The sequence below is a fragment of the Python bivittatus genome, unplaced genomic scaffold, assembly GCF_059951505.1.
Source record: "Python bivittatus isolate LINGU-HERP-01145 unplaced genomic scaffold, Pbiv_v1 ctg000480_np1212, whole genome shotgun sequence".
In the NCBI taxonomy this organism is placed as follows: domain Eukaryota; kingdom Metazoa; phylum Chordata; class Lepidosauria; order Squamata; family Pythonidae; genus Python; species Python bivittatus.
The window spans coordinates 2,110,416-3,105,359 of record NW_028277075.1 but is presented as its reverse complement, the minus strand read 5'-3'; the positions used below and the strand labels follow the sequence as shown (position 1 = coordinate 3,105,359).

Below are 994,944 nucleotides of genomic sequence, written 5' to 3'. Positions count from 1 at the left end.
ATTTTCCTGATTAACAGCTACATTTTTTTTAAATAGAAACAAGCATATTTTACACCAGTTTTATCTAATTATCAGGCATGTTTCACTTTGCCAGTTGTTTAACAATGTCTTCTTCCTTTTTGCAGTGCTTTGTATTGCTTGACAGTTTTATTCGGCTCACCCACTCTTATGCTTGGCCTGATTTTTAAAAACAGGTCAGTAACTATAGTTGATGAATTTAGTTCACTCTGTTTGTCAAAGATTGTGCAAGGTTGCTTGCTGTATGGTTAATCATTCATTCATTCATTCATTCATTCATTCATTCATTCATTCATTTATTTATCAGGCTTCTATCCTGCTGCAATCACAGGATTCTGTGGCTCACAAAATAAGAATGTACAATAAAGTATAAAACATAAACATAGAACAAATAAAACTGCAACAACGTTGCATGTTCTCAAGTCTTCCATGAAAGCTGAATTAGTTTAAGGAAATAGGGTCCACTTATTTCTACATTATATAATTTTGGACAAACAGTAAATGCTATCAAATGTAAGAAAACAATAAGCAATAGGTCTTAAAACAGTGCCCCTCACGATGTATTTATTTAATTCCATACACAGAGCAAAGAGTCAGTTCAACCTTAAAGTACACGTTAAAAGTTACCGCCTATTGGATACAATTCCAAGTTGAGATTCTGTATGGAAGATGTAATCAGTGAGTAAATAAACTTTGCATTTAACCCACTGATAGTTCTGTTTCGATTGCTGCAGCTGCTCCACGATTCAAAGGATGACAGCATAATGGAACATTTGCAATAAAATGAAAAATATCTTGTAAGTGTGGAGAGCACTGATAGCACCAAGATTTTTCAAAATACACTAAGAATTTGTGCAATATTTCACGCATACAGAGATTGTTTTAAAAAATGGCCCACAGACTTCTTAGCATATTCAGCAATATTCATGGCCAGGTTGAATCCACTCTGAAGCTTTGGAACTAAAATGATGCTTCTTAAGAAAGTTGAATGCTATGCTTGAAGTATTTTTATATTACCAAAAGACATTCTGAAACATGCTTATATTGCACTTTATACTGCCTTTTGAGCAATTTTAATGGGTTATGCATTTTAAAAAAATTAAAGGATGACTCATTACCATTAATTCTAATTTATATGAATTCTTAAAGAATGGTCTCCCTACAGCAACAGCTTTCCATTAGTGGCAAAAGTATGATACTTTCTTAGTGATTATAAACATTCCAAATCTTGTACAACTAGAACACATTGTAGGGTTGGAAGGTGCTATTCAGGCCCACTAAGTCCAACCTCCTGTTCAGTACTGGAATCCAAATTGAAGCATCCCTGACAAATGGCTAATCGTGACATGAATACATCCTGGTAGATGGGAGTCTATCATATGTCTGTAATTGTTTCTACTTCAGACTGTTCTCGTGCTTAGAAAGTTTGTCCTAACATTCCACTGGAATTTGCCTTCGTGTAATTTGAATTTTTTATTTCATCTCCTCCATTCTGGAACAATAAAGAATAAGTCTTGGCTTATCGTGAATGACATCTTTCAGGTGTTTGAAGAATGTTATATATTCTCCCTCGGTCTTGTTTTCTCAAGGCTAAACATTCCTGTAATCAATTACTATTCCAATATCTTTTTCACAACTGTTGCCAAATCAGGAATTCCCCAATCTAGTATAGATTTTGTTTTTTATCTCTTTTTGATGGTTATTTTCAGCTAAATGATCAAGATCATGTTGAATTATTCTTCTTAGAGGGAATTAGCTATCTCTAAATTTGTATCATCTACAAATGTGATAAGTATTCCTACCATCTCTTCCTCCAAGACATTAGTAAAAATGCTGAAGAACACAGGACCCTGGACTGAATCTTGTGATATTCCTCTTGAAATTTCACTCCAGTTTGATGAGGAACCATTGATCAGCACTCTCTGAGAGCAATTTTCAAGCCACTTATGTATCCACTCAATTGTTATGTTATCTATCCCACACGTAACTAGCTTGCTAATCAACATCTCATGGGATACTTTGTCAAAAGGTTTAATGAGATCAAAATACATTACATTGGCAGCATGCCCATAACATCTGAAAGAACTTAATCAAAAAAATGGGACAAGGTCAGTCTGAAAACAATTGTTAATGACAAATTCATGCTGATTATAAATTACTACACTTTTCAGGATATTTTCAAATCGGTCTCTAGAATCTATTCTAGAATCTCCCAAGGTGTTAATGCCAGACTGATTTTTAGTACCCTGCATCCTCCCTCCCTCCGCCCCCCCCCCCATATACCAGCTTTTGAAGATAGGGATAGAAATTGGCCTCCTCCAGTTGTCTGTTACTCCTGCTCTCCAGGATTTGTCAAAGATTATAACATCAAAACATCAACAAGCTCCTTCACTACCATGGGATCTAATTTATCTGGCCCTAGAGCTTTATGTTCATTCTGAGTATATTCCCTGTCCATGTTTCTATTAGTTCCAAAATTTTAATTCTGTTCGTTCATTCTGCACTTTGCAATTGTCTGGTGAAACACATACCCTCTGATTGGAAAAGACTAAGCCTAAGTAGCTTTGCTTTTGGCCATCTCCACTGAGCAATTTGTATATTGATTCTTTTCTCTTACATCTGGAACATACCTGAAGAAGTGATTTTTGTTGTTCTTGGCATATTTCATTAACCTAAGCTCAGATACTGAGTAATTAAGGTCCACATAATTAAAGTCCCCATCATTACTACTTTAACTTGCAATTTGAAAGATGTGCCATTTGCTTTTGGAAAGCATTATCTACCTCTTGGTTGGGTAGGCAGTAAGAGACACCATAAATTCTTCCACATAACTTTAACCCTGATAATCTCTATAGTAATGCTAAATTCATTTACTTGGATTTTGGAGCAGGTGTACTTATTTATAATATACAGTGTGACTTCCCTTTCTATTGCTTCTGAACATATTGTATCCTTCAGTTGTTTTTAGGAATATAAAATCAGTATCCCCAAAGGTGCATAAATAGTTGCTAGGGAATTCATAAACTCTGGGCAGGGAGCTGACTAACAAGGGATAAGCTGTTTATCTGCAAAACAGAAGGCTGTGGTGCAGCCAAGCCTTTATTCAGGATTGGAGATCACTTTCTAGCAAGCATCAGTTGTTTTCCTGTGGCTCCTTAATTATTCTTTTTTTCCCTTTCTTTATACATTTCTCTTCCTACATGGATTTTACACCTATTTCTATTAAGAAACACTTGATCACAGATCTTGAATAGATAATTATGGACAGATGAACAGCCTATTTACCACTACAAATGGGAGACTCAAAACTTTGTTTCTGGGATGTTCGCATGATAGAAAATAGAATGGTTAAATGATAAATGAATACAGTGGTACCTTGGGATATGAACGCCTCTACTAACAAACTTTTCAGGTTACGATCAGCTCCGGCCGCCAAAATTTACCTCGATGTGCGAACTCCGCCTCGGGGTACGGTCATTTTTCTGCCCTGACACGTGGTCCGTGGCCATTTTTCCGCCCCTGACACGTGGTCTGCGGCCATTTTTCCGCCACCCGGCCATTTTTGCGGCCGGCTGTTTTCGCGCCGTGCCGCGCCACGCCGTTTTCGTGCCGCGCCCGGCCGTTTTTGCGCCACGCCGCGCCCGGCTGTTGCCGCGCTGCGCCCGGCCGTTTTCCCACCCCTGACGCGTGGTCCGCGGACGCCAGAATGGATTAACGGTAATTACATTGAACCTTATGGGAAAATTTGCTTCGGGGTGCGACCAAATTCGGAGGGCGGAACGGATTAACCGGATTTACATTGAACCCTATGGGGAAATTTCCTTTGGGTTACAACCAACTCGGGATATGCCCAGAGTCACGGAACGGATTAAGTTCGTATCCCGAGGTACCACTGTATTATGCTTGTCTGGCAGTAAACTATTTATGATCTAGTACTTCTTCTCATATCAATATAAAATTTTGACCCATATTTATAGTTTGTAATTTGCTTGGCTTATAGAATGCGGACCCTAGCCACAGCAATTGTCTTCACATTTCGCAGATGTTGTTAGCAAAAAGTAGTAGTCAACATTTACTATATTCAAGATATACAGGTGCATGTGTAATGACTTGGACAGGATTTTTCAACTTGCTTTTTATATGCCATAGACCAGTGTAACCACCAAAAAGTTTATTATAATTATTAAGAACTTTTCTCACTAGCAACAGTTTTTCAACCATATAGGGGAACACCTCCCTTACTGTTACAAAGAAAGAATTTAGATAAACTGATAAAATCTTTCCATCTCATGTTATATTCAACTCAACCACAAATGAGCATAGGTTTATTCAAAGCTGTTATATGAGTGCCTAGGGTAATCAAAGAAATGTAGTTTCACAGCCAAGAAATACATCTTAAAATAATCCATTGGCATAGTTCAACATATTGAATGGGACTGTCATCTTTTCCCTCTGGAATGACAGTCCTCTACTGCTCATGTGAAGCTGGTTTTAAAACCAAAGCAAAATTCTAAACCAGGTTGTAATATGGCATAAGCCCCACCCCCACCCCACCCTAAAACTTACAGAGTTCATCATAATATAGATTCCTTAGTGTTATTTCTATGTAATAATATATGCAGAAATTTGAAAATTACATAATAAACATCACATTGCATTCTTTCTTAATGCAGCATTCTCCTTTTACTACAGAGTAGCAATAATTTCCTCTTAGAGAAGAAGGAAATACCCAACTTATAGCACCTGTTAAACATGTCAGGAAAACAGTGGGAAGGTTATATATGCATTAGCCAAGAAAGCATGCAAATTAGTCCTAACTGAACCATTAAAGCATGCTTCTTGGTTTATCCTCTAGTATTTTTTAGTATTAAAAATATACATTTCAAAACCAAGGTTTACATCTAGGACTCAAAAAAATAAGAACACTTGGATTTGGTTTGCTCATTTCACAGTGACTTGATGAACAAAGACAGGAGGAAGCAAAGCTTAGAATAAGAAACATTTACACAATGAATCCCCTACCATTTTCAGGATTCTATATTTAGGCTGAAGTTCATAAGTTCAGGTATCCATTACACTTTTTTTTACTATTGCAGAACATTTTCGAGTCAAAATTCACAAGCAAAAGCATCACTAGAAATTGAGTTTTGTTGCAATGATCCTACTGTTAAGATTGGAAGTTGTCATATTTTAAGAATTTAGGGCTTTTTATGGCTTTGGTGTATCTTATAAATTTGAATAAATAAATAAATAAAACCTTAAGTAATTTAAATTGCATGAATATGTTTGGGAAAGGTAAATATTTCTTATACATGGTTATACAGTAATCAAGATAAGAACCTTTAAGTATATGGGGAATGCTAGTGAAGAGGGGGAAAGGGGAGTGAATGAATTTATGGTTTGTTCATAAAGAGGATACATTTGAAGTCTCTTTAAACTGTAACACAAAAAGAATATGCTTTTTCACCAAATTCCTTTCAGTAAAATAATTTGTATTTTGGGGGCAATGGTTGGGTAAAATAACACAGTCTAAAGGGCCAATGGCTGCTCTTCTCCCAAAGGGTAAGAACAGACACATAATCCTAAGTCACAACAGCTGTCAACAACTAGAATCATATTGTTGTTTTTCCTCTATCCATGGATCCCCTCTCCCTGAAAGCATGTTTCAAGAGATGCACTAGCAAATTGAGTTTCCACCCAGCATGTTCATGAACTCACTTGGACTATGGTAATGCACTCTACATGGGGCTGCCCTTGAAAACCACTTGGAAGCTACAGCTTCCAGAATGCAGTGGCACAGGACGTGATAGGCGTGTCATGGTATGCACATATGGCCCCACTACTTTGTGAGCTACACTGGTTGCCAGTTGGCTTCTGGGTGCAATTCAAGGTGCTGGTTACAAAGCCCTTCATGGCATGGGGCCTGGCTACACAAGGAAGTTCCTGTCTCCGCATGTTTTTGCCCATCCACTGAGGCCAGCTAGAGCTGGCACACTCTGAATCCCATTGATGAAGCAGTATCACCTAGTGGGAAACATGCTTCCTCATTAATGGTTGGTGCCCTGGGAAATGATTTCCCCCAGAGATCCATACTGCTCCCACCCTTTTGAATGTCCACAAACTGTTAAAGTCCTGGTTGTTCTCCCAGGTTAGGATGGTGCTTGAGCCCCTTTGGTTTTTTGGTTTTGTCTTCCAGTCAGCTGTATACTCTTTCTTTGATATATGCTGCTTTATCTTAATCTTTAAAACTGTAAGCTGGCCAGAACTGCTGTGGAATTGGGGGGCCTAAAAAATGAAATAATAAATAATAAATAGTCCAAACTGCCCAACATCAAATTCTTTGGTCTGTTCTTAGCAAGGGAAAGTTTCTTGGGATATCTTCTGTGCTTGAGAAAGGTTTTATTTTATGTAACTTAAATTAGCTTTAGTGAACTCAGGCTGTAATGTAATTTAATCTTAAATTAGATTGTAGTAAGTTTATTATTTTTGAATGTTGCATTTTATTATTTTGCAATATGCCTAGTTATTTTGAACATGCAAACAAATAAATAAATAAATACCAGCTGGGGAAAATTAAAGTACTTTTCTGTTCAAACATTGTTTTGTTCAAACATTGTCAATGCTTTCAGTGTAGAACCTATACGAGACGTGCAAGAAATGAGGTCTCTGGGCTGTACGCCACACACAGCCCAGTTGGGAGAGGTTAGGTTGCAGCCCCCCTTAAAGCTCCCAAAGCCTTGGAGACTCCCTCTTTGATTGGCTCTTCACACTATTAAAAGAAAACGGCTGTGAATGTTATTTTTCATCAGTGGAGAGAAAGGGATTGCTGAAAAACTCATAAAGGGAAAAGGCCTGCAGTTTACCTGAGTGCATGACAATTTTACTATTATCAAAAAGCCCATTCAAATAAGAAATAACAACATGCAGTTTTGTTTTGTTTTGTTTTGTGACTTCGAGTCAGTGTTGACTCCTGGTGACTGCCTGGACAAGTCCCTGCAGTTTTCTTGGGAAGATTTTCAGAAGTGGTTTGCCATGGCCTCCTTCCTAGGGCTGAGAGAGAGAGACTGGCCCAAAGTCACCCAGCTGGCTTTTTGTGCTTAAGGAGGGACAAGAACTCACGGTCTCCCGGTTTCTAGTCTGGTGCCTTAACCACTACACCAACCTTGCTCCCATTTAGGGAAAAAATAAAAAGTGGGCTAGGAACCCTTGGCATGCCATGGAAAGCTGGTACAGTGCTTGAGCTGGCTGAAGTTATGCAACCCCAACCTATATCTTATTATCTGTAATGTGAGGGTATATATTGAAAAGATGCCTTAGTAGGTACCTATGTCTGCCACTCTTCTCAATGATATTATTATATATGCTGTCAAGTATTCAAAGATGGGAAGAGCTATGGCTCTTATGTGAGTAGCCAGGTTCATTTTGATGCCATGTTCTCTGGGATGCTTCTGTACTGAACATCAAACATAAAAGGAGACTCTTTGGAATCCCAGATTACCTAACATAGATTAAACACGTCTAAATAGGCTGTTAGGTGTCTTTTAAAAATGTATCTTTTTATGATGGCATTCCTGGGTCATTAACTCACCCTAATATTTGTCTTTTTAGTGGTCTGAAGGTGTGCTTTGGTTCCGAAATCTTGGTAATACAGTTTTCATTTCTTTGTCAATGACTTTGGGTTTTTTACAATGAGAAATGGTATGCAGGGTTTTTTTTTTTATTATTATTATTATTATTATTATTATTATTATTATTATTTTAAAAAATAAGATTTGTGGAGGGGAGGTACAGAAACTTTGTTTCCTGTTTTCTGGATAAAACACTAACTGACCCCTCTACAAGGTAACAGTGCTTCCGGTTTTACTTCCTAAAATGAGTACCACTGTTTTCAAGGACATATGATAAAGGTCTACTTTACAATGGCATCCATTTTTACTGAGGAGACTTATTTCTCCCCTGGTAGCAAGGATTTAGTGTTACAGAAATGTTTTGGTTGTCATTTGCCACTGTTTTCAGCATACATGATTATGCTAAAGTTATATTTTGATGCCAAACCATAAGTCATCAAAATCCCTTAATTGGCTACTCTGTAACTTTTCTATGTGTAGGTACATTTTCATACAGGCTGCTTTGAAACAAATAATCACAAATGTTTGTTCTGAGGTTAAAAATAATGGGAGCCTGAATGTATGAACTGATTCTAAGATGACGAAGAAATTTAACCATTCTTATTTCTTCTATTAAAAAAAACACTGTAAAATACATCTGAATTATCGATTTCACTTTGAATTTACAAAGTTTTAATCCAGAAATGCAAAGAATACGGAAGAAATAATTCCTATTGCTATAATTTTTTTTGCAACTGTTGACAATCTATACCTTCCATACACCTGAACACTAAAATGAACTCAAACCCCTTTCGTTTAGCATTGCTCTGCAAATAAGCATAGCACTTTCTCATTAATTGATAACATATTCACAAGGCAAAAAACAGAGTTAGATCTTTCAGGTTTGGGGCAAGGCACTCAAAATGTGAGCAAATGTGATTCTGCTCACAGAATTTATTTAATGCTCAAATGATACAAAAACACTACATTTGCCTTGAAGAATGGGCTCCTGCATGTCTAACAGCATTCACCAGATAGGATTAAAACTCAGGCCTTAAAATCACTATAATTATGCAGGTTCTAGAAGCAAACAATTGGGGGGGGGCGGTTAATTGGTTGGATGGTTGGGTGAACTAAGCAAATCTTTTGGAGGTCCGCTCATTTTTTTCAATTTTATTTTCACCTTAAAAAAAAAGTTTTAAGACCAGCACAGTAGTTTTCTTTTCAGTAATAAAATAAGGATTCTTCTGTTGAGTATGAGTACCCAGTATTTAAACATCCATGACGAAAGTAAACGCATCAATATACTGTACAGAATTAGATCAGTAATAATATATCTTGAGTATAAGCCACAATGTTATTGGGGCACTGAAGATTGAGCCCAAACTCCTTCTTTATCGAAGTATTTCAGTATCTGGCAGTGAGTGGGAAAGAGATATAGGCTATCTGATATGCTAGAAATAGGATTAATTTCAAAATATTTGCAGTAGTTCATTCTTCTGATAGACTCTAGTCAGACAGACAGATTGCTACCTGTCTTTATCAGCACCATATCTTGAAGCATGAGGGGCACTGGAGAACTCTTTTTGCAACAGCAGAGCACTAATAACTCTTCCTTCACGTCACGTCCTCTGTGGAAGATCTCCATGGCTCTTAATGAGGCATATGGACACATTTCCAGACAAATATGCTGTGTTTTCAAACAGAAGGGAAGGAAAAAGAATAAGACATGTTAAAGGTTAATGAATTTTAAAAGGGAAAACATTATTTTCAAAATACTTTAAGCATACTGCAGACCAGCAATTATTCCATGGGTTTCTGCTAGTTCAACAATTACTTATTTGAGTGCAGTTCCAGAAAGAACAGAAGAAAAGGTGTGTCGATAGTTTGTCTCTTTCTTGTATTCTGAAGACTGACGTACCTGCTGTCATCTCCACCAGCACTGACAACGTATCTGTCTCCACTTGTAAAGCGAATATTAGTCACGTGAGCTGAGTGACCTAAAAATCGTTTATGTTTTGCCTTAGACAAACAAAAATCTCCATGTTAGTTTAACATTTTCTAAAGATCACCTTGACTTTATTGAAACCATTATTAATGTGGACTCATTACTGAATTCCTTCTCTTTCTATTGCTCTCCTGCTGCAAAACTATCCCTGCCACCACTTTAAATATAGCATCATCTGCTGGATAGATACATTCAACACAATTCTATAGCAGCTGTATATGCTTTTTTCCTTTGCTCCTTTGCACTGCTTTATACGAGTTTTCTTGGGTTGCTTTGGCAGAAAAAGAAGGCAAAGATGGGCTGTTGCTCAATTCTTCACCAAGGGACAAAAACAACTGTTCCAGATGAGTGGTAAATTATTTGACTAAACTTAACTGTAATGACATTTGTACCTTTCTGGCATGTCCACCGGTATGGTTAAAAAAAAAAGTCAAGGTGGTAGCCATGATGGTGCAATCGAAGCTCTGCCTGCAACACGCATTAAAAAACAGGCAGAGCTTCAACTGCAACATCGTGATCACTGTCTTAGTATTTCTGAGCACACCATGCGGACACCCCTGGTAGCTTTCAAATTCAGCCATCAGAAGACCTAGTGATTGAATGAAAGAAAAAGCTCTTACAAACTTCTCTGGACAAGGGAAGTCGAACAACTTGACCATGCCAAAATCATCGCCTGTTACAAGGCTAATTCCCGAGTGAGAAACACAGGCACAATTTACATCTGCTTTCTCAGCATGCCGGGACCAGATTCCAACAACCTCATCTCCTAAAATGCTGAAATAGAGGGAAGAGAAAGGAACTAAGAGGACATATTCTGATGTAGTGGAGGAAATAAAGAACAAGGTACACTATATTGTCAGAGGCAAATCATTATATCATTATTTATTATTATCATTATCATTATTTCATAACCTTATACAGGTAGTCTTTGCTTACTGACCACTCATTCAGTGACCGTACAAAGTTACAACTCCTTGAAAAAGGAGATTTGCAACCAATCCTTGAAGTTGCAGCTGTTGCAGCATCCTGCGGTCATGTGATTGTCATTTGCACCTTCACAGCCAGCTTCAAACAAGCAAAGTCAGTTGGGAAGCTGGCAGCAAGTTACATGTCATGGTCAAGTGTCGTCAGACTTAACAACCCATGGTGATTCGCTTAAGGAGTGCAGCCAGAACTGACAAATTGATGTCGTAAGTTGGGTGCAGTCATGTGACATTTCACTTTATGATCATGTCACTTAGCGATGGAGTTGCTGGTCCCAGTTTGAGTCGGTAAGTGAGGACTGTCTGTATTGGTTATCTGCCTAAATATTCCCAAATAATTTACTAGACATTCATGAAAATGGTGGAATGTTTGTTTCTTTGTTTTTAAAAACTTAATTACACACATTGTTTCCAAAGTAATAATTAATGGTATGACAGATAGATAGACAGACTGATGTTTTCTAAAAGAAAATCTCTTTGAATGTGGGTTACACAATTATAACTTAAACATTATGCAGTTTGCCCACTGAAAAAATAACATACTTGCGGCTGTAGGCCCATGAAGCTGAGAAAACGCAGGGAGTTGAAACAGAGAAGCATTTGCTTCAGATAGCTGCTATTTCAATAGAAATATATAGCTATCCTGGAATTTGCACCAAGTGTTTGATTTCAATCTGTTCGTGGTATGTATGGCTACCAAAACCACCCAAACAGACTTAAGTTGTTCTTTGGAGCATCATCCATAGCATAGAGATAACTTTATTTTATTTATTTCAAGAGCTTATGTGGCCACCTATCTTATACAGTGATCCTGGGCAACTCACAGCAACCAGTAAAAACAACAGCATAAAACACCTCATACCCTTCCCACCAACCCATACCCATACCCCCCAATTCAACCCCATTCTAATCCAGTGCTTGGGGAAAGAGCCAGGTCTTTACAGTCCTCTGGAAAGCTAAAAGCATAGGGCTCCCCTGAATCTCAGGTGGGAGGTTATTCCAAAGGGTAGAGGTGCTTAAACAGAAGGCACCCCTTTGAAGTCCCAGTATGTGACAACATTTGAGGGAAGGGACTTGGAGCATGCCCACCCTATCTAACCTAGTGAGCTAGGCAGATACCCTCAGGGAGAAGCGGTCCCGCAAATAACCTGGCCCTATGCCACGTAGGGCTTTAAAGGTGATAACCAGCACCTTGAATTGTACCTGGAAAGGAACTGGCAGCCAGTGCAGCTTGTGCAACAACGGTATAACTCAGGTGAACTGCCAGATACCCAGAACTGCACCCACCACTGCATGCTGGATTAGTTGAAGCTTCCAGATATTAATCTTTTGCTAAGAGGTATGTATTTCTTGCCCTTCCTTTATTTGGGGAAATTCAATGTGCCAAAAAGCTGAACTGCAGAACTCCAAAATGTTTCTAAACTGCCCCATCCAGAATGACTAATGGTGATGGATGCTGTAGTTCTGAAACATCAATTCTCTTGTCATAATGTACAGGTAGATCTCGATTAGTGTGGTTAATGAATCCCATGAAATGGTCGCATCACAGTATACGAATTCACAGTATCTGAAGTGATTTTTCTATGGAAAATAGGGTAATTGGTTCCAGCTCAATGGAAACAGGCAATTAAAATTTTTAAACATAAATTTTTATACATTTATTATGAAATACTTTACAACAGTAAAAGAGGACAAACCCATATCCAAAGCATACCTACTATTTCCTGTATTCTGCTGTAGTTGTTCTTTTTTTCAGCTTTCCTTGAACGGAACCTTCCTTTTCTCCATTTTGCACACATGATGATTAGCATCTAAAACCCCAATGGCAACTGTGCATGCACTAGCCTTAACTCCACGTGCACTAACCCCACACTAACTGAATTTTGGCTCACATTAAATGCGACCTGGCATCAATTTATAATTTGCACTAAGTTGAATATTGCACTATTTGAACTTGCACTAATCGTGACCTACCTGTATGCAGAAAGTGTATAAATTTATGTTCTTTTCAGTGGGAAATGATGTGCCATATTTTTAGACAGTGAAATGTTCATCTACCTGGTCCAAGTGGCCCATGTTATTCTATCAATCACAGTTTGATCCAGAAGTTGTTTTCCTGAAGGCACTTCATAAACTTGCCTTTTGTAAGACCCAGTAGATACCTTTAAGAATACATATAGGGAGATATAGATTTAATTATAAGTGTTCTAATGTATTTAATACAAATTGTGTAGTCCATAAGAAAGACTCTGCATTCTTAAGTTGCAACATCAACATGGTACAAAAACTGAAGGTCCAGAACTATATCCAGAGAAGCCTTATCTAAACTACCACAGATAGTCCTTGGATTACAACAGCAATTGGGACCAGGATTGCTGTCACTAAGCAATGCGGTCTTAAAGCATGGTGTCATGTGACACCATCGCTTAGCAACAGCAATCCAGGCAACCCCAGTTGCCGTTGTAACCCCAAGACACGCGGGTCATTAAGTGGGAAGCCGCAGGAGTAAGGAGGCTACAGAATAATGCATGGGTCCACAGGAGGGTGAGGAGGCTCAGTGGAGATCACGTGTGAGTTGGGGAGGGGGTGCTGCATTGCAGCATGAGTGCAGGGAGAGTGGGGGAAGGAGGCCACGGCCCAGTGCAAGTGCAAGGAGGCCACAGCTCAGCACAAACCCAAGGAGGTGGAGGGGGACTTACCAGAGCAATTGGCGACCTTCCCTGCCAGCTTCCCCATTGGCTTTGCTTGTGGGAAGCTGGCAGGGAAGGTTGCAAATAGCGATCACATGAGCACAGGATGTTGCAACTGTCGTTAAGTGCAAGGTAGTTGCCAACTACCCGAATCGTGATCATGTGACTCCTGGAACTTCAAGGACCTGTCATAAGTACCACTTGTTCAGCACTGTCACAACTTTAAACAGTCGCTGAACAAATGGTCAGTAAGCAAGGACACTGGATGCTCTGGGGTGCTACCTTCAAAACTATACAATAGCCTTGGAACTAAGTATCATTATTACTATTATCACTGCCTCAAATAAGGAAGTTGATGGGAGTAACCCCAAAGAATTCTAAAATAAGATATTTTCAAGGAGTAGTATTTATTACTTTTGTATACCTCTGAAATCTCTAAAAGCTCCCCAAAGTTATTAACTACTACAACAACAAACATTCTAAAGTTCTGCTATAGTTTCTTCTTGGGCTGTTGAAGCTCTGGTTGAAAACAACAGGAAACTGCCTGTCTCAAGACCAGGCTCTTATAGATTCATACTGGAGTCAAAGATTCCAAGATGGAACCTTAAAAAAGAATGTTCATGATATAAATGAAAAAAACTGCATAACAAAAAACCCACATTATCACACTTACCTGAAGATAACAGCTATCTGCGGAAAAGTCCATTTGAATAACAAAGCTTGGGATGTCTTTGCAGTAGCTGGCTCGGTTAAGAGGAGGCCCCAGTGTCAAGTCATAAAAATCTACTGCATTTTCACTTGAACCCACTGCTAAGTAATGGGAATCTGGGCTGAACCTATGTAGATAAAAAGTTTTAAATTCATTTTAATTTACACAAATAACTCATCAAAAAACTCAAGATATTAAACTGCTGTTTGAAACTTTTCGGCTGCGTGCTGAAAATTATTCTACTTCCCCCTATTCTATGGCATTTTCATACGTCAGGATCTTTTATTTTCTTCTGGCACCTTTCCTACAGACTATTACTGTTGTTGATTGTGTGACTCAGATGGGATTCAGTTCAGTTCCTTCCCCTTGAAAACGCTGAATGCTAGTGCTAGAATTCCGCATCTGTCAAGCCATTCACAGATGAGCGCACTGCAATAGCGCCATATCTGCATAAGCATCATATCCAGTAATATAACCCGTGGGCAGATGTCACATTTGTTCCTGGAGCAAATGAGAGATATATGATTTCTCACCTGATGTCTTGGATAGCAGATCGTCTGTCTCTTTTCTTCCCCCATATCTTCAGTGAGTTCACTAACAAGATAATAAATTCTCCATTTTTCATGCCAATAGCCACCATGTCACCCTCTGGGCTATATGACACAGTGAGTGCTGCATGGCCCAAATTGACTTTGTTCACCATCTTCTGCAATAGTTTTAAAAAAGGAACATTAAAATTAGAATAGCATATTAAGTTACACACTGCTTTCTTTTTTTATATACTGTAGATACTTGCTTAACTCCTGGTAATACCTTAAAAAAATGGGTTGAAAAATGTATAATTTATTTCAATTACTCTAACTTCTTAAATACAATTTTTACACCTACTTTGTCAGCAATATCCCAAAGTCTGACTGTTCCATCTTCTGCTGCAGAAAGAAAAACATCACGAGACGGATGCGTTGCCAATCCCCAGATAGGCCCATCCATGTGCCCGTTAATCAGAATGTTACAGGCAGCATTTTTCTCTCCAACTTCTATGATTTCAGCATTCCGTGTCCCAACAAGAATTTTTCCCTAGAACAACAGTGAGTTAATGGAGATTATATAATTTAATAATATTATATATATAATAAACAGAGAACCAGTTTGGTGTAGTGGTTAAGGCACCAGGCTAGAAACCAGGAGACCATGAGAGTTTGAATCCTGCCTTAGGCACAAAGCCAGCTGGGTGGCCTTGGGCCAGTCACTCTCTCTCAGCCCTAGGAAGCAGGCAATGGCAAACCACTTCTGAAATCTTGCCAAGAAAAATACAGGGACTTGTCCAGTCATGTACATATTTCTCCAAAAGTGCATGTATGAAGAATGAAAGGAAAAGAAAAAATGAAAGGAATTATAAGTAAATTGACTGAAAGTTTGGAGACTGATTTTATTTATTTATTCAATTTCATTTTTCACTCACTGCCATAAAAGGTTTCTTGGTGGGTTTACAATTATAACAATAAAATGTTCACAGTACAACTACATAATAGTAAGTAATACACAGTCCCCCCAAAATTAAATCACACAAAAAGTCATAAACTACAAAGCAGTAAAAACAGGTGGCAGCATTTATAAATCAAAGGCTCTCTTAAATCCTCCTGTTTTTAATATTTTCTGAAGTCCAACAGGATCAGATTCCAGGGGGCCAGGATGTTCTATAACCTCAGTGCTGTCATAGAGAAATATTTTAAAATACTATGGAGAAAAAGAGGGAGAGACCGAGCAAGCAATCTGTGCTCCTTTTCCTCCTGTGCAGGATTGATATCGGCAGAGGCATTGGCCCTTCGTTCATAATCTGCTCTGGCAAACTGTAAGGGCGGTTTAATAGAGGTAGAAGGGAAAGTGGAGGAAGTAAATGGCTGAGCAGTTTCATCAGTCGATAAGAAAGAGGGACAAGGAAGGAACTTCTGATGGCATCAGCTACGGATGCATCACAGCACAAAGAAGCTAGAAAAAGGAGTATCTCAGCATCTCTAGTTACTGGTTTATTTCTGGTGAATACACACACAGTCAATCTGTAGATCTACACAGCTATTTAAAAATAAGATACTTCTATTGCACTGTAATATCTCATCTTTAGCACTATTGTTGGCATTTATTTTTGCTATTTATGTAGTCAACAATAATATACCAAAGCAGGGGTATACATGATTGTGGTTAAAAAAAAATGTTAAAACGGTGGCCACAACAGTGCAGTTGAAGTTCTGCCTGTTTTTTATGTGCCATGCATGACACCACAGCAGCTTCGATTGGACGGTCATGGTCACTATCTTGACTTTACCAACTATCAAAGTTTAGGATTATAACAGATTAATGATGCTAGGCTCTTGGTATGATTTAACCCTTATTCAAAAGTTCCTCCAAAAGAGGAAAGAAGATATTTCCTGACACTTTAGGGCAAAAGGAAGCTGCATTTAATCATTGAGAGGTATGTGCCATGGGTTATCCTAGGGCTACTGTACGGGGGCTGCAAAAATCTGGATGCTTACTAGACAGCAAAGAAATACTGCAAAGAAACTCTAATTCTTTGCTGCCATCTTGTGGTTGTCATGAATGCCGCAGCCCAAGTATGGTGTCTCAAAGTGGTTAGGATAAAGTAAATATATTTGACTTCTTTTAACGTAAGTTTAAACTTAATTTAATTAGGGAAGACAAAATAATTGCTTTCAAGATATGTAGTAATTTCCCACTTTTGACACACTGAAAATGAAACTTCAATGGTAATTTCTGGAAGATTGAGCCACCACTTGGCAACAAATAGGCAAATCCAACAGGTACAATTTAAAAGGTAGGCAAAGAAAAAACTCCCATAAGCCTATAAATACATTTGCTAGCTCACCTAAAAGCTTTTGTAAAGAACTACCTGAAATTCACAGAACACAAAAAACATTGCATGAAAATCCCCACCTGCCTCTTATGTGACATCATGGACATTGGCCCACCAAGTGTTGTCTGTTCCTGGATTTAGAGTCTAGTTTTCCAATGCGGCATCCGTAAACACCAGGCGCTCTCCAAAATTTCCCATAGCACCTGCCAAGCTCCCTCCCCATGATTGCTTTTATTCTTTTAATTAAAGATTAAGTAAATGGGCAGCTGGCATGCTGTAAAGCACCAACCTTAACCCTCATTTATATTTCTAACAATATACCCAGCCCCCTCATAAACTCAGTCAGCCTTCTTAATAAATAAAATAATAGGCAGCTACAGACCAATGCCTTATTTGACAATGCAACTCACTTGCAGTGAAGATAGGTAAACTTCCTCCTTGGAATCTAGGAGGATGATAAGCTTTTGGGTCATTGCAAAGTGTTGTACATGGGGCTACCCTTGAAGGTACCTTGGAAGCTACAGCTGGTCCAGAATAGAGTGGCTCAGGCAGCGTTGGGCATGTCTCATTATGCCCATGTGATACCACTGCTCTGCAAATTGCATTAGTTGCCAGTGGGCTTCCAGGTCCAATTCAAGGTGCTGCTTATCATCTATAAAGCCCTTCATGGCATAGGACCACATTATTTGAGGAATCGCCTATCTCCCATGGTAAGACTGGGCAGAAATTGTAAGCTTTGGATCCCCTTGATTAAAGAACGCCATCTATCAGGACCCAGGAAGTATGCCTTCTCTGTCACAGAGCCTGCCCTCTGGAATGACACTCCCCCAGAGATGTGTGTGGCTGCCATACCTACTCTGACCCACCTATCACAGCTTTCTCATAAATAGATCTTTTGCGATTGGAAATATTCACAATGGCAGCCATTTGGGGGCAGTACCTATAACATGGTTTCAAAATTCTGTGTTCATCTTCCCAAACTGCTATGAAGCAATAGGAATTAACATGATTTGTTAATATTGTTTAAATATATGTTTTAATTAAATCTATTTAATAATAAAACATGGAAGCTGACACAGTGCCAGTTATTGGTATGTCTACCTTTGGCACACTGTACCATATTGCATTATTGAAACCATCACTTACTTTGCCTCTGCACACAGAACGGACACAGTCAATTAATTGTCCTGTCTCTAATCTAAAGGCTCGACATCTTCTAAGTTCCTGATCCCATAGCTTAACTGCGCCTCCTTCTTTTGATCTAGCCAAAATAAGAAAGAGCCTTTTCAGAGAAAATAGATGAAAGTGCTTAAAACCAAGTATATGTATAACTTTTCATTAACTACTAGACAATTCAACAGAAGTTTAAATCCAATATTTGAAAAATTATAATGCCTCAGTTTGTGCTCTCCATAATCCATTATGGTATTTAAGCCAATTTCATAACTCCAAAATTATTTTTGCATGGCTATTAAGCAGGTAGCATCTGATTTTGTAGGAGTTTGTATTTAATGATCTCAGGACATTATTAAAATTAAGGCTGCTATATGAGTACCTGAGAACAAGATGATTCAATTATACATTTCTTTGACTTGGTACAAAGATTCCGTAAACTTTTAATACAATCTAGAATTTCTCAGCCTTGACAGCCTGAAGATGTGTGGACTTCAAACTCCCAGAAAAGTTGAAGTCCACATATCTTCAAGCTGCCAAGATTGAGAAACTTTAAGCACACAATTTAGAATCTTTAAGCACACAATTAAGTATTTCCTTTGCAAGAGAAAATTATTTACCATATTCCACAATTTGTAAAACATTTGACTCTACTAGATACATAGGAGAATAGGAAAAGAGATGCAAGATTATTTCTGAAAGTCACATGGCAATTACTACTTTTTCTATAAGCAGTATTTGTTTTACTTGACTAGAAGCTTACAAGTAGTCATGCAGAACCACTGAGGGGGTGAAATCAGCAGCTCCAAATGCACCTATCAGGTGGAAAAGAAAGACTGCAGTCCCTCTTTTTGATTTACTCAGAATAAACACCATTTTTTCCCTGAAACTAACTAGAAACGGCCATGGCTGAATCTACTGCTTGCTCTACTACTGATTAGTCATATCTGTCAATGTACAAATATAGATGCATAATCCATTTTAAATACTTTACAAGTAGAATTACTACAATAGAATTTACTATAATACGTTTTTGTAGCCATTAGTAATTCTGTAAAATGTATTCATATAAGAAAACAGGACTCACGGCCTCTCTTTGCCTCCAGTTACAATTAAGCCATCACGGAGTGTTGTATACATTGCAAATATAGGACCATTATGAGCTTTGCCCACAATTCGATTCAAGATATGATCCTTCCAAACACACACATCTCCACTGATGGTACCTGTAAATGTCAAATTATTCTGAAAAGGGGGAAAAATATGTCCATCATCTGATTTCAAAAAGGAATAAATGCAAGTATTTGCTATGAAAGGACAATCTGTACAGAACACAGTGCCTAATCCACAATCCCAACCTGACTTTAGTTCTGGGTTCTAGAAAAAAACTTTAGTCATTTTGGAACTGATGACAATTGCAAAAATCTAGTAGTTCTCCACTTCTTACTGGCTTTTAATAGCACTGATCATGTATTATTCTTCAGAAACTGGTCTGAGATTTTACCTACACTTTTGCTCACAGGGATTCCTAGGCACTACTATCACTTCTTAAGTGATTCTTCTTTGCCGCTAATGGAATTGGTTGAAAGAACATTTGGTACTATACAGGCACTTATGTGAGAACAATCTAGCAACACTGTGCTTTTTGGAAGGGCACCTGTATGTTATAGTTAAAACTATAACCATTTCCTGACAAATGACACGTACTGTATTCATAGCATCACTCAGCCATTGCTCAAGCAATATACAGCCTACCCTAGACTTTTTGCAGAAGCCTGGTTGGATGACTTTAGAAGACTGCAAGTCATGAGTGGGAAAATACGCCAAGCAGCAAAGTACAAAGAGTAGTTTTAAAGATGATCAATATAATAAAGTATTATTTTAAATTACGTACAGCTCCAAATGCCACGGAGAGCATGGTCTGCATTCGTGCATCTTCTATTGAACTTGTCTGTCCTTTCTTACTAAGAAGCGCTCGTCCAGCAAGGGTCCAAAATCTCACATGTTTTACTCCTACTGAAACAAACTGAGTGTCGGAATCAGGCCTGAATTCTGCTACAAAAATACGCTGGTTGTGACCGGCTCTACTGGCAATTTTGGCACCTAGTGGGAAGAGTTAATGATACTTAACATTCAGATATACATAACTGTATCAAGAAATAGTGTAAACAAATGCTGTCTTAAACAATATTCTTTCAGTTACAGTTGTGGCATCATTGCTTTCTACCATTAAAGCCACATCTTCCTAAAACCAACCAACCCCAGGAAATAAAAGAAAAATGAATTTAAACATTTGGCCATTTTCTTTATTGGTGCTGTTAACAACAACAACATTATTGTTAATAGTAACATTTTTATTTTTACCTTTACAATAGTATCCTGCAAAGATACAGAGGTGTCACAATATCAAAAGGAAGAGCCCAAAGATTAAATATGTTGCAGTTGTTCTTACTTGTAAATGAGAAACAGCCAGTTGTGGCCAAGATGAGGAACCCTCATTCATGAACACTAGTGAATCCAATATGAAGGAGGCCATCAAGACTGAGAATATCGGTATTACCTCTGTAGTGTCACAATCAAGTTGAAGGAAACGAATAGCATGGGTGGGGGCAGTGATCAGTCATGGCTTATAAAGCACTAAGCACAGGGAGTAGCAGAATATGGTTCTGTATCTCTTTCTCTGAAATAAAGTCATCAAATTGGCTGCTCTTTGCAGTTGGATTCTCTTCTAGTATCAGAAGAGATGCTAACAGCAGCAGGAAAGATAAGACCTATATCATAGCCAGCGTTAGCTTTGTTGGTATCAATGGGTCTAAGGCTGGTGGCATTAAAATTCCATTTGGAACCCATCACAGAGTCATCTTCTTATGTGCCATTATATCAGAATGATATTTGTGCTCTGGGTTCAATTACTTCCCTGAGGTTGAAGGCTTAATTTCAACCAACTTTGCAAGGTGTGGTAGTGTTGCAGGTAATGGAGCTGTTACCTTCCTAGGTAATTCTTTACCACAGTGGGAAGTAGCAGAATGATAGGAAAAAGCCAAAAACAGCAATGGATGGACCTTGTTTGCAGCCAGCCTAGTAATGAAATTTCGTGGCCCTGAGTCCTGTTCCCAAAGGTTTGTGACACAAAGAGTAATTCTGATGGCCCTGTTTATTAGAAGTCTGACAGTGTGGGCACGAATCCACCCCCTCATCCACGCAAATGAGGCATAATTAGTATCTATAGAGGACAGTAATTTATTGAACACACTATCTAAAGAGTGTGCCAAGGGCTATTGCAATCCTAAAATTCTCAGCAGAGACAGAGGGATTGTTGCATGTTTGAGTAGGGCTCCAGCCAAAACCTTAGGCTTTTTGAATTCTGTTAGGCACAAAACCCATAAGTGTAAAAGATATACAGTTGATTTGGTACTGTTCACGCACATGCTTAGTTTGCTAATTAGACCATTTAATTTTACTTTTCTAGGGGATGTTTCTTGTCAATACATGAAGATGTGTTTTACAAAACAAAATATTTTCCTACCTTCCTGCCATTTCCAAATGGTAATGGTATGTTCAGGATCCAAACCAACAGACAGAAGAAGCTTGCCAGTGGCACTAAATCCAACTGAACAAACTCCTTTTGAATGGTAGCATCGTAGCACAGACAGCGTCTGTTTGTTCACTGCATCCCACACATGAATACAAGGAGCTGTTGCTGAACAAATACAAGAACAGCAATAATTAATTTTGTTAGTGAAAGCTTGCAGGATGTTTAATATTGAAAGCATTCAAATTTGTTTTAAAAACCTTTCAATTTTTTAGCATTTACATTTGTTTTTTTTAAAATTTACATTTATTAAACATAACCACATTCCTACTAAGATCTCTCTTGCAATGCTACTCTCATTTTAAATCTGAAAGAAAGAATGCAAGAAAGCACATATAGGAGCAAGTGTTTTAATCAAGAATACTTTATGCCAAATGCCAATTCATGATTTTAAAGTTCAGTTTTCTAGAAATGTTTCACTAGTTTTTAGTTGTGGGCCATAATGCCCTTAAATTGATCTCCAGAGACTCCAGATATCCAGGCTCTGGATAGGAAGGTAAAGGAACTGGAAGATCAAACTGTATTTTCAACATCCTGCCGGCTGACTGTCACTGCATAGGAGAGAACAGGATCCTGGAAGCGAAGAATTGCCTACGCAGATGGTGCCGCTAAGAGGGGTTTGGATTCCTCAACCATAGACTGCTCTACCTACATGAAGGAATCTCGGCAAGAGATGGATGGCATCTTCCACAGACTGGGAAGGATGTGGTTGGCAAGTGCCTCATGAATCACATTATGATCATGAGAGCTGATTCTCATATTGATCAAGTAGCCATTTGACAATCATCTGGCACAGTCTGCTCCTCCCTTACAAAAGAAGCAAACTTCTACTTTATTCAGAAAGCATTTGGGAAAGAGAAGCAAACCCTTCCTGCCTTAATTTGCTTATATACAGGTTTTTCATTTGAAAGTAAAGTGCTTGCCAGAAATCTTATGTTGCTACTTTAATCTTCTCCTTAATAAATCTTATTAATCAGAACTCAGAGACTTGTTCTCATCTAACCTAGGCTGCTCCCAGAAGCCTAACAAGAAGGACAAATATGATGCTACAGGTGCCACTGAAACCTGATGGGATGACATACATGTTTGGAACATAGACTTGGAAGGCTACAACTTATTCAAAAGGAAAAGGCTCAACCAAAATGTAGTTCAGACATGGTTTATTACTAACAATACCATTATAATTACTAAGAATGGATATTTTTATTTCAACTAAGGGAAATCTTGAACATTTAAAAATTGTTAAATTTTATGTTTTGTACTAAAGAACCAGTGATATGTTTTAATATCATGTAAATATAATCAGTTATTTACAACACACTAAGTAACTGAAAATGCCTAGTTATACTTGAAGATATTAAAATTTAGTTTTTCTTACTTGACATGTCTGCTGAGTCTCCTGTAATGGAAAATCAGTAGAAAAATCATTACAAACAAAAAAGATAATAATTTATGTATGTGTGGTATAAAGTGTATATTTTCAATTTATTTTCAAAAATAAATCTAAACTTAAACTATCTCTATATAGATAGCTGCTGTTCCCAAGCACAGGATATACTGTTCAGACCAAACATAGAGATTCTTTTACATCAGTCTTGTTACAGATTATTCACATCTAAATTATATGGAATTCTCAGCAGTGCAGAGAAATGTTACATGTCTAAAGACAGATCAAATCATCTTGTTCTTTCTGAAGCAACCCACAGAAGTGAAGTAAATTTATCATCTTAGCTACTTTGAGGCAGTTCACAAGTTATGCCAAACAGTGAAATGCAATATTATATGAATGAAAAACTGCTCTTGTATTAGAATTTCTCTTCTTCTGATTCCACGCAATTCCACAGGTGTTCCCAAATTGTAATTTCCTCAAAATTAGGAATGTGCACAATGTTTTTATCCAACCTGACTGAAGATAGGTTCTAATTACTGGGTGGGGGGGGGGGGTGGGGGGGTGCAGGGTTATTTACAGTAATTGCTTTTCAAGTATTTCATTTTTTTTTAGTTTTATTTGGAATTATCCTTACTCCTCCTAACATAGCCTAGGATGGGTGAGGTCCCAGCAAGTTCCTTTAATTATCTTCAGGGAATCATATTAGGATGAAAGAAGACTAGTACAGTGAAATCTTATTTAACAAACTAATTAGAGAAGGGTGACTGTTATTCCCCAAAGTTCAGTAAACTGAAGAGAATGCCATCGTAGCAACACAAATTATGCCATTTGGGTCATTTAGATTATGATGTCATAATACTGATGATGTAAATTAATGTAAACTATATAATGTGTGATTTGCACAATTATGTTACCATGCACATAACACAAATTACATCATTTGTGTCATTGAACAAATGATATAGATTGTATATTTGTGTCATTTGTATCCTGATATCTTAACACAAATGACATAAATCACAGCAGAATTTTGTGCATTGTGTGCACTGAAATTTGAGATCTAATTGTACTATTAGATTTACTGAGCATGTAGTTATATATAATTTGTTTATTTACAAGCTATAGAACCCTGCTCTGCATCCAGTATACCTTGAAATCTTTTCTTCATTCCATAGCTATGACTATTTTATTAGTTAAAATAGTTTGTAAATAGCAGGCTTAATACTGTTATGTTCTTGACTGTAGAATAAAAACAATTTATGCTTAAATGCTCAACAAATTTAATAATCATTTTGATAAATGCTGCAATGAAAATATCATTAGCACTGTAAAAACAGGAATACATTTATGAATAATTCTCAGTGATAATAGGAATAAATTTAACTGGCTCCAGTAACTCAGTAAAAAGAAGCAGCGTTAAGTAAATGTTTTCTTCTATGAATTCACCTGGCTAATTGCTCATAGTTATATATTTTTTTTCTTAAAAAATTCAAACATACCTACTTGGCCAGTTGCCACAAGGTTGACAAATTTGGGATGCTGATTTATAGTGAGGCACAAAATATCATCATTATGTTCCTGATAAAAAGATTGAGAACCTAAAAGAGAAAAATATATATGTACTATTTCAAGCACAGTATCACATCTGGAGGGGGGGGGGAAAGAAAAACATTATCACTATAGAAGGGAACATGAATAATAGTTTTTCATGCTATGTTCTTTCATAGATACACAGTTTTCCTACCTGTGGCCACATTGTACAGAATCCCAACTGATGCTGTATGATAAATTATGTCAGCACCATCATTCAAATAGTGCACATTGTTTCTGCCATCTCTACCACGATATCCAAATACCAGTTCAAGCACTAAATCCTAAGAAAACAGATTTAGGATCACTGGATTCATATGAAAAAAAAGATTTTAAGCATGTGTATTAAACAACTTTTAATAAGCTCCGCAAACATTGAGAAGAACTTACATTACCACATATATAATTGGCAACAAACAGGAGATATGTCCTCTAAACATCCTACTTTTAGGATAGCTCACCCTGTTCCTCCGTTTTAACCCTGTAGTACTCTTTGTTTTAATTATTGGAAGATTTAAGTAGATATAGAATAAAATCTCAAAATATCATGTGTTACAATTTATTCCCTCCACTGGCCAAATATAGCTTCTGACACTTGTCTAACATTTTTTAATGAGATAGATCCCTACACAGTTTTCAGAATTATATCTTAAATAATATGTTTTAAAAACCAGTAACTTTTCTTACCTCTATAGGTCTCTTCTTTTTCCCAACATTATTTGTCTGGAGTTTTTCAGGCTGAGGCAGTGCCCTACTAACTGGTGGTCTGAAACAAAGAACTGAGAATAAGAAAGGTTTGTCTGTCACCTATTCAGTATAAAACAGTATCTTTTGAACTGTCACCTGGACAATAAAAACTGTTAGCATACCTGGTTAATATCCTAGGAATCATTTTATATATAAAAGTTTCTTATTTAATTGTGCATATATTATTATTTTTGTTAATCATTTGCCTTCTATGTGTTAAGACTGAGGCAGTTTAAAAACTGTATAAATGAATCAAATAAAAATTAAATATATTTTGTCATCACATGGACAATATTAATTCAGTCTTGAGATAAAGGAATTAATTTAGTCTAGATTTTTTTTTCTTTGCTTATTAGTGTTTTTATTAGCCACAGAAATGTAAACTTTCTTGGCAGAATTTGCCTTCCCACTTTCTAGATCTTTATCAGTTTCCTAATACTGTCTTTATTCTGCTCATATCTAGGTAATGTATTATAAAGTCTTGTTTGAATGAATAAGTAGAGCTGAATTAGCATAGTAATCCAGGGTAGTATTTTATAGTATACACTTACTCATACACAACATGTACCATCTAATTTTAAAATATCTCAAGATGTTCCCATCAGTGTCCAAAACATAGAATGAATATACATTGGCAAATACAACAGGTCATGTATCCTAGATAGAGAGAATGTTTTTCAATCCTTACTATACTGCCTACTGATTTCTGAGACTGGTGGCAACATATAAGAATGAAATATGGTTGGCTCCTTAGTATCAGATGACAAAGGCATAGGCTATACATGAAAAAAATGACATCCTGAATGCTATCACTAGACGTACAGCGATGGAGCAAAGTCCTTGAAGGCTTCTCAGATCCCTCTGTACATTATTCTACAATGACGTGACACAAGCAGCAAAAGGATACGGTGGAGAGGAAGAAAGCATGATGCTCAAGTAACCACAACAGAATACAGCAGATGAAATCTGAGTTTGTTAAAGATGCTTAGGTTTAAGTATACAACAAATTAGTTGATTGGATCAACCTAGAGCACATATTGGCAAACTAGTAAGCGGATTTAGGACTGGACATTCTATCTATGGTCATGCCCTTATAGTTCAACTTCTGGCTGAAAAATACATATCTAGAACAGACTCAGCATTATATGTTGCATTTATCGATTTTAGATGCACATTCTATCTAGTTCCCAAAGCAAAGTTATGAACTAAGGTTATAAACCCCTCTATAGACAGACAGCTATTGTCGCTAATGCACTATCTCTTTAAGAACTCCAGAATCAAAGCCACCACACTAATGAGATTCCAACTTACAGAGGAGCAAGACAAGTAAAATCCTTTAAATACCTGGGCATGGTTTTCCAGAGTTCCACCAAACGCAGTGCATACCAACATTATGTGATGCAAAATGCTCAAAAAACAGTGGCTGCAATTCAATCCTTTCATTTTACCAGAGGAGTGACTGAACACTGAAGCTATGTTCAGCTAAGTGCAACTACTGTTCAGTGCCCAGCTGGGATCTTACACTTCCTTCACTCCTTTTGAAAGGACCCAATCTAAATTGCTAAGGGCTATATTCTAGATAGCCCCTTATGTTCCAAACATAGTGTTAAGGAGGGAAGCAGGGCTGACTAAAATCGAAACAGGTGCATGGATCTACATCATAGCACACTGGCTTGAAGATACTGTTTTTCCCCACAGGTTTGCATTTTTTCCTTATCGAGGACAGCTACAAATCAATATGGACCAGGACAATTTCATAAAATCTACAACATCTCAGCTTTTCCAGGGAGATGTTCTAAATGATGGGTTATGAGCACGCACTTAGTACATTTAACCAATGTATTAAAGACCTGGAAGCCCAAAAGGATTGGTCTGCTCTACCCAAAATATTTTTCTGAGCAGTTAAGCCCTCTTTTTCAAACCAGCAAGATATTTACATCATATAGCCATCCCCAAATTCCGAAGAGACCACCACACTTCAACGTTCTTCCCACAAGAGTTTTGAAGGGCCAATGTAAAAAAGGTCCTTATGAGCTAAGACTGTACTCCCGTGGACAAAAGGCTATTAAAAATTATAGCTCATGTCCTGATATACTGTACCCTCTAAAAGGATCCTAGGACCTGCCTTAAACAGTGGTACCTCGGGTTACGAACGCCTCTGTTAACGAATTTTTCGGGTTCCGACCAGCTCCGGCCCCAAAAATTTACCTCGGGTTGCGAACTCCACCTTGAGTTACGAACCGGATACGCGGCCATTTTCCCTGCTGCCACGCGGTCGCGGCTTCCTGTGGGCGAGATTGCGGTAGCAAGGAGACTTTTGGTGAGGCTTGTGGTGTGTTTTGTGGCGTTTTGGAAGGTTTTTGGTGTGCTTGTCAGCATGGCTCCAAAGAAAATGCAGAGCAGGCTTGGCAAGAATAAGGCTTTGAAGAAAAAAGTGACGATCGAACTGAAGAAGGACATTATAGAAAAGCATGATCGTGGTATTCATGTGACTGATCTGGCCTCGGAGTACAAGATGGTGAAGTCGACCATCTCAACTATTTTGAAGAATAAAGATGCCATCAGAGGAGCTGATGTGGCAAAAGGAGTAACGATCTTAATGAGGCAGAGGACACAAGTGCTGGAAGAGGTGGAAAAGCTGTTGTTAGTGTGGCTGAATGAGAAACAGCTGGCAGGTGATAGCGTGAGTGAAGCTATCATCTGTAAAAAAGCCAGGAAACTGCACAGTGATTTACTGTGGACAAACCCCTCTGCCAGCGCAGCAAGTGAGGAATTTAAAGCCAGCAGAGGCTGGTTTGAGAAATTCCGCAAGAGAAGTGGCATCCACAGTGTGGCAAGACATGGTGAGGCTTCCAGTTCTGACAAGGCTGCCGCAGAAGCCTACAAGAAAGACTTTGAGGACTTCATGAAGGTGGAAGGATACGTCACTTAGCAAGTGTTCAACTGCGATGAGACAGGGCTCTTCTGGAAGAAGATGCCAAACAGAACCTACATCACGCGGGAAGAAAAGGCACTGGCAGGGCACAAGCCCATGAAGGACAGATTGACCCTTTTGCTGTGTGCGAACGCAAGCGGCAACCTGAAGATTAAGCCGCTGCTCATGTACCATTCCCAGACCCCTCATGCGTTCAGGGACCACAATGTGAACAAGGGCAGACTGCCTGTCATGTGGAGGGCCAATGTGACAGCGTGAGTCACAAGGCAGTTGTTCATGGAATGGCTGCACGAGGTGTTCGCACCCAGCGTTAAAAAATACCTGTCTGAGAACCAGCTGCCTGAAAGGTGCCTTCTCCTGATGGACAATGCCCCGGCACACCCTCCAGCCTTGGTGGATGATATGGACGCTGAGTATGACTTTATAAAGGTCACGTTCCTCCCCCCAACACGACACCTCTTCTGCAGCCCATGGACCAGCAAGTGAGCTGCAACTTTAAGAAGCTCTACACAAAGGCGCTGTTCACCAGGTGTTTCAATGTCACTGAGGAAACATCCTTGACTCTGAAAGAGTTTTGGAAGAAACATTTCAATGTCCCCCACTGCATCAGCCTCATCGACAAAGCCTGGGAAGATGTCACCTGCTGGACCTTAAACTCAGCCTGGAGGAAACTGTGGCCAGAATGTGTCGCTGAACGTGACTTTGAAGGGTCTGATGCAGAGGTAGTGGAGGAGACTGTGTCCATGGGCAAGAGCATGGGTCTGGTTGTGGATGATGCGGACATAGAGGAGCTTGTTGAGGACCATAAGGAGGAGCTGACCACAGAAGAACTTGCTCAGCTCCAGAGTGAGCAACAGAAAGCGCTTGGCGAGGAGTATTCCACTGAGGAAGAGGAGGAGGGGGAGGAGGTGAGCAGTGATGCGATAAAATCCATCATGCAGAAATGGAATGAGTGCCAGGATTTCATTGAGAAGCACCACCCCAACAGAACTGTGACAACCAGAGCGTTGAACATGATGAACGACAACGTGTTCTCTCATTTCCGGAGAGTTATGCTGCGCAGGAAAAAACAACAGACTTTAGACAGGTTTTTCCCCAGAACTGAGCCTGCAGCTAAGAGGCAAAGAAGAGAGGAAACCCCTGAAGGAGATGTCCTTTTGGAGGGGGACTCTCCCTCCAAACAATAATTGCCTCCCCACCCCATTCTCCCTCTTCATACTGTGCTGTACTGTACTTTTTTTCATGTTTTTGTGGTTTAAAAATAAAATGCATGTTTCAGAACTGTTTAACCGTATTTACATTGAACCTTATAGGGGAAATTTGCCTCGGGTTGCGACCAAATTCAGAGGGCGGATTAACCGTATTTACACTGAACCTTATGGGGAAATTTGCCTCAGGGTGCGACCAAATTCGGAGGGTGGAACGGATTAACCATATTTACATTGAACCTTATGGGAAAATTTGCCTCGGGTTGCGACCAATTCGAGTTGCGACCAGAGTCATGGAACGGATTAAGTTTGTAACCCAAGGTACCACTGTATATTATATATACCTGGTGAAACACACAGGAAATCCTGATCTTTTTTATGGACAGTTGTTATCAGATCAGTATGATTATTTTTCTTGAACGTAGCCAAATTCTGTTATTCTGCCTGTGAAATTAGACATACTTTGCCCACTGATGAGTCCACCACTAACTAAAAGTTCTTATCCTGTTTTGTTTTTATTTTATTTTTAATGTATTTTATTTGTAACTTTGTTCTGTGACAATACTACTACTCTGTCCATCTATCTCTTAATTCCTAATTATGAGGCAGGGACAGTCTGCAAGATTGCCAGTTCTTCCCCCCATGTAGCCAGCATAGGAATCAGGTTGCAAGATGATTCTGTCTTCTACTGATGGAAAGAATAATTGCCAAATGTTCTTTCTCTATCAGAGAAAGAAATGCCATTAAATACTTCTTTAAAAAGTCCACGGAGAACCAGTTTCTTGCATATTTTTTGATTTAGCTATTACCTGTTTTATCCTCAGTCAGAAGTTTCACTCACCTCTTAAAAATAAATGTGAAGTAGGGAGTTATATTAACTAGCACCATATATGAAATTTCCAATAAAACATACTATGTGATCATGTCTTTGATAATGGACTGAATTTCATACTCTAGTTTTATTTTATGTATGTTCACATAAATAATAACATTTAATTTGCAGAGATTTACTTATGTATGCAAGTAACATAGCATGATAATTGTTGGTAAGTGCAGGTATAAATGAATAATGACACTACTTTACCACAGAGCTTTGTGGGGCAATGAAAGATGAAATGGAAATATGGAGTAGATGGATCAAAGAGAAAGTATTACCTGGAACCTCTTTTCAGCAGCAGATAGGAAAAAGAAAATGATTACTTATTCTAATCTAATCTCAAAGTTGTGCAATAAAATGTGTGTGTTTGTTTTTTTAAATCAATCTTTTTTTCCCCATAATAGAAAAGGTTTTATTCAGAATTCTTTTTATTTTTTCTTCAACACAATGCCTGAATCTAAAAGATTTTTTGAGGAATTATCACTACCAAGTGGCAAAAGGCTGAAGGAAGAGTCTTGAATGCCTGTAGAACCCTTTGCACAACCAAGGATCCACTTCTAAACTGCCTAGAGTTGCTGGGAGTGGGCAGCATATACATTTAATATATTATGATTGGTCACAAAGTCAGCCAGATGTTTAGACTGGATTTGGCATTTTTATCCACCTATCCAGTCCCTCCCAAGGACCTGGGAAAGGCAGTTGTTGTTGTTTGATGGTGTTAAAGGTCACAGGATGTAAGCTGTTCCAAGTAAAGCTGCCTTTTGCAATTGACTGATGGTGATTTTGTCAATGCTGATGGTCTTCAAGGGGTGCTCCAGGTGTTTTGGGATTGCACCCAAGACACCTATTACTATTGGTACTATCTTTGCTTTCTTTTGCCATAGTTGTCCTACTTCTATTTGCAGATCTTTATATTTTGTGATTTTCTCCAGTTCTTTCTCTTCTATTATTATGGTTGGTTGCACAGTCAGCCAGATGTTTACACTCGATTTGACATTTTTATCCACCTATAGAGTCCTTCCCAAGGATCTGGGATAGGCAGTTGTCTATTATTATTATTATTATTATTATTATTATTATTATTATTATTATTATTTATTGGTATCCCCAATGTTGAACAGCTTTAGTCAAGTTCAAGCTACTGTGAGTAACACCTGTTCAGATATTACCACTGGATACATCAAGAAAGATACCAGGAAAGGGGGGTGACCTGTGGAGCTCCATGCCTCTTACCATCACCAAAAAATATTCAGAACCTCTGAACAGAACTGCAGTGTCAGCCATACAGAGCAGTTCCATATGAGCCTATATGCGGTCACCCTGCTTCATATACAGAAATTCATGAGGAATAGCCATCTTCCACTGGTAACTTTCCCATGCTTTCCCCATCACTTCTTTAATGTTTTTCTCCACACAATAAAATTGGTATGAAAGAAAATAAGAACAGCTACATAATGTCATTTGATTAATAGCACTAGCAGCAATCCTTTTGGAAGCAACCCTACAGATGCAATTTTTGATGCACCTATTTGCAATTTGCCATCCTTTTTTACAACACTATACAATTAATCTAATTTGTATATCATCCAAATTATAATATACAAACTGCATTATATAAATTTCCAATCAGTTCCATCTACTACTTAATCTCCTCATAGGAATACTCCTGGTTCGGTATCATTTTCATTTCACTTGTTAAATACTTTCCTAAAATTCTCCTGCCACCATAGGGGCTAGTTTCATCAAATAAACAATTGCACCAGGGATGGGTAATTTGAAGGCAGTACTATACCCTCTAGATTCTAAAACTTGCATAATTTAAAGAGACTGCTTGATATTAGATCTTTAGTTATAGTAACAAATATATAACTTTGTGGTCTGATATAGCCCTACTTCCTTGAAACATTCATTTGAAAACAGATGATCTGTACATATAGCAAAGAACAAATCTGACCAAACACATGTAACCCTATTTTCCGGATTACATTGTGGTGATATGGGTGGCAAAATGTGATTATTTCTCCACCCTTATTATTATGTCCACAAATATCCATCCAGTGGCCTTGTTTAGGGTGACTTGTTCCTTCCTGGGGAGGAACAAGCAACAGGATCACCTGCAAGGTTGCTGTGAAGAATATTCTAACTATCTGGTGAATAAATTCATTCAGATCTGATCAAAGTTTTATTTTGATTGGACAAGTTCAACTGGGATATTTGAGGCATGATCTTGTAGGTTTACCTGGGCTCAGTTTGAGCCTGTCACTCCTAATGAAGTAGACAGGATCCTTAAAACAGTGAGCTCAGCCACCTATTCAGATCTTTCTGTGTTGTTAAAGCAGCCTGGGAGGTGACATGTGGTTGGGTCCATGCAGCAGTAACAGCTTCTTTGAGGGAAAGGATGGTTCCTCCAGCTTTAAAAGAAGCAGTGATGCAAGAAGCCAGCCTGGGACCCAACAATTCTGGACAATTTTCATCCAGTCTCCAACCTACCCTTTTTATGGAAGGTTGTTGAAAAGGTGGTCCAGCAGCAGCTCCAGGGGATCCTGGAGGAAACAGGTTATCTGGACCTGTTTCAGTCAACTTTCAGACTAGGACATAGTACAGAGACAGCATTGATCATGCTTGTCAATGATCTTTGGTGGAGCCAGGATGGGGGTGATGTGGCCATCCTAGTTTTCCTTGATCTCTTAGTGGCTTTTGATACAATTGATCATGTCAACCTTCTGAACCAACTGTGGGGATTGGGACTGCAGGACACCATGTTGCAGTGGTTCTCCTGCTCTCCCTGTGGTCAGTTCCAGCCAGTGCTAACAGGTGGGAGAGATCAAGCCGCAGTCCTTCACTATGCTTTTACAGTCTTATTGTTTTTCTGCTTTTAACCCTGTAAATCACCCAGAGTCTTGTGGAGTTGGGAAGCCTCTAAATTCCATAGATAGATAGATAGATAGATAGATAGATAGATAGATAGATAGATAGATAGATAGATAGATACATACATACATACATACATACATACATACATACATACATACATGTGTTTTTCATTTGAAAAAATAAATCCTGCTGCAATTGTTATCTGCTCTGTGTGGAAACTGTTAGGAGAACCTGGTTGACCACAGTGTCTTCCTTACCCTTTGTAATAGTGTGGTCAATATTCATAACCAAAGAGGAAATATGATTATAAATCCACCTCCTTGTGCTCCCCTCCCAGACAACTCTACTCTTCAGATGTGTTTTTTAAAGAAGTAAAGTTACAGTATGCAAGGCAGTAATTTATTCAACATAACATCTGATTTTTCCTAAAATAAGCTTCTTTCCCAACTCTCCCTGGTAATATTCCACAGCCAATTCAATTGGCAATCTGAAGAATGAGAGACGACTCTTGGTTTATAGAACAGCCATGCTTGTTTAGTCCACATAAATTGAAATAATTATTGGTACATCGCCTATCTTATGCTGACCCTCACACTATAACAAAACATGAACACACAGATTGTGCAAAGCATTCTGCCAATCCCTTCCTGAAGCCATCAAAGAACCCCGCCCAAGCTGCTGCTCAAAGCACTGAGGCAACATAGCCTCTTAAAAGTTTGGTGTACTTCCTCACACTGTCTGACCATGCATGGACAGAAGACACTTCTATTAGATTGTCACTGAAGCAAAGCTGCCCAACCCTTATATATGGTAGATAGGTGTGTGAGGCCTAGGATCTAGTAGATCCAGTAATCATCCAGCCTCACATCTCCTTTTGAATTTTCCAAGATGGTGATTTCCTGACTGCAGAAACAGCTGGCCTGGAGATCTTGTATAAAATTTTCCCTATGAATATCAAAATCCTACCTCACCCTCAGAGGGAAGAAACTCATACATCCAATAGCCTCTGGCATACATAATGATTGGTGCCCCAGCAATCACAGGATTACTCTATTAATGATTAAAACCTGGTAATCTACATTCAATAGAAGAGAATATATGTAGCTCAGGGTTGAACTGTGGAGTCCTTGGTGCTCTCTGAGTCTGGTTGTTTGATTGCAGACATTTCATTACCCAACTAGGCAATATCATCAGTGCTAGTGAGTGTGGGGTTTACTCCCAGTTTATATACAGTAGCTTGCCCCAGTTCCTTGAATAATACCTAATCCTTGAATAATATCTAATACCTAAAAACAATACCCTAATCAAGGAACTACCAAGAAGAAAACCACACCCCCACCAACACTGGTAGGGCAAGCTACTGTATATAAACACGGAGCAAACCCCACACTCACTAGCACTGATTATGTTACCTAATTGGGTAATGAAAGATCTGCAATCAAACAACCAAGCTCAGAGAGCACCAAGGACTCCACAATCTCACATTCAAATCATTCTGTAAACATAGCCAAAGAAAACAATATCTTTTCAACATAGTATTCCTTAGAATCCTGTTTGACAAATAATGTCACTTCTCTAAATTTAAACCTCATTTTTTTCTAATGAGATCTGACTTGAAATGTACTTTATAGTGATTTTATAAAGAGTTACTTACCTTACAACTCCTTGCCTTTACAGCAAGCATAAAAAATTAAACAGGAAAATTAAAATACAAACAATGTACATTATAAATGTACTGTAAAGAGAACTGAAATTAATTAAGAGGACAAGATAGTTGCCTCAACTTACATTATTATTGAAACAGTGTGATTCCTAATATTTAAAAATTTCAGTGAATAGTATTCTGTAGAGGATATATTTAACGAGATATTAACGTAACTACATGTAAGTTTCACACTCTGTTATTAGTAAGTCTGTGTCTGGACTGATTCCCAAGATAATTTTGAACAAAGATAGGGATACTAAATACAAAATGCATCTGTAAAGCATAATGGACAACAGGATGTACAATGTATCGTGTGCTTCAGTAAATCACTTAGAAATAAAGAATTATTTTCCCTAGTGCCACTTGAAAGTGTTTTAAATGTATTAGATTTTTCACTCATGCACTGTTCAAGGATACTGTGGTCTCTGAGTGAATCTACCTCTGCACTCATCCTTCCTTTACTAGAGTTATTTAGTTTATGTTCTCTTTCAGCCTTCCTATAAAAATGTCCTACAAATCTCGAAATGTTTTGCTCCCAGCTGTGCTAGAACTGACACTTTCAAATGTCTGCCTGAATAATGCATGAACAACGAAGTTATTATTAGACTTGGTAGGAGAAATATTATCACAAACATTCCTATCTTAAGGTTAGTGTTACTGTGGAGTTTTTGTTTGGCACTGGTCATCCTATCTAAAGATGCACGCAGAACTTTAAGGCTAAAGTTCATGGCTAAATCCAGGGTTGCATTCTGATGAATTTTCAGGAGAACTGCAAATATGAAATGTGGCAGGACTCAATTACCACATTTTGAAGTATGTGAAGTAATGCAAATTATTTCTGAAAAAATGGCGGCCCTATTAGGCCATTAACTAAACCACTAACCCTAAATCCAAGCAGTTTATTACTATTTATTGTTACATGTGACAGTCTCTAATGAAAACTAACTTTCTTAGTCCATGCACATTAAACAAAACATTACAAGGATGAAGCCAAATAAGCAACAGACCCCTTTATTTATGTTATGCACAATTCTTTTTATTATGCTATCCCACAGAATTAGACATTTATATATGAATTAGGTTTTGTACATTGGTTGGTTTTTGTTGTTATTTGGTGCAATGTTTTTATATGTTGTTAGCTGCCCAGAGTTGCTATTGCAAGATGGTGGCCATATAGTTAGTAAATAAATAAGTAAATAAATAAATAGGGTGTTGTGTTTTTTTGCAAAGTTAGAAGTACCTTTCATCAGCTGAAGGCTCTTTTTGCTGCAGATGAGGCTTGATTCCAAACATAGGTCGTATGTTGGTTGATAAGGCTTTAATGGTGTAATTAATTTCATTTTCTCTTGTGACATCACTGTCATATCCTAATAAAACATTCACAATCCTAATAGTTATTGGAGCAAAGAAATAGGCAAGTTATTATTTTTATATTATTTTATTTAGGTAAGGGTTCTTCTTCCAGACTATCAAAGACAATAAAGTCAGTAGTTTGGTTCTAATATAGTCTTTCAAAGAACAGAAAGAAACTTTCTCTTCCTAAAAGATCCCCTTGAGTCTAAAAAAGAGTTTTTAAATATAACAGAAGTTTCTGCTCAGAGAAAGGAAAGCAAGTTTCCCTAATGTTTAACCCCACCCACACATACACACTTTACACAGCTATAAAGAATCCTTTATTTTCAAAAGTAGATTTTAAGGGACACAAAGCATTTGCAAAGAGTTAGTAAGATAGAACTTTGGATCCAAGCCGTTACAGATAAAATTACAAGTTTATGTTTATTTTATGTTACTTTATGTTATTTAAGCAAGTATTCACAATGCTAAACAAGAAAATGTTCTAGGTACAAACGACAAACAAAAAAACAAAAGGATTATTTATAGTATACTCCCCACCCCAGGAACAGTCCAATCACAATAAAAATTAACCAATGGAACCTAAACAGATATTGCTATTTCATACTGCAGATTTCATGAAAATAAATAAATCTACTGTTTAAAATTGGTATGGTTACTTACCCCCATCTTCCTCAGAATCTAGATCAGATTCTTCACTATCACACTGCCTACTTTCTCGATGACCCTCCATCTCATGGGTCCACAGCATTAGCGACATATCTCCACCTCCGATACTGACTAATAAACTGTCATCATGAGTCCAGCGAACATTTGTCACATGTGTACTATGAGCCACATACCTCTTAAATTTGCTATACTTTCCCTAAATATGAAATATATAAGTAATGAATAATGTTTAATTCAAAATTAAATAAAAATAATTATCTTAAAAAATCACATTAAAATGTCAGTGATTTTTGCTTTTTGTTTCATTTTGCTTTATCTGCAGATTCTGAACACTGATTTATGCAGTCAAAGCTAGTGTTAGGATTCTTACTAGAGCAGATATAAAGACAAATGTGGTATTAAATTAAAATCTAAATTTGCAGATATCTGGCAAAATAATCCTGTGATGGGCACAAGCTTTAGTCTTTGGACATTCTATAATGCGTAAGTGTAAGAGTTCAGATTTAACATCAGAACGATTCCTAATCATTAACACAGTTACAGAGCTTGATTGAAATGTTTCTGAATATTCCAGAATATGCATGAACTCCTCCTTGTTTAAAATTATTATAGGGAAAAAAAAGAAAAAAGAAAGAAAAAAATCACACACAAAAAGCATGTTACATACAACTGGTAAGATTCAGCCTAATTTTTAAATAAATCATTAAATTGTCACCACACAAAATAATTAATATGTCTTTCCGGCATGTTGATAGAAACCCAGTTCATAAATGCAAAGTGAGCATGTATTTACCATCCAAGATTGTAAGTCTGGAGTAATTTTATCTTTCCAATGTTGAAAACATTGCTCCTTCTCCATGCACAATAAATCCTTATCTTCATATAATGATGAATTAACTTTTGCTATAAATCAGAAGGAGCCTAGTAGTATCTTTTCAAACTAACACATTTTATTAAAAGTTTTTGTGAACCGCAGCTTACTTCATTAAATGCATGGAATAGTTCAACTGATGTATGATTTAAATTGGGGTGGGAGGGGAAGGGAGAATGGTTACACAAATGCAGGTTACATATGAGATAGGTAATAAGTATAATTAACAACTGTAACATGTTGAAAACTGTAATGTTTGTTGAGACGTGAGTTTTTAACACATTAAAATTATTAATTGATAAGGTATTTGTAATCTGTCTCATAAAAACTGGAAGTAAATTGTCAAAAAGTTTGTATATTCTACTTTCTAATTTGGCAAATGCATGCATCTGCTAATATTTTAATAAAATGAACATTTGCAGTTTGAAACAGACCTGGTTTAACAAAAGAAGTAAAATGAAACTTAAGATAACTAGGAGTTTATCCATATATCTATATCTATATCATTTACTTATATATATGGATATATAACTTGGTAATGTGATATAGGATAACCTGTAGCTAATACATGTGCTGCTTTGATTTGAAAGTATTCATTTGAGAAAATGTAACATGATGAAAGCTAAGTCTGCAATCTGCAGGGAATCTTATTCACTTATATATATCTTACTAGATCTTGCAATCATGGATAACATAAAAATAGGGTTTCCTCCCAATTAGTGCACTGCTAAATGTAAAAACTATAGGATTGTATTGTTTTATCGTGCAAGCATTACATATTTACTTACTTTGGCAGGGAAGCGGAAAAGTTTTACAAATCCAAAATCATCTCCTGTCGCCAAGACTGTACTATCACTGCTGAGGCACGAAGCAGTTACATCCGTGACTTCTCCAATTATTGGCCATATTCCTTCACAACACGAACCTAAAACACTTGTCCAGGATGCCCAAGAAATCTTTTCCGCCTACAAAGATAGTAACCTGATCACAAAGATCACTCTGGTTTAGAAGCATTCTTGTCAATCACTGAAATCAAATATTCTTTCCCTCCTTATGATACGTGACAAAGAGTCATCTCTTTTTTTGGCTGCAGCTTCTGTAGTCCTTTCCTTTCTGGCGCCCAAGTTCCAGAGAAACAGATAAGGACTGGAGTTTCCTTGAGGCTCAAAAGCAGAAACTTGGTTTAGATCCTTCAACTCCACCTTGAGGAAATGAACATCTATTCTGAATTAACCCACTTTTTCCAGGGATCGAGATTTGGTCAAATCTGATGCATATCCCTAATTACTACCCAGTATATTAGTTTAAACTGAATTTATTTCACTTCAAAATACCAAAATATCACAAAAGAGATCTTACCTTTACATGCCTGACCATTAATTTGCTCATTAATACTATTTTAACTTTAGCATAAAATACTGGAATGGAATCTTTCAACTGTAATACTTTACAGAGACGTAATGTTATCATGTTTATTGTAACTATTATTCTGACTAAGTGAAGGCTTATAGCTGACATGTAAACACAGTGGGTTCAACTACAAAATTGTTATGGTTAACTATACATAAAGGGTCCATTGCCATTATGTCCAACAATGAACACTTGCTGCTTACGTGAATGGCTTGAATGACAGAGGGTAAACTGCAGGGAAAACACTTCTGCAGTCGTTATAGCACAGTCCAGTAAATGTTCTTGGAAATAAGCCCTACTCAGTTAACCAGAGCTTACTTTTATATAATGTACATAGGATTGCAACCTCAGTGAATTTTATGTTCTTGTTATCCATTTGTATGAAAGTTTTGGGAAGAACTTCTTTATATGGAAATCATAAAGATTCCCTGGACATACCTTGACTTCCTGTGTCTTGCTGGTGATTAGTGTAAATCATACTTGTAGCATTTGAACTGAATTCATAGAGATGAGTTTCTTAGTCTCCCTGAAAGGGCAACACAGCAATACTCACTATGCTATTCTATGCTGTTCTATTAAATTTCTTTAATTGCTTATTTGTAGTTTCTAGTGGCTTGTTTCCAGTGACTATTGTGCCATTTCAGTGATGCAAACCATAATATTAAGCAGGGATGCTAGCTTTCTGGGAAGAAATAATACTAACACTTTTCACAATCAAAATTTGTTAATTAAGCATGGAAAGAAAAGTTATTTAGTAAGAGAAAGCAATTTCAGGATTTAAATGGAAAATAGACAATCTTTTTTACTGGGTATGAGACTGTACTCTGGATATGCTCAAGAAATGGCTACCAGGGAGGGAAAACACATTATTAATTGTGGCTGCCAGTAAGAGTAAGGCCAGTCAAAACTATATCCCACCTCCTTTTCTACATCCCCAGTAACCTATAAGCTCAGATAACTTCTCCTTTTGGGGGGGGCAGAGGGGTACATTTCCAAACAAAAGACTGGGCTATATCCATCCACCATTTTTATTTCTTAAGAATAAAAAGGGGCCCACGTAAAACCAGAGATATTCTTATAAATACAGATGACAGTAGAAATTTATGTTTAGCTTTTCATTAACAAAAATTAAGCATTTTTTTAAAAAATAAAAACATAAGAGACAGGGAACCTGGAGGACATCAAGGAATTTAATTGGTGCATGCTGCCCAGAGTCACCTTGTGTGAGATGGGCAGCTATATAAATATGATAAATAAATTAAAAAATAATAAAAATTTCCAGGAGCACACTGCTCCTCATTGTCACTATTCTGCCTATATCTCTTCTAGTTTCAATGGCATTTAAGGGAGCTTCAGTGCAGCAGATTACCCAAAAAATTCAAGTTCCAGTAAAATTTAACCAGTATGTTACGTAATCAAGTTAAATTTTGGACAACTTGAAAAGAGAAACTATAGCTTTGTTTTAAGCATCAAAGGCTTTGCCTTATTGAAAAAAATATGTATTTCATAAAAATCCTCAAATTTCTTTTTCATATAATCCTTGCAATGAGCTACTTTCTTTATCATTTATCATTCTTTATATGAAGACATGACCTAACAGATTCTATCTTTATAAAGAGATATAACCTGATTCCACTTAAGTTGTGGCCTCAATATGAATTAAGAGAAGAGACTTAGCATCATATTCTACTTCATTTTAATACTGAGAAGTGTCATTCAAAACACAAAGGTTTATGTTAGGTATGCTTAAAACCCCATTTTCTGCTAGATTATAATAAAAAGTCAACTTCCATTCTTCTTTTTATTTGAAATTGAATTGTCCAGAAAAAAAACCCAATAATCATGTAAATAACCAAATGAAACATAGCTAAACGAAATGATGAGTATCATTTTACCTGCGCAGTAGAAATTATCTGCTTTTTCCCTCGTGGAGCTTCAAAAAATAACTGTTCTTTAGCACCAGTGTTGACTTGTAGAAGCTTGCCTGAAAAAACAAACAAAAAATACACAGTTCACTGATTGTCTTACTAAAGGCTTGACTGTCCACAGAATATTTATTATGACACTTACTCAGGGGATTTGAGAGATATTTATGACTACTATTTGGAAATTATTCAGGAATCCTTCAGAATTACCAGGCAATTACCCTGTATAGCTTTATACTTTCTAAACTGTAGAACCAGGGACAATTGCTTGGAATCAGGGGGACAGAGATTTCCTTCAACAGCTGTGACCCCTGCAATTTCCCAGGCCGCAGCAGTATTCAGCAGTATCAAGCAGACTGTATGAACACCGCTGCTGTTTTGTATCTGTCACACATTTACCAAACAAATTGGCAGCAGTGAGGTCAGATGTTGGTATGAAGCTGCTCCATTTCACCACACTTGACTCCCAAAGCCAGTAAGGAGGAAGGCAGCTCCTTGCCAAATCACAAAGGCTGCCTACAGAGTAATCAGCAGTTCAGCATTTGGGAAACCACCCAGGTCACCAAGATTCTATACACTGCAGGGGCTAAGGAGCAGAGCAGAGAATCGTCTTAACGTCCCAGGGAATGTTCATTTTGCTCCAATCACAAATGGCTTCAAACATCTTTCCAGTCTATTTATTTGACTAAATTCTTCAGCCAAAAGAGGCTCCCCAAGAGATATAAAACATCAATGATAAAAGTCCCCACCCTGAGGCTTCCTTCATAGAAAACCACATCAGACTAGGAAAAATAGTGGGGATGAAAGAGGAGGAAAGGCTTTATTGGCAAGCTTCACTACAGAATCTTTACAGAATATGCTTCAGAAAGTTGGAGAGTCAGTTTAATTGTACTTAAGTATCCTTAGCATTTTTCATGAGAAGAAGATGGCAGACAATTATATCTAAATAGCTCCATTCATTACATAGCTTGGCTCTGCCAGTGGCTGGTTGCCATTTACCCCACCAGCAGCCACTGAGAATAATCATTTTACAGTAATTGCATTTCCTTACCTCTTACGTCCCAATCCATGTGGGCTATATAACTGGAGGCTCCCTTGCAGATTCCAACTCTTTTACTGCTCATTACATTGTAGATATCTACAAAAGTATCATATGATGCTACAGCTAAGTATTTTCCAGCACCTGCAATACAATTATAAGGAGATAAATACTTTCGCATCATTTTCAGTATTCTACAGTTAAGTGCACTCAGCAGATGCCAACATCTGGATCACCTCTTTAGGTTCAAATGTTAAGCAGAGCTGGGCCTGCTTAGTACTTGGATGAGACACTACTGGGAATACCAGAGCTGCCGGCTTGAAAATGACAAATCACATCTGTTGCCAAGAATGGATGTGTTCATGAAGAAGTCACTGATTCAAGATTGACTCAAAAGAGACTATTTTTTTTACTGTAAACTTATTTTTTTCCCCAGAACATTATAATCTATGCTTGGCTAATTTCTTCTTTCATGAATTCAGTTGGGGAGGGTATTTCTGCAAAATCTGGATTACCTCACATTTTAATAAATATTTTTCTTTTATAAATTTAAGTGGATTTTCCATACGATTACCTCACAGTTAATGGTGACTTTATCAGTGCATGGATTCACAACTGCAATGTTACTGAGAATGTCATAATTCTAGGAGATGTACACTGATAATATGCAAAGAATTACCACTGAAAGAAGAGTGAACAAAGTAAGATTAAATGTGATAAAGACTGCAGATATGTTTAATTAGTCTTCAGTATCTCTCTTCAGTGATAATTTACCACCTAACTCACAGAACCAAAAAAAGTTCCCTTTGAGTTTTGAAAGTACCTTAATAATATTTAATAAGTATTTCATGAAAAAAGGTGTCCTCAGCTCTTGGTGACTTCATGGACATGCCCTGCAAGGTCCCCCCCCACTTTTTTTCTTTTGGCAACTAAAATATTTAGCTTTAAGTACAGATAATTATGTGACTCATTTAATGAAATTAACACAAAATGTCCTTTCACCTCATTAATTGCTGAGCATCTCTGTTTTCCCTAATTAATCACTATTACTTCCAGAATATCACAACTAAATCCAATAAGAGAGATCTCTGTATAAATGATTTCCATTCTACAATCATTTCAAAGGCTAAAAATTGTAAGAATGTAATAAATTCAATCTAGGGTACAGTGAATTAACTGATCGATGAAAAATAATTAAAATTGATTAAAATGTCATTTCAATTGTATTATGGATAGAAAATTAATGTGTAGTGATGCCCATTATTTCACTGGTCCCACCCACTTTTCAATGCAGTTCTTCACATACCAAACAAAAGTCAATGTAATCCTTGGTTGAAAAAAAGGGCCGCTCACAACTGGCATAGACACAATACTGAGTTAAATGGACCAGTAATCTGTTTTAACATGCTCCAGTGGGTATGCAAAGCTAACAGTATGGGCTGATCTAAGATGCTTCCTCCTAAAGGAGTGAATCTTGATGTTTCCAAGGTTTTTGACTGTGTACGCATAGATCCTCATGTATACAGAATGGAGCCTGTCACTGTAGTGAAATACACTCTCTCTCATAAACATTCGTTTTAATTCTTCTGAACGTAAAGCACTATTATCATCAGATGTCACCTTATCTGAAGCCAATTACTTACCAGGAGAAAATCGTATTTCTGAAATAGCATCCTTCCTGTGATGAAAAGAAACAAGATCCTCCAGAGTGTCTGAATTTACCATTAAGAAACTGCCATCATTAAGACCTACTGCCAATGCCTTTCCATCAGGTGAAAAACAGCAACATCTTCCCCCTGCCGAATACAAAAAGACATACTTAGTTCTAATAATTTTGCTGGTAAAGACAAATGTTAAGCATTTAGCAAGTTTTCAGTATTTTATTCAGAAAGAGTCCAGCAGCACCTTTTGTATTGTATTGAAGACATGAGCTGAAGCTTACTTCATCAGAAGCATCAAACTTAAACCCCAGATGCCTTCAACATGTTTTCAAGGAGCTATTATGAACAAATGCCTAATCAATTATATGTACTAGCATTTGATATCTGTATAGTAGATATGGAGGCTGCAGTAAGTATTATGATTAATTGCACAACAGACTTTAGTAGGTAGATCTATGAAAGTTAGCAACATATTTCATTCTAGCATTCTGATTCCATTTTTTAAAATTTAAATTCATTCTGTTTTTTAACTCTTGATAAATTGTCATATGTCATTTATTTGGAATCTAGGTAAAGTACAAAGATGTAGATCTTACCCTTCTTCAGTTTTCGAACAGCTAGCATGCAGTGGCTTGGTGAAAGATCCCATATTCTTAAGGTTTTATCTTCACTTACAGTGGCACAAATAGGTAAATGAGGGTGAGAAGCTAAACCCCAAACATCTCCTTCCATATGACCCTGTAAAAACAAAATTTGTTCTGCAAGTCAACAGCTGATAATGATGTAATTATAACATGGGCCTTTGGAAAAGAGCATTGAACATCTTTGGAATATTTAAGCATGTTATGGGCATTCTCACAAAATGGCTACCATAGTTAGGGCGGCCAATCACAAAGCATCCATTTAGTAAAAGGAAAACTAGTAAGATTCCTCCTTTCTATCCCCTTCTATTTCCCAAAATGTTCTCAATCTTTTTTGGAATCAGAAATGGGTTAAGGTTGGAGCTTAGCTTTGTAACATATGATTTATTTTTATTAAATTAACATGAAAAAAAAATTGACATCTGTCATCAGGAACATTTGTGCCCACAAATGCCATGCTTGGGGTACAGGATTTAAGACGTCACAATCCCACTTCCTTTCCATCCTCAATATACAAATGTTCTTTCTTTTGCTAAGGTTATGCATGAAGGGAAAAGCAAGACATGGATGATCCTGTCAATGTAATTTTTCAATGTGATTTTTTAGTATGGCTGCTGTTATATGGATTTGGGCACGATTAGGTTCTTATTGTATTATCTGGTTATTTGGGGGTTTGGGGGTTGCGGGGTTGTTTGATCTTATGTTTGCTGCCAAGAGTCACAACTGGCAAAATGGGGGGATATACAAATTGATTGAATAAATAAATAAACAAGACCAAGTCTTCATCTGAAATTCCATGGGATGATCTTTGATGGGACAGGGGCAAAGGGAACACAGCCCTATTATTCAGGTTCTCTCAGAGGTTTTCAGTGCCATCAACAGTGGCATATGTTTGAAATGATTATTTGAAGTATTTAGGGTTTACAGTAATTCCACTCAGTACCAGATAGCCATTTCCAGAAAGTGGTGTTGGAGGATTTCTGTTCAACTTCATGACATTTACTCTGTGGAGTCTGTAAAGCTCCATTTTATTTCTCATGCTGATTAGCATCTACATGAAGCTATTATATGAGATCATTAAGACACTTAAGTGCCAGCAGTGCTGATGATATGCAGCACTACAGCTTTATCTCCTATAGACATATATATCACGGTTATATATTCAGCAGTGGAAATCCTGAGTCAGTGCCTGGCCATGGTAACAGACTGGATGAGGGCCATAAAGCCAAAGCTTAATATACCTAGAAGTGTTATTAGTGGCTGCTTTATCTGTCCAACTGAATGATGTTCAGCCTGTTCTAGTTGGATTACCTTCTCCCCAAAACATTAAGTTTGTGCTTGGAGATGTGCTAGATCCAGCATTATCATGAAAGACCCAAATGTTCTACATGACACAAAAGATGCTTTACCAACCTAGGTTGGCAAACTAGTTACATCTCTACTTGAATGGAGATAGCCCTTCTATTGTAATGTATTCCTTGGGTACTATTTGTTTAGATCACAGTGATGATACACAAGGTTGCCATTGAAAGTCTAAAACTCTTTCAGTTAAATACTGCAACAGGAGTGTAGCATTCACAGAAATTCAGTGTTATAAATATATTACTGTACTGTACTGCCTTGTATGATCTAGAATGGGTCGTAGTTTATTGCTGGTCCCAAGTTACAGTTTAATATGCTGGTATTAAACTATACCAACTTATTTCTGAAGGAATTTGTTTTTATATGTGTTTCTACCTGTACCCTGTGCTCATCTTCAAAGACTTTGCCTGAATGTCTGAACAGAATTGGTGAACACTGAATTGTTTACCATCACAAAAGGAGTAAAAAGGAGTAGCATTCTATTACTATACCTGTTCAACCTACACATTGAATTTATCTTATGGGCCACAGATCTGGCAGAACTAAAGGTTAGAGTCAAAATTGGTGGAAGGAATCTCAATAACCAGAAATATGCGGACAACACTACCTTGGTTGCAGAAACTGAAGAAGACCTAGGAGCAATCGTTCTAAAAGTAAAACAGGGCATTCAAACTGCCAGGCTTTCTTTGAACATCAAAACAATTAAGATTATGTCAACATAAAAACTAGAAGAATTTAAGATAAATAATGAGATGATAGAAATAGTTGACGGTTCCAATCTTCTAGACTCCAGAATTGATAAAGATGGTAAATGTGCAAAAATGATTCAAGAAAGAATGACAATGGGTATAAAGGCATTGAAGGGATCTCGACAAACTCATAAAAGACTAAGACATTTCAGTCAAAACAAAACTTAGAATGGTGTCAACTCAGTGATATTCCTGTTATGACGTACAAATGCAAGAGATCAATTCTGCGCAAGAGTGAGAGAAAGAAGATTGACTCCTCTGAGCCATAGTCCTGGAAAAGACTGCTTTGTATTCCTTGTACAGCTAAGAGAACCAACCATTCCATACTAGAGCAAAATAAGTCAGAATACTCATTAGAAGCAAGGATCATGAAACAAATTATCATATTGTAGACACACCATGGGACTGATATACCCACGATAAGGAAGAGAAGAAGACACCAACAAGTACATAGACAAGAGTACCGGAAGCCACAGAAATGCACTTGCAAGATTGCATAATGTGGTGAGAGATAGATGGCTTGGATAACTTTTATCTGTAGAGTCACCAAGGAGTTGGCTACAACTCAACAAAGCATAACAACTGTCAGGTTCGGTCAGCACGAGGCTTCAGGGAAGCACGGGGTTGCAGGGAAGCTCGCAACCAGACCACGCGGAATCCACCGGCGGTAGCTAGCGGGGAAAAGAGGAACCGAAAGCGCCGCTAATTAACGAGCCACCTGCGGCCAGCTAAACAGGAAAACCGCAGCGGAAGCTTTTAATTATGAACTGATAACGGCGCGAGCAAGCAAGGAACGGGGCCGCAGGGCAGCGAAACAAGATCGCAACGCAGCACAGAACCCGCGGGTCTGCACGTAGCAGGGAGGGGCCAACCCAGCCGGAGGGGGACTGGCAATCAAGGACAATGGACTCTGACCGACCCTGCCATCATGAACGATCAGGGGGGACATTGGGGGCCTAATAGCCCACAGCCGCAACGCGATCACGAGGCGGGAAAAAGCGCGGGAACGGGGGAATATAACAAGTGATGCAATTGTACCAAGCCAGTCCTGGCTTTGCTTGTGACTACTACGTTACGCATGAGTAAACCTTCTTTGTGAACCACACGTGTCACGAGAGTTTCTCTGTCGAACGGGGCAAATCTCACATAAAGCCAGGACTCACCGTCAGCGCTACCCGGTACCACCGAGGAGCGTTTTCTTTCTCATTACAGGCATGACCAGCGACGAGGAATCCGTGGGTCAGCTGGAGCGCGAGGGATCCAGGCTCGCGGAAGGGCGGTCGGAGCCGCCCGGGAGCGACGGGGCAGCGGCCAGGGCCGGGCGCACTCCATCCGAGCGGTGGTCGATGGGCGTGAACCAAGGACCAGACGATTCGGGCGTTACGATGACCCGGGGTTCGGGGTTCCGGAACCGTGAGTGGAGCGAGAAATTCGCCCGACTAGAGGAGAGAGTCGAGCGACGCCTAGACGCCGTGGAGGCGATGCTCCAGACCCTACTACAGAGAGTGGGGCCACCGGCGGTGAACGAGGAGGCGAGCGACAGGGGGCGGTCCGACACCCCCGCCGGCACCACCCACGGCGCCCCGGTCGGAGGACCAACGGGCGGCAGACGCCCTGAGACTTCGAGGTATCACTGGGAAGTTCTCAGGGGACCCCGAACAGCTGCCGCACTTTTTGACGCACGTCAGGGGGTTCATGCAGAGGGGTGGTCACCTATTCGCTAGAGACGAGGACAGGGTATCCTACGTGGCCGAGCTGCTAGATGGCCAAGCCGCCAGCTGGGTGATCGGGCTGTACGATGCCAACGCGGCGGAACTACGGAGTTTCCCGGACTTCATGCAGGCGCTCCGGGACAGATTCGAGGACACATTGAGCGCCAAGCGGGCGGAGGACGACATCCTACAATTCAGACAGCGGGGCAAATCGGTATCGGAATATGCCCTGGAGTTCCGGAGGTTGGCCGAGAAGCTCGCGGACTGGCCGGAGTCCCTGAAGGTGAAGTATTTTAAGAGGGGACTCAACCCAGAGATCCTGGAACGGGCACTGGGGCGGGACGACCCGGCCACAGTGAAGGATTGGATCTGGCTGGCCGGAACGGCGGAATCGGCGTGGCGGCAGATCCAACAGAGCACAAGACGACGGGACCAGACGAGGGACCGGCCGAGGGAGAGGACCCCCGAGGAGAGACGGAGCGGTCGACGGCAGTCCACCGGGAGGCGAGAGGCGACCAGAGCCCCGAATCTGTGCTTCCGATGCGGAGGCAGAGGCCACCGAGCGGCGCAGTGCCCGACGGAGCGGGAAGGCGCCCCACCACGGCCCGAAGTCAAAACCCCGCGTGCGAACGGGAAAAGGACCGGTGACCGACCGCGGGAGGGGGCAGTGGCGGCGGTGACCGAGAAAGGACGCGGGGGGTGGTCGACCCCGGAGACAGCATCCTCCGGAGAGGACTCGGAGCCGGCGGGAAACGAGGCGCGCTCGCACTGAACGGCGTCCCAGTGCGAGCAGGGGAGTCGAGGCGCGCGGACCCAATAGGAGACGAGGACTGCCCACCGTTCCGGGTGAGGATACACGTCCGGGGGTGAGATCCGGAGGAGGCGCAGCTACGGGCGCTACTGGACTCGGGCTGCACCCACTGCTTGATGCACCCAGCAGTGGTCTCGGGGCTCGGGCTACAGCTGAGGCGCCTCCGGGAGCCCATTTCATTCAGCCAGTTAGATGGCACGCTGGCAGGGGGGGGGCCAGCTCAGTATTACACCGAGCCGGTCCAGATGACGATCGGGAGTCACCGGGAAGAACTGAGGTTCGTGGTGGTCCCGGTGGCCGACTACGCGGTGGTACTCGGCTTGGCGTGGCTGCGGCGGCGGAACCCACGAGTCGACTGGACGGCGGAGGCAGTGCGGTTCGGGGTCGACAGACCGGCGAGGCCCGAGAGCAGAGGGGACCGAGCCGTGGAGACGGAGGCAGCCGCAACCACCGGCGGACAAGCGGAGGGTCCGGGACACCGGGAGACGGGGCGAGAGCAGATGGGGCCCGAGACCCGGGCAGCAACAGCAACAGCAGCAGCAGCAGCGCCGGGACCCCGGAGACCCGCCACGATCCCGAGGCGAGGGGAGGCAGCGGCGACTGGCGAGGCGACCGCAAAGCGAGGGGCCGGACCCGGGGAACCCCCGACGGGCGGCGGAATCCCGAGGCAGTATCGAGACCTGGCGGCAGCGTTCGGGGAGAAGGAGTCTGACCAGCTCCCACCACACCGGCCCAGTGATTGCGCCATCGAGCTAGAGCCAGGAGCGACCCTGCCTAAGCCAAAAATGTACTCCCTGTCGAGGAGGGAGATGGGAGCCCTGCGCGAGTTCATAGACAAGAACCTAGCACGGGGATTCATCCAACCCGCGAAGTCACCATTAGCGGCCCCGGTGTTATTCCGGGAGAAGAAGGACGGCTCGCTCCGTATGTGCGTAGACTACCGGGGGCTGAACGCAATCAGCACGGAGTACAAATACCCCCTCCCCTGATGAAGGACTTGATGTCGCATCTGTCGAAGGGGAGGGTGTTCACAAAACTGGACTTGCGCGAAGCCTACTTCAGAGTTAGGATCCGCGCAAAAGATGAGTGGAAGACGGCGTTCAACACCCCGCTCGGAAGCTACCAGTTTTCCGTGATGCCGTTCGGATTAAAAGGGGCCCCGGGGTATTTATGCAGCTAATTAATGAGGTGCTGCACGACCTACTCTACCGGGGCGTCCTGGTCTACCTGGACGACATCCTCATCTACACCGAGACCCTGGCGGAGCACGTGAGCCTGGTGCGCACGGTGCTCCAGAGACTGCTGAAGGCACAGCTGTACGCAAAGCTCTCGAAATGCGAGTTCCATCGAGAGCAACTAGACTACCTCGGCTACCGAATATCCAGCCGGGGAATTGAGATGGACCCGGCGAAAGTAAGGGATGTCCTGGGCTGGGAAGCGCCGCGAACCCGGAGGCAACTCCAAAGCTTCCTAGGGTTTGCGAACTTCTATCGTCAGTTCATCCCGAACTTCGCCCAAATCGCCCTTCCCCTAACCGACCTGCTAAAAACCAAGGGCACTGGGAAACCCCCAAGCCCAGCATGGCACTCGCGTGGACTGCAGAATGCCAGGGGGCGTTTGAGGAACTAAAACAGCGGTTCACCGCGGAGCCGATCCTGCGCCATCCCGACCCAGACCGGCGGTTTATAATCCAAGTGGATGCATCAGACGTGGCAACGGGAGCAGTCCTGCTCCAACCCAGCCCGGAGGGGCCATCCACCCGTGCGCCTACGCCTCCCGCAAATTCACCGAGACGGAGAGGAGGTGGATGGTGTGGGAGAAAGAGGCGTACGCGGTCAAGTGGGCGCTGGCCACGTGGAGGCATCTACTGGAGGGGGCAACTGAACCGTTCGAGGTGTGGACGGACCATAAGAACTTCGAGGCCCTGAAGACCCCGCGTAAGCTATCCCCCAAACAGGCACGGTGGTCCCAATACTTCGGGAGGTTCAGGTTCACACTGAAACACATCCCCGGGAAGCGCAACTTCTTAGCGGATGGACTGTCTCGCATGCCCCAACACGCCAGCCTACGGGAGGAGATCGTGGACTCCGTCATCCCCGCCAGCAGGCTGGCTGCAAAGGCGGTGACCCGAAGCCAGACCAAGGGGGAGCGACGGGACGCGGCGTCTGAAGTAAGGCAAGGGTTCGCGGAGGCAGCGGAGCGGGACGGTTGGCTCAAGCAGAACCGAGAGGCGCTAACCGGCCAAGAGGGGTTGTGGTGGCACGAAGGAAAGCTGTACATGCCCGAGGGTTGCCGACGGGAGGTCATGGAGAGAGCCCACGACAGCCGGAGCGCGGGGCATTACGGCTTCGTAAAGACACTCCACTTAATCCGGCGGCAGTTTTGGTGGCCCACGCTCCGGAAGGACGTGGAGGCGTACTCGGGGGGTTGCCCGGTGTGCGCAACAGCGAAAGGAGCCAAAGGCAAACCTAGAGGCCTACTCCAGCCGGTAGCGGAACCCGACGGCCCTTGGCAAGAGGTCGCCATGGACTTCATAGTGGAGCTCCCGGAGAGTAAGGGGAAGACCGCCATTTGGGTGGTCACGGACTTATTCTCCAAACAAGCGCACTTTGTAGCGTGCCGGCGAGTCCCCACGGCCGAGGGGCTGGCGAAACTGTTCGTGCAACATGTCTACCGACTCCACGGCGCACCTCGACGTATCGTCAGCGATCGGGGCGGCAACTTCATCGTGCGGTTCTGGCGGGAGTTCCTGAAGCGGGTGGGGACGAAACAAGCCCTATCCTCCGCGGCGCACCCGCAGACGGACGGAGCCACGGAACGCCTGAACGGGGGCTCGAACAGTACCTGCGCTGCTACGTGGGGCACCAACAGGACGATTGGGCGGAGCTACTACCATTCGCGGAGGTGGCATACAACAACGCCGTCCACAAGAGCACCGGGTTCTCTCCGTTCAAAGTAGCCACCGGGAGAGATTTCGTCCCCATGCCGGAGTTGCCTCAGCCGGAATCCCAGATCAACTCCCTGGACGCCTGGTTCGCCCAAATCGACGAGACCCGGCGAGCGGCGCACGCGGCATTGCAAAGAGCCAAAGCCGACTACAAGAAGCACGCGGACCGCAAGAGGCTCCCCGAGGAAAAGTGGAAAGTGGGGGACCAGGTGTATCTGTCAACCAAAAACCTAAAGACGCACCAGGCATCGAAATAACTCAGCCCGAGGTTTGTGGGGCCGTTCCCCATTTCGGAGATCATCAATCCGGTGACCGTCAGGCTGACGCTCCCGAAAAGCCTCGGGAAGATCCACCCGGTGTTCCATTGCAGCCTGCTAAAGTTGCACCAGCCGGGGAACGCCTGGCACAAGGCGGAGGGAGTACCACCACCCATCATGGTCGGGGGGGAGCAGCATTTCGAAATCAACCGGATACTGGACGCCCGGAGGCACAAGGGGCAGACCCAGCTCCTAGTGCAATGGAAACATTTTCCCAAGTCCCACAGCGAATGGGTGAGTAAAACCCACATAAGGGCGCCGGACCTAGTGCGGGACTTTTACAGTAAATACCCCGGGAAGCCGAAATAGGACCGAGGGGGGGGAGTTGTCGTCAGGGGGGCGGCATGTCAGGTTCGGTCAGCACGAGGCTTCAGGGAAGCACGGGGTTGCAGGGAAGCTCGCAACCAGACCACGCGGAATCCACCGGCGGTAGCTAGCGGGGAAAAGAGGAACCGAAAGCGCCGCTAATTAACGAGCCACCTGCGGCCAGCTAAACAGGAAAACCGCAGCGGAAGCTTTTAATTATGAACTGATAACGGCGCGAGCAAGCAAGGAACGGGGCCGCAGGGCAGCGAAACAAGATCGCAACGCAGCACAGAACCCGCGGGTCTGCACGTAGCAGGGAGGGGCCAACCCAGCCGGAGGGGGACTGGCAATCAAGGACAATGGACTCTGACCGACCCTGCCATCATGAACGATCAGGGGGGACATTGGGGGGCCTAATAGCCCACAGCCGCAACGCGATCACGAGGCGGGAAAAAGCGCGGGAAGGGGGGAATATAACAAGTGATGCAATTGTACCAAGCCAGTCCTGGCTTTGCTTGTGACTACTACGTTACGCATGAGTAAACCTTCTTTGTGAACCACACGTGTCACGAGAGTTTCTCTGTCGAACGGGGCAAATCTCACAACAACAACATAGCAATAGTTGGTTGTAAGTTATCATCAGGTTTTGAAGGGCAACGTACAATTTTTTATTTGCTTATATTTATTTAAAAACAGTAGTTAGTTTAATACTGAAGGGAGAAGCAAACAGTAAGAACAAAAAGTGAGTTCCATGAGGTATCTTTATATACAACCACACAGTTATCAAGTTAATTCTAATTCACTACAATTTTACTTCACTATTTTAACATTTCAAAACTTATACTATTAAAAAGGAGAATCTGTTTGTTAATATTTACCTGAACTAGTAAGGTTATTGGCCCACTTTTATCAACTTCCAATATTTCACCATTTTTTGTGCCAACTAAAATATGACCATGTCCTAATGATATGGCACGGATAGAAGGATTATCTTCTAAAAGGAGACCTAAATGGGAAAAAGAAAATAAAGAATTCCATTTGAACAACCATGATATAAATAAAACCAATTTATTATTGGAACATTATATTCTGTTTCTTAATTTTTGATATAATCCTGGCTTGAAAAAATACAATGTTTTCTTATTTATCTTTGATAATCCAATGCCTATTTACTGCGAACTGGTCTAACTGAACTCACTGGGATATATTTCTGCAGACATGCATAGCATAATGGCATAATTGTTTCTGCCCACCCCATCAGATCTAACAAGGAGGGCATGCTCTGGGTCCATTCCATCAAACAATGCAATCTTGTTCAAATCGTGCCCTCTCAGTGGCTGCACCTATCTTGTGGAACAGCATTCCACCAGTGATCCGAACAGCGCTGACCCTGTTAGGCTTTCCTAAAATTCTGGAGAACAGGCTGTTCCCCCGGGCATTTGGGCCAGGCGGTTAGGTGAGTTCTGCTGGTGATGTGGCTTTTTGTTTGCGGGGGGTGGGTGGGTGTTGTTCTAGTTATGTTATATACTGTTATATATTGTTTTGGTGGCTTTAATTTTGGTATGCTGCCCAGAATCACTTCTGTAAGATGGGTGGCTCTAATTATATAAATAAATAAATAAATAAATACATACATACATACATACATACATACATACATACATACATACATAAATAACTTTTAAAGATCTATTTACTACTGGATTAAAAGTCTAATAAACTGCTATTTATGAAAATGTCTACACTGAAATTGAGAACATTTATAGCACTACTGTACACATTTCAGAGCTCAACAAATTCAGCATTATTTAAAACAAATAGCACTTTATATAATTTATTTGTGAATGATTGAATATTTAATATCAAAAAAACATCCTCTATCTTTTCCTAAAAATTATGATTTTACCACCTTATATTGCAATGTTTTTGTGTTACTTTTCAATATCTGTATAAAATGTTCAGGCAGCATACGAAAATGGGAACACACTGAATAAAGCAACAAATATTTGAATACAACTGATTCTTCTAATCTTTTAGTTACTGTAGGATAGGGGTTGGCAACCCACGACCCATGAACCAGATGTGACCTGCCACCCAAAATCATCTGGTCTATAGCTCCAAAAAGAAAGATATCCACCTGACCCACAAGAGAGAGGGAGAGAGCGACCATCTGTTTGGCTGCTCTTATGAGTGCTCACCACCTCCTCGGGTAGCCATTTTGGCACTGAGTTCACCAGCTGCCTCAGCATGGGTGGAGCAACAAGTCCCCCTCTTGGTGCTGCCGAGAGCAAGCCAGGAGAAGGAGAAGGTGAAGGTGAAGGAAATGGCAGCGAGGGCATGGTCTCTGACCCCTATGCAGCAGAAGGGCAGAAGGTTGCTGTAGAGGAATTCAGAGATAACTTTGAAGAAAGAATGCAAGAACTGTTATGAGAAAGTAAATGACAATTCAGTCTTGAGAATGGAGAGGGCATGAGAAAGAAACTCAGAATAAACTCATCTTGCTTCTGCTTGGTAGAAGAGGGGACAGAGGGAAACTCTGGCAGGCTTTCAAGATTCTGCTATTATACCCTATAACAATAGAGTTCCAACTAGTCTTTGAGCTGTCTGATTCAGGACCTGGCTTACTCAAAGTTACATAGTAAAATTCAGTTCCAGTATGACTCCTTTCACTGCATGAAAGCAGATATAGCACATTATGGGAATTAAGTGACAAGCTCTCAACTACTCAGAAGTCCCATCTGTTGTTCCTTCCTGCTTTCACACTTCAAAAATGTCCAGCTGAATCAGATCACAAAAGTCATTATTTTAAAACAGTAGAAACAGTTTGTATTATAATAATCTATAAAAACTTCAAATTACCTTTGGAGCCTGGGGCTAATGCAGTTCGCTTAATGGCATATGTTTTCAGACACCGTTCAAAGCTGTCATCCCAAAGAGCCACAATTCCATCTTTCGCCCCAGTTACAAATCCCTAAAGAGAATGAGAAATAGAATATAAAACATATTCTATACGTCTTGATTCTAAACAACATTAGGATATTATTTACATATTATACTTGTTCATGTTTTATTCCATTGCCACAAGCCTGAGTAATATTTCTATAGCTGTCTTTTTAAATAATACTTTTATTAAAAGTTTTAACTACAATAATAAAAGATAATACAAACTAAAAAGAGAAAGAGAAAGAGAATAAAAGGATCAAGAAAGAAAAAAAAAAGAAAAAAAAGAAAAAAACCTAAGAAAGTGACTTGCCACCCTTATCACCACAAGTATAAACAACTTCACTATCTCTTCACCTCCTCTTAGTTAACAGATATAACACTCTTCATCCCATAACTCTAATGGTATGTGGGAATGACCTTGTTGAGATGGAGCCCAGAGACAGTGCCTAAGGAACAGCCAAATAAGGGACAGCATAGCCAGCAGCTGGATAGTGAGTGGGGCAAGTGGCTCAGAAGAGACCCTCCCTAATTTTTTTGAGGTGTAAAGGAGATGGGGAGAAAATTGTACTTTCAGACTTGCAAGATTCTGTTAATGTAGCCTTACAATAAAGTAGAATTAGCTCACTGGTCATGTTTCCTGGCTGGTCTACCTGGTAAGGCTGACAATAACTCAACTCTTAACTATAGGCAAATCCAGTAAACAATGTCTTTTCCAATCCAGGTGTCAGCAAAAAGTCCAAACAGAGCCCTAAAATAATCACAGTAATTAACAATATAAAAATCATCATTTAGCAATAATCATGCCTTGGATAAACCTCATTGGCTACGATACTGCCATTGCACAAAGCTGTATGTTTACAATGGCTTTTTATTTTATTCCTTTATACTTGAAATGGTCAATAGACTAAATCAATAAAGTTGATTGATTGATTGATAAAACTCATTCCATATCTCAACTCTTAACTGCAAGCACATCCAATACATAACATCATTTCCAGTCCAAATGTCAGTAAGTCCAGAAAGAACCCCCCAAAATAACAACATATCCCATTTTAACCCTGATCAAATAAGCCAACTTTATGTTCCTTCTTTTTACATAAAACAATCTTGCTCTTTAATCCATTCAAATGATCATTATCACTTGTCTCAAATGTCTTCAAAGCTTTAACAGGCCTTTTCGTAAGTCTGGCAGGAAGAAATTATTCCAATTACTCTCTTGAATTAGCATTTTTATTTCCTTCTTAATTTTTAAAGCCTCATCTGATTTCTTTTTGTATATCCAGTGATAAATTCTTGTTCACATTCAAGTCAGATAAGTTTTGTTCCAAATCTTTTTCTGTAAACAGCTTCTTCTGGGAACAGGGTGTTCATAAAAACAGTCACCACAGCTGACATTCCTCAACAATATCTCTGAGTGCCATTATAAGTTGCTTATCTTGTTATATCTCCAATATCAAAAATAATTTTTCTTCCACAAGAAAATACACTTATTCTTTAAAATTAATTTCAAAGCCTTAATATTCAAAATCAAATATTCCAACTTTTCTGAGCCCTTAATCCATTTAAAACTTTCTATGGCCAAAACCTTGTCTTGCTTTTTGCTGTTTATTTTGAATTCTTAAAGCTTATAGAGTTTAATTTTCTTATATTAAGCATTGAAGGCACTCACCCAGTGTTTCCAGCCTTGTCATTTGGAAGGTGTCCAACTTCTTTAAAGCAGTTAATAGGCAATTTCCAAAGGTGATTAGCAAAGGAAGTGCAAACTTAGTGTTCTTTGAAAGCTCCAACCGCGGCTGGAGCAAGAATGGCAAATTCCCTTGTCTCCCAGTTCTCCCACCCTCCAGAGACCACTGTCTTGCAGCCTCCTCATGAGGAGAAACTGTATGAAGCACAATATGGGCAATCTTGCATCCTCTCTTTCTCCAGAGAGGGTTCAACGGAGCTGATCTATTCACTGGCTCCTTATTCTTAGCCACAATCATTGGCTCCGCTTTTTGTGCAGCTGACTTCAGTCTACCATTCTTCCCTGGAAGTCCCTCTCTTGCTGTCTTTATTAACTATACAGTCAGGTCTCCATATTCATGGGATCTATATTCACAGATTTGTGTTTTTGTGGTGCTGATCACAAAATTTATCATATTAAAATTTGGCATGCGATGGTGGCTCAGTCTCACAGTAAGCATCATCCAAGTAGGATGGCTTGTAACCTTTGTGTGTTGTGTGTGTGTGCCCTAGGCTATTTGTGCTTAAAATATTACTGTGCTTATATTGAATACCCATGAGTTCCAAACAAAGTGCATCTAGTGATGGAAAAAAGCCTAAAAGGGCCAAGAAAGTGATTACTTTGAATGAGAAAGGGTGGATTCTAAAGAGATCACTTGTTCATTTGCTTTTTCTTTTTTTCCCTCCTTGAAAAGTGGAGAGATTGCTTAAACAAAGGGGGGGGGGGAGAAAAAAAGAAAAAAAACAAGCAATCTCTTTATGCAATTTCTCCCGTGCCTGATCCTTTTTCCACCACCACCCCTTGCAGAGTGGAAAGATTGGAGATGAAGGGATTACGAGACAGTAAGCAAAAATACAGTAGGAAATACACCGGCTGTTTGCATACTGCACTTGTTGCTCCCAGTCCTGAGCATGCTCAGGGCAGCTGGTGCTACCGCATTCCTTTCAATGCGTATTCCCCATTGTGTGCCTGCTTACTCTCTTGTAATCCCTTCCTCTCCAATGAATGTAAATATTCCCGTCTTGCTAATTATCCCAGCACCAGGGTGAGCATTCCAAAGGGTGGGGGAGTGGGGGAAAGGAAAGCAGTTGCAGTCATGTGATTTCCCATTTAGCAACTGCTTCACTTAATGACAGAGCTGCCGGGTCCAACTATGGTCACTAAATGAGGACTACCTTTATTACAATGTTTCCTCTATACTATATACTGTTATAATTATCTATATACTATGCTCTGTACTATTATTATTTTATTCATTTATTCATTTATTTGTTAAATTTATATGGCCGCCCATCTCACTTGCGTGTGACTCTGAGTGATGTATACTCAGCTAAAACACAGATAACAATCATAGCCTTCCACCATTAAAACCAATTAAAAACCAATTAAGAACCAGTTAAAAACAATTATGCTTCAATGTTTCCTTCTTATGGAGCCTGTTCTGTCTTTTTTTCCTCTCTCTGGGATTTCTTTTACTTTTTTCTTCCCTGTTAATGGCCAGCATATATTGCTCTTGCACCTTTCCACGCTGTGCTTTGCCTTGCTAGGGCTCTATACTTCTTTTTTCTCTGGACTGTCCACTCCCTCTGAAGGAAAAATGCATTAATTCTTTTGGCTGCTGCACTCCTCTGTTTGCTGGTGGCTGCAGAGTTCCAAAAACACGCATCTCCTGTGTAAAGGTTGCTACTTTATGGCAACTCTGCCATGCTGAGGCTGGGGGAAAGGCTCACATGGGAGGGAAAGAAGGCAGCACAGGTGCCTGCCATTTTGCCAAGCAGCCTGCTCTTCCACAGGCTCCCACAAATATGGAGACCCCTCTGTACCTGAAAGTTAGCCACTAAACACTCACAGAATTCACATCAGACAGAACGTCATTTATTATGTTTTGTTGATAGGCAGCATTTTAGAGAAAGGCCTCCCAAGACTGTATAGAACAAAATTTGAAACCACAAAGTAAAATAAGGCAATGATAAATCATTTAAAAACATGATAAAATCAAAATACTTTTGTAAGTCCAAATTTCAAAAAGTGAGATGCAATCTCTCTCAGAAAAGACAACAGAAAACTATGTTTTAATTTATCTGTGTTTAAGCATTCAAATGCTAATTTCACCATTCTAAAAATATAATTCATATCAAACCCTGAAATTCTGCTTGGAATTCAAAGACTAAAATATAATTCCAGATGACCAATCCCATATTTGTGAAACTAAAAAGCCTTATGATATACCATAAGAAATAAAATACTTTGACTACTATTGAGCATAAAACTTTTTCCAAGAAAAAAATAAGGAGAAATATTTGACTGAAATCTCCTCTTTTCCAATAAAGCAATGTATCTTAATAGCATACCAGCAATAGCTTGTCCTTCATTTGCATTCATTATTTAAGGCTCTGCTACAATTCCTGGTGATCAAGAAGAAGAGGCTGGTAGTTATTTGAAACATGGATCCTTAGGAAACACAATCTGGATTTGGAACTATTCATTTGGGAGTTGCTTTAAACAGTATCATTCTGCTTTCTTCTTTTCTCAAGGATAAACATTCCCTATTCTTTTAGCCTCTCTTCAAAGGAATTTGTTTGTAATCTCATAATCTTCCTCATTAAAGTGTGGTACCCAGAACTGGACACAATGTAGAATAAAGTGAAACTATTACTTATCACGATTAGAACATTATATTCGCTGATGTGATCTAAAGCTAAATTGACTTTTTTTGCAAATTCACCACTGACTCATACTGATGCAAAGGTTTTATGATTTTTTTTTTTTCAGTTTATTACAGTGCCCTTGATTTATACCTTTTGAGGATGAGTTAAGGGGAAAAAAAGATGAGAAACAGTGGGCTTGCCAAATCCTTTAGGCATGCATAATCTAACTTCTGGGCTTGAATGCAATAAAATCAATGTACAGTCAATAATAATTTACTTACTTTTTCTAATGCATGCATACTGAACAATGGGCCATCATGTGCTTTTACTGTTTTGATGAGGAAAATATCTCTCCATATACACACATCTCCAGTTGAAGTTCCAGAGAATGCCGTTTCTTCTGTCCAGCCATAAACTGCACACATCATTGTATCAATTTTCCCCACTGGACCCACATAACCTTTTTTTCCAATTAGTCCACCTCCTGAAATTCAAATAAAACCAAATTATTATATTTGACCTTGAACATTTTTTATAGAAACACAGAAAGTATTTTAAAGTAAAACACAACAGTGACTTTAATTTTTTTCCTTACTTTTATTAATTACAATGAATAATTTGCACTTTCTTCAATTGCAAAATCTTGGACAGAATACATATAAGGATTTATTATTAAACCATGAAACATATACAACATCAAAAGAATTTTGGCTGTAATGATAAACACACTAGAGAAAAAACAAAATACAGTTAGAAGGATTTATTGGTAAAATTAGAATTTTAGTGCTAATATCTGTTTCAAGAGAGACATGGAAGAGAGATCGTTCAGATCTATAAATATCTACAAGTCCTCTATCAACTATATTGAATGTTGTTTTTAAAATGTACACTGGGCAGAGTTGGTATAAGTTAGGCAGAGTCATTATATGTTGGGCAGCCTATAAATGTGATTTATAGATTGCCCAACTTATAATGACTCTGCCTAACATTTTATTTATAAACATTTATTTATAAACACTCTGCCTAAACATTTATTTATAAACATTTATAACATTTATATGTTTTATTTATACTTATTTTATAAATAAGTATAAATCATAAATAATTTGTTTATAAATCACATTTATAGGCCACACAACTTATAATACCTCTGACCAGCACACACTGTAAAAACAACATTCAATACAGTAAAAAGCCAAAAGAAAGAGAAAACCTGGGGGCTGAAACACTCATGCATTAATAACATTCTTCCCATGGCACATAATGCCTAATCCTGTATCTGCGTAAAGAACCAGGTCTTCAAGTCCCGTTTATAGTTGCAGGGTAGGGACAATTCAAACCTCTGGGGGAATGTTATTCCAAAGGGTAGGCATTGTGAAAGAGAAGGCACACTGATTGGGTCCCATCAGATGACACTGTTTTAAAGATGAGACCTGGAGCATGCCCAGTCTGTCAGATCTTACCAGATGGGTAGAAACAATAACAGAAAGGTGGTCCCTTAAATAGCCACAGCTTATGCTATAAAGGGCTTTATAGATCACAACCAGCACCTAGAATGTACCTAGAAGTTTACTGATAAGCAATTCAATTTGTGCAGCAGAGATTAAATTTTTTTTAATGCAATGCAATGTCCATTTCTTGTTTCCCAAAGAAATCCAGTCAGAAACTAAATACTAACTGGTGTTTATTGATAAAAATGCAAAATTCCATAAAATGCAAATATCATACAAAATATAAAGAACAACACATCTTCTCATCTAATTTAGCATCCACGACTTATTAGCAACACAAGCTTAACAAAATCTCTAGCTACAAACTCTTAGAGAAGAGGTACGCTACTTGGTACTTTGTTACAACTACGTAGCCCATAAAACCTACATAGTGGCTAACACTAAAACAACTAACAACTACTCAGAGAAACTGCACATTTTCCTCTCCTTGTATTATAGCTCTGTGCCACCCCCACTGGGTACCTAGCATACACACGCCAATAGGTGGCAGTAAATAGCACAATACACAACACACAATAACAGGTGTTTTTCACATGATCTCTGTAGTCAAAATATTATTTGTTATTGTTGTAAAGATAACGGGATGAATCCTTTCCCATGAGAAAGAAAATCCTGACAGTTATATGGGTATACCATAATTGCCCACGCCACTACACTCTGGACCAGCTGCAATTTCCAACTGGTCATCAAGTTCAGCACCATGTAGAATGTGTTGCAACTGTCCACATACAAGATGGTTTAAGCAGGAGCTGTGAGTCCAGGAGGACACCCAAATTGTGCACCAGTTCTATATAGGGGAGTGCCACCTCATTCAGAAGTAAAGATAGAAAATCTTTACTTCTGAAATGGAATGGAATCAGGAGAAGCAAAAACACACAGCCATTCAGCCTTGTCAGGTTTAAGCTTCAGCCTATTCTTCCCTATTCAGACCCCAACAGCCTTCAGGCATTGAGACAAGACCTTGACAGCATCACTTGGCTGGCCCAAGATTGAGATGTATAACTGGGTATCAACAGCATATTGACAATACCCACCCTCATGCTGATGGATGACCACATCCAAGGGCTTCATATAGATGTTACACAGTAGGGACAACAGGGTTGAATTCTGTGACTGCCCTTGTCAGGGGCCTCCAGCTTGACACCCCCCCCCCCCAGTTCTCTGGAAATAGCGCAGAAAAAGGAGAAGAACCACTGTGCCTCACATTCCAAATCCCTGCAAACAGTCCAGAAGGATACCATGCTCTACGGTACTGAAAGCTGCTGAGAAATCAAAGAGAACTAGACAGTTGCATCACTCTTCTGGTTTTACCATAGGCCAATGACATCTCTGTACTATGTCCTGGCCTGAAACTTGACTGAAAGGGTCCAGATAATCTGCTTCATCTAGGGCCTTCTGAAGTTCCAACCTAACTATCTTTTCAACAACCTTCCCTAAAAGGAGAGTTGGAGATTGGACGAAAATTGTCCAGTATCATTTGGTCTAGCAATGGTTTCTAAAAAAGGGTGTGTTCCACTACCTACTTCAAAGGTGTTTTGGTCTGTGTCTGGAATAAAACAGGATTGTTTTGTTGTAGGCAGAAGTGATTTGGAGTAATGGAGAAATAGCCAAGGACATCAGCAACTGAAGGTAGAGAGGACAACATTGTGGCATTAAGGAGGCAGGTGGGATATGTCATGTTCAAACAACGAGGGAGGGAAGGAATGTACTTCTAAGATTGAGAGGGTAGAATTTCAATATTATAGTTACACCGAATAGACAAACACACACACACACACACACATATACTCATGGTTGCATTCACACACATCAGCAATGCACCAGCAATTTCTCAAAGAAAGATGCCACAACCAACCACTTGACAAGTCTGTCATAAACAGTGAAAGTTCTCTGGGCCAAATATCTTATATCTTCAGTACATAAAATCCAGCACATAAAAATTTCTAGCCAAAGAACTTTCTCCTCAAAAGAGGATTTATGACAACAGGAAATCCTAACTGAACCCAACCAGTCAGAACCATGGTTACATTTTCTCACAAAATAGCTTCAGCCTGGGAATGAGAAAAGACTGCCCTTGGTGGCTCCATAACAGCTGGTGAAACAAACTCAATGAAGACGAATGCCTCGCTACAGCTTTGGGAGATAATACGTTCACCTATAGATGGAATATGCCCCTGGTCCAGGGTGCTTCCTAAGCCCCGGACAGACATAATACAATTCCACATCTCTTAGCCTCCTTTGCCATATGTGGCTGCATTTAATATAGTTACAAGTCTATGCATATCATAACATAAATTTTCATCATTGGGTCAGTTTCATCTGTCTCAAAAGCAAATTATGTTAAACAGCCAAATAGGCAGCTTGTTACGAGGTTTAGCTTCATTCAACCCCCAAGTGAATGACAGTGTCATATACAAGGAGAAATTAAAATGTGATTGGTACAACGTGATAATTATTCAAAGCAATTTAAATAATTTTAAAAATATTTTAAAATGCTTTAAAATATTGTCCTTACCTGCTCTTCGCCAGAATTTTATGTGTTTAATTCCAGCTGTAATTAGTTTATCAGGCATAAAGGGGTTAATCTTAACAACAAAGATCTTGTCTTTACTCCCCCTAAAATAAATGTTAAAATATTTTCACTTTCATATGGGTAAATATTTTCTCCATGCAATAAATTTTAGACAAAACAACATATTCAAAAAGTATTTATATTAAAATAGCAATATAAAAATCCCAAATATTGTATTAAGATCAATAGATGAATTATTTGTTTATCTTTCAAATTTACAATTTGACATTCTCCATTTTACTTTCTGCAAAGACAAAATAGAAAAATACAGATTTTTGTATAATTATTTCAACATAAAATTCTTCTTGTCCTGTTATAATATACCTTTTTTCACATTTCTTTATTGAATGATGTCAGCTCCCCATCATTCTAATCCTTCTGGATGTTTCCTGATATACTGGTCGTAAGGTTTGTTAAAGAGATGAAGGCAATTATCTCATTTTGAATTTCTGATCATAATATTGTAGGAGCCAAAATAGCTATTCTCTCTTGAATTTATGCCATGATGTAACCAACCATAATTACTCTAATGTACCTGATTATTTAGCAAATTATATACGTAGTTTTCTACTTCTTTTTCTTGCATTACCAGTGCTATTAGGGATGGTAACAGAACACTCTATCAGTCCAGTGCTAAGAGTATTGTTAATCTTGAAAAAAAACTAGGCAAGATCAAGCTTGGTTAGCACTTACTGGGAGATTACCTGAAAATTCCAGGGTTATAGCTAAACTAAGAAGTTTACACATGTATGAGTAACAGGACGGAAACTTGCATTTCCCTCCCGTTCCCCTTCTATTTCTGTACTTGAAGGATGGATACTTATAACAAGACAGGGGTTCTTCTTCCAGGCTTATTGAGAAAGTGAAAGAATAGCTCTCTCCTCATTAGAGAGCTACTAAAGTATTGACCTTGCCTGCTTTTCTCAGTGTTTGGAATGCCCTTTGTGGTCAAAGAAAAGCCCTAATTTTTTTCTCTGTCTTTCAAATACATATGGTTAGATGCATACATTTCATATACATTTAATGAAAGATTTAGACAACAAATTTAGTTAAAGAGCACTGCCTAACAACCAGTTACTTCCAATGGGATAATGAGTTCTATGAACAGATGGACGGCGTCGCCATGGGAAGCCCCCTGAGCCCAGTCGTAGCAAATTTTTACATGGAACACTTTGAAAAACGGGCTTTAGAAACCGCACCCGTTACCCCAACAGTCTGGTTCCGGTTTGTGGATAACACCTTCGCAATTTGGAGTCAGGATGAAGACGAACTAGAGAAGTTCCTGAACCACCTAAACAGCATCCACCCCAATATACAATTCACCATGGAAAAAGAAATGGACGGCAAACTTCCATTTCTAGACATGTTGGTCATACGCAAACCAGACCTCAAATTAGGACACAAAATTTACAGAAAACCCACCCACACAGACCGGTACCTTCACAAAAACTCGAACCACCACCGACGTCAGAAAAGAGGCATTATCAAAACCCTGATGAATCGGGCCAATCGGATCTGCGAAACCCAATTCCTAAACTCTGAACTTAAACACCTTAATTGGGTCCTACAAGTGAATGGCTACTCCAAGAATGAAATAAAAAGAGCCATCAAACCAAAAAAACAACATGCGACTGAAGAAGAAAAACAGCCACCCACCAACAAAGTATTTCTGCCCTACACCAAAGGGATCACAGACCGCATGGGAAAACTGATGGAAAAACACATTTCCAAACAATCTTCAGACTCACCAGAAAAATACAAGTGCTAAAATCAGCAAAAGACAAAAGGGATCCCCTCACCACCACAGGAGTATACCGCATACCATGCAGCTGCGGGCAAGTATACATCGGGACCACAAAACGCAGCATCCAGACCAGGATAGAAGAACACGAAAGACACTGCAGACTACAGCAACCAGAAAAATCTGCAGTAGCTGAACATGCTCTCAAGCACACTGGACACAAAATCCTATTTGAAAACACAGAGATACTGGACAACACCAACAGCCACTATACCAGGCTATTGAGATTCACAAACCCCAGCACAGCTTCAATAAAAAAGAGGAGAGTCTAAAAATCAACAAAACCTGGCTACCAATCCTGAAAAATACAGCCTGCAAAAGGTCAACGAACTCAGCTCAACCACCAGGACATGTGAACAGTTCACACAATGAACATACTAATAACCCCCAGCAGCCACTCGTTAACAACTTAATAGAAGAAAAAACCCTGCCTAATCCCCAGGAAGATACACACAGATGCTGACACCAAAACAAGCAGCCACTCATTAACCCAAACCCCACACACCCCCACACACCCCCTAACCCCCCACCACACACCCCCAATCCCCCCTTCAGATCTCTATAAATACCCACAAAAGGTTCACATCATCCTGGGCACAGAGAGAACTGCTCCTGTCTGTGCTCCTGCTCTCTGAAGATGCCGGTCACAGATGCTGGCGAAACATTAGGAAACAAAACTTCCAGAACACGGCCACACAGCCCAGAAGACCCACACCACCCATTAGTTAAAGAGCCTTTTCATCTGCAAGAGGCAGATTCTGAATCCAGACATTAAAATTCCTTGTTAACATTCTGAGTTTTTTTTTACATCAGCATGCATCTATATGCACAATAATGTATTTTTAAAAAGTCTGAAAACATCTTCCATCTGTTTAAAAAAACTTGACTGCAGTAAAATATGACTTATGCACCTTAATCAGTAAATGAAAAATTACTGATCTTTAAAAATTCTGACCATCATACTGATGGTTAATCATAATGGGTTGTACTATCTTCATTTTATCTTGCTGAATGTTTATAAGTGCATATGTAAGGCCTAGGAATATAAACACAATAAAGCAGATTGGATATGGTTTGTATAATTCACCAACATACATGATGAGAAGAAATTTACCATCCATTGTGCATTAGGAGATAATAAACACTAGGCCAGAAATTTCCTGCTTCCTGCTTTTTATTACGATTTCAGTATAACTGTAATACATGATTATAGTAAAATAATTGAGCTAATTTTTTTACCTTACTGCTGAAAGCTTCTCTCCTTTCCTCCAGTCCCAAAGAATAACAGTGTGATTGTCATCTATTCCAACTGAAGCTAACCGTTTGCCATCAGCTATAAAACAGAATAAGTAGAAATCATTGCTTTATAAACAGCAAAATACTTAGCAAATTATGACAATAAATATGGGGACATTCTGAATGTCTGAACTCTCACTGTCACATATTTCTATGTCTAAGCAGTAACTCTGTTCATTGTTGTTTGAAAAAATAAAAGTGCATATTTAATCATTCTCCTTAATTTCAAGGCCTAAGAGTTGCATATGGGCTGCTTAATTTTCTAGATCTACTTCTCTACACTTTCAGTAAACGGATTAATAATCATTGCCTACTATTAAAAGCATATACTGTATTTCTCAGGCAAACCTAGCTTATTTACCAAATTTCCTAATAAGCTACTTAGACATTCCAATAGTAAAATACTTCAAGGATGGCTAATACAAATTGCTATATACAAAAATGCAACTTAAACTCAGTAAAACAATGCCACCTTTATACTGTCTCCAGTTTCACAAAAATATGGTAATCATACATACCTGAAAAGTCAACAGCACAAACGCCATACTGGTGATAGCCCTTTAATACTGACAGTGGTTTGATTGTCTCTGTATCCCAAACATGGGTTGAGCAATCCCGGCCAACCTTATATAAGAGATTGAGCACCTGAATATGATATATGCTTACACATGCAATTATAAGGTTAACTTCAAAAACCCAAAGTATATAACAGAAACCATGCTAACATTTCTAATTTTTCTATTATACCCAATTCCTAACCATGCCACCCATTCACATTACAGTATTTTAACTCAAATAATTAAATAAAATTTTGTTCTGTCATAGTTGATAAACCAAAATTAACTTTTAATTTAATTTAATTTAATTCAATTTTTAAGAAATTCTCACTGTATTTTCATCATCAAATTGTCTTCATATATAAGCCATTGGACTTAACAGCTTCCGGGCAGATGCCAACAACTTGTAGCCTTATCTTCTTTTCTTGACCTGTTGGCAACTTTTCACTCTATGATAGCTTCAGGGTAGCCTGATAGGAACTGGCCTTGGGATGACTGTACCTCAGTGAATCTTGTCCTTTCCATCATCTTATGTCCAGAAGATGGTACTTAGGGACTAGTTATTTAAAGAATTTATCAGACTCTTCAGCCCAAAATACTCTCAGAGCAGCTTGTATGCAACCAACAGGGGAAAATCCCTTTCTTTGGATTGTTAGTTGAAACGACAGGAGACAAATGGAAAGGAACTGGAATTTAGAGCAATTACAGCTTTCCAGATGGATGGGGATTTTATTGAGGTTATATTTAACTTCTTCTCTTTCTGAACTGGATAGTTGTCTGCTGCCCTGTTTCTCTTCCACTGTTTCTCTGCATATTAAATGTACTCAGGTTCTTCTCAACAATACTCAGTTTTAAAATGATGATAATGATGATAAAGTTGTTTTATATGATTGTATTATTTCTATTTATCCCAGGATTTAGTGCTTTTCCTCATCTATTTAATATCTACATGAAACTGCTGGGAAAGGTTAACTGTTGGTTCAGGAGACAGTATCATCAATATGCAGATGATACTCAGTTACATATCTCAACCCTGGGATCAGTGGGAAGTGCAGTAGAAGTTTTGGTCTGGTACATGAAGGCTGTCAGGGCCTGAATGAACAGAAACAGGCTCAAATTCAACCCAAGCAAGAGCCTGTTAATTCAGAAACCATCTCATTGCAGGACAGTTCCAACTTTAATTTTCAATGGGGTTGTGTTCCCCCAAAGAGAGGTGGCTCACAATTTAGGGATCCTCCTGGATTCATAGCATCTGCTAGAAGAACAGGTAGAATTGATGCCTGGAAAGGTTCTTCCCAGCTTCAGCTGGCTATGCTAGTTGTAGCCTTATTTGACAGAGACTCACTGAAGGCAGTCACTCATGTCTTTGTCTTCTCTTGGTTGGACTACTGTAATTTACTGTACATGGGTCTACCCTTGAAGACCACCTGGAAACTTGAGTTATACTATCATATTACACCAGTGCTGAGGGAGCTCCATTAGTTGCTGGTTTGTTTCTGGGGGTAATTCAAGGTGCTGATTGCTACTTTTAATAGCCCTATATGGCTATGTGCCTGGGTATCTAAAAGACTGCTTTTTCCAGACTGACTCTGCCCACCCAATCTGGGTGGCTGGAGAATGCCCGCTGAAATTCTCTTCCTACCAGGAGGTGGGGTGCGTGGGTGCAGCGCAGCAGCCATTCTCTGTGTGAACTCCCCTCTTTTGAAGTTAGAGTTTGTTCCCCCTGAGGCAAGGATGACTCCTACTTTCATGTCCTTCTAAAAGCTTGCAAAAACTTGGCTGCTCAAGAAGGCCTTTTGAGTTTGATTAACATGGAGCCATCAGCCTAGCATTAATTCTTACATTCTATATTATTGTGATTATTATTTTTACTTTATAGTGTGTCTTAATTTGTTAGTACCTGTACATTCTCTAGAGTCTATTTGGATTGAGGCAATAGATAAATTGTGCAAATAGGTAAGTAAATGTTACCTTAGTATACAGAGCATTGTTCTTCTTGGGATGATACTGTCTGCCATTCTAATTAGTGTTGGAATTTTTTTGAAAATAAACTTTGGTATATTATGTTACTGGAAACAACCACTAGGTCAACAATTTCTAATAACTGTTTAGAAAACAGACATTACTCCATTTGATCATAGGCATCCATAGCAAACCAAGATGTTATCAAAATAACGATGCTTTCACGGCATAATCATGCAAATGGCACTTTATATAAGGACATAATGTCATGTGATACCAGTACATAATTCACATCATTTGTATCAGACCATCAAGATGTATCTTTTGCCTCCCTTGACATCTATGCAATGGATTCAACCCACTGGTTCTAATCAAGCACGGGTGCATCAATGTATTTCATAAAGTTCTGTGTCTGGCTGCTTTAGTGTTTTTCAGTGGAAAGCATGCAGTGGAAAAGCTCCTACAGCTCCACAGAACATTTCCCTTTGCAGGAAGAAATATGCTTCTGATTTCCAGCCACTCCTATCCCTATATAGCCCAAGAATAATCTAAGAAAGCTATGTTTATTACTTTGAAGGTGCCATACAACTTTTTCTCATGCAGCATAACTAACCCAAATACATTTTCTATAGCAGGGGAACGTTTTGTTTTTCATAGATGTAGATGCATATAATACAGATATATTAAATATTCCTTTATAGACTTACTGCACTGAAATAACATTAGATCTCTAGTTCTCCTATGCATCCTACCTGGCCTGTAGCCACATAGTCCTTTAGGGGGTGAATAGCAAGGCATAGGATATCATCATCATGACCCAAATAAAAGCGCTGTGTGTTTTGCTGCCGATTGTATACTATTCCAACTGCTGCAACATGGTACACAATTTCTCCAGTCTGAGTGTAAAATAAATTACTCCGACAGTCATAGCCTCTGTAACTAATAAAACAACATGGAATTAAAGAAGCATGTTTCTTTACATAATACATATATACATGCATACATGCTATTCCTCTTCAACATAAGCCACATTGTACAAAATGCAGAAAAAAGAATGAGAAGCAGGAAAGAAGTGAGAAAAAAAGGAAATCTAACTAAATTTAGTTTACACCAATACTATTCACCATACCTTTCTATCCTTATTTCACTAGGTTCATACCTTGCCTTTTGTTCTCTAAGCTTCTCCCCTCTCTCTTTTTGAATATCTCATCAACTTCATCCAAACACAGCTTTCTCAGTCGTCCTCTTCCTCTCAAACTGTTCTTTCTTATTCATAACAGTCATTTATTTTTGTATGCAGTCCATATTCATTTATCACCCATTCATTCTTGACCATATTTCTTTCTGTTTTACCACACATTTAAGGGCCACCATTCCCACTGTGTTTAAATTCCTTTTTGGCTTCTCCTGGTATATCCAATTCTCACTTCCATGTAACAAAGTGGGTGGAAACACACTCCTATATATAGCCCTAACCAAATTAGGTACGTATCGTAGAATACAAATCAAACTAAGTTATATCAATAATTTTCTTTTGAACTGTTTGCCCTGTTTAAAAGGTGCTGTCAACTTAGGCCTACTTCCTGATGACTGTTGGGACAACACTCACTATCTTAAACTGTTTTTAACAATAACTAGTAAATTTAAAACAGAAAAGCTACTAATAGAAGAGAATATATGTAGCTCAGGGTTGAACTGTGGAGTCCTTGGAGTTCTCTGAGTTTGACTGCTTTTTTGCAAATGTTTTGTTACCCAGCTAGGTAACATCTTCAGTGCATTGAAGATGTTACCTAGTGGGTAATGTTTGCAAGAAAACAACCAAGCTCAGAGAACCCCAAGGACTCCACAGAAAAGCTACTTTTTGTAGAAGAAATAATGCAAGCATAGTACACTTGCTTAATGTGATTCATGTCAGCTTCCTTCTTCAAATTGTTATATTATGTGTGTGTAGGAAGAAAACTACAGAAGAAATCTGAATGTGGGAAAAATAATACTTTCCCCCAGTAGTATAGTCCCATTCAAAATAAACCTATGAGGCTGCTTTTAATTTAAAAAAAAATAAAGCAGGACAGCCAGTCATAGAATTTATCTTTGAGGGTCCAAATCTGAGTAAGTAAATAATAGGTATTGTTTCTCTTTAGGAAATAAATGAATGAATGAATGAATGAATGAATGAATGAATGAATGAATGTGATTTACATACCCATGAACAAAATGCAATCTTATACTATTGATTGGAGCCCTCTCTCTTCTTTTTGAGGCTGCAGTTTTTCGTTTTTCTTTGCATTGCTCTTTAAGCTGAGGTAGATCTTCTTTGTAAACCTTAGCAGAGAATAAAAAGGTTTTCTGTAATTGTGCATATTTGAAAAACAGATCTCTCTGAGGAATAGAAACTATGGCCAGTTTCTTACTGTCTGTATGAACAGCATATTCGATATAGTTGCAACACTATTAGAAAGATATGAATACTTTACTTTAATGGCCAAGTGTAAAATATATACAAGGAATTTATCTTTGGTGAAAAAACAAAAAGCAAGAGCAACAGTGCATTTGGATAACAATAGAAAGAGGAATGATAATAAGCAGTAACGCTACACAGTAGAATAACACTACCACCATGGACCAACACCTGTTCATTTTCAAAAGGAGAAGCCACTGTCCAGCACATATCTTATCAGGTAGTGCTTAGCAGAGCAATGGCACAAGGAAAAAAACTGTTCCAGTGTCTAGATGTTTTAACATATGGTGCTCTATAGTGCCGTCCTGAAGGAAGAAGTTGAAATATTTTATGTCCAGGATGTGAAGAGTCTGCAGATATCTTCGCCACCCTCCTTTTGACCCTCACAGTATACACTTCTTCTATAGAAGGCAGGTAGATTGCAATTATCTTTTCTGCAGACTTAACTATCCGTTGGAGTCTGAGCCTGTCCTGTTTGGTTGCGGAATCAAACCAGACAGTTACAGAGGAACAGATAACAGACTCAATGATTCCCCTGTAAAACTGTACCAAGAGCTCCTGAGATAATTTAAACTTCCTAAGTTGACGCAGGAAGAACATTCTTTGTTGTGCCTTTTTGATGATGGCTGTGATGTTAAGTGTTCATTTCAGGTCTTGGGAAATTATAGAAACCAGGAACTTGAAGGACTCTACTACTGATACAGGGCTGTCGAGTATGGTAAGGGGAGGGGTATTAGAAGGGTTCTTCCTAAAATCCACAATCATCTCCACAGTTTTAGTGTATTCAGTTCCACGTTATTGCAATAATATAAATTATAAGAATAAAGAATTATGAGTATTTTATAAAGGACTGATTTTTCTGTTAGTATATGTACTGTGATAGCTGAAAATGCAAATGGTTTGCAGGCTCTAGTACTGAAAGTCAAGAGCACAGTAAAAAAATGAGACTAAGATTTAATATAAAGAGAACCAAACCAATGACAACAGGTACAATCTGCCTCAAAATTGAAAACAAAGATACTGAACTGGTAGAAAGTTTCTACATTTTAGGATTGACTGTCAAAAATGAAGGAACCAGCAGTTAAGAAATATGCCTCGGACTAACTCTTGGTGGGGTAGCAATGAAGACCTTGGAAAAGATATTCAGAAGCCACAGTGTGTCTATACCTACAATAAAAAATCATGCACACAATGATTTTCCCTGTGACACTCTCTGGAAATAAAAGCTGGAGTTTGAAGAAGCAGGATAGAAAGAATATTGATCCTTGTTAACTTTGGTGTTGGAGAAGACTGCTGAGAATACCATGGATAGCCAAGAAAACAAACAAATGGATCATAAAACAAATCAACCCAGAGTTCTTGCTCAACTGACAAGTCTCCAATTACCATACTTCAGACACATTGTGCACAGATGTAGCTCTCTGGAGAAATCTATTAATGCTGGGAAAGGGGAAGGAAAAAAAAGAGGATGACCAGCAGCAAAGTGCACAGACTTGATTACAAAGGTGATGTTCAGAGATCTTAATAGCCAAGTTGGGGACAGATTGTCCTGGAGATAGTCTATCTATGTAGTTGCTAAGTTGACACTGACTTGATAGTACATAATCAACGAATAAGCATTTTGAGTAACATTTCCTACTAAATTCAAATCTTTGCGCTAAAGGGATAGAATCCACTGAGAACTAGGACACTGCATAATTAAGGAACTGTGCAACAATTGCCATTACTAGCAGGTTATTACACTACACATTTTGAGACAGCCAGGAGTCATAAGGATCCATCGCTATCCTTTTATACTGCTAGAATCTTTATCTGTGTAAACTTGTTTTTAACTTATTCATTGTAAATAAAGAGTTATGTAGGTAGAATTAAGAAAAATGAAGTATGGCTTGCAGTTTTAAGCAGAAATAAAGGATAAATGAATTTCAAAATGACAAAAAGAAAAAGCAATAGTAAATATTTAGCAGAGAGACAGTTTGGTGTGATAGTTAGAGGCACCAGGCTAGAAATTGGGAAACTATGAGTTCTAGTCCTGTCTTAGACGTGAAGCCAGCTGGGTGGCTTTGGGCCAGTCACTTTCTCTCAATCCTAAGAAAAAGGCAATGGCAAACCACTTCCAAAAATGTAATGGTATGTGGGAATTATCTTGGGAGACAGGAGGGAGAGCCGCAGACTGGTATGTAAAATGTCTCAGCCCTCAGAAGGAGGGAGGTTTGGGAAATGTTTCAGAAAGGATCTTCCCTAGTTTTCCAGAGAGTAAAACGAAAGGAGTGGAGTGGAGAAATAATTTCAGTCTTGCAAGATTCTATTAATATAAACTTACAATAAAGATAGAGCTAGTGTTCCTGGGTGTGCTTCTTGTCTAGACTACCTCGCAGGACTAACAAAAAACATCACCAAGAAATCTGCATGTACTTGACATATCAGGATTCAAAACTGACTCAAAGGGACACATGCATTCACACACACACACACACACACATTATCATCATCAACAGCCATGATGTCTGATATAAATTCTATTTTTTAAAAAAAGGTGTTGTATGAAGTCTTTTAGTGGCAGGCAGTAATTTGATCTGAAGCATACAAGGGTATTTAAGATCCAGCATGGACATAACTACCCCTTAAAGAAACCAACCTTATTCTGGTCTTGTTGGGTTTGTTTCTATGGCTTCTTCAAAGTACAGCCAACAGATAGAGAAAAGGTGTTCAGCTCAGATCTGAAGCACCACTGACTGCTTCGTATCTGAATACTGCACATCTCTATTTTTTCTTATTAGAATTACAATGTATAAGGTACAAACTCTATCATAACATATGAAGTGACTAATTATGGGTGCTACATAACAATCATAACATAGGAAGTGAGTAATTATAGGTGCTATATAATGACTTACTTTCTGTTGTCATGTCAAATGTTAACATTAAGTATTTGGGGCAAGAGCTGAAATTGCTTTTAAAAGCCAATAAAAGGGATGTGGTTAAAGAATAACCTAGCTATATAGAGCAAGCACATTTCTGCATTTTTAAAAACCAGTTTTTGAGGATAGCAAAAAATTTATCCAATGATACAATGCTTCAGGGGACATAATTTCAGGGACCTACCTTTAACTGTCTTGAATTTGGAAGAAGCTCCATAGACACTCAATATGACATGGCTAGATAAGAACCTTTATTGCATACTAGAACAAAACCACTTAAAGCAGTTGATTAACCTCTGCCAATATGAGAGTGCTGCCCCTTCTTATACCCTCTATAGTTTAAACAGGGCACTTCTTGTCTTTTCCATGGCTTAGCAGAATCTTGCTTTGTGCTTCTCATGCTTGCTGCTAGGTGGCATTTGGTCATTAACATATGGTACTGGGAAAGTCTAGCACCCAACATCTCCAGAACCAACTTCTTTTCCATATTCCATCCCCTCCCTCCTCTTGATTCTGAGCAGCAGACTATACAGAAATAACAGGCAGACAGTTATTTCTATGGCATAAAAGTGACTCAAATATAATTGTGATATGAATATTTTAGATGTATCCGGAGTTATTAGGACAAACAGAATCAATCTAGGGGGCTTCTAGCCCATTCTTTAATGGCATGGATTAATACCTGTCGTCGATAAGTGATCTGAGTCTCTTGTTCAATTTCAGAGTCCAGCTCTGGAACATCAGATTGATCAGAATCCGATTCTTCACTATTGGAGTCAACCAGGCTTTCTATAATAAAAATAAAATGTAGAGAAAATACTGAAAAAGTAAAATCAGATTCAAGTCAAGAAGCAGAGCAATCTTATACATACCCCCCACAGAAGCAAATTCTGTGGAGGACCTTCAAGTTATGAATGTAAGGGTTCTCACATCAGAAAAATGGTCAGGTAACAGAAACCTGAAAGATTGGGAAACAAGCAGCTACAGTACATGGCTGTTGACTCAAAAAAGACAGAAGAAGATGCCTAGGATTCCAGAGTGCTGTTTTGTGGAGACCTTCTTCAAACTATAAGGCTCCCCAATTCTCTGCAGTAAATTTATTTCTGTCTGCTTGGGAATATGGAGCAGGGAGAGAGTTTAAATGTTATAAATGATACCTAGCCCTGAGATCTTGTTTTCCCTCTTACTACTCCTAACATTACAGGAGGACAGCCTACTTTTGAGATTAACCAATATCTATATATGCTTGGGCAATGCTGTTGACCACGAATGAGGTCACCAAAGTTTTCCTTCACCAAGTTACCAAGTTACAACCCAGATGGGCCAATTACAGATAGTCCAAGAGTTACCATGGCAATTGAGACCGGAATTAACATCGCTAAGCTTTACAAGGTCATAAAGCTCAATATCACATGACCGCATTCTTAGTGATAGCAATCCAGGCACTCCCTGTTGCCATCATTAACTGAATCCCACCAGTCATTAGCTGAGGACCCACCCTGGTCCAAGCCATTCCCGGCTTGGTCCCTCCCAGCCCTGAGCCTCAGTTCTTCCAAGATAAGGGACTGCCTCCTTTTCAACTCCCCCCAACTGTCTATTCCCCTCCCATCACTGCCTTTTTGGTCACCCTGCACCCTGCCTTGCAGGGTGGCAAGCAGGCCCAGAACCTTGTGGCTCTGGGGCTGCTTGCCGTGCTACAGCTCAGGGGCTTCTTGCCACACCGTGGGTCTGAGGCTGCAAGAAGCCCCTGAGCCACAGTGCAATGTGAAGCCACAGCTGTCCAGGAAGCCACAACTGTCCCAGCACAGCCCACCACTGCAGCGCAAAGCTGTAGCTGCCCCAGCCCAGCACAATGGCATGAAGCCCAAGCCAGCCCAGCCTGGGGCTGCAGCACAGTGTGAAGCTGCAGCCACCCCAGAAAGCCCCAGCCAACTCAGTCCAGCACCACAGCACAAAGTCCCAGCTGCCCCAGCCCAGCAGCACAGTGCAAAGCCCCAGCTGCAGCCCCCCTTGCCCCCCAGCACTCCACTATCCCAGCTGAACTTCACTGTCTTCTTGCTCCCGCTACTGACAAGCCGTGCCCAGCCTGGCCCTTTGCAAAGCAGCTGCTAGCCATGCAATGCCTTTTTCCCCAGGTCTCCTGAGGTAACTGCTGTCTGCGACCTCGAGAATAAAGCCTCACACAGCCAGCAGCTGCCTAGCAAAGGGGCAGGCTGGGTGTGCTTGGTTAGCATTTGAAGCAAGAAGATGGTGAAAGTCAGCTGGAGGTACAGAGTGACAGGGGCTGCAGAGTGCAGGGGGCCAAAAGGGCAAAGATGGGGGGAGATAGGCAGGTGGGGGGAGTTGAAGTGCCCCTGCAGTTGTAAGTACAGGTGGGCTGCCAAGCGCCCAAATTTTAATCATGTCACTACAGGGGGCACTGCAATGGCCATAACTTTGGGGACCAGGCATAAGTACCATTCATTCAGTGCCACCGTAACTTCAAACGGTTGCTGAACGAATGGTTGTAACTTGAGGACTACCTGTAACCCAGATTATGAACCAGCTAGCTCAGGACAGTAGGACAGTATTTGCAAGAAGCAGCCGTTCTGGTACCACTCTTGGCTGAAGACCTTGCAGACCTTGCTGCTGTAGTGGCCATCCAATATTAAGCACTTGCTTTCCTGTCTAACAAGGGTGACTGGAATCCTGGCAGATTTGTTACTTTTCTCAGTGTGAATTATATATATAATATCCCAAAGACCTGAACATTTTCTCACTGATTGATTTCATGTAGGATTTATATTTACTCTGATTATCAAGGAAGCTGCAAAATGGACATTCCCTTGTTCTGAAATAAAAGAGCCTGGACCTGGGCAACTACAGCAATTTGTGACTCTTCTGAAAGTTATATTCAACAATCCCCTCAAACAGATAGAAGACTGCCACCTACAAAATCCATTGCCTGTGACAAGGTAAGTGCTCTGCATGATAATATACCACTGATGAATTATTATCTCAGGATGTAGACTGGAATGATAGAGGCTTAATCAACTAGTTTAAAAAGAGACTATGAGATGAAATACTGAACCGCCTTAAAAAGGGTCATTGGAGTTCAGTGGCTAATAAATTAGAATAAACAAACAAACAAACAAACAAACAGGCTTTATTAGCCTATGTTATACCTCTACAAGTGCTCCTGCCATTTTTGATAAGAAGGATGGTTTCCTCTGCCCAGGATTACTTGCTCCTAAACTTTAACCAATTAGGGATTACTCTCTTCTTCCTCTCAATTCTGAACTCTTGGAATGTTTACAGAATCCATACATTTTTATCAAGTTAGATTTCAGAGAAGCCTATAAACTAATTTTCCTGAAGGAGCAGCATATTTAACTTGAACATTTAACTGTCTTTGATATCATCATGGAAAGTTTGTATAAATCCTAATACTTTTAGCATATTATGTTATTCTTGAAATCATGTTAACTTGTATATGCTCACTCACCTTGTGGTGCTATGTGAAGAGCATCTTTCAGCTTTCTTTCAGGAATAAATTTCCACTGGAAAACAGAGTGGTCTGCTCCACCAATAGAAATAACCCACTGATAATCATGTGACCACCTGACATTTGTCACGTGTGCTGAATGACCAAGGTATTTCTTAAACTTTGCTCCTATTAAAAAATATAGGTCCATTACATTTCAAAGTATAGTTCACACAATTGATCTAATGCAGTTTGTGTTTCTCAAACTTCGCAAGGATGTATGGACCAACTCCCATTAAAGTTGCCAAGTTTGAGAAACACTGATCTAATGTATGATATACTGCATAAGCAGAAAGGAACCTATAACTACCAAATTCTGCAAACTATCTGCCACTTGTAATCTGCTAAGTCCCCAATAAATATAGATTAAGAAAGTTCCCAGACATTTTGAATTTCACAGAGAAATGGAGAAGATATGGATAAAATAAAAGACACAATGCACAAAGAAACTTGCTGGAATCTAGCACATTAATTTTTATTACCAACTTAGTCAATTTAAACCTTAAGTACTAGATTTCACTGAAACGTCAGTCTAACCTTACAATTTCTTTTGTCTAAAACATAAGCCAAGATCACAAATATCTACAGTCATTTGAGTGGCAATAAGGTTGAAACATAATATTGTAAAGCTTTTCTTTACTTAAAAAGCAAACTTTTTATCATGTCCAGAAACAAATTGGAAATGAATATAATGCTTTTAGCACAAGTGTAATACTGAGTTCTTCCAAAGACCATAGCCTAGCTGCTGAGTTCTTAGATTAACTAAAATTTCTGGGTAAGACATAAAGTAAGCTACGTGTAAGACACATTACAGTACTCAAGACAGTTCCCTAAAATTGCTCCCCTCCATCACAATAAAGATACTGTCTTGTCTTCATTCAGCTTCAATTTATTACCCAACCCATTATCAACCATGTGCAATATTCAGAGCAGTCATAACAATACCTGGAGATGTTACAGAGAAATCAATTTGGGTGTCATTATTATTATTTATTCATTTAATACATATTTAATAAATAATAGTAACAACACTGAAATCAATTTATGTTAATACATAAATAAAGTAGTAGTATACAATACTACTGAGTAGCTTACAATATCCTCTCAAATAAGATGATTAAAACAATAGATCCAAACATATTGCAAAAGCAAAAACAAAATTACAATAAAATCTACACCAAAAGAATAATCAAACACATACCATAGCAAAGAGTTTCATCATTCACAGTTTTAATGACTTTCCAAAAAGTTAACAGGGAAGGCTAATCTTTGGGGGAATGCTGTTACAAAGAAAGGAAGGCAGAACTGAGAAGGTTCATCCCTGAAGTCCCTGCAGTGATTCTCCCTAAAGAGAAGGACCTAGAAAGAGCCCATTCTCCCAGACTTTATTGGACAGGCTGAAAACACTGGGAGTTGTTGGTTCTGAAGATACCCAGGTCCAAAGCTATATAGAGCTTTATAAGTGATGACATATATAGTAACCACCCCAATCTTTTGGATGATCTCCTCAACAGCTTAATCTAGATATTGGAAAAAGAGCAGAGGAGGAACACCATATAATAATTCTACTTCCTAGAGCAACAGTCTTCATCTGATGCCAAATGAAATATCCTGGAAAGATAGGAACAGAAATACTCCAAAGCAATGCTCCTATTCCCATTATCTTCCAGATGATCCATAACAATGCCATGGATTGTAAAGCAGTTGGTAGTACATAAAACTTCTTTTTTTGTTAATATAATTTTTATTAAAGGAATTTTTAACAAGATAAAAACAATACATTACAAAAGAAACAAAAAAATAAGGAATAATAGTGAATAAGAAAGAAAGTAGAAATAGAAAAGATCATAAAAAACCGGCTTCCAATCTTCTTGACAGCAGTTATAAATGCATTTACATTTTACCTTCTCTCTCTAAGGTTACATCATAATTTCCTTTTTTCCATAAGCTACCCTTTCTAATTTCAAACCCATAAACCACAAGTTCATTTTTCTCTTTTTTCAGTAAAAAGTTCATAAGGGGTTTCCAGTCACTGATAAATGTAGTTGTTGATCTTTCTCTTATCAAACAAGTTAATTTTGCCATCTCTGCTAGTTCTGTCATCTTCACCAACTATTCCTGAAAAATTTCAGAACTTCTGACAGAGTCACACTAATATTGTGGATTCCAAATGACCAAACAAAAAAGATTTGACCTGGTAGTGCTCCCTAAAATCATTTTTCATGATACCTGCTTCTTGCAGCAGCCAATCATTAACTAGCTAAGATGGCCAAAGCTAGCCAGGCCTGTTACTATTGATATGGATAAACCTTCCTTAGAAATGATTTAAGACTTAATTTTTAGTTAAAGTAAACCCAAGAATTATAACAACCCAAAATGACTTAATATAATTAATAAGTGGAAAAACAGTATATCTCTGTGTGTGTGTGTGTGTGTGTGTGTGTGTGTGTGTGTGTAGGCCCATTCAAAAGAAGATTCATCCAGGAATTAGAATCTTTTACCCCTTCAGAGTTTCATTTTGGTTCCAACTTTAACATATTTATAAACTTTTAATACTAATGCCAGTAGCTTTAAAACTATATAAATTCCTTTAAGCAGAGAACCAGGTGGATGGTTCTGGTATCTGAATGACACTTTTGTCATCTGGAGTCATGGTGAAGAAGAATTTGAGAAATTCCTGGAACTTCTGAATATCATCCACCCTCATATTCAGTTTATGATGGAAAAGGAGTAGGATGGCATACTTGGATTCTTGAACATTCTGATTATTCAGAAATGAAATCAACAGCTAGGACATACAGTATGTCGAAAGCTCTCAGATTGCTATCTACATAAAAGTTCTAACCATCACTCCCACCAGAAGAGAAGCATCATTAAAACTCTCAGTGACTGTGCCAGACGCATCTGTGAGCCCAAAAGATTAGCAAATGAGATATCTTGATAATGCTCTACAAGCTAAAGGTATTTTGCTGATGAGATCAAGTGGGCAATGCAATCTAACAACTATAAAGATACATCCAAAGACAAAACATTTCCATTAGGAAATATCTTTCTCCGCTATATTGAGAAAATCACAGAATGTATTAGAAAACTATTAGAGAAACACAATTAAATCCCTCCTTGTGGAACATTCTCCCTCCTGAAGTTAGGCTCACCCGTTCCCTGCTATCATTTAGGAAGTCCCTCAAGACCTGGTTATGTCATCAGGCCTGGGGGTCTTTGGGAACCGGAGACATTCTTAGATGACTCCACTATCATTGATATTCTGCTCTTTCCTTGGGATCTGTATATTTTAAAATTTTTGATAATATTCTTATTTTGATAATCACGCTTTATCTTTTTATACTGATTGTTTTTTAATCTATTTGTTGTTTTATTTAATTGTTGTACACTGCCCAGAGTCACTTTGTATGAGATGGACGGCTATATAAATGTGACTAATAAATTTATAAATTAAAAACAATCTACAAGGCAACAATCAAGGAAGATTTAGGACATCATTCAATCTCCCAAGGATGGCAGAAATCCACTTTCATCATCAGAGGTCCACCACATTTTTGCATTTGTGGACAGGTGTATGTTAGAACCACAAAACACAGTACCGGTAGTTACTTAATGATCACAATTGGGACTGGCAAACTAAACTCTGGCCATTTAGCCCAAAAGCTCATCACTGTGTGATAAGAATTGCTAGTCTCTGTATCAGGAACACATTTTTCTGCTTTATGAAGTTTTATTATTGTTGTATGACCTATAACTGAATTATTACTATTAAACTTACTTTTAATCTCTTTATATTTGAATAAAATCAGTCTTTTTTCTTTCTTTCATGTTAAGCATGGATAGTGCTTATATAGTCCACTGGAGTCCACTGGAGTTGGGTGACCAATTAATTTAAATAAATAAATAATAATATAGGATCCCAAGAGATACTGAAGCCTAAAAATGGTGCAACCTATTACCAGAGAGATTTGTATCTGTCCCATCAATCTGTGGCTAGACACCAGTGGCACACAATTACATTCTTTAGTAAATGACCCACAAAGGTTACATTAGGTTGACTGAATCTGTGCTGAATCCAAACCTCTCTGAACTTTGTAAGGGAATTTATTTTGAGTTCCAATTGGATCCAGCGTGTTCAAAAATTGTTTAGGGGTATCAGCCTGATCTAACATGTTGTGAAACTTGTAGGTTTTATAGATAAGTGTGTTTCAGCTGGCAGAAGTGACAAGTGCCTTATACTAACTCTTTTCCCACCAGCACATATTTCTTTTAGTTAGGACTGATCCCTTGAAAGGACATTTCTTTGGTTTACTACTTTGTAAAACTTATTTTCATTAAAAGTACCATACAAAAAATTTTACCTTTTCTTATACAGGGATACCGAAAGAGTTTTACTGTTCCATAATCATCAGCTGTAACAAGAACCTGGCCCATGAAATTTGCATCAACAGAATTGATATCATTGATCTCTGAATATTTAGGCCATATTCCATTAACTTCAAGGCCTGAAACTGAAGTCCATGAAGCCCACTGGATGCCCTTTAACTCTTCTTTATTTGTCACTTCTTTTCCACCTAAATAGAAAAAGATACCTGCTTGATGACTCATGTCAATTATAAAAAATATTAATTGCTTTAAGTAAATTCTGAACCTAAAAGTTGGTTTATTTCACATGGAGCCTTGCTGTTTTAACCAGGCTGAGAACAGGATCTCCTTTCTCTATATAAGGCCCACTGAAAAGAACAACAGTTAACAGCACATTTGTCAAAGATACTAGAAATGTTAAAAACATTGTTATACAGGAGGAAAGAACACCTAAATCTGTCTAATAGCATAATATTACTTGAATTGGAAGTAAATGCCAATATAGCTTACTCCCAAGAAATACTGATGCAGTTTTGTAGCCTAAGGAATCCCATAAATTATGCTACCACCAGCCTATATGGGTTTCAGTTTAAGCCCAGGAATTTTGTTTTGTTAACACATGTTTAAAGTTTAGCATACTTTTCTGAACATAGCTATTTTGTTATGAATCATAAAGTTAACCAATGAACTGAGTGATTTACCCTTTCATGCATGCTATTCTCAAATAGGATTAAGCTTGGTAAGAGTTGTTAGAGGAATAACAGTTTCAGTTCCTAAGGATATTCTACTAAGAATGTGGCATATTAGGCAACCCAACACATAATTCAGTTCTTTTTCTCTTGGATTATATAACAGTAGTAAAATATCTCACCAGGCATCCTATAAAAAAGACGTTTTCCACTACCATCATTGGTTTGCAAATATTTACTGTCTAAAGACCAGTCCATATGGGTTATAAAACTTGAGGATCCAACACATTCCCCAACCTTTTTATATCGTTGAATAACACCATAAATATCAACAGAGCTGTCATTGGAGCCAACTGCAAGGAAATTTCCATCTGGTGAATATTTTAATTCATGAATAGCTTCTTTCCTATCCTTAATATGAACAACTTCTGTCATATCTCTGTAATACAGAAAATGAATAATATTAAGTGATTAATACTACATTTAAAAAGGTTAATCTCTTTCAAATCAAGCTAAACTCCTCATCACTTCATGGATATATCTATGTACTGCAACATTATGGAAGTAGCTTGCCATTGCCTTCTGGGATATTTTTGTTTTGTTTTACTTCCCTTTTTAGACTATGCCCCTGGTACTTCTCAGCCTCTTGTTCTAATGCTAATTGGGTTCAACCCTGCTTAAATTCATAGTAAGTCTACTAGATACTACCACCTACCTGGGAAGTGGTACATTTAAAAATACATACTTTCATAGTATATTATAACTGAGCTCTGTTAAAATCTGTGTGAAATTTGTTGCTAGCAGTTGTGATAATGGTAGACAATCTGAATGGTTTCAAAATGGGATTGGTCAACTTTTCAGATAAGACTGTAATACTAATATTCATAGCTTTTTGTTATTTCCTAAATCATAGGCAGAATGCCCTAAATATTAGCTTTCATGAAGTGACAATGAGAGGAGCTATCACCATTCAATTCAGGCTTATGAGCTTCCTTGCACTTCTAGTTGGCCTCTGTATAACACAGAAAGTTGGCTGAAAAAGTTGCACATAATCCAGCAGGGCACTTCTTATGTTCCTTATTCTCCATATATACTCTCATTAAACTTTGCTTCCACCCAAGTTGAGAAATATTTTTACTCCTAAAAACCTGCCATGGAATTTTAAGCAGATATACATACTGATCTGAGTATTTATGGAATGCCTTTCCCAGAAAGGTCTGACTGATGCTGACATTGGCATCATTTCAGTGCCAAGTGAAGACCTTTTTATTTTGCCAGGCATTTTAATGGTATTTTAATCATATTCTAATTGCATATTCATATTGTCTTAAGATACTAATTACAATCTTGCTGCTGCCTAGTTTGTATGGTGTCTTTATTTTGTATTTTATTCTATTTTATTGGATATCTTTTGTTGAACTGGATTACTTCTTCACGTGTGAGTGTGCACACGTGCTTACTGTACTGTAAATCAAACAGCTTGATTGGATAGTTTAAAAATAAAATAAATGAAATAATCAGATTAAAGCAGAAAAGTGATTATCTTGCAGAAAAATATGATTTTTTTCTTGCTGATCAAGGCAAAAAAGCAGCCTTCTGCAAAAATATACTTTTTACATTCCACAGCGACACACGTGAGCATCCGTAAGCAACTACATTAAAAATGAATCCAAATGGAAAAATGGATTTAGTACTTATGTCATGCAGCTGGCCAGCAGGGGGTAAGAAAATTACTATTCATTGGAGAAAGCAAAGTTTATTTTAAGATAAAATCTCCAAAAGCATAACCTACCTAACCCGAAGTACTGTAAAAGAACCATCTTTCATTCCAAGAGCAAGATGAATTCCATCCGTGCTAACAGCTGCACAACGAATTGGTTCTTCCATATTACATCGTGCAATTAGTGCATGATCTATAAGGCTCCATATTCTATAAGAAAAGTATTTAGTGCAAGCAATATAATATTATTATTGCCTATGCAGCAGAAAATATAAGTGATTTCCCTTTACAAGCAGACAATTTTTCTTCTTTGTATTCTAAATCAGACTGATATTGAGAGTTAATTCACATCATCTCAAAATATACCTGAGTACTATAGTGCATAGTTCTCTGGCTGTATGGCAAAGTTATTATCTAATTGCTTTGTCTGACTACAGATCAATTTCCATTCAGTTCAAAATTAGGTATGCTATTATTACCACATACTGAAAATCAAGCTGCCATGTCATATAGCAATTAGATAATTATTCCATTTACTATTCAGCCAGCTGTATAACACACATTCAAGTAATGCACAACTAGGTACAATCCTTGCATAGGTACAATTAACCTGATAAGGAATAGACGTAGGTGAGGCACTGGGAAGAAGGGGGAGAAATAAACGTCTTTATCTGATTCAGTCTGTTAAACATATGCAATATAGAAACTTTTATATAAATTTCACATAATTTTATGAGCATCCTATTCCAAATGTTTTAATCATGATAGTCATGCTGTAGCATCAAAAGCTGCTTGTACAATAAAGCAATACTTTTACAATAATTTGTGTAATAAGACGCAAATATAATCAGTTTGTATTTTAGAATTCAAATAACACTTTATAGAATCACATATCTTTTTAGAAATCCACAGAGCTAACCTAACTGATCGATCGTCACTTCCAGTCACGGCTAATGGTTTTGTGGGATGAACTGCCAGGGCCCAAAGCTCCCCTTCACAGTGTCCTTGCATAATAAGAAAAGGCTTATTGCGTTCATGCACCACAATTTCAAAAATTTCACTGTCCTGTGTTCCAACTAGGATGTGATCTCCTCGCCAGCAAACACTCCTCACTGACAGACCTGTGGAAAAAGTAAAATACTTGCTCAAGCCTATGTTTCATACTCAATGTAATTACTATTAGACACTCAAAATTGCTATTCAAGATAGAAGAAAATTAATTAAATCACATATAGTGATTAACTCTAACCCCAAAGAGAGGTTTTATCTGCAACAAATATAGGCTGCAGCCAATATTTTTGATAGCATATCACAAATATATTAGCACTGTGCATGCTTCAAAGAGAATTCAGAAAAAGTGTCTCAAAACTTGCTTTTCAGCAAAGCCTTTTCTAAGGCTGCCATAACCCTGAAGAAAACTGGTACTGCTTTAAGGAATGTACTCAGTAAAGTTAATGCAACTTTTTAAGCTGTGGCACTTTTTTTTCAAATTAACACCAAAAGCTTTAATGAAGAGCCAAGAACGTTTGTGCTTGTGCAGGGTCTGTAACACTTCTTCCAAATCATTTTTGAAATGGGTACAGTCCTAATACCCATACCCACCTTATTTGGTAAGATGTTATGTATATACACATAATTTAGAGGCCACTCAACTCCTACCAAGTTCAACAGGAATCATTCCTGAGAACCGTACATATGACTGTAACCTAAGAAGCCTTGTTTTAGCTAAACTCCCAAATATTTGGAGAATGAATCTGCTCATTGTACAGTATGTCCAAAGTGATTGGTTCAGGTATTCCCATTTCCAAGGCTCCAAACTGGACTCTAGAATCTGTCTGCAAGATGCTCCAATAATCAACGGAAGAAAACTGATTATTTAAATCATACTGGAAGTTAAAGATGCAACAAAATATAGTAGCATCAATTGGTACAAAGAAGGTGGTCTAAGTTGAACTAGAGGATGTAGACCGGCATCCAGCTTGGGTTATTAAATGACTTGCTCTGCAGGAGAAATTAACATTTTTTTTTGCTTGTGAATTATGCTCAAAATGATTGAAACCAAAGTTGCATTAATTTGTTTTTACACTAAGTAGCTCCTTAAATTCTAAGAGGATGTGTATTTGATTATTGTTTAAACCCAAATTTCAACAGATAAATGCCAAGTGTACATTATCACAACTTCCTGTCAAAAGGCTAACTTTTGTAGAAATATTTTGGCAGAATTCTAATGAGAAGTTCTATTGAGGATTTGCCTTATGTTATTAGCTTAATTCTACCAAAGTCATAATCCATCAAACTGAATGTTCCCTTCATGATTTTCTTCACATGCCAATTATCATACCTCCACATTGTCTTAGTGATTAAATGCATTAGTAAACATGTTACGTTATGACTCAGTAACAGCAGTATTTCAGTATAATAATTTTAAGGAACATGAGAGAAGAAAGATAAGAGGAGGCAGGACTGACAGACTGAAAACATGAGCAAAGCTATAATTACACTGATTTAAACCCAAGCTGCAAAACCACCATGCATGGAATTTATCACATTCTCATTATTACTCCAGATGCATTCCCAGCTTGGCAGAGCACAGCTTAAATCTGAATTATACATGGGTTTTAATTGTTCCACACTCACATTCAGCACTGACTGTGATAAGAGCTGGGAACCATTCCTCTATCACAAACAAGGTGCAAAGAACAACTAGCAGAACTACCTATTGATGAAAAAGTACCACTACTCTGCTGCCCACCCCCAGCTTCGAAAGCTACTCATTTGGAACACAATCCTCCTATAGGAACATTTTTTTTCCACTTCACACTTGAAAAAAATTATCTCTTAGGTAAAGTAATTAAAATAATCAGGGTTTTTTTTACCTTTATACCCCTGGTCTGTTTCCCTGAGATCAATCGCAGTAATGGGCTTAAAATTTAAATCCCAAAGGCGAATACAGCCATCCCTGCCACCAGTGGCAAAGCCTTCTTCACATGCATTCATGCTGAAAATTCCTGCCTAGCAGAGAAAAAAGCACATATTTAATTAGAGATAGATTCTAAAAGGTAGAGTCTCCTTCAAGGCAAGCACCATAATTATTCATATGAATTAAAATGTTTTTTGTTTATAATGCTTCAGGATAATTACACAAATAAGAGATTTTGTATCTTAAAACAGAAAATAACTCTATGCATTTCTGTATTTCTAGGAAACCCTTCCTTGAATGCAACTGCATTACACAATTGCAAAACATCACTGACAGCTTTCCGTGATTTTTGATTAACCTGCAAACTGAAATAAGAATATGCAAAATCTGTCTTTCTAATAGTACTTTCGATTACCATATGTGTTTCATTTAAGTCAATTGTTCTAGCATCAATGTACCTCAAATATTTTTTTAATTTCTGTAATTACAATAACTAGACAGAGAAATTAATTACAGATCAGCTAATTATAACTACATGAGTTCTTTACATGCAGAGAGTAGACACTTTATGTACTAGTAACATAGATATTCCTAAGTGAAAACTAGTATAATCAAATTATCTCTCATACAGTATATACAAATACTGTTAGAGGACAGTCCTTTTCTGCAAACTTGTTCAGAAGCTGACCAACAAATGTCCTTATTGAGAACTGCACAGCACATCAGGGCTAATTTGACAATCAAGGAACTGTCCCAATGGGTTCTATCCTATGCAAGTAACATATCAAATGCATGACAACTCAGAAACCAGTTCACTGCAATCCTGAGAGAAAAACAAACTGCAGAAAGTACTACTGTACCATATCCACAAGAAAATTAGAATGATTTCAAATCTAAACAATCCACACTTTACAACCCATACAATCCACAATTATGACAACCCATACATCCAAAAAGAAATGTAAGAAGTATAATATAATATCAAACTCTCTTGGAATGTGTACTAGAGTATGTTAAATTATTAATTTAACAATTAACTGATCATTTATTAGTTAAAAAGGTGCACTTGATCGCTCAAAAGTTTATTTCCTACTGAAAAGCATTTGTTCTTATACCATGTTTAACATTCCAGCCTCCGTATCATAATTCCTTAAATATATTTGCATGTCCTCTCAGTTTCCTTTGGCAAAAATGAACGGGATTACATTTTGAACTTTCAAATCAAATCAAACCAAATAAAAAATGTATTACGGTCATAGACAAGGAAGGTGGGGTATAGTCATTAAACAAGCATAAAAGATACAAGAGTAAAAATAAAAATCTAAAAAAACTATTAAAAACTAGAAGATATAAAAGATATACAAATTAAAAATTGAACATATATATAAAAAGTGAGACTCTAAAAGAAGGGGCAGGAACATTAGATGGGTGCAGAGGAGCATGAAAGGTTAGTATGGGGAAGATTATATCTATCAAGTTACAGAGCACTCTAATATGGTGAACTAGGTGCTCATTAAATCTAGTTTATAGCACAGGTCATCTGATGAATTTTGAACACTGCTGCACAGAACCTGGCAACATTTTATGTTATAGCAGGGTTGATATCTGAAAGAAAGGGTGGTGTAAACTGTCCTGTGCACCCTGGATATTTATGCAGTAATGGTAAGATGAGGCTAGTACGAATGTCTCAGTAGTACAGGCACTGGAGAAGCACATGTTCTGTTGTTTCTGTGTGCCCAGAGTCACAGGGGCATTGTCTCTGCGGGTAAGGAATCTTCCTGTATCAACCTTCAAAGACAGCTGAGGGGAAGGCATGACATCATGCTACAGTAAAGGCTCTTCTGTGTTTAGGTACTTCAGGTTTAGGTACTTCTGCCATAGGGGAGGCAGAGTATCTGTTGGATTCACTGGCAATGAACTTTGAGGTCCTGGCTATATCCAACTGGCGCTCTGTGTCTACTACATGCTGGGAACACATAAGCATTTATTACCAACAGAGCACAATGTTGAACTGGATTAACACTGCCATGGTATATGACTTGAATGAGGGGAGGGGCCTTGATGCAGCACATAGAGTAGTGGAGACTAGGCCCCCTTTTGCTCTTCTGTGCTTTACCCCTGGTTCTGATGCAACTGAAAATGAATGAAATCCATTAAGGTGCAGTTTGTCAGCGGTCCATGTTTCTTGAATCAATACGTCATGGTAGGAGAAGAAGTCAGTAAAACAAGGATCTCTGGTGGATGCAAACCAGCAAGCCAGGTTTGGTGGGTGACCTTATGCTGGTCACTTGGATGTCAAGCTGTTGTACTGTGAAACAGAGCTGGATGAATAATTTGTGCAAAGGTGGTAGCTTCACATTAGCTGATGATGGGATGGTTGTAATTATGTCTCCCTTTGTGGAGAGGAAGATGGGATACCATCAAGTTCCTGCTCTCCCTTCTCTGCCATCTGTTTGGCCATCAAGCCTCTCTTCTCTTCATGAGGGGGCAGGGGAGCTTGTAGTTCTGACAAGGAGACTGGAAGAATCAGTGCAGCATGGGCTGCAAAATGGGGATCACTGGCAAGCAGAGGTCCCATCTCTTTAGCAGGAGGAACATCCTCTGGCTTGTCCAGTGCAAGAAGAGGGGAGGGAAACTGTTTCTCCTGTGAATCAGGTTTTGAACCTTGTCCATAGTCATATTCTCCTTTTCATGGATCATGTTACTTTTTCTTTGTACTGTATGTTAAATTTGCAGATGAAATATTCATCCAGCTTTATTATAATTATGTGTGCAAGAGATTTTACATAAGGAGTCAACAGAAGCAAAAATGCTGTTATTTAATTCTAAATGATTAAAAAAAAATCCAAATCCACATGAGAGGTAAAATGCTTCTTTAAGTCTATGTACAGTATTTATTTATTCAATTTATATGGCCACTCACTTGCCAAGCAGCTCTGGGTTGTTAACAAGTTAAAAGGATTTAAAAAAGGCAACTTTTATGAACTCTTTCAATGTAGATATTCATGTTTGTTTGTTTTTACCTACTTGAAAACACAAACTTTTTAAATATAGTGCTCTACATATTGTAGGATGCCAAACTAATATGTAAACACCGAGCACATATGTAGTTATTATCCAACTATAAGGGAATGAAAAGTGGAAACAATTTCCCTTGGGTGCTACAGCAGGTGATATACAAAGGAATACTTTCTTTATGGGTCAAAGTAATTAAAGGAATCAAATGTCTTTCTTACAGACTCACAAGCCTCCTTAGGCTAAAGGTTAATTGACAGTGTGGTGAAAAGCCAAATGATATTCATTTCCTAATCAATGAACCACCTTTAGGCTTTTGGAACCCAATGTAAAAACAGTAGATAAAATTTATCTTATATTGGAGGAAAGAACGCAGCATAGGGAAACATTTGCCAGTATGTGAAAGGACTATTAAGAGCCAGGTATTGGTGGTGAATTATTATTCTGTCAAATAGTAAATCTGGAAAAAAATCCTAAAGTACAAAGGAAGAAGATTGGAAAACATCAGTACAACCATGAAAAGAGTCTGTTGGTTTGGGAGGCTAAAGTATGTGATCACATTCTAAGATCGTACTTCTGCAACTGTACTGCATTCTAATTAGAAATAATGCAAGCCTCTTTACTGATGCAGATTTTTTGTATTCTATCATACCTCCTCCATGTTTTAAAAACTTTTTGACACCCTACAAATGTGATTCATAATGGGGTATCTCTTATAGAAAGGAAGAAGAATTCTGCATCTCCCCAAATAGCCAGCAGCCATTTCATTTGTTGATGGAACTATTTTAATTTCAGGTAATCATAAGAACTATAAGTTTAAGAACTGGTGCTGAACTTGCTTCTTTCATCCTCTTCCCTCCCTCCATTTTTTATTTTTGATCTATATGTTGTATTTTTCAATTTATACCCCTGAGAACAGAAACTGGTTAGTTATCAATATTTGTAAGCAGTTATTGGCTAATTGGAAAATACATTAAATCAATTACATTCATTAAAAATGCATATTTACTCTGCAGACTGAGGAGTGGAATAGTGAGCTGGCACTCAGAATAATGCAGTTAAATTTCTTCTTATCTGTCTATCTTTTCTCTACTGAGAAACTCAGAACATAACTTGGAGCAACTCAAAATACTTTTTTTTAGCCCCAGTGCAATTAGTGCCATCAACTCCAGACAAATAGCCACTGAATATTAAACTGAAAAGCCAACTGAAAACTTGTCATAATTTCATCGATTTCATAAGACTGAACAAATGAAGCTTCAACTTTTAATTCAAAATTTATTAAAAATCCTGGAGTCTTGTAATTATTAATTTCATTGCAATTCATTTACAAATCTGTGTTTGTCCCACCTGTTTTAAAAAATCTTTTAAAAAATAATAAGTTGTCATATCAAAATAATACTTACAGCATGTGCCCCTTGTATGTTTCGTATAAGGTTGATTCCTTTCCATACATAAATATCTCCATTAAGTGCACCAGAATATGTTATTTCATCTCTTGCACAGGCGAGGCACAAAATAGTTTGGAGATCACCAGTCTTACCAAATACACCACGCTTTGGTGTCAATGAATTTCCACAGAGACTCCAGAACTGCAGCATAAAAATTATTTGCTTTAGTAACATTATTCATGTTGGATATTTTAAGCCACTAAGACACAAACTTTTGAGATGGATGGCTGCCAAGACAAAGCTCCAAATTCTGATTTCTTTTTCTTCCACTCTGTCATATATTTAAGTAACTAAAAGCTCACAATATGATGCCATTGCACTTCAATGTCATTTTTTTTCTATATATGGAGACAGGGAAATATGGAAGTATGATGATGTTATGACATATTATATAATATGTCATAACATCATATTATTATATGATTAGTATTATTAATACTATTATTAGTATATACTATTATTAGTATACTATATAATAATACTAATTAGTATTAGTAATAGTATTAGTAATATAGTATTATATTATTACAGGAGAGAGATGAAATCAGGAAACACAGTTGTATCACAATAGCTACACATTTCTAGTAAAACGGCATTCACATTTTTTATTTTCCATTTGCTCAGACCACATAAAAGGATATGCAGGACTTAATCTTATGCCTATTTCTCTGAAAGAGAATACTGCCGAATTCACTATTATTTATTCTTCATTCAGTACGGTAAATCCAGACTTACACATACTTCAGGATGAGCCACTGAAATAATGGGATTAAAAATTCCACTGGTATCAGTGGATCTCCTCAAATCTAAATCATTCTAGCAAGAAGCATACCATGTATAACTGAAAGTACAGAGCAAATCATACTGATAGACAAAGTACAAAATATTTAGGCTCTTGGAGCAAATAATTCAAAATTAATATAAGTAACATTAATACAGCCTTTACATAGTTTCTGCTTCCAGAACAACTTTTATACTAGAGACATTGTTACTCATCTGCAGGTATGTTTCTTAAAAGTCAAGAATGAATCACTCTACATGCTGCAGCCCATCTTCCCTTAGAAACAAATAGGGGCTTAGGAAATGTAAGCCCAGCTTCAGTCCATATTTTGAAATTGGAAGGAGCTTCCCCAGACCATGACAAATGAAGGAGCAGTGCCCTTCAAGTAAAGAGTTTCTTTTGAAAGGGTTAATAACTAGCACCTGGACCACAGGTGAGCTCCAAGCCACTCTAATAAATAAATCTCAGTGGCCCGTACAGGAAATAGTATCTCATGAACTTCTGATTGTGCTACATTTTTGACTTAACCTTGTTCACTAATATCCTAGTTCCTTGACTGAGCCTTTTTAACTCTGAAGCTGCTTGATATCTCATCTGCTTGAACCTCATATATGAATATTGGCCTGATTTTTTATGTGAGTTACTAGCTTTTTGATCTAGAGTATTTATTGATTTATTTACAGTATTTGAATGCTGCTGCTGGTGATTTATCAGGTTGCTTGTTCAACAGCTTTGCCATGCAATATGTAAAAAGTTGACATGAGCTGGAGAATATCTGATTCAGACAAAAATAGCCAAAGGACAGAACAGAAAGAATTATAAGCATACAATAAAACAAGAGAACTAATCAAAAAGCCCAAAAGGCCACAGAAAAAGGTACATGTACGCTAGAACATCTGAAGAATATGTTTTGCTATGGAAATGCTAAACATCTCCACATCATATTAGAAGGAAGTCTGAAATACTTCATTTTAAAGAAGGACATCAACTTGTTTATTTATTATTCAAATGTATATATGCCACCCATCTCACTATACAAGTATCAATATAATGGAAACTTGATGAAAGGAAGAAAATAAATGAAATCTGGTCCTTTCTGGACATACATTCTATATGGGAAGGACAGAGAAGGATATAGTTTTGCTCTGTATATCAAAGAGGGCATAGAAGCTTCTTTAAAGCTATTGAATAAGGGCATCAGGGGTTTCAAACTGGGGGCTGCCAATATCACCTGATACGGTACAGATATTGGACAGGTCTTTAAAAACTGCAATGGGCTGCATGAAAGCCAATAAATGAATAATTCAGAGGAACTGTGGATTGGCATCTCATGGATTCAGAAATTGGGTAGATCTACTAGTCTGGATGGAATTGAATCCTTGAAGGAGCAGATGTGTAGCCTTGATGTAATCTTGGACTTAGCTCTGTGACTTGAGGCTTAGGTGCACTGATGAGTTTCCATATATTCCTTTCTTTCTTTTCTCCCTTCTCTGTCTCATGGTCCTCAGCTGGGAGATGAAAAGTTTAATACCAGCTGCTGTCTGTCTGGCTGTTAGCATTTCTGCATGTCCTCCCTCCACTCAAGTTTCAGAAGCCTGTGCAGCTGATCAACCTTGTTGAGGCATGGTATGTAAGAGTGAATGGGAATGGATTATTAAAACTGTTTAAATCAACCAATTCCTTATATTACTTAGGTTTATGACTATGAACTCATATCTACAATTGTGTAAGATCCAAATGACTTTGGTCCATGATTGCTTCCACCCCTATGTCTCAAAGTAGAAAGGAATGATGTTCAGGTTAGATTCAAGAATTTTTTTTAACAGAACATTTTAAAAAAAAAGTTATACCTAAAATTAATACATTTTATAAAATGAATAGGCTTTGACAGAACTCTGAGCACAGAAACAGTATTTTTATATATTTATATGAATGAAAGAGTGATAGCAATTAAGCTAATTGTATACAATTAAGCAAAATTATATACTTCATCCTACTATCCACATATTTAAATAACAAAATGAGATAGAAAACATATACTTAGCCTTCTCAGTGTAGCGAGACATAACAAATTGTCCTGTTTTTCATTTTACTTTCAGAAACTCAGTACAGCTAAAAAGGTTAAGGAAATTAATTTAAAAATTGCACAAGCCTACAATAAAGTTTATCATAGGCAAAGTGCTCTCTAAAACTTTGTTAGCAGTAACATTTTATCAGAAACCTTTATAAGACTGACATTACAATCTTATGCAAGAGCAAAAGTAAACCCACTGAACCCAGTTGAGTTAATTATCCAATTAATGGGAACAGAATGGCAGAGTAAACTGCAAGTGTTTGTCTTAATAAAAAGGTTTGAATCTGGCCTTTAAAATAATATACAGCTGCATTATGAAATGACTCCTTTGGACTAAGCAAAGGCTGAGTGCTCCATTCACTTCTATGATCTGAAGGAAATAAAAAATGATTTTTCAAAAGAAATTGATATAAAATAACATTTTAAAAGTTTTTAATTAGACCTTTTTAAAAAATTGAGATACTAAGCTTCTATTAAAAATATTAAATGATTTTAATAAATTTTGTAATATGTTCTAAAATAAATTAAAATACAATAAAACTAAGGCCTAAAATTACAACTTTCATATGTAGTGTCAATAATAATCAGATGCCTATGGACACATTCCAAAGCTTCCAGTGAAGGTTGCTGAAAAGCTACTGGTTGCATCTTTGCCTACGGAAAGGGAAATGCATAGATAGAAAAGAAAATTAATAGAAAGAAGTTTGTATAAGTAGTATGACTATTATCTGAAAGTCAGCTGCCTGCCTTTTTTCTGATGATATTCATGGAAATGAAGTGAGTAGCAGATCACTCCAACTAGGAGGAAAATATAATCCATATTCCCATTGCAAGGTGCTTAAGATCTGACATGGCAAGTACTTCCTTTCCTTCCCATACACAATGACATTTTCCAAATCATGCAGTGGTCTGTTTCAGTAAGGGAGAGGACAGGAAACACCACCCACAATAAATCTCTATGACCACAGCTTGTCTTTGATATAAAAGAATAGCTAAGGCTGCATCCTTATTAACTCTAGCCTACAACATTAACCACTCATTACTACTTGGTATCTTGATTGCCACCATTAGGAAGAACCAAAGAGAGTTAATGATCAGAAGTAACTAACTAAGTGGAATATATTTATGGCTGACTACAATTCAGACCTGGTCAATGATCCTTCCTAACCTCAATTATAGCCTTTAGTGCTTAGTTTTCAAGACAAGTTATGTAACTGAACTGTTGCTTCCCTGCTTCTAGATATCCTGCTCATCTAACATGCTATGTTTGATTACATACCCTGAAAAGAATTTTTGCCCAAATGATACACATCTTAAATATTCCAACAGCTGTTAAGTTAATTCTCCCTTGCATTTCTAGGAAAGTGAAGCATTTGAAAACATTTTTCAGGCCACCAGGTAAAACTTCATTGCTTTTTCTTCTTGACCAACTTCCTGGTATTGCAGCATTTTCTTAACTCTCATAGTACAAAGACTGATGACTCACACGTGAAACCTGGAAAATATTTCTGCAATAGTATGTTTGGAACTTTTCCAAACTCAGTTCTTGGAAGTGAAAGTACTTTTATTACCTAGATAACATTTTCCATAACATAGACATGAGGACTTCATTGATTTTTCTTGGGCTTTCCATATCATCAGCCATAGTATGCTTCTCAGCTACCTTACTGGAGTATCACTAAAGGAAAAAAATTGAAATGGCTCCTTCCCCATCTGGAACTTAAAATAAGGATCAAGGTAATGAAAGTACTATTATTTGGGTGTTCTGATACACTTGAATCAAGCATTCACCTTGCTCTGAATGGATTGTAATATATTTGCAGTTTGGAAGTATTTCTAGGATTTGATGACAATGATATATTTTATTAACTCTTTCAGGTCTGGTAACTGAGTCCTTTCCTAAAGAATTCAAACCTAGTCATGAAAGCTCAAGCGCTTATCATTTCCTTGTTAGATGTTCTTTCTTTTCTTATAAGACTTATTTCCCATATTAAACTAAGCCAATGATTACTTTAGCATACTTTGTTGAATAAACCACAGTTGGCTAAGTTTACACTATAAGTGGATTATTAGGTTACACTGGTGAGAGGTGAAGAGTCCAGAAACCAAGCTCTATGAATAATAGTTAAAGAATCTGAGTATGTTTAGCCTATCTAAGAGACAACTAAAGGGAGATGTGATAGCAGTCTTTAAACAAATTAAGGGCTGTTACATAAAAGAGGGAAAGGACTCTCTCTTACTCCAGAGAGCACTATCAGAATGAATGAGTTAAAACTTCAAGGAGGTAGGTTCTGGCAAGATGCTAGAAGGAACTTCCTGACTGTACAAGTTGTCACCCAGTAGAACAGGCTGCCACCTGAAGTTCTCCTTATTTGGAGGTCTTCAAACAAAGGTTGGATGGGCATCTGTCAGAAATACTCTATAGAATTCTTCACTGAGCAGTAGGTTGGACTAGATGACCTCTAAGATCCCTTCTGATTCTATAATATGCCGAGGCACAAACATATAAAGTATGTTTCAGTTTAGCATGATGTGTGAACTTAGGCAATGTGAAAGTTTCAACAGGTCCACAAGTAGTTCTGACAGAAATTGCCAATTTAGATCATATTTTTTCTATCTGTTGTTTTTAATTGACTACTTTTAAACTCAATTGAAAGTAAAATTTGAGTAGGAAGTAGCCACTGAAATCAAAAGACTATGAAAACAACATTTCACTAAATGGGACCAAGAAGTACCCATTATTCTTTGGAGGATATCCACTTGGATGGGTAATCCTAGAACATTTTTTTCCAGTTGTGATATCCAAAATTTGAAATGGCTTCTTGAAGCCCTAATACTAGGCTCAATCATTGCTTGATTTTGGATGGATAGCAAAGATTACTTTATTCAGAAAAACTTTGATTCTGTTGTGATTTCTGCTGTATTAAGTACTGTGTTGAATCTGAGGATTGAATTGCATTTTCTATATAATGTTATGAATAGTTATATATTTATTCATTTGACCAGTAATCATTATAATCTGGTAGGACTCCAGGTCATTAACAAACAAATGTTCATAACAAAAAATGTCCAGAATAAATATTAATAGTGTACCGATAAATAAATAATGATCATTCAACGAAAACCAAAGACCAACAACAATACAAAAAACCTTGATGACAGCTGCTCAGTTCACAAAAGCTTTTTGGAAGAGCTCCATCTTCTGAAATGAACACACAGAGAGAGCCCTCCTGATCGCGGCTGGAAGGCTGTTCCAAACCGCAGGCACTGCCACATAAAAAAATTACCTCTGCATTTCACCCTCTCTCACTTCATAGAAATGAGATACTACCAACAGCTTCTTCTGGGACAATCAAGTTAATTGGGTTGATTCCAGCTGGCAGCAGTTGTATAACCCAGTTAAAGAAAGAACAGTTGTACATAAATAACTTAGCTTTTATCAATTAATTTTATTTTGTTTTGCCAAGAGTAGAACTGCTTGCACTGTCCAATAAGACTTCAGATTAAATAATATTGTGCCAAATACTGTACCCATGGAGATGGCAAGTCCAGCGACTGGGAAAGGACATTTCCACAGCAGACCTGCTGGGCCAACTGGAGTTAAAGCATATCACTGACTCTGATTGCATCATCCCCAGGTTCATCCCTGAGGTGTCCTACATTATCCACATAAAAAAAGTTTCTTTTATTTATTTTTTATTATTATATGTGGAGACCATTCAACTCCTAGAAGACTCTGGGCAGCTTACAGTACAACTCAAAACACCAAACAATAAAAAATCAAGTGCATCTAGAAAAGTAAAAGATGTAAAATGTGTCAGGATAAAATGGAAAAGTCCACTTACACATCAGAATATCTAAAATCAATTTCAGATTGCCTCAGCAGGCTGGGGTTGAAACGGTGGTAACACTGTGAGGACATGTCCCTCAAAAATGTAAGGCATCCATGCATCTCTGCAAGCAGAACTGAAATGTATGTTTTCTTACCTTAATATGTTTTACACCACAGCTAACAAGTTTGTTTGGTTGGTACAAATCCCAAGAAATATCAAATATCTGGATAGGGGACAGAGGAAAAAAAAGTTGGTCTCGAAAATGACTTTTTAATTATAATGAAAAGTAGATATATTTACAGAAATATATCCACATCTCCTAACCTAAACTTTACAGAATGGTTTACTGGAAATATTTTTGTCCAATAAAGTTTTCTTAAACTTCATAAATATTTGTAGATTTATAATACAAACAGATAAGCTTGTTAATTTAAGTGACCATGAAAGCCAACCAAGGCTCTTTGCAAAAAACATGAGACATAAATCTAATAGTAACCACCTCATTTAATTCGTTGTAATTTTCTCCTAAGCAAATATGTGTAAAAGCCTCATACAGAATCAGAAGTATAAAGGTATGTATTGTCACTTATTTATGGTGCTGCCAGAAATGGTTATATCTAACTTACCAGACACAGAAAAAGGTTCTTAAAATATACACAGAAATTGAATAAAATTATACCTACTCTGTCAGTATGACCAGGAGCCATGGACAACATTCTTCCTTTTCTCCAATCCCAGACACAGATTGTATTTTTTGAATCCAAACCAACTGAAAGCAAGCGCTAAAAATTCCCAAAACGTCAAAGGAGAATAAAATAAAATATTAATACTCAAATGATAATACATTCTGAGTGTTTCAGATAAGGGAAAAGAATAGATATATTGAGGATACAGCATTTAAAAAAGTAAATAATATATTACAGTGTTCCTGAAGAGAGAGAGTGAAATCCAAAGTATCACATGGAGAAGCTTTATTAAAATTATATTGCTTCTGTTCCCTTCAGAATCATCTGCCCTGTTTTCTAATGGGGAGACTGATGAATAGCCTTCAGCACTGCACAAAGGGAAAGGAAGGGGAAAAAAGGAAGTTGTACTATAAGGTTCAATGCAGTTATAAGGCAATACTTCTAATAATGGTTAGTGATAAATCAGGTTCCCTCTTTTGCAGCTTTTGAAAACACGCTTTGTAGAAAGTTTTCAACTAGAGGTACGCTTTGGATTCAACTAAATCCTGACCCAAATCCAGTTGATTTAAATAGATTCAAGAGGTACCCAAATCAAAAGCAGAATTCTTCTGAAATCCAGTCTGATTTGAATCTTGCCAAACTGTCAAAAAAACTGAATTTTTTAGGAACAAACTTTGTTTGTAAAAACTGATATATTTTTCTTCAAACTCTCCTTATATAAGAAAAACTCCAGGTCGAGAAAGGTGTAGTTTTAGCATTGATCCTTCCAGCTTGAATGGTTTAACCCAAGATGTGCTATCATAAAGTTCAAGGAGAGGAATGTTGATATAGGATTGTTCTAGAATTCAGTGCTCTTTACCAGCTTTTCTTTAGAAATAACAATATTAAAAGAGTTTTGGTAGATTGTCTTGGGGGGCAGAGGGTTGCAGCATAGTGTGTCAACATGGAAAATGCTGAATCTTCAACTTCTGCTTTTCTGTTTGCTACACGTGCATCTTCACTAAATGCCCTATTAAACATTCTATGATTTTGGTACCAATTTAGCATGTCATGGGAGTCTCTTAAATATTTTTCATTAATTATACCTCCCAAATAGATTTAATTATAAAATGAAATTAATTGGAGGTTTAATTAATGAAAATTACATGTCTCTGATTTATACTACTTAGATGCAAATTGCCACCTCTAAAATAAATAAATAAACAACTAACTATGGGAGAAGGAAGAAGCAAATCATCTACACTCTACTCCCAAAGCTGAAGATTTCATACTTCTACCAGAAGGATACCACTACTACTATCTTTCTGAACTTTTAGATATGTATTCATAAAGGACATCTTTATCCTGTATGTCACTTTCATAAATGCTGCTGACAAAAAAAGCAAAACAGATATAAATGCCCTTTATTAGAAACAAAGACAGTCATGGGGGAGTCAAAAAGGTATGACATCCATTTAAAAAAGGGTGGGAATTTGATAATGCGGGCACACCCACCACCTTGGCTTTTTGGACTCCCAGCTCATAAGCAACCCTGACTGGAAATCCTCAGAATAAAACTAATCTTTTAAATTCTTGCACATTTCTCCTTTCAGCTTATTAACATTAACTTTGCAAAGCTGGATCCTACGAGAAGGGATAATCTTGTATAAACATTTTATATAATTTCACCAAGAAATAAAAATGTTACCTTTTTATATAAAAAAGCAAAACGTAAAGATACAGTACCTAGAACATAAACCTCTGCTTCTATATGTTTAGAATTTGGCAGACTTCCTTTTCTAATCTTATTCCTATTAATATCATTCAATTTGTGATGAACTGAAAAAAAGTGGAAGCCCTTGAATAATTTCTATTAGTGATCAATGATGGATATACTTTCAAAGTGAGTTTCTCATCTTAGTTCACAATCATATCAGGGGACCTCTAACAGTCTAAAACGAGCTGGGATGTAATCTAATCAGACCAGTGGTTAATCCATGATTCATATTTTAAATATGAATTTGAAATAAAATAAAATTCATATTTATTTTAAACACAATAAAAAGTAGAACCATCCTGGGGGAGGGGTCAACAAAATGGTGAGTACAGTTGGGTGATCAAAGCCCCACCTCTTTTTATTTGGTTATTAAGCATATTTTTATGCCATCACATAGAAAACAATGTGGGATGCCTGTTAAAAAACAGCAGAGCCTTGTTTGCCATCACACCCACATTTTGACATTATTGACCTTCCTTGTGGACGTGCTGGTTAAAAGGCAATGAAACAGTTTACACCAGAGAAGAAAGGACAGTAAAAGTAAAATGCATTATAAAAAGAGGAGCCTATTGGGAAATCTAAAGAAAGTAAAAAAAGCAAAGAAGAAAACTGTGAATGGGTAATCTCTCAAGAAGATAGATAAAAATACGTCTCAACAAAACTGTTTTGTTCTGGAATAGTAATTTTAATGAATAATATGTGTTCCTTTAGACATATTTTACTTGTTCAAATAGCTGACAATAGCTGACTGAAAAATTAAAAACCATAAACTAATAAGTTCAGAATTTAGCCATAAAATTACCACAATAGAAAAGTTTTGGGGAAGTTTCAATGCCTCTTATTATATCCACATCTTACAATGTAAACAGTACCATCGTGACTAATGACAGAAATGATGGAGTCTGTGATGGAACGGTTTGGTGAAGGCCGCGCTCAGGGAAATAAGCATTTCCTTACCCCCCAGAGTGAGCGTGGGAAGGTGAAGAGGATGAGACTGGCACCACCCTATGGAATTTGCAATGTTTGCTTGCTGGCTTGGGAAGTTTAGATTCAGTCTGGTGAGATTCTGTCTTGTAGGTCAAAGCTAATAAATGCAATAGAACTGTATCTGTACTGTCTTGTGGAGTTCTTTGGGCTGAACCTGTGATGGAATGGAATTATGAAGGCCAGACTCAGGGAGGAAAACATTTTCTTTCATCTCCTGAGGCGTGAGGGAGAGATAAGAGGATGAGACTGGCAACTCCCTGAGGAATTCACAATGTGGTGGCTGGCATTACTTGGGAACTGGGGTTTCAGTCTGGAAAGATTCTTGCTAGAGATTGTAGCTAACAAACATTGCTGGACTGAATTTACATGGTCTCTTGGAGTTCCTTGGGCTAGGCCTGACAGAACCTGACAGAGTCATAGAACCCCCTTTGCTTTAGCATTTTAAGTGTCCTAACCTTGTTCTTCAATTTTACATTTAAAGGAATGTGATGAAATTCATAGAATTTCAGAGTAAAGCCAGTAGATAGACATGTCTTCTGCAGAGCTGTATGTAATATATTTAATATAGGAAATAACTGGTAGTTGTCCTCATATCTACTGCCATGTGGGAGTGACAGAAATTGTAGATGAAAAACTATGTATGTTTCAACAATTTGTTTAAAATAAACATTGCCTTTTAAAAGTAACATTTTGAAACTACAGTATAGACTATATTGGTGGAGAATCATGATGTTTGCCTAAACTGAATCCAGATGGCCAAACAGGAAAATATATTTCAAATCAAATGTTATTTTCTTAAATCTGTTATGGACCACAAATAACTATGCATGGTATACAGACAAATAAAAATATTTGTATGTGGCTTTTGGGAGGGAAAAGTGAGAGTTTGGTTTGATTTATTAATAAGGACATCCTGTGAAACAAGGTATCACGTACATATGAACGAGTGCAGGATTTGCAGTCCAAAAAATAAGTTTCTTTTACAGTTAGATTGCATTGACTAGAGACTGTCATGATCTGTCTTCCTTTAGAAGCCTCAGGACAACTTTAGGTGCTTAGATTTTTCTATAGAATTATGAAGCTGATTGTGAAATTCAGAATTTCACTCTTACACAAAAGCTAAATTTACACAGCAAAGTGCTACATAATGCTGTCCAATTATTAGAATGATAGACCAGTTTTAACTATGTAAATGTGCCTTAATTTTCTCAGCATGTTTACCAATGTTTCTATATATTTATTTAAAAAATTAAATATCTCAATTTATCATCCAAAGCTAGTCTATACAGTAGAATTTACAACAAATTATGCAGAAATTAAACAGAATATTTAATAAATATACATACCTGACCATCTACATCAAATGCCAAGCAAGCTATACCATGTGTATGAGCATCTTTCATTACCGATACTGTCTGAACAGTGTAGGTGTCCCAAACACAGATATATGGTTCTTTCCCAACTTGACCTGTTGCTACTAACACTCGTTCAGGATGTAAAGCAAGGCTTGAAAAAAAGAAGCACAGGCAAAAGTTAGTAACTTCTGGAACAGGTCATCTGTGGTCTGAATTTCACTGCATGTCTTAAACATACCTGAAATTATAATTATTTTGAACCTTCAGTGTAACATGCTGCTATGAACCTTGTTACGAACAACATTCTAGCTGCAGTGTCTCAAAGGAATTACTTTTAAGAATACTTTTCAAATGGTAAATTGGCACAAGACAGAAGCATGGAAGAAAGAAAGCCATTACTTGGAAATTAATATTTTAAAAAACCAATATTTTTCATAATCCATATAATCCAAGGAGAACAAATAACCCATTTCAAGGGTGCATGGATTTATTAACACTTGGGCTTCTAGACATGTCACATGAGGTTCTATAATATGGTTTTCTAACATCTTCAGTGCTACTACTTGTTATTCTTAATTATCCAGAGACTCAGGACATATAGAAACAAATTTGGATTTACAACTTTTATTATTTACTTTCAGAGCTAGAAGCTTCACTCATTCACCATGGGAATGGGCATGTTTGAAGAAACTGCTGCCACGTGTGCTCTAAATATGTTTTTTCATTTCAAAGTACTACATAGCATATGTGCGTGAGACTCAAACAGTTATGTATGTTCAGTTCATAATAACACTGGTAACAATATGATTACAGATCTGCCAGATATCTGGAAGTCCCATCCAAATTATCCACATGAGATGCTGAAAGACTGACATGTCACTGTGGACCTCTGCCAAAAGAAGAATGTTCTCAAGAACTTTCTATTTCCTAGAATAGATCTTGGTGTCAGAGTCTAGAGAACAGCCTTAAATGCAGCCAATCAAGTAATGAAAGATATACTGAAAAAGAGGCATGGCTTCCCCAGTCAAGTTTCCCATACCACAATAATATGAGGCTGCCCTTGAAAACCACTCTGAAACTTGTTGAGAATGTAGCAGCATTGCCAATATGAGAAGCCAATATGACCTGCTGATCCCACTGGAGAGCTGGTAACAGTCCACTTCCCTGACACTGAGAGGAACAGTCTACTTTGAAAAATGACTGATCTTCTCTTCAGAGAAAGGGAGCCATTTAAAGGCTTCCCCGCTATATCCAGAAGAGGCAAGCCATAACCTGCTCTCACATACTAAAAAGGGAGTCTTAATTTGCCAACTGACCACCTAAACAAAGTGGTATTGGAAGCAGTCCCATATCATAGATAAATCAAGCAAGCTTCTGTCCTCCCTCTCCTCTGAGCACCACTAGGTTTTGGAGGTATTTTGGGGGAATGATATTTTTCAATGCTTTACTAAATCAAGAAAGTAGTTTGAAAGCTCTGACTAACCTCAGTTTCTTGAGAAAGGGATATGTTTGTGACTAGGGAGGACTTCATGACCATTATACAGATGGTATCCATGACAGTTTCTCAAATTTTGAAATGTGTTCAAGAACCAAAAAGGTTGAGAACTCCTGGTGAAATTAGTTTTTAAGGATCAGAAACCAATGGTGTGATCAGCTGAAGCCAGCTTTCTTTTTCCCTATTATGCATTCACATTGTACCATCTGTAAAAATGTGTTACTGCTAATTTAGGAAGATGCAGTAGTCTGTTTCATTTAATAAATATCAAGCTGCAAAATGTGTTGTATTGACCTCAGTGTATTTATTCTAAGTGTCACTGTGTCTGGAGCCCATTGATTGTTTAGCAGCAAAAATATGGTTGATTTTCAAAATAAGGTGAATAATTTGCTGTAACTTAATTATCCCATTAATTTAGCTACATGTAAAGTATAAAGGCTAAATTATTATTTTCTGCCAACTTCAGCTCTTCAACCTGTTGTTTTGGCATAGTACTCTAAACAGGTTACATATTTTAAAGCTTTTTTTATTTTAATTCATTGTGAATATTTTAAAATAAAAGAATTTGATATAAAATAAAACAATCACATCATTTTCAACAGGAAATAGAGGAAACAGGATGCCCTGTTTTCAGCAGCAATTTCATAGTAGAGTACATACAAAGAAATCTGGTTCAATCTCAGCATCTCCAAATAAGCCTGGGAGAGAACTTGGAGAGAAATCTTGAACAGCTAATGCCAGACAGCATTGACTATGGTGACCTAATAAATCAGTGGCCTTATTCTGTATAAGGCAGCTTCCTACAATCCCATCTGAAGAGAAAAGTATCTATACACACATGCTTTACTGTAGCTGAGCAAATAAACTGAGAAAATTTTACAGAGAAAAATCCAGGAAATCAGATACAGACAAAAATGGGTACTACAGAATTATATTGATGTTTTAAACTAGTTATCTCAAAGCTCCATGTATTCTTTAATTCATTTTCACATGCTAACTAACAAAGATTTCCAGAGAGCTAGAAGTTACAAGACATGTTTCTACTAGAACCTAGAATCTTTCAACTACATTCCAGACTTGAATGACTATGAATAATTATCCATTCATCATTTATTCTTTTTCTATCATAAATATCAGGAAAAAAACAATGTATAGTGAGCTAAAAATTATTGATCTTTGATTTTTTAAAATCTAATTCCTGACAAATTACTTTACATTACAAATAATGTAAAATGTATAGTATATAATTTGTAAATTACAAAATTAAATTTTGTAACTACACAAAAATAATGTACAGTAACGTAATATTGTGGTATTAGAATACTGTAGAGGCAAGTAAATATTGTAATGATACAAAATAATCTAGTGGCCTATTACTGTTTTCAGCATTTTTCCACCCTAACATTGATGTTTTAGTGATATAAGATATGCCTTAGGATTTTCATTTTAAATATTCGCCAAGCGCCGAAGAATTGATGCCTTTGAACTGTGGTGCTGGAGAAGACTCTTGAGAGTCCCCTGGACTGCTAGGAGGTCAAACCAGTCAATCTTAAAGGAAATCAACCCTGATTGCTCATTGGAAGGATCGATAATGAAGCTCAAGCTCAGATACTTTGGCCACCTAATGCGAAGAGAGATCTCTTTGGAGAAGACCCTGATGCTGGGAAAGATTGAAGGCAAAAGGAGAAGAGGACGGCAGAGGATGAGATGGTTAGATAGCATCACTGAAGCAATGAGCATGAAACTGAGCAAACTCAGGGAGGCAGTGAAGGACAGGAAGGCCTGGCGCAATATGGTTCATGGGGTCACGAAGAGTCGGACACGACTTAACGACTAAACAACAACAATACATGCTGCTGTTGCTATTTGCTAAGGAAAGCAAATCTGGAGGACTCTCTGCAGAGGCCTGATCATGAAACTTTCTGAATCCAACCATAAGTTATAACTGTGATAATTCTTCTCACCTACCTCTCCACCCAATATCTAAAAAAAAGGCTGGACAGCTCCCATGTTGATAGGAACTCTGACTTGCTTTTCTTCTACACTGGATAGTATCATTTTATGCTGGACAGCTCCTCTGCTGTCCATGGAATTTGCTTCTGTTCCTTCAGCAAGGTGAGTGCCTGGGCCATGCAGCTGCAACAAGGCTGAAATCTCAGCTACTGAACAGAACACATTTGTTTATAAAGAAATGCTTTTTTCAGTACGTGAAGCTAAGGAGGATACTCAGATCCCACCACTGAACATCTTCCTGAGTCCTTCCCTGGCTTATGAGGTTTCACTAGACATGTTGATTACAAATGTGTCTTTATAGCCTTATGAGATAGAAAGGTGTGTTTGTTTTTAAATAAATTTGACATTACCTAGCTGCTGGATTATTTTCTTACTCTATAGAAAGTCACAGAGACCCACAATATGTGCTTACTGATTTGTGCACATGAGAGAAATATCAGGCTTAAAAACAGGGTAGAAGTTCAAGGAAATACATATTAATGCTGGAATATATGAGCAACTAATTCCATGATATGTGCTTAGTATGAAAAACAACACTACAGTTATGTTTATAGCAATAAATGTATAGTATATAATACTATAGAGAATATTTTGTTGAAAATACAGCAATAATATCTGTTTTGACACTGATGCTTCAGTTAATGGTACACTCCAGTGAAAATATACTGTTGATTTATATGGAAATAGGAACTAAAATATGAGTGAACACAATAAAAATGAAATATTTGTTTGAAATCATACCTCAGAATTAACACCCTTAAAATATTCCCTATTCTTACTGATAGTTCTCAGAAAGTTTATGAAGAGTTTAAAGCATTTATTCTGAGCTTTAATAAAGCACGTGTCAGACATTGGAAGCTTAATGTTTAAGGGGAAATATAAGACCATCAGAAATTCAGAATCCTGTAAGAAGTAATATTTAATTTCTACTTGGGAAGTTGTACGTATATATTCAAATGTAATACACAGTTTCATTAAATCCTAAGTGAAAACAGATTCCAAACACAATGTTTTTAATTTTATTTTCCAAGACTCTGCCAATGTTATGCTACTACTGCCAATATTAGTTATATAAAAGTGTAATTCTATTCATTCATATAATACAACACTAATGGCACAAGACAATATTCAAAAGCTTGAAAAAATGGGTCACAGTTACATAATACATCAACAGTAAACTTCTGCAAGTTTACTGATTTGAATTAATGTGAGGAATCACAAAAATTCATTGCCCAGGATAGAGAAAAAAAAAATTAGTGGTACATGTCTGTCACATTTGTTTATTAATCAATGAAAGGGAATAAAACTAGAAAGATATTATTTGAACTGAAACAGCATACTCGGCAGGAATAGAAAAATACACATGTTCAGGACAAGGTAAATACTATCTCCAGTCAGACAGTCATAAGGATTACAATGCTTCAAAACTTACACTGCTGAAACTGCTCAATTGGAGACAATTTCATAAGACAGCGGAAGGAAAACAAGCAGCACTCTAAGAATGTCTTTCAAGCTGTCTTTGACAATATTCAAGAAGCAAGAAAACAACATGTTGGTACATTAGAAGAGCACCTTCGGTTGATCTTAACAAGTGCAACATACAGATCACTGATGACTGGCATGTTTTTTAAAAAAGAAATTGAAGACCTTTCCCCACTTGAACCTGGCCGTGGCATCAACACACCCTGTCAACTTTTTTCTTCTGCCATGTCCGCATGACATAGATCTTATCTTGTCCCAAGCCAAGAGAGATGGGTTTAAATCATTCTCAGCCATACCAGTGTTAAAGTAGTACTTATTCCAATACCATCCAAGGGCAGGCTCATGCTGCGTAAAATCTGTTAGGCTTATAACCCTGTACCTTGGAGGAAAGTCAATTATTGTTACTGACTGGAAACACAGGCAGTAGAGGCAGGATAACAACTGACAAAGGAAACTGTGGATTTCATGCAAGAATACTGTAGTTGTCTCCTAATTCAAAGCAGTTAAACTCAACAGAGGGAAAAGGCTAAAAAGGGGTGGAATATGAATTGAAATAAGTGATGCAGTATACATTATGTAAATTCTGGTTGTATGCATTATACCAGCCAAAAGTAAGTGGATTCAAACCTCTACCGTATTCTCAAGAAAAGGAGATCACATCTGCTAACAGTTTAATTATAAATAAACTGAAGATTTTTCCACCAGATTATTTCAGTAGATCTGAGAAAAAGAGAGGAACTGCAATGAACAAATGCTAAATGTTAATATTTGGAATTATGATAACAAATAAACAGATAAACAGAAGTCCCATAAAAGAAGGAGAGGAGAGAGATAATATTGCCACGGAGAATCCCAGCTAATGCAGCGCTTCCAGGGAAAGAAATCAAACGGGGACTCAGTGCCCTACGGAGGGCGCCCGCTGATTGTCCTGTAGTAATTCCTGCAAGGACGGCTCTTAAGGAAGGGTTGGAACAGAAACAAGGGAGTAGGCTAGGGAGGAGAAGGGGCATCCTACCTGATGATGTCGTCCTGGTGCCCCAGGTAGAATTTCTGCCGGTGCTCCCGGGGACTATAGACCACTCCAACCCCCGCCACAAAATAAACGATTTCTTTGGCGGCCGTGTAGTAAAGGTTGTTGCGGCATTGGTGACCTCGGTAGCCATAAACCCATTCCAGCCTCAAGTGGCAATTCGGGGGGCTTCGGTCAGCCATGCCGCTCCGTTCCCCACTGGAGATCGGATCCTTCCCGCCGGTGCCCCAAGGGATGGAGGGAGGGTTGGAGAGTTCAGTCGGCCCTCTGCGCCAGGATTCGGGTCTTCCTCCGCTTAATCCTGAGCCGCCAACATGGAATCGTCTCATGCGGCCGCCGCCACCGCCGCCAATCCGTCCGCCTCACAGAAAGCGTCGCGCACCGCGCTGAGCCGCGCTCCTCCCGGCAGCGCCTCTGCTGTTGTCGCCGCTAGACATGGCTGCGCGGCGGCAGTACGGCCCCCACCGTCCGACTACTGTATTAGCCACCTGCTGGGCTCGACAGCCACCCCGGCGCGACGGAGGCAGAACTGCAGGACAAGCTAGGCGAAATCCCCGCCCGTCCTCGCCGCGGAGCTGCGCGCGGCGACTTCGCTGCGTCTTCGTCCTCCCGAACCCCGCGGGCGCTTCTCCCGCAACGTCAATCCTTCCCCCTTCTCCCCACCGCGGCTGCGCAGTCCCTTCACCTTGGCGCCTGCCCGCGCTCGCCTTCTAGTTCTCCCGAAGGCTGCCAGGACGTCAGCGGGATGGGTCTTGCTCCTTCCTTGAGGGGACTTCGGTCAACGGCTAGCCTGTTTTCCTTTTTTTTTTTTTTTAATTTTGAGCAGGCAGCCCTTCAAAACCAAGTTTTCCCCGGGCAGTCCTGGTCAGTCCTTTCGTCTCCTTCGAGCCACTTGAAGAGAAAAAAAGGGGGAAAGAGAAGCGAGGCTGCCTGCGAGAGTAAGCTGTTTTGCAAATGGGAGTAGGAGGAACGCGATTCTACAGCAAAGATTTTCCTAAGAATGTAAATTAAAAACAACAAAACACCCTTCCAAGTAAGAAACCAGACTGCGATTGCAAACCTGGCAGAATCTCTTTTTCCCATAGTAAAATGTCTATAAACGTAGATTTCAGATTTCGTTGTCCTGAGATGCCATTTGATTTTGAAAAGCTTCTGCAAAGTTTCATCCTAAGTATGGATAAACATTCAAACTGTAAAACAGCATAGCCTGTAGCTATGTGTATCTTAAAGTTTTCCAGCTAATGCATTTTAAAATACAGCACTTAAGTGCAGCTGAAGCCTTGTTTCCTGAACTACCTAAAAGCAAACATGTCAAAATCACACAGAAATTTGCTGTGAAAGGTACTTTTGTTATTTTCCCTTCTTTAAGCCATCTAGAAACACTTTCCATTAATCATTCACTCTCAAAGTGCAGCATGGTGCAATATTCTGTGCTCTCCTTGATGCTTCTCAATTCATTTACAAATGGTTTTTATCTTGATATGGAGCCAATTATGTTAAAGTGCCAGAGAGATACTGTTTGTGGTTCAGTGAATAAATAGCTAACTCCAGATGCTAGACTTGAATACATATACAAATGCACATTATTTATATCAAGACTTTCAGGATACACATCCTATCCTATCAATTTTTAAAAAACAATGAGTAACATTTTAAAATAGAAAGAAAACTAAATTCTGGATTTTTCCTACAGAGCATTTGATAATGATGATGAAAATCTGAGCCTAGTTAGGGTAGGCTACTGGATGGTCTTTGCTTGAGTCTGTACTCAATTGTCAAGATCTTATGCTATTTGCTCACTTATTTGGGAATAATTTCATGTGATTTCATTTGCAGACTATCTGGAGGTTGAGTCATGGCAACTGGACTTTTCTTTTGGTTTGATATGTTTCGCTGCTTGTCCAAGCAGCTTCTTCAGTCTAGAAAGTTGGCTGGGGGGACCCCATAAATGTCTTCCAGGGTGACTGCGTTTCTCACTAACATGATGGGCTTATTGAAGGGACAATAGGAGATGTGATTAGTAGAGTCTTTGGGATGTGGATGTCTTACTCCTAATCCCTCACTCATCCACACCTATATTTGGGATACTGTTGTGAAGTAGTATAAACAAAGAATAAATACCATACACTACGACTAAAAAAAAATCAGGTCCAAGCATTGACAAATCACTGGTAGAAAAAAATTCCATAGTTTAATGTCTTGCTACATCTCATCACCATCTAAGCCTTGCATACATACTTTATTTAGAGAAGGCAGAAGAAGATAAAAATGGATCCATTACCTTGGATCAAATACTTACCAACAGGAAGAAACAGCTTGAAGAAGTGAAGGTGACCAGAACCTTGTGAGAAAGTAAGCATGTAATCCTTGTATTCATGATATCATAGCAGCATGGATGAAAGAGTCAGACATGCATACTGGAAGAAAAGTGGATTATGATTAACTCAAAAAGAAGCTAGATCAAATCCAATGGCTTGATATCCTGAAGGAGGGCAGTGCCCAGGAAAGAAGGAAAATCCTTGAAACAATATACTGAAAATGCAATTGCAAAAGATACCTACTAGAAGGAAAAATGGGAGGCCTCTTCAGAGGCCTGTGTGAGTATATATAGAACTTTCTAAAATGATTTTTTAAAAGAAGAAAAAAGGGGGAGGAGCGACAATGGAGAAAGGTGCATATAACCAAAGAAGGATATAAGGCAATTGCCAGAAACTAAACATTGTGTCAGAAAGGCTAAAGGTCAGAGTGACCTCAGGTTTGCAGTAAATGGCCCAAATAACAAAACAGCATTTTCAGGTATATCAGAAACAAAAAGAAAGCCGAAGAGAGTATAGATCTACTGCAAGAAAAAAGGAGTGAATTGTTCATGGGTGATGGTGAGAAGGCAGATTTTTTAAAATGGTATTTTACGCCTATCTTCACTCAGGCAACAAAGCTCTAGCTGGCCATTGAAGAAAGAAGCTGCAGCTTAGAATAGACAAGGAGGAGGCAAAAGAACACTTAGCTAATTTAAATTAGCCAGATGAATTACATCCTAGGGTAATGAAGGAACTAACAAAGGTAAACACAAAACAACTAAATAATCTTTGAGAATTCCTGAGAACCATCAGGGTCACAAAAAACTGGAGAAATGCAAATGTCCCTATCTTCAAAAAAGGGAACAAGGATGATCTGAGAAGTTACAGACCTAGGCAAAATCCTCAAGCAGATTATTAAACAGCATATTTATTAGCACTTTCAATGCAACAGTTAACAAGAGCCAATTAACCTGATCTCCTTTTTCAACAGAGTTACTAGCTTAACAAATCAAGGGAATGCTGTGGACATAGTATATTTGATTTCAGCAAAGCATTCAACAAAGTCTCTCTAGATGCTGCTGCTGTTAGATGGGTACATAACTGGCTGAATGAAGACATCCAGAAAGTATTCTTAAATAGCTCCACATGAGCTTGGGGAACAGTATCAAGTGGAGTACCACAAGTTCCTGTCTTGGGACTTCAATTGTTCAATATTTTTCTTACTAATGGATGAAGGGGTTGAGGGTTTGATTATATCTGCAGATGACACAAAATAGGAGGAGTGGCTAATATTTTAGAAAAGAAAGAGGAGATTTAAAAAGATAAAAACAGGTCCGAACAATAGGCTGCAATGAACAGGAAGTATAGTCCTGCATCTCGGGAGAAAATATGAAAGGCACAAGTATAGAATAGGGGAGACCTGGCTTGGCAGTACTACACATGAAAAGGATCTGGATAACATAGCATATCATAAGTTGAACATGATGCAGCTGCTAAAAAGGCAAATGTCATTTTGAGATGTACAGTATTTACAGGAACATAGAGTCCAGATCATGGTAAGCAATTGTCCCCTCAACAAATTAGAGTTCTGAAGAGAGCTACCAAGATAATGAGGGGACAGGAAATCAAGTCCTGCAAGGGGTGATTAAAGAAAATGGGTATGTGTAGTTTGATGAGGCACTGCCATATAGAAGAGGAAGTGAATGAATCAGATTCCAAATAAGAGTAGACACCAACCTATTACCTAGCTCTATAAATGATTGCACTGAACTGTGGAATAGCAAATTGAACTGGGCCACCAGAATAATGGTTCCTATTGTGTTGCTGGCAACACTTTTTCCCAGTTTACAGAAAAACTGAAATAAAGAGAATGGCTAGACTACAGATAGGCTCAGCTTGCATTAAAATTAGCTGATTGAGATGCATTGTACACAATGGAACTGCTCTAGGTGGTTAATGGTGCAGTAAACCCAGGCTATCTGCACACAAAATCTATCTTGCATTATTCCTGACAGAATTAATTCTCCATCTGCTTTGCAGCTGAGAATCATGAAAAGATTAACAAGCTTTTTACATATGCATAGAGAGCATATGAATATATCAAGCTTCTATATGGAAAGATCTTTGGAATATACAGCCAGCTAAGTATATTTTATTTACCAGTAAATGGCAAAATTCCTGAGTTATTTTATTTTATTTACTTTATTTGTATGTTATGCATTCGCAAAGAAGAGATCTATCTATTTCTAATATAACTGCTTTCCATATTTTACATTATGTGTTATTATATTGGAATTCATTAACTATTTGTCGATGTAAATTGCTTTTTGTTGGCAAACAGGAATTGGAGAAATTATTTCTGGCATAAATATGTTATATAGTTGCAAAGTTCAAAACTAAGGAATCCCTAATGTATCAGACAATTTCTAAGATCCCAACTAATAGTTAATATACTACAATTGCATTAGGGAATAAGTCACAATAAAGCTCTGAGTAAATATCTAATGTTGCAGAATTTATATATAAGCATACAGACTTAATATTTCTAAAAGCCAATGAAAATGTGTCCTGAATGATAAAATATCATTTTTCATTTTAATGTTTTAATCCACTAGTATTAAATGCCCCAATCTTTCCCTTAAATAAGATGATCAAACATCATAAACTAATTCAGAGTATTGACTGAAGAGATTAATCTTAATTCTTTTTCTAAAGGCAGATGAAGTAGACCAAATTACTAACACCCAGCAGTGATTTTTAAAAAAATGTAGCTATTTTACATTTCCCCCCTCAGCACTATCCTTCAAATCATTAGGTACAAAAAGCATTGTGAAAAACATTCAGCACACTTGCATAACATGGCTATTTTTTATGAATAGGCGTACGACATCTACTAGATGCAAATGTTTATATTAAACACCAACAACATATATCGCATATGAAAACCTCAACATAGTTTCAAATGACAAATAAATAAATAAAATAATGCCAGATTCAGTTAATTATGCTGCTTTTCCTATGAATGTTTTTTCATGGAAAATCTGATTTCCATCTCTCAGCCAAATCTGATTTGAACTGACAACATAATTAGATACAGAACTCTTCTAAATTCTGGTTTCTGATTGCAATAGAAGATAAAGCACATCGTGGTTTAAGATTTTGTAAACCAAAACAACATTTAAACAATACTTTAATTATTAATTTCCCCCTTTTTAGATGTTATTGAATAAGAATAATAGCACATACTGAATAAAACGAAATTCTAAAGTGTTTCAATTAAGAACGTATTGATTCATATAAATGTTCCACTGAACACTTAATACAGTTAAAAATAGAGTACCATGGAGGAATTGTTTAACAGAGATCTTGAAATAAAACATAAAAATACCATATGGGGTTAATGCACTGTGTGATATGGATGGGCAGATTCTAGTGGGACTGTCTTAAGTAAATGGGGAACCACTGCAATGGGAAACAAACTATTTAGAAATTCAGTAAATATAACAAATGAATTAATAATACTTGCGTACAGGATTTAAATAGATCCATAATAATTAAAAGAGGTTTGCTAAATTCACTGCCAAGTTATCATCATAAGGTACTTTTAAGCATCTCATTTGTCCTCACTGAGAAAGGATAATGTAGCAGAATTGGTTCAGCCCATATAGTAGAAGGCTGGAGGTCTCCAACTTCCTCTCTCAGGAGCCCTGTGGATCTCCACATCCTGGCCCCACCTCCTGTTTGGGATAGTGGCTAGGTAGTTCCTGCTGCCACCACCTATCTTCCAGGTGACATTTTAGTGGCATCCTCCTCCTAATAATAGTTAATTGAATATGATTGTTGGTTAACCTTATTTAAATCTGCTTTGTTTGGCCATTTTCCGTGTGATAAATACTTTTCTAAATACATAGCCAGCTGTAAATAATGTACAAAAATGCAATATGTCAACAATAACTAACTTCATCTTCAGACAAGTATAAACAAGAGTCAATGAACTTGTAAATGGGTCATGTTATCACTCCTTTACTGAGGTGCAACATGACTAACAATAACAATAAGGAATTCTGCATTCTATGTCCTTCCAAGTTCAGTGATCTTAACTCTACTGAGAAAAAAAGTAACTGACAGAAATTCTGGCTAGAACATATACCTCTGTGTATACAAATAATCAATTTTCTTGAAGTAAAGGCCCCTGTTTCCTTTTACCTAATCATCTCTTTTTCCTGAAATTCCAACTTTAATCTGAGGTTCTGGGAATGATGTTAGTCTCCTCTTTTTTTCAATCATAGCCCAGTATCAACTTATTGGTTTTAAAAGGATAACCACTTTCCTATACCTCGAGAAGGCAGAGGCTGTGATAATCTGTGTGTACATGACAAAGAAGATCCTCCCTTGTGGATATGGGGATATCTAAGTCTGTGAATGTCTGTTACTGGCAAGGAAGGTGCATTCACAACAGATGGCAGTAGAGACAAACAATTATTGGAACAAGATAGTTTAGGAAAATTTGAAAACCAAATTAAATTATGGGGGGTGAATTTTTCAAAGAAGAAACAATTTTGTAGGATATTAAATATCTACAAAGATCAGAATCATGCAAGCCATAGTATTCCCTGTGATACTCTATGGAAGCAAAAGTTGGACTTTGAGGAAGCAGGATAGGAAGAGTATTGACGCTTTTGAACTTTGGTATTGGAGAAGACTCCTGAGAATACCATGGACAGCCAAGAAAACAACCAAATGGATCATCAAACAAATCAATCCAGAGTTCTCACTTGAGGCACAAATGACCAGGCCCAAATTATCCTACTATGCACTATGTGAAGACCTAGCTCTCTGGAGTAAGCTCTAAAGCTGGGAAAGGTGGAAGGAAAGAGAAGACCAACCAGTTGCAAGGTAGATACTCAGTTTGGAAGACCTGAAAGACCAGGTTAGGGACAGATTGTCATGGAGAAAACCTATCTATAGATTGCTAAGAGGCAATGATTTGGTGGCCCATAATTAATTAATTAATTGGTACAATAAGACAAGGATAAATCAATGACTTAAACAGATGAAATATCAGAATGGCACTATAAAGTTATAACTCAGTCATAACAATCAGTTGGATTATTACAATGTGTTTTACATGAGCCTGTCTTTGAAGAGTATTCATAAGCTTCAGCTAGTTCAGAATGCTGTGATTATGAGCATACCTTAGTAACTCATGTAACAGTCTGCTTCAAATACTGCAGTGGTTACCAGTTGGCTTCTGAGCGCAAGATGCTATTTTAAAGCGCTTCAAGTGCTGAACATCTTTGAGACTACCTTCTTTTAGTAACAACTATCTACCCATAAGATCAAGTAGGATGGGCACATTCTAGGTCTCTTCCCTCAGGGATAGCCATCTAAAGGGAACTTGGAAGAGTGCCTTTTCAATTATGACCACACTTTTGTGGAATAGCTTGCCCCTGCTTGTCTAAATGGCCCTTTGCCTTCTGATTTTTAGAAAGTCAATAAAAACATGGATGTTTTATCAGGCCTTGAGGACTGGAATGTTGTGACTGGTCCTTCTGGCAAAGAATGGTGTTTCTAACATTGGGCTGTTGTTAGTTGCATATTCCCAGTTTTTACATACTGTTTGTTCTATGGACATGTTACATTGTTATTATGTTCATTTGTTAATTATTTTGATCTGAATATACAAAGATGGGAGTCAGTCAGTTTTAACTGAAACAGGTTTTTAGCTTTATAAAATTTATAAATAGTTAAATAGGTAAGATTTCAGGACTCACTTGAAGACCTGTAATGACCCATCTTGGTTGACATTCATTGGAACTGGGGGGGGGAGGGGGACACTACTAAAAGAGTTCTATACCTCATGACCACCAGCCCAATGGGCTTGACAAATAGACAAGCAGGGAAGGACCTCCAATGTTGATCTACATACGTACAAATAGCATACAAATTTAATAAATAAATAAATCTCAGAAGGGTGGGGGATTAAATCCAAATCCAAATGTTGTTTGTCAGGCTCTTTGAACTCCTCACCTCATTTTGGTTTCTTGAATAGACCACAGTTAAGGAAATTGCACTTTACCTTGATGTGTGAAACATCACTAAATCAGATTATTAGTTTAAGTAGGCTTTAGGATTCAGGCAGGGGTGAAGGACAGTTCCCTCCCTGTTCCCATCGCCATTTTATCCTTAATAATAATAACAACCCTTTGAAGTAGATTAAGCAGAGACAAATTGTCCCCAGATTTTCCAGAGTTAACCTAATTTGAGATTTTGCATAACATACTGAACTATAAATTAACCACACAGTACATTCTCACATCAAGCAATAAATTAGCCTCTCAAGTTTTAATTTAGCTAAAAATCACGAAATGCATTTATCTTCTTGTGACTAATCAAAGATAATTCTTTAATAGCTATTGAAATAAAATTGTTTTAACTCTATTTCCCCAAGTAGTTTCCTCTGCAAAGTTCATAAAGTTCAAATCATAAACCATCAACACATGAAAAATGTTGCACGCTACAAAAAGCTGCCACTTTAGCATTTCTCGTGCCACGTAACGAGAGGAAACCTGTCAGAAACCCCTAATGTTCCCGTGGGGGAAATCAAGCATAAAGGCAGAGAAATAGGACACGGCCCGCAACCCCGAAAAATTTCAGCAGCCATTGCTGGCGTTGAAAGAAGCCCTTCAACTTCCCTGCCTCCCCGCCTCCCCCCCCCCTAAAGACAAGAGGGAAGAGCCGATCAACACAAGCTCGCGCTCCCAGTCTCTGGCTCTTCAGGCAGTTACTTAGTCGCCTTTGCTTCTCCAAGGCCCCTGGTTAGCGTTGCTGGGCAAAGCGAAGCTGCGACGCCGGGCCTAGGCAGGAGGGAAGGGTAGCGTGGCTTTGTTGTTAGCCGTTTGCCGTGTGACCCGCTCATGGGGCTGGAAATGGACCCGTTGCTGCACGCCTTGAGTTACTTCAGGCGGAGGAAATTCCAGCTCTGCTCGGATCTGTGCTCCCAGTTGCTGGAAAAGGAACCCGGCGACCAGGTAATGGGGAGAGGCAGGGCAGGAGCTGGAAGCATGGATGTGATATCGAACCGAGTTCGGGAAAAATGTAAAGCCGGGCCTTGGGTGGATGCCTTGATTCAGTAACCATTGTCTTTTTTATACCTACAGGTCTTTTTATTTATCTTGCTTGCGCAAGCGTTTTGTAAAGATCGCGTAACGGTGCCTTTCCTGCATTTCACAGCTTTTCGTCTTGCCCGCGCGGGCACGCAGATATCCCGAATGAAGATGATTCGTTTTGCATTTATGAAAATGTGTTGTAGTTCCTTAAAAGGTATCAGTTCTAGGTAGGAAACTGAAACAATATTCCGTAAGAAGGTAGTCACAGACCACTTCTGTATCATGAGAGGAAAGCCTCGTGGGTGCATCCTTAAGAGTCAAGCTGGACTAGGAGGCGGCTTTATCCTTAAAACCCTCAGAATAGCTGTTACTAATGTGTAAGAAAATACGGTTACAATAAAGAGGAGCTTTGTAATGGAGATAGGTAGTCTTCTGTCCTGACAGGATTTCATATTATCAACATGTTCTAAAATTACAGTACTAAGTGTCTCTGGTTTAATTTTGTAGTAATTTGCAAATTCCTTTGTAACAGCTGTCTTTGTATCTTCTGTGTATCTCATATAGAGTATCCAAATGTTTTGGAATAATTGAGAATGGAAAAGATGACGAAAGCCTGACACAACTCCTTAGCTTGTCTTTAAAATGAAGATTCTAAAATAATTGAAGCACATACAAGAAAACAAGAAGAATGCTAATATTTTGATTGCCTTGAGAGCAAAGCATACTCAACTTGTCTAGTTTTCTTCTTTGATAAAACAAAATGATTAGTAATATATGAGAAAAAACACATTACCAAACTTATACCCTACAGGTATTGTGGGCTACAACTCCTATAAACCCCCAAAACCCCAGGTAAATAGAATACCCAGATGGCATGATGGTATCATGTAACCAACCAATATATAATAATTAATTGTAATATTATATTGGGTGAAATGAACATTTCATGCTCTAACAGCTGGTTTCATATATTATACCAAGCCGTGCTTTCAGAATTATAGTTTGTTTACTCTGTCATAATGTCCAAGTTCAAATATAAATGCTAAGCCATAAAAATTACTTGAGTTCTGTTGTGGTTTTTAAACTGTGATTTACATCTTGGTTTAACAAAGTGTATAGAAAAATTCCTTGCAGTATTCAAAATAGGGCTTTAACCTGTTGTAGGGAAAAACAAGTTCAGAAATCATTTGAATGAAGTCAGAGAGTTCATGTTATATTATAAATTGGGAGAATTTTGTGAGGATTTTAAAGAGCAAGTGGCTGTGATCATACAATACACTCAGTTGTAAAACTCAGTTTCCAAGCACATATTGTTATGTTAAGCCCCCCCCCATCCCCATGCATAGTCTTGTGTAGCTAATTAGCTGGAATAAGATAACCCAGAGAGTTTTAACTCCAACTGTGCTCATAACTGGAATCCCTACTTCCCAGTATGTCTATTCATAATGGAAGAATAGTTCTAATTTATTTAATTTTGTTTAAAATACTTATGGCTTATTATCTAGATAATCTTGGGATAGGTTACAATCCAATTAATAATTGACATGATCTCAAATACAGGTGGTCCTCATTTAATGATTACTCATTCAGCGACCATTCAAACTTGCGACAGTGATGAACAAATGGTACTTAACACCAGTCCTCAAAGTTCCAGCTGTTGCAGTGTCCCACGATCACATGGTTGCCATTTGCGACCTTCTTTGCTGGCTTCCTTCAAGCAAAGTCAGTGGGGAAGCTGGCAGGAGGTTGCAGTGGTGACCGCATAATGTCCTCATTTAATAATGGTGCAGGATTTGCTTAAGGACGGCAACCGGAAGTCATTGCTTAGTCATCGCTAAGCAATGCAGTTGTAAAACACAACGTCACATTGCACTTTACAACTATACTGCTTAGTGATGGCAATTCCTGTCCCAATTGGTATTGTTAACTGAGGACTACCTGTAGTAAGGTTAAAAAAGGAATTCTAATTGGGATCATAACAGATGTAAATTGTTAAGCCCTCTTTTCCTTTTTCCTCAATCTCACAATTCGGATTTGGTTCAATTCTCACTGGCTAATTGTATAAGAAAAATCAGCTATTCAGGTTCAAACTATAAGACAAGTATTGTTTGCAAAATCTTTATTGCTTTTCTTATTAGTAATATCATTTCATGTGATACAGTGTGGGCTGTTTTGTGATTTATAGCTGGAGAAATTTATTGACAAGATACTAACATGAATTTAAAGAAATAAGTAAAAGTTAATTGTTTGTCACTGTGATAGCAGAATAATTTATTTGTGAATTGCAGGTCTCAAGATCAGGCCATATAGCATGTAAGGTGGGTGCCAAGTCTTGCCTCACTTATTGTATCACAAGATGTTTGTTTGGCCCAGAGAAATTAATGAATCAGCTTGGCCTTTATTAAGGCTGTCAGATCTAGGCTGCAAAAATCCAGATGATCATAGGTGGGAGCAAAGCTTTACAGAAAACTCTTAGCTGCCCTCTAGTTTCATTTGGATTGTTGTAGTCCAGGTCTAGTAGCTGTATCCGTATTCTGTTGACCTCAGTAACCTAGCTTGTACATTATTTTATTTATTTTACAATTTTATAACCTACCCCAATCAAAAGTCTCTGGGTGGGTTACAACACATTATTTTTTTTAAAATAATAATACAGGTAGTCCTCGTTTAACTATGCTAACTGAGACCAGAAACTCCATCGTTAAACAACATGGTCATAAGTGGAAAAACCATGTGACTGCACTGCTTAGCAACAGCAGTTCCAGCAGTCCCTGTTGCCATCATTAAACAAGGATTGTGTGGGCCATTAAGTGAGGCCTTGTGGCCATGACTTCCGACTTCCTGCTGGCTTCCCCATTGACTTTGCTTGTGGGAAGCCAGTAGGGAAGGTTGCAAATTGCAATCGTGACCTTGAGATGCTGCAACATTGTAATCGCGATCCAGGCACTGAGTATCTGGATCGCGATCACGTGACTGTGGGGATGCTGTGATGGCCATAAGTACAAAGTCCGGTCATAACTACCAGTTGTCTAGCACCATTGTAAGTTCGAACTGTCGCTATACAGGTGGTTGTTAAATGAGGACCACCTGTATACCGATTCTTCTCCAAGATGGATGCCAGTAACATTTAACTAGGGTTGAACAAAATAAAATAATTGTGTGTTCTTTGTAAATGGCATGAAAGACGGGGCATTACAAACTTCTGGTGGCAGGGTGTTCAGAGTCTGAGAATAGACACAGGAAAGACCTCTCATTTGATCCATGTCCCTCTAACTTCAAATAAAGGGGTACTCTTAACAGGCCTTCCCAATGGGCAAATTGAATTCTGACAAGGCAGTGCCTAATATGATGCTGTGCTATATATAGCATAAAAAACTTTGTAGGTTATTACCAGCACTTTGAATTGGGCCTGGAAACCTACTGGTAGCCTATACAGCAACTTCAGGAGAGGTGTTACCCTGCAATGGTGCTAAACTGTGGTTTGCTTAACCATAGTTTTAACCATAGTAGTCTGATATACACATGTTAAGCCATTAACTATGGCTTACAAATCACAGTTGCTGTATGTTACCTTACTCTATGTCAAAACCAGACCAACCACATTATGCCTGAGCTTGATGTGTGAACCCAGCAAATACATAATTATCTCTCATGATGTCATTAAAGCTAAAATTTATATAGAGTGAAAGCTTCAGGTCTCTGCACATCTACAACAAACCATGAAACTGATGAAGCCAAAATAGCGACATATTTGTGATGATGCTGTCATTTTCCATTGCCTGCAGATGCTCATTAGTTTGCTTAACTGAAATGCAGAACCATATTAAAAAGACTTATAGTGCTATTAAAATCTAAAACTATAATAACCTCAAATAAATATTACATTTTCTCATAATGGATGAGCATGGATTTTCTCAAAATGGATGAGCATGGATTCTTGAATGTTTAGAGTGAAAACTGGTATTCAAATTGTTTTAAATGATAAGCTGCAATTCTTTATAACTTCAGTTTATAATGATTGAATAAATATTCTGGTGCATAGTATCTGAACATTCCTATTTGCTTCTTTCCACCAGCAGGAGTAGCTAAAGAAGCCAAGAAGCAGTATCCATAATTTAGGTTTCTATAGTTTAAAACTTTGGGTTGGGGGCTGAACGTGTTTATTTTTTTAAAACTTGTGAACTGTGCAGTTGTTGGGAGTCAGGTTGTATATAAATTTAATTAATAAATAAACATGTTAGGGGTCCTAGCTTCTACATGTAGCTAAATAACCCTGGACAGAGCTTCCTAGTTTATTTAGCTTCCACTTTCCCTCCACCCCTACATTGATAGGAGCAATCAAGCAGGAGTGATCAAGGACCATATATGCTATGTATGTGAGGGATTATCATTATTTCATACTGTCCCACTATGTTTTTAAAATATTCTGCTGAAAGGGCTAAAAGCAATTTGCTGCAGAATCTGGAACTGCGCTGTAATGTGCTTCTAGACATATATTAGAAAAGAAACAAAATAAGAATAGTGAATAAGTAAGAAAGAAAATAGAAAAAAAAAAAGAAAAAAGATTATAAAGAAGCGGCTTCCGATCACTTTTGACAGCAGTTATAAATGCATTTACATTTTACTTTCTTTCTCTAAGGTTACATCATAATTTTCTTCTTTCTATAAGCTACCCTTTCTAATCTTCAAACCCATAAATCACACGTTCATTTTTCTCTTTTTTCAGCAAAAGTCCATAAGGGATTTCCAGTCACTGATAAATGCAGTTGTTGATCTTTCTCTGATCAAACAAGTTAATTTTGCCATCTCTGCTAGTTCTGTCATCATCACCAACCATTCCTTCATCGTGGCTATTTCAGAATCTTTCCATTTTTGCACATATAATAGTCTGGCAGGCTTCTCTCTCCTTTTTGCGAGGGAGCAGGGTTCGCTTTCTTTATACCCTAAAGGTTTTAGTCCATTCTGTCTTTCTGTAGTTTTAATGACACTGTCAGTCTCCTGTTATGCTTATCTCCTTGTTTTGTAAATTCCACCAATTATTTTTTCCCCTTGATGTCAGACAATCAACATTCCCAGGAAGGTCTGGTCTGTTTATTTAATAAATTCCACATAATACCGAAAGCACTTTTGCCAAAATCTTTATCTTTCAAATTAATACCGTCCCCTTTATCCATTTATAACTTTCTTAGTCAAAATCTTGATTAAGCTCTTTGCTGTTGTTTTAAAGTCTTTTAAAGGATTTTTTTCCTCTTTTATTTTCTGTAATTCGGAAGGAAAGCTGACTCACCCAGAAGTAGCCATATATATCCATTCTTAACCATGATGATGCCAAAATGGCAAAATGTGCATTGTGACATCAATTAAAACTGTATTCCTAATGCTTATTAGAGCATTATTTTTTTCCATTTTATTTTCTGTAATTCGGAAGGAAGGCTGACTCACCCAGAAGTAGCCATATATATCCATTCTTAACCATGATGATGCCAAAATGGCAAAATGTGCATTGTGACATCAATTAAAACTGTATTCCTAATGCTTATTAGAGAGTAAGATTCAGGAAATGTAGTAGGAGTTCCTTGTAAATGAACATATCTTATTTAAAATTAATTTTTGAAAGAGGGTCTAAATCAGCTATTACTACCAGAAATAATCTTTCATTAACCTTATTAAACTCACTGCAGCTTCTTTGTTTATAACCATACCATGACCTAAAAGGAATGTGCTTCTGTCCTAGTATCTTGGTTGATCATCCTGATCACCTGCCTAATCTGATTATTGTTCTTTATGTTCCATATGTCAATTTAAAGATCAGGAAACAGTACTGATTTATAGTACTGAAGTACACAAGAAAAATAGATGACAGCTTATGCTGAATTGCATAATTCTGTGCTTTTTTTAGCAAATATATATAATATTTCGGCTTTCAGATTTTGATCTTAGAGAAACTTTCTTACCTCTGCCTGATACTGTATTTCACTGCTGATTTCACTTTCATGCCTTCTGAATATGTGATTAGTAATAACGTATAAGGAAAAGGTGGGGAGGCATAATATAGAATATTAAACATTAGAAAAGAAGTGTGTAAATTCATAATAGTTGATAAGAAGAAAAATCTTCATTCTGTCACTATCCTATGAATTAATTAGGTGACCTTGGGCAGGGCCTCTGCTTTCATGCCCCCTTCTAGTTCCAGGAAAGCATATTTGAGCTTAACTTTTCACACTCAGTTTATTTTTATTGTATTAACTATAGTTTACTACTGTTTAATTCTTTTTTTTTTAAAGAAGTTAAGTAGTTTCAAATCTTTGTATTTAAAATTAAGAATATTGCATTATACATATCATGTTTCACTGAAAAGTTGATTGCGGTGTTGTTTTGGGGAAAAATACCAATCCAAAATAAAAACTCTGCTATTTATCTTTTTCCCCCAAAATGTAAATTGCATAACATCTTCCATTAAAGTTATAATAACATCTTAAATTTAGGTAACTTAATTCTAATAGCAGGTGGACTAGGAAGGAGTTTGGAAGATTATATAATAATGATCATGGCACCCCAGCCTTATATGAAGGATATTTTAAATGGGAGTTTAATAGGAGTTCATTTTGGAACTTGCTTATATTAAGAGGTTTTTTTTTTTACTCTGAAGCCATAACAGTGATATATTTGGATGAAAATATAAAATTCCATTAAAATTAGTATTGTGATGGCTGAAACTAGCAAGAGCATTTTCAGTAGTTATCAGTATTGCAGACTTTCATGAGTGAAGCTAATGAATTGGTCATATTCATTTTCTGCTATAACAATTTCTAATGGTGTAAATGTAGTCATAGCATAAAAGACTGTGTTAAATATTTTACTAGGTGCAATATATATGGTTAAATATTCATGTTTTTTCTAATATTTTATTTCTTTATCAAAAGCTGATTTATTCTTTATAAGTCATAGATTTGGAGTTCACCATAGATTCCAGAGCATGTCACAAAAATGGAAAGATCGTTTTGATATTTGTTTGTTTCTCCTTACGAACCAGTATTTTAAGAGGTTACATAATAATTGAGGCCTCTGATAGGACTTATGTCTTCATTTTCTAATAAGTGCTGGAAAATTATAAGAGATTAAGTACTTCATTTATTATATTTTATTGATTTAAAATAAATGTGTTTAAAGTTGTTTACTGCTTTCAAATATATCAATTTGGATCTGCATTATATCTATGTTTATGTTTTGCCAAACCATAATGTGGTTTGTTTGATTTTGATTTAGTACATTACATGAATCCAGCTTTTGTGGTCAATTAGCTATGATTTATGACTTAATATGTTGTGTTTTATTCAATAAATCATTTTCTGGGAAACCTGGATTAACATGTATGAGCCCTGACTATATGTTTAATCTCTGAATCAGTCACTGTTATTTAGTCAGTGGCTAAGTTTATATATAAGAAGAAGAAACAGTAGCCTAGTTTGCACACAATACTAAATAAATCATATTATGGCTTAGGACTGAGGTCAGAAATAACAGGCATATCATCAAGCCACCTCTTTCTTCTCCAAGAGAAAGGAAGGCCTTATTTTTTATTTATATTAAGTCAGGTATACTTTTGTTTAAAAAAGAAGTAAGATTCACTAAGCATTAAGTGGAAACAGAGTTTTCAGCTGTCATTATGTAGTCTTGTAATATTTATTGGGACTTTCTGTTAAAATCCTCCTCTCAGCTTTGCTGTCATATTAAAACGACTTCATACAATTAGAATCATGCTATGAAGTAAACAACATATAGGCTCAGGTTAAGTTTACTTTGGTACCAAAATTGTACAGTATTTTAAAAAGTAGCAAAATGAATCAGTAGCATAAAGCAGACCTGTAACAGTCTTTGCCACCCTAGTACTTTATTAAACTTGTTATTTGTTCTTAAAGCAGATAAACCTCCACCTGCCATCAAGATAAATTAATGAGAGAGATCAGCATATTATTCCTAGATTGAGGTGTTGTTTCTGAAGATGTCTGGAAAGAATGGGGGAGAAGGTGACTCGCGGTCTTGGCTGTCTTTATCTCTTCAGAATCTGGCAGCTGTGAAAAAGCTTTCTAGGAACTTTCATGATACCTCATGAAACAGCAGCATACAACAGAGTCAAACTTATTTGTATTGAGTTCTAAAATGCACAATTCCTTTTGTTTATTTCCCTATTACAATTTAATAATCAGTAGGTGTCACCTCTTTGTGCACAGTTTTTAGTAGGAATTAAATGAAGGTGTAGAATCAAATCTTTCAAGCATCTTAGTCCTCCTATTAAATGCTGTAGGTTTTAAAAATATGGCAGAATTGGTTACATGATGTTTTTTTCTTCTAGCCACTAAATTGTCTTAAATGTCCCTTTTTTCTTTTTTACTATTCGTGTAAGCCTTTACTCCTGGATTTAATATTCTGCATGTAGCATTTGTGTGAGGAATTAACCTGTATTAAAAAGAAACAAGTATGTGAAATACTGTGGCTTTCCATAATTCAGAAGCTTTCCTTTGATACTTTCTAAGGTTTGAAATGTTTGATTTGCATTACTTTTAGCATACTTCTGTAGTGAATAAAGTTATTTTGATTATCTTGGTTTTCTGCAAAAACACAAGGGCCTGTTCTTTATTTTAGCAATTCCACTTTACTATGCTATTGATTTCTCTGAGCTCCTTAGTTTTTTATTAAGGTATCAAGAGAACATGTGGAAAGGCACTCTTTTTTTCAAGAGTTTTTCAGCTAAAAGTGAAAGCTATTTTTGGTCTTATTTCATAAACAGACTGGTTTGTACTAAATACTTTCGGATTATCAGTAAACATATAACTAGTATCAGTACTTGACTATCCCAGAGCCAATTTGTGAGTTGATGGATATGTATAGTGGATCTGCACTGGTTTGGATATTTTTACAAATATGTCTGTCTCCTGGAGCCACAAGATTTTATAATAATTTAATCTGGATCTAATCCAGAAAGTGCATGGGATGCAACTTCCCCTGCAACCCATTTCTTTGAATTTCCTTTGTAGGTTTTGACACAGTTCTACCTCTCAAAACTATTTTTTAAAAACATTTCCAAACATGCACAAAGTAGGGAATTACCATAAGAATCTTTTAAAGCAGTTCTATACATATACCAACATTACCCTTGTTTTACTTAATATAAATTGCTCATCTGGGTTGTAGTTTGTGAGATTTTTTTAATAATATGAATTACAAGGAACACATTTATTAATAAATCAGTACTATGCTTTGAAATATCTCTTGGTCACACATTAATTCTTTGATTTATCAACCTTCTGTCTGTTTTAGTAGAAGGAAGTTCTCCACTAATACTCTTAAGGGTGCGGCACTTCATTGCAGAGTGACAGTAAAGAAAACAACATAGAATCATAGAACTGTGAAGGAAGATCATCTAGTCTAGCCATTTGCAATATGCAGGAAACATCAATTAAACCATCCATAAGATGTGACTCTCCAACCTCTTTTAAACATTCCCTGTTAAAGGGAAGAAATACAGAGTTCCCTTGATAAAGCAGCTGCTCCCAGATGAGTTAAAAAGAAGAAAAGACCAAAATAAGATACAGTACTCTGATCAGACTATATAATGGCTAGTTACAAAGTCTTCGCAAAGAGACCTAAGGTTTTTAAAAAAATTATTATTATTACTATTATGGAAGTCAGAAAGATTCTAAAGCAAACATGCTATATTCACAGCGAGCCTGCAGCATGAAAAAAGATAACATTAAATGCCCAAATGCCTAATAAAACTATGAAGTCTCACTTAACATCACACACTAAAATAAATCAAGAACTTAATAAAAGAAAAAGGTTTAGCCAGGAATTCTGTGTTAATTCCTGGCTAAACTTTTTTATTTCATTCTCAAAGTTAGCTGTTCTTTCCTCTCTGTAGTCCTGGACTTCCTGCTTCTTGGAGATTCCTGTAAGTTAATTCTAAGGCTTCTGAGGAGATTGAAACCAATCATTTTACCAATCTTGGTTCTCAGGTTCTGCCTAATATTAAATGAACATTTTTTCTATAGGCTCATAGGTGAGGGAGGTAGTAGAGGAATCTGCCTCAGTCTACATGACAGAGAACATCTCTCCCTTGTAATGTTCATTGGGGATGTCTGAGCATTTATGAATGTCTGAGGCTGTCAGTTGGCAAGGAAGATACATTCACAACAGCATGAATATATTCTCTGCATTCTTCTTTGAGGTTCTCCTCGCATATTCTTCTCAGATAATGTTTTCTACATCTAATGCTTGCATTGAAGGTTATAATCCAGCCAACACTTACTGGATCTCAGTATCCCATAGTCCATTTTCTTTTTTCCCACAGGTGCCAAGTAATCTATTGCTGGGCTGCCTTATCTGTGTTCTATTCAATTTGATTTTTAAAATATTGAATGTATTTTGTAGATGTTTTAAATTACTGGGCTTTTTTCCTCTCTGTCTTAGGCTGCTTGGTGTTTGAAAATGCGAGCATTAACTGAAATGGTTTATGTGGATGAAATTGATGTGGATCAGGAAGGCATAGCTGAAATGATGCTGGATGAAAATGCAATTGCACAAGTTGCACGTAAGCTGCATTTCTATATGGTCCAAAATGTATTGGCAGAAGCAGCTCATGGAATGAGTGATTGCTACCAGTTAAACTGTTATCTTGTCTTTCTCTTTAAAATTATTATCCTCAGTTTTGATAAAGTGATACATTTTTATGTCAATTAATATTGCAGTTTTCAAATTCAACATTGCATTTCTTGTTAGAATGTTCATATGTCTATAAAATATCACTTGCCTTTAGTGAGTAAATAATCTTCATCTACACCTTGTATTCAATCCATACTGCAACCAGCTAGGAAGTTGATTTTCAAGAAAAATCTCCAGGGCACTAAAGTTCATGTATTTTAATTATTTTATTGTGAACGTACATCCAGTGCTACACAGGTGGCATTTTGTTTCCAGAAGGGAATTATCTTCTCTTTACAGTTTTGACTGATACTGAGTCTACTCATGATGTTGTGGTTAAATGAAACAGTGCATTTTTAAACAAATGCATATAACATTAGATTTTATTTGTGCCACCTCACTAAAAATAAAGTCATCTGTGATTTGAATCTTCCCTCTTTTAAAAAAAAAAAAACTTGGGAGAGGGGACCAAAAGATAAATGGCAAAAGAAATATGTATAGGAAAGTATCTATAAAACATAAACATCATGATTTTTTTGTTTTGTTTTGTTTATTTGTTTCTTTGATAGGACCTGGTACTTCACTTAAAGCTCCTGGAACTGGTCAGGGGGCTGGGCCTAGCCAGGCCATCAGGTATTCAGTTTCTCAGTTGGGCTAACTGATCTGGGTATCTGTTCTTTGTAGTTAAGTGATAATCATTACACAGAATGTATAACAGAGATAAGAAATAGAGGTATTTTATTGTCTTTGTTTTGAGACTACCTAATTGTCACCCAGCTGGCAGCTACCATTTATGTACCTGAACTCTTTTCATTTGAACTGGTCAAGATAAGCTTTAAGGGTTGGTGTGTTTTTTCCTTCTCTCTCTTCAGCTGTTTTCATTTTGCATTATATTTTGTAGATTGTAAGCCTGAGAACTGACCAGAGCTATCTAATTAACCATATTTGTATGTTACTTTAGAAGTCTTTTTGCTAAAGAATGGAATTATAATTTTTTTTAAGTCTTTCTAAATATACTTCAGGAATCATGGCAATTCTTCACAGTTCTTTTGTGGTTGTTCGTATGTTGTTCTTCAGAAATTGTCTGTTCTTAAGTTATAACTATGGACTGAACTATGGGTCAAGAAATTATTCAGCTGTGTTTTCTTACATAGACATGTAAAAATATATTGTTAATTTTTTTAATGAAAAAAAAATGTAACAGATATCTAGTTTGAAATCAGTTTTCCAGACTACATTCTGTGAAACACCAGAGTTCCTCAGGGACTTAATAAAGTTCTGTGAAAAAACCGTCATTGATTGCCTTGTTACCTGGCAATTTTGAGTGGACAACTAGCTGACACAGAGCTTAAGTCTGTTTGTTATTTTCTTTCTTTAATGTGTTTTCCTTGCTCTAATAGGCTACAAACTTAAATTGATTTTTATTTCTCTATAGTGGGACAGAAAGTGCTGGGATGTCTTCCTATCTCATTATGGATGACAAATCCACAATTTTGTTGTAGTCCTTAATGAGACAAGAAGCTACTCTAGGATTAGTAGGTATGCATTTTGTCAAAATATTCACAGCCCAAAATGTTCCATAGCCAAATAAATTTGGGAAACCATTTCAAGCAGTAAAAGCATAAACAAAAATAGCAATATGAAAATGAAGTAGCACATTGTAAAGGATATCACAGGTAATCTCCCTGAAAATTATAAGAGACATTATGCTATTGTAAGAAAATTTAATGGGGTAGTAGTTTTCATGTAAACCCTATAGGAGTGTGCACTTAATAATGATAAATGTAATACATTGTTGCATATATAGGAAATCAAGTTAATGCACATGTATCTTTCTTAATAGTTCCATATGCCAATCTGTACACTTTTTGTTTTTACAAATAGCAATAAAAACTGCTGTTTTATCATTTTATCATGATGTTTTTCCATCTTTGGATCATTTCAGACCACTGACTCAAACAGGGAGACCCCTGACAGGTTTTGTGCGGCCTAGCACACAGGCTGGGAGACCAGGTAGCATTGAACAGGCCATAAAAACTCCAAGAACTGCTCACACTGCCCGTCCAATGACTAGTGCTTCAGGGAGATATGTCAGGCTTGGAACAGTAAGGATCCTATGTTTGTATTCTTGGAAATTGGAAGTACATGTACATACAAGGACTAGATAGGGCTTTTTTTTCTCAAGTTCTTACTTTTTTTCTCTCTGCTATACTAATAACTGTTATTAATAATAGCATCTTTATGTCTGTTTAGATTATCACACTTCTGAAAAATATGTGTGTTCTATATAATACTAGTAGACTTTGCTCATTATTGCTTAAACCAATGAAGATCAAATGTTCCACAAAATAGACAAAAATACATTGTCTATGCATAGTAATGAGAAAAAAATACAGTTTGGTAGTATAGTCCTGTGAGTTACTCAGATGTAAGCCCCACTGAATTTTACAACACTTCATATTACACTTTCACAGTTGTCTTTCATTGGATTTTCAGGAAATTACAGGCTTTAGTTGATCTTTCAGCTCCAGGCCAAAATATTCATCTTCTTTCATGCGTTCTTACAGTTTTGTACCTGCTCTGCACTGTGATCAGTAACAAATATTATGTTTTACTTTTTCTTGTGCTGTTTATTATTTTCATTTTATTGTCCTCATCGTTCTGTTGATTTACTGGTGTTTTTAATGTTCTCAATAACTTTTTAAAAATTAAATAACTTTTCATTCCACCCAGGGAACTGTTACTGGGTAGCTTAGATATGTTAATAATTAATAGAAGAAAATTTTGAAGTGAATAAGTATTTTTTCAGAAAGGGAAAGATTACTATTAATTGCACTTTACTGGGGCCTTTTCAAGCTATATGGGCCTGGTTGGATGCTGGAGAGTTAGTGTACTGTTAAGCTCTGTTGCTGCTGTTGCTGCTGAGGAGTGGGTGAGAGTCTAATTGACTTAACTGAAGGAGCAGTGGCAAGAGTTGGGAGTTGTGCAAGTGTCAGAATTTATTCTCATGTATTACTTTTTATAGGCATCATATTGGTTTCCTCAGAATTTTATATTGTATTGCCTAGTAGTAATTCAAACATGGCATGTCAATTAGTTTGATGCTTTTTCCCACTACAGGCCTCCATGCTCACTAATCCTGATGGTCCTTTCATAAATGTATCTAAACTGAACTTAAATAATTATGCTCAAAAACCAAAGTTGGCGAAGGTATGTGCTTGTTTAATATAACATTCTTGATTTGCTTATTTTAAATTCTTATTTGTTAATTTAAAGCAGATATTAATAAATATTCTGTAGCTTTTGGTTTTTTACTGATTTTTTTTCTAAGAGAGATGCACAGATTCAGTATAGTGCAATTTTTTAGCCAGGATAGAGCAATCAGGAACAGATTAAAAGGACTGCCTCCATTCTCCAGGCTCAACTCATATCTTCATAAGGAAGAGTTGCACTGGAGCACATTTAATATTAATTAAGATTAAACCAAGATTTCAAGGAATCCTGGTTACTCATGATCATGTCAGCAGTGGAATTAATGAGCACATGTAGGGATAACTCTGTTTCAACAACATATTCAAATTATGATCCAGAGCTTCCTATCTGAATGTGAAAGGGAAGTGAAAAGTATTTAAGTCAATAGCATCCGGCATTCATTATCCTACTGCCAAATCTAGCGTAGTATTAAGGTTCCAGTGCTTCACAGTTTGAGCATGAAACTGAGCAAACTCAGGGAGGCAGTGAAGGACAGGAAGGCCTGGTGCAGTATGGTTCATGGGGCCACGAAGAGTCGGACACGACTGAACAACAACGAAGCTTCACAACTAGTAGTGGGAATTTATGTCAGTACACTGTATTATTCCTCTCTGAGTTGGACAACAGTGTGTTGGCTTGCAAGATAGTTTTTAGAACAGATTCAAACAGTATGAGCATCCTTGTTGTAAAACTGGGCTTTGGTTGCACTTGTGACATACTGGCTAAAATGTATCAAAAGTAATTACTGTAGCCCTTACCATTAGTGAGGAATGCTGCACGTGGCACAGATACAGCTATGACTGATAACCTAGCCTGTACATTCTGTATAAACTAGTTTATAAGCCTACCAACAAGAGGCATATACAGTGTACATTCCTTTTTTTTTTTAATCCTGATTGTGTCCTTTTTTGGAGTGTGGCTTCTGGTAAGTATACCTGCCAGAAGCCACATTTCAAACAGCGCATGCAGGGGGGGCAGGCTATTTAAGTGAATTAATAACTACTAATTAAAATTAAGGTACCATATATATAACTGTCCAGAGTCTCTCTGCAGTGAGATGGGTGCCGACAAATTTGAAATATAAATAAATAAATATAAATAAATATAATGTAAAATCAAGTACCCATTTATAAAATTAATGGATTCCTTTTTGTACAATAATTGTACATATAAACACACTTTCTGACACACAGTTCATTTTGACACACAGAAATACACACATATATTACTTGTCATCCTTCTAGCAGATCAGTGAAAAGAAAAGAAAAATAATATGGAGATGGGGTAAAGGGAAAGGATTGTTTCATTGGGAAGGAAAGAAGAGAGGAAGCTTTGTTTAAGCCATACAGAAGAGTCACATTTACAATGTAAGCAGTCTTTCCCAAGCAAAGGCTGATCTTCCAAGATAATTTTCAGAGCATCCAACTTTTTAGCAGTGACCCCCGCTTCCCCCTCTGTTAAGTTCAGTAAGTGTAGCATATTATAAAAGATACCCCATTTCCCCTGGCTTTCTCCCAGGCTTTGGAGCAGAATGATGGTAAAGCCTCTGTTGGATTGTTGATTTTTGGTTTACATGTTTTCCTTTGGGCTGCTTATGATATTTTTGTTTTTATATTTCTATTTTTTTTCCCTTACTTTTAATTGTAAATTGCCCAGAGTCATTGGGAGTCAGGTGGCCTATAAATTGTGCATATGTATGTATAAATAAATAAATTTCAGGTGTAAGATTAAGTCTTGCCTAATACGGCAGTAACATTATACAAATTTTTGTGATGTGAATTCTTTATTGCATTCAATACTTTATGTGAAATCTGCTTGTGATTTTAAATGAATTCATAAAGTGCTTATTTCTAATTAAATGTAAATAGATCTTGTTTATCTCCAGTTTGACAACATATTTTGAGTTTGTTTTCTTAATAGACTTTGTTTGAATACATTTTTCATCATGAGAGTGATGTTAAGAATGTAAGTATACTTATTTTTAAAATGTTAATGTTTTTCTGCTGTTTTTATTTTGAGTGTGAGATAAATATTTAACAGTTAAAGAAAAGTAGCTCCATGTGGGACAGGTTTATGTCTTTCATCAGAATAATGATACTGCATTTTCTTACTTCAGAAAAATATAAAATGTATTGCCTTTGCTTGAATTCAGATATTTCATGTTACATAGTTTAAACTAGTTCCTTAATCATTTCTTTTTCAAATAATTTTGGTTTTCAAAAAAACCCATATGTGGTCAGTTGAAATCAACAGATGGTATATGGTTTCTGAAAACAGTTGCCATTTCTTGTTAAAGAAATACTGATTGATTGATTGCCATCAAGCCAGTGTCAATTCTTAGCAACCACATAAGTAGATTTCCTTCAGTCCTTAACCTGATACTTCAGCTTAAAGAAATATATTAATGTCTGAAAGAGGTTTTAGGGAAAACCATCTCTGTGAAGTATTAAAATGAAAGAAGGAATATCAAATTATTATTAGTTCCAAACAGGAAGAAATTATATGAACGTATAGCTCACTGCATATAGAAACATATCCTTTTGTTTTGCTAAGGGAGGCATAGCAGTATATAGAAACTTTATATGTGCAAAAAAAGGTAGAGGATAATAGAAGCTGTATTAATGAACAAGGCTCCAAGATGAGGTTGTAATGTACAACCTGCAAATTTTCACATTTTTCTGAAGTATCACAATAGGATATCTTGGACTCTTACAATAGATTCTGCAGTAAGTAGTTCAGTTAAGCAAGAAAACTACTCTGAAGTAATACCAGCATACCATTCTTGGTTTTCCTTCCTAGTGCATGTCTGCGGAAGATTGGGTATCAGATTTAGGCAGCAATGAGATGTTGATGCATCCCATACAATCCTATAAATATCCCCTCTCCATTGCAGTGCACTAGAGTTCCAGAGTAGGAACTGGAAATCATTTGTATCTTGAAAATCTTTGGAGTTTACTGAGTTCAAGGGTAAATTAAATCTGACAGTCTATTTTTGCCTATAAATATGGTAAAACATTTCCTGACTCTAAAATGAATATATATTGACTTTCAGCAGTTGTAACCAATATTACAAATGAATAGTGACTTAAAATCTTGATCACAGAGAAGAATTAGAATTATTACACCTTTGTCCTGTGAAGGAGTTGATAGTGTTGCCCTCATTGCTGTGATGAAGAGACCTTTTTTTTTTCTTGACAATTGCCAAGAAATACAGGTGGCTTTCATCTGCAGTTGAGACAAGGCTGATTTAAACGTTTTTCCACATCTGCAGTGTTTTTTGCTGCTTTATGGATGTCAAAACAATGGATGATCATTACTCATGCAGAAAATACGTTTTTTAAGGGTTAGATTGTCTGTACAGTATAGTTTTATTTGTTCATATCAGCTGCATTCAAGCTCCTGCTCTCTCCCTCCTGGCTTATTTTATGATGAAAATTAATTCTGCACTACTATCTTTTAGTTTCTATATAATTGTTAACAGAAATAATGTGCATGTCTACATGCTGGGAACTGGCATTCATTCTTCACTTCCTGGTACCTAATCATCTAGAAATAATCTAATTGCTAAAATTTCCAAAGATGACACTGAAAAGTATATTGATATCTGGTGTGATCAAATGCTGCTTAAGTCATTATTAGTGACTTCAGAGCCAAAACAGATACAGTATATTGCTTTTTTTACTTTATCAGTATATAAAACACATGAGCAGTTAGATATTAGTCCCTCCCTTCTTCCCCAATTGCCATCTAGGATTTTAATTCATAGCACCATTCATGTTTCTTGATGCTTTTCTCAAAACAAATTATTAACAAAAGTGGCGTTTATATCTAAACCCATTGTAGGTTTGCTTTTCAGTAAGAGTATGCTTAGTCCTCATATCAGTAGAGGAAGCTATTTTGAATTTGGGATGTGATATGTACCTTCGTGCAGAATTGGAGCATATGAGGGATTAGGGAAGTATTTATACCTTTGCACAAAATGCTGAACTTGCAATTAACTGCACAGAATTTGTATAACCTTTTTCAGTATTCATTTATGCATGTATTAAATGGTTGGAATGATCTAATTTAAGAGGAATCCAACCCTAACAGGAATTAATACTAAAAATGGAGAAGATAATTTGTTATATGAGTTATATTTGTTATATGATATAGATACCTATATCACCAACTATATAGGTGATAGAAGGGCTTGAGTATTTTTTAAAATGCATTTATCAAGAAAGCTGTCAGTTCTGAATGGCTTAAAATTATGCCATCAAGGATTCCTTTGCCATTTCAACTCATGAGGCAAAATAGAAAAAAAAGGGAAAATCTAGTATATTTCTCCATTTTAATCTTATAATTTTTTTACATCCTGCTAAACATTGACTGCATATGTTTTTTCTCTCAGAATTGAAGATGACCTTTATAAATTTGCTTCCCTTTCAAGGCTTTAGATTTGGCAGCATATGCCACACAGCATGCCCAATTCAAGGACTGGTGGTGGAAAGTGCAAATTGGGAAATGTTATTACAGGTAAACTGTCCATTTTAAAATCTGAACTTCAAGCTTGCATTTTTGGTGGCAGTCTCATGTAATGAATAACATATACTTCCAGTTTGAGAGAGATTTCTAGGCAGATCTTCAAAACATATATTTAAATTGGGAAATTAGCTCAATAGGACTAGGCACAGTCTTCAAAACCAAAAAAAAAAAGAGGAAGCAAATCAATATTTGCTTCAATTAAAATACAGTGTTTCATCTAACAATCCCTTTCCTGTGCCAAAATTAAAAACAAACAGTGAAATTTTTATCCCACCCTGAGCCACTACTTTTATGTTTATAGCTGTTTTTTCTGAGGCTTGAAATATCAAATTCATAACAGTTAAATCTTGAATTAAACATGAGTATGATAGCAGAGGACTTAAAAAAGCAGTCGTTAATTTAAAAATGTAATGAAAAGGGAAGAAAAGTATTACCAGCTGAACTTGACTAAAAAAAACATTTGGTATCACATTGATGTTTTTGAAGAAAACACATTTCAAAATGGCAAACTCCTTGCAAAATCATTGCCACAAATAAGCCAAATTTATGGTGGAATATTATACTTGCATCATTGGCATAAGTATATTAAACTACTAATATACTACATCCTGTCTGCCATCTATAATTTTTTAAAGTTGTAAATAATGCAGAAATGAAAGACACATAGGAGTTAAAAGATAAGCTGCTAATTTTAGTTCTTGTGCTACTACAATAGGTATACTCCATTACCTCTGTTATTTTTTTAATCTTTATATGTGAAGAGTTTTCTGATAGAAGTCGCCAAATTTAGGTATTGGAAAGGTACTGCTCATTTTCTACAAACTTAGTTTTAAATGCTGGAGCAAACTTAAGAGGCAAGGAATCATGTTTAGCATAATCTGAAGTTATCACATCGATGTATATTCCTTTGCTACTGCATCAGTGAATTAATAGGTTTATCCAACAAGGAGAATGTTGAGCAATCCTTACTCATTTCATTAAAAATATCAATATGCCTTGCCCAATTTGGGAAAAATGAAACATTTAATTTTGCATGCTGATGATGACTCAGCATGCTAATTTTGCTTGTTGAGTCAGGTTGCAGTATATTTTATAGAATAAAAAACTTGCAGAGTTGGAAGAGGCCGTTGAGTGCAATCCTTTTTTCCAAATGAAAGCATCTATAGCAAATTGCTGTTCATCCTCTGTTTGAATATATCCAGTGAAGAGAAACATTTTTCTGAGTAGCTGGTTCTACTGTTGAATGGCTTTTACAGTTAGGAAATACATTAAATCAGAATCTCCCTTCCTGTAAGTTAAATCAATTATTGTGTATCCTTCTGAGGAGTAGAGTCTTGACCTTCTTCTGTGTGACATACTTTCAGATATCTGAATAGTGCTGTTGTATCCCTGCTTGTTGCTGTTCTCTGAATCCAATTCAGTTTGTCTAAATCCTTCTAAATGTAGTGCTCAGAACTGGACACAGTGTTCAAGATGGTGTCTCGACAACCCAGAACAGAGTAGAATGCTAATTTCCTGTTATTTAGAAACTAGTCTGTTGACAGTATAAAACTTCATTCCCCATATTTATTACTACATCACATTTTATTCAGATTGCAATCAAGTACTGTTCTAACATCTTTTTCATGTGCATTCTGAAAAGCCAGATGTCCCTTATTTGATATCTATTTCCTAAGTGAAACCTTTGCCTTTGTTTCTAATAAATGTAATTATGTTATTTTCAACCTGTTTTCAATTTTACTTTGAATATCATTTCTATCTTTTAAGATCATGGCAGGTGGCAGTACTAAGCTGTTCTCAAAAAAAAAAAATTAAACAAAGTCAGATATGGTTAATATTTGGATGGTAGAGTACCAGAGTTCCTGGGACTAGGAAGTTAAAAAAAAAAACTCTTGATACAAGGCAATGGGAAATATCTTTGTATTTGTACCAGGAACCAAGCTTGTCTATCTTTTTATCCCACCCAATTTTATGTCATCGATGAGTTTGATAAATGTTCTCTCCACCTCTCATCTAAATCATTAATAAAAGTGTTTGAAGAATACAGAATCCAAGATTGAACCATGTGGTACTCACTTTATATTTCCTCATAATTTGATGAGGAATCATTAATGAGCACTATTTGAGTGGGATTTTCAAGCAAATCCACTTAATTATCACTCCATCCAGCCCATAGTTTGCTAACTTGCTAATTAGGCTGCCTTGCAGTACTTAGGTAAGTACTTTGCTGAAGGCTGACTATTCTGTAGTTTCCTAAATTCTTTTCCCATCCTTTTTGAAGTTAGGGACAATATTTGCCACCTCAGTTATCTAGCACTTCACCCATTTCCTAGAATTTCTCAATACATAAAGTTCAGCCAGACCATCAGCAAGTTTTTTCAATATCTTATGATTCAAAAGAATAAGATTTTAACTCATTCAAGTGCTGTAATTTAATTTTTTTAAATATATATTTTTCTGTCAATTGCATTTTTCTATCCTGCTCTTTCATTTTACTCTTCATAATTGTTTGATGTAACGTCTGTCCTCTTTTTAGAAAAGACTGAGCTAAAATAGGAGTTCTGTCATTCTGCCTTGTCTTCATTGAGTAGCTACTTTTATTTTATCTGGAACATAAACAAACACATTTTAGTTATTAGGATCATTTGCCAACCTCACCTCATTCAGATCTTTAGCCTTTCTAATTTCATTTCTACAAGTCAGCTAAACTGTAGAATGTAAATTCTCTAATATTTTTAATGGTCATAATATTGAATTATTGTAAAATATAATCAATTTTCTACTGGTTTGTTAGCTTTAACATACTTTTCATTATATATTTGTCCAGACTAGGATTATATCGTGAAGCAGAAACGCAGTTTAAGTCAGCTCTCAGACAACAGGATATGGTAGATACAATACTGTATTTGGCAAAAGTAAGTTAGCATTTGTAATTAAAAATTCATCATTTTAGACAAATAGTTTGGAACTCTTGGATTATAATTTCTTAAGCCTTTGCAGCTAGTTAAAATAATTAGTTGTTCAGTTGCTGATACTGTTTTTTTAAAAAGATATCCTATAGAAAGGGGTAATTTGGAAGCTTTTTCCACAGCTGTTTGCAACCCTTGCGGTAAATTCAGTTTCAGAATGTCATTGCATTGCCTGTCACTGGGTGCAATTGAAAAGTTTCGGTATAATTTCCCCCCTTGTGTATGCATTGACCAATATGCTAGGTATCTGAGATCATTCTCCTAGAGAATGATTTTAAAATCATTAAAATTTTAAAACAATCCTTTCCAAATTCTAAGCTTGAACAAATAAAAAAACAGCTGATAGACTACCTTGTAATCTTTCTTTAGAGGTGATTGTAGAAATCAGTTAAAAGACAATATAAATATTGGGGTAGTACCCAGCCTTATGTTTAGTAACCAGCATTTTTTAGCTGGCGTCATTAGGTACCTTTGACAAGGTTGTACCGCTGTCCTATCACTCTTGAAAGTTCACTGCCTGCCTTGTCCTGCTGAAGGCCACATAGAGAGGCATCCTATCCTAGAAAAAACGTAACAGATGGTTCTCATGTGCTGGACTGAATGAACTAATTGTGCAGAAGGACACAAAACAGTTGCATTAAATATTTTAGAGGAGTGAAAGGAATGATGCTGTTTTTTAAAACCATGTTGTTATGGTGTTCTGGCATTATCTGAATTTTGTCCTGAAAGATATGTAGAGGCAGTGCCAGAATGTGGAGAGTAGTTTTCTAGCTTTATATGTAGCTGCATGCATAGACTATATACAGTATATGTATGTATATACATATGTATATATGTGTGTGTGTGTATGTCTGTGTATATCTGTGTGTGTGTGCACGTGCATGATTTAATTGGCAGCTTATTTTCACATCTATAGCCATTGTAAAAATCTTAGCATTGATAGAGCTACATCCATTTATTTGCCCAGGTATATTCCCGCTTGGATCAGCCTTTGACAGCTTTAAATGTTTTCAAACAAGGTTTAGAACAATTTCCTGGAGAAGTTTCCCTTCTTTGTGGTATGGCCAGGATTCATGAGGTATGCAAATCAAGTTTTTGTCATGCATAAGGAGCATAATTGATGAGTACACCCTCAAACAGTTTCTGCTTTACATTTCAGTACTTAGATGTGCAAATGAATTAATGCTAAGGAGGCAGAATGGGGAAAGTTAACAACTCTAAGACTGGTTTGTGGCTTCTTTGTTCTAAAATATAAGAATATGGAGAGCTGACCTTTGCAATCAGTAGCTCACTAGTGTTTTCAAAAGAGTTGTAGTGGCTCTGGACTTCAGAATCTAGGTATCAGGGATTGAAATCTGGTATCTTTTAGTTTATCACTGAGTTACAGCTCTTTTAGTTTCCACTGAAGTAGCTCTTTATAGTTCAGTTTCAGAGACACATCTATGCTTGGACAATGGAGTCATTACCAGATCTTTTTCTAGTATTCATTGTTTGTTTCAAACAATAAAGACATATAGAACTTGTCAGCTAGCTGAATTCTTTGCAACTTAGTACTGATTTCATGAGTATTGGGAGAATGTAGGAATGCATGTACATTAGTAAGAATTACCGCACAGTACAATTACTTCAAAAATTACAAAATGGTTAAGAGAATCATTGTGGTGTGGGGCATAAGATGTTGGATTGGCACCAGGAAGCTTCGGGTACTAGTCTGTCCTCAGCCATTGAAGCTCCCTGGTGACTTTCTCTTTTAGCCCAAATTATTTCACAGAGCTATTGTTGTGAGGGAAAATAGGAGGAGGAATATAACAAATAATTTTTTTTAGAGAAGCACTTCTTTCAAAATTTGCTGAAATTAAGGATCAATTTTAAATATGATAAATAGCATAAGCAAAGCATATCTTAAAGTTGAATACTGTTTATTAATGCAGTTAGAGTTATAATGGGAATTTAGATGCCTTTGAATGTTTTTCAATTAAAGTTTTTTAACCCGGAACATTTGCCTTCCTTTGAGCATGGACATATATGAACTTCACTTTTGTAAGCACTATTTTCTCTTTATTAGAGGCCCCCAGTCTTTGGGGACTGGGAAACATTTGGATTTTTCAGAGAATATTATGAGTGCTTATAAAGTGAATGCTTGGGAAGGAGCACATCCATTCACAAGTGGCTGCCCAATGGGCATGGTCAGTCACAAAATACCTGTTTCCCAGTAGTCTAAAAGAAATGTAACTTCCCCAAGAATTCAAATAGTAGTCTAAGCTCTCAAATCAAGTATAGTAGCTTAAGCTCCCAAATCATCATAAAGAGCAAACTGGTAATGCTGAGAAAGATATGCGTTCAGATACAGTACACTTTTGTGTGATTGGAAGTCTGTTCATGCATTATTGATGTTCTCTTACCTGAGCTAAGTGAGGATAGGATTGCATCTTTAGAGAGTAGAGGCCTGCTATGCCTTCCACCGTGGGAAATAAATCTTTTTAAAATCTTTTGATAATGACTGACAGAGAAAGTTATACAAACAAACAGAAAAGCCTGTTTCTTTGCTGAAGAAAACTGATGCTGTTATGTAGTAGTGGTTTATCCAACAGTAGTCTATAAATAGGAGGAGGAAAGAACCCAAAACATATGGCTACTTACTGTGAGTAGGCTAGAACAAAACAGTGGTTAACATAAAATGACATTTTATAATTATATGTGATTAATGCATGTATGCACATCTTTTCAAATATATTTGTTCTTTGGCAGTAAAGTGTACATAAGATATATTTTCATCCATCCTAATTACTTTTGAAGGATAATGTTTTCAAATCCAGAGATGATAAATTCCAAAGATAATTTCAAGTTGCCATTCTCAGTTACATTGTAATTCATACAGTACAGCTTCAAAATTTCACCCAGATATGCTTGGTGCAGCAGATATTTGAGAATTATAATAAAAGCTGCAAAGCTTTGCAGACCAGCATCTCTGTACAATGCTATCTGAGGACTGTAGGCAAGCATTGGATATATTCAGTCTGAGTAGAACAGCTAATTTAAAACTTAAATCATCAGTGGAAAACTGCTCTGAAAACTTTATCCCTAGAGCTCTGGGGATCCCATCCAGCCATTGGTCTCCTTGTTCTGCTTGAGCATCCCAGGTGCTACTGCAGAAGGTGAGATATTTCTTCCACCTATTCTGGGACTGTCAATCTTCCTTTTGAAAAGAATTAATAATAAGCATAAATACGATGTTACACAAATCAATTATTTTCTCCAGACTATTATACTCTGGAGGGCATATATCTTCCAAATGGAACATACACGAAAAACCGAGGGCCTAATTTTTATAGAACAACATTCACTGGCAAGTATATCGCCAAAGAGTTAGAAAGTCATCAAACTGATTGATGTTCCTTGCAGCTCATTTAGAAAAAAGTGAGAAGGAAGATCCATTTTTAAGTGTCTGGCTAAATAAGGCATGGAAGACCTGCTGCTCTATCTTTATTAGGCACTCCTTTGCACCACCAATACGGTCTTATTTTATCTTCAAATGTACTCTTTCTAATCCCCTTTTTCACTAGACTTACTTAAGATGCAGAAGGATTTTAAATAAAAGGCAAATCAACAGAAGTAAAGTTGACACTGGTATAGACAATACCAAGGATGGAGAGAGAAGGAGGTATTATTTTGTATCATTAACTGTGTATTTGATGACAGGGATATTTTAATGTAAAAACAGTAATCATAACCAAAGAATGACAAAATAAGTATATGATAAGAGAAGCATTTACAAAATAATATGCAAGCCTGTAGTACTACATAACTACTAATAAAATTCTAGAATTAAAGGTTTTATTCTATATTTTGTATAATCTCAGATCATTATTCATCTAATTACTATAGTATTCCTTGGTGTTTAAGGAATCACAACACTTTCTTTGTTTTTATTAATCATATATAATTTAAACTTTTTGTATTTATTCATCTCTTTATAGGAAATGAACAACATTTCTGCCGCTGCAGAATGCTATAAAGATGTCTTAAAACAAGATAATACCCATGTGGAAGCCATTGCATGCATTGCAAGTAATCATTTTTACTCTGACCAGCCAGAGATAGCTTTACGTTTTTACAGGTAAGAAGGTAGTGAATCTACATTATTTTTTGAAATAGTGAAATAATAGAATAGAAACCCCAGTATGGATGAATATGTGAAAAAAGTGATAAATTGTAGACTAATTCAGTGAGTCATTTGTCAGACTTAAGAATTATAGCCCTGACAGGAACCTAGAAAGAAACTACAGCCTAATTTTTGTACTAAGACATCTATAAAAAGTGTTTGTAGAAATCTTTAAAATACACGAAGGAATCTCAAGATGCTTCTACATATCAGCTGGTTCTATTCCACAGTCTCAAGGGAGCCTAAAACAGATTCATGATCACCTTCATTGCCACCAACCTTGAAACACTGGGAACACATGAATTGATTGGTGGTCTCTCCCCAACTGATTAATCAGACAATATAAAAATGGCATTCACCTATATTTTTACTTTGTGTACATTTGCCTGGAGATTTTTCCCACCAAAATAAACAATTGTTGGAAGGTCTACAGAGCCATTAGGGCACTATTCTTCTCTTGCATTTGAAATAATAACATATTAGGAAGACCTAAGAGATGCTGAACTTCTGTGGGAAAGAGGGAAAGGCTGAGTTCAAGAGTTCAGCATCTCAAGAAACTGCAGTCTGGAATGTCCTGCAACTAAGCCTGAAATAAATTGGCTCAGATGCTGATTTATTGTTCCAGTGTGGAACTGATTTGGGAGAGGTAAAAATGCCTTATATGGAATGCCCCTGCTATCTGTTATTGTTCTTCTCTTACTGTTTCTATCTTCATATAGTTTATATTACATTGCTTCATGTATTCCTGATAATATCTCCAGAGAATGTGGCAAACATGTTTTCTGTTATATTTTCTCAAAATTATATATATATTTTTCTTGTTCAGAGTATATATTTGTTGTCTAAATAATGTACTTCATTTACATCTAGATGGAGAGCTTCTCTGTATTTATTTCTCAGTAACACAAGGTGGCTATTTGCAACAATATCCCTGACTTTACAGAATAATCAGTCAGACTAGCTCTACTGTTTGATAGGATGGGAGCACAGCCTGAGAAGAAAATTAAAAAGAAAAGCTTTTTATTTTTATTATACCTGTCAGATAGTCAGAAGGCTATGAAAACCTAATGATATAATAAATGTGTTAGACTTTAAGGTACTACACAGTGTTTTGAACAGCAATTTCCTTTACAGCAGGGGTGCTTTTTTAGAAGGCAAAGTTTGACAGTTCTAGTCAACAAGGCTTCATTCGAGGGAGGGGGAGGGGGGAGAAAGAGAAAATGCTGATCATATTAAAAATGAGGGTATAAGAGCTATTGCACCCTGGTTTATTCTTACATTCAGTGAGAAATACAGATAGCATTATCCTCTGAATTTCCCTAGTGACATTTTTGTAGAAAGACTCGCTGTATAGATTCTTCCCATGGATTGTAATTTGTGATATTACCATGAGATGGGGCTGCTGCAACAACTATATGTCATGAGATATACTACATAGAACTCCCTTTTTTGTAGGTTGCCTCAACAGGCAGCAGCACCTGACTGCTCTTCTTTGAACTCGGATGCTAAGAACAGTCAGACCTTGGGAGTACTTTGATAAGGGACTACCAAGGAATGCTACAGTTGTATGTCAGCCCTGTAAGGCAGATCAGTCTAAGAAACCAATGCCATATAGGTCAGGGCTACTTTTATAATAACGGAATCTTCAAGTCTGAATGTGCTTCCCCCCCTCACTTTATCTTAGTGTAAACTAGGGAGCGGCCTGTCTGAGATGTTTACTCAAACTACTTTCTTGGAATGGGCTCAAACCATGCTTGTCCTATCATTGCTTTGGTAGTAGCTCTTCCTCCTTTTCTTTCAAGGCCATTCCCTACACTCTCTATAGTAGGCTAGACTGGGAAATCAAGAGTATCGTTGAGGAGGCAAGACTGTACTGTTTCCAAGAAAACTTCATGGATGTCTCAGTGAAGTTGGCAGGAATCAAGCTGCTGAAGGAGGAGAAATGAGCTTGTTTATATGTATAAGGATTTTGCATGTAGCACAAGAAGCTTTCAAGAAGCATGCTACGAAAGTCCTAGTTACTTTATTTACTTTTTATGTTGAACTAGGCGGCTCCTGCAGATGGGCATTTATAACAGCCAACTCTTTAACAATCTGGGCCTCTGCTGCTTCTATGCCCAGCAATATGACATGATTCTCAGTTCATTTGAACGTGCACTATCTCTAGCAGAAAGTGAGGAGGAAGCTGCAGATGTGTGGTACAACTTGGGACATGTAGCTGTGGTAAGAGCAATGTTTGTTAAGAATACTTCATTGAAATATTTATGCAGAAATGATAAGATTTTAGCCCAGAAAGCTTTGGTGGCCTATAATCTGCTTATCAGCTATCAAAAAGATGCAAGAATAAATGTTTTTGCACACTGCATATCACAATACATTTATATCATCTTGAAGGAGATAGAAAAATCTCAATAGGATGTTGTTGCTATAAGGGAGAGTGATGTACAGTAGCCTGCCTGAACATTTTCCAAACAAAACTTCACAGCATTTACTTTTCTAGGGCAAGACCTCTCATTGAGAAGCAGCCTTTGAGATGAAGTCTTGGTTCTGCTAACTCTAGGATGAAGTGACTTCTGAACACTTTCTTGTAAAAAATATACCTCATTTCTGTGTATTGATAATTGAAGTGTTAATAATCAGATTGAAAAATGAAAGTAGGCTAACATAGGGGTTTTAGTACTGATCCAGTAAATGTTCATTATAATTTGCTGAATTCACTTTACTAATTGAAACATTAGTAAAGATTTGAACATTTTTCTCAGGGATGAGTAATCTGCAGTTTTAGAGACTCTTTTTATTGCAGTACCCAAAACTTCCCAAGAGGGCAAGAAATGTTGGCCCTGCTCCTTTAAAGACACCCTAGTATCCCCTGCAACCCTCCAAGATGCATGATGACAATACCACAAGAGGGAAAGAAATATGGGAATCTGTATGTAAATAAATATAATGCAGCCCCCAACCAAGAGAATGATGTCCATTCCAAATTTACATGAATTAGCATATTTCTCTGCATGCCTAGTTCTAGTGGTTTAATTTCCCAGTTCAAATATACATTCATATCCTATAGCTACAAATGATTTCTGGCAGAAAGTGCTTGATCATAATACTTGGTAATTTTGTCAAACTCCTTTCATTTAAACTGAAATATTGTAGGATATCACCTCCTTTTTTATGCTTTCAAGAAATTTAACAGGAGTTCTGCTGAATCCAATCAAAATTCCAGGTAGTACAACATCCTGTTTTCCACAATGACCAAATGGAAGAATTTCAAAGGCTCTGTTCCCACTTTTTTTTTTTCAGAAAAGGTCTAAATGGAAGCCCTAACCTAGTACTTCTAAATGTTGTTAAAAGCCCCCATGTGATCACAAATCCTGCCTAAAGTATGCTCCCACTTTATGGAACATCTTTACATTCTCTTGAGATACTCCAATCCAGGAAGGTCAGGACTAGAGGAGGCAAGAGTGGCACGTATACCCATATCTCCTTTCCAGAGTTCTAGTAACTGAATAGGGGCAATTAGTTTATATATAGAAACTATGATATATTCTGTGCTTTTACTTCTCAGGGAATAGGTGATACAAACTTGGCTTACCAGTGTTTCAAACTGACTTTGGCCAACAACAATGACCATGCAGAATCCTATAATAACTTGGCTGTGTTGGAAATGCAAAAAGGTCATATTGAACAGGTTAGTATCAAATCTAAAAGAAGGTGGGGATCTTAAGTTTTTATAGCTAATGTATTTTAGGAATTCTGTTTTTTGAGGTTAATGAGAACCATGGTAATGAAGTCCTAACCTGAAGCATGGGCTGTATCAATGGTAGGAAAATGCTTTTAACCAGTCCACAGTGGGGCAGGAAAAGGTTTGTTTTAACTAGGTATGTGCAGAACCTAATGTTGTAGGAGCACATCTTTCCAGAGAGTTCCAAAATGTTCCAATTCTCCTATGGACTGTACCAATCCAGCCATTATGGGTGTTTCCAGATGTTTATCATCTGAACCAGAAATATTTTGTGGTATTCTGAGATTGGTCTGCCCTAGAAGTAGACTGTTTTGTCTGAAATACCACAAATGCTTTGCAATTTGGAGAATTAAATTCTGGAAAACCAGAATGGCCAGCTCAACATAATCTGGAGGAGGAACCAATAGGTTTTCCACCAACGTAGTTTTAATCTAAAACAGCCATAAGCCTATTTTAATTTAAGCTGTCATCCAGTCGATTATGTTGTACAAACACAGTAACTCAGCAAAAAATGTGGTAGTTGTAAAGCCCCACGTAATCAGTTCTCCAAGAAAAAGAGTTGCATATAGAATGCAGTGCAAAGTAAGCCCACTGGCAGAGTCCTGGCAGCCATAAAACTTGTGTTTGTAGCATTAGCTGCCATGTCCAGGCCAAAACCACTGTTGAAAAATTGAAGCCTGTATAATTATATGCAAATTTCTCTATGTACTGCTAACATGTATAGAGTTTCAGATTTGCTGTTTGGATGACTGTGAACACATTAATTGTTTAGTGCAGGGTTTCTCAACCTTGGCAACTTTAAGATGTGTGGACTTCAACTCCCAGACTTCCCCAGTCAGCATGCTTTAGTTTAGCAGATGAACCTCAGCATAACCTAAGTTTCAAAAACATACCTTACTTAAAGCTCTATTCATAAGTAGCAAATTCCTTTCAGGCCTACTGCTTCAGTATTCTAGCAGTTACTGTGGAAAGTATCAAATATACATCTGCATAATCCTTTGCTCTTATAGATGAAGATCAGTTTATTTATACAATGATGTCTAACTGGCACTGTAGTGTATATATGTATAACATACTATCTTTCTTTTTAAATATTTTCCTTCAGTTCGTTTACAGTTTCTTTTGCCGTTACTGTAAGGCTTGTAGGCTGTCATCTACAGCTTAGTTTAGTGACCATCTTTCTCACCCATCCCATATCTACTCACCTGCTTTGCATTTGATCAGACATGTACTTTTCTGGCATTGGATAGTGCATATCCAAATTGATGGTAGGCATGCAGTTCAAAATCTTCATGTAATTCATATCCATGCAATTGCACAAGATGCAGAGACCATCTTTGGATTTGGGGGATGAGAGGAAATTGCCAGTGATTTATCCAAACTGCTGGTTCAAATTCTGTATTTTTATACAGAATAGTGTTGAAATGAGTAATTGATAACTATCTGTATCTTCCCGAATAATGTATTTGATTTCAGACATAGCACTAAAACAGAGATAGACAAATGGCCATCTGTGGGCCATCTGTGACCCTTTTTTCTGGCCCCTAGAGATCTCCCTTCAGTTATACTGCCAGATTTCAGCAAGAAATGCAGCAGTTTCTAATTGTTTTTGGTGAAAATAAGAAAAAGTGGTATATGACCATACAAGTTTAACACACCAAATGTCAAAACTATCATTTGAACCATTGAAGAAATGACTCTCTTACAAAGTCCCAACCCTATTAACTGCAGTGACATCACTACAACATTACTTGTTCAGTGTGGCTCTTGGCCACCATTTATTTTTACTGCAGCCCCCAGCTAATTTTTAATTTAATGATGGTTTTAAAATTCTAGCCTTCTTCATGCACTGGATAAATGAGCATTATCTGGATTGAGTGTAAAGCTGAATATGAATACATCTTTCAGATATTTCTGAAAGATGTATTCATATTGGTGTCATTGGTGGTGGTGGTGGGGTTGAGCACCGAGATAAGGATTTGCCCTCCCAGCTCTTTATGGAATAAAGCACTTGTCACAAGAATAAAGCTGTGGGGTGGACACCCAAGGGAATGGCTTTGTAATAGGTGTACTTCTGTTTGCATCTTTTCCAGCACAGGGTTTTGGACTAATGCTAAAAACAGCTTCTCAGTTTCAGAGTATGTTCTACTGCTTAAGTGTGAATGTGTATAATTTTGCATAATTGCATGTTGTTAACTATTTGTAAACTGTCCAGTTGCTAGATGTTGAACAGCAGATGAATTTAAAGAATAAGAATAAGAATAATAACATTACATAATGTGTAGGAAATATTGAAGTTAATAAAGAAAGAAAGTATACTGCTTCTGCTTGAGAAAGTGTGAGGGGAGGACAGAAAGTTCAGTTCAATTAAATCAATAAAACACAGATAATATGAGTGTTCCCCATGTATTTAAATTATTCCATGATGTGTTGTATATTGAGCTAAATAGGCTGACCTATTGACCTAGTGATCTGACTTGGTATAAGATAAGTTCCTATATTAAAATAACATGGGAGAACCCAAGATGGAGAGGGGATGTAATGGTGTTGGGTGTCTTGACCTGTACAAATATGTAGGTGAACACTGTTTCTGTGTTTTAGGCAAGAGTGTTTCTGCAGACTGCTTCATCAATAGCACCTCATATGTATGAGCCACATTTCAATTTTGCTGTGTTGTCTGAAAAGGTAATGTCATTACCCTTTATTTTTTTGTTTACTTATTTTATTTATTTATCATATTTGTTTAGCTGCCCATCTCACAAAAAAGTGCCTCTGGGTGGCGCACAACACTCAATTAAAAAGAAAACCAATAAATACATATAAAACAGTCATTATTAAAACCATGAAAACTATGAAAAAGTACACAGAACAAGAGAGGATGTTAATATATATGATGTTTCATATATATCTATTTGTTAGTTTGTGTATCTGAAGTATTTTTGCCCCATACTTTGCCTAAAAAGAAGTCCCTAGATCAATTTTCAAATAATGATAAGGCATATTCCTGTCCTCAGGTGTATTACTTAGAAGATTTGACAAAAAGGAAAAGAGGTTGGAGATAGAAAAGCAATAAACTCATGAATTAGTTTTTAACTGCAGAGGTCCTCTATAATTTGCCCATCTGATATATTAGTTCTAGTCCAATCTAAGCAGCCATTATATCTGAGCTGTGTTCAATGACAGCCCCGTGTAGAATGCCTTAAAGTAATCTCACTCAAAGTGAGTAGGACATGAACTTTTTAAAGCCAAATTAGGGTTGTGCCTACTATATATGTTAGAATATAAACATTTTAAAAGTGAATCACTGGATAAAATCTAGCATGTAAGGCTGTTAGTAACATTTCTATGTCATTTGGTCTCATGCCTTTCTGCAGGTTGGAGATCTCCAAAGAAGCTATATAGCAGCTCAGAAGTCCAAAGAAACTTTTCCAGAGCATGTGGATACTCAGCAACTTATTAAGCAGTTAAAACAGCACTTTGCCAGAGTCTGATGTACCTCCCATCAATGAAAATATTTAATTAGTTTTCTTCAGAATTGCAGACTTGTGCAAAATTACAAAGGAGAGGGTTAATGTTACTTTCAGAATATTTTTACATTTATATTCTGAGAATTCTATTCAGACTGGGTGCAAACTGAACCTTGTTACTGTCTTCAGATGGTTAAAAGCTGCTTAGCAGAGTCTTGTTTTTTAAAAATAATCCCTGTCTAGGGGCAACATTCATTTTAGGTATATTAAGTGGAGCAAGGCAAGTTTCATAATGAGTAATGGGAATATTTCCATATAAGAACTGCTTAAAAAAGAAATGTAACCTTGTTTGAGGATGTATACATGTTTATTCCTTTTTCAAGGAAGCATTTTCTTCTTTATTTACTACCTAATTATAGTGTTTTTATGAACAATCTTGTCACAGTAAGTGAGCTCAAGTGACAGATACAAAATTGTTTAACTTTTTGTTGCACCAGAGCAGGTTTAGAATGTAACTTTTATTTAGGAAGATCATATATTATTATATATATTATACGAGAGGCATAACTCTTAGTGATGAACTAAGGAATGTACACGTATCTCTGTATTATTAATACCCAAAGTCTGGTATGTGCTGGCTCCAGGTGTCAGTTCATGGCACTCTTTTGTTCATGGTTGCAGGATCAGTGAAGGCTGTATAACAAAAGTAGTGGTTGGCATTTGCAAAGAAGAGCTTGTTTTCTCTTCCTTTCACTGTCTAAATGGGTATTAATGAAGAAAGAGAGACAGAAAGAGAGCTTCAGTTGGATCTATACCTTCAAAGCAATGAAACCTGGAGTGTGTACAAATCTGAATATCTGAGCCCAATGGGATAGGTTCCCTCGAGAAAGAAAGGCAAAAGTATGAAGTATTTACCCTCCTTAGTTTTCCTTCATTTCTGAATCCAAGTTGAATTCTGGATTTTCATTTGCAGTGAGAGCTTTGAGAACTGTGCACATCTGCAATAAATGAACTTCCATCTTATATGATGGATATTTTTGACAACTGATGCATTTTCTGTTATTTTTCCTAATGTTGCTTTTAGTGAAGGATCATTTGTTTGTTATAATTCTAAGGGCAGTTGATCCTTAATACATAGATAAAATGAACATCTTAACTTTATGTTATATAACTTCCCTGTGTCTTTTTATTGTTACAGATTATAAATGCCATGTACCATTGCATTGTATGTACTTCCATAAGAGGTCAATCAAGTTGGTTAAAATTAAACAGTCTCTCTTTTCCTATATTGCCTTCTCAGACCAAGAAGCTGTTATATAATGCATATAATGGAGCCAGTTTGGTCTAGTGGTTAAGGCACCAGGCTGGAAACCAGGAGACTGGGAGTTCTAGTCCTGCCTTAGGCATGAAAGCCAGCTGGCTGACTTGGGGCCAGTCACTCTCTCTGAGCCCAACTCACCTCTCTGGGTTGTTATGAGGAAAATAGGAGGAGGAAGAAGTATTCGGTATGTTTGTCACCCTGAGTTATTTACAAAAATAATAAAGATGGGATAAAAAAAAATCTAAATCTAAAATCTATCAGTTATAGAGATTTCCAGCATATCTGGCTGAAGTTAAAAAAAACTGTGTTAAGTAATCATTCAATTTAAAAATTCTTAGGTTTAAAAAGAACAACAGAACATAGCTGTAGGCCACTCTCCATACCGATTTCCAGTTGCAATTTCTCCTATAGGTTATTGTGCAACTGGTATTACCAGTTTGCCAAAAACAAATTCCTCCATTTCTTTGAAAGGGGATATTCCTACCGCTCAATCTCTATATTGTTTCTTACTGGAGTTTAGTTACTCATTCTCCTGCTCTATTTGCTAAAACAAACAAAATTTCAATATTTCTGGCTCAGATCAGATGAAGGAAAGAAAGGATAAAAAATTAAGAGATTTTTCTAAATTTGCAGAAATTTAGCCCTATTCCCATCAGGTTAATTTGCGTGGAAATAGATCTTGCATTTATGTTTTTGATTTTACTGTACTCAGCATTGATTTAAATTACTGAAGGCATCTTAAATAATTCCATATGCCTAAATTTTCATATGTAGTTATCTATATTTTTAAACTTTGTTTATAACAAAATAAATTATAATTTATAATTAGTTGAATCTTTTTTTAATAGATCACAAATTGTGAAAATTCTGGAAGAAAAATATTGGAGCCATTATCATGTCTTCAAATCCCAGTAATTTTTATTTATTTACTTATTTTTCAAATTTATATATGCTGCCCATCTCACCATACAAGTGATTCTAGGCAGCAGTAATAATGGAATTATCGGTAAATGGATTCAATGTTATGATTATTGGTCCCAGTCTCTAACATTGCTCTGTGGCACCTTGCTATCTATCATGAGCAATTTTGTTGTAAATATACATATGTATGCGCAAACACATTTAATTTTTACACATGTTTAGAAACATACTGTTCATTTTAAAACAAATATTGTAATGGGTGATTTTTGATTGATTTGGAAGTGAAAATTAAAATTCTGTACTGAGATCTCCCCCAAATGCAGAACAGAAAAAGCAAAGGAATAACTATTTTAAAATGACTGATAAAAAAATGGAGTTTTGATTTGTTTTTGGTGCAATTGTAATGGCATTATGGAATGAGTCCCTAAGAAAACATTAGGCAAGTGCATCTATTCTTCTTGGATGATAGAAATATCAACTACTTGAGCACGAATTTCAAGCTGCGATCCCTTAATGTGTTTGCCACACTGCATGCAGAATTTGTTTAATGCAGTAAAGTACTTGCTCTTTTTACCCTCTCTGTAAGCCAGTATATTTGAATATTTGTAGATAGCTACTTGGATACATAATATATTACTATGTTCTCATTATATTAGATTAACAAGAACAGCAGATCAATAAGCCAGGCTTTCATCATGGAGGGCTGTCAGTTTTTAAAGTAAGCACCAATGAACAGGCGAATCGGCTAGTCCTGAAGCAATCCACCTTTAGTTCATTTAGTATGACATGGCATAACGTGATGAGATGATTCCGAAACCATCCATCACTGTGGGAAAATTCTATTAGGGCAAGTTAAACACTTCATATAGTGGCAGTCTTCCTGAAACATAGCAGCAGGCGTGTGACTTGTAGCACGGGGTCAGTGTTGTTTAATCAGCATCCTTTACTGATAACATCTGATTATCTTTGCCAATGGGGAAATGACACTAAGTTACATGGAATTAAAAGGAAAAGTTCTGGTTTGGACTGCTTTATTCTGTAGGAAGAAGAATGCATTTTAAAATATTTCTTTATATCAAAACTGCTGCAACTATAATCTAGTACATCAGAAGAATTGTTCTGAAGCTCCCTGTTTTTCTACATTTCTACATATAAGTAATTGTTTTACATAAGGTAACATTAAAAATGTGACTATCGTTGTAATCTTGCTCAGTCCACTGTACGTCCTCTTCATGTATAGAGACCCAGGCTTTGTAGAATTACCATGTGTGACAGGACCCCATCAGGTTGTATTTATACTGGAAGACCTCTTGCAGAAAAGCTGCTTCCTGTGGTTTGTAAATTACTTGCAACATCCTCAGTTTTACAGGAGAAGAGCACTGAGGCTCTTATGTAAACATATCTTCTATTCCTTGAAAAGAATGTGCTGACATGAGAGGGTGCCACAATCTAGAGATCTCCCACTTGACCCTGAGTTCTTCATTTGCAAGAGATGAGAAGGAGACTATAGCTCCATCACTGTTCCCCTAGGTAACTAAAATACAGCTGAGCAAGGCTTTAGTAGCCTGTAGATTATTTCCTAATTAAGTTCCATTTGCACTGAAGTCTGTGTGAAGGACTGTAATCTGTGATGTAATTTTACTCCCTTCAAAATCATTCCAAAAGTAGAAGCACAACCATAAATATCTACAACTATTTCAAGGGCAGTCTTTCTTACATCAGAGAAGCTTGTAAAGTTATTTAAAAAAAGAAACACCAGTTAAAGATAATATAGAAGGGACAATATTGGATGATGCTGATTTAAAACCTTTGTAATTTATCTTCATGTCCATTTTGAGATAGAAAAGGGCTTAGTCACTTTGCTGGATGATTTATGATTTGAACTGAATTTATGAGAAAGTAAACTTACAGGATTCCTCTCAGCAGATGGTGCCCATGTACTAGTGCTGAAACCACCATGATCATTAGCTAATGAGATGCTCTAAGGTTCATTTTGTCATCTGTTATTTGCACTGTTTAACAACTTGGAGAAATCATCTGGAGGCTTGGTTGAGATGCCATATCTGAGCACAATGCCATATCTGATAACATATCTCTACAAATGACATTTGTCATATCCTCTATGTCCAGTTTCAGAATAGTCTGCAGTAAACATGCTGCTATTAATGTAAAATGGTGATAGACTGTTCTACTGGCTGTTCCCCCAGACAATGTTGCACTTCTCCCAAAGGACCAAATATGCAGTGTAGAAAGTTTAATGTACTGGGGCTAATCGAAGAAGCACTTGCAAGAATGATCAAAAGCATTTTATACTACTTTAGGCTGTTAACAATAATCTATGCCCTAGTTGCATCAAGGCTTATTGTAACAGCATATTCGCTTGAAAAATGGTTTGAAAATCCCAAGTGGCACAAAATGCAGTGCATAAATTACTGGTGAATGATACTTGTGTCAGCTCATGTGATAACTATGTTATGCCAGCAGGAGTGACTCCCTGTGCATAATTTAAATTGTTGGTGTTGAAAGCGTTAAATGGTTTGAATCAAGGATATTTAAATGGCCATTTCCAACTGAGTAAGGATTTCTACTGGTGACATTGGCCCTTAACTGGATCAAGGGCAGGATTAGTATGTCATGCAAACTCAAAAAGCCTGTCAGCAAGCTAGATTTAACCCAAAGCAGGGCTGAGCTGAATTAAAATAACCTCTTGTGGTCATCTGTGTTGTGGAAACACACAAGGCTAACGTAAATTAACCCTCTCTTCCTGTTGCTGCACACAGCTATGGGAACCTAAACTTGTCCCCTAAAAGCAGAGCTTCTTGAGCATTCAGTCTCTACTATTTGGGGGGTCCTCCTCTCTGCAGGTCCACAGAGGGATAAAAGGATGAGGAAGAAAGTTAAATCACCCACCACCACCACTAGTGGTGGCATGAAGATCAATTGGCACCCTACAGATTTTTATGTATTTGCTTATAAGTAAACAAAAAGTTGCCCAGCCCCCAAAAAGAAACTGATCCATCAGCCAAAATAGATGTTCCCCATATAATAAGGAGCCATTTGGGATTCAGCTGATCTGTTCCTGCTTCATCAGGTAAGTCATTTACTCTAGAGCAACAAAAGATGGATCAATTGTGTTACGTGAACACAGCTGATGTATAATTGGTGCTTTCTGGTTCAGACTACTGATTTTGATTTTATTATTCTTTCTGGTGTTTGTATTTTATTTTGGTTTTAAGTTTGTTATTTAACAGCATGAGAAGGGATATCCCAAAAGGCAAATTATGAATCTTTTAAGTATGAGAGTATTATGTAAAATCATTATCTTCATCATCTTCTACATGCTTATAGAAATAGAGTCTCCCCAAATGAGCAGAGATACCCCTTAAAACAAAAACCTTCATGTAGCCATTCATCATGACCTGAACATATATTATCAAAGCAACAGTCTGGATTATGAAATGGGAAGCAAAACTGCTTTTCAAGCAGGTGGTCAGAGTAAAAAGCCAACTGGGCCTACTTAGCCTGCTACTTGACATTTTTATTAAACTGCAGGAGTTTTCCCCATGCTATGGATTCCCTGCAGCCAATTTCTTCTGTTGTTCAGTTTTGCATCTTCTAATATGGAGAGGAGCATTTTACTCCAGCTCATTAGTAGAACTTAACTCTGCATGTATGTTTGTATGTGGTGAGAGAGAGAATGAATGAGAAAAGCTATTATTTCCTTGTTCTGGGTCGAGCTGGGTAATTTTTTGCAGTCTCCGTTCACTGTTGTGTAATTATGCACTCACTGCCCATCCAAAATGCTTACCACCAGAAAAAATGAGAAGAGGCTGTTTTTCTTCTCCATTCCTTTGTACTACTTTATTTTACTAGTATTTTTCAGATTTGAATTCTTATATATTATTTCCCCTTAAATTTCTCATTTAAGGATAATCTCCTTTATTACTAAAATTGCATCTACATTTGTTTTTCTTTTGGAACAATACTTTGGCCATCATCATCCAATACCAGAGATTTCAACTTACCAAAAAAGTAAGTGTATTTCTCTCTGGTGCTTAACTCTTTAACCAGCTTAGCTACCTCTGAGGAATCCTCAGCCTATGAAAACCAGAATGTCTATGCTGATCACTGTGTTGATTTCCCTACTGGGAAAGGCAGATGAAGGAAGTTAAATTCTCCTTGTTCTCACAAGTGGCTGCAAATGTGATGACAGTGGCAGCCTTAGCAATTACAAAATAACAGACTGCAAGCGGGGAGGGCTAGTTAGTAGGTGGGAATTAGTGATGAACACAGAGACGGATGAAGTGAATATGGTGGCCAAAGCAATCATTACCAAAAACTGGAAGTGGCAATTGGCAGTGACATTTGCTGGCAGGAAGAAGGAAAAGCTGTGGAGGACGTCAGTGTCCAATACTTGAATTTGATATTCAGTTTGAAGATGTTGTTTTCATAATACCATCCTTTAATGCTTAAATGTTTACAGTGTTTTGACATTTCTATTTATATTTTAGAGAATGGGATTCCACCTTTTGTCTGAAGGGAGGGGTGCCTAATATTGAGGGAGGGAGACTGTTAATGGGAGGGTGAGCTATTACCAACTGTGGTGGATTGAGGTAACCAATTTGGTGAGAACACCCATTTCTTACATGACAGCTTCAGTTCTACGTGCTGGGGGTTGGATCGCTGGTTGCATGGTGATCTGGATATGGAGGGCTTACCCTTAGCTCTTTACCATGGTCGAGGTCCTAAAAATAAATGTGGGTGAGGATGTCACATAGCAAGGGTGGCTCAGACAGTTTTCAAGAAAAAGAATGAAGGTATCAATTTAAAAAATCAGACAAAATGATTTAAATAAGTATAAGCAACAATCTCCAATATTCAAAAGTACAAATACTTAAGTAGTGATTAGTGGCTAGGGACAACAGAAAGGAAGGGAAAACTGTTATTGAAAGTTCGTCCTTGGGATGTTTTACATGTTTTATTTAAATGTTTTATTTTTATTTTATTTCATCATCTCACAGTTGTCAGGTTCGGTCAGCACGAGGCTTCAGGGAAGCACGGGGCTGCAGGGAAGCTCGCAACCAGACCACGCGGAATCCACCGGCGGTAGCTAGCGGGGAAAAGAGGAACCGAAAGCGCCGCTAATTAACGAGCCACCTGCGGCCAGCTAAACAGGAAAACCGCAGCGGAAGCTTTTAACTATAAACTGATAACGGCGCGAGCCAGCAATGAACGGGGCCGCAGGCAGCGAAACAAGATCACAACGCAGCACAGAACCCGCGGGTCTGCACGTAGCAGGGAGGGACCAACCCAGCCGGAGGGGGACTGGCAATCAAGGACAATGGATTCTGACCGACCCTGCCATCATGAACGATCAGGGGGGACATTGGGGGGCCTAATAGCCCACAGCCGCAACGCGATCACGAGGCGGGAAAAAGCGCGGGAAGGGGGGAATATAACAAGTGATGCAATTGTACCAAGCCAGTCCTGGCTTTGCTTGTGACTACTACGTTACGCATGAGTAAACCTTCTTTGTGAACCACACGTGTCACGAGAGTTTCTCTGTCGAACGGGGCAAATCTCACAACAGTTACATCTACCCAGCCCACCAGAGAGGGGAGGTTGGGTATGTTGCCAGTCCCATCCTTGAGGGAAGTACATATGATGGAACCATGAAGAAGAGTCTTCTCTGTGGTAGCCCCCTCCCTGTGGAATGTTATTCCCCCTGAGTTAAGATTTGGCCCCCACCTTGATGTTGTTCTGGAAGGCCCTGAAGACATAGTTTTGCCAGCGGGCCTGGGGACCCCAAGTTGGAAAGGAGCCAATCAAGTGGTTGTTTTGATTGTGAGGTTTGCCCCGTTCGACAGAGAAACTCTCGTGACACGTGTGGTTCACAAAGAAGGTTTACTCATGCGTAACGTAGTAGTCACAAGCAAAGCCAGGACTGGCTTGGTACAATTGCATCACTTGTTATATTCCCCCCTTCCCGCGCTTTTTTCCCGCCCCGCAATCACGTTGCAGCTGCGGATTATTGGCCCCCAATAATCCCCCTTGATTGTTCATGATGGCAGGATCGGTCAGGGTCCATTGTCCTTGATTGCCAGTCCCCCTCCGGCTGGGTTGGTTCCTCCCCGTTACGTGCAAGCCCGCGGGTTCTGTGCTGCGTTGCGATCTTGTTTCGCTGCCTGCGGCCCCGTTCATTGCTGGCTCGCGCCGTTATCAGTTTATAGTTAAAAGCTTCCGCTGCGGTTTTCCTGTTTGGCTGGGCGCAGGTGGCCCGTTAATTAGCGGCGCTTTCAGTTCCTCTTTTCCCTGCTAGCTACCGCCGGTGGATTCCGCGTGGTCTGGCTGCGAGCTTCCCTGAAGCCCCGTGCTTCCCTGAAGCCCCGTGCTTCCCTGAAGCCCCGTGCTGACCGAACCTGACATACCGCCCCCCTGAAGACAATTCCCCCCCCCGGCTCTATTTTGGCTTCCCGGGGTATTTTTTGTAAAAGTCCCGCACTAGGTCCGGTGCCCTTATGTGGGTTTTACTCACCCATTCGCTGTGGGACTTGGGAAAATGTCTCCATTGCACTAGGAGCTGGGTCTGCCCCTTGTGCCTCCGGGCGTCCAGTATCTGGTTGATCTCGAAATGCTGCTCCCCCCCGACCATGATGGGTGGTGGCACTCCCTCTGTCTTGTGCCAGGCGTTCCCCGGCTGGTGCAGCTTTAGCAGGCTGCAGTGGAACACCGGGTGGATCTTCCTGAGGCTTTTCGGGAGCGTCAGCCTGACGGTTACTGGATTGATGACCTCTGCAATGGGGAACGGCCCCACAAACCTCGGGCTGAGTTTTTTCGATGCCTGGTGCGTCTTTAGGTTTTTGGTTGACAGATACACCTGGTCCCCCACTTTCCACTGCTCCTCGGGGAGCCTCTTGCGGTCCGCGTGTTTCTTGTAGTCGGCTTTGGCTCTTTGCAATGCCGCGTGCGCCGCTCGCCGGGTCGCGTCGATTTGGGCGAACCAGGCGTCCAGGGAGTTGATCTGGGATTCCGGCTGAGGCAACTCCGGCATGGGGACGAAGTCTCTCCCGGTGGCTACTTTGAACGGAGAGAACCCGGTACTCTTGTGGACGGCATTGTTGTATGCCACTTCCGCGAATGGTAGTAGCTCCGCCCAATCGTCCTGTTGGTGCCCCACGTAGCAGCGCAGGTACTGTTCGAGCCCCCCGTTCAGGCGTTCCGTGGCTCCGTCCATCTGCGGATGCGCCGCGGAAGAAAGGGCTTGTTTCGTCCCCACCCGCTTCAGGAACTCCCTCCAGAACCGCGTGATGAAGTTGCCGCCCCGATCGCTGACGACCCGTCGGGGCGCGCCGTGGAGCCGGTAAACAAGTTGCACGAACAGTCTCGCCAACCCCTCTGCTGTGGGGACTCGCCGGCACGCTACAAAGTGCGCTTGTTTAGAGAATAAGTCCGTAACCACCCAAATGGCGGTCTTCCCCTTACTCTCCGGGAGCTCTACTATGAAGTCCATGGCGACCTCTTGCCATGGGCCGTCGGGTTCCGCTACCGACTGGAGTAGCCCTCTAGGTTTGCCTTTGGCCCCTTTCGCCGTCGCGCACACCGGGCAACCCCCCGAGTACGCCTCCACGTCCTTACGGAGCGTGGGCCACCAAAACTGCCGCCGGATTAAGTGGAGCGTCTTTACGAAGCCGTAATGCCCCGCGCTCCGGCTGTCGTGGGCTCTTTCCATGACCTCCCGTCGGCAACCCTCGGGCACGTACAGCTTTCCTTCGTGCCACCACAACCCCTCTTGGCTGGTTAGCGCCTCTCGGTTCTGCTTGAGCCAAGCGTCCCGCTCCACCGCCTCCGCGAACCCTTGCCTTACTTCAGGCGCCGCGTCCCGTCGCTCCCCCTTGGTCTGGCTTCGGGTCACCGCCTTTGCAGCCAGTCTGCTGGCAGGGATGATGGAGTCCACGATCTCCTCCCGTAGGCTGGCGTGCTGGGGCATGCGAGACAGTCCATCTGCTAGGAAGTTGCGCTTCCCGGGGATGTGTTTTAGTGTGAACCTGAACCTCCCGAAGTATTGGGACCACCGCGCCTGTTTGGGGGATAGCTTACGCGGGGTCTTCAGGGCCTCGAGGTTCTTATGGTCCGTCCACACCTCGAACAGTTCAGCTGCCCCCTCCAGTAGATGCCTCCACGTGGCCAGTGCCCACTTGACTGCGTACGCCTCTTTCTCCCACACCATCCACCTCCTCTCCGTCTCAGTGAATTTGCGGGAGGCGTAGACGCATGGGTGGATGGCCCCCTCCGGGCTGGGCTGGAGCAGGACTGCCCCCGTTGCCACGTCTGACGCATCTACTTGGATTATAAACCGCCGATCTGGGTCGGGATGGCGCAGGATCGGCTCCGCTGTGAACCGCCGTTTTAGCTCCTCAAACGCCCCCTGGCATTCTGCAGTCCACGCAAGTGCCATGCTGGGCTTGGGGGGTTTCCCAGTGCCCTTGGTCTTTAGCAGGTCGGTTAGGGGAAGGGCGATTTGGGCGAAGTTCGGGATAAACTGTCTATAGAAGTTCGCAAACCCTAGGAAGCTTTGGAGTTGCCTCCGGGTTCGCGGCGCTTCCCAGCCCAGGACATCCTTTACTTTCGCCAGGTCCATCTCAATTCCCCGGCTGGATATTCGGTAGCCGAGGTAGTCTAGTTGCTCTCGATGGAACTCGCATTTCGATAGCTTCGCGTACAGCTGTGCCTTCAGCAGTCTCTGGAGCACCGTGCGCACCAGGCTCACGTGCTCTGCCAGGGTTTTGGTGTAGATGAGGATGTCGTCCAGGTAGACCAGGACGCCCCAGTAGAGTAGGTCGTGCAGCACCTCATTTATTAGCTGCATAAATACCCCCGGGGCCCCTTTTAATCCGAACGGCATCACAGAAAACTGGTAGCTTCCGAGCGGCGTGTTGAACGCCGTCTTCCACTCATCTTTTGCGCGGATCCTGACTCTGAAGTAAGCTTCGCGCAAGTCCAGTTTTGTGAACACCCTCCCCTTAGACAGATGCGACATCAAGTCCTTCATCAGGGGGAGGGGGTATTTGTACTCCGTGCTGATTGCGTTCAGCCCCCGGTAGTCCACGCACATTCGGAGTGAGCCATCCTTCTTCTCCCGGAATAGTACTGGGGCCGCTAATGGTGACTTCGCGGGTTGGATGAATCCCCGCGCTAGGTTCTTGTCTATGAACTCCCGCAGAGCCCCCATCTCTCTCCTTGACAGGGAGTACATTTTCGGCTTAGGCAGGGTCGCCCCTGGCTCTAACTCGATGGCGCAATCACTGGGCCGGTGTGGTGGGAGCTGGTCGGACTCCTTCTCCCCGAACGCTGCCGCCAGGTCTCGATACTGCCTCGGGATTCCGCCGCCCGTCGTGGGTTCCCCGGGCCCAGCCTCTCTCTTTGCGGTTGTCTCGCCAGTCGCCGCTGCCTCCCCACGCCTCGGGATCGTTGCGGGTCTCCGGGGTCCCGGCGCTGCTGCTGCTGCTGTTGCCGGCCGGGTCTCAGGCTCCGTCTGCTCTCGCCCCGTCTCCCGGTGTCCCGGACCCTCCACTTGCCCGTCTGTGGTTGCGGCCGCACCCGTCTCCATGGCTCGGTCCCCTCTGCTCTCACACTTCGCCGGTCCGTCGACCCCGAACCGCACTGCCTCCGCCGTCCAGTCGACCCGTGGGTTCCGTCGCCGCAGCCACGCCAAGCCAAGTACCACCGCATAGTCGGCCACCGGGACCACCACAAATCTCAGTCCTTCCCGGTGACTCCCGATCGTCATCTGGACCGGCTCGGTGTAATACTGAGCTGGCCCCCCCCCGCCAGCGTGCCGTCTAGCTGGCTGAATGCAATGGGCTCCCGGAGGCGCCTCAGCTGTAGTCCGAGCCCCGAGACCACAGCTGGGTGCATCAAGCAGTGGGTGCAGCCTGAATCCAGTAGCGCCCGCAGCTGTGCCTCCCCTCCGGATCTCACCCCCCGGATGTGTATTCTCACCCGGAACGGAGGGCAGTCCTCATCTCCTATTGGGTCCGCGCGCCTCGACTCCCCTGCTCGCACTGGGACGCCGTTCAGTGCGAGCGCGCCTCGTTTCCCGCCGGCTCCGAGTCCTCTCCGGAGGACGCCGTCTCCGGGGTCGACCACCCCCCGCGTCCTTTCTCGGTCACCGCCGCCACTGCCCCCTTCCGCGGTCGGTCGCCGGCCCTTTTCCCGGTCGCACGCGGGGGCTTGACTTCAGGCCGTGGTGAGGCTCCTTCCCGCTCCATCGGGCACTGCGCCGCTCGGTGGCCTCTGCCTCCGCACCGGAAGCACAGGTTCGGGGCTCTGGTCGCCTCTCGCACCCCGGTGGACTGCCGCCAACTGCTCCGCCTTTCCTCGGGGGTTCTCTCCCTCGGCTGGTCCCTCGTCTGGTCCCGTCGCCTTGCGCTCTGTTGGATCTGCCGCCATGCCGATTCCGCCGTTCCGGCCAGCCAGATCCAATCTTTCACTGTGGACGGGTCGTCCCGCCCCAGTGCCCGCTCCAGGATCTCTGGATTGAGCCCCCTCTTAAAATACTTCACCCTCAGGGACTCCGGCCAGTCCGTGAGCTTCTCTGCCAACCTCCGGAACTCCAGGGCGTACTCTGATACCGACTTGCCCCGCTGTCTGAACTGCAGGATGTCGTCCTCCGCCCGCTTGGCGCTCAATGTGTCCTCGAATCTGTCCCGGAGCGCTTGCATGAAGTCCGGGAAACTCCGTAGTTCCGCCGCGTTGGCATCGTATGGTCCGATCACCCAGCTAGCTGCTTGACCATCTAGCAGCTCGGCCACGTAGGATACTCTATCCTCGTCCCTAGTGAATAGGTGACCACCCTTCTGCATGAACCCCCTAACGTGCGTCAAAAAGTGCGGCAGCTGTTCAGGGTCCCCTGAGAACTTCCCAGTGATACCTCAAAGTCTCAGGGCTTCTGCCGCCCGTCGGTCCACCGACCGGGGCATCGTGGGCGGTGCCGGCTGAGGTGCCGGACCGCCACCCCTGTTGCTCGCCCCCTCGCTCACCGCCGGTGGTCCCACTCTCTGTAGCAGGGTCTGGAGCATTGCCTCCATGGCGTCTAGGCGCCGCTCGACTCTCTCCTCTAGTCGGGCGAACTTCTCGTCCCACTCGCGGTTCCGGGACCCTGAACCTCGGGTCATCGTGACGCCTGAACCGTCTGGCCCTTGGTTCACGCCCATCGACCACCGCTCGGCTGGAGGGCGCCCGGTCCTGGCTGCTGTCCCGTCGCTCCCGGGTGGCTCTGACCGTCCCTCCTCGAGCCTGGGTTCCTCGTGCTCCAGCTGACCCACGGATTCCTCGTCGCTGGTCATGCCTGTATTGGAAAAGGAAACGCTCCTCGGTGGTACCGGGTAGCGCTAACGGTGAGTCCTGGCTTTATGTGAGGTTTGCCCCGTTCGACAGAGAAACTCTCGTGACACGTGTGGTTCACAAAGAAGGTTTACTCATGCGTAACGTAGTAGTCACAAGGAAAGCCAGGACTGGCTTGGTACAATTGCATCACTTGTTATATTCCCCCCTTCCCGCGCTTTTTTCCCGCCCCGCGATCACGTTGCAGCTGCGGATTATTGGCCCCCAATAATCCCCCTTGATTGTTCATGATGGCAGGATCGGTCAGGGTCCATTGTCCTTGATTGCCAGTCCCCCTCCAGCTGGGTTGGTTCCTCCCCGTTACGTGCAAGCCCGCGGGTTCTGTGCTGCGTTGCGATCTTGTTTCGCTGCCTGCGGCCCCGTTCATTGCTGGCTCGCGCCGTTATCAGTTTATAGTTAAAAGCTTCCGCTGCGATTTTCCTGTTTGGCTGGGCGCAGGTGGCCCGTTAATTAGCGGCACTTTCAGTTCCTCTTTTCCCCGCTAGCTACCGCCGGTGGATTCCGCGTGGTCTGGCTGCGAGCTTCCCTGAAGCCCCATGCTTCCCTGAAGCCCTGTGCTTCCCTGAAGCCCCGTGCTGACCGAACCTGACATTGATTATGCTTTTGGCCACTGTGGGGGTGGGTGTTGATGGGTTGTTGTACTGGGGATTTTACTTTGTAAGCTGCCCAGAGTCACTGTGTGAGTTGGGCGGCCATATGAATTCATTAAATAAATTAAATGAATGAATGAATGAATGAATTCAGGCCTGGCCATAGGTTGAAAATGGCATTACTTATGTAAGGATATGTTTGTCAGGGACTAGGTGGGGGAAGTGCACACCTGATTTTGCTGGGCCTCTGTGGGAAGGGAGTCTCTGCCTGTCTCTCACCAAGTTCATTAGCTATCTGGTAGCATCTCCCACAGAAGTGCATGTTCTGTGGGAGGGCTTCTGGGGAAGAAATGGTGAACTGAAAACAGCTCCACTAAAAACGGAGCTAATGACTGCAGCAGAATGAAGAACCAGAGAGTAGACCTGCTCTTCATAATTCCTCCCAGACAAGGAGAGGACTTGAGAATCACTTTTGGAAATTGCTTGTTAACTGCTTTTCAGCTATTAGGAACCTTTGGATTGACAGGTTTTACAGCACCTGGTGAGTTTTCTTCAATCCTTAGCAAAATAAGTTTTAAATACAAGTTTAAGGACTTATTTTTTTCTTCTTCTTTTGGAATAAACAGCAAAAGGGTGATTATAACTTTGATTTTGGAAAGTTACAAATGGACTAAGGTCCAGATAGATTTGAAATAAGATTTTGGAATTAATTATAAGAATCCTTCCTGTGGGAAAATGCTTTTCTTTTGAATTCTCTTTTAAAAAATGATAGGATGAGATTTTGAAGGTGGGACATTAGAGGGAACCAGAAGGAACTAAAGATTACAATTAAAGGAGAAGAACACTTAAATTTAATACAGAATGAAGCAAATTATTTTAACACTGGACATATTGAAGGATATTTTTGAACAATGGATCCAGAAGTTAATTTTAATAGTGTCTGCCTCTATAGATAGACTGTGTTTCAAAGATGTTATGAAAGAGGAACAAGTTTTACCTGACAAGATTGAGACTGATCTGAAAGTAGATTTAAAAATGACAGGCTACAAGAAAGATATGGAACAAAATGCTACACTGGACATACAAAAGAAACTGGCTGATGTCTTAATAATTAAAAGGGATATACAAATAACAAACCAAGAGAGTGACCTGGATAATTTTCCTATATTGGATTTACAAAAGAGACTTGATAAAGCTTTGAAGAATTTTGTGAGAAAGGGACAAAGAAAAAAGGGGCTAAAGATCAAGATTGTTAGAAGTAAAAGGAAGAAATATAAGGATGGTTTATCTGAACAAGGTTAAAATAGATATGTTGTTATACCTTTTTAAATATTTTTTTATTAAATATTTTTTTAAAAAGGAAGATAAAAACTAATACAAACTGATATAAAGTAAGAAAAAGAAAAGAAAAAGAAATCAAAGAGAAAGCTAAAAATGCAAGAAAAGGAAAAAAGTAAAAGAAAAATAGAAAAGAAAAAAGATACAAAGAAGCAACTTCCGATCTTTACAGAAGTTATAAGTACAATTATAAATTTACCTCTTACTCTATGGTTACAACATAACTCTCTTCTTTCTATAAACTAAAATTTGGAAAATGAAATAATTAAAGTCCAGGAGCTAAGCTGTAAAGCAATCAAAGAGTCAAGAAAGTGTTAACAGAGATAAATAAGCAGGAAGGAGTGAAAACAAGAGGGGGGCGAAAAACTTAATGTTTCGGTGGAGAAAGGAAGCTTCAAGGTTAACAACTCTATAGAACATAAAGTTAAAACGCGATAGAAAAAAAACATTCATCTCGAAATGTAGAGGTAGAAGGTTTAACAGGGACACAAATAAGAAATCTTGGTATTTTTTATGTAATTGTATAATAAAGCACCTTTTGAAATAAAAGCCTGATCTCCTGTGTGATTGCTAGCATCTCTTTTGAAATAACCCACAACAACCTCTCAGTGACAGATTATAGAGTATTGCAGTCAACACTCAGCTGCACAGCCATTCACAATAGATTTCAAAGCAGGAACATACAAATAATCACTTGAAAAGGAAAAAAGTTGTAATAAAAGAGAGATGAAGAATCAGCTAGAAAATAAATGTAAACCAATAAAGAAGAGGAAATTGTAAATACTGTATTTGCTCCAAGATTTGTAATTACAAGATCTTGCTTTCTTTCTAGAATAACTTAAAAAAAAAACTTTTTTTTTTAATTCTAAACCCCCCCCCCCTACTTCTGTGGGCAATTCATTATTTCTGTCAACTCAGTCTGTAATACAAGAATATTAATACAAGGTCAGGTTTAAGATTGGCTGTGATGGTGCTGGCCCACACAGAACAGTATGTCCCAACTTTTATAAAATGATGTACTGTTGGTATATGACATCAGAGAAATTATCTAATATGTATAAAGGTACTTCTAACCAATGTTGGAAATGAAGCATACATACACACATACATACAACCCCCCACCCCCCCACACAGGCTTCATTTCCAACATTGGAGAAATATCACAATTACACATGATGATGCAAAGAATGTTGAAGATATAATATTCAGATGAAACAAAACTTTTTTTTTAATTGGGACTTATGAATAGCCAATTAGAAAAGACTTATGGAAGATTGGGTTTGTATATGGTAACTGCAGCAAGATTACTATATGCACAAAGACAGAAAAACACTGAAACACCCACAATGGAGGTGTGGATTGTGAAAATGGTGGAACTTGCAGAAAAGGCAAAATGGATCTGTTCGATCAGGGATAAAACAATAAGTACTGTCCTGAAAGACTGGAAACCTCTTATGGACTTTCTGCTGAAAATGTAAAAAGAAATGAATTGGTGATTTATGGATTTGCTGATTAAAAAGGGTTGAATATGGGAAGAAGGGAACCATGTAATGTAATGTTAAAGAGGGAGGAGAGATAAGAAGTTTCTTTGTAATTGCTGTAAAGAAGATTGGAAGTCACTTTTTTATATATCTTTTCCTTTTTTTTTTTTATCTGTACTGTGTCCTGCACTTTTTCTTTTTTCTTTTTCTTAATTTTTCTTCATATGTTTTCTTGTTTATCTTTTACCTATGTAAGCATCCCTAATAAAAACTAGATTAGAGAAGGTGGAAACAGAGGTCAGGACAAGTCAGTTGTAAACAAATCCACAGTTCATCTCCCTTTCTGCAGACTTGCAAAAAACCAGATGAGCTGTGGATTTGTTCAGTGAAAGGAACCAAGATGAGAAAGGATGTTAATGCCAGCTGATAGGCAGAATGATCCAGTGGAATAGAATCACTGGCTGACTTGGGTGAACAGAGGATGGATTTGAAAAGGCTGGGCTAGTTACTAAAAAACTGACTGTTTTGCTTAGGCTGAGAAAGATCTGCCAGACAGCAATTAATGAAAGCTGAGAGAACTCTGAGGGACCTATGACACCACCAGTTTTTTACTTCTCAGGTTTTCAAAAGCAGTTTGACTACCCATAATTTTATTGTACTGTTCTTATAAAGCTGAGTATGAAGAACAAACAATCACCACCCTGCTCGAATGAGCACAAGTCCTGCAAAAAGAGACCTTCCCTTACCTCCACCCCATACAAGAAGAAAATAAATTGAATTGCTTACATCTGCTGTGGTGAAATCATGTTTATTTGGTCAGAAGTGGCAGAATTTCCTCTATGTTTATTTTGGGGGCAAATAAATATAGTTTACAATCTCACTGTCACCAACCCAATAAAATACCTCTCTTAGAATTTGTCTCTTCTCTTTTTGGTTCTTCTCTTAAAAATGTTAGCACCTTAAAAATAGGGAGGGAGGGTAGTATATTTTGTCATTCACCCCAGAGGATGAATTGTTCATAAACTATGACAAATTTATTTAAAAATAACATTATATGAACAATTAATCTGGATATAAGTTGCTTCTGTTTAGAAATACAGAACAAAACTATGCTTATTTATACACTCATAGTTTATTATAAGGGCCACAAGTGTCCTGTCTTTTATAAATGCTAGTTGTCTCTTTTTCTTTTTCTTCTTCCCCTTATAGTCTATCAGCTCTTCTCTAACCTTCTCCAAGTTGCTTAGCTTTCTGCTCTGACTTCCTTTTAAGAAAGGGTCCAGTTAACCCTTTACTAGCATTATACAAAATCTGCCATTCCATCCCACCTTTGAACTACCATCCATATTCCTGTTTCACATTGTATACGTTTGATTTTGTACTATATAAAATCAGAGCATGCCCTCTGATTTCTCCTTGAACGACCTGTTAGAGCAGCTGAAGCCCAGGAGGCAGACAAAGGCAGGTGTTCCTACAAATCGTGAAACATGCCACCCACAAGCTCCACAGAACTGCAGCATTTTTAAAGTTTTGCTTTGTGGTGGTTTCAGGTATACATTATACCAGAGCTGACCCAGAAATAAATCATTACCGGTCTCACATGTTGCCAGTGCATTGGAGTTCTTGAGCTGCTTTCAAAGTGGTACAGAATTCTTGTATGACAGTATCCTAAATTCAGTTGAACAGTTGTTGTATTTGTCCAATGGTAACTTTGCATTTATAGAGCTCTCATGGTGCTCTATATAAAAGCCTAATCAAATATTCCTTTAAGGGAAAATTAATGTCTACTCAGTAAAAATTATGAGTTAAATTCTCAGACAAGTAGGTATAGGATTGCAATTTAAGGGGAAGCAACAGGGAATCTTCTACTGAAATTGAGGAGCAGGGACAATGAATAAAATTTCTGAAAAGATGAATGCACCAGACCAATAACATATTCTGGGGAAACTGAATTCCAGATCACTTTCTGCAATGTGGTATCCTCCAAATACATGGGGCTTCAAACTTAAGAAATGATAGTAGATTATCAACATGATGGTTAATGTCAAAATGCAAATAGCCAATCATCAGGTTGAAATTTCAGATTTTCAGTTTAGGCAGTGTCGAAACTGTCTGCCTTTCCCAAAAGCGTTCTGTCTGACTCTGATACAGATAAGCATAACTAAATCTGCTTACATACACAGACTTCTGCTGACAATACTCTCTTGGACAGTGTTTCTCAACCTTGGGATGTGTGGACATCTTCTTGGGAAGATGTCTTGGGAATTCTGGGAGTTGAAGTCCACACATCTTAAACTTCTCAAGGTTGATAAGCACTGTGCTCGGACAATGGGAGACCATGAACCATGCCGCATTTGACCTTGTGCTGCCTTCTGCTTCTGCTTCAGCAGCTGTCTTCTTTGCTGATGTTTTGTCTCTTGCCTCCATTTGTCTTTATGCAGTTGTTTGTCTATCTAAACAGAACATTGTTAGAAGTTTTCTATTCCTTCTTCCTCTTGTCTATTTTTCTTGCTGCCCCAATAATTACTTAACTGATGGGCATTGGCATTTACTTGATTGATTTTTTATAATATTTAATTAAAGTTTTACATAGATAAAAACTAATACAGAACTAAAAAAGATATACAAACAAAAATGAAAAAAGAGAGAAAGAGAGAAAGAGAGAAAAGAAAGAGAAAGGAAGACATATAAAAGGTGACTCCCCCTCTCTCCAAACAAGTATAAACATTTGCAGTAACTTAAGACCTTCTCTAGTATTATAGGGAAAAAAAACCACTCTTTTTCCCATTCATCCCTTAATAATAACCAAATGATAAAAAATTCATCAATCTTACACAGCAAAAGCATTAAGAGTACCACTAATAATAATCCATATATTTTAACCTTAGATAAATAAATCCATTTGTCTCTAATAAGTAAAACATAAAATATTTATCCCCATAGGGATAAAAATACCAACAACAGTACCATATACATCTTAAATTAAATCAAATAAGTCCCTTTTACATTCAAACCTATAACTTTCTCTAACAAATAGGACATAGAAAGTTTATCCCTCTGAAAAAACTTTAAATCCTCATCTTACAGTCCTGGTCATAAGAAAAGATTCCAATAGTAACCCAGAATCACAATTTTTTACAGTTTAACTCTGATCAAATAAGTCCACTTTGAATTCCTGTTTCTTCTTTTTAAGAGGCTTGATCTTCAGTCACTTCTTCAAATAAAGTCCCACATGATAATTTCTTATCATGTTCTCCCTGTTTTCATACTTCCCTTCTGTGGATCCAGAATAAGATAGCTCTCAGAGTCACTCTTCTGATTTATAATCTGAATATCCCCTTTAATAATTAAAACATTATCTAGCATAATTTGTAGGTCCAATGCAGCTTCTTTCATTTCTTCTCTCATAATCAGTCATTCAGTCTATTCGAATGGAGAAAAGTATTCATTGAGGTGTTTTGTGTCATTGTGTGCAGCACAGTGAACATGGACAAGAGAAAGAAAAGCAGAGAGTTGTCTGAGGAGGAAAGGAAGTAGGTAATAGCCAAGCATGGTGGAGGTAAAGGCTACAAAGCCATCTCCAAAGCACTTCATGTTCCTGTGACAACTTCTTGCTAATATTATCAAGAAGTTTAAGGTCCATGGGACTGTAGCCAACCTCCCTGGATGTGGCTGCAAGAGGAAAATTGACCCCAGATTGAACAGAAGGATAGTTCGAATGGTGGAAAGAGAAACAAGGAGAACTTCAAAACAGATCCTGGCTGACCTCTAAGATCAAGATACAACAATATCAAGTTGCACTATCCATTGCTGTCTGACCAAAAGTGGCTTCCATGGTAGAAGACCTAGGAAGACCCACTTCTGAAAGGCAGACACAAAAAAGCCAGACTGGAGGTTGCTAAAATGCATGTTGACAAGCCACAGTCCTTCTGAGCGAATATCTTTTGGACAGATGAAACAAAATTAGAGCTTTTTGGTAAGTCACGGTGGCTATGTTCACAGAAGAAAAAACAATGCTTTTAAAGAAAAAAACACCATCCTTACATGGAGGAGGCTCCATAATGTTATGGGGTTGCTTTGTTCCCTCCAGCACTGGATGCTTTGAATCTGTGAAGGGCACAATGAAATCAGATTATCAAGGCATTCTGGAGTGAAACATAATGCTCAGTGTTAGAAACTCTGTCTCAGTTGCAGCTCATGGGTCCTCCAGCAGGATAATGACCCCAAACATACAGCCCATCTAAGAGAATCCAAATATGGTTGAAAAACAAACATTGGACTCTTCTGAAGAGGCCTGCTATGAGTCCTAATCTGAATCCAATAGAACAACTATGGAAAGTTGGGAGAAGGAACCCATCAAACCTAAGACACTTGGAGCAGTTTGCTCAAGAAGAGTGGGGCAAATTGACAGTTGAGAAGTGAAAAAGTCTTATTCAAAGCTATAGAAAGCACTTCTGCAGTTATTGATTTAAAAGGGTGTGCTACAAAATATTAGGTTGGGGCACCAATAACTATGTGCATGCCATTTTCATTTGTTTTATTTTGATGTATGGCTTAATATGTTAAGTTATACATCAAAAGCAAAATGTCTGTTCTATGGACTATGGAATAAAGAATGGTGGATGCCATTTACTTGTCAGTTTCAACTTATTTCACGGCAAATTGGGATTCTTTGGGAAAAAGTGGAGGGGCAGCAATACTTTTGTTCACATCTATAGCTACTCTCCCCCACCCCCAAATGTATAAAATAACACTTTTCTTATCCACAGCCCAAACAGTTCTAGATAAGCCTTGTCAAAGTAGGTTTCTCACAGAGAATATGTGCAAGCCATGTGTCATTAAGCAAGGAAAAAAGAGGAAAGCAGAACAGACCATTTTTCAGCTGCTATACTAAATTACAAACAGAAGATGTTTTTGTAGCTCTTTGCTCTGGCCTGAGCTTATCTATTTTTTTTCCTACTATCAGAAAGTACTATTCTTAATCAACATGATTTTAAGATAAGATGAACACTTTATCCAAATCTTGTCCTTGAAAAAGACAGGACAATTGTATGGGTAAAAGAAGCCTCCTATGTGTTCTTTAATTATTGGAGGCTCTTGATTTAACTGTGCCTTTCTTCTGGATGGACAGGAGAAGAGGTAGTTTTCTCTTTCTTCTTCTCTGGAACAGAGGAGATGCTGCATTAAGGACTGCATAGAGAGAATAATTTGTGAAAATGCCCTCTCCATTTATTCCTGATAGGATCATACTACAGTAAGTAGAATAAAACTCTGGCTCCAGCCCAAAGCTTTGAAGAAACAAAACAGAGAGCAAGTTGCTAATTAGACTTATATGTTGGAAATTAATGACAGATGCTGGGATTGTGGTTTACCAACATCTGGAAGGCTACCAACAATTGTGCTTACAAGTTTCTGCTTATCAATTAATGGACAAATATTTTTGTAAGACACATGCTCAGCACACACACACAATGATCAAAGACATATAAATGAGTGCCTGGAATAATTTATTTCCTTAGACAGGCAAATAAATTGACTTAAGACTTTGTAATGATTATTTTTACTCTTAGAATCTTTGTATTGGACAAGGCAGCCAAGATGGAAAGAGGAGAAAAGGTAGAGAAACAGAAATGGCCTAATTCAGAAGAACAGTAAAGACCCTGAGTTACCAGCAGCTCTGAGTAGAACCATCACAGGTCTGTGGAAAAGAAATATGGAAGGAAAAAAGAAAAGACTTGGAAGAGAAGGGAATTGGGCAAAGAAATTCACTCAGCTAGAATATAGAATACAGAATATAGAATCACAGTGGGGTGGAGGAACAAAGCCATGCTTCTGAAGCTTCACCGTAGAGCATCCTGAAGTGGCAACTACAGGGGAAATGTGTGGACACAATAATTGAGGCTTTACGAAGGATGGAACTTCAGGCAGAGGGATCCCAAAGCATTGATGCCATCTGATCATGGGGAAATGTTAAGTTTGCCTTGCAATATCTATGGGTAGTTTTGTGACATCTGGTTTAAAATTTATCTGCTTTGTCATGCTTTAGGAAATAACTTGGACTGCTGCATTCTTCATTTTTACTACTGTTTTATAGCTTATATTTTATTGTGGAGATGTAATGGATTTTATTGCTTAATATATTTTGCATATTGCAGCCATCATTTTGCTAATTGAAAAGTAAAAATAAATCTCTCCAAATATATCAGCAAAAACCTATCAACTGCAATGAGGTAATGATTCACCCCTGCTTTGCCAGAGACTGATTTTAGCAGCTAATACCCTTTTATGAGACAGAGGTGCTTTTAAGGCTGATTGGCCATAATACACTCCAAGTCTCTGCTGCATTTAATATTCATCAACCAAACAAGTGCACAGATGAATAGTAATCATGCAAATGCATAGAAATTACTGGAATAGCACACTAAGACTGTTGTGTAGTTTCAGCCTAGTCAGTGCAGAAAACTTTAATCATATTTGAAATAGCAACATGGAAATTTGAAATGCATAGAAGCAGAAGGCGATTACTAGTTTCTTTTGTGGTAGCATTTGTGTAGAAGAGTTCCTTATGTTCTCATCTTCCCCATGCATACAAATATTCTGTTGGAGACAGCTGGCTGAGCAAAAACAGGAAAGGGAAGCGGATGAGGGAATACAAGTTATTAACAGAAATAGCTTAAGGCTCATTTATTCCATTTCTCATGGTCACAGGCTAAACTAGGAACAGTCTTTATTGACAAAATATAGTCATCAACTCCTGAATCAACCCCGAATACACTTTTCCACTTGCATTCCACAGAATGTCCTCTCCTAACTCAACTTGGGTTTTGTGGCAAGGGACCTGCAGCATGATCATTCACTGGTTCAAGAAGAAGCCACTTCAACAGCTCTCATGCAGCTATTCAGTGATCTGCTCCTTCCCATGATTTTTACCTTTTGTGGGTCTTGGCTTGTGGAAGCTCCATTCAAGAACTGGAAAATACTCCAAAAGTGTATTTACATCATGACATTTGACAAAATAATGAATCGGGCCCCTAATCAGATCTATTGAGTTAACCATGACTCTTTGATGGTGTCTTACTCTTCAACCTCTCAATAGTTTAGGCCAGTCAAAGTATTCAAATATTCTAACTGGAAAGGAATTCTTCAAGTCACCCTAGAGTGTATTTTCAAGTACATCTATTAAGAGAGATTGTAGAAAGGACTGCTGCTAACTTTACATGTTCTAGAACTCAGACTTAGGTGCTGAAAATTACTCTGATGAGTTCTGGTTCAAATTATGCTTTGAATTGTCTGCCAGATAATTTCTATAGGAACTAAATTATATATGAAACTTGATGTACTTTCATCAATAAAGGAGTTGTTTGATTCTTGCTTTAATGTAATATTGCATTTGGACCAAGTATACATACAAAGCAGTGTCCTTAAATAAACTATAGCAAATCTCTTGACAAATCTTAGGAGGGGGCAAAACGTGATTGAATTTTGTTCTTGGTAACAAATAAAAATCTTCTAAAACAGATACCAGAGTTCTATTCAAATCTGCATCTTGGTCTTATCAGTTTGTGTGTGTGTGTGTGTGGGGGGGCTTTTTACATGAGTAAGCAAGTTCAATACTGTATCAGTTGCAATTTGGAATGATATGTTCTAGAAACAGCATTTTTATTATATTGAACTGTAATGCATGATGCATTAAGCTTAGGAAAAAAAACTTTGAGAGATTTAAAAATTTTTGCTTTTTTATAGAACAATATAAAGATGTATTGCAAATAGACAACCAATCAGTTTAACTCCTATATTTGTCACCTCAGGTTTAGTGCAGTTACAAACCTGATAAATATCAGTTGGAGAGTTTTGCTCTATTCCAACTGCATCTTAATTAGAATGTAGGAGCCATCCTTGTTTTCAGGCTTTGCAGAAATAAAGCTGAGCTTGTTTATATCAATGGGATTTCCCCCTTTTCTGCTTTCACTAAGATGCTGAAACTGTAGATGCAGTGCAGACCCTTTCTGCTAGTGCTAGGTAGGCTAGCAAATCAAAGTGGATTTATTAGCTCACCTAGTAAAACTTACAGTGCAAAAATATGAACCAAAGAGAAATTTTAAAAACAAATGCCTCAAAATTGCAGTTCAATAAGATATGGAATTTATAAGAACACCAAGGAATAGAGAGAAACACTGAAATTTGACCAGCTTCTATGCACTGCTGAGTGCAATATTTTTGAAGTTCCAATACAATTAGTTTCATTTGCAGGATAAAGCTAGAGAGAAAGCTCCATGCTACTTAAAACAAGAAAAATCAAGTCACAGAGTTTTTTACTGCACTGTGAAACTGCTGGCTAGAAAGGATTGAAACTAACTAGAAAGGATACTGGCTATAAGTGATTAAGATCAAGTTGTAGAATTAAGTAAATAGGAGACAATGTGCCAAAGGACAGAAGTAGGAAATTTATTCTTCAGTCTCTATTTCTTCCAAGAAACTGGGAACATTTGATTTATTTTGTGTTTTTTTAAACTACATCCAATATGTAGGAACAAAAGTACTATGTTTTGAAGGTCTGAAAATGTGCCAACAGAAAACTGGGTTTTAAAAATGTGAACATACATGGGATCTACTGAACCTGTCGCTGCAGTGTTATTGGACACCATAAATACATGGCCATCTCCTGCTTTTCCCACAATAATGCTCATATTATAAACACAGTGGTTATTTTTTGTTTGTGCCTATGAGCATGTTGTGTTCTGGAAAACTCCATCCGCCATAATCCCTCAACAAGGAAGAGGCTCTTTCTGCATTTATACTGCTTGAATATACTATATTGCATTTGAACATTCTTAGTTCATGTTCAAGAAATGACAAAGTAAGGCAAGCCAAAAGTATTGTGCACCCTGGCCAAAAGACATTACACCTGAAGCTGAAGTGTAGCCACAAGGTATTAAGCCAGTGGGAGCTAAAAGACAATCCAGGATGAAGGATTAAGGACTATAATCAGGATGACATGTGACCCTACCATAATTTAGGAAGACATTGTTGATCAAGCAAAATTTAGCTAGAAGATAGAGTTGTCTTACCTTTCCTGGGTGACATTTACTAAATTGCTTATTACTTAGTGGCTCACCAGATGCATCAGCCACATTTAGACCTAGAGGTTTTTGGTTTGAGCCACCGACAATGGCTTTCAATAATAACTGAAAAGCCTTCCTATATTTAATCACAACACTGAGAAATTTCCTTTTGTAAAAAAAATGTTGATTTAAAAAAAAAACCTCTCCTGGAATCAGACAGAGTTGACTGTCACATCCTATAATCCCTTTAGGTAAGTAAGTACATATAAAGTAATATTATCAGTTCTAACTATAAAGAAATATTAACAGTACAGTTTGCAAAAGCTGCATTTGCCACTTGCAATTTTCTATCATTCTTTTTTATTATTCCCTTTCATGTATAACATTGCTGTACTACAAACAAAATCTTGACATTCCATACTTCACTTCAGGGTATGAGCCCAGATCTTTTAGGCCACTGTGCTATAACTTTGTTAAACCCAAAGCTGGAGGTGAATGTTATATTTTAAGTAAGTGCACCCTCAGCATATGCTGACTACACCTATAAGAACTTTCTAAATGGAAAAATCCATTATCTGCACTCTTGGAAAAAATGGATCAATATTAAGGACTATGCAAGGCTATACAAATATTCCAGTGTATTGTATTTGTATTTTGAATTTCTACAGTGTTATACAAAACCCAGAAGCAAAGGCAAATCTTTTCTCTAAATAAGACAGTCTCAAATCAGTCTTAGCCAGCAGGAACAATGTTGTGGATGTGAACTGCTGGGAGTTATAGTTCTGCAATAGCTGGAGGGCCATTGATTGTCCATACCTATTAGAAATCTTATAGGTAGTTATGAAGCCTCCTTTGTTGCTGAGGCTTATATGTTAAGTATAGAAGGGAAAAAAAACATACTTCCATTTTTCCTACTGAGTGAAAGCTTTAATGTGGCTCATCACTGCATGATCATATAAACCTTAACCCAAGGAAGACCACTGGATACTGTAGCTCTGTCTTGGTCACAGTAGGGATAGGTAACTGTGTTTCTCAGTTGTTTTGGGCTATGGTTCTAATACCCACTTGCCACTGATCATACCAGCTGGAACTGATGGAAGTTGAAAGCCAATACCTGGAGTGTTGCAGGGCTCTGTGTGTGTGTGTGTGTGTGTGTGTGGCAGAACATAGGCCCTTCCTAACCAGCCTATGAACTCAGCTCCTTAGCCTGCCTCTCTGCGCAAATATTTAAACTTTATAAAACTTCTAGTGGAAGATTGAGTTGGTGAGAGAGATTTTTTAAAACATGCATTGAAGCTGGAAAGAGAAGATAGCCTTCCCTATTTGTTTTAACTTCCCCCACCCCCAAAAATTATAGGCTTGGGAAGAAATACTTCTCATTAACATTAATTATCACAAGTAATTTTCACAGGGAGACTGCAGTACATATAAAGGGTTAATTGTCCCCTCTTCAGCTACCACTCATCAAAACTGATCTCCTATATAATCATTAGTTTTAAAGAAACATCAGTGTTTTTCTCAAGTCTAATTACTGTGGCAGGGGATGACAGTTGTTCATATGTAAGTTCGTTAATGAATGTCTGCTGTGTGCGTATGCCTGTAAACATGGGTGCAAAAATACACATTATTATGTCTGAGAATGTATGAATGGGCATATGTGCTTATGTACATAAAAGCGTAAGCAAAGAAAACAGGTGTATAAAAGAGAATATGGATTTTGATTCACTTCAAACATAGAATGGATCCACTGACCTGAAATCCCGAAAAGGTATCCAGGAAAGTGGGAGATTCTACAGAATACTGAAGGTATAATTGCAAACAATCACCACAGGAAGGGAAAGAGGGAGAAATCTAAAGAATCTGGCATGGTTACATGCAGAGCTCTCTTAAAATGTTGAAGAAAAAAGAGACATGTATAGAAAGTGGAAGAAGAGGCACATAATTGAAGAAAAATACAGGAAAGTCTCCCAAAACTGTAAGCATTGTATCAAAAGGCTAATGCTTAGAATGAGTTGAGGCTTGCAAGAGATGCCAAAAGCAACAAAAATTAATTATTGGAGTATGTTAGAAATAAAAGGAAAGTCAATGAGAGTGTAAGTCCACGGCAAAGAGGAAGTAGTAATGTGTGATGGTGAGAAGGAAGAACCTCTTAACTTCTACTTTGTGCCTCTCTTCTCTCAGAAGGGAAGTGGAGTCTAGCTAATCATGGTTATGCTACTGAGGGAAGGAGGGAACCGCAGTTGGGGAGGAGAGGGTAAGAGACAACTTTTTTTGCTGCCTTTGAGTCTGTCTGGACAAATCCATGACGTTTTCTTGACAACATTTTCAGAAGTGGTTTCCACTGCCTTCATCCCACAGCTAGAGAGTGTGACTGGCCCAAAGTCACCCAACTTTCATGCCTTTAACCACTATACCAAACTGTTCTCAAGTTAACTCTTGAGATAACTTAGTTAATTAGTTAAAGCCTCTAGAACCAGATGGATTAAATTGCAGTGTGCTGAAGGAACTAGAGGAGGTGATGCAGATCCACTCTCAGCAATCTTTGAGAATTCCTTAGAAGACTGGTAAAATTCCCAAAGACTGGAGAGGAGCAAATGTCATCTCCATCTTCAAAGAAATGCAGAATCAGGACTTAGGAAACCACAGATCTGTCAGGTTGACATCTATACTAGGCAAGATCTTCCAATGGATTATCAAGCAACATGTTAATCAACACTTGTATAGGCAATTAAGAGAAACCGGTACGGGTTTGCTGTAACCAGTAACCAGATCATGCCAGGCTAACTGTACGTGTAGTAGATGAGGGGGATGCTATAGATATAGCATAGTTGGGCCTCAGCAAAGCCTTTGACAAAATGCCTTATGATACTCTCCTTCACAAAATGATAATGAAAATAATACTGCTAGATGGACTCATAGATGGCTGAATGACTACACTCAAAGAGTGTTCATTAAAGAGTATCCATCTTCAGTCTGCAGGGAAGTATTGAGTAGACTGCCACAGAGCTCTGTCCTGGGCCATGTACTATTCAATATTTTTATCAATGACTTGGATGAAAGAGTTGACAAGATATTTGTTTGGTCTGCAGATGACACATAACTGTGATGGATGGATAATACTTTAAATGAAAGAAGAAGATTCAAAAAGATATAAAAGCTTGAGCAGTGGACTGAAATAAACAGAATGGAACTTTACACAGAGAACTGTAAAGTTCTATATCTGTGTAGGAAAAATGAAAGGCATAAGTATATGATAGACTACTGGTCTGGAAGTTAAACATGAGCCAGCAGTGTTATGCAGCTGATTTAAAAATGGTATCTTGGGATGCATACACAGAAGCATAGAGTCCAGATCACAGGTAATATCATTGGGCACTTTACTCTGCCATGGTCAGGTCCCACAGTGTCCATTTCTGGGCACCACAGTTCAAAAAAAACCAACCAGTGATAAATTACAACTAGTTTAGAGGAGAGCAACCAAGGGTCTGGAAACCAAGCTCTGCAAGGAAGATTAAAGGGTACAATTATGTTACAGAAAAAATGATGAAGGGGAGATATGACTGTCATCTTCAAATATTTGAAGGATTGTGTGGCAAGAGAAGCTACCATGATTGAGACTGTGTTGTATTTTGTCTCAAGGTTGGATTTTTGCATTTTTGCCAAATGCTTGAAAAGTGTTAAAGAGGCAACTAGCAGTTTCTTAGTTTAATTGGGATACTTCTGAGCAGGTATGTTGACCTGGGCTAATATTTATAGGGAGCAGATGTGTCAGGCAAAGGAGTTTTTTGTCTTTGCTCTGTATTTCTCTGTGGACTGGAGATAGTAAACTACAAACAAGGAAGTTTGGGCTAGACATCAGGAGGACATCCTAACTCGATGAGCTGTCAGCAAGAGGAAAAGGCTGCCACATGATATGGTGGGTTCTCCTTTGCTAAAGGCCTTCAGCTAGAGACTGTATCTGTCACCTGTCAGAGATGCAGTAGTGGATCATGCATGGAGCAGGAAGCTGGATTAGAGAACCTCTATGGTCCTTTCTAATTCTATGATTTTATGGGATAGCCTTGCCAACGTGTTACTTCAGCCTCATAACTGCAGCTATGCAGCCTGCAGAAAGACAGCCATGAGCAAATATGATCCTAGAAAATAAAAGGGGTTTTCCTGTACATGTTAACTAGAAGAACTTTCCAAGATTTCAGATGAGTCTTTCCCCATTTCTTTTTTGAGGCACACTATGCATCTTTCTGGATGGATTATAGATCTTTTCCAATATAAACAGGACAAAACAAATATTTGTATATCTGTGTCCACTATATGGATCAAATCCATAGCTTCAGCATTAGGAATATGATCAATTGAACTACCTGAGCATTTGGGATCTTATTAGCAGCACTCCAAAATCTCAGATAGAGATCTTTGCTCATAGTGACCACCAACTGGAGATGCTTAAGAGATCTGTCATGCACCACATGGTGCTCAACTACTTTGCTATAGCTCCTTTGGGTTTCTTTCTGATGGTTCAGAATAAATTCAGTTGTTTTATGTTATTATTCTGACTCATCAACCTGAAGTAATGAGTCCTGTCTCTATATGGCACTATAGGTTTCTTGGATGCTTTTGCTGATGACTATTAGTAAATAAAGAATATGTAGCCATCCCCGATTGATGCTGAATGCACCTATCAGGGTCAAAGGCTGCTTATAGATTTGATCCTCTCACAAACGCAGGAAATTAATTATTTCAAACTTAGAGCTAGTGAACAGAAAAACAGATTTTTCACCTAGAAATGTGTGACGCATACTGCTTTGCAGCTCATTTTCTTGTTTACATAGCACTCTGGATGCCTCATAATTATCTTACACTCTGGCACATTATTTGCTTAATTTCATTGATTGTAAAAGGCAATTAGGTACTAAACTGCTATGCTTTCCTGTGTGTACCTCTCGATACTAAACAGTATGACACGTTTTTGCTCACCAAACAAGTGCCGGTTATCAGCTAGTAAGCTGATGCAAAATACTCAGGGTGGAAGGGGAAGAATTGGGCCTTATGCCCATTTTGTTCCTTGATCAGAACAAGAGTTTATAGAGCTCACTACTGAATTACAGGTATTTGGTTTAGGAAACTGCCTTAAATATTCAGACCTCAGACTCTAGCCTTACACCAGTCTGGCTCAAATTTCTACTTGTGTTGGGGGAGCAACATCCAGAACTCCTACCTCACCTGGTCAAGTTTCTAACATCTGGATTGGAGAGTAGAGCACTACACAGTATTGGAGGAGGCTGGTCTAATTTGGTGGAAACAGCTGCCCAAGATTTTATGCAGAAGCCTTGCTATCTGGAAATTGTATTTTGAATGTTAGGGTACAAAAGCATGCTTTCTAGCATTAAGCTAGGTCCCCTCACAGAAGTATGCTAACTTGTGAATAGTTGTGGACATCAGAACGTAACTTAAATGTATGCAAGATGAAACACATTCAAACACAGCTTGTTTTTAGTGAGCACAAATATAGTTTAAGACTAGGAATCTTTTCAAATATATAGCTAATATTTTCCTCCTTTATAACTGATTCTGCTGGTAATCTTTCTGAACTATAATGTTAATTTAATATAAGCTATGATTTTTATATACTTAAGGAAGTGTTAATAACAATTTGGATCAAGAGTACCTCTTTTGCATAGAGAGAAACAGAAAATGGGCTGGCAATCCAACACTTATTTTCATTCATGAAAGAAGAAAAAAGGCTATTTTTGTTGACCCTCCTTCCCTGTACGTGAATAAATATGAAACAAGATTTATGGCCTAGAGATTGGAAAAGATTGCTGTATAAAGATATAGTGAAAAAGGGAGATGCAGTAGAATCCATTACATCAATTCCTCATGCTAACAAACTTTTCCTTAAAATCATACAAAAAAACAATAAAACCATAGATGGAGAGCAGAGTGCAGGGTAATTTAAGTGCATGATCCTGGATTCCAGTAGCTTCACACATGGATTTTATTGCAAAGGGACTGAAGCATTAACATTTAGTGTATGTGTTTCCTAAACTATTTTCCTGTAAAGCAACCAGAATGGTTTACAAATTTTGCAAGCAGCTGTAGCAGAATGGCTTAACCTGTAGGATACAAAGCTGAAAGTCTCCTCCTCTCCCATCAGCCTTATGGCTCTTTACACCCTGGCCTCACCTCCTGCTTTGAAGCAGCAGTTTCGGCTGCTACCACCTATCTTCCAGGGGTGCCTCACTTAGCAACATCCACCTAACCCTGACATGTGAAAGAGAGAGAGCTTTCACAACTCTGCTGCCTTTTTGATGATTGAAATATAAATAAGAGTAAGAATAATTTTCAGCCCTATCCCCATATCATGGGAGATAAACCAAACTCACACAGGATTAAAAATGCCTTTATTGGAAAAGGAAAACTATAAACTCCCCCCTTTCCTCATGTTTAACTTCAGATATTGAAAATACAAACATTAGATGCTGGCAGAGAAAAATAATGCTTGGTTAAAAAATAATGCAAAAGGAAATGTAATGCTCCCAGCACACCACACAATGGTGCTGGTTTACCACAAATAAGAATTTCTCAGGCAGAATCTGAAAAAATGCTGCAGAGATTTTTAAATTATTACAGATCATAAGATTATAAATACAAGTGATATCTTCATGCTCATTCTGAAGAATGAATAAAGGCTGACATTAGACAAAATTCATTAGCTTGTACAGGGAAAATAAATAAATATTTAATTTAGTACCACACAGCAAAGGACTATAAAGGGAAAAAAAATCTATTGCATTTCCTGACTAGAATGTATACCTATTTCTCCTGAGGTAGAATCCTCTTGAAACAAATTTTTCTCTGCTTTAATCTTTGTGGACCTTCTTTTCTCCTGGAAATACCTAATTTTAATCTAGGACTTCCAGGGAAGAAATGGTGGATGTGGAGCCAATGACCGTGGTGGAATGAAGAGCTGGTGAGTAGACAAGGAGAGGACTTGCTCCGCAAGTGCTCCAGGCAGATTTTACTTTTTGTGGATGCCTAAACTTCTACTTTAAAGCATTTAAAAATGTTGGACAATTTCTCTTGGGCTGAAAAAGACATTCATCCTCTTAGGTATTGAATAAAATATATAAATAGAGGAGTGGGCAAAATTTGTAGGAACAGTGCTACTGATTTTTATAGTAAGGATTATGGCTTTAATATAGCTTTATTAAAATGTGCATATCCCATTTACTTTGCACTTTCTGTAATGTTATTATATTGAAAAAGCTTTGCTGTAATTTGACCTAGGTGACTATTTTTATTAAAGCAAAACAATTTGGATTGAAGCAAAAAGGCTTAAATATGATGGCTGAAAGGCACTCTCTAATTCATTAAGAAGCATGTCAAAGTTGTAACTGGATCCTGCTCTGATGTACTTCTGTCTTCATTGCTGCATTTTCCAGCTTTCTCCATTGACAGAATTGTTTTATGTTCCAACTGTAGGGCCAAAAGATGGCTCAGGGTGATGCTAACAAAAGTGCTCTGTAAGAGAATTTATTTGGAGATGGGTTCAAAGTAGAATAAATTGCTACAAAATACAAGCACTCTTAAGGAATGTGGCAAATCAGACTTCCGGGGAAGGTATGGCAAACCGGTTCCTTGGAACTTCTCTGGATAAGGAGAGGACAGGAGATCACCCACATGTGCTCCAGCAGCTGCTCTTCACGAGACCACAAGACAGCATTTTCTGCAGGTTTGAGTGTTGGGAGATGATGGGATCAGCCATCTTGCTCGCAACCACAGTGGAGCCTTTTAAAGGACACTAAGTACGCAAACCTCACTTTCTAATTATTTTTGGAAATTGCCTATTAAATATCTTAAAAATAGGAAATTGCCTATTAAGTATCTTAAAGCCTATTAAATATCTTATTAGAGACCTTTGGAATGACAAGTTTGAAAAGTCTTCAGGTGAGTTTATTTTCAATTCTGAACAAAATAAAAATTAATTACAGGCTTAAGAACTTAAAGAATTTAAAATAAACAGCAAAAAGCTAAATAAAATTTTGATCTAAGAAAGCTATAAATGGATTAAGGTCCAGATAAATTTGGAATATTGACTTTTACTATAAGATTTTGGAATTAATTGTAAAAAAATAAATAACTCTCATGGGGAACAGACTTATTTTGGTTAACCTGGTTATTGCAAGTCATAATAAAAGATAAGTGATGATTTTAGAAACTGGACACTAGAAGGGACTAAAGATTTTAAGCAGAAGGGGAAAAAAATACAAGTCTGTTTTTGATGTCAGTTAATACTGTGACTTACAAAATGACACAAAACATTATACCATTGGAAATATAAAAGGAGATCTTTGAAGAATTGAGCCAAAAGTTAGTAACTATAATATCAACAGTGTCAGTAATGATGTCTGGTTCTATGGATAGACTATGTCTAAAAGATATTAATGAAGGAATGACAGATGTAGAACAAATTTTATCTGACAAGATAGAGAATGTACAGAATGTGGAACTACAAATGACAGGCCAAGAGAATGACCTGGAAAATGTTTTCTTATTGAATGTACAAAAGAGGCTTGTTAAAGCCTTGAAGAAATCTCTGCAATGGGATAAAGAAGAATTGAAGAGTAATAAAATCCTATGATAATATTTGATTGAATTAAAGATTAAGACTGTTAGAAGTAAAAGGAAAGAATATAAAGTTGGTTTATTTGATCAAGACATTTTTTGCAATGTCTTGGAAACCTTTTATGGACTTTTTGCTGACACCAGGATTGAAAAGTTGATGTTTTATGGATTTGCTTATAGATAAGGGATGGGATATGGGATGAAGAGATATCCGTTTAACCCTATAGGGGATGAAGAGTTATTAAATTTGTTTATACTTGTGATGAAGGTTAGAAGTCACTTCTTTATATTTCTTTTTCTTTATTATGTTCATTCTTTTCTTTTTCTCTTCTCCTTCTCTTTTTTCCTGCACTTTTTATTCTTTCTTTCCATTATATTTCCTTTCTCTAAGTTTAGTTTGACTTAGTTTTTACTATTGTAATTAAAAGTCTTAATAAAAATTACATTTAAAAAAAGGAGTGCAGGAAATCTGAAGTAATGGGTTATTTTAGTTGCAGTGATCATTCCTAACAAATACACATCTCCTGCATGAAGAGAGAAATATTATATCAGCCTTCATTCTCTCCTATTATCCCATGCAGTGGCTACTGGCCTATCCTAATATCACCACATGGCAAAATGGTTCCAAGTCACCAGAATAAAATTGACTTTTGTTTTTTTACTAACAGGGGGAGCTTTTACTGAATTTTTTATACTTCTGTCCTCAGAACTAAATCAAACTGTGTTCAATAGGGGTTACTTCCAGGTCAGTGGATTTAGGATTGTACCTTTAGAGCTTGGATTGGTGCCAGGTTGTAAAGCATAAAATTGTGCAGGAATTCCAAAATGTGTGCCAGCTTTTATCTATTTAATATAAAACATTCTATCCCACTGTTCTAATGCCGATGCTCCATCTCCCTGATGGGGGTTGTTTGGTGTGATATTGCCGCTTTCTTTTCAAATCTATTGTTAACCTTTTAAAGCTGTTCCCTGCAGAGAGAAATCCATTGGTGGAATGGAAAAAATGAGCAAGGGATGAGAAATGCTTCTGAGAGGAATAGAACATTTGGGTAGTATAGAAGAATTCACAGGGAAAAACCAAAGAACGATAACCTAGATCAAACTTTTTCAGGGTGTGGAGCCTGTTAGTTTAAAAAAAATAATTCCTGGAACCCTGATCAGTAGATAAGCTTTTGTTCAACTCAAAACCATGCCATCTCCAGTTATATTTTACTGTTAACTCAATAGCAGTATACACTATAATTGCTGGAAGGGAAGTTGGGAATCAGGAAACAAAGAGGCTCCAGGTCTACCTGCAACTGAAAATTCTGCAAGAGGATGCTAGGAAAGTAACTCACGTTTCTCTTCAAAGGATAGAAGAAACACAAGATTGGAGAAGTGACAGCCATTCAGCACTTCCTTTGGGGTTTTCAGGAGAGTCAGTGTGCTTAACAGCAAAGCCACAAGGCACTCACATTTGTTTACTAGACTTGGGAGAAGAAGTTTCTTAATTCACATTTGAACATGAACTTACATATTATTATACATTTTAAATTAACCCATGAATTGAAGCTCAGTTATCCTGCATCATTCACAGCGTCACAAATGGCTCTGAGTTCTATAAAGAAATGTGGAAGAGATCCTTCTAGGCCTTCCTGGGGAATCCTGGCAGTTGAGGTCCACACATCTTACAGTTGCCAAGCTTGAGAAACACTGTTATAGGCAAAGGGTTGACATTTTTCCTCTTTACTGTTGAAAAAAACCAATACTTTATTAAGGCAGCTGAAGATGCGCAAAAGGTACTCTGACTATACTGTCTGTAAATAAGCATTTTGCCTTTGTTTATATTTTATCTATTGACAAGTAATTTTGATTCGGGATGGGGGCAATGTTGTCTTTGTTAGCATTTGTGGATGTGTTTTAATTATTTCTATGGTTTCTTACATATTTCATAAACCATGTCCAATGACCATTTGCTTCAACAGAGAAAAAGGAAGGCATACTTTTCTTAATAAATTAACACACTTTTCTTGTTTTTTCTTTTTGCTAATTAGTCCAAATATTGTTGGAGGTTGAAGCGTTCTCTGTGAGCATGAGTTGGAGCAGGAATCTCACCTGAATAAAGACACTGAAGGGGTTTTTATAACTATAAGAGAAAGGAGATACAGTGCCTATCCCTATCATGTATTTCCAGTCAAAGCTGAGCAAAACATGGCACATGTTGCCTTAGGTGTGAGTTAGCTCCATCTTACCAGGAGGAGAGTCCAAGAGCATGTGCTCCACGCATGTGTGGCCAGGAAGAAAGGCAGAAGGGAGCGATCTCAAATTAGCAATATCATATGCAAAGAACAGGCAGAGCAATAGACAAAGAGTGGACACAAAGGAAATCCTTAATTATCTACCTACATCCTACTGTCCCCTTGTGGTCAGGAGGGCATGAGGTGCTGAAGAGCCAGTAGCACTAGATTTGGACCTCCAGAATATACAAGACCTGCAGGACTGAAGGGAGCCTATGTGGCCAAGATAGGGGCAGCCAAACATGTATAGCAGAGCCCCACATTTCTTAAACATTGGTTTGTTTGCCTCAAAGGGCTACAGAGGAGTGGTGGTAATGTCACTGAAGGAACAAAGACAATTTTTCAGTCAACTTGTTTCTTATTTGGCCCTCTTGGGGGTTGAGAGGTTGAATAAAATGCTTGTGTTTAGACAATTGGAGACACAGTGTGCTACTTTTATTATATATTTGTAAAATTTCCCTCATGTGCCCATCAGATCATATCACTGCAATCCCTGAATTTCAGTGGCCCAACCTTGGGGGTGCTGCGGTACATAAAAACCAAGTTTGCTCTACCCCTGTGCTAAAGAGAGCAGAAAGCATCAGATGGGCTGGCTGAGGGCCAGTGGGTTGAATGGCATTGAGATCCAAAAAGTAATATTCCAAAATACAGAAATAAACCAAACAGCTTCTACCCAGCTTTGTACTTTCCAAAGCAGCACTTTTAGCCCCTTAATTCAAAGAGTTAGCTGCAGCTGTCTAGATATGATGAATAGCTCACTGACTCAGCAGATCTTGAGTGAAATCATTTGCTTCAGTGGCAGCTGGTTCTCTAAAGAACAGAGCCTCCTTTTGCAATATGCCATTCCTGGGTTAGCTTCTAGAGCTCATATTCTGGCATTCACACAACATCCTCCTGTTGTATGTTTATTACCACAATTCCCCCTGCTATATACATCTGCACATCCTGTGAATGATGATACTTAGAATTTGGCTCAGTTGTTCCATTGAGCTCAACTTCTTCCAGGAATATTGATGCAGGCCATTATGCTAAACAGGTGCAAACTAAGGGATAACTTCTTCTTAGCAGCCTATGTCTGTCTGTCTATCACAACAGGTTTCACCCATTTTTAAAAAATTACATTACACTACACTACATTGCACTATACTATACCCAACATCATCTACATTCTTATAGTAGACCATTTACATTTTCATACATCCTGATGGGTATTCATTTTCTCATTTATAAAACAGAAAAAATCCTGCCAATCCCAATAAAATAATGTTTTCCCACTTTGTTTTTTAAGCAAGTGAATTTTACCAGAGATCTTCATCCCATTTGAAGACCTAATTCAACAGTTCTGTATTCACATTGCCTGACAATTAAGAGGAGCCAAGGAAATTTGATTTTTTTAAAAAAAATCTAGATTTCTTTATACAATACGTATTACTTTTGTTTTACAATAAGCCTATTATGATCTACCTTCTGTGCTACTTTTTATTGATGGAACCTGTTTTACTTCTGAACAGGAAGTAAAACTAAAATGTACCTAGTTCCACCCTAACTCAATGGAATCCATTTGCTTGTTCAGAGTATCTGTCCTCTGCCACTATATGAGGGGTTGACTTTGGGAATTGGTACAGACCATAGAGAAATGAAGTTTTCCCTTCCTTTGTTGCAGGAGAGGATATATTTCCAGGGAGCTTCTATAAATTTCTAAGCTCTTACACATACTTCTATATTCTCTTTCTATTGCTATTTTTGTCTTCCGTCTTCTATATTTTTCTAAATCATATTTCTATCTTATTTCTTGATACTAGGTGGGTTTCTATGTCTATATATTGCTTATATAGTATAATGTCTTTTCCTCCTCTCTCCCTTTTCTTTTACAGGCAGGTTACGTTTGTGTCAACGTGCCCTATGTGTGTTAGAGCTGTGCTTGGCTGCTCCCCCAGCTGTGGAAAGCAGAGAAACTAAGGTAATTTACTCCTTGGCCTGATCCTAGCCAGCCTTTAGCTGTGCCAGGTTTGGATTTCTTGGTTGCTGGCTACTATTTTGCAGACTTTTCCACCTGGCACCTAGCCTTGGGCGTGAGCTGCTGTTCTGGGACTTTTGTATTAATTTCTTGCTGGGGTTGCTGGCTGGCTGCTGGTATTGAAGCTGGAGTTCTGCAGCTTTCTGAGAGCTTTGGGCTCTCAGCTCTCCTGCTGCTCGCAGTCCTAGGCTGCTTGTGCTTCTGAAACAACTCTTGGATCCCTCCAGTGAACCGTCCACACACTGATGCTGCTCCCCATGTACCCATCAACCCAGCTTTGTCCTGGGCACCTTCTGTCAATTCTAGAGTTGTTGCATACTATCCTGTCTTCTTCCCTGGCATATTAACACAATGCCTTCTCCCAACATATCCACAGTCACTTGTTCAGAAGTCTTCATTTTTATGGCTGGTGGGATCATAGCAGCTTTATCTTTGACTGAACCAAAGACTCGGAATTTAAGAGAGGAGAAGGAGGGGCTTATGTTTAATGTGAGGCTCTCCTTCCACACATCATTCACAATCCAACCCTTAGAGCCAGCTTAACAGATGACTTTAGAATGCAGAAAGCCCCACATGAGTCAAACAGTATTCTTTCCAGCTGGCCAGTGGGACAGTACACAAGCAGGGTATCCAACTAGCATCCATCCACAAAACATGCAGTGTTCATTTGCATGGTGCTTTGTAAAAATAATTGCAGTCATTAACATGGTAGAAATCTGCCATATCACCTTTCCTATATTCGCAATGTAAAAGAACATGAATGGTAAAATAATAATAACATCTTTCCTTGATACCACTCCAGCTGAACCTCTTCATGAGGTGGTGGAGCATGGAAGTTGGACATTCTTGCCCATGAGAAGGTAACTGGTCACCAAATTCCATGGAGATCTAGCATTTCAATTGGAACACTAGACTTGTAGCATTTTTGGTTGCACCCCAACTACACCAGAAAAAAGCCAGCTCAGATGATATCATAGGATCACAAAGTCATGGAGCCAATCATGTGGGCACAAATACCACATGTAGGAATGTTAACATTTCTGTCTCTCTTCCCTTCACAAGAAATATAAACTATTTTAGTAACTTATCACCTTCTCTTAAAATATAACAAATGCTCTCTTCTCATATCTCATCTCTTATCTATAAACAAATCCTTAAAGCCTCATTGTTCAGTCCTGGTCAGCAAAAGCCCATTAAGGGTTACCAGAGATAACAACATATCTATTTTAACCTCGATCAAATAATGTCTTAGAGCTTGATTTCTTTTCATTTTTTCTTTGTCCCTTCTCACAAAATCCTTCAAAATTTTAATAAATCTCTTTTGTAAATCCAATATAGGAAACTTATCCAGGTCTGTCTTTTGGTTTGTTATTTGCATATCCCTTTTAATTATTAAGACATCAGCCAGTTTCATTTGTATTTCCAGTGTAGCATCTTTTTCCATATCATTCTTGTAGCCTGTCATTTCAAAATCCACTTTCAGCCAAGTCTCAGTCTTGTGCAGTAAGACTTGTTTCTCTTCCATAGCATCTTTTAAACACAGTCTATCTATAATGGCAGACGCTCTTAAACTTAACTTCTGGGTCCATTGTTCAAAAATATCCTTCAATAAGTCCAATCTTAAAACATTTTGCTCCATTCTGTATTAGTAAGTCCAATTTAAGTGTTCTTCTCCTTTAATTGTAACCTTTACTTCCTTCTGGTTCCCTCTAGTGTCCAACCTACAAAGTCCCATCCTATCATTTTTTTTTAAGAATTCAAAACAACTGCATTTTCCCACAGGAAGGATTCTTATAATTAATTCCAAAATCTTATTTCAAATCCATCTGGACCCTTAGTCCATTTGTAACTTTCCAGAATCAATGTTTTAATCACCCTTTTGCTGTTTATTCCACAAACAGATTTTTTCAAGTCCCTAAACTTGTATTTAAAACTCTTTCATTAAAGATTGAAGGAAACTCACATGGTGCTATAAAACTTGTTGATCCAAAGGTTCCTAATAGCTGAAAAGCAGTTAAGAAGCAATTTCCAAAAGTAATTAAAAAATTAGGCTCTCCGGACCTTATGTCTATATAGGCTGTGTTACGGCTGCGAACTCGATTGAAACCCCTCATTTCCCAGCCTTGACTGAAATCCTCCAACTCCAACCCCCAGCTCATGAGCTAACCACAAAAACCTCAGTTCCTGCAGTCTACTCATGAGAAGCAGCTGTCTGGAGTACAAGTGGGTGATCTCACAATCTCTCCTTTTTCCAGAGAGACTTTGCTGGCCATAATTTGCTGTCTGGCCACCGATTTCTGCTGCAATACTATCCCCGCTCCTTCAGAGACATCTAATTCACCATGAATCCTCACTGGAAGTCCCAATCATAGCCACCATCTTGACTTTCTTTGACTCTTCCCCACTTATTCCCCAAAACAGATTTTGTCTTCATTTCCCAGCAGAATCTTTTATTTCATGTTTGTGTCTGGAGCTTAGCATTAACACATTACGGTGAATAATACAACACACTTAAACCAGGTCGTCCTGCAGAAGCGTCAGTGTTCACAGAGCAAACATTGCAAAAATGAATGAAAGACATAAGGTTGAAGACATTCCCCTCTAAATTCCACTGATCAACTCCCAAGATCTTGGCAGGACTATCTGGAAATATTAAGTACGTCATTAATTGTTGGGTCATGCATTGGTACCAATATCACACTTCAGTTTAGACTTATTGCTTTCTGGGCATTCCTAAGTCTTTTCATTATAGAAGTGAGAAATCTGAAGGCTCATGCTAAAAAGCTAAAATTCATGGCTACATGCAAAATAATGGCTCAGGCAGAAGAAAACACACTACAAATTATTGCCAGGCTGTCTCTGGATAGCCTAGATGAAGGTAATCTTTCTTCTATCAAGGATCACATTTTCAAAGTGTAACCAGACAGGAATTTCATGGAGCATATTGATGAAGCAAGCAATGGATGGGATCAAAATTAGAAATGAGGGAGAATCCATTCCTTTCTTTTCTGTCATCTTCTTCTCTCTTTCTCTTCCTTGCAGCCCGTGTGAGAAGGACAGTTCTTACTAGTGATCTGCAGTGATCACTTGCATGGCATTTCTTAAATTAGGCAGAAGCTACTTGAAATTATGACAAATGAAGCCCAGGAATGTGTGGTCATTACTATAATGGCCATCTTTCACTCGAGCTTTCCCTTAAATATTATTTACGCTGGGTGTGATATAGGAGAGTGAAAATACCTCATTTCATCAATTGCTTTGAAACTACTCATAGAAAGAAATGCCAAAGAACTCCCCCCATATTTAAAGTACAACTTCAAAACTGCAGGTAAATCTTGAATCCCGTCTTCACAAGTACTTCCTTCCATTTCACCATAGCTCAAATTGAAAGGGTGGCACCAGCAGGAAAGGGCAGAAGGTAACACCAGATTTAATCACTGAGTCACTTCCAAGCAGTTGGTATTCATACTATAGCACTGTTTGTATAGGAAACTGTTGTTATGGCTTATTAAAAAAAAAAAAACTTTGAGCAGAGATACATACATGTATACATCTCCACCATACTCTTTCCTTTCAGAATAAATAATGTTATTCCAGCAGAAAAAAAGGAATAGGAAGTAGAAAGTCAAATAAATTATGGAATGATATAAGAAAAGAAAATGGAAATGGATGCATTCTGGAAAATGAAGATAGAGCGAAACCTGTTGAGTGGGCTTTCTCCCCAGATGCTCTCGTAAGAGAGACACTGAAACAGAGGCTTCCTGATAAGGATATGCAGAACGTTTGAGGTAGAATCTCTGCAAGTACAATCTGGTTCCATAATCCGCAGGCAGCGCAATATCTCAAACAGCTTACTGTCCCAAAGGATTACAGAGTATTCCTCTCAGCAAATGTTAATTAATTTCTTCAGCAATTCTCAGGTGTAGCTATAAGAACACTCCATTCAGATCAATAGAAACACTGGCCTGGGTTTTTCTGTAGGGACAACCATAATACCATGATAGCCCCCTGAATACAAACATTTCCAGGTGCCCCAGATTATTTTTCTGTAAGTTATTAACATGCAGACAAAAATGCTAAAATCACATGGCAAGTAGCAAAATTTGGCTTGGCAGCCTGGCAAGTATAGTGCTGTTGCACGGAAGAGCAGAAAGATAGGAAGAAATAGTTTCCCTTTTATTATTGCAAAGTACTGCATTTTACATTATTTTTTTTCAACCTACATGTGATGGCAGGACTGAGCCCCTAGGGCAGTGTTTCTTAACCTTAGCAACTTTAAGATGTGTGGACTTCAAGTCCCAGAATTCTCCAGCCAGCATGGAGTCCCAGAATACTACTACCACCACCTGTCTTCCTCCCCCTTTCCCCTGGCATGTAAAACAGAGAAGGATCTCACAACCTGTAACTTTATTGGCAAATAACAGAAAAATAACATGCATAAAGATAATATAGCACCACCTCTTGCATCTGTACCATGTATGATTAGGGAAATCAGCAGCCTCTCCATCCTTTGGAGTCAGATCAATCTCACTAGGAATGTGATTATTGAAGCAGAAAAAAAAAATAAGGGAAACAATCAGGGTTGAAAGAAATAAAGTTAGTGCCACTAAAATCATAGATACTTTCTTAACAGAATATCCCATAGAATGTTACAAAGGAAATTCTAAATTTGGGCAGATTGCAGGATGGGGAAGATCTGCTAATGAGTCTCTGCTCTACAGAGACCTCAAGATGCATCGAATGTACAAAAATGGAACCTGCATAAATAAAATAAACATCAGAAACAATACAAAAGCTTAATTAGTACATAGAAAATATAGAATAACTTTAGCATAAGGTTAACCAGACATTTACTAATGTCTATCAACATAAGAGTTCCTTTGCAATTTTGCTTGTATAGTACTTATTTTTGGGTTGTCTGAAATTCCAGGCTTGCATCTGAGGTTGGAAAAGAATGTTATTTCTCTCTTTCTCCTGCACACTTCAGCATGCTTTCTTCTTCCTGTTTGGACAGAGGTGTTTCTCTGTGCAGAAGAGGAGGGGCGAAGGAATCTGACTCTGTACACGTCCCAGAACATGCCTCTCTGTCTCCTGGGTTTCTATACTGTACTGAGAATGTCTGCCCAAAACAAGTTGAGTACGCTGCATCTGGATTTGCAGTTGACAGTCTGCATGAAGGGAAATAACAGGAGGCATTCACCACAGTACGTGTCTTATTTTGTTGTTATAACTTGAAGCAATGTAACAAATCCCTGATGCTCATCTGAAACTTGATTGATTGATTACCATGAGCACTCCTGTGTCAGGGCAACTAAGAGTGAATAATTTTTTGATCTTGCTTTGTGGTAGATTTGATCACTAAAATAGCAGACTAGGTAGGATTCTCCATCTATGATTCCTGCTATCCTTACTGGAGAGGATTACTTGAAACACAGAGGAAACTAACTATGGAGCAGCAAGCAGCAAAGTTGAAGCACTGGGTGCCTGACTGGTTGTACTGACTAATAAGATTGGTGTAACACATCACTGTAATATCAGTAATTTCTCCTTCCAGGAGGAGGTGAGTTCTAATGTCACCTTAGGCACAAAGCCAGCTGGGTGACCTTGGGCCAGTCACTCTCTTTCAGCCCCAAGAAGGAAGCAATGGCAGATCACTTCTGAAATCTTGCCAAGAAAACGGCAGGGACTTGTCCAGGCACTGGCCAGGAGTCAACCCTGACTTGAAGGCATCAAAACCACTCCCCATATTATATATCCTAAATATTAATGGCAAACTCCTCTTCCAGATTTTGATACACATGTAGCTAAAACAGAGCCGTTCATTTCCAGGATGGAGATGTCAGCCTGGGGATGTAATGGACACAGAATCCCAAACAATGGACTGAGGATGCAAAGGTTTGTGGGAGAGCAGAAAACTAGAAGAGAGAGGAGAATGGGATGACATTTCTAGGGAAAAAGCATAATTAGCTGGCCTAAACCCTCACTAAAATTACCACAGTAAAGTAGGTCTCCACGCAGCAGATTTTCTTGCCTGTTCCACTTATTATGAGGAACATTATTGATCCCCACCTCGTAAACTCCACAAATATATATTTCTGCAAGCTGAAGCAAACACATCCTTTATATTAGTTATATCCTGCTGTTCTATATAAAGCAGCCTCCAAGGCAAATCAGACAATACAATGGAATTACTGCTTAAAGCACAAATAAAGATCTCTACCTACATATGTAAAAGCATTCTTTCATCTACTGTCTTCCAGATGGGGTGGAGTACAAGTCCCATCATATTTGGTGCCAGCACAATTGCAGCTTCTCTAATGTAAAGGATCAAGACTATTCTGACATTGTGTACAATGACTTCTGCTGACAGCTTTTCTGAAGCAGCCCAATCCAGATGAAGCCCCGTGACTTTGGAGCAGGAAGCTGTGCCAGCCTAACGTACCAGTGAAGCAAATTCTTAAGCAGCTTATAACAGAAGTCATTTTTTTCCTCTGAGCAAAAAAGAAAATTAAATAAAAATGGGAACCTTTTCAGAAATTGATGAATTAAAAAGAAAGAGCAGCAAATTATTCTGAAGCAAAATCAGAGAATTCAACTATCTTTGTTGCTAAACCACATCCAATCCAAATAAATTTTGCCACCTGTGAAAAATCTGAAACTGAGATGTGACATTTATTTATACATACATACATACATACATACATACATACATACATACACACATTCATTCATACATACATACATACATACCTTTGGATACATTTAAAAAATAAAATCCAGTTTGCAGTATTCTAGCTTTCCATAGCATATTTCACCCAATGCCAAAAAGCAGAAAATGGATTACATTTCACTGTGTAGGCCCTTGAAAGGATTTAAAATATTCTTATTGAGGTTAATATGTTTATTGCGGTCTACAGCAAGAGAAAGACAGACTGTGCATAATTATATATTTGTAAGATCTTTATGAATTACTTGACTGATGCATCTGTTTCTCCACGCTATTCTTAAGCATCTAAACCATCAGAAAGATCCTGCCAGATCAGGTGCCCATCTGGTCAGCATCTAATGGGCAAACAGTTGCATTTGGGAAGCCCAAAAGAAAAATGTGAATGTAGTAGTTCTTTACAGCCATATGTGATTGTCAGAGCTACATTATCTTAAAAAATTATCCATTCTTTATAGATTTCTTAATGATGGATACCGACAGTTAATATAATTAACTGGCATCTTCTGATGCATTCATTTGTATATGGGTTTAATTTTGTTTTAATCCTCTGATTTCAATATTAATGGGTTGGGAAGATGATTGTATCCTATTAACTCCATTCCTTTTGGGATATGCCAGAAACCACTGCATCTGTCTTGCAGTGGTTGATTTTGCCTTAATGCTCCTGTGTCCTAGAATCCAGATAAACAAATACTGTACATAAGGTGTACAATACATCAGACTGTATTATGTGATACCTTGCAGTCCTGTACAATCCCGCATAATTCTCCAGATAAGACACTGTTAGTGAATTTCAAAGAAAACCCTTTGGAAAAGTAGTCTGCACCTCCATAATCCATCTTGGCAGTAATAAGAACGCCACAAGGAACACTGACAAATGGTTTAAGAAGCTCTTCTAAGCCTCCTTAATCCTGAATTGCAGAATATTAAAGCTCTGCAGAAAGTGTGATAGGTAATGGATGGAACCCTCAACAAAGCACTCACATATGCCCCAAACTACCCTGTATGACAATCTGATGACCGACCACTGCTGAAGACCCTACATCAATTGAGATCCAGTGCATCCAGAAGTAAAAAAACTGGGAGAGTACGTGGATAACTAGTTTTACTGCCAATTGCAAGTTATATGGAAGAGGTGGAAGATGTTGCTTGCAGAATTCTGGACTACAGAGCAGGTTCCACCCCTTTGAAAGGTAGCCCAGATTTCTTTTTTTTAAACCCTCCCTAAATGTAGTATAGTAGCAGATCACCGGGTGGGCTTAATTAAACTTTTATTCCTGAAGTGATAGATTTTTAAATGCAAGAGAATTTGGACCCATAGCCTAAAGTTATAAAGATCAGCGGGATTGTACATTATATCTGATAGTATCAAAGCACTGGAGCTTGCATCATTCTCAAAAGTTTGGTATTATATAAGCAGCCTTGAGAATTTTTGAGAGGCCATTGCATCTCCTTCTTATGTCAGCTTTATCCATCCTGGAAGCAAAAGCAATGTTAGAGAGAGAAGAACCACAGTTTTGCTTATCTAATGTGGCCCTGTAGTTTTGACATGATGCCAGTAACACAGCTGACCTGGAAAAAAAACCCCCACTACATTATGGAAGGAGCTAGCTTTCTGGAGAAGGCTGGAATGCTGGGAAAGATGGAAGGAAAGAGAAGAGGGCGAACAAGCAGCATGGTGGATGGACTTAGTTACAGTGGCAATGGGTGCACTGTTGGAAGACCTGAAAGACCAGATTAGGGATAGACTGTCATGGAGAAAATCTATGTGGGTGCTAGAAGTTGTAGCATATAATCAATCAATCAATCAATCAATCAATCAATTTATTGATATAAGGAGCTCTTAAAGCAGTCCATAAAGCAGCCCAGGGAGCGTTGTGTGAGTGGGTTCTAGCGATGGTTAATGCATCTTTGAGTGAGGGGGTTGTTCCCTCACCTCTTAAGGAGGCCTTGATTTGCCTCCTCCTCAAGAGGCCATTTCTAGACCCCACTATACGGGACAATTTTCATCCAGTATCTAACCTCCCCTTTTGGGGGAAGGTGATTGAGAAGGTGGTTGCGCAACAGCTTCAGAGGGCCTTGGATGAAGCAGATTATCTGGATCCCTTTCAGTCGGGATTCAGGCCTCGGTATGGGACAGAAACAGCATTGGTTGGATGATCTCTGGTGAGGGCGGGATGGGGGTTGTGCATCCATCCTTGCCCTACTTGACCTCTCTGAGGCTTTTGATACCATTGACCATGGTATCCTTCTGGATTGGCTCAGAGGATTGGGGGTGGGCAGCACTGGGTTGTTAAGAGAAGTGTTAAGCACAAGGGAGTAATCCTAATAATTGAACGTAATTATATTCTAATAATTCAATTTTTGTACCAACATTTTAGGGTACAACTCCAACCCACTATGGAAACAACAAATATAGCTTTTGACATTCCTCACACCCTTTTCCTAAAGCAGTGAAGAATAGCAATATATTTTGACATTGTGGGTTTGTTCCATTCGCCCCTTCAAGAACATTTTTCAATAAAGAATACCAGAAATTTGCATCATTTCCAGAAATTGTAGTCTCTGCACACTTGAATTGTTCTTCAAAGCATTCATATATGTTCTTGGTGCCACGCCTTCCTATACAAATCACATTTCTTAACCACACATTTAGGAGCACTGTACCATATCAAAAGCAGCAGGATTCTTATTTGACCTAAAAAGCCACCAACAATAATGCAGTACATGATATGTATTTTCATCCCATTTGCCACTTCTATCCTACAGTCTTTTTCTTACAGTGTAATTACTATATTTACTTATTTCTGCTGTGCGTGTTACAAGTACAGAAAAGAGCCAAATTAAATGCATCATACAACTAGTGGCAGAATAATTTTGTTTCATATTCTATCCTTGAAGGATCAGGGAAAAAATAGTTTCCATATTTGATCAAGCACACATTTCCTATGGTTCAAAACAATGAAGTAGAATGAACAGATTAGCACAAACTGAAAAGGGACTTTTTAAGAGATATAACCCCTGCTCTGCATGTTTATTCAAAAGTAAAATCTACAGACCCAGTTGAGACCTTTGTCCCTATAAATCTTGATATAACTGCATCTTTGTGCAGCTCTTTTGGATAGCCTGATTTCTAACAAAGTGGCTAGTCCCAAACTCCAGAATCTGGTCCTAAGGGAAATGCCCAGATGTTGGGTCACTGTTAGTTTCTTATCTCCTTCCTACCCAAAACCTCTCAACCCAGTCTGCTCCTAAGTCTCCAACCGGCAAATAGTTCTAGGTGCCCCTCCCCATGATCCAATAAAACCCAAGATCATGCTGGCTGGGGAATTCTGGGAGTTGAAGTCCACACATCTTAAAGTTGCTAAGGTTGAGAAACACTGTCCTAGCCATCTCTCTCAGCCTTGGTCAAGCCTGAACACATCAGAGTCCCTGGGTCTACTCCTTGCCCTTTTCATAAGAGAACATCAAAATCCTGAGAGATTTCACATGAGATTTTAGTGCTGCTGCATAAGATTTCTCACAGAATATCTTATGCAATTTGCTGAACTCATGAAGTGTTGTCCATTTTAATGTTCAAAAATTAAATTCTTGTATTTTAAGATCTGTCTTACAGATTGGAAAACTGAAGATGATAAAGAATGCCTTTCTTATGACCATCCAAAATTCTTAGCTTGACAGGCATATACACATGCCAATGGTCCAACTAAATTCAAATTGTTGGCTCAGACAGATCTAAAGCTTAGATATTTCTGACCAATTTGATACTATGTAGAATAAAACATTAATAGATGGATCTGTTCTCTATGTTTAGGTAAAGATTCAAACATCTTTAGGTATCAAACATTTATTTAAAAGTTTTAAATTATAGGGTAAAATTAGTAAGCAACAGAATCATGAGACAATGTCTAATTTCAACAATATACCAAAAAAGCAAACACACAAAACCATTTCTTATATTCTTGCCACTTCTGTACATCCTGTTTTCAAAATGCAGAGTGGAAATGCAGCAGCAACAGCCCTGAACACTGATTCATAAAACATTCCAGACCAAATAGTGGCATAAACATTTCTGTAGGGGAAACAGAGAATGGCCTTGAAGGATAGGAGGAAGAGCCACTACCAAGGCAACAGTCAGATAAGTGGGGCTTGAGCCCAGGCCAAGAAAATAACTTGAGAAAAGTGAGGGAGGGGGGAAGCACATCCAGACTGGCAAGATTCTGTTACTATAGCTTTACAATAAACGTATTCCTGACCAATTGGCATTGGTTTCTTAGTCTGGTCTACCTTGTGGGACTATTTCAGAATACTGTTGAAGTGTAATAGTGTTCATAGAGATTGTCTCTCTTCTATCTTGTTGGAAGCCTGGAGAGAAGTGAGTGTTAAATATAGGGAGTGTGTGTGTGACAGATACAAAAGGAAACAGTACTAATAGGATAACAGTGGGAGAGAAATGGCTGCAGTAAAGCCTTGCTAGTGACGAGAGTGCAAGGAACCTGTGAACTCCTCCCCACAATCCCACAACACGGCTCTCATCACACACCTTATAATGGATTCACTGGCCTCACCTCAAACATAATAGGTTACAAGGCACTGCACATTTTGCACATCTTGAAGCTGTGGCAGACAGTGTTAACTTTAAGGAGGAAATTGCTACTTTAAATTCATATACTTAATAACCACTAAAGGTTCTTTCACTCTGTGGCTGAGGCCAAGATAAAAGCAACATCATGAAGCCATGGAGGAAGTTTGGTGTTGCCACAGTATAATTTTACCAAGTTAAACTACAACAGAGACAGGTGCACCTCACAAAACAAACTCAGTCACTTGTACCCATTCAACATAATACACAGTAGCAGTGTTGATGTGTTGGGTTGTCTATTCACTTAGAAGCTGCAGCCAATCCTGACTTTCTGATTGTTGCTCACCGAAAAGCCACTTTCTCCTGCTACAAAGGATGCTAAAACACACATCTCCAAAGTGAGAAAAAAAAATCTTCATAAGTATAGCCAAATTTGTGGTGGAAATGAAATCTTGAACGAGTGATTAATTTTGGGGAGAGATGAGAGAAAGAGAAGGTTCCCCAGAATTTTTCCACAATGAAGATGCCAGAATGTTTAGCTAGAGGGAGAAACATAATCATCCACTGCTTTTCTGACATCTTTTTAGCATATCATTAGTTAACAATATTTTTGCGGAATGTTTAATATACTGTGCTGTTTTTCTTTTTGCTGTTTCCTGCCACTGGTGCATACTTTATACCAGCTCTTCTCACAGTGCCTTAGCTCAGAGACGCGGCTGCTTCCCTCGCTTTTAGGCTGATCCAAAAATGAACTGGGACTAACGGCTTTGTTTCCTTGCAGACACAGTTACGTATGGAGTAGCATGAGACAGTAGTAAAATCTAAAGGAAGAAGAACGGACAGTCATTTTGGTCCCCCACATCAATAATCATATGCAGATAATATGATTTTATTTTAGTTGCTAATTGTATTTTTCTTGTTTAAAGAGACAACAAATGTCTTATATAACTTTCTGACCCATTCCATAAAAAGCAATGTACAGTAGTAGCTGTGCTGGCCATGAAAAAGTAAATCCAGGGGGATTGCTTAAAGGAACCCTTTTATTTATTTTCTCAACTTGTATGGCGGCCCATCTCAAATTCATGACTCTATGGGCAGCCAACAGTAATTAAAACAGCATAAAAAGCAACAGAAACATGCCAGATATTTAAATTAGAGGACACACTCTGATTATGAAGCAAAGCATTGGTCTGATTGGTCTGTTATATACTATTACTTGATTACTTTTGAGTCTCAGACTGCATTCTGTTGAGTAAAATCCCTTTTTAAAAACTAACTCTGTTGCACCACCTAGAGCCTCAGTCTAATATTGGTAAACATTAGAATATCCAAAATCTGCGTTCGATTAACTCAGCGTTATGAAATAAAGCAGGAGAGGAAGAAATGCAGCTGCCACTGAACCTATGGCTGCATCGTTACTGTCTTGGCTATGACAAATTTTCTATTTTGACAAATGGTACAGCTATTGCAAACTTTTAATTCTGTTACAACCCATACTTCACATACCAGAATAAAGAGACACATACTAAAGCTCTAACCTGAAAGTTTACTTAGTAGGTTGAAAATGTTTGTGGAATAACGCAGTGCTTTGCTTTGCACTGCAAAATGCTAGCATATCATTCATACCATTTAGTTAAAGAAACTATAACAATAAAATGTGGTAGGAAAGGGAATTTAGCCAGCTCCAGGCCCATTATCACCATGGGCACCACACTGAAGACCCCAAAGTTAGCTGATCATGGCTGAGTTTTCACATTGCACTAAGCCATAATGTGGTTGGATGAGTTTTGATTTAGCATGATTTGTAAATCATAGTTTTTGGCTCAATGAAATGTGTAAATCCAGCTATGGTTTTAATGGAGAACAACACATGATTTACTGTTGGCACATAATAGCACTCTCTAACTCATCCATCAAACACAATAAATCCATTGGGGGAAACATTGTGTGGCTTTCAAATCCAAAAAAAGTGATGATATAATCATTTTATAATTTAGGTCTGGCTCCAAGGTTGCCTCCTGGGCATATCTAAGGTGGTGGAATAGGTTGAAAATGCAAACATTTTGCCAGTCAATATTCATGCCATTGAGTTGAGCTGGACTTCTGGTGAAAACACAGAAACACCTAAGTTGTTTTTTTGGCAATTATACAGATCTGATTTGCCACTATTTAACAATCTTTCTTCAAGTTCCCAGTTTAGTCTATAGTTCTGGAGTTACCCTGTGGCCTCCTATCCAAAGACTAACCATGGTTGACCCTGTTTAGCTCCTGAGCCTAAACAAGGTCAGCCAGGTGCTCCCACCTGCTGAGTTTCACAACAGTTTTCAGAATTTTCAGGAACATTCATTCATTAAAAGCATGGTCTTGTAGGAGTAATATCAGCCCTGGAGACATCAACCAAAGAAAGAAGACAGATGTTTGGAGACAGTTCCACGATACCATGCATTACAAGAAGAGACAATCTCTCAATCCTGGATGGAAGAAAGGTTGGCTGTGAGGTGATGATCAGCAAGTAGAAACTCTAGTACCTAATGGATGGGACGTGAGCAGGTGAGGGGCCAGGAAAAACAACTGGACTTGGCAAGATGAAGGGAAGGAGAAGAGAGAAAGAATGGAGAAAATCAGTTGGCAAGCTCATAGAGATTTCTGCAATGTCCCTGGAAGGGCTGCCAGTTAGTAGTAAGGAAAGGTCAAGGCAGTAAGCATGTCTTAATATACACTCAGCAGGAATCTTACAGTGGCGATGAGTGCACTGTTGGAAGACCTGAAAGACCAGGTCTTAGGGCAGATCAGAATGGAGAAACTCTATCTATGTGGTGGCTAGGAGTTGAAAACAACTTGATGGCACATAATCGATCAATCAATCAATCAATCAATCACCAGGAGTCAAAGTCAGTGGATCTAAGCAACATTATACCCAGTTGTTACATATTATTCTTGTTGGCTGGGCACGTTAGAAAATTTATACTCATAAGACTGTGTTTCTCAATCTGAGCCATTTTAAGATATGGAATTCTGAGAGTTGAAGTCCACACATCTTAAAGTGGCTCAGATTGATTAAATGGATTAAATCAAGCCATATCTAGTTCAGCCAGAAATGCCCACAGGAAGATGTGGCACAATCCTCTTCTCATATATGAAGTGAATAATAGCTGCTATTATTACCATTATCGCTATTATTATTTCAGTCTGTGTGTCAATCTGAATTTTGAAGGCATCTAAGCAGATGGACATCATTTGCATCTTGTAGCAGCAGATTCCAAAGTTTAACCCAAATCTCTTGCCAGTCAGCCCCACTGAAAAACGCAAATTCTCCTATCACGAAAGGAGAAAACACCACTATGCAAATTATCCTCATTTTGTCTAATTTTGCCTCTCTTAACATGTGTATCCATCCTTTTTATACCACCCCTCTCAAATAAGTGGGGGTCCCCCTTCAGCACTTGGTCTTGCAAAGGTGGCTACCACATCACTCAGTCTGTTTCTCCTCTGTTCTTATTCTACTGCGAAAGTGGCCCTGGAGCCTGAAATCTTTCGCTGCTTCCTTTTTATCATTGCAGCAACGAGCTGTCATTCAAGACAAACCTGGAAGGCCACGTGGGGATCGAACTCATGACACCTGGTTTACAGGACCCATGCTCTAACCACTAACCCAGGGTTCCTCAACCTCAGCAACTTTAAGATGGGTGGACTTCAACTCCCAGAATTCCCCAGCCAGCTGGCTGGGGAATTCTGGGAGTTGAAGTCCACCCATCTTAAAGTTGCTGAGGTTGAGGAATCCTGCACTAACCTATGGAGCCACCACCTCTCCCCTTCTCAGACATTTTCAAGTCTGCTTTGCGCCACAAACACAATCTTCCCACCTTTCCTTTTTCTTCCAGGCCAGCCAATGCCCAGAGGGATTTGCCCGCTGCAATAAAAAAAGCCTCTGGCGACCTGCAGAGGGGAAAACATAAAGTTAAACTTGCAGGCCTCGTCGCTTTTGCGTTTGCGAATGGGCGCGCATGCAATTCTGGAATGCGAATGGGGCAGGAACGACTTCGGCCACCCAACCATCGAGGGATCCGCCGCGAGGATCCCGACTCCTCCCCCGCCCCGGCCTAGTTTCTGCATAGATCACCCTCACAAAGGCGTTTCAACTTTCCGCAGACGCGCCCTTACAGCGGCCTTTCTCTTTGCCGCCCTCGAGGAACGGCGTGACGTTCCACCGTTTGCGAGGAGTCCCGGGCTTCTCGATCTGGAGGCGGCGGCGTGCTGCACCGACCGCGCGGGACCACCGGAGGGCGCCGCTGTACTACTTCAAAGGAGCGAGATAGGGCAACCTGAGAAACCGGGAGCGATGGAATTCTGCCATAAATCCTGAGGAATCTGCCGTCGGAATCCGGGAAGGAGCCTTCTGCTAAAGAGGTCGTGGGAGCTGCCGGGAAGGCGGTAGCGCTAGGCCTCGGAGTCGTCAGGAGTCAGACAAACCTGGCTGCCGGCTCGCAGCCTTGTGTGGAATTACAGAAAGCGAAGCACCTCATCACGACAAGCAGGAGAAGGGTCGCCTAAATTCATTAGATCCAGGGTTCAAAGTGATCTTCCAGCGCTGCTGCCTTTTGGTTCTTAGGAAAACTGGCCTTTTCAGGTTCAAGGATATTTTAACCAGAAGTCGGCAATTGTGGAGGGGGGTCCTTGAGTCTTAACTGCAATAAATCTACTTTAGGGCTTACACTACAGTTTTCACTGATTTCTTACCTTCAGTAATAGGAAACAGTGCCCTCGGTAACAGACAAAGGGGATTCCGGGGGCCATAAAGTGTGGGGTTTCTTGTGCTCTGCGACCTGTGGTTTTCCACAGAGAGAGACTGTACTGGTGATGCTGTCCCTATAAAACATGGATTTTTGTTCCTTTTTTTGCCAGCCAAAAAGGTTTTGCCTGGCAGTGAGTTTCACGCACCAATCCATTATGTCCACTAGTTTTGGCTGTCTCGTGCTTTTTTTTCCTGCAAAATTGGTTAGGGTTAGGTTTATTGATCGATGGTTGACAGTTACGTCTGCCAATTTATGTACCACAGTGTAATCATATGGACATTGCACCAATCAATTATGTCTACAGTAGGCAAAAACTTTTTGGACATGAGATTTTAACACTAACAGCAAGCAAAAAATGAACAAGAGCCAAAACGTGAAATCTATCCCTAAGGGTTGGCAAGATGGAGATGGGTAAATGGATGGGGAACCTCATCTTATGGGGAACCCTCAAACCTCATTGTGTGACTAGCCCAGAGCCTAAAAGATCAGCAGAACCTGGAAGCCCTTAGCAAAAAAACCCCATTCTTGGCTTCTTTGGTATCCCAGTGCTATATTAACAAGGCAGGTCTCTCAAATGTGTTTTAATTCTTCTTGGGCAGTGAAATATCTCTGAACGTTCACCACGTTTATTTTCACCTGTTCAAGATACTTGATGGTCTTAGATGCAAGAATTTAAAAGGTGATTTCCCCCCTCTCTATTAGGGGATGAGTCTCCAAAATATTAATGCTTTGGTTATTAATAGCCCAGCTGGCTGGAAGAATAATGTGCCTCTGTGCACGTGCTGAGCAAAGACTGTAATAAAGTAGCTTGACAGATCAGAAGCTAAGCCAAAATCGTGGCGTCTCTTTTGCAACTGATGATTTATCAGTCAGTGTTGACCTTTCATGCTGCTGCATTAAAATGGACATTGTGCAGACTGCTTAAATATTTAGGCCAAAGTTATCAAACCATCTGCCTCAGAAGTTCATGTCAGTATTTGCACATGTGCAAAATGTTAAGAAGTTCATTCAGCTCATTTCCTATGGCCACTCAGTTTTCTCATTGTCCATGTCTGCACCTTAGGAAATGTCACCCCCCGAAGTACCCTGTGATGAGTAGCTAAGTCCAGAGTAAGCTGCACATAAGCTATACTTGCCAACTGTCCCGGATAATAAAGTCCTTGGTTTTGGGATACAATGTCTTTGGGGGATGTTTGGTTACAACAACTTGCAAAAATTTTCTCCATTTTTGGGATTTAGCTCCCTGGCATCCCCTGCTGTCAAATTTATTATCTGTAAGGGAAATAGATACGCCTGTTGAATGTTTCCAAATTAGTTTTTTACTGTGCAATTTCTGTAGCTTGTTCATGGAACTTTACAGAGGAAGTTTCAGGCATCATCCCTGAACTGTAATCATCCTGCTTTTTCATTGCTTCCCTACTTTTTTCTTTCCACAAAAAACTGGTGAGAAAGCTAATTGACCGCATAGAAAGGAATACCTTAATACCTTGAATAGAGATCCTGTGATTATAATGGCATTGTAAGCATGTGGGTATTTTCATCTGGTAAATGTTGGAATATCTGGCATTACCTTGCCAGTTGGGGATTTCCAATTTACCAGTTTTCAGACGCTTTGTGTTGTGAAAGTGTGTTTTATTTTTACCTGCTGGTTAAGCCTTTTCTGCTTTCCCCCACTTTTAGCCATTCACTCTCATCTTACTAATGGAATTGTCTCTCCAGTAGGTGAATTATATGCCTGCTCCGAGGCCTGGGATTTGCAACTGAAGGAAAAGGCTTAGAGTCACCACCGCTGCCACCACCACTAGGGGGTTCTGCAGGAGAAGATCAGAAGAGTCAAAATGGCGGCTGTTACCATGTAATTGAAGCCCTGTACTTTTTGACATGCACTGTGCATATGATGCAGGTAAAAAAAGGGGTGGGGTTTCAGTTGCATGGTCATGGCTGCCGCCTTGACTTTTTTTTTACCCTCTCCTCCAGGCACCCCTGACCACCTACCCAATACATCCTGGAGGAGAATCCTGAAGGTTGCACCCATCTGAAGGGCTAAATTAAAAGATGTCTTTCATGGGTTGGGTCTAATTTCCTCTCAATTTCGATATACTTGGCTTTTAAAAAAGACTCTGTTTCCTAATACTATATAATATGCTACAGTGAACTTATCTTCTTCTTGTGGTAGATATTTTTTTCCCCAAAGGAAAATAATATTTGCCCACTTCTGCTTTCCTTTAGAAAGCCATTTCCTCACTTGATCATGCTTTCTATATTGTCTTTCACTGAAGGTTTATACTTTCATTAGAGAATAGTGAGTAGGGCACAGCCCAGTGGGTACTCATGTGGTGTGCATGAAATAATATCCTCTCAAATGAAAATGCCAAAATCAGTTGTTGTTTATGAGTATGCTGATAGGAATTGAGTCTCCTGTGGGACAGCTTCATCCAAATAAGATTTTCCACACCACTTCATAGCTACCAGTTAAGAATGGGAATTGTGCTTCAGCTAAGGGTCAACAGGTAATTTTCTTTGACATGGAGCACCTCAGCCAAATGTGTCAAAGGTAACATACTGAGTGCTCACACTGATTTGCCACCTCCTCTTTGCCATAACACTTGTCTTTTCAGGAGGAGAAGCTCTCTTGGAGCAAAAGTCACTAGATGCATTAGAAGGTCCAATCTAGAAGGTCCAATCTTTGCCATAGGTGTCCAGGGAGGCAAGTGATGTCACGTGTCTTGATGTTTTCATGCAAGCGCTACCTCTGGCTTTTGCAAAGTAGTAGCAAAACAAAGAAGAACCCCTTCTGATTCTAACAAAGAGCTTGGCTTCCAGGGTTTTTTTTTTTTTTTAATTATTATGTTGCTTCTCTATGTATCCAAGGTATTTCATAACTTTATTTATTTACTTATTTATTTAATAAGGCTACCCAATTCCACCAAAAACATATGCTGCAAAAGTTTACGAAAATCAGTACATGTCAGTAACAAAAATAATAGCGATAAATCCATCCCTGCCAGGGCTCACCCTTTTCTGCCAAACATCTATCTGAAGTAGGTTTGCTTTTCAGAGCAATTGGTTTTTTCCCACTTCTCTTCAGGGGCCACTGGTGCTCACGGGTAGAGAGTGCTAAAACAAAAAAAGACTTTTGGTTTTGTTTAGTTTTTTTCCAAAGTCTGTTGCCATCAGGAACTTTTTTGGTCAGGAATGGCAGCTTCATCTTATAATACTATATAAGTTGTGGAGTCCTTGGTGCTCTCTGTTGTTTGCTTGCGGACGTTTCATAACCTGACTAGGTAACATGGCAGCTTCATCTTATAATACTATGAAACAAAGCAGATCCTGTACTGAGAATCCACCTGGAGAGGCCTAACTTTCTTCAGGGGTTGGAGGAAAAATGAATCCGCGGAAGAGACTCTGCCTCCGTTGCTTTCAGTTCAGAACTTAAATGTTGTCAGGAAAGATTCAAATTCAGGATGAAACCATGTCCTTCTCCATAAAGTTGCAGGCCTCTTCACAACCTTGGAGGTTTACTGTACAGAGCTACCATCCCATATAGATGATTTCATTTGAAAATGGTTACAGCTTCATTGTTGACAAGGATGGGAAAATCTAGGGACCTTAGAAGTTGTGGAGTCCTTGGTGCTCTCTATTGTTTGCTTGCGGACATTTCATAACCTGACTAGGTAACATCATCAGTGCTGTTCCCTGTTTATATACAGTAGCTTGCACTGCCAGTATTGGTGGGGGTGTGGTTTTCTTCTTGGTAATTCCTTGGTTTGGGCATTGTTTCCTGCTTAATTGTTTGTCTGGTGTTAATCCCTGCTTATCTGGGTATTGGCTGCTGGAGAGGTTGTGTTCTGTTTTTTTTGCTTCCTTCTTAGCTTTTTATTGTCTGTTTTGAGTAGTGTGTACATGTGGTTTATTTCTATGTGTCTATTGATGGCTGATTTGTCTGAGTGCCAAGCTTCCAGGAATCCCTAGCATTTTTGGATTTAGCTTGGCCTAGGATGGTCTGACTCCACAGTTCAACCCTGAGCTACATATATTCTCCTCTATTGGAACTTTAGAAGTTGCTGTTGTACAGCTCCCAGGAACTTCAGCTAAGAATCCCCAAAGTTCTTGAGAGTTGTAATTTGGCCATTTTTGAAGACCAAACAATAGTTCTCCTATCCCATTCCTGTTCTTGACTTTCACCAGGATGAAGTCAAGGATGAGAAGGACAAAGCCAAAAGGTGCAGCCTTCTTTCCCTTCCGTGTGCCCTTTTTTCTGAAGAGAATTCTAATTCTCTTGTAATAAACATTCTAATGTTTCACAGAGCAGGTGCTCTATTTGAAGGATTGCCTAGTTCAAGTGTGGCTTCAAATACTAATATTTGCAAGGAAAATGCTCAAAACCAGATGGCTTATCAGTTCATGAATAATATAAGGCTCTTGTATCATGAGGGGAAAACCCTAATATTGTACAGTATCTGTAATCCATATTTGCCTTTAAAATCCTATCTATCATACTGTTATGTTATTGTTACTAATTTATGAATTGATAGGAATGAATTGGCAAGTAATCTATTAAAAACATTCTTTAGTTTTGTGAGTCACTTTGACACATTTGAGCAGCAAAGGCTTAGCAGATTGTGAGATGGGAACACAAATGGAAACATTGGCTGGTGCTAAGAATGCAAACTAGCTCGTGTGTCCTTCATAAAGTTTATGGAAAATAGCATAGCTCTTATATCTTGCTTCTATCTCTCACTGAAAAGAATATTCTGATAGTATTCTTGAGACCAAATGTGGTGCTTTTTAAATTTTGCATGTCACAATGCCTTTACATAATTCAGATTTCTATAGCCCTTTATGATTCATATTACAAAATGTCTTTAGTCCTTCCCCAGTGTTCCACATGGAACATTGTGCTTTACTTCTGGAAAGCTCATTTTCACATTACGTATTTCTATATCCTCTCCACTACTGTTGATGTTCTTGGTTCTTATTTCACTTTTTTCATTAGGTCATAAAACAAAATAGTGGATTAATTCAGCACACATTTATTATGACTAAATATTTCTTTCTGTGGGAGAACAAAAGTGCCATCATCAAAAGGTTCTGATTTGGCTTGAGTCCAACAACAATAAAGTAAACTCTGCAATGAACACAAACAGAGAAGTACCATTATTGTTGAGATCAAAATGCCAGCAAAAAATGCAAGACCTTGGAACCTGGCAAAATAGGCGAGAGATACACGCTGCTTAGCAAAGGCAAAAACAAAGAAGAGCAAGCTGAAGCTGACAGAATCTGCTCTGGCTTTTACTGGAACACTGAGGAATGCTGCTGAACAGGATGTTTTAGATAGCTAAGTAGGTGCCATTGAGTCAAATCTGACTTCTGGCAGTTGAATAGACAAATGCCCACTATCTCAACCTGTCTCTGGCAATAATCTGAAGCTCTTTCAAGGACATTCAGGTGTCAGTGAAGCAAAGGTAAACTTGGTAAACTTCTTATATTGTCTTGCTTTCTCATTATTTACTCTATGTTATCTATTTGAAGTCAAGTCCCTCTACCTTTTCAGAAACCTACCTGTTCATTTGACATTTCTTTCTCCATGTATGACTAATTTTCTCTGCAAACGTGACTTTGCTAGTGTGAGGTATTAGTTAAATGATTTGAAAAATTGCACAGTCACTTGCATCTCCCTTTCTATACACAAACCAATCCTTTCCAGCCTCTAGGTTGTACATTCTAGTTCCTTATTTTTTGACATAGAACTATTCGCATTTTGACTGCCTCTTCTCCCGCAGATTAAACAGATCAGTGAGTATTTCATTTGAGCTTGATGTTTTCCTATTGACAGATGGTCTGTTGCATCTCATTCCTAACTTTCTAGTAGAGCCAGTTCCTCAGTATACTGGTTCTTTCTGTCATGCTATCAGCCCATGCTACTACAGGGCTTTTCTATAGTATTCCACATTTTTGGAAATGCATTTGCTCATATTAGATCTTTTCCATGGTCACTCTTGAGCATTCTTAATTTGGCTGTAAATTTCCCCATGATTTTAAAATATCTCTTCTTTTTCTTGTACTTTCCCTCTTTATTCATTGACATTCTTTACAGAGGCATCTTACCCTGTCTTTTCTTGATGTTGAACATCTGCATTCAGTCATCATGCATCTTTCTTGTCCAAATCTTTCATCTTCCATCTTTCCTTCACTATCATAATAGCTTGTTCTAAAAGTTTACTGGATCTTTTCCTGTTTAAAATCTTGGGAACGTTTTCCCACCTTGGTTTTCACAGTGTCTCTTAACACTTCCAATGGCTTTCAGTTTCCATTTTGGTTAAGTATATTGAATTTGTTCCTTAAACTGATCATATATCCTGACTGTATGTCCTCTAGGTCACACCTATCTCTTCACATTTCCGAGCTAACCAGTAGATTTGACAGTAATAATTCATGATCTGTTCCATAATCTGTATCTGGAAATATCCTGGCTGACTGGATTGTTGTTCCCCATTTTCTGTTCCCTATTATGTAGTCAATGTTATTCCAGTGTTGTCCACCCAGTGATGTCCAGGAGTAGGGTCTGCATTTATGTCATTGAAGTAGATGTTAGCGATGAACAGAGAATTTCCTTCATAAAATTTGGTTAACTTTTGTCCTACAGTATTACATTTATGCATTCACCTCTTTCTAATTCCAGGTTTCTCCTTTTCTCCAACTTTTGCATTCTAAATATCAATTGTATTAGTAATTACTAATTATCAAAGCAATTCCAAATGTATTAATAATACAATGTGTTTCTAGGTATTGTTTTTTGTACCTCTTGAATTTTACCATGGTATTTTAACTTTTTTCTACCATTGAATCAAAAGAAGGGGCATACACTCACATAGCACTTACATGCATAGGGTTAATTCTAATATGATCCTTTTATTTATTGGGTTATATAAATACAGTATACTGTATATGTAGTGAGCATAATTGTCACTCCATTCCTTTGTAGGGATTCATAAGCTGACAGCCTATGATGTAGTCATCTGACTTCAAGGGGCCCATTCTGATCTACTTAAGCTTATTAATATAGTATGCTTTCTTTCCACTGACATTTTCAAGGTTGGCTCATGTTTTCCACATCCCATGTTCTATTTGGATGCATCCTTGTAAAATGCAGAATTCCTCTTTCAGTACTGGTACTGTCAGTGACCAGACTTCTCTGCAGCTTTGGGGTAGCCAAGCCATCACCTCCAAATATACTCATGAAAGTTCATAAATAAACAGTAAATAGAGGTGTGCCTACTGACAGCACTTAAATTTGTTTAAAAGTTTCAGCCAAGTTGTTTCTTTGAAAACAATATAGGAGTGATTTGCTATTAACATCTCCTGGGTTTGATTTTATGATTTCTTGACCTAAGTAGATTGGCTTTCTTCATGCCTGCAGAGCCTAATTTATGGATCCCCCAGTGATTATATTTAATTCAAGTTCACACTGGTGACTTTTAGACCATCCAGGTGCCTGTAATTCTCTCCCTGGGTGCTTCCCAGGTTCCATGTGCCACTTGATTGATTGATTTGTGTGTTTCTTTGTTTTTGTGACTGCCCATGCCACCAAGACAGCCATTTTGTGAATGGGCAAGACCCATAGCAGTCAGAATGCTCATAAGATGCTTGCAATGTTCCAAATGTGCCCACTGGGAAAAAAGTTTGGAGACCCTCAGGGCAGCTAAGGAACCTGATGTGTCATTTGCCCCAATTAAATTCCTCTACTCCATCACCCCAAAAAAAGTATGTACAGTATCATAAATGTTAAATAAAAATTCAACCGTTAAAAGAAAGCTCAGTAACGTTGGTAGCAGTCCTGTTTGTCTACAGTAGTTTTGCCTAACCATTTTTCCTAAAAATCAAGAACTTGAGGCTTGAGATGTAGCAGGGAAAGCTCTGTTGCGTACAACGTATTTTGTCATTCAATTTCTCCTAGTAAGTATTGAAGAGTAAAGATCCTTTAACAAATAATTATGACTTGCCATGCATAGTGGATAAGCTTGGCCTCATGCAGCTTTCTGCATCAATCATATCACGCTCCCTCTTTGCCATCAGGTCATCATCTTTCCCAAATCATTAATCATGTTACCCCCAAAATTCTTGGGCAATTATTTAAACAACTGCGTTATCAGCAGTCCATTCTGCGTCCTGCCACCTTGACTGTATGGGTGCTCACGCTCCTTTGATCTAGGGGCTATTCAATCCGATCAACCAAACAGAGGCTGGGAATGGGGATGGGGTGTGGGAAAGGAGGAGAAAGAGAAAGTGGCATCTGGCTTCACACAGGAGCAAGGCATTATTTTCAATCTGAGATTGCCCATTCAACTTTGAAGCTAAACGTTTATTTCTTTTCCCAGAAAGGAGTTGCTGGTAAAGGGCTCAGCCAACTGCAAAGATGCAGTGCTGTGTATATGTCATGTGTTTGCAATGAGAGGAATGCAGGCGAGCAGGAGATGAAAAATAACAGCTGGGGCAAGAGAGGGAGCCAGCTTCACTTAATTCATAGCTGCCAAGTTGCAGTGATTGTGTAGGGTGTTTTATGTAAATGATATAATTAGCTAATTTGCATGTTTGAAAATTATTTGCATATACAGTAAAAACACCCTGTGTTTTTAGAATTTGATAATATCGCTCTGGCAAGCCATATTCTTTTTTTGGGTGGGGATTTCTGTTTCAAAGCAGCAGCAAGGCACAATTCATAGATGATTTGTGTAATGGCTCTTGTTTCCCAAACAATGTGAGTATGCAAACATCCCAGAATCATGTTAGTCTTTGGAGCCATTTTTGGCACCAAACTTTAATTATATATTTACTAACAGAGCCAATAAGCAGCTGTACCAGTAAAACCCTTCTACATCAACCCCTTTTTCTACCTTCACACATCCTACCTTTCCTTCAAGGAATGTGAGGGCAGATTGTCATCCTCATTTGATTGTCATAATAGGCTCCAAAGTAGGAGAGATTGACATGCCACCCTGCAGATTTTGTAGCTAAGCAAGGATCTTTTGATTGCTCACCTCCAAATTAATAATCTAAGTCATAATAGACAATCTAGAACTAATGTGCCCACAAATACCTTCCTTCATGATTGCCAGTTTCTCTACTCATCCACCCTTTTTTTAGTTCTTTAAATTACTCACTGTCACAGCTGTCTTGTGATGGTACTCATAACTTACTCTCAAAATCCTGAACATGCTCCAAGACCAAAAAGTTACTGTACAGTACTTGATTTAGTTCCTGGACTGATACAGGTGTAACTCAATCCACATTCATGCTTTGCTAATTCCCAGGCTCGCTTGATGCCAAGTGTTAAACTTGGAACTGGTTTTTTTGTTTGTTTAAGAGCTATCAGATCTGGGTTGCAGAGGTCTGAATGACCACTAGGCAGCAGCAAAGACAACGTTTCTATATCTCTGTGCTGCCATCTAGTGCTTATTTGGATTTCGCAGCCCAGATCCAATAGCCCTAGTTCAGTAGAGCTCTTGGAAATTAAATCTGGCCATATTGGACTGATGTCTCCCAGACCTAGAAGCAACATGCAACATCTTTGGGTAGCTTCAGCATCACCTACGCTTTCATGGGCTGTTCTAAGCAGCTAAATCTAGGAGCAGCCACCCATTATTTTGCTTTTCCAATCAGAAGCAAAAGCCAGTATTTTTGGAAGAAAAATGATTTTGGTTTCAGTTCCAAAGACATTGAGAACAGTCACTAATGGAAATGATGTATCAACTGTCTGATTTCAGACCCTTCTTGATTTGCCAAAATCTTGGCTCTTGGTCTTTTATCCAACTCTGGATTTTGTCTTTGGACAATAGACTAACTAATACCTGTTTCTTATCCTGGCTTTGAACCCTACTTTTCTCCTGATATTGTTAATAGCTTGGCTGTTCTAATATCTGGCTATGTCTCAGACAAAGCCTTAGTGTTCCTCTGTGAATTCCCAACTCTGAATCCTTGGCTTACTCCTGTTCCCTGATTCCTTGGCTTCTAGCTCACATTTGACAACCATCTATAGTAAAACACTACCAAGCAAACCTGATGTGATTTCATGCTTATGACGACATCAAATTTCTTTTTATGTGGTGTTAATGTTAATTATTCTCTTCAGAAGCTTATAATGCTGGGAAAGGTGGAAGGAAAGAGAAGACGACGACGACCAGCAGTAAGGTGGAGGTGGACTCAGTTATAGTGGTTATAGATGTACTGTTGGAAGACTTGAAGGACCAGATTGGGCACAGAATGTCCTGGAGAAAATCTGTGTGATTGCTAAGAGTGAACACTGACCCAGTGGCAAATAATTGATGTCAATTCTTGGGAACACTTGTGTAGACATTGCACAAATAGAAACTTAATTTAATGATACATAAGCTCCTTCCCCTAGTAATTCAGTGGAACTCCCTGGGGCTGTACTGATATTGTGTTCAGTCTTGTTTTTTTCAGAAAAGGCGTTAAAAACCTGTGTATTTAAGGTGTTTTTCAACTGTTGAATTCTTACTGAATTATATTTTAACATACTTGGTTAAAATATTTTTGCCCATATTTTAATTTTAGCAATTTTAAATATGTTGCTCTTGGGCTTTGTTTTTTGCAAAAATAGATGTTCAATTGCACATTGGGAATTCTCTCTACCCTTCTTCTCCTGGACATCCTGTGTGCCCCTCCAAAATTTGTCCCCTGAATCCTCCAGAGCAGATTTGGAGTGTAGTGGGAAGAGAGTCAGAAGCCACCTGACAGGTAGAAATTGCTCTATCAGCAGACAGGCACACTGGATGCAATGCACTGACATATGTTTATATGGTTTGCTGCCCTGGGTAGGCTTTGACAAGAGGGACTACCTATAAATATTTGAAATAAATAAAATTAAACACATGTTTGCAGTGGTTTATTAATATGCCTATTCATCAGGAGGCAGGGAAAGCAATGGAGAGCACCCTTCCGTTCTAGAATTAACTTGATGAATTATCTTGTTAAAGTAGAGTTCAGAAAGCATAGAATACCTGGCAGAATAAATCCATGAAACTGTAAAGGAACATCACACAGGAAATCAAACTAACCTTGATGCTAATTCACTAGCACATGGTTCGAGATAGCCTGTCACCACTTAATGAGTCAAACACAAAGCAAGCTGGATTTTGTCCAAGAATAAAGCAACGTGTTATTGAAAATGCCTTTCCAAAGGTGACTGATAAATGGGCACTGTAATTATTAATTTCTCAGTTGCTCTGAAATACCTGTCAACAGCTCAAGGTTCCTTCCTTCTGAAGGAAGGCTAGATGCCTAAAGATTAACACTTGATTTGACAAATGTGGTTTTGCTTAAAACATTTTTTCTTTGTCAAGTTAAGTAGTAAAAGGTGCCAATATTAGAAAATAAAACAGAGTACCAACACTTTCCTTGGTAGTCTCCATTTCCTGAAGAAAAAATAACACTAAACATTTATGTTGATTTAAGGCCCCTTTAATATTGCATTTTTCTTAAAATTGAAAAGAAAGATTTGTGCATTTTATAACATTATAGTTAGTGTAAGTATAAAACTTACTATGCATTTTATTTTATTATTTATGATTTTACTATGCAGACTATCATTTTTATATTGCAAGTTGGTCTTCCATCCATAGTAGTAAGAAAGAAACACCAAGAGAAACAATAAAATTATGTGTTGCTTACACATATATTTTGCCCTGTGTGCCTTCAATATGCATATTGGTGAAACCATGAATTTCTTAAGATATTGAAGCACAAAGTTAGTTCATACCTTGAACTGAGGTTAGATAGCTCCTGGAGATCAGCAAAGACCCTAAACCACCATTATCTAACTTGAAGCCTTCCAGATGTGTTGCACAAGATAATTCCTGGGCAGAAAATCCAAAACTTTTCTAAGCACTGGAATTCTCTGCCTATGAATTGTTACCCATCAGAGGTAGGTGCCCATATTCTGCAGTTATAGGTGAAGATCCCAATTAGTTAACAAGTACTATACAGTAGATGAGTTTAAAGTTACAAAGGTATGAATAACTTTACCCAAAATAAGTGGGCAGAATTTTAACTTAGCAGAATTGGTATTCTTACCAATAGAAAACCTTCCTCTGAAAGTTATAAGAGCATAAAGCAACCTGCACTCCTGGGGGCCACTTGCAATGCTGAGTGATGAGTTAGACATCCTATTATGGCAGAAGGATGCAACTTTGTCCTTCTGAACACTTTGACTTCAACCCCAATCAGCTGCAGCCAACAGAGTCAATGGTAAGACACTGTGAAAATTATAGACTCAAACATTAAGAGGGCACAAAATGTCTTTTTCCACACAGTGGCATAGATGAGCTTCTAAGTATAATAAAGACCCATTTTTGCACTGTTGAAGGCCACTCCAAACATATAGCCACTTGAGGGAAAGAACAAGATGGCACTACATCCTTCTTCCAATTCTCTGTGCAGAAAGAAATGGGCCTGGCAGCTGAATTTTATTTGAATACACTGGGAAAAAGGATGTCCATTGTCATACAGACAGGCATCAAGAAGCTGGTAGACAAGTTGTGTAGCATACATAGCTTTCTTCTCCAAATGGAGGGAACTATATCCATTTTCACTTGAGCAGAAGCTGGATAGCCATTTGTCCAAAATGGCTTGGCACCAGGACTGCGTTTACCTGCTATAATCAGCTTGACTATGCGAGCTTGCCAGGAGAAACTACTGATAATTCCTCACTTTGGGAGGTGTGAGGAGCCAAGACATAGAGGCATTCTTTTTTTGGGTAGCAGTGCCCCCTGGAATGGGCTCCCACTAGAGGCTGGATTAGCCTTCACTTAGCCACATTCTGGAAGGAGTTAAGACAAAGCTCTTCCAGTGTGTGCCTTGACAGTTGTTTTTCTGGATTGCCTTTCTGAATTGTTCTTGAATTTTTTGATTTGTGTGTCCTATGGCTGATGCTATTAAATTGTAGAAGTTTTTAATGTCTGCATTCTTGTGAGTCCTCCAAGAGTCCTGTGGGATTGCAATGGGGTATAAATGCAAGCAATCAAACAATAAATCAATAGCTTTAGCCGGTTCTTCGCTGATTAGGGAATTGGACTCAACATCTCAGGTCACTTCCAGCTCCATGATTCTATGCTCTACTTTCTACAACTGCTTTAACACTGCCTAATGGTAGAACCAGTCCTGGAAAAGCTTTTACGTCATTTGTAGGTAGTCATATTACTATGCTTATATTTCTTGCTGTAGCAACATGACAAAAACACACATGTAACATGTAATTTGTATCCTTTTTCTACATGAAAGTGCTTTCTGTGTGGAAGAATTGTTATTTCTGTAGCTCAATATGTGAAGCATAACTCCTTTGAAAAGGCAGCAGTATTGTTATCTAGAGAGTTTGATCCAGTTCCCATGAAGCAGTTAACTTTTCCTGGGTTTCTTTTTGGGGGTATCATGGTGGGTCGTGGAAGTGAATCTGCATGCCTTCTCTGGCTGCTCAAGTGCTGCTTCTTCTGTGCCTCTTCTACATTGTGTGCGTGTGTGCACACATACCTGCACACACCTGTGTTGGTGATGTGGCTGTCACTTGGCTAGTTGGCAGGCATGATGAAATATCATTGGAACTGATATTGCCTCTTCAATTGGCTATTAATATTCCAGTGTCTGGAATCCACTAAAAAAGTGTATTGCAGGTTAATCTCCAGAAAATGTCCGTGGTGTTCATTTAAGAGATACAGGCAGGAAGGCATAGCTGTGTCTGTATGCATTGGATCCATACTCATTTCATAAAAGGGCAGAACAGGTTTGGCTGATAGGTGTTAACTTCACACATAATGTATTGCTGGACCTTTTAAATTTTGATGCCAACTGCCCTCATGTCATCAATAAAATACCAAGGTATCTCTTATCTTTTCAAATCACACTCAATGCAATCTGTACTCCTTATTGTAAATAACTGTGACCATAATTTTCCTTTCTAGCCTCTGCTCTGATTATGTAATGCAAGTAATTTATTTTTCCATTTACTGCTCATCCTTCCTACTCTGATCTTGAAAAAGAGCTGCATTTGAACCACTTCTCATTTATTTATTTATTTATTTATTTATTTATTCAATTTATATAGCCAACTTCTCTATATACTTCTCATACAGTTGGATTTCCAATAGATATTGCTTAAAGAAGGGATCCTTTTATTCAAAGATGAGAGAGTAAATGACAAAGGAGGCTACTCCAGTAGTTCTTCTCAACAGAAGAACTACTGGAGAAAGATGGCACAAAGAAGAGATGCTGCATATATACCAAAGAAGCATGCAAGAAAAATTTCCAAATTGATAATATGGATAAAGGCTTGATCACTGAACTACAGCCATACTATCTATCATCTGTCTCTGTCTCCGTTTCTCTCATTTTCCACATTTCTGTCTGGCCACAATTCAGAGACTCATAGTGACTTACGTAGAATATAAAATATACATACTGGAAAGTAAAGTTAAATGGGCCCTAGAAACTATTGCTAACAATAAAGCTAGGAGTTGATGAAATGCCAGCAAAACTCTTTAAAATCTTACAAGATTATGCTACGTGAGCAGGTATGAAAAACATCACAGGTGCCAAGGGACTGGAATAGTCATTTTATATTCCAATATAAAAAAGGGTGACACTAAAGCATGCTCAAACTACTAAACAATTGCATTTATCTCATGCTAGTGAGATAATGCTTAAGGTTTGCATTCCAAATCAGCAATACAGTAAATAGAATGAGAACTGTAAGTTGAACAAACTGGATTCAGAAGATACAGAAGCCCCAGAGATCACTTTGCTAACATATGATGAATGATGAGGCAAAAGAGTTTTAAAAAGATGACTGTTTTTGCTTTATTGACTTTAGAGTGGCTTTTGACTATGTAGACTACAACAAATTGCGGAAAGCCAGTAAAAAGAGAGTATATCAGGCCACTTTATTTAATACTTTATTTAATACTTTATTTGTATTATGACTAGGAAGCAACAAAATAAAACACGAAGCCCCTAAATAGTTCAAACTGTGAAAGGAGTGCACCAAGGCTGTATACATTCACCTTATTTATTTTATTTATATAAAAAATAATGAAGAATGCTGGACAAGAAGAAATAGAAATAAGAATTAAAATCCTGGGAGAAAGATCAACATCTTCAAATACACTGATGATATTACTTGAATGGGTGAAACTGAGGAAGGCTTAAGGGATTTTTTTTCTTTTTTGGGGGGGGTATAAATTTTATAGAGAACATAAAAACTAACACAAACTAATACAGAATAAAAAGAACAGAGAACAAGAGAGAAAAAAAAGTGCAGAAAAAAGATAAAAAGAGAAAGAGGCTTCCAATTTCCTTTGCAGCAAATACAAATAGGATTACAAAGTTATCTCTTACTCTGTGATCACAAAAAAGCTCACTTTTTTAATAATATCCATTTTTTAAAATCATCGAAAGTGATTAAATCACAAATCATAAGTGCGTTTTTTTCTGTTTCATGCAAAAAGTCTATAAGGGGTTTTCAGTCAGCCATAAATATAGATATGGTCTTTTCCTTAATCAAAGAAGCCAATTTAGCCATCTCTGCAAGTTTCATCATCTTCACCAACCATTCCTTCATCGTGGGTAATGTCAAACCTTTCCACTTTCAAGCATATAATAATCTCACTGCAATTGTCATATACAAAAGCAAAGTTCTATGACTTTTTTCTAGTTACCTGACCATTACTCCCAAAAGAAAAGCCTCTGGTTTCAACTGTACTTTAATCTTTAAAATCTTCTGAATTAAACTTAAGGGATTTCTTGTTGAAGGTGAAAGAAGTGAGTGTAAAAGCCTGTCTGCTGCTCAGTATCAGGAGGAGGAGGAGGAGGAGGAGGAGGAGGAGGAGGAGGAGACGACAGTGATCACACTCTGGATTTGGTGTTCCTGTCGGAGCAATGGTTATGTGATGTGAAATTGGGGGAGCTTTTGGTGTGTCCCTTGTCTGTGATTGTCAGATCACACCCTGATTTCCATGGGAGTCTCTAGCGCCACTACACACTGCAGGGAGGCTGGACCCTTTACATTGGTCCTCCCCTGGTGACTAATGGACCTGGATGGGTTTCAGAGGGAGCTGGGGGTTCCTTCTGCTGGTCTGCTGCACAGTCAATCCAAAACCTCAGTTGCCACTTGGAATAAGGGGGCAGTTGAGGCCTTGGATCGGATTGCACCTATGTGACCTCTCCCCTTCCATGGATTCTGTCACTCCCCATGGTTTACAGAAGAGCTGAGGGAGATGAAACAAGAGAAGAGATGTCTAGACAGTTGCTGGCACTCAGCCAAGGATGAGCTTGACCAGACATGGGTTAGAGCTCTATGAAGACCTACCTTGTGGCGGTAAGAGTGGCGAAGCGACAGTACTTCTCCACCCTTTCTGCTTCTGCGGATTGCTGGCCTACCGCCCTATTTCGGATGACATGAGCCCTCTTGGGTAATGGGGGCCTGGAGCATCTTTTACATGGATGTGTGGAGGAATTTGCTCAGCATCTATCAGATAAAATTCACTCGCAGTTGGACACAAGTTTTGTTGCAGGTCCAGAGGAGTTGCCTGGGATGCAGTCTTGCCCAGTTATCTGGGAATAGTTTGAACCTATTGGATCCAAGGAAGTGTACAGGGTCTTTCAAGCTATAAGCTCAGCCACCTGCTGCTTAGATCCATGACCTTCCTGGATTGTGAAAGCGGCCCAGGGGGTGTTGTGTGAGTGGGTTCTAGTATTGGTTAATTCTTCTTTGAGGAAGGGAGTTGTTCCTTTACCTATTAAAGAGGCCTTGATGTGCCCCCTCCTCAAGAAGCCATTATACTGGATCCCACCATGCTGGACAACTTTTGTCCAGTATCTAAACTCCTTTTTCTGGGTAAGGTGGTTGAGCAACAGCTTCAGAGGGCCTTGGATGAAGCAGATTATCTGGATCCTTTTCAGTCCAGATTCAGATCTCGGTATTGGGCAGAAACAGCATTGGCTGCACTTTTGGATGATCTCTGGCATGGGTGGGATGGAAGCTGTGCATCCATCGTTGTCCTACTTGACCTCTCGGCACTTTCAATACCATCAACCATGGTATCCTTCTGGATTTGCTCAGGGGACTAGGGGTGGGCGGCATGGTGCTGTGCTGGTTTGCCTCCTTTCTCCAGGTTCAATTCCAGTTGGTGATGATTGGGGAGAGAGGTCCCACCCTGAGCTACTACTGTGGGGGGTGCCGCAGGATTTGGTGCTCTCCTCTCTCCTATTTAATATCTACATGAGACTGCTGGGTGAGCTCATCCATCATGATGAGGTGAGATATCAGTATGCTGATGATACCCAACTATACATCTCTGCCTCTGGTGAATTAAGTGATGCTGTGGTTGCCTTATCCTCGTGTCTGGAGGCTGTCAGGGTCTGGATGGGGAACAACAGGCTTCAGCTGAACCCTGGCAAGACTGAGTGGCTTTGGGTTCGGGGTTCTGCCAGTTTGGGGACTATACCCTCTTTGGTGCTTGATGGGGTGGCACTGCCTTGGACAGTCCCGGTGCACAATTTGGGGGTATATTCCAGAGGATGGGAGACATGGCAGAAAAGGCTCTCCTCCTGGACCCTGCCAGTTGAAACTTTCTAGGTGACAGGGTCCGTAACGTACCCTTCCCGCCAGACCGTGTGGGACGGGTTGATGTAATGGGGACGAGATGGTTCCCAAAATAGTGCCAGATGTTGGGCCCCTCAGGTTGGATGGTACCCAACATGTTACTGAGAAATTGCTGGGGATTTTTCAGGGCACTGATTTTTTATTGATGTGGCTAGATTAAAACCTTTGGGATATCTACAGCTATGTTTGTAAAGAACACCCAAACTGCAAAGGCAGAATTACAGTGGGAACCTGGAATGTAACAAGCATGAAGATGGGAAAGTTCAATACAGTGAAAAATGAAATAAGCATCAGTGAATTGAAATGGAATTGGGCACTTTCAGTCAGAAGATCATACTATTTACTACTCAGGACATGAAAACAAAGGAACACCCTTGCTTTCATAATCAGGAAGGGTACAGCAAGGACAGTACTTAAGTACAATGAAATCAGTGACCAAATAATATCAGTTAGATTTTGCAGACAATCCTTTAATATGATTATCCAAGTTTACACTCCAACCATTGCTGTAGAATAAGAGGAAGTTGATGAGTTTTGTGGTCAAGTACCTCCCCTTATTTATTCAATCTATATGCTGAATTGAGGGAAGCTGGATTGGAAGAATATGAGTGTGCTTTTAAAATTGGAGAAAGAAACATCAACAATTTGCACTACACTGATGACACTACTCTGATAGCTGAAAATGAAAATGATCTGAAATTCTAGTAATGAAAGTCAAGGAGAACAGTGAAAAAATTCAGCTAAGATTAAATATAAAGAAGACCAAACTAATGACAACAGGTAAAACCAGCCTTAGAACTGACAATGCCAATATTGAAATTGTTAATAATTTCTGCCTTTTAGGATTGACTATTACCAGCAGTTAAGAAATACGACACACACACTAGCACTTGGTAGACCAGACATTAAGACCTTGGAAAAGTTGTTGTGACTACTAAGGTCAGAATGGCGCAAGCAATGGTTTTCCCTGTGAAACTCTATGGAAATGAAAATTTGACTTTGAAGAAGGATAGAAAGAGCATTGGTATTTTTGAACATTGGTGTTGGAGAAGACTCCTGAGAATACCATGCATAGCCAATAAAACAAGACATGGATCACTGAACAAATCAACCCAGAGTTCTCATCAGGCTCAGATCAATGGATTTTGGACAGATTATGCCAAGACCTAGCTCTTTAGAGAAGCCTGTAATCTGGGAAAGATAGAGGGAAAGAGAAAAAGAGGATGATAGCAGAACGGTGAATGGATTCAGTTACAGCAGCAATGGATGCACCATGGGGAGATCTGAAGGGACAGGTTGTCCTAGAGAAAATCTATCTATGTGATCACAAACAGTCAACACCAACTTAATAGCATGTAATTAATCTGTCAGTCAGTCAATCAAGGAGCTGTAAGAATAGAATTGTGAATATGGCTGAAAAAATTATTTGACCTCATAACATATGGTTTACAAAAACAGCTGTGCTTGGCACCATATATGTATTATGGTGTATTTGGACAATTCTTTGGCATAAAGGTTGAATTGACCCTAATTTATCATCATGTGGTCAGCATTCTTCAGAAGAGAATAGATACAATAATATATTAGCCATAAGATATTTATAGCCTGTTTATGTATATAGTTGCATAAATATCCTAAAGTGAAACTTAATCTTTGTCATTTGTACATACTGTACCCAGGAACACGCTTACAGTCTAAATGTCTACTTATAAAGTATTTTTGAAAATACATTTAGAATACAGGAAATACTAGAAGGAGACCACGAACAGGACTCATATTTGCTTGGCACATCACTAAGAAAAAAATATTCAAGAAGAAAGTGACCAAGGTAAAAGATTTGAGTGATGAATAAATCTGGAAATTCTGTGAAAAAACAGTTCATGTGTTTGATTTGTTGTTTGCATTTTAATAAGTATGAATAAGATCTGTTTTCCTGACACCAGCTCTTTCTTTTTTAGAATGTTAAGCTTGCTTTCATTTCTTCAAAGCTCTGATTTCTGAGAGAGTGTTAATTTTCACATTTCATCTGATGTGTTTGGCATCCCACTGAGTTGTGACTTTTCAGATTTCATCAAGTCACATTAATTTACATTTGCTCAGGCACTTTGGGTAGAATGCACACTCTGGGTCAGTTTCCTATTAGGACTCTGGTAATGCTGAATTGGGAGTATTTGAGGTCCTGTGAAGTGACCACCACACACTCCATATTTGAAATTCAGTAGCAATCGTTTCTCTTGTAAAATTTCTCTTCGGAAATCTGCAGAGTAATGAACATCAAGAAAAAAGCAAACAAAATTACCTCACAGTCTGAAATATGGCAGTTTTTATCATGCAGGGAGTTGGCTCTGTTAGAAAACCTGTACTAAACTGAATTCATACGGGCATGCTGAAACAGCTACAGTGAGGTGAGTTGTCGGCTCTCTGGCTGACAGCCCCATGTCTTCTCTCGGCTTCCTGGCAACCCTTGTTCCTTTTCCTGGGCCAAGTGCTATCCTAGGGTGTTCTCCTGGTACAGCAGTTTCATTTTGGCTGAGGGTTTTCTCCTGTCCGTGCAAAGCAGGCAAACTCTTGCCTTTTCATTTTCAGGTGAGGACTATGCTTGAAAAAAATTGATCCAGGAGATTCATCTACCCAGGGACGTAGTACTCAGTGGCCAGTAGACTGATCAGTCTGCTGCACTAATATCTTAATGTAGGCAGAGGCAAACTTAAAGAATGAACCAAAATGCAACAAAGCCCAAATGTGTCTGCCTGTACCCTGGTGCTGCTTTAGTATTAATGTCCCTGACCCCCTCCCTCCTTTCATCTTCTACTAAAAATCTCAATTACCAACTCTATTTTCTCCTCCTCCTTTCCTTCCACTCGAAGTAATGTTCCTGTTTAATTCTTTGCATTTAGAGTCTGCCCATTTTCTGAAAGCCTCTAATCAAAATCAGTTTTGTAAAAACTGCACATTTTTAAAAAAACAGTATTTCCCAAAAGTGAAATCTTTAGAGTCAAACTAATATAGTCAAGATTTAAAGCTTAACCCTATTATTCTACTTTCAGAGACCTGGCTGAGTTCTCATTTGACAGGACAGGTCTTGGCTCCCATTTAGCTTTCAAAGTTTATTATGCTTAGCAAAATATGAGGCTCTCCCCATGCTTGTTAATACCTCCCTCTTCTTCATGGATGGTAGAGTTCTGGCTACCTAAGAATTGATGCTCAGTAACTGAATGCTGCTATTAGCATAGAACAACATTATTCAACCTAATGCCCCCCAAATGCTTTCATGTGTTAGGCTGATAACCATATTGACTGGGGAAGATGAAAATTATAGTCTAATGCTCCTGGAGAATATCATGTAGGAGAAAAAATAATACTAAATATCTTTTTGTCTTGCCATACTCAATTTCTAGCACGCTTGGGGCAGTCAATCTAAAAAATAAAATTTGGCATAAACACCTCACCATTGCGATCACTTTCAACATTAACAGCAACAGACTAGATCTGTTTATGCTTTAGATTTGCATAAGTTACTGTCCACATTCCTGAACGTTGGATGTATATAAGAGTAAGCACATGAATAGGTAAGTAAATAAAGAAGTGGCTACATGAAAGCCTACTTGGGAATTCTTTAGAATACATGGGCTGGCAAATCTCCTAGTGACACATGTTCTGCAAGCCAGAGATCAGTCGTCAGAAGAGACAGTAAACAACAATTTGTTACCCACAGTGCTCCTGAGACAGTGGTGACAGGATGGAATGTGATCCACATTCTCATACCTAGAGATTAAGACGACTGGCTAGAACAGAACATTCTGTTCTGAGATGGAAAATAGAAATAACTGATTATATAAAAGGCCGCTCACCTTGGCCCGCATGGTTCTGAAAATAATCAATACGTGATGTATTGAGAGCTGACCTAGTCATGTAGCGATTAGGCATGTGAGACAGAAAACAGAAGCTGCAGTTGCAGATCTAACTATAACAATGAACTCATTTGGTAGCTTTAAGAAAGGTTCTTCTCTTAGCCTTGTAATTAGAATAATTAATGCTGTAATTAATGCACATGGTAAGACTATCATTTGTGAGCTGCAAAAATCCAGAGAATTATTGGATGGCAGCAAGGAGTTACTTCTCTTTTTGTCTTTTCTGCCATCTAATGGTGGTGTAGATGTTTGCAGCCCTAGCACGCAGGCTACGTAGATCCCACTGACTTCAAACCAGGAAGTCAGTGGGATGTATGCATATTCCCATACAAACTTGCTGAGCTTAAGCTTAGCCAGAGAGACACGGCATCAGGACCCTCTTTTCCCCCCAGCAGGTACATAATGTTAATGCTGCCTGGAACATGGAGGGATGCGAACTGCAACCTGTTTAACTCCACCTTGGCCCCAACTAATAGGCTAAATTGGTCAGGATGGGATTAACTTCCAGGGCCAGTTTGATCTAGTGGTTAAGGCACCAGGCTAGAAAGCAGCGGACTGTGAGTTCTAGTCCCGCTTTAGGCATGAAAGCCGGCTGGGTGGCTTTGGGCCAGTCACTCTCTCTTAGCCCAGCTCACCTCACAGGGTGGTGGTTGTGGGGAAAATAGGAGGAGAAAGGAGTATTAGGTATGTTCACTATCTTGAGTTATTTATCAAAATAATAAAGGCGGGATAAAAAAAATCTAAAAAAGCCCCTATATGGTTAAGAAAGGTGATCAAAGCCTCCTTTGAATTTCTGCTTACCTAAGAAGGCAGGTAGATCTCACTGAAGAAGCTCTCCCTTGACCCAGGAGATTTGAGTAATTATAGGCCAGTTGCAAACATAACATTCTATTTTGGGGAAAGATGATTGAGAACGTAGTAGCCTTGCAACTGCAGATGTGTATGAATGAAACCAATTGTGACCTATTTCAATTGAGTTTTCAGCCGGGATTTGGTACTGAAATTGCTTTGGTCACCTTGGCAGATGGCCATCTTGGAAGGTAGCTGGGATCTGCTGCTTGTTCTCCTGGACCTTGAAGTAACTTTGATGCCAACAATGGAATCCTTTTGGATCTCCTTTAGGGCTGGGGATTAGGGGCATTGTTTGAAGTGGCTCCAGCTGATATTGCTAGGAGAGCAGAGGTCAAGTCCTGGTATACTTCAGTGTGGGGATGCTGTATGCCTATGTGATTGTGAATGGATTGATACTACCAAGACATCCATTCTCTATCAAATATACAAGCTCTGAAGAATTCACTTTTCTCCATATTTGAACAAGCCCTTTTTGGAGGAATATACAGAAATATGGAGTTCATAGCCTTGCTTAGTTTCTTTTCTTCCTATTTTAAATAAATGGACTTAAATGTTAGCAATCTAACTGTATAGCATATGTATGGAGGGCTAGTTTTTTCTTTGGTATGTTTGGTTTTATGAGGTTCCCCCTTTTTTTTTTTTGTATATCATCTTTTTAAAAGTATTTATCATGCCAAAATATGAAATCACACCATTCAAAGCACAGTATGTTGTTGGGGGCAGCCTACAGATTTGATATATTTTGAACACCTTTTCTGTTGGAGACCCACCTGAGTTCACAGCCCAGATTGGTTGGGTGACTTTGGGCCAGTCACTCTTACAGCCCAACGCACCTCACAGGGTTGTTGTTGTGGGGAACATAGGAGGCAGAAGTATTAGGTATATTAACCTCTTGAGTTATATATAAAAAAGGCAGGATAAAAATCTAATAATGATAATGTGGCTTGTCATCCATGTAAAAAGCCAAATTTAATATGGGATTGCTACAAATTTTGCCTTTTGTTAGCCATTTTACTGACTCTATCAAGGAAAGCATTGTTTTACTGATGCAGAAGTAATAATGTATATTCCAGAATCAATGCTAAAAAGGTGATTACAGTATTAGTATAGACTTTGTACACTTACCCAATATCATAGATAGGACAGCGTTATGGCTTCCACCAACTGGGAACATCCATAGGGAATATCTGGATGTCTCATAGGTCTTTGCAATAGTAGAGAGGCATCTTAAGTGTTGCACAGGTTCAGACCTACTGACGATGACTTCAACAACTCATTAGACTCAGTATAAATAAGTAGACAGGACTGCAAATATGCTGAATTTGAGAAAAATGGTAAATCACTGCTTTTTGTGCACTGAAGATTCCTTATTTCTATCTCTGACATCTTTAATTAAAGGTTAATGTGATAAGAGCCACTGCCCAGAGTAAAGAATGGTGCCCCCCACTGCAAAAAAGCTGGAGGAACAGTCTTACCTGAAAGAAGACAGCTTCTTATTAAAATGCAATTTTACAATTTATCTTTTCATATGCAGGCTATATATACAATGAAAATTATTTTAGAAAACGGCTTTATCTCATTGCTACATGCTGTTCTTTGCATGTAGAAGATCTAAGTTTGTATTCCTGGCATGCACAGTTTAGTTTAGGAAAAGCTTAAAATATTAGAGAGGCACTACTAGTAATGTGAAGCAGGAATAGGAAATTTCCCCAGGTTGGAGGTCATATTCAGCTTCTCAAATAGCCAGTGGATAGCAGGAAATATTCCAGTGATGTGGTGATGTCACTAAAGGGGTAACATCATCAGCCCATGTTTTCTTCATAATTTGGGGGTACACTATTCCTACACTTATTTTCACATTTTAAATCTGAAAGTCATACTGCCAAAATATGGCCATTTTGCTGCCTAACACGAGATAGTGTACTCACAGATGGAGTGCTGGGAATCACAAGGCTGTTGGTTTCCCACCCCTGATATAGACAATGCTGACTTAGACCAGTTTGTTCTTTCAGTATTTGGAGCTTCCAAATGGGAGAAAAATATCTGACTTCCTCTCTCCCCTCCTCCAAGTTCCAGTCTTCTGACCCACACAGAATCTTGGTCTCCCAATCCCCTTTCTAGTTTTTCTTTAGGCAGGACTGCTGAGAAAAGAAAAGAGGAAAGATGATCCTCTAAAGTCCTTCTTGAAAAAAGAGAAGAAATCTGGATTTGACCTTTCTATTCAAGTCCTCCATGTCTGAGTTATTTATTTAAAGTAGACTGGGGTAATTTAAAAATGAATATGTTAGTCAATAGCCATAGTATTATTCTTCCTCCAATTCTCCTCTTCTGATTGCATAGTTTTAGTATATAATGTTATTACTTTTTATTATTCCTTAATTCCTGATGCTACGCAAACACACTGAGAGTTTTTTGCACCGGTCAAATTCCTTGTATGTCTTCTACTTGGCCAAAAAAGTATTTTCTTCCTTTCTTCCTTTTCTCTTTTTGTCTGTCTGTCTGTCTGTCTGTCTGTCTGTCTCTATCTATATTAAGATACTTGCTTCAGTAGTATTGCATGGTACAGCTTTAAATAAATAACAGCCAACACTGATAACTGCAGTTATTGAACTGATGCAACTCGGTAATTTTTATTGCAACTGGAAGACAATACATCACAGAAACTTTATGGTAGGTTTTGGGAGAGTGTTATTTACAATAATAACTGATGAAAGAGTTTGTCTTTGGCAATATGATTACACATCAAGAAACATAAAATGCAAGTATGCCTCTAGATCAACATTTTCCCATATTTCTGGCTGATTGCACTTGCCTTTTGACTGCTCATTTAGGTAAACACAAATACAACTTAACATTACTGTTTATGTCCCCCATCACAGTTCTCATTTATGTTAAAGAAACTGGCAGTTCCATTCAACTAGTACAGCATTTTAGGGGAAAATAGGAATAAAAACCAGAAAAGGAAAAAGAAAAAGAAAAAGAAAAAAAAATTGGCTTATTGCTGTACTAAATTAACCTATTGGCCAGTGAAGGTCTCATGACCCCTAAAGCATTGATATTGTATTTATTGGTCTTTTGATTGCTTCATCACTTTTTTTTTCTGCAGAACAAAAATATTTCAAAAATATTACAGAAGAGTATAAAAATGTACAAATCCATAATGCTTTTTCATACACACAGAAATCATTCCCTACCCCATCCCTTCCAACATTTGACACCAAGGCAGACTGAAGTAGTGAGTGTGTATAATACAAAAGTGAAACCAGGGTAATTGATCAATTTCAAAATTAGTTAATGAAAGTATTAAAACAGAAGTCCAAACACCAACATTTTCATCTTAATAATAGTATTGAAGGGAAAACCAAATCAGGTTCAAGCCAGGTAACAAAAAATCCAAACCTGTAAGATATATTCAGTCATTGGATCTTATGCTCAGAAACATGTATTAGTATAGAACAATCCAAATGGCCCTTTTTAGCTTCTGCACACAAACCTAGTAGGAAAATGTGTGTGCAAACTCACAACTCTAATTCCTAATTTAATTTCTATCAGTTGTCTTTTGGGTGGGAGGCTGGATTGAGCTGCTCTTCCACAATCAAAAGGCTGTTTGGTGGATTTCTGACTTGACTTCTCTTTTTTTAAAGCTTAAACCTGGGTATTTGGTGTGTACTTTGTTGGAACTGGGTGGTAGGTAGGTAGGTAGTTCTTCAGAATTGTAAAAACCGAGGCATTCCCCCATACTCATTGGCAAATAGGTTCACAAAAATAAATTTTGTTTTAGGTAAATATAGTTTCAAATGCTAGTATTGAAAAAAATTGGCATGAGAAGCTGTATGAAAACATTGGTTTTAAAACATTTATTTTTAAATTTTGAATATTGATTAGCAAAATACAGCACCAGAGATTGAATTCAGAGATTTTTTTTGGTTAGTGAAGCAGTGTTGGCATGCTGAGTTGTGGAAGAATTGCACAGACACAGCTGACTTTGTAAAACCTTCATATCTATAATTTTGCCCTTTGATTCAAGGAAGAGTTTGAAAAAAAAAATGATCCCTGGCTTATCAAAGTCTCTCCACCCAATTTTCCAGTTAGGATTACAGTCAGAAGGGAAGTTTGTATAAAGAAACATGAAAAAGAGTATGAAATGTTCATATATATGATAGCATAGAATATTTAGTAAATACTTATAAAATTCAACTTAAAAAAAATCCTACACCAAGACTATAGATTCATAGGAAAAGTAAAATACATGTGGTTAGCTATGTTTTTAAATTCCTGATAGTAGAAAAAACAGAGTTTGTGCATGGTTCTTTCCATACTGAAGTATTAACATATATTACATATTAAATAATAATAAAGTTATTTAAATTAGATCACAGTGCTGCATTTATGTGCATAACAGTGTTTTATATATTGCAGGCAGTGTCATGAACTTCACTCACAAACTTAATTACTACACAACCAAAAGAAAGAATGACTCTGGTTGGTGGATGGAACATTTACCAAGCCTGAAAATAATTTAGTAGCCAGGACACTGAATTCCACCATGCTAATTTTCTTATTGAAGCCAACTACCTCTGTAGTTTTTGCCTTTCTGCAGGTGGTAGAGAGTCTAGCAAGAACCTGCTTGTATTAAGAAGTAGCACACCATTTCTATTAAAAGAAATACTTTCATTTGCCACAGAAAGTGATTTGGCTTTCAAATCACTTCTGTTCTCCAGTCCAAGACAGATGATCTGAACTGAATGGCAACAACTGCGGACAGGTCTATACAGTTGAAACTGATTCTCTTCTGTGACATAAGACACTGATCGCCACCCATGAAATTTTGCCCATGAAAATTTTGAAAATTTTCAAACAGTTGCCATCTATCCAAAGCTATACAGAAATACAGTGATGGGGACAAATCCTTGTATAACTTCTACGAACATTTTTGCAACCAGCGCAATCTGAACAGCTGATCTAAAGTTCAGAAGGTTTGTTCCAGTATATTACTATTTTCACATTATTTCTGCATCATTTGGAGAAGTCTTTTTTTTTTTTTCAGGGAGAGACATACAGATATGCCCACATCAAGCCTCAATTAAGTTTCATTGTGGAGATGGACCTCCAATCAAGCAGAACTATGCTCAACCACTTTTATGTTGAAAGTTACAACACAGATATACAACAGATACACTTTTAGTCACCAAGGAAATGAATGGAACTCAAAGTATGACCACTACATACTTTGGAGGGTTCAGAATTAAAGCATTGCCTATAAAAGTTCATCAATAAAAAGATTTAATGGCAAACCTAGGTTGCTGACAAGAAAACCTGCAACAGTCCGCTTACGACAAAATATTACTGAGAATTAAATCACAATCCAAGCTGACTCTGGCTTGAATCCAAATTTTATTCCTGCCAATGGGTCCCATCCTCTGACAACTGTTCAGGACATGCTCCTGTTACCATGTTTGGGGAACAGAAATAAATTTCTCCCACACTAGAGATGCAGCCCCTGAAAGTTGGAGGACTTTTCAGCATAATATGGGAGATGATATTTGGGGCTACACAGCGCCTGAATAGTTAACAGTTGTTTCTTCCCTTCTGTTAGTAGAATCATCTACTGTATTTGAACAAAAGCTTTTGGTGGACAGAGAAAGCCCTTTCATTTATGGAAGGAGAAATATGGAGTAAACATTTTACTATTTTTATAGGAAAAAAATCTTACACATTATTTTGATAATCCAGAGTTCCTGCAAAAATGATTTACAGAACATAAAGAGCTGCCACAATTACCCAAATACATTAAGAATGATGTAGGAACAAGATAGATGCATATGCTACAGTGAGTGCATATACAGAGTCTCCTTGCCATTGTGCCACTATGCATACAGCACAGGACTTCCTGAATTCTGCCCATGGCCTTCTGAGATACTCTCAGATTTTGCCATCTTAAAGACCTTCATAGAAGAAGAATGCAACTGTGGGATCTACAGCTTCTGAGGTGGAAGCTAAATGCTTGAAGTGCCTTAAAGTCAATGAGAGTCAACTTACTGGATTAATTTCAGTACTTTATGAGGGAGCAGAGAAAGACCAAATAGATGTTTTGCTTACTGTTGCTTATATCTTCTAGTTATGAATATTCCCCTCTCTTGTTATTTCAAAATGGTTGAAGTGTAGGAATAAAGACAGGCTCATTGTATAGAGGATGCATTTTACCATGAATAGAAGTAACATCTGATATGTTTAACTTGGGCCCATCTACTTTATTTTCAGTTTGGCACTAAAGGTAAGAAGTTGGCACAACAGAATAATGTTGTGGGGCTTGCTTAGATTAAATTATTGATTGTGGCTGCATGATAGAGAAGATAAACTCTTAACAAATTGCCATAACTTCTAATAAGTTCCAGGTACTTAATTTATAACTTGCATACTGCTTACCTCAAATGAATTTTGCCTTATTTTGTAAAAATACCAATTGTGATCACTTTTTGTGCAGTGATAGCTAAAATTATCTTCAGCACATTACTTTTTATTTAAGACATTATAGCTTATGGATGTTCAGTCAATGGGATACAGTCCAGTTGGAAGCATGTTGTATATTACTGTGGGCTTTAGTGGATAAATCAATGAGACAAATTGCTTAACTTTGGATGGATAGCATTCCATCTATATCATGATCATTCATTTCTGAAGGCACTGCCAAATATCAGAACTACTGTTTTTCGTTTACAAAATACTATAGTTGAGACTTTAGACTGAAATGGTATAATCATTGTGCATGCATGTGAGCATGTGTGTAGGGCTTCATATTTGGGGTATAGGAATAAAACCCTGGATGCATTTAGTTATATATCACCAGTACAAAACTCAAAGCCCAAGTTCTGATTCTATCTCAGAAATTATTGTATATATTATCCAAACTATGAGCCTTCAGTATTGGATTTTATTTTTAAATAATGATTTCTAAGAAAGAACATTAAATTTAGATTTTAAAATGGTTTTCTGGGCAAAAATAAAGATTGTAACAGTCAGAATGCTAGTGTAAAAGAATTTGAATTTGTGAGTATAAAGCATATACAATGGCCAAAATATAAGTCAAGAAGTTTGAAGTAAGTTTACTAGGAATGTAACTGCACTACAGACTAAAACATATGCATGTTATTGTATCTAATCAAAGGGATGCAGAAGAGCTATTTCAGCCTTCCTCCAGATGTGTTGAGACTACCACAATTCCAAGTAAGCATGCTCAAATATTTGCTGGGAATCCAACACATCACAAAGCAACAGACTGAAAAAAAAGTTGTAATTGGTGGGATATATCTATGCATTCAATGTGCTCAAGTACATGAGCAGAGGAGACGTCTTTCAATTAACTTTATTATCCTGTCAAAATCTTAGTGAAAGGGATGGCAGTCTGATATAGGCTTGCAACTGCTAATTAATTTTCATGGAGTATGCAGAAAAGTGTTTCAAGAGAATTATCCCCTTGATGTACCAATAGGGAAACAGCAGGCACAGAGGCATTTGAATCTGTAATTCAATTTGGATTGCACCTATTGAATGTCAATTGTATACATGTATATTTACTGCAGGATGAAAACCCAAAACAGGACATGCATGGGATGGTAGTAAAAAAAAAGTCAAGATGGTGAATGCAACTGTACAACTGAAGCCTACCTCTTTTGTACATGTGTCATCACACACAAAAGGATGGGACTCTGATCATGCAGCTGTGATCACCACTTTGACTTTTCTGACACCTCTGTATAAATGCTGCTGAATCAAGCTACAGCATTTTATCACTAATCCATAGTCACAATTTAAATTTCTTGCCATATTGGCAAATATCAGAAATTTAGCAAAGATTCTCTTAATCAAGAGCTGACTCAGTAGAAAATGATACAGTTTCTAGAATGCCATTCTATTCTCCAGTTGGGGTGGGGAAGGAACTGTGGGGCATCATATAACTTCAACATTATAATATATTCCCTCAGTTCTCTCTTTGTTATGGTACTTTCTAAATGTCAGAACTTTGGCCTAAGCAATAAAAATTAAAATTCAGAACCCTTCCAGTTTACAACTTAAACAGCTTCACTGTGAAACAATTATTTCATTCGAATAAATAGCAACCATATATTTTACATTTCATCAGAACTCCATGGCAATCTCAAGATGCATATGGCACTCTTCTATGAAGAGAAAACTCTTAATTCACTAACATGGTTTTTTTTCACTAACTCTTAAAATTATTGTTGCTTTTTAGGCAAATATTATCAATTCTTTCTGGAAGGGGGCAGACCACAGAATTCTGATTTTTGAATTCACAAAAAATGTGTGTTGAAGGCAATGCAGAGTTTGAACTTGCTCTCAAACCTTTGTTAGCTCAAGCTTGATTTGGCACAGTTTATTTTAAAGATCTGTTGGTACGAGTTTTTAATGGATACCATATATACTTCCTAGAATATAATTCAATGATGGCTAAAGGATATTTCCAATTCTTTTTCAATTTCTTGCCACTGACCACTCCCAATCCACCTTAACCTCTAAACCTTAGGACCTCATCAGTAGCATCACTACTTCCATTACTATAAAGCTATATTTATTTACATGAAGCAGCTAAAAGAGCTGCCTTACCTAATGCTATTCTTGGGAGGGCTTCCTAGTATTTTCATGTCTGCAGCTCCCCCATTTTTTAGGGATGTTTTATAAACTGCAGTAGAAACATGGTGCTTGAAAAAATCATGCAGAAGTCCTTTGGAACACAATCTACAAGCCTTATAAGTCATTTGAAGATTATGGCTGTCTATACTAGTATTTCCTGGGTGGTGGTGTGGGATGTTGGCCTTATTAAAAACTCTACAGTCCATTTATGGGACTACCACTGCAAAACAGGTATGGCCACAATCAAGTTGTTTCTCTATCATGTATCTCCAGTCAAATCATGAACACAAATGAAAGTCATTTCAAAACTCATTCCTTCTTGAGAGATCAATGTATCTCATTGATTACAATCTCACGGAATCCAAATTGTCCATTGTTTCCTCTCTCCCATCCATACAGTAAGTTCAGAGTCTTTTCCTGGAGTCTTAATCATACACACTCACTACTTGCTGTGCCCTCAAAATTATTGCGTAATGTTAATACATGTATAGACAAAGAAAGGACAAACATGTTCAAAAACAGAGAAGTAGGGGAAGGGGGCTGAATGTGCAGACAAGGCAATATAATTCAACCATCCAAGCCCTACCCGAGCATGAAGTTTTATTTTTTAATATTGCAGAATAAGTTCCCCAACAGTCAGTATTTGTCCCTGAAAAAGGTTAAACCTTAAAACACCTGCTTCCCAAACAAAATAAAAACAAAAACAAAACCAAACCAAAAATCAAAAACCAAAAACCAAAACTAAGCCTATTGGCTTAAAAATTAGAGGCATAGCCTTTTCTCTATTTTTCTCTATTTATATGAAAATAATTCATGCTTCATGCTAAATACATTATTTACCTTACAAGAACTTTTGTTATCTTTGAATTAAAAAGGGGGGTTTTATTTTGTACTCCTGAGCCCCTCCCAGAAAGGTATCCATGCAATTTGAATCAGAATTTTCTGCTGGCTACAGTGGTTATAACTGGAAATATATTGTTATTTTTGCACAAATGTATCCTGGCTATTTAACAGGTACAGCATTTTGAGGAGTACTGTACAGAGTTCTAGTTAAGATTAGGATTTATTGTCCAACCAAATATATTTGTTTTTTTATGTAATATAATACTAATGGCAGGTTTTGTAGCATATGTATTTTGCTTTTCTCATGAGATCCATTTTTTTATCCTATCAAAAAGATTTCCTCATTTTGATCCTCTTTAAATATCTACTCATAATTTTTATTTTTATTTTAAGATTTGATTGCTTTTCACTCAGGCAGTTAAGAACTCATAGCTTGTTTTCCCATAATATTTTTGCAGGCAGTGCCAATCTTCAGGCTTATGGCTTTTTAAAAAACATTCTTTTAATTTAAATATAGAAGACAATTAATTGATTAAAGAATATCACTAATCCCCCCAACCCCCTCCACCCTTTTCTCCTTATATTATTGAAACTCATTGCATACACAGTTCAGTTTCCATAATTTAAAAAGTATTAAGTCTTCACATTATGAGCCATATACAGTACATGAAGCTTAAGTAATTCATTACTGTATGAGCAGCTGTCTTTAGTGGGTATTCCAAGATTTCTATGGCACAAATGCAAGCAAATGCCACTGTCTTATTCTTGATTCTGAAGATGGGCCTCTGACTTCCCTCAAATTTCTGGTTTATACATACGTACATACGTACATACACACACACACACACACACACACTCTCTCTCTCTCTCTCTCTCTCGTTTAATTATAAGGCTTTTAAATTATTTTACTAAGAGCCTGGCCTGAATCTACCATATTATTCAATTTTTCACTATATAATGTACTTTCAAGTGCCAAATTTTATTCCTCTCACATTAACTGGTGGTATCACAGCGTATTCAACCATGCATTTCTGACAAAACTGCAGAAAGCAATGGCAATTTTGGCTTTTACTTTTTTTGTCTTCATGTAATGAAAAGCTTTTGTAAAATTAGATGAGTATCAGTATGAGTTCTATGGCTTCAATCTCCTTTAAAAAAAACACACAAATATTTTGGGTTCAAAAAAGGGGAAAAAAAGAAAAAGAAAAAGAAAAAAAGAAAAAAAGGGGGAAGAAAAAACTGAAGAAAATATTTTCTGATATTGCCACAAATCATTAGAATTCACCTGACGTGCTGAAACAAAATTGTTTTATAAGTTCAGTCAATGGATTTGTTCTCATTTTTTGTCATGTCCTTTTGCTCTTTCTGCCCCTTTGCCGTCCGATTGGTGATGTTGTTCAAACAAGATCGAATTCCTGCCAAATGCAGGAGCGATCCAGCAGCTTCTTTCATCTCTTCATCATCACTCTCTGGTGGCTTCTCTGTGCGTCTCTTTTTAAGAGGCAGTGTGTCACTTGGTACTTTTTTTGCCTTCAATAAATGCTGACGTTTCTTGTGCTGAGAGGTGAATCCACCATCAGCTACAGAATCCTTGGTCTCTCTTCGGTTTTGCCGTTTGCTCTCATCCTCTGCCTCACTATGGCTCTCGTGGCTATGGAAGTTGACCTCGCTGCCCTCACTACTGTCCCGGTTGCCTTTTGTGACAAATTCGTAATGATCATCAGCAGAAGAAGAGGAAACAGAATCACTAGTGGGTGATGTGCTCCTATGGTTGGAAGATTTGGCACTGCTATAGTTATGATCCTCCTTTGGGTCACCACTCACCAATGGAGAACCACACGACTGCTCGCTATCTGTTCTCATTCGGCAATTTGCTATTCCATTCCTGGGAAAGGAGAACAAAAATAAAAGCATAGTCAAACTCCTTTGAAAAGCTGTATTTTTTTGTATCAACAAGAAAGCAAGCAAGCAAGTCACACATCAAAATGCTGGAAGGAGATGGGTAAAATAGTCACCCTCCTTAGTATTTGCTTGGAATCTTAAAACTGTAAGGAGAGCAGAGTCATTAACTCTGCCAGCAGCAGTGAGCTATTAATTCTGGCTGGCCTGCTGGGGGCAAAATAGATAATTATTATCATTAGGAACGTGAGATTTAATCTGCTTTTTAAAAAAATCAGATCGTTTGAAGGTTTATAGATTTAACTGAGCAGACTAAGAACAAAGACATTTTTAAATTCATTTTGATTCTTGTGTATAATGAAGTAATGAATGGGAGAAAAAGAATAATTTTATGAACCTGTTTGGCTGTTAGGATGTGTAGGAGAAGCTCACTTGTTTACTTATTTAGCTGCCTATCTCAAATATATGACTCTGGGCTTCTAATAATACTTAAAAGCAAGATAAAAACTGTATAACAAAATTATAAATAACATATATAACATCTGAGAAAATTCAACCAACAACAACAATTGACATAGCCATATCGGCTCAGCCACACATCCAGGCCCCAGGCTCAATGAGAAAACCAGGTTTTCAAGGCCTTATGAAAGGCCAGCAGAGTTGGCGCAAGTCTTAGCCACCAGGGGAATGTTGTTCCAGAGGGCAGGTGCCATGATAGAAAAATCTCTTTTCCTGGGTCCCAGCAGATGACACGCCTTAAAAAATGGGCCCAGAGCAAGCCTTTCCTGGTGGATCTAACAGGATGGGTAGATACAACAAGGGAGAGTTGGCCTCGCAAGTAACCTGGTCCCAAGCCATGGACGGTTTTAAAGGTAACTACCAGCACCTTATATTGAACCTGGAAATATACCGGCAACCAGTGCAGCTTGTGAAGCAGAGGTGTTGCATGTGCTGAATGACTGGCACTCATAACTGGCCATGCCAACGCATCTGTATTAGCTGAAGCTTCCAAATATTCCCATGTAGAGCACCTTGCAGTAGTCCCTTTGAAGATGCTGCCATTGTCGGGCCTGTTTTTTTGACATGTGGAAGAGACTAGAACAACCTAGATTCTCTCAGTGATTAGAAAATTGTCAAAACATACATCCTTTTTCCAAGCTTTTAATTATTAAATGAATTTAGTTTCTATTTCAGTGTTCATTTGTTGGTTTCAGACTGTCCCTGTTTTTAAATTCTGCTAGCTACTACAGTATTGTGAGACTAGGCTGAAGCGGCCATAACTAAAGATGAAACAGGCACATAAGCAGAGAGGACAAAAAGCCAGAAATTTTGTCTAAAAGATCCTTCTGGGGAGGTAGGTAAGAAGGAAAAAAGTCATTAAGGAAAGGAAAAAATGTCACTTGAACCAGGCAAAGGAAGTTGGGCCTGAGCACATGGAACCCCTCCCCCATCCTATTAACAGTTACCAGACTTGTAAATTAACAAGGCAAGAGTAGCTGCCAGTCTTGTGAATCAACAAAGCAAGGACTTTTGGGAATAAAAGGGGTTCCTGAAGCCCACCCACTCCTTGAGTTGTCTTTGGATCCAAACTTGGCACCTTCTGTCCCTCTAGCTAGTGCCTGGCAGCCTAGTTGAGAAGGATGTGGGTAAGTGTGATGTGTGTGTGTGTGTGCACGTGTGAGAAAGAGTAAATGTACATTGTAACCAGTGAAGTTTTGCTGTTACTTTAAATTCACTGGGTGTATTCCAAAGAACCTGTTGTGCCTCAGTGTTCCGTTGAAAGTAATTTGTGTGTGTCCCTAACTATTTCCCGGCTGTTGCCCAGGACTGTGTGTCTTGTCTGCTCTAGCTGCATCTGTGTGAAAAACCAGCTAGAAAGCAAGGGGGTCTTACAAGATCTGCGTGCCTCCACAGGCTGTGAGTGAATGAGTAAGTGACCATAAGCTGAACCTGGAAGCACCTGTAACAGTATATGTATTTGCAGAGTAGAATGAACAAGATATGTAAATAAAATAAATAAATGAACAACCGTATCTCTTTATCACAAGTATTGTTTTTGGTTATTGGTTATTCTATTTCAAATTTTCATACTTAATGGTCTTGAGGAAAAAAAAACTCGCTACACTGAAGTTTTGGTAATATGCAACTTTACTTACATTGGGTTGAACACGAGAACAGTGCTGATTTCTGGGTAGTCTTAGGTACAGATTGGTAACTTGCTTGTTCAAATAACTCAAAGTCCTTATAAACATCTTTAAAATAATCTACCATTTAAAACTGCTAGCAACTGTAAACTAATTAAGGTATTTATTATTAGCAACAATAATAAATTTATTATTATGTTAATTCTCCATCACCTGTTCCTTTATGAACTCACATGTAGAAGGTTCTCACTCTTCTTTATAACAATATTTTGAGGCATGTTAGGCAAAGAATACGAGCTGAAATTCTGATATTCCAAACACTACACCACAATGATTTATTTAGATTTGCTTGTCCAAGCAAGATTTGTTTGAATGTGTGCTGAAGTCAGTGTAAGCCCGAGAATTGCTGCTAGATTATGAGATCAAATTTTAAGTACATTTTCAAACCTAATTTGTAATCAGAAGTTACACTTTCCATGGTCAGAAAAAAAAAAGCCTCAAAAGGGAAGAACTGCTTGGGACACAATACAGGGCTACAGCACAAAATGTGCCAATCCTGTAGCATCACAGATACATTATAAAAGGAAAACCACATATTAGCCCTAAGACCAGTTTGAGTACACAGAAACAATATCTGAATCATAAAGCTTACCATAATACATTTTAAAAATTGTTCAGGCAAAAGACTTGAAAATTCACTCATAATCAAAACCAATTATGTGCAATCATGAACACTGTGTGAATTCAAATATTCTGAATAATTGCATGGGATTTATTTTGTACATAAAAGAAGGGAAGCCCTTGGACTAAAGAAACGTATTTTCCAAGTGTTAATATCTCATGCTGTGCCTAGATATTTTATCAGAGTCTGAGTTTATTAGATTTTAAAAACAAAAATTCATTTAAAACATTTTATAAACTAAGAAGATAATTTTTACAAAATGCTGAAGATGTAAGGTGTACTTTTACAAAATGCTGAAGACAAGATGTAAAGTCTGTTTGCACTGTGGGTGAGGGAACCATGGAAGCTGTTTAGTTTCTCAGACAACACTGAGACAATCAACATATGTATCATTTACTTTACTACAGAGATATTTATTAATATCAGGACTATTTTCCCTTTAAAGATTGAAATGGATAAATATGCCTCTTTGACTTGTGCCATGTTTATAGATTTTCATCTATGACATATTTTCATATGAATCTGCCATTAAAAAAATCCTTTAAAACTATATACTTCTATTAAAAATATGTATCCATCTCTATCTTCCAGTGTATCATGATAATGTCAAGGACAGCACTGTTAACTTACATTCCTATAAGTCTGATGTTTGGTATAATTCTGATCCACACCTTAAAATGATATGAAGTTTCATACAAAATTTGCAAAAGCATAACTCCTCAAATTTCATTATTGACTGATACAGTATTAATGACAGGATCTCTACACAAAACTGGTTTTCCATTGCTGAATGCACTATTATACAAAATGATAATTAAAAATGCAAAATATTTCATTCTGAGAATTTCATTTTAACTCAGAAGAAAGCTGCCGTAACGTATGGGGGAAAATAATATTCTTGTTATGCCACTTTAATAATGTGATGCCTATGACTTACAGGTGCCCTTAATTCTGCTGAGATTCTCAGTGCTGAGTAGATTATATAGGTAATCACTGGAGAGCTAAAAATACAAGGTATTTCAATGATATTTCATTGAAGAGGAGTTACTTTAAGCTTTATTATTACGGTGAGTGCTGCTTAAGGCTATTAGAATAGCTGCAGTTGGGCAGTTCACAGCTGTATCTACCCCTATATCAGCTATTGCTATAACCTGTAGGACAAGGCTGGACAAATGTTAGACTGGCAGGTTCAATCCTGTTGTCATATTCTACCATTCAAAACCTAGTACATTAGCCCATGTAGAATTAACAATCTAGAAATCCAAGCATTTATTCTAAGATAGATGTATATGGCCCAAGTAACAGGGTGGCATATAGTCCCCCAAAGCTTTAGATATGGTCTTCAGAGGTCATCCAAAAGTTGCTAGGAACTTCTGATTTTTAATATGACAGAAAGGCAAAATTATTAAACATGCATATTTAATTTAGTTTCAATTACTAAATTAATTACTAATTAACTTCACTTAAATCCTGTACTACTCAACTTTTGAGATCAAGCCTCTGGCATACCATTCAAAGGACAAATGTGACTCTTGAGCCAGAAAATATTGAATAGCAGTGTTTGAAGTGCTGAATAAAGTTATCCAAAAAAATGGATTCCTATCAGTATCTCCCATCTTACTGGCTTAATGTTATTGTAGAACAATTGTTAGAAATCTTTTGCTACATTTTGACTATCCCTGTCACAGGAACAAGAATGCAAAAATCCAAGGTTATACAAACCATTTTATTTTATTCATTTATTTATTAAATCTATATAGCTGCCCATTTCACGAGAAGTGACTCTGGGTGGTGAACAATAATCAAATAAAAAACAATACATATATAAAAACAAGCATTTAAAAATATAGAAAGTCAACATTAACAGTAGAAAGCCATACTATACTTTGCATTTTACTCTCTACCAGAGTGTGTGAGGAACCATAATGATGAAGTAGTATTTCTTGAATCACCTTTCTTAATAAATAGTGCTAAATTTGTTCTTAATATAATCACAGAGAAAAAAATCCTTAGAAGTAGAATAAGGAAGATAGGACTAAAAACAAAAGTATTCTGTAAAAGGTGAAGAAATGGTACTGTCTTGAGTAGTACAGAAGGAAAACAAAAAAAAAGTAGGGATCACCTATTTTTGTTCTACTCCATTATCATCTTTTCCACTTCTGCTAATTTTTTGTACCTAGTATTCTTAACAAGGAATTGTTAGGCAATGAAAACTGCACAATTCACTAGAAATGTAAAGAAAAAAAATCTATCTTAAAAACAACTAAAACAGATGGATGGATTCCAAACAAACTAGAATAATCTAATTTTGCATTAGAAAAAAATCCATTCTTTATGATGTATTTATATATCACATTAACATATATGCCACTCCACTGCTGAAGACTACAACTATCTTCTACTGTAATTCTATCAAGGCGATGGTTGAATGTCACCAGAACAACTTTACCAATATGGTAAAAAAGTTCACCTTTGAAATTCCTAGTTGTCTATTAATTTGTAGATCTGTCTGTCTTTGGAAATATGTAAAGCAGGGGATTTGATCACTTCATTAAAATGAAATGGAAAACAGTACCAGGCAAAGGAGCTCCATGGTCTAAACAGCTTACACACAAAATATCATAATAATCAGTCATAGGTTAAAACCACAGCTACTTCAAATATTGTTCTCTTTATTGTCCCGATGCAATTTGAGAAAACCCTCCTTCTCAATTAGAAATTGCTAATCTCTAAAATGTTATGTAAAGCTTCCCTAAACAGCTAACCTCCTGGTTTATACAAAGGAAACCTAGAATCTATGGATGATAAACTATGTAGATCTCAGCTTGGGAAAAAAGACAAAAGCAAATCTCCTTCAGTTATTAATAGCTAAATGCAATGTCATTCATGATTGTGCAGGAAGTCAAATAAGTCAGCCATATTTACATTCAAAACAATGTTGTAGTGAATTTTATTTGCACTTCTTTAAAACCATTCACCAAGGGGAAAGCAAATTAAAGAGAGAGATTTTTAAAATTTTAAGTTAAAACATTTATATTTTAAGGAAAATAATAAAAGGTTACCACAATTTATAAAAAAAAAAATTGGTCCTTTGTTTCTTTAGTTTTGGCATAAAGATTGGTTCAGTCAACAGCATATGTACCTGAGACTTTGCATGATATTAGCGGTAATGGTTTTGCTCCAAAGAGAAAGGCAACAACTAAAGAGGCAAGGGACAAGGAGCAAAAAATTGCACAGCATGGCAAGTATTTTTATTTTGACAAACCTCTTTAAATGAATATTCTTAAAATACCTCCTCAAATGCAAATTGTTACCTTTTTTTGAACAGGTGGTCAAGGATCAAGCATTTTAATATAAAAAAATAAGGACAGCAAATGGAAGAAGACAACCCTTTATGCAAGGATCTGGAAGAATAAATGATAGATCCCGAATTAAAAGCAAAATAGATTTGGAGCACGCATGGGCATGCACGTATCACCTGTTGGGAATACCTTAAAGCAGCTATGTGCAGCTGCTGCTGCAAGATCTCAGAAAAAGACAGAGTTTAAGGTCTTCCCAAATAGATGCTATGTGGACACCCATGCAGGCTCTGAATCCAGATCTTTGCACAGCCCTGAAAATCAGCAAGAAGTTGCTTGCCTTTTTAGTGAGTGTCCAGAAGCCTCCCCAACCCTCATGGCCAAGTACTCACTGTGTTCAACAGATGAGATGCACTTACAGGAAAAGCTGCCTAAAAGCATTCCAATGTGAGGCTACTCTGAACTGCAAATGCTGTGCTTGTGGGAACCAATATGCCCAACAGAACCTCCTCTTGTACCTGCCAGCCTTCTTACCCCCATGAATCTTATTACATTTTTAGAAAAACTATTTAATAAAAAATGGGAAGGTAGTATACCGTAAAGCCAAGTGCCAGCTTAATTGTTATTTTGAAGAATGCCTTTGGACCCAACAGTCCCCTTAAGCTTTTAAAGAATAAAAATGGTGGGCTGTTACATCCCAGAACTGTGTTTGGAAGCATGCCCACTTGGCTTGAAACAAGCACAAAAATGAACCAGTATATTAAAAAAAATATTTCAAGAGAACTGAGAGATATGCATTCAAGTAACTCAGTTGTGCAATTACTTACGTTCCTCCATGGCAGCCAGTTTGCAATGGCATATGCAATATTTATTTATTACATATATCTACATATTACCCAGCTCCCAAGGCTACAGGTAGTCTACAACAGAGTTAAATGCATGATCACAATGAAATAAAAGTCATATCCATCAGTAACCACAATAACATCACATAAAATTAACCTCCAAATATGTTCACAAAAGTCCAGAAATGCTCGGCCACTCAAAAAGATGCTGTATGCGGTACTCAAAGTTACAAAAATACAAAACCATCCATGCCTGATAATTGGGGAATGCAAGGAACAAAAAAGGAAGGGCTGAGATGTTTGAGGGAGTGGAGAGGGGGAAAGAAGGCTAAGTAATTGAGGGGACTGGGTAATGGAGTATATGGGGCTCCTTCTGGAAGCTGCCTTGCCCAGGTATCCTCCAATTCTCAGTTCTACTTGCTAGCAGTGATTTGCCAAGATCTCAGACAGAGATCTTCACCACATCTATCAGACCCTTTTATCTGAAACTGCTGGTCAATGAATCCTGATTTTCTGAATGTAAAGCATATGATCTACGTATGACTGAATAGTAGTACCTGTGATGGACTGGAATTGTGGGGGCCAGAATCGGGGAGTAAAGAATGCTCTTTCATCTCCAGAAGGGGGAAGAGATAAGCGGATGAGGCTGGCACCTCCCTGAGGAATTCACTCTGTTTTGACTGGCTGACTTTGGGAACTGAAGTTTCAGTCTGGGAAGATTCTTGATAGAGGTTGCAGCTAATAAACCTTGTTGGATTGAATCTGCATGGTCTCCTGGAGTTCCCTGGGCTAAACCTGACATCAATCTTCCCAGACTCTTTTTACCTTCCAGTAGAAGGAGTTACATCATGGCTACAGATCCACAGGGAGCTAATTTGACACCACAGTTGTTGGCTGCTGCACTAATACAACATCAGCAACAAGTGGATGCACAGATTAACCACCTGCAAGCAGCTATGGGACAACTAATACAGCAACTCGGACCGGGAGTCCAGCCACCACCTCCCCTGCCACCAGTGTTACTGCGTTCGCCTGGTAGCATGCCTGAGAAGTATGGAGGTGAGGTGGAACAGATGAGAACCTTCCTGGCACAATGTGAGTTGTTCATGGATGGCAGGCCAGGAGAATTTCCTACAGATCAAACAAGAGTGGCTTTTGTAATGAGTTTATTGAAGGGCTCTGTGGCCAAGTGGGCTACTCCCCTCATAGAGACAAGGGATCCAATGCTTAACAACTACCAGAATTTTGTTACAGCATTCAGGGGGCACTTTGGAGACCCAGTGAGACGGTTAACTGCCTGTCAGGACATTCGTAAACTCAGGCAAGGTGACAAACCGGTAAGATTGTTTATTGCAGATTTCAAGTTACTAGTGGGAGATGTTGAGTGGAATGAAATAGCTCTTATAGACCAATTTAGAGAGGGGTTGGATCCTGAACTTCGGTCGGAAATGGTGAAACAAGGCATTCCAAATACTCTGGATGACCTGTACCAGCTTTGTATAATGGTTGAAGCCAGGCTCATGGAGTTGAAACAGTATGATCCGTCTACTCCCCTAGTTACTCCTCAGCCTCCATTGGTCACAATTCCCTCCCCCCGTGCAGTAACAACAGAATTTACAGCGGGGGAGCCGATGGAATTGGGAGCTGCTCGGAGAACCGTGTCAGGAGAGGAAAGGCAGAGGAGAAGGGATCTTAACTTGTGTTTCTATTGTGGAGCCCCAGGGCATATGGTGAGTTTGCCCAGTGAGAGGTATGCTAGCGGGAGCCAAACGCACACAGCAGGCAACTCTCAAGAAAGCAGTTTCTGTCCCAGCACAGCAGCAGGGAAACTGGCAAAGCCCCCCTCCTCAGAGCTCGCGGGGGGGGGCTATCAAGCAATTAAGGAGAGCTCACAATGGAGATGGCAATCAGGCCTTCATGTTAGTGCCTCTCACAGTGACATTGCCTTCTGGCTCCAAAATTAAATTGGAGGCTCTCATAGATTCAGGCGCTACCACGAGTTTCACAGATGTTCAGACTGTACAGAAATGGCAGTTACCTACGGTGGATTTGGAGAAACCCATGAATGTAGAGACTATAGATTCTCAACCATTGAGGGCAGGTCCGGTGCTGCAATCCACAGTTCCTCTACAGCTGACCATTAACGATCACATGGAGTTGTTACCCCTGTACGTGACAGCATCTTTACATGTGGTCTTGGGTACTTCGTGGCTTAGGTTGCACAACGCTGACATTGACTGGTCAGCGGGGACCCTCTCATTTTCAGCTCCAGATTGTCAACACCACAAAGTACAGGGAGCTATCCTCACCAATTCTCTAGCAGGCATCCAGGATGTGGAAAGGGGTTTGCCCAAGTATGCAGACTTTGCAGATGTTTTCGGGGAGGAAGAGTCTACGGCCTTACCCCCACATAGAGACTGTGATTGCACGATTGATTTGAAGCCAGGTGCTAAAATCCCAGCCAGACGGCAATATCCCATGTCTGCAAAAGAGTTAGCTATTCTCAAGGATTACATAGAAGTAAATTTGAAGAAGGGATTTATCAGGCCATCAAAGTCTCCAGCCTCAGCTCCTACATTTTTTGTACCAAAGAAGCCAGACCCAGAGACGTTCGGAACCGCCACCAGCGGGACTGTTCCAATGCACATGGTGCATGATTACAAAGAGTTGAACAAAGTAACCATTAGAGATCATTATCCACTCCCACTGATTTCAGATCTTTTAGACCAGCTACAAAAAGCTCGGGGATGCGGTGGTGCAGCGGCTTAATGACGCTGAAAGTTGCCAGCCAGAAATGGTCAACACTTCAGCGGTTCGAGCCCAGCTCCGCGCAGCAGAGCGAGCTCCTGCTTCCTCCCCAGCTCCTGCCAACCCAGCAGCTCGAAAACTTACGTGAGTAGATAAATGGGGACTCTCACCCCGGTGGGAGGAAAAATGCTGGCGCCTTGCAAAGGAGACGGGACCAGTTGCCGGTAATGCAGAAGCCGCGCATGCCCGAAAAAGGCGCGAAGCAACAGAAACCCCGCCTCCTGCGCTCACCAGCTGGGCTCTGCTCTAGGAAGGAGGCCATGGCAAACCACTTCCGAAACACCTTGCCTTGAAAACTGCAGGGACTCGTCCAGGCAGTCGCTGCAGAATCGGTCACGATGGAGTGCAGATAAAAAAAACAAAACAAAAAAAAACAAAAAGCTCGCATTTTCACAAAGCTAGATTTGAGAAATGCCTACAACCTTATTCGTGTGAAGGAAGGGCATGAATTTCTTACTGCCTTTGATACTAGATATGGCAAATATGAGTACACCGTGATGCCGTTCAGGCTTTCCAATTGTGGAGTGGTATTTTCTAGATTTATGAATCAGATTTTCTCTGACATAATTGATTCCTATGTGGTGATTTATTTGGATGACATCTTAATATACAGTGGTACCTCTAGTTACGAACTTAATCCGTTCCGTGACTCTGGTTGCAACTTGAGTTGGTCTCAAGTCAAGGTAAAGTTTCCCATAAGGTTCAATGTAAATACGGTTAATCCGAATTCAATATTTGATTCACTGGAAGGGTTACCCCAAAGCAGACCGTTCTTGGGAGAATGCAAAGAACATTCATGCCCTGGAGCTAGTCATTGACTTCCATAGGCATTTCCCTAGCAAGCCGAAGCCTCCAGTGCTGCCCGGAACATCAGCAGTTAATCAGCAAGAAGAAGGAGGGGACAGCGCGCTGGAGGAAGGTTTGGTGGGGAATGTGAGGAGCAGACTCGAGCTGGCAGCCCACAGCCTTCTACTTCAGGTTTGCAGATGGTAGGAGGGAGGGGGGCTGATTCTGTTAATGTTGTAGCTGTTTTTCAGGAACCAGCGGAAGACTATATGGAGGAGGCAGGAGGTGCTGAGAGACCATCATCACCTAACATGTCATCCCTCCTGCATTTGCCAAGTTCTGCTGAGATCTCCGAGGGGGAGGATGGAGATGGAAGGAGGGGTGATGTGATGGACTGGAACTGTGGGGGCCAGAATCGGGGAGTAAAGAATGCTCTTTCATCTCCCGAAGCGTGGGGAAGAGATAAGCGGATGAGGCTGGCACCTCCCTGAGGAATTCACTCTGTTTTGACTGGCTGACTTTGGGAACTGAGGTTTCAGTCTGGGAAGATTCTTGATAGAGGTTGCAGCTAATAAAACTTGTTGGATTGAATCTGCATGGTCTCCTGGAGTTCCCTGGGCTAAACCTGGCAGTACCTTACTGAATCTAAGGTAACACATTTTTTCAAATAGTTTCCCATAATGAAAAACAAAAACTTTAAAACAATTCTGTAAGAAGACTTCAAGAATAAACCAGAAAATTCTGTTATGTACACTGGTGCCATGTGATGAACTATCAAAGTTTCAGCTTGGAACATGTTCTTGATAATGAATTAGTCTCAAGCTTGGAACTGGCTCCACCCATTCGGGCTGGTCATTGAGTTCTCTTTAATAAGTTACACATAAATGACCTTCCATTTGGGCTGGAGACTTAAGCAAGCAATGAGGTACAGCGGTACCTCGGGATACGAACGCCTCTACTAACGAACCTTTCGGGTTACGACCAGCTCCGGCCGCAAAAATTTACCTCAATGTGCGAACTCCGCCTCGAGGTACGGTCATTTTTCCGCCCTGACACGTGGTCCGTGGCCATTTTTCCGCCCCTGACATGTGGTCCGCGGCCGTTCTCCCGCCATGCCGCACAGCGCCCGGCCGTTCTCCCACCGCGCCGCACAGCGCCTGGCCGTTCTCCCGCCGCACCGCGCCCGGCCTTTTTCCCGCCGCGCCTGGCCTTTTTCCCGCCGCGCCGTGCCCGTTCTCCCACCCCTGACGCGTGGTCTGCGGACGCCAGAACGGATTAACGATAATTACATTGAACCTTATGAGAAAATTTGCTTCGGGGTGCGACCAAATTCGGAGGGCGGAACGGATTAACCGGATTTACATTGAACCCTATGGGGAAATTTGCGTCGGGTTACGATCAACTCAGGATACGCCCAGAGTCACGGAACGCATTAAGTTCGTATCCCAAGGTACCACTGTATTCCTTAGTTTGCTACAATTATTCCTCGTCTCTGGCTTAACTCCCTACTCTTGGCTTGAAGTTTCTTCTAAGAGTAACTATGCTTTTTCCCTGACATCTTCAAGACTGCTTAACAAAGCAGGAGTAGAGAAGAGTTGTGTGTGAAAAATGGTTCCTCTCTATAGAATTCAGTAAGACTCAAGTGTTCTGTTGCAGAGCAAACATGATTATTATAAATAATTATGATGAGATTTCAGCTTTCATCTGCCAGTGTATTTGGAAGATGCGAGCTTTATACTTGGTGTTTCTGCTCAAATATTTCTGTACAGAGATGTGGACTTTTCCTTTCACAGTAGCTGAAATTTTTCAGAGGCACCTCTGCTAGTAGCAGACTAAGCAATATTCCCTCAAAAAGTCAGTTCTTCTCCCAGAAGATCGCAGAGTACAAATCAAGGCAAATAAGTCCATGTTAATATTGGCAGAAAAACTTTCAGAGGCAATTTCACAATAAAAAATGCATAGGCAAAGACCACTGCAAACACAGGCTGCATAATTATCTGCTACTGTAGCTGTACTTTATCTATGATCACAACAAATATAGCATTAATGCAAAGATATGAGCTGTTGATGAGAAAAGTTATGCTCTGAGAAACCTGTGTTAGCATGTTTACTTCCTACATATTTCCAAATTTGGAGTTCCTAATAACATTGTTTTGAACAATATTTTATCTAAAGGTACCTTTCTTAGCTCCAACTAGGTACTCTGTAACAGTTAATTTTACATGGTTTTCTAAAAATTCATTTTAATTTGCATAAAGAAAAAGGAAGTTGGAATATTGAAAGGAAATTCCTTTATGCTATAAAGCAAATCCCAAAGCCTTCAACATCATATTTATTTCCAAGAATGCCTCTGGGCACCAAATTGTCCCTTTTATTTTCCTAAAAAATAAGAATGTTCCATAGTTATGCCTCAGTGCTTTGTTTCCAGAAATGTGTCCTCTTACATTGAGAAAAGGCAATGGCAAGCAAAGGTAGTAGGAAGGATTTGAGGAATGGGGTGGGGAAACAGCATTAGTGACCATACTGCCCATTTCACATATTTTCCAAGAATGTCTACAACATCCTCTTAAAACTCCATATATACCAACCAGCAAGCCCTTTACTAAGGTAAGCCCTATATTTTAATGTAAATATGTTCATCCACACAGTTCTTTTAATTACACAGAGTAGTTACCTCAATTGATCAAAGTTATGATGGGCGGCAGGTGTCAACATCAATATCACCATTTGAGTGATAACTACAACATATGGAAGGCTATGGCTTGGAATGTTAAAGGAATAAATGGTATTGGTAAATTATAAACTGTGTTAACTATGACATGAAAATATAAATTGTATATTTGTGAAACTAAGAAAAAAGTAAGGATGTAATAGTTCTGAATGGTGACCTGATCCTGTAGAGTAGAGTTGAATACATGCAAAGAAGATGCCAGTTTAATTATGAGTAAAAGGGCTAAAATGTATGTCAGAAACTATTCACTGCTATCATCTACATTGCTGTGGATGTATATGGAAGTAGCAATCAATAGGTTGGTGATAGCTGCATGTGAACAGTAATTATGGAAGAATCAGAGATGAGTTGGGAGGGGGAAATGTGCAACATTCTGACAGAATGGAAAAAATTATTCCATTAGGTGATATGAATGATGGGTGGGAACAAGATGACACAACACAGAAAACTGATTGGGCCATTCAGATCCAAGAATGAATGAGAATAGTGATGGTTGAGTATCTGCTTAGAAAATGCCAACTTGAATGTGATATGCAGTTTAAGAATAAGTTTATTAATATGTATACATGGCAAAAGAAAGAATGCAAATTTAACAGCATGACTGATTTTATTAGTGGAGGATACACTGAATGTTTGGTATATGTGTTATTTGGTAGTATCACAACAGATCTTGGAAAGAAATGGATGTAGAGAAAAGGAAGTAAAAGAAATGAGTGAAAATAGAATGGCAGGAAGCATATGAGAACGAGTATATGCATATCAGAAAAATGAATATAAAAGAATTTGCTGCAAAAATGAAGAGCAAAAGATGTATAATCTGTATATAATGAAAAAGTAAGTGCAAAGAATGTAGATAGAGAGGAAAGAGCAGATAAGGTTAAAGGATGCAGAAAAAAAAGCAGAGCATCTTGAGGAAATTTTTTAAAAAATGAAGCTGTCAGTGAAGAGGGATAAAACAAGGAACCCCAAACAGTGAATGAATTTAAAAATAAGTGACAAAAAATTGGGATGAACCTGGCAAGAAGAGTTTAGAGATACATTTATTTATCACATTTGTAGGGCTGCCTAACTTCATAGAAGGATGCTATGAAGTTGGGCATAGTATTGTGACAGAGAAGGCTTGCTTTCTGGGTCTTATCAAGTGGCACTGTTTAATCAATGGGATTCAAAGCATGCCAACTGTATCAGATCAAATACAACAGACAGATACTACAGAAAACAGACAGTCCCTCAAATAGGCAGGTCCTGTGCCATGAAGAACATCACAGATAACCTCCAGCACGTTAAAATCCACTCAGAAGCCTACTGGTAACAAGTGCAGCTCACAGAACAGAGGTGTTACATGGGAATACCATGGCATGCCCATGACTACCTATGTTCTACATTCTACAGCTTCCTAGTGATCTTCAACAACAGTACCATGTAGAACACACTGCACACTCCCCACATAAGGTGACTAAAGCATGAGTGACTGTCCAGAGGACATCCCAGCCTAGAAATGGGTGCAACTGGTGCACAAGATGAATATGGTTGAAGGCCTCCTTGCTCTTCTAGCAGGAGCTGAGAGTCCAGGAAAATCCCCAAATTGCATACCAGTCCTGAATAGGGAAGTACAATCCCATTCAGGACTAAATATAAAAAGTCTCCACAGCCACTTGTTCTTGCTGTGGTTGAACTTGAGTCTGTTCCTCCCCATCCAGACCACTCCCAAACACTGAACAAGAGCTCAAGAGCATCACTTGGTTGGCTTAGGGTTGAGATGTACAACTGGGTATCATCAGCATACTCCAGTTGTCAGGTGATACCTGACCCCACTCCATCAGTTTGGGGTCAGGTATCACCAGTATGCTGATGATGCTGATGATACTGGTGATACGTGACCCCAGACTGATGGAGTTCCTCACCCAGTGGCCTCATATAGATAAACTGGAGAGAGGAGAGCAATGAGCCCTGTGGCATCCCACACAACAGGACCTTCATGTTCAATCTCTCCCCCCACCAACACTGACTGGAACTGGCCAACAGAGAAAGAACTGCCACAACATGGTGGCCTCAACTCTTAATCCTGTAGGCAGTCCAGAAAGACACTATGATTGATGGTATCAAAAGCCACTGAGAGATCAGAGTCATAGCACCCCTGTCCCTGTTCCACCAGAGGTCATCCACAAATATAATCAACGCCATCTCCATACTACTTTATGTCCTAGTCTGAATCTTGATTGAAAGTAGTCCAGTTTCACTAGGAGTTGAAAACGAGTTGATGGCACATAATCAATCAAGAATGATTATATGGTCCTATTTAGTAAAGCTCATGCTGGGAAATATTCCTATTGGAAAAACTGATAAAGGCTACATATCAGCAGTGGTTTTTCTTTACCTATTTACTAGCTGCTGGGCAATGGAAGGATAATTTATAAATGTTTGCCTTATTTATTCTACTTTATGTGCATTCAGTTTTGCTCCTTTATTTTCCCTCCTTCCTTATCTTTTAGCTTCTTCCCTATGATCTCCAATATACATGAGACTAAGCCTGATTGTTCATTTCAAGCAGAAAGGCAGTATATACATAAAAACGCAAATATTGACAAAATATGGTTTCCAAATCACATGAAATAGAAATTGCATTTTATTCTGCTTTGGACAGACCCTCTTTTATGTACTATATCCAGTTCTGCCCCCACACTTTAAGAAGGAATTAGAGAAATTGGAACAGATTTAGAAAATTGCAACAAGGATAATCAGGGACTGGAAACTAAGTCCTTTGAAGAGAATTTCAAGAAACAGGGGGGAATGGTTAGCCTTCAGAAGGAAGATTGAGGGGAGATATAACAGCATTCTTCAAATAACTGAAGGAAGTCACACACAAAAAGGGCAAGTTCTATTCTCTCTTTTTCTATAGTACAGGACACAAATTAATGGATTTAAGTTATAAAAAGGCAGATTCCAACTGATTTTTTTTTCCAAAATATCCTAACAATAAGAGCTATTTGATAGGGGAACTAACTGTCCATACAGCTGATCTCAGCCTTCTGAGGTAGGCCAATCAAGAAATCAACACTGCAGGGATTCCAGGAATGCAATGTATTGTTGTAGGTTATGGTAACAGAATCTTGAAGGCATGTCTGTTTCTCTCTCTCCCATTTTATAATAAACAAAATCTAGGTGGGGTTATTTTGAGTTTCTTTCTTCAATCTCTGGACTGTGTAATCTTTTCTGTAAGTCACAACTTAACATTCCTTTCATACCTTCTCCAAGATCATCTCTAATTTCCTTTACAGGTGGTAGGCTCCCCTTTAACTGTACATGTTCAAGCACAGGCTAGGCAGCCATCTTTCAAAAATGCTTTGATACCTCCACCGAGTAGGGAATCTGACTCAATAAACTAAACTGCCCCTTCCAACTTTATGATTCAAAATAGGCTGAGGGATCCATGTGATAGCAATGGAGGCAAATATGTGTAGCTCAGCGAAAGAATCCATATCAGCTGTACTACACAAAACACCTGACTTAACCAAATACACCCAGATCGAAACACCCAGAATCATGGACCTCATCAACCTCTGCCTCACCACCTATTTTCAGTTTGATGGACAAATATACCAACAAATCAGAGGCACACCCATGGGATCACCACTGTCAGGACTCATAGCAGAGATTGTAATGCAACGCCTAGAAGTTATAGCACTGCCACACATATAACCTAAAATAAGGACCTGGTATATAGATGACACATTTGTTATAATAAAAAAGAAACAACTAGAGAAGACACATGAAACCATTAACAACATCTTCAAAGGAATGAAATTCACCAGAGAAGAAGAAAACAACACCACACTACCCTTCCTGGATATCCTCATCAGCAGAAGAAACAACAGGAAATTAGAAACCCAAGTTTATCGGAAGACAACCCACATCAATCAAGTACTCCACTACCAAAGCAACAACCTGACCTCCCACAAGAGGAGCTGTATAAGAACGTTATTCAAGCAAGCTCAAACGCATTGCAGCAACCCAGAACAGCAGAAAAAGGAAAAAGACCACCTATACAACACCTTCCAACAAAATGGATACCCATGTAACTTTATCAAAAAGTGCCTGACCACTCAACCTACTACAACACAACCCACACAAGCCATGAAAAGGATCACACTGCCATACGTCAGAAACATCTCAGAAACCACCAACAGATTATTACAACCATATGGCATCTCTGTAGCACACAAACCAACAAAATCACTCCAAAATATCCTAAGTAAACCAAAAGACGCAGTTGCCTAAGAAGAAAAAACAGGAGTCATCTACAACATACAGTGTAAGGACTGTAACAAACACTACGTAGGACAAACAGGCAGAAGACTAGCAGAACGCATCCATGAGCACCAACTAGCAGTCAAAAGACATGATGAAAATTCCTTAATTGCACAACACATGGACAGACTCAACCACAGTTTTAACTGGGAAACTGTCAGCATTTTAGACCAAGCCAAATCCAAATATGCAAGAGATTCTTGGAAGCCTGGTATTCAGACAAGGCAGCAATTAACAGATACATAGAGATTAACAGCATCTACATGCTATTCAAAAGAGACAAAAGACCAGATCGCCTCACCAGCATTCAATCTCCAGCAATCATCACCCAAATAAGCAAAGGTCACCACCAGGCACACAATCAAGCAGTCAACATACGCTAATCAATGAACTACCAGAAGAGCAAAACAGAACCCCCACCCCCACTGGCAAGGCAGGCCATAGCAGATAAATAGAGAGCAAACCTCATCCCATTTTAGCATTGAAGATGTTACCTAGCTGGGTAATGAAACATTTGCAAGAAAAGAACCAAGCTCAGAGAACCCCAAGGACTCCACGGATCCATGTGACTCTTCAGTTGCAGGTTGCCCGACTTTGTTTTAAAGCAACAGCAGACGACATTTTGGTTGTGATGGGTCATTATAATTACATTTGAGATGGTGGGGCTGAGAACTGCAGAGTAAGAGGGGAAACATTATATATGCAACTGGGTCAGGATTGGGAGGAGTTGGGGAGGATTCTGTAATGTTTAACTGTGATATGCTTATTTTAGGGCTTATAACACAATTTCCAGGTGTTTCCTAATTCAGAATAACATGAATCTGTGCTGTATGTTTTCAAAAATCATGGTCAGAGAAGAAGTTCAGATGGTCAAAAAGAGGAGACTTAGGGATGTCATAAAGTCTTGGGGCTGCAGGATACCAACCCTGCTTTGAAGTCATTCTTAGCATTGATTTACTGGTTAAGAAATGAATTTGTTTTCTAAAAAAGAAGCTGAAGAAAAAAGAGAAAGAAAAGGTTGGTAGCAAATGATAAAAAGAAGTGTGAATAAAACTAAGAGCTACTATCAAAGTACCATGTTCTGTTGGCTAGCTTCAGTGCCAGATGATGATGATTCACACACTAAAAATAGTGTATTTCCATTTACAGATTAGTCTGTAACAAAAGATCTATTTATGTAGTTAAGCTTAAAAGACAACAGGAACATAATGGCATAATCTCCAATGTCTAAGCGTTATTCATGTCAAGTGATGAATTTCTCCTGGTTTTAGTACTTTTGAACAATGCATGTTATCAAAACAATTCTCACTCTATTGTACCTTGATTTGGACATCCAAAAGTAAAATGATTGCACAAGATAGCTTACTAATTGGTTCAAGGCCCAGCAGCCAACACAGCTTGTATAAAAACTGGCTAACTATGCAATTCATTCATTCAATTACTGTGTGCAAAAGAAACAGACTATAAATGTCTTAAGCAGGTTACAACTGCAAAATGCAGTGCATTAAAAATACATATATCCTGGGAGAATTTCAATATTAGCTAAAATATAAAATCTGCATTATTCACATGTTGCAACCAAAGAAGTAGTACATAAATAATTTTGTAATCACACAGATCATGGGGTGGCTATATTCTTCATTAGAACATTTCACTGCTGGTACTGAAACAGTGAAATAGGCAAATAGGAACCAAACATAAGACAGGAGTTACAATCCAATAAAACTTTTAAAAATTTAAAATACAGACTTCCATTTAAACTTTTGCCAAAGTTGCAATTACTAATGGGAGAGTAACATCTTATATATGCTATGACAAATATAAACAGGCTGAATTTGTTCATTTGTAGATAAATACTGTGTATGAATCCGAATGTTGATTCATACGTCAGGAGCTTAAAGTCACAGAGAAATGTCTTCTCATGGTCTCTCTTGAAAACAAATTGAAGGGTGTAAGTCATGTTTATACAGTGCATTCAGAAAGTATTCAGACCTCCTTCACTTTTTTCAATTTTGTTATGTTGCAGCCTGATACTACAATTGTTCAAATTCATTTTTTTTCTCATTCATCTACACACAGTACCCCATAATGACAAAGTGAAAACAGAATTTTAGAAATGTCTATAAATGTATTAAAAAGGAAAAACTGAAATATCACATTGGCATAAGTATTCAGATCCTTTACTCAGTACTTTGTTGAAGCAATTGAAGCACTTTGGCAGCAATTACAGCCTTGAGTCTTTTTCGGTATGACGCGACAAGCTTCGCATACCTGGATTGGGGGATTTTCTGCCATTCTTCTTTGTAAATCTTCTCAAGCTCAATCAGGTTGGATGGGGACCATCAGTGGACAGCCATTTTCAGGTCTCTCCAGAGATGTTCAATAGGGTTCAAATCAGGGCTCTGGCTGGGCCACTCTAGGACATTCAGAGTTGTCCCTAAGCCATTCCCTGTGTTGTCTTGGCTGTGTGCTTAGGATCGTTGTCATGTTGGAAGGTGAACCTTCAGCCCAGTCTGAGGTCCTGAGCGCTGTGGAACAGGTTTTCATTGAGGATATCTCTGTACTTTGCTCCATTCAGCTTTCCCTCAACTCTGACCAGTCTCCCAGTCCCTGCTGCTGAAAAACACCCCCACAGCATGATGCTGCCACCACCATGCCTCACTGTTGGGATGGTATTGGGCAGGTGATGAGTGGTGCCTGGTTTCCTCTGGGCATAACATTTAGAATTGAAGCCAAACAGTTCAATCTTGGTTTCATCAGACCAGAGAATCTTGTTCCTCACAGTCTGAGAGTCCTTCAGGTGCTTTTTTGCAAACTCCAAGCGGGCTTTCATGTGTTTTGCACTGAGGAGAGACTTCCATCTAGCCACTCTTCCATAAAGCCCAGATCGGTGGAGGGCTGCAGTGATGGTTGTCCTTCTGGAACTTTGTCCCATCTCCACACAGGATCTCTGGAGCTCAGTCAGAGTGACCATTGGGTTCTTGGTCACCTCCCTTACTGAGGCTCTTCTCCCCTGATTGTTCAGTTTGGCCAGGCGACCAGCTCTTGGAAGAGTCCTGGTTGTGCCAAACTTCTTCCATTTGAGAATTATGGAGGCCACTGTGCTCTTGAGAACCTTCAGTGCAGCAGAAATATTTTTGTAGCCTTCCCCAGATCTATGCCTTGCAATAATCCTGTCTCTGAGTCTGCAGGCAGTTCCTTTGACCTCATGGCTTTTGCTCTGATACAGTATGCATTGTCAGCTGTGAGGCCTTCTATAGAGAGGTGTGTGCCTTTCCAAATCATGTCCAATCAATTTAATTTACCACAGGTGGACTCCAATCAAGGTGTAGAAACAGCTCAGCAATGATGAAGAGGCACCTGAGCTAAATTTCAAGAGTTGCTGAAAAGGGTCTGAATACTTATGCCAATGTGATATTTCAATTTTTCCTTTTTAATAAATTTACAGATATTTCTAAAATTCTGTTTTCACTTTGTCATTATGGGGTACTGTGTGTAGATGAATGAGAAAAAAAATAAATTTGAACAATTGTAGTATCAAGCTGCAACACAACAAAATTGAAAAAAGTGAAGGGGGTTTGAATACTTTCTGAATGCACTGTATGTCTCCAAATTTACTAAATCAATTGTAAACACATTAGAGCCCTTTTAGAGTTTTTATTTGAAGATTCTTGGTTTTCTTGGCTATCACAGAGGGCATAATCCTGGGGTTAACAGAAATTACAGTGGAGATCCAACTGAATGCAGTGCTACTGATCTTGCACTTCAGCACCCTTACCTTACTGCTGCAGCCATATTTCCAATAGGGTTTATTGGCAGTGGTCTAACTCCTGGGAAAATTCCTCTACTCAGAATGCGAGCTCCATTTTGTATCACTCCAGGTGGAACTGAGAACAAATGGAAAGGGTAGAAGGAAAAGAAAGTACAATTAAAACTTAAAATGGAATAGTTTGTTGACTATCAAGTTTTACATTAAAAAGAGTCACCAGTTTTCTAACTTCATATAAGGGGGCAGATACAGATTCAGATTATACATATCATGCACAAAGTATAGCCACAAACATTGTGAAAGGCTACTGAAAAATGTTGAATAAGAGCAGAAGTAGAAAAGTTCTTGGTCCAAATCTCATTTCAGCAACATACTTACCAAGTGGTCTAAGGTAAGACTTTGTTGGTAGAAGTCATGATACAGTGGGATAGAAAACATACATTCCACGGTTAAAGTTCAAGATATAATTTATCCCAAAAAAGTAATTTTTGCAGAAAAGGGGAAGACTCTTGCATGACATCTCAGAAAGAATCACCAGCCAGAACTGATATTACTAAACTAGTTAGAAAAAACAATCTGGTTCAGAAGCTGGATTTTGCATATTCATTCAGGTCAAGCATATATATTCCCTTAGACCCCCTTCTTTCTTCAAATGGGGACTAAAAATAATGGTCTATCTTATAGGTATGTTTTGAAGGGTGCTGCAATGGGGATGGATTCAGAATCAACCTTCCATGACAGGAAAGATACTAAAGGAGATGTAAATTCCAGTGAATGTCCCTTTGTGCCTCCTCTAGTTCTAAGGATGACCATTTATACAATTCCAGTGAATTCTGCAATCTCTGGAGCAACCTTTTCAAAGACCACAAAAGGAAAGAGTAATCAGCATTCTCTTCTTCTACTAGCAGAAATCGATCCATAGAGTATGCAGTTTCTTGAATTTTAAAATGCCAATTTTGCTAAAATTTTTGAAATTTTAATCTTTTAAAATGTATAATACATTATTAGGATGCAAAGGATTTTTTAATTTTACGTTAATGCTTTTTCCATTGTTTCATCCTTTAAAAAACTTGTCCTAATATTTAGATAACAACTTTCAAAAGAGTGAGAAGCACATCGATCCATAGCATGCTGTTCAGCAACAAGTCTACCTCACCAGTTGCTGGTGTGCACATGCAGGATGGTCCTACTGCCCTCATTCAATGTGAAACTAAATAGACCTTTGATCTGATCCAGCAGAGTTCTTATTTTGTACGGTTCTACATATTTAACAACTATATGAAGGATACTCCTAGGAGGAAGATCTAGCAGGCATTTCCTACCTCAGGACTGCAGTTGCTAATATTCTATTTTCAGATTATAAATGTTTAGCTTTTATTATGGGACTACACTAACAAAAAGTACATTTGCATGCTCAAATGGCACGCCCAACATAAGCTGATCCCTGTTCTAGAGGGTCCCACAACTTGAAAAAACAGCTCACTCTTTCACTTTATATGCTCACATGAAAAAAACGATGGGTTGACAATAATCTAGCGTGTTGGTGATTAGAAATGCTTCCTGCTATAGTAAGGATACTTTTTGATCCAACATCTCCAATTAAGAAAAAAGTGCTAAAGATTTTACAAACTCGCTCACTCATCCACAGCAAGCCAGGATATAAATCTAATTAATTATTTAAATTTTATGTTAAGTTTCCTGCCTTTAATAACTATGTCCATAAGCTTAGTGACACCACACACTCTATTTTAAACTTATGTGTAACTTTAGTGTCCATGAACCCAGACTTTTTTCTTGGTCTTTTATCTTAGTTTTCTTTATTTGCAAGTTGGTAGAATAGTTAAGCCTGCTTCATCTCTTTTTGCATGACATTAATTTGATTTCATAATGCCTAGGAATTTAAAACAAAATACAATTATGATGTACTAGAAAAGATACATGTCTAGGGAATGTACCCATGATGAACAGCTTTAGAAAGTTTAAAGACAATGAAGAGACAATCACACGACGTTATTTTTTTAAAAGTGAAATGTATTATATCAACAGCAATCACATAAGTATGGAGGACTCTAGAATGAGTTTTCTCCTTTTCCAAAGAGCATTAACTCCCAATTGCCATTTAACACATAAAAGCAAGACATCAGAAGTAAAGGCTCAAGTATTGGCTCACCATACTTTACTTCTTTTCTAAATAGGCTGATAAGCAATGCATTTGGTCAAGGGTAGCAAGAAGCGATTGCCTGGCCCTCTTTTTGGGCTCAGAGTTCCCTCTGACCATGACTGTTGAAATGGAGGACGTTTTGAAATGATAAAGACAAGAAATTGTAGTGCAACCCCTAAAATACCTACATCACAGTTTAGAGACTACCTCAAAAAAACTCCTCTCAATCTAGCCCCACTCAAAGTATAATATTTATTTATTACATTTGTATGCTGCCCATCTCCCCCAACGGGTGACTCTGGCGGCTCACAATTAAAACCCACAAACAACTAAAAAAATAAATACACATTAATTAATTAAAATTGATTAATCAATTAAAAGGTCAAGCTATAAAGCAAACCCTATACATAAAAAAACATTCAAGATGACGGGGGGGGGCAGAATCAATTACCCTACAAGCCATTTCCACCAATGTGAGCCCCCATCCGGCCCCCAGGCCATCTGGCATAGCCAGGATTTCAGGCTCTTCCTGAAGGCCATGAAAGTGGGGACACATTGCACCTCAGGAGGTAGGTTGTTACATAGAGCAGGGGCCACAGCAGAAAAGGCCCTCTTCCTAGATCCCACCAGTCAAAATTCCTTGACTGGTGAGGTCTGCAGCATGCCCCTTCTGCCGGACCGAGTGGGGTGGGCTGATATAACAGGGGCGAGATGGCTCCTCAGATAACCTGGTTCTGTGCCATGAAGGGCTTTAAAGGTGATAACCAACACCTTGAATTGGACCTGGAAGCAAACTGGCAACCAATGCAGCTCGCATAACAGCGGTGTTATGTGTGTCCCCTGGGGGCATTCAGAACTGTCCATGCCGCTGCATTCTGCGCCAGCTGTAGCTTCCGGTTACTCTTCAGGAGTAGCCCCATGTAGAGCGCATTGCAGTAATCCAACCAGGAGGTGACCAGGGCATGAGTGACCATGCGGAAGGCCTCCCGATCGAGGAAGGCGTGTAACTGCTGCACAACACGAAGTTGTGCAAAGGCCCTCCTAGCCACGACTGCCACCTGCTCTTTGAACAGGAGCTGTGAGTCCAAGAAGACCCCCAGATTATGCACCGGGCCTGTCTGGGGTAGTGTGACCCTGTCAAGAACCTAAGATGATAAGCTCCTAGATCTTGAGGCTCCCTGTACCCACAGCCATTCCATCTTGCCAGGGTTCAGTTGAAGCCTGTTGTACCCCATCCAGGCCCCTACACCCTCCAGGCACCGTGAAAGGGTAGCCACAGCATCGCTTATGTCACCCAGGATGGAGATATATAATTGAGTATCATCAGCATACTGATGCCTTGTATCATGTTTATATATCCTATTTTATAGTACCAATATCTTTTGAAACAGTAAGATATTCTCACCTGGGGCAGAATTTTTTTCACAGATTAGGCTATACGCCACCCATCCATACAGATGGAGCAGCAGCAGCAGCACAAAACTCAGCCTTTCATGTGAACTTCTCATCATCACACATTTTTATCTGTAGTATCAGCTTAGTTATTGAGATTAATACTACTCATCCAGTGAATAAAATAATAGTGTTTTGAATAGAAATGTGGGGTATGAAAATATGTACAAGTTAGAAAGTATTGATAAGACTAGGGAGTACTCTGGACAGTGGAGCCCTTCTGTAGTCACATGGAATGGAACTGTGAAAAAATGTCTGCAATATAGCAGGTGAGAGAAGGAAGCTTTAAAGAACAAAATATGAAAATCAATTTTCAAGAAATGTAGAAATCTGTAATTTCTTGTTTGTGTAGCGATTATTTCTGCATAATTAAATATCCAATAAAATGGAGAAATATCCTGAAAGATATTTTATTTAATCAACAACAGGAACACACCAGCAAATGCAAATGCTAGGAAGAGAAAAATGGAGATCAATTTAGCTAAACTAAGTATATATGTTTCATACAATTGTGCCAGGCAAGTAAGAATTCACATTTTGCCTTCAATGTATCTTAGAAGGTATGTTTCAAAATTAATCTAAACCATCCATACAACTAGTAGAATAAAGAATAACTAAAATATTATAACAGATACATAAAAAAGACAGTTACTCTACCAACATATTCACTAAAAATCCCATTTGAAGTAATCCTTAATTTAAAAGAGAATGTAAATTGTTACAGGGTATTTGAAAGAAAAGGTGTTCTTCTGTTTTCATAGATGCCAAGCTTTTCATCATAGTTTAATCCCTTCAGCCACTTTGAATTACTAGACACAATAACAATATACAATGTCCATTAATAAATGTCAGTCTAATCAAATGGACAGCAGGACACACAGATGCTGCCAAACTGTATCAACCCCCTTCCACGCTTTTTTCCAGAATTTCATAACAAAATAGATGCATATATTCACTTTATTAAGCCTAGTTGCAGGGAAGACATGTCAACAGGAGCCTCACACCCACTGCAAAACTGGTGCTATGACTTTTCCAGAAAATTTTGAATTGGGAAATTTCTAGGAAAAGGAATACTTAGAAAATGATAATTTACATTAGATACATTTGTGTCTGTGCTGTACATTTTCCAGTAGAAACTACCCTAATTTGGTGGGAAAATTTCCATGGAAAAATAAGTCACACATTTTCTGTAAAAATTGGCTATAACATCTAATTAGCCATCACAATCATCTTCTAGTTACTATTGTGATTACATCAATAATGTGTAAAACATTATACATTATAAGCAAAAAGTTGCAAAACAATTCTATTGTACAAATACATTTACATTTCAGGGCTTTTATTAGTAGAAGAGTTACACTGCAAGGATATATATGATAACAGAATATGGGGGACAGATAGAAAGACAGAAAAAAAGCTTGATCAATCTATTCAAAATGAAATGGAAACTCATTATTACCTAGTCTCAATTTGTTAATAATATTTGACTAGAGTTAAGAAGGCTGAATTAATAGAAATGTTATATCTTCTTTAGCCAAAGATTGTCCTTTGCTACTCAGTTTATATGCCAATGAAATATGGGATAAAAACTTAATAGTTAAATTTATGTCCCAGATCTGAACTGTCTCAACTTGAAATTTTCCTTTTAAAACTTAATTGTCCCTATTGCAGACTGACTCCCATACTAATATTCTTTGTTTTTGTTATTAAATCTCTTCACAAACATACATCTTCCTCAAATACTGTTTTTTAATTTAAAATGTGGTTTGCAACCCCAAGAAACTTTGCATCAGCAACATGTCTGAATATCTATACCATGTATCTACATTTCATATTTGTTTGCAAAAGAGGATATCAGATCACAATATACTATCTTGCCCTTAACACTGCACATATAGGGCTAACTTTAAAATAAACAAAAATGTGTTTTGTATTTTAGCAAGGCTTTGCATACCATTTAATACTTGGCATATCATAAAACATGAGACAGTAGCTCCCCACAGTGGATTAAAGAGCAAGTAGCATAGACATCATGTTTCTATGGAGACAGTCGTTTCATTGAAAATTAGGACCATCATCCACAGAGACAAAGCAACAGATCTGTGTAGCAAACACTTTTAGCACTCCCAGTAGTAGCAGTTCTCTCACACATTTTAAGTTACTTTATCCATTTCATGGCAGTTGCTTAGAAGATAATGCCTGATACGTATGTGAAAGCTTACACATGTTGGGAAGAGATTAGATGACTCTATTTAACTTAACCACTTATTCAACTGAGCTAGTAGAATTGTATTTTGTAATTACACTGAAGCAATTCTAGATTGGGGCTGGACAACCCCATGTCTTCTGTCAACTTCCATAGTCCACTTCTATTGGACAAATTGGTTAAGGTGAATAGAAATGGAAATCCTAATCATCTAAACATCTCCAGGTTGACTAACCCTGCTTTAAAAAGAACTTGATCTTGTGTCATTTGTGGGTCATTATATTTCCATAGAACAGAAATGAAAGAGAACCTAGCCCCAATCAGCGTACCATGAAGTCAAGTAAAAGGGGAGTTGTAGTGCAAAATATCTGGAAAGACCTGGGTTTGGAAAAGTCTCTGGCCTAGCTTCATAGCACAACATTTCTCAAATATTTTGAATTCAGGGCTTGCCTATAAACCTACTATGCTTTTTTAGTCAGCTGGAATCCCTTTGGCAAGGAAAGCGTTATGTATTCAAATATCGGCAACTGGGAGGTGCACAGATCAGGGAACCTCCTAAATCCAGCTAATGGTTAAGGCAGGAACTCTATCTCTATTTGTATTTGCTTATCCTCATTTCTTTTCATTCCTTGGCACTCAATTCCATATCATTCCTGCTACCTCTGTTGTCCTTCCCATCAACTCTGGGAAAGAGTTGTGGGCCTACTGGAGCATCCTGCCTCAGTTGCTTCTGTCATTCTGTATGCACCAATGATATCAAATCTGAGAACACGACATATAATATAAAGACCTGCCCACTATAACTTTTATCCGGTAACAGAGCATTATGAATTATGACTTATTTACAATAGATGTGCTGCAACTGTGTGCTCTCCCTGCCCCAAGTTTAATTCTTGCTTGGGATAAATGCTTCAAACTTGGTCCCCACATATGGGAAGGATGGTCAGGATACAAAAGCCTTGCTTTGCAAGCATAAGTATTCCACTCTGATTCTGCACAAGGAGTCCCACTGCAGAATTAACCACGATGATTGAAAGAGGTTCTTCTTTTACCTTTACCTTCTGTAACCATCATTTATAAAAGGGATAGTGATGTAATCTGTACTAAGCAATAATTTAATGTGTACTAAAAAAAAATCAGGTCAGACCACTCACTTTTATCTGAATATTATCACACAACTTTAGAATATATTGAAGTGAATATACATGCATGCTTGTATCTGTCCTTGCAAAAATTACCAATGGGCAAACCTAAAGTCCAGTAGAGAAAATATTGTGTATGTTCACTTTAAAGAATATCAAAGCAAAAACACTGGCATATCTTTTTCCCTTACTTCCACTGACTTTAGGCACAAAAGTGCCAATGATTTGGAACTCAAATATATGAATGGTATCTGCCCAAATGTTAAGATTTGCATCAAAGGCTTTTCTCTTGATGCCCTGTAATCCAATAAGAAGAGTCCATTGAGTAAAATTAAGGCCTTTTTAATGGTGTCACTCTTCATTCTTTATTTTTTATTAACTATTAACCATTATATTAATGATAGAGAATATTATGTTCATGTTAAATAATTCTGATAGCTAATGTTAAAAAGTGAAGTAAACAAATTGCCATTTTTCAAAAGGTTCCTATTTTACAGATTTACTGGTCTTGCTATCAAATTAAACAAAAAAACAGAAGTGGGCAACTTCTGCAAAACTCTTGCATTTGAACTGCTCCATGTACATCTCACAGTAAAGTCTGGCCCAATAAAAATGGAAGAATAATGGTCCCATTAGGTGCCACAGAAATTTAACTCCCCCAGAATTTCATTTGGATACAAGACACTACTAAACGTGGTGCCTTCATATGAACAACAGCCAATGTAGGTAGGAAAATAAATATAGAATCGGGAATGTGCCTATCTAAGATTTGGACTAAGTCACATCTATACCTCCAGGAATCCCTCTATGAGACTGTGTGCAATCATAACCTGGCTCAATAGTTGGTTTAGATGCAGAATATTATTATACATGGAAACATCAATAGGTAATGTATGGGGAAATATAAGGAAGTGGAAGTGTTTCTCCATAGTAAGCAATAGGTCAATCACAATCATATAGAGATCAGAAAAGCCAAATGCAAACTTTGAAAGATGAGCCTTATAATACTTAGCCTCTCCAAAACCAAGATTTCTGTTCCCAAATTGCTTATAGCATACACCAGAATACCCTATCATATGTAATAAGGACAACAGCAGCAGCATGGAATTCTAATCCCCCGGTACTGGAATCCATTCTACTGTTTGATCAAATGGTATTATGAAAGGGATGTGATACTGGAAGATGTACTTGTTGCATCTGCTATATGCAGAGCTTAGTGGAGTTGATTCTAAAACTGAGAGAAATCAAGCCTCTATACAGGGAAAGTTAAGTTTGATGACAATAATGTCTCTTATACTAGTCACTACCCAGACACGATTTTAAATCACCATAATAAACAACTAATGCTTATTTGTAGATTTGTATGGAATGCCATACTGTGTTTCTATTTAAAATACTGAAAAATATGAATATAGTCCTTTCGACAAACTTCAACAGAGCATTCCCATGAAATTTACATCCCTGTTCAGGCAGCTAATGCATATCTGCTGTATGAGATTTTTTATCAGTTGGATAATTACTTGTTGAGATACAGAAAAAAAAATCCTAAATGAACTCAATTACCCTATTGTCAGTTGTGGTTCTGCAATGAAAAACATACTGATATTGCAGAAATTTGGTTCATTCTTGATTTATTTTGGATGGACACACAAATGCAGTGATTATATTCTTTGACACTTTCAAACATAAAAATAGTAAAGCCATTCATTACTTTCAGAACAATCTCCTATTCAATGAGACGTTAATAGTTTAATGTAACATTTTATAGCACTGAAATTATTCGGTTGCTTCCACCATCAAACGTTTTTGTGGTGTTTTATTATTGATACTGTTATTCTCTGATATGTCCTTTGTGAGTTGATTAAAGCAATATTCAACTTAATTTCTGTACTACTGATATTTATCATTTACCATTCTGAAAATCTGTTTATAGATTTAAGAATAAGTGAAAGGTAGTCATGATGGACTAGAAGAGGAAATATAGCTCATTGGATGACTTTGGATCAGGCGCTATTCTTTGCCCAACCAATTTCACAGGATTTTTTAATGTGAGAAAATTGAAGGAGGCATTATTACATGTGCTGCCTTGAGTTTCTAGAGGAGATTGGATTAGAAATCCAATGAATAACGAATGTATGCAGGATACATTTATCTTTTTTAGTTTTGAGGTGTAACTGTGAGGACAATGGTTTGGATTTTGACTGCCATTTGTGGAATGGCTCTTTCCATTTTTCCCAGTTCACATTATAAATCAGGACTTGGTAAACCACCATTATAATTCTAATGGTGAATGAAAGAAGTTAAAATCAAAAAATATTTGGAGGTGTCATGTTGCCCATGTCTGCCACAGATCCTTGATACTCTGAAAGCTGCTCTTGAAATTTGGGAGACTCTTCAAAATGGTATGGCATATGTGCAAATGGGTGCAGCTGAGGAAAAGGGGCATCAGCAGATATTAGGGCATTGAAGATTGAGCAAACTGCCTTCTGCTTGGATTCCACTGGATCCCTGCCATTTTCCCTCAGGCTTAGTTACTTGGTAAATGAAGCCTCAAATGATGTTTTAGAAAAGAGAATTAACCTGCACACCAGCCCATTTGTTACAACACACATTACAAATTCACTTTATCCAATTATGACACTCCTTGATAGTTAATAATTATTATTTGGGGGGATCTAGTAAAGTTAATGAAAGACCCAAGAATACAGTTTAAAAATCAAAGTGAGGAATATTGTCAGTGGAAAGTATTGGACCAGGTTTCAGCTGGCTACCTATTATATAAGTATCTTACTTCCATGTCAGTGGATGTCTCCTCCAATTTATTACTGTGAGAGGAAGTGTAGGCCAGCTCATCAAGATGTCCAAACATTAGTAGTATATCCTTAAAGTGTGTTGGTGGTGGCCACATCATAATTGCCCACAAAGCTACTATGAGGCACTGTGGCAGATGATGAACCACTAAGAACCTAAACACACACACACACACACACACAGTTTCCCTCTCTTTCTCTCTCTAATTTTACAGGCTGCTTTTCCCCAAATGTATTTTTTAAATTATCACAATCACAGGAATCACACCTGAGTCTAGTTCATGTATTATTTTTTCACATAGACTTAGAGACAGTTGGATCTGATTATATGTAGAAGAAAATGTATTCTGAGGTTTTGCTTTCTGTTTTTGTTTTTTGGTCTTCAAGTTAGACTTGATTCCTGGCAGCTACATGGATAAATCCATTCAGTTTCCTAGGTAGTATTTTTGAAAGTGGTTTGCCATTGCCTTCTTCCAAGGGCTCAGAGGGAGAGAGTGGTCCAAGTCAGCCAGCTGGCTTTTGTGACTAAGGCAGTGCCTTTAACCCTTCACCAAACTGGCTTTATATTGCAAGAATAGGTACCAATCATTAAAAATGGGTAAAAATGAAGTTCTAATCTGATAAAAAGCCTTATACATAAAATACTTTCCAGAAAGAGAATGAATAACTGGCTTAGGAAACTACAGCTTTGCTTGTTTTATTTGAAAAAAAAGTCTGCTTAGCTCTCCTTATGATAAATCCACTTTTCTACTTTTTAAATAGACTTAACAATGCAAATGTAACACCTGAATACTAGATATAATTTTACTTTTTTCTGCTTCAAATTTTGATTCCTAAAAACATCTGATGCTTATATAGGCACCCCTGCAAATAAGTTCAAACCAAAATCAAAGCATTTTTGTTGGCTCTAGAAATAATCTTATCTGCCCTATAGAAGAAAAATGCTTATCATGTTATTATTATATGAATTACAGTTGCATATATCTAATAGATTCAGTTATTTCTGTGAATTAAATATATACAACTGTGTCTACTCAGCATTCACAGACTGTTATCTACCTGAACACCTACCCAGAATAATACTATGTAAAAGAGTTAGTAAGGATCTAGCTGAGAAATCTGATTTCTCCATCTATTTTTGTTTTTAAATCTGATAGGCTGTGTACTAATGAAAGAGAGAGTTAGGCTTACATATCTATGGTGCTATAGGCTATAGAAATATCTACTCACAACCTGCTTGTATCTCAGGGGGAGTATTCAAAAGCATCATGGCAGTGGCAGCATCAATGTCAGGATCTGGAAAAATCAACCAATAAATACATTACTTTACAAGTGGGCCAATTCCCATCCCCATGACTTGACAGAATGAACTGAATCTCTCTAGTAAAATAAGATTAAATCAAGAAACAAACCAAAAAAAAAAAACTGAGAAAAGGAAAGTCCTAATACCTACATACAAAACAAATGGGCATATTGTCACAATACTGCTTATTAATAAGTCTATGCTGCAGTTTCTTTCCATTCTTGCAGAGAGATGGCCATGCTTTACTGCCTTCACATTCAAAGTGTCTTAGGGTACTTTAAAGCTGATGCTTTTAAGACTTTAAATTGCCACAAGACTCTCTGCAATGTGTCTTAATCTTCTCAAATATGTAGGTAAGTTTTTTTTAACAGTTGGGATCTAATTTGATTCCTCTCTCCAATAACACTGGCCTGCTTCACACACTGTGCTAAGCCATAAAATGATTCAGTTTTGGTATTATGTGTGAATATACATATTAATCTTAATGTTAAGCCATGATATATACCTTATCTTATTAATTCATCTAATTGTATCAGAAAGTCTATGTGCATCATTAATATCTCCAACCGCCCTACCTTTTGCCTGGATGCAAGTTAAAAAAGCTGCACTATGCCGTACCGCAGTTCATTAGTGTACAAAGCTAAATTGATTGCTGTCTTATCAAGCCATATTTATTAGAGAATCTCCTGGGTGACAAAGGTGGAGTATAAGGCAAATAGTTTAAATGATTATATGCAGGCTACTATTGTCAAAAACTGCACTTATGCGCGTCTGAATACACCAGAAGTTGATCTTGACTTGAAGGAGGCTTTACCGCTTGGCATACGAATTCTGGGACCTTTTCCCCCCTGTGTCAACAAGGGTTAAAAAAGGAAAAACCTGCATCAGTATAGGGAGCTCAAAAATATGTACATAAAAAAACAGAGCCGCCCCCTCCCAGAAGGCAACAAAGGTATTTGCATAAGGCCCACTTTTACTTTAATAAATGATCACTGAAGGCCCACCATTATCCTTAATCAGTTTCTGAATCCATCACATGCAGTTAGTTGACAGATGGTAAGTAAGAGACACAGAGCAAAATATGATTCTTTTATAACTATATTCCTTAGTCTCTGAGAGGAGGCCACATGGCTGCTATGGAAATAGAGGTTGTCATGACAACAGTAAACAACCAAGAACGGCCAGTGAATAAGCTGAAAAGAACATCTGCCCCGGCAAAGCGTCCCAGCTGCCCTGGGGCGAAACTCACTAATAGTGTAGTGATGCTGCATGACAGAGAAAGCCGCCTGTGCCATGTTCAAATAAATGAAGTGTGCAATTGAAGGAGACACAGAATGCACACCCTTGCTGACTGCTGCCTCTGTGCTGCTAAACTGAATGACTAATGGGTTTCTTTCTTTCCTTTCTTTCTTGAGGTGGGGGGAGAGAAGGAGAAAAATACTTGTCACTACTTATACTAAATTACATACCACAAGATTCAATTTGCTGTTAATAGCTTCTTGGCACTTTATTTTGGATATTATGTTGGAAAATTACATTTTAGTGTTAAAAATACATATTTCATATGTTATAAATGCACTGCAATTTCAAGGGCAATAATGTAATAAAATATAAAACCCTACAATCTGCTCATAAGTACAATGTAAGAGGTTGTAATGGTTACTTTCCTCTCTCTCTCTCTCTCTCTCTCTCTCTCTCTCTCTCAGAGACATCCCCCCACCTTACTTTTTATGGATGCATTTCTCTGATGGTCATGTTACCCTCATTTATAGATTATGCCTTTTTAAATAATAAACTTATGCCGCATGATAACAGAAATTGAGCCAAAGCAAAGGTATTGAAAAATGAGGAGGAAAATATTAATATGCTTGGGGAATTCCTTGAGGCTAACAGAACTTCAAAAACAAATTGTTCTAGATGGAAATACATAACAGAAAATTTAAGGGGAGGAAAGAGGAGCAGTTTATTTGCTCAGAGTATTCCAGAATAAGGCATGATTGGTTTGCTGGCTGCAGCCTGAACAAGGACACTATTAGGTGAAAAAATCTCTCTCTCTCTCTCTCTCTCTCTCTCCCTCTCTCTCTCTCTCTGTGTGTGTGTGTGTGTTTATGTCTCTGTGTTTGTGTATATATCTATATTATCTTCAGCTATACAGCTCTGATTGTAATGTCACATGCTCCTGAATATATTGATCAATATAAAAGAGCAATTCCCATGCTGGTGCCAATCAAACATGTGACAGCTCACTGAAAGATATAGTCCCAACAAACCTGGAGTGTACCCATCTGGAGCAGCTTGATATGGAATTGTTCAAAATCTCCCCAAGAAGTGCAGAACTTTCTGCATGGTGGTAGTTGAAGATCTTTATTTGTTTCCAAGACAGAATTGGAATTCAAACTATTTTTACTGAATCACTGAATGAAATTAGGAAGTTTGATAAATATAAGCCATATAAATGAAGTCATATGTGTAATATTTTCAAACAGCTAGATACTAGGCATTTTTTTTCCAAATAACTTAATCAAATAGCAAAGTATATATTCAATTATATGCAGAATTTTTAGTGGATATTATTGCAAAATCAATCTTTTAAAGAAGAAAAACTTAACATACAAGATACAAGTAAAAATATACCTACTGTAACATAAGGCAGTATTCTTTTCAGTTGTTATTGCTTCCAAGAGGAAAAAACTTTCTATGATCTACAGCACAATACCAACTAGATGACTTATATGAGAAGTATATAAAACAAGTTACTGTGCTGGGAAGACACCAAATTTATAAGCTATTAATCCTTTCTTGGAAAGCAACTCCCAGGTCCAAATGAGCCAGTGTTAATGTTTTTAGAATGGTTTTCATAAAAGTTCATCATTAAATAATACATAGGTCTGATTAAAAATAAAACAAAACAAAACTTGAGGAAAGTTTTTTGTAACGTTAATAAGAATTAATGCCAAATTACATTTAGTATGAATTATGACATTTATTATTGAATTATGACATTGTAAAACCTAATGCTAACTGTAGCAAATGGCTTTGTTCCTTCAGCCTCTATTCTTTGTGCTTTTGCAACATAAAGTTTTCCATGAATCTAAAACTACCACAACTAGCCCCTCAATTATCTGAAATTATAGCAGAGGTACACTGAAATAAGTGTGTAAGAAGAGAAATATAAATGTTTTTTCCTTAATTTTTTCCTATTTCTATCTTTTTAATATATAATGGGGTAATATCTAGTTTATTACTTCAACAATGGCTGAATAGTGCATCACTTCGTATTTTAGTAAAGAGGCCAATAATGTTTCATTGTTCCAAGATCTAAGAGACCATCTCTTTATATAAAATATCTACTATTATACCTTTAATGAGCTAGAAAAAGTAACTATGGAAGACCTTACCTTGCACATATATAAAAATGAGGCACTCGGTAAGCTATAAATCTCAGAACACCTGAAAGGTGTTGCTTGTTGTGGCTTATTGCTTTAATTCTTATTAGGATCCCCAAAATACCTTGAAACCACAGTCTAGACTGTGAAACTTCCCCAAAGATGCAAATAAGGAAACATAATGATTCCTGCTAATCACCTTGCAAGTTAACAGCTGAGGAAACTGCCTTGACCTTCCAATCAAATCAAACCTTTATTATGGCCAGCAGTCATATACAAGTAAAACAGGCAAAAATGGAAATGTATAAGGCTAAAAAGAAAAGAAATTAGTATAAATTTTGAGACCAAAGGAGAGGCAGATGGTGTGTATAGAGGCATGGAATTGGACAACCCAGAAAGATATATCTAAACAATAGTCTGAAAGGAGGTGTGACAGAAGTCAAGCTCTTGGCCAGTGAATTTCTTCAGGACAGGGCAGCTAAAAGTTGTCTGGGATTCCCTAGAGAGAGAGAGTAATGAAGGAGCATATGGCCCAAAGACTGTAGTGAGCTGTCCCCATAAGGACATATACATTGAAATAAGGGACTATTTTTATAGTACAAGTCAATGCATCCAACCTGGCTGGGCCTTGCCTTGTCAAGATTATTTGAAATTAGAACTTTCAAGAATGGAGAAATCCAATCCAACCCAACTCAACCTAACCCCCTACTAATGAATGGATAGCTAAAACCTGAGGTGGCTACTGAATTTAGAGATCATGAGACTCACCACCCAAATTTCTGGCTGTAAACAAATTTGTTAATTCCCCATTCTTACCCAAATCCACTATGTCTTGCAGGAAGCCAGATGACATCTGCCAACAGAGACTTGGTTCCATGAACTCTGGCTGAAAATGACATGTGTCCTTTCTGTTGCCTAGTCATCCTTTCTGATATTCTTTTTTTTCCCCTCTTGGGTAAGAGAAGAAACTATAAAGTATAATGGGGGACTGGAAGTATTGAAAGACTGGAAACTGAGCTATTTGAATTTGAAGTAAAAAAAGCTAACTGAATATGGGACAGAATCCTCCAAGACATTATCTTCTTGAAAGATTCATTTAAGAAAACAAGAAGTGTTCAAATGCAATTCTCATGCATGGCTATAGCAAACATCTTCAGAACATCTAGGATATAATTAAAAGGCTCCTGAAAATGATTGAATTAAAAACACGTGCCAAGTAGTTTAGAATTAATAATATAATTGCTCAGGGATTGAGCAGAAAGTCCCTGGTTCAAATCTTATCTTTGCATAAATTCACTCAGGGGTGTTAATTAAGTCACCTTTCTCTGTAATCCAGAAGGAATAGTTACGATTGTTATAAAGATTATAATAAGAATATGAATGTAGTTTTTAACATATTAAAACAATTTTTATTTTATTTCATCTGATTGAAATAATAGATGATGATGATGATATATTAGATTTATATCTTTAATAAGATTATAAGATTTAATAGATTTATTTATAGCCCGACTCACAGCAACTTGTGTTGTTGGGCTTAAATAGTTTCATGAATTGTGAAACCACTAACTTTGCTTGTGGGAAGCCAGCAGGGAAGGTCAAAATCACAATCACGTGACCATGGGACTCTGCAACAGTAGTAACTACCACTTGTTCAGTGCCGTCATAAGTTTGAATGGTCACTAAACAAGTGGTCATTAAACAAGGACCACTTGTATGATAATCCAGCAAATGCATAAGGGAAGCTTCTCTGATTATCCCTTCTCTAATTATGAGTATCAAATGTAGGTGAGTAATTAAAACTTACAATGTTGTACTCTTTTAAAAAATTCCTTCTTGAGATTGAGCTAGAAAGCACTGAACTGTTAAATGATTTGTTAATATGATTTTTTTTTAAGTTATAATTTCTCAATAGCTTTCTGTATAATAAGGCAGGGCGGTGGACACTTAGTTTTTAATCCTGTGATACAGTAAACTGACTCCAGTAAATACCAATAGGGTGAAATACAGAATCTTACAGATTCTGATGGAGATTAAAGCCCATTTCTAAATGGAGCACTTCAACTCTTTCTTTTGTATGGCTGCTTAACTATTGAAGCCTGAGGACAAGAGCTATGGGCTTATGCATATGAACATTTTTAGAGGGTTGAGTATTTTCCACAAAAAAATAATGTTGAATGGGCTGGAGTAATTGTTTTTTAATCCTCTGAAGCAGATTAGCAAACAATCATCTCATAAAATTAACAAAGGGTACCCCTGCATCAATTAAATGAAGGTTGAGACAGACTCTTCCAATATTTCCTTTGTCTTCTCCAAAAATTATTTGAACCAGGAAAAAATTGGTAATAAATATATTGTCCTGAAACATTAACGGCTATCAAGCCAATTCAAACCTTCTATATACAAGAAGGGATTTTAAAAACTTACATGGAAATCCTTTTAGACAGTGGCAATCCAATACATCTTAGAGATACTATAAATTTGTTTCTATGTTGCTTGAACTGCCTTGGTTTCAATTCTAGAAATAGATTGCTCACCAGAGCTAGTAAATTTTTCATAAGGATTTTTATAAAGCCAGATTAGAAAGCTTTCTTCTTTTCTTCTGCAGTTCTCTAGTGTAGCTCTTAATTTCCCACACGGACATCTCCAGAATTTACAGTGTTAGGAAGAAATGTCAATAATTTCTCTGTGGATTTAAGTAAAGATGTAGAGCAGAAAAAAGCACAAACACACATGCATGCACATACACATTAATAAAAATAATTTTTAAAAAGTCTAAATCTGACAAATAGCCTTTTTAAGCAGGAAGAAAAACTCTGGATTAAAATGAAATTTACATTTTTATTCATATATGATTAAGACAATATAAACAACAAAAAGATAGCTATTAAATCATACTTGTTTATTATCAATCCCTTTTAATAAAATGTATTAAAACAAAATGTTAACATTACTCTCTAATTCAACCTTTTATGAATGCTAATCTTTAACAATCTTCTCTAGAGACAAATAAAATATATTGAGAGGACATCTGCACAAGGGAATACTCCACTATTCTGGTGACTCTTTTTAGGCTCTAAAAAATTGCAAACACTTACATTACTTTATCTAATAGAAGAAGACAACTGCCATTCTAGAAAATACAACTGACCTGCTTTTCTATGTGTCCAGTAGGGGGTAGAAAAATCTAGTGTAAAAAATAACTGAAATATTTACTTCCAACAACTTTTTTTTGGAATGTGCTAATTTAGGTTTTGTTTTGTTTTTCTTTCATACAAAAGCAATCTAACCTGTTAGCTGATACTCTGGATCAGGAAGATGCTTAGATCAGATCATCAGGGACATTATGCAATTTTCTGGGCATTCTTTCAATACATCAGAATAATTTTCACTAGCCCAACAATGTTAGTAGCTAGCTTTGTACTGGCTGTATGAAAAGATAGTACATCCAAAGCCTGACTTTCGTTTGCATTAATTAGTAAAACATTGCTGATACATTACCAAAATACTTCATTTTTAAAACCAAACAGGAAACCAGCATGAAATGTTTTAAGTCAGGAAGGTACTGATCTAGAACCAGGAGTATGTGAGTTCTAGTCTTGTATTGGGCACGAACCAAGCTGGGTGATTTTGGGTTGGTCACTCTGTCCTAGGAAGAAGGCAAACCACTTCTGAAAAATGGTATCAAAAAAACTGCATGGATTTCTCCAGACAATCATCAGAAGTCAAGACTAACTTAAAGGCACCCCCTCTCCCCAAAAAAGGTCAGGTGAAGTCATTGGAGGACTGGAGGTACGAAAAGACTTAGAGACCAACATGCTGCCTGGTGCCTGCCTTTATTCTTTTTCTGTTATGGTGTATTTCAGAAATGTGTCTTGTAGACTAACTACTCTTTCTAAGTATAATGACAAAAATAAACTTCTGCTATCAACTTCTGGTATATTTAACGATGTTATTTTAAAATTGCTGGTGATGGTTCTGCACGAGTACTGGGAACCATGTGGGAAGCTGTATCATATATACAGCTTGCCACTGAAAGTCTTTTTAACATAGCTGCTTCTTCAGATAATTTTATGTTAAAAAGCTCTATGTTAAATCATTTCCAGTATTATTGGATAGTTACACCCCAAGCAATTTATCAAGTAATTTATCAGGAAGGCAACGACTATTCACCATGTATGGCCTTAGTATTTTTTTATGGACTGCTGTCTTCCTCTGTCTAATCAAATTTCAATAGATGGCACGCATGGGGAAATAAAGCATGCATAAAGGTTAAGATCAAAAGATGAAGAGAATATGAAAAACTGATCCAAAAAATGTTAAGTGCAATCAGAAAATTGCTCATCCCAGTAGTACAGGAATGCTCAGGTGCAGACAAAATGCCCCTAACTCCCTTTCCCCTCAAATCTTTTTGCCTCACAAATCTGAGGTTAGAAAATTAAATTGAAAAAAAAAATCAGCAGAAAATGCTGGATCATTCAGTAAGGACAGAAGTCTTCCTTACAATCTTATCTTCCTAATGCCCACAGAATGAAGCCAGGTTCAACCTGGTCTTGCCAATTGTGTCTAGTGTCACCAGGTAAAATGTTATGTTTTATAAAGCAAGCTTAAAGAAAACAAATACTGTTGCTATGTGATTCAAATAAAAGGCATAGCAACACACAGTTGGGCATGGGAGATAATATGAACTATAGGCCCTAATTTCACCAACAGGTTGAATGGGATGCAGAACGTTAAAGCCAAGAGGTACTTAAAACACTGCATTTACCTTAGATGTTATCTCATCTTTTTAAATCTCATTAACTGTTTGTGGCTTGGCTTGCTTTTTTTTTTGGTATAATCAAAATAATACTTATTTTAGTGCTTGTTATGCTGGAAAGGGAAACCTTCCCCTCGCATACACACTTGTTGAGAAGCAATTAACAAAACACATTAGGTTGTTTGAAATAAATTTGAAGAATGTTTCTCCAATCACTCATTAAATGTATTTACTTATTAATTCATTAATTCATCATTATTTATTTATTTATCACATTTATATGGCTGCCCATCTCACACAAGGCGACTTTGGATGGCATACAACAATTTTATAAAACAGCAAATAGAAAAAAAACATTATAAAAGGATAAAAAGTAATTATTAAAATAAGTATTATAAAAAAAATTTAAAATATACAAGCCCCACAGAGAGGGCAAGAATATCAATCACAGTGGAGCCATCTAAGAATGTCTCCAGTTCACAAAGACCCCCCGGCCTGATAATATAACCAAGTCTTGAGGGACTTCTTAAATGACAGTAGGGAAGGAGTGAACCTAACTTCTGAGGGGACAATGTTCCACAAGGAGAGCACCATGGCAGAGAAGGCCCGCCTCCTGGGACCCATTAAATGCAAGTCCCTGGCCAATGGAACCTGTAACACGCCTTCCCTGCCAGATCTAATAGGACGGGCTGATGTAATCAGGAAGATACGGTCCCTCAGATAAATTTATGCCCTGCCTTCTCTTCTGATAGGCTTTCAAAGTAGCTTAAACAATAGTAAAAATGGACTACATCAACCAGCAATAGCAAAAGAACAAGCAGTCAAGAAATATGCCACAGTTAAGCATTTGGTAGAGCAGCCATAAAGGCTTGGAGAGATGCCATGATGTGTCTATACCTACAAAGGTCAGAATCGTGCAAGCCATGGTATTCTCTGTAACATTCTATGAAAGCGGAAGTTGGACGCTGAAGAAGCAGAATAGGAAGAGTACTGACACTGTTGAATGTATTTTTTTATTTATATATTTATACATCACATTTATATAGCCACCCATCTCACAAAGTGACTCTTTAAAGAGACAATTAAAATAAAATAACAAGTGAATAAAAACAGGTGCTATAAAAAGATAAAAAGTTATTATTAGAATAAAAACATTATCACTAATTTTAAAAAAGATTTTTTTAAAAAAAAGATGTTAAAATATACAAACCCCATGGAGAGAGCAGAATATCAATTACAGTGGAGCCATCTAAGAATGTCTCCGGTTCCCAAAGACCCCCAGGCCCGATGGCACAACTAGGTCTTGAGGGACATCCTAAACAACAGCAGGGAAGGGGTGAGCCTCACTTCAGGGGGGAGAATGTTCCACAAGGAGGGAGCCATGGCACAGAAGGCCCGCCTCCTGGCACCCACCAAATGCAAGTCCCTGGCTGATGGAACGTGTAGCATACCTTCCCTGCCAGATCTAATGGGATAGGCTGATATAATCAGGGAGAGGCAGTCCCTCAGATAACCCGGCCCCATCCCATGAAGGGCTTTAAAAGTCAAAACCAGCACCTTAAATTGGACCCGGAAGCAAACCAGCAGCCAATGCAATTCATGAAGCAGAGGTGTAACATGTGCTCTTCTAGGAGCACATGTAACTGCCCATGCTGCTGCATTCTGCACCAATTGAAGCTTCTGGATATTTTTCAAGGGCAGCCCCATGTAGAACGCATTACAGTAGTCCAATCTGGAGATGATTAGGGCATAAATGACTGAGCAGAGCCTCCTGATCCAGGAAAGGGCACAATTGGCGCACAACATGAAGTTGTGTGACGGCCTTCCTAGCCAAGACTGCCACCTGCTCTTCAAGCAGGAATTGCAAGTCTAGGAGGACCCCCAAATTGCGCACTGGGTCTGTCCAGGGCAGTGCCACCCCATTGAGCACTGGATGGTATAGTCCCAGAACCAGCAGAACCCCAAACCCAAAGCTACTCAATCTTGCCAGGGTTCAGCTGAAGCCTGTTGTTCCCCATCCAGAACCTCACAGCCTCCAGACACTGGGATAAGGTGTCCACAGCATCACTTACTTTCCCAGGGGCAGAGATGTATAGCTGGGTATCATCACCCAGCAGCCTCATGTAGATATTAAATAGGAGTGGGGAGAGTACTGAACCTTGCACTACCCCACATAACAGGGGCCAAGGGTGAGATCTCTCCTCCCCAACTACCATCTACTGGAATTTCATTCAAGGTGCAAATGACCAGGTTCAAATTCTTTTACTTTGGACATATTACGTGAAGATCTAACTCTCTGGAGAAGGCTCTAATGCTGGGAAAGGTGAATGGAAAGAGAAGAAGAGGATGACCAGCAGCAGGGTGAATGGACTCAGTTACTGTGGCAATGAATGCACCATTGGAAGACCTGAAAAACCAGGTTAGGGACAGATCGTCATGGAGAAAATCTATCTATATAGTCACTAAGAGTCAACAACAACTTGATGGTACATAATCAAAATCAATGTGACCCCAAGCTTATACTCTAAAGAGCTAAGACACAGAAGGAATAAAAAGGTTAAGAAGGAAAAAGAAAATCAAGGCAACTCTATCACTAATTCTTAATGTTTCACCATTCTTATAATAGATAGTTGCAAAGGAATTGGGTTATTCAGAGAGGCTAACATGACATGGCTACTTTCAAAATAGATAACCCTGCTATTATCCCTCTCTAGGCAGTTAAGATTTGATGGACTCCTGCCAACTGGACACAGTGACAGTGAGGAAGAATAGCAGTTCTTCTTTGGATGTTGTTTTTTTTTTTTCCTTATTGTTCTATATTTCAGCTTGCTGAAGCTGAAGAAAAATCCTAGCTTAACCAGAATCTAAAAGAGCCTGCTATGATCCTATTTCTCACAGAAGAGAGCTCTCACTAGCAAATATATCTCTTCCTCCAAAACCTTATCAAAAAAACCATTGGGAGACACTATAGTACTTTCAGTGCCTTGGAAGGTGGTTTCTAGATTATAGATCCTAGCTTGCATAGTATAAGATGCTTGGGTAAAAAGTAGCTTTCACTTACACTTGTGGCATGTTGACCAAGCTATGTTAAAATACAAATGGTGAAAAACTAGAGCAAGAAGCTCAATTTTGTACCTTAACAGAATGAGTAATTAATACGGTATAAAGAAATTTTAAGTCGTTCAAATGCGGGTAGAAAAGTAGTCAGTAGTATGTGGACAGTGCAAGGAATGAACATTTGTTGAAAAAACATGGTGGGGTGTAAGAGTATGCTTCTGTTCACATTGTTATATGGAAATGAGATTTGGATATGCCAAAAAAAAAAAAAAACCATAAAAGAAAATAGAAGGAACCAGGAATGCGGCATTTAATAAGTGAGCACGGTAGAACAATAAGAGATCAGAATGAATGGGTGCTCAATAAATGTGGATTGAACAGAAAAATGAGTGACCAGTCTGAAAGAAGTATTTGGCGTGATTTGGTCATATAGGGAAAATGAATAAGGATGAATTGCAAAATAAATATACAAAGGAAGTGGCTTGAGAGGAAGGGAAAGACAGAAAGTCATGGTGGATGGAGTTGAGATTCTCAAAAAGAGAAAGGTGAAAAGTTTACAAAAAGCAATGTATGAAGCAGTATACAGATGTGATGAAAGCAAGGTTAATTTGCAAAGACAGAAAGATATGGAGAGGTATAGTGAGTGGTGTTAACTAGATTGTCAACAAGATGTTTTCTCCCCCACCCCACTGCCCCTTATCTCATGCATTTAAATTCTTTGGTATACTGCTTCTTACTTTTTTTCAGTGTTCTCCATAGTACTGTTTATCCCAGAAGTGAATATTATGGCTATGTTTATGAGATTATCAATAAGGAGAAATTAAGGACAGTCCTTTTCCTGACACATTGCTTCAGCTCAACTTTGACAACTGAACGTCTTATTATTAACTTCATAAATCTTGTTCATAAGAACACTGCCCTCCCCAATAATTTCTCCAAAGTATGAAAAAGCTAGTAAAACCTTATCTACCGCTTGTGTTTTAAATGTCTCCTTGCCACCTAGCCCCAACAATATCCATGGTTAACACAGCAAAAACTGAGAAATGGGTGTTTATATGCAGGTGTACGTAATACCTCGGTTCACGAACACTTCTGTTCATGAACACTTCTGTTCGCAAATAGCAGCGTTTGCAAAATTTTGCTTCCGTTCGCGAACTCCGCATCAGGTGACGAACACGACCCACGGCCATCTTCCCTGCTCTGACACGTGGTCATGGCTTCCTCTAGGCGAGATCGTGGTCGCAGACAGACACTTGCTGTGAAGCTTTTTGGTGTCACCTCAAGCAAGATTAGTGTTCTCTCTCTTTATACTGTACTGTACTTTGTTTCATATTTTTGTGGTTAAAAAAAAATTCATACGGTTCAGAACGGATTAACCTTATTTACATTGAACGTTATGGGAAATTTGATTCAGTTGGTGACCAATTCGGTTCTTGATCAGAATCGTGGAACGAATTAAGTTCGTGAACCAAGGTACCACTGTATTTGGTTAGTTCCCCTTGCGTGAAGAAGTTGAGAGAAAGGCTTGGAGAGTCACAGATATTGAGGATAGGGGCTGGGATGATCCTGGCTTCCACACCATTCACTGGGAAAACATATGGGGTTTCTTGTTTTCATTATCTGCATAATAATCAAATATTAATCGAGTTTACAAAGCACATGCTGTCTTTTCATAGGCAAATTGATTGGATTACTTATATATTTATAATTTCAATTTCTAAAGCCACTAATTTGCCAATGACTCTGGGCATCTTAGAGAGAATTAAAAATAGCTAATAAAAATACAAATAGCAACAGTATATTATAATTAATGTATCTCAATTTGTTGACAGTTTTGCTTCCCACTGCTGTGAAATCAGTGTCTTTCGAGGCTATTTGCCAGCACATTTAAGATAAGCTCTCTAAACTTGCCGTGTGTGTGGAGATGTCACTGAGTTGCTTGTAGAAGGGTCTGCAGCTAGGATGTACAAGATGATGTTTCACACCTCCCAGCATAATTCTCAACTGTACCACCCAGAACCCTTTTGGAAGGTTTTACCAAACTAAAAATTTTAGCATGACAGAAAGGACAAATTATTAAATACATGGAAATTCTGAAATTAATTAAAATAAAGTTTTTGTAGCAGTCCTTCCATTTATTTATCCTGCCTTTCTGGAACCTGACATTGGCATTTTTATTAAAAGAAATTGGCCCAGGACTTCTGGGGAGGTAAGGTGAACTGGAGATGGCTCTGTGAAAGCAGAGCTGACAACTGCAGTGAAGAACAAGGAATCAGTCAGTAGACTGGTTCCTTGGAACCTCTCCGGATAAGGAGAGGACAGGAGATTTCCCACATGTGCTCCAGATGGCTGCTCCTTGTGAGAAGACTGCAGAACAGTGGTTTTCCACAGGTTTGAGCACTGGGAGACAACAGGATCAGCCATCTTTCTCGCAACCACGATGAAGTCTTTTAAAGGACACTAAGTTTGCAAATCTCACTTTCTAATAACTTTTGGAAATTGCCAATTAACTATTTTAAAGCTATTAGAGACCTCTGGAACAACAAGTATGAAAAGTCTTCATTGGGTGAGTTTATCTTCAACTCTGAACAAAAGAAAAATTAATTACAAGCTTAAAAAGAATTTGAAATAAACAGCAAAAAGCTAAATAAGATTTTGATCTAAGGAAGTTATAAATGGATTAAGGGTCCATATAAATTTGGAATATTGACTTTTACTATAAGATTTTGGAATTAACTATAAAAAATAAACAACTTCTCATGGGAAACAGACTTATTTTGGTTATCCTGGCAATTCCAAGTCATAACAAAAGATAAGTGATGATTTTAGAAAGTGGACACTGGAGAGGACTAAATATTTTAAGCAGAAGGGGAAAAAAAATACAAGCTTGATGTCAGTTAACACTGGGACTTACGAAATGACACAGAACATTATAACATAGGAAATATAAAAGGAGATCTTTGAAGAATGGAGCCATACGTTAGTAACTACAATATCAATGCTGCCAGTAATAATGCCTGCTTTATGGATAGACTATGTCTAAAAGATGTTAATGAAGGAATGACAGATGTGGAACAAGTTTTATCTGACAAGTTAGAGAATGTACAGAATGTGGAACTACAAATGACAGGCCAAGAGAATGATTTGGAAAAGGATACTTTACTGGCTATACAAAGGAAACTGGCTGAAGTTTTAAAAATTAAAAGGCAAATACAAATGATAAACCAAGAGAATGACCTGGAAAATGTTTTCTTATTGGATCTACAAAAGAGACTTGAAGAAATCTCCATGATGGGATAAAGGAGAATGGAAGGGAAATCAAATCCTATGACAATATTTGATTGAATTAAAGATTAAGACTGTTAGGAGTAAAAGGAAAGAATATAAAGTTGGTTTATTTGATCAAGACATTTTTTTTTTTTGCAATGTCCTGGCAATGTTTTATGGACTTTTTGCTGACATCAGGATCAAAAAGTTGATGTTTTATGGATTTGCTTATAGATAAGGGATGGGACATGGGATGAAGAAATACCTGTTTAATCTTATAGGGGATAAAGAGTTATTAAATTTGTTTATAATTGTGATGAAGGTTGGAAATCACTTCTTTATATTTTTTTCTTTTATTATATTCTCTCTTTTCTTTTTCTTTTCTTTTTTCCTGCACTTTTTATTTTTTCTTTCTCTCTCTCTCTCTCTCTCTCTTTCCATTCTCTTCTCTTTCTCTAAGTTTAGTTTGAATTAGTTTTTACTACTGTAATTAAAATTAAAATTCTTAATAAAAATTATATTTTAAAAAAAAAGCAAAAGAAATTGGTCCAGAAAATGTGGATTGCTGGACACAACCTTTTTTCTTTAAAATGGCATTGTAATCAGAGAGTTTAGGGAAAGTGTGAAAGTAAGGTGGTGCCAGAATGTGTTGGAGGGTACAGAGAGTGGCAGCCCCCACACCCTCCAGTTTGAGGGTTTGGAGCACTTGTGAATGACTCCTTTGGAGTGCTGGTCTACTGAGAGGCAGCAATGTGGTTAGAAAGCAACGTGCAGGGCACTGGAGAAGAACTGTAGAGGCCTCTATCAGCTATTTGGTGGGGAAGGAATGCAGTGCAGCAGCCCAAGTTATACCCCAAGATCATACCCCAACCTCAGCATTTTATCCAGGGGCCCAGAGAGCTAGTTAGTCTGTGGTGCCAGAGTTTCTGGCCAATTTAGTGTGGCAGTCACCATTTTGGCAACTTCCCTGTCTATCTTGAGTGTATCAGCAGTGGAAGCGGACAGGATCTCTGACAAATGTTCTGTGCAGATTGTTGGAATTGCAGATTCTGGGTTGGTGTCTGGTGGTACAGGCGTGGCTTTAAATCATGAGCCCTCCAATCAGACTTTGCTGAGGGGACACTTTGTTTCACCTGGATCATCCTGGAAGCTAGAGGAACAAATAGTTTGCTCTCCTATTAACTGAGACTAGAACATGACCTGGGAGAGTTTGGTTGCTGGATTACATCAGTGCTAATCCTCTAGGAGCTGCTACCCACGAGAGAGTTCAGAGATGTCATCGAGTTTGGACTCTGAGGGGAAGCCTGGGCTGGACTTCAGGTTTCCCAGTTTTCTGAGGCCACCTTGTCTGTGGTGAGAGTGGGGGTGGGGAGAGAGGGAGGCAGGCAGATGTGAAGGTGGCTAGGTGTGTGGTATGGGTGGTGCCTCACAGATCACACCTCTCTCCGCTCCTTTTTAACACCTGCATAAAACTGCTGGGCAGGTCATCTGTTGGTAAAGGGTCTGGTGTAATCAATATGCTGATGATACCTAACTATATATTTGTTCCCTGGCCCAAACAGGTGATATAGTAGAAATGCTGACCCTTCCTAGAGAATTTCAAGCTCTGGATGGGGAGGAAAAGATTCTGACTGAATCCCTCCAAGATGGAATGGCTTTGGGTTTGTGGAGCCAACAATTCCAGAGAAATTCCATCTTTGATGCTTAATGGATTTGTACTTCCTTGCTCAAAGGTGGTTTGCAATTTGAGGCTGTCTTCTCCTGTATTCATCTGCCCCAGCAATCAGATCAAATTTAGTCAACCCTCTTTCCCGATTGCTACCTGATGGGACCTAAGAAGCAATAGCTGCCCTCAGCAGGTACCCAATCAGATTCGCCTTTCTTGGGCTTTAGGAAAATGGTGAAGACCTGTTTCATCTTTCATAGGAGGGGTGTGTGCTATAATTGAAGGTGGGCTTTGTGAGCACAAGGTATTTGCATTTTCTGTTTATCTTCTTTATTTTTATTTGTTATTTTTATATGTGCTTGGGGTTTGAGGATTATTGTATTTTATGTTGACACAAGTTATCCCTTGAGAGCCCCTGGAAATGGGTGGCATACAAGCAAAGTAAATAAACAAATAATAAAGTATATGTAATGCAGTATGAATAAATAAATAAAATCTTCACATATATATAAAATGCCACAGTGGAGTCTATGGTATTTGCACTTAAGATGTCCTTTCAGCAAGCCTGGGAAGAATCTCCTAAACTGAATTATTCCTAGGCAGTGGTGCCTGTACTTGGCATAATATACACATGTTCTTTCACCCTATCAGCACACCTACACACATATGGACTGCCATTCAGAAGGCAGAGAAGAATACTTTAAGAAAGTGACCATTCCCAACATGTTATAGCATTAGTTACAATGTAACAGGACTTGCACAGCTGTGTACTAGTTTCAGCTCATGAACTTCAAATTAACAAACACCAGGCAATTTAGGTTTGTTGTTTTACTATGTCGGGAGTTTATTTTGATTAGAATATTCAGAGCTTCACTGAAAACTTTCAATGAATATGGAAACATGGATAAATATTAAATCCCTTAAGAGGTGCTGAAAATTACAGCTTAGGTTTAAAAATAATGACTCAAACACACATTTCAAGACTGAGAATGATTCTATTTTGGGTAACTGTATTCATTTTTTTAATTGCCACAGGAGCGCACTGCATATCTAAATATAGCACAACAGAGAGAAGATGCTACTTCCAGACCACTTCATTTCCACCCAACTGTGAAAATCACCGCAGTATATATCTACCCTGCTATGTGTCATCCGGAATGCAATAACAAATAGCATTATTGTGCAGAGTGACTGATTCCCCGCCCCCCATTACTGGGCCCTTAAGGCCCTTAACTTTGAAATTTAAACAACTCCCTGAGTAAAACAATTCAAAATTTGAAACATTATGAATAAAAACCTTAACAAATGATAGCCAATTCTTCCAAGGGATTTGGAAATGCTCTAGTATTAAAAGCAGGCTGCCAGTTTTTAGCACAGGGCAAAACACTGGAAGTCTTGTGTTCAATAAGCATCACAGGCAATCCTCATAAACAATCCTCATCAAGTAATCTCCTTCAGAAGGAAAACTTCCATATTTTCCTTTGTATGGTAGTTGCTGCAAAGTGGGATATAGATCTTTATGAAAATACATGGACCACGTCTGCCTTAAGCCAGGTGAATGAATCAGGTTGGGGATTCTGGTGGTATACTGTATCTGTGAAGTAGGTTGGACTAAAGAGTGTGACTAACCCAAAGTCATCTAGTTGGCCTGTGTACCTAACAAGAGGGCTAGAATTTACAGCCTCCTTGTTTCTAGTCCAGCATGGTAACTGCTACATCAAAATGACAGTATCTACTGTCAGATTAACAATATTGGCAACAGTCAGAGAGGTTGTTGGATTAGTTTCAGTTTGTTTTCCTTGTGAACAGGGTTCTTGGATAAATTTGAGCCACCATGTGTCCTACTCCTTTTTGGCTAGTACTGGCTAGGAGGGATCAGCTGAGGGAGATGTTGTATTTAATATTAATAACTTCCTCAGCAGGGGAAAGGTATCAGTTATAAAAGAGACAGTGGTATGTTGCCTCTTGAAAAAACTAACATTAGATTGCACCCTTTTTAATGCTTTCAGGCCACTTTTGAATATTCCATTCATGGCCAAAATGACTAAGAAGGTGTTGGTGGAACAACGTCAAATGCTCCTGGATGAAGCTGTATTTTTAGATCCATTTCAGGCCAGTTTCAACTTGGGGCATGGCATGCAACTAGTTTCTGTTCTACTCTGAAGTCTTTAAGTTATATGATGGCGCAGGATTGTGGGACTGGGTGCTACCTTTATGAAGATGACACTTAAGTCCAACTTTTCCAACTTCATCAGATGTCATGAGTTCCTGATTGGCTCTTGCCTGGATTAGATTAGATTGCAGTCTGGATGTAATCACATAATCTTGCTAAAATAAGTGCAAAAAAGCACAAGAAAATGATGTGTTTGCGTGTCCAAATAATTCCCCTAAAGAAAGAAGATCAGTACTGATAGATAGAGCTGAGATACATAAAATCATGCATGGTGTATAAAAGGTGCATAAAGGAAAGTTCCTTTTACGATATCAATAACAAGATCATCCACTAAAACGTAATGTGGGTTCAAGAGTGACAAAAGGAATTATTCTTTTATGCAACTGATGTTTGCTAATTTAGATGGTTTTAAAAGGAATTGGACAAATTCATTGAGAACAGGGATACAGTATAAATAGCTTCTAGTCTCAATCACTAATTTATCAATGGTTATCTGCAAAAACAAAAGCAGCATTTCTTAAATAATCAGCTGCCAGAGAGAAACAGTACAAGAGCCTATCATCTTTGTGTCCATGCCTGTATATTTCCTGAATGCATCTGACTGATTACTAAGTAGCACAGAATGCTGGACTAGATAGGACTTTGGTCTTTTGTTTGGCTAAATTCTTTACAGCCTTTGGTCCTGCTGCCACAACAACTAAACAGCAAATAAGTGACTAGAGTTCATTTAACAGAGTCCAAACAGAGAGGCTGCCTGCTCCTTTTGCGGGAAGGAGCAAATAGCTTCTTTGATGGGGAGAGGTTTCTGGCATGAACAGGCCATGTCGTGCCTCAGAAAAATAAACTGTTCAACATCATTTTTGCACTCTAGCTTGTCAAAAGTCAATTTTTACTTTTTTAAAAAGGCTTCCCCCCCACTACTTGCTTCACTGCACATAATGTAAACATTGTGAATAGTAAGCTTCCCAAATGGCCTGATCCAGCAAGGCTCTTCCTATGTTCTTAGAGCATCTACAGTCAATTTGGGCATTTTTCCCCTATTAAGTATGTAGAAACTGGGAGTAGGGCCATACCTCCTAATCCTGGCCTGGCCTATACATTATGTAGTCCAATACAGTGATACCTCGGGATACGAACGCCTCTGCTTGCGAATTTTTCGGGTTACGACCAGCTCTGGCCCCAAAATTTTACCTCGGTTTGCGAACTCCGCCTCGGGGTACGAGCCATTTTCCGCCCGTGCCACGTGGTCCGCGGCCATTTTCTGCCCGTGCCACGTGGTCCGCGGCCATTTTTCCGTCCGTGCCACGTGGTCCGCGGCTGTTTTTCCGGCCCTGCCGCGTGGTCCGCGGCCGTTTTCGCGCCGCGCTGGGCTGTTTTCGCGCCGCGCCGTTTTCGCGCCGGGCCGCGCCGGGCCGTTTTCGCGCCGCGCCGGGCCGTTTTCACGCCGCGCCGCGCTGCACCCGGCCATTTTCGCGCCGCACCACGCCGCGCCCGGCCGCTTTCCGTGTGGTCCGTGGACGCCAGAACGGATTAACAGTAATTACATTGAACCTTATGGGAAATTGCCTCGGGTTGCGACCAAATTCGGGCGGAGGGCGGAACGGATTAACCGGATTTACATTGAACCCTATGGGGAAATTTGCCTCGGGGTGCGACCAAATTCAGAGGGCGGAACGGATTAACCGGATTTACATTGAACCCTATGGGGAAATTTCCTTCGGGTTACGACCAACTCGGGATACGCCCAGAGTCACGGAACGGATTAAGTTCGTATCCCGAGGTACCACTGTACTAATAATTCCATGTTCAGCATATCTAAAACAGTAGTTACATTAGAGCCAGGCAACCTGGGATCCTCCAGATGTTTTGGGCTATAATAACATAAAATTCCACTAACATGGCCACTGATCAGGAATCACGGGATCTATAATCCAAAAGTATTAGAGCATAATACCAGTTGGTTCCTGTTTTCAGACACAGATGGATGCACTTATATTGGAGAGTGTGCCTACCATGAGCAATTCCCTTTCCCTTTCCATAGCTTTGATATACGTATGGAGCTAAACATCTAAAGCATTTCTACTATGTAACATTTGGCTACATTATTATTGTAGATACTACAAACTAATCTGTTGGGTTTTCTTTCCCAGACTTTCTAAGCCACAAATACACCAGGAAAAAAAGTCTACTTTGCCAGCCAATGCTAAGTGCTCTTTGGAAATTACACTTTTCACATAACTGCCAGAAGCCTTTTTTGTCCTTACTTTATGCAGGAGACTAAACCAATAATAGCTTGTTAGCATCTTCATTTCACTGTCTTTTCTTCTGCTGATCTCAATTCATCCATAACATTATTCCGCTTAAATATAAATCTGCAATATAATGGTGCTATATGAATTCACAGGTGACCAGGGATTATTACATTTGAAATTCTATAAAATAACTGCAAAGTAAAAATAAGATACCATTTATTGGATAGGAAACAAGAAAAACCTAAAGTTTAAAAATATGATTGACAGTTATCTGAATCTAACCAGGATCAGGCCAATCATAAAGTGCATAAGTTCAATACAGAACTAGCTATTATGTATAACCCAGTGATACCAGTATCTCTCCAATAGGTTAAAAGCTACTCAACTTTTGTGGCTGAGTTCATACTTACATTAAGCCATAGTGTGGCTTGATTCTGATTTAATGTGAAGCACACATGGGTTAGTAAATAAGCTGTAGTTAGTTTTAGAGCAGCTAGCCACTGCTTGAAATTGTAACTCACTAGTTTAACGTGATGTTCAACTGGGAATATATTGTATCCAATCTAATAAATCCACAGTAGTTCAAGAAAGAGCAATGAACTATGGTAAGACAAAGAAGGGTTTAGCATGATATATAGACACTGCATGGTCTATTATCCTAAGCAGGGTCAGAATTGGTTAATACTTGAATGAAAGACCTTCATGAAATAACAGGGCTATAGATTAGACTGAGAAGTTGAAAAAACATTCTTGGAAAAGCTAATAGCAAACCACATCCATATTGTTGCCAAGAAAACTACACAGAGTCACCGTGGAAATTGAGCTTGATTCATGGTGACTTTATTATTCTTTTTATTGTCATTCAAGTTGAAATAGCTGAAGTAGTAATGAAAGGGTCATTATTTCTGCAAAAAGTATGAAGAAACAATAGCCACCCAGAAGCGCCCCCCCCCTCAATGGCCATTATTTGACAACCTCAAATGCTATTTCTGAATGAAATGACTGACACAGGGTTTTGGTTTCATTTGGCTATTTTTGTTTTAACATCATTTGGTCTCACTGCCACAACAACTAAACAGGAAATAAGTGACTAGAGCTCATTTAACAGGCTTCAAATTGTGAGGTCACCTATTCCTTTTGCAAGAAGGCAATGGAGGGCAAAAAAGGGAGCAAACTGCTTTTTGGATGGAGAAGTTTCTGACACAAGCAGGCCAAGTCTCGGCTGAGAAAAGATACTTTTCAATTTAGTTCTTGTAATCAAACTTGTCTCAAGTTGATTGTTAAAGTTAACTAAAGACTGGCTTCTTTTTGTCCTTTTTTTTCATCCACTTTATTGCACATAATGGTCTATGTTTTGAATATAAATAGGAAGGTCATTTAAAAAATCTTTTCTAGCTTGAAATATGACTCAAATACTATACATTAATAATTATAAAGAAGCAGCTGTAAAATGTTATCAACCCATGGCTGCATCAATAAGAAACATTTCAGTTCTGTGATTACAGACACTGTAGGTCACTCTTCCACAATGCAGAAGTAGCCAGTTGTGTTACACTTCAACAGTCTGAGGTTAGAGATGACTATCAACAATGAAATCACTCAAAACGATTTTCTAATATTTTAGAATGGAATGGTAAAGACACACACACACACAAATACACACAGAGAAACATATATAACCCCACATTTGCAATATATAGCGTTTGTCTTAACTTGGGCAACAGGATATGCAAAGTTATTGTACTCTTTGTTAAAGCTTCTCTCTCTCCCTCTCTCCCCCCCTTTCTCTCCAATCTATATAGCATTTCTATATTATGATTCCACACCTTATGAAAGTAGCTGGCCACTGCTACTGGAAAAATATACATTAGTAATTCATTCATTTAATTATACACCTTTGTTTAGCATAGACATCACTCATTTCCCCTGTGTCTGAGAATTATTTGCATATATGCAGATGAAGGTTTAATTAATTTAATTTAGGGGTATTTTAAATGGTTAATCATTCATCAATTCCAATTAATATTGATCCATATTTTGTCTTGTCTGTCCTTTTTTAGTGTGTGACATACACAAAAGTGTCATATGCACATATTTGTTGAGAGAAAAAAAAATCACCAGGATTAGTTTCAGTGGGAGATGGCAACCCGAGCTGATAAGACAGGGAAACTCAGCAGAGTCCAGATTTTTATGTTTGTCTGTAACATTCTTTCTGTCTAGTCTTCTTTGAGAGAGGATAGTTTTAAATTCAGGATTGTCTTCCTTCCAGGTAAATACTAGTCTTCCCATGCTTAATACATCCTGATCATATGTGATGACACTAGGAACATTTTGCTCATCCACTTCCACATCTGCAACAGTTCAAAAGTGCTTTAGTTCAAATGACTGTTTTGTTTTTGTATGAAACATTTATTTTACAAGACTTGCATTAATGAAGCTAATCTTTGTATTTACATGGGATCATAACCTGAATTGTCATATTGAGGCATTAAATTTATTTCGGGCATTATATTCTTAGATGCTCATTCAACCTTTTGTGTACGTAAAGCATCCCCCTAGTCTCCAATGTCTATGCATTAAGCTCTTGAAACCCAGGCTGTCTATTAACCTTTCTTTTTAAGGAAAAAGAAAAGCCTAAAAGCATGCTGTCAGATAATCCAACACATTAATTGGCAAAAAGTCTGCATAATATTACGTGAAGAACCACCTACCCTTTAAAAATTGCTGGTGTTAGTGGAACTTTCACCATTCTATTGATTTTAAACACTAAAAACAATTTTATACATCATAACTAGAATCTGTTATCTTTGAAAAGAAGGAAAAACCTTGCAAACTTGTATCTTGTCTAGCTGGGTAAAGAAATTAGTCCCAAATGATACGTCCTATACTGCAAAAAAGGCTATATAAATATCATTTTAATTTAAAAGATGCCTAGGTAGAAGAAACTGTTCCCTACCTGATTGTATTTTTTCTAGATAGGAATATAGACAATAATTTTTAAAAGAAAAGTAATTTTTAAGTTGAATTATAACATGTTTTCAGCAGCTCTTCAAACTGATCCATTATGAAACTTTTTGAAACCATTATGAAACCATTATGGAACTTTAATAATAATAATATTGTTGGTCACACAGTCAGTCAGATGTTTAGACTGAAATTGCCATTTTTATCTACCTACTGAGTCCTTCCCAAGGATCTGGGATAGGCAGATGTTGCTGTTTGATGGTGTTAAAGGTACTGTTGTAGGATATAAGCTGTTCCAAGTAAAGATGCCTTTTGCAATTGACTGATGGTGATTTTGTCAATGCCAATGGTCTTCAAGTGATGCTCCAGATGTTTTGGGACTGCACATAAGGCGCCAGTAACTACTGGTACTATCTTTGCTTTCTTTTGCCATAGTCACTCTACTTCTATTTACAGGTCTTTATACTCTGTGATTTTTGCCAGTTCTTTCTCTTCTATTCTGCTGTCTCCAGGTATTGCGATGTCCACTATCCAGACTTTTTTGTCTTTTTTGTATCATCATCATCATCATCATCTTTTTAATCCCACCTTTTTTGGGCGGGGTCAACTCAAGTCAGTGAACATACTTAATACTGCTGCCTCCTATTTTCTGCATAAACACCCTGTAAGGTGGGTTGGGCTGAGAGAGAGTGACTGGCCCAAAGTCACTCAGCTCACTTTCATGCCTAAGGGAGACCTAGAACTCACAGTTTCCTGGTTTCTAAGCCAGTACCTTAACCACTACACCAAAATGGCTCTAATATCAAAGCATGTGATCCAAACAATAGTTATCTCTGATTTTTAAGAGCTGCATAATTATTGATTGAAATATGTCTTAAAATATTTTAACTTGAGCTGAACTAAAAATATACACTAGAAAATAGGAAAATGTCTTCAAAGAGGCTGATTATCTGTCAGAGATGCTCTAGTGAATTATTCTCTGAACAGAGGGCGGCATTAGATGGCCTCTACTATAACTTCTATCTCTATGGTTCTATGAAATATAATTCTGATATAGCCAAATATGCCAATCTCCATTACCATCAAAACAACAGGGCCTTGTGAAAAATAAGGATCCACCATCACAACCTCATCACAGATATAGCAGAAGACCTTATTTGAACAGCAGGCTTTTAATCTTGGGAAAAAATAATTTAACATAAAGAATCCTTTTTGATGAAGAAACAGACGTCAATGTTACACTGATAGTGTAAATTTGGTTTACCAGGATTTTATGTAGAAAACTCATCTGTACCATATTCATGAAGTATATAAAGAACTCTCCCCCACCTGCAAAACTTTTTCATATTACGAATAGACTTGCGAAGAAGGCTCCCAAATCTGTAGATCTCCTCAAAGATATGTCCCTCTCATAAATGTCATTAGCTCTTAAAGTGTAGATTAAATATTCTCTACAAACCTTTAATCTTAGACTTTGATATAAAGCTCTTTCAAACGTTTTTTGTGGAATTAAAATGTTGAAACAGTCAACAAAATAAAAGCACAAACAATGCCAGATGTTGTTACCTACTTGGGTAATGAAATGTCTGCAAACAAACAACCAAGCTCAGAGAGCACCAAGGACTCCACAGTTCAACCCTGAGCAAGCTACATACATACATATTTAGATTTTTTTAATCCCATCTTTATTATTTTTTATAAATAACTCAAGGTGGTGAACATACCTAATACTCCTTCCTCCTCCTATTTTCCTCACAACAAGAACCCTGTGAAGTGAGTTGGGCTGAGAGAGAGTGACTGGCCCAGAGTCACCCAGCCAGCTTTTAGGACTAAGGCAGGACTAGAACTCAGTCTCCTGCTTTCTAGCCTGATGCCTTAACCACTAGACCAAACTGGCTCTCTTCTCTTGATTCTTTTCTACTGAAAACAATGTCAGATTTAGGTAACTTTCTGTATTTTGAATGCATTTGCTATCTTTACATACAATTACTGCATAGTTTGTTCTAAATGACCTATACTGTGCCGAAGTAAAATTTCCTTTTCCAGTACAGACATGTTTAAAACTCTATTAGATGATCATGTTTTCATCTTGTTCAGTCGTTTCCCCAAGGTGTTTATGTAAAGCAGTTGGGCACAAGGAATGTAACATCTGTATTTATTTGCAAATGAGCAATCATCATTTCTACATTGCTCCAACCAGGGATTTTTTTGCTTTGAATACTAATAGCATTTTATGCTTTTTTTGTTATCCCATAATTAACCAAATTCATGGGCTATTGACATTATTGCCATATTTCACTTTATCTTTATTTTAACAAAATAAGAATTAATGTAAAATCAAACCTAGATGTCATAGACAAACAGAAACACATACATATAGATAAACTAATTAAAATGTGCTCCTCTAATATAATCCTCTCTAATGAATTTCAAGAGAGAATAATTTCACAGGCCAATCTTCCCTTTGTATTTCATGTCTTGTCCAGAATGAGCCAGCAGGGCTTTGGGAGTGCTCAATAATCAGTCACATCCAAGTTAAGCTTGTTCAGTGTCACAGATGTGATAGTAGCTTTTTCCTTAAAGGAAATGTATTTTCCTTGACTCAGAAGCAGCCTTGGAGGTTTTGAGCATAGACCCACAGAAGTTCCCAAAGTGTGCCTCAACAATACATAAAGTATGCAAACACATGGTATAATGGGCTTCATTTCTAATTTATTTCTCAATAATTTTGTATCTTTATAAATGTCAGTGTCAAGGAATCATTCTGTAGATGAGGAGGAAAAAAAACAAGAAAATAGCTTGAATGAGTAGCACTGGCCAATTGATAAGATATACCTAACATCTGTGCAAGTACACACAATTTCATTGGAAAGTTTTTCAGTGGCTGGCATCAGTTTGTCATGTGTTGTGATGAGGGTGCATGCATTCTAACCCAAAGGAAGTAGCATCCAATTTTGTTTCTACTAATTTTTTTCTCTAGCACATCCTAAATTTAAAATCTAGTTTTGCATCAATCACAAATGAAAAGTGAATAATTACTTGTTTTAATGTTTGAGCAAAGCTAATCCAATTGTATAGTCTTTTCTCTTCCTGAATTCTACCCTATATTGTTACAAACTGCATTCTTTAGGGTCATTATTATGTTCCCCTACATTTTTGTTTATAGTGAGCATTAGGCTGCATAATGTGAAAAAATTATTCATAACAATGTAGACAGTTGGTTATTTCTACTGTGGTTCTGATTTTTTTAATGGTGAGTTTTAATTTTTTTTTATATTTGAAGGAACAACAACTATAAAAAAGCAAAACTGTTATTAATGTCTATTATTGCCATCTAAACAAAAAGATGTTGATGATACCTTCCAAAAAGCAAACTGCAGAATTTAAGAAAGAATGAATTTGTAATGAGAGGGATTTTAATCACCCAAACAACTGCTGGAACATTGCCATATATGGATCTTCCAAGAAATGTGTGATTTGTTTGGCTGATAACATTCAAAGCAAAACAGAATCAGCTATCCTTGACTTGATTCTAACCAATAAAGAAGACTTAGTTGAGAAACTTAAAGTAACATGAACACTGGGGGGAAGTGACCTGAATCTGTAGCATGCAGATGAACAGCATCCTAGGTTAGCTGATGGTCTGGTTGAACACTTGTATTTGAGAAATCCTGAAGGATTGATAAAGTGTCAGATTATTGGAGCTAATACTGTCCATAACTTCAAAAAGAGAAAGGGAAAAATAAGGCAAACAACAGAACAGTCCTATCTGGGAAGATGTGAAAGAAGATTATAAAGAGGTCAGTCTGTCAGTTCTTGAAAACAAGGCAGTATTTACTAGGAGTCAACACAGCTTCTCAAGAATGTATCTTACCAGACTAATCATATCTCATTTTTTGATCTGTAACTTCCTCTTTTATGGGGATGATTAGACATGAAATACCTTAATTTTTACAAACCATTTTACAAAATAACCTATTTTGTGCTGGTTAACTAGCAAATTACATGTGAGCTGTTATGGCACAACAATTAAATGGATACACAGTTGACTCAAAAATTGTACTCAGAGGGTACATATCAATGGTTCCTCATCAAACTGGAGAAAGTTATTACAGTGGGGCAAAAAAGTATTTAGTCAGCCACCAATTGTGCAAGTTCTCCCACTTAAAAAGATGAGAGAGGCCTGTAATTTTCATCATAGATATACCTCAACTATGAGAGACAAAATGGGAAAAAAAATCCAGAAAATCACATTGTCTGATTTTTAAAGAATTTATTTGCAAATCATGGTGGAAAATAAGTATTTGGTCAATATCAAAAGTTCATCTCAATACTTGTTATATATCCTTTGTTGGCAATGACAGAGGTCAAACGTTTTCTGTAAGTCTTCACAAGGTTTTCACACACTGTTGCTGGTATTTTGGCCCATTCCTCCATGCAGATCTCCTCTAGAGCAGTGATGTTTTGGGGCTGTCACTGGGCAACACAGACTTTCAACTCCCTCCAAAGCTTTTCCATGGGGTTGAGATCTGGAGACTGGCTAGGCCACTCCAAGACCTTGAAATGCTTCTTATGAAGCCACTCCTTCGTTGCCTGGGCGGTGTGTTTGGGATCATTGTCCTGCTGAAAGACCCAGCCACGTTTCATCTTCAATGCCCTTGCTGATGGAAGGAGGTGTTCACTCAAAATCTCATGATACATGGCCCCATTCATTCTTTCCTTTACACGGATCAGTCGTCCTGGTCCCTTTGCAGAAAAACAGCCCCAAAGCATGATGTTTCCACCCCCATGCTTCACAGTAGGTATGGTGTTCTTTGGATTCAACTCAGCATTCTCTCTCCTCCAAACACGACAAGTTGAGTTTAGACCAAAACGTTCTACTTTGGTTTCATCTGACCATATGACATTCTCCCAATCCTCTTCTGGATCATCCAAATGCTCTCTAGCAAACTTCAGACGGGCCCAGACATGTACTGGCTTAAGCAGGGGCACTTAAGCATCTGGCACTGCAGGATTTGAGTCCCTGGTGGCATAGTGTGTTACTGATGGTAGCCTTTGTTACTTTGGTCCCAGCTCTCTGCAGGTCATTCACTAGGTCCCCCCATGTGGTTCTGGGATTTTTGCTCACCATTCTTGTGATCATTTTGACCCCACAGGGTGAGATCTTGCATGGAGCCCCAGATCAAGGGAGATTATCAGTGGTCTTGTATGTCTTCCATTTTCTAATTATTGCTCCCACAGTTGATTTCTTCACACCAAGCTGCTTGCCTATTGCAGATTCAGTCTTCCCAGCCTGGTGCAGGTCTACAATTTTGTTTCTGGTGTCCTTCAACAGCTCTTTGGTCTTGGCCATAGTGGAGTTTGGAGTGTGACTGTTTGAGGTTGTGGACAGGTGTCTTTTGTACTGATAACAAGGTCAAACAGGTGCCATTACTACAGGTAACGAGTGGAGGACAGAGGAGCCTCTTAAAGAAGTAGTTACAGGTCTGTGAGAGCCAGACATCTTGGTTGTTTGTAGGTGACCAAATACTTATTTTCCACTATGATTTGCAAATAAATTCTTTAAAAATCAGACAATGTGATTTTCTGGATTTTTCCCCTCATTTTGTCTCTCATAGTTGAGGTATACCTATGATGAAAATTACAGGCCTCTCTCATCTTTTTAAGTGGGAGAACTTGCACAATTGGTGGCTGACTAAATACTTTTTTGCCCCACTGTATGTGGGGTGCTACCAAGTATGATGTCATTCTCTTTTTTTGCTTTGGTCAAACTCCATCTCTAGTACTGTGTCTAGTTCTAGATAGCACATTTTAAGATGGATCCAGAGAAATTGCAACAGGTTCAGAGAAGTGAAACTAAGTCCTCTAAAGGAGGTAGAGATATATCCAACTGTGAAAAAAGACACTGAAGGATATGATAGAACTCTTCTAATAATTTAAAAGAAGTGATATATAAGAAAGACAAGGTACTGTTCTTTCTCATTCCAAAGTGCAGGATGCAGAATAATGGATTTAAGTTATAGGAAGGCAGATTCCAACTGAATATTCCTAAGTGCAATTTGATAATGGAACTAGTTACTGAGATAGATGGTGGGCTCCTTTTTTTGGAATTATTCAAGCAGAGGCTATTCAGTTAGATGCTTGCACTGACTTGGTGAGGGATTGTGGGGTGGTTTGGGCTTGATGGCCTAAATGGTCCTTGCCAATTCTATGACTGTATGTCTGTAGCTCTCGGTCAAAATGATGTTTATGGATCTCATTAAACTAAAGGGATAACATATTTAACATGTATACAAATATTCATAATTAAAACCATCCGCTATAAAATATTTTAAAAAGAAAAAGATTCATAGGTAACATTCAAAAGGAAAGCCCTTATGAAGAGTTAGATCTTAAGAGGGCCGAAAGTGTCCCCAAAAAGGGGAGAAAAGGAGAAAGCATTTCAGAAGTAAAGGGAAAAACAAAACAAAACAAAAAACAAACAAACCAGGATTCATTTTGAGCAAGATCTGTTCAAAATCATCTTAAAAGAGATTTCTGATTTTAATCTTGGAAACAAACTTCTGGAAATTAAATACAGAAAACACAATATTAGTCTTAGACACTTTTGCACGTTACCTGCCATACATAGCTTTTGCAATATTGTTTTGCATCTGAATAATAACATGACAACACTGTCTACTGAAAATTCAATTTCATCTCAGCAAAAATGGAGAACTGTAATCTTCAAGCTGCATAGTTCTTCACAACCTAAAAATAGACCACTACTGTACTAGTTGCCAGACTCACACATTAAAATGGGCTCACTGTGTGTGTTGGGCTGATTCTCCAAAGGACTTTCTACAGCCCGGTAATACAATGCCTTGCCGTTTCCCAGTTCAAGACTTTCTGACGTATCATTTCCTTCCTCAGTATAGGTCAGCTATCTATTGCCATGGCAACGGGTAACATTTCACATACCACAAGCACTGTATCATATAAAACCCAGGCTGAACAGGAAATGCCACAATATACTTTAGAAAGCCACCTTAATTTAAAGGAGGGGAAAAAAGGAAGAAAATACCTGTATACATTAGGCATTTAGAGTAAAATACTATTCTTTATGTACAATCTGCTTGCTCATGTATTTACAATTAACATTTTATTTGCAGAACCCAAAATGTGTTTTAATCTCTCCAACATATGGGCTTTGCAAAAACAAAACAAAACAAAACAGTTATTTTGCCTTACTTCCCACACAGGAGTTGCCTCAAAGTCTTATTCAAAAAAAATTTACTTGCCTTTCCTAATTACAAGTAGTAATTGAACAGTAAAAGAGAGAAAACTCATGTTTCTGTTTGCAAAACTGCCTAGAGATAGATTGAAATTCCTCACCCAAACTCAAAACGCAACAGATTCTTCAGATCAGATCACAACCCAATGTCAGCCCCACGAAGTAGACCAGATCAAGAAACTGACTCCATAGGAAGAGAAGAACTATACTTTATTGAGACAGGCTAATAAAAGAATCTTGCAAGCCTGACTGTGCTTTTCCTCCCTTCCCTCTTATACCCCAGTGAGTTGGCCTAAGTTTCTTCTTAATACTATCTTGCTTCCTATGAATGAAACATTAAGGAATGTTTCAGCCTTCTCTGCTTATGTTACCATTCTTGCCTATTTCCCTCAATGTCATCTCCCTGACCCTCTACACCAATGACCAGCTGCATCTTCTCCTTCATGATACAATGACGATAAACTTCAGAAGCTGTCCTAACATGCAAGTTTGGGTTCCTACTATCCTACTTTTGTTAACATGCTTAGGCTCCATGCAAAGTAAAAGTGTTCTCCTCTTTCCTTGCAAGACAGTGTATTTAACAATCACTTCGTCCATTTAAACAGAAATAAATAGGAAATCCTCATCCAATCTCACCACCGTGACACTTTTCATGCTTCATTAGAGAATTATATCTGGAAGTGCCACCTTGTTGACAAAATGGATATATTTTCTTTGTGTGGTAACAAGAAAAAATGCACAGTATCTTGAATCTAGCAATTGAAGCTGAAGGGAGGTAGCCAATAAACTGATTATGTTATATCTTACAGAGTCCTGCAAATAAATAATTTTGTTAACCTTCTTCTGATAGCATTTTTTATACAAAGAGAAATTGGAGATAGCCTCATAAAATCAGTGAGAATTTTGACTCCTTTGTTTTGAATTGCAGCATATGCTTAACACATAGTACAGCTCAAAAAGTAAATTTGTTCTGTATCTTCTCCTATATCAGAGCATCGTATCAGTCAGGTCATCTTCTGACACTCCTATAGATATTCCCACCCTCTGAGGTACAATGCGGAGCAAATGGAGAATGTAGTGTTCTGTTTTTGGAATACCCTTCCAAGGAAATATAGTAATTTATTTGAATTTTTTATTGTCAGGCTTTTGAGATATTTACTGTGAAGTTTTTATTTCTTCCATTAATTTTAGCCATATATTACTCACATGAGTAAGCTAAGTCTTTTGCCCTAAACCCAATTCACACCACTCCTATCTTGCTTTCGCTGTGTTCAGCATAACTTTTACAACAGTTATATAGTCTTCTCATGCACCTCAAGCCCTGATTACAAATACTTTCTTACCTACAAGGGAGGATTCTCTTCCTATTGTCCCCCAAAATTTAAACTGCACAGTGACAATGTAAAGAGCAGAAGGAGCTGCTCCTTTCATCATACATATGTTACGATTTAGATATTTATTGGAATCTTGGGGCATCAAGGTATCTGAAAACATCTCCCTTTTGGCTCACAAGGATCCTTAATACACTTCAATCGTTTTGACCATTTTAAAGAAAATAAACTGGATTTCTACATAGCAAAGCACCATCTTCCATCTCTATTTTCAAACAAGGCTCTAGGCCTCAACGGATCCTGATGCTTCTTTTGGAAGTTTGGCTACTTTATCCCACCTCCCCCCAAAAGACAAAAGCAAGCAGATGTAAAAGGGAGAATTTTGGCGGGAGGTAGAGCGGGGGGCAGGTAGCATTCTGGTATATTGGTGTTTTGTGTACCTTTAACAGCAACCATTTTGTGAGTAAATATTCCACTGGCATCCACTTTGTAAGGGTACCCACAACACTGTCTCAAAATTTCAAACATCCCTTCCAGCTCAAAAAGGCTGGAGACTTCGTTATTACCAAGTAATGTGCCGTTTGTCCTTTATTTGCAAAATTTTATTTTAAGCCACATGGAAAAGATTATCCAAACCTCTGTGATATTACTGCCCTGAATGAGGGAGTACCTATTGTAGGGAATTTTCAATGACCACAGAAGCAAATTTTTCTTAAGGAAACCATTAGCACACTAGCTGATTTACTCAAGAGAAGTTGTATAATCTTGTAGTTTCTGAATAACTAAACCAGAAGCAATTAGACAACAAATGTACCAATAGTAAATTTAATAAATTAATAATTAATTAATACATTTAAATAGTAAATATTAAAATTTAGTAAAATGTAATTAAAAAAAGGAAAATATATGTGTTGTTTTGGGTTTTACTGAGATCTTTGTCATTTTGAAACTTTGGGAAAATGAATTAAGAATAATTTCCTAGTATTTTAAAAATTACACATATACAAAATAGTTAAGGAAAGTGTTTATATTATTATCCTGCCTTCATTCCTTAAAATTATTTTTTAAAAAGTATGTAATAGGAACAGTTAAATCTACGCTTACAATTCCTGTACATAGAGGAGAAATTGTACAATATAACTCCTAAAGGCAAAGACAAGAATGCATTTCTTCTTCCAGGAAACACTGACATTTTTTAAAATAAGAAAATAATATACTTTGTTGTTCTTTCCTTGTATCTTCTTATTTCCTCTAGACTTTTGATCTAGAGGTTGGTGGGTGTATTCCTGCCTTCCATTAGACCTTAAAATGCTGGGAGTAGACATTGGCAGCAGCAGCAATTTATTTATATATATTTATGAAAGGCAGCAACAGAATATCTCATTTATCTGAAAAAAAGACATCAAATTTTAGATAATCCTCTGCAAAGGAAAATTACTCCTGCCCCCATTGCCATATTCTCAGTGAATCAAAGACACTGATGCTCAAAATATGGTTCACAAAGATCCACAAGGTGGTTCATTACAGCTTCCCTACATTCATAGATTAAAGCCTGCTTGCCACCACAGATCCAGCTTTCTTTTATGCCCTGGGACATATACACAAGCAATAAAACAAGTAGCAGAGTAATAAAATTTAGAAAACTCACAACAGCAAACAGTACCCAAGATATTTCTATTAAAGAACATTCTTGACCAGCAAGTTTGTGCTAGGTACTGATGATATAGGCATAGGGTATACCAATAATTCAAGGTGTAAATAAATACTTAATTTTGTATTCATTGGGGAGGGGTTACAAAATTTAGTTTTAAAAGGGCTTTAAGTATGAAGGGGATAAGAAGGCAAAAGAAGGCATAATCATCTTATTTGTCCAACAATGTGAATTACCATGCTCTTAAACATGACAAGGTAGGTGGGGCCATTTAGTTTAAATGGGGGAGGGGTGTCTCTGTATTTTTCAAATGCTTATTAATGGTCCACAAATGCAAGAAGATTAAGAAACACTCAACCCATCCATTTCAAAGACAAATTATTTTGAGAAAAACTGTCTTCCCCCCCCAACAAATACAGTAGGAATTTCATACATTTCAATTTCCCCCAAGTATTGGGGCTTTTTAACTGCTGAAATTACATGAAATTTTAAAGGGACCATTGGCTCAATATGACACCAAAATAGATTAGCAAAGAACATTAATACAGGTGGGAGAAACATAAACCTGTCAAATAAAAGAAACAAAAGATAACAAGAAACAAAAATAACAGAATGAGTATGGAAAGAAGCATGCATAGGAGGAACATATACATCTCTTCAATAAATAAATAATATATTCATGATCCACTTTAGTGAAAGTTATAGTAGAAATAAAAAATGCACTGAGAGTTTCTGAAATAATAGTAAAAGTCAGTAAGATCTGAACTAACCTCTACAGACTGATTTTTACCAGGAATGTGCAGGTTATACATGAAAGATAACAAACTATGAAAAAAATTAGGTACTATGTGATTTCTACAAGTACATTAGAAGAGGGATGCTTAGAGATTGTTAACAGATATATGCATGCCCATCATGCCATTCCTTTTTTTCTCCAATGACAATACTTGAAAACAGTAAAAGAAACAACACCCCCCCCCAAAAACATATCTAGGGCTTATTTTGTAGAAATATCACTGTATTTGGTACAATGAGTTTATAAAACTGCAGTACCAACTACAGCCATGTCAAAAGAGCAGAATGCTGATGACTTGTGACAGGAGACATTTCTAACTAAGATTTAAAAAAATAGTACAACATGTCTTTGTGTGAGAAGGAGGTGAGAAGTAATAAAAAAACCCCTCTCTCTTCTGAATGTGCTGCCAAGCAAAAAGATGTAAGAACATACTTTCTATTCTTTTATTGAAGGAAACTACATTAAGAAAAATCTAGCACAAAAGATGTTTGGGCACCAACTGGATCTTTTTATATTATGTTGCACAAAACACTCAGAGATACATATGGTCTACAAATTCACTTCTTAATATATTTAATTTTTATGCAATTAAAAAAAAGTACTCTGTATTGCCCGATGTGACTCTAAAAAGTTTGCCATACATACTTGCAGAGATGCACAATTTATTGCAAGAACCATCCTAAAAAATACCCAGCTTGTACCAAAGTAAATTCCTAGCTTAAAGTATTATTAGGCTGTAGGCTAGGCAACTTTTTTGTTTGCCATTTGGAAGAAAATTTGGAGTTAGATCAGGGATAAGTAACAAAAGTGAAGGGATTTGAGGGGTTGCAATCCAGGACCAACTGGAGTGTTATATTGCCCATTTTCATCACTGTCAATAACAATTAGGAAAAACCTCCATTTGTAAATAAACAATTTAACATCCTGCAATCACCAGCCCCAGAATAATGCCCTGTTAAATTGATATTTTGCTAACAAAGATGACTTTGGCTTGGGCTTTAAATTTAGTATCTAGCTATTCAATGACCTGCAATGTTAAGAAGAAATTCCTATGCAAGAAGTGAACTGCAACACCTAGAGAATTCAGTACATAGAATGTTAGCATCATTTCCCAAGACTGCCCCTAACCATAAAGAGGAAATAAACATACTCATTGGGTATGGCAGTGAACTGGGCCTATGCCCTCCACTGCTGCCTTCCTGAGATGTGTTTCATTATGCTTAAAGCATATTATTTGCCATTCCAACCCCCTCCATGTATTGTACTGCAGAGTTCCCTGGAATGACATACTGTGGGTGACTGTGGTTTTTGCCTACTACTATGACCACCTCACAATGTAGCACCCTAATAATCCATTTAAAATATTTATATGGAAAACCAGAGGTCTTCCTCCTTCTTTAACTGGCAAGTCCTCTTGTGCCATCCCTGTACCTGCCAAATGAGCACAATTAGGTAATTATGTAGTATCATTAAGTATATATTCAGTTAACTAGCAGCATATATAGGTAATGAATCTTATACTTTTCAGATAAGTGCAAGGTAAAAGCTGCACAAATAACTTTCCAAGAAATGACACAGAGCCATGAATTTAGACTTTTTCCTCAGCTAGCATTTGATCACTGTTTGCTTCTCTGGATAAGCATGGACTGGATAAAATTTATCACAGTATTTACTATCAGAGGTAGACTTTGTACCATTGTGGACAGGGTCATTACTATTCACACTGTTCTTAGCTGCATATGCTTGACAATTCTGGGAATTCTAGTTGAAACACAGCTGGAAGTCACCAATGGGGAAAGTTGGTCCACAAAGACTGGCATCAGATCACTAACCTTCCATCTTGTTAATGCAAACCCTTGGCAGTCTGGGCTGATTATTTTCCAGCAACTGGCTGGTGGTTTTAGTCTAATTAATTGTTATTTTCTCTGTTCCCCTGGTAGTTATGATGCTATGTTTGCTTTTCTATTATGCTTTATTGTTTCCACATTTAAGCTCATAGCATACACAGAAAGGCAAAAAGGGAAATTACATAAATATGTTTTATGTAGTTTTTATATCACTCATACCCTAAAAATGCTGACAATCCTTTGTAGATTTCCTTCCTACTGGCTTTTCTAAAACTTCTCCTTAGACTAAAACTACACAATTTAGAGAATATATTTTTAACCTGTATTTTGCAGCAAAGAAATATCAGGAGGTAATTCCACATGAACACCATCTCCGTTTTTAGCCTTTCAGTAACTTCTCTGCCATTCACTACAAACATATGCACAGAATCATACTATCGTATTATGGCATTGCTTTCCTTTCACCAGAGAGCAACCCAAGCCCCAAGTATCTTAGTAATGCTGGATAAACGTAATAGTCTATTTCATTTCCCACTGTTGTGCAGGTCACTTTGACATAGACAGATCAATCCTGCAGCCAAGTCACTAAAATTTAATTTGGAAAGACAGTGTAGCAGGTGGAAGGGGAAAGAGGCAAAAAGTATGGGGCAGGGGGACAAAATTCATACACTCTAATTAGTAAGTGAAGCTGAACACAGGGGTAAACACAAACAGGCAAAATCATACATTACTAGAATGGGGTTGACTTCTGCGACAGATGTTGTAATTAAATTAAAAAGGTTTCAAAGCTACTCTTCATGTCCAGCTCAAACATTAATTGTTAGGCTGTATTTAATTATCAGTTTATTAGATAAGCATCCAGCCTTTGATGCTGTAATAATCCTAATGTATTCATCATTACATAAAATGTACAGCATAATCTATCAATCTCGCTCCTAGCTGAAAGAACTCAGCAAATCCAGTAAATGCAATTCTGCTGCCTTCCTAATAAAAGGGAAACCCTTTACGGCAATATGCTGGTATGTAAAAGAAGGTTTGATATCCCAGACTTAGCCATGATCCCAGGTCTAAGTCTACTTTAAACTATCTTTATTGATTCTATTCCTATACATTTTCACTTTCTGACAAAAATATACTCCCTACAGGTATATGCAGGACGCTTATCATTCATAAATATAAATATAAAATACAGATTATAAAATACATAAATTGAAATACAGTTTACAGATTTTTATCCTGCCTTTATTATTTTTTATAAATAACTCAAGGCGGTGAACATACATAATACTCCATCCTCCTCCTTTTTACCCCACAACAACAACCCTGTGAGATGGGCTGGACTGAGAGAGAGTGACTGGCCCAGAGTCACCCAGCCGGCTTTCATGCCTAAGGGAGGCCTAGAACTCCCAGTCTCCTGGATTCTAGGCCAGCACCTTAACCATTACACCAAACTGGCTCTCTCTCAGTTCAATTTTAGAGGCCTTACAGCTGTTGGTTTTAAAGCCCAGGAACTAGAAATCCTGCAGTAATCTCTCTCTTTGAACAACTAACCCAATTTAAAAATTAAACTTACATAGATGATGCATGAATACAGTATTATTCTTTCATGTGATTATCACACATGAATTGTTTTAAAAAATCATGTAAATAATTTGAAATCAATGTTTCCAAATCAGCCAGGCTGCAAAAAATCAAAAACAAAAAAACACTTGGCTTCACTTTGATAGTTACAGCAGTAATCTGAATGACTGCAAAGGATGAGTAAGAACAATAAACTTACCATTGCATTTACAGACTTTGTAGGGTACATCTCTTAAATTGCCCCCCACTATATTACAATATACCTGACTTAAAATTTCAGAGTCCATAAGATATCTGTGTGGTATTCTTGTAAATTATTTAATTTCATTTGATTAATTTGATCTGATTATTTAATGTTGAATAAAAGTAACTAAGAAAGCATGCATAAAAACGTTTCTCTCCTACACTCCCATCTGAGAATGCACAGAATAAAATCTAAACTCCCTGGCTGAGGTTTATGGCTTCTGACTTTGAGGCCACCCTGTATATCTGGGAGATTGTCCACCTGGCTTATTTTTGCTGTGAGATGATGGGGCTTGCCTTATGGGTGAGACATGGGGCAAGAGAGGTAGACTATCCTGAAGTGAAAGTACAGGCAAAGGGATCCACCCTCATTGCCTGGAGCTCTAGTGGGAGAAAGACTTCAGGGAAGGGAGCAACTGCAGAGTGAGTTATTGGGATGGTAGATCTAGAGATGTATAGGGGGACTGTGTACAGTTGACGGGAATTGAAATAATGAAATAATGAGGTCCTTTTAGACCTCAGGCAACATTTGATACACTCAACCATAGTTTCTTCTGGGCTCCCTGCAGGAGTGTGGATTAGAGAGACTGTTCTGCAGTAGTGCTACTCCTTCCTAAATCGGCAGTTTCAGTTTCTGTACATTGGGGAGGAGTGACAACAAGCTGGTAGTTGCTCCAATAACGTCCTCAGGTCTCAGTCCTCTCTCCCATGCTATTCAGTGTGAGCATGAAACTGCTGGGAGAAGTCAGCTATCACTTTGAATGAACTATGTTGATGATACAGTTATCACTGACACCCCAATCCAAGCTGAGTATGCTGTGGAAGTTCTGACTTGGTTTCTAGAGATGTGAGGGCTTAGATGGGTAAAAAAAAAAAAAGCTCAGATTAAACCCCTGCAAGATACAGTTACTGCCTGTTGGTGATAGGTCTGACTCTATCACAGTTTTAGCTCTAGATGGAGTTCTGTTTCCCCTAAAATAGGTCTGAATTTGGGGTGGATTCAGAGCTCCTAGTAGAAACAGGTGAAAGCCATGAATGCGGGGAGGGGACTTTGCCTAATTTTGGCTAGTTTGTCAACTGCAAACCTATCTGGATGTCTTGCTAGAGTGGCATGTGCCCTCATTACCTTTTAGTTAAACAATTGCAAAATGTATTCTATATGAGGCTGCGTTTAAGACAACTTGAAAGCTTCAGGCAACCCAAAACGCAATAGCATGTTTACTAATCAGTGAAAGAAGATTCAGCCACAGAATACCAATGCTGCAGATGCTGCATTGAATATTTATTATTTATTTGAGAGGGCTCCTGGTTACTTCATTAATTGATTAGAGGTCATCTGACTTTAAATGATTGTGGGCAGCTTACACTTTAAAAGCAGGAACAATAAAAGATTAAGAAACAGATCATAGACAGAAGAATAAAACCAAACATAACAACAAAAAAACAATCTTCAGGGGCTCAGCCGCTACCTAACTCCAAGGCCTAAGAGAACTTTTGGAATATCATTAGGGTAGGAGTTTTATGGTTCTCTGGGGGGATACTATTCCAGAGGGCAGGTGCCACAACAGAGAAGGCACACTTGTCTGGAACATGTTTACTGTGCCCAATCTTACTTCCAGATCCAATTCAAAGGACATGTCATTATCTGCCTGATGGCATACCTTCTCTGTGATTGTCTCATCTTGTTCCCCAAGATATGGAATGACCTGAACCTCCCAGCATTTAGGAAGCTACTCAGGACCTGGCTGTTCTGTACTATGCCTGGGTGCCTAGTAGTTATTTAGTTAACTGTCGCTCCTTGTCTTTTTTTAAAAATTAAGTCATATTTTCTTTGTAGTCATTAAGTTGTTTGTAAACTGCCACAAGCCTACAAATTTATCTATAAAATAAATAACAAAATGTACAATCATATAAAAATTTTGGTGCTTTACCTTAACAGTATCATAGTGTACATTCCAGCATACCAATTCCTATAAGTGAAAAGACAACAGAAGAATCTTGTCTCCCCCAACAATCTCATCTGCTGATCTGTCTTTCATATTTATCCCATGCATAAACACCTTGTTACCCAACTCTATTCTGATTCCTCTATTGTATGGATTCCCCATATCATATTGGTCTCCTCTCAATCCTAAAAAAGCAACAGTCAACAACATGTGAGCTACATTTGTAGTTTTTCCTTAAATCCCTAAAGAGCTGAAAATGTATGAAAGGAGCATTCTCATAAGCAGTTTTGACTTGGAAAGTATAGGATTCACAAATAATGGTTTATTATTACAAACACAAGCCTCAGGCCCATATACTCTTCCATTCACTTTCCTTGCTCAAGGTGAATGTAGGAAAAATTGACTTCTGTTTATACAACGTTACATCCAAGCAATAAGCTTCCAATTATTAATGTTTATTGAAATAAGTCCACTTCATAAACCAAGGTGTGAAGCTGACTTCTTTCAATAAACTACAATTAAGACAAAAACTCTTTAACACAGAGAACATGGAGAAAATCTGGCCACTAAAATCAACAACTTGATAGCATGTAATCAATCAATCTTTAACATATCACCCTAAATGATAGATGGTTAAAAATGGAAATAAAAGCTTCTGATATTTCCCTAAAGATATTCATTTTTGGAGGGGAAGGTAGAAAATACAGAGAATGATTTTTTTTTTTGCACACCACCACTACTTCTCTCTTTCATCTCTCATTCTCTTGTTTTTTTCCTACTTTGTCATGGAAAGACTTCATCACAATTTTCACAGCAAAGCATAAATCATATTTCTAATGCAGAAGCAGACATATCTGGGTGCAAAATATAGCATTCCCGCAGCCCTTCCACAAGGAAAAACAATGTTGTCAAGAAGACTAGTACTTCAGGGGTGCAAAGCGATGTATTTGTTTTGCAACGTTTACAAAGATTTCTAGCTCACTATTATGTTACTATAAAAATGGCATGCTTCAACATGTTTATAGACATTGCATGACTTTTAAGTCACAGAACCTGAAAAAAACTCAGAGAAACGTAGTCAAGATTGTGGATCAGAGAAAGGGGGGGAAGGAAGGAAGGAAGGAAGGAAGGAAGGAAGGAAGGAAGGAAGGAAGGAAGGAAGGAAGGAAGGAAGGAAGGAAGGAAGGAAGGAAGGAAGGAAGGAAGGAAGGCAGGCAGGCAGGCAGGCAGGCAGGCAGGCAGGCAGGCAGGCAGGCAGGCAGGCAGGCAGGCAGGCAGGCAGAAAGACAGAGCGAGCAAGCAAGCCGGCAGAAAGACAGAGCGAGCAACCAACCCACCTCCCAAACTTAGATTAAGAATTAATGGGAATTTTATTTTATCACACTGCATCCTTTCACTTTATGGTAGCAAATTCAACATTTGGATACTGTTGATCTATAGCTTGATTCTTTCTAGGAAAATAACTACTATTCTACCCAGACTTTATCAACCTTAGCTGGTAAGAAGAAGAGCATAGGTAACAAGCTACTGAGAGGCAAAGATAGCATCTTTTCTAACAGAGCAAGTGCTAAAGCATTAGAAAGGCATCCATGAAAACTTCTCTCTGTGGGATTTTAGCCATTTCAGTTTCCAAGATGTATCACATTACCAGTGTATACCAAGCTACTTTTTCCCCTCAGGATCCCCTGGGCACTTGTAATTTTGAAAGATGGTTGTAGATCTGTAACAGAGTTCTTGGCATCCTCATTAGAACCCAATTCCAGGATTTTTGGGAAGAAGCCATAACAATTAAAACTAGTATAAAAACAAATTTAGGATTGTAATAAAGGTTATGTTTGCAAAGGGAATAATAGGGTAACTGTATTCCATTTCAAATATAAATTCCAATCATTGACTCTATTTTCATTTTGGAAATCATGTTGTACTACAAGATTTAGCTGCCTCAAAGTGCACATGATAGTGTGTAGCCATGAGATCAACTTTATAAAAGACAGTCCTCCCCCACCTTTGTAGGGCTGCCGCAGGGCAATTCTCTATTTGAAGGTGACTTCTATATGAAGGATTGTCAAACTGAAGTTAGTTTAAAGGTAAAGAACGTTAAGAAAAGAGAGCAAAAGCTAAAAGCTTTGTTAACATTTACACAGCATACTAAGGAGGCAAAGGAATACTTGGCCACAATCTTCTCCACTGTGGTGAAATGTATAGCATTTCTAATTAAATATCAGTAATTAATTCTGTATGTATATGTAAATATTATGCAAGCTTCCACCCTCTTTCTGAATGATTCCTTTCTCTGTTTGAGATGATACATAAATGTAATGGGTGAACCCAGTCAATGTTGATTAATGGAGTGTAATTTATTACTTAGTATATCTCAATTATGTATTTCCCCCATTATAGAACTCAAAGTGTTGTACATTTGTCAGGTGATCTCCCATTTAAACACTAATCAGTAGTATACCTGTTAATCTTCATCAAACCAGCTGCATTTTTGTCCCTCAAGCCATGCACAGGGGCATTTAATATCAAAATATAATAATAGCCCCCAGCTCAGAAGCCTGGATATTATCTTTCTGAGAAAAGGAAAATATTGAGATATATCCTAGGAGGAATTGAGTGTTATCACTGTAAAAGAAATCCCTTTTATCTGGTAGTCTGCTAGAATAGCAGTATTTCTCCATATAGGTAGTCCTCACTTAACAACTGCAACTGGGACCAGCAACTCTGTCGCTGAGCGATGCGGTCTCCCCCCCCTTCTTTTTCTGCCTGGAATCTTTAGTCCCCTCTAGTATCAAACCAGTGGGAGACCACTGTCCTGCGTTCTCCAGAAGAGCAGCCGTCTGGAGCACATGTGGGTAATCTCTCATCCTCTCCTTATCCAGAGAAGTTCTGTAGAACCTGTCTACTCACCAGTTCTTCAGTCTTTGCCACGGTCATCATCTTTTGGAAATGTGCCAGTTCACCATACCTCCCCCAGAAGTCTCACCAAGTGACAGAGTTAAGTGAAACATCATGTGACTGTGCCCAACTTATTGACATCAGTTCCACTGTGATCATTAAGAGAATCACCCACAATTGTTGACATCACATGACTGTGACTTGTGACTTACTGCCAGCTTCTCCATTGACTTTGCTTGTCGGAAGCTGACTGTGAAGCTTGCAAATGGTGATCATGTGACTGTGGTACACTGCGTCCATTGTAAATGCATGCTGACTGTGAAGCATACAAAATGTGATCATGTGACCATGGGGACACTGCAACTGTAAGTTCAAGGATGGTCATAAAGCTACCTTTTCAGCACCATCGTAAATTCAAACAGTCACTAAACAGGGCAGTTGTTAACTGAGGACTACCTGTACATAATTAAAGTTTTAATTATGAATTGTTACAAGTAATTGAAGTGATAATCTGAAGAGGAGGGTGGAGTGGGTTAACAAAGTGGGGAAGAAGGGCATTTCATAGAGGTTTCTGTCAGTTTTTTATGGGAGTTGGGGTGGGCCTATCTTTTTGGGTGTGGATTTCTTTAATTTCAGGTTATCTTGCTTCTAAGTAAAAACTGCAATAATAGCCAAGCCAACATTCTGAAGCTTTTTCAAAGTCAGTATTAAATGGTTGGGTTTCTGATACATGTCAGGCAATCACAAATGCCATAATATGCACACATGTAAATGCACATGCATACAATTGCTTTAGCTTGTAATTACAGCACATCTACCAAACAAGTAAGACCTTAAAATATTAGCAAGCTATTAAAATGTAGTCCTCATTTATGTTTTCTTTTCCAACAGCAGTCTTTCAATTGTCTATTATTTCTTTTCAAGTTGCATCCCTCATGCGTGGCAGAAGCTGCCTGGCTGAATTCTTAATAATCTAAAACAGTCTTTCCCAACCAAAATGAGAGGTGGGAGCACTGTGTATAGTGGTGCTTAAAGGTTTGTGAACCTGTTTGAATTTTCAATAATTCTGCATAAATATAACCTAAAATGACATCTGTTCTCCACCCAAGTCTTAAAACTAGATAAAGAAACAAATGAGTTAAAAGCACTATACTTGTTCATTTTACTTATTGAGGAAAATGATCCAAAGCTACATATTTGTGTGTAGTAAAAGTATGTGAACATTTACTTTCAGTAAGTGCTCCCTCTTGGGCAACAATAACTGCAACTGAACGTTCCCGTCACTTTTAAGTTCATATTTATGCATAAATATCGAAAATTCAAACAGGTCGCAAACTATTAAGTACCACTGTATGCCACCCTGTGTTCCTGAACAATGTAATAACTCTAATTAATGATAAACCTGGCATTCCCAATGTGTTGGACTAAAATCCCATAATCCTTAGTTGAGGATACAAGCCCAACATACTTAAAAAAAATGAGCTTGGGCAAAGATGATCTAAATATATACTGCATGCACAATTATTAGGCAAGTTGTATTTTTGAGGATGAATTTCATTATTGAACAACTACAGTGCTCTCAGTCAATCCAAAACGTTAAAACAGCTCAAACCTGAATATTTAAGAAAGTAAAAGTGAGGTTTTGGCTTTCTTAGGAGCATATCTATGTGTGCACAATTATTGGGCAACTATTAGTGTGCAGAATTATTATGCAACTAAATGAAAAACGAAAATTCCCCCATCTCACTCATTTATTTTCATCTGTTAAAGTAAGAATAATGAACAAACAACTCAAAATTTACAAATAAACATTTCTGACATTTCAAACAAAAAATCAGTGACCAATATAGCCACCCTTCTTTGCAATAACAGTCATAAGCCTTCCATTCATGGAATCTGTCAGTTTTTTGATCTGTTGACGATCAACTTTTTGTGCAGCAGCAACCACAGCCTCCCAGACACTGTTCAGAGAGGTGTACTGTTTTCCTTCACTGTAAATCTCCCGTTTGAGAAGGGCCCACAAGTTCTCAATAGGGTTTAGGTCAGGTGAGGAAGGGGGCCATGTCATTATTCTTTCATCTTTGAGGCCTTTACTGTGTGGAGTACTTCGATGCATGTGATGGAGCATTGTCCTGCATAAACATTATGGTCTTCTTGAAAGATGCAGACTTTTTCCTGTACCACTGCTTGAAAAAAGTGTCTTCTAAAAACTGGCAGTAGGATTGGGAGTTGATTTTGAGTCCATCTTCAACCTGAAAAGGTCCAACTAGCTCATCTGTAATAATACCAGCCCATACCAGTACCCCACCTCCACCTTGCTGGCGTCTGAGTCGAAGTGGAGCTCTGTGCACGTTACTGATCCAGCCAGGGGCCCATCCATCTGGTCCATCAAGAGTCACTCTCATCTGATCAGTCCATAAAACCTTTGAAAATCTGTCTTCAGATATTTCTTGGCCCAGTCTTGCCGTTTCAACTTATGTGTCTTGTTCAGTGGTAGTCGAGTTTCAGCCTTCCTTACCTTGGCCATGTCTCTGAGCACTGAACACCTTGTACTTTTCGGCACCCCAGGTAGGTTGCAGTTCTGGAATATGATAGCACTGGAGGATAATGGGTTCCTGGTAGCTTCACGTTTGATTCTTCTCAAATCTTTGGCAGTTAATTTGCGTCTTTTTTTCTCAACACATTTCTTGCGACCCTGTTGACTATTTGCAACAAAACGTTTGATGGTTCTGTGGTCACGCCCAATATCTTAGCAATTTCAAGAGTGCTGCATCCCTCTGAAAGACTTTTTACAATTTTTGACTTTTTAGAGTCAGTTAAATCTCTTTTTTGGCCCATTTTGCCTGAGGAAAAGAAGCTGCCTAATAATTATGCACACCTTGATATAGGGTGTTGATCTCCTTAGGCCACACCCTCCCTCATTACACAAATACACATCACCTGATATGCTTATATCCAATAAGCATTCAGGTTTATACAGTTTGGAGGTGGAAAATATGCACAAAAATGATGATATGGTCAAAATACATGCCTAATAATTGTGCACACGGTGTACACTCTGTTACTAAGAAATTACTATTCTAAAATATACAAATGCAAAATAATACTTCCTTTAATGAAAAATTATCACAAGTTCAGTTTATACTAATTGGTTTGATAGTTCTGGTGTGTGAACAAATGTAGATAAATGAGAAGACAGAAAAGATTGCTTACCCAGAAGGAAATGCTGCTTTTTTGGAGGGGGGGCTCCGGGCCTCACAAAAAATACTTAACAAATCTGATTTGTTATAAAGGAAATAGTGCCACTGTTAAATTTCCAACAAATTATCCATCTTGGTGAATTCATAGAGGACTTCAATATCTTATATTCTTGTCCAAGGTTTCAAATACAGGTATAACATATATGGGCTTTCATTTTTTAAAAAAATCAACAAGCATCAAATACAATACTGTATTGTTTTCTTAGATGTTTTACAAATGGAACATAGAATAGTTTGATGCAACTAAGATCAAATGTACCAAATCATAATATTATATGATATTTCAGTTACTTCTGCCAGCAAAATGTTTAGGATGAGGAATGCCAGATTTTTCAACTTGCAACTTGATGAATAAAGGGGGGCTGAGTTCCTAAATGTCCTTAGACCAGTGTTTTTATAGGTCTAATTTGTCTGGCTCTCTATATTCAATGGCAAGATTTGCAAGTAATGCTAAACCATAATTAAACATTATGAACATGAATCTTCAACTCTTGAACTTTCCTGTCTCTCCTTTTTTGGAACAGCAGCAAAGAAAAACCTATAAGTAATTTCAACTAACAGCATTTTGGCTGGTGTGGGTCTTCCGGGCTGTGTGGCCGTGTTCTGGAAGTTTTGTTTCCTAATGTTTCGCCAGCACCTGTGACCGGCATCTTCAGAGTGCAGGAGCACAGACAGGAGCAGTTCTCTCTGTGCCCAGGGTGATGTGACCCTTTTGTGGGTATTTATAGAGATCTGGGGGGGGAAGGGGGGGATTGGGGGGGTTGGGTTACTGAGTGGCTGCTTGTTTTGGTGTCAGAATACGTGTGTATCTTCCTGGGGATTAGGCAGGGTTTTTTCTTCTACTGAATTGTTAACGAGGGGCTGCTGGGGGTGATTAGCAAGTTCATTGTGTGAACTGATCACATGTCCTGGTGGTTGAGCTGAGTTCGTTGATCTTTTGCAGGCTGTATTTTTCAGGATTGGTAGCCAGGTTGATTTTTAGACTCTCCTCTTTTTTATTGAAACTGTGCTGGTGTTAGTGAATCTCAATGGCTTCCCGGTATAGCCTGGTATAGTGGCTGTTGGTGTTGTCCAGTATCTCTGTGTTTTCAAAAGGGATTTTGTGTCCAGTGTGCTTGAGAGCATGTTCAGCTACTGCAGATTTTTCTGGTTGCTGTAGTCTGCAGTGTCTTTCGTGTTCTTTTATCCTGGTATGGATGCTGCGTTTTGTGGTCCTGATGTATACTTGCCCGCAACTGCATGGTATGCGGTATACTCCTGCGGCGGTGAGGGGATCCCTTTTGTCTTTTGCTGATTTTAGCACTTCTTGTACTTTTCTGGTGGGTCTGAAGATTGGGTTAGGAAACAAAACTTCCAGAACACGGCCACACAGCCCGGAAGATCCACACCAGCCATTGTATGCCGGCCATGAAAGCCTTCGACAATACATTAACAGCATTTTGTTTTGTCAAAAGTGGAAGCTGCAGCTGGTGTTAACAATTTACCAAAACAAGACAAAGTTAACACAAAAACAGTTCAACTATAGTGAAGTTAATATCAAAATCAAATTCAATCCTAAGTGTCTGAAAAGTTGGCCCATACAAGCTCTGGAGAGTTAGAAAAAGGTGAGAGAGTAGCCCCTTTGGTTCTCAGCACCTTAATGGGTACAACTGCAAAAGAAGACAGCACAGTCAAAAACATCATGGAACCCTGTAGTCATGACTCCCCCATGGCTACAACGAGAGCACTTGGAATGACTGCTAATGAAAAATGAACCTGCTCCAAGGGAAACAGGAAGGATGAACACATGAGAAATAGGGGTGCTCCTCTGACTGGGGACTTGTGTCTTCTGGACTGCTGCTGGTGATAGGCTTCTGTGGTTTTTAATGTTCTACATTGTTAATTTTACTTGACTGAATTAGTTATATATGGTTACTAGTTTAGTAGTCAGGCCTAGTTTGTTTATTCTTTTTATGGTAAAGTGATTACTTGTTGGGCATTCCACTGTTCCCTTAAAGTTAGAGCTGACTAGGTTTTTTGCCTACTTTGTATTCTTATATATTTTAATTCAATTGCTATTCCCTTATTTCTGTTCTGCACTTAGTTTCTAAGTGTAACAACAACCCCACATTAAAGTGGAATTGTTTAGTTACAACAGTTTAACAACACATAGGCCACCGTGTGGGAGCGGAGATAGCTGGGTCAAAACACCATAGTTTCAATAGACAACACTATATCTCCACTTTTCCATGATCTAACTTTTTTTTTTTTTTAATTAGCTGTCTCATGTCCCCTTTAGATTACTACATCCTAGAAGATGGGCATGTAGAGGATGAGAGAGCACTGTCGTCAGCAAAATTTACTCTTCAAGGTACACTTCAGGAAAACAAATGTTTTTCTGCTGAACGCTTCATACAGGAACTCAGTTTACTGTAGCACAAACACACCCAGCCTAACATTCGTAGTGCACTCTGACCTACCCTGAGGTACTGTACCACTCCCATCAGTTGTCAAGGCTAAGTAAACAAATGGTAAACTTTGCCCTGAGGAATTTAGCAGTGAATATGCTATTCATCTGATACACAAACAAAACTAGCTAAATTTCTGAAACATACTAAAAATATTTTTTCCATACTCAAAGTAGCTACGCTATCAATTCAAAAAGTGGCAACTTCTGAAATGTTGCAAATTCAATACATGCCAGCATTACAGGCTGCCTTAATACACTGCATTCTTCTGGTTTTCAGCATGAAAAGAGACAATCAGAGTCCATGTTCTTATGGCAGTCCATTCTTTTGTCTCACCTTTCCAGGGAGCTGAAAATGCTGCTGCTACAAACCACCCCAGTCACCTATCACTGTTTTCACCTTTGCTTTCTAGGGTTAATATGGACTGAAAAAAGACACCTACAGCACTGCTGGAGGAAGACAAAGAGTGAAGTTGACTGAACACAGATAAGAACCTATATTAGGACTTACTTTGTGGCGATAAGGGTGGCAAAGTGTACTTATTTTTCTGCCCTTATTGCATCTGCAGACAGCTGCCCAGCAGCCTTGTTTTGGCTGATGAAGGTGCTGGCCTAGAACCCAGGAGACTATGAGTTCATGAGTTAGGCATGAAAGCTGGCTGGGTGACTTTGGGCCAGTCACTTTCTCTCAGCCCAATCCCCCTCACAGGGTGGTGGCTGTAGGAGGCAAAAGTATTTGGTATGTTCGCCACCTTGAGTTATATATGAAAAGGGGGGGATAAAAATAGAATAATCGTAATCATAATAATCTGTCAAAGTCACTTGACTTGTCTCAGAGTTGGACCCTGGCTGGGCAGACCCATTGAAAGTGACTGAGACATGTCTGAGCCCTGTTTTCTGGGAGGAGTTTGAACCAGTTGATCCTGAAGAAATGAGCTCAGCCGCTGTGTTCTAGTCCCATGCCCCTCCTGGTTGGTTAAGGCCTCCCGGGAGGTGGCATGTGATTGGGTCCAAGAGGTGCTTAATGCCTCTTTACCTTGAAGGAGGCACTGGTGTGCCCCCTTCTCAAGAGGCCACCTTTGGACCCAACCTGTTAGACAACTTTTGTATAGTCTCCAACCTCCCTTTTTTGGAGAAGGCTGTTAAGAGGGTGGTTGGTGCTCTGCTTCAGAGGACTCTGGATGTAGTGGATTATCTGGACCCTTTTCAGTCCAGATGGTATCACTGGCCTATCTGAGATTGCTGATGTCTTTCCCAGCAATTTCAATTCCATTTTCTATTTTTTATAGTTCAGCATTTCTCATGAGGTAATCTGCATGTAAGTGTGACAGTAAAGAAAACTCTATGGACTTGTTGCCAAGTGTCCAGCACCTGATTCATAGGCACACACACAATCCCTCCTAACCACCTTGGCACACCCTTTTTCCAATTTTCAACTAATTAGTTGCCCCATATTGTATTCTAACTATTGCATCCTAGACTCCATACAAATTCTTCAAAAGGCAAATGAGGTAATCCAGTATACCCATATTTTTAAGGATTATCCAGAGTTTATTGTAGTCTACACAGTTAAAAGCCTTAGTGTAAGCAAAAATAGAAATCTTTTTGGAACTCCTTGGCCTTTTCTACAAACTATCAGATCTTAGCAATTTGATCCTGACTGCCTTTTTCTCTTCTGAATCTAGCTTATATAACTGGAAGTTCTCATTCCTTGTATTGCTGAAGTCAGGATTGCAAAATCTTGAGCATTTAGTCAATGTAGTGATACTATGTTTTGATTTTAAAAATCACCTTTTGTTATATTTAGCAAATAACATCCTGACAATACTAAAATATTACATTCCAGAAATTAAAAGTTTTCAGCTACATAGAAAAATTAGCATTATTTAGGTTGTAATCATTCAAGGGATACTAGGACTGTATGTAGAGTTTCAATGATATTCCACCTTGAGCATGTTTGCACAATTAATAATTTATTATTAACAAATTAAAGCAATCTGCATCTGCTATAAAAACAGGAATGAAAGACATTTCTATGAGTTTGTTTACATAGAGTTGGATGGGAAAAAAAACTAGAAGGCAACCAGTTATGCAACCAAAGGTTTTTGTTGAAAAGTCTCAATAAAAATGAGAATTATAGGACCATAGGTTTTAAGATACACTGTATCCAAATAAACATTTATTATTACTTTCACATATAATAACAGCACAAGTCAATCATAAAAAGCTAATCGCATATACAGTAGAGTTGCTAAATCAAATTGGTGAAGCTATAGATTATTTGGAGCAGTCAAAATCAATTAAAAAAGGAACCAGTTGAATAAGCATTTTGTGATGTTATAATGAAAATGCTATGTATTATTATTATCATGTATTATTTATGCATTATAACCTGTTTTGTTCATTAAAATCCTCATATTTGATGGCAGCTATGTAATCAGCATGGAAACACCATTACATTTCTATTCTACTATCTTTATTGACAATCTGAATATTCTGTGCACATTATCCTCTTAGTTACAATCAACCTGGGTAAAGCACAATGAAATAAATACATGTAGTCAATTGAGATGGACTGATCAAGCTATGTCTACAATTTGTGAATTGTCTATGTTTTGTTCATTTTTTGCAATGACATGATTTTTTGTGCATACAAAGATATATCTTAAAATTTGCATGTGAACACATTCAGTAGCTCAAATAAAAAACAATATTAACTGTAATTTGTAAAACAGTCTGAGTTACCCCAAAACAATATTGCTATTTCTTACTTGCATAGCTGTTTAGATAAGAACTATTCATGGATTAAGCTCGCAAAGAACAGTCAGTCAACTAGCAACGCTTTACTATTCAAATATAGGTAAATAAGGAAGAAATGGATCAAAGACACTTTTATTTATGTCTAGTCATAAAAATACGAATGCCTCCATTGCTGAATTTAAAATTCTGACTTATTAAAATCCAGGTCCTAAAACGTTGTATAAAAAGTTGTATAATTAGATACTATTTTATATATTTTAGCTTTTTCTCTTGTTTTTACATACAGGCTCTTTCCACACTGTTCTACATTCACTGAAGCCTATGTCCTACAAAATTTCACAAGAAATACCTTTTATCATACATATTTTCCTAATAATCAGAAACAGGCAGCACCAACAGCACTATTTAATTCACTTTTCTATCTTGCCATGCTGTGACATCCTTTCCTCTACATAGAGCTATTTTCTACCTATTCAGATCATAACTTTATTGGATAAGAAATACATCGTTAATATTTTATAGCTCCCTTTTAAATGAAAATTCTAGATGAAAAGCATGAATGATAACGCGCAGACACATGAACAAATACACACATAAATCATAATCATATCCATACTTCCTCTGGTTTAAGTTAACATATTCCCAAATAAGCATGTAGAGGATTGCAGTCCTAGTAAACCTAAAAAGTTTCAAGTATAACATGTCCTTCTGTGCCAAGACCTGGATAGCAGAATCCTTAATATGTCTTCAAATAGTAACAGTATTTTTCAATAGATATTAACAATAATAATTACTAAAATATTTAGGGTCTCTTTTTTTTCTGTTTTGAACATTGCTTAAATAAGTGGTAGTGCCATCAATTTTTAGTTTGGTATTAGTGTGGTTCTCATGATATATTCTGTCATCTAAAGTTACAAAACTCTAAAAATGACACACAGTGACATTTTTAACCAACATGGTCAAAGCAGAAATTAAACATGTATTCAAGAATGTAGAAAATTATCCTTAATCTATGTTCTGAACTTGAATGAAGCAGTAGCAACTGGATGAGAGATTTTGGATACTCACTACCTCCCCAAGAATGATCAACAGACAGATTTCCTCTTAATTAATGCATTCAAATTATACAGAATAATATCCATTTTCATCACTGACAAATTCAAATCACATAACCCTCAAAGGTTCAAAACTGGCATGCAACAATAACAAAATTAATTCTTTCATGTTATATCATATCTAATTTCCAAGTTACAGTTCCATAATAACTAGTTAATATCATCTCAAGCAGAAAATTGAAGATTGACAAATATAAGAACTATCATCGCTAGCAAGCATTCCTTAACTATTGAACAACTTTACTCTTGTCTTCAGTACTGAACTGGAGAAAAATATTCAAAATTATAATAGAAAAAGTAATTGTGTCTTGCATATTGACCATTTTACATTGGCCTCTGAGATACAGCTGTCACACAACTACTGCAAGAAGTATTTTTCCACTAATACATGTAGAAGCAAAACTATATTATTCATCAACACAAGTTGAAAGGTACCATGCTGTGTGAGGCATGGAGGAAGAGAGCTGCATTCATAGCATATTAAATTATTTTATGATAAAGCAAGCTGAGCTCATGGGTATACTATAAATGAATTTAGATATTGGAAAACAATAACATATTTAAATAAGCACTGATTTAAACTTTTCTCCTGAGATGTGAAAATTATGACAATTATCATGACAATGAATCTATGACCTACCTTGCAGAAGAGCTCCATTTCTCTTGATAAAGGTGTTTCCTGGCCAAATGGGTGGACTCGATGTGCTAAAGTTAAAAAAAGGGTGTAAAAAACCATTATTTATATTTGGTGATTTGCAAATTGCCTAATCATATACTGTATTTTATACATTTTATAAATTGTGGCATAAATTTTGCTTAATCAAGAAAACATTTACATTTTGAACAGTGGAATTATCTCTTTATAAAAAAATCATATCATATTAATCATATTCTATTTGCAAAAGAAAAACAACAACAGAACCCAATATCTAGCCATGCACATTTAAAAAAGGGAAACTAGAAACAAAATATTTAACCTATGTACTATTTCTTAAATAACATTCATAACACAGTAAAACATGCATTAAGTTTAATTTTAAAAAGCCATTTTACATTCTTATATGCTTTAAGACAATTTTAAAGAGGACTGAATAAGCTACTGATCTGGCTCTGAACCAGATACCATTTTATTTTACTCTAGGACAACTACTACTCTTAAAAACAGCAGATAGGCTGTTCTAATCTTTATGAAGTTTAAACACGCATGTAGAATATCAATATGTAACTAAATGCAAGTGTCCAGTCCAAGCAAACTAACAATAAGCTAATTTCTGTGTGTGTAGTCAGATCAGATATATAAATCATTTAAAGACTTATGAGTAGTGGAACAGGCTATGCTCTTGATGGATATATGACATCAGAAACATTTTGCCAGAACAGGAACATTTTGGGATGGAAGTATAATTTTAACATAAGTTTACACTTTGGGATATTTCTGGTCTGAAAATTGTAGATAAAATAAAACCAGAGTAAAACATAAAAGCCAATAAAATACAAGCACCATAAAGTGGTAAATGTAATGGGCTCTCTCAAACATCTCTATCTTTAAAAGCTTCTGGAAGGCCAACAATAAGAGCACCAGTCTTATCTCAAGGGGAAAAGCATTCTTTAATATTGCTTTGCAGGCCCCGGTCCCCTTCACCTCCTCTACATAGGGCCCATTAAAAGATGTTGATGGGAGGTCCGCAATGGATAAAGTGAATAAGCCACTGCGATGCAGAGAAAGCAATCCTATAAATATGTTGGTACCATGGCATAGAGGTTTATAGGTCAAAAACAGCACTCTCAGTCGCATCCATTAACTTATCAATAACCAATACATTGTTCAAGTGTTTAGCTATGAAGTAGAGTCAAGGAGATAACCTTGAGGAAAACAGGCAAGAACCATTATATAAACAAACAGGGCTGAAACATTCCTTAAGTCCTGGGAAACAAGGTAATACATATTCGGAAGTGGCAGGCTCTTCCCTGATTCACTGGAATATAAAGAGGGAAGGGAGGTAATCAGACTTTCAAGATTCTCAATAAAGTATAGTTCTAGTCTTCCGGTGAACAGTAATCTGTTTCCTGATCTTGCCTACCTTGGAAGGGCTGACATATAAGTTAAAAGAATTGCTTTGCGGAGTTCTGTCCATACCACTACAGCTGCTACTAGAAAGTAGTATTCACAGACTTCTACTTGAGCCCTCCCCAAGGGATTGTAGTTAATATCTCTAAATGTATATATGAAGCCTGTGGACAAGATGATTTGCAAATTTAAAGCTAGTTATTGCCAATACACTAAGGGTACTTAGCTATATATATTTTTTGCGAGCTAAGGCTGGACATCTCCAAGGCCATAAAAAACTAGAAGTGGGGAAATAAGCCAAAATTAAACACAGATAAGAAGATATGATTCCAGGTGTTGGACTTCAGGAGATATGCCTCTTCTGGATAGGGTTACATTCCCTCTTAAGGATCAGATTTGCATTCTGGGTGGTATCATTCTGAATTCAGCAAATAGGTGGAGGCCCTGATGCAGATTTTACTGTATAAGTAGGCGGCTTATTAAGTTATGCCTTGGCATAGCAGCTGGTAAAATCAGGTGTAACTTTTGCTTAATTCAAAATGTATTTATTTATTTATTAAACTTATATGGCCACCTATTTTAAATACAATACCCTTAGGTGGCTCACAACAAAACCCATAAAAACAACAATAATCATGTCACCCATACATGAAGTAGCATAATTACCCCTCCCCATTGTGCTCCAATTGATAATTGCAATCAATATTTTGCAAGCATTTAAAATTGTTTCTTTTTTGGGGGGGATTAGATATTGTAATGAAAGAAGAATTAAAAGAGAAAGAGAAAGACATAATACAAAAAGCATTTAGATAAACCCCTCTCTTTCATTTTCCCCCATTCTTTCCTTCTTCTCTGGATGTATTCTGAACTTACATAAACTTTAAATATTATTAATTTAAAAATTGAACGTTTTATAAAATTTACAATGATCATGGACCATGTGCAGCCCAAAACTCAACAGATATTAATTAAACCTTTTTTGGTGGGAGGTGGGAAATGAAACTCTTTATGAAAGGAAGAGAGAAATTAATTAAACTGTTTTTGGAGGGACGAAGGAAAATAAACCTTTTTTGGGGGGGAGCAGGGAAATGAATTGAACCTTTTTTGGAGAGAAGATGGAAATTACAGTAAACCATTTTTGGACAGATGAGGGAAATTAAACCTTTTTTGGAGGGAGATGAATTAAAACTTTTTTGGAGGAGGTGCTCCTTTGTGTGCAGGAGGCTCAGGGGCCTGGAGTAGGTCAGCTACAACTGCAAGATTGGGAAAGGACTGACTACCTGTTGCCCCAGGCAAAATACACAAGCTCGCCGCCTCAGCTTGACTGCAACAGCGAGGGTTGCTTGGCAATGCCACAGTGTAGACTAAGCAGGAACTCCTGTCACTGAGTTGCTGCAGTTAAGCTGAGGTGGCGAGCTTGTGTAGGACTCCTCACGAGTCATGAGCCCATAGCTTTACAGTGACTGAATTTATTATTATTTAAACTTAATTTTGTGTGTGCTTGAATGTTTACATGTGCACGGATTTCATGAGTAGTGTGCAGGCACATGTGTACACCTTAGAGAACACAGCTTCTCACTTGATGTCCCAAATGGATAAGCTCTGCCTAGAGGTGATAAATGTGGTCTGGGAAAACAGCAGGAAGAGAAACAGATAAGGCTTTCATAAGTGCACACATACACAATCTCTCATGGAGAGGGGGATGAAACTAAAATGGACTAAAGAAACTATCAATGGGGAATTGTTGAAGTTGGAGAGACAGAGAAGAAGATGGCTAACAAACCAAGTGGATTCAGGCAGGTTTAACTGCTGGAGAAATGCAAGTTCCAGGGCAGATCTAAGTTCATCCAAAAAGGGCTTTGAAGGAAAGTAAGATCAGCAAAGATAGAGAATCAGGCTTCGGAGGAACAGTCCTATGCAGAATTCCTTTTCTTTTTAATAACTTTATTACTTTTTTAAAAACAGAACAGTAAAAACTAACCAGAACTAATATTAAGAAAAAGAATGAGAAGAAAAGAGAAATTAGAAAAAAAGGATAGTAAAGATCAAGAGTGCAGAAAAAAAGAAAGGGAGACAAAAGAAAAAAGAATTGATTTACAACTCTCCTTGCAACAGATATAAGTAACAATATACATCAAACTCTTGCTCTAAATATACAACATAACTTCCATTATTTCTATTAATCCATATTATTTCTAATCATCATATCCATACAACATAATTTCATTTTTTTCCTGTTTCCTGCAAAAAGTCCAAAAAAGGTTTCCAGTTACCATTAAAATTACACAATGTCTTATCTCGAATCAAAGCCATCAATTTTGCCATCTCAGCTGACTCCATCAGCTTCACCATCCATTCTTCCATTGTAGATAATATCTTATCTTTCTACCTCTCTACATATAAAAGACTTGCTGCTGTTATCATATATAAGAACAAAGTTTCATAGGTTCTTTCCAACTGTTTATCCATCAAGCCCAAAAGGAAAGTCTCTGGTTTTGATTGAATATTAATCTTTAAAATCTTCTGTATGAAAATATGTAATTCAATTTTTCCCCTTTTTTACAAGTCCACCAGAGATGATAAATGTCCCTTCTTGTTGTTCACATTTCCAACATACATTCAAAGTACCTTTGCACATTTTAGATAATTTTTCTGGTGACAAGTACCAATGATACATCACTTCATAAAAGTTCTCTTTAAGGTTATAACACAATATGAATTTCATTCCTTTCCGCCACATATTTTCCCATTGTTCTACCTGAATATTATCATACAGCCAACTTGTTCATCTTCTGTCTCTAGTTTGAATAAAAGTTTGTACGTCTTTGCAATAACATGTTCATCATTAGTACATAATTCTGTTTCAGATTCAGTTCTTACCATATTCAAAACCGTAAGTCCTTTTATCTATTTTAAATCTTTCTTGTAATTGTACATAGGAAAACCATTGACCCATGTATCCTTCTGATATCAATTCATCTCTTGTCTTTAATTTAAAGTCTTTGAGAAAATTCCAATACATCACCATAAGTTAACCATTTATGTTCAGTTACCATTTCTCTTCTATAAAAAGCTTTTTGTGGTGACAACCATAAAGGAACCTTCAGAGACAACCTAAATTTATATCTGTTCCATATTCTCAATATGGCACACCTAATAAAATGATGTTCAAATCTACATTATCATACCATAAATACCCATGTCACCCAAATCTTAGGTCAAGCCCCTCTGGTTCCAATAACCTCCTATTTCTCAAAGCCACCCACTCTTTCATCCAAACCAAACAACAAGCTGCAAAATACAGCTTCAAATCCGGGAGACCTAAACCTCCTCTTTCTTTAGCATCTTGTAAAACTTTATACTTAATTTGTGTTTTTTTGCCTTGCCGCACAAATTTAGATATGTTTTATGCCATTGTTTAAATAGAACGTAAGTTGTCATAACAGGTATTGTTTGAAACAAAAATAACATTCTAGGTAAAACATTCATCTTAATTACAGAAATTCTTCCCAACAATGACAATTGTAATTTTTCCCATCTTAACATCATTTTTAAATTCATTCTAAGTCTTAACACAATTATTTTGAAACAACATACAATCAGTATTTGTCAAATTCAACCCCAAATATTTAACTTTTTTTTCAATCTTAAAGCCTGTTTTATTCATCAATTCTTTGTGTTCTTGTATCCTCATATTTTTGTTAACATGTTAGCCTTTTATTAATTTTAAAACCAGCCAAAACACCAAATTTTTTCAATCTTTCATTAAAGCTTTGATCCCCTTCAAGGGAATCCTCCAGCACCAACACCAACACCAAATCATCTGCAAAGGCTCTCAACTTATGTCTCTTTCTTAATTTTTATGCCCGTTATCTTCTCATCTCTCCCTATATCTCTATTCAAAACTTCCAAAACTAAACAACTTGTGTATTTCACAAGATTTGGTTAAGTCTCCATTTACAATAATTTGCGCTTTCTGTGATATATAAATCAATTTCACTCCTTTTATAAAGTTCTCTCCAAAATTCATATCTTCCAAAACTTTAAACATAAAAGGCCAATTCAAATTGTCAAAAGCTTTCTTTTAAAAAAAATCAATGCAGCTTGTATTTCATTGTGCTGTTCCAAATATTCTATAATGTCCAACACCGTTCTAACATTGTCTTTTAATTGTTTTTTAGGTAAAAATCCACATTGATCTTCATGAATAAATTCTTGTAATATAACTTTCAGTCTATCTGTTAAAACTGTTGTGAACAACTTATAATCATTATTCAATAATGATACTGGTCTATAATTTTTAGTTAGATTCAATTCTTGTCCTTCTTTAGGTAATAATGCCTCCTTCCAAGACTCTGGAATCCCACCTTCTGCCAATACAGAGTTCATCACAGATTGGAAGTCCTATGTAGAATTCCTGAGAGACAGGAGTATCTGAACTTCAGTATTATGCTAGCCATGAGAGATTGCCAGCTAAGTTTTATCTGAAGCCCTTGATTAACTCTAAGGGGAATTTAGTATAGCTACACACATAACAGCTTAGGCACACTAATTTAAGAAGTGTTACTTTGCAAGCAAAGTAGTTGTTGGCAAATTGGCAGAGCAATTATACAGTGATTTAGTGCTTTTATTGCTTTCTACCTCTTTTACAGCAGTTACACCAGGAAAAAGGATCGGGATTGCGGCTTACAGAGTTATCTAGCGCTAAAAGTCAAACTTCCAAAAAATCCAATGTTTTTCTACCTTGCATTGTTATGAATAAAGAAAAAAATCTGAACTAGTTAACAAGGAGTACCTTTGTTCTCCATTTTGTGTGTTCAATCCTAAGGACTCCTGCACACCTCCAACTTAGTAACCTTCCCTCAAATGTTTTAGATGAAAACTGTATTTACACACACTATGATCAATAAATGTGGGAGATGTCATCTAATTATTGCAGATTTAAGATGCAAACAGTATATTCATTGATAAAAGTGATACTAATATAGTAATATATACCACAAGATCATAATTAGCCTTATTTAATATTACAGATAGATACTTGAAAATCGACAGATTGGCAAGGAAAGTCAGGGAGGATTCTTTGTTATTTAGATGGGGAAAGTATTTTAGAGCTAGAAGAAAAATCTTTACTGTTGGGAAATGAGTTTGGTTTTGGGGGTTCTTGAGGTTCCAGTCTGTTGTCAGAGAGCTTATCTTGAAGAAAAACTAATTCATAGACTTTGCTACATATAACTTCATGTTTCTTGTGTCTATGGATTCCAATTAACAAACAGTTTTGGTTTTTTAACTGTATCTCAGCTATTTCATAACAAACAGGGGTATCATGCAGTCCCAGATTCTACACAACGTAATATGTGGGATAGTTTAATGGGAAACTGTCCTAAATAGGCAAAGTTAAGCTTCTCTTTCCCTAAATGCCTCTCCTACGCAATATACTGGGGGAAAGTAAAGCTAGCTTTGTGTCAAAGCTAGCTAGCTAGCTAGCTAGCTAGCTTGCTTGCTTGCTTTTTCTTTCTTTCTTTCTTTCTTTCTTTCTTTCTTTCTTTCTTTCTTTCTTTCTTTCTTTCTTTCTTTCTTTCTTTCTTTCTTTCTAGGGCAGCTATTGTGATAATAGAAGTTCTTGGATCTGCCTGGAAATGCAAGTTTCAGCAAGATCTTGTTGGCAGTGGAACGCGAGGGATAGAAAAAGAGATAAGATGAAAGGAATTCAGTTTGGAGCATGTTTGAGAGAAAGACAACTGAAAAAATGAGGAAGAGAAATACATTGATAAGGCAGATTCAGCCATTGTTTCTAGTAAAGAAAATTAAAGTAGTGTTGTTGTCGTCTCCAAGACTATACAAGCAGACAAATTTTATCTAACACAAGCTACAGGTTGTTTAAAGAAGAGGCCAAAGTATTTTAAACACAAACTGCTAAAGTTCTTTTCTGGCTTTCTTTTGCAGGTGCAAGTAATACTAGCACCAAGGAAATTATGGTAAATGAACCAGACCGCAGGACGCAACAGCTAAGGGCTGTTCAAAAACCTCTTCAGTCTATTTTATTTTTAGAAATCTCCAAAAAAAACAAGACTTTAAGGGAAAACAGCAGATACAGAAGCATTGTTTTGAAAATTAAGATATTTCAAAATGGATAGAGGATATACTCTTATTACCTATGGGGGGGAGGGTAAGAATAAAAATCTAATTTTTCTTCACTCAAAGGAGAAGCAAAAGGACTGAAATCACTAGTCTTTGACTAATTATGCTAGAAAAGATGCACACGCCTTGCTTTGCAACTGGGGGTCCTGCAGCATTCTAGGGATCAACTAATTTAAAGCTAATATTTAGAGAACAGAGTTCTCATGTATATAAGCTTCAATTTAGCCTTGCCATTGTTATTTGTTTCTATTTGGGATTTAATATCAATTTTTATGTTCAGACAACTGTGAACTGGCCAAAGAAAAAACTTTAAATGGTTTTAATTCACCAAAAAAGAGGCCTCACAATTTGATCTGTGTCTATCAAGATTTTTAAAATATTTCATACTCTGCAAAATTAGCTGAGAAGACATATTTAATTGTGCTATCCACTGGAAATAAACCACATTATTTACTAAAGCCTAAGGATGGTCTTAATAACCAGAACATGATTTTCAACTGTTACTATTCAGAGAGTTGAAAATGCTAAACGCAATGCTTAATTCACATAATTCTCTAATTTTTCATTTGAAGGCAGCCAGCACATTCACTCTGGGAAAAAAATGTGAATACAGCTCTTTGTGAGTCAAAGGGGTGGCATAATTGACTCAGGCCATCCAAAAATGATAAGAGTAACTACTATATTGACAGCACATGTATATAACAGGTCTTTATTTGGCTCAGAGAAAGAATGAGCTACCAGGAACAACTAACCCCTTTCTAAGAAGGTTAAACTCTGTCCCTCTTCACCTGGAGATCTTCAAATTCTTTCCACAGTGGTGAAATTTCTAATGCTTCACAGTTATGAGGACAAGCAAGCCACAAGCTGGCATTTAGCAAGCCTATTGAATAAAGCAATTCTTATCAGATCCTAACAGCACATCCAAATAACTTTTTAATACTAATATCACAGGAAGTGCAACTTCACAAAGTATCACATTTACAAAACAAACTGAGAAGATCTAAGAATGCTGAAAACAAACATGTTTCGTTTCTCCTGCAAACACAAGCAGATAAATAACTAGATACTTCTCAGAACAGGTAAGTTTATTATTACACCAGAATGTAGTTTCCTAGTTTGTGCCTCCTTTAACAAGCTATAGTCTGATACTGTGATCTAAAACCTACTTAGGAATGAAGACTTGTTCTGGTATATATTACTGAGATATGAGTGAGAGGAATTTGACCTTGCTCTGTGCATCTGGTTTCTCAATGCAATATCAGCCCAAAATATTTGGGGGGGGGATTCATTATGATCTACTGAAACACTACCCCAAGCTGAGACAGTGTGTATGAGGGCCTCTACCTGATTGAGTAGAGGTTTTGGGATACTGTTGTTATACTATCCAACAGCTTCTCTGGCCAAAGATCCAAAGAGTAAAAAAACACCTTAGAGTGTTTATTACTATCCTTTGTTTCCCAATTTTATTCCTTGAAAATATGTTCCTAGAAATTGGAAGATCTTCTCAAGTGACATCAAGTGGCATAAAAGAAAGAAAAACTGCCCCAGTTACACCTACATCCTGTATGTAAAAGTGCTTCTTGAATATTTACAGGGCTGTTATGATTTCTGGGAAGAGCAGTTACCATTCCAAAGCCATTCAAGTGTGGGTGGAATGGATTGTTCATGATCATGCTGGCAAGTGGCAATCAGAAATAATATAACTACATTTGATAAATGCTATTTTTACATTATGTTTATATATATATATTTATGCATGATTAATCATTATGGGTATCAAAAGATGCAGTAAAAAGTTGCTAATATTTAAGACAAGAGAGAGCTCTTTAGCAGAATTTCTAAAAAAAAAGTCTAATAGCAAGCAACCTATATTGCAACATAATTTTAAAATTAAAATGGAATATTTATGTATTGCAATCACTTTAGTAATTTTTATTAAAAAGATAAAAGAATTTACTATTCCTTCTGACAGCTGTTGGCAGTTAATATCACAATTAGGTGTTACCTAGCAACAGCTAGCAGTATTCTTTACAAGTCAAGGAACAGAAGAAATAGAAAAATAACTGGACTAATTAAATTGTATTTTAATATTTTACTGCACTTACACCAAGACATTCAGGGAAGGAACAAAATCTATATTTTCAATGGGATAGATTAAAGCACACACTTGGTGTCAACAGTATTTAAAAGGACTTAAATGAATTTGGATTAGAATGTGTTGTTACTATTTTAATAAATTGTTTAAGAAAAAAACAATTTCTTAGTATGCTAAAGATACCTCCCACCCTTTTTTTGGGGACAGGGGGAGGGCATAAACTGGGTAGAACAAAAGGATGCCAGGCCTTGGAAAGTGCTCCTAACCCAACATAAATTCTTTCCATGTAAAGTTAACCATGTATCTTCTATTTTACTTTTAGTTTTCTTCCTAAAATAATTGTCAAAAAAGTTGACAAATGATTTAAAAATCTTAGTTACCCTTGAGTTGCTAAAATATCTAATGCTGTTTTTGAGAAATCCAGGTGCACAGATTTTCACAAACACACACATTGCTGCATTTCACTCATCAAGATAAACCTCATTTATTAGGATATTGATGAGCTGCACAAAATATTGTGCTTATACACTGCTCTCCTTCATTCCTCCCTCACAGCTCAGAAACTTAGTTAACTGTAGTTTGCCAAGTCATGTATACCTGGAAAACTGACTATTTAGGGTAAAAAGATAGATTCAAAAAAGATAGTTTATTTATTTGATTTATATCCTGTCTTTCCTCCAGGAGCAAAAGATGGCATGCCCAGCATCCCAGTTTGTCCCACAAAAATGCTGTGAGATACCTTGGGATAAGGTAGCTCATATATATTATTTTTACACAACATGTAATTAAACTTTGGAATTTGCTACCATGAGAAGTGGTGCTAGCTACCAGCTTGTCTGGCTTCAAAAAAGGGGTAGACCCATTCATGGAAGTCATGGGGATCAATAGCTATTAGCCTTGATGGCACTGTGATTGTCTCTGAAGGCCACTTGCTGGAAGACTAGTGGGCTTCCTTGTGCAGTTGGATCACACTGTGAGAACAGGCTGCTGGATTGGATAGGCCAGGGTTTTGATCCAGCACAGCCCTGTTTATGTTCTTATGACTGCCCCAAAGTCACCCACTGAGCTTCTATGGCTGAGATTAGACTTGAGCCTGGGTCTCTTAGTTCTAGTCCAACAGTTTAACCAATATACTGCAATCATGTGGATTGCTGATGACTTGTTTGAAACTGACCTTTAACCACAAGTTTTGTGCTATGTAATGTGATAGACTGCAGTCAACTGAAATGAAAGTAAGCATTTTAAAAAAAATATTTAATTTTAAATATGTACATGGCTGCCCATCTTAAACCAAATTCTGGGCGGCTCACAACCCAAGGCTAACTTCTGACATTCTCCAAAGTGAAGCAGAGGAAGCATATGAACTTCAGGCTTTCTACACCTCATGAAAGCCATACTAAATCATGCAACTATTTAGTCAGTTTTTCTTAATATCACATTATTTTTTAAAAACTGATAAGCTTTTTAGCTACCTATTTTTGACAATCTGGCACTATTCCATATGCACACAAATTTAGCCATGACCTAAACAATATTAAACTGCCTTTATTACTTTTTTTTTTAAAAGATAGCTGCCCTATATGTAAAACAACCTGCAGCAAAGTTTAGAGGTAGTCTTTTTTCTCTTCCATGCTCAGATTTTTCTAGCTTCCCAACTGCTCACTGGACAAAACAGATTGTGCTCTGTTTATATTTCACAGACACATGCTTCGCATCGTATTACAGGAATGGTATGCATAACCATGGTGATGGCAATGTATGGCAAGTGCAACTGATCCATATTCTTTCTTCCTCCAGAAAAGCAATGGGGGTGGGAGAGAAATACCAGAGCTCTGCTATCTACAAATTATCAGATGGCTATTCATAAAAATAAAAACCCAAGCATCCCCCAAAGACTTTTTAAAAACTTACACAAAAACTGGGCAGCTAGACAATCTAACCTGTGTTTGCATTTTAAACAGAACAAGATGGCTCATAAGCAAGGAAGAAATAGCTATATGAAGGCCAATGTCTCAAATCCAAATAATTAGTTAGTTTCATGAGGTCCAAACTGCATGAAAAACTGGGGGTGGAAAGTGTGGTATCACTGATAGGTTTAAAAAAATAATCTAGAACAAACCTAGGGGATGGGAAGCTTTAAGCTTTGATTCTCTCTTCATCCTCATTCCACCCAGCAATTCACTTTGCAAAATAAAATATATAGTTGGGATCCATAAATTGCTGGCATGCAGATAAGGATGGCAGCAGGCAAAGGCTCAAGTATCCCATAGCAGGATCCATACCCATCAAGTCCTCCAGGCTTATAATTACCATCATCATAGTATAATACAATTCTTGTCTTTGTTCTATTGGTGGTTGCAGCAGTGGACTGCAGCACATTACTTGAAACAACATTCTTAAAACAGACAGCAAAGTCAGATGAAAGATGGAAACTGCCATCTCTGTATCACTTAAGCATATACTTTTTCAGTCCAAATGGCCATCCTATGTTTCTGAATGGTAAACAGCCATATCCACCAAATTAGCTTTGGGTTAGGACAAAAAAGTAGGCAATTTAAATTTGATTTAATATAATTTACATGTAATTAATAAATTAAATTAAATACAACTGATATAATTACTCTCCATGTATGTAATGATTTCCCCCCATCTACCACAGAATAAAAATTACATTTCAATGGGATCTTGAGGAAAGCTTCAATGGGTCATAACCCAAGATATTTGGGGGTCACATGTAATTTCAGAAACAAATCACATACCAATGCATTATGGGCTAGAAGCTATTTGTTAGCTATGTATATGTCCAACATACCTGGAAGACATCAGACTAGGCAAGCATAAAATGAATCAGCTGCAGTTTCAAAATACTCTTCAAAAAGCAAGCCCATGCAGAGCATTTTAATCTAATCTGGATGTTCCTAAGGCATGAATGACCAAATCATTCCTCTCCAGCAATGAATGCAGCTTGCAAACTTTTCTAAATTGGTGGAGGATGGGTATATGTGGAATCACACGCCCACTGCAACTTACTATCTGTGAATCAAGCAGCAATTCTATGTAAAAACTGTGTATAGTCAGACACCATATACATCAACTGAAGAGAGATGAGAAGAATGTACTATTTATTTATTTACTGGAAAATTTGCAGAGTTATGTGAAGAGTCTTGTGTGCTTTTCACAGCAGAGGATAGTATGGATGCCAATATTTTTGCAGCAATATTTGGAAATATGTGGAACATATTCATTCAAGTCCCTGTTTAATTTTAATGTTTCTCAGTTTATTCAATAAACTTATGGAATCCACTAGGATGACTTGGGCCATGGTAAATTACTGACACAAACTAGGCTCTCACCAGATCAAAAGCTATCTTATCTAGGGATTAAAAGCTGTAAAATATGAATGTTATTATTTTATTCCTTTTTGCTCTGTAGTTTAGAAAATTGGCATACATACTTTATTTCTGAAACTACATGTTTCATTTCAGATGAGATTATTTATCAGCCAATTCAGATCTTCTATGTGAATTCTTTTTCAATGTGAATTTACTGGTGAATGGAATACGTTACATGCAGGAAATGAGATTAAGAATAAGAATAGAAGAAACAATCTGAATGCATACACTCTTTGGAATCCCCTGAGTTGTATATTTAACATTGCTGGTTTAAAATATTTTCTGCTTAAGCAGGTGTTTATAGACTGTTTTTAATTAATGAATTTTATCCAAGTTCCATTTTTAGAAAAATTCCAGCTTAGAAATACAGCACATACATTTTCTAAATATATAAACAAACATCAGCTTCTATCCAAAACCAAAGTGGTTTTATACTCATATTTTGTCTTATAGATCTATTGATCTGCTGTAAATCTGCTCTATAAAGTTTGGGGTTGTTTCTAAGAAATAAGAAACTCTGTGCTAAAATGAAAATGAATGCTACACACACAGAAACCAGTTCTGATGTAGAGATGGAAAAGAAATGAGTAAACTATTTTCCATACTAGTAATATTTAAAATCATGCTTTCTTAATCTTTGCCCTCCAGGTTTTAGAGTCCAACTTCCAGAATTCCTAGGCAAAAGTCTGCAATTTGAAATTCTGCAAACTTGAGTGGTAAAGGCCAAATTAAATAAATGCAGCATGTATCTCACTACAAGGGAAGAACATCCAGTCTTCATCTACAAAGAGATTTAGTTTTATTTATTCTAATACTCAATCCTGCTGTCACTCTGCTGAGAATGTTAAAAGTCTATTTCCTTACTAAATTCAAGGCAAGGCACTGTATAGTTTTTTCCAAGACAAATGACACTAATTACAAAGGTAATACAGTAATTCATTAAGCAGCAGTGACCTTTCCATAATGAATGCAAAAGAGGTCAACTTTCTCTGTTGCTTGAAATTCTTCAGATGACTGACTAGTAAAATACCAAAAAGGAAAAGGGGATCACATTGCATAGCATGCAAGCATCTTGACTAATCTACTTCTCCTTCCCCCAACTACTAATCTACTTCTCCTTCCCCCAGCTACTATTATGCATGGTAATAGTAGTTGGGGGAAGTAATCTACTGAAAATTTCTTCTACATCTATGCACAAACTTTACTGTCTACTAGTAGCACTAGATCCCACTACCCTCAATTTAATTTTTATCATCAAATTTTTTATTTGTGAATTTTCCCTTTGCTATAATTGAAAAAACAAAGTGGGAAGGTATCAGCCCAAGCAAAGAACAAGTGAACAGCAGGGCTGCATATATGGTTCAGTCCCATTTGGCATGACAATAGGAGACAATTATTTCTGTGGAACTGATTTTATTTCATTTATAAATAAAAATTCTAGCATTGTAAGCTGCCCTGAATTTTTTATAATAGCACAAAGCTAGGGCATAATTTTAATAATAAGAATAAATAGTCCTTATGATTATCAACATATGCCTGGAAGCATCAATGTCTTTAGTAATCAGAGAACTGCCTAAAATAAATTTTCAATGTTTTCAGGAAAGGATCCTATATTATTGTATTTCTTTGCCATTCTCTATAGTTAGGAAATAGTACCAATTATACAAACTACTAAAAACTGCTAAGCCAATTTAAGAAACTCTACTTATTTATAAAGTTTGTGTGAAATCTGAACTATTTACATATAATTATGCCCAAAGGACAGAGCATCAAAACTCAGATTGAGCCATACCATCAGGAAAAAAGATTATATTCACAAACTCTCCAATTCTAAATCAATTTAATTTCACTGTTGGAAGTAATTCACTGGTGCTGTAACTTTCATTTCCCATGATTCGACTTCTTTGAAAATACTTTTTCAGTCCTCATCCCAATTTCAACTATATTTCTATTTCAGGAAAAAGTCTAACCCATGATAAGATGAATACAAGTTATCCTTTCACACACTGAAGAGGTAATTAATTTTTTGTTCACTCATTTATTAAAGCTAATTGTGTTGAAAATTTTACTTTGAATGTTAACAAAGCTACATATGAAATTGGAAAGGGGAACGGAAGGGGAACTGTAAACAAAATAATCCTTTGCAAAAGCTCAGACATGGAATTCTGTCTGGTATATGCATAGGTCATATGGAAAGGCATGACATTGTTGACCTAATCTATACATGAGGTGTAAACCTCTATAAGGCAAAATTTCTATAAACCTCTATATGCATAAATTGCTATGAATGGAGCCTTCTGGGGCCCTGACCATTTGCAAGATTCCAGACTGAACAGAAGCATTTGTACAATCAGCTGTACATATGAAAGACATTTGTGTAAGTCATCCTTCCCCACTGGATGACCTCCAGAAATTTTTAATTATAGCAGGGATGGGCAACCAGATTTGGAGTACCGGTCTTATTCTGCTACCTGACCTGAACTTGAAGGATATCATGTGACAGGTGAAACTCTACTCCATTATGTCATTCTTTCCTTCTCGATTTCCTCCCATTGCTCCCTATATTCTCAGGCACTGAGAGAAGAGCAGTGTCTGATGGGCATCTTCCCTCAGTGACACGATATACACTGGATGAAGCAGGAACATGTAGGGAAGCTCTTAATTGTTCTGTTACTTTTACTCATGCTCCACCATTCTCTTAGAAGAGGGAATGACGTGATAGGTGAAGTAGAACCAATCCTTCTTGCAGTCCTTCAGGTGTGCTGACTAGATAAGTGCCCAGTCAGTTTTATCTGTCCCATTCTTTCTCTGCAATGGGGAAAGGCAGAGACAAAGATGACCTGATTTTGTCAGCACTCCTTTGCTTTACACGTTATATCCTCAAATAGAATGGACAAGATATAGGCAAAGCAGAACAGTTATGGAGGGTGGGACTTGGGTAGAGGTTCCTCACTAGAAGTATCACAGACCAAATGGGCCAGCCTTGTAGCTAGGATTAGATCTTCAGACAAAGATTTTCATTCCTGGAATACAGCTTCCATGCATCATCCCTGAATACTGCTTTAAAAGACTTGGGCAAAACTGTGGGAGAAACTGTCATACACAAGGTTGCTCTAGCTGACACACACACACACACACACACACACACACACACACAGAACTGGGAATCATCACAGTGTCACCCAAGCTGTATGGGCAGGAGTGTTTCATAGAAAACACTGTAAACCGCCCAGAGTCATTTTTTTTTTAATGAGATGGGCGGTGACAAATTTGATATATAAATTTTAAAAAATACACTTAGCACTTTAAAGGTATCATATGCACCTCCAAATTCACAGGACAATTATCTCACAAGGTTTCCAAACTGGATTGTCTCATTAGTTTGAATAAAACTGTTGAATTATTCCTTAACACAAGAAAGGCCCTTTCTAAGATTCATAGCAACTTTTCAAGAACTTCTGTCCCACTCCCTACTCTTTTTTGGCCTTGAAACTGCAATCCACTTTAAGTAATCTCAAAACTAATTGGTGCCAGAACTGCTCTGTTTTGCCATTTGTATCCTTCTCCACCTTCTTTTTCAATGTTGTTGAATCCCCAGAGAAGAGTAGGATCTATAACACCTCTCTTCTCTGCGGGTGTAATTTAATAATCAGCAGAAAGTATCTTTTTTTTTTTTTAGTTTCACAGATTCAGCACCAAGATTTTACAGAGATACACTTCACTGTCAATTAAGGACTTGAAGAGGGGAAGAATGTTTTGGCTATTTGCATTCTCAGCACACAGGCCAATGGAAAAAGACTGTGTTTGCTGCCACACACACACACTATATATCAGATGCTCAATTTTATTAACAGGTCAAACATTTGCTTTTCCACCTCTTGCTTTTCCAAAGATAAAACAGTAACAGCATCTAGCAAATGGTTTTGGAAAATGCAATGTAGAAAACCTAAGTAGACGTGGATGTGTGGGGCTGGGACAAAGTAGATATCTTACACTGATGAGAAGAAGAAAAAATGATGAAATAACTTCCTACTCCTCAGGGTTTGTTTGTTTTTTTAACTTTTAAGTTTTGGGTATCTTCTTTGGCTTTTAACTTTTTGTTATGCTTATAGCAGAATGTTCCTTCAAAAAGTCATTCCTCTCCATTTCTATTCTGGTAACGATCTCAGAATAGATTATGTTATAAAAAGGCAACTGGCACCATTCTGCTCAGTGAGCTTCATGGCAAAATGGGGATCTTAATCAGGATCACACAAAACCCTAAATTGCTAAATTTACACAATATATAAGGAATGAGAGAGCCAAAATGGATCACAAAATCTGGCTAAGGGTGGGATCAATACCCTGTTTAAAGAAGTTATGAACACTTCATTGAAAGAGATTAAAATCTATTCAAAAAGTAATCTCTGCTTCACAGTTGCAGCTGATTGAGGAGACGCTGAAATTGAATCTCTGGTATTAAGTTCAATTAGGTCTTTGACTATAATTTTATCAGCCTCTCCATGAGGGAAGAGTCATGCATGCTGCCCTGAGCTGCACAGATTTAAATGCAATGAACTGCTTACTAACAGAGTGGAGTAACATCAGTCATTATGTAACCTGCCCTTTTTTATTCTGCCATGGTGACACAGCTGGTAGTATCCGTGTTTCTGGATAAAATTAATGACCTTACTGTTCTAGGCCAGGGTCTGGAACAAAATTACACTTTGGTTGCCCTACTGCGGTGATTTTCAACCATTGTGCCATGCCACATTGGTATGCCACAAAAGGTCCATAGGTGTGCCACATTAGCCAGAACCCCACCTCCGTGACATCACTAGGGGTGGACTGTCTCCATTTCTCCTCCCAAGTCCCAGTAACCTGTGATGTTATGGGACTTCTGGTTTTGAGACCCAGAAGTCCCACCTATGAGATTTGTGCTGTGAGATGAAAAAAGTTGAAAACCTCTGCCCTAGTGTAAAGATAGGCAACTTGCAGCTCTGCAGATGTTTTGGATTACAATTCCCCTAATCCAGTGTTGTCCAAACTTGGCCACCTTAAGATGAGTGGACTTCAACTCCCAGAATTCTGGGAGTTCAAGTCCACTCATCTTAAAGTAGCCAAGTTTGGACAACACTGCCCTAATCCCTGATTGGCTATGTGGACTAGTTACCTATACATGCCCTAAAATATGAGCTTTAGTGAAGCGTAGATGGGAGAATTTTTGCTGATTTTTTAGACATGAAAAGCTACTGTTGACTAACCACAATCATATTTTGGTTATGCTGGGAATTAGATATATTTTACTGATTTAACTCCTACCTTTTTAATGAAAAAAGTTGCTGGGATTCTACTGCTGGACTTTACCAGACTTATTCTGGTTTCCAATCTTTTCATAAAGTTTCACAGGGGGCTTATTTCACAATTTGGGGTGAGGGACCATCAGTATGCAGACACCCAATTTGTATATTAATTTTCCATACAACTCTTTGAACAAACAGAATTTCTTAAGTATCCAAGGGAAGTGGTCAATAAAAACATTACATTAGGTCACTTAATGATAATGAAAAACAAGAAATGTAAGCATACAAATTAGTATCGGCTAGCCATATTTTTTTATTAATCCTCCAAATAAGATGCCTGGACCTACGTGGCTATGCTGGAAGTGTGTAGAATATAAGTGAATAAATAAATATATAAATAAAATGCTAATTATGTGACATGACATAGGATATACACAGGATTAGGAATTTTTTTAAAGTAAATGGCCATTTTCTTTTTTTCTTCTTTTTGAATATAACAACATGAAAATACATTAAAATAATTAAAACTGAAGAAAAGAGGCAGCACATTGGTGCTTCCTCTTTTCTTCAGTTTTAATTATTTTAATGTATTTTCATGTTATCATATGCAAAAAGAAGAAGCCATTAATATATAAAGATAGAGATATCACTAATAAGTAGTTGTGTGGTAGAATATAAATAAATAAAGTTCATGGTTTTCTTTCTTATACTACTAGGATTTTGGAGGAAGAACTGCTTGTTTCTTCAAAACATGCATGTTACTATAGAGATGATCTTGGGGATCATTCTAAGAATATCAGCTCCACTGTAATAGTTCAAAAAAGGTAATGTCACAAATAAAACCCACTAACTTTATTGAAGTCTTCAAAGTAATTTATTTTTTTACTGATCCCTTTCATTTAAAGTGAAAATAAATGTTTTAAGGCTGTGGATAAAACTTGTAGCTACTTGCAAATTATGTCCAAGTACAGAGACTATATTATTTTCTTCAATTCTTCAGAGTATACAGTTCAGGAGCCTATGGTTGCTATACAACTATAGAAATAAGGTACTGTCGATCCTCATTATTCATGGATTCCATATTTGCAAATTTGCCTATTCGCTAAAATTTATTTGTAAGCCCAAAATCTATACAAAATACAATATAAAATCAATACAAAATCAAAGTAATACCAAAATCAATGAGAGTCAGTTTGGTCTAGTGGTTAATTCACCAGCCCAGAAACCAGGGACTGTGAGTTCTAGTCACGCCTTAGATATGAAAGCCGGCTGGGTGACTTTGGGCCGATCACCCTCTCTCAGCCCAACTCACCTCACAGGGTTGTTGTGGGGAAAATAGGAGGGGGAAGAAGTATTAGGTATATAGGTATATTATAAATAACTTGAGTTATTTATAAAAATAATAAAGGCAGGATAAAAAAATCTTTAAAAAAATACACAGAGCACTTTCATGGTCATTTGCGGACACATGCAGAGTGGCAAAAAATCTGGATCGTCTGACACGCATGTTCCCAGCTGAGATTCTGACACGCATGTTCCCAGCTGAGATTCAGTATTTGCTAATTTAGTGTTTGCGGAGATTTTATAGAACGTAACTACCACAAATAATGAGAATTGACTGTATTTCAAACTGTTGAGAACTTATTAGAAATCACCTTCTCCTTTCCAATGCTATCAAAAACAAAGTCTGCTCAAATGTTGTCTTATGCCGTCTCCTATTTAACTGCCATTATTGTTAATGGATGTTTCAGAAGCACAAAATACATACCAAAGCAAAGAAAAACCTAGTAAGATGTGAGTTTCTTTTAACCTAAAATCTGTTTTCATCATAAGTGCATTGTTTCTTTGTAGGAAAATTATTTTAGGTGAACTGGTTTTGATATAGAGCAACATAGTTAAGAAAACCTTGGGAAAAGTTTTGAAAATATGTGCTCTGAATGTATAAAACATGATCTACATGAAAGAATAAAGTCCTGCTAGATCAGCTTAGCTTCCTAGATACATCTATGGGAAGCTCACTATCACAACATGGAGGCAATTGCCCTCTCCCACTGCTTTTTAGATGTATGCTGTGACTCAAAAATAGTTTTGCTCTCATAATTAAAAATTAAAAACACCAAAATGTTTGTCTTCCATATATTTACTTAACACTTCTTTAAAGCTATTTGAACAGCATAGCCATGACCATATCTTGTGGCAGGAAATTCCATTAGTTTATTACATGTAATGTGAAGAGTTACTTTCCTGGTCTCACACCAAGAGTTTCACAGATAATCCTAGGTTTCTTCTGATATTAAAAAAACATTAATCTGGCATGGAAATGAAATGCACACTCCGCTCCTGTCCCTTGGTTTGTAACTTTATGTTCACAGAAAGTTCTATGAGCAAATTCTAACTGCATTCAGCTGAATGTGGCTGCAATGATTTGTACAACTAGCAGACTGGACCACATTAAGATTGCAATTCACTTTAAATGTACAGGTAGTCCTCGCTTAACAACTGTTTAACAACAGTGTGAAATTACAATAGCCTCGAAAAGGGTGCTTTATGCCCATAAAGGACTTCCAGCCATCGTAAAATGTCACACCACCCCTCCCCGTAGTCACATGGCTGCATTTCGGGGGCTTGGCATTTGGCTCGCATTTACCCACTCTCAGCAGTGGGTAGGAACGGAGCTCAAATCCTGAAGATTCAGTCACTGACCAAACTAGTCACGTGGGCGTCTTGCTTAACAATTGCTTTGCTCAATGACTGAGATTCCAGTCTCAATTGTGGTCGTTACCTGTATTCAGCTGAACATATCAATATTTATCATACAGATCTTCCTGTGAAAATGGAAATGTTGGGGGTAGTGGGAATGAGGCTGAAGTGCATATTCCAGGTTCTCTTGTGTTATTTATGAACATCTGAAAAGCTCTAGATGGCCCCAAGGTTCAGATTTGACAGAAAGGTATCACATTCCAGATTTCAGCAAGAACATGGAAAACTGAGTTCTCATTCTGTAAGGTCTAAAAGATCTAGCTGCACTACAGCCAAGTCTTGAAAGTCACACTGTAAGGCTATTTTTTAGAGATCCACTTGAAGAGTACTTTTAAAACATAAGCAATCTATATATCATGACTAGGGCTGGGAAAGGGACTGTTACCTCATATTAGCCCTTGTAATGGAATGTGAGAGTTACCCTGAGGAACAGGAGGAACAGCTGCAACCAAGGCAACGGTCAGATAAGAGAAATTTGAGTGCAAAACAAAAATGCAATTTGCAAAAATGTCTCAGACTTGATCCTCCCTAGTTCTCTTGTAGATAGGCAGGGAGAGGGGAGATGCTTTCAGATTTGCAAAATTGTTGTCAGCCCTCCAAAGTAGACCAGACTTGGAAACCAAAGTTATGAATACTAAAACAACTTTTATTATGGGGTCACAGTAACAGAATCTTGCAAGTCTGAAAACACCTCAGATTTCTCTTATCTGACCATTGTCTTGGTTGCAACTCTTCCTCCTGTTCCTCAAGGTTATTTTCACAGCTCATTACAGCCCTCTGAGCTAGTGATCAGATCAGGAAGCAGACACAAGAATTACTGGAACCACACTTTATTGTGGTAAGGTATAGTTACAGAATCTTGAAAGTTTGACAGTTTCCCTCTGCCTTTTCATATACCAAAGAGAGTTAAGGCAGGGTTATCTTGAGTTTCTTTCTCACTCTCTTTTATTTGCCAGGGCTAAATTGATGTTTATTTAACCATTCTTGCACTCCTTCTTCAAGCTTGTCTCTGCACTCCTCTATACCTTATATGTAAGAACCAGAACACTTTTCCCTTTTCCTCCTCCATTCCAATCTTGTTATTTTCATTTGCGCCATGCTTTTTAAACTATAAAAATGCTTTAAATAAATAAGGTTGGTACCATTTTAGAGAAAAGGAAAACATTGCTGCATTTTTCAGAAAAGATAAGAAGAATGGAAGCAGTTTGCAACCTTGTACAAAGCTCAATGTTTGAGATGTAGGCTATCAACTTACTTTGGATTTTCTGAATTTTGGCATATCTTTGTCACTGAACAGAGTTTCATGTGGGTCTTTACATGTAAAGCATGTATGAATGAACAAACAGCACCAAAATTGGTTCTTGTTTCATTTATTTCATAAGTAAAGCCATACAGCAGGTGATATTGCAGTGTGAAAAAGTATTAATTGCTTTATTCCTTCAATCAATTCAATTAAAGATGTAAGTTACCATAAGTATAACTAGCTGTAGAACTAACTGTGTGAGAACTTCATTAAACCATGAAGGCTGAATTGAGCCAACCCTGCTTTATATCAGTCTAACAAACTTTAGCTCCCTTCATCACAGTGAAATTCTTACAATACACATTCTAGATGCATGTCATATGCACTCAAAATAAATTCTTGAAAACCTCAGTAAAAAATAATAATTAATGCCTTTTAGTCTGGAAAAGGTTAGAAAATTATTTCTAAAGTTCTGAGGCTCTACCAATCCAGTCTTATAATATATCCATAAAATACATTTGGTATAAGTGACCAAGTGTCTCTTGACTGCAGTGGGTAGAAATTCAACAAATAAATAGTCTGAAATGAGGACAAATTGGGGCCATAGTATATCTTTTCACGACTGGCAGTCATAACAAATTCACTACAAAAGCACAGCTTAGAATTGTCCAGGCAGTCCAAAGAATTCAAGAAATCTACATAGCTATAGGATTTTCACGTCTCAGCTAAAATTGGTGTTCATGACTCTGCCATGAAAAAAGTACAGGTAGACTTCACTTAACTACTGCCCTGTTTAGCGACCATTTGAAATTACAATGGTGCTGAAAAAGTAACTTTACGACCAGTTCTTGCATTTACAACTGCTGCAGCATCCCTGTCATCACATGATCAAGATTAGGGCACTTCGCAAGTAGCAGGTGTTTACCACTGTGGCAGTGTCTCATGGTTACATGATCACCACCTGTGTGCTTCACAGCTGGCTTCTGACAAAGAGAGTCAATGGACAAGGTAGCAATAAAATTGCAAAGTGGGGTCAACCATGAGTGTTAACTCATATATAAGTCACTAAGAATAATGTTGATGCTTGTCTCAGATTTGCCAAAAAACATCTGAATAACCCCCCAGTCTGAAGGAATATTTTATGGACAAGTTAGTGCAAAATGGAACTTTTCAGGGTACTTGAGTATTGTTAAGTCTGGCAGAAGCTAAACACTGAATGTCATAGTTTGGGGATGTTTTCCTGTCCCCTTTACTGCAAATGATTTGCCATCACTGAAGGAAGCATGAATTCTACTTTGTATAAGAGAATTCTACAGAAGAATATCAGACTATTTGTCCATCACCTGAAGCTGAAGCTGAAGCACAGGTGGGTCATGCAGCAGGATAGTGATCCAGAACATACAAGCATGTCTACAAGAGAATGGATGAAGAACAAATTTAATGTTTTGATATGGCCAAGTCAAACTCCAGACCAAAACCCCATAGAAACATCATGGCAGTTGATCTTAGGAAACCCTCAAATGTTACCGAGTTGAAGCAGTTTGCTATAGATGAACTGGCCAGTATATCTACAAAGAGATATGAGAGACTGATCAACAATTACAGGAAATATTTGGTTGCAGTTAGTGCTGCTAAAGGGGGTACAACCAATTACTGAATCTACAGGGATGATTACTTTTTCACACTGGCATACTACATTTGGATTACTTTGTAAAGAAATAAACGAAACCACTAAACACTGGCTTGTTTTTTCCTAAGATTTTCTTTAGATATGAACAGGACCCACATGAAGCTCTGATAACATTAAGTGGCAAAGTTATGCAAAAATTCAGAAAATCCAAAAGGGGTGAATACTTTTTCCCTGAATCATATATACGAACAACCATAAACTGGCATTTTGTTCTTCTGATTTTTTTTCTTATTATGTGTTGTTGTTGTTGTTGTTGTTGTTTTATGTCTTCAAGTCACTGCTGACTCCAGGCAACTGCCTGGACAAGTCCCCGCAGTTTTATTGGTAAACTTTGGGAGCAGTTTGCCATTGCCTCCTTCCTAGGGCTGAGAGAGAATGACTGGCCCAAAGTCACCCAGCTGGCTTCATGTCTAAGGTGGGACTAGAACTCACAGTCTGGTGATTTCATGTACAAATCCATGTAGTTTTCTTGACAACAATAGGAAGCTGATTTGCCACTGCCTTCTTTCAGGATTTTTTTAAACTTCCCAATCTAGCCCTTAGCCCTAGGATTTCCCATCACGTACTAACCAGTCCTGCTTAGCTCTTTGAAGAATCACACAGTATTCTACTTAAAGAAAAGGAAGAAAAGGAAAAAATGCCCTACAGGAAATATCTTCTGCTTCTGTATTTTTTATTGATTTTATATATGAAAGATACTTTTTCTGAAGAAAGAAAACTCATGTTGAATCAGCAAAGTAACACAAAAAAAAAAGTTGGCCAAAGTTGGCATGTCCTGGTAGGACTGGGAATCTTATATAAAATACTGGGGAGCCACTGCAATCAATGCATAAACAACACTGTGTTAGAGTACTATATTAAATCACATGAGACTTGCAATGTTCTGGTCATACTGCCAGATCCCAGAGAACTCTAAAAGAATATATACACCACAACTATAGCACTGAGTAGAATAAGCTCCAAAACATTGTGTGTCAAACTTTGGCAAATGCATTTCTTTCCAAGGTTTAAAAAACATGAACAGTGCGTCACTTTCCCTCTGCGGGTTCCTGCCAGACAAGCTGTATAAATCTTGTAATTCCTTCTCTTAATCCAAACCCCAAGAGACTTTTTACTACTGGAAGAGTTAAAGCCATTCTGCATGTTTATTAATTTCACTTTGAACTATACAGCAAGACCCAGCATTTGGGGGAATGCACTGGAATGCTGTCATTTAATTTCTCTTTGAAGATAGCATCTGCTCACCTAAAATCACAGTCTTATTACAAAATGCTGACTTGCAAGAGAGAATCTGCTTCTCTTTTGGAGATTTCAATCATTTCCGAAAACTAGTTCTGCAGGTCTCCAACAACAGAGAATCTGAACAGAAGGAATGCTTCAGGTACATAAAGTTACACATATATGCAAAACCATTATTTAAGAAATTACAGGCAGCATTTCATGAGATACTTCCAACTTCAAACAGTGCCTTGTAATGACCGCTCAATAGAAGTTTATATAACAGGAACAGATTCAGCAATGTGTATTTTTGCATTCATGAGCTAATCTAATACCTCAAATACTTCACTGGTATTTTAAATAAGAACTGGTTAACCTTCCCAAGTGAGAGAAGAAAAAACACTTTCATTTTTAAAACTTTTTTCCCCAATTTATCTGCCACAAAACACACCCAACAAAGTTGAATACAGTTAATACAATAGTACAATATTAACCAGCAAGGACTAAGACTTTTGTGTTTTCAGAACTGGAAAGGTCAGCCATTTTTTCCCCCAACTGCTAGCTGTCACCCCAAATCCTCGCTCTTCTTGGGATAGTGGATACATTTGGAACATTTATGGCATTCTCACAAATGACTAATACAAGAGGCATGGCCAATCACAAAGCACCCATTTATTAGAAGGCAAACAGATGAGGATGCTCCCCACCAGCAATTTTAGCTCCTGCTGTAACTCCTCAGCTAAACTTTGTATTTTATTGAGAGTCTGGCATATTTCCAAACAAAGCACAGTGTTACAGTCTTATGACAACTAGACAAACTTATAAATGCAGATTCGCATTACTACTGTTATTATTTCTATTTAAAAATAAACAAAAATAAAATGAGGTAGGACAGGGAACCTGGTGGGTACCAAGGAACTTTTCTTATGTAAACACTGGCACTCTGGTTATAATCTAACACTAACAAAATTTACCACTAACTAAAACGTACTGTCTACAATCTCCATCTTGAGGCATACTTTAAATTACACACCTTGTTTAATTTATAGATTTTCTTCTTCATCCCTATCTCTTGCATTTTGCAATAACTTGTCTGATGAGGAAGACTGTTGTGACATTCTGGTTAGTTCTAAGACAGGTACTGCCCTACTATGGGTATTGGATTTTTCCTTATAGACCAACATGACTATTGTTGGTTTTAATAAACAAAAAAGCATACTGCACAGTCCCAAAGCTAGCAGGAGCTACACAAAGTCAGAGAAACTTAAATTATTGCTTTTAATGTATTGCATACAAAGGATGAGTTGCAACAGTTGATTCTTGTCAATTTCAGAGAATACCTATATTCCATCTGACAGCCCTAAAGGCAGATTGCTTTTTTTTTTTTTTTTTTACAACTAGACAACTTTATCATAAAAAGTCAAAGGTACTGTAGTATCGTAAGGAACAAATGAAAATAATTTCCATCTAGATAAAAAAATCTCCAAAATTATTCTTTTTTTTATAGAAAAAAATCACTTCAATTATTTAATAAACTATTGTTGCAACTCTTTAAAGGCTAATCGTTTTTCTAGAAATTTAAACATCAAAGTGGAGTGCCATCTCTATTAGTTTAATATATATTCACTGCAGCAAGTATCAGCTAAAAGTTAGGCAATATTTTCTATATAATTAGCACTCCAAATTTCACTACATTCATACAAGTAAAAAGATTTATGACACAGAATCGCTGTTGACACAGAATTGACACAGAATTGCTGTTGATGACACAGAATTGCTGTTATTTATACCAATCTCAATTTTCAAATATTGTATTGTCGAAGGCTTTCACGGCCGGCATACGATGGCTGGTGTGGGTCTTCCGGGCTGTGTGGCCATGTTCTTGAAGGAGCTCCTGTCTGTGCTCCTGCACTCTGAAGATGCTGGTCACAGGTGCTGGCGAAACGTTAGGAAACAAAACTTCAAGAACACGGCCACACAGCCCGGAAGACCCACACCTTTCAAATACTGGTTTTTAGATATGCAAAATGGCACAATTCAATTAGTTAATTTGGAGGAGCCCCAAGATTTGCTGAGGTAGGAGAAATTCTCTAATGGGGTACCCCAAAATCAGTGAATCTATTTAATTGTTAAATTGGGAAGTTATGAAGGAGCCATAAAATAGAATATCCAGGAAGAAGGCAGGGTTCCAGCCTGGAATAAGTTCCTTCCCCTATGTTCTTGCTTGTAAGGTTGCCACAGGCTCCTGAGAAAAATTTGATGGTGGATCACATTAGCATCTGCAGTGATATAGGCTCTTCTTATACTCTCAATCACTGGTCTTTATGAGCAAAACATTTTCTGTTCATTAGACCTTCAAACAGCCAAACGATGCAGTCTTTCTATGTATTACACAGAGGGAGCTTTGCACTGATCAGATAAGAACCGTTCTACTGCTATGCGGCCTTGTGAGATATGAATAGGGACTTCACCCAGATTTGATATATTTCACTTGTACAGATCTGCCTGGCCAAGAAACTTCTAGCACAGGCGAAACTGGGTGAAAACTGATAAAAGCCAAAGTTTAAGGGCTAAACTATTATACCAAGCAAAAGAGAAGTAATGTTTTGATTAATGCATCAGGAAATAACTCTTAACTGAATTGATTTTAACCACATTGTTTTGTGTTGCTTCTTCTCTAAGAATGTAAATATCTCCATGCATAAGCTCGTTTGTACCACAGGAAAACTTTTAAATAAAACTCTATTTGCTTCGATATAAAATACATTATATCAAAACTTAGAGCTTTATTATTTCAATGACAATATTCTGAAATACACTGAAATGTTGCTTTGAAACATATTGTCAAATCTAGACAAATACACATAGAAAATCTCATGGACTCACTGCTTGAATTCTCTTCTTTTCCCATACTAAAAGGTGGAAGGCAAACGGCAACATTCAGAGCTAGTAGGATGATGAGGGGATACACTCTCAGCTAGAGTAACTAGCTGTTTCTAAACCATTACTGCTATGCTACCGCGTCCAAGGAATGCGACAGAACCAAGCAAGGACAAAATGGTCTTCACTGTGGACTACCTTAAGCTTTCTTGCACATCCAATTCTATTCTGCCCTTGCTGAAAAAAAGACAGTTCCCAAATAAAAATCTGAACGGCACATATAACAGAGCCTTGCAAGAAAAGGGTTATTGCTGCTGAAGCATATAATGTCTCCTGCTATGTCTGCAAGCCAAGTTACAAAATACTTAGCTAGCTCAGCCTTCCTCCAATCTGGTGCCCTCCAAAGGCAGCAGCTCATAATTCCCAGGCTTTGGACTGAGTTGAATTATTCGAGTTGTATTCCAGCACATTTGGAGATTGAATCTGGCTCCTAATTCATGCATGAATACAGAATGGAGCATAAACCTTTTTCTTATAGAACTGACTGAGTGCGAAGATAATGCAGATTATAACTTTTAATGTTTAAGTTATCAATTCTTAAGATACTACAGCTACCAACAACTTTTGATTGTTGTTCTTTATTCTCTTTTCATTATTCTACTTCAGCAAAACATATTTACTACACTTTCTAACTTCAGATGACCCTGCATAAAGAGTTCTTAAAATGAAATTAAAAATAAGGAAAAGAAGATGAAATGTCCCCCCCCTTTTTTTTTAATCAGGATAATAAAATGTTCAAACCCACTGTAGTTTCTATGTAAGGTTATCTGTTACCAAGGCAACAGTGCATGTCTTAGTACTAATGGCCTGTCCTTTTGCCAGGCAACAAACAGCCTTGTGATGTAACTGCACCTGTCTCAGCTATGCGTTGCTATGGAGGCCTTCTAGTTACTATGGTAACCATCACGCTAATCGCCTAGCAAGGGCAGACATACAGCCGTTGCCTGCAAAAGCCCAGCTGTTCTTCCCAATCTCTGCCTGAAGATTGATTGTTTGGGCCATGTGATGGAATGCACGGCTCAGCAGAGATGCTCAGGCACTTTATTAGAGTTACCAGAATGAAATTACATTGCATGTTGCCACTTCTTAAAGGAGTATTATAACTGAAGGGTGCGGAAGTGCAACTGAACTCCCAAATCTCAATTCTAATAAACATTTAAAAATTGCTATCAGACAATAGTTCTTGTAACCAATGTCTGTAGTCAAGGAAAAAAAATGCATGCATGGCTCTATTTTATACAAATTTCACAAAACATGTATTATTTATAACTACCTAACATCATGGTAAGTACTGCAGGGATTATGGACTCCAAACTTCCTGTACCAAACCATGTATTTTCAAGCAGCTTTGGCATATGGCACGTTTTACATCCAATATATATATACCATACCTTTTTTCCACCTGAGTAGGACAAAAAGACAAACTTATCCATTAGGGTTTTTTTCCCCCTGCCATTTTAAAAATACCAGACCTGACTGGCCCTTTTACCAAACAGAACAGCACTATGACAACTAGTATAATTGTTTACACTTGCCTTGCAGAGCAGGTAACCACAACAGCAGCAGTTGAAAAAAAAACAAAACGATACTTTCATCACCTGGAAGCCAAGTTTATATAAGGCAATCGTCCAAACACAGTGTTAGAGAAAAAGATTTGGCAGCAATCTATCTACTCATGAAAGAGTAAAATGAAAAGCTAGAATCTTTTCTTGTACTTCATAGACTTAACAGCTTCTAACACAAGTACATGGATTTTTGGTAATAATTACAGAAAAGGTGCAACGCAGAGCAATTAATTGCAGCGGGCATGTGGCTTTCATCAAAACTGGTAAGAAATTCTGTAGATCAAACTAGGGCTTTAAGAACGCATATGGTCTGACAACAGGGTGGGGACCTACCAAGTTTTTTTTATAACTAATATAACCATTCCTGACTGGGATTGGCAGATTCTAGTATTTTTGTTGACTATCAGATTATTCTGAGAGGACCACTCAGTATAATCAGTGTACTCTCAAAAAAAAATGCTGGGTGAGCCTTATTCTGAACAGCAATGAGTGGGAACAACCTTTCTATAACTGAGCCCCAACATTTCATTTCATTTTATTTTGTCTCAGAGGTTGCCCTAAACAGGGCAATCCTTTCCTAGTTCTTTTTTCCTTATTTTTGTATGGGGGTATCTCAGAACTGTGGGGCTAAGAGTTATTTTACTGTTTTAAATATATTCTAAGGCCTATATATTAAAGTAACCCTTAAATGTAAGTATATATGTATGTATATATGTATATGTATATATGTGGATCTGGTTCTTGATTTTTGCAGTAGTGGACTCTGAAGGGGGGGTGGGGGGAAACAATCTGACCATTACATGCAGTTCACTGGATGCAGTTTGATCACTCCTAGTTAGGCCACTTATCATATATTAGTTATATTTTACTAATTTAAAAACTGCATGTATACATTCCTGCTTCTAAATTTAACATATTTAAACAGATGAATCCACTCGCAAACCTGAAGTCAGTACACAGCTGATTTACAGACTCTGCCATGGTTATATAAAGGTATAGTCAAGTTTTCTTACCTTTGATATGCCTGAGGAGATGCTGGAGGTGTGCTGAACACATGGGAATATGGGTGATAGGGTGTCTTTTTCAAAGCCTGGATAAGATTTTGTCTATATTCTGGGTCTATACACCACAAAGACCCCTTCCCAATACTCTGCAGAGGATGATAAAAAAAATCATAATTTTAAAATAATGTTATTTTGCACATTTCTCAGAACACTGAGAATATTTCTTCCTGTTCATAAAGGAAAGCAGATCTCATTTCTTTGACATAAATTTCAGAGAAAATTCTGCTGCACTTCAGTGTTAATGTTTAGGAGACATCAGGGCTATCTGATATTATATGAAAACTGTGAAAATAGCTGTTGTTATACTTACTTAAGTAATTTTAGAGGAAATTCTTTTTCCCCACCATAAACACATGTTCAACTGAAAAAAAAATTTTTTTCCACAGCCCAGTTTGACAATGAATAAGCCTCTGAGACAGAACTTCTATCATGTGGATATTCTAAAAGAAAATTGAAGATGGTGGTTTTGAACTCAACCATCAATGAAATAAATTAAATAAAGTAGTTCTAATTGTATAGCCAGAAGGCATTAATGCCACTTTTTACCATTATCATTAAGACATTATCAACTTTTTGCCCTGTCTGATTAATACCTTCAGCTCCAAAAAGTAATAACTAAAACAAACCTGGGTAAACATATTTAGAACTGTTAGCAGTCTAGGTGGTCTGCAATATTAATGTTTTGGCAAAGACTAATTATTTTCCAGTTTAGAAAATTTTAGCTGTATTGCACTAATACACTGAGTGGTCAAGACAACTATGTTTCAGGACCAGATCCCTGAATTACTAACCTGGGGCCCGATCCACCAGAGGCAGGCAGCAAACATCAACAGCCCTGATTCTGGCCTTGGCAAAAACATGACTAGAGTTGGAAAATACCCGACCGATTGCTAAAACTGACAAAAGCAATGACAACAAATCCTGAGAAAAAAGTACCTGTCCTTAGTATGCTATTTTCTTCTTGTAAATTGTTCTGTGAAGTTTAGTAAGTTATTGCTCCGCTAGCAAGATGATGCAGTCTTTTGACCTCAAGGGTATTTATGGCTTACCCTAGGCCTGTTACCCACTGATATGAGGGAGGGAAAACATTGCACCAAAGCAGCCAAACATGTTATTTATGGATGACCCTTTTATTGTGGATACCAACTCTCTCCTTTTTCCCTCGTTATGTCAGCTGCTTTTAAAACATCAGAAAGTATGCTGGATTCCATCTGGACTACAGCTTACATCACTGCAACGTACAAAGAGCATTATTTACAATATTATATAATAGTGCAGAAAAAGTACATAAAGTATGCATCTTTACCTTAAGCCTGTCTGATTGGCTGCATTTAGACTTAATGCTAAGCCAGGATTTTAAAAACCACTGTTTGTTGAACAAACCATTGGTGCACACATGTTAAAAGTAAACAAGCCACAATATATCAGAATTAAGCTCAACTGTTTATGCTGCTCTTCATATCTAGATATTCCCATGACAACCTACACCACAAAAAGATCAAAATAAAAATTCAGATTAATTAAAATGAATAATAAAACACATTATACATAATAAAATCAATAAAAGCATCTGCTAGAGTATTTGTAATGTTTCTATATATTTATTTAAAAATTAGCACATTACATTGATTACTTGTTTTCAAATTGATTGGTTTTGGATATATTTCTGTGAGCCCCCCAGAGAGACATTAATTTTGCAAATTTATTTAATTTACATGGTCACCCATATTGCAGTACTGACTCTGGGTGGCTAACATAACTGTAAGGCCTGCTTCTGGGTAGCCAGTTTCTGTACCTAAGCATGAAATGGTACTCAAAACCATGACTCTAAAAATAATCTTAGGATATGGAATGCCCAAAGTTGCTCTTGAGTGAGATGGGCAGTGACTAAATTTGAAATATAAATAAAATAAATAAATGAAAATATAGAAGAAGCATTCCTTCAGGCACTAGGGTTCCCATTCATGATGGCCTTTACAGTTTACTACCTGTACCTTGATGTGAGACTGGAAACAAAGAGCCGGTGAGATTTGAATAAAGCAGATATAATATGTTCATAATGAGAACCAGTTTGGTGTAGCGGTTAAGACATCAGGCTAGAAACCAGGAGTTCTAGTCCAACCTTAGGCACGAAGCCATCTGGGTGATCTTGGGCCATTCACTCACTCTCAGCCCTAGAAAGAAGGCAGTGGCAAACCACTTCCAAAAATCCTTGCCAAGACTTCCCATGCAGACATGGTGGCTTAGCCATCTGTGACCAGGGAGATGGCACCACAGCTGATTGGCAGCTAGCAGTAAGCGCTAGCCAACCAACTTGCTCTGGATTAAGGAGGAAGGGAAAAAATCGATCCTTGCGGTCTCTGGACAGCCATTCCTCGAACGCTAATCATGAAGACAGCAGCTTCTGCGAATGGCTTTCGAGTCAAGTGCCTGGGAGGTGGGGAATCCATCTTATTCAAAGCTGTGGTGCAGCCTTTCATGGACAGTAGAGCTGACCGAACCTCATTTCTTAAGCACTCTGGATTATGACTATTTTTTAACTTAAGACAGACCTTCCTTGCAACAGATAAGTAATTCTCTTGGGGTTTATCCTTATTTTTGAGTTTATATATTTAAAAGACGAAATAGTTTTAATTTTAATCTGATTAATTTGCAAAAAGCTGGATGAAAAGTGGAATTTAAAAGGAACTTAAAATCCATTTATAGCAAAAAGGGAGAAGATCTATTTGTTAAAAGTTTATTTTTATGAAACTCCATCTGCATTAATTGGATTTGATTTTTCTATGGTAATTTTTGTTTTGTTTTGTTTTTCTGCAATATGTTTCCTGATTGGCTGGACTTTTAAAACAGAAGATAGTAATTTGAGCCCTCTGTATATGTTTGGCTGGAACGTTTGTGCAATTACAGGGTGAAAGGCACTAGAGGGCATGAACTGTTTGCTACTTTCATTTATACTTCCTACGGTTGTTTGCCTAGGGGAAGAGAAAAAATAATAATAAGAAAAAGGCTAGAAGAGGCTCTTTGGAGCAGCCGTCAGAGGATAAAATTACTTCTATAAGGTTAATCCTTCTAATACTCCTCCCCTTACTGTACTCGACAGCCCAGTATCAGTGGTAGAGTCCTTCAAGTTCCTGGGTTCTATACTTTCCCAAGACCTGAAATGGACGCTTAACATTACAGCCATCATTAAAAAGGCACAGCAAAGGATGTTCTTCCTGCGGCAACTTAGGAAGTTTAAATTATCTCAGGAGCTCTTGGTACAGTTTTACAGGGGAACCATTGAGTCTGTTATCTGTTCCTCTATAACTGTCTGGTTTGATTCTGCAACCAAACAGGACAAACTCAGACTCCAACGGACAGTTAAGTCTGCAGAAAGGATAATTGCGACCCGCCTGCCTTCTATAGAAGAACTATATACTGTGAGGGTCAAAAGGAGGGCAGAGAGGATATCTGCAGACTCTTCCCATCCTGGGTATAAACTGTTTCAACTTCTTCCTCCAGGACGGCGCTACAGAGCACCATATGTTAAAACATCTAGATATTGGAATAGTTTTTTCCCTTGTGCCATTGCTCTGTTAAATACTACATGACTCGATATGTGCTGGACAGTGGCTTCTCTCTTTGAAAAAGTTATTTTACTGTGTAGTGTTATTGTTACTGTTTATTATTTTTCTGTTGCTATCCAAACGCACTGTTGATCTTGCTGTTAGTCACCAAAGACAAATTCCTTGTATATATTTTATACTTGGTCATTAAAGTATTTTGTATTTGTTGTATTACTCCAATCAATGTTTGACGACTTAGGAGCTAAGATTCAAGTTCCTTGAAAAAAAGAAACAGGAAAAGGTGAATAAGATGGTTAATTCTGAAATTCAAGTGGAGATTGCCTTGAAAGGGAATTTGGAGTTCCAAAAAATCCAGGATATTGAAGGCGGCATGAGTAACGATGTTGTGGATTTAAAAATGCCAGAGCATAAGAGTGATATGGAAAAGGAAGCCAGAATGGATCTACAAGTGAAACCAACTAATCACAATGATTAAAGGGGACATACAAATAATGGAAGAGTGACCTGGAAAGACTTTTTAGTTTGGATTTGCAAGAGGAGTGTGCTGAACTGGTGAGGCTATTCTGGAGAAGAGATAAAGAGAACTTACTGTGGCCGTTTTTGGGAGAAGGACAGAAAGAGGGGGAATCAACTTGTGAGACATCATTTGAAAGGATGGAAGATTAAGCTTTTCAAAAGTAAGGAGGTTTACAAAGTGAACTTATTTGATGATGGTCAATATATAGATTGAGATTCTGGGAAGTTATTAATGGGATTTCTTTTTTGGACCAGGATTGAATGACGAGGTTTTAAGGATTTGTGTATAATGATTAAAGTTAAAATATATTTGTTACTAAATTTATGAATTTTTGTTTTTATATATGGCAACATGGTGAAGTTGATAGAGTTGGTTGAGATGGAGAAATTGATGGTTTTGATTCAAGGTAAGACATTGTGTAATTTTAATGCTAATTGGAAATGTTTTTGGACTCTGCGGAAAACAGAAAAAAATGAAAATATGTTGTATGGATTTGATAATTAGAAATAATATGGGTTAATAGAAATAATGGAAGTTATGTTGTAACCTTAGAGTAAGAATTTGATGTATATTGTTACTTATATCTGTTGTAAGGAGGGTTGGAAGTCAATTCTTTTTTTTCCCTTTTTTCACACTTTTAATCTTGATTATTTCTCTTTTCTAATTTTTCTTTCTCTTTCTTCTTTCTTAATAATACAAAAAACTTTGCCAAACTGCAGGGACTTCTCCAGGTAGCCGCCAGGAGTCAAAAACTGACTCGAAGGCACACACACATGTTCGTAATAGCTAAACCTTGATTTGGCAATTGTGAATATACTCTCTGATCTTATGTTGCCTCTGGCATGCATACTCTAATTCTCTTCTGGTTTTGAACAAAATCAGAATAGTTTTTTCTGTATTATACAATTAGAAAGCATAGTTTGGAGGCAAACTACAGTAATTTTCAACCATTATTTTCAATTCTGAAAGCAAACTATGGTCTCCTCAAATCCAAAATGAAACTGGAATCTAGAAATACAGATGACAGGAACTGGCTTATCTTCAAGGAAAAGAGACACAGTGTTAAGCAGCCTGCATTTTAACTAACTCAACTACACATATACTGTACAAAGATATATCATCGTATCACTGGGCTAAAAGTTATATATAATATGCATAAACAAATAGCTCCTATCTCATCACTATATAGTACATTGCATTCCTGAAAAATGTCATTACTGAATGCCTGCTGGGTAAGAAGGTGGGGTATAAATTATTATTACGTAACTTTCTTGTAAATAATAAAACAAATGAAAATGGCATGGACCTAATTATTGGTTACTCTAATCTAATAGTTTGCAGTGCACCCTTTTGAAGCAATAACTGCAATCAAGTGCCTTAGGAAGCTCTAAAGAAGATTTCTTCACTTCTCAACTGGCAATTTGTCCCACTCTTCTTGAGCAAATTGCTCCAGGTGTCTTAAGTTTGATGGGTTCCTTCTCCCAACTTTCCATAGTTGTTCTATTGGATTCAGATCAGGACTCATGGCAGGTCCTTTCAGAATAGTCCAATGTTTGTTTTTCAACCATACTTGGATTCTCTTACATGTGCTATATGTTTTGGGTCATTATCCTGCAGGAGGACCCATGACCTATAACTGAGACAGAGTTTCTAACACCGGGCATTATGTTTCACTGCAAAATGCCTTGATAATCTGATTTCATTGTGCCCTTCACAGATTCAAAGCACCCAGTGCCAGAGGCAACAAAGCAACCCCATAACATTATGGAGCCTCCTTCATGTTTCACTAAGGATGGTGTCCTTTTCTTTAAAAGCATTGCTTTTTTCTTCTGTGAACATAGCTGCTGTGATTTACCAAAAAGCTCTAATTTTGTTTCACCTGTCCAAAAGATATTCTCTCAGAAGGACTGTGGCTTGTCAACATGCATTTTAGCAACATCCAGTCTGGCTCCTTTGTGCCTGTCTTGGGGTCTACCATGAAGGCCACTTTCAGTCAGATAGCAACTGAGAGTGCAACTTTATATTGTTGTACCTTGATTTTGGCAGTCAGTCAGGATCTGTTTTGATCTTGTTTCTTTCTCCACCATTCAAACATATTCAATTCTATTCAATCTTGAGTCAATCTTTTTCTTGTGGCCATGTCCACCAAGGAGGTTGGCTTCTATGGACCTTAAACTTCTTAATATTAACAAGAAGTAGTCACAGGAACATGAAGCACTTTGGAGATGGCTTTGTAGCCTTTACCTTCACCATGCTTGATTACCTTCTTCCTTTCCTCCTCAGACAACTCTGCTTTTCTTTCTCTTGTCCATGTTCACTGCACTATACACAATGACACAAAATGCCTCAATGAATATTTTTCTCCAAATAGGTTGAATGACTGAGTATGAAACTGAAAACACCTATGATACTAATTAAGGTAAATAGTTTATTTGAGAGATCACTAAAATCCAATAATCTCTTTTAACTTCTAAAGAGTACCAATCATTATGTCCATGCCATTTCCATTTGTTTTATTATTTACAAGAATATGTTAAGCATACATCAAAAGCAAAGTGTCTACTCTATGGACTATGGAACAGAGAATGGTGAATGACATTTACCTGTGTAAGTTTCAACTTACTTCACAGCAAATTGGGATTCTTTGGGAAAAAATCAAGGGGTACTAATACCTTTGGCCACAACTGTTATACAGTATGTCTCAGAAATTCATGAACATTTTAAGAGGTCACAGCACCACAGATTTTGGTCAACTCTGTTGTAGAAATTAAGATACTTTAGATAATTTACCTAGCCGGAAGGTCTGTATTACATGAGCATTGTTAATGTTTATCTCCCTCCTTATAAGCTGTTCTACTTAACCAATGCCCTCTGGGATAAACTGGAAAACTACAGCTTTAAACCCACTTGGGAACACTCAAATTCAGCCCTAATAGTGGCAGGTGATTTTAATGCCAGGATCGGCCCCAATGATGTGGCGCCAGTATCTCTCCTTCTCTGAGGGATATCTTGATAATAAGGAGCAACATTCCAAGGACTTGGGAATCAACATAGCAGGCTGGCACTTGGGGCCTTCAGCTCTGCATATTAAATGGTGTAGTGAATGGTGATATAGAGGAAGAACTCACAAATTGGGGGACCTGGGAGTTGAGCATGGTCGACTATATGCTGACCTCGTGGGATTTATTTAACCTTAAGGTGCTTACATTCAAAGTTGGACTCAGGCCAGACACTGACTACCTCCATTTATTGCTCCACCTTGACAGTAACTACCATCTACCACATTCAGTTAATGTTGGGAGCCAAGAGGGTATCAACGGTGTTCAAATCAGCTACATAATCAAATCAACCACAAAATAGGTACAGCAGGTACAATCTTCGCTAACCAACTATAAGTTCTCCAAACTCTAGGAGCATCTGCTATCAACTGTAGATCCGACAGAGGCCCTAACTGTATGTCAAGAGCTTATAAGCGCCATCCAGTCACTCCTAAAATCTCCCCCTCCAGGCTAGGAGAAGACCCATTGGTATCCCTTGGAAACCATGGTTTGACCAGGTGTGCATTTCTGTTAGGGCAGAATTACAAAAACCTTTAAGGCTGATAATCAAACAACTGTCCACAACCAAAATCCAGTTCATTGATCAGAAAAGGCATTATAAAAATTAACTGAAATTAAAAAGTAGGCAAATTGGGAGCAACTTTTTCAAGCTGCAAGGAAGAAGAACGCCTCCCTATCCTGAAGGTTAATTATCCATTCATCACAAAAGGAGAGCCAACAACTGGAGGCTAGGAATCCAGCTGCCAAATTAGCACATTTTATAGCTCTTGTCTCCCCATCCACCAGCCTCTGAATGAGACTAGACATAGCATTCCCCCATGGCCCTCAGTCTCCCACTCAGAGATACTGAAACTAATAAATCAATCGAAATTGGGAAAGCCCCTGGCAGTGACCAAATATCACCTGAGTTCCTGAAGGGAAGTGTTGACTGGTGGGCTCCTGCCCTGGCCTCCCTTTTTATCCACATCAAAAACACACTGTGAATGCCAGGTGACTGGAACTGGTCTATAACTATTTCTATCCCCAAGGCAGATAATAGTACAGATCCCCTACATTACCATCCAATCCATCTATTGAGTGTACCCAACAAGCTATATGGTTGCTTTTTGTACTACAAGCTGGTGGACAGGCTGGAACAGGAGAAATTCCTGGCAGATGAGCAAGCATGATTTATAGAGGATGGACCCTACAATGGAACAGTGCGCCATTGGTCTTGCAATTTTTAACAGAAAAATACACTCACGGACAGCAAAGCCCTTCATTCATCACTGTTATCAGTCTAAAATCAACTTTCAATTCCATCCCAAGACTCTGGTAGAAGCTTTCCCTTACATCCATCGACCAATGGGACTTTCACTAATCAGGATCCTCTACGCATACATAGTCACTCAGGTTAGGTATAACAAAGCTGACTATCTTACTGTAGATATTACAATCTGCCAAGGAGTGAACAAGGATGCATTTCAGCTCCCCTACTGTTACATCAACATTAATGGAATTTATTTCCAAATAAAAGCATTCACCCTAGGATATGTTATTCTTTCAGGCAGCCTTTCCCAATCTGGTTCCCTCCAGATGTGTTAGCTACTTTGATTCTCCATATTAATATTAATAAAGAGTATATTCCAGAATTTTCAACCCATATACAATCTGTCTGGGAAAGACAATTTCATGTATCTCCTAATTATGGTTTTATAGAAAACTGTGTATGTCCATGGGAAACATTTATAATATGATTCTTAGTGATACTAAGGGAACAGGCCACCCTCTACGTATACAGGCTGACCAGCCTCAGGTTGCAGTTCATGTTCTCTGGCTCTTTTTCACAAGATAATCAACTTCTATTAAGGCAGGGTTCTACACTACACTACCTCTTTGCTTCTTGAAATTTAGAACTGGCAACTGTAATGATCTGGCATCTGATTTAAATTTCACTTGCCAGTTTACATATGCTTGCAGAAATATTACAAATGTGAAATGCCCAGATGGTGCTTTTGAAAGAAAAAAAAAATCTGTTTTACATCAATAATGCATCTCTTTTACTACATTCCTCTTCATTACACTACTTCCAAGCTTTAAAAAACGTTATGCCATTAGGTAGCTGAAATCACTTTCATGACCTAAAAAGCTGTTTCTCATACAAGTTGTTAAAAATGAATGCAAATTGTAGAGCTGTGTGCTGTGTATACTGCAGTGCTATGCAATGGGAAGCAAGAACCCAAATGTGTCTCCCTGTGCAAAGTTTCTAAATAGAGAATTCTACTGAGAGAGAGGGAGGTGTTCCAGGACATCCTTCACCCTTTTCAGGCTGGGGTATGCATCTAATCCCTATCTTCAACATGAGTCTCACTTTATTGTTATTAATGTACATATATACATTTAAAACAGTGAAGTGAGTCTCATGTTGAAGACTGTCAGGTATGATAGTCAAAAAGTTAGTAGTATAAAACATAGTATTAAAAAGGTCAGGAAGAAAATCAGAAAACAAAAGAACTCAAATTCCAAAACAAAATCAAAACAAAACAAAACAAAAACAATTCCTAAATGTCTCCCTAAATCCCTGAAATGGAACCCCCTCAAGAACACAACCCCCAAAACAACAAAGCCAAAACCAATGCAAAACAAAGCAAGAGTAATAATCTCATCAGTGAAAAAAAAATCTGCAGCAGAAATCTGTTTTTACACATCTTCAGTTCATTTATTTGTACTGTATGTTTTTTCCTCTTTCCCCATCTGTTTCTTTTCTTTAAGGCCAAAAAAGGAGAGAGAGTATTCTGGTGATCCCTGACCCAGATTGAGATTTCAGCACATCCTATGCAAGACCAAAGATTAAAACCACTGAAGCTAAACTCTTCACCATTACTGTTGTAGGAAAAAGGGCCCTCTGTCTCACAAACCTTCAGAGCAATGGTGTTTTTCCTGGTTGCTGTGGGCAATTACATGTAAGGCTTAAATACTACATACTAGATTTCCACCCATACTAAAAGCTAAACACTATTTTCAAGTCTTTAAAAATAGGTGTAATAAAAAAATACTGGTGAACTGTCAGACTGTCCTCCTGACTATTCTAAACCAATTCCTAGACATTTTCTGGAGTGAGATCTTTGAAAAAAATCAACCGAAAACCTGTAGCGGCCCAATGAAGATTGGTTCCATAATGCATGGGGTATGGAAAGGCTAATCAAATTCATATGTACTCACAATGTTGAAAAGCATAACAGGAATAGCCAAGAAACTGGGTTTCTACATTCCAGATACTTTCCAGGTACTTCTGCACCCCATGTCAATTTTCTGGAGGACACATGGCAGTTTAAACATAAATTAATCCAGACCTGAACAACACTTAAACACAGATTCTGCTTTAAAAAAAACTTAATCTAAAACAAGTTATGATTATTGGTTGTGATTAAGGCACTCCTTATGACCCATGAAATGGGTCTGGATGTAAGTCAAATAACAATACAGTTTAGCATACTGTAAACTGGAAATTTAACTGTACAAAAAACCCTACTGGCATGAAAGAAATTATGCTGATCTGAACTGACTTTAATTCATAAAACATGCGAATATTGTAATGAATACATTACAAAGGCTGAATCCGCACACTGAACTAAGACATAAACCATGGTTTCTAAACTACAGTAGCTGGATTAATACAACATAGTAAACCAAGCATTGTATGACTTAGATGTAATGTGTGTACAAAACCCAGTTTTAGTTACAGAATTAGACATATCAACCCTTGAGACAAGTAAAGCAGAATATTTTATCAGCAAATCTCTTCCCCATTTTTAATGCTCCAGGTAGGTGAATTTCAGATTACATGAACAGTACAGAAATAATCCCATATGCCATTGTGATAAGCAAACCCATAGTATGCCTTCTGACTGACATTCTGGAAATTGAGCATACAAAATGTTCATATTGGGTGTCTTCAAAACTGAAATACACATTTAATCATCAAAACAGAGGAGCCAGATGGATTATTCAGAGATGCTAACCACTTCAACTTCCCCTTGAATCAAGCATTCAGCTGTGAAAATGTTGGCCATGCTTCTAGTGATAGGAACACAATAAAAGCAGAATTTATATCAATCAGCAAAGCTTATTCTCCCTTCTGGGATTAAAAAAGAGTTTGTGTCTCCTTGTCTTGATTGTATTGACTCAGTTGCAAGTATAATAAACACACACACACACACCAACCTTTTTGATACAAAAAGTCCCCAAAACCAAACAGGTAGGGGTTGTGAGTTCTTAACCGGGCAGAAGCCAGCATTAAATTATAAAATTATAAACCTTCATAAAAATGTTCTTTTTGTATAAAATTAGTCTTCCTAGATAATGTAACTTGAAAGAGACTCTTTAATATCTAAAGCAGGGTTTCTCAACCAGGGTTCTCTGGAACCCTAGGGTTCCACGAGAGGTCACTAGGGGTTCCCTGAGAGATCATGATTTATTTAAAAAATTATTTCAAATTTGGGCAATGTGTCTTGCAGTGATGAGCAGAGACCGAACAAAAATCTAGTTACAACTCTTTCTGAGCTCTCTGGTAGTGCACTGTAAGACTATTTTATTTGGTTGAATCCAGTCTTAATTTTTGACATGATATAGGGGAGACTGTTGATAACTGGTAAACGCTATATCGCAGGAGGGGAGGAATATATTGAAGAAAGGGGAGGGTGAAGTGCATTTTTCAAGGAATTAACGGACTCGTCCAACTTAGTCTGTGATGTCAGTCTCTCCCTCCCGCATCTTTTCACTGCACTTTTCCTGTCGTTATTTTATCCCATTATTTTAAATAAATTTTGTACATGTTTATTCAGTCATGTCTGATGGTTCAATGTGGTGATTTTTGAAGCTCATGTCCTGCTATACTGTACCTTCTATGAGGACTCATGGATCCATTTAATAACTCCTTATTTGGTAAAAGAGCCAGGAAATTCTGATCTTTTTTATGTATAGTTGTTGCTATCTGATCAGTATGATTCAGTTTCTTTGAACATAGCTAAATTTTGTTATACTGTCTGTTAAATTAGGCAGGCTTTGATTGCCGACTAATGATCCCACCATTAACTGTAATATATTATCATATTTCATTTTATTTCATTTTAATGCATTTTTATTTGTAATTCTGGTCTATGACCGTAATAAAATATTGATTGATCTTTGAAGAGGAGGTGTGAGAGAGAAGAGGAGGATTCTAGAACTGACAATACCAATAAGTTTAATGATGATAATAATGAAGAATTTAAATTTTCTCAGGCATTTCCCTGTGCTGGTACATTAACGGACTCAAAAAAAAACACAAGTCTTTACAATGAAAGCTATTTATCAATGGGTTTTACATGAGCTGGTGATCCAAGCTGTCCTATTCCATTGTGCCTCCTCTGTGGCAAACAACTTACAAATGCAGCAATGGCTCCAGCAAAATTAAAAAGTCACTTAACTACCAATCACAGCCATATGGCAAGTAAATGTTCTAATTATATTAAATGGCTCTTGTAATCACAGAACAGAGTAAATCTTTTGTTAATAAAATGACAGTCACTAAAAAAGCCCAAGAAGCAAGTTATTTAATAGCAGAACTTATTACACAGCAAAGGAAAAATCATGCTTTGGGTGAGAAAGTAATCATGCCAGCATGTAAAATAATAGCAGGAAAAAAAATGCTAGGACCAGACACAGTACAAGAAATTGAAAAGGTTCCACTGTCAAACATTACAATAAGTCAGCGCATTGATGACATGTCACATGATGCTGAAGAGGTTTTGTGTGATAAACTGAAGGACAGCAGCTTTTCTATCCAAGCTGATGAGTCAACAGATTTCACCAATAGGTGTCATGTCGAAGCATTTGAAAGATTTGTAAATGATGGTGAAATTCAAGAAAACTTTTTCTGCTGCAAAGAAATACACGAAACATGCAAAAGCCAAGATGTATTTAATGTTTTGTCTTTATATCTGGAAACAAAAAGTCTGTATTGGAGGAACTGTGTTGGCATCTGTACTGAGGGTCCTTCATCAATGATTGACTGAGAAGTTTCGTTTCTCTTGTAAGAAAAGAAAATCCTGATGTTGTCACAACACACTGCTTTCTTCTCAGAGATATGTTGATGTCAAAAACTTGGAGATGAAATGAAAAAAGTTCTGAATGATGCTACAAAAATGGTTAACTTTATTAAACAAAGACCACTCAAGAATGTTTTAAAAACTGTGTGAAACCTGGACAAAGAGCACGTAAGTCTCATGCTACACACAGAAATATGGTTCTGAACCATATTCTCAACAGGGCGTTTGAGCTGAAAGCAGAATTGCAAGAGTATTTTTGAGAAAATAGTATTCCACATTTTGCTGAGTGCTTTGAAGATGGAGAACGGTTACAGAAACTAGCATACTTAGCAGACATCTTTCATCAGAACCAGCTGAACAAGTGTCTGCAAGGCACTGGAGAAAATGTTTTGACTTCAAGTGACAAGATTATTGGATTTAAAAGACTGTTTGATAAATCATGTTGCAAAAGGAAATATTGAAATGTTTCCATTGCTGCTTGGGCTTGAAAGTGAGGAAGGATACCAAAAAATCTCAAATCTAATTGAAAACCACCTGGAAGTATTGTAGAACAAAATTGATCAACACTTTCCCTCCCTTTCAACACAAATGTATGACTGGGTGAGGGATCCTTACTCTGTATCTTCTTCTCAGCCTGAGAACTTCACTTTGAAGGAAGAGGAAGAACTTTGTGAGCTGCAGTCTGATCGTACACTCAAGATAAGATTCATTGATCTGCCTATGGACAAGTTCTGAATTTCTGTGAAAGAAGAGTATCCTGCCATTCATAGGAAGGCACTGAATATTTTGCAGTTTTCAACTTCTTACATGTGCGAGCAAGCTTTTTCTTATTTAACAAGCATCAAAAGCAAAGACAGAAATGGTCTTATTTCAGTCGAAGATGAAATCTCTGTGTGCTTATCTCCAGTTTGGCCCAGAATTGAGTATTTGTGCAGCAAAAATAAGCTCAGGTTTCATATTAAAGAGGTAACTTTCATTCTTTGTTTTTAGTTTAACACTGTTAATGCATATATACAGGCCTACACATGGAACAAATATAATAAATTTGTAACTTCTGGCCTATATTGGAGCCTGAATGTGCAGGGCCTGAAAAATATTTCAAGGGTTCCCCAAGGCCTGAAAAATATTTCAAGGGTTCCTCCAGAGTCAAAAGGTTGAGAAAGGATGATCTAAAGAAATGTTGCACTGAGCTTTCTAGCACACCTTCAGCATGTAATAATCTCTTAGAAATGTACTTTGGGGGGAAAAAACCCTAGCTTAAATATTGGATTTCCTTTAACTAAACCAAAGGATATGAAAAAATAAATATAATGGGTTTTCCAACAGCATGGATTTAAGCTTCATCCATAAACATGATTTACAATTCATGGAAACATCAGTAGTTGCTAAAATAAACAGTGCCATTAAGCAGGAATTCAAAACGTAAATAAATAAACCTATAAGACCACTGTTGAATCAACAACCCAGGTCCAGTGGCCCAGAAGTTTCAGAGAGCATAGCCATCTATAACAAGCCACAATGATATCAAGTTGACATGTGCATCATGACACTGCACAACTGATGAAATTATGTCATTTGTGTCACTTGCGTGATTATGGCTAATGCAAATAATATAACTCATGTACTTGCATGATGATGTTATGATACATATATCTTCATTTGTCCTCCCTGTGGATGCCCATGAAAGAGACTGTGCAACATACAACCAGGAACTCGTGCAGTGATGAACTTCTCTAATGTTAGTTCTATCCTGTGCTGAAAGAGACAGGGAAAGCCAGCAACTTTTTTTTTTTTATTCTAGCTATCTCTACCTTATTTCAGTCCCATTAGCTCTAGAATACTGTACAGTTTCTGGATGAAGGGGAGTTAGGAGACAAACTAGCATATCTCCCATAAAGGATGCAATTATTTGCTACTGGATATGAGTATATATCACTGGTTATTCATGATAACTACACAAGAATTGGAAAAAAATTAAAAACCTGACCTTCTCACCACTTACAACCAATATGAGGATGTACCAATAGAAGACAACATATGTAGCTCAGGGTTGGACTGTGGAGTCCTTGGGGTTCTCTGAGTTTGGTTATTTTCTTGCAAACGGTGACAGGGCAAGCCACTGTATATAAACAGAGAGCAAATCCCATTGCATTCTAGCACTGAAGATGTTACCTAGCCAGGTAACGAAACATTTGCAAGAAAACAACCAAGCTCAGAGAACTCCAAGGACTCCATATGAGGATGTTTCCAGTAAGCATTAGAGTACTGTAACAATTCTTTAACTTTTAAAATTGAAATTTAAAAATTGATTTTTTTAAAATTCAAAGTGTTACTAAGATAAATTTCTAATACTATAAAATTTTATTTGGCAAACTTGCAGTAGCAGCATAATAAGATCTCAGAGATCTCAGCCGCACAATCTCCTTAAAGCAGTAAATCTGCAGCCATTATAATACTTATCCCTAAGTAGTCCCTCTATCCAGGTAACAGTGCAGCTTGACAGTTGTAGTCTATCTTACCTCCAATTGCAATCTTGAGAACATTTAACTGGAACTAAGGCACACCAAAATCATTTGAATCTATTTCCCAATTGAGTTCAGTGCTTTGTATTCTATAAATAATGATTATAGGACAACTGCTGTAGCATTTCATTGATAAAAATATGTATTCATTTGCACTCAGAAATTAAGTAACCTGACAATTTTCTAAAGCTTGAACAAATGCAATTGCTGAGGAAACCTTAAAGAAAAACAAATGTTACTGACATACTACTTCAATGCACTGTACTCTAACATTCAGCGAAATATAAACAATTGCCTTTGTACCCAGTATAATTTCTGCAGACCTTCAGACCATTCTTGACAATAATATCACACATATTTTAGAAAAGTGATATAACTTTTCAGAAAATCTAGATAATTTTTATAAACTAAATCCCACAAAGTTATTACAGTGGCCCAGTACAAATTATAACTCAGTGTTTCTCAACCTCAGCCGCTTTAAGATGTGTGGACTTCAACTCCCAGAATTCCCCAGCCAGCATGTTAAAGTCCACACATCTTAAAGCGGCTGAGGTTGCGAAACACTTTTGTAACTTATGAAAAACACTGGAGGATTTTCTTCCAACACTAACCAACATTTGTGTAATTACCTCTACCCATGAGATAGCACCCTGTGCGTTAGCTGTGTTCATCAGCCAACTCACAAGTTACTCAGTCTGAAAGGAGCCAAGCAATAAAATTTCCAACATAGGAATAGGAACCCTGTAACACACCTTCCTCTCCTCATGGAGAAACCCTACAAACTCAATGACTTTTTTAATTAGGTTTTTTTTTTTAAGTACAGAGAAGAATAAATGAACATTTGGCATAAATGTCAACATATTAGGGTTACAGTTCATAAGAATCAGGATGGTTCATAAGAACCTGTAGAAATGAGATGGGCAAAGATAAAACAAACACATCTCAAAGACAGGAATAAATCTAAGATTAAGCATACCAACTTTTAGTTGTTCAGGATCTTCGTCTGCAGGGACAAATAACAATAACTGAAGAGAAGACTGGTCAAGCTGGGAAATGCAAATACAAAGAAACACTGAGACAGATGGGTGAGGAGGGTTATAATAAAAAGACAGAAAGAGAATGATGTACAGGTAGTCCTTGACTTATGACCACAATAGGGACCAGAAAATTCATTGTTAAGCAATGTAGCCATTAAGCGAGGCATCACATGACCGCACCAGATTTTATGACTTTTTTGTGGCAGTTAAGTGAATCATGTGATTCCCCACTGATTTTGCTTGTCAGAAGCTGGCCGGGAAGGTTGTAAATAGTGATCACATGACCACAGGACACCGCAACCATTGTAAGTACATGCTGGTTACCAAGTGCTCAAATTTTGATCACGTGACCACAGGGATGCTGCGATGGTCATAAGTGCGAGGACCAGTCGTAAGTCACTTTTTTCAGTGCTGTCATAACTTGTTTAGTGTCATAACAGTCACTAAACAAATGGTTGTAAGTCAAGGACTACCTGTATGTAAGAGTTGTGTGAACACTTGAGAATAAAAGAACATTCCCAAGAATTTGTGATTGGTAGCACTAACTAGAATAATCTTATTTTGATGGTGTCCAGAATACTTTCAAGAATATTGTGCCCATGGCTTCTGCTGTAAGATTCTGGAATTTCCCCTGTTTCAGAGTTGATTTCTAAAACCCAGCGCTGAATATCTTTGACGATATTTGTAACTGTGTGACTGTAGTTAAAAGCAGGCGTTAACTTCATGGGTGGCTTTGGACTAGGGCTATACAAAGTAATACTTCCATTCAACAAATTTTCAGTTCAATCATCCCATCAGAACAGATTTGCAAACCAAAGCAGGGATCTGTTTCAAAGTAGCAAATCAAAAGAGGTGGCTTTGAAGTGCTTCATAGCATTTTGAAATGCTTCACAGCATTTCTGTGCACTTCCCAGATCCAGTGGACTGAGTGGGGGGAGGGTTGCTTGCTGCTTGTGTGGTTGTTACAGAGAATATCACTGCAACGTCACTTCTATATAAAGATAATAAGGAGAAAGACTGAGTGATGTGACAGGCTCTATGACACTGATGTGAATAACTAGCAAATGAGTTATAACACCTCTTTTGGGGTGGCAAGGAAAACACTGGTTTGGGATGCATTCCCTTTTTCAGCTCTCAACCTCTTTAACGTGGCCTCCAACAAGTTTTAACATTTGTGCTGGTCCTGTCAACACCAGAGTGATGAGAGCCGAGTTGAATTTTACTTCAACTCATCCCTCAGCATTGTTAATATGGGCTCAAGGCTGAACAATCCAGTATGCATTCTTCGGTCAAACCTTACTTTCAAATTCAGCATAACAGATTTAAATCACTCAGAAATGATGAATGGGTGCCAGGTTTTATAGATGTTGGCCTACACATTTACTGCTTTTAACAATAGGAGTGGCAAGTTTATAAATGTGACTTGTTCTCTTCCTACATCTGTGACATTGTATCTCAATATGCCATCTTGCTTCTGTTGATTAACTACCCCAAGCCACAATTTTGACATTACGAGTCCTGTCATTGATGAGGGCGGCCTTCACAGGAAGAGACAAACTTCTCAACTAGCTATACCAACCTCACCCCTTAAGGCAAGTCAATAGTCATTCTTCTGAGTTCTGCCCAGATTAGTTCAAGCTAATGAACTAATGTCAAGCCTAACCCATATGTCAAGCCTAACCTGGCACCCACCAAACCCAGTGAGGTCCTTCCTAGAAGAGGTTAAACTTACCACTTTCCTCACATCACAGAATACCCTGTTGTCCAAGGCAGCAAGGCCAATTTAAAGGCTGCTGTGCTGTCTTTTCCTCAAGCTTATCTCTGCTTAAAAGAGGTACAAGGAAGATATTGCAAAAATGTATTATGTGAAACCCTGGAAGACATTCAGCCAAAACTAAGCAAGATTCCCATATAAAAAGTCTTCCAACCCTTCCCATTTCCATCAAAAAATGATATAGCTGTAAGTGTTTTGAAGCCTTCCAATCATAGGCTATGAACAAATCTTTCTATTCCTTCCGACCTAAGTAATGTTGAAAAGAAATTACATAAAAGGCCTGAAATTGCCCAGATGTCTATCCATCTTCAGCAAGATAATTCTCTGAATACAGAACACAACTAGAGTCAATTTTGGTGAGGCCAAAGAGGCCAGCAAAAGAAGGTTGAAGTTTCAAAATAAGCCAGATCAGACAGGGGGCTCTGGAGAAAAAGGTTCTCAAAAAAATTCAGGAGTGGCTCAGAATGTTGTAGGCTGCTCCATTTGAAGCCCCCTCCCTTGCCATCAGGTACCCAGTGCTGAATGTATGCAATACTTCCTAGTGCACACACATACACAAGCATATGGCCAATGCTGGTAAAACTACTGAAAAAATTCCAGAAGCCATGCCCTACAAGCTTTCCCTACCTTGTTTTAAATCAGACCTTCTATGGGTTATAATTTTGACATTTCTATGCACTGTTATTTGTTGACTGAGTCAGAACAGGATAGTGACAGAAATTCATATAGACAAACTGTTACAAACTCACAGGAGCATACAATAAGATAATGAATTAGAAACAAGTATAAACCAACCAAGACAAACCTGGAGTTTATTACCCTAAGTTACATTGTGTACACACTGGGATTTCTGCTCTACACATCTGGCAAGCGATTCATATGTTCTATGTAAATAATGGTCCTAATGCCAGTAGGGAAACAGGAGGCTCATTTTTACTCAACTGCTGCCAATTCTGCAATACTGCAAATCATATTGCTATCATCAGAATTTCAGCTATTCCATCACTAATCAACAGTAGCCCATTGTCAGTTCTCTTTAAGTAATCCATATGATATATACTAATATTAAACTGTTATTACCATTTTTAAAAGAATCAAGCAAGAATTTTCTGGAGAAAAGACAGTTACTGTTGCCAGATTCTGGAATTTCCACACAACCAGTAGTAAAGAAATGCCTCATTGGGATGTGCCATAGTTTCTATTGGGACACAGCATAACTTAGTGGCAAAGTACATGTCTTGCATGAAACAATCCTACCTTTATGACCTAGTATCTTTTGGTAAGACTGAGAAAGATCCTTGTCTAAAACCTTGGAGATCTGTTGTCAGTAAACAAATATTGTAGACAATACTTAGCTAGATGGTTCAACAATCTGACTCAGTATAAAAGCAGCTTCTTACATTTCTAATTTCCTCAAAGCAATTTACTCATTTTTCATTCCACTATTTTAAAAAGAAACATAAACAACAAACAAATATACCTAGACATTTCCTTTGCCAAAATCCAAAGATACTTAAAATTACTATTATGGTCATTTTAGGCCATACTGCTAGACTCAGAAGTACCACTAATTACAGCAGTCTGGTCTGAAGTGGCTATAATCCTATACCTATTTATTCAAAAGTAAAATTCCACTGAGTTCAATAGGACTTACTTTCCAAACAGTAGGAGAAGAAGAAATTTATTTAATTCATATTTTAAAGCAAAATTAATTTTGCATTTTCAAAAGAATACATGAAGCAAAACATATCATTTGAAATTCATTTCTCTCTGAATTTTGCAATGCAATTAGCCAATAATACAATGAAAATATAGTCAGAATAAATCTATCCAAAACATCATATAGTGGAGCTCAAAAGTTTGTGAACCCTTTTGAATTTTCAACATTTCTACATAAACACGACCTAAAACATGATCTATTCTCCATATAAGTCCTAAACCTAGATAAAGAGAACCAATTACACAAATGAGTCAAAAACATTACACTTGTTCATTTATTTATTGAGAATGATCCAAAGCTACATATGTGTGTGTGAGACAAAAGTATGTGAACCTTTGCTTTCAGCAAGTGCCCACCCCCACCCCCTGGCAGCAATAACTGCAACTCAACATTTCCAATAACTCTCGATCAGTCCTGCACATCAGCTTGGAGGAATTTGAGCCCATTCCTCCTTACAAAACAGCTTCAACTCAGGGAAGTTGGTGGGCTTCTTCACATGAACTGCCTGCTGCAGGTCCTTCCACAACATTTCTATGGGATTAAGGTCAGGACCATTGCAAAACATTAACTCTCTTCTGCTCTATCCGTTCTTTGGTCACCTGACTTGTATGTTTTGGGTCACTGCCCTGTTGTATGACCCACTTTCTCTTGAACTTCAGTTCATGGACAATACCCTGACATTTTCCTGTAGAATTTGTAGGTACAATTTAGAATACATAGTTCCATCAATAATGGCAAGCCGTCCTGCTCTAGAGGCAGCAAAGCAGGCCCAAACTAAGATACAGCCACCACCAGAACCTGGAATGCAGTGTCTGCCTTCCACCAAATATAAAGCCAAAACGTTCTATTCTGACCCTTTTCCGCTGCCAGCACAATCGCATTGCTCTCAATGTGTAGAAGAGCAAACAGCTTATTCTCTTGAAATCTCTCTCCATTCTCTCTGCTCTGCAGGTGGGGGGGGGATGGTCACGCAAAGGAGAGATTGCCTACAGAAATCACTTGCTCCCCCCCCCCCAACACAGCAGAGAGATTGGAGAGAAAGAGATTTCAAGAGAGTACTATAAACTGTTTGTGTAGCACACCTGCGGCTCCCTGTCCCAGGTTGCCAGCGCAATCGTATTGCTTTTCAGGTGCAGAAGAGCAAACAGCTTTCTTTCTTGCAATCCCTCTCTCCAATCTCTCTGCTCTGCAAAACCACAGGCCAGGAATAGGACAATGCGTACTGACTGTAATGGCAATCACATGACTGAGGGACACTGCGAAAGTTGTACATGATCCAGAACAGAATCAACAGAACAAATGGTTGGTAAGCAAGGACTACTTATAAAAAGTAATATTACTTTAGGGAAAACTTTTCTGAAAAAACTGCATACATTTAATATGTTGCAAACAAAAATATACATGCATGTGAAATGTGCGTGAAAATGCATTAAAAATTAGCATCATGTTTCTAAAATATACTCAATTTGACAAAGCAAAACCAAAATTGAAAAATGCATAAAAAATAAACTTGACATATTTGCAAAAATGAGTAACTGAGAATAACTCGTGTTGATAGATCTGCTCATCTGTATCAGTAAGTATGGGGTTTTTTGCTGCCTAATGAAGTACAGGTCAGAATTTGGATAAATACAAGTTGATAAGACAGAAAACATCACAAATAGCATAAGAAAGGAAGCCACAATTATAAGCACTTTGCTATTCAAGGCATAACCTTATATAGATCACAATTAACAAAACCTTCAGTCATTTTATGACAGTAACTTCCATTAACTCCTGATACTACTAAAATACAAGCAGAGCTGCAGGGCATTATTTTGCATAAAATATGATTGCAGAGCAGAAAATTAGCTTCATACTGCCTTCTCCCACTTTTTCTCAGAGGAACTCACAACGCATTGGAAGGCAGACAAAATCACACTAAGAGGCCCTCTAAAGAGTAGTGAGTAAAGTTTATAGCTAAATGAAGATTCACTTTCAGTTCTCCCTGATCAAATTCCAGCACTACGTGCATATGTATGCACAAACAGCACTTCTGCTAAAACCACAAGTGAAGCAACTTGGCTATGCATGCACATGGATATGCAAACAGCTAGGGACGGACATCAAAGTAGCCATGCACGAGTACCACTACTTTAACTTTTCAAAGAGAGATGCTTAATTTGTGAAACACCTCTTTCGAATACTATATATTGTAATATATACTAATATTTCAAAAAACACCCAATTTATTAGTGGATTCATAAGCAGCGCAGTTAAAATCCCTTAGCCCAACAATGCTGTATATTTCACTGTATGAAAACAGAAATGAGTCCTACCCATATGGGCCCTGCTGCACCTCCTATTACTAAGCTGCCCACATCCTTTCTGTTGGGCACTAGCTACCATAGAGAAAATCTGCCAGCAGGACAGAATGTAGCATGCCAGCAAGAATCATGATGGACACTGCCCATGCCCTCCCCTCCCAAATTCTTGCCTTTACAAGTTACTCCAATGTTGTAAGAGATCCCGTAGTACAATTTCTTCTTTTGCATTGTACAATATTAAAGTTCCCAGGCTATGAACAAGGAACCCAATTCTGCTGCAAATTCCAACACCAGCATCAACCTTCCAGAAATTTCTCGGAATGTGAACCAAGGTTTCCCAGGCAATACCGCTACAGCATTTCTTATACTGCATCAGGTCAGGTAGAGCCTTATAGCAAAATTCCAGTAGGGAGGTCAACATGTATGCAACCCTCTTGGATCAGTTCACTGCAAGTGACTCTCCAGATGTTGCCGAAGTCCAGCTCCCATTAGATCTAGCCAATATGCTCAACAGTGAGGGATGGTGGAGCTATAATCCAACAATATTCAGAGGAGCATGCATTGATCATTCTTGTTCCATGCTATCAGGAAAATTATTATCAAAATAGTTCTGTATTAAGCTGAAACATGCTAATCTGCAATACTCTAGTGGTGTTCAGAGGTGCTGCTCCAAAGATAAATGTATGTGAGAACCTATTTATATAGTTGGGCTCTAAGGCTCAGTTGGGCTTGCTGCTACTGTACCAGCCTCCCTGCTACGTAGCAACCTATCTGCCAGAGCTCCTTGACTTTTTGGCTGGATTAGGGGTAGAGTACCCCAGGTTTATAGATTTAGGGGAGTTCAACCTGCCTTCTCTGGGGGTGAAGTCAGAGGTCGCTCATGAATTCATGGTCATCATGACAGCCATGGACCTGATTTAGATCACTGAGGACTCAACACATAACAGTGGTCACACACTGGATTTAGTTTTCTTGTCAGGACAGCCACAACATGATCTGGATTTCAGGAAGATCATCATCACTTGCCTATCATGGTCAGATCACATTATGATTGCCTTGGAATGTTCTGGGGCTGCTCCCTGCCACAGGGAGGCAGGACCAATATGATTGGTCCATTACAGGCACCTGATGGACCCTACTGTATTTCAGAGGGAGCTGAAGGTTTAGTACACGGTCCAGCTGAAACACCTTAGTCATTGCTTGGAATGAGAAAGCAAGTGGGGCCTTGGATTAGATCATACCTACACAGTCTCTCTCTCCTCATAGTTCCCAGGGTGCCCCTTGGTTTACTAAGGAATTGAGGGAGGTGAAATAAGAGAAGAGATGCTAGAATGGAGGGCAAACAGGGGTAAATCTGATCAAGCATGAGCTGCAGCCACTATTAAGACCTACCTCAGAGTGGTAATGAGCAGTAAAATGTCAGTATTTCTCCACCCTTATCACATCCATAGATAGCCATCCAGCAGCCCTGTTTAGAGTGACCCGGTCTCATAGGAAATGCTGAGCTGCAGGTTCACCTGCAGGGCCACCGAGAGGTATATGGTAGATATCTGTTGGATAAAGTCATTCAGAGGCACTCCAAGTTGGATTCTGACCATGAGGCAGGTTCCATGGAGATGACTGAGGCCTACTTACAGTATTTGGTTGTCTGGGATGGGTTATCTGGATTATATAATACATACAGTGGGGCAAAAAAGTATTTAGTCAGCCACCAATTGTGCAAGTTCTCCCACTTAAAAAGATGAGAGAGGCCTGTAATTTTCATCATAGGTATACCTCAACTATGAGAGACAAAATGGGGGAAAAAGTCCAGAAAATCACATTGTCTGATTTTTAAAGAATTTATTTGCAAATCATGGTGGAAAATAAGTATTTGGTCAATATCAAAAGTTCATCTCAATACTTTGTTATATATCCTTTGTTGGCAATGACAGAGGTCAAACGTGTTCTGTAAGTCTTCACAAGGTTTTCACACACTGTTGCTGGTATTTTGGCCCATTCCTCCATGCAGATCTCCTCTAGAGCAGTGATGTTTTGGGGCTGTCGCTGGGCAACACGGACTTTCAACTCCCTCCAAAGCTTTTCCATGGGGTTGAGATCTGGAGATTGGCTAGGCCACTCCAGGACCTTGAAATGCTTCTTACGAAGCCACTCCTTCGTTGCCTGGGTGGTGTGTTTGGGATCATTGTCATGCTGAAAGACCCAGCCACGTTTCATCTTCAATGCCCTTGCTGATGGAAGGAGGTGTTCACTCAATACATGGCCCCATTCATTCTTTCCTTTACACGGATCAGTCATCCTGGTCCCTTTGCAGAAAAACAGCCCCAAAGCATGATGTTTCCACCCCCATGCTTCACAGTAGGTATGGTGTTCTTTGGATGCAACTCAGCATTCTCTCTCCTCCAAACATGACGAGTTGAGTTTAGACCAAAACGTTCTACTTTGGCTTCATCTGACCATATGACATTCTCCCAATCCTCTTCTGGATCATCCAAATGCTCTCTAGCAAACTTCAGACGGGCCCAGACATGTACTGGCTTAAGCAGGGGGACACATCTGACACTGCAGGATTTGAGTCCCTGGCAGCGTAGTGTGTTACTGATGGTAGCCTTTGTTACTTTAGTCCCAGCTCTCTGCAGGTCATTCACTAGGTCCCCCGTGTGGTTCTGGGATTTTTGCTCACCGTTCTTGTGATCATTTTGACCCCACGGGGTGAGATCTTGCATGGAGCCCCAGATCGAGGGAGATTATCAGTGGTCTTGTATGTCTTCCATTTTCTAATTATTGCTCCCACAGTTGATTTCTTCACACCAAGCTGCTTGCCTATTGCAGATTCAGTCTTCCCAGCCTGGTGCAGGTCTACAATTTTGTTTCTGGTGTCCTTCAACAGCTCTTTGGTCTTGGCCATAGTGGAGTTTGGAGTGTGACTGTTTGAGGTTGTGGACAGGTGTCTTTTGTACTGATAACAAGGTCAAACAGGTGCCATTACTACAGGTAACGAGTGGAGGACAGAGGAGCCTCTTAAAGAAGTAGTTACAGGTCTGTGAGAGCCAGACATCTTGCTTGTTTGTAGGTGACCAAATACTTATTTTCCACCATGATTTGCAAATAAATTCTTTAAAAATCAGACAATGTGATTTTCTGGATTTTTTTTCTCATTTTGTCTCTCATAGTTGAGGTATACCTATGATGAAAATTACAGGCCTCTCTCATCTTTTTAAGTGAGAACTTGCACAATTGGTGGCTGACTAAATACTTTTTTGCCCCACTGTATATGTCAAATACTATTTGAGAGGTTAGGCTATGAAACCTGCATATTCCATTTATTTTTTTTCTCTCCTTGATGTAATCTGTTTAAGACTAACAGAACATTTTTAAAAAGTTGAGTATTAATACCCAGCAAACAAAAACATTTAGAAATGAGAAATATTCAAATGTGTATGACTTTTATTCCCACAGGCTGCCCCACAGCACAGGCACAGGAACTCCTAGCTTACTTGAAAACAGAAACTAAGATTCACATTGTCTTATTTAGTTCTTTTAAGAAGAGCCAATGAACTGCTGTGATTAGTGTAGCTAAGCTTAGGGAGACTCAGGTTTAAACCCCCACTCAACCAGGGACCTCACTTGGATGACCCTTGTGCCAGCCAAACTCACAGAAGTGATGGAGAGTTTATGTAGCTAGCTTTGATCTCCCTCCAGGAAAAATGGGAAATAAATATCTGACGTTAAAAAATACACTTTGGGATTTCTTATACCCAGACTGCAATTGGTTCTCCTTATAAATAAAGCCTAAAATTAAGTACTCAACTATAGCTTGAAGACAAACATACTGCTTAAACATCAGTAGCTGGAGGCAAAATTTCCTTGGTAGCCAGGAGCAAGGTTTCTAAACTGACAGGCAATAGGAGACCTGTTTTTCTGAAGTAGGAAAAATGTAGTTTTACCACTGAGTTTTAGATGTCTGATTGAAAACTAGCACCTAGGGCTAGTGATACACTAGTCAGCACTAATGGGCAGTGCCCCTCTATGCTATAAGCCTAAGGAGAGATGGTTGCAACTAAAATTCTTGGAGCAAAATCAAATCCCTACAATGCCAGCTTTCTGCATCTGACCCCAGAAGAAAGAGACATAAAGAAAAGGATTGATAGCTAGAGTATTGGGAAAAGCTCACAGGCCTTATTGAGTGATAGACTATCCAACTGTTCCTCCATGTCCTCTAAAGGTCATTTGCTAATCAGAGATATAGTACAATGACAACCATGTTTTTAACCTTTCTGTTAGAGAACAAAGGGAAAAATTTTACAAATCCACATCTACATTTCACATAACAACTTGGCAGACAAATAGCCAGGACACATGGATTAACAACCATTGCTAAATGGCACAGAATGTGTTTTATAAGTAAAGGGCTGCAGGTTCAATCCCTGGCACATGGCACCTCCGTTTCAAAAGAATAAAAACCAAAAATAAAGAGTGTGGGCATAATCTGGCAAACAAAAAAAGAGATTGTCTTCAAAGGTGCCTTGATAAAAAATTTAACTTTAGCTGCCTTATATATTCTGGATACACAACCTTTTTAAAGAACAGAGGGTTTGAGAGTTACAAACTGCCTTCTAAAATGAGGAAAGAGTTTATGCTCTTGAAAAAGAATAAAGACTTTGCTAATGGGAAAGAGCTTTCTTGGAGACTTAAGAACCACTGTTCTCAATCACCATAGATAGTAATGGGCTAGACAAATACTCTAGCCTGTTATACAGTACAACAGTTTCCTATAATCCTGCAACTCAAAGTGGAAACATCACAACTGCAACCCATATTATTCTGTTCAATCATCCTAAATTACATGTCTGCATTTAAAAAAGATGAAGTTCAGTACTGATAATGTGGTGTTTGCCCATTTAAAATCAAACCCATCCCTATCAAACTGAATATACACAGTTTGTATCAACTTTTCCAACAGGTAAAACAATTATTAATAGAAATAAATTGTTGTATGATTGTGGGTCAGTATGTATGTCTTTTAAATGTGCATCACAAGCAGTAACACTTCACAAATATAGGCAGGGGACTCATCTAGCATCAATTGCCCTTGCACTAATTTTAGTTTCAAAGAGAACTAAATAAAATTTAAATGAGATAAAAGACCTGATGAAGCTAACTTAGGAATAAAATTCTAAAACAGCTAACATTGCATGCAATATCACAACCACAAATTAATGAAAAAACAAACTACTCCCTTATGTAACTCTTTAAAAGTATTGCAGATAACTCTAACAGCTTCTCTCTTTTGGAGTAGATTGCCCCTTGAACCAAGGATGGCCCCAACCTCATGGCCTCCCAGAAGCAGGTGAACCTGGTTCTTCTCAAACATTTTTGGAGATTAATTATAAGTGTCGCCAAGCCAAACAAATTTTAGCTCATTAATTGTAGGGGAATTAAATTTTGGATTTTACTTTTTAAATTAATTATAATATTGATTTTGTACAGTGTTTTATTTTGCAAGTTCTGTAAGCCACCTGGAATCCCTTAGGATTCGGGCGGTGAATAAATCTCACTAATAAATACTCATCAATTAGTAAATTAAAACCAATGTGCAATTTAGTTCCATAGTTTTTTAGTTTCAACTAGGAAGAAAAGATATCCTTGCAACAACAACATTCTAAGGAAAATAATTCAACAGACTTATTGAAATCTGGTAGATGATATATACAGAGAATTATGCTCCCTTCTGTAAGAATGCCAGATCAAGATTACTATTACATAGTTCTTTCATATCAGCTGTCATTTTTCTTGCAAAACTGTTTAACAAGTAAACAATAATGCAACAATCACAGCTATTAAATCTACACACAACTGGGTTTACTGCTTAACAAATGAATTACACAAAAATAAATTTAAAACAAAATTTAAGAAATATATTTGCATAGCATCATCCAACAAAGTATCAAATTTTAAACTTCACAAAATGAAATCTCACACCCAAAAGATTAATATCACAATCACGCCTTTGCAAGGCAGATATATATTTGAACTAAAGGATAAATTAGTGATTTTCACAGAATGCCTCTTTTTTTTTTTTTTTTGCAAAAAAAGAGTCTCTTTTTTAAAAAGCTATGATGGCAGTTGAGTAATAAAAAATAGAATGATAAAAACCATTCAGCTTTTGACTTTGGATAATATACTTAATGATTCACACTTACTACTTTCAGTTGGAAAGAAGAATCTATTTTTAGTGTGCACACAGACACGCACAAACCTGAGAAAGGCATGAAAATAGCAAAAATGAGTATGGTGTGTAAAAATACTGCCTGGAGTGGAAAACCAAAATTAGTCAGAACAAGACTGCTGAGTTTCTACTTCTTTTGTTTTCATTATAGACACTGAAGCTTCATCCTGCTTTAAGGCTGAGACATAAAATATTCCAGGTTTTGTTCCACTTCATAAAATGCTTAGTTTTAATTGAAGTTTAAGTGTGTTTTCCTTTTCACCACATACAAAGGAAGTAACAGACAATAAGAGGGATATTCTACACTCCTGTGAAGCTTAATTCTCTTATGTACCTTAAGTGACCCTTCTGAAGATAAAAGCACCAGTTTTGCACACATCCTAGGACTTATTTAATAAACCTAGACAAGTTCTGAATAAATTCATTTAGGATTGCTTAGTACCCTCTGAAAGATCTCTCTCCAGTTAGATCAATTTAGGAGTATTTCATGAAAACAAAGCAACCTGAAAGAACCAGAATATATCAAGTATTGATCACCTTAGTTGTACAGTCATCACTGAGATCATATATTGCATTCTATGCCTTGGGAAAGGAAATCTAATTAATTTAAATTGTACAGTGCAATCTAATATTTACTGCTTACTAGAAGATTCTAGAAAACTATTCATGTTCTGGATACCTGAAAATGGTCACAGAATAATGGCTACTATTTTATTCCTTAATTTTTTGGATACCTGTTCCAAAATAAATAGATGACATCCTTATCCTTTCCTGTTTTGTTTCTATGAAATTTAAAATATGTTCCTTCTATCTGTAGGAATTATACAGTTTCCATTCCACAATAACAATCCTTTCTGCCATACTTTCCATCAGACATGAAGACCCAGATCTTGGAAAGGGAAGAGAAAAATGATTGGAATATGACCTAAACTAGTTGTGGATTCCTATATAATTAAGATTTACTACAATATATCTAAGCCTTGGTGGTCCTCAACCATATTGGAGTTATAACTCCCAGAGATTGGAGGGCATCAAAGTGGGGAACACTAGCCTCTTCCAATTACACTCACAACTAACTATCATGCAAGCGACTTGTTACAGCTGCATCAGGTCATGAGCAGTCATGGGCAAATTGTCTCAGAAGGAGGCCTGTTGTTGCTATTGAACATAGTAAGTCATTTCACATAAATCAACTCATTCAGTGGATAGGCAGCCCCTAACTGTGCCACCATTATCTGTGGTTTTATCTCTGTATCACCACCAAGGACAATGCAAATCCATGTGATGAACCTGTATTACAAAGAAAAATTATAGCAATACAGAATGACTAGTACAAGTTCTCAGATCTTCTTGTCAGCTTTGGGGCATATCTACAGTAGGAAATAATCCCATCAACCTTATAAGTCACGTTTCAGTGAATTTGGAATTACCATATGTGAATACTTTGAAGTAGAAATGCACAGCATAGATAATACTACAGTTATCCTGGACTTCCAGAGCTGAAGAGGAATGCTCTATAGCCTTTTCCACCAGTCAGGGGATTATGGCCACTGAGGAGCTGTACATTCTTGCTTCCCATTAATAAGAGTATCATGGCAAGGGGAAGCTTAGCAAGAAAAAAAAGTTTCTGCAAAATGCTGGAGCTTGCTTTCCTTCATCTTCCCTCTAATTGCCATTGCTCTGAGACTGCAGAAAAGGAGGAAAGCCAATTTCCAAGCCATGCACCAGCTACAGAACTGACTGTGCACCATGCCTATGTATGTCAATTTTATGGAACCTGAATAACAACAATCTCTCATAATCTACTTTAAGAATCATTCAGTTGGAAAATGGATTATATGTAGGAGAAGCACAACTATTTGATGGCCAGGGACTGCACCTAACATTGAAGGGGCACAAAAGCTTCGGTGGGCAAGGTTTTTATTAGAGTTTAGGGAAGGAGGTCAGTGTTTCCTTTTTACAAACTATTTCATACAATTTATATTACAGTTTTCATAGGTCTTCTCCTTTACAATGCCACTGATTTTCAAGACAACTGTAATCAGATGTGGCTGTAGGGTACACACACACACACACACACAAACACACAACGTTCAAGGGCCATGTGTAGTCCTGGAACTTCACAGGTTAAAACTAACACTTCAATAGGTGTAAAAAAAAATCTATATAATAAGAAGCAGTCCTTTGTAGGAGCAGTTAGAATTTGATACTGGGGCAATAGACTTGCTTAATTTAAAAAATATATATATTAAAATTATATTACTGTAGTTTGTCCTCATGAATAAAGACAAACTTATTTCCCAAAATGAGCTTATGTCATTGCCTTTCTATGTTGGGGGTGACAGAACAATTTGACCATCTTGAGAACTAGATTTTTTATGTCCTGCCTTTCAGATCCTGTGATCCTAGTTCCAATATGCAAATTTCCCAACACACCCAATTATAAAGAATTGTCTCTACTAAAACACAAACAAAAATAAACAATTAAGGAGAAAAAACTCAGATTAATCTGAAAGCAAAACATATTGTCAAGTTAACAGGGTCATCAGCTTTTGCTTAGAGATGCTGCAGTTTTTGAGGTTTCAAAAATACTTTTGTGAAAGTATTTCCTTTCCTTGCAAAAAAAGGGTGATCCCAACATTATGTTTTAATTCAACTCATTCTCCTTTAAAAGTTTAATAGCTCTAGCTGTGGGCTTTAATTTCCCCTTGATCTGGAATTCTATAGCATTTAGCAGGGAATTCCCCCACTTCGCAGTAGTTTAAACCCCCCACCCAGACATCATAGAGAAGAAGAGTAGAGAATGCCACCTGAGAGGCAAAGACTCCTCAAAGCCCAGAGAAGTCATAGGAAGAACAGTTGGGAGGAATATGGAGGCAGCCAGAAATGGCACTATAAATATATGGTTGGCAGCCTCTGCATCAACAGAGTCAGAAGGACTCCCATCTATAAAGCCAAGGGCTGAGAAGAAACATGCTTGCTATAAACTTAATTCGAATTTTATACAAATTCACCCAAGTCATATAGTTGGCAGCAAATCCTTCCTATCTAAAGGTCTCCTAGGAAAAAAACCTTTCAGCCTGCTGCTCTTCCCTGAAAATTAGGTCTGCAACCAAGATGCTTGCAGACTTCTTACCTGCAACAGCACTAGTGGTCACAACCATATTACAGCAGACCCGCATAATGCATTTGAACTAACAAGATCTTTTGCCTGCAAGCAGAGGAACTGCCACATCAGTAACTCTGTTGCTAAGGCAACTGCTTACTTTCCATATCAACTGCCTACTCGTTGCTACAGAGTCACATATACAAGAAAAATTCCTCTCTATAGCCAAGGACCAGATGGTAGTAAAGCTAGGAAAGGCACAGGCTAAAGGGATTGTACTAAATGGATCACATACTAGTGCATTCAAATGATGGAAACAAAGCAAATGGATATGAAATTCTACTAGTAAGAGGAGAAATAAAAGGAAAAAACCTCCCATGTTACACTTACAATGCTAAGTGTACAATGCTACATTAAGACTTCAGGCTTGTACATACAAGCTGATTTTACTGACAAAGATCTTTATGTCGCTAACGTTTTTCAGTAGCCATCCCATCCATGCCCCACTTCTATCTAAAACAAATTTAACATATGCCTTGTTAGTATAGAACTGTCAATAGTGTACTTCCCCAAATGGAGAAAACTTGAAGATGCTCTTTGAAGAAGTTTTTCAATAAAAATCCAGTGAACATAGCTTAAATCTAACATCATCTAACCAACATCAGAGAGAGATGTTCTGCCTTCCAGAGAAATCCCAGTATTTAAACCTTTTTTACAGTGACTATACAATGTTTGCTAGCTCCTAGTCTATTCCATAAAACAGAAGAAAATGTTAGCAACATTGCTCTTAGGATCACAGCATGATTTCCCTAGAAGCTCCTTTGAAAACAATGGGATTTAGAAAATAAAGGACAAAATATATTGCACTTCTTGACTCTTTCAATAATTGGTGAAACATTAGTTTGTTTTCTTGCTTTATTTTATTTCATGTTAGATCCATAGCAATAGCTATCACAATTATTATTTGAGGATATTTTATGTTTTGAAACTTGTTATAAGGATATGTTTTTATCTTCTATATGACTCCATGAGCTGTTTTACATTTATTTTATGGGGAAAACAAAAAACAAAGACAGGATATACATTTTTATAAACATTAATAAAGCATTTAAATTCTTACTATACAGAAACAGCTTCTGTTAATTTTAAGCGGTACTTAACTATTGGATTTAGAATTAGACTGTAATATACACACATTTAAAACAGATCAGTATAAAACAGTATAAAATAAATGTACTTACTTACATAAGTCCCCCAGTAACATGTTCTGGGGACAGCTTCACAAGAAATAAAAGAGAGAGAGAGAGAGAGAGAGAGAGAGAGAGAGAGAGAGAGAGAGAGAGAGAGAGAGAGAGATAAAAGTAGCATAAAAAAAGAGATAAAACCAGTCTAGCAACAAAAGTAGGCAATGACTTAAACATCAATCATTAAAGGAGCAGTCCTATGCTCCATCAAAAACTGGCTGTTGCTGGATATGAAAACTGAAAACAGAGGACTTTGGGTACAATCAAAGGTGAGTTATATGCAGTGGAGGATCTCTAGCATTCTAGAGTTGTATTATTCCAATCATCCTGAAAACATAAAGAGAACTTATGCCAGCTCAGGAGCTAGAATACTTAATTTCCTCCTACTGGAAACAAAGAATGGAGACCAAACTCAATAAGGCTTCGGAAAGTAAGGAAAACATATTTCTCCCACAAGCATGGCAGGATTGTTCTATAGACAAAAGACCCTGTTCAATCTAACCTCTCCTATGATTAGGAGTGCAAGAAAGACCTCACACTGTGATGAGTTCACTCACAGAAAAAACATGCTTGCAAGACCTAGTTGGAAGAACCAAATCTTCCATTCAAATTATAGGCATGCAAATGTCATTTCTGTAAGTTGACATAGCTTTGTAAGAAGTTTAATTTTGGAAGTTACACTCTATCAGCAAGATCTGGGAATTCAATGACCAACCTAAATATTCTTGACCAAACACAAACAAAAAGTTGTCTCCAATTATCTTTTCTGCCATCTGCATTTGTTAACATTTCAAGCATTCTTCTCTCACTACCATCAAAGAAAGACCTGAGGCTGCAAAAATTACACACATAAGAAGGCATCTATACTTCAATTGCATTTATCTTCACATTTTGAAAAAGTAAGGAGGAAAAAAGCCGACATGAGTATGCTTGTCTGCGCACACAGAGATAATAATTTATAGATAAAAGTGAGAACGGACACCAAATGGTCATGTAGCCCTTTTATACAGTGTTCCAGCCAAACAACTTCCTTCAGGATTCTCAATTTCACTTCCTTGATTTTCATTATCTTACTCATAGTGTACATGCATTTGTGTTTTAAGAGTTTTATATTTATTTTGGGCTTCTGTAAACCTGGGTGTCTTCCCAGCGTACTGCTACCCTTCTCTTGTTCAAGGATAGAACGGATTTGACAACATAAAAATCCATATTTGTAGGATGAGAATGAATTACAATATGGGAATAGTAAATTGTTAAAAGCATAACCTAAAAGCATATACAGTGGTACCTCGGGTCACGAACGCTTCTGTTCACGAACAATTCAGTTCACGAACAGCACTGTTCACAAAATTTTGCTTCCGTTCGCGAACTCCGCATCGGGTGACGAACATGACCCGCGGCCATTTTCCCTGCTGTGACACATGGTCATGGCTTCCTGCAGGGAGGGGGACTCTCCCCCCAAACAATAACCGCCTCCCCACCCGCCTTCCTGTCCTCCATGCCAGAAGTTGCCTCAAGCAAGGTTAGTGTTCTCTCTCTTCATACTGTACTGTACTTTGTTTCTTATTTTTGTGGTTTAAAAAAAAAATACATATGGTGCAGAATGGGTTAACCATATTTACATTGAACCTTATGGGAAAATTTGATTCGGGTCGCAACCAAAATCGGTTGGCGACCAAATTCGTAGGGGTCAGAATGGATTAACCGTATTTACATTGAACCTTATGGGAAAATTTGATTCGGGTTGCGACCAATTCGGGTCGCGACCAGAGTCACAGAACGAATTAAGTTCGTGACCCGAGGTACCACTGTATAGGCAGTCCTTGTTTAACATCCACTTGTTCAGCAACTATTCAAAGTTACAAGGGGGTACTTACGATGGCTCCTCATAGTTGTGGTCATCACACTGTACCTGTGGTCACATGACTGTGATTTGGGTGTTTGAAAACCAGGCACTTGGCCATCACAGCATCCCGCAGTCACATGATTGCCATTTGTGACTTCACTGCCAGCTTCCGACAAGCAAAGTCAATGGGGAAGCTGGCAGGAGGTCACAAATGATGACTGCACAGGATTTGCCTAATGATGTCAACTGATCATCATAAGTTGGTTACGTGATATTGTGCCTTACAACTGCATTGCTTAGCAATGGAGTTCCCAGTTCCAATTACAGTTGGTAGGCAAGGACTACCTATCTATGGATATTTTAAAATGGAACACTTAGCTGTAAGTCTTAGACATTAAATTGCCATATGAAATACCAATATATGGCAATACGGTCCATCCCCCTTTCCCAAGCTCGTGCCCTCTTAAGGTATTGCAAATTTCAACTTCAACAATTCCCAACTTCAACAATTCCCAGGACGAACCATGCTGCCTGGAAGTTCTGGGAGCTATAGCCCTAATACCGCAAAGAAACAGAGGAAGCATGATTTCCAATGTAATATCACAAAACCACTCAAAACTGTTCTAAATATGAAGAATACTGAAGGAAAGGAGGCACAATATCTTTTGGCCAACTGATACTGTAAAATCAGTCCCTTATATCCAATTTACCATGCTTTCATTCTTGAAGTTACAAGTGACTGGACCAAACATGTACGCTCAAATTATTATATGAATGATAGCACCCACACCTTGGCAGTTTTAGGCTAGGATTTTTCAATAACACCAAGAATGTTTAATTGTATCTTAGCTACAGTGTAAACTACTAAAAGTTATATTTCAGCACCTATTTACTCCAGTTCTTGCATTTTTGCCATGTTTGTTATCCTCCACGGGAACACAGCACCCAACACATTAGATGCTTACGCAACTTTTGGGATTCATATCTCTGATCTCAGAGATGTTAAAAACAATATCACATCTCTATATCCATGCTACAGTTTACAAGTTCAGCGAGTGTTCCCCACGGCCTTGTACTTAAATACTAGACTGGTAGCCACAGGCAACCAGAAATTGCATCTAAGCATACAGCACGCTAGCCAGGCAAGGAGGAATACCATATCCCTTTTCGCCAGATAGATACTAAATTGGATGCTCCCTTCTTCATGCTTAGCACAAAAATGCAGTTGTTTTTGTTTCTCTTTGTTAGGCCCAGGAGGCTGGTCAATTTTTGTAGGCTAGTAATATATGCAAGGCCATCTCTGGGGGAGATGGGTGGCATATAAATTTAATAAATAAATAAATAATAGAGCTCATAGCATATAGAACTTTGCTTGGAAAACACAATAATTCCCATGCACTATTTTAAGGAAAGTGATTCCACCAGATAGCACAGTTAAAGAGGAGAGGCTGGGCAATTCCACTGATAATTAAAGAGAGCTCGGCCATTCAAGAACTGTTACCTAATGGCAACCTTTCATAATGCCACCTGAATTGTCTCTATCCCAGCTCATACTTATATCACGTGGGAAGAGAGTGCTGGAGTGGATAAGCCTTTGATCTGATCTGGATGGGCTCTACTTATGTTTTAATATTAGGAAATACTGCTCGAGCTTCAATTTTCTTTATTCTACTATCCACTCCCAATCTTGCTCTCAAAGTGTCTTTTTAAGTTTATTTTTGAGGACTAGGACCGTCATGCTATTGGTCTCTGTAATTCATTTTTTTTTAAACTGAAAAGTAGAGTAAAAGTTATTTAAATAAATACCACACATTTTAAAATGTGAGCTTTTAAATACAGGGGATCCTTTAAAATCTTATAATTTAAACTTTTCCAAACTATGTCTTCCAAATAAATAATTCTGTGAGTTCCATTACAGTGGAAACTTTAGTCCTAAAAATATAGGCATTAAGCTAGGGAAGCTGCAGCTACTATGTTAGAAAGAGAAGCCTTCCAACACCTGAATGCAGATTTTAAACCCAGTGAAAGATTTTGCATGAGATTAGTTGGATTCATATAATGCACCAAGTGTTAATGCACCATGCAGTGTAAGTTTTGATCTAGCATGTTGTGTAACCTTATGGTTTATGACTTAGCACAGTGCATACCTCTAACCAATGTTGCTTTATTCAACAAATAATAGTTCAAAAATTGTGTTCTACCACTGAATCTAAAAATCATCGACAAAACGTTCCAAACCCAAGAAGTAAACATTTCTTTTACATACTATTATAAAAGCAAAAATTATGTCCATAATGGGAAAAAAGCTGTAAGAATCAACATCAGTTTACAAATGCCCACAAATTCCCAGAACTGATAGGATTTTAAAGTGTAATTTTGCAAGTATGTCATTTGCTGAGCATCCTTCTTTTGGACAGTAATAAAAACTACAGATAAAAACCAACTTTCAAACAGGAACACTGAAAGAATTTAGAGCCATGCTGCTCATTTAATGAAACTGTCCAACATGAAACCCAAAATATTGTTATTATTCACAATTACACCAAACCTGTTTATTGGCAAGAGACTACCAGTTATGAAATCATATGATATATTTCAAGTGCATGCTTTTATTTATGTTTGAACCCCACCGGAGTGAGAGGAGTAAGCAACACTCAAAACAGCGACTTTCCTTTCTTTAAAGTAGCTATCAGAAAGGTGTAAGACTATAGCCATCTAACAGTGGTTTCACCTCAGAAACACCCTATGTGGCTTAATTCACAGTTGACCAAACTTATTCATATACCTATCCACCTACCTTTCTTTTGTAACTTTTGCTATTCGTAATCCAATCTGTTCTTCCCTTCCAGATAGGTTCTATAAGATTTTCTTCTTGCTGTTTAACCAGGGACTGAATCTATATTCAATTTAACAACTCTCCTAGCATGCTCACTTAAACAATGCTCCTGCTATCCCTGTCTAGCTAAACCTTACGTTTAATATAACATGCTGCACTCAAATATATCAAAACTGCAAACCAATATTCTTAGACTTCCTTAAGTCATTTGAATCAAAAAACAGGATTGATAAAGGATAAAGGATGCTTGAACAAGGGAAGTGGGTTGCTCTTGATTTCTCCCTTTCTGCTGTAGCAGAGCTTCCACCTCTGTTCAATTGGAAAGTACCCCTAAACTCCCCAGAACAGATTTGTAAGGGTAACATGAAAATGGCAAGCAGAAATATTCTTTTCTCTGAAAATCAAGGCTAATACAAACCATTTTCTAGAGTTTGATTTTAAAAAGAAACTAGACAACCTGTGACCCGTTGGGTCATCATTTCAGAGATATTTCCTTACCAAAACAGAGAAACAGAATGACCAAGGGCAAAAAAGCAGTGGGAGTGTGAGCAACTTGAGACTTGCTGTCAGCTTCCCCATTGACTTTACTTGTGGGAAGCTGGCAGGAAGCATCAGGAACCTACCTACCTACCTACCTTCCTTCCTTCCCTCCCTCCCTCCGTTCTAGGTTTTCACCATTTGCCCTCCCCCCACAACCCTCAGCACAGTCCCTGTGAAGCCTCCTCCTCCTCCTCAACTGACCTGCGGAACTGTCTGCCGCTTTGCTAGGGGGAGATGAAACAAAGGGAGTCATGGACCATGAGGAAAACTGCACCCCTGCTCCCCATTCCAGTGTGTACCCATGGGCATCCTCCCTCGACGGAGCAAGAGGGCTCACCCGTTGATCACCACGGCTCCCAGCCAGCCCTACCTCGCCAGCAGGCATCCAAGTCGTTCCCTGCAACGTCCACAGCCATTAAGAGATTTTAAATTTCTGCTTCGTTTCCGAAGCAGCCACTCGACCATCAGGCCTTGCTGCCAGCCGATTAGGCACAGGAGACAGAGGGAGGTGGGAAAGGGGTTGGGGATATGCCTATGACGATCACGTGACCTGGGCTCACTACAGCAGTGCAACAGCACAGCAGTGCTGAAACAGCCACAAATAACCCAAATTTCAATCCCACGAGAGTAATGGGTCCCAGATTTTGGACAGATTCTGTAAATTAGCCCATTTGACGTACCTTGGTTCAAAAGTTGTTGCCCTATGATGCACTATTTTGCCCAGTTGAAGGTTACAGACAGGAGAGTTTTAGTAGTGTATAGATTCCTCACTGCACCAGGATTTGTAGCATCCCAGATGTTTTATAGCCACCAAAGCACATACATATATACACATTCTGTGTAATACTGTAAGACAATTTATAAAGAGAGGTCTAAATTAAATGAGTATTTGTTTTCCATTTAATTGTTGTGCACCTCAATTTGCTTCCTCTGTGAAACAGAAAATGCAGCCATGTGTGTGACAAAGTTCTAATGAATTTCAACAGAACATTAAATTGCTGAAAAGTTTCAGCTGAATAAAACTGATTCTGAACTGCCAAAAGAATAAAAAGCTTGAGAGAGAAAAAGAAAAGAGAAAAAACATTATTTCAAACCCTAAAGAGATTTTGAGGGTTATGTATAACTTAGTCCTGGCTAGGTTTTACTTCTTTTTGTTATTTTGGAAAAGTTTTGAACTGCCTGTTGAATAAATTTTCAGGCATGCTAAAATCAAATTATAACTTCTATCTTAGGAATTACATGGCTCAAATTCTGAATAAAGATTTTTTTACTTTTTAAAATACAATTACACTTTGCAACAAAAATAAAACAAAGCAGGTAGAGATATAACAACTTTGGATAAAAAGATTTTTAACCATTCTATCACTACAAATGTTAATAAAAGTCAAGAAGTATAGAAAGAAATAAGGAAAATCCAATGTAAAAAAAAAAATTGAACCAAGGTACACTGAAACACACACACACACACTCCAGTTAGACACAGTGGTATCTGTTGCTTCTATGTAATGTAAACTTTACTCATATGGAAGGCAAAGATTTCATAGAACTGTTACTCAAACTTATATTTTTATTTTTTCCTCAATCATTATATTTCACACAAATCACTAACAAAAATATAAATATAGTATGGTATTCCATATTATACATTTTCAAAACATGGTTTCAAACTCATATAAAATCAATTTATTTACAATATTTCTATTCTGCCTAACCTCTGCAGAGTTAAGCAAACATGATTAAGCATAGTTCTAGATAAATATAGTAAAGCAATGCTTAATCATCTCTTCAAATGGAGTCCATGAACCAACCTCAAAAGAATTTTGATATTTTCATAAGAAAATAAAGTGCAGTAAAAATTATCAGATTTGTAAACTTACACATTAAATACAAGAGTACCTGCACTCTTTTTTTTTGTTTAAGTATTGAAAAGTATTTTTCAAGGCTTGGTAACAAGGAGAAACGCATTGGCAATGCATCAGGTTCCAAGCTCTGATCCAAAAAATACAATGCATATGTCACTGAGGTCATGCATATTTATTTTATGCATGCCAGTTAGCTGAGCTCTGAATTTGTTCAATCTTCAAATTATGACCAGAGATTATTAGCATCATAGCTCTAACTAATAGCTTCAAGAAAGAAAATCCAGATGCTTGGCCTAAAAATGAACACATTCTTTGTTGGTATAACATGAGTGTAAAATAATGCTCCCAAGCCAGCCCTACATTTGAGTTTAACTACAGATCCTCAAACTCGTATCCCATCTAACATAGACAATGCTGGCTGAGAATTGTAGGACTTGAGGTCCAACCATCCCCATCCCCTGGAGAAACAAAACTGTTTCATGCCCTAGATAACACTGTATGTATGTGGAATGTGTTGCATGTATTTTTATCATAGAGGATATGTTTGTATAATATATTTTTATGTATTGTTAACCTAACCATGGTTTATGCAATTCAGTTTTCTAAGATTTGACAACACACTGAAATACAGATCACATGAATTTGGCCTGTTTTTGGATATCAGGCTAAAATATGGCTGATTAGGTTTTGGTTCAGTGTGCTTCAGTGTATCATATGAACATATCCAGAGTATGTCTTTTATTTGGATGTAAATAAATACTCTTGCCTGGCGCGATATGGTTCATGGGGTCACGAAGAGTTGGACACGACTTAACGACTGAACAACAAAATACATACTCAAAATAGAGGTAACAACTGTGATGTATCTTTCAAAAGAAATATTGAAAGTGCAAACTATAAACTTGATTTAAAGTTTTTTTTTCCTAACAAATTATGACTGAATCACTTTGATTTTTAAGTCAATACACCCTGCTCTACTTACAACTTAATATCACATTTTAAAGACCTTCATCAGACTCTCAGTAGGAGACAACAAACAGCTGGAAAAGATGTTAACACTACAAAAGTAAAAGTAAGACTGGTTCCATGATACCAAGGGAAAGTGGGAGAAGAAGACAGAAAGGCAACAGCAGAATGGTTGAAGGAAAAACATCTGAAAAATAAGGTGTTATACTTGCATTATTCCTTTCTCCTAATATGTATACATAACCAAAAGAACCCAGCACCAAAGAATGCACAAAATAATCTACATTTGTTTCAGCTTGTTGAATACCAAATATCTTTTCCTGAAACAGGGGTTACGAAAAACTCATAAGTTATTTACATTTACTAGCATTCTGGAGAAAGAAAAACTTGCACAAACATAAATAAATGCATAACTTTTTAAAATCAAAAACTGCTGTTAATTCAAGTGTTACTGATCTTAGTTCCATGCAGTTTAATACTTTTAACTGCTGTGTATCACACAAAGAAAAAGTCTAAAATGTATTAGATTTAATAGACATGAGCCATCAATCAATAACACCATGCATATTTCACAAATATCACGTATGTGTTGCTTTCTAACACAGCAATGCAAGATACAAACATTCCTCAAATCACCTCCTACTAATCTCAGCTTTCATATTTTACCAAAAAGAGATCCCATCTAGCAGAAATACTGTTTTGTCTCAGAAGGAGCTAGAAGAAGATTTAGATCATAACAGAGGGTTCAATAAAAGGCTGGATGATATAATTCAACAACTAAAGCTATGGCAAGAGACCATTCTCCATTCACAGAGCACAAGTTTGGTATAAAGAGTGGTCCAACATTCAATTCTTGGCATCTCTAGTGCAAACAATTAGGCAGCAGGTGCTTAAGCCTGCAGAGCTGCTGCCAGTGACAGAAGTTAATACTGACCAAAAAGACTAAGTACATGGAATCACCTTCTGAAAAGTTAAGAAGATCTCCAGTCCTGAATGGAATATCAGTATATATGTTATCCTAAGCTATTTATCTCTATGCATAGTGCTTTTCCTTTTTGCAAATCTTCGCCCCAATTCAAATACTTTATCTGAACTCAAGCAAGCAGAAACCCAAGCCAAGATCATATTCTTTGATTCCAAAGTTTCTTCCATGGGTCAACTGGGAATTTTACTGAACTTAAGATAAAGACCTCATCAGCTCCTTGCACAGAAACAACCAAAAAACAATGTAACAGCAGATGGTTATAAATGAAATATTATATATAAAAAACTATCTAGCAATAAGCAGAAAACTGCAAGGCTGCAAGGGTATATGCATGCAACACTAGACATAAGGAATCTGTAAGAATTTGAAAATCTGTCTCAAGCTACATTCAATTAAAGTAGAAGAGAAGCAAAAAATTGCACAGAAGTATATAAAGTCAAGCATAGTATTCAACCTATTCTGTGCGTTCACATGCACCTGGTATGTCTCAAAATCATCAGCAAAACATAATATCCTCTACTGATATTATATAGAGAGATACAAGATGGAATTTAAAAATGTACACTACATTTATACAAACAACAGTATCTTACAGCTGTCTAGACAAAAATTTCAATGTTTTATGAATGAACCACTTGAGAGCAAATACTATTTCTCCAAACACATGAAGTAATACTGGGAGAGAGGGAAGAGGAGATGCAGGACTGCTTGATCCATTTTAACTAGAACAAAAAAAAACCCCAAAGGAGTAATAAAGATTAGAAAACTAAATGGATTTTACAGACATTATTCCAGCCTCACCTGACTTCTGTCTTTGTCCACTTTCTTAAAACATTTATTCAGTGACAGATTATGCCTCACAGAGTTTTTCCATCCAGTAGGAGCATTTGCAAAATAAGGAAAGTGTTCCAAAATCCAGTTGTATATATCCTTCACAGGAAGCCGCTTGTTTGGAGAGTCCTCAATGGCCATAAATATGAGGCAGCTAAATGAATAGGGTGGTTTACAGTTAGGGTTCTGCTTGGCATCGTAGGGCATGTCAGCATGAGCAGGAGATGGAGGGGTATCATCATCGAGGTCTTGAACTGGGCTAACACTTCTTAAGACTGAGTCCCCAAAACTTTTCAGCAAATTCTTACTCTCATGTAACCAGTTCAAATTGGTAAGTTCTTCATCTTCTATAGGACCTTTTTCCAATCGAAGGGTAGGTAAAGAAAAGTCTAAGTCCTCCTCATCCTGTAGAGTCTTTGATAGGTCACCATCTGTGTAACACTGGCTCAGTCCACTGGAAATGGTAATTCCCGAGCCCTCTGGCTTCTTACTGGGAGGCATAACTGGACCCATTTAGTCTGAAGCTCCTAATAAAATAAATCCAAATTTTACAAAAAGAGGTTAGGCTGATAAAAAAAAATATTCTAACAGCTTTTCTTAGTTTGCAGTAGGGGCTTTTATGAGGCCACACACACACACACACACACACACACACCCAACACATATCCACACTGATACAAAGGAACATTCAGAAAATAGAAAAACAATGGAATTTTAATCTTTGCAATAAAGATTACTGCATTTTTGAAATACTTTGATTCTTCTGCCTATAAACAAAACAAATAGATGTAGTTTTACACTAAGGCTGCCATCCTTTATCCATTCAACTTGAGTAATAAGCTAATACTATAAGTTGTACTTTCTTCTGAACACGCATACAAGTATGGACTCCAAATATCACTGGTCATATAGCTGTTACTGTTTGTAATAAGCACACAAAATTGAGAGCTTAAGACCAGTTGCTTCACATAAATTTCAACTGTTTCACTTCTAGTGTGAACACAGCCACATTATAACTATAGCCTCTCCAACTTTGGCTAAACACACAAACTGGCAAAAGTCCATGTTTACATACACACACATACACACCACATTTACAACCAAGCATTCACTCAGCTTCCCAAAGAAACTACCATAGAATTTGTGTTTTGCATTCAGAATTAAGATTTAGGGATCTAAATTCAAGTTAGAGAAGCAGAGAAAGGATGCATATACAGAAAAAGAATTCACTCCCACGATGACAAATTTAGCTGAAATTACAGTGAACAATGAATGTGACACGCGTGACTTAGAAGAAAGCATGAACACTGATGTCATACACCAATCAGTAGACACTGTTGTTGCTATACTGAGCCCAGAGAATAGTATGCAAAAATAGATCAGGCTATATTACATTTTAAAAATCAAAAGACACCAAAGCTAGAAAAAGTTTACAAAGAAACAGCTGTACGTCTGTCTATCTGATATTTGTTAGGGAAATATTTGTGAACGTATTGCAAACTTATTAATTAAACCTGAATTCCACTATCAAGATTAAACAGTGAAAGCCATATCTTAAGCTGTTTACCCTTTATCTGAAACAAGGTGATTAACAAAGATTCATTATTTTATCTATTTTCAATCAGTATTCCATATGTCATTGTCATCCCCAAGATACTGATCTCCACTCCTCATCGTGGTTTTGGTCCATCAAGGCTTTTACATACTACCTTTTAGTAAGGTAGAGAAGGTGTAGGCTAAGTTACCCACCTTAGCTGTACCTGTGCCACATGTAGCATTCCATGCTAACTATAAGGATAATACTGGTCAATTTTGGTACATTGACAAATATGCCACAAATACAAAGTTCAAGCATGTTCACACTTCACTATATACTCAAGATCTCTAAATTAAAACTAAAACAAATAATGTAATTCTTTACAGAGGTACTCAATATTTGTTTAGTTACCCTTTTTAGCCATTTGACAGAAAAGGGAAACACCTTGCTGACCTTGTGGAAATCAAAAATTTAAACAGTATGTACCCTGATTAGTACTCAGACAGGAGACCAACTAGAAAACTCAAAGCTGTATGTTAAATCTGGACACTGAAAAAAACAATCTAGAGAAGGCAATGTCAAAACACTTCTGTATTATTGCCAAAATAACTACTATATTTGAGCTTCATTCAAGGAAGGCTTCACCTTTAAACATTTGTGCAACTTTTGTAGAATATGTTTTCCTTTACTTATATCTACTACAGTTATGATCAGCATGTTGTATTAGTACTAATACGATGTTAGTGCATTGCATAAAATTTAAACAGGAAGTATCTACAGTATATGGTGCAACATTTTAATATAAACTTATCAAACATATACCCAGGCTTCTTCAACCTAATGCCCTCTAGAAGTACAACTCCAAAACTCCTTAGGAGCATAACCTCTGGGGAAGACTTTGAGCTTAAAGAACACTGAACAGTTGAATTTATTTTTTAAATAAAAAGCAAAATTGCATCAGTATTAGAAGCACCTCAAATTTAAAAAATGCAGAGTATTTTAATAACACATGACATATCAAAAAATCCTATGTAAAAGACTTGATGCTGTCAACATGCTTCAAAACATGAGAAAACTGTAATTACATAAGAGTTCATTAAAGTGAGTTGAGTAAAAAAATACAAAAAGAAAAAAACAAGACTCCTGGAGATAAAGGTTGAACAAAAATGAAGATTAAACTGGAGGAAAATATTAAAATATTTGATACGGCATAGTGCAGTTAGTTCATATCCATGCTAATAATGTGAAAATGTATTGATAACTCTTAAAAACAAAGTTCAGCAATTAAAAACAAAAAATGTGACTAAGAAGTTCTTTAAAATTTCAAAAGTTGGAAGCTACATATCCCTGTACTCTTCCTCTTGTTTGAAAGAAGAGGGGGTAGTGAAAGCACCCGGAAACATTGCTCAAGAAGCGTTTCCAATGCTGTTTTTACAAAATACAGTTTAAATATTTGAACAGTGTGAAGAGATGCTTCCCTGTGAAGACACTATTAGTACACTGAAACATGGAAGCACTGGAGGAGTAAAGGAGATTACTGCAATGTGTATCCCTAAAACATTTATCTCCCTGCCTTTAGTTGAAAGCAATGTAGCCAAATGCATTCAGTACGCAGAACTTATATCCCATGAGCAAGCTTTTAAATAGGAAAATTATATCATGGCTGACAACATAATTTAATTGCTCTGTTGCTATGACAACATGCTGCTCTCTTTCAGTTTAATTTGCTTACTTGCCAGCATTCTCCCAAAGGACTATATAATACCATCAATTTTCACACAAAAACTAGTGACTTCTTTTTAAGAGCTTATGGTAAACTGTGGCAACTCTTTACAATTTTACAGATTCAGGCTCAACTTCATGTTTCCAATGTGGCTCAAGTTAATTAAAATTATAACCCACCAAACAATTTATGTTTGGATTAACAGCCACAGCCACTTTACTACATGATTTAAGCATGTGATTTTATTTATATTTATGTAGAGTAAATGCCACTGAACACCACAGGGCAGGCTTTGGATCATGCTGTAAATGTCTCATGGATTCTAATAATAATCTTTGAAAAGTATGAATAACTTAATGAGAAATGCTAAGAAAGGTTTTATTGAAATGTACATTATAGCATGTATGTTTCAACATCAACAGCTTGGAAACTCTGTAAGAAGTGCCCCTTTTGCATGCACAAGGACAGCAACTTCCAGAAGTAATGCAAAAGATAGCATGTTTTCATCCACTCTAGAAGCTTAAGCATCTCTAGTGGGGGAGGTCTATCTGTACAGTTTGGAGAACAAAATTGGCAGCATTTCAGTTGAAAGGACAGCAATTTCATAGCTTAAGCTGCATTATGGAAAAGATAAATTCCAGTTTAGATTTACATGGAGGAAAAAAGTACACAGCAAGAGAAGTTTTAGAAACACAGCTGAGTTTTCCACAGCTCTAAAGGAATCTCTTTCCTGCAATTCCTATATAATGAAATACATGGGGGCTGAAGAATTCTAACTGAAGAATTACACAGAGATTACCAAAAAAATATTTTGTAAAGAGGTAACTCTATCAGATGTCCCCAGAATTTGATACCAGTATGTGTGTAAAACAAACGTTACTGCTGCTTGAGAGAGTTACAATCTTTAATATTTAGAGTTGTACAACTGGCACAACATACAAAAAGGGGGAAGGAGAAAGACAATTACTAGTTAATACTGTTTCTCAAAATAACTTACATCTATGTACTGACATATATTTGAAGACTACATCTGAATAAATATATATTTTAAAGAAATAATAAAAGAAGCACCAGACCAACATTTTAAGAGAAAAAGAGAGCAGTCAGGCAGGCTGCACTTTGCTTACACTCCCTACTGTACTTGTCAAAAACATTTGAAGGGGAGAAGGAGGCCGCTCATTGGTTGGGATTCAAATCAATCAATAGCGTTGCTAGGCGACTGGAAAACTGCACTTATGTCTATACAGTGCCATTTGCAGCAAACATACCTTCAATGCTGGTCAGATATCTTAAACCTTGCATTGGCCTATCTTCTTCTAGATCACGCCATCATATACGCCTCCCCCCAAAAAAGCTAACGAACATATTTCTCTAAAAATCATTTCAAAATTTTGCCGTTTTAATGCTAAGGTTCATTCTACTAGTCAAAAAACAACGATGGGATTTTAAAACTTAAGAGAAAAAGATAAATGCTCCCCCAAAACTACAGGAAGCAATTGGAAGCAATCACTGTCGCAAAAAAATGAATAATTATTAGAAATGTTGTAAAGATTGGAGCCGTCCTCATACCCCACCCCCCACTTCAAAACACAATATCAACTCTATTTTAGTTAGAACTAAAGCAGTAATAACAGAATTACACGTTCGGGTCGCGCCTGCAAACTCTCAGCTCGATCCGTTTCACCTGACAATACCGAGACAATTTACATCCCCTTATTTTAAGGACGAACAGGAAGTTGTTTTTAGACATTCCAAACTGATTTTACTGCGTCTTGCGCCCATTCACCTTTTCTTGTCTCTCGGTGCCTTCCCCTTCTTCTTTCGATTCCAATGCAGAGGATCTTACGCAATCTTTCCAGCAAAGGAATTACAGTTGAAAGAAAAGAAAATCCACACAGAAAGCAGAAAGGGACAAAACGCCCCACCATACATTAAACACAAATACACGCATACACACACACGTATGTTAAAAATCTAAACTTACCTGTCTTGGGCGAGTTCTAGATTTTCCCTGCTGCCTTTCCCGTGATCATTATGCAAACTTTTCATCCGATTGAACAAGGCATTGCTTCCTCCCCCAGCCTGAAGCCAACAATGTGGCCGAAGGGAAAGAGCGAGGGACGCGAGGGGAGCCCGGAGCCGAAAAGGAAATCCGAGGCGAGCATGGGACCCTGCTGCAGTTTCGCCCCCCTTGCTTCGCCTCACGCTCCAGCCGTCTCCCCTTCTTTTCCTCTCCCCCGCCTGAGTGAGTAGCGGTTCGGGTCGGAGGTGCTAGAAGAAGGCGAAATTGTTTCCACTGCAAACAACAAAAAAAAGGCAACACATGACCGCGGGGGGGGGGAGGGAGGGAAAGAGGGAAACGTGGGCAGGGCCAGCAGAGACTAGTCGCCACAGCGGGAAGGAGAAGGCTGGGCTAGCGGAGGTGGTGGGTGGGAACGGGGGGGGGGTAGAAGAAAAGAGGGGGGGCCTTATTGCACCGCGATCCTAATTGCAAGACAAGCGCAGGGGTAGGTCGGTGTTTGTACCCGCGCGCTCCGCGGCGGCGGCGCCCGCCCCGCTCCCTTCTTTCCGCCTGAGGCCTGTGAGCCCTCAGAAATTCTCAGGCTGCCGCCTCCTTCGGCCTCTCCTTCCACCACTTGGAGAGTCCCAAACGTTGCACATGCCCTCCTCCTCCGGTTGTTCTGACTGGCTTCTCCCTCTTTCTTTCCCCTCCCCACCAGCCTACGTGTTATGTGAGTGAGCCTGAAAGTCACTTCAGGATGTGAGTGAGAGCGCGCGCGCCACCCTTCCGCGTAAAAAAAAAAAAAAAATTGACAGTTTTGCCTTCCAAAACTGCAACTACAAGATAACACCTGCTCGCCTGTGCTTAACGGAAAAGACCCACAAGAGGGAGAGAGTTGGGGGGCATCTTAAAGACAGAGCACTTCTATGCGTGTCAATTCTGAAGTAAGCCCCACTGAATTCACTGGAACTCACTCCTAAATAAATGCAGCTAATAGGATACAGGCAATAATTCTAGGAATTGGACTAGAACCAAGCTGTCTCTGAACATAGTTGCTCTTCCATCTAAGTCTTACCTGTGGCTAATATAACAATTGTTTACTTAAGTTGGGTTTTCTGGGATTGCTTGACCTAGAGAATCATAAACTAACCCCATGAACTAAGTTTGCACAATATGCCAGAGTAAAATGTGGCTGCTAGTTGGTTCCATGTGCCCTGCAAACAGAGCCAGTGAGATACTGTGACAGAAACTTATTTAACTGCTTTTCTTCATCAGATGTATCAAGTGTGATCAGTTGGAAGATCAAAATGTTAGAGACAGAGACACAATCTTACCAAACTATACTATGGTTTGCTTGGTTTGGGTTTAGCACAATTTATGAACTCAGATGTCACCATAAACCAGGAATAGTCACATGGTTCACACTGTTTTGGTCTACAGTTTTCAGAATCCCTGATCACTGAAATGAAAGTCTCAAAATCAAGGAGGCCACCAGGTTGGCTTCATGTAAACGCAAGGCCAAATAGCTGTATTATATCAGAGATCTTGTGATAGTTGTTGGCCAAAGTCATTGAAAAAAAATTTTTTTTTCAGCTGAATGCTATCCAGAGTTCCATTCTAAAGTATGTCAGCAAAATACTACTTTTTCTTTCTGTTCCCCCCCCCCGCCCCCATTTGATGTGATCCATGGGGGAAATTTCACCTTTTTCCCCAAACTAAGAATGAATTTTCAAATTGGAAAAAGGATAGTTTTTACAGGTTATGGCAAATAGTTCAAGAAGGTTTCCCAAATCCATAGGAAATAAGGAACACAATATACCGTATTTTTCCGTCTATAAGACGATACTTTTTTTTTTAATCGTTACACTAAAAATTGAAGGGCATCTTATGCAAGGAAGTAAGCCGAGGAGAGAACCACGCGGTTGTGAAACTGCCCATACTTTGTCTCTGCAAACAGGCTTCTTCCAATCACGAGCCTTATGTAACTGACATCAGCTGATGCTGAACAAACCAATTGGAACACATCCCGTTGGAGGTGGACAGTGTGTAGGCAATGTGCAGATGCGACAGGGACCGATAATGTCAGAGCATTCTGAGCCCATAAAGATGTCGGAAAATAAAAAAATAAATAAGCGAATGTCTTACTCTGCAAAATTCAAACTGAATGTAATCAGTTATGCAAAAGAGCATAGAAATAGAGCTGCAGAGAGACAGTTTGGACCTCCTCCCACTGAGTGTAGGTAAATGTTACCTAATTACTAAATAAAAATGTGTTCTTTATCTTTAAAATATTGATTTCTTAATTTTGGGATGGAAAAGAGGGGGTTATCTTATACATGGGGGCATCTTATTAATGGAAAAATACGGTAATTATACTGAAATTTAACAAAATAAGGTATGCAGCCCTGTTGTATGGATGCTTATTCCAATATGTCTACTTAGTTCAAAAGTTCTTAACCTGAATTAGGCACACACAATGTAAATGTTTCTGTGTTCACACATTGCTCCAAGTTGTACTTCGTCTGGTCATGTTTTATTGACTAAATTAGAACTAGCTGGTTCTCACACTATGTTATAAGCCATGTTTTATAAACCACTAGACTTCCTTTCTTCCCTCCCACCCACATATAATATAGGCTTGCACCATTTGCCCTCCCCTCACGACCCTCAGGAGAGCCTGGTGAAGCTTCCTCCGACTCCTCCTCGGCTGACCCATGGAATGCCCGCTACTTTGCTGGGGAGAGGTGGAACAAAGAGAGCTGTGGACCATGGGGAAAACTGCACTCCCACTCCCCATTCTGGCATGTCCCCAAGGGCACTCTCCCTCGAGGAAGGAAGAGGGCTCACCTGTCAACCACCGGCCTCCCCTGCCAGCCCTACCTCGCTAGCAGGCATCCAGGTGACTCCCTCCTCCTCCTCCCTTCAATGCTTACCACCTTTAAGAGATTTCAAATTTCTGCCTCATTTTCAAAGCAGCCAATCGCCACTCACCTGTTGGGCCTTGCCACCAGCCAATTGGGTGTAAGGGACAGAGGGAGGTGGGAAAGAGGTTGGGGATATGCCCATGACGATCGCGTGACCTGGGCTGGCTACAGCAGTGCTGAAGCGGCCACAAATTTCCCAAATTTCAATCCCATGGGTGTCATGGGTCCCAGATTTTGGATGCATTCTGTAAGTTAACCAATTTGAGGTACCTTGGTTCAAAAATTGTTACCTTATGATGCACCATTTTGCCCAGTTGATGTTCCAGACACGAGAGTTTTAGTAGAATATAGATAATATCTGTGTTCATCCAATACATTTAGGCAAAAGCAGGCAAACGCTATAATGCCTTATCAACTTGTCCATATTTCTGGGATGACATCTGAGAAAGCATTCAAAACTCTCCTAGTAGAGTAAATATTTTTTTTCTTTGATAAAATAAAAATATGTGAAAAATAGACATTGAAAAGAAAAATAAATTAATGGCAAAACCAGTAACAACTGAAAGAAAAAAGAAAATAAAACTTGGACTTATACATATGTGTCTGCACACATAATATATACATAGATGTGTATGTACATGTCCAAGTTTCATTTTCTTTTTTGTGTGTGTTTCATTTTTGAACATAAGTTTAAGTATTCTTATTCAATATTTCTCAGCAATATATTTTGATGTCTGAAGGACACAATTCAAATAGTGTCTATTATGTAGCAAAAGTACAATAGACAACATTGATAATTGTTGCATTTTTTAAGTCACTGCCTAAAATCTGTTATCAGCTTTGTTCCATACAGTGTACCTCAAACAACAAACTAGTCAATCACTGGTCAGCATTATTTTGGGGCAAAATCAACCTAATGTCTCTTCTCGAAGACAAAGAAAACACTTATATACAATTACAAGTTGGAATTCTTATTCACATATATTCATAACTTGCTGACAAGCAATTTGGTCTGTAAGCCCATACTCGCTGAAGCTGTGGGTGTAACACTTTTGATTTGAAGATAAAAAGGTGTTTTAGAGTACAGGGGGTACTCACATGGCACCTGTCCACAATTCCTCAAAGCAGCTGCATTTTTTTCCCTGGGATCGTGTGTCTGCTCTCTGTAGCTGCAGCATGATTCAAGAAAAAAAAAGGGGGGGGGATTGCAAACAGATGCTATCTGTGCATCACTGCATGCTCCAGAGCATCTCTTTACCTTTCAGTCTGTAGCTCTATACAACCTTAATACTCATCTGAGAGTAAAAAGCACTGGATGCAGTGGGACTAATTCCCAGGTAAATGTATTTTAATAGTATAATTAAGCCTAAATATGAATTGTGCCATGTAAGTAATCTAAGAAAAAAAGAAGGACATACTCAATTGGCTCTAAAAGCATTAGACAAATTTATAAATGATAAGGCTATCATCAACTATCAGTCATGAGAACTGTGTTTAGCCCTTCAGTATTGGAGCAGTGGCAAGGTTCAACAGCACACTAAGCCATAGTTCATTTAACTATACTTTATTGAACAAACTACACATGAAAATGAGTTCCACAACAAGACCTGTTGTAAGATACATTTTTTAAAATACAGTGGCTCAGTTCTGATAACACATTGCCAAAATTAAATAAGCCATAGAATAGCTTATGTGGTATAAGAATCAGATGAGTTTATCGATACCATTAGTTTGGGAAACAAAGCAGGACAGTGTTGATCATCATGTCCTATATAGGGGCTTTCAGGAGGCATCTGGCTGGCCCTTGCGTAACAGAATGCTGCATTAGCTAGGCTATCAGTGTGATCCATGCATTTTTCCTTTCTTCATAGAAACATAAGAAACTTTCATAAGAACATGCTTCTCCAAATCATTATTTTTCAGAGCCTCTTGTATAAATGAATGTAAGCAGTCCAATTCATTGTTAAAATGAATCACCACATTTAAAATCATTGCAGGATTTAAGTTTCAGAATTACCTAAATAAATAGTAACATGCTCATACAATCTCAGTAATTCAGAGATACTGTCTTCCTTTTGGAACCCTTTTTAGACAACAAGGCTGAATAGATCTGTGAGTGAATCATTTGCTTTTCTTCTCATTGTATAACTAATACTAAGATGTTAGACCCCATGAATCACATGGTTTACTATCTTATAGGTCCAGAACAGTGGCTGAATCTAATTGTTGATACTATAAGAACTACCCAAAGCCATAGCCAGTCGTGTAACCTACTTGTGACAGGAATGAGTAATTAAAGCAATGGCCCTTATAGAGCAAAATGCTATTGTTCCTTTATCCTTGCTTGCCCTGCAAGCATGCCTGTTTATCTAAAACTAAAGCAGACCTTGAATTATTAAGTCAAACAACTCTTATCTCATGGCCGTTTTGTTGTTTTTAAAATACAACCCAAGTTACCAAATGCTAACTCAACCCACAGAAATGCACACACTCAAAGCATTCTGAGAGGTCTTTCAGAATGCGATAAGTAGGTAAATCAACAAGAGAGGAGACATTCTCCCTCTATTTGCCACTGATGTCAAAAGTCAAGTGTCTAAAACACACACATACATGTAGGTCAATTTAATAACCACTGTTTTCAGTGGCAATAAACAGGAACTCTTCAGGGATGTTTGGATGTTTGTTTGTTTTTTAATATGTTTAGCTAGAAGAGTTAAGAGTGGAATGTTCCTGTGTAAATAGGGTCTTATGCCATTTGATGTTCAAGGCAAAACTGATATTTGATTTTAATGAGATCAGTGGAAAGTTCTAAAAGCTAAATGAAACAGCAACAGGAAGAGAGCTACATGAGTTACGAGTCAGACTGATCTCAGAATGATTACTTGGAAGCTATGTCACAGTAAATGATTTTGCATATCACACAAAACCATATTGTGGTTTCTTTGGTTTTCCTTCAACTTGTTGATAACCCAGCCAATTCTGGATTATTCAATAAATGATTAAACACACCATAGCTTAAAACTGTGTGTGAACTAGGTGGTTGTGTTCAGTGAGGCTAATGTGGTAAATTGTGATTAAGAATGTCACCTTAGTACTGCAAATGCTGATATTAAACCATGCTCAGCTTCATAATTGATTGTCTAAAGCAATTGTCTTCAGATAACATACCTGATTTCATCCTGTCCTTTCAGCCCATATCAAGCTTTCTTCACGCGTATGAATAGACATCTTTTCCTGAAGACATACTACATATTTTTACGCAACTTACTCCACTAGGACATTCACTGACATAACTTTGCCAAGGGATTCTTTCAGTTAAAATACTTAGATAGGCATTTGTGCCTTTTCATGCCATTTGTATCACTTGTTGACACAGGACAGTAACTGAAAGATAATTTGATTGTAAAAGCTACCTTAACTAGAATATGCAATTGCATTACTGAAAGCAGCAATATGAAACACGTATTTACCTTACACTCTTCCTTTCTCACATCAGATTAAAGTTAGATCAGTAGTCTGGTCATTCCTATAGCCTTCCAAGTTGGAAGGCTATAGGAACTGATGGAATACCCACTGAAATAAGGTAAGCAATAGAAGAAACAGTAAAGGTTCTAACCAAGCTATGCCAGCAAATCTCATTGTCTTCATAAGAAACTTAAATACAGGTCAGGAAGCCACAGTACAGATAGAACATGGTGAAACAGATTGGCTCCAGGTTGGCAAAGGAGTGTGACAAGGCTGCATACTCTCCCCTTTTTTATTCAGCCTATATTCTGAATATATATTAAGGGAAGTTGGATTGGAAGAAGAGCATGATTTTAAAATTGGAGGAAGAAACATTAATAACCTATGCTTTACCCTGATAGCCGAAAATGCAGAGGATGTGCAAGCCCTAGTACTAAAAGTCAAAGAACACAGTGAAAAAATGGGACTAAAATTAAATATAAAGAAGACCAAACTAATGACAACAGGTAGAACAACCAGCCTTAGAACTGACAATGAAGATATCAAAGTGGTGGATAGCTTCTGCCTTTTAGGATCAACCAACAACAGAAAAGGAAGAAGCAGTCAAGAAATATGCTGCAGACTAGCACTTAGTAGAGCAGCCACAAAGGCCTTGGGAAAGATATCCAAATGCTGTGGTGTGTCTGTATCTGCAAAGATCAGAACTGTGCAAGCCATAGTATTCCCTGTGACAATCTATGGAAGTGGAAGTTGGACTTTGAAGAAGCAGAATGGGAAGAGTATTGATACTTTTGAATGTTGGTATTGGAGAACACTCCTGAGAGTACCATGATCAGCCAAGAAAACAAACAAATGGATCATTGAACAAATCAACCCAGAGTTCTCACTCAATAACCAGGCTCAAATTATCCTACTTCAGGCACATTATGCAAAGATCTAGCTCTTTGGAAAAGGCTGTAATGCTGGGAAAAGTGGAAGGAAAGAGAAGAAGAGGATGATGAGCAGCAAGGTGGATGGACTCAGATACAGTGGAGGTGAGTGCACCGTTAGAAGACCTGAAAGACCAGGTTAGGGATAGATTGTCATGGAGAAAATCTATGTGGTCACTAGGAGTTGAAAATGATGATGGAGCATAATCATTCAAGGTAATGGCAGCAATTATTTATTAAATATCCCTGATTTTTTGTAATAAATGCAGTATTACTACGAGGTTTTTGTTCTTGCTGTGGGATGATTGCACTTTTGCCATACTGGAAATTTTTCTTCAGTGGGAGAAAGGGAAGTTATAGATACGAAGGAGGAAAAGATTATAATTGTTTCAACAAAGTTCAATTTTCAGATTGTTTCAGGGAAAGCATTACAGTTAAAGTGTAACTGTCAAATGTAGAAAGATTTTTTTAAAAAAAGAATGTAATGTCAATTTCTTATTAGTATAGCAGAATTGAAATTGATGCAGTTCTCTACTGACCACTCTCACTCACACTACTAAACATACTAGCATATACTGCAGAACATAAATCAGTGAGCAAGTATGGATAACGTATATAGATGTGTGGGTATGCACATACTTTATGACAAAAGGGACAAATAGCATTCATTTTATTTGCAGCTTGCTGTGGTCTAATCTTGTTTAAAACCCAGGAATCACAGGTGAAATTTTATTTCAAGCAGTGGGAACCGCTTATAACAAATGAGTAGAAAGAGAATCATGCACTGTCCAAAGAGTTGCTCCTTCTGCCTATATTGTATTTTCATACCTTACACGTCACTAGGGGGAAGAATATTACTCTATTCTGAACCTCTTTATACGTTAGTAATCAGTATAGTGGTGTGGGGGGGGAAATGCTATTCCAGCTAAGATTTCACCTTATCCAGTAGTGTGAAATGTATTGGCTGGGTTCACTTATTACACTAATAGGTATATGGCTTGATCAAGGCAGACTAGGCCATAAAACATGGATTTCGTCCAAAGCGCCAGGCCAAATCTAAACAAAAAATGTGGCTTAGTGCAACATATGAATTCAGTGCCATTTTCTATTCCTCCATAATTTTACTCTTTTACCTCTAGTTGTTTTAATTCATTTTATTCTGATTTGTATTCTCTTTTTACTATGTAAATTCTGTAAGCCACCTAGGGTCCAGTTAGTTTCAGGCAGTTAGATAAATTTCCTAAATAAATAAATAAATACAATGGGTCAATGCTTTGGAAGCAATTCCAATTTCTTTGGAAGAAAGTCATTGAAATATTTTTATATATATATATACATACATACATACACACACACACACACATATATATATATAAAAAATATATATATACAGCTGAGCATAAGTGGAGGCCCAATTTAACTACTCCAACAGATTGCCTATTACTTTCATATCAGATCTGACAGATGGACAGCATTTTTTTAAAAAAAATTATTAAACATTTTAAACCACCCAATAGCTGAAGCTCTGGGTGGTTTACAATGAAACACACTAAAAATATAATTTGAATAAAAACATATACAATAAAATCAAATGAAATGCAAAATAAAACACTATATAAACCAAGCAGCTGCAAGGCAGTCATTCAAAATCTAAAGCAATATGATTTCAAATAGAATTAAAAGCCAATTTAAAAGCCTGAAAAACAAAAAAGAAAAGTCTTTACCTGATGCTAAAATGATGCTAATGTAGGCACTACTGGAGGCTCTCTGGGGAGGAAATTCCACAGATGGGGTATCACCACAGAAAAAGCTCTCTTCCTTGAGGAGCCCCATCACCCCTCTGTCCGTGGGGAAACCTGGATGGTGAAATACTGGCATAATGTGTTTGTATCAGTCCTAGTGACCTGTCTAACCACTCTGTGTTGAACTGAAGTTTCCTGACTGTTTTCGCAAGTAGCCCCACATACAATGCATTGCAGTCATCCAACCAGGAAATTACCAGAGCTTGAATAACTGTTGCAAAGCTGTCTCTATCCCAGTAAGGTTGCAATTTATCAGCCAAAGCTGATAAAAAGCAACTTGTGCCACTGAGACCACCCGGGCCTCTAGTGACAATGATGAGTCTAGGAGCACCCCCAAACTGCAAACCTATTCTTTTAGGGTGAGTGTGGTTCCCTCCAGGACAGGCAGGTAGACAGATGCATCACCCACAAATAGTATCACTGTCTTGTCTGGATTGAGTTCCATTTTAAGATAGGCACCAGTCCCAACTTAGTCCTTGATCATTGTCATTTTTCATGTACAACTTATCAATTGTAGCTTAGCATTCTTTGCAAACCAGGCCAGTCTAACTTGTTCAACAATGAACACTTAAAAATTCTGGCTATGTGTTAAGGTCAATGCAGCATCTGTTTGTTTGTTTGTTAGTTTGTTTTGTTTGTTTTTCTCTCTGTCTTCCCCTGATTCATCAAGATGAAATGTATTAAGATGAAACCTGTAGCTGTATTCCCATCTGATGTACTGTACAGTATAGTAGATCACCAAGATTATACAACCACCTTAATGCTTTCATTAAAGGTTCATTTGAGTTATCATTTACACAAGATATTGTAAAGCTAAATTTACAAAGACTTAAATTTATGGAAAAAATATCATAGCAGATCCGTAGCTAACATACACGAGGTTACCAACTATCAGAAAAAAACAAATTATATGTCTGCAGTTTGTACATTATAAAAATGATTTTCATGCAGTAAAAGAAGCTGTGAAGTGTTTTCTATAATGGTCTCCTACAACCTACTTAGATGAATATTACTGTTCTAGTTACATGTCTTCCCACTTAGAATGAAAAGCTGTACACTTTGCCCTAAAATTACACACTTCTGGCAGACTGTCAGTAAACATTACAGACCTAATCAAGAATATATTGACTCATGAATGATGGGGAAAATACACACAAATAGTAGCAAAGTGGAAAAGGCAAAACAGCAACAACAATAACAGCCAAATCACACAGATTTATGACACAACATTTGCCTACATGGAGATTTTGCCAAGAACTCAATTATGAACAAGTTCTCGCTTTGTCATTTCTCCTAAAGCATATGGGATATCAGCCACCTGATTCAGGTAAACCGATAAACAAACTAGGTTGAATTTTGACAAATTATTCTGCATTGAGAAATGTCTCTTTTCTTAATACAAACAGATAGCCATATTATTCCACTATAGCAAACACATGCAAAAAAAAACCAAACCCTTGCATCTTAAAGATGAACAGGACAAACATATCCTCAATGCAATCATAGCTTATTCCAGAATTTTTCTGGAATTCACTGTCTTCCCAAGAGCCCTGGTAAAGTGGACCCTGACCTTTTTCTGGACATATGGGCACATTTCCAAATGTTTGTTTATTGATTAGTCTAATGACCATATCAAATAAAATAAGATAAAATAATACAGCATATTGAGATATAAAAAAATATTCAGTGAAATAATCAGGTAAGATCATCCCCTTAGCAGTTGACCCCAATCTGATCTAGATAGGAAGCTCTCAGTTGAATGGAAATTTGGCGGTCTTTCTTACTGTCCATGTGTAGCTTATTGATGGGGTCACATTTCCAAATGTAGGTGTTGGGCTGCAGTCACTCATCACTTCCATTGTCTCACAAAGCTTATGGGCCATATTTAATCTCCTGAGGCATTCTTGGAAGTAAAGATGATGGGGGAGGCCATTCCTTTGTTTTACAGAATGTCAGCTTTCTGTCTTTTTAGTTATATAGTTTTAATAAAACAGTAAAAAGACAGGTGGGGAGGGAACCAGCTGGATACTAAGGAGACCCCCAGGAGCATATTGGCACTCCCATGAGTACTATATTGGGGGCCCCAATGCTACAGTGCAAACGAACCTCTACTCACCTAAAGAGACTTTTTCATCTCTCCCCTCTAACATTGTTTTGGGAGACATGAATAGTACAGAAGAGAGGAAGTAGCCTCTTCTGCCAGCAGAATCTATTTCACTAGCGAATGAACCCAACTGGATGCAACCTTGAATATTTAAGGAGCCACAGTGAGGATTCATATTGTTGGGCTGGAATAAATGCATGCATACAGGAACGTGCAGTCAAAAATTAATCTGTTTCCTAAGCCCACATATGAAATATTTTGTTTGTTTTTTATTAATAAAAATTAGAATTTAATCTTTTGTTCACAGGGTCCATGAAGCAAAAGTACTATGACTAGCACTTAAACATTGTATATTTTGTTCCAATCCTGGAATAAGTCTTACATTAGCCCATCATACTTATTTATGATGTCCTGCTAAAATATATATAATGCTTTTTGCATAAGCAAAAGGTACAGATCTAGGTCAGAACTAGGCAAACATTTTACACAGCACCATGACATCTATCTCACTCTGGAGTCACATGATACTCATTCTAACCTGTCATTTCATTCTGGTGCTATTTTCCCCCAGCTGTTTATTTTTATGACAATTATTTGAGACAATCAAGGCTTTACTACACTGCTGGTAAAACTTGCTCTATTTAAATTTCCTGATAAGAGTGGTTTCTATCACATAGATCAGGAGGGACAAAAGGTGTCTGCAGCTGGCCATGATGGGGAAGGAGCACCTTCCCAGAAGGCAGTATTGAGACAGAACAAAAAAAATACTCAGTGTGAACTAGGACAGGAAGAAGTTAATTACTTAGCTCTTTAGAAGGAAAGAGATTAACAGGCAGGAAATGCTTGACTTCCAATATACTTCCTCTATCACATGAGGATTATTTACCTTTTTAATAACTGGTGCATACTCTCAGATAAATACTGGATTATAAACAAATAGACAATGCTGTGGCAACTGGAACAGGCAATGACAATGCTGTAAATCTTTCTAGCACCTCCTCTTTTCCTCAGAATTATGGCACTTGGTATATTTTCTGTTCCAGTATGAATACTGCATGCTGTAATTTTCTCATGTCTCTGAGTAACAACTGCATTTTGGAAAAATATCACCATCATGATTCCTAATATATGAAAGGCAGCCTAAAGAAAATGTAAGATGCAATAATGAAATGGGAGTGATCCAGTATAATTTCCGGTCAAATTGACCTGACCTGAAATGAAGGTTAGTTAGTCAAATTTGGAAGACAATTCCTTCAGCTTTGTTACAGCTGTCACCAATGACTAAGATGACCATTTAGCTATGCTGCATCCTAGGTATTTGTGTTAAAGACCATCCCAAGACTGAATAACCCTTTTTCTGTCTAGTGCTATGTTCCCTCAGGGGTAATCTATTTGGGTTCCCTTATGGATAAAGCTAATGCAAGTGAGGCTGAAGATTACCTTGCAGATCTTTTCCAGACTGGATTTAGTCCCATTTGATCGCAAACTTAGTCACTCCAATGGATAATCTGTATCAGGAGAGAGAGAGAATGGGTGCCCTGTTCATACTCCTGAATCTCAGCAATTTTTGTTACAGATGATTACAGTATTCTTTGGAAATATTTGAGAGAGCTACAGGAGGACTATAGAAAAAAAACTTGGTACTGGAAATGACATTGGACGCCTCCTTGTTACAGTTGGGGAGAGGGCTAAACTATTAACATTTTAGGACTTTAGGCAGATTTTGCTTTTATTGTATTTTAATATTTGCAAGCCATTTAGAGATACAAATGGGTGTTGCTTGCATAATGCCAAAGTTGGTAGGACCCCCTCCCCCTTTTTCCCCCTCTCTCTGGATTGAAGAGAGATAAAATCCTACAACAATATTTGAATGAACTAAAGATTAAGATTTTCAGAGGTTAAAGGAAAGAATATAAAGGATGGTTTATTTGATTAAGGTTAAAATAAGATATATTTTTATGAAATTCTGGCAACCCTTTACAGATACCAGGATTGAAAAGTTGAAGACTTATGGATTTGCTTATAGATAAGGGATGGGTTACAGGAAGAAGAGATATCTGTTTGTAACCTTATAGGAGGTGAAGAGCTACCAAACTTGTTTATACTTGTTGCGATGAAGATTGGAAATAACTTCTTTATATATTTCTTTTTATTTCACTCTTTCTTCTTTTTTTACTTTTTCTTTCTTTTTACTCTCTCTTTTTAGTTTCTTTTCTCTGTCTGAGTTTAGTCTGTATTAGTTTTTATTACTGTAATTAAAGTCTTAAATAAAATATATATAAAAAGAAGTGAGGTACAATTGGGTTCATCAATATATTGATGATACTGCCACCTAAACCAATGGATGACCTCTCCCAGTGGCTTCATGCAGATATTAAAAAGCAGAGGGAGAGAAACAAGCCCTGTGGTACGTCACATGTGAAAGACTACCTCCAATATTGATTGGAACCACCCACTGGAGCATAATGGCCAAATCTCCAACCCCCACGGATGGTCCAAAAGAATGTCATGTTGGATGATACTGTCAGAAAACGACAGACACGGGTTCGGTTGTCCAGTAGACAGAAGTTTTTATTGGGCACGTTTGCAAAGGTGGGTCCCTCCCGCAGCAATGGAGGAACCCCGAAGCAAAGTCTGACAGGTTTTTATACCCCCTATCTGTCCTCCCCCTCCTACGAGGGCTTGGCTCACAATCTCACCTTTTTTTACCGCCCCGGAGCGCCGCTAATTAACCGCAAAACCGCAGACATTCCACTTTCCGAATCCAATCAGCGCAATACACATTCCAATCCCCACTTGACCCGACAGCCGCCCCCTGCCGTTTCTCTTCACTCTGGTGCGAACGTGCCTTTTGCCTGCAGTCTTTCCTCCCTCCTGCCGTCCCTCTCCACTCTGGTGTGAGTGTGCCTTCTGCCCATCCTCCCTCCTGCCACCCCCCCAAGGCTGCCCCATGGTGCACAGCACTCTCCCCTAGCAAACATGGTTCGTTTGAGGCCCTCACTTCTCCCTGCCTTCTCACAATCCCCCCTTTTTCCTTTCACGCCTCTGTTGGGCCTCAAACCTGGCTAACAGGATTGCTCCCTCGTCCCGGACCCGGAGCTTCACACACTGGGACAGGTAATTCCCACAAGCAGGGAGGCATTGCATTAAGCAACATACTAGGACCAGTAAGGCAATGAAGCCAATAGCTAGTACAGAAAGTTGTTTTAACCAAGCAAAGTTAGGTAACCAACTAGTGAGCCACGACCAATTCCATCCCTCTGGATCCTCGGATATGCGAGAGGCTAAGGTCTTCAACTTGGCTAGTTTTGCTTCAATATAATTCTCATTGTTGGTTAGGTTAAAGCAACAAAGACCTTGAAAAGATTCACAGCCTTGTCCTGCCCTTAATAGGAGATAGTCTATAGCTATCCGATTTTGAATGACCGCCCTCCTGATCTCAGTGACTTCTTCAGTGAGGGCTGCAATGAGAGAGGATGTAAGGTTGACACTTTTAGCCAGGAGGCAGGCCACCTTCCTTAGGTCCAGGTAAGCTCTTCCGCTTAGTGCAGGAACCCCTACTAAGGAGAGGGCCAGAGCCATGGCTTCTGTTTCGGACAAGAGTGTCACATCACTCTCACAATCAGATGGCAGCTCCCTTTTTCTTTTTTCTTTTGATGGGTGCGCTTGTATTGGAGGCAGGGCATATAGAGAGGTCAGGCGCCCTATGGCACAAGGGCCCCCTGAACTATAGGCTGAAACATAGGTGTAAGCTTCATGTCCACATAACAAAAAGAAACCTTTAGGTAGGTATAGAGGGGTTGAAGCGTAAGGGATATTATAGATCCCTCCACAAGTGAAAGCAGGACTTTTTGAGGGCAGTGGGTGGGTACGGTTCTGGGTATTGTTGAAATATACACATTGAGTTGCATTGGTTATCCCCAAGAGATTTAGAGCCATTTGCCTTTGATTAGTCCAGGGTCTTGGTGTGGGAGAAGACCCAAAATGATAGAACATCCCCCCCCATGGGGGATCATCCCCAGTGATATCAATATTCGCTATCTGAGTAACATTCTTCAATGCTTCCAAGCTGATGGGCATTCCAAAGAAACAGGTGGAGGTGACACCATTCACAGTCAAGAGTTGCCCCACACAAAAAGTTGTGCTGTTCAAAGCTGTCTGTGCCAATTCTACAAAAAAATTGTTGTTAGAGCTGTGCTGTAGAGCATCTAAGCAGTGACATAACAGAATAACCTGGATGCAAGCCTTTATGTTGGTCATCTCCTCCCCTGCCTTAGTTCAGTTCCTTTTAAGTTTTACTTTGAGTCCATCTCCCGGTTGGGCAGTCCACGGTCGGGGGTCGGGAGCTCGCTTAACCCGATGGTAGTGGGTCCAACCCCCCTGTCGGGTCCGAACCGCTGATTCAGTTGTCAGGAGAACTTGGTATGGTCCCTCCCAAGACGGCTTCAGCTTCTCATCCTTCCACGTCTTTATCAGGACCCAATCCCCTGGCTTGTGGGAGTGTTGGTCTTCCAGCAAGGGGGGCCGCTGAGCGAGGAGTCCCTGTTTTCTTAAAGATAAGAGAGATTGTGACAGTACCAGGAGATACTTTCTCAGGAAGGCATCCTTTAGCTCGGGGATAGGCTCTCCCATTGGAGCCAGGAAAGGTCTTCCCATCATCAGCTCGAATGGGGAGACCCCCACATCCTTGCGAGGGGCTGTCCGCATTCGAAGCAGGGCAACCGGAAGTGTCTTTGTCCAAGGTAGCCCTGTTTCCAATCCCAGTTTGGTGAGATGTTGCTTCAATACCCCGTTAGCTCTTTCCACTTTCCCACTGGATTCAGGATGCCAAGGGGTGTGGAGTTCCCATCGAACCCCCAGGCTTTGCATGACCTCCTGCAGCACCTTGTGGGTGAAGTGGGTCCCCCTGTCAGAATCCAGACTCTCTACTATCCCATACCGGGGGACGATCTGTTCCAGGAGAACTTTTGCTACTACCTGTGCAGTCGCCCTCTGGCTGGGCACCGCTTCCACCCAGCCAGTGAGGTGATCTTTGAGTACCAACAGGTACTTCAACCCAGCCACAGGAGGGAGTTCCGTAAAGTCCACCTGGACTCGCTGAAAGGGCCACACTGCCAAGGGCCTTCCTCCCCTCTCCCTTCTCCTCATGGCTTTGCGATTGGTTTTCTGACAAATCAGGCATTTCCAGCACACAGCCTGCACCTCTGTCCACATCCCCAGGCTCCAGTACCACGGCTTTACAGTGTCTATCAAAGCCTGCACCCCCCAGTGAGACCCTTCGTGCAGTTTCTCCAACATCCCCCTCATGTCAGCACGACTCACTACTGGGATCCCCTCAATTGTAACCCAACGACCTGCTTCCTCCCTGCAACCTTCCCTTTCCAGCAGCACCTCGTCCAACTTCCCCGGCGTCCAAGCTGGAGGTTCTTCTATCTGGGGGATTGCAATCATGATGGCAATGGGGACACCCTCCGCTGCCTCCTTTGCTACTCGATCAGCAAGTCGGTTCCCTCTTGCCTCCATCGAGTCCCCCTTCTGATGTCCCATTATATGCACCACTGCAATCCTGTCGGGTTCTTGAAGAGCTTCCATCATCCCCTCTATCAGTTGCCGAGCTTTCACCTCCTTCCCAGCAGTTGTGAGTAAACCCCGTTCCAGCCAAATTTTCCCGAAAGTGTGCACTACTTCCCAGGCGTATCGCGAGTCTGTGTAGACGGTGAGGGACACTCCCTTTCCCAACTCTAGTGCCCGTTTCAAAGCGTGCACTTCACACAGCTGAGCCGACCAGTCCGCTGGTAGTGCCCCCTTCTCTATTGTCTCTCCCTCCGCCGTCACTATCGCGTACCCTGACTTCCTTTGTCCCTGCTCTACTCGGCTAGACCCATCCACAAACCAGACCTCACCCTCCTCCAGCGGGACCTCCTGGAGGTCCTCCCGGGTCTTTGTTTGCAGCTGCAACAGGGTGGAGCACTCGTGCTCCGCCGGCTCCCATTCTTTCCACTCCCCCGCAAGAAACTCCGCTGGGTTCAAATTCCTGTCTGTTCCTACCACCACATCAGGACTTATCCGGAGAACTGTCTCATATTTCAACATCCTCCCTTCTGTCATCCAAGCAGCCGCCTGCTGACTAAGCACACTTAAGATCTGATGGGGTGAATGGACAATCATGGGGCTCCCAAAAGTGAGTTTTTTCCCTTCTGTCACTAGCACAGCAGCGGCAGCCACTGCCTGCACACAAGTCGGCCATCCCCTCACCACTGGTTCTAGGGCTTTGCTCAGGAAGGCCACTGGTTGATATTTCCCAGCCCGTCTCTGAGTCAGCACTCCAATGGCGGTTCCCCCATGGGCTGTAACGTATAGGTGAAAGGGGAGGGCCAAGTTCGGTAGAGCCAGAGCCGGGGCCGTCACCAGGCTCCTTCGTAATTCTCCCCACTTCTCTGTGTCCCTGTCTGTCCATTCTACCCTGTCAGATGATCCTTTCAACTTCTCATACAGAAACTGAGCCTTGCTCATGTACTCATCTATCCATAGCCGGCAATATCCTACTAGACCCAGAAACCGCCGCACCTCTGTTTTAGTATGAGGGGGCTTCAACTGCATTATCCCCTGTATCCGAGAAGGATCAATCAACTTCTCGCCCTTCCGGAGTACATGTCCTAAATACTTGACCTCCCTTTCCACAAATTGGACCTTCCCTTTTGACACCTTCAATCCTTCCTCAGCCAACCAGTTCAATAAAGCCACTGAGTCTTCTCTCACCTTTACTTCCTTCTCTCCAGACACCAACAAATCATCCACATACTGCAGCACCCGAGAACCCCCAGGGGCCCAGAACCCCTGGAGTTTCTCTTCCAATGCCTGTCCAAACAAGAGGGGGCTCTCGGTGTACCCCTGGGGCAGCACCGTCCATCTCAGTTGTTGCTTCCTCCCAGTCTCCGGATCTTCCCACTCAAAAGCGAACAGATCCCTACTTTCCTCTGCCAGAGGGCATGACCAAAAAGCATCCTTCAAGTCTATCACCGTGAACCACCGATCCCCGGGAGGGATCTTCCCCATCAAAGTGTAGGGGTCAGGCACTACCGGGGTCCGGGCCAAGACCAAATGGTTGACCCTCCTCAGATCCTGCACCAGCCTGTAACTATTGTCCTTCTTCTTCACAGCTAAGATAGGGGAGTTGAAGGGGGACATAGCCGGTTCCAACAGCCCTTGCCGCCTCAGCCCATCTATGATGGGCTTCAGCCCATGCCTCCCATCCCGGGACAGCGGGTATTGGGCTTGCCGCAAACCCGTCACCCCCGGTTTCAAGGGGATGCTAATTGGAGCAATGCGAAACCGACCCGCCCCCCCTTCTCCTGCCCATACCTCAGGGTTCACAACCTCCACGTCCGCCTCCCGCAACAAACACATCCTTTCTGCCTGTTCCACATTCCACAACTCCACTCCTAGACTACCCATTAGATCCCTTCCCAGCAAGTTCACTCCTGCCTGTGGGATCAGTAACACATCTGCAGTTACCTCCTTCCCATTCCACTCCAGTCTTACTCCCTCCAGTACGTCTGCCTTGACCGGAGAGCCTCCCACCCCCATCACCGATACCGACGCGCCCCGGGATTTCGCAATCCCTGGGATCGGTTGGCACAACGATGTTCGAGAGGCTCCGGTATCCACGAGGAACTGCCGTTCCTCGCCGGTGGGACCCACCGTGATGTTTACCAAGGGTTCCCCGTGGGTCCCGGTTGGGGAACCATGACCCCCCTAGTTGTACAGGGGGAAACTCCTCTCACCCGTGGGGCGATCCACCTGGCAGTCCCGAGCAAAGTGTCCTACTCGCCCGCAGCAGAAACAACCTTGCCTATCCCCAGTCCACCTCTCCCTTCTGGGGTCGACGCCACCTCTCCGGGGCCAAGGTCCCCGGACCAGATGGGGAGAAGGTCGCGCCTCCCTCAGTCCCTCCCCTTCGTCTCATTCTTGGCCGCCGCCTGAACGGCTGCCATCATCATTTGAGTTTTCTGCCTGGTCTTCGCCTCCTCCCTCCCCACATAGGTCTGTTGAGCAATCCTTAGGAGTTCCCCTATCCCCTGTTCAGTCCAACCTTCCTGTTTTTGTATCTTCTTCTGAATGTCTGGCCATGCTTTGGTGATGAACTGCATTTTTAACAAGGTCTCAAAGGCTGGGGTGTCCGGAGTCACGCCCGAGAATTTGGTCAGGCCAACCCGGATCCTCTCACAAAAATCTCCGGGCGATTCATCCTTCCCCTGGGTTACCTCAAAAGCCTTGGTCAAATTCTTCCCCTGGGGCACTGCTGTTCGGATGCCCTCCAAAATCATCTCTTTCATGTCTCTCATGTTCTGCCGGTGTGCGGCATTATTGGGATCCCAATTTGGGTCTGCCAGAGGGAATTTAGTATCTGCGGCCGGGGCATTTGGGACATTTGCATTCCTTTGCTCCCAAGCCCCGAGCGCAGCTCGCCGAATCTGGCCCCTCTCTTCTGGCGTATAGAGGTGGGCTAAAATGTAATTCAGTTCCCCCAGGAGTATTCCACCGGGCCGAGAAAAAGTTCCAATTGTTCGGCGGCGGTATGGGCGTTCTCTTGCATACGAGGGAGGGTCTTTTTTAATTCCCTCAACTCACTGGGTTTGATGGGAACTGTTACGTAACTGGTGACGGTCACCCCCTGTGCGTTCGTTCCGTTCGGGACTTCCCGGACAGGGAAGGCACTGGCCGACCTTAGAATAAAGGGCAAGTTCTGAATGTCTTGGTTCAGCTGGTCCAGCTCTTTCCGCAGCCCGGGATAGGGTGGGGGCGCCGGAGGGGGAGCGGTAGGAAGAGGAGGAGGAGGAGGAGGTGGCGGCCCCCATTGAGGTCCAGTCAGCCAGAGGTCCTCCTCATCCTCCTGTTCTTTTTGGACAAAAATTTTGGCTAACTTGGGTCGAGGCCCCTCCCAATGAACATGGAACCAGACTTCCACATAGGGTTCCTGTGTTAACATTTTATGTTCCACAATGTAGTTTTTTAGTTGGGTCACCCAGTAATTACTGGGGATTCCAAGAGTATCCCAATGGTAGGGGAATTCGGGGTCCACTAGTGGATATTTTGGCCATTCTTTAGTGCACAAAGTTATCATGGTTGGTTTTTCCAGACCCCTGGTGAATGGACACAACCAGGGTGTCTCCCATTGTTGCAACAATTGTCCTAATGGAGAATCCGTGGGGATTCCCCTACTGCGTTTTTCCCACTGGCCCCTGGCCTTACACTCTTACTCTGCGCCTTACCCATCCTTCCTGACTACGTTTCCCACCTTACAGAAGGTCCCGGACTCTTCTGTCCCCTTGCGGCGTCCAACGCCTCATAACCATGCTAATCTCCCCGAGATTATGGGTAGGCTGTACTCACCAGACCTCCCGGAGGTCCCCTCGTCGGCCGACTTCCTCTTTACTTCTGTCTGACTGACGATTGGAGTCCCGTCCCGGACCCGACTCCGGGGAAAACGGGAGACACCTCAACGGGGTGTTACGGCCGATTACTCACCGGTTCCCCACAGTCCGGTCCACGTCGAGGACTCCTGCCTGGCTCGCCAATTTTGTCAGAAAACGACAGACATGGGTTCGGTTGTCCAGTAGACAGAAGTTTTTATTGGGCACGTTTGCAAAGGTGGGTCCCTCCCGCAGCAATGGAGGAACCCCGAAGCAAGGTCTGACAGGTTTTTATACCCCCTATCTGTCCTCCCCCTCCTACGAGGGCTTGGCTCACAATCTCACCTTTTTTTACCGCCCCGGAGCACCGCTAATTAACCGCAAAACCGCAGACATTCCACTTTCCGAATCCAATCAGCGCAATACACATTCCAATCCCCACTTGACCCGACAGCCGCCCCCTGCCGTTTCTCTTCACTCTGGTGCGAACGTGCCTTTTGCCTGCAGTCTTTCCTCCCTCCTGCCGTCCCTCTCCACTCTGGTGCGAGTGTGCCTTCTGCCCATCCTCCCTCCTGCCACCCCCCCAAGGCTGCCCCATGGTGCACAGCGCTCTCCCCTAGCAAACATGGTTCGTTTGAGGCCCTCACTTCTCCCTGCCTTCTCACAATACTGAAGGCAGCTAAGAGCTCCAATAGGTCCTAAGTAGAATGCTCCCAACAAAGGAGTAAAGGGCTGACAAAATGTCATCAACAAACATGACCAATGCAGTTTCTGTCCCAGGGCAAGACTTGAATCCTGACTAAAAAAGGTCCAGATAATGCATTTCTTCTAGGGTGTTCTTAAATTGCCTGGTTTCCATGGTCTCAACAACTTTCACTGGAGATAGGGCAATAGTTGTCTAATACAGCTGGATCAAGGGAGGACCTCTTAAGGAGGGGACACTCCAGTCTCTTTCAAAGCTGCAGGAAATATGCCCTCCTGCAACAATATATTAATCTTGTGGATGCAGCTGATCATTTCCTCTTCCTTCCTCCTCGAGAGCCAAGAAGAGCATGGATCTAACTACAAAGTGGCAGAGGACATACTAATAAGCAACCTATCTTTAGAATCCACAAGCCCAAAGAAGTCCCTGTTAACGTGGCCAGAGGTTGCTCCAGTCACCATCTTTGATCCCATCTATGTAGAGGGAAGTCTGATAAATTTGAATGACTTTATCAGTAAAGCACTGTGCAAAACAGTCATAGTTGTCAGGCAGGAAATTTCCCAATAGGCAGTTTGCTATCCTAAACAAGGCAGCCTGCTAAGGCAGTAAGTAGAAGTAGAGGAGAAGTGAAGATGCCTCACCTCACATGTTCCTATGGTGTTAGCTCAAACATGAGCTTGCAGCCATGCTTGGCTAGGTTCACTTCTAAATTTTCCACTGGCATTCCATACATCACTTTTGCTGTTTCATCTCATGGAGGTCTTTGGTAAACCAAGGAGATAACCAGCATCAGCAAAGAAAGAGAGGTCACTCAGGAGCAATCGCACCGAGAACCTAAGCCACCTTCTGTTATCAGAGGCTAAATGGGCAATTGCTGGAAATGCCATCCAGATTCTTGGGAAATTCTTCAGGTGCCTGCCAGAATCCTTCTGAATCCATAAGGAGTCTGGGGCTGACCATTCTAATTGTCTCATTTGGACCAGGAAGTGATCTGACCACATCAAAGGGCTAGATGTTATGCCCTCCATATTATCATCATGGTTGTCACCTTTAAAGCATTTTTTTGGCTCACAACCTGGATATTTATGGAACTCCTTGCTCCTAATGGTTTATGCCCATCCAATTAGTCCAGGAAGAGTGGGTTCCATTCAGGTTCCCCCCCTAAAGAATGACATTTACAAAATTCTTCTATGGAGAAGTAGCCTTCTCTATTGCTGCCCCCGTTCTCTGAAACAGCATTGTGATGCTGGCCTACCAGGAGAAGTAGTGTTGGCTACCAGCTTGGCTGGCTTCAAAAAAGGGTTGGACTAATTCATGCAAGTCATGGGGATCTATGGCTATTAGCCTTGATGTCAGTGTGACTGCCTCTGAAGGCCATCTGCTGGTAGACTAGTGGGCTTTATTGTGCAGTTGGTTGGCCATGGTGAGAACTGACTCTAGAGTAGGTGGGCCATGGGTCTGATCCAGCAGGGCACTGCTTATGTTTTTATTCCCTTGGAGTATTCAACTTGCTCCAACATTACTGAAATGGAATGGAAGCAATTGAAAAGTAACTCAATAAGGCTTTGAAGAGTAATTTTTGAGACATTCCTCCTAAATAAGAATATACAACTATATGAGCATGATTTCTTGGCACAGTAATGTTTTAGTATGTAATTGTTTATTGTTGGGTATTTTTGTTACCATATCTAATCTTGTTTCCATATGGTAGGATTGTAAACCTCTAAGGGTTGATTGACTATTGGAATGGCATATAAGCCTAGTTAAATAAATAAACAAATAGGTGTGTTTCTTAGGTTATTTTCTCCACTGAGGTTGTTTACATTAATTCATATTAACTATGAGTACCATTACTAGGAAAAAAAATCTGTCTTCCCTGAGGAAGAGAGGGGAAAAAAGTGAACTGAATTTAAATCTAAAAAGAACTTTAATCCAAATCAAGAATATTTATAGCAACTTTTTCTTAATCAACTTGTATTTAATGTGTACTCTTAACCCTAATGGAAGCCTTTGCTTAGTTACAGATAATATGCATATATATTCATCAGTAACAAAAGCAAAGTATTATCATTTTCTCATCCTTTCTCCAGTTTCAATTTTTAAGTTGTAACATTTTGGCATAGATGTCCACAGGAGCAGGGTGAGACAAGTAATGATATATAATGTCACCACACAACTACAAAAAGGCAGAGCTTGCATCATGATATCATAGTGGACATTTCATCATTTTGGCATCCTTGTGGTTAGGATCAGAGCTTGAGTGGTGGAATGCTGAATTCATCCACAACATGCTATAAGAGGTTAAGTGCATATTCTGGCTTTGATTCAGTGGGGTCAGTCTACTGAATAGAAACTTTTCTACTTTTTAATATCCTCCATGCACTCCCAGTATTTGTTCCAGGCTTGGAGAAATCCCCCAGGCAGAATGGTTGCACACATAGCAATCAGGAGGAAACCTCTGTACAGATTGTTCACTTAATGGTGGACGTAGGCCGATATTCTCTTATTCTGTAATGGTATGTCTTGCACTGTGTTATAAAGTAGGTTGGTGATAATTTTTATGGTATGCCACCAAGTTGGTATCAACTTTTTAGCTACCACATAGAAACATCTTCTTGAGGATTATTGTAGATTCATAGAATATAAGGGTTGGAAAGGACTTTGTTCAGGATCTTGGTCAGCAAACAGTGTCCTTTTGTATGAGATTCTACCCATTCCCTCAGGTGTCTTGAACCCATTTAAAAGTTAACCATTACTCCTTGCTCCAAAAATACATTTATCTCCAGTAGGCTATCTGGGGGGAATGAAGGTCATCCACATAAAGATTTTTTCTAAAGTGTTTCTATACTTTTATATTTCTGCATATCTTTGAGTGCATCTGAGCTGCCTCCATCTTGTTCAGGGATAATTCTTTTACGTATGTAAAGAAACATCAAGAGAATTGAGTTTGCTCTTCCTAATTCCTTGGCTGTTTTTCATGCTAGATATATGAAAATGAGGGATATTCTAGAAGGAGAAAAGAAGAGTTTCATGGTGGAAAAGAGGTCTCAGGATCCACATAATGTAAGCAATAGGTACCAGCTCTTTGCTAATAAACCTTAAAAAGCATGAGAATTACTGGACCAGTATTGGATGAGACAGGGTGGGGGTGGGGGCTGAATGTAACATGAAAGCAAAGGCAGCTGTAAAAAGGGACAACCTACTCTACTACAAGCAAGCTAACTGCCAAACTGTCACTTTGCCATGCGGCTGAACAGACGGCCCATGTAATGACAAGCACCAAATTCATTTAAACTCTGAAAAGGTGACTAATGAGCTCATTCATGCTGCCTATAAATTATTCACTACAACGCTGACCCCAATGAAGACAAACAGCAAAGTAAACTTTAAACTCAGAAATCTGGGGGTGGAGTAGGCTCTGAGGAGCTGAAGTTAGGCTTGCAAAACAGTTTTCAATAAAACAAATTCTAAGCTTGCTTCTGCTCCTTTGTCTGGAGTCATTCTTATGTTTGCACTTTTTTTAGTGTCTTTAATTAAGTTAAAGTAGGCCCAGCTGTTACACATTTATTCCTCTGTTAAAGAAAGGTGGATCTTCTCCCTCCTCTTAGTATTAGGCAACCATAAAACTCTATAAAAAGCATTAAATTATGTTCTCCACAAAAGGATGGGTGACCTTAAAATGAAACCTTGCTCAATACACAAAACTACCATATATGCACACCTGATTAATGAGAAGCACCACAAGTAGGAGGAAAAGGTCTAAAGCGACAGTCGCTTTTAATTATTTCAGCTGTTGATTACCCCATTTTACATTTGCTTCAGCTCAGCTTGAAATATGTGATACACAATACACAAATTATGTGGTACACAGTACTCAAATGCCATCCTAGCTGGCTTAGTGGTAGGTTTTTCACAATAGCTTACATAAATGAAAAAAGGAAAAATATTAAAAATAAATGAGAATATCCCCACATTCAGCTTTATTATCAAGGCTAAAAAAATGCAGCAACATCCGGTTTCACCAGAACCACCACTTCTAAATTCTTTATTACAAACAGGTATTTTCATCCCTTTGTTAATCTCAAAGGAAGTGCTCATGTGCTTAAATGATGTTATTAATTAATTAATGATGTGATTAATTAATATGTTATTAATATATGATATTAAATAATTTATTGTAACATACCTGTTTGCTTGAATGGGGCTTTGTATAACTCCATACCACATCAGTTCCAAGTTCTTTTTGCTAACTTATGCAAACAATTTCTGTGGGTTTAGAAATTACTATTGAAACCTTGTGTTAGTTAATGTTGAATAGAAGGTGAAAGTGAAAAATGAACTAGTAGGCCAAAATCCATCCTCAAATGCCTCATCTGCCATTCCACAAAGCTATGGCACTTGAAGTGTGTTCAGCATCATGTGATACTCAAAAGATAAGAAGTAATTATCAAACGTAAAAGACCAGGAAGGATCGAGGGCAGAGAAGCATGACAGGATTTCTAGACTGCAGAATCCTATACATAGTACATGCATGGACTCAGGTATATGCACAAAAAAAAAAAAAAAAGGAACTCAACAGTTTAATACTTATGTAGCATTCTGATTTCACTGTAATAAAAGCACGCATCCTATAATGTTCCTCTGAATAGAAATGTAGTACATAAATTAAGTACACTTGAAATTTAAAGACATGGTTCACCAACCATGACCTGAGTTTGCAACACAATTTCATCCATCCAGTTTTTGAATGGACACAATAACAACACTTTGAAATTCTTGTTCTTGCAATTTGTAAAAAGGGAGAAAAGCTGGGATGAAGACAATAGCAGCCAATTTTTGTGCAACCTGTGAATATATCCACAAGTCTTAACTCATCAAAAGCTTTCCATCTGATGAGTCATGTATCTGGTGTTGAAGGGTATTGGCAAAATACTGCTCTGAAACTGAATCACATGTTCTCTCTCAATAACCTGTTTGACTGGCAGAGTTCACTTCCCAGTTCATTGATGAGAAATAGAAGAGCAGCCTCTTGCCCTCCTCTTTCCACAGCTGCTTCTTGATTTACCTAATGCAAATGATGTCACTTCTGCCTTTGGTCATGAGATAGATAAAAATGTGTACAAAATAATTAGTAAAACAGGGGGAGTAGGATGCCCAAAGAAAACCGAAACAAAAACTTACATTCTGCTAAATATAATATGGGAAGGGAAATCACACTACACAGAGAACTGGAAGAAATGGTAGTATGTCATAGCCTCAGGGTCCTTCAGAAGTTTGGGACTTCGGTTCCTGTCAGCCCCAGCCAGCATTGCCAATGACAAGGGACTGTGGAAGTTGCCTGCCCTATATAGACCCCAAGTTGTCTACCCTATATAGCCATAACATAATTATTAAAGACAAAAATGGAATCAAATCTAGATTTATACTAAGGCTGCAATCCTATACACACTTACCTGGGAGTAAGCACCATTTAACATAGTGGGACTTACTTCTGAGCAGACATGCATAGGATTGTGCTGCATACCTTTAAAAGAAAAGAAAAGAAAAGTTCACTACAGGAAAGCATTACTTCCCCAGAGCAAGGCACCACATTTCTCTTCCTTTTTATTATTGTGTTGTCAGTCTCTACTGATTCTGGTCCTGTGCATCTAACAGCAGTCTGTTTCACTGAAGAGAGATTATAATTTTTTACACTAGCTGTGTTTTGCCCAACAAAGCACAAATTAGCAACGATATTTTAGCCTAGTGTTTTGCATGACCAAGCTTGTCTACTTAATTGATGGTTCAGTGTGTTGAGTAAATCCAGAAAATTTGGTTAACTAAGCATACTGAGTTGGTGATGAATATGGGTATCACGTAAATACAGCCATTTAATTAAAGGTGGTTTGAGAGAGACATCACTGTTTGTGGTATATAAATTCTTTCACCTTTGCTAAATAGATTTTATACGATTTTGCACCATTGTAAAAACAACAAATCCTGTAACCTCTACCACGAATGATTTAGTTGTTGATTTATGATTATAAACCACTGGAAGACTTCAGTTCTATATCTAGAAAAGATTTAGTTCTTTGTTTTCTGTATCTGATTTCTATATCTTATTTGCTCATTCAGTTTTTTATACTCCACCACAACTCTCACTTTTTCAGAATGTCAGCTTTATGAGTCTACCATCTACGGAACATTATGCAACTGGGAAGGGTAACCAAACACTGTTGTAAAGCAAATCAAAACATTAAACTGAAATTTACTGCCATCAGATGTGGTGATGGCCACCCATTTAGACAGTTTTATCGGTAGCCAGGCTATCAGTGGCTATTCATCTTAATGACTGTATACTACTCTGTGTGTCACAGGCAGCACTCTTTAATTATCAGATGCTGGGGAATGACAATGTAAGAAGGCTGTACCTTCTGTCTCTACTGACTGGCCTACTGTACAGGACTTATATGTTTATATTCTGACATGGAGCTTTAATATGTTGTCTATCTTGATCTGCCAATTCCCCCCCCCCAATCTGTATTTTTAAGACAAGCACAGATTGGTGAAGTTATGGAGAAAACCTCTGCTCCTGGGTTTATGCCTGTTGGGACAGCTATTGAAGTGGGAAAGTACGTATCAAAAAATGGCAACATTATATAGACGATGGTCAGAAAAGTATTACATTACAGATGAATCAAGTTTGATAAGATGATTAAGGGGTTGGTAGCTTCTCACTGCAGGCTGTACTGGAGGACGCAGATTATCCTGACAATCTTCAAACTGGATTCAGAGCAGGCTATCAGATTTAGCCTGTCTTGGTTAGCCTGATGTTGGAAACTAACAGAGGGAATGTTAATGTTATTCTACTCTATTCTTTCATTCAATTTATCTAGCTGCCAATCTCACACAGAACACTGGGTGGCTTACAGTGGATTAAAAGCAATACAAACATAGTATAAAGTACAACAACACATGCAGCAGCCAAGAGACCAAACCAATCTAAACAAGACTTTCAGTAGACTCTAACCTCCATGCCCAGGGACAAAACCATGTCTTAAGGACCATCCAAAGCACTAGACAGGGTGGGGCCAATTTAATCTAAGGGGGAACAGCATTCCATAAGGCAATGGCACCAACTGAAAAGACCCGCTCCCTGGATTCTGCAAGATGATATTCTTTAATCAAGGGGACCCGCAACATGCCTCTCCTGCTGGATCTAATAAGATTGGAAAAACAACTGGGAAAAGGCAGTCCAGCAAATAACTTGCCACTATACCACGAAAGGTCTTATAGGTGACAACCAGCACCTTGAATTGCACCCAGAAGCACACCAGCAACCAATGCAGCTCGCAGAGCACAGGATGAACATTTGTACACTGAGGTACGTTCATAACTGCCTGTGCTGCTACATTCTGCACCAGCTGTAGCTTATGGATGCTCTTCAAGGGCAGTCCCATGTACAGCACATTGCAGTAATCCACTTAGGTGGTGACTAAGGCATAAGCGACCATGAGCAGAGCCTCCAGGTCCAGGAAAGGGCACAACTGATGCACAAGGCGAAGTTGTGTGAAAGCCCTCCTGGCCACAGCTGGCAGTTGTTCCTCACACAGGAGCTGTAAGTGGAAGACCCAACCTCCAAGTTGTTTACCCCATCCAGAACAAGAGATGGCAAATCCTGGGATCCAGGGGGCCCCAAACCCCAGAGCCATTCAGTCTTACTAGGGTTGAGCTGAAGTCAGTTCCTGCCTCCCATAGCCTCTAGACACTGAGACAGAACCTCCACATGGTCAGCCAGGGCAGAGATGTAAAGCATACTGATGATACTTCACCTCATGCCTGTACATGACCTCACCCAGAGTCTTCATATATATGATAAACAGAAATTGGGGGACACTGAGCTCTGAAGGAAGCAGGGGCTATAGACTAGATCTCTTCCCCTTATCAACACCCACTAGAACTGATCCTGGAGAAACTGGTATTAGATACCAAAAAGAGTTCACAGGAACATGAATGTAACCCATGTTTTTAAGCCAGCCATGTCTTTTCCCAGTATTTTTTTTAAACTAAGCTATTTAGAAAGAGCTTAAAACACTTCCCTCTTGACATATTTTAATGTTTAACCACTTTCATTCATTTTAGCCTTTTTGGTTTTATCTTTTAATTATAAGCAACTAAGAGATTTTGGTAGTCCACATTATATAAAGTCAAATAAATATTAATTAATAATATATAATAATTGATATAAATTAAAAGTCAAATAAAAATGCAGATATAAAAGCACTAATACAATACAAATGCATATATAATAGCAAACTAATCCATGGGGCTGATTCAACAATGGAAAGTGCCTTTTCCAGAATGTTAGTTCTCAGTTGGATAATTGCTCTGGGTTGGCATGAGATTGTTACTTTCTGTACTCCCCAAAGATCTGGGGAAAGGCTGTAGCTCATAGGTAGAGCATTGCCTGCCAAATGTCTCCAGTTCAATCCCTGCATCTACATTTAGGACTAAGAAAGATTCATTCTGAAAACCTGAATAGCTGCTGCCAGTCAGAGTAGATAATACAAAGCTAAATGCACCAGCAGCCTGATTGAAAATTAGGTCACTTTTGCTGGTTTTATGTTGACATTCTTCACTTTACTTCAAACTCTTTTCTGTTTTTCAGCTGTCCATTTTGGTCCCTCTTGACTACTAAGCTTTGAGTTACTCAAATCAGTCACTACTCTTGTTGCTCTCTCTATCATATGAAGGCCTTCTTTTAAATGTTTACATTGACTTTCTGTCTATTTCTGGAGCAGTACAAGCTCAAATGTGATACATTTGTACTCTCACTATACAGTCAGTATGATGGATAGAGCATTGGCAATGAAGGGGAGAGATCTAAATGCAATCTCTCAACCTTACAGTTAACAAGCACTGCTCCTGTTTCCATAACAGTCACATTCCAGTTACCTACTGTAGTCTTTCTGGCAGCACACAATCAAACTATGTGAGCAAAAGTCACAACTTCATGAATACAGAATCTTGCCCACTTTCTCCAGGAAATGTCTGTTGCCCTATCATCAGCCCTTGCACAAGAAGAGGCTGGTATGGTTTTATTACTTCACTAAGTCTATCCCCATTGGCCACCAAATGCAATCAGTGTTTGTGAGATTTGTTCTGTGCTGCAAAGAATGTTGTAATGGAGGAACTTGCTTTTTCAGTTCTTTCTCTCCGCTTGATTTCCCTGGAGGGTAAGGTAAGAAAATTGACAGGATTTTGGTATTTTGACGACATAACTGATTAGATTGAGTAGGTTACACCTTATGTAGAACTGGGTTTGTTTGAGGCTAAATTTAGTTTGAGGCTAAATCTAACCTCTCCCCCACTGACCCTATTAAGCATGCTTTAAGAACAGGGTCATTATCTACCACTCTGATTCAGCCTTCCTCAATTTGGTGTCTTCTAGATATGTTGGATTACACTTCCCATCCGTATCAGACTTCAGGACTGTATTGTAATGCTACATATAGTATAGCACTATGAGAATGACTGAGTAAGCACAGGGTGATGCATCCTCCATCCTTTCCATTTCCAGATAACTAGTTTGATTAAACTGGGAATTATGGTTAGTGTTAATATAGTTATTGTGGCTTGTTTAGAGAACTTAAAGGACCAAGCCAAGTTAATTAGCTACAGTTTGGAGGTGTCTTGTTTTTATGTCAAAATCCTGGTTAATAACAACTATGTTTGGTCCACATTTGGACACAGTAAAAAATTATGATTGGGAAATAATAGAAATGTCTGTTCTCATAATTCTGACCAGAAGAAGGAAGGGAAGAACACATTAGCTCAAACTTCTACATGTAACCAAGTGATTGATAATTTTGGATCCCTAACGGTTGCACTATGATACAACTCAACTCATCCCTGGCCACTACCCTAACCCTAAACTTGCTGATTGGGAATTATGGGGGTTGCTATCTAAAACATCTGGAGACCAAAGGGTAATGATTTTTGCAGTATTTACCAGGTAATAAGTTTTGCATTTTCATTTTTTAAAACATTATATAAAAACAAACAGCAATTCAAGTCCCAATTGATTTATCCTATATTCAATCCTTTGTTAATTGTCTGTATTGGACAAAAATACAAATCTGATTTATTTCAGTACCCTCAGGAAAAGAACATAATGCAGAGAATATAGGGAGGTGAAACATCACTACCAAAGAACCAAATGAACAAAGAATGCTGTAGCACCTTGGGAAAGTATGCCAGCCTAGTTAATTTAGGATTTAGCAGAGGCTGGTGGAACAGGAAGGACCATGGCAGATATTCCACGTACTATACCTGAAATAAATGAAATGAGCAGTCATGGGTGACACAAAGGAGAAGGAACATGCACACTATCCTAAGCCCTATGCCAGAGGAGAGCAACCCATAGCTCCAGAGGTGCATATAGTCACAACCTTCTGGCAGGGTCCCAGATGCCTCTCTGATTGAACCCTGAGGCAGCAAACACAGGACAGTTGAAGTGTAAATTTAATACAAACTTAACACAATTAAGCTTGGTGCCTGTTGAAATACCTTCTCCTAATTTTCAGTTCAGTATGGGGTTATTTTCATGTAAACCTACTCCAGTTGTTGCCACTAATAGCTAAATATTGTTTAATACATTTATTATAACATATGTATAAAACACTGTTTAATACATTTAATACTTTTGCTCTGCAGGATCACCTGCCCAGGCACATGGTGCAGAAGCATCTGACTGGTCATTCTGGGAAGAAAGATGATGTTCTAGGTAGACCAGCAGCCTGATTTAAAAATTAATAACCTATTAAGTCAATGCTAATATTATACAAAGCCCATTATCAATGATAGTTGATAAAGGATCTTTATAAGCTATTTAGAACTTCAATATCTAGAAATATAAGTTCAGAATCAATCCTTCCAATGCTATATATCTATATCTCTATATATTTCTGACACACAACAAGAAATCTCTTCCCTCTTCTATATATTCCACATTGCTCCTCTAAAGTAGATATGGGGTCATGCTGGGGGATGCAGCAAGGATAATGAATCTGTTCCACTGCTGGATGCATTTCACAAGAATGTAGATACAATTGGGGTGAGGCGTATCTTCAGTCTGTATGGTTAGTTTATGGTTCATTGGATTGTACCAACCAAGAAAATTGGCTCAAGTAAATCATGCTTAATTTAACCATGAATAATCATGTTATGCAAAACAACCTGTATATTACATATTCCGTGACCAAATAAAACAAAACAAAAAATTTAGTGCTAAACAGATATATGTATTCAATATTTTAAAATCAGGACTATTTCTACAGGACACTATGGATAAATGTGTGTGCAGGTGTGTATATATGGATTGTATTCTTATACATTTCAAGAAAGTCAACAGAACATGAGTGAGGAAAAAAGAAATCAATAAGAGGTAGAACCCTTCTATTTTCCTGATGAAGATGTCACCGGATACACAACTCAACATGCTGTGCAAAAGCCTAAAAGCTCAGAATACAAACAAAGCACCTGAGACAGATGAGCCAACGCTAGAATCACTGCACTCTGAAGTCATTTGCTTACATCAAATATTTTTTCTGAAAATCTGGAGGAAGAAATAAAATGAGAGACGTGAAATATGTCGTGACTTTCTTTCAGATAAAAGTAATAAAATCGAATTAGTTGACCAGTGAGTGATAAGCATTCTGGGAAGGGAAATACACAATTCTCTGTTACACAAAGTAAGCAGTATTTTCTGATGAAGCCATTGAGAGGAAGGGGGGGGGGGAATCAGTGCCTGCCCTCAAGCTACTGGAGTAACAAAAATCTCCCACTACAACCAAAAGAGAAAGAAGAAAACATCTAGGCAGCCCAGAACTTAGCAGGTGGCTTGTACCTATTAAACAAAAGGAGAAAACTCACAGAATTTTTGTCAGTTTCACTCTGTTTACTTCAGCTGGGCCACTGATGGGGAAATACAGATGTTTCAAGCTAGCATTCACCTTACAAAAATTACTAGGGTAGTTAAAGTCTAAAAGTTGCATGAAGAAATGAAGTAATCAGGAAATAGCCTCTGCCCATGCGCTACCAACTTCCAACATTTCTGTCTGAAAACCAACTTCATAGCTCAGCTGAGCTGGAAGTAAATTCACCCAGCTGCCAAGATAGACCATTACGTCACAAGGCTGCATAGCCAATCTATGACCTGTGCAACCCCCTTGTGAAAGTTTCCTTATTCTTGTTTAAGTAAGTGTAAGGATTGCACTTTCTGAATAGACACGTGTTGGATGCTGCTATTAGTCTGAAGGTTGATCATTTTTATTTTGAACATGTACCTCTAAAGTGCTTAAAATATATTTAAAAAAAAAAATTAAATATATTTTGTGATTAAAATATACTCAATGTTTGTTGCATTTATATTTATCTGAATACATATTTTTAAATGGGACAAGTATTTTAAAGGCTTTCTTCTGGTTAGTAAATGCCAGATATCACTTACTGAAAGCTAATTAACAAAACTTTAGGGCTATATGGCAGGTAAAATCTATATCAAGATAAGTTGAAGTCCTGATGACATCACAGGTACGCATCCACATACTTTCTAATCAGTAGTATGAAAGTAATTTAATTTTGCCTTCTTTCAGGATTCTTTAACTTCCTAGGCTAGTCTACATCTTTGGGATTCCATGGTGGTCTCCCATCAAAGTACTAACTAACTAACACTGCTTAGCTTTTCAAGATCCATAATGGTCAATTAGATGCTGCCACCTCTTCTGAGTTTTAGGGCTATAAGCTTCTAAAATAATCTCTCAAAAACAATACACAGGTTCAATAAAGAACAGGGATATTACATATGTCTGTCTGTCTGTCTATCTATCTATCTTAAAGATATACTGTGTAAGTTCCATTGGCATAGTGATGTTATCTAAATAGTTTCAGTCCCTCCCCTCATTTTGTGGGCCATCCCTAGTCCAAGGAGCTCTCTAGATACATTGAGATACCAACAAGAATACCAGCAAGGCTGGGAATTCTGCAAGTTGCAGTCACAGCATAACTATAGACCCAAGTCAGATAAGACTTTACTATGACATCAAGAGAAAACATAATGACTAATGAAAGGGGCTGTACTTCTTCTGATAATTTCAATTATAAATTTTCAAAGAATTTCAATAGTCAATTGCCATGGATAACAACATTTTCTCCCCAGATTTATTGATGTAAATGAAGCATGTGAAATTTAAACTGGAAGGTATAGCTTAGATCTCTAACCAGAAATTGCTTTGATCTTTTGGAACTAATTGCTCTCTGAAATGTTGTAGGACAAAAGTGTAAAACCTTCTCAAGGTTGAGAATTCCATTGCTCTACACCAGGAGCTACATTCCAAAAAGTAATGAGTAGGGTCAGGATAAAAACTAAATTTGATTTGATTTGATTTTCATTTAATTGAAAGTTAAATATAGTTAATTTGATTACAATTCATATCCTGAGAGTGATTAATGTCTCTAATCTAGTCTTATCTAGATATCCTAGTTTGCATAGAATACCATAAGCATTCTTGGGGTAAAACTTATCTTTGAATGTGCTTAATGCACCCTAGCTGAGATGTAGCAAAGGTGACTGGTATTGTTCTTACACTTAGCGGTGAATGCTGTATGTGGTGTGGGCATCCCTAAGGCTAGTAACCTAGGCCACACCATCTCTATTTTACCAAAAAGTGTTATATGAAAGCCTGACTTGACCAAAACCATGATGGACAGCAAAATCTATTTCCTGATGGCCATAGCATATAGTGGATTGCAGCGTGGATTATAGGTGGAATAGCCTGTAAAGTATTTAAATTAACAAAGGAAATTAATGAAAGAAAAACTGATACGTTGTGTATATAAAATAGGAGGAGGAGGAGTATTAAGTATGTTTGCTGCCTTGAGTTACTTACAAAGTAATAAAGGTGGAATAAAATATCTTAAAAAAATGTGAAAATGGGAAAGAATGTATAGAAGTTAAATAAAATGGTCTGATCTTATGGAGGGGGGTTGATGAACCTATGCAGTGAAGTGAAGGTATAGATTTAATTATGAATCAAAGGACTAAAAAAGTATGTTGGAAAGTATTAATTAGTGTCATCTAGGTTGTGGATTTGTATGAAATTAAGAGTCATAGGCTGGTCATAGTTGCATTTTACACTCCAGTGAACTGTGATAATGGAACAACCAGAGATGAATTTTGTGGGAAAAATGTAACATTCTAAATGAATGCAATTCAGAGGAGAAAATTACTCTGTCAGGTGACATGAATAGCTGGTAGGGATAAGGTGACAGAGAAGAGAAACAGCTATTGGTCCATTCAGAAACCCAAGAATGAATGAGAATGGTGACTGTTGAGTATCTGCTTAGAAAAAGTTCTACCTGGTTAAGGTATAAATATATTCATATGTGCATATGGCAAAGGAATGAATATGAATCAAATATAAATTATGAAAGATTTATAATTTAGTGAAGGATATAAGGATGATTTTGAATGTGGGGCAAACCATTTTTTGGTAGAGTCAAGAGTAAATGTATTGTCGAAGGCTTTCACAGTCAGCATACGATGGCTGGTGTGGGTCTTCCGGGCTGTGTGGCCGTGGTCTTGAAGTTTTGTTTCCTAACGTTTCGCCAGCATCTGTGACCGGCATCTTCAGAGTGCAGGAGCACAGACAGGAGCAGTTCTCTCTGTGCCCAGGATGATGTGACCCTTCTGTGGGTATTTATAGAGATCTGGGGGGAAGGGGGTTGGGGGGTTGGGTTACTGAGTGGCTGCCCCCAAGTAAATCTTGGGGAAAACAGATATGGAAGAAAAGCAAACTGAAATGAGAATGAAAATACAACAACTGCAGGAAGAAAAAGAACAAATCATACAGTATGAAAAAGCATGAAATCATATGAAAAAGAACAAATATATGAAAAAGCATATGACAATAGATTAATCTTCCAACTGAATGAACAGAATGTGAGCAAAAGGAAAGAAAATGTAGAAGCTGCTTGGAACAGAATGAAAAGAATTGTGTTGCAGTGTGACACAGAAGTATGTGGAGTTCCACTAAAGGGAATTATGAAAAAGAATGCTTGGCAAGAGTTGGGAAAATGGATGGAGAAATTTTGAGAAGTGCAGGTGCTGGTAGAAACATAGGGGGTACATGTGGACTGTTATGGGAAGTGAATTTTTGTCAAAAGAATGAAAAATAGCTGCATTTCCGGACATGCTTCTGCCCACTTTATTACATGGAAGTGAGATTTGGATATGTTGGGAGAAACCTAAAATGCACTGGCAATGGGGCATTTAACTGTGTGGTCAAACAAGAACAGCTAAAGTTAAGAATGAATGGTAATGAATTAATGTGAACTGAATACAAAATGAGAGTTACAAAAGAAGAATGCTGAGGTGGTTTGGTCTCATAGAATGAATGAATATTGATTTGCAAAACAAATCTATAAAGGAAGAGTGAATGGGTCAAGAAGAAGGGTAGAACTGAAAAAAACACAATTGCATGGAATTGATGAGATTCTGAGAAAGAAAGGTGAAAAGTTTAAAGAAACAAGGCAATATATTAAACAGTATATGGATATAATAAAGCAAGGACAGTTTGCAAGGACAGAAATTTATAGAGAAGTATAGTGAATGGTGTCAGTTTAAATTAGATTTAGATTTGTTTCCTTTTTTCTCTTTATCACCTTTCATTTCCTTGGTTTACTATTTTTTTCACATGGCATAACATTATTTACCCTGAAAAGATATAGCATGGTGAGTGTATATCCATAATGATTACACTCCAGTCATGGATTCTGCCAAATTAAAAATGACACTTGGTGGCAGTTTGTGGACCTCTGGCTTTCAGGGGCCACAGCTAACCCCAGAACCTCAGACATCTTGGGTTATATACCTGGGTTATAGACAGAAACATCTGGTTTTGGTATTATTTGTTGGAGTGGGGTTATAAGGGAGATGGTAAGATGTTGGTATATATTTATTCCAAGTACTTCTATACTGTTTCTCATTAAAAAATCATAAAGTGGTTTACAACAGTATGACCACATTGATAATAAGAATTAAAACCAAAACCAAAACTAAAAGTATTAGGAAGTGTTACTAGAGAGAGAAGGCCAACATAGGTGAGCATTTTTAAAAATGCCTAAAACATGTCAGTACTGGGGATTTTTGTACCCCAGAAGGGAGAACATTCAGCAGCACAGGTGCCATCCCACAAAAGTTCACCTCTGGATCATCACTGTGGAATCTCTAAATAACATAATATTTCACTTTTAGAAATCGTTCAAGTAACAGTGTCTTGGATGAAAGTGTTTTCTCTGGAGTTGTTGCTGTATGTATCTATGTACAGATAGTCCTCATTCAGTGACCACTCATTCAGTGACATTCGAAGTTACAATGGTGCTGAACAAGGAGACTTATGACTGGTCCTCGTAGTTGTGGCCGCTGCAGCATCCCCATGGTCACGTGATTGCAGTTTTGGCACTTGGCAACCAGCTCGCAATTATGATGGTTGCAGCATCCTGTGGTCACATGATCACCATGAGACCTTTATTGCCAGCTTCTGGCAAACTAAGTCAATGGGGAAGCCAGCAGGAGGTCGCAAATGGCGATTTTGTGATCTCACGTCTAATGACCACACGGAATTTGCCTAACGACAGCAACCAGAACTGCCACAACTGCCAGTGTAAGTCAGCACGCTCACATGATGTCGCTCTTTACAACCGTGTTATTTAGGGACAGAGTTGCCAGTCCCAATTACCATTGTTATATGAGGATTGCTTGTATGTACATATGTATTACATTTATAGACATCCAACTCCATCACAACTTTGGGCAGCATACAATATAAAGCAATTTAAAACAATACAATCCTTGATGTGTAAGTAACTCCAAGTCCAGCCATGCTGATGCCACAAGACCATCACAGAAGATAGCTTAGGGTCAAAAGTCCTGTTCAGGTGGTACCTTCATGCAGCAGCATTTACAGGAGAGGTGGGGATGGGTTATCGAGCCAGGCAATCTGATGACAGTAGTTTCACCCCATTGTGATACAAGTGCTACTGCTTTTGTATGTTCATCCTCATGTGTACAAGGATACAGCCTGCAACACAACACTATTTTTGACATTTTTACAAAAACCACCAGAGCTGTGGACACCCATGTCTTCACATGTAGAGATCATCTAGCAAGTGCCATTATGCATCTGTCCCTTAACTTAGTCAGGGTGGTAGAGTAAGTGAAAAGCATACTTACAGCATTGTTCAGTGCAACGGGGGGATGTCCTGCCATGCTGCAAGGAAGTATTTACCTGTGCATCAAATCTCCCAGTTGCAGACAACTGCACTGTAAGCACAGAGGCATCTCTTTATTTACATAACCAGTGGAACTGGGAAAGTGGTAGGTGCTGCTCATTGTACGTGATGGTATGTGGGAATGACCTTGGGAGACAGGGAAACGAGATGCAGCCAAGGGAACAATCAGATAAAAAGCAACTTAGCCGGCAGCAGCAAGCAGCTCAGAAGAGACCCTCCCTAGTTTTTTGGGTTGTAAAGGGAATAGGGGGGAGAAATGTACTTGCAACATTCTATTAATGTGAACTTATAATAAAGTAGAATTAGTTCATCTGGCTGTGCTTTCTGTCTGGTCTAGCTCACAAGGCTGTCACTGGCCTACATGTGATCTACATGTGAAGTAATCACCTGAACAGAACTAAGCAGTTGTGATGTCAATGATCTGTAAGCAGCTTTCGAATCGGATGAATGCAGCAATGAAGCCTGGAAGTACAGATGGATTTCAAAAAAGGACATAAGAGGAAAAGGAGACTTCCCCACTTGTATGCTGAACTATAATTCCAATTACTCCTATCTACCCATACTTTCTCAAAATGTTGGGAGTTGTAGTCATGCAGATGGAAAAGACAGGTATAAGACAAGTACAAAATTAATCTCCTCCTTCCCCATGACTTCTTTTAGCAAAGAAGTCACAGGCTACCTCATCTGATACCTCTATGCAGAGGGGCAGGGCATTACTGCTGGTCCTGTGATGATGATTCTTTTACCCCACCATTTCAGGAATTGCACTGAGTTTCTTTCTTTGAAGAAATGAAGGCAAGTAGGCCAAAAGGCACATCCTGAAGATTATAAACATGGTTTTTTTTATATAGGGATGGAAGGCCCAAAGGCAATCAAACAGATGCATAAAATCATAATTACTTCAGGGAAAAGCAAAAGGTTCTGGACATGCTTTTTATTCTTTAAACAGTAATGAAAATGTGTGATGCCATTTGGAAATGATACACTTAAAACAAACAAAAGGCATGCATTTATTAAGAATACTTTTTTCTAAAAATAATGTACCACCAATGCACAGTTCATGTATGATATATGAAAGACATGGAGGGAAGAAGATTTTAAAATTTCCCAGTGGAAACCAACAAGTAAGCACTACTCATTCCTTATTTGCTAATAGCAATTCATTTTAAATGTATGCCACTAAACATCATTACTTCCCTAGCACAAACAACAAATTAAGGAATTACAGTAGCAGCTTCTCCAATCCACCCATCAAACCCAATCCAAGTAATAGAAAAGAAATAAAACATTTATTACTCTTCAGTCCAATGGAATATGCAAGTAGCTTGCCAAGAGAAACAGGTCTTCAGAGATCCAAAAGAGAAATCACCTTTTTCCAAAAGGTGTCCACTTTAGTCCTTCTTTCCCTGTTCGAGGCTCTACACATACTTCCCTGCAAGCAAGCGTAGCTGCTCAACCCACATTCATGTGCAATCATACTCTCCCCTGGTGCAAAGACAGGGTACCTGACAACCTCCAGATCTTCTGGACAACAGCTCCCATAATCCCTGATCGCCCACCATATTGTATCAGTCTTATGGATGTTGAAGTCTCAGACATCTGGATGGTGCCAACCCTATTACTCCTAGTTCAGGAGAGAGATTGGCAATAGGCATGTAGAGACAAGGAATGGCTATTTAAAGAAACCAAAGGGGAACAAATGGTGGAACAGTGAAAAGTAATGAGTTTTGGGTTAGCTCTTGATAAAAAGTGTATAGAAAAAATAGATCACAGTGTTAACCTGGGGTCAGAATTTAATCTGGTCCTCTCTCTATTTTCTCTAGGGCAGACTTCCTCAACTTGAAACCTTTCAGGAGGGTAACTGGGAATTTGTGATGTTGCAGTCAAACCCATTTGGAGGGTGCCACTTTTAGAAAAACTGCCTTAGGCATCATGTGAAGACTGTCCTGTAACAAACTTTTAATGGTGTATAATGTTGTTTTACATCATTCTTTATAATCATGATCTAGTTTTACCAAAGTGAATGCTTTTATTCTTGGATTTAATCATTGGGATTTTGACACAGAAGAACAATGTTTTGGTTTTTGTTTTCCATTTACTTAGTTTGACTTAGTTTTTAACTGTATTTTTATTGCTTATTGTTCTGGACGTCTTATTGCCATTGGGTGTGATTCACAATTTTATTAAATAATATTGCTAAAATGCTAGAAAGCTACCTTTTGTTATCAAGATTGCAACAAAAGTAAACAAATGATATTTTTGATATTCCATATGGAAGATATGAGTATAGTAGATAACATGATTACATATGAATAGAATAGCCATATGGGAAAGACATGGCTTCAGACCCTTTAAACTGCTTAAAGGCAGGCTGCTAGTAGGATGAATTAATGATGGGCCAATGCCTCACCACTGGCTAACCTAGCTAGGATTGATGGGAATTGGAGTTCAATATCCTGGCGGGCTATGCACTGCCACTTCTGATATGTAAAGGAATATAGTTCTGTAACTGTGTGAACAAAGAATGAAGCCACAAAACAAAGCAATGGATAGAAATAATGGAAATAAAATTAATCTGAGTCCTAGATCCTAAACTGCATCTTCTTACTCAAACTTTCTCTAATGCATCTAGCCCAAAAGCATTATTTCTGAGCAGTCCTATTCACATATTCTCAGAGGAAAGTATCTGTAAAATCAGTGGGGGCTTACTAGGAATATGCGTAATATTTGACATTTTCTTTTTTCAAATTTTGCCCAGCCTAACCAATACAGTAGCAAGGACCAGTCCAGTAGCAAGGACCAGCTGCTATTGGTTGAGATTGGGTGAGGGAGTACAGGATTAGAGAAAAGCAGCAGTTCCTTACATGGCCCGGCTGGAGATCGCTTGCACCTTCCCACCAAGCAGCCTGCTTAGTAAGTGAGCCAGTGTCACAACAAGATAAAAGGGAGGGAAAATGCGAAGGTGAGAGAAGAGATCCATATTTATAACAATGTGGGGGCAGACCTTGTCGACCCGTGTACACATTCCAAAGCTTTGTGGAGAAAAATGTAACCAGGATCTCTTCAGCTTGCCATCTTTTTCCACTGTCATGCAAATCACATAGGCACTTCATATCAATGTTTTTTTTTTCTAAAACAAATGAAGAATGTTATGGTTTTACAATCTGAACTGCCGCCCAACAATCATCTTCTTGCCCTCTTCCCTGTAAGATTTTGTGCGTCCTTATCTCTAATCAAAGTGCCAAGGTCCCACACAGGAGCTACAAATGACTTGGACTGAGTGGGAATTTTCCATCACTGCCATTTGTTTCAAACTACTGGGTTTGCTTTGAGTATTCTGGATTTAGCAGTTCTTTTAACTGAGCAGGGTCAGATTAGGAGGACTAGCACAGAAACCAATGAAATAAGTATATTAATGAAATATAGATTTATTTCAGTACATTGGTCACAATAAGTAAATTATTAGAATAAGTTTCTGAAAAGCAGCTACATAGAAGTATTAATAGATTTTCAGAGGATAGTCACTCTAGGAAAAATAGGGCTTGTTGTAACACTAGACAGAATGAGGAAACAGCCTAAGGTTTCAGCTGCTAAAAAAGAACAGTGAACATTTTCTTGGGTGTATTTCCTGAGTTCGCCCAGAGTTGCTGGATAATGGAGCAAGGGATGCCACATAATCATGGTTGAGCCCGCAACCTAGTCTACTGCTTCAGGTGTAGTAGAGGATTCCATCTCACCAGATGCCAATCAGCTTTTGTGCATGAAAAGGGGAGGATGCTCCACCAATTCTTTTGTCTCAAGTAGCAAAAATGTTTTGAGCCAACCTCGGGGAGGGGGAAGGATGGGAGATGAGGGTTTCTTCAAGTGAGAACATGAAAGTAGTATGAAAGGGTAAAGTGCATATTCAACTATGAATGATTGGCTAGTTGTCCAGCATAGTTCCCAGTGTTTGGAGATACTGAGTTTCTCATTCATTTTTGCAAGTTCTCTTTAGGAAACACTGGGTTATACTTCAGGAAGCCCATATATACCATCAAATAAGGAATAATTGCACCTTTAACCAGAGTGAGCTACCATCCTTCTAATGTTTATTGTCATTTTCCCCAATATATTGTTGCACTTCAACCCTCTTAATCCTCAACTCACTTGGGGACGAAGGCACGTTTATAATATAACCTTTATACCAACCTGACTTGCATACAAAAAAGCAATCCTCTATATGTAATTTTTCAGATGGAAAGTCCAAATGAAGAAAATCCAGGAATTTCTGTCAAGCACATAACTACAGTATGTGGCAAATCTATGTGATCCATATACTTTGAAAGGGCAAAAAGAAAATTGAAAAAGAAAGATTATTTAAGTCTCTTCTAAAAGGAACTCAACTTTGGTCCTGTTTTATAATTTCTGCATTTCACATATACACCCACCCAGTGACCCACCTCCTCTTTTCTCCTCTACTCTCCTTGCCTTGCCTCTCCCTCAGGATTTTTCACTTCTCTTCTGAAGAAAAATGTTCTGCCCAGACACTTCCTATTAAAATATTGCTCAATATTAATATTGCTCAATATTTAATATTCAATATTAAATAGATCATGCTTAATCAGTCCAGATAGTCAGATTTCAGAACAAGATAAGCAACCAGCAACTGCGAGGAATGCCTATCTATCTAATTTGCTTGATGCATAGTGTATATACTTTATGCATCTAAAGTGCAAGAGAGGTCTATGTGTGAATAATATGAATATCCACCTATACTGCATCATTCATCCAGACCATGATCACTTATTGAGTACATCTGTTGATATGCCTAAGTTTCTGCATTCCCATCTAGACCCCTATCTACACACAACACTCTTCACAGGAGCTTTATTCAGATCATACTAATTAGGTCAGAGATTGCAACCTCATTTGGCTACATTTTTCTCTAGAACAGTGGTTCTTAAACCATTTGATCCCACTATTCTTTTTCCTGGTCTCAAGTACTGTCATCACTCCCACAAAAAAGTAACAGACTCTGTTGTTTTACATAAGCATCATGGCAGTGGCAGTCCCAACCTGGATCCTTGACTGACAAACAAACAATTATAAATTGCTTCATAACCCCCAGGATATGCCCAAATTACCTTGGGGGGTCATTACCCCCAGTTTAAGAACCACTGCTCTGGAATATGAGCCAAGGATCAGGAGCAGCCACATCCCATTGTTTAGGGTAAGAAAGATGAAGGTTGACTGAAAGTGACAAAGGAGACACCACAGCTATCAGCATACTATCCAGTATGGTGGCAAAGGTGAGAAGACCATTCAGAGAAGACTCAGTAGCATGAGCACTGATTTTTGCCATTCTGCTGTAGCACCAAGATAAAATATCAGTAATGACCAGAAATATATTTTGCTGCCCAGTTTGAGCTGGTGTTGGTTAAGGACTGTGATAAAAACTGATTTCCTTTTATTTAGCGAGCTGATTTAATTCATTAGACTAATTATTTATTAGATGTTTTTCTTTTCTTTGAGGGGCTCAAGGCAATGTTTGTGTTCCATTTTTCTTCCCACAACAAGAACACTCAGGTAAGTTGGGCTAAGTGTGTGACTGGCCCAAAGTCATCCAGTGAACTTCAGCAGCTGACAGTTGGCTTGAAAACCAGGTCCCCTCAGTCCTGGTCCAACACCTTAATCACCTTGTATATAAAACCTATTACCTTTTTTTGCCAAAGAAGTCTAACCACATGAAGAGGCTCCTACACATATACAGTTGATACTTTAGCATCTTAACCAAAGTTCAGGAGCTGGCAAAAGCCAAGCAAATTCACGAAAAGCAGAGAGCAGGGAGTGACATCTATAAATTTCCTCCTTTCATGCATGAAAATCCAGTAAAAAAGGAAAGAGTTGTCTGATGCTCCAGATGGGAATATGCAAAAAACAAACAAACAAACAAACATGTTTTTGTGGGGAACTGTGCCATTGTTTTTGGGCAGGGGTAAGGGGAGAAATGTACTATCACTCTCTTCTTGGGACTCACCATAACTTGAACATTTAAGGACATATTGCATGACTTTTAGGCACCTGTCCTTTAAGTAAAAATTTTCACAACTCTTATTCTATACATCACTTTAAAATGAATGAATGTGTTAGTACCAAAGCCTCTGGCTTTATGACAGTTTCCAGATAGTCAGGTAGAACACCTCTGAGTTGAAATGCAAAATCCAGTATAAATGACGCACATTGGCGTATACTGCAAAAGCCTATTCCTAAAAGATAAATGTAAATCTCCTCAGCAAATCACAACATTATTAGTTGCAAATGTATAGTGATGGCAACAAATAATTATGAATAAGGCAACTTTTTAAATTATTTCTAAATGTACAATTTTATTGATTTTTCACCAGAAATACTTACAAATAAGAATGGAACATTATAACAATGTTAATAATGTTTATCAATCACAGTGATAATATGACTGTGTTGCTCAGTTCTGTTTCTTAAGACTTATGTGTTAGATAATTTAATCTACTCCACCATGAATAGCTTAATAACATGTTCAATATGATAAGTGACTTGTATTTCACAACCTTGGGCCAGTTCTCTTTATCAGTTTCCTAACTCAGACAAAAAGCCAGTTTTCAAGATTTTTTTTCTTCCGAAGTTGTAGGAGCTTTCATATAACATCTGTTATCTTATATAAGGCTACAGTGCCACAGCCAACACTCTCCTTGAGAATGGCAGGGACCCAAGGGAAGGGAGAATTGAGAGCAACTGTTCAGATATCGGGTTGGCACTGGGAATGGGAAAACTCAGGTTCAAGTCCAACCTAACCCATGGAAGTTCACGAGGTGAGTTTGACGCAGTCAATTTCTCTCTCAGCCCAAACTACTTCACAGATTTGTGGGAGGAAAAAATGGGAGGAGGAAGTGCTGTACAGAGCCTCTCTCTCTCTCTCTCTCTCTCTCACACACACACACAGAGGCTGTAGACATGTTGTACTTCATAAGGGGAGGGTTAGGCACACAACAATAGCATGGATAATGTATCTCCTGATGCCTTTGGCTATTATTTAACAAGTGCAAATTAACTTCAGTTATCCATGATGCTCCTTTGTACAAACCATCATTTGGTTTAGCATATCCTAAAAAAGTGATATGTTTTACTTCTGTAAGTAATATGATCAATCATAAATATTTCTCAGTTAGCACATTCAGCTTACTGTCTTTACAGTAAGAGTGTCCTTATTTTGGATTACAGCCCTAGTATTTCCTACTTCAGTATGTAAATCCCTTCCTGGAGTCCATAGCATTCAATCTCTTAACTGGGTACAAATAGATTATGTCTGTTTTATATGTTACTGTAATATTAACATATAAAAAAATCTTAATTAGTATGCCAATGCACAAGATGTTATGTATAAATTGCAACTGTAGTGGTATCTCATGTAGATCTAATTAGATCTTTAACCTGAGTTAAATCTCCCCCCTGAATTTAGCCCAAAATCACCCAGTAAACTTCTGAGATTGACCACCACCACAGTGATCAGCCATGGCCCTTCTCAATGGCCCAAGAGATGCTATGTCATTCCATAATGTTTCACTTGGAAAGATACCATATGGTGAATTTGTAACCCTCCTTATAATCCTAAATTATAATTCCCAGCAATCTAGCCACCAAGGCCTATTGTGAGAGATATTGAAGGTTGAAGGGCCATATATTCTATACATCTGTGAAATAGCATACAGTGTAATTCCAACAGAGGACAAAACAGCAGGTGTTTCTGCTACTTCTATGGTGGTCAAATTATATTTTTAAAAGAGACCTAGAATTGAAGGCACATGTTTCAGATTAATACAATAATCTCTGAGTGCTTAGGAAGAACCTGTCTCACAATTCTAGTAATCAAAATAAAGTGATTCCCCACCACCACCACCTTAACATGGGATCAGAGAATGAAAAAAATCACAATCATGATAAATGCTGGAGGATAATTGCTGAATTCCATTAAAAGAAAGGTTATCATGCTGACCAAAGGAGAAAAAAATAGCAAAAATATATTTGGGCATCACTTTTACTAGATCAACTCAACTAAGGTGCAGGTATGAAAGTCCTCCAGAATTCTTCATCAGGCCCTATGAAGGTAAATATAGTCAAATAGAAGTGCTGCAGGTGATGCTGACATTTAAGCCCATACTCCATTACCACTGTAAACTAACCATAGATATTCAAGTTAGGCTGAATTAAGCACTGAGCTGGTTTTGTGTTGTATCTAGAACTCTGCCAAGGACTCCTGGGATGACCCACCTTTTTGAAAAAAATATAAATTCCATCTGCTAATGGCAGTATTTTTGTTGCATAAATGAAAAACTTTTGTAAAATTCCTAAACCCTGACTAACAGTACTGTCAGACAAGCATACTTTTTTCCTCCCTGGTGAATTGTAGGCAGGGTGGTTTCGTTTAGTCATGCAACCTGTTTCCACAGATTTCTGATGAATAAGCAAGTAGCACATCCCCAAGCAATGAAATCTCACTTACAATTCTTGTGAACTGTAAAGGTAGAGAAAAACTTATTTAACTTCACTGGGCAGCTCTGTGTAAACATGGCAAGATGCTGATATCAACCATATCACAGAACAACTTGCTTGGGAAACATGAAATAAAGTTTAGCACTTATCCTAAATCAATTCTAATACACACACACACACACTTACACATATACATATGCATGATTTAGGTTAAGTGCTAAACTTTATTTCATGTTTCCCAAACATTCTGTGATATGGTTGATATCATACGTACTGTATAATCCTCCTCCCTTTAATGAAAACAAAGAATAACACTCACTCCTGCTTTGGCTGTTCTGCATTTCAAGCTTAGATACCACTGGCTGTGTTTAATAGACATCATTCTTGGAAAAGGTCAAAACAAAAAAACAAGACTCAAAGCCATCCTTGATCCAAACCACTCAAAGTCAGGTGCAGTTGTACCAACAACATATCTGGCCTAAAATGTTTACATTGAGGTAAATGGGGGGGGATTATTTGCTATATCAACGTTACTTTTTCAGTTCATCTGTCCTGGAATGCTCTGTATGTCTGAAGTTAATCAATATGAATAGTATTAGCAAAAGTTACAGCAGAAAAGAGCATAACCAGAAAGTTGTGGTTTTCTATATCTTTTGAAACAGGAAAATTTACTAACAGAAAATATTTCTACAGAGTTCGTATCAGCCTATGAATAATAGCAAATATGGACAAGACATAATTAAGTATCTACAGATAACTTGGCTGAAATTTTAAATAACAAACAAGGTGTCTTTCTCATAGTCCAAGAAAGTACCGGCTTTGTCTACTTGCATGCATAACCTTTCTGATTTTGCATCATTGCCCCCCCCTCCACACACTCAATTTTCAGCCCTCCAAAACTTTTAAAATACAATTCTCAGCCCCAAAAGTTTACTTACCCTTGGCCTATGGTAATGTAGGTGTGGGGAAGCTTTCCCTGGTCAGCTTTTTTAAACCTAATACTATTCATTTTGTTTTTAATTTTATTTTCCATTATCTCTCAGCTTTTGGAGTATTTGATTTTTTACCATCTTGTTGATTGTGTTTTATTCCAAGTGAACGGAGAAATGATGAAGCAGTGCACCCCTGGACTTAAAGAAAAATAACTGAATTTAATTAAAAAAAAAATCTGCCAGGGTTCAAACTAGTAACATATTATATGATAGGCAAAAGTCATAGCTACTACTATGCTATTTCAACATTGCTGTTAAAAGGAAAGTCTAATAGATATTAGAAATCAGGCCAACTATTTATTCAGTTAAGGGAAGTTCCCTCTTCTGTGAAGTAGCCAATGAACTGCTGGAGTTAACCTATAAGGAACTAAAGTGCTCCAGCCAAAATTGACAGGAGTACTCAATGTGACATAAGGGGGAAATGGTATTTTAATAACCACAATAGGAAAACGGACCTAATGGTCACTTCCATGGTAAGTAGAGGGTGAATGCAAGGTGACATCTTTTTCTATCCAGAATGGTTGCTGGCCTACTTTGGCAATGGGGCAACAGGGCAGTATGTACAAGCCCTAAGTCACTAATTCCATTTTCTGTGATCATTCATTCATTCATTCATTCATTCATCAAATTTATATGGCCACCCATTTCATGAAAAAGTGACTCTGGGCAGTGTAAAATTAAACTATAAAACAGTAATACGTAAAAAAACCATTATCGTGCAGAAAAAAATTAGAACATTGTGATTAAAGGCTAAGAGAGGGAAGTAGATGTCAACAACAGTGGAGCCACTTAGTACCTCACCAGTCCCCTGGGCCCCCAGGCCTGATGGCATAACCAGGTTTTGAGGGACTTCCAGAAAATCAACAGGGATGGAGCCAGCCTCACTTGCGGGGGAGGGGGGGGCTACGATGTTCCATTAGTTGGGCACCACAGCAAAAAAGGCCAAGTGAAGACAGGACCCATAGCATGCCTCTTCTGCTGGATCTGATGAGACAGGCAGATGATCCTTACCATCATCCATGAATTGAATAGCAACCGTATGCAGCACAGAATTTGCTCAATGTGTATCTGTCCAATCTACTACCCTGATTTTCCACCTATCTATATGAATACAACAGTCTTCCTACTGCATAGACACCAACAACTTTGGGGTGGGGGCAGTGAGGATGTGGTGCACTTGTCCCCAGTTTCCTTTATATAATTCTAATTAATCAAGGAAATTAAAGATCTAATAACACCAGTGACAGTCCAAGTTATGAGGTGTGGAACTAGCCTTGGTACCTGTACCTGCTTTTCCAATTTTTCTAATGTCTAAATTGAGATGACTAAGAATAAGAAAAGGGACCTCTGACATAGTGAGCTATGGATGACTATTACTTCTCACTTAGCAAGTGCAAGTCACAGTACATCTATGTTGATCTTCCGTCTTGGAAGTTAGATGAATCAAGATATTTTCCTCTCACTTTACAGAGGTGGAGTCCTCAACTGGAAGCCCTAATATCTCTTATTAAATTTTGCTTTTGTTTTTTAAAGCCCTTAACTCTACAAGGCTATCAGAGAGACAGAGTGCAAGTCTAATGGAACAAGCTAATCTCAAGGAAGGTCTATTACATTCAAATTTGTCAGGTTTCATTACTTCCAGTACTTATCATCAATGACAGTAATTTCCAAGATCATTTTATTATTCACTATATTACAATGCTGCACCGCTGATGACCCTGTTTCTTCAACAACAAAGATCACATTTTGCTGAACTCATAATTGGCTTGAAATCCTAACAACTGTTGCTCCTCCAGCCTAGTTCCAAATGGAAAAATTAGCAATGTGAACTGATGCAGGGTTTAGAGATCTGAAAGAGCAACTCATCCTCCATCTTCTCTGTGCCATGCTCACTACTATGCTAATGTCTGGGGAGAAGGAGCATTAATGGATTTGTATGCTGCTCTTCTGTGGAATCAGCTACAGGGTGATAGATGGAGCACTCCGGGCTTCTGCCCTTCCAAACTAGCTTTTATGCCCCATTTGGGAATAACTGCAGAAGACTTTGGGTTTCTCTGGGATTTTGCTCAAGCAAATCGCTGAGTTGGTTGGTAGAATTAAACATGATGATCACGGGTCTTGCCAAAAAAATCAAAAGAAAAGAAAAACATCAACCCATCCATAAAAAAGGACACAGATTTGTCCAATATTGGAATGAATTCATTTGCCAATACTAATTTGCATAGGTTCATTAAAGGTAAATTTGGAAAAAGTACTAGACACGCAAAATGCCTTTCCAATACATGAAGAGATGTCACAGGGAAGAAGGTGTGGATTTATTACCCAAAGCACCCAAAGGTAAGATAAAAACCAGTGGAGGAAAGCTTTACAGTCAGAGATCCAAACTTAAAATAAGGAGGAATTTCCTGACTGTGAGGGCTAATAAGCAATGGAACTCCCTGCCTTCTGAAGTCACGGATGCTCCATTGTTGAAAGTTTTCAAGAAGATATTGGGCAGCCATTTATCCGGGATGGTCTGAGGGTCCCTGTGCTGAGCAGGGAGTTGGACCAGAAGACCTCCAAGGTCCCTCCCAGCAAATGATTCTTTAATTCCTGAAGAAGGCTATGACTGGACAGACAACCTGCTCAGCCTGTGTCCAGAGGGTATGATAACTAAACGAGCTACCTTAAGACTCTTGCTCTCTCCCCAATGATTATTTCTCTAGTTTATTTGGATGAGAGAGCCCTTCAAAGACAGTATCCCTTTCAGTCAGCATGGTCAAATTGCTGGGAACAATGGGCTTTGTAGTCCAAACACAAGGCTGGGGGAAAGTTTAAATTGAGAATGCCTTTCAATAGAGGACTGTCTTTCAACCAAAAAGTAGAGCACACATTTCCTATCTCTTGCATATTTACTTATATTAATTGCAGATGCAGGGGGTCCCCTTTAGGGGGATTAAACTCTTTTCTCTCACCATATTTTACTTTTACCCAGGCTGTCTTCATCTCTGCAGCAATTTAGTAAACAAAAAAGCCAAACATTTAAGGGCCCATCATGTACAGCCTGCCACTCTCAGTGATTTGCAGCTCTGAGTTTTGGCAAGAGCAAGGTTTAAAATAGTATTTTCTTGTGTTCACCACATTAACATTTGGAAATAACAGCTATCTGCTTCTCAGAAAATAATATTTGCACACACTAAGGTACTAAATAAGCACACACAAACAAAAGGTCTGGGTTGTAAGATGAACCTTTACCATCTTTCTTTAATTGTTTGTGAGAAATTCTTATAGTCATTCATCAGTGATGTAAAATCTGAGAAAATGAGAGCCCTGGACAAAGGAAGAATGGCAGAATACATGTTCTTATTGCTCAGTTGTCCTTGTTATACCACTTAGACCTAATAACATGAGGATGAATACGCTATCTTTGAAACATACATTAGTAATAATAGACAAAAATAATGGACCAAGCAGGATACATATAATTTCATTATATTTTTGGAATTAGAATTTGGGTGCTATTTCTCATATCTGCAATGCAAAATCTTGCAACCTGCTAGTGACAGGTCATCAGCTTAGCAAGCTGCTAGGAGCCAGAGGCCTTAACAGCCTGGCAGGGTCCAAGAATGGATTAATACTTGTCCTGTAACTCTTATCAGGAGTCTGAATTCAGGAATAACCATTTAAATGCACCATAATGTCATTATCATGGGCCTCCAAGCTATTTTGGACTATAGAACTTCTACCAAATATACTGCCATGGCCTAGCATGGTAGTGGTGGTCAGAACTAGAATATATTTTGGTGAGATGATCTAAAAACTAAAGTCAAGTTTTCTCTTTCCTTTCTGCTATCGAAAAAGCACCAATATATGCACGCATTTTTCTTCAGAGGAAATGTTTCTGGAATGATTTCTGTGTATGTATGTATGTATACATATGTGTGTCTGTGTGTCTATGTGTGTGTATTTATACATACACACACAAATATCTATATCCCTACTAACATACTCAGAATATACCTTGGATGTTTGCTTTATTTTGACACTTGGTGCCCCTACAATACTGTCTTCTTATTTAAAAAAAACAACAACCTGTCTTCTATAGAAGCAGTGCTAAAGTGACACCTAGTGACAGAAAAGAAGCATTAACGTAGCAACTGCTGCATCCCAGACAAGGAAGGGGAGATGTTTGATTCTCAAGTTTGATTCTCAAGAGCTGGCTGGGGAATTCTGGGAGTTGACGTCCACACACCTTAAAGTTGCCCAAGTTGAGAAACCCTGCTCAAGAGGCTGACCCATTCTAATTGGAAGTAGCATGCCTGTTTCATTTGACCAAACACAAAGTCAGACTCCTGTACTTGTCATATTAATTATCCCTTAGAAAGTATTTTATTTCACTTCTGTTTGAATTAACTGCTGTTTATCACCTTAAGGTGTTTCTGCACAGAAATGGAACCATATAAATTGTATGGCTTTCATGTGGCTTTCATAGACTCATCTGGTTGAAAAGGACCCCTGTCTTTAAACAGATTGCATGAGTAACCACAGTAAACCAATTTAAGAGACTAAATCAAAATAAAACATGCTATAAATATTTTGAAAAGAACCAAAATTGAGGCTCATTTGCCATCAGATGCTGAGCAATCTGTTAAATTGGCTTTCACATAGCACTGAAGTTCATTTTTTACTCTGGAATGATGCAGGCTTAGGCTCTCCAAGCAGCTCCCAAAAATACAAATCATAAATGCCTTTTGCATAGTCCAACTTTCTAAGAAAACTGCAGAGGCACCATAACTCTCCATATATAAATATCCATAGCTTATCTGTTCACTGGGCAAGTTTATTTTCCTCCCAGATTATAACTTCAATAAATACTTGAATGCTGGATATTGAAACAGTTCTTCTTGAACAATTTATTGGATGGGACTGGACATTTCCAATAAAAAATGGAAATTCTTTTATTTGCCCCCTTGTACCTTTGGGAAAACACACATGTGGTTTTCATCAACACAGCCTTTTCTTAAAGCAGGAGAAACAATCAGGCTCAGATGAGGCTACCATTCAGTGGCCAATTTGCCATTTATTTACTTGACATTATGGTCCAGGCATTTGTTACCAAAAGTTTAGCAGCTTGTTGATGGTCTAAATGTGTAATCCTATGGACATCCATTCAAAAGTAAGTCCTGTTATGTCCAATAGAAGTTACTCCATAAATGGAAATAGACTGCAGCCTGAAAGAAAAATTCTGAGTAAAACTACAGAAACAAATCTGTGCGTACTTATATGTATACCAATGTTGCAATACTTAAAAAGCAGAAGTCTTTTAACTAAAATATGTTCAAACCTAATTCTGCTGCGTACAAAAATAAAAATATGCATATTCTATTTGTGGGTACAGTTAATTAATTTGTTTGAATGGACTTCTGTCTGTGCAAAGAAGTACACAACCCGCCCCCCCCCCAGATCAGTTTCAGACTATGGTGACTTTATGATGGTGGTCAATGATGCTAATTATGAGTTCAGTAAATGAAATATATTTCTTCAAAGATGACTGCAGGATTTTAATTTTAAGTGCCATTGCAGGTAAACAGGGTTTAATTGATAGGCAGTGATGTGGTAAAATAATGATATTAGTATGTGTCAATGGGTGGGAGAAGGCAATCCAGGTGGCTGCTAAAAATGACTGAAGGAATTGCTCCAATGGAAAGGAACAAGAGCAATTTCCCAGCCCCACAAACAACTTACTCAGCAGAAAACCTTGATATACCACTGAGAGGTTACTGTATACTCAGAGTTGTAGGTAGCTTCTGCAGTGTGAGAATGCACATACACACCATCTCCTTTCATTTTATCCACACAAGAGCAACCCTGTAAGGTAGGCTGAACTGAGAGAGACTGACTAGTCCAAAGTCATCCATCTTAATCCAACACTTTTACTGTACTACTACATCAAACTGGCTCACTAGCTAATTCAAATAACATGCGTGAAAAAAGGGATTCCAGAGACTTAGATGTACATGCACATTCAGCTAACTTAGGAAATAGGCTCTGAGTTAAAAACACAGACTGTTTTTATCAAGTTTCCCATGAGCATAAAACTCTGTGCATGGAAGCCTTTCACAGGTTATGATTAATGCATGTGAGTGAGGGGATGATGTAAGGGAGAGACCAATTGATGTGAATCCCATATGCTTGCTCCATGTATAAAGTAAATATATGATGTGTGTGTATAGTTGGGTAATTATATAGCCATATGGCAACTATACAGTTAGAACATACACTAAGTATTTGCTTGAAATTGAAGTAGATACTACAGTAGTAAATAGGTAAACATGTAACATTTTCTTTCTCAGAAATTAATGATGTAATTAATAAAGCCTTGCTGCCCAGAAGTGTTTGGCCCACAATTTCTAGAATTCTCAGCCTTCATATTTATCATTTCATCCTTCCACCTTCCTATAGCCCTACCGTTCTGGGCAGCCTGCCTTACCATCTTCTATGATGCTTCCCTTATTCTAAGCCAAGGAATTGTTCCTTGACAGGATGTTGGACATGGCTGGGAATTCTGGGAAGACATCTGGAGCTCATCAAGTCATGGAAGGCTGAGTGCCTAACTGACTTGTCATAACAAGCTCTTCTGTGATGATCACTCATCAAGCATCACATTGATATTTAGGGCAGAAAACAGAAGCCACCTTGTGTTAGTTTCTCACCAGGGTTTGGACAGTATTATTACCAGTCCTAGCCCTAGCCCTGTACAGGAGAAGGTCATCTGTTGAGCACGGGAAAGAGCCCACTGCTTCAACTCTTTCATTGGCTCAGTAGTCTGCTTTGCTTGGATTCTGCTTGTGAGTCTTCAACTATCTGAATGCAATCTGAATATTCCTGGGATGCTTGTGTGCAGTTGGAGAGGAGGCTTGTCACTCTGCTTGATGTCAGGCACCCCTTCCTCCCAAATTTGAAAATCCAAGCATATTTTTAATTAAATGGCAACTAGAAAATCTACCCCAAAATGACATTAGATCTTGGAAGGCCAACACTAAAAAAACCCCCAAAAGTGTGTACAATGAGCACAAAACCTGAATGCGTGCTTCAATAGCTTTGTATTGGTACATGGGTGCATGCACACGATATAGATAGAGTGGCAATGAAGAGGATTTTCAAGCAATTTGCTGAAATTTCTTTGAGTTTTGTCTGTGATTATATATTTCCATGCAGTACCTAATCATCTTGGCTGATCTTTGACAAGGTTCAGCAGACTCTGACTTGGTTAGAGACCTCCAGGAAATTGTAGGACTGTTGCATGGAGTACAATGTTGGTTGGGTTTTTTTTAATCCATGAAGAAAGACAAGCCAAACCATCTCTAAACTGTTACTGAGAAAACTAAATAGATATGTTCATGAAATTACTGGGAGATAATTTTTCTCTTATTAAACGTGTGTTCATGTTATATTTTCAGTCATAAGCTTGTCTATTTAGATAACACGGTGTGGTATTTCTTTTTTAAAACTTAGTTTAATTAAAGCAGAAAAAGCCTATACAAATCTTATAAAAATAAGGCTCAGAATCTCTTAGAAACTGCTTGCACCACTTCAAATGCTACTTTAATTCCAGAACCATGATGATTTCCTATTATCAACCTTTGCAATGAGAACAGAGAAACCACTGAAGCTTCAGTAATATAGCCATGGAAGAGGGCAATAATTTATCATCGCTGTAGTAGTTCAGTCCCAGATGAACCATTTGCTAATTTATTTCCATATGTAGCAAGCAGACAGATTAATCAGGCATCCCGCTCTAAAACCTGGATTGTAGTTTACCCTTTTATCAAAGAGGAGCATAAGGATATACAGCAAAACAACAATTCCAGTTGAAAGGTATTCTGTCAAGTTTAATGTTTGCTTAAAATAAATGATTTTAGGGGAAAAAAATTGTGGAGCAAAACCAGACCTCAATAGAAATATTTGAACTATAATCACAGAAAACCAAACCAATTTTTTAGAGAAGAATGAGCTACTGCTTAACAACTCCTAATTTGAGTGCCCCAGTCCACTTGTTTGTTGTCCATTAATCTGTTCCATTAAATAAGTAGATTAAATACAGAAATGTCATCAATAGATTACTGGCAATATTATTGTGAACATCCTGTTACTGTTTCTGCTAGTGGGTTTTCAGGTTATAGTTGTACGGCCATTGTTGATTTTAATTCAGAAGCAGCATTATCAAACTGTGATATGTGAATTATTCAAAACTTCCAGTGAAAAAAGACCTGACTTGCTATGTGGCAACATCACTGCTTCTAGGAGGAAATATGATTTCAAGTACAACAGTGGTGCTAAAACCGGAGCTGATGTGGATGGAGAAGAGACCATTAGAGAGGGAACGCCATGTCCCAGGGATAACTTTTGTTCAATACTTTTCCATGCCCCTTAAAAATTGTCAGAAAGGATTGAGGCATTTACAGGGGAAGAAACAGTTTACTCATTACACCTTCCTTTTTCAGTTCACCCTTACATCCAGTATATTATTTTATATATAATACAGTGACACTCAAAGAGAAGTAAGAAGACTAAGGATTATTAGAAGATGTCTTATGATAAAGCAGACTATTTGTCTATCTAAGCCAGAGTTGTCTGTGCAAGCTAGAAGATACCATTTTCCAATACTCATCTGTTCAACTAATCAAGCTGGGAAGAGAACTAGGAATATTCTGCATGCAACATATGTGCTTGTTAAATAAGCAGTAATAACAGTGATAACATAATAAGAGTGCAAATAGAAATACAAAAATTAAATTCTTAAACTGATATTATAAGTGGATTTCAAATGTTAATTGATAATTTAGGTTATATAGATTGCCACTAACTGCATGTGCCCGATCAGTGAACTATAGTCCTTTAAGCAAAGGATTAAAATGAAATGAGGTCAAACTCCTGAAAAGTAGTGTATTGATTCAGCTGAAGTACAAAAGCTGCTCAGGTGAGGTCCAATAAATAGGCATCCATCGGTCTGGGGCCAATAATATTTTGCATCCATAAATGGCTGCTTGAACATCTTGTGTATTTGCAAAACACTTGCTAGCTCTAGTATTCCATGCAATTTTTCCATAAGCGATTCTGTGAATAGATGGTACACAAGAAGTGAACCTTAGTTCATAGGATAATTGGAAAGCGTTACACAAGTAAGTAATTCTACTGTCATTCTGTATGTCTCTAAAAGGGAAAGTTATTTTTAGACAACTTATATGTGGTCCTTCAGAATTACACTTCTCAGGAACCCCAGCCAGCATGATCAGTGTTCTGCCAGGTTGAATACTGAAATTCTGAAGGGCCACTTGTTCTCCTTCTTTGCCCTAAAGTATACTGTCAGTTGATATAGAGAAACAGCAAATGAGAACATGTAAATATGGGCCAAAAATACAGAGGATGAGAAGGACTGAATTTAGGAACAACCCAGGAAAAAAGCTTCAGGAGTTCACTGAGAGAACATCCTAGTCCTTAATAACTCATGAAAGGCAAAAGAGTTTGGGCGATCCAAATCTCCAGGGGGATGCTATTCCATAGGGAAGGCACTGTAACAGATTCCTCAAATAGTCCTCACAGTGGCCCTGCAAGTATTCCCCTGACCCCTTCTTATCCAGGATGGGTTGGGTCACCTTAAGTGGCTCTCTGCAGACACAATATGGACAGAAAAATAACTGTATTTTGCTAGCCTCATTGCCACAAGGTAACAACCTAAGAAAGGCTCTTACCTGTGCTTGGTCTCTTCATTCTTTGTTTTTTTCTTGTGGTGCTCTAGCTGTCTCTTATACTGCTTTATCACCCAGAGTTCCTCTGAAAACCAGGGAGCTCTCCCTGATCCACATGCAAAGAGGGTCCACACAGGTGCAATCTAGTCTAAAGCCTCCATCGCTCTCATAATTAAAATGGCAGTTAAGGCCTTGATCGAACCATATGCCAGAGCTGCAGGAACAACCTATCTACCAATAGAGATCTACTAATACAGCCCAATCTACTTTCCATCTACTCCAGAAGTAAACTTTATTTTGGTATTCTTCTATAGATATGAGTCTGGAACAGGATAATGTTTCAGAAAACATGCAGGGATGATGTGGCAGATGTTCCAACAACTTCTTGACAGACAAGTTGATGTGGACAGTGTTCGTAGAACGTCAAAAGTTTCAAAACTGATTTAGCAGAATTTAAATGGCCAGTGAGAGAACAATTTAGAGAGTAAGAAAGATAACCTTGATAGAGATAGGTCAGACCTGTTACCAAAGCAATGAGGAGAAAAATGTAGTTTAAGTAAAAACAAGCAGAAAGTATGCAGAAATGATGGCTGGTGTGGGTCTTCTGGGCTGTGTGGCCATGTTCTGGAAGTTTTGTTTCCTAATGTTTCGCCAGCATCTGTGACCGGCATCTTCAGAGAGCAGGAGCACAGACAGAAGCAGTTCTCTCTGTGCCCAGGATGAAGTGACCCTTTTGTGGGTATTTATAGAGATCTGGGGGTGGGGGGATTGGGGGTGTGTGGTGGGGGATTGGGGGTGTGTGGGGGTGTGTGGGCTTTGGGTTAATGAGTGGCTGCTTGTTTTGGTGTCAGAATACGTGTGTATCTTCCTGGGGATTAGGCAGGGTTTTTTTCTTCTTAGGAAAGGAAACAAAACTGCCAGAACACGGCCACACAGCCCGGAAGACCCACACCAGGCATCATATTCCGGCCGTGAAAGCCTTCAACTATGCAGAAATGGTTCGGGTAGATACCTCCCTAATTCACATGCATATAAGGAGAGGAGGTATAGCACAATCCTGCTTGCAAGATTCTGTTGTTATAACCACTCTCAATAAAAGTAGTTTTAGTTTTCCTGTGGAATTGATTCCTGGTCTGGTGTATCTGGTGGGGCTGACATCCATTAACTTTTAAACCAGGGATGGGGAATCTGTTACTGAACTCAATTACTGATAAAATTTGCTGAGGCTACTGGAAGTTGTTCCCCACTTCTGCAGTGAAGAGTGTAATGCCTCTGTATGAGAAAATGTATTTTAAGCTTCCCATCCACAATGGTTAGACAGTAATCAAGTCTTTAAAAAGAAGAATATTCTTTTTTAATTAAATTACATTCTGAAATTGCAACATTTGTTTCAAATATTTTGACTGATGTTCTCGAATGCTATTGTAAGATTAAATAAGTAAAATGTTTATATCATTTATGTTTTAATAAATGCTCTGGTTATAGGCAGATAACAGTAATTAAAATATCAAAAAATGTTTGTGCTTGTATATTCGGTTTGTTTCTCAAATTTGTTTGGGTTTAATTAATGAAATGTAATAACCCTTCAACAAAAAGTTTTCATCCATATATCTTTTTTTTTTTGATGTTGCAATATTTGGAATCCATATTTTGATGGAAGTTTGTAAATCAGAAGTTACGTTTCAGTATATCTGATTCCTACACTCTTTTACTCTTTACTTGTCTCAGCAAGTCCATAAAATTGGGTTGAATCAAAGGCTGTTTGGCCAAGGCAAAACAGAATCCACTGATGAGATGAATTCTCCCTCTCCAACAGCCACCACATGAATGTCATAAATTAGTTCTTGAAGTTTGGAGGCATTCAAAAAAGGTTTGACGGATGTCATATTCATATGGAATTGAGTGTAACCCACTGAAAAGTACCTAAGCTGAATGACTGGGCATGGGCAATTTGTAGTCTGCACAGATGATACTTCATACTGAGTATTAACTCTATGCTAAACTACTCCATGGTGCATGGAATTTTCATTACAAACCTTATCTTGTAAAGGAAAAAAAAAGTCTAAACCTAAAATGTCTGAAATTAATATGGAAAATGGCACTAAATTTGCTTCATGATGACTTGTCTTTTAATAGATATGTGAAATATATTCTTAGAATAACTACAACAGGAAAAGATAAAAAGAAATATACGTGTGTCTGTGTCTGTATAAAACATTAAATACTATATATAGTATTTTGTGATTATAGTAATATCTGAAACCTGAATATAATCAAAGCATAAAAATATTTGGATGTGTAGATGGCAAGCAAGTAACAACAGATGTGGTAAATGAAATGATTCAGGTGTTGGCATGTTTTTCTCTTGTTCATTTCCTTATAAAGGATGCATCTACCCCAGAATTCATATTTAACTAATGGATTGCAGTCTAATGTAAGGCAAGCCATTAGGCTTGTCACCAGAAAGGCAAGCAATGACTACATCAATTATTCAAATAAATAGTAGAGCTGAATTATTTTTCTTTGTACAGTCTACACTGGGATTGAAAAGAGACAAAATGAAAAGCTGGATCAGAATTTCAAAGGGCAGGAGGCAGTTATCTTAGAATTTATGGTCAACACAAATCATTTACATAATGTGAACATAATGCAGATAGCTGTGATGAGCACAGAACACAAGTCTTAAATCCAAAGCAAAACAGGCAACATGTTAAAGTTTTAGGCAATATGCAAAGCTTAGGCATTCCAAACTCCATATAAAGTCCATTCTGGACTTTACTTCTGGACTTAACAGCACAGCTTTTAAGGGCTCTTTCAGATGCAGTCCAAAATCAGATGTGGGATAGAGTCACAATCTTAGAACCCCAAAATGGAAACATCATCACTGGAGGAATAGATCAGAATCTCATGCTTCTCACAGGGAATTTTTCACATAAAGAAGAGAAGGTTATAGAGAATCTTGTTCAGGAGGAACCTACAGGTTCACAAATTCTAGAAAGAGAGGATGCCAGGATAAGTAGTGCTGAAGAAAATAGCAGTAATTGATTCAGATGAACTAGTTGAACACATCCTCCGCTGGGTCTTAAAGAAAGAAGGTGCTTGAAGGTAAAAACTACAAGATCCAGCATCCACTTGAGACCAAATTTGCAGGATCAGAAATTGCTCCACATCATTAGCTGGGCTGGTAAGGAAATGCCTGAGTCTCAGCATCTAAGTGGTCTTCAGTTCTCAACTATGGGGAACTGGCACCTTTATTCTGTTGTCCAACTGCTACCTTGTTAAGAGCCCTTGTTAAGAGTACCTTGGCTCTCGGTAATTTCTTGATTTGACCAACTGAACTACTGCTTGATATCTCTCGTAAAACCCCTATACCTGAAAATAAAACATGATAGCTTTCTTGGCTTTTGATTCCTAGGCTTTTGATTCTGCTTTTTGCCTTGTTGTCCTTAACACCTTGGACAGATGAATGACTTCTGCAATTAATTTTGCATGGATGCTTTGCTGCCAGATTTGGTCTATAAATAGGATTCAGGATCAACATGGTCTCATGATTCTCCTACTTTCAAGATGCTGAGAGATAAGAACTCCGAAAAGGACAGAGACAGAACATGTTTAAAGTTAGTTCCAATTTTTTTAAAAAAATCTTTTTTGCTTTTTTATTACCATAACCTATCTTGCTCCTAACTTGTTTGCACTCTTCCTATATCACCTTGATAGTTTTCAGTCAGTCTTAAGATATCTTAAATGTAGTATTAGTAGTTATCACAGGATATCACAGGCATCACTGACATATGGTAGGATGACACACATGATTAGAACATAGACTTGGACACCTACAATTTATTCAAAAGGAACAGACTCAAAAGAAAGGGAGGGGATGTTGCACTGTACTTAAACAAAGCACATGCATGCACAGAAATTCATGAACTGGAACATAAAAATCCTGTTGAAAGCATTTTGGTAAAAATAAAAGAGATTGTTATGGGAGTTTACTATAGATTGCTTAGGCAGAAGATATACTGCCTTTCTGGGTCAAATGATCAAACTTTCAATATTGTAATAACAATGGTCGATTTCAACTACTCTGATATCTGCTGGAAATCAAACTCTGCAAAAGTCAAAGATCCAACAATTTCCTGTCTTCTCTTGATGACAAGTGAAAAAAGTAACAAAGAGATTGATATCCTGGACCTAATCTTTAACAACAGGGAGGAATTGGTTGCAGAAGTGAAGGTGATTGGGAACTTGAGAGAAAGTGACCATGTTATCCTTGAGTTCAAGAGGAGGAAGAATACAGAAGAGTCAGATTATGGGATTTTGGAAGAGTAGTTCTTGATAAACTCAGTACCAGGAGAAAAGTGTCCACAAAAATTGTGAAATCCTGTAAATGAGAAACTGAAGGTGTAATTGCAAATAATATTTACTAGAAGGAAAAATGGGAGATGTGTGGATACACAATTGATTGATTGATTGATTATGTACCATCAAGTCATTGTCAACTCTTAGTAACCACATAGATATATTTTTTTCCATGACAATCTGTCCCTAACCTGGTCTTTCTGGCTTTCCAATGGTGCACTCATTGCCACTGTAAGTGAGTCCATCCACCTTGCTAGGGGTCATCCTCTTCTTCTCTTTCCTTCCACTTTTCCCATTAGAGCTTTTTCCAGAGAGCTAGATCTTTGCATAATGTGCCTGAAGTAGGGTAATTTGAGCCTGGTCATTTGTGCGAGTGAGAACTCTGGGTTGATTTGTTCAATGATCCGTTTGTTTGTTTTCTTGGCTGTCCACAGTACTCTCAGGAGTCTTCTCCAACCCCAGCATTCAAAAGTGTCAATACCCTTCCCATCCTGCCTCTTCAAAATCCAACTTTTACTTCCATAGATTGTCACAGGGAATACCATGGCTTGTATGATTCTGATCTTTGCAGGTATAGACACATTATGGCACTTAAGTAGCTTTTCCAAGGCCTTCATGGCTGGTTTACCAAGTGCTAGTCTGCAGCATATTTCTTGACTACTTCTTCCTTTACTGTTGATGGTTGATTCCAAAAGGCAGAAGCTATCCACCACTTTGATATCTTCATTGTCAGTTCTAAGGCTGGTTGTTCTACCTGTTGTCATTAGTTTGGTCTTCTTTATATTTAATTTTAGTCCCATTTTTTTCACTGTGCTCTTTGACTTTTAGTTCTAGAGCCTGCACATCCTTTGCATTTTCAGCAATCAGGGTAGTATCATCAGCACAGTGCAGATTATTGATGTTTCTTCCTCTAGTTTTAAAACCATGCTCATGTTCTTCCAATCCAGCTTCCCTTCATATATATTCAGCATATAGATTGAATAAATAAGGGGAGAGTATTCAGCCTTGTTGCACACTTTTGCCAACTTGAAGCCAGTCTGCTTCACCACGTCCTCTCCATACTGTGACATCCTGACCTGTATATAAGTTTCTCATGAAGACAATGAGATGTTCTGGGATTCCCATTTTTCTGAGCACATTCTACAGCTTGACGTGATTGACATAATCAAAGGCCTTTCTGTAATCAATGGAGGACATAGTGACTTCTTTTTGGTATTCTTTGGCTTTTTCAATTATCCAGCATGCATCAGCAATAACGTCTCATGTTCCTTGGCCTTTTCTAAAGCCAGCTAGACATCTGGCATCTCCTTTTCCATGTATGTCTCTGAGTTGGATGAACCTAAACATTATTTTGCTAGAATGTGAAATTAAGTATATTGTACTCTAGTTTGCACACTCTCCTTTTTTTGGTATTGGTATGTAGACTGACCTCTAACAATCTGTTGGCCACTGTGTCATTCTCCAGATCTCCATTCTCCAGATTGACACAATAAGCTGAGGCCTGAGAAAAATACCTTGAGTGGCCAATACTTCAGAAGAGAAGGAGAAAATTCAAAAGCTCTAAGGAGGCCTGAACAATGGGATGAAATTACCAGGAAGAAACCTAAAGAGAGAAATGTAAAGTCCTGAATCTGGAAGAAAAAAATTAAAGGTACAGCTATAGGATGAGGGAGGTCTGGCTTCATAGTAAAATATGTAAAATGGATACAGGTGTTCTAGTAGATCACAAGTGAAGCATGAGCTAGCAGTGTGATGCAACTGCTAAAAAGGAAAATGTTGTTTTGGAGTGTATTAATAGGACCATAGAACTGAGATCACAGGAAGTAAGTGTTGCCCTCTGGTTGGACTCCACTTGGAATGCTGTGCTAAACTCTAAAAAGGAACTAAACTCTAAAAAGGGCAGTAACAAAAATGAGCAAATTCAGAGGAGAGCTGCCAAAGGGTGAAGGGACTGGAAACCAAGTGCTATGCAGAATGGATAAAGGAACTTGGGACATTTTGCCTGGAGATGAGGAGGTTGATGGGAGATGATATGTGAGAGCAGTCTTCAGATATCTAAAAGGCTGTAATATAGAGAAGGGGGTGGACTTGTTCTCTGCCACCTCAGAGGACAGGCCCAGAACGAATGGGTTGAAATTACAGGGAAGTAGATTCCAGTTAGATATTAAGAGGAATTTCCTGACAGTAATAATTGTCATCCAGTGGAATAGGATACCTCATGAAGTGGTAAGTTTCTTTTCTCTGAAATATTCAAATGCTGGATTGCTACCTTTCTGAAATGTTTTAGAAAATCTTATACTGAGTGGAGGATTGGACACCTGCTGTCCCTTCTAAATCTATGATTCTACAATAAACTTTATTTATTTATTTATCAAATTTATACCCTGCCCATCTCATTTAGTTTATTATGATTCAGGTTTTCGACTAGCTCTTCATGATGGTGCTCCAGATATGTTGGACTTCGTTCCTGTTAACTGATCATGCTTGCTGGGAATTACAGATATTAGTTCTGCTAGTATATCTGTTCTCTCCATTAGCAAAAATATTACTCTGTGTTAGTGCTCCTAGATAGGCCAGTTTAGGAACAAAGAACATTACGGCATTTCTGACCAATGTAGCAAATTCTTAATGTATCAGCACAATTCTTGATGTACTATTACAGAATCCTGCAGCAGGAAAATTCACTGAAATAAGACATGCTATTTATTAGATAGTGTTAGGAAGATGACTGAATATAATGTTTGTCCCAGTAAGGGTGCTATCTAATTATGAGTAGTTTAGAATGTAATTTTGGCAGAGAGAGCAATATTCAGGGCATTAAAAATCTGGACAGTTTTCTCTCAGTTCTCAGAAAAGAGAGCAGCAATATTATCTTTCACCATCCCAGCAAAAAACATAAAACACACACAACAAAAATTAATTCTGCGACCATCATCCATCATTACGTTTTTTTCTGCTCTATTCAAATTAAAAATTTTGTACACTCACATTTTTTCTTGTATACTGAACTCTGAATGGTCATGTTGATTGCAATGTTATATTCTCATTCTCATCTTCAATGTATGTCCATCTTTAAAGCTAGTTTTCTTTATTTAGTCCAATATTTCCCAACTTGGTGGGAAATAAATGTTCTGAAAGACCAGTGCTCCCAAAACTCCCAGCCAGCATGGGAGGAAGGCTGTTTTAGTCCTTACTAGCCAGTGATAATGACCTAATGTATAATTCCATGAATACAGGACATAATCATTCAGTTTACTACCTAAATGCCAGTGGAAAAGCAAGGAAAGAGAATTAAGGATTCTATCAGCTTGAAGACTGGACAGTGGGGCTCTCCAAATATCTGTGAGACCTTGGCAGTTGCTAACTTTTTCAGGTTCTGGTACTAACCACAAATGTGGAAGATTCACAGATTGAATTTGGTAAATTAATGCAATGTTACTATTATCTAGAGATGATGCTAATAGTAAATTAGGTAGTTTGTTAGGTTAGAATTTTAGGAAAAAATGTTACAAATGTTTAAAAGTCTAAAGCACATCACTTGTCTTTCTAATGCAACAGGCAAATTAGAGCGAGATTGTCCAAATTATTTTTAATACCAATTATTATTAACAGGGATAATAAGGAATCATATGTTATGATGAATATCCATTAAGTTGGTGAATGTTGGCATTCATATTTGATTGCTTACAACTGCATTTTCTTTTGAACTCTTGAAAACAGACATTTCTCTATTTTTCCAATATAAGTATATATGCTGACAATTAAGTGACTATCCCCATCAGTGTATATCCATGTTACTGAACATTCCCAATATTGGGGAGAGGGGGTGTTCAACATTCATATGCTAACTCAAGACACAATCTAGCTTCTGCTCTGAGTGAACCAGTAAAAGGGAATTCCCATTTGTGAAGCAGCATATACATAGGATAGGTAAAGAAGGAAGCAAAGGCAGATATCAGATTTTGCTGGTTAATATCAGATATTAAGCAGCAAAATTAAAAGCCTTGTTCTGCTTTTACAACAGTGATGTTGTATTCTGTGGCTGAAAAAATCAGTGCAAATGGAACACCAACACCCTGCATTTCATAGACTGTACTACTACTAAAATCTGTGCAGCTAAAACTTACTCTAATGTTCATTTATGTCTATGTATTCCCCTAAGATTCAGAAACAATTAGAAGATAAGTACAATACCTACTTGGAGGGCGCATATGTTGAGATAAATATAATTGTCAAAATATCAGGATATTCTTATTTTTGTCATAATAACAATGTAGATGAAAAGAAGAGGAGGAGGAGGAGGAGGAGGAGGAGGAGGAAGAAGAAGAAGGAGAAGGAGGAGCAGGAGGAGGAGGAGGAGGCAAAGAAACAGATATTTTTAAAAAGTAACAATAAAATGTCAAAGACAAATCAGGGTCATTAAATGTTATGTTTTGACACAGATCTGCTACTTACAACACCACTAAAGAATGACATAAGAGACTGAAATCTTCCCAAATTAAGCAGGTGCTCAGCTACAACTCAATCATTCTCATCTGGAATCAGCTTTGCAATTCAAGAAATCCCAACACAGTAACTGTGAAGTCTAAAGTCTTCCCAGATTCAACACTCAAATTCTGTTGTGCTAAGACAAATCTGCAAGCTCTGTCTACACATGGATTAAGAAGAAGAAAAGAAAAAAGAACAGAACAGAACAGAAAAAAGAACAGAACAGAACAGAACATCCTTCACCATCTTGCCACAATTACTTACTCCTCAAAATTTCATTCAAAATCTACCGCCCACATTTTCAACCAGCCACATTCACTCACATTTGATTGTTTTGCCCAAATCAACGCAGACCGCTTGAACAGCTTCCTGCAACTTTCAACTTTGACCATGGCATCCCGGGTAGAGTGGCACATAAGGTCCAGCCCTTTCTTTAAGTTAGCTCATGCCAGATGCATCTTAAAATATCTGAATCCAGGGGCTTAGACTGGTAAAATTCTTCTGCACTTACTTAAGACAGTGTATGTGCTGCTGGCCCACTGATGCGATATCAGAAACCTGCAAGCTACTATTTCTGCAACTGTGTCACTGTAGATACTATGAAACATGTACGTAGCTGTTGCCATGGAAACAAACACAGCTAGGTTAGAGTGCCAAGCTGTGTTAATTCCTTCAACCATGAACCCCAGGGGAAAACTAGCATTCATCTTCTGTCTCCTTTTGTCTCTGACTGCTTTCATTTTCTTCCCTGTATTATCAAATGTACTGTATAGATGGACGTGTTCCTAGCAATACCTGAAAATATACCCACTGACTGAAAAATGTAAACCCCATGTGTTAAACCAACAGCAGAAGTCCTATTTTCTTATACCTTGCCAACACTTGGGAGAGCATGAAGGAAAAAAACTTCACTTTGAAGGGTAAAGAATATATACGTATGTATGTATGTATGTATATTTAAATACACAAGAGCAATTTCCTGCAAAACAGGGGGCATGTATGGAAGACATAAGAATGGACAGAGACCAACAGCAGGGTTGAAGCATATTTTTCACATGCTGAATATCCCAAGTTCAGTTTCTGATATTTTTGCCTAAAATATATCTCCTTATGACATATATAATCTATCTTTTCTCCAAGTGTTCAGATAGATGGTTCTCCATTCCTGACAGATGGTGTGTGTGTGAGAGAGAGACAGACAGACAGACAGACAATCTTCAAGTCAGTCTTGAGGATCTTCAAGACATGTCCCTGGCAAGATTTTGGAAGTGGCTTGCCCTTGCCTTCTTCCTAGGGTTGAGAGCGAGGGACCTTTGTGCCCAAGGCAGCACTAGAACTCATGGACTCCAGGTTTCTAGCCTGGTGCCTTAATCACTACACCAAACTGGCTCTCTGACTGATTTTTACAACAATGTAATGAGGGAGTTTAGTGGGCAGATAGTGACTGGTCCATTAAGAACACTGAGCTTCAGGGCTGAAGAGGGATTTGAACCTGGGTTTCCCCAATCCAAGTGCAACATTCTAACCACTATACCATACTGGATCTCTGTAAAAAAACCTGACTCAAGAGAGACTTTTATCAGGACTCTGGAGAACTACTACCTGTTAGAGTCTAAAATACTGTGTTCAGTGATTTAGTGTTCAGGAAATTTATATGTTTATTGCAACATTTGTCTGGAGATGGAAGGATTCAAAATTATTTCAGGGGAATCTACTCTTCCATTTCCTCTACTTTCCCCATGACTGAAAAGGGAAACAGAAACAAAAAGAAAAATGAAATAGGGCAATTTTACCAGTGCTGACCTCACAGAATGAAAATTCTCACTGAAGTGATAATATATATTACTGTTGAATCAACCAGATTTTTTATTATTTTCTTTTAGTCCTATTTAATACATCAGTCTAAAATTAATAAGAAGTTGAAAGCATACAGGTTCCCTAAATTTTTCACAGGTTGCATCAGTGCAATAGAATTCAATTTAAACCTTGTGCCTTAATGTGAAGATCAGGATAAAAGAATAGGAATGCCACTGGAAGAATTCTATGCTTGCGTGGAAATGGAGGAAGTAGTGAAAGTCCAGATTGTGTGCACCACAATACATTTAGAAAATCAAAACAGTGAGCGAGTGAGTGACTATGTTCTGAGAATGTGACATTATTCAAAAACAAAACACAGTAGTTCCTGCTGCTCATATTTGCAAATCGTGTTCTAGTATTACCAGGACAGGAAGAGTTATGCAATCTAGGTGCAAGCAGAATGCACAGATATAAAATGGTACCATAGGGTAGGGGTTATACTGAAATGAGCCTAGTTGCCCTAGGCCTCAAACATGAAGTAGTCATATCCACACTGACAAAGAATATTGCGTTTTTATGTCTGAAATGGTCAGATCCTGAACTAGCAAACCATGCTTAACACATAACAGAAATATTCATTCAGAAATATTTTTACCTGCCTTCCAGTCCAGATGGTTCCCCAAGGTAGCATACAACACAAAAATAAAACAGTAATGAAAATGCCAGGCTGGAAGAATCACAAGCTGGAATTAAGACTGCAGGGAGAAACATCAACAACCTCAGATATGCAGATGATACCACCCTAATGGCAGAAAGTGAAGAAGAACTAAAGAGCCTCTTGATGAGGGTGAAAGAGGAGAGTGTGAAAACTGGCTTGAAACTCAACATTAAAAAAACTAAGATCATGGCATCTGGACCCATCAATTCCTGGCAAATAGAAGGGGTAGAAATGGAAGCAGTAACAGACTTCATTTATTTGGGCTCCAAGATCACCGCAGATGGAGACTGCAGCCATGAAATTAAAAGACGCTTGCTCCTTGGGAGGAAAGCTATGGCAGACCTAGATAGCATATTAAAAAGCAGAGACATCACCTTGCCGACAAAAATCCACATAGTCAAAGCTATGGTTTTTCCAGTAGTAATGTATGGCTGTGAGAGCTGGACCATAAAGAAGGCTGAGCGCCGAAGAATTGATGCCTTTGAACTGTGGTGCTGGAGAAGACTCTTGAGAGTCCCCTGGACTGCTAGGAGGTCAAACCAGTCAATCTTAAAGGAAATCAACCCTGATTGCTCATTGGAAGGATTGATAATGAAGCTCAAGCTCAGATACTTTGGTCACCTAATGCGAAGAGAGGACTCTTTGGAAAAGACCCTGATGCTGGGAAAGATTGAAGGCAAAAGGAGAAGAGGACGGCAGAGGATGAGATGGTTAGTTAGCATCACTGAAGCAATGAGCATGAAACTGAGCAAACTCAGGGAGGCAGTGAAGGACAGGAAGGCCTGGCGCAATATGGTTCATGGGGTCACGAAGAGTTGGACACAACTTAACGACTGAACAACAACAAATGAAAATCTGAAAGCCAAACATTATTTACAAAGCTGGCAGCAAAGCCTCTTCAAAGAGGGACAGTAAAAATTATATCAGCTCCTAGTATTGATGAAATAAAAATGTCTTAACAATTCATTAGAATAAAGATTAAGAAGGAATAAGGAATGTCAAGAAAACAATAGGTTCTGTTTACAGAATGATTTCCATTCCCTGTATAGCAAAAAATTCCACCGTGTTAGTAGACATCTGCTTACATGATAATGTAGTGTATTCTATCCTAAATGATCTAAGCTATAAGTATTTAAAATTACTTTCTCAAGTTGGAAGTCACTCTTCCTGTCTTAGATTACTAAGACAGTGTTGCCGTAATGAACACATTTCATCTCAATCTTTGTTATGTTTTGTCAAAAGAAACAGCTCATCCACTTATAAATATCTAGTCACAGAATTCAGTATATATGTGAGAACAAACCAAGTTTCATTAGAAGCATCAAAGACTTGAGTAAGATTTGCATCAGACTGAAGAAACCCAATTGTAGCTATGCTCACCATAGCTTGATGTGCTCTTGAATTTACCTTTATTCCACCTTAGTTTCTATAAGGTTCTTGTCATGATTCTAAAACCCTTCCATCTTCAAGACCTAGACTGAAACAAGACACTTTGGGCAAATTTCAAGATGCAGCTATAGAAGTCAAAAATCAAAGCTGTATTCATGAGACAACTGAGAGGTCAAGTGTGGTCAGAAGAATAGAGACCAGGCAGTCAGAATTGGAATCTGGATCATAGCACCAAAGAAATTCTGTGGCACTTAAAAATGGATATATGGTTAAAGTAGAACAAGACACTCTTAACCATTTAAGTTAACAGAATAAAAAGGATATTTCTCTGAAAGCCAACAATAACATTGTTAAGGATTGACACATCTGTTACAAAACACATAAAACAGGCTTCTGCAAAATCTAACCCTTAGTCACTTGGGTGGAGAAATCATATTGATAGGGAGAAAAATGTGATGTCCTTCATATTAATATGGCCTAGCTAGAAAAGCCAGTGCTATGTGGGTAGTTGCTACATCATCCATACCATCCGCATATTCTTCTGATCAAATCATAGCAAAATATCAACACGCTGAAATTCTGAAAACCAACTCCCTCATCTACATAAACACTGAGTAAAGGGTAAGGGCAAGGAACAGATTTGAAAACACCAAAATATTTAGTGTTTCATATAGTATTTGAATATTTTATTATTTTAATTATTACTTACTAAGATAATTTTGAGAGCCAGTGCAGGGTAGTGGTTAAAGTGCCAGGGTAGAAACCAAGAGACTGGGAGTTCTAGTCCTACCTTAGGCATGAAGCCAGCTGGGTGACCTTGGGCCAGTCACTCTCTCTCAGCCATAGGAAAAAGGAGGCACTGGCAAGCCACTTCTGAAAATCTTACAGGGGCTAATTCAGGCAGTTACCAGAGGTCAACACTGATTCAGAGGCGCAAACAAGAGAGAGGGAGAGGGAAGGAGAGAGATTTGTACCCAGCATCTTATCTTTTATGCAGCCTGAACATTTACAATGGTAGAAGGAAGACAGGTCAATATTTTCTGATAGAGTACATGTTTTCCATGCACAAAAATCTCAGGCTTAATCCAGTGTCTCCAGGTGGGGCTGGCAAAACCTTACCCACAGGCCAAAATACTGTTGTTAGTTAACCTAGGAATCAATAGAAGAGAATATATGTAGCTCAGGGTTGAACTGTGGAGTCCTTGGTGCTCTCTGAGCTTGGTTGTTTGCTTGCAGATGTTTCATTACCTGACTAGGTAACATCATCAGTGCTAGTGAGTGTGGGGTTTGCTCCCTGTTTATATACAGTACCTTGCCCTGCCAGTGTTTGTGTGGTTGTGGTTTTCTCCTTGGTAGTCCCTTGATTGGGGAGAACATATGTGCACATATGTTTTCTGCTTGATTGTTTGTCTCCTTAGTTCCTTGATTAGGGTATTGTTTTCTGCTTGATTGTTTGTCTGGTGTTAATCCCTGCTAATCTGGGTATTGGCTGCTGGAGATGGGTTGGCTGCTGGAAATGAGAAAATGATCTAATGAAATGTAAGGCAAATTCTTATGTTTCTGTGACATCTTTCGGAACATCTATTTGAGAGAAACATTGGGCTTGAGTCCTGATTTCTTTCCTATAGAATGGAGTACCTATTTCATCCATAAATGGTGGACCACAGCCTACAGCTTTCTGAACCAGTACCATTTGGGATGGGCACAGCTGTATATTTCTAAGGTTATCACTTGCATGTATGTTATCCATAAAATCATACTATGCTTTCCTGCATGCATGTCTGTTTTATACACACATAAAATGCTCATTCAAATACTTTCTTTTCACTTATGTTCTCCCCAAATATGAATTTCTAAATATATTTTCTCCCAAAATATATATTTCTAAACTTATTCTCCATTTCTTTCTTTCTTTCTTCCTCTCTTCAAGTATGCATATCTAAATTTGTCTTGACACTTTTTTTTGAGCTAAGAACATTTGGGGAGTGTGAAAGATAATGGATACCTTAACTCCAACCTGTCTGCTAGTCTAGAAAGTGCAGCTCATACCAGAATTCACAAGGATTGCCATTTTGCTAGCATCCCTAACTCTCAGCTAGTTTTTCAAAGGTAGCATTTAACTCTATCAATGTACCTATCCTGAAAGGCTCCTCCAGTCAATCAGATAACGTGGACTGCAACAGCTACCTTTTTTAAAAATATTTTTTATCCCACCTTTCTTACTTGTATAAATAATTCAAGGTGGTGAACATATCTAATACTCCTTCCTCCTCCTATTTTCCCCACAACAACAACCCTGTGAGGTGAGTTGGGCTGAGAAAGAATGATTGGCCCAAAGTCACCCAGCCAGCTTTCATGCCTAAGGCAGGACTAGAACTCATAGTCTCCTGGTTTCTCATTTTCCAGCATTTCTAGTTTTATTGCAATAATAATGGCGCTTCATTTGACTCTAATTAACTTCCTAGGATGATTACTATTTAACTCTGGTTCATTATCATCACACATTCACCACGACCTTTCAGTGGACTTAAATTGCTGGAGTTCCATCCACAGACTTCACAATGTTCTTCCTACATTCCTGCTGCACTAAGGAACACAGAGAGAAAACTCTCCCAGGATTTTTTTTTTTTTTTTACTGCATCAGAAAATAATTCAGAATCTTTCAAAATATTTAGCAACAAGAAGGAAAAGGAAAATCTGCTTCCAGTTTAATAGTCAACTGGCAGATGAAAATTTGCTACCAACAAAGGAAAATATCTGGTATTAGATAGGGTTTTTGTTCAGCTAAATGCAAAGCACTTTCCACTATCTTCTACCTTGCTATTTATAGAGCTTAAAATTTCTACGCTCTCGGAGATTTTGTAGATTAAAATAAATAGGAACACTCTTTTTTACTTACTACACTTCAGTATTATCATAACAGTGATAAAAATAAAAGGAGCTCCCACCATTTCCTCCTGTGGTTCCTCAGTGACCAGCATTCAGAGCCCTTTAAACTTGGCGGTAGATGCTAGAGACAAGCTATGGTTGCTTATTGTCCATGGGATTTGTCTAATCCTTCATCAAAGCCTTTCAAACTGGTGGCTATCGCCTTCATCTTATGGTATCAAATTATGTATTTTCGTTTATGGGGAGCAGATGTCCTCTTATAGTTGGAAAATCTGGCATTTCCAGTACTCTCTATGACACACATTTGCCTTCCCTATTTGTCCAGCAGCAGCCCTATGCTCAGTATATTAGTTCCAATGAAACGAGGTCCAACTGGGGAAGGGGGAAAGGCAGGGAAGGAGGAGGAGATGCAGCAAAGGATGCTACACAGAGATAGAGAGGAATAGTAGAAGGGAGAGAGGACGTCTGTACATTTAAACTGCTCCTGTCTTGAATTCATGGCAGCTTAAGTCTAAACCAATTTAAGAAAAGCATATTTAGACCAAGACATTTTGGCAACATCTTACATGGAGCTGCAGCCTACCTATGTTCTACTGCTGGACAATTCCCCTTCTGCTGGGCCGCCCCCCTTTCTGCTTCAGCAAAGCAACAGCCCAATTTTTTCCTTCCTGTGGGTGGGTCTTAGAGCACATACAAACATATGTTTAAAAACTATATCTGTACAAAGTAAAGTCATATATACAATGTTAAGGTATCAAAATGCACATATAGGCATGTACAGTCACCTTTAAAATGAGAACTTTCCTATTGGCCTTTTGCTCTGGATTAGTTTTTAGATCTTCCCTTTACCATTAGCAGTAAAATAGCACAGCAGCTCTGAATTTCACTTGTATGTAATAGGTTGCTGCTTTGAACCCAGCAGAATTTTTTTTTAATTACCTTTTTTCCCCCTTTCAGCTACCTTTCCTAGCTAGCGGAAGGTTTTTTAAAAAGTGCCAAATTCTACCATTTCATCATTTGTCCAGATATTTGAAGTAAAAGGGTCTCATCCTCATGACTGGGCAACTAAGCAGTGCAGATAAACCCAGAATGTGAGTACTGTAACTAATTTAGGGTAATCTTGAGTGTGCAGTGAAATTTAATTGAAGAATGAATTGATTTTATAGCTTGTCTTTTGAGCATCTAAAGAAGCCACTGGAAGAAGTTACTCAGAGTTAGGACATTGGATCTCTTTACTATGTTAGTGATGCCCATTTCTATCCATTTTTCAAATGATACCAAGGAGACTTCCCAAACTTTTAACTCTCTCTGGGACTGGATGTGGACTGAGAAGTTGAAACTCAATCCAGTGAAGTCAAAGCTTCTGGTTAAAAGTAATCCAGTTAATCTAGGATTGGAGGTATGTTTAGAATGCCATCCCAGTATCTTCTATTCCAGGAGAAAATGGGTCTGGTCACAGTGATCCATACCTTAATCTCTGTTCATTTAGATTTCTACAATGTATTCCATGTGGAGAGGAATAAGATATTGCAGTTGGTACAAAAGGGTTCAACCCAGATAGCTTTCTGGTTTGATGTTTTATACTGTAACTACTGTATATTGCACTGATCTTACATCAGTTGCATAAGCTTATCATTGGTTTTTGACCAGCTCAAGGTTTTGATTGATTCCAGGTAGGCAATATTGTAATGGCATCAGGCCAGTGGTTATAAATAAGCAGTGGCAGCAAGACAAAAGAGAAAGAGGCGGCCTTATTCATAATCAGCCAAGTTTAAAATAAACTAACATACATATATACATACATACGTATCAGTGACAGCAGAACACAGCAGGGGGAAAGAGAAATTGTCAGTCCTTTGAGGTAGACCAGACAAGAAAACCAAAGTTATGAATGATAACACTACTTTTATTATAGGGTTATAGTAACAGAACCTTGCAAGTCTGAATGTGCCTTCCCCCTCCCTGCCTTTATCCTAAAGAGAACTAGGGAGGGTCAAGTATGAGACATTTTCTCAAATTATATTTTTGCTTTGGACAGATTTTTTTTATCTGACTACTGTCCTGGCTGCACCTCTTCCTCCTGTTCTTCAAGGTTATTCTTACAGCTCATTACAGAAATCAAGACAAGAAGAACTGGAACCCTTTCAATCTGAAACTCTTCAGCAAGCTAGTTTTTATCTATGAAGTAGGTCATGGTTTGTGGCTAGGGTATTTGAGTGTCTCTTCACTTATAAACCTGTCTGTAGAGTTTATATCTCCTTTGGATGTCCTATTACATCTTCCACAACCAAGAAACCTAGAGTAGCAGGAACAAGAGATATGGTCTACTCCATAGAAGCATTTCCTTCCCTATCTTTGCTCTGTTTTATATAGTAGTGAAGAATGAAGATATTTTTGTTCCATGGAGCTTTAGTGACATTTTAATATAAGGTTCACCTGCTTTTTCAGGTTTTAATTATGGTACTGTTGTTTTTCTAGTCTTTTCTTTGGTATCTATTTTCAATTTAATATACCATTTTAGAATCTTGAGGTGAACATTGAGGTGAAGCAGGTGCAAGGGAAGGAAGGAAGGAAGGAAGGAAGGAAGGAAGGAAGGAAGGAAGGAAGGAAGGAAGGAAGGAAGGAAGGAAGGAAGGAAGGAAGTTGTCCTTTGAATATTCATCCAAAACTCTAGTGGATAAATAAACAGAAATAAGAGGTATGGCAACTTGGCAGGAACAGTGAGCAGCTACAATGAGAAGAAAATTCAGATTAAGCTGCAGGAGAAGGTGTAGAGTAGGTTACAGGAATCCCTTTAACATACAAAGCCAAAAGAGAATAAGAAGGAATGAATGTATACAAAATATATCAACCTATATTTCTAGAATAATTTCTGACACATCAACCCTCTTGTTTGGATTTTATTCTCAAAAGATAATGGGATTTCAATGTTTTATCACTCATTTTTGCTACTCTGGCAATTATGCTTTTTAGATAAAAATTATTTTGGTCTTACTGCTTTGATCTTTTATGTCCTAAGTTAACTAGACACTCAAGAATAAAAATTACATATTTTATTATACAAAACAGATATTTGCTCACAATTATTATGTTAAACAGTAAATAACTAGTAAATTAACTAGTTAACTAGTAAATTAAACAAGTAGGTAAGTATGTTACACTATACTGGATGACGCATGCATATACTGCAAGCAAATTAAAAAGAACAATTGCTCCAGGTAATTCAGTCTAGAGAAAAATTCCTTCCCTGTCTTTTAGAGATGTTTCCTAGCAAGCTTCCACCTCCCACTCCTCTGTGCATACAACATCTTGGGCATATTTTAAAAAATGAGCACAGCTTGTAGGGTGAGGCCCTTGAAATTAGTATGTATGGTCTGTCATTGTATTAAATCAAAATCTAAATTCGTTTCTGACAAGCTCAAAGGCTCAAAATCTTAATGAATGGGAAAATGATATAATTAAACCTGAGATTTCTGGCTCTGAGACAACACACAATTATTACAGAGAAGCCAGATTGTATGGTAATGGATTCCTAGTGCTCTTGGTGTCTTAAATGCATTTAAAAGATTGCAACTGTTAAAGCCCAATTGCCACTGGGGCACAAAAGCAGGTGCACTCATTCACTAAACAGAAGCTTCAATGGAAGGAGCTCAAAGTGACATGATGAAGGGATTCTCTAAAGTTGTATGGAGCTTATTATTAACAATGAAGGATTTTCCAAAGACTAAATAGCCAAGGCCAAAGGTCTCTGAACACAGAACCTGGGAATCTTCCATACTAAGGGGCAGTCTCTTCATATCTACACCAAGATCTGAGCTGGAAAGTAGCAGAGATTCATGCACAAGAAACTCTGAATCCTAGGAACATAAAAAAGGCATATATATATGTCTGAGAAGTTATGTATAAGATGCACAAAAATATATATGTAAGAGAAAGCTGGATAGAAAAGCAAGCTTTTTCCTGTAGTTTTTTTAAGCACTAGACTTAGGTGGAATCTGACAGAATAGACCAAAAGGTGAATCTATGCTATTAAACTGGGCCAGACATAGACCATTTTGTGCATCCCTAGCTGATCCACCTAGCTTAATATGTAATTAGTAGTGGCTCCTCAAAATTCAGGCAACTGTCTCTCCCAGCCCATATAGAAGTGCCAAGGATTTAACCTAGGACCTTCTGGATAGAAAGTTTGTGCTCCACCATTGAATTATGACCTTCCCCAATTGCCTCTGGGCCTGCGCTTGCCTTTGCCTTTCTTCCCAAGCACTTTTCATTCAGCTGAGCTGTATCAGAACTCAGCTGAAAAGTATCTAACAAGAAAATGTATGAGAAGTTAACAGCTGGAAGGTTGAGGAAGGCTTCATGCCCTCCTTTTGCTGCTCAAGGCAGAACACCAAGTTCAGGCTATTCTGTACATATATTCTCTTCTTCAGGCTATTCTGTATCGTATGGGGGATTGCCTATTTTACAGCTCCTTTTGCCATCTGACTAATTATAAATCCTACTTCAGACTGGTCCATGGGAAAATCCTGAGGTCTTAAGGAGATATATAATTCACACTGAGTAAGGAAGGTAGTAAATTTGCTATATGTCAGATAAAGAGGTGAATACTTGGCACTAGAGGGCCATGGCTGTTGGAATTTGGGCTGGGATTCATATGGGACCCATCATTGTGGCAGAAACTAGATATCTGTGATGTATAGTAACTTGATTCTGATATTGAAGCAAGGGTTTAGTGTCTTGATGGGTTTCAGGAGGATCTGTACCATTGTTTAACACTGGTGACAAGGCACAGGCTGTCCTCCCATTGTCTTTTGTATATGAGTATACTGGTCTTGTGACCAAACTTCACAGCAGGCATGGTAATTAATCTTGACTCTCCAGAAATTTAATCTCATATTCTGTCTAGCCTGAGAACCACTGGTTCCCATCTCACATGTTTCAGCCAAATTCTAATACATCTGTATGTGGATCTTGCCACAAAATTATGGAATTATGCGCCATGTAAGCAAGAGGCAGGATCTACCATCAATCTGAGAGGAACTAATCATTGAGTTGAAAGAGGCAATTGGCCATCAAGTCCGATTTCCCACATGTGGCAGGAATCCAAACTAAAACTTTCCCAGCAGATGGCTATCCAGACTCTGAACATACCCAATGAAGGCCATCTCCTTCCATCAATATTCTTTTCTCCTGTCAAAGTGCTCTTTCTACTAGAAAGTTGTTATTAACATTCAATTGGAATCTGTCTTCCTGTAACCTAACTTCCTGAGACAATCAACACAGGTCCTGACCCTTTTATGACATATCTCAGGTATCTGAAAGGTGTTAACAGATCTCCCCTCAGTTGTCTTTCTTCACTGCTGAGCATATTCAGTTCCCTCAGTCCTTTCTTAATTTTCACTCACCTTACAAATGCTTCAGTTTGTCTGAATCTGTGTGTTCTCTAGTTATTTTCAATCCATATTATATGGCAATCATATCCCAAGCAACAGAGGAACATCAGAATTTGCTTTATAGAAAGTCAATCTGTTTGTCCAATTAGCCCAAGGGTTTTCCAATTGTCTAAAAAGTGAGACTTAACTGATCCTTTAAAAAAAGGAAATTCCAAGAAGGATTAAACCTGAGACCTTCAGCATAAAACACAGGCATTGAGACTAAGACATGGACCTTTCCCAGACCAAAAAACCCCCCTGCAATTGTTTTGTGGAAACATCATCTTCCTTTCACTTGCTTAGCTTCATCACCCTCAACACCCTGAATCCATTGACAGCCTCCATTTGCTGTGATAGAAATAGATTAAAACATTAGTCAAAACTCCTACCATGTTATTCAATTCTCTAAATTTACTAATGGAATTCAGAAAAAATGCTTTTCCAGGACTTGAGAATATGTTTCTGGTTACATTCATTCGTGACTTTTGTGATTGCTCTTCTATAGTATTTTGGGGAAAATGAAAATTTACACACACACACACATATAGAATGATGTATGTTTAGACTGCACTTTTATATATGATTCTATGGCTAATAGACCTATTTCCCTTATCAAGAACAGAAACAGACTCAAAGGGGGAATTTGACATCAGGTCCCACATCCATGTCACCCTCCACATGTGGTTGTTTCCAAGGCTGGGAAATTCTCACTTTGGTAATCAACAAAATGGAGTACAGTGTATATTTGTGTGTATGTCTGGTATGAAAGGCTGGCACAGAGAGCTCTGGGCAAGGAGCAGAATAAAGGGAGCCTTGGTTCCTTTGATAACAAGAAAAGCTATGAGTGCTCTCTTACCACGCTTTTCCATTGGTGATTTAAAAGCTGGTGATATGGACTGGGGTTTCTGAAATGCTTTGTTCCAATGAGAACTTAAGATTGCTCTATTCCTAATTTCAGGGGGTTTTTTACACGAGGAATTCTAAGCATAATTCAATTGCATCTTGTTTTGTAAGGTTTCAGTAGTCTTCAGAAAGGTCTCTCACTATTATCAGAGTTTTGATCATACCTGTAGTTCCTTAAAAATTATTTCTGTATGTATATTAAGAATAGGCAAGAACTAAAATAGTAGAATCTTCATCTGAGCAAGTTCCTCAATGCAAATTAAGAGTATCAAAATTAATCAGTGTGTTGCATGAACTGTGGCTCCATTCCAGGAGAATCTATCAGGTCCTCTAAAATTTTGCTGCAGGCAGCTCACTAGAAATCCGCCTGTGCTTCATAAATGCAGTTATCTAATGACTGGCTGATTCGCTACTGCAAGACAGATTTGCTCCCAAAGTCTGGGCATTTTTGAAGGATCATTTCCCAAAGAATTTTTAAAGAATTCTGTAGTAACCTTCTTGATACAAAGATTTCCTTAAATTAATAAAACATTTCTTATACATTCTCAGTCTATTGTTTATAGAGTCTTTAGGAGTCTTCTTCAACCTAGGTACCTTCCTGATATGTCTGAATTTAGTTTTCAGGAATGATGGAATTGGTCCAGCACATCTAGAGGGCATCAGGTTAGGGGAAAACTGGTCTGCAAAGTTGCTTGAGAAACTGGATTTTTGCTACCTGTGATGCAAATGGCCACACATACTAAACTAATATGCAGATTACAATGTAATTATTCTTCAGTTTCCTTCCTTCCTTCCTTCCTTCCTTCCTTCCTTCCTTCCTTCCTTCCTTCCTTCCTTCCTTCCTTCCTTCCTTCCTTCCTTCTTTCTTTCTTTCTTTCTTTCTTTCTTTCTTTCTTTCTTTCTTTCTTTCTTTCTTTCTTTCTTTCTTTCTTTCTTTCTTTCCTTATAACCTGGCCCAGGCCCAAAGGGCTCCGGCCAGTGCACAACATCACTGAAAGTGCACTGAAATACATCAGCTTTACCAGTTTACAGAACTGCAACAAGGTGGTATCTGCACATTCTTGTGGTGGGACAGTATTCCATCAGGCAAGGGCTATTACAGAGAGGGCCTGCCATCTGTATAGCATGACCTGAGGACCTCATGAGGAGAGGGACCTTTCATCAGGCCTTCTCTTGATGACTGGAACAAACCAGATGGGCAGATTCAGTTTTGGCAAAGGGTTGCTTGAGGTACCTCAGTGTTTGAACGGGGCACAGAAACCAAGTGGCTACCCAAAGTAACTGGGAAGCAGGTAGAAAAGTTCAGCAGGTGTGAGAAGAGAATGGCCCAGAAGTTGGGGCCATGGGAAGGTAATGTTTGAAAAAGACTCTGCCTTAAATGGCTTGCTAAAAGTTTGCCTGGGAATTTACTTTTATATTTTTCAAAGTTATTTATTTTTACCTTTGAGTAGCATTAAAGATTCCTCTCTGCAATCTGTGTGATTTTCACATATTGGATTTACCAGTGATGTGGACTTGACAACAATTATTTTAATATAGGTCTAATTCTGTATTGGCAGGACTGTCCTGCCAATTATCTGCTGCCTGCAGTTCTCAGTTCAGGAAATGTGCCAACATACAAGGCATGTACGTGGATGGAATGTATACAAACTCAGTGGAAATTGACTGACCAATTCTTGATCTAATGTTTTAAAATTACCTTATTTTCAATATGTAACTGCTTCATCAAGACTGCTTACACTGGCATAGGAAGTAATGTGGCAATGATCAAGGAGGTCTGCATAATTGCTATGTTTCTGCATTACCAATACAACAAGACGCCTGATTCCAGAAGAAACAGCAACCATATGGCTTTGGTTATGCTCTAATCATGCCTTGCTATCATTAAGGGAAAAAAATTAGAAATGCACTAGGAGATCAAGGGATATTTTTCATGCATGACTTAAATCAGATTCTGAATAAAATCAGTTTGTAATTCATATAGAAATCCTGCATATAATATAAATTCAGTTCCTCTTCAGTATTTTATTCTGCAGTCAGATGGATCACATACGAGCAAATGTGGGGGGGGGGGGGAGGGAGGTTCAGAACATGGTTTTAAGCCGCTTGGATGACACAGTTTCACTTTATAGTAACATGAACTTTTGTTAGCAATTCCAAATTGCTTCTGCCTAGTCTTTTCTCCATCTGATTTACATAAAATAGTCCTGCATCCCATCAAAACCCAGGACTTAAGAATTCCTATTCAGCCATAGACTCTTTCCGTCCATTTCAGAAAAGCAGGAAAACCCACTGATTCTTACTTGAACATACAAGAGGAAACTTTCCCCTGAGTTAACCTCATCTGTCAAGAGCCCAGGAGGAAAACCATCTAAGTTCCCACCATTCTTATTGTAGCTTCTTTGAATGGCAGAGTCCTAAGCACCCATCTCTGAAGGATTCAGAGGACGCCTTATACACTCTTACCATGTTTTGATTGACCGGTTGCCCCAAACTCCACCTGTTAAATATTATCCCTTCTGAAACAAATCATAAAAATTGATTATCAAGAGCATGTCTTTGGCTTTCCTTTCATTTGCCTGGGGAATATATCTGCTGCTTCTGATTCAAGTCTCAAATTCTTTGCACATTAGCCAAAGATATTCTACCAGTCTAAGTTAATTAGAGAACATATTTTTCCCTTGTGACCACTGAGTTCTCCAAATCTCTTTCAGTAATCTTTAAAGAACTGTTTATAGTTTGATGCCTGAGGTTAACGGAATCTTTGTTAATGTAATTATAGCTTTTATCATTGGTTTATACTTTACGTATTATTTTAATTATACTTTAATGCCTTTTCTATTGGTTTATTTTTGTCTATCTTTCTGTTAGATGTTTTGAGCACTCTTTTTAGCTGGAAAGTGGGATATCCATCCAACAAATACACTTTAAAAATAGTTTATCAGGTTAGTCTCAGTCATATATTTGGCTGCCTGTGCCTAGCTACCTAAAGAGGAGTTAATGGGAACTGCTAAAAGATCACAAGTATGTGATCCAGGTACAAAGTCCTCTGGGTTCAAATTAAGGTAAAATAATGCAAGTGGTGCAATTTATATAATGCAATTAAATGACGTAATTTATGAAAGCAGCACTACTATCTCGCAATAAAAGTAGGACCACAAGTTTCTTCATTACCATTTTAAATACAAATAACTGTAAACAATTAAAAAGAGGGATCAAAAATTAACCTATATCTTAGCAGGTTCTTCCAGCAAAGAATATAATAATCAAGGATATAAGAAATACAGAAAATGGGGTACAGACAGGACCTGCATCAACATCATCAACCATTTACATTTTCCACAGTGCTCCTGGCCTAGTGTTGCTTTTGAAAGGGTGAAAGGCAGCTAGGATAGTTAGTCAGTATTAAAGAGATCACTCTTAACAACCACATAACCACATCTAGAATCCGCTAACAAAATCAGGTCCACCAGAGGACACTTTACCCAGAGTTCCCTCAACTTAGAATTAGTTAATACTCAATAAACTGAAAAGTAAAGATAATGAGAAATTCATCACTTCCTGATTGGTTCAACTTCAAGTAACATTAGGGATGGTAGAAAAAATAAGCAGGTCACACTGTATCTCCCCCACTCAAATGGATAGACTGTGATTTAGTGTAGATATTACTTTTACCATTTCCACTGGGTTTTCAATCCCAGTTGATCTGTGTGGGTGGGTGGGTGGGTAGTTAAGGTGGGGATTTTATGAGGAGCATAGGAAAAATTGCTTCCCAGAAATTTCCCACTCCTGTTCTTATTCTTACTCCACATGAGTGCTAGTTCTCAGATGGTCACCAGCAAACAACAGATAGATTGTTACCAAAACATGAGAATTACCAACCATAATTACTGCCCAAAAGAGATTGGCTAGTAGCCCATTACTCTGTAAGAGCAGGAGAAGGAGATACAATATCAGACATGATGATAAATAAATCTTGCATTTGATTCATAGCAGTTGCTGGAATTTTTTAGCGATGGCTTCTTTAGCTTTCCCACAGTAAACCAACCAACTTAACTAAACTTTTGTGTCCTTCGAAATCTATTCTTGCAGTTTTTTGCCTAGCCAGCTGAGAGATGTCTGATGACCCAGTTCAACAAATGAACAGTCTGAAAAATGTTTACCCTACCACTTTGTAATGGAATTCTTGCCTGGGAAGAGAATAGACAATTTGCAAAACACTGCAAAATGAGAACCAATGGACATCTCCTAAATGGATAACCAGCTCCCCCTTAAACAGCTAGAAAGAAAATCAAAGGCATCCAGAGTGACCTGCCTTAACACTCTTGCCGATAAAAGAAGGGGCCAAAATACACAGATATCCAGTTTCCAAAATACTACACCCTTTTTTCTTGTAATAAATCTGACTATCAAGACTTGTAAGAATCTACTTTTCTTACTTACTGTGATGGGGCTTGACACCCTTTCCATGATATCACTAGATGGCTTTTTGCAGCATTTCATATAGTTAGGAGGTAAATTGTGTTCTTGAACCCTCAAATACTGCCCACCCTTGCATAAAGAGGTGAATTGTATAAACCCCATACAGATGTTTGAGAATGTTATGGTTAATTTCAATGTAGCCTCCATTTATTTCCAAGTACATCTACACAGAAACAGGCAGTGCCAATTTTTAAGATGTTTCTGCTTATCATTTCAATCTTATTTCACTGAGGCAGTTCTCTTCTGCATGCAAGTACTCTTGTCCTCTCTACAAAACAATATTCAAACACTCCATAAATAGCACCGGGAACACTATTGTCATTTAAGGGAACTCTGCTATCTGTTTGATGGAAGTTATCAATCCTGCAATTGAGAAATGTAACAAAACAAGGAGAAACAAATGTATGTAGCAGTGAAGGATAAGGAACCTGAACAGCAGCTTTTCAGTCAGGAATGACATGTTGTCTGCTTTAGGAAATAACATATTCAGTAACAAGTTGATATACAGCTTTCCACTAAAAAGCATGCTTTTTAAAAGGCTGACAAGCTAGCTTTTATTTAACTGTTCAGTATTCCTGTGAAGAGTCTCATTTTCCTACTAATATGAGTATAATCTCAAAGGATTCAATTATTCCATACTAATTACATTTAAAAAATGCCATAACCATCTCAATTACTGTTTGACAAAATAGATTATGACCCCCAAATACTTGTCACAATACGTGCATTTGTGTTTTAAATGCCATAAAACTATTTAGGTGAATCTGAGTATAATACCTTGACTGGTAGGTCTGAGTGCATACTATTCACTTTCACTGTCAGAGGGACAACATTCTTCAGATAATCAAGTCCAAGAATGAGTGAAATGCAGCATCAAGAAAAGAAAAAGGGATTTGGGAACTATTCCTCTGGCCTCTGGCAAAATTGCAAGCTATTTCATCTGCTCTTCACATCCTCTAAGCTACTTCTTCACAGGGGTTTTGGTGGCAGACATAGATCTGCATGTGGATCTTTAATTGTTGCATCTAGTTGAAAGTCAAATGCAGCAGAAGGTCTAACAAAAAGATCTAGCCTAGGAAAAGAGAAAGAAGCATGTGAAATACAGGGCAGGACTGCAACTATAGAATTTGGATTACATATCATAATTTGTGTATATACATTTGTGTAAATAAATAATAAGCCAACATCAAACAACCCATGATGTAGTTCAATATGATGTATGAACACAGTCCCCCCAAATATTTTGGCACTTTAAAGACATAACCGTGAATGGACTGTACCCACTCACCAGAACCATAGTCTGTGAAAGACTATGCTGTAATAATCTGGTTAGTCCTTAAGAAGCCACACAGGAATACAGAGATGCAGGCAAATAAAACAAAAGCTGTTTAGGCAATAAAAATAGGTTTGTGATACTTTTGGAACAACTTTGTGGGAATCTAATTCAGCAAACCAAGTAAGTTGAAGCAGGGCATGGTAGGAGGAGGCTAGTTAATATGTCAGCAAAACAACACACGGTTACTAGTTTCTACAACACATTTCTATTAGTTAATGCAAATGTGGAGGATCGTTTTTGTGCCTGTTGATTCACCCCTGTAAATATCCTCCATCCATTAACAACATTATTTATCAATTTCCTTTGTAAAATCAAATTCTACTCTGAGAATTATATCCATTGATGTCATTCCATGGGCAGAATGGCATCTACCAGCTGAACAAGTCTTCCTTTCCCTCAAATCTGCTGTCGAGATTTGGGCATTGCAAGAGATGGAGAAGAGAGACATCCCACTGCAGTAATGCAAACCAGCTTACTATATGTTGGGTGTTAGTCATTAGGAAATCTTACTCAAACTGCAGGGAGGATAGGTTTGCAAATATCAACATCATCCAAGAGAGGAGGTTGCCAAATGTTATCCAAGCTCATCTGTATCTCCAGAATCATTGCTGCTGTGTGACACATTAATAGGAACAGCTACCCAGACAAAGCAGAGTGGCATCTCCTTTGGGCTCCATCCAGAATGGCTTAGCTCAGTGTTGTCCAAACTTGGCCACTTTAAGATGAGTGGACTTCAACTTCCAGAATTCCCCAGCCAGCATGGCTGGCTAGGGAATTCTGGGAGTTGAAGTCCACTCATCTTAAAGTGGCCAAGTTTGGACAACACTGGCTTAGCTGAAGTTAAGTTAAAGGAAAGCTGAAGAAAAAGTAAGAGCACAATCCTATGCATGTGTTGTCAAAAACAATTCCCATTAAGCTTAATGGCTCTCATTCTGAAGTATATGGATCTAGAATACACATGCTTGTAAGTAATTTCCATTAAAATAAGTGGACTTCTTTTTAAATTCCTAGCTAGAAAATCCTTTGGGGAAATGATGATGTTCCTGCTTTCTTAGGGTTGCTAACTCATACATCCCAGTCTTACTTATCTGTTTTTATGAGCAACCAACAAAAATGAATCCAAAGAAGAGATTCTGCAAACTTTCAGTGCCCTAAATATGTACAGAGAAAACATTAAGTGTATTCATTTTGAACATGTTCAGTGCATGAGACTATTTCCATAAATACAAATTTCAATTTATTACCAGTCATGCAACTCTGAACTTATTTCTGGAGATATGCTATGTATGTATGTACACACACATGAACACACACATAAGAGAGGAGGGCAGTTAAAAGTCTCCATTTCCTGGAAGGAGAGCAGATTGTGCATAAATGACATGAATAAGGTTCACACCATTGTTATGAACCTAACATTATGAAGTCAAGTAAATTAACAAGGACAGAATCAAAAAAACATTGAATCTAATCCTGAAACTAGAGGCAACTATTGAGGGACACAAACAGTCCCTGAAAGCTAAGCTCAGCTGCCTTTCCCTTTGTCTGCAGCAGAACATTATCACTAATATATTCTGTCTCAGCTAAAGAAGGAACCAATGGCAGGACATCTATCTTCCTGGAAGAAGGTTGCCAAGCAACCAGCAAACTTTCAGCTTCGAGCTGACGTATCTGGGCACAACAGTCAGATTCCCCCCATCAGTTGCAACTAACTTGATTTTGATGGATTAAAAGAAGATGAAAATCTACTCGACTCCTCCCTTTGAAGTGCAGGGATCATTAAGATAACAAACGAATAGCCATGAAACACAGACTTGATTCATTCCAAAGTCAGTTGGTAGGAAAAGATGGTCATTAATGAAAGAAACCCTTGTTCTACCATTCAGAAGAGCAGTTACTAAAATCTTACTGTAGGTAAAAAAAAAGAGAGCGAGAGCGAGAGAGAGACCATGCCTCCAAGTGTCAATAAGACAATTTAACCTTTCGTTGCTATTAACCAATATTTAGGCTTATATTCCTAAGGGATGTTCTATCCTTCTAATCTCAGTAAACAGTTGTGTCACTATCATTATTAGGAGACATACATTATGCTGAACTGTACCAGCGGATGAAAACAGTTTTCTTGTCATAAGAATGGTAGTTGAGGACATCCATTCTGCTAACAACACACATCAGGATATTGTCACTACTGTGCTGGGAACTGGACAAAAATTAGTTATCATATTTTGCCATTTCAGGGGCATCTGTGAGATCTGGGCTATGTATATTATACAGAGAATGGCACATGAGATCTGGAAATCCTACCAGTTTGTTTCTCTGACATATAGTGTCATGGTCTGATGTTTGGAAAATCAGTATCTTTAAAAAGGGCTTGCTAGGAGCTTACCTAATAAAGTTGTTTGGAGGGAGGGCTAGAGAAGGCCCATAAATCCCTTTGCATGCTAGACTTGCTTTGCAAATAGCAATACATTGAACTAATGCACACATTCACAAGGTGATTAATAATTTGGAGAGCTTATACTGAATTAAATATGAGGTAAGCAAGTTTACCAATGGCACTCTTCAGAGAGATCTATTGCAAAACATGGGTTTACAATCTCACAGAGTTAGGTAGAAGAAGAAAAAAGCAGCTCAGGGAAGAATTAAAGCAGGGATGTTATGGAAAGATAAACAGTAATATCTCTGTACAATCTTCTCTCCTTTAAATCTTTCTACCACCAGCATCCATCTGATCTTTTTTATAACAAAAGCAGAAAAATGAAACTGTAGCTCTAACGTATGTACAGAAGGACTATTTATTTATTTATATTTCAAATTTAGATATCACCTATCTCACGAAAAAGTGACTCTGGGCGGTTCACAATAAAACAACAATAAATATTAATTAAAATACAATAAAAACAATATAAAAATACACTAAAAATAGAATAAAACCAAACACATACACAAATAATAATATCGTCCAAGATGTTGATGATCAGTAAGATGTTAATATATGGGAGCATCTTCAAGGTGCTAGACACCCCCAGGGTTGGTTGCCCCTTTTTTCGCCCCATGCCAGTTGGCAGAGCCAGGTCTTGACTGCTTTCCGGAAGCACAAGAGAGTTGGGGCCTGCCTCATACTCATACTATACTCATACTGTTAAATAATCAGAAGTACATCTCTCCATTCACAGTTCCATAGCAATGAACATTGCATATATCAGCCTTTTTCCAGATGTGTTCTCCTGCCAGTTCTCCCAACCAGAATGTCCATCGGATAGCTGGGGTATGGAAATTGAAAATCAGTATATTTGGAGGGCATCAGAGAGGTAACACTGAAGTATGTTATGTTATGAATTCCATAAATATAGTAGGACTTATGAAAATAACATGAGATTTAGCTATCTGAGAGGAAGGTCTCCTCATGATTGAATGTTTCCAGATCAGGGAACTGGAAATTAAATTTTATATAGGAGACATTGACAGAAATCAGTAGATGTGGCCTAGAAAAAAGAACCCTGAGAGGACTACAACTTGTTCTCTGTCACCCCAGAGTGCAAGATATGGAATAATCATCTCAAATTACACAAAGGCAGATTCCAGATCAATCTTAAGAAAAAGCATCCTAGAGAAGTTTACAGTGAAACCAGTTATCTAGTAAGGTGGTGCTTCCCCCTTTGATAGATGGGTTGAATCAAAGGATAGGTAGACATTTCAAAGGGATAGTTTAATTCCAACTACTATGCTGAACAGAGAGCTGAACATGATGTCTAATTGGCCATTTCCAACTACATGTTTCTGTGATTCTCCCATATCAGCCTACCATTTTTTTTCCCTTCAGAAGCCATCCCCTGATCCAGAAGTTCACAGTCTGAGGTTGCAGGATCATATACAGTTGTTCAAAACCTTGGGTGTGGCTTCTAAAGCCTGTCCAAAAATGGGTATCAAACTACAATATTTACTGTAATAAAGGAAGAAAAAATTAAATACATGAAGAATAACATGCATATTTGAAAGTTCTAAACTCATAGTGGTATCATGCAGCAGATTTCAAATATTTCTATATTCCTGGTAAGCATTTCACATGAATAATAATCTGCAGACATAAGGCCTTCGTGATTGTGAATCTAGTCACTGATTTTGAAATAGATTGCTGTTACAATGGCAGCAGTCAGTTCTAGGTAGGCACCAATTGTCTGTAATATTACAAATATGTTTTTCCAGCTTATCAGTGGATCAATGATCCATTCTATAGGCACCAGAGGCTCTCAGTGACTTTGATGAGCTCACATTAAACCCTGGAGCTGCAACTGCTAATGTACAAATGAGCCTTTAAGAAAGTCTGGAATTTATTATTAATTAATTTAAAGTTACAGTAATTGCAGAGGTGTTCATCATATTGTCAGTAACATATCAGAACCTTCTTTCTCTTCTAACGTTATCATTCAGTGCTGTATCTATCTTTCTGTCCTTTCTAAAACAAGGCAAATTAAACATCTGCAGAATTTTCAGCCAACATATGAAGATCGCTTAAAAAAAAAAAAAAGCAGGGGGGATTTCTAGAAATATCCTAAATCTTTAGGAAATTATTTTATTTATTTTATTTGGCTTTATTTAACTATACACTGCTATTTGAATCAAATCCAATGAAGACAATAAATAGAATAAATGTACGGTATATAAATACAGAATAATATAACAGTGTTTTAGAAATATAACCCAATATTAAAATATAATTTAGCCAGCATAAAATCTCTTTCCAGAAGCACAGCAATAAAACATAAATAAAATAGCAACATGACTAATACAACAATCAGCTAAAAACATTAAGAGATGGTTTTTAAAAGTCTTTTTAAATGCTGCATACTTGAAAAGCAGTTCTATAAAGTACAGCCACCACTGAGAAATCGAACCCCACACCCACCCCACTCCCACAACTGAACTGATCTTAAAAAGGCAGACCAATGGTTTGGTACTTCTTTAAAACACAGACACATTCACACAGGCATGATGGACCATGAAATAACTTGGTCCAACCAAGGAGGTCAGCTTTCTTCAACCAGGTGACTTCCAAATGTTTTTGCCTTATAACCCCCAGAATTCCCATCCAACAGCAGCATTGATCATCCTGGTCTAGCTGAGAATCTGGGAGCTATAGTTGAGGCATCATGTTCACAAAATTAGATACTCTGAAGCCATCATGTATGTTCTATCAACACATTATTATTCATTCTTATGGTCATATTGTACTATCTTGTTCCTAATATCTCCATTGTTTTTGCAGTCCCATAAACATAACTGATGAAGCCTGCTTGTGGTACAACAAAATCATTGCTGTGCGCCTTTAGGATGACACAAAACTGCTGGGTTTTTTTTTGCTGCAGCAGATGAACCTAGCTCTTCTAGAAAAGATCCACCTGCCTATTTGTTCATCATGAATCATATGGTGAGCCGTGGCTGAAACCTAATCCCGAGAAACACTGAAATCCATCTGTCTCTCAGGTAACCCCTCCTCTCATAAGTAATAACATTGTTTCAAAGTTCATTTTCTGTATTCAAGTCCAAATCAAACTTGGGATGTCTTTGGATCTCTCTTAATTTCAGTTTCATTCCCTCAAGGTAGGAAAGCTCTGTTTCTTAGGATGAAATCAAAGTCACTTCTGACATGCCAGATTTTATCTGTTGGTGCTCAATTTCGGAGCCCCTCTCCTTTCAATTCAAAAGAAATGAACTACTCACAACTCATTGAATAAAATCAGAAACAGCTAAGGGTCCAGAGGAAAACCCTCCACTAGTGACAATGAGCTGGGAATCTTCCATTCATTCCGTTAAGCAGGGAGGATTGGATGCTGAGACTGTCTGCTGAAAGCAGAATATTATCTGCTTAAGCCACAGAAATAGGGTCAGAAACCAGCAATGACTGATTGGCCTTATGAGCGAAGGAGGTGGGCAGCAGCAATGCCCTTGCCCTCTCCTTCTATGGAAAACCAATCTCCACTAAGATTTTGTGAAAACAACACTTTTTTTCCTTTAAAAATTAATTCCGAATTTTGGATAACGTCCATTCTTTGAAGCTCTGCTCACAGCCTCAAAGCTATAAAAAATATTTCACACATTACAGAAGCATGTAAATATAACTGAAAATTGGACCATTCATAATTTGTTTATTGATTTAACATATGTGTTAGTCTACCCACTAGGCACCCGAGGAGAGGAACGAAATTCAGATAAAACAGCAATAAAAGAAACAAAACAAAAGCAGTGGTAACAAGAAGAAGCTAGAACATTCACCACAATAATCATCTGAAACCGATGTTAAGAATTGTTAAAAGATTGAAGAAACAACATTGTCAACTCTGACACTGAAATCAAAATAATAAAGAGGGGCTAGTCTGCCTTCCTATCTGAAGCCCCCCCACTATTTTCTCTAAGTTGGGTGGGCAAGCTGTGGCCCTTCCGATGCTGCTTAGCCAAAGCAGGAAATACTTTGGTTGAGGAGGAGAAACTGCAATTATTATTATGGTTGGTCACACAGTCAGTGAGATCAAAGTAGCAACAATGGAGCATTGGAATATCTGCAAGAAATACCATTTGCCTGCAAGCAAGAACTGGTGGGACCACAAAACAGACAAAGTAATAGAAAATGAAGAAGCTAAAGCACTCTGGGACTTCAGAATTCAAACAGACAAGCACCTGCCACACAACACCCCAGACTTAACAATTGTTGATAAGAAAGAACGGTGTGGATAGTGGACATTACAATACTTGGAGACAGCACAGTAGAAGAGAAAGAACTGGAGAAACTGGTGGGCAAGTTGTGGCTCTTCAGATGCTGCTTAGCCAAAGAAGGAAGTATTTTGGCTGAGGAGGAGGAATTGCTGCTGCTGCTGCTGCTGCTGCTGCTGTTGTTGTTGTTGTTGTTGTTGTTGTTGTTGTTGTTATTATTATTATTATTATTATTATTATTATTATTATTATAGCTGCCCACTCCCCTAGACTCTGGGTGGCTTACAAATACAAATACAAAACAATAAATACAGTTAAAAACATACAACCCCACAGGCAGCCTGGACTAAAACAATCAAACAACAACAAATCAAACCAAATGAGGGGCCCTAGAAACACATCACAATGCACATGTGAATTGGGAATCTGAGTGCAAGCAGAAATGGAAGGCAGCTAGGAATATAAGGGTGGAAACTGCAAATAAGGTATGAATGTGAGAGACTGTGGCAATGGACTATGTAAGAGTTTGAATTGAATTGAACAGTGAGAATGTAGTGCCAGCCTTGCAAGGTAGTCCAGACAAGAAGCACACCCAGAAGTACTAGCTCTACTTTATTGTAAGTACATTAACAGAGTCTTGCGAGTCTGAAAGTGCATCTCTGCCCCCCCCCCCCACCTTTACAGTCCAAGAAACTAAGGAGGGTCCCTTCTGAGACACTGCCATGTCCCCATTCTTTCTGTGGGCTCAGCTGCCTCTCATCTGACCATTGCCTACTCTGTGGCTCTTCCTCCTGTCCACTAAGGTCATTTCCGCATACCATTGCATGTAGGGGCTTAATCCCACCTGTGAAGGTGCTCTCAATCATATTGGCTGTGGCTTGCAGTAATGCAGATGTGGTCCCAGTATACCTAATCCTGGGCAGTCCTCAAGCCAAAAAAGTTTTTTCATCTTTCTATAAAAGTTGTCCAAATTCTTGATACTCATGGAAGGAAAGGATGAGTACAAAATTATGTAGTCATACACATATTCTGCATTGGGCTTTCCATGCATCTTTATTATTCCCAGGAGTTCTGTCAAAGCCTGATTGGAATAGTTTTGGTTTTTAATTCTGGCCAGGGTTATATTAAAGATGAAAGCATTCCAGGATTAACCTTGTTGTCTTTATGGGAAAAAATGAGGATAAAGAATGCATTATCTTATTCCAAAATTCTCTCTCCTCATTGAAACTGGAATTTCCTCTGTTACCATAGTCTGTTTTACTTTCTCTTTCATTCTGATGGATAAAAAGATAGAGATCCTCCACTTGAGCTCAACTCCTGGTGACTGCATTAATAAAGAATCCTTGGCGGCAATACGGCAAATAGTTTGCCATAGCCACCTTCTGAGATATTTTTTCAACTTCCTAGTCTAGCTAATTGTCCTAGAATTCCTAAGTACTGTAGTTCCCAATCCAAGTATCAATCAGGTCTGACCATGTTTAGCTTCCAAGATCAGACAAGGTCAGCTAAATGCTGCCATCTGCTATAGACATCTTAACAGATCTCTCTGTGAGCACCAGAAACTTATATCTGCATGTGACTCAGGATACAAATTTGTAAAAATGTATAAGGTGTAGTTTTGGATGTAAATTTAGAAATCATTAAAAAGAAATTATTTCAGCCCCTACATTCTCACTGTGGCAGGCAATTCAGAACTCTTACACATTAGTGCATTGTCACAGATTCTCTCACATTCATACCTTATTTGCACACCTACTGTATATTCCCAGTTGCTTTTCATTTCCTTAAAAAGAAATAGAGCACAGGTCATCATTGGAGGGAAGAATGTGACCAAATGATTTGTGTGTGTATGTATGTATGTATGTATGTATGTATGTATGTATGTATGTATATATATATATATATATATATATATATATATATTTGATGAGGTGATAGACAATTTTCCTCTCTTATGACTTTTTGTCTTTGAAATTCAATGTGATCTGGTCAACCCTTAGAATACAATAGTGCTGCAAACAGGGCACTGTTTTGTGATAGCCCTGCATATGGAGGATTGTATTCCCAAAGATAGGACATGCAGCCTCCCTATTTTGACTGGCTGAAACTCTCTAGAGGTCTTACACAGAAGACTTTCACATCGCCATTTACGTTTTTTAACAGACGGTATCAAAGAATGAAGTTTAAAGAACATGTGTTCCATTGAATGATAATCCCATACTGATGTTGTCATTAAAATAGTTGTGCAAACCCCATCACTTTAAAGATTTAATGTTATTTATGTTTATGTTTACTTAGAGTTCTCCATAGTAGTTTCACAGAATATAGTGAATGGGAAGAATAGGAATAGAAATGATCAAGTGTTGATTCTAGCATCCAAATTATTATGGCTGTATTATATTGCCATAATTATCTGGATTTATGTCCTGCACTTAAAGCTAAATGAACCCAACACAGTTAAAAATAGTATTATAAACCAGTCATAAGCAAACACAATTTAAATTAAGATATCATATAAGCAGCTTCTTCACCTACAAAACCCAATAAACGGAATAATCTTGAAAAAATATCAGCCTATTAAAATGTACAGAAACTCTCAAAAGTTTCCTAAATTAAAAAGAAAAAGCTATCATCAGATATTCAAAGACAATTAAGCCACAGAAACTACAGCCTTGGTTATTCACACACAGAGATGTCTTCAGCAGGACCTATCAGGCTTCCTACCCAGTCTTTAGTAAATCACAGGCATCAAGACATTTAACCCCAAGTCTGGCTCTTGGCTAAACTCAGCAGAAGACTCCCAAACATGACTTGGCTAGATTAAAATCTTTTTTGTAGACAAAAATGAAAACTCATACATGTCAAGAATCCCATTTCAACTGAAAGCAATATTCTCTCAGGGTTTTTTAAATAGGGTTTCTCAAAGAGGATAGGGGTTACAAAAATCTCGCAACTGGATTGTTTTCACTTTGGAATCCAATTTATCTCCCAGACTTGCTAAGATAGAGACTTTTTCTATCTTTTACTCATGACTTCCATGTAAACTATGGCTGGATTACCAAGCAAGCAAGTAGGATGAGCCAACCAGCCATTCTGCTGCTGCCCATGCTCATAGGTAGGTGGGCACACAATGGCAGGTGCATCTCAGATTGAGGAGAACAGGATAAAGGCAGATCACCTAGTCTAATATGGATATCAATGCTTCTAAGTTAGGCCTCAATATTTACATACATACATACCCATTGGGATAATCAATGTTATGCAAAGAAAGGAAGTAAGAAGTCACGACCCAAAGAAATTAAAAAGTATGAGATAAGAAAAGTAAATATAGTTGAATCTGCTCAATACTATTCACTGTACTTCTCCATACCTTTTTATCGCTGTGAACTATCCTTGCTTCTACCACATCCATCCACTGCTTCACTCCACTGCCTTTTGTTCTTTAAGCTTCTTTGTACTCTCTTTTCCAGCATGTCTTGAACTTCATCAAGCTATGGTTTTCAGAGTCTTCCTTTTCCTCTTGAACAACTCCTGGTTTCTTTTTGTTTACTGTATATTTTTATTATGGATCTTATTTACTTTGTTTTGTTTATTGTATATTGTTTCTTATGTATCTTATCTGTACACCACTGAGAATTCTTAGGGTTTCAACTGTCTATAAATGTTTATTATTTATTTATTCATTTATTACATTTATATCCCATCACAACCACAAAAAGACTCTCAATGGCTCACAACAGGTAGCAAAACAGCACATAATAAAAATCAAAACACAAAAACTTACAACCTAAAACAGCATCTGCTGTCAATCCTCACATGCCCTCTAGAAAATCTCCAATTTCAGCTGTATTATATTATTATTAATTTCTTAAGTTCACATTTGGACTAAATTCAATTTATTTCACATAAAGCTTTTTAGTAATATATAGAAGATACAGACTTGATTCCCAGTGTCATACCCATCCATTCCCTGATAATGATTATGTCGGCCTTGTGGGGTAAACCAGATAGGAATCACAACCAGATGAGCTAATTCTACTTTATTGTAAAGCTACATTAACAGAATCTTGCAAGTCTGAAAGTACCATTCTCCCCCCGTCTCCCTTACAGCCCAAGAAACTAGGGAAGGTCTCTTCTGAGCCTCTTGTCCCACCCACTAACTGTGGGCTATGCTGTCTCTTATCTGGCCATTCCCTAGGCAGCATCTCTGGGCCCTGTCTCCCAAGGTTATTCCTACATACCATTACAGATAAAGACAGTACCAGCCAGTTTTGGCACATTTTGGCCAGACTACCACAAATACAATCAAAGCCCAGTTTTACCCCAAACATGCTCTCTATTCTACACCTGCTAGCATCCAGAGTCTACCTTGCAAATCAGAATATTTTACCCTATACTATCAGTCTGAAAGTACAGACAAAATACTGACACACTATATTTCAGGGTTCAATATTTGCCAGGGTAATAGTAGATTGTGATCTTACTTATATGGGTCTCTACTTGCACATTTTGCCTGTGTATCTATCTGATTAGATTGACAGTAGGAAATCATACTCTCATGTGGTACTGTTAAAAAATAATATATCATATACACATACTCCCTTGCCTGTCCACTTGAGAAATAGATGATAGATCATTTAGCAACTTTATCTTTCTAGGCAGCTGAAATGGAGGGGGTGGGAGAGAAAATCCAGATGATCTGAAGATTAAATAGACAAGACTGACCCTGAGAAATTACTTTCTGTGCTGCATAGTGTTCAAGAATATGTGTTTGTGTTATACAGTTCCCCAAGGAACAGCAACATTTCAGCTGCCCTTGGAAAACTTTAATACAAGTGCTAAAAAAGACATCAGACTAGAAGTGAAAATCAGATTCAACCAGGTCTCAAAAGGGAAGGAGGAGTGGGTAATTCAGAATAGGCTAATTTTTCTGGATTGGAAACTGATCCATTTTGGTTCTGCAAAGCTCTGGTCCTGATCTGTTTCTTTTGACCTCTGGGATGTTGCAATGGGGCAGCAAAAACAGGGAAAAACAGCATTTATGAAAACCACTGTGGTGGGGAGAGAAGAGGAAGCATTGGATTCAGTTATTGACTTGCTTCCGCTAAAATTCTTCCAATCAGTGTCTCATTGGTCACTGTAACCACAATATCTTCAATAGCAGAGAGATTTGGGGGGGGGGGGAGGTGGAGAAAGATCAGCTATGTGGTTTTGTCTCATTGTCAGCATGCAGCTATGGGATGGTCTTTTTTGAGCTACATTAGCAAGCTGAATTGGTCAAGTGAATGAATTATTTTAAGAAAAAGACCAGCAGATTTATCTTTTATCATCCTGCCTCAACTCTAAACCAATCCACCATATTCAAAAAGGGGAAATCGTCATTCCTTGCAAATGCTCCTTCTTTATACTCAGATAATACCATCTACCTGTACAGTATGTCTGACATTGTCCATGCAAGAGGCTACTATGACTGCAAATTTCACCACATTCTGTTCTAAATCAATAAAGTTATAAGAACTTTAGAAAAATAAGATTTTAAAAGATAAAATTCTGTGGCACTGATTTGTATGAAAGTTGGCTTTTATTTATTTAATTCAATTTAAGCACCACCTGACTTCAACTGATTATTGTGAACTGGGCAGTTATAAATGATGACATAAAAAAACCCAATGCAAACCAAAAACAAGATGGTATCCATGCAAAATATACAGACAAAAACAAATATAGCAGACACACCCAACAAGGGGCCCTGTCCATCTCACCCCAAGGCCTGGGAGAACAACCAGATCTTCAAGGCTTTATGGAACACCAAAGCATGGGAGCCACACAGATTTCAGGACAGGATCCCATTCCAAAGGGCAGAGAAGGTGCATTTCCTGGGCAATAGATGGCCCTGTTTAATCAAAGGGATCTGGAGCATGCCAGCTTGGCCAGCATGTACCGACCAAGCAGAAACCATGACAGATAGGCAGTCCCTCAACTAACCTTGTCCTATGCCATGTAGGGCTTTATAGGTAATAATAAGTACCTTGAATCACACCTGGAAACAGACTGGCAACAAATGTTGCTCATGGAGCAGAGGTTTCACTTGGGCATATCAAGGCATGCCCATCATTGCTTGTGCCACTGCATTCTGGACCAGCTGAAATTTCTGAGTGGTTTACAAGGGCAGCCCCAGGTAGAGTGCATTGCAGTTGCCTTGAGGTGACTAGGGCATGAGTGACCATCTGAACAGCCTCCCAATTCAAGAAATGGTGTAATTGGCATACCAAGTGGAGTTAAGCAAAGCCCCCTTAGCCACAGCTGCCACCTGCTCTTTGAGCAGGAGCTGTGTACCCAAGAGGACCCCCAGACTGCATACCACTCTTGAGTGGGGAAGTGCTCAGATGCAAAGTCCTCAGATCCAAGGGGGCCCAATATTCACAGCAACTCAGTCTTGGCATGAATCTACAGATTCCCTCCAAATTTATCTTAAGTCTATGGAAAAAACAGTAAAGTTACAACTGTTTGTGGTTTTCTCATGGTAGGTTATGGGAGAACTTCATTTTTTCAAATTTCACTTCATCAGCTACAGTCAACGATATAGTTATTTCATAGTACTAAATTAACATTTCTGTTAATGAGCCATTGCACTCTCTGAATGGTGCCTGCTAGGTGCAAAATCAAGTCATGGGAGCCAAAATCAGAAGACTTTTTTGGAATACTGATGATTACAGACATCCATATCAGGAAGACAGAGCAGAGTATTATATTCTGCCTCACATTTATGCCCACATTAGTTATGCACTTATTCTAAAACATTAATATTTACTCTTCCTGACTAAAGCCAATTGCCAAAGATCTATCATTTTATTATTGCTACACATTCTAAAAAGAACAGCTAATCAGAAAAGTCTACCTGGATATTTAATCAGACTTTTATTTTAATGACCTAATGTTTTGGTTTTGTAACTGCTGGCAGCTCATGCTGGGTAGAAATTTAGTACGCTCGGCATTTAATTATTATTTTATCAGAGATTTCCTTACCTTCCAACAGTGAAGAAATAGCTGGGATTAAAGTGCAGCAATGCCACATTTTAAAACCATAACACAGTTATCTTTATCGGTTACCTGTATAAAATTTAGTGGCTGAAGGAAACAGTTTATTTATTATTTTTGTTAAAAAGAACTGGATTCTTACTGATACAATTCGATTGCTGACAAATGTCTCATTTAAGCTCTCTGATACTAATTTCTAAGGGAACTACACAGATCCTTGAAATGGGGTATCAGAAGTCTTTATATAAGTCCAGTCTCTTTCATTCTCCAGGTATTTGTGAACTTTGGTTGCTGGAAACCACGAATCAAAATGGTATGATCAATACTTTTCAGAGTATTTTAAAGCCTCTTGTAATTTCCAGCCCTGGCTGTGGGTCATACAAACAGATACCTAGTCTATCTAAGGAGTACTTACCAATGGGTGGTTCACTATTATACAGTTTTGGATTCCTGCTAATTGCACACAGCTGATTCATAAGTAGCATAGAAGCACTTTATAAAATTTTTAAAAATATTTTAGGCTGCTTTTGAGGGCAAAAATCTCTCTTAGAGCTGCTTATGTAATAAAATTGCAAAAAATAATAACACAGAAAAATGAATAGAAGCCGTAGGAATCAATACAACCAGCAATAGCAACAAAGATCCAGAAATAAATCTAGCACATAATCACAGCAACCTTCAAAGAATACAGTGGCTCAGTAAACACAGTCGAGAAGAGAGAAAAGAAAACAGATGGGTCTTCATAGCTTTCCTGAAAGCCAGTAATGATAGGAGCTGAAGACTTCAGACAGCAACCTCTTCCAGAGAACTGAGGCCACAAAGGCCTCCATTACCAAACATTAAGAGTTGATGAATGTCTGTTAAATCATTTAACATACAAGGAGCCAGTTAGATGTAGTGGTTAAGGCATCAGGCTAGAACTATGAGTTCTAGTCTTGCCCTAGGCATGAAGTCAGGTGGTGACCTTGGGCCAGTCATTCTCTCTCAGCCCTGGGAAGCAGGCAATGGCAAACAACTTCCAAAATCTTGCCAAGAAACTCCTCCCTCACCAGGAGTCAAAAACTGACTCAAAGGTACCCCCACCACACACACAAAAAAGTATTTCACTACTTTTATTTTTAATTCCATTCACTCTGCTGGAGGCTCCTTGTTTAACCCTCTTTGTCCATATATCAACTCCACAAGCTAGACCAGACTATGAAATCAACTCCACAGGAAGGTTAAAACCACTTTTATTGAGATAGTCTATAATAACAAAACCTGCTTCCAAATGTTATCTGGACATTCTGGACTTAATGCTTTAGACCCTTTTGCTTGGACAACAATTTCTGCGTATGTCCATCAAGGTTATCTTCCTTACTCTCAACACTGCTCCAAAATAGTTTATTTTAGGGGGTGGGGGCACTTCTTTTGATCTTAACCTTTCCTTGCTCTCTTTGGCTACATTCTCTAAAACTATTTTTCTCTATATCCTCTTTATACAATAGCCATCCCTCATCCTCAGTTTTGCAGCAATCATTCATTGATATGAATTTCTTTTCACCCACAGCCTCTTTCACTACAAGTATCTTTTCTACCAAGCATCATTTTCAGCCTTTCTATTAACATAGCTCCACATACTTCAGTGCATAATTCTTAGGTTCATAATTCACTTTGGGTTCAGATAGCTGCTTCTTTTTCTTTTCTTACATCTATCTTCCGTTCATTCTGTTGAGAGATTAATCTATCTCCTATTTTTTCATATAGAACTCATATTTTATTTCCCTCATTCTACTTTCACTCTTGATTCTTTTACTTCTTTCCTTTTCTTCCATGTCTATTTTTCAGAATGGCCAGGCATGACACTACCAAAAATGGTCTGTCCCAAATTCAGAATCTCTTATCACCATGGTATTCTTCATGACTTCTCTCAATATTTCATCAAAAAACAATCAAGTCAATCATCATGTGTTTGGATTTATAGCCATTTCTTTGCCATGTGTATGTATGAATTAGACTTAGGTTTAAACCATGTTTTCGAAGCAAACATCCATTTTCCTTACCCAATACTCACCCACCAATATTCTCATTCATTCTTGGGTCTCCAAAAGGCCCAGTTACCTCTACTGTACTCTCTTGTCTTTTTCCCATCAATCCATTCATGTCAGTTAACAAAATATTTTTTTTCTTAGATCTCATTCATTCAGAATGTTCCATGGTTTTTCCAAAAACTCATATCTGATTCTTCCATTATCACCATTCACTGGAGCATAACACATAACTGCCCCCAGTTTATAGATTCCTACTTTCATGTGCAACCACAACAACCTAGATGACATCAGTTCAATCTTTCTGACAAACATTTTAGCCTTTGTATTCATAATTCACCTGTAACTTCACTTCTCTGCATATACTCATGAACTCTCTTCTGTAAGATCAGACCACCTTTAGTCAGTATGTCACAAGGGCCCCTAAGTCCAGTTTTAACCCAATGGCTTGTGCCACTGGCAAAAGAGGAGAATTCCCATGTGCTACTGGAAATATGTTCCTTTGTCAAAGGCACTCTAAATACAAGAAATATACAACAAAACCACACTAGTGATTATAGAATGATTTACAAAACACATATTATTGTACTATGCTCTCATTGAGAAAAATTAAAAGCCAAAAAGCCAGCCCCTTACATATGCAACAGCACTTTTTACTAAAAAGTCATAATGTGGCTTCGTTGTTGCTTCTCTGCTAAAAACATGTGTTTGTGTTGTATGTGTATGTGTCTGTCTACCCCTACAATCCCATTTCTGAACTTTTGCATGTAGGATTTTACTTAGAAAAATTAAGCCACTGAGACTCAGAACATCAGAATAGCAAATTGTCTTTCTATGATGGCCAGGGCTGCTTGCTAGCTGGCAGAAAATAGTCTTGAATCTAAGACACAATATATGAAGAAGGGATTGCATCCTTGAGTGTCACATAGGAGTTTTTAACTGATAGGTGTAGGGAGCCTTTTTAGGACAGGGACAAATTTGGGATTTGGAAAGTATGTTGTGGACTTGTACTACTTACAAATGGCTGTCAAGAGAGACTTTTCTATTCACAATTTTTTTTGGGTGCAAAGTTACAAACTTAGAGGTTGGTGCATCGTAGCATGTGAATTTCCTATTTACATTTTATTAAAAGAATCTGGGAAAAAAGTATCCAAGGGTGCATTACAGCCTGGGGGCATCATGTTGCCAATACCTGCCATTGCACTGTGTTCAGTTGGTTTTAACTTCTTTTTAAGCTGTGGGATTATGATGCTACAAGTCTTACTGGCCTTAAGTCGATATTGGTAATCAAAAAGTTAGATAATTACCTTCTTAAAAGGATTCAAAGAACCCAAGAAATCACATAAACATTTCTTAATTCTTGATGAGGAGTTTGCAATTCCCTGGCACACCAGTGTGGGGTACTAACTAAAGTGTTGGGCACAAAGGAGATCTGTTCAAGGCCACCTCAGCCATGAAACCTCATTGGTGACTTTAGGTTAGTCACTATATCTCAGCCCAACCTACCTTATAGGGTTGATGCTATGGGGGAAAACTGGGAGAAAGAGTATAACATAGTGAGCTGAGATATAAGTTTAAATAATAAATAAATAAATTCCCTACAAAGGGGTTTTGCTTGTTTTTAGTTTACTTGATTTTGGCCAATGTACTGTGAAAATTCAATGATTAAAACAAGCACAGTTATAAGCATGTTGGCAGCATGTATTTCTACATATAGATGGATTTATTCTTACATTGAAGGGGAGATGAACTTACTCATGGTATTAAAAAGAGATTTATGCTGTAATCCCATAGAGTGAAAAGCCCTAACTCTTTCCAGCCTGAAGCCAAAGCTATAATAATACAAGCATGTTCACCCAACACATTTATGACAATTTATGGTTAGGTCTAACATGTCAATATCTGGATCATGAGTCAAACTGTGGGTCATTTGGAGCATTTTAATCACAATTTGTACCCAGAGTTTGTAAACAAACATTCAGTGAAATGTTAGAAAAAAACTTGAAAGTGAGAGCGTGTTGACAATGGAACCAATTATCTAGATAGATGCTGGTCTCCCCTTCACCAGAAGAATTCATGCGGGACTAGACCACAGGCTGCCTTGGATGCTTTAATTTAGATGCCTACACGCAACTGGGGGTTGATTCAGTGGCCTAAGTGTCTCTTTTCAATTCTATGGGTCCTCATTTTGCACAGTGAGATGGGACAGTGTTAATCCTTCCCTCTAGCTTCCTGATACAGAAATGGGAGGATAAAGATTATGCAAGATTGCCTGCTTCAGACTACAGCTTTTCTTCTTCTCTTTTCCTCCACCCCTCATGGCTAATCAGGAAGAAAACTAAGATGCGAAGAGGGCGGGGACCAGGGGTATCGCAGGGAGGGGTTAAGATAGTGGCACAGAGATAAAATCAAAACCCTGTCCTTTCTTATGTGTGTCAATCACATGATTGTGGCTGCCACCTTGACTTTTTTGATCCCCTCCCTGAGGACATTCCTAGTGGGAACCACCCCTTGCCCATCCCACCTACAAGGTTCTGACTTCAATCCATACACTATGTTTCCCACACACACAAAACTCCCCAGGAAATTCTGTACAGCTCAGTACCAGAAAGATGGCTGGGGTAACAGCCAAAAAACTATCAACCAGAAAATGGGCTGGCTTTGATTTACTGGACTGATGACAACGGCACCATACTTTAATCTATGGTTGCTACAAGTCATGGCTGAGTGTGTCATGTGAACCCACTTTTCTCTCATGCAATCTGATTCTGTGGCTTTGAGGCACAATTTTTTATTGCCTGATTTTTCTAGGTCATTCTTCGCTGACATAATCACTGGAAAGCATTGTAATAACCTGACTGGGGACAGCATCCTACTTTGGATCTTTTATTTTATTAAAGGGCGAAACCTATTTCTCTCGCTATCTCTGCTCCAAAGGAGCCTCTGCCTTGCTTTGACTCTTCCAGTGAATCAGTTCTATGTTGGTGGAATGACAGTCTGACACATAATTTTACAGCTTGGATAGCAAATAGTAACATGACAAAGGTAAACAAAATTACAGATAATATAAAGAATGAGGACAGTGGGAAGTCTTTTCCCTCTTGGGAAAATGGGTTCATCCATTGAAACTGAATGGTTGATAGTTAACATGGTATTTCTTATCATAACCTGTAGAGATGCCTGTGATGAAAGTGGACTTATCAGTCAGAAGTGGCATAATTTCTTCTAAATTTATTTTGAGAATAAATATAGTTTAAAAGTTCACTCCAAGGATAAACATAGAATTCTTACGTTGATGCGATCTATCCTCTTCTTGGTAACATATTATCTGGTAAGCATAATTTTATACTCTTTCATTCATTTACTCAGGAGATCAGTTCAGAGGCATCCTCAGGGGATGGTCAAAAGAGTCAAGATGGCAACTGCAACTGGACAATTGAAGCCCCACCCTTTTTTTATATCCATCGTACATGCAACATGTATAAAAAAGGATCAGGGCTTCAACCACATGGTCGCAGCTGCTATCTTGACCTTTTTGAACCCCCCTCGCAGACACTCCTGGACTAGCTGGTTATAAACAATTAAAACTGCTTTTAAAAATAACATTATATGAGCAGATCATATAGGATTTTAACGTACTCACCAGAACCCCTCCTGAGTGCTTAATTCTAGAAGGATTATTACAAGGGCTTCCAGTGTTCTTTCTAAAGCATTCTGGTGGCCATATTTCCTTTGCTTTCTCTGTTTTTGCCTCTCCTCTCTTTTCTGATGTCTAAGTTCCCTTCCTTATAAGTAAACATCCTGTAAACCGTTTCCTTGTTTTAGTAGACAGTGGCTGTTAGGGGGCACACTCCTCACATAAGGGGGCAAAACAGATATCTGCACATTCAAGAACCATGCTTAATCTCATCCTTTCTGGTTTCTGGGGATGGGAGAGAATGAGAACTGAACAAGACAGCCCTTACACAATCACCAGCCATGTTAGTCTATGGTGGCAAAAAATCAGGAGTCTGGTAGCACCCTTTTCGACTAACACATTTTATTAAAAGGTATAAGCTTTCGTGAGCTGCAACTCCCTTCATCAGACTTACCATCCAGTATCTCTTCTGCAGTTGAACACATGCACACACCTATTTTTTTCTCTCACCATTTGTTTGATGAATGTGAGACAGCTCTAGGCAAGCAAAGAAGTATTTCACTCTGTATGTAAAGAAAGTGCTGTGTTCCGTGAAGAGATTTAGAAGTCACACTGCAAAATCAATGGATCTGAAAGCCTGAGCACATGCAAACCTATTTACTACCAATGGTATTTTCAATCTGAAAAAAGGAAGAGCTTTTATCAGCGGGTTATTGTTCATTAGTGATGCACATTTTCTTCATCTTGGAAAAAAGTTGCCTAAACCTGTGTAAAGACTGTTCCAAACCTAAATGATACCCAGGTTCTTGATCACCTTAGCCAGCTGGCTCACAGATTGCTCTGCTCTGCTCTTAGGCTTTGCTTAAAAAATTAATTGATTTCTAAGATCCCAACTGCAAAGGAAGGAGCTAGTCCTAAACTGCAGATAGGAGAAAATGGGCTAAATGGTAAATTAATTTACCATTTTTACCATGTAGCTTACTTTTGCCTTTAGCTGGCTGCCAGAAGAGCACACTGAGGGAAGATAACTCTTCTATTAATAAATGGGTATCAAATAAGGATACTCAGAACAATCCCCTTAGAGGAGAAGAAAAAGAAATAGAGAGTCTGCAAGGAATGAAGCTGTCAGATTAAATTTACGGATATCAGCTGTTTGGGCCCCAGGATTTATCTGGGGCAGGATGCTGCTGTAGCTATCTACACTTGGAAAAATGCAGCAGTTCTGGAAAAAACATGACAGTTGGTAAGAAGGAGATCAGTGGAGCTCCTGGAATTGAGGGACCCTTGGCAAAAAACCCTTGCGGTGTTTCTACCCCACTGCCTCTCACCCTCTGGAGGGGGAGTCTTCTTAATTCTTTTCCCATGTGGAGCCCCATAAGCATTGGGGTGAAGGAAAATAATGTGTTGCTTGTTCTTTCTTTTAATATAGAAAATTCGCACCCTTTGCTGGTACCTGCTAGTAAATGGAGGTAATAAGAATAACATCATGACAACATTGAGTTTCTCATCCAGTTTGCCCTATTGAGTTATTTTGCAGCCGGTGAGTGACTGTCACTCTTTTTCCAAACTGTAGGGAGAAGGTGGACAGTTGGAGAGTATTAGGGTTGCCATCTCTCTACTGCCATCTAAAAGTCATTTGGGGTTTTGCAGCCCAGATAAGGTAGCCTTAGAATTTGATAGGCTCAGCAACCCGAAACCAAACACTAACGATCCCATCATTTATACCTACCCTAAACATCAAATCTTGAGCCAATCTGACAACTGACTTCTAACCCTCCTTCTATATTTCCTTCCTTCCTAGATTTTGGCCCAGCAACTCAAGGCTGAAGAACTCAGCTGGTGACAAGCAACTCATCTCCCACCAATGGAGAAGCATCTGGTGCATTAAAGCAAATTATCTGGAAAGAGAGCACACAGTTTGTGGCTGGCCCTCTTGTTTTTTTTTATACATGTTAGCAACATAGCTGACACAGCTTAAGAAACGTTCTGCTCTTGAACATGATTCTGTCTCTATACTAATACATGGCTAATGGTATTTTAGTTTCTACTGACATCCACTAAATTAGTGGAAGGTAGCATACATGAATATATTTAACAAAACTGACAGGTTTCGCTGCAGCTACTTTTAGCAGTTGGAACTGGAGGTGTTCCTCTACCCTAGTGTTTCTCAACCTCGGCAACTTTAAGATGTGTGGATGTCAACATGCTGGCTGGGGAATTCTGGGAGTTGAAGTCCACACATCTTAAAGTTGCCAAGGTTGAGAAACACTTCTCTAACCCTAACCAGGCACAGTCTCTTAGCGACAGAGGTTATAGGGGAAGTATTTTCCAGGAGGACCACACCATGTACAAGCACCCCTCAGCTTTTCTATTCTGCATGTAAAAGGTGGCACATCATTGGACTAGATGCTAAGATTTTTCTTGAAATTAATACAAGTCAAGCTGCATTTCTGCCTTCACCTATACAAATCAAACCTAAAAATACTGACCCTAACACATTAAAACCCAAAATCTCTCTCTCTCTCTCTCTCTTTGCAACTTAAAAGCAGCCACTGCAAGGGAGGAAGGCAGTGGCCTCTGTAGTTTGGCACAATATAAATTACTCTTTCTGAAGAGTTTTTGGGGGTTTATTTAGCAAGCAGATATAACCTGCCTCTTTTTATTTCTGCGTATGAGTAAAATATGCTGACAAAGTGGGGAGAGATTCAGGAAAAGTGCAGGGCGGTGTTTTTCTGGCTAGGGAATTCTGGGAGTTGAAGTCCACAACTCTTAAAGTTGCCAAGTTTGAAAAACACCGAGATAGAGGATAGAGCTTTTCTGAAAAAAATCTAGAACTCTGGAACACAAACACACACTCCCATACACAATATTGTGCCCTGCTTTTCCCTGAAAGACCCAACTGTGTATGCCTCAGGTGCCAGGCAAAAAGATTGGTTCTCTTTCTTCCAAAAGCAGCAGGCAGCCCGTCAAAGCTGTTTGGAGTGTTTTCTGTTTTGTTGTCAGTTTTTCTTCTTCTGAGTGTTTTAATTACATTTTAGTTTGCTTATCTCTGCTGCTGTCTATTTTGTGCATTTGCTGTCTTTGCTATCTCTTTATATTTTTATGACTATTAATTTATTTATAAAACATATTATCCATGCTCACAGGCCCACAAGGGCATAAAATATCTAGATTCATTTATAACAGCTGACCTTTAGTCACTCTTCCCATGATGCTGCATGTTGCCTGGAGTTTGGGGCCAAATTAAAGCAATGTAAATAAAACATTTAAAAGTAATAGAAAAAGACATCATGAAAATAGATTTCAGTTTAAAAGAAAAGAAAGGAATACACTTCAAATTATTCCAGATCTCTGAAAAGCTCTACATATCACATGAAACAATGGCTTTCATAACCATAGTTTCTTGAAAATGTTACAGTTGGCTGAGTCTGTACAAGTTAAGCCATGAGTCATTTTTTACATATCAAGGGCTGGAGGGGCCTCCTCAGGGGACGGAGGAGTCAATGACATTGAGCGGTGGGCAGAACTGGATGATCAAAGTCCTGTCCCTTTTCCTGTACATGCAATGCATGTGATGCTTGTTAAAAAGGGGTGGGGCTTCAGTTGCCCAGTCGTATCTGCTCTTTAGACATCGTTGACACACACCCAGATACCAGATACCCTTGAGGACTGGGCTTGATGCTAGGTGATGTGAGGACTCAGTTCCTATGCCTGAACTCATCAGAAGCTACCAACCCTTACCTATATTCTCTATCCAAACTTCCATTTCCTTGAAAAGACAAGCAGCCAAACTTTGCTGAACAACTGTCAAAGCAGCACATTAAGTATACATTAGAGATGTGTGGTAACCACTCCCAAGACATTAACGTCTTCTCTGTTAAGATATTAAACTACTTTGTAACAAGAAGAGATTGTTTTAGAAAATGCACACAGAGATGAGAAGAGTGTGGACTTGGCTTACTTATACCTCAACTTTGTAAGCATCAGCTGCTTAAAAATATTCATGTTCTTTCTTAACCATTTTCATGTATGTGGTATAAGCACATATTAATTTTGATAGCATTCTTGAGATGGTTGTTCAGTTATACTCTTTTTATTAAGCACTGAAGTTTATTAAGATTGCTTCAAATATTACATTTTCAGATGTTTATTTAAAGCACTTTAGGGACACATATAGAATATGTAAGTGCAAGGAGCATCTGCAATATACACAGATGTATAGTACAAAGGAGAGCCAGGTGGCTTAGAGGTGAAGGTGTTGGACCAGGACCAGGAGACTTAGGTTCAAGTCCACTCACAGCCTTGGAAGCCTACTGGGGATGCAAGATTGAGAGAACCAGGCACATTAGAGAGTAAAGAAGATGACCTGGATGGAGATAAGCCAGATTTGTTCCCAGAGTAGGGAGGCAAAAACTGCGACTCAAGCCCAAAACAATCTGAATAGGGGAGGAATCAACCCAGACAGACACCTCCACAGTTTCACAGGAGGATAAGCAGGAGGGGGAAGTAAAACAGTCAACCTTGCAAGATTCTGTTACAATATTCCATCTTAATAAAAGCAGTTTGAGACTTCCCCGGAGTCTCTGTCTTAGTTTGGTCTACACTGTGGGGCTGACAAGGCAGGGAGGGTGGAGAAATTCAGTGTGTGAGAAGAGACAGTCCAGCCCAGAGGTGGAGGCCATGGGAAGGAGATGTTTCAAAGAGACTCCATCTTAATTGGCTGACTATAATCTGAGTGGGAGTTTACTTTTATAGTTTTCAAGATTATGTTTTTATCCTGGTTAGCATTAAAGATGTCTTTCTGAAATCTGTGTGGTTCTCACCAGCTACATGATGCTTGACACTTGGTGCTTTGGGTCGCTCACTCACTATTAGCCAGACTAATCTCACAGGGTTGTTGCTGTGGAGAAAAGGTAGAGTGCCATCTTAATATCCTAAAGAAAAAGTAGACATAAATCTAACAAAGAAGTAGACTGCACAAACAGGAAGCAAGGTTTATCTACAGCTCTGAGTATACACTCAGCGATACATTGAGGTATTGAGTTAGGATTATATAACAATTCCTTCAGTAATTTTTAGCAGCTCCCTCAAAATCTTCTCCTACCTACTGAAGGATACTAATATCATTTTATCACATTATTAATTGATACTTAATCCCATTTTCCTTTTCTAACTCTTAACATTTAAATGCTTTCTCTGCAGATATATGTATTATGTTCCGACTTCATTATTAGCATATTTGATTACAGTCCCACCGTACTACACACACAATTTGACACTGAAAGAAATGTTCAACAAATTTTGACACAAAAAATTGAAACTGAAAGAAATCTTGCAGGTTAGTGTTCCTCTTTATGTAGACTAGCAAGAAGGAAATCCCCATTGCTATGGAGAAGAATTTCAACTCGTAAACGATTTTTGCTTAAGAATTATGTGAAATGCACATGTTGGCAAATAGTTTCCTTAACAAATGCTGGCCCAGTGCACTGCTTGACTTTAATCTTTTTGTTCTGAGTTTTTTAGTACTCTGATTTTTATAAAATCAAAGCAATCATCTTTGATGGCAAAGGAAATTTGATCAGTGAGTTTCTGTGAAGTTTATTTCTGTTCCATTAATATCTGATGGATGCATTTATATTCTTTTAAATCAAACATCAGCTTTTGTTTTGTTAATGTATCTTCAAGGAGGTGAAATTATACCCCGGCCTGATTCATTCAGCAGATTGTCTTTTTTTTTTTTTTTTGCTAAAGTGGTCAAATCATTACTGAAATGCTACTATTCTAAGGATATTAACTTGAAATAAGACATCTGAAATAAAGAAACCATGGCCTAACAATGGGAAAAGCGAACCTACCAGGAGTGACAAGTGAACTAGAGGACCACGCACAGTGTCCTCCAAATTAAACTGAGCTTTGCAGTCCAGGGCAGAAGATGGGATACACATTTTGTGTCATTAACCGCACCAGTGCCAGGTTTATATAATTGATAGTGTCTGATCCTAGAGCCTCAGAGGAGAACAAAGAGGCAATGATTCAGCAGATTCAAAGCCATGTCCAACCCATCCTACTCATTAAATGCATTCTTTTGACACGTAACAGTTGTGGAAACACCACCAGGGATAGATCCATGCTTATAGATCTGTTCCCCAATTCAACTGGGTATCTAGAAAGGCACCTCCTCAGCAGCTCCATAGCATGTTCACTTAAAAGTAAGTTCTGTCATGTTTACAATTATCAAATTAACAACAAATGACAATATTTATTTTAATAAATGCCCCTTTGGATTATATTCGCCTTATCTCTATAAGGCAAAATAATCAGTGTTTCTATGGAATTTTTAATTTTAGCTAAGATGCTGATAGATTTGAAATAGTACTCTGTGGTAATTCCCTCTTGTAAGATATAGTTTCATAGAATTTGGAAAATGGCAGTACAGAGAAATAAGATTAGTAATATTTTGGGTTTATTTGATTATGATTTATTTTTTACATGTAGAAACAATCAATTGTGGGTGTTTTATGATAGTGCTATAGATTCTTGTTTGCTACTATTGTATTCAGAAATATAGCTTATTTTAATATAAAAATAAACAGCTTCTACGTTTTCTCCATCATTTGCTGCACATATCAGAAAGCATGCATAAAAACAAACCAATGTGTTTTAATTTGGCACTGAACTGTGATTTTAGAGAAAACTTTGAGATAGTGGACTATATTTATAAGAAATCCTTTTGCATTATTGTAATTCTTTTTTACTGTAATGAACTGTTTTCCTTCTTATGAAAATATATGATTATAATCTTTATATTCATGGTGAGAATGAAATGCAGAAATATTAAATCCAGATAGGCTAATGTTGCAATGTTACATATACTCCGTTTCATAAGTGTGAGTTGTTCCAAAGGCAGTATGTACTACGTGAATGTTGGCTTTTGGAGATTTTTCTCCATGTAAAGAAACTTTCACATTTTTTTGTCAGCCATCAGATTCGGATCATGCAAAATCACAGCAGCAGATTTATTTACAAAGATCATAAAGAATTCCACACCATATAGTCAATAGCTAAGTTCAAGTATGATATTAAGTCACAGTGTGATTTGCTTGATTTTGCTTTGTGCAATATGTAGTTTAGAAAGCATGATTATGGCTTAGTATAATATGTCAATCTAACTACTGTCACTTATTAAGCAAGCTATAGATACATTAAGCCAAAGTTTAGTCTGATATGTGAACCCAATCAGTAAACAGGCACGCAGTATGGAAGCTGGATTCTTGAATCCTACATCAGCCATAATTATGGATAGGTTGCTGGGACATCTACAGTGCTGGGAATCAAGGTTGCAGGGAAGCTCCTCTGTACCTTCCTTGAATCCCACATAAACACAGGCTGCAATTTCACTGCTAAACAAAAAAGAACACACACTTCTGAATGCTCCATTTTATTGATTGATTGCAGTCAGCTCAAATCAAATCAATCAACTGACTCTCAGAAAGTAACAATCAAGTGAGAAACAAACAAATGTTTCATTGCATGAAACAATGTTAAATAGTAGAGAGTGAGGATTAAGGGAAAATTCCAGGGTTTAGGTATCAGCAAGCTCTAGTTAAATCCTGGGTAGTAACAGGGAATCATTCATTCTTCTCATTTACAGTACATTTTTAAAACATAGACAAAGAACCAGGGAGAGCTCTTAGGTTGATTTCATTAAGTTTTAAAAATGCTGCTCCTCCTCCTCCAGCCTATACAGATGGATCATATACAGATGGATCTAGCATTATATGTATTTTGAAAATTGAAATATAAAATAACACCGATGATGAAGATGATGATGATGATATAGTATGCATTATATATATATATATATATATATATATATATATATAAATATAAAATAGTATATAATAATATAAAAAAGTTGTTTACCCGTCACAAATATATGAAGACTGAAAACAAAGAAATAATGATCTGCTATTACAAATCAAGTCCAATGAGGATATCTGAAAAGAATACACCAATTCTGGAAAGAATCAGAAAAAACAGAGCAGAGGCTAGCAGATCAACATTGATTTATAATATGAAATAAAGTATTCACAGAAGTAGAATTGTAAGAACTGCAAGGTCTAATCAGGGCAAAGAAATCGAAGCCTTGCCTGAAGTAGCTCAGACTGCAACGGCAAACCAGGGGAAATCAACAGTAGAGGAAGCCAGCATAGCTATTGAATTGTTTTCATTCCCAAACCAGGCACCTTTTCCTCTGCCTTCTCCTCAGAAAGAACAAAGCCCTCCAACTAAAAAACAAGAGGAATTGAAACAAAGAATAATTGAGCATCTAGAACAGCACAAAAACAACAAAATAAAGTTGCCTGCATTGAAGCTTGTTACAAAGAAACAGCTAGCACAAGTATTAAAAGATGCCAATACTGTAATGTCAAATATAAGCACCAGCTCACTGCAAGAAACAAACCAACTAATGTACAGCTGCAGTTATAACTGAATACCTTGGGTGCAAAATCAACAAACAAGAAAAAAAGCCAAACAGTACACCACCAAAATGGAAGATCAGGTTGGAAAATAAGATCAGCATGCTCAGATTAGATGCAAGCAAGCTAGAACAGATGAAATAAGAGAAGCTGAAGAACAAGAAGACCAAAGAATACCTGATCAAGAAATGTCACCTAGAAACAAGGAAGCACTGGAAATAATAAAGCAGCAAATAACAGCCATAGCCAAGAAGATTAGCAGATACAAAGCTTGAATTGCACACTATAGGCAGAATCTCCCATTTCAGTCAAATCAGAAATGTTTCTACCAATCCATCAATGGAGAGTCAACACCTAACAAAGAAGAAACAGTGCAGTTCTGACCACAGCTATGGGACAACCCAAAGAAATACAACAAGAATGCAGCTTGGATAAAGGAGGTAGATAAGAATAAAAAAAGAAGATGAAATGAAAGAACTTGTAATAACAGCAGAAATGGCAGAGAAAAGGGCATGGAAGATCAAGAATTGGTCAGCACCAGGTGAAGATGAATTGCATGGTTTTTGATTGAAACATCTGACTGGTTTGCACCCACTCATCACCAAGCAGTTTAACAACATTCTGTAAGGAGGTGAAATTGAAGATTGGTTCACATCTGGCAAAACCTATCTGATAATGAAAGATCCAACAAAAGGTGACTAATTATCTGGTTATCAACAACTTTCAAATTGCTAACTGGTGTTGTAGCTGATGCAGTCTAACAGCATCTAGTTGAAAACAAGCTCTTTCTACCTGAGCAGAAAGGAAACCACCCAGACAGCAGAGGAACAAAAGATCAGCTCCTAACTGATATGATCATTTTGGAAGACCAACTGGAATGTAGCTTGGATTGATTACAAGAAGGCATTCGACTCCCTGCCACATGATTGGATAATCAAGTGCTTAGAAATAACAGGAATCAGTAGAAACATCAGAAGCTTTGTGCAAAGATCAATGGCACAATGGAAGAGCAGTTGCTGGTCAACGGTGATAGACTCGGAGAGGTTAATATCAAGAGAGGAATCTTTTGAGGACCCTCACTCTCACCACTATTGTTTGTCATTGCATTGATTCCTCTGTCAACAATACTGAACAAGTCAGGCCATGGCTATCAAACATCAAAAGCATCTGCCCGGCTATCCCACCTCCTTTACATGGACAATCTGAAGCTGTATGGAAAAACACCATCTGAAACAGAATCGCTGCTCAACACTGTCTGAATATACAGCCAAGATATTGCAGTGGCATTTGGACTGGACAAATGTGCCACCCTTACCATCAACAGGGGAAAAATAGTGAAAACTGAAGGAATCAAGATGCCTATGGAAATAACATCAAGAGTCTGGATGAAGAAGATCACTACAAATACCTGGGCATCCTTCAACCTGACAACATCAAGCTCATTGAAGGCAAAAAGAAGGTTAATAGTGAATACATAATAAGAATGAAGAAGTTCTTAAAGTCCAAACACATTGGAGGAAATACCATCAAGGCAATTAACACCTCGGCAATTCCAGTCATTAGATACACAACTGGAATAGTGGACTGGACTCAAGCAGAACTAGAAGCCCTGGATAGGAAGATCAGAAAAATAATGACAATGAATTATGCCCTTCATCCATGCAGCGACATTAATAGACTCTACTTACCAAGGAGCATAAGTGGGCATGGAATATTGCAAGTACACCAGACAGTTGAAGAAGAAAAAAGGGCATTGGAAGAATATCTGAGAAACAGTGAAGAAGATGCCTTGAAGCTAGTACACCATGAAGGCTTACTGAATACTGAAGAGACCAAACTGGCCTACAAGAAACACCAAATAAAGAATAGAAAAGAGACATGGCAAGGTAAAGTATTACATGGCTGGTATACAAAAAAACTAGCAGGCAAAGCAGATAAAAGAAGACCTGACAATGGCTAAGAGCAGGAAAGTTGAAGAAAGAGACAGAGGGGTTAATTCTGGCTGCACAAGACCAAGCCTTAAGAACAAGTGCGTATAAAGCCAGAAATGCGAAGACAGCAACAGATAGCAAACGCCGCCTCTACAAAGAAGCTGAAGAAACAGTGGACCACCTAGTTAGCTGCTGCAAGAAGATCACACAGAGTGACTACAAACAATGGCATGACAAAGTAGCAACAATGGTACACTGGAATTGTCTACAAGAAATACCATTTGCCTGCAAGCAAGAACTGGTGGGACCACAAAACAGACAAAGTAATAGAAGATGAAGAAGCTAAAGTGCTCTGGGACTTTAGAATTCAAACAGATAAGCACCCAGACTTAACAACTGTTGATAAGAAAAACAAAAAAGTCTGGATAGTGGCCACTGCAATACCTGGAGACGGCAGAATAGAACAGAAAGAACTGGAGAAAATCACAAAATACAAAGACTTGCAAATAGTAGTAGAATGACTGTGACAAAAGAAAGCAAAGATAGTACCAATAGTAATAGACACCTTGGGTGCAATCCCAAAACATCTGGAGCACCACTTGAACACCATTGGCATTGACAAAATCATCATCAATCAATTGCAAAAGGTAGTTTTCCTGGAACAGCTTACATCCTGCGACAATACCTTTATTTATTTAATTTATTTATTTTATTAATCAAATTTATATGCCACCCATCTCACTGTATAAGTGACTCTAGCCAGCTTACAAATAACATCAACCAACAACATCTGCCTATCCCAGGTCCCTGGGAAGGACACGATAGGTGGGTAAAAATTCCAAATCCAATCTAAACATCTGGCTCACTGTGCGACCAAGAATATAGTATACATGTATATTCCAGTTTAAAGGAAGAGCAGTCAGAATAAAATGTTTTCAGATCCAACTAACTAGGAGTCAGAATGGCTGAACTACATTAAGAATACTGAGGAACTGAAGCTGATTTAAGGACAGCCTAATCCAGTTAATTTCCTTTGGTTTGTAAAAGCCAGGCAGTGACAGGTTTCCTCTGTAGGAACATCCTTTTTATAAGAAACCCCTCACAACAGGCAGTTCTTGCCAGCAGAGCAGACTTCTGTAGGCAGAACAAACATGGTTCATGTTTATGTTCCAAGAAAATTAAAAATAGTGCCTTGCTCAATGAGTGTGAACTAAAATCTGATTCTCAGTAACTTTTCCCTAGCAATCTATTTAGCAATATTAGCAATGTAAGTAAACTATACTTACACAAATAGAAACTATAAATGTATTGTAAAGTCTAGATTAAGCACAGATAGGCTCACCCCTCCTTTATCTTTCCTCAGTTGGCTAGATTCACACATCACACTGTGCCTTAATGTGACTTGCTTGATTTTCGCTCCATGTGCTGCTATCTCTAGTTACTGTGATCTGTAAACTGGGGCTAGTACAGGATGTGAATCCTGTATGTCTTCCTATGTAGAAGTGAGCCTTCAGACAGTCTTCAGTAGATAACCAAGTAGTTACCAGAGAGGAATATGGTTTGTATGCAAGATTATCTAACTTTGGTCAAAGGAAAGCTGAAGGGAGGCAAGTCACACCAGTATGATTCTCAAAGGAGGTCTACTGCCTCATCCACTGACTGAGACCACTCAGACTTATGACAGCACCTCTGCAATTCAGAAACCTTGATTCTGTTCAGACAATATACTGAATTGCAAACTAAGCAACCATATTTTAGCCTAACATGTTGTGTGAATCCAGCATGTGTGATTAGTTTGCAGACCAATGTGTCATGAGGACCCATAAAACTGGATCAATCAAATTAATTATATCATTAGGTTAACCATTTTAAATATATATATTTATTTATAATATATATATATATATATATATATATTTATATATATATTATATAATATATTATATTATATATTATATATACATAAATATATATATATATATATATATATATATAATATATATAAATATATATAAATTGTATGTGTGTGTGTGTGTGTGTGTGTGTATATATATATATATATATATATATATATATATATATATGATTAAGTTAACCATTAAAGTTAAGTTTTAACTGGGAAACTGTCAGCATTTTAGACCAAGCTAAATCCAAAAATGCAAGGGAATTCTTGGAAGCTTGGTATTCAGACACGGCAGCAATCAACAGGCACATAGAGATAAACAGCATCTACACGCTATTCAAAAGAGACAAAAGACCAGAAGATTACCTCACCAGCAATCATCACCCAGATAAGCAAAGGTTACCACCAGGCACACAATCAAGCAGCAAACAGATGCTAATCAAGGAACTAACAGAGGAGCAAAACAGAACCCCCACCCCCACCAGCACTGGCAAGGCATGCCACAGTATATAAATAGAGAGCAAACCCCATCCCATTCTAGCACTGAAGATGTTACCTAGCCGGGTAATGAAATGTTTGCAAGAAAAGAACCAAGCTCAGAGAACCCCAAGGACTCCACAGTTAACCATCTGTTAGCATGTCATGCAAATGTAGCCTTACATTTGTTTGGAATCATAGAAAGTAGGGTACAATAAAAGTGTGGTAATAAATACATAAATATTTGACCACTACCTAGCACAGCCTTCTCCAAACCCATGCTTTCTGGATGGGTTAAACTACAATCCCAATAACATCCCTAAAGTGCACAGCTGGAAGTGATGGGATCTGTAGTTCAACATACCTGGAAGGCATCATGCAGGCACCTTGACACTGAGAAATTTATAGAAGGACTGTAAAAGCACAAAGCATTCAATATTTTTACCTGTATGATTCAGCATATTTAGAACATCCCTGCATGTTAGGGCAGTTTATCCAAAAACTGAAACACTTATCTAAAGTCTAAAAGTTGGGGATACGGTAGAAAAACTTTGTTTCACGCTGAAGTAATGGAATATTGTTCTTGCACAATGGCTAACGATAGAAGCTGGAATTCAAGGCAATGGAATGAATTATACTGGGAATTTCCACCAATGAGTTTTACAACTACATTAGGGCAGAACCTGATTATTTCTCCTATACAGCCATCTTTAGGAAGTCTTTCAGCAACCCTGCAACACAATCGGGTGCTAATCTTACAAAAGATTCCTGTGTCTCTCTCTCTATGGGAGTTTTGCCTGATGCAATGCAAGTCAACCCACCTATTTCCCAGAGCTCTTTGTTTGAGGGGATCAGTACATTCATATTTATTGTGAGCCGCCCAGAGTCACCCGTGGGGGAGATGGGTGGCATACAAGCCAAATAAATAAATAAATAAGTAAGTAAGTAAGTAAGTAAGTAAGTAAGTAAGTAAGTATGGACAGCACAACTGTCCTAGAAGTTGCAGGCTTGAGTTCCCCCCAACACAACTGTGAAATGGGTTGAACTGACAGACACCTTCTCAGGTTTCAGAGATGCTGAGAAACGTAGAAGTCAAAGAGTTCTGCAGGCATTTGTGATGACACGCAGACTTCTCCTACCTTTCCATCCCAAATGGGAAGGGAGAATACATTTGTCAGTTTCCATGACAACAGTGTCTTCTCTGTCTCTTATTAGAAGCCATCAGCTGTTTAATTTTTTAAGCCAATCAGAGAAGCCTTAGAGGGTTACCAGTTTCTGAGGCCTTTCCCACTCCAAGGGTTATTTGAGGGATCTGTCACGAACAAGAAACCAAAAAACCTTAAAAGGGCTTTTATTTTCCTACTTTGACATCATTTCATTACTATTAATAAACTTGCTATTAATAAACCCGAGGAGGCTTTTTTGAAAAGTTTGCTACCAGATCTCATCTGGTTTAAAAATAAACCAGTAGCGAACTCCTTTGGATAGTTCATACTTCTTTATGTTCCATTTTACAATGAATTCAATCTTCTCCATTTTATGGAAGAAAAGTTTAAATCCTAGATTTATACCAAAGCCAAAGAATGCAGTTGCACAGCTTGCTATGATGAAAGTTTGGGTAATACCTTTTACAGGTATAGAACAAACATTTTACAATAGTATGTTTGTAACACTAAAACGGTTTCTTCTACCTACAACTGGACTGGAACAGTTTATGTAAAAAAGAAGATAATTCAGTTTGTAAAATAAAATATCCAATGTGAAGCCTATGAAAATTAGAAATCAGTATTACAAGCTCAGGAGGAAACTAAACTTAAAATAGGAAAATATCTCTCAACCATTCTGTTATCAGAATGAACTGATTCTAGCAGAAGTATTGGTATGCCTTAGCTAGAATACGACTTATGCAGATATATTTATAAACAGAAATAGGAAGACCTGGCCTTAACACAGTAATTTAAATTCAGCAGAGTCACCAAATATTAAAGAAATATTCATATCAGTAGCTAGATCAAATTCTACTAATCGATGCGAATCCCACAGTTGACAGTCTCCTCAACTTAGCTGCAAAAGCATTTAGGCCACAAGTAATTGCAATAATTATAACAATACAGCTGTAAAGTTTTTGGAGGAAAAACACAAGAATTCTAGACACAATATTTAGTGATACTCAGTGACAGTAACTCTAGCAAAAATGATCATCCAGAATCTCTGTATAAGGGAATGTTATTTCACAAGATATGTCTCTATATCAAGAAACAGTGACAGGATTTGATTTCTTTCAGTTAAAAAAGAGTATTTCCATTTAAAAATAATGTCTTAATTTAAAAACTGTCACAAAGAAGCAGTAACAGTACTGTATTTATCACAAGCACTACAACCTTTTGACACATTCTTATCACAAAATGCCAAAATCCAAGCACTTGAAAAACAGAGACTTTGCCAACCAACTTGGATGTCTTTGAGTATTATGCTTGGAAAGTTCCCATGTATTGTCCTGAAAAAGTATTTGAAAAATGTATGACCTACACAGCAAAAGTTAGCAAGTTGGATTTTTTTTCTGCAACAAATGAAGAACGAATATTTTTTTCAAAAACATGACATTCCTCCAGGCCCTTCAAAAGTTTTACTTCTGTTATTAAAATTAATTTCTGCAACGGCATGGAATGAGATCGGTGCCGTTCCCACAATCACTTGAGTATGAGCGGCATGCTGGTCAGCTTAAAAATCAAGGGAATGTCAGGAAAGCAGATGCTGACAGTGTACAAACTTCAGAATCCAAGTGTGCACAAACGCAGCCACTTGGATGTTTCATAAGCTTCTAATGACAATACTAGATCCTCAGCCAAAGATTAAAAGACAAGAAATGAGAACAAGTTTAGTTACCTTTACTCTTTATGTGTGTGGCTTTGTCCCCCCTCTTGCTTTCTCTTGCTTTAGTTGCTTTTGCAGTTTTTATTATATTCACACAGTTAATCCCTTCCTTCTGCTCTTGCTCATCATTTGGAAATTATCCCCACAGACAGAACCACAGCCCTAACCCAGATTGCATGCCTTGTGTCAGATGTACTGTAAAACCACTGAAAAGGAGAAATCTCACCGCTGGGTCCTAGTGCTCACTTAGTCTTGCAAAGTGTGTGACGTCAATAGACCTGAGATGATTTCTCTGAACTAGCTCCACCCATCTCCATACACCCTGAAGATTCTTAGACATTATGGACACAATGCAGCTGAAGTTAGAAGCTTTATCCCTGTTTTTAGGGGTAAAGTAAATGTGTTAAACTTTCTTCCAGTTAAATCAACTGGAAATTGTTTGAATGATGAGTGTCCTTTGCTCAAGGCAACTTTTATGGAGATTTCCCTTAATTTTATCCCCATAACAACAATCTTATAAAGTAGGAGCAACTGAGCAAGAGTGATCAGTCCAAAGTCACCTAGTACATTTCCATGGCTGAGGATGGACCTGAACCTATCTCTCTCCCAATTCCAGGCCAACAACTTAACAGATGTTATGCTTGTGTTCCTGTGCCCTGAAGGCTGGGATGGTAGGCCTCTGGATTTGTATGAAGAGATGTTTAAAAATATATTTAAAATATATCCCTCTTTGTTCAAGTTATGTCTAATTAGCTGGTTGCATCCTGTTCATGAGGATGGAGAGCTGGATGAAAGCTGAAGAAGAAAGTGGAGTCACCATGGGTACAACCTCCTTACCCAGTGCTGTGCCATGGCACAGATGGCACTTTGCAGTTGGTGCACAGTCAGTGACAGAGGATGTCACTAGTGATCCTCAGCAAATGAGGCTATGATCTCTGTTTTGCCATAGCTAAAGAGTATCAATGACCACAGCTGCATTCTGTCATTTGCACATAGGTACTTCCTCCCTGAACTGTTTTTATTCCTTTAAACAGGGAAAATGGCTTTGCATTTTTAGGCTTACCATCACCAGACTTTCTCCAGATATGTTGGGACTGCAATTTTCAGAATTCTGAGTGTGAGGGCCATTTCATGATTTTAAAAGATCTGACAGTGATCAAATTGACTACATTTATACCTACCATCAAGAATATGTGGGTCACCTTTCAGTTTCCTTCATTTGGACACCAAAATATCTTGAACCAAGAACACCAAGAACCTTCAGAACCAGGATAAGTGTAACATAGCCATCTTCTGATGCTTACCCATCAAGCATCATTGAGATTAATAAAACCCACACTCATTGGTTCCTACTATGCTGGTACCCCAGCCTCTGTTTAGATGCCTCAAGAGTCTTTCATTGCCTACTGTGGCCAAGACATCAGGACAACCCTATATGCCCTAATTTGGGCTCTTGCGTACCACTTACAAGTTCAATTTTTACAGAAATAAGGGGAAAGCCCTCAGAAGTATCTCTGGTAATTCTTCTTTATTTATTAAATATCTATCAATATCACCACTTATCCTGAATGTATGTTGCATAAAAATTCAAAGATCACCACTGAAACAGTATAATTTTCTTTCAGAAAGTTCTTGTGAATTTGCCACTTAATCTAAAAAGCAACACACAGATTTGGCCTGCTTTTGTGCCTTTGAGATGTACAGAAATCAGATAATGCTTTTTAGTTTCCACAGCAAAGTAATATATGTTCCTGCCTGTTGCTTATTAAAGGCATAACTTCAGCAGCCAGCAGAAAAGTCAGCCATCTGCTCTGTGGCCTTGTTTCTCTAGGTATCATAACATACAGATTTAGTTATTACTAAAGGTTACTTTTCTATATCTCTTTTGATTAACCCCAGCAGCGAATTTTAATAGACCTTAGTTCACAATGATATTACCCTCGCCACCCACTTCTGGGTGTAGATAAGATAATGTAAATATTAGGCCCTTCAAAGCTTCTGAAGTGGAAAGTAAACTGAGACAAACATTTATATTAACTTTAAATAAATAAATTTAAGTAGGAAATGATGAGTCCTAACTTATTCAAGCACTCTTCTGAATTTTCCTATATTTTGGATGGCCCTGTCCCATGCATAAAAATACTAATGCTTATAATACTTATAATAAAAATAAAAATAAAATACTTATACTTTAAAATATAAAAATAAAAATAAAATACTTTTACTTATGTATAAGATGGTAAACTTAGCCTGCAAAATTTACCACATATATAATAATACATAGTGACCAAAGCAGATGGTGCAGTGATAAATTTTAGGTTTGATTTTGAAGATCTGGATTTAAATTGCTCTTTAATAATAAAATTCATTAGCTGTCTTTGGATCAATCATTGGATGAGTTCCTACATTGTGATAAGTATAATAGGATTTCTTTGATTGTAATATAGCATGTTGTATCAGCTCAGCTATTGTGATTTATGAACTATGATTTATCATTTGAATGTTGTAACAATCTAACTACCAGTGGATTATTCAGGGTGCCATGGTTAAGCAAATCATGATTTAGTCTGATGTGTTAATTCAGTCACATCTCCCCTCTTAAACTTCCTCATAAAGCTGTTGTGATGATAAATGTAATATTGCCAAACTCCTTACAAACAGGATTCTTCAACATTCTTATAAATAACTTGGATAAAGAAATAGAGGCAATGCTCATCAATCTGTAGATGGCACAAAACTGAGACATATGTATTTAATACCTTAGAAGACAGAAATAAAAGTCAAAACAATCTTGACAGACTGAAGAAATAGGCTAATAAAGATAGAATGAAATTTAATGGAGATCACCATCAGCTTCTGTTCATAATCATGATGTTGCCAAAACAGCAAAGCACATATCATGACATCACAATGCAACTCCATCTCCATTTTCATACTTGCATTGAAGCATGATATGCATGTACGTAATGGTCAGAGTTTTCATCACCATATCACGACCCATGTTTTGTCACTCCCCACCCCTGCAGATGTCTATGGAGATAATTACAATGTTCTTCACTTAGGTGACAGAAATCAAAGTATAAGCTGGGGCTAGAATACTGGTTGGGTTTAGTACTTTTTAAAAAGAACTTGGAATAGTAATCAACTGCAAACTGAATCTGAGTCACCTGTATGTTGTGGCTATATAAAAAGTAAATGCAGTTTTAGGCATATCCACATCATGGGATGTAATCATTCCATTTTATTCAGTGACCACAAGGGCAGGGAGGGTGCAAAAAAGTGAAGATGATGGTCACAACCTTGCAACTGAAGCCCTGTTTTACATGTATTGTGGCCACTATTCTGAGTTTTAGACATACCCCTTCCCCAGACATCTGGAGAAGGATTCAGACAAACAGGTTCAGGAAAGTATGATCAGATGAGCAATAAGAAGGAGTGTTGAAGGAACAACTGGGAATGTTTAGTTTTGAGAAGACTGCAGGAGATATGCAAACACTCCTCAAATATGAAGGGATGTCCCACAGAAGATCAAGATCTTTTTCTGATCATCCAGAGTGCAGGACACAAAATGATGGAATCAGGTTACAAGGCTGCAGATTCCAGCTGAAAGTTTATTAAAAAAAATTTCCTAACAGTAAGAACAGTTAAAGAGTACAGGTACTCCTTGCTTAACAACCACAATTGGGACCAGCAACTCTGTTGCTAAGCAATGCAGTCATTAAGTGAGATATTATGTGACTGTCCCACTTAGCAATGGCAGTTCTGGCAGTCCCTGTTGCCACTGTTAAGTGAATCCCACCTGATCGTTAGGTGAGGGCCCATCCTGATCCAAGTCATTCCCGGCTTAGTCCTTCCTAGCCCTGAGCCTCAGTTCTTCCAGTGTAAGGGACTGACTCCTCTTCAACTCCCCCACCCACCTATCTCCCCCCACATCTCTGCCCTTTTGGCCGCCTTGCACAGCAACACTCCTCAGTGGTGGTGGTGGTGCCAGTGGTGCTGAGGCTGAAGTAGAGACCAGTCTCAGCCCACTGCCGCCATCTCCAGGCCTCTACTTCTGCCATGGCACCACCAGTGCCACCTCTGCTGCCAAGGAGTGCCACCACAAGCCCACACCGCAGCCAGCCACCCCAGTGCCATGGCACAAAGCCCCAGCCACCCCAGCACAGCAGTGTGAAGCTGCAACCACCCTGTTTTATCTGATTGTCCCCTAGATCTGCATCTTTCCCCCTGTCTTCCAAGGCCACCCTCATATTTCATCACACACCCCAGCCGCCCCAGCACCAAACCCCAGCTGCCACTCCAGCACCACGGTGCAAAACCCTAACCACCCCAGCCGCAGCTGCTCCCGCTGCCCTGTACTCTGCCACCCTTGGTGCTCCCACTACCCCCACTGCCCCTGCTGCTCTGCACTCCACCCGGCACCCCTGCCACCTCTGCCACCCCCAGCTTACCAGGCCGGGTGTGCCTCATCAGCAGCAGAAGGAAGAAGATGGTAAAGATCAGCTGGCATGGCAGGGCAGCAGAGTCCAGGGCAGCAAGGGTGCAGATCAGAGTACAGGGGGGTGGGGGGGCAGGAGCAGTGGAGTGCAGGGCAGCCAAAAGGGCAGAGATGAGGGGGAAGATAGGTGGGTGAGGGGAGTTGAAGCACACCCTGCGGTCATAAATGTGGGTGGGCCGCCAAGCGCCCAAATTTTGATCGCGTGACTGTGGGGATACTGCAATGGCCTTAACTTTGAGGACCAGGCGTAAGTACTATTTGTTCAGCACCATCATAACTTTGAATGGTCACTGAACTAATAGTCTGAGCATGAAATTGAGCAAACTCAGGGAGGCAGTGAAGGACAGGAAGGCCTGGCACAATATGGTTCATGGGGTCACGAAGAGTCGGACACGACTTAACGATTGAACAACAACAACGAACTAATAGTCATTAAGCAAGGACTACCTGTAGAACCAATAACTCAGAGACATGCTGGGTTCCCCTTCACCTAGTGTATTCAGTCAAAGGTTGGATAGCCAGTTGTCAGATATGCCTTAATTTGGACTCCTGCCCTGAGCAAGGTGTTGGATCAATGGCCTAAATGCTCCTTCAAATCAAAGTCTATGATTTTATTCAGAAAATGGAGCTACCCATCATTATCTAGCCTTTTCATGCAATTAGAGAGCCCCCAAGCTGCTTAATGGGAACGTGTGGTACTTTCCACACAATTCCACTTTTTTGCCTATATATTTTAGGTAGAAAATGTATGTTCTGCCTTCCATATAAGGTGGACTATGGTTACCAGGTTTCAACTACAGGTAGTCCTCACTTAACAACCATTCATTTAGCCACTGTTTGAAGTTACAACAGCACTAAAAAGCTACTTACCGGTCCTCGCACTTATGACTGTCACAGTGTTCCCCCCCAGTCATGTGATCACGATCTGGGCTCTTGGAAACCAGCTCACACTTACGATGGTTGCAGCATCCCGGGGTCACGTGATAGCCATTTGCAACCCTCCCAGCCGGCTTCCAGCAAGCAAAATCAATGGGGAACCACCTGATTCATTTAATGACCATGTGATTCGCTTAATGACCACTACAAAAAAGTCATAAAATTAGGTCTGGTCAGGTGATGATTCGCTTAACAACCATATTGCTTAGTGACCTAAATTCTGGTCCCAATTGTGGTCGTTAAGCAAGGACTACCTGTATGTTAGAAAAAGGGAAGTAAGTGGTCAATTGGAGACTAATCAGGTGTGGCTTCTTGTGACTCCTAGTCTTTAGGCAGTTCCTTGTCTATGTTGTAATGAACCATGTATGGTCCAGATGTACCATGTATGAGGTTGGCAAAAAGCAGTGGACATAGAAAAGGAATAAGAACAGCTGTTTGTTATCTTCCCCTTCCTTAAATTATTTTAACTACAATACCAATAGTTGCAACAGATTCTTGATTTCTTATATGCCTCACTGCTGCTTTTACGCAACAGGATCCTATGAACATTTTCATGAAAAGAGATTTACAGTAACTTAACAGTACTTTCTTCCAAATTAATTCACACAGGGCTGCATACTTAGAGGAGTAATTTTCCATAATCCTTCCAAAGGAAGGGATTAAAGGCCTTTTGGAGGAAGAACTGCTACTCATGAATTATAAGCATAGGTATATTTCATACATCACACAATGCCATGATTTAGTTTGCTTGATGACAACCTAGTACAATATGTGAACTGGGCTGTTGTGTCTTTTAAACAACAATCTATGGTTTATCGTTAGGTGTAAGGTCAACCAGTATGGTTACTGGTTAAAACAAAGCATAGTTTAGCTTAGTATGCAAACGCTGCCATGCTGTATTTTATCAGTTTGTGTATTATTTCAAAATCTGTCACTCATGTTCAACCAGAAATGGGAATAAACCAAGTGAAATGGGAGAAGCTGTGTTTCCCTCAAGCAACTTTCAAGTCTTCAAAAACTATTGTCTGTAGGGACTAATACTGAAAAATCCCTCTCATAGCTGATGCAGCCCAAACTGAGAAGGAACAAAGCACTTGCCCAGAAATGCTTATTATCCACAGGTCCTCCTTACGCAGACTGTTGTGCTGGATCACACAAAATCCCTCTCTGATCTAGCACTGTGACCAAACAAGGATGTTCCAAAAGCCCACCAGCAGGAAATGACATTATGACTATGTTTTCCTTCCATAGATATTAAGAACAAATGGATATACAGTAGTACTAATAAAGATTTTTCTTGGTACAGGGCTGAATAGAGAAGATGCACTGAGGAAGTCAGCAGAAAAACTTTGCAGATAGCAAAGTTAGGGGACAAAATGAATTACTAATAAATGAGATGTATTTATTACAGAAGATCTGAGGTTGCTGTTCCTATCACACCTGGCAAAATGTAAGCTCTACCTGATAAATCTCCCATTAGATATTTATATTTACAGAAATTCATTTTTACTGATGTTGTGTTATTATTCAAATTGAACAGACCCCATTGGCAGAGGGAGATTATACATCCGTAAAGCCCAAGGAAGTTACTGTTTCTAATAAATTCAGAATCAGTTTTTCCATTATCCTCTACAAAGCAAAAGCTGATAATTTTATCAGTCCTACTTTACCTTAATAAAGTTATCTTAAAAAGTAAAGGTTACAGGCTATCTCTTTAATAATGTACAGTACATTTAATGATGCAGTTAACTAGAAAACAGTTTGTTCCCCCCGTCCCCAGATGTAGTCCCTTTAAAGTGCTTATCCTTGTAAGCTGGTTTGCTGTTGGTGCCAAATCATTCCCACCCTTGCAGCTCACACTCAGCGCTCCAGGACTGATCTTGGGAATTGCAGGGCAGATCCAGGAAAGGGTTAGACCTAAAGGAGCTAAAGCTCTAACATGTCACCCAAACTCCAGAATGGGTGAAAGGATTACGCATTTCTACAGCAAGCATCTCTTCTTCCTTCCAGCTACCTCCTTCCCTTTTCGTCTGCCAGTGCAAGTGCAAATTCAGGATTCTTTCCTAACTAGCAGTTCCTCTGTCCAGGATTCTTCAGGTGCTGCCCATCAAGGCTTTAACTGGGCAATCTTCCTGCCAAAAATCCATCAAATGCAATGTTTCTTTATTTTTATGATTTATATAGCACTAAACTGGACAAGAGTTTGAGATGACAACATTTATTTATTGCTCTCCTAGCTTTTCTCATTCCTTCTTCTCTCTTCTTGCTTTTGGGTTATTATAGCACTTGGGGCCGGGATCTGGAAGCATCTGCCCTCTCCCCTCCTGTCTGGATTGCTGAAAGCAGCTCCTCTCATCCAGAACAATGACATCTCACTCTTCCAGGCTTGGTTTGCCACCACACTAATTTTAATGAAATAAAAATACAACAGGTGGTCTGCTGTATGTTTTAGAGCTCTTTAGCAAGATCGAATAGCATTTGGTTTTTGGCCCCCCAAGGTCAGTAGATCTGCACTTCCCCAGACAGAGTTAGTGTGCAATTTGGGGGTCTTTCTGGACTCGTGGCTCCTGCTCAATGAGCAGGTTGTAGCTGTGGCTAAGGGGTCCTTTGCATAGATTCTTTTTGCATGCCGGTTGCACCCATTCCTGTGCAGGGAGGCATTGTTCATGGCCACTGATGTCTGGTCACTTCCTGGTTGGACTACTGGAATGTGCTCTACATAGGGCTGTTCTTGAAGGCTACCGGAAGTTACAACTGGTTCAGAATGCAGCAGCACATGCAATGTTGGGTGCCCCTTGGTTTGCTCATACCTTTGCATGTTGCACTGGCTTCCAGTTTCTTTCTAAGTGCAGTTCAAGGTGCTGGTTATCACCTTTAAAGCCCTACATGGCATGGGGCCAGGTTATTTGTGGAACCCCCTCTCCCTGAGGGTATCTGCCTACCCTACCAGGTTGGATAGAGTAGACATGCTTCAGGTCCCTTCCCTTAAATGTTGCTATCTAGTGGGACCTAGGAGGCGGGCCTTTTCCATAGCAGCCTTTGCCCTGTGGATCCCTGTGGAACACCCTTCCCCCCCGGGATCCAGCAGGCCCCCACCTTTTTAACCTTCTGGAAGGCCATAAAGAGCTGGCTGTTCCCCCAAGTGCTGGGATAGGGTGAAGTGGGATTCTGTGGATAGTTCTGTTGGATGCATCTAAGGAGGATGGCTGAGGCATCCGTTTTTTGTTTTATGATCTTCATTGTTTCCATTGGGGTTTTTTTTGTTGAAATATATACTTCGTTCTCCTGGATTCTTTGTTTTCTTTGTTTTCTTGGATTTCCAACTTAAATCATGTACAGCAGCTTTTCCAATAAAAAATGACTGTGTGGACTTTGAAATGCAGACAAGGCTGCATATTTGCCAGTCAACGATGAAAGATTTTCTTAAGCAACAGATATCAAGAGCTACCTGTAAAATACTTTTTGCCAAGATCAGTCCTGTCACTTATCAGTCTGCAATAAGAAAACTGTGGTCCAGTTTAAAAATGCACAAATGTAAGCAGTCTTCTTTTAGCTATACTTTTTTTAGCTAGTATAGTTATACAGGTAGTCCTCACTTAACAACTGTTCATTTAACAATGAGTTGAAGTTATTATGGCCTCAGAAAGGGTGCTTTCAGCCCGTAAAGCACTTCCAGCTGTCATAAAATATTGCACTGCTGCCTCTCCCTCGCAGTCATGTGGCCGCATTTTGGGCACTTGGCAACCGGCTCGCATTTACGACTGGTTGCCAAGCGCCCCACGATCCTGTGATCACCATTTGGAATCTTCTCTGCTGGCTTCCCCGGAAAGACAAAGGGGAAGCCAGCAGGGAAGATTTCAAGTGGAGGGGGTGGAGGGGAGCTGAAATCCTTCTGCGGTCTGCAGGACGGAGCTCAAATCCTGAAGACTTGAGCTCTGTTCTTCCAGCCCTATGAAGGACTTCCCTTCCATGCATGGAGGGGAGGGGAAACCCTTCGGTAGGATGCAGAAACATTTGAAAGCGAAAGGGCTGCCTGCCAGGAGGATTTCAGCTCTGCACAGAGCTGAAATCCTTCAGCAGGCAGCCCCTTTGCTTCATCCACTTAACGACCCGGAAGATCACTTAATGACCGCAATTAGAAATGCCTGGATTGCAGCTGTTGAGCAAAGCAGTCACATGGGTGTCTCACATAATGACCACTTCACTCAACGATTGAGATTCTGGTCCCAGTTGTGGTTGTTAAGCGAGGACTATCTGAATTGAACATTGCCCAGCATCATATTTTCTGAGTTGGGCAACTATATACATGCTTTAAATGAATGAATGAATAAACTACCTCCATCAAAGTGTTTTTTAAGAGAAATTATTTTCTTCACCCCTGAAGCATGTTGTTAAAAAATACAATCAAATTTCTGTTGCCTCAGGGTAATATACTCACCCTCTCATTTATTTATGCAATATTTAAATCACACCTGCACACGTATACTGGCTTTCAAAGTAGATTATGCAGTTACAAATAATGACATATTATATTAAAACAGCAGAGTAGAAACAGCAGCCATTAAATCAATGAATGAATAAATAATGGATAAAAGTATAGTAATCATAAACTAAAAGCTACTAAAAGGTTTGTGTGTCTGTGAAAAAAATGTTAAAAATAGAAACAAAGGCATGCTGTAGCTTTATCTCAAGAAGGATTTTCATAGAAAGAGTGAACCCAACCAAACACAGGTAAGAGCCTTTCTTAAGGATTACTTCATGGTGATTAGGGTGGCCAAACATTGCTACTCCTCCACCCTTGATTAGTCTGCAGAGAGCTGACTGGTGGCCCTGTTTAGGTTAACCCAGTTCATCCTAGTAAGGAGGGGCCAGGGGGATATTCAGGGGCACTGTGAGAACCATCCTAGGCATCTTTGGGATAAAGTCACTCAGATTCTCTCAGAATTTGACTCTAGCTGATCAGGTCTTATGGAAGTGACGGAGGGATGGTCTTGCCTGGTTATCTGGGAAGAGTTTCACCCAGTTAGTCATGAGGAAGTGTACAGGACCCTTGGAGTTGTGAGTTGAGTCATCTGCATTTTAGATCCATGTCCCTCAAGAGCTCCCAGGAGATGACATGTGGTGAATGCTTCTTTGTGGGAGGGGGTAGTTCTACCCATCTTGAAAGAAGCGTAGGCTTACAGCTCCACAGGGCCCTGGAGGAAGCAGATAATCTGGACCCCTTTCAGTCTGGATTCAGGCCTGTTCATAGTACTGAGACAGCACTGATCACATTGGTCAATAACCTTACATTCATCCTGGCCCTCCTTAATTTCATAGTAGCTTTCAATACCATTGATCATGGTATCCTTCTGGGCTAGCTCAGGGTGGTATGAGAGGGACACTGTATTGCAATAGTTCTCCTGCTTTCTCTGGTTCCAGTCAGTGTTGGTAGACAGGGAAAGATTGAGCCTAAAGGTCCTGCTTTATAGAGCACCTCAGGTTTCTATTCTCTCCCCATTCCTATTTAACATTTACATGAAGCCACTGGATGAAGTCATCTGTTGACACAGGGTGAGATATCATCAGTATGCTGATGATATCTGGCTGTACATTTCTGCCCTCTACATTTCTGGCTGTACAGGTTGGCAAGGTTGAAAAACACTGTATTATTGCAGCTCTTTAGAATCTCAGGAAGAAGCGTCTCTCATTATCTGCTCTTTGAACCTTCCACGGGGAGATTCCAGGACCTGGAACCTTTGGTGTGTAAAGCACTCACCAGGGTTGGAGAGATTTGTAGTGCTTCAAAAACTCATAAAAAAATTTGTAATAGTTAATAACAAGACAAAAGAAATCAATATGTAAATTAGCTTCTCCCAACTTTGTGGAATTGGCATGTTAGGTTACAACTCCCAGAACAGCTTGGCTGTTGCCAGATTAGGAAAGACTTTATGTCTCAATCATACCAGGTCCACCTGTCTTAAAAATGGTTTGTTTCCAGTTTCAAACTAACAATACCTATGCACGAAGTCCATAAACTCCACCTTTTGACTGATTGTGAATTACAGAGCTTGTGGCTGAAACAACTGTTCCAGATGTTCACTTTCTTGCTTCTTTCCCATACCCTGTCATTTGTATCATCTTGCTTGAGGAGGGCTTCCAAAGAACTGAAAAAGTTATACAATCTTCATGACCCTTTGGTTGAGCCAAATTTTACCTCTTTGTTAATTTATTTAAGAGACTTATGTGGTTATGAGGCATAACTCTGGGTGGCTCACAATAACAGTAAAAAAAGAAAAAAAGAAAAAAAGAAAAAGAACTTTACCCCCCCCCCCAACATCTAATCCTAGCAATGGATTTAGGGTCACTTATTTAAAGGCATACATAAAATATACTAGCTGTTATGCAAGCATTAAATGCACATGTCTTTGCTTTATTACTGGAAATGATAAACTTATATTATTTCCAGTTGCATTGTTTCAACTCTCCATACTCTTTTTACTGTCTCTCATGCATTGATAGCCCATCAATTCCTGCTACCAATCCCTTGCACATTCTATAAAAGTTCAGAATAAAAACATGGAATTGAAACAGTCTCATACAAAATATTTGTATTTATAGAAATGGAACTGATCTGCAAAGCAATTACTCTGACTGCAATTTCTGTTGTTTTGGGGAAACAGGATGATAAAGGATCTAGCATAGGATCCATATCCACCTGCATTTCTCAAATGGTCTTTGGCCTCAAATCTACAATATGTTCATGGAATTGTCAGGTGTTTTATTTCAGAAGCATTATTACAGAATAGCCTTCTTCCACCTGGCATCCTACAGCTGTATTGGGACTACAGTTCCCATACTTCACAGTTAGCATGACCTGGAAAGCACCAGGGTAGAAATGGCTGCCAATGAAGAATAAATACGTTTTATCTACCTGGGCTGTTACCTCTTACCTTCCCTTTCCAAGTTGCTATACATTTTTCCATTGTGCCATTCATTTTGGTTGTTTTATTGTGAGATTGTTACAGCTTTACCACAGGTCATGCATTGCACAGCAGAAAGCAGGCTGTAACATTTCATTAGCAAAAAATCAAATGAATTTGATAAAACAACACTCAACAAGCTCTATTAGCTTTGTCTGCAGGGATATATAAAAAGAATGCAGAGATTCTCTAAGGTGCTAGAGCTCAAAGATTTGCATGGCTAGTAGAGGTTAAAGAGCAGCAGCATCTCTTGGTTTTGTGAAAGAGCAAAGAGTAAATTAACAGGGCTCTACTGTATATTCTTAGCTCTTTCTGCTGGGAATTATGCACTTAACTCCCATTAACACTCTTCAGCATGGAGAGGATACCATTTCCCTTAGTCTCAATCACTGTCAGTGGACTCCCTGCGGGGAGATGATGATAGGTCTGAATAAAAGAAAGCAGGAATCTGAAGAGGGAGAGCCTTTTGTATCAAGAGAGAGAAATGAAAGGAGAAGGGGGAGCAAGGGAACCAGAGCATCCTCTTGAACAGAGAACACAGTGAAAAACCACTTGTCATGCCACTGCACTAAACAAATTACACATCTTTATTTCCAAGGCAACTGAGCAGCATGTTTCCAAGAAATACCATCAAAGGAAAATGGATGAGATCAAATCTGCTTCTAGGGTCAAGCAAGAGATGAACTAGACTGGGCTTTCCTTCCTGTTTTAATTTACTTATATTACAACACTCAGGGTTGTACTCTAAGTCCAGCAAATCATTATTAGTTCTATACATGATACGCTAATGTCTATCATTGTGCAAGTGGGGGGGGGGGAAGAGGCGAGGGAGGTGGAACTGAGCACTGCAGATGTGCTCTGAACACAAATATGCATTGCCTGTTCCTCTGAAAACAGAGTCTCTCTGCAGAAATAGAGCAATTTGATAGCACAGATGGAGGGCAAGTTTCACTTCTAGAAGCTATGCAGGTACGTCTCCTTTTTTCCTTCTATAAGATCTCTCCTTCTGCAAGCTACTGACAGCTGGGCCAAGGTAGCTCTAAAACTAAATGCACTGTATAGCCATCAAGCGCAAGGCCTGTGGATTCAAAATCCCATTAAAGTGTTGAACATAGAATACCTAGTATGGAAGATAACTATGACTGAAGAGTCCCAGTAAGGACAAAACCAGTTGTGCAGTGCCTTCTACAGGTCAGTAGCTAATATAACATTTAAAGTTTCCCTTGTATTTAAAGGTATCCATCAAACTTGCCCATCAGAATGCACATCAGGGATTCTCTTGTGCTTGTCACTGGAAGTATACATTTGATTATGTTAAGATATTTCAGGGAAAGTCAGGTTTTTAACCTATCTTTTTGGATGCTGAGAACCACAGGGTTATTCCAGGGATCTTGGATACCTAATTATTCCTTGCATCTTCTCCCACTGATTGTTTAATTCTGTGAGATGTAAATGCAGGCATACTGAAGCTAAGTCCACTTATTTTCTAAGGGACCACACTGAATACTTGATAATAACATGATGCCAATTTAATTAATTGGTGGAAGTAACTTAGCTGCATTTTAGAGACAAAATAGAATTTATCTTCAGTGAATCAGCTGAGCAGAAAACAGAGGAGAGCTGTAGGACTTTGAAATCTTCAAGAACATTTTGCCATATGAAGGTTAGCCCTTTATTATCTTCAGCAAGCTTGAATATGATCATTCCTTCTCTTTTATTACAGCCTGGTCATAGAATTAGCTCATCTAGGTGAAATTATATGCATTTCTATGCATAGTAATAACAAGTTAGAACACCTTTTAAATTCTGATCTATAATTCCAATGGGTCTTGATCTTTTTGATATTGGCAGCCATTTTGCAGTGCTACTGTAATAATTTTACATATTTTGACTCATCAAGTCTTCTTAATCAGAACATTGTTTTAAGCCTCTTAAGTATTGCTTTAAAAGGGATGCAAAAGTAGCGAGGTAAATGCTTCTAAATAAATTTAGACATGAAGGTAGAGAATGGCATTTTAACGTTTCTTGTTAAAAAGCTCTCTAGCAGCAGAAGTGAAAAGATCATTGCCTGAGAATTGTGGAGAGCTGTTGCAAGGCAGAATTGGTCATTCTGGGCCAAAAAGCTACAAACCATTCCTCTGATTATATACACATCATGTTCCTTCACAGGTGTGACATCCATATTTCTTCAGTGAAATGCTGCCTTATAATGACTGTGAAGTTAGCTGGTGGCCAAGGTCTTGCTGTTCTTCTTGCTGTAGCTCAGTTGGCTGATATTTGGAAGAGAAGAATTCTTAAAGGTTTCTCTCTCTGATGTAAGTATGATGCTACCAGGCGGTAAAGGAAACACCTAGTTGGGGAGGAAAATGTGATTTGAAGAGTATGTTGTTGTTGCCTTTAGAGGTTATTGTTGCCTTTTGTTGGCTTTCAAATGAAACTTGGCTGCTGTATTTGCATCAGAAGAAGAATCTTTTCTGAAGTATTCGTTGTAAGCTCTTTGGCAGTTTTGGGCAGGTTGTCATCAGCTCTTTGTTTTCTTTGTTCCAGTCTTACCACAGAGGAGGAAAGGTTTCTCTGCAGGAGAAAGTGCTTTGCCAGGATGCTAAGGAGGAGCAGATGCAGCTCACCTAGCTTTTGTAAACCCCCCCCCCCCACTTCTGCAGAGAACATCCTAGATCAACCCAAATAAACATGTACTGTACGTGAATTGGGCATCTGGGGAATAAAAACTGTTGTTTGAGCTATTTAATCATTCACTTTATTTAAGAATATTTATTGAAGCTTAAGTGACATTGTAAAGGATTTCATACACACATTTAGCATTAGGGGTTGACAGAGGCAATCAGCTGATAAGTTTACATAGGAAACTACATTGATGCATTTAATCATCGGGTATGAAACATTCCACTTTAAATATGTGTTGGCCATTTGCTTGTTTTCATGTGGTCAGATGGAGTTCTTCATATCCTGTATTTTGTAACAATAAGAATATTCAAATATGTGCTCACACAACCAAGATCATTATAGATTTTAATAATACACATATCATAATATAATTCTTCTGCAGTATACCTGTAAATATGAAAATCTATGCATCACACATGTCAACTTTATAAGTGTATTGGTATGGTTCCCTCCCAAGGGCGCAAAGAGTTGGTCATATCTGGATAATGTGCATAACAGGTGTACAGTATTTGGGAGTGGAAAAAGTGGGAAAGGTGTCCTATCAACATGGCAAGCAATTACTGACAACATGGTCTCAGATGACTTTCTTTTCTTTCCATGTTTCAATATCTAGTTTTGGAATTGAAAATAGGCTTATCACCTCCACAAGAAATTCTAACTGGATGGTGAGAAGGGCATGGAAGAGATTGTGGCATTGTCAGCATGTATTTTAAGGACAGCATTGAATCCAAGAAACAAGAATTCTGAATTAAGGCAACTTCTCCCCAGAATTTTGGGTGGGGGGTAATAGCAGTCCTTCAAAGAAATTTAGTACTGGAGAACCCCTGTAGCCCCCCTTTTTAAGGATTTGTTCATTGGGGTGGCAGGCAAAGGCCTTTTGCATAGTGCCACCCAACACAAGGAGCATGTGTTTTATGTCTACTCCAGATAGTTTTAGAAACTGTATTAAACTGCTTTATTTGTCTAAGCTCAGGTTATTAATGAACTTGTTACTTTCATAATGGCTATTTTTACCTATGTTATGCTTATATTGAATGGTACTTTGTGATGCGCATATTTTGAGGGTTTCATTATTAATATATCTCATTCTTATGCTTTAAAAAAAAATCCCCCAGGGCTGCCTTGTAACCTGATTCCAGATACGCCGTTTCATTAAAGCAAGATGCTCTTGTGGATCTGTCTGGAAGCAGCCTAAAGAAGCTCATGGATCTGACTCCCTTCAGCTTTTCAGAAGGGCAGGAAAAGCAATTTTATTCAGCACCGTCTTAGCCATTCATTTTTGTCTATAATTTTTCTCTATTTGTTAACTCTGGCAGAAAAGCACTCTCTTTAGAAGGGAATCTTGTCTTCATCTAAAGTAATAGAGAATCTTATTATAATACTTAATAGTCACTCACCTTAAAATCTGTGTCTGTTTCATTTGAACTTCTCCAGCTTGAAGTTCCAGACGTTGATACTTCTTATGCTCCCCCTCTACCACCTCAAGATTAGAGAGTCTTTTATTGCCTAATATCTTCTCAGTTTAAAGATACTCAATATAATCAAGTAACTCCTTGATTTTTTTTCTTGATAAGCAAAATAGATTGTTCTTAATTCTTTTCCTAAACAGTGCCTCTTCCTAAAATTATTCTGATGGAGCTACAGTCTTATTTAATTGAGACATGATAATTTGCCACATGTGGAAAACAATGGTTAGATTAGGGTCACCAAGGGAGATACTACAAATCCAGCCAATTTTCAACCTATAAGTCTTATTGACGTAGGGTGCAAGCTATATACAAGATTAGGGTCACCTATTGTACCATTCAGTATGTCACAATTGACTATGTTCTGGCAATATGCTAAGCCACAAATCATGATTTACAAATCACAATAACTGGCTTCACACTACACATTAAGTCACAAACCAAAGAATCATATTAAGGTTTGGTGGATCAAGGCCATTACAAGAGCCATGTAAAGCACAGCTGGCTTTAAGTAGTGCAGTTCAGCATCTGTCCTACATTTGGTTTTATCTCTTTAGGGGGGCCATTTAATCTCTTCTTATACATATACTTCTTACATACATAGATAACCACCAGTTAATTCCAGAAGAAAACTCTAGCCTTCCAGTTCACAGTGACCACTAAAACATTTGATCTAAGTGCTGTCTTTAAACAAGCAATATAAGCAGTTTTTCCCCCTTCCTTTCTCATTTTATTTGTATCCTGTTGGTTTTCCCTTCTTTCTTGTTCCCCTCTCCCCATTCCAATTCTTATTTATCCTGTGCCTTCAACAGGCTTCTTGTCTATGGATGCCATAGAAGAATGGTTTCAAGATTAAACATCATTACAGTCTGGTAGTTTTGAAGTTCTGATTTTTTACATTTCAAAAATTAAGTATTGTCTAAAAGGAATGTGAGATGTGGTTGGGAGCAGGGAAAGCCAAGGGGACTCAGAGCGTTTGTTCCTCTGTTTTTTTCTTTTTGTTCCTTTATTTCTTTCTCTCTCCAAAATGGGTTCTAGAAAGTCTGGCTGATGGTCTTGAAAAGTTCCAAAATAGTTTGGCCTTCTTGACTGGAAGGAAGTAACTGGCTCCAAGGTTATTGTCACTAACCTTCTTCTGCCTGGTGCTGACACCTGCACTGAGTCCTCCTAAGTTTGGCAGCTTAGCCTGGGAAGCTATTATTTAGATTATCCACCATCCTTCAGAGCCTTATAGAAAATATAGATAGCAACATCTACTGAAGCCATTATCTGCAGTTCCCTATTAAGCCTGACGACCTCAAAAGATTTAGGAGAGGGCCTATCAGAGAACATTTTCCTGGGAATGGAGTTCATACTTGCCACTGACTGGTTTTTGTGCACAGGCACTCTCAAAAAGAAAGGAGGTGAAAAAATTGGTCAAACTAAAGCCTGTGCATGCACATACACATAGAGCCTTCCCTCATGTTCCCGGCAAGAAGAATACTTTGTGGCTATTGTTCCATTGGTATGATCCCATTTAGCATGACATACTCAACTGGGTTATGTGGGGAGATGGCAGGACATGTGAACAGTTAAACCCTATTAAATAAACCAATTAACTGAAGGGTTACATTTATTCCCAAAGCAACCTGGTCTCATCTGAGACTAAATTCCCTCTCTGTGTCATGCAGACTTCCCTGAAGGTCATCTGTCTATGCAAATAATGCTCTTTGGCCTCTCCATCATTATGGCTGTTTTAATTTTCCCATAGCTATATAGGAAAGTGAAAAAGGGGCAAAATCAAGTGGGATAGTTATGCACTCCTGAACCTGTCTATGGTGGCTCTGACCTCATTGCTATGGATTTTAAAAGTTTATTAAAGAGGCAGGAGGTGGGAGGGGAAGTGACAGCCTCTCAGCCACTTTTGTGACACCCAGGAGGACTAAACCTTGGCCACTGGCCAACCAACCAAATCATGCTCGATTGTATGGCCATTATCTTACGATACTTTGAAACCACATCTGCCTCACATCTTAGCTTTTCATTATGGGATTTGTCACAACTGGTGGAAAAGAGATATTTACATGTGACACTTGGCCAGCGTAGAATCGAATTCATGTGGAGAACTTTTCTCAGCTAATTTATGCATACCAAGTTGCTTTTAACAGCCTTTAAAAAAGAAAAGAAAATACAGTGGCCTATGACAGTGCTATAGCATGGAATGAACCTGAGCATCTAAAAACATGACAGAGAAGTTGAATGAATTTAAATCATGTATGAGTTCATTCACCAAGGTTTTTAAAAAGCAAGTTCCTTTTTTGTTTTTGTTTTGTTAAGGGATGAATACTGTGAAATAATCGTTAACTATAGAAATTTTTTTTGTTGACTCAGGTAATTATAATTTAATCATTACACAACTGAGGAACTTTTAAAGCACACAAAAAGCTATTAAAAGGTGGACACAATCTGTCCTTGAGATCATTTTATCTGTATCTTTGTTAAAAATATCTTACCCCAGCATGCTCAGCGGAAGGTTGAAACTCAGCCACGTGTTTGCACGTGGGCTCTCTCTGTGCATGTTAGGAACCCAATTTTTTTAAAGACAGGAAAAGGACAGCAAGAGTGATCCCATTTATTGAATTATTGGAAGGTATGTATTATGAGGTCTAGAAGGTGCCTAGCTAAACATTACTAAAAATGGCTGACTACCTGTATACCATGCTACCTATATAAAAACCTTGCAATCAGGCAAATCCAAACTCTGTACCTAATCCTCCAAGAAAATTTGAAGGGAAAGTTGAAATGGGGAGGATTAGGAATGTGAAGACAGGCAGGCATTCTTCTATACATGCCTGCCTTCACATTCATTTTTCTACCTGGGTCTACCTTCCCCCAGCTAGAAGTCATTAGGACAGACGAAATATCCGGAAAGCAAGCCAGGATGTCCAGTGTTAGAGAAGGGGCTCTTCTGTGCCCAGCCATCAGGCTGGAGAAGGTGCAGCAGCAGCAGGAGAGAGAGAAAGAAAGAAGATGGTCTCCATTGCTGCAGCTGCCACTTTCTGCTCATTTTGTGGGAGCAGTGACAGAAGCGACAGTAACAGCTTCCCTGCTCATCATAAGGCAGGAGCAGCGCCCTAGTGCTGGCTTGGCAGTGGTGCACTCCCATGTCCTCCTCCATCTACTTCTTGGCAATAGACCACTAAGCGAAGGAGCAAAGAGTGCTATCTTCTCCCCTTCCCGTGCTTCACCAATGAGTTTTGGGGAAAGAAAGCATCACATGAAAGAGTGCCCTCCTTTCCAAAAGCGGGGAGGGGAAGCAGAGCGGGAACCTCACAGCACCATCCCAAGTAGGCTTTCCGCAGCCTATATCCATGGAAAGGGCGAGCAGGGGTGGGGAGGGGCTATCTTTGGGGAAAAAATCCTGATATAGCTTGAAGGCTTTCTGTGGGATGATATGATCAAGTTGGCGGGTTGTTCTTGCAATGTGAGAGCTGGAAAGAGTGTCTTTGATGCCATCGTTGAGATTAAGGTGACAGAGGGAACAAATTGCAACAACTTTAGTTGAGTTCCTATCAAAAGATTGGTGGGGGGTGGGGATGGGGATAGAATCCTATGTCTATTCCATTTTTACATCCAGTAGCAAAAGGCTGATCTTTGGCAAAGGTTTAGGTCTCTGCTACAAACTAATGTGATGAAAAATGATAAAACATTTGTTGCAACTTCATGATGCAAACCCTGGTATTTAGTACTTGCATTCCAATGTTGGACACAAGCATGTAAATCAGTGTTTGCACTGTGACATCACAAAGCATGTTTTGACACTTGCCTCCCCTTGCCACCCCCAGGGAATGCCTATGGTTAGCAGCAATGGTAGGTGGGAACAAATGTGTCATCCTTGGAAATGGAAACTTCCCCCTAAAAGATCGTTTGTCTGCAGCTGACAGCCTGTGGCCCTTTTGATGGTACTGCATTGCAACAACCAGCACCCCTCACCCTTGGCCAGACTGGCTGAGGTTACTGACAGTTGTAATTCAGCAAGGTCTGGAGAGGTACAGATTATAGATTATTTGTTAACTAAGCAAACACAAGTTCATGTATCATTTTATGGGGTCCCAACACTGCAAACTAGTATCATTCAACTATAGGAGTGACTTTGCAATCTGGGTTCACTAGATAATTTTCTGCTTTGTTATCCAGACCTGTCACACAGAGCTGGAATTTATCATTTGGTTGTTCAAAATGAGTGTCCTCTAAAAAGCTGAACTTTACTTATCTTTTCATTCTACAAAACTGGGAAAGTATGGCTCTTAGTGGAAGAAAACCAAGAAGAATGGTGTGCTTAACAACATCTAAGCAAGTGGTCGTGATGATCTCACTCTCATGCACATTATCCTTTGCAATTAACTCCATTTGCCTTAAAAACCAAGATTTTATTTAAGCAGATAATATGTAACTAGCTAAAAAGTTCACATGACACAGTAAACCACAAACCACCCAATCTAGCATGTTGTATGAGTATTGCCTATGCAGTTAATTTATTGCTACTGTACACTTTGAACCCAGAAAACCGAGTTAATTGAGTAGAACATATGTCAGCTAATCATGGATGCCATGTAAACAGAGCCATTAGTTAGACTGATTTTTAAAATTATATTTGTAATCCCATGTCTGTGAATTGCCTTTCCTTGGTCTTCCTATTTTCCTTTCCCAAATGAATTCCTTTTTATATCTAGAATTTGGCTACATTGTTTTGAGTAGGGAATTTCTCAATAAACCTTTCTTATTTGCAAGACTGTATGGTTGCACAGCCGCCCCTTGTGTTTACAAGGTTTTATTCCATATTTATGGCTTTAGGCAGGAAGATCTAAAGTTGTTGTTGTTTTTCCTAGAGCAGGGCTGAAGGTAGAAGGCCTGGGCAGAAGGGCTAAATATTCCCCAATTGGCCAGACCAAGATATTCAGAATTTTCAGCTTGCCTGGTGCCACCCTGTCTTTATTACTATGTTTTACTGGGGAACTCTAAAGAAGAAGGGAATTGCCGGTAAGATAAAGTCATCCCAACTTTAGCCTGGAATGAACTGTGATGGTCACGTAGCTCATTTAGAACACAGATAGAATCTTGAAAGCTATATAGGAACTATGGTAGAGCTATAACTCAGAAAACATATTTTACATGCAGAAGAGCCCAGGTTCAATCACTGCCATTTCCAGGTGTGGGTAAAAAAAAACTATGCCTAAAACTCTGTCATTGCCAGCAACACTCCCTCTCTCCCTACACAGCATGTCCAAGGCAATATCAGGAATAAAATCAGTGGACTGGAAAATAAGTCCTCCAACTTCATTCAGATGAACTAAAACCATGTGGCCCAACAGAACTGATGCAATCCCCAGGAGGCCAAATGGAAATTTTATATAGAAAGCTTTAGATGGCCAGCTGAATGATATGAATGTTTCCTCGACTTCTGATTATCCCATGAGAAAGTTCTTGTTCTGCCAGGCCATTTTCCCAGTCTTTTCATACTACCTTATAAATCAAGTTTTGTGCAGGGTGCATAATCTTAGCTTGTAATATGCTGCTGGAAATGAATCAAGTCCCATTCAATAGAAGGCAGCAGAACAGACAACAAAAAGAACTGGCAGATCATGGGAGTAAACAAATCTGACATTCCCTTTAAAAGACAAATGCTCTGAGTTGGTAGCAAATTGGCTACTTTTTCACTATTTGCTTTGGGAAACTAAAATTACAGATTGCTAGACCAGAGAAGGTTTGGCAAATGCTGAGGGAAACTGGAGAGCTAGATTGCTGAGACTCACAGCCTTGTTATTACTGTTTGCCCAACAAGGAGGACTGTACTAAGCAGACACCAAAATGTGTGTTAAAAAAGGCTGGGGGAAGAGCATTGACACAAACTAGGCTGCATATCAGTTTTGCCAACGTTCTTCTGCAGCTCCTTGCAGCTGTATCCTTTTAACGTTAAAAAATCAAAACACATACATACAAAGTCTATTTTTTTCCTGAACCGGTTACTAGCCACTGTATGCCCTCAGTTAATTGTATTCAGACCAATTGTATTCTGAAGCTTAATGTTCCTCCACACAATATCAGCACATTCCTCAGAACTGAATCCCACTGAATTAATCTTGTTGGATTAGACCAAAGGCCTGTCAAGTCCAACATGTCATCTAGATTGTCCAGGCAGAACAGCCCTTTCCTCTGTAACTGGTAATATAGCTTTATAATTAACAGTTATTTGCATGTGTGTGTCTTACGAGTCAGTTTTTGACTCCTGGTGACTGCCTGGACTAATCCCTGCAGTTTTCTTGGCAAGGTTTTTCAGCAGTGCTTTGCCGTTGCCTCCTTCCTAGGGTTAAGAGAGCATGACTGGCCGAAGATCACCCAGCGGGCTTCGTGCCTTAGGCAGAACTAGAACTCACAGTCTCCCAGTTTCTAACCTGATGCCTTAACCTCTACCGCAGACTGGCTCTCTATTGCTTATTTATCCTCCATTAATTTGTTTCTATAAAGTCAATTAAGACAGCTAAGTATTGATGGCTCTCATCATCTTCTTTTGGCATTAAATATGCTGATAGCCACAAATTCTGTAGATTAACCTTGTGCTATGTGACAGTGTTCCTTGTTATCTCTTTTGAATCTCCCATCACTCATCTCCACTGGGTGACTTCATGTTTTAGAATTAAAGGAGAGAAAGAGAAATGTGTCTGTCTGCTTCTGTATACCATGCCGAATTTCATAAACCTATGTCTTCTCCTGCCTTTTCCCTTAACTAAACACCATATTGCCTTACATTTAGCATTATTTTACCATGAAAAGTGATACATTAAAAATTAAGGAGAATTCAAAATCATGAATTGGTTCACTGGAAACAAGAGATAATATTAATATTACATCAATAATGTTGACATCAATAATGCTGACATCAATAATATTGCTGCTATGTTGACCAAGCAGTTCTATGAGCAGAAACTCTGAAGAGAAAATTTCTGATGAGAAGCACAGTAGCCACAAGAAACCTCAATAGCACTTTTCCTATTACAACAGACAGGTGAGCAAAGCATTTTTATTTTAAAAATTGCATCAACTCTAATAGGATAGAAATAAGCCCAGCTAAGCTACTTACCACCAGATGGATTTCTAGCTTTGTCAATAAGCTCTGCCAGTTTAAGTATATACTGCTCTACCTTAAGGATGTAATTTTCTGCTTCCTGAGATTTATGTTCTGTGATAGCCATAGCGATTCCAGATCTGGGCTGCAAAGTCCAGGTGACCACTCAACAGACTGAAAACTCTTTCCTCCTAGAGGCTGTCTGGATTTTTGCAGCCCAGATTTGGTAGCACTGATGATAGCCTGCTTATTTCTCACCTCTTCTACTTGTATATCACGAACAATTAGATTTTGATATAAGAAGGTCTGGCTTGTATAAAGCAGCCCTGGGATATAAAACAATCTACTGCAGAGACCGAGCAGCAGTTTCACCTGTTTTGGAGTGGCTAAAGAGGAAGAAGGAAACAAACAAAGCATTGTCCTCCAAGCCTGTTGCTCCTGTTAATGTATCGTCAGCTGAATCTTGCATTATTTCCTGCACACACCCCTGGGAGACCCTGTGTTCAGATGAAAAGGCAGAGAGGGGCTTCCAATGTGTGCTGCCATCTGTGACTGTCGCACTTCAGCCCCAACCAGCAGCCATGGTTTGGCAAGAGGCTAAAGGATATCAACCAGCAAAATTATTGTAAAGTAAAAGCATTCCTGAGTCATTACATATCTCCTTGTAAAAAATATAGAAGAAATCTGGTAACACCTTAATTAATACTCTAAAAAAATCTGCAATGCTTCTATAAACTAGTACAGAATGGATTTTTAAATTACCTCTATCATGCACAATTATATAACCATAATTCCATTGAAAAGACAAACATGTTGTTTCCTGTTGACTGAAAATTAAATTGAAAAAGAAGAAAAGTTTAAATCCAAATGCAAAATAGATTGTAGAACACATCGATGTAACCACAAACAATTGCAACAATCAGATATAGTTGAAACCTGGGAGTAACGGAGGATCTTCTAAACATGAGACTCATTTCCTCTGAAAATGTCAGAGGCTTCAGTTTATTACATTTAGGACAACATATCAAATATAAACTTGATGGTTAATGTTATTGTTGTTAACGATGCTCCTGAAATCTGTCATTCTGTTCTTGAAATGGTCAGATGGAACAGGCCTATTAAGAGAAAGACAGCAAAGCTGCATCTGAAGGCCCCAGACTCATGTTTTAGGTCTGAAACATGTGTATCAGAGATCTTGGATTCCTAACATTAGATTACAGTAATACCTCGGTTCACGAACGCTTCTGTTCCTAAACAATTTGGTTCACGAACAGCACTGTTCGCAAAATTTTGCTTCTGTTCGCGAACTCTGCATCGGATGACGAACACGACCTGCAGCCATTTTCCCTGCTGTGACACGTGATCGTGGCTTCCTGTAGGCGAGGGGGACTCTCCCTCCAAACAATAACCACCTCCCCACCCGCCTTCCTGTCCTCCACGCCAGAAGTCGCCTCAAGCAAGGTTAGTGTTCTCTCTCTTCATACTATACCGTACTGTACTTTGTTTCATATTTTTGTGGTTTAAAAAAAAATACATATGGTTCAGAACGGATTAACCGTATTTACATTGAACCTTATGGGAAAATTTGATTCGGTTGGCGACCAAAATCGGTTGGCGACCATATTCGTAGGGGTCAGAACAGATTAACCGTATTTACATTGAACCTTATGGGAAAATTTGATTTGGTTCGCAACCAATTCGGTTCGCGACTAGAGTCGTGGAACAAATTAAATTCGTGAACCGAGGTACCACTGTATTGAGTGTTACCACATTAGAACATCTCTGAACTAAAAGCTGAGACAACACATTGGAGAACTACAGGTCATGTTTTAGTTTCAGTTTATGCAAAATCATGAAGGAAACTGCAAGGATTGATTCATTATTCTTGGGTGTTGACGTTGCATAGAAACCAGATGACAGACTAAGTCCTGAAACTCTGGCAGTGGACTCTAACTTGAGGTAGTCTGATAGGATGTGGCAGTACCTGTAGTAATAAGCAAATGCAGCAAAAACTCTCCTAGCCCTCTTTTTCCAAGAACAGCTGTCCAGGCTGATCTTCTTAGGAAGATCAACAGGCTCAATTGTCCTTATCCAATGAAGAGTTTCAAGAGACCCCACTGGTTATTATGTGAAGACCACTTGGAGATGTGCCATATTTCACATGGGAGGGTGAAATACAGGAATCTCACACCTTAGTTTAGCCTCCACCCCTGACCAGAACAAGGATATAAAAGCCCAAGGAGTTTATCTTGGTTCTAAGTTCATCTGGCTTTTTTCTTTGCTGTCATCACTCTTCTGGACAAATGGATCCAGAGATCTGGGTCCCAATTTAATCTTTATAGAATCTATTTCTTTCCGCACTTCATACTACTTTCAAACTTGATTTCCTCATTTTTGCTGTTATGCTTCAGTTACTTCAGTGCCAAGTTCAATCCTATCTGTGTTTAGCAAAATGTAGTGATAGCTTGGCTTCAGCTTTTACAATGAACAGAAGAAAGTCATGTATCACGAGATTATTTAGCGTGGTTTGATTTGGTTTTGAAAATGCAAAGGCAGGAGAAAGCGGCATGGAATTTCCAGTTCAAGGTTTGAAATGCAAGTAGAGAAGTAAACCAGGCAGAAGCATCACCCAGTAGCTCTGCTTGATCCAACTTGCAGTTTACTTTGGTACTGGCACTTTTGTCATTTGCACTGCGTTTGGTTTGTCTCAAATGTTATATTAATAGCTCCTTTTATTGTTCCCCATATAATCTGATAAGAGACGTAATGCCATCAGCTTCTGTCTAATATGTTTAACAAGTCATTAAATGTCAGTCACAAGATTCTATCGCTTTTCTTGAACAATACATCCAAAGCTGAATCGGTAGGGGTGGCATGTTTCTATTACATGGCTGGTGATGGAGTTTGCAGCAACTACTGCTTTCCTGAGAATGACAAAAGCAGTGTTGTACCATTGTGTTGCAAGCTCCATCCCTTTGGAATGTGTGTGTGATGTTGCGACACACGCACAGGAAAGAGACAGGTTGCACTGTGATGCCACAATGCTGTGTTGGCCCGACTCATCCTTGCCTCCCTGCCCCCCCCCCCCCCCCAATGAATGCTGCTGATGGCTGGAGAGTTTTGAACCATACTAGTTCAAGGAAACAAGGCCAAATTTGCAGAGCAATGTGTTTCTTTAAGCATGTTATAATTGCTCATGGCATAATTTGATCCTTAGTGACTTAGACTTTATTTAAGCAAGCGTCTTGGACCCATTGTATGTCATCTTCTCTTATACATGGTTAAAACTATTGAGATTAAGGGATGAATAAAATGCTAATTATAATTCCCTCTATTACTAATATTCAAAGGTGAGTGCCACTGCTTATATAGACAAGGTGGACAATACACACACCAAGAGGGAGGTAGCAGTTATCTTGAGAAAATACCAATATTTTTAGAAGTATCACCCAAAAAACAAAATGAAACCCATGCCTCAACTCTTGGGGCAATCCGGAAGGTAAGTATGTGGCTGGGTTCACATAGTACAACCTGGTTACTGAATTAACCCACTTTCTGGTTTTACACAGTATATTTAATAAATAAAATAAATAGGTTGGGCTCACACAACACACTAAGCTGATAACTAAGTGTTAGCATCTTGTGTACAAACAGGTACTACAAAAGATTAAAAATCTGACTTGGTTAAGTGTGCCCTGGTGTGTGCAGGGCACAGAAAAGAAGAGTAACTGGACAGGCATCATTAGATTCCTTAATGGATATTGCAAGCCTTCCATACTGCAACATTCTATTGCAGCTCCCAATTGTAAATACTGTTTTGGACTGTACTTACTATGATTTCTTTTTCATACAAATCCATGTCTAATTTGCTACTCATGAATAGCAATGTTTAAATCACAAGTTCATTTTTTTTTCATTTTTATGCAAAAAGTCCATAAGGGGTTTCCAGTCATCGATAAATGTAGATATTGTCCTTTCTCTAACCATAAAAGTCTGTCTGTCCATCTCAGCAAGTTCTGTCAATTTCAAAAACCATTCCTCCATAATGGATAGTGCCGAATCTTTCCATCATATAGTGCATATAGTAATCTTGTTGCAGTAATCATATATTGAAATAATCTTCCATGGCTTTTTTCTAACTGTTTATCCATCAGTCCTAAAAGGAAAAGTTCTGGCTTCAATTGAATATTAATCTTTAAAATCCTCTGCACTAATGTATGTATTTGAATCTTTTTTTTTTTTTAGCTTTTTTACATGTCCACCAAGCATGATAAAATCTCCCTTCACGTTGTTCACATTTCCAACATATATTTGAAATCCCTTTATACATTCTAGAGAATTTCTCTGGTGTCATGTACCAACGATAGATCATTTTATAAAAATTCTCTCTAAGATCATAACATAATGTAAATTTCAACTCTTTTAACCACATATTTTCCCATCGTTCCATCTGTATATTATCTTGTGGTTGCCAACATGAGAAAGTGAAAGTATGTCAATTACTAGGATAAAAGTAAAAGGTAAGCTTCTCTCTCTCTCTCTCTCTCTTTTGTTTTGCTTTTCTCTGTCTCTAACACTTTAGCCCCAATTACCAATTACCAATTACCAATACTTTAATGGCCAACTATAAAACATACACAAGGAATTTATCTTCGGTGATAACAGCAAAATCATAGCACTTCATAGTTACAGTCACACATTCTGGCTCATATTACCTTTATCTTCTTATTTTGTAAAATCCACCAATTATCTACTTTCCTTAATAATCAGCAGCATTCCCACGAAGGTTTGGTCTGTTTGTCTAGTCAATTTTACTATTTTCAAAGGCACTTTTGTCAGGAGAAAAAATATATTCTTCTGTTTTTTAAAATTACTGTCCCCTTTCTCTGTTTAAAACTTTCTTAAATCACAATCTTGATAAGCTTTTTGCTTTTAAATTAAAATCCTTTAAAACAGCAATTTCCCCCCTCTTCTTCATTCCAGAAAGAAGGAAACCCACCAAGAGTCTTTGTTCTTCTCTGCCATTTGGAATATCTCTCTTTGGTTGTAAATTAATTATATCCAAAGTTGTTTAAGAAAGTGATGTTTTTGCTGGTCATATGTCCATAAAGACCGCACAGCAGTTTAGGGTATGTTGATATTCCTTCGGCTCCCAAGGTGCTCAACTCATGATTGACCACAAGAAATTCAATTCCTGTGGCCTCCTTGTGAGAAGCAGCTTATCCAAAGCGCAAGTGGGTGATCCCCCAATCTCTCTTTCCTCTGGAGAGATTTTTGTCAGTGAGAACCTGTCTCCTGACCACTGATTTCACCGTGGTGCTGTCCCTGCTCTCAGAGCCGTTTGCAGGAACATCTAACCCTCCATAGGTCCTCATCTGGAAGCCCATGTGATTTATGGTTTTGATGATTAGATAGGATAGATTATAGAAAGAAGTTGTGATGTAACTTTAGAGAGAGAGGTTAAAATATAATCGTACTTATAACTGCTGTGAAGAATATTGGAAGTTACTTCTTTATACCTTTATATCTGTCAGCTCTCCCAGGTAAACCAGACAGGAAACACGAGCTATTTACTGCTTGATCAGTTAGGGTGGATCCTTTCTAAGTTTCTTTCTCTGCCCATTACTTAGTTGCAGGCTCTTCCCCCTTTTATTTGATCGTTCCCTAGGCAGTATCTCTTCCCCCCACCTTTCAAGGTTATTCTCACATTCCATTACAATAACTTTCTTTATGTCTCTTTTTTCTCTTCTCTTTTCTTTTGTTATTGCACTTTTAGCTTTTTCTGTTATTTCTATTTTTTGTTTTCTCTGTTCTAATTTAGTGTTAGTTCTTATTATTGGTCTATTGTTATTTTTAATAAAAATTATATATATAAAAAATGAATAGCAATGTTTTTTAAAAGTCCGTTTTTTTCCTGTGGTTTGTATTTCTGCTTGTATGAACATACACCCTTTAAAAAATTGTTAAAATCCATTATGTTAATATTCAGCCAATCAATCAATCAGTCAATTGCCCAATCTTTATTTTAGTTTCTGACCGGCATAAGTTTTAACATAAAGGCTACAAAATTTGTCACAGAACTATCATCTGCAGCTTAAAGCAACCTTTATTTATAGATTGCACAAAACTGACTATAATGTTAAATCATATTAACATAAAGCATATGTACTACAGAGTGGCTATAAAGCTAAAATTTATCAGAGTAAAATAATAAAACATTATAAAATTGATTAAACTAAAATAACCAATTAAATTAAGACTGTGATTATGTTATTTTAAAATGGTAATATATATATTTCATGCTGTTACCCAGAACTTGGCAATGCTGTGAAAGAAGCATTATCCAGAAGCAATAGGTAGATATAAAATTGATCTGTACAGCTTGGTAACTTTAAAAATAATGGGTGGATCTATGTAATACTGATCTATAGAATTTACAGTGATGAAGGACATGCTTGATGGTTTCAACCTGTCCATCATCGTAACAGCAAAGGTGTTTCCTCAGAGGATCCTCCTATAGATTCTCCATAGGATAGGAAACTGAAAGAAGATGTACTGCAGGTACTACTGTATATTTCAACTTTCACTAATAGGAAGATTTAGAACTCTGGCAAGGTCAGATTGTGTTCCTATATCCATTATAAACAGCTTCAAAAGCATCCTCACCGGCATGCGGTATACTGACAGTAGGGTAAAAGGAGGTAACCCAAGTAGTGGTAGTTTCTTCAGCAAAGTTAATTTCCATGAAAATTGGTGTTTGTTTATGTGTAAGATTTATAAAATACAGACTTATAAGCTGCACAGTGTACAAAATAAAACATAATACAAGGAACAATATAATTTTTTAAAAAAACATCAACCCATCAACAAACAGCAAGCAAACCAGTTAACGAACAACAATGGTACAGATCTTCCTCCAGCTGCTTAATCACCAAAGGCCTTCTGGAAAAATTCAGCTATACTCCAAAAGTCCATAAGACACAATGAACTGCACTCAGAACCAGACCAGGAATCAATGCAACATTTGCGGGGCTACTCCTACTGAAAAAGGGGATAGTTTTAATGGGAAAGAAAATGTGTATGAATGCATTTCAACTTACAGGTCACTCTAGTCCAAGTAGGACTCTTAGCAGCTTACATTCATTAATAAAAAAATTAAGAGTTAATTAATACAAGAACAACAACAAGCCCCACAGCCAACAAACAACAACAGCATGAAAAAAAATCATAAAAGGGTTCCCTCATAATAAACTTGCTCCCAAAACTCTCAAATCCAGGTTTGAATGACTGCAAAAAACAATGGGGTGTATGGACACCAATACCTTTGTCTCTGTTTTCACCTGCCTGCCTCCATTCATAGTCCCAGCATGTAAGACTCAAGGATGTACCTGGAAAACAGTTCTTAAAAGTAAACAAGCTTCAAATTCAGAGAAATGGCCAGCTAAGCTCTGCAAAATTGTTGCACCAACAACCTAGCAAATAGTTTAAGAGCTGCAGATATAAAATAGCCTCTTTTTATTTGGATCAGACAAACTTTGAAATAATGTAATGGCTCTGAATAATCTGGACCATGTAATTTCCATAAACATAATTGTTTGGTTTTCATATATTTGCTAGGAATATATATTTGGAGTCCCTGGAGTTCTCTGAGCCTGCCTCTTTTCTTGTAAACGTTTCATTACCCGGCTAGGTAACATCTTCAGATGTTCAAATATATATTTGGCCTCCTGGCAAGTAGCATCATTTTGGTTTTTTCAATCATTTATTTCCAGTTGGTTTTCCTTGCTATAGTGAAAGAGGCCCCCAGAACTCTTCATTGTTGGATTGCTACATTGTCTACACAAGGGAAGCGGGAAGCATTCTTTTCTACTAATTTAGGGGGATGGACATCCAAATTATTTCAATAATTCACCCTCTCATTCATGTAAAAAGTAAACAGAAGTGAAGTGAGAATACAACCTTGCCTGACATCTTTATAAGTTAAAACAGCACTAGATAAATACCTTTGAGGGCTGCAGCTAATTTTCAAGAATGGTCCAACCTGTAGGATGCAAATGAGTAGCAGCAAGTCCTGAAGAATTATGACATCTTCTAACATTTCCCATACTTTGAGGAGTTGCTGCCTTTAAGTCTATTAATGCTACAGTATGCATAAGGAAACTGGTGTTTGTAGAATGTTTTGCAATACATGTTTGGAATATAAGGCACTTGGTTAATGGAGGAACAACCCTCCCTGAAGCTGGCTTGCTCTTCTGCTAAAAAGATTTTCTGGTTCTCGCCTGTCTCTCCTTTTTCAGAATGAGGGCCTGGCATAAGATTTATTGACTGTACCTAGCAGGGGCATTTCTCCTATCTTTTTTAATAATGGGGGAAATGACTGCTAGTCCCCAATCCCAGGGATTTGGTTATGATTATTAATGTTTATGAACAGGCAAGCTAAGATTGAAGTTTACCATGCTGAGGTTTGGTTTGGTTTCATTTTCTCCTGCTCAGGTGCAATTATTTCATTTCTGGGAGTCTTTCCAGGACTTAACCGAAAATCAAGTTTTTAACCTCTGAGGTCATTCCTGGTGGCAAAGTCTCTAAATCCTGCTTGAGACATTCATAAGCCACAACTTCATCCCTTCAGAATTCACTAACATTTCTTTCTTGTAAAATGCAACTGTCCAACTGCCTTGGGCCATAATGGGGGTAGCCCACAGTCAAATACCAAAATGAGGTCAAGTCTTTTGTCCTGAGTGCCGGATGAGGCATGCCCAATTTTCGTTCATGGTGCTTCTCTTCTGTCTTTGAAGCAGTTATTTATATGGCTTTTTGGTTTAATAGGACATTATTCTCATGTTCATTTTATATGTATTCTAGCTTGCAATGAGCTTTTTTTCCCCTTGCTCCAAATAACCATTTGACATCAAACCACAGTTTAGAGAAATGGCAATTGTCAGTTTGGACGAGCAGAATATATATTGGTTAAATGCTTTTGTAATTCCCACACTATCTTACTGTAGCTGTCTATGGTGGAAGTAGGAAACACAACTAAAAGCAAGGAAAAATGAAAATGCTGGAGATTTTTCTGAAGCAGGATTATTTTTATCAAGTGAAAGAACAATTTGATATGATGGTCTCTTCCTGCTGCAAAATTTTGAAGTTGGTAAAGACCTCAGCATAATGTCTGGGAATGTATAGCTGTTGAACTGAGGAGAAACTCAAAAGCAGTCTAAGAAGCAAGTTTTTTAAATGATAACACTCATTGTGGACCCAGCTCCAAAGGTAAATTCAGCAAAGCAATCACTTTCAAGATGGAAGGTGGAAGTTAAATCTGCCAGCCGTATGGCCAAGCAGAAATCTGCTTAAACCCAGTTTTTGTCTTTTGAATAAAGTATAAATGGCCACACAGGGGCTTCAGGAACTGGCAGGCAGAACCGATGATATGCATATAAATTATCATCAGGACCCATCTGTCACTGAAATTTCCATCTACCACAGTATACACTTTGGAGGGATTTCAGTTACAAGGCTTTCCAATTCAGAACAGTTTCTTGACCTATTATTTAGACTGGAGGTGTATATAGGCGGTAGTAACTAGAAGGATATAATGTCTGAAGCGGTATGTCACAGTCATAGTATATTGTTTAAATGAGGACAGTCTTGATGCTGTAACATACAGAGTGGTAGAGATCAAAAGACTTAAGCTGCCTTAAAAGGTCTTCTTCACATTCTGGCTTCTGCTCCAAACATGTATGAACTTAAACTGTTGAATAAAAGGTCTTCAAATGTCCAGGCTTCTTGCACAAATTAACATTCTATCTGGATACTAATATAACACATATGTAGAAATTATGTTTTTAGTAAGAAGACAAAAAGGATATTTTGTTGTTGTTTAGTCATTAAGTCATGTCCGACTCTTCGTGACCCCATGAACCATATTGCGCCAGGCCTTCCTGTCCTTCACTGCCTCCCTGAGTTTGCTCAGTTTCATGCTCATTGCTTCAGTGATGCTATCTAACCATCTCATCCTCTGCCGTCCTCTTCTCCTTTTGCCTTCAATCTTGGCATGGGGTCATTTCATACCATTTCACATTAAAATTTTTGTACCTGATGCTAAATCTATTTGGACAAAAAAATATTTCAAACTAATCAGCAGATTAGCTACTCTTTAGAGGTGAATACAATGTACTTCACTTTAAGTAGCTTAACATGGAAATAGGTATGTCTTGAGGTAACTGAAACACCTTTCTTTGAGCTTCCTATGTTCCAAGATAATTCCTGCAGACTTGGTTAAGAATCCTCCTCTTCCTCCCCACACTTACAGGATACATCCAGGACAGCTTCCCCAATTTAGGACCTTCCAGACATGTTGGGATTTAATCTCCCAGAATTTGGCCAATGTTAGCTGCCCCAACAGCTCTGGGGGACAACAGGTTTGGGGGAATGACTTGTACATTACTTGTAAAAGTGTTATCTGCCATACAATTATGAAACAAAGTCTCAGTAGGCAACTTATAAGTTATTAGATGGCTAATAATAACATTTTTATTGAAAATATTACTGAAAATATTACTAATCAGCAAGAGAAAAGCATGAGCCAGGCCCATCTATTGGCCTAAAGAACCACAGCTGCCAACTGACATTTAAGAAAGAACATGAATAATGTCAGTCCAAATAAAGTGGATACAAAGATCTGTTTTGCACTTTATTTTGCCCTTTAAGAATTTGAAGAATTGAAGAATGACTGCAGAGTGAAAAAGTATAAATCCCGTATGGAAAAGTATTAGAAGACTGACTGATCTCCTAACAGAATAAATTAAAGGAGATGTAAGAAAAGAGGATATGGAAGAAAAAAATTATGCCACAAAAGTGGGTGGAACTCTATTCATGGGAAATATGAAAAAGAATGCTTGATGGAATTATGAAGATTCAGTGGATGATAAAAAATGTATATAAGAATGATTCCTGCAAAAAAACGAGGATGAGAAAAATACATTCTATAAAGTGTGTAGAGCAAAATAGAACCTCTAGTAAAGTGAATGGAATTAAAAATAAAACTGATGACATTATTTGAGATAAATCTGAAATAAGACAATGTAGGTAGGAGTATTTTAGAGATTTGTCTGGGAATTATAGTGACATGTTGAAGAGTGGAACTGAAATAAAATGTTAGTGTTCAAGAAAAAAAATGGATGAAAAGAAAGTTATAAATGTAAGAATGTTAAACAATGATAATACTGCAGGGGTAGGTGATGTAACTGAAGAAATATTAAAATACAGATATGGTATGCTTATGAAGTGGCTGTGCAACATATTTAACATGCATGTGAAGACTGTACCTGTACCTGGCAAATGGATGAGAGCCGATATTGTTCCCCTCTACAAAGGCAAATGTAACAAGAATGAATGCAAAATCTTCTGGAGGATTCCTTTGTTAAGTATGCCTGAGAGAATGTTTGGCAGAATCCTGATCAAAACGGTACAAGAGGTCATAATGAGTAAAACTGGGGAAGTACAGTTTGACTTTATGCCATGCAAAGGTCTGGTCTTCAGCAGGTTGCTGAGTAGTGTATGAATGTGAGAAAGAACGTTTACTGGACATTTGTTGATTTAACCTATGATAATATGAATAGATTTCAATAGTGGAATATTTTGTGCAAATATAGGGTTGAAGGTTGTTTGTTGAATGCAACGAGCAATATAGAATGGAAATAGAGCATGCATGAGAATGCTCAACATTAAGCAGGGGATAAGACAAGGATATGGGATGTCATCTTTGCTATTTAATCTATTCATGAATAAATGTCTAAGTCATGCTTGTGGTAATGTTACAGGTTGGGATGTAATTGTACATGTACTTTTGTATGCAGATGATGCTGTATTTTTGACCAATTTGCAGTGCATGTTAGGTAGATTGCATGATGCAATGAAGAATATAGATTTGAAGGTCAATGTATCAGAGACCTAGACAGTTGTGTTTGGGAAGAAAAATAAAGCAAACAGTTACAAGTTATACATAAATGGCAAAAAGAAAAAGAAAAAAATTAGAGCAAGTAGATGAATTTGTGTAGAAGGTTTGAATAGAAGGTTTGCTAATGCTGAGAAAATGGACGGAGACATTTTAAGATGTGCAAATACTGACAGCAAAGTAGTGGGTAGTATGTGGTCTGTTGCAAGGAATGAATATTTGTCAATGAGTGAAAATGGTTGTCTGTAAGAAAGTGCTTCCTCCCACTTTGCTATATGGAAGTAAGAGTTGGGTATGTCAGGAGAAACATAAAAACAAATTGAATTCAGTAGAAATGGGCTACTTAAGAAGAATGTGTGGTAACACAAGAGATTGGGTCAAGAATGAATGGATGCTGAATGAATGCGGATTGAATTTAAAAACGAAGGACTCATATGAAGGCACACTGAAATAGTTAGAACATACAGAGGGAATCAAGGATTGCAGAACAAACATATGAAGGAAAATGAATGGATTGAAGAGGGTAAGACTCAGAAAGTTATAGCTAGATGGATTTTATGATAGTTTGAAAAAGAGGCAAGAAGTTTAAAGAACTAAAGGCAATGTATGAAGAATTGTATGGAGTGGTGCAAGCAAAGTTAGCTTGCAAGGATAGAAAGCTATGGAGAGGTAGAGCAAAACTGACAGTATAACCAATTTCAGGGTGTTTCTTATCATTTTGCTTAGTATTTCTGACTTCTTGCCTGTGCTTTGCAGAACACTGTTTATCCTGAAAGGGAATAACATGGCCAACATGAAGAACTGATTTGCTTTTTGCTTCCATTCTTTCCTGTTGTGCATTCTGCCTTGTGGATGTCTAGGTCTGATGGCTGCCTCTCCTTCCAATGTATGGTAGCTACAGTATCTGAAGAGATAATAATCAGGATAAAAATACATTAAATAAATCATAAACAGCAGGATTCCTTTATGCTTTACTATGATCCTTTTGCATATCAGAGCAGTGCTGTATGGGCGGATGAAAACCTTTTGAACATTGTACCTGACTGTTTCTAACTTTTCAGACATCTTTTTTTCCCCTCCTAAATAAATATTTTGACATTTCTTTCTTAATCTAAGAACTAGGTTAGGATCTAATTGTATTTATTTAATGTCTCTCTCTCTCTCTCTCTCTTTTTTTTTTACTGAAACGGTCTCCTTGGCACATTTTAAATAGCTCTGCTGTGTGCAGCCATCTTGTACTGATGAGAACATTCCGTGTGATGCTCTGCCTTCCTGCTATGACTCCAAACAGAGAGAATGAAGCCATGGAGGCCAAGACGCTGTTCTCTGTACTTCAGTGGGCGAGCCACTGCTTTCAACGGGTGCCAATAAAACCCAGGAAGGACATAGGTAGCAGGTGTGCATGAAAACTGGTCCAAAGTATACAAAAGCTCCTGGCAAACGTCAAGCAGGAAAGGTCTTTGTCAGAAATTTGTTTACCTCTATTAACAGATACTGTCTGCTTTCCTTTTAGCCCCAGCCTTGAAGGCACAGGGCACGGGGTCCACTGTTCATTGTTAACATATGGCTTCATAACTGGACTTGGCCAGATGATGAAATACTTACTTACAAAACAATCCTTACCCAAAGATCAAGGGCTGGAGATGGTTAGGATAAGGGAGAGGACTCTCAGCTCTCAGTGGATCTCTTTCCACTCGCTGACCGTCTTTCATTGTAAGCAGTAAGAACAGCATAACTGAGAAGGTAGGAGGTGGGGCTTTTTTTAAAGAGGGTGGGTGATCCGAGGCAACTGCCTCATGCCCCATACATGGCAGGAGTTCCAGCTGAAGTATAATTTAATATTTGAAATTATTAGTTGGAAATGTCTCATTCAAAGCAGTGGTGAAGCTAATCAGTCAAAATATAATGGCAGGAGTTATTTCAGTATTACAATATTAAATTCCCAATTACTGGGCAGTTAACTTCAATGGACAAAAAGAAATGGATAAAAAAAATTAGAGGGAAGAAAGTGGGAGGAGCGTTCAAGTGAATGTTGCTCCTGTGCCCCTCAGAGTCTTGAAAAGGCCATGTAGAAGGGTATAAGGGATTATGCTTGACTAGGTCAGTTTCAGAAAATTAGTCCTAAAGATTATATTTAAAGATTTTTTCAAGTAATTTGCTAACAGAATTTCATTGTCACCAACATTGGCAATTACATTTCATTGTCACCAACACTGGCAACAAATGAGGAGAGGAATTGGGCGGGGGGGAGTACCAACATTTCAGAAAAGCTACATGTGACCATTAAGTTGCCCACCATGGTGTAGGCTATTGAGAGATTATTTCAGCTTTCCCCCAACCTGAGTGCCTTTCAGGGGTGAGATCCAACTCCCAGAATTGCCTAGCCTATAATAGAACCTTGCATATCTGTAGGGCAAATAGCCTGGGAGAATTATGTTCCTCAAGCGCTTCTCCTAACAACTGATTTCAAACACTTCAAGAAATAGTGTGCTTGTAATTTGTGTTAGAAAAGCATCAGGGAAGAGAAGTTATCCAACCTTTCCTTCTGCCAGTTCTGCACTCTCCTCTCAATGCTTTGCAGAAAAGAAACAGGCCCCTGGAATTTACTGCAGGCATTTGCATGGAATATTTAGTTCAGATTTCACCTATTTGCTATTCTTTGATTATGTTACTTTTCTGACGAGAATCACAATAGTTATCAGATGCTTGTGCTATAAAATGGGAGGAGGAAAAGCTATAACTTTGGCAAAATAAATATTCCTGTTTCTGAGTTTTGTGAAAAAAGGGCAGCATTTGTACACCAGCTAATGCGGGACAAAACCTAAACAAACTTGAGACCTTCTTTCAGAAAAAGTAGTTGTTTCTAGGCCAGCTGCAGTCCAGTATATCTGGTGGCTGTTTTAAAGCATTTGTAAAAAGGGAACTGCCATTAGGTCAAACTGCAGCTTCATTTAATCTTTTTTTATTCATATATCACAGCTTCCATTACTGCTTAGGTTTGGAATGCACAGACCTAAAGGATTAATGTGTTTCCTCTCCATAATTTATGTAATGGGAAGCTGAAACATTCAGCTCCCCACTACTGTTTCTGGGAAATTCTGAAGTTGTGAATGCATTGAATGTGCAGACACAGAAAAAGAATTAAACACGTCAAAAGTGAATTATTTGCCTAATTAAGTAAAAAAATGATTATCCAACAGCATGTTTATTCAGAAATAAGGACCATTCAGTTCAATGGGACTTACTTCCAGGTAAATATATACTGTATAGGACTGTTGTTTTGAAGTGGAAGAATATGGTTCTGAAAGACCATACTTTTGCTTGAGGCAAAAATTCAATATCTGTAGTTCTTCCAAATAATTGAGTTGAATAAGCAGATTTTTAAAATGTTCCCAAGTGTAAGTTGTTCCTCTGGAATTGGGGGAAACATGGGACTTATGTAAAGTAGGATAGTCAAATTTATGACACAGCACAGAGGCAAAAAAATCATACATAGATTATAGAGACTCACTGGAAGTTCACCATTGCTTTTTTCTAAAATATATGTAGACTGTGAAACACAGCTGTGGTAATCAAGCATCCATTAGGCTACAACACAAGATTGATTGCTTAGAGTTGGCTATGTGGGGGACAACTTTTCTATGGAATGAACAACATGTATGTACTAGGGATACACAAAGCATGCTCCAAGGGCCAATTCTACCTACCCGCATTGCTTTTGTATCTCCCACACCCAAGTAAAGTGGGATCAAACATCTAGGTCCCCTATTTTGCATTGAAAGGGTTGGGCTTTAAGGGGCAATATGGTTCCCTTAAGCCTTGCAGGTGCTTACAATATTTATTTTACCCCTTAAAATCTTTAAACCCCTTACCAAAATGAATCCTGGCCCCGTATGGAGTATGGCTCTTCAAACGTTGCCCAAAGCCTGGCATAGCTCTCAAACTAATGGGTGTTACACACCCCAGAGCTACATGTTTGGTATTTCAGCAACCATGGGACAGGTTGATTCAACTCTATACAGCAACTATTTACCTGTTATTAATCTTTCATAATTGCCTTGTGCCTGACAGGATAACAGAACAGACTTGTCCAGCATATGATTTATCAATCTAACTATATCTGTGGTAGCCAAACATTTCTATAGCATGGTGTCAATAACTGAATTTTGATCCTCCCACCTAGAGCAGAGTGTCAAAAATTGAATCTCAGAATATGTGTCCTAACATTGTATTGGTCTGTTGAATCTACATTGCTGAATCTAGTATCAGCACAGATGATATGGTCTTTTATGAGGTTCTTTATAGCTCCCTAGTCAAGGATAAGGTTCCAGGAGTGTATACAACCACCCAAACGCTTGGAAATGCCCTTAAAACTCCTCTTGAGTTTGCCACTGAACTGCAATATGTAATGTGACAGGAGGTGATAGTTATTACATACATGAAAACTAATATTTTCTGTATTTTATTACATTTACATTTAATTAAATCAACTGTGATATTAATCAAGGCCACATAAAGTTCTTTAGCCAGTCCCTGTATGTTTTGTGAAACCTGACTAACTAGCACACTATTCAAACAGCAGGTAAGGCCCGCAGCCTAAATAGTTGCATATTTCTGCTTTCACAAAACTCCCATTGAAGATCTGCAGAGGATTTCCTCTACTGCAAGAGTCAGGAACTTGTGTCTTACAAGGTGTAATTGAGTAGCAGTTCCCAGCACCCTCAGACAACATGGCCAATAGTGAAGATACTGGGAGCAGTAGTTGAAGAAGCTGGAGTGCTATAGATTCCCCACTGCTGCCCTTCTCTAAAAAAAACCAGGGGGGATGCTGAGGCTATTTTGTACTTAAGGGAAAACTATATACCATCAATCAACTGTATCCAAACATAGTCTACTTGTTTCACTTCTCTTTTAAATGCATTTCTGGATCCATCAAAACTGTAGTGGATAATGTTAAAAAGCATTGGTACATATCCTTTAATCTGAAAGTTATGCCCTCTGAATCTAGATGGCATGAAAATGCTCTTACTGGTGATTCAGGGATGAGATAAAAGAAATATGCACCAGTTTGGATGTTTTGTAGCATCATGTTGCCAGAGCAGGGGCCAAAATAAAGGTGTTGTTATTCACTTCTTTGACTTTGTGAGTGTGTTATATTTGTTCATAAATAACAGAGGGAGGTCTGAGCTGGGTCAAGTGCTTGAGGGAGTGATTTGTAATCCTGTATATCATGGTCCCATTATGAATAGGTGGATCCCGCACCATCTACTTTAAATAAAAAAGAATTAGTTTAACATCAATGGATGTTCTGTCCCAGGTCAATGCAAGAGTCCCCAGAAAGACTGGTGAAAAATAGTGATATTTACTTGAAAGTCAAAATTACACCTAAGTGTATGAGACTGCAAATATCATCATGTGCCATAACATAGCCCATTAGTACCTTGGACAGATAATTGTGTGACATGCTGACCATAACTCTTTTGGAAATTGCTATTGTTTCAACAACATGCAGAGTTTCTGATGCCCAATTAATTAATTAATTACGCAGGCTTTTCTACTGCTCCAATCTGTTAACTCTGAGTAGCTTACCATTTGATAATTACAGTTAAATACATCCAATAAACCCCAAAAATATAACAACAAAATGACAGCACTTTTTCAGGAGAAAAGACACTTTTCCATTTCCTCTTCATAGGCCTTCCTAAACAGCCAGGACTTAACAGCTGTCTGAAATACTAACAGAGGAAAGGCCATCTTATATCTAGGAGTAAGCTGTTCCTGAAGAGAGGGGGTATTACTGAGAAGGTTTACCCCCAGCGTCCCTGTTATTGGCATTCTTTTGGCACAGGTATCCAGTGAAGCCCTCTGTCTTGGAACTCACTGAACGGGCAGGTTCTACATGGAGTAGGCAGTCTCACAGATAAACAGTTCCCAGCCCAGGAAGGTAACAATCCCCACGTGAATTCACCCAGCAGGTGACTGGCAACAGTGCAGCTCCTAATGAACTGAGCTTGATACTAGGTAGGCTGCTGCATTCCAAGCCAGTTAAAGCTTCTGGATGGTCTTCAAGGACAGGCCCATGAAGAGCAAGTTGGGATAGCCAAATGTGGGATTATAAGGGTGGGAGTTCGAGTTTCTTTTTTATGCTGTCTTCGTTTCCCAGGCTTAAAACATGTTTTTGTAACTGGTACTGAGCAGTTTCTCCAAGGTCATCTCTGTAGCTGTCTAATACAAGACCGAAATCTGGTGCAAATTATGTCTCTCCTCTTGTTTTTAAAGCCAGGGAAATAAAATTGAAAAACTGACAGCCGCTATGTCCCCACAAAGCAGATAATATAAAAAAAACCCTCAATCCTATTCCACAGCATACCACAAAAGATAAAGGACAGGTTATAGGGCAGCAGCACTATATTTATATATTTCTCACGCCTCAGGTGGCACATACTTAAGAGCCCACAATGGGATGGGAAACAGGGAGAAAGCACACTTTGCATACAAAAGGAGCTTTGGCACAAAACAACCTGGTATCACAACACACATAAGAATTGGAGCACGATGCTGATATTGCTCTGTCTAGAACTCCAAAGAGATCCTTGCCTCGGGGCTTCAGATAAACTCCACTCCACCAGCAGGGCAAAAGATCCCCCCACTGGTAAGGAAAGCTGAATTATTTCCTGCAATGCAAGATTGTTCTCCATTGTTCACCCATGTCCATCAGATTAGCAGCCCAGATTGACTGTTTCGGTGATCACATGGTACCTGGGCATTGTAGGGTGGCATTTTCAGGAATGCCATTGATTTGTTGGCAATTTTTACTCCATTATAACTTGTTGCACTGTGTGCTTGCCCCCTCTCTTCCTGCACCAGGAACTTTTACGTTGGTTTAGCTTAGCTCTAGGACTATTGCAACATGAATAAAATATTTCTCTCCTACTCTTATTGTTTGTTTAGTTGTTTATAAGATTTGTCCGCTGTGAAACCTAGCAGACACTAGTCAGCTTACAAAATTTACAAAATATAACCCAATCAATATTATAGTTAATTAAAATAGTAAAGTCCTAAATCTAATCCCCTGAGTTAGGTACTAAAGTTAATGAGCTAAAATTTGTTTGATATGGCACTGCTGGTTATAATAATCAATCTCCAAAGCAGCTGATGCAGATGGTAAACAGCATTACCATTTTCACTTTTTTAAAAGGTTTGAAACTGTGAGAGAAGATTCAAGCTCTCTTCCCAATAACTTTTCATTATCTCATCACAATGAAATCATTATTACTGAAAATATTACATATTGGAATAATTAATTATGTTATAATAGTTTACATCAGTACATGCTGGCTGGGGAATTCTGGGAGTTGAAGTCCACACATCTTAAAGTTGCCAAGTTTGAAAAACACTGGTTTACATCCTGTCTCTCAGGACACAAATCCTATCACTTGCAAGCAATATTAAAAATCAAAAGTCAAAATACAGGAAATGAGAAAGGGTTATATCTGTTCTGTGACCAGCCTCTAGGAATTCATAGGAGTTTCTCTCTGGTTTGCATTAGCTGTCAGTCAATGACCCAGTAAGCAACATATTTTCTAAAAAACTAGCACATAACTTCAGAATTGTGTCTTTCTTCAGATCTTGAAGAAGGTCCCAAAATACAGTGGCAATGAAGATAGGATTGTAAGATGTTATATTTGCCATGGTCTCCTAGTGATTATTAGCAAATATAACAATTTACAAGAAAAAGCTGTAAACCCTCCTTGGGGAGAGGGCAGTCTTGAGACCTCTAGCACTAAGACCAAGACAAAATTATCAGCTATAAGCTCTCTAATTTGAGAGTATAAAAAAGGAAGGTGTGTTTCATTAGTATCTGAAGATAGGATTACCTTGTCACTTACTAAGATAAGAACTCTCACCAACCTGTGCTGGTATAGGTAATCCTCGTTTAGCAACTGCCTCGTACAGTGACCATTTGTAGTTACAACGGTGATGAAAAAGTAACTTTGCAACCAATCCTCACTATTACAACCTTTGCAGGTCCATAAAGCAAAGGAAAGCTGAAGTAAGATCGTAAGCATTGTCACAGTTTCACTTAGTGACCACTTCACTTAACTGAATTGCCAGTTGCAATTGTAGTTGCTAAACAAGGACTACCTGCAAAATGAAGGGCTGGACGTTGGATATATGGACCTGGAGTTGCAGGTCCAGATAGGGACTGTTCAGTTAGGGGGAAAGAACCAGTTTCAAGTAGTGAAAGAGCCCAAAGAGTTGGAATATGTGATATGATCACATCAGCCTCACAAAGATTGAATGATGGGGATCCAGAAGAATCAAATTAATTAATTTAATAATAGTGTAGAACATTGGCCTGCACATATTGAGCATTTAGAGCAACAATCTGTATTGCATGATACCTCAAAATATCTCCACCTGCAAGTGCTGCATTATGCAATGCTAAAAGCCTACTGTCTTCTGCAGAGTTTTAGCTGTCCTGGTAAGCCCACACAAAAGGTTTTGCTGAAATAGTGGCACTGCTAATGATCTATTTTCCATAGAAGACCCTGGAAACTGCAGAGTAATTCAGGTTTCATAAGTACAGTAGAGGCAGCAGGAGGGAGAAATAGCCATGGTGTTTGGAGCTGTACATCTCAGCAGTAATGAGAACTTTTCTCAGGTGCTGGGCAGGTTTCAAAATGGCCCTGGATGTCTGAAAGAGAGTAAGACCAACATCAATCTGAAAGATGGAGCAAAACCACATCTGGAAAGCCCAGCAGGTATCACTGGCTATCAGATAGGCAGTATCTAAGGGATTGGATCAGTTAGAGAAAATAACTACACTGATTAAATTGGACTAGAATGGCTGGATGACACCTATTGTCCTTGTTCAGAAGAAAAATGAAACTGGGAAGAACTGCTGTGAATTTAAAGTGATTATTAACCCTATGCTTTGAGTAGAATGCTATTCCTTATCTCAGATTGAGGATATTTTATTATCCCTGGTAGAGGAGAAAAGTTCCGCAAATTAGATCTGGCATAGGCTTACTTTATAGATGGAGCCAAGGAATTTTCTTACTGGTAACACACACACACAAAGTTACACTGATGGCATTACAGCTACAGGAACTGGCAAAGCCTGATTTGGGTTTTTAAGAGTCTGGGAGAATGTGACCTATAGATGGAACATGAAAAATGTGAGTTTTTCAAAGAAGTAGTGACGTGGACATATCCTAGATAGCAAAGGCAACATGTAGTGCCAGAAAATATAGAAGCTGTTATACTATGAGTACTTTGTCCTAGATTTTAGCAAAGGTTCATTCATTATTGGATGTATTAATTATTACTATAAGTGTTTGCCTAATTTGGCAATAATACTTCATCCCATGAGTTGAATATTACAGAATGGGAAACACTGGAATTGAATTAAGCACTATTAGAGATGTTTTCAAGAGGCAAAGAAGTTTATCACCTCAAACTAAATATTAACACATTATATCTTACAGTTGGCAATCTTACTGGCATGCGATGCTTTTGATTATGGCATTGGAGCAGTGATTTCAGATGTGATGCTCAATGTTCAAGAGCAAATCATAGCTTTTCCTTCTAGATACTTAAACTGTTCACGACACAACTGCACACAAAGAAGCTCTGAGTGGGGCTAGGGTGTTAAACTGCCCAGATTCAAAGTGTTTCCCTTTCACTATTTCAAGGTATCCCATTTTTTCCCTTAGGGTCACAACTGTCACTGGCATTTCATAGTTGTTAGTATCTGATGCAGACAGTGGCAGAGAAGGAGAAGGAGAAGGAGAAGGAGAAGGAGAAGGAGAAGGAGAAGGAGAAGGAGAAGGAGAAGGAGAAGGAGAAGGAGAAGGAGAAGGAGAAGGAGAAGGAGAAGGAGAAGGAGAAGGAGAAGGAGAAGGAGAAGGAGAAGGAGAAGGAGTTGTCACATTAATAGCTGTGGGTATTTGACCCAAATGAATATCTTGCCTGTTACACTAGTGATATTACACTAATGATACTTTTCATTGTAGAAATAATATCATAATTGCATAGGTCACCAAATTAGGGATGTATATTTCCACACAAGCTACTGTCCAACACTTTGGAGAAATAGTGAAAGGGAAGGACTGTCAGGAAATTTGAGTGAGGACGTGGCCCTGATGGGCAGATCAAACCATCAGCCAACATCTATTCTGTCTGCCTATTGAGTGAACAGATAAGGAAAACAAACAGTGACATTAGCAGGACGAAGAGACAAGAAAGAGAGACCAGAGAAACTGAGAGTTTTGCAGGATTGTGTACTGTGCTGCCTGGGATGGAAAGGTAATCTCTAAATAGCTATTGTTTGCAAGAGGTGTGTCTTGAGAATTGGGGATTCCTCATTGTGGGTGGCTGAATGGGTGCTTCCTTTTGAATAAAAAAAAATTGTAGGTGGAAATAGAGGGGCCCAGGTTCCAGGAAACAAGAAAACTTATGCCTTTTAGTAAATATTGTTAGTTGGAAAAGGTGCAACCAACTCCTTCAGAAGAGCTGTGGGTTCTGAGGGATTGTGCGCTCAGATGTGATAGGTAAAAAGATCATCTCTGAATGATTGTTGATTGCAAGGAATGGTCCTTGAGAGTTGCTAATTCCCCATTGCTGGTGACTGAGTGACTGCTTCTTGCTGGGTAACCAGGAACAGTGGGAGAAATATAAGGCTGCCAGGTTCCAGGGTACAAAACAATGAGCAAACAAAGAGAGCTAATAGGGGGTTGTTGATAGAGTTAGTTCAGCAAGTTTGTTTAAGGGGGAATCCCTAAGAATTCTTTTACAGTGTGAACTTGCTAATTTGAAAGTCTGAGAGGGGAACAACAAGGGGAAAGAAGACTGCTAGTGCTTAAAAAATGGGAAGATAAATGGACAGGGCTGTGTAATTGTGACTTGTAAAGCTTGTGTATGTTTGCATTTCTGACTGAAAACAACCTGCTATATTTTATTTATTTATCCATTTATTCAACAAAATAGTGTGGACTTGCAGTGGTGTTTAACGGAAAAGCCAGAGTATTGGAGCAAGAAGTGGCCACACTTCAGCTGGTGAGAGAGCATGGTCATTTATCAGATTAAACAATGGAAGGGTTACAGCAGGAGATGACAAAGGAAGCAAATTTCCCTAAGGAGGAAATTTAAACAGAGGAGTAAGTCAAGAGATGAGAGTGACAACCAAAAGTGAGAGTCATATTCTACACAACTGCTTTCAGGCACTTGCAAAACAAAACCACCAGACTCTGTCTCCAGTGGGTATGGAGAGCGACCCTATGGAAAAGGAAACAGGATTGCATAACCCTTAAAAGCAGAGTAGATGCATTAATGCCCTGCAAGAAGTTGAAGAGGGGAGTCATGATAGGTGGCAACCTACTACTATGAGGAAGTGAAACCAATGTGTGCCCACTAGATCTCCTGGATTGTGTGGGGTATTGCCTGCAAGAAACATGGATCAAGGAAGTGACAGATGTACTCCTTCTATTTTAATTTGATTCCTGTACTTAGCATGGGTTTGGATATGATGGCCTAAATGGCCCCTTCCAACCCTATAATTTAAGTTAAAAAAAAAAAAAACATACCAGGGCAGGCATCATTAGATCCATAGAACTATCAATAGATTGTGAATAGATTCATTTTGATGTTACAAGGAGATACCTAAATATCTCCTGAGCAATGCTAAATAAAACCCAGGAAGTTTATCTGTTAAGCTTGTAGATTTTCTTTTGGCTTATAGAAATTCATTATATTTGTCAACCAATGAAACATCTGCCAGTTAGTTATTTAGATTGAACTTCACATCCCATTTAGGTTTGCTAAAACCTGACTGCAGAGGGATGTGATTAACAAGCAAACTGGATTGCAGGTGAGACATCTTTTGTTAGTTCAGCATACAAATAGATTCAAGTAACAGTCCTTATTAGGCCATATTCTTACACCACAAATGTAGAACTGGATGTAACTTGACATTGCCATTTTAATCAGATACAAGAATTATCTTCCCCAAGACTGCCAATGCCTCAGTTAGCAACTCTAACCAATGAACCTTAAGTTTAGAGAACAAGAATCCTACAGCGATTTAATTAGATAAGAAGCGCCTAAGAAGGCATCTGATGTCATTAACAGAAAGAGCAGCAGACATTTGGAACATCTATCCTTTTATGTCTAAATCTGTAACTGACTGGACAACTGATCGGTGCAAAATACTGCACTTTTGATTATGAGTTCTATATTATTCTCCTTAAACCAATATTCTTCAGAGCTGTATCTGACCCTAGATAGGGCCAACAAACATGACAGCGAGAGAGATTATCTTTCTCATAGAGCAATTGGTGAAAATGACTTATGGTGGAAGCTGAAGAAGAGAGTGCAGCTGAAGAACACCTAGAGTTGGTCTTGACCTACCTCACCTACCTTTCTTCCTGTCTCATCAGGGATCCTTCCCACAGAGGAATTAGTGGCAAAGGCTGTGTGGGTACATGTGTGTTTATGTGTTGGAAGAAGGAGAGGTTCTAGATGAACAAATTTCTGGGTTGATCCTCGTCTCCTTTTATCAGCATTTCTTTATTCAATTTGATTAGGTACTTCATACATGTTTGGAAGGAATGGAACATTTGTAATTGTTTTTATATGTACATTATCTGTATGTGTCATTTAATACAGCAAAAATTGCTGGCTTTGTTGTCCTTTTGTTATTTTAATCTGGTAGCAAAGTCCTCACCCCCCCCCACTCCCCTCACTCCCCCCAAAATGTCATCCTAAAGCAAGGATTGACAACCTTCAAATAACACTATCAACTTTTGATAGTAGAAATGCCCAACTTTCCAGGATATTTTCTTGCTGTTCTAAGGCATAAAATGTAATACAAGCTGTTATGCAAGTCCCAGAATAGCCTTAACACACTTTTAAAAGGACAAAAATAAAGACAAAAATTGAACACCCATCAAAATTGGGTAAGGTTAGAAACAGGCAGTTCTGTTTTCCTCCCCTGAAGAAAACTTTAAGCATTGTCTCCAGCCTCCACCTTAACTTCACTTGATTACTTGATTTTCTCTCCTTTTTGTAATTGTATAGTAAATATCCAGAATACTTTCTTGCTATTTCAGCAAATAAATATTGATTGAAAAATATTTTTTCATAGAGAAACAGCTTTGCAGTTGAGCTTAGAATCTGTGCCTTTTGCTTTCACAAAGACAAGAAATCTTTCACCTAACACAACCCAGAACTCTTCAAGTTCCACCAAGAGATTTATAGAATTCTCATTAACTGAGATTTCCTGCAGGAATCCTGCTAGGATTACCTGTGCTTACTAGTAAATCACTTGCTCCATTTGGTAGATTGAATTCTAAGAATAAAGATCCTCCCAAGAGATAAGATTTTATCACAGTGTTTTATCGTCTGGTATAGGATTGAATAATAAACTGAATACAGTCTGCCAATGATATATGACAGCCCTTAAGAGATTAAATAAATTCTCAGGTTTCTGAGATCTGCCTGTGATTGCAGAACTGGTTGAAATCATATTGATGAGCCTGTCCTAGCTCAGATCCAGTCCTATATAATTAAGTTTTGCAATTAGCCAGACCCTCCCTCAAGTCCTGCTATGCTACCTCATCATGGCAGGAGGGGGATTCCTGGAATTGATGAGTGAAGGATGCCAGGAGTGTACACCAAGAATATATAATTTGCAGCAGGCATGAAGGTCATCCCAGCTGACCAGATAAAACAAGCAGGGACCTATACTGGGCAACTGTGATATAGGAAGATGCTGGAGGCAAATGATCATTGTAGTCACAATGACAAAAGCATCGTTTGATACTTTGCAGGAGAAGGCTACTCCACTCTGGTATTTTACCAAGTAAATCTCATGGATGGAAAATATAATATGATTGGCAATATAGTGTTGGATGATGGGCCCCTCAACTCAGATGGCACTCAACATGCTACTGAGGAAGAAGTGAAGTCTTTGGTTGCATATAATTTAACACAAGGGAAATAACAAGAGAAGGGAAATGAGAGTAGGAGCAAAGAAGAGAAATATATCATTATTTTCAATTGTAGGTACTTGAGTGCAAAATCTTACAGTGGTGCTTAAAAGTTTTTGAACCCTTTTGAATTTTCAATATATCTGCATAAATCTGATCTAAAATGTGATCTGTTCTCCACACAATTAATTTATTGAGGAAAATGATCCAAAGCTAAAATAAATGAACAAGTATAATGGTTTTGACTAATTTGTTTAATTGGGTTCTCTTTATCTAGTTTTAAATTTGTGTGAAGGGTTCACAAACTTTAAAGCACCACTATATATATGTCTACTCAGGAGTAAATTTTGATGAGTCCTATGGGACTTACTCCCATGTACACATGTATAGGATTGTTACCTTGGTTATAGCAGAGCACAAAGCTTGGGAGTTGTGCCAAAGAATAACATTAGCAATGTTTCTGAATATATCTAATATGACCAAAATAAATACAATCCCCTGTATGTTTTGTTTTACTGAGTAGACTTCCTAGGACCAAAACAGCAGTGGGTGTAATTTTGGGGCCACACTAAACCCCAGGCCTTATCTTCAAGGTTACTCGTAATGACTATATATTACATCTGCTATCAGAAGCAGGCTACTGCTGGATAACAGTTGCTAGGAAACACAAGCACGGGATCGTGGTTGTACTGTACTCCTGTGCAGCTTGTGGACTTCCTAAAGACATTTTGCTGGCCACCATGAGAAAAGAATGTGGAATAGATGGGTCTCTTGTCTGATCTAATAGGGTTGTTCTTATATTCCTACAAAATATTTATTTTCATTTATTTTTAGAAACACGTCGTATTCTTTCAATGACAATTTGTGAGCCTTTTGCAAGGGACAATATACTTTAGTGGTTAGTTGTACTTGAAACCTGGCAATGGGAGTTCATGTCTCTTATTAGCCATACAGATATTTCAGTGGCCATTAGCCTAACTTGCCTCATGTTGTGAGGATAAAATGGGGAAAATCTACATAAGCCAACCTGAAGTTCCTTGAAAGAGAAGTCATACTTACAACACCAGAAGATCAACATTATGCTTAATAAGTGTTTAATAATAAATAATAATAATAATAATTCCGGTTTCTTAATAAGTCCGGTTTTATGACTGTACATGTTTCAAAAATAGTTTGGAAGAGGTGCTTCAGAATGCACATCACAGGAACAGCATTTCTTTAAAGTGAGAGCCTGAAAAAAAAAATATATAGCCCCTTTAAAGATGTGCTGAGCAAACACTCTCACCTCTTCTTCAACCCCCTATTCCAAATAATTTTCAAAACCATGCACAGCCTATCCAGCATACTAACGTCAGGACAAATCTTGCTATATTCTCATGTTGCACTAAATCATGGTATTGTTTTTTTAAGTTTTGGCTTAATGCAACTTGTGAACTGAGCCACTACTGCTTGTATGGGCCATTAGGAAAGATGCTGCTAAGGATTCCATCATGAGGCAAATTATTATTTTCTTTTTCCAATAAAGATTAATTATGCTTTCATCTAGCAGCAGCGGAACTGTCCTGAATGATTACATAGTGAATTTTCAGCACTGACAAAATCCTGCATCATGGCTATACAGTTAATGAGAATCTAGTCTCACAATCCAGCCCAAGGTATTTTGCACAAAATACAGCACCAGGTCCTTTGCAGAGAGTGTTTTTGGACAATTTATTATTCAGGCTATGTTAGTACTCATTTAATTATTCATTTTGTTTATTTATAGTTGAGCTATTACAGATAATACGGTGAAACTCCCCAGCAACCTCAAACACCAGATGCTAGTTTTCTGTCTGCAGTCCCATAAGGCAAACCTAAGCACCAGCAAGAGGACTTTAAAATAAGCCCAATTACTTTTGTGGTAGCATGTTAATTTGCCTAAAAGAAAATCAAGCAAATAAGTAATGAACTTCTAACCCACCCACCCACCCTTCCTTCCTTCCTTCCTTCCTTCCTTCCTTCCTTCCTTCCTTCCTTCCTTCCTTCCTTCCTTCCTTCCTTCCTTCCTTCCTTCCTTCCTTCCTTCCTTCCTTCCTTCCTTCCCACACACAGAGGCATAGGAAGGTGCCTTATTCAAGGTCAAATTGTTGGCCTATCTAGCTCATTACTACCAACAGCAGAGGGTGACAATTCGGTGCACTCCACATATTTTGAAGTCCAACACCCATCAGCCTCTATCAGCATGGCCAACAGCAAAGGCAGCTATGATCCAAAACATCTGGAGGGTGCCAAGTGGCTTACTGCTAGTTTACTTTGTCTGGCAGCAGCAGCTCACCAAGATTACTGGCAGAAATCCTTCCCAGGATTACCTGGGATTCCAGGAACTTCTTTTTTCCATGCCTTGTTAAATCTTATGAGAGACGTTAAACAGAAATCTTGAATGAACCTCTACAATCCAGGCATGCATTGATTTATTGAATGGAAGAACGAGTGATGACCAGTGAAGAGTCCCAATTCACTAATAGCAGTGGAAATCATGTAACCTGAATTTCAGGAAGGATGTGGTGTCTGTAGTGGGCTTAAGAGATTTTTCCATTCTCAGGCTGAAAAGATTATTGCAAAGAATTGCCTGGTTTGGTTACATTCAAAACACTTTGAATAATTTCAGGCTCTAGATAAGTAAAAAGAAAGTCCTCAGGGATATGCTTTTAGTGTAGAGATGAGATAGGGATCCTGAAAAAAATGCCGGGGGCTTTATAGGTTGGTTAAATTTAGACAGTATAGTCTGAATATACTCTGATCAAGTGTTAATTACTATGAGCATGCTAGCTCATTTAGATTAAGCTGGGATTCTCTAAAAAAACCTGTCTTGCCATGATTGATGAACCTTCCTAGTATGTGGTTTTCATACTAGAGTCAGTAACCAAAGCACATAGAACTGTTATACATTCCTGCAGGGTGAGTTTACCATACTTATCCATTTAAAAAATGTTTTCATAGATATGGCATTTAGGCGTACTAAATACACCATATTAAGCACCTCGGAATCAGAAATATGGCAGAAATAAATAGAAAACTTGAGATAATTTTTATAAAACATTTACTACATAATTTACATAATAAAATAGACAAAAATGTCACAGTAGTAAGAAGATAAACATAACAAAGCTTTCTAAGGATTCTGAAGCAGCATGTGATTATTTTTTTCCTTTGAGTAAATTGGTGGGTTTTTCTCATGAAAAAAGAAATCAGTATGACGACAGACTTTTGTTATCCTGAAATCTCTCCACATTGTCCCTCAAGTTATATGCTACATTTTCATCCAATTGTAAGTAATGGGTAGCTTGAAAAATGCCTCTGATTACCTCTTAACAAGCAACATTCTTTGAAGTTTAGCTTATTCCTTTTTAGTCACTATTTTAAAAGTGTATTTTTCCTAAATTCCAGAACAAGATTTCCGAAACTAATATTTTGAGTTTCCTCCCTCCCTCCCTTACTCCCACCCAATAAAAACCCTAATTATAAACTAATTTAATTATTTTAAATATTTTATTTTATTTTAATTATTTTAAATACTGTGTAATTACATATATTAATTAAATCATATTAGATTTCATACATATTTCTATTGTAAGCATTCATTATTCAAATTAATTGACAATTATTTGTACTGGTATATAATTCACACATGCTTAAAGTAAATCAAGTGGTTATATCTCACACTGGAGGCTTTTTATTAATCCAGATATATCAAAAATAGACAATTTTACCTGTTTGTGTTAAGTTTCAACACAATGATCCTCTTTGGCCATTGCCTTATTGGTGGGATGTCTTGTTTTGTTATAACCAACTGCTCTGCTAGCAGCTGTTAGCAAGTTAATATCATTCATTGACTACCTGGCTTTTTATATCACCCAAGCCAACAATGAATAGATCACATCAAAATATTTCACTAATATTTTCTATTATTATTTCCTCATAGAACTTAAAACACATTCTCACTTAAATATCCATCATCTGTACATGGATATATACCACCCAAACTTTACTGAGTCCTTTAAGTCAAATAGATTGGATGTTGATACTATTTCATACTATGCTAATAGTACTACTTTTGAGACTACTTAAAAAATAAGTTGATAAAAAATGTTCTTTAGATTTAAACATGTGATTTATAAGAGAGCATACTTATAAATATTTACTGAAAGCCAGTTTGGTGTAGCAGCTAAGGTGCCAGGCTAGAAACCAGGAGACCGTGAGTTCTAGTCCCATCTTAGATGTGAAGCCAACTAGGTGACTTTGGGCCAGTCATCCTCTCTTGGCCCTAGGAAGAAGGCAATGGTGAAACACTTCCAGAACCTTGTCAAGAAAACTTATAGGCACTAGTCCATGAAGTTGCCAAGAGTCAAGACTGACTGGAAGGCAGGCACCGAAACAACAACAAAAACCCTTTTCTCCTAGTTATATTTCTAAGACTTCACTGAAATCAGCATAAATGAATTTCCCATTTTTGTGGATAGGTCTATAATGTTTGTTTTGTTCTTTAAATAATGTATAAACTTTCCTTAATAAACCTCTCCTTATTTAGGTGACACTAGCTCACTAACTTTCAAATACTTCTTTAGAACTGTATGTTAAAATATTACTAATTAACAGCATGTCTGCCCTTAAAATATTGATAACAATTGCAATCTGCATCCATTATTTTGTGTTTGCTATTTCATGTTATATCGTATCCCCAATTCTGTTATTATTTCCTGCACTTGGTGGAAAAATAGTTTCCAACCTTTCCCAATTTGCACTCTTACAGCATGAGCATTTATGAAGACCCTGGACATCATTCCACACATCTAGAAGGCTCCCAGACTGGGGAAAGCTTATCTATCCTCTGTTAAAAAATATTGCATATATTGATATTAATCCTGTGGACTAATTTCATTATTAGCTGTTTAGAATTCTATTTACTTCCATGATTGTTCCTTGTCACATTCATTCATTTCAGTGTTGCAAGCACAAAGACTCACAATATGATTTTAATAAGCTAAACAGATTCCTCTCTGACTTCATTCTGATCTAATCCATTGGTTTTTTTTTCCATAGTGAAATAAGACCTGAGTGAAAAATGCAGGAACAACAAATCCTAAATTTCAATCAAGCTTAAAGTAAGGATAATAGAGTAACAGTTTCATGTTTTCTCTTTCCTCTATGAAATGTAAGTAGCAATTCACTTAAATCCATAGTTTAGTTATAGTTATGACAACTGTTAAGATTGCAGAAATCTTATAACTGAAAATCTGCCCAAGATGTCAAAGTAAGAATGCATTAAAAACATGATATCCTTACAGAGTGATGCACAAGTAAAGTCAAAGGCAGACGAGAGTAAGAACTTGCACAACCTTTCTGCTGACAAGAAATTTATTAGTGACCCAGAGGCACCAGCAGGTTACTCACTTCCATCAAAGCGAGCATGCCATAGGCCCAAGAGCAGCAGGGTATGGGGTATTCTGTTTCCATCCATTGTAAGTCCCAGGTCAGCAGCAGGAAGGACCCCTGACATCTTTCAACCTTGGGAATGTTCAAGCACCATTCTGGCATCCTTCAGGTATCCTTCCCACCAGGCAACACTAGGCAACCTGTGTTGCCAGTTACAGGCAAGGTATCTGCTCTGAAGCACAGTAAAATTCCTGTGCAATTATTGATTCGTCAGGCAGCAAGCAGCATGTGATCCAAAGGCATCAGACACAATGAGTACTGTCATGCAGATGATGGCTTTGCATGACTAGACAGATTCTGAAACTTCCTCCCTGTAGTTTCCTTGATAACCAGATCCTCTGACATGCCACCTTCAGCAGACAAGTAGTGCAAGGAGGAGGCATCAGAAAGTGAGAGTAGCAGGCCCTGACACTGATGTCTACTTCACCTCAAACATTTAGTTCAGTCCAGGTAGTGTGCACTATTCTCCCCGTCACTAGCACTTCCCAAGATGCAGGACCCAGGCACAGTTTACTGCTAATTCGCGCTGAGGTGCAGGTGACTACTGCAGATGAGGTGAACACAGCCAAGATCTGCAAGGTTGAGGGCTGTCTCTCTGGGCAACCAAATCTGTGTTACTCATAGACTTCAACTGATTGTGCAGGAAGGTCTTGGTTTGGAAGGGGGCAGCACCAGGATCATCTGCAGTGGCACTGAGGTTGCCACCAACACTTTTACAGATAAGTGCCATAAGATTGCTGACTATCTCCACTGGAGTATAAAGGGGAGGTGTATGCTAAACCAATGCCAGGTCAAGTACCACATATCCCTGTACTCTGAAATACAATATAATAAAGTTATTAAAAAAAAAAAGTACCACATATCCCAACACCTGATCTTTCTGGAAATTGCAATCCCCACTCCTGTGGAATTTTGCCAACCTGCTCAAGTAGCTGGCTGTGCATGACATACAATGTATGATTTTCAGTAGAGGAGACTTATTGCCAAGCTGGTTTCTTGGGCCATTCTTTGTGATAAACTTCTTAACTGCAGTGACAGTCATGTTGAACTAGGTTTTGCTCTTGGTTCTTTTTTCAAGAAAAGTTCTGGGGTTAATTCCAACAGAAACTGAGCTCCAAGGATGGCAGAACCTCAGCAGGCTGACTTCACACAGTGGCTAAAATACTTGGGTCCCAACCCACCACTTTATAGAATTTTAAAGTTGGAAGGGATTGCAAGACTCATCTAGTCCAACCTTTTGCAAAGTGCAGAAAAAACAATCTATGAGAGAATGTTTAAGTCTTGCCTCTTAAAAATCTCCTGAGATGAAAAAGCCACAACCTCCACAGCTACACTGTTCTGCTGTTACACAGGTCTTACCTACATATATGGGCAATGCTGATATTGATAATGTTCCTGACAGAGGCTTCTTTAAACAGACTTATTAAAAGGAAAAAGGGATTAGGTTACAGAAATCTTGTCGGTATTTTAACCATTAGGATCCAGTTTATCTCTGAATTTGTTAGAGTGGACTTTTTAAAATTTTCCTTGGTAACAACCCTTTGTACCAGTGACTTAGCTATCCATTTTTTAGGTAAGAGAACAATATGCAGCTGTTCTGAACTTGCACTATTTTTCAAACTACCCAAATTATCTCCTTCCCAGGCACCAGGAAAACCATAACACTGAGCCCTAGTGCTTGACCCAGCTGGGTCAAACAGGGTGTGCTGCTCTGAAGTCACATGTGCGCACATGACACATGGACATGCAGCATAGAGACACTCTGTCCAGCAGCAACCCATATAGCCCAGAAAGAGAGAACCAGTCTATCATCGTCCCATTGCCTGCCTGCCTGCCTGGAAATAAGCTACTGCTGGTTTCTTGTGTGAATTCCTGTGGAGAGGCTGAATTTGGGTGGGTAGATTAACGTATGTGGCCTTCAAAAGAAAAGCAGGTGCTGGAGGTAACATCAAAGACATGTGTTTCTGCTTGCACACACACTACTGTGCTTATGTTCACACACAAATGATGTGAAGACAAAAAGTACTAGCAGTATGTTGTTTCAGGTTGTCTCTATGTGTGCACAATGCTCACTGTGTGTGCAATCTGTGTGTGCAATCTGTGCATACCCTTGATTTCTAATTATGTTGAGATTTAAATACAGCAAGCATCCCTAAGCAGTAACAACCATGCACAGCTAAACTCAGCAAGTAATCACCACTGTAATATTCAAGTTATTTCCCCCAAATTCTTGCTGATGGCTTATTTTGTTTTGGTTGACTCGGGGAGGTTTTGCCTTCAGGGCTCTTGTTTATTCATGTTCCAGCACTTTGTGTGTTGCCTTCTCTTGTTTTAGCTCTTTTGTCTGTGGAAAATTCAGAGTACATTTAAAAATACAAAAATTTGTGTTGGGTGGCCTGCTAACCGTAGGGCTATGTATGTACAGTGCATTCTTTTCATGCTATTGTGCAATGTTGATTCAGTCCACAGTCCATTTTGCTTATAGTCATGCTTGAGCTTGGCTTTTTTTTTTTTTCCAGTTGTTGCAGTTTTCCTTTGGCAATTCAAGTGTAATCTCCAGCCACTGAGAAGGTAATGATTGCATTATGATTGAAAGGGTTGTCTTGTGAGAGATAAAAACCAACCAACCAACCCAGAGCCAGGCAGTTTCTTCTCAAATGTCTTCCAATTAAAATAGCAATAGCCCAGAGCAAACAGTTTCTTCTGAGAGGCTATAGCTGAGGTTACCAGATCTGGACTGCAAAACCTTGATGACCATTAGATGGCAGCAAGGAGTTAGAGTGTTCTGTATCTCTTTGCTACTATCTACTGGTTGTCCTGATTTTGCAGGCAAGAAGTCTGTTCTGAATCCCATTGTTTCCTCTTTACAGAACATCCAGAACCAATCCCAGTTCCAGATTATCTGATCTCAGAATAGGAAATCTGGATTTAGTTTGTCAGCCTGGAATGGGAATGACAGAACTCTGAGGATGAAGAATTCTTTATGTTCAAAACAAAGTGGGTTTTTCATTTAATTAACTTTTTCATTTTTTCCTTTTCCATGTTCATACAGTTCATAAGCTGTATCAATTGATTTTGCACATATATCAAAGAAGAGGAACCAGAGCTAAAGAAGTAATTAAAGAAAAACAGTACATTTCATGGAAGTTTGAAAGGACAGTTTTGCTTGCTTGTTTCCTTGGATCATATGTAGATTTGTTAAATCTGAAGAAGAATGTTTTGGAAAGTATTACTGTAGTTCTTCTTTTACTGTTTACAACAAAATACACTTTAGGTAAGATGAGACAAATTTTCTTGCCCATAGTTCATTGCTGATTCAAATTCATTGAAGCTAATATGGCCATCAGAATCCTGATCAACCTCCCTATAAAAGAAAAACATTTTAGATACTTTAATTAATAAAATAGATCTATGATATTCTATAGCATGAAAATATGTGCTTCTGTAAGGCAAAGACTGATACCTAATTGACAAATATCTGAGGCGAGCACTTCAAATGTGCAAAAGGACTTGTACAATTAAACTGTTTCTTTCCTTTTGTCCCCCAGAATGCCTTCACATCTATTCCAGATCATAATCTTCTGAAACTGATTTAGTGGGTATTTGGAAACTGCTGGCAGGGGAGAGGAATTCATTCTTCCAGAAGTGCTGGTTCCAAGGTAGATAGACGCTTCCAGATAAAACCCAATGAATCCTATACTCTTAAAAATACATTGTGCTGTGTACATTGTCAAATGCCCAGGTAATGAATACTGTATATGATCTAGACTCAGTATAGTACATATAAAATTTGTAACTTTTAAAATATAGCTCTTCATATATAGCAAGTAATTATACAGAAATAACTAAAAACTGGGCATCTGAAAGCAAAGACTGTTAAGACTGTTCATGCAATTTTCAGAAGCTACCTTAATCAGTCATGTTAAATTTTCAACACCCAACCTGGCAATCTGGCACTTAAAAAATACAGGAATGGTATTTTAACATAGATTAAGAACTGATGATGCATTGATAGGACAATGATGACATATTCCTGAATATAAAGTTATTTGACTATCCTCTACTACAATTTTTAATTGCTATAGTGATAGTGCCCAATAAAAGTCAAAATAGATCAGCAGCAGGACAGAAGCAGAGCCAACAGTGATACCATTCTAATGTTTTATCTTTTTTGGTGTGCTATATTATATGAGCAGAAAAGCAACACTACTGTCAATCTCTTGATTTCAAGTATATTTCTTTTTTTAAGCAATAAAAATAATAATAAAGTTTTCATCTGTGTTCTGCAGAAATTCTCAAACTTTGGGGAACCGCAAGTACAGACAAAATGAGGAGTAAAGCCCAGAACAATGTTGACAGCACAACTGTCACTCCTGAGTGTGCAAGCCTGATTATACTTTTAACAGATATTTTAAAGCACAACAAAGAATAAACAAATTAGCAAACTAACAAAAAAGATTGTTAGATAATATTGTTAAAGAAAAATAATGTAACATTAGAACATGTCTTTTAAAAGGTAACAATTACATCTGTTTGCCTTGTAAGCTGTCCTGCTTTTGCTCATTGTTGATTGTTCGTGAAACCAATTTTTTTGTTGCAGCTGTGTATTTTCTTTATTCTGAATTATTATATTGATGTTTGTAACTGTATTCACCACCCAGAGTTCTTACTTGGACAGCCACATAAATTGAATAAAATATAAAAAAATAAATAAAAACTGAATTTGTGAGTTTCCAAGTACTATCTAGTACAAATGAATAACCATAATGAAAATGACATGTTTCATTTAAACATATGTTTGAAGTAGGCGAAATATTTATCTCTTTGATTCAGTAAATATAAATCAGTAGACTAGAATAACTGCTGTTTATTATTCATCAACTTTTCCTAGTAATTTTTAAAACTATTTATTTTGTGGCATTCAGCACCTAAGGCTAATCTTTTACTAGAATGGTAGAAGTAATTAGTATCACAACTTAACTCACTGCAGAATATAAATTACCCTCTTATTAAATTAGGTAATTAAAGACTCCTGAAACTCTCCCCACCCCCCTGGCTGCATAAAGCCACCTCTCCAGCTGGAATTTTAAAATCTCAGTGTATTGTGTAAGCAGCATGAAAAAGAATTATTTTTGGTATGCTCTCTCCAGTTTCTTGATTAATTAAAAAACATATATTATAAATGCTGCAATTGTGTCCCCTCCAATTAATAGACATCATTTCTGATGCAACCCGTTCTCCCACTCAGTTTTCAGTGCTCTATTTCCAGACGTTTTGGATATCTGAGACATTTCATTAGCTGCTGGTCTACTGGATAATTCACTGGTACCTGGAAATCTGAGCCAAACGGCCGGAATTGGCAGGAACAGAACTAGAGTATTCTATGCATACAGAGCAGATCACAGAACTTGCCTACTACCAAGTCAGATCACTGGTCACCAAACTCAGTATTGTTTGATGAAAGCAGTTTCAAGCATGAATCTTTCCCAGTCCTACTTGGAGAAGCTGGAAAATTCAAACTGTAATCTCCTCCCTGCACAGCTGCAGCTGATCTTAGAGTAAAATATAGGGAATGTATCCAGTTTGCATCCATCATTTTGGTTGTTTTCACTCACTGGACAGAATAAACATCACTGAGCTGCATGTAAGGGTTCCTATGTTTTAGAGTGAAATTAGCACTACTGGCAGAAGGTTGCATTTCTTGAAAATGTTGAAAAGAGAATGTTCCGCTTTGCTGCTTTTTTCAGTTTTGGCTGTCTCCTGTAGCTGCTGTTCTAGGGTTTTCTTTCTTTCTTTCTTTCTTTCTTTCTTTCTTTCTTTCTTTCTTTCTTTCTTTCTTTCTTTCTTTCTTTCTTTTTCTTTCTTTTCTTTCTGTGTCTGTCTTCCTTCCTTCCCTCCTTCCTTCCTTCCTTCCTTCCTTCCTTCCTTCCTTCCTTCCTTCCTTCCTTCCTTCCTTCCTTCCTTCCCTTTCTTTCCTTTCTCTCTCTCTCTCTCTTTTCTTTTTGTGAGAATTTTGTGTCCTTTCTCTATGTTGTAATGTAACAATGATTACAAAACTTGTATTACATAATAATTGTGTCCCCCATTCTATTTACCATTTATATGAAGCCACTGGATACTGTCATCAGGAGTTGTGGGACTGGGTGACACCTTTGTACTGATGACCCCCAGATTTACTTTGCCTTCCCTTCATCACTGAGTGTGCCAAACTCCTTGATTTACTCCTGCTTGGTCTGGATAATGGGCTTGATATAGAGGAGTTCAGAGATTACCTTGGAGAAAATATGTGGCAACTGTTAGTAGAACATGAGCTTAGCCTGGGAAAACAGGAAAGTTGAGAAAGAAACTAAGGATTGAGTTTACTCTTTTTGGTATAAGGGAGAGGGAAGGGAAAATACTGTCAGACTTTCAAGATTCTGTTATTATATTCTATGTCAATAAAATAGAGGTCTAATATTTCTTATGTCTATTTCCTGAACTGGCCTGCATTGAACGGCTGACACTGGTGAGGTTAAAACTGATTTTTTAAAAAAAAATTAGAAAGTTAAAACTGAATTCTGGCAAGTCAGAGGGTTTAACAGTTGGGGGAATATTCTAAAGGAAAATATGGTTTGCCTGAAAGGATAGGTCTGAAATTTCGGGGTGTTCTGACTTTGTCTGGTTCTGTCCCTGTGTTGTCAGGTCAGCACAGTGGTGTGGTTACTTTTAATGGTATGTAATTTATCAATTGTGCCTCTTTTTGGATTGGTCTAATTTGGCTTCCATTCCCCACATGTTGATTTCCTCCTCTTTAGATAATTATAATCTTACTGGGGATGCTCTTGAAGGAAACTCAAACATTACAAAAGGTCCAAAATACAGTGGCCAGGCTTCTGCTGGGTGCTTCCAGAAGGGAGCATGCAACACTTATCCTGGCTAGGCTGGACTAGCTCCCAATAGATTTCCAAACTGAGTTTAATATACTGTATCAACCCTACCTGAGGAACAATTCCCACCATCTGTTGTATCTTTGGAATGATAACATTTGGCTAAAGGACTGCTATGTGGGCTGTCCCTGAGGGAGGCTGCCAAGGCAGAGGGTGCTCTTGATGGCTCTGGAATTCTCTCCCACAAACAGTTTGATCTACATCTTCATGGGCCTTTTAACACAGACTTAAATCCTGGATTTTTTAAATTGTTGATTGGGGTTTTTTTTGTTGATCTGCTAGGAGAATAATATAAACAATTGTCAAAATAAAAAAATAAGATGCATGAGCCAGCTCTTCCTTCATATCAGGTTCTTTGTCATACCCAAAAGAAGAGACTGGAAGCATCTTCTCTTTTTAATCTCAATTATTAATTGCATAAGCCAAACTTATAAACCACAGTTTGAAATGGGATTGTTTGGATAAAACATGGCAAACATATCACAGTTTGACCTGATTTCCATATAACAAATCCTAGTTAGTTGAAAACAGAAGGAAATGTTTTTTATTTCCTCCTTTCAGCCATGCCATGATTGCAAGATTCATTCATGGAGCAGTAAATCACATATTGTATTAGATTCAGCCTGAATAAAATATTACAAGAACTTAGTAGATAAGTGCAAGGATGGTCTGTGGATAACCATTAGCTGTAATAAACTTCTGTGCTGAGCCTGCCTTGAGACATGATGATATATACAAACAATGGCTAATGTCATCTTACACTACCCAGCATATTGTCTTCCCTGGGACTTTCAGCTGGTAATATGGTCCATGGATAAAAATTAAAATATTTCTTTTGTCCTTGAAGGAGATTTTCAGAATCTTAAAACTATAGGTAGCACTGTGGTAAAATTACATTGTGCCATTTGGCATTATAATACAACTATTTCCTGGAGCGTTAGGGAAGAAGGGAATTTTAAAAGGTCATCTAATCTATTTCCACTGCTCTTTTCAACCAGTTGAGAAGGCTGACAAATGTACAATCCTTTTCTACTTAATAAAGATATATTTTTGCTGGCTATTATTATTATTATTATTATTATTATTATTAATTATTATTATTATTATTGTTGTTATTATTTCATCAGCAAATACTGATTACCCCTTTGAACTATCAGCAAAGAATAAAACAAATAATGCAATAATGTCGATTAATTACAGACACCCAACTGATGGCTTGCCATATTACAATATTATTACTGTTTTCCCTTCCTCAGTGTAACCCTACAGGTGCCCATAGTTTTCAGGAAAACTCACATTGTTTTTCACACACACAGGAAGGATGGACCCTTTTGCTGATCCACCCAGACATCTGATAGATCTGCTTCATTTCTGAAGGATACCTGGGGAGTTTCTCAAGGCCTTAGTAGGCAGTTCCGTCAAGGCTCTAGTTGACCTTTGGAACATGTAGTAAAAACAGACCAGTGTTTTAAGTATAAATAATAGATGAAATTCAGTTTTAGTGTCTGAAAGTTGTAAGGGTCTAGATGAATTAAAACAGGTTTAGACTCAATACCAGCAAGACAGAGGGAGTACGGATGCAGAAGCCAACATATTCCAATAGATTTCATCTTTAGTCCTAGACATAATTGAACTTCCCTATGCAGAGAAGGTTCACAGTCTGGGATCTCTCTTGGATTCACAGCTTCTGCTGGAAGAACAAGTTGAGGCTATGGCCAGGAGGGCCTTTGCACAGCTTTATTTTGGATATCTCTTGTGGCCATTTCTAGACCAGGAGGCTCTTTTGACGGTCACTCATGCTTTTATCATTTTATACTCAACCTACTGCAACTCATTCTATATGAGGCTGCCCTTGAATTCCCTTTGGAAGATACAGGTGGTCCAGAATGCAGTAGCATGAGTAGTAACAGGCATGTCACCATATAACACTACTACCTTAGGAGTTACACTGGTTTCTAGTTGGCTTCCAAGTATAATTCAAGGTGTTGGTTGTCACATTTAAATCTCAGGTCCTAGGTATCTTTGAGACCATTTTCTATGAGTGGTACCTCCCTGTCCAGTAAGATCTGTAAGGGAAGGCTTTGCATGGGTCCTCATCAGGAGGGGGGGGGGATGAACCCCTTCCCTAAGAGCAGCATACTGCCTGAGATAGGGAGGCATCCTTGCTACTCGGCTCTTCTGGGGTTGGGTGAATAATTAAATGGCTCCTCAAGAAGTAGTGCCATGCAACTATTGAGTATTTTAACAAATATCTCTGTATGGTAATTATGATTTTATTGCTGTTTCATTGGTGATTTGGGTTTTTAATTTAATTTTAATCCTCTTAATGTAATGAGGAATGTAGGCTACTCAGAGTCACTTTTGATTTGAATGATATATATGCCTTAATAAAATAATAAAATATTAAATTATATTAAAAAATAAAGGCTCAAGAATTCAGTGTTTCTATTGGATTGTGAAGGTTCTAGGCTATTTACCACTTTTTTTGTAGAACTATTTTAACACAATTCTTCAGCACAGCAATTCCTGGAAAGTATCTAGACTAGGATCATCCATACATAAGTTGAACTCACATCATAACATGCAAATATATATATTTGGAGGTGCTTTAGGCTGAAATCTTGAGTAAAGAAAAACAGATTTTCTCTTTGCAATTTAAAAGGCAAATGGCTTACTTTGTCTAATCACTAAGGCAAAAAGAAAGGAACTCACAACAGAATGCAGTGCAAGTAACTAAGAAGACAAAACTGTTTTTGCTTTTAATACGTTTCTTGATAAAAGTATAAACAAGAACTGAAGTGGCAATGAATTTATAACAAATCCTAAGAACCCACAGGCCTCTCCAGTCATGCACTCAATATGCTTTCTTTTCTGCATACTTATTCCAACACCCTCATGCCTCTTTTACTGACAGTACCTCCTATAGCCATGTATTATTTATTTTATTATTTATTTAGAAAACCCTGTTTTTCAACATTGAAAAACAGATCCTAAATGGGAACAATTAAAAGCAGCTTCTGATAAACTAAAAACAATCAATTTATATTGAGTTACATAAATAATTCAATAAAAGCTTCTAAAAATAACATGCTTAAAAGCATAAACAGGGCAAAATAATGCCAAATCTGTAGGCACAGAAACACCATTTTAATGAGTGCCTACAAGACCAGATAAATCTTAAGCTACTGCTTGAAGGTTAAAAAGCTCAGTGCCAACCACATCAGAATTGGGATGGCATGCCATGATATTGGTAGAATAACTATTATGCAATTTAAGTAGTATTGCTTCTTTTTGGAGAACGTATATTGTCAAATCTTTATTGTCACTCAGAGACCACCTTCATCCTCTATCCTTTGCTTAGGCCTTTTAAGCATGCCAGTTTTTGTTTCTGTCATGTGAAAAATACTGGTTGCTACCCGTATAAAGGGTTTTGAGATGAGAAAGTGGAGGAATGCCACTCGCGCCTCCTAAAGCCTTACAATTCTTATCTACTATGATCAGTAGGAGGGAGGGAGGGAGGGAGGGAGGGAGGGAGAGAGAGAGAGCGAGAGCGAGAGAGAGAGAGAGAGAGAGAGAGAGAGAGAGAGAGAGAAAACTTTATTGGCCAAGTATGAGCCGTACAAGGAATTTGACTTTGGTGCAAAAAAAACCCTCTCAGTGTGTTTGCATAGATACTTGATTGATAACACTTTTGCCCCAACTGCCAAAGCAGATCAGGAGACCAAGACTAATGGACACTTGTAGAGGAACTGAAGAAGCAAATGAAAGCCATACAGAAGAGAGGAATATCATAGAAGAAAATTACCAAGCTCAGGAGTCTTAAGTACAACAAAGTTTTAAATAGGAGTTGGGGGAAATGATACCAGCTTAATGAAAGTTTGATTAAAATAATACTTATGATTGACATATATTGAGAAATTATAAAAATGCATCTTTTTACAAGTTTAAACTGGAAGCTGAACAGTTATTGCAGTACTATTGAATTGGCAAACTGACTGAACACTTGATGCAAGGAGCCCTGCTGGGGATGAAATGACCCACCAACTGATGTTTCAAGGATGGCAGCCCTTTTAGTAATCTGTCTTTTCCTCTAATAAATTAGCCACTCCTATCTATTTCTAATGCTTGTACCTTTGCTGATGAGCTTCCTGCAGTGCTCTGCAATTTAGTCAGAAACATGAGTATTAATTTCACTTTTAAAAATACAGCTAAAGAAAACTAAATAAATACTTAAGTGTAGAACAACTATAAAAAAAAGACATGTTTTTGTGGAATAAAGTAGTATAGCTCTACTGACAATCAAACCCCTCATTTTGAGAGATGGAACTATCAAGGAAGCATTTTAGTTGTCATAATATCATCAAGATCTGTAGATACTTACTCCCTAAAAGAGTCTGAAGTGCTCTCCGGTTTTTTTTCAATGACAAACTAGTTTAAAATGATGGGATTAAATACCAAAAGCAATATATTGTACTGAAGAAAAGGGTTCAAAAATCAAACAGAACTGGTCCCTTTTTATTTGAAATTCTTTATTTTATGTTATAGGATTCCCAACTCAAACAATGGAATTAAGGAAAGCAATACTCTATTATTTCTGGGCAATGAGTTTATAGAAAAACAAGGAAGCAAGAAAGCAACTCCCACTGATGGTTAGGATACTCATATAACATTTCTTGTATAAACACTCATGTGCACATAAATCAGGTCTTCTATTAAATCAAGATGAAAACCATACACTCACTGCATACACATAGTGACACTATGTTCTACACATATGAAGCGATCCTAAAAGTCACTAAATGTTTACTGGAAACCAAAAAAAAAAAAAAAGCCTGTGTAGTCTTCTAAACATTTGCTCATTAGTCTTAAACATTTGGTCCCAATAAAAATATTGCTTGATAGCTAGATACATTTTAATTACTCAAAATAAAGTTATTAGTTTTTTACATATTTCAAAGTAACGTAATTCTTTGCTAGACTATTCACAATGAAGCACTGATTTATCTTGCGTGCTTGAGTATTTTTGATTCTCTTATATTACAAGCACTTTACAGAAATCCCAGTTCCAGACATTTCTCAGATTCATGGTACCAATTTTCATAGGAGAGAATGGCAAAAGAATGGGTGTTTCCACAACTGCCCTATCTCTAATGACTAAAAATATGCCCATCTATGGTAATGTGATCTCACAAGAGATTTCTCCTTTGACTTTAAAGAAGTTCCCTAATACTGGTTAAGCAGCGAAAGATGTGGCCAAATTAAGATTGGATTGTGTCTTCTTTTAAAAATGTAATGTAGTCAAGATTGGTACATATCCCAAAATGTTCATCTAATAAATTCACAGGGCAGTTCTTTTGCAATTTAACACCAAACAGATACTAACACCCCAGAAATCCTCCTGACTCCCTGATGTTCAACAAGATCTGCCATAGGACCAATCTGCAATCTTGTAGAATCTCTCTTTAAAACTTTTTTTTTTTTACAAGTACTTGTGTGCAAATACACATCTCAGCTTTCTGGAGGAGCCTGTTAAAGTATTAGCAGCAATAATATATTGTTTGAAAATAGCATATCCTGGGCTAGAACAAACCTCATGACTACAGACCGTTTCCCTTGTTCTAAAAGCATGGCTATGTCTCCACATATCATCCGTTTTGTGATACTTGTATGTATCTTGGAAAATGCCTCAAACCATTTAACTTGTTCCTGCCCTTAAAATTTGCACTATCCATTATAACTTTGTTTTCTCAATAACTGCATCTATCAGAGGGAAATAGTTTTATGATTATTTTGTTATCAGTATTGATAATTATTTATTTTGAAACAGTAATGGCTCATTTTTATTTTATTATTTTTATACTGAATTATATTTTAAGCCACTTAGGGCTTAAATCTTATTTAATGTTCTATTTTCAGCTGTTGAAGAACTTTTCACTCTATTCAGTATTCTTCAGGAAGCTATAATCCAGCTAGAACAAAAGCAAACTGATGAAAAAATATGCTTTCAGTTGCATAGACTTTTCACAGCAGTAATACCTCCCATAAAAGAGGCAATGAAGTGCGCCATGCTAATTTAACAGATGGCACTGTAAGGAGAGAAGGAGAAGGAGAAGGAGGAGAAATACTGAAGAAATAAATGTGCAAAATCTATGCCTCTCAGCAACTGAAATTATTTTTTCGTCAGTAACATAGCAAATGCTCTACAAACTTCAAGAAATGATCCAATCTACTTGGGCTTTTGGGGATATATTTCATAACTTATTATGAGTGCAATATTCTGGAATTAACAAAAATTAGGTAGGCTAGAAATCTGAATCAAAATATTTACATTTCAAAAGACAAATTATAAAATAATAGAGAGCTGAACTTCTTAACTTTCAGCAATTTGTTTATCTAATACCCATATTTCACATATATGTTAATCTATAAAGTTAAAGATGCTAATGAAAATGTATTGTCGAAGGCTTTCACGGCTGGAATACAATGGCTGGTGTGGGTCTTCCGGGCTGTGTGGCCGTGTTCTGGAAGTTTTGTTTCCTAACGTTTCGCCAGCAATGTTTCGCCAGCAAAAGACAAAAGGGATCCACTCACCGCCGCAGGAGTATACCGCATACCATGCAGCTGCGGGCAAGTATACATTGGGACCACAAAACGCAGCATCCAGACCAGGATAAAAGAACATGAAAGACACTGCAGACTACAGCAACCAGAAAAATCTGCAGTAGCTGAACATGCTCTCAAGCACACTGGACACAAAATCCTATTTGAAAACACAGAGATCCTGGACAATACCAACAGCCACTATACCAGGCTATACCGGGAAGCCATTGAGATTCACAAACACCAGCACAGCTTCAATAAAAAAGAGGAGAGTCTAAAAATCAACAAAACCTGGCTACCAATCCTGAAAAATACAGCCTGCAAAAGGTCAATGAACTCAGCTCAACCACCAGGACATGTGAGCAGCTCACACAATGAACATACTAATCACTCCCAGCAGCCATTTGTTAACAACTCAATAGAAGAAAAAACCCTGCCTAATTCCCAGGAAGATACACACGTATTCTGACACCAAAACAAGCAGCCACTCGTTAACCCTAACCCCACGCACTCCCACATACCCCCTAACCTCCCCACCACACACCCCCAATCCCCCCAGATCTCTATAAATACCCACAAAAGGGTCACCTTGTCCTGGGCACAGAGAGAACTGCTCCTGTCTGTGCTCCTGCTCTCTGAAGATGCCGGTCACAGATGCTGGCGAAACGTTAGGAAACAAAACTTCCAGAACACAGCCACACAGCCCGGAAGACCCACACCAGCCATGCTAATGAAAACTTAAAGTAAACAAAATGCAGATTATTTTGCAGAAATTGCCATATCCTCCTTTAGTTAATTGACACTGCAACAATATTTAATAGTTATAAAATATTAATTGGTGCAACGACTTCTGAGTAATGCTGGTAATAATTAATATGAGCTAATGTTTTGCTATCCATACTGCTAGCTTCTTCAGATCAACCTGAAATGAACTTGGCAATCAATGTTACATCCCTATATACTGACTGTGTTCAATGGAGCAGAACACCCAGAATTATAAAAGATAAACTACTGCAAGAAAAATATCAGAACAACAACAAAAAATATATACCATTCAGATGTACATGTCAAGATGAGAAAAGCATAGGAGTGAGATTTGGAGTGGTGGACAAAACTGAACTGCTACTCTTTAATAAGGTTAAATTTCTAAAATTAAGTACCAAGGGAAGTGTACAAAATAAAATGGAAGTGTGGGGACAGTTACATTGGGTAAATTGGATGTTCCACAGAATGTGGAATTAAAGCACGTGAATGGAACACTAGTCTGAAAAACATAGGGCAGTCTGCACTGACTGATCACCAAAACTAAAGGCCAAATCACAAAATAGATCTAGAGAATGTCAACATCCTGGCACAATGTAACAGATATTTTCCTAAAATTATGAGAGATGCAGCAGAAATGTATAAACATCCAAATAATTTAAATAGGGGGAAAGGTTATGTGGTCATGTACATAGCAGTTAGTGACTGGTTGTGGACATTTCCTGTTCCAGGAATGCAGGCACTATATAAGATCATGACATCTGTTACTGAATTCGGTTTCAGTTCTGCTCTGAAGCAGCAGGCATCATCACTAATGAAACTCAGCATGAATTCAATATCTCATATAGCATTACCCAGAAGTCATTTTGCCAAAACACAGCTGCCGTGAAAACCTACATTCTAAAAATATTAATGCTGAGCTTTAAAATAGAAATAGCAGTAGTATTTTTACTGGGTATGCTCTTATACTTAAGTGCAGTATAAGCAGACATTACTGTCACAACATACCATAAACAAGCATGTCTATCTGTCTTTACCTACCCCCAGCACTTCCATAATTTAAACTGGTATTGGGTACTGCAACCAAAGTGAATGGGTTTGCAGCTTTATAAAGGACCTGAAAAAGAAGCATCTTAAGGACCTTTTTAAACCTCATGAGATCTGACTACAAATCTAACTCAACAAAGAGTCAGTTCCAAAGAGTAGGAGTTGGGAAATGGCTCTTAAACATGAAGTAGTCATTTTGACATGTACAAAACCTAAACAGTCCTGATTGCATGGTTGAGTGAAGCACACAGGAACATAAACTTTGATCAAATGATTCAAATAACTGGGTGTTTCTGTATGCAAGGCATGGAAGGTTAGCACCAGCAGTTGGAACTAATAATGCTACCAAAGACCCAGACAGTGTAGAGATAAGTAGAAGGGAGAGAAAAGGCTAAATCAGGAACCAAAGGATGGAAAACAGAGTAAGATAGGCTTGCCAACAATAGTCTAAACAGGATACCATCAAGGCATGAACTTGGCTGTTCAACAGTAAGAAATTGTTAAATTTTCCAGATGATCAGACTTCTGAAAAGACTTCTACTTTTATATGTAATGGTGAAGAATACTCAATTCATCTAAAAATTGAAGAAAAGTTTTCTACATGGTGCTCAAATAATTTATGGGGATCCATGAACATTTTTTATTAAGCTGATGATGACTTGTCTCTAGAATGCTTATATATGCAATAACCCTTCAGCAATTGCAAGGCTTCTGTTCTTGAAATCCCTTGTGATCGGTGATTCTACAACTGATAAACAAAGCTCCCGAGGTATGTTATGAATTTCTTGTGTAGTGGGATCTAAAGTGGCAGGGGATTAGCCCCTGAAATAAAGTGTGGGAAACAGGAACTAAGCCAGTAGAAGAGGGCTAAAAGACAGTAAGCCCTGTTTTTCAGCTCTGTTTGGTGGCTGGCCTCCACTAATCTGAATGACCAATCTTGATAGGAAAAAGGGGAAAGAGAAACTTTGGCACGAAATATAGAGGGAGGGAGGGAGGGAGGAGGAGGAGGAGGAAGAGGAGGATGTCCTTTTAAATCTCATGCTATGTTTGATAAAAGGATCAATCTCCATTGTCTCATTGCCCAAATTGATTGCATGCTGCAATAACTTATTTAAATTTGATAAAAATAACTTCAGTCTGGGATCTTCATCCATTTCATTATCATTTGATGGTAACATCAGTTCTTGGGAGATCCTCTTCATTTCACTCCTAAGAACAGGAATCCAACAGCTGATTAACATCACCTGCTTGCATGTCTTCAGATCTATTGCCTTCCAGACAATAAGCAAAAGCAACAAAGCAGATGACCTCATCAACAAAAAGAAAATTAGTCAAATCAATGACAATCTCAGGCCAAAGTTTATTCCAGAGAATGTTGTTTTATATTATTATTATTAATTTTATTATTTTAGAAGGTGAATCATTTCCTCCAAGGATTCCTAGATAGTTAGCACATGAGAAATGGTGTATTCTTCCACCCATCCTTTAAAATCAGATTCCAGTTATTATTCATGATGTTAGCAATATGCTAAAATGTGTGCCATGTATAATAGTTCTTAAAAGCCTTTAGAATGCCATGATTCATTGGCTGAAGGAGTGTTTGAAGGAATAAACACCAATATTTGAATGCTTGAAGTTGTCCTCAGGATAGCCAGGATTATCAAAAAGCAATACCTTGAAAATTAAATTTTTATTTTTAAATTTCTATTTAAAGGTGAAATACTAAAATATTACCCATGCTTTTTTACTTGCTTTCCAGGGAATGGGCAGATGATTCTTGTTCTCCCCTTTAAGAGTGGGTTAAGAGCTGGATATAAAAGCATAGACTTTACCATGAAGCCTCCTGAAGCACTGTCATACAGCAAAAGTACTAATCTGTCTTTGGCAATTTTGAAACTCTGTGCCAACTTTTCCTCTTTGGAAATGGAAGAGGCTAGTTTCACTGGTCCTGAAGAATTGTTCTGGCACATAGCTCGTTTTTTTCTATCCCTTACTTTAATCTAGCAGGAAACATGAATGCTGCCTCAAGATTTGCTGGTACTGTCTCTTCTCACATTGTGCAAATTGTGGTGCTTCTTAAAGATTTCAAACCAGCCTTTTCTAGCCATTAACCAGCTACAGTAGACTTGCCTTTTCTTGTGGAGGCTATAAACTGTTACGTTTCTTAGCTTTATTACTACTTTATGCTTACTGGCACAAAGTGTCTAATCCTTCTTCCCGAGAATGAGTACCTGCTCCATCTTCTTCTTCTTCTTTATTTTTTTTTGGTACTAATTTTTATTAAAGATTATATTATACAAGTAAAACTAGTACAATCTACATAATATAAAATATATAAAATATTTTTTAAAAAAGAAAAGAAAAAGAAGAAAAAGGAAAGAAAAAAGAAAGAAACCTTTCCCTTCATCCCCTGGAAATATAATAACCGTTTATCACCATCTCTTAAAATAAAACCAACCATCTCTTCATCCCATATCTCACCCTATTCTCTATAAATCACCTTTAAAACCTCATCACTCCATCTTAATCAGCAAAATCCATTAAAGGTGATCAGAAATCACAGCATAACTATTACAAACTATAACTAATAAACCCAGTCTGAATCCTTCCTTTTACATTTATATCTCCTTTTCTACTTAAACAAATCCCCCTTATCTCTTCTCTTCAGATAAACAAAACCTTTAAAACATCGTCATCTGGTCCTAGTCAACATAAATCCATTAAACATTACCAAATATAGCAACCCATTTATTTTAGGCTTGATCTAATAAATCAATTTTATATTCTTTGCACTTTCTCCCAATCTTTAGTTCCCTCAAACGATGTCCTAATATCTGCTTTCTTTTCATGCTCTTTTCATCTCTTCTCCCAGGATCATTGGCCTCTTTAACAAGCCCCTTTTGTAATTCCAATATAAAAAGATTATCCATGTCACTGTCCATATTCTCTTCTCATGAAATCATTGACAATTTCAACAAGTCCCTTTTGTAAATCCAGTATAAAGAGGTTATCCATATCACTCTTCTGGTTTAATATTTGTATGACTTTTTAAATTGTTAAATCATCAACCAGTTTCATTTGTAAATCCAATATTTCATCTTTTAGTATATCCACTATTTTCTCTTTTTCCATCACTTTCTTATAAGCTGTCATTTTTAAATCCACATTCAAATCGATTTCAGTTTTATTCAATGGAACTTGTTACTCTTCAGTAACACCATTGCCCAATAATCATAAATCTCTCTTAGGTGTCCATTAATGCATTTATTTCCTTCCAGTGCCATCTAGTGTCCAACCTTCAAAGTCGTCTTATCAGTTGCTTCCAAATATAAACATAAACAATTTCCCACAAGGATTATTTTAATTAACTTCAAAGTCTTAAATCAAGTCCATTTGAACCCTTAATCTGTTTAAAACTTTCTAAAATCAGTACTAATCACCCTTTTGCTGTATGTTCCAATTTTTTTTTTTTTTACAAATCTTTAAACTCAGAGTTAAAACTTCTTTCTTAAAGGCTTGAAGAAAACTCACTCAGTGAATTCAATAAAACTTGATGTTCTGAAGGTTCTCAACCTTTAAAAAGCAGTAAAAAAAAATTAAATCCAAAGTGATTAAGAGGTGAGCCTCAGTCGAACCTTGAGTCCATATAGACTGCATTAATGGATATAAGCTTGATGGAATCCCACAACTCCCAGCCAATCACAAGCCAACCACAAAAACATCCGTTCCTGCCATCTACTCACAAAAAACAGCTGTCCAGAGTATGTGTGGGTAATCTTGAAATCTTTCCTTCCTCCAGAGAGATTTCATCAGTCCAGATCCAACATCTGGATGCCATTTTCAGCTGTAATGTTATCCCTGTCTTCTAGGGATGGCAGTTCACCATGGCACTCACTGGAAGTCTCCCACCTGTTCCATCTTCCATATGTTCAATTTATTTATTTGTTTGGCTTATGCCCCAATTTATGTTCCTACTTTTGTTCAGGAGCAGAAGGCAGCATACTTAGCACTCTCTCTTTCTATCTTTCTCCACAACCACCACCCTGTGAGGTTGAGAAAGTGTGATTGGCCCAGTCATCCACAAGTTTCAGTGAGGGAGGATTACAACTGAGTTTCCCTGGTGCCTATCCAACACCATAACCACTATACTACACTATACTGTTTCTCTAAATATGGTTCAAACATCATATGTGAGACCTTATGCAACATCAAACTTTTTTATACCCATTCTTACTGCTTCCTCATTTTTTAAACTGTACGAGTTGTAGATTTGTTTACACCAAACAACCACCAAACAACAATATTTCTTAGTTCTTCATGCCATGCATCCATTACTTTTTCATTCTGTTGTTATCATAGACCTAGACCACATAGCAACATGCATTTCTTCATGTACCTCTTCCCTTCTAACAACATACTTGAGGACCATTTTAACTCCAAATTGATTAGACAATATGGTTCTTTAACTCATGTAAAAACAATCTTGCCACTACATGACTTTGCAGATATTCACATATAATAAACCTTTATACAGTGAGGGGTTACTATACTGAACCTCCTTGTATCCTGGTTCCCACATCCTCCAATTTTAATGATATATAAGACCAACTACTCCTTTGGAAGTGATACTATTAATTATACTACATTAGTCATCATTGCTTTAAAACGTTGATCTGAGGAACCTGCCAACACAGAATATAACGCTTGATGGAAAATTATATTTCTTCTAACATTTGTTGACATAATGAATATTAGGATCAAACTGTAGAAGTATATTTTATAAAACAAAATGCTACAGCTTATAGTCATTAACAAAAACCACCATTCAGGAGGTCAAAACAGAGTTGTTCATATCTAGATTTTCTTAGAGCATATTATTCCCTTCCCTCAATGAGTGATCCCCCCATCTGTTTAAGTATAAAAACTCACATAAAGGTTTCAGATAGCTAGATAATATACATTACTATCATAGCTGTCCTCTTAGTAAGAACAGATGGAGCAACAGAACTTTATATTCAGCATATGCAATTGCATAAAATATGCAGCTTTTAAAAACACTGATATGCGCTAATGTTTATTAACCAAAAATTGTGCCATACAGCTACAAATCAGAAAATTGATAGAAATTGTACTACATTAATCTACATTTTCAACATCTGCTTAACTATTAAGTTATGTCAGCTTTGTTCTCTAAAAAGCATTAATAAATAGAGACAAATAGAGATTCAGGGATGTTCTGTTTTATTCAGAAAAAAAAAAAGCATGTATCACTCAAGCTTTTTCAAATTCCATTAATTTCATTGGAAAGCAGTGGATATTCTGGTTACTCTCTCCCAAAAATCTGAAGGACTTAACAAGAACTAAAATTTCTCTGGATCCTCCTTGTAGTTGTGTTTACTGAAATATTCATTTTTACAAAACAATCCTAGCAATGAGATTCATTGTCTCTTTTGATATGCAGGTAAAAAACTTACTTATGGGCCAGATTTAAAGCAAAATACCTTCAGATGCCCCTTCATGGATCACTGCCTTGTCGTGGCGAAGGGGCTTGCGTAACTCAGTGAAGCCATGAGCTATACCGTGCAGGGCCACCCAAGACGGACAGGTCATGACAGAGAGTTCTGACAAAATGTGGTCCACTGGAGAAGGAAATGGCAACCCACTCCAGTATCCTTGCCAAGAAAACCCCATGGACAATGTTAAAAGGCTAAAAGATATGACGCCGGAAGATGAGCCCCTCAGGTCGGAAGGTGTCCAATATGCTACTGGGGAAGAGCGGAGGGCATTTCCAAGTAGCTCCAGAAAGAGTGAAGCGGCTGGGCCAAAGCCAAAAGGACGTTCAGCTGTGGATGTATCTGGAAGCGAAAAGAAGGTCCGATGCTGTAAATAACAATATTGTATAGGTACCTGGAATGTAAGATCTATGAACCAAGGCAAGCTGGATGTGGTCAAACATGAGATGACAAGATTGAACGTCGACATCTTGGGAATCAGCGAACTGAAATGGACGGGAATAGGTGAATTTAATTTGGGTGACCATTATATCTACTACTGTGGGCAAGAAACCCTTAGAAGAAATGGAGTTGCACTCATAGTCAATAAGAGAGTGGGAAAGGCAGTAATGGGGTACAACCTCAAAAACGACAGAATGATCTCAGTCCGTATCCAAGGCAAACCATTCAATATCACAGTAATCCAAGTCTATGCCCCAACCACTGATGCCAAAGAAGCTGAAGTTGACCGCTTCTATGAAGACCTACAACACCTTCTAGAACTAGCACCAAAAAAAGATGTCCTTTTCATCATAGGGGATTGGAATGCTAAAGTAGGAAGTCAAGGAGTAATCAGAATAACAGGCAAGTTTGGCTTTGGAGCACAAAATGAAGCAGGGCAAAGGCTAATAGAGTTCTGTCAAGAGAACAAGCTAGTCATAGCAAACACTCTTTTCCAACAACACAAGAGACGATTCTACACATGGACATCACCAGATGGTCAATACCGAAACCAGATTGATTATATACTTTGCAGCCAAAGATGGAGAAGCTCTATACAGACAGCAAAAACAAAACCAGGAGCTGACTGTGGCTCAGATCATGTGCTTCTTACTGCAAAATTTAGGCTTAAATTGAAGAATGTAGGGAAAACCACTAGACCACTCAGGTACGACTTAGATCATATTCCTTGTGAGTACACAGTGAAGGTCATGAATAGATTTAGAGGATTAGATTTGGTAGACAGAGTGCCTGAAGAACTATGGACGGAGGTCCGTAACATTGTACAGGAGGCAGCAACTAAAACCATCCCAAAGAAAAAGAAATGCAAGAAAGCAAAATGGCTGTCTGATGAGGCCTTACAAATAGCTGTGGAAAGAAGGAATGTGAAAAGCAAGGGTGAAAGGGAAAGATATAAGCAACTGAATGCAGATTTCCAGAGAATAGCAAGGAGAGATAAGAAGGCCTTCTTAAATGAACAGTGCAAAGAAATTGAGGAAAACAATAGAATGGGGAAGACTAGAGATCTCTTCAAGAAAATTGGAGATATCAAAGGAACGTTTAGTGCAAAGATAGGCATGATAAACGACAAAAAAGGCAGGGACCTAACAGGAGCAGAAGAGATTAAGAAGAGGTGGCAAGAATACACAGAAGAACTATACAAGAAAGATCTTAATGTCCCTGATGTCCATGCTGGTGTGGTCACTGACCTTGAGCCAGACATCCTAGAGAGTGAAGTCAAGTGGGCCTTAGGAAGCATTGCTAACAACAAAGCTAGTGGAGATGACAGTATTCCAGCTGAGTTATTTAAAATACTAAAAGATGATGCTGTTAAAGTGCTGCACTCAATATGCCAGCAAGTTTGGAAAACGCAACAGTGGCCACGGGATTGGAAAAGGTCAGTTTACGTTCCAATTCCAAAGAAGGGCAATGCCAAAGAATGCTCAAACTATTGCACAATTGCACTCATTTCACATGCTAGCAAGGTTATGCTCAAAATCTTACAAGCTAGGCTTCAGCAGTACATGAACCGAGAACTACCGGATGTACAAGCTGGGTTTCGAAGAGGCAGAGGAACTAGAGATCAAATTGCCAACATTCGCTGGATCATGGAGAAAGCACGAGAGTTCCAGAGAAACATCTACTTCTGCTTCATTGACTATGCAAAAGCCTTTGATTGTGTGGATCACAACAAACTGTGGCAAATTCTTAAAGAGATGGGGGTACCAGACCATCTTACCTGTCTCCTGAGAAATCTGTATGCGGGCCAAGAAGCAACAGTTAGAACCAGTCACAGAACAACCGATTGGTTCAAAATAGGGAAAGGAGTATGACAAGGCTGTATAATGTCACCCTGCTTATTTAACCTATATGCAGAGTACATCATGAGAAATGCCAGGCTGGAAGAATCACAAGCTGGAATTAAGATTGCAGGGAGAATCATCAATAACCTCAGATATGCAGACGATACCACCCTAATGGCAGAAAGTGAAGAAGAACTAAAGGGCCTCTTGATGAGGGTGAAAGAGGAGAGTGCAAAAGCTGGCTTGAAACTCAACATTAAAAAAACTAAGATCATGGCATCTGGACCCATCAATTCCTGGCAAATAGAAGGGGTAGAAATGGAAGCAGTAACAGACTTCATTTATTTGGGCTCCAAGATCACCGCAGACGGAGACTGCAGCCATGAAATTAAAATACACTTGCTCCTTGGGAGGAAAGCTATGGCAAACCTAGATAGCATATTAAAAAGCAGAGACGTCACCTTGCCGACAAAGATCCGCATAGTCAAAGCTATGGTTTTTCCAGTAGTAATGTATGGCTGTGCGAGCTGGACCATAAAGAAGGCTGAGTGCCGAAGAATTGATGCCTTTGAACTGTGGTGCTGGAGAAGACTCTTAAGAGTCCCCTGGACTGCTAGGAGGTCAAACCAGTCAATCTTAAAGGAAATCAACCCTGATTGCTCATTGGAAGGACTGATAATGAAGCTCAAGCTCAGATACTTTGGTCACCTAATGCGAAGAGAGGAGTCTTTGGAAAAGACCCTGATGCTGGGAAAGATTGAAGGCAAAAGGAGAAGAGGACGGCAGAGGATGAGATGGTTAGATAGCATCACTGAAGCAATGAGCATGAAACTGAGCAAACTCAGGGAGGCAGTGAAGGACAGGAAGGCCTGGCACAATATGGTTCATGGGGTCACGAAGAGTCGGACACGACTTAACGACTGAACAACAACAACAACAACCTTCAGATGGCAATTGTCATTACTTAACCTAGAGGCCTGCTGATGGAAAATAAAATATTGATAGGGTACGAATCCTACATGAGTTTGCTATTTGTGAACGTATTAGTTCATTTTTGCTTGGTTTGAGTAAAAACATTTGAAAGAGCAAATTTCCTTCAGTGAAGCTGGTGGCACTTTCAGACATGCATAGTCCTATGTAGAAAAGTATCTGTATATCACTTGTGAGAGTATTTATTATTACAAGAAACTAATACATAAAATGTAAACCTTAGCTAAGAGTGTTTCTTTGTTACATATCCTATCTTTCATTCAATTGTTGTTATTTAAAACAAATTTAGATTGTTTAAAAATATCACTTTTCAGGGTCTTTTTTCACCACAAACTGCCCCTAATAGTTATGAATATCAGTTTAAACATTGAACATCTTACTCACTCCTAAGTAGAACATTTCTTATCTGTGCAGATGCCTACTACTGATACTGCTTAAGTAGGACACGCGCGCGCGCACAGACACACAGAGTTTACAAAGTGACACAGTAGACTTTACAGCAATTTTTGAAGATTATTATGCTAATATAAAACCACATGAAAAGATATATTTTATAACGGTACAAACAAAACTTCACAAATTCAGATCAATACATTTTAATGCCAAAGCAAGAGTATTGTTAATATTAATAACACACACACATATATTCAATTTACAACATTTATATCTTTCATAGTTTCTCATAATGTGAGAGAAATAGGTGGTTGATTATTGTTTTCATTATCAGAGTATTTTATAAAATCAAACCATACAGAAAAAAGTATTTTCCCCCTTATTTTCTTCATCTGATTTCAATTTATATGTTAATTTTTCCATTATCGCACTAGACTATACGTTATCATACCAATTTTTCTTATATGCCCCTTCTAGATGTTTCCAATATTTTGCTATTACTAATCTAGCAGCCATTCATAAAAAATTGAATGGTGCTTTGCATTTCAGATTTGTATTATCAGAACAAATGATAAAAGGTATAAATGTTTTCTCTATTCTTTGATAAGCAATTAATGCAATTTCCTGAAATATCGTATTCTAAAATTTACTAACTTCTGACATGACCATCACAGATATAAAAAGGTACCTTTGTCTTGCCAGCCCCTCAAAAATTGAATGATGTTTAGATTTGTTATGTGCTTGTTTTCATCAGAGATGAAACATCAACTAGAGAAAGATGCCAGGAGTGTAAAATCTCCGAATGGGTTTTCTGCAAAGTGGGTGAGAGCCACCTATAATGCTCATAGTGTAAAGCCAAATGAAGGACAAGTGATCTTATAACATGTTTAGCATTGCAACAATTTTGATCACTTGGAAGGCCTATACTGCTGCAAGTTTAGAACCTTGAACTGACAGTTTTTCTTTTGAGCTTTGAAACTAATAATCTAGGAAAAGGAGAAGAAAGAGGAGATCATAATGGTCTCATTAGGGAGCTGTTAGATCTAAGTATCAGCGTTTAATAACCTGGTATGTCAGATGAAAACACAGAAAGACCTATAATGTAACTAAAAGTTTCAGTGGAAACTTATTCCCAATTATCATCATTTAGAAGTTTAAATACGTGTAGAAATGTTGGTTTCTTAAACATTTCTGTATTATAACATTTATATCTACCAATCTCTTGGCAATAAATTCCATATGTAAATTGGCCCTCTAAGTATTTATTATTCTTATAGGAGAGGAAACTTTCAATAAAATTCTTTTTGGTTTGTCTAATCTTGCTTTTTCTACATGATTTTCCTTTTAAATTTGCCCCAACTTTTCAGTTGTATAAATGGGCTTTCCCCCTTTTTTTAACCTTGATTTTGTCCCTTTTTCATTGGTGAAGATTATGACCGAGTGTTTTATTCATATATACAGAATAGTAGCCAGTTTGCATCATCTACTGATAACAATAAATTTTAATGCAGCTGGTTCTCTAAATAGCTTTGCCATATCTTCCCTTTAAACAAGGGAAGATAAAACACAATGTCCAATAAATAAAAATATTCTTATGCTGAGTATTACCAATATTAAAAAGAAAATGCTTCGCTTTTGAATTTGACACTGACTACCACCACTTCCTTAACAATATTTCCACACAATGAAAGCAAATGCTTCATGTACTTCAGCACTAAAAAAGGTATATTATAAAGCAAACTATCTATATGTGACAAAATGAAAACATAACCTTTCGCTCTATATTTTATTATTCTTTTACTTAAATATGTTTCTTTTTACAATTTTATCTTCATCCATGATTGAAAACATTTTAAACCTCATGACCAAAGCCAGGTTCCATTTCAGAATGAACGAGATAAACAAAATATAACAATAAAAGCAGACAGCCCATGAAGGAATATTGTCAACAAAGAGACTATATTCTTTGAAATAAAAACATGAGAGAGCACAAAATGTCAGCTGTTCCTATTTGTTTGGTTGAGTTTTCTTGCTGGTATCACTCACATACTTGCCAACATAACTACCAGAAAATTAACAAACAGTGATATTTTGATACTTTGAAATAAGTTGCAAAGCTTGTAGTGCTTATTTTCAGAACTGACTCCTGACTCAGATTCATTTCACTTACAGGAACATGGAAGGGAGATAGAAGCATGAAAACAAGCACCCTGAAATATGAGCTAAAATAAACACAGTTTGAATCAGAAATGGGGAGCCTGTAGCCCTGTTTAGGCATTATCCAGTCCTCCTTTTTACTGCTAACAGTTGTAGGCAAACCACATTGCTGACTATTACCAGAAGATTGACAGGATGTCTTCCACTGTAGCTGCCAGCACATCCTGTTGCCAACAAAATGCATCTCCATGTGTAGGATGGTTGTAGGTTGATGGGGGCCAGCACCTACAACCTTACAATAGGCATCATGGTTGCCATCAACAGTTTTACACAGATTGCTGTAAGAATGCCTGATGTTTCCAAAGTACAGTGGGAATGTGGATGCACAGTCAAGCTTAGCCTACGCCAGTGTTTCTCAACCTTAGCAACTTTAAGATGTGTGGACTTCAACTCCCAGAATTCCCAATAAGTAATCTGTCAGAATAGCCCCACCTAGTGGAACTCCACTCACCTGTTTTCAAATGGTTGTTTGAGAAGCAAATGGGTGTGCAGTGCACAATATGGAAAGGCAGGCAGATGCGTCCCTCCTATAATTCCCAGTGGGACTCCTGGCCTAGGCCATCTCTGTGCTTAAACCACTTGCCTTTGTAGCAAACCTCTTGAGCTTAGAGAAGGCAATGCTATGCCAGATTCTACTCATGGTTCTTTTTCTATTTAACATTGTTTAAAAATCCAAAAAGACTTTTCATGTATTTAACATATTTTCATACTGTTTTATTTCTCAGCCATAATAAAATAATGGTTTGGTTGAGACGCTAAGGAGAACTCTGAAGTTTCAATGGTTTATGTTGTTGTTTTTACATTGTTTTCAGTTAAAAACTTTGAACTGAAAAGTTTTATATGGCTGCATTTTATTCAGGATGGGATTGCATATTTTTGCATTTTATTTTTTATATCTATTCACTACAGATGATGTTATTATGAAAAAGTACATAGACACACTTTTAAAAAGTAAGCCATATGTAATCATTTTTACTAGACAATTTCATGGAATTACAATCCCTAGAACATCAACAACCACCAATATTTCCTACCTAACACTTTCACATCTGTTACTCAGCAACAAACTTTAGTGCTAATGTCATCATAGTTAACTAGGATAATTTTCTCCCAGGTAATCGTTTCTAGCAAGCAGTGGGAATTTTTATTTCCAGTTGCAGACATGCAGTGTTGGTATGATAGCAGTTTTCTATAAGTTCTAAGAATATTCATGTAAGCAATGTCCCCAATTGGTAATAGACAGTTATTAAATATTTCTTCCTGTGTGAACTTTCAAATTGCTGTGCAAAGCAAAATGAATTTAGCCTTTTCTAAAAGGAAGAAGAAAAAGTGTTGCTTTTACCCTCATAGGTCTGTGATTAGGAAATGGCAGAAAAAAATTAAAGGTAGCACAGATAGAAATTTCAAAGACTTCTCTACTACATACATACATATTTATGAGAGATTAAATATATTAAAATGCACAGACAAATGGAAGTGAACTCCACTTTCAATCTTCCTTATACTTTTCCAATTATTTGTACTTTTTTCAAAATATAAACACTAAGATTCTTGTTATTAAGCAGTTTAAAAGTTTTTCAAGTATTGTTTTAATAAATACAAAGTAATGTAAAAATACCCTATCATTTCTAATGCTAACAGCATTAATAATTATTAATTATAATAATACATTTCCCATTGAAGAAAACCTCAAAATAATTTAATCCTCTTTTTCTTCTGTTCTTTTCCTTACCTATCCATTTTTCATAGATTTCCCTTTTGCCAGTATCCATATAGATTCATGTACAGTTCAGTGACAAAGTATTTGCTCCCATTTGGATTTTTTTTAATGTTTCTGTATTTTTGCCACTGAATGTTATCAGAGTTTCATGTGGATCCTCCTAATAAATAAAAGTGTGAATGAACAGGTAATTCTAAATTCCGATACTTGCTTAATTTATTTCATAAACAATGTCACCTAACATGATGTGCCAGTGTGAAAAAGCATTACTAACACCCTCCACCCACACCACACCCACACACCCACACACTTCAGTCAATTCAATTAAAGAAATAACTTAAGCCAATTCTGCGAGTATGATTAGTGTGGATTTGGGCCATTCCTACATTATATAAATCTTACAACCTTTCACTCCTCTAATCTCACTGAAGGCCTTCCCATACAGATTCTAGAGGGACATGATGGCCTGTTCAAAATAAATTTCCAAAGACTTCTATATATATTAAAAAAAAAAAATTTATTTAATATAGCTGCCCATCTCACTTGCATGTATCTCTGGGCGGCATACACAATTTGGTACTTATTAGCTGGTAAAGGTTACAAAACCATTTCTTTTGGTTCTGGTGTAGAGGGATTGGACTGTTATGACTGATTTTGTCTGGGCTGTTATGCTTTGTGGTTATGTTTTTAATTGTTTTAAACTGTATATGGGAAGTTGTAAGCCATCCAGAGTCTTTTGAAGTAGGGAGACTATAATAAATCTAATAAATAAATAAATACACTTCTAATGTTCAGAGACTCCAGAACTTAGTGTTGAAATGAAAAAGATTTAAGCCAATAATGAATCTTCCCAAGTGTGGCCATGTCACCAAAAGATTCACTCAACTGGGGGTTTATAGTACCTAGTTTGCTGTTGTCAAGGCACCCAATAAAGAACTATAATTGTGGGGAAAACATGATTTTAGGTGCAATATACCCTACAGCAAGTTGAGCAACTTTTTAGTGGCTGAGTAGTTTTGTGTGGGGAGGCTGAGGGGCTTGGGGAGGGATCTCGGTGGGGGAGAGAAGTTTGTTAAACTACAATTTTCTTGGGTTTCCCATCTCAGAATGGTAGGAAACATGCCAACAAATTCTACCAAAGATGATCAGAAGAATAAACTAGATTTAAATTTATTTCTTTTTCTTTTCTCTGATTAGATAACCTTTGATTTCTTTGGCTTACTATTGCTTACTTGTTTCCTGAAATTTACATGTTTTGTCCTCAAAGGAAATGACATGATGAGTATGTATGTATGTACACCCTATATTGGGGATAGATAACCTGGCAGCTTCCAGATGGTTTAGTTCTATACTATTGAACTCAGTGGGTTGGGCTGTAGGGAACTGGTCCAAAACATCCAGAGAGTGTCAGGTTGCCTACCTCTACATCAGATAAATAGAACAAGTTTAATAGAATAAAGCTGTTGGAAACTTTTTAAAAACTTAGGAAAGTTTCATAATAGCAGATTCAACTGGAAAACAGAGGACTCTAAGGAAGTTGTACTATTCTCAATACCTAAGTTAAAGGATATACTTAAAACATGCCAAGGATGCAATTGGTCTTTATCACCTTACTGTAGGAGAAAAGAAAATACAAAGAAGTATAAAACCAATTTTTACAATTTTTCTTCAGCTAATTTTGGGAAAGGCTCAAATATTATTATATATACAGGAAGTCCTCACTTACCAACTGTCTCATTCAGCAATAGTTTGAAATTACGACAGTGCTGAAAAAGTAGGTTTATGACTGGTCCTCAAACTTGTGGCTGTTGCAGCATCCCCGTGGTCACATGATCACAATTTGGGCACCTCACAACCAGTGTCCATTTATGATCACAGTGTCCCATGGTCATGTGATCACCATTTGCGACATTCACAGCCAGCTTCCGACAAGCAAAGTCAATGGGGAAGCCAGCAGGAAGTCGCAAGACGCGGTCACATGATATTGTGCTTAATGACCTGCAGAGATTCGCTTAATGACTGCAGCAGAACTGACATTGTATGTTAGGCATGGCCACATGCCAGTTCACTTACTGACTACATCACTTAGCAATAGAGTTGCCAGTCCCAATTTAGGTCAGTAAGTGAGGACTACCTGTGTACCACATAATTGGCTTCTTATAATACTTGAACAGAGAAGTAAACATCAATATGCTACTCTCTTCACATTTAATTAAGTGCTTTGGAATTAAAAACCCACTTTAATTGAATAATTTTTCCTTATCTTTTGTTGGCCTTGATTATGGGCCCAATTCAAAATAATATCTGGGTTTTTCATTGACTACTATGGGAAAATTAATTATTGGTTTGCTTGGGATGAAATGTGTAGGATCCTGAGACATGTTTCAAAGATGAAAGCAACCTAATCTTGAATAAATTTTGCAGGGATTGTGAAATCAGGCTTCCTTAAATATTTATTTATTTGTTAGAAAAAGGCCAGCAATTTCTAATTTGGAAGGAATTTTATAATGTCTGCAGGCTATTGAATATGTATAGGTATATTATTTATCTCCTCTGTAGATAGACACTTTTGAATTTCCAACATTTACACAAAGAGAAATTTTACAAGGCAGGGGGTGGGTGGGTTAGGATTCATTAATATTCTCTATTCTTTAGTGAGCAATATTGATGAAACTGCAGACATGATAAATGCATTCTGTTGCAAGATAACAAAATGATAGAGAAGTCTGGAATAAAATTAAATCACAATAGTTAGAAGACCACCATTTAAACAAATATTTTGATCTGTGCATTTCCTTAAAATATAAAATATCTATTGTATTGCAAATGTTACAATGTGGAAACAGATGTCTAAAAATCTTCCAATGACTTCCTATGGCCATATGGAATAAGCCAATGCATTGCAATGGATACTCAATGGACCTTTTTTGTATATTCAAATTTTAGTAAGTAAGGAATTCCTTCAAAACACTACATTTGTAATGCTCCAATGAATTTTTCCTGCAATTAGATTTATCATAGAATAACAGTCACAACAGTGGAAGAGACCTCAGAAGTCACTGAGTCCAACCCTATTCTTGATGAAGGATCTGTTAAAGCATTTCAGACAGATGACTCTCCAGCCTCTGTTTGAAGACCTCATTGAAGGGGAATATATTACTTTGAAGGGCAGCCTATTCCAGTGGTTTAATTTTATCCTCTTCATTTCAACCTGCAGTTCAAGCCTTATCTAGATATTTTTAAATCCTTTCTTTCTCCTTAAAGTGTTATCCACTTCCCCTAATTTTGTGTCATCTGCAAATTTGATAATCATCCCCTTTGTCTCTGGGGCAAGATTAATATATATTTTAAGAAGGATTCTAATGTTATTCCCCATTAGATATTTTACATGGATAGATAAGTTAATGAGGATTTTTTTTACGGCAAGCTAAAGCCCCTCAAATATCCATGGCCAAACTGAGATTATTTATGATGAAAGTGGCTTTAACGTATCAGATTTTCAACTGTATCACTGGGCTTTTATTTTAACATCTATGTTTTTTCTGGAGCAAGACCTTCTATGAGTATTCTTCTCTCTGGGCCTTCTTGGAGAGTAAGTGAATAATACCTTGAAATCTTGGCAGATTTTACAGTCCAGATATATTAGAAAGGAATCTTTATCTCCAGCTTTGAAAGGTCCCAGACGCATTTGGTCATTAATAGGTAAGCAATTATGTTTTAATCCCAACTCATATGATAAACTGATATTGTCGAATAAACCATATTTGAAAATAGTGGGGAATATGTACTGATAGTTGAAATGCTTTTGCCAAATAAGGGATCAATACTTTAAATCAGTTGATTGGTTGTTTTAAAGACTCTGAGAGATTGCTATTTAAATATGATTTACCTACAACATTCACTTAGCTGTATAGATAACTGAACAGGTACTAACTAAACAGTATGTCCTGGATGCTTTAGCAGGTGCATTGCTTGAACTGAAACAAATCCAATTTTATAAGGAATTAAAATGTAAAACGAAAGTTAGGATCAGTTATATATCTAAATTGTAGAATGAAGAATTAGAATATCCAGTTCTGGAGAATCCATGAGTCCAGGGGTTAAAAATTATAAAATATACTTCTTATGAGTTAAATATGAAATGAATTCATAAGAAAATATTAGTACATGTTTATGTTTTTAAAAGGCTAGACTTTATATTTTTTGTGCTGATGCTGTAAGAAATGTGAAAGCTCTTTAACTCCTATGATCTGGCCTTGTCCAGCTATAGCTGTAGCTCACAAAAACGTATGCCTTAAATAAAGTTGCTGGTCTTAAAAGGTGCTACCAAACCCTTTCTGGATTATGGAAGCCAGGGTATCTAAAAATCAATCCCTCCTTCCCATGGATAATAGGATACAAAATACTGTAACAAGAATAATCTGTTTTCAAAATTTTCTCTACCTTTTTGGAAACATTTTTTATTCCATACCTCTGCTTTTAACTCCTACTAGTACTTGATTATGGAACTATTAATGCACAGGTCGTTTTCTTGAATTACTTTTTAGTCATTAATCCACATTTTTACCGCTTGTTGCTGAGGTACATGCATAGCATTAAGATAAATAAATCTATATCTTAGACACTTAGACGCATCTCAGACACTTTCTATTTCCCATATGTACTACTTTGTGTCAAGCTCTTTTTACTTTGTTTTTTGTTTGTTTTGATGTTGCCTAAAGGCACTTTGACCAATATAAGTGCACCATGAATATAAAATCATTTGATACTATAGAAAAAGAAGCTGAAGTGCTCTTTGAATAGTTATATTGAAATATTTTCACAAATAAGTATTTTCTTACCTGGACAAAAGCTTGGCTTGCAGTGCAGCTCAGCCATTACTACTTTTGATGACTGCTTGTTTAGCTTGACATTTAAGGTGTTCTCCAATATGTTTGCTCTTGTATATACTCCATACTTGCTGTATAATATAGCTCTCCTGGATCATACTCCCTGTGAAGTAACTGTTGAGCATCTGTAATACCACCTGCCTGGTTTTAGTGGCTGCTTCCCCCAGAAACAGTCATTTGGGAATAAATATGCACTCTGCACCTTCACTGATCAAACTGAGTTGAAGAATAAAGAACTTGTCCATTAAATTGGCCAGTCCAAAATTATCAGTTTGTTCATGAGTTCTCATCTTCATAAACCAGGGAGCTAATGAAACTACCTGTGGTCCTTGTTTTTCAAACGTATAAATTATAACAACAAAACACATTTAAATAGATAATCAAAGGCAATTTCTCACACACCTCAGCTCAACAATGACCTTGACTTCACACCTTCATTAACATGTACTAATCAAATATTTCTACTCTATTCTATTCTCCAAATATTGATTTTGGAGTGAAAATAGCACTACTCCCACCAATAAACTACCAATATAGTTGGGATAACTCAATGATAAAACATAAAACATAAATATGATAAATGATAAAACATGAAACATAAAACATGAAACATGAAACATGAAAATGAAAATGAAAAATAAAGAGAGGAATCCCCAGAATAGCTCAAAAGCCAAGACTGCTAACTGTAGGGAATAGCCAACCAAAAGATGGTAATGGAGCAAAATTATGATAATTATGACATAATGCAAAGATCTAGCTTGCTAGAAAACTCTATAATGCTGGGAAAGGTGAAAGAAAAGAGAAGAAGTCAACCAGCAGCCAAGTGGATGACTCCATTACAGTGGCAATAGGTGTATCATTGGAAGATCTGAAGGACAATGTTAAGTGCAGATAGTCATGGAGAAAGCCTATCTATGTGGCCGCTCAGAGTCAACACTTATTCGATGGCACATAATCAATCAACTCATTCAAAGTATATAGGTAGTCCCTGACCATGTTTTTATCAATCTCAAGTTTCAATCCTGCCCCTTCAGCCCACTCTTTACAGTTACCTGGAACAGTACCTTCTTGCTGGAACAAACTAAGGTAAAATAGAAGTTGAGTAGTTCCAATTTTTATTCATTAACTGTTTATATTTTGCCCTTTTCAATGAACTGCTGGTTTTTAAAATGTTCTTTTATTTTGAACATATCAGGATAAACCCTTGGCAACTTGTATAATAGGAAGGCTTTTATTTAGTATATCAGACCACAACCGTTCTGATACAGAGGAAGACACGCAATGTAGTACCACTCTCTACTGAAAGACCAAGATGCATTTCTGCCATTTTTACCAAAGACTAAATGTTTGGGGATGGGAGAGGAGCTTGTCTGCTTCTGACTCTTTATATAGAAGTCAGTGGATCTACTTTTGACTCAAAGAACTTTGGAAACATAAAGGAGCACCAAAATAAAGCTGACAAATATCTGAAAGTAAATTCAATTAAGGTAATTATTGTACGACTAAATTACATGTTTTATATTTTTAAAAGATATCAAGCCTTCTAACTGTATGAATAAAGTAAATTACACACAACGCAGTGCGCACTGAACACATAGCACACACTGCAATTGCAAAATGAACTTAAATCAGCAAATGGATTAAAAATTAAGACTGGATACATTTAATTTCCTCCCCTATATTTTTTTTCAGAAAAAAAGCAGAAAAAGCTTCCCCACTTCCCAGCTTCTTATCTGATCTACTCCAAGGAAGACTAGAGAAAGAAAGAAAGAAAGAAAGAAAGAAAGAAAGAAAGAAAGAAAGAAAGAAAGAAAGAAAGAAAGAAAGAAAGAAAGAGGAAGACTTTTTCTCTAGAATTGTAATAATTAATGTGAGCTCACATTCTGTAGCAACAAATTATTCTTTTCATAGTAAGGAATGAGAATATTTTATTTATTTGGGATACACATCAAGTTTGGGCTAGTAAAATACCATTTCAATTCTACAGAATAAGTACAAAATGTAAGAATTAAGAAACACTTTAAAACATGCATTAAATGAAAACAATACAGTAGGAAACAGCACATAGGTAGAATATGTAAGTCATTAGAGAATATTTTGCAAAGATTATGTTATGTGAATATTGCTTAAGAAAGAAGATCAACAAAAAACTACTGCAGAAATCACCAGAATTGGATGACACTGCACTGTGTACCATGTTCCCATGGCAACTAGCCATGGGAAGATGAATGTTTCATATTCACTCTGCAGTATATGTCTAAATCAAAATTTCAGAAACAGCACAAGATCTTGGCTGAAGGTATCTACACAAAATCAGGTTATTATATAATTTCAAGTAATTTTGGACTGGAACAGATAATGTGCCTCTAGTGTATGGTCCTATTCATCTAAGTGTAAGTCAAGTTAAAATGAGAAACATAATATCAGCTTCAGTTCAAATATTACCTTACATATCCTGATCAAAAAAACCCACAAAAGCAGCAATAGCTAACAGACTATATTTGCTTCATGGACACATACAGCATGCAGGATACACACACACACACATGTACACATACACACACATGCAAGAGATCTCACTAAAAAAAAAGCAAGAGCAGGGAAAATATTAAAGTAATTTAAGTATGTAAATTTTCTGTAAAATATTTACAGACAATATTGAAATTAATTGCCTATAATCTGTAAAAATAGTTGATCACGCAACAGCATATTCACATATAAACCATTTTCCCTTACATATATAGACATATACATGTACAAACACATTTATGTATATCCCATCCTCTATTACAAGAAGAAGGTGGAGAAAAGACTGTAATGGCTTGATATGAAAAGGAAGCTGCATTAGGAAAGAAAATAAAAAGAAGATAAAACAATAAAAACAAGACAGAGATGAACTGAAGATATGAAATAGTAGAACACAGGAAGACTGGACATTTGTGCTAGGCTCATCAAGCATAAAACCATGGATGCTTACTCCACACAAAATCCTATTGAGTGTAATGGTTCTTTCTTCCAGGTAAGTATGCATACCCTGCTGCTATATTTAGATGGAATTGCTTAGACTAGCTTATTCCATGTGATAACGGTAGACACTGGGGAAGAAATCTTTGATGTATAGGAGAAAGAGCTCTTCCTAGTCTGCAAAAAAGAAAGACACCAATACATATATTTTTGTTGAGCTGTAAGGCAAACACTTTAGAGGGTGCATATCCACCCTGAAGCAGAAAAGGGGCAGAAGCCAGTTCCATCATGTCTGCCTGAGAATGAGGACTCAAATGTGCAGAGTCCAGCCACTTGCTTACATGCAGATTAATGGCTCCATCCCTCACTTGCCCATCCTCTCATGTTCAAAAATGTTTGGCTGTATTCTGCAAATGTTATTTGGAGGAAAATCTTGGCTTCCTTTACAGAAAGCAAGGTATTTATGATTTCTAAAATAAAGAACAGAAATCAAACATTAATATATTACTACTAACGCTCTCCACTTGTGTCTTATGGCAAGCACAAGGTGAAGAAAAATGCTTATTGGAAAGGTATCTTGGCATTTATAATAAGCTGGCCAAAGGGAAGGAAGTAGCAATTGGGACTGGCAATTCCATTGCTAAGCAACGCGGTTGTAAAGTGAAACATCAAGTGACTGTGCCAAACTTACGTCAGTTCCAGCTGAAGTTGTTAAATAAATCACCATGGACATTAAGCACAATGTCACATTGTCATGATTTGCAACTTCCTGCTGGCTTTCCCATTGACTCTGCTTGTTGGAAGCAGGCTGTGATGGATGCAAATGGTGATCATGTAACCATAGACACTGTGACCGTTGTAAATGCATGCTGGTTGCCAAGCGCCCAAAATCACAATCACATGACTACAGGGATGCTGCAATGGCCACAAGTTCGAGGACTGGTCATAAATCTCCTTTTTCAGTACTGTCGTAACTTTGAATGGCCACTGAATGAGCAGGCGGTAAGTGAGAACTACCTGTAAGTAACTTGGAGAGAGACAACTTCTTGCAGCCTATTTCTTATCCACTGGAAAAATTTATGGCAATGGTAGCAACTATCCTTATTCCATGGACCAGAAGTCAGGAAAATGCATCACAACCCTTTGGAAATAAATATACACTTAACAAGTTCCAGTTTAAATAATATAGTAGTTGAGGCCTGATCCATCCAGGGAGTTCCATGAACTCAGATAGCTCAAGAACCATGGGCACAAATCAGAGGTATATTTGAGTTCATAATACTATTAGCAATAAACTGCTTATATGAATGCACCCTTGAACAGGAATGTATATTGAAACCTGCATCAAGCGTGATTTTGCTAAAACAATGCAGTGTGGATAGACCATTCCCACACTTGGAAGACCTGCCTCACTAATTTCAGTTATTCCTGATTGAGCAAATAATACATGCACAGATGTAAGTGCCTTCACTGATGATATGTCTCTGGAAGCCATGACATATATATATATAATAGTTTATTTGGTCAATGACCAGCAAAAATAAAAACAACAAGAAGGTAAAATCAAATAGATGAGACAAAATTCTAGCATAACAAAGATAAAATAGCACATAAAAATGTGACATACACTGCTATAATGGTGCATTAATTACCTGTGCAAGTATAAATCTAAAATATTACGGACTATGAAGTAAAATATATATCATCTAAAAACAAGATAGCTAGTATGTGTTAAACCTAAAGTGATAAATAAAACAGACGTGATTATTTCTGTAACCAGTTATGCCTTATTTTCATTGTGGCCACACAGAATTTGGCTACTGCACAGATGGTAAAGGGTTTTGAATCTTCTAGAAGATGGTTCACACAGAAAGTGGAGGCCATGGCTGTTCTGTCCCAACCAGGATTTGCCACTGAACAGAATTCTGCTACTAACAACTGTACAAGATTGTCATGCTATGTGACAGTCTTGCTTTTTGATATGCTGTGCTAGACTTGTAAGCACTCACAATCATCTGGAGTTTGGTGGCCTCTAAATTTAAATACATACATACATACATTCCTTGTAAGAAAGGCAAGAGTGTGGTATCTGTGTACCATGGCAATGTTGTGGCTTTTGCTTCATTTTGTAATGTCAGTTCTGACATGTGTTTAGAACCTGGGTCAAGAGATACAGTAGGCTAAAAGAAATCTGAAGTGAATTGGCATTGTTATAGTCATTAAGTATGCTTGATAATCTACAGGAAATAATTAAGATTCACTTTTCACAAGATATATCATTGCATGTGTACTATGTTGTTTTAACAGCACTGTTAATGTGAAAAATTTAAGAATTTATTTTGAAAAGCAATATCATAACCAAGAAACAATCTAAGGTAAGTACTACATTGTGAAATTATTTATATTTCTTTCACTGATTCTCTTTAAAAAGCTATTTAGCGCCACCAAATGGTTCAGTAGATATACTGTCAATTTATATTCATTTTGCTGTTCCATATGCACTGTAAATATTAATGTACATATTAAAACTCACGCTTGCCTGTACACATTTTCTAGAAACCTGTTGTTCTTGTATGAAATTAAACAAATAATTGTTTCCAGTGGCAGAGAAAGTTGTTTAAAGAAACACTGTGACTTGACAAAGCATGCTACAGAGTACATAAAACCGAAATGGAGAATTTCAAATAATAAGGCTGTGCAAATAGTAAGGCTATGCAAAGACCATCTAATCTATTTTCCACCTGGATCATTAGCTCCCAAAGTAGCCAACTGTGCCTTGTGTGAGTCTGGGGAACTGCTGCCCAACTCATTCGAATTCTGAAGAATGAGTCAGAAAAAATGAATTACTCCCTCCTATTATCTGGTATGGAAAAACAAATGCCTAACACCATCCATAACTTCTTTGTGTGTGTGTTTTTTCCTCAGGATGGAATAAAATTTGCAAGAAAGTTAATCTACCAGGAGGGAGGAAACATTTGAAATGTTGAAAGCATTGCATGGGTTTTTAAGTTACTGCAGCAACAGCTTGTCGGACATCTTCTGTAGTGTTCTCAAAGCCTCCCCACCCCCCACCCCCACCCCCCACCCCCACCCCCGCTTCTTGCACCCTTCACCTTTTTGATCTCTTTGGAAACTGTCTGTAATACAGTAATAGAGATAATAAGCAAGGAAGGAGGACAAAGTACAAGCAAGTACAAGTAATTAGTGCATGCTGGGGAAGAGAGTGTACAATGCTTGCAGTAGACCAGACCAGACCAAACCATGCATACTTTTTCAAAGCATAATGAAATAATTCAATTTGTCCTACCTGAATGCTTCAACAATGATCCTCTCTGGCAACTTTGGCACAACAATACTGAAAGCTTTTCTGAAATCTTCAAAAGATAAAAATCCTTTACCTTGTTGGAAAAATAAATCAGAAAAGGGAGCGCAGGTTGAAAGATGCTTAAATATTTAGAACGTACATTTATGAACCAAGACTGAAAACATAAATTTTTGATGCATGAGAAATGAAGGGCTTCACCATGTTTTGGAAAAGAGAATACAAGTGACTTGTTATTGGGGGGATAGGGGAGTGCACAAAGTTTAAAGTATACTTAGCTACAGAATTTATGTTGTGAGCTGACTATTCCACATGGATTTATTTTAATGCCCCCAAAAATACCAGGAAATCTGACAAGTACACTTTCAATAAATTGATTTACTACATTTTAATTTGAGGAGGAGAGTTTTTAATTTTATTAAAAGGTAGTCCTGCAGCTCAAAAAAGCTTATGCCTTTTAATAAAATTTGTTAACCAGAAAAGGTGCTACAACAGTCCTTCTGATTTTACACTTTAATTGAATAATATTATTTTTAACCTTGGTAAACCTTGAAGCAATGCTCTTTAACAAAAGACAAGTATAGAGTTTAAAGAATCAGACTGGGGAGAATCATGTCCAATCTGTACACAAGATAGTACAGATAGTCCTTGCTTAACAATGGTAATTGGGACTGGCAACTCCATCGCTAAGCGGCATGTTAGTAAAGTGTGATGTCACATGACCATGCCGACTTATGATGGCAGTTGTGGCAGTCCCAGTTGCCATTGTTAGGCGAATTCCGCATAGTTGCAGCATCCTGCGGTCACGATTGCCATTTGTGACTTCCTACTGGGTTCCCCATTGACTTTGCTTGTCAGAAGATGGCAGTGAAGGTTGCAAATGGTGATTATGTGACAGTGGGACACTATGACATCATAAGTGCAAGCCAGTTGCCAAGCACCCAAATCGTGATCCTGTGACTACAGGGACACTGTGATGGCCATAACTATGGACCTGTCATAAGTCCCCCTCATTAAGCACCGTTGTAACTTTGTAAAATCGCTGAACAAATGGTCATTCAACAACTATCTGTAAGTGCTTCAAATCCTGCCCAAACAGGGCCAGAGTGAGATTTGCCTTAAAAGCCTGTAATGATATTGGTGATGGGAGGAGAAAAGATTTTATGCTGCCCTGAGCTGTCCAGAAAAAAGGATATAATTAAAATATAATAACAAAACGTTATCAGTAAGATATTCAAATAAAGTTATTCCACATGGGGGGACAACTTACATTGTCTATCAAAAGAAATGAATAACTGTCTTATTTCACTATGGTAAAAGTGTACAACCTTCTTTGTAGTCATAAGATTTAAAAATTCTTCAAGTGATAAACCTAAGAAAAAATAGGGTTAGGATTAGGCATATATCAAAAGAAGTAAATAATTATTCTTCCAACAAATAAAATTCAAGCAGCATAGTACAGTCTACCATGTGTAATCTTCTGCATGAGTTCAATGCAACTTATTCCTAATTGTGTGCACAGCATGAATGCATTACAGTGTAATCATATATAAATTTAGATAGACTAAATCCCCCTATGTTCATCATGTGTAGCCTTGACCACAAATCACAGCTTTCCAAAATAAGTGTGTTTCATATATTTGCTGGAGAATACCATTTACCAGACACACATGTGTAACAGCAATGCAAACCAGCTTTATTACAAAATATGTAAGTATATAATGAATATTCTTAATTTAAAGTTAACATTCTTATAAAAATCAATAGACTACTCATGACTATGTTGTGGCAAGGTTTGTGATCAAATCAAAACTAATGATTACAGTTAACCATAAAAAGGAAAATTGATTCCTTTTTCTGATGACAAGAACACATTGATTCAAAGGTGGTACTGGAAGTTCTCACTTCCCACCTAGAAACCTAAGTGACTGCCAATGTTAGAAGAAAAATGGAACACAGAAATCCTGTTATAGTCTGAAAGTGAAAGTTAGTAGGAAGGTTTAATTTAAAAAAATTAATAAAATGTAAAATTAGCTTTAACTGAATAAAATGTAGGTTAATGAGCATTTTTTGATAAAATCAATATAAAAGTAGGAACATACATTCCTTCATACATTCCTTCATACATATTAAGATATTTTGCATATAACAGCACACAAGAAATTTGAACTGTCTTGTTCTCTCTCTCTCTCTCTCTTATCCATCCATCCATCCAAATTCAAATCCTGAACTTCTTCCCACCTTTTCAAGCCAATGGACTTTTGGTGGTTCTTTTCTTGGCCCTGAAGCTCTCTCCCATCTCTCCATTCTCTACCAAATGGCTTTCTCTAGTATGAGAATCAGGGACTTTGCCTCACCAGCTCCAATATTTAAACCTAAGGTCAGGAATTTCCAACACTGGTATATGAAACCAGTTCTGGGGGAAAATCAGTTGGATGTCATTGAATGGCATTCTAATTCTAATTTTAAGCTACAAGACTAGTTAACATCATCACTGTCATTGTCATTGTCATTTTCAACCAGACAGTCCTTACTTTCAGGCTGAAATCTAAAAAGATACTCTATGTAGAAATACACGTTGCATAAACAGAAAGTATAGGTAGTCCTTATTTAATGACTACAATTGGGACCGGCAACTTGGTTGTTAAGCAAAGCGGTTGCTGAGTGAAACTGCAACTGTGCTTATGATCTTATTTCACCTTTCCTTTGCTTTATAGAACTGTGAAGATTGTAAATGCAATGATTAGTTGTAAAGTTACTTTTTCATCTCTGTTGTAACTGCAAACGGTTGCTAAATGAGGCTGTCACTAAATGAGGACTACCTGTATACAACAAAGGGAATATTAAACTCTTTCGCAGTGCCTGGGGGCTGTAGGGGCCTGGATGGGGGACAATAGGCTTCAATTAAACCCTGGTAGAGGCTGTGGGTATGGGGAGCCTCAAGATCTAGGAGCTTATCATCCTTGGTTCTGGGTGGGGTTGCACTACCCCAGACAGACCTAGTGCATAATCTGGGGATCCTCCTAGACTCACAACTCCTGTTCGAAGAGCAGTGGCAGCCATGGCTAGGAGGGCCTTTGTACAACTTTGTGTTGTGCATCAGTTACGCCCCTTCCTGGATCAGGAGGCCCTCCGCATGGTCACTCATGCCCTTGTCACCTCCCATTTGGATTGCTGCAATGCGCCCTACATGGGGCTACCCTTGAAGAGCATTCAGAAGCTACAGCTGGAGAAAAATGCAGTGGTGCAGATAGTTTTGAATGTCCCTAGGGTTGCACACATAACACCTCTGTTACGCAAGCTGCATTGGTTGCTAGTTTGCTTCCAGGTCCAATTCAAGATGTTGGTTATTGCCTTTAAAGCCCTTCATGGCACAGGACCAGGTTATCTGAGGAGCCGCTTCACCCCTGTTATATCCGCCTGGCCCACTTGGTTCAGCAGAAGGGGCGCGTTGCAGACCCTACCAGTCAAGGAATTTCAGCTGGTGGGATCTAGAAAGAGGGCCTTTTCTGCTGTGGCTCTTGCTCTGTGGAACAGCTTACCACCTGAGATGCAGGTTGCCCCACTCTCCTGGACTTCTGAAAAAGTGTGAAAAAATGGCTATGCCAGATGGACTGGGGGTCTGATGGGGGCTCGCATTGTTGGAATTGGCTGGTGGGATGATTGATACTGCTCCCCTTCATCATCTTGAATTACAAACACACACAGATGGTCTTTCTGCAATATACAGTGGTACCTCGGGTCATGAACTTAATTCATTCCGCAACTCTGGTCGCGACCCGAATTGGTCGCGACCTGAATCAAATTTTCCCATAAGGTTCAATGTAAATACGGTTAATCCGTTCTGACCCCTACGAATTTGGTCGCCAACCGATTTTGGTTGCCAACTGAATCAAATTTTCCCATAAGGTTCAATGTAAATACGGTTAATCCATTCTGAACCATATGTATTTTTTTTTTAAACCACAAAAATATGAAACAAAGTATAGTACGGTACAGTATGAAGAGAGAGGACACTAACCTTGCTTGAGGCGACTTCTGGCGTGGAGGACAGGAAGGCAGGTGGGGAGGCGGTTATTGTTTGGAAGGAGAGTCCCCCTCCCTACAGGAAGCCATGACCACGTGTGTCAGCAGGGAAACGGCCGCGGATCCTGTTCATCACCCGATGCGGAGTTCGCGAATGGAAGCAAAATTTTGCGAACGGTGCTGTTTGTGAACCGAATTGTTCATGAACAGAAGCGTTCGTGACCTGAGGTACCACTGTATATTATTCTTATTAGTTAATTTTAATATGGTTATTTATATTTTTATTGTTGTTACTGTTTTGGATTTTAATTGTGAACCACCCAGAGTTGCCCTCTTGGGGAGATGGGTGACATATAAATTTAATAAATAAATAAATTATAAGAGAGTGTTATACTAAAGACTGTACAGGAGTTTAGGGACCAGTTCACATGACATTTCTTCTCCCATTACTGTTGCATTTACTGTTGTACATTAGCAGCATATAACACACGATGGCTGGATCTTTCATTAGCCAGCCATTTTAATGACCTCTCAGATGGTTTGGCCAGGGGGAGATGAAAATCAGGACAACCACAGAGATAAATAAGAGATCCCAACTTCACAAGGTCTTTCTGCAATTTCATCTCAATCAGATTTGGAATGACAATTAACTCTGGGAAAGGAATTTCAACAAGATTGTGGGGGTCTTAGTTGATTGGATAGAATTAATTTAATTCCAAATAAGACAAAGTCTGTTTGGAGTTAAATCCAACTCCTGCAGAGTTAATGCACTAAGTAAATTACCTCCATTTGGAAATTTTCAGAATATGCTTATTCCTTCTTGACCCAGTCAAGGATGTCATGTGAATAGTGTTATTAAGTGAAAATGATTAATCATTTGAATGTTTAATATTTTTTACAATTTGTTATTTAGGTAACAGATATGGGTACAGGAGTTAACATTAATAAAAATAATGAAAATATTTTTTTAGTCAATTGCTTTATTCATATTTTTTCCTTCAGATAGGGGAGGGAAAGCGAGTTACTCTGTGCTTCTATCAATCAACAAAATTTGCATCAATGAAGGGTTATATTACATACATATTAGCAATGCTATATTGCTAATCCCTGCTTTTGATGACATTAATTGATCAATATGAATGTCACCATTTATAGAATTATCTAAAAATAATGTAATTCTTAGAAATTCATACCCCAGTATGATCTGGACTAACTATATTTCTGTTTTTTCTGATTAAAAAGAGGATGAAAACAATAGTTACTTTTTGGATAAAAACTATCTTTGAGGTGGAATTCTACTTTTGTTTTTGCAGTTGTTCTTAGACGCCTTTAAGATATGCCATAATCCAGTTCAATCAGAGTTGATATTGTTGATCTAATCTCATGTGCACCATGAATTCAAATCCACACATCTAAACATGGAATAACACTGAGAATATTACAATATAGTGTGGCATAAAGCACTCTGAATTCTCTCTAATGCATAAGTGCATAAGTACATTTTATTTCTTCAGTGTTTGATGACTTCCGGAATGCACAATATATATTACTTAAAGTGCCCAGAATCTCAGTGTTAAATAATATTTGTATTATAGGTTTCTTTTCCATATTATATTATTTCAGCCAATTAGAGCCATAACATATAATGTTTCACTGAGCCATTAGTAATGTTATTTCCATAATTAATGTATAGAAATGTCATATTTACAAATAGGTTTCCTGTTTCCAGGATTTACAGTATTGACTAAGTTTAGAATCCTACAAAGGAAGAGTATCTAAACATATTGCATTTCCTTGCATGGATATTCAATCTGATTAAAGCAAACTATTTTTCTATTACGTAGTAATCAATGCTAAACAGAGTCGTAATTGACTATGATGTTTCAGAATGAGCTTTAAATAAAGTTAAATTCTTTTACTAGCTAATCTATATTTTAATTTCATGAATATAACAGGGCAGAAATGTATAAACAAGAGCCTTTTGTACTAATTACTATTATTAGACAATAATAACACATTTCTATAATATCATACATACACTGTATCTTTACTTTCCTCATTTTTTTTTTTTTTTAATCTGCGCTCAGTCGTTACCGACTCTGCAGTGACTGCTTGGACGAGTCCTTGCAGTTTTCAAGGCAATTGTTTCAGAAGTGGTTTGCCAGAGCCTCTTTCCTAGGGCAGAGCCCAGCTGGCGAGCGCAGGAGGCGGGGTTTCCGTTGCTTCGCGCCTTTTTCGGGCACGCACGGTTTTTCGCGCTTACCGGCAACTGCTCCCGACTCCTTTTTGCAAGGCGCCGCCAGCATTTTTCCTCCCACCGGAGTGAGAGTACCCATTTATCTACTCATGTGAGTTTTCAAACTGTTGGGTTGACAGGAACTGGGGAGGAAACAGGAGCTTACCCTGCTAACGCGAAGGCTGGACTCGAACCGCTGAAGTGTTGACCATTTCTGGCCAGCAACTTTCAGCGTCATTAAGCCGCTGCGCCACCGCGTCCCCCTTCCTCAATTAAATATTTGTAAACCAATTTAATAATCGATTGAAATCTGGAGAAAAGAACCATTGGTGGGTAGGTTTACTCCTCACTGTTGCAGGGCCTTCTAGCTTCCCAATATGATCAGGCAACTGGGAAATAATCATGAGCAGATCTGGGAAACAGAGGGAGCCCAAAGGCTAGAATTCCTGTTGCTTAGCAATGCTAGGTTTGGCTCAAATTCTCATGCAATAACTGCGCCACCTGTGTGCAACTTCCCCACCATCTTATTTTTAAGCTATCACAAATAAGAATAAACAAAATGCATATTTGCAAGCTGAGGTCCAATAGGTGTCTCAAATATTTAAAAACATTACTACATGATCTTTTCAAACCCTGTAGTTTTTTTTATTAAGCTCTTATCACTAGTGCATCAAAATAGTCTCATGCTCATACCCAATGGATTTTGTTTCACAGAGGCCATAACTGAATCCACTTCCACCTAAAATAGAAAAAAATAGTACCATCAACAAATGAACCCTTAAATACTCACATATAAACAAATTCTTCAGAATCATTAGGATAAATACATAATTATCTAATTAATTAATTAAATTTTTATTCCATCTTTTGTTTTTTGGAAAAATTCGCTTCTTGTTTTCCCCACAACCATTCTGTGAGAACTCAACATTAAGGGCAAAATCAAACAATGATTAGAAACCTTGAAGTCCTATTGATTTTAATGGAAAAGCTAAACACATAAATTTGTAAAACCAAAATTAATAAAATTTGAAAGTACTTAACTGGATGGTAACAATGGTAACAATGTCTCCAGAAACATATGCTAAAGAGTAGATTAGCAAGCCATTGTATTAAACTCTAATAGAATAAATTTTTCAAATATCGAAATTGAGATTGCTTTTCTCAAGAAATAATCTGATAAATTTATAGTTGAAATGAAAAGTTAAAACTTTTCCAGGCTTAATGCAGATCCAGTGAAATGAACCGGACCTAAGTTAGTCATAACTAATTAAATTCCAATTCATCGTATTAAACCATGATGTTTTAACCACATTTGTTAAATGTGGGTGTAAAAATGGATGTTAATGCTTGGATTTGTATAATATGCTAAGCCAAAAATAACATATGAACCAAACTAAATTAATTCAGATATAATCTGCAATTCAAATTCCTCATGCAATTCTGAATTATTGGCAAAATTACTAACTATAATTTGAACATGGCTTGCTGACAAACGTTTGCTATTGAATCAAAACTATACAATATCATATACTATTTTTCTGGGTCCCATCACGTAGGTAAGACCTAGGAGATGTGTCTTATCTGTTGCTGCTCTAGTCCTTCGGAACAACAATCTCATATTTGTCTGGCCCCAACCCTGCCCAACTTTCAAAAGACATTGAAGACTGTTTTTTCCCTCAGGAATTGAGTCTGGGAGTGATATGACCTGTTAGATGACTTTTTCCTGGCACTTTATGCCTATATATGTTTCTGTTGTGGATTTTTTCATGCTTTGTTTTATTATGTGTTTTACTGGGTTATTATTGTTCAATAATGATATATGCTGACATGAGCTGAGTGCTGAGTAGGCAGCTATATAAATCAAATGAATAAATAACTCAGAAGTGGAAGTGGGAAACAAGAGTATGCAATGGAAGACCACAAGTACAGGCCTGACAAAACTTAGTGCCATATTTGAGCTGAAGTGAAACAATACAAATGAATATTAACTTTTAAAAATAACTTTGTCTTAACGTTCTCTTCTAGCATTAAAGGAACTACAGTTTTGATAAAAATGAAAACTCCAATTGCTACTTCTGTTTAAAGATCAAACTGGCTACAAATTCTTCAGGGTTTTGATGATGAAACTATAGGTTAAAATTAAGACCTCTACTATGTTGATTTCTAGAGAACAAAGCAAATGAGTTTTTATTAGCAAAACAAAAATACAAGTCCCTGCATTACATAAATTGGAGTTACTGCACCATACTCCTTTTAGTTTTTACTAGACAACCTGTGACCTGTTGGGTCATCCTTTGAGAGAAAGGTAGTGCACTCTGATGTGACCGGAATGAACATTAAATTTTCCTGAATGGTATTGCTATCACTTTGCTTTGATAATGACCACAGGCAGGTAGAAGAGCAGTGGGAACAGGAGCAACTTTCAACTTCCTACCGGCTTCCCCATTGACTTTGTTTGTGGGAAGCTGGCAGAGAGTATTGGAAATCACAATCACGTGACTGTGGGAACATTGCAACAGCCAGAACTTTGTGAATAAAAGTAGTCTGAACATCCTGGACATTTCAATTCCACAGGGGTAATGGGACACGGATTTTTACACATTCTTTAAGTTAGCAGATTTTAGGTACCTTGATGCAAAAACCTTTGTGGTATAATGCATCATTTGGGCTAACTTGATGGTACAAACAAACAGATAAACACAATGAGAATTTTAGTAGTATATAGATTTTATTTACTTATTTTAATTTAGGCACTGCTAAACTTCAAATTGACTTTGGGCAGCTCACAACATAATGAGCAATGAAAACACAGAATCCTACAAAAGCTTGAAGCCTGGCTGATTGTCTGGAATGTTAAGTAGAGCATTAAACTCTAGTTTAGTGCACCTTCAGGAAGGCTCTTGGGAATAAGTGAAGACCTACTACAATCAAAGTTTGGTGTACTGGGTTGAGGGACACTGCTGTTACAAGATTATTTTTAATTGTTTTCCTATTTTTTTGCATGAGTTTTTTGTTAGCCACTCATAGAGTAACTATGGCTGGAGTAGTGTTTCATTTGGAGTGAATAATTAAATAAATGAACAAATAAATAATAAAGTCTACATTGCTATAGGTCCTACTTGTCCATCATAATGACAGACACGCCTTTGAAAGGAATGGGGAGAGAGTCTTGACCCATCTGCTGCACACCACATTATAGTGGAAGAAGAGTGAATTGAAATGCAAATGCATATTATTGGGTTACAAATTCCACTCATATTCCTAATTTTTCCCAGAAAAAAAAAATAATTTCCCTTTTAAAAAGAAGCATTTTTGCCTTTCTGCCATGTTACTACTCTTTTCTTCAGTAAAAGATCAGAGACAGAATGTAATTAATTCAAAAATATCTCTTTATCACAGAGCAAAGCATAGAAAAAAATGTTCAAATAATAATTGTAGTCTAGTCCATGCAGAAACTCTAACTGGTGTTGAAAGAAAAAGTTGATTGGAAGTGTGCCAATCCCTACTTAATTAATTTACTCTAACTTTCTATTAAGTTTCATTGCCAAGCTGATTGTTTCTAACTCTGTTTTATACTAATACACTGAGTGACGGTTTGATTTGCTCAGATCTATTACACCAGAAGCTGTTTTGCATTATCTCCTCAGAACTCGGATCTACACTGTGGTAGTCCCCAACTGCATTGCTTCTCACTGATCTTTTGAATCTGGGAGTGATTTCTGTTCTTTTCCCTCCAAGCCTTACTCTTTCAGCCTCAATACTCCTCCAAACCAGAAATGCTACTCCAGCACAATACTGGGATTCAGTTGGGAATCCCAATATTGGGATTTAACTGGCTTTTAGTCTAGCCAATTTAACTGAAAATAACCTAGCTTGAGATTGAACCTTAAACCCAGTAAAAGACAAATGCTTACATAGTATTCTGAGACATTTTCCCATTGGCTGAAAGCATCAGATGTTCAGTCTTTTAAATTTGTATTCAGGAGTGAGTACAAATTATACAGCTAGAACATTCTGCTCTCAGCACAATTTGTCTCATGATAACTGATATTTGCACTCAACACTGTAGCATATTTGTCAGCATATCTGACCTTTCATTCAAGTTAGAGGGAAACATCTTTCCTCTTATAGTGGCAGCAGTGCTATAAAAGCCAAACAAAACTAAATATACCACAGATGTATTATAGTAAAGCTAGCTGACATTTTAAAGTACGGAGGCAATCCTTTTAATCTGTAAACCAGATTGCCTCCACCACCTTTGAGGGGCAGGGAAGTGCCCCCTTTCAGTTTGCAGCGCCACATGCAGTTTGTGTGTCCCTCCCTACTAAAAAGTGAATAGTAAGGGATGCATTGGGCATACCTACTGCATTCTACTAGGTTTGGGAGGCTGAAACTTAAAGCAAGGGTCACTGAGAAGATTATCTGCAATATCTCAAAAGGATAGCCAGAACCAACAATTAAATATTTTTAAATAGTTTTGAAAAATGTTGTTTGAAAACTTCGTATTAACAGAGATTGGATTATTTAATCTGTTGTGTTCAGCATATTTAAAGAATAAGCCAATCCTCGAGATAAGAAATAAATGGTACCTTTGAGGGTTTATAGCCAAAAAGCATCACTATAGCAACCTTATAGTCTTCTCTGTTTAAGTATCCTTTGTTGTTTTCATCACATGCCTCAAATGCCTAAATAAAAATAAACAAAGATAATTGGGATTTTAAAAGCTCACCATTGCTTACCTTAAAATATACTAGGGCTGTGAAAATCCTTCAAAAAAGGTGCTTCAGAACCTACAATAACATATTTGCCACAACAGTGTCTTTTTACAGTCTTGCACAGCTGCTTCAGAAGCTGTTCCTAATTCTATCTGTGTGTATGTGCATGCACGGCAACATAGTTATTTCACCATAATTTTAAATTAAATTATTTTTAAAGGGAATGGTTAGACAAGTTTGATCACATTTATGCCTAAAACCATCTTGCAAACTAAAAACAGCTGTAATTTGCAATTTGCAATTGTATTGTCTGTGATGTACAATATTATGTATACATTACATACTGTATAACATGATGCAAAGCGCTAGCTGTCTGGAAAAGGCTCTAATGCTGGGAAAGGTGGAAGAAAAGAGAAGAAGAGGATGACCAGCAGCAACGTGGGTGGACTCAGTTACAGTGGCAATGAATGCACCGTTGCAAGACCTGAAAGACCAGGTTAGGGATAGATTGTCATGGAGAAAATCTATCTATGTGGTTGCTAGAAGTTGAAAATGGCGCATACTCAAAATGTATAACATGTTATTTTAATATAATAATTACAAGAATAATTCATTTTAATATGACACATACAAATAAAGCTTTGATGACTATAGTGGAAATATTAACAAAAAATATTCCAACTATCAATTGAAAGTTTTCATTATCTCTAGATATTAGTTTATTCAAAACATTTTTATTTCATGTGTTAATTCAACATTCTCAACACCTTGGTAAAGTAATAAAAGCTGATCAATTAAAAACAATGCTGGGGAGACCAATAAACTTTTGCCTTTAAAGAAGCAGACATGGCAAGAAGTAGTGAGAGCCTGCCCACTGTGAAGCAATCACCAAGAGCCCTTTATCAGATAAACAATAATCTAGACATGGTAACATAATGGCTTATGAATGTACAACAAATGGCCAACACAGGGTATATGTAGGACAGAATTGGCTAGCCCAAAACTAAACAGTCCACCTCTTTTCCTGCCTCTTCCTGCCCTTTAGAGGTTGAGGTATCTTTCTAACTCTGTTGTTTTCTAACACTGGCTACTTAAGAGACTATTTTTCCAACAAAGCCAATGATGCACTGAATCTGGCAATCCTAACCATAGCCATGTATGAATTTAAGTCCAGTAAAAAAGAGTTTATAATGATGATTCACAACTTGAATATCTTTCCTCAACAAATTCTGCCTATTTTTTTTCAGCAGCTGCTAAAATAATTGCAAAATAAGAAAATGTCAAAGCAATCCTCAGTTGTATATCAGTACTAATGCAGTTCAGAAATACTCTGATATACTTTGAATGCATATGAAAGAGATTAGAGAAACTAGATATGAATCAAATAATGCTATATTTCTCATTAAATAAAGAACTGTTTTTTTTTTTTGTTATAGCATCATGCAGCAACATGCCTTTAAAATAACCCAAAGAGAAAAGAAAAATGGCAAATTGCCTACTGATTATCACTAAAAGCACTTTGTGAAGAAAACTGTTAATGAAATCCATGAACAAATTATCAGGTCTTGAAAACACACCAGGGCTACTTCAGAATCCTTGAATAAACATTAAAAGGATCAACCAATAAGCTTTGCTATTTTAAATTCTAATATCAATTACAAATAATTAGACAATACAAGACTTTCACAGTAGGTGAGTAAAAAGCAATTCTCACATTCAAGACAACTGGGAAAAAATGGATCTAGTTCTAATTTTCACTGAAATTCTAATATTGATGCTGGTGCAAACCAAAAACAAACTTCCTACCTAACTAAAGGATTAAAAAATCGCTATCTTCCAGGCATAATGCATATCTAAAAATGTAACATTATTGCACTAGTTCAGAGTAAAGTTTATTCAACATATGGTGTATGCCCAGGGTATCAGCATAGTACAGAGACAGCATTGATTGTACTTGTTGACTATCTTTGGTGATGCATCTGTCCTGGTTCTTCTTGATCTCTCAGCAGGTTTTGAAACCATCAGTCATGATGTCCTCTGGACCAACTATGGGCCTTGGAAGTATGAGTAATAGTGTTGCAGAGTTCTCCTTCTTCTATAATCTGCTCCAGTAGGTGTTGACAGGGGGGAGAGGTTGCACCCTTCCTGTTTAGTATTGACATGAGACCTCTGGGTGTGGTCATCCATCAATATGAGGTTAGGTAAAATCAGTAAACTGATGATAGTTCTATATCTGAGCCCCAGTGCAACCAAGTGATGTTGTCAAAGTCTTGTCCCAGTTCCTAGAGGATGTGAGGGTCTGGATGGGGATAACAGATTCAAGCTCAAACCTTACAAAACCAAGTGGGTTCATGGACCTCCTGTTCCTGTGGATTTTGTAGTGTTAGTTTTGAATGGGATAATACACCTCCAGATGTAACTGGTGCACAATTTGGGGAACTTTCTCGATTCACAGCTCCTGCTTAAGGAGCAGGTGACATCTGTGGCCAAGATAGCCTTTGCATAAATCCAACTTGTGCATCAATTGCACCCATTCCTTAATTGAGGGTCCTATTCACAGTCATTCATGCATTGGTCACCTTTCATCTGGATTCCTGCAATGCACTCCACTTGAAGCTGTCCTTAAAGCCCATTTGGAAGCTTTAACTGGTACAGAAAAGGGCAGTGCAGGCAGACTATAATATATCCATATAAAACCTCTGCACCTCTACCAGCAGGCTTCTAGGTGCAATTCAATGTGTGGATTGTCATATAGAAAGCCCTTCATGTCTTTGGCCCATTATTTGAGGGACCATTTTTCTCCCATGATTTCTGCCTATCCTGCAAGATCTGACACAGTTGGCATACAGTCAGGACCAGAAATATTGGAACAAGGGTAACTGTTTTGGCATTTGGCCTCTGTATACCATCACACTGAAGTTGAAAGGAAACACACTTAGATGGGAGCAAATCAGGACTTTCAGCTGTAATTCAAGGGGTTTGACAAAAGTGGGGCACTAACCATTCAGGAAATACAGTCAGTGGCATACCCCCCCCCCATCATTGGTGGCTCATAAGTAATGGAATGAATGGCTGACAAGCAGCTGCATGGCCAGGTGTGGCCTGTTTCCTGGGTATCCCATAACCAATCAAGCAGATAAAAGGACTGGAGGTGGTTCTGAGTGTTACATTTGCATTTGGTAGCTGTTCACTGGAACTCCCAACATGAGGTCCAAAGAGGTGTCCATGTGAGTGAATGAGGCCATCATTAGGCTGAGAAAACAAAATAAACCCATCAGAGAGAGAGAGCAAAAACTTTGGGAGTGGCCAATACAACAGTTTGGAACATCCTGAAAAAGAAGGAATTAACTGGCAAGCTCAGCAACAGCAAAAGGCCTGGAAGACCACGGAAGACAACTAAAGTGGATGACCACAGAATTCTGCTCATGGTGAAGAGGAACCTTTTCACAACATCTAGCCAGGTCAAGAACGTTCTTGAGGAGGTAGGCACGTCATTGTCAACATCTACAGTCAAGAGACGGCTTTATGAATGTAAATACAGAGGCTTCACAACAAGGTGCAAATCACTGGTAATGCTCAAGAACAGAAAGGCCAGATTAGACTTTGCCAGCAAATACCTAAAAAAGCCTGCCCAGTTCTGGAATAAGATTCTTTGGATTGATGAAACCAAGATTAACTTGCACCAGAATGATGGGAAGAGAAAAGGTTGGAGAAGGAAAGGAACAGCTCATGATCCAAAGCATACCACATCATCTGTCAAACATGGTAGAGGAAGTGTTATGGCATGGGCATGTATGGGTGCCAATGGAACCAGGTCACTGATGTTTATTGATGACCTGGCTGCTGATAAAAGCAGCAGGATTAATTCTGAAGTGTATAGGGCTATACTTTCTGCTCAGATTCAGCCAAATGCTGCCAAACTGATGGGACGCCACTTCATATTGCAGATGGATAATGACCCAAAACATACAGCAAAAGCTACCCAAGAGTTTCTCAAGGCAAAGAAATGGGATGTTCTTCAATGGCCAAGTCAGTCACCTGATCTCAACCCAATAGAGCATGCTTTTCACTTACTGAAGACAAGACTGAAGGCAGAAAGACCCACAAGCAAGCAGCAGCTGAAGGCAGGTGCGGTAAAGGCCTAGCAAAGCATCTCGAGGGAGGAAACTCAGCATTTGGTCACGTCCATGGGTTCCAGACTTCAGGCAGTCATTGACTGCAAAGGATTTTCATCCAGGTATTAAAGGCGATCCTTATGTTTGTAATGATGTTGGTTTGTTCCATTACTTATGAGCCACCAACAATGGGTGTGTGTGTATGCCACTGGCTGTACTTCCTGAATGGTTAGTGCCCCACTCTTGTCAAACCCCTTGAATTATAGCTGAAAGTCCTGACTTCGCTCCCATCTGGGTGTGTCTCCTTTCAACTTCAATGTGGTGGTGTACAGAGGCCAAATGCCAAAACAGTTATCCTTGTTCCAGTATTTCTGGTCCTGACTGTACTTTGGGTCCTGTCTTTCAAGCATGCCTCTCTTACCAGATCTGATGGAACAGGTAGAAATAATTGAGGAGAGGCAGTCCTACAAATAACCCACTCCCATGCCATTACAGGCTTTATAGAGGAAAACCAACACCTTGAATTGCACCTAGAAACATACTGAGAGTGTATGGGCATGCTGAGGGCCCCCCATAAATGCCCTGCCGCATTCTGGACCAGCTGAAGTTTCTGGATGTTCTTCGAGGGCAGCCTCATGGACAGCGCATTGCAGGCGACCAAGGCATGAGTGACCGGGAGCAGTGCCTCTCAGTGCAGGAAAGGGCACAACTGGCACACCAATGAAAGCTGTATTTAGTATGTGTTTGGGAAAAAGTGTTTTCTTTCAGTGTTTCCTTGGTACGTATCTTTCGCAGGTTGCATTGGTAGGGTAGGAGAGCATTTGGGGGTCCTTAAGATGAGAGCATTTTTCTTGGGAGAAAAAACAGGGACATCTACAATACTGTACAAGCCCCATTTAAACTACCTACCTTAACCCATCGCTTCCTGCGGCACTTCTCGGCCGGGCAATCTTTCGATTTCGCTGCTTCTTTAGGAGCTGCGCACATTGCTAACAGCAGAGGCAACCGCCAACTAGCATGAAGCTTCCCTTAGCAACGGAGCCACCCCGCTCAACTTTCCCTTCACAATGAAAATGCCGGTTGTCAGAGGTCAGAGGCCAGAGGCATGAGAAAGACCCATTGGATGAATCAGGCAGGAGAGAGCTTGTGGTTCAACCCCCACGTTCTGGATAAGCCGCGCAATCATTGGAAGCGACGGTATGTCAATCATGGGGTCTAGGGGAGGGAGCTTTACCTGGAAGAGGAAGCTTGTCTCGGTAGCGCGGCTTTCTCTCTTTTTAAGCCGCCAGCCTGGTGGATTGCCGTTGGCTTGCAGGAGCCACCAATGAAGAGGAGGTTCCTTCCTGGGCTGTTTTGGGAAGTTATTTTCTGGGGTTTTTTTCTTCCAGTTGTAGCTTCTTCAGGTTGGACTTGTAGACCGCAGTGCTGCGGGATAACCAGGGGTTTCCCTTCCCTCTGTCTTATAAGAACAAGTCCCGCGATCATTTTCTGCTCTGTATTACTAAGTGTGTGACCTGGCCGGCGATGGATTTAAGTATATAGAAGCGGCGAACGATTTAAAACAAGTCAATTCGGGAGATTGGAGTCTCCTCATGCACTGTCTCCTGCCCGGTATATTGCGTTTATCTGCCTTAAATCGCTTATGGCTTGCCCTTGGTGAAGTATAAGGATAGAAGGAAAACGAGTTTGCCTGCTACAGATTACTGTTTTTAAGTACAGAGAGCAGGGAGTATGTAGAGAATCAGATACAACTGAATTCTCTTCGGATGCCCCTGAATGGGAATGTGTGGAAGCTGAAGGCACAGCATGATAGCCTGTTGAGTGAACGGGCTTCTGCATCGTGAGAAAGTGGGAGAAGTAGTCCCCTCACTCCTTTAGGCCTTCCTGGAGATCTGTCCCTTCTCCTTAATGCAGGATATCATGTCTCAGGAAAGCAAGCATGGGAAATGGACAGTGTCCAGTAGTGATGACAGTATGGATGAGTTAGCTGATTGTGACAAGCCCTCTACCTCTGTGATGCAGAGAGGCCGGGAAAGTAAAGAGAGGGCCCCCCCTTACTCTTGCTCAGAAGCAAGGAAAGCTGCTCACAAGAGAAAAATGTCTCCTCTGAAATATATAGATGGAAACTTTCTACAGGAGGAGGCCTCCGATCAGAAACAGAAACCTCCCCGGGAAGACTCTGGCTGGTGTCTTTCCAGCAGTGAAGATGAGGATCTTAAAAGCCCAAGCGGAAACAGAGATGCAGTAACCACAGCCAGAAAAGTGGAGAGTGGTACTCCTGTGGAGCTAGCAACAGCTTGTAAGACTTCATCACGTCACAAGTTTGCAGACACATCTGAAGTGCAGGATACGTGGGATCTTTTGAATGGGCAGAACCCTTTCAGATTCTTCCTCACTAAAGTCAAAGGAATTAAGTCAAAGTACAACTCTGGAGCCCTTCATATAAAAGGTAAGCAATATCAAGGCAAAAAATACTGGAAAGTGTGCCCGAATGTTCTAATGTTTTGTTTTTCTGAAACAATTACAGATGTTATTGTAACTGGCATATAAGTAACATAATGCAGTAACAGAGCCTGAGGCCCTAATATTGCACCCAGAGAAACTTTGCTCTCTGGCCAAGCTCCCTGTTTACTGATTTTTTTTTTTTTAAGATTAATTTACAAAAAATGAATGGGAAGTAGCATACTGCAGAACATCAGCCTCAAGGATAATTTGCATTTTCAACAGTGCCTCTGGGCTCTGCATAGACCTCGGAGGCATTCTTAGAAACTAAATTAGTGTGTTATGCAAAATGTGCCTACTGGCCCAGAAAGACTAGAAGATCTTAGAGTTTCTTTCACAATTACCAAATTGACTTAGATTTATCTGTGTTTTATGACTGGCATTTCAACTTACAAATGAACTCCATTGAAAAGCATTACATTTTATTTGGGCAAAAGAATTGCTATATCTTGTTTGATATCTGTGAAGGCTTGTTTATGTAAGTCATCCTTTTTTAAAATTTATCTATCAAGATACTAAACATGTATATCTTAATCAGTTTAGTGCCTTTCTGGTTTTGCTACCAAGATATGCTAATTGGTAAATCTGCAGGGCAGGTTCTGTTCTTACTGTATCTCAGCTGCGTATTTTGCTGGAATCACTCAAAATAAGAATGCCCAACGAGATCAAGTTCTAATATTGGGGGGATAGGCGGCATACAAACTTAATAAGTAAATATTGTTGAAATAATGGCTGTGAAAACCTTGCCAAGGTGTACTGAGGCATTCTTCTGAACCTGCAACTTAGACTGTGACAATTCTGATGTTGCTAGGAATGAATACTCAAACTGAAAATTGTGATTACTTTTTAATTATGGCTTAGTAAACCAAACCAGGACCAGAAACTATCTTAATCTCATTTTGTTTAAATAAATCATGAAGTTTAAACAACTGCATTTTGTCCTAATTTGGATAAACCAGAATATTGCAATTAGCTGAAAATAGACCTAGTTGCTTTCATTTGACTATGGCTACAGTGGAGGAGGCTGTTTATGTTGCTATTTGACTGAACATGCCCATTGCCTGGTAGGGTGATAACATGTGTACTGCATTTACTAAGTGATGGTTTGTTTAACTAGTGTAAATAAAAACAGCTGGTTGGACTCACATAGGGTGGTGAACCATAAACTATACTTAACCATGAACAAGCAAATTATGTTATGGATTTTGTATTTGGAGTAAACATTTCTTGCTGTCACATGTCTGTTTCTATATCGTGGTATAAGTTATAATATTTGTTTGGTTTGTACTTCCTGTAGCATATGAACCTGGGCTGGATTAAATCTAGGCTTGGTCACATAATGTTGGTAAAAAAAAATGTGTTACCTATTTCAGTAGAAATACTTACTTGCAATAATCTTTTCTTCTTATAACAGATATTTTATCTCCCCTTTTTGGGACTCTTATATCATCTGCTCAGGTACATTTTATGTTATTATTGTCCTTTTAAATTAAAATGGAGTTTTTCTTTTCCATGGTAATCTAAAATTTCAGAATAGTCTTTTGGAAATGTATAATTAAAATGGCTCTGCTGGTATATTAAAAAAGGTCCAACAGCCATGGCAGAACAATAATTTTCTTAAGACTAATATCACGTAATGGGTGGTAGTTCTAAAAAACACAAAATCTTGCATATATATGGCTTACTTTTTATTTTAATGGTATTTAAGAATACGTATCAATTTGCATTATTAATAAACTTATGAATTACACATTCATCAGAAGACTATTACTAGGGATGGTAAGTCAAGATTTTGTAACGTTTTAACTTATGAACAATTTTTGTGCTCCTGCTCACTGCTGCTTGCCCAGATTTCTGAGTGCAAAAGTCTAAACAAATTAATTATGGTATTTTTTTATTGTGCTATTTTCTTAGTTAGGAACCCAGACTTGTTATTCTCCAGTAAACCCAGATTGCACATTAACAATACAACCAGGTTTTCAGCACCTGCTGTTAAGAAATATAAGTTGGAATCTACAGTTTGGAAAATTGCTTGTTTAATTAGCTGTTTATTCTTGAGGGAAAAGCCAAGCACAGATTAATAGAATGTGTGCAATTAGGCTCAATTAGGAGAAACTACAATCTCCCAAAATCCTGGCTTAATTTTTTCATCTGTTATTGTACATTGTATATAATGGCATTTGTTAATTTTCTAATACTTTACACTGTGTTCAATTATGTATATGTTATGTCTGTATGTTTATGTATATATTTTATGGATTGGGCAGCATACAAATATCTATATTAATAAATTATACATACAACTGCTAACATGCTATCATTCATAGGCATAACATTGCATCCCCTTCCTTTCTTTTTTTCTCCATGGCAAAGTTTAACTATTGTATAGATGTGGAATGGCTGGTCAAACAATATCCAAAGGAATTCAGGTACATAAAAGAGCTTCAGTGTTTAATTTCAGATTCCATTTTCTATTTCTAATTTATGCTTCTAAGTTTACTATTGTGGTCAGTGTTGTGAGATAAATGTTATTTGCTACATTAGATAAGAAAAATGAGTTTAAGATTACAGCAACAGTATCACTAATTTTTCATGAGAAGGTGCTACTCTTTGGAGAAAACATATTTTTGTGCTGAACTTTAATGCTTTGCATAATTTTTATTTTAAAATATATTTCACATTTATAAAAAATATTTTTCTTCAGCACTTTTCTTAATTCATAATCTTAATATTAGGATAATATCCACGTGCACTGCATTAATTTAAAATAGTAGTGACTTTGATGCAATAGCTTTTTTCAATGCTTTCTGGTAAAAAGGTAGCATATACATGTAGTCCCCAGTCTATGCAAGAGTTCTGTTCTAGAGAGCTTATGGAAGTTGATTTTTAGGCACCTTGGATTGTGCATTATGCACAAAATGACAGTTGACATTTTCACAACCCTTTGTGTAATGTTCAAATTATGTAATTCAGGGGTTATGTAACCCAGGGATTGCCTGTTACTTGCCTACCAGATATTCAGATAGGAGAAATCTCAGCCAGCATCGACTGATAGATATGATTCAAAATTCTGGAGATGTAGTCCCAGTGCATTGTGAAATAAAAGTTTCTCTGGTCTTGAACGATTGAGCAACACATAAATAAGGCAACCTCTTCCCTCCCCATGGATTCTGTGAGGAAATACATCTGTTCATTTTTGTTTGCTCCCCTTTAATTTGTCCTACCAATTTCCTTTAAATTGTGTGGTGCTGAATTCCATTGTCCTCCTTAATTCATCACATTTATGAAGGTTGGGGTGAGGAAAAATGGAAGGGAAACTCAAGTGGGGTTACAAATTTCTTTCAGAATCCTTGTGGGTAGGGCAGGGCACCCTACCTTATTTTGTGCTTGCAATGCATATGGGCTTTCTTCATGCTTGTATTTGCTTTCCAGGAATGACTACCTAATTATATAATGTCAGTGAGGTTAGCATTCTTGGAAGAAGTAGGAAGATAAAGTTGACCCTCCCATGCTGCTATGAAGGGGCATTTTTAAGTGGAAGGAAAAAAATAAAGTATGATTAAAACATTTCACAATGATCCTTGAGAATGTAGCGCAACATACTTCTAAGATTATTAAGCTGTTTCAAATAATTGTAATTAACTAGAAGCTTGTACAAGTGAGTTTTTTTTAATTGTTTTATTTTTAGGGACAAACCTTTATTAATAGTCCATGGAGAAAAACGAGAATCCAAGGCACAGCTGCATGAAGATGCTCACCCGTATAAAAATGTTCGTTTATGCCAGGTAATCACTTTTATTATCACTATATGCAGTACTCTCACCTGCTTATACTATTCTATACAATTGGGTGGGACAATCTGCAGTCCCAAAGGCCAGCAATCCCCAGTGATCTGTATAAAACTTGCTAAGCCAAAATGGGGCAAGAATGGTACAAGTCCATATCATGTTTGTCTCCTGACTCATTTTACACTTCCAACAAAATTAAATGGATAGCCAACCCTTCTAAAACATCTCAGGTATCAAATTCACATGAAAAAAACTTGAATTATACTCTTATAATTGTAAGAAACATATATCTTTTTCAAGACGCTTTGCCGTTGATTTATTAATATAGTATATTTCAAATGTTTATTTCAGAGCTCTTGCAGGTAACTAATACCCACTTTAGCAATATTTTCGATTGGTTGGAAAAAATGAAGTCTCAGAATTGGCCGAAGTACACTATAATATTGATAAATTTTGGTTTGTTAGATATGTATCCCACTTTTCATATAGGAGCTCAAGGAAATTCAACTTCCTCCTCCAAATTTCTCCACAACAACCACAATCCTGTGAGGTAGGTTGGGATGAGAAAGAATCACTGGCCCACAGTCACACAATGGATTATGAGCGTAGACCACAATTTAGGGCTCCCTGGAGCCAGTCTAACCACTAAATTAGAAGTTTTAGTCAGAGCTATTGCAGCAAGATGAAACTGAAATCCTGAGATATTTTAAATGAATATGCATCCATTTTACAGTTTGAAGTCATCCAAATTCCTTTTGCATTAATTCAAATCAGAGTACTAATACCCTTACTTAGGCATAACTTTAAAAAATGTAACTGTCATTTTCAAACAGACTTATCCCAGAGAAAGTGTTTTTTCCCTAATTTTTCACGTTCTCTCTTCTTCCACCTGTTTTCTCTCTTTTCTTGCATAATGTTCTACTTCATCCTTTCCTAACTTTGGCTAAATTAGGACTGCATTCCTCAAAATTCCCAGACATTGTGACTATAGGTAATGCTTACTGGGAACATTGGGAATTGCAGCTTCAACACATCTGGAAGACAATGGCTTTGAGATACAATCCGAGAGATTTAAAATGAATGTGTGACCATTGTAGAAAATGATATGTGGAGTACCTTTGAAGATTACATTTTATAATATTGGCTATAAGAAGGCTATTGTGCAATTTGTGTAGCAGCCACCAGAGCGCAGTAAACTAAAGCAAAAGAGAAGATTTCTTACTATCACTTTCAATATAATGATGGGCACTATACCAAAAAACATGTTTTTAAACAATATTCTTATTGTAGGCGAAGTTGGATATTGCCTTTGGAACTCACCACACGTAAGTAATTTATAATATATGCAGAAAGTCAGCTATCGAAATTACTGTTGTAAATGCCATTGAGATCATAGAAATAATTAAAATCATGGTGTTGTGTTTAGATGCTGACAGAATACAAAAAAAAATGCTTCAAGATATACCAGTTACCTCTCCCTTCCTATCTATTCTTTTTACCATCCCTTTTGCTTCACCGTATATTGTTTTAGGGTAATCTGAGTGCTCTTTGAATTTGTAAACTTCCCCTTCCAGAATTCTCATTAGTGACCATATTGGGAATGAACATCTGGAAGGTGCCCTCATTGGTGAAGGCTACTTGAGAGTGCTATTGATGTATGGGAAGGCTTTCTCCTGGAAGGGAAATGCTTTATTATAAGCTGATAAGCTTATAATAAAAGGTATGATCCTATAAATCTCAGCCCTTTTAGTGTTGAAAATATAGACTTCAGCAATAGCTAATGGTTTATTTAAAATAATTCAAACATATATAGATTGTCCATAAATACATTTTAATTACTTCATTTTCAGCTTTTTGTGTCAGATGCAGCCAGACCTCAGTTACATTTCTATCCTATGACCATGTATGCTTTATATCAGAAGAAGGATTTCAGATTGCACAACCCTTCTCTGCAGTTTGTTAAAGGAGCCAGACAAAACAGTGCCACTGCTTTATTTATCCACTTTAATGAGTGGATTTCATAAACGCACCTGGGTTTTCTTCTCAGGCTTCCACAAAAGCCTGAAAAGGGTAGGTCTCCTTTAATGAATAGCAGAGAGGTGTTCCAATTGTGCATGATCTGAAGCACTTCTAACAAATAATTACTGAAGTGTATAAGACTTATTCTGTCATCTTTACACATTGGTCCACAGAAATTGCTGACTAGGATTCACAACTTTATAATTCTCTACGTGATGTTGTGCCTTTTAACAATATTCTGGCACCCAGGAATTTAGCACTTTCCCCAATATGGTATAGTATTGTGAAATGTTGCCTGTTTAAGTTCTGGATATCCTTCATTATAAAGGTGTCTGTTCTATAACTTCTTTGTAAAGTTTTACTAGCCCATCTTAACTGCTCATACCTAGGGCTTGCTAGATTGTGATGCCAAACCCCAGTTCAAAAATGATAAAGCCTAGTTTAAAAAGTCAAAAATGACTTCTAAATAGGCAGAGAAGATTTTATAAACTAGTATATTGTGTGATGAGTGGATGGATAGACAGAGAGCTGACAGATAATTTTTTTAATGGTCATAGACCAACACAAAAACAGTATATAAGAATATTTGCAACCAAATCAATAAGGAAAATCATAACTGTTAAACATGACTAGACAAAACATAAAACCAGAAAACATGACTATGGTTAAAATGAAAGCTATGTAAAAATGATAACAGGAAAGTAATGTCTAAAAAGCAGAAGTAACTAGAGTAATAAAAATACAGAATATACTTTTATTTCAGTGCATTTTCATTCTCAGGTGCCAGTTGCTAAGGCAACCTAACTGTTTGGAGGAAAACACCCAGGGCAATGTCAGACATTTTCTATTTAACAATCTATGGTAACTTAATGCTTTTTTTAAGTTGTCACAAAAATAAGAGTACAAAAAGGGCATGCGCCTATTGGATTTATTAGCAATCTTTTTAAAGTGGATGGCCATATTTATGTAAAAGATTGCAGGATCACCTTTCAGATTGTAGAAACAATCACATATCAGGGGACAGTTTTAAAATGAAATATAATATATTAAATCCACATCCATTAAAATTAGACTAGCCATTTAAAATGACAAATACCTTTAAAGTATCTTGAAAAATAAATGACGGAATTATATCAGTGGAGAATTCATAGACAGTAGTCAATTATATGGAAGCCCTGTTCTCTAAAATCTTTTAATGGGGAGATTAGAGTCCCTGAAATGTGTGTATGTATGAGTGATCCTTCAAATAATCAGTACAAGTTTTAAAGAAAAACTAATGCTTTGAATAAGCCCCCAGTGTAGCCAATAGAACCAGCATAATACTTGTCATTAACTAAGAATTACAAAATCCTAATTTAAGTAGGGCTATTCGGAACAAAAAGAATACTGCAAGAACACTAAAGTGGTATCATAAGTTGCTCTACATAAGTCCTCTATGTACTATTTAGTTTATAGTGAATGCAGTACATGCTGTAGTACATACAGATTGCTCAATATGGTGGCAGTTTGTAATTAGGAAGAAACTAGTATTTGTACAAAGTTTAGAAATTCTGGATAATATAACAGGACAAGTTAGATTAAAATGCAGTAGAGGAAACAGATTAGTAAAATATACATTATAGAAATGTTAGGCACTAGCTTCACTGATCCTCTTGTTTAGAGCTGTCATGAGTCACTTATCCATCTAGTCTTTCTGAGAGCAATATTATATAGGAGCATATACAAAGGTGATGTCCCCAAGAATATTAAATGTAAATTACATGCCAGTTTGTCTTTTAAAATTCACAAAAGGAAGGGCAAGAGTGTAGAGAGTAAAGAAGATGACCTTGACAGACCTGGTCCCAGAGCAACGAAGCAAAAAACCAATTCAAGCACAAAACATTCTGAGGGAAGGAGGAGAAGACTCAGACACCTCCATAGTTTCATAGGAGTACAAGCAGGAGGTTGGGGGAGTAAAGCACAATCAGGTTTGCAAGATCCTGTTACAGTAAAAATCTGTCTTAATAAAAATAGTTTCAGACTTCCCTGGGGTCTGTTTCCTGATCTGGTCTACATATGGAGCTGATAAAGAGTGACATTCGGTCCAGCCATTCAATTGAGTAATCAAGACTAGAATGGATCTAGAATTATGGTGATCTGAATATTATCACTATTGAAGGAAAATTTTACCAGTTCTATTTATAAGTAAATGGATAGATGTCATTACAACTCTTTTATAGCTTTATTGCATGGTTATATGTAAATATGCTAAGCATTTTTGGCCTTGGCCTTTTTAAATTTTGGTAGTACTTGATATGCCACTTTCTGGGATACTTATTTTTTGTATAGGAAAATGATGTTGTTGAATTATGAGGAAGGCCTTCGAGTGGTGATACATACATCCAATCTTATTGAGGAAGATTGGTACCAGAAAACACAAGGGTAAGAAAAATGTAGGATCTTTAATTTTCATAACTGCTAAACTGCCACTTCTTGAGTTGCTTTTTATTTATATATGTGTGCGTGTGTATAACATGTACATGATTACTAATTACACAGCTCCTTTAACATTTTATAAAAAATAAATTGATATTTTGGCTCATGAGTGCATGCCATGGGTTAGTACCTTCTCAACAGTCATTGAGCTGGTTATTCCCAGAGGATTCATTCTTGTTTATGTATTAGTTATTTCTTCCAGATTTCAAGGCAGTCTCCATAATACTTCCTCTTCTGTTTTTTCCCATAAAAACAATGCTGTAACTGGGCTGAGAAAGAGCAACTGGCCCAAAGTCACCTAGTGAACTTTCATTGCTGAGGGTGGACTTGAACCTGGGTCTTCCTGGTCCTGCCCCCCCACCCCAACTTCTTAAATGCAATACCATACTGGCTTTTGTTGGCTTGATTTGTGTGATTTAAAAATGTATCAGCAAATTTCCTGATCATACAGGTTCAAAAAGCAATGTGTCTAATAAATCCTATTCTTTATCATCTAAGGAATCTGAAATAATAGTTAATCATGTTACCCAGAAAGAAGCATTTCAGAAAAAAAAAGATTATTTGCTTATCTATAATCTGGTTTTGAATGACATAGAGGAAGTCTGAAATTGTAGTGAAGTTAATTACTGCCTAACTTCCAAGGGGGAAGATGCTTCCCTAGAGCTCATAGAAAAATGCTGTGAATATATTCTCTTATAATTGTTGTCTTTAACTGAGAAGGTAGTGCTTTGTTCTATTTCTCATACAACTCAAAGACGTAAAGAACCTTTTCATTCAGGTTAAAGGTTATTTCCTTTATGTAGAATGTTTGCTGTTAAAGGGGAATGATAGAAAATGTTCAGCTATTTTCTACATAATAGCTCTTTGCCCAGTTTCATTCATCAGTATAAGTGATATAATTCTAGTACTACTGCTTTAATGTCCTAAGATTGCCTTGTTGAAAATTGCTCTGCGTCAGGCTGTCCTGAACATTTATGCATATGCATACCTGCCTTTCCTTCCAACAGAGATAAATTATGGATGAGGAAACTGTTAAAAAATTATTATGTACCATACTACTCTGGACACTCTCTGTTTAGTGATATTGGGAGGAGACCTGGGGCTTTGTTAATCCTCATTTCCTCCTTATTCCTCCTCATTAACCCTAATATGGAGGCACCACATTTACAAACTTCCCTTTCATTCTGCATGCCGTGATAGAGTACTTAGCATGGTGGGAAAAGTTTTATTAAGTCCAGATGTATTTGCAAGTAGTCTGGGGATAACAGAAGCTGTCTCCTTCATAGAATTGAAGGAACTAACAAAAGTATTGAAGTGTCTTTGAATATTTATACTTCCTTTTTTTACAGTATGGTTTCAAGACCCAGTAGATGTTCATAGCTCAGGTTGATAGAATGTGAGAGAGTTCATAACTGAGTTTAACTTTGTTTTGAAAAAAACACAAATCGGATTTCTCAAAAAGTGAATGTGTTTCTTCTTTTTTAAACTATGAAATATGCTCTTGATAATGCTATTTTATTGCTTTTTTTTTTTTAAAACATTTTAGAATATGGCTCAGTCCTTTGTATCCAAGATTGCCTCCTGGGAGTGCTGAGTCTGATGGTGAATCTCATACACATTTTAAATCTGATCTAATAAGCTATTTGATGTCTTATAAATCTGCTACTCTAAATGAGTGGGTTGAAATAATTAAGCAACATAATCTTTCAGAGACAAGGTATATAATTCAATATATATTTATATTAAATAATTTCTGACAGTTCCAGTCTTCATTATAGTTATATAAAGGAAAATATCTGTTTCAATATAAGCAATTTTTAAACTGTAAAATTGCATTCATTGAAATAGGTTACAGCACTGAAGATGCATTGTTTGATTAGTTGTTTACTAAATGAAATGTAACTGTTTCTTCCTATGTTCAACAATTTAAGTTAGGTTCTGAGTAGAAGTTTTTTGTGAAGATGTTCCTAGGTTTTTTAATGTGCAGTAATGCAATTTTGGAAAACAATTATTTTAAGTACACTGTATTATATTGTATGCAGTATAATTACACTATAATAACATATGTACTATGATGCAATTTGAGAAGATACTAAATTTTGTGTGGGGGGGGTGTTCTTTTTAATGCAGAGTATATCTTATTGGGTCAACTCCAGGTCGATACCAAAGTAATGCAAAAGAAAAATGGGGTCATCTTAAACTGAGAAAGGTACTAGATGTTTATGCCTCTCATCTTTCCTATCTTTCTATGTAAATATTTATAGAATTATGGAGAGTTGGAATGAATTTCAGAGGTAATCTGGTTACTTGCTATTGTTGGAGATTCATTGCTAGCAGCTTTTCTAATAGATGGCCATTCAATCTTTGTTTGAAAACTGTTAATAAAGAGAATTCATCCACACACATACCCCCAGTTTATTTCAGGGTTAGAATTTTGGACCTGCAGGGAGTTCCTGGTCATGGTTAGCTGAAATTCCTTTCCTTGTTATTTTTAGCCTTTTAGTTTGAGTCTTTTCTTCTAAGACAACAAATAATTAAATAGGACAATTGGTGGTGGCGGTGTGTGAATATGTATTGGTGCCATTGGAGAATGCTGGTCAGCAGTGGAGAACCTGGAATGAAGACTGTAACAGAAGCTGGAGCAGAGAGGCCTACTAAATGGAGGCTCCAGAACTTGGAGTTCGTATTTTCCTCAGCTAATTGTACCAACATGTCATCAGCTGGCTTCTGATATAACCTGGGGTCCTGGCAGCTATACTATTAGATTGGAGGGCTACTCCAGCTCAGTACTGGGGATTGAGGGAGTAGCAGTGTAGTGAATGGCTGCTTGGGGTTGGCCTTGGGCTAGTCTAGAGTGATGGATGAGTACAGTTTGTGGGTCTGGTTGGTCACCTATGGAAACTTGGCATCCCCAGGCTGCTGAGTATCAAAGAGCAAGAGCAGCTAGAGTTGTTGTAGTATTGGATGTGGATGGTGGTTGGATGGATCCCTTGGTCAGGTGGAGGGAGAAGAGGTTGGAAAAAGACTGGGATGAGTAGAGAGGTGAGCGCAGTCAGTACCATAAGAGTAATGATGGGCAGAGGGAGACATAGGAATCTGAGGGCACTCTGGTTTTGGGGAAGACGGTATCAATGTTTGAGATCGATCCTGCCTTGTGGCCCTTAGTATCTGCCCCTGATTGATTGATTTTATCACAAGTTATTTAAAAAGTACACAGTAATACCAAAATAATACAAAAAATACAAAGATGTAAACAAAAATAAACAGAAAAAAACAAAGCCAAACAAAAAAGGGGAAAAGTATGAACTATCTAGGCATAGCACCTATATTTCAAGTTTTAAACATTATATGAAAATTTCAAATTAGAATAAAGCCTATTCTTTAAAATATTATGAAGTCTGTGCCAAACTAAACATACTGCATCATTTTTTGATTAGTGGAAAAAATGACTTTCAAAAATGGATAAATTACACACATCTTGAATCCAGTCCTTAATGTTTGGAATAACTGTCCTTTTCCATTTTTTCAAAATAATTATCTGAGCAGTTTCCCAAGGCCAATAATCAGTTCCTCAAAAACAATTGAATTCTACACTTCTGGAACATAATTCAACATAATGTTAACATCTTTAATTATCTATATATCTATGAAAATATTGTTCCAAAAAAATATACCAGTAATTAACAAGAACAAATCATATGCATTAACATTGCTGTAATTTTTTTTACATTGCCAAAGAGAAAACATACATCCTTTCAAATATATTCTTCCATGAATTCAATAAACCTGAAATGGAATCTTTTGATGCTTGGTTTCAGAAATGGACTATCAGAAGAAATAGCATTTCAGGTGTCTTTGAAGCAGTTAAAGCATTTGGTCCATGTTAAGCTATCAAGACATGATTGAATTAATTATTTTGCCACTGATGTGAATTAGGGAATACAGAATTTCTATCTGAAGTTGAGAGAAATCTTAACAGAGAGTAATTGTTCTAAAGTAACTACTCCAGATTCTATACTTTCCAATAGAACATCTTGCCATCTATTTTTAAACTTCTTCCATAAGTTTAAATTTTCATGAGCATCAAAATCTGATCTACAACCCAAAAAAACCCAAACATGTCTAGCTGTTCTCAGTCCCAGAAATGAGAGGCACTTTTTACTATATATCAACCCCAATAATCGCCAAGACCTTACTGAAAATAAGTAATAACTTTTGAATAAAGCCCACAAAGATTGACACTCTATTAAATTTTCATTCCATATAAATGTGGATGATCAGAGGTGACTTCTTTGAGAATCTGGTAAACTAAAAGCACTGCCATCAAAAGATCATTTTATTTAGCCAGTGAAATCCTTGGTAGCCTGTTTTCCCATATAAATGGGGTCTGTCCCCAATTGGCCCTTCAGGTTTTCCAGCAGTGAGTCGATTGCCGCTTAATTGAGTCCATCCACCTTGCTGCTTTTTTTTCCTTTTCCTCCCATCTTTCCCAGCATTATAGACTTCTCAAGACACTTAAGTCTTTGTATAATGTGTCCACAATCTGATCATTTGAGCCTGGTCATTTGTACCTCAGGTGAGAACTCTGAATTGATTTGTTCTATGTTCCAATTGTTTGTTTTCTTGTCTATCCATGATATTCTCAGGAATCTTCTCCAGCACCAAAATTCAAAAGCATCAAGTCTTTTTATATTATTTCAAAGCATGATTCTGACATGTATACACATCATAGCATCTGAATATCTTTACCAAGGCCTTCATTTTCTGCTCTACCAACTTCTAGTGTGTGGTGACTGCTGCTGTCTTTATTGTTGATAGTCAATACTGAAAGGCATTATCTATCCAGCACTTCAGTGTCTTTATTGTCAATTCTAAGGTTAACTGCTGTTTCTGTTGTCATTAGTTTGTCGTCTTTATATTTAACCTTAGTCCTATGTTTTCACTGTGCTCCTTGATTTTCATTACTAGAGCTTGCAGTCCATTTCCATTTCCAGCTAACAGTTTAGAGATATCAGCATAGCAAAGATTATTGATGTTTCTTCCTCCAGTTTTAAAGCCACGCTCCAGCTTCCCTCAATATACAAGTTTTAGGCAGGTGTGAAAAAATGCTGTAAAGTAAGAATGCTTTCAAAAATATGTATTGTAATTGTTTACGTTTATCAATTTACAAAATGCAAAGTGATCAAACAGAAGAGAAATCTAAATCAAATAAATATTTGGTGTGACTACCCTTTGGCTTCAAACCAGCATCGATTCTTACACTTGCACACTTTGTACACTTGCACAAAGTCAGGGATCTTGTAGGATTAGAATCAGGTGTATGATAACCAATTATACCAAGCAGGCGCTAATGATCATCAATTTCATATGTAGGTTGAAACACAGTCATTAACTGAAACAAAAACAGCTGTGTAGGAGGCTTAAAATTGGGTGAGGAACAGCCAAATTCTGTTATTAAGGTGAGGTTGTGGAAGACAGTTTCATGTCACAGCTCATACACCATGGCAAGACTGAGCACAGCAACAAGACACAAGGTACTTATACTGCATCAGCAAGGTCTCTCCCAGGCAAAAATTTCAAAGCAGACTGGGGTTTCAACATGTGTTGTTCAAGCTCTTTTGAAGAAGCACAGAGAAATGGGCAACGTTTAGGACCATAGACGCAGTGGTCGGCCAAGGAAACTTAATGCAGCAGATGAAAGGCACATCATGTTTACTTCCCTTTGACATTGGAAGATGTCCAGCAGTGCCATCAGCACAGAACTGGTGGAAACCAGTGGGACCCAGGTACACCCATCTACTGTCTGGAGAAGCCTGGCCAGAAGTGGTCTTCGTGGATGAATTTCAGTCAAAAAGCCATACCTCTGACATGGAAACAAGGCTAAGTGACTCAACTATGCATGAAAACATAGGAACTGGGGTGCAGAAAAATGGCAACAGGTGCTCTGAACTGATGAGTCAAAATCTGAAATATTTGGCTGTAGCAGGAGGCAGTTTGTTCGCCAAAGGACTGGAGAGTGGTACAATAATAAGTGTTTGCAGGCAACAGTGAAGCACGGTGGAGGTTCCTTGCAAGTTTGGGGCTGCATTTCTGCAAATGGAGTTGGAGATTTGGTCAGGATCAATGGTGTCATCAAGGCTGAGAAATACAGGCAGATACTTATCCATCATGCCATACCATCAGGAAGGGGTGAGATTGGCCCCAAATTTATTCTGCAGCAGGACAACAACCCCAAACATACAGGTGAAACTCGAAAAATTAGAATATCGTGCAAATGTTCATTTATGTCAGTATGGCAACTCAAAAGGTGAAACCAATATATGAGATAGACGCATTACATGCAAAGCGAGATATGTCAAGCCTTACTTTGGTATAATTGTGATGATTATGGCGTACAGCTTATGAAAACCCCAAATTCACAATCTCAGAAAATTAGAATAGTGTGAAAAGGTTCAATATTCTAGGCTCAAAGTGTCCCACTCTAATCAGCTAATGAATCCATAACATCTGCAAAGGGTTCCTGAGCCTTTAAATGGTCTCTCAGGCTGGTTCAGTAGGAATCACAATCATGGGAAAGACTGCTGACCTGACAGTTGTGCAGAAAACCATCATTGACACCCTCCATAAGGAGGGAAAGCCCCAAAAGGTAATTGCAAAAGAAGTTGGATGTTCCCAAAGTGCTGTAGCAAAGCACATCAATAGAAGGTTATGTGAAAGGGAAAAAAGTGGTAGAAAAAGGTGCACAAGCAGCAGGGATGACCGCAGCCTGGAGAGGATTGTCAGGAAAAGGCCATTCAAAAGTGTTGGGGACTTTCACAAGGAGTGGACTGAGGCTGGAGTTAGTGCATCAAGAGCCACCACACACAGACGGATCCTGGACATGGGCTTCAAATGTCGTATTCCTCTTGTCAAGCCACTCCTGAACAACAAACGTCAGAAGCGTCTTACCTGGGCTACAGAAAAAAAGAGCTGGTCTGTTGCCCAGTGGTCCAAAGTCCTCTTTTCTGATGAGAGCAACTTTTGCATCTCATTTGGGAACCAAGGACCCAGAGTCTGGAGGAAGAACGGAGAGGCACACAATGCACGATGCTTGAAGTCCAGTGTGAAGTTTCCACAGTCTGTGTTGATTTGGGGAGCCATGTCATCTGCTGGTGTTGGTCCACTGTGCTTCATTAAGTCCAGGGTCAACGCAGCCATCTACCAGGAGGTTTTGGAGCACTTCATGCTTCCTTCCGCAGACGAGCTTTATGGGGATGCTGACTTCATTTTCCAGCAGGACTTGGCACCTGCCCACACTGCCAAAAGTACCAAAACCTGGTTCAATGACCATGGGATTACTGTGCTTGATTGGCCAGCAAACTCACCTGACCTGAACCCCATAGAGAATCTATGGGGCATCGCCAAGAGAAAGATGAGGGACATGAGACCGAACAATGCAGCGGAGCTGAAGGCCGCTATTGAAGCATCCTGGTCTTCCATAACATCTCAACAGTGCCACAGCTGATAGCACCCATGCCACACCGCATTGTGGCAGTCATTGCTGCAAAAGGGGCCCAAACCAAGTACTGAGTACATATGCATGCTTATACTTTGCAGAGGTCCGATATTATTCTATTTCCAATCCTTGTGTTATTGATGTCATGTAATATTCTAATTTTCTGAGATTGTGAATTTGGGGTTTTCATAAGCTGTACGCCATAATCATCACAATTATACCAAAGTAAGGCTTGACATATCTCGCTTTGCATGTAATGCGTCTATCTCATATATTGGTTTCACCTTTTGAGTTGCCATATTGACATAAATGAACATTTGCACGATATTCTAATTTTTCGAGTTTCACCTGTACAGCCAATGTCATTAAGAACTATCTTCAGCATAAAGAAGAACAAGGAGTCCTTGAAGCGATGGGTTTGGCCTGCACAGAGCCCTGATCTCAACATCATCGAGTCTGCCTGGGATTACATGAAGAGGCAGAAGGATTTGAGGCAGCCTACATCCACAGGAGATCTGTGGTTAGTTCTCCAAGATGTTTGGAACAACCTACTTCTGAGTTCCTTCAAAAACTCTGTGCAAGTATACCTAGAAGAATTGATGCTCTTTTGAAGGCAAAGCGTGGTCACACCAAATTTTGATTTGATTTGGGTTTTTCTTCTGTTTGCTCACTTTGCATTTTGTAAATTGATAAACAAACAATTACAATATATATTTTTGAAAGCATTCTTACTTTACAGCATTTTTTCACACCTGCCTAAAACTTTTGCACAGTACTATGTATTCGGCATATAGGTTAAATAAAATAAGGAGAGAATATACATCCTATTTCACTCCTTTACCACCATCTGAACTGTGGACTATATAGGTTTAGCATGAGATCAGTAAGATGTCTTAAGCATATGACTTGGGGTAGAAATCTCCACCCTATCTTGCTTCACTTACATAAATAGGAAATTCGTAAGAGATTTGGGCTTATTTTTACACATTCAGTGGGGAAGATTAGAATATGATAGAATAGTGCTCAATCAATAAATGTTTTTAACCCACTGCATACCGCCTTGAGTTGTTTCAATTAGGCAGCCCTGTATTATTATTATGTAACTCAGAAGTTTATGCCAAAAAATTGTATTTAGATCTCTGCAAGGATTGGTGGTTTCAATTCATTGTCCTTCAGTTTACAAAAGGGACTGGAAACTTAGTTTTATGTAGAAATTGAATGCTGGTCTTCCCACTAATACCAGATGAATAAGTTAACCAGCATCTTCCATCATCTGTGCTGGCTCCCTAATATAAGAGCTGAAGCTCAACACATCTGGAAGATATTCAGGGAAGTAAGATTTCAGCACAAATGTCTGCAATAACTACACTGTTGGATAAAATATTGAACACATGCAACTAATTAAGGAGCAGTATCTTCATAAATGATGATCTGTCTCATCTGTTACTTAATTGAATAATTTTGTTGAGTGTGAAAAAGTATTAATATTTTATTGGTGTTGTTTCTCTTTCCTCCCCAAACAGCTTCTGAAGGAACATGCAACACAAATAACTGATCAAGATTCTTGGTCTATAATAGGACAATTCTCAAGTATTGGATCTATGGGAGTTGATCAGTCCAAATGGCTTTGTTCAGAATTTAGAGAAAGTTTGGGGACTTTAGGAAGCAGTATGAAGACTCTCCCAAGTGAAGTTCCTATCCAACTGGTATTGGCTGCTTGATACATACATACATATATACCTGTGTGTGTGTGTGTGCGTGCATGTGTGTGTGTGAGTGTCTATGTGTATTTATAGTCTTTAGAAAAGTTAGAACAGCAGGCCATCTGCTACTGGGACATTTATTTATATATTACCATTAAAAGCATAAGACAACACGCATGCATATATATTGTTTTTTTTAGAAGTTTCTAAAATCCAGTGTACAGAAAAATAGTGAGGTTTAGGCTGAGTTTTCTTGAAACATAACATGGCAATGAATGGATCAGATTCCATGCTTCAGCTTGATTATGCAATGGACTGCAGGCGGCTAGTGAATATGGCAGTAACATCAGTTAAAGGGGTAGAAGTGAATTTTTCTCAGTTTCTTTAATGTTTTCTCTTAATTTTTCTCATTATGTTTTCTCATTAATCTTTGAGATTAATCATCTCCAATCCCTCTCCCAGAATAAACAGAAATTGCTGATTTGGAATCATTTTAGTGGGGTTGATGACCTTAAGGACAGGGGTTCAAAATGGGGGCCCTTCTCCAAAATATCTTGCTCCAATCCCCACCCTTAAAACTGGAGGAAAATCCCAAAATATGGAATCAGTCCCCCAAATGCTTGCTATGGAGAGATAAGGGTATGAAGAGCAAATAATTGCACCACAGAAAATGAGCCATTTTGCCATCAAATTTTAGGAGAGTGGTCTGGGTCTGTTGATTGCTCACCCTTCCTATAATACCTTGTTCATCTCCACAAAACCTCTATTTCACTTTTTTTAAAAAAAAAAATCATTTTCAAAACGTTTCTTTAATTCTACCAATCTTTGTCAAAACAAGCACTGTGATTTAGTCATGCTTTGAATAGACATACAACTCTGTCCAGAAGCTAGTTTCTGTATCACAGATTTAAAAAAAATAAATTGTAGCTGAAATCTCAAACGTGATAGCAGATGTGTTTTCAGAAAACCAGTAGCGATATAAAACTTGACTAATATATACTCACGCTTGGTTACTTGGCAATATTTTGGTGATTGGTAAATTGAATAACATGGATATTTATATCAACCTGAAACAATCATGATGTACTTGTTATAGCTACCTGGCACTACATTTGCTTTTATTTGTTTGTTTAGATTTTCCCAACTGTGGAAAACGTGAGACAGAGTTTAGAAGGTTATCCAGGTAAAATATATATACATTCCTGCCTTTGAGAATAATGTTGGGAGGCCACATGTCAGAATTAAATAATTGATCTTTCTCTTTTAGCTGGGGGTTCTCTTCCGTATAGTATGCAAACTGCACAAAAGCAACTTTGGCTGCACTCTTACTTCCAGTAAGTGAAATGCTGTCTTCATGGTTAGTGTTTTTAAAATAAAGGTGTAATCAAACTTTAAAGACTAATACTTATTGTGCCTTTTATTTCTAAAATGCTTTAGAAAGATACTTGTATTAGTTTTGGCTTGGAATGTCCGCTGTAAAAATCCAAATGGAGATTATATAAATTGAGTTTCAGATGCATTATAATTATTAACTTTTAAAAAATGGCTTAGTTATTATATCCCAATCAATTGATTTTCCAAAAATGAAGCCTAGTAGACATCTCATATTTTAAACCAACTCATAGTTGGAAAAGAGTAGTTACTTTTTCTTGTATACAGTAGTTTTGAAAATTCAATTATAAGTTTATGAAAAACTGCAAGTTGAATATAATTAATCTATCCCTAGCAGGACAAAAAATTAATGAATTATGTCCAGGAATCAAATGCCAACATATGCACATGTCAGTAAATGTTACCATTTTTCTGTTCCATCTACATCCCTATTCATTTCATATGCATCCATTTGTGCATGTTATACCCCTCAACATGTAAGTATGGCTTTAGGTGTAAAGTATGAACAACTAAACTGAGAAGGGGAAGCTAAAAAACATGTATACTGTACAATGTTTTGTATGTCTGTTTAATTTTGCTCTATAATTATTGGAATTGTTGGCAGATTAGAGTTTTGCATATGATTGGTAAAAATATCTAAATCAGCCTTCCCCAAACTGGTGCTCTTCCATGCTGAGTGGGACGTCTCAGAATTTTAATCCTAGTATATTTGGAGCAGTGTCAGGTTATAGGAGATTGGCCTAAACTATACCTGAAAAGGTTATCATATCTTTTCTATCACCTGTTGGAATATTTATTTGTACTACTTTAACACAATTATGTACATGAAATGTGATCAGCCAGGTTCTTCTAATGTGTTGGATTATGGTTCCCATTATCCCCTGTCACCAGGAATGGACCTTTTTAGTTGGGGTTGATAGGAACTATTAACCATTACATACACACACACACACACACACACACACTTATTTATTTATTTATTTATTTATTATTAAATTTGAATGCCGCCCATCTCCCCCAACGGGTGACTCTGGGCGGCTCTCAGTAACAAAAAAGAAAAAACACACCAATCCCTCCAACAGTGGCTAAAATCCATAAATAATTAAAATACAAACATACATTAAAAACATACATTACATTTTGAAGTCTCCAGATTAGCAACAGCCACTACACATAATTTGCCCACCCTAACTAGAATATTTCAAGTAACATTCAGTTGAAGAGAACAAGGAAAAATAAAATACTTCTGGCTATAGATACCACGTCCTAGGAATTTGAATCTGAAACCTTATTTGAGGTTTAATCTGAAAGACTCATTTCTTTTTTTTAACCCAAGCAAATGGTCAGCTGAAACTTCAGGTCGCAGTCATGCAATGCCACATATTAAGACTTACATGAGAGTATCTCTGGACTTCCAGAAGATTGCATGGTTTCTAGTGACAAGGTAAGTCTTATGTTTTTTTCTATGTTTTCTCTTCAGATCCTTGCATTCTGTGCATAAACAGAACTAATATTTTCTTCTCTTTCTTGTTTACACCTGCTTAGTGCCAATCTTTCCAAGGCTGCTTGGGGAGCTTTTGAGAAAAATGGCACCCAGCTGATGATCCGATCATATGAACTAGGAGTTCTGTTCCTGCCTTCAGAATTTGTAAGTTCATTCTAATCCCATACAAGGTTGCAATGAATGCAAACAGAGCCAGTTTCCTTTTTATCCACTGCTCAATGTCAGAAATGTATTTGCATAAGAAGATAAAAGGAGAAGTATTTTTCTATGTGCAGCTCAATTCCTAAGAAAATTATTAGTTACCCAATATTAAGTAGGCTCATTTAATGATTGCATTAAATTGCAAAACTAAATTATACTTTAATGCTAGGAAAGGAAGCTTATGTGAGTCACTGATTTGTGCATTTCCCCCAGTCATCTCTGCCATTGAAAGTGGAAGATTCAGTACTTGATTAATCACACCAGTCCTGTATTCAACAGGATAATTTTTTTCTGGACAGTGACTACCCTTCAACCTTAAAAATAAATTGTGGGTGCCTTTGAGGGCTGCATGGAAATGTCCAGTGATGTCATTCCAAATATAAGCTTTCAGCCTTTTATTTAGGAGGACAAAGTTGGGTGAGGCAAAAAAGATAAAATTATATGCTGCAGAAATTTGCTTCCAAATTGATTATATAACCTGGGATGCTCCAAGTGTGCAAAATACTCCCAGTTGTATCTGCCTGTTCAATAAGATCTGACAGCACAGGCTCTCTCTGTCTCCCTTCTCTCAGGAAATGTCATCAACTGGGATCATGGAAATGAACCTTTATATTTATCTTATGGAAGTTTATGCCCTAATCCCAGTATAAACAATTTGACGCCTTCCAAAGGTTTTGGTTATAATTCTCAGAATTCCTTGATACTGGCTATAATGATGGTGAATGTTACAAGTTGTGCTTAAAATGTCTGAGGCGTGGCAGATTGCCTATCCTTTCTTTAATCTTTTGAATTCCCTAATGTGTCTGTATGCAAGAGCTGCTGTTTTGGAGTGGATAGAAAAAGTTTGGTAGATTGTGAATACATTGTAAAATGTTCCAAGTATTGTTAATAGTTTTTCTTAATATGTACTTCTATTATACATGGGAGTGTACAGGGTCTTAATGTACTATAAGTCAGCACAATATTGGATATTAAATATTATCTCTTGGTTATTTATTCATTTAGAAATGCATAAGGCTGCCCAACTCTAAAACCACTCAGGGTGGCGTACAGTAGAACAAGTCATAAAATACAATTCTAAATAAACCAAACCTGGAAGAAAAATGACCATTAAAAAACAATCATACATACAGGACCCATCGTCCCAGGCCTGGGGAAACAGCTAGATTTTGAAAGCTTTTTTAAAAACAAGCAGCATGGGCATCAAAAGTATCTCAATTGAGGTGATATTTATTCTCCAGGAATGCAGATTCAGTGTTTCCTTACTGGTATTTTTAAATGTGGAAATAATGTACACAACTTTCAGTCTTGAAAACCACTCCACATTCATTGTTCAATGGAACCGACCTACAGTTTGATGCAGGATATTTCTCCATTTCAAATCAAGAAAGTTGCTAAATTGGCTTTTTGATGTCTTGGTTGGTTTAAAGAAAATAATTACTAGCTAATAGATTATCTGCTTTTAATTGTGGAAGACTGATTATGTATTAATTATTTTATTATAGTTGCTATTTAGGCAACCTACCTAATACACATAAATTTGGCAGCATGTTACTAAGCATCACCATATCACTATATTTGTGTGTTTTTAGTTTTTGGTTGAATGCTCTTTTTTTTAGGGCTTGAATACAGGGTATTTCCAAGTAAAGGAAAACATGTTTTCTGATACATCAGTATTGTCATTTCCTGTTCCTTATGATCTGCCCCCTGAGAAGTATGAAAGCAAAGGTAAGGCATTCTCCTTCTATATAATTCTTTTTTCTACATATAAGGAAAATTAATGTTTTTCTTGCATGAATGTCAAAACATTTAGAACAATAAAAAACATATAGCATACTGGAAGAAGAGAATTACATCTAGAGAGCCTAAAACAGACAAGTATAGGTAGATTTTGGTACAGAAATTTCCTAACACGTTTCTTAACTAGATCCCCCTTATGACAACTGTTTAAATAACTGTGGCAACAATTGTTATAATATTCCAGTTTCAAATCCGGCTCAACCCTAAAATCTTTGCCTATCATTATCACTTTGTCAGTATGTTGTTATAAGTTTTTTGGAGTAAGGGTGAGATACAATTGGAATAAATGCATATGCTGCTTTAAATTTCAAGATATATCAGTGTTACGATTCATTTGTGTTATGACACTGCTATTGAAAGTACTACATTTCATTTGCAAATGGAATGCAAAACAACGCTACAATTAGAAATTCTGGCAGCCACTGTTACTACATACCATTCACTGTTCTGCTTGCTGATGACATCCCAAAAGGATGAAGAAATCAGGGCATGATACTGGTTAAGACAGTCAACATACAATCAACATCCTATTATTGCATTCAGTGCAAAAATATGCTCCTGTTATTGGAATGCAGCCCCTCTTATGTCCAACAAATAATAGGCGTATATTTAAGTATCCAAAGATTTCTAGTTTGCAGGAATATTGCTGATAAATCTGCAAATGTGTACATCAACTCTCTTCTAAACATTAGATCTTGTAATGGACAGAAAGAGAAAACATCCAGGACTTCTCCTTCAAAGTACAGACTCTTCTTCATCTGCTTGGCTAAAGACATCCTTTTTCCTTGCAGTCTTACACTATTTAAATACCAGCTCACAGCAGTTTACAGTAACGATCAACAATAAAACATCCACAGTATACAATCAAACATTTAAAATGTCTACAGTAAAAATACAGAATAAAGGCATAAAACAGCTGGAGGAAACTTAACCAATTAATAATTTAAAATACACATAATAATGTAAATATATAAATAAATATACATTTATTTATAAATTTGATAAATAAATAAAATAATTATGATAACATTCTAACCACTGAAGGTCCTCTGGAAGAGGTCTGCCTTGAGTGTATTCCAGAACATTGTAATAGATGGACCTTAGGTCTAAGGGGAACTATTCCATACAGCTGGAGCTCCAACAGAAAAGCAGCACCCCCTGGCTTCAGTTTCCCTTATTTCATCGAAGTGGGATACAGTCAAGAGCTTCTCCAATGTTGAATGTTCTGGACAGGCTTATCCAGATAAGAGGAGGCAGTTCTGCAGGTACCTAGGGCCTTATAGGCAATACAGGACTTTATAGGTCACAGACAGCACTTTGAATTGTCCAAAAATAGGGTGTGAAGCACAGGTTTAATTTGCTGTTGGTGGATAACACACACCAGTAATTACATTGCTGTACGCATTGCAGTTTCTGAATTGTCTTCAAAGGCAGCCCCATGTAGAGTACATTGCTGCAGCTTAATGGTGGAGTGATGAGAATATGAGTGCAGGTAGGGCCACAGCTGGCATTCCAGCCAAAGCTAGGAGAAGATCTTCCTGGTCATAGCCTCCACCTGGCCATTCAGCAGTAGCTGTGAGTCCAGGAGGACTCTCAAGGCATGGAACAGCTCCCTCAGGGGCAGCCGTTCAAGAGACAACCCTGCAACTGACCAGTAATCTCAATAAACAGTTACTCTCTGTTACGTGGTTCAATTTCAATCTGTTTCATCCCACCTAGACCCCTGCAACCTCCAGACACCAGGACAGGACTTCCATGGCATCACTAATATAGTCCAGTGTGGTGGAAATGTACAGCTGAGTATCATAAGCATACTGATGATACTGCATCCTGAATTGATGGATGACCTCTCCCAGTGGCTTCATGTAAATGTTAAATAAGACGGGGTAAAGAACCAAGCTCTTGGAGTATATTTAAGATGACCTCTCCTCCCCAGTCACCACTAACTGGAAGTGCTCACTAAGGAAGAAGTGGAGCCAGTGTAAGACAGTGCCTCCCACTCCCAACCACTGCAGGCAGTCCAGAACGATGCCAGCATCAATAATATAAAAGGTTGCTAAGAGAATTGGACACAATTGAATGGATAAAAAAGAGGTTTTATAGCACCAAAAGGAGTTAAATAGCTCTATCTAGATTCTAACAAAGGTCATCCACCTGTACAATCAGTGCCATTTCCATTCCATGTCCAGACCTGAATCCTGACTGAAAGGGGACTAGGTAATCTGTTTCCTCTAGGGCACTCTGTAGCTGAATTCCCACAGCCCTCTCAAAGCCTTTCCTAAAATGGAAATGTTGGAGACTGGACAATAGTTGTCAAGTATGAGTAGATTTAGGGAGGACCTATTGAGAAGGAGGCATATTACAAGGCTTCTTTCAAGGCATCAGCCCCTACTACAGAGGTACTGACAGTCTCCTGGATCCACCAGCCACACCTCTCCTCTCCTCCCCAAAGTTCAAAACACAGATGCCAGGTGAGGATAGATTTGCTGTCATGTCTGTAAAAGATCTGTGAGAATCTCCAGTCTCTCCTTTGTATTTTCATTGTAGGCCTTTACTTGCTGATTTGTCTCCCTTTTCCAAGATTCCATATCAGTGAAATTGTAATTCTCTAGAAATGAAGGGATATAGTGATGTTAGAAAAGATGTTTCTCTTAACTAGAATAGTATGTTCATAGTACTATACATGCATGGTGGAAAAAGAGAGAGATGATGTGTGGCTCTCCATCAACTCTACCAGGGTTTAAATACATGCCTTCTCTTGTAAAAATTTATACAGTATATGCTAGGATTGACCTGAATGGACAGAGTAGTTCAGTCCCTTCTCACCATTTCTTTAGCTCTGCCCCATTTCTTTCGACGCATCATTGAGTCCAATTATGGAAAAAAAGTGTTCCATTCTACCAATTATAACAACATAGAACCATAATGTTGGAATGACTGTTTGGCCGCTGCTCCACAATGGCAAGGGGATTAAAAAGAATCCTTTCCTCCCTCTTGGGTGCACATTTCAGATAAGATCATGCTGAAAGCCACCTTTATAGCAGCTAGCCAATTTGTGAATTCACTTATGTAACTATTGTAGTACTCAATGTGGGGTACTAGTAATAGTTATAAAATGTCATTTCTAAGAAGTATAAATGAATACTCTTCATTTCCTTATTATGGGAGAGTGAATTATGCTAGGGGAAGATTATAAATCTGCAAGTTCAGAAAATTACTTCTACCAGGCTTGTCTGTTTAATTTATTGCAAATTGCTGCATTTCTAGAGATAATTTCTTAGTTCTTATTATGTACATTTTTTTCATTCTTTCCTACAAGAGTCCAGTGCGGTATTCTGCTTGGTATAATCAAATGACACTTTCATTATTGTGCAGTGCATTAATATACTTAATAGCACATCAGTTTTATGAATTATTAGTGCTTTGGCAGAGAAAGCAGGAAAATGTATTTCCCTTCAAATTAATTGGGATTTTAATATATCATTGTGTGCAATAGAATTCTGAGAATAGATGGGTTTTAAAAGCTAATGCAGGGAAATGGAAGATCCCTTAGGATCTCTGGAAGGATTATTTTCAAAAAAAGGCTTTAACACAGGCATTCCTCTTATTATTTATCACATTTCTGTTTTCTAGTAAGCAAAGTATCACACAGCAGTCAAAGAGTCACATTAGTTTATCTTATGGCAGACTTATTAATATATTTATTTATAGATATATACCTACCTACAATTTAGAGGCCACCCAACTCCCAACAATTCTGGGCAGCTTACAGTTTAAAAAATGAGAAAAGTACAAAAAAACACAGAAAAAAATATTGAGCAGCCTGAAGACAAACAGGTAGACAAAAAAAACCCATCCAACAGGTGCTCTGCTATGGTGCTCTAAGGCATGGGAGAATTGCAATACCTTTAATAGCTTCCTGAACATCATCAGGGTAGGAGCCATCTGGATCTCTGGGAGAATATTGGTCCAAAGGGCAGGGGCTACAGCTGAAAAGGCATGCTTCCTCGGTCCTGCTACATGACACTGCTTAATCAATGAGACCTGAAGTGTGCCCGTTCTACCAGATCTCAGCAGACAACCAGAGAGCTGGTTCCTCCAATAACCAAGTTCAGTGCCATGAAGGGCTTTATAGGTGATAACCAGCACTTTAAATTGCAACTGGTAACCAGTGCAGCTCGCAGAGCAGTGGATTCACATAGGCATTCACGAGGTATGCCCATCACTGCCTGCCACACTGCATTCTGAACCAGATGTAACTTCCAGAGGTCTTCAAGGACAGCCCTGTGTAGAGCACGTTACAGTAATCCATTTGTGAGATGACTAAAGTATAATTGTCTGAAGAGCCTCCCAGTCCAGGAAAGGGTGCAACTGGCATTGTAGATGTACCTGTGCAAAGGCCCTTTTGGCCACAGCTGGCACCTGCTGTTCAAGCAGGAGCTATGAATCCAGCTGACCCCCAGATTGCACACCACTCTTGAAGTGCAACCCAAACCAATACCAAGATAAAGAATTTTTTGATGCTCTAATTGCTTTTCAGGTTATTTGTATAACATTGATCACTCATTTAAAGCTGATTTTAAAGAGTTGGTTCTTTGCAATAAGCTAATTATATTTCAAATAAAAGTTATTCATAAACTTTTTTATACTTTCAAAGTAGCAATACTGGATTATTTAAAAATAACTGATTGGTTAAAAATAGGTTTTAAATGGCTAGCTTTAATATAAAGAACTTTAGGAATGGGCGGTCCAATTTAATTTTTCTCAGTTCATCTTCATCTGTAGTATAAGCCTGCCCTTTTCATTCTCTTTGCAGATCGCCCATGGATTTGGAATATTCCATACACCAAAGCTCCTGATACACATGGCAATATGTGGGTTCCTAAATGAATAGTTTATTTAGCAACTTTATTCTGAGTCACTTGAATGCTTGTAAGATTTTATGGTTTATATACCTTTTATTATATATCTGTACACTTGATAAAACATATTTGAATAAAATAAAATACTTCTGGTCATTATTACCAGCAGCATTTTTGGAGAAAATAACTGCTTTGAAGATTAGCAGTTCTAAATCTCATGATAAATAACATGCTTTTGAAGTTACACATATACAGGTAGTCTAGTTTAGTCACCATAATTGGGACCAGCAACTTGGTTGTTACATTAGTTCCTAACTTTTCGTACACAGTAGAGTTATGGGGAAGAGGAAAAAAGTGTTAATATATCATTATAGCAATAAACAATTTCAACTGTATATATACTTATCTAATACAAATATTATTCAAGTACATATATATATCTAATAGATTTTTTTTTCTAACCTACTGTATTTTGTATAAATGAGTCCCATATTTCATTATACTTGTCCATACAAAGTCTATATCTATAGGCAATCCGCTCATAAGTGGCAAGCACAATCAGGTCTTCAATCCATTCAAGAAATGGGGCCATACATTTATCTTTCCAATGCTGCAATATCAGTCTTTTGGCTATAGTAAGAGCACAGACAATCCATTACGTTGTCCAGATGTCAAATTCTATGTACTAGGTATATAGTTCAAAAGAATATTATCCTCAGAAAATTTTTGATTTTATCACACAATCATATTTATATAGTCCACTACTTTCTCCCAAAACTTGGTAAGTATAGGACATTATAGAAATCTATGCTTTAAAGAGTCATTGTCCTTATTACATCTCCAACAAAATGCTGTTTTTGACAATCCTTTTCTATTCAAACATAATGGAATCCAATAAATTCTAAATATTATTTTGTTGTATAAATCGTAGTTTAGGGTCCACTGACACTCTTGCTATACAAGTTAAGACACTCCCATTGTCAAGGCAATATAAAAACTTCTAATTCTTTATTCCACTCATCCCTTAACAACTGCATATCAAATTGATTTGATAAAAAATATCTATAAAAACAAATACAGTGGTACCTCAGGTCACGAACGCTTCTGTTCACGACCAATTCGGGTCACGAACAGCACCATTCGCAAAATTTTGCTTCCGTTCGCGAACTCCGCATCAGGTGACGAACAGGATCCGTGGCCATTTTCCCTGCTGTGACACGTGGTCGTGGCTTCCTGTAGGGAGGGGGACTCTCCCTCCAAACAATAACCGCCTCCCCACCCGCCTTCCTGTCCTCCACTCCTCAAGCAAGGTTAGTGTTCTCTCTCTTCGTACGGTACTTTGTGTCATATTTTTGTGGTTTAAAAAAAAAATACATATGGTTCAGAATGGATTAACCGTATTTACATTGAACCTTATGGGAAAATTTGATTTGGGTCGTGACCAATTCGGGTCGCGACCAGAGTCACGGAAAGAATTAAGTTCATGACCCGAGTTACCACTGTAGTAGGTTTTTTTAGTTTTAAAGGATTTAACAAATTGTTCTAATATCTCAGATGTCCCAGAAGCTGAAAATGCTGCTGGTCCAAACAATGTTAACAAATGTTATAGCTGTAAATATTGCCATTGGGTTACATCTGATAGATGATATTTATCTCTTAAGACAGAATACATTAAAAATTCATCATCATCTATCAGTTGGTCCAAAGTCAATATCCCCACTTCCATCCAGTTTTTCCATATCACCATCTTTTTCCCAATTTTTAAAGTTGTGTTTCCCTATAAAGTCAGTTTGCCATGGGAAAAAGGGTCAGATCTTTTTTTATTAGACATTACATTCCATAGCTTTCTAACTGATGAAATTGTTTTCAGAGATATTAGAATTTTAGTATATTTAGATCCTAATACTGTCCATCCAACCAAAGGTGTTATATATGTATATTCCAAAGTTGCCCAAATCGGAAAATTAACACCACTTGTTGGCTTCCAGTATTTAATACTTGACAATAGGTAAGCATGATGATACAGCTCCAGATTCAGAAGACTGAATCCTCCCTCATTAATTGATAATTGCATTTTCTTTAAAGATATTCTCGAAATTGAAGAACCCCATAGAAATTTTCTAAACAAAGAATTTATTTTCTGAAAATATTTTCTAGATATTAAAAACTAGTATTCCTCTCAGAATATAAATTAATCTGGGAATAATGTTCATTTTGAGAGTGTTCACCTTTCCCCAAAGGTGAGGTTTAATGACTCCCATCTAGTGATATCTGAAGAAACCTCTCTATATATTTTACTTATATTACATGTTGCTAACTGTGTTATATCCTTTGGTATACACCTAAATATTTAATAGATTTGGTATAAATACAGAATTGATATTTCTTAAATGAATGGGTAACCAAATTTTCACCTATTGGCATCAATTCCAATTTGGACCAGTTAATAGATTATCCTGCTATTTTATTCAAGGCATCTATCCTTTGCATCAACACTGGAATAGTAGTGTGAGGTTTAGAAATAAACAAAAGGATGTCACCTGCAAATAAAACCAATTTGTGTTTAACTGAGTTGTGTACTACTCCATAGATCTCCCTGTGTTGTCTAATAGCACAAGCTAAGGGTACCATGCAAATGTTAAAAAGCTAGGGTGAAAGTGGGCATCCTTGTCTAGTTCCTCTAAATAGTGGAAAAGTAGGAGAAAACATACCATTAACCTTTACTTTAGATGTGAGTGACTGATATTATATCTTAATCCATTTTATAAATTCCAAAGGAAATCCAAATCTATTTAGTACAGCAAACGTATATTGTTTATGCATTTTGTCAAAGGCTTTTTCAGCATCTAATGATAAAACTACAAATTGATCTTTGTTTTTATTCAAGTCTATTAAATCTACAATTAACCTAATGTTGTCTGCTGCTTGCCCAGTTTGTATAAACCCTGCTTGATCATTCTTAATAACAAATGATATTGCTTGCTGTAATCTATTTGCTAACACTGCTGTTAAAATCTTTGTGTCGACATTCATCAATGAGATTGGATAATTAGCACACTGAGTATGATCTTTACCTGCTTTTGGTATAACTGTAATATAAGCCTGATTAAATGCCAGTGATAAAATTCCCTTATCAAATATCTCTTCATATGCTTGACAAAGTTTTGGCACCAAAAGATCTATAAATATTTTGTACCACTCAATAGGAAATCCATCTAATCTTGGTGTTTTACCACTTGCCATTTTTAAAATTATTTGTTTAATCTCCAGCTCAGATAGTGGAGTGAATAACAATTATTTTTGTGTCTCATCTGGTAAGTTAATTTTATTTTAAAAAGCCTCTTTATTCATTGGATACATCTTGTTTACTGTGTAATTCTGAATAAAATTTTAAAAATTGACAATATCCATTGAAGTTTTATACATTTTATCTCTTTCACCTCTAATGATTGGAATCATTGCCCTATTTTTTTTTTATTTTTTATTTGCTTTAAACAATTAGCCAAGATCTTACCAGGTCTTTCACCATTCTCCCAATATCTCTGTCATAAATATGTTAGCATAAATTCTGTCTGCTGTGATATTATAGTAGTTAATTCATATTTCTTTTTTTGTATTTCTCTGTACAAAACTGTTGATGGGCATCTAACCATCTGTGCCCATAAATGTTTCAATTCATCTTTCAAATTATTTTCCCTTTTATTTTTAATCTTATTTTTGTGTAATGCATTAGCAATAATTCTACCTTGAATGGATGCTTTATACGCTTCCCATTCAAAAATTCAGGCACTTGAGGTTTCTGAATTCAAATCAAAATATTATAAGGCCTCTACCTGCATTTGTTGTATAAATTCTTTATCATTCAATAGGGAATGATACCAATTTCTCAATACCTTGACCAGTTTCTGAAACACACATTTCAAGGTGATTTCAGTAAGATCAGATACATAACAAACATCAATGTTACATTCTTGAATTTGATGATATAAAGTCGATGATATTAAGAAGTAATCAAGCCTAAAAAAATTCTGATGCACATTTGAATAAAATGTATATTCTCTTTTAGTTGGATATATCAAACGTCAGGGGTCTACTAAATTCAATTCTTCCATATAAGTCTTAATTGTTTCCCTCACTAATGATTGTTTTTTCCCTGCCAGTGTATTTCTGTCAAGCTCAGAATCCATTATTTCATTAAAATCTCCTATTATCAATTTATCATAAATATACTCTTCAAGTGTTGAAAACATTCATTAAACATAGGAGTATCTAAATTTGGTCCATAAACATTAACCATAGCTATTGCAGACTCTGCTATTTTGGCACACAAAATTAAATAACGCTCATTTACATTAGTGCTAGCTTGTTGTACATCAATTGTGAATCCTTTTTGAACCAGAATGGCCACACCTTTAGCTTTCATCGAAGTATCTGTGAGGTAAACCTGTCCTACCCAATTTTTCATTAATAGAGATTTATCCTGTCCTATTAGGTGAGTCTCTTATAGATAAGCAATATCTGTCCTTAACAATTTTAAATATGCTAACATTACATTTTGTTTCTTGGATTCTCGTAATCCTTTTACATTTAAACTAACTTCATCCATAAATTTTATTTTGGCCCATTCATTCATTCATTCATTCATTCATTCATTCATTCATTCATTTATACAATTTATATAGCCACCCATCTCTCCACAGGCGACTCTGGGTGCCATACAACACAGCTAAAAACAATACATTCAAAATATAAAAATCAAAATAGAACAAAGAATAAAAGGATGTTAAAAATAAGGAAGCCACCCCCACTTATCAATATTCTCCCAATATCAGTTCATTTTAGACAGAGACTTTATTTCAATCACTGACCAATAAAATCATTTTATGACCCGTACCATTTAACAAATATCTAATAATAAACTTTTCTATATTTAAATATTTAACATAGTTTCTAATATTGCTCACAGATGTAGAGCCTACATAAAAACTCAATTTAACATTCAAATACCATTCTTTTACATGTATATAGAATCGATACTTAAAGGAGAAAAAGAAAAACATGATTCTATGTACAAAAATAAAAAGCAAGTGACATTATAAAAAGATTAAAAGGAATCTAAAAAAGAAAAAATATATATGTGAAGAAGGAAGAAAAAAGAAAAATCACAGAAGTTGACAACTTCCCAAAGGGAATGGCAAGATGATTTCATCTCTTCTTACACTGAAAATTATGAAACAGTTTCAAACATTACTAATTGAAGAAAAAAAGGCACTGTGTGTTAAAAATAAGCGATAGAGTTGGAGGTATGCCCAGATCCACTATCTTGAAATAAGGAAAGCAAACACAAATAGGAGTCCAGAAAAAAAAAAAATACTGGCATGTAGACTTTTAAACTCAGGCTTTTACTCCAGGCAAACTTTGACTTTTCCTGTGGCAGATTCCATAGAATGAAACATAATCAGGCTTGTCTATCTGCAGATTTTAAAGATAGGATAAAGGCCTCTGCATTCAGGGGATTATCAAATTTGTGAATCTGATCTTGATGTATTCATATTCAGAATATAGATGTAAAATGCATAAAATATTGAAGTTGTATTGATCTGGCATGTCTTTGAGCTTTTGTAAACATTTTTTTCCTGAAACCTCTTTAGTTAAATCAGGATAAATTGATATCTTGCTTTGACTAGAACCCCACTTCAAAGGAGACTTTACTGATTCCTTGCAAAATATACGTAAAATCTCACCTCTTGTGGTAACATGGAGGAATTGCACAATAATATTGGAACTAGTTCCGGTCTTCCTTCTCATTAAAGGAATTTTAATCACATGTTCAATCTCAACTGGAAAGTCCATTCCCAAAGAAAGGAGCTTTCTGAAAAAAATCTTCCATAAATTTGGCCAGGTTTAATGACTTGGAGGGTTTTCAATACCAATCACACATAGGATTTGCCCACACAATTGTGACTTCAGATAAGTAATTGGTTCATTCAAAATATTATTGACTGGCTTGAGTTATAGTCTTGTGGGCATTTAAACGATCCTCATAGTGAGCCATTTTTCTCTTGCATCAATTTTAAATCACATTTAAGTTCTGCCAGAACTTGTTAGATCAGTTTCAAGAGTTGTACCTGAGCCAGGATCTCTTTTAGTAAAGTAGCAGAAGAATCCTCCTCCACCATCTTGCCTGGCTCAGCAGATAGTGGCTTAGTTGAAATTGAGCCAGCTGTTGAACACTTAGGTCTAGTTGCCATTCCAATAGCTTGTTAAAAACAAAATCTTATGTAATGAAAAGTGTTATTTACCGAATGATGAAAGTCCTTATCCACACAGTCCGATAATACAGAACTTTGAAAGCCTTTTAATCAGGAGAGAGACGAGATATGTGCACTCACCACAGCATCCCAAACAGGAAATCGCCAATATTCTGATTAATATATTTCAGAGAGCATTTAAGTTGTTCTGAGTGTAGAAATGTCAATTTAAGATTTGCTGCTATAAATGCTTGATATGTCAGCATATGACAAAAGTGAATCTTTAATCATCTTTTCCAACTGTATAAAATTAGAGTATCTTAGTCTCTTTTTTGCTGAGGTGAAAACAATAATACATATGCTAATGGATGCCTTAAATACATCCCAAAGGGTTAACATATTAGTAGAGCTTCAATTTATTTTTTAAAAAGAACAAATTTGCTTCTTAATATTTAAAATAAATATTTAAATAATATCTAGAATTGCCTGGTCTATATAACATTTCAGAGTCACTGGAACATGGTATGAGATTGCAGCAGGCCTATGGAAGAATCCCTAATTCTACCAGAACAGAAGAAATTAAACAAACCTCTAATCTGAAAAAATATTTGAATGTTAGATATGGATCTAAGTTTCAAAAAAGTTGAACATAACACAAAAAATAAAACAGAAAAATGTACCCCCCCCCTACTATATTAATATTAAAAAGAAAAACTTCACCTTATAACTCCTGTTTAGCTTAGGTTGCTGGCCGCCTCCCCGTATCTTCTAATGTATAGCGGCAAAAAAAAAGAAGCAGCAAAGCTGTTACCCCTCAGATAAACTCAGAACCTTATCTAAACAGCAGATGAGCTTGTAAATCTTTCGATATCATCTCCAAGAGGGAGGCAGCAGAAGATTGCTGGATACAAAATAAAAGTATTTAACTTGCTTCTTACAAGTGTGCCTTCCAAACTGAAGCCTTTCCATAACTCAGCCATTGCAAAGAAAGATCTGGATAAATCATAATTTTACATCTGTGGTGTTTCAATTCAGTAGCCTGTCTTGACAGTTGTAAAGCTGATCTCTAGTACAGAGGTCCCCAAATTCTTCAACTCAACAACCCCTTCACGAAGTTTCAGATCGTTCATTGACCCCCATTTATTATATGAAAATAATGTAATAAATACCACTTTAAATAATAGTACTATGAATAATAAATAATAACTTCATAAAAATAGATATTAAAAATATTTTTAAAATGCTCTAGTACTAGGTTTCAGAAATCAAACAATTACAGGGGCAAACCTCTGTGAGGGATTGCCTCTTTATATCTGTAGTGTCCATTATCTTGTATAAAATCAGCCAGGAATGAGAAGATGCTGTGCAGCATCCAAAGATAGGTCAATTATTTTTAAATTATTTCTGGTGAGTTGCCCCTGTGCTTTAAATAGTTCAGTTTGTAAATTTGGAATAATTCTATCATGAGATTGATCATTTTCTTCTAAGGTCTTAATTTTAGCTTTGTGAGAAGTTTATAGAGAATTCTGTTACTTTATTTTCCAATGATGTTTTTTAAAGCAAAAGTGTGTTTTCAGCCCAATTCTAACTCTGGTTACTCAAAATATTTGATTCCAAATGTGCATGTTTAGTGTTGAAGCCTTAATGAATTGTATCAGACATATTTAACCATGATAGGTTGTGATGCATGAACCGTGAATGAGACATCCTATATGCTGTCTTTTTTTAACAAACAAATATATATACTTGCTATTCAACCTGATCTGGTCAGTTGACTGACTCTAGCCTTTCAAATTGGTACTAAAAACTAGATAAATGGCTTGGGGGGAAGCATAACCCATCACTTGCTGTGTTAGAAGTTACAAACTATACTTTTCAGTTATATCAGGGAGGGAACTATTCACAGAAGACAAGAGAAATAAACCCCAAACTCATTCCAAACATATCCCAAAGGGATATAACATGTTAACATTTGGTAGAAGTATTCTAACATAATTGTCATTTTAGATAAATTAACATAGCAGACAACTTTGAACATCAAAAACTATTTAAAAAATAGTATTACTGTTTACAAAGGTCTTATAGGAAAGCAAGCTACCACCACTCACCCTGATTCAAAATATTCTTAATTAAGCAAAATTGCTTTTAAATCAATGCTTCAATTCAAACCATATAGCCTACTGTATTAAATTAAGGAAATAGGCTGGCATACTCTGCTGCTCCAAACAGCTTTCAGAAGAATGCAGTAGCAACCAATGCCCATCCCAATCTAATTCACATTTATGAATCAAACAATCTTTCTTCTCCCTACTCACACCTCAGGCAATCAAAGCCAAAATCAAAAGAGCTTGCAGATTAGGAAATATTTTTGAAGCTACATATGTGTGGCAACAAACTACTTTTAAGAAGATTATCTGCAACTAATTTGCTGTTGGAAATGAAAACATCATTGTACCTTCTACATTCTGGTTATAGTTGAGGATAAAATGAAAATAGTGTAGGTAAAGTGCACATTTACTGTATCAAGAAAATTGTAGCACTTTTAAATAGCTTAAGTGTATAATGGGTACACCGTACAGCTGCTGGTAATTGTGAAGACTGAGTTTTTCCCTGCAATGAGAGTATTTTAACATGGATTATTTGTGTAAAAAGTTGAAAAGGGAGGTTAGCAAAGTGATAAGAATTCTGTGTGAAATTTGTTGGAAATGATGCTTCTGATTTTTTGGCTATATCTCTCCCAAGTTCAAAATGCATGTGTGTGGGTTTTTTTAATTCATCAATGATATGAAACAAAGCAGCAGTTTTTCCTGCATGCACATTGCGGGCATTTTAATTAAAAAAAAACTTATAATCTCTGTGGTCAATTTTACTTATTGGGTGATAGATAGCACTTAGTATAGGCACTAGAACCTCACCTACTTTGTACTCTCTATGGAAAATAACAAAGCAAGGGTTATTTGATGTTTTGTATCACAGAATATTCATATAGTGCAGAATAAAACACCTTGAATGTTTTGTTACAAGCCCAGAATACCTGAGCTTGGAACGTTTGATTATGTGCCATCAAGTCAGTGTTGACTCTTAGCAACCACATAGAATTTGTCCATGATGATCTGTCCCTAACTTGGTCCTTCAGGTCTTCCAACAGTATACCCATTGTCACTGTAACTGAGACCATCCACCTTGCTGCTGGTTGTCTTTTTTTTCCTTCCAGCTTTCCTTTAGAGCCTTCTCCAACGAATTAGGTCTTTGCACAATGTGTCCAAAGTAGGATAATTTGAGCCTGGTTATTTGTGCCTCAGGTGAGAACTCTGGGTTGATTAGTTCAATGATCCATTTGTTTGTTTTCTTGGCTGTCCACGGTATTCTCAAGAATCTTCTCCTACACCAAATTTCAGATGCATCAATACTCTTCCTACCTTGCTTCTTCAAAGTCCATTGGAACATTTAATATATATTTTAATATTCATGTGTTTGTGAATCACCTAGAGAGACAAGCCAATCATCCAGACACGGAGCAAGAAACATTCAAGTCAGTGGGATTACTCATGAGTACATTACATAATTGATTCCAGATGTTCAGTTGTTAGTGTTTTTAGACAAAAACAGTACTGTACTTTCTTTTAAGGTGCCACAAGGTATACTGTTGCTTTTACATCATCGAGCTTGGTAAACATCTATCAAATTTTGGAGATTCAGCAAATCTTCAGGTACTACATGTGGTATTGTGAGCATTTTTTTAAAAAAGCATTGTTTCCATAATCAACTTAAAAGTTCATGAAAATCTGGAATTAATATGAAAATCGATCACTGACCGTGAGCCAGACATCCTAGAGAGTGAAGTCAAGTGGGCCTTAGGAAGCATTGCTAACAACAAAGCTAGTGGAGATGACAGTATTCCAGCTGAGTTATTTAAAATACTAAAAGACGATGGTGTTAAAGTGCTGCACTCAATATGCCAGCAAGTTTGGAAAACGCAACAGTGGCCACGGGATTGGAAAAGGTCAGTTTATGTTCCAATTCCAAAGAAGGGCAATGCCAAAGAATGCTCAAACTATCGCACAATTGCACTCATTTCACATGCTAGCAAAGTTATGCTCAAAATCCTACGAGCTAGGCTTCAGCAATACATGAACCGAGAACTACCGGATGTACAAGCTGGGTTTCGAAGAGGCAGAGGAACTAGAGATCAAATCGCCAACATTCGCTGGATCATGGAGAAAGTACGAGAGTTCCAGAAAAACATCTACTTCTGATTCATTGACTATGCAAAAGCCTTTGATTGTGTGGATCACAACAAACTGTGGCAAATTCTTAAAGAGATGGGAGTACCAGACCACCTTACCTGTCTCCTGAGAAATCTGTATGCGGGCCAAGAAGCAACAGTTAGAACCGGTCATGGAACAACCGATTGGTTCAAAATAGGGAAAGGTGTACGACAAGGCTGTATACTGTCACCCTGCTTATTTAACCTATATGCAGAGTACATCATGAGAAATGCCAGGCTGGAAGAATCACAAGCCAGAATTAAGATTGCAGGGAGAATCATCAACAACCTCAGATATGCAGACGATACCACCCTAATGGCAGAAAGTGAAGAAGAACTAAAGAGCCTCTTGATGAGGGTGAAAGAGGAGAGTGCGAAAGCTGGCTTGAAACTCAACATTAAAAAAACTAAGATCATGGCATCTGAACCCATCAATTCCTGGCAAATAGAAGTGGTAGAAATGGAAGCAGTAACAGACTTCATTTATTTGGGCTCCAAGATCACCGCAGATGGAGACTGCAGCCATGAAATTAAAAGACGCTTGCTTCTTGGGAGGAAAGCTATGGCAAGCCTAGATAGCATATTAAAAAGCAGAGACGTCACCTTGCCGACAAAGATCCGCATAGTCAAAGCTATGGTTTTTCCAGTAGTAATGTATGGCTGTGAGAGCTGGACCATAAAGAAGGCGGAGCGCCGAAGAATTGATGCCTTTGAACTGTGGTGTTGGAGAAGACTCTTGAGAGTCCCCTGGACTGCTAGGAGGTCAAACCAGTCAATCTTAAAGGAAATCAACCCTGACTGCTCATTGGAAGGATTGATAATGAAGCTCAAGCTCAGATACTTTGGTCACCTAATGCGAAGAGAGGACTCTTTGGAGAGGACCCTGATGCTGGGAAAGATTGAAGGCAAAAGGAGAAGAGGACGGCAGAGGATGAGATGGTTAGATAGCATCAATGAAGCAATGAGCATGAAACTGAGCCAACTCAGGGAGGCAGTGAAGGACAGGAAGGCCTGGCGCGACATGATTCATGGGGTCACGAAGAATCAGACACGACTTAACGACTAAACAACAACAAGTTAAAATGAATAATTTAGAATAAGAGTTTATGCAGCTTATCAATGCCTTGCTGCAGTCTGAGAAAAATAAAAAAATATTCCCATTATATTTCAATAACTAATGTTTCAGAAAAGACGTTATAGGAAAAAGCATTCACGTAGTAAATAACAACATAGATGAGTTAGGGATTACAATATATATGTATTTTTATATATATTCCTTTCCTTTTTTGTTTTTGCTTTTTCTGTTTTTCTACTTAATAAAATAACATTTGAATAGTTTAATACTGCTGCAAGTTGAACACTAAGTGTTAGATCATTATGACATGTAAAAATAGGTAGGGTTTCAATCACATGGTTGTGACTACCACCTTGACTTTTTTTACCCCTTCTCTATAAATACCCCTTGCCTAGATCTTCTAACCAAAAGCCAAGATTTGTTGAATACTTAACAAAAATTGCACTAAGTAATATGGAAAACTGTCTTCACAATTGTTAAATAATTTTTTTTATTTTAAGAATTTATATCCAAATGGGAAACAAAAACATCCTTTACGCTAGTGTCCAGTGTTGCCTAGCAATAGAAAATTAAGCATTTTCTCAGCTATTTTTTCCCTGATTTTCATCTAGGCAGTGAATTTTTTCAATCAATTATAGCTTGGTCAGTTCTAATGAATCCCTTCTACAGGTCTCTCTGTTCACCCAAAGTATTTGATCTAATGGAGGCTCCTGTGTGTACAAATTGGGAGGACAGTTCCCACTTTTCCATGCAGTGTCCTACATGCTATCCTTACATTGAACCTGAGCTTTCCCAACAACTGCCAGAACAGTTGACAGGGATTACAGGAAAAAATGTTGCTAAACCCACTTTTTCCATTTATAGAAGTATTCTATGAGAGTTTATAGGAATTCCCAACCTAACTCTTTTTTAAACATGCTAATATGCCTCCTAACAGAAAGGTTTGATCTCTAAAGGAGCACCATCTTGTTACTTACCTGTACCATCTCTTTAGGAGCTGGGCTGGTGAGAATCAGTCTGAATACCTAAGGGTTCCACGCAGCAAGCTAAGACAGAGGTCAGCAAACATTTATGGTTCTCAGCCTTTTACTTGTTTGCCTGAATTTAGTTGTCACGGAGAGATGAGTGGCTGCATTACGGACTCAGCTAGTGATGGGTGCTACTTTATCTGTTTACCAGCCTTCTCTACCCATTTACTCTTTCATCCCCTCTCTTTGGCCAATACAGCAAGAAGGATTTGGTCTAGCAGGCCCAGCTAAGCATATTTTATTAGTAAACCAAGATTAGGCAAACTATGACTTGGTATGTCATGTAAACAAATATACAGTGTGGAAAAGCAGTAAATGAAGGCAGGAGGAATGACTGTCACAGCCACCTACTCCCTCTCTTTTTGCTTTAGTGATGGCAATGAATAGCCTAATTGAAGCTAATCTTGATAACTACACCCTCAGAGGAAGAGGACAGGATGAGGTGGCAACTTTTCAAGTTTTCATTGGCCTCAACTATACAGCAAGAGAGAGGGTGATCAAATAATCAGGAGTAGGAGTCTGGATATTGTGTGAATCATTTCTCTCCTAATGCCCAGAGAGTAATTCCTCAGGGCACAGAAGAAACCAGCGAGATAGAATTATATAGCGAGAGCAACCCCTGAATGTATCGGCCAGTCTCCAAAAGGCAGCCAGAACTACTATATCCCAGGAACGAAGTTGCTGGATGAGGCTGGAGATGAGCTTGAGGAATGGGAAAAGAAACAAGGTGCAGACGGAGGCAGCTGTTTTCTTTTTTTTCTCAAGGAAAATGGAAATAAAAACGTGAGAAATCGCTGCCTCTCGCAGAACAATCCGTTCCGAGTTCGGTAAAACCAGGAGGCGGCGTCAAAGATAGCCTGGCACACTCCCTCTTTTCACTTTGGTTCCTTGCGAACCGGCGTTAAGATAAATCATGCCTAGCCACCATCTGCAGAGATACTCTCCACAAACCGAGCTGTCCGTTTCTGAACAATAACGATTATCTATTTTAAAGTGCGGAAATAAACGGTACCTTAGGAATTCGTTTCATTTGCTTGCAGCCCTCAGTGCGTTGGGCAGCGCCACCGCCAGTTTCGCTCGCTCAATTTCCCCAGAACGACATCCAGATCGACCACAGTTCCGGTAAATTCGAATTCGGGCTGCCGAAGCTCCTCTCGGCCAAGCGCCGCAGCCAAACCCGCCGCGAGTGTCTCACGTGCTTCCCTGAAACAGCTTGGAGAGGCGGGGGCGCGCGCGCGCCACAGGAAGCAAAAGACCCGCACTTGACTCCCTTCGATAGCTTTGGGAAGAAACCGGGAGCGTTTTAACGCCCTGCCCCGTCTTAATTTGCCGTTGGGGTTGTCCTAAGAGTCCGGCGGAAAAACGGTCCCTTCGCGGGCTGCGCTGATTTCCTGGCGAGGAGTCGTCGCAGCGCACATGGGAAAGGATGCGCTTTCGGTGCTTTTAACGACTTGGCACGTGGGGAGGCTGGGCGCTGGAAAGAGGTCCCGACCCTGCGCCCACCAGTTGTGAGGTCTGCCTGGCGGAGTTGGTGATTCAAACCCAGCCAGGGAAAGGCCAGGTTGCCACGTGCTTCCTCGGGAGAACATCGAGGGGCGCGAGTTCCGCTAGCGGGAGGACGGCTGGAGACCCAGCGAGGGAAGCTAGGCAGCGCGATCCTAAGGGGGTGTACTGTGGAGACAGGCTCGCTGCCCTCTGTGGGACTTGGCCGTAGGGTTGCAGTATTGTGCCCTCTTGCGCCTTCTTAGCTTGGGAAATACTTCGAAGGGGGCCTTGGGTTTGGATCTGCCAGCGCAACGCACGCCCCTTCGGGAGCTGCCTCGACACCGAGGAGGGGCTGGGCGTCGGGCGCGAGGAAGATGAGCGGTTGAGGGGAGCTCGGGTAGGGCGGACCTCCAGGGGCTCGTGGCAGGCGGAGAAGGATGGCGTGTCGTGGTCTCTGCTGCTGTTCCTCGCCCAGCTTTGGTATCTTCACCGAAGACACCGCCCGGTTCCTGCTCCTGGCCGTCCTGACTCTTCTGTACATGGGTTGCGGAGCTGCCATCTTCTCCGCTATAGAGCGGCCCTCTGAGCTGGAAGCCTTTCAGAAGTGGCAGACGAGGCTTGAAAACTTCTCCCAGAAATACAACCTGGCCTTGGCAGAGCTGCGGGATTTTCTGTTTGAGTACGAGACGGCCTATCTGGCCGGTGTCCGAGTAAACAAAACGCAGCCTCGATGGGACTTAATGGGGGCCTATTATTTCGTAGGCACAGTGGTCTCTACTATAGGTAAGTGAGGAAACTGTCAAAAACACTTCTGCCCTTTCTCTTCCTCACACTTTCTGGCTCTTGTACTTTTCCAGCTCAGAAAATGCTACCATTCAGAAGAGAAGGACAAAACATGAGAATGTTTCCACATTTCATGATCAGCATCAGTGCTGGAAGGTAAAGCTTGTATGGCTTGTATATCTGTATATGCAGCTTGTGAAATGGCTTAGAAGTACCTATAACTAAAGTGTGCTGCTCAATGTCACAGGGTATTTACAGAGTTTGGGGGTGGGTTTCCTCAGATAAACATGGCAGATTCCTCTTCATAGGGCAAATTTGTGCAAACTTCACTGTAGAAAGTCAGTTATTTCACACATTAGCAGAGTAATAAGCAAGTTACCCTTCCTTCACTCTTCTCCCATTAGTTTGCTGTATTTTCACTTTTATTAAATGTCTTCTTTAAGAATCTCTGAACATGTTATGCTGTCCTATATTAACGTATACTGGAAGGACAGGTTTATTGAAAGTTCATACTGGTTTCCACCCACTTTGATCTTGCATGTTCTTCTTAAATACCTGTTTCTCATCCTTCTAAATGGCAACACAATTGGCAGTGTTCTTTCTCACATAAACATGAGTTAAATTCCCAAAGGTATCAATCTTATCAAAGAGGTATCTCAGCAAGTACTCATTTCCTCCCACCCAATCATTTAAAAACATTTTTTCATGACAAACCATGTCACAAAAGAACAAGAACTGATGTTATCTGAACTGATGAGTCTTCATAATAACAGCATTTAGCAGATGTAATTGGCTTTTACGATGCCCCAGTTGTGCGCTTGTCTTCTTTTGACAGTGAACTGAGCAAATTAATATGTATGTAGTGGTTTTATTGTGTTGTTTTTGATGCCTTCAAGTCAGCATTGACTCCTGGTGACTGCCTCGACTAGTCTCTGCAGTTTTCTTGCAAGATTTTAGAAGTGGTTTGCCGTTGCCTTCTTCCTAGGGCTGAGAGAGAGTGACTGGCCCAAGGTCACCCAGCTGGCTTTGTGCCTAAGGCAGAACAGGAACTGATAGTCTCTCCGTTTCTAGCTTGGTGCACTAAACTGGTCCTCTTGTATGTAGTATATATTTCATGTTATATCTTAGATTGTTTACAGTTGGACATGCTGAAGAGATGCTGCTGAGTCATTGGGTTGCTTTTAATAATAATAATAACACAACATCTGCCTATCCCAGGTTCTTGGGAAGGACTCAATAAGTGGATAATAATGCCAAATCCAGTCTAAACATCTGACTGACTGTGCAACCAGCAATAATATGTGCTTTTGGAGGGGAGTTCATATAGTGAATATAATAATATAAAATTCCATCTACTGATCAGAATGTAGACTCCATTTTGTAATTAAATTAGACAGACTTACAAAGGATAGTTACCCAGAACTTATCTTTAGCAAGACCTAAACTGACAGTGTATGCAATGCACCTCTTTAGAACACCAGTCAGCCAGTTATGATCTTTTTCAATATACTCCATTAGCTTTTACCCCCATCAACAGTCAGAGCATCTTCAATATGAATTGGTTAGGTTAGGTTTCTCTCTTTCCATTTTTCCTTTTGGGAAAACCTTTGGGAACTTTTCCTGAATTTTTGTATTTCTGGGCAATTTTATTTTAGCTATAGTCAAAGAATCCATGGTCAAGAATTATACAAAGGATGACTTCTTTGAAAGTTAAAGTTAGAGGTGGAGTTGTCACTACATATTAGTAGTTGGAAGCTTTCAGTATGGGAGGGTAGTTGTCTTCTAGACTCACTTGTGGGCTTCCTAGAGGCATTGGGCTGGTCACTGTGGAAATAGGACTGGCTGGTTATTCCACTATATTTCAGTTTTCCTTTTGCACCCACATCATCCAAACCTTCACAGTGTAGATATACCACTCAAGAGCACAAGAAATGTACTGAGGAGAGAAGAGCTAGAGTGAAGAGGGGTGTGTAATAGGTTAGCATTTCCCATGGACCTCAGGGACTCCCCATCCTGTTTGGATGCCCTTTTGTGTGCGGACACTAGGGTCTCATGCAGATGCTTGCCTGTTACAAATGAAATTGTACCCATAGTTTATTTGAAATGTCAAGTAAAAAACCTGGAGAAGGCACACAGCTAGGATAATAAACCAATACTTAATTCTTATAATGGATGTATCCCAGCACTTGCATTAATAAAGAAGAGGAGTATCAAACTTATTTTTTATCCACTTGCCCCATTTCCAATTATCTCCCTATCATTTATTCAGTCAGTGGCTAAAAAAACTTCTGTCATTTTCATGGCTCTGCCTAATAATTAAATAGCACAAAACCAGAATAAACATGAAGCTGAAACAGTGCCAGGGGAAGGGGGACAATGTTTTGAGGCTTCACATGCTTCCATCTGAAGTTTGGTTCAGTACCTACAGTGATCAAGTGGATCAATATACTGTATTCATTCAAAATAGTAAAACTAACAGGAATAATTGCAGCATTTTGAATTTCCTCACTTACTGCTTTATGCTGGGCCATTAGTTTCAATGGGGAAAATAGAGAAAAAATGTGTTGGTTCATAAAAAGACTCTCTGAGTTGAAAATCTTAGCAGTTAAAAGGAATACTATTTGATGCAAGTGTAATTGGCCAACCTGGATCCTGGCTTACTCAGCTGAGGCGGTTATACCCAAAACAACCTGCTAAATAGGACTATGTTTTTAACTGATCATTGATCATGTTAATTTTAAAAACTAAACTTTGAAGTCCAAGTCTAAAGCAGCCTTCAATAAATCAATAATATAAAATCAATCTGGTTTCGGTATTGACCATCTGGTGATGTCCATGTGTAGAGTCGTCTCTTGTGTTGTTGGAAAAGAGTGTTTGCTATGACTAGCTTGTTCTCTTGACAGAACTCTATTAGCCTTTGCCCTGCTTCATTTTGTGCTCCAAGGCCAAACTTGCCTGTTATTCCGATTATTCCTTGACTTCCTACTTTAGCATTCCAATCCCCTATGATGAAAAGGACATCTTTTTTTGGTGCTAGTTCTAGAAGGTGTTGTAGGTCTTCATAGAACCGGTCAACTTCAGCTTCTTCGGCATCAGTGGTTGGGGCATAGACTTGGATTACTGTGATGTTGAATGGTTTGCCTTGGATTCGCACTGAGATCATTCTGTCGTTTTTGAGGTTGTACCCCATTACTGCCTTTCCCACTCTTATTGACTATGAGTGCTACTCCAAGAGCTAAGACATTGAAATAAGTGTGCTTAATACAATAAATCTACATTTGGATTGTTACTTAAAGCTGAATGTATTATTCCTTATAACAATATGACATTAAGTTTCTGGCATTTTTTGAAAACCGTTTTAATCCAGTAATATTAGGAAATTGATTTGTATTGCTTGTAAGTATCTCCAGAAACCTTCTCAATACTGATTGAATCAGCTATCTCCCACTTCTTTGGAACAAAATAAATACTTTTTACATTAACAGCTTCATGTAGAGCGTAAATACACTCTCCCTCAATTGGGTCAATTCAAGCAAAGTTAAACACTTCTAAATGCCATTTTTTTAATGAGACAGATTTGAATATACACTTTGTTCTCCTGTTTATCTCAATGGGTCTTGAAAGTACGTAATATTGGCTTTTGTGTTCTGCATATTAGATGAATATGCACAGATAATGATATGTTTTCCCATATAGGTAGATAACAGAATTGGGCTTTCAGAAATATGTTATCTTTCCATGCATCTCCTTCTGAGTCAGATAGTTAATGATGTGCTTTTGATTTGAAAATGTTGACATGAGACTGCCTGAAGAAGCAATTATATCAGTTTTTCAAGAAAAGAGGGTTTTCATTTTTAATGTTTCCATGGCATAAGGAAGTGGCTTATCTTATCAGCTGGCATTATGTATACATGGCAACCATTTCCTTACTTTAGCTGCTTGGATCATTTAAAAATCTATATACTACTAAAACTCTTGTGTCTGTAATCTTCAACTGGGTGAAACGGTGTATCATAGGGCAACAGCTTTTGAACCAAGGTACCTCAAATGGGCTCACTTACAGAATGCATCCAAAATCTGGGACTGATTACTCCCATGGGATTGAAATTTGTGAAATTTGTGGCTGTTTCAGCACTGCTGTGCTGCTGCACTGCCATGGTCAGCCCAGATCCCGCCTTCCTCTGTCCCCTGCATCCATTCAGCTTGCAGCAAGGCCTGATAGGTAAGTGGTGATTGGCTGTTTTGGAAATGAGGCAGAAATTTGAAATCTCTTAACAGCTATGAGCATTGAGGGAAGGATGAAAGAGTGACTTGGATGCCTGCTGGTGAAGTAGGGCTGGCTGGAGGGTGCAGGTGGTCAACAGATGAGCCCTCTTCCTCCCTTGAGGGAGGGGCCCCTTGGGGACATACTGGAATGGGGAACATGAGTGCAGTTTTCCTCACAGTCTGTGGCTCCCTTTGTTCCACCTCCCCCTAACAAAGTAGCAGGCAGTTCCATGGGTCAGCCAAAGAGAAGGAGGCTTCATCAGGGCTCTCCTGTGATGGAATCTATCTATGAAGAGGAGGGTGATGTGGGGGATAGAAGTAGAGACCAAGGCTACCAGGAAGGAGGGGTGCATTCCAGAAAGGGAAAGGAGACAAAAGACAACACAGTCCGCAGGAGGAGTGTGGGAAGCGAAAGAAGTTCAGGATAGCCACTCCCTAGAATCTCCCAGGATATATTCACTTGTTTAAGTAGTATAGATTTAGTCCGGCAACATTTTGTCTATAGGTGTAAGCAAATAAAGGATGCCTGCTTCACTGTTGTTCTTGGGCTGGGCCTGACATCTCCTGAGGGTTGTGAGGAGAGGGCAAGTGGTGCAAGCCTATATTATATATGGAAAGGAAGGGAGGGAGGAAGATTGATTTATTTCTGATGCTCCCTGCCAGCTTCCCACAGGCAAAGTCAGTGGGGAAGCCGGTCGCAAGTCCTTCACAGTCCCACTGCTTTTTTCGCCTTGGTCATTCTGTTTAAGTAAGGAAATATCTCTGAAATGATGACCCAACAGGTCATGGGTTGTCTAGTATTTTTTAAAAGTGTTGCTTTATGTTCCCTGCCGCTTCCATTTTCCATTAATACAGTGGTACTTAAAAGGTTGTGAACCCTTTTGAATTTTCAGTATTTCTGTGTAAATACTGTATGACCTTAAATGTGATCTGTTCTCCACACAAGTCTTAAAATTAGATAAAGAGAACCCAATTAAACAAATGAGTCATAACTGTTGATCAGTCATACACATTGGCTTGGAGGAATTTTAGCCCATTCCTCCTTACAGAACAGCTTCAACTCAGGGAAGTTGGTGGGCTTGCTCGTGTGAACTGCCCATTTCAGGTCCTTCCACAACATTTCTATAGGAGTAAGGTTAGGACTTTGACTTGGCCATTCCAAACCATTAACTTTCTTCTGCTATAACCATTCTTTGGTTGTATGACTTCTGTGCTTTGGGTTGTTGTCTTGCCACATGACCCACTTTCTCTTGAGCTTCAGTTCACAGACAGATGCCCTGACATTTTCCTGCTAGAATTTGCTGCTACAATTCAAAATTCATAGTTCCATCAATGATGGCAAGCCATCCTGGTTCAGAGGCAGCAAAGGAGGCCCAAACCATGATACTGCCACCACCATGTTTCACAGATGGGATAAGGTTCTTATATTGGAATGCAGTGTTTGCCTTTCATCAAATGTAACACTTTTCATTCAAGCCATAAAGTTCTGTTTTGCTTTCTGGCTTATCCACATGGTCTTTTGCAAACTGTAGACAGGTAGCAATTTTTCGGGGGAGAGAAGTGGCTTTCTCCTTGCAACCCTGCCATGCACACCATTGTTGCTCAGTGTTTTCCTGATGGTGGTCTCAGGTGCACTGACATTAGCCAATGCAAGATGGCTTAATTCCTTAGAGGTTACCCTGCAGTTCTTTGAGACTTCTCAGAGACTTCTCAGAGTATTGCATGCTCTGTTGTTGGGGTGATCTTGGTTGGTCAACCAAGCAACCAAGGTAACAGTGGTGTTTAATTACCTCCATTTGTACCAATAGAAGCGAATATGTGTAGCTCAGGGTTGAACTGTGGAGTCCTTGGGGTTCTCTGAGCTTGGTTGTTTGCCTCCAGATGTTTCGTTACCAAGCTAAGTAACATCTTCACTGGGCAGGCAACTCACTCCAAATGGTTTCTTTAGTTATTTTGAGCAAGAATACATAGCTTTGCTTCCATCATATTTTTATACCAACAACATTCATTGTCTGCTGAGCTAAATGAATGCTGAGTAACATCCTGCAGATAGAGGGTGCCTCGTTTAGCGACCATCCACAATTACAGTGTGTAGGATTAGGGTTCATGTCTGTACCTCCTCTCTGTATAAAACAACTGAAATAAAATAAAGTATATTTATTAATGAAACCCTGCACATACTTCGAAACCTTACAAATGACCAAAGACATGCTTATTGTTTCCTTCAGCTCACTGATAACCAAATATACAACCTGGATCTTTTAAGAGGACCAAAAATGAGCCCCTTTCTGCCAGATTAATTCCTAAAACACTATTCAAAACAGTCTTGCTAAATAGCTTCCCAAACTGCCAAATCATCCTTTAACTGGAATATATACCATCACCATCTTTTTTCCATGTGTATTGCCACAAGTCAGGTTATAATTGGCCTTCTAAGTTGGACCCCCACTTTGCTAATACTCACTGAACTATGTTAATGTTCATTAACCTGTGTTAAGTCTATACAGGTATTAGTATCATCCAAATTCCAGGTAAGAAACATATAAATTCTGCTATTAAACGAATGTCTGGACTACACTAAATTAACATAAACTAGACCTTAGCTTAAAATTTCTCTTGTTCAGCTTCATGTTGGTTATATCACCAAGTATTTGGGATGGAGAAGAAAGAAGAGCTGTTTTGAACTTGACTGCAGAGCAAGCATTTTCATTATTTTGTTGGTTTTGTATTCCTTGCATTTCTGCAAAAGCCTAACATTGATGGGTTAGCCTAGTGTGACAAGAAATATTAAAATCCTATTCTTGTCTGTTCTTATAATCTAAATGTGATATCTATAATAACCAATCTATAATACCTCTGATATCTGTGAATAAAAAAAGTAAACAGGTTAGATTTCATGCCTTCTACAAAGAGGCTATAGATTTTGTTACAAGTACTTTTGCTTTGATATTAACCTGGCATTTCTGTTGTCTAATAGAGCAGTTGCTATTCAACTTGAGTGAACATAACTGAGAAAAAACAAGCTAACACTTATGTTATATTCACAAGTTAGCCCAGTGATATATCCAACATTCAAGACAAGCTAGCCATCACTGAGCTAACTTGTGATACCCACGCTTCCCTCCCTCCCTCCCTCCCTCCCTCCCTCCTTTCCTTCCTAGAACAACATAAACTAATAAAATAATAGGAAAACAAAAAAGAAAGGGGAAAAAAAGAATACACACACATAGTTTTCATATGTGTGTGGATATACATATATATTTATACAAGTTTCAATAAAGAATAACCAAATTTTATTGTAATGTTGTTATTGCAATTTATAAATAAGTTATTTACAGAGGTGAATTATGTATTGATGACTACAGCGATAATCTTTGCTTAAAAACCTATCAAATCTCTTAGAAAATCAGTAACTCTGAAATACCTTAAGGCTGTGCACATTGATTAAAGCTTGTATATTAATTTGGGATACATGAAGCTGCTTTATGAAATTTCAAATAGTATTCATGGGATAATGCAACCTGGAGGAAGGAAGGATTGGTATTGTCATAGAATCTAAGAACTCCCTAAAAAGAACAAAAGAAAAGGAGGAATAATAGGGAAATTGAACCAGAAAGTTACTGATTGGAGGAGTTTGCCACTGGTGATTCCTCTAGATTAGGAAGGTCAAGCATAGAATCTTACTAATATTCTCAGAAGTACAATCCATATGCTGTTGCTCCCAAATCAAGAAAGCTATAGAGTTTTAATTTTTTTTAAGCTATTATTTCCATAGAATAGAAGTGGGCAAATTGTAATAGAGGAATGCTTATCACACCTATTTTGTGTATTAGAAAACAAAACTTTGTAGCAATAGTAGTGCCCACAAGTACCCAATGGAGACCTTAGAGGTAAATGGACTAGTGGCTGATTATTATTAGGCAATTCAGTGTGTTTAGATTTCATTCATACTTATTCTAAAAATCCATGGTAGCTAGCCTTCACTAAAGACTCTAAATGGACTAACAGATAGTATGTTCCAATAAGAGATTCATTTGGGATCTTCTCTATATAAAGATTTTCTAGGGAGAAAGTACACTTTTGCATTTCTGATAAAATTATGTTTTCTCTGATCTCTGTGCATCTCTGTGTGGTCTCTTCTATTTACAGACTGAAGAGAGCTATTGTGTGTTCTTTGCACTTGCTACAGCAAGTATTATATTGGTTTCTATGATCCTATAATCTGATTTTTTTTTTTTTGGTCACACTATGTAGGTGTATATATACACACACTTTGTTCCATCCCTTTTCAGAATAATTATTCAAATGAGATTTGCTTATTTAAAAAACATAATAGTAGAGCATTATGCATGATAGCTAAAATATTTTGTTTCGGATTTCCCAAACAAGCCACATTATTGGGAAATATTCCAATGAAAATTCTGTAAATAATGGTTTTGACTCTGACATGCATCTATCTTTAAGGGAAGTATTCTGAATCTGTTACTTTAACCAGAAAAACTAATGGACAATATGCAAATTGTTGAAAATTAGTGGGAGTGAATTTTACAAGCATGACTTTTAGTTTAGTACCCATATTTGTGATTAGATAGAATTGTGACAGCAAAATAATTTTTCCTATTGTGAAAATTTAAATCACATCCTTTTATGAGGTGGGTTTATTGTAACTCTTAAATTAAGGCAGTAATGATAGCTTGTAAATGTTAATCTCAGGATTTTTTAGTTCATATGGGCATGTTATATGTCTTAAGTCCAGTACTTCATCCATCCAAGCTCCATCAGGCTTGATTAATAGACGTTTTTCAGGGATTTAGAAAAAAAGATTGACCTAGGATAATATCCATGCAAAGTATTTTCTACTATTGACATATCTACTCTAAACATACATTAATTTATCTTCCTGCAGTCATGTATTTTCATTCTCATTTCTTTCACTTACTTCCTTTCTTCCATGCTCCCATTTTTTCCCAATATACTCTCTGGATACTGTCATAAAATGGTCCATCCCACATTCAGGAGGAGTTGAAGAACATGGAGGTTGTCAAGGGATGTAAATCTAGACTATGAGCAGTTGAGTGGGACAGCAGCTGGTCTCCCTCTACAGGCAGACAGCTGGCAGCAGTGTTTCTCCAAGACTGCTCTAGTCTGTGGATTGGAATTGGAACTCTATTTATATCTGGGCTACTAGTTTGTCCCTGTGAGAGTATGTACTAACTGGTGTGTGTGTGTGTATGAGTGCTTGGGGTGAGATTGAATGGTGAATAATTCCACAGTCACCAAGAAAGTGCTAAGTGCTGGAGAAAAACAGTTCTTTTAGGATACCTGTGAACTGCTTACCCAATGGTTGAGAGCAACTGGTTATGTAAGGGGTGGATGATACTTCAGAATCTAGAGGAGGGATGGTAAGGATTGGGGGGTTGGACAGATGGGAGAAAGGGTAGGTAGGAGCATCTTAGTGGTGATGGGCAAAGGGAGATGTGGGCGATGGGCTGAAAGACATATTCAGGGTTTCATGGACAGAGTCCATAGGAATGTCAACTCAGCCACCTATTAGCTAGATCCATGTACCTCTTGGTTTGTCACAGTCACTTGAGAGACAATGTATGGTTGGGCCTAAGTAGTAATCAATTCATTCTTTGGTGAGGGGTTAGTTTAACTTTAACTTTCTTGATCTCATAGCAACTTTCAAAATCATTGATCATGGTATCCTTCTGAGACAGTTTCAGGGATTAGGAATGGAGGGTACTATGTGGCAGAAGTTCTTTTTCTTCCAGGCCAGTTCCAGTCTGGTGATGGGGGGAGGATGTCTAGCCCAAGGCTCCTGCTTTTTGCGGTTCCTCAGAAATGCTTTCCATGCTGCTACTGTATTTAACATCTGCATTAAGCCACTTGGTGGGGTCACCAAACAGCATGGGGTTAGGCATCATCAATATGTTGTTGACACCCATCAGTATATCGCAATCTCTGGCCAGCCAAATGATGCTGCCAAGGTTTGTTACAGTATCTGGAGGGGAGGAACAGACTTTGGCTGAACTGTAGAAAGATTGAGTGGCTGTATATTCAGAGACCACCCAGTTCCAGATTAAAGACTTTCCATCTTTAATTCTGGATTGGATTGTACTTACTAGACAGAATTCATTTGCAGTCTGGAGATCCTCCTAAACTCCTAAACTTTCAGTTCCTGCTCAAAGAGCAGTTAATAGCTATGGCTAGGAGGGCCTTTGCACAAATATGCCTTGTGCACTAATTGTGCCTGTTTCTAAATCAGAAGGCTCTTATCTCCAACACTGCTTGGATTACTGCCATGTGTTGTACATAGGGTTGCCCTTGAAGACCACTTGGAAATTACAGACAGTCCAGAAAGAGGTAGCAAGAGTAGTTATGGGGTGCCCCTCAGTATCCCCATGTGACCATTCTGTTCTGGAACTGCACTGGTTGCTAGTCAGTTTCTGAGTGCAATCCAAGGTAAGTAGTCTCTATAAATCCCTACAGAGCTTAGGGCCTGGATATGTCAGGATTGCCTATCTCCAGTTGTTTCTGTCCCTCCCATGGGAAAATTTGGTGAATGCTTTGCTGAAGTCAAGGTACAATATGTCCGCAGCATTTCCCCAATCTATTAGACTAGACACTGTGTCAAAAAAGGAAAGGAAGTTAGTTTAGCATCACTTACTTGTGACAAATCTATGCTGGCACTTGTTAATGGTTGCATTTCTATTCAGATTTTCATAAATATGCTGCTAAATACAGGTAGTCCTTGGCTTACAATGGCAATTGGAACTGCCATCGCTATGCGATGCAGTCATAAAGTGCAACATCATGTGACCATGTCAGTTAGTGACAGCAATTAGGTAGCCCCAGTTGCCATTGTTAAGCAAATACCACATGGGTCATTAAGCAAGGATCTCACATGACTGTGACTTCTGGCTTCCCTGTTGACTTTGCTTGTGGAAAGCTGGCAGGGAATGTGAGAAATTGTGATCATGTGACCGTGACTCGCTGTAATGTTGTAATCATGAGCTGGGCACCAAGTTTCTGGATTGCAGTCATGTGACTGCGGGGACACTGGAACTACGGGGACCCATTGTAAATATCGTTCGTTCAGCACCGTCATAACTTTGAATGGCCGCTGAACGAATGGTCATAATCCAAGGACTACCTATAATCTGCTTGAGGATAGACATCCTTCCTTCTCTTTTTTTGAAGTTAGGGGCACATATGGTTTTCTCCAATCTTCTGGCACCTCACCAGTTTTCCAGGAGTCCTCAAAAATTTCATTTAGCAGTTCTCCAATCACCTCTGCTGGGTTTCCAATATGCTGAGATGTAATTCATCAGGCTGTGGATACTTTCATTCATTTAAATTAGCTAAGTGTTCCTTTACCCTCTCCTTGTCTATACTGAGCTGTAGCTCTCTTCTTCCATTAATTGCATAATACTACCCAGCAAGGACTCTTTCCCTTTTGAGAGAAGATGGACCTAAAATAAAAGTTCTCACCATCACCCATTACCAATTCACCCCTTTCTCCTTCGAACAGACTTCGAGCCTCTTTTTTTTTCCTTTTTGTTTTTGATATGACCAAAAAGCCTTTTGTTGTTGTCTTGGGCATTTCTTGTAAGACTTTATTTTGTACCTTAGTCTTTCTAACACAGTTGTTACACTTTTTGGCAACTACTGTGGAACCTCGGGTTACGAACTTAATCCGTTCCGTGACTCTGGTCGCACCCCGAATTGGTCGCAACCCGAAGGAAATTTCCCTATAAGGCTCAATGTAATTACCGTTAATCCATTCTGACGTGGAGGACAGGGAGGCGGCTATTGCTTGGAGGGAGAGTCCCCCTCCCTACGACCACGTGTCAGGGGCGGAAAATGGCCGCAGACCATGTGTCAGGGGCAGAAAAATGGCCGCGGACCACATGTCAGGGGTGGAAAAATGGCCACGGACCACGTGTCAGGGGTGGAAAAATGGCCGCGGACCGTGTCATGGGAGGGAAAATGGCCACGGATCCAGTTCGTAACCTGAGGCGGAGTTCGCAAACCGAGGTAAATTTTTGCGGCCGGAGCTGGTCGTAACCCGAAAAGTTCGTTAACAGAGGCGTTCGTAACCCAAGGTACCACTGTACCTTGTTCCTTCTTTGTAAATACACTTCTCTTCCCATTCTTATATATATATATCCACCTGCCAAAATCTCAGCCAGAACTCCTGTTTATTCTCCCAGTTTGTTCTCTCAATGAGCTTGAACATTTTGCTCCAAGTTGCCTGTAAGCCGCTTAAACAGCCTTTCAGAATGACGTTGATACATCAGACAAAGTTCTACAGTGATGCAAAACTAATGTGTGGAGGGCACATATGGCTACCATAAACCCTTTTTGATAGGATCTATAGTTTGAACTGGGGCCAATAAATGTTAGTGCCCAGCGAACATAGCTACTGTGTTGTCATGGTAGTTGAACTCTGAATATTGTCCATTCACAATAATTGATTTGTATGCTGTGGGGACAGTATACAGATTCAAGGTTTGCTTGTACATCTTATTGTGTATAAAGCTCACATTCTAAAGCCATATATAAATTGGGCATAACGTTCTTAAAGTCACATTGAGTCCACAGCTTTACCCACTGACTACCCTATTGTGATGGAATGGACTTATGAAGGCCAGGCTCAGGGAGATAAGTGTGTTCTTAGCCCCCATCAGGAGTGTGGGAAGTCAAGAAGATGAGGCTGGCACCTCCCTAAGGAATTCATGGTGTTGTGGCTGGCTGGCTGGCTGGCTTGGGAACTAGGGTTCAGTCTGGTGAGATTTCTGTCTTGAGGTTGGAGCTAATAAACACAACAGAACTGTATTTGCATTGTCTCTTGGAGTTCTTTGGGATGAATCTGACATCAATCTCACCAGACTCAACCGTAGTTCCCAAGCCAGCCAGCAACAACACCGTGAATTCCTTAGGGAGGTGCCAGCCTCATCTTCTTGAACTTCCCACGCTCCTATTGGGGGCTAAGAACACGCTTATCTCCCTGAGCCTGGCCTTCATAAGTCCATTCCATCACACCTATAGCTGTATCTGAGAAGTTATTGCTTGCTGTCTTAGAGTGCAAGGCTGATGTAAAAGGAACTCTAGCACTGCTGCTTTGCAGAACTATAACTTATGAGTTGGAATGAGTACCTCAAGAAAAGCATTTCAAGGCTATGTGTTTATTCTTTCTGAATTAGTTTTAGCAGTTCCTACCACCATGTTGCATTTTTTGGAGAGGGCGTATATATGTGTTTTAAGACTTTTAAGTTGCACAATACCTGCACTTTTTAAAATTCCCACTAAAACTTGAAATTATATTTGCCTTATGCAGTGTTTACTGATGAATTTTAATGATGCAGCCTGGGGATAGGAGCACACCTAAAAGGGGTTTGGGGAAACATATGCTATGTGGGCTTTAGGCTATCCATTCCTACTTTATGCAGTATAAAGTATAATATTGATAGTTATTTCTGTTGTTCATGGTGTCACCCAAATGCTTCACGTTTTGTCTCTGTGTGTAGAGAAAGAACTAAGATTTTTCAAAAGGGATTTTGTGTTTAAGTATCTAGATAAAGGCCATTTGCCATGAGAAGAAAGGATGGGAAATGGGGTGGATCAGAGAAAACTATATTGAAGAACATTTATATGTTTACATCAAATAAAAGCAATCTGGAGAGTCTAATTTCAGTCCCTCCTCCACAAAATGTTTACAGACTGTTATGACCCACTTGCAGTCCTACCTAGACACTATTCAGTTCAAGCTATAACTGATGGGTGATGGTAGCATATTTCCCTTGCCAAAGCAAGTACAGTCATTATGAAGTGGTTGCCTACCATAATCACCTATTATTGGGATGCCTGGTGAATTTAAATGTGTGTTTCTATATACAGTCTGACTCCATTTTAGACCAAATATCAAAAGGGCAATGGTGGAAGTAGTACAGGATTAGACATAGCTAAATCATATGAGTTAATCTATAGGTGGAGAACCTTTAGCTTTCCAGAGTGAACAACTCCCTAGTAATGAGGATACTGGGAGCTTTGTTCAAGAACATCTGAAAGAGTATAAATGTCCCATGCTTGAATTAATTTAATACCAACAAACTGGCAAAAAAGGAAGACAAAAGACGAAGCTTGCCTACTAGCAAATCAGGGCAAGCAGCGGAGGAAATATTTCTTGTACCTCTAAGACCAAGAGAAGATAGATGAGTGTGTTGTGCTGTTTCATTGCCCCGTCCATCCGATATGGGAAGCAGACTGGACATCTTGTTCCTGTCTGAGCAGAGGCTTATAAGAATCCAGACAAATGCAGTTTAAAGATACAACTATTTTAGGGTGAGAAGTACTCTCTCTATTCACATTTTGAATCCTAGCAACTTGCCTAAGCTACAGGCTTTGCTGCAATACTTAGGCCTTTTTTTGAACCTGTATGTCTCACTCTCCCAACATGATGTTGCACACTATGGTGACTAAAATATAATCCAAGATAAAGCTATTCAGTTGAAGGAGATGGGCTATGTAGATTTTAACTGCTTGATTACTTGGAGAAAGAATGACATATAGCGTTTCCCCAATGGTGCATTTTGTATTGGAGTGTACCTTTTAGCCTGCTGTCTTCTAATCAAATGCTAGTTTTTCACTCCTGTACAATGCACCTTACTGTAAAGAGAGCAAAAGTTAGACATCACTAAGAGGAATCCTGGAAGAGCAGATAGTGCTAGATTTTTATTTCATTAGCGCAATGGTATTTAGCTCTACTACATTTTGGAAAATACTTCCTCATATACAAAAGCTGCCATACAAACTAGTACTTTGCTGATATTAAAATAAAGTGAAGTTTTGGTGGCACTAAGTTTATTTGGTCAGTATGTGGAATCAAAACGCAGGACACAAATGCAGAATAATCAAGGCTTCACTGCAGTGTTTATTGAGCAGTACGTACTGGATGGGGACCCCACCAGAAGTTAGTGGGAGGCACTCCCCTGCAGGCAAAATGGATGCTCTGATATTTATACAGTTCTACAAAAAGGGGAAGGGAAAAGAAACGTATACGCATACATATTCATATGATGATGCAGGCATACCTAAATAAGAACCATTTTGATTCCACAAGTATAATACCTTCTTTTTATTTGGGAGATACAAAATATACAGGAAGATCTTGCTGCTGCCACCCTAAAGTAATGAACTTAGAATTCTTAAGAGAGATCTTATCTCATTTTTTACTGGTTCTTTTCCTAGTATCCTAGACATTGTGAGGGTATTGAGATCTCTTTGTCCTTTACTTAGAGGACCAGTTGAGTCTGAACTACTTAAACTTTATTTAATAACAACATTCTAAGAATATTTTCTTTTCCTTATTGTCTTTTTACTCTGCCAGCTATCAACTGCCAGTCTGTTCTTTTCACTTCTCTCCCTCCATTCCAAGTTTTAACTTTCACCCTGCCTTCCTAATAAAGGGCCAGTTAACTTTACTTACTTTACTGGAGTACAAATAATCTTCCATTTCATCACAACATGTAGCCAGGATGGATTTTTTTTTTGCTTTGAAATGACACCTTATCCCTATATGCAGATCTTCTCTCGGCTTTGTGGGGCACCATGCTGAACTTGAAAAGCAAACCGTTCACTTATTAATTGTTCAGTGATTAAAGGATATAGGCAGGCAGCAATCCTATCAATAGCTTTAATGAAAACTCAGAGGGACTCTAGCAACAATCAAAGACCTTCATACAAGGAGAGAGTGACTCAGCTGTGGCTCTGAATGTTCTGACCCTGGAAGGGTTTGATTGTCAGGGAGAGCACATTTTCTGTTGCCTCCTCCTCCAGTTATTGAAAAGGAGCCCAAGTATTGCATTGGCACAACTCTGTTTACTAGTACAAGTCACTACTTGTACACATTAAATAGCTGGAGAATTCCTATTATGTTTTTCACACTATTCACCCAAAATAGGTGAACACAGAATACCTGCAATGTGAGTTTCTGTTTATATTCATCAAGGTCAGAGGATATGAGGCTATTCATTCTTTGAACTTGGCCTTCAAATTAGATATGCTATCAGTCTTAATATTAGGACCTTCTGAGTCATAGGTACTACAAAAGAACTTGATAGTATAAGTTTATATAAAGCAGAGGTGCACAATCTGAGGCCCCTGAGCCATCTGTGCCTCCCAAAAGGCTTAAATGATTTCCTCAGAGGCATCCCAAAGTTGTTACAAGAATGGAATTGTTAATATTGTTGAAAGAAAAAAAATTAAAAAAACATGCCTACAAAATAATCATTTTAACTAAATTTACTTTTAATGAAGTTTAATTGTAAATTAAGTGAAATCAGGTTTATTTTATCCTGGCACCGCTCAGTATTTTTAGTAATTGAAGTCCTGGCATGCCTCTCAAAGATCAAGCACAGTCCTCAGCCCTGAAAGTATTGCTAGTGAAATTCAGTGCAACTGTATTTCCTTTATTAATGACTGTAAGTTTGAAATTTGTAGTCCAACTCCAGTTGTTCTGATGCTTTGTTTCAGGATTCTGATGCAAAAAAGAACTTCATAAGACTAGGTAGGTATCATTTTATATAGCATCTGTATGAAGCTGCTGGGAGAGGTCATTTAAAAGTTTGAGATACAATATTATCAATTTTGATGGTTATACCTAGATTTACATCTCTGTCTCAGACCAACTGAGAGATGCAATGAAAGTCTTGACCCAGTGTTTGGAGCTGTAAGGATGTAGGAGAAACACATGGAGACTTAACACTGTCAAGATGGAGTGACTGTTGATTTAGAGGCTAAGTCCACGATAGTATTAGCTTTAGTTCTTGATAGGAATATGTTTTCCCAGAAATAGCTACTTGGGGATTCTTCTGGACTTTAAACGCATGATGAAACGTCTATGGAAGTTGTGGTCAGGAGGGCTTTTACTGAGCTTTAGCTGGTATACCAATTCTGGTTGTTTCTGGAACAGAAAATGTTGGCATCAGTCACCTATGCCTTTGTCATCTCCTGGTTGAACTAATGTAATGAATTTTACACTGTAACACCCTTGAAGATCAGAAACTGCAGCTAGTATATAGAATGCAGCTATGCTAAACAGGACTATCTGATGTAGCCCTATAACACCAATATCCCAGGAGCTGCATTAGCTGCCATTTGGTTTCTAAGGTAATTTAAAGTGCTGGTTATTCCCTTTAAAGTTCTATGTGGATTGTGGCCTTGTTATCTTCAAGACCATTTACTCCAAGTGGATTCTTCCTGTATAAGGTGTGCTTGCTGAGAGCCTACATTCTATATGAGGTAAGACAGGAGGGGACTCTGATGTAGGATTTTCTGCAGGAATTCTGTTCTTGTGGAACACACTGCTAAAATGGAGCCCTTACTTCTAACATTTAAGACATAGCTGTTAACTGTTATTATGATGTTATCAGTTTTGTTTTAAGTGAGGTATATTGGACATGTTGTAGTTTTATAGATTTGATTTTAAGTATACTATTCAAAGATATTGCTGTGTGAAGCTTAGAGATGTACAACTGAAGTCACTTAAAAGCACTCTAAGTTAATAAATATACAGTGGAACCTCGGGTTACAAACGCTTCTGTTAACGAACTTTTTGGGTTACGACCAGCTCCGGCCGCAAAATTTTGCTTCGGTTTGCAAACTCCGACTCGGGGTATGAACAGGATACGCGGCCATTTTCCCTCCCGTGACACGGTCCGCGGCCATTTTTCCACCCCTGACACATGGTCCACGGCCATTTTCCGCCCCTGACATGTGGTTTGCGGCCATTTTTCCGCCCCTGACACGTGGTCCGCGGCCATTTTTCCACCCCTGACATGTGGTCCGCGGCCATTTTCCACCCCTGACACGTGGTCCACGGCCATTTTTCCGCCCCTGACACATGGTCCGCGGCCATTTTCTGCCCCTGACACGTGGTCGTAGGGAGGGGGACTCTCCCTCCAACCAATAGCCGCCTCCCTGTCCTCCACACCACATTAAGGATTAATGGTAATTACATTGAACCTTATGGGGAAATTTGCTTCGGGTTGCGACCAATTCGGGTTGCAACCAGAGTCACGGAACGAATTAAGTTCGTAAACCGAGGTTCCACTGTACTTAACATTATCCTTTGTAAAAATCATACTTAATGTTACACTTTATCAAAATAAGGACAGTTCGAAATATGTAACTAGTCTTCAGTCTGTACATGCAAGTGAGAGTTGCAGGCAATCATGGTTTGCTGAATGGTGTGCTATAGTGCCATATGCCACCATTCCCAACTATTGGCCATGCTGGTAAGAATCCTGGAAGTTGCAGTCCTGCTACATATGGAGAATATGGAAATTGGGCTTGATTCACAGATTGTCTTTGCTGCATTCAGTCTTCACATTTTAAGTGCATATCTGAGATATCTTAGGTCCTCTTCAAATAAATGTAATATATTCAGTGGCTTTACATTTACGCTGACCTTAAGAGTTAAAAAAAGAATTGTGTATATCAAGTACATGCACTATCTATCCCAACTATACTAAAGTTGTTTTAAAACTTACTATTTCTTTCAAAGGGATGTATTAATTACATATTATACTAGGTTTTCAAATTCTTTTGCCAGTTCTGGTGAATACCTCTAAACTTTAGATTAAAAACTTGCTGCATTTTTCTGGCTTGAATAAGAATCTCTCCCTGGGCAGTTAATAGCAAAAGTATGTCACCAAAATATACTGAACTATCACACCTTTTAGAATACAATTAAATAAACAAATTAAAACAAAAGGGGAGGTAGGCAGACTGTAGCTTTTAGTAATGCTTAAGACATGAAATAATTATGGATTTTAGCAATCCTTCTAGAGCTAGATGTAAATTTAATTGGCTTCTATGGTCAGTTTACTGAGTAGGTGCTAATCAAGAGACTTATAGACACAATAAAGTAAAAGTTTCAATTACTTCAGTTCCTTTCTTTTAATATTTTTAAATTTAATTGGCTTCTCTGGTTAGTTTACTGAGTAGGTGCTAATCAAGAAACTTATAGACACAGCCTGGTAGAAAAAGTGAATTCTGTGTTGTTCTAACTTGTTATAAAAGCCATCAGTCTTTTACCTTCAGCCTCTTGCATCTGTATCATCCTTATTGATGGAATGACTTAAATCTATTACTTCCGTACAGTAGTAGGAAAAAAGAATGTAGCCATTAATGTAAATAAATCCAACATTAAAACATTGATTAGAAGAAACCTTTGGTTGTGGAGGAAGAGCTATTACAGGTAGTCCTCGAGTTACAAGGGACCAGAATTTCCATTGCTAAGTGATCCGGTTGTAAACCACAACATGACGTCACCACATCAGTTAGCAACTGCAATGTCTGCAGTCCCTGTTGCCATCATTAAGCAAGGATCATGGATCATTAAGCAAGCACTTCCTCACAACTTCCTGCCGGCTTCCAACAACCAAAGTCAGTGGGGAAGCCGGCAGAAAGTCGCCGGTGGCTTGCAAGCAGAAAGTCCCAGGTGGCTTGCAAGCAGACTGGCAGGCAGGTAAGTGGCTGCTGCCAGGTGGGAGAGGGAGCAGGGTTGTGCATAGGTGGCTGAGGAGGCGCAAGCATTGGAGGGCGTGGGGTGGCTGCTGGTGGGTGAGAGAGGGTGCACAAGTAGCCGGGGAGAGTGTGCAGGTGGCTGCGAGGCAAGCTGGGGCTTAGGGTGTCTGCTGCTGGTTGGGAGAAGGTGCACAAGTGGTGGGGGAGGCATGGCACAAGTGCTGCAGGTTTGGCGTAGCATGAGTGCTGCGAGGTGAGGGAGGGTGTGTGAGGGTGCATGTGTGGCTGGAGAGGCTCAGGGAGGTTGTGCAAGGGTGTGCGGGGGGCAAGGGAGGCAGGGCACAAGCACAGAGGGGCTGGAGGAGGGTGCATGGGTGGGGGAGACTTACCTAAGCAGCTTGCAACCTTCCCTGCTAGTTTCCCCATTGACTTTGCTTGTGGGAAGGAGGCAGGGAAGGTCACAAATCATGATCACATGACTGCGGGATGCTGCAACCGTCACAAGCACCCAAATTGCGATCATGTGAATGTGCAGGTGCTGGGATGGCCAGAAATTCAATGACCAGTCATAACCACCACTCATTTAGCACTGCTGTAACTTCGAACAGTCGCTGCACAAGTAGTCATTAACCGAGGACTATCTGTATATGAAATTTTTTACTCAGTTGAAGTCTGAATGTCACAAAGATATTGTTGGAGGAAATGGTTCCTTTGCAAAATCTTATTCTGAAATACAGTACATAACAGGATTGAACTAGTATGCCATACACAGCACAGTGCAAGGTTTAATGCTTGGACATACCTGTATACAGTATTTGGGAATGGTAATGTGCTAGGAAGATGAAACTGGGGATCAGAAACTGAAAAAAATTAAAAATAATTATAAGTGCCGTGAGTGAGTCTAAACATTTAACGGCTTGTGCAAGTGGTCTCTTCACATATGCAGTGCAATGTGAAGAAAGAGGTATTCATGCAATACTGTAGTAGCTGTTTCTCTGAAAGGGGTCTTCTCTTTTGCAACACCATGTAGCGGATGTAACCACTACAGCCTTATATGTGAAAAGGAAGTCTCAAACTTTGTACTTACTGAACTGTAGCTATGGAAGGCAGGCATAGGTGATCCCATACAGCTTCCAGTCCATACTGCTGCAACTTTGCTGGACCATAACCTACAGAGCCACCTGGGTAGATGGACTGGCTTTGCATGATACTCCTGGCTGGGTACATGTAGCAGGGCTGCCGTCAGAAAGCAGAGCAGGGACACAACGCTGGAGTAGAGTGCCAGTGACAGCATCTACCACTTCAGCTGGACATGAGTGGCTTCATGTTAGAGGAGGTGCCAGAGAAAGAGAAGTGGAGCAAGTTAGTGTTGAAGACCAACACAACCAGAAAGACTAAATCCCTGACAGCTGTATCTCCCACAACATCCACAAACTGCACAAAGAGCTGGTGTTGCCAGACGGAATTAACCTTAAGGCCTTGGCTTGCTGCTTCCTCTGAAAGCTGGCCACCTGTGGAATCGTTGGGGTTCTCTGAGCTTGGTTGTTTTCTTGCAAATGTTCCATTACCCAGCTAGGTAACATCTTCAGTGCTAGAATGAAATGGGGTTTGCTCTCTGTTTATATACTGTGGCATGTCCTGCCAGCATCAACCCTGAGCTACACATATTCAGCTGGCCACCTCCCCATCAAGGCTCCATATCTGGGCCCACCACCTGCTGAATAAAAGAACATTTCCATAGCCATCTGTAGAATCTTTGGAGCACCTGGCAGCCTCCCGATAGGGAAGGATACCTCATCTGCTAGCCCAAAGAATACACTGCTCCCTGACAGTGGCTTTTACAGCCCCTTTCAAATTTGCTCAACATCGTCTGGGGCATCATGATCCATAGTTTGAGAATCTGTGCCATAGTCTTAGAATCTCAGGTCCTAGAGATTGTTAATACTCATCCTTTTTGAAAAGATTAGAGCAAGGAAGCAATGCAGTGGGAAAATGAAATCTCATTAGAACACAATCTCATTTTATGACACTGTAACTATCCCAACAGGTTCTCTTTATGTTATGCACGAGTCCCCCAAAGTTCCATTGCATTCTCTACTTATAGCTTATTTGCATCCATTTTCTATTCCAAAGTACACTGCTTACTTTTGACATAAATCCTTACATTGTTACTCTAGAAATAGTAAAGGACAGTGAAAATAATCAACTGTGATTCTTTTAAAAAAAATCTAAAAAATGACAAGCATTGTCTTAAAATACAATTTTATATGCTTTCCCCCTCCCCTGCTGTTAAAAATCATAGCGTTGGAAGAGCCATTTAAGTCATCAGGTCCAGCTCCATGCTTTGTACAGGAATTCAAATTAAACATCTCCAACAGATGGCTGCAGATGGCTGTCTTTTTTCAGGCTCCTAAGCCTCACGAACTCAGATGTATTGCTTTTCTGGGTCACTTAGAAGCTTCAGTGAATAGGAGAGAGGTGCTGCACTTTCGCTTGCATGAGACTCAAGGAAACTTTTTTCAAATCATTTTCAAATAAGGCCAATGAATGAATACTTGTTTAATGTAAAAAACCAAAATATTATTTAACTCAAATATAAAATTATTACAGTTTAAATACATCATATTATCTATATGTATAATTCTTCAATTACCAGGAATTACAAATAGCAAAAATACTTAATACATGACAAAATGCTTATCTATCCTTACACATTAAAGGATATAAAATTGTTATAGTCTATCCATTGGAGCTTTCAAAGGGAAGCACTCTATTGTTAACTGATAGGGATTTATATAAGTTTTAAAGATGTTGAGCTGGCACTGAATTAAAAGTTTACCCAGATGTTAAAGTTGTCAAAATCCCACAAAAGTGGGATTTTTCAAGATGCTGAGGTAGCACTAAGGTGAAAAGTTTTTTCTAACTTATGAACTGGGTGGGCCTACATCAGTTTAACCTTTATACAGCTAGATATTTTCCATTTATTCTTTGATCATTAGCTGAAATTGAATCAAAGCAGACCTCCAAAACTGTCAGTTTCTGGATGCATCCAACAATTAACTCATAAATGATGTTTAAACTTGGCTTAATGTAACAGAGGAATATCCTGTTCAGTATTGTAGCCAGTCATATCTTTTTTCAAGACAGTTTGTTATATTCCCATCCTCAACAGTCATTTGTGATCACTGAGTATGATCAATCCTCATTGGTCTGTTTGGAGTTGGATTACTGTTGCAGTTGGCTGTAAGTTGTCAATAAACAAAACTGTACATATATATGAAGTTGGATGTGGCTCGAATAGTAGGGAGAGAGTAGTGAGTCCCAGATGAAAATTTCTCCATTTCTAGCTTCTCTCCTTCCTCCAATTTATTCCTATCCTAATTGTGCAGATTTTCCATGCAAGAGAAAGAAGGGGACTGTAAAGCTTCATGGAGAGCAATAGATGTAGTTTTTATAGGAGCTGTGTTCTTACAATATGTTGAATCACAAACTAACCAACCACATTTTAATGTAACGTGTTAGGCCTATGTAGTTGGTTATGGTTCGAAATATTGTGGGAATCCAGAAAATTGGATCAGTTGAGTAACGCATGGTTAATCAATATCAAGTGTGTTATACAAATACAACTATTCATTCTTTCACTCTTCCTGCCACCCAAGATCTGCATGCTATGTGTCTGTATGATGAAAAGTGATTGTTCCTGGGCCACTTTAGCAAAAGAAAAGAAACAAAGATGAAGTGATTCATATTCATAGGAAGATGCTTTATACTAGGTCAAACTATTTCTCTCCCTTACCCAGAATTATGCATCCTGACTGGTATCTATTCTCAGCTGGGAATGATGGGAGTTATAATCTAACATATCCAGGAAGGAGAAGGCTGATTTTAATAATCAGTTAACATGTGACTAGAGCGAAAAATGCGTTGCTTATTTCATACATTTGGGTGATGTCTGTCTGAAAAGCCTTAATTTCTTTAGCTAATTAATAAAAAGAATAACATGTCAGTGTTTTCCTGTGAAGATTTACAATGCTCAGTGCTTTATGCTTAAGGGTTCAATTTATATCATTTTAAAATAATTGCATTTATAAAAAAAACACTTTAGACTACTTGACTTTTTTATTCTTGCAAGAGGAAAACTAGAAGTAAATGTATTTACAATGTCAGTAAAAAGGAAGGGAAATCAATGTAAGATTCCCCTTGGAGACTAAAGTGAAATGGAAATAATGGAGGTAATTCAGATGTAAGCACACAAATGGTATTTTTACTGTTACATTTTAATTGAATTTGTGTCTCATATTGAATAATAAAATAACTATAAGAATTAAATTGGAAATTGACATGCACAAAGCAAAATAAAACAATTACTGCTATCATTTTTATTCTCAAAAATGCTTTTAGATCCTACTTAGGCCCCAGAGCATTTTTACAAAATAAAAATAGTTGAAGGCTGCTACATAGCGCTTTGTTTCCAAGTATATCTCCCAACCAGAAAACTAGATAAGAGCTGGGATGGTACAATTACTGTAATGAACTGGGGCTGTCCTTGAAGACCACCCAGAAACTGCAACTGATACATCATGTGGCCTCCCACAAACTGATGGGTGAGAGCTGATTCAGTAGTTTTATACTTAAACTTGTAGTCCTTGTTTAACAACTGCAATTGGGACTGGCAGCTTGGTGGTTAAGCAAAGTGGTTGCTAAGTGAAAAATCACGTGACCGCACCTGTGCTTACAATTTTACCAGCTTTCCTTTGCTTTACAGCATCAGAAGCATCAAACAGTTGGGAGAGCCCAAATGGCAGGTTTCCAGAACTCAGCGTACAAGGAAGCCAGGTGAAAGGGCAAATCTTATAGCCCTTTTTCCCCACGCCCCCGCTCTTTGGAATGCTTACCCCGGCACTGGGATAATTATTAAGAAGATAATTGATGCTTGCATTTACATTCATTGGAGAGGAAGGGGTTACAAGAGAGTAAGCATCACACAATGGGGAATACACATGGAAAGGAATGTGCTAGCCACCATTTGTCTAGTACAGCTACCTTAGGAGGCAAAGAAAAGCCTTTAGTGTGAAACTGATTAGGATCTTGTCAATTTCAGGCAGCAGCCGCAAGATAGGTTCTAACACAAGGTCACAGAGCTGAGCTTGTTAACTTGTGTTAGCACTTTTTAGGGACAGCTCTGCTGCAGAGAAAAGCAGCTCAGAAAGAAATAGCTTGTTTAGGCAGTCTCTGTGCTCTGGGGGGTGGGGGAGAAAAAAAAGGGTCAGGCACAGGACAGTGCCTACTAACTGACTGTAATGGCAAACACATGACAGAGAGAGACCTGCGAAGGTTGTAAATGTAGGCATTAGTTGCAAAATTACTTTTTCATCACTGTCATAGCTGCAAATGGTCACTGTCTCAGACTGTTGCTAAATGAGGACTACCTGTATTGTGAATACTGAATTGGTTGCCACTAGATTTCTAAGTCCCCTTCATGGATCACTGCCTTGTCGTGGCAAAGGGGCTTGCGTAACTCAGTGAAGCCATGAGCTATACCGTGCAGGGCCACCCAAGACGGACAGGTCATGACAGAATTCTGACAAAATGTGGTCCACTGGAGAAGGAAATGGCAACCCACTCCAGTATCCTTGCCAAGAAAACCCCATGGACAATGTTAAAAGGCTAAAAGATATGACACCGGAAGATGAGCCCCTCAGGTCGGAAGGTGTCCAATATGCTACTGGGGAAGAGCGGAGGGCAATTCCAAGTAGCTCCAGAAAGAGTGAAAAGGCTGGGCCAAAGCCGAAAGGACGTTCAGCTGTGGATGTATCTGGAAGCGAAAAGAAGGTCCGATGCTGTAAAGAACAATATTGTATAGGTACCTGGAATGTAAGATCTATGAACCAAGGCAAGCTGGATGTGGTCAAACATGAGATGACAAGATTGAACATCGACATCTTGGGAATCAGCGAACTGAAATGGACAGGAATGGGTGAATTTAATTCGGGTGACCATTATATCTACTACTGTGGCCAAGAAACTCTTAGAAGAAATAGAGTTGCACTCATAGTCAATAAGAGAGTGGGAAAGGCAGTAATGGGGTACAACCTCAAAAACGACAGAATGATCTCAGTGCGTATCCAAGGCAAACCATTCAATATCACAGTCATCCAAATCTATGCCCCAACCACTGATGCTGAAGAAGCTGAAGCTGACCACTTCTATGAAGACCTACAACACCTTCTAGAACTAGCACCAAAAAAAGATGTCCTTTTCATCATAGGGGATTGGAATGCTAAAATAGGAAGTCAAGGAGTAATCGGAATAACAGGCAAGTTTGGCCTTGGCGTACAAAATGAAGCAGGGCAAAGGCTAATAGAGTTCTGTCGAGAGAACAGGCTAGTCATAGCAAACACTCTTTTCCAACAACACAAGAGACGACTCTACACATGGACATCACCAGATGGTCAATACCGAAACCAGATTGATTATATACTTTGCAGCCAAAGATGGAGAAGCTCTATACAGACAGCAAAAACAAAACCAGGAGCTGACTGTGGCTCAGATCATGAGCTTCTTACTGCAAAATTTAGGCTTAAATTGAAGAATGTAGGGAAAACCACTAGACCACTCAGGTATGACTTAGATCATATTCCTTGTGAGTACACAGTGAAGGTGATGAATAGATTTAGAGGATTAGATTTGGTAGACAGAGTGCCTGAAGAACTATGGACGGAGGTCCGTAACATTGTACAGGAGGCAGCAACTAAAACCATCCCAAAGAAAAAGAAATGCAAGAAAGCAAAATGGCTATCTGATGAGGCTTTACAAATAGCTGTGGAAAGAAGGAATGCGAAAAGCAAGGGTGAAAGGGAAAGATATAAGCAACTGAATGCAGATTTCCAGAGAATAGCAAGGAGAGATAAGAAGGCCGCCTTAAATGAACATGCAAAGAAATCGAGGGAAACAATAGAATGGGGAAGACTAGAGATCTCTACAAGAAAATTGGAGATATGAAAGGAACGTTTAGTGCAAAGATGGGCATGATAAAGGACAAAAAAGGCAGGGACCTAACAGAAGCAGAAGAGATTAAGAAGAGGTGGCAAGAATACACAGAAGAACTCTATAAGAAAGATCTTAATGTCAGGGATGTCCACGCTGGTGTGATCACTGACCTTGAGCCAGACATCCTAGAGAGTGAAGTCAAGTGGGCCTTAGGAAGCATTGCTAACAACAAAGCTAGTGGAGATGACAGTATTCCACTGAGTTATTTAAAATACTAAAAGATGATGCTGTTAAAGTGCTGCACTCAATATGCCAGCAAGTTTGGAAAACGCAACAGTGGCCACGGGATTGGAAAAGATCAGTTTACATTCCAATTCCAAAGAAGGGCAATGCCAAAGAATGCTCAAACTATCGCACAATTGCACTCATTTCACATGCTAGCAAGGTTATGCTCAAAATCCTACAAGCTAGGCTTCAGCAGTACATGAACCGAGAACTACCGGATGTACAAGCTGGGTTTCGAAGAGGCAGAGGAACTAGAGATCAAATCGCCAACATTCGCTGGATCATGGAGAAAGCACGAGAGTTCCAGAAAAACATCTACTTCTGCTTCATTGACTATGCAAAAGCCTTTGATTGTGTGGATCACAACAAACTGTGGCAAATTCTTAAAGAGATGGGAGTACCAGACCACCTTACCTGTCTCCTGAGAAATCTGTATGCGGGCCAAGAAGCAACAGTTAGAACCGGTCATGGAACAACCGATTGGTTCAAAATAGGGAAAGGTGTACGACAAGGCTGTATACTGTCACCCTGCTTATTTAACCTATATGCAGAGTACATCATGAGAAATGCCAGGCTGGAAGAATCACAAGCCGGAATTAAGATTGCAGGGAGAATCATCAACAATCTCAGATGTGCAGACGATACCACCCTAATGGCAGAAAGTGAAGAAGAACTAAAGAGCCTCTTGATGAGGGTGAAAGAGGAGAGTGTGAAAGCTGGCTTGAAACTCAACATTAAAAAAACTAAGATCATGGCATCTGGACCCATCAATTCCTGGCAAATAGAAGGAGTAGAAATGGAAGCAGTAACAGACTTCATTTATTTGGGCTCCAAGATCACCGCAGACGGAGATTGCAGCCATGAAATTAAAAGACGCTTGCTCCTTGGGAGGAAAGCTATGGCAAACCCAGATAGCATATTAAAAAGCAGAGACGTCACCTTGCCGACAAAGATCTGCATAGTCAAAGCTATGGTTTTTCCAGTAGTAATGTATGGCTGTGAGAGCTGGACCATAAAGAAGGCTGAGTGCTGAAGAATTGATGCCTTTGAACTGTAGTGCTGGAGAAGACTCTTGAGAGTCCCCTGGACTGCTAGGAGGTCAAACCAGTCAATCTTAAAGGAAATCAACCCTGATTGTTCATTGGAAGGATTGATAATGAAGCTCAAGCTCAGATACTTTGGTCACCTAATGCGAAGAGAGGAGTCTTTGGAAAAGACCCTGATGCTGGGAAAGATTGAAGGCAAAAGGAGAAGAGGACGGCAGAGGATGAGATGGTTAGATAGCATCACTGAAGCAATGAGCATGAAACTGAGCAAACCCAGGGAGGCAGTGAAGGACAGGAAGGCCTGGCGCAACATGATTCATGGGGTCACGAAGAGTCGGACACGACTTAACGACTAAACAACAACAAGATTTCTAAGTGCTGGTATTATCCTGTAAAAAGGCTTTGACCAAGCGTACTTTTAGGATGCCTCTTCCAAAGAGAAATTGCCCATTCTGTTCAAGCAGTAGAGGCGGGGGATGCTATGGGTTCCTTCTCAAGGGACAAAGAGAGCAGGACCTCAAAATCAGACCTTCTCAGTGGCAGCTCTGGCCCTCTAGGACAAGCTTACTCAAAATCTGGGCGGCCTCCACTCTTATTACATTTCAGAAAGCAGTGAAGACATGCCTACTCTGACAAGCTTTTTGAGCTGGATGATAATGGAGAATGTGGGACCATTTTTAAAAAGATTTAAATTTTTTTAAAATAAAACTATTTTATTCGGATGATTTAGTTGATGCTGTTTGATGCTTAATTATTTTTACTGAATATATAAAGAGGGTGATGGGTAGGGCTATCAGACTTGGATTGCTAGATCTCTGCTGCTATCTAACCATTTTACATTTTTAGAGCTTGGATCTGGTAACCCTACCAATGGATAGTAGCCTCATCACCTTTTCCTCTGATAAATATGTGCATATGGCTAGCCATTTTCATCATGACAGCAGTTTTGTGAATAGACAACCTTTGTGATCACTTTGTGAGACAACCCATAACTGCTCTTATTTCTCATTGTGCTCAACAACTCAAAAGAAAGTTTTTACAGGTAGTCCTTGCTTAACAACCATTTGTTCAGCAACCAAAGTTATAATGGTGCTGAAAGGATAACTTTACAGACCATTTGGGACCTTCACAGTGTCCCCCAGTCATGTGATCCCCATTACAATCAGTATGCATTGTCCTGTGCCTGGCCTGTGTTTTTTTTTTATTTTTCCCCCCTTGCAGAGCAGATTAATTGGAGAGAAAGGGGTTGCAAGAAAGTAAGCTGTTTGCTCTTCTACACATTGAAAGCAATGTGATTGCACCTTGCGGCCATGTTATGCAAACAGCTTACAATACTCTCTTGAAGTCTCTTTCTTTCCAATTATTCCTCTCTGCAAAGGTGTGGAGGGGAGAAAAAGTAATTTCTGCAAGCAATCTCTCCCTTGCCTGACCCACCCCCCACCGAGTGGAGAGATTGGAGAGGAAGAGATTTCAAGAGAGAGTAAGCTATTTGCTCTTTTACACATCAAGAGCGATGGGATTGCGCTGGCAGTGGGAAAAAGTCAGGCAAAGGAGAGTTTGCCTACAGAAGTTGCTTGCTTTTTTCTTCTCACCACCCTCACAGAGCAGAGAGATTGGAGAGAAAGAGATTTCAAAAGAGTATTATAAGCTGTTTGCATAATGTGCCCACAGCTACCAGCCCTGGGCTGTGGTGTGATCGCATTGCTTTCTGTGTGTACAAGACAGTAAGCAAGCACTCGCATTCCAAAGGGCGGGGGAGTGGTTAGGAAGCAAACAAAAGCCGAAGGTGTGAAACTGCGTATCTTGTCTTTTTCCAGCCAGAAAGCACAGTCGCGGTCATGTGATTTCCCACTTAGCGACTGCTTCGCTTAGCGGTGGAGTTGCTGGTTCCAGTTAGGGGTCATTAAGCAAGGACTACATCTATATCCTTGCCTAGAATAGGCGTTCCTCATTTGGTGTACTCCAGATGTGTTAGCCCCATCATTCTCAGCTAGCATGAGAATTCCAACTAGCTATAATTCCACCTGTCTGGAGAGGTCTGGTTTGGCAGAAAAGGCTGATCTAAGCTTTCATTCTAAGGCAGGGTTACTGCCTTAGGTTGCATCTCTGAGAGGTTTTCTTCTGGTATATGAATAGAGCTATTCTGATGCTTTAGAACTGACACCAATAAGGGATGTAATGATCTTTCACTATTTTTAATTGTCAGTCACCAAGCCTATGGATTGTAATTGGGAGTCACTGCTTGGTTGATACTGGTCTATATTCTGTTTTATCCCATAAGAAAAGACAGAGTCCTTTCTTCTCTTGCAAAAATGAATGTCAGAACCCCCCTGGAGGAAGAAATTCATTCTTGGTTTTTTGAGAGTTACACAGGAATTCTTCTGTCTTCTGTGCACAGGAATTGTAATAATCTGATACAATAAATAGTTTCACATAAAAGGCTCTCTGTTATATAGCTTTTGGACATAACTTTAGGGCAGTGCTTCCCAAACTGTGTAAATTACCCAAAATTGGGTAACAGTGTTTTTTCTTTGGGTAACGACACATAAACCCATTACCCATCAGAATGGGAACATTTAAATTGACTTAAGTAGAAAGGATTTTCTGATAAGTGGTTTTGGGTTAAGAAGGAAAAAGTTTGGGAAGCACTGATTTAGGGAATAAAAGCTTGGTAGCTACATATGAACACTTTCTAAACCATTTTGTGAATCATTTAAAAATAACATTAGGAAATATTGTTTTAATAAGACTTTGGAACAAAAATAGATTTTTCACTTTTTTTTTTTTTTTACAGCTTTGGATTGCTTCCTCTTATACATATTGACATATTTTGTTAAGGCATAATGCATACTGCCTAAATAGGATTTATATTTTGGTCAGAAAGTATTCCAAATAAATGTGACAGATAAATAAGCCATGTTCCTCTTAGTACCTTTTTTTTCTTGGTTTGCTTGCAGAATTCCAGTATGGAAACTTGATGCCCTATTGATGAAGAGTGAATGTACCCCACTGCTCATTTCTAGATGTAGCATTTGATGAAATATGCATATAATGTGTTTGTTTCCAGAATAAATTGTATTTGTGGAATTGATATAATTTTTCTTTTAGATGCTGCTAAATTAATTATGGCGGTTACTCTGAGAGGCATAAGGTTTTATAGCTTTTGAAGAAAAATACAGGTAGTCCTCATTTAACGTCCACTTATTCAACAACCATTCAAAGTTATGATGGCACTGAACAAGAGGTATTTATGACAGATCCTTGTAGTTGTGGCTGTCATAGCATCCCTGTGGCCATATGATTGTGATTTGGGCATCCGGTTCACAATTACAACCTCACAGCATCCCACAGTCACGTGATCACCATTTGTGACCTTCACTGCTGGCTTCCAACAAGCAAAGTCACTCTGCAGTGAGATGGGTGGTGACGAATTTGAAATATAAATAAATAAATAAAGTGGGGAGGCCAACAGGAAGGTGCAAATGGTGATCATGTGACCACAGGACATTGCGACCATGCAGGATTCTTCTAACAATGGCAACTGGGACTGCTGGAACTGTGTATGTGTGTACAACTATAAGCATATCTTTATAAACCTACTTGTGCCAGGACAAGCAAATTAATCGAATAAGTAATTAACATTGTTGCCTGTAAAACAATGTACACCGTTTATAAAATTAATTCATCCTTCACTTCTATTCTTTTTCCGACATATAAGTTACTCTCCTGCATTAAGGCACAAGTATATATACAGATACAAACACACACACACACCCCTCCCTCCTTCCCATAGAAACAGCAAAAAAGAAGGGGAAAAAAACCAGGATGGAGATAGGATGAGAGCAAGAAGTAACTGCATTGAGAAGAAAAGAAAAAGGAGGGAACAGAAGTGGATGGAGATGTGAGGAACTGGAGGCAGCCAAAAAAAAAAAAAAATGAGAGAAGCCCAATTTTGGTGTTAGAAAAAAGGGTTAAATTCAGTAGCCAGGCATTTACTCCCAAGCAGTCACCAATCTTCAAGCTGACCTTCAAGGACATTAGCCAGATCAGGAAACTGACTCAAGCAGAAGACTAGAACTATACTTTATTGGGATAAGCTGTAGTAACAGAATCTTGCAAGCCTAATTATGCTTTATCTCCCCTCCCTCTTATATTCCAGTGAATCAAGGAGCAGCCTGCCTGTATCTCTTCAGAATACTATCTTGTTTTCCAAGATGAGAAATGTTTCAGCCATCTTTGCTTATGCAACAGTTCTTGCCTATTTTCCTCAAAGTCATTTCCCTGTCTATCTTCTCTTACTCTCTTCATAGCTCCTGTCTCTTGAGCTAGACTTCCAAACTGTTTCTCTCAGCTTCTTCTGCCCCCGCCAAACAAAGATTCATATCCAGTCAAACCCCCTAGGCAATCCCCTCACAAGTATAATTCAGGTCTTCATTTCTAGATACTTTTCACAAAGCCTTGTGCTGTCTCTCCTTTACACTTTAATCACTCTCTTCTGCCTCACCATATCCAAAGTTGGTTCCATATATGTTTCTGAGCTAGCTCTCTGCTTCCTCCCCAAGCCAGCTTTCTTCCTGTCCATTCCATGCCCCCTTGTACTATTGATCAGGAGTCTAGATAGAGCCTCCTATCTCTTCCCACAATCTGTACCTTCCATCTTTGAGACTTCCATTTTGTGCAGCCTTCAATTTAGCTTAAGAACCTTTCCTAGTCTGCACCAACTGAGTGCCCCACATCTTGCCTTGGATTTTCTCCTTCTTTTCAAACTCATGGAGACACAATGTTTCATCCCTTTCTCCAGAAAAAGTCATGACTAACCTCACAACCATCTCTCCCAGCAGTAAACATAGTGAAAGCTGTCTTGCTGGAGGAATGTATTGATGGGGAAAAATGACTGCAGAAATTCTGCACAGTTAACAGTGTGTAAAAGTGGTAAGGAAAAGGAATACATGGAACTGGAAAAATGACAAAAAGAAGAATGTCACTTTGGTATGTCCCACATCACTTTACAAATGACTACAGAAATTATTATAAAAGACCAAAGGGGGAAAATGTACCATGTAGTTGCATTGTGGAAAGGGGAATTCAATAATAGATTATGTACAGTTTCCAGTAATTTGGAATGGTGTTAGAAATTAATCAACTCAGTGTCTAAAGGCTGATGGTATCATGAAAACAATAAAGTCCAGTCCTATTCTTGAAGCCGTGCAAAACGTTAACCTGGAATAGCCCTAAATCTTTTTGATTGCACCTCTTAAGAATTGGTAGAATCAGATAAAGATAGTGTCATATAATTAAGGGGGATGAGGAGAAGCTAGCCCTGAATTTTCTTACAGAGCTCTAGAAAATATTTTTAATTGTTTAGCAGGAACAGTAGAAAAACTATTTGTCTTACTTGAAATTTGAACAATTTGAAATTTAAAAAGCTTTAAATAAAGTAAATTGGCATTAGTCCTAACTCCACTATCCATATATGTACCAGTTACCACCCTCTCCCCTGCTTCCTGAGCTCTGATATGAATGTTTTCAGCTCTGTGATTTGAAGGAAGTATCTAGTGATGGCGAGGCAAAGTCCCTACATGAACTAAAACCCTACCGGAGCAGGGAGTTCTAACACACTAACTTCACACCTGATTGCCAATCACAGTAATCTATTAGTTCTATTCCCGTTGTACCAATGTAAATTCCATCTTTCTATTTAATGCATAACAAGATTAGAAAATCTGTGTAACTGCTTCCATCAAAGAATTTTAGAGAAAGAATTCCACTGCTATGTAGAATTGAACAAGATGTTCCTTAATTTTTTTTTCTTCCATTTCTGGAACAAAATCCAAGAAATATTCTAAACTGTTTAGTAATCTTTAATAGGCTAGTAGTGCTCAGAAGAGGCAATAGTGGGGAAACTGCTCAGTACTTTTTGTCCCCTTTATGGATTTCAAGAATTAAATAAAATAAGATGCTGTCTGGCTAAAAAAAACAATTTTTACTCACAAATGCTTCCTACAGGTAGTCTGTTTTCTCCTGTCTTAAGCCAGTTGAATGTATTTGGTTTGGGAGATTTGTTCTTATTTTTCTAACATACTTTTCATAGGAGGAGGAGGATGGAGCCTAGATCCAGTAACAGAATTTAATTTGGGGAGGGGGAAAAACTTGGAAAAATAGCATAGAACCATGCATCAGCTAAAATTTCTCATTTTTTTCAGGGAAAACAGAATACAAACTGAACAAAACATACAGTAATGTGAAAAAGCAAGTACACTCCATATAAAGTTTTTTTTTTTTAACCATGGTGGACATATCAATATTTGTTTTAATCCGTTCAATCATGTCTGATTCTCGGAAACTGCCTGGACAAGTCCCTGCAGTTTTCTTGGCAAGGTTCTTCAGAAGTGGTTTGCCATGGCCTCCTTCCTAGGACTGAGAGAAAGTGCCTGGGCCAAGGTCACCCAGCTGGCTTTGTGCCTAGGTGGGACTAGAACTCATAGTCTCCCAGTTTCTAGCCTGATGCCTTAACCACTATACCAAACTGGCGCTCATCAATATTTTATCTTCATTCATTCAATATATAAAGATAAAGGTGATTTAATTGACAGCAACAAAAAAAAAACAATGAAAAATTGACTTTGCAATCACGTATTCAACAAAAAAAATAATAGATATGCCATTTCCTTCTATGAAAAAAGTAGGTACACCTTTGGTTCTAATACCTAGCATTGCCCCCTTTGGCAGAAACAACCTCAAGCAGGCATTTCTCAGAACTGTCTACCAGTCTCTGACATCAGCTGGGAGAATTTTTTTCCCACTCCTCCATGCAGAATTTTTCAACTGTGCAATGTTTGAAAGGTTTCTTATGTGCACAGCCCATTTCAAATCACTCTATAGCATCTCAATGGGATTTAATCCAGGCTTTCACTTGGCCATTCAAGAACTCTCCATTTCTTTTTTGGTTTGTTTTCAGCCATTCCTTGGTGATTTTACTGGAATGTTTAGAGTCATTGTCATGTTGCAAGATCCAAATAACATTGCCTCACCTGTCCAGAGCACATTGTTCCAGGAGTCCTGGTCTTTATCTAGGTGTTCATGAGCAAACTTTAATCTTGCCCTGATATTCTTTCTGGACAGCAAAGATTTCCTCTTGGCACACCTCCCACATAGATTTAATTTGTGCAGCTTCTTTCTGATGACATCACTAGTGGCAAGAGCTACCTGTAGTCACATGATGAAATTCTGGAGTACTTAGAGACTTCTTTTAGCATCTTGCATTCTGCGCTCAGGCTGAACTTGGTGGGACAGCCTGGCCTGGGCAAGTTGGCAGTTGTTTTAACTCTTCATTTGTAAATGATCTTCCAGAAAGTGGAATGATTGATGTCCAGTTGTTTGAAAATCTTTTTAAATCTCTTCCCAGGCTCGTAGGCGTTTAAAATCTTCCTTCTGAAGGCCTCAGAGAGCTCTTTCAATCTAGGCACGGTGATATCACACAATTCAGCAACAAAGCAAATCAAATTACATGTCTGAGGTTTCAATAAGACAGGTTCCTCCCAGATCCTCTCTAACAAAGTTCTAATCATTTGCATCTGATCTCATCGCATCATGTGTGAAGGAGGAAATAGTGACTGGCAATAGTAATGGTTATGGAAGCCTCTGTTGCTTGCTTCTGGACATATGCAAAATGGCAAGGGAAGCAATAGCAATTATTGCTTAACTTTTTCCCCATCACTTTTTTCCTGCAAATCCACATCACTCCCACTTGTCTAATTAAAAGATGGGAGAATTAAACATTTATTCTCCCCTACAAATTGTATCTGTTCACATTTTAATTTGCTGCTGCCAGTGATTAAATGTGTCAGCCATCGCACATCTTGTTCTAGCCTGAACTAATAATGCAACTGTTGCTGTTCACAATAAAATCTTAATTTTTTTTATGAGTCTAAGTTAGTTGATTAATTTATTTACAATGTGATTTCAGATTTTTTTTCCTGCTGTGGATTCAAATGAATGGACTTTTTCCCTGCTCTGGAGAACAAGATAGCCAAATTGTCAAAAATATGAAATGTCACTTCCTTCCCACAGGGACAAAACTACTAAAATACACAAATTCTCAATTTCTGTGTTTTTGTGCATGCAGACATTTCAAGTTTGTTTTTTCTAGGTGGAACAGCATCAGGAGTATAGTCTTGGAAGGAAAAGAAACAACACCAGCAGAGGCAGTCTTTCTAACTGTGGAGGTAGAATTAGTGAGATGCCACAGGCCTAAGTAAAAGTTAAGGATAGAAAAGGTATCTGCAGGTGAAATAGGGGTAGAGCTTTTCATGTAACTGGGGGCGGGGGGGGGGGACTGAGAATCAAACCTATCAATCTCCCAACAAGAGGGCATATTTAATCTGTTGGTTGCAATAAACTATCTGTAATCAGAAAATCCTCCTAAACTCGGGTTGGAAGGAAGGCAGGCAGACCACAATCATTTTATGTGATATTCTTATATGTGTCTATATGTTATCCTACAAAATGGCAGTTTCTGGGAGAAAACAAATTAAGTATGAGATTAGTGTATACATTGTCTCAACTATATACCAGCACATTTCAGTTGTAAACCAACATATATCATAATAAAAATGTGGATTGGCAGCTAGATACAATAGCTTTTTATATGCTAAGGAAGCATGTTTTTTAGCTAGAAGTGAGCTTTTATTTTGGTACAGTAATAATAATTAATAATTTATTAAATGTATATACCACCCAGTGATTCTGGGCAGTTACAGATAGAGTGTATGTGCTTCTCTCTTTCCTGTCTTTCATTACGTGAAGGGTAGCAATCATGTTTGGTCTGAAAGGTGCTCAGGTAGTCCTCACTTAACGATGGTAATTGGGACCGGCAACTCCATTGCTAAGCGACACAGTCATAAAGTATGACATCATGTGACTGCACTGTCTTACAACAGCAGTTCTGTCACTTCTGGTTGCTATCATTAAGTGAATCCTGCACAGTCATTAAGTATGATGTCACATGATTGCCACTTGTGACTTCCTGCCAGGTCCATTGACTTTGATTGTCAGAAGCTGGCAGTGAAGGTCGCAAATGGAAATCACGTGACTGCGGGACACTGTGACTGTTGTAATTGTGAGCCGGTTATTAAGTGCCCAAATTGCAATCACGTGACCGCAGGGATGCTGCGGCGGCCACAACAAAGAGATTTGTTCATAAGTCTCTTCATCCAGTGCCATTGTAATTTCAAACAGTCGCTAAATGAATTCTCACTAACCAAGGACTACTTGGCAGGAGGCCTTAAGGGAAGATTGCTTTCACAGTAGCAGTGTTTCAGCTCCATTTATGTTACTAGTGGTGATAATTGCAGTAGTTTATCAACAATATTAATAGCAATGTTTATGTCCTTAAAATTTACCATAACTGGTAAACATAATAACAAAATTACAATAAACAGATAAATGTCCTTCTAGGAAAAATATGAGCTTTTTTCTTTTATTCTGATAGAACACTTTTTGACAGAGTGATTGGTAGTACTTAAGATATGTAAAATTAAGAATCATTGATCTCAGGTGTTTTTATATTAGGCACCAGTGTTAACAAATGACTTAGAAGTACATTTGAAAATAAACATAAGACTATCAGGAAGAGTTTTATGCAGACTGCATGCTTTACACATCATCTCCCCCCTAAAACAATATTATTTGGTGGAATAATAGAGCACTGTCTGTTAGCAAGTTGATGGATCTCTGGGTAAAGAGATTGGAGAAAAATAGAATATAGTAAGACCTTGCAGTTTATATTTTTTAAAAGCCCACATATATTGTGAGGCAGGTTTTAGAAATGTATTTATTTATATATTCAGTTTGTGTGGCTTCCACTCACCATGTGACTTAGGCTTGCTTTGAATGTGTCACTGAAACATTATTTTTCAGATTTTGTATTTGCTTGTATTTACATTGTAATTATTCACAATGTAGTTTTATTGGGTCTTTAAAAAAAACCCTCTAAGCCTTTCAATGAATAAGGAATTACAACAGTTATAGATATTGGCATCCAAGGTAGCATTGTCAAAGTGAGAGACACATCTCATCAGGAAGCTGGATAACTTATCAGGGTGGTATGATTAAAACCCTTGAGGAATTTCCAACATTTGTGGACAGAATTTTGTGATCAGCAGGCACACCAGTGGCACTTAAGAATAAGCTGAGGGATATGTTCAGCCAGAGCACTCGAGAAAGTTGAGGGGAAAAAAGGGCACATATCAAGCGTGCTCAGTAAGATTCCAGCCATCTGGTTTCATCCAAAAAAGCAACAAGCACAAAAATGAAAAAGGTACAAAACACAAAGCAGTTTAGAATGCAGTTTAATCGTCAGGTTTTTCATTTAAATAATGCTCAGTATGCTGTTTTTAATCATACAAGTGAGCTCTTCAGCCTTTGGGTTTATTTTCAGAAGAGTCCAATATCTAACTTGCCTGAGTCCAATATCTGTCACTTAAATATTTGGGTGATGGCCTAAGTGCACCACATTATTATATTTGTGGATACTATAAAGCAGTGTTTCTCTGTGTGAATGATACCACCCGGGGGGGTGGGAGCATTTGAATTATTCAGGGGCACGTGAGACATTAAGGGGGTGCCAGAGTGGCATTAGAAGGCAAAGGAATGATGGGAGGAGTGATTAAGATTATAATAACAGAAGATTACATGTAGCTTAACACATTTTATTAAGTGTGTAAAAGTGTAAACATATACTTTGATAATTATAAATGTATCAAACTAGAACACTCAAAATAGTATTACACTTCAACCACATGTTGATCTTGTGAATAATACAATTGCACTGGGTATTAGTGCAACTGTATGATTAACAAAACATGAGCTACACAATAATTTTTTTAAAAAAATAACTCACACATACATAGGACGGGGCATTACAAAGAACTTGGTACAACTAAGGGGGTGGTGACCCCAAAAAGTTTGAGAAATGCTACTATAAAGTGAACCCTAAAGACTGAAACACCTTAGAAAATAGACTAAACATATTCTGAAGGAATCGGCTAAAGGGAACAGCCAGATAACTATGAACAGCATGTAAGTTAGGAAAGGTAGTAACAGTGAAATAAAAGGCTTATAAACACAAATCAGCAAGCATACTGTCCATAGACAATCATTGCTCCCCCCCCCCCAATTTAAATAGTTTAGAGCAGATTCAAAACAAGCAATAGGAAATAATTCTTAACTTGTGGGATGCTGGCATTTGCTGAAATTCATTAAGATTTATTTATTAATCAAATTTATATGCTGCCCATCTCACTGTGTATGTGACTCTAAGTGGCTTACAAACAAAAAAGTGATTAAAAACAGTAAAAGTCTTTACAAAAATATACAAGATTAAAAGACGGAGAGAGCATCGTCAAACCACTAAACACCCCCAGTGCTGTGGGCCCCCATTAGCTCCCCATGCTAGTCACCAAAGCCAGGTCTTAATACTCTTCCGGAAGGCCATAAGAGTGGGGGCCAATCTCACCTTGGGAGGCAAGATATTCCACAGGGCAGGAGTGACAGGAAAAAAGGCTCTCTTCATAGACCCCACCAGTCAAAATCCTCTAGCTGACAGGGTCTGCAACATGCCCTTCCTGCCAGACCAGGTGGGACAGGCTGATGTAATGGGACAAGACAGTTCCTCAGGTAACCATGCCATGAAGGGCTTTATAGGTCATAACCAACATCTTGAATTGGACCTGGAAGCAAACCGGCACCCAATGCAGCTCATGTAGCATAGGCATTACATGTGCAGCCCTAGGGGCGCCCATAACTTCCCATGCTGCTGCATTCTGCACCAGCTACAGCTTCTGGATACTTTTCAAGGGTAGCCCCAGGTAGAGCACATTGCAATAGTCCATGTGGGAGATGACTAGGGCACGAGTGACCGCGAGAAGGGCTTCCCAATCCAGGAAAGGATGCAACTGGGGCACAACACGAAGTTGTGCAAAGGCCCTCCTAGCCACAATTGCCACCTGCTCCTGAGCAGTAATTGTAAATCTAGGAGGACCCCCAGATTGCACACCAGGTCTGTCTGGGATAGTCCAACCCCATCCAGAACCAAAGATGGTAAAACCCCAGATATGGAAGAACCCTGAACCCACAGCCACTCAGTCTTACCAGGGTTCAGTTGAAGCCTGTAGTTCCTCATCCGGACCCCCACAGCCTCCAGGCCCTGTGAAAGAACATCCACAGCATCACTTAATTCACCTGGGGTGAAGATGTATAATTGAGTATCATCGGCATACTGATCTCATCCAATGGCTTCATGCGATGTTAAAAAGGAGCAGAGAGAGCACCAAGCCCTGTGGCAGCCTACAAAGCAGGGGCTGCAGGCTGGACCTCTTGCTCCCTATCAACACCAATTGGGACCGGCCTTGGAGGAAGGAGGTGAACCAGCACAAAACTGTGCCCCCCACCCCCAACTCCGCAGCTGACCCAAAAGGATACCATGGTTGATGGTATTGAAAGCCACTAAGAGGTCAAGAGGAGCCAGGATGGATGCACTACCCCCATTCTGGTCTCACCAGAAATCATCTAAAACGAATCCTGTTTCTGTCCCATATCTGGGCCTGAAACCCAACTGGAAGGGGTCCAGATAATCTGTTTCATCCAAGATCCTCTGAAGCTGCAACACCACCACCTTCTCTACCACCTTCCCCAAGTAGGGGAGGTGAGAGACTGGATGAAAATTGTCCAGAATGGTGGGGTCGAGCAACAGCTTCTTGAGGAGAGGGCAAACCAGGACTCTTTGAAAGGGGCCGGGAACACGCTCTCTCTCAAGGACGAATTAACTATCACTTGAGGCCACCAACATGTCGCCTCCCGGGTGGCCTTGACCAACCAGGAGGGGCATGGGTCTAATGCACAGTGACTGTGCTTATAGACCTGAGGATCCTGTCCACTTCCTCAGGCCCAACAGAATCAAACTTCCCTGATAACTGGGCAAGTCCACTCCCCAGTCATCTCCAAAGAACCTGACCAAGCTTGGTCTCCAACTGGGAATGAATCCAAATGATTTTATCCACCAGATGTTCAGCAAGTTCTTCTGCACAACCCTGAAGGTAAATCTCAGAGCCCCCCTTACCCACAAGGGTCCAGGTAACTTTAAATAGGGCTGCCAGGCAGCACTCTGCAGATGCAATAAGAGGAGAAATAATAGCGCTTCATCTCTCTTATCGCCACGAGGTAGGTCTTAACAGCAGCTTTAACTCATGTTCAGTCGGATTCATCCCTGATCTTCCTCCAGTGATGCTCTAGAAATCTCTTGATCCTTTTCAATTCCCTCAACTCCTCCATGAACAACAGGGAGTGATGGGAATGATGGGCCAAGAGAAGTCACACAGGCATGATCCTATCTAAGGCCTCAGCCACTTTCCTGTTCCAAGGCAGTGGCCACTGCCTCAGCAGGACCACACAGCAGAACCTCAGGGACAACCCCCACTTCCCTTTGGAACCCCACTGGGTCCATCAGTTGCTGGGGGAGTACCAGTCGAATAGCTCCTGCCTCCCTGCGGAAGGAGGTAGCTTAAGAGAATCTCAAGGTCATCAGGGCGTGAGCTGACCATGACAGAGGGGCAGAGCTGCCTCCCCCTTCAGATTGCATTGCCATTGCTCTGATAAGAAAATCATGTTTGGTGAGTGACCACTGTTTCAAGTTGGGCCAAGAATGACCTGGGATAGACCCGTGGCCGCCATGAATTCCCAAGCTGCTTCCAAGGCCAGCCAAAAGGTTGGCAAGTTGAAGTACCCCTAGACCATAAGCCTGGGGAACTCCACAGCCAGCCCCAAGATGGTCTCCAGCAGCTCAGGCAGGGAGGTTGCTATGCAGCAGGGAGACTGGTATAGTAACAATAATCCCAACTAATCCCATGAGCCTATCTTCAAAAACAGGGTCTCACAACCAGCAACTTCAGGAGAAGCACCCCTGAAGGCCAACAGAGATTCATGGATGACAACTGCTACACCCCCTCCCCTGCCCTGGAGTCTCGGCTGGTGCCATACCCGGAACGTTGGTGGGCACAATTCAGAGAGAGGAACCCCCCCTCCCTTCCAGCCCCAGCTAGGTCTCAGTAATACACACCAGGTCAGCCTGCTCATCCCTAATGAGGTCACAAATAAGGGGAGCTTTATTATTAACCGACCTGGTATTAATCAGTAGCAGCCAAAACTCTGGGCCTCTGTAGGTCTGCTGTCCAGGACCTGGGCCTGAGTACCGAGGGCCAGAACACAACAGCAGTATAAGACACCAGGAACATGTTACCCTGGAACAGCCTGCCCTTCGTTTCCTGTCAAAACGTCCTATGCCTGTCACCACCTTATAAGATTTTATAAAACATATAAAAATCTTATCCTTAGCATAGGTGATTGCCTGAGAAACATTGAAACCACTCTCTTTCCTTTTGAACCGCAAGTTTCTTGAATATTTTAAAGAATATCCATTGTTTTAATGCCCACATCTGCTATTTTGGGTGCTAAACTATATGGAACTTTTGAGGTGTGGGGTAGGTTTGTAAATAGTAACCGGTTCAAGGTTATTCAGTGCGCTTTGTAGGTATATGGGAATTTGAACCTTAATTGTTCTGGTTTAAGTCTAACATTCAGACTAGGATTTCTTAAACATGACATGACAAATTTATCACAGAATGGAATTAGAAAGTGATATGGAAAATTGAGAAATCCAAAAGGAAAGTCAAGATGTAACTATTTCAGTAATGGAACATTTCTGCTTGAATTTGTAAAGGTAAAATGCAGCTAATTTAAAGTTGGTTCTTTCTTTTATTCCTCAAAAATCAAATGTCTCTGTAGTCTTATGATGTTTCTGCTTGACAGAACTGCAGTGATGCTGATATAATTGCATTCCAATTATTCCAGCTGAGTGTTTGCATTTTACTTCATTCAGTTGAGTTAGCGTTTTACAAATCCCAAATAGACTGTGATTAAGATGAGAAAGTTCTTTCTTACATCAGGATTTTGTTCTTGTTGTCTGCTGCATTTTCTCAGGTATACCAGTTTTTTTCTTTGAAAGCAATCAGACAGATTGAATATTCTTATATTCATATCAAATTAGAGATTAGGCCTAGAAAATGCCACCTTCATAACTGGGGAAAAGGAAAAATCACAGGTAACATCTTGTCCTTAGCATAGATGATTGCCTGAGAAACATTGAAACTAGTCTTTCCTTTTGAACTGCAAGTTCTTGCATTTTTTAAAGAACATCCATTGTTTTAATGCTACTCTCCCCTTTAGCATTAGAATTAGAGGCTTCAAGAGTCAGTCACTCTCAAAAGTCAGTGGCAAACCACAAGATAACAGCAGCATGATTTCCCTACAATTTTCAATAGAAAATGAAGAGAAATATTTTTGTTAAGTTTCAGTAAGATAAAGCATGTTGTTGTTTAGTCGTTAAGTCGTGTCCGACTCTTCGTGACCCCATGAACCATATTGCACCAGGCCTTCCTGTCCTTCACTGCCTCCCTGAGTTTGCTCAGTTTCATGCTCATTGCTTCAGTGATGCTATCTAACCATCTCATCCTCTGCCGTCCTCTTCTCCTTTTGCCTGCAATCTTTCCCAGCATCAGGGTCTTCTCCAAAGAGATCTCTCTTCGCATTAGGTGACCAAAGTATCTGAGCTTGAGCTTCATTATCGATCCTTCCAATGAGCAATCAGGGTTGATTTCCTTTAAGATTGACTGGTTTGACCTCCTAGCAGTCCAGGGGACTCTCAAGAGTCTTCTCCAGCACCAGAGTTCAAAGGCATCAATTCTTCAGCGCTGGGCCTTTTTTATGGTCCAGCTCTCACAGCCATACATTACTACTGGAAAAACCATAGCTTTGACTATGCGGATCTTTGTCGGCAAGGTGACGTCTCTGCTTTTTAATATGCTATCTAGGCTTGCCATAGCTTTCCTCCCAAGGAGCAAGCGTCTTTTAATTTCATGGCTGCAGTCTCCGTCTGCGGTGATCTTGGAGCCCAAATAAATGAAGTCTGTTACTGCTTCCATTTCTACCCCTTCTATTTGCCAGGAATTGATGGGTCCAGATGCCATGATCTTAGTTTTTTTAATGTTGAGTTTCAAGCCAGCTTTTGCACTCTCCTCTTTCACCCTCATCAAGAGGCTCTTTAGTTCTTCTTCACTTTCTGCCATTAGGGTGGTATCGTCTGCATATCTGAGGTTGTTGATGTTTCTCCCTGCAATCTTAATTCCGGCTTGTGATTCTTCCAGCCTGGCATTTCTCATGATGTACTCTGCATATAGGTTAAATAAGCAGGGTGACAGTATACAGCCTTGTCGTACACCTTTCCCTATTTTGAACCAGTCGGTTGTTTCATGACCGGTTCTAACTGTTGCTTCTTGGCCCGCATACAGATTTCTCATGAGACAGGTAAGGTGGTCCGGTACTCCCATCTCTTTAAGAATTTGCCACAGTTTGTTGTGATCCACACAGTCAAAGGCTTTTGCATAGTCAATGAAGCAGAAGTAGATATTTTTCTGGAACTCTCGTGCTTTCTCCATGATCCAGCGAATGTTGGCGATTTGATCTCTAGTTCCTCTGCCTCTTTGAAACCCAGCTTGTACATCCGGTAGTTCTCGGTTCATGTATTGCTGAAGCCTAGCTTGTAGGATTTTGAGCATAACCTTGCTAGCATGTGAAATGAGTGCAATTGTGCGATAGTTTGAGCATTCTTTGGCATTGCCCTTCTTTGGAATTGGAACATAAACTGACCTTTTCCAATCCCATGGCCACTGTTGCGTTTTCCAAACTTGCTGGCATATTGAGTGCAGCACTTTAACACCATCATCTTCTAGTATTTTAAATAACTCAGCTGGAATACTGTCATCTCCACTAGCTTTGTTGTTAGCAATGCTTCCTAAGGCCCACTTGACTTCACTCTCTAGGATGTCTGGCTCAAGGTCAGTGATCACACCAGCGTGGACATCAGGGACATTAAGATCTTTCTTGTATAGTTCTTCTGTGTATTCTTGCCACCTCTTCTTAATCTCTTCTGCTTCTGTTAGGTCCCTGCCTTTTTTGTCCTTTATCATGCCCATCTTTGCACTAAACGTTCCTTTCATATCTCCAATTTTCTTGAAGAGATCTCTAGTCTTCCCCATTCTATTGTTTTCCTCGATTTCTTTGCATTGTTCATTTAAGAAGGCCTTCTTATCTCTCCTTGCTATTCTCTGGAAATCTGCATTCAGTTGCTTATATCTTTCCCTTTCACCCTTGCTTTTCGCATTCCTTCTTTCCACAGCTATTTGTAAAGCCTCATCAGACAGCCATTTTGCTTTCGTGCATTTCTTTTTCTTTGGGATGGTTTTAGTTGCTGCCTCCTGTACAATGTTACGGACCTCCGTCCATAGTTCTTCAGGCACTCTGTCTACCAAATCTAATCCTCTAAATCTATTCATCACCTTCACTGTGTACTCACAAGGAATATGATCTAAGTCATACCTGAGTGGTCTAGTGGTTTTCCCTACATTCTTCAATTTAAGCCTAAATTTTGCAGTAAGAAGCTCATGATCTGAGCCACAGTCAGCTCCTGGTCTTGTTTTTGCTGTCTGTATAGAGCTTCTCCATCTTTGGCTGCAAAGTATATAATCAATCTGGTTTCGGTATTGACCATCTGGTGATGTCTATGTGTAGAGTCGTCTCTTGTGTTGTTGGAAAAGAGTGTTTGCTATGACTAGCTTGTTCTCTTGACAGAACTCTATTAGCCTTTGCCCTGCTTCATTTTGTACTCCAAGGCCAAACTTGCCTGTTATTCCGATTACTCCTTGACTTCCTACTTTAGCATTCCAATCCCCTATGATGAAAAGGACATCTTTTTTTGGTGCTAGTTCTAGAAGGTGTTGTAGGTCTTCATAGAAGCGGTCAACTTCAGCTTCTTCAGCATCAGTGGTTGGGGCATAGACTTGGATTACTGTGATATTGAATGGTTTGCCTTGGATACGCACTGAGATCATTCTGTCGTTTTTGAGGTTGTACCCCATTACTGCCTTTCCCACTCTCTTATTGACTATGAGTGCAACTCCATTTCTTCTAAGGGTTTCTTGCCCACAGTAGTAGATATAATGGTCACCCGAATTAAATTCACCCATTCCCATCCATAAGATAAAGCATATATTACAGATTAATAATCTTTACTTCCCCTACATACCTCAAAAACCCCAAGCAGAAAATGGATTGAAAATGTTGACCCCACCCCAACCAGCAATATAATTATGACACCGCATATACTCTAAGCTTAAGCAACTGGACAAAATAAAAATCATAGTAACCCAAAGTTTTCCTATTCTTTCAATAACATTTACAAACCACTATGACTGGACATTCATCATCCTAAGTCAAAGCATAATACGTTTTCCTTTCTATCTATCTATCTATCTATCTATCTATCTATCTATCTATCTATCTGTCTGTCTGTCTGTCTGTCTGTCTGTCTGTCTGTCTGTCTGTCTATCTATCTATCTATCTATCTATCTATCTATCTATCTATCTATCTATCTATCTCCCATCTTTATTATTTTTTATAAATAACTCAAGGCAGCGAACATACCTAATACTCCTTCCTTCTCCTATTTTCCCCACAACAACAACCCTGTGAGGTGATTTGGGCTGAAAGAGAGTGACTGGTCCAAAGTCACTCAGCTGGCTTCATGCCTAACATGGGACTAGAACTCCCAGTCTCCTGATTTCGAGCCTGGTATCGTAACCACTAGATCAAACTGGCTCTTGCATATTTGTTTATCACCGAATAGGAGTCCCAAGGGTAAAAAGTTATGCAGATAAAACATCCACAGTAGGTAACATTAAAGCATCTGCAGTAAAAATATTTAGTAAAAGATACATAAAACATCCATATAAGAAAAAAATAAAAAAATAAATACGATCAAAGCATAGTGAGTATACTTTAATAACACATACATATATTCAGCCTAGTCAATCTGCAAATGGAAGAGCTCAGTGTTGAGCTTAGTGCCATAATGTGTAATGCTATTGGTGAAAGGGTGTTATTTCAGGACACCACCTATTTGCAAAGGTTTCATTTAAAAGTGTGCTAAATAAGATGCTGCATATGTAGTAGAAACTAGGAAGAGCATATGATTGCATTTATTTCATATCCACAAATTAAAGTAATGATGGAGGGCAGAATGCAACCTAAATGGGGTAACATCAACTGATTCTAATTCTTCTAATTATATATATTGATTCCATTATTTTAATGAATATTTTATGCTGCTTTTGTATAAGTTAAAAGCACGCTGTTCTTGCAAATATCACTTATCACTTAACTGTTTAATTCTATTTTGGCATTGCCCAGAGTCATTCTGGAGTTGAACAGAAGCAAAATTATATTAAATAAATAATACACATAATTCAGATATCTTCTGCCTTTTAGAGTATTTTGTCTATCTGTCACTAACATTAGTTACCAAGTTAGTTACATTAACATTAGTTACCATTATTCATTCCATTTCCAGTTTCCTCTCTGCAGAGTTTCAGATTCTTGTCTGTTCCATAGTTCTAATCATAAAGTTGGCTCCAGTTTGTTAATATAATATCAGAGTTTTCTGTCTGTATAGAACTTGTCTCTTGTCTATAGATTATTAATACATCTCAAAAATGTTTTGTAACCTCTTTAACTTTCTATTTCTGATGCAGATTGTTGATGTCATCAAAACAGTTGTAGTCAGAATGAGAAATGGACATGGCTATTCCCCCAAACACTCTCAACATATTGTGTGTACAGGAACATGGAATTTATATTTGTATGCAAACAGATGTACATACCCTGTGTACACAGTTTTCTAAATCATGGACAGGAATTCAAATTAACCAAATGCTTTGAGGTGTTGACCTTAATCAGAGCAGATCCTTTTGCCTTTCATCTTCTGATGAGGAGCAAAATAAGCTACCAAGAAAAGCTACTTCAAGATATTCCAAGCAGCTTGATGTAGCAGTTGCTAATTAAGCCAGTTCCCCAATCCTTTCACTGCTTTCTAAGCATGAGTCTTCAGAGCCTGGGAAGATTTTAATGAGCCATATAGAGGGGCCTATCTGGCAAGACTGATTTAGTCTGCAGGATGAAGGTTCTGTACTATGCTTTAATGTAGCACTCTCCCCTCTTTTTTTCTATGTACTGTTTTAATGTTTTAATAGTACCAGGCAGGTAATATGTCCTTTGAGTCAAGCTTAACTCTAGGTGACTTCATGGAAATATTCATGTAGTTTTCTTGGCAACAATATGGAAATAGTTTCTATTGCCTTCTTCCAGAATGATTTTTCAACTGCCAAATCTAGCCAGTAGGCAAAGAGTCTCCCATCCAAGTGCTAAGTCTGGTTTTCAAGATCACTCAACTTTGGCTGAGTGGTACCACCTAATTGGACATATCAGACAAATACTAATTATTCTCTAAGGTCTCTTAGGTGATGTTAAAGCTTTTAAACCTCTTTGCTACTTTTTATTCTCTGTTTTCTAACTGAAACTTAATGCATTTTATTGGATTGTGTCTAATTTGTCTGGTTTTTTTGTTTGTTTGTTAGCTACTCTACCTCTTGGGTGGAAAAATGGGATAGTACTTGTTATGAGTCAACATTTTCTTATGTCTTGACTTATAAATAACAAAAATAAATAAATAAGGAAAAAAATCAGTTGGCCTTAGGCAGCTGATGGACAACGCATCTGCAACCAATTTATCATTAAGCATATTTTATATCTAGCCAAACTTAACTCCATCCCTACTCCCCCCACCAATGAAGTCTTCATGTTTCCTGGATAGTTGGAGCCTGGTCAGTCATTTGTGTTGCTAAGTCAAAATACTGTTCCAGGACATCATGAGATGAGGTGGGAGGGTGTGTTTAAGTGTATTTTGACTCAAAACATCACTCCTAACATTACTTTTGCAAATTAACATGTTGACAATTAGAGTTTGATCTACAGAGATTCTTAATTTAGTAATTCACATAGTTAATTCAAAAAATAAAGAGATACGCTGTACTACCAAATGTCCAGAATTTTTAAAATTCTTTTCTAAATTTTAAAAAAATCAGTTTTACAAAAGTTTGATATCGTACATTCTTGTCTGCCATCACTACTGTTAAATGAAATGTATTTAATTTTGTATCTTTAAGATATTACATCCACTAATTTATTATTATAGAGGAAGGAACACATTTTACTAAGAATTAGAATTAGGTAAAACAACCAGAATATTCCAAAACTTTTATGTATGTAAGAATTGCTTTATACTCAATTTTGATTGCTAAGAATGTTTTGTTCTGGGAAAGTGATTTTTGCTATGTTGTTCTCTTAGATTTCTTTTGGTTAATTGAGTACAGGTAGTCCTCGACCTATAACCATTTAGCAACCTTTTGAATTTACAGTGGCACTGAAAAAAGTGACTTATGACCTATCCTTGCATTTACAATCATTGTAGCGTCCCTCCAGTCACATGATCAAAATTTGGGTGCTTAGCAACCAGCATGCATTTACAATGGTTGCAGCGTCCTGGGGTCACGTGATCGCCATTTGCAACCTTCCCAGCTGGCTTTCGACAAACAAAGTCAACGGGAACTGTGTGATTCACTTAACCATGTGATTCACTTAACGACTGTTAATGACCACCACAAAAAATTCATAAAATCAAGTGCAGTCATGTGATGCCTCACTTAATGACCGCACTGCTTAATGACTAATTTTCTGGTCCCTATTGTGGTCGTAAATCGAGGAATGCCTGTAGTTAAAGTAATCATTAAATACCATCTCCAAAATATAACAAGCATTTACGAAGCTTGCATTTGCATATGCATGGGTCAGATTTTTGTATAGCCAATCCTGCAAACTTAAAGATCAGCCAGTCAAACCATCAGAGAAAATAATTAACCAAGTAAATCAAGCAACAAAATGTAATAATGTAATGCTTGCTCCTGACATGGAAGCAAATGGTACAACAAGAGAAACAAAGAGATTGCAGAATAGATTGAATATTGAGTCTGCTTCAAATTGGCAACAAATGAGCTACCTGAATTAGGTGGTAACCCAGACAATCCAATGGCCTTTATATAAGGGACTCCAAGTCCATCCGAAACTCACCAGTGAGTAATTCCAGAAGTAGGAATCGTTGTGCTCCTAGTACCTAGTAGCTCCTAGTAGTTGTCCATCCACTTTACTCTTTGAGTGGAGATCCCAGTTTCAAGATGCGTTATCTGGCTTTTAATATTCTCTGTAATGAATACACAGATAAATACAATGGAAATCACTTTTATTAAAACTATATTAATTAAAATATTTTAATTAGTATATTACACTATGCTTTTATGTTCTATATAAAGCTCTATTTACATTCCCCAATTACATACAGTCACCACAAACACCAAACAGAGACATCTATGTGCATAAGATAAAGGCATTTTAAACACAGAATTTGATCTCCATATCAGAGTCCACAATCCCAACACCCCAGATCAGAAGTGTCAGTTCTCACCCAAGTCTCAGGATGGTCCTGATATACCCCAGTGAAATGTATCTTATATAGCTTTCTCTTAGGAAATTATATATCCCAAGTTTTTCCTTATGTTGGTATGTTTCTGGGAGCATACATCAATAAAAATTCCTGAGCCAGCATGCAAAAGTCTTTACATCCTAGGACTGACAAACTTGTCTGGTTTTGTCATTGGTTGTCTGCAAACAACATTATGATAACTATTTGAAATATAGTCTCTTCTTTAATCCAGTGAAAACTCTAATTTCACTCGGTATTATCATTAAAGATATGTTAATGTTTTATAATAAACATTGATTGTTAAGGATGTTTTATTCTATGAAAGTGATTTTTGCTGTGTTGTTCTTTTGCTTAACTTAGGAGTTAAAGTAGCCATTAAATGCCACATCCAAAATACAAGTATTTACATATATATGTATAAGGGTTTTTAATATAACCACTCATATTAATTGTCTATCGAGTTGTGCATCCACTTTATTCTTTGGCTGGAGGTCCCAGTTTCATTCTCTAAAAATAGGAAAAAACAAAACATGTGAAGAACAGAAATGTAAGGCCACTGGAAAGGGAGGAGTTTTCTCAGATTGAGGCCAGTGCTTCATCTACTTCTGTGGGAAGGCAGGCAGAGATTCTACAGCCTCCAGAAGATGGCAAGAAAAAAAATTATAGTCAAAGATGAAAAGAAAACCTAAATACAATGTAAGTCAATAAAGGTGGGGAATTAACACTTTAGGGAAATGGAAATGGGGGCAAACGTTAAAATTTATCAATCTTTTTTTTATAAATTTGTTATTGCTTTTTAATTAATAACAAAAAGGAAAAAACACAAAAATAATAATACAGAAGAAAAAGAAAACATTAAAAGGTGCTATTACAAAAAAAGTGGCAAAAATACAACAAATTAAAAATCAGTGTAGTATACCATTATAACAGTAAATAGTTACAAATCTATATATATATTTACTAATGCAAATATTATTCAAATGCATATATATTTCCAATACATGTATATGACTATCATTTTTTTAACTTACTGTGTTTTGTATAAATGATTCCCATATTTTATTATACTTGTCCATACAAAGTCTACATCTATAGGCAATCTGTTCATAAGTGGAAAGTGCAATCAGGACTTCAATCCAATGAGTGAATGGGGGCATACATTTATCTTTCCAATGCTGTAATATCAGTCTGTTGGCCATAGTAAGGTCATGGAGAATCCATTTATGTTATCCAGATGTCAAATTTCATGTGTTATGTATATAGTTCAAAAGAATATTATCCTCTGAAAATTTTAGCTTTTGTTGCACAATCATATTTATATAGTCTGCTACTTTCTCCCAAAACTTAATAAGTATAGGACATTGTAAAAACATATGTTTTAAAGAGGCATTGTCCGTATTACATTTCTAACAAAATGCTATTTTTGACAATCCTTTTCTATACAAACATAATGGAGTCCAGTAAATTCTAAATATTATTTTTTGTTGTCAAAGTTGTAGTTTAAGGTCCATTGACACTCTTGTTATAGAAATTAAGATACTCTCCCATTGTCTAGGCAATATAGAAACCTCTAATTCTTTATTCCACTCATCCCTTAACATCTGCATATCAAATTGATATATTGATAACAAATATGTATAAACACTAATACTGTAGTAGGTTTTTTAGTTCTAAAGGATTTAACAAGTTGTTCTAGTATCTCAGATGTCCAACAATGTTGTTAACAAATGTTATAGCTGTAAATATTGCCATTGGGATACATCTGATAGATGATATTTATCTCTTAACACAGCATATGTTAAAAATTCGTCTTCATCATCTATCAGTTGGTCCAAAGTCAATATCCCCGCTTCCATCCAATTTTTCCATATCACCATCTTTTTCCCAATTTTTAAAGTTATGTTTCCCCATAAAGTCAATTTGGCATGGGGAAAAGGGTCAGTTTTTTTTTTTAGACATAGCTTTCTAATTGACAAACTTGTTTCCAGAGATGTTAGAGTCCTGTTCTATTTAGATTCGAATACTGTCTGTCCAACCAAAGGTGCTATATATGTATATTCCAATATGGCCCAAATCGGAAAATTAACACCAATTGTTGGCTTCCAGTATTTAATACTTGACAGTAGGTAAGCTTGATGATATAGCTCCAGATTCAGAAAACCGAATCCTCCCTCATTAATTGGTAATTGCATTTTCTGTAAAGATATTCTTGGAATCGAAGAACCCCATAGAAATTTTCTAAACAAAGAATTTATTTTCTGAAAATATTTTCCAGATATTTGAACAGGAATTCCTCTCAGAATATAAATTAATCTGGGAATAATATTCATTTTGAGAGCATTCACCTTTCCCCAAAGAGTGAGGTTTAATGACTCCCATCTATCCATATCTAAAGAAACCCCTTTATATATTTTATTTATATTAGATGTTACTGAGTTATATCTTTTGGTATGCACATACCTAAATATTTAATAAATTTGGTACAAATACAAAATTGATATATCTTAAATTGATGGCTAACTAAATTTTCACCTACTAGCATCAATTCCCATTTGGACCAATTAATAGAATATCCTGCTATTTTACTAAAGGCATCTATCATTTACATCAACACTGGAATAGAAAATTCATCAATCTTAACCTTGATATAAGTAGCCAAACTACCCAAGCCTACCCATGATTCACATCCAGCATTTTTTGATAGCAATTGCAACTGAGAAGAAGTTACCAACTTTCATAGGCATTTCGACAGAATGATCTTGCAAGTGCACCACCTCTATTTCAGGCCAATCCATACTCTTCATAAGAAAGTGAAATATTAACTAAGAATATCTAGTATGATATAAGGGAAAACACAGCAACACGTGTGAGACTGTCTTGGCTTCAATCAAGTGCAGAGTAATTCCAAATATGTTACTGAACCTCCCTTCCAATACTGTACTTTCAGGGTAAAGTATTCAATCCTGCTAGTATAAATGACTATTTATGCAGCTTGGACAGTGTGTTAGAAAAATAGGAATAGTGAAATAATAGTCTGGATCTGTTGCTCTGCACGTCCAAATCTGTTTGACCTCTAACATGGCTTCTCTGGTCCAAGCATTAACAGGCATTGGTTTGAGTGGCCACAGTAAGAAAAATCAAGGCTACATCTTTTTCCTTTTTTAAAAAATCATTTATTATAATTTTTTTTTAAAAGGTACTAAATTGATTCAAAGACACATTTAGAAAAATAAATAAAGTATAGTGAGGAAAGAAAAAAAATATATAACTAACATAATATGAGTGGATAGCCAATCACAAGAAACCAGCAGACCGAAGTTACCATATGGCTAATATATTCTAGTACCAGTCTTAGAATTGACAGGGAAGATGTTGAAGTGGTACATACTTCTGCCTTTTAGGATTTACCATCAACAGTAAAGGAACAAGCAATCAGGAAATATGCTCCAAACTAGCCCTTGGTAGAGTAGCCAGGAAGGCCTCAGAAAAGATAATCAGATGCCTTGATATGTCTGCCTACAAAGATCAGAATCATGCAGACAGTGGTATTCCCTTTGACACTCTATGGAAGTGAAAGTTGGATTTTGAAGAAACAAGTAGAAAGGGTATTGATGCTTTTGAAATTTAGTGTTAGAGAAAACTCCTGAGAATAACATGGACAGCCAAGAAAACAAACAGATGGATCACTACACAAATCAAAGGCACAAATGACCAGGCTCCAATTATCCTACTTTGGACACATTATGAGAAGGCTTTAATGCTGGGAAAGATGGAAGGAATGAGAAGAGGATGACAAGCAGCAAGGTGGATGGATTCAGCTATAGTGGCAATGGGTTGGAAGACTTGAAGGACGAGGTTAGGGACAAATTGTAATGTAGAAAATCTATGTGGTCACTAAGAGTCGATACCAATTTGATGGCACATAATATATTTTAGTACACCATTAACAACTTAGAGCACTATAAGATATTTTATATCCAGTTTCTGGTCAAGAGATGTCTGTATTGAATTGTAAAACTACATTATAGCTAACACAACTAAAATCAATAAGAGAAAAAAAAATGCTATAAATAGTAAACTATATGTTAAGATAATACTATAATACATAGATGGTATGTCTAATTAAAATATAAACTCTAGAAACCAAATTTGGGGTGCAGCAAAATTCCACGTAGAGAATTGTAGTCCAAAAATTGTTTCTAAATAAGATTAAATTGTGCATCAGATTTACTTTTTAGATATGAAGTTATTCTAGTCATTGGAGCATATTCTCACAGTTTAATTAACCATTCTTCCATTGACGGGATCAGAGATCTTTTCCAATACAAAACATATAAAATCTTTGCAGCTGTCATCATGCATAATGCCAGTTGAGTGCATTTTGAAGAAATATGTGGATTGGTGAAGTTTAATAAAAATATCTCCAATTAAAATAGAATTACAAAGATTTCTTCCATTCTACAATGAATTAAATGCCAATATTGTTGAGGTTTGCAACATTAACACCATGTATAGAAGAAAAATTCAGTCTGCTCCTTGCATTTCCAGCATTTCAGGGAAAAGGAGCCACTAATTTTAGCAATCATGATTGGAGCGATGTACCAGCAATAAAACCTATTATATCAGTTCTCTCTAAGTATAATATTCAAGGTGAATTTACTGTTTTTCTCATTAAAATTCCCACTGTTCCGTCTCTATAACTGTATTGAAATTTTCTATCATTTAATCATACAATCTTTAATGTGTTCAGGTTCTGAATTGTTTTTCATTAATGGATTATAAATTGTGCCCACCAAATGTTCAGTATTATGGGTTATAAGATTTTCAAATTCAATCAAATTCCTCAGAATTTTCCCCTGTTTCTGTAATTCTCTTGTGCTGTACTGCTTATTTGTGAGTATTGGAACCAACTGAGTAGGGAAGAGCACTGTGTCACAAAATTCTCAAGATATCTTAATTTTGTCCGGTTAATAACAACATCCTGTAATCTGAAGAGTTTATTTCTCTCCATTGAACAAATTTCTTAGTATTTTCATCATCATAAAACAGTCAGGAAGTAAGGGAGAAGTCTGGATTTTTTCTATATTTTCAATATTTATTCCAAATATTCAGTGAGTTGCTTAATATTAGATAAACTTTAGAAAAGTGTTTGTTTCTATGTATATTGCCCAAATATATTTAATATGAACTCTGTGGAAGTTCTACCCCTTCCAGTAAGGTGATGGAACCATAAGGAAGTATAATCCATTCTGAAATCCATGTTAGGCAACTGGCATGATAGTATACTACGTATTTTTTCCAATTCCTAAGTCTAGTATCATTCCCCATCGGAAACTCACTCCAAACTTTTCCAAGCCTTCTTTTGATAAAGAATGTGCTTTAACCAAGACTAAATTAGTTGATGTATCTAAGGCCATCAGGTGTAACAATAAACATCACCCCCAAGATGCTTTTTCCACCCCAAAAATAAAGCATAATGCTCTTTAGGAAAAGCTGGTAAACTTATACAAGCAGCCCAGGTGAAAAATTTTACTGTCTTCTGGCATTTTGTTGCTAACACAGCTATAAAACCTGGTTCTGGGGCAGAGAACTCAACTCTGCTGCCTGAAGAAAGGCAACCACTTCCATGAGCTATTTAATGTATTTGTTATTGCATCTGGCCTGCAAGTAGTAATTTCTGATACTCTCCCTGACTAACTCCCTTACAGTTTTCCAAACTCATAATTCAACTGAAAAATTATAAAGCTACCAGGTTGGGACATCTAAACTCATATTTGGAGTGGTGGGATCCTGTGCTGGTATCCTTATTCATCCATACTGCCCATTTCTTATAGACCATCTTTAATTTTAAAAAGGCAGTAAGTCCTCTTTGGCTAACTTCTGACCAATTAGCTTATTAAGCATTATAAGTCAATTGCATGCTAGACATCTTTGTGATAAATTCTGCAATGGGATGATCCAACAGAAAACACTTGCTGTGGAGGAAACCAACAAGAAACAAAGCTACAATTGGATTGGTAAATGCAGGAAACTTGAAGATAGATTTTAATATGTTTATGTATTTAAAATTCTTTATTATCATTTCCATCTGATCAACTGTCTTTTGTTGTTGTTGTTCAGTCGTTAAGTCGTGTCCAACTCTTCGTGACCCCATGAACCATATTGCGCCAGGCCTTCCTGTCCTTCACTGCCTCCCTGGGTTTGCTCAGTTTCATGCTCATTGCTTCAGTGATGCTATCTAACCATCTCATCCTCTGCCATCCTCTTCTCCTTTTGCCTTCAATCTTTCCCAGCATCAGGGTCTTTTCCAAAGACTCCTCTCTTCGCATTAGGTGACCAAAGTATCTGAGCTTGAGCTTCATTATCAGTCCTTCCAATGAACAATCAGGGTTGATTTCCTTTAAGATTGACTGGTTTGACCTCCTAGCAGTCCAGGGGACTCTTAAGAGTCTTCTCCAGCACCACAGTTCAAAGGCATCAATTCTTCGGCGCTCAGCCTTCTTTATGGTCCAGCTCTCACAGCCATACATTACTACTGGAAAAACCATAGCTTTGACTATGCGGATCTTTGTCGGCAAGGTGACGTCTCTGCTTTTTAATATGCTATCTAGGCTTGCCATAGCTTTCCTCCCAAGGAGCAAGCGTCTTTTAATTTCATGGCTGCAGTCTCCATCTGCGGTGATCTTGGAGCCCAAATAAATGAAGTCTGTTACTGCTTCCATTTCTACTCCTTCTATTTGCCAGGAATTGATGGGTCCAGATGCCATGATCTTAGTTTTTTTAATGTTGAGTTTCAAGCCAGCTTTCACACTCTCCTCTTTCACCCTCATCAAGAGGCTCTTTAGTTCTTCTTCACTTTCTGCCATTAGGGTGGTATCGTCTGCATATCTTAGGTTATTGATGATTCTCCCTGCAATCTTAATTCCGGCTTGTGATTCTTCCAGCCTGGCATTTCTCATGATGTACTCTGCATATAGGTTAAATAAGCAGGGTGACAGTATACAGCCTTGTCGTACTCCTTTCCCTATTTTGAACCAATCGGTTGTTCCGTGACTGGTTCTAACTGTTGCTTCTTGGCCCGCATACAGATTTCTCAGGAGACAGGTAAGGTGGTCTGGTACTCCCATCTCTTTAAGGATTTGCCACAGTTTGTTGTGATCCACACAATCAAAGGCTTTTGCATAGTCAATGAAGCAGAAGTAGATGTTTTTCTGGAACTCTTGTGCTTTCTCCATGATCCAGCGAATGTTGGCGATTTGATCTCTAGTTCCTCTGCCTCTTTGAAACCCAGCTTGTACATCTTATATCTTTCCCTTTCACCCTTGCTTTTCGCATTCCTTCTTTCCACAGCTATTTGTAATGCCTCATCAGACAGCCATTTTGCTTTCTTGCATTTCTTTTTCCTTGGGATGGTTTTAGTTGCTGCCTCCTGTACAATGTTACGGACCTCCGTCCATAGTTCTTCAGGCACTCTGTCTTATTCATTACCTTCACTGTGTACTCACAAGGAATATGATCTAAGTCATACCTGAGTGGTCTAGTGGTTTTCCCTACATTCTTCAATGTAAGGCTAAATTTTGCAATAAGGAGCTCATGATCTGAGCCACAGTCAGCTCCTGGTCTTGTTTTTGCTGTCTGTATAGAGCTTCTCCATCTTTGGCTGCAAAGTATGTAATCAATCTGGTTTCGGTATTGACCATCTGGTGATGTCCATGTGTAGAGTCGTCTCTTGTGTTGTTGGAAAAGAGTGTTTGCTATGACTAGCTTGTTCTCTTGACAGAATTCTATTAGCCTTTGCCCTGCTTCATTTTGTGCTCCAAGACCAAACTTGCCTGTTATTCCGATTACTCCTTGACTTCCTACTTTAGCATTCCAATCCCCTATGATGAAAAGGACATCTTTTTTTGGTGCTAGTTCTAGAAGGTGTTGTAGGTCTTCATAGAACCGGTCAACTTCAGCTTCTTCGGCATCAGTGGTTGGGGCATAGACTTGGATTACTGTGATGTTGAATGGTTTGCCTTGGAAACGCACTGAGATCATTCTGTCGTTTTTGAGGTTGTACCCCATTACTGCCTTTCCCACTCTCTTATTGACTATGAGTGCAACTCCATTTCTTCTAAGGGTTTCTTGGCCACAGTAGTAGATATAATGGTCACCTGAATTAAATTCACCCATTCCCGTCCATTTCAATTCGCTGATTCCCAAGATGTCGACGTTCAATCTTGTCATCTCATGTTTGACCACATCCAGCTTGCCTTGGTTCATAGATCTTACATTCCAGGTACCTATACAATATTGTTCTTTACAGCATCGGACCTTCTTTTCGCTTCCAGATACATCCACAGCTGAACGTCCTTTTGGCTTTGGCCCAGCTGCTTCACTCTTTCTGGAGCTACTTGGAAATGCCCTCCGCTCTTCCCCAGTAGCATATTGGATACCTTCCGACCTGAGGGGCTCATCTTCCGGCGTCATATCTTTTAGCCTTTTAACATTGTCCATGGGGTTTTCTTGGCAAGGATACTGGAGTGGGTTGCCATTTCCTTCTCCAGTGGACCACATTTTGTCAGAACTCTCTGTCATGACCTGTCCGTCTTGGGTGGCCCTGCACGGTATAGCTCATGGCTTCACTGAGTTACGCAAGCCCCTTCGCCACGACAAGGCAGTGATCCATGAAGGGGGATCAACTGTCTTACTGGCCATTAAACTTGCTTATAATAAAACAACCCTTTGGCCATGTCATGTGATTTCTTGGGAAGGCTGCTGTAACTATATTCATAAATCAGTGAACCTGACAAGCAGCATCCAGACTAATTTGTCTTTTAGTAGATCCATGGATGGAAAATGGGGAAATAACCCTGCTTGGAATCGATGGCTGGTGTGGGTCTTCCGGGCTGTGTGGCCGTGTTCTGGAAGTTTTGTTTCCTAACGTTTCGCCCGCACCTGTGACCGGCATCTTCAGAGTGCAGAAGCACAGACTGGACAACACCAACAGCCACTATACCAGGCTATACCAGGCTATACCGGGAAGCCATTGAGATTCACAAACACCAGCACAGTTTCAATAAAAAAAAAAAGAGGAGAGTCTAAAAATCAACAAAACCTGGCTACCAATCCTGAAAAATACAGCCTGCAAAAGGTCAACAAACTCAGCTCAACCACCAGGACGTGTGAACAGTTCACACAATGAACTTGCTAATCACCCCCAGCAGCCCCTTGTTAGCAATTCAATAGAAGAAAAAACCCGGCCTAATCCCCAGGAAGATACACACAGATTCTGACACCAAAACAAGCAGCCACTCAGTAACCCAAGCTCCCCCCACCCCCCCTTCCCCACCCCTCAGATCTCTATAAATACCCACAAAAGGGCCACATTACCCTGGGCAGAGAGAGAACCGCTCCTGTCTGTGCTCCTGCACTCTGAAGATGCCGGTCACAGGTGCTGGCGAAACGTTAGGAAACAAAACTTCCAGAACACGGCCACACAGCCCGGAAGACCCACACCAGCCATCGTATGCCGCCCGTGAAAGCCTTCGTCTATACACTGCTTGGAATCCTTCAGTCATTTGCTAGGGTCTGTGTTTAGCAGAGCACAAGTATATAAATTGAACAAAGCTCATTATAGTATGTAGATATGATGCTTACGGTCCAAAAGAGCAACCAAATGTTTGTTAAAATTGCATGCCAGTATAAAAAGTTATCACTTCTGAGCTTTCTATCCTCATACTGAGGTAAAGGAAGTACAGTACAGTGTACTGTTCCTCTAGAAAATAGACTGAAGGGAGAACCTAAAATTATCAATCTTCCAATTGGGAAAGTAGGACAGAGACAAGGAAATAAATTAAAAAGGAGTCTCTTGCTTAGGATCTTAGCTCATTATGCCCCTGTTAGTTGACAGGTTAAAAGAAGTAAAAAGTCAATGCCTCAGAATTGGTATTTCCACAATCTATTTTACAGGCATAGATAAATTCAGTGTGTTATCAGTAGGACAAAAGTAAAATTCCTATCAGCAAGCAGAATAATGGATCCAGTTATGCCAAGGCATATAGAATCCATTTGGACCAAGAGGCACTTGTTAAATTGCAATCTTGATACCTCGAGTAATTTATCTGACTGGACATAAGGAGATTTAAGAGGAGCCACTCTTATACCTCTAACTTATGCAACCAAAGCCAAAAGGCCTCTTTGCATCAACAGTTTCTCTTTCATCTGTAAGCACATTAATGTGTCATTTAACTTGGAGCCTTTTTAAAATAGCCCGATTATGAAAAATGCCTTAGCTTAATTTCCCTATCATTGTTATGCAGATCACATTGAGAACCACCATGAAGGGAAAAAAACTTAAGATAAAATAAGTATAGGTTTAGCATGAAAAGATGTGAGCCTAGTTATGTATCAAGTTTGATTTAGCTTAGTTTCTTGTTTTCCCAGCTGTAAGATTGGTCAGTCATATTTACATATCAGTCTGCATTTTTTCTGAAGAGCCTGCACAAAACTTTGTACAACATTTCATCCTCATACATTTATTCTAATATATGCTCTGTAATGTATTCATTCACTCTTAAATATATAGATATAGATATACACATACATACATACAGTGAGTGTCAAAGCCACTGTCCTGGATGAAATCCAGAGCATCCAGGAGTACATCAGTAAGATGGCACCCAAAAATGAGCTGCTGAGAGAATGCCTGAGGCAGCAGCAGACATGGATGTTCAAGCAGAGGAAGTGCCATGGCAAGACACGACCCTTTATGGGATGTAGCATCAACAGACAGCTGAGGTGGCTGACACTGGGAAATCCTACCTGCGGCTGGAAAGGGCTGAAATAAGAGACACCAGTGAGGCACTGATCATAGCAGTGCAAGAACAGACACTAAGCACCATAGATCCATAGAAGCAGGGGTTTACTACATTAGATAGGACCCAAGTGCACACTGTGCAGAGAGGCCTATGTCCAACACATAGTGGTAGGGTGTAAGATGCAGGCAGGAACAGCATACACTGAATAGCACAACCAAGTAGCTGGCATTGTATACAGGAACATCTGCACAGTATATGGGCCAGACCCTCCCAAGTCCAGATGGGAAATTCTACAGAGGTTTGTGGAAAATAACAAGGCTAAGTTCCTGTGGAACTTTCAGATCCAAACAGACAGGCAGATACTGGCCAGTCAACCAGACATCGTAGTAGTAGCCAACGACCAGAAGACAGTGGTAATGATAGATGTAGTGGTGCCAAGTGACAGCAATATCAGGGAGAAGGAATATGAGAAGCTGGAGAAGTACCAGGGCCTGAAGTAGGACCTAGAGAGGATGTGGAAAGTAAAGGCCAAAGTGATCCCAGTGGTGGTAGGGCACTCAGGGCTGTGACTCCTAAGCTGGGAGAGTGGCTCCAACAGTTCCCAGGAACAACAACAGAGCTCTCTGTCCAGAAGAGTGCAAATCTAGGAGCAGCTAAGATACTGTACAGAACCCTCAAACTCCCAGGCCTCTGGTAGAGGACCTGAGATTGAGGGAGACACATACCACCCATAGGGGTGAAAGGGGATTTTTTTTTTTTATATGTACTGTATTAGCTTTTGTACTCACATTTCCATAATAGACATATTCTGGCATATATTCTTTTTTAAGTTGCAGACTGCATTGCAATAATGGCATGATTATAGATATTGGTGCATAACTATGTTCTTGTTCACAAATAAGTTATGGAAATGGTTCACCTGTTTGTAAAGGAGAGTAGAAGTTAGGATGTTTTTTAAAATAAATACTTCATCAGCAGCGTACAAGGATTTTTTGCCTTATTTAAAGATAGTACTTCTAACATTATGAGAGATATCTTAGGAAAACACAGTTCATTGCCTTACACTGATATCAGTTTGATGTTAAAATAGTCTATCCTCCACCAAAAGTAATGTTATTTTATTTATTATTTATTACTGATATTTCTGTACCATTATACTCCCAACAGCATTGAGTGTAATGAAGAAGAGAGAGACCTCCAGAGGAGAACTGAGTCTGGGGAAATAACTTGAGATGTTTCCCATTGTTTTTTATTTTATTGTACAATTTGATTAAAAAGTTCCAAATATTTATCAAGAGACATTGATGCATCAGTATCAGCAAACATACTCTGTTTGGCATTGTTACGCACTACTCTTGCTGTGTAATACAAACTGGATTCTTTGAGAGAAAGACAACACATATGGGTTCAAGCAAGCTTTCCTAACCCCTCTTTGAGCTAATGGCTACATTTGGAATTTTGAGAACATTCCAAGTGCTTCTACAAAATAGCTGCTGGGAAACTTGCCTGTTCACCAAGTAGTTTCTATGGAGACATAATCAGATACAAAGCACTGATTTACCAAAATACTGTCTGGTGCCATAGTTATCCACTTTCTTCCACTTTATTGCATGACAGTCCCTACAAATCACTGCTTATTTTTTCCTTTTTCTGGCACACTTCAAAGCAAACTACAGGTAGTCCTCGGCTTACGATGACAATTGGGACTGGAATTGCCATTGCTAAGTGATGTGATTATAAAGTGGGATGTGGCATGACCACGCTGCTTAGCAATGGCAATTCTGGCAGTCCTGGTTGCCATTGTTAAGGACTGCGCAGGTCATTAATGAGGACCTCTTGTGACTGCAACTTCCAACTTCCTGCCAGCTTCCCCATCAACTTTGCTTGTGGGAAGCTGGCAGGAAACATCAGAAATCACGATCACGTGACCATGGCTCAATGCAATGGCCAGAACTCCAAGGACCAGTCATAAGTTCAGTGCCATCGTAACTTTGAATGATCACTAAACTACTGGTCGTAACCAAGGACTACCTGTACTGGGATACAAACATCCATCATTTTTATTTTCTAAGAAAGCTTAAGTAATTTTTGAAATAAAAATGTAAAGTGGTGCATTATTTGAAACCAAGTCAGTTTTTAAAATGTATACAATAAAATGAGGCAAGGAATCTAGTGGATGCCAGTGGAGGTTTTGTAAGCGGATTCATGGGTGTCATATTGGGTGCCCCAGACCTAATGAATCTGCTAGCTTTGTGAAATGGAAGAAGGTATTTAAACAACTGTTAGATGGATTGGGATCTGTGAAAATAAAGGTAATCTGCCCCTATTAGTCCTCCAATTCCTCCCTAAACTATAAATTTTCAGGTACACAAAATACCGAATACCAATATAGACTTATGCTTCTGCACCAAGATAGTCTTTTTATTTTTTTAAAATCCAGGGCCAATTTCTTCTGACTTCAAATGTAAGAGTTCAGGACAGAAATCACATTTTGAGATAAAAATAAATTATCTTTTTTTTTTAAGGCCACAATTTTTAATTCACAATTTTTCTTCAAGAAACAAATAAAAATGTAAGACAATAGATAGATAAAAGTTGGGAAAGGATCTCATAACTGCAAGGATCCCAAAGGTGCAATCAAATATCTTTCTAAAAATCATTTGAGGCATGAACTGCAATACAAACTGAAGCAGAATCATAGAATAAATGCAACCTAAATCTATTTTTTAAAAACTTAACTGAAAACTAAAACTGCAAAACTAAACTGGCCAGAAGTAAACATAGCTGAAATGAATGTACACAAATGGTTTAGACTGGTACTTGATTCATTTAACTTCACATTTATATATGGTTTTAGCCCTAATATGTTTCTTGAACGGATGAAGATCAGGGGAGCTAGACTATGAATTTGAAAAAATATCACAGAAGGAGACAATGGTGATACACTTTCACGTGCTTAGAAAATGGCATGGATACAGTCATCAGTAGTACAGCTTGACTTGAGAGGATCTTCATCTTTTTAAGGAAAAGTAAAAGGAACCATTTAGATACATATACCCCTTAAAAAGTTGTAAGTTAAATTGGAATTAGTGCAGTATAATAGATAAGGTGTTGGACTAGGACTGAGAAGACTCAAGTTCAAGTCCACTCTCAGCTTTGGAAGTTACCTGGGTAACTTTGGGCCAGCCCCTCTCTCTCAGCCCAGTCTATTACACAATGTTGTTATTGTAGGGTAAAATTAGAGGAGACAATGCTATATATCATATATTGAGCTCCTGGTTGAAAAATGGTATTAAAAATCAAATAAGCAATGAAACTAAAAGAGGTATATAGTCCTTTAAAACACATGCTCTATAATGGATGTGTTAATCTTTAAGGCAATGCTGTGTGTTCCCTCAGGACTTTAACATGGCTGCCTCTTTGAAAAGACAAAAAATGTGGTCCAAAGGATAATTTATTGGGAACCTTCTAATCTTTTTGCTGTCACTTAGTCTTTGGCCCCTTCATGAATCACTGCCTTGTCGTGGCGAAGGGGCTTGCGTAACTCAGTGAAGCCATGAGCTATACCGTGCAGGGCCACCCAAGACGGACAGGTCATGACAGAGAGTTCTGACAAAATGTGGTCCACTGGAGAAGGAAATGACAACCCACTCCAGTATCCGTGCCAAGAAAAACCCCATGGACAATGTTAAAAGGCTAAAAGATATGACGCCGGAAGATGAGCCCCTCAGGTCGGAAGGTGTCCAATATGCTACTGGGGAAGAGCGGAGGGCAATTCCAAGTAGCTCCAGAAAGAGTGAAGCGGCTGGGCCAAAGCCGAAAGGACGTTCAGCTGTGGATGTATCTGGAAGCGAAAAGAAGGTCCGATGCTGCAAAGAACAATATTGTATAGGTACCTGGAATGTAAGATCTATGAACCAAGGCAAGCTGGATGTGGTCAAGCATGAGATGACAAGACTGAACATCGACATCTTGGGAATCAGCGAACTGAAATGGACGGGAATGGGTGAATTTAATTCGGGTGACCATTATATCTACTACTGTGGGCAAGAAACCCTTAGAAGAAATGGAGTTGCAATCATAGTCAATAAGAGAGTCGGAAAGGCAGTAATGGGGTACAACCTCAAAAACGACAGAATGATCTCAGTGCGTATCCAAGGCAAACCATTCAATATCACAGTCATCCAAGTCTATGCCCCAACCACTGATGCTGAAGAAGCTGAGGTTGACCGCCTATGAAGACCTACAACATCTTCTAGAACTAGCACCAAAAAAAGATGTCCTTTTCATCATAGGGGATTGGAATGCTAAAGTAGGAAGTCAAGGAGTAATCGGAATAACAGGCAAGTTTGGCCAAGGAGTACAAAATGAAGCAGGGCAAAGGCTAATAGAGTTCTGTCAAGAGAACAAGCTAGTCATAGCAAACACTCTTTTCCAACAACACAAGAGACGACTCTACACATGGACATCACCAGATGGTCAAAACCGAAACCAGATTGATTACATACTTTGCAGCCAAAGATGGAGAAGCTCTATACAGACAGCAAAAACAAGACCAGGAGCTGACTGTGGCTCAGATCATGAGCTTCTTACTGCAAAATTTAGGCTTAAATTGAAGAATGTAGGGAAAACCACTAGACCACTCAGGTATGACTTAGATCATATTCCTTGTGAGTACACAGTGAAGGTGATGAATAGATTTAGAGGATTAGATTTGGTAGACAGAGTGCCTGAAGAACTATGGACGGAGGTCCGTAACATTGTACAGGAGGCAGCAACTAAAACCATCCCAAAGAAAAGAAATGCAAGAAAGCAAAATGGCTGTCTGATGAGGCTTTACAAATAGCTGTGGAAAGAAGGAATGCGAAAAGCAAGGGTGAAAGGGAAAGATATAAGCAACTGAATGCAGATTTCCAGAGAATAGCAAGGAGAGATAAGAAAGCCTTCTTAAATGAACAATGCAAAGAAATTGAGGAAAACAATAGAATGGGGAAGACTAGAGATCTCTTCAAGAAAATTGGAGATATGAAAGGAACGTTTAGTGCAAAGATGGGCATGATAAAGGACAAAAAGGCAGGGACCTAACAGAAGCAGAAGAGATTAAGAAGAGGTGGCAAGAATACACAGAAGAACTATACAAGAAAGATCTTAATGTCCCTGATGTCCACGCTGGTGTGATCGCTGACCTTGAGCCAGACATCCTAGAGAGTGAAGTCAAGTGGGCCTTAGGAAGCATTGCTAACAACAAAGCTAGTGGAGATGACAGTATTCCAGCTGAGTTATTTAAAATACTAAAAGACGATGGTGTTAAAGTGCTGCACTCAATATGCCAGCAAGTTTGGAAAACGCAACAGTGGCCACGGGATTGGAAAAGGTCAGTTTTACGTTCCAATTCCAAAGAAGGGCAATGCCAAAGAATGCTCAAACTATCGCACAATTGCACTCATTTCACATGCTAGCAAGGTTATGCTCAAAATCCTACAAGCTAGGCTTCAGCAATACATGAACCGAGAACTACCGGATGTACAAGCTGGGTTTCAAGAGGCAGAGGAACTAGAGATCAAATCGCCAACATTCGCTGGATCATGGAGAAAGCACGAGAGTTCCAGAAAAATATCTACTTCTGCTTCATTGACTATGCAAAAGCCTTTGATTGTGTGGATCACAACAAACTGTGGCAAATTCTTAAAGAGATGGGAGTACCAGACCACCTTACCTGTCTCCTGAGAAATCTGTATGCAGGCCAAGAAGCAACAGTTAGAACCAGTCACGGAACAACCGATTGGTTCAAAATAGGGAAAGGTGTACGACAAGGCTGTATACTGTCACCCTGCTTATTTAACCTATATGCAGAGTACATCATGAGAAATGCCAGGCTGGAAGAATCACAAGCCGGAATTAAGATTGCAGGGAGAATCATCAACAACCTCAGATATGCAGACGATACCACCCTAATGGCAGAAAGTGAAGAAGAACTAAAGAGCCTCTTGATGAGGGTGAAAGAGGAGAGTGCGAAAGCTGGTTTGAAACTCAACATTAAAAAAACTAAGATCATGGCATCTGGACCCATCAATTCCTGGCAAATAGAAGGGGTAGAAATGGAAGCAGTAACAGACTTCATTTATTTGGGCTCCAAGATCACCGCAGATGGAGACTGCAGCCATGAAATTAAAAGACGCTTGCTCCTTGGGAGGAAAGCTATGGCAAGCCTAGATAGCATATTAAAAGCAGAGACGTCACCTTGCCGACAAAGATCCGCATAGTCAAAGCTATGGTTTTTCCAGTAGTAATGTATGGCTGTGAGAGCTGGACCATAAAGAAGGCGGAGCGCCGAAGAATTGATGCCTTTGAACTGTGGTGCTGGAGAAGACTCTTGAGAGTCCCCTGGACTGCTAGGAGGTCAAACCAGTCAATCTTAAAGGAAATCAACCCTGATTGCTCATTGGAAGGATCGATAATGAAGCTCAAGCTCAGATACTTTGGTCACCTAATGCGAAGAGAGGACTCTTTGGAAAAGACCCTGATGCTGGGAAAGATTGAAGGCAAAAGGAGAAGAGGACGGCAGAGGATGAGATGGTTAGATAGCATCACTGAAGCAATGAGCATGAAACTGAGCAAACTCAGGGAGGCAGTGAAGGACCGGAAGGCCTGGCGCAGTATGGTTCATGGGGTCACGGAGAGTCGGACACGACTTAACGACTAAACAACAACAAAGTCTTTGGCAGCTGTAGACCTCACTCTCTGGCTATGGAGCTGATATTAAATGCTACAGATGTTTCCTCCACATTCTCCAGATAGCTCATTTTATGGAGTTCCTATGTTCTTTTCTGCTCTTCCTCTCCCTAGTCTTCAGTTTGCCCATTTCTGAATACCATTACTCTGGACACTCAATCTGGCTGGACCTTATTTCAATCTTATTTGAGCCATGACAGTTCCATCACTCTCTCAAGCTTGCACATATTGGTATAGTATTAGTGATCAGAGGCTTGTAAGGAATAAGGATAATGCTTGTGAAGTACTATGAAGTTTTACATAAATGCATATTATTACAGTTATTCTAATATACTACTAATAAACAACTCTGATGAGATATTAACTTGTTATATCTTGTTGCTCAGGAATCTTGTTTATATAATTTTTTTCCTATTTTATCTTCCAGGATTCGGCACGACCACACCAGCTACCAGAACAGGCAAACTTTTTCTGATATTTTATGGCCCCATTGGCTGTGCAGGGGCTATCTTATTCTTCAACTTATTCCTGGAGCGTTTGATCACAGTCATAGCATGTGTTTTGAAGTCTTGCCATGAGAGGCAACTAAAGCGAAAAGGTACACTTCCTGGAGGTGTCCAGCAGGCTGTTGGGAGTGATGAAATGGGCAGCTTAGCTGGATGGAAGCCTTCTGTGTATTATGTCATGCTTATCTTGTGCCTGGCATCAGTCATTGTTTCCTGTAGTGCCTCTGCTATGTATTCAGCAACAGAAGGATGGAGTTATGCTGATTCCCTTTATTTTTGCTTTGTGGCCTTCAGTACTATTGGTTTCGGTGACCTGGTGAGTGGTCGGAATGCATACTACAAAAATCAACACCTTTACCAGATTGGCAATTGTGTCTTCATACTCATGGGGTTATGTTGTATCTATTCCTTATTTAATGTGATTGCCATTGTCATCAAACAATTCTTAAACTGGTTATTGAAGAAAATGGGCAACACATGCCGTAAGTGCCAAAGAAAACTCTTCAGGTCACGGAGGAATGTTGTGATGCCAGGGGCTGTGCGGAGCCAGCGCAACATATCAATTGAGTCAGATGATGTCCTTGAGAGTGACACAGAAGGACACAGAATGTCTGGTGAAATGATTTCCATGAAAGACCTCTTAGCCTCTAACAAAATATCACTTGCCGTCATGCAAAAACAATTGTCTGAAATGCCCTCTTCTTACAGACCAACAGGCTCAACTTCTAAACAAAATGGATTCGCAGGTGGTGTAGGTGCTTTGGGAATTATGAACAATAGATTGGCAGAGACAAGTACTGATCGGTAAACATTAACACTGGAAAATTTCAGTAAGTGTGGGAAGATAAGGATCAAATCACAGAGACAGAGCTAATCAATCAGGGTGCTTTTCAGAAGAGCAATCCCTAGTTTTGTTGGCAGTTAATATTTGTTGCATTTTGCACATAATGATCTGTTCTTGTTCAGTAGCCCCTGCTGAAGAAGATCTAATGGTATCATTTCATGTAGCCACACTTAAATGTTTCAGCAATACGTGTCAAAGGCGTAAGAAAGTAAGTGAACAAAACTCCCAACAGGCTAACTTTGCTTCATTAGTAATTTAGTCTTACAAGCTGCTGTCATAACATATCAGCTGATCAGATTCAGCACAGAGTACAAGTGCTGGCATGAGAAAGACTTGTCTCCATGAGCCAGGATGGGACCTTCCCCATCCCACATCACTGAAACAGCTGCTGCTATTGACTGCTTACCCTGTTTGTCATCCTTCATTTCATTAACTGCTTATCTGCCCTCTTTGCTTTAGCCCAAAGTTCTAGCATAGCAGTTAAGAGGATTGTGCGGCAGACTAGAAGCCCCTATGTCAAATGTGTTTTTACGTTAGATGGCATGTATAAACCACTATTTGCTCTGTATCAGTTAGAAACCTGGATCAACTGGCAGACTGTGAAATTAATTTCCCTTTTAACTAAAAAAAAAAACTTGTTCAAAAGGCTAAGCTATTATTCTTTTAATTTATGTCATCGGGAAACAGTTGTTCCTTGAACTTTCTTTTTCAGATCTCTCTCTAAAAATTATATATTTTCTGGCATAAATGTAAACATTTAAATATGAAACCCAATCCAGAGATGCTGTGCATCAGAAAGTACACCACAGAAGAATGATTGTGTTAGGATGTGCAGTCAACAATCAAATAGATCAGAAAACAAGATCTTATCAGTGCTCAGTAACAGACATTTGCTTTTGAGTTTATATGTGAAAAGTTGTTCACTGCTTATTCAGAGATTTGTAGCTTTGACAGGGTAGTATGCTTCTGTGTGATGAAAGCCTTGTGCATTTTGAGGTGGAACAGGAGATCTCCTTCATTTGCCAAGATTTGTCATTCTGCACACATCAGAATTCTGCGCTGTGTAGTGTGTTTGCAAGATTTAATCAGTAGATTGATATGGAATGGCATCTTGGTGCATAAAACCTTTGTTTTGCCTGTATTATTAGGACCAGGTGCATATCTCTAATGGCAAGTTATGCCATTAGAAATAGTGAAATAAAGTTAGGTTAAACCCATTAGAACCATAAAACATCTTAGCTTTCAAAATGTGTCTGCTAATCTCCAATTACAAAGCCTGATCTATATATATTATTATCATTCATAGATTGAACCCTTTGGAAAAGTTGCTATCCAACAGCAACTGTCTGCAATGGGGATGATAAAATAAAAAAGTCTGGGAATGTGACCCAAGTGCAAATACATACCAAAATCCATTAAAAATAAATCCAAATTATAGTATGTCAACAAGAGAGAGAGAGAGAGAGAGAGGACACTGGAATTTGATTAGGCTCTTTGTTTACAGCATTAGGTTTTCTTAAACAGGATATTTTCAAATGAAAGAAAGAACCAGTGGAGCTCTTTGGGAATCAGTATGGCCTCCTTTATTAAATACTTTCATTAACAAGAAGGAAGTGAGAATTTCTTGTTGGAACGGGATTTCAACTTAGAAGATATTGCAAGTTCTCGAAGAATTCAGAAATTATGCTGAACTAATTGGATGACCTTAGTGAAGTGATAAAAATGGAATGAAATTCAGCATTGCAAAATGTAAGGCCATGTATTTAAAAAGAAACAATAAAAGATGTTTGTTATTTGTTGCAGTGTCATTTTCTAAAAGAAATGAGCTAGGGAAGAGAATTCAGGATATTGGTTGAACCCAGAGCTAATGTTAAACTACAGATAAAATATTTCAAAGTAATAGGTGAGATAGTTCTAGAAGTTGTAGAAAAAATCGGTACTTTTGCATTCAGTCCTTCTGAGATTGTGTTCTGCACAATATGTCTAGTTTAGTCACTCATATTAAAAAGGAAAACAGGCTGCGAAACAGTGAACAGAAACAGAAATAATGACTAGAATGGAAATAACTATGAATAAAGGATAGGAGTGATTTAAGTTAGGAAAGAAAATGAAGAATATGTTGACAATATATTCATGATTAATGAACATAAATGTATATAGGAACTTAAATGGGCTATGAGTCACATGTATCTTAATTTAATACAGAGACCAGAGTTCTTCAAACTGTTGTATAGGTGATAAAAAAAATTAAATCTGTAGAAATATAATAGCTGTCAAAATGGTTTTTGATACACATGTACTGAACATTTTAATGTATTATTCCATGTATCCCTGTAATCTTGAACTTCTAATTTAGTACATTCTAACAAACGTAATTATATATTGCTAATTACTATTCCATATAGAACATGTTAAATCCTATAGTGTTAAAAGAGTCTCTGACACTCTTAAGCCTGTTGGCCAATACTGAAACAGTAAATGTTTTAAGATATTGCCACTCTGCATTTTTGGCATATTATACTTATATCTGATCCTATTAATTGTCCTAAAATATACACTCCACTCAGGTTCTACAACAATTTATTTCATTAATTAATTCAATACTGTTTACAATATTCTAATGAACTCAAATTGACTATACTATTAGCAGAGGGTGAAAGAGCTCAGTTATAACAGCAAAGATGTGGCCAGGAGGTGACTGTGAACAGATCACAAATTACTCATATGCAATTCTAAGTTAAGCCATAGTGGAAGAAGAAAGCCAATTGGTTTCTACAATATAATCTTGAGCAGATACACATCATTTGCAAGGAGAACATCAGAAATTGCTTTGAAGTCCTGAACCTCATTCATAGGGGGCCAGAGGAATTGTGAAATGAACTTAAAGAAGTGTAAGATTAATGTGAAAAGAGGCTGCCAAAGAGAAAAAAAACCAAACTGGATGTCAGAACAAACTGGAAACTTCCAAGAAGAGAAGAAGGCCAAAGACAAGAAAGACAAATATCTCAGGAAGGAACTTAACAAAGAATTTCAGAGAGCTATTAAAAGAGAAAAGAAGCAGAATTACAGCATCTGTAAAGACATCCAAGATGGAAAAAGGCACAAAAACAAAATATTCCAAAAGATTGAGGTTCCAATCTCAAATGAGTGTGCTAACAGACATCAGTGGACAGATAGTAACTGATTCAAAAGAGGCCAGACAAAGATGGAAAGGAGTATACTTAAATACTGTACAATATAGATGTCAACAACCAAGATACTTTAGAAGATATTCCCTACTTATGAGAAACTAGTATTGGGAGATGAAGTTAGATCAACACTCCAATTATTACCAAGCAGAAGACCACAGGAATTGATGGAGTAGACACAGAAATATGGCAAGCAACAGAAGAAGAATCAGTAAAGATGATAACCAAGTTATGCCAGCAAATCTAGAAAATGACACAGCAGCCAACAGATTGAAAGAGGTTAATCTACACACAATACCAAAGAAAGGAGTGTGCAAACTATTGTACAGTATCCTTAATTTCACATGGTAGCAAAATAATGCTTAGGATCATATAATGCAGATTAGAGCCCTACATGGAAAAAGAGATGCCATATGTTCAAGCTGGCTTTTAAAAAAGTTGCGTACACACTACCTGAGAAAGGCAAAGAGTATCAAATGAAGTCAGTATATGCTTCACTGATTACAGAAAGGCCTGCAATTGTGCCAGTCATGTGAAATATACTTAGAAAAATGGGAATCCCAGAACATCTCGTTCTCATACACAACCTGTATACAGGTCAGAAAGCCACAATGTGGACAGTACATGGCAAAACAGCCTGCCTCCAGATTGGCAAAAGAATGAGACAAGGCTGTATATTCTCCCCTATTTGTTAAACCTATATGAGAAAGATATGTTGAGGGAAGGTGAATTGGAAGAAGATGAGCATGGCTTTAAAACTGAAGGAAGAAACCTCAATAGCCTGCACTATGCTGATGATACTACTCTGATAGCTGAAAATGAAAATTAACTGCAAGCTCTAATCATGCAAGTCAAGGAGCACAGTGAAAAAAATGGAACTAAGATTAATATAAAGAAGACTAAATTAATGACAATAGGTACAGCAACCAGTTTTAGAATTGACAATGAATATACCACAGTGGTGGATAGCTTATGCCTTTTAGGATCAACTATCAACAGTAAAGTAACCAGCAGTGAAATATGCTGCAGACTAATGCTTGGTAGAGTAGCAATGAAGGACTTGGAAAATATATACAAATGCTATGATGTGTATATACGTACAAAAATCAAACTTGTACAGGCAAGGGTTTTCCCTGTGATATTCTATGGAAGCGAAAGTTGGACTTTGAAGCAGCAGGATAGAAAAAGTGTTGCCACTTTCAAACTTCAGTGTTGTAGAAGACTGCTGAGAATACTACGAACAAAAAAGAAAAATCAATCCAGAATTATTACTCAAGGCAGAAAAAACCAGGCAGAAATTATCATACTTGGACAAAGTAAGTGAAGACCTAGCTCTCTAGAGCAGTCTATAATGCTGAGAAAGGTGATAGGAAAGAGAAAAAAAGGATGGCCAGCAGCAAGGTGGATGAAATCAGTTATAACAGTGATGGGTCCATTGTTGGGACAGATCCTGGAGAAAATCTATCTATGTGGTCACGAAGAGTCAACACCAATTTGATAGCATATAATCAATCAATTAATGAACTAGAACTTACGTTTGCACAATATTTATTATCTTTATCAAGTTTAGGAATGACAGCAAATTCTGTAAATTAAGCTCCATGAAGAGAAGTTAGCAAAGTACCAAATCCCAGACTGAAACGCATTCTGAAAAAGATTTAAAATTGTAGAAGCTGAACCATCCTATTTGCTGTGTACCATGCTATAAGAAAATTAATTAAGCCTGGCATTTTACACTTTCTCATGCTAATAATAGTATGGTATCCTGAAAGATATTACAGCAAAAATTCAAGTGGTTGTCGCTTCTTTTTGTCTCTGACAATTTGAGGGGAAAAGATCTACTGTGGTCTGAGGTTGGAGCCACCATAATCAGTGAGAAGAAAACACAGCCTCTCTTCCCATTTCTACCCATTTTTTCTTTGTGTTCCAGCAGAAGACAGAAAGAAATAACCCAAGGAGATGGAATGCAGGGCCTCTCTAGATATCTGTCTCTGGGGATATTTGTCTCTGAGGGAAGAGCCAGAATTGGCAGGGTCCTGCCAAGGGCACAGTTTTTGCTAAAACTCAGGGCTGAATTGTGTTACATTTGTGACCAGAATGAAATGGCCCCCAAGATCAGACTGATGATTCCAGATCACTTCTTTCCTACCTCTTCATTTGTCATATATGAAGAACTGTTGCATCCTTAAAGTATCAGAAACCTTTGCTCTTCTGCTGTTCTTCTCTCTGCTTGTACCTCACTGAAGTCTGTAGGAATATGAGCCTGTAGGAATGTGAGTGAGCAGAGTAAAAAACTGATTTAGGGTATTTGCTAAGGAAACACCCAAAGAAAAGTCCAGTGCTAACTCTTCACAGTATGCTGCTCCTTCATTTTGGCTCTGCTTTCCTGCCCTTGCTAAGGATGCAAGCAGTGACAGGAAGAAGCAGAGAAGCCTCATAGCAATTTGTCTTTTCCAAACCTGAAAACAGACTGACAGCTTTGAGTGACCTAGCATTATACAATATTTCATAGCTTTCCTGAACCACTGCTATTATTCTGTACCACTATGAAGACATATAGAGGTAATGCTGAAATCTCTTTGACAACAGCAATGATTTTTATTAAATATCTGGGTGACTGCAATAGCTAGCTGGTCTGTTGTGGAAATCTAATACTCATCCAACATGAACAAACTCTGGCAAGGATTTGTGTTCATAGTGTACTCTTTGGACGTTGTTATATAGTAAATAAGAGCCCTGGGGTTCTGCAGGAACTTGGTGGCTTTCTGTAAAAGTCTAAGGGCAAAAAAATCATAAGTTCACTCAGAGTCAATTTTCCATCACTTGATCAGAGGTTCCAGGACTTTTATTTTACCAGGTTCCAGAGCCTAAGAGTTTGAAAATCCCTGCAGTAAATTAAGAGCAAGTAAATTCAGTGCTGAATTAATTTGGGAAACATGTCAAGAGCTTATCACGTAAGCATTCATGGACATGAAATGCTTGGCAAGTACCATTTTAACATTCATGTACCTTTATTCTCCAGCCTTTTTCATAGTCCTTGATGATAATGACAGAGCTTTGTTTAGGAAAAATGGAAATTCCTAATTCTGCTAAATGAAACTACCCAAGTGCTTAATGTGAACATGTGGGCACCTAAATGAGAACTGCTTTAATGGTGAGTGAAACAAGGAAACCGGAAATTAGTGGATCAATAATGACTGGAGAACAGCATTTTGCATTAAAGAATGAAATAAATAAATTAAATGGAAGGGGTTATAAAAATCAGAGCCACATTCAAGCTTCATTTACTCCTGTTCAAAGTTATTAAAATTGATAATGTTTATCAATGCATAATTAGGCATAGATGGAAACCATCTAAAATCCAATATGCAAGGAATTAATAAAAGAAAGCCAGTTTGGTCTAGTGGTTAAGGCACCAGGCTAGAAAGCAGGAGATTGTGAGTTCTAGTCCTGCCATAAGCATGAAAAGCTGGCTGGGTCACTCTCTCTCAGCCCAATTCACCTCACAGGGTTGTTGTGGGGAAAATAGGAAGAGGAAGGAGTATTAGATATGTTCGCCACCTTGAGTTATTTATAAAAATAACAAAGGTGGGATAAAAAAATCTAAATCTAAAAGCCTTTGCACTGGACAATGGTTTATATGCTCATAAAGCCAGGGAATTTATCTTTAAAATGCACTAGCATTTTTATAGGAAAAAAAATCAGACAAGAGAAGCAAGTGCTAACCCATTGTTTTTTAGTATTGAAGCACAGTGACCAAAATGCCACAGTTTTGCTGTGCAACCATAGCCAGCTGCTTTAAAATGGATGCTTAAAGAAAGGGAGACAGTAACCAGCCCTCTTTGTGTCAAGATGGGGAGATACCAAGAAGACTTCACCTGTCAAATCATTTCATAGCATTCTATTTATGAAACAACAAAAGACCAAGCCCACAATGTGAAAGGTGGGTAGTCTTCACCTTTCTCCTCCCTCAAATCCCTGGAGTTTTATACATCCTGGTCCACTTTTTTGCCATAGCATAGTGGCTTTGTAGTATTTCCAGCTGCCATCACCTATTTGCTTGGATATGTGGCAACTTCATATCCCTAGGATGTGGGACATACAAGGATCCCACACCCTGAATGCTGACTTGTGTTACTTATGTACGCTTACTTAAGCTTAAAATAACAAGGGTGATAATAATGAAGACAAAAAAGAAAATTAAATTCTGTAGTATCACCTTGTAGCTTTAAGCTACATGGCCAGAAAAACATAGTGCTCCATTTTTTCCAGGCCTTGGAAACAAAAGCAAAAAGTATAGTTTAAGAATTAAAAAAGGGAAATTTCTTTTTAACTTTAGGTAGTCAAATGCCCCAAATAATTAGAAGTGGATGAAATAAGTCACTGAACACATGAAATCGTAAGCAGGGCCTTCAATATCAATCTCCCATAAAATGTTACATGGAGGCCAAGGACAGATCCACAATGGGCAGGACCTGAGGCTCACTGGTGTACAATTTCACATACATAATTACTAGCTATTAGAGACAATTGCTAGAAACAATCAAGCCTCCAGAAAATGCAGCATAAAATCCTGATGGAGTGTGCTAACTTCCTGATCCTGTCACTCTGGTTGAATGATTACTTAGATAAGTCTTTCTTCTACCAGATTTTCAACTTTCAGTTAGATGTTTAGGAGCTTTTTGCCTACCTTGTCTATGTGCAACAGATTCTGGAGTGAATGGGGCTTGCCACTTAATGAAACAACCCAAAAGAAGATAAAGTCCAAACAATCTGATTTTTTTGGCATTTTCAATAATTGTGCTGATGGTGGGGGGGGGGGGTCTGATTTTCATACTTTCCAACCCAATGGAATGTTATAGAGAAATTATGAAAAGGGCCTCAGGATTCTGTCTCTGACCAGGACAACTTTGAAAACAGGAAATAATGGGATTAAATTTGGTATGACAAGTTGGCAAAAATATTCCAGAAAAAAAAAATCACACAGTGGGAGAGGAAAGCAAGGGGAAAGCAAGATTCCCTTTTTTAAGTATTTTAAATGAAACTGTTAGGCTTCATATAAGCACAGCTGAAAATCTTGGCTCTCCAAAGACTACTTTCTTATTCAGGAATTGGCCTACCAGGCAGAAGACTCCCAGACACAAGACATGGTAGGTTTTTTATTGCAGACAAAAATGAAGCAGTAAAACAGTATACACACTGAAAGCCTGCCTGCTCCATTACAGTTGTAGCCTATTTATAGGTCTCTGTCCCAGAGTATAAATCCTTTGCTGTTTCTTTCTGCTAGATATTGTCAAAAGATGAACATGTATAATATAATATACATTATGGATTTGAGTTTAAAAAATTACCTCATGGTATCTTATTAGTAGTCTAGTCAGGGTTTCAAACCATCTTTGATTCCTGTTGCATTTCCTCTCCATCATTTTAATCATACTGGATAATTCATAAAAATTGGGCCAACTATGACAAACAGTATCTAATTACGGTGTTATGTAGGTAAGATCACTGAGAAGAAAACAAATGCCACTAAACAAAAAAGTGTTGAGGCCATTAGATTATATACCAAATGGAAACTGCATTCCAAGGAGAAAGAAATGTTTTGCTGAAGCCTTCACATTTTCCCTGTCAGAGGAAAAAAAATCTGCAATATATCACATATATTTCCACATATTTGCTGTTGAAATCTGCATTGTTTTAGCAAGAATTGGCAAGAACATTATTTGGTCCTCATTTTTAAGCAAACTGACCTAATTCACATTTCTTGAGCTGATACACAAACAACATAGCTGTCCAAATTATGTGATGCTGGTCTGAACTCAAAAATCTATACACTGAAAACTGTATATTGAGGAATGGTGCTTATGAAAATAAGTGGGTTTATTATGTTCAAACAGAGCCTTCTAATTGTATTCATTTACTCCTGACTCATATTTGTCTCATTCATAGCCCAACCCTATGGGTCACTATACAGAACAGTTATCATTCACAAAAGTCAGTCAAAATATGATTTGCTTGTTTCTGGCTTGGTGTGTTGTACATATTTAGTCAATGTGCCTTGTAAACCATAGTTAATGGTTTAACATGTGTTAACCCAGCCAGTTGTTCTTTATTTAGCAAATGAAGGAGTTAGGAAAACATATGGACAATCCTGTTTGTAGCTGTCAGGTATGCTAAGTGGGTAGTACAATTTTTTTCTAATTTGGGAGGTTAAAGGAGGAAATGAATGCTACCACCTCTTATGAACTTTCAAAATCAGGCCATTGTTCTTCATTGTGGCAAAGGAGTAAAATGTGTGTTTATTAGTTAATAATTCGCCCCGCAAAAAAGGCATCTCATTTCCAGACTAGAAAAAGAAAGTATGGCTCCTCAAGCCAAAAATGTTTGCCAGTTCCTGGCTTAGTATGTCCTGTAAACAGCAATTGGATCTCACCACTGGTGCTTCTGCACTGATAGGAAGAAGACCTATCAGTTCCATTGGCAGTGTAGAATCATGCATTTGCATGAGAGCAATAGCATCTTGCCACATACAAGCTAAGTGAAATTGCTTTGTGAGCTAAAGGCTGGGTGGAAAGAGGTCAGTTTGCCCCAGTCGGATGACCCTCACATCCAGCAACAGATCTTCCTAAATGTATACGTTGAATAGTATTTAGTGTTCTTTGAGTTAACAGCATTAATCATCTGTTCAGCATTGTATGCAGTCTCAATCCAAGAAAGAGGCACAAACTGAGGTGTTAGATCTAATTATTACCATAAACAGATAATCAGAACCAGTTCTAAACTGCACTTTGAATGCAAATAGTATTTGATTAAAAATTAAGTCACCTTTTTATTTAAACTGAATAGAAATGCAATTGGAATCTAAATTAATATGTGTTTTTCTGGTGTTAATTTCCTCAATGTAGAAATCCCTTTCTTATTAAGTAATTCTTTTAGATGTTAATTATGTCTCCTTTCCTCTCTAAATTATTGAATGGCCTAGAAAACAAGGACTTCAGTTTCCAAACCATGGGTAGCTCTAATGAACTGAGTAAGAATTTACTTTGGAAAAAGCAGATTGAGAATGAAAGAAAATATTAATGCAGTATTTTTTCTGTTAGATTTATAACTAATGTTCATTTGAAAAAGGATGGTCTCCAAAGATAATGAATATAAATTGAGCATAAAGCACTTAATTTCCAGCTGAAAGTATTCCAGTGGAACCTTCAATGAAATACAGTATATTTTGGATATTCAATGAAATATCCATAGTTGCTACCGTCCAATTCAGTCCGGCAGGTTGGGCACGTTGCAGGTCCCATCAGCCAAGGAATGTTGGGAAAATGGGATAGTTGTCTGAGTTTTTTCTTACAATGAAGCCGCTTAGGTAGGGTTAGTTCATGCCTATAAGACTTTTGTTCATTTGAAGCAATATTTGACCCTCGTGTGATTAATTGATGAAATTTATTTATTTATTTATTTATTTATTTATTTATTTATTTAACATATTTATGAAGTTTCTCATCCACCAAAGCACTCTGGATGGTGAACAAATAAAAACAATTACAATCCATAATAGTAAAAAACAGTAAAAAATGGCATAAAAAAGAAATAGCGATAGCAGTTGAGGCCCCTAAAAGATATCACAACAATAAAATAGATAGACCTGCCCCATATCAGAACTCCATTAATACCTTGGCCTTTATGCATGGGGAAATAGCCAGGTCTTTATGCTGTTGTGGAACTTAAGAACCCATTTCTGTGCCTTATTAATCTACCACACTTTGTCCTTTATCCACCTATTATATACTTTCAAGCCTAAGTTACAGTTTTTAATCACATGCCTGATTAAAAACTGACAATTTAGCCTAGTTGTTGCTGACGAGAATAATGGGAAAAGACTTTTGTGTCTCGCAGCATTTAGTTCCGAAACATCCAAATTGCTAGTCAGACAAATGGACCTTGAGCCTTTAAAACTGATGAATATTTATGGACCTTCCTGAAAATTTGCTATTTGGTCTCCTTTGCATATCTTGATGCCCTTTCTCTCCTCATCCAACTGAAGATAGAACCCTCACAAGTTAATGATCTGATGTACAACAGCAAAATGGATTTTTATGGCTTCTCATATCACAGTGTACTTCACTTGATTGGAATTGAGATGATTGTAGGTTATAATATTGCTTGATTACTTGATACAATGAGATCCTGAGAGTATATTTAAACTAAAAATCAACTGAGATTTTTTTTTTAAATCCTTTTTCTTCTTTCACTTAAAATTAATATTTGTTACCTTCTTTAAAACACAAAAGCATTAAGATTCTGTTCATAAATGGTTAAGCAAACCATGGTTTGTTTATCCATGATTTACTCTATAAATCTCAGTTGGCCAGACATGTGTAACATATTAAGCTACAAACTATGATGGCTGGGATCACACAATGTTGGTAAACCAAAACAATCGAGAGAGTCTGGCATAAAACCTCCTGAATATCTATATCAAAATCTAGTATGCCAGTAAAGGCTACTAGAGACACAGTAATGGTTCCCATAATAGTTCTTTTCGTTGCTTGGGTAAGGATTTTTCCACTGTTGTGATTTACATATATCAGTAGGAAAGTATAATTCTGGTAAGTGAAGGAATTTGCAGTAGTATTTTAAATGGTATGAAGCATCATTGAATTTGCAGCCCTCAAGACTTGCAGCTCAGGCTACTTGAAATGTTCAGTCGTTAGGTATATATTTGTGGGGGAGGGTAGCAATTACTAGTTATTTGGCTTCTCTGAAAAGAGTTGACCAATTCAGTAGTGTTTTTGTGATACAATTTTTATTCACACTTACAGGCTGACTATAAGATAAGTTCATAGAACATTAGGATCTCAATAGATCCTGGTTCTCTACCTGCTTCCTGAGAAAATTCACAGCTCACTCAGAGTTCATTAACTGAAGAGCAAACACTGTATCTTTCCTTGTCTCCAATACAGTGATTCCTGGTAGACTGAAGGGATGCATTATCTTCCATTCTTAACTGCAGTGTTAAGAACTCTTCTCAGTAATGAACTATTGATCTGTGGTATAGCGGTTAAGTTGTTAAATTAAGTCTTTGGGGGACTTCTTTGTAAATAGCCACGTATTTGCGCTTTAAACATCCCCCCACCCCACCCCACCCCACCATTTTCATACTCCTAAGTGGAAGGGACAGAGTGGAGAATCCAAAAGAGCAGAAACAAACCCAGAATTCATGAGGAAACTGAGCCGTGGCAATTCTTTCCAGCGACTTGCATGGTTTGTAGGCTTTCTGGCCACCATTTCACATCCATGTAGTACATAATTTCTTACTCCTAGTCCAGCACCTTAAGTATTGGACCACACCAAAATCATTCCCCATCACAGCAGACTAATTCACTGCCTAATTATGTAACCATTAGCTTTACATTTTCTGTATATCATAGCCTCACTTTTCAGCAAGCCCAAGAAATCTCATCAGACTTGAGAGATTCTTATTCAACCCACTGAGCAGTTTTCTGAGCCAGGAAAAGCAAAGTAGTAATGTCTAAAGAAAAGAGAAAATGCTGTAGTGCTTTCAGTTATGGATAAGCAGCCTTCTGACTATTACAAATCAGTAATTTCATAAATAATACTTATTCCCAGCTCCATAAGCAGTGTGGGTGGAGAGAGGGAAGGATAGCTGGGATTCTAAGCATAAAACAGCCTTCTATCTTCATCTATCAATTTAAGGGTACCAGATTATGTTGGTCTGTATATAACATTCTACAACAACAACAAAACTCCATTAGATGAAATGTGAGAATGAGCAATTTTCTATGCCACAGCTCTTCATAATGTACCTGCCAAAGCTGGATTCACTCTTTGTACTGAACAGTAACTCATCCCTCCTCAGGTACTTGTTGGAAACAAATACCACCAGCACAATAAAATTGGCTGCCATCAGGCCTACCTCATATGGTGCCCATTTACGTGACCAGATACAGCCCCCATATATGTTCAGTGGTTAATTTTTCCTTTTCTTATCGAGAGCTTGTCAGAATATTAGGAATGGGCCATTCTGCTGATTACAGTAGTTTTCTAGGGTCATTGGCCTGGTTAAAATATGTTTACATAGCTCTGTGTACTTCAGAATTATTATTGACAGCTAATGTGCTGAAATTGCTTTCATTCTATACATATAGCAGAGTATGTTGCCAGAAAAAACTTTATGGAGATGGATTAAACATTTACACCAGTGGAAAGGTGCTCCTCTAATTATTGGGAACTTCCATGAATAGATCCAAGTTTGATGAAATGGCCGGACCAAAACTACAAAAAAATCTGGTTACTGATGGCACCAGGGCTGAAACAGGAAATCCTTTGTTTTACAGTAATTCATACAAGTGGAACTTGGAATGTGGGAATCATGAATCAAGGAAAACTTAAAATTGTCTAAGTGGAAATGAAAAGCATTAAATTAAATATTTTAGGGACAAGTAAACTGAGATCAGAACGGGTAACTTTACATCAGATGATGATGATTATGAAGATGATACAGGACATGAAGGAATGAAGGGGCAAAGATACTCAAAGGACATAATTAACCAAGTAAACAATAGGAACATAACTATTAGAATTCATGGATATCCAGGAAGTGCATCATAGTTGTCATGTCATTATGAGAAGTTACAGCTGCTTTAAGGTGTGGCATACAGGTGCTTTATTTCTGCTCCCATGCACTCTAGAACACCTTTTTAGATCAAATCCAGCATGCCACACAGTCCTCAATGCAAGGAAAAGATTCAATAATTTTAACTTACAGGAAAGAGAACCTAAGGAGCTATGAGAAAGAAAAAGACATTGTGAAAAATGAAGCAGAAAAAAATATTCCCAAAATTTCAAAGAGGTAATGATTCAAGTGATTCTCAGAAAATGCTATCGTGATAGCCAAAGAAGCATGTAAGATGAAAGCTTGGGCAATGTATGACTGAATGTTGACTTTAAAGAATGTCAACAAATAGAGGAAAACAACACGGAAGGGAAAATATTTTTCAAGATTAAAGAAATCACAGGAAATTTCCAGCTAAAGAAAAACAATTTGAAAGAAACCATGGAAGAATTCTAATTAAAACAAATGAAGTTAAAAGAAGGTAGAAAGTCTATACTGAAACCCTTCACAAATAGAACTGTAGAATAAAAAGAACATTTGTAGAAAAAACATATTCAAGAACCAGCTCCATTAAAAAGTGTGTGTGAGAGAAAGTAGATCAGCTGTGAAATAGGAAATAACTAGGCACAAACAGCATTCTTACAGAAGTGATTAAAACCGGAAGAGGCAGATAAAATGCTAACAGCTCTATGTCAACAAATATGGAACTGCATGTATATACCTATACCAGAAGGAAGATGCAAGGGGATGTGCAAATTACTGAACCACTACACTGATTCCTCACGCAAGCAAAATTAGGTTTGAAGAATTTAAAAGAAGCATAGAGCCATGCATAGAGAGAAATAGCAGAGAAAAAAGGCAAGGGACATGTGATCAGACAAATAATATAAAGTGGATAATGGAAAGAGCTAGAGGATATGAGAAAGTTTATCTTTGCTTTACAGTATTGATTACACTTAGAAATTTATTGTGTAGATTATGCCTGAATGTAGATTTTAGTAAGGATAGTGGGTGTGCCTCAACCCATTCTGAGCTTTAACTAGATTATGAAGCTGACTTGTTTCAATTAATAGTTAAGATCACTCACAGTTTGAAGTCTGGGTATTATACTAAACTCTTGCTAATCTGCAATTGGAGGAAGAAATGAGAGGAGGCTTGAGGCTCCTATGGGATTTGGTTGCCTCTTCTGGCTCTCTGCAAATTAAACCTCTTCCCAGAATATAAATACATTTCTAGACAATTTCCTATACATGCATTCACACTCTCACATAGTCTCCAACCTGACATTTCATACATTCCTGAAGCACATTTTGAATTGTGGAACACAAATTGTAGATTAGTGTTTTCAAGGAATATTTTAAGCTAAAAGAACAAACATCCTATTTTGGCTTTTAAATCAATGAGAACCACCCATCACTGAGTTACAGAATTGGACCTTAAGCAAGAAGCAAAGGGCTGGAGGGGTAATATTCATTATTTCATGTGCAACTGTAGTAAGTAACTTTGAATTATACAAATACATTGGAAAGTCACGCTATAGGATTTCTAATAAGTTTTCACTTTTGCACAACCTGTACTCAAAAATAGATGAGGAACTCTGGCAGATCAAACTTCAGTAATCTATCTTGTCCAGCATTTAATTCCCGCAGTGGTTCATAGGCATAAATGAGTGCAGTGCCATCATTCTGCCTATGCTCCCCAGAAACAGGTGTTCCGAGGCATCATGCCTCCAATAATGGTATAGCAATTATTGCTAAGACTACCATCAAGTGCCTTCCATGCTCACCCTTTCTCATTCCTAAGTTGGCCTTTGCTGCCTCTTATCTTAGTGAATGCCCTAGTTCAGTGTTGTCCAAACTTGGCCACTTTAAGATGAGTGGACTTCAACTCCCAGAATTCCCCAGCCAGCATGGCTGGCTGGGGAATTCTGGGAGTTGAAGTCCACTCATCTTAAAGTGGCCAAGTTTGGACAACACTGCCCTAGTTCATGCTGTGTGAAGAAATGTCCTTTTCTCTTTTTTGGATTTTCCATCATTCAGCTTCACCAAGTGACTTTGGGAGTGGCAACTGATTCCCACTGGGGCTGGTGGGGCAAAAGGCACAGCAGCCTTTGAGAAGTTGAAGAAGGAAGGAAGGAAGGAAGAGTAGACATCGTCACAAGCCCAAGAACACCCCTACCCAGCCATCAGCAACCATAGTAAAGACTGAGGACAAAAAGAAACAGCACTGAATAGTTAAGAAATTATTTCTCCTTTTTCTGGGGAAGACAAGTTGTGACAAGTCAGGAAGAACAAAAGAAACATCCTTAGAAAAGAACATTAGTCTGCAGTGCAGAAAAAGCTAAAATACTCTGTCCCTATATGCTTTCTGCTGAGACCAAACATTATTTGGAATTAATCATGAATCTTGTGATGTTAGCTTGGGGATTGCAACACTATAATTTTCCATATTACTCCAAGATGTGATTGGAAACTGGGACTTCCTTTGTAAAAGCTAGCATAAAAAGCAGCTTAATTATGTCTGACATTCACAATCAAAGTGTGTTTGAAAACTGTGCGACAATAGATTGGTAGTACATGATAAATATCCTACTCTTAAATTAATTACAAGGAAGAGATGAACAAGAACATGTGTGGATGTGTGCGCATAGACAAACAGCTATTTATGATGGTACTATAAGTTGTCCAATTGAAAAAGCTAGTGACTTGATGTTCTTGAAAAACAAAAAAGAACACCCAGTTCACTCCTTGGTCTTTCAGCAACTTATGAACCATTTCAATGCAAAAATAATGTGATATCGTCCCAAAGAACTAAGTTGTAAATAAATAAGCTTATGCCATAAAACTAAACAAGCAATCATACTTGACACTGTGCAAATATCACTAAGGAAAACAAAGCCAGTTCAGAATGAAGACCATTCTTTGTGTATCATGTAATTCTCACCAGAAACAGGGATGTATATCAGAGCACAGAAATGAGGAAAGGAGAGTGTAGTTGTTATTACAGCTAATACCATTATCAAGTTTTCTTTCCACCCAGGTGATGTGACATTTCTTTTGATATAGTTTTACTTTGTATACACACCAAATGTTATACTGGAGTGACACTTTGCTCCTGGGTATTTTATTGCTAAAGTAAGCAGGATAACCACAGGTCTTAATCAGCTTCCTTTCATCTTCTTAGAACTGTGACTTCCGTTGCACTGACTCTTTAACACCCTACAACTTCCAGATCACAAAGGGAAGGTGGTCTAGACAGAGAGATAAAAAGTTCTTCTGTACCTCATTTTCCCTATTCTTTGCCTGTGAGATTGCTAATCTCAGGCATCTTCTTTCCTGTTTTTGTGTTCCCAAGCGCAATTGCTCTTTGACTCTCTGCCTGATAAGATGCAGTAGGAGCTACAAGCCTTCATGAGCAAGGACTAGGGAAGCAGTTTCTTGTACATCAACAGAAAGGGTTATCACAGGAAATACACTCCAATCTGATATTAGTTCTGAAAGTGTCATTGTATAATTTTAATTAAGGCTCTGATCTCTCAGAGATTCATTTTCATGGCTGGAAGGGTAGTGAATTGTCCAATTGGATTATTACAAGCACTTTCCCTAACAATCAGTTCAGTTTGTTTACAGTACAAATGTGGATTCACATTGCTATCATAGCAGCCTCAAAGACAGAGTTTCTATAGAGTAACAGAAATCCAGATTATTGCACAATGGTTGCAAAAAGATACAGAAAGCTCATTGCCATTTAGGGACCATGTGGATATTTGCAGCCCATATATGAAAGCCCTACTAAAAAATTATCCAAAGCACAAGAATTCATCACCTGCCCAACCAGGTGTTGAGATTATTTCAGGAAAGAGAAATGTCATCTGATTCAAGTAATTAAGCCAATTCAGTTTGCATTATTAACACTAAACATAATTATACTTGTATGTCAACGTATTACTGCCAGATAGCACTGCAATCAGAAGCTGATTAAAACTAAAGATGCATTTATTCAGGGGTTGATGTGAACTCTGCAAGTTAGATGTGCAATTTATTCATCATAAGGCGTGTTTCCTCTACAACCAGCTTAGTTGTATCAAGCATGTTTCCACACATTATCTGAGCATCTGCACAGGCTGAAGATAGACCAAGGGTATAGCTTACTGCAAAAAAACATACAACCAGTGGAGAAGAACAACAGATCAACAACACTTCTAGCAGCTGGTGATGATTACACTGGCTTTGTACTGTCCCATTTTTCTTAGAGATGAAACTTTGATCAAGCAACTCACAGACATTTAACTACTTTGCCACATGGAGCCAACAGGTAAGGTAATACAACAGAAATACACCAGGGCATAAAGCAGTGTCTTTCTGTGCAGTCTCTATAAAGGTTCATATGACTTCTCTTGTGTGGGTTGGGTTTAGGTATTTATTCCCTTCAGCAGTGGTGAGCAATGCCATCTGTAGTTCTGCATGTAGCCTTTGACCAAATATGACACAGGTTTCCTCAGTGTCAGAAGATCTCTGCAAACAGTCACTTTAAACCTCTGAGATCACCCATTTTCTCCTGGCAATTGCTTGTTGGAATTATGGTTGCTGCTCAGCAGATTGTCAGCCTCAGGATTCAATAAGCAATCAACCAACCACCTGAGGCTGACTCAGTGAGCGATCAGCAAGAGCAGGTGCTGGAGGAGTCAGCTGATGTGGTCCTGATCCCAGCCAACCAGCTTCGGAGTCACAGCCCCAAGTCCTCCTACCACCACTGGGACCACTTTGGTTTTTGGGAAACCAAAAGGCCACCAGCTTTTTGGGAATGACCATGCCAACTTCAGACCCATGCTTCTGTCTCCTTGATTTCTGCTTGCATCCTGAAACTTAGCTCTTCAACCTGGTCTGGCTGATTAACCTCCTTGGCAACTGGACATCTGGACTGTTGTGGACTATGTTTACATCTCTGAACCTCTTCTCCACTTCATACTGAACTCTAATCATCCAGCTCTTGGGACACCTAGCCCTCTTGTATACATTTCTGGAGCATGCATGCATTTACATATGTCAACTCTTTGCCTGCCTTATGTGTGACTGTTTGCTATTGATGAGTTAACTATTTGCAAATCAAATTGGCATGTTTATGTTCAGCCTGAACTGAATAGTTGAGAACTATAGTGGTTGACTGCCATTGAAGAGTTAAATTATTTTTTCTGTGTCAGGAAGGGAGAGAAAGAAAGGCTCTAAGGGAATGGAGTTGGTTGTTGGAGGAAAAAAGCACTAGATTATTAGATTGATGGGTGGATGGAAGGAGAAGGAAGGGCAGGTTGCAAAGGTAAGATCTGCTATATAAAAAATTTGCCCCTCACTTCTATGGGTGGTCTGTGTCTTCCTCAATCTCGGGTCCTCTACCAGAGGTCTGGGAGTTTGAGGGTTCTGCACAGTATCTTAGCTGTTCCTAGCACTGCACTCTTCTGGACAGAGAGCTCTGATGTTGTTTCTGGGATCTGTTGGAGCCACTCTCCCAGCTTCAGAGTCACAGCCCCAAGTCCTCCTACCACCACTGGGACCACTTTGGTTTTTACTTTCTACATCCCTTCTAGTTCTTCCTTCAAGTCCTGATACTTCTCCAGCTTCTCATACTCCTTCTTCCTGATGTTGCTGTCACTTGGCACCGCTACATCTATCACTACCACTGTCTTCTGGTCCTTGACTACTACCATGATGTCTGGTTGATTGGCCAGTACCTGCCTGTCTGTCTGGATCTGAAAGTCTCACAGGATCTTAGCCTTGTTATTCTCCACAACCCTCTGTGGAATCTCCCATCTGGACTTGGGAGGGTCTAGCCCATACACTGTGCAGATGTTCCTGTACCCAATGCCAGCTACTTGATTGTGCCATTCAGTATATGCTGTTCTTGCCTGCATCTTACACCCTCCCACTATGTGTTGGACTGTCTCTGAGGCATCTTTGCACAATCTGCACCTTGGGTCCCAACTAGTGTGGTAGACCCCTGCTTCTATGGATCTGGTAGTTAGTGCCTGTTCTTGTGCTGCTATGATCAGTGCCTCAGTGCTGTCTTTCAGTCCAGCCCTTTCCAGCCACTGATAGGATTTCCTAATGTCAGCCACCTCAGCTATCTGTCGATGGTACATGCCATGCAGGGGCTTGTCTTGCCATGGTACTTCTTCCACTTGAACTTCCTCCCATGTTGGCTGCTGCCTGAGGCATTCTCTCAGCAGCTCATCTTTGGGTGCCATCTTACTGTATTCCTGGATGCTCTGGGTTTCATCTAGGACAGTGGCTTTGACACTTATCAGACCCCGTCCAGCCTCTTTGCAGCTGGTGTACAATCTCTGGGTGTTGGACTTTGGGTGGAAATCTCCATACATTGTGAGGAGCTTCTGGGTATTCACATTGGCAGCCTCCATGTCCTCCTTTGGCCAGTTCACTATACCAGCAGGGTATCTGATGACTGGCAGGGCATATGTGTTGATGGTGTGGATCTTGTTCTTCCCATTGAGCTGGCTCTTCAGGACCTATCTTATCCTTTGGTGGTACCTGGAAATTGCTGCCTTCCTTGCCTCCTCATCATGGTTCCCATGTGACTGTGGGATACCAAGGTACTTGTAACTGGTCTCTATGTCTACTATATGGCCTACTGGTAGTTTCACCTCATTGGTCTTAACTACCTTCCCTCTCTTTACTACCATCCAGCCACACTTCTCTAGTCCAAATGACATCCCAACATCCTCGCTGTAGATCCGTGTCAGGTGGATCAGTGAGTTGATGTCTCATTCACTCTTAGCATACAGCTTGATGTCATCCATGTAGAGGAGGTGGCTAATGGTGATTCCACTCTTGAACTTGTACCCGTATCCAGCCCTTGTGATTATCTGGCTGAGAGGGTTTAAGCCTGTGCAGAAAAGCAGTGGTGATAGTGCATCATCTTGGTATATGCCACACCTGATGGCCACTTGTGCGAGCTGTCTTGAGTTCACTTCCAGTGTTGTCTTCCACAGTCCCATTGAGTTCTTGAGGAAGGTCCTTAGTGTCCTGTTGACTTTGTATAGCGCCAGGCATTCACAGATCCATGTGCGTGGTATTGAGTCATAGGCTTTCCTGTAGTCAATCCAGGCTGTGCTCATATTGGTCTGCCTAGACCTTGAGTCTCGGGCATCTGCTCTATCTATGAGCAACTGGTGTTTTGAGCCTCTGGTGTTGTTTCCAATGCCCTTCTGAGCTGTGCTCATGTACTGGCCCATATGGTCTTGTAGCTTGAGGGCTAGGATGCCTGATAGAACTTTCCATGTTGTGGGGAGGCAGGTTATTGGCTGGTAGTTGGATGGTTCTGTTCCCTTGTGAGGGTCTTTCATGATCAGCACTGTCCTTCCTTGTGTTAGCCAGTTTGGGTGGGAGCCTGCTGCTAGCAGCTGGTTCATCTGTGCTGCTAGACGTTCATGCACTGCTGTTAGTTTCTTTAGCCAGTAGGTGTGGATCATGTCCGGGCCAGGTGATCTCCAGCTCTTCATGTTCTTGACCCACTGTTGGATGTCTGCTACTGTGATGGTGACTGGTTCCCATTCTGGGAGATTGTTGTAGTCTGCTTTCAGGTCCTGCAGCCACTTTGCACTGGTGTTATGTGTCTTCTCTTTCTCCCATATGTTCTTCCAGGACTGTTCTGTTTCTGCTGCTGGTGGCTCTGCTGAAATTGTGGTTGCACTACACTTGGGAGTACACTTTGGATGGTTCTTCAAAATAGACCTAATATGGCTTTTGAAAGTTGATGTTATAGCCCAAGACAAGAGATCATCAAAGGGGCTGTCCTGATCAGAAGAAAAAGTTGCTCACTACTGCCATAGAGGAAAGAGAGTCATACCACTAGAAGCCAAAGAATCTACTTGTTTTTCTTTTTAAAATACTGGAGAGTGTACCATGATTAATTTGAAAAAAAAATTACTTATTCCATCCAATGCCACACTTATATATTATAATTATAATATATATTATTATTGTAATTTTGTAATTTTAATTGATTTTAACTGTTTTGTAAACCACCCAGAGTCGTTCAATGAGATGGGCAGTGACAAATTTGATATATATATAAATATAAATGTATTTCTCACCTTTCTTCCAGTGGCCTCAGAGCAGTGTATTTTCTCAGAATCACTCTGTTAGGTGACTTAAGCTAAGCAAGAGCACAAGTGGGCCAAAGATATTTAGTGAGTTTTATAGGATTTAAACTCTAATATTCCCAATCATAACTGAACCCAAGAAGCTCAGAATGAATTGAATTAAAATGGTATTCCATCCACAGAGGACAAGACCATGGATAAAAATACGATGCCCTAGAAATGTTTTAGTTTTCAGCACCGTCTGCCCCAGCCAGTACTCCAAGTGACACCCCCAAAAATAGGTCTAGTAAAAATACAAGCTGAAGGGCATCAGATTACTTACTGTTAGTGCCTCCTGATAGTTTCTTAGGTTTCAGACATCAAAACACATGAAGTGCCTTGAGAAAATGTTCTAGCCTTGAATCTAGCAATCCATTTTTTTTCTTCACTATTTTTTTTCCTTCTTGAGGATAGGCAGCTCACATCTTCTTGTTTAATAGTCCTTGTATTGTTTGTACACACAAAAGCTCTTTAGAGCAAGAAATGCCTCTTTTTCATGCATGTACGCTTGCAGTACAAGATAAATCATGAATTATAATGGAAATTCTGTTTTTCATTTAGAAGAACAATACCAACACAAATCACGAGCTATTGCTACTTAATTAAATGTAGATATGCCATACAATCTACCATAGTCATCCTGCAGTACCCAATATAAAGTTTTACAGGCACTTTTAGAATTGTATCTTCCAAAGGAAAATATATCATTCAATATTCTATCTTTTCCTTTGGGAATTGTTTGTGTAGTTCTCTGATTATCTTTCCATTTACTAAATTTGGCATGTCAACTACACTTGGATATTACTTTTAATTCAGTATAATTTTCATTAGACCAATTACCCCTTTGAAGAGCTAAGAACTTAATGGTAAAATCTTCAGACATGCTGTAAGTCTTCTCTAATATCTAGCTTTGATTATTTGAAATAATTTGAGCTTGTGGTTTCTTTTTGTTTTGTTATAGATTTTTGCTGTCTTGAACTCCTGGAGGAAAGGTGAGATATAAATCTCACAAATACATACATTACCTCAGATTGTTTCGCCACAAAATGGGTCTGAGCTTGGTGCCGAAGCCAAAAGACATCCAAACACGAGGTGCAGAATGAAGGGTTGCTTTTATTAAGGTACCGGAACAAAAGGACTCCAGCCTGTAAGGTGGCAGGAGCCCTGAAGACAGTTTGATGACAATCTTTATACTTCCCAAATTCCCTCCCCAGCTCCTCATTGGTCAAGTACTATGGGGTTCACAACCTATCAGGTACACCAAATACAACTTCCGTTTGTCCCGCCTTAGTTTACATCTCCCACTACTCTCCTCTAAAGACCCTTGCCCTTATTTACAGTTATCCATATTTGGGGCTTCTGTCTACGTGTCATTTTAAAGGCTATCGTGACCCTGCAGGCTGCGGTTAAACGGACAGCACCCTGTCATAACTATCTACATTCTTCTCCCCTCTGTATGGCCCAAGCTGCTTTAAGCCTATATCTACCTTTCACCCATCCTCTTTTCCAGGCCGTGGGCTCCCTTGCAAGCGTTCCAGCATGTTACCCCCCCCCCCAACAGCTGCCCCAACAGCGGGTGGTCAGGCTCATTCCTCTTCAACCTGGTGTTGGTATAGCCTTAGCTCCACATAGGAACTGGGGAGAGGGAGATTAACCCTCTTCTTCTGACCCTTCAAGATTCTCAGTTTATATACCATATATGTGGTTCCATATTGTGCCACTTTTCTACATTTAAAAAGACAAAAAAAAACCCCAACTTTATTTACTACACCTAATATATAACTATGTAAAATCTGAAGTGCTTACAAAATCCTACTTGATATAACAAGGTTAAAAATTAAACCCAAGTTAGCTTGTTCAGTTCTATAACATGTGGCAATGGAATATTCATGAATTCCAACAAATTGAATTTTTGTCATCTGGCAGGGTCCTGCATGGCCTTAATAGAGCTGTAAATCAAAAAAGTAAGCCAGCAAAGCATTAAAGCACTTCAAATAAAGATAACACATCTGTAGTGGCAGGGCTGAGTTGGTAGGGTAAAAGGTTGGTGGTGTCAGAGCTCCTCTTCATACCTTGGGCCTGCCTTTTCATGTTGGGGTAGTTGCTTGGTAGTTACTGGTGCCACAACTTATCTTCCAGGGGATCACCACACTTGGCACCTGCAGATAGGGTTCTCACATTCTGCATGCCTTACTAACAAATGAAAGGGAAAAAATATGATAAAAATGAAATAAATTCTATAGTGCCACCTCCTGGCCCTGTTATGTTGAAGTATGTTATGAGGGAAGGAATTAAATCCATCTCACTGGGATCAAAAAGAAAAAGAGAAAAGAAAGAAAGAAAAAGAGAAGAGAAAGCAAAGTGAAACATTCATTTTAAACGTTATGGAGTCACATGCAAAACATTCAATGGTAGATATAAAAATGGCGATAAAATCACAAACAGCACTTTAAAGGAACCTCCAGCAGAAAAATATATAGAAAATATAATGTTCTGGCAGACCACAAGATAATATTAGTCTTCTCCTAGTTAGAGGCAACTCTGACTAAAGAGATTCCAAGCTGACAAAAATATACAGTAACAGTTTGTATAGAGGCAATGGATACCAAAAGCATTAAAGCATTAACTGGCAGATAGAGAAAAGAAATTAAACTTAGTACAGTTCTTAGTGACCTTTTCCCTATTTCTCTAGAAAACAGATAACTCCTGTAACAGATATTACCTCTGTGCCAATTTGTAACACAGAAAATCTTATTTTCGGCATATTCCATCTTAAATCTGAGGTCCCACTGGTTTCCAGCTTCTCATGCAGCAACTTCTGCTCAATTTAAAAAGAGAAAACCCTTTTCCTAATCAGCGGGAAAGGAAGAACATAGAGAGCTGCTTATTGCATATATGCTCAAACTCATGTCCTTCTACTGGAGATGGAAGAGATGTGTACTCCTGATCTAGGAAGCACCTCTCAATCTTGTGAATGCTGAGTGGTATCACATTATGGGATAGAGATGAAGCTCATAAAGCCAGCCATTAGAGATATGTGTGCCAGAGAAGAAGTCACATTTTAAACTATTATATTAATAAGTTCTTTCACGGTCTCTTAAACCTTTTGCTTTTATTGTCTATCCAATTTGATTTTCTAACTGGGCAAAAAGCAAGGATATCTATATACTGTAATCCCCCATATATTTTAAATCAAATATCTTAAAGCAAGTGTTGCAATCAATATAATTAAAATCATCTGTTAGTTATAGAATTTATGAATTATACTGAAAAATGTTCAGGATGCTGCATAACAATTACAAAAAACTTGTATACTAACTCATTTGTATACAAATGTGGATGCTTTTATAGCCCAAATGATATCAGCAGGTTTGGTAGACATCAAGATTCATATCAATATGGTTCCTTCCTTCCTTCTGTTGTTCAAGAAAAAAATCCTTAGACTACAAGTGAAATTAAAAACAGTCCAATCCAGTCCAGTGGGGACTAAGCATGTTCAATTGCCACAGAATCCTAATGCCTGCTGGGAATGGGAATGGGAATGTGGGAAAACTAGGGCAGAAGATGAATAGACTGGCATTCCTAAGAAAGGAACACAGTTATCTGGAATCTAGAAAAGAAAAGGTCCACACTGCAATGTTTTGTTGCCACATTAAAAAGGTAAAAATCTTTTTAAGCAATTAAAAGTTTGTAAAGCAACATAAAATCCTACATGGACACAATACGTATCGTACAATTCTAGTTGCAAATGATAAGGATTGAGGGTACTGTGTACTCACATATGCTTCTCAGCTCTTTGTTTTGATGGAAGCCCACCATAACCTTTGAAATATATTTTAGAGAGAAGCTTTTACTGAAAAATATTGGCTCTCTATCTGTGTCTATCTCATGTTCTGTCTCTCAAATCTCTCTTGTGGGAAATTATCTTTTCCAACACATTGGCAAATACCCTGTAGGGAAGACTGTTTTAAATAATAGCCTCAAAGAGAAATGACTACATCAAAAAACTAAAAACAAAGACAGGCCTTTTGCTCTGCTCTCAAAAATAATTGCCACCTGGCCTTGCATTTCTGCACTGTCTGATTCTCAGGAAGAGATCACAAGGGAAAGGTTAACAACATAGGCCTTCTTCTCTGACAGCTAGACTAAATTTCATCGTAAGGCTTAACGAAAATTTTAGAATCTCAAAAGTTTAGTTTTCATCATTTTATTGTTTTGTACACCATGCCTCAGCACTAGCATTTCCTTGCAGCAAATAAAATTAAACCAAGACTAGGTAAGAGAATGCCTATACACCTATTAGCTGACTATAGAAGAAAAGTGATTTATTAATTTATTTCTGATTAGTTGGCAAAGCTGATTCTTAAGGACTGTCAGTGGCTTTTTGACTGTTCGCTAGTAGAGGACCAAAATGCAACAATGGACAATCCTTTGCAAGGTCTGAGGCAGTCCTTTGCAGAACAAGCCCAAACAGCTCCTTCAAATCACCTAATATTGTCTGTATTAAAGTGTGAAGGAAACTACTGTCATCCTGCAGTTATAAAAAATTGCCTTTTCTTATTCCATCACAGCAGGTTTAAGCTGCTTATCCAAATAAAATAGTTTTAGATTAAAACTTAGATTGTTCCTGGCTATATTAAGACCTGCCACATGCAGTTGTTGTTGTTGTTGTTGTTGTTCAGTCGTTCAGTCGTGTCTGACTCTTCGTGACCCCATGAACCATATCGTGCCAGGCCTTCCTGTCCTTCACTGCCTCCCCGAGTTTGCTCAGTTTCATGCTCATGGCTTCAGTGATGCTATCTAACCATCTCATCCTCTGCTGTCCTCTTCTCCTTTTGCCTTCAATCTTTCCCAGCATCAGGGTCTTTTCCAAGGAGTCCTCTCTTCGCATTAGGTGACCAAAGTATCTGAGCTTGAGCTTCATTATCCATCCTTCCAATGAACAATCAGATATTACCCCAAATCTGTTGCTAGATATGCCTCCAGTCATCAATGGTGTCAGCGACAATATAATGCTGGTGCACTGCTGATTGCAAAAGAAAGAAAGGAAGGAAGGAAGGAAGGAAGGAAGGAAGGAAGGAAGGAAGGAAGGAAGGAAGGAAGGAAGGAAGGAAGGAAGGAAGGAAGGAAGGAAGGAAGGAAGGAAGGAAGGAAAAAGAAAGAAAGAAAAGAAAGAAAGAAAGAAAGAGAGAGAGAGAGAGAGAGAGAGAAAGCGAGCCAACTCTTAACCCCAACCACCCACAAAGAAATATCGGGTTGTTGTTTTTTTTTGTTCTTCCACTTCCCAGCCCCAAATCACGTACTTTTCTATGCATTGCTGCTGCGCTTGTGAATGTCATCTATTGAGAGCCTGCCTTCAGGAAAACACTTAAATGTCCATTTTAGGAAAAATGGGGAAAAGATATAGTTACAATAAAACATGTTAGGGAAAATCTAGTGGGATAATTTTTAACATCTATCTAGCATGAATAGCAGAATTCAGGTATTTCTGCAAACAGTTCTTGGAAGAAGAGTCAGAACAGAAATGAAAGACCTGCGTTTTTGAGTTATTGTACTACTATCAAAATATTCCTTCAAAATAGAATTATAAAATGGATTCACACATCACACATGGCATTATGTAATCATGGTTTTTATATACCTTATTACTGAGTTAGCAAAATATGCTAAGCCATATATCATAGCTTACAAACCATAGTGACTATGTGTACACAACTTCTTCCAACTCAAGCAAGCCACAATAGAGGGAACCATGAAAGCCTAACTTTTCAAACAGTAACTCTGGTATTCAAGATTTATACAGGTAGTCCTCATATTACAATGGCAATTGGAATGGGAATTTCTGTCTCTAAGCAACGTGGTCATAAAGTGTGATGTCATGTGACTGTCACTTAGCAACAGCAGTTCCAGCAGTTCCAGTTGCCATTGTTAAGCAAGGACCGCATGGGTTGTTAAATGAGGACCTCACGTGACTGTGAATTCTGACTTCTTGCCGGCTTCCCCATTGACTGCTTGTGGGAAGCCGGCAGGAATATCGGAAATTGCAATCACATGACCGCGGCTCGTTTCAATGTCATAATCGCAAGCCCATGATCCCGTGACCGCAGGGATACTGCAACAGCTGGAACTCCAAGGACTGGTTGTAAGTCCCCTCATTCAGCACCATCACAAGTTTGAACAGTCGCTAAATGAGTGGTTGTAACCCGAGGACCACCTGTAGTACAATTATACCCCTCTAAGTACCATTACATTAAATGGGGCTTATAGATAGACAGATATGATATTGTAACCAAATAAGGTTTCAGTGCTATGATGCTGAATTTTTGTTATGTTTACTACTATGATTATTGAGATTGTTTGATATTTTATGATGTTTAATTATGGTTGATATGTTTTAAGTGTTTATAATTTTGAATTGCAAATTGCATTTTTAATTATTAAGAAGCTGCTTTACTTAAAATAAATGAATACATCAATTTTAAGAAATATATTTAGGTCAGACACATATTTCTCTTTCAAAATCATCCAAAGGTAATTTTTTAGCCATTCAAAGAGCAACAGGTGAGCAAAGAGCAAGTTGGTTTTCAGTTGCCTACTTATGAGGGGATGTGGTGATTGTCATCTGAGAGGCTTTCACCCTACTCCACAGATTTCCAGATGTGACACCCTGTTCGTTAAGTTGGGCTCTAGGGATCAGTTGGGATTGTTGCTACTGTACCAGCCTCCCTGCTATATAGTAAGCTCCCTGCCTGAACTCCTTGACTCCATAACTGGGTTGGTGGTGGAGTTTCCCAGGTTTATGGTCCTGGGGGACTTCAATTTGCCTTAATAGCGGCTCTAACCCATGTTCAGTCGAGTTTGCTCTTTGTTGACTTCCAGTGGCGCTCTGGGGGTGGGATCTGAGGTAGCTCAGGAGTTCATGGCTACCATGACAGCTCTGGGCTTGTCCCAGATCATCCAGGGCCTGATGCATAACACTGGTCATACACCTGATCTGGTTTTTCTGTCAGAGCAATGGCAATGTGATCTGGAATTGGGGGAGCTTTCTGTTACTCCCCTGTCACGGTCCCCTTGTAATCATGGAGTTCTCTGGTGCTGCCCCTCAACACAGGGCGGTGGGACCAATTTAATTGGTCTGTCCCAGACAACTAATGGACTCCATCAGGTTTCAGAGGGAGCTTGGGGTTGTCCCTGATAGCCTGCTGCATGATCCAATGGAGGCCTTAATTGCTACCTAGAACAAAAGGACAGCAGGGGCCTTAGATCAGATCACACCCATGCGGCCTCTTTCTGTCCGTGGATCCCATCATGCCCCCTGGTTTACAGAGGAATTGAGGGAGATGAAGCAAGTGAAAAGATATCTAGAGCACCACTGGAAGTCAACAAAGAGCAAACTCGACTGAACATGGGTTAGAGCCGCTATTAAGGCCTAACTTGTGGCAGTAAGGGCAGTGAAGCGTCAGAACTGTTCTGCTCTTATTGCGTCCACAGATAGCTGCCCAGTGACCCTGTTTAAGGTGGCTTGGGCCCTCCTGGGTAAGGAGGCCCCAGAAGGTCACCTACAGGGCTGCATAGAGAAATATGTGAGGCATCTGTTGGAAAAAATCACTCAAATCACTAATCACTCAAAAATCACTAGTTGGACTCTAGCCTTGGTACAGGTCCTACGAAGGTACCCAGGCCACAGTCTTGCCCTGATATTTGGAATGAATCTGATCCTTTTGGGCCTGATAAAGCAGACAGATAAAACTCATGACTGTGAGTTCAGCCATCTGCCCGTTAGATCCATGTCCCTCCTGGTTAGTGAAAGCCTCCTGGGAGGTGATGCGTGGTTGAGTTCTGGTGGTGGTGAACTCCTCTTTGAGGGAGGAGGTTGTCCCTCTTCCCCTTAAAGAGGGACTGGTTCATCCTTTTCTCAAGAAGCCATTGCTAGACCTAACTATACTGGACAATTTTTATCCAGTATCCAACCTTCCCTTTTTAGGGAAGATTGTTGAAAAGGTGGTCACACAACAGCTTCAGAGGATCCTGAATGAAATGGGTTATCTGGACCCCTTTCAGTCTAGTTTCCGACCTGGGTATGGGGCAGAGACAGCATTGGTTGCCCTTTAGGATGACCTCTGGCAGGAGTGGGATGGGGGTAGGGCATCCATCCTGGCTCTTCTTGACCTCTTGATGGCCTTTGATGCCATCAACTGAGGTATCCTTCTGAATTGGCTGAGGGGGTTGAGGGTTGGTGGCACTGTATTGTCCTGGTTCTCCTTCTTCCTCCAAGGCCAGTTCCAGTCAGTGTTGATTGTGAGAGGTCCCACCCTTGCCCCCTGTTCTGTGGGGTTCTGCAGGGTTCCATGCACTCTCTGCTCCTGTTTAACATCTACATGAAGGTGCTGGGTGAGAACATCCATTGTCATGAGGTGAAGTATCATCAGTATGCTGATGATACCCAGCTTTACACCTCTGCTCCTGGCAAATTAAGCAATGCTGTTGATGTCCTGTCTTGATGTCTGGAGACTGTGGGGATTTGAATGGGGAACAACAGGCTTCAGCTCAACCCTAGCAAGACTGAGTAGCTTTGGGCTTTTTGGCCTTCTGGTTCTTATTCTAAATGGAGTGGCACTGGGCCAAACAGACATGGTATGCAATCTGGGGGTCCTCCTGGACTCACAGCTCCTGTTGTGTGCCAGTTTGGTCCTTTCCTGGACTGGGAGGCTCTAGTCTCTTGTCATTCATGCTCTGGTTACCTCCCACATGGATTACTGTAACATGCACAACATGAGGCTACTCTTGAAGAACATTTGGAAGCTGCAGCTGGTGCAAAATGTGGCAGTGTAGGAGTTATGTGTGCTCTTCGAGCAGCACACCTTACATCTCTGTCTGCGAGCTACATTGGCTACCATTATGCTTCTGGGTGCAATTCAGGGTGCTGGTAATGACCTATAAAGCCCTACGTGGCATGGGACCGGGATATTTGAAGGACCGCTTCTCCATGGTTGCATATACCCATTCCATCAGATCCAGCAGGAGAGGCATGTTATGTGTCCTGTCTACTAAGGAATGTTATCTGTGAGATGTGTGGTGACAAGTTTGAAATATAAATAAAGAAATATAAAGAAAATAAATCTGGGGGAACCCAGGAAGAGAGCCTTTTCTGCTCTCCCCCCCCACCCCCCCACTTTGGAACATCATTTCCCCAGAATTTAGAGGCTACATAAGGCTACCCTTGAACAACATTTAGAGCATTCTAGCTTTTAGGAAGGGCCTGAAGACTTGGCTGTGCCATCATCTCTGCGGTCCAGCTGTAGTGGTGAGCCTTGGCAATGGCTATATTAAATGGATATTTGATTTATATTCACTAGCTGTGTTGTTTTATTAATTTTTTAATTGTGATTTTAGGATTGTTGTATGCTGCTGTGTTTATTTTTTACTATTTCTGTTGTTTTAATTGTTGTGAGCCGCCCAGAGTCACACTTGTGAGATAGGCAGCTATACAAATGTAATAAATAAACAAACAAACAAGATAATATACTTTGGAAAATATTTCCTACCTTCTCTGATTAGCTGAGAGTACAAATGTAAACTAATGGGTTCTTTTTCATGCATATTAATGAAATAAGATATAATATGGGACTTAATCTATGTTGGAAAAGCCAATTGTTCGATTTGTGTAAATCTACTTTCAATTTTGGCTTCTGATTTGTAGTGTATCAGCAGTGTGCAATGTAATTATATGGAGAACTCTGTGTTTTTTTTTTCTTTTCCTTACTGCGCTTTTATCAGTATAGTGGAAGTATGGACATTTTTACAGGTGTGTTGTTAAAATTCAACTCCCAGCAGTCCCAGACATTGTGGGCAATAGTTAGGAAAAGAGAGGACACTTTAATACACATACCAGTATTATTTATTGTATTTGAATCTCACAATTTCTTCTGAGTGGTCAAGGTAACATACATTGTAGTCTCTCTGATATTATTTCCTCAACAACCCTGTGAGATGGATAGGCTTGGGAGAGAATAACTGGTCCAAACTCATCCAATGACTTCTGTGGTTAAATCGGTACTTTGGACTGAACCTCAACAGTCAAAGTCCGATACTTTAATAACTATATTATGCTAGCAAGAAGGGAAATAGAGAGTGGTAAGAAACCTAAACATCCAGTTTGCGTGTCTGGAGGTTCTTTATCATTCCCATAAAAAAAAAATGTGAATTATCCCAGGTTTGGTTTAAAAAACGATTACGTAAGAATATAAGCAGTACCTTGCTAGATCGGACCCCTGGCCCATCTAGTCCAGCAGTCTGTTCACACAGTGACCAACCAACAGCACAAGTCCACTGGTCTCCCACCAGGTGGCCTTCAGAGGCAGTCACAAGGCTAACAGTCATTGATCCCCATGACTTTCATGAATGGGTCCAGTACTTTTTTGAAGCCAGCCAAGCTGGTAGCTAGCACATCTCATGGTAGTGAATTCCAAAGTGTAATTACACGTTGTGTAAAAAAAAAAAAATCCTTTTGTCTGCCCTGATTCTTCCAGGATTCATTGGATGACCTCTGGTTCTAGTATTTTAGGAAGGGGATAATAGCTTCTCCTTTTCCTTATGTCATTGGTTGTCCTGGCTTTTAAATTCCTTATCTAATGAAGAATGTTGGGCATAATGAAGGCATATTGCCTCTCAAGAAATTGTCGTTAAAAAAACTATTTCAGTTAGGTTCCTACTAACTTTCTCTCCGCGATTAAAAGAAAGAAGACAAATGAGTTATAGCATAAGCTATCACGGACAACTGAAATTGCATCTGAAGAATATGAAAGTTTATTTTGTAATTAAACTCTTCGTCTCTAAGATGTCGCAAAAAGTTAGAGTCATTCTGCAGCAAGAAGTAACGCGATCATGTGCTGCGCAGGACGTACAAGCCCCCACACACGTACTGACTTAATGTTGATTTGTATCTCACTAGATACCGTTAGATGCAAATCCAAGGAAAAAACAAATCATGGACCTATCGCTATATGCTTTCTCTACCAACCAAAGAACCAATTTACTCTTTCCATTCTCAATTCTCCTCCCCAGCCCCGCCTCTGAGCGACGACGATCCCATAACTCCGCCCTCTTATTTTCTCCCCTGAACAGGAACTGGCCCTCCTCGCGCCCCGTATCGGGCTTACTTCCGCTTCCGCTCCTGTAGGAAGTCGTTGGATTTCCGGCGTTGGTCTGCGAGTGAGTGAGCAGGATGGTGAGCGATGGGTTCTTGGGGTCTGCGGGTGGGCTTCTTAGAGCCCGTTTGGAGCCCCTTCCAGTATCCACAGTGGGAGATGGGCCGGATCGCCTTGGGCCAGGGCGCCCTTTCTCCCCACCGTCGGTGCTTTTTGCGCTGTTATGCGATGTCATGGTCACATCGCTTCCGCAGCTGAGAAGTACGGGAAAGTGGTGCTGGGTGGGATAGGCCAAAGCAGCCCTGGATATGAGGTGGCGATGACGGGAAGAGCGCCTGGATTTTCTTACCGTCTTCGGGTGACCGTGAGGCAGGTGCTAAGGAAGCACAGCTCCCGTGAGGTTACCGGGTTCTTTTCTGCTTTTCTTATCCAACGTTTAACCAGTAATTAATCCGATTGCCTGGGATCAGTGAAATGTTAACGAATCGCACTGACTTTGTTTGCGTGGCGTATTTACTCAGGAATAATTCAGTTATGATTATGAACTCCATTTGCACAGAACACTAGCTGTCTTTAAATGATCCACAGAACCATGGTGTTTTGTAGTGTATGTCATTAGTTTATATTTGTGTGAGCCCTGAAATTAGGCTAATCCAGTTAACCGTTGATAACTAGAGAACACAGTTTCTAATAATAAACTAACCACATGAGCGGGATTTGTACGGTCTGCTGTGCTAATAATATGTGATTGGTTAGTTTGTAGTTCAGTAATTTGTAAGAGCATAGCTACTGAGCCACAAACTAGTTAAGCCACATTTTAATCTTCTGTTTTGTGCAAACCTAGCATTGTTTCCTCAAATCTTTCTTTAAATGCTGGTCTATTGTCTAATGTGCAAGCGTTACACAGTATATAGTTCTGTGAATATACTTTTTTCATATATACGTATATAGAGATACACACAGTGCATTATATTTATAGACATATTTGTGTGATATGAGAATGTTTTAATCTCTTTTTATATCGGAGTTGCATCAGATTGCTAACAATATTAAAACAGACATACACAAAAATTCTTGTTTATTGCTCTTTGGGCCAGCTTCAAGCTACATACAGCAGTTAAGTGGGTCCTAAGGGTATATTGCTATTTGTTCCATTAATTGTGTTAAGTATTATTTATGTGTCCTTAAATGCACAGGTACTTTGTCTGAGATTTTTCAACCAAAATAAATATAGTGCTTGTAGAAATAGTTGTTTAAATAAATGGAAATACTATCTTGTGATTTCATCCAAAACTAACTGATAAATTAGTTGCTGCAGATAGTTTAGGATGTTTAAAGTATAACCTCCCTCCCCATTCTTATTACAATATTTGCCTATCATTTTGTATACAAAATGTTTGTATTCTGTTTTTCAGAATTGTTGCTGAAATGGCAGCCACCAAAAGGACTGTTAGAAAATCACCTCTCAGTTATGCTTAGAAGTTCATTTCATTGAACTGAATGGGACCCAGGGTGAAATCCAGTGTTTTGCCTATATGGGTGTCTTCTTGCATATCAGAAACATCTCCTTATCTTTGTCCTGTAGCATTTCCCATTCTGTTCTGGAATGTTTTCTGGAACAGTTTTTTCAGGGCATCAGAAGAATGAAAGGGAAATTACTTCTTTCTTCATTTTATTGACAGTTCTGTTAGAAGGAAAAACTGAACTTGAGTTTGTACATAGTTTATGGTTAAGTAGCCTTTTTTTTTCCTTTTCAGAATTTCATTTATCTTTTGTCTCTTTGCATTAGGGTCAGAGTCAGAGTGGTGGACATGGTCCTGGAGGTGGCAAGAAGGATGACAAAGTAAGGAAAAATAACTTTTGTCTGTTAAGAGAATATTTTTAGAAAATTTCCTTGTGAATAGAAAAGCTCAAAATATATATATTTTCCCTCAGTTGCCCTTATTATATAAAAACTCAGATAATCAAGTATTGTGTTTTTGTGTATTATGAACTGATGTTGAATTTTCGTTGTAGTGGTTTAGTTTTCAGAATCATGTAGTTGCTTTTATTCTATTGTGTATGGATAATTAGTCAATTTAAATATGCCATGATGTATGTGTCTTTCTCTTTCATTTTTATTAACTATAGTTTGTTATTTAATCTAGACCCAATGAACTATGGTTCTGCTCAACATTTGAAGCTGTCTTGTTTCTAATAACCGCAGTTTACTCCAGCCTAATGCTTTCCAGACCTGGGAGTTCAGTGTTCATACCTCCCCTGTAGGCACGCTGATAATAATAATAATTTATTAAGCCTGTATGCCACCAGACTCCCAGTGACTCTGGGCAGCTCACAACAATAAAAGAAATTACAATAAAACCAACAAAACATAAAAGATAAAAGATGGAAAGTGCAACAGACTGGATGGAGTGAAGCAAGGTATCTCACTCTCCCTTGCCAAATGCCTGGGTAAAGAGCTACGTCTTCACTGCTCTTCTAAACAACAACAGAGTGGGGACCATCCAGATCTCTGGAGGAACCTCATTCCAGAGGGCAGGTGCTGCTACAGAGAAGGTGTATTTCTGGGATCCCGATAGATGACATTGTTTAATTGAAGGAATCCGGAACACAAGATCGAATTGGCCGGGCAGATGCTATGGGAGACAGGCAGTCCCTCAAGTAACCAGGCCCTATGCCATGGAGAATTATGGAACTTAGTCCCAATTTATCTAGAAGGCAACATTGTAACTTTGAAGTTTGGTTTAGATAATAGGTTAAACTGGTAAACTTGAGAGCTTCCAATCTTCTTCCAAAGGCTGTATCTGTGGAAAGGAGGAATTGTGACTGTAGTGTTGTAGCTTATTGGTCAAAAACTGTAATTTAATTTCATGGCTAAGCTAGGTAACTTAATCATAAAATATTGTTGCTAGTATTATATGTTAATGACAATATACATGCAGCTTATAATTGAGATTCTGTGTTCTGTAGTTCAGAAACTAAGTGCTTTTTTAAGCAAATAAACTAGTCTTTTAACTGTTTTTTGTCAGGTCAGTACTTTGCTACCTTGGCTTTATGTCCTGATATATAAAACATCTACTTTGTTTTCTGTCTATTATTTATTATTTGCCCCAATCTGTTATGACTCTGAGCAGCTTATAGAATATCATCTAAAAAAAGTACAAGCAAAGAATTATAGGTAATCCTCATTTAGCAACTGCCTGGTACAGTGACTGGTCACAGTTATGATGATGATGAAAAGTAACTTTGCAACCAGTCCTTGCATTTACGACCTTTACAGGTCTGGAAAGCAAAGGAAAGCTGAAGTAAAATCGTAAGTGCAATCAAGGGTACACTTAGCGACCACTTTCATTAATGACCTAGTTGCTGGTCCCAGTTGTCACTAAACAAGGGCTACCTATGCATCATCAAAAAAAGGAAGTCTGGATAGATTCAACAATAATTTAAAGATTCAACAATAATTTAAAAGATCAGAACATCACACAAGGGGTTCATCATCCACTCTGGCCCAGGGCCTGGGGAGAGAGCCAGGTTTTAAGGGCTTGTTTAAATAGGGCCAGGGCAAGGGGCAAATGTGGCTTTTGCAGACTGATTATTTTCAGAAGCCCTCCAAATTTCTTTTATCACCTGGACTTTGATTTCCTGCGTAAAAATAAACCCTAGTTGAACAATAGCAAAAGCATGTAAGCCCAAGTTTATGTGAGATTTTCACAAAGTGTTTGTTGTATTTAGGATTGTTAATAGTTTAGATTTAGTTTGTCTGACAATGTTTATTAGTGTTTCCAAAATGTCTGTAACTTGAGTATTTCTTGATTTAATGTTTCCATTGAAGAAATCTATCTTTTTTGACTCCCCCACCCCTTCACTTATCAATTGTGTATTCATATTGTGGAGCAAAGACTGCTGTTGCTATATATTCAGTGATCTCCTAATATGACTTTGTTTTAGTAATCCCTTTAATTTATGAGTTACTGGACACATTTAGAGCTTTTGAAATATGTGACAAAACTTACTGGAACATGTGTTGGAATCTTAAATGCATATTATTTTCTATAAATTACTTTTTGCTTGATTTTTAAAATAAAAAGGACAAGAAGAAGAAATATGAACCCCCAGTTCCAACCCGAGTGGGGAAAAAGAAGAAGAAAACAAAGGGACCAGATGCTGCCAGCAAACTTCCACTGGGTAAGCATTCCTGGTTTGTGCCATCTTCCTGAGTAGCCATAACTAAGTTGCAGGTTAGGCTTTTCTGCATGCAAAAGGCCCCCAGTTCATACTTGGACATCTTAGTTTTCCAAGCTCTCAGCTTGAAACATTGAAGGGTTACAGAGTAACTGAACTAGGTTGCTCAATGGTTTGTTCTGAAATAAGGCAAAAGCTTATATACTTTCACCTTCAGGGTATTGTATCATAGATCCAGAACATTAAATCATAGAGTTGGAAGAAGCCGGTTTGATGTTCAGTCAGCTGCCACTTTTTAAAACTGATTTCAGGAATTAATTTTATTTTACAAACATAAAAACATAATTTCTCTTTCCTTGGAACAAGATTCAGTCCTCTTAAGAATTTCTTTAAATCCTGTCCTTGGAATTTGTTCAGGCCCACATTTGTAGCTACATCAGTTCTGTGCAAGAAGGCAGCTCTTCCCATGAAAAAGCAGTGCTGAAAGTAATAGGAAAAAGAAACATCCCAGACAAAAGACAGGAATTTCAAAATCATTTTAGTTCACAGTCCCTTCCTTCAACTCACCTACATAAGCTGAATATATTACTCTAGACCCTACATTTAGAAACTCTTTTATTTAATTGTAGTCACTCCTCATACTCAGTGCAGACTCAAATTATTGAAGCTGGAGAGAATTAAGGATTATCTTCTGATGGAGGAAGAATTCATTAGAAACCAGGAACAGATGAAACCTTTGGAAGAAAAGCAAGAGGTATGCTTTGAGTAGAAAAAAAGCTGCTTGAATTCATCTTAGGTTGTGTTCTTTGGTTATCAGCTTATTTCTCCTCTATTTTCCACCTTCTAACTCTACTTCATTCATCTAGCAAAACAGACTATATGAAAAAGTTCATACCAGAATAATTGTTAACTCCCTAAAACACCATGGTACTCTTTCACATCAGTTGATTTTGAATACACTTTTATCTATTTGTTAGGAACTTTTATATAACTAATGTGAATATAAACTGTAATTTTAATAATACAAAATATAGTTCCTTTATTTGAAAAGACCTTTTAAAAATAGGGTTCAAGAACAGACTAGGATACAGTCTTGGTGATATTCAAAATCACTGATCAGCTCTCAGGATTTTGCAATGGTATTGAATTCAATTTTGCTTTATTATAAAATGAACAAAAGTTGCTTCTGTGTTTTTAAGATTGAACGCATTTTTTTTCAGTTTACTCCAATAACAAGAACTATACATGTTCATATTTTAGGATTTTCTGGAGCAAGAGGCTTCATGTTGCTAATCTGTAGGTGAAATGTCATAAACATTTTAGTTAAAAAAGGCTCAATAGTATGGGATTCCATTTCAGTTGGTAGAGTAGTTTGTTTTGGCACATCTCTATTTCAGGATGGTTAATGAGACCATTCCAAAGGGATCACAAATTTAGTAGTTAAGGAGAAGTAGAGGTTAGTTTGAGTAATAAGATAGTGGCATTGTCTACAGTAAAACCATAAAAGAGCCTAAGCAGAATCTGTGAATTCTATTATTCTGTTCCAACAACATTGGCCAGCCATATACTTAGTCAACTCTTTCATTCTGCTGACCACCATAAAGTCTGCCATTAGGTAATGCAGATTTTGTTTCACTTAGTACCTAGTTATAGTTAAATGTCTTTATTACATTTATGTATTGATATATATTCATCTACTAAGTGCCATTTAAACATTCTTTCCTCATGGGTTGGAAGGATCTCTTTTAGTCTAACTCATTTAAATAATTTGGTATCATCAAATAATTTGGCTGTAATCTTGCTGACTTAATTCAGATAATTTAAGTCCCAGTCCCATAGCCAATCCTTGTGGGAACCTCACTATTTTCATTCCTCTATTATGAGAAAGGCAGAAATCAACCAGACCCAGTTTGATAATGGAGGTTGTTATTATCAGTTGAAGATTTTAACTGGTTACTGAGAATGTAATTAAAGTAGCATTTGTTTGAGGTCCATACCCTCTTAATATGAGAATACGTAGCCATTTCCTCTGTATTGGGATTGTTGAGGATGCCACCAAATTGGTACTTCTTGATTGTGTAATAGACATAGAAATCGTTGGGATGTATGGCAATTTGTAATACATGATTATAGTGTCTTTTTTGTGCTTGTTTGCAGGAAGAGAGGTCAAAGGTGGACGATCTGAGAGGGACTCCAATGTCTGTAGGAACACTGGAGGAGATAATTGATGATAATCATGCTATTGTGTCCACATCAGTGGGATCAGAACACTATGTCAGCATTCTTTCTTTTGTAGACAAGGATTTGCTAGAGCCAGGATGTTCAGTTCTACTTAATCATAAGGTAATTGTTGCTTTCTTTGCCTGCCTGTGATTGAAAGCACTGAAAACAGATAAATGTTATGAATATCTTTATATCTAAAGACTTTCAGCTTGATCTAGACAATATGATCTCCCAGAACAGATTGCATAAGACCAGTAACAACCAGGACATTCCTTCCTCTAGAGATAAAGAGAAGAAGAAGCAATTCAGGCACCTATTTTTAAATTATAAACTTCTTACAGTAAGCATCTTTAAAAGAAACAATTAATGGAAATTTGCTGAGTGGAACCAGTTGCCCAACTAAGCCAATATGGCGGTCCTGTTAAGTTTCTTGCCGTTCCTCCAGCTATATGCTAGGTTTGCAGCTTGCAAGTTTCAACTCTTTTGTTTCTTTTGGTTGTGATGATTTTTTTTTAAAAGCTACAAACTCAGCAAAAATTTTAAAAAACCTCTGTAGGAGAGTTGATAATGCCCCCCCCCACCCCTGGAAACTAAATGAAGCAAGTTAAGCTGTAATTCTGAATTTTTGTTGATTTTTTTTGTTCATTCTTGGACAAAAAGCCATAAATACAAATGATGAGAGGATCATCATTTGTCTACTTCTCTGTCTCTACACTAAGACATATGAGTCACACCGAAGTGTCAGTTGAGACCAAGTCTGTCTGCTGACCTGTAAAATTATTTGTATTTGTGTGGCCTGAGTCATTACATGGAGAATATAAGATGTGACCCAGCTTGTCCACAATGTTCGCTCATCCCTCCCAAAAAGGGTTGAGGTATGTCCCCATAACTATCAGATTTGCCAGGAAGCCTTCCCTTTTCTCTGCAGTTTAGAAAAGGAATTGGCATCATCCTGTTTACATTTATCAGAAGCCACAGAGTGCAAGTCTCTGAGAAATAGATTTCAGGAGCTGAATTTGACCATGTGAAATGGCCTATCAATCTGTAATAATGCCAGGCCTGTAATAGGGCAAGGGCTCAAATGTTTTCCTGCTTTGTTTATTTGATGCTTCTGCCCATTACTTTTAACAGGTCCATGCTGTGATTGGTGTCTTGATGGATGACACAGATCCTTTAGTTACAGTGATGAAAGTGGAAAAAGCCCCACAAGAGACATATGCAGATATTGGGGGGCTTGATAACCAAATTCAAGAAATCAAGGTATTAATATTTCTAGCATTGTCCAATAGTGGAAAAAATGCCAGAACATTTTATTATTAGATGATTTCTTAGAATAGTAATGCTCCTATTTCTGTTCCAGGTGACTTTTATTTAAATGACTTTAGTATTTTGCTCACTTCAGTATTTCTAATTCAAGATTTTTATATACATTATACAAATGCTTTGTTGTAGTTGTATTGAATTGCAAAATATTTAAATGGAAGGCTAAAAATCTCAAACCTCCTCTCCCAGAAGTCCTTTGAATCTTCACACTTTCCTGTTTCTTACTTGGGGTAAGCAGCTTGATCATTCCCACCACCAACATCTGTCCTCCAGCGAGATCCTCTTGTGCCCAGGGACTACATGCATATATTTTCCATTCATACAAGTGTTTGTAGCTCCCATGCTGAGATACGTTCATTAACCCAGCACCACAGAACTTCCCACATTTAACAGCCTGAGTTCTTAAGTCAGCTCTGATCTCTAGGTATGTCTGTCAAAATCAACCCAAAAAACTCAGAGGAAGTTTCTACCAAATGTTCATCCCCAAACACCCCAAGAATTCATTCAGGAAATCTATTTCCAAGATACCGTATATTTGTTTGGTTAGCTCTACAAAATCTAACCCCAGGATATTCACAGTGATCTCCCTGCTAGTTTAGTCTCGTGATACCATGCAGATTCCATCTAATCCATTTCATTCCTTCTCAGTATGGCCATGCCACAGTATTCAAGCCATATCCCGTTAAGAATCAGACAAAGCTTGACCTTATAGCTCTAGTTTTTGTTTTTACTTAAAGTTTAATAAATAGTTATAAAATTAAACATCTAAAGTTAGATAAATAATTGGAAACCTCAACATCCCAATCTAAGGGAAAGGAAAGGGAAAGGGAGTAGGGTATAGGGAAATGTCTTTCAAGATATTTCTATGATGGAGCGTCTAACATTCAGCATTCTGATATTTTCACCATTCATTGTACTTCACTGATCTCTCTGACGCAGGATTAGGGAGAGGAAAGGTGCTTGGGAGAGCAGGAAGCAATAGGCTGATTTTTCCTTGGAGGCCAGTTGCCTTCTTTGCTCTAATTACGCCTCTCCTTTAAAGCTTTAGAATGTAACTTCATTTGTCTTATTTCAACCCATCCTTCTCCCTGGTTTCTAACATCTTTTTCTTCTTTCCACATAGCAGTTCCCCATCTGGCATCCTCACCCTACCCCAACATGGAAGAAAAATAATATTCTTACAGCATCTACTGCCTTTCTGGCTAGAAATGCCAAAAAAAGTGAAATAATTCTAGAGTAGCAGCTTTCTGGCCATGTAGCATAAAGATGTGTGACTAGATGATTCAGCCCTTCCTTCCCTCCTTGAGAGATTGATCAATCTCACCAGAAATAAATTTTATTGATTCTGTCATTTATCTTTACAGCTCTGTAATTTCTCTTTATCAACACTATTTGCATTTTGAATTATTTTTTGTTTTCAAATATTTTGTGACTGTAATAAGGCACATGTACGGTGAAAGCCAGGAACAGCTTTTGAAGCAGCTGTGTAAGCCATGAAAAAATGGCAGTGTTAATTATTTGAAGTTCACATTATTCAAATGAACAATAGATTTGAGCATGAAACAGTTACTCCAAAGTAGAAGCATTGCAGGTTAAAAGCTACTATGTGTTCATCCCCATGAATGGCATGCACATTGTATTTATTAAATTTTAATATTAGCCATAAGGGCAAAACCTTGATCTGTGATTTTCTAACTAGGAGGAGCCTTAGGTTGACAAAAGGATTGATCAGCCCTTTGAAGGTATGTGTAATTTCTTCCTTGTAGGAATCTGTGGAACTACCTTTGACTCATCCTGAGTATTATGAAGAAATGGGAATAAAGCCACCCAAAGGCGTCATTCTGTACGGGCCGCCTGGCACAGGTAATATTATTTTTCTTGTATTTTTATATCAGTGTGTGGAATTAATACATTTATTACATAAAAATATATTGAAGTGTTCTATGTCAATGAGGCCAATCATCCTGCTTTGGCATATATCTCATCGTATTGACTGAAAGTTGTAATGCTGTTCTTGAAATTGGTCTTTATGATTTGATGGTCTTCAAACATTATTGATGAAGAGCTAAAGCTTAATATACTTACATCCAGCTGCCTCCATCAGAAAATGTTAGCGAAGAGAACAGACAGTTGTTTTCAGAATATGTGGTGCTGTAACTAACCCAAACTAGTATATCTCAAGGAGTGGTATGGGTTACTAGTGACAGAAATGAAGAAAGTTCCCATGAAGGAAAGAGAGCATAGCAGCTAGTCTCCAGTAGAGCAAGAACATTGTAGCAGAATATTTTTTTGATGTTCCAGGCTTGAGCATCAATGAAAAACTTGAACTTAAGAGCCAAAGTCAGATCTCTCCCATTATTCAGATGTATTTTTTGGCTTAGGCTTAGGGGAAGACTCCTTCCTCAGTAAGTAATGCTACTTCAGTTCCTGTAAGCTTTCACTGTTTTACAGTTATAAGAAACAAAATGGTCAACATAATTACAGCAATTTTAATCACCTTAAAAATTACTATGACTGATAAATACCATAACAGAATAGCTGTAAGCATGCTTTTTGCTTCTACCTTAGTAGGACCTAAATTGTTTGATAAAATGATTGTGAACTTAAAATGTGCAAGGTTAGAACCACTGATCAATTCAGTATCTTAAGTAAATTGATATTTAATAAATCTGTATTCATGATGGTTTATTTTCATTTTGGCTATCTGTCCAATTTATAGAAATTGGTAATCAATATCATTTATGATTGGTTGTCTCACAATAATACCCAGATACTTATTAGGTCCATTCCATAGATTGCTCAGGGCCCAATTAGGCTTTAATTCTTCAACTTTGTAAGAAAGGGAATCAGTCAGACATGTGAATCCATCCTGCCTTCCCTACCTATACTGTGGGCAAATTTATCTAGGGAAGCATGGTGTGTTCATGGGGAATCAGAAGACAAATACCTTATTGAGCCAAATCCGATTTTATTATCTGTTTGGGAAATGATAGTGCTAGAGATATATGTTTGTGTGTACATGTGGAGAAAGTAGATAGCAAAGTGGTATGTATGAATCAAAATCTTTCCCCACATATTAGGTATAGGAAATTATGAGAAATGTCTTTGAAAATTAGGACACTACAGATGATTCTGCATCCCAAATGTTTCAGAAATTATGCTTTTCATATTAATTTGCACAGACATAGCGTGCGTGATCTGCCAGTCCCTTGATGTTGAAACTGCTGTCTTTTGGGAAAGTATGGTTGATTTGGTTAGTTCATTCTATTATTTTCATTGCATAGAATCACCATGTAAGAATAAAATAATTTCATCTCCAGATATGAAGGTGACAAATAGTACTTTCTGAGCATCTTTTTAAATTGACAGGAAATCAGTTTGTCTGTTGCTGCTTTTCCTCCTGCACTTCAGACAGTGAATTCAAATAGCAAAAATCTGATTCAAGCATGTAAAATATTTCCAAGGTATAACTCCATTGTTTATTGGCTTAAATATCAAACTTGATCTATAATAGGTAGATTGAGGACTTTTGTCAATAATTTGAATTGCATGATTGCTTTCATGCATGTATATGTAATACAAGTTAGAGCATGTGCTAACTTTCTGGTGTCTTGTAATTAAACAGGTAAAACGTTATTAGCCAAAGCAGTGGCAAATCAGACTTCTGCCACATTTCTGAGAGTGGTCGGTTCTGAACTTATCCAGAAATATCTGGGAGATGGTCCAAAGCTTGTTCGAGAACTATTTCGAGTTGCTGAGGAGCATGCCCCATCAATTGTCTTCATTGATGAAATTGATGCCATAGGTACCAAAAGGTAAGGCATCATAGTCACTCCGTGCCAAGCATTACGTGCATATCTGTTAACAGACACTTTTCTTTTTTAAAATCTGGTTTTCACTCATAAGACTTTGAGTCACTAGAAGTGGTTTGCATGCTGCTATCTTCAACTGTAAGAAAATTGTCAAACCCTTATTCCTGTAAGGGTATATCTGAAGAATTACTGATGAGAATTAGTGCTAGCTTGTTTCAGACTAAACCATCTCAGCTAAACCATTTGTTTAATTTATAAGATATTTAACTGTTATTGCTAGAACCTGAAACTTTTTAAAAACAAAAGGAGTAGGGCTAATGTGGAGCAGGTAGCCAAAAAGCAATTTTTCTTTTTCCTAAATTCAGATTCAGCAAAGTTTTCCCCCAAATAATTATTTGTAAAGTATTATATAATTATTACTGTGTTTCCTTCCTGCATTTTCTTTTGGAACTTTTCAAGACTAGGAACATTCCTTTAATTTTATCCCAACCCACAACCTTGTGAAGTAGGTTTGATTGAAGCTTGAATCTGTGTTTGTCTGAAAGACATGCAGGGGTTGAGTGGGGGATTTGAATGTGGGTCTTTCTAGTCCCCATCCAACATATTAATCATTACACTGCATTGAGGGAATTATTTTATGTTTGCAGACAGTAAAGTACTAGAAGCAAGAAATGGGCCTAAAAGGTGAGAGAGAGAAGTACCTTGTTGGATATACTTCGTAAAAGTGAATAGTTGGAAGGGAGGAGGCAGGAGAAAGGGAAAACCTGTTGTGATTACTTCTGCCAATCAGTGGAGTTATTGAGAGTATCGCTCCAATACTCTGGTTTCTCTGTTTTATTACACGGGAAAGTATCCATCCTCCCTCTTGAATGTAGAAGACTGTTGCTGGATTTCATAACATTCCTGGAGGATTAGAAGTCCAAAGCACACTTACCTGGGAGTAGAAACCATTAACTTCAATGAAGTTTACTACAGATTAAGTTTGCATAGGATTCCATTTGCCATTTTTCTTTTCTTCCTTTCCCATCACCCATATTCATTCTGTTTTCTCCCTATCTTTTTTTTCTGCTTCTGCAGAGTATGTGTACATGTGTGTGGAAAAGAGAATTGTTTGTGTGTTTATGGAGATGGAGGAACAGCCTTATGAACAAGTGTTTTATTTTACAGGCAGTTAACTTTAATTTGTTACTGATTCAGTTAATATTTATTTAATATTTTGTGGCTTTGTCCTTTTTTTGGAGTTTGGTCTCTCACAAATATGTGCATGCATACATAAAAAATGTCATATACAGTCAGGTCCAGAAATATTGGGACATCGACACAATTCTAACATCTTTGGCTCTATACACCACCACAATGGATTTGGAATGAAACAAACACAATGTGCCTTAACTGCAGACTGTCAGCTTTAATTTGAGGGTATGTACATCCAACTCAGGTGAACGGTGTAGGAATTACAACAGTTTGCATATGTGCCTCCCACTTGTTAAGGGACCAAAAGTAATGGGACAATTGGCTTCTCAGCTGTTCCATGGCCAGTTGTGTGATATTCCCTCAGTATCCCAATTACAATGTGCAGATAAAAGGCCCAGAGTTCAGTTCAAGTGTGCTATTTGCATTTGGAATCTGTTGCTGTCAACTCTCAAGATGAGATCCAAAGAGCTGTCACTATCAGTGAAGCAAGCCATCATTAGGCTGAAGAAACAAAACAAACCCATCAGAGAGATAGCAAGAACATTAGGCGTGGCCAAAACAACTGTTTGGAACATTCTCAAAAAGAAGGAACGCACCGGTGAGCTCAGCAACACCAAAAGACCCGGGAGACAACGGAAAACAACTGTGGTGGATGACCAAACAATCCTTTCCCTGGTGAAGAAAACACCCTTCACAACAGTTGGCCAGATCAAGAACACTCTCCAGGAGGTAGATGTATGTGTGTCAAAGTCAACAATCAAAAGAAGACTTCACCAGAGTGAATACAGAGGGTTCACCACAAGATGTAAACCATTGGTGAGCCTCAAAAACAGGAAGGCCAGATTAGAGTTTGCCAAACGACATCTAAAAAAGCCTTCACAGTTCTGGAACGACATCCTATAGACAGATGAGACCAAGATCAACTTGTACCAGAGTGATGGGAAGAGAAGAGTATGGAGAAGGAAAGGAACTGCTCATGATCCTAAGCATACCACCTCATCAGTGAAGCATGGTGGTGGTAGTGTCATGGTGTGGGCATGTATGGCTGCCATTGGAACTGGTTCTCTTGTATTTATTGATGATGTGACTGCTGACAAAAGCAGCAGGATGAATTCTGCAGTGTTTCAGGCAATATTATCTGCTCACATTCAGCCAAATGCTGCAGAACTCATTGGACGGCGCTTCACAGTACAGATGGACAATGACCCAAAGCATACTGCAAAAGCAACCAAAGAGTTTTTGAAGGGACAGAAGTGGAATGTTATGCAATGGCCAAGTCAATCACCTGACCTGAATCCCATTGAGCATGCATTTCACTTGCTGAAGACAAAACTGAAGGGAAAATGCCCCAAGAACAAGCAGGAACTGAAGACAGTTGCAGTAGAGGCCTGGCAGAGCATCACCACAGATGAAACCCAGCGTCTGGTGATGTCTATGCGTTCCAGGCTTCAGGCTGTGATTGACTGCAACGGATTTGCAACCAAGTATTAAAAAGGGAAAGTTTGATTTATGATTATTATTCTGTCCCATTACTTTTGGTCCCTTAACAAGTGGGAGGCACATATGCAAACTCTTGTAATTCCTACACCGTTCACCTGAGTTGGATGTACATACCCTCAAATTAAAGCTGACAGTCTGCAGTTAAAGCACATTGTGTTTGTTTCATTCCAAATCCATTGTGGTGGTGTATAGAGCCAAAGATGTTAGAATTGTGTCGATGTCCCAATATTTCTGGACCTGACTGTATGCTTGTTTGTTGAGAAAAGATAATCTCTAGGATTGGCTGAGTGAATATGGGAGGGAAAGGAGGTGATGAATTCTGTATGTACTTATAATCATTCCTTAACTAATATTTCTTTTTTGGAGGTTCATCTTTGAATAGGAATGGCTTGGAGCAGAAAAGTAGCTACAAATATGGCAATGCTGTTGTGGATCAGTGTTGCAGTATCTTATCTGGGGAATGAAGAAATGCTGTTCATAGTATCGTTTTAGCTGCAGAACCTGTCGTACCCTAATCAGAGAGTTTCTACTGAACTTCAGAAGTGGTGTCTTACCCCAGAAAAGAGTCTTCTCTGTACTCCTTGCTTCTACCAAAACTGTAATTCATTGCCCTATGGTTTCTCAGTGGATTACTGTATGTAAAGAGAAAGATTGTCTTCTGTAGGTATTCCAACCTTAACTTGGGTACTTTTTTCCTATTCCAAAGGTATGATTCCAACTCAGGGGGAGAAAGGGAAATTCAGCGAACAATGTTGGAGTTGCTGAACCAGTTAGATGGGTTTGATTCACGTGGAGATGTAAAAGTGATCATGGCTACTAACAGAATAGAAACACTGGATCCAGCCTTAATCAGACCAGGTAAAAAGTATGATGATCATATTTAACTACTTAAAATGTAACTGCTTCTAATTATTAGTTTTATGTAAAACAGTACGGCCTATTCCCTATACGTCATAGTGTTTCCCTAGAGCTTTCTGTGTTTTTCACTAGAATGGGTTGATCCAAGCTGATCTGGGAATGGTTTGAAGAAACTTTGGAGTCAGATCATGTCCAAAGCTTGTAACTTTTTGCTATTCCAAAAGATTATTTTTTTCACTCAGATTGGCCTGCTCTGGGGAAAAAACAAAATGTTCCAGAGAATGAATTACTGCATTTTCTACTAACTAATTTTACAGCTTCCTTTCTGAAGCTTAGTATGTATGTATGTATTTGATTTAAAGCTACCCATCTCAAATACATGACTCTGGGCAGCTAACAATATTAAAAGTAATAAAATATACAAAAAAACATAAAATACATAACAGTCAAGAGAAGATTACAAAAACATCAGTCAACACAACCAGGAAACAGGCTCATCACACATCCGGGGCTCCAGGCTCAAGCACAGAACCAGGTCTTCAAGGCCTTGTGGAAAGCCAGCAAGGTCGGGGCCATCTCTGAAGGGAAGATATTCTAGAGTGTGGGTGATATGACAGAAAAGACTCTCCTCCTGGGCCCTGCCAACTGATGCTCCTTAGCAGACAGTACCCGGAGCATGCCCCTCTCGCTGGACCAAATGGAATGGGTAGAAACAGCCATATATTAGATTTTAGAATATTGTGTAAGCACACACACATACAAAGAAAAGATTCTCCCTTAGGAGCTTTTCTTAAGGGCTCTTCATCCTGTTTGGGATGGTGGGAACATGTGAAATTTTGGGGAAGTGTCATGACTGCCATTTCACACAAAGAGCTTGAAAGTGTGGGACATAGATGGCTGAAAAAAAGAATCTAAGTAAATAACACCTATTTGCCAGATCTTGGGCCAAGTCTGAAAAAGCACAGTACAACAACTGATACTAATTAGATCTATATGCGATTGGGATTGAGTAAGAAAGTTCCTGTATAAACAATACATGAAATAATTTGAAATATAAATATTTGTGTGGCTTATGAAATCTGAGGGAAGAAGAGATGTTTTGCTCCATTAATAAGGAGAAATAATTGTGTTTGTGAAGTGGGATGGAAATAAAAATGAAATTCTATGTATCATAACTGTTCAAAGATGCACTAGTATTTTCTGAGATAATATAAAGGCTAAGTATGAAGTTATTTTCCAAGGAAAGGTTTCTATTTTTGATTCCCCAGGCAAAAATCTGAAACAACTGATTTTTTTTTTTAAATCCTAGGACGTATTGACAGGAAGATAGAATTTCCTCTGCCAGATGAAAAAACAAAGAAGCGCATCTTTCAGATTCATACCAGCAGAATGACTTTGGCAGATGATGTTACTCTAGATGAGTTGATAATGGCTAAAGATGATCTGTCTGGGGCAGATATAAAGGTAGAATCCTTGATAACCAATTATTTTTGTTTTCTTCCAGAGTGAATCAACTGAACCGTTGTGTTACACAGTATGTTGCATCCCTTTCCACTGAATGCCTTTCGTTTGACCAGTTGTTAAAGAAACTGTGGCTTGGTAGTTTTGCTTCCAGAAAGCTCTAGTCACTGTCTTTCTTTTCTCCTTTTCACCCTTTTAAAAAAGCACTGGTTTTTCTGTTTCTTGATAGTAAATATCTCATTGTTACGGCAATCTTTTCTGAGTGAAGGGGGTATTCTTTTTTTCCCCTCTATAAATATTTGGAATGGCTCTTTCGTTAGTGGCCATAGTTGAAAGGGGGAAAAACATCTTTGGAGAGGAAAATGAACATTTGGCCACCTATTCTGAGAGTCAGGGAAGAAGTTAAAACTTCACAAGTTTGCATGCTTGGTGTAAAAAGCTTATAGAGAATTGGTGGGGCTGAACTATTTTCACTGGGAATATTGGTGGTTAGGGAAGTTGACTTATACACCTAGTAAATGTTTTCATTGAGCTCTGTTATGACAAGCATGTTACACTCCTTCAGGAGAATTAGGATTAGGGAGGGAAAGATTATCAAATGTTAGTAATGTTTGCTGCACATTACAATCAAATCACTTTGTTTTTAATTAATGAATATTTAATGGTGTTCTTTCTACACTAGGGTTTCCAGGATACATAAGGGGCACCAGCTTGTTTGGTTATTTTTTTCTTAGCATTTCATACACGTCAGACTCCTGATTTTCTAATCAAATGCTTCCATTTCTAATAGGCAATTTGCACAGAAGCTGGTTTGATGGCTCTGCGTGAACGAAGGATGAAAGTAACAAATGAAGATTTCAAAAAATCGAAAGAAAATGTTCTTTATAAGAAACAGGAAGGCACTCCAGAAGGCCTCTATCTTTAACTCCCCCATCTTTGTTTTGATCATAAGATGGGGGTAATTGCTCGAACCTTTTTTTTTCTTCAGAATGTGGAAAACATTAGACAGCAAGGTGTTAGTGAATATAAGAAGCTTTTGCTACTTAAAGCATGATAATTCACTTACTGTGAATTTCTCTGTATTGTGTCATACGTTCATTGTGAAATACTTTGTCATTAAAAATTGATTTCCAAGTGAATTGGGATGATTGGATTAGAATTTAAGCAAAGATGGTTTTTAATGTGTGCCCCAGCTGTTTCATTGCCTCTTAGTCTACGAATTGACATTTTTAGCAGACTCTGCGAGTGTTTTGTGATTGGCTGTGACCCTTAGTCTAAAGCGCAGCTGAATGTACATTGCTTGAATTTACATATATCTCCAGAAAGGTATTGAAAAATACAGTGATGGAAATACTATGAAAAGACCTGATTCATGGAAAATCAATTCAGGTATTAGAAAAAGTTTTGTAACGTGTTGTCTGCAGTGAAAGTGGTTTGGATGTCTGGGAAGAATCTTGTTTCATTTCATTAAGTCCTCACATCCCTAAGGCTGTGGTGTGCCAGATTCATAACATTTGTCTTAAGGAGTGAGATTTCATTGCCAAGGTTATTTGGGCAAAGGTAGATCATCTTTACGAAAAAGAGCCATTTCTCACTTGAACCCACTATAGTCAAGTTGTACTGATTCAGTTCTTACAACCAAGGTAGTCAGTTTGCTCAAAGAAGTGAAAGTAGACATTGTGTATGATAACATTTTCGAAATTGGGCAGGGAAATGGAAATTATGGAAATAAATTTAATTATGGAAAATTAATCAGCCATTCTATCTATCTTTAAATGAGATGTTCTGACTGAACTTCAGCTCAGTTCATGTTTTATTCAATCTAGCGGTTAGCATGCATTCATTCCCACTTCACCAATGGGAAATTGGCAATGCATATTCAATATTGGAAGGTTCTTATATACCATTAAGAATGCTGGTGCTTTCTGCATTATGTTTGGGATACTTAGTATGCTCCAAAAGAAGCTTCATGGATTTAATGAAGTGAAAAATGGGAAATCCCTCCTTTTTTAAAGATATAAATGGGATTTGTCTTGGTAGAGATTCTGCTTATTCAATTCCATTTTGGTATTAAAAAGATTTAATAGTAGACAATAAGCAGTGTTTAATCTTGCCCAAGACCTTAGAAACCCTTTCTAAAGGAGACTATAGTGGGCTATTTAATCTGATTTATATGCTAACTTCCTCGTGAGATTTCTTCATTGTGAGTGTAGTTTTAAGTCCATCTTTCCTGCTTCACAATGCTTGCTATGGATTTGTTATACAACTCCTGAAACTCACCAGGTTGAAAAACTCTGCTTTAGCTGAATGTTAAATCCTTGGTAGCTCAATTCCCTGCTTCTGGTAAGTAAACATCCAAGATAGTTTAATATCTGGTAGGTGGTGAATCCATTGACAAGAGATTTATTTTCTCTTAGGAAATGTAAAAGCAGCTTGAAAACTAAAAGTGTAGCAGGCTGTTCAGTGCATCAAACAACTATGTTACGTATGTATTATTCAAAACAACTGGAGGTATATGTTTGCCCCTCTGCCATGCTGCAGATAAAACAACAGATGCCCTCTGGTAAGCCTGAGGGGGAGTTCTCATGGCTGACATGAATGATTTAAACCATGTATGAGACAAGTTGCTTTTGTGCTCTCTCAAGCTCAACAAGACAACCTGTGACAATACAGGGTACTAGAAATAGATGTTGCCAGTAGAGTATATTTGCAAAGAGACAATCATAAATAGGTGCTCTTTTGCCAATTATATTTCAGATCAAATGACTGTCACTGGTTGCTCTGTCTTTAGTGGGCTTCCTGGGCACTTTCTTTGCCCATTCTTCTAATGCAGGTGTAGGCAGCATGGTGCCCATTGATGTCCACTTGGGTACACCTAGAATCTCTACTCAACCCACCTTTAGAGTCTAAAGGGAGAACTGGCCTGCTACAAATATCCAATTTCTAGCCTTATCTTACCAGGAAAGTCAAAGTGTCCCATAGTCACTTAAAGATAGCAAGGGGTTGTAGGCCTATAATTTATTTTAAAATAGCCTTACCTGGGGATACTGTGTCTGGGAAATTGTGGTCATGATGGAAGCAATCTCACTAATTTGTCTTCTACAAATTTGCAGGGATGGGGAGGGGGAGAGATGGATTAGACTGGTGATGCCCATATTATTAGACATTTAATATTCAGGCTCCTCTAAGAGCAACCATTTGGTGTGAATATTCATGATATACGCTCAAAATTCTCAGCCCCAAAAGCCCCATTAATAGCAAATGTTGGTTAGTGTTAAATTTTATCTAAGGTATGTGTCATTATTTCAGGAAGAATTTGGATGAGCCAGAGCCTACCTCTGTAATCCTGATTCAAGAAAGAGATTATGTATCAGTTCCATTTTGGTTCTTCAGTTTTTAACTCCATAAGCAAGTAGTGTTTAAAAAGTAACACTGATGCAAGAAGTTGTTAGCATGATTGATTATAAATGGTAAACAGCCAAAGAAGTATACTCTGTATTAGTAGCAAATGTATAGGCTGTTACCCACATTGCAAGTTTAAACCAGCGTTAACTGGGTCAAATGCCAGAGATTCCTTCAGTGCTCAAGTTTCTTTGGCTGTGAACACAGCTGAACGGGTTGAACTGTTTTAACATTGGCAATACCATTATTACATATAGCCAAAATTATGTATAGGTGCCAAGTGCAACTCTGAACCTGAGTTTGGATTTGAATGTGGGTGTTTGATTGGTTTTAGTGAATTATTTAGAAGTCAAAGAGCCCAGATGATGATATATCATGCAAGTGCTTTTCCAAACAGATAAACCTCATAAGCACGAGGGTGCTTTCTAAAACATCCTTAAAAAAAAACTAGCAGTGAAACAGAATGCTTTGCAAATCTCCCCCCCCCCCCAAATTCCCTGAATTATCTCCATTAAAGAGAACATCTCTGAGAACACTATTTTGGCTCTTCTGTAGCCCAGTTAGGGTTTTATTACCAGATCTCATAACACCCTGACTGAATACTTTTACCAGATCAACTATCAACAGACTGTGTAAGTTAGTTTTATTTTATTGTACTTTGCAGAAATTGTTTCTCAGGTTTTACAGAATAATGAATAATTAACCAAAGGTTTCAATTTGTTCCCAGTTTGTCACTAAACAATTACCGTCTTTTGTTGTGGTTATAAATCTAAATGCACTCAGATGCTTTAGCAGGTTCCAGGCAGAGTTGCTTCAGTGCCTGGGTGTATGAAATTACTACTGTGACTCCAATAGCATGTGAAAGTTTAACCATTGCACTGGAGTGATATGTGACTTAAAAAAAAAAGAAGAGTTCCCAGACCTGTTACTGACGGGACCAGAGCTGCTCTGCTATAGAAAGTATGGGAAGACTTGGCATTTCTCACCATCCATGCGTTGGACAGACAAGCACCAGTATAGTGGTAAAAGTAAAACAGGCTTCCTGAAGCAGCCCTGAATCTCTGAGCTGAAAGTTGTAATGGAGGATTAGCTTCAAATTAACCCTTGCTTTGGGTTTCCAGAACACAGGAAGCCCTAACTTTGGGCGCATGGTGTTTCTCTCATCTCATCGGGAAACAAACAAGCTACTGTAGTAGTACAAAATGTGGAAAAGATTTTCTTATTCTGGAATGCTTCAGTCTATTAAATACTCCTGCTTTAAGACAGAGAGAGAAAGCAGGCCAGTTTGGTGGTGTGGTTAAGGCGCCAGGCTAAAAACTGGGAGATTATGAGTTCTAGTCCCTCCTTAAGCACAAAGCCAGCTGGGTGACTTTGAGCCACTCTCTTTCAACCCTAGGAAGCAGGCAATGGCAAGCCACTTCTGAAATCTTGTCAAGAAACCTGCAGAGAACTGTCCAGGCAGTCACGACTGACTTGAAGGCACAAATACACACACACACTAATGAAACGTTCTTTTACATTCACCTGAAGTTTTGTTTGCAGAAATGATTTCTGCCTCCCTCAACTAATGAGACTTTTTGTTCAGCCCTGATCCTATCTATCTGGGACATCCACATACTGCATTTGTACCAGAACAAGCATGGCTTATCAGCCCTACTCTCTCTAAATACACTGAATGGTGCTTTAAAATATGTTATCTGGACAGGTTGAATCTAGAAGCCCTTGTAGATTTTAGATCAAGCCATTAAAATATATTAAACTAGAATCAACCTACATCAGCAGTGCACAGAAACGCTGAAGGAAAGCGCAATCAGTGCAACATTAGGTGATTGTATTTTTAATGGGTTGTATGTAAATCAGACTTAACCCCCTCCCCAACTTTCAGAATTGTCCCATTGTGATTGGCCTCACTGCATTTCTAGTTTTTTCAAACATGTAAACATTAACTAAGGAAAACAGTTTAATTTCAAAAGGTAAAGTTTTAAATTTTAGAATCCATCTACATGGTTTTAATTTTTGTCATTTCAGCCTATTTCAGCAACAGCCTGTAGAAGCTAATTGCAACAATTCCACACAGTCGTTATGGGAAAGTCCCATTTTTCTTCTGGTAAGCCAATGCAACAGTAAACTTCAATGCAGTAATGCACTGAAGACACAGAATATTTTTAAGAGATTCCACATCCCAACAAAATTTTTATTAATAATTAACTACTTTTACAAGGATATTTACATTTCACCTGCCATTTGTCACAATAAACTGATAAAAATTCAGTTACACATAGCTTCATTAATTAAACACAGGTAGCCCTCAACTTACGACAATTTGTTCAGTGACCATTTGAAGTAACAGCGCTAATGGACTTACAACCCATGCCTGAAGTTACAATTGTTGCAGTGCCCCCATGGTCACGTGATCAAAATTCAGGTGCTTAATAGCCAGCCTGCACTTACAACCACAGGGGCCCCTCAATTCCCCCCTCCCGCCTATCTCCCCCCATATATGACCTTTTGGCCCCCTGCCACCCTGCACTCTGCCATCCCAGCTGACCTTCGCCATCTTCTTGTTCCTGCTAACAAAGCATGCCCGGCCTGGTTGCTGGGCCCATCTGGAGTTGGGCTTTGTGCTGCAAAGGAGAAAAGAGCCAAAAGCACCCCCAGAGCTGCGGGGTGCCAAAAAGCCTCTTTGCAAAAAGCTTATGGGCAGGGCGGGACTTGTGCTCCAAAAAAAAGGCCAAAAGTAGTAAAAGCAAAGGGGCTTTTTAGCATGCCACAGCTCAGGGACTGCTTTTGGTTTTTTTTTTTTGCAGTGCAAAGCCCAACCCCAACCCAGCCCAGCAGCCAGGCTGGGCATGCCTCATCAGCAATGGGAGCAAGAAGACGCCAAGATCAGCTGGGGTAGTGGAGAACAGGACGGCAGGGGTCTCAGAGTACAGGGTGACAAGGGCAACTGCAGCCAGGATTGGGCTAGGACAGCCAAAAGAGCAGAGATGTGGGGGGAGATAGGTGCGTGGGGGGAGTTGGAGGCACTCCCTTACGTTATTGAGGCTCAGAGCTGAGAGGGACCAAACCCAGAATGGCTTGGATTGGGGTGGGTACTCACGTAACAACCCACAATTCTCAGTTAACAGCAGCAATGGAGAGTGCTGGGATTGCAGTTGCTAAGCGATGCAGTCATGTAACATCTCGCTTTATGATTGCATCGCTTAGCGATGGAAATTCTGGTCCCAATTGTGGTCGTAAGTCGAGGATTACCTGTATTTCTTCTAAACTGTCAAATTACTGCATGTTTCCATGAGTTTAAACTGATGACCTATACAATTCAAAGGTGTTTCAATCATGGATAAACAGTCATCCAAAAAATCAGAACCAATTGGGAGGAAACAACTTCCCATTGAACTGCACTTTATCCTAGATATATTTGGCTTTTTTTATCTGGACTAGCATTTTTAGCAGTGAGGCAGTTAAGGGTATTACTTAAAAGCCTTTGTACCCATACCTGCACTTAATGGAATAGATATGTTTGGATAAAAAAAATATAAACCTTTATTTTATACATTTTTACAGATGATAAATTAATCACAAGCATTTTCTCCTTAGCTATATTGAACATTCATTAAACCAACAAGCTAATCATTTGTCTTCATATCTTTGTACCATTCCTCAGTCTTCAAGGAGCAGCTCCAATTCTTCTATTGGTACCCGCACTCGCAGTTCTTTCTCAGCAATTAGATCAAGGATCTCTTGCAGCTCATCTGGAAAGTATTCTATTGCATCCATATATAGCACCTATAAATACAGAAGTCAAGTAAAGAACTATCAATTCACCACAGTACTATGATAAATCAGACCTAGTTTTAATTTAATAAAGGAACAAGTACAGAACAACAACAACAATTTATTAAACTTATATGCTGCCTGACTCTCAATAATTCTGGGTGGTCAAACAAAAAAATTATAATAAAATCAATTAAACAGAAAAGTGGTAGTTGCGGGGGAAAAAACACACATATAAAAACCCCACAGCAAGTCATAAAAAGGTCTTTGAGCATCTAATACTTTCATCTCTATAGATATTCTATAGTGGAAACTGGAAGGAAGACTTTCTTTGCTGGTTGGGGAGGAACTGTATACATTCATTTTTGTATCGTTATTACAAAGTAATGAAACCTACTTTTGCCCAGGGACAGTTTTGAAGCGCTCTGTAAAATACACCTTTACTTTTTGCCTTATCTCCTAAAGTAACCTGAAAAGGGAAGAGAAAAACTCCATTTTAAAAAGGCAAGCATTCAGAAAAGATATGGACTATATTTTTTAATTTAGAAGGAAAGAAGAAATGGATGAACATAACAAGTTGTGGTTAAAGAAAGAGAAGTGACATTTTTCAGAATGCTCCATGCAGCTGGGCAAGAAAAAAGGCAAGGAAAGAGTCTATTTGCTAAGTCTCACTTACATCCTAATGAGTTGCACTTGACAGCCTTCTCTAACCTGATAGCAGCTGTGGGCAAGAGATGCAATTCATCATCCTGACCTTCCAAATGGGTACAGCAGGAGATAATCCCATAATATCACCAGGAACCGGAGTAAAGTTTTATGATGTTTTCCCCCAGGATTTCAAGACTGTGAATAAGATTAGGAGGCCTCTGGGAGAAAACAAAACTCCCACATAACCACCCTTAAAACCTCCCAAATCCTACACCCCCCCCCCAAAAGACAGATTTAAATTGTCATTTTGAGAATGTCTGGAGGTTCTAAGAGGATGGGATGATTTGCTCCCACCCCAACTTAAAACCTTTTTAAAAAAACTGAAATTGGGCCACAAAATAGCTACATTTGGGGGTGTAAAGGAAGGAAATGAGAGTGAAAGGCCAGATCTCCATTCCCACACTTAAATTTAAAACAAATATTGCACTGCTGAAATTGTGAATAGGGTAGCTCAATTTTGGAGTGCTGAGGGAGGCTGCACATGACCCACAGGTTACCCATCCCTGCTGTATCAATTATTGGAATTGATGTCTGACACATTTTGAAATGCGGTAGGTTGAGGAAGGAAGAATGTACAAATCACACTACAAATACATAATGACTTTGTGTCCAATGTTCATTTTGTGAACAACACAATATTTGCTTTCACAGATTAGGAAATCTCATTTTCTTTTTTTCCTTTTACAATTAACTGCATCCTCCTGACAATCTGCTCCTAGGGCTAGGAACAATATGGGAAGTTAATGGAAAATTACAGCCTTCCTTACTTTAATAAAGGTGAAACAAAATATCAAAGCCAATATATTCGATACATAGTTTCTACAGTGATTTTGCAATCCAGATACTTCCACTGCATTCATAGGTATACAATCAATTGTAAAATGTGGCTTTTTAAAAGCTTTTAATCAATTATACATTATTCAGAGATTACCTATGGGATTAGATAGAGAACGCAAGGCAAATGATGATGTTCTCACCATGAAGCATATATACAGCCTCCAGAGCAATGGACAATGAGCACCGTTTTCAGTCTCAATTGCATGTTCAAATAAAGCTTTGATTCGATTTGTTAACCCAATTTCAGGAATGGTTGCATACACATCTCCATTGGGCTCCCTGAAGAAAAGTGAAAACTGAGTCATCACAGGAGAATCAAGAGTCTTGATTTTATAGAAAGAAATTATATTCTTATTCCTTTGAATGTACTACAGACTGCAAACTTCAGGAGCAGAACCAGCAACATGAAGTGATTCTTTTAAAATGGTCAAGGGGCTACACCGGGGACAAGATGGCAGGATTTCTGCAATGCATGAGCAATTTCCACCTGTGTATTGTTTGTGTGTGACACTACTTCTTATTCTCCACGATCTCAAGACACCTACAGGAGATGGTGTCCTTTCATTTGCCACTTTGCCTTAATAAATATGAGATAGTTTAGCTGGCAGACAACAGTTGTCTTAAGTTATCAAGTGGATTTAAGCCTTCAAACACATTATCTAAACTACAAACTAACTCCTAAATTATCTTTTTCATATTTAAAAAATAAATATGTTAATTTTATAAGAGAAATAAAAATTAACATCTCCTTTATTTCTCTAAAAATAACATGATATAAAATGATCAGTGATTTTGAGTATTGGCTTGAGATATGTTGTCTCCAATCAGCCATGAAACTGGCGTATGGTTTGTACAAAAGCTATCTCAGATAGTTATTCTGAAGATAAAACATCAGGTTATATATTTTGGAAAAGGGAAGAGATACAAAAAGTAGCAGTAGTGAAAGGAAATAGGGTCATATCACAAATAAAGTTACTCATTATCAAGTGACTAGGAATTTGTAAAAAGTTCCGTATGTGGAACAGCTAGTTTCAAGTGATCCACATCTGGATCAAAACACACATTTTGTTCAGGAACAGACCATGTTCCAGAGAGAAATGTTTTGGGAGATTCAGACTTATTGGATTCAGTGACAGATGCTTAAAAAGATTTGATTATCCACCTTAAGCTGCAAATGCAATACATCTGAAAGCATCTTAACACATATCAAGAGTTTGTCATGCTCTTTGATTGCTTCATATTGGATATATATTCTCAATATGATGAACTAGGTTCAAGGAAGGGATTTCAGATTTAAAGATCTTAATATATTGTTGAAGTACGTATATTCCAAACATTTGGAATATATCCATGTATGAAGAACTGTGCCTTGTCTGATTCAAAAAATATTTTTGAATATTATAAAAGAACATCTTGATTAAGCATGCCAACTTTCAGCCTCTGAACAGGCTCTTCATCAGCATAAAGGAAAGTCTGAACAATATGATCCCATGTGATTAAGGTTCTCCTGAGGGCTCCAGGATAAATTGTGTAGGATACCCCACTTAATTTTTAACATTAGTTTTTCATTTTGTCATATTTTTATTCACATTTTCTTTTCATTTTGTATTTGTAATAAAGCATTTCTTTATTACAAATACAAAAAATTCCCTGTAATGGGGAAAAAGCTACAGTCACTAGCTAAGATGACTAAACAAAGATAAGAAAAAAAACCTGCTGGTGAACCAGCTAGATAAACTCTGCCAGTTGCATATGCTACAGCTAACATGTGCCACCCTGATATATGATTGTGGCATGACCAACAGGTCCTCACCTCTCCCCTGTTCCTCCCCATACGTTCCTTTCCTTATCTCCCCTTAGGTTCCACTGCCTGTGGATTCAAGTGTGGCATATCCAACTGGCCTGCCCATCCCAAGGTCAGGTGAGTTGGACATGCACTGCTTGAATTCAAGGGTGGCAGTGGCGGCAGAACAAGAAGAGTGAGAGAGGGTGGGCTCAACAGCCTTGCTCTATTCACTGGTAAGACCTTTCCAGAATTTGTCTTGGCTGAAACCAGGAAAAACCAAAAGCTAAGGGCTTAGGTTCAGTCATCCTGTCTGGAACGGTTAGCTGCCACAATGCAGTTGTTTCAGGTTCAAAACAAAACACCTTTTCTATTTCATGCATGCCTCTCCAAGTGACCTTACCATCATTATAGAGATGACATTACCTCTGGACACTTTCAATTAGTTTTTTCTTTATTTGCTCCGCTTGGATTGCGAACAGCCAAGGCTCCAGTGATTTTGTAGTTCTTGTAACACCATCAAAAAAACGCCGGGCTTTGCTTGCATTGTGAGACTTGCTTTGGATCTGGACGTACGCCCTCCAAAGAGACTGGTTGCTGGGATATCTCTTTAAAACCTCTAACAGTACTTCACGAAGAGGACTCAAAGGATATACACTCATTTTCATGTGGAACCTAAGCAAGCTGACATGCATTAGGGAGAGGGCTTCAAGAGGCGTGGTAAAATGTTGACCACTAAACCTTTTTTCAGGATTTTCTTTCAGCTTTTGAGAAACCTGCCGGTATACTGACACTGCAGAGTCAATCCCAAGAGTTAAATACTGGAAAAGAGTGTAACAACCAACCAAACCAATCAGATGACTAGAATCACTAGCATGTTCTTGATCAGAAGTGGAGTTTTCAGTTAAACAATCTTGAAGCAGGTGCTCGTATGTTTTCCGAGCTTTCAAAACATTCACTGATAATACTTGCCCATGATAAGGAACATAATGCCCCCTTTCAGCCAATTTGGTCAATATGTGTGTTGCACGTGATTCCACAGCTCCTTCTAGATTTACTAGCAATTCTGCTTCCAGTTTAGCATAAAGAAGGCTAAGATGACAGAATTGGGGGTTTTGAATTCCAGTAGTTCCAGCCATCCCCAGAGATGTATCAAAAACCTTTCTAGCATCTTCTATATTGCCAAGTAACCACTCCAGGTAGGCATACAGTTGCCAAAGGGAAATATTATTTCTGTTGTCAGGTGCCTTAAGAAGGTTTTTGGCTAATTTTTTGCTTTTCTTGCCTTGCAATTTTAGTTTCTTTTTCTTTCCCATTTTCAAATACTGAGATACCTGCGAAGTCAACACAATAAAATGAAGAAACAGCCTAAAGAAAATACTATGTTCTTTGTATACAGTACAATGATTTTCCTTCTATGCAATTCTAGCTAGGTCTACCAATCAATAGCTATTTTGCACAATGACAGCTCCAAGAGGTTGGGGAGTAGCAAATCTGAAAACTTCACTGGGGAAAAAGTGCATTTCCCCACATGTCAAACCACAGTCATTATTTACAAACTGAAAGTCTCTTTTGCCTTCCTCTAGATAAACCTTCCCAAGAGCAAAGATCTTCCTTGTAGCTCCTGCTTAAATGAGGCCCATGGTGACTGAAGAAAAGGCAACTACAGGTAGTCCTCTCCTTACTGACCACTCATTCAGCAACCGTTCAAAGTTGCAGTGGCACTGAACAAGGGGTACTTACAACCGGTCCTCAAAGTTCTGGCCATCGCAACAACCCTGCAATCATGTGATTGCGATTCGGGCATTTGGCAACCAGTTCACATGATGGTTGCAGTGTCCCCATGATCACATGATCGCCATTTGCAACCTACCCTGCCAGCTTCCTGCAAGCAAAGTTAATGGGGAAGCTGGCAGGGAAGGTCACAAGTCACTCTCATAAGTCCTCCCCTGGTCTTCCTGCACACCACGCCATGCCTTCCTTCCTTTGGCCTCCCTGTGCACGTGCTGACCCACTTAATAACCCACGTGTCTTGGGGTTACAATGGCAACTAGGACTGCCTGCATTGCCGTCACTAAGTGACATGGTCACATGACATCGCACTTTATGACTGCATTGCTTAGGGACAGCAATCTCAGTCCCAGTTGCTGTTATAACCCAAGGACTACCTGTACAACACTTTCCTGAAGTACAACACTTGTACAACACTTTCAGGAAAGTACAACACTTTCCTGAATAAAGCACTGTGACTGCACAGTGCTTTATTCAGGAAAGTGGAAGAACTAGATGCTGTTTCAGGACCGATAAAGACTGTTCCATTCATCCAATAATGAACTAGTCTTCTGTCTTATTGGACTGTTGCATCTTTTATCCAGTGATAATGCTGTTTTTAAACAGTTGAAGATTTAAGCATGTAAACCATTTTGTGTCTCTCTAAAGACCAAAAAAACCAAAGTACATGTAATAAATAACCTGTGGATGATCCAATCAAGATTTCCTGCAAACTTGTTATTTAGGGATTTTGTTTATAGCCATTAACAGGGACTTCTCTAGAATTCCTTGGAGTTGCAGTCAGGGGTTAAAAATAAGAACACCATTTTAATATATCTGCCTTGAAGAGTCCCCACTTGATACATATTAGCATTTTACATACAGGTAGTCCTTGTTTAGCCACCATAATTGGGAACAGCAACTTGGTCAGTAAGTGTAGCAATCGCTAAGTGAAACCACAAGCATACTTATGATCATACTTCAGCTTTCCTTTGCTTGCAAAGGTCATAAATGCAAGGATTAGTTGTAAAGTTACTTTTTTATCACTGTCATAACTGCAAACAGTCACTAAACGAAGCAGTCACTAAATGAGGACTACCTGTACACAACAGGTAACATAAAGATATATTATTTCTGTATTTTTACAAATGCTGCACTACACATCTCCTGCATTCATCAACTTCATCACTACTCATTCATACTTACAAACACACATCTAGCACACCCCATTCACAATCCTCCATAGCATGTGCTATGCTACTGGCTGAGATGTTGGACATTAAGTTATACTGGATGTCATTTTCTACCCAAAACTGCCAACTTTAGAAACAGATAGATATAATGTATGCATTTGGTCTGCTATCTATATAGGGCAATAGAAAGTATATTACCTTAGAGATTTCATACTGAAGCCAAAAAATGCATAGGTTAGACTTGTCTTTGCCTGAAAACAAGGGCAGCATCATATGGAAGAGATTCTGAATAAATTGTTCTCCTTCCTTAGCATGAGTCACATGCTTCTCACCTTGGACCATTGAGTCCATATGACCAATACTACTAACTCCAAAAAGAGGCATGTCCAAAGAAGTCAGAGTTCCTTGGTTATTGTACTCATTGTCAAAGAAGTTGTTTTTATCCATTGCTATATAGAAGAAAGAAGGCAAAAGTCTATATCTGCATGGAACTCCTAAGAATTGCAAAAATGAGGAGAGTAGTTGAAACTGAAGTTCAGGACTGGAAAGTCTTATTAATGATGGTCCAAGGTCATCAAATAAGACCTATGAAACAAATAAAAATGCTGCTATGCATAGACAAAAATCACACAAACTTAACATTTATCAGAAGAAATCAGAAAACAAATTGGTAAACAATAAAGAAATTAACATTAGAACTTGTCTCCTCATGGCAACCCTTCTTAGATTACGTGCTTGTGTGGGGAAAAAATGAGGCTTTGATTGTGGTTTTAATGATTAGATGGTTTGTGTTGATAGAAATAATGTGAATTTGGATTAATTAGTGGTAAGATATTAATTTTTTTTCAATTTGTATCTATATCTGTATTGGAGATAGTCGGAAGTCACTTTCTGTTTCATTTTTCTATCTATTCTCACTATTTTAGTTTTTGTCTTTTTTCTTTTAGTTCTATCCTCTTTCTTTACTGTACTCTCTGTTTTGTATTTTAATTGTACTTTCTATATAATATAATAAAATTTTTATTAAAAAAAAAAGAAATCAACATTTGACACACAATCCTTCCAAAATCTGGATGTATGCTGACAAGCTAAAGACACATTCTATCACAACATACTAGAGTGGAGCAGAAACACCGTATTTTTTACTTTGAAATACGGGAGCTGATACCTCCACATTTTCCATGAAAGGCATGCGTTCACTAAAGAAGGTTCTGCAGTTTTGCCCAACACACATCTTCTTAGAAGCAGATGTAACTACTCTTTCACTGTCTGCTTCCATCTTAGGTGTGCCCACCAGCATCATAAAAAAGCTTCCCTTAAATGGGTCATATTGCATCACACCAACCTGCCTCTCTGGATCATCACAATCTTCTAATGACTGTTTCTTGTTTTTTTCAGGCCGCCAGGGCAACCAGTGCCTTGCTTCCCGGGAACGTTCAATATGAAGCCAGTTTTGCCACTTTGGTAGAGATCTATCCTTTATTTCTTCTTCATCCTCTACATCTTCCTCATCTTCATCTATTAAAAATAAAAAACACATCAGTGAGTATTTCAAAAATTGCAGCTCAACATATGGAAGTTCTAAAGAGTTTAATTTCAAATAAAAAGACCTTTGTAAGCTGGCCTAGCCTACTCACAAGAACTAAGACTGGGAAGAGGAAATGAGGATGCATGCAAGTTCAAACTTCAACATCCCTATCCTTGAACTTCCCATAGAACGACCTCCTTTTAAAGACAGGATGCAAAATGGACAATGAGAATGATAAGATCAGATCAGGGCAAACAAGTTTACCTAAACAAGGTATTTCAGAGAAGAAGAATATGTTCTGAATTACTTCACATCTTAGAAAAGAACAGCAAGAAAAAAGCAAAAATATTTCAAAATATATAAATATTTTGAATATTTTATAAATATATAAATACGTGGAAGTCATTCAAGATCAGGACAGCAAGTTTGGTGTAGTGGTTGAGGCACTAAGCTAGAAACTGGGAGACCGTGAGTTCTAGTCCTCCCTGAGGCACAAGCCAGCTGGGTGACCTTGGGCTAGTCACTCTCTCTCAGCCCTAGGAAGGAGGCAATGGCAAGCCACTTCCGAAATTCTGCCAAGAAAACTGCAGGGACTCATCCAGGCAGTCACCAGGAGTCAGCAACGACTTGAAGGCACCAAAAAAACAAAACAAAAATCAAGATCACAGCAGAGCAAATGCTCACTGTTCATAATCAGCAAGAACTTTGTCCACCATTACATAAATGACAAAAAACAATATTAAAATTTAGTCCTCCAACTCATTCTACATGTTCATGTAGATGGCATTCAAAAGCTGAATAAATTTTACTGCTCAAAGTCTCTAATTCTGCCAAAATCTGTTCACTTAAATTATGTTCACTTAACAGTCTAAGGGCTTCTGCCTATTCAAAGCAATTTATGTAACTCAATCCCCACCAAAATCAGAAGGACACTGAATAACAAATAAATGCTCTGCAACCTCCCCCCGCCCCCAATCATCCCTTGAGGCTTATTTTTTCTTAGGCTCAGCAAGATAATTGCAGGATGGCTATTTTCCAGCTTAGGCCTACCCAACTAATACCTCCAAAAATATAAAACTACCACTCCTATTCTTCTTCAACAAGCTGGCCAGTATCTATACTGGCTGATATAAGATGGATTTGTAATCCAATAAATCTAGAAGGTTTGGAATTAGAGAACACTGCTCTAACTTGTGGACAGTGTTGAATCATATTCAGTGGGACTGAGGCAGAGTATACATTTCATAAATAAATTATCTTGGGGATAATTTCTCTTGGGGAAAACAGAACAAATGGAAGAGTGTGACTTCTGAAATACAAGCTATTTACCAGGTGGATTGATGACCACCCAGCCACCCTTCTCTTGTTGATGCATCCAGGCCTTCCAACCTTTAGCTCCCTTTTCTCCAATTCGAGGCTCTCCGCTGTCCCAAAAGGGTTCAAAGAACTCCCCCTGAAGTTGGGGATAAAAAATGAATACACAAAGTTTCAGCCGCAATACTTTAAACAAGATTCCAAAACTTCTTAATCAGTTTAAAAGGTTCTTATAATATCTTTCATTAAATGGCTGAGATTTTTTAAAATAAATTTTTAGAATAAGTTATTTAAAAAGTTAGGAGAACTGTCTTTTAAAGATGACTAGTGCTGCTACACATGCTCCTATTACTTTTTTTTTTAAAGTTTGTTTTCTTCTTCAAAGTTGCCTGATCCATATGCAAACTATACAGCCTTAAGCAATTGACTAATTATTGGATTAAAACTGATATGAATGCTAAATTAATATTTATTTGATTAATAGCTATATTAATCTAAATAAAAATAAAAGGACAGGTCACACAAACAGTAGAATAACCTTCTCTAACCTATATGCAGAGTACATCATGAGAAATGCCAGGCTGGAAGAATCACAAGCCGGAATTAAGATTGCAGGGAGAATCATCAACAACCTCAGATATGCGGACGATACCACCCTAATGGCAGAAAGTGAAGAAGAACTAAAGAGCCTCTTGATGAGGGTGAAAGAGGAGAGTGCAAAAGCTGGCTTGAAACTCAACATTAAAAAAACTAAGATCATGGCATCTGGACCCATCAATTCCTGGCAAATAGAAGGGGTAGAAATGGAAGCAGTAACAGACTTCATTTATTTGGGCTCCAAGATCACCGCAGATGGAGACTGCAGCCATGAAATTAAAAGACGCTTGCTCCTTGGGAGGAAAGCTATGGCAAGCCTAGATAGCATATTAAAAAGCAGAGACGTCACCTTGCCGACAAAGATCCGCATAGTCAAAGCTATGGTTTTTCCAGTAGTAATGTATGGCTGTGAGAGCTGGACCATAAAAAAGGCTGAGCGCCGAAGAATTGATGCCTTTGAACTGTGGTGCTGGAGAAGACTCTTGAGAGTCCCCTGGACTGCTAGGAGGTCAAACCAGTCAATCTTAAAGGAAAACAACCCTGATTGCTCATTGGAAGGATCGATAATGAAGCTCAAGCTCAGATATTTTGGCCACCTAATGCGAAGAGAGATCTCTTTGGAGAAGACCCTGATGCTGGGAAAGATTGAAGGCAAAAGGAGAAGAGGACGGCAGAGGATGAGATGGTTAGATAGCATCACTGAAGCAATGAGCATGAAACTGAGCAAACTCAGGGAGGCAGTGAAGGACAGGAAGGCCTGGCGCAATATGGTTCATGGGGTCACGAAGAGTCGGACACGACTTAACGACTAAACAACAACAACAAAAACCTACCAGTTATCTTGGAATTAAGACTCTCATAATTTTTAGTCAGTTTGGCCAAGGCTAAAGTAATGGAAAGGGAGAATGACAGTCTAGCATTGTTTTGGAAAGAATTCTATGGCCTAAGATTAGGATAACTTAAAGACTAATGGCTTCTCTATCAGCTTTTTCTAACTTGGATGTCCTCCAAATCTTGGGCTTCAGCATCCAGAATTCACCAGCCATCATGCATCTCATCCCAGCTGTTGGCAGAGATGAAAACTATGGAGGCTCTTTATTTTGAAGAATGTGTAACAGTGGCCAATTCATTTTTGGACACAAAGCAGATTTTAACCACAGGTGAGTGAACAAAAGGTGGCGGGGGGGGGGGAGGAAAGAAAAGGACAAAGTTTTCTTATAACAAGAAAAACTGGATTTTGTATCTGATTCAAATATCAAATTCAGTGTGCAAATAAAAAATATAGTTATAAGGTTGCTTAAACTCACCCAGTACTGGTTGTACCGCTAAACCATAGATAGTGTTATAAGGAGCAACATACCATGTGTTCCAAAATTACTCCTGCTTCTCTTCTTCTCCTGTGTGACCATGAGAAAGGAACTGGAATTTGGAAGCACCCATTTTCTGATTTAAAGCAACCATATGTACCTTTATGTCTGCACTGAGATTTCTGATAAATTTATAGTATGGAATAAATCAACCAGTACCACTGAGCCTGTACTGCTTTAATAAACTAGTAGCTTGCCTTTTCGGGATGTAAAGATAAATCATGATGTGGCAAAAAAAGAAGCAGATTCTTCCAATCCTCATCCTTTGTGGATGCCGGAAGAGACAGAAGAGGGGTTGTGGCAAGCCAAAGCCTAATGAGTTTTGAGGCAGTGGCTGGGGAATTCTGGGAACTGAAGTCCACACATCTTAAAGTTGCTAAGGTTGAGAAACACTAGTTTACAGCTAAGACAAGATACAAACCTGGGACATCTCAGCTCCTCATCACTACTTATAAACTCTTCACATAAAAGAAACCTTTTATTCTAAGACATAAATAACAATTTGTATTAACTGTGTTATCTACACTGTTATTCTTGTTATAAGTGGCTTTAAGGTTTGAATCAATTCTTAACTGAAAAAATTATTTTAGCATTGCTTAGCTTATATAATGTTCCATCTTTCAGTCTTCTGAGTTATAACAATAAAGCACTGTATTCACCCCTAACCTCAAGCAGTGAAAACCAATAATGAAATCAAAAGATTAGTATAGTTAAAGCCATGCATCCTTGTGACATTTCCTTTTTTGTTCTTTATCTCATTGCTCTAAGTCGGAGATAAAAACATATTTATCACCAATATATTTTAAATTTAGCCTCATTGACACTCAAACTATACATAACAAAGCAGTCCTAACCTGCATAAAAGGTTATTGCTCCAAACTGTATTCACTTATTCTGCTATTTATTGCTAAGCAAAGCCTCCACCCTCCAAGCTGGTGAGGTGCATATTCCAATTCCATTTAAGATCCTTGAACTACATGACCCATTTGCAGGCTACAAGTCCATATGGCATAGGCTTGGGGAAACACTCACTGAGCAATGCAATTCATGACCCCTGCAGAGTACAGCCCATGGCATGCAGTCTGTTAATTCAATGAGCAAATCAGGGCTAACAACTGGGTTCATACATGTATCAAGCTATTAGCTTGTTTTAACCATGTTTGTTGAACAAGCTCTGGTGTCTTGGTTCACACATAACATCTGAGGGATTTCTATTAATTGTATCTTTTTGTTTTTATTCTATATATTATTCCATTGTGTGCTGACCAGAGTTTGTAAATTGGGATGGATTGCAAAAACTGTGAAATAAATAAATAAATACATACATACATACAAGATAATTCATATGATGCTCCTGTCAGTGTGATTGACAAGAAGTATTTTTACTGTACATGCAGAACACCAATGTTTATGCAATGCATGTAATTTATTTCAATCACCAAACCTGAGCTTTATGTTTGCATTTTTAAATTTTACTTCAAGTTGTTGGCTGGAAGGAGGACTGAAGGAACTATGCAAAGGGAAGGAGAAAATAGGGAGAATTAAGGTAGAGAGTAAAAAAAGAAAGAAACCTAGATGATAGTTTTTACCTGTCCTCTTGTTGGCAGATCCTTGACATTATCTGGTTTAAAAAAGGTAAAGTCAAGCAAGGCTTGGAACAGGGACACAGCTTTTTCTGAATGGCCAGCCTGCCTAAGGAAATGGCATTGCTGAAGAAAAATGGCTTGGGAGAAAAAGAAACATTTCATGTAAAAGCTGTTCAAATACAGGTGACAATTTCCTTTTTTATTTATTATTGCATCTGTATTAGCAAATCCCAGAGTTTGCATTACAACAACCACATTAAAAAATGGGGACATGTATCCCTTTAAGTAATGTTTTTAAAAAATCAAGATTGACAACCAATTGAAATTAATCGTTTTCTTTCAGTTTTCAACTTAAAAGCACCAAGATTTTACAAAATGCAAACAGAAGTAACTTTTTTGAGACCAGAGGTCAACTTCATGAACACAGCCAGAAATATTTTGGAATGCAGCAGGTATACATCCATGTGCTCATTATGCATATTTTCTTTTCTTTTTTTTAAAGATCTTGTCTGAGATATTAGAAATGGAGAAAAAATGGCTGAATTAAAGGAAGAGAGGAAGCTGCCTCCTCTCATATCAGACTATTTTTGTATCTAGATCAGGTCCCAGAGATAAAAGTTGTTTCAGCCAGATGACGCAATGATTGGGATTGCGCTGGGGACCACGTGCACACAAGGCAAGTGTCCAACCATGGAGTTACTGAGGCACTGAGTCTTGTTCTCTGACAGTAAAGCCAACTAGGGGCATTTGGATCGACTCAGCAGTGACTGCACCTAAATTTTCCAAAGCATCCAACTTCCATTATGTCCTTTCTGACAGGTTGTCACTGTCACAAGCAAAAGAAATAACCACTAAATGGCAAAAGCCTTCAGTATAACTTTCTTCATCATCCCCTGTTCAAAGACCCTAATTTAATAACCAGTGTATCTTTATAACAAGACTCAGACACTGATATGGTTATAAATGACTGACAACTGCACAATATTCTTAATCAAAATGAGACTGTCAGGCTAGATCTATGCTTCATTAGAGGCACAATTAAAAAGGAGGCAGATTTCTCATAAATTCTGGCACCCAACAGCATTTTTTCTAATACTTTCCCATTTGGGAATTTCTAACAACTTTCATACCATGTCAAAACTCATTTACTCCAGTCCTGGCAAATACTGCTGAAGTTGGCCCCAACTCATTTCTCAAAAGGAAATAAAGTGCACAAAAGAAAGGATTCAGTTAAGTACCTGAAAGTATTTTTAAATATTGCTGCTAACCTAACAACAAGCTCATCTTTCAACTATGTTCACTGATATCAAAAATAGCCAGCCCAGCTTCCCTAATCTGAGGCCTCCAGGAACTATTAGACTATAATTCTTGTCAACTCCAGCTAGTACAGCACTGGGAATACTGAGGGTGACTGGAACTGTAGTCCCAACACTCTAGTCCAAGGTCAACAAACTCCAACAAAGGGGGACCCTTGGCTTCTGGTAGGCCCATTTTTTTTTATATAGGCACCTTTCCCAACATAGCATCTTCCACATGTAAAGAACTAATTCCCACAACTACTAACCACCTTGGTTAACAGCAATGCTGTAAAGAGACGATGAGTCTTACAGCCCACTGAAAAACTGGAAGGCTGGAACAATGGAAGAGTCTGCAGAATTCAGTGCACCAGCCCTTGGGCCCTGAACAGGATGCCTTATTTGCAGGCTTATTTAAGCATTTCTGCCAAGATTCTGCAAGATCATATTAGTGACCCCATAACAACATACAACAGAGGATTCTCATGTATTAAAATATATGCTCAAGTCTCTCTAAAGAGATTACTTGAGATCTGCATGGGAAAGGCAATTGCAAGGAGCTTTTTGGATCAAAAGAACTCTTGAGAGGGGAGGAAATTCTGGCTATGATTCAAAATACCTGTTTGTTTTTTCTTATATATATATTTTCTCACTTTCTCTCACCACCCCTCATACTGGAAAAATATAAAGTTTTTGACTGAGTCATGAGTTTCACAAGTAGGGTTTCTATCAGCTATAGCACTATCTAAAGTTACAGATCAAAGTGGGTTTTTTCCATTAAGAGAGCTCAAAATATGAGGGATATAACAGCACCCTTAATTTATGAAAGGACTACAAAACAAGAAAAAAGAAAAGAGGAAACTGGGTCCCCAGAACAGACCAATAAAACCAAACATGATCACTGGCAAACGAAGAAGTGGGATGACATCTATCCATCTCCATCATCATCATCATCATCATCATCCCTCATAAGCAAACACAAGTCCCCAAAGACCTGAACATATCCTGTCAGAAGAGGGGATTGGTCTTTCAAAAGGCCAAAGAAGCTCAGATATCCTCTTACCTAGCATGGCTTCTTCTGTGCCTGGCAGTGCAGGATGTGATACCATACTGCCATCATATACAGCTGATAACGTGCTCAGGCATTTTCCATAAAGGACATGTGTTTTGGAAACAGTAAAGGTGCTGAACTGACTTTGACAGAATAAGAGATATTTCTGCCACAGGGCTGGGTTGTTTGGGTGCAAGAAAATCAATTTCTGCCATTCCTTCACCACAGCTGATGGCTCCCAGAACTCTGTGCAAAGCTTCAGCCGTGCTAGTTTCAGGTCCACTTCATTTGGGTTGCTTTCAATCGCTCTTTCCAAAATAGCCAGCTTCTTCTCTAATATTAGCCTGGATGATTTCCTTCTCATTTCCTGTTCTCCCTCACTGATGGCATAACAACTGGGATGTCGCATGAGTTCATCCTTAAAAATGAAAGGAACAAAAAAGAATACAAGATATTTGGAATAAAACTTAAAGTGAAATTGAGTGTCCTTTTGAAAAATCCTCACCCAATCCACCAGCTAGTTTTGAACTGGATAATAGAGGAACTGGAGTCAGCAACCAAGGCACACACAGAGGACTGTTTAATCCCCTCCTTCCAATCTGTGCAAGCCAGTTCAGTCTTGTTTTCTTAGTTATGTTCCGAGAGGCCATTTGACTTTTAAAGAAATGTATCTGACGTTTATTCATTTTATGTTAAGGTTTTTTCATACAGGTAGTCCTTGGGTTACAACAGCAATTGGGACCTGGATTGCTGTCGCTAAGTGATGCGGTCATAAAGCGCAAAGTCACGTGACTGCATCACTTAGTGACGGCAATCCCAGTTGCTATCATAACCCTAAGACAAGCAGATCATTAAGCGGGAAGTGGTGGGAGTCCCAGGTAAGGAGTGCAGGGTGCTGCAGGGGAGCTGGGGGAGGCCCTGTGCAAGCCACACGTGAGTTGGGGGAGGCCAGGGGAAAGCTTGGGATGCCCCGTGCAGGTGTGAATGCAGGAAGGCTGGTGGGTGGATGGGGTGGCACAAGCACAGGTAGCAGGGTGCAAGCGCAGAAAGGGCTGGAGGTCTTACCAGAGTGACTTGCAACCTTCCCTGCCAGCTTTCCCATTGACTTTGCTTGTGGGAAGATGGCAGGGAAGGTTGCAAATGGCGATCATGAGACTGGGACACTGCAACCATTGTAAGTGCAAGCTGGTTGCCAAACGCCTGAATCACAATCATGTGCCCATGGGGGTACCATGACGGCCGGAACTTCAAGGACTGGTCCTAAGTACCACTCATTCAACACTGTCGCAACTTTGAACGGCCGCTAATGAGCAATCAGTAAGCGAGGATTACCTGTATCCTCTTTTTTCACAGAATGTAAACAGTGGCAAAGCAGTGCAAGAATCGGTAGAAAACTGCATTGGCAACATCCTAAGCACCAGCCAATTTCTGTGACCTAAAAAATACAGTAACTTCTAAAAATACAGTGCAAATCTGCAGAATTAGGGGGAAATCGGTATTTAAATCAAACACACGGAGAACATTCCAAAATCCAATCTGCTCCTCTAGAAAACTGCCTTTGGTCACAATTGAACATTATAACCTCAGATGTTAACACATAGATGCCTACCTGAAAAGAAACCAAATCCATCCATGCTTTGACATCCCTGGGATTCTCTCTGACTTTGCTGTTATATTCTTCCACCTTTGCCATTAGAGGGGAGTCTACATTCTGGGGGTTCTCTTGAAGTTCTTGCTTCTTTGGTAAGCTGTGTTCAGCAGGGGGGCCTTTTCCTTGTAGCCACAGTGTGGTCTTCAGATCATAAACCCCAAGAGGGTTTACCCAGCTTATAGAAGGAGACTCTGCTGGATCTAGCTGCAAAATTGGTATCCAGGAAGCTAAGCCAGATGAGGAATCCTGATTTTTACTGCTGACATGGATGCCATCCATGTTCAGGAGCTTCCGACCACCTTTTGTGAAGTAGCGTTCTGGCCGCTTATAGGAAGACTTTTTTCCAGCTGCTGAGCTCTCCCAAATGATATGTTGCTCCTTAGGTTGGAGGCCAAGGCAGAAGTTGCTTCGTCTCTTATACCTTTAAAAGTAATAGTTAAAACTGACTATTCCCAACCCGGCGGAGGGAGAAAAGTCTTCCTCAGACCCTGATCATCGTAGCTTTAAAATTTTATTCCTGAATATTCCTCCCCACAAACTCTGAGCCTTCCGAGAGACTATGGACCTCTCAGACATTAGACATGCGGCATAACCCAATCCATGAAGTGGGAAAGTAACTCCCACCAAATTCAGCACCACTCCTCAAATGGGAAGCGCCCACAGGAATGCCACCTCAGAAGCCAAAGACTTGAGGGTTAACCCTTAGTGGGCAGTTCCTTGATCTCTTCAATTGCCTTGGGTCCTTCATTAAAATAAATTTATCAGTTATTTCAATTTATGCCTTGCCTTTCTACTCAGAGGCAGGAAATAACACTTATTTTTACCTTTAAAAAGAGGTAAATTCATTGTGTATGGAAAGCACTGAGAGTACAAGAAACAAGTTAAGACACATGGGCCATTTTTAACTTAGTGCAGAGCAAAAGCATGTTTTCAAAATCCAAAATGATTTTTAAAAATATTACAAATGGGTTCTATAGCTATCTATAAATTGATCAATCCGTGCCAGGTTTATTACTTGGTCACAAACTGGAAGTCTGTTCTCAAGCATTACATGGTACTCAGAGACTTGTCAACCAAATTTTTCAGGACAATTCTCCTGGCCTAGCCTGTTCTCCACTGTTCCCCTTCCTGCTATTAAAAAGCAGGAGTCCTATTATGCTGCACATTAAGTGGGGGTGGGAAAACAGGACCTCAAGGTCAGGCTAGAAAGATGTAAGAGAAGGTGCTGCTGAACAATCAGCAACAGAGGATTCCCAGGCACAAAGCTGATCCCTGAGCAAAATGGCAAAAGAATTGGGTGCAACTGACTCCCTCCAATGTGGGACTCAGGCAGGTCAATTGTGTTGCTAGAATTGCCAGGTGCAAATCCATTCAACTGTTGGCTCTGCAGAGTCAGAATTTCCAGAATTAAAATAGGACTCAGGTGGTGATTAGGAAACAAGCTCACTGGGTGGAATTAGAGCTAGAGAGCAAATTTCCCATGACACAGGCTTCAAAGCATTTCTTTAGGACATATCATTAATCCAGAAAGATTCTCAAGGGATTCTGCTATGTGCAAGATGAGTTGCCTATTTAAAAAAAAACAAAAAACTGAACAACTTTTTTTTAATAAAGGACAATCCTTTTTAAAACACCCACATGCTCAGCAGCTTAGCTTTGATTTTTAATTCCGCAGCCACTTACAACACCAATACCAACCAGAACAATGCACCTAAAGCTATGACAGCCAAGTACCCAATTGTGACTACACAGCAAGCTCCCAAATCCTATCTACCTCTCTCACTTCCAAATCATGGGCCTGCTTTGTTTCACAAAATTGATCAGGGCACATGGGCTGCTTGTTTTCACATCTAGCCCAAAAAAGGGGAGGGAGGAAATAAAGAAAGAGACTACCATTGAGCCTTCTATAGATTGCACACAAGAAGATGCCCAAAGTTCTCCATGAACCACAAATGCAGTTATTTTTTGCTCTCAGAAACATTATCTAAACTCCTACTGCTACCAGATTCATTACCTTGCAATGTTGCCTCGATATAGTGATTTATACTGCCAATTTGCAGGATCTGGCTTCTTATCTGTTTTGAATCCTTCTGCCATCAAACCCTGAATGTCATCAAGCCAAACAGACGGATAGGGCACATTTGTGGTTTTATCTTCTAAGCTGCAAAAATAAATTTAAAATGAGGAAAGGGGAAAATAAGTAATAAAAAATCAAATATAAACAAAGAATTAAGCAGTATATTCTAAACCAACTACAATTTAGGCTGCCTCTTATCCCTCAAAAATTATAAAAAAGGAAAAGAAAGCCAAACTACTGAATGAAGTGAACGTTTTACACAGCATCTCATCAATAGGATTTTCAGGGCCATCTCTTTGTAAATAATCAGAAATAAGCCCCATCACCTTCAGTGGGGTATGGCCCAAGTAAACAGAGACAGGATTCTGAACTAATTAACTCAACTGAACCAAAATATTTTCTTTACTACATCTACATCAGTCTGTATTTTTGGGGGGAAAAGCATCTAACTGCAAAAGAACAATATGTACCACAGCACCTTTTTTCTGATATTTTATAAATAACCAGTCATTAAAAGGTGCTAAGAAATACAATAGACAGTTCAAGGTAGTATTACAAAATGATCACAAAATTAAAGACAGCAATATTAATGTGAGATATTACTTTGATTATACATTTATGTAACATGTGAATAAAATAACTGATGGAAAGCCAGTTTTTGCTTTCTTTTCAAATAATTCCCAGTATTTTGCTGAAACTTATTTCAAAATATTCAAAGAGTATGCTTACAGGGAAAGGTTTGAAAGGAAAGGCAGGTTAAAGATCATCCAAATTACTGAAATTCTAAAATCAGTCCTAAATTAATACATTAAGGAGTTCAAAATTATCTTTTTAGAAAATTTAACTTCCCCTGCTCCAGCTCTCATTAGTCTGAACAGTTTGCAAGGGAAATTAAGGCATGATAATACAAACTTGCATATATTTCTGGCTAGCAAAGGAAGATAAAACTATTTCTCAGTATTCCAGCCTGGGATCACCAGATTCTGAAGGCAGTAAATGCCATGCTCTACTATTTAGTACTATTGCTTGCGACAATGGAGAATTTTTTAGCACTATTGCTTGTGACAATGGAGAATTTTTGTGAACCCACAAAAATGTGAATTACGCACAACTGTTATTCACAGAGTATAACTGAGCATTATAACAGTGCCTCATTCCAGAGGCTGAATGAATGATTAACTAACATTAGTCAAATTACAGCTTGAAAAAAAATTTATAGCCAATTACTCATTGATTTCTGCAGTTCAGAGACTGGCTGCCAGTTATTCTAAACATTAATAATGCAGCATGCATTTATTTTAACTGGCCATCATTACAATTTGATCTTGACACTCAAGGCAGTTTATAATAATGTATTATGTCTATTTGTTACTCATGTCACAGTGAAATGGTAGTAAGGCGGGGGGGATCCAAGCTTCACATTTTGAACAGAGGACAGATATTTCTAGCACCTTCCAATATCCACAAGATTGTGCTGACTATATTTAAACCTACATTCTTTCTTTCCCATTCCAGTAATTTCAAACCCCAGCAAGATGTGTAACTCCACATAGAGTATTATGGACTAGGACTAGGGAGACCCTCTTGACTGCCGAGTTCACTGCATGACTTCAGGCCAGTCACTATCTCTCAGCCTATCTTACTTTACAAAGCTGTTATTTTGGGGACAAAAAGCTAAGTGTTCTGCTTTGAATTCCCAGATGAAAGTCAAGGTATAAATGTAATAATAAAATAATCTGCCTTTTACTTTGACCCAACTGCCATCCCTGCTCAACTCCCTGCCCCCATCAATCCAACAAACCACTGCTGCTTTTTCATTTTTCTCCTCAGAGGGACACTTTTAATAAGATGACTACACAAACTGCACTGCAGTCTACTTGTGTCTTTTTGCCCTTAAGTGAAAATATGTAGCTAAAAGAAAGGATAGCAGACATACCTAATTTTTAATGCACACTTAGTTCATAATTTTCATTGATCTGAAGCACAGTCTTATACACATTTACTCGGAAAGAAATTGCACCAGACACAAGAGAGCAAAAGTATACAAGAATGATCTTATTCTCATATCTGAACTATCTTTGTCAACAGCAACATCATTCAGAAACAGAAAGAAATGATTGGATCATTGTACAGTGCAAGTTCAGAAATAAAATCTACTTACGTACTTCAATTCTGTTCCTCTTTTTTCAATATTTCTATCATCTTTCCCATCCTCAGATTCAGATCCACTAGTGCTCCATTCCTTTCTCCTTTTCTTTTTATTTTTTTTGTGATCTCGTTGCTTTTTCTTTTTCTTTCTCTTTTTAGGTGACACTTGGAAACATTTGTTGGCTTCATTTTCTCCTGGGAGTTCAAAACTGGTGGCTGTACTGCTTATAAAATAGACAAAAACCACACTACCAATGATATTCCTAAAGCTATTGGAAAACAGAAAGATCTAGAAGGAATATTACAAAATGTATTTTTAAAAGAAAGATGAAATCTAAGAAAGTGGCAGAGTTTGTACAGTATATTTTAAAGTTCTATTTTTTTCATATAGAAAACAAGTTAAATATGAACATTTAGACTGCAATTATAAAGTTCACAGCTAGTTTACATATGGTATTTTTCTTACGAAGAGATAAATTGTGTATTTGCCTGCCTTTCCCAAACAGATATGTTCTAGTTTGAGGGACCTGAAATCCAATTACCCAGCCACCAATCTTGTAAAATGTCTTACCCTTGGGAACAAAGTTGCAAGATTCTCTATCTTCCCTTGTGCAGAAAAATGGAATTAAGAGGTGATTTTAAGAATGCAGAGTTGAAAGGGAAATGAGTAAGAAACTGCTTCCCTTGTCATTTTGTCATTTTATGGCCTTTTGTGCTACTTATTTACACACAAACAAATAATTATAAAACTGCCTGGCTCATGTAATCATCTCAAAATTGTCACATTTTCTAGAAGCCTTCTACAGAATCACATTATAGTTTAATGACACAGTAAACATGAGGATTTTGCTTAAATTATTCTGGTTTTCTTTCAGTTAACAGAAATTTCAAATGTAAGGTATTTTCCATGTCATTCTAAGCATATACTTTATTACATCTATAAGAACACTGGTCATTTATTGATCTTAATTAATTACTCCTTTATTCATGTTAAAGGAACTGTGATTCAAAATATTGTGCAATGGGTATCCTCTAGGCATATGCAGAGAGATTTGGATTCAAAGGGCATCATAAGATTCAGAGTACCTGTTTCCATACACACAGAACCTGCCGGGAACACTTTAAAGCAACTGATCTTTTCCCGGGTTTGTTCAGCTGCTCTCTACACCTCACACAAAATCCAGGAAAAGGCAGATTTGGTTTAAGGTGCTTCCTCCAGGAGTTATGTTTGTGAAATCAGGTGCTCTGAATCACAGGTTGTTCTTCAGATCCAGAACTCTGCACAGCTCTAGTGTGCATAACCATAAAAATGTCTCTGAATAGATATAATGGCAAATGCAGCTCTTTATGCTCCCAAGAACTCTCTGTTGAACACAGTACTCCTCAGAGGGCAAGTGGATAGGATCTGAACAGTAATGAGTAATCATCAAAATAATATCAAATACTTGTGAATCAATTTTGTATTAGGAAGCTTAAAATTAAGGAAATCATTCTTAGAGTTAAATACACCCAAGTGTAAGGCATAGACACAGTTGTATATCAAGTTCATAGAGGCAAATGCGTATTTCAAAGCAATTTTTTTTTTTTTACTGTTTTGAACAAGATTCTCCAAATCATTTTTCAGGGGCAAAATAATTTATCAATCTGTACAGCAAGCAATGACAAATTATCATAATTAGATCAAAGATTAGAATTTATTGTCTTATTTAAAGGAAGGGGAGAATTTTAAACAGTAGTCTTTGTGATATAGTGGGCAAAAATACAGAACACTATAACAATTACATAAGCATGGGGATCCTCAGGCTCCTGTTTTCATCATCTGTCACAACCCTGCTTTTGTCAGATTGACCCATATGACACCCCCCCCCCATGGATAGTATATATAAGGAACCAAATCAAATTGAAGAGTAAAACTGCCCACATTGTCTTGATTAAAAAGTGCATTATGAAAAGCAATTCTAAAGGTGTTATACTACCTTTGGAGTGAAGGTTCACAGTCTGTAATTTCTAAAGCATTTTGGTGCAATCTCAGTGCATCTTCATTGCAAAAGCTTTGATTAGTCAGCCAGTTCAAATCTGTAGATTCAGAAGACAGATTGTTAACACAACAATAAAATTGCCATTGTTTTTTACAGCTATCAATTAATCTTTTTATTTTTCTTTGCCTTCTTTGATAAATGTTAATTTGTTTCAGCACAGATTGTTAGCTTATGGATGTGAGGTTACAATCAACCAAAGGTAGGCAGCAATTCTAAATATGCTGATGGTAAACTCCAGATCCGTCTGCAATAAGATCATGTCCATTCATGATTTGGTGGTGGATGGGCAGGCAGACCAGGCCTGTATTCCTGAGATCTGGCTGGGCAAGGGCAACTAGGGCATCTTCTTGCTTGGTTACTAAGGATTTATTTTGGCCTCTCACCTCTGATGGATAGGGGGATGTGTAGGATGTCCTTTGCTAGATCGGCTAGATCCCTGTCTTTCTTGGCTCCTTCATGCAGCTGGGACAGGGAAATGGTTTGCTGGATCTGTAAGATGTTATTGCCTCATTGTGGGAGGGAACGCAACCAGCAGTCTTTAAGGAGGTTGTGGTGCACCCACTATTTAAGAGGCCCTCTCTGGATCCAAAGGTATTTGGACAATTGGCCTTCTGAATTTCTCAGAATTCTCAACACGTAACCCTTTTATAAGACTAACCATGAGACTTTGAAATATTAAGTGCCCTTCGCATGTTTTTTGTTTAGCCAGATTTCTTGTCACCTTAATATGAACAGAATATCTGCCCGTTTAAGGTCAGTTTGTTGATGTGCCCAGTTTACTGTACCTTTGGGCTGATGCAGTAGCAAGGCCTTTTCTTGGAGTCTAGCCAGTGGGGCTGCCGTATCCGGATAGCCAAACCCCGGATGGTCACAAAAGAGCATCCCTGCTGCCCCCTGGCAGCTGTCTGGGTTTGTGCAGTTCAGATACAGTAGGCAGCCCGAAGTCTGCGGAGAGAAGGTGATGCTGCTCCGTACAGAACTGCTCTTTGCTTATTACATGCATTTACACGCTAATCCCTTGCACTCTCATTCTTAATATGCTGCACGGCCAATTAACGGTTCTGGAGGTTTTTTGCATACACCAAGCTTTATCCGGCAAGTGTTAGAGGTCTCCACAAGCGCTGGGACTGCAACTCCCAGAAATCCCGGCCAGCGTGCCGTAGCCTGGTTCAGCGGGGAGGAATTCTGGGAGTTGTATTTCCATCCATTTGGAAGGACTCGGCTTGGGGAAAGTAGGAAAGGGCTGCGTCTCTGCAAATGGTATCTTTAGAAACAAGCGTCCAAAAGGAAAGTCAAAACGTGGATTCAAGAAAGAGGGACTTCTCGGTCCGCTTATTATTGGGGCAGATAAATGAAAACGTCATTACCTCTTTTCGAGCCTTCGCTTGCTTGTACGTCTCCAGCTTTAGCAGCATCGGCAAAGGCAGGAAAAAGAGCCATCACAAGCCACGAAACCCTCGAGAATCACGACTTCCGCGGCCTCCTCCAGCGACAGAGGAGGGAAGGAGACAAGATGGCGCGGACTCTTTTCCCGAGCATGCTGGGAAATGTAGTTTCACTGGGCGATGAGCTCAAAATGGTGCTGCCCGACTCGTTCGCGAGAAGGTTCTCTGTATTCCCTCCGTGCATCGTGGGCTTGGACCAGATAATAAAACTGCTGATTAGGAAATATTGTCAGAGAGATAATCCATGTTTTCAGATTACTGGAGGGAACCTTATTTACTTAACTGAATCCAAATCTGTCTATATTTAAGCAGAACTTAATTTTGAGTACTGAAAAGTAGGTGTACGGTACCTGGGTTGCAAAACTTTAGACAACTACGAAACTTTAACCCTTAACCTTTTGCTATAATTTATAATTTACTTTTTTGCATCCTAATCATGGAAGTTCAGAGAGTGGCAATCAAAGTGAGAGGTATGTTGTTGAGGAACATGGGCTTCTCCAGGGCCATTGTTGAGTAAATTTTGGGTTTTTTCTTTTAAAGGGCAGGTAAAATTAGATTTCCAGAATCTTTAAAGAACTTCAGACGAAAGTATACATTATATTTGCACTCCATAAGAGGATATTTAAACTAAAAGATTACAAAATGGCAGCCAGCTGAAATATATTTGAAGGAATGAGTTTCTATACAAAATATGCAATGAAGCTATTAATTTTAGAGCGTTAATGATGTATGGTGTGATGACAAATCACTCTTGAGATGCTGAGAAAATGGAAAGTTATCTGCAAGAATCAACACCTTTCTTTTAAAACTGAAATGCATACATTTTGTGCTCAGAATAACAGTGAAGGGTTTAGAACAACACAACTGATTTAGTTTAGGCCTTTATGATTTCTAGTGATTTTTCTATTTGCCATTCAGTCAATACATTAACATTTTTATTGGACATACATTAAGCAGGTATGGATTGCTGGGGTTCTGAAATGTTACTACAAAAACCATGAGGAGGAGAAAGGATTCATTCCTACCTCTGAAGAGCCATGAGGAGAAGAGAAGGAAAATGAAGGAAACTGGAAAAAAGGCGGGCTCCAAGCCCCTCCCACACAAAACAGCAAAGCTCGTCTGCAGCTTTGTGCTCGTGTGAGATAGGCTTGGTTGAAACCCCATATTTTCCAACATGGATTTCCTTAACTTTGGACAGATAAAAAGAAAAAAAAAGTAGGTCTACGTTATGCGAATATAGGACCCAAAAACTGCTGCTGCTCATTTCTCATGTTTTATAAATTTATTGTTTTATAGAACAAACTACTCAGACTCCCTCTGTATGTTTTATTAAAGTATTATTATGATTAAATGAGCTTTGCGTCTGACATCTGCCACCCTAAGCCGCTTCTTCACTTTGCCTAAAGGGATAGCCAGCCTGGAAATTATTTTTATTGGTGAACAACATGTTCAGATTATCAGTTGTCTGAGCCTGTGTTTTCTAACACGATGCATAATATACAAATTGCTCTGTTCTCTCCATGGAAGATGTAATGGTGGTGGTAAATTTGACTGTGCTACACAATACAATGTGAACTGTGGAATCAAGCACTGGACACTTTTACAGTCTGACACAGATCTCAGTTTCAGATCTGAAAAGTGGCCAACGATGCAGGCAGTCTGGTGTAAACAGCTGGGCTGAGCATACCAGGCTGTTGAGGGATGTGCTTTGCCCACCATGCTTTCTTATATTAAAAAAGAATGTAGAGTTGGCAGGTAGCCAGGCATGTATGGTAGCAGATGCTCATTTTTTAAATTTTGCTTATGAATCTATTATTCTTTTCTACAACAAAATAATCGTCCTTTTCTACAAAACAATGTAAATTTATTTAGGGTCAGAGCAGCAGAAGTAATCCTCTTTTTATTCTTCTAGTGATAATGATAATGGTGCCATAATTAAAGGGATTTTAAAATAAGAAACTGTATACCTAGGATTTTTTTTTTTTAATCAGTGATGGCAAGCTGGTGGTTTGGTTATAAAATATAGATTGGCAGGGAAAGGGGAGAATTATGTTAGTTGGGTATTTCATAATTGAAGTAATACACATGATTATGTAAAGAGGGCCCAGTGAAACTATCCAAAGTCTAAAATTTGGTGGCTGCTCCAGTACTACTAGATTTCATAAATTACTTCATTTATAAAATACCAATCACAGGTTTTTTTGGTTTCTTCTGCTCTTTTTGGCATATTTCAGATTTTGTCTTCATTCTCACAGTGTAAACCTTTTCATAACTTGGTTCTTGTTCTGTTCTATTTAACATTGACATTGCCTTGTATTTCACTTTGAAAGTTTAATTTACTTTCGCTTTGATTCTGTTTCCTACCCAAAATGCAGTATTTTCTTTATATATGGCATGTAGTTCATGGCATATCTGAAACCCCCCAAAAATAGATTTGACCTTTAATTTTATTTTGGATTCTAAGTTATTTTTTTCTTTCCCTCCATTCCCTTTGTAAACTTGCAGTATATTAATCAATCCCCAGTATTCACAATTATATATAACTATTATTAGACATGCATATCCATCAAGCTATTCTTTTTAGGACTAAGCAACGTTATGCAAAGCATAGAGAAAGAAAAAAAATGTAGGAAATAAAGACATACAGAGGGAGAGAGGGAGAAGAAAGAAGTATAACTAAGTCTGGTTTACATCAACAGCATGTTATATATCTCTCTACACTTTTCTGTTCTTGCAGAAACCATCCTGGCTTCCACTACATCCATAAACATCTTCATAAGATTGAACTGTTAGTCTGGCAGTAGACCTCCAAAATGGATGATTGCCCCAAGAAATGCAGACACTGGAGCTCGGGGGGGGGGGGGGGGTATCACTGGCCATCTGATTAGCATTATCTGTTTATCATCAGAAAATACCTGCTGATCCTTCCCAAATCAACTGGTTCACAGAAAAAAGTGAATAATCTTGTGTCAGACATTGTGGATGTTTAGGCATTCACACATCTGCATTTCCTGCCTTTCAACTTGGCAACTGATGCAACCCTTGGGGATTGGAAGGGAGCCCATGCATTTACAGCAATCACTGAATTGCTGAGTTCATTTTTTAAAAAACTTAAACTGCAATGCTGTATGACATGTGACTGAATTTCTTTATCATCTGTTTCCAAATACAGTTAGTTTTAGTGTAAAAATAATCTCAAAAGCATTTTACGCATATTGGCATTTTATCCAAATTGGCATTTCAAATTTATGACAAACTCTGTCTCAAACTATAAGAAAATTCTTTTCCTGCTGTTATCAGTAACACCAAAACTCAGAGATAGGTTTTGCAATCTCTCTGACTTTCCCACCATCTGTAGTATGCACTTCAAAAGGTAGGGACTGGGGTCAGTTTTTAGTAGCCATTTTATAATGCAAGAAATAATACAACTTGCGTCTCTTTTGTCATCTCCTCTCACCCCACAATAAGAAACTTGCTTAGCTGGTCTTTTGCTGGGTTTATGGAGTTCTTTTCCTCTTTTTTTTTTTTTTTTTGTGGGCAAATTCCATGAGCAAATATCCAGATCACTTCTCAATCATCTCTTCTCCAGCTAAAGAAGACTAACCCCTTCAATCTTTTTGCCATAGCTCTCATCTTTATTGCTCTATTGCTTTTCTCTTGGCATTTTCCTGTATGTCAACTGGCCTCTTTAAAAAGAGGACGTTTGTGACTTCACCTGTTATCGTGGTTTAATATATTTCATAACAACTTTAGCAGTCTTATCCCTCTAATCATTGTCAAGCCCTCTCCACACAACGGCATGTTAATACCATCAAAAGCTATGGGCATTTGATCATTGTTTATAGCAGTGTTTCTCAACCTCAGCTGCTTTAAGATGTGTGAACTTCGACTCCCAGAATTCCCCAGCCTGTCTCCTTGCCTCTCTTGAAAGTGCTGCTGCTGCTGCTGCTGCTGCTGCTGCTGAAGCTTCCTGCTGTTTTCCCCTGAAAGAGACTTCTGGAGGCGGGCAGGAATATTTATATATATTTAATAAACAGCCTGCTTGTTCTCAGCATATGCCCCAAACACACACAGGTCTGGAAATGCTACACCTAATTTTCATTTTAAAGAAATGTTTAAAAAGAGACAGCAAAACAGAAATGAAGTAGAAAGGAGACATATAGTACTTTGATCCTCGAAAACACATAGGAAATTAGGAATGCTGTGCCTGTGTGGAACTTTTATGCTGGATACAAATTTAAGCCCTCCAGAGGATTACTTTCAAATTCTTTGAAAGGCAGTCATGCTGTGTATAACTGCTCTCACAGTCCTTTCTGCCTGATAATCATGCCTAAAATGCTACTGTATCTTTGCACCTCATTTCTCCAATGAATAAGTAGTTTGAGGGTTGCTCAGGGTTTTGATTCTTTGCAATGTGATCACAAAAGACTTGTGGCCTTCTTGTAACATGGGGAGAGGCTGTATGGAAATCTATATATTTTATTTGTACCTATATCTACATCTACCTATTGGAGAGACAGAGAGAGAGTAAAAGAAAAGAGACTGTTAGCTCCATCTTCAGAAATCATAAACCTAGAAAAGAAACCTTGTCTTAAGATCTTTTTGCTTTCTTTGGTGTTCAACTTGAGCTACAGTTCTCTCATGTGTATGCTCAGTGCATAACACTATTTAAACTAATGCCTTATAAAATAAGACTATTTATTTGTATATCACAGAAATGCAAAAAAAAAAAAAAAATCCTGCATGCAGATGAAAGAATGAAATTATTGTTCTCTTTTCTCTCTTTACCATTGCTAATACAATTTTGCATTAGCTGTTATAGTGCTCAACAAATTCCTATCTAACAATACAAAATAACAATTACAAAGATGTATTTATTATTCTGAGTGCTATTGATTACATTTTTATTCTTTTTCCACTATACATCTGGTTTGTTTAAATTAAATGCAGTACATATTTTTCTGGCAAAAATGTATAATGCAGAGAAAGAATTCATTTGAATATTACTGTGGATCCAGAGTGAGCTCCTAAAAGCTTTTTAAAAACCTGTGTGAAATTTTTTTTCAAGCTGTTTTATTAAACAGTCCTAACATTTTAGATCTTAACTGAGTCAACAGTTGAATTTATTGGCCAATTGGATGTGTTTCAAATATATGCATATGAAATACAATAGAGAAATTATCTTTAAAAATGATTCACTTAAAGCTGTTGTTATATGCACACATACATTATCTAATGCATAACACACAATTATTATTGTTGCTGTTTTGTTACTGTTACTACTTATATGTCTTTAGCAAAACTCCAAGTAAATACAAACATTTTGGCTTTGGGTATTCATCTGCAATATATCATACTTGTTTGTAATAATTCATCTTTTATATTCATCAAACTTACATATTAACATGCATCAATTCTTCCTTTCTTGTGGCTAGAAGTTGCTGCACATAACTGATCTTAGTTGGTTTCACATTTCTTCACCATACATCTTGCAGAAGTTTTTTTCTTAGGTTTATAAGTATTTATTATAGAACAAATTCTTCCTGCCTAGATCCTTTTTGCCCAATCCAATTGACTATGATGAGGAGACTCTGGGTGGAAATGTTCACTTCATAACTATCCTGGGAAGTTGGGGAGATGCATAGTCAGGTAGCATATAGTTAGAAACCTTGAGCCAAACCCAAAAAACATAAAAGGCTACACTATTGGAAGTTTATATTCTCAGTTAGAAACCCTTGAATTTTGCTTTGTAGATGTCTGCATTTGTCATATGTTTTGTTTGATTGGTTAAGGATAATCATTATGTAAAGAGGATACCAAACGGGTCAGAAAGCAAGATACTAGTTATATTAATTAAGTCTCCTGCAGGTTGAGCTTGTATCAGGGTGGCTTTACAAAGGCATATGGATCCCTGATCCGGGGAGCAGCTTCTTCCTTGTTTTTGTTTTGTTTTAAACCGTGAAGTATTCATTGCTCAGCCATGTACCTAGCTATGAAATTTTTTATACAGGGCTCAGGGGGCAAGAAAATACACTGCTTTATTGCTTATATGCTCGTTTATGATATTTCCTTGGCAAAGGTCACCATTACTTGGTTTTGAGACCTCTATTTTCTTCCTGCATCCATTTAACATTTAATTCTGAAATAGTTTTCAATATGATTATGTGAATTTCTATTACCATATTGTCCTTCGTGTCTTTGTGGGGAATTTAGTATTCATATCCATTTCTTACCAGCTGCATAGGATTTTTATTTTATAATTTCAATGTATGGTCTTTGCATTTTTTCCACTCCCACTCATATTGATGGGGGACTAACCCCTTTCCCTCTTTATCTGAATCTGTCACCTCTTGTCCTGACCTATATTACCTGCCTAGTGAATTGTTCATTGTTTACTGGCAGGGTTCCAGATTATTTTAAGCATGCTCTTCTTCAGCCTTTGTTGAAGAAAACTTCCCTGGATCCCTCTTCATGCTCAAGTTACTGGCCTGTGTCCATGATTCCTTTTTTATCTAAAATCCTTGAGAGAATTACTCTCTCTCACAACTGATTCCTTATTTATCGTCCTGTGACCTTCTCAATCTGTATCAATAAGGATTGTGGACAGGCCTTTCAACTGAGACAGCACTATTTCTAGTCCTGAATGATATGCTGGAAACCAAGTCTCAACACTGCATCAGTGCTGGTTGTTTTGGACTTGATGACACTTTTGATATACTTCATCAACAAATATTGATTGAATGATTGATTTTTAGGCCAACATAATCTTATTATGGGTAGCTTACACAAATAAAACATCCACAGCACAAAATTAATTGAAATAGTAAATTAAACACTATCCCAATAACAATAATTCCAATGGGACTATATTAATGAATTAATAACAAACCCTCCAGAAGAGCTGTTTTGACTAACTTCCAGAAAGCCAGCTGTGGCAGGGCAAGCTATACCTCCTGTGGAAGGGGCAAACTGGGCACAGCTTTGATCATGTGATAACAGTAGCCAACACAACTTTTTGGACTTCCCCTGTGGATACTCTTTTAGGTATCATTGACTGTGCAGTTGATTTGTTGAAGTATTTCTTGCCTTCCTACTATTTGATTAGTACATTAGTACAGTGTTGTTGTTTTTAATCCCACCTTATTCTCATTCAGCTTGGCAGTTGTTAGACTATTACCTGTTTTATGTGGATGTATATGCACTTAGCTGTATTACAGGGTGCTGTTAAAATGTATGGCTGTCATGGTTACTTGTGTTACCTGTAAATATATCTTCAATTGCTCTGATTGATAAATTGTGAAGTAATTTTATCGGACATTTTTTTGTAATTAAGTTTCTGTGTCTTGTATCATTCCTTGGTAAGGGCCAAAATAAATTACCTTTAGCATCATCTTCATAATCAGTGTGCCTGGAGACAGAAATTGAGGCAGAGTTCTTAATTCTACTTTCCATGATGAGTATGGTGTTCCCCATCTTTCCTGCTAACCTTGAAGTGTGAAGGGGACTTAAGGATCATCTCTTCAGTGAGGTATGTTGTGTTTTAGAGTAACTTAAAACACACCCACAGTGCTCATTGCAACGATACTTGCCATCCCAAAATCAGAAGAGCAGGAGAGAAAATACTCTAGCCTTTCCCTTTAGAGAAGCAGGCAAGAAAGGCCTCTGCCATTGCATGAGCCTTCTTAGGCCCTTGAAAATCCAGCACAACTCTAGGGATAGCTCCACCAGTTCCAAAGTTCAGAAGAAAATGAGCTTGTTTTGATTCTGTTTCTGAAGTACTTCATGCTCCTTAGAAGTGCAACATTATATTCTTAATGTCTTCAAATTTTTGACTTACTAGCAATAGCCACATTTTGTGGATTTCTCAATCAAGTCATCAAAAACTGCTGAAACATTAGTAATATGATTGTGCATTGAAACATCTTTTCCAGAGAGCTTTTTGGCAGGAGACAAGTGTACAGATTAATCAATTCATAATTCAATTCTTATCTGTGCTTTTAGTTTCCTTCACTGAAAATGTTATGATTAGGTTATTAATTATGGTTTGCAGTATAACAAATGCAATACACTACAAACAAAAATTTCCCTTTAAACAGTTTTTGATGATGACAACGGTGATGAAGATGTTGTCCCTATATTTAAATGCCAGGTGAGAAAAAGTAATTTCTGCATCAGATTTTGGGCTCAGCTGGACATGGTAGTTTTTATTTTTTAAAAAAACCCTGTAAATAAGGGATTCCAATGATAATGGATTTTTAGAAAGAAAAACATAAAGTGTGTTTTGTTATGCTTTAAACTGTTTTCTCCTTGGCACTGAGTTCAGAATCATATCTATTATTACATTGCCATGGAATTGTGTAGTCTCACTAAGAGCCCATTAATGATGTATAGGCATTTGGGAAACTTAGGAAGCCCATGAAGGTATGCCATCAAATGTTAGTGTACAAAGGGGCATGATCCTGCCTCCAAAATAACAATTTATCTAAATAAGCAAAGATAGCATAACTACAATGGGATGCTGAGTGATTCTAAAAACTGTTTTTTCTTCACTAATCAACAGAGAATAACAGCCAATTGTATTGGAACAGTGGGGAGAAGGATGCAGAAGTAAAAGGACAAGGAATACTAACTGAAGTGTGTGATGCATAACATTCAGAATAATCAATCCCTGCACCATTGTCATCTGCAATATTGGCTCGAAGGAATGGTGTCTATAGCATAGGCAAATGATACATAAGATTTCGGATCTGAAGCAACATTACTGCTGTAGGCTCATTCCTATCTACATTTATACATATCCTTTATGTTATTACCTTTTGGGAATAAGCAACATTATACAGAATGGAGAAAAGGAGTAAAATACCAAGTCCCTTACCCTGAAAATTAAAGGTCTAAGATAAGGGGGAAAAAACCATGGCTGAAACTAGTTATACTACCACATTCACTCTATCTGTCCCTACTTTCCTACCTTTGCAAACCCTCTTGTTTCTATCACATCAATGCACCATTTCATATATTGCCTTTTGTTCTTCAAACTACTCTTTCTTTTTGAGGAATTCTTTAATTCCATCCAACCATGACTTTCTTTGTTTTCTCCTTCATCATTCAGTCTTCATTCATATATTTGTTTTGCGATTTGATCTTCCTTCATTCTCTCTATATGACCAAACCACCTCAGTGAACTTCTTTGGCACTGGTCATTCACCTTTCTGTTCAGTCCACATTCATTCAGCACACCTTCATTCTTGACCCTATTTTTTCTTGTTTTATTCTACTCCCTTCTTGAGTGCTCTGTTCCCACTGCACTTAACTGCCATACCTAAATCTTATTTCCATATAACAAAGTGAGAAGAAGCATGCTTTTAGACCATTTTCACTTCTTTCTACAAATATTCATTCGTCATAACAGGCCAGATATTACCCACTATCTTTCTACCAGCATTTGCGCTTCTTAGAATTTCTCCATCCATTTTCCCATCTTGAGCATACATTCCACCAAAGTGCACAAATTAATTAATTTATTTATTTACTGCAGTTTTTTGCCACTAATATATAACTTAAAATTGTTCATGGTATTTCCCGCACAGATCCCATCAAACCTAACCTTGGTCTCTGATACATTAATTTTCAGATCCACACTTCTTTGGCATCAGCCCAGGTCACATGGTCATCATGGGTGTATTTCTGTCCTCTTTCCTGGCTCCCTCTGTCCCCTGTGCCCAGTCAGCTGGTGGCACAAGGCCTAACAGGTGAGTGGAAATTGGTTGCTTTGGAACTGAGGCAGAAATTTGAAATCTCTTAACAGCAGTTGGCACTGAGGGAAGGACAAGGGGACAACTCAGATGTGTGCTGGCAAGGTAGAGATGGCTGGGGGGTGCCAGTGATCAATGGGTGAGCCCTCTTCCTCCCTCGCGGATGGGGCCTCTGATGCATGCCAGAATGGGGAACAGGAGTGCAGTTTTCCTCACAGACTGCAGCTCCCTTGTTCCACCTCCCCCCAGCAAAGAGGCAGGCCAAGGAAGAGGAAGGGGGGAGGAGGAGGCGGCGGCAGTTTCACCAGGGCTCTCCTGAGGGTGTGATGGGAAAGCAAATGTCATAAGCCTATATTATTATATGTGGAAATGAAGGGAAGGGGAAGGAGGGAGGACGAGGGAGGGAAGAAGGAAGTGAGAGGGAGAAAGGAAAAGAAGGAAGGAGGAGGGAGGGAGGGAGGAAGACAGAGGAAAGAAGGAACTTCCTGCCAGCTTCCCAAAAGCAAAGTCACTGGGGAAGCCAGCAGCAAGTCGCTCACACTCCCACTGCTTTTTTGCCCTTGGTCATTCTGTTTCTCTGTTTAGATATGGAAATATCTCTGAAATGATGACCCAACAGGTCATGGGTTGTCTAGTCATTCACTAATCCTCTCAGTCTTTCATCATAAACAATCAAATCAATCATGCACTCAAGATGTATATAATTCCTTTGGTATGTCTAAATGGTCTTATATTTAAATCCCTATTCCAAACAAAGAGACCTTTTTCTAGCCAGATATTCCCCAAACACACCATTCTGACTCATTCTGACGTCCAACTGGTCCTCTGTACTCTCCCATCTCATTGTTGGGCTCACAGGTCACTCAGCAGAATATTTTGTTTCTCTGTAGATTCAATTCACTGAGAGTCTTGCAATTTCCCACAACTTCTTCCATTCTCACCATTCACTGAAGCATAACATAAAACTATCACCAGCCTATGGATATCTACTTTACATACACCCATAACAACCTAGATGACACCAATTCATACTTTCTGATACACATTTTAGCCTTTTCTTTCATTATCAAACTATACTTCCACTTTTTTGCATGCATTCATCAACTTTACTGTACAAGATGAGCTTATCTTCACTCAGATCTATTGCATCCCTTCCCTTTCTCTCAGATTCACACAACATTAAACATACTTATTTTTTTTCTTTCTATTCATGTTTTAATTTATGTTCTTTATCATCTAGTCTTCTTACATTCCAAGCTGTAATCTTCCATGTGCAATAATCATCATCAGATTAGGCTACATTTATTGATCTCCACCACCCATCAGGATTTCCTGTTGCATAATGCTTTTTAGTAAGATACAGAAGGTTTAGACTAGATTACCAGACTTAACTGCACCCCTGTTAAATGCAGCTTGGTTATTTAATTATTTATTTATATTATTTATAGTTTAGACCTCGCAGGATAAACAGTAACCCACTCACAGAAAAAAAAAACCGCACACACACAAACTGACAACAGCAGAGCTCATCTAACCACCTGCCCCAAATGCCTGGAGAAACAGCCAGCATTCCCTGTAATAGTGAGACAATACAGTCAATTTGAGCCCATGTGTGTCAGAAGTGTATTCAAAGCCCAGTTTTACTCCAAGCATATTTATTATATCCAAGCCAGGTTCAGGATGTGTTCCTTAAAGTGGTACTTCTAAAGGAAGCTACTTAAGTCCTAGGTCCATCACATGCCAAAGCCATCAACACAACATCCATTTTCACTGGTACCATTAGAATATCTCAATGCTTCAACATGTAACAGAAGTAGGAAATGATCAGTTCTTTTTCTTCTGGCTCTACCAAATCCTAATAAAGCAACCATGAACAAATATATGATGGATTCTGACTGCTGAACAAGCCAACTCCAATAAATTGTATTGCCAGAGTATTTTATTGGTACTGAAATTATAAAAATGGTTTATTATTTGACTTGACAGTCAGTACAGTTAAATGTTGTATCTCAACAGAAAGCTCCCTCCAGTTCACAAACAACATAACAAAGGTTTGGCGCAAGTCAATATGTAAGCAGTAACACTGCACTGCACTGGAATGTTTTGCAGTTGTAGCCTACTGAATGCTCTTGCTAATCTGCAGAGGTTTTATTGTAATCTTCATGATTGTAGAAATGAGTTACATTACAGTATATGAAAACCACTGGTGTCTTATATATCTATGTCAGTATAAAATATCAGATGTATATGGATAGATTGACATGGTATATTTTCATCTAGTCTCAAAGAACAACAGTTTTCTTGGCAGGAGAGATGTTGAAAATAAGCAGGAGATGTAGTCCTGAATGTATTTGCTCTATTACAATATTGACTGATGCCTAATAAGATAGGTATTGAAGCACTAGTAATAGTCGGAATACAGCTGCTTCAGGTACAGAGGGTTCAACTGTCTCATGTATATCCAGTGAAATATTTCAAAAAGGGCACACATGATCAAATATTTAGTCTCCAACTACATACTACATAGAAGTTAACACAGGACAATAAATTTGTAAATCTGGGGAATAGTTGCTGAATTTGGGTCAAACCAGGCACATTGTTTTCACTGTCCAATCTTCACAAAGCCATATTTCACCTGCAATCATCTTCACTTCTGCAGACTTTAAAAGATTGCAAACACTCAAGTAATACTATGAATCAATCAGTGCTTGCCCTGGAACAGCCCAATAGGAGATTGCAAAAGATGTGATCCAATCACTGTCTCATCCTCTGAGCTACTACAGTTCCTGGAGCAATAAAAGCCCCCCTCACCAGACACCACACAAAAGATAAATTGCTAGCACTTTCCCCATCCATATGTTATGTCATGTTCTGGAGATTTATCTGGCTGATTGCAACCATACATACATATATAAATCTGAGTAGTTGTTTAAGGAAACTTCCTGACTGCAAAATGTTATCCTTCCATTACATTTAAAAATGCTTTACAGGGTGTAAAGGTGAAATGTTAGCATGTCAGCATCTTTGCAATTAGATGTATTTCCCAAGAGTTCTAATCATGGCCACAAGAATACCAGGCACATGGTGAGGGGGCAGAATAATACGTATCTTGAGGAGATGAGAAGAAGCAAGAGTTCTTTCCTGCAGCATTATCAAGGAAAAAAGTTTTGCCCTGACTTCAAATAAAGCAGCACAGAGCCAGAAATAAGTCTATTCAACTCCCCAAACCAGCTGACATCATGAGATTGGACAGATTTAGTGCTGTTTCTGAACTGCTGCAGAGCCCTCATGCAGAGATGCACTTAGCTGGCCAGGTAAAGCTGGTCGTACCCTTTATTAAGCCACAGCATGTTACTGTGAGAATAACTAGGTCTTCTGAGGGAGTGTGCTACCTGAAGGTGTAGGGAGCAGTGGATTTTGGCAACTCATTGGAAAGCACAACACTTGGGTAAGCCATGATCTTTTTTAGGAATTTTTACCACAAGCAGAAATGGAGATCATGAATCAATAAAGACAACTAGCCCTGCTTTTATATCCTCGGTATGGTGCCATTTCACTAAAGGTTCCTTTAATAAGTGAATCTACTCTTAAATTACAGTGTTGTTTAGGAATCACTAGAGTAGCCTTGCCAATTTAGCACTTTCCAGATGTGTTGGGATTGTGGAGTCCTTGGGGTTCTCTGAGCTTGGTTGTTTTCTTGCAAACATTTCATTACCCAGCTAGGTAACATCTTCAGTGCTAGAATGGAGTGGGGTTTGTTCTCTGTTTATATACAGTGGCTTGCCCTGCCAGTGTTGGTGGGGGTGAGTGGTTGTTCCCCCCCCCCCCGCTTTGTTCCTTGATTAGAGTATTGTTTACTGCTTCATTGTATGTCTAGTGTTAATCTCTGTTTATCTGGGTGATGATTGCTGGTGAGGAGATATTCTGGTCTTTTGTTTCCTTTTTATTGCCTCCTTTGAATAGTGTGATGTTTTTTATCTCTGTGTGTCTGTTGATGGCTGCCTTGTCTGAATACCAAGCTTCCAGGAATTCCCTTGCATTTTTGGATTTAGCTTGGTCTAAGATGCTGACAATTTCCCAGTTGAAACTATGGTTAAGTCTGTCCATGTGTTGTGAGATTAAGGAGTTTTCATCATGTCTTCTGATTGCTAGTTGTTGTTCATGGATGCGCTCTGCTAGCCTTCTGCCTGTCCTACATAGTGGTTGTTGCAGTCCTTACGCTGTATGTTGTAGATGACTCCTGTTTTTTCTTCTTGGGCTACTAGGTCTTTTGGTTTGCTTAAGATGTTTTGGAGGGCTTTAGTTGGTTTGTGTGCTACAAAGATGCCACGTGGTTGTAATCTGATGTATGGCAGTGTTATCCTTTTCATAGCTTGTGTTGGTGTTGTTGTAGTAGGTTGAGTGGTCAGGAACTTTTTGATGAAGTTGCATGGATATCCATTTTGTTGGAAGGTATTGTATAGGTGGTCTGTTTCCTTCTTCTGCTGTTCTGGGTTGCTGCAACGTGTTTGTGCTCATTTGAATCATGTTCTTACACAGCTCCTCTTGTGGGAGGTTGGGATGTTACTTTGGTAATGGAATACTTGGTTAGTGTGGGTTGTTTTCCGATAGACTTGGATTTCTAATTTGCTGTTGTTTCCTTTGCTGATGAGGATATCCAGGAAGGGTAGCGTGTTGTTTTCTTCCTCCCTGGTGAATTTTATTCCTTTGAAGAAGTTGTTGATAGTTTCATGTCTTCTCTAGTTGTTCCTTTTTTTTATTATAGCAAAGGTGTCATCTGCATACCAGATCCATACTTTTGGTTGTATGTGTGGAAGTGTTATAGTTTCTAGATGTTGTATTACAATCTCTGCTATGAGTCCTGACAGTGGTGATCCCATGGGTGTGCCTCTGATTTGTTGGTATATTTGTCCATCAAACTGATAATAGGTAGTGAGGCAGTGGCTGATGAGGTCCATGATTCTGGGTATTTTGATCTTGGTGTATTCAGTTAGGTCGGGTGTGTTGTGCAGTATTGCTGACATGGATTCTTTCGCTAGTTCTGGGTTTATGGATGTAAAGAGTGCTATGACATCAAATGAGACCATAATTTCATCTTCATCTATGTGTACATCTTTGATTTTCTGGAGGCACTGTAGTGAGGAGTTGATAGAATATTCACTCCTTTCTATGAGATGTCCAAGCCTTTTTGTCAGTTCTTTCACTATGTTGAATTTTGGAGTCCCTGGTAAAGATTACCAGTGTTAGGTGTTGGGATTGCAACTTCCCAGAATTTCAGCAGGTTCAGTCAGACCATGCTAGCTATGAATGCTGATGGCAGTTGAAATCCAGCGCATCCAGAGGACACCGGGTTGTGGAAACCCACATTAGAACTGTTTGCATGAAGAAATTTGTATAAATTCACCAAAAATGGAGGCGTCTACATGTAAAAATCCTCATGCTCATTGCCTGCTTTTTTACTGCTATTGTTATACTATGAATACTTTCACAGTGAAAGATTGATAGCAGGAGCCAGTTTCTTTCATAGCCAGTCCTTTACTGTACTGTATATATAAGCTAAAACTGCTGCTTTGCTTCATGCTTCAGTTAAACAAGACTTTCGGTCATAAAAAATTGTCTAAGAATCCAGATACTAGGGCCTATTCCTATGTGTACTTTAAAAGACTATCCTTGAAGAATCCTCTCTCCACTTTTACAGCAAATTCTATCCAATTTCATGTAAATGCACTTTATTTTTACCGAATGTTGTTTGAAAAGATAGCTGATACAGGATGGTGGATGTATCAATCTGTTTGTCAAAGATAGAAGTGCCAAATGTAAGTGAAAGTCAGCCAAAGATCTTCCTGCATATACAATATAAGGTATACTATGTTATTCAAGTCAATTAATTTGAATGACTACACCAGTGTTTTTCAACCTTGGCAACTTTAAGATGTATGGACTTCAACTCCCAGAATTCCCCAGCCAGCATTCTGGGAGTTGAAGTTCACACATCTTAAAGTTGCCAAGGTTGAAAAACACTGGGCTAGACAATATCCAAAACAGTAGAATAGGAAATTGTGAACTGCAGAAAGTGGCAAACAAGTAACTCTTAAACTACCTAAGGGGTTAGTTTATGCTTCTCAGGTTTGAGTCCTGGTGTTTCTGAGTAAGTTTTTTGAATAAAATGTTAAGAAAGGATTATATGCCTGAAAGCCTGTCCTTCATTAGTTATTTAGTGTCACTGGGACAGACTGGCAACTTCATTTTTACCCCATCCCAATGATGCTGGGTTTGGTTCCTTCCCAGACTATATCATGCTTTTTATAGAGCAAGCTACTGGTCAGCAGCAAAACACAGACAACACAATGCATTATGTTGGCAGTTCTTTCTATCACCATAGCAAGCGCCGGGTTCTTCTAAAGGTTACAAGTAAACAAATGTTGCAAGTGGGAAAAACAGGCCAAATCTAGCTTTTCCACATTCTATACACTTCCAAAATGGTTGCAATGCAACCAGAGGGAAGAAGAAATGTGCCAAAACATTTCTGGAACATAAAAACTAGAATCTCCTTCCAAAGTTCACTGAGTACAGCAGAATCAGAAAATGAGTTTTGTAACCACTGGATAGGACTTCAGAAGGGCTTTGCTTTCTTGCCTGTTTCTTACCTGTTTGCTTTCTTATATGTACACTGTATTTTATTTGACCCTACTTTCATATCTGGTTTGTTTTTTTCAATCAACTGAAAAATATTAAATATTTTGCTAGAATGAAACATGAGATAAGTAGATACAATGGCTGCATTCTGGAAAATCCTTGCTTATTATAAACAAACTGTCGATGGCAAATGTGTTCTCACTTTTTCCAATGGCAGAAAGGTAAACCAAACAAAAATAAAATGCATAGTATATCATCAAAGTGGGACTCCTGGTTTATTGTTTCTAAATAACCTGGAATTTGTATATAAATAAGCCTGATTTATAACTCTAACTTCTAAGGGGAACAAGAAGCCAGAAACCCCAGCTCCGATGAAACACTAAGTTTATTACTGCAGATTAATTTAGCCACTACTTTTTGCAAGAAGAACCAGATGAATACATTTGCCATTTGTCTTGCTTTGCAAAGGACAGCTCTGTATTTATAGACTATCAGAGGCCCCTAACCTTGCAGTTTCCAGAGAGAAAGAGCTGTGTTAGGATCCTGCTGAAGAAACAACTAAAGAGTAAGCATTTGGTTATGGCACACGTTCTACTGGACTAAATCCTACTTCATCAGATGCATGATGTAGTTTTAGTATACCAGGCAAGTCTTTTTGCTACCAAATATCTGAAGCTACAGGCTAAGATTTAGGTAAAAAGGCAGCATGTATCGGCCCCAGCAAACACAAGGGCATGCATAAAATATATTTAATGGGAAAAAATGTAATGGTTGGAGTTAAAAGGCAATACAAGTATATTATTTATACACACACACACACACACAGAGAACTGTAATATTCTAATATTAGAAAAAAATGCTTTATGTTTTAAATTTTAAATATTTTAAAATAAATTGACTAGTGCTTAAAAATATCCTATCCAGCAAGAAAACATAACAAATTTTGTTTGTTCAGTTCTTCAGGATATATTGCCAATATTATTCAGTGAAATCAAATCTTCAAAACTGGGAGTTGAACAATTGTTAACTGAACTCACGGGAATGAGAATTGGCTCTTACTTCAGCTTTTTGAAATGGCAATCCCTCCCCAACCCACTGATGTTGTTCATCAAAATAGTATGTCACTCAGTTCATTCAACCAATCACCTCTCTTACCCCACTGAAAGTCACAAATTTAACTATAATAAGTTAGCAGATTTATGAATGGATCTGATAATCTCATAAAATGTATATATCCACTGGCTTTACAGCATTATACTTGAAGCTCTTCTTTATTACAAACATTTTGTTTCCTTCTGTGAAAGTTAAAAGACTGGATCCCAACTATTTTTTAAAGAGCTTTTAAAATATATAGTCTTCAAGCAACAATATTTTATTCAAACAGAGATGTTCAAACACATGCCAAAATCTCAAACTTGGGACCCCTTTCTGAAAAAATATAATATAGGGCATAAATAAATTCCAGTGGTAATCACATGACAATCTGACAATATAAGAAGATATGGATTATTATCTTGATATTAATTACTATGCTATAGTTTCTCTGTTTTGGTAATAATACCAAACAGGCTCCATAAAGTGGCAGAACTACATGTATCTAATAAATTTTAGTGATGGTGCCATTTTATAATATACTAGTACATTATACCATAAGTTTTGTTTGATCAGTCATTGAATAATTATCTTTTTTCCCCTTTAGAACAAATCCAGGCTAATCTGAAGATACTAAATTGTGACAAATGTAATATACATGAGAAACTTTAATGAAATTAGTTATTTCCATTTTTTCTGGACGCTAATATAATAATTATATATGTTGAATATATAATGATTAAACTTCAACTTGCAAACTGTGTACCACATGTGTATCTGGAAGAAGGTATAGCTGAACATCCATATTACAAAATGTTGTTGCAAGTTCCACTTGTACATACTTTTTTTTTCAATGTGAAAGTTTCTGCTATTACCATCATTACTTTTTTGTCAGTGACTGGAAAGGAGAGCAATGTTCCTTCATCTTTAATATTCTGTTGGAAAGGCCTTTGGCAGAGATGATAACATCTTTTGGAAATCCCCATGGCACCCAATCTTAAAGATACCAAAGCCCCATTTTCCACTGCAGTTGGTCCTCTGAAAAACTGCAGCAGAGTACATTTTCAACAGATGTTTAAATTCTTCAGGGATCTCCTGTATATGTCATCAATATTTCATAAAGTTCTTTAAGGCAATACAGAAAAGTACCTATTGTTTTAGTGTCTTTTTGTACCAGTAAAATAATCTGATACCACAACCACTTTTTGTTTAATCTTTCCAAACAGGATATATTGATAGAATGGTTCCACTGTACTAAGTGATGTTTCTAAGAAAAAAAGGGGGGGGTGCAGAGACCCAACCAAGGAACCCAGTCTTTTCTCCAAATGACAAGCCCAAATCATAAATACTAAAAATAAGAAAGAAATAAATTATTTAGTCTGATTTATATTCAAGTTGTGATACGTATGTATACATGGAACATTTAAAGTATAAATCCAGCACTTACAATCTGATTTAGGAGGGTTTACATGAGGACGCTTCTGCTTGAAGAGAGTAATGTTACTGTTATTTCTTACCCACGTATTTAGTAATGCCTTACGTTCACGGACTTATTGCTGACTGCCCCAATTTCCCCCCAACCTAAGGTTCTCTGTCTGTGTGCACATGCAAGCGGGGCGCCTTTTTTAATTAGGCTGCACAACGAAAAGGACAGTAAAGGATCGCTCGTGGTCCCTGTTCAAAACTTGCCCTGTCCGCTCTCATTCCCAGCCCGGCTGCGGGGCTCCTGCTTTGAGGCTGAACGACTCCCAGGGCCAGCGAGGCCGAGGCTCCGGGGCGCGGTTACGCGTCGTCTCGCAACCAGGCTCCCAGCGCTTCTCAGGTAGAGGGTGCAGATGCGAGCGCGGGAGGGAAACAGATGGTCCCCAAGCGGCCTGCTTCTCAAGGCGAAGCCGTGCTTTTCTCCGCGGGAAAAACACGTGCGACCCACGGTTGGCCACGCCGGTCGGGATGGGGCTGTCCCTCGTGTGCAGCTGGCGTCCCAGCCCTCCAGCCAAGGAGCTGCTGTCGAAACGCCCTCCTCGGGAGCGAGGCAAGAGAGGGCGACACCCTCCGTCTCCTCGCTGTTCCCTGCGTCGTTGGCTACCGATGGCTGTCGGAACGACCGCCTTTCCCCATGGCGGGGACGAGAAGAACGCACTTCCCTTCGCCGTTGGGGGGCCCAGCCCAGCCCAGAGCTCGCCTAATGCCAAAGGCCCAGGCCAGGGGAAGTCCTTCCCGTGGCTGTCCGTGCAGCCGCAGGGAAGCTCTGCAGCCACCCGTGCGCTCTCTCGGCAAACCCGCCCCGTCACCCTCCGTTTCCGAAGGCCCGCAGCCTCCCTCACTTCCCCTCGCCCTCTCCCGTCTCTTCGGGTTCAGCCATTCATACAAAACTCACTCTAGTACATTCAATCTAGCATCATTACTTGACGCATTGCAGGTGCAATGCCACCAATCCAGGAGCCCGACTCTTCTGTGCCAACCATTGCAGGGTCCTGCCGACCAATCAGAAAGCTGCTCACAAAATGACAGAGAAGACGCCTCGGCAATCGGACGCTTTATGGGTTGGTCCAGTGATTGAAAAATCGGGTAACCCTCCGCGAGAAGATGTAATCCCTTCCTTTGAATTAATTGATCATGCAAACGCTTCGCTTCTTCGGCGCGGCTGTTGCTTCATTTTTGGATTCACACCGCGGCTGCTGAAACAGTACTTGTCTGACGGTCTGGGCTAACTCCAGCTCGGGCGCTATCGCTTGACGTGTAAATATAATTAACTCATCTGGAGTTTACATGCAGCTTTGTTATAGATTGCCGCAGCAAAGCCAAAGACAATCGAGTGATCGTGTTGCAAAAACGATCCTCCAGGTTGTCTTCGTGCAGATCTATCCCTGTAAAACTCCTGGAGGAGTCTCCCTGCCGGATAAACTAAGCGAGATTTGCTCCTGCACACTAAGATTTTCTCCTTAGACCTGTCCAAGCTTGGGGACAGGCATTTTAAAAAGTAGCATGATCAACAAGAAATGCATCCTTACTGGCTGACATCCCCACTCGAAAGGGGCATTGCTCCCAAACCCCATGCCATAAATATAATGGATTGGAGGCTCCATTATTCCAGTGTGTTGATGAGGAATATCCAGGTTTCCCTCTATGGTAGTCTTTTAAAAGAGCAATAACATCTGATCCTATCATCAGAAAACTCTATTTGAGAAAGAACCATTGTGTGAATTGAAGAGGAATTCCCAGTTAATAGATTATAACAACTTGGGTTTTGTTAAACATGTTTGCAGGGAGGAAGCAAAACTCCAGCAATAAAATAAAACGGCTCACCAATAACTTAGCTATGATGGCAAAAGAGAATCTTGAATGTTTGCATTAGCCAAAATCAATTAGTAATAATCTGTGCCCATACATTTCATTTCCCTTTGATTGATATCTGTAAATAAAGTATTGATTTTAAAGGTGGCACAAGTCAAATTTGAATACTTTTATCCAACTTAAGACCACCCACATACAACTCTCATGGTTTGAACCACTTTTGTTTTTGTCCTCCTTCTTCCCTGATGAATTCTGGAGAACTAGAAAGGTCACACCATATTTTGTGACCTTGTATTAACCAGATACAGATTTGACTTGCAGGGTGTTCGCAAAGCAAGTGCAATGTACTCAGAAAGACAAACTCTGCCTCTGACCTTGTCAGTGTTGGATATCAATTTGCCTCCCAAACTTAAAATAAAATTTCAGAATTGGTTCGTAGTATTTGTAGACAATCTTGTCTGTGTGTAAAAAGTAACCTGGACCAGTTCCATGAATGATAGATGTGTTGGCTCTGACAGTCAGACATAAAATAAAGAATCTTCAATGCTTGGAGATGTGATGCGTCAACCAGCCTTCTCTTGTAAGTCTGTGCTACTGAAATCATTGAGGGGTCATATTTATTTATTTATTTATTTATTTATTTAGGGGTGGTTGTATATTTTTATTTATTTATTTATGTGATTTCTATAGCCGCCCATCTCAATCCAAGTGACTCTGGATGGCGAACATTTTCAATAATTAAAACAATTACAAATTATACATAGGCAGCCAAGAATTATCATAAAAATTACATAAAAATCGACAGTGCAACCAGGTAACAGGTCCCTTAACACTTTTGGGACCCCAGGCTCAGGCCCATAGCCAGGTTTTTAAAGCCTTACGAAAGGCTAGCAGGGTCAGGGCCATCCTGAACCCCAAAGGAAGAATGTCGCAAAGGGCAGGAGCTGCTGCTGAGAAGGCTCGCCTTCTAGTCCTCACCAGCTGACATTCCTTGGCTGACAGGATCCGCACCATCCCCAATCTACTAGACCGAATTGGATGGGTAGAAACTATTGGGAGAAGATGGTCCCTTACGTAACCCTGTCCCAAGCCATGCAGGGCTTTAAAGGTGGCAACCAGCACCCTGAATTGAACCCGGAAACACAATGGCAACCAGTGCAGCCCCTGTAGTAGTGGTGTTAGGTGTGCAGGATATCCGGCACCATTTACTACCCATGCAGTCGGCAGTTTTGGAATAAGAAAGAAATATCCAAAGATACTGTAGCAGACAGGTTTATTTTTCAAAATGTTCCTCCCCACAAGCTGATTTTTTTTAAAAAAAAATCCAGCTAGATAGAACTGTATTTATTTACTTACTACAATTTAGATGCTGCTTTTTCCAAAAAGACTCAAAGTTTCCAACAGAAAACAATACAACATTAAAATGAAAACCATGACAAATTGAACAGTTCCAAAGCAATGGCTCCCCAAGGAACAGCCACAATATCCAAATCTGTAGCAGGAGGGTTTCCCTGATTGCCCATCAATTCTAAGGTTCTCCGAAGAACCAGGTTTTAATGGCTTTCTGAAAGACAGGCAGAAGCCATTGGGAAAAGGTGATGCCATAGATATCCAGGTCTTAAGCCATGTAGAACTTCACATTTGGTCATTTTATAGCTATTTTTGTGCCCACACCAGGGACTAGCTGTGGTACTATCATGGACCACCAGTACTTCCCAAAGCACAGATGCAGAACTAGTGTCCTAGAAATTTCATTAGGGCTTTGGTTCAGTAAACCAAAGAAATTTGGGCACATTTCAACTCAACTTTTCTTACTTGGATTGTTGATGAACATATGCATGAAAACCAGAGAGAAAATGGAAAAGAAACAAACTGGCTACACTTCTTGTTTCTTTTCATCAGCAGAGAAGCATTAGGTATAAGTAAGAAACAAAACCTTGGGAACAGTATTTACTATCTTTTAAAAAAGATATATTTTCTATACGGTTATCATGTTGGGCAATGTTGTTTCCAGCATACGAAAACCAAATTAGCTGCCATTAATGCCATTTCACAAAAATACATTATATTCATATTATAAAAGATGCATGTAATTTAGGTGGTAAGCCTGGTTTGGAAAAATATTTTTAAAAAAGAAACAGGTTTGGATCCTGTTGTAATCATATTAGGAAACCCTTTCAAATCAATGGAGCTTAAGTATAGTCATTTTAATTATGATTAAATCTAAATCTAATCCTTTGTGTTCAGGTCAGGAAAACCAGTTCTGAGTGCTGACATAGCAAAATTGTTTCACAACATTTTGTAATAAGTGCAATAGAAATACTTTTAATAAGTAAATAAACCTTGCTGTGCTCAATACTGTTCATCTAGAAACTTGATACAGTTACAGCATCTCTCTCCCTTTCTGAAGTCTTTTCAATTGATTCTGATTTTTAAAAAAAGATGCAAAGACAAATGTAAAAAGTTGATCATCATCATCACCATTTTGCAGCACAGTCTGCCTGAAAGTATACCTGTGGACAATCAGACAGCTGAATTGTTGCTCAGTACAGTGGCTAATGCTTCTGTGAAATATGCTGTGGCAACCAATAAAACCAGGACTGAGATTTTGGAAAGATGGGATTTCAGATGGTGGGAAAAGAAATAAAAGCAGAGTCTTGTTATATGTGTCTATTTCTATGCACTTATACCTACAAAAAGGGTGTTAAAATATACAGATACATAAGAAATTCTACTGGTTTAAGCAAAGTAGGGCATGTTTGTGTGATAACTATGCAAATTGTTGTCTGGATTAGTCATAGTCCTGTTTCAGTTGAGGATCACCAGGTGGTTGAAGAAGGAGATACTGAACTGGAGAATATCCTTACCATACTCACCTCAGTGTGGCATCCCAACATTATGCATGCATCTGTCCTTTTAACTCTGCATGCATAGGCAAGTTGTTGTTGTTGTAATGTGCCCAACTTCCAGCAACTCTGGGACAATGGATAATGTTTTGTAGATGTTAAATTCCTGAGTTACATAATACATTCTATGACAATTTGCATTCTGTAACTACATTGATTTATTTTCATGAATAGTCATTACTCCATGGATATTTTGAATTGGGTACCAAGAATTTGCTTCCTTTGCAATATATAGCCTGTCTCATTCCATTGAGTTACCTGCTTTGGGGGAGGTTGCTGTCTAAAGGTCCACTGATTTTCCAGGGACTTGCTGCTTTCAGCCTTTTCTTTCAATAAAAATATAAACCCTTTATTCCATATATGGAATGTCACATATATATTGATAAAAATATGACCTAATGGGTAGTTTGCCATTGGGCTCACCTGATGACATCTCTTGCTCTTCAGGCCATTTCAATTCATGGCCCACAATACAGTTATTGTGCAAGACTGTTCTATAATGGTTGGAGAGGCATTAGTTGCTTGAATGAGACAGCAGGCAAGCTCAGTATCTAAAATCAGACATGGAGAACCTCTGACAATCTAAAATGCCTGCTTCCAAGTCTCTTGAATGATATTTTGTACAGACAGAACCTGGAGGGAGTTGACCCTATTTGACCTGATCAGATGGGCAGATAAATATGGGAGAAGGCAGCCCTGCAGATAATCCAGTCCAAAGCCATATAAGGTCTTAAAGGTGATAACAAGCACCTTCAATCATATCTGGAAATCAACTGGCAACCAGTGTAGCCTCTGAAGAAGGAAGAGTAGAGGAAGGAGAGCCAGAAGGCAGCACAGGTGGGTCTTCCGCTCTTCAAAATCTTGGCCTTTGAAACTGTCTGACTTTCTGGGTATATATGGTAAAAAAAATTAGTTTTGGAAGGATTCCATTCCCCACTTATGTTAGCATCCATAACACTCTTCATATGTACAAATTTTAACCATGCACATTATAATACATACAGGAAATCTGGTGTAGTTCAGACATTACACTAAAGTATAACTTATTGTGACAAAAATGACCTATGGCAAGCATTAATTCTTAATATTAATATGAAATAATAATATTAATATTAAGCCTTAATACTTCCCCTTCCCCCTTCCTCAGTGTAGCTTCAGAGGGGACATTTGCTTTTTGCTTCCAGCCAAATTGGTGTAGTGGTTAAGATATTGGACTAGGACCCAGATTCAGGTTCACCATCAGTCATGGTCCTTGGGTGATGGGCCAGTCATTCTAACTCAGCTCAATTCATTTCCCAAGGTTGGTATTGTGGGGAAAATGAGATGAAGGAGCGATATGTAAACTGTTATGAAGTCCTGGAGGAAAGGTGAGTTAGAAATGTAGCACATAAATATTTAACTTATACTAACTGTTTTATCAAAATCTAATGAGCTTAACTAGTCTTAAAAATAGTTTATTTGAAACAAGCCAATTTTTAGCCTTGAGTTTTGAAGCTGTTTTCTTTCAAAAACCAAAGTAAACTGCAGTTGATTAAAAAAACTGATTTTTTTTTTCTAAATTCCTTGAAAGTGCATCAGGGAAAGAGAAAAGATAGTATGTGCACAAGCTTTGTTGTGGCTCATACTTATCATGATAAACTGTAGTTTACTAGGAATTCTGGGCACTAGACTCAGAAAAGCTATTTAAGGCTGTATTTCTGTTGGGTTCTGTCAAAATATGGTAATAATGGGACTCTTAACATCTCAAAATGTTGTCTTCCAATTTTAGAAGACTACTGAACTATAAAAACAAAACATTACACAGTGGCTTCTTTTGGAACTTGCAATAAAAAATCTTTATAGTAAACTGAAAGTCCATGATTTGAATTTGAGAACTAGACAACTATGCTGCAACCACAGAGAATAATCCTATTTTAATCACACAGTCTTGTTTTTTTTATCTTTCCCTCCCCATTCACTTTTTCTAGCATTTTTTTAAAAAAATGTTTTAATAAAGCCTCAGATTAGACTAGTTCAAAGGCAACAAACAGATCTGATAGTTCTTGTGATTACAATACATTGGCTAGGATTTCTGACTCCAAATTATTTAACAATATCAACAGCAAAGTGACAGCTCAGTAAATTACTGTTAGAATACAAAGGGGTTGGTGATTTTTTGTGTGGGACCACAAGTGCGGTTCAGTTCTTGTGATTAAATTAATTTTTCTGGCTCAGAATTCTTTAATTTAAGAGAGTAAGATTTGCTGAAGACTCAAGCTAATGGACCCTTGGGTTGCAGAAAGAAAAGGAGAGCAGAGCAGAGGATGTAAGCATGAGGTCTATGCATCTCTGTCTAAATTATCATCAGGAAAGACAATTAGCTGGATTTTAAGATTTATTATTTAAAGTAACTTATTTAAAGTAAAATCGTAAAATTTTCAAGTAAAGAGTAATAGTAAATCATAAAATAATGGCACTTTTGATATTTTATTTAAAGAATAATCCAGCAGTTTCCTTATATCAGTGTAACCAAGGCTATACAAGTTTGTACAATTTTTTTAAAAAAAATTGAAAAAGCTAGTTTGTACTAAAATATGGAAGCTCTGGGTGCAATGTAATGGTAACATTGTGAAATGCAGGAGGTCATTGTGACTGTGTGCATACATCAACATGCATCAAAGAGCAGCAGTATTTGGCATATCTGGCATATCAGCCAGTTTATTAAAATCAGCATGACTGTGATCTATGCAGAGTTACCTGGGACTGAGTTGCATTGAAGCCAGCAGTGCTTATTAATGATTGCATAAACTTGACTTGTAAAACATATCAAAGATCATCAGCCAAGTGAGCTTCAACCTTTACTTTTTCATTAGAACTACAAACAATTTGCAAAGAAAAGTACTTATATTCATTTCAGTTAAAGGAAAGGAAGTATCCAGCCTCTCATTATTTGGTTTAAACTGTCAGAATTTCTCACAAACACTGTAAATCTTTTATGAACCATATACAGGTAGTCCTTGACTTACGACCACAATTGGGACTGGAACTTCCATCACTAAGTGATACAGTCGTAAAGCGAGATGTCATGTGACTGCATTACTTAGTGATGGGAATCCCAGCACTCCCCATTGTTGTAGTTAAGTGAATTCCACCAGAATGCTGTTGTTAAGTGAATTCCAACAGGCTGTGAGTGTGTGAGTGAGTGACCATAAGCCGAACCTGGGAGCAGCGTGTGTAACACCGTCAAGGGACAGAATGAAGAGCCTGAAGAGTCTGCTCCAAATTTAGCTTTCCTGACACCATCCCTACAAATCCAGCATATTGCATGTACTTTCGGTTGGTGAATTGTCCCTTTTCTGCTCCCTGCATGAGTCTTTTTTTGGTTTGGTTTAAATTTTTGTGTACTATAGCTGCATTGGCATCCTCTGTTGTCTTTGGTTCCCCCTACCCTGCTCACTGGAATTGTTTCCTACTATGCTTTTAAGATTCTTTTTAGGAACTCCTATCTATCTTGAGCACCTTTTCCCATTACAGGTAGTCCTCAGTTAACAACAGCAATTGGGTCCAGAATTTCCATTGCTAAGTGACACAGTTATAAAGTGCAACATCATGTGACCATGTCACTTAGCAACAGCAGTTCTGGCACTTCCCAGTTGCTGTCGTTAAGCAAATCCTGTGCTGCTGTTAAATGAGGACATCACATGGTCATTGTTTGTGACCTCCTGCCAGCTTCCCCACTGAATTTGCTTGTAGGAAGCCAGCAAAGAAAGTTGCACATGGCAACCATGTGACTGCAGGGACACTGCGCCAGCCAGAACTTCGAGGACTGGTTGTAAATACCACTCATTCAGCACTGTTGCAATGTTGAACGGTTGGTGAACAAGTGGTCGTTAGGCAAGGACCACCTGTAATTTCTTCTGCCATGAAATCCTAATTATCACTGCCCTGAGTTTATTAGAATCCACTTTTTGAAGTCATAATCCTCAGTATTCTGGGGTTGGTAGGAATGAAAACGATTGACAGGTTTGCTTCAAACAGCTTCAGAGTGAATGGGAAGTGAACGGGTCCTTGTAGATGTGCTCTCTGAAGCAGAGTGAGACTGGCTAGTGCCCTTGATCAGTTGAGATCTGATCAGTGCAGGTAGTAGAATGAAATCATGAATGAAATAAGAAGATGAATGACATGTTCATATTCATCACATATTCTACTTTAGTTAAACATTTACATTTTGATTGTTCCCTCTCTTTGAATATGCTGACAAATATTAGAGAATGGAGCAGGCTAAAAAGCTTCCTGATTCATTAACTATTTATTTGCTGAGTTTAAGAAAAAGATGGTGGGAATTTTTAAAAATGGTCCATCCTCCAACTGCAGTGTGGTATGGAACCATCTATTCCATCACATTACCTTCTTATGTATAGCGCTCAGACCTCCCTGTGTGTTCATTACTGTATTAGCAAGTAGGCAAAAGGTAGACCACAATTTGTTAGTAGAGCACTAGATTACATTTCATTTCATTTTATTTCTATAAAATATGTAACCTACCTTTCTAATATACATGCATCACTTGACACAATTGAAAGTTAACTCCACCTTCTCAGACATCATTTTGTACCTGTCTTTACCATGTCTCAGCTGCTAAAGTGTACTTGGTTCCACTTAGAGAAACTCAGAGTTCAACTAAAGAAAAAGTAAATGTTTGAAGCATGAAATTTGTGCCAAAAAACATGACCCTAATATTGGATGTGGCCACTTCATATTAGCTGATGAATTGATGTGAGCACTGCAAATGTTAGATATTAAGTTGTTTGAAAACCACTGACTGAATTCAATCTGTCATCTAGAGACAGGATATTCTAGGGTCAAACTAAACATGGCATTAATTGCAAATATGCACTTACATGAAATGCAATTATTGTCACAACTTTTGTAAAAATGATATTCTATTAATAAAGTTCTTGTGCACAATTTTTGTTAGGCAAATAGCAGCTTACAGGAAAGCAAAAGTAATCTTTCAATGGTAGAGGTAGAGGAGCTTTACTCATTTTCCAGAGCTATGATTTGCATTTCTACAAATGCTGTCATTGACACTAGTGGAGACTTCCTTTGAAGGACACCACTAGGCTAGGTCACACTAGTAAATATATTTACTACCCTCTTGAACCCCTCTTGCATGGCTCCTTCATCACAGTTGGCACTTTTCCTGTTTGAACCTGGAGTGACCATCATTTCCAGTTAGTACTCAACTGAATTGGAAACCACAGTTAATTGTTGGTTTCATATTCCAGTTAGGTCCTGTTCAGCTATTATGAATCCAAAGTGCTCACTGCACGAACACTTTGGATACTTCCCTGCACCCTGCTGATGCTGCTGAAATGACACCAGCTTCTCTAGAGGCGTTTAGACACGCAGTGCGAAGGTTTGCAAGGCAGAAGTGATTGTATTTCTCTCTTTTGAATGTACAAATACTACCGGGAAGCCAGTGTTATTTAAACAGTAGTAGTAGAGGTGGGGCTTAACTGGAGTGCTCAGATGATGAGTTTTGAATTTAGATAAAGCCAGACTGGAGCTTTAATATCCCCACCCCCACCCCCAGACATAAAAATGTGCAGTTTGGTAAAAAAAAAAAAGCTTGGAGGGCTTGTGGGGGGGGCTATGCTCAAGATCTTTCAGAATCACATGGTCTTCCAAAAGCCATTCTTACCATAACGTGCACAATCTGTCTGTAAGACTCTGTAAGGAAGATCTATAGGCTATCTGGCATGAAGAGGATTTGTAAAGGTATTGAAGATAAGTAACCGTAGCATTAAGTTCAAGTTTCAGCCTTCACAATTTGCAAAAGCTATGACAAATAAACTAATTAGTGCTAGGAGTATATCAAGTTCCTTTTGTGCCATTGTGCGTTTGTATCTTATTTACTGTTTTTCTTCCTTGTTAGGCCATATGCCAAGACTTTAAGAAAAGGCAGCCGAGGCATGAGTAAGGAAATACTATTTATAGTTTTTAATGCAGTCCTGCAATCACTAAAATAGTCTGATTGAGTGTTGCAGTGTAAAGAGATACCCCCTTCATTATAAATCTCTTGTGCCCTTTCATGTGTGACATGGTGTTTTAACAGTATTTTTATTAATAGTAGTAGTAATAGCAGTATATATCACAATTAACCATTTTGATGATAGTTAGATAGAATACAATAGTATGGTGTATTACACATCTAATACAACATACCTTGTGATCAAAATATATATTTCTTCAAGCAGATGGGATTACCAGTATTTCACTGTATTTTCTCCTATGCTTTCTGCATTTATTTTATTTTTGTATTTTAGTTATTTTTATAAAATCTGTGTGCCATCTCTATCATAGATTTTAGGCAGTTAAATGTAGCTAGCCAAGGTTATCCTGTTTTTGGCATGAGGTGATTTGCCCATTAAATTTCTACATATGAGAATGCTATCTGATGCCTATCAGCAAGTAATAATGTAGAATCAAACAAAACAGTATGATTTCTAAAAAGTAATACATTTTGAACCAATTTGACCCTCCCCTTTGGCTTTTCAGTGTGATGGACCGCAATTCCCAACAGCTACATTCCACATGCCCCCTTCAGAGAATACTGCTTATCTCTCAGGACTGAAATCTGCCATCGACAACAATATCTTACATCCCCTCATCAAGGTGCCCTGAGGTTGGAAACTTCCAAGCTAAGGGAATGAAGAAAATGCAAGATGTAGCTCTTAATATCCCTTTGCCAAAAGGAAGGGCAGCCCCCAAACACCAATTTTCATTAATCTCAAACTAGTCTAGTAATCTTTTGGCAATTCAGTGCTGTATGTGACATTTTGGGCTGGAGTAATGGCAATTGTGGGAGGGACAATGATGCAAAGTATGGGTTGAATCTCAAGGCTAGGATTTTCCAGGATTCATATGGAGTTTCAGGCTTTTCTAATTTTCACCTGAAAATGGAAGGGAAATGTGCTGCTAGTTTTTGATAATTACTTGGTCAGAGGGAGTTCTGGGAGCCACAAAAAGGTGGAGGGGGCATATGTAGCCCTGGGAACCCAAGTTGTCCATCTCAGATGCAAAGAACAATGTTCCCTAATCATGGCAACTTCCAGATCTTTTGACTTCAATTCCCAGAATTCTCAGCAATAGTTATACTGTTTGGAGAATTCTGGGTGTTTGAAGTGTATAAGTCTTGGCTTTTTCATATTTTTATTTTGATTTATGTTCAGTGTTTTAAAAATTGGTTATGTTCTTTTAATTGTTGCTGTGTTTGTACACCGCCCAGAATCATGTTGTGTGAGATAGGCAGCCTTATAAATTTGCTTAAATAAATAAATAAATAAAGAGAGTGTTCAGCCTGGGAAACATGTTATAGAGTATTACCAAAGGGTGATGTTCTAAGGGTAAACTAATTATGACCGCAGAGATGTGTGAATTCATTTTCCTAAAATTTAAAAAAGGGTAATTACAGTGATGTTCTTCCCCCTGCCCTGCACTCTCATATAGATTAGAACTGTGGTACTGAAGAAGGAGGACTGGCTTTGGAACGTGCTTACTATTTTTTCTTCTGTTATACAGGTGAAACTCGAAAAATTAGAATATCGTGCAAATGTTCATTTATGTCAGTACGGCAACTCAAAAGGTGAAACCAATATATGAGATAGACGCATTACATGCAAAGCGAGATATGTCAAGCCTTACTTTGGTATAATTGTGATGATTATGGCGTACAGCTTATGAAAACCCCAAATTCACAATCTCAGAAAATTAGAATAGTGTGAAAAGGTTCAATATTCTAGGCTCAAAGTGTCCCACTCTAATCAGCTAATGAATCCATAACACCTGCAAAGGGTTCCTGAGCCTTTAAATGGTCTCTCAGGCTGGCTCAGTAGGAATCACAAGCATGGGAAAGACTGCTGACCTGACAGTTGTACAGAAAACCAACATTGACACCCTCCATAAGGAGGGAAAGCCCCAAAAAGTAATTGCAAAAGAAGTTGGATGTTCCCAAAGTGCTGTATCAAAGCACATCAATAGAAGGTTATGTGGAAGGGAAAAGTGTGGTAGAAAAAGGTGCACAAGCAGCAGGGATGACCACAGCCTGGAGAGGATTGTCAGGAAAAGGCCATTCAAAAGTGTTGGGGACTTTCACAAGGAGTGGACTGAGGCTGGAGTTAGTGCATCAAGAGCCACCACACACAGATGGATCCTGGACATGGGCTTCAAATGTCGTATTCCTCTTGTCAAGCCGCTCCTGAACAACAAACAACGTCAGAAGCGTCTTACCTGGGCTACAGAAAAAAGAACTGGTCTGTTGCCCAGTGGTCCAAAGTCCTCTTTTCTGATGAGAGCAACTTTTGCATCTCATTTGGGAACCAAGGACCCAGAGTCTGGAGGAAGAATGGAGAGGCACACAATGCACGATGCTTGAAGTCCAGTGTGAAGTTTCCACAGTCTGTGTTGATTTGGGGAGCCATGTCATCTGCTGGTGTTGGTCCACTGTGCTTCATTAAGTCCAGGGTTAACGCAGCCGTCTACCAGGAGATTTTGGAGCACTTCATGCTTCCTTCCGCAGACGAGCTTTATGGGGATGCTGACTTCATTTTCCAGCAGGACTTGGCACCTGCCCACACTGCCAAAAGTACCAAAACCTGGTTCAATGACCATGGGATTACTGTGCTTGATTGGCCAGCAAACTTGCCTGACTTGAACCCATAGAGAATCTATGGGGGATTGCCAAGAGAAAGATGAGGGACATGAGACCGAACAATGCAGCGGAGCTGAAGGCCGCTATTGAAGCATCCTGGTCTTCCATAACACCTCAGCAGTGCCACAGGCTGATAGCATCCATGCCACGCCGCATTGCGGCAGTCATTGCTGCAAAAGGGGCCCAAACCAAGTACTGAGTACATATGCATGCTTATACTTTGCAGAGGTCCGATATTGTTCTATTTCCAATCCTTGTGTTATTGATGTCATGTAATATTCTAATTTTCTGAGATTGTGAATTTGGGGTTTTCATAAGCTGTACGCCATAATCATCACAATTATACCAAAGTAAGGCTTGACATATCTTGCTTTGCATGTAATGCGTCTATCTCATATATTGGTTTCACCTTTTGAGTTGCCGTACTGACATTTGCACGATATTCTAATTTTTTGAGTTTCACCTGTATATTCTGTGAATTAAAATATATCAGATTTGCCTCTGTATCGTAAGACTGGGGTTAGAAAAAAACCCTAAGCCTGTGCTTGTATGAATATTAATATGTTTAATTTTTCCTTTAGCCTGATGAAGCCATGTTAGTTCCAAAAACATTTATGTCCTTCAGTTCCCTTAAAAGTAGCCTGCATATAAATAGTTTAGATTGAGATTCAAGTGCTAATCTCTAGAACCATCCAACTTTAAATATCATTATTGAATTCAGTGCTCCCTGCCAAACCCTCCAGCTAGCTGAAAAGTGAATTCCCTGTTACCTGTGCTCTGACCCTTAAGGAATCTTAATTTGATTTGATTTTCTTCTGAGTTCTCATTTGCAAGGAACATGGAAGTCAGCATCCTAAAAATGAGATACTAGGAAATTATGCTGAGTTTTTCGAATGTCCTTTCTGTTGAAGTCACCATGTTTAACAATGAACTCCTGACAACAGGAACCAATGTTTTCCCTCCTCTGAAAGTGTTTTTCTTCATAACATGAACTAGCATTCCTAGATTCTTGTTTCTGCTATGCATCTCTCACAAATATATGTTACTTTCTCTTCCTTTGTTCTCTAACTCTTTCTGTGTGTTTGGATAATGGGTTCCAAAGAGACCACTCTGCCTCCTGGCTCTTGTACTGTGAGTCTACGCATTAAATCAAATGAATCTCTGACTACAGGATCCAGTTATTCAGAATAACTGAATAATCATATGAGAATGATTGTATGTTTGTTATGGCTCCTCCTTTTAAAAATATTATTAAGTTGCATTTGTTTGCCCTCAAGTATTCAAAGCAACTGGACCTATAAAGATTGCGTGACTGACTTGCATTATCAAATGAGTTTCATGCTGAGTTAAGGCAGCTGAGACTTATATAACCCAGGCTAAAATAGAATGACATATCATTAAGATAAGACCATAAGAAGAACCATACTGTATGAGACGAACGTTCTAGTCTAGCATTCTGTTCCCACAGTGATCAACCAGATGCCTCTGGAGAGCCTATGGCAAGACTATCCATTTCTACTTCCCTAAGCATAACCGTGTATGGCTTTAGCACATTCCCCCTTATTTACCTTTTTCCTAAGTCAAAGAGTTCTCAAATGTTATATAGTTTTCTCAGAAAAGTTTTGCTCCAGCTTCTTGATTATTTTGGTTGCCCTTTAGTAATAACTTGTCCTACTCCAGATCATAGATTCTGAATTATTCCTGCTATGTATACAAGAGCTGCTGAATCCGGCGCTTATGGGTGGGCCTTCTCTGTGCAGAGCCAGCACCCTGGAATCTTCTTCACCCTGAAATTTAGGAGGCAGGGCCAGGTCTAGATATTCTGGCGCCCTAGGCAAAGTCACATTCTGGTGCCCCTTATGGTTTGGGTCATCTTCCGATTTTGTTAGGAATTTCGAAAAGATGCCCTCTTGTTTCTTTTTTTCTTCGAGTTTTTGAGCTTTCAACTTACGATTTTCAGCCCCGGACATTTTTTTTTTCTTTTCTCGGACATTTTCACCCTATTTACACTGCAAAATTATATTGAACTCGAGACTGGGCACACTGGCTCACAGAGTGCACCATTACTGCTTTTCGCTTTTTTATTGTGTTTTTCAGAAGTCTCTTCAATGTTAGCGCCCCTTAAAACTTGGCACCACTTGGCACCACTACTCAGCCTTATCCTAGAGCTGGCCCTTTTAGGAGGTACCTACTCTACTATCTTTTAGGCATTGATTGAAAACATATATCTTCATCCAGCCTTTCCTAGTTTGAAAGTTGAAAAACTGTTTTTCTTCTTTCCCTCCACCTTGATAAATTTTATCGGGCATTATTTTAAAGTGTTCTTTTCTACTATTTTAGTATTATTTTATTGTGCATTTTATTGTGTACTTTTTTTGCAGTTTTTAACTGCCTTGGGATACTTTGGTATATGAAGCAGCATATAAATAAATACATAAATATTTTCATTTGGAATAAAAATTCTGTTCATGGCAACACATAATGGTTTAGCCTTCCACTGTTATGCCTGCCAAGAAGTATATGTTAAGGATGCTAGTTATCTTCCCTTTGGGAATGTCTGAATTTGACACAGCACCACCACACTAGGGCTTTACACCAGTTCAAAACCAGTGCTAAACCTGTGTACTCATACTTCCATGGGGTTTGAGTTGAGTCAGCCTATTTTTGGCTCTGTTGTGATGTATTTGAAACTGGAGCAAAGCTGGTATTTTCATTCCAGCACTTGGCTTTGCTGAGCATTTGGGCAGAAACTTTTTCTTGCCCTGCCTCTTGGCCTTAATATAGCCTTTACTCCCTTCCTGCCCTCCCTGAGTGTGGTGTTCTGCTCCTGATGCCTGTTTGTAGCCATGATTTAATATATATCTCTCCCTTTCCTCCACTCTAGCCATCACTAAAGCATGAAATCATGGTTACAACTACTAGGAATAGTCCTAGTTGCAAAACTGCCAGCATGCTGTAATGTTTCAATGCAACTTGCAAAATGTTCTTAAAAGCAGAAGAAAAAGTGGCTTTCTCCCTGAAAAGCTTCTCCTCAGAGCAACTGCATGGATTTTGTTATGTTTTATTTTCTGGACCAATGCACATAACATGAAATAAAAAGGTAGATGGAAGAGTGGAGGAGCAGTGGGGATGCTAATAACTTACTTTATTCCTACTCTTTTTGTGCAGAGTAGAATGAGGTGACTTCTGTTCCTCCAGACTGGCAACAGTTTGGGGCAGGGCACCAGTTCTGATGCTCTTTAAACATTCCTATTGGTCAAATGGAGGAAGTCCTAGCTGGCTGCTAGTGTCCACTGTCTGTTTGCAGTGTTTCCAGATTGGCAGAAAAGAAGACAATTGCATGTCAGCTTCAGACTGCTTTGGAGGAATTAGGAAACTACTAAAAATAACCACAAATCATTTGGGACTTGTGTTAATCAGGTAAACAAAGGAATATAGTACTGCATAGTTTACGCTCAGGTAAATAATTTATTCTGCAACCTATTGTATTTTACATAATTTCTAATGCTCTTCGTGGTCATTAGAGAAATGCAGGTACTTCAGTTGGCCACTGAAACCTCTTCTCTTTCCTCTGGTCTTTTTATTTTTCTCACTTTTGAATGTCAGAAATTTACTTCACATGCTATGTAAAAAAAAGATTTTGCAGATTGAACACTGGAGAAACAGCCCAACTATCAAGCAGCTGAAGCAACTCCCTCATGAGAAAAGCTACTTTCTTTCGGGCATTTTAGGCTGTGTTCCCACTTGTACCTGACCACAGCACAAACATGCCCTGGCAATATCTTTATTCTGCCTTATCCCCGATACTTGACTTAATCTCATTTGCAGCCCAGGAGTGGAGCAGGCTTGGGTCATCCTTAGTTCCATCATCCATAGTATGATCCCCTTATTTGGACATTTCTGAAGAACAGTCTCAACGTGTGTAGAAATTCTTGTACTCTGCAGCCCATTACTTTGGAGGGAAGTTGGGTGACTGGCAGTGATTGGGAACTGAGGCAATAGTTTAACAATGATGCCAGCATAGTTTATGGTGGTTTCAGTTTCTGCTGATGCAACATGCAATCTGTCTGTTTCTCTGCCTACTAAGTCTAAGGGATGGATCTACATAAGGCAGTAATAATTGAAGGTAAAGCAGTGACACTGTTGTTATGGGAGCACCGTTCCTCTAAGCCCAACCCAAAAAATATAACCAAACAATGAGAAGTAACTGCTTGCCAGTTTATTGAAACTACACTTCATATTAATTTATTATTAATATGAATATATTAATTTATTTATTATTAATTAATATTATTTTATTTCCAAATTAATATTAATTTATTTCCAAATAAGTAAGGAATAGAAAGAGATCAGTAGCACAGCATTTGTTGCAGAAAGTAGGCCTACAGGTTCAAATTAGGTTCCCAAACATGGCACTTTGCTGACAAATTCAGTCTGCTGAGATCTCTCTTTATCGTTCTCTGGTTCTCCAAAAGCTTGAAGTGAGGATCAGGATATTGGAGAAGAAAAAATCTCTTCTAAATGACTCTCATGTTGAAAGGGAAAGCTCTATATATCCTAGATACTATCTCATATTGAGGAAACATTAACCACTCAGAGTAAGCCATTCTTGTTTAACTTCCCTATGGCCAGCATTCATAATGAAATAAAGTAGCAAAATCAAAATTAATAGTTATAATAACAATAATAATGTGTACACCCGTTTTCTGAGTGATAAATAAGTTTCAGTGTTTACCTTGGATTTATTTATAATAAAGTCGCTGGAGATTTACTCAATTTGTGATATTTGCATTTATCAAGTCATTTAAAAGTTGAAAAAGCTGGCAAAATACCATATTAAAACCAAAAGAAAGTACTGTATAATTTTCTATTTAACTTCCTCATTTGTTACCTGAATTGATCTTAATCTCCTCTCTTTGTGCACAAAACTACTGTACAAGATTAGTTCAGCTCCTTCCACCTGGCCAGATGGGATATAGAAAGATCTTTTCTGCTTTCCTGCTCCACTCATAAATTAGCAGCTGAAAGCCATTCAGTTCACATTCAGTGAAATGTCCAAAATTTAGTAAAATTGTTTTTTTTCTCAAGTAATTCCCCTGAGCTTTTACAGCCAGTCATAAGATTGTGAAATGGATCCTAAAAATCTTTCAAGGAATTCTGAAAAATACTTTAAAAACACAAGTTTTCTACATAGCCATGGGGCAAATGAAGCATGTGGAAAAGAATAGATTTTTTTTAACTGAAGGGGATATAGAACTGAGTGATTGAGCAAATAAGAGTTTATATTGGTTAAAGAATTTATTTGAAAAACAGAATGGCCGTGCAAATGTTCTTGAGGGAAGGAGCCATGTAAAGATTGACATTATGAAAAATAATTGGCTACCAAAAGATGACATATTATATTTTAAGGAAAGAAAACACATGGAAGTATTCCTTAAAAATTCTGTCCTTTCTCCTCAAGAAATAGATCATGTTGGGAGAACATACATACAGCCATCTCATACAAAGTACTTGGATCTGAGCCACTGAACAATCAAAGCAATATAGTTATGAAATGTGCAATACAGTAAATGGCACAAAATTGGGCATGAGTTTAATATCACAGTCATTAGAGCCAACATGTTAATACTTCTCAGAGGAAAAAAAGGAATACAGATGAGTCTTGTTAGCTTCTAGGTACAAACATTTACTGACAGTTTCAGAGGGGGAGAAAAAGAAGAGGGAGGAGAACTAGGCATAATGATTGGTTTTGCCTCTTAACAACGTGAGATCTAGGAAGCAAATATTGTGACTTCATTACTAATAAACCTAGTTTTGTTCTTCATAAGGAGCATGTTTCAGTGCCCCTCCCTGCAAGATTACTGCATATGAAACTTTTGAGTTTTCCCTTTCAAAGATCTGGCCTAGAAAAAAAGGTCCTCAATCTGTGAACAGAGCTTTGTTTTTTGTCCCACCATTAAAATAACTGATAAAATATTCTAGACAGTCCATAACAATAGCTCATTAGAAGTTGGTTTAAATCCATCAAGGCATGCAGAAAATATAAAGCTCAAAAGCTCTTGCTGACTTGAGGTACCAAAAATACCCAACTGGTATTTCTGGTGAACCCAGATGATTAAAATGGGTCTATTGGTGAACTAGTTTTATCCTTCTCCCCATATTCTATGAATTGTCATATTCGGAAAATTAGAGTCATCAAAATGTCTTAAGCTCACTCTAGGTGATATTTTTAATAGCCAAGACAGTGTTTAAAACACTGAGCTGTCCTGAGTAAAACTTGCTATAAGGCAAGAGAGTATAAATTACAGCCAATACATCATAGAATATGGTGATATAATCAAAGCAGCATGAAATACTGCTGAAAACTATCCTTGACAAATCTATATAGAAATATCAGTTAAAACTATAGCGTAAGGCCACATATCTGTAGGTGAGACAAGCTCTACTTGACTCTCATGAGATCATGGAAGTGCAAGTGCATGTTGGAATCTATTTCAAGGAGGGGATAATTACATTTCCAAAGGGAAGTGGCAGTTAGTTTGATCTCAGAAGACATGATAGCCAGCAGTTTCTGTTTTATAAAGAGAGAACAAAGTCTGCAGTACTCAAATAATTTATCACCAGTAGTTAATGGTATGTTTCAAAGTGAGTGCTTTGAGAATCTCAACTGAAGTGTTTCAAAGGACACGGAAGCATAATCATTAAAAGCACAAGCCTGATTCACTGCAAAGTAAAATGGGATTTTGTTACTCATTTCAGTGGAATGAAGAAGTCCCTTGTTTCAGAAGAATCAACCCACAGGACAGTGTATGTGAAAAACTTTTCAGAAGTTTCAACTCATCTCAACAGTTCAACAGAAAGTCGTATCAAAATGAACTGTGAAGAGATGGACAACAGAAAGAAATACATTGTGATGAATACGATCAGGCCTCTTAGTTTTTATTTTTTGTAAGTGACAGCAGCCGCAGGGCTCTCCAGATTTCCCTTGCACCATTTTTCTAATTAAAATTATCTGGTCTCACCATCCAAGAGTATACAGAGTACAGGAATGTACTGGGACTTGCATTCACGCAATTGAATTGATAATGAACATTTTATCCCTTAACATACACAAATACTGATCGTGAAGAAGCATAGGCTCTTCTCTACTTCCATATCAAGAATCCTATAGCTGAGAAGACTTATACACGAGTATATATAAATAATTACACTGAGGTATATAAATATGAACTTTACCAGTCTTCCCTATTTTGGTACCTTCAGTTTGGTTGGATTATTGTTCCTAGCGTCTGTAGTATGACCATACTGGCTGATTGGGAGGATGGGAATTGTAGTCCAACAGCTTTGAAGAGGGTCTCATTGGGGAACACTGTTGTAGATGTGTACCCCACACCTATCAACTTGTACTGTCTCGTTCTATTTTGATGCCCACTTGCCCACCCAAAATGTTCTCCTTTGTGCAAGCTTGAAGTAAGTCCCACAGAGGTGATTTTCAGGTAAGTGTGCAACTTTAGGGTATTTTATTAGAAAAAAATTAGCAGCAGCACAGCCACAGCATCCTCTTGTCCTAACCTGAAACCTGTCTGCTGTGGCCTGAGGTAGCAGAATAGCAAACAGTTCCCCATCTGGCCATCTTTCTCCCGACAAGATCCAAGAGCACGCAAGTTATTCTAAGTTATTCTAGACTTTCCTTGTCAGCCTACTGGTAAGGCCTGCCTCACGTGGCAAAAAGGTTCACTTTGTTCTGAGGCCAACATCTTTCGATGAAGGCTGCCCCAGAAGCAGAGGCGCGCGCCGGACCCCGCGAGACGCCTAAGTTCCGCTAAGCATCCGCAGAGAGAACCCCGGAGGGCAGGGCGCGCAGGCTCTAGCGGGGCCGCTGCTATTGCGCTCGTCCAGCGGCCGCTCGCGGAGAGCTCGGGTCGTTGCCGCTGGCCAGTTGGGCTGCAGAGAGGAGTGAGCGGAGGAGGGCTCGAGGCGGCGTGGAGGGGCAGAGCTGCCTGCTGCAGTCATTCTGCCGCCGTATGCCCTGGTCCGGGGAGGAGAGTGAGAGCGAGAAAGGCGCTGCTCCGGCGGAGGGATACGGCGTTCCCTATAAAAACGGCGCCGCGCAGCCTCACACCTACAGCATTTCTGGCAAAGGGAGGAGGAGAAAGCGAGGCTGTTCGCTGCCGACTGCCTTCTGCACCTTCGTCTGGGCACAGCCAGCCAACGCCGCCAGCCGCAATGGTAGGTAGCTCGGATCTATCGCGAGAGGGATTTTTTGTTGCGGCTCAGGTTTTGTTTTGAAGCCCGGACGCATCTGAATTTGTCGCTCGACTTTCTACAAGCTGCTGCTGGATCTTTCGACTCTCGGCGGGAACCGAACCGGAACGCGGTTGCCCTTTCGCTCCTATGCCGGGCCAGCTTCGGGGGCGGAAGCTTGGACTGTGCTCTAGGAGCGGGCATAGAAGCGGACCCGGTACCTCGAGTCTGCTGGAGAGCGCGTGTGCTCTTTGCCTGGAGGGTGGGAATGGGGTACCTGAATGGGGTGAAGCGTTTGGTCCTCGGCAGTCACTGTCCCTTTGCTTATAGTTTTAACTTCGGCTGTGGAGGAGAGCGTAAGATTGCAGCAGGCGGAGTTCAGGCGGCCCTGAAAGTCGCCGACCCGCGGGTCTCTTTGCTTGCTTTCCAGTGTCTTGCTTCCTCCCTGAAGCAGCCGGCTGGGCTCTAGCGTGCGGAGAAGCTCGCGACCGCTTGCCGGAACTGGCGCTCTTCTCGACGTCTGCTTGCAGGAGTGCAAGCCGGTTTCCTCCCAGTTAGCGCCCGAGGCTGGGTGGGGATGCTTAAGAGTTCAGAGATCGCTTGGCTGGAAAAGTGGCGTATCCGCCTATTCTCGGGCAGGGGGCGATGTTGCTTGGAGAACTGGCTGGTCGGTTTGCTTGGCACCGCGGCGGTTGCAGCTCCGGTTTTGTTTTTATTTGCAAGGGCTTTGGGGCAAAGGATGGAGACGGGATGGCAGTTGCGCCGGAGCTGCGCACTGGTTCTCCTCTCGGCATCCAACGTCATGGGGGCGAGGTAGTAACTGCGACCGCGCCTTGCCTGTGGTTACAGCCTTCTCAAGGTGCTGTGCGCGTTTCTCCAGAACGGAGATTTCCTGTGCTGTAGCTGGGGAGCGGCCCTTCGTCCCTTTCCACAAGATGGTAGGGCTAAGATTAAGTCTAGATGCTCACTAAAAGAACAATATAAGGTACCTCTTGTAGGAATGAGTAGAGGTTGGAAAATTGGGATCTCACTGTCTATGGGCAGAAGACTGCATTAAAGTGAATTTATCCTATATTTTGGCAGGTGCCATTTGGATTATTTAGCTGGATATAAATTCAGGAAGTGGTGGGTTTTGTTTTCTGGAAGCCACTTTCCCCTACCCTGTGCCTTCCAGATGTGTTGGCTACTGCTTTCCTTGGCTCTGCTGTCTGGGGTTGATGGGGACTGCACTGAAACGCACCTCTGGAAGGCTCCTGATTCGAGCCATATGGGATCTCAGCGTATGGTATTGCTATGGCTGCAGATGGAACAGAGCTCTGTCCTGTGAAAATGCAATGTAAAGACCCACAATTTTGAGTGTATTGGAAATAATGCTGTTGAGTTCATGTGCCCTTTTTTCCTTGTGGAGAGGAAAGTAGATGATCAGGCTGGCTGAAGGAGGTAGCAGTTCAGGGTTGTGAGGATGGCAGGGGAAGGTTGATGGAAACAATCACAGTTTCTACACCAGCTGCACTGCATAGGGGGAGGGGGAGGGAGAACCTCTGTGACTATTGCGCTGCTTCTCTCCCCCCACAAAAAAAATTCTCCAGACCCCTCAAATGCAGCAATTAAAAAAAAAAAAACCCTTTGAAGGCTGCATTACATCATGTCTCCTCCTCTTCTTCCTCTTGAGCCTCCACCCTACTAATCCCAAGAGGGTGAGAGGCTAGGAGAGGGTAAGAACCTATGCTGTTTACAGTAGCAAATGGAAATTATTTCCTAGAAGCCCTGAACATAAATCTTAAAAATTCACTAACTCTGTACATAAGGGGGGCTTATTTCAGTGTGTTGTTTTTTTTGGAATGGGGAGTGAAGGGATTGGTGGATAGGATCTGTTTACAAGGCAGTATCTCAATCTACTAAAATTGACACAATAGCTGTCTGGGGTACCAAAAGGAATGGATCACAATTGGGCTGCTGAGACAAGGTTACATCTTGTGTCGCAAGCTGTCAAGGGAAGCCTTTTCAACCAGCCTTTTCCACTGTGGAGCCCTCCAAATGTGTTGGACACATGTTGTGATTTGACCCATTTGGAAGTCATTTGATTAGGGAAGGCTGCTTAGTTTCAGTGCAGTGTAGAAATTGACCCCTTATGTATCATTTTCTCTTTCTGTGCAGCTGGATCTTACCTTAGTCAGGCATTGCTTTTATCCCCCAAGAGCATTTATTTGATGATGGTCCTTAGTCTTCATTCAAGATTTTATTATTTTTTAAGTAGAATTGCTGCAATATTATGAAATGCATGATATAAGAGAAGGGATGAAATCTCAGCTTTCATTTCCTATAGTAGAAAGAAAAAGCCCAGGTGCTATCATGGGCCATACCAGCTGGGTCTCCTTTCCCCTTTTGCCTGTTGGGAGGGGTTACATCATCAGATCTGACCCCCCCCCTCACACCACCTTATAACCTGTATGGGTGGGGTGGCTGCTTTAGCATGATGGTTAGCTACTTTAATCAGGTAGCCAAAGTAAGGCATATTTGTTCTTGCTGCCTAAAATATCAAGCAAGATATTACATATTTATATGAAAAATGTCTAAAATATAAGATTGAAACTTGAATGTACAAAATCTGGATTCTTATCCTTCTGATCACAGGCAGAGGATTTGCATTCTTCATTTTATTGAGGTGTGGTCCAGTTTCCTGCTCTGCATTGCTCTGATATGTTATGTAAATCACTATGTCAACTTGCCTTATCGAAAGAAAATCCAGCAACTGGATTCTGGGAAGACTTCACACAGGGTTGCTCATTGGGTGTGCACAAATCCTGCAACTTTTTTTTTTTTTTATTAGAAGCTTACTTTGAAATGTCCTTAAATCAGTGGCAAGTCACTGCATTGTAAAGTTAATTAAGCTTGCCAACAGAGGATTTCAAACTGCAGAGGATTTTGACGCATTTGTTGATCTTCAAATTTAATAGTAAACTTCGGGACACATCTTCGGCATCCGTGCATCTTTAACAGGAAATCAGTATTTGGATATGACTCTAGCAGTGTCAAGTAGCTATGAGAACAAAGCTTTAAGGAGGACATATTCAGTACATATATATTCAGTAAGAATATAATCTCTCCAAATTCTGCATCTTTTTAAAAAAATTAACTTCATTGGCAGGTTTAAAGACATACTTGCATCTTTTCCACTAAACTATTAAATATTGATTAGGTTAAGCTCTTTGCACTGACAGTGTCATACAGAGCAGAAGTACCATTTTTCCTAGTCTTGTATTACATAGTGGAACTATCAATTAGGATAGTAATGAAAGCTTCAAAGCAGTGCATTAACTTGCAAAAGTAATAGATTGACAAGTTCCAATGATAGACTCATTTTTTGTCAAGTCAATCAGAAGAGTTTTCTACAAAAAAAAAAAAGGAAAGCATTTAGTGCTGAATGTATCATACCATGGTGTGTAAACAGTTCTTGGAGGGAAATCAATTCATGAGTCGACTTAGGTGGCCCTTGTTTTGCAGGCTTGTTCTTGTCAGTTGTTGCTTAGCACTAGGACCAGCAACCTCATGGCTCTAATGAAACCCTGATGCAAAATGCAGGGGGGAAGGGTCTGTTTTCTTGACCATCAGAGTAATAACTTGTGCTTGCCAGCTTTTTGTCTGGGAATTTCATGTTCTTCCCCCTCCTGTGCCATCTTGGTTCTGTTTGCACCATCCACTAAAGTGAGAGAAAAATGATTTATTGCCAATTGCTCTTGGATGCGCCAAGCACTAATATAATGTTATGTCATCTTGCCTCTGAGTTGCTGTTGCATTGTGTGCTTTGACATAGCTACAGGTAAACAATGTTCTGAAATACTTTTCTATTCTTTACATAGGCCGATCAGCTGACCGAAGAACAGATTGCTGGTGAGTATTCCAATTGGAGGGAGATGGTTTCTGTTGGCCTAGCAACTTGAATACTTTTGAATACAAAAATATTGCAGAACATTCTTGGTGGCTGCCATTGCTTGGCTGTTTCTCAAGACTTTGCTTTCCTGTTGGTGTGGATTGATTTTAAAAAGGCAAGAAAACATCATTTAAATTGTTTTTCGTACAGTAATTTAAATATGTTCCTGAAAGTGTGTGTATGTTTGTATCCATTTCTATCTAGATAACTGGTTACCATAGTAATTGAAACCTACTGGTTGGTTATGCAACCCACATCCTTTTTTTGTGTACACAGTTCTAGCTGTAGAAATATAAAGAAGGTAACTATGGAATGGAAAAGTTCCTTTGATTTCCTCGGTAGGTTTGCTTAGGCACCAGTCAAGACCACTTACATGAAGATTAAAGATCTGAAGCTTTCTGATGCACTGGATGGCAGTTATTGGGCAGAACACCATTTCCCCATGAAATTGAATTTTTTTGTTTATAAGTTTGTATCAAGGCATATTTATCTGAGAATAAAAGAGTTCTGAAAGCTAAAATGTGTACAGCCCAAAATTACTAAAGTAGCAGGGATTTTTCAGAGAGAAAGATGTCTCTTGCCAAATTTAATTGTCTATAAGGATTGCTTGTGCCTAGGTAAGCTCACAGTAATAAATATAACACAAGACTTTGGGTGCATTTAGATAAATTTCCTGACCACTTATAGAGTCACGAACAAGTGCTGTTTTTTTTAACATTCTGTCCCTTCATCTATTACTTTCTTGTTTATCAAATCACAGTTTCTGCTTGGTTTGCACAAGATTGTGCCAAATATACCAAAGGGAAAAACTAGTATAGAATAATTATGGGTCTTTAGGAATTGCATTGGCTAGAGCAAGAGTGGACTGATAAGTCTTGCGTAGTCATTCCCTCTTCTTTGTGTGACTTTTCTGTCCTGCTCATCCTCTGAAGCAGGAGTGTGCAGTATTCAGTTCTGAAGTGGGAGAGGTGCTTCAGATACAGTCTGGGTGTATGAGGGGCTCCTTTAAAAAGCTGCACATTTCCCTGGGTTGAGATGGTTGAGTTAAGGAGCAGACAACAAGGCATCAACATGTGCTCACATCCGGTTTCTGCTCCTTAGCACTTATTTTCATGGCACAGCTTCTTTAAGGAGCTGCCAACCAGTATAATGAGCATGACTACGCCAGATCTGAAGTAACTCTCCCATTTTTGGATCTGAATATTGCACACCTTGCATTCAGGGCTATGTACATGGTTGCATTTCTCCTTGTGCATGTTATCCTTACAATAATGCTGCAGAATAGGTGTAGCATAATAGCTAAGAGTCTAAGATACAAATCAGGAAGCCCCTAGTTCAAGCCTTACTTCTGCCCTAAGTGGTCTCTCTCTTTACTTCCTCCCCAATCTTGAAAGTAGTTTTTCCAATTAATGACATCTCATATAAATACATAAATTGTGTGATTTGCATGATGACGTCACCCCTTGCCATCATGTCAGTTGATCATGCCAGATGGGGGAGATGGGAGTTACTCTATGTATATCTGTAGGGCATTAAATTGAGGAAGCTTGATCTATTATTATTGCATATTCAGGACTAGGTAACATAGGCTGCAGTTTCAGGGTTAAAAGATCCCAAGTGTAACTGAACCCTTCAGAACATCATCACCTTGTTGAATCAAAACATAGTCTATTGTGTGCAGAATTCCTTGTTCATGTTCTGTTGCTGGGATTTTTGCAATCTAGGCTAGGATCCTATTTTCCACAGTGGAACAGTGTTTTCAGAAAACCTCCAAACAGGACATGAGTTCTCTAAGTCCTTGCACTCACATTCCATAGTACGGTGGTACCTCGGTTCACGAACGCTTCTGTTCACGAACAATTCGGTTCACGAACAGCTCCGGCCGCAAAATTTTGCCTCTGTTCACGAACACCGGATCGGGTTATGAACAGGATCCACGGCCATTTTCCCTCCCGTGACACATGGTCGCGGCTTCCTGTAGGGAGGGGGACTCTCCCTCCAAGCAATATCCGCCTCTCCACCCGCCTTCCTGTCCTCCACGCCAGAAGTCGCGTCGAGCAAGGTTAGCTTTCTCTCTCTTCGTGCTGTACTTTGTGTCATATTTTTGCGGTTTAAAAAAAAAAAACACGTATGGTTCAGAATGGATTAACCATAATTACATTGAACCTTATGGGGAAATTTGATTCGGGACGTGATCAAAAATCGGTTGGCGACCAAATTTGGAGGGGTCAGAATGGATTAACCGTATTTACATTGAACCTTATGGGAAAATTTGATTCGGTTCATGACCAATTCGGTTCGCAACCAGAGTTGCGGAACGAATTAAGTCCGTGAACCGAGGTACCACTGTAACTGGTATTGAGAGATTTACTGCACTGGAGCTAATAAATAGCTGTCGTGATAGTCTCCATGAATTTGCCTATTCCCTTTAAAAAAAAAAACTACCATTACATCATATTGTAGCTAATTACATGCTGTGTGAAGTAGTTTTATTTACCTTCACTGGATTACATTGTGTTTTGGTGCAGTGAGAGGAGGAGATGCTATACAACTGTAAATATTGTATAAAATATGATGTAAAGGCTTTAACACATCCATGTCTGCAGTGTCTAAGAGGAAACTGTTGATCTTTGATCCTAATATTTATATTTAATTATTCATTCTTTCAAAAGAGCAAAGTAGGGTTTTTTTAGAGGTTGATAATCATTAGGAAGGCAATATACTGTAAATATAGTTATCTAAGTATTAGTAATATCATAGCTGTCTTCACTCCCACCAGTCTTCAAGTTTCTTAGGACATGGAACCTTGGATTCTTGTGATGTAGGTTAGGATGAGAAAAGGAGACTGGTTCCATATATACTAAATGCAGGATTTTGAATCCTACGTTCCATACTTCATATCCAAAGTTGTCTTCTGGTATTCTGGAAGTGGATGCCTTATACATGGTTTGCATTACTATTAATTCTTTGTTGGCTCAGTGCGGTGGTAATTGTAGTCCAAAATAACTTTTAGGCCTCAAGATGCCTGCTCCTGTCTAGTTATTCCATACTAACTTTCATCTTGGATCATCTTTCCCAATACGCTTTGCATTCATGGGACCACTGCATTTTATTGATGAGCATGTTACTAAAACACAGTTTTATACAGTCCATATTTGAAAAGCTGTAGACCTGTATGTTGTTTGTCAGACATGCATGTCATTTGTATGTGTACATTTGCAAAAAGATGGAACGTGCCTTTAATTTGTTCACTGTGGGATCATTCATTGGACAGAAAACTTATTCACACATAGTGCTGTCACATTGCTAGGTGGTGATAACTTTTTTCTTCCCTGTCTTCAGAGTTCAAGGAAGCCTTCTCTTTATTTGACAAAGATGGTGATGGCACCATCACAACCAAAGAGCTGGGGACTGTCATGAGGTCGCTGGGCCAAAATCCTACAGAAGCAGAACTGCAAGACATGATTAATGAAGTAGATGCTGATGGTAAGCATATGAAGGGATGAACCAGCTACCATTCTTACATGAACATAATTCTTCTGAAATCGATTTTGGTAAATGTTTTAATCACAGAATTTTTATGAATGTTGTCTTGCTGCTAATTGCAACTGTGCTTTATATTCCTAATAAAATCTGCCATGGATTAATGACAGCCATGGATGTCTCTGTATAAGGGCAATCTAAATTAAAAACAACACATGAAGATACAGCATATCTACTAAGAATTTTATTTCTTTTTGTCCTCAAGCAGGCATAGCTGCTGACACTCATTTATTAAGTTTATACACTGTTTCTATAGCTTGGGACTAATGCAGGATAAAGCCTTTCCTGCAGATCTTGACAGGCAAACAGGTTTGTAATGGGAGAGGCAGTCTTTTAGGTAAGTAGGACCTAAGCCATTTAGGACTTTAAAGGTTAATGTCAACACTCTAAACTGCTTCCAATAAGCAATTTATAACCAGAGCAAATCTTTTGGTACAGACATGTACCACTAACATGATCTCTGTTAGTGACAGTCTGACAGCTGCATTTTGTACCCATTGCAGTTTCTACTCTTTTCAACAATAGCTCCTTATGGTGAGTGTTGCAGTAAATAAGATGAAATACAACCAAGGCAAACCATTGCCAAATACAGCTACCTCAAGGAGGATCACAACACACTAGGCATAAATGGTATGCTGGTCTATGACCGAAATAAAATTGATTGATTGATAGGCATAAATGGAAATCAACTCTAAAGGTTATTAACTGCTTCTGTGAATTGGTTGGTAAGGAGCAGCATCATGGGAAAGTATGCTGCTGGCATCCAATTACTGCTCCCAGCAGTTTTCTATAGAAGTTGAGACAAATTATAACCCTATAGGACATGATAGACAGCCAGATGCTGAACGATAAGGTTCCAGGCAGGGTCCAACTAGAAGGACCAAAGTTACTGTAAAATGGTGCTCCCAAGGTTTAGTCCTACCAGATGGTCCAGAAGGTACCATGGTTAATGGTATCAAAACTTTCCCAGAAGTCCAGGAGAAGTGGCAGAGCTGCACACTCTACCACATCAGTTTCTGGCATGGGCCACTCGCCAATGCTATCTGTGCAGTTTCACTACTATCTCCCAGCCTCAAGCCTGATTAAGATGGGTCCCAATATTCAGTATAATTCATTTGTGTCTGGAATTGTAAGACCTTCCTAGTTATCTTTCCCAGAAATGGAATAATTGAGTTTGGTCTATAATTGCACAGACTGACATTGTTGAGGGAAGGTTTCTTTTGCATGGACCATACTTGCCGCCTTTATGCAATGAGTGTGATGGAATGGAATTATGAAAGCCAGGCTCAGGGAGATAAGCATTTTCTTAGCTTGCCGCAGGAGCATGGGAACTACAAGAGGATGAGACTGGCACCTCCCTGAGGAATTCACACTGTTGTGGCTGGCTGACTTGGGAGCTGGGGTTTCAGTCTGGGAAGATTGATGTCAGGCCTAGCCCAAGGAACTCCAAGAGACAATGCAAATTCAGTTCAGCTATGTTTATTAGCTACAACCTCTAGCAAGAATCTTCCCAGACTGAAACCCCAGCTCCCAAGTCAGCCAGCCACAACAGTGTGAATTCCTCAGGGAGGTGCCAGTCTCATCCTCTTGTAGTTCCCACGCTCCTGTGGAGAGCTAAGAAAATGGTTATCTCCCTGAGCCTGGCCTTCATAATTCCATTCCATCACAATGAGGGACACATTCCTCCCTCAATGACACATTGATTACTCTTTTTACCATGGGGTCATTCCTGGCCTGGCTGATTTAATCAGCCAAAAAAGGCAAGAATTAAATTATCAGGTGATAATCCTTATCTCTCCATACAGCTAGCCCACCTCTTTGAGGACAAGCCCCAAAGAATCCAAATAATTATCTGGATCCCTTCCAATCAGGTTTCAGGCCCAGATATGGTACGGAAACACCATTGGTCGCACTTATGGATGGCCTCTGGTGGGAGCGGGATGGTGGAAGTGCGACCATCCTTGCTCTCCTTGATCTCTCAGCAGCTTCGACCACAGTATCCTGTTGGGACAGCTCAGGGAATTGGGGATGGGCAGCATGGTCTTGTGCTGGTTCGCCTCCTTTCTCCAGGGCCGATCTCAGTCGGTGGTGATAGGGAGCGAGAGGTCCCATCCTCGGCCCCTCCTTTGTTGGGTGCCGCAGGGCTCAGCTCTCTCTCCGCTCCTTTTCAACATCTACATGAAACTGCTGGGCGAGATCATCCGTCATCATGGGATGAGGTATCATCAGTTTGCTGATGATACGCAGCTATACATCTCCATCCCTGGTGAAGTAAGTGATGCCGTGGCCACCTTTTCCCAGTGCCTGGAGGCTGTAAGGGTCTGGATGGGGAACAACAGGCTTCGGCTGAACCCTGGTAAGACGGAGTGGCTGTGGGTTAATGGCTCTTCTGTATCTGGGATTTTGTCATCTTTGGTGCTGGATGGGGTGGCACTGCCCCAGACAGACCCAGTGCGTAATCTGGGGGTCCTCCTAGACTCACGGCTTCTGCTTGAAGAGCCAGTCGCAGCCATGGCAAGGAGGGCCTTTGCACAACTTCAGGTTGTGCATCAGTTACGCCCTTTCCTGGATCGGGATGCCCTTCGGTCACTCACGCCCTTGTTATCTCCCAGATAGACTACTGCAATGCGCCCTACATGGGGTTACCCTTGAAGAGTATCCGGAAGCTACAGCTGGTCCAGAATGCAGCCACGCGGGCTATTGTTGGAGCCCCAAGGAGGGCCCATGTAATGCCTCTGCTCTACAAGCTGCATTGGGTGCCAGTTTGCTTCCGGGTCCAATTCAAGGTGTTGGTTATCACCTTTAAAGCCCTATATGGCATGGGACCAGGTTATCTCCCCTATGACTTCAACCCGTCCCACCCGATCACACAGAGAGGGCATGCTTCGGACCCCCTCAGTGAAAGAACTTCGACTGGCGGGGTCCAGAAGGCGGGCTTTCTCTGTGGTAGCCCCTGCTCTTTGGAACATTCTGCCCCCAAAGGTACGATTGGCCCCCACACTCCTGGCCTTCCGTAAGGCTTTGAAGACCTGGTTCTGCCACCTGGCCTGGGGTGGAGAGGGAATACCTCAAGCATGGGGATGGCTAGCCCCATAGAGGCCTTCTGTTCTTCAGCCACAGATTTTTCATCCTCTTGGACTCTCCTTCTCCTTTTTAGTAATGTTTTTAATTAATGTTTTATGTATTTATATATATTTATGTTTTTAATGTTGGTTGTGAATTGCTCAGAGTTCCCCCATTGGGGGGAGATGGGTGGCTGAAAAATTTAATAAATAAATAAATAAATAATAGGACAAGCTATTGCTAAGTTTATTTCCCTGTGATCTGTCCAAGGGCTGGAACACATCTGATCAACTTTGCCCACCAAGAATAATGTTGGCTCTGCATCTCCAACATCTTGGTGAAGAAGATGCCAGCTGTACAAAAAAATCCGTGCTGGTCTCTTACATGGATGCAGTGGTGGCAAAGAATTAAGCATTCTTTAATGCCTCTCCAGCTGCTGCATAACCTTCAAATGGATCTCAATCCCTGTCCAGTCTACTCTGTTCCAAGAGTTCCTCCACTTGTGTTCCCCTTGTCATCTTAATCTGCTTCATCATTTTCATATTCCTTGCTGAAATTGGTCTGGTCATATGAGAGGAAAGAGTGGCCATTATAATTATGTTCCACAGATTAGCCAGAGCACTAACACAATAGCTAATAAGTGAAATGGGAAATTCCCTAAATGCATTAGGGTAAATACCCAGATACATTGGGTGCCTGAATTGGATTGCTTTAACAGATTTCTATCAGCTGCCAGTTTCACTAGGAGGTGGTCTGTCCCTGCCAGTGGAGTTACTGGAATTCCTCCAACTTCAAATCACCAGCTCCACCCAAGCAGAAAACCACATCTAATGTGTGTCCCAAAGAAAATGCCTAGAGTAAACCAATGCCTTGCCAGGGGTCACATCAGCTAGCTCAGGAAGCGAGACTTGGGTTGCAGGATAGACAATACGCTAACAGTATCTCTGTCTCCAGATGCAGTAGAATTCATTCAGATTTGGCAGACTGTCAAATGGAGCCAGTGAAATAGAAGCCCTATAGACAACAGCTTATCTGTCTCCTTACCCTCTACTTTTAGCCTCTGTGCTACGGAGTAGCTGGGGGAGAGAGTGGGAAGAGATGGACTCCCCCTTTCTCAGCCATGTCCTTGCGATATACACCAAATCTAAATTAAACCCAGGATTACATTCTGGGTAAAAGATGTTTTAACAGTGCATTTTTTTTAGATTTTTTTTTGTCCCGCCTTTATTATTTTTATAAATAAGGCTGTGAATATACCTAATACTCCTTCTTCCTCCTATTTTCCCCACAACAATAACCCTGTGAGGTGAGTTGGGCTGAGAGAGAGTGACCGGCCTAAAGTTACCCAGCCAGCTTTCATGCCTAAGGCAAGACTAGAACTCACTGTCTCCTGCTTTCTAGCCTGGTGCCTTAACCACTAGACCAAACTGGCTCTCATTTGTAGTGCAACTTTCTTTTTGCCACAAAACTTTCTAGATAAAGAGATAAACCACCCAGAGTTGCTTTTTAATGAGATGGGTGGTGACAAATCTGATATATAAACAAATAAGTAAATAATATAATCTCCCTGGAGTTGAGCTTGATTCCTAGTGATTATAATTGTGTTCTTAGGTATTTTTCAACTTCCAAATCTATAGCCATAGGATCTCCTGATTTCCTGTTGTTACTAATAGCTCTGACCCTTCTTAGCAGTTTCAAGATCAGCCAAAGTTGGCTACATCCTACTACCTGCTATGAGATAATTGTGTATTGGAGCTATGTATTTCAGGTCAAATTACACATTGCCTTAGCTGCAAATTTTGTCATGGTACCTGCACTAATCAGAATTGGGACCCTAGCATGGTGAGGAATGATTGGAGAAGCTTAGCACACGGAGAGCTTCTGACTGCCAAAGAAAGGTTATTTGCATTGCTTAAAATATTTGAGTGACTTGCTGAGAGACACACTTAAAAAGTAATAGATGGGCCAGAACAAAAACTAAATTTGAATTGACTGTGTTATATGTAATTAAAATTGGATGTGACTAATATGGTAACTCTTCACTCATTTGTTTAATAATTTCTCCCTCAGTCACATTTTATGTGTTAATTTGGTAATAATGTCTGAGTTCTCTGGGTATTGTTCCCTAGAGAGTGGGGGATCAAGGATTGCCTCAAAGTTAAAAATCATACCATTCCTAGTTTGGTAATTTGCCTTCTTCCTCTTCCCACCCCCCAGCCATAGTCACTCAAAACGCAAACTACTTAGGCAGGGTCCAATATGCTTTTGTCCTTAACAAGGACATTTGTGGGGCAGGGCAGAGCAGGGCACAAATGGAATCGTAGCCCAATCACGCTCCTGCATATGCCCTTGTGAAACAAATGAGTTCAATATAAGGTCTTGATGAGTGGTATGAACATTGTAACAAGACAGCTTGATTAGAGGTGGTCTGGATTTCCAAAAGAAGTTTCTACTCTGCAAAGAATAGCTAATACTTTCTTTCTTTTTTTTAAATCTGCGCTCAGTCGTTACCAACTCTGCAGTGACTGCTTGGACGAGTCCTTGCAGTTTTCAAGGCAAGGTATTTCGGAAGTGGTTTGCCAGTGCCTCCTTCCTAGAGCAGAGCCCAGCTGGCGAGCACAGGAGGCGGGGTTTCCGTTGCTTTGCGCCCTTTTTGGGCGCGCACGGTTTTTTGCGCTTACTGGAAACTGCTCCCGACTCCTTTTTGCAAAACGCCACCAGCATATACTTTCTTACTTTCTTTCAATACTTTCTTACAGCTATCTATATCATCTTGTCCTGTCAACAAAAAGATTTCTGGTATAATAACCTAGTGGAAGGGATACAGAGGGCTACCACACTGTTGTCTCCTGATTGGGTATAACTCCCATAATTCTCTGCCAACATGCTGGGTATGAATAATAGGAGTAGTCCAACCATAACTGGAAGGCATCAAGTTTGAGAAAGCTTACTGCTGTATATCATGTGTTAGAGATATGAGAACCAACGATTAATAAAATAGTTGTCTGCTTATACTTGGTTAATTTGTCTTATATCTAAAAAATATAGAAGAGTGCTTAAGAAAAGTGTCTATTAGGGTCAATTATACTACCCCCCCCCAAAAAAAAATACAACTGAGAATTTTGTAGATCTGTCCCTCAGATTGTTGTTGTGGCACTCCACTGAATGTAAGGAATATATCATGTGCTAAGCAAAACGTCATAATGTTGACCTTCATCACTTGCACTCCAGTCTTCTACCCATTTCCCAATGTCAGCAATCAGATTTCATTTCCTTTAAAAATTAATTTGGAATCTGAGGAGAAAGGATATGATAATAGAATGACTGTGAAGGGAAGTTAGCATTAAAACTAGAGAGAGAATCTGGATTATGTAAAGACCTAGAATTTCCAGTTCATAGTTGAGTGGATAATAGAAGGGAATAAATCTAATTTCTGCCTTTCCCAACCCCTAACATTTCTACCTGCTATGGCCTTTGATCTGGACAGCACAAATTTGGGGTCAGCTATCTAATACAGTCAAAGGAATTCAGGACAGCAGGAATTAAATGTGATTGACTTCTACTAAGAAATTGCATCTTCAATATCTAAAACCTTTGGTGATATAAAGGGGCTCTCGTATGGAAAAAAGCAGAAACCCAGTGAAACAGCCTTTGTCAACTAGCTAGCTAGCTGAAGATGAAGGGGTTTGTATTTCAAAATATATAGATTGGAGAAAGTTGCTACTGTTCTGCGTGTTGTTGCTAAGTAGTCTAACCTTAAGGTATCGCTGCTGCATCTTCGGTATCAAATTCTAACAGCCCTAAGATCTTGGACAGTTAGGTCAGTATCTAGTCTTTCAACAAACACTTTTATTCTTTAAAAACTGAGAGCATGTATATGATGCCATATATTTTGGCTGAGAACCAAAATGATTGTCAGTGAATGTTAAAAGGAACAAGGAATATGGATCTAAAAATTAATAAAGAGCAGTGGTCTTTGAAAGAAAAATGGAGTGAATGATTCTAAGTTATACATAAATGGTGAAGGACTGAAACAAGCAGATTAATTTGTGTCCCTTGGCAGAATGGATAGTACAATTTTAAGATACGTAAATCTGGTAGAAAGGCAGTGAATAACATGAATGTTAAACAGTAGTGAGGCTTAGGTATGTCAGGAAAAACATAAAAGTAAGTTGAATGCAATAGGAGTAGGATACTTAAGAAGTGTGCTTGATAAAACAAGAGCTAGGTCAAGAAAAAAATAGGTGAATGAACGTTCATTGAAGACAAAAACTGAGTGAATAGTATGAAAGAACTACATTGAGGTATTTCGTTCAATTAGAAAAAATGTATGAGAATCCAATTGCAGTACAAATTTTTAACCAAAGAGGAATAGATCGAGAGGAAGAAGATAGAACAAATTGTGGTTTGATAGAGTTGAAAATACATTTGGACATGTTTTTTCTTCTTATTCTTTTTTTGACAGGCAATGGTACCATTGATTTCCCAGAATTCTTGACCATGATGGCTAGAAAAATGAAGGACACAGACAGCGAGGAAGAAATCCGTGAGGCATTCAGAGTTTTTGATAAGGTATGATGTCAAGGTTAATTGTGATGTGTGTGTTTGTGTGTGTGTGTGTGTGTTACATAACATATTGGTTCTCTAGAATATTCTTTGTTGCTGAAAGCAGATGTGCTCCTAGTAAAGTGTAGTAAGCCTCACTGTTTGTGAATGCTTGCAGTTCATAATCAAATCCCTAACTGGTTGCTTTGTTTGACTTATCTTCCTAGCAAGATTATTTGGAAGAGCAACGTAAGATGAGAACTGTAAAGTGTTTTGTATGCAGACAATTGTTACTCTGCAAATGCATCCTTGAAACCTTGAAAGAGAACCCTTTTACAGTCTATAGTTTACTAGATGCATATCTTAAAAAATGTGACCAGTGAAAACAAGTGCATTGTATAGATGCCTTTAACAGAAAGCCAGAATTGCCCAAGTCATGCTGAGTGTGCTTGGTGGCAAACACTCTAGTATATTGCTCTGTAGTGTATAATTGAATTGGCTTTGATTAAGGTAGAATTATGTTTATTGTTTGGGGAAGCAAATAGCAATGCTTGCCATCCTGGTATCTGTTTCCTTGTATGAGAAGGTCATTTGGATTCTTTGGGAACATTGTGACTGAGTGAAAAATTTAGTCCAGGTCTCCCTGATTCAAAGCTGAGCATCTTAAAGTTGATATACTGTATATATCAGAATCAGAGTTGCTTGTATTTGGTTAACAAGTCTTTTCTCTTTGCCTGTCTGTGTTGAGATAAGGTCAAACCTTGAAAAGTCCATTTTTATCCCTTCTTCACCTCCTAAATGAAGAGTTGTGTCTTTAATAAGAGTCTGAAAAATATTGTATTTCAGCATGTAAGGTCTAAATTGTACCCTTCCAAGAGAATAGATTCTTCATGCATTGGCTTGGGTCAGATGTCACCATCTCAGTCCAAATAGCTGGTCATGCCAACCTGGAACCTGCCAGATATGTTGGGTCTGCAAATTCAAAAATTCCTAGGCAGTATGGGTTTCTGGGAGCTGCAATTCCAACATTCCTAAGAGTGCTGGGTTAAGAAAAGTTGCAATAAATCATGGCTTATTTGACCTTTAGAAAAATTACCCAAATTTCCTGTGAAATCTAAACCAAGAAGTTATATTTTAACAGTTCCTTTGAAAGAAGCATTCTGAAGCAGCCCAATAACTTAAAATTCAATCTTACAGTGATTTTTCAACACATAGATCTCTGGATCTGGCACTGTTAGGATACTCATAAGATATAGGTTTCATTTTTTTAAAAAAGTTTCTGTTCATGTTTTTCCCATGGGAGGGGATAACTTGCTGCTTTCTAGATGATTTCAAAGTAATTGGAGGTAATTAGTCATTCAGATAAACTATAGGTGGAGTTAGAGAAACCTCCCACCATATTAAGAAGTATGACATTGGTCTCATATGTTTCCATTCTGATAATTTGTTTTTGATGATGAAGTACTTAAGAACTTTATTGGCATTCTTTAAGTGATTCCATATTGGAGATGCTCTTTGCAGTATAAGAAAAAAAGCAATAGCATTGGAACATTGATTCTAAAGCTAATTACAAAGCTTTCATCAAGATGGCAAAAGAAATAGGTTGAGGACTTACATTTGAATTAACTTTAGTTCTTCTGCTGTTTACTATGTTTGCCTAACATTGACATTTTACATAATCCTGAAAGATTATTGATTTTCTGGTAGTCCTGCACTCCTAAGAGCTTTGGGATACATTCTTTGCACATTTCCTAAGACTACCTCAATACAATTAAATTCTGGATAATATGCATAGGATAAAGTTAATAAATTGCCAACAACATAATATAGAAAGCAGCCTTATTCCAGATTTAGCTCAGAGTTAGCTATCGCCACAGCACCTTTCTAAGGTCTCAGACATAAATTGTTCCTATTAGCTGCTATCCTTTGGGCTGGAGGTATCAGAGACTGAACATACAACCTTCTGTAACCAAAACATGTACTTGGTTGATAGACAAACACTGTCCTGTTATCCTTGCAGGATCTTTCATTTCCAAAGAACTTGCCACATTTAGTTGTATTGTAAAAATTTCTTCTGGAAGTTTCTGTTCCCCTTAATGTTGTGCTATTTGTCCTTCCCCCTCCCCCCAGGATGGCAATGGTTACATAAGTGCAGCAGAACTACGTCATGTTATGACAAACTTAGGAGAAAAGCTAACAGATGAAGAAGTAGATGAAATGATCAGAGAAGCAGATATTGACGGAGATGGACAAGTCAACTATGAAGGTACAACGTGGATTCCTGTAACTATAGCATTTTGAAAGAACGGAAATTAAAGTGGGGCATTAGAAGTTGTGGATTGTTCATCTTGTGCATCTTAGAATAGCTGGATTTGTGCATTACAAGTTGTTTATGTTTGTTTCATTTCTAAAATGGCTAAAAATGTGTTTCTTTGTTTCTTTCAGAATTCGTACAGATGATGACTGCAAAGTGAAGAGACCTCCTTTCACCTTTTTTTCCTCTAGAAGAATCAAATTGAATCTTTTACTTACCTCTTGCAAAAAAAAAATGTTCATTTATTCATTCTGTTTCTGTATAGCAAAACTGAATGCTGAAATACCTTCTGTCCACAAACTGCATGTAATGGTTGGTGGTCCTGTTCCCAAAAGATCAAGTTAGCCATCAGTTTTTTTCCAATATAAATAATTGTACTGCCTTTTAAAAATAAGAAAGCACTTAGTGAACTCCTCAAAAAGTTCCATTTGCTAATAACTATTACTCTGTTTGGGCTGGCCAGTTTTTCATGCATGCAGCTTGACAATTGAGCACAGTCAGACATTTATATTAAAACAGTTTTAAAAAGGAGAAAAATCTTAAAGGGAAAAAAGCCTAATCACTCTTTTGTACAAAAGTGGATTCTGGCTGAATCTGTAGTTATAAAATTGTCATAGCTGGTTACTTTCAAATTGTTTTATACCTCAGGTGGTATGCAGCAAAGTGGCTGAGGACTGGAAAAAGTTTAGAGGCAATCTCCCACCCCCATCCCCGCTCAAGGTGGAGAAGGCTCACCAATATGTAGCTGTAGTTTGTTTCCAAAAGCAAATAGGTGGCATTTCTGTGTTACTACATTGATTTTAAAATTGTCTGCATTGCACTATTGTGGAACGGATGTTGGGCCATTACCGTTCTCAAAAGTTTTAACAAAATCTTTACCAAAGGGCAGGAGCACCTTTGGGTACATGCTCCTTCTCTCTCTCTCTCTCTCTCTCTCTCTCCCTCTCTCTCTTTCTCTCTCTCTCTCTCTCTTTCTGTTGCATTTTTAAAATTTACTGTACCAAGACTTGGAGCTGGCAGAGGAGCCGGTGGACTTCAGCACAACTATCAACATCGATGTTCAAGATAGTACAGTTATGTCCATTCCAAGTTGTAAATGCTAGTCTTTTTTCCAATAAAAGACCATTAACTTAAAGGTGGTGTTACATGCTTTGTAAAAGCCGAAAAGATTTATCTCTATACAATTTGAGAGACTAAACCAAAAAGAAAAAAAAGAAAAAAAAAGTAAGGCGGCAGTACGAAAGGAAATTGTGTTCTGTGAATGACTTGCTGCTAAATTATAATGCACATGTATGCAATAACTTAATCTGTTTAATGTTTCTTCAAGATGGCAAGAACTGACCTCTTGTAACCCAAGACCTTTGCTATAAATAAATGATCTTGTGCTTGCCTTTCATCTTTATGACAATCTTAATTCACTGGCTTGTTTGATTCTGACTCATCTGGAGTCTGTAGGGAAGTGGCACCATTTTTTACTCCTGGTTTGTGGTAGCTGTAATTCTAGAACTGACAGTTACAGGAAGGGGCACTTAAACTTTTATTAGCCACTAGTCTGGTATGGTGATGCATATTGGCAAGATATCTAGCTTTATTAAAAAGTCAGGAGAAATTTAGCAAGGTGACAAAGTGGGAGTCCAATGAAAGAGTCCTAGAATCAAGGATATTGAATTAAATGAAATTAAAATGAATTTTAAGCATTCAGGCACAGCTTTGGGTCATATATTGCTCTATAACGCAGAGTCCTAAACAAATTTCTTTCAACAGGCCATAGTGGCTTGGTTCATGCATAGTCAACTACAATTATTGTTTCAAATTCTGTACTGAGCCTTGTTCAAAAGGTTAACTGTGTTATGCACCAAAGCAGAGAATAGGGAACCTGAGGATTTTGGAGGTGGTTTGCTAAAATTTATTTAGTGCATTGATTAGCAATCTGATGCTGTCCCAAGATTTTGGACTTCAATTCCCAATAACGCCAATGAGGATGGTAAGTGGCAAAGAATATGTAAGGCAGAATGTTGTCTATCTCACCAGAATAATATGAGGAAGGGATATGTATGGAATTATGAAATCATTTGGATTAGGAGTGAGAAGAATCTTTAGACTAAGAAGTCTTACCATTTCACTTTGAAAATTCCGTGGCTGGGGTTTCAAAAGTATTTAAAGGAAAGTCCATATTTCTTGTCAAACTCTTAGTTGGGAACTCCATGCCATTATTTGATCAGACAACCCAAAGAAATGGAATCAAATGACAAAAAATAGCTTGCTGTAGTAGACAAGTATCTGAAAGTTTGTGTGCTTGCAAATGAGCATTCTGTAATGCAATTTTCCTGCATCCATGGATTTTTATAGAAGGTCTAGATAGCATCATGGTTTAATCAAGCCATATTTTCCATGCTGCTGCATTTGCCTTTTTAAAAAATTACAAAAGCATTTGAGGAACAAAACCCAACAGAAGTACAATTTTTCAGCTAGCTAGAAGAGGAAAATGCACCACTGAAATACAATTAAAGGGTTTATCTCTAGGAAGACAGATTATTGGCTTGTTCTTTATTGTACATTGGAGATGAAACTGAACAGAAAAAAATAAGGGAACAATTTTTTTTAATTGTAAAACTAGAATTATAGCTCCAATGTAGCCATATTTATTGGGCCCCAATTCCCTTTCTCCTGTAAGTGTGGAGGTAAAAATTGAGCTTGGCTCCTGACTTCTTGCAGATAACCATGCAGTTTTCTTGACAACATTGGGGAAGTCATTTGCTACGGCCACCTTTTGAGATGTTTTTCAGCTGCTCAGTCTAGCCAAGCAGCATGGTGTTCCCTAGAGGTACTTTCCTAGGCCCAACACTGCGTAGCTTCTAGCTCAGCAAGGACAACCAATGCTCTTTAACAGAGCATATGATACAGAGACAATATAATACAGAAATACATCTTTCAAAAGGTCAGGAAAATGGGAGCTGTTAACTATGAAGATGTAGCTCACTTAGCTATATCAGATGCATTTGTGTGAATAGAAGATAGTGGTTGGGTTTCCACATCTTGCAAAATCACAATTTACTTAATACTGGTGAATTAGTGAAAATACTGTTTATTGGTGAATAAACAATATTTTGTTGGATTTACATATCACATTAAATCAGGGTAGTAAAGGTTTTTTGGGCTTGATGGTTACAGTATATCTTCTTTGAGGGCCACAGGGGGCCTGATTAGGGGGGTTGCAATTCTTTGCAAGATTTAAGGTGCCTGTTTCCTCCCTCCCTCAAATCTCAAAAAATACAATATTGATCTGAAGCCTCAGCCCCGCTCACTTGGGGGACTTCTGGGGAGGCTCCTGGTGTTGCAACCCTAACCCTAACCCTTTAGTCCTCTCCTTTGTAAAAACATGTAAGGGATCTACAATTTCTTTTGGGGCTAAATGGAACTACATTTATGTGTTTCATTCCTACCTTACATTAGGTGTGCATTTTTAAAAGCAAGGTACTGTGCTACAGTGATTCACCTCTAGTTTATGCACAGTCATGATACCAAACTGATACACTCCAGGCAAGTAACAATGGCATTGCAACCAGCAGAGCAGGATCTCAGAATCAAAGAAGAAAAACAAAAAACAGCCATGTACTGTAGCTAGTTTTTTGCTTGTTGTATTTTTGGTCTGCTTTTGTTCTTCAAAGACATGTTCTCTCCATGTTTCCAGTGACGTTGAGGTAATTAAATTGCAGATCTCTCCTTCTTCTGCCACCCAGTCACACTTGGCAGGAAAATATTCAGAACGTTCCATTCCAGGAGGAATAGCAAAATAACAAGATTGGTGTTACAGGACATAGTGACAGACCCTTCTAATAACATTCCAAATGACATTTTAAAACAAGAATGCAGGTGTCCCTGGGGGAAGAGCTGAGTGGGAATACTCACAAAAGCTTCGGAACAGTGGCCATTGTGAATGACTCAACTGACATGACAGAAAACAACAGACAGGGAGAAACTGCCCATTTCCATCAGAGCTGTCTGAAACTTGTTTTCCTTTCCCTTATTCAATTCCTTATCTTTCCATACCATATCTTTTTAGTCCTGTCTCGTTTTACAGTTTTGGACTAGGACTGCGGAATTCAAATCCTGCATAACATTCTGGTGGCCAAGTCCCAGCACCTTACATTAGTGTTGGTCTTTTCGGACCTGATAGCAGTATTTGGCAAACTCCCAGTATCTGTCTGCCTTTATTTCTCCCTACAACCCTTTTAATTCTTTATATTCTTCTAGGCAGGGCCTTCTTTTGGTTCCTCAGGCCAGGGTGCCAGCCTGCAGGTTGTAAAATCAGTTCTCTCCCTCCATGGAAATTTGATGGCCTTCAAAAGGGTTTTCAATGCCTTTTTATTTGAAGAGTGGATCTGGTTGTTGCATCCTACTCTTATTCAGCTGACAGTTCCAGGTTAATTTGTTTTAAATTATTATGGATAATAGTTTAAATTATTAGGGACACTTCGTTCTTGGACATTGATTATTATTATTGTTGTTGTGTTGGTTGTTTTAGTATTGTTTACTGGATTTTGAGTTGATTTTATTGGATTGGTTTGTAATAATAAAAATAATAATTTATTAAACTTGTATGGCACCTGACTCACAATGACTCTGAGTGGCTTGCATCAATAAATAAAAAAAAAGAAATTACAATAAAATTAATAAAACATAAAAAGATGAAGATAAAAGATGCCAAGCTTCATGAGGCAAGGGATCTCTTTCTCCTTTGCCAGAGGCCTGGGTAAAAAGCCAGGACTTCATGGCTCTTCTAAACAACAGCAGAGTAGGGGCATCCAGATATCAGGGGAAACTTTGTTCCAGAGGGCAGAGACTGCTACAGAGAAGATGTGTTTCCAGGGTCCCGATAGATGACATTGTTTAACCGAAGGAATCTGGAGTCCATCAACTCTGCAAGAATGAATTGACCAGGCAGATACTATGGGAGACAAGCAGTCCCTCAAGTAACCATTGTATTGCTGGTTTTTTGTTTTATTTTGTACCACATTTTGGTTAAGGATGATGATGATGATGATGATGATGATGATGATGATGATTCTAGGTGGAAGTCAACCTCAACCATTGAATAACTTTGGACAAGTTCTTATTTCTTTATTAAAGACATTAATTAATTATTAAACTTTTAAAAAAGAAGATAAAAAATATTAACACTTTTTAAAAAAAGATAAGAACTAATAGAAACTAATATAAATTAAGAAAGAAAAAAGAAAAAGAAATCAAAGAGAAAGGAAAAAGTGCAAGAAAAGAAAAAATAAGTTTAAAAAAATAGGAAAAAAAGATACATAGAAGTGGCTTCCAATATTCTTCACAGCTGTCATAAGTGCAATTACATTTTAACCTCTCTAAAGTTACATCATAATACTCTTCTTTCTATAATCTATCCTGTTTAATCATCAAAGCCATAAATCACAAGTTCATTTTTTTCATTTTTACACAAAAAATCCATAAGAGATTTCCAGTCACCAATAAGTGTAGATAGTGTCTTTTCTCTAATCAAAGTTAATTTATCCATTTATCCAGCAAGATATGTCAATTTCACCAATCATTCCTCCATAGTGGGTAGTGTTGAATCTTTCCATCTCTGTGCATATAATAATCTTGCCAGAGTAATCATATATTGAAATAATCTTCCATGGCTTTTTTGTTTATCCATTAGTCCTAAATGGAAAAGTTCTGGTTTCAACTGAATATTAATCTTTAAAATCCTCTGTATTAAAGTATGTATTTGAATCCATTTTTTTTAGCTTTTTTACATGTCGACCAAGGATGATAAAATGTCCCTTCGTGCTTTTCACATTTCCAACATACAGCTGAAGTCCCTTTATACATTCTAGATAATTTCTCTGGCGTCATATACCAATGATACATCATTTTATAAAAATTTTCTTTAAGATCAAAACACAATGTAAATTTCAACCCTTTTAACCACATGTTTTCCCATTGGCCCATCATTCTTAAATTCTTAGCTCACTTTATCATACATTCGTTAACCTGTTCTTCCCATTTCAAATTTCAACACAGGTTTATACATTTTAGCAATTACATGCTCATCATCAGTACAGAACTGTACTTCAAATTCTTTCTTACTTTGCTCCATACCATAAATGGTTTTGTCCATTTTGAATCTTTCTGATAACTGTAAACAGGAAAACCTTTGAAAACCATCTTGTAACACTTTGTATTTAACTCAGACAAGTCCTTATTTCTCAGTACAATTCACCTCACAAGGTTATTGTTGTCGGGATAAAACTGGGAAATGAAGTGCATACTAAACTACTTTGAACCTTTGGAAGAACGATACAATATAACTCTAACAAGGAACAAGTAGGTTATTACATTATTCTGTAAGCGACCATTAGAGTCTTTCAGGTTGAACAGTGGGATATAAATGCTTTAATCAATCAACAAACTGCAACTATTGAAATAAACATTATTGATATTTATTGACAATCAATAATAATACTACTTGGAATTCTGGCAGATGAGCAACCTTCCAACAGAACAGGGATGGGGAACCTGGAACCTTCTAGATATTGCTGAACATCAATGTCCTACAGCCCCAAGCTAGAATAACCAAAGAGGAAGGATGCTGGGAATTATAGTTCATGAACATCTGGAGGGCCACAGTATTCCCAGCTGTGTGATAGGACTAAGCAACATTTCCTTGCTTTTGGAAATAATGCTGACAAAGGCCTATTTGAAATTATGTGCTACTTAAGAACTGCCTTCCATTAGCCAAGTGACTATCCTCAATGAAATATTCACATAGCAACAAACTGATATGAAAGGGGAGATCAGTTTTCACTAGGCAAGTAGCCATATAATTGTTAGGCTTCAAACTATAAAAAAATCTACAAAGGACACTTCACAGAATGATGCCGATAACACATCTGAATGTGCTAGGATGTTGAGCTGAACAAAGGAGAAACAAAGTTCCCTTGGACATATGATTGCACGTAATTCTCTGTTTATGACATCTACCAGGTAAGAACTCTCCTCCCTTCATGTAATTGCTGTGTTCAGTGAACCAGATGGGAACTTTGCAGCATCAGCTCCTCTCTAGAGTTTATATAATATCACATGCTCTGCTACTTCTTTACCTTGGTGAATTATGGTAGCTCTAACTTGATTAACATTGACTAGAAGGACAGCAGAGCATTTTTAATTAGAGGATTAATATAACAATATAGTTAGGGACAAAACATTTATCAGCTGTGACTGACTGTGATAGCTTGGTAGAACCTCCATATTTAGAAACATTATGCCACTGAATAATATTTGCTCAGAAAAATGAGAGGTTTTGGGTTCCCTTTGTGGTCTTCTCAGGGGCACTGCTGCCAGTTTAGAAAGTACAAAGCAAAACAAGATGAATCTTTGATCCAGCCTAACTCTGGGCATTTGCAGAGGATATTAGGGGGGAATATGATGCCATGTTATGTGAATAAATTGACTTACATATTTGCATCAGATGTCATCACAAAAGCACATAATTGTATCATTTGTATAATGATGTCATGATATGCGTGTCATAATTTTGATGTAATTGTGGCTTATTATGGACACCTATAAATCCAATATGACTCCATATCCAATAAAGTATAAGAATAGTGAGCCCATCATCCATAATTGCAGCTTCCTCTAACACAGCCTTATCCTTTTTAAAATATATCTCCCAACTGAAATAGTCTAGAAAAAGAGAAGGCCGCAAAGTGGTTGTCCTGTGATTGACCTGAATTTTTCAATTAACACCTGGAAGAGAGGCTGCTTAAACAAGCTGGCTTTTCCTATTTACTCTTGCAAGTTGTGAGATAACAAACTTCCAGCTCACCAATCAGATAATTATTTCCCTCTTTTGTCATAGCAGACACCCATTCTCTTTAATATTTTGCTAATGCCTAAACTAAGCAACTCTCGGGTTGGAGGGGGGAAAAGACACTGCAGGACTATAAAACTTGCCCAACAAAAGCAGCCCCTTTTTCAGTTGAATTCCAGAGACCATCCTTGCCATTTGGACTCACCTGGGAGATTAATGATGGACCCCTGGCACAGTGAGTATATTTGGGGACAATTTCTTTAAAAACTTCCAAAGTCTGTTGCCATCATGTCATTTCTCCTGCTGTTCCTGTTCTTTGGTATCCATCCTGCAAATCCTTAATTAAGTGTTGATGTACAAATTAGTGGCAACGATCGTTTAGGCTGCAGTCCCACATCTCCTTATTTGTGAGAAAGCTTCTGTTGGCCACTTTAGACTGCTGATGGCATGCCCCCTTTCTTTTGGTCAGTGGGAACTGCCCTCCATGAGTCTGCAGGACAGATCAGACATATGGCTTCTGCTGAGGCATCTGCCTGTGTAACTGGCACTTTCCAAAGCACTTGTCAGGTCTTACATGGGCTTCTTATAAGCACAGGTTTAGTGCTGTTTTGAAAGGGTGCTAGACCCACTGTGTTTAAAAGCAGGACTTTAATCCTGTGTTGTGCAGAAGGCTGATTTAAACTGGTACTGCCAATTGTATGTTGCTGATTCTGTCACCATTACAGATGTTTCATTGCTTCTGCCAACACAATGTTTCACTGATTTCTGTTTATTGCTTTGGTTACTATGGGAGGGGATGCCTTCTCCTTCCCAGCTCCATAGCCATTCATGGACTACTTCTAGGTGTTGCTGTTCACAAGGAGAGAATTGATCTTACTGCCAGTCCTGACAATCCTTTGCTGTAAACCAGGATGGAGCTTGCTTGTTACCAATGGCTTCTTCCCGCCTCACCTTCCCCATTCTTCCATACTTATTTTCAGAAGCAGTGCTAGGCCTGTGTTCAGAACTAGCCTGACCAACAGGTCACAAGGGGAGAACCATGCCTGCGACTTGTTAGTTGGGAAAATTGATAGGGGCTAAACAAGCCATTCCAAGCAGCTCCCTGCATTAGAGAGAGCGATTGTGGGGGGTTTGCTGCTGGCAGCTAATGCCTGGTGGTAGGAGAAATAAAGCTTGGACAATCCTCCAGATGCTTTTCTTAACCTGTCCTTCATTAAAGGTATAACAGCAACACCATTCACTGGGCTTGTTGCTATGGCAGAATAGGTCTTGGCAGTCAGGGCAGCATATGTTATGCCAACATGTTTTTCTGCCAGCTCAAAGACTGGGGAAAGCACCATCTACTAGAGTCTTTGGCCTTAAGACATTTTCATTCCTCTCTTTGTTTTCTTCCTAGTAGCAATTATCAAAATAGTTTACAGTTTTTTTAAAGAGTGCTAAAAATGTACAACATTAGTATGCACTCAAAGTAAGGTATCAACTCACCAACCTTTCTCACTTAATGGATACTTGAGACAACAGCAGCTTTAACATGAAACAAACTGAACCAGAACTTGAAGAAAAAGCTTTTCAAGAACCACTCTTGAACCAAAGTACAGCCTTGATCATTCTTTGGAAATCTTCAAATCACTGAAACCTGGAGGTGGATCCCGGTGGAGGTTCCAAACCAACCCCCCAAAGGCTCCAAGTCCCACTGCCACCTGTCTATGTCTCTTTCCTCCAGTGTTCAGTCTTTTCCCCCCTGCTCCCCCCTTCTCTGCTAATCAAGCAAAAGCTTACGGCATAGGAAGAGCAGCAAGATAAAGAATTGATACTGGTGAGATGGGGAAAAAAAACACAAGGGAGGAAGTGTATTTGTCAGTGTGTGTGTGTGTGAGAGAGAAAGAGAGAGAGAAAGAGAAACACAGAGCAAAATATGCTGGAGGGTGACCTGGGAAATATTTTGCCCAGGGCCCCTTAATCTTGGTGGCAACACTTAAACGGTGTTGAAATCCTACTAGGTGAAAAATGAAGGAAAAGAATCAGAGAGAATAAACAAAACTCAAGTTATCACTTCAGACTAAAGGTTTGAGATAGAGTTACCTCATGTCCTCTGTCCATCTGGCAGGTATAGCCTTAACATCAAATATTGTCTGGATTGTTGAGTGTCCTGGGGTTTTTGGGTGGGGGGGGGTGGAGACTGTTTTCACAACAGTAGTCACTGAAACTTTTCTGTAGTGTGACCTTGTAAATTGTCTGCTTCTTTCTTTCCCTGGTCTGTTGAGAGACTCAACAGCCTAGATTTATGTTATTTAATTTATTTTCTGATTCCAGAAATTGGTTTCAATCCAGCTCCTTCAAATCTATGATCACTGTAGTCTATAGATCACAGGACTCGTCATATGTTTTTATGGTGTAATTTGAAAAGTGTGTTGTCGTCAATTCTATATTATCGCCAGTATGCTCTTGAAAATAAAGATTTGTTGGAAAAATATTGTGATTGAAAAACCAGCCTTTCAGATGCTGAAAAAAGTAATTTCATATACATGTAGGCCTGAGTACATTTATTTGCAGTTTTTTGCTGTAATTTTTGTTGCGGATGCCAAGAAAGTTAGACAGTGAGTGTGTCTTCCTTTTCTCTCTGTTTGTCCTCCTTTCCAATGGTCCATGTCTTCCTTTGCCTGTTCAGACATCTGGTAACCCTAGATATGTTCTGATGAAAGGCTGACATAAGGCCCTTGCTTTCTTGCAAATGTGCAGTTCTGTCCATCCCACTGGACAAGCACATTTTACATCATGGACTGTGCTGTAGTCAGGTGCAGTGCAGAAACTGTGCATTCTCCTCTCCAGTACAGTGTATTCTCAGACCTTCATTTGCTAAAGGAGAACCCTACTGCAGGCCTACTGAATAAATCCATTAAGAACCTGAAGTCAGTAATCAGTACTCAACAGACAACGCACAGACTCCTGATAAGAAATAACTGCAATTCCCAGGACCCCTCACTATAGGTGATGCTTCTACAGCCAAAGGTTGCCTGCTTCTGGACTGTAGCAGGAGGCTGCATATTGCTATAAAGTTTATATTGTGCCTTTCTTGGACTGCTGTCAGTCTTCACTCTCTTCACTGTAATCCATTCCACAAATAATATGCAAGAAGCTAATGAACACAACTGCTACTATAGGTGTTCCTTTTTTTTTAATCTCCGAAAGTTATATTGTACTATAAGACTTCAAGGAATCAGTAAGAATAGCTGGCAATATGTGATGTATATCAACACCTGATTATATTATCTTTGTCACTGTTGTTATTAGTATCGACAGTGGTACCTAAACAATAACTGTGATAAAACATGCAGGTCTTCGTTTATAACTTCTAGACTATGGATGCTATGAGAGAATCTCACTCTGTGGTGGCTACTCTAACTAAGTGCTTTTAAAGCTCTCTTGTAAAGAGAAGCATTTTATATCCCTATTCTCTGATCCCAAGTGCAAATGATCAGCTCCCTCACTGAGCCACATATTCTCCCTGTGTCCCACTGTAATCTGCATCCCCAGACTTCTTCCAGTGAGTTCATGTAGATCAGGGACACTTGGGGGACTAAGGGCATACTATTGATCTGTAAATCTAGACTTAAATTTCAGTAATAAACGTGAACTAAATGTATACTTTGTGGTGATAAATTCAGAATCTTCTTCTTGCTCCATCTAGTCTTCTAAATCAATAGTATCACAGGGTGGTGTCTTACAACCATGTTCAAAGCCAAGGCTACACTAAGGAAGGTATGATGAGCAAGCTGTGGAGGCGCAGGAAAGGGAGCAGAGTGCCAAAGAGGAAAACAACATCTGCTAATCAAAGTGATCAGAGGCAGCATTGCATTTCGTTGGACATGGAACAAAGAAAACATAACGTTTTCTGAAGAGTGCATTGCGGATTGCCAAAGTCATGGTGAAGTCACATGCCCAAACTGTTATGTAGGCAAAGTGAACTGAAAATGGTTCTCTATGTGATTTTGACATGTGTAAAGGTAAGATTGCACACACACACAAAAAAGCTGACAACCACAATATTCTGCCTCAATTCAATCCACACTGGGGGCTTCCAAAGCTGTATCTGCTGGAAATGGGGCTTTCTTTTCTGAAGAAGCCTTTAATGAATTTCAAGATGAATCAGAAGAAGGGAGGGGGAAATAGCACAACTTTTCAGAGCAGAAACAAATTTGAGATTGGCAGGTCTGTTCTAAGGTATAAAATTTCAGGAATTCCTCTAAAAGCCAAAAACTTGGGTCTGTCCTTATTCTAGGGATACAGTAAGTGTTAGGGTTAGGTTATTTTGAGGTAGGTTAGTTAAATGCATTTTATAGTGTTTGACAGATCTTGGCTCTATAGCCTTACCTATATTTAGTTCTCGGTGCTATAGATTTTAGCCTTAGAAGTATTTTATAGTATAATAAATTTAATAGATTTATTTATTTATTTATTTATTTATTTATTTATTTATTTATTTATTTTTATGAAATTTGTATGCCGCCCATCTCCCCCAGTGGGTGACTCTGGATGGCTTACAATTAAAACAAAACCCACAAACAATTTAAAAAAATAAATACAGGTTAATTAAAATTGATTAATCAATTAAAAGGTCAAGCTATAAAGCAAATCCTATACATAAAAAACATTCAAGATGACGGCGGGGGGCAGAATCAATTACCCCACAAGCCACTTCCACCAATGCGAGCACCTATCCGGACCCCAGGTCATCTGTCATAGCCAGGATTTCAGGCTCTTCCTGAAGGCCATGAGAGTGGGGGCACATTGCACTCAGGAGGTAGATTGTTCCACAGACTGGGGGCCACAGCAGAAAAGACCCTCTTCCTAGATCCCACCAGTCGAAATTCCTTGATTGGTGGGGTCTGCAGCATGCCTCTTCTGCTGGACTGAGTGGGGCGGGCTGGTATAACAGGGGCGGGACGGCTCCTCAGGTAACCTGGTCCTGTGCCATGAAGGGCTTTAAAGGTGATAACCAACACCTTGAATTGGACCTGGAAGCAAACTGGCAACCAGTGTAGCTCGTGTAACAGCGGTGTTATATGTGCCCCCCCAGGGGCATTCAGAACTGTCCACGCCACTGTATTCTGCGCCAGTTGTAGCTTCCGGATACTCTTCAAGTGTAGCCCCATGTACAGCACATTGCAGTAATCCAACCAGAAGGTGACCAGGGCATGAGTGACCGTGCAGAGGGCCTCCCGATCGAGGAAAGGGCATAACTGCCGCACAACACCAAGTTGCGCAAAGGCCCTCCTAGCCACGACTGCCACCTGCTCTTCGAACAGGAGTCCTGAGTCCAGGAGGCCCCCCAGATTATGTACCGGGCCTGTCTGGGGTAGTGCAACCCTGTCAAGAACCAAAGATGATAAGCTCCTAGACCTTGAGGCTCCCTGTATCCACAGCCACTCTGTCTTACCAGGGTTCAGTTGAAGCCTGTTGTCCCCCATCCAGGTCCCTACAGCCTCCAGGCAGTGCGAAAGGGTAGCCATAGCATCACTTAGGTCACCTGGGATGGAGATATATAATTGAGTATCATCAGCATACTGATGATACCTCATCCCATGGGCCGGATGATCTCACTCAAGGGTTTCAAGTACAGTGGAACCTCGGGTTACGAACGCTTCTGTTAACGAACTTTTTGGGTTATGACCAGCTCTGGTTGCAAAATTTTGCTTCGGTTTGCGAACTCCGCCTCAGGGTACGAACAGGATACGCAGCCATTTTCCCTCCCGTGACATGGTCCGCGGCCATTTTTCCGCCCCGACACGTGGTCTGCGGCCATTTTCCGCCCCTGACACGTGGTCCGCGGCCATTTTTCCGCCCCTGACACGTGGTCCACGGCCATTTTTCTGCCCCTGACACGTGGTCCGCGGCCATTTTTCTGCCCCTAACACGTGGTCCACGGCCATTTTTCTGCCCCTGACACGTGGTCATAGGGAGGGGGACTCTCCCTCCAAGCAATAGCCGCCTCCCTGTCCTCCACGCCAGAATGGATTAACGGTAATTACATTGAACCTTATGGGGAAATTTCCTTCGGGTTGTGACCAATTCGGGTTGCAACCAGAGTCACGGAACGAATTAAGTTTGTAAACCGAGGTTCCACTGTAGATGCTAAATAGGAGCAGCAAGAGCACAGAACCCTGAAGGGGCCAAGGGTTGGACCTCTTGCTCCCTGTCAACATCGATAGGGTTTGGCCTTGGAGAAAGATGCTAAACCAGCACAGCATTGTATCATCCAGCCCCAACTCCTGCAGCCAACCCAAAAAGATACCATGGTTGATGGTATCAAAAGCCACCGAGAGGTCAAGAAGAGCAAGGATGGATGCACTACCCGTATCCCACTCTCACCAGAGATCATCCACAAGTGCAACCAATGCTGTTTCTGTCCCATAACCAGGTCTGAAACCTCACTGAACGGGGTCCAGATAACCCATTTCCTCCAGGATCCTCTGAAGCTGCCATGCAACCACCTTTTCCACTACCTTTCCTAGAAAGGGAAGGTGGGAGACTGGACAAAAATTGTCCAGAAGGGTGGGATCTAGCAATGGTTTCTTGAGGAGGGGGCAGACCAAAGCCTTCTAATAGTTTATAGACTTCAGATTTATAGTTTATTCACTTGTAGTTTTCAGTTCATAGATTTTAATCCCACAGGTATTTTATAGTAGATTTTATGAGTGTACTTATAGTAATTTTATTGATCTTATTCTCATAGATGTAAATCATCTTATATTATTGTAGGGTGTTTTCATGTTATAGAAATATTTCATAGGTTTGTAACTAATTTTTATTATTCTGTACTTCTTGCTGGTCAAAGACTGAAGTAAAATTGATTGATTGATTGATTGATTGATTGATTGAAAGGCTAAGATTACATTTATTTATGCAATTATTTAAGAATTGATTGGTTTCCTTGCACATTGCTAAGTATGGATCAGGTTGGCCACTGGATAGATCATGAAATCCATTTTAACATGTATATTTCATTTTAGGAAAACTCTTTAGTCATTTTTAGCATTTCTGGTTTAGTAATTTTTGTTTATTTAAAATAAAATTTTCATCAACAAACTCAAGGTGGCTAATTACATAAATTTAAATAATAAAGTAATAATTAACAACAATACATAGAAATCGCTTTTAAATTGTACTCAACTTCATGGACACACTATATGGTTTTCTTGGCAAAAATATGGACGTGGTTTACGATTGCCTTCTTCCAGGTTTTTTAAATTTCCGGGTATAGCCCTGATAGTTCCTGGTGGTCTGACCCTGCTTAACTTTTTGAGATCTGCCAAGGGTGAGCAGGTGCTGCCAACCATCTGGGCTCAATAACATAAAATAGCCAAACACTTAAACATAAAGAATAATGAAAGTAACCATAAAAATAATAACATGACTGAAACTACTTATGTCCCAAAAGAAGGAAGTATCTGGCGAATTTACAGTAGGCCATTACAGAGAAAAGCTTCCATTAGCTGGTAGTTGTCTGTTGATTTCAACCTGTCATATCTCTGAGAAAGCTGGGACACATACAAATCTCTGATAATGACTTTAAGAGACATGTAGGTTTATATGGGAGATGTTGATCCTTCCTAAAGAAGTAGACAATTGTGATAAGATGCCCTAACGAATGGATTTCATGTCTAAGAACTTGTCCTGGTAGATAAGTGTGGCAGGACATCTGTAGAACTTCAGAGTTCTGGGGACTTTGAAAACCCTTCCCAGTAAGGTAAAATGAACACTGAAGCATAGATATTCTCCTATGTATAATTAATATTGGGTCACATCTTATAAAGTATGGAGGTTGTAGTGCTTATAGAATTGCCAGTTTGACTTTTCATCCTGGCATACAATAAAACAGGAATTTTCTTCAGGTTATCCTACATAAATTCTAATGCAGGCTTAAACTGCACACATTCCACTGAGTATAGTGTGTGCAGCAGGAAAAGATGTCAGCCAAGAATATTTCAATGTGACATTTTTATGTTATTAAACATGCAGCCATCTTCTGTACTGGCAGTGTATGGATCACTTCAACTTTTTATTGCATGTAATTCCATCCACCCTTCCACTAGAAAAAGCTCAGTGAAGCACCAATATAGCAAAATGTAAATAAATTATTTAATATTACATTACATACATAAATGTAGTTTATCTAATAAACTTAATAGTTATTATATTTTATTATAACTTAATATATAATAAACTTAATAGTAAAGAAAAAGCATTAAAAGGAGTGAATAGTCAAATATTTTCCAGATTATGTAGCTAGGCTGAATGTATATTCTGTATAGATTCTCTTCATTTTCTATTGAGATTTTTAACAGATTTAAGAACATTGGTGGGTTTTGCAATCCTCAGGGAATTATTGAACCAAGTCACAAGGCTGACAATGGTTAAATTCATGAGAACATGGATTGCCTAGATTATGTCTTACTCAAGTTTAGGCTAAATGCTAAGATGTTCCTTACGCTCGATTGATGGAATGACAGACTAAATATTCAAATCACAACTAAGGTAAAATTGCAACTCTTTTATTATCTCTTTCTTACCTTTTCATCCAAGGAGCTGGAACTGTCCGCACCACAGTCTTGTGAGGTAGATTAGGCTGAAACACATATTTAGTTCTCTGTGAAATGGTAAATTTAAGCCTAAACTGCACTACTTCAAACTAGATTGGGAACTGACATGATACTTATCAGTTCTACTGAAAGATCATTCTAGGAAGGCTTCTCCTCAACAGTTTGAAGTGATGCAGTTCAGACATATTTTTCATTTTAGTGAAACTTGAGCCATGGCAATTAGCCCAGAATCATTCTGCAAATGTAATTGTTGAATAACACTTGAACCTAGGTTGGCTGTTACACTAGTCCAGCTAACCTATAGCCACCACAAATAATCAATTGTCATGACACATCTGGAGATGCAATGTTAATTAATAGAGTATACAAAATAAATATAATGCCATAATCCACATTTTACTATTTATAACGCAGCAAGAGGATTTGTTATTTTTGTTGCAACAAACTAATAAGTTCCTCCTCTAGAACTTAACACAATATATGGTAACAGTCATTTATGATGTGTTATAATGCACAAAGGCTGGGCTCACTCATTATGCAATATTGTTTATTTGGCATTGGTTTTATAAGTAAATAAAAGTTTAATATAAGATCAGCCAAGATTTTGATTTAGTAAGAAAATTTTTATTATGATGCAGTCTAACCCTTATGATTTATAAACCATGATTTATGGCTTTGAGTTATGTATGGACTATGACTTCAACAAATCATGGTTAAAACAAATCATGACTTAGCATAGCGGTGGTGCAGCGGCTTAATGACGCTGAAAGTTGCCAGCCAGAAATGGTCGATGCTTCAGCGGTTCGAGTCCAGCCTTCGCGTTAAACAGGGTGAGCTCCTGTTTCCTCCCCAGTTCCTGTCAACCCAACAGGTCGAAAACTCACATGAGTAGACAAATGGGGACTCTCACTCCGGTGGGAGGAAAAATGCTGGCGGCGCCTTGCAAAAAGGAGTTGGGAGCAGTTGCCGGTAAGCATGAAAAACCACACGCGCCCGAAAAGGGCGCGAAGCAACGGAAACCCCGCCTCCTGAGCTCGCCAGCTGGGCTCTGTTCTAGGAAGGAGGCTCTGGCAAACCACTTCCGAAAAACAATTGCCTTGAAAACTGCAAGGACTCGTCCAAGCAGTCACTGCAGGGTCAGCAATGACTGAGCGCAGACAAAAAACAAAAACAAAAACAAAAGATTTTCCGGTGGTTATCTGTGAAACTGTGGTCATTATGCTTTCGGTAGAGATGGGCAACAAGTGGCAATTTAGATTTTGTAGCACTCCAACTCCTATATACCCTTGCCATCCAGTGTAGGGCAATCCAGAAATGTAAACACCAGGGAAACTACAATTAGTGGCTAACAATAGCATAAACAGATGAAACAGATTTACTTGCTTATTTGTACTAATAGTCTAAATATCTTTTCTACTAAGAGTATATTGTATTGAAAGTTAATTTTAAAGAAGCTGATTTTGATCTTAGGACCTCTGGTGCTGCTTTTAGTTTGGAAAGATATTCTAGCTTGCAGAGTTTGTATGTCCCTATTGACTAGACTTTTCAGAAGGCTACATTGACCTTCCAAGAGAAAATGGAACTTGTTGCAGTTAGCCCTGAAAAATGATTAGTGAATACTTCTTGTTTTTGGTTTAACCGTTGGGTGTTTGGTGGCTCAGTCAACAGTTTGTTGCTCAGATTGAGAAATGGCTGCACTATAGGGCTTGCCTCAGCTTCTGCCTGGACTAATTCGCCTTGTTCCAAGTGTAATTCTACAGTGCCAGTTCTGCAGGCACACTGAGGAGACAGTGAAGAAAACTTTTGCAGTTGCTATGGCTACTATCCATTATTCAGAAGACCCAAACCAACACTTTAATATACCTTATCATGTTTACCAAAAAGACCTCCAAAGAATGTCAATGTGTTATTTGTTTTAAAGATACTCTTGTGCCATAATGAGGGAGGGAACCAATTTGCAGAGGATGCCCTGTATGAAGTGACAGAAATAAATCACTGCAGTTGGCAGTGCAGAAAGCCAGAGCTTCTCAATTAGTCTCAGGGGCTTAAATTAAAAACCAAGCAAATGTTTAAAATGCAAAAGAGCAGCTCCTCAGGCGTAAGAGCCAGCTGTAGAAATATAGAAATACTTTGCTGGACAAGGACATAGAGAGAAAGGAGAATTAAACGAGGCTGCCTGGTAACCGGGAGTGCAAGTCAGAACAATTCTTGACTTTTACTAATAGGGCTGCGAAGCCTACAGATGCACTGTGGGCCATTCTATGATTTTTTTATTCAAATAGATGACAAAACCTTGGCTTTATCTGGTTTGCAGCTTCAGTGCTTCCATTCCCCTATCCTGCATACTTTGTGCACAATAAATGCAGTCTTCAGGCCTTCTCTCAAGATTGGGCTTCTATTGAAAAGCTTCCCATCTCCCAACTGTTCAAAGCTCTCTTTTTCTCTGAGTCTACTTGGCATCCCTCAGGATTCACAAATGTTTTATGCTTGGCTGCTACTTTTATTATTTGTATGCCTCTGCCATAAATGTGCTGATGTGATCAGTGATGTTGGTATGGAACAATTATTAATTAAGAATGATCCAGGAAGAGGCAGACAGATGGGTGGGTAGACACACAGAAGGAGATAGGTATGATACATAATATTTTGTACCTGAAAAATAAGTATAACATTTGGGAAGAGGTTGCATCTATATATGCCATTTCTTTTAAAGGAGAATCATAGAAATGCTGCACTGTCTTGTATCAGCTGTCATCCATGAATGGGTAGACACATTCACATGAGCATAACCTGAGACAGCTGGCTGGAGCTATGAAGCAGCCAAAATGTCATGCCCTTCTTCAGAACATTACTGAAAACCTTGGTTTTGTGCCACAATGCAGAATTGCACCACCAGTTTCTGGAATATTTGCATAGAAATTGATTTTGTGCAGTTTTCTCAGTTTTATCTGCTCAATTGAGAAGACCTTGGTTAGTGTTTTTAAAATATGTATTTGGATGTAGTATTTTCTCTATCAGCTTCTTGACTTATAAGCTTTAGAAGGTAGCAATGGGGAGAAGAGTTCTCTTCAATGGTGATAAGAGCCTTTGCTGTAAGGCTGCAATGATTCAGCATTTAATTGCAAGGGTAAATCAGTTTGGACAAGTTTTTTGGGGACTAAAACTAACTTCCTCTGGTTTGATACTAGGGTTAACTATGTTAGGGTCTACACACAATACAATATTCCCTGTTGACCCAGTTATTAGAGTGATATTGTGAAGGAAAAGGGATGTACCAGAGTTTTTAGACTATAGTACAGTTGGACTGCACTTTGATTAACAAGAAGCACCCATCAGTCCTGGACCAAATAGAGGCTGATTTTGATCATGTATAAAACCTATTGTATATGTTTTCCCTATAAATATTAGCATTTTCATGTTTAAATTATGTGAAAGAAAACCTGGAGAACTATGGGAAGAGACCAGAGACTTCTTGAAAACTGAACTGGGGAAAAATTATTGCCAACATTTCAAAGAGGAAAAGTTCTGAGTAAGATGGAGAGTGAAATCCTTGGATAAAAGGATGTACAATGATTGAACACAGATTTCCAATGTCAAGCCAGAAAGAACATGGAAAAGTAGCTCAACCAAACATGTCAACAATTAAATAAATTTAATAAGGAAAAAAGAGAGATCTTTTGAAGGATCAGAGAAATCACAAGAAAATTTACAGCTAAGATAAGATTGATCAAGAAAAATCATAGAAAGGATCTCACAGAAGCAAATGAGGCAAAAAGAAGACATAAAGTCTGTAGCATGAATGGGATTTTAAAATGACAGAAACATTTGTCGAGAGAGAATATATTCAAGAACCAATTCATCTAAAAAGTGAGGTATGACAGGTAATAGACCACTTGTCAAATAGGCAAGTACCAGGTACAGATGAATTACTCACTGCGCAATTTAAAACTGCAGAAGCAGCAGTTAAAGTGGTAACAGATTTAGGGATCTTTCCCCATTTGCATCTAACCACAGTTCAGATTTGTCTGGACAACAACTTTCCTTCTTTTGAAGATGTTACCTTCATCTTAATACCAGGCCTGAAGGATATGCTTCCGCTCCTCTGGTCCCTGATCAGCCTCTTCTACCACCATTCTGCTGTTGTCTCCCTAAACAGCTGGACACAGTGTTGTGTGAAACATAAACTATGTGAAATAATGCAACCATGAAATGGTGCAACAGTGAAATAGCATAATACTGAAAAGGTGAATCAGTGAAACAGTAGAACAGACTGAAATAATGCAATATTAAAATGATGGGATCAACCACACACAGACACATCCCACTGGTTCCTGAACAGAGCACTGAGGAGTCTGTAAAGAAAAGAAAGGAATGGAGAGAAATTTTAAGTAAAGGTGCTGCTTGTGACTCAGCTCCCTTTTTTATTCTAATCTGTCTCTTTTTAAAAAATTCGTTCAGCTGATGTTATCACAGAACAGGATGTAGGAGGAGCCTACAGGAAGGAGCCCAGAGATGACAGAATCTTCCATCCAGATTTCTGCTGCAGTGCCATGATTGGCAGATGTTTTCCCACAGCAAACATCTGATAACAAACAGAAGAGGGAGGACAGCAAAGTTGGAGGAATGGACCTTCCTCTGTAAAGCTTCCACCCACTAATTATTCTCCAGAGCTCCTGCAGGTAGGACAAGAACCAATGAGTGGAAGCTTTGCAAAGGGAGATCCAAACTTGGAATAAGGAGTAACTTCCTGACCATGAGAACTATTAAGCAGTAATAGTTATGCGTCTTGGAGTTGTAGGTGCTCCATCACTGCAGATTTTCTGCAAAGGTTAAACAGCCAGTTGTCTGGGATAGTATGAGGATTCCTGCCCTGGGCAGAGGGTTAGATCAGACCTTCAGGTTCCCTTCCAGTCCTATGATTCTATGAACCAGCCAATCACTTTGCTTATCATGTGCTGCTGCATTCATTAGACAGAGTCAGAACAGAGACAATAGAGAAAAGACAGGAATTAGCAAGCGGGGGGGGGGGGGAAGGACCAAAGTTCATGTCAATATAATTTTCTGCTAACTCAAGTATGGTAACTAGCACTTTAACTCAACAGTGGGGGTAGGCCCTAGGTCAGTGATGGTGAACCTTTTGGGCTCGGCGAGTCAAAAATTCAGAAAATGCCTAATTTGACTCTGCTGGCATGTCACTCCCACCCCCAACAAAAGAGAAACAATTCTTTACATATTCATTTATTTAAAAAAATACAGTCCAATCATGTGTGGTGCTATGTATTATATAAAGAAATGTCAAATAATTACAAAATTGAAATACGAATAAAATAAACTCAGTTTCTTTGGTAACTCAAACAGGGAGAATAGTTGTTTTCGGGTGTTGGTGAATGCTGGTGTGTCACCCAAAACATTGTGGCATGTCACCTTTGACGCACATGTCATGGGTTCCCCATCACAGCCCTAGGTCAATAAAGAAGGAGAAAGACTGTCTAGAGATTGGAAAAGATTGGTGCATGTACTGAAGACAGAAAGTGCAAGTACAAGTCGTTGCATTAATTCCTTACCTAAGTATACCCTGTTTAACATCTTATATAGAAGAACCCAGACCCAAACATAAACAGAGACATCCAAATAAACAGGCAGGCTTTAAAAAAAGACACAGGGGCGCAAGATAGATAGCTAATATGCTGTAAGATGAATAATAAAAAGGGCAAGAGAATATACAAAAGCAGTTGACCTATGCTTCATTGACTATTGCAAGGGCTTTGCATAGATCATGCCAGAATGTGGAATATATTAAAGCTAATGGGAATGCTGGAACCCTGGATTATTCTTCAGAGGAATCTTTACTGTGACTTAGAATTTGGTTCAGAATAGGGAAAGGATGAGAAAAAATGTACAGTGACAACTGCAGGAAGTGCTGCTTTCATCAGAATGACAAAAACAGTGTTGCAGCGTTGTGCTACAAGCATCCGCACGCAGTGTTGTGATTCATGTACAAAAAGCGTAGAACTTGTATCATAATGCCACAAACTAATTGGTCTGGCTCTCTTTGCCCCCATTCTTGGACACCACTGAGAATGCATACTTTCTTCATAGCTGTTTAACTTATACAGCAATCCATTATAAGAATGGCAGCATTGGAAGAAATGACAACTGTAATCAAAATTGGAGTAAAAACACTAACCATTTGAGATATGCAGGTGACACTACACAGATGGCATAGTTTGTAAGCCAAAAGCAAAGAAAACTTAGAAGAGCTTGTTATGAAAATAAAAATGGAAAGTAAAAAATCTGGATTAATATTAACTATTCAGATAGGAAATGTCATCCTTTATGCTTAAGAATTTACAGTTTATAGCTTAGGAATTAAAGTGGTAGATTGTGTTGCTTTCTTTTAAGAATAGATGAAGATGGAAATTATGCTGGAGAACTAAAAAGAATTTTGATCCTAGAGGAAGACATAAGATACTTAGCCAAGATCATGAAGGATAAGTACATTTCAGTGACAGTGAAAAATCAGGATAGTTAAAGATTTTTTTCCCCCAGTGATAATGTAAAAGCTGGACATTAAGTAGATAGATGCCTTAAAATTATGGATTTGGAGATGTTATTATGGGTAGCATGAATTGCAAGAAGAACCAATCCCTGGGCAAATATTGTTCCCTTGAGATGATGATAAGCAAGCAGAACTCAAATACTCTGAACATGTGATGCAAGATGGTGATAGACTAGAAAAAAAATTAGGCCCGGCAAGTTTAAAGGAAATAGAAGAAGGGAAAGACAATAGAGAGGGTAAATAAACAGGATGAAAAAGACTACTGAAATCTCCTTGGAAAAACTATGAGTGACGTTAAGCAGTATCAGCATGGCAAGTATTGTCCCTGCAGTCACCAGGGGTTGAAACTCAGTGACAATTAATGACTGCAATGAGCTAGTTTTTAAAAAGCGTGTCACTCATTGATTGCTGTCATCCCTATTAAATCAATATTTTGTTATTTGTGCCACTATTTCACAATTGTGCTGCTTTATTCTTGAGAGATTCTAGTAGGAGTCACAACTACACAAGAAGATAAATTGGGAAACACAAAACATAGATTCTGACACACGAGGACTGGGCAAGGCACAGCATATGTTCCCAGGAAGCACTGTTTTGCAGGATCTTCTAAATTCTCCTTTCTAATCTATGATCACTTTATCTGACTAGATTATTTTATTTGCACATACTTTCAATACACAATCACTCTCTGAAAGCCATGGATATGTAACAAATGTCTAAAAGAACTATCCAAAATGAGAAAGAAAAGAAGGGGGACACTACATAGGCACAGATAGGAGTAAAGAAAACAAAAACAGGAAAGGAAAAACTGGGGGGCAGAGAGACAAGAGGAATTGCTAAGAGTAAGAACAAGATACTAGGAAACAAATTAAGTAAAACACAGATGTCTGTGTTACAATCTCTTCTTTTTGATATGGCACATGTCTTTGGGAGAAGGGCTAAGAACTCTCCAACTAGACTGATGAAGAAATTTCAGGTTCAGCCTGATTAGTGGCAGTCTACTGTAATTATATTTTACTAGGGAAGTCTTGAAAGAAGGAACCCTGCCAGTGAGTTTTAAATTACCACTCCTCCTACTCTGCCTCTAGAGCAGTGTTTCTCAGCCTTGGCAACTTGAAGGTGTGTGGACTTCAACTCCCAGAATTCCCCAGCCAGCTGCCAAGGTTGAGAAACACTGCTCTAGAGATTGACTAGGAATGATGAAGATGAAGCTTTCTGGTAATTGTAGTCTGAAGGGAGCCCAATTGGGGATGGCAGAACAATGTTAAGGCATATTAGAAACTGACCTATTTTTACATGTTTGAATGATGGACGTATAATTAGTTAAACCTGGAGAATGCCATGTTAGTTCCACTGAAATGAATGGGAACTGTGCCCCAGAAATTAGACAGAGTGAGATTTCTCTCTGAGAATGACAATATGTTTCAAACACACACATACAGTATACACATGCACACACAAAAGTAGAGCAGACCTGCTTGACTTTGGTTCCCCTCCCTGCCCCCAATAATTTAATAATCCTCAGCAAGCCAAACTCTGGTTACCTGATTCAATGTTTAAATGATCTCTTCTCTATTACAAATGGCTTTTCCCATCACTGGAGCACACCAACAGGAAAAAGATGTGTCTAAATGTTGTATCTTCAACTTCAGTTATTGAAGCTGTTATTGAACTCAGTATTTTAAAAACTTTCACAAAAATGTCAGAAAGAAATAAACAAATCAACTAACAAACTGTCAGTTCTTATTGGCCTCTCCTTTCTTCCCCACTGACATTATTTGGGTTATATATTACAAGAGTGCCTCTCTTTGATGATATACGCTGCTAATCTGTCAAGGAAGTACTATCAATCAGATGATGTACTAGAATAAATACATCATTAAAACACCGTTTGATGCAGGTACTGTATATATTATTCAACAATCCAAGATAGGATTCGAGCCAGATTAATCTCTTAAATCAAAGCTGCTGGAATCCAAACATAAAATAGAATTAAGAATTAAGATCAATTTGGACTAAGAGCAGGAAGCACAGTATAGCAATATGGCTGTTTTTTAAAGCAATTTGAATTAAGTAATGAAAATAGCTTTCATTACAAATGTTTCTTCTAGAAAATAAGAAGTACAAAGTTTATTACTGAATGCAAATGGAGCAATATCCTCCAGTGGCAGAAAAATAATGGTCCAAATAAAGAAAGCTCAAACATATAGATTTGCAGAAACCTTGCAACTTTTTTTTCTAAAAGTAACTGGCTTCTCTTTCTGCTTTTAAAAATTAAAACAAATATCTCCATCTTTAATAAGATTAAGTACCATAAATCTTTGGTTGGTATGCTCACAATAGGATACTAGTGAATAAAATATAATAATCCCTTTGCAATGTCAGGCAACATTTGATTTCTTATAGTGGCCAGCCAGATGCTTCTGGGGTGATTGCAAACAGAAGGCAGAGACATACCTCTCTCCCCCCATTGTGTCCTTGCAATTAGCATTTGGTGGCATACTTCCCCCAACACAGGAGTAACACTGAGACTTCAAGATCAATATCCCTTGATAGACCTGTCCTCCATGAACTAAGTTCATGGAGTTCTAAGTTCAAGCCATCTAAGTTCGTGGCCATCACTAAATATTATTGTACACTAAAATGCCAACATTATGACATCCCATCACAAATTATAGAACTACACTGTGTGGATATGGTATGAACCAATTTGAAATTCCTTAGTTCAGTGCACATTTTGAATGCTGGAATGTATTAATAGGAATGATATGAGATAGCACTTACTATTGCTACATTTTTTTCTAGCAGGGCTTTCCATCTAAGTTTGTACCTTTTATCACTGCACAGAAGGCAGAATCTTCACACACAGAGCTGTGAAGAAGTGCTTTATTTTAATGTCTGCAATTATCAGAGGCAGAGGACTCATGCTTCCCAAGGGTAAACTCCACATGTAAGACTCTTCAAGATTTGACTACCCTGGAATCCTTAGATCAAACTGGGAAAAAATAATTTTCAAACTAGCAGTCTTGGGATGAGTTAAGATTAGTATCATGGGGACAGAGAGTAAAATTGGAGTTGCCTGAATATCTGGGCAATGTTGTAAATGACTAAAAAAAGAGTATCTGAGGTTTATATGTTGGAAGAGTTTATTCCAGAATGGCATTAACAGTAAATACAGAAGAATTTCGGTGACAAAAGGGGGCTGTGGGAAGGTTCTCTCTTGGAGACCACAAGCCATGATGGGCAGACTCAGAGCTACTCAGGGTTTGTTTGGTTGGTTGGTTTTGCTCTATACAGTAATCCCAACATTTCTCAGACAAAGAGAAAAGCCCTGTTCACTTATTAGTAAAATTGGAGCGTTTCCCACCTTGAATGATCTAAAGTTCCACCTCCACTAACGTAACTCAAATGACACCTTTTTTTCTGCTGTCATTTCTGCACTGAATAGAATGTGTATATTTATATACATGTTAGAAGCCCCATGAACCTAGCCCACATAGTGTTGTATGCATCTAAACATAAGATATCTTGATTCATCCAAGCCATTAATAAAAAAATTGAAAAGTAAAGGACACGTGAGCCTTGTGGCATCCCGTCTGACAGCTCTCTTCAATTTGATGAGAAAGCATTGATTAGCACTCTTGTACCCTTTTCTGTTTGCAAATCAAGATATATTATGTTTAGACATTTCCAGTGTACTAAAGAAATTATCTGATTTTAAAAAATAAGTTTGCATTAATTTAGCAATATTTTCTTGACAAATCCATACTGACTTCTGGCAATTACCACACTGTTTTCAAGGTGCTTACAGGTAGATTGCTGTTCCTTTTAGTATTTTAGCATTCATTTTAAATGAGTAGTTGTACACTGACACTTTTCATTTTATTCAGATCATATCTAATGAAACCCTTTTTGTTATTCTTAGCATCCTTTGCTTACTTTTGTTCATTATGAGTTTTCACTTTCCTGACACCAGCTCTATAGTTCTGAGCTACCTGTCCCTTTTTTACCTTTGTGACTTGCTCCTCTTTTTCATTTCTTGTATCTGTACTTTTTGTGGTGTTGGTGTTGGTGGTGGTGGTGGTGGTGGTGGTTGTTTTCAGATCTTCACTAAGCTTTCTATGTAGTCACATTTGTTTTGGCTGCCCTCCATTTTTTTCTGAACTGTTTGCAATCCCTCTGTTCTTCCCTCTATCTCTCCCCTTCTCTGCTTCCCTTCCCCCCCCCCTTTATGCTACCTGCCCCCACACTGGCCTGTTTTCTTTTGCCCTCGCCATTAACTCTCTGCCTTTGGCTTGCAGTGAGGCAGCAGGCGCTAGGAGAGAGCCTGGGGCAAGGAGTGTGGTCAACACACAGGTTCAGATCTTTGGGAGCAGCCACCCATTTCACTACATCTGAAGAAATCTGAGGATGACTAATTTCATGGAACCTGACTAGTAATAACATTTTTATTGCATTACTTTTTTGAGTTTACAAGTTCCACTATCTTTAATAAAATAGTATTTGGAACTGTAGACCCTGTGCACTGAAACAAATTCATTTAGAAGTTCTTTGCATTCTGGCTCTGTTTCCAGGTACTCTACATTAGCAGGGGCTCCAAAGATCTATTTGGTAAATTAAAATTTCTTGCTTTTTAACAAACTACAACATTTCTTTCTCAGCCCACATTAGCTGCATATTGAACCTTCAATAATATTTAAAGAAGTGTAGAATGATTTTATTTTAGAGTGGACATCATCACTTCATGCTTATCTTTTCATTCATTTTTTTCCCAGTCAGCTGTTTTTAACAAGGCTCTATAAGGACTTGTCAAATATCACGTTCAATACAGAAAGAAAGAGAAAGGGAGAGAAGAAAAAAAGCAATAGATGCAAATGTAGGTTACAATGGGGTAAAATGTTTGAGATTTAAGACATCTTCCTTATCAACACTTGAAACCCAAGTTAATTTGCTCTGGATACTAAATGCATATTCCTATGGAGTCCTTGGTGCTCTCTGAGCTTGGTTGTTTGCTTGCAAACATTTCATTACCAGACTAGGTAACATTGTCAGTGCCAGTGAGTGTGGGGTTTGCTCCCTGTTTATTTAAAGCAAGATAGTGTATATAAACAGGGAGCAAACCCCACACTCACTGGCACTGATGATGTTACCTAGTTGGGTAATGAAACGTCTGCAAGCAAACAATCAAGCTCAGAGAGCAGCAAGGACTCCACAGTTCAACCTGAGCTACATATATTCTCTTCTATTGGGATGCATATTCCTGTTTGACATAAGACTTGAAAGATTCACAAAATTAATGTGCTCCAAACTTAAATGTGTCCTGGAGCCTTTCTTCCTTCATGATTCAGTTGTTATCACCCCATGAGCATCTGCTTAGATCATTGCATGGGTTGGCCCTTATGATTTGACTAGATGTCAACTGCAGATTCAAAAGAATCTATTTTTCTCCAGAATGCTGTGTGTGTGTGTGTGTGTGTGTGTGTGTGTGTGTTTGGGAGGGGGGAAGTGTTCAAAAAGGAGGAACAAAGCTGAAATTCTTGCCTTGTTTAAAAAACTTCAGAAGGAGCATGTCTGTGAAATGGAATGGGTTCTGCTAGAAGAGAGAGTTAATTGTGGGGGATCTGAAGCCTTATTTAGTGCTCTAAGCCTGTCTAAATGCTGTATTTTTATACAGCCAGTAGAGATCAACATAGGCTATATTTGTCTGCTGTTGCAAAATTTCTTTCTTGTTTAATTGATAGGCTTTCTCTTGGTACTGAAGATACAGGATCCTTTGAACTCAAGGATGTTATCATCACAAAATGCTTTCCATCAATGCCAGTGTAACAATGGACCTGCACCTTAACACTTGATGATAGCTTCAGCTTTGATCCCACAGACTGTAGGATTGCAGGAGGAATATTTCAGCATGTTCTCATCTGTATCATCCAAACTGTTAATCAACCTATTCTGCAGGTAACTGCAGAATGTGCATTATTACAGCTTCCAGCTACCTGTAAACGTTCTCTGGCATAGGTATGGGGAACGGTTGGGGGAACTAGCAAATGCTTATCAAGTGTAGAGCAATTAATGCTGCATTACAGAGGTATTAACATATTACATTAGGGAAAGTACCCTTCATCCTTAAATTCCCCCATCTTTAATTGCTCCTTTTTGTAGCCCCTTTGAACATCTAGGGGAAGGGCCTATACGATGTACATTTCACACACCTCAATAAGGGACAGAAGTCATCTAAAATAAAGGACAACCAGGGACATAGAAGCTGAAATTGTTGGAAATAGATTTGTTTGACATATTTTTCCCTCAGTTATTTGCAAATCATATTATATAGACCATAAAACCATAATGTATACTCTGTGTAAACTTGGTTTTCAGCTATTTGTGTTTTAGAGTCATCTTCATAGAGAATTGGAATTTAGCTATGGTTCCCTGATACATACAGTGAAGAAGCATGAAATATATATTTACTATGTCTGTGCATGGCTTGGAAAAAAGTTTAGAATAAATGCTTTGGACCTCACCTGAGCACAGCACCTGTCTATTGTTTATTAAAGCAGTCTCTCTTTATTTAAGGCCTCTACAGTACATAAGCCTGAAAAAGAGTGCAGCTGCTTTAAGAGTCACATTTACTTCAATAAATCAACTCCTTAAAGCAGCCTCATCTTTTCTAAAGTTCATCCTAACCCCTCCCTAAACCTTCTTTTTAACCCAGTTCTAGAAAAAGGAAGGCAATAACAAGGTAGAGAGAAAATATAGAGGATGGCTGATTGAACTTTTTCCACTCTTTTTACCAGCAGTGGCCATAGAAGAGGTCTCTATTCTGTGTAATGAAATAATTTGTTGTGTCTATGTTTTTGCTTTTCCCTCATGTTGCATTTGTATGAATTAATGTGTGTCGTGTGTGTGTCCTGGGATGCAAAAGATAAACTGCATTGCTCTAGGTCAAAGGGCCAGAAGGGAGAGAAAGGGGCCTAGAACGGAGCAGTTGGACACATTCCAAGTTGCTCTCCAACTGCAGGGTTGCATTCTGGGATTTTGTTCTTTGGATATTTTTTCTCCACAGCCCCAGGCCAGATCTGATCCATTTTCAAACTCAATCTTTCTTTTACCAGCTCCTTTCCCCAGCATCAAATTTGGTACCATTCCATTCTAATTTTGGAGAGTTATCCAGACAAAGATCTCAGCAAATTCATATAACTTCTTTCCAATTTCCTGTTAGATTGGAAAGAATAAAAAGAAAGTACCTGGAACTTTCTTATTCCAAGGCACTGAACCTGACAAATCCTTGTGAAATATTCTAAGGACTATAGAGATAACCTAGCCATCATGTAGCTGTTTATCATAAGGAATTCTGTTTTAAGTAATATAGCTAAATGCCCAGTATATAAAAGCTGGGCTGTGAGTGACACAGAAAAACAAGGGAAGACAGAATTTGGCATGGATTCCAAATGAAACCAGTAAAATCAGTCTAAGTTATTTCCTTTAAGGGAATGTTAAATTTGAGAACTTATACATAATTTCTTGTAGAGAGAATGGTCAAGAAAATATCTTTGATCTCCTGCCTAGGTGTTGCTAGGAGGACCCAGACTAAGAACACAGTATTCTCAATCATTTATGGGAATCTGTGCCTAAAATGAATGCATGATTAAACACACATTTTGAACTGACTAAAAACCCCCCATACATTATTTAAAAGGCCTGGATGAATAAAAAGTCATTTATCACTAAATCAAGGCACTGAACCAATAACAAAAATGCCATTGGGCAAGCTGTTCTGGGAAGGCTGTTCTATAATCAGGATGACACTACTGAAAAGTTCATTCCCAATTAGTCACACAAATCACTTGATCTGGGGAGTCCAAATGAAACAGGCCCTCAAAAGATCTCAAAAGTCAGGTAGGTTACCTAAAGTAGAAGGCATTCTTTCGATAGCTTAGTCCTGCTCCCAAATTATGGAGGGTTTTAAACTAGGATAGGAAATTGACCATTGATGGAGCACTGAAGACTGAACAGTTCCTCAAGGAAACAATACTGGGATAAAGAATCAAGAATAAGAAAGAAATAAGGGACCATTTGTAAACATTAGCATTTTTAAAATTCAAGTGAGATGGAGGCAAATTTCTTAAGTATTCCATAAATGTCCACATACCCAGAATACAAGGAATAAAAAATTGTATCTATAGAATGATTAAACACTGAAGAAATTAAGATTGAACTGAATCTTAATTTCTTGGTAATTAATTGCTGTACTAGCATACTTTCCTATGATAACAGTAGGATTAGATTTCATTCCATACCTGGTAATGGAATCTTACAAAAGCAAGAATCAAATTTTACAGTTGAGTTTTATTCTCAAGATGTTTCTACTCTAATTACAAAGGAAAATACTAGTATTTGATACCTGTTTACGAAGCTAGCACAAAAGTAGACATTTTTACAGAAAAATTAACTACATTCTGCTTCCTGTACAGTAATTTATTTTATATCATAGGAACAATAAGTTGTAGCACACATAAAAACAACTTTTTCCTTCTATTACAGCACAGAGGTTTTCTTATATTGCAAGTGAAATATGTTTCACTGGCAATATAAGAAATTTATATTGCCAGTGAAACATATTTAATCCAAAGGCACCTTTTTCCAAATACAGTGAGTAACTAATTTATACAACTCATGGCCACAGGTTGTGGTGATGATCTTGGGTGATTTAAAAGAAAATCAAGTTGTTTAGAGACAATAGTCCTGACAATCAAACTTTCATGGGCATAAAACATCTGTTTGACCACTGTATAACAATCTGCTGGAGTAGATCAATCTTTGGACTAACCCTGCAGGGCTCTTCTTACTCAGGAGTAAATCTCCTCAGGCAGGAGATTTTCAGCCCTATGTTAGGAAGCTGAGATTGAATCTGGCCCTTTCCGTTCAAAGAGAATCTGTTCTACTACTGAGCCATAGCTCCTCCCTCATTCTTGTTTGTTTCTTGCCTTTATTTCTTTATAAAACTCTTTCTGGGTTTCCCGGCCTAGAAATGGCCTCCATAGTTACTTATTTAAAGCAGCTGAGGTGTTTAATGCTTCAATAAAAAAGTGAAAGATATAGCTATCATGGTTCACAGTGACTTTTTTCTCCAATATATTAGAAGCTTAACTAAACATAAAAAACAATTGATTTATTGTACTAAAAGTAAAAAGAATCACAACCTAGTGAGTGAATAAAGATGTTTTGAAGTATAATAAAGTTGTATGTTTGGGATTTATCTAAAGGCCATTGTTTTCCCACCAACATTCTACATTTGAAGTATTATATTGTATAGACATTAAAAATGTCTGAACATATTCTACCGTTTCTTTTTTAAAGAAATGTTTCTACTATTTTAAGCAAAACAAATAACAGCAAAGATGATCTTGGGTGAAACACATTTAAGCAGTGAGGATTTCAATGAAAAACCTAAGCAAATCTTATCAGTGCAATCTTATGCATATTTATTCAGGTTATCTCAAGTAACTGGAAAAGTGATGAAACAGTGAAACTTTGCACATTATCATTATTAAAAAAAAACACTTCATCTATCTAGAAAAATCTAGTTAAGTAACTGAAGGGAAGAAAATAGTAATTACAAAAACTATGCTGGGTTTCAGCCCAGCAGCCTTTTACTTATTAGGGAAAAGCCATAGCTAAGCCAAGTTCTGGTAGATATTAGTGATCAGGGCAACTATTGAGCCAATTAAAGATGCATGCTACTTCATGAGAAGTAGCCAATGAACTGGTAGTGTCAGTCTTTAAGGAAGTAAAGTGCTCCAGCTGAAATGGACAAGAGTACACAAGGCAACATAAAGATTACTTTCAAACTGCAGTAGGAAAATGTGCCTAGAGTGAAATTTGTGATGAGAGAGATGAGTAAAGGCTGACATTGTCCATTTGTACCTTCAAAATATAGTTGCTGCCCTATTCAGGCAACTTGGCAATGCAGATAAGTGCTAACTCACTCACCTTAGAACAACATTCTCAAACCTGGTGCTCTCTACATCTGGTGGGATTACAGATCCTAGAGTTTCTAATTTGTGATTTTTGCAGTTTGAGTCCAGTGTAGCTGGAAGACACCAGATTGGAAAAGGAAAAATTCATATAATCATTTACTGTAACTTTAGCAGGGTCACGCCACTAATGCCTAACCTAGGCTACATAAACAAATAAAATTATGTTACCCAGATAGAATCAGAGACTAATTCCACAGTCAAGGTGAATTAAGGATCAAGCACATTATTTTAAACTTCTTAAATGTGAGTATGGGTGTTCAAAATCTTCCAAAAAATGTACTTGTGTATATATTTTTCTGTTTTTCATGCTGTGGCATCATTATTTACAATGTTTTGTAGCTCAGGAGCAACAGATTGGGACCAGAACTTGTGGAGAGCTAGAATTTTGATCAGAAGAGGTTAGAACCATCTATATAGCTTACAGGCACCTTACTCCACATTACTATTTTTCTAAGCAAAGAATAAAATATGCAGTGCTCTGTGGATAGGATTAATTTCCTAGATGGCTGAGAGAGACCTAGAGGAGATAACTAAGTGTTGACATCAATTCAGCCTCTTCTTAACAGGCCCTATATAATTGCAGAGTTTGCAGCTTGTAGTTACTATCAAAGGATATTTCTGTTGATTTATAATTTGCTGCAGACATTTGGATCAGCAGAAATTTTGCATCACTAACTGATTTTAACTGAATATTATCTGTGAATTATAGACCCACTGGAGAATAACAGTGAAGTGTTCACACTTGTACCAACTGCTCACTTGCTAATAACTAAACTCTATCCAGCTGTTATTTCAAACCATCTGTTGTTGTACTGTCTAGAAGACATTAACATTCAGAAGTGTCTGGGTCATATTAACACTATATTGTCTTTTTTTAAATAGTAATTTTATTAAAAATTATAATTACAATGATAAAAAACTAATACAAACTAAAAAAATAAAAGAATAAAAATAAAAAGTAGAAGGTGCAGAAAAGAGAAAGAAAATAGAAAAAAATAGAAAAGAAAAACTAATAATATAGTAAATAAAATAAATATATAAAAAAATGACTTTCCCCTCCATCACAAGTATATACGATTTTAGTAACTTACCACCTTCTCTTAAAATACAACAAAGGATCTCTTCTTCCCCTATCCTATCTCTTATCTATGAGCAAATCCTTAAAACCTCATCATTTCAGTCCTGATCAGCAAAAGTCCATTAAGGGTTACCAGAGATAACACCATATCTATTTTAACCTTGATCAAATAAACCAACTTTATATTCTTTCCTTTTCCTTTTAACGATCTTGATCTTTAGTTCCTTTAAATAATGTCCAAGAACTCGATTTCTTTTCATTTTTTCTTTGTTCTTTCTCACAAAATTCTTCAAAGCTTTAACAAGCCTCCTTTGTAAATCCAATATAGGAAAATTATCCAGGTCAGTCTTTTGGGATATATTTGTATATCCCTTTTAATTATTAAGACATCATCCAGTTTCTTTTATATGTCCAGGTAGCATCATTTTCCATAACATTCTTGTAGTTGTCATTTTTAAATCCACTTTCAGATCAATTTCAATCTTGTTAGGTAAAACTTGATCCTCTTCCATAACATATTTTAAATTCAGTCTATCTATAGAGGCAGACACTCTTAGAATTAACTTCTGGGTCCATTGTTCAAAAATATCCTTCTATATGTTCAATGTTAAAATATTTTGCTCCATTCTGTATTAATAATTTAAGCGTTCTTCTCCTTTAATTGTAATCTTTAGTACCTTCTAGTTCCCTCTAGTGTCCAACTTTCAAAGTCCCATCCTATCATGTATCTTTTTTTAAGAATTCAAATCAAAACTATTTTCCCATGGGAAGAATTCTTATAATTAATTACAAAATCTTATTTCAAATCCGCGACCCTTAGTCTGTTTGTAACTTTCCGGAATCAAAGTTCTAATCACCCTTTTGCTCTTCATTCCAAAAAAAATTTTTTTTAATCCTTAAACTTGTATTTAAAACTTATTTTGCTAAGGATTGACATAAACTCACCCAGTGTTTTCACACATGTTGATCCAAAGGTTCCTAACAGCTGAAAAGCAGTTAACAAGTAATTTCCTAAAGTGATTAGAAAAGAAAGTATGTGAACCCAGTGTTCTTTTGAAGGTGCTAACCGTAGTTTGAGCAAGATAGCTATTCCCTCGTCTCCCAGAGCTCTAAACCCACCAGAGACCATTGTTTTGTGGTCTCCTCATGAAGAGCAACTGTCTGGAACACTTGTGGGTGATTTCAAGTCCTCTCCTTGTCTGGAGAGGAATTATGAAGAGCCAGTCTATTCACTGGCTCTTCATTCCACCGCAGTCGGAGCCACCTTCAGATTTGCCATTTCTTCCCCAGAAGTCCATTTCAATGCATTCCAATTCAAAAAATATTTACATATATGTGTTGGAGGAGTAACTGCTCTAGAGAGACTTCTGACCAGAGACAATATCTTAAAAAGCTGCAATAAAGCAAGGGAAGGGAGAGTTATTCTAGGTTGGCCATTGATCTGATTTACTTTCTTACTAACTGCAAATAAACTGAAGTAGATCTATAATAAAAATAAATAAATAAATTCAAGGAATTTAAAATGGCGCAAGAAGTTTCTTTGGAGATGAATAGCAGTACTGAAAATACAAGGGAGGAAAAGGAGAAATTAAACAACAGAAAATAGAAATTATAGTGGATGAAAAGAGGCAAAGAACAAACTCTGGAGTGGAGACTTGAGAATAAAGAGGACTTTATGTCAAAGGAAGGCAGAAAACGTCAAGAAAGAAAAAGCTGCATTTCTTAAGGATTGGGAGATGAGTTCACAGCAATCACTTCTTATAATCCTATTGACTACAGGGTTATACAAATCTGGACAATATTTTTCTCACTTTCATTTTTGTTATAAACTCATGGGAAGATGTGTCCCAGGTCTATTTGTAAAAGGACATTTGTCAGGCCTTCTTTTGTAAATATACGTATAGCCAGCAAAATAACTTTTCTATGGCTTTGCAACATAAAATCTTCTAAAACCCAGCTATGAGCAGGTTAGCAGTACTACTTATGTCTCTAACGTTCTCCAGCATAATCTTTATTTACATAACCTTTCTCTCTTTCTCTCCAAGTCAGCCAACTGTCTGATCCTGAGTGATTATCTGCATGCTGAAACTTACCAAGGACCTTTATATTATTGCAGTGTGTTAATTCAAGCAGATATACACTATAAAGCAGAGAGTGGATTTGGAGGAAGAGGTGTGAAAAATTTAAATGAGAGTTCAAAAGTATTATTCAGATCTGTTATTCATCAAATGATGATTGGCCAGAGCCAAAGTACTGCTTATGCTCTTATTTCTGCTTAAATCTCTTAGATATAAGGCTGCTTCTGGATGAATATTTTTATTTATTTATTTATTTATTTATTTTATTTATATTTATATCTTGTATATAGCTGCCTATCTCACTCAAGTGTGTGAGACTGGGAAGAAATTGTCCAGATCTGTTGGGTTCTGTTGGGTCTGGTGATGGTCTGTTAAGAAGAGGGCAGACAATAGCCTTTTTCAAAGCAGTTAGAACCATCTCCTCCCACAAAGAAGTATTCACCACTGCCCGGATGCAACTGCCTGCCACCTTTTGGGAGACCTTAGTCAACCAGGAGGGACAAGGATCTAGAATACAGGTAGCTGAATTCACAGCTCCAAGGACCTTGTCCACTTCATCAGGGCCAACAGGTTCGAACTCTCCCCAGATCACTGGGCAAGACTATGTCTCAGGCAACTCCACAGGACCTGTACAGCTGTATTCCAACTTTGAGTGAATCTGACTGACTTTATCCAACAGGTGCCTAGAGTAATTTCACAGTGACATTATGTATAATGTGCACCATTCATTTCAGTTATTTCACAAGCATCCAGACAACATAGTCATTATTTAATTCTCAAGCCCAGAGTATATCTTTTGTTATTTGTTTTCTTGTACTGGATAATCCAGAAAAACCTGGAAGTAAAGCACAGCTAAAGAATTGGTTGTTCCTTTGCACTTGTTTCCATAGTTTTCTGAGGTGAGGATGTGGCTTCAGTATCAGCAGATACATTCACTGCTCTCCCTCTCATCTGTGCTCACCCTCCCAAACACCCTTGGTGTTTTGTAACTTGCACTTGCATGCTTTTCTTTTTAATTATATCAGAATTTCAAAATCCTAGGATTTTACAACTTTGTGATTAGCTCCATGACTGATGTCTACTGTATCTAGATTTGCATTCAGATCAGAAGGAACACTTTTGGGGGTATGTACTAAGTTAGATGATCTATAATCCAAAAAAATAAAAATAAGAAACATCTTTCTGTAGTTCTGTAAGACACCATTCTAAAGAGGGGAAAGAATATATGAAGTATTCACCAATCTTACCATAAAATGTCCAGACTATTGTTCTGCAGGAAGAATTACTTTTCACATTAATCAGTGTTTGCTATTTGTTTATCTGTTTGTTTACCAGATTTATATGGCCTCCCATCTTAATCAGATGAACCTGGACAGCTAACTTCATGAATTAAATTATTAAATAATATTTGCAATTAACAGTTCTTTTTTTCCACTGCTGCCATAGAAATACTGACACCATGATAGGAAGATTCAGAAGGAGGTGCTAAATATTAGGGGCATTTTGAAATTCCTCAATGTCTATTTGTTTGTTTATTAGAAAGTATGCACATGCAGAAATATGAACCCCCTGAATGCATTGGTTTAATAAGAGAAGTGTGAGAAAGAAACAAGGCTGAGGTAGATGGGATAAATATATAGAAATACAAGTACATCTTATCATCATCCACACTCCAGATACTGTGGAATGTAGCAATTATTTTGCAATAAACGCTTAAGACCAAGAAATGGTGTGGACCCTATTGTATACCACTATCGTGTGCAACAGAAGTGGAAGAATTATGGCATAGTGAGAAACAGTGTTTATGACAGCTGATCAAAGATTGCATCCTGTCAGAGGCACGATGTTTTAGCTACAGCAAACAGTATAAAGGAAATCAACAGAAAATGTAAAGTGAGCATAGTGATAGAACATATAATTTACTTGTTAAGAACCCAAATCCTCTGGCATCTGCTGTTAAAAAAGGACATCAGGCTGTGGGATTGTGAACCTTCCTGTCTGAGATCGTAGGAGTCAAAGAGGTCAGTACCAGTGATGTGACTTAATACAAAGCAGCTATGTATGTTAATGTGAACAGAAGCTGAGAGTGAGTTTGACGCAGTGGTTAAGGAGCTGTACTAGAAATGGGGAGACTCTAGGTTCTAGTTCTCCCTTAGGAATGGAAGCTGACTTTGGACCAATCTCTTTCTCTCACACCATGGGATTGTGGTTTGGGTGAAAACAGGAGAAGGGAGCATTACGCATGCCATGTTGAATTGTATAAAATAAAGATGGGGTAAAAATCTAATTAATTAATTAAAATGTAGTGTGACCTGAGTGCCCTGTAGAATGTGTTCAGTTTCAACTTTTCTAATTCCTTCCAGGCATAGCTTTTGGTTTATGAATTCTGGTGGTTTGGTGATGGCACTAGCAAGGAATTAGGTCCTTGTAGGAAAAGGAGAAGAGATTTATGTGTGAATGGATGTCTATGTATATGCCAATTCTAGTACTGAAACCAATTTCTGTGCTTACTATGTATTCAGAGGCACTCTGCTTCATAATTCTAAATCTGACATCTCAAACTATTATTTTGTACCTGGCTTCATGTGGGATACTAGCAGAAGAAAAAATAACCTTGAAGTTCACCTCCACCCCCAGCTTCAGACTTTATAGTATTCACAATGGCAAAGTGGTAATATATAGAGCAAACATAGCTGCTTCATAGTCACTTCACAATAATGAATCTGTCTTTTGGTCTTCTTTCCATCCCAAATCTTAATTCTGTGTTGTTTCTGAGGAGAAGAAGTGAAGCAGTGGAAGTGTCCTCATAACTTCTGCATACTAGCTGGCTGGTGGACAAATCTAATGAAAGAAAAATGCCCTAAATTTTCCACAAAAAAGACCTAATGGCTAGGCTTCTCAGTGATGGCATTGTTTAATAGAGATGGTGCATTCAAAGAGCACAGTAAAAGCAACAACAGAATTTGGGCCAGTGGATCCTGTCTATCAAGAGTGACCCTCCATTAATCTTAAAGCAGTGCAGGGATTGGCCAGAAATAGTTGCAGCTTTATGAACAAGCCCCTCATATTGATTTACTTTCTTTGACTTATTGCCATCTTAATGAAAAATATGTTGAAACACTTTTTTTTTTATATAATTTGTTGTACTTGGTGATGAGCAGGAAATAGGTGATGTATAGTATTGTTGGAAAAAGCACCTTTACAACTCTTTCAGGCAATCCTTTTTGCTCTACAAAATTTAGAATAACATTTAGAAGTCCTGTTCTATTTTCCTACGATACTAAGACATCTACTGTATGTACATGAACCCATGGGTAAATAAAGATAATATGATCTAAGTTAGAATGTTACGTTGACGGAAAATGAGATTAAATTATCTAATAATGAAAATGTATATGGAATATGGACTCTGAAATCTTAAAATGTATTTGATGTTAGGAATGTTTTTTAAAGTATATGATTACAGGTACATGTTTGATGCCAAATGCAAAAAGTCAGGCAGCTGCAGCAAAGTAATTTTTCCAAAGTGGAAGGATGATCATTAAGATGGCAAATGTAAGGGAAAGCAAGGGTAGAACACTGGGGCAAAAATAACCTAATTTCACACACATGCTGAAGGGTCTGCTGAGAATGGTGACAGCGATGATGGTCAGGAAAAGGATCTCGGTGTTGTGGTGTAAAGCAAATGACAAGGTTGATTCAGTGCGCAGTGAATCTGTGGAAAATGCTTTCAAGGCTGGGAGCCATTTGGAAAAGAATCTGAAGTGCTGCTGGTGTTGCAATTCCTGATCGCCAAGAAAATAGTAATAGAGTGAAAAGTTTACTAAACCGCTTTAAGAATAAAAAACATTAAAGGTACATATTTTTGTTTACAATGTTCCTGTATATACCATGCTTGCAAAACCAAAAGTAGCATATCAGGAAGAAGTCCAGCAAAGATTTCGTCCTGAATTGCTGATTTTGTTCTTTCCTCTGTGTTCAATAAGTACGGAGAAGCATTTAAAAATTCTGTCCTTTGGTCCTAAAAGATGGAGCCATTTATTTCTCCTGCCTTTATATGTACACCAAGATTGCATTTGACTGTGTCTGACGCCCACATTTTCTATTTCTAAGGGCTTTTAAAAATAATACTCTTCTTCTCTATTTTACACCAAAATGCTAATTTATACTAGGAATTGGGCAAGCTTATGTTGACAGAGGGTGGCATTTAATATTATTGGGGAGGACATGGCAATACTGCAAAGAATGGGGCTATTACTGATTTGGACGCAAGTTCTACTTTGCTTTGAAATGAAGCCAAAGTCTGATGTGCTTTCTACATGGTGAGAAAGCAGGCCTGTGGGTTGCAAAAACTCAAGGAAAATTTCATTTTGTCCTTTTTCATTCCCTTCAGGTGAGGTCCACCTTAGCAGTCTGTTAAACCAGCTGTAGTTTGACAAAATCTGAATCCTCTGCTCTAAATGGGATATAATTGCATTTACATTTAATTAAAATTAAATACATTTAATTGATTACATTTCAATCTAATACTTTTCTTTTTTTTGTCACATTAAAAATTAGAATTTGGGAACAACTTCTGGAGAACTTCTGTTTTTTGTGAGCCATATCTGACCCTTTTTTTTTTTTTTTTTTGGCCTCTCTTTGTGCAACTTTAATATAAGCCTTTTTTAGTTGTTTCTTCTGTTGTTCATCTCTCCCAGTTGTATAGCAAGGAAGGACCCTCTTTTATATAATCTTTAATTGAAGGAAATACTTGCAAAAGTAGGAGGAGAAGGAGAAGGAGAAGCATGGATTTTCATAACATTTGCATGCTCTTGTTTTTATATAAAGAACCAAATTTAGAAAGAATTACTACAATTTAAATAGCAATTGTGGAGAAGAGTGTGACTGAGTGAACAGCATACTTGCCCAGTCTGCTCTCCAAGTGTGAGCTGCAGATTGAAAAGGGCCATAAATTGGAAAATTGTAATTACAGTAGGCTTGGATTGAGCAGCCTTTCAACAAGAGAACTATCCTCCTCTCTAAGAGTAAGGCACAAGGCCACCTGATTTTGAAATCCCAGTCAAAATGAAACCATCCTAACCTTAAAACTGTCTCAACTTTCAAAAACTTCCAGTTCCTTCATTAATTTCTTCACAGATGCCAATGGAGCTGACAGAAACCCAGAAAGGGATGGCAGAGGAGTCACAAATAGTTTCAGCTGGCCTTGAACAGAAACATTCTCTTCCATTCCAGGTTCTTCAGCTAAACAGTTGTATCTTTTTAACAGTGCAGGAAGCAACGGAGAGGGACTAGTTTTCTTGTGGCAGATTTAACTTGTCTCTCCCTTCAGTCTTGTGCTGACCTTTTGTTCAGTCTTGTGCTGGTTTACCACAGAACACTGTCCTTTTCTCTCAGTTCACAAGAATTGTCTCAGCTCAAAGCAATTCCTCACACCCCCTCAAGTGCTAAAAATGAGCCCATACCAGCATGTATTTATGTAACAATTCTCAGCACTCATTTCTTTCCTTCTTAGCTGCAGCAGGCATTGAAAAGGGAAATTTTCCCTGGCAGAATTTAATCTGTTATTGGGCTTCCCATATATGTTTTTCCTGCCCTCCAGTATGCCTAGGAATGCGGATGCTGACAGTTCATGCTCCTCAGGGCTCCTGAGGCATATCTTTGCATTCTTAGAATGCTTTTGTCTGGAAATCTGTAGGTGAACAAAGTAGGTGATAGTAAACAAAAGCTTATGTCATAATATTATTTATTAGTCTTTAAGAAGCCACAAATTGTTTTTCACTGGAACCGATTAAGATGGATCCTGCCGAAAAAATTGCTCCTCTGTATTTGATCCTTCTCCCCTCAGATGCTAACAGTTCTTCACTCTGTGGAAGTTCCAGTTAAAGGAAGAGCAAGCAGTTATACCGATAGCAGTTTCCAGCAACAGATGAGAGATGCGAACATCAGGAAATCTGTGTCACCTGAATCCACCATAAAATGTAGCTTTCTGTATTCAGCTAGTCTTAAAAGGTGTCATATGCTGCTAGTAATGCATTTCGGTAATTTTGTATCCTTGATGTAATTGCCTTATTAATAGTTCTCTTTAGATGGCATTTATGCTCTTCGAAATGTGAATAATCAAACTTGCCAGACCTTCCTGTTCATCCTGCCCCGAAGGCCACCTCTGAGAGTATCATCAATTGATGCATCTTATTACTGAACCTACAATGAATGTCAAAACTGACTGAAGCCACTTTCATTACTGGATGTAACATCAGCAAACCTGTTTTCCACTTGGCCATTCCTAGGATGCTAAAGCAAACACTGAGGCCAATGAACAGAGAATTTAGTTCTTTTTGCAGGAAGCTCTGCAGAATAAAATTCCACATGATGCACCCAAAGTGGCACAAATTTATAATGAGCCAAGAGCACTTAAATGACAGTGAAGGGGATGTTACAAGTATGTGTGGGCTGATTTCAATTGTAAAATTTGGCAACTCTGATAATCATGTGTTTCAAGGCTATGAAAAATTGGCTTTTCTGTGTGAGCCGTTGATTACTGAATCTGAACTAGTAATCCTCACTTTTGTGCCATCATCTGTAACTGAGGTCTCTCGCCTTCCCCCAAGCCCTCTATTTCTCCAAGCCCAACCCACAACCTTAATTTCACAGCTTGTTTGCAGTCTTAAGGGAGAGTAGTCAGGAAGCAGATTCCTGTCCATGGAAAATATACAGGAGATGAACAGATTACAACTTCCCTAAATCTTGGTCTAACTTCTTTTCTCCACAGCATAATGGAATATTTATTTATTTAATTGACTTATATGCCCACCCTCTTGCAGATGTAACTCTGCAGGGACAGGATGGAGGAGTAGGATAGATAGTCATATGCATTATCTTGTGGTAATATCAGGCTATGAATTGTTATGTTACTATATTAATTATTAAATCAAGTTATTGATATGCATTTATTTATGAGATTTTATACCGCCATCAGTAGGGACCTCTGGGCAGTTAACAAAAGTTCTAAATCAATAAGATAGTCAAATGACATGAGAATATTAAACACAATATCAATATAATAGATGCAATAAAACCTTCAGAAAGCTAACCATAAACCATAATAAAACTGGTCTAAAATCAGCATGGGTGAGAGTAAGCAAAAACAATAATTTGGTAGGATAAAGTTTAAATAATTCATGAACCAATTTGAGGGCATGGAAAACAGCAGTTTTGGAGTTGGGAAAATGTATATTTCTGCATCCTGTCATTCTATTAGGAGCAAAGGAGTGAAAAAGGAAAAAGATGCTTCTCTCACATTTACTGCTACTCTCACATTTCTCCTGTAAAGGAAGAGAAGTGACTGGGTAGTATCCTTGGGACATGGAACCAGCAGGAATAGATTTTGGAGTGGGCAAATCTGAACCATCCAATTAATAGAATGTTTATCCTGTTGGCAGCTGACAATTAATTCTTATTAGGAGCTACTCTAAAGTGGGAGGGCTGCTATTAAAATCAGGTCCACATTCCACTGTGCTCCTGGGACTTTTCATAATAACTCTGGACTTCTCTGAAGGCCCAACAAACAACTTTGCAGAAGAAGTAAAAAAATGTGCTCAATAGCAACTTGTGTGGATGATTCTCTAGGGCACTCTTTTACCCTGGGGATGAGAAAGCACCCATAAAGACCGATGAACCCACCTGATTTGGTCAACAGCATAGAATTGGTCAACAGCATAGAATTTGGTCAATAGCACAGAACATATCACATTTTTCTATCCCATGGTCAACTATGAGTCAAAGTAGACACAGTGGGGATTCATGGTTGTGAATCTCCTGGAAGGAGAAGACACTTGGGTTGACTGACTGTTCCTCTTAGCTGAGTCCAGATTAGACTGTAATCCCATTCTGTTGTCTAGGTGTTGGTCAGATCTCCCAATTTTATGTCACCTGCAGATTTGATAAATAGCCAATCAATCTCATCATCCAGTTCATTAACAAAGTGGTTCATCAATACCTGCTCCAAGACAGATTCCTGTGGAACCCAACTAGCTCTCCAACCTGAAGTTGATCCGTTAACTCTAACTCTTTGAATATAGTTAACCAACCAGTTATGAATCACCTATTTGGCTAACTCATGTATCATGATTCATGACTTTCATGCTTGGTTATATTGCTAGATAGACTTATTTTAAAGTATAAAGATAAATGCCATTGCCTTTCAAACTGCTACATTATAGTTAACTTGAATTTCTCCTGTTCCCAGAATTTAATGAGGGAGTATATTATATATTTCTTAAAAAACAAACTATTTATTTATTTATTAGATTTACAATCTGCTTTCTAGTCTACTGAGTAGGCAGCTAACAAAATTTTAAAAACAAAGAATACAAAAAGTTGAAAAGATCAATTAAAATTAATATTGATATATATTAAAGTGAGGTAATAAAAAGGCTAGTGAATGAGATACAGTACATATTTATAGATTTTCTAAATGCGACGTGGGAAACAAATGTATTCTGAGCTGACTGTATGTTTATTTTATAAATTACTGATTGTATTTATTATTTTTGATATATTGATAATTTTTGATAATGTTATTGACTACTGTTTCATTCATACACACACACACACACACACACTTATACATATAGATACATATAGATACATACATACACACACACTGCTCAGACTCAGGCAATTCTTTTTTTTTTTTTAATAAAATTTTTTATTCTTTACAACAAACACAAAACATACATAAACAAACAAGAACATACGAAGGCATAAAAAAAAAACATCTTCCATTTTATACCATGTGTCAACCAGTTAGCAAATCATTGGTGCCCCTTTCATAATCTTCACTCATTTATATAAATTCTCATATCATCTATTCAAAATATACTTGTATACTTATCAATTATCAATTATTAATCATTTGTAGCTAGTCTATAAAGTCATTTATTACAAGAAATTTCAGCTTTCATTATAGGATTTGTAATACATTTTTATCCATCGATTATATATGTATATATATATAATAATTAATATCAAATTTCTATTATAAAATTTCCTAATCCATTACATTACTATATTTTCTCATCTAACCATTAATAAAACAAATCCCGTATCATGTAAGATTGCTTATCTTCTTACTCTAATTTCAAATATCAATTTAACTCATCTCTGCACATTCCATAATTTTCAATAACTTCCTCCTGCATAGGTACTTTTTCATTCTTCCAATTCTTAAAAGTTACAGTTCTAACCACTATCAAAACATACTTCATTCTTCACTACATGTTTCAACAAGAATATCTCTAGTTTAAAATCTATATGTTACTATGTCCAACCATGTATGAATTTTAGTCTAATATTTTAAAACATTTACAATCAAATACAATTCTTTACTATATATCTCAGTTTTATACCTTATTCAAACGCTTGCATAGTTTTAAGTTCACCCTTTTCATTCAATATCCCAAAATATCTAACTGTTTATTCCTTTTTCTATATTATTGGATAAGAGAAAGCAATAATAAATGTCCTTTCAAACATTCTGCTTTTTGAAGCTTCTGTCAGTTCCATCATCGTTGTATTCCCCTCGTTTTTTCTTTAGGCATCTGGAGTAGTTTCTTTCAATATTGTTTTACTTCTTCTTCTTAAGTATTCTCTTAGTACAATTTTCCATTATAATCTTGTATAATCTTTTTCTCACCCTCATTACCAAGAACAAATCTGTCCCTCTTCATTTATCAATTGATTAACCCTTTTTGATTCTCAGTTTATAAGCCTCAAAATAGTTCTGTTTAGTGTTTCTGATTTCTTGTGCTATTTCTTCCTTTTCCATTGATCCCGTTTTATGTTTAAATAAGTCCATTTTAGCTTTGATGTCTTCTTTTTTTTTTTTCTTGCGGGAATTTCTGCAGCTCTTCTTCCAGTTTTTTATAGTCATCCTCGATAGTTTAAAAATCATTTTCTGCATTGTGTTTCTCGTATAGTCTATTATCAAACCCCTTGTATAGACCTTCATTAAGTCAAAGGATTCTTTATCTTTGTTCTTGCCAAGAGAAAGAAAGAAAAAAAAAAAGAAGAGGAGGGGAAAGGCTAGGTCTCTTTAAAAGTCCAGCTGGGGGGGGAATAGAGAGCAAAGCAAAGCTTCTACCAGAAAGAAGAGCTACTGCCACTAAACAAGGCTCTTGTGACTAACTCAAACTTTCCATCTTGAATATTTTCAAAATCGCTTTCAACTCTGCTTTCTTATTTATAGTTATTCGGATGGCACCTGTATAAACATGCACATCCCACTATCTTTTCAGAAAGCCCAAAGTCCTTGAGTATACGTCACAATGAAAAAAAAAACACTATATCAAGCCTCTAGATGGCAGTGCAACTTTCTTTCATTTACTTTCTCTTAACTCCACTTTCCCCATTTCCAAAACAAAAAATATAGGTTTCTTATAACAATAAAAAAAAATCTTAATCAAAAAAGAAGCTTGAAATAAAAGATTATTGAGTATTAAAAAGAAAAAGCCAGTCCAGTTAAGAATATATTTTTTTAAAAGAAAAACATCTTGCCAATTCCACTAAAAAGGGAAAGTTAAAAAACAAAGATTTTTTTCCCCTTTTTTTTTATAAGGCTCAATCTCGCCGCTTAATCCACTTTTCTTCACTTTTAAAAATCTCTTTAAGTTACTTAAGGTGCTCTCTAAGAATAGTTGAATAGTAAAGGTCCATCTCACCCGGTTGACACCCCTCTCCTTCTTCTTCCTTTGGAGCTGTCCCGGCTTTCGCAGTCATTAAATGGCTGCCTCTCCTCCGCCGGCTTTAAGAGCTTCTCCTGGGATCAATCTGGGACTTGCGGTGTCCCTGAGATCCACAGGACGCGCCCTTTACAATCACCGTCTCTATGGGACGGCTTAGGTCCATTGGGACCATCCGGGGGGGAGATATCGGCTGCGATCCTGGGAGCCCAGGATCGCCCGCCAAATTGCCGCGACGCCAGCTCCGCCCTCGACTCAGGCAATTCTTAATAGCCAGATAGGTTTGCAGTGGGGAGGTGGTCCTTTAGGTAGTCAAACCCTCACCCATTTAGGGCTTCAAAGGTTAATACTAGCACTTGTGCTTAGTAAGCAATTGACAGCCAGTGCAGGCACCAAAAGATGCCTCTACCGTGTACTGATTAGCAGTCTAGTGGCTGCATTTTGCACTAACTGCAATTTCCGGACACATTTCAAGAGCAGCCTGACACACAGAGCACATTGTAGTAGTCAAAGGGAATGTTATACCAAGGCATGGATCACCTTCACCAAAGACCACTGGCTCAGGAAGGGTTGCAGTTCTGCACCTACATAATTGTGCAAAAACACCAGAGCCACAACCTGTGAACCCAGTGACAACTAAGGCCCAAGGAGCAACCCCAGGCGGAAAAATTATTTTCAGGGGAATGGAACCCAATGTAGACCTGGTTGACCTTTAATGCCCAAGCCAAGTTTCTTGTTTCCCAACAGTGGCTTCATCTTGTCTGGATTTAATATCAGTTTGTTCTACCTCATCTGGCTTATTATCAGATTTAGACAGTGTTCCAGAATATTGATGCTTCTTTGGAGTTGGATGGTAAGGAGCAATGGAGCTGGCTGTCATTAGCATGTTAAGTCAACAGCACTTTATAGGCCATAGCATGTTCTCACCAAGATTTAGTATCTTTCTAAAGCACATTAAAAATAAAACATGGAATCTTTCCTGTCTCCCTAGTTCTTGTCACCCGATTCTAACTTGCCTGAGTGGCTAAAAGCAGAAACCAGCTTGCATTTGGCTGCATTTAAGGCATTGGGTTAAAAAGTCTCAGAACTGCTGCTCTTAAATTATTCATTCCCTGGTCTGCAGGAGATTCTCCTTAGCCACTCCCTCTCTTCAGATCAAACTCAGCACATGGCCCTCCAGCTGTGCCCAAATCCTTTCACAAGTTTCATAGGCAACACTGGAAGGCTTTTTTGATACTCTCTCAAAGGAAGACTTGATACAGCATTGCAAGGGACAAGCCCTTGATGGAGATGATACAGCTAAGGGGCCTTTGATACCCTGTGGTTTTCTTTTATGGCACTCAGAACTTACAACAATCTTAGATACATCAGGGTGAGAGAGTAGAAATTCATTGGAAGTCAATGGAGTAAAGCCAGATGTGGTACACACAACACTGTGCACTTAGGTATGTGTATGTGTACAGTGTCTGCAGAGTGAGAATAAAATGTAGGAAGGAGGGAATAAAATTATTCTGATAAAGCATCCCTAGATATTAACAGAGATGAACTTTTGGATATTTGGTCTGTTCAGTTGTAGCTGGGGCTTCTGCATGCTTGAAAAAGGGAAAAAAATAAATAATTCCACCATATTACAACTCAGCTGTTAGCGTAGCCAATGTATGTTGTAACAGACAGTATAATTTCCTATGTGATATCTTTTAACACAGTTACTGTATCACCTGAATAAATGAATGAATAAGTTTCCATACAAAAACATGGGTGGGGGTGAGCTTGTGTAAGATGCCCTCAGTGGGCCTCTCTTTTTTCTGTCCTACTACCAACTGATCCCTCTCCCCTTGGACCTATCTTTGTAGGGGAAGTACAGTGTGAGTGACAATGTACCTTTATTGTCTCTCTTTTGTGACCTCGTAAATTCAGAAAAGGAAAGATAGTTGTCAAATATGGCTGGGTCTAAGGAGGACTTCTTGAGGAGAAGCCATTGGTCAGCAGATGACTGGTAAACCAATAGAATCCCTAACTTCTCCCCATGAAGAGGGAGATATTCACATCCCACTACCTTGAGAGAAGGGCCCTTGGTCACAAGCACGTTGCCTTTATAATCAACATTACCCCACCTCTCAGCCCTTTGAGATAGGCCGGGTCAGGAAACAGACACCATAAGAACTACTGAAATTCTACTTTGTGGCTCTGGGGTATAATAACAGAATCTTGAAATCCTGACAGAAGTTCACTTTCCCTTTCTCTTGTACCAAAGAGAGTGAAGGTGGGAGAATCTTGAGTTTCTTCCACACACCTCTTTTCAGACTAAGCTGATATTTTCATAATGGCTGTCGCATATTTTCTTCAATGCTATTTCCATACTCCTGTACACTGCCTCCCTAGCCAGTTGCTGGTCCCAATTGTGGTAGCTAAACAAGGACTACCTGTATTATGACACTGAGTAGTTATCTTCTGTTCTGTGCTCTTTATGTATTTGTGGGTGTGGGTATCTTTATATATATATATATGTGTGTGTGTGTGTGTGTGTGTGTGTGTGTGTGTGTACTGTGTGTGTATGTACATAGGCCCATTTATTATTTGTGACATTAGTCACAAATGACATTAGTCACTGAATAAGCAGAACAAGAAATGTGGTCAGTGATATCATTATCCACATATGATGATCACATCTGCTGTGAAAAATAAAGAAGGACTGGTTATTCATCCCTCTTTGGTTCAAACAAAAGAAATGCAGCAGAAAGTGCAAAACAAATATGGCACCCCACTGATTACCGCTTTCCTGTTTCCATTCGATTTCCAAACTTTAACCTTCCTCTCTTTATTCTTTCCTTTTCTATAATTGGCTCAAACGTTCAGAAGTTAAGGGCAACATGAGCAAAGGAGGAAACTAACCTGACATTAGGCTATGTTTTCAAATTCATTCTGCCAGCAGGATTCCTCATTAGCAGAGAAAAAGTAGTTCTGACTTGCTGGTCTGAACAATATAGTTCACATAATGAGCTGTCCCAAATCTAGAGCCATAGGACAGAGCTCACCTTCCCTCTATTACATGCTGAAATGCCCAGGCCTTTATCTCTGGGCTAGAATAGCAAATTCCTAATGAAGATTCACAGGAGTAAAATGATAGATAGAGACAGATATCTTCCATCATAATGATGAGGCACCTGCTAAACTATAATGACAGGCCTATTGGTGAGCTTACTAACAGGCTTGAGTTTCTGTGTAACCACCAGACTCAAAGCACTTCCTCTGGATTTAATTATGTTTATTATAATAAAACAGTAAGTTTTTCAAGAATAGCCACCTATATTTCAAGAGTAGAACACTGCTGTTTTTCTGTGGTCTCCGCTATTTTCCTTCCATCTTCTTTCTCATTATTACAGTATCATGCCGCTCTTTCATTATATTTATTAGTGGGTGGTAGAAATAGGCATGGTTATGTTCATTCCAGACTCTTCCTGCCCTGTGATTCACTGGAACTACCAGACACAATAATTCTAAAGAGGCCATTGCTTTATCCAACTTCTCTCAGGTCCCAGCATTGACTTCTCCAGAGTCCTGTACTTGGTAGCTCCATACAGCTAGAGGTAGGAAGACTTTAGGAAGACTGATGCTCTAAGTCAGTGTTGTCCAAACTTGGCCACTTTAAGATGAGTGGACTTCAACTCCCAGAATTCCCCAGCCAACCATGCTGGGGGGGGGGGAATTCTGAGAGTTGAAGTCCACTCATCTTAAAGTGGCCAAGTTTGGACAACACTGCTCTAGTTGTATGAAGATGAGTCATCCCACCGAACAACTTCTCTGTACTAGCTGAGGATGTGAACCTTGCTTAATCTATACAGTTTCTCCACTGTCCTACAAGGCCTGCATTGGTGCAATGATTTCTACTGTTAGAGATATTTCCCAGCTGTATGAAGAAAACGTGTTCATACAACCCTCATTTAGGGAGGAACTTGAAAATTATGGAAGACATGGGAATCATTGGGATCCCTCTGTTAATCTTCTTTTTATCTGGTTTCCTTCCCCTGTATTATATGCTTGTGATAACTAGTCAGGAACATCTTACTTACAAATAAGCAGCTTGATAATGGTTTCATAATGTGGTAATTAGTAATTCTGTTTCCATAGGTTTTAGTTCTAATCTCATTAGAAATATTGAAGTTAGTGTGTGTGATTCCTTACAATGCGAAGAAGAACACAACAGATTTTACTTTTAGCTGTGTGTGTGTGTGTGTGTGTGTGTGTGCCTTCGAGTCAGTGTCGACTCTTGGCAACTGCCTGGATACGTCCCTGCAGTTTTCTATCTTACATTTTGAAACAATATTGCAAATTCTAAAAATTCATTATATGCTACTAAAGTTCTTAAATAAGTTCTGAAGTGATTGTATCTAAAAAGATACAAGGGCAACCCCCCCGCCCCCATTGAGTAATGTTGGACACAAAAGCACTTCCATCTAAAGCTTTTGCAGCTGTTCAGAAGTTGTTCCAGATCTAGCCAATCTCAACAGTGTCTGGGAGCTGACTCAATTTAATTGCAATTTATGTGAAATCACAACAGAGATGGTCTTTTCTTTTAAAACACTACAACTCACAGCATATAAAACTATGCAAAAATAATCCATAAAAAACAACATTCTGTTTTATTGTTTAGTTGTTTTTTATGAATTATGGAATGGGATATAAGTATTTGAAAAAAGTAATATTTGTAATAATAAAACAATGTTTTCAATTTGGGGTGCTATTTCATTGTATAGCAAGCACTTCTGTATCCTGCTTTGCATTTAATCACTTTTTAATTGTTTCTAACAATACAATAAATAAGAAAGATATCCAAGTGTTTCTGTGTCTATTCACATTGAACCATATGAGGTCCCTTAATGGCTAGATGACAGTGTTCAATACTGAGTAAGTTGTCTACTTCTTGAATTTATCTCACTTCTGGGAATTCCATTTGATTAGATAGTGTAAAAAATGTAATTAGATAAAACTATATGCCAGGAGGCTGCAGATAAAGACTGATCTGTGCATTCTTCCAGCATGGAAGTGAACAGTTCAGTGGGAAGCTGGTCCTTTTACACCGTTTATATATGAGAAAAAGGGGTTGGAGAAGAATTCATCAGAACTTTTCAGAGCAATAGTAGTGTCTATGTGAGTTGTTATGAAAACCTTAGCAGTCTTCTAATAGAATCGACATCGGTTAAGGCGATACAAAAGTGAGTGTTTATATTTTTAAAATGTTAAAGGTAATTTATTCCATCTTAAATGTTGCAGCTTCAATAGGGAAGCTACTGAGCTTTTGTCTAAAATGGATTTTCAATGTTTCATTCAACCCTTTTTTCCTCTCATTTTACTTCTTTGCCCATTGGAATGGCCCGTCTCACTGACTGAGTGGAAATTTACAGAAGCATTTATGCTAGTAGCCACAATTAAATAGGCATGTAGTCTTTCTTTAAAATTGAAATTTAACTGGAATCTAATTTACATAACAAGCAGTGGAGTAAATGAAAACACTGTGCCATATTTTATCTTTTCCAGATGACAAATAAGCTCTGCTGAAATATACTGATCCCATTCATTTATACTATACTTTTAATAGCCATCTGTATTCTAGATTTGGATAGTTCATAACTGCAATCTTGGATAGGAATAACCTTCCCACACCATCCATGTCTTGTAGCATCCAGTTTGGGCTACTGTAATGTTCTTTAAGAGAGGCTGCCCTTGAAAAATAACTTGAACAATGATTTGGGGCATCTCCTCCCATATAATTTTCTCTGTTTATAATATATTCAAAAGAGGCACTTCCTGAGTCGCATTACTAGGATCAATACTTTCTGCACTCATGAAAATGCAGGGCCTTCTCTGTGAAAAGGCTTGACTTTGAAATAACCTCTTAGGGACGATGGAATTAATGGAGAACTTTTTTTTTTTTTTGTACTCCAGCACTCACTATAAACATTTATTATTTAGCCAGACAGCTTACATTTTCAATTTTTTAAAACCAACAGATTCAATCAAGCAAACACTTTTAGTCTTATTTTGTTATTTTAAAACCAACAGATTCAATGAAGCAAACAGCTTCAACATTTTGTTTCAGGAATCTATTTTTGTTATTCAGTGGCATTTGACTTTTTTTATAACATATATACAACATCTTGGGATTGTACAGTATATTGGTGAAAAGCAATTTATGAATGCTATGAACAATAAACATACATGCATGCAAAAAATTGCCCTGATTCAGAGAAATGGAAGAAGAGCAGAGCTGGTCACAAGCTAACCAGTTCCTTTTTTAAATATCCTAGCATGGTTCAATCCCTAGGCCTGAACCAGAGCATCCATGGGAGGGGGGGAAGGGTACAAAAATCCAGATAGTGGCCATGACTCTATAACAGAATCCTTGCCCCTTTTTACCTGCACATGCCACGCATGTAAAAAAGGAGTGGGGCTTCAATCACATGACCACACCGCCATATTGACTTCTTTGAATGGAGCCCCCCCTTCCCCACGCAGACATCCCTGACCTGAAACCCTTTGCACCAGAGGAAGAGTCCTAGAACAAGTGTTCTTAAACTAGTAGACAGTTGCTCTCTATGGGCTGCCTTCAGAAGCAGCCTCTGATTAACTCTTCTGCTGAGAACCACCCACATAGGATATGGGAAAAGAAGCATCAGGGACTGTTTTTTTAATATTTCAGAAACTCCCACAACTGATGACATCTTTAAACCCCACTAATCTGTCTGGGGAAACTTTGCTTATTCCTGGCAACCCATCCTCACCACCTCCAATTCCAACATTCCCACAATGCCTACCTCAGAATTAATCTTCTCAGAGACAGGCCAGGATATACAGCAGTGAGTTCAGTGCAGTTGCTTCATCAGTAATGTTGGAATAACACCGCTTGGTAAAGCATTATGTGAATGAGCTTGGCTTGCCTGCTCACCGTCTCTTTCTCTTTTTGGCATAGCTGTAGAAGGCAAGCTGGAAGCTTTCGCTTCCATTTCCAGTTGACTGCAGTTTTGCATTATAAGCGAAAGTGAGTTAAAACTTTAATTATTTCAGCAGGGGGTCAACTGACTCATAGAACACTTAATATATATTTCACTCCCTCTTCCCCATTCTGTTTTTCCTGGGGAAAGAATAAACTCCCATCCCCTTTGTTTAGATAAACAGGCACCTGTTTATGCCAAACATTAAGCTTTTCAAAGTTACGGTACTATGAGTTTCACTTGTAAGATGCTGCTCGGGGAATGGATACACTACTGCTATATGCAGGGAAAATCAAGTCAGAGAATTTTCTAAAGGCATCCAAACGGACTAGGAGAGATTAAAGCTCATCCGTACATCTTTCTTTAGGGGTATCTGTAGGGTATGGTATAAAAGAGTCAGGATGGCGGTTGTGGTGTTGCGATTGAAGCTCAGCCTGTTTTTTATGCAGCATTGCAGTCTCCATGTTCCACCTCCTTCCTCGTTGTTGCAGTGCCAAGGTGGCCTGCAAAGCAGCTAAGCTGTTCTCCTCTCCAGTGCTCCGTGCCTGCTGGAGAAGAGAAAAACCTAGGGAGGAGAGCGGGATCCTTTGCCCTCCTCTTCCCCGCACCTGCCCGTACTCTGCTTCCCCCATAGTAGCCTCAGACAGTCTCAGCCCCGCCTTCAAGTCAGGTCAGGGCAGCCATTTTGCTGTCTTGCTCTAGAGGGGTGTCAAGAAGGAACCTGCAGGGGAGGTGGTTTTCAAGCCCACATGCTTTCTTCCATCTCTAAACAGGAGGAAAGCACATGGACAAGGTAGTGGGAAAAAAACCCTAAGAATGGGTTCAGCTGTAAGCCTGGCACATGAATTTTAGAAAATGGGGGCAATCCTAAAAAATGAAGATAGGACAGGATCTCCAGATCACTAGATCTTGCAAGAGAATGTGGGCTAGCAAATGACTATTTAAAAAAAAAAATCTGTATCCCCAGGCTCCCAAACACTATTCAGTCAGGGCTAGAACCTATGGGTTAGGGCCTATGTCACATGCCAAGTGGCATTTAGTGCATTTAGGCACCTGTCCCACCTGGGACTGGGGTGGGATTCCCTGTATGGACTTGGTCCCACACAGCTGCAGAGTGCTAGGAGCAGAGCAGCTTGGGGGTGGGGGGTGGGGATTGGCATGTTGGATCAGACCAGGCAGGCTGCAGTTGTGGTGGGAGGGGTTAAGTATGGTTGTTTGGGCAAGGATGTATGAATGGCTCAGCCTGGGACAGTGAACCTGGGACGGGAGCAAACTGGGGGGGAGAGAGAGGGCACGTGGAGTTATTGGAACTGTGATGGGCAGAGATAGATATGGTGGAAATCTGAGGGTGGGCCACACTCAGGTTCAATCTACACTCAGGTTCAATTCACAACGCTGAATGGCTATGGCTGTTTGGGCCCCCTGAGTTGGCGATTCTTTCAGCTTTGTCTTGGATAGGATTCTATTTCCCCACTTGAGACTAGCATGCAACCTGGGGGTCCTCCTAGACTTGTCATGCATGCCCTAGTCATCTCACAATTGGACTATTGCAATGTGTTCTACATGGGGCTGCTTTTGAAGACCATACAGCTGGTTCAAAATGCAGCAGTGCAAGCAGTAACAGGTGCTTCTCATTATGACCATGTATCATCACTGCTATGCCAGCTGCATTGTTTACCAGTTGGCTTCTGGGTGCAATTCAAGGTGCTGGTGGTTGCCTATAAAACCCTTCATGGCATAGGGCCTGATTATTTGAGGGACTGCCTTCTCCAGTTTTTGCTGCCCATCCAATGCTTTCAGGCAGAGTGGGCATGTTCCATTTAACTGTTGTCATCTTATGGGATTGAGGAAGCATGCTTTCTCTGTTGCAGCCCCTGCCTTCTGGGACAGCATCCCCCTGTTCTCTCTCTCCTTTGTTTCTGGAAGTCTCTTAAGGCCTAGCTCTGTTCCAATGACAGATGAGAAATAAATTTTGCCTGTTGTAGAAATATTAGAACCAGAAATACTGGATAATAATAATAAAAAAAAGGTGTGGATTATAAGACAGAGAAGGCAGCTAAAGTGGAAACACAAATGACAAGTCAAGAGAATGACCCAGATATTTTTTTATGAGATTTACAAAAGAGGTTTGCTAAAGCTGCAAAGAAGCCTTTGGGATGGGAAAAAGAGAAATTGAAGAGAGATCAAATCCTACGACAATATCTGAATGAATTAAAGATCAAAATTGTTAGAAGTAAAAGGAATTTAAAGTTGCTTTGTTTGACCAAGGTTAAAATAAGATGTGTTTCTATAAAGTTCAGGTAACTCTTTATGGACTTTTTGCTGACACCAGGACTGAAAAGTTGATGATTTATGGATTTGCATATGGATAAGGGATAGGTTATAGGAAGAAGAGGTATTTATTTGTAACCATTCAGGAGGTGAAGAGTTATTAAGTCTGTTTATACTGGTTGTGATGAAGATCAGTCACTTCTTTAAATATTTCTCTTCTTTTTCTTTCTCTTACTTTCTTCTTTTTCTTTCCCTTTCCTTGCATGTTTTATTCTTTCTATCTCTCTGTCTCTGAGTTTAATTTGTATTGCTTCTACTATTATAATCAAAATCTTCAATTTAAATTATTATACAAAAAAGATCTAGCTCTGTTCCCAGGTATGGGGTTAGGGTGGTTGTGGAACCCCTGTGGAGTTTTTGCACATTGGGGAGTGTTGTTTTGGTCTGGGAAATTGAGTGGTTTTTAATGCGTTTTAAATCTGTGCATTGGACTTATTGTATACCACCCAGAATCTTTTTGGAGTTGGTCAGGCAAATTAAACAAACAAACAATATAGGAAGTAAGGAACAGCAGTTCAAACCAAAGTATGTTTGCAGAAGAATATTGAACCAAAAATAATCAACCACTCCCCAGCACCAACATACATGACAGCAACTGGAACCTGCAACTAAAGTCCTACTGAACACTAAACCTGCTTTGGTTTGTTAACACACCATAACATAACCGTTTATGCAAGCATTAGAGCAGTGTTTCTCAACCTTGGCAGCTTTCAGATAGGTGGATTCCAACTCCCAGAATTCCCTAACCAGCCATGCTGGCTGGGGAATTCTGGGAGTTGGAGTCCACCCATCTGAAAGCTGCCAAGGTTGAGAAACACTGCATTAGAGTTTCATTTTGCAAATAAATATATTTATGTTCCATCGGTTTTTGCTAAATGGATTTAATTTCATTTTCTTCTTATGAATAAATGGATTTCTACATCAGTCATAGTGTACTTTGAATTCTATTAACTTTGTTTCCTGTTTAGCTAGTGATTGCTAAACCACCTCAAGAACTTTCCTGGTTGTGGTACAGGAGAATGGCTTTGATGAGAGTTGATCTAAAACTAAATAGTTGACTGTCCGCTTTAAAGGATCGTATTTTTGAAATCTATGTAGCCACCCAGTGACCAGCTGGGAGAGCCAATAGGTTTTTCAGGGTTCAGAGACAATATGTGCAAACCAGGGTGAAATTTAAAAGAGATTTGATTGAACAAATATTAGTGAGTTATAGAGTTACAGAGAAAGATATACCAATCCATGTCTCATTGGTTTGCCAGGACACCCAGAAATGGAAGCAGGTTGACCCACTGGAGTTGGCCATTGCATGGCACTTCTTCTTCCTGGAATTTATGCCAAGGTTCAAAGTGACTGGGAGCTTTTGCCACTTTTTATAGTTCCTTAAGAAACATGAAGTACAAATAATACTTGGAGATGGCTTGGTAGCACGTCTTATCCATGCCTTGGTCCCAAACTCAAGAAAGAGGATGCACTTCCAGGGATATTTTTAGGTAAGGCAAGGTCCCTAGCATACAACAGCTGGGGATGGTTTGATAATATATTTTATCAATAACTTGGGAACCACAGAGCTGAGTCTTTGCTAAGAACATTTTTATGGGGAACATAATTTCTAGCATGCAGCCACTTGCCACCACACCCTATCTTAATTGTTACAAATACAAATACAGATAAAAGGTTCAGTGCTTAGAATGATTTACAATACAATGCTGTAATCTGCAAAGCTTCCTAAGTAACTTTTTCTAAGTGCACATGTAGAGGAATTTACAATACAAAGTTTGCTAAGTAATGCACAAACTGCCTAACCCTTTCTATAAAGATACAGTGGAACCTTGGTTTACGAACTTAATTCGTTCCGTGACTCTGGTTGCAACCCGAATTGGTCGCAACCCGAAGGAAATTTCCCCATAAGGTTCAATGTAATTACCATTAATCTGTTCTGGCGTGGAGGACAGGGAGGCGGTTATTGCTTGGAGGGAGAGTCCCCCTCCCTACGACCACGTATCAGGGGAGGAAAATGGCCGCGGACCACGTGTCAGGGGCGGAAAAATGGCCGCGGACCACGTGTCGGGGCAGAAAAATGGCCGCGGACCATGTGTCAGGGGTGGAAAAATGGCCGCAGACCGTGTCATAGGAGGGAAAATGGCCACGTATCCTGTTCGTACCCCGAGGCGGAGTTCGCAAACCGAAGCAAAATTTTGCGGCCGGAGCTGGTCGTAACCTGAAAAGTTCGTTAACAGAAGCGTTCGTAACCCGAGGTTCCACTGTATATCTTAAATGTGCAAAAAGGAAAAAAGGGTCCACAAAATTATCTCCTTGCCAATCTTGCACAATGCCAGTTCAAAATAAGATCAAATGTAAAATTCATTTAAGTAGCTACATGTTTCGACTGCTTATTCTCCAAGGAATCTAAGGCAGAGGATATGATTCTTCCATCCCATTTTATCTTCTATTTCCATGTCACTCAGTGAACATTGTGGCCGAGGACAAATTGGATCTTCAGTCTCTCGTTCCTGATCTGATACTTTAATTATTTCCAGGCTTAATAGTCTTCTGGAGGGAAGCTCTTTTTAAATGGTAAGGAAACTTCTTCTGACCATATGCTGAGCCTCAGTTTATTCATCCTTATTCATCCCATTACTCTGTCCAAATGTGAATTCATAACTACTGCTTCATTTGCATCCTATTGAGAAGCCAAATAAATCTGGGCACTGTCTTTGTACTGGCCCACTTTGGCCAATATTTGGATGTCATTTCTTGATAGTTTCCTGCAGATAAAAAAAGGAAAAAGAAGAAGACCCTCTTGAATCAAGTTCATTTCCTGGAGATGATATGGATGTAATCATGCGGTTTTCTTGTGAACAGGGCAGAATAAGTTTGCACTTACCTTCTTCCAGTAGAGCAAGTACTAGGCAGGCCTGATCCTTCTTAAGTTCTCAGTCCAGATGAGCTTGACAAGATGCTGCCACCAGCTTAGAGTTCATGTGGATAAGATGAGGATAATGTATGGATACCTGAGGACTTCAAAGCACAACTACCAAGACATTGAGTAACGGGCCCCAAACGTTATCCCATTGATTTCAAAATGCTCTAAGCCTGTTCATCTGAATTTGGAGATCCTCCAACTCATTCTGTTGTATGTTGCCTTAGACTTCAGTCTCAAATTCTTGGTGGGCCACACCCTTACAGCATGTTTAATACAATCTAATCACGGCCAGTGAAACTGATGTCATGTTAGTTGTGTGTGCTGGAAAATGCTAGACTGGGAAGTGTGCAAAAGTCAACAGTGGAAAAGTGTGCAAAAGTCAACACTTTCATATGACCTCAGGACACCTTCAGCTCCAAAACAGTCCATCACAAACTGGAGTGGCATGTTGTCCTGCTCTTCCTATTAACTGTGCCTTCTTATCTACAGTGAATGTTATCCCACGTTTTGAGAGTTGGGCTTACAAGGGAATTGACCCAGTTCCTGAAGGCAACATACACTTTAAAAAATTAATCAAAAGGAGAAAGTCAAAACTGACGTTATAATATGCCTAGAGCTATGGTTCTGTACATCCCCAGGCAGAGGCGCAAGATGCTATATCACATTTTTAGCTGTAATTATTAATACATATCTTAATGGTACAGTATTTCCATGATTCCCAAGTTTTCTACTCTGCTTTTTAGATTTCATCTTCAGAAAAAATTTTGTTTCTGACAATTGATTCTTATTCTGTATTTAGTGTTTAATTAGACTTAGTTATTTTGGTATGCAGCACTGCTGAGGAGAGCCAATGATCTTTCCCACTTGCACCTAACCATGGCAGAAACATGACCCGGTAGCATCTTACTTTCTGCTGTATTCCCATTATACTGCCCTCAGCTAGTCACAAGCCCATGAATGAAACAGCCTTGAGACCTCCTTAGCTGTCCCAGTATTAAAGAAGTGTTTCCTTTCTTATTCTGATATCATACAAGGGCCATCTCAGAGTGTGCATAAACTTTGAATTCTGTCACCCATTATGTTGCAAGGGGTCAAGTGACTGCTGTGGCTGGCAGGATAGGCAGGATAATGATTGGCAATCAGGACAGCAAATTTCCTGCCAGCTAAAAGGTGAGTGGATAGCACCCTTGATGCTAGTAGATTTCAACTCTGCAGTGAGGAAAGGTCCAAAGTTGGCCCATGGAATAAATTCCATCTGTTCTGAAACAGAATAATATGCCCCATATATTTTGAAATTTAATATCTGTAATTAGAAATATATATTTCCAAGACAGGTAGTAAAGTGACATTCCAAAGATGTTCATCACCTGGAAATTCAAATAGACTGATCAAAAGCAGAGTTAAAAATCTCTCAGAAATACAAGATCCATTCTATCCCCCCTCCCCACAAAAGCAATAAAATCAACATTTTAATTTTGCAAGCCCAGCCTACATCATTAAAATTGTTTGCAACTGTCCTTGTAGTATCTCTTCTTTAGGAACTCTCATCAATCTTGAGTTCCTTTTCCCATTAGCTTCTCCTGCTATGGGGCCAAGTTAACAATTAAATGTACTTTTTGAAGTCCAAGATCCACATTTGCCTATGCACACTTTTAGTTTCCCTTAAAACCAAGAACTCAAGTATTAAACTGTTACTTTTCCCCAGAGTTTCTGCAACATTTATTCTTCAACTAAATCTTCCTTACTGATTAATATTAAGTCTCTTGCGCCTTCCTCCACCCTCTGAAGGGGGAAGTTGTCAGTATGTCTCGTAGAATTTGCCTCCTAAGAGATATTGGGATAATTAAAGTTCCTTCTCACTACAACTTCATGACTCTTTGAATGATCTGAAAATTACTTTTGGAGGACATCATCCATATCTTCTTGGCTGGGAGGACAATAGTAGACACCAACAATAGTATTATTTTTATTTGTTTTGTTGCTGTAACAATGTTTAATCTCCATGTTCAAGCTTTCCCCACTGTCCCACTGTTTCTAGGGAGAATGGGTATATGTGTTTGTTTTAAATAGGTACTTGGCTGACTTTGTATGGGGTCAGAAGTTAAGCAGAGTTGGGCTTGGTTACTACTTGGATGTGAGACTACCAGGGTAGCCCAGGGCTGTAAGGTAGACTGGGAAGTTTTAAAAAAAATGCTCCTAGAAGGCAATGACAAGCTGCTTCCATACTGTTGCCAAGAAAGTTGCATGGTTGTGTCCATGAAGACATCAAGAGTTGTGTTTGATTCAAAGGAGACTTTACCTTGAACAACAGCTTAAAGGTAGATGCATACAGTACATACTGTATTAGGATTTATTTGGATTGAGTTCCAGTGCCCTTAATTGAAACCTCCGTATTCCTACTTCAGGAAAGATTACAAAAAATATGGCTTAATGCATATGTGTTGTTTGTGTTTGATATTTTTGTTGGCACCCTTTGGTTCAGAGAAAGACAGTAAGAGCAAAAGGAAGGTTTCCAGGAATGAAAATGTGAATCTTAGCTGTTTGGAGAAGGGTTAACATCCAGTCGATCCAAGTGTGTCCTGTACTGAAACTTAATCAAAAGAGTTCCTACCTGCTGTTCTTGGCAAAAATTGAAACCTGTACTTGTTTATATGTCATAAACATTTGTGAATTACAGTCCAAACAGACTAAGGCCACATCCACAGCTGCTTTGCTGTGCTTCTCTTCCATCCTGGAGCCACAGCGTGCCCTTATCATGTATCCAAAATGGGTCTTTGGTGCATTGCTGTACATACAGCTTTAACATGGAACATTCTGATGGCTGTGATTCATAGTTCTCTTGGATGAAATTCCAGACTTGCCCAACATTATCTGCCATGTGAAAAAAACCCTTCAATTGGCATGGATGATTGATTACTCAATGCACTATTTTCCCTCCCGCCCCCATTGTTCTGTTGACCAAGTGGATTTTTAAAAAGATACTTGAAACTATCAGTTGACTGGGTTACCTATTGATCACTAGATGCCAGCAAAGATTAAAAGTTTTGTGCCTCTTGCTGTCATCTAGTGGTCCTCCAGGTTTGTGCAGCCTCTAGGTAAATACTGTTGAAAAGATGGCGTTTGAGAAAGGAGTCAGCTGTGGGGATTGATGTGGAAGCTATAAACTACTCTGAGAACATTGCGTGAGGAAAGGAAGTGAGGAACTAGGGCTCCTGGGAACGGCAGCCACTGAGAAGGGAATTTCCTTCCATGTGGGTTACAGACATACAAGAGACAAGACATTTCAGTTACATGCATTAAACTGGAGATAGTCAATTTCACAATTTCCCATTCCATAACGATTACCTGTTCATGGATTGATCAATACATTTAAAATTGTGGCTGCAGAACCTGGGGTTCCGGTTTCCCCCACAGTCAAAAGAGGTTAGGCAGTGGGAGTGTGTCTGGGGATGAGATAAAAAGGGAAACAGGAGAACACCTAAAACTGTCTCCAGGTTGCCTCAGATCTGGTAGATGAGATGTGGATGATGGCATGTGGACGTGTCCTCTAGAAGTGGTTAGTGGGCTGTCCTCACTTTGGGGCAAGGAGGCTATGTGGGTTTGCTATAAGATGGATATACACACCCAGAAGGTACCACTTAAATGTAAATACTTCCCTGACTACAAGTTACCATTGTTGCCAAAATGCCCATGAGTGCAACTGAAACTGCATGGAATTATGGGATTAATCATTCCAATATATTTGGAGGGCAACAGGCTGGGAAAAGCCAATCTAAAGCCGTGGAAACATGGGCAAATCTTGGAACTTCCTCACCCTAAATCTTTCTTTCACTGAAGCAGGCTTTTTTCAATGCTTAGCTAGCTAATTTTAATTCTCATTCCTTTTTATTCCCAAGATTCAGACTATTGATCGGCTTGTTCTGCTCCTCCATCTGGAGTCCAACTCAGAATCATTGATCTTTTTTTGCATTCATTATTTTAAGTTCTAACATCCAGCACATTCTTTCATCATAGGACTCAGTGCTCCCCAAATCACTGGGTGTTAACTGGCTCTTAGTTCACTCTTAGAACGCCTTCCCCCTTTCTTTTTCTTTCTTGCCTATATTTCCAGGACCACAATTTCTTGATTTCAATTCCTTCAGCCTGAAACCATCCTGCTTCCTTATCTGCAGCCAGGTACCCCTTCAGCCTGGGTGAAATTCTCACTGTGGCTTTCTGGACAATCTCCTGACATGGCACAATAGATACTATAGTAGATTGTTGGAGATTGTAGCTCTTTTAATAAAGAGCTGCCTGGAAGATTAGTGGTTGGTTTATTTATTTATTTATGGACGTGCCAGGAGTCTCTGACATTGTATTCTGGTTTATTTAGCACTTGTGCAGAACAACCATTTATTCAGTTACTTTCCACTAATTTTCCTCTTTTGTCTCCTTCCCCAGATCAATTTAATTAATTAATTGCATTTATATCCTGCTCACTCCCATTTCACAAAAATACAGATATAAAAACATCACAATCCATACAATTAAAGTACTGAAATAATCTCCTGGATACAGGGAATAACTCCTCCCCGCTCCAGCTAAATGGAGAAGCCAGGAGAAGCAGAAGTCCATGCTACAGCTGGCTGATGACATCCTAGAAAGGACCCCACCTACTTTCTCAGAGCTTACAGGCACAAAAGAATCCCACGTAATCTGGAAAGTTGTTGTCCCAGTCACCACTCTAGACAACCGGCCAAGTGGAATTAAGACTCAAGCAAATTTGAATGATTTTGCCAATGAAATGCTGTGCTGACTGACCACAGCAGCTGGGGAAAATTTGCACTTTGCTCCTTTCCAAAAGGCAATTAGGGCCACTGGACGACAGCCTATTGATGTAATAAGTGAGGAGAAGTGAGAGCACTTTTGCCTTGCTTGCTGCAGCAGAGTGGGACTAAATAACCTGTGCTTGGTCAGTTCCACTTATCATCCTGTTCCACTTACACTCTAGGCCGGTGTTTCTTCCCCATGCTGGCTGGGGAATTCTAGGAGTTGAAGTCCACACATCTTAAAAGTTCCCAAGGTTGAGAAACACTGCTCTAGGCATTGGTATGCTGCTTCTGATCCTGGAGGCCAGGGGGTTGCCTGCAATCAGCCCATTGAGAAAGGCTCCTTAGGACTCTGTGTTGGTTATTTCCCTCAGAATTGTTGGAAGACCTTGCTTCTGTTCCATTCAGTTCTGAGTCTACGTTGCTTTAGTTCTTGGGGTTGCTAATGACAGTGATAAAATAGATTAAACAGAAAGACAGTTACCTGGCAGAATTCATAGATTCAGTGGGCAATTGAAACTTGGGAATTCTTCATCCTAGTCCAATACTCTAGCCATTACATTATAGTTATACTGTCCCTCAAATGAGATTCTCCCCATCTTTCAGGCACTGACAGGCTCACTCTACCTGGCCTGAGAGCTACTGCAGGAAAGGATGGTTACAATTAAAGCAGCCACTTCGACTGCACATGTGAGACAGAACCAAGTAGTTATATCCTAGCTTCTACCTCTTAGTAGTTAAAATCCAGAAACCCCCATATGGCTTCCTTGCCATCAGAAATGTCAAGTCTGACTTTTGCCTTGCTAGTGAGTGCCACACATTTTACATTCTTTATGCAACTGTTATGCATAACTACTTAAATTACATCAATGGAGTTTTCCAAGCTAAGCAATTTCCCTGTCTGCCTTAGTGCTACCCACCCTCACACATGCATAGTTATTGTTTATCTAATTATGGGTAGCTATATAGATCTATCTCTATATAGATCTCACTATAAACTAAAAGAAGCAATAGTGTGCACTTGTTCCCTTTGGAATGCATAAAACCAATCTTCTTTCCTCTATGCCTCTCATTTCTTTCTCAGTTTACTTTCTAAATACTGAGCTTGTTTCAACCAAAGGTATGCACCATTAAGTCCACTGACTTATCTAGCTCTTTCTCAAATACACAGAGAGAGATAAATCAGTTCTTTGTTTCTTTTTCCATACTTGGAGTATTATGTTTTGCTTTCAGTCTCTGTGTCCCTAGGCTCACTTTTAAGTCAACATGCCCTGGACTGAACTGATAGAACCTTGAAAATAATTTTTCCTTACTATTATGCTAATAAAGCAGCCATAATGTAGTGTTCAAATAAATTAGTAAAATGGAAAAATATGACAACCTTTCCTTCAGATTTATGTATTACCAAAATCCAAACTGGAGGTAACCATGGCCAGGATATTCCTCTTCAGAAAAAGGTTCCAAACCTTCTCCAAGCCACTGAAGCCACTTAAATCTTTAGTGACTCCCAGGGTCAGTGAACACTTTCAAGCTTCCATGGGCTCCTTCAGGGGAAAAGCAACCCTATCCATTTCACACACTTGGAAGCTGCCATCCTACAGTGCTTTTACCTTGTTAGGTTTCAGATGGAATTGATTGGCCATCCAACCAATTTAGTTCCTTGACTGTAATTACTAGAGGAAAATAGAGCTGACTACCTACATCTCACTCCAAATTCCCAGATGTTGTTACTCAGTGACTTCATATACATATGCCAAATGGATAGCAATATTATTTGCATATCTATGATAGCACTAGCAAAATGTCCTGGAACACTTTTAAGCTTAAATGATCACTAAAATGAATGCATATATTTGCATAAGGTATTTTTTAACAAAGTTGTGCCAGAGTACCTTACTCAAATGAGTAAGTAACCCAGTCCAATTATATGATCCAGCCAGCATGGGTGTGACACACTTCTGATAGTAGCTATTGTCATAAAGGTATTGGGGTGATTCACATCTGCAAATTCATTTTGATACTTCTCAAGTGACTGTGATGACTGCCTCCTCTGAGACACACTATGTTTAGTTTGGCACAGGCTGATGTGGAAAATTATGTGCATGAGACACAGACATGATTCACTTGTGATGGTTGGTTTACACATGTAAATCATGATGATGATGCAGTTATCAAGTGAAAAACTAATGTGTATAAAAATTCCACATGAGTAGTACAGTATTTATTCCTATCTTGTGCTTCTTCCGTTATGGAACCAAAGGCATTCAGTTTCCAAACTGTCTTCCAGGCAGACCATGACCAGATTAAGATCGAAGATGTGCTGCCAATCTGTTTACAAGAGGCTTGCTCACTTGAATTGAGGGGGAACAGGAGGCTCTTTCACAGTGTTGCTAGATCTCTGCTCCCTCCTGAACTTTTGGCCTTACCAACTGAGACCCTGCTGGGGCTACCAACTTGTTCTGGAGACCATGTGGTATTTATGGATTGGGAAGTCCTCTTTCATTTGCAGCTTCCAAATGTAGTGCTAGTCTCAATATTCACAGCACAAGCTCTTATCCATTTACTTTTTTTTTTTTTGAAGCTAAACTTCATTCAAGTTGGGAAGGGGGTATTTAATAGCATTATAGCTCCAAAAGAGCTGCAAGTATGGCTGACAAAAATAACAGCCTAGGATTATACATAATAACAACAATCTACTAGAGAGACTCCCTGAGAGTCTTTTTACTGCTACTGCCACAGCAAGTAGTAAGGAAGAAGGACATATGAAATGGGAATTTTAACAAATGGGGCTCTCCCATACATAACCTGCAGCCATGCACGTGGGAGAAAACTGTGTAGCCTATGAATAAGGCAGGCACTGGAGATGACAGACCAAAGGGAGACAAGAAACTGCAACCTCCCCTCACCTGCTAAGGCTGAGCAGGTCAAACAGAGCCAGCTGTTCTCTCTTTGTTCCTCTTGGGCATTCGTTAAGAATGTTACTGGCAAATTTTATATATCTAACTTCTAAAGCCAGTCAGAAGAAGGGAGGCAAGTGCTGCCTCACTAGTGGAATGGAGACCTGCAATTTCCATACTCTTCAGATTTGCTCCTGAAAAGGTATTCAATTATAGAGATCCTGAAACTGCTGTAATTGATGCCATCCCATTAATTGGTTTGTATGGAGGGGAAAAGGAGAGAAGGCCAAATGTCAAAACATGTAATCCATGACCCTCCCACCAGCAAGCTGGCTGGATTTGGGAGGTGGAGGCAGCTTGTCCATGAACTCCCCCGGGGCCTCTGTGCCACCTCCTCCTCAAACCTCAAAAGAACCTGAGGGGAAGAATCATGTGTTTAGACTTTAAGAGAGGGTTTTCCTCCATGTGATTGGAAGAAGTCCTGTCACTTTGGTTAATAGACATAATAGATGAGTTTACCACTCAAGTTTCTTCAGGCAAATATCTGAAGCAGAGCTTCCAACTGCTAGCAGAAAAGAAGAAGACGTAGACAGATGGGTAGATATGGAATAAACACAAAAGAAACAAAATACAAGGAGCCCTTATTTTGCATTGGATTGTACATCTGGATGAATACTCTGACTTGACTTGCTGGTAATATTCTCTCACAACCTCCCCCATCCTGATATCCTTCTGATGCGATAGGAGTAGCATTCCCAAAATTCCCCAACACCATGTTGACTGGGAATGTTAGTCATTGTAGTTCCAAGACATCAGGAGGCCATTTGGCTGGGGAATACTGTTCTATAAGACCAAGAACCAATATAGCATAAGCATTTTCAGGGTAAAAAGAATGGCAGTTTGCTGTAAATAATGTCTTCCTACTGAAAGCAAGGGTTTGTTGATGAGATCCTCAGGCAGGCAGGAGCAAAACACAAAAGTTTGGTTTCATGCAATCTCTAAAAATTATTTGGCTCCTGATTTTTTTTTCCTTTTCTTTTCTCTGCAGAGTCATGTCATCCCACTTGCTTGGCTATGCCTATTCCCAGCCCTTGCTCTTTCTGCCTCTATGAGGCTGTCATTTTCATTTCCTGTCTCCTCTCTCTGATTGTCTTTTTTTCCTGTCCTGCCCTTTGTTATTCAGCTACTGTCACCTCCAGTATGGGTTCATATTAATGCTGGCAGAATTTGTATGCAGTTTGGTGATCCCTTGCTAGTATCATAACATTTTAGAATGAAATGCCCAATTAACTGGTGAACTTCTAATTCATGGCTACTTATTTCACTGTCATGAGAAGGATGGACTGCAGAAACAATGGAATGGGTCAGAATAAATGCATAGCAAAGTGCTTATTGAAATTCACTCACCCACTATGTCATGTACAAGGAACATCCCCTTCAATCAACATGAAACCTCAGCGTAAAATGGAATATTCATCAGATCAGCTTTGAGTATAGAAAATTAAAATGGTCCCATTACTTTCATCATAATCCTTAGCACCAAACAGCTGCCGTTGGGCTAGAATGCTGTCCACACATTTAAAATCTATGGTTATCACTGAACATACTGTATGTGAGGTTGAATGTTTCAACTCTAAAGTTACATGCACTTATTACCAAATCCAAACTTTATCAGTTTGGGACAAAAAAAAGCCAAAATCATAGCTTCACCAGATGGTGAAGTTTGGGATGGGGTGGAATGAGCATGTGCTGATAGAGGAGACTGATAGCATGGGTGGGTTCTACGGTGGAGGCTCTTCACACACTTGATAGTGACATATCTTCTGGTTGTGACTGTGACCCCATGCATCTTTCCTTAGCAATTTCTTCTAGTGTCTAGCTATTCCAGATAGTGGGGCCTGATGCTGTGTAGCTGAGTCCAAACAGCTTGAGGGCACACAATTCAAACACTGTTACATCTCCTTTTTGGCCCAAGTACCATACTTCTCTTTCTGCTCTGCCTAGGAGCTGTAGGGGATATGGCCAGTGAAATTGTGACATCACCAGTGTGTCAGGATGACATCTTTGAACCAGCTCCTTTTTTTTTTGGAAGGACTTAAGGGGCATAAAATGAAAAACTTTCATGTCTACAACTAACTGCTATCCTGCAGTGCTGTTGGTAGCCATTAGCGTTTAACATTTGGGTAACAGACTGTACAAGTACATAAGGCTAAAGTATTTCCTAGTTGATGCAATATGTTAAAATCCTACTAAATTATAGTAATTATTTTTAATGTGTATCTATACAAATAAATTAGCATATTCACACTTTATGCAAATACATCTTTGCTTTTTTTTTTTTTTTGGTCCTATGGCCAATTTACCATCGAAGAGGCATGTGTGATCAAGCCCATCATTTCACCTATTCTAGCCTTCCTCAGCCTAAGTGTCCTTCCTCCAGATGTGTTGGGAGATTCCAGAGCAGACTTCTTTGGACAGACTTTGGACTGACTTCTCTGGAGATATTCATTGATGAAGGTGCTCCTACGAAAAACCAAGACAAAACTAAGCAAAAATCGTGCTTGTTGATTCCATCTTGCTAATCTTATCAGACATTGCATTCAAACCTGAGGCCTAACCTGGTTCCACTTAAGGTAAAATTGGGTTAATATAGAACAGTGATTCTCAACCTTTTTGAAGCTGCCGCTCCCCTAAGGAGTGCAAAATTTTTCAACGCCACCCTTTGTGAAAATCCTGTAATTTAGGGTATGGGGCGGGGGGGAGTTACTGAATTATAAAAGGTAAAAATTTTAAGTAATTTTTTTCAGTAGACTTACACACCAAATTTGTTCGATTTAACTTGATACTTTTGCCCTGGAAGGTAATTGCATTCCTTTTATTAAAATTAAAATGACTAATGCAAAAAAATAAAGATAAAGAACTAATAAGCGCACTTACCTAGCCGACTGGCCAAATAAACAATGAAAGTAAATTGAAACTGAGGGGAAATAACAGAAATGAAGCGAACGAAAAGCAACTCAAGAAACACGGGTCAAATCAAACATTCATATTGAAAGGACGCTCAATGCACGCACTGCGATTAATCGCGCGGGAAGACAGCTGACGCACGTGCTGCGATTAATCACGTGGGAAAACAGCTGACGCATGCGCTGTGCTGGTTGGGATCGGAGAAGAATCGTAGTGTCGAGTTCTTCAAGGTCAGCCTACCTAGAATACAAATTCGTCTCACCATTCCTAGAAGTGCGTGAGGGCAGCCGTCGCATAAGTTCGTTTTATTGCTGGTACAAATGGTGTAAACTGGATAATCGATTTAATAAATTTTTGGGGGAGTTTTAAAATTAAGTTCGAATGCCAAAACATGCTCATCGCCCCTCTACCGCCCAAAACATGCCCACCCCCCCCACCGCCCAAAACAAGTTCACCACCCCTCAGCATCCTCCCACCGCCCCCCAGGGGGCAGTACCGCCCCCGTTGAGAACCAATGATATAGAAGAAGCTACTGCCTTACCTACTCTTGATGTAGGTCATTAGAATATCCCTACTGGAATGCTGATATGGACATTTCCTGTATCTAAGGACATTTCTGGGATTGTCAGCCCTTTCATTTAAAAGCAACTTGAATGTGAAAAGGAAATAATCTTAAACATTAATGGGCACAACTAGAAATTAGCAGAATTAGACATATTTATCCAAGGGTAAAATGGAAAATGATTAGGCGCTGTAAGAGAAGGAATATTAAGAGTGTACAGTTAACAGTGTAATTCTAATGGAGCTATTACATACAGAACATGATAACTCCAGGCATCTTTTGGTTACTAACACTGAGCAAGGACTCTTAATATATTGAACAATGAGGAGAACAAAGCCAGAATTTGTTCATACATTCTTTTGGCCTGTTCCCCAGAATATTCTACTCAGTATAATAGAAATAGAAAGCTAGTTGTCATGATCCAATTTACAAATGGGAAGTTTATTTGGGATTCCACTCTAGAGTATGTACCATAACAAAAACAGTTTTGGAACTATGATTGAAAAAAAAAATAAACAGATGGGGAGCTGAAGGGTGAGCAAATTCCATTCGTACTTAGAAACAAGAGTAATTTAGCAAGACTGTGGCTGAGTGACATGGCAGCTTCAACCCTTGTTTGATGTAAAGGGCAATGACAATAGATCCTTCAGTAGATGAAACCAATTAATGAAGTGGTAAGTCCAACAGAGATTAACAGGGATATGGTGAGGTCACCTCCTCTTGCTTTATTAAACAGGACACCAGCTTGCAATATGGTCTTTTATTAAAGCAATAAAGGAGTGTGACGCATCATTAAACACGTTATGTATTTGAAAGGAAAATGGTGCAGAATAGTTATGAAAGAAGGGAATATCATTTTGCATGCCAGATTCTCAAATGAGCTATAACATATACTTTTAATTCATTCACAAGGGAAAATAATATGCTTGTCATAAGGCTGGCCAGCAACATCATAGATACACACCTATGATTTCTTTTAGGTTATGAACAAATGAAGCATTTTGACTTAATGTGTTTCAATAGGACTTGCATGTGTCTAAAACAAGGCATGCAACTTCTGGGAAAACTGGCTATTTTGATGTGCCAGGGGTTGCATTCCAAATGTAGGTAAGGCATGGGTAACAACTGGGCAACTCTGGAAGCAAAATTGACCCTATCTGTACACTAAATTAAAATTACATTGAATTAATGAATTTGATTTGATTTGATTATTCCTCATGTTTTTCATATTCCTCCCTTATGTTGTATTAAAAATTACCTTCTGGTGGCAATATAGGGAAGAGCTTTGAGGGCCTCATTGACTTGCAGGGACTGCATTTGCCCTGAGACTTTAGTGTGTGTAAAGATACAAGTAGAGATGCTCTTGAGTAGAGTTCGACCACTTGTTTAGAATGGGAGCACTCACTCTCATCTGAAAGCCAGCAAAGACTGTTCATGCTGCACTTGATTAACACATGTCCATCTACTTTTTACTGAATAACAGGTTCATTCTTTATTTCTAAATATATGTGAAGGAATAGATCAGTCACAGTAGCCACCTGACCCTGGGCTACAAAAGTTTTCCAAAGTTGAATGAGCTCTCTTAGGGGAAAACAAACCAACAAGCAAGAAATGTATATTTTCTGTGGTAAACAATAGCTTATCATGAAAAATTTGCTTTTTTTAAAGCTGGTATCATGCAGGGTCATATCTCCCTTTAATCCAAATGGAGTCTTTGCTCCCAAGAGCGGTTTGGGCTGCATAAGGGAAAGAATTGAGCAACTTGTCTAATTTTTTTCCCTCTGATCACAAAGCACCCTCTCAAAGTTCAGCTTTGAGGCAAAGCCAAAGTCAAATGATTTTACGAGCAACACTCTGGGGAGTAGATTGCTCAAAGTGCTACTCAGTCAGAGGCGAACAAGCATCACCACTGTTGGCACAACATGACCGGTGCGGCACAGTGAGCGTCATTCGTTGACCAAAGTCAAGTTATAAATCCAATAAACTATTTCAGTAAATAAATATAGTTTCACAGATTGTGTGGAGTTGCAATTGCTATGGCTCCTTAGTCAAGGAGAAAGTGACACAAAAACAAAGGGACAAGGTTGATCTGGAGATCAGCAAGTAGAGTCCCCTTTGCTAACTGAGCTATTCTTTCTTGTCATGCATTCCAATTCTAGTACATATCAGTACCATCAGCAACTACTGGGGTTTGTGGATGACTGAGACTCTTACTGATGGACAGCCTGGTCCCCTCTGACTGAATATAATTTTTTTCTGTTTGCTTAGGTATCTGGGCTTAGCTATAAGCAAGCATGCTCTTTTTAGAACTCGATGTTCTAGAATTAGCTATAATCCATATGCGATGTGTCTTTGAGATGTTGTGGGCTATTCAAATAATTTCAGCTAGAAAACATTCATTAGCCTATTGTCATAAAAAAATCAGCATGCCAACTGACATACATATTTTGCTCAACTGGGCTCATTTTCAATAATTTGGAGGGATTATGAAGACTAGAGAATGCATCATTGCATTCAATGTGCTGAACAATGCTTTCTGCCTTCACTCTGTATTGTCTATTTATTTATTGAATTTATATAGTGTCCATCTCACTTGAATGTGACTCTGGGCAGCATACACAATTAAAACAGAAGCTAACAACATAATTCAACCAATAAAACCAATTAAAAACAGTTTAAAACTATAATAACAAAAAGACAGAAAGATTGCAGTCTACACTTATACCAGCCATTTAACCGGCTCCATGCTTCCATGGGATTCCCAGGCCTGGTGGCACATTCAAGTTTTGAAGGCCTTCTGGAAGGCCAACAGGATTGGGGCCAATCTTACCTTGGGGAAATAATGGCATCAAATATCTCCAAGTAAGGCACCCTATATATACTGTATTTCTGTGTCTAAATCTATTGTTCATACTTGCCTTTGGTCTCTTTTTTCCTCTCTCTACACACATATATACATAAACTACACACACACACACACACACATACACATACACACTCAACCCTGTCTTCAGGGTTTGACCTTCCCTCAAACATGTTGTTATTTCCTTCTTGTTTCTAAGAAGCCTTATTTTGATTTCTCAAATAGACCTACAATCTCAGTTTACTGTTGGGGTGAGTGATAATTGTAGGCTTACGATAAAACCACTGAGGCCCACCATTGGGGTGCAGATATATCACAAATATTACATCCCCATCTTGTTATACAAACAGGAATCACAACGAAAGATACTCTGAGATGTTGTGGACCTGTTCAGGAATTAACTACTCAGATAATCCAAACAATGTGATTATCTTGGAGGCTACTTATTTTCATTCTGTAATTTCATGCTGTAAATGTCATTTGTGTTTTGCTGTGTTCTAACGTGCTTTAAGAAAAATATATTTAGATCTTCCAGTAGAGAGAAGGCGGTAGAGAATAATAAAGAAAAAATGAATACAAAGAAACCAGGAACAGATGTTCAGCTGGAAGAAGACAATCATTTATTCATTTTTGGTGTATTAATATATGTAATTATAAGACACTCCGCTCAGTTTCATTACATGAAATATGTAAACTTAGGTTCAGGCCGCATATTATGTTCATTGGTAACATTAATGCTCCTTGAGGAACTTTTCCAACCTGACCCCACCTATAGTATAATAGCACACCCTATTTAATCCAGGTTCCCCAACCTGCCACCCTCCCCGAGGCTTGATTAACCTGGCTAGTAATGATGAAAATTTAAGTGTGTGTGTGTGTTTGGGGGCAGGCACCTCGTTTTTTCTCTGAAAGCTTAGGATGACACAAGGTCTCCCCATATTTTATCACCACCACAACAAATCAATGGGGTACATTGGCCAGAAAAAGAATGCCTCACCCAAAGTCACTCAATGAGCTCCATAGACAACTGGAGATGTGAACTGGATCATCCTGCTCCACAGCCAACATCTTAACTGCTATACTGTAGTAGTGTATCTAAGACCTTTTAGGAAACTTATGTCTAGCTTGGTCCATTGTTGCATGCCCTTGTTGGCTACTGTGGATGATTAAGGAAGCTTTATGATTCGGGAGGTCAACCTTTATTTATGGCCTGGAGCCACATTTTCTTCCAGGTTTGGCCTCCAACAACAGCTGGGGATTTGGTGGTGACACAGCAATGCCTCTGGAGGGGTGAGGTCCAATAGCCTATTCCTTCATTAGGTAATGATTTGGGGAGAGGTTTAGGATTATAATGTATGAAGCATAGCTGAGGTTTAATTCACTAACTTTCTTAATGTTTTAATTAAAAAGCAAAAAATTGCACAGCCAAAATTTTATACTTATTAGCAAATTTCTGCTCCCCAGTCCGGGAGGCTCTCAGGTTCATAAAGTTGTAGTTGTAGCTGATATACAGTCCATGGGCCACTTGATCCAGGACAAGTCTTGAAATCATGTAGTCCTAATTCATAGCACTGTGACTGTCTGAGATAGGGTGGAGAGAAGTGGATAATTTGCTGATCCATCCATATAAAGACTCCCTTCACTCAAGCACAGCTGCTGGTGACCATATAGACACCCCCATGTTGTTTTCTGGGCATGAATGCAGAAGTGATTTGCCATTTGTCTTCTTCCTGAAAAAAAATCCAACTTCCCAGTCTTGGTTTTCCTGTTGTTCTCCCATTCCAAGTGTTAATCAGGTCTGACCCTGCATAGGTTTTACAAGATCAGCCCAGGTCAGCCAGGTGCTGCCACTTGCTGTGACACGTATAACATGTACCCACTTTCTAATTAGAAGTTTATGGATTGTGGTTCTTGCTACCGACAGCACTGATTTGATGTATTTTGACAGAGGTACTCTAAAAAGTTCTAAAGGAGAGTTAGTGATATGAGAGAAATAGATACAAATTAATTTTCCTTAGCCCTGATTATGGTTGCCTTTGAGAGATATCCTGTTCTTCCCACCCTTCTGTCTAAGGCAGGGCTCCCCAAAGTGGTCAATACTGACCCCCAAGGGCCAATGGGACTATCCATTGTTGCTGCTGCTGCTGCTGTTGTTATTTGTAGTACTATTAGTAAAAGTAGTATTTATTAAATTATTTTCATATAATAAATGTTTGGGAGTTGATGAACAATCTGAAACTTCATGAAGGGATTAATAAACTGAAGAGTTGGGGGACCCCTGTCCTATGGGAATATTTAGGATTCTTTTTATTCTACACAAGAAATCAGAACTTCTTCATCTAAAACTGGAATCACAAAGCTCAGAATCCATTTACTAGCCTTCAGAAATTGCAAAATGTAGTCCAGAACCGAGAAAAAAATATCTAGGTTATCATCATATGTTCTGAAAGTAAATGTGCTGAGTAGCCAGGGGAGCAGTGATTAACTCAAGGGAGGACTAAGCAGCCAGACTCAACATGGAGTTGCAGCTTCTGCTATTATATTTCCACGGCAAAAATTCCTCTCCCCACAGTCCTAGGCCCAGCTAATCCCTATCTACTTTAGCAAGGAAGCACCATCACGTATCTTTATAACTAATATTTTTGCTTATTTCAGAACTGTTGAAATGACACATGCAAGAAATGCTCTTTAAATTCACCGTTTTTAAGAGTACATCTCAACTTTCAAAAATACTTTTACTATATTTATAACTTAAGCATACCTACCTGGACTGTAAAAATCCATATAACAAAGAACCACCAAAAACAGTCTTTTCTTGCATTTGTTGGTCATCTGGATTTTTGCAGCCCAGGTATGGTATGCCTGGTAAATTGTCTTTATTCTGTCATGGAACTTAAAGTAGCAGGTATGCATTTCCCAGGCCTGCTTCCATCCAAAGGGTGAGAAATGTTTGGATTCAGCAAAATGGTGAAGATTACACTGTACTTCTTTGGTTACGTCTGGAACCAGCTTAAAAATACCTCAAAGCAAGCCCTGTTCCTTGCTTTGCTACAGAGTAAATGGCTATTAGGCTGCTATGACCATAGTACAGCAGAACCATCTGACAGTTGCACTGGTTTCTATGGGCTGCCTTGGCTGTCAATGGTTGACTGGCTCATTCCAATTTAATAACGGAAGTTTTTTTGATCACACAGAAATATTGATTTGCTTTTTTTTTTAATGCAGATTGTATGCTGTTCCTTGCTTCATTTTGTTTTCCAAATTTCATCATTATATTTTACATTTTTAAAAAATGGTTTTAGTTTTTCTTCTAAATCAGACAGCTTTGACTGGGCTTTGGTTATATGTTTTGGAAGTGAAACTCCAGGACTCCAAATATATATGAACTTTAAATACTATTACTTACTGTTTGTTATCTTGCAGTAGTTATGCACAAGTCTCTAAATCCCTCACCCTAGACTCTCATCTGAACCTTATGTTGTAGGAAAATTGGCTGGGGTTTTGGTTTCACAGGCTTTTGATCTTAATGAGTAATATTATTTTGGAGTTTGTTATCAGAATTTATATTTTTCCCTTTTTTAAACTGCAAAAGGAATTGCAAAATTTGGCATGGTAGTTCTGTTTTAATGGGCAGGCAACACACATCCCTTATAATATTTTTGCCCAACTTCTTCCTTCCTTTCCCCACTATGAGTGTGAATCTTGAGGAATGGGATGGCAGAGAAGGGGAAAATAAGAAGAACCCTCTGTAATCAACTGTGAATTGCTTAAGGTTTTAACTTGGATGAAAAGGATGTGAAGGTTTTTGTGAGTTTTACTGTGAGTATAAGCAAATTTACTGTTAAGTTTACTGTTAATATCTTGTATGATGCTGGCTTTTCAAAAAGAAAAGATACAGAGAAACTTGGCAGATTCTGCAAGTATACAGATGCACTGATGATCTTTTTTTAAACGTATCTTTTGCTAATTATGAAAAGTGACAGGTTTCATGGTTATATTGACAAGGTTCATCCATTTGGTATGTCTGTCATTTGGAAGAACCTTGACAAGCAGATGGACTTTACCCACACATGTGGGCTCTAATCTGAAAGAATCTGTAAGAGATGAGGAGTAAATACTTGTAGATCATTATTATGGACAAGTCAAATAAGGAACATTTTATCCCACTACTGAATAAAAAGGGCTGACAGTAGAATATAGCCCATCGACTACAATTACCCATCCCTGCCCTATTAGCAGAATGGAATGGAGAAAGCTTTCAGTTTCCAGAACTTTATTCAGCCTTAAAAATTTCATAAAATCATAAAGTTAGAAGTGTCCACTTAGGCCATAGTTCAACTCCAGCTCAGTGCAGGAATCTAAATTAAAGCATTACTTTACAATGGAGCTCAAAAACAGCCCAAGTAGGCAGGGTTGTTGCCAAACAAATATAGTCATGCTCCATCCTTGCATATAATCTCTAGAAAGAGACTGCTCATTGGTAGGGAATGCCACAAAAAGATCTAGCAGACCTCTATCAGGGATGACTTCTACAAACTGGGGGCTTTCAAGTCCCATTCTACACACACAGCCTTTGAGGATGATATGATCAATGCCAGTCAACCACTGACAGCCAAGACAGCCCATAGAAACCAGTGCAACTGTCAGATGGTTCTGCTGTACTATGGTCATAGCAGCCTAATAGCCATTTACTCTGTAGCAAAGCAAGGAACAGGGCTTGCTTTGAGGTATTTTTAAGCTGGTTCCAGACATAACCAAAGAAGTACAATATAGGGCTTGCAGAACGATCAGGAATGCCCTTATGTTTCATCTAGGTAGAAAGGTAGGACCAAAAAGAGAGAGAGAGAGAGAGAGGGAGAGAATTTTCAGTGGTACTATCACTAAGTTTTTGTAATCACTTGAAAGACAAGATCAGATCTTGCCATTGGTACTGCCCCTTCTGGTCCTACCCATCTCCCTGCCCATGTTGGGAGGAATGCTGAAAGATAGAAACCTGTTCTGTGCCTATAATTTCGGGGCAAAGAGTCCCTGGGGATCCTTGCTGATAGGATTGGCTCCTCAGGAAATCCCCCACCAATGCATGGATAGCAGGGAAGGGACTAGTGGGGTCATGATGGGGTTGGGTCAGTGAGAATAGCCTTGCTGGCTTCTTCTAAAATCTCCTTCCAATCAATGTATTGAGGAGGAGGAGGAGGAGGAGGAGGAGGGGGAAAGAAAAGGGAGACTCCACTCATTACTGGCTTGCATCCCTGGATGTGATAGATGTACTGAGATTGCAACTCCCAAAAGAACAGAAGCTGAGAATTCTGGGAGTTGTTTCACTACACTGGAGGACATTAGGTGGGAGAAAGCTGTTCTAATAACTTATCCTTACCAGCTGCCCAGATTCTGTAGCAAAAAGTTTCATCTCCATGTCCTTTACCCCTACCCCTGTAGGGTGCAACAGGGAGCTGAACAAATTTGATCTGAAAAATAATATTGATCCTTCCCTTTTAAAGGTAGTTGGTTGGTATACTGTATTATGTTTAGTTAAGTAGACTCTGGTATTAATCAGTATACCAAGTTTAGTAATTAATTAATAAGATAAGCCTAAATATAAAATAACATTAAAGAAAAGCCTATATACATAAAGATTAAAGTTATATATAAAATGGAAAAATACTCCATATAGTTACTTCTTGGTTCTCTTCATGAATGGAGGGCCTTGAACCTAACTGTGATATTAAAAATACTAGAACAACAAAAAATTAAACACATTAAGATTAGGCACTAATGTTTAATGGAAGTGAAGAGTTGGATAATAAGAAAACAAAATTTGCCTGAAGGAAGAAGAGTAGAGAAGGAAAAGAAATAAAAGGTGATCTTGGTTATAGATTAATAACAGGATAAGGCAACAATAGCAGAAATATAGTGGTAAAATTCAATGGTAATGAATTAAAGAGAGTGACTCCAATGGGCTACATAGAAATTTTTGAATTTTCTGTGCATTAAGGCAGGAAATCAAGTTCTCTGTGACAATTCATTACAAACAGTAAAGAAATGTAGAATTCTGTGGGTTTTGACATTGTTTTACTAAGAAACAAAATAGTTTATGAGTCAAATTCATTTTTAGACATATTACACAATATTTACTCCAGAAGAATGTTAACTTATGTTGGAGCAGAGCAAGGAATCTGACGGCCTAGATACAGAGGGAACATCTGGGGAAGAAGCTAAAAGAGCAGGGAGCATTCTGGTGAGTTAATGCTGTGTAATTGGTTAAGGCAGCCATTTAATGAGTGTCCATTCCCCTGGTAACCATCTTGTGAGTGCACTCACAACATATTCTCAACATTTCAATTCACCCATCCTAAAGGCTGGGGACTCCTGCAATAGAAACAGCTTAATTTGGCACTGATAAACTGATGCATTCATATATGGTTATGTGCCAAGATAATCTTCTATTATTACATTAATCATGCACATTAACATGGATCATTAGAAATTACTTTTAAAATTGTTATCCTTTGTGCCAGTGTTTCTCATCCTTGGCAACTTTTAGCTGTGTGGACTTAAACTCCCAGAATTCCCCAGCCAGCATGGAGATTCTGGCAGTTGAAATCCATATAGCTTAAAGTTGTTAAGGTTGAGAAGCACTGCTTTATGCTATTGAGGGGACCTGAATTTCAAGTAATAAAGGTAAATCAAATAGCACACCCAAGCTATGAATCTGTTTCTACAGGGAGAGTACAATCCCCAGACAACTGTTAGAATACCATCTGGGAATGCCATCTCTTGCCAACAATACCTCAGCCGTGTAAGGTTGAAGTTTCTATTTACTGAATTCTTGCCTAGTCCATTATGCTATGTTGAATGCTTGCCAGAGGAGAAAGCTAGGATATAAATCAATTAAATAAAGAGGTCCTTGTCACCACTTCTCTTCCTCCTCACATATTGTAAATGCAGACCTAAATGTATGTGTATCTGTACATGTGAATGTAACAGACAAGCATTTGGAGTTGTCTGCACCCTACTGTCACACAATTCTAAGGCCAGAATTGGTTGTGGTTCCCTGTTGCAAGTCTTTTGGCTGGCAAACTGCAAGTCTGTTGTTGGATACTAGAAATATGTCAGGTGGCCACTTCAAAGGGTATGGCAGCTTGTGAAATGAAGTGACAGTGGAGATTTTGCAAACAATTCGCGCATTCATGAATTTTGGGCAGGCAGCTACCTCATAGCAAGATACTCTCATTTGTATGCACCCTGACTGACCAAAGAAAGCTCTGTATTGATTGTGAGCTTCTTAGGAAACTGCAGTGGTGGCGTTTTTTCCCCCAAATAAACATGGCTTTCCATAGATCTTTTCTCTTCTTTATTCTCCTTTGAGTAACATTTATGTTATCATGAACACCTCATAGTGGCTCCTTTGGGCCAGCTGGTACCACAGGGTTTTCTTGCTTGGACTTCTCCTGTTTTCAGATACTGCAGTAGCAGAGGAGCTATGGGGAATTTTATTTCCCTCCTGTTTACGATTCTTCCAGTTCCTGTCACAGTCTGACGTGTTTATCTCTAGTGTTCATTCTCCGAAAGCTTGCAGGGCATCCTGTTTTCGCATCACTCCCTATGTTCTACCCACACATACTTTTTAGTGGGCTCGTGTGTAGCTCTCTCCAAACATACAAGGGCAGTGTTTCCTGTCAGGGAAGGCTGGGAGAAAAAAAATTCCACCTCAAAAATTCTAGCCGCCTGACACATTTCCTGGTGCATTTGAGATACGTGTTATAACTATTTCCGTCAGTTCAAGCTGTGGATACAGGTAGTCTATATGCTACCATGCTTGTTCCATTCTTTTTGACAACTTTTCCTTCCCTAGAGCTCTCCAGAGTTGTTAAGAACAGCAACTCTCAGAATTGCCAGCAGGGCAGCAGATAGGAATGATGGCCTTGGAGTCCAGCTTAGGAATGCTGCTTTCTTCAGTATCACTCTGGAAACAGAGTAAGAAACCATGAAACGCCAATGCAGGATCAGGAAGGGTAAGGAAGGGCTGGCCCTATAAAATGTATCAGTTGTTACCTTTCCTTGTAGGTCAGGGACCACTTTAACGATTGCCCACTGATCATAAGATAATGGTTATGGCTTTAATCCTATTTTAAACACAAAGAGAAACAAAGAGGGTTCTAGTGCCAGCCCTAGGACAGAAAGGCAGTTTTGGCAATTGTTCTGATGCAGGTGTACGTAGGAAGTTGGTGGTTTGAATCCTCCAGTTATACTTTACTAGGACTGGTATTCAGCAGAGCATATACATGTGAATAAAACCAAACTTATTAACAGTGTTTAGAGATAGATATTTAAGGTTCAAAGGAAAAGAAGACTATTAAGGAAGCTATGTGCTTCAGCAAAAGCTGGTAATCCTGAGCTTTCTATCCTCTGGGTTACAGGGAGTGGGGAGGAACAAAGAACAAAGTACTGTATTCTTGTGGGAAGCAAAGGGAGAGGCTAAAAGTACCAGAGCAGAGAAAAAGAGAAGAACAAGAGAAAGTCCCTTACTTGCTACCTCTTATTCCAGATGTCCCTAATGCTCAATAGGACAAAAGATGCAATCTGGAATTATATCTCCCACATCCTCTCTCATAAACTCTCCAAACATTAACTGAACTACAATTCTCATAAACTCTTGAAGAGTTGGGTAGCTAGCTTCTTGAGCAAGCCATAGGCCATTTTTTTTCTCTTTCATAATAGAATTTTGTGTCCATGTACTTTGTATCAGACTTAATCTTCTCCATTTGGAAGAGTTTATTATATTCTTGGTTGTCTTCAAAATCTTGGTAGGCCTTAGCTCATTAATTCTAAAAGCCATAATAATCTGTATACCAATAGAAACAAATATGTGTAGCTCAGGGTTGAACTGTGGAGACCTTGGGGTTCTCTGAGCATGGTTGTTTTCTTGCAAACGTTTTGTTACCTGGCTAGGTAACATCTTCAGTGCTAAAATGGGATGGGGTTTGCTCTCTGTTTATATACTGTGGCATGTCCTGCCAGTGTTCATAGGGGTGGGGGTTTTGTTTTGTTTTACTTTATTTTTTCTCTCTGATAGTTCCTTGATTAGGGTATTGTTTACTGCTAGCACTCCGGTGGTAATCTTGGTGTTAATCTCTGCTTATCTGGGTGATGATTGCTGGTGAGGAGATGTTCTGGTCTTTTGCTTTCCTTTCTATTGTCTCTTTTAAACAGTGTGTAGATGTTGTTTATCTCTATGTGCCTGTTGATGGCTGCCTTGTCTGAATACCAAGCTTCCAAGAATTCCCTTGCATTTTTGGACTTAGCTTGGTCTCAGATGCTGACAGTTTCCCAGTTGAAACTATGGTTAAGTCTGTCCATGTGTTGTGAGATTAAGGAGTTTTCATCATGTCTTCTGACTGCTAGTTAGTGCTCGTGGATACGCTCTGCTAGTCTTCTGCCTGTCTGTCCTACATAGTGGTTGTTACAGTTTTTACACTGTGTGCTGTAGATGACACCTGTTTTTTCTTTTTGGGCTACTGGGTCTTTTGGTTTGCTTAAGATGTTTTGGTGGGCTTTAGTTGTAGTGTGCTACAGAGATGCCATGTGGTTGTAATAGTCTGCTGGTAGTTTCTGAGATGTTTCTGATGTATGGCAGAGTTATCCTTTTCATAGCTTGTGTTGGTTGTGTTGTAGTATGTTGAGTGTTGTTGAGTGGCCAGGCACTTTTTGATAAAATTGCATGGATATTCATTTTGTTGGAAGATGTTGTATAGGTGGTCTGTTTCCCTTTTCTACTGTTCTGGGTTGCTGCAATGCGTTTGTGCTTGTTTGAATAATGTTCTTACACAGCTCCTCTTGTGGGAGGTTGGATTGTTACTTTGGTAATGGAGTATTTGATTAGTGTGGGTTGTCTTCCGATAGACTTGGGTTTCTAATTTGCTGTTGTTTCCTCTGCTGATGAGGATATCCAGGAAGGGTGGCATGTTATTGTTTTCTTCCTCTATGGTGAATTTTATTCCTTTGAAGATGTTGTTGATGGTTTCATGTGTCTTCTCTAGTTGTTCCTTTTTTTTTATTATTGTAACAAAGGTGTCACCTATATACCAGATCCATACTTTAGATTGTATGTGTGGAAGTGCTATAGTTTCTAGGCATTGCATTACAATCTCTGCCATGAGTCCTGACAGTGGTGATCCCATGGGTGTGCCTCTGATTTGTTGGTATATTTGTCCATCAAACTGAATATAGGTAGTGAGGCACAGGTCCATGATTTGGGGTATTTTGATCTGGGTGTATTTGGTTAGGTCGGGTGTGTTGTGTAGTACTGCTGATATGGATTCTTTCGCTAGTTCTGGGTTTATGAATGTAAAGAGTGCTATGACATCACATGAGACCATAATTTCATTTTCATCTACGTGTACATCTTTGATTTTCTGGAGGCACTGTAGTGAGGAGTTGATAGAATATTCACTCTTCTCTGTGAGATGTCCAAGCTTTTTTGTTAGTTCTTTTGCTATGTTATATGTTGGAGTCCCTGGTAAAGATACAGTTGGTCGGAGAGGTATGCCAGGCTTGTGTATTTTTGGTCATCCATAGAAACATGGGAGGATGGGTCCACTGCTTTTCATCCACCACTGTTCTTCTTTTGTAATCTGGCCTTTCTTGGTTAGGTTGTTAAGGGTTCTCTTGATTAGGTTGTCTAGTTTCTGTATTGGGTTGGTGTTAAGTGGGATGTAGGTTTCTTTGTCCTCTAATAACTTCTTGGCTTTTTGCAAGTGTTGTAATTTATCCATAAGAACGGTGGTTCGGCCTTTGTCTGCTGGGAGGATGATGATGGTTTGGTCCTTCCTTAGGCTACTGAGGGCTGCTCTGTCCTCTGCTTTGAGTTGGTGCCGATATTGTGTTCTGATCTGTGGTATGATTGTCTGCCTTATGTTTTCTTGGGTCTCTGTGTTAGGTCCTGTAGTTTTAAATGCTGCTTCTAAGGCTGCACAGAATTCTAGCTGATTAGCATTGTCCATGTTATAGTTGAGGCCTTTCTGGAGGATATTGTGTTCTGCAGTGGATAGTGGTCAGCTGGACATGTTGATTACCCGTTCTGGTTCAGGTACCTCTTTGTTTCTGGGGTTAGTTTGAGCAGTTTCGTTTGAAGTTTTGTTTTTCTTTTCTTAGCTTGTCTTCAGGATGTGTTCTTGATGGTGGTTGTCAGTATATCTGTGTGCTCTGGGGTCATGGTTTGTTCCAGTTGCTCCTTGAGGTTGTCTGTGGTATGCTGGTATTTGTTAAGTCTGAGGTGTGCATCCATGATCATTAGTTGTAACATTTTACGGCCACTTTGTTGCACTATTTTCCATCCAGCTGTGCAGTTTATTGGAGGTTTGTATCTGACACTGCTGGGCAGGGTATGCTGCCTTAGGCATTCATGTAGAAAGAACAGTTGTTCCTTGGTGGAGGTTTGCCTGCATGCAAATTTCTCCCACCAGATTACCACCAGACATACAATCAAGCAGTAAACAATACCCTAATCAAGGAACTACCAGAGAGAAAAAATAAAATAAAACAAAACCCCCACCCACACCAATACTGGCAGGGCATGCCACAGTATATAAACAGAGAGCAAAACCATTCTAGCACTGAAGATGTTACCTAGCCAGGTAATGAAATGTTTGCAAGAAAACAACCAAGCTCAGAGAACCCCAAGGACTCCACAATTTGTATAGTCAAACAGATTCCTGGCATGTCTAGGGACTGATACATATCCTTCTATCAACGAAAGGGCAACAGTTGAATGCTTCTGGTTGGCTCTGTACCAAAACTTTTGTAGAACAGTATCTACCTGTAGACCAGTAGTCCTATCTTCAACCCAACCTCCATTCATATCTCTTATCAAATTGGAATTGCTGTTTGCTGATAGTCTAGTTTGTTAGTTCTTTTGCTATGTTATATGTCTACTGACTATACTTTACTCACTATTCTGCTTAAAATCCCTGTAGATGCTGCAGTATCTGACCTTGAGACTGCGCCAGCATTCCCATTTCTTTGCTGTACTGATCATTATCTTGTTGAAGCTTGTCATTTCATCCTGCTTCAGAAAATGTGTCTCCTTTACTGAATTAGATACTAAATGATTTGACATCTGTTAATCCTCAACATTTAAGAACATCTTTTTTTTTCTTTTTGTCTGAGAAGCTAGCCTCCATTCCTTTCTTTTTCTATTTGAAAGCCAAGTTAGTAGGTGATATCTTCTAATAAGTTTGCCCCTCTCTTGTTTTACCACTGACGTTTTTCTTTTGATAGCATATAACCAGATCATCTACATATGTTAGAATGAATATCCACCTGTCGTTCCTGAGACTTGAGGTCTCAGGATTAGATTTTCCATGTGTCCACTCCTCTTTATGTAGCATTTAGTTTGGCTCCTTGTTCAACGCTTTTGCTTTTTGTTTCAGACCATTTGTTTTGAAGCTTGCATATAAGTCCTTCTTTTTGAGGTTCTTCAAACCTTGGTGGTAGCTCCATTTAAACTACTTCCCTGCTCTTTCCATGTAAGTAGTTAACCTTTGCATTCAAATGGTTTACATGCCTCTTCCTTGCAATGGCAATACTAAGACCCATCTGTATGGAAATATGTCTCACCACTAGAACTATTGTCTTATCCTGGAAGATATCTTGGAGAATATTCCTTGACTGTTAGGCTGGCATTCTAGCATTGGATGTTCCCTTCTGCACTGCATCTTATTTTAAAGACACAGTTGTGTCATACAGCATTATACAGAGATTAAATTGCTTCCATATTGCTAGCTGACATTTCTCTAGCATCTTGCCACATGAAAGCCCCTTGTGTCTCCTTTACTTGGGCAATGTAGAAGAGTCTTTATGGAATAATCCCCTTCTAGGGACCTTCACCAAAGGTTCAGTTTCTATATCCCCTTCTTGTTCAGAGGTGTTGGCTGGCTCAAGGCTTATGATGGTCCAGGGATCCTGGTACAAGATTTGGGATACATAGAGTTTCAGAAGACACTCACCAAAGGATCTCAGCTGCAAATAGCATCAAAATAAGTTTAAGATTAGACATACATTTGCAAACCAGGATCTCGCTCCCACTTGTTGCCAACATTTAGCTTAAGATACTTACTACATTATCACTCTAGCAGCCTCAGATGCCTTCTCTCTTCGATCCAGAGGAGATGCAGGATCCAGCAATTCATCATCATCTCCAGAGGTATCCTGTTTAGGAGACCTGGTCCTCCCAGATCTTCCCTGATAGCTGCCTAAGATGCCACTGTCTCCTGCATGTTCTCATCTTGAAGAGATACCAAATCCCACCCATCAAAGAACTCATTGTAAGCACACATGACACTATGCCATTGTATATATGGTGTTACTTCTGTGCTTTGATAGGTAATCTGTTCTGCAGGTATGAGCCAGTCATGAGTGCTTCTCCTCAAAACTTGCTTGATGGTCCTGTATCAGAAGCTTACACTTTCTCATTTCTATCAGGGACTAATTCTTCCTCTCTGCCAGTCTGTTCAGCCAAAGAATATATGACATTTGTATCTGGTACTCAATGTCCTCTTGATGGAAATATTTTGCAGCATCATTTGCTGTATACTTGCTTTCAGTCTATGGATGCAGACTTTCCCCCAAATGTATGCTGATTCTTGCAATATACTCTTTAAATTTCTCCAGTATTTGATTTTCTCACTAATCAAGTAAGTAAATGTATTCCTGGAGAAGTCATCAGTAAGTGTCAGCAGGCAACTGTTTTAGTAATCATGGATTAGAGCTCCAGATTTGTCCATCTGATTACAACCACCAGATGTGAGCAAAGAGTTAGCATTTTCTGGATCTCTTTGCTGTCATCTAGTGGTTGTCTGGATTGTACTGTCCAGATCTACTAGCCCTAATAATGATCCACAAATATTGTTATTAAGGAAGTCTCTCTCTCTCTCTCTCCCCCCCTCCCTCTCTCTCTCTCTCTGAAGAGAAGTGGGTCTAATTGCCTTACAAAAATATTTTAGATTCTAAACTTCAGATATCTAGTTAACCCCCTTTCTCAAGCTGAAATACTGCATTCAGTTTTCTCTGATCTCATCTTTTCTGACACAAGTTTCAATATCTTTATGTGGGCATTGTTTTGCAGTTTTGGCCTTTTCATTCACACAGTTCACTTTAAATAGGCTACTCCCCTTCTCTGTCCTTTCCATAACAGCAACAAAACAGTGCTGCATTCTACATTTTAATCTTTCAGTGACATAGTACTCTGATATCAAACTAGCATTTAGCATTGGATGTATAATGCATCTTCAATAATTTCCAGTTTTCAGTGCAGCGTTGCAGTTCCTTTGCCTTTAGCAAAGACTTGTTTTCCACCTATTAGATAAATGGAGTTTGGCAATCCATGTCCAATTCAGTGAATCTCTCCCTTTCTTTAATCCAATTACTGATCGTATCAAAATCAGTGCAGATCCCCTCATAATACTTTACATAATTAGTTCTAAAATCTTGTTATCGACTGGATACAGTTTGTGCTTACCAATTCTTTTCTCTTGTCCCTTGATGAGTCTGCCCCTTTGGTTTGGTTCCTTTTCCCTGGGGGGACTTTATTTGCATATGCTCAAATCTTGCATTGGCTTTAAATGCACTTTTTCATTCCTTTCTGATTTCTTTTCCTCATCTTTGATATATTAAAATCTTTTAAATTATTTACCATAAAGTGCCAATGTGTATTTTCCCTTGGGTAAAAAGTATTCAGAGTACTGTAGTCCAAAACATTCTGGGAGGCTGTTTACCATCAACCCACTTAAAAAATTTTTAGGTAAAATAATTCAGTTCTAGTTGGTATGATATCTCTAGAACAATGTTTCTCAACCTTGGCAATGTTCAGATGTGTGGACTTCAACTCCCAGAATTCTGGGAGTTGAAGTCCACACATCTGAACGTTGCCAAGGTTGAGAAACACTGCTGTAGCATCTCATTATTATGCATAGTTAAACCCTTTCCTTTCTATTTGCAGAGCCTTATAAAAAGGTACATTTGAGTAAGAATAGGCTTTTTCTTACAGAGTGCCATCAGTATTACCCAGATCTCCTTTGCATTTCTCTTATTCCTTTAATGAACCAAAATAGAGTTCCTTGCCATCATCAAGGAAATAATTCCAGTTGCTTTTTAGTCTGTTCCAGCCCAGTCCTTTTACACATCTTCATGTTAATCTAGTTGTTATTGTTTGCAAGATGTTGCCTGCTACCTTGACATCTGAAAAACATTTCTATCGTAAAGGACCCCAGCTCAAATTTGGGACCTTTGATTTTCCTAATGGTTGTGTTTCCATACTGAATGCTCTTTACTTTTCTCTCAGAACTTATTATGCAGGCAATTTTCATTCCCTTGCCCCACCATTCTTTTGAAAGGAAAACACTGAGGTAACCCTGTTTGGATTCATCTGTTTCATTCACTGAGATCCATATTTAACAGCATATGATTGTGGGTTGGGAATCTTGATTAAAGATATCTATTGTTATGCGTGTCACATCTCTGTAAAAAAGTGGTGGGGCTTCAATTACATGGTCATGGTTGCCATCTTGATTTTTTGATACACCCACTTCCCATCATGCCCCTATTCTGGAGTTGTATCTCTAACAGTGCAGTAAGTCATGTTTCATTTCGTGTGTAGAAATCCCAGATGGCAATTTATATTTCATTTTATTATTTTCTTCAGATGCATTCATCCAGTTATGCAGGTATTTTCTTGTGCTGGGCAGAACATAACAGAATATAAACTCTGGGAAAAGATATACAAGCATCTGATAAACTTTAAATGAGAAGTGCATACCAGAGGACATTAAGATGACAAAAAAATCTTCAGTTATATTTGGACTGATCCAGGTGATGGTTGGGCTGTTGGAAGACTTTAAGGTGTTCAGTGAAAGTGGGGAAATAGCAGAAAGATTGAATAAATTATTTGTTTCTCTCTTTATTGCCAAGGAAGTAGGACAGATGCCTTAGCCTAGCTGGCTTTTCAGAAGGGGATCAGATTGAGATAAATACATGTAATGGGAAATGAAATCACTAGCCAAGTCTACAAAAACCAGCAATGTTCCCAGGTCCAAATATTATCTGCTCAAGAATTCTTAAAGAACTTAAATACAAAAAATACAAAATTGCTGATGTTGTCATAAAAACATCCTCTGTTTATCATCAACCTCTGTTCCTAAGAACTAGGGGGAAAAACAGTGTGATTCCAATTTTTAAAAAGCAATGGAGAAACAGTAAAGGAAACTATAATCTGGTTAGCTAAATATCAGTTCTGGAGAAAATAGATGAAAGTATTATTAATGACAAAATAAGCATATAGAAAAACAACCCTTATTAAAAAGAAGCAACGTGTTTTCCACAAAAATTAAGCCTTTTTGAGGATGTCAATAATCAAGTAGATTATGGTGACCCAATAAACATTGTATACTTCAATACAAAGTAAACATTGTATACTTCCAAAAAGCCTTTGAGTAGGCCCCTCACAAAAGTTTCTAAGCAAACTCAGTTGCCATAAGATAAGGCCACAGCCAGGAAAATACAGGAAGGAGAAAGTGAGAACAAAAGGGCAATTCTCACTCTGACAAAATGTGAAAAATGACCCAGGGACCGGTATTGAGACCAATGCTTTTAAACTTATATATAAATGATGTGGAGTTACGATTGAGTAGTGAAGTAACCATGTTTGCTCATGATACAAGAGAGGACCAAGAACAGTAACACTGAAAAGATCTGTGAAGAGCTGCAAATGGATTCTCCAAAGTGGGTGAATGGGCTTCCAAATGGCAAATGAAATTAAGTGTACACATGTGTAAAGTCATGCATGTTGGTATTAAAACACAAAACCAATTCCCTCCCCGCAAATCTTTAACCTGTCATTAATGGGATCTAAGCTGGCTTGGCGACTGATTAGGAAAGGGATCTTGGAATCATAGTGGACAGCTGATGAAAAGGTCAACTCAATATGCAGTTGCTGCAAAAAAGGGTATTTATGGTGAGTCAACTGTGTATGGTACAATTCTGGTCTCTGCACCTTAAGAAGGATATTATAAAGCTAGAAAGGTGGTTTTTTTTTAAAAAAAAAAAGCAAGGCAACCAAAATAAATAAATAATAATAATGAGGAGGAGGAGGAGGAGGAGGCTGGAGCTGCCTCCCTTTAAGGAAAGACTGCAGGCTACAGCAGTGGGGACTCTAGCCTAGAATAAAGCAAGATAAAGGGAGACCTGTTAAAGGTATACTGTATAAAATCATGTAAAGTATAGATAAAATAGATACAGAGAAGTTATTCTTCCTCTCTCAAAGTGTTAGAAGTCATGGTCATCCATTGAAATCAATTCAGGCAGACAGAAATATATTTTAATACAGTTTCTAGTTGATCCAAGGACTTTGCTGCCAGTACTTAGAGTAATGTCAGTCAATCTGGATGGCTAAACAGATTCGTGGAGGATCAGGCTATCAGTGGCTTCTAATACTGATGGCTGTTACTGCCTTCTAAATCAAAGGCACCATGCCTTAAATACTTATTGCTGAGAAGCAGTAGAGGAAGGGGACTATTGTTTTCTAGTCCAAACTTGTGAGTTTCCCAAATGCATCAGGTGGTCACTGTGTGACACACACTTGTGAGCCAGATGGGCCTATGGCCTGATCCAGCAGGCCTGTTCCTAGGTTCTTATGTCAGCCTTCCAAAGAAAAAAGAAAAAAAATGTCACTGACCTGCCCAGAGAAAAGACAAATGTGAATTGGAAGGGAGAATCGTATATGGTTAATAAGAGTGACTGAAAGCATCTGCACTAAATTACCTTTAAGTAAATGGGTGTTTTGTGATTGGTCATACTCATCATTCACCATTTTGCAAATAGGCCATTTTTATTGGACCATCTATAGCATCAGATCATTTTTTTAAAAAAAATTGGAATCTCTTTAATAATCAATGTAATGTATGTGTTGACATGAAAAGTAATAGTATTGATGCGCTAGAAGCTCTGACATGTTCTTTAGTATCTGTTCTTCTACTTCAGCTGGCAGGAAATTGCTGTGAGAAATGGTTGTGTTGCTATCATTCATGAAATGGAAGCCTGCAGTGAATACTTGTTAGTGTGCTTTAAGGAATGTTCCATGATTGAATTTTTGACTGCCAGAGTCCCTCCAGTTGAAATTCACCACTGAATGTAGGTTGTTTATGCTGATGACTGTGTTGACGTGAGTACTGCATATTGCTGGATCAAAAAATGTAAAGATCATGAACTAGGAAGAGCTAATTTGTGTGATCAAGAATCAGGTCAACATGAGAAAGTCTGATAAACCGATTAAGAACAATTAGCATGTAATTCACAGGGAAATTGCTGTCAAGCATGGCATTTCCCAGGACCATGTGGGTCACATTATTATGCTCTTCAGCACTGGAAGGTTTGTGCATGATGGGTTTCTTGCCTGCTAATAGCATAGGTGAAATATTCAAGAGTAGAAATTTGCAGCACTTGTTGTCATGCTATAAGAATGAAGGTGACAGATTTCTTCACAGCATCATGATAGCTGACGAAATGTGGGCTCATCTTTATGACTGAGGAACAATGCCTCAGCCCATGGAATATCATTACAAAGCTTCCCCCTCAGATAAATAAATAAAATTTCAAAACCCAGGCCTTGGCAGGAAAACTTACAGATCCAGTTTTTGGGGGTGCAGATGGTATAATCCACGCCACTATCAACTCGGGGGGCTACACTGCAATACTCAAAACTTTGAAAGAATGATTAAGCAGAGTTCAGAAGCACAAGGAGGAAATTTTGCTGCAACATGACAATGCTAGGCCTCACAGCTCACAAGCCATCCAAGAGGCCGTTGTGAAGTTTGATCTCCTCAACTTAACCTATTTGCCATACAGTCCAGACCTGGCACTACACAGCTTCCATCTTTTCCCAAAAACGAAGGAATATCTCTGTGGATACCTGTTTGACTCAGATGAAGAGGTGAAAAGGAGCGTCAGGTTTTGGTTGAAGAGGCAAAGTATGAAGTTCTTTCATGACAGTTTTAAGAAGTATGTAGCAAATGGTGGTGATTATGTGGAGAAGTAAGTACAAGTAATAACATAACTAATTTCAGGAATTATTTTCCTATTTTATTTATTAAAATATCCCTATTTAAGCTAAAGTTACAGAGGCGGAGACATTGCTTTTCATTCAACCAAGCTGTATTGTTGGTCCTCCCTCCAGTTCTGAAAAGGCACAATTTTCATTTATTTTCTCCCTTCACTGTTTTAGGGTTCTTGGCCAAAACTTCCCAAGGGAAGAAATTCCACAATGAAAGTGAAGGGACATAGAGCAGGGTCAGTTCATAGAAAGGCAGTCCTTAGGGTACTCTGTCATTAAGAGTTGTGGGAAACTGGCACAGATATAGAAATAACAGTGAGCTACTGCACAGCATTGTGGTGAATATGAGTCTGTGTGTATGGAGATGAACAATGGCTTCCTCAAATGCTGAGCCTATTTTGAAATAAACCAAAGGCATGTCTGGCAATAGAACCTGCTCTGTTGTCCTTATTTCCAGCCTTTCTCTCTGCCTTTGGCTGCTCTGGGTTTCGACTTGGCAAGAGTCTGTTGTTGATCAGAGAATTTCTTTCTGTTGGTACTTGGCATTTCTTGCTAATCAGATTTCAGCAGTTTTCCATTGGGGTCTAGAAGGGAAAAGCAAGTCATATGGCTTCAGATCAGTGAATGCAGAAATGAAGCTATTCTTTTCCGCCTTCTCAAAATCTCTTTCTGGAAGGCACTGAAATCTGGAAACCTAAAGCTTACCTAGTAGTTAGTGCCTGATCAGGACAGAGTTGAAGCCTCATCAATCACAAAGAGTTCTCTGGGGAAATCATGGTCACCATCTCACCTAAATTGCCTGATGGGATTGTCATGAAGGTAAAATGGGTACAGAATTATTTGTCCTTATCACTCTCAGGACAAGGAAGGAAGGAAGGAAGGAAGGAAGGAAGGAAGGAAGGAAGGAAGGAAGGAAGGAAGGAAGGAAGGAAGGAAGGAAGGAAGGAAGGAAGGAAGGAAGGAAGGAAGGAAGGAAGGGAAATGAAATATTCACAGGACAACTTAGAGGCTCACATTTTTTCCATATAATATATCTGCAATAAATCTATTGATAAAATATGTGTTGTTACTGCTGTTTTTTCTTGATGTCTGTGGGAAACCAAGATTGTAACTATGGAAAGATGAGTGAAGAAGGACACTGACATGCATTTATCTAAGTGGCAGTTCTCTAAGATAGTGTATAAATGTGTGTGTGTATGTGTGTGTGTTTATGCAAGTCAGAGAGGAGAAGAGAGAAATCTGTCTTTCAGCCACCTATCTATTAACCTCAGTATTTTTCTATGTTTATAAAAATAAAGAATATGAATGACATTATTATTTAGCTCCATGTATGTGGCATTTTTATAGAAATAAAATTGACAAAATAGATATGAAGCATATATCACCAGAAATATATATATATATGGACCAGTGGCATAGCGAAGAGAAAGAGGAAAGGGAAAGGGAAGGCTATATGGGCAAAGGAGAAACACTTTTTTTCTTTGCCAATGCAGAGTCAGCTTGTAGGACTTGCACTCCAGTTCCATCAAACAGACTGGAAGATCAGCCTGAGTTGTACAGATCCAGCAGTGCAAACATGCAAGCTCCTGTAACCTTAAAGCATATAAATTGATCACATATTACACATTAATGTGTAAAATTATGCCCATCTTCCTATGAAATATAATTAGAGCTGATGATCAAGAAAATTATATGGGCTCCCTCTTCTGAGTAATCAAAAATGCATAAGCCCTTCATACTTACTCATACACATATTTCAAGCACGTTTACTTAAAAGTGAGACCAACTACTGTAAGTTCAATGCAAATTTGTTGCAAGTTATTCTTTGTGAATCTCTCTTTATAGAATTGTAGCCTTATAGCAGGAGTTTGTACTCGAGTCTTTACAGCCATTAAAAGGATTACCAGGGTTCAGGTGCAGGGTAATTCCTGAATGAAGTTAAGAGCATGTAGGTTACCGTCAGAGTAATCTTCATAGAAGGCCATCTTACAGGCCAATTCTAGGAGACAGGAAAACCTCACAGTGACACTTTTCCATGTTTATTCATGGGAGGTTTAGCGTAATTTGCATTTGTCTTATGTAAGTTAAGTGACATATAATGTTCAAACCCAGACCAGGACTGTATTAAGGAAGAAATTCAGAAGTCATCTTTTGTTATTATGAGATAATTTTTTTTCCTAAGTCAGATCTACTTTTTTGGTAAGTTCATTTGGTAACAGTGATTGGCAGAGTTTCTCCAGTCCTAGGAAGAGAGGTCAAGCACTGAATCTGGGGATTTTGTATGCAAAGTGCACACTCTTGTAAAAGTGCAGCTTTAAATAACTTAAAGATGAGACCCAAATGAATAGAGTTCATTGCTGGCCAGTGTCCTGCATTTATACCAATGATTGCCCTAGTGTACCCAATACTAAATGGGCTGCTGTGCATGATTGAAGGGAACATACCTTGAACCCAGGAATACAGGCTGCACCGTTCACAGAGCTAACATAATAATCAATCAATAGTATTGTCTGCTGTAACCAAGAACTAATTTACTAATGGCTCACTGCCTATGTGCTATTTTTTAATCACACAAACAAGTACTTCCCTGTGCTTTGGACCTGCAAGCAAAAAAGGCAATTAAAATTCTCCACATGTATCCCTGTTTTGCCTGCAGAAAAAGAGTGGCGGAAACTTGTTTGTGCTGAGTCAAGCAAACCTGACAATGGAAGATGCCATTGCTGTGCCCCAGTGAATGAGGTTTGTGCCCTTGCAATAAACAGGGTGCCTTGGAGGTTTACTGAAATATGCTTGAAATGCTAAGCAAACAATGGTTGAAAGGCATTTTGAAACCTAGGTCAAGTGTTATGAAAACATAAGGTGCCACTGAACAGGCTCAGCAGAGTAATAGCACAGCCAAGCAAGTGTTGCTGATTTTCTTTTCTAAGATTTGAGGTTGTGCATGCCCTACTTGAGAAATTCAACAGTCCCCAAGCAAAAGAGCATTTAGAAATGTTATGTAGACAAATGTGAAGGTATCTAAAATATTCTCCACTTGGTCTACCTCTTTCATTTATCTTTTTACAGCTATAATCATATCCTGAACCAAACCAAGGGGCAACCCCCAGAAGAGAGTAACTTTTTATTAAGTCTCTGATCATACTCCTTAATATCCCTTTGTTTGGAATTTGTCTTCATGTTCACTAAATTCCCAAATGCCTTTACAACATCTCAATTTCTACTTCTGATGCAAATGCTCAAGGAAATGCTTCTGTTTAGTTTCAGCATGGCAGAATAGTAAGATGGCTGCTTATGCTATCCTGGAAAGAAGAGGATAAAAAAAGAGATGCAGATCTCAACAACTCTGATGGTCCATACTTACAATGTATATGCAAATTTAGTAATAATACAATTTATATATAATAAAATAATTTCATCAGAATAGGATAGACTATGACCAAATAATGTTTGTGCCTTTTCACTCTCCTGTCCAAATGCTAATTGCTAATCAGCAGCTTTCTTAGGGTTCTTTATTTGAAAATAAATTTGCACAGATCTTCAAATGGAGGATGCCTTCTTCTGATAGCTTTCTGTTAAAGGACTGGCCTCAGTAAAATATGGCATATGAGCACCCTGCAGCCAGGACCTCTTACAGCTTATTCTAGTCCAGTCCTCTTATCTTCCCTGTTTTCCACTTCACAGGACACTCAGGCTTTTGTGCCATGGTCCTCTCTAAGTTTTCACTAATTCTTTCATCTTAAAACTTATTTCCTCCTAAATATTTTTGCATTTCTTCACATTTTGGAGTTTCCAGGAAGGAAGAAAGGGAAGAAGGACAGAGGTACTGCATGAGCTTATGGACATCTATTGGTGGGGGGGGTCAAAAAAGTCAAGATGGTACCTGTGACCTGTCCATTTTTTACATGTATCATATGTGCCATACACATAAAATGAGGACAGTTTGATTGTGAGATTACAGCTGCCATCCAGACTGCATGAGCTACTAATATTTCAAAATGGTAGGTTTTAGTCTCCTTTCCTTAGTTGCTAGAAGTTATTCCTCTGAGCCTGTCACTATTACTTATTTATTGCATAACCAGAATGGCCTGGAAAACTCAGTGTTACTCCCCTGAGCTCATGACACCAGCCTCGTCTCATGCACAGGCCACAGTTTCCTGCTTTTTTCTACACACAAAACACCAGCCAGTAGCAAAAAGAATCAGGGCAGGGCATCATTATGCCAGTATCTCTTTCTATCATCACAACAAGGACTGGATCTGCTAAGAATAGATAGGAGGAAAGGTTGTCTGAAAAGCAGGCAAATCTCTGGGATAGATAAGGTACGTAGATGCACACATATGTAAGAGATTGTGTATTTCACAGTCAATTGGGGATGCTCAGTTGCAATTTCAGTATCAGTCACAGCAATGTTGCAATAGGGAGGAGGAGGAGGAGGAGGAGGAGGAGGAGGAAAACAACATTCAACTTGGACTCCTCCTGACTCCAGATTGAGTCTGGGTGGCTCACAGCATAAAATTTGATGAGAACCAAACCAACAGAGGGCAATTAGGGATGACACAAAGGAAAAGCTGAGAGACACGTATGCCCCAGAGACTTTTATGGCATGGCTATTTCTTTGTGTACTAGCTTTTGTTCTGTTGCATCAACCTGCGTAGGGGGGTGGACTGTTGTCCTACCTCTGGTCCCCTGGGCAAGAGCTGGGGGGAGGGAGGATGGCCTGCCCCAGAGTGAGAATGTGGGCCAGTTGGATGAGATATAATACCTGGGACCAATGGAAGAGGCTCTGGGTACAATACTAACCTCCATATTGTTTCAGAGGGATTAGAATGTGTTGGGGGATGTTGGAAATTCAGATGTGTTGAATGTGGTGTGGGTAGTGGTTTGTGAAATTGTTGACTCCATATATAGATTGGTTTGAGGGGGTGACTGTGCTGTAGTGAGAGAATCAGAAAGATACCAATACTCTCAAGATGGGTGAGGAGGGAGGTAGTAATCAGGGATGGGAAGTATACCTGTTATATCCTGGTGGTGTCAGGCTAGTGGCATTATGGCATGGAGTACTGGATAACTCATTTCAGAGGAAGGGCAATCTCCAGTTTGGTGGTGATCACCTCTTCAAACCTGATAGCTCCAAACTGAGGACCTGGTGGTTGGATTGTCAGTGCATCTGGCTTCAAGTTGTTGCTAGTAAATTCTAGATCTGTCAGTAATAAAGCTGTGTCCATTTGTGGTAAACCTGGCTGAACAATAGTGGGGACATCATCCTTTTAGAAATATGCCCACCTGGGTTTTGGGTCCTGCATTAGCCTCAATATCAGGGCTAGGGAAGAGGGGTGGTGTTGATCTATCATGAGACCTTGTGTGTGTCTAAAATGATGTGTTGTGACTGCCTTTGTGTCAGGTGGATCCTTAGGGACAAGCTAAGGGTCTTGTTGGTGTATCAGCCACTGGTACTGCCTAGCTGGATCCCTCCCGAGACTCCTGGACCTGGTCACCAGGTTGGTGATTGAATCTCCCCCGTTGGTGTTGTGAGACCATATCTCCATATGGTAGGATCTGGGGTTGTAGACCCCAGGAATTTATGACCTCCATGGCAACCATAGGTCCTAGGTAATCATGGACCTGATACAGATAATAAGTAACCATGTATTAGACTGTGATTTTGCTTCAGAACAGGTATTGTGTGAGCTGGATATGAAAAATATCACCTTCACCCCTTAGTTATGGTCAAATCATTTCCTGGTCCAGGTGCAATTGACAGTTGCCCATGACTACTACAGGGCCAAGCCTATTCAGAAGGTCCACCTCAGGCATCTCATGGATCCAGATGGTTTCTGACAGGAGCTTGGGGTGGACCACTGAATATGTCAATTTGACAGATGAGTCTGTTAAGGGCCTAGTTTCCCACTGGCAATAGGTGGCATCTCAGCCCTTTAAAGAAATTGCTCCTGAGGAGCCTCTCTCTGTCAGGTGATCCTGGATGGCCCCTTGGTTTTTGAAGGGGCTCCTGAGATGAAGCAGCGGAAGTGGCACCTAGAGCATAGGTGTAGAAGGACAAAGAATGATTCTGATTGAGCATGGATAGGTTCCCAGGTTCGGGCTACTCCAGGGCAATAAAAGAGGCAAAGCATTCTCACTTCTCTCTTTTTGCACCAGCAGGCTGTTGTCCAGTGGCCCTTTTCAGATGGCTAATTCTCTTTTAGGAAGGAGCCAATTGCAAGACCGTCCTCCTCCGGCTGTTGTGACATGTAGCAAGGTTATCTGGAATTCTTTTTGGCATGTGACCTTAGGAAGAGTATAGGGTGCTCTGTTTAACATCTGTATGAAGCCAATAGTTGAAGTCTCTACTCCAGGCCATATTGGTTTTGAGGTTCTGCCCTAGAGTCTGGAGGCTGTGAGGGTCTAGATAGGAGATAACCAGCTACAATTGAATCTCACTGACTCGAGTCCTGTGGGATTATGGCAGGATATAAATGTAATAAATAAATAAACCTGATAGACATAAAAGGCTGTTTGTATTAGGAGGCAAAAGCTGTATTAAATGCAAGTGTTTAAACTTTCTATCTTTCCAGATTTTACAGGCAGCTGCAACTACTACTGTATTTATTATTTTTTCATTTGTTCAAAAACAGTTTGCCAAAAACTGTCCGGGCTCAAGGCTGCCAGCCTGGAAACTATTTCTATTGATCTAGAAATGTTACACCTAATGCTCAAATGTATTCAGATGTGCTGTTTATCGTTTTTTCCAGGACTGCCCTCAAGTAGGCAGTAAAACATTTTGAGTAATGTCCCAATAAGAACCGGCTAATATTTTGGCTAGATTATTGCTCTAGGCATAATAAATCTGCAAGGCACAGTATTAATATTCCAACTTTAGAAGAGGAAAACTGAGATAGACAAATACAATTAGCTATTGAAGGCAACAACGAGGATGTTAGTGAACCTCCACGTACACAGAGGGTTTTGCTCTAAAGATCAAGAGACAGAGAAATAAAATAGGCTTTCACTTACACACTGTCCCCACCTTTTGGTTTCTCAGAACTATCAGGTGGCTGCTGTTTTAAACAAGCTGAAGAATCTTTGGTCTGATCCAGCCAAGCAATTCTTACTCAAGCCAAAACCCTCGTCACGGTGTCCCATTGGCTTTCAAGCACAATTACATCACTTAACTTTCAACAATGAGCAAACCCCTCCATGACATTCATGTTCAACAAATAATGCAGCTTCAGAACACAGTGCCTCATTTCCACAAACACTATACATATTTCCTTTCCATGATTAATTGATAACCGACAAGCTTCTGTGTTAAACGACTGGGATACAGGCAGCAACCAGCTGCTTGGAAGAATGACATTCTTCCTGACAGGAAGAAGAAAAGGGAGCATTTGATTGAAAACCTTTGCATTGTTTCTTAAGCGTTACCAAGACAGCTTGGCTTGCAAAACCCGTGGGAAAATAACGTTTTCAAAGGAGTGTTGCAAAGGTCTCTCTGGGACAATTAAATTTGCTTAAGCCAGAAGCCTGGGATGCACAACATTTATTTGGGCAGAGCACAGTGGATAAATGAGATGGAGATTGTGCAAAAAGAAGGTAAACATGTTGGCCTTTCTGAAGATAGGACACAATTGAAGTGCAGTATTTTGTCTTGTGAATGATTGACAATCTGAAAAAAAAAGGTGGGCAACTTATGAACTCCAACTCCCTGTTTTTGGACTTCAGCTCCCATGAAACCCTACTAGTTGTTCAAGAGGAGAGGGCCAGAGGCTTTTTGTCCCTAATAGAGTATCAATAATAAAAAAAATGGGGTGAAATTTAGTTGAAAGTTGTTGGTGTACAACAACTGACCATCTGAAGAACCCTAGGTTTCACAATCCTGCTTTAAATGATCGATCTGATTGTTATCTTTCAGTAGAGAAGGGTCATAAGGTGGCATATATTAAAGGGAAACCAGCCAAACGCCATCTTACTGGGACTGCTTCTACCTCCCTCAACACATGGCATTCAGCCATATCCTGATCTTTAGAATGTGAAGAACAGTAGATAATGGAATGAATGGTGAATCAAGCTGGGGAGAGGAACTGCTGTGGCTGCCAACATCCTATTTGGTGTCACAATGGAGTGGAGAAGGTGGTCTTAATCAATGACATCAGTGTTCATTGGGAAAGATGAACTCATTGATAGCACACTGTGTGGGGCACTACCATTTTGCCACTGCACTGGGAGAGAGGTTAGCCTTGACTGATGGTATTGCCTGGGGGAAGAACACATATACTGCCATACACCTCAGAATTAATTTTCATGAAGTTGATGCAGCTGTTGTTCCAAGCACACTCCTTCAAGTGCTTGAAAATATTTGAATGGCTGCATGCAGGTTAATGGATCTTTTCTCTACCCAAGGTCAAAAGGGAAGTGGCTGTGGACAACTGTTTCTGATAAGCTGCCTGAGAATAAACATCTCTCCTTGAGGGTCTGCTCCAGCATCTTTCAAAGTGGGGAACATATCCAGCTCTTGGTATTGCTGCTGCTCCTTCATTCATTGTTAGTCAAATATTTGGATTATCCAAGTCATTCATTCATGTAGGTCTGGCTTCACACTGAGTGGGCTTGGACCATCTGCCCAGGACCAGAATGCCTCTAGTATATAAAGACACTATTCTTTTCTTTAGACAGCTTGTGCTAAAATATTTAAGGAAGAGCTTGCCCTTAGCCTTTTATACTTAACTGTAACTGGTAAATTATATTCTTCAAAATCTCCTCTTATTTGAATTTGTGTCTCTGAACCATATCTTTATAACATAGTTTTTGTCTAAGGAGCATTAACAGTACACAGTTGTTCCATTGCTTTGTATGATAGAAGGCCACATGGGGTTGGATGTTCTCATATTTCAGATAAGGGGGAATGGTGTCAGAAATCACAGACACTTATATACAGCATAAATAACAATTTAGGACTGAATCCTATTCCAGTTTAATTTCATTTAAGTTTGCAGTAACCTGATCTGGATTGAAATTATCAGCTCAAGTAAAAACTAAATTCAATTAAGAATAATTAAATCTAATTACAAGCATCCTGAATGTGTGTTACTATACTGCATGTATTCTGTAGTTGGTGTGATGCAGGCAACAGTATATTGTCTCTATAGATTACAGAAACCTTAGCGTGCATAGAGATGTGTGACTGTGCTCAGGGTGAAACTGTGCTTTGGTTGTGCACTGGGCAAAATGTGCTAAACTGACTGGTACCGTCTTAAATGCTGCAGGTGGCATGGGTATGATGAAAACAGGTAAGCTAATCTAAACTTTATCCATATTACAAAAAAGTGCTATATGAAAGCCTCAAATGACCCAATCCATGATGAGAAGCAGAGGCCAATATCTATGGACCCATCTGGCCATGAACATGGCATATTGAAGTTAGCAATTTAGAAGGTAAGGAGAGTAAAGATTATAAGGGATGACTTGATTAAAGTAATGAATGAAAGAAAAATAGATTTAGAGTGTATCTGAGAAACTAAAAGGGAAAACTTGTAAAGGTATGAAAGAATGTGGTCTAATCTTGTGGAGTGGAGTTGACAAATACATGTAGGAAACTGAGGATGCAGGTTTAATTATAAGAAAAAGGTCTGCCATGTCAGAAAGTATGAATTGGTATCATTAGCATGCTGTGAGTTCTGTATGAAGAGGAAGGTTGGTGAAAATTACATGTTACACTCCAGAGAATGGCGATAATAGAAGAACAGGTATGATTTTTGAAAAAAAAACTGTGCAACATACTGAAAAATATAATCCAGATGAAATAAATTATTCCATCAGGTAACAAGAATGGATGGCTGGGGACAAGATGATTGGGTCATTCAGAGGCCTAAGAATGAATTCAGAATAGTGACCATTGAGTGTCTACTTAGAATAAGGACTATTTGTTTCAAACATAAAAGTATTTGTTTTAGGCATATATCTGCTCATACACTGCATGGAACAGGAATTATTCCAAACGTATAATTGATTTGATTGTTTATTATGAAAGATTGAGAGAATAAATTGAAGATACAAGGATGATGTGATGATCTGAATTTGGGACCAATCTCTCTGGGATAAAATGAACATGGGGAAAATAGGAAAGTAATGAAAGAAACTGGAGTGGAAGAAGAACTGCATTAATGAAAAATATACATTCTGTATGAATAAGTATTAGAAAATAACTTACTCTCCCAACATGCTGCTTGGAATAGAGTGAAAAGAAGCACCACAGAAATGTGTGGAGTTCTGCTACTGCGAGTTATGGAAAAGGATGCTTGGTGGAGTAATGAAATGAAAGGGGCTGTGGATGAGAAAAGATGCATATAGAAATAATTGCTGCAAAAATAATGCATAATGTCTACATGAGGAAAAAGAGCAAGGAATGGTTAAGATTTTAAAAGCCACAAGAAATACCGAGTGATTTTGATGGAAATTAAAAATGTGTTTTGTATGAAAAAGGCTAAAGAAGAAGCCTCTGGTAGAATGGAATGTAAAATAAAAGTGACAAAATTATTTAAGACAAGACTGGATTGAAGGAATACCAGGAGTGTATGTCTTGGAACTTTAGTGTTATGTTCATCAATTGAATTGAAACAAATTCTAAAAATATTAAGAGTCCATGAAAAAAAATTGATGAAAAGGAAGTCATAAATGCTGTGAGAAAGTTGAAAAATGGTAAAGCAAATATTGATGGTGTAACTGAAGAAATATTAAGTGTTAAAATATGTGGTTTGCTTAGGGAAGTTGTTTGCATATGAAGTGGCTGTGTGGCTTGTTTAATGTGTGTGTGTGAAAACTCTGTCTGTGCCTGGCAAATGGATGAATGATGAGGGGAAAAGATACTGTGGCAAAAAGAAAAGGTTGCAAAAGTTTATGAAAAGAAAGTGACTGGTGGATTAGTGTTTGACAGAACACTGATTGAAAGGGTAAGAGAGCTGATCATGAACAGCATTTGGGAGGTTCAGTGCAGCTTTATACCAGGCAGGGTGTGTTGTTCTTCAGCTAGCTGTTGTTCTTCAGTAAGTTATTGAGAAATAGATGAACATGCGAAAGAAAGTTTATTATACTTTGAGCCTTCACACTTTGCTATATGCTTTCTCTATATAAAGTGTATAGCCTTGAATTATGGAATGCTTTGAAGGAATATGGAGTTGAAACTGGTATAACAGCACCACATAATGGAAGTAAAGAAGACATGAGAAGAAATGGAATGCTTGACAAATGATTAATCAGAGAAAGACCAGGATATGTGATGCCTTTTAGTCATTTAACATATTCATGGACAAATGTACCGTATTTTTCCGACAATAAGACGCCCCCATGTACAAGACGCCCCCCACTTTTCTAGCCCAAAATTTAAAAATCAGTATTTTAAAGATAGTGCAGAACACATTTTTATTTAGTAATTAGTTAACATTTACCTGATACACTCGGTGGGAGGAGGTCCAAACCGTCTCTCTGCAGCTCTATTTCCAGGCTCTTTTGCATAACTGATTACATTCAAGCACGAGTGAAACTGCCGATAGCTTGTCTCTGCAAACAGCCTTCCTCCAATTGGTTTGTTCAGCATCAGCTGACGTCAGTTACATCAGGCTCGTGATTGGAGGAAGTCTGTTTGGGAGACAAGCTATTTCACTCGTGATTGGAGGCTAGCAATAGGAAGAAGCCTCTCTGCAGAAACAAAGTTTGGCAGTTTTGCAACCGCGATTCTCGGCTGACTTCCTTGAATAAGACGCCCTTCAGTTTTTAGGGTAAGGATTTTAGAAAAAAGTATCGTCTTATAGTCGGAAAAATACGGTATATGGAATGCTTGTGGTGACCTTAAAGTTATGTTGGTTGGAGATATGAATGTGTGTGTACTTTTGGATATACAATAAACAATGCCAGTTCCGTTGGTGGAGAATCTGAAAGATTTTCAGGGAATGTTAGCTAGGTACGGTAGTATGATGCAATGTGGCATATGGAGCTGAAAAGTAATGTATCAAAGACCAAGATCATCCTGTGAGAGAAGAGAAAATGGAGTGAACAGTTACAAATTAATCATAAATCATAAAAAAAAAAAAACTAGAGCAATTTTGTAATTTGGTAATTAAAAAAAAAGATGGGAAAATTGATGGAGAAATTTTAAGACATGCAAATACTGGTAAATGGATAGTGGATGTATGTGGCCTGTTGTGAGGAATGAAAGTTTGAAAACAAATTTGAAAACAAATATGTCTGCATATGAAGGAA

The 994,944-nt window shown here is 38.5% G+C and overlaps 9 protein-coding genes, 2 long non-coding RNA genes and 1 other non-coding gene across 27 annotated transcripts; 6 read left to right on the top strand and 6 right to left on the bottom strand.

Annotated features, from left to right (window-relative positions):
* Positions 1–7,832: 7,832 nt before the first annotated feature.
* On the bottom strand, positions 7,833–110,897 carry EML5 (EMAP like 5). Its single transcript, XM_088145252.1, has 43 exons — positions 110,304–110,897; positions 104,290–104,449; positions 100,198–100,296; positions 99,669–99,737; positions 92,782–92,967; positions 88,317–88,452; positions 86,360–86,561; positions 85,513–85,650; positions 83,903–84,159; positions 83,028–83,240; positions 78,625–78,792; positions 75,823–75,929; positions 71,965–72,083; positions 70,514–70,700; positions 67,761–67,866; positions 67,186–67,279; positions 64,089–64,189; positions 60,344–60,546; positions 55,608–55,719; positions 53,627–53,754; positions 44,500–44,641; positions 43,886–44,038; positions 42,255–42,386; positions 41,174–41,262; positions 38,657–38,833; positions 36,992–37,193; positions 36,216–36,342; positions 34,925–34,939; positions 25,317–25,395; positions 24,784–24,913; positions 24,539–24,637; positions 23,028–23,048; positions 21,584–21,757; positions 19,952–20,160; positions 19,145–19,302; positions 18,031–18,145; positions 14,904–15,092; positions 14,549–14,721; positions 13,980–14,142; positions 12,675–12,778; positions 10,254–10,407; positions 9,547–9,647; positions 7,833–9,315 (listed from the first exon to the last, which is right to left on the bottom strand). Exons 1-43 carry the CDS (start codon positions 110,645–110,647, stop codon positions 9,279–9,281), a joined length of 6,072 nt encoding a protein of 2,023 aa, XP_088001378.1. The 5' UTR covers positions 110,648–110,897; the 3' UTR covers positions 7,833–9,278.
* LOC112541046 (U4 spliceosomal RNA) lies at positions 56,404–56,540 on the bottom strand. Its single transcript, XR_003085083.2, has one exon. It is a non-coding gene; the product is annotated as a U4 spliceosomal RNA (small nuclear RNA).
* An 8,501-nt stretch (positions 110,898–119,398) lies between the features above and the next one.
* Positions 119,399–154,647, top strand: TTC8 (tetratricopeptide repeat domain 8). Its single transcript, XM_007431588.4, has 14 exons — positions 119,399–119,646; positions 130,192–130,312; positions 130,992–131,055; positions 132,368–132,527; positions 133,543–133,632; positions 135,595–135,639; positions 138,107–138,192; positions 141,029–141,116; positions 142,138–142,248; positions 145,148–145,287; positions 147,381–147,555; positions 148,898–149,020; positions 151,676–151,759; positions 152,449–154,647. The coding sequence occupies exons 1-14, from the start codon at positions 119,533–119,535 to the stop codon at positions 152,563–152,565; spliced, it is 1,518 nt and encodes a 505-aa protein (XP_007431650.1). The 5' UTR covers positions 119,399–119,532; the 3' UTR covers positions 152,566–154,647.
* Positions 154,648–202,104: 47,457 nt separating this feature from the next.
* On the bottom strand, positions 202,105–207,390 carry LOC148214899 (uncharacterized). Its single transcript, XR_015796939.1, has 3 exons — positions 207,005–207,390; positions 206,748–206,820; positions 202,105–203,705 (listed from the first exon to the last, which is right to left on the bottom strand). It is a non-coding gene; the product is annotated as an uncharacterized LOC148214899 (long non-coding RNA).
* A 25,315-nt stretch (positions 207,391–232,705) lies between these two features.
* On the bottom strand, positions 232,706–401,601 carry FOXN3 (forkhead box N3). 3 transcript variants are annotated; one of them, XM_007433508.4, is made up of 6 exons: positions 401,059–401,601; positions 358,024–358,160; positions 327,257–327,321; positions 273,873–273,938; positions 262,881–262,989; positions 232,706–241,485 (listed from the first exon to the last, which is right to left on the bottom strand). In XM_007433508.4, exons 1-6 carry the CDS (start codon positions 401,599–401,601, stop codon positions 240,918–240,920), a joined length of 1,488 nt encoding a protein of 495 aa, XP_007433570.1. In that variant the 3' UTR covers positions 232,706–240,917. The 3 variants fall into 3 exon arrangements, with proteins under 3 accessions (XP_007433570.1, XP_025025815.1, XP_025025816.1); XM_025170047.2 differs by having other exon boundaries at positions 273,876–273,938; XM_025170048.2 differs by lacking the exon at positions 273,873–273,938.
* On the bottom strand, positions 401,506–638,034 carry EFCAB11 (EF-hand calcium binding domain 11). Of its 5 annotated transcripts, none has more exons than XM_088145248.1 (6): positions 637,803–638,034; positions 632,653–632,748; positions 628,757–628,802; positions 623,072–623,173; positions 621,787–621,877; positions 401,506–401,615 (listed from the first exon to the last, which is right to left on the bottom strand). In XM_088145248.1, the coding sequence occupies exons 1-6, from the start codon at positions 637,878–637,880 to the stop codon at positions 401,576–401,578; spliced, it is 453 nt and encodes a 150-aa protein (XP_088001374.1). In that variant the 5' UTR covers positions 637,881–638,034; the 3' UTR covers positions 401,506–401,575. The 5 variants fall into 5 exon arrangements, with proteins under 5 accessions (XP_088001374.1, XP_088001377.1, XP_088001375.1 ...); XM_088145251.1 differs by lacking the exon at positions 401,506–401,615 and adding an exon at positions 542,275–542,474; XM_088145249.1 differs by lacking the exon at positions 401,506–401,615 and adding an exon at positions 571,068–571,411.
* On the top strand, positions 572,940–590,116 carry LOC112541973 (uncharacterized). 4 transcript variants are annotated; one of them, XR_015796937.1, is made up of 6 exons: positions 572,940–573,024; positions 581,784–581,845; positions 584,696–584,747; positions 585,229–585,450; positions 585,725–585,835; positions 586,466–590,116. It is a non-coding gene; the product is annotated as an uncharacterized LOC112541973 (long non-coding RNA). The 4 variants fall into 4 exon arrangements; XR_015796936.1 differs by having other exon boundaries at positions 581,784–581,895; positions 585,229–585,290; XR_003085892.2 differs by having other exon boundaries at positions 581,784–581,895.
* Positions 638,035–638,122: 88 nt separating the features above from the next.
* Positions 638,123–675,703, top strand: TDP1 (tyrosyl-DNA phosphodiesterase 1). Of its 3 annotated transcripts, XM_025173871.2 has the most exons (16): positions 638,125–638,504; positions 639,013–639,342; positions 640,810–640,853; positions 641,769–641,824; positions 643,084–643,180; positions 644,474–644,508; positions 647,531–647,623; positions 649,224–649,394; positions 649,808–649,886; positions 656,696–656,878; positions 658,010–658,058; positions 658,143–658,209; positions 659,604–659,711; positions 659,813–659,915; positions 661,592–661,700; positions 666,589–670,354. In XM_025173871.2, the coding sequence occupies exons 1-16, from the start codon at positions 638,486–638,488 to the stop codon at positions 666,660–666,662; spliced, it is 1,617 nt and encodes a 538-aa protein (XP_025029639.1). In that variant the 5' UTR covers positions 638,125–638,485; the 3' UTR covers positions 666,663–670,354. The 3 variants fall into 3 exon arrangements, with proteins under 3 accessions (XP_088001372.1, XP_007439382.1, XP_025029639.1); XM_007439320.4 differs by having other exon boundaries at positions 638,124–639,342; positions 666,589–670,351; XM_088145246.1 differs by lacking the exon at positions 649,224–649,394 and having other exon boundaries at positions 638,123–639,342; positions 666,589–675,703.
* A 5,474-nt stretch (positions 675,704–681,177) lies between these two features.
* Positions 681,178–751,030, top strand: KCNK13 (potassium two pore domain channel subfamily K member 13). Its single transcript, XM_088146727.1, has 2 exons — positions 681,178–681,523; positions 750,144–751,030. Exons 1-2 carry the CDS (start codon positions 681,178–681,180, stop codon positions 751,028–751,030), a joined length of 1,233 nt encoding a protein of 410 aa, XP_088002853.1.
* Positions 751,031–784,163: 33,133 nt separating this feature from the next.
* On the top strand, positions 784,164–801,881 carry PSMC1 (proteasome 26S subunit, ATPase 1). Its single transcript, XM_007436994.4, has 11 exons — positions 784,164–784,269; positions 785,979–786,032; positions 788,278–788,374; positions 789,001–789,125; positions 790,529–790,714; positions 791,726–791,854; positions 793,684–793,780; positions 795,543–795,732; positions 799,130–799,281; positions 800,591–800,745; positions 801,533–801,881. Exons 1-11 carry the CDS (start codon positions 784,267–784,269, stop codon positions 801,665–801,667), a joined length of 1,323 nt encoding a protein of 440 aa, XP_007437056.1. The 5' UTR covers positions 784,164–784,266; the 3' UTR covers positions 801,668–801,881.
* Positions 801,882–804,732: 2,851 nt separating this feature from the next.
* NRDE2 (NRDE-2, necessary for RNA interference, domain containing) lies at positions 804,733–832,465 on the bottom strand. 5 transcript variants are annotated; one of them, XM_007436995.4, is made up of 14 exons: positions 832,230–832,459; positions 830,800–830,899; positions 828,841–829,047; positions 826,613–826,759; positions 824,557–825,019; positions 822,960–823,365; positions 820,605–820,738; positions 817,067–817,190; positions 815,555–815,727; positions 814,408–814,794; positions 811,673–812,580; positions 809,604–809,742; positions 808,316–808,387; positions 804,733–807,930 (listed from the first exon to the last, which is right to left on the bottom strand). In XM_007436995.4, the coding sequence occupies exons 1-14, from the start codon at positions 832,300–832,302 to the stop codon at positions 807,805–807,807; spliced, it is 3,459 nt and encodes a 1,152-aa protein (XP_007437057.1). In that variant the 5' UTR covers positions 832,303–832,459; the 3' UTR covers positions 804,733–807,804. The 5 variants fall into 5 exon arrangements, 4 of the variants coding, with proteins under 4 accessions (XP_007437057.1, XP_007437059.1, XP_007437058.1 ...); XM_007436996.4 differs by having other exon boundaries at positions 804,734–807,930; positions 828,841–829,044; positions 832,230–832,457; XR_003085677.2 differs by having other exon boundaries at positions 807,791–807,930; positions 809,558–809,742; positions 832,230–832,464.
* Positions 832,466–872,749: 40,284 nt separating this feature from the next.
* On the top strand, positions 872,750–891,721 carry CALM1 (calmodulin 1). Its single transcript, XM_088145245.1, has 6 exons — positions 872,750–872,908; positions 876,784–876,814; positions 880,197–880,340; positions 887,926–888,032; positions 890,136–890,271; positions 890,451–891,721. Exons 1-6 carry the CDS (start codon positions 872,906–872,908, stop codon positions 890,477–890,479), a joined length of 450 nt encoding a protein of 149 aa, XP_088001371.1. The 5' UTR covers positions 872,750–872,905; the 3' UTR covers positions 890,480–891,721.
* The last annotated feature ends 103,223 nt before the right edge of the window (positions 891,722–994,944 follow it).

Excerpts from the sequence above, each read along its gene's own strand:
- EML5 (XM_088145252.1), bottom strand. The coding sequence starts at position 110,647 with ATGAGACGATTCCATGTTGGCGGCTCAGGATTAAGCGGAGGAAGACCC. Across the intron at positions 86,562-88,316 it reads AACAGACCAGGGGTATAAAG|GTCTGTCAGTGAGGAGTGTT; the intron begins GTAAAAAAAACC and ends CTTTTTCCACAG. Across the intron at positions 36,343-36,991 it reads AGATTCTGAGGAAGATGGGG|GATATGACAGTGATGTCACA; the intron begins GTAAGTAACCAT and ends ATGTTTTATTAG.
- TTC8 (XM_007431588.4), top strand. The coding sequence starts at position 119,533 with ATGGGGCTGGAAATGGACCCGTTGCTGCACGCCTTGAGTTACTTCAGG. Across the intron at positions 142,249-145,147 it reads GTATGGCCAGGATTCATGAG|GAAATGAACAACATTTCTGC; the intron begins GTATGCAAATCA and ends ATCTCTTTATAG. Across the intron at positions 149,021-151,675 it reads AAAAAGGTCATATTGAACAG|GCAAGAGTGTTTCTGCAGAC; the intron begins GTTAGTATCAAA and ends TCTGTGTTTTAG.
- FOXN3 (XM_007433508.4), bottom strand. The coding sequence starts at position 401,601 with ATGGGTCCAGTTATGCCTCCCAGTAAGAAGCCAGAGGGCTCGGGAATT. Across the intron at positions 358,161-401,058 it reads TGGACAAAGACAGAAGTCAG|AGTATTGGGAAGGGGTCTTT; the intron begins GTGAGGCTGGAA and ends CATCCTCTGCAG. Across the intron at positions 241,486-262,880 it reads AATATGGCTGCAGCAGTAAG|GAATGGAATAGCAAATTGCC; the intron begins GTAAGGGTGCTG and ends CTCCTTTCCCAG.
- EFCAB11 (XM_088145247.1), bottom strand. The coding sequence starts at position 637,880 with ATGTGCGCAGCTCCTAAAGAAGCAGCGAAATCGAAAGATTGCCCGGCC. Across the intron at positions 632,749-637,802 it reads GCAGGAAGCGATGGGTTAAG|GCATTTGAGGCATGTGATGA; the intron begins GTAGGTAGTTTA and ends ATTTTTATTTAG. Across the intron at positions 585,541-621,786 it reads ATCATTGTTGAAGCATTCAG|GGAGGTTGATCAGGATTCTG; the intron begins GTAGGACAAATT and ends TTTCTTTTATAG.
- TDP1 (XM_007439320.4), top strand. The coding sequence starts at position 638,802 with ATGCAGGATATCATGTCTCAGGAAAGCAAGCATGGGAAATGGACAGTG. Across the intron at positions 639,343-640,809 it reads TGGAGCCCTTCATATAAAAG|ATATTTTATCTCCCCTTTTT; the intron begins GTAAGCAATATC and ends TTCTTATAACAG. Across the intron at positions 658,210-659,603 it reads TGGCTGCACTCTTACTTCCA|CAAATGGTCAGCTGAAACTT; the intron begins GTAAGTGAAATG and ends TTTTAACCCAAG.
- KCNK13 (XM_088146727.1), top strand. The coding sequence starts at position 681,178 with ATGGCGTGTCGTGGTCTCTGCTGCTGTTCCTCGCCCAGCTTTGGTATC. Across the intron at positions 681,524-750,143 it reads CACAGTGGTCTCTACTATAG|GATTCGGCACGACCACACCA; the intron begins GTAAGTGAGGAA and ends TTTATCTTCCAG.
- PSMC1 (XM_007436994.4), top strand. Across the intron at positions 788,375-789,000 it reads TGCCAGCAAACTTCCACTGG|TCACTCCTCATACTCAGTGC; the intron begins GTAAGCATTCCT and ends ATTTAATTGTAG. Across the intron at positions 793,781-795,542 it reads GTACGGGCCGCCTGGCACAG|GTAAAACGTTATTAGCCAAA; the intron begins GTAATATTATTT and ends GTAATTAAACAG.
- NRDE2 (XM_007436995.4), bottom strand. The coding sequence starts at position 832,302 with ATGGCTCTTTTTCCTGCCTTTGCCGATGCTGCTAAAGCTGGAGACGTA. Across the intron at positions 814,795-815,554 it reads GTGATGATCCAGAGAGGCAG|GTCTTATTTGATGACCTTGG; the intron begins GTTGGTGTGATG and ends TTTGTTTCATAG. Across the intron at positions 807,931-808,315 it reads AAAACTGTCCCTGGGCAAAA|GTGCTATATATGGATGCAAT; the intron begins GTAGGTTTCATT and ends CTGTATTTATAG.
- CALM1 (XM_088145245.1), top strand. Across the intron at positions 888,033-890,135 it reads CATTCAGAGTTTTTGATAAG|GATGGCAATGGTTACATAAG; the intron begins GTATGATGTCAA and ends CCCTCCCCCCAG. Across the intron at positions 890,272-890,450 it reads TGGACAAGTCAACTATGAAG|AATTCGTACAGATGATGACT; the intron begins GTACAACGTGGA and ends TGTTTCTTTCAG.